General features: G+C 41.0%; 18 protein-coding genes and 10 long non-coding RNA genes across 85 annotated transcripts; 18 read left to right on the forward strand and 10 right to left on the reverse strand.

Annotated features, from left to right (window-relative positions):
- Positions 1–235: 235 nt before the first annotated feature.
- On the forward strand, positions 236–60,213 carry nrn1la (neuritin 1-like a). Its single transcript, XM_008436540.3, has 3 exons — positions 236–440; positions 48,528–48,678; positions 59,713–60,213. The coding sequence occupies exons 1-3, from the start codon at positions 383–385 to the stop codon at positions 60,008–60,010; spliced, it is 507 nt and encodes a 168-aa protein (XP_008434762.1). The 5' UTR covers positions 236–382; the 3' UTR covers positions 60,011–60,213.
- LOC145552041 (uncharacterized) lies at positions 28,124–32,857 on the forward strand. Its single transcript, XR_014087982.1, has 2 exons — positions 28,124–31,792; positions 31,827–32,857. It is a non-coding gene; the product is annotated as an uncharacterized LOC145552041 (long non-coding RNA).
- Positions 60,214–89,957: 29,744 nt separating the features above from the next.
- tbxas1 (thromboxane A synthase 1 (platelet)) lies at positions 89,958–99,442 on the reverse strand. The gene is made up of 14 exons (XM_008436539.2): positions 99,324–99,442; positions 97,984–98,114; positions 97,613–97,706; positions 97,278–97,330; positions 96,677–96,773; positions 96,455–96,571; positions 95,452–95,540; positions 95,222–95,370; positions 95,008–95,138; positions 94,501–94,833; positions 93,441–93,529; positions 93,192–93,329; positions 92,385–92,547; positions 89,958–90,998 (listed from the first exon to the last, which is right to left on the reverse strand). Exons 2-14 carry the CDS (start codon positions 98,082–98,084, stop codon positions 90,840–90,842), a joined length of 1,713 nt encoding a protein of 570 aa, XP_008434761.1. The 5' UTR covers positions 98,085–98,114; positions 99,324–99,442; the 3' UTR covers positions 89,958–90,839.
- Positions 99,443–166,617: 67,175 nt separating this feature from the next.
- Positions 166,618–268,599, forward strand: hipk2 (homeodomain interacting protein kinase 2). 3 transcript variants are annotated; one of them, XM_081608352.1, is made up of 15 exons: positions 166,618–167,272; positions 194,740–195,868; positions 235,749–235,872; positions 236,547–236,666; positions 238,872–238,958; positions 244,974–245,158; positions 245,236–245,398; positions 248,475–248,700; positions 249,805–249,926; positions 254,625–254,752; positions 256,703–256,885; positions 257,586–257,906; positions 258,430–258,683; positions 258,768–258,928; positions 260,040–268,599. In XM_081608352.1, exons 1-15 carry the CDS (start codon positions 167,254–167,256, stop codon positions 260,502–260,504), a joined length of 3,687 nt encoding a protein of 1,228 aa, XP_081464478.1. In that variant the 5' UTR covers positions 166,618–167,253; the 3' UTR covers positions 260,505–268,599. The 3 variants fall into 3 exon arrangements, with proteins under 3 accessions (XP_081464478.1, XP_008434760.2, XP_008434759.2); XM_008436538.3 differs by having other exon boundaries at positions 248,571–248,700; positions 254,622–254,752; XM_008436537.3 differs by having other exon boundaries at positions 166,693–167,272; positions 254,622–254,752.
- Positions 185,883–186,325, forward strand: LOC145552042 (uncharacterized). Its single transcript, XR_014087983.1, has 2 exons — positions 185,883–186,055; positions 186,156–186,325. It is a non-coding gene; the product is annotated as an uncharacterized LOC145552042 (long non-coding RNA).
- A 1,688-nt stretch (positions 268,600–270,287) lies between the features above and the next one.
- Positions 270,288–307,184, forward strand: si:ch211-1e14.1 (UPF0606 protein KIAA1549). 3 transcript variants are annotated; one of them, XM_081608350.1, is made up of 23 exons: positions 270,288–270,554; positions 272,403–272,646; positions 283,184–285,313; positions 285,418–285,506; positions 286,312–286,471; positions 286,554–286,684; positions 287,514–287,706; positions 287,785–287,844; positions 287,920–288,065; positions 292,240–292,417; positions 292,497–292,681; positions 293,759–293,905; positions 296,788–297,023; positions 298,158–298,267; positions 299,149–299,163; positions 299,570–299,778; positions 300,109–300,338; positions 300,446–300,590; positions 300,695–301,006; positions 302,786–302,838; positions 303,223–303,371; positions 304,254–304,408; positions 304,671–307,184. In XM_081608350.1, the coding sequence occupies exons 2-23, from the start codon at positions 272,520–272,522 to the stop codon at positions 304,872–304,874; spliced, it is 5,364 nt and encodes a 1,787-aa protein (XP_081464476.1). In that variant the 5' UTR covers positions 270,288–270,554; positions 272,403–272,519; the 3' UTR covers positions 304,875–307,184. The 3 variants fall into 3 exon arrangements, with proteins under 3 accessions (XP_081464476.1, XP_081464477.1, XP_008434757.2); XM_081608351.1 differs by lacking the exon at positions 299,149–299,163 and having other exon boundaries at positions 270,289–270,554; XM_008436535.3 differs by lacking the exon at positions 293,759–293,905 and having other exon boundaries at positions 270,296–270,554.
- A 2,327-nt stretch (positions 307,185–309,511) lies between these two features.
- Positions 309,512–313,539, reverse strand: LOC145552045 (uncharacterized). Its single transcript, XR_014087986.1, has 2 exons — positions 313,417–313,539; positions 309,512–312,055 (listed from the first exon to the last, which is right to left on the reverse strand). It is a non-coding gene; the product is annotated as an uncharacterized LOC145552045 (long non-coding RNA).
- On the forward strand, positions 311,323–406,932 carry mical3a (microtubule associated monooxygenase, calponin and LIM domain containing 3a). Of its 32 annotated transcripts, XM_081608355.1 has the most exons (52): positions 311,323–311,539; positions 336,155–336,184; positions 350,235–350,330; positions 353,310–353,713; positions 355,569–355,776; positions 355,885–356,001; positions 356,117–356,218; positions 357,264–357,419; positions 357,966–358,066; positions 359,176–359,433; positions 360,132–360,247; positions 360,579–360,705; positions 361,440–361,533; positions 361,656–361,685; positions 362,149–362,296; positions 364,931–365,127; positions 365,941–366,059; positions 366,197–366,259; positions 366,367–366,543; positions 368,074–368,175; positions 368,291–368,374; positions 369,825–369,935; positions 370,142–370,198; positions 370,284–370,397; positions 370,517–370,621; positions 370,929–371,039; positions 371,573–371,668; positions 373,472–373,585; positions 374,444–374,630; positions 375,597–375,697; positions 375,811–375,910; positions 378,920–379,115; positions 379,897–380,165; positions 380,430–380,522; positions 381,620–381,751; positions 382,145–382,207; positions 384,236–384,310; positions 384,780–384,893; positions 385,238–385,317; positions 385,395–387,228; positions 387,311–387,405; positions 387,942–388,118; positions 390,291–390,341; positions 391,552–391,659; positions 393,046–393,139; positions 394,594–394,644; positions 395,409–395,459; positions 399,679–399,744; positions 401,209–401,250; positions 402,597–402,696; positions 404,473–404,546; positions 405,289–406,932. In XM_081608355.1, exons 4-52 carry the CDS (start codon positions 353,435–353,437, stop codon positions 405,471–405,473), a joined length of 7,524 nt encoding a protein of 2,507 aa, XP_081464481.1. In that variant the 5' UTR covers positions 311,323–311,539; positions 336,155–336,184; positions 350,235–350,330; positions 353,310–353,434; the 3' UTR covers positions 405,474–406,932. The 32 variants fall into 32 exon arrangements, with proteins under 32 accessions (XP_081464481.1, XP_081464479.1, XP_081464480.1 ...); XM_081608353.1 differs by lacking the exon at positions 336,155–336,184; XM_081608354.1 differs by lacking the exons at positions 311,323–311,539; positions 336,155–336,184 and adding an exon at positions 331,188–331,337.
- Positions 406,933–408,119: 1,187 nt separating this feature from the next.
- Positions 408,120–421,840, forward strand: ttc38 (tetratricopeptide repeat domain 38). Of its 2 annotated transcripts, XM_008436529.3 has the most exons (14): positions 408,131–408,316; positions 408,565–408,642; positions 409,777–409,858; positions 410,626–410,797; positions 412,950–413,123; positions 414,347–414,422; positions 414,672–414,791; positions 414,907–414,966; positions 415,052–415,090; positions 417,272–417,353; positions 417,656–417,821; positions 418,946–419,105; positions 419,474–419,547; positions 421,463–421,840. In XM_008436529.3, exons 1-14 carry the CDS (start codon positions 408,182–408,184, stop codon positions 421,548–421,550), a joined length of 1,506 nt encoding a protein of 501 aa, XP_008434751.2. In that variant the 5' UTR covers positions 408,131–408,181; the 3' UTR covers positions 421,551–421,840. The 2 variants fall into 2 exon arrangements, with proteins under 2 accessions (XP_081464511.1, XP_008434751.2); XM_081608385.1 differs by lacking the exons at positions 419,474–419,547; positions 421,463–421,840 and adding an exon at positions 419,362–419,455 and having other exon boundaries at positions 408,120–408,316.
- On the reverse strand, positions 421,744–434,687 carry tspan33b (tetraspanin 33b). Of its 2 annotated transcripts, XM_081608388.1 has the most exons (8): positions 434,472–434,686; positions 429,856–429,913; positions 429,261–429,388; positions 429,028–429,102; positions 425,630–425,725; positions 425,255–425,383; positions 423,301–423,462; positions 421,744–422,008 (listed from the first exon to the last, which is right to left on the reverse strand). In XM_081608388.1, exons 1-8 carry the CDS (start codon positions 434,565–434,567, stop codon positions 421,940–421,942), a joined length of 813 nt encoding a protein of 270 aa, XP_081464514.1. In that variant the 5' UTR covers positions 434,568–434,686; the 3' UTR covers positions 421,744–421,939. The 2 variants fall into 2 exon arrangements, with proteins under 2 accessions (XP_081464514.1, XP_081464515.1); XM_081608389.1 differs by lacking the exon at positions 425,630–425,725 and having other exon boundaries at positions 434,472–434,687.
- Positions 434,688–440,247: 5,560 nt separating this feature from the next.
- tspan9a (tetraspanin 9a) lies at positions 440,248–661,179 on the reverse strand. Of its 3 annotated transcripts, XM_081608387.1 has the most exons (10): positions 660,988–661,179; positions 641,402–641,464; positions 605,078–605,143; positions 539,020–539,099; positions 481,437–481,628; positions 475,021–475,095; positions 459,149–459,250; positions 458,765–458,896; positions 456,833–456,916; positions 440,248–446,524 (listed from the first exon to the last, which is right to left on the reverse strand). In XM_081608387.1, exons 4-10 carry the CDS (start codon positions 539,080–539,082, stop codon positions 446,453–446,455), a joined length of 720 nt encoding a protein of 239 aa, XP_081464513.1. In that variant the 5' UTR covers positions 539,083–539,099; positions 605,078–605,143; positions 641,402–641,464; positions 660,988–661,179; the 3' UTR covers positions 440,248–446,452. The 3 variants fall into 3 exon arrangements, with proteins under 3 accessions (XP_081464513.1, XP_081464512.1, XP_008434749.1); XM_081608386.1 differs by lacking the exon at positions 605,078–605,143; XM_008436527.3 differs by lacking the exons at positions 605,078–605,143; positions 641,402–641,464; positions 660,988–661,179 and having other exon boundaries at positions 539,020–540,045.
- LOC145552043 (uncharacterized) lies at positions 594,031–594,886 on the forward strand. Its single transcript, XR_014087984.1, has 2 exons — positions 594,031–594,298; positions 594,382–594,886. It is a non-coding gene; the product is annotated as an uncharacterized LOC145552043 (long non-coding RNA).
- On the forward strand, positions 601,762–602,266 carry LOC145552044 (uncharacterized). The gene is made up of 2 exons (XR_014087985.1): positions 601,762–601,819; positions 601,948–602,266. It is a non-coding gene; the product is annotated as an uncharacterized LOC145552044 (long non-coding RNA).
- A 23,952-nt stretch (positions 661,180–685,131) lies between the features above and the next one.
- LOC145551874 (uncharacterized) lies at positions 685,132–697,092 on the reverse strand. Of its 2 annotated transcripts, none has more exons than XR_014087733.1 (3): positions 697,036–697,092; positions 696,334–696,435; positions 685,132–685,301 (listed from the first exon to the last, which is right to left on the reverse strand). It is a non-coding gene; the product is annotated as an uncharacterized LOC145551874 (long non-coding RNA). The 2 variants fall into 2 exon arrangements; XR_014087732.1 differs by having other exon boundaries at positions 685,132–685,433.
- A 14,064-nt stretch (positions 697,093–711,156) lies between these two features.
- LOC103481197 (protein arginine N-methyltransferase 8-B) lies at positions 711,157–751,441 on the forward strand. 6 transcript variants are annotated; one of them, XR_014087987.1, is made up of 11 exons: positions 715,905–716,534; positions 717,540–717,785; positions 719,817–719,972; positions 734,292–734,355; positions 736,188–736,330; positions 736,613–736,700; positions 737,686–737,801; positions 739,236–739,386; positions 742,057–742,178; positions 742,552–742,756; positions 751,352–751,441. XR_014087987.1 is itself a non-coding variant. In XM_017310925.2 (10 exons), exons 1-10 carry the CDS (start codon positions 711,581–711,583, stop codon positions 742,633–742,635), a joined length of 1,236 nt encoding a protein of 411 aa, XP_017166414.1. In that variant the 5' UTR covers positions 711,157–711,580; the 3' UTR covers positions 742,636–745,664. The 6 variants fall into 6 exon arrangements, 5 of the variants coding, with proteins under 5 accessions (XP_017166414.1, XP_017166415.1, XP_017166413.1 ...); XM_017310925.2 differs by lacking the exons at positions 715,905–716,534; positions 751,352–751,441 and adding an exon at positions 711,157–711,649 and having other exon boundaries at positions 717,543–717,785; positions 742,552–745,664; XM_017310926.2 differs by lacking the exons at positions 715,905–716,534; positions 751,352–751,441 and adding an exon at positions 711,157–711,518 and having other exon boundaries at positions 742,552–745,664.
- Positions 726,218–732,788, reverse strand: LOC103481196 (uncharacterized). Its single transcript, XR_536245.3, has 2 exons — positions 732,567–732,788; positions 726,218–727,792 (listed from the first exon to the last, which is right to left on the reverse strand). It is a non-coding gene; the product is annotated as an uncharacterized LOC103481196 (long non-coding RNA).
- LOC145552046 (uncharacterized) lies at positions 727,799–732,015 on the forward strand. The gene is made up of 2 exons (XR_014087988.1): positions 727,799–728,977; positions 729,454–732,015. It is a non-coding gene; the product is annotated as an uncharacterized LOC145552046 (long non-coding RNA).
- Positions 745,745–758,215, reverse strand: cracr2aa (calcium release activated channel regulator 2Aa). Of its 4 annotated transcripts, none has more exons than XM_008436519.3 (19): positions 758,041–758,215; positions 757,670–757,705; positions 755,031–755,383; positions 752,781–752,892; positions 752,511–752,697; positions 751,384–751,530; positions 751,180–751,270; positions 751,003–751,098; positions 750,422–750,609; positions 750,227–750,298; positions 748,986–749,031; positions 748,796–748,878; positions 748,406–748,727; positions 748,189–748,321; positions 747,621–747,702; positions 747,348–747,462; positions 747,135–747,236; positions 746,911–746,987; positions 745,745–746,529 (listed from the first exon to the last, which is right to left on the reverse strand). In XM_008436519.3, exons 3-19 carry the CDS (start codon positions 755,244–755,246, stop codon positions 746,445–746,447), a joined length of 2,154 nt encoding a protein of 717 aa, XP_008434741.1. In that variant the 5' UTR covers positions 755,247–755,383; positions 757,670–757,705; positions 758,041–758,215; the 3' UTR covers positions 745,745–746,444. The 4 variants fall into 4 exon arrangements, with proteins under 4 accessions (XP_008434741.1, XP_008434740.1, XP_008434743.1 ...); XM_008436518.3 differs by having other exon boundaries at positions 757,642–757,705; XM_008436521.3 differs by lacking the exon at positions 758,041–758,215 and adding an exon at positions 757,799–757,886.
- A 30,603-nt stretch (positions 758,216–788,818) lies between these two features.
- tmtc2b (transmembrane O-mannosyltransferase targeting cadherins 2b) lies at positions 788,819–895,265 on the forward strand. 3 transcript variants are annotated; one of them, XM_081608393.1, is made up of 12 exons: positions 788,819–789,328; positions 832,773–833,349; positions 863,033–863,861; positions 866,013–866,127; positions 866,456–866,541; positions 869,851–870,035; positions 871,796–871,874; positions 874,312–874,433; positions 877,615–877,696; positions 879,227–879,341; positions 882,710–882,773; positions 891,214–895,265. In XM_081608393.1, exons 1-12 carry the CDS (start codon positions 789,246–789,248, stop codon positions 891,391–891,393), a joined length of 2,517 nt encoding a protein of 838 aa, XP_081464519.1. In that variant the 5' UTR covers positions 788,819–789,245; the 3' UTR covers positions 891,394–895,265. The 3 variants fall into 3 exon arrangements, with proteins under 3 accessions (XP_081464519.1, XP_081464518.1, XP_081464520.1); XM_081608392.1 differs by lacking the exon at positions 788,819–789,328 and adding an exon at positions 798,348–798,595; XM_081608394.1 differs by lacking the exons at positions 788,819–789,328; positions 832,773–833,349 and adding an exon at positions 851,795–851,813.
- A 17,390-nt stretch (positions 895,266–912,655) lies between these two features.
- LOC145552047 (uncharacterized) lies at positions 912,656–923,948 on the forward strand. The gene is made up of 3 exons (XR_014087989.1): positions 912,656–912,903; positions 923,182–923,277; positions 923,683–923,948. It is a non-coding gene; the product is annotated as an uncharacterized LOC145552047 (long non-coding RNA).
- Positions 923,949–948,500: 24,552 nt separating this feature from the next.
- LOC103481192 (protein FAM180A) lies at positions 948,501–951,413 on the forward strand. Its single transcript, XM_008436515.2, has 3 exons — positions 948,501–948,753; positions 950,904–951,001; positions 951,084–951,413. The coding sequence occupies exons 1-3, from the start codon at positions 948,675–948,677 to the stop codon at positions 951,411–951,413; spliced, it is 507 nt and encodes a 168-aa protein (XP_008434737.2). The 5' UTR covers positions 948,501–948,674.
- On the reverse strand, positions 951,411–964,202 carry slc23a4 (solute carrier family 23 member 4). The gene is made up of 12 exons (XM_008436516.3): positions 963,123–964,202; positions 962,594–962,719; positions 961,208–961,365; positions 958,280–958,439; positions 957,044–957,225; positions 956,688–956,808; positions 956,447–956,603; positions 953,702–953,955; positions 953,465–953,629; positions 953,260–953,368; positions 953,093–953,188; positions 951,411–952,933 (listed from the first exon to the last, which is right to left on the reverse strand). The coding sequence occupies exons 1-12, from the start codon at positions 963,168–963,170 to the stop codon at positions 952,695–952,697; spliced, it is 1,815 nt and encodes a 604-aa protein (XP_008434738.2). The 5' UTR covers positions 963,171–964,202; the 3' UTR covers positions 951,411–952,694.
- A 1,729-nt stretch (positions 964,203–965,931) lies between these two features.
- On the forward strand, positions 965,932–970,330 carry LOC103481191 (uncharacterized). Its single transcript, XM_008436514.2, has 5 exons — positions 965,932–966,970; positions 967,062–967,115; positions 967,206–967,354; positions 969,834–969,947; positions 970,026–970,330. The coding sequence occupies exons 1-5, from the start codon at positions 966,742–966,744 to the stop codon at positions 970,164–970,166; spliced, it is 687 nt and encodes a 228-aa protein (XP_008434736.2). The 5' UTR covers positions 965,932–966,741; the 3' UTR covers positions 970,167–970,330.
- Positions 970,331–971,744: 1,414 nt separating this feature from the next.
- bicd1a (bicaudal D homolog 1a) lies at positions 971,745–1,012,703 on the forward strand. 5 transcript variants are annotated; one of them, XM_081608395.1, is made up of 10 exons: positions 971,745–972,261; positions 992,461–992,673; positions 996,561–996,752; positions 998,447–998,941; positions 1,002,566–1,002,952; positions 1,003,347–1,004,117; positions 1,004,845–1,004,996; positions 1,005,071–1,005,281; positions 1,006,304–1,006,389; positions 1,010,410–1,012,703. In XM_081608395.1, exons 1-10 carry the CDS (start codon positions 972,046–972,048, stop codon positions 1,010,528–1,010,530), a joined length of 2,844 nt encoding a protein of 947 aa, XP_081464521.1. In that variant the 5' UTR covers positions 971,745–972,045; the 3' UTR covers positions 1,010,531–1,012,703. The 5 variants fall into 5 exon arrangements, with proteins under 5 accessions (XP_081464521.1, XP_081464522.1, XP_081464523.1 ...); XM_081608396.1 differs by having other exon boundaries at positions 971,746–972,261; positions 996,561–996,713; XM_081608397.1 differs by having other exon boundaries at positions 971,746–972,261; positions 1,006,314–1,006,389; positions 1,010,410–1,010,543.
- A 565-nt stretch (positions 1,012,704–1,013,268) lies between these two features.
- Positions 1,013,269–1,071,769, forward strand: fgd4a (FYVE, RhoGEF and PH domain containing 4a). 3 transcript variants are annotated; one of them, XM_008436503.3, is made up of 18 exons: positions 1,013,269–1,013,623; positions 1,041,649–1,041,732; positions 1,052,318–1,052,467; positions 1,053,614–1,053,797; positions 1,057,509–1,057,899; positions 1,062,564–1,062,653; positions 1,062,746–1,062,891; positions 1,063,906–1,064,062; positions 1,064,140–1,064,278; positions 1,064,975–1,065,033; positions 1,065,119–1,065,265; positions 1,065,483–1,065,655; positions 1,066,919–1,066,949; positions 1,067,033–1,067,113; positions 1,067,201–1,067,326; positions 1,068,268–1,068,405; positions 1,068,478–1,068,621; positions 1,069,346–1,071,769. In XM_008436503.3, the coding sequence occupies exons 1-18, from the start codon at positions 1,013,521–1,013,523 to the stop codon at positions 1,069,586–1,069,588; spliced, it is 2,586 nt and encodes an 861-aa protein (XP_008434725.2). In that variant the 5' UTR covers positions 1,013,269–1,013,520; the 3' UTR covers positions 1,069,589–1,071,769. The 3 variants fall into 3 exon arrangements, with proteins under 3 accessions (XP_008434725.2, XP_081464527.1, XP_081464526.1); XM_081608401.1 differs by lacking the exon at positions 1,013,269–1,013,623 and adding an exon at positions 1,039,794–1,039,905; XM_081608400.1 differs by lacking the exon at positions 1,013,269–1,013,623 and adding an exon at positions 1,039,794–1,039,905 and having other exon boundaries at positions 1,068,268–1,068,621.
- LOC145552048 (uncharacterized) lies at positions 1,029,252–1,031,171 on the reverse strand. Its single transcript, XR_014087990.1, has 2 exons — positions 1,030,759–1,031,171; positions 1,029,252–1,030,661 (listed from the first exon to the last, which is right to left on the reverse strand). It is a non-coding gene; the product is annotated as an uncharacterized LOC145552048 (long non-coding RNA).
- Positions 1,071,770–1,072,280: 511 nt separating the features above from the next.
- Positions 1,072,281–1,094,612, reverse strand: nup205 (nucleoporin 205). Its single transcript, XM_008436500.3, has 42 exons — positions 1,094,458–1,094,612; positions 1,092,713–1,092,855; positions 1,092,447–1,092,618; positions 1,092,229–1,092,373; positions 1,091,287–1,091,446; positions 1,090,966–1,091,194; positions 1,090,728–1,090,892; positions 1,090,067–1,090,242; positions 1,089,857–1,089,973; positions 1,088,988–1,089,125; positions 1,088,768–1,088,918; positions 1,086,571–1,086,776; positions 1,086,289–1,086,471; positions 1,085,505–1,085,555; positions 1,085,221–1,085,430; positions 1,084,547–1,084,784; positions 1,083,338–1,083,527; positions 1,083,136–1,083,256; positions 1,081,910–1,081,991; positions 1,081,432–1,081,596; positions 1,081,233–1,081,357; positions 1,081,045–1,081,159; positions 1,080,675–1,080,824; positions 1,080,490–1,080,564; positions 1,079,703–1,079,860; positions 1,079,548–1,079,628; positions 1,079,222–1,079,413; positions 1,078,625–1,078,826; positions 1,078,450–1,078,548; positions 1,078,224–1,078,372; positions 1,077,735–1,077,926; positions 1,077,548–1,077,669; positions 1,076,811–1,076,943; positions 1,076,199–1,076,325; positions 1,076,005–1,076,078; positions 1,075,139–1,075,267; positions 1,074,931–1,075,057; positions 1,074,660–1,074,832; positions 1,073,794–1,073,923; positions 1,073,400–1,073,528; positions 1,073,135–1,073,211; positions 1,072,281–1,072,616 (listed from the first exon to the last, which is right to left on the reverse strand). Exons 1-42 carry the CDS (start codon positions 1,094,483–1,094,485, stop codon positions 1,072,464–1,072,466), a joined length of 5,982 nt encoding a protein of 1,993 aa, XP_008434722.2. The 5' UTR covers positions 1,094,486–1,094,612; the 3' UTR covers positions 1,072,281–1,072,463.
- A 278-nt stretch (positions 1,094,613–1,094,890) lies between these two features.
- On the forward strand, positions 1,094,891–1,099,421 carry agk (acylglycerol kinase). Of its 2 annotated transcripts, none has more exons than XM_081608402.1 (14): positions 1,094,891–1,095,153; positions 1,095,235–1,095,274; positions 1,095,356–1,095,435; positions 1,095,525–1,095,600; positions 1,095,687–1,095,812; positions 1,095,890–1,095,984; positions 1,096,227–1,096,296; positions 1,096,700–1,096,791; positions 1,096,871–1,096,928; positions 1,097,838–1,097,985; positions 1,098,594–1,098,691; positions 1,098,777–1,098,847; positions 1,098,921–1,099,005; positions 1,099,086–1,099,421. In XM_081608402.1, exons 1-14 carry the CDS (start codon positions 1,095,044–1,095,046, stop codon positions 1,099,218–1,099,220), a joined length of 1,284 nt encoding a protein of 427 aa, XP_081464528.1. In that variant the 5' UTR covers positions 1,094,891–1,095,043; the 3' UTR covers positions 1,099,221–1,099,421. The 2 variants fall into 2 exon arrangements, with proteins under 2 accessions (XP_081464528.1, XP_008434721.2); XM_008436499.3 differs by having other exon boundaries at positions 1,094,892–1,095,153; positions 1,096,712–1,096,791.
- Positions 1,099,422–1,101,234: the final 1,813 nt, after the last annotated feature.

Here is a 1,101,234-nt window from a genome sequence, read left to right on the forward strand (position 1 = left end):
GTATCTACTACTAATACTCCATTGTATCGCTGACTGAGGTATGGAGGGAACAACCGGCAGGAAACCAGGAGAACGTGAGTCAGTTTGTTAATGCAGAGCATCTGAGCTCATCAGGGACTCTGCTGTAGACCTTCCTCCTCCTCCTCCTCCTCCTCCTCCTCCTCCTCCTCCTCCTCCTCCTCCTCCTCCTCCTCCTCCTCCTCCTTTCAGCGGATGAGCAGCAGCGGATGCTCTCAGAGCGGAGAAAGCGCTGCAGCTGCAGGAGGAGAACTCAGTGTAACCAGCCGTCCTTCCTCCTCTTCCTCCTGAAGAATAGACTCACTCTGGAGTTCAGGACAGAAGCTGAAACTTGTGGGTCCGGAGGACGAACTTTCGGCTCGGCATGGCGTCTCTGCTGAACTCCGCCTGCCTCATCTTCTTGCCTGTTGCTCTGCTTCTCAGTGAGTACCAAACCGGTTCCGGTTCGGTTCCGCGGCGGGGCTGATCTGATCTGGGAGCTCCATCACTGCGCAGCGATCCGCGTTAAAAAGCTGCAGGTGCTTCATGGTTGTTGGTGCAGCAGCTGGAAGAGGAGGAGGAGGAGGATGAAGCTTCGTTTATAAATCTGCAACCCTAAATGACAAATTAATAATTTTACTCGCGTTTTAAAAGTTTAAGTCATAAATGTTCCATTTAATTTATAAGAAGCTATAAATAATTAATGTTTATCAGAAACTAACCTAAGTTTAGAGTGTTCGTTTTTTCTGCTCACAATGTTCCTCACGCTGCGCAGATATACGGAATACCGAAAATGTCAAAATGTCATTGTTGAGGGAATCAATTACATCAGAATTAAAAGATATAGAATATATCACTTATTTTTGCTGTATATTTTTGCTGCTGTTCTTGAAGATCTTAAAATAATGTCAGCTGTAAATATGGCTTGTTAATTAGACCCTGATGCCTAATTGAACAACCCACAGGTCTTTTAGCCTCTCTTACTCACTTGGATGACAGATAATATTAGAAAACAATACTGACATATGCATTTCAAAAAATGCCTTTCAGTTAAGGATGAATAATTATATAATCTGATTTCTTGCACTTTTTTATGAACATGCAACCTAAAATGGCAAATTAATCACTTTTCTCACATTTTAAAAGTTGATTTAAGTTATAAATGTTAAATTTCATTTACAAGAGGCTATAACCCAAGTTTAGAGCATTTCTTTTTTTCTGTTAATGTTCCTCATACTGTGAAATATGCGGAAAGCTGAAAATGCCAAAAATCCATTAAGTAAATCAATTACTACAATCTTTACATCAGAATTAAAACAAATGGGGAGAACATATTAATTAAATAATGGGAAGTTGATTACATTCACTAAGTATTTTGTTCCTGTTTTGATCTTGAAGAGCATAAAATAATGTCAGCTGCCAACATGGCTCGTTAAATAGACCCTGATACCTGATTGGCTAACCAATAGGACTTTTACCTCCTCCCACTGACTTGAAAAACAGATTAGAATAACATTTAGATTAGAAAACTATACTGATATAAAAATACTAAATATTTCTATAAATCATCATTTAATTTGCTTCCAGTTTTTATCATATTATAATATATTTTTGGAATTATTAAAGAATTAATTTATTGATACCTAAAAAAACAAAGCGTCACTTTCGGACTTCCATACATCTCTTGGCTAAATACATGCAGTCAATGATGACATCTAAAAGATAAATGGTGACAAACAAAAATTTGTGTTGTTGTTGCTGACTATCATAAAACTCTTCGTTCCTCCTCTTCCAGAAGCTTCGGCTGCTTTTGGATTCATCTACCGATCGTAAATCCCCTCATCAATAACCGAAAGGTTGCCAGGTCTTGTGAAAACATTGAACAAAACGCCAGATTAGCTTGTTTTGTGTGTTTGAGGGAAGCAGAGGGGATGGATTCAGTCGGATTCACCTGGAAGGTTTTCCTTTTCTTTCAAACGCTGAAATTAAATGACGTTTCTTTTAAACATTCATACAGAAACTGCCAGGCTCTGGATTAAGATTTTACGACTGCTTGACTGATTTACGTTGAATGCGTCGTGCTTGGACTGGACGCATTAACTGGTTTCTAAGATGGTTCACGAGAGCCAGGCTAGGTAGAAAAATATTTTCAAACATTACAAATTTGCTACAAAAACTCAGGAAATTTTAGATTAATTTCATATGTTTTCTAGAAAAACTGGAAATTTTTGAGTTTGAAATTCTGAAATTTCCACTTTTTTCCCCTCAAAACTTTTTCAGCTTAATCTCAAAATTTCTAGAAAATTGAAACTCATAAAATTTCCAGTCTAATTTTTTTAATTTTTAAACTTAGAAATTTCCAATTTTTTTTTTTTAAATCAAATTTCTGAGATTTATCTTAAAGGTTCCTTATTTTTTCCAGCCAATTTTTAAACCTTTCCAAGTCCAAAATTTACTTTGACTTTTCTTGAAAATTTCTGAGAATAATCTCAAAATTTCTGAGTTTTTTAGTGGAAATTTGCTGCACCGTTTTCAGCATTTGCAGATTTTGGGACAAAATTCTGTTGGTGTATTTTTTGTTGTTGTTGTTTTTCTTTTTTGCAGCTTAAATCTTGGTCTTGGTTGGATTCCCATTTCTCTGATTTCCTTTCACTCTGTATTGAACAGCTGGTTCTGTGCGAGTATTTTCTCCAGTCTGTAATTTAAAAGGTTTGCTGTGTTTAGTTTGGTGTCTTTGTTTGTTGAGGTGATGACTGAATCTTATTCATTCTGAGTTTATGTGACATATTTAAAAATAATTTATGAACTTGTGTTTTTCATATCTAGAGCACGTTACATATATGTTTACGCAGTTTTTCAGTGATGCATTAAATCCTCCTTCTGATGGTGAACTCAGGCGTAACAAACTACATTTAACAGGGTGCAGATACTTTTTCACACAGGGCCTGTAAATTTGTATGTTTCCCTCCTTGTTAATAATAAACATGTTGTGACGACTTCGTCAAGGCGGAGCTTCAGAAAGACCTGCAGTTTTTAAAGAGACAGAGGCCCAATTTCACGCTGTTCAATTACAAAGTCAAATTTCTTTCAAGTCATGTTCAGTATAGAGCTTTTTCTTTAACAACTATTGTTTGTGCTATAAATGATTTAGGTTTTTCCATTTCAGTAGTCAGTTATAGACGCATAAATACCCAAAATAATTAACATTTATCAGACTTTTACATTTCTGCCAAAATATATGGGACTTTTAAAATTAAAAACCCACAAATTTTCTGGAAATCAACAAGGAAAATATTGAAAATTTGCTGGAAGAAACTCGACCTTAATTTCACAAATTTTCACAAGTTTATAAACTCAAAAAATTTGCCAAAAAAAAAATTCTATAAATCTTAGCAATTTTGTAGAAAAATCGTAGAAGTTTCTCAGTTTAAGTAAAAAAATTTGCTAGAAAAAAGTCAGAAATTTTTTGATTAATCTCAGAAATTTCCAAGAAAAAACTTTAAAATTTTCAAGAGTCAAAAGTTTTCGACCTTTCAAACTCAGAAATTTCCACGTTTTTCTAGAGCAGTGGTTCTGAACCTGGGTTCGATCGAACCCCAGGGGTTCGTTGGAGCCTCTGCTGCGGAGGTAAACACACACTTGTGTAAAGTCGTGATGACGCGCCGCTTTGCCATCACTTGCTGCAGAGGATCACGTTACATTGCTTAGCCAATCAGAGGATCCCGTTACATTGCTTAGCCAATCAGAGGATCACGTTACATTGTTTAGCCAATCAGAGGATCACGTTACATTGCTTAGCCAATCAGAGGATCACGTTACATTGCTTAGCCAATCAGAGGATCACGTTACATTGCTTAGCCAATCAGAGGATCACGTTACATTGCTTAGCCAATCAGAGGATCACGTTACATTGCTTAGCCAATCAGAGGATCACCTTACATTGCTTAGCCAATCAGAGCTGCGGATGAGCCCTGATTGATGGAGCTCCACTCTCAGCATGGATTTGAACTTTTGTCTTTAATTACTTCAGCAAAGCTCAGTTTTTACCAAATTCTATAGTCTAAATCAGGGGTCCCCAACTACGGCCCGCGGGCCGGATCCGGCCCGCCTCCACATTTGGTCCGGCCCCCTGAACAATACCAGAGAGGTTCAGATTTTTTTTTTCATATATTGTATTTTTCGGTTTATATGTGGATTTTTCTTCAACCACCAGGGGGCTCTTGAGCAGGAAGTGTGTCCCGTAAACTGTGGGTGTTTTGTTTTGCATGACGCATTGCTGCCATCTGTTGGACTTTTGGGGGAACTGCTCGACTTTTATGTTATGTACGGTTGTTTGCTAGCGGTAGAGCAGATGAACACACGTGTCTGTTATGAACGCCGCATTCCAGGTCGAGTTCTTCGAAGCAATGCCTGTAGTAGCAGCTTATACTTCAAAACGAGCCTTTATGTTAACATATGATAAAATAAGTAACTTGTTTATTGAATTAGTTTTGGAAATACCTGCGGGCGATTTGAATATGTGCTACGTCATTGCTAACTAGCAGGCTGCTAAGATTTCTTAGGTCGTTATGTAGCATTGCAGCTCATAGCATTCTGAGGTAGCTGTTGTATCAGTTGAACTGAGTATCTGAATGTAAAACACTAATGTAAGCTGCTCTGAGCTCATCCTGAGTTGTTTGTGTTTTGACAGTTTCACTCCATTCTACATGGAAATAAAGGAAGAACTAATTAATCCTGACTCGTGTGAAAGGAGTTTGGCTGATTAGTTTTGGTACAAGACACCATAGTGAGACCATTACAAAGTGAATCTTTGAAAATAAAAGAAAGCTCCCATTAAAACGGAATTAGGTTTTAATAGGGAATTGAAATTTGAGAATGTTGTTGATCAGTTAAATAGCATTGAGGGGAAATGCTATTTAACAGTTTTTTAAATAATACTGAGATCATTATGAGAATTTGAGGTATAGATATTAGGATCCAGTAGATGGCAGTAGTGCAACAATAATGAATGCAGGCTGCTCTTGAAATCTAAAGAAGAAGAAGAAGAAGAAAGCGCCCATTTTCATTTAGCACATGCTAGTAGCAACACGAAGGATCAGCACTTTTACTGTTAGTTACCGTACGGAAACTACCGTAATCAGTTCAGTTAAATCTAAACTTGGCAACTTTTCTTTTTCAACCGTAATAAATGTGATATTCAATTGACCTGTTATTACTCAGATTTTGGGTGTCCGCCCCCCTCTGCTGCATCGTTGTGGAAAACCTGGAGCGGCAGAGAAATCTGCGGCTTATATGTGTATGTTTACTGGAAAAAAAAAAAAACTTTGGGGTTGTGGCTTATAGTCCGGTTCGGCTCATAGTTAGGAAAATACGGACTATAATCCTTCCTGGATTTTTTTCTGTGAAGAACCCAGAGAATGTTATCTGATTGTGCTTTCTGGAAAACAATACATTTTTACATTTAGGCACTCCTGCAATCGTCACACTTTTTCTGTTACAAACTGACTCCGGCCCCCAACCAGAGAAGGGAAAAGTTATGTGGCCCTCACAGGAAAAAGTTTGGGGACCCCTGATCTAAATCTTTTCAGGGTTGGTACTGCCTCTAGTGGCGTGGGGGTGGTAACACAGCTAATATAATTACATTACTAAATCAGAATATCGCAAAGTATTTTGTGTGTCGGGGGACCCCGGGGGGGGCGGTTGGAATAAGAAGAGTTCAGTGAATGCGCATATGCAACTGGTGGGTTCGGTACCTCAAAAAAGGTTAAGAACCACTGATCTAGAATATTTCTGTGATAACAAAGGTTTTTGATCTTTTCTAGCAAATTTTTTACTTTTCAAATTTTCTAGAAAAAATAGACAATTTCTGAAATTTTGGCTGAAATGTACAACTTTCTGAAATGTTTTAAAAACCAACTTTTTCTATCTGCAGTAGTCCTAATACTGGCCAAAGACTTTTCTGCCAAATTTCAGTAAAACAGTTCAACTGAACTTTGATCAGCGATTTAACTCCCTAACTTTCTTTTAGTTGCTGAAGAGAATAATGTTTCCCTCCTGAGCCTCTTTAGCAACAAGTTCTGGACACAATATGTTAAAATATGTTTACATAAACATGGCATCATGTTTGATTATTTATCAGAATAAAATGTATAAGATTTCAACAGTTTTAGCATCTATAATTCAGTGGTTGACGTTCTGCTGCAGACATGGATCAGTTTCCCCCGGGATGAAAAGACAGAAGAGAAAAAACTTCCTGCTGATGGAAATAAATGATAAATGAATCACATCTGTCCCTCTGCTGCTCTGCAGGATCTCCAAAAACTCAGCTGACCAGGAAACGCTGCTGCTGCTGCTGCTTTCTGTTTATTAGGAGACACTCAGTCACATTGTCTGGTTTTTAGAGCAAAACTGATTGAAATTGATGCAGTTTTACTGAATTTAAAGAAAGAAATTACATTAAATGCAGTTGTTGGCTTCAGAAAAAGTTTTACATGTGTATCTATATGGAGATATTTTACAGCTCTGACATGTTTTGATTTAATTCGCAGCAGTAAAAAAAAATAATCCTCATTAAAACCAATTTAAAAGTCACTGGAAAAACCGCCTGCCTTCTTCCTTTTCCTGTATTTCTGCCCTGGTGTTGCGTTTCTCCACAGACACTTTCATCCTACAAATCCAAACTTTCTCTCATCTCTGCTCCTTTCATCATTTCGTTTTTGCTCCTTCTCGCTCATCTCTGTCCTCCTTCTGTCCTTTTTCATCATGAATTTACTGAAACTGGTAAATCCAGGAAAAGGAATACTGTTCAAGCCTAAATCTACACTTTTTATGCTCCAAAATAATTTTTTTTTATTATATTTACCAGAAGAAATCCATAAAATTAAGACAAAAAAATTATTTTATGCTTAATATTGATCAAGATCTGCCTCAAACTCATGATGATATTTTGATGCTGATGTGTTAAAATATTTACTTTTTCCTATTTGTAAAACCGAAACCAAGTATAACTTAACAAGATTCTCAATATTTCTCATTTTAATCCAGCTTTATGTAGAAATTCTCATAAAATTAGGATTTTATTCTGGAAATATAGCTTTATTGTTGTATTAGGATTTTATTCTGGTAATTAAAAGGTTCATCATTGTGTTCATACTGACCATAAAATTGGAATTATGACAACAATAAATTTGCTAAATGGAAACACGGCAATCTAAAAAAAAAAAAAAAAATCTAAATTTTTTCCCAAAACGTTTTTGTGCTAAAATGATGTGGTTTTTCCATTGTTTTGAAATTGATTTATTTCATAAAATTACAATGGAAAACTTTTTTTCACATCATTTGATTCATGTGATCATCAGTCGGATGTTACTACTGGCGAAAACCACAAAGAAGACAACAGGAAGTGGTTGGAGGATGTTTTTTATTGCGTGAACAAACATATTCTTGTGTGATTTACATATATGTTATTATTATTATTATTTTTGTTATGTCTGTAGGTTGTGGGGAATTAAAATCAAAGTCACAATCTTGGCAAAATAAAGCTAATTCTGATTCTTCTGCACTGAACTCTGCAACATAATAATGACTTAAAACAAACAACTAACACTTTATTTAATTAAAAAAAAAATCTGAATGAACCAGATTATATGAAGAACTTATAAAAAGTTTTGGTTAAAGAGAACAACTCATTTTAGCTGCTGCAGTGCTAGCAGTTAGCACAGTGACGCAAAAGTTGTTTAGCTAAGAAAGAGACAATATAAACAGCTGTTTTACGCAAGAGCGACTAAAATATTTAATAAAATATTAAATTTAACTGTTATAAAACTTGGCACAGTAAAGATTTACATGTCAGATTAGCTACTGGCTTAGTTAGCATGACACTTAGCACACATAATATGGAACATATTGCCCTTAAAGTTAGCAATAACATAATGATGATGTAAAAAATATTATTTAAAACTCAATTCAGTTCAGTTTTATATGTGCTCCTATGAGGAAATGTTAGCTTAGCGGTTAGCATGACTTTACTGAAGGACAGTAAAATATCTTCCAGGCCATCAAGTTCTTCATAAAATGGACAGAAAAGCTGCATTGCAAATGTAGTTTCTGATCCAGTTTCAGTGGAAATGAATGTTTTGAAAAGTTTCTGTCCTTTATTTGTCTCAGTATTTCGTCTCCAGACAGAAGTTGATGTGTTTTCAGCAGCAGCTTGTTCCTTCCAAGGTTGAACAAAATGAGCAGAACTATATGCAGTTATTAAAATATCTTATCCTTTATGTTCACTCCAATCAGTCTAGACAGCTTCTCCAGCCTTTTAAAGGCTGAAGAGCCTTTGTTGAATAGTTCTAGAAGTTTTGTATGCAAGAATCCAATCACAATACACCAATAATCACGTTTTGATTATTTTATTTCCTTCCAGTGAGCTTTAACAGCTTCTTCTGACATGTAGCTGCAGATTTGCATGCATGTTGTTGCTCGCACCTCATTAGATGTTTGGATAATTGCAGGAAGAAGTGCATGATGCATCCTACCTGCTTCCTCTTCGCCTTCATCCTTCAGCCTGTTATGTCACATCTTCATCCTTCCTTTCATCTCCTCCCCCGTCTCTCTTTAAGTGTGGCTCTCATCTTCCTCTAAAACCCCCATCACCCTTTAAATGATAAGCGGTGAAACACAGACACATAGAAAGCAAAAAAAAAAAAACTGTATGGAAGGTAATATTTGTGTCTGACTGCTGTCCAGGTATCAGCTGATGTGGGTTCATCAGACTGTAGAAAGGCTACAGAGAAGAGTTTGGCTGTTTGCTCTGTGTCTCTATAGCTACGTTCACCCAGCAGGCAAATGCAACCTGCGTCTGACTTTTCCGCTGCAGTCTGAACGGCCCAATTCCGATCTTTTCTCCCCACAAAAGTTCAGATTTCTGCCTCTTCCTTTTGTCACGTGAAATCGGATGCATATCCCATAATTTTGGGAGTTTCTGCTGTCAGAACGGTCATGTTGCATTTTACATCTTTAACGTGAGACATGCGACATGTGGTTAATTTTTTCTTAGCTTCCTGTGTCTACATTCATCAGATGTTTCCACAACTGATCATCTGGTAGACTTGGTTTGATAGGGAATTTTTCAGCTGCTCCGGTTCATTTTCTAACTGCACTTTGTCAAACCAACTAAACCCTTTGAGCGCAACCTGTTCCCCTCCTCGCCTGTGGGGGCGCTGCACCAACAACCACTAAAGGAAACGACACGAAAACCGACACAAAGACACTGATGGATGGAAACAAATAATGGAGCGGCGACAGATTTTGTAGGATTTCTCCTTTGTCTTTGGTAAAGAGCACATGTCATTTCTCCTGCTAATGCTAGTTAGCTAGCTAGTGTTAGTTTTGGTTGTCCTCGGCATTCACCAAGCGGTAAATGCCAAGCAGTCTCTGGTCCCCTTGGCATTCACATATGCATTCAGAATTGAGAAGTTTGTAGGTGGACCAGAGTTTGATTACCTGTTCACACCTCCCCAAAAAACCGGACTTTCTAGACAAACAAACTAGAGTTTGATTAAAGCATACGAAACCGGTCCAGTGGGAACCCACCCTTAAAAATCAATCCACAGACGGCGGCGTCCATTATTACTTCCGTAAACAGAGCGCTGCTGTTTACGTGTGATGTTTGTTATTCTTCTGTGTATTCAGGTCGCTTTGGGGTCAAAAATCGGTCACGTACAAGTTCGTTTGCGGTTGCATTTAGTTAGCAGTGAACGACCACGCAGGAAAATCTGGTGCATTCATACATTCAAACTTTGATGTGGACCAAAAACCTCAAACCTGTTTGCTTGAAGTTAACTCTGGTTTGATTTGAATGCATATATGAACACAAAGTCAACCAGAGACCGTTCCAAAAGCAGGAAGTGGACCTCGGTGCAGGGCATTCTGGGTAAAAGAAACAAAAACATGAGGCAGCTTAACTGTAGTGGGAGAAATGACCTGCAGACAAAAGACAAATCCTTCAACCACTAAAATGTTATTTACATTTGTGAAGATGGAAGTTGGTCTCAGTGTCTTCAGAAGTTTTCTTGTCGTTTTCTGCAGTGGTTCTTGGTGCAGCGCCCCCACAGGCCAGGAGGGGAAAGAAAACCACAGCAGCTAAAAATGTAACAAATGTTTCTTTAAAACAGTCATAATCTCTCAGACTTCTTTTTACTCTTCCACTGTATTTTGCTTTTTGTCCCTCTTTGTTTGCCTCATTAAGTTCATTCCTTACCTTCCTAATGTTTTGCTATTTATTTGTTTTAGGAATCTCAGATCTGGCTCTGTTTTGAATTATTTCTGTATTTTATTCATGTTTTTCCTGTTTGTGAATTTCTTTGCCAACTTTTGCTTGAATCGTGACCAATTCTTAGATCTGGTTTTGGTTTGTTCTCTGCTGGTTTCTGTCGTTGTTTCCCTGGCTACCTGCCAAGTCGATCAGCCATTTTCTCTCACTTCCTGTTCATTCATTCTGCTCATTAGACCCATTTCTGCTCACTAACTTTACTACCCAACATGATAACTAAAGCGAACCTCATGCAGTCCAGAGGCATCGAATGAAGGAGTAAACAAAAGGTCCTGCAGAGCGCAAAGTTCAAGGAAGCTGGAATATTTAAAGCAGGAGTTCAAACTGGAAGGAAGAGAGCAGAGCAATCCCACGATGACCTGCTGACCACATCAGTAGAACCACAAAGCAAAGTACACAGACTCAGATTAAGAAAAAAGTCAAACAACGCCTGTTCAAGGTCAGCGGGTCTCACTCTGGCATGTTTCCATCACTGCAGACAAGATTTTATTGACTTGAGTTCACCTACAAGGAACCAGAAACTATCTATCTTCTATCAGCTTTGGGGATTTTATGGTTTATTTCAACTATTGTTTTTCCACTGCGCTTGTTTGGAGCTTGGACTATTAACGCAGGCAGTTGTACACCTTTTTAGAGGAAGTCTCATCTATTCACAGGTGTGGCTGGTACTTCCACTAATACGCCAATAGATGAGAAGATTTTTTCTTAAGCTTTCAGTTTAATAAAATTCAGCATCTTTATTGAAGCTTCAGTTATCAACTGTTAAGTACTTCAAGTAGTTAGAGGTTTATGTTCATGCTCTTATTTTGACGTTGCTTATGACCGTTTACGCAGCAGTTCCATTTCCTCTTCTCACATTTTCTCCCAATAACTTTATTTCAAACAAGAATCACACAGGAACAAAATGACATTGGAGCCTGAGCTGGTATTGTGTTTGTTCAGTGGTTTAGCAGAAATAGGTTGTCGGGTTTGAACTGCCAATTTTTCCAACTTTCAACCATCACTAAGAACAATTTAATGCAATGGGGTGAACACATCGAGTCTGTACGGTTGGATTTAAAAAAAATAAAACTTGTGCACTCACAAATTGTTCTGGAAATAATGAGTGTGTTTTTAGGGATTTCCAGGAGCCGTGTCCTTCTGGATGGAAGCGGACAGGAACTGAAATGACAACATGAAGGCAACACAAAGGAAAAATGAGCGACGTCTCATGGAGCAAGGCAGAGAGAGAGATCAGGACTTGAATTTATCAAGGCTGCCAGGCAAAAAGGCAGAGCATCATGGATCACCGGCCGCAGCCTCTGGACAATTCAATTTAAGGTGATCTGAAGCCGACAGAAGAGGGCCTGCCGACGCGCCCCACCTCTGGAAACTTTGGCTAAAAGCCGGCGCAGAGTAGAGAGATGCGGCTAATGCATCAAACTTTGTGAGGCTGTAAATCCATTTTCCACTTTGGCTTGAGGTGAGAGTTTGATGGGAGGAAATAACCGGAGACAAGGAGGCGTGTCGCTGCAGATGATGAAGTTCATCAGTGAAAATGTAACCAGGCATCCTGAGATGAGATGGAGTTTGTGGCAGCAATGCATGTCCAGATCAGAGTAAAATGTGTTCAACAGCGTTGAAGTTCAGGTAAAAAGCTTTCGCCTCTGGTTCATAAATGCTCATATCGCAGAAATATGAAGATCCTTTTGCCTCTCTGTCGCCTGAATGATTAATAAGATCCAACATGAAGAGTTTTGACTGACTTCAGCTCGTCTGAGTGAGAAGGTGTTAAATCCTGGCCTGTGTGAAACGGTTTCACCAACAGTTTTAACCAATGGAACAATTCAACGCAGTGGCCACGTCCAACCCAAAGGGGGCAGCAATGAGACGGTTTCCAGTCACGTTTTGCAGAATTAAACAACTTTAATCAAAAATGTAATAACATAAAGATGGCGGACTTATGCTCAACTTATACGACTTATCTACCAAAAAGAGGTTAATTTGGGGTTTAGCTACTCTTTAAATGTCGTGTTTTCACTCACTGGGAGCAGAAATTCATCACAATTAGCAGAAATTATTATTATTATTATCATTAATATTTTAGCAGCTCCTCCAGTGTTTAGTCTGTTCTGCTACAGATCACAGCAGAAATTTATTTATTTTATTTATTGTGAACAAACAAAAAGCAAAAACAAGAAAAAAAATGTAAACAAATTATTGACATGCAATTTTACATTTTCTGCTTGGAAACATTTTCTGCCCCTCTCATCAACTTATAAACATTTAAATCTCCAAACACCAGATAAACTTAAATTATTTCCACAGTGAATGACACTTAAATCTCACATTTCTGGTTTTTGCGATACCCATCTTATACAATAGGCTCCTTGTTAAAGAGTTTTTTTAAAGCTGGTTTATATTAAATGACTTAATTAAAAATGAATGGAGCCTCAGTAAAACCTGCGTTTCTCTTCCGCTGAACACGTTTGCAGCAGCCCACGCGTGGCGGAGCGTGTTCTTGAACGCAGCGCGGCTGTGAGGAGGTGAAGTGGACAGAGCTCAGGTTTCTGCAGAGCTTTGAAGATCTGAGATGAGAAAAGAGGGAAGGAATCGACCGCAGCCTCCTTCTGAAACCGTCCACTGGAGATGAACCGCACACCGACCAGAGAAGAAGAAGAAGCAGCAGCAGCAAACAGAAAGCAGATGAGAAAATCAAACTAAAGGCTGAAGGTTGAGGAAGACTCGACTGTCTGCTGCAGGTGTTTACAGGGAAATCTTCCTACACAGACATTCAGAAATCTACAGGAAATTTAATAGCTTGCGACCTTAAAATAACTTAAACTTTTAAAGCTTTTCTCCTGTAGTTCACAGATAAAAACTCCTTAGAAAACCTTGTGAATCAGACATCTTTCTTCATTTCTCTTTGAATCTTTTTAACAAACAAACCAGAAAAAAAGGTGATTTCTTTTTTCCCATTTTGACTAAAATGTGAACCTTTGCATTAGAGATTCGGATGAGGACAGAGAGTTGGATATGTGTTGTCTATAATAGATGCTGCTGAAAGTTTTCTGGAGGTCTTAGTCTTATTAAATCACCTGGGAAGGATTGGTTGTTGACTTTCCTGCTGGCTGAAAAAATATATTTCATCGGAAAATCAACTGGGATGTTTTTCTGGAAGGTGCTGGAGAAAATTTCAGTGTTAAAAATTGGTGTTATTTAGAAAAAAAGGTTCAATTTACCTAAAATTTGAATAGAAAAACTTAAATTTGAGGTAAATTTGCTCAAACAGCACAAAACAGTACAACGTATTTCAAATAGTAATTATTTAATAGAGCCAGATGAAGTGAACTGTTAGAAAAGTGAAGTTCCTGAAACACTTGCACCAATCTGATGGTTGAAAAACCTAAATAACAGATTAAATCTAGAAAATCGTTGATTATTTTGTCTTTATATTTTTCAATTAATTAATTGCAGACCCTGCAATTAACTAGATTTAAAAATTAAATTGAGTTCCACCACTAGTTACACACATCTGTTCACTTTGGAGCATAAAAACGTAAAAACTGCTCCTGCTTTAAAGTTGAATCTGTTGATTTGTTTTTGTTCACGTAGGATTTAAAGAGATAAAGAGAAATTACATTTATTTTATTTCATCCTTATACCAAAATCTCCACGGTTTATTTTTTTCTGACACTTTGCAGGTTTAATAAAAACAGTTGCAGCTCGTTTTATTGTAATCCTCAGTATCTAATCCTGCTTGTGTCTTTATACCCCTGAGCACCGCCAGCAACGAGTGTGTGTGTCTTCTGCGCACATAAACTAATCATTTGCTCGTGTGTGTGTGTGTGTTACGCCCTGCAGTGTTTTATGTGTCTGGGGAGTAAGGTGCTAACTGTGATAAGTTACAGCAGCGACTTCAGGTGTTGGAGTCAATAAAAGCTCATTAACTCAACAGGAGGGTCAGTGGTTCCGTCCACCATAATATACCTCCCACTTTGTCTTCCTCACATGCTGTGTGTGTGTGTGTGTGTGTGTGTGTGCGTGTGTGTGTGTGTGTGTGCGTGTGTGTGTGTGTGTGTGTGTGTGTGTGTGTGTGTGTTGCTGGTTTAATGCTACCCCACGGTTCATTTCCTCTGACACACACAGAGGTTTAGGAGAGAAGACAAGCTGCATGGATTTACAGTGAGAACGGATCTTAAGCGAACCGTCTTATGGACGATCGCATCTCTGATGTTATTGTAGTTTAGCATATTTGGGATAAATCCGAATGCTTTTTGATCAAATGTTTCTCTTTTTTTTGTTGCAAAACGTGCTTACTTACCTGTGCAAAAGTATTGAGTCATCGCTAATTTAATAGTCAAAACACACGATATACTTTAATATTCATTAATGCGTACAGTAGAAACGTCTTAGCTAGCATAAACGGTCTAATTCATTTCCGTTTCTGGGAGTTCAGCCAATCAGCGCCAAGGAAAATAAATGCCGCTCTTGGATTGGCTGCTTTGAAAAAGCAAGCCAACTTCCTAATATTTGTTTTCTTGGGAAAATGTTTGCTATACTTTTTTAAAAGTATATAAGAATAATTTGAAAATTGAGTGTATTTTCCTGATCTCATGATAATTGTTGTGAAATAAACCAATTTCTAACCGAAAAACCTCATTATGGAGTCAAAACTTATGTTTCAACTAAGCAAATTAATCATAGAAATGTAATTGTTTGTTTTATTGGTTAGGGTTAGCTTCCTTAGTTTTGTACTTATGTGCTTAGTGGTTTAGTGTTAGTGGAGCTAAGATGTTTGTTTAGTGAATTAGAGGTTTATGAATCTAACACTGACAATAACTGCTGCCCATTTTAGAGCAGACATATATTCTCTGCTGCTACGGCAGCCATTTTGAAAAATGTTTACCAGAAAAAAGAAAAATGGTGCATTTCCATGAAGTGAATTTATTAAGACATATTTATTAAGACACAAGTGTAAAACTGTGGTGTTTATTATGTTTATTAATACATACAAATAAAAATGCAATTAAAATCACACGTGAATAAAACGCGTCGCTCCATCATCTTCTTTCCACTTCCTGTCGTCTTCTTTGTCTTTTCTGCCAGTAGTAACATCCTGGTGTCGATTACATGCCTTGAATGATGTGAAAAAAATTTTTCCATTGCAGTTTTGCAAAACACACTAATTTTGATACAGATGAAAAACCACCTCATCCTGGCACTTAGCAAAAAAATAGCTTTTCATTAAGTGGATTTATTATCAGAATTCTAATTTGTGAAATTATACAGTCAATGAAAACACAGCTAATGTTCGACGTGTTAGGGTGCACCGATTTATTTTCCAGCTGATTTATTGGTGCCAAATCCATTAATATTTAGAGATCAATGTTCAGCCGATCCTGATATGCAAAGCTGATCTTATTCACCTCATCAAAGGTCTAAAAATCAGTCGCTGTCCAGGGAGGTTTGACTGTTGGCTCCGCCCACCAGGTCATCTCCCCCACAGCTGCCAACTCAGTGACTTTCTTGCTATTTTTAGCAACAGACAAAAAATTATTTGCCAAAATCAAAATTGGCAGGTGAGTTTTTTACAGGTCGGAAATCCGCGATTGGTGCATCTCTTGTATCAGGCAACATTCCAGCTGCTGGCATGAATCCACCAGCTGTTGGTCTGTATTTTGGGGAAAACATTATTTCAAATCACTGAAATAAACAAAGAGAAACTAATTCATTGATAATATTGCTTCATGTTTGCTGTGTTTCTTTGGCATTCTTTGCGTTTTTGAATCTTGTCTTCGTTCCTCGTTGGCGTCTCGGGCGTAATTCCCTCTCAGCTGTCCGCTCTTCCTCTCCCTTCCTGCCTTTACATGCCGTCGTTCCGCCGCTCCTTTATTGCTTTACATAACGCAAACTAACTAAACTGCTTTAAATCTCATCAATCTTTCATTCTGCTCCATTGTGAGCTCTCTTTAACAAGCTTTTAGGCTGAATAATGCACCAGCTGATGGCCGATGGCGTTTTTTTTCTCTCCCAGGTCCCAAGTTTATGAACGCTGGTCAGAAGTGTTGCATGGATTCATTTACATGCTGCATGGTTTGATCCATCTTGCAGAGGACAGTCATGTTTCCCTGGAAGGAGGTTTCAGGCTGAAATGATTTGCTGAAGGCCAGAAAATAAGTGGAAACCTGTGAATTTAACGTTGCCAATCATGTTTCCATCTGTCGTAATTTATATTGGAGCCAAAAGTAGTTTAAAACAAAGATCTGAAGAGACATTGATCAACATATATATATATATATAACAGTGGTAGAGATGCTAGTTTCGGAAATTTTCTAGAAAAAACCTGGGAAATTTCTGAGTTTTAATAGTTGAAAATTTGCTAGAAAAAAACTCAGAAATTTTGAGATTGATGTAAAAAAACTTATAGAAAAACTTGGAAAATTCTGAGTTTCAAAAGTCTAAAATATTTTACTTTTGAAACTAAGAAACTGAAGAGTTTTTTCTGGAAAATTTCTGACAATAATAAAAAAATTTCTGAGATTTTTGTCAAAATTGACTCCTTTTACATCTACGATGGCCCAAATCCGCCATCGTAGACACAGGATCAGATCAACCTCATCTCTGTTGGACCACCATGAAGACTGACTTGTTCTCCTTATAAAGAAAGATTTAATAATAGGAAACCAGGCCCTGAAGCCTGATCAATGCTTTTCCTCTCTCTGATGTATTTGTGCTTCTTTGAGGGAATTTTTTCCCATCTCGTGTCTCTTGTGGCAGAAACATTTGTTTTATTATCAGTGTGCGTCCTGGACCGACCGGAGCGTCTCTCCTAAATAAAACACTTTGGCATAAAAAGCTTTCATGCCAAAGTGATTATTATGATATGCCGGGCCTCCTGGGGGCCGCGGCTCTCACTGAGGTGTGTTTGTGTTTGTAACGCCTCCACGCTGCTCTGTACACACAGATATCCCCCAACAAACGGCGTTTGATCCGAGGTCTTTTAATCACCCCGGTGGCGGTGCGAGGGGACCGGCAGCGCTCCTGCTGTCAGCCCGCTCAATGAAGAGCGGCACCGTCAGGGAAATCAGCAGCAACAATCACGGCCACACATCGCTGCCCTCTTTGTGTTTCCACTCAGACTGACAGATGCTTCCAGCACAAGAACATCTTTGTCTAATTTTCTGTCCATTCCTCTTACAGTCCGCTAACTTTGGGCTGAAAGCTCAGATCTAACTCACCAGTCATTCCACTCTTCCTCAAGGTGTCCTTCTTCCTCTTCCTCCTTCCATCCTTCCTTCTCTCTCTTTCCATCGCACTTTCTTTCCCCAGAGCCTCCTTTAACTTTCATCCCAGTTTTTCGCCCTTTCTTGTAATTCCTTACCGTCTCTGCGCTCTGTGTTTTGTTGGATAAGTGCTTCAGTCTCTCCAACTCAGAGGGCTGCTCCTGTTAGATCATCCTCTGTGTGTGTGTGTGTGTGTGTGTGTGTGTGTGTGCGTGTGTGTGTGTGTGTGTGTGTGTGTGTGTGTGTGTCTCAGAAGGGCTTCATTTTCCACGTGTGATGCCACGGTTCAAACCGGGCGTCATACATATTCACCACAGTGATTCTGCACAAACGGTCTGTGTTCTTTTCCAAACATGGGAGTTTATTTTACTTCACTGAAACGCTGATAGTCGTGTTCATTCGGTTCAATTTGGGAACATTTGGCAACATTTCCAGCTGCTATTGTTTTGCTTTCACACTGCACTTAGTCAAATGAACAAATACCTTGAAAAACCTGTTCCCCTCCTCGCCTGTGGGGGCGCTGCACCAAGAACGACTAAAAGAAGCAACAAAAAAGCCTTGAAGAAGACACTGGACTCAACTTTCTTCACGAAATGTAAACAAAAATGGAGTCAGTGTCAGATTTTAGTGGTAAAAGACCACGAGTCATTTCTCCTGCTAGCGCTAAACTAACGCTTTTGTTTTGGTTGTAATTACCCAGAATGCCCTGCGCTGTAAACTACTTCCTGCTTTTGGAGCGGTTTACAGCCCGCTTGGCGTTCATGTCTGCATTCGAACTGCACCACAGTTCACTTCAACCAAGCAGAGAACGATCTTTGCTGGTGGACCAGCGTTTATCTTTTTGATTCAATCTGTGTTCCAAAAAAATTTCTACTTCTGAAACAGAGAAAATCTCCAAAAGTCAACATGTTTTAACTTTTGAAGCTCAGATAATTTCTATGTTTTTTCTAGAAATATTCTAAGATTAATCTTGAAAGTTCAGGGTCTTTTTCTAGCATTTTTTTTTTAACTTTTCCAACTCAGAAATCTTCTTGTTTCTTTCTAGGACATTTCTCAAATTAGTCTAAAAATGTCTGAGTTTTAAAACAGAAATGTACTATTCCTTTTTTCATTTTCTATCTACAATGACCCCAATACGCCGTCGTACCAGGGAGCCACTTGCAATCTTAACGTTCTCCTTTTTCATAAACTGCAGCTCATTTAACTTCGATGCCAGAAGCTGAATATTTCTGTTCATGTAAACTTTTGGAGTAAATTTAACACAGATAACATGTCTGCAGTGGACGGATGGTTCTTCATGTTCAGCATTCAGTTCTGATTTAATCTCATCACTTCGTAATTTCCTTTAATCATTTCAACTGAATGGATCTTTAACACTATTAATCTTTTTCGGTTGCCTCTTAATTACTTGGTTTTCTTCCAGAGCAGCTGATTAAAGCAGAAGCATCGCCACAAATCCACCAGGCTGGTTTATCTCAAGTTCTCTGCGATCCGTCCAACTTTGTTAGCAGCGGTGTTGGCCCATCTGGGCTCCGGCCCACCTTAATCACGCTCTCGATGTTTGTTTGTCAACTGGCAATAAAAGTTTGGCAGCCAGTCAGTGTAATTGGCTATGCACCAGCAGCTTAACGCCAAGACACAGCCTTATTAAACCGCTGCTTCCCAGTAAATCCTTCACCAAACTGGGATTTTATCTGCTGGTTGTTGCGAACGTTGGGATTAAACTGCAAACAAGCATATCAATTAGCAGCGACAAAACAGAACAACGTGAAAGGAAGCGGATCATGGAGCTCTGCTGCTACAGAAAAAAAAAACATTTTTTTATCTGTTTTTTACTCCCATTTCTTGCTCCAGCAGTTTGCACTCACTTATTGATCCGAATGCCACAGACATATACAGTATCCCCTGCTGGAGACGCAGCACAGCTAACCCTACAGCCGCGCTGCAGTCTTTTCACATCAGGGACCTCCCAGAAGAATCCAGTGTCTCCAGAAAGGAGGCGAACGTGAGTTCAGTGCTGCAGACCTGACTGGAAGGCGTGGCCGGTTCAGAGAAATCTGGACAGAATGTTTACTGGGCAGCAGCTTTTATAAAACATGTCAACCCTCTTTGATATTCTCTCCATTGCTAAAGGATGTTGTTGTGTTTTCTTAGTTTGTAGTTGTGATTAATGTTGCATATTTGATCATGTTGTATTTTTAGATTTGTAGTTGTTTAACTGAGCACAACTATAATAACTTTGCTGATGTGGTTTGCACTTCAGGGCCACCGTAGAATCCAGAGATCTACTGTCACACTTTGCGTCTCCAAAAGCTTCAGCTCTTCAGGGAAGGTTTCCTACAAGTTTTAAGAGGAAGCTAAAGGGGCAGTATTATGTATTTTTCAGGCACACGGTGCCACTTTATATTATAAAAATGCTACATATATCAAATATGACTTTAAATTTTACTTCCTGATTCAACGCCCTGAAATTGGGTCTCTGTCTCTTTAAAAACTGCTGCTCTTCCTGAAACTCCATCTTCAGGCAATCATCACAACATGGCTCCTCTATGATCCTTTTAACAATGTTTTTCCAGCATTGCTCTGAGAAGTTGCTCCTGTAAGGTCAGTGGCCTATACAAAACATTTAAATATTTTTTTTTTACTCAAAATCATTCTTGGATAAAGGAACTGCTCCGTTCTGCCTTTTCGGAGTTCTTTTCAGAGCGAGCTGCTTTTACTCAATCTTTACACTCACATGTGAAAGTGGCTCCAAACAGGAGGGCGGTTATAGAACCATACATCTTTGAAAAGTATTAGTAGAGCCTCCTGCACAATCAACAAGAATGCAGCAAGCGGTTTCTGGATGGTAAGTCAACAACAAAACACTTGTCTTTTCCAGCAGCCATTGCACAGCGCATACAGCGGTAAAAACGTGTTGGCCCTCTGCTCTGGTTGCTAGGTAACGAACAGAGTTCCTCTGGGGTTGCTAGGTAACAGCTGCTGATTTGTGCCGTTACATTCCGGAAGGTTTTTGAAACCATTAACTTGTTGCAACAAACTGACTGGTTATTTTTCCTTTTTAAGAAAAATAACCTGTTTTTAGAAAAACAAAATGGAAGTATTAAACCCAGAAAATGTGATTTTTGAGAACTAATCATCTCATTTCATCAGTCTCTGAAATCTTCACAAATCAGTTCTGAACTGAGTGAAAGTGCATCAACTCCAGTTAGAAAAGCACTAAATTACTGACACAACTCTCCTTTTCAGCGCCACCAGATTTATTAGCTCACTTAAACCAGCAGACAGCATCCGGTCTGACTAAATTATATCTGAATCGGAGGATTCTCCGTGTTGGATTTTAAAGACTAAATGCTGCTTTGACTTTATTCAAAATGCTCCCTAACTGAATGTAAAAATTGAGAGTCGGTGAGCGCTTTTGGCCGGTTTTGCAACGAGCCAGTGTTGGTTTTAATGATGAGGTAAATCCCTCCTACAGCCCGGGTCTTCCTGCTGTGGAGCTGAATTGATTTTCTCAGGAAATGTTTCCGTGGAGAAAAAAGAAACAGCTACAGATGTACTGCTGACACGCAGTTTCAAATGTAACCATCTGTGTTTCTAACCATGGCAACATTTATTACACACCAAAGACACTGAAAATCATTTTTAATCTTCTCACATCGTTTTATTCAGACTCTAGAAGCCGTTTGAACTGAATTTAATGAAAACTTATCTTATTCCATTGTGGCTTTCTACCATTCATTGCAGATCTTTTAGATCAGCAGTTTGTGTTTGCACTAATTAAACAGGTTTGGAAAGGACTTAATAGACTGTTGGCTTAGTTTTAATTTTCTCAGTTTTCCAAAACAGATGGATTTATAAAAGACGTTTAATAAACCTTATAGGACCCGTTTAGAGAGGAGCCAAAACTGGTGGATTTAACCACAGCTGGGCCACAAAATGCATTAAGTTAAAAGTGCAACATTTAGCTTATTGTGATTTTTAAAAAAATCTCAGGTAGCAGTCAGTTTTGCAGTGAATCTGAAGTGGCTTCTGACTGAAGACACTGTTTCTGTAAGATAATCTCACGCCATGCTAACAGCAGAGGCGATATTCCATAAATGTCTAAATGTTTCAGAAGCTACCAAAGGTTTGGGAATGTGGATGTGTTTTCTACCTAAATAAGACAAAAGAGACCCAAAGTTTTTGTTTGAGGTAAAACTGATCTGTTCATAGGCTGATTTCACACCATCCCGTTTGGTCGTCTTTAATCCCACTCCGGTTCATTTGTCTAGAACAGTGGTTCTTAACCTTTTTTGAGGTACCGAACACCCCAGTTTCATATGCGCATTCACCGAACATAAGAAGGGTTCGCGTAATCAAACTCTGATGTGGACTAAAGTGAACTTTGGCCCACCTAAAAATCTCGGTCTTGGTTTGGTTGAAGTGAACTCTGCTGCAGTCTGAATGCAGGAATGAAGACCGCTCCAAAAACAGGAAGTGGACTACAGCGCAGGGCATTCTGGGAAAATACAACCACAACAAACACCTGCTAGCTAGTGCTAGTGGGAGAAATGGCTCGTGATAATTTGTCAACCACAAAAGAGAAATCCTACCCTTGACAGACAAACTCCTGAGTCCTTAGTGCACTAACTGTAAGTGCACCAAGATATTTCCATTAGAAACTAGGCAGAAATACTTGGTAAGATTTTGTGTTTTTGCAGAATACGTCCACTAAAATCTGATGCCACTTCATTTCTGTTTAAATTTTGTGAAGAAGGAAGTTGCAATCTGAGGTTTTTGTGTCGTTTCCTTCAGTGGCTTGTGGTGCAGCGCCCCCACAGGTGAGGAGGGGAACATGTTTCTGAAAATGTTTAGCTTTTTTGACAAAGAAAACATAGCAAACATACAATTTTGGTTCCCAATCAAGTTGAGTCTGCTGTGTGAAAACATCCAGAATGTTAGCTTGATGTAAATCCAGGATTATAAGCTGATCACTCTGATAACTGTAAACAGAAACATAAACACTTGAAAAGTGTGTGGGGAGGCAGTGTCAGGGTTTGAACCATTACTTCACATTGTTTTATTCTGCTGCATAGAAATCCTCTCGACTCTGCGGTTCATGTTTCCTCTGATCGAACAGATTTTCACTGCGGCTCATTGCCAGAAAAAAAGGCTTTAGCTGCTCCGGCTGGAAAATGGGGAGATGCTTCCGTTTAGGTGTCCCACCGGTTCTCAAGGCTATAAAAAAAATCTCCTGCTGGGATCTTAAACGGGCGATCATAGATGAATATTCATTCAGCAGCAGTCGGTCCAGTCACCTACAGAGTTTTACCTGCAGTACAAGTTCATGCAGAGGTAACTGGAAGGTGAGAAACCAGCTGCTTGTGAAGGAGTCACCTTCTGATTTTTATTAAAAAAATTACAACTACAAGCTCCAATTTTACCAATTTATCTCAAACCAGAGAACACACACGTTCAGAACTCATCACTATTAAAGTCAGTTTAGTTAGTGATCACAGGCCTCATCCGACCAAAACGCCTCGCATAAAGTCGTTTAATCTCATCCCTGCTTTGGAGGAAAGTTCCACCTCGTTTGTATTGAAGCTCTCACTCCAGCCAGCTACCTAATGCACAGAGCGTATTAGGGTCAGAGCAGATCTGTCTGCAGGAGCGCTAACGTCTTCGGCATCCAGCTGATGCCTGGTTGAGTCTTCACAGCGTTAATGGTGTTTATAACCAGGCAGAGAGGAGAGACGTTCACTTTCTCTGCTGAGGTTCGCTCTGAATTATCTGACGCCTCATAAACAGCCATTTGTTGAAAGAACTTCATCTTATGACTCAGTTTGATGAAGTCCTGGAAGGAGACGAGATATTTTATTCAGATAATGGCACCAATAATAAACCCAGTGTGAAACCCTCAAACTAATTACCCGGATATGATGAAGCTGCCACCGTTTTACATGATGGCTGAGATAATCTTAGATTTTTATTCTGTTTACTCAAGTAGCTCCTATCAGAAAAACATTACTGACTTTTCTTCTTTAGATTGTTTCAGTTTAATTTGATTCAGTTCAGTTTATTAATCACCCATTAAAAAGATGATAAAATTTTACCCTTACTGTACAGTATTTTATTCTTTATTCTGTTTTTAGTTATATTTATATTCTACCTTTGTGTCTATTTCATGTTAATACCTGTCAGTTTTAAAGAATATTGCTATTCTAAATCCACAAACATAATCAAATCAATCAATTAAGTACAGACCAGTTTAATCCTAAATGTATAATTCAGTCAAATTTAGTTTATAATACATGGAAATTTATGCTAAAACTATTACAATTGATTATTCTGATACCAAATATACCTTAATATGAATTAAACCATCTTAGCAGTACAGAAGATGCTAACAGGTTACATATCACCACACTTTGATATTCAGCCAATCAGAATCAAGGAAAATTGAACGCCGTTCCTGGATTGGCTGCTTTAGAAACGCCAACCAATAGCAATCGGAAAGATTAATTTCATATTTATAATTCAAACTTTGAATTTTATTGAGATATTTTGTGGTAAAGTTGTAATAATGATAAAAATTATGATAAAATGGTTATTTAACTGTACGGCTGTGACTGCATTTTAAACAGTTTTCTTTCGGATGCTGTAAAGCTGCTGTGTGATTTATATCAATAAACTCCATGTGACAGCAACTAATCACAGTTTTGAATTTACTGAGATTTATTAATGCTGTTGTGGGACAAGCAGTGGAGAGAATGTTAAACATAACATTTCTGATAATAATACCAATTTAGTTTTTTATTTGATATCATAAATGGAAATTTATGGAGACAATGATAAATCAATGTTTGTTTATTTTTTTTTACAATAAATGATAAACGATACAGTAACTGCCCTCCACTGTTTGGAGGTGCTGCATAATGGAGAGTAGTAGAAGAAAATAGCAAAGTGGCCAAACCTCTAAGTTCTGTTTGTTTTTTACAATACTGATGATTTTTTATTCATTTAACTGACGTGAACAGAGAACAGAAACATAGTTTATGTGATGTTTGTTTAAAAATAAAACAATCATGGCGGAAATGATTGGTTTATTTTTGGTTTGCATCAGCTGTAAACCAAACATTTTCCTCCCATGTAGTCAGATCCTCCTGTCATCCTATAAATTGATCTTGATCAATAAGTCTTGAAGCTTTCTGAAAGGACTTTGAAAGTCTCTTTGTACATTTTTTAACTCGTGTTTTTGGACGTAGTACCTCTTCCAGCTAATGTTGTTTCCAAGAACGGATTCAAAAAAACACAAACTAAAAGAAAACTTTCTAAGACTTTCAGAAAGCTTTGAAAACTATCAATTAAAACTGATTAAATTAGGGAACGTCTGGCTTCTTGGATGGAAAATCTGATAAATTCAGGGATGTTTTAAGATTTGCCATTTCAGCCCTTCATCTTAGAGAGACTCTCAAGTATTTGTGGACTTCGGTTGGTTGCTGAGGTCCTTCACTCCTGTGGACATCAGGTGTCCAGTATATATAAATTAATTACGTTGGCTTTACAACCTGAATCTGTGCAGATTAGTACCGAGACCACCATGTTTGTTACCTTCACACATGGAGTCGTGGTTTGAGGCCTCGCCTGAGGCAATTCAGACCCAGTGAAGTCCGGCATCGATTATTCACACCGAGCGCGTTTTCAGCTTCCTCCATCTGATTAACCGGGTTCCTGTGAACGGATCTACTTGGTTTATGGGAATAAATACGAAAAAAAATGTCAATAATGAGCTCAGAAGCAGCTCAATTAATCCACCAACCAATTAATCTGCATGTCTAAAGTACTTAATACAAATCATTAGAGAAATTAAAGTAATCAAAACGTTAAAATTAAAGCATTTCAACACAGTTGAAAAGGTAAAAAACTGAATTATTGGGGGAGAAAAAATTATAGAGATAAGAGAAAATACTTTGATTTTATGAAGTATCGCTACTTTTACCTGAATAAAGTTTCTGGACTTTCTTTTTTATTGTTATGTATGTTCAGTCTGTCATCTGTGATATATTTGAATGATTTAATGATGGTAGCTGGGTGTAAAGGCCAGCTAACAATAAACAATACATAGTTGTTAACTGGAGTATAGAGACTCTATTTGCTAACAGAACAACCCACTCAGAGCAGCAATGAAGCCAAAACGGAACAAAAAACAAAAACATTTTGCATTTCAGATGCATATAAAAACCCTTTCTGTAAATATTCTATCCTGAACTCTTCAAGTGGCAGTTTTAGTTTCATGTGGTGCAAATCCTGTAATAAATTATTCTGCTACTTGCCTTTTTACTTTTTAATTATAAACCGGTTAATTCAAAACATAATCTACAGATCAGTCATAAACTGCAGAAGTATTTTTTAGCTCCAGCATACATATGCTGTTAGTGGGCTTCTTATTTAAGAAAGGATCTTAATCATTTGCTTATTTGCATCTTTTAATGTATTTCTAATTTTGCATAAAAAAGGCTGAAGAGTTTAAATAAAAAATCTGCAGAATGCGACATTTTTAAATCCGATTAAATCGTCAGGATAATCGATTACTAAAACAATCTTTAGTTAAGAACCCACCGAACAGAATGCGGGTTAATTATAAAGAGTTTTGTCATAATGATATAAAAGACTGAACACTAAATGTAATTCAGAGATGGAAAAGAAATCCTGATCTTTTAATGCAAAATGAAAGCAACGCAGCAAAACCGCCAACGTCGTGGCGCGGTGACGTCAGCGCGCCTCCTCTGAGTTGATCTGAATAACATCCATTTTAAGCCTGTGTGGATTAAACATGAGCCTTAATTTAAACAGTTGTCATGTGAGGAGGAGGGAAAGAGTCCTGCGTGGGAGAAACTTCAACACTTCAGAATGAAACTTCAAACGAGCAAAGAATTAAGTTTACCGAAAACCAGAACTCCCCCTTCGTCTCTCTCGCTTTCATGTTAACAAGCGCTGAAGTTTCACACAAAAGCTCTGAGCAGCTCAGCCGCCTCCCACAGGTTAGACTCTCCTGAGTCAGTCAGTCACCTGAAGCCGTTCACTAATGACCGACCTGCTGATTTGACGCCTTTCTTTCCTTCCTTTCCCTTTTGCTTTCATTTGCGCTCCATTCTGAGATCCCCCCCCCCCTGCAGAGATAACAGGCACAGGGAAAAGCACACAGAGGTGTTAATGGAAACGTACCGGAGCCGGTTGGCCGGTCTCACCGCTTAAACCGGACCGGGATAATTATAAGGTGTTGCTGTTCACGTTTTGAACCCAAGAAAACTAAACAGGCTAACGTAGAACTGGCAGATTTACTGTTCAGGAAATTATTAAATCGTTGTAGTTTTATGCATCAGGAGATATTTTGGTACCGATATACGGTAAGGTTCCCTTCGATGGCTTAAAACTAGTTTATAGATGTTTAAATCTTAACTAAATATCTAGTTTGGAGCTAAATATTTAGCTTTCTAGAAAAATATTTTTGTTTCAATCTAAATATCTAGGTAGGAGGCCTAATTTTTACATTCAAGCTAGCTATTAGCTTGAGTTAGCTATTTAGTTTACAAATAAATATTTAGTTTGCTAACTAAATATTTTGTTAGCAAGTAAAACAACAACCATGATGGACTATAATGAGGATTAAGTTGTTAATATGCTGGTTTCGGTCGGACAACAACTGCAAATGTGTAAACTATGCGCCACCGTTAGCCTCCATGTTTACTTCCGCAAACTGAGCTCTACTTCTTCTTATGGCGGTTGGGAGAACGCTGACGCTATTGCGCCCTCTACTGCTCATGCGGGACACTTTCAGGCTGTTTGCCGGTTCACACTGGATGACACATACAGGTCACAAATACTTGTAAGTGTGAACGGCCATGGCAAAAAATATGATTTGACAAAAAAAATTGGAATTGGATCAGTTCAGGCTGCAGTGTGAACGCAGCCTTAGTAATTTTTTGGAAGCTAAATACTTAGCAGAAAGCTAAATGTTTAGCGTGCTTGCTAGCTAGCAAGCAATAGTTGTTTGGAAGCTGGTTAAAAATAAACCAGCTTTAGCTTTTGTTTAGAAAGCTAAACAAATATTTAGCTTTCTAACTAAATACTTAGGTTGAAACTATGACATTTATGAATGAATGAATGAATAACCAGCTGAAAATGTGCCTGTTAGAAATAAGATATTTCTGTCTTGGGTTTGGTGTGACTGACAGGTGTAACTTGAGAAATGCCATCCCAAAGGGTGGAAGTTGTTTTCATGCTGCTTCCCTTTTCCATGACCTTATGGCATATATATGCACATCCATCCATCCATACAGTTCATCCATAAGTCTGGATATAAGCAGCTCCCACAGTCTCAATGGGCGGCTGCTTCTCACGCGATGAGGCTTCTCAGAGTCCCATCGTTAGTTTCTGCATGTATGTCGTAATGAAGACGTGCGTCAAAGTCTCCATAGTGAAAGTTGCCGTAGTGTCGCATTGAAAACACTCGCTGCATAATGCTGTGTGTGTGTGTCTGAGAGAGTGTGTGTGGAGTGTCGAGAAAAGTCGAGCTCATCCCACTTCCCCATGCTGGAGATTTTAGTTTAATAGTAATAATAAATAAAATTACCTTAAAATTAATGACATAGGTGACATCAAGACCCAACAGTAGAGTCAGACGGTAATAAAATGAATCTGGTTGTGTGTGTTGTTATTGTGTCCTGCAAACTTTGCTTTAATTCTACTTCTTTCTATTTAATCATAAAAAATCAAAGTCAGGCAGAAAGAGAGTCATGAAACAGGAAGCTGGTTTCCTGAAGAAAAGCGGAAGTTTCTTTCTTGCATCAGTCTAAAAATAATTCAGACCATTCCTTATTTTAAAGCATTAAAGGTTTTTAAAGAATAAAATCTAAACATTTTGAGAAATTGGATAAAACCCACAGTAAAATACTTAAAATAATGACTTATAATTATGGCAATAATTAATATTGGTTTAACCAGTGGTTGATGTTGATTTGATTATAAGAATATTTACACTTACTCTTACACTTGTGGAAGTACTTAAAGGTGAAACAAGTAACTGTAACATGATATCAGATAATTAGAATAATGGATTATTATTGGTTTCTTGTCAGAAGTGTCTGTAATAACTCACATTATGATTATAATAAGAGTAACTAATAAGTTATGGTTATTATAACATTATAAATGAATGTTGAATCAGATAAACTAAAAGGTTATAAATGTGATTTTGACATTGAACTTGAAAAGGTGTAAAATGTTGTAACTGTAATTAAAGGTCACTGATGTTGTGTAGGAGGTAGATGGTAGGTGGAAGGACAGGGCAGAAATAGGAACTGATAGGAGAACGGAGAAGATAAAGCCTTATTGCTAAACTTCAACTTGCCTAAGAAAAGGTTGGGCAGGAAACAGAGGTAGGAGGAACTATTGAGCAACTTGGGGACATTAGAACAGAGATCCGGTCATAAGGTCTCCAGGGTGATGGAGATGAGATCATCTGTCCAAGCAGTCAGCCAATGAGACAGGCACAGCAACAAAGCTAGCCAATGCAAACGCACCAAAAGGTGGATAAACCCTTTATAAGGTGGGTGCAAAAGAGGAATCTTTGGTTGGATCCTTCAGGCAGCTTCGAGCCAAGACGGAGATGGACAAAGAACTCTGCAGCTGAAGAAGAGCCGGGGCCACAGAACCGAAGACTGTTCTGCACATGGGGACCAACCCGTTAGCCCCGCAACATGTGGCTTCAAATCGCACTTCTCTCAACAGCTGGGTTTAGACCCCCAAAGACAAAGACCAAGGCAAAGATGAAGATAAAGACAAAGATAAAGAACAAAGGCAAAGAGGAAGAACTGGTGTGTTCCTTCCGTGGGACCAGGAAGATCGTGAGACGAGTAGAAGGGAGCTACAGAGCTTCAAGACAAGAAGCTGAGGACCGCTACGCGCATGAGGAAGTCACCCTGATGCCCGAGACCTGCCGCTCTAAGTCAGTACTCTTCCTGTACTGGGAACCTCCTGCTGCTGCAACACCTTCATCATCAGGCCAGTTCTGGGGTTCAAAATGCCAAACTCTGTCCGTCTCTCTCAAAGTTTCCCTTTTTAGCTCTCAGTGTCAGCATTAGGGAAAGATAGGCTAGATTATTGATTTTACTTATTTGATTATTTCTGCTAGTGAATGAAGCTGTACTGACCCTTGCAAAATTGCCTTACTAATAAAATAATTAGCATTTAAGAAAATCTAAAAGATGTTGTGGACATTCAATTAATGAGTCACCTTAAAGTTCTTTGATGGTTATGAAATAGCTATGAAGTTTGATTCTGGGAGGAAAAAGTAGAAATGTTTATAGGTTGCTTTTAGCCAAAACTAAAACAACACCCTTGGGACTCGCCCGAGTCACTAAAACCAACCTGGTTCAGTAACAAGTGCAAGTTGTAATAAAGAGAAAGAGCGACCGTTAACAGGTGTGCTCTGTGAAGCTAGTTGGTTGCAAGCTACTCAATCTGGCTAATTCACAGGGTGAAAAAGGGTGGGACATCTGGATGGAGGTCGTTAGAAACCAGGCGAGTCTTTCTCGATGCCAGCTTAAACAGAGTTTACTCAGTTCTGAACAGGGTAAAATCCCATCAGATTTAGAAAACTCAAATTACCCGTTAGATGGAGAGCTGGCTGCACATCTCCCTCCTCTGAGAAGAGGAAGTAGAGTGAGAGAGAAGGGGGGGAGGTGTTGCGCAACAACAAGTGGCGCCCAACGTGGGGCGTTGCGTAACCACAACAAGGTGGAGCCCAACGTCATAGAAGTCTAAGCGTGTAAAACAGGAGGATAGTTCTGGATCTCGCAGTAACTACACGGCGTGTGGGTGAGGGGAGTTTCACTGAGGACAGTTGACCATGTCCATCAGTGACGCTAGTAGCCAAGATAGCCTAGACCCATTCCTGCTCGATGGCTTAAGAGAGGCTTTGGGGGATAGGCGACTCGGAGACAAGGAGGACGACGCGAGGTCGTACGTCCAGAAGATGTAAGCAATTTCACAAGGAAGTGGTGAAATGCATCTGGAGCTCAAGGTCGAGCATCTGAGAGCACGCATGAGGGAGCTCATTGGCGTGGAAATGACGAAGTGGACTGTTATGTCCAGCAGAGGAAAATTGTCCTTGTCGGAGCCGAGAAGTGGGACAGTACTCCCAGAGGACGGGAGGCCCCATGGATAACAGAAAAGAGAGGTGAGGAGTACCTCTTGGTGCTGATGGACATGGTGTAACAGTGACAGCTGAAAAAGAGCAGGTCTTCCCCTGCAGAGGAACTCCGTTCACGTCACAGAAAGCCGGAAGGCACTTCTCCTTTTTGCCCAGAGAGGGAAAGGGGAAGTTGCAGTTTACAGTGTCATTGAAAACAGGACAGAAAGTTTGGATTAAAGATCAAGATCGGTCTGTAGTCACGGTGATCAAGCTGAAATTCAATGGAATGAATTTTGTGAAGCAAGTACTGCACTGTAAAAAAGTATTACTTATGAAGAAAGGGGTCCACAAGGTCAGTGTTCAAGCCAGTTCTTAGCTAAAGCGAACCAGAATATTGCAAGAATCAAGCATCATGCCATCCTGTGTTAGACTGGCTACTATTACAGGATGATTGCCATTCAAAGAACAACTTCAAGGCTTAGGACTAGGAGGGCCCTGAAGAAATTGGATTATGCTAAAGAAGAACTCCTGTCACAAAAGGATGGATTAAACTGGAAAAGGGACTGAAGTCGTGAGGAAGGAGTGGCATCATAGACAACCACCAAGATCAATCCTGCAACAAAGTGTTGAAATCACACCCAACACCTGGAAGCAACCTGTGGACTTCACAGAGTCCTGCCTGACAGAGTCCTGTTGCCTCCGACAACTCCAGTAACCCTTTAACGACCCCAGCGATGGAAAAGGATTATGATTATGGATAAAGCGTCATGCTGCTTATGCTTTTTGTTTTGCTCTACTGAACACCCAGAGTTTTTTTTATTGAGGGTTTTTGCCCATCAACCTGTCCCTAAGGAATCTTCCACATCCTGAAGAACCAACGCTTCATTCAGCTGAGGATTTTTTGTCACTATTAAAGGATCAGAGCGACCTGGGTTCTCTTCAACATTCGTCACTTCCTGAGAGACATCAAAACTCCAAGGAGGGGGTGTCAAAGAGCAGTGGAGTTTGAAGACTGCTGAGCCCTTGGTGACGACTGAGAATCTGCATCTTCACATCCCAGACTGCTGAGCCCTTGGTGACAACTGAGAATCTGCATCTTCACATCCCAGACTGCTGAGGCCTTGGTGACGATGGAGGATCTGCATCTTCACATCCCTGACTGCTGTGGCCTGGGTGACGATGGAGGATCTGCATCTTCACATCCCTGACTGCTGTGGCCTGGGTGACGATGGAGGATCTTCACATCCCAGACTGCCATCTTCTCTTTCCAGGGGATGAGGACGCAGACCTGCAAGAGGGTGTTGGGTTCCCAGCATGTGAAAGGTCTGACCTCGCGGAGGGGGTGTCGAGAAAAGTCGAGCTCATCCCACTTCCCCATGCTGGAGATTTTAGTTTAATAGTAATAATAAATAAAATTACCTTAAAATTAATGACATAGGTGACATCAAGACCCAACAGTAGAGTCAGACGGTAATAAAATGAATCTGGTTGTGTGTGTTGTTATTGTGTCCTGCAAACTTTGCTTTAATTCTACTTCTTTCTATTTAATCATAAAAAATCAAAGTCAGGCAGAAAGAGAGTCATGAAACAGGAAGCTGGTTTCCTGAAGAAAAGCGGAAGTTTCTTTCTTGCATCAGTCTAAAAATAATTCAGACCATTCCTTATTTTAAAGCATTAAAGGTTTTTAAAGAATAAAATCTAAACATTTGAGAAATTGGATAAAACCCAGAGTAAAATACTTAAAATAATGACTTATAATTATGGCAATAATTAATATTGGTTTAACCAGTGGTTGATGTTGATTTGATTATAAGAATATTTACACTTACTCTTACACTTGTGGAAGTACTTAAAGGTGAAACAAGTAACTGTAACATGATATCAGATAATTAGAATAATGGATTATTATTGGTTTCTTGTCAGAAGTGTCTGTAATAACTCACATTATGATTATAATAAGAGTAACTAATAAGTTATGGTTATTATAACATTATAAATGAATGTTGAATCAGATAAACTAAAAGGTTATAAATGTGATTTTGACATTGAACTTGAAAAGGTGTAAAATGTTGTAACTGTAATTAAAGGTCACTGATGTTGTGTAGGAGGTAGATGGTAGGTGGAAGGACAGGGCAGAAATAGGAACTGATAGGAGAACGGAGAAGATAAAGCCTTATTGCTAAACTTCAACTTGCCTAAGAAAAGGTTGGGCAGGAAACAGAGGTAGGAGGAACTATTGAGCAACTTGGGGACATTAGAACAGAGATCCGGTCATAAGGTCTCCAGGGTGATGGAGATGAGATCATCTGTCCAAGCAGTCAGCCAATGAGACAGGCACAGCAACAAAGCTAGCCAATGCAAACGCACCAAAAGGTGGATAAACCCTTTATAAGGTGGGTGCAAAAGAGGAATCTTTGGTTGGATCCTTCAGGCAGCTTCGAGCCAAGACGGAGATGGACAAAGAACTCTGCAGCTGAAGAAGAGCCGGGGCCACAGAACCGAAGACTGTTCTGCACATGGGGACCAACCCGTTAGCCCCGCAACATGTGGCTTCAAATCGCACTTCTCTCAACAGCTGGGTTTAGACCCCCAAAGACAAAGACCAAGGCAAAGATGAAGATAAAGACAAAGATAAAGAACAAAGGCAAAGAGGAAGAACTGGTGTGTTCCTTCCGTGGGACCAGGAAGATCGTGAGACGAGTAGAAGGGAGCTACAGAGCTTCAAGACAAGAAGCTGAGGACCGCTACGCGCATGAGGAAGTCACCCTGATGCCCGAGACCTGCCGCTCTAAGTCAGTACTCTTCCTGTACTGGGAACCTCCTGCTGCTGCAACACCTTCATCATCAGGCCAGTTCTGGGGTTCAAAATGCCAAACTCTGTCCGTCTCTCTCAAAGTTTCCCTTTTTTAGTTCTCAGTGTCAGCATTAGGGAAAGATAGGCTAGATTATTGATTTTACTTATTTGATTATTTCTGCTAGTGAATGAAGCTGTACTGACCCTTGCAAAATTGCCTTACTAATAAAATAATTAGCATTTAAGAAAATCTAAAAGATGTTGTGGACATTCAATTAATGAGTCACCTTAAAGTTCTTTGATGGTTGTGAAATAGCTATGAAGTTTGATTCTGGGAGGAAAAAGTAGAAATGTTTTATAGGTTGCTTTTAGCCAAAACTAAAACAACACCCTTGGGACTCGCCCGAGTCACTAAAACCAACCTGGTTCAGTAACAAGTGCAAGTTGTAATAAAGAGAAAGAGCGACCGTTAACAGGTGTGCTCTGTGAAGCTAGTTGGTTGCAAGCTACTCAATCTGGCTAATTCACAGGGTGAAAAAGGGTGGGACATCTGGATGGAGGTCGTTAGAAACCAGGCGAGTCTTTCTCGATGCCAGCTTAAACAGAGTTTACTCAGTTCTGAACAGGGTAAAATCCCATCAGATTTAGAAAACTCAAATTACCCGTTAGATGGAGAGCTGGCTGCACATCTCCCTCCTCTGAGAAGAGGAAGTAGAGTGAGAGAGAAGGGGGGGGAGGTGTTGCGCAACAACAGGAGGAAATAGGTGTGGGGGTCATGAGAAGCCATGTGCATCATTCATGCATGAACTGACACCTGAAGAAAAATAGCTGCAGGTATAATCAATGTGAATGTTCTTCCCAGCGGAGTGTGTGGTTGTACTTGTGTGTGTGTGTGTGTGTGTTGTGAGTAGCAGCAGGCATCAGCAGCATTTCAGTCCAGTCAGCAGCGATCTTGCCAGCCCCAGCTCGACCAGACTCTTGAATAGATCAGTATTGTGTTAATGTGTGTGTGTGTTAACGTGTGTGTGTTTATGCTCTGGATGCCATCCATGTTGTTTTCCCTGAGGACAGCAGGGCGACTGCGCGTCCGTTTCATGTAAAACGGCGGCAGCTCTCTGCCTCCTGAACACGGCGCAGCCGGTGGGGGGTCAGCGCTGCACTTTGAAGGCGAGGCGGGGGGGGCAGACGAACAACTTTGATGTATTTTCAAACCCACTCACAAACAAACACGCTTGATCCTAGACAAACTGTCGCACAAACATCGGCAGAGGTGGAGGAGAACCAGAGGCTCCACAACGCGCTTGGAGGGAGAAGCATGCAGAAATGTGAGGAGTTCTGCGTTTTTACCTCATTTTCTCGACATCACAGGTGTCAAACTCAAGGCCTGGGAGCCAAATTCGGACCGCCGTAACTTTTTATGTGGCCCTCAAGATAACAGTTGTGAGCCTAAGTAATATTTTATCAATATAATTAAAGCAGTTTTTATCTATATACTGACCAGGGGCGGCCCAAGCGTTTTTGGGGCCCATATCAACAGATCAACATCAGATGCTTCATTGGCAACATACCCGCTATCGTTAGCATCATTTGTAATGAGCTTACATTGATTTTTAACCACGGGCTCCACAGTGGTGCAGTTGGTAGAGCTGTTGCCTTGCAGCAAGAAGGTTCTGGGTTCGATTCCCGGCCCCGGTCTTTGCATGTTCTCCCTGTGCATGCGTGGGTTTTCTCCAGGTACTCCGGTTTCCTCCCACAGTCCAAAAACATGACTGTCAGGTCAATTGGCCTCTCCAAATTGTCCCTAGGTGAGTGTGTGTGTGCATGATTGTGTGTCCTGTGTTGCCCTGTGACAGACTGGCGACCTGTCCAGGTGACCTGTTCAGGTGACCCCACCTCTCGCCCGGAACATTAGCTGGAGAGGCATCAGCACCTCCTGACCCCACTGAGGGACAAGGGTGTAAAAAAAATGGATGAATGGATGATTTTAACCATGCAGGAATAACGAAAAAAAAAAATAACATTTTGAAATGCAGAGTGGTATTTAAGGGTGTAGTTATTTAATTTAACTATTAGAAAGTAACGTCAGCAGACAAACACTAAATTTACAGTAAACAAGTTGACAATATATCTTATATTTCCCTAACAGTGGCAGATATTAACTTATGTGTACCAACCATAAAAATAACATACAAATTGTTTTCCTACCATTTAAATTGTATTATTTAATGTTATTTTGTCATGCTATGTTTTTGCTCTTGGGGCCCCCCGGTGGTGTGGGGGCCAAATTACACCAAACAGTCCTGCCAGTTTTTTGCGATTATACAAAGAAATTTGAAACGGAGATTCCACCTGATGAACCAAAACCGTTAAGCAATGTTTATAAGATCTTTGTAGGTTCTGAAGGAAAAATGAGGTCCAACGTGACACTAGCCACCTAAAAAATGGTGGGTAATTCTGAAGGCTTCAACAGAATAAAGATTCATTATTTACTCGGTGTTGGAAATATAATTCCCAAAATAAAAGTGACACACTCTGATCCTTGAAGGTGACAGATCTCCTGCTAGCTTCCATGTTTAACCAGCTGGGAGCTCCGTAGGCGATCCGCTTCCTCCAAAGACGGTGAAGAAACTTCCTCTGCTCAGAGACAACAACCTCCTCTGAGTCGTTGCTTCGTTTGTTGTCTTTGATAAAATAAATGCAACAGAAAAAGAATAGCATGTTGTAAATAATACATGTCTGTTGGGTAATAAACACACTGAATTCAGAGTCAGTACTGGGAAATAATGAATCCTGCGTGTTAATGCTGGTTTAATTGTATGCTGTTAGTTGTGTGCAAAAAATAAAAGATAAAAAATAAATATACATTTTTTGCACTTCAGCCATCTAGTGGATCTTAAAACAGACCATGTACATTTCAAAGTAAAAATAAATTAATAATAAACTTACCACAATTCAACTATTGTTTTAAGTTTTCTTATGTTAAATATAAATTCTGCTGTTTTGCATAGAAATTCCTGGTATTTGGTGCAGTTTCTGGATTTGCTGGTTGTTATTAGTTGTTGTTTATCCAGGCAGTATTTTCAAGGAATAGTCTGATTGGAAGAAAAAAGTCCTGCCTGTGATTGGCTGGTGGTGTGGCTCATTTAACGTGGCATAAATGTAAAGCCATACGCAGAAGGTTGCTCTTACAAAACACTAACATTCATGCTAGCTAGCATTCTGCCTCTTCTAGCCGCAGCTAGGCTAACATTAAAAATGTCGGCTTGGTTATGTGAACTTCCCTCGGTCAGCAGGTGAACATGCAGTTTCTCCATTGGTCCTCTGACTTCGAGAAAAGAAAGTGTCCAACAGTTTTTGATCACTTATCCATGAGTTGTCGCTGTAGTTCTAGACTTTGGTTCACTATATCCTGTGTAACTGAAGGCAACAGCAGAAACTATTTAGGCTATTTTTTCCCTTTATTATTAAGTCTAGATATTCTGCTGGTTCACTGAGTCAAACCAACCAAACACTTTCAAAAATCCTGTTCCCCCCTTCAGCTGTGGGGGCGCTGCACCAAGAGCTACTGAAGGAAACAACACAAAACCTCTGAAGAAGACACTGAACACACCTTCCTTCCTCATAAACTGTTAACCAAAATGAAGTGGCGTCAGATTTTAGCAGCCGGAGGATTTCTCTTTTGTTTTTGGTAAAAGACAACAAGGCCTTCCTCTTGCTAGCACTAGCTTAGTAGCATTTGTTTTGGTTTCGTTTACCCAGGATTCCCTGCAATGTAGTCCACTTGATGCTTTTGGAGCGGTCACTTGGCGTTCACATATGCATTCGAATTGGACCAGATTTCACTTTAACCAAATAGAAACCAAGTACACGGACCAGAGTTAGTTTTTTTTTGGTTCGCATCAGAATTCAACAGAGGTTGACGAAGTACTCAGCTTCAGTACTTGAGTAAAGATATCGATACTCATGGTCAAATCTTACTCAACTACAAGTGGAAGTTGCTCGCTCAAAAACCAAAGAGCTGAAGTACTTTCATTTGAAAATAGTGAGTGCTTTTACAGAACCTTCCAGTAGCTTTCTGAAACCACTGGACGATATATTGACATGTAGAAGCACTCTGCTACAAAAAGTCTACAACACCTAAAAACTTCAGCTTAAAAATCCAATAAAAAATGACAGATGTTTTCATTCTTAATATTTTATTTAAAATGTCATCACCCCAAAAAAAGAAAAGTCAAAAAGAGGAGAGACTTGAGTGTGAAAGTGAGTTGTGACTAAAAGTTGATGAACTTGGCTTCCCAGTCCCAGCAGCTCATCCTATGTTTTATACAGCTGGTGGTTCCTGCTATTCGCCAAGAAAACAGATTCTGTGCTTCTCCAGGGTGTTGGATCATTTGCAAAGAGTTGAAGTCGAACTGCCTGACTTTCTCCAAGACAACAAATAAAAGGCCGTCAGAATCTCTTTGAACCGCGTCAACTTTATGAAAGCATCAGCGAATGTCTTATATCTTTAATCTGCACTGTATCTCTTACTATTGATTTCTCAGGTCTGATCGATGTAACTTGATTTTTTAAGGTGTATATACACTGACCTCTGGGTTTCTTCTCATTTTCTTTCCACAACGCACACAAGATGTTATTACACCCCGTCTGAAAGCTGTTCCTCCTCTCTGCGCAAACGTGAATGACAGAGTTCAAACGCAGGTGACCTTTCCTCCATCGTCATTTCAGGGAGTTTAAGGTTAACTGAAACCATCAAAAGGGAACGTCTGGAAATGTTCTTTGCGTTTCTCGAGGTCAGTCTGTGTTAAACACTTGTTTTTTCATTCAATATAGTTTATTCCAGAATTAACAACCTTCATTATCAAACGCATCCGGAAAGGCACTGCACTTTTTACTCAACTCAACTTTGATCACGGAAAACTTTAAAAGCAGAACTTTAGGCTCCGAGTAGCTTGAATCGGCTAACACACAGAAAAAACATTCATAACTGCTGATTTTAATAGTTCAAATGTAAAAATACACACAGTGGGAACAGTTCTGGTACAATTGCAGGAGATAACTTTCCTTATTTTGGCTCTTTGGAGTTCAGCCAATCAGTTTGAAGGAAAATAAATGGAGCTTCTGGATTGGCTGGTTTGAAAATACTCAGTACAATTAAGTAGCATTGCAGCTAGGTATTTCAGCTTCACAATCTGCATTTTCCTATGGATATTTTAGAAAATTAATTCACAAAAAGGTGAATCCGTAAAGAGGAGGGACCCACTAGTTTTCATCCAAGTAGCCAAAAAACCAAGAAATTTTGAGATTAATCTCCAATTTTCTGGGTTTTTGGCAGAAATTTAATCCTGGTTTTTCTATCTGACCCCAACATGCCGTTGAAGTTTTGTATGTTTCCTTAATGAAAGAAAAGGAGCCACTTTATTCATACAGAAATGAAAAGCTGTAGTCTATTGTGGGCAATAAAGATATGGTTTAGGTCACTCTTTATTTGAAAACATTTTGGTGTATTTAGCTAAGTTTTACTAATGTAATTAAAAACATTAGATGTGGATGCTTTGGTGGGTAGCTGTGGTCGTATTTACCTTGAAATTAAAGGGAAAAAGGAAGTTTGGTTATTAAAATATGAATACTTTGTGTTTTATCTAACATTTTTGTGAGAACATTTTTGTTTGTGTGTCATAATTTTGTCCTAATTGAAAAAAAGTCTCATCTGCATCGACCATCTGTGTTGGTGGGGAAAAGTTTTTTCTTTCAGGGGCCGCACAAAATCAGCCCAGGGGGCTGAAAATGGCCCCCAAGCCGCACTTTGGAAACCCACTGTGTCATTTTAAATTATTTTAAGTTTTGTTTGATGTAGACAGGATTTCCATAACAAATGGAGCCCACATAGTTACTTTAAAATATGCTGGAAAATGCATTTAAATCCATCACAATCACTGGTAGTCTTGGCTTTTTATAATAATTTTCATTTTATTGCTTTTTTCCTGCGTTTACGGTCCAGTCCTTGACCATGACTGCATGATAAACCGCAGCAGATGAACAGATTCTGAAAAGATGCATCATCCTTCAGTATATTTAGTTTCTTTAGCAGGTTTAGTTTATGCATTAGAATTTACTGCCTCCAGGTCAAAGGTCAATCTCGGCCTCAAGCAGAGGAGTTGGTGTCATGCTAACAATCTCAGTGAAATATTCATAAAAATAACCGCGTGTTGCAGCGCCACCCTGACGTTTTCTAACTTGCTGTCACTCGATGCATCAACTTTTCTCATCGTCTTCAGTCATTCTAAACTTCAGAATGTTATTTATTTTAATTCAACAGGACAGAGTTTCTCCTCTCTGAATCATTTTATAAAACTTAAGAACTTCAGACATCTTTAAGTGTTAACGACGTTAATTCAAATTCAGGCCAGTGAACGCCCAGCTGCACTAACCTTGGCAGATTCTCACTCCCGCCTAATGGGGAAGCCTCGAAAAAGCTTTAATAATTCTCAATGGGGCTCTCAGATGATTTAAATGCAGACTCGACGATGTCTTGCGCTCACTTAATGATTTATTTTTTCACCTTTTAGTCCCTCTAAAAGGGAAGGTAGATGTCGTAGCATCCGCAGGAGCTCGGACTCCAGAAGGTTAAAAAAAAAACGGCTCTCTGTGACCCCAGGATGTTTTGGCTGAACCTCATCTCCAGCTGCATGAACGTCTGGGCGAAGTTTTGGTTTTTAATTAATATCCACGGTTAGAGCAGCTTTCAAGTGTCTGGATTCTGAGTGGCTCTTTAAAGGCTCAACATACAGCATCATATCAAAGTAATCCATCTCTGTAGTTTATCACTCACCAGATGGGACTTAAGATCAAATAAGGAAACTTAAGAAGGTGTAGAAAATACTAATTACTAAAAAATGTATTTGGTAGATTTACTTTGCATATTTCAACGTATAAATTCATCTTCTAGTTGCTCTTTAGCCTCACAGTCAAGTTAGAACAAAAGTCACTTTTGAAAGAGTTGCTCTTTATCCCAAAGGGAAATTAAATGTATCTCACATTATCTTTGCATCGTCAGAGTCGTCTTGGACGGTGATGCAGGAAGGATCTCCAGTAGCAGTCAGTCTTGCAGCAAATCTGAAAATACCTCTGACTGAAGACAGTGTTGTTTATGACAGTGAGACAATATTTCACAGTAGATTAAACCATCGGAGAGCTCTGCTAATCCACCTCATTTGCTTTTGCCGCTCCTCTTTAACCCCGTGTCTGCCGGTACGGTTGGAAAACTCTGCTGAATAAATGAATGAGAGATGATTTTTGAAGAACTAATAATTTAAAGAATGATTAAAGTTTGATGTTTAATCTCCTCACCTACACCAACAGAAACACTTGGTAGGATTTTTCAACTCCGTTTTGATCAGAAAGTAGTTTTACAGTATAAACACAAAGACAGAGTGAGTTTGCAGTCCTGCAGCGTTTCCAGGAGATCCATCTTTCAGCTGAGGCGTAATGTTAAAGCAGCAAACGCTCCAAGTTAAACCCCCCGGTGACCTCGGTGAGACGGAAAAGCTCCTGCAAACTGATCCGAGCCGGTCCAGAAACAACTAAACAGATGTTTCCCCCAGCTTAGATTTCCCAGCTGCACTCCGAAAGCCGAGGCTGGAAAAAAACCAAAAAACGACTGGAGCAGCTAATCACACGGCTCTTTCCTGAAGAGGACGTTTGAACCGAAGTTCAGATCAACTCGCTGCGGGATTACCAGGTTTCCACTCGATTTGCATTTCCTCAATTTAACGGATATGCAGAAGCTTACTGGATCTTAATTCAGTGATACATATTTAAAAACTCTTTCACGTAAGTCGGTCCTCAGGGTCCACGTTTGGTATTTTCAAAACCTCATATTGTGACGTTAACAGCTTTTTATTTTTGTCAGAGTGCTTCAATCAAGACATGAAGAAATCGAGTTTCACCTTCTATTAAACTTCCTGCTACACAATAAATACCAAAACAAGTTTAAATGTGATCATTAGTCTGTGCTTGTAATTAGAGGAATCAAAGCAACATTTTACACAAAATATAAGAATAAAACAGAAGGATATGCTTTCGACTAAGAGAAATTATGAACAGCAGTCATATTCTGTCCTGAATATATTTAGTTTGTAGATAAATATTTAGTTGGGTAACTAGATGTTTAGTTGTAGCTAACTAAATATTTGGTTTACTAACTAATTAGTCTGAATATAAATATTTAGCTTGTTAACTAGATACTGAGTTTGTTGCTAAATATTTTTACTCTGTTACTTTACTCCCTGTACGTTGCTGATGTCTTTCCACCCTGACATTGTATCAACACACCTGTTTATTTCATTCAGTTTGTAGAACAAATATAATTGAAAAGATTTTTTAATACATTCGTGCGATCACATAAACAGCAGCACTTATTTCTTTATCAAAACAAGAAAAACACAAATAAACGACATCAGTGGAAATCACATCCAAATTGAAGCATTCATGTGTGAAACTCATGTCTGACTGATGCCCGTTTATCAATTAATTTGTGCTTTAAGTTTATATTAAGAATAAGTTTAAATGTTTACCTGCTTGTATAGAGACTGAAGAATGAATAAAACCCAGCATCACCTGGCTGCATCTCCTCTGCTCTGCAGACTCAGCCTGGCTGCTGCTGCTGCTGCTGGTTTAACAGAAACTTGAAAGAAATCATTTTTAACAAAAGCGCTGACAGATTAAACTGTTGGACCAGAACTTGATTGCCAGTGGGGACCAGAGCTGCAGGGAACGCTGCAGCTTCCTCATCGTCACGTTGATGTTGGATTTTTCTTTTTTTTATGGCATGTAGTGAATTTCAAAAGTTTGGTTTTGTTGCACGTTTCATGAGAATAGTTTGAGTTCTCTGCAGAGGCATCTTAAAGCAAGAAAACTATTTTAAACTGGATACCTATAAATACAGAGAACACACAGTTGTGGAAATATGTAACCTTCCCCACTGAAATAAAAAATAATCTTTTTCTTTCAGAAATAACATGACTAGCTATTCTGAGAACACAAAGAGTTTTATTTTAGTTTTCTAATATGGTTTTGTCACGATTCTTAAATGTCCTTCAGATTTTTACTTCATGGTCAAATGTTTTTTCTATCCTTTTGTGCTTCTTTAATCATTTTATCTCAACTTTTCGTTTTTCTTTTCAGCTTTACTCCATGTTTCTCTCTACCATGTCTTCCCTAAGGCGTCTTATGGCCAATGTATGTAGAAACAAAGGAGTCAAATTTCACCAAATATCAGAAATTATGAGATCAATCACAGAAATTTGCTAGAAAAAATTCAGAAATGTCATAAATGTTGAGATTAATCTCAAAAGTTTTCTAGAATGAATAGTGAATTTTTAGCTTGAAAAGTAAAAAAAAAGTGTTGAGATTAACATCAGAATTTTTTTAGAAAACCAGTAAACTCTGAGCTTCACAAGTTAAATACTAGAACAAACTCAGAAATTATGAGATTATAATCCCAGAGGTTCTCTAGAAAAACACAAACAAATATTTGACCTTGAAAATTCAAACATCTCCTGCAAAGAATTTTTCTTGAAAAAAACTTAGAAATTTCTGAGTTTCAAAAGTGACATTTCTTTTTTGAGTTTAGCTAATTTTTTGTTGAAAATTTTTGACAAGTTTTTTTTTATATATAAATTTCTGAGATTAATCTAAAATTGTATTACATTTTGAATTAGAATTTTTCTAGTAAATGTTTTTCAGATTCATAAATTTGAAGTTTTTTTTTTAAATAAGAGATAAATCTTTTTTAAAAAAATCTAGAAAATTGAACAAATTTGCTACAGAAATGCTTTTTTTCTAAAATAAAATCTGAGATTTCTTTCCTAATTTCTGAATTTTTGGCGGACATTTACTCCTTTTTTCCACCTGTGCTTCTCCCCCTCCAGCTGTTATTATGTTCATTAAATCTTGATGTAGCTACATGAGTGAAGCCAATATATCTTCAACCTCCAGGACAGCCTGCTCTGAAATCAATGGCGTTCCTCGAAGTAAAACACAAAGACAGAAGATGGCTTTATGAAATATTAACCAGCAGGTCCCCGAGGAGCCGCGGCGCTGCAGCGTCTGACCCAGTTAGCATCGGCTGTTCACCTGTCAGGCTCCGGTCCGACGCAAACCCTCGTCATCCCAGCCGCCGGGTTCGCTAATCATGACATGATCCATCTGCCGTCACAACCAGCAACCAGCTCCAACAGCGTCTTCACAGTGTTTTCTCCCAGTCTTTCTGTCGCCACTTGACTCGCTGCGTTTTTTGGAATTACGAAAATTAATTTGCAAAAATAAACTCGTTTTTTGATCAAATGTTTCTGCGCTAGGATGAGGTGGTTTTTCAGCCACGTGGAAATAGATTTATTTAGCAAAACTGTAATGGAAACACTGTTTTCGCGTCACCTCAGTCACGTGATCAACAGCCGGAAGTTGCCACCGGTGAAAACTCAGAAGAATAGACAGGAAGTGGTAGGAGGACAATGATGTTTTTTTTTTCACGGCTCCACCGGAGCTCTCACAGCATCACAGTTCATAAAAGTTGTGTGTTATTACAATGTGTTGAATCCATAAATTAATTTCTCTTCTGTAAAATGGCCGACACAGTTTTCCCTAAACACTGCATACATAACCGCTCCCGAGTTTGTTGCTCCGAAGCCCGGATAAAGACGCTGATGGCTGATGGATGTAGCTGTTTACATCCCTTGTTGATATGATTTGTAACAACTTATCGAGTGAACAACGTTAATGTGTGATTTTAATGGACTTTAATGGAAACACTGACATTGTAAAATTGTGTTGTTTCCTCATTAGCACACATCTGTAATGGGAGCACAGTTTTTGTTTGTTTTTGTCAGTTTTTCAGTACTCTGGACATTTAGATGAGCATAAAAACTGAATGCTGCTTCTCCGTGTTCGGTTCTGGTTCTGGGGATGCAGAGCAGAGCAGAACCAGGTGGGCGTGATGGCAACAGATTGACTTTTTAGCTAACTGCTGAACACATGGATGAGTTTCTGTCTATTTTTCAGTCCTTTAATCAATCAAGTTTATTTGTGGAGCACATTTCAGCAGCTAAACAGTCCAAAGTCTCTTACATCATAAAAACACCAAGACACAAAGTCATGAGAGACACTAAACAGCTGATAAAACCAGAAACAAACATTACTGTTTGATGAATGCCATCATCAAAACTATCAATATTCCTCAAACATGTGGGTCAACTTTTTGTTTGTTATGGTTCTAAAGCAACTCTAAACAGTCTAGATTTAAATAAGTCAGTGTTTCAGCTGTTTTACAGTTTTCTGGAGGTTTGGTCCAGATTGGTGGCGCATAGAAGCTGAATGCTGCGTCTCCATGGAAATGTTCTTCAGGTGATAGAAGGCTGGCTTTGTAACTGCATTCATGTGTCTCTGAAGGCTCAGGTCAGAGTCCGTCACCACATCGAGGCCTCAGGGTGATCTCTGGTTTCTAGCTTTAATAACTGAAGGCGATGTAAAGAAACACCACAGCATGATGCTGCCACTGCCGTGTTTTAATGGCAAAATGTCTAATCTGGTTTCATCTGACCATGAACATTCTTCTGGATATAATAGATGAGTGTGGACATGTTCTTATCTTGTAATTTTAATCCCTTCATTATAAAAAGACATGCATGTGAACATTGGTACAATCAGGACATTTTCCACCATTTAGGTGGAAAAGTTATAAAATTCTGTATCGTGACCTCGTTTCAGAAATCTGGCATTTACAAGGGTACATTAACTTTTTAGATCTCTGCACAAACGATGGTTTAAGCGATGAGCCTGAGCCCCAGGCTGCCTGCAGCAGCAGCAGCAGCAGCTATTCACACACTGTAATTGATTAAAGCAGGCAGTCACCTGTACGGCTGCGTCTCACAGACTGGAGCTTTGAGATGAAAGAGTAAAGAGATGGATTCAAACAAAGGCAGGAGCCAGCAACAGATGGCGGAAAGAAAGAAGACGCCAGAAACTTTTCTGTTTTTTTCCAAGGCAGCTTCTCTTGTTTCCACTTTCTCCTCCATCAGATGGCGGAGGTGGCGGCTGCAGAACAGACGGAAATAATCCCAAAAAGTTTGTGTCAGTCACACGTTTGTGTTTCCGTTTTCGAGTGTCACTCCCAGGCTGTGACAGCTGATTTTGTTGTGGCAGACGCCCCTGATGATTTATTTATCAATCACATGTCTGTCCTCCATCTGAGGCGTCATCTCTTCTCTGGAACAGAATCGCCGCCGATGCAAACGTACTGCACTGTTTGAAAAAAAATAAGAATGTTGGATGTTTTTCGGTTTGACATGCAGGTAATGTGAGCTCATTTCTGCTCAAAGCAGGATTTTATTTCCTACAAATAGCTTCCACATGGCAGGTGTGCTTCCTTTTTTTGGACAACAAATCTGGTTGAAATGGATTCTGAGCCGATTTCCTCTTTCTCTTTCTTATTTTTATTAGAAAAATAAACAAAAGGAGGACAAAAACTCCTAAATCATCACATTTAACTACCTGATAGTACTGTGCTTTAGGCTGGTGTGTGAATTCACGTTTTCTTTACATAAAATGAAAGATGAATCAACAAATCGCCTGTCATTTTAATTATCTGAGTTAAATTATATAAAAGGTTGAAATCTATCAATGTCTTTAATTGTGTCTCTTCTGAACACATTGATGGTTTTTAGAATAAATAAATGAAAGAGAAAAGTTTTGCGTCAGGGTTACTCTGTCCGATCATCGATAAAACCGATAAGTCGGCTCCTTACGTTGGTGAAAGAGGCGTTAGTTATTTTCAAAATAAAACGTTTAAAAGGATTTTGGATGTTTGCTGTATGAAAAGACAGACATGGTTTTCAAATTCTTTCAGGTTCGGTTAAACACATGTAGTTTCAGTTTTAGAAAAGGATTTGAGTCACTTTCTTTCAAAATGCTTGCTATATTTAGCCATAAATTAATTAAAAGCACAAAGAAGGCTTTTGGTCTCTGGATAGATGAATACTTTCCAGTGCAGGAAAATAATGTAGGCCGTAATTCTGATTAACAATAAAAAGTCCAAGAAACAAATTTCTATCACTCTTGAACCACAAAAATATCAGTCCGAGGGCCACGAGGGCCACGAGGGCCGCACTTTGAACACCCCCATTCTAAAATCTGCAACATTCTACCTCATGTTCAGAAAAATAAATGTTTTTAAAAATTAATCCATGCAGTTGAGCCCAACATGTTTGGGAGGATTTGGGTTTTAAAAGGTAAAATCTGAAATAATGATTCAGTTTGGTGCTTCAGCTACACTTTAGCTTCTCTGGGATCTGATTTGGATTCATTTGCTGCTTCTTAAACGATCAGACCGGGTTAATCAAGCGGTACGGCCCACACACTCTGATTACCTGCCGTCTGTGAAGGCATGAGCAAATCGCAGTGTGGCACGAAAAACACTTGAACAAAATCTGAATTATTATCTCAAACGTTCATCTGAGAGTTATGCGAGAATTTTTTCCCTTCTCGTGTGCGGATTAACAAACAGCTCTGGGCTTCAGAGAGACGCTGGTAATAGCTGCACTAAGAGAAAGATGCAGAACTCAGGAGCGGTTCCTCAATGTCATGGAAAAATAGAAAATTAGAAAATAAATGTTACGTTCTGAACATTGTCATTAAGCTGCAGTGCTGAGCAAATGTAGAGAGTAATTAACGAGTACCGTCATGGGGAAACCAGCGGCGTCAGACGAGTTGTGGACAAACAAGCTATGATTGCACAATTTGTTGACTTTGTTCCGTCTGGCTGGCTGAACCTCTGCTGCTGGTTTGTGTTGTTCTGTAAATGTGGATTATTCTGTCAATTGATTGGATAAAAACTGCAGATTTTTATTCAACCACCTAAACTTTTTCGATACAATAATAAAAATATATTGAAAGATCCAATTAAATAAATAAAGAAATTCATTTTTTAAAATCAGAAAATGAGTATTTTGTTGCCTAAAATGCAGCTGACAAGAATGCAGGAAGTGTTGGTTAGTCGACAACAAAACTTGCATTTTCCAGCAGCCATTGTACAGCACATGTAGACCAAACATGCTGGAGCTCAGCTTTGGTTGCTAGGTAACGGTTGGAGTTCCACCTGGGTTGCTAGGCAATGGTTAGAGTTCCACCTGGGTTGCTAGGTAACAGCTGGAGTTCCACCTGGGTTGCTAGGTAACGTTTGGAGTTCTGACCATTACAGGCAGTGCCTGCTGATTTTTGATGTTGCATTCTGCAGGTTTTTGAAATGGCTCATTTTCCAGACACTAAAAAATATTAATTTATTTACAAAAACTGGGGCTGCACAGTGGCGCAGTTGGTGGAGCTGTTGCCGTGCAGCAAGAAGGTTCTGGGTTCAATTCCCAGCCCCGGTCTTTCTGCATGGAGTCTCCATGTTCTCCCTGTGCATGGTGGGTTTTCTCCAGGTACTCCGGTTTCCTTCCACAGTCCAAAAACATGACTGTCAGGTTAATTGGTCTGTCTAAATTGCCTGTAGGTGTGAGTGTGTGTGTGCATGGTTGTGTGTCTCTGTGTTGGCCTGCGACAGACTGGCGACCTGTCCAGGTGACCCCGCCTCTCACCCGGAACGTCAGCTGGAGAGGCACCAGCACCTCCTGACCCACTGAGGGACAAGGGTGCAAGAAAATGGATGGATGGATGGATAACAAAAACTGTATGGGTGTTTTTTTTAAGTGCTTTGTCTGTCTTTAGAAGCAGCAGAAACCAAATGGAAGTACAGAAATGTGCAAAATGTGAATGTTGCGTAAAAACATTTGCTTTAATATCTTTATTGTGCTTTTGAATGACATCAATTGATCCCATTTCACCTCGATAAACAGAGTTTGTCTCGCTTCAGATTGATTTTTTGTTTGGCTTCATTCATTTTTTGTTTTGTTTTGTCTCTGTGTCTTCCAGTGTTGAGTCCGTGTCCCGTTGCTGCCGCCTCAACCAGAAGGTGTCACTCCATCTACAAAGGCTTCGCTCGCTGTCTGATGGCTCTGGGTGACAGTTTGACCGACAACGCCCGCAAGGAGGAGGAAACCCACGAGATCCACTCCATCTGCAGGTCAACACTCAGAAACAAGCATGAATTACAGAGAAAACCCAGATTATTCTTAATCTCTGTTTCTAGAGAAGCTCATTATGCATTACCGAATGTCGGGAGTTGGAGATGAGCCTTCAAAGAAAAGTTACAAATTTTACAAATTCATAGACAGTCGCTATCTACGACATCATTTCAGGTCCATTGTAGATAGGAAAAGATTAGATTAATCTCAGAAATGTTCTAGAAAATCTTGAAAATTTTCTAGAAAATTTCTAGCAAAGTAGAAAATTTGCTAGAAAAAACCTGGAAATTTCTGGGTTATAAATGCAGAAAATGTGCTAGAAAAAATAAAAGATTTTGAGAGTAATGTCAGAAATTTTGTAGAAAGAATTTGGAAATTTTACAGTTTCAAAAGTCAAAAAGTCAGTTATTCTGTGCACACCAAAGGTTTTAATAATAAATATTCCTCCGTTTCTAAATAAATGAGAACAAAGTACAGTATATGTCTTGCAGAATTAATCTGACAGTCATAATTTTTTTTCCTAATTTGTCCATTTTTATGGAGCAACAGCCCAAAATCATCTCCTTAAAGTTTCTTCCACTACAGAAAACTTTGATTCTTCTTTCCTCGTGATGCCAGATTGATTCGACTGCAAACACATAAAGGCTGTTAGACGTTTTAGCCAAAGTACAAACTTTCTGTCAGTAAAACAGAAGGGATCTTATTCAATTTTCAGGTTCAGAAAAATCCTTGAGAGGTTTCAAGGACTCTGCACAGAGCAGCTTTTGTTGCTATTTAAAAGTTTTTTTTTAGTAAAATGGCAGGAATTCACCTCCAAGATGAAGAAATAAATTGAAACATCGAGTAAACAACGTCTAATTAAAGCTTTACAGACACAAAAACCTTTGCAGGAGCAATTATTTTCAAGATTATTGTTCAATTATTCGCAAAACCCAGAAACTCAAGTATAGATTTTTTTTTCTTTTGTATTATTTAAAAGAAAAGAGTTATAAATGTTTCGTAAATTAAATCCAGGGTTTGTTGAAATATTTCTAAAAATCAAAACATTTAATTTATTGAAGGTTTCTTATTTTATAAAAAGAACCTTTTGAACCATCTAGTTATAATCATGTTATTCCCTAATCAAAAATATACTTTGATTCTTTCATGCTGTTTAGAAATCCTTTAGTCTCCATGGCAACCATCCAGCTGTTGAAAGCCTGGGTGGACCTAGCCCCGCCTTAAAGGCGCAGCTCCTCATAGTTTCTGCCTTACAGAGCTGTAAGTCTGCTCCTTCAGACTAGCCAGCAGCATTTAGCAAACACCTGTTTGAACTGAACACCTGCTGAGCTCATTATAGAGCAATGCTGGTGAAATCGTTGCTAAAGGGTTAACAGAGGTTGTGATGACTTCCTGAAGGCGGGGCTTCAGAAAGAGGATGAGCTTTTAAAGGGACAGAGGCCCAATTTCAAGGCATTAAATTACAAAGTAAAATTTTTAACAAATGACGTTAACATTGTTACTTTATTCCATATGCCTGTAAAATAGGTAATATTTCCTCTTTAATAAAAAAAGATGAAGAACATGACAGCAAATTCCTCCAGGAATGAAAATAATAGGAATAATCTGTGAATCTGACCTCCCGCTCTCTGTCTGGAGGTTAAAACTGGAAGTCTGATGGAGTCAGTTAAACATACTTTCATTTTCTCTTGCCCCCCATTTATTCTCCCTATATTTCGGGTCTTCATCTCCTTTTGCCATCCATCATTCGTCCCTCGCTCTGTCACCTCGACTCGCCGCTATATTTACACACACCTTTGTCATCCATCTTCTAAAGAAGTGCTCTGAAGGAGATGTTAACAACTTGAAAGTTTCTGTCAGTGGAAAACTTTTTACCCAAACCAAATATTAGTTATTGTTTCTAATCAGCCCAACTGAGCGGATGCAGCTGCAGGAAGCGTAAAGCTGCAGTTGCGCTCTTATAAAGCGCATACGCTGCAAAGCTGACAGGTTAACTTCTTATTCAGCGAAGCGGAACAGGAATTGTGACCAGCGTTCTTTCCCGCTGCATTATGAATGAGCCGTAAGAAAACTAAAAGGGAAATTGTGACTCATTCACGCTCCATGAAGAGATTACGCTTATATAATAATTCACGGAGAGTTTTTGTTGCTCGCTGTGTGTCATTGACTCCTGGAAGGATTCTCATTTTTCCTGACAAACAGATGCTAATTCAGATTTACAAAGCCTCCTTAAGGGAAACATAATGAATTTCTTCTGAGTAGAGTTTCCTGTGGCGGCTGTTTTTACAGGAGTTATTTTGTTTATTTGTTGCCTCCATTTATCTTTTTGATTCGACTGAAATTAGAAGTTTTGCAGAGACATTCATTATCCAGGAAGCTGAATTACAAATTCCTCTCGGGTTTTGCTTCAGGTAAGTGGGATCCTCACTCCTGGGAATATTTAGTTGGCATTCAAGTAGGAACATGCTTGGGCACACAGATAATTATCATGCAGAGCTTTGAAACTATCTAGTTCAATCCATAGATTGTTTTTTGCTACCTATGGAAGACCGGGCTGCAGTGGGAATAGATCCAGGAAGGAAATCCTGGTGAACTTTTCCCCCAGCAACACTCGGCTCCTCATGAGGGATCACATTTATTCCCAGTCCAAAACGAAAATACAGTCATATTTCAGAAAATTAGGACATCCCATTAAATATTCAGTTCCTTCAAAAGAAATGGCCACACATGCAGTTGAAAACAGAAGTTTACATAAACGATACGTCCACCTTACTTTTATATTTTAAAGTTAAATCAGAAACAAACTTCTGTTGTTTCAGGTTAGTTAGAATCAACTAAATTATTTCTGTTTCAAAATGCCAGAAAACTTACTGAGAACATTTTATAGAGATTTTTCTTTTGTAACTTTCTTTGAATTTAATTTAGTTTGGAAACTAAATATTTAGTTTGGAGCTAAATATGTAGTTTGTCAACTTAATATTTGATGACTTGCTATTTAGTTTGGAGGTAAACAAATGTTTAGTGTGTAGACAAAATATTTAGCTTCCCAAATTAAGATTTAGCTTGCCAACTAAATAGTAGCTAAATGTTTAGTTTTTAAACTAGATACTTAGCTTGCTCATTAAATATTTAGCTTCAAATTAAATATTTAGTTTGGAGTTAAAAGTTTAGTTTGTAAACTATTTAACCTGCTAAAAATGTTTTGTTTGTATATTTCAGCTAAATATTTAGTTTGTAGCTAAATAATTATATTCTAAATATTAGTAGTTGGCAAGTCAAATATTTCACTCCAAACTAAATATTTAGCTTTAAGCTAAATGTTTAGTTGGTAAGCTCAGTATTTAGTCTGCAGCTAAATATTTAATTTGTGACTAAATATTAGTGTGAAGACTAAATATTAAGCTTTTCAAATATTTAGTCTTGGCTAGGTCATCATTTATTTATTTACAAATGATTTAGTTATATTTAATTAACGAGCTAAATATTTAGTTTGGTGTTTAAATTTTAACTTTTATTCTCAGTGTTTTTCTGGCTAATGAATGAATAACATGTTAAAAATATGACTAATAAAAAAAACGTATTTTTTTTCTTATGACGTTATAAGAAACCAAAATTATTGCTGTTAAGTTTTGACTAACTTTACAAACAGCTCACCGCACATTAGAGATCGTCTGACTTCTCTAAAACACTTTGATTCCACTCTGGTAAAACATATTTGTACATTATTATTACTGAAGGTGGTTATTGTGACACATGTCACATCACGCTTCATGCATGACGAGGTTCTGAAATCAGGAAAAACTCCCGCTTGTTGTGGACATGAAGAAGCTCCTTCGGTTTAATCCCTGAATTATCTCTGCGTGGATCAGTGAGCTGTAAAAACTCTCTTACTGTCACCACTTTAGAAGCGGCGCTCGGTTTAATGGTGACACCTGATTAAAGCTGGGAGTACAGCGCTGGTTAAAGACACTTTCCTCACAATAACAACTTGTGTAACTGTGTCTGTGTCACCATGGCCCTGCAGCCGCGTCCTGCTACCACTCCACTGTTGTTAAGTCTCCTCTATTCCTTGAGGTACCAATTAAACTAATCCTGCAGCCCAGCCACCTCAGTGTGAGTTGCCTAATGTGCAGGCGTGCAACACACAAGCAGTAAATTCTCATGTCTGCATACACACTCTGTCCTTGTCTTACTTTCTCTCTCTTTCTCTTCCACCCCTCCATGCTTCTTTCTCATCCCGTCTTCTTTCCTCTCAGCTTTAGCACTTCTACCAGAGCCACCTAATGAGAAGGTAGCTCCACACTAAAGATCCACAAACGTTGCTCACGCTCCATCCATTTTCTTGGTGCTCGTGCACAAAAAGCTCAGTGAATAAGAGGCTGTGATTTGCATCTAGGCCAAGGCTGCTTCATTGTCAGAGTCGTCCCAGGAGTGCAGCGCTGCTTTTATTCCTTATGCTCACAATAGGCATTATGCAGCTGCAATCGTTCACCGTCGATCTGCTGAGGTGAAAGGGAAATATTTCAGACTAAACATACTGAGGGGGAAAAAAGATGCGGCAGAATTAAACAGTAACCTTTCGCTGAATCCTAGGAACTTTAAAAGGAAAGAATAAAAACCACTTTATGTTTCCTGCATTCTTCTACCTTCCAGGTTTTACCCGATCTATTATCCTGCTGTTATAAACGGCATGGCTTCAGACATTATGCAAAATAACTACAGTTGTTGTTTTCTGTTGGTTTGGATCCGCCTCAACTATTCAGCTATTCAGATCTAACTTACCCTAAGTCAAATCTTCTCTGCTTTATTCAAATCCCAGTTTGCCTAGAAAGCCCGGTTAATTTGAGGAGCGTTTGTTTTTGTTGTTTTTACCCAGAATGCCCTGTGCTTTAGTCCACTTCCTGCTGTCGGAGCGGTCTCTGCTCTGCTTGCATTCGAACCGACCGTCGCTTTTTTGGTCCAAATCAGTTTGATTACAGATTCTCAGTCTATCAACAAGGCAGTTCAAAGTGTTTTACATCATGAAAACATGAAAATAAAATCATAAACACAACATACAGGCAGCAACTGTGAAAAAACATTACATTTTGTCCAGTGGATTCCTCAGGCTTTGGTTCGAAAAGTCTTTAAATCCAAACCAGATTTATTTATAAAGTACTTTAAAAAACCACAGAGCATCAAAATGATGTACAGACAAGAACAACATAAAAAAATATACAAAAACAGATAAGCAAAACATAAAATAGCTAAATAATTACAAAAATTAAGAGCAACTAAAGGAGAATCAGATAAATTAATAGCAATAAAACATTTAAAATCTCACTTGGTGTGAAAAGCCTGGGAAAGAAGATGAGTTTTAAGATGGGATCTTGCTGCTTTCAGTTTGGATACATATAACTGAGCATCACTAGCATGAAAATGCAAAGAGAAGTGGTCCAAGCACTCAGCCCTGTGGAACTCCATTACAAACAAGCATTCAAGGAAGATTTACCAGCAGCATGCAGTGAAATTTGTTGGACAAAAATGATATAAACCAGCCTTGTGCTGTTCCTGACATAAAGCCAAGTGAATATCTTCACCTCTGTCATTAAAATCTGCGAATGATCAATCCTGGAATCCAAATGACCTTCTGATCACTGAGGCGCTTTTAAGCTGTTGACGAATAAATATCAAATCATCTTATAAGAACTATGCAGTTCATCAAAGAATGCTCAGAAACAATTTGATGTAGTAGCTACAATAAAAAGTCTTAAAAATTTCTTATTAAAATGTCAGGATGCCAAATGGAGACAACTAATAACCTTTCAGTCAAAGTATTTGTAAAGTATTAACAGGCGAAGAGGTGGAAATGTAACTTTTGTTTCCTTGGCTACGGTCACACAAATAAAGGCAGAAGTCTGGGCGCAATCAGAAAACCTCCCATACAAGGTTGAGTTTCCTTTTACTGCGTCTTCTCCCTCTGCTGCACCTCTACTTGCTTTTATGTTGCTATTCTCTGCAGATTTCGATAAGGCCATTCATGCTTTTGTTGCTCCTCGCCGCGCTGCTCTCCATTTCAATTCCTGCCGCAGTTTAAAGTCCCTTTCAGGTTCACAACTCTTCGGGGATGCAACAGTTTAAACCGGAGCTGCCGCCAGATAAAGAGGCCAAAACATTTGAAAGTTCAGCATCCATCACTACTTATCGCATCGATTTATTTAGACATAAAGGTGTTTTTTTGGCAGCTTTTAGTCTAAAGCAACTCCCCAATAATAATATAAAAAAACTGATTATGAATCTGCAGGGCTTCTATCTGCATGAGGGAGACATTTAAAACCTAAACTTTTAGTGCTTCAGTGGAAAATGTAGATCAGGTGTTTTGCTTGAATCGCAAAAAATAGAGAATTTAGTGTTTTACGTTAAAGTATGACAACCCTGTTACCTCTACGAAGGCCACAGCAGCTGAAGTGTTGGTTTCAACATGAAAGCTTTGTCAAACTCTTTACCAAGAATAGCTGCGTTCTTTTCATCCCTCCTCCTCTCTCAATTCACGCTGCGCTCTGGGGCCCAAAGGTTGTTTTATCTCTTTTTTTTTTTTTGTTTTCCTTAATTCATCAACCTTGAGTGGAATAATTACTCCACTTTATGTGGTTTCTGTGGTGAGTATATATAAAAAACTGAATTACAGCAACCCCCACCTCTTGGCTCCCCTGGGGAAAAGGTGTTAAAAACCTTAAAATAAATGAATCTTTCATTGCACAAATTGAGATAAACTCAAAGCTTTTTGAGTTTATTTAACATTTTTCAATAAGAATAATTGTTATAACCACAAATGCCACAATTGTTGGCATCCCCAAAACAAACAGTCTTTATCTATTTTGGCCTTTCATTCACACACAAAAAATAGTTTTTATGTCAATAAAAACGATTTATGAAAGTTTGACATTGTACACACATAGCTTGGTCTTTATAAAAATTAATGTCTCTGCCACATCATTTAAAATGCAGGTCCTTCTAAATAAATTATCATGTTGTGATAAAGTTAATTATTTTCCATAATGTAATCATAAAAATTAAACTGTCATATATTTTAGATTCATTCACCAACTGAAATATTTCAGGTCTTTTATTGTTTTAATATGAAAAGTATTTTTGAGAGGCTTCCCTGTTGTTAGTGGTTCTTGGTGCAGCGCCCCCTCTGGTGAAAAGGGGAACAGATTGGAAACGGAACAAATGTTGATTCCAATCAAACAAAATCTACCGGACTAAAAGGAGGGAGAACAACTTAATTTCTCCAGTTTCCATGACCTCAGAGGCATGCAAAAATGCTGCATTCAGTTTTATTCTTACCAAGCTAATACTGTCTCAGCCTTCTTTCAGCCAGCTGAGCAGCAGTGCATGGCAACATGTGTGTCAGTCGATGTTTCAGAAAGACAAATTAATGTTTGTGGTTTCTCTAACATCCATCCATCCATCCATTTTCTTGCACCCTTGTCCCTCAGTGGGGTCAGGAGGTGCTGGTGCCTCTCCAGCTAACGTTCCGGGTGAGAGGTGGGGTCACCTGGACAGGTCGCCAGTCTGTCGCAGGGCAACACAGAGACACACAGGACACACAACCATGCTCACACACACCTAGGGACAATTTAGAGAGGCCAATTAACCTGACAGTCATGTTTTTGGACTGTGGGAGGAAACCGGAGTACCTGGAGAAAACCCACCATGCACAGGGAGAACATGGAGACTCCATGCATGTTCTCTGGGTACTCGGACCCCAGGCCGGGAATCGAACCCAGAACCTTCTTGCTGCAAGGCAACAGCTCTACCAACTGCGCCACTGTGCAGCCCGGTTTCTCTAACATTTGTATAAAAATATTTTTTATCCATCAGAGCCAAAAGAAACTTTTTAGCACCTTGTTGTAGCTTGAAACGAGCAACTGGTCCATATCAGGAAAAATGTCGCACCAGAGTCAGTTTTGTCGTAAACTTCAGGTAAAACTGTCAGATTCTGGCTGTTAAGGCTGAAAAGCTGCGCTGCGGTTTATCCGTCCCACATGACTGTCAGGGTTCAGATAGTTTCTGCAGAGCAGAACATTCTGTTTTCTGATTCTTCTTCTCCGTCCCCACCACGTCATTACAGCACCGTGTATCTGGATGTGTAACATATTTTAATGCTGCGCTGTGACACAGAGCTGCAAAAGCTGGAGGTGATCTAAAAACACTCCAGCAGAAGTGAGCTGAGACTTTGAGCGTTTTTTGGATGTCAGCAGCAGCAGCAGCAGCAGCAGGACGTTCGCAGTGGAACAGACGTTCTCTCAGGAGGTTTTATTACTGTGAAAGCAGCTGCTTGTCTGTCAGTGTCCTCACTGAGTTTCTGCTGTCTCTGCACCACCTGTGTCCGTCTGAGGAAACATCTCAGACCCGCAGGCAGGAAAAAATATCCCCTACTGAATGGGATTCCAGCACATTCCCCCCCCTGCAAACACTCTGTCTGCACCCTGATGGCTGCACAGACTAAAGCCAGATGCCTCCTCGCTCGGCTCGGGTAAACAGTTGCCCTCCAGCTGCAGCAGGAGCCGGACCTCAGGAGTGTCTAAGTCTTGGATAAAAGCCACCATGCAGCCGCATCGGGAGCGCTCAGGCTGTTAAATTTTGTAAAGATGCTTGTGCAGAGGCGCAGGTATGTGAGCTTAAAAAGGGATGACGGTAGGGAGAACAGATGTGAGGTAAAGTCTGTCAGAGGTAAATGTTTGTGTGCCGTTTGATCACACACAGATGTCCAGCTCAAAGTGGAGCCGCTCAAAGATTTTGGTTCCTGCTCTTCACTTCAGCTATGGATTCATTTTCAGCTTCATTCTGGGTTGAGGTGATAAATCAAAGTGCTGCAGGTGAAATTTACTCCTCAGTTTAATCCACTTGAATTACTGTGGAATAAAAATCAACAGGAAGCATTTTGGCATTTAGAGGTAATAAGAATTTGAGTCAATTCTTCATTCAGTATAAATGTGCCATAATAAAGTCTCAAACCTATACATATATTTTTAAAGTAACCCCCTGGGAACATCTGTATTAAGTTTTATGACCACATGTCAAAGCTTTTTGCCTAAACATTAAATTATCTGCTTCACTGTCCAAACTCCTTTTTCCATTCAGAACCTGGAATTACAGTCAAAACTCACCTTTTCTTCTGTATTTCATTCATTTTTTTTGTGTGTAAATCATGCTTGAGTGGATTTCTTATGATCGGAAACTGATGTGTGTTGTTTCTGTTAATCAAAGCCCAACTTAAAGCTTTTGTAGTGCTAAATCATTTCCTTGTGACAGATTGTTTCTGCGTTCCCGCTCTGCTTGTTAACTCTCCTCAGAGACACTTTATCCAACACTTTCATGATGAGGGCAAGAATTAGCAGCCAATTAAAGTCAGATATTCCAGCTGCAGATGTGAAGCTTTGAGGTCAGCAGAACAGAAAATATAATCTTTTGTTCTCCACGTCTAAACGAATCATAAGCTGTTTGATTAGCTCCTGCATTTTCCTGTAAAAAGTCTCACTTCTCTATTTTTTGTTTGGGTTTTGAAGATAAGTAAACACAGATATAACAGCAAGAGTCAGTGCAGATTTTGTCAGATTGCCCTCTCATACAGAAACAACATTTGTTTTATTTCAACAGAGTCAGAATATGAACCAAAAAGTTTGGTTCTTATTAGCTCCCTCAGCCTGATTCTCTGGTTTTGGTTCGATATTGCATGATCTGAGAGCTGGAGAAAGTCACTGCAATGTTCTCCCAAAACTATTATTTTGTCAAAAAACAGATTATTGTGGTAATTCTAAATAATGTAAAACATAGAATATTAAATGTTATTAATCGGACATCATGACAAAAGGTTGGAATGGTAATAAAAATTCAGCCAACATTTTTCCTGTTGGCCTGTTGTAATCTACGCCCCTTTGCTTCCACAATCCCTGCTGCATGATCTGAAAGCTGGAGAAAGTCACTACAATGTTCTTCCCCTCCACTAGCGGAACAAGTCGGCGTCGGGCCGGGGGGCGGGGCCTATGACCGGGCCCCTCACGAGCGTGGTGGGGGATGGGGGGGGGTTGCAGTTGGGACAGTAACCTACATACACTTTCTGAACAGGCGAGGGCGCTCTTTCTCCGTCTAAAATCAGACATTAGAGCGTCTTGAAACAATTTCTCCCTCCCTGGCACCCCCAGACCCGGGCCCCCTTCTGGCCCGGGCCAGGGGCAGCCGCCCCCCCCCAGCCCCCTCTATAGCTCCGCGCCTGTTCCCTCCAAAAATGTTTCACTCATGGTTTTGACATCCAACTAAGACAGATAACTGAGGTAATGCTAAATAATCCATCCATCCATCCATTTTCTTGCACCCTTGTCCCTTAATGGGGTCAGGAGGGTTGCTGGTGCCCATCTCCAGCTAACGTTTCGGGCGAGAGGCGGGGTACACCCTGGACACTGTGCAGCCCGGCTGCACAGTGGCGCAGTTGGTAGAGCTGTTGCCTTGCAGCAAGAAGGTTCTGGGTTCGATTCCCGGCCCCGGTCTTTCTGCATGGAGTCTCCATGTTCTCCCTGTGCATGGTGGGTTTTCTCCAGGTACTCTGGTTTCCTCCCACAGTCCAAAAACATGACTGTCAGGTTAATTGGCCTCTCCAAATTGCCCCTAGGTGTGTGTGTGTGTGTGTGTGTGTGCATGGTTGTGTGTCCTGTGTGTCTCTGTGTTGCCCTGCGACAGACTGGCGACCTGTCCAGGGTGACCCCGCCTCTCGCCCGAAACGTTAGCTGGAGAGGCACCAGCAACCCTCCCGACCCCACTAAGGGACAAGGGTGCAAGAAAATGGATGAATGAAATGCTAAATAATCGAAAAGAACAAAAAAGTTGAACTTGATTAATCGAACAGAAATAATGCATGGCTTGTCTTTCTATGCCGTTGTTCACTAAGAGACACATTGCTCTGTCCGAACGGAGATGTAAAATCTTTGACATCTCAGTGATGAATACCAGATGAAATTCACCTTTGACCTTCGTCTGCTTCCTGTCTGCAGGTCTTGGGATGAGTTTCATGACTGCGCCAACGTGGCGATGGCTGGCTGTCCGGAGGAAGCGGCAGCCGTTTGGGAGTCTCTTCGCCAGGAATCCAAGAAGATGCAGTTCTCTGGAAACCTTTACGACATGTGCTCCAACCGGAACAGCCACCCGGCGGACTCCATCTCCCCCCACGGCTCCCTGAACCAGGAGGAGATCAACCAGGAGTCTCTAAGAGGACGCGCGGATCATCCGGCAGCCTGCCTCCGCCCTCTGCTGCTACTGGCTCCTCTCCTACTGCTGCTCCTTTGGATATAGCCACCCTGAAGAAATGTGACTAGTGTAAATAGATCAAACTTTGTGTAATATTCTCTTTCCCCAAGTCCATAGACTTTCCTCTGCTTCTTCCTCTGCTCTGCCAGGGGTTGCATATTTCTAATTGCATGCTGAGATGGCCTCACGGTCCTTTTGATAACGCATTTCTGAACTTCGGTTCCGTTTCATGAATATTCTCTGCCGTTTAATGAGTGTTTCTGTTGGAAATTTGCTCTGTACTTCTGCAAACACAGTTTTAGAGACGCGCAGCGGAGCCACGTGTCTGTCTTTACGTCCTCACACTTTCGAAATGCAGTCATAGGTTTGCATGTGATGATTCCAGGAGGACTTCAGGTTCCTAACTGTGGTCACAGAAAATGTAACAACAAGTCACAAGCAATACTGTCAGGATTTATGATGCATTCACTTGTCGAGATTTTAGGAGAAATTTGTGTTTCTGTCTTTAAAAGTTTATTTTCTGAGCTCCGAAAACTGATTGCATTGAAGATCGCTGTTTTTCACCAAAGTTTAAAACAAGTGAGAGCAAATATGTGTGTCCAACCACAGTTTAAATAAAAAGTTGGTTATTTGAAATAAACAATTGGTGGCACGAACTTTCTGATTTTGGAACAGGAAACAATTTCTGCACAAACGTACAAAAATAATTTAAAAATATACAGTTTGAAGGGCAGATGGTAAAACTTCTGGTTCAAAATGTGCTCAACTTTTAAATTTGTCTACATTGTGATTGATTTTACAGCAGTTTCTCAAGCTGAGCATGCATGTGGCGACAGTGGAGTGGAAAAACTCAACAGGATGAAACCTCCAGCAGAACCAGAACCTGGGTCAGTATCAGCAGCTGTCAGAAAAGAACAACAGCGAATGATGCAAACTGGAGAGTAGTAGGCAAAGAAAGTTAAGATCTGAGAGTTTGTTGTCATTTTTAATTAATTATTTAGTATAAAAAAGCTGGAATGGTAGAATTTGCTTTGTTTTGGCTGAATTAAAACAAGTTTCCGTTCAAGTTTAGGATTTGACGTAAAAAGTTCCAATTAATTTTGTCATCAAGGGATTTGAACATTTGAGTCTACAGAGAAATTATCTTTTCAAGAAGGAGATAAACCAGGGAGTCATCTGCATAGCAATGGAAAGAAACTCAATGTTTCCTGAAAATAAAGCGAAGCAGGACAAAAACTCAACACTGTGGGATGAGAATCAACAGAGGATGTAAAGATTTCACTCAGTCTGATGCTTTCAAGCTTTTATTTCTGTTAATTATTATGATTTTATTCTTACGGCGAACAAAAGCAACAATTATGGTCAGACCGATAAAATAAAAGTATTTAATTCAGTGTGTTTGGTTATTTTCAAACTGTGTTTTAAACAGATCTGAGTGCAAATATAAATAGATATTTGTCAATGTGCAGAGCTGAAGCTTTCTGAGCAACAAAACAGAAGATAACGTCTGTGAATCTTCAGGATTCAGCCAATCAGCGGCCAGGAAGATAAATGTGCTTCTGGATTGGTTGCTTTGGAAACGCCAACCAACCAATAGCATGTAAAGTAACTTTAACTTCCTGAGCTGAATATGTCAGATATGCTCAAGATTTTTTGTGTGTTTGGAGTTCAACAGAAAAATTCAGGTTGAATCCAAAGATGGATTCCTGCCTGCATCTAAATTTGAATGAAATGTAAACAAAAGGCGTTTGGTATTTAAGCTCCTAAAACCGGAAGTTGCAACCATTTCTAAAAGTGTCTCTTATATTTTTATAAATTATTTATGGTTGGTTAAAGCTGTAGTATGTAACCTTTGTAAGAAGAAAAAAAGTTTATTACATATTTGCTAAAACTGTCACCTTGTCCTGACAACATGGCATGATAGATAATCTGCTACTGAAGAAATGCACCAAACACAACCAATCGGAGTCAGGAGGCGGGGCTTAGCGCTGCCAATCAATGCTGCTCAGTGTGTCATTGGTGAAAAACAACTTACCATGACAGGAAAACTGTTTATCTACCGTCTTCCATTTAGCTTGAGAGTGATTGACGGCGCTAAGACCCGCCTCCGATCTCTGATTGGTTGTTTCTGACTAAGTGGTGCTTTCTGCAGTTTGCACTGGGAGAACTGGGAAAAGGTAGAGGAGATCATTTTTTTCACATATTATCCGTGTTATTTACTGTCATAACCTAATGATAGTTTTAACAAATATGTAAAAAAACAATTAAAAAAAAATAAAATTTGCATTCTCCAACTTCAGCTACAGAAAGTCCATTGTAATGATTTTTAAACATGGATATGAAAACAAAATCAGGTTTTTGCCGTTTTTTATGGAGTTAATTGCATAAAATTTCCACAGCAGTATGACTAAGCAGTACAAATAGTATGTTTTTAGATCGTTTTCCATAAATATAATTATCCCATCTTTTTTCCCAAAAGTGTTATGTTTTCTTATTTTATTGTAAAACTTTAAAAAAGAAATCAAACTGTGTTTTTTATGGCTCTAAGCTGCGCTTTGTTGGTGAACTGAGGGCAGAAATGGCTTTTTGGATTGTAGAGGTTGCAGACCCTTGAACTAGGTTTGGAGATGTAAAGTAAAAAACTGTAAAATCAATAAATAAAATAAAATAAACAAAAAGAAAAAGGTGAAGGGTTTGTAAACTTTTGCAGGGAACTATTTGTACTAAAGTTGAAGCTCGCTGCAGCTGCTTTTTTTTCCTTTTCTTTATTTAGCGATGGTAGAATATCCTGGAACGTTTCTCTGCACTGCAGCCCTGCGTATGTTCTCCGGTCAGAACCTCAACTTGCTCACATGCCGGGTGAATTTTCTGCTTCAGGAGGGAGATCTGGGCCCTGCAAGCTTATTCTGAGGATCAGAAATACTTTCAGATTAGAGGAAGACAGAGAGATGAGCACATTTGGAAAGCAAACAGCGTTCAGCTTATTTGAAGATTCAATCCACTCTTCTCGCTTTCAGCAAGTGGGTTTTACACCTGGGGCTTTAGGTTGTAGGTTTACTTTCCTCTCTAGACAAATAATCAAAGCCGGGATGACTTTAAAGAGTTATACAAAGACGTATAGAAAAAGAAAAAGAAGAAGAACTTATGGCAAAAGTGGAAATAAATAAATTACGATTAAGCAAAGAAATCTAGAGAAGTCATCTACCTTGCCAGTGGCAAGTTTGTTAAAAATGCCGAAAAGGGTTTTATTTAACAGAAAAATGCTGCGAGCTTTTCTTTTCATGTCCCACAGAAGCTCAGGAGGAACAGAACCCCACAACTTTCACATTTTGACCCGGATTTTAAAACACCGAGCAGCAAAACACTGAGGGCAAATTCAAGACTAAAGCAGAAAGAAACTGGAGGCAGCCCACAGATTTCATTTCCATTTTTTCCCCTCATGAGGGACTTCACCCACAGATATGCTCGGCTGGTCTAAAGAGGCTCCTGTATTTTTGAACTTTAATTAAACTGACAGAATTAGCAATTAGAGGCCTGAGTGGCCGACTCGCCAAGGAAAAGCAATTTGAGAGCTCAGATAAGATGTTGTAACTGCAGGCTAAATGTGTGTAAATCATATATGTGAGGCTAAACTCTGCGAATCGGGCTGAGTGTGTTTGTATGGATCTGGGTGGACTGAGCTGTGATCTTAATCATCATAAACCAGAGGTGTTTTGTGGGAATACGACTCGCTCCGATGAGATTTTCTGCTGTAAGAGAAAACTCATGAAGTCTGTTATGAGATGATGTGTTCTTTGGGAAAAGATCTGATTTTGCTTTGCAGCAGTTCTCGGTAACATCGTTGGCCAGAAGAGAGGGAGAAATTATTTTCCAGCGCTCCGTTGGAGACTCTACATCGCATTAGTGCATCAGTCACTGTCCCATCAGGGGGGAGATGTAATCTGAGTTATGACTGCGGACATTTGGACTCCACTACACATGAAGCTGGTTATTGCTTCACTCTGCAACACTTTCGCAAGTGAGGAAAACAAATATGTTCTTTTGCTCAGATCATCTAAGCTTCTAAAAATAAGCTTAAATCAGTAGAAAAAAAGTTTTCCACTAACAGTTTTAATCCAATTAAATCAGTTTTCCGATCTAACAACCTGGAAACACAATTTTAAAAATGATTTGCATTCAGGGCTGCACAGTGGTGCAGTTGGTAGAGCTGTTGCCTTGCAGCAAGAAGGTTCTGGGTTCGATTCCCGGTCTTTCTGCATGGAGTTTGCATGTTCTCCCTGTGCATGGTGGGTTTTCTCCAGGTACTCCAGTTTCCTCCCACAGTCCAAAAACATGACTGTCAGGTTAATTGGCCTCTCCAAATTGCCCCTAGGTGTGAGTGTGTGTGTGGTTGTGTGTCTCTGTGTGTCTCTGTGTTGCCCTGCGACAGACTGGCGACCTGTCCAGGGTGACCCCGCCTCTCGCCCGGTACGCTGGCTGGCGATGGGCACCAGCAACCCTCCTGACCCCACTAAGGGACAAGGGTGTAAGAAAATGGATGGATGGATGGGTTTACATTCAGAATAAAAAGAAGTTTCCAGAGCAGGAATAGCTTCCAAATTAGTGCATTGCAGAGTGAGGTTGAAATATTTCATTAAAGTCAATATAAAAACACATTACAGGAAATATTTACACACAAATGTTCAGGTCTATCAGCAGCCCGTCGTGTTTTTATGTTAAATTAAACTAAATCCTGGTGAAAAACCAGCAGGAATATTTCACTTTGCAGTAGCTGTGTTTCCATTGACCATAAGTTTGTGTAATTTGACATTTTGAAAATAAATTTGCTTAATTGAAACACACAAATTTTAAAAAATGTCTTTATTTTTGATAAAAAACATTTTGGCACTTGGATGGTTTTTATGCTGTTTTTAACTTGTTTGTAATGGAAATGCAGTTGCTGCCATTATCATTTTTACAAAGTAAAGAAAATTCATGAGGAAAAACATAATTAAAAACATTATTGTTTTAAGATAGTATTTATATGTGCATTCCCTAATTTCATTAATAAATAAAACTGCACTTCTTACTGAAGATGGATAATAATCATAATTTTTAAGTCTCTTTCATTAAAGTTGTGTATTTTGGCACAAGCTAGTAGCCTTGATTTTAATGACCGATATCTAAAAATATGTAAAAACGTAAAAGTTTCCTTCTTAGTAAACACACCTGTGTTTCATATCGCTGTGAATGGATGTTTGGAAGATCTGAGGAAACTAAAGTCAAACCTGTAAAAACCACAATAATTGCTTCACATTCTGGGTAATTTTGGGACGTTGAGCTATTTCTGGGTTCAGCTTCTCAGTGTTGGAGCTCGTTTGCTCATTTTGTACTTTTCATTTTGTTTTAACAATGACAGCTTCTATAGTTTTGCTCTCCTGAGTCCCAAATCAATATCAAAGTGACGAAACTGACAGACCTCCTTTATTTCTGGAAACCTTCTCAGTGATGCACTATTTTACAAACTCAAAAAACTCAAGATTGGTTTGTTTCCTTGTTGAACTTGAATAAAGTGCAAACAGCAAATTACAACAGAGAAGACGGTAAGCTAAGCTGTCCGTCCGTCTGTCCATCCATCTAGACAAACTTACTGATAAAAATGTTTTCCACCTAGAGGAATTTGTCCAATTAAGTTAAAACTTTGTATGTGTTCAGTTTCTGCATTAGGTGAAGAGTGACGCTGGTGTCAGGCAGTAGCTGGAGACGCTGACGGTTAAAAACAGACACAACAGGAAGCCTCATCTGAACACCAGATAAAACACACAACATGGCTGTCAAATTAATTTTCAGGATTTATTTGAGTCATTCCTTTTTCAGAGAGATTCAACAAGATGCCGCACAACAATGGATCCAAAGCAAGATATGAAAACATGAGTTTAAATGTAATGACATTTTTCACAAATCCACACAGATTTAAAATTAGACATGCAGGATCAGATGAACACATTCATCCATTCATCTGTGGCCTCTGGACTCTCTCAGGAAGTCGCACATTGTGTTTTTTATTGTCAGTTTTGGTCACTCATCTTTTCAGAAATGTCAGCGCTGGATTAAGTCGGTTGTTTCCCCTGCATGAACCCTAAAATAAACCCATTTCTGAGCAGAAGAGTGATCAAATATCCTAAAGGAGGAGCTCGTTAATGGACATAAAAAGAGCGTGGTTTGTCAAAACAATAAGTAATTCATTAGCAGGGCTACATACTGAGGAGGCAGTTCGTCCTTAATCAGGTGTGTTGGAACATATCTAAACATATTGATATGGCCACATTAAAGAGATTCCTTCACAAAAAAAAAAAACATTCTATAACCATAATGTTTGTTGTGCATTAATTTTGCCCCAGAGTAAAAAATAAATACATTTTTTTGTTGTTTTGATTTTCTAACACATTGTTTGTGAACTCCGTCATGGTAATTTAAAGTACTTGCACAATTTTTTAATGCACAGTCATTTAAAATGTTAAGAGGTGTTGATGCAGTTAGTTATTAACAAATTCATTACATTTTTCTATTTTAAGCTTTTTCACACCTGGTAGTCCGGTAGACTCGGTTCGATTAGGAACCAAAACTGCAACCTTTGTTTCATTTCCAGCCGCTGCGGTTCACTTTCACAAACCAAACCCTTTGAGTAAACTGTTCCCCTCCTCTCCTGTGGGGGCGCTGCACCAGGAACCACTGAAGGAAACGACACGAACACCTCTGAAGAAAACTCAGAGTGCAACTTCCCTCCACAAACATGGAATGACGTCATATTTTAGCGGTTTTTGTTTTCCTCTTTTCTCTTTGGCAAAAAAAAACGTGAGTCATTTCTCCCGCTAATGCTAAGCTAGGCTAGCATGTTTGTTTTGGTTGTATTTACCCAGAATGCCCTGCGCCATGGTCCGCGTCCTGCTATGTGATTGACCTGGGCAGGTTAAGGTTCATCCTTCTCCAACACACCTGTATCAAATGAAAGACTTAATGACTGCATGCTGAATAAACACATTTAAAAGTTGCACTCCCGTTAGTAATATTACAGAAAACAAACCTTAGCCTTGTTAAATTATGACTTTAAGATAATAATGTACCGTAATATGATTTTTTTTTAACCTTAAAAAGACTTTTCTATCTCTGATAGGAACTGTCTCTAATAGTTGAAGTAGTGGCACAAACTATGGGAAAACTAAAAGTCTTTACCAAACTTTCCACGTTTCTGATTGTTTCAGGAAAAATGCAGAATGGCCTTCAGCACACATGGAATACTGTGGATAAGGGAAAAAGGAGAACATACCTAATGTATTATTTATGTTGACTTGTGCAGGAGTAAATTAAAACCTGGTCACATATTGTGTTCCACCCGTGAAAGGATCTGCGAAACACTTTCTTTTTTTTTTTTTAATAGCGGCCATCTTTTCAGTATGTTGGACCCCAGAAGAGCAGATGTAATGTAAGACCTTCTTCTTGGAGCTCTTCAGTAATGGCCGCTTCATCGTCCTTCTGTCGGAAACGTCTCACGACGACATAGCTTCTATTTTTAGCTGTTGGGTAGATTTGGAGGGCAGACCTAATTGTTTAATCTGCAGGGCAATCTTAAAGAAAAAACACTGCCTCAGTAACAACAACGTAATAGTGTTGTTTTCTGCCATGGTGTCCAGTTGCAGGAATTTCAAACAATCAGTGTTTCCCAACCCAACCAGTGATGATCCTGGAGTGTGTGGAGCTGACCTGCACAATCTGTCTTCAGAGCCAAACCACTTTTACACCAATCTGATGCATGGAAACCAGATGTTAAAGGCTGACAATAAACATGTCGCATTGCAGACAGCTGCTGCTGAGCGGACATTAATGAAAGGGGATTAATTTACCTTTATGAGAAGTAAATGAATGGAAAGAAAGAATCTAGTTTTGTGAACAGCATTCACCAGGAAACCATGAACCCCAAACTCCCCCCAATATGACGGTTTCTCCTGCCCCTCCACTCCAAGATGACAAAGGTGGTTTTGGAGAAGAGCCAAAAACATTGGAAGAAAGTATCAAAATACTGATTATTTTCAGGCTGGAGAAGTGAATGGCACAGACAATACCTGAAGTGCTGAATGCCTGAGAGCCTTCCATGCATTGCTATGGCAGGGCCCAGATATGACTGCTGCTGATTTGTAATTATACAAACCCAGAACGAAGATTTGATGTAGGAAACAGAAAGTGGAAGATCCTGTCATTAAGAAACAGGAACTTTCTATGTCCAGAGCTCCGTTGCTCACATCAGGCGCTCTGCCTTAATATCGTTACTGTGGGCTAACTATCTGTCCTGTACATCAGACCAGCCACGATTCCTCTCAGATCCGGCACACTCAGCATTTTGGGCTCCCACAGGAAACATTGTCCTTGGCTGTCTTTAGATTTGTCTCCTTGTTTCCAACTCTCTGTCCCTTTACTGCTTCACTTTTTGGTCTTTTCTGTATGTACATCCCATTATTCTCCTCCTCCTCCAGATTCCTCTTCTGGGCCGCACTTCATCATGCAGACAGTTTTACCACGTTTGTAGAAAATCAAGAAACCAGTGCTGACTGATAAACTGATTGTGTCCTTGTTACGTTCTAATTTTAAACTCTGTTTTGTCGAATGAAGAACATTGGCGAAGGAAAGACATCAGTGAATCTCCTGTTTGTGGCAACCCTGGTAACCAACGCAGCCGTGCTGAACAATACGTCCTCAGGATCTGCAGTTGGAGTATTTTGGAGTTGTTGCTTCAGAGGTCACACGTATCCATTTGTCCTTAAAGTGGAGAGCTGCTCAACACACGGCCAGTAATGACAGACAAATTTAATAAATTAGAACAAAAATAATTACCTAAATAAAAACGTGAGAGGCAATAAAAATATTTAAATCTGTAAAATGGAGGCTTGATGTGTTTTGAAAAAACTTCCTTTAATTCTAACAGCGTATTTTTCCTCTATTTACATTCACTGAAGCACAGGAAAAATAAAAAAAAACATCATGAAATAATAATTCACAGGAATAACACAGTCACGGTTTGGTTACTGTATAAACCTGAGGCGATGGACTGAATAAACCGGCTGCTGCTCTCCATTCAAAATAGGTTCTGGTTAAATTTTCTCCAAATAATATTAAGTCAGGAAGTGAATATAAGAAAATAGTTTCATGCCTGACGTACATTCAGTGGAATATTTAAAAGGCGTAGGCGACCATTATAAGAGTTATCGATACACCAACCAGTTGTTTGGTACCATTACCACCACTGGCAGGCAAGAAAAAGGGCAAAAACACCAAAACTTGGAAGAGTTCTTGTAAAAGTAAAAAGTAAATCTTTACTTTTAACTTTTTTTTTGTACTTTTTTACAGTGCTGACCAAAACGTGTGGGAACCACAGAGGGTTCACAGAAAAGAACCACAGAGGGTTCTTTAGCTCCAATTAGTTTAGCTTCAAAGTAAATATTTAGCACCAAACATTTAGTTAGCCAGATAATTATTTGGTTTCAAGCTAACCATTTAGCTTCAAACTTTTAGTTAGAAAGCTAAATATTTAGCTTAAAACTAAATATTCAAGCTATTAGATCTTGAATACATTTTTTGTGTCTGGAAAAAGAGCCATTTCAAAAACTTCCCAAAACAATCAGCCACTTGGCAACCCCAGCAGAGTTCTGCCCTGTTACCTAGCAACCCTAGCAGAGTTCCAGCATGTTTGGTCAGCTGGTTATCCCCCAGAATGTGCTGTACAATGGCTACTGGAAAAGACAAGTGTTTTGTAGTTGCCTTACCACCCAGAGACCACTTGCTTCATTCTTGTTTTTTGTGCAGGAGGCTCCACTTCTGCTTTTGAAAGACATACAGTTGTATAATTGTACATCTGTTTTAAGGTCTTAAACCAGATGTAAGTGTAAACGTTGAGCTCCTTTCACCTAAAAGGAGCTCAAAATAAGCAGAACTGAGCAGAATAAAATCTCATTATCAAGAATAATTTTGTGAAATGAACATGTTTTGTATAGGCCATTTACCTTTCTAGCCTAGAGAAAGCATAGCTGGTCACTTTTAAACAAATTCGAACAAAAATTTGTATAGTTGAATTGTTTTGAGAGTCTCTTGACACATGGTGGGTATCGACTTCAGTGAATTTAGCGCTTTACCATTAGCTTCCACTAAATACTATGTTAGCATAGCGATTTAGCATTAGTGGAACTAATGTTTCTGATTAGCACTTTGCTGTTAGCAAAGCTAACCACTGCAAAGCAGCAAATAACTAAGAAAACTCAACTCCTACCTTCATCCTGATCAATTATAGAGACTTTCTGCAGACGGGATGAAGGAACTTCAGGTTGAGGCATCTTCTTTACATCAGGCAGGAGCTGCTCCAAGTTATTTGGATGTTTACTTTTTTCTGGATGAATATTTCATTACCACCGGATGCCTCAGCAAACATAAGCAGCATTTAATGGAGAGGAGACGAGGGGCCCTGCTGCTCCTCAAATTTACACAGTGAGTGAACAAGCATGTGTAAACACACACTGGAACCGGTCCGGGACAGAAAAACCTGAGCGCCTACCCTCTCCAGCGGAGCATCTGCTCCCTGCTTGAGTGTGAAGATGTTGGAGAGATGCTACAGACTCAGCAGAATGCTTCAAAGGTCATCGTCCTTCCTCCAGCTTCCAGGGAGCAGCCAACTTGCAGCAGCCTCAATTATAGAAAGGATTTGTCCTGCAGGGAGAAATCCGTCAAAATTCCTCATTTATTCATTTGGGCAACTCTTCAATGCTGCTTTCACATAAAGCAAAATGTAGGAACACGACAACATCAGGTGTGGCGTTGTGCACTGTCGTTTTTAACTATTTAATGGATTAGGAGAGGAGCTGACCAGCAAATCATTAATAGACAGGGTTAAAAAAAAGTAAAACTCTCTGCCAGGCGCACTGAAAAATGGCACCAAAGTCTCAGAAACACAGAGAAGTTAAAAGTTGATTAAAAGTATGTGAATGTCAGAACAAAACCAGAAAGCACATCAGTTCAGCTGGATGTCAAAGTTTATCTCAGATTTACAGGGCCGGCCCGAGGCATATGCAAGTTAAGTAGCTGCTTAGGGGGCCCCAAAAGCACGAAGCTATATACATTTATTTAAAATAACATTGAATAATAGAAACTGTCACAAGAGCAAATTTTGCTGGACAATAAATTGTCCCAGATGTTATTGCGATAAACGATAATATTGCTGTTTTGAGAACATTTTCAAAGGCATAATAATGCAAGAACACATTCTTAAAGACCAATACACTTTAAAATATAATGAAAGTTTAACACTGGAGCTAGAAGACATTTAAAATATCCCAAAAAAATAAACAAAACAACAAATAAAAGGAATTATGAGGTGTCTGTAAACAAAACGGTTCTTTAAAAAATGAGCTAATTGAGACCAAAACACTGAAGATTCCAATTTTTGGTAGAAATTTAGTGTGCTACACACATAGAATAGCTGTGGTGAAGTTCGGTAGGCGCTGTGGTGGAAGTGAGAAATTATTTAATGATGAATCACAAATTATTCAGGAGCAGCAATGACTCTCACACTCGTAGCATCTGGCATAAAGGCAACGACCTTTGACACGACGATAGACAAAGACCCGACGAGGAAACACAGACACAGGTGGGATTAAATACACAAGGGATTAATCAAGGAAACAGGACACAGCTGGGATCAATCAAAGGTCAGAGGGACAACACGGAGACTCAACTTAACATCCATCCATCCAACCATTTTCTTGCACCCTTGTCCCTTAATGGGGTCGGGAGGGTTGCTGGTGCCCATCTCCAGCTAACGTTTCGGGCGAGAGGCGGGGTCACCCTGGACAGGTCGCCAGTCTGTCACAGGGCAACACAGAGACACACAGGACACACAACCATGCACACACACACTCACACCTACGGGCAATTTGGAGAAGCCAATTAACCTGACAGTCATGTTTTTGGACTGTGGGAGGAAACCGGAGTACCTGGAGAAAACCCACCATGCACAGGGAGAACATGGAGACTCCATGCAGAAAGACCGGGGCCGGGAATCGAACCCAGAACCTTCTTGCTGCAAGGCAACAGCTCTACCAACTGCGCCACTGTGCAGCTCAACTGAACACAGAAACCTAAATAAACACACAGAAAACCCAAAACCTCACAGTAGCTTTGAAATGATTGACCATCTGCTGCTGCCATGTTGGTTTTGGGGCTCAGGGCTCTAAATAGTCTTGGACCGGTCCTGGTTTTGGTTTCCATTTTTAAAATATTCACACCCTTCAAGCTTTGCAGCTACAAACTTCACTGAGTTTTTGAAATGGAAGCAAAAGTTTTTAGATATTTTTACAAATAAAATCTGAAAATTGTTTAACTTTTCCACCTTTTAGACATAAGCCAGATTTAGTGAGAAAACAGACAAATTAATTTGAACGGACTGCATTCTGACATGCTGTGTGCATAGGTGCACATTTAAATTAATTAAGATGTCAAGTCTTAATTTCCCACATTTCCCCAAGAACAAATACAGACGCAACCCAGCTGAGACGAGAATGAGCCACAAAACTGAGGGAAGCCTCCAGGGTGCAGCTCTGTGTCTCTCCTGCTTTTTAATAAAGACAGATTTTTATTTGCTCAGTTTCATAATCTGTTTAATTTTAGTGCTACCCGATGGGTAAACACCCCACACACACATCAGGAGCGCTAAACTGGAGCTGCCGGCTGTTCTTCTGAGGCTTATCTGCCTAAAATGTTATTATTTGAATAAAATGAATATTAAAATAATTAGTCAATTCAATTTTAAATCAATCAGTGAAGCTGTAAAATACGATATTTGAACACAGGAAACAGACAAATAGAGAAGGAATGCAAACTAAGAGCATCCGATGATGGTTGAGTTAAATTTGTCTAATATAAATCACATTTTGTCAGAAGAACCAGTCAGGTCGGTTATTTAGGATCAATTAACACGTTGCATATCAGTTTTCCAGAAACCTGATGAGCTGTGAAAGTCTATTGATTAGTTCTTGTCTCCAATAAATGCTGCATGAAGCTCCTATTCAGCAGTTCAGGAGCCAGAAACACTCAGCATTCGATAACAGATGAATTTCATTCTTTGATTTAAAGTCCAATTAACAACAATAATAATAATTGGTATGAGGTCAGGAAAATGGATTCAAACATCTCTGCAAACCGCACACATCCTGGACACAAACTGACTTTTACCCATAGAAATCACACTTACTGATTATTTATTTATTTATTCAAAATGGCGCCATATTAATTCATTTTTGCACTAATATTGACAATCAAATGTTCATGTATGGTGTCAAATCATAATAAAAAATCATATTAAAAATCACATATATTTTATTTTTTCAAAATGGCAGCCATGGTATTAATGGAGATTATATGTTTGTACTAAAATCAGCAGTTGTTTTTTGCTTGTGTTGGGCACAACTAACCAAAAAAGTTGAGATTCAATAACCACTAATTCGATAAACAAGAATCGAATTAGCGAAAGCTAATGCTAAATTAGCGAAAGCTAATGCTAACTGTCAAAACAACTATATCTCTAATTGAGTTTCCATTGACCACATATTTGCATAATTTGACATTTTGAAAATACATTTTCTCAATAGAAACACAGCCATTTTGAAATGTCTTTTTTGTCCATATCGAAATTGGTGTATTTCATAAAACTGCAATGGAAACACTTTGTTTTAGCATCACGAGTCACAGAATGAGCCACTGGATGTTACTACTGGCACAAACTACAAAGAAGACGACAACAGGAAGTAGGATGATGGAGCAGCACTTTTTTAATGATTTATTGCGTGAACAAACTTATTGAAGTGTGATTTTAATTTCTTATTTAATGAAAACACTGCAATTGCATAATTATTTTCTTTGACGTTAGCGGAATATTGACATTTGTAATGGAAATGCAGCTACTGTCTTTGTCACACAGCTTTATCTCCTTCCAACAGAAAACTGGTGTGAGTCCTCAGTTTTAGTTTTGGCATCTGATTTTTGTACATTTTGTACTTTAAAGTTGGATAAGTTGGATGACCAAAGTCCAAAAACATGTTTTTGTTCCTCCAAGTCATAAAATGGGCAGCATTCTACGGCAATAAAAGGCTAAAAAACGGCAGCCATCTTGAAAAATGTCTGTTATCCTGAAATTCAAGTGGCTAAAGGGAAACATAAAAAACGTACAATGTGAGCAGTGAGCCTACAAATCCACAATATGCAGCACAAGAGGAAAACGACAGACGGATGAGTAAGCAAACATTTTCATTACAGGCCTGGCGCTGATCATTCAGCAGGAATAGTTAGTTAGTTAGTACTCTCTCTTTTCCCTTAGTGAAGGACAGATCAATGTGCCGTTTAATAATAGTGATTAGAAAGTACTGAAGTACGTTTGAATAGCATTTTGAGGATCCCTTTGGTGGTCATCGCTCAGATTCTGGCCGCTTACCTCTATCAGGAAAAGAGAAATAATTTTCGAAAAGAAAGCCAGATTAAATCCGAAGAACATCACGTTGATAGATTAACGACTGATTACTGTGCTTTCAAATCATATAAATTAAAAGTTCTTTACTCAACAACATGGCATTAAATATGAAAAATATGCTTATTTGTGTCTTAGAGACGGGAAGAAGGTTGAAAATGAGTCAAATGGGATTCTGAAGGCCACAAAGAAAAGCTTGATGCTTTTAGCTTGAACGTGTGTAAAGAATAAATCTAACAGGTTGAAGAAGTTCCTGAACTTGGGGAGAGAAGCTAATCAGAGGCAGATATCGTGGTGTTAGATTAGAGCATTAAAGTCTCATTCATTCAGGAACAGCTCACAGTTTGAACAGAACAACGGAAATGTTCTGTGGTCTGATCAGAGTTCATGCTGCTGAAGAGAAGAAGACGGCGAGTACACAGTGTTATTTCTAAATAATGGAAAAACTTCGGTGGGAGTAATGCTTTAAAAAAGTCCTTTCTGCAAATGACACACAGTTGTTTATGGCAAAAGTTTAAATAGAGGAAAATGATGTCGGATTATAAAGATCTGACACCATAAAGAAAGAAAAAAAACCATTTTAGATCACAATTCTGGTAAAATAAACATCAGAAACTGGGATCACAGGGTTTAGAGACCAGTCAACTGCAAATAGATGAAATACACAGATATCTGATACCACTCCCAAAAACGCTTGTAAATGTCTATTTTAGTAGCTCAAACACAGAAGATACATTAATATGCATTAATAGAAAGAGTGTAAATCATCTTAGCACTACAGTTACTGCAAAAGGTAACTTTGATCTTTATCTCTGCTTTTAAGGGTCCAGCCAATCAGCACCAAGGAAAACACATGGCTCTCCAGGATTGGCTGCTTTCTGTCAAGTGGCATTGCACCTTGGTGTTACAGCAGCATTTTATTTTGAATATTTTAGATATACTTATGATACGATATATATTTTTATGATACAACATGATATAAAGTTGTCACATCAGTCGACATAATAAATTATTTGTTTTTGTTTTAAATATCTGAAATGATGCCCAACTGGTGACCTGACAGTGACACAACCTTTTCTGTTTCGTGCCTCACTTTCTCCTCTCATCCCACGCTGATTTTTTAGAAATTATTTTTAATTAAAAAAGTTGAGACACAGTGGCGAAACTTTACTCTGCTGCTGTGTTACTCAACTGGTTGTTGCTAGGTAACCAAAGAGTGAGTGAGTTGCTAGGTAACCAAAGAGTGAGTGAGTTAGTTGATGCCGCCAACCTTGTGGCAGTTCAGTATAACCTTTCCTCTGCCTACATCCCCCAGAATGCTTTGCGGTTCTGGATTGGAGTTCAGTTAAATTATTAAAATTTCTCTTGGACATATTATCTATATTGATCATATTTTTTATTGATTTATTGCCTCGCCCGTGAGATACTACAACAAAAATTCTTGAATTGGTAGCTTGGCCAATTCCAATCGATTCTCATCTCCCTTCAGTGCCCCACCTGGAATTTCTCCAATTGACCTTGATTCCTCCAGTTCCATATCTACCAGACAGTTCAGTCTTTCCTCATAAGAGGAAAGAAGAACAATGGATTCAACATACAGCTTTTTATTAACTGTGTGATACAGTGAGAGCTCTGGTGGAGCCACCTGCACACTGCCTAAAAAACAACAAAACAAACATCTTCCTCCTACCACTTCCTGTTGTCTTTTTTGTGGTTTTTGCCAGTAGTGACATCATTTTTGTAACATTTTAAATCTTTTTTTTTCCTAATTGGTATGTTTCCATTAAGACAATTTATTTCCATAATTTCAATTTGCACATTTTTATGGATAATGGAAATGCAGCTTGTGTTAGACACACTTCCAAATATTGAGTAATTAAAGTTGGAGTGAGAGAAATGTTTATTGTTGTTAAAAATGCAGTTGAGCTCAGCTCTTCTCACAGCTGCTTTCAGAGTTTCCGGTAAGCTTCATCGCATCGAGCTAGCGCATTACAAACGTCACGGCTAAACGTTAGCGATGGGATAAGATCAGATCCACTCGTTTAAAACTTCAACAGAGTTCACCAAGCAAGCCCAGGGTCCAGACCCGTTGGACGAAGTACAGCGTAGCACAACGGCACGATTTTTACCAGGATTGAAAATCAGACGATGATCTGCAAATAATTTAGAGTTACGTTCAGAAAAGTCTGCACCACATACGAGAGCTCAAGATGTTCCCAGAACAGAAATATACCAAACGTCAGTCCGTGGCATCCGGATCCATCTTTTTTAACCACCTGAGTGAAGTTGGCCCCCCACCTTCTTCAAATCAGACAAAATTGGTGTCAAACGTTTGTGCTACGTTTGTGCTGGTTTGTGCAGCAAAAATGTTCGTTTGTGCCGCTATCATTTTAAAGATATAAAGAAATGTTTCTAGAGGTCATCTAAGGTCAACCAGCCCCCCCACCTTCTTCAAATCAGACAAAATGGGTGTCAATCAACTCGACTACGTTTGTGCTGGTTTGTGCATCAAAAATTTTCGTTTGTGCTGCTTTGGCTTCGAAGACATTAATGAAAGTGTAAAGGTCAAAAGGTCAACCAGCCCCCCCACTTTTATAAAATCAAACAAAATTAGTGTCAAACGTTTGTGCTACGTTTGTGCTGGTTTGTGCAGCAAAGATTTTTGTTTGTGCCGCTATCATTTTAAAGATATAAAGAAAGTTGGATTTCATAAAAGTTGAGGGGCTGGTTGACCTTTTGACCTTTACACTTTCATTAATATCTTCAAAGCCAAAGCAGCACAAACAAAAATGTCTGGTTTGAAGAGGGTGGGGGGGCTGGTTGACCTTAGATGACCTCTAGAAACATTTCTTTATATCTTTAAAATGATAGCGGCACAAACGAAAATTTTAGCTGCACAAACCAGCACAAACGCAGCACAAACGTTTGACACTAATTTTGTTTGATTTTATAAAAGTGGGGGGGCTAGTTGACCTTTTGACCTTTACACTTTCATTAATATCTTCAAAGCAAGCGGCACAAACGAAAATTTTAGCTGCACAAACCAGCACAAACGCAGCACAAACGTTTGACACCGATTTTGTTTGATTTTATAAAAGTGTGGGGGCTAGTTGACCTTTTGACCTTTACACTTTCATTAATATCTTCAAAGCAAGCGGCACAAACGAATATTTTAGCTGCACAAACCAGCACAAACGCAGCACAAACGTTTGACACTAATTTTGTTTGATTTTATAAAAGTGGGGGGGCTAGTTGACCTTTTGACCTTTACACTTTCATTAATATCTTCAAAGCAAGCGGCACAAACAAAAATTTTAGCTGCACAAACCAGCACAAACGCAGCACAAACGTTTGACACCGATTTTGTTTGATTTTATAAAAGTGTGGGGGCTAGTTGACCTTTTGACCTTTACACTTTCATTAATATCTTCAAAGCAAGCGGCACAAACGAATATTTTAGCTGCACAAACCAGCACAAACGCAGCACAAACGTTTGACACTAATTTTGTTTGATTTTATAAAAGTGGGGGGGCTAGTTGACCTTTTGACCTTTACACTTTCATTAATATCTTCAAAGCAAGCGGCACAAACAAAAATTTTAGCTTCACAAACCAGCACAAACGCAGCACAAACGTTTGACACCGATTTTGTCTGATTTGACGAAGGTGGGGGGGTGGGGGACACCTTCACTCAGGTTTTTTACACCCAGATGAAGCATCGTTGTTATGGTCAGCAGAAATCAGGATTTCCCTAAACTAATCCAAGAAAAGAAAACCAGTGACCTCTGGGCTTGCAGCCGCTGATAAAGCCTATCAGCGGCTTTATCAGCGGCTGATTGGCTGGTACCGATGGTGAAGTTACCGACACATTAGTGTCAGAGGTGTGCTGGCAACCACAGCTCAGCACTTCCTTCAACTTCTGGGCTAATTTTAAAAACTTCCCTGCAGCAAACTGTACAGATTCCTCCTGTCTCTTCTGCAGCGCCTAAGCAGGAGGATCATACGTCATCTGCTGTGTTCTGCTCATTGCCCATGACCCTCCTTGCTAAGCGCTAGTCGTTAGACATTAAAAGCAGCTTATGAGTTCATTACAGGCAAAATTATCTCGAGATAATAACCTTCTGTGCAATTTGCACGACGTCTAAAAGCTCGGGGCTGCGAGGACACTGAGCGGGATACACCCCAAATTACAGATGCATAATTTATTCAGAGAAGACAGATTGTATATAACTTTAAAATCTAATCATAATGAAGTACTGCAGAGTGAAAGCAAGGACTCCAGGTCATACAGCGCAGACAGAAACTACTTGGTCAAACGTTTTTCACGGTGCAGCCAGCGACGTGCTTTAATTACAGTAATGACACGCAGCAAAATGTCTGTTCAATGAGTGCTAAAGGAGCGAAACATCAACCAGGCTGCAGCCAGTCAGAAATAACACACAAGAAAAACGTCTCATCATGACCACCACAAGCTAACTAAGCTAAATGTTTAGTTTATAACTAAAAATTAAGTTTTTAAGTAACAAGTAACTCCAAGCTCAATATTTAGTTTCAAACCAAAATATTTAGTTAGTAAACGTATTAGCTCACTAGCTAAAGCTTTTGTTTGAAGCTAAATGCTTAGCTTGCTGAATAAATATTTAATTTGAAGCCAAATATTTAGCTAGCTAAGCTAAATCTTTCAATTGAAGCTAATGATTTAGCTTGGAGGTAAATATTTAGTTTGCAAACTCATTTTTTAACTCCAGATTATTATTTAGTTTACAAATAAAACATACAGCTCACTAGAACATAAATATTTAGTTTGAAGCTAAATATTTACTTTGCTAAATAAATATTTATTTTGGAGCTAATAGTGGAAATAAATACTTAGCTTGAAAAGTAAATATTTAGTCAGTAAGCTAAATATTTAGTTAAACATTTAGCTTGGAGCTAAATATTTAGCTTTTAGCTTGGCAAGCCTAATATTTACCTTGTAAGCTAAACATTTAGCTCATTTGGCTAGTTAAACATTTAGTCTGGGGCTAAATATTTAGCTTAGTACTAAATCTTTAGCTTCAAACTAAATATTTAGCTAACTGGCTAAGTATTTACCCCAGAGCTAAATATTTAGATTAGAGCTAAATATTTAAATTGTAAATTAGTTTTCTCCTATTAAAGGTCATTTTATTTATATAGCACATATTCATGACTAAATGTTTACCTTCAAACTAAGCCGGTTGTGACTAAATTAAAAACATTATCACAACCAGATTAACATAAAGCTGATGTAGTTGGAATTAAAAAGGACATTTATAAAACACTTTTACACAACTATTTAAACTAAACATATTTACATGAATACATAAAAAACATGAAAAAAAGTAAGAATGTTGCAGACATTCCCACTGTTAGATGTTAGAAAAAGCCAAACTGTGATCCAACAGTGAGGAAAAACATCTGGATCAGATGAGCACCAGGTGTGATTTTATCCAGATTGACTCAGTTTTCCTGTCGCTCAGTTGCTCATTTCCCTTCCTCTGATCTCTCCTCCTCCTTCCTGCATTCATTTGCTCCTGATATAACGCCCTCCTCTCCCACTTTTTTATGGATAATTCATCAGCATTCCTTAGAGCTGCTGTCTGCTGACTGTGATTTCCACTGGGAGTCTTTCAGGGACCATTCCCACTTCAAGCGGGAATTAGAGCCGCAGCTACAGAGGGGAAATTAATCACACTCGTCTTTTTGTAACACGCGTACACAGGCACACTCATGTACAAACACCACGGAGACTCTCAACCTTTATTATTTATTTTTTTCAAAATGCACCATTAGTTTCCACTCTGTAAAACGTTACACACATACCTGCACTCCTTTTCTATTTGTTTTACATATTCGATCGTGAGAAACACACACCAGCGGCGTCCCACATGGCCCAGCATCCTAGCTGGACTGCAGCAGACTTTGTGGTAACGTTTTGTGGCTTCAGGAAAATCTGCTGCAGTACGTGGAATCAGACAAAATGCGTAGAGATGTGTGTGAGATGCAGCTACAGAGGTTTGTGTCTTAGTTTCCATCTGCAGAGGTGAAAGGAGCGAAGTGCTAATCCGCTTTTTACCTATATGATGATGTAAAAATGAAGGAGAAATAAAAAAAAAACATTACAGCTGGATGCAGCAGAGAGAGAATGAGCTGTAAGTGTGTGTGTGTGTGTGTGTGTGTTTGTGTGTGTAAGAGAGAGAGAGAGCATTGATCAGAGATCGAGAGGCTCCCTCTGTGATCGCTACAGGAAAGATTGGGAATAGTGAATGTCACATTGAAAGGTTTTATCCATCCATCCACGCTGCAAAAACACAAAATCTTACCAAGTATTTTTGTCTAGTTCTTACTGCAAATATCTTATTTCACCTGAAATGAAACTAAACTAACTTACAAGTAACTTTCCGGCAAAACATGAGCTTATTTTAAGTCTCACATGCCGTTTCTCCATTGTATTTTCCGTGACGGTTAACGGTTAACGGTTATGGGGTTAATATTTATGAAAAGTTCTAGAAGTGAAATAATGTCAATGGAATAAAATATCATAACTTATAATAAGTGAAAAATGTCTTGTTCCACTAGACGATCATTTCAGCTAGACCAAATTACTAAGTAAGATTATGTGTTTTTGCAGTGAATCCCATATTTTCCTCTTATTTAAGGCCAAAAACTCAGACATTCGTCTGCTTGTGAACATCGTCCAGCTCCACCTAATAGATCCCGATTAAGGGGATATCTAGATAATTTCTTGGCTGGTTATGTCAGGTTGTTTTCACACCTGAAAGTCCGGCAGACTCGGTTCGATTGGGGATCAAAACTGCAACATTTATTTTCTTTCTCTCTGCACTGATTCAAAACCAACCAAATCTTTTGAAAAACCTGTTTCCCCCCCTCGCCTCTAGGGGCGCTGCACCAAACACCACTGAAAAAACCCCCGGCACCAAACCCTCTGAAGAGCTTCCTTCTTCACTAAATGTAACTAAAAACGGAGCGTCAGATTTTAGCAGGTGGAGGATTTCTCTTTTGTCTTTGGCTAAAGACCACAAACCATTTCTCTTGCTAGCTAACATGTTTGTTTTGGTTGTGTTTACCCAGAATGCTCTGCGTTGCAGTCCACTTCCTGCTTTTGGAGCAGTCTCCGGTTTGCTCGGTGTTCACATATGCATTAAATTAAAGCGAACCAAACAGGTCTGGTGTGATTTCCCCTTTAACTGACTTTTATCTCCTTGTAGCAGTTTGGATGTCCCTCCAGGTTTTGCAAAACACATCTGAATATCATAAACTTACTGTAGATATTTAAACTAAAGCTGTTTAAATATTTTTTGTTCTTCCTAAACATTTTGCTGAAGTTGGAAATTTAAAACCAACACAAGGTGGTAGTAAGAAAAAAACAAGTGACATTTCTAGAAAATACACAATAAACATCCCTTTTTTCCTAGCAGAAGTAATATCTCTGTGCAGAAAACTTCCCAAAAAGGATGAACAAAGTGGTTTTATGGTGAGACAAACCACTGATTGCAACATGTAAGAAGCAGGACCCCCCCCACCCCCCGCCCCCCCTTCAGGCTCGATTGATTAGAGTCAATTAGAGAAAAGGTTAGGTCACAGCTGGGCCACCAAGGCCACAGTCAGCGGGAAAAACACACATCACGCCGCTCCACTCCAACACGCCGAGCCGATTCAGCGGCGGCTGATGAACCGAACACCGGCGACACTTTTCCAGCTGAGGAAGCCAACATGCGCAGCCTCTCGCCCCCTGCTGATTATCTGATTGCTGCTCTGAACGCTGGATCGATGCTCCTCATGTTTAATGAGCCTCACAGGCAGTTTACCATTCCATTAAATCATCTTGACACTGAATATGTGTGTTCATGAGGTTGTTTTCCGCCTTGATTTAGCTGCTCAAGGTCTCTCTTTTACTCATAAATTCTCTGCGTAATTATCAACAAACTTCCCTTTTTATAAACATCCCACCTCACCAGCTTCCCTCTGCTGCTCCATCATTCCTTTGTTTTCCTTCATTAGGCCGACCTTCACCTTCTTTCTGCTCTCCATCTTTTATCCTTCACTCCAACCTTGAATACGTTTTCTGAATTTTACTTCAGAGCCGCTCAGAGATTTTTTTTTACATTCATTTATAGTTTTATTCATCTTAAAGATGCAGCGTACATTTAATGAAGTGGGACTGTGTTTATCTGACATCCTCTCACCTTGGACCAAACCTTTACGTTAATTTTGGACTTTTATTTCAATATTTGATTCTTTGTTGGGGTTTTTTTCAGGGCAGACTTGAAAACACCCAGTTTTGTCAAAATCACAAAGTTTATGTTCAGAGTTAGCAGAGGCTGAAGCTTTACTGGCTGAGTTTGTGTTCACAAAGGAGGATTAAAATGGTGTGTATGTGTAAAAAACACAAAATCTCACCAAACGTTATTGGTTCAATTTTTAGTGCAAATATCACAGTACACTTAAAATAAAGCAAAACTCACAAGAAACGTTTCATCAAGAAATCAGAGTTCGTTTTTAAATCATTCCTTAATGATTTAAAGGTGTATGATAAAGTATTAGTTCCACTGGCAGATTATTTCACTTATAACAATATTATATGTTATAAGTTAAACAATCTGCTGACATAAAGATATTATAGACACAAAACAAGCTCCTACATCTTGCTGAAAAGTTACTTTTGTTTTATTTCCAGTGTATTAGAAACTAAACAGGACTAGTTGGTTAGAGTTTGTGTTTTTGCAGTCAGTTAAAGGCCAGGCATTTAACGCATTCATGTCAATTAATTAGTTACACTAAAATTTACACTTAAAAATTTCAGCTCACTTAATTGTTTCTGTTTTTTTAAATTATTTTTAATATACTAGGAACTTTAGTATTTGTGCGTTTCTAGTACAGCCGTAAATCTGATGTACGAGCAACATTCATTCTTCAGAAGATGATCTGACGTGACGCTGGAAGAGACTAATGTTATGTTCAGGTTGTGCTAAAAGTAGTTAGCATGTCAGCGAAGCTATGCTAGTTTGAAATAGCACCTGAATGCTAACCATGTAGCAGCTAATGCTGGTTCCATGAATGATCAGGAGATCCTGCAACATTTGGCAGCAGTTTAGACCAATGTGATGGTTGAAAAACCCGAATAACGGATTAAAAACAATAAATATGTTTGCTGCTAAAATTCAGTTTTATGTTTGTCAAACCCTCTGATCCCGACAGACGTTTGAATATTAAATAGTTTGTTTACTTTCAATCCAATGTAGATTTAGATCAGCAGAACATCATGAAGAACTTTAGATCTGGAAAGAGGAACTTTGCTCAATAAAAAGAAGGAAATGTAATTTTCAGGTTTTGTGAACAAAAACCTTCACTGATAACTTTCTGATTTCCTGTTCCGAATGTTTTCAAGAGTTCAAGGTAATGTCACTGAAAATCAGAGCAATTTTCTCCTCAGAACATTAAAAAGTATTAATTTCTCTTTTTTGGTGCCTGTTTCTAAAATCTTTAATCTCTTCAGAAGGAAAAAATCATCTGAAGGAGAAAAAGTCAGAAGAATCTGAAGGTTGAGGAAAGTAAATTAGATGACAGATTGATTAAAAGAAAGTTTTAGGGTTTTGTTTTCAGATACGTTTTTTTATGCGTTTGTAATTTTTCAGTAATAAAAAAAATGAAAAGAAATTCAAAGGTTTGCATTCTGGTTAAATGACCCAAATGATTTAATTTGGTCTGTCAAACTGACATCTGATTATTCTGCAGGTCAAATGATGAGAACAGTCGTCCAGCAGCTGTTTAAATGTTTCTAAATTAGGGAATATTTCCGTCTCTCTGGTTCCTTTGGGTTTAGTGTGCAGAGTTGTCTTGTGTCTCGTTTTAAAGTGTCTTTTTGCTGTTGCAGATCGTGTTGGTCTCTCTGGCCTCCATGAGAACAGAAAGACATGAGCGCGTCGTAAAGCCTGAAATTACTCTTTTCTTCTTTATCAGCTTCGGTTCTGCTCTAAATCTGCGTCTCTCTGCATTACGACCTTTTGCTTGTAATGTAATTACTCTCATGTTTGCTGCTAAATGCTAATCATGGCTGTAGGAAAACTGTAATGTAGTGTCTTTAGTGACCTATCCTGAAGTCAGACCATTTTCCAGAGTTTTTTTTTTTTTGCTGGTTTTTTATTTTGTATATTTTTCTCCATATATAAAAGTTTTTTTTTTTTTTAGAGAACTGAACTTGCAGTTTGATATAAACATGTCAGCTTTCCGGGCTGCACGGTGGCACTTTAGGTAAAGCTGTTGCCTTGCAGCAAGAAGGTTCTGGGTTCGATTCCCGGCCCCGGTCTTTCTGCATGGAGTCTCCATGTTCTCCCTGTGCATGGTGGGTTTTCTCCAGGTACTCCGGTTTCCTCCCACAGCCCAAAAACATGACTGTCAGGTTAATTGGCCTCTCCAAATTGCCCCTAGGTGTGTGTGTGTGTGTGCATGGTTGTGTGTCCTGTGTGTCTCCGTGTTGCCCTGCAACAGACTGGTGACCTGTCCAGGTGACCCCGCCTCTCGCCTGGAACGTTAGCTGGAGAGGCACCAGCAACCCTCCCGACCCCACTGAGGGACAAGGGTGAAAGAAAATGGATGGATGGATGTCAGCTTTCCAATAATCTGGATTATTATCAAAAAGCTTTGCTATGTTTTCAGTATTTAGATTCATTCACACAGAATGAATGATGATATTAATCCAACAAAACAACATTTTTAATACATAAATGTGGGTTTAATACAGTTTTATTACCCAAATTTATTGGGTATAACTGTAAAAATGTTCTAAAACATTTTGATCAAAATACATAGAAATGTATAAGTTCCTGTAATTATCTTGATGTAATAACTAATTAAACATTTTATGATAAAAATAATGAAGAAAATTGTATTCATCTCGTTTTAGAGCAACATTAATGAAAACAATCTGTCACTGTAATGTTTCTTTTCCCCAAATAAACATACAGACTTTGACTAAACTAAGTTCATATTCTGTTTATATCTAAACAGAACAGCATGAAACTACGTTTTCTATCCAACACCGAATTCCTGTTCTGGTATGGACCTGCCATCTTTATTTCTGTATCAACTGACTCCACTTAAAGATGACCATCAGCATCTTCGTTGTGAGCCAAGGAGTCGAGGCTATATTAGCTGCTAGTATAGCCTCCACAGCTACTTAGCTTGCTTCTGTCTGTCCTAGGTAAGTGCACATGTACTTCTGGTTCACATCTGTTGCCACCCTGTAGGATGCTCGGTGCAGTCTGTGTGGAAAATCTTCCAACTGCAGCAGTTAAGGCTGTAGAGAGACTGTAAGAAGCACTGAACGCTGCTCTGAATAGCACTAAGCTAGCAGCAACATTTGTACAAAACTGATACAAACTCTGAAGCTGAAGGTTTACTGGATTTCAAACATGGTGGCAAAGCACCAGTCTGACCTAATGAAGAATTGTTTTTCAACAAAGTTGCTGCTATGGAGGGAAATCCAGCTGAGATTCCATGAGAAATGGGGAAGAAGATGAAAAAGAACAATAATTAATGTCTTAAACTAAAGTAAGAAAGTTTTCCAGATGTATATGTCCTTTTTTCTTTTGTGCATTTGTGTCAGTTCTTACATTTTATTTGTAAAAATCTTACATTTGAGTTGGTTAAACCTGCAGAAACCCTGGATTGAGAACGTTCTGGGTTGTTTACATGGATGGACGCCAGCTGCAGACAGTGGACGCCCTCCATCAAACCAGCTTTTCACTTGGAGCAACATTTCCTTTGGCTTCCTGCAAACAGTGACATCAAACATGAAATTCATAAAAAATGATTTTTTAAAGGTGATTAACATGAACAGTCATTAAAAAAACCTTTTATTTCTGTTTTAGTGTCTTAAACCTTCAATCAGATTATGATCAGCCTGTTTCAGGTTAATCTATGTTTGCAATAAAATGCTTACTCTGTTTTTTTTTCTTTCTTTTTTCATTTTGAAGTTCTACCTAGAAACTTAAGATCCAACAGTGCAAAATTTAAATTCTTGCCATTTTTCAACTGGTCTTAAAAATTTGATCAGGAATGTATTTCTACTGTAGCATTAATCGTAAAATTGGGGACTTTATCCCCAGAGAAGCCATCTGGCAGTCGGCCTGCATACAGAAAAGGTTGCAGGCTACCTGAGGGCATGCAGACATATAACTCCAACAATCAAAGGAAAAAAACCACGTTTCGCTTCAACAGGACCAGAAAATCCTCTACAATATCATAAAAATAGCCCCTGAGAAAGTAATTCCTCGTCTTCAGTTGTAAATAATATCCTAACAAGGTTCATATTGTACTTTATGATTTTTTTTATCTCCTATGGTGTCAGTATAGTATTCATACAAACCTCCCGGGGAGAATTATGCCTCTGTAGTAATCAATAGAGAGTTTACTATGACGTGAAAGTACAGACGGCGTGCAGCTCTGGTGTCTTTCTGAGCTTTTCTCTGCAGGACGATGTCAGGGTGCAGAAAAACATGCCATTTATCACACACAGGAAGTAAAAACATTATGGTTTATTTTTAGATGGGGTTGTGTGGAGTAGCAATAGATAGTCAGTATTTCCATTTCCATTTCAAATGTGTACAAAAACTTTTTTGATATTCTGTGAATGTTGAAAAAAGGATTTTGCAATTACACTATTCCATTAGAGCCATCCATCCATTTTCTTACACCCTTGTCCCTCAGTGGGGTCGGGAGGGTTGCTCCTGCCTCTCCAGCTAACGTTCCAGGTGAGAGGCGGGGTCACCCTGGACAGGTCGCCAGTCTGTCGCAGGGCAACACAGAGACACACAGGACAAACAACTATGCGCGCATACACTAGGGACAATTTGGAGAGGCCAATTAACCTGACAGTCATGTTTTTGGACTGTGGGAGGAAACTGGAGTACCCGGAGAAAACCCACCATGCACAGGGAGAACATGGAGACTCCATGCAGAAAGACCGGGGCCGGGAATCGAACCCAGAACCTTCTTGCTGCAAGGCAACAGTTCTACCAACTGCACCACTGTGCAGCCCTTCCATTAGATAAGAAATGTAATTAAAATCACACTTCAATAAGTTTGTTCATGTGATAATCATGGCGGCAACGGATGCAATGAGATACCATCTAATGCTACACATGTGCGCAAAAATTTGTTGATATTACACGAATGTTAAAAAACTTATTTTTCCAATTGTTTCTGTTACATAAGAAATGCTGTTTAAAATCACATGTGAATGAGTTTGTTCACATGATAAGTCATTAAAAAACAACACACCATTTTCCTCCTATCACTTCCTTTCGTCTTCTTCGTCTTTTCCGCCAGTAGTAACAGCCAGATGTTGATCACATGACTTGTGTGATGTGAAAAACGTGTTTCCATGCGCTAATTAAGATACAGCCGAAAATCCGTCTCATCCTAACGCAAAACATTTTTAGTGAAAAACAAGAGATTCTGAGTAAACTTGGTGTGTTTCCATTAAGCACATTTATTTTTGTAATTTCAATTTGTGCAATTTTAAGGTCAGTGGAAACGCAGAGATGTTAGAGCGACAAACGTATGCAGCGTTTGTCGGCCATTTTACAGAAGAATAACAAACTTAACTTCTGATAAAATGTGCGACACTGTGAAACCTGGTGCTAAATTATAATAAAATGAGGCGTGACTGTTCAGACTGCAGGAGATTTAAAAAGCAGATTTAATTCGGTGAATAGAAGTTACACAAATTACAATATCGGAACGGATCCGTTCAGGCTGTTGCTGAAAAATCAGATTTGCGTCGCGCTCAATCACAGCTTGAGACGTCTTCCTGTTACTGCAGGTAAGTAAGCAGATGACTGCTCAACTCTTCTCCACACAACCCAAAAACCCGCCTCTCTCTGATGCAGACAGACACAAAGCAAGTTGAGCTTTCTCCTTGTTTTTGGAAAATAACACCAGAGTCAGCAAATTTACATCTAATAGATGATATTGACCTTTGAAGAAAGTAAAAAGGAAGTGAGAATTTTAATCAAGAGAGAGGAGAGCGGACTGCAGAGGAAAACACAAGATATCAATAAAAGCAGACAAAGCATCTTAATCAGAGAGACAAAGCAGCGATCAATCATGGGGGAGTTGATGCAGCCGAGAGGCCCTGACCTGAGCTGCACTGCAGAAGGAGCAGCTCCGCTCCTCCTTCGCTTTTATCCCCTCCTCCTCTCATCCCTTCCTGCACTGGATCACCCTCTTTCCATTTTGATTACTGTCTGTGGCTCCATCTCTCTGCCCTGCCCTCCCTCTCCTTTCTTCCTATATTTCTGTCTGCTACCCACCATCTGTCATCCGTTGTCTTCCTCCACCTCCCCCCGACTCATTTTCACTCCCTCAATCCAATTCGAGGAGCTTTATTGGCATCATAAGATGAATTTTACCGTCTCTTTCTGGAACATTTGTCTTCCTGTTACTAACGCTCCACTTTTAATGCTTCTTGCAGAACTCGTGTGCTGCTTTCTGCACAGGCTGTACCGGTTCTGGTCGGCCTGCAGCCACTCTGCTGCTGGCCAACACATCGATACTGAGGTCAAGAACATGTATCTTTTATCAGCTGGCTCATAAAACAGGCAGTGTGGATCAAAATGTGAGTCTTCCCACCGCGGAGGGGACCAGAGGAGAAACAGGGCGGCTTGTAGAAAGTTGCCTTCCAGTTTGGAGTCGGACTTGGTGGGACGCTAATGGTCGCAGTGACACCATGTGGAGAAAACCAGGCAGCAGATCCAAGCGGCCGTGTGAGAGGAATATCTAAAAGACTGAAAAACAGCAGGAGTAAATTTCCTCCAAAACAAATAAGACAAAAAACAACTCAGGAAGTTTCAAGAAAAAAATTTGAGTTTGAAAAGTTGCAAGAAAAAAACTCAGAAATTTTGAGATTAAGCAAAATTTTCCTGAAAAAATAACTTTCAGAGTGTAAAGTAAATTTTTTTGGCCTCTTTTTTCTATCTGGCTCCAGTGCCCTGTTGCAGGTGAAAAATGAGCTTTAAATCTTTATTTACAAGACCTTTCAAAAGTATTCACACCCCTTGAATATCAACTTCACGACCAGAAACATTTTGATTAATTGGTTGATTGATTTATGTAGCTGAGGTGATCAAAGCACTCTCAGGTACAAATCACAAGAAAAAGACAAATCAGAAATAGAAATAATGAACAGTGTCATGGTATTAAAAAGCCCGTCTGTTAGTGTTTCCGGTTCAATTAGGAACCATCTGCTGCAGTTCTGTGATAATCTGGCGCCATCTGGTGGTAAAGTCTGAAATAAGTTCACAAACAGAAACAATATTTTACTGAGCATGCTCAGTAGACTCTGAATTGCTTTAATAAGAGTAAAAAATGAATTGAGGACAAGTACAGATATGACAGAAATAACAAAACACCATCAAATAAATCATCTTTTTATTTATAAAGTGATCCAAGTGCTGGAAGGAGTCATTTCTTTCCAGTGCATCTTGTTGTTTACCAAGAACATTTGAATGAATCAAAAGTAAATCACTCCTATTGTGCAAATGTTTTCCTTTTAAACTTCACAGAGAGGTCACCAAATGTTTCAAATTTTACAAACTTTATGTGAAAAACAAGAAAAGCAGGTCTGAAATATCTGTTACATCAAGGAAAGCTTGCATGTCATCAGTAACTCATCATCATTGTTTGCTAGCAGAACTTTGAAGGTGAGCAGTACAACATTTGGAAAAAAAGACATCATGTTCATGTAAATTCTTGAATTTTGAAAGAATGTTTATACTGTTTCCTTAACTGTTTTCATAATGCATTTAAACCCATATTTATTTATCCGATACGATTTCTGATCAACAGAAAAAGGAATATGTAAATGTATAGCAATATACATATTTTTAAATCACTGCATCTATTTCCCAACAACAAAATGACCCAAAATTAAATTCACCAGCTGCATATTTTGCAATAAAATACAATAAAGTGCTAAAAAATAACAAAAAAAATAATAATTTTCATATATCTGCTGATGTTCCTAAAGGTTAAGATCCAAGCTGCATCGTCTCGAAGCTTTGAAACCATCGTTCTTTATAAAGGCCCTTTAATATTTTATGTTATTTTATTCTAAAGCAGAATCTATCAATTGTTGATCCATCAGAACGTTGGTTAGAAGTGAAGAGTTGTTGGGCCCAGATTCATTTGATCAGCTACAAACATTCAGTAACCATGTCAATAGTTTTATAAACTTGACTACTGAGTTTAAAGTTTTATAAACTATTGTAAATGTAATAGGTGAAATGTCAGTCTGTTATAATTTGTCACATTTCTGCCGTGCAGAAGGGTCACAGCTGAGCTTCTCATCATCTGACCGAGAGGCTTTTTGTGCTTCTCTGCCTCTGTGAGTTATTTTCACATAAATGCCATCTTTGGGTCCCAGAGTGCTGGAGGATTTCAGGTCAAGAGGAACCTGAAAAACACAAATGTGGAAGCAAGAAAATTATTAACGGGCAATTTTTTCATCAGTTTACAATGTTTATTTAAGTTTCATTCAATCCCAAAGTAGTTTTAAATAGAGTAATCTGACACCATTCTTACCGTCAGGTCAGGCAAATGAATCTCGTTTAGAGCCACAAATGTCACAAACAGATAAATGCAGTCATTTAAAAAAAAGACAATAATTTTATTTATATTTTCAGCATTTAAAATAAACATAAAAAAATGAGGTTTTTTTTCTGTAGACAGGATATGGAGTATGTAATGGCTACGCCTGTCAAAAAGCAATAAATCAATTAATTGCATGATTTCCATTTGCATTATTTTTTTCTCTTTCTACCAAAATTGGCCTTCATTTGTCTCCAATAGCTCTTTTTTGCCATCCATCCATCCATCCATCCATCCATCCATCTCCTCTCTCTTATCCGGGGTCGGGTCACGGGGTCAGCAGCCTCAGGAGGCCCAGACTTCCCTCCCCAGCCACTTCTTCCAGCTCCTCCAGGAACCCCAAGGCGTTCCCAGGCCATAGAGAGACATAGTCCCTCCAACGTGTCCTGGGTCTCACCTCCTCCCGGTGGGACCTGAACTCCTCACCAGGGAGGCGTCCAGGAGGCATCCTGACCAAATGCCCGAGCCTCAACTGGCTCCTCTCGACGTGGAGGAGCAGCGGCTCTACTCTGAGTCCCTCCCGGATGACCGAGCTTCTCTCTGTAAGGGAGAGCCCAGCCACACTGCGGAGGAAACTCATTTCGGCCGCTTGTACCCGTGATCTGGTTCTTTCGGTCATGACCCAAAGCTCATGACCATAGATGAGGGTGGGAACGTAGATCGACCGGTAAATCGAGAGCTTTGCTTTTTGGCTCAGCTCTCTCTTCACCACGACGGACCGGTACAGCGCCCGCTTCACGGCAGACGCTGCCCCAATCTGCCTGTCGATCTCCCGCTCCCTTCTTCCCTCATTCGTGAACAAGATCCCCAGATACTTAAACTCCTCCACTAGAGGCAGGACGACCCCCCTGACCCGGCTCTTTTATTTATTATTTCTGTTTTATTTATTTTGCATATTTAAAATGTCTTCCAGTGTTAAATGTTCATTAGAATTTAAAGTTTATTGATTAGCATTCTGTTACTTAAAAATGGTCTCAAAACAACAATATTATTCTTTATTGCAATAACTTGTGGGACATTTATTGCCTATGGTGACAGACCGACTAATGACAAGAAAAACAGATCTAAAAGCCGGTTATTAGCACTTTCACTGTCATTTCCTGTGGAAATTCAATGCAAAAGCCATAGGAATATAATTTTAACACATTAGCAGGTTCTGTTTTCATTTTTAGCCAAAGGTTTTCCCACCCACCTTGGTCTCGGAGCAGGCCTCGATGTTGAACCTGTGGAACAAATGGGCCAAAGCCATCCGGATCTCCAGCTGGGCCAGCCTCATCCCCACACAGTTCCGCGGCCCGGCGCCGAACGGCAGGTAGACAAACGGGTGACGACTCTCCTTCGCTTCCGGTGTAAACCTGGAGACGGGGCAGACTATTTACACTAACTCTACTAATTACAGTACCTCTTTGAAAAGCAGAAGTGGAGCCTTCTGCACAACCAATAAGAATGCAGCAAGCAGTTTCTGGATGGAAAGTTCACAACAAAACACTTGTATCTTCCAGCAGCCATTGTACAGCACATACATAGGTAAAACCAGCTGACCAAACCAGCTGCAGCACTGCTTGTGTTGCTAGGTGACGGGTGAAACTCTGCTTGGGTTGCTAGGTAACGGGCCGTGCCTGCGGATTTGTAATGTTACATTCTGAAGACTTTTGAAACGGCTCTTTTTCCAGACACCAATAAACGTGTTTTTTTTTTTAAAGTTTTCGGGCAGCCGAGACCCAAATGGAATTTCAAAAATGTGAAACATTAATTTGAACTAATCCTGTTCAAACCTTAGACGGGTTTCTCTTGACAAGACTCAGAAGAGAGCCTCGAGAGTTGAGATAATGAATCAAATAAAAAAAGATCTGAGTTTCAGCAACAAGGCAGCTCAAAGTGCTTCACATCATAAAAAACAAAAATCAACAACTGACACATGACATTTTTCCAAGTGGCGTCATTTACACATCAAAATGTTGGTCAGTCTTGCTAGTGAATACCAGTAATCCTGAAGTACCTTTCGGGGATGAAGCGGTCCGGCTCGGTCCAGTGATCCGGGTCGTAGTGCAGGAATCCTGCTGGGATCTCCAGAGTCGCTCCTTTGGGGAGAATCTGGCCGTTCACCACACAGTCATGGTCGATTTCTCGAGCAAACCTTGACGAGAAAAATAAATCTTTTAGATTTTATGAATCTGAATCATTTTTGCCTTTTTTAAATAAACAACGTAAAGCCTGTAAACATCCTGGAACGTCAACGACGGTTCACCTGAAGCCAGGCGGGTAGAGCCGCAGAGCTTCACACACCACCATGTCCAGGTACTTCAGCTCCTGGACGTTCGAGTAATCCGGAGAATCCTAGAAAACAGATTCATTTAAACCACAGCAGAAGGAGGAAGATCTGATTGTTCAGTATCATCACACAAAAATGCAGGTTTTTGTGCTGATATCATCACATCGGTTTTACATGATCTCACTGCCATCTCGCTTTACAGCTTCCATTTGTTTGGACCTTTAATGTTATTGCCAGGCTGTGATGTTTTTAAAGTTGTAAAATTCAGAGAATGAAGTTGTAATTTTATAAGAAGTCCTACATAAACATTAAAGAATAAAAATGAGGAATGTTGAGCCTCTTGTGAAGTTATGCTTCACAGACTGAGACGGTTGTGGCAAATTTTGATAAGTCTAAACTGCAAAAACAAAATATTACCAAGTAATTTGGTTTAGTTTTTAGAGCAAATATCTTAGTAAGCTTGAAATAAAACAAAACTAATTTACAACTAGCTCTTCAGCAAAATGTAGAAGCTTATTTTAAGTAAATAATTCCTTAATATTGATGAAAAATTACCTGTGGAAATGTTTCACTTATAACATTGGAAAAATGTCTTGATAAAAGTGAAATAATCTGCCAACGAGAATTTATGAAATTATTTACTTAAAACAAACTCCCATCTCTTACTGAAGTTACTCTTACTGTTTGTAATGTGGCCTTGTCTCATATTTACAGAATCTGGACTGAAATATTTGTTTTTGCAGTGCAGAAGCTTTTTTCTCTTTAAAATCACTTTTTCCTTAATTTTAAGACATTTTCCTGGTAAAATTATGCATTTATTGTGCTAATATTACGGCTATTATCTTATAATTAAACAAAAATGATTGCAGTCGGGTCTTAATACTCAGTTGTTCAAGTCACTGAAATAAGAGCCACTTCTTAAAAATATTTCCAGTCATTTGTGATTTCTTTTCTAGAAAAGAAATCAAGAAATCTCTGTATTTTATTATGCAGGCATGTCGCCCAGGCCAAACCGGACCAGCACAGGCTCACATACATGTCTGGTGAAGAATTGGTCGATCTCGTCCTGAACTCTGCGCTGGCAGTCGGGGTTGATGGCCAGCAGGTAGCAGGTGAAGCCCAGCGTGTTGCTGCTGGTCTCGTATCCCGCCAGGAGGAAGACGAAGGCCTGGCCGACCACCTCGTCCTCCGTCATCATCTTCCTCAGCGGACGCCTGGCGGGCGACTCCTGCTGGTGAGTCGACCCGTGTTCCTGATCCGAGCAGGACGCCAGCTCCTCCGAGGGGTTGGCTGTGTCGAAGTGCTCCAAAGAGACGCTCTCTTTGCCGGTCCGAGCGTCCAGCATCAGCTGGAGGAAATCCCGACGCCGCTGCAGGAAAAAGGACTCATAATCAGGATATCAGGAATTAATAGTAAAAAAATCTCCTTCTTGTTCCCAACAAAAACCTGAACTAATTTATTTCATCTTCCACAAAAAGAAAATCCTAAGTGCGGCTGATGAAACTCCATGAATATGTCCCAGTCCCACGGCATGAAGCCCCACCTGACTGGGAGGCTGCTCTTCTCTCTGCTGAATGATCTTCTGAATGATGCTGGTGAAGAAGCCGTTCATCTGGTCTCGCCTTTTGTTTGGGATGAATCTCGCAATGGGAGCCATGATGTTGGGAAAAGCAACTGTGGGAAAAAGGAGAAGATATCTCTCATAAAAATGAGGCTATTATGAATAAATTAAAATGTGATAAAGTTATAAAACGTACTGAAAAACAACATGAGAGGCCTGAAGAAAGAGAAGGAGAAGAACAGCTGAGCGTGGCGGACAAACGGATCATCTGGGTTGTTCTGAGAGTCGACCTGAGTGCCGAACGCCACGCTGGCGATGACATCCATGGTAAAACAGCCAAAACACCTGGCAGCAGGAAAAAACAACAAATTCATTTTAAAAAAGATCAAATTATTATTAATGCTCAGTTTCATTTGCTCTGTTTACTTGTGGATGTCAAAGGCTTTCCCTGAGTCAGCATGGACCTTCAGGTTCTTCATCAGAGCATCAGCAGCCGTGTTGATGAGCGGAACCATCTGCAGCAGAAAAAATAAATACATTTACCCAGAACCGGATCAGACCAGAACCTGGACCGGAACCAGAAACCACGTCCTGGACAGACGCTTTTCTGGACCAAACTGTCAGTAAATACTTTAAAAAACTCACAAGAAAGAAACGATGTGGTTCACCATCAACCGGAGAAAATTCTGATTTTCTCACATCTAACAGAAAATCTTAAAAATGTTAATAAAAGCAATTAAAACATAAGAATGTAAATAAAATTTTAATTTACAAAAATTAAGTTAAGGCGCAAATAAATCATAATTTCCATCCAAGCTTATCACAGTTTAGATGAAACTTTTATTGTTGCACTTTTCAGATTAACAAACTAATTTTATTATAAGACAAAGATTGTTTTATTTATTTAGGGATAATAACTCACCCGGTTAAGGAATCACTTAAATTGAACCTGTCTAACGACATGAAGTTGGCCACAGTTCATGGAAACAAAAAAGAAATGTATTTACTTAGATTAAATTTGTCTGAGATTAAAATTAGTTTTTTGATCTGAAACATGCCGGTGTGACAAAAAAGCAAAGTGAGAAGAAAAATCTGTCTTTGTAAAAAATATATACTGAATTTCATCGCATCTTGTCAAATTACAACCACAACTTTAATGTATTTTACTGGGATTTTATACAAAACAGTGGAATAGAATGTAATACATAAATATATATATATATATATTTTTACAAATTTTTAATTCTGGGATCTGAATACAAATACAAGCCACACTTTTCAGTTATGCAAATGTTCAAAAAAGGTAAATAAATAACATTCCACATGACAAATATCCATTGTTCATGTAGGTTTATTACTTGACATCCTATAATAAGTGCATTAAAGTTGGTGGCTGCAGTAAGGAAGCTTTTAGTCATTATTCTCTCACTTCTTTCATCTTGGCAGCACTGAAGGACGGGGTCAAAATACTGCGGACCCTTTTCCACCGTTCGTTCCTCAGCATGAGCAGGCAGTCCGTCGTGGGCTTGGTGGCAAATCGAAATTGCTGAGCAGAAAAATAAAATAACGAAAACAGAGGAGTTATAATAAGTTCATTGAATCATTTCACTTGTTTTGAAGTCACATCGCCTGCAGTGACTGAAGTTCTCACCATTCTGTTAGGGAAGCTGGTGAAATCCCTGACCATCACCGATCTGAGCATGTCGGGGTCGGCCACCACCACCACGGGTCGGCGGCCCAAATAATACCTGGAGCACAACAACAACACTGAGGCTCCAGATCAATGAAACCACATGAAAAACTTGAGGTTGGGTTTTTATTCCATGCTCTACCAGCATTCTTAGTTATTACAAGCTAATTTCTTAGTTATTACAAGCTAAGAAAGTTTGAGACTACTCTCAGAGATTTTCTAGAAAAAACATGGAAATTTGTTGGAAAAGTCAAAATTTGCTAAAAAAAAAAAAAAAAGTTAATTTTGAATGACCGTTTCTGATTTTAAAAAGGAAAAATCTTTAAATCTTTTGACTTTTGGACATTTTCTGAGTTGCAAAGTGCAAAAAGTTTAAGTTTGGAAACTAAAATTCTTTTCCAGAAAATGTCTGAGACTAATCTCTAAATTTTTCAAGCACATTTTTCTGAATGTTTTTTATGCAGAAATGTTCTCCTTTTTTTCTACAACAGCCCTAAAATGTAGCAGTAACGCACTAATGTGAGGGAATTACAATAAGTAAAGAGATAAAAAGATTACTTGCCCACACACTCTGCCATGTGTTTTTATAAGTTCAGTGAGAGGTCTGAAGAAACCCTGGAAGAATGTTTGAACATCAGAAATATTAAGTCATTAAATGTCAGCCAGAAGAAACTTTTTTAATAAAATCTAATTGTTTAGATGGAAATACAGATTTTATTTCTGGATAGGCGACTCATTCTACAATGTGTTTGCAATAAACTCAAAGCAGAAATACATTTTTCCTTCATTTATCATATGTTTTGTTCTTATCCCAGCATCCCTCAATATTATCACCCATCATTCTTAATATTGTGCAACCTTAAAGATATTCTTATTTTTTAAAGCAGGTTATGTTACCTCACGGAAATAGAATATGTTGCCAAAGAAAGGCACCGGCTTGGGATGCTTGATTCCACACTGAGCGAGGACTGAGAACGGATAGACTGAGTACCTGCACAAGACGAGAGGAAGACGTTTTAACCAAATCAGAAATGGAAGTACATTAAAAACTTCCAGTATAACATCCTATTTCTATTTAGTTACAATTATTTATACTTACATTCACGTGAAAGAGAAAATAAATAAACACTACATGCCATTATTAATTAAACTAATATCAAATTAAAATTAAGTTCACACAAAACATCCAAGACAGAAAGAAAAGGTCTGAGAATTTAAGAAAGGGTGTACTTTCTTTTTACTGTGACGTTATACTGGAGCTTCCTTACCAGTAAAGGAGACACAGAAAAGTGAGGAAGAGTCCGACTGTCACCGTCGTTCTGCTGGCCTCCATGTTGAAGACATTCAGGAGGTAACCAGCAGCCTCCATGGTGGAAAAACTCTGCTCTCTACCTGCAACCTGAAACAAAAAGAAATAAGTTTATTACATTTAATCTAAAGCTAATCTGATGAGAACAATTTACAAAGTATTTTCATGGATAAATTTCAGATTAAATTCAAACATCCAAACAATTAAATCTCAACAAATTGAGTCTGCTGTAAAGATAAATTTCACTAGAAGAAATGTTTTATGCATTTCTATTAATTACAATGATTATGTCTTACAGCTATCATAAAACCAAAGTTTAGTCTCTCATAATTACATCAAACCAATAAAATGTATAAGCAGAAATGTTCTGTTATAATCACGAGGAAGACTGTTGAAGTTCTCTACTAAAGCAGCTAACCTCTTAAATAGAGCTTTATCAAACCATAATGGAAGGTTTGGTGGAAGGAAAAAGGTGCAAAAGCAAAAGGGATAGCCACAGCCTTGATAACCTCTATTCAAAAAATAAAATCACATGCAGAATAAAACATATGCAGGTGTGTCCAGGACATGGGCTCAACTGTTGCATTCCTTCTGTTCAGCCACTCCTGCACCAAATATTTCAGTTTTCTTAGAAAATAAATTATCTGCACATCAGAATCATTAAACCCTTGAAATACATAATTCTTTGTGTTCATTTTTTTTATTATTATTTACAATAAGGCGACTGGTCGTGTTGTGAAACAGAAGAGCCTGATGATGTTAGAACTACAGTCATGCACTTTGACCTGAAACCTTTGAAACAGAAAAACTCGTTACACGTGACGGTAACGTACAATGTGTGACTGTGTCAGCAGCATTTTACAATGTTTTTGTGGTTAAAGTGGCCTTTATTCAGTAATAGTTCAACGGGAAGCAAAACAATACACGGATCGAGCAAGACCTGGAATCGAACCCTGGAAAGTTGCGTTGAGGATTGTAGCCTCTGAATTTGATGCACTTTCTCTAAAACTGAGCTGCCTAGTGCTCTTCACACCTGACAGTTGATGTAAGATGGAAATATAAAGACGTTGCACACCTTTAAATATGACAAAACTATAAATTTTAGCTTTTATATTTGAACATTATGGAATGGAAACACGTATTATGACAATAAACAGTGACACTAAAACAATTTATGAATTAAGCAGATTAATTTAAGCTAAGTCGTCTTTATAAATAACTGTAGCAGGTTCTCCTTACTTTGATATCTATGACATTTTCATGTGTTAAAAGTGAACGTATAAAATTCCCGACACTCACCGGTTCCTGTCCTCTGCTCTCAGTGTAAACATTACCAAACTCCAGCGCTCTTCTTTTTTTTAACCATAACCTCGTAACGCAACAGGAAGCGCTGATGTTCACCGCCACCTTCTGTACCGGAGTGGTATGACATGGAGCTCCAAGCTAAAAGCTATTAACAGACTCTTTCATTCGCAACTTTTTATTATTACATTAATTTAAAACATAAAATAAAAACTGAATAGAGTAAATACATTAACTACAAGCTATTATACGCATCTTTAATGTTGTTTCATAATTGTTTTGTTTAAGTTTGTTTGTTTTTGTTTAAGTTTTTATCCTCTAGCTTGCATCGATTTGCCCGTGACTCTTTAATCCTCAGCCGTGACTTTTCATAGCTTTGGCCAATATGTTTAAGAACTGACCAATGTTGTAAATTAAAAGTTAATTTTAAAATACCACCGTTAGCAGTTTCACATTGGTGTTTTCACCTAAAGATGAACTAATAGTGTCAGGAATATTTTTTTTTATGAAGCTATTCAGTAGGTTGCAAACTATGTGCTTTTTGACGTCATTTTCGACAAAAATCGAATGGAATCTAAAACTATAGCTCTTCAATTTAAAAATCTAAAGTTTCCATAGTAAGTAAAAAAGCTTTTGTTTCAAATAGTTGTGCTGTTTTTTTTTGTTTTGGATTATAAAACTACCTTTGTAAGGGACCACTGTTTTATGACATTATAATTCTGCATCTTGGTGGCATAATGATTATTTATCTTCAGAATAATAAACAGATTATTCAAATCTGTTCAAAGGGATTTTCTGTATTAATTAGCATCTTCTCTCCAACATGGGAGCAATAAAACACTGAAGAAAAAAACACGCGTGACCTCCACTATGCAAATAACAGGAGAATCTGTTATCTGCCAAATGCAGTACGTCAGTTTGTCTGCAGAGGGCGCTCCCACTCCATTTTGTTTCGTGACTATCTCTACAAAACCAGAAATCAATGTTGTTATTTTAAAATCCATTTTAGATTAGAGATCTTTAAAAATATTCCAATCTACAACTATTTAATAAAAAAAAAATTAAAATATATCAAGAATTTTAACAAATGACATTGCTTTGATAGATTTCAAATTCCAAAGATTGTCTGCAGGTGGATTGATTTCTGTCTGCATGAAAAGATGAAGCAGCTCAATTTGAGCTTGAAAAACAAAAACAAAACAATTTTATATTTGCATATTTAGATCAAATAACAACGTGAATATTTATTGACTGCTCTCACATCCGTCACAGAATGGATAAAAATAAATAAATAATAATCAGAATGTATTAAACGGATGTGTGGCTGCTTACAGGCATGAGTAATATTCAGGGAGGCATCTTTTTGTTTGCATGTGGATCGGTGTTTCTGATTCTGCAAGCAAAGTATTCACAGCCATCCATCAGGTGACTTGCAAAAGGCCAAAACACATTTGGTTTGTGCGGCAAATCAGTGGCAGGATCGCAAAGAACAAACAAGAAGACTCAGGAATAACTTCCAGCAATAAATTTAAGATGAGATTATTTAAATTTGAAAGGATTTTTACTCCCAATGACAGATTTGATGCCCTTCTTTCATCCGCCATTATTGTTTTAAAAAGAACGGAAGATTTTCAGCAGATTTTATGTGCAAAGCTTCCTGTAAACTCTTACTGCTGGTTTTGCTTTTGAAAGCTCAACGTTGTACAGGATATCAACATCTCCAAATTTGGTCACTTATGGTGGAAATGTTTAGTGAAAGAGGCTTTTAAATTCCTCCATAATGTGCTGGTTTGCTGAGTCTCCAAACACCTGACCTACAGAATTTATAACCATGTAAATCTTCACTTTAATAACAGAAACACACGTTGTGACTACCCTGTACACATTGGGTAAACATTGATTGTAACATCGTCTCTTTTTGACATTCTCAGCTGCATTGTGACTGTCTGATTTTTATTTATAAGTTTCTTTATCTGGTTTTTATTTATAAGTTTCTTTATCTGATTTTTATTTATAAGTTTCTTTATTTGAGACATGGAGATAAAGGGAAAATATAAAAATGAACATAAAAGTAATTCTGTTCAGAGTAAAACAGAAAAATAGAACAAAAAAAGTATCTTACTCCAGTGGCATTGTTGTGATTCGAAGGATTAATTTACTGCTTAGTGCATGTATGTTTAGTTAAGTCCACTCATTAAGCTCTGCCTCTTGTGCACATATGTGATGCTGATATGCAGTTTGTCTTGCAGGAAGAGTGGCAGACCCTCAGGGCAAATGAGGACATTTAAATTCACATGACACAGCATCCTAATTATGCTCACGCAGTGACAGTTACTTATCCAAATCCTTTGAGGTGTTAAACAAAACTGAGTCAGAGTGGTTGTATGTGTGCTCATTAAACATGTTCTTAATCAGTCACAATCTTTCTGCTTAAAGCTGGCAGATCATGTGCAAACATGCAGGACTTGGTACTTTGTTTCTTATCATGATAAATTAATCCACAACGTTTGCAATAAACTTGGACTCCTGTGTGCCTTCAGTCAAAATAATTTGGTATTTCTGAGAAATTTCTTTCATTCCAACAAAGCAGGATTGCACAATGTTTCTGGACTGATAAACATGCAGCATCCCCAGCTCAGTATGCAGCCAGGCAGGAATAACAATGGGAGCTGGAGCGGCACTAAGCTATTAATGGAGAGACGAGCCGAAGTCAGAAATAAGGAGGTTGGGTTTGGTCTGCTGTGAGGGCCGCCAGAGGGCACTGGGAGTCTGAAATGAAACCATCCCCCCTCCTCCACCAGCCCACTGCCACTCACACCGCCTAAAGCCAAGCTCTCCAACTTTACTGTATGGCTGGATGCAGAGTGAGATATACTATATGGCTGTACGTTGGCTTAACTCTGTAGATGTTTGCATTTTTTGGATTCAGTGTCAAGCCGTCAGCAGTGTTTGCTGCTTTTTCTTGGAAATTTGAACTTTTGTAAAACCCTGAGACCATTTTGCATCATTCATAATCTTTCTAAACTCCATCAGGGATCAGTTTGCAGGGCAGCTTTTAACAGGGCGAAACAGCTGAGGGGAAGGTTGTGTCACAAACACAGAAAAGTTCAGCTTTTCCACACTTACAGTCATTGTTGTTGCTGAATGTAAAGAAAAAAATGGTTAAAGCTTGAATTTGCAAAGCAAGTAATAATGCATATTAGGTTTTTTCCACAACATGGAATTATATTTGAAAGTTGAGCTGGAATTTAGTTAGCTAATTTTTAAATCAAATTTTTATCTATATCAAAAATCACCTTTTTGCCAAAATGGTTTTGTTTTTCTTTTCTTAAGTTAAAAATCAGCCCCTGTCCTCTTTTGCTTTGTTCACAAAAAACCACCCAGCAGCTCATGTCTGCATGTTTGCAGTTATAATCACGCTACTGTTGCCAACTCAGCAACTTTCTTGCTGTCTTTAGCCACATTTCAGACAAAAAAATAATAATTCTGGACAAAATCAGAATCAGAGGTCAGATTTTTAAAAAGATTTGTAATCGGCAATCAGCCAGAAAATTGCATTCAGTGCACATTAATGTTTTTGCCAAATTGAGTAAATTAACCGTAAATGTATTTTGTCAAACAGAATCTTGGGGAAATGTACAAACTTATCCTCATGACTCTTTAAAATAAACATCAGTCAGCTGCAGCACAGAGTCAACATTTCTAGGATTTCCTAAAACCTGCACTTCAAGTGATCCTGCAGCGCTGCCATCAGTTTTAAACTCTTTCATTAGTAATTATCTTCAATCTTTCTCTTTAGTTCAACAACCCCTAATGCTTTCTGATGAAATCTGCTGTCCTTATTTCCATGTTGTCTCAAGTCTATTTGTAAAAGGATTCAGTTCCGCCTCGACAAAAACAACCAATTACTCCTCACATAATGCCGGCCGTAGTGGCCCTTCTTTTCACGGCCGATTTGTCTTTGTGTTTGGGCTCTGGGCTCCATTGTGCTGCCTCCCGTCCCTATCACTGACCGCCTGGCTTCCTGGCCCCGGCTGCTGTCACTGTAAGCCTCATCCGGGCTGATTTACATCATATTACTCCTGATTTGAATGAGGCCTGCTGAGAGATGAGGCAGTCAGACAATGGGCCGACACGGCGCAGAGGAAAGGGAGTCCTGAGGAACTCTGCATCACAGATATTTTTGCTTTCCTCTGTCAAACAAAAAGATGCACGCTTGGTTTCATTTGCAGGAAACAATAGAGAGATTTTATGGTCAACTGGAAAAAACACATTAAATGAATTTCAAACTGACTTTGTTTCAATTTTAGCAAAGAAAAAAAGATAACTTAAAGATAATATAATCAAATAGACCAAAATATCCAGGTGATTCTGTTGTAACATGTTGGTCTATTTAAAAATGTAAATTTTAACACATTAAAAGTACAGAAAAATGGATCTTGAATTATCAAATGCGCTTTGCTCTTATTTAACTAATTAGCATCAAAAGCTCTTTCAAACTTCCTGTTCTGATAAATTTCATGTTTAATTGAAAAAAACTCATTAAATGAAGATCCTGCCTGTTTCAATTTTTTGTCACAATTTTAGAAGAAAAAAAAGAGATAACTTAAAGATGAAATGATCATATAGACAAAAAAAAAACTCCAGCTTATTCATTTGCAATATGTGTTGGGTTTTTTCAAATGTGAATTTTAAGATATTCATTAAAACAAAACGGGAATAGATCCTGAATTATCATATTTGTTCTGTTCACGTTTGGCTTATAATCATCAAAACCTCTTTCAAACTTCCTGTTGTTCGGAGTGTTTGATCCAATGATCAAACACTTTGCAGAATTGGTGACCTTCCAGCCCCAATTAAGACAAAAATCAGGTCAGAGTCAACACTTTGCTTTTTCAGGGATAATTATTCCAGTGTCCAACTTGTTAATTGGTCTGAGAAACTGTGTGATGAATATGTGTGTGTGTGAGTGACCGTGTTATTATCCGACAGAGAGGCGAGAAGAGAGCTGCACTCTGGAAATTACTTGTTGAAGTTCACTATCCGGGTCGCCTCGAGCACCACGGCGATGCAAAGCAACGAAGATTATGATTTGAATGACAAAAACACAAAGCCACCTGTCTGCAGAACAGCACAAATGGAAGCACATTTGCCTATAGGACAAACACCACAGAAAGGGAAGGGAAAACAAAGAACAAACAATTTCATTTGCAAAGAAAAAAATAGCAAGGCTTCCAGTGAATCCTGTTTGTGTTTTTCCCTAAAGCAGCACAGTAACAATCAGACATTTTGATCTATTTAAATGAAAATACAAAGGAACTGTAGAAGTTTATTTACTGCATTTTCAGGGATTATTTCAAAGAAAAAGACAAAGAAACATCTGGAGGATGCAAACTCAAACTGTGCTTTGTGAAGGGATTTTACTTGGATTTTATGTGATAAACTAAATCAAAGTGTTGAATTATCTGACTAATTGTAATGTGGACATTCATTATTCTGGACAGACAGGAAAGCTGGTCTGAGTTGATGTGACCATGAATTGATCTAAACCTGCAAGATACTGAAAAAACACAGGAATGATAAAAAAACGTCCTAAAATACACAAAGAAGGAGTGTAACAGAGAAATGCTGGAAGTTTGTGCCAGATAAGAGGAGAATAAAAGCTGGATTTTTTTATTCTCCATGTTTGGTTCTGGATGCAGAACAGAACCAGAACCAGAAGACCTGAGAAGTCTGGAAGGTTGATCCAGCAGCAGATCTTTAATGTATTGTGGTGCTTGGCCGTTCAGTAATTTAAAAACTAACAGAGATATTTTAAAGTCTGTTCTCTGAGCTACAGGGAGCCAGTGGAAGTTGCAGCAACTCAAGATAAACAGATCTTGCTGGGACGTTATTCTATTAATCCTGGAAATGTTCTTCAGGTGATAGAAGGCCGACTTTTTAACTATCTTTATATGACTCTGAAGGTTCAGGTCAGAATCCAAGAATGTGACCAAGAACATATGTAAGCATCGCAACATTCCTGAGTTTTTTCTAGCAAACTCTTGATTTTTGGAGCTCAGAAATTTCTTTGTTTCTTCTACAGCCTTTCTGAGAATAATTTAGTTGGCGCAGTTTGATGGTCAATGGAAAGTTATCCTCATTGAAAGAAAAAAGATTTAACTATGCATTGATTAGAAACACAACATTGTACAATGGCCAAAAAGGAGGGGTACATTTTTGCCAAAAATCTCAAAAATTTTTAAATTAATCTTTGAAATTTTGTAGAAAAAATAAGGACATTTCTGAGCTACAACAGTAAAAAAGAAAATGCTGGGGAAAAATGTGCTAATTTTCTACTTTTGGTCATTTTCAAAGTCCAAAAAGTAGAATTTAGTTTCTAAAGTCTCAGTTTTTGGCTTTAGAAACTCAGAATAATCTCAAAACGTCTGAATTTTTTGGCTGAAATGTACTCGTCCATTTTGTTTCTATCAACAATGCCGCTAGCACAACATCGTAGAAACACAACGATGGAGATGAGGGGTCATGCACCTGTTTTGCCTCACCTGATATTTGCACTTGATGACAGGAAGGACATCAGTGTTTATTCTGCATTCTGTATTCAGTAAGTGTGTGCATGTGTTTGCCTGCGTGTGGGTTTTATCTTCCCTCGGGTTCGCGAGAGAAAAGAGGGCTTATCTAACCATGTGAGCCTCGTGACAGCTGTTGACATTCAGAACATCATTCAGAAATCCACAGCTGAGCTTCTCTACATCCAAGACAGACACAGTGAAAGAACAACGATCGCTTTTATTTTTAAATTCCCTCTGAACGGATTAATTTAAATGTGTGAAGGCGGAGTGGTTTAGTGTTTATTCAGGGCTGATAGTTGCTTTGCCCTGCTGAGATAAGATCTGTCTAGGTTGATGCAGCATGTGTGAATAATGCATTAGAGTTAATGACCCCTCCCTGACCAGGAGATGGACAGAAATATCCCTGACGTCAGCCTGGATCCTCACGGTAGCCAGTGGCTCAGAGAGGGAATATTAACTCTGCAGAGCGTCTCGGGGATCCGCCACACCTCTCCGTCCGCCTGTCTGTCTCTCTGTCAGGGGGAGGCATCTGTGTCACACTCTCCCTTTCTCTTGTCTCTTCGTGGTGACGTGACGGGCATCTGTGAGCGAAGAGGAAGGAACACGCAGACAGATCCAAAGATCATGAACAAAAATGTATTTTAACAGAAAATGTTCATGTTAATATGGGGGATTTTCACAGCCCTGTAATCTGGCTGAGAGATGCAGCACATATATCAGTGCAAATCTATATTCTAAATACGCAATTTGACCAAAATATCATCATATTTTATTCATTTTTTTAAAGCTTTCAAACAGTTCCTGCAGATAATGGCAGAAACTTCCCCTGATTTTGCATCTGGATTCCTGAGATTGGAGTTTCTCTCCTCCATCCATCCAAACAAAAGACGAGGCATGTGCGGTAAACAGTGAGTCAGCCAACAAAACAGGCTTTTTGGAAGTAGACAGCTCCACAAACACAACAAGACGCCCGATTGTTTCCAGCATCCACTTTTGCTCTGACGGAAAGTGGAAACTCTAAATATTTAATCTGCAGCTACGGTGAGTGAAGGAAAACAGCGGCAGAAGAAAGACTTCCTAGATGGTAACTCAGGTAGATTTATTAACAATTTAAAAGGTGGCCAAAATTGTCCCTGCTCCAGTTTTGATGAGATAAAACATATAAGAAAGCACACAATGTGATGTTTTCATTTATTAAATGAGTTAATTTAATCTGTTTGTTGATTTGAATAAATGAGGGAAGTTCTTATTTTATTGAGTTTGGTTAAAGTATAAAAAGTAACTTCTCTTTAAAGTATAACCCTTGCCCTCTGATAAATTTTAGAAACATTTCAAAGTGGGCGGAGCCAAGATACACTGAGGGGCGTGGTCACATATGGGATGAGTGGAGGAGTTTAATGAACCAGTATGCAACTTTAAAAAAATGTTTTTTACATTTGTTAAAACTGTCATATCTGTATAAGACAAGACAATCTGTGAAAAAACAACTCAACTAGAATCCACCAATCAGAAGAGGCAGCCATGAATGCTAGGCTAGTTAGTTAGCATGTCCAATGTTGGTGGATAGAGTTTTCCTGAAAAGCACATTGAACAGAGTATATGGAGATGATTGACAGCACTAAGCCCCGCCTCCTTCTTCTGATTGGCTGTTTTTAGAGATCAATCTATTCACAGATTCTACGTCTCATAAAAATCTCTTATAATAAAAGTTACATATCCCAGCTTCAGCTGTACTATTTCAGCTTCATTTGCGCTCACAGCTAAAATGTGACACTTTTATCTTAGGTTTATGACCTCATGTTGTATCTCATACAAAGCCACAATTGATATATAAAATATATCTAAAAATATCTACTATGGTTTAATCACAATTCTTATGAAACGTAGAGACTAAAGAGTAAAATACGTTTTATACGCTAAAAAAGTTTATCCTTCTTAACCACGAGGTTCTTACCTTCACAAACTTTATTAAATGATACCATCCTCGTAACTATTTGGTCACATGATCAGTGTTTTTTTTGTTTTTTACCGTTTCCTAGCAACAAGAGGTGGATTTAGTAACGCCAGCTTCCAGTACTGCTGTAACCAATAGGAAAATCCAACTGCTTAAGCACAGTTTGACCTAAAGAGGGCATCACTGAGATGTTTTCAGGCATATAATAAAAAAAATCTCCCTCTTTTTTAGATGTGGAAGAAAACATGGCAGAGAGGGAAGCTGACCTTAACACACAAAGACACCGGATCTCATTCAGGCGACCTCAACTGTGGTTTTTATCCAAATTAGCAGCTCTACCTCCATAATCTTCCATGTAAATTACATGAAAAATCAATCAGATTCATGTGATTTAACATGATAAACTACTTGTATTCAAAACAAACACCTGCAGGTTTAAAATAAGCATAAAAATGATTTAAGAGAGCTGAATTCTCCAAAGAGGAAAAGCATAAATAAACATATTTACTCTCCCCCACACTGTGGGGAGAACAGATGAATGTAAAATAGAAAAGCATAACTGAGCTGATCTGGATCTGTATTTCTATCAGGAATGGATCCGTTAAAGCAGAATTGAAAAGGAGAGACAGACACAGAGACAGGTTCACAGAGAAATGTGTCTTTGTGCAGAGTCCCTCGGTCATGCGTCGGGAAAATGAAGCATTAGAGTCGGCATGCCAGAGAAGAGATGAAAGGACGTCTGACTGCAGTCACCGAGATCTCCTCCTCCTCCGTTTGATCCCATCTTCATGTCGGCTGTCTGGCAGCGGCGCAGGGAGCCGAGGCCTCCGTCTGACCACTGGGACCGCAGAGGACAGGCTGGTGCACATTTACACCGAGGTTATTACAGCTAACTAAAACTAACGAAATAAAGTAAAAGAAACTGAGAAAACAATTTCAATATCTGAAGAGTACGGTTCGAATGGTATAGCCTGTATGTACGCGAAGCGGCCGTAGACAAAAGCAGGAAGTGAACTATAGTGCAGGGCATTCTGGGTAAATACAACCAAAACAAACGTGGGTGTAGTGCTAGTTTAACCGAAAACAAAAATGAAATCCTGCAGCCTCTAAAATTTGACGTCGCTCCATTTGTGTTTACATTTAGTTCAGTCTCCTTCTGAGGTTTTCGTGTCTTTTTCTTCACTGTGTCTTGGTGCAGCGCCCCCACAGGCGAGGAGGAGAACAGGTTTTTCCAAGGGTTTGGTTGGTTTGACTCAGAGTAATGAGAATGAGAACCTCAGCAAGTGAAAATGTCACAAATGTTTCAACTTTACTCCCAAACCGAACCGAGTCTAAATCTCAAATCACAAACATATAAGAAGAAATTCAGAGGAGAGTCCAGCATCTGTCACTATGGAAAACATTATGAAGCCATTTAAGGCTTCGGGTCTCAGAGAAACATTATTCACTCATGGAACAGTGGAAAACCTTCAGAAGAGGCCAGCCAACCAAAATTACTCCAAGAACGATCCATGTCTGCTGCTGGGTTTTCATGTGGGGTAAAACAGCTGAGGCCCGTTTTACCACACGGTTTGAGGCAGTTTTACTGCTTCAGATAATTGCTGAAATCATCAATTCTTTCTGGGAATGATGATACCTCAGACTCCAACATCTCTCTGTCTGACGTTCTACTGTATAAAATAATTAAACTGTGGTAGCCATCTTTTGTCTTATTTTGTGGACATGTGATTTGTTGCACACGTGTGAATTCTGAATATTCTGGTTTCATTTGAATCTTTTTGGACAGAATCAAAAAGACAACCAACAAGTCTTGGACTGAAAATTTCTGAATATGTGACTTCACCTGGTTTTTTGGTTCACTATTTAATTTGTTAGAAATGAACTGGGTCCAGATTGAAAATTCTCATGAAATGAACCCAAGTTTCATGTTTAAATGAAACACACACATGCAGTTTCACACATGGACAGACATTAAGTCTGGTGGTCCTCACCTGTGAGAGCAGAGAGAGTGTTATTAGGGTGCAGCTGCAGCAGTAATGGACTTTATTTATGACAGGTGTTGGATCCTCGCCGGCTTTCTGCACTCCGAGGTTCATGAGAAGAAGGAGCGCAGACTAATGACACCTGGACATGTCCCACCAAGCTGCCACAGCCAATTACTGAGGCAAAAGTGAGGTGAGTTTTGTGCCTCAGATAAATCTGGAAGATTTATTACTGAAATACTTTGATTGAAATCATTTTTAGAGTAAAATTAAGTAATGCATGACAAACTTAATAGGCTCAATTTTGTATTTAGCTTAGATGAATATGCATGAAAATTCATATTTTATTGCTGGAATATGACAAATAAGTAAGATTTATGTTGACTTTCATGTCCAGACTGCATGAAAATCCTTTCCATCCTTTTAGTAATAATTAGTGGTAGGACCATAAATTTGTAATCGCATCACAGAAAATTATGTCAACAAAATAAGAGATGTTTTCAATTCAAAAGCCATTTTGCTGCTAATATATTGAATAAGTAGACATTCAAAAAATATTTTATTTTTAATTTGTTTGCTTTATCTGTAATAGTTCTTAATCTGTAATACTATTATACCCATTAAGCTTCTTTAGAAATGTGGACGGTGGACACTGACATTAGCATTAGTGTCTGTGCTGCTGCTACTTGTTTAGCATTGAGATGCTACTTTATGCTTGAATAGCTTCACTGATGAGCTAATTCCTTTTAGCACAACTTGAATACAATAATAGTCGTTTGAAGCATCTCATCAGATCATTTTTAGAAGCACATTAGCTCCCAATGAGCCGAGAAAAGCCACTTTGTCCTCCATTGCTGTTGATAGTGGATGTAGCTTATGCACCAGATTTACAGGCTTACTAGAAACGTGCTCCGGATGGAACCTTTGAATGCGAAGATTTTTTTTTACCTTGTTTGTGAACATAATCCTGGCCGATCATTTAAGGAAAATAGGGGGGGAAAAAAGGCCACTCGTGTATCTACAGTGTGGTAAGTGTGACTAAGCTCAGCTGCATCTGGAGCAAAATACACTTTAATATTAGAGTGGAATATACTGATTTTTGTGCAGTGGTGCACATGAGGATTAAGAAAAATAAATCAGATTTTTTTTCTCAGAATTCTGACTTTAATCTTTTGAAATCAAGTCAGAATTTTGAGTAAAAAGTCAGAATTCTTTTATTTTCAGTGGCCCTAATCCTCTTCCATAAAATCCACACATTTTACGGATTTAAAAGTTATTTGATATCAACAACAAGTTTTAAATCAAAACTTTTAATATTTTAAAGTCAATCAAATGTTGACTGAGAGAAGCTGAACCCAAATCCAAGAACTTAGGAAAGTAAAGATATTTAGGGAAAAATGGCAACATTTACCAAAAACCCAGACATGATGACTGAATAAACCTGGAAGGAGTACAGTAGTCGTTTGTTCATCACATAAAAACCTGATAAAGTTACAGGTTTGCTTTAGTAAAAATGACAAAATGCTGCTGTTTCTTCTCTTGTTGGTGATTTTTCCAACTACAAACATGTTGTCTTTGATTTTCTTCTCTTTTGGCTTCTGGTTTCCAGCCTAATAACTAAAAACTCTTTTTCCCTGTTACACTTTTTGCAATGAGGCAGGTTAATGGGTTTGGACCAGAAAACCTTTGGATCTTTGAACACTTTCAAATGAAACTTTGTAAAACTGCCACCCAGCTGATGTTTATTGGCTCAGTGAATCAGAATAAGTGTAATTTTAGCTGCATCTCATCACATAAAAAAGGTTAATTTGGTTTGATTTGATGTCATGTTTTGCAGTTTATGTTGGGAATGTGGGAACGTTTAGGGATCAGTTCTCCAGCCCACCTAAGCAGCACAGAGAGCTAAAGCAGCTAAATCGATTAAAATCCCATTAAAGTCAGAACCATCACCGAGGTCATTACCACGGAGGAGAGACGCCCGGCGATGACGACGGATCAAAGAGGATCTAATTAATTCATTAACACACTCCGCTTATACTGCAATCGAATGGAAATGGGAAGTTCTGCTTTAAGTGAAACATCTCAGCAGAAACATCAGAAGCTGAGGTGGAAATATGAAGCATGAAGCTCATCAAAGACAAGATACCATTCAGATTTTATTAGCGATGCTGAAACACAGTGCAACACTGCAAAAACACTAAATGTTACACTTGAAACAAGACAAAAACCACTCACAAGTAACTTTTTACCAAGAAATAGCAGCTTATTATAAATAAAAAAATAATCCTTTAATATTGATGAAAAACTAGTTTTATTGGGAGATTATTTTATTTATAACATGGAAAAATGTCTTGTTATAAGTGAAATAATCTCCCAATGAAACTTGTACTTTTCCATCAATATTAAAGAACTATTGACTAAAACAAGCTCTTTTGCGTTTTGCTGAAAAGTTATTTATAACACCAAAAAAATAAGACAGGTGATCCAATTTTAAAAAATGTAGTCAATTTCCTACAACTCATCAAATTAAGTTTATCCAAGTAAATATATTTAGTTGTGTTAAACAAATGTGAACAAGTTCTGTGTGACAAATGTAATTTGGTTATATATAACATATTATCTGAATGTTTTAAAGTTGGAGCTCCGTTCTCTTTTTTTCTAGTGAAGTTATTTCAGCTGTACTAGAAACAAAACCAAAATTACTCGGTCAGATTTTGTGTTTTTGCAGTGAAGTAAAGGAAATGTTCGCAGCATTGGGTGTTAGTCGGCTGTAGAAAAAATCTAAAAAGGGGGGAAAAGCCAGAAAACCGCAAGAGGAAAGGGGAAAAAAGTCTAAAAAAGGAAAATTTCCCAGCTTCATCTCCCACCAGTGGAGCTGTGATTAGAGAACAACAGACAGCGATGAGTATCGATCCGCTCTCAGATGGCTTCAGGGACTAGAGGCATGACAGAAACATGCCATGTTGCTTCCTCAACTCGGAGAGGAAGGGATGAAGGAATACTGGCTTTATAACAAAACAGAAAGAGTTTTAAATGTAGGAATGAACCTGAAAGATTTTTGCATATCTCATCCTTTTCTCCTCCCCCTGCTGTCTTCCTCGTCTCTCCTTCAGCGAGGATCAATACATGCTGGAAATACACGCAGCATGGAGTGAAATATTTACACTCCGGGGTCAGGAACGGATGCATGGCTTTGAGTTTAAAGATTCCCTCTGACCTCATCGCCGACTGCAGAGCCTGGCCTCGTAATCTGGCTGGATTTGGGTGAAAGTGGAGATGTAAATGGTTGGAGAGCAGCTGGTCAGAGGATGTTTGGCAGGTCACGGGATGAGGCGGACAGAAACAGAGGTTAGATGAAGAAGAACAGATGAGCTGATGAAACGTGACAGCAGCAGAGTCCTCCTCCTCTGCACAACAGTGAGCTCCAAATGGAAATCTATTAGGCACGCCGCCGGCAGCAGACCTTCATGGCTGGAAGACACTCTGGACTGTAAAACGCTGCGAGACTCACAGCCATTCAGCTGCTCACACAATAACTCACTGTAATACACAGCTTCAACTGTAAATAAACACATAAAAATAATATTTTTCTTATAGAGTCACAGGTAAACGGCAAGTATGACCTGAGAAAGATGGAAACTCAAAGGGAAAAATGAGAAGGGAATTAAAAAACAGAGTTTATGATCAATGTCTGACCTGTTTCTGTCAACTAATCAGTTTGGATGAGAGAGACTGATGCAGGATATTTATGGAATAAGACAACTTTATGGAGAGGAACAATTAAAAACATTAGATTTTATATCCCACAGAAAATAATTAGATTTTAATTAGATGTCTTAATTTAAAGATGTGAAGAATTTGTAATACTTTATAGTAACAATAAATAAATAAGGTATAAAGCATCTATTGAAAATTTTTAAAAAATTACAAAACCTCCTCCAAAATATCTACAATAATTTAACATATTTTCCTTTTACTTAAATAGTTTATTTTATGTATTTTTTATTGGATGAGTAAAATCAAATTAGGATTTATTTTTGTTTCTCCTATTTTTTTATTCATTTATTTATTTAAAGTTCATGATGCATCCTTTAAAAAATGTAATAATAAAAAACAATGGTAACACTTTATTTGAAGGGTCAAAATGTCTTTGTTATGACAACTTGACATTAACCAATAAATCATTACTGTTTAAACTTTACCTTTAATAACATAAAGTTACCTAATTTTTAAAGTGCAATCAGTAATACTTTTATAACAAATTTATATTAGTAATGATTTCTTGGTTAATGTCAAGTTGTCATAACAAAGACATTTTCAATAATGTCAACTTTGTATTAAAAGTGTCAGAATTTACCGAATGACACTTTATGACAACAGTCATAAATATTCATGAAGGCTTATTCATGTTCATGACATGCGTTATGACATGTTTATGACAGTCTTATTCACCCCCTTTTAAATAAAGTGTTACCAAAAAGTTGTCATTGATTGTGATTAATTATACTTTTCTTAGGTTTTATTTACTTATCGTCCGTCCGTGATACTTTTGTGTTTTTTCAGTCTTGGCATCTTAAAAGCTCAGGTTTCTGAAGATGACTCGATGTTTCTCATCGCTGCAGCGCTGCAGGGTCAGACTAGCACAATAATTCCTCACAAAGCCGGACGTTTGTGCGACTAAAACTGTAAAGCTTTGCAAATCAAGGCCAATGATTTACTTTGACTCTACATCACCCAACTATGCTTGGTGTTCGTTAATGAGCTCTGGTTCTCGGTGTTTACCTAATCACTTTCCTATCTGATGCGCCTGATTAACTCTCCAATCAGTCATGACTGAGGAAGAAGATAAGATAATGACAGAAGGCAGAATTCGGCTGCTGCTCTTCTTCGGAGCATGGTCAGGTTGGAAAGGAGCTTCTCATCCGGAGTAACAAGTCTGTCAGGAAATCTTTCATCTTGGAGGTCATAATAATCAGAAGACCATGAGGGTGACTCTGATTTATTACAATACAGCAGCAGGGGCGTGTCTAGAATCTACAGCTGACTGTAGATTCTACAAACTGTAGATGGGTAGCACTCTAAAATTACCGTTTCAGCTAAATGCATAGCAGACTTGGATTAAAATAAACTGTGCACTGCAAAAACACAAAATCTTACCAAGTAATTTTGGTTTAGCCTCTACTGCAAATTAGTGCACTTGAAATAAGACAAAATCAACTTACAAGCAACTTTTCAGGAAGAAATGGGGGCTTTCTTTAAATCAATATTTCCTTAATATTGATGAAAACGTTTCATTGGGAGATTATTTCACTTATAACATGAAAAAAAAAAATCTTGTTATAAATAAAATAACCTGCCGATGGAACGAGTATTATTGACTAATAGAAGTTCCTATCTTGCTGAAAAGTTACTTGTCAGTTAGTTTTGTCTTATTTCAAGTGTAGTAAGATAGAAACTAGTCCACAATTATTACTTGGTTTTGTGTTTTTGCAGTGTGGACCAAAACTTTAATAATAAAACTATTTATTTAACCAGAAAAATAAACACTGTTGAGCATGTGAAAACTATGCAGAAGATTTGTTCATCACACCATTAGCTTGTTTAGCTTAGCATAGCTTAACTCTATAGAACTAATTTTAGCACCATTATGCTAACTCTAATCAACTTATCAACTTAAAGTGAAAATTGTAGAACCATTATAGACTACAAATTATTAACAACTCCTTAATGACCGTATTTTCTGCACTATAAGGCGCACCGGATTGTGCCCAACTGCTTTCTGGGTAACACAGACCAACCTACACGCTGCCGCCGCAGTCTGTCTCTCTTCCCCCGGCTTTAAATCAGTGGTTCTTAACCTTTTTTGAGGTACCGAACCCCCCAGTTGCATATGCGCATTCACCGAACCCTTCTTATTCCAACCCCCCATCCCCCCCACACACACACACACAAAATAATTCGCGGTATTCTGATTTAGTAATGTAATATTAGCTGTGTTACCACCCCCACACCACTAGAGGCAGTACCAACCCCGAAAAGATGCGACTAAGGAGCAGATTTAGACTATAGAATTTGGTAAAAACTTTGAGCTTTGCTGAAGTAATTAAAGACAAAAATTCAAATCCATGCTGAGAGTGGAGCTCCTTCAATCAGGGCTCCTCCACAGCACTGATTGGCTAAACAATGTAACGTGATCCTCTGATTGGCTAAGCAATGTAACGTGATCCTCTGCAGCAAGTGATGGCAAAGCGGGGCGTCATCACGACTTTACACAAGTGTGTGTTTACCTCCGCTGCAGAGGCTCCACCGAACCCCTGGGGTTCGATCGAACCCAGGTTAAGAACCACTGCGAGGAGAGCCTTCGGCGACTGGGTGGGGCGTGGCCGGACGATGGTGATCCTTCTCATGTTGGTGGAGAACGTGGTGGTAAATGACCTGCAGACGACCTGATTATCAGGTCGGTAGGTAGATAGGTCAGGCAAACTTTATTAACAAACCAGTTTTTTGACAACTATCCCAGCATGTACCGCACGCTTCTTCTTCTACGGGCAAAATAAAGTCGCGGCTGCTTACCGTAGTTCCTAGACCTGTTGTGGCTCCATATTGGTCCATATATAAGGCGCACCGGATTATAAGGCGCACTGTCGGCTTTTGAGGAAATTGAAGGTTTTTAGGTGCGCCTTATAGTGCAGAAAATACGGTAATCCCTTTCTCATTTATTGCTTTTTGTTCTTATTATTAAACATCATATACATCAACCTCCCAATAGAAATGCTATAATCTCATAAATTAATTTACATGTAAACATTAATTAATATGTAAATATTCCAATGTTAAAAAATAAACTTAAAAAAAAATCAACAAAAAATATTAAAAGGACCATTTCTGTCATTTACTGTCGCAAAAAGAAAACGTTCATCTGTATGATATGACTTGAACTAATTGATTGGCAGCTCAAGTGGGCGTGGCCAATCATATTTAAGGGGCGTGGCTCATACCTGTGGCCACACCCCTGTAGCAGATGATACGTCTCCTACTTTTTCTTCACAGTATTAAATATTAAAATCCATGTTTGTAATTCTCTGTTTGATTGGACATATGGTTGCATTTAAATTATTTAGCTAATTGCTTAATAAGACGAATATTTATCCCTAATGTGATGGAAGAAGTAGAAGATTGCCAGATTGCTGGCAGAAGCAGCCAGAAGCATTTGTGGGCGAGGAGAAAGTATTTGTGAAAGCCACAAGTGTGTTTGTTGAGCTGGTTCCTCAAGGTCCATTTAAGATGCAATGTTTAATCACAGCAGATCGTTGCGGCTGCAGTCGATCTCCCACGGTAAAACTTTTGATCTTCATTTATTGGTATTTGTGTGTTGGAACAGGCTCACAGTGAGTCCCGGCCTGCAGCAGTCGTAGGTGGTCTCATTACCCTTAAAAGATGAAACTGAACAGAAACGCACAACCTTCCAGCTCCTGAACCAAACAGGACATTTCTGAAATCTCGGGTCATTTTGAGATTAAGCTCAGAAATTTTCAAGAAAAAAATCCAGAACTTCCTGAATTTCAGAAGTCTAGTTCTTTCTAGTAAAGTTTCAACTTTTCATACTAAAAAACTTTTATTGTTTTTTTTCTAGAGAATTTCTGTCTCAAAATTTCTGAGTTTTTGGTGTAAATTTACTCTTCCAGCTTTTGTTTCTACAAAGACCCAAACGTCAGATGGAGTGGAGCTGGAGCGATTTCTGCGGTTGGACTGGACTCTAGGTGGCGCTGCTGCTGCTGCTGCTGCTGCTGCTGGACATTTCAGTGTCCTGTTTAACCTTTGTTGCACACACACGCTCATGTGCGCACGAATGCAGCCACCTCGGTCATGCCAAAACCAAGAGTGGCTATGGTTGCCATGGCAACATCCCCACCAGACCGGTAATTACAATTAACATCCCATCTAAATGACCACCTCTCCCTCCTCACCCCCTCAGTCTCCTGGGTAATTATAGACTTCAACTCTGCTCACCCAAGCGCTGTGGTCGGCTTCCTTATGTTTTACCGCCAAATAATCCTGTCTGAAAACAATAGAGGCAAAAAAAAAGAAAGAAGAATTGTTTTCCTCCGGGCTAAAAGGCTGTTTCATTACATTAATGCAGCCGTGTTATCATCAGCACCTGATGATAACCAGCGCTGCACATTTGTGCAATGAGCTGTTGAGGGAAACGTTTTCCTACGCTGCTGCAGGTTCACTGCATTATGTTTACATGATGCATTATTTAAACATGAGCTGATTGCGTCATGTAAATATTAGCTGATCGCTGCAGCATGTTACAACCTGCACAGATTGAAAGAGCTCAGTTACATCTCCTCACAGCTGAATGGAGGAGCAAAAGAAAAAGAAAATAAAAAGAGGTGAAGAAGGAAGGTTTTATGTGCTGCAGCAGCACGCAGAGAGAAATACGTTTGCCGTTATGGCCCAGGCAGAAAAGTGGCTTTGTCAAATACTCAGTCATGGTGTCACAACCTTTACAGCAGGAAATGGAGACAGAGGGAGTGAGAATGAGAGTGATACGGTGGGAGTGAGAGGAGGAGAGAGACGAGCTGGGAGAGAGGAGGATGAACACATCGACTTTCTTCTTAAAACATCGTTTAAATTACAAATTAATGCGGCTTAATTTACACCTATTAGAGCAAAACATCCATTATTTTTATTTCTTTTTTCTGTTAGTTTTCAGTTTGTTGGTGATCAGGTTGTAATTCTCAGTTTAACAAATAACTGGGGCCACTGGCAGCAAACAATAATAATTTAAAGGTGACCTATTATGCTTCATTGAACAGGCTAGGATAGGTCTATGGTTTATACAAAACATGTTCATTACATTTTTTTGCACAAAATGATTCTTGGATAATGAGATTTTAGTTTTTTCAGCTGAGCTCCTTTGAGAATGAGCCGTTTTAGGGCTCTGTCACTTTAAATCCAAATGAGCTGCTGCTGGCCACGCTCCCCAACTCAACCTTTACCCTCACAAGTAAAAGTGGCTGCAAACAAATGCACAAATTTACAACCAGACATTTTTGAAAATCATTAGCATACTTTTGGGTTTTTCATTATAATTTAGTTTTATTTTGTTCATTTCAACTTTTTGTTTGTCTAATTCAGTTAGTTTTAGTTTTCATTAGTTAATTGTGAAATATTGTTTTGCCATCCATCCATTTTCTTGCACCCTTGTCCCTCAGTGGGTCGGGAGGGTTACTGGTGCCTCTCCAGCTAACGTTCCAGGTGAGAGGCGGGGTCACCTGGACAGGTCGCCAGTCTGTCACAGGGCAACACAGAGACACACAGGACAAACAACCATGCGCACACACACACTCACACTTAGGGGCAATTTGGAGAAGCCAATTAACCTGACAGTCATGTTTTTGGACTGTAGGAGGAAACCGGAGTACCTGGAGAAAACCCACCATGCACAGGGAGAACATGGAGACTCCATGCAGAAAGACCGGGGCCGGGAATCGAACCCAGAACCTTCTTGCTGCAAGGCAACAGCTCTACCAACTGCGCCACTGTGCAGCCCTGTTTGGATAACTTTGGCTTAATTTGTATTAGTTATACCAGTAGTTTTAGTCTTTACATATTTGGTTAATATTAGGTGCAGAATTCAAAAGTTGTGATTACGTATTCATCGACTGGGTAATGAATACTCAACAGAAGTATGTATTCAGTTATTGTTGAACAGTAGGTGACTAAAGGTGTTTTTTTCCCAAATTTTGCTGTCGCCAATGTGCAGACGAGTGTTCGGTCCGCCAGGAGGAATCTGATGCACCTTAATTTGCCAACGGCTGACGTAAACTGCTGGGGAATCAATTTCATATCTGTTTCAAAAGCTAATAAATATAATCATAAAAGTTAAAACGAAGGACATTGTATGTATAACTTTAACATGTTTTAGTTAGTTTTATAAACACTAAACACACAATGTAGTTCCAGTTAGTTGCAGTTTTTCTCTATTAATTACCATTTTTATTTATTGTAGGAAACAAAAATGTTCTCTCAATTTTAGTTATTTTTCTTTTATTTTAGCTAACTATAATAAGTTTCAGCTTTAGCAGAGCCTCCTGCTCAACCAACAAGTGCAACAAGTGGATTCTGGACGGTAAGCCAACAACAAAACACTTTGTCTTTTCCAGCAGCTCTGCTGGGGTTGCTAGGCAACGGGGCAGTGCCCGCTGGTTTGTGACTTTACATTCTGGAGGTTTCATTTTCCAGACACCAAAACATATTAACTTATTACCACAAACCAGATGGTGGAGTTTTTTTAAGCGCTGGGACTGTTTTTTGAAGCTGTAGAAACGTGGATGTGAATTTTACATAATACTTCTTCTCTGGTCTAATTATGAATAAAAATAGGTTGTCAGATAAAAAAGCAACCCAGGAAGTTCTAGTATTTGCCAAAATATACATGAAAAGAATCAAAGATAGAACAGAATCAAATGTTAAATGAGGTTTAAAGAGACAAATTGAATTGCAGAGAAGGTGTGAAGGAAAGTGACAAAATGGCGATCAGAGAGAAAAGTGTAAATAACTGAAAAAAGCGTTTTTCACTCCCTGTCATCCTGACGACCAGATATACGGTCCTAATCTTATTCCTCCTAAATGTGTCCGTAACGCAGAACGCATTGAGGTGACATGGGAAAAAAACCGCAGTCCTGTCCGCACCTCCTCCTAAACATCACACCTTACACCTTACACTTCTCCATTTTAACTCCTCAAAACCTGTCCTGTTGCTTTCTTCCTGTCCAGCCTGGTGAGTGGGATCGCCTGTAAATCCCGAGTCCCTCTGTGGACGGGAATCTGACAGGAGAGAAAATCTCTGGAGGAGTAGAAAGTAAAAAGTCTGCTTGTTTGCACCACATTTTCGAAAAAAAAAAGTTGTCCAACTTGTCTGTCTCTTCAGTAAAGCTACACCATGTTAGCCTAGAAAAAATATTAGAATCAAATGAGGCAAGTCTGCAGAAACAGAATGTGGCTTACTGTTTGCAGCCAAAATCCTACATTTTTTTATAATTGACTTGGACTGCATTGGGTGTCTCCGTCTTAATTATTTCTGGGTTTATTTTTGTTAGTAAAGGTCTTCCATACTTGTTTATTGCCATTAGAGTGTTCCCATATTGGTTCATTCCTTTGTGTTCTGTTCTTTATGACCTGCTAATCTTTTCCTCCCATGTGATTAAAGCTATATGCACACAGCAGGAAAATGCAACCCAAATCCAGTTTCCTGCCCAAATGTGACTAATACTTGACTTTTTCATGGCAGTCCAAATGACCCAATTCTGATATTTTCATGGAAAACTATTTATATGACACTGGGAGCGTACGCCTGTATGCCGCTCATATGCGACATTTTCACTGCAGTCATGATATTTATACCCCCAAAATAAATCAGACTGGAGCCACATCCATATGTAGACCTAAATTGCATCAGATAGTTTTCGAAACGTCTGCAGTCTGAACGCTCATGTTGCATTTTATCCGACTTTTACATTGTTGATGTGAGACACGCGCCATAATTCTGCACCAGAAGAAGTCAGATGGCAAATCTGGATGTAGGCAAAGGCTGAAAAATATAATAACGAAGTGATGAAAGCAGTCTGAGTTGGTGAACGCATCACATCTTAACTTCACCACTATTGACCCGACTCCACATCCAAACAGAACCGGGTCAGAATCGGGTCAGAAGCTGCAGTCAGTGCTCCACTAAAGGCCGCTGCTGTTAGCTGGGTTTTCTATTTATCAGCTTCCTTCATTTGAATCTTTGACGATGATGTTGTCTCCCGTTGCTGAATAAACTTTAAAATAGATGGCGGCGGCCATCTTTAAACAAAGCGCTCCTGGATGACGGCTATGTTCACCCAGGAACGTAGCCGTTCCTGCGTGAATGTTTTACAAACCTAATTCTGTGGGTTTGTAAAACATTCACACAGAAGTTCGATTGCGGTCACATTTAGTTAGTAACATAGTACCACGCAAAAAAACAAAAACAAACAAACAATAAAACAACAATTTTTAAGATTTCAGAAAAAAAAACACAAATCGGAATTGAGCATCAAGTTCAACACATGATGCACATTTTTGAAAACTTGATCGGACTCAGTTGCACATCCCTTGGACTGAGAGTCCGATATGTTTATTGGACTGAGAGTTTGATATGTTACTAACTTTATTTCAGCATTTTTCTGTTAGTCTGGATACTATTATTATTATTGTTAATCTTATTTCTTGTTTTTAACACTTTAAGAACATTTTCTGTGCACCTTTACCTCTTTTCCTGCTGTTCCAGCTTTACTGATCCGCTGCTCGACAATAAAGACTTTCTACCTGCTGTGTGAATTTAGTCTAGTTAAGTTTATTTTGTGTTAATTATTCCCCTTTTTTCAGTTTGCCTGTTTCCTTTCTTCCCCAGCTGCTCCTGATAATCCTGATTAACTCACCCGTCTTTATACTTAATCTCACCGGTTGTCATTCTTCAAGGCTGGTTCATCTGCTCTTCACTGCTTGATTATGAAAATACATTTAGTTTCTGAACCTCGGAATTCATTTTTTTTTTAGTATTAAGCATCTTTATTTTTGCTCCACCTCTGACTTCCTATCATTTTAGTCCTCTGCAGCCACCACGCCCTTTTTATGACGAGACATTTGTTTAAGCAGCTGTGCGTAATGAGAAATAAACTTAAACGGCAAATAATCAGGCAGTTTTAATGTAATGAGAGTTTAAAAAACAAAACCACATAAAAGCAGCTGTAGCTGTAACTAAATCAGCGTTTTTAGCTCTCTTTCCTTCTGCGAATCATTTCAGGATTTTTGCAGACTCTTCCTGAGTCATCATGACTGCAGCAGAAGATAAAGGTCATGTTCACATAATCTACTGAATATAACGAGGCGCCTTTCAGAAATTCAAATGGACATGCCGCCTCATCACTTTAGAAATGTGATTAATTATGTTTATTGGATTGATTGATTCTGGTGGCCGTCAGCAAGGTGTTTTTAGTAAAGGACCAAGATGCAAACATAGAAACATTTAGTAAATAAGAATAAAAATCAGATGGAAACGTCCAATTTTCTCTTTCTATAGATTATACTTGACCTTTTCTTTCTTTCTCTTTCTAGTAGGCAAATGAGACAAAAAGCTGAGTTTTTCACAGCAGAAAATCTGATTTGTCCCACTTCCATATGTGGAATTAAATCATATATTTGATAGCAGAGGTGGGACAAAGTCATTGTTTTAAAGTCTTTAGTCTGAAGTCTTTATTCTAATGTCTCGCGTAAAAAAAAATGTATTACATATATTAAATATGTTTAATTTATAGCCTATTTAAAGCTTTGGCAGCAGCTCTTTCCTGCATAAAAAGCATTTTTTTCTAAAGGTGTCCAGTATAAGAAACCTGCAGAACCATGAAGGCCAGACTGAACGACAATCATTGGTTTACTTTTTCATTCATCTGTCCTCTAAAGTAAATATGCTGCCAGGTTATTATGTTCACAAACTAAAGACCTTGTTTATCTAATAAACATCTACATCACCTTTTAACCTTTTAAATAAATGGATGCACATATTTCCACCTGAATGTGATCTTCAAAATAAAAGACCCTAGCAGCATCAGTTGAAAGCAGACATTTCAGGCGCTCTCCTTTCAGGTGAAATGTCAAAGCACGTTTGCGTCATGTTCTTGAGTGTTTGTGCTCCGGCTTGTATGTGCTGGAAACAAAGCGCAGGAGCCAAACACTGTTTCCAGACTCCATTGATTTTTCCTCCTGCCTGCTTCAGCCTCCTTTGACATTTCGCAGACGTTCTGCAGCTCAGAAACAGCAATAAAGGGGGATGAAAGCCAGGGTAGCTCTGCGACCCCTTAACCCTGTTTGATGCACGTTTCAAACTATTATTAGCAAAGCCTGCTGCACTATGGGATATTTTTGAAAGAAACAACTATCATTTTCTTGTGGTTTACAGAAGTTGCAGAGTCTTTATGTACTCTTTGCTGTTTTGCTCCATCTGTTCATTTCTTTATTCTGTTCTTTCCGTTTTAAACCGTCCTGTTCTTCCACCCTGAACTTCCCCGCTTGGCTTCTTGCTGCTCCATCCTGCATTAGGTTCATCTGGGGAATCTGGGGATGAGGACGCCAAAGCCCCAAAGACTGTTCTGAAAGTGCAGAGCGTGAACTGGTACAGAAAACACACATCATCCCCTTACGACTCAGGGTCACACACACACACACACACACACACACACACACACACACACACACACACACACACACACACACACACACACACACACACACACACACACACACACACACACACACACACACACGCGCTACAGCCCGCCCTGTTGTGGTGGGAACAACTGGGGACTTATTTGCATAAAATCTCTGCTGATTTTTAATAGAATGGCTCTCTTAGACCTGAGACGATAACTAATGCTGCTGGACAATAAATCATTGCAATAAACAATAATATTGTGTTGAGACAATTTTCAAGTAAGCTGTGCAAGTTTGCTCTCTCAAACTTTAATAAAATGTTGTTTTTGTTGATTTATTTTAAATATCCAAAACCAAAACAAAAAATAAAACAGGAATAAAAACCCACACACAACTGAAACCATAAATAAAATGGATTATGAAGTCTCTACAAAGTTTCCTATTAATAAATGTTAATCATCTTAATGAAAATTATTCAGCTCATTTTTATTTATCATGCAATTAGTTGATTAACTGACTCCATGCAGATTAAGGGTTTTTACAATGAGATATTTCTTTATTTGTCATTTAGAAGTTCCTTGTAGACAAATACTAAACATGTCATACTAACAGTAAAGCTATCAATCCTGACAACAAATAACAGTTTTGGGGAGTTTTAAACATCATTAATTACAATTTATTGTGACAACAATGATTCAGAGTTCTTATCATTATAAGTAATTTATGATAAACGATACAATAAAAGCCCACTCAAGTTAAATGAATGCAAGCAACTATTTTGGAATAAATAAAAAAAAGTCCTTCCATTTCATAATTATACACAAACTTTGTGTTGCTTTATCACATAAAACCCCAAGAGGAAACATTAAAGTTTATGGTTGTAGTATGGAAAATGTGTGAATTTTCAAGGGATGCGAATCCTTACAGGCACAACATCATCATACTTAGATACAAGATCCTCCGGGCAAATGATAGCAGCAGCGAATCCTCCCATAATGGTGTTAAACATGGTGGAAAACCTTCGTTCAGAGTTTATCCATGGAGATGGATGCCTTGCAGAAACCCTGACAGGCTAAACCCATCTGCAGCCGTCAGCAGACAGTTCGCATTCACACCTATAGCAGAGCAGTGAGGCTGTCAGTGGGGATTTAGACCACCAGGCTTATCCACAGACCCCCCGCAGATGCTGCCCGCTAGCCGGGCTCGGACCACACACATCCTCACACCCACACAAATTATGAATCAAAAGGTCGGCTTCTGTAAAAAACCCAGAGAAGTCTCAGCGTTTTATGTGTTGGAGTTACAGCTTCTTCTGTTATGTAGACAGAATGCATGGAAGCGCAGATATTTAGGATTCAGCAGCAGGTTCTGTCCACAGACGGCTTTAATCAGGAAATGCAAGAATTTCAAATTTAATGGTTTATTTTCAGCCATTGTTAAATTTTCCATGCGTAACTAAAAAATGAAAAAACACACAATGCTGAGTAAAAACACAAGACAAAACTAGAAAAGAAGTAGATAAAAAAATATGTTAAATCCCGAACACAAAGTGTAGACCAAAAAGGTTTATGTAGAAGCACAAGCTTATTATACCTGCACTTTTTAATACATAATCAAAATCAAAACAGTCCAATTATACTCTTCTAAAACCTAATTCCAAGGAATTCCAGTTACGTTGTAAAACGTTGTAAAAGAAAACATAAAACTTTGTATTTGTTTAGCAAATGGTTATTTATTTTATTTAAAGGGACAGTCTGTGTTTTCCAGCCACATAGTGCCATTTTATAGCATAATCAAGTAACTATGTCACCTTCAGTTGTTAAAATAATACTACATATGTCAAATAAGACTTAAAATAAATTTTACTTTGTAATCTAACATATTGAAACTGGGCCTCTGTCTCTTTAAAAAGTGTTTCTCTTTAAACTTTTCTGAAACTCTGCCTTCAGGAAGTCATCACAACGTGGTTCCTCTATTAAAACCCTTTAACAACGTTTTTTTTTTTTACCAGTGTTGCTCTGAGAAGTAGCTCCTATAATGAGCTCAGTAGCTCCACCAGCTGTTTTCAAATTGCTGCTGGCTAGTCTGAAGGAGTCTGTTTTTGATGAGGGAATGATGTGAAGCTAAAAAAAAATATTTTATACAATACTGCCCCTTTAGAGAATGGAAAACAAAGTTTTAACTCCTCATAATTATTCCATACCTGGCACCCTTTAGCTTAGGGATTCAGTTTTTAATATTCATCTTTAGGTTTTTTAAACAAACCCTTTTTTTTTTATATGTTTAAGAAACATTTCTGTATACACCTTGGATGGGGTTTATTATAGGCTTTAGTCTGTGTGCTGTTAAGTTCATGAAGCTTAACCATGCACATAACTAAATAAAACAGTTAAATTTGCTATTAAAATGCATTTTCTCTTGAAAGAGTGAAAACTTGTTTGTATTTGGCCCGACAGCTGATGATTTACACAGTTTAAGATACCAGAATTTGAAGTAAGAGGCTTTTCACCTCCCCTGCTGTGAAAAGAAAAGAAAAAATACAGTTAACTGGTAGATTTTTCTTTCTGAAAGCTGAAGTAATTTCTCTTGGCACATACTTTTGGATTTTGACGTGGTTCTTCCAGACCTGGCATGAAATCGAGTCACCCAATTTTAAGCTTTTTTCTCAACCTTAATTCTTGTTTTCTTTCTTTTGGCCTCAGCAACACATAGAAGTATGGAAATAAGCATGCCAGGTTTCTTTGATGTGTTCTTAAGAAAAATATCTGTCTTTTGAAAACAAACTCTTCTCGTGAAACCAAAGACTGATAAGCTGAGGCACTGATGAGTGTGGCTTTAATGTCGGCGCTCCCACAGTGAAGCTGTCAAAGCACGGCGCTACATATGGCACACAGAGCTTCCCGTATTTACAGCTGGGATCCTATTGAGATTTTATGACAGAATTACACAAATGTTGAGCATAATTGCTATCTTATTTTCTGTGTTTTTTTCACAAATGGAAAACAGAAAATTGTGGTAGGAATTTGTATTAATCCCCCTTGAGACAATTTGTAGAAACAGAATCAACTTTATTGATCTGAACTCTACCTGATAGTCCAGTGGACTCGGTTTGATAGGGGACCAAATTGTAACATTTGTTACATTTTCAGCTGCTGCCGTTCGCTTTCATACTTCACTGTATTCATGGTGGTCCCTTTGAAAAACATCTTCCCCTCCTCGCCTGTGGGGGCGCTGTGACAAAGCAACACAGGAAGCTGAGCGCAATTTCCTTCTTCACAAAATGTAAACAAAAATGGAGAGGCGTCAGATTTTAGTGATTGTAGGATTTCTCTTTTGCGTATGTGTAGCAGTGTGATGTTGTTACACTAGATTGTCAAGTGATAAGCTATTCCGGTGGGAACTCGTATGAGCACTGGTAGCTTTTATTTTGAAAAGACGGCAAATCCATTGCAAAACAGCGGGTAACTTCCTGTTTCAAAATTATTATTTTTATTTAAATGTGGTGTGTTCTCAATGAAAATGTGAATTGTTTTCTCTACTATTGCACATATTGAGTTCATATATTGTTGCTTTGGGTGTTAATTCGGGGTTTAAGGAGAAAAATTAACGGGTCATACCATTATAGTTCATGAAAGGTTTTCCCACGCTCTCCGTCGCGCTCTTTCTGTTCGGATTCCGTGGGAGAAGGTATGAAGTTTTGTTTTCTGTGTTTAATAAGTGCATTTTAAGTATAAGTAATATGTTTTTGTAAATAATGTGCTTTGGGGCACTCGAACCTTGCTAAACAGTGCTAGAACCGTGTTGGCAGACATTTAGCTGCTCTTATACTTCATGAAACATTGCTAATGAAAATGCTACATCCATGTGCTGAAAATAGTACTGTTCATGGTTAAACAGGCGCTGTGGAGCACTGATCAGAAAAGGCCTGTTTTGACCGCTATTTTCTGCTGTTTGGATGCAGGTATGTGATGTTTCATTGCTTTTGGTGGGAATATTTTGTCTAATTGTTATTTTTTTTGTTATTCATGTACTGTTCAAGAGTATAAGGCTCATGTTTGGACTTGGTTACTAATTATTGTTGCCATTATTTTTATTTTGTAAGGTGAATGTGTTATTTTACATAAGTTGCACACGCGCTGCTCAGGCTCTTTCTGTTCGGATTCCGTGGGAGAAGGCGCTGTGGAGCACTGATCAGAAAAGGCCTGTTTTGACCGCTATTTTCTGCTGTTTGGATGCAGGAGCATTAAAAGTGCCTTCAGCTCAGCTGTTGTCTGGCTGTTATTTTCACAAGACACAACGCAGATTCAACTACGCTACATATGGTTAAGGATAATGAACCATTTCTCCCGCTAGCGCTAGCTACGTTCATTTGTTTTGATTGTATTTACCCAGAATCCCCTGCACTGCAGTCCACTTTATGCTTTCTGCTTTGTTAGCAGCCTCTGGTTCACATATCCATTCAAACTGCACCAGAGTTCACATCAACTGAACCAAGACCGAGGTTAGGTGGACCAGCGTTCACTTTTTGGTCACACTTCCCCACCGCTAGAAAAAACATTGAAATTGTACATTTTGGAAAGTAGAAAATTTTGGAAAAAAATTTACTTTTTTTTTCTAAAAAATTCCTGATTAATCTCAAAATTTATAATCCTTTTTTTTTTTTGTTCTCCAGTGGCCCTAATACACCATTGTAAACAGAGGAATTGAATTTAATCATATTCTCAAATTTATTAATATTTGTTAAAGAAACAGTGGAGAAAATGGTAAAGTTAGTAACTCCAACCATACAAACAGCTCTGGGGGCTTTTAAACATCATTATTTGGAATTTATTGTGACAATAAAAAAATCTAAATTCTCCCTTACCTCAATAAATGATAACCAATAGAAAAAATGCCCAGCCCTACTTGCTTAAGATCCCAGCAGTATGACAGTAAATTTCTCTGACAGCTAAACAGACATGCAGTCTTCCTGAAATATTTAGCTCCAGACATGCAGCAGAGTTAACATCCCGGCCCAGAGATGAAACTGCAGTGGGTCGTCGCCCCAAGCCTGCAGCTCAAGGTCAGCCGGCCTGAAGGAGGCGGCAGGTCCAGATTTAATAATCCCACGTTCCTTTCATCACAGATCATGTCAAGCTTCTGGTCTGACCTCCTTCACCGTTCTTCCAGGACGAGTTTCATCATGTCTCATTCAGTTTGAGTCACTCTGCGCACAAAATGCCGTGTCTAACATCTGTTACATAAAGGGCAGAAATGTCCCCTGGTTGTGGTCCAGCAGGGTCAAGCTTTGAATTAGGAAACGTAAATTCATCCACAGTGTGTGGTAAAACAGAGAGCCTCAAAATTAATTGAGCAGGCCTCTAAACACCTTGACTATTACCTTTATTTTCACTCTAATTAGAAAAGGCTTAATTAATTTTAGATGATTAGTTCCGCTTTCAGCCACTAGAGGTCAGTAGTCAGTTAGGCTGAGCTTTGTGAGTCTGACAGGAAGTATTTGTGGAAATAAGCAGATGTTTGATCTTTGTAGAACCTGTTAAGTTTGACCTAATCAAAATTCTTAATTTAATTTACATTTTACATGACGTTTTATGGATTTTTTTTTTCCAATAAAAATAGAATCAAAAGCAAACATTGAGCAAAACTATGAATTTTAATTCCTACTTCTCTCGCCTGTGGTTTGATTGACAAAACCAGCATTACAGCTTTGGATTTAGTCTCGTCTCGTCACAAACAGACCTCTGAGTTTTGAACCGAAGGAACGGAGTAAAAAACAAGAGGCGGGTTTTCCTGGCCTGCACTGAATGGGCTCCTCCGGCTCACAAAGACGGGCTTCTCTGTGAAGGTGCTCAGAAAGCACTCGGCTCGTTGATATGCAAGGCGACGGGGCGGCCCACAGCTTGCCTCCTTTAGAGTTAATTAAGCTGCAGCCCCGTTGGCAGGATGCCCCCGCCCCCCCAATTGAACTGCAGCATTCCTTCACATCGCGCTCAGAAGGGACACCTGCATGTTTTAAAACTAAACTCTTCAGTAAATTAGTGTTTGGTCAATTGTTTCTTGGTTCTAACGATGCTTCCTGTTTCTTCCCTGTTGCATTTCCAAGGAAGATGCATTTGTGGGTTGAGCATCAGCAGAGGTCAGTATTTGGGTTAAAACAATGAAAAACTCACCAAATCCTCCCTGCTGAAGCCAGACAGCTTATTCTGCTACTGAGTTTTATTTGGTGTTTATCAAATTGGTTGATTGAGGCTTGAAGCAACAAGACATGTTGGCAAATAAAGAGGTGATTTCTTTTCCTTTACAAAAAACTATATTTTTTATTATGTTATTCCCTCATCAAAAGCATAACTATAGTGATTATTTTATGCATGTTTGAGAAACCTTTTAATCTCCATGGCAACCATCCAGGTGTGAAAAACACCTGGTTGGACATAGCCCCGCCTTCGAGACGCAGCCCCTCCTCAGAGCTGCAGTTTCCAAGCCAGACAGAGCAGCCCTCTCCCGCAATTCCTTCAGACTAGCAAGCAACAATTAGCTCTTTGTAACGCTGGTATAAATGTTGTTAAAGGGTGAATAGAGGAGCCATGTTGTAATGACTTCCTGAAGGTGGAGCTTCAGAATGAGCAGAAGTTTTTAAAGAGACAGAGGCCCAATTTCAATGTATTAAATTACAAAGTCAGATTTGCAGATTTGAAGCTTTGTGCTTTTCTTTGTGGCTGCTTTAAAATACTTTATTAATAAAGTGTTAATTTAAAACAGACCAAATGGGTCAGGTGTCAAAACACCCTATAATTTCCTTAGTTATGAGTGTGTGGGCATGGTTGTTTGTCCTGATGTGTTGTGATGACCCTGCAAAGACATGCAGGTTTAGACGATGGGGGCAACCAACAAGTTGCAGGATTTCAGATTCATTGCAAGAAAAATAATTAATCAGAAACACTTACCTCTTCACTTTCTGTGCTAATTTTAGTTTTCTCTCATTCGTATTTCCTGATTCCCCCGTGGTTTCCAGTGTTGCTCCAAAGATCTGCAACTTCTTCAAGTGTTTCCCCCTTTTCTTGTCTTCAATGTCATCGAACATCCATCTTCTCTATCTCTCCCCTCTTTCTTTAATGATTCTCTTTGTTTCCGTCTTCAAGAAGAAGCACCTGCCCGCCGCTTCGCCTGCCTAATGTTTCATCCACAAACCATGGCTGTGCAGGCGAAGAGGGCAGGCTCAATCACACAGAGGACGGACTCCGCGGCATCCTGCCATGACTCTAATTGTGAATTCATCACAGACGGAGCGGATCAATACGGTACTCTTGACTCCACACAAGTTTGTCCTATTGGATTTTTTCATTCTGTTGGGGTAAGCGACGTCCATATGTGTTTGGATGAGGCGAGACATTAGTTTCAACACCATTCAACGTGTGAGAAAACATCCAAAGAGAGAGAAAGAGGAAACCTTCCCCCTCTTTCTGCTGTTTGCCCCGAATGACTCGGCCTTTGTGAGGAAGAAACAGAAGAACAAAGCCAGGTTGAGGCGGCTGTGTCCTCTATCTGACTGTGACCTTGGTGCTCCTGGGGAGAGAGCTCGCCATGAGCCGGCGAGGTGCTGAGAGAAGCCTGCGCCATTAAACCTGTGGGGGCTCGCAGAGACACGGAGCTTCCCAGGGCTCCTCTCTGGCACTGCCGCGCCGTAACTGTAGCTCTGCTGCTAATGTACTGCTGGGCATTCAGGGAACACAGGGGGGGAGAGGCTGGCTGATCCAATGCTGCACAAAAACTCCGTCTTACGTTCTCATTTGGTCTTCCAAATGAGTTCACGTCTGCCGGTTCTCAGTGGATTAGTGCGCACAACTCCAGTGTGAAAACATGGTGAAAAGTCAACGAGTTCCTGGTCCTGGAAATGACCAGTAATTCAAAAATATATGCGAAGGTTCAAAAGAAGGATTTTCTGCTACATGCTGTTGTCAGCTAGTTACAAACAAGAGCTGCGTTTCCATTGACCATAAAATTCTGCAATTTGAAATTGCGAAAATAAATTTGCTTAATGGAAACATGGAAATTTTGAAAAACATTTTTCAGCAAAAGAGAATGAATTTGTTTTACAGCGTATAGAAACTGCAATAGAAACCTTTTCTGCATCATACGCCGGATCAACAGCTGAATCTTACTACTAGCAAAAACAACGAAGAAGACGACAGGAAGTGGAAAGAGGATGATGGTTTGTTTTGTTGCTTTTTCTGTGTCATTTGAACATGTTGAATTCAAAGCTCATATGTAAAATCACCAACTGCATACAACGTTTGAGAGGCTTTTCCTGAATAAGAAGCTGACGTTTCCTCTAATGTCTGATAGATGATGAGCGTTAGCACCATGGACGAATTACGAATATAATCCCATGTAATTATTTATATCTGTCGCTGCCGGGATTTTTAATGACTTATTGTGTAAACAAGCTTATTCACGTTATTTTAATTTAATTATTATTTAACAGAAACGCCACAATCGCAAAATTGTGTTTTTTTGATATTAGCTAAATATTGACAAAGACTCTAGCACATTTGTAATGGAAAGCGGTAACATTTTATTTAAAGGGTGTGAATAAGACTGTCATAACACTGTCATAAACATGTCATAACACCTAACCATTACTGTTTAAACTTTACCTTTAATAACATTACCTAATTTTTAAAGTGCAATCAGTAATACTTTATAACAAATTTATATCAGCAAGGATTTATTGGTTAATGTCAAGTTGTCATAACAAAGACGTTTTGAATAATGTCAACTTTGTATAAAAGTGTCATAATTTACCGAATGATGCTTCATGACAAGTCATAAATATTCATGAAGGCTTATTCATGTTCATGTCAGGTGTTATGACATGTTTATGACAGTGTTATGACATGTTTATGACAGTGTTATGACATGTTTATGACAGTGTTATGACATGTTTATGACAGTGTTATGACATGTTTATGACAGTGTTATGACATGTTTATGACAGTGTTATGACATGTTTATGACAGTGTTATAACAGTCTTATTCACCCCCCTTCAAATAAAGTGTTACCCTAGTTCTATATATAGTAAATAAAGGGCATTTGATCCAATCTGAGTCAAGTTGGACAAAAGAGAAAACTGCATTGAATGAGCATAATCAGCTGCGTTTCGATTGCAAAACTTTGATATTCTGTTAAACTTGAAAACACACTCTCTCAGTTGTGTTTCTATTAAATAAGAAAAAACAATATCATGTGAATAACTTTGTTCACTCGTTAAGTAATTAAAAACATACAGCACCATCATCCTCCTGTCACTAATTGTCTACTTTTGTCTTTTCAGTCGTAACATCCAGTTGTGGATTATGACTCGTGTAATACGTAAAAAATGTCAGTTTTAAGAAATACGCTAATTTTGATACATTCAGAAAACATATCATTCTAGTGCAAAACATTTTTTAATTAGAATTTTTTTTTAGCTTTTTCAAAATAGGCATATTTATATGAAGCAAATTGGATTTTTTGTAATTCCAATTTGTGGAATTTTCCAGTCAACCTAAATGCATCTGGTGACAAACATCAACAACATAAAGCATTTTTTTTTTTTTAATTTCAGCACATATGATTAAATAAAACCATAAAAGTCAAAGAAAACTGTTCATTACCAATTCTTCTTTAAGTCCTTTAGGGTTTACTGTCTGTAAAGACAGGATTCAAAATGCCTCCCTTTGTAGTAAGAGTTTATCTGTGTCATCTTATGTAGGCAAAACTGAAAGAGAATTAAAAATCAGGACATAAAAGCTAAATTCGCAATAAAGATTAAAGATCTAATGTTGCCAGACATTTCATGATATTTGTCCTTTGAAATTTCAAAGCAAAGTTGTACCTTAAAAGAAACATTATATTACTGTTATAACAAATGTATTTGCATAGGATTAAAGAGAAACATTCAATGTTTTTATTTACAATCTAAATTATCAGGTGAAGGTTTTTTATATGTATATATATATCTGAGTGCAACATTTCAGTCGATTATTTGAAAGTGCTTGTTCTGAATCTTTATCCAGAGAGGCCAGATGGATGGATTGCACTTTTTTCCCCAAAGTGATAGACTCAGAAATTGCAGAGGAGCAGCAGCAACACCTTCTCAGTCTGTCACAGCAACAGCTTTCTTGTGCCATCACACAGCAAGATGCCTCCGACTCCACAGTGATGGCCATGTTTTTTCTAACCCGTGGCCAAAACAGCCTCCAAACAGCAATACATGATTTATGACCTGAATATTATCATTTTTATTGGCCATGTGCACCGTAGAAACTCTGCGTAAAGGTAGCAGAGAGCTGTTTAAGAATGAAATTAAATCAATGACGGAATTAAAATCTAAGTAAGATATCAGAACTATAAGATCAGACCTTTTCCTGGAAAGTTTGCAGGAGTTGTCTCACCAGCGCAGCTGATTGATTCAAGCGGAGACGGGATTTTTTTCCAATTAGGAAAAACTATAATCCAAAAATTAAGATCTTCTTGGATAAAACAGAGTATTCATCTTTTAATAATGAAGCTTTCTGCTTTCCCTTTAATTTCACGGTAGATAGGTCCGTGATTTTCCATGATCCCAAATCTGCTTTTAATTAGATTATTAAAACTTGCCTGAATAAAGGAAGCGTTTTCAAATAAAGAGAGACCTAAATCAGGTTTTATTGCTGAAAATAGACAATCTTTTTCAGTCTTCTTGAAGTGATTGCCTTTCTTTCAATAAGGAAAACATCTGAAACCTTTTGTTTCACTCATTCCTTTTCCTACAAAGGAATCTGACTATTTTAACTGCCTAATTAAAATAGTTCATGCTCAGTTTATTGTTGAGTGGGAAAGAACATTTCAATAAAACTTCTTGTGATTGTAGTCTGTAAAAAATGTTTTCATTTTTATCTTGTGCGTTCTCTTGAGTTTATGATTTTGGCTCATGCTACAAAAAATCTGGACACTCCTGACCGAGATGCTGACGTTTGCAAAGCAGCCAATCCTTGAGCAGCATTCATTTTCCTTGGAGCTGATTGGCTGGGATATGGAATGTTAGCTTCTGTGCTAATGCTAACACCATTCCCACTGCATATTTAGGTATATTTGGTGTTTAAAAGATTAAAATAGGCAGTTGCAGAAGTTTTGTGTGTAAATCTGAATTAACCAAAACTCCTAAAATAGTATTGCTTACTTACTTTTTCCGGTTCAAATTCACAAAAGGAATGATATATCACAGCAAGATGTAGATGTTTTATTTAAAGAGAATTGAATTATTTGTTTATTTGCATCTTTTAATATACTTCTAATATTGCATAAAAAGGCTTAAGTGGTAGAATTTGCCATTTTTTTACCCGCTTAATTGATTGTCAGAATAATTGATGATATAAATATTGCAGCTCTGCAATATTTACTGAAATTATCTAAACTTACCAGCTTTTTAAGAATAAGATTGTTGAGGCTATTTAGTCTGAAGACTTAAAACAATAAAATAAAATTGGTTTAATTTAAATTAATTTAAATGCATTTTAGTTGTTAAATTTTCTGTTTTACTATTAATTTCACTCATAAATGAATCATTATTCTTGTTTCTTTGGCTGCAACTACTGCTTCAGTTTCCAAACTGTATTATAGCACAAAACTTATTTTAGGAAGTTGAGTGAAAGGTTATTATCATTCAATGTCTTCAATGCTGGATGAAAAGTTTATTCTGTCATATGTTTGTCTTTAAAGTCACCCTTTGTGTTCAGAGACATGATTCATCTCCCTGCATCACTGAAAAGGAAAGAAAAATTTAAGATGTTTGAAATGTTGCACTTCATGGTGTAAGAAGGATCCAAGCGTAGAAATAAACAGGATGAAGGCAGATAGATGTTAGAACGAAACCAAAGAAAGTAAAAGAAAAAAAGCGGCAGAGGAGGAAAAGTAGACCGACTCAAATGAAGAGACAACGGGGACGTCAACAGAGGATCTGGAAGAGAACAAAGGAAACGGAGGAGCAGAAACTGGGAGGGGTGCCTGGCCGAGCGGAGAGAGGGGAGTGAATGACAAGCAGAGAACAGGTGGTAAAACGGAAACTTGGAGACAAAAAGAGGTAACTGAGGACATTTAGAGAAAACGACAGAAAGCAGCGGAGCAAAGCAGGACTCTGAAGAGTTCACTCCTAAATGATTAAACAGGAAAGGCATTTAAGACCACAGCAATAAAGAGGAATTAGAGATGTAACAAGATCAGGATAACAAAAAGTGGAATGAATTTAAACAAAACCAAGATTGGGGTCTTTTAGCTGGAACCAGAACTAAAACCTGAGTTTGGTGATTATTTTCAAACAGAATCAAGTTGTTTTGGTTCTTATTTATCCCTTAATAAATGCACTTTTTGTTTTTTTTCCCAGGTTTAAGGATGAAACAATTAATTGGATTAATATTGAATAATTGATTATTAAAATAATTGTCAGCTAATTTAGTAATTGATTATGCCGACTCAAAAACCAACATTTTCAGAGCAGCTAAAATAAACATTTTACATGATAAAAACATTATTGTCTGTCAATGTGAGGCATAGTTTTAGCTTCACTCAGATCAAATTCACTCAAGGAATGCTGTTATCGCATTTTTTATGTATCTCTCATATTGAATAAAAAGGCTTTAGGGTGTAAAGGAAAAATCAATAGAATGTGTCAATATTTTATCCAATTAATCGATTAGTCGTCAGAATAATCAAATTCTAAAATGATTGTCAGTTGCATTTATACTCAGATTATTTTCATGTAACTGTAAAACTGGTTTTATTTTTTATGCAACTGATAGTTTAATGTTAAACTTGCGTAACATTTATGTCACCTTCAAGCTTTTATAAATAAAAGAATAAAACTACAGTGAGGCTTCACCTCAATAAACGTTGATCAATAGATCACAGGCAGGTTTTCTCTGCAGAAATCTGGTATAAAAATACACCTGATGAGCATATACGTGTGAGCACCTGCCTCTCTGTTTATCTTTCACTGTTATTGCTTCTGCCGCTTCATTCCTTCCACTGCGGCTCTGATACCTTCCAGTCTATTTTTCACACTGCAGACATGCAAAATTATAATAAAATCTTCAAGGAATTGAAGCCTAGATGACAAAAAACCATATTAATTCTGAGATATTAAACACCCCCCCCATTCCTGCTGCAGTTTTTACATATTCATCACAGGACTAATGCAATTATCAATACTGTAATCTATTTGACAGTCACATGGTGCAGAGAAGTCATTACTTGTGAGCCTTCTTTAATGAACGAATCTAATGAAGTGCACTAATATGTTAGAAGCAAGATTTCTCTCACCTTAGGGGGTGATATGCATATGTGTGTGTATTATTATCTGTGTGTGTGAGAGTGAGAGAAGGGGGTTGGGTTAACTGATCGGTTTAAATGCTGCTGACATGGATGAAACCCGTCTGTCCGTCCATCAGATTGCAGTCTAAGCAGAGAGACAGACACAGAAGATGTTGTTGTTTTTACCCAGAAGTGGAGACCATTTTTTTAAAGAAGCACCAATCCACTTCTGTCACTTTTTTCTTTATTGCACAGTTAATAATTGTCTACTTCACAGATCATTGCACCCTGACCTGTCTGCTGTGCTCATTGCTCTTCGTGATTCTGTTTGTTTTCTAAGGAACCTTTGAGTTCTATAAACTGGGGTTTAGGGTGTTTTACCTGGTAAACTCGGTACGATCGGAGACCAAAATTGCAACATTTGCCACATCTCCAGCTGCTGTGGTTCTCTTTCTCACTGCATTGAGTCAAACAAACCAAACCCTTTGAGCAACCTGTTCCCCTCCTCGCCTGCACCAAGAACCACTGAACGAAACGACACAAAACCCTCTGATGAAGACACTGAGCGCAACTTCCTTCTTCACCAAATGCTAACAAAAATGGAATGGTGTCAGATTTGAGTGGTTGGAGGATTTCTTTTTTAATCTTAGGCTAAAGACTACAAGCCATTTCTCCGTTTAGCAACAGAGTCACACGTTTGCTTTGGTTGTATTTACCCAGAATGCATGGCGCTGTAGTCCATTTCCAGCTTTTGGAGTAGCTTAGTGTTCACATGGCATTCAAACCGAACCAGAGTTCACTTCAACCAAACCAAGACCGAGGTTTGTAGGCGGACCAGAGTTTTCTTTTTTGCTCCGCATCAGAATGTGAGTATGCATTTAATATGAACTGGAGTTGGATTAAAGCACACTAAACAGGGGTGGGGTGAATGCATCCTGAATTCCCCAGGAAGTTGATTACATTGTATTTGACGTAGGTGAATCACAGTGAAGAAGTCTGAACACAAATGGTGTCCATCCATTCATCCATTTTCTTTACATCCTTGTCCCTCAGTGGGGGGTCAGGAGGTGCTGGTGCCTCTCCAGCTAACGTTCAGGGTGAGAGGCGGGGTCACCTGGACAGGTCGCCAGTCTGTCGCAGGGCAACACAGAGACACACAACCATGCACACACACACTCACTCACACCTAGGGAGAATTTACAAATGGTTTCTAGAATTTTCATATTCATATGAATCTTTGGCATGAAAACGAAGCGCCAGGATTTTTGGCTTCTCTTCTGTTTTTCATTCATAGGAATTAAAATGAAAAAGAATGAACAATGGGGGAACATTTTAGGGTTTTCGTTTTGAGACACGGATGCTGCTGTGTTTATTTTTTCTTCTTCATTCAAAAACAATGAAAGAACAATTATTAGACCAGTTTCTCTGCAGGGTACACGAAGGAGCAGGACAGTCGTGGCATTTGCAGACAATAAATAAAGCTCTTAAAGTGTTCAAACAGAAACCAGTTGTGGTAAGCTACAAAGATTTAATATTTGATGTTTTTTTTCTTTTTTGGTTAAACTCCTGACGCCTAAAATAGCTTTGACTGTCTCCAACCACTCTATCCCTTAATCTTTCCAAGCAGATCCATTACCATAGTAATAATGAGATGTGAACCAGTTATAGATTAAACTCTGCAATAAAGAAGCCTGCCAGGCACTCACACTGAGTCACTTTAATGACACTGATAATTATAACTCCATGTGTCAGAAATGACTGACAGGCATCCAGCACACATCATGTATGCAGATTTGCACACGCCCTCCCTTTTTCTATCCTCTTCCACATCTTTTCCTCAAGCTAAAAATACTTAGCATCCATAATCAACTCTCCTACTTTATATATAGGCCTGACAGTAACAGACTGGCGCATTCACCTTCTAACTGGCGCCGAGACAAAGGCCAGTGTGTCCGAATGAGGTAAGAGGAAGATTGCAGCGAGATAAGATCCGTTCAAAACATTTTTACAAACTTTCAAAAGAAAAATAATTGTTTCTCTTCCCCCATTCTGCCGCTGCAGTAAACAGAACTTATCCAGAACCTCTTGGTTCCTCCTGATGAAATTGTAGAAAAAGAGAAAAACTGTAAGATGTTTATGTAAACAACATTTGCAGAGGGATTCTCTCAGCAGGAGCGCTCATTAAACAGGGGGGGATAGAAAAAAAACGCAAATAGTTTGCAGCGTGCGCGGCTCGCTGTTGCTCCGTGTCTGACACTAAGCTGCTGCCGACATTGTGTGGAATAGATTGTCTGTGGCTTTGTGAGACGCAGCGGTTGGCGCCTAATGTGAGCGTAAGTGGCGCAGACTGGGTGAGGAACGATGTTTGCTTCCCTTGTTGCTGAAGCGTAGAGGCCTCCGTCTGCACTGAGGTTTGTGTCTGCGAGCAGAGAAAAGGCTGAGTGATTGTGTGTGTTTGATTCTTGCATGTTATGCTTGACTTCAATTTGGATAAATCAGCACATGATGAGGGGTAATATAAATATTTGCTTTAAAAACATCTTTGCATTTCATCCCAGACAGATTAGAGAAGTGAAAAGTGATTTTAAGATAACATCAGGTGAAATAAAATAATGAAATATGCTTAATGTAAAATAAATAACAAGCATAATAAATTATAATACGATTCAGAATCGTTTTGTCCCAGTATCAAAATTGATAAAAACAAAAAAAAAAACATTACGTGGGACGTCCTGACGTCACCACGGTACTGGAACGTACACAAGCAGGAAGCGCCAGCGGAGGCTAAACATCTAATTACATATTAAAAATGTTCCATCTTGTTTAGCATAAAAGAGTCATTAGCATTATTTATAAAGTAGGGTAAGATAAACGCACAAACATTATTATTAAAGTCAAATATATTGAAACCTTGTGATTTGGTTAAATTTAAAACTTCACTGTTTATGTTTAAAGTTAGTCACTGAACTTTCAGAGATATGTTCTGTGACGAGACTAATTGATTTAAAAAACAGAGTGGAGTGGATTTATGAAACGGATTAATTGTTTGTTTAATTGAAACAATGTAAAGACATAATTCATATAAAAAGTAATTTTAAATAATTATATGGTGGAACATGGACATTAATGATCACAAGGAGTGAAACTGTATATATAAACATTTTCATTACATAAAGACTAGTGTGTAAAGTAAGATGTAAAATAAAGTTGGCTTTTCAAGTAGTTATCTGAATATGTCTGAAATAAACCAAGTAAAATGATGCTTATATGATCAAGTAGATACTATTTTAAGCCCTTGCCGTTATTTCTGTGTTCACTAAACTCTTAAACATCAGCAGCATTTTTACATCTTTGAGTTTTTCACTTTTGCGACTTGGACTGTGCTTCAAAAACACTCAGTTATTGTATAACTTTTAAAGTTTTGCATGATGAAAAATAGAAATAATACGCCTCAAACTCACAAATTTGGCCATAAACTGAAAAATGCTTGATTTATATATGAAACGTCATGCAGACACATTTCCTGCAGGAGAGTCTCATGTTGTCATCTGCTGCATTGCATTTACCGCACCTGGTATTTAGAAATTATAATCATCTACTATGCAGCCCTGTGTGTACCTGTCTCTGCGTGCATGTTGGTCTCCATCTGACTTATTTATTGGGGAATTTGATGTACTGACGGTGAGTTCATGCCACACTTAAAGCAGTTTTCTGCAGCAAAGCAGGTAGGTGAGTCAATCTTTGCTGTGCTCTCATTACCCGCCTGTGGATGCACAGCCAGGGATGGAAAAGGAGCAAAGAAATGAGGAAAAAAATAACAGAAAGGAAGGAGAAGGTTTTTATCTTCTGACATAAAAAGGGAGAAAACGTTTACTGGTAACGCAACGCAAGCTTTGTGTGGAGTTTTAACTGCGTTCAGCAGCAGGTCAGTGTTTATTGGGTGCTTGCAGAGAGGTGTGTGTGTTTGTGCGTCCCAGCCCATCTGTATGTCTTTATGGAGGGAAGTAATTGAGTGGTACAGGACAGAGCTCAACACCGCAGGGAGCCAGCTGGAGTTATTGAGGGATGAGCAGTCTGCCTCTGGGAACCAGAACCTCAAAATAAGGCAGCAAGGCAACAAGGGCGGGGGGCAGAAAGGATGAGGCAAACTGGGAGGGACAGAGTGAGAGAAAGACAGTCCAAAAGATGCAGGTGGAAGGACGAGTAGAGGGCTGCATCTGCTCATTCATCACGACGATACAACCATTGATGTAGCATCAATGTTTCTGAAGCCAGTGGATGTTAAATTGTAGAAAAAGATGAAGTTATAGATTACAAGGGGATCAGCATCATCGTATTCATCACCTGCAATTTATTTCTGTTCACCATGCGACTATGTTACTGACAAACAAGCGATTTAGAGAGACTAGAGAGACCACCACCAGTATTTAAGCTCCTCTCTCCTTCTACACTTGCTGGTATGGAGCTAAATTAGTGTCAAAGAGATTAGTGTATAAATTATGTTGTAAGTATACAACATAATTCACAAATGTGCATGGGTTACCAAAACATTCGCATAATGTGTAAACGGTTTCCCACATTTACACGTTTTCAAACTGCACAAGTGGTAAAACGCTATATGAAGGCAAATCTGCAAATACGTGCAAACAGACGCTGAAGGATCAGCTTGCCTGAACTTTTAACCTTTCAGACTTTCTTACCCATTAGGATTCACAAATGAAATGATGCAATTAAAAGTAGGTTTGTTGCGGTAACCAATAAATCAGTTAATCGCATAATAAATTAAAACAAGCTCAATGATTTCATTTGCATGATTTATTGTTTTTATCTTTTCTCTTTCCACCAAAATCTATTCAAAAAAAGTCTTCGGTCTGGTGCTTCGGTCTCAACTAGGACAGTTTTGTTTACTGAGATTCCATAATTAATTTCATTTGTTGTTTCTGTAGTTTTTGTTTTACATTGGATATTTAAAATGTCTCCCAGTTCCAGTTAAATGTTAGAATTGAAAGCTTATTGGTCTTTGAGAATCTGTTCTTGTATTATTATGTCATTACCATTATGCTACTTTAAAATGGTCTCAAAACAACAATATTATCATTTATCACAAGAACTTCTGGGACAATTTATCATCCAGGAAAATCTGTTTCTGAGTCAGGAGTGTTGTGACTCTGAAGTGCCGCTGCTTGTCAATCAGTAATGTTCTGCTGCCTGTGATGAGCCTGATTATAATGTGTCTTTGTTTTTGATACAGTGTTAGGACCATTTCTCCACCAAATGCTTCATCATGAGGACCAACTGCTCCCCATGGAGCCCAAACCTGGGCTGGGATCCAGCTTCTCCTGGTCAGCAGAGCCTGTGTGAATGCTAATGCTAGTTAGCATGGCCACTGATAAAGGCGGATAATAAACGGTTTTAATGTAGCGGTGAGTTGATTTTCACCTTTAGCTCATTTAGCAGCATACATGAGATTGATTGACAGCGACAAGACCCTCCTCCTGGCTCTGATTGGCTGTTTTTGACTGATACGTTTCTTCATACATGACACAGTGACAGTTTTAATATACATGGAAAAAATATATTTTTGTAAAAGTTACATACTGCAGCTTTAAAGTTGGAGTTAGATGAAACTTCTGGGGCATAAATGCATAAATGTTGTTAAAATGAAAGGAAGTCAATGCAAAGTCCTCAGTTGCATAGAAGTGAGTGTTTGTTTGTTGGTTGAACAACTTTGTGACCAGCAGCCAGGATGTGAAACGGAGCCTGAGCTCACACAGACAATGCACCGCACACGTGTGGGTGTGTGTGTGTGTGTGTGGGGTGGGGGGTCGCCTCTCTCTCTCTGCCTCCCTCTCTCGCCCATCTGGACACATCCATTTATTCATCGCGGTGTCCCAGCGGGCCGGCGTGGGGGTCTCAGGCAGATCTGATGCTGGCATCCTCTTATCCATGTGACCACCTCCGCACGCGCTTCCTCCTCTCTACCACATCCACCAGCATGTGTGTGTGTGTGTGTGCATGCGTGTGTGTGTTCACAGGCATGTTCACCATCTGGGGGAGCTCACCGACCCGTGAGCAAATCAATGCTCATGTATCGATGTGCTGTTTTATGTGGCACTTAACAATAAAAACCCAATAAGCTATGACACAGATAATCCGGCTGGGCATCATGGCTGCTCTGCTTCTCCTTTTTAAGCAAATGAAAAGAGTCATTTACCCTGGATTTCTTTTAAACCAGCGTTGAGTTGAAGCGGCGACATTAATAAAAAGGCTGCTGGGTGTGGAGGTGTTATTCTACCAGTCCACCACTCTGTGCTGACAATTAATATCATGAAACCCTGTTATTGCAGGACTGCGTGTGGGTTGATAATATTGTTTGTGGATTTGCCCACCTGCAGATTAGAATGCAGGATTATTTATGGAGGGAAACAGGAGAGAATTGCTGTCAGCTGAGTGTAATTATGCAGGACTTTAAACTGGCCCTGTGTGGGTGACTCAGGTACAGCTAACATGGCAACACGACAGGAAAACAGCAGCGCTCCTTGTTTTATTGAAACTTTTGTGTTCATGTTTTCTCCTCCAGCATGTTGCATGCTTTTGTCTGCGGAGCACCGATGGGGAGAAGAGAGCGTTCCTCAGACGTCTCAGAACAACAACGTGTCGGTCAGCCGTCTCTGACACGAGTCACATGTCTCAAGATTTCACACGAACGCGAAGATATAGATGAGAGCAGATTTTTATATTATCTGCTTCAAAAGATGAAAACACTTTCTGACTATCTGACGTTTACAGTCAGTTAGGATCACCAAATGTATTTCTATTTGCAGATTCATGCAAAATATTCTTATTTCACAGAACTACTAGTTTAAATTAATTAAAATGATGATCCGTTTAAACCAGTGGTCCCCAAACGTTCTCGATTGATTTTTACCCAGAAAGCACATGGGCAAAAACCGTTAGTGAAACGGTCACTGGGACTGACTGGTATATATTTCATTAAGGGAAACCTGGAATGCGGCGTTCATAACAAACACGTGTTCATCTGCTCTACAGCTAGCAAACAACCGCACTGAGTAAATAGCATAAAAGTCAAGCAGTTCCCTAAAAGTCCAACAGATGGCAGCAATGCACCATCCATCCATTTTCTTGCACTCTTTTTCCCTCAGTGGGGTCGGGAGGTGCTGGTGCCCATCTCCAGCCAACGTTTCGGGCGAGAGGCGGGGTCACCCTGGACAGGTCGCCAGTCTGTCGCAGGGCAACACAGAGACACACAGGACACACAACCATGCACACACACTCTCACACCTAGGGGCAATTTGGAGAGGCCAATTAACCTGACAGTCATGTTTTTGGACTGTGGGAGGAAACTGGAGTACCTGGAGAAAACCCACGCATGCACAGGGAGAACATGGAGACTCCATGCAGAAAGACCCCAGGCCGGGAATCGAACCCAGAACCTTCTTGCTGCAAGGCAACAGCTCTACCAACTGCACCACTGTGCAGCCAGCAATGCACCATGCAAAACAAAACACCCACAGTTTACAGGACACACCTCCTGCTAAAGAGCCCCCTGGTGGTTGAAGAAAAATCCACATATAATCCGGAAAATACAATATATGAAAAAAAATCTGAATGCTCTCTGGTATTGTTCAGGGGGCGGGACCAAATGTGGAGGCGGGCCGGATCGGGCCCGCGGGCCGTAGCTTGGGGACCACTGGTTTAAACTATTGAGTATGTTCAGATGACGACAACGTAGCCTGAAGGAATAACGTTCATCTGTTTAAATAATTACAACATGATGTCCAGCCATCAGACGGTCCAGGAAGATTTACATGTTTTGGTCCAAAATGTGTAAATTTGAGTCCAAGATGATCCACTGCAGACTGGGGTGTTTTGCTTTTATTCTCTGCAAAATTCAGCTTCAAAATTTCATTTAATTTTTAAATCTTGTTATAGAATCTCAGTTGGATTTAGGTGCAGACTTTGACTAGGCCATTCTGACACACTAATGTGCTTTGAGCTAAACCATCCCATTGTCTCCCAGGCTGAATGTTTGAAGACTTTTAAAAGATTTACTGAAAACATTCTCCTGGATTTAGTTTCAGACGTTATTGTGATAAATGATAATATTGTTGTTTTGAGACAATTTTCAAGTAATATGATGATTATTGCATAATAATGCAAGAACATGTTCTCAAAGATCAATAAACTTTCAATTATAATGAACATTTAACACTGCTGGAACTGGAAAACATTTCAGAAATCCAAAATAAAAAATATAAACAAAACAACAAATAAAATGAAAACAAAATGTTCCTTCAAAAAATGGGCTATTTTAGACCAGAGCACCAAACTGAAGACTGTTTAGTAGAAAGACAAACAGAAAAATACATAAATAAATCATGCAAATGGAAATTAATTTATCATACGATTAAATGATTTATTGTTTATTGCAACAACCCAAAAGTATTCAGTCTCACCAGTTCTGGTGGAGCACCAGGCTGCAAAACATCCTAAGAATTGAGAAAAACTACACAGATCAGGTTAAACAACATGGCCGCCCTGCCAATGACGTTTTGGTCACCCTTGGTTACCAAAGCAGCCCTGACCGGACGTACCAGACCGCTGAGCTGTGATATCTGCCATGTTTGTCCAGAACTTCCCACCGATGCTAGATTGGACCAAGATCGTGAGAGTTTGGAGGCAGAGCCAACATCTCAGATTCATTGTTCTTTTTTTTTAAGCCATTCCTGAAGTGGTGAAATGAAAAATCATCCAGAAAGAGAACAGAGCTCCCAGAGCAAACCAACTTTTTTTTAGCAACCTATTTGGATAAAATCCTCCTGTTCTCTTCAGTGGTTCCAGCCACTGAGGTACAAGTGAGAATCTCAGCGATTTATTTCATTTCCAGCCAAGCATGAATATTAATTGTTTCATCTGTGCAACAGCCAAATCTCCTGCATGTTGTTCATTACTGTCAGGGAGCTGTCTTCATTACAGAGACGTCCTCTTACTGTACACTCATGTGTGTGAGCGCTCGGCGGGGGGTTTATCTCTGACGATCACTCATACTTCTACATGTCTGTTCCTCGGAGTCGAATCATCGCTCGTCTGGCCCGATCAATCAGGAGAATCCATTGTGGCTCACTGAAAAAACCCCAATGAGCTCCATCAATAATGGAGCGTGCTCTCCCCGTCTACGGCTATTCCCCTAATGAAACAATATCTTGGTGAAATTTTGCTCTGGGAAAAGAAAAACCGAATGAACCTGCAGCCGTTTAGTCTGTCAGTAAAGATTTCTGCTGTTTGCTTGTTGATTTTTAATGGTAGTTGAACTTTTCACATCATTGGTTATATTTTAAAATCAGACAAAGATTTTAAATCGACCCGCAGGCGTAGAAGAAGAACGTAGACATCACACAGCAGCGCTCTGTGTACAGATGTAATAATGAACTATGAGCTACTCAAAACATGTTCATTACATTTTTGTGCAAAATCATTCTTAGATTAAATAGGCCGTTCTATTGTGAAGCGGAGGAAGACGAGACTTTTTTTTTAATTAGTTGAAGCCAACTGCTGTCGCCAACCAGTAATTCACACGCAGCCAGGTTGGTTTGGACAACTTCCATCCATCCATCCATTTCCTTGACACCCTTGTCCCTCAGTGGGGTCAGGAGGTGCTGGTGCCTCTCCAGCTAACGTTCCAGGCGAGAGGCGGGGTCACCTGGACAGGTCACCTGAACAGGTCGCCAGTCTGTCACAGGGCAACACAGAGACACACAACATGCACACAACCACTCACACCTAGGGACAATTTGGAGAGGCCAATTAACCTGACAGTCATGTTTTTGGACTGTGGGAGGAAACCGGAGTACCTGGAGAAAACCCACCATGCACAGGGAGAACATGCAAAGACCGGGGCCGGGAATCGAACCCAGAACCTTCTTGCTGCAAGGCTCTACCAACTGCACCACTGTTCAGCCCTGTTTGGATAACTTTTTATCCATTAATAAATAAAATTATCCTTTGAAAACTTGTCTATACGGTTCAAATACGTTTTGACAACCTCTGTCTAGTTAGTCACAAAGCTTAAAGAGAAAGAAACATTAGCGAGAGATGAAACAAATGAAAGCTCACATTGATTTGTCTGCTGCTTTGTGTCAATTTGCATACAAGCTAACACCATTAACAAAAGGGCACCGACTGACTCTAATTCCCATCCCCCAAAGATGCAACAAGAGAAATCAACGGGAGGAAATAATGGCCACATTCGCTCCTTCAAAACATCACACATGAAAGAATCGCAGTAATGTCCTCCCTCAAGCAGCCTTCATTTCCATTAAGGATACATATTACTCTCTTGTCCCTATTAACCCAGGCCTTTCTGGGCGCACGTTAGCCAGAGCACCACCGACAACAACGACTTCGCTCGCCTTGTTGGCCTCCTGCGACTACCATTAACTCCACGCTAAGATCATTATTTAAACACTGAAAGCATCGGCGGTAATTTGGAGCGAAGCAGAGCCGAACCTGAAACCTATTCTATAGTCGCAGCTGCGGCGCGTAGTCTGGAATCTGTCGAGGGGCCGGTAAGAGACGCTCCATTGAACCTCCACAAACAACACGAGCCAGAAATGAACCACTGAGGTGGGAGGAAATATGGAATGTTTTTCTTTCTGAAAGAAAGAAAGAAAGAAAGCACGGATGATGGAGCACGGAGGTGAGGGAGAAGATGAGAAAGACAACAGAGCGGAGATGCAAACTGGGGAAATGAAAGGATAAGTTTTTGCTTGTGATTTATTAAATCATAAATTAAACATAAACACCCAGGAAGCGTGTGCGTCATCAGTCTGGTGCTCAGTGGAAGCAGAAGAACGGGCCTCTCCGTCTTTACGGCAATCCTTTTTAACATAATGTCAGTTTTTATCTGACTGTCCATAATTACATTACAGAATTTGATGGGACACGACTACATTTTGACAATCCAGATGGTCATTTAAGATATCTGCATTAACATTCAGACTACTACGAATTATTATTCAAGATATCTTCAATTACATGTTGACAGTTTAAAATGTATTTCAAGATATCTCAAATGACGTCACCGCATTAATTATTTGAAGAGTTGCATATCTGTAATTATAATTTATGATATCCATCCATCCATCCATTTTCTTGCACCCTTGTCCCTTAATGGGGTCAGGAGGTGCTGGTGCCTCTCCAGCTAACGTTTCGGGTGAGAGGGGTCACCCTGGACAGGTCACCTGGACAGGTCACCTGGACAGGTCACCAGTCTGTCGCAGGGCAACACAGAGACACACAACCATGCACACACACACTCACACTCACACCTAGGGACAATTTGGACAGACCAGTTAACCTGACAGTCATGTTTTTGGGCTGTGGGAGGAAACCGGAGTACCCGGAGAAAACCCACCATGCACAGGGAGAACATGGAGACTCCATGCAGAAAGACCCGAGCCGGGAATCGAACCCAGAACCTTCTTGCTGCAAGGCAACAGCTCTACCAACTGCACCACTGTGCAGCCCAATTTATGATATCTTGGATGTAATTATGATTAGTCCAAATCATATTTTCAGGTATCTGAGTTAAGAATTGCATTGTTCAAACAGTTGAAGCAGAATTTTGGGTTTCAGCACAAAATTTTCAGAAAATGCCACAATAAACAAGGAGCTCAGCAGAATGGGATGTAAGAACGCAAAACTCCTTTTTATCCACTTCCAACCTATACAATGTACTTAAAAGTGCTACTGCCATCCCATAAACAAATTGAAAATGGAGTATTTTCAAATATCTTTCTTTGTTGTTTTTCTGTTTTTCATTGTTTTATTGAAATTTCTAAATGCTATGTAAATCTGTGACGTTTTGAATCGAAACGACACTAATTAAAGATATCAGCAATGTCATTCTGACAACTCAGAATGTTAATTTAATTTAAGATGTCTCATGTTTTTGCATAAAATAGGAAGAACTGAGCAAACTAAAATCTCATTATGTAAGAATGATTTTGTGCACAATATCTGAATGTTTTCTGCAGGCCATATGCTGTTCAGTGAATCATAGTAGGTCATCTTTCCAGATATCACTAATTTAGGCATGATTTGCTTTCAGGATATCTGCAATTTAATTTGCACCAGTAAAATCTATTAAACTACCAACTGGAATGCTAGTGCGGTCAAACTGATTTTATGTTAAAACGGCCTGCCATACAGTCGTCTTTTAGTTACACAAAGGATGCCTGTGACGCTGGTGTGAATCTATAACCTGTCCCCTCGCTGTGACTCACACGGATCCATCTGTCCCCCCACCTGTGGGGTTCCCACACACACACACACACACACACACACACACACACACACACACACACACACACACACACACACACACACACACACACACACACACACACACACACACGCACACACACGCCTGCACACGCATGCAGGTATAACACTGTGCATCCCCTCCCCATTGCGCTCACCATCCACCCCAAGAACAACAGCGATATTTACAGCCTTGCCCCCAGGAGGCCAGGTTTCTCGTCACGAAGGCGGCGTTCTCTGAACACACAGAACCGTAGGTGACTTCAACGATCGTGGGCAGGCGGAGGGAGAAAGGACAGCTATTATAGATCCTTACAGGAAGCACTACTCTGGTGTGAAGCCCTCCGTCCGTCAATCCTGGGGAAACAATAAGTGAAGCAAGGCCTTTGACGTCATGTTGGTCGTAACAAACAGAGACAAGGCTGGAAATTAACAGGGTTCTCAGAGGAGGGCAGAGCATCTTCCTGTTGCTGTAAGACTCCAAGTGTCTCAGTCTTTGATGTTCAGTTTGAGGGTAAAATAAGAGAAATTTTGAGAGAAAAAGATGAATACAGGGAACTAATAACAGGGCGTTTTCTCCCAGGTCACTGTTCTCTCATTACACCAGGACCTGCTCATTTATTCAGCAGCATCAGACGTGACTAAATTTACCTGGTATCTATCCATCTGTCTATTAATCTATCCATCTATCTATTCAACATGTTCAGTGTCTCCTATAGCTAGCAGCTGAAAAAAGCTAATTTTCCTATCCATCCAGCTAAATGTCCACTATAGCAGGCAAGCTAGTGCTGAAAAAAACAGCCAGTTTTTCATGTATTTATCCATCATGTTAAATATTTCCTATGGCTAGCTGGTTAGCAACTTTAAAAAACTAGCATTTTTATCAATCTATCATCAATCCATTGAGTTGAATATCTCCTAGTTAGCCAGATAGCTAACAGAAGAAAAAGCTTGTTTTTCATCCATCCATTCAGGTCTTCTACAGCTAGCTGTTCAGCTGAACAGAAACTAGTGTTTTTTGTTATCTATCCATCCTTTCAGCTGAATATCTCCTATAGCCAGCTAGCATCACATAGCCCTCATCTTTTTTGTATCATTGTCAAAAAAATCTACTAACCATGATGTCTGAGTTGGAATTAAAATGATTTATTCCTCAAATTATTGTATATTTGTAACAGTTCAGCTCCTCCCACATTTGTTGGCAGTCCTGAGACAGATGTGCTCAAGATCCTTAAAGAAAATGTTTTTCATGGAGACTCATCTTGTCCATAATTATGAAGGATGTCTAATGTCACTGACATAAAAATCTGCTAGCACAGACTAAAATGTAACTGTTCAGATTGCAAACAGTTGGATTTGTGTCTGATTTAGTTCCACATGTGTAAGAGCCACAAATTAGATTGTTTTTTGGTGAAAAGATCAGACTGAAATGGAGGATGATTGACAGCGCTAAGACCCTCCTCGTCGCTCTGATTGGTTATTTCTTGTCAGCACTGGGAGAAGGCAGAGGAGTTAGATTATTTATCTTTCTCACAACATAGTGACAGTTTTAACAAGTATGTAAAATACTTTTTATTTATACATACTGCAACTTTAAGGAAGGAAGGAAAGAAGGTTAATATTTGCTCCTCTGTGATTGTGAAAAGTGGCTGAGAGAAATGAGCTTGTGTGGCTTATTACATTTATATTCCAGTGAAATAGGAAGTGATAGATCAGTAAGAAAAGAAAAACTAAACGTTTGTCATGACATGGATTTAAGCATGAAATTGTTAAAAACTGCAGTTCAATTTGATATTAAACTTTGACACCAGAAGATAATCTTTTTCAGGGTTTCCCAACTAATATTTACAAGTTTGACAACCAGTGCTCCTTTTGGATCCTGGGAAAACATCTTAAACTATTTCTTTCCAGAAGAACCCAAACATTTCACACAGAGGTGCTGAAACGCTTGACAAACGTAACGTTTCACACTGAGGTGCAGAAAGAAACTTTCAGAAGCAGAGTTTCCTTCCAGCTGCCTGGAAAACGGCTGGCAGTGCAGCCAAAACTCAGCTGTACGTCAGCAGGCCAGACTAAAATAAAAAACTCATTTAATACCTCCAGATATCGTGTTATTATGCAACCGGTTCATTCTACAATAAATGGGAAATATTATAAAAAACATTTGTTTTATAGGACCTGCAGAAGTGTGGTCAGGACGAAAGAGGCCCTGTTGCTAACTTTACAGGTATAGTTAGAAACTTTACATATTTAGCGACATTTCAAACTTGCTAGGGACTTTTATTTTTCGAAAAACAAACTAGTGACAAATCACAAATTTGCAATTCCATCGATCAACGCTTACCTCAGTCACCCTCGCTATTCTGACTCACCACCAGGTGGTGCTGTGTGTCTGAGTGAGATGGTTTTATGTATGATCTTTGCACATAGTTGTACCGAGCTGTATTGTCAGAACCAATAAGAAAATTGAACTGCAGTGACCACCGTTCAACCTAAAGATGGCAGCACTGAGGCGGTTTTAGGCAAAATGATGCAGAACTAAACACAGTACACAAAAAATGTTGTATAAAAATATAACACTAAATAAAAATGTTGATTTGGGGTTAGTTAAACTTTAAGTGACTTCTTGATTCTGCCAGATCTAATTTAGCCAAGTGAAACTGACGCCAATTAATGACGAACAGTATCATCATTTCAAAACTGCATTTTGTATTTCCGCAGCTTATCTTTGTTGATCTGAAACATTTTAAGGTGACAAGTAAAGCAAGAGCAGGTATTAAGGCAACATGGACTGTAACTCATCTCAGTTTTTGTGTTTATTTCTCTGGTTTCTCCGATGGAAACCGAATGTTTATCCCAGTTCTATATCACCAGTTCTCAGGCCTGCATTTTTAAAGCAGATTTTGACTCAGCCTGCAGGATTACCTGCTGTTCCTGTGGTAAGTGGAACAAGATGCAGAGCCTGCAGATATCAGCTCCCAGATTTAGTCCTGGAGGGAGACACCCTGTCTACTTCAGGACTCGGCTCTGAAGGTTTTCTTTTTGATAAAGCTTACAGTTTAGACTGGAGATCTTGACTCATCCCTTTTGTAGTGCTACTAGGTCCTTAGAGACTTCCCACCATTCACTGAGAACTGAGAAGTTTTATATGTCATGCATTTATGCAACGTATCCTCAAAAAAAACACAAGTAGATAATAAATGTTTCCTACAATAAAATTCAAGCACTTTTCAGGCATTTTCAAGGTAGGTTTTCAAACTTTTCCAGCACCACACTTTGGAGATAAAGACAGTATAAATGAACTAAAAGAAAAGACAGTTTTAAATCACTGTAATATAATATCTGGTGTTACTGTTAATAATATTTTTGTAGTATTGTGCATCGTATACAACAGTGGTCCCAAAGCTACGGCCCGCCTCCACATTTGGTCCGGACCCTGAACAATACAGAGAGCATTCAGATTTTTTTTTCATATATTGTATTCCGGTTTATATGTAGATTTTTCTTCAACCACCAGGGGGATCTTTAGCAGGAAGTGTGTCCCGTAAACTGTGGGTGTTTTGTTTTGCATGGCTGCCATCTGTTGGACTTTTAGGGACTTGACTTTTATGTTATTTAATCAGTACGGTTGTTTGGTAGAGCAGATGAACACATGTTTGTCATGAACGCCTGTAAGTAGCAGCTTATACTTCGAAAGTAGCCTTTATGTTAACATATGAGGAATTCATATGGAATATATGCCAGTCAGTCCCAGTGACCGTTTCACTAACGGTTTTTGCCCATGTGCTTTCTGGGTAAAAATCAATCGAGAAACGCGCCCTCCTCCAATCCCCCCCCCCCCCCCCCCCAAACCCCGTCAACAATTTCCGGCAGCGCAGGTGATAAACGTGCAACACATTTTCTGTTACAAACTGACTCCGGCCATGTGGCCCTCACAGGAAGAAGTTTGGGGACCCCTGCTAAACAAGGTGAACTAAAATACAGCTAAATTTTATGTTTTGAAATGTCTCTGTCACACACAACTTATACACCAGAATAATCCAGGAACAAAACTAATGTAACAAAAAAAACAAACTAACTAATTAACTAATTAGTTCACTAATCAGTGTCGTTGTTTAAAATGTAAGATGATCATAAAGTCACTGAGCCGTTAGACACGATCAATATTCATTACATTGAAACAATCCGAGCAAATAGTAAAATAAATGACCTCAAGTTAAATATAATTTACAAAAAGAAAATCTCTAAAAAATGTTTTCACCAAGTTTTCTGGCATTTAGTGAATAAAAAATAATTTTGGTAATTCAGTTCAGATTTAGTCATGAGGGAAAAATTTACATTTATTATATGTATTAAAATATCTGGTTTGAGCTGTAAATGATGTTTTCCAAATTTTAGCTTTTGATCAAACCTTTGATTGCACTTTATTGCACAACTGTACAGTTTGAATTTGAAGCACATTAAATGATTTAATACAGAAATCAAATCACTTTCCAAACCTTGAAAACTTCTCATTGACATTTAAGCATTTAGAAGGATTTCAAGCCAAGGGTAATTTAAAGTTTTTATGTTTCACACTTGAATTTAAACCTAACGTTTGCAACGTTTCACTCATAACCTGGTTAAATGTCTTGTGGTACGTGAAATAATCTGCCAGTGGAACTAGTATTTTTTCATTGAAAGGAATTATTGACTGAAACAAACTCCTATATATTGCTGAAAAGTAACTTTTAAGTTAGTTTTATTTCAAGTGCACAAAGATATTTGAACTAGAAACTAGATCAAAAACACTAGATTTTGTTATATTACTTGACAATTTAAATTGTCAATAAAACGTCCAGCAAATCTTTAACCATGCTCTTCACAGCAGGATGTGCATCACCTAGACATCCAAATAAATCACTTTATCAGTGGATGTTTGCATTGTATGAAACCTTTGCCTCCATTTTATGCATCACTTTCAAGAAAAAAAGTGTCTCATGAAGTGATGTTCTTTTTTTCGAATCGCTTCTGCAGACTGGACAACCAAACTGCGCAGCAACCCGTCCATTCAGATTTGCAGGCGAATATCTCTGCTAAAGCCTGCTGCTAATTTCAATACTTAACTCAGCTGTGATTTATAGACTTGATTCCCCGCAGACGCTGCACACGGCCAAGCCTAATGAAACGCGCTGCTTTAGGTGGGAACCGGACAGTCCAGAGAGCTGTGCCATGTGGAAAACGAACATATGGATCGCTGCGCTCCCCTCCAACATTCCTGAACAATCTGGACAGGACATTGAGCATTTTATCACCAGCGCTCAGCTGTTAGGCTGCTGAAGCATCCAGCAGCTTGTTTCCAGAGAGATGTGCATTTTATCAGTTCTGGAGGAAAACAGGAAGAGGCTAATTTTACATTTCTACCCTAAATTCATGCTACGTAACGTTACCACAGCCGTATTTGGAGGCTTTTTGTTGTTGTGGCATCTGGGTTTGTGCTGTTGAAATTCTTGTAGCGGGATCACCTGAGGTTATGTCATCAGTGTGAAACTGCAGCATGCTGCAGGTTTTATTAAAAGTTGTGGAAAGCAGGAATCATGTTGCATTTATTCAGAAATTAAGCCAAAATCTGCACATTCTGAACCACATTATTTCCACGAAGCCGCCATCGTTTCATCACGTGTCAAACATTCTCAGAAACATAGATCCAGTTTTCATGAGTTGCTGTAAACAGGATGTTGGTGTTCTTCCTGAGTACTGGCTCGTATAAATGGTGTGCAGACGCTACAGATTATTTAACACAGGGGTGTACAAACTTTTGTCATATGGGACAAAATTGTCAAGTCAGAATTACTTGTACCAAAAAAAAGAAAAATCTAAAATAATTTAAAATAAAGAAATTATACAACAATCTTTATTTAAACTTCTTCACCACTCATATTATTTCACACGTAGGACAGTAAATTTCATTTTCTGGTTTTTCACCAGCGGTTTCTTCTTTCGTAGAGTTTGCTAAATGTTTAAGATCAACTAGAAATTTGAGTCGGGAACAGAAAGCACTTTTTCCTGCCAACAGATTCTCCCACCTGAGCGGTGGATTTCTGCAGCTCTTCCAGAGTCCTCTTTGCCCTCTTGGCTGCTTCAGATTAATTTTCTTTTTGTTGTCTCTGGGAAATGTTCAAAGCTCGACTTTCACCTTGACATCAATCGTTTATGTTTCTCTTCAGTTTGTTACTACTTCCTCCTACTTGTATGAAGCATTCAGTCGGACTTGCATCCACTCAAAATTGAAAATCCTGTCTTCTGAATTCTCTCCACACCTTCGCTTATTAATGTCTCAGAGAAATAAGAAGGGAAAGCAAAGCCCGCTGCAGCCGGGCCACAGGTGCTGCAACGTCTCCCTAGGAGGAAAGGAGCGCTGAGGGCCGCGCTGGTAGTCTGAGTTATGAGGCATTGCATTTCACACAGCATTCATCATGCTATCAGTTTGTTCTTACAAGGACTCTGAGTGGAAAGATAGGCCATGCTGGCCAAGACATCTGCTGCCCTGAGCGGGAACTGCTTACCTCTTCATCTATTTTCAGACCTTCGAATGCCTGCATGACGCAGACATCAGACGAAATCCTGTTGACGTTTGGCTAACAGGTAGCAGTTTCACTGGTTGGTTGCATGTGCAAAACTCTTTAAATCTCATTGTTGGTAATTATTATTCAAATCACAAGGTGATCAAACCGCTACAGGGCTGGTGCTAAAAAACTATTGTTTCAGTGTTTGATTATTCTGACAACTAATTGATTAATTGGAGAAAGAAAATTGCCACATTCAACAGATTTTTAATTTAACTACTTAAGCATTTTTTATACAATATTATAAATACAGTAAAATATGCAAATTAACAAATAATTCAGTTCTTTCAAAATAAGAAAATAAACACTTTTTCTTTTTGCAGTTTTGGGTAAAACAGATTTACAGAGAAAGCTGTATTAATTTTATATATATATATATATATATATATATATATATATATATATATATATATATATATATATATATATATATATATACATACATACTTACTGGAACAAACTTCTAGAAAACTGTTAAACAGCCGAAACATTGAGTTCCTTTACTGGCAATTGTAAATGATATTTTCATGATATAAAACACGTTGAACTGCCATGTTTCTCAAATGGACAATACAAATAAACTTGATTGATTGATATTTTGTGAAGTTTTGGCTTATTTCTTGCCAGTGATCTTGTTTTTTGAGTATTTATCCTCCAGTTAATCAATTGGGACGATGAGGATTAGTCGGATTAATTGTTTCAGTCCTAACGTTAATCTTACTCAACTTCTCATGCTTGACAATTTTTCCTGCTTCTGACGAATCAACTTTACCTGCTTTCGTCACGATTAATCGGATTGATCGTTGCAGCCCTAAGCTGTTATAATAAATCAGTTGTAAATCGGTGAATCCAGCAGGTGTCACTGTGTCCTGTGTTCTGGTGTGGATCAGAGTGGCAGCGATGAACCCACCGGACCTGGCACGGGTCTGTGTGAAACAGCGAGAGGAGGGGTCAGTTTATCACTCTTTCAGCCGCACAGAGTTCACCGGAGGTTCACCCTGCACAGCACACGGGTGTGAAACCGCCACCGTCAGGGACAAGAAAAAAAACGTTCTGTTTATATTCACATCCAAGCATTTGAACTTTTCCTTGATAGCAATCTGCAACGCTGTTTGGCTGCTTCAGCATGGGAGACTGCAAGGGCATTCATCGTCAAGTACGTGGAAGAGGAGAGGCATTCTTTCTGTGAAAACAAGAGGTGGTTTTTGATTTCCCATGGCATGCACAGTTTGTGCTGTACACAAAGTTAGACAGGAAAGTGGTGCGTAAGCCTTGAAGCTCTTGAGAAACCACCGACATACAGCGTTCCAAGGACACAACCTTTAGTTTGTTTTGCTGCCGATCTGAGTTGAAAGTGTGGGCGTAATTGGCTTTTTGTCTCCGGACCTGGACTTCCTTGAACCATGCCATTTTTAATCTTGGGGCCACAGCTGCTATCACACTCTTATGCACATAGAAATATACAGCATGCTAATCTCCATTTATGTTGATAGCAGGTTATATAACCTCTGCAGCAACTTCACCTTCGCAAACAGACAAGAATTTACATGTTCTGGACAGTTTCTCCTTCCCTTTTTTCCTGCCTCTCTGCATGCATGTGTGCACGCAGAGTAACGCTGCCAAAGGGGAATAATAACACTACTTTTAGCAGTAGAGCAAGTTGGATTAAAAGCCCTCATAGTATGCACGGCTTCTCGCCAGCTGAAGGAAAGTGCTTTTTCTGAGGTGGTTAATGTTCATCCCACAATAAAGGAGCTGAAACCTGGTGTTTCTCTAAGAGGCGAACAATAAACACAAAGAAATGTGTGCAAAGAAGGTTAGGTGAAGCACTTAACAGAGCAGAGGGAAAGCGAAAGAAAGAATGCAGAAAAATAAGTGTTTGACTCTATGATCTAAAGCCCAAAACAGAAAATGGATCAGGAGGTTTTTTCATGTGAATTACCATTAGAATAGAATATGATAGAAATATCCTTGAATTTTCCATCAATTTCAGTACACCAGCTGAAAATTACAAGTAAATAAAGACATGTAGATTCAAATGAAGGAGAAAAAAAGAATAAAATAAATTATTTTATAAATTTACAAAATAAAAAGATAATAAAATTACCTCTCTTCCATTCGGTCATGGCAGCTGGCCGCTCATACTGAGCCAGGTTCTGGTTCTGCTGGAGATTTCTTCCTGTTAAAGGTGAGGTTTTCCTCTCCACTGTCTCCACATACATGATCTGTAAAGTCAAGCGATTGTTTCCTATCGCTAGGATGGGTGCATAATGACTCACTGCTCTGGTGGGTTACTCAGAAAGAAACTTTTTAAATTACATTTAATAATAAACGTGTTTGATATTCAGGATCATTTTGAATGTTTGTGATTGAACAGATTTTCTTGAGATGACATTTGTTGTGAAATGGCTCTACAGAAATAAACTGAACTGAATGTGCAGAAATTGGCAACAAAATCTCCAATCTGCAGTTTTATTTGTAAATAAGCAGCAAACATTGCAATAGAAATCATTTCTGCTTCAGGATCGCTGGCTGTCCAGATCAGAATTTGTTTGGCTTCATATGTGAAATTCGGATTTCTGAGGACAAGTGAAATCCGTCGGTGACGCAGTGTCAGGTTGTTCACATCGTATCAAGCCCACATGGTTTGGCGTGCGCTTTAACCACTCTTCTGGCTCACTTCTGTTTACGGGTCGGGGGAGATTCTGAGAAGATCCTGCACTAAAAAACAAAACTTTGTGCTTAATAAAAGATTTCAAGTGAACAAAACTTAATTCTCATTCGGTTCTTGTTGCAACGCGTCTTAAGGAAGTGGCATGAACTTTTGGATAAAAGAATGCTTAATAAGTTTATCTACTTGAGTCTGTGCAAAAAAAACCCAAAATGTAAAGACTTGATTTGCTAAATAGGTATCCCATAATGCATTGTGCCACCAGCAGTAGCCACTAGTTAAATCACTTTTTTATTTGTTTCAAACATCAGTTTCATGGTGTTTCAGGTCAAAGGGTAAACTCTGAAGCTTCATTTCTTCATTTCAAGACCGAGTCTCAACTTTTGGAGTAGTATGGCTCTTATTAGGGTTTGTTTTCCTGCAAAAAGTGAGCAACCTATCTGAGCAGAAAATCTAATAAAAATCAGAAACTGTTTCAATCAAGTAGTTTTCTTTTGATGCAAGTAGTTTCTAGTTAATAAAATTAATATTAGGGTGTTCAAAAAAAATCACAATATACTCAGATTTATTAAGTTATGCTCACTAAGATTGCACAAGTTAATGTTACCAAGTTAATTTAATGAAAACTAAACAGTCTGAGGTAATGAGTTTGAAAATACTTTTACGTCAGGAGAATTTATTAGGTTTTTACAGCAGAGTTAATTGAGTTGTTTAAACTGAAGATGTACAGCTTGCACATACTAACATTTTTAAGTTTTAACAACTGGATTATTTTGAGATTGCGTAGATTTTTAAATTAAACTCCACCTATTGTGTTTTACAGTGTGTTTAAGTCTCATTTTACAGCCATTCACCAGCTGTCTACCCCGCCAGCAACAGACCAGACTCTCCTTTTAGCACCTTCTTATTTGCTGTTTGTCTTCTGGTGTTTCTGACACCTAAACACAGAGGAGCATTTGATTGCCGCCCTGAAGCTGTGCTGATGTCACTGAGCTGCATTTTCCGTCATAACCATGACATTAGTCACGTTCTGAAATGTGCTCCAGCTAGAACAAAGCCAGATCATGCATGAAAGCTGGTTATAACACCAGCTCAAAAAAACTAATATGCTAATAATAATAATAATAATAATAATAATAATAATAATAATAATAATAATAATAAGCTAACTAATATGACACATAGAAAAAAAGAGGAAGGCTCTACAAGCGGGCAAGCCACCGGTTTTGACGAGGAATACATTTACAAATCAGTCACATCCTCCTCTTTGGAGATTAAATACGGCACAGACTTTATTTAGTAAACAGAGTGCAGATTTCTTTGCAGTAATGCCGACGCTCACACTGTGTCAGCGAAACCGCGTTTGACGGGAGACCGGCTGATGGCATCTGGAAAAATGTGTGTGTGAAGCAAAAAGATCATATGACAGAACAAAAAACAGAAAGAGCTGTTTATATTTGATGTGTCAACATATTGAAAGATCAAGTAATGACTCAGCTACTGCAAGACAAATGTTTCAGTCACAGCACGCCCCATTTCAAATACATTTCCCCTTCATGGCTTGAAATCATGGTAGTAAATGCAACTTTGTCTGTGTGCTCACACAACGTTGACCCCTTCCACCGTGACCCTGACTCCAGTCTGCAGTGACACCGTGTCAATGATAAACCCACTGAGAACATCCAAAACCGTGACAGGCTGAGCTCCAGCCCTGAAACGCACACAGAGGCCGAGAACAAGACGTTGCAACACAGAAGGAGCACGCTGATAAATACATTGCTTCACAATCAGAGAGGAAAAAAACCCTAAAACCTGAGAATGTGGAGCAGTTTATTTTATAAGGCATGACAAATTGCTCAGTTGCAGAACGCGTAACTGCGCTCACTGGTGCGTGTGAAGCATACGGGATAATCATTTGCAGCTTTGGGTTGTAATTTAGGCTGCCTTGTTTGTTGTTGAAGAAATTCTGTAGCTCAATCAAAAAGGTCCTCGGTGCCAAAATAGTCGTCAGGCGGATCTGAATTGTGTTTACTCTGCTGAAAGGCCGAGTAAACCACCAGTTCTCACAGGCAGGAAAACATCACGCTCGCTCGTATGAACAAAAAAACCACAGCACGGCTTCTGTACAATAACTGGAACAACCGTCATTCATAGAACAGCTCAGATAGGCATCTTTCATATTCACTGGTTTTGTGTTTCCGCTCTGCTGCTCTTTCAAGATTTATTCTAACGCATTATGACGCTTGAATTAAAGCCGGGCGAAATTATAAAGTTTAACTGTGACAAAGTGTTTCTTCTCATGTGGCCAAAAGTGTGAAGTCACGTTGTGACAACACAGAAAACCCTTAAACGATTCAGATTTTAAGGGCTTCCTGTTTGTAATTTAACATTTTTTAACTCACTGAGACAGAAGCGGCTTCTCATGTGGGCGAAGTGGGCAGGTGCCCAGGGTGGCTCCTCCTAAAGGGCGGCATCAAATAGTAATTAGTTTTTCAGTTAAATCTGTACAGCATAGGGTGATTTATTGATCATTTTATGGATTTAACAATTAATAACTAGATAGCAAAATGTGCTTGATGTGAGATTTTTTCTAACTGAGTTTGAACAGGTGAAGCTAAAATTACATCTGTTGAGTTTTTTTTTATCTTAAGTGCAAAGTGTATTTATGTTTTTTTGTACAGATTTGGCTGAGTTACTCCTGTGAGTGTTGTTCTTTCAGTAAATTGCCTTTTTTTGAGTGTGTGCTCCAGTTAATGATTAATAAATTACTAAATTAGTTGACGATTAATCGTGATTAATTTGATTAATTGTTTCAGCCCTGATCTTAATCAAATTCTTATGCTTTCTGATTTTTCCTGCTTCTGACAAATCAACTCTCCCCGTTGCAAATCATTTACAGATTTTATGTATTTTATTTTAGTTTTTTTTTTTGTTTTTTTTTACAGGCCAGATTTTATGCATGACACGTGGAAAAATACGACTTTGGAAACCAAGTTCTTTCAAAACAGGTACCAAAAAGTGTTTCTGCTTTTTTTCCCCCTTTTTTTTTTAAAGACAAATTTCCATTTACAAGTGAGCACAAGCGCCGGTCGATGGTGTGTGAGGTAATTGGACCTGTGGGACTGAGGCGAACGGCGGTTTGAATCAGGAAAAGCTCTGCTATTTTACTGTTAAACAGAAAGTGAGAGGTCAGGAGCTCTGAGTGGATTTTCCATTGAAATAGCAGCAGAGGAATGATTCGGCCTCCTGACGTGAAATTAGTTTAGAGAGCAGTGAGCACAAATGAGCAAAATAAGAAATGTCAACACGCATTTCTAACAAAAAGATCTCAAACCAGATTTATCAGATTATATGTAGCTGAACTGGGACCTGCTGTTATTTCATTTACTGAGATATTTGTGACATTACTGATTTATTCAAATCATAGGAGGCATGAAAGTTAATTTTAATGTGTAACTGAGGTCTCAAAGCGACAGGCCGTTCATTGACTATTCTTTCTGCATCCAAACTCTCACCAGTTAAACCTGAGCTGGACTATCACATGTCTGAAACACTCAGCGTCTCTTTAATCAGGAACAGATGACAGTCGGAATACAGGCACCAATTAAGAGATTTATGAAAAAGATGGTGAAGGAGGGAATGGAGAAGGCTGCCGTGATAAATGATGATGCAAATGAAAGCAAGAAAATCAAATGGATCCAAAACTGTGAAGGATAAGAAGTTTAAGTTTCCTTTTCCGGATCGTCATGACGTACAGGAAGCATTCTCACACCTCAGTGGTTATTAAACATGAATTAAAAGCATGTAACAGAACAGGTTCTGCCTCAGCATTAGTCACTATAAATACGGTTCACACCTGTTTCTGTGGAAACCTGAGTGTAAAACACAGTGATCGAAATTTGAAGACAAATCCAATAAAGTTCGTTTTTATGAGTTTCCCCAAAACTTGTGCTAAACTTTTGTTTTGTTTTGTTTTGAGTGACAAGGTCCAAAAAATCTCATCATAATAAATTTCTACCTGGTCATTTTCATTCAATAAGCTGAACATGGAATCCACATTGTGCCGTCACACATCAAGCAGATGAATACAAAGTGACAAAAACCTCTGACTGTTGCCCCAGTAACTACATATAAAGAATGAAATTAAAGAATTGCACCTAAACTTTGAAAGTTTCACCTGCTGTGGTATGAATACTCTTCTTCCTGGACTGCATGGACCTGAATTGTTCACTCAGTCTATCTCTCCGGGGGGAGATTGCTGCAGGTTGATGTCATGAGGTTTTGGATTACTTTACAAATTAATTTGATGAATCTGCGACCTGCGGATTGAAAGTTTGTTTTCTTTCCAGGTTTTTGCTCTGTCCCGCCTCTCGTCATTTCTGTCCAATGGGAGCAATGATGGTCACCCGTGTAGCTTTGTTTACAAATTATAATCCATCCATTTTCTTCCGCTTATCCGGGGTCGGGTTGCGGGGGCAGCAGCTTCAGAAGGGAGGCCCAGACTTCCCTCTCCCCAGCCACTTCTTCCAGCTCCACCGGGGGAATCCCAAGGCGTTCCCAGGCCATAGAGAGACATCGTCCCTCCAGCGTGTCCTGGGTCTCCCCTCCTCCTGGTGGGACCTGATCTCCTCACCAGGGAGGCGTCCAGGAGGCATCCTGACCAGATGCCCGAGCCTCAACTGGCTCCTCTCGAGGTGGAGGAGCAGCGGCTCTACTCTGAGTCCCTCCCGGATGACCGAGCTTCTCTCTCTAAGGGAGAGCCCAGCCACCCTGCGGAGGAGGAAACCCATTTTGGCCGCTTGTACCTGTGATCTCGTTCTTTCGGTCATGACCCAAAGCTCATGACCATAGATGAAAATTATAAGGAAATTATAATCTGTTTAAAAAAAAGCACAATGTAAAAGCAAACCGCACCAAATGTGAGTCTGCTTTTGGTCCGGGCCAAACAAGCGGACCAAAGGCCTTTCCTGTCTCCATGATGAACTTTATGCATGAAGCTGAAATGTCTGCATGTCTGGAACAATAATCAGGTGTGTGAATAGTCAAAGACGGAAAATATTCAGTGAAATATTCCTGGGTTTTGCTGTAATTGTTCTCATCCAGGCACATTTTACTACCTGGAATGATTGATTGAGATTTCCTGGTACGTCGCTAAGGCTGGATCTTATAATGAGACTAAGTTTTACCGCTTGGTAGCTATAAATCTAAAAACCAAAGATCACACATGGGGTATCTCAAGACTCTTCAGGCTTCATGATCTCCTCCTAAATGAGATCATCAAGTACTAAAACCAAAGCTGATGACTCTCTTTTTCTGTGTATCCCTTCATCACAGTCTAATATGGTCACTATGTAAATGTGTCCAAAATTCCCATAAGTGGTCGGGTCATATTTTCCTTCGGTGTCATCAAGGAAAATCCAGGATATGTTGGTATCATCAGTTTCCTATCAAAGCAGGACAGTAAAACTTGTGCATGCTGTTATTTTCGGTAGATTAATTTTATCTCCACAATGCCTCCTGTCCAACACAATTATATCACCGCATTGGCTCAATAATTATCAAATTATAGATATTTCTGAACACAAACTGGCTTAAGGGGAGGTGTGCATCTTTAGCACCGTGGACAGGGATTGAGTGAAACCTCCCGACATTTAGAGGATCTCAGAAAATATTCTGATAAGAGATATTGGGAGAAACTGCGCCAGTTAGGCAGTTTAAATATGTAAAAACCAAAAGTCAGAGATATTCAAGTTACCAGTGTCACATAAAGCACAGAACAGGAACTGAAAGATGAAATTGAACTATTAGCCTGTTGGGAAGTGCAATGTGCAGGGTTACATCCGGCTTCAGCTGAGACATAATGCGCACTTTCATAGTTTCGCAATACAGTGGCTGTCTGTAGAGCAGCATGCTCACATTCATTATCCCCAAACAAGCGGTTTTTAAAAAGACACGATATACTGTTTGTGATTTTCCATTTCCTCCTGTCATGTCATTTAATGCAAAAGGCTTCAAACCCCTTATAATAAATAAATATTAACTCCATGCACAGGGGGCGCTGCTCTGCTTGGGCAACTACAACCTGGCCTGTGCAAACTATTTCAACCATCACTGTGACTAATACAGTAAAGGTTTTTTTTAATAAAAAAAGAAAAATAGAGTAAATGTGGAGTGATCTGCTTTATATGTTGTTACATAAAATCTCACTGTGGGTTCCAGTCAAATCAAAACATGAAAGATTTATTCATCATCTAGGCTAACAAACGATACTATTTGTGCAGAAAATATTTCAATATGAAGCCAGTTTTAGCTGAAAATGTGTCATGGAAATGCTGAATATTTAAGAAATTAACCCAACACACACTAAAAGATTTAAACTTCAAATATAAAATGATTATCTTGTGCAGAAAACTAATTGAAGTTTGTGATTATGACTATAAATTCAATGGAAAAGCTGGTCACAGTTTATTTTGATGAGTTTTTATTACCTTCTATTCATTTTGAAGCCTTATTTTATGTGTTTGGAACAAGATAATTAAAAAACAAAACTAGAGTAAAAAGATTTTAGTTTGGACATTAATTATATTGTTGTGTTTTAGTAAAACTATGATTTGCATAGAATAAAATAGAACAACTGCACAGTTTTTGCTTTGTTTTTCTCTTTTTTTTTCTGGGATGCAACAAAGTATTTCATGACTTTTTGTTTAGTTCATCTTGAATGGAGACATGAAGAGCCTGGCATGTTTAAATGTGTGGCCTGGTTTGTAATGAGGGCCGCAGAGGTGAAGCCGCTCTGCTGCTAACGAGCCGAGCTGACATGTTTCATTTAGAGCTCGGTGCGAGCAGGACGGCTGCTAAATGACAGATTACTCACATTTGTGTGAGCCGATGTAATCCGATTCCACTCCATTCTGTGCAAATCTCGTGTCGTCATACAGTAGGAGCGCTCCAGCCTCTGCGCAGGCGCGACCAAACGCACGCAGAGTCATCGAACACAGCCACTTTGCGCTACGGACAAATAAAATGTAAAACACCGGGACGTTATTACATCCAAGATGTTTACTTATCGCTAAAAGTTAACCTTTTATAATCTATAATACTTAAATATTTTAAGTAAGTCATGATATTCCTAAATTATGTTGTGATGTAAAAATTTATCACATTTGTGACAAAACCCCACAGGTAACTGAAGGTATAGCTAAAAACAGCAGAATTTTTCAATTGTTTTGCCTCTTTTTTGTTGTTTTTGTTTAATTTAACTAATTATTTAATTTTTTTAAAAACATTGTCCCTATGTTTTACTATGCTGATATAGTACAAATGTGATTAAAACCTGAATTTGACATTATTTTATAATAAGATAATATGCAAAACCCTGAACATCTATCATATGTCTTCAGTCAGAGGCTTCTTCAAATTGGCTGTAATACAGGCCGCTACAGGAGATCCTTTCTGCCAACAGCCTTCACAAAGAAAGTATTTTTAAATTTGAATTTGAATAAAATTTTTAAGTAATTCAACTTGAACCTGTCTATGTTATATTGCGATGTGTATTGATTTAATTATGCATTTCTTCAGAATTTAAGTTATTTTTCTTGTAGAAAACCTTGAGGTTACATTTATTGTGAATTATAATTAACTAAACTGAGTAAGATTAATTAAACCATACATGAGCTTTAATTAATACTATATTTTTATTCTAACATTAATCTTTAAATGTAAAGCAGATGATTTTCATTAATATTTTTTTTAACCTAATGTCCCATTTGAGGCTCGGATGGTGATGCCTCCCCTCCGCCTGAATCGATTAACTCGACATTCGACTCTCTGCCTGCCCACCAAACTCGCTGCGCTCCGATCACTGCTGCAACTTTTGCAGAGACTCCTCACTCCACAGACATGTCGCACAATAGCTGAAGTAAACCTGTCATCGCGGCTCCATTCGGGCCAAATTACGCCGCAGGTGAGGATCTACGGACGCGCAGCCCGGTCGCTCCTTGTCCGCCTTCCTCGCATCGGACCCCGGCTTTTTTCTTTCTTTTCTTTTCTTTTTTTTTTTTTAAACCGGCCTGGATATGAATTATGAGCATTTTCTCCACTAATGAACCGGGCCAGTGATGCAGGAGACCGCGGCGACCCTCACATCAGTGTTTCAAGATGGCAGATTTTTATTGAGTTTTGATCAGAAAGCTCGCTTTATTCTTTGCCATGAATAACAGGAATCCTTGCACCGATGGCCCCTGTATACGAAGGTAAGGGCTTTTCCCCTGTGGAAATATGCTGTTTTTATTCTGTGCGGCTGGAGCCCGTCGGTGTAGTGACACAATTGAATTGCAGCTCAAACAGAGGGAGGAAAAAATACACAATTCTGCTAAAACATCTCATCGTTCATCATATTTGTCACATTTTTCAGACCTAACCCAAATAGGTTGATGAAACCAAACAGTTTAGTGCGTTAGAGCTGAACGGGCTGCTCAGTCAGATTGTGCTCAAATCGCGCTGATGAGGCACCAAATCGCCCAGAACAAGCAAAAAATACAACAAACTGTCTAATCCGACTCGTGAAAAACGATGTTCGGTCCTCATGTTGCTTCCTGGTGGGAATTATATCCCAGCTGTAAGGGAAGGAGAGCGGGTCGGAGACCGATCGGTCCCGGTCGCGTCTGTTTTCAGTCCCAGCGTTACTCCTACATCCAATTATATCGCAACAAATGCACAAAATCTGCACGACTTTTTTAGGATGCAATGTTTCATGGATGCACATATCTGTTTGTTTAAAGTGAATCTTAAGCGGAAGGTGTCGATATGGCTGCAGCATCGTGGCTGTAACTAATGCGTTTGAGTCGCTGAATTAAGGCTGTGATGGGGAAGATTTTTATATGCGTTTGGGCAAAAATCACACATTTACTCAGCATCTGTTTCGATATGAATGATGCATTTTTTTAAAAAAAAAGTGGGTGATAATTAAAGCAATGCAGTGCAAATTGTTTCTTGCATGAATGAGTCCAGCTGCAAGACATGAAACTGCATGACCAAACAGGATATAATGTGCACATTCTGAAGTCCGTACAGTGCTTCCTTTAGTTTAAGCTTTGTGTTAAGAAGTCTTTACTGATGCTCTCTTTGCAGAAAATATTGATTGTATAAGGAAACTGAGTTATACGCGCTGATGCAAACTGAAGTAGAACATGCAAATAATGAGGCTTGATGCTTCCCATATTTATTTTGGAGCCTCATGTTTAATTTGTGTTTACTCTTTAGTCCCTCTGCTGGTGTTACAGGGAAGCCCGACCTTCCCTGTTCATGAATACCATTAGGGAAGAGAGGAACTCAGCAGCAGTTCTTGATACACATTAAATCGTCCCAACAGAATGAAGATTCACGACTGAAAGTGAATCCTTGCAGGTATATTTATGGTATATGAAATGGAGCTATATAAAACAGGTTGGAACTCTTTCTTTAGTGGTGTTATGTCCCCGCAGTCATTTTGTAGTGATTTTTCATTAGGGGTGTCGAAGCTGCGAGGCAAACCTCGACTGGTGCTTCGACATGAAAAGGAAAGTTGAAATGAGACTCCTATGCAAAAAGGTAATTAGTGTAAATTACATTCCCCGATTTCTCCCTTCACCACGGAGAGGAGGAGACGGGAAGAGAAAGAGGCAGCAGGGGGAATTAATTACCCTGCCTGTCCTCCTCGGCATTAGAGAGGGCTGTTATGGAGAGCAGCCATGGAAATGACCAAAGTCTCCAGTGGAAAATAGGTTTGAGGATGGGGGGGGGGTCACGTAGAATGGGACCAACTATTACAGCAATTACTCACCCTGGGCTACAGGGTAACTAATGACTCAAATCTATATGATTAACTGCTTCCTTTGATTGTTTAAAAATGGTTGAGAAGCAAAAATATTCATACTATTAGCGTGGCTTTTGCCTTCCTACCGGATTCTCATGTGGGAGAAAATCCAGAATCCATTGAGCTCGATTTCTTCGGAAGAATTTCAACAGAGCCAATCAGAGAACAGCAGGAGAAGTTGTGACCGATGACGTCGATGTTCTGTGAAATGGCTTGAAAATTGAAATTTGAAAAGGTGGAAGAAAAATGATCATTTTTATTCAAATACGTAGAAGCATTCCTAGTCCACAATGCTGCCAATCTATCTATTTTCTGAGTATTCTCTCAGCAATGACTTTCTTGTCGTTCTTCTGTAAACTCTAGATTGGTGAAATGCACAACTAGTTGTTGTCATGGTAACGGACCATCCCACCTGTGCTGTTGATCTCTGCAGCTCTTCAAAAGTTAGCTTGGACATGACAATTCATACTTTACATTATGAAAACATTATACTGTTGCCAGTTATGAAACCAGTCGCAAATTCATGTTTGAGTTTCTCTAGATCTCATTAGTACTTTAAACCTGAAAATGTTCTTCAGGTGATAGAAGGCTGACTTTGTAACTGACTTTTTGTGTCTCTGAAGGTTCAGCTCAGAGTCCGTCACAACATCAGATTTCTGTATGACTGAAGTCTGTCAGTTTTGGTTGTGCCATACCATTTTATCCACTGAATGATGCATCAAGGGGAGTGAAGACATTTGCGACGCTAACATCAGATCAGCCATACTTTCATGAAAAGCTTGAAAGCATTCATGGTTTGCGCTCGGTTGGGTTTGTATTCTTGGCTGGACTTCTTGGTGACGTGTTTGTGTTCGGTTCCCCCGGCTGCGACAGACGGCCGTCAGGCAGACCTGCTGGCAGGAAGGGGAGGCTGGTGGTGCGATCACCCTGGGATCAAACCGACGCTTTGATAGATGTCTGATGCGTGGAGCGGGTCCAGCAGCCTCCAGCTGTGGAGAAGCGAATATTCAGACACAAACCCAGTCCGCTCGCCCAGCCGCCCTTCTGCTTGGCCAGATATGAGTGTTGTTGTGTTCTCATGCATGCATGGACATATGTCTCTATCTGTCTGAGTCCCTATACGAGCAGCGTTTGCAGGACACGACTCCGTATTAAATAGATAGGAAAATAGAAAAAGGAGGAATACATTTCCACCAAAAATGACTCCAAAATATATAGATTAATCTCAGAATTTGTTTTAGAAAACAACTTTAAAAAGTAGATAATTTTTTACTTTTCAAACTCAGTTTTTTCCTACAAAGGTTCTGAGACTATACTCAAAAATTCTAATTGTTTTTCAATCAAATGTTCAACTTTTCAAAATCAGATACTTCCAAATTGTCTAGAAAATTTCAAAGATTAATCTCAAAATATCTGAGTTTTTCTAGCAAATTATGGTCTTTTCATATTGAGAAATTTCTTTGCTTTTTCTAGAAAATTATACTCAAAATTTCAGAGTTTTTTTCTACCAAATTCTCAACTTTACAAACTCAAACATTCCCAATATTTTTCTAGAAAATTCCTGGGATTTATCTCAAAATTTCTGAGTTTTTTTTCAGTCAAATTCTTGACTTTTCAGACTCAGATATTTCCAAGTAACTTTCTGAGTTTAATCTCAAAATATTCAGGTTTTTTATAGCAAATTATTGACTTTTCAGGGGCGTTTTTTTCTGTAAAATTTCTGCGGTTATGCTCAAAATGTTTGAGTTTTTGGCAGATGTTCCTTTTTTCTGCATAGAATGACCCTAACACACCATCTTAAACACAATAATTGCACTTTTTCATATTTTCAAATTTATCGATATGTATTGATACTTTCATTGAAGAAGCAGTGAAGAAGAAGGTAACACTAACAATTCCAACAGTTTGATCAGTTTTGGGCTTTTAAAAATATCATTAATTGGAATTTATTGTGATGGCGATAAATCAAGATTCTTATCGTAAGAATTTGCTCTGATAACCCAAACGGACGCCTTGATGGACGTCTGATGCGTGGAGCGGGTCCAGCAGCCTCCAGCTGTGGAGAAGCGAATATTCAGACACAAACCCAGTCCGCTCGCCCAGCCGCCCTTCTGCTTGGCCAGATATGAGTGTTGTTGTGTTCTCATGCATGCATGGGCATATGTCTCTATCTGTCTGAGTCCCTATACAAGCAGCGTCTGCAGGAGGATTAGACAGCTGCAGAACTGGGCAGCGTTTGCAGATCTGCCTCTCACTATTCCAGAGTGGCTTCCTTCATTCCTACCTGGTAAAAAAAACAGGCGGAGAATGAGTCAGGAGCCGCTGCTGATGGCTGTTGGTGGTGACGGGCCGCGCAGCATCACAGGCAACTTAATGATTCATCCATCCTGTGTTAATGCAACTTCGAATTACCTTGTGGTTTCCGAGAACAGAGAACGCACGGCGCTCTGGTTCGGAAAGTCGAGTCGAAGCAGCAACTTTTCCCAGACTCTCTCCCACCCCGCTTTCCTTCATGCTTGTTTTTAGCAGCGTGATTGATATCTTCCTTGCTGACGCCAAGGCTGCAGCCTTTTTAACTTTGATTAGAATAGCAGGAAAAAAACCCTGGGGGCCGTGTGGGGCCACAGCGAGGCCACACCCCGAGGCAGAGGCAGGGAATGCATTGGAGGGTCTCTCTTCCTGATTGTTATGACAAGCAGGGTGGTGTGTTTAGCTCTTCAGTGTCCACAGTAAGGAAATACACACACATGGGGGAGGATAACTCAACGGTTAATATGAGATGAGCTGATAGATACACCAGGCAGGAAACATTGTAGGTTCAAACCAGAACGTTTATCTCCTTCCTGTTAAACTTGCACTTTGTGCTACATCAATGTTCCTATATGTTGCTGAGAAGTTACTTGAAAGTTAGTTTTGACTTATTTCAATTCTACTATGTACTATGCCAAAAATACTTAGTTACGTTTTGTGTTTTTGCAGTGTACCAAAGGAAAAAAGGCAATCAAAACCAAACTAGTGATGAATTATTTTTATTCAGCAAGATTTGAGATGTTACAAGTGTGAATATTTTATTTAAATCATGCTGTAGGATCTAATGACAATAATAAAACTTTATGGAAAAGCAACATCTCAAACATAAATGTCACCATTTGTTGTTCTGCACCAGATTATAGCAGAAACTAATTCCCAGCTGCAGATTACAACATAGATATTCACACAAAACAGAAAAAAACTGAACACAACAGGTTACTTCCTGCTCTATCTTTCTCACACACACACACGCACGCACGCACGCACGCACGCACACACACACAAGCACGCACACACACACAAGCACGCACGCCCAAAAGCTTCAGCTCCTCACATCAACAATCATTTTCTGCTTAAAAACAATAAAAATTGGGGAAAACGAGAACAACTCAAGAGGAAACTGGATATAAAAGGAAATGTTACATCAGTAGTTACCCATCATTTTGGATATTTAAAATAAATCAATAATTATTGAATCACTTGTACTGTGATGCGTTTTCCAGCCGTATTGCCCAGGTGGTTGTTAGAGAAGCTAAACAGAATAAATGTGTTTAGTTGAATCATCATCAGGGGCGTCCTGCGTACGTCGGCGCTCTGAAATAGCTCACAGGTGTGATTTGAGGATCCTGGAAGCAGATGGGTGTTAGTCGGGGTCAGGGCTCAAAGCTTGATCCAGATCTAAAGTGACAGGTTACTAAAGGTCAGTCCAGCATGTATATGAGCAGAGCGGCTCAGGTTTGGGGTCCGGATCATGTCCTCCACGCTTCAGTTTCTCTTTAAAGGAAAAACACATTTTAGATGCAACTTTAAAATGTTCCCCTCATGGGAAGACCATCAGCTGCTGACATTAGTTGTTTTTTTTTAAATTTTTTTAAGTGGGGATGAGAGAGAAGGAGCCTCAAACCCGTCAGCTGCTTTGACGAAGCGTTTCCGTGTTGCTTGTCAAGCGTGTGCGACGTTCCTTTTCTTCCCCCCGTCGTTTTGTTTTGTTTCCGAACAGCTGCTTCTGATTCCGACTCTTAAATTAAGAATCTGGGTGGAATCTCTAATTTGCTTTGAGTTGCAAAAATAAAAAAATAAACATGCTTTTCTAAAATGTTTGCTTGAAGTAAACCTTTCTTTTGAAGGGAACCTATTATTTAAAACTCACATTCTGCACATTTTTGTTCTCCTGTTTGGGTCTGAAGGCACCTCTAAAAACAAGCCAAGCATGAACTTGTTGCTGTTTTCTGGCAATAAGTTTTTTTGGTAACTGGTAAAGGAGCTGTTTTAAAAACCTCAGGCACTGCCCGTTACCTAGCAACCCAAGCTGATCTCCAGCATGTTTGGTCAGCTGGTTTTATCTGTATGTGCTGTACAATGGCTGCTGGAAAAAAAACAAGTGTTTTTGATTATGATGTACCACCATTCAGTAACAATCTGCTGCATTCTTGTTGGTTGTGCAGGAGGCCCCACTTCTGCTTTTCAAAGACGTATGGTTGTGTACTTGCGCATCTGTTTGAAGCCATTTTCATGTGGGGGGCGTGGCCAGCAGCAGCTTGCTGGGATTTAAAGTGACAGGATGTCCTAAAACACCTCATTTTGAAATCTCATCATCAAAGAATGATTTTGTGCAGAACCTGTAATGAACATGTTTTGTGTAGACCTATCCTATTAAAGGGATAGTTCACCTTATCAGCTGGCATAGCTGGTTATTGACTGAAGCTTTAAGAAGGTAGAGCTGTCCTGCCTCTGCGGTGAGTGCCGATAGCTCTTATTGTTTGTTGGAACGCCGTGCAGAGAGCCTCTGTACCTTATGACAGACCCTTTGCTTTGATCTAGCATGAGAGCGACGGTTCAAACAAAGGTTCACATTTTACCACTTCTCCTCACAGCGCAGGCTGAATGAGGCCCTTTGTTAACTTCCCCTTTAGGCGGTAATTACACAGGGATTCCTCCTGCATATAGACCCTCTGCTTCATACACCCAGGCTCATTTTTCATGCATGTGAGCTATATTGCACGCTGAAGATTGAGAACGATCAGCATTTTGCTCGTTTCTCCTCCCAACCCCCCATATCCACCTCTTATCTGGTCTCCCATCCGGCTCTGTCTGTTGATAAGCCGAGAGGCCATTGGCCGGCACACATGGAGCCCATGTGACACTTCAGCAACAGCCCGACGGCCAGATTGGAAGCCCCCATGCACGTTTCTGTGTGCGCATGTGTGTGTGTGTGCGTTAAGATGAGGTCTGGCTACTGTAGCTTTATTGTTCTCTCTAATCAAGACCCCCACTCCCAGACCCTCCAGGATGGTCGTTTCCTCCCCCGTCCCAAACCACCAGCCAGTTTTTAGTGCATGTTGTCCCGTATCGTAATCCCATTGTTTGTGTTTGGTCCCCTCACTGCAGTCCGTTGCCGTTCCTGTTTCTGCACCAGAGTTTTTACCAGTCGCTCGTTTTGCCTTTCAGCTCGGCACAGTGCAGGTTTTCACTTCTGATATTTTTCTCATGATGCAACGTCAAACTTTTTCTGATGAAGCATTTAAAGTAGTGCGTAATTATGAAGAGGACAGAAAAAATTCTTGGTTTTCAAGTTTTAGCAAAATCAGAAAAGTGTGGTGTGCATTATTTCACTCACCTGTAAGTCCAACTTCACACATCTACTTTACAGCTGCAACTAACAATTACATCAGTCATAGATTATTCTGATAATTAATCGACTAATTGGATAAAACATTGGCACATTCTGCATCCTTTGACAGTTCACTAAAGGAAAGCTGTTTGTGCATTTTAGGCAGCAAAATGTCAATTTTCGTATTTAAAAATGGAATTGAAATCAATTGTAGTATTTCAAATATTGTATAAAATAACACTGAGCAGCTAAATGAGAAATCACATCTACAGCCGAAAATACTGTTAGCATGAACATGTGAAAGGCTCATTCCTTTCTGAACACTGTGTGAGGAAGGCTGATCTGTTTATTTTTTATTAACCAATTAATAATTGGACAGCAATAGGTGCTTAATAGATTATTTTCTAACCGAGTTTGAATCCGGTGAAGCTAAAACTGCCTCTTGAGGAGTTTTTAGTAGAACAGATTTACAGACAGAGCAAGATGCATACATTCTTTGTATAGTTTTGACTTGATTACTGTGCTAAATAATCAGCTTTTACAGCCAGTGGCTGTGTATCCCTATCAATTAATCAATTACAAATTTAGACGACGATTATTTCAATCATGATTACTACAACTAATCATTGCAGCCCATTTTCCTCATTCATTCTTTGAAAATCAGCTCAGGCTGATATTCACCTAGTTTGTGCTCGCTTGTGTGTGCTTGTACATTTCAAGCATAAGTACATAAAAAAGGCAGAATAAAAAAATAAAAGTTTTTTTAGTTCTTGCAAATATGCAGACAGTGTTGTTACAAAAGATTGTGTCCAGGATGTGTGGGGTCTGCAGGACTTTTCCTGACTCTAAACTTGTACAGGTAGGCAGGACAATAAAATCCCATAAATTATTGCAATAAACAACAATATTGTTTATTGCAATAATCATTTATAGGGTAAAATACACGTGCATGCCACACTTTTAAGAATCCAGGGAAATGTGCTGCTTTGTGTTTATCACATAAATTGTTGAAATTTACTGTGGTAACATGACAAAATGTGGAAAAAAATGCATAAAGATGCGTTTAGAGGCAACAGATCCTCACCATTACAGGAAGTGAAAACATGGCTAACAGTTTTTAATCAAGCCATTCATAACCTGTGAGTTTTTTCCCGGTAGGCGGGTGTTTGCAGACAGATATTAAAGCAGAGAGGAACTGAATATTATCAGAATGAGGTTGGTGTTTCTAACTTTTAATCTTCCATGTTCCCTGACAATCACACCTCTGAACTTTACCTCCTGCCCCCGCTCCGTCCCGGTCGTGGAGGAGAAGCGGAGCGATGGGCGGCTGCTGGCGGCCCCTTCACAGATGGCTGCAGGTACAACGCTACGCTTGGCCGGTAACCAAAGGACTTCAAAGCTCAGACGAGCGCTGAAGCCCATTTCTGTCCAGACCCAGGAGGCAGAAGGAGCAAAAGACGAGAAGCGGCGCAGTCAAAAGAGTCAGCAGGCGTGGAATTGAGCAGCTTTCGCCTTTTTCCGTCCCTTATAGTGGAGACACTCGTTTTTCAAACTTTTGCCATAAAGTTTAGAGATAGATATCAGATATAGGTGTTGCTGTTGTAGCCGATAACAAATATTTGCTGGTTTTATATTCAGTTTTGCTTCTCTGCAGTTAAACACCTCACAATCCTGTGCTGCATATCCAAACAAAAGTTCTGGTACACGTGAATCCTGGAAGACCAAATATTGAATTTCATAATTGTAGATAGAAATAAAAAGGAAGAGTACATTTCCACCAAAAAACTCTGAAATTTTGAGATGAATCTAAAAAAAAAATCTAGAAAAAATGAAAAGAATGTAACTATGTAAAGTCAAAAATGTGCTAGATAAAAATCTGTGATGTTGAGATTGATCTCACAAAATGTCTAGAAAAAACATAAACATTGATGAGTCAAAATTTTTTACCTTTTTGAAATGATTTTCCTGTAAAATTTCTGCTTTCTTAAATTTTCTGATTTTTTTTCTAGCTAATTTTTGGGTTTTGGAGCTCAGAATTTATTTTTTTTCTAGAAAATCTTTGAGTTTTTGGTGGAAATTTACTCCTTTTTTACTACCTACAGAGAACCTAACACACCGATGTAGAATTTAGCTTAAAACGTTCATAAAACAAATTATTTCTCTCTTGCTTTTTGGCCAAAATATACAATAAATTGAACGTGTGGAACAGTAATAGGGCTTTTTACTCGGCTGAAGTTTGTTTTGGCCCAGATAAAGGAAGGAGAAACCACCTTTTAGATCCAGTCGTCACTTCAAAGCGCCGCGCCGGTTTTGATCCGAGCCCGGGTCTCAGCCTGACGGACGCAGAGGGAAAATGGCAGCGAGATGAGGAGTGACAAAGCTGGGAAGAGGAAGGCAGAAACAGAAGAAGGGAGGCATTGGAGCCGGGGTCGAGAGATGAATACCTTCATCTGGGGGCCCGTTAGCCCCCAGCGGCGCAGTCAGAGGTCAGGGGGCACGGAGGCTGGGTTGGAGGCGGTTGTCATGGTGCTGGCAGAGTCGTTTGGGGGTTGAGGTCCTCTTACCTTTTCTCGCTCAACCTGCAGTTTCTCCTACCGTTAGCGTTAGCTAAGCTAGCTTTAGAAACAGCCAGAATGTCACTTTATCTGCAGAACAGAGTAAACGAGGTCAGCTGTGTTTACTTCTCTGGGCTCCAGTGAGGAGCAGAGAACAGGTGAGTGTTTCTGCTCTCACATGCCTTATTTCAGTGTCGCTCTCCCAAGCAGATTAACGTTTTCTATATTCTGCTGATGTCGAAAAAGCACAATTTCACAATTGCAGTGATTCCATTAGACAAGAAATAAAATGAAAATCACACATGAATAAGCTTGTTCATGCAATAAAAAACACGGCAGTGAAGGATGTAAACATTCTCACATTTGCATGATTGTTGAATTGCAGTTGGAGGCCGTGGAAAATTAGTCCAAAGTGCCACAAAGGGCCCTCGGGCCACACTTTGGACTCTTTTAGTTTAGTTTTTCCTTCAGTAGATTCAGAAACTCTTTTTGCATCTTCAGTTAATGTGAATCTTGATTAGCTGGTTGAAGCTAATGGTTTATGCAGAAGCTTTTTATGTTTTTCTCTTAGACATTTCTAGGGATCCCTGGATGTTTCGATGGGAGAGCTTTAAAATTTCAGCCTCTTTTGTTTCTTTTAGTCAGGCTAACACTCTTTATTATTTAAAATACCTTTAAATAAAAATGTTAGAACATTTATTTAGCTAATGTAAGCTGCCTCTATAAATTTGGACTGAGATACATAATCATTTTATTGGAAAGTGTTAATTTAAAACTTTACATTTACGTAATTAATTTATGCATTAGCTTTTAGGTGAGGAACAGGTATCAGACATTTAAAAGTGGAAGTGCAATAAAACGGCTCAGACATAAATAGATAAATAAATGCTGCAGCTTTTTGAAGCTTATCTTTTCCTCTCAGTTTTATGTTCATAAAAATACACATGCAGAACTTTCAGGCAGCAGAGGAGATGATTTTATGGTGCATATTCTCCATTTCCACATAAAGAGTAACTGTTTAGCTTGTAAATAAACTCCCAATGGAAACATGAGGAAAGTTTAGATTTGTAACATAAAGTTTGCATTAAATATGATGAAGTTTGTTCTGTTTTAAGACAGTAGAAATCCATTCTGGCTGTCAGACACGCTGCTAACTTCGGCCTCCAGGCCCAGTTTAGCAGAATTTACTCTAAAGGAAGAAGCTTTTAGCAGAACTTGACTCCAGAAATCCTGAACTGTCCCTTTAAGGATTTATTTTTTTACTGACTCGCAGATGCGTCTCTTTTCCGTCTGATCCGTTTCAACACTTCTCAGCTCCCATAAGACTGTGACTTTAAAAACATCTCAGATCTTAGCAACAGATCTAAATTGGGAAATTCTCCAAGCAGAAAAAGAAAAGTTTATTATTATGTACATAATTACAGACAACAGCTCTCATTATTCAGTTGAAGTTGTTCCTTATAGCAGATATGGTTGTGTGTGCACGGCAGATGGTCAGCGTAGCGGCTCCCCTGCCTGTTTGTGCTGCTGTTGGGGACGGAGGACGCTGTAAATATAATCAGCTAAATCCATGGTTTTCATGCTGATTCAGATGGAGGAGGCTGAGTTGGCCAGACTTATTGCCTCAGCTCATCAGCCATGTTTGAGACACAGTCAGCGGGATCACCGCACATGTGCCTTGCAAAATTGTGGAGTGTTTGTGCGTGGCAGTGGTCTCACCCACCAGAGGAAATCTAGGCTTTTTATTAAACATGAATATTAATGAGTCACCTGCTGAACGAAAACGTTGAGGCGGAAGAAAAGGTTTAGATTAGTCGCCTTCGTTGGCCTTCAGCTCCAAATTCACAGTTTCCTGAGAAAAATCACTCCCTCTCACCGTCTGCGGTCCGTCGGCCATGATTGTTTCTGAGGAGAGAAACGAGTGGATCACAGCTTCTAGAAGAACAGGATCACTTCAAGACTGTTTGTTTTTACAGTAGAGGAGCCATGGGATCACTGTGTCAATGCAGCTGTGTTTTGATGATACAGGAAGTGATGTCATCGCCGTGCATGATCGATCCGCCGCCGCTTAGCTCTGCTGCTCTTGGGGCTCAGCGCTGGGTTTCGTTTGGGTGAGGTTGTGGTTTTTAGGTGGCAGCTTCAGATAGGTGCAGTAAATTAGGAAAGACACAAACGTGTGTGTTATATTTGATTACACTAAACTTATTATTCCATCTGTTTCTGTTCAGACTTTAATCCCCATGTTTGGAAATTCACCAATCCTCTGTTTTCTAGTTTCTTCAGTTTTATTCTCAGATTCTGTTACTTCAGTTCACAGGAAAGAGGTTAAATTTCAGGGAGAACGGATTTTAATGTCTCATCAAACAGAAAAAGTTGTTTTTATTCAAAGCTTTGACTTATAAAAGGATTTTCCCCTGAAGAGTTTATGAAAACTGAATCTTTTTTTATTCCAGACTTTAACTAGGCCACTTCAAAACCGGGCAGTTTTGGCCGGTTTGTTTTGATTATTCAGTTTATTTATTTGAGAAGATCAGAATTTATGATTACAAAAATTACAGCAGTTGAGCCCAGACCATCATACTACCACCACCTTGCTTCACTGAATTGCTGTGGTATGTTTACAGTAGAGTTAGCAGCTCCCAAAAACGTTCACAGAATATTTCCCCAAAAGATCATCAAGACATCTTTATGCAAATCAGAACGTTATGCCTGGTTCACACTAAAAGATTTGAAGATTTTAAGAAAAAAATGATACAAAAACGTCTTCTGTTGTTTTGCCTTCTGTAAATTTAAGCTTCATGTTGTCAGAAAGTTCTGCTTGAATGATTCTTGGTTCTGCAGTTTTAATAATAATCATACCTCACATTTCCTGAACTGAACTCATATTTCCAGACTATTTGGTTAATAACCGTCAATGCCTGGTTTAACAAAATGTTTTAAGCTTTTACCACGCGTCCAGGTTGGATGGATAACTAAACTTTTTCCCCCCAAAATGAATTAATCAAAAACAGTTAAGATGATCTTTTATTATTATGACAGGAAGTGGACAGAACAAATGAAAGGAAATGAAAACTGAATAAAAAACAGTGTAGAAAAAACACAATTAGCTAAACATTGGCATCATTTAATCTCATTTTGTACTTGCAGGCGGTTTTGTCCTGAGCTGACTGACATGCCATTATTTTGAAAACCACAGCCAGGACCAAATAAGGCCATCGTTCACATTACAACTAAAAACTCAGCACAGTGGCTTTTTACAGCGCCTCACTCAACCAGATCCACACAGAAATCACTCAGCGTCCCTCTCTCCTTTCTGCTGGGCCTCTTTTCTGTTTGTTTGTTTTTTCACTGTTGGCTTCTTGTTTCTTTTTTGTGGTTCTGTTGATCTCAGTGCGGCGCGTTGAGTTCGGCCGTCAGTGTGAGTCCTAATGGCAACAGAAGGGTGTTTTTCTCTGCGTGTAAATGATAAGCAGTCTGGCTGCTTAACGCGTGTGTGTGTGTTTGCGCGTGCGTGCGTTAATGTGTGTGTGTGTATGTGTGTGTACGCATTTGTTTGTAATACCTTGTGGGGACGATTTTCCTGACACTACGTTGTGGTGACCAATTACTCCTTGTGGGGACCGAAGCCTGGTCACCCACAAGAGGAAACCCTGTTTTAGGGTCAGGGGTCAGAGTTAGGACTAAGGTTAGGGTTAGGTATGTGATGGTTAGGGTTAGGAAAAGGTTAAAGGTAAGGTTTAGGCTGTAGAAATGAATGGAAGTCAATGGAAAGTCCCCACAAAGATAGCCACGCAAACGTGTGTGTGTGTGTGTGTGTGTGTGTGTGTGTGTGTGTGTGTGTGTGTGTGTGTGTGTGTGTGTGTGTGTGTGTGTGTTTGCAGCGTAGTCAAAGCAGCACAGCTTGATGCATGCAGTGGATGTAATGCAGTCAGTTAACAGGTGGTTTATGGTCGTTCATGCTTTCTGCTCGGTTTCCACATGTTTCATACAAAGTTCAGTCCTGCTGCAAAACCAACAACCTTTTTTATTTTAACTCAGTTTATCTCACATGTTGGACGTCCCTGAATTATATTATTATGTTTGCCTTTCAAAAATTATTAATCGCCAGAATGGAAAGTATCCAACTCATTTTAATTTATCATGCGGTTAATTGATTATTGTGACAGGGTTTCCAACACCTGCTTTTTTCAGTCTGCATCATTGTGTTTGACTGAATAAACCACAAATATTTCATGTTATTCTCTATGACGCATAAATAGGACCTTCAGGAAAACAGTTGCATGCTTACACATTATTTCACCAATCAAATCAAAGCAGTTTTTATTGTTATACTGCCAAATTACATCAGTAGGATTTTTTCCTATTGACCCATGCAGCTGTTTTTTCTCATATGAACCTTGTTTTGAACCTTTGCTCCTCATTTTAGCCGAGTGAGGAGGAACTTTGTGGTGAAGCAGCAGCTGGTTGGGCTGACCAGGCAGCGTAAACATCGGCCATGTTTTTCCTCACTCCAGCCGTTTTATGGCCACATTTACGATGTGAATAGCACCCTCCTTATCGACTGACAGTTGTCCGATGGTAGCTGCTCCTTTTTGCTTTTTTTTTTTTTGCACCGATGCAACACAAATGTTAGCTTTGAAACATCGGTGCTCAAATCAATATGAGAGAGTTAGTATTGCTTTTTTACATGCTCGGATGTTTGTGCAGCTGCAGCTTGTGTGTTTCTGCCTTTGCATGTGGATCGTAGCAAACGCTGAGTAATTATGTTATCTCACAGCTAACACAGCAGCTTATATCTTGGGTTGTTTGATTCCAGGAATGGGGAGAGTTAGGGGAGTGTCACATTTACAGCCAACAGGAGCCGTGCTTAAACTCAAATTTACCACTCGGTTGCTTCTTTTTGCAAAGAAAGAAAGAAAAGACGGATCCAAGTGGAGCAAAGAGCAGCAGCCTGCATGACAGTTTCTCACCAGCATGTCTGATGCATTGCCCCATAAACAAGCAGTGATGAAAGAGCTAAAAAAGCAGTCAGGATGGTCAATATTAGCCTCCAGAGAAGAGAGAGAGAAGGAGGGAGTTTGTAACTGCATCTCCCTTCCAGAGGACAGACAAGGCTGAGCTGTTCATTATGGACAAAACGTTCCTCCTTAGAAACAACTTCAGCCTCCTTAAAGCGTTTTCTCTACCTGTGGAAATGCTTGATTTAACTGAGACACAAGATTTAGAGAAAAAGTAGAAGCACTGTTGCTGTGTTTTGGAGAAACTCACTGGAAAGGGAGCTGAAAGGCGACATCTCATACTTTTCACCACAGAACTAAAGAAAGACTTTTTTTTTCAAAAAATGTTAATCATTTGGAAATTATTTTTGTTTCATCTTATGTTTGTGATGTGAGTTGGCGTTAAAATTAACTTAAAATACAAAAACGTTTTGCATAAATGAGCTGTGACATCACACGGTGAGTCATTGACTGTACAGCCTCATATCGAGCATGCATGTGGTAACAGTGGAGAGAAAAATCCCCTTTAACAGGAAGAAACATCCATCAGAACCAGAACCAGAACCAGAACCTGGCTCAGTACAAGCAGCCGTCCGCCACGAACCACCTGAGGTTTGAGAAAACAAGAATACAAACTGAAGAACTGAACCAGGAGAACTTTCTACATTCATGAAAGTAAAAAGTTTAAGAGCGGGAGAAGGAATGATTTCTTTTTGGGGAGGATCAGCGTGGAGTGTAAGGGCAGGAGAAGGATTTCCTCTGCTAATGGCAGCATTAACCGATTCGCTCCTCCTGGTAGGAATGACAGCCAAACAGAACGCCAGACCGGGTGGAGCTTCCTGAAGTTAAGCGTTGAAATAATTCAAATTGGAGAGTAGGAGAAGGAGAAAGTGAGGAAACTTTCCTTACCTTGAGGCAGAGCTAATGAAAACTGTTTTTGCTGAAGTGTTCATGGTTTCTGGTTTTTTTGTGTGAAAAGATCAAAATTTTATGTTTTATATTGATAAACTAAGTTACTTTATAATGTCCAGTTCTGTGGAAACAATAAAACATGACATAAGTCGACTTTCCCAAAAAACATTTCTGTGTTCTGATCCTAACGTTGTCCTGAACAAAAATCAAATAAATGAACAATTTGCTGTTTGTCCAGTGATTCAAATCACTTTTTGCCCTGAAGAACCTTTTCACAGATAGATATGTTTTGTGAGGCTGATTGCTGGCATAGTTACCTATAAAATAAGTAATAAATATTTCTTATTTGTCGTTATCATAAAATATTGTGATAAAACTTCATATCGCCCACGGCTGTCCCGCCCACCAGGTCACGTCCAGCAGTATCACAAAACTGTCTACAGCTGAACAACTTGTCGCTATATTTAGCCACTTTTCAGAAAGAAAATCAATATCAGCCACAACCAGAATAGTCACATTTTTTTTAGACTGTTGATCGATCAGCAAACTGCAATCAGTGCAGCTCTAATATTATACTTTCCATCTGTTCCCCTTTCTGTCATCAGGGCTCAGCAACTATTAGGTCTGCTACGTTTCATTTTTTGTATCTTTGCAATATAGTGCAAAGATACACTATATATATATGGTGGAATTTTTCTGCCATGATCCAGAGACTATGTCTGAGTGCGAGGAGAAGTTTTGAGAAGAAAAACATGAAGTCCGGCTTTCAAAATAAAAATGTAAGCAACAGTATTACAAGTTTTGAGAACAAAAGACATGAAAACCTGCCCTCAGACAGCTTTCTGCTCTTGGATTATGGCACTAAAATTCCCCCATACATATTCTGCAAGTGTTAAAATCCTCACAGTGTGCATCAGGTGAGATCTGGGTCGGTTCTCTTCAGGCTTTACGGTGCAGAAAGCAAAGCGTGCATGAAAACAGGAGCAAAGGGTGAGATAATGCTTTGTCTAGACAGTCAGAAGTCATTTCATTACCCAACGTTTTGGACCAACCCCCCTTTTCCTCCAAAGCCTGATGACGCTCCGACGTCCAGTAAGAGAGACGGGGTCATCAGAGTATTTCCTCTGGTGTCAGGAGCCATTAAGCCTCAAGAAGTTGTTTAAATATATCTAAGCCTGGAGACACTGAACAGTCTGGCGTCTCCCAGGTGATTGCTGATGTTCCTACATTCGATCTCTGGTTGTCGACCGAACATCGAACAGTTCCTCCGGTGAAACAGTTATGCATCGTTCTGCTTTTTAAACTATAAATTGCTCTAATCTTTGAGGCTATTTTGTTCATTTTTATGACTATTTCTGTTCACTTTGCATATTTAGTGGCGTCTGAAGCTGTTCTCAGTGCTGCTCTCGCTGTCAGGAACTTAATATAGACGAGTTTAATAAAAGACGGCAAACAGAAGCCGTCAGCGGCCATTCATGACCTCCCTCTTCGTCTCCGTTCTCCTCCCCCCCCCTCACCCTTACACTCTACGCTGATCCTCCCCAAAAAGCAGATTAACCAACCCCTGACAGAGAAGTAATCTCTCTGAAAACATTGACTATTATCATTTCAACATGCTGCTTCTCAACGCAGCGAACTGCCTCTCTGGTATGCTTAATTGCAGTGTGTGGGACTCACAATGCTCCTTTAGGTATGCTAAATGGAAAGCCTTGGCTACTGAAGGCGTTCCAACATTGTAAAAGTGCAACAATGGATCTTTGGAGTTCAGAAATTCAAGCATAGATTTCAGATCGCAAGGAAGGTTTGAGATCATAAATATGTTGGAACTGTAAGTTCGATGAAGATGGATTCATGAGAACCGGAGCTCCGTTCCCAACAAACTATAATTGGTCCCATTGTTGCCTGTGAATGTTGTCATGAGATAACATTCCACCCATCTTACCTCTTACGGTTGGTTCATTTAATTACTTATCTGTGTTCTGCACCAGGCTTTCAAGCTGCTGCTGATTCGGAAACCTTTAGCTTTTCTCTCCATGCTGGATTTCTAGCTCAGTCATGAGCATTTTCTTTTATTGTGGGGGCAAATTTCAAATCGACTGACCAATGGCACCTCAACCAAAAACAAGTGGACAGAGACTGAAGAACTCTACGGAGCTCCTTCAGTGACAGACTGTTGCATACGATGTGCACAAAGGAGCATTTTAAAAGATCCTTCCTCTCAGTAGATGTAAAACTTTATAACCATAAATGTTCCCAGTAAGTGTTCACATGCATTTCCACTGTTGTTTTTAGTTTTTACACATTTTAAAGTGTAACTCAATCAATCAAGTTTCAGTCAAGTTTATTGTTATAGCACATTTCAGCAACAAGGCTGAACATCAAAGTGCTTTATATCTTAACAAACCACGAAAAAATACAAAGTCGTAGACAATACTTGTCAAGTGTCATCATTACACATTATATTATGTTTCAAAAGCAACTCTAAGCCGGCGGGCTTTTAGTCTGGATATAAATGTACTCAGTGTTTCGGCTGTTTTGCAGTTTTCTGTGAGTTTGTTCTGTTTCCAGAGAATTTGGCGGTTGATAACTAACATAAACTGATAAACTGTCTAAATAAGTTATTTAGGATTCGGTCTTTTTCGTGTAAATTTTTTCAATTCATTCAATATTTTTGCTTTATGGCTGCAGGACAGCCATAAAACTGTCCTGCAGTGTCCATGCTTCTGAGCTTCTGACACTCAGCTCCTTCAGACTAGCTAGCAGCAATTAGCAAACAGCTCAGTATGCAATCTTCTTCTCAGCTGGTAAAAAGGTTGCTAAAGGGTTAATAAAAGAGCCATGTTGTGATGATTTCCTGAAGGTGGAGTTTCAGAAAGAGCATGAGTTTCTTAAAGAGACAGAGTGTCAGGGTTCCCGTGTGTGTGTGTGTGTGTGAGTGTGAGTGATGCATCTTTCCAGCGAAGATCTTGGTGAGGAACCTGGGCAGCCTACACAGGTGGACCTCATCAGCCCCATCAGTGGTGGGGATAAAGGAGCAGCAGAACCTTCACTCAGTGCTGGATGATTAACGTGCACCGGTAGTCTCTCAGCCCTCTCCTGTAGTCCATAGTACTTGTTTTTGATCTGTCTCTTTGATATTTTTCCAGTGGTTTAAAGTCCTTGTGTTTCCGTTTCTAGATCAGTTTCTGGATTCACCTACGGGATCTGTTCCATTGCTGTCTCCTCTCGTGTGGATCACCTGCAAGTCTGCCTGCCCGCTGCTCCCTCCGCACCACTCAATCGCTCCTGGAAGGATCAAGGAGAACTACTTTTCTGTTATTGCAAGGAAATAAAACTCCTTACCTTTATTTCGGACTTGTTGATTTGCATGTGGGTCAGAAGGTTAAAGCCCATCATGGCAGAATCATCCAGCCAACTTGACCCAGCAGAATCAACTCCCGACCCACAACAAGATCATGCTGTACTGGTCCGTCATGACACTATGCTGCACTCGTTATACGATCAACAAACTATTACCAACCAGCGTTTAGATCAATTTGCTGGAATGTTGAAAGATCTTCACCAAAAGCTAGTTTCTGCTGGCCCATCCCCTGCTTTGGGGCCACCTCCTGCTGCAGATCCACTCCCTTCTCAAGCCAGCGCCTCCGCCAGCCCTGCACAGACACCTCCAGTGTCCGTGCGTCTCAGAGAGGTCTCCCCACCCACGCCTGAGCCCTATTCAGGTGAGATAGGTAAATGTGGGGGATTTTATTACAATGTTCTTTAGTTTTTTCTTTTTCGCCCCAAAGTTTTCAGACAGATGCTGCAAAGATCTCGTATGTAATTGGCTTGTTAAGGGGAAGAGCGCTAAGATGGGCGGAGGCTAAGTTTGGACAGCAAGTCTTTTTTCAGGGGACTTATGATTCGTTTGTGTCCGCATTTAAACAAACATTTGGGTATACAGAATCACGTTCTGACATTACCCGCAAGCTGTGGAATTTAAAGCAGGGTCGTCAAGCAGTAGCGGATTTTGCTATTGACTTTAGAACCCTGGCAGCCTCGTCTGGTTGGAACACGGAGGCATTGAAGGGAGCCTTTCTACAAGCTCTGAACGAGAACATAAAGGATGAAGTAGCTTACCGAGATGACCCAGCCTCATTAGAGGATCTAATCTCAATGGCTATTAAGATCGACAATAGGGTCAGAGACAGAACCCGATCCAAGAGAGAACTGAATATTTGCCCAAACAGAGTGGAATTTAACGTTACCCCCACTAATCAAGATCAAACCCCTGAGGAACCTATGCAAATAGGAAGAACCAGACTAACTCCCGAAGAACGGCAGCGACGCATGAGGACAGGCGCCTGCCTCTACTGTGGTCAAACAGGGCATTACATTGCTGACTGTAAGAACCTGCCAAAAGACAGAGCCCATCATTAGCCACGGGAGAAGTGGTGGGCAACTCAAGGAAGGCTTCCCGTTTAACTCTACCATGTTCCCTGATAACTAGTAATCGGTCCTTTCAGACATCTGTTTTAATAGATTCTGGTTGTGAACAAAACCTTATTGACGGTAACCTGGTTAATCAACTCCAGGTACCCACCGTTCCTCTTCAGGTCCCAGTCTTGGTTTCTGCACTGAATGGTAAAGCCCTACCTGTCATTACCCATCGCACAGTACCCATTGAGCTTTTAGTTTCAGGAAATCATCGTGAGACAATAACCTTTTTTGTATTCCCTTCACCTCAGTCCCCAGTGGTTTTAGGTTATCCATGGCTTCTCAGTCATAATCCACACCTTAATTGGAGGAGTGGCCAGGTAGAGTCTTGGAGCACATACTGTTTATCATCGTGTCTTCACTCTGCTCTCCCTTTAGTTGTTTCTCATCCTGCAGATGAACCCTCTCCTGCTGACCTGACCAGTGTTCCGTCTGAATACCATGACCTTCGCATGGTTTTCAGTAAGTCTAAAGCTCTCTCTCTCCCTCCTCACCGTCCATACGATTGTACCATTGACCTACTTCCAGGAGCACCACTACCCACCAGCCGTTTGTACAGCATATCCAAACCAGAGAGGGAGAGCATGGAGAGATACATCAGTGAGTCCCTTGCTGCTGGCATCATTCGTTCATCAACCTCACCTGTGGGAGCCGGGTTTTTCTTCGTTGGTAAGAAGGACGGAACAGTCAGACCATGTATTGACTACAGGGCGTTAAACCAAATCACCGCAAAGAATAAATATCCACTGCCATTACTTGCCTCTGCTTTTGAACTCGTTCAGGGAGCCACCATTTTTACCAAACTCGACCTCCGTAATGCTTACCACTTGATCAGAATGAGGGAGGGAGACGAGTGGAAAACAGCGTTCAGGACACCACTTGGCCATTTTGAGTATTTAGTTATGCCCTTTGGCCTCATGAACGCACCAGCAGTGTTCCAATCATTAGTCAATGATGTCCTCAGGGACTACCTTAATCAGTTTGTCTTTGTTTATCTTGACGACATTCTCATTTTTTCAAGATCTTTAGAGGAACACAAGAGACATGTCCGCCTGGTTCTTCAGCGTCTTTTGGAGAATCGGCTGTTCGTCAAGGCGGAGAAATGCGAGTTTCATGCCTCATCAGTGACATTTCTGGGTTATGTTTTGGGGAGCGGGCAGGTGAAGACGGACCCAGCAAAGGTTCAAGCGGTCTTGCACTGGCCGACTCCCACATCCCGCAAGCAGCTTCAACGTTTTCTGGGGTTTGCTAATTTCTACCGTCGGTTCATTAAAAACTATAGCCAAACTGTTCTTCCCCTTACCCGTCTCACTTCCACCAAGGTTAATTTCAATTGGTCACCAGAAGCTGAGCGAAGTTTCTTAGATTTGAAGAGAAGGTTTGCCAATGTACCCATCCTCATTCAACCAGACCCATTGAAACAGTTTGTTGTAGAGGTGGATGCCTCTGATTCTGGGGTAGGGGCGGTCCTGTCACAGATTTCTTCTATTGATGACAAACTGCACCCCTGTGCATTTTTCTCCCGTCGTCTCTCGCCAGCGGAGAAAAACTATGATGTGGGTGATAGAGAACTCCTGGCAATAAAGATGGCTTTTGATGAATGGCGTCACTGGTTAGAGGGGGCGGAGCATCCCATTGTTGTCTGGACAGATCACAAGAATCTAGCCTACCTTCAACAGGCCAAGAGATTAAATCCCAGACAGTCTCGCTGGTCCCTCTTTTTCTCCAGGTTCAACTTTACTATCTCTTATAGACCTGGATCCAAAAACACCAAGCCAGATGCACTTTCGAGACAGTTCTCCCCTGATCATGACATGCCTGAAACCACTGTTATTTCACCATCATGTGTTGTTGGAACTCTTTCTTGGCAGATTAGAGACCAGGTACTGGCTGCTCAACAGACTGAACCCGGTCCCATAAATAGACCACCCAACCGTTTGTACGTTCCTTCATCTGTCAGAGCTCATCTCATTCATTGGGCCCATACTGCAAAATTTTCTTGCCATCCTGGCATTAACAGAACAATCTCTCTGATCAGACGAAACTTTTGGTGGCCGTCGTTGTATAGAGATGTCAAGGACTATGTGCTTGCCTGTCCCATCTGCGCTCGCAATAAGACCCGCAATCAACCCCCCAGTGGGTTGCTTCAACCTCTTCCAGTTCCCAAACGTCCCTGGTCGCACATAGCTTTGGACTTTGTTACTGGGCTACCACCTTCAAAGGGTTTCACCACCATTCTAACAATCATTGACCGCTTCTCTAAGGCTTGCCATCTGGTTCCCTTACGTAAACTTCCTACTGCCATGCAAACTGCCCATCTTCTAACTAAACATGTGTTTCGTCTGCATGGTATCCCCTCTGAGATTCTGTCAGACAGGGGTCCACAGTTTGTTTCAAGAGTTTGGAAGGAGTTTGGCACCGCTCTAGGAGCTAAGGTTGCCCTCACTTCTGGGTTTCATCCCCAGACTAATGGTCAGACTGAGCGTCTGAATCAGGAGCTTGAAGCTACCCTTCGTTGTCTCTGTTCGTCGCACCCTTCATCCTGGAGTGTGCACTTGCCTTGGGTGGAGTATGCCCACAACAGCCACACCTCAACAGCCACGGGCCTATCACCTTTTGAGTCCTCTCTTGGTTATCAGCCCCCTCTGTTTCCTTCAGATGAGCTACAAGCATCCGTCACTTCTGTTCGCCATCACATCCGCCGTTGTAGACACATCTGGACACAGACCAATGCGGCTCTCAACCGGACAGCCGAGGACAACCGCAGATGGGCAGACCGTAAGAGAACCCCGGCACCGTCATATTCTCCTGGACAAGAGGTTTGGCTCTCCACTCGTGACATCAATCTCAAATCATCCAATCGTAAGCTTTCCCCTCGCTTTATTGGTCCCTTTGAAATAACCTCTGTTCTCAGTCCTTCAGCCGTACGCCTCAGGCTTCCTGATGGGTTAAAGATCCACCCTGTGTTTCACGTTTCTCTTATTAAACCGACCCGTTCCAGCCCTTTCTGCCCTCCTTCCAGACCCCCACCACCCGCCCGGGATGTTGATGGTCACCCTGCATATGACGTCACGAGGATTCTGGCTATTCGTCGCCGGGGAAGGGGGTTCCAGTATCTTGTGGATTGGCAGGGTTATGGACCTGAGGAACGGTCATGGGTCCCACGTTCCTTCATTCTGGACCCTGATCTTATTAGGGATTTTGAAGATTCGCATCGGTCATCTTCATCCGGACCGCCTGGAGGCGGTCTTTAAAAGGGGGGTAGTGTCAGGGTTCCCGTGTGTGTGTGTGTGTGTGAGTGTGAGTGATGCATCTTTCCAGCGAAGATCTTGGTGAGGAACCTGGGCAGCCTACACAGGTGGACCTCATCAGCCCCATCAGTGGTGGGGATAAAGGAGCAGCAGAACCTTCACTCAGTGCTGGATGATTAACGTGCACCGGTAGTCTCTCAGCCCTCTCCTGTAGTCCATAGTACTTGTTTTTGATCTGTCTCTTTGATATTTTTCCAGTGGTTTAAAGTCCTTGTGTTTCCGTTTCTAGATCAGTTTCTGGATTCACCTACGGGATCTGTTCCATTGCTGTCTCCTCCCGTGTGGATCACCTGCAAGTCTGCCTGCCCGCTGCTCCCTCCGCACCACTCAATCGCTCCTGGAAGGATCAAGGAGAACTACTTTTCTGTTATTGCAAGGAAATAAAACTCCTTACCTTTATTTCGGACTTGTTGATTTGCATGTGGGTCAGAAGGTTAAAGCCCATCATGGCACAGAGGTCCAATTTCAAGGCGTTAAAGTCAAATTTATTTATTGTCATATTTCATATTTTTATAATAACTGAAGGTAACATAGTTACATGATTGTGCTATAAAATCAAACTATGTGACTTCACAATATGCAATACTGCTACTTCAAGAAATTCTTTTATCAATGTTTTCTGCCACAACCTGCTCTTTAAAGACATTTTTGATCTTGATGTGGCCTGAAATGACAGAGTTTGACACCTCTGCTGTACCGTATTTTTATTTTATTCTTTATTCTGCTTTCATATATTTTAATGTAAACCTGCATGCTTTGACTTGCTTTCTATTTCTGTTTAATATGACACGTATAGGCCACAGTTCATTGCACCTGCACAGGCAAGCATCTCTTTGACCGCGGGTCAATGAGTGACCGGAGCTGAGCAGGAATTTGTGTGCAAAGATTGACTAGCCTCATAAAACCAGAGCCATCCATAATCACCCTGGCAGTTTCCATACCGGCCGTCCGTCACTCTGCGCCTGCGATTATCCTGCCGGCGCGCTCAGCCACACCGTTCCCTGACGCAAACCATCATTCAAATTATTTTTAGCGTTAAAGTCCAGGCGGAGGAATTGGTAATCCAAGGAGTGACATCTGGCCTTCAGGGCTTATGTGATTAGCAGAGAGCCTTGACCCTAATAGCCCTGCGGACGTTCTTCACTGCTCCTCTGGAGGAGTCAGACGGCGCTGCGCAGACGTGTCGATTTCACGGGAAGAACCGACAGAAAGCAGGAAGAAGAAGGTTTAATTTAAACGCCGTCATTTCTAAAGCACCTTCAGTCCTGATGACCACAAACGACTGGAGTCAAACTGCAAAAACACAAAATCTTTTCAAATATTCTGGTGCAAATATCTTAGTAAATTTGATTCAGATTCACTTTATTTTGGTAAATAAATTCTATATTTTAGGGCTCTTAAAACTCACCAAAAAGCAGATAATTTGAGTTCATCGTTGAATTAATTCCACATTTTTACACCAATAACAGAAACACATCTAGACTTTACTTTACTCTTTATCATGTTCAAATATTAACAAACCTCATGAATTATATTTACTCTGTCTTAACTTTAATAGTTTCTTAATATCAGAAAGATTCTTTCAAAGCTTTGAAAGCATTATTTCTAGTATTTTTGTCACTAAATTTTAAATTATTACTTTGAATAAAACGTTTATCAGTTGGTTCATGAGATCCTTTTTTTGAAACTTATGTTTTATTTTCATTTCCTCATATTTCTGAGCAAGATGACAAACAGGACATAACCAAGAAGCCTTTTACATTTATTAAATATTTAATTTTCAGTAATATTCCTATGGTTTTTGTTATTTTATTTCTAATATATTCAATATGAGGCGTCCAATTATTGCGGTCTAAACATTTTCTTTGATAAAATCTATGAGAAATATAAACTTTCAAGTAACTTTTGAGCAACATACAGGAGCTTGTTTTAAATTAATGCTTTAGTATTGATTTTAAAAAGTACTAGTTCCACTGGTAGATTTGTTTTTACTTATAACAAGACTTTTTTCACACGTTGTAAGTGGAACTAGAACTTTTTCATCAATATTAAAGAATTATTGACTTAAGCAAACTCCTACAACTTGCTGGAAAGTTACCTGTAAGTTAGTTTTGCACCAGGAAAATACTTGGTGCAAATGTTTTTTTGCAGTGTGGGCCAAACTATAAATAAAAAATTCAAAATGCAGGAAGAAGAGAGGTCAGCAGTGGCAAAATAAAACAATTGAATCAAAGTGTAGAGGAGGGCAGCAGCTTCCTGCTCAATTAATCATCATCAACAGTGAAAGGCTGAAAATGACCTCCTCTGGCGGCACAATGGAGCCCAACTAACACAACTGTTGTCCTATTTTGGAAGAACTATGGCTGTTTAATTATTTTTGAAAACAAAAACAGGTTCCCAGCAGCTAATTTCACCTCCAGAAAACAGAGTTTGAAGGCTATTTACTTGATTATTGTGGGAACAGGGGAGAAACTCTTCAGCTCTCCATGTTGAAGCCTTGGATAATCGTTTTTGTGTTGTAATAATCATTTCTGTGTTACAAAGGAGTGTTTGCAGAAAACAGAGTGAGATAAAGGAAGGGACTATTTTGGGCAGCTGTTTGCTTGGAGAAGCTTTTGCTTATTCTGAGGCAACTCGTTCCCAGGAGTTCAGCCTCACTGCTCGCTTCTGCTTTTGTTTTGTTGTTTTCAGGATCTCTTGCTTGTGCAGGAGTTCAGTGGCCCTTCTTCTTGTTTTTATAGTTTCTTTCTCCACCTCCTCTTAAGTGAGTAATTGTGTACCAATAATTGCCTCTGCAGGGTTGGGGAGGATCAGGAAAACACGATTCCTTCAAAGCCGCATTTGTCAAACCTGTTTTTTCTGGTTTTATTTTGTGTCGCTGAGCTTCAGTGGAAGGTCCAATGAAAAGCTGCTCTTGTAGTTTTCACACGTCTGCAGATGGGAATAAAGGGGAAAAGGCATTTCCTCTGCATGACCCGGTGGTTTGCATGAGCAATATGTAATCTAAATCTGCTTAAAGCAGCTGAGCCATCTGAAGAACTTCCTGACTCAATATTGTGTTATTTCACTTACAAATACCAGTATTATATGAATCTTAGCAAGAGTTTCTTGTTAAGGTGTTGAAAAAATGCAAACTTTTTGTATTTTACTGAAGTAAAGCAAAATGGTGAAGCATAAGGGAAATAATGCAAGGTTTGGTTTTGTACAAAAATCTGAAAAGTGTGGCAGGTGAAAACAGAAATGCTTGCCACACTATTAAGATTGTTTGCTAATAATTTGGTAAAAGTAATTTATCTGCTCTTTGTGTTGATAAATTTACATTTAAAAGGGATTTAAATACTTCGAGTGTCACGTATTTTTTATGACTTTGGTGCTTTGACAGATTCAGTTAAATGCATAAATATTTATATACATCAAGTTTATTTGTTTAGCACATTTCAGCAACAAGGCAGCTTAAAATGCTTTACATCATAAAAACACTAGAAAACAAACAACAAAACTGAGAAACCAGAGAAAACATTACATTTTGTTGAGTGTCATCATCAAAATCATCAACACACATCATATATGTTGGTCAGTGTTTAATAGATTATCATTCAAAAGCAACTCTAAAGAGGTGGGTTCTTTATTCAAAGATACTCAGTTTTTCAGTTTTCTGGAAGTTTGTTCCAGATTTATGGTGCATAGAAGCTGAATTCTGCTTCTATCGTATAAAGTTATGCTTTCCAATGTAAGAATTTGGTGCATGTATTTTGACGTAAGAGTATATTAAAAAACAGTAAAGTGAGGTGGAAGTTAAAAGAAGATTTCTTTTTTATTTTGTTGTTTTATTGATTTGTTTGAAATAAGTGAATATTTCTGTTTCAGTGACCTGCTCCGACCTCAAGCTGTTTTTATTTAAAGCTCTTAGCTGCTGCTCCTGTTTCAGATTCCTAACTTCTACCCTTTTTTTCTTCTTTCCCCTCTTTCTGCAGGTATGGCCTCGCAAGTGCAAGTGTTCTCCCCTCACACTCTCCAGTCAAGTGCCTTCTTTAGCGTAAAGAAACTGAAGGTGGAGCAGAGCTGTAACTGGGATATGACAGGGTACGGCACGCATAGCAAAGTCTACAACAGCAGCAAGAACGTGTCGGCCACTGGCGGCGCTCCTCTAGGCCTCAGCGGCTCTGCCCTGCCCTACGAGCAGACCCTGATCTTCCCGGCCAGCGCCGGCCACATTGTGGTCGCCTCGGCCAGCAGCACCTCGGGGGCCGTCGGCTCTCTGCTGGGCAGCAGCGGTGGAGACAGCGGCGGCGGTAGCGTCAGCGGAGGCGGCGGCGGAGTCCACAACCTGACGCGGCGCAGCACGGTGAGCCTCCTGGACACCTACCAGCGATGCGGGCTTAAGCGCAAGAGTGAAGAGCTCGACAACAACAGCAGCGTGCAGATCATTGAGGAGCACGGCCCACCCATGATCCAGAACGGCGGAACCAGCGGAGCCACGGCGGCCACTGCGGCCACCGCCACCTCCACGGCGACGTCCAAGAACAGCGGCTCCAACAACGAGGGCGACTACCAGCTGGTGCAGCACGAGGTGCTCTGCTCCATGACCAACACCTACGAAGTCTTGGAGTTCTTGGGGAGGGGAACCTTCGGCCAGGTGGTGAAGTGTTGGAAGAGGGGAACCAATGAGATAGTGGCCATCAAGATCCTAAAAAACCACCCATCGTACGCGCGGCAGGGTCAGATCGAGGTCAGCATCCTGGCGCGCCTCAGCACAGAGAGCGCAGACGACTACAACTTTGTGAGAGCCTACGAGTGCTTCCAGCACAAGAACCACACGTGCCTGGTGTTTGAGATGTTGGAGCAGAACCTGTATGACTTCCTCAAGCAGAACAAGTTCAGCCCGCTGCCGCTCAAGTACATCAGACCGGTGCTCCAGCAGGTCGCCACGGCGCTGATGAAGCTGAAGAGCCTGGGGCTGATCCACGCCGACCTGAAGCCGGAGAACATCATGCTGGTGGATCCTTCTCGTCAGCCCTACAGGGTCAAAGTCATTGACTTTGGTTCAGCCAGCCACGTGTCCAAAGCGGTGTGCTCCACCTACCTGCAGAGCAGATACTACAGGTAAGAGCCTCGGAGACCTGCTCTGAGATACGCTGCCTCGCAAAGGTATTCATGATACTTCAGCTTTCTCAGCCTTTGTCACACAGGTATTTGTATTTTATTGGGCTTTTACATTATAGAGCAACACAAAGTATTCAGACAAACTATTCTGCTTTACTCTGATGCTCAGTGGGTCTGATTTCAGTCAGAATGAATAAAATCTGTCTTATTAATGCTCAGCTAAAAAGTTAGCTATGCTAACTAAAGCAGTATACCAACATATTAATAAATAATATGCTGTTACTTAGTGGAAGCTAACGCTAAGGCACTAGCTATAGCCATTTTGGCACGTGTTAAACAAACTTCAAAATAAGAGCATGAATATAAATATAAATGCCTTACTACTTGATGGATTAGTTCTTAGCAATCTATAATCAAACCTTCTACACAGATTTCCAATGTAATCAACTGAATGTTTAAAAAACAGCCAAGCATATGAGTGCTTTAAAATGTATTCGTAAAAATGTATTTAGAGGAATGTAAGCGTTCAAAAAGCTTTCAAAGTTAGCAAAAATGCTGAAGCGCTTAGCGAAAAATTAGCTCCGCTGTTAGCGCGTTAGCCCGTGGCTGATTATCAAAGTAAACGCAGCTAATCTATGAAGGCCTCTTCGGTCAAGCACTTTAAAAATCTGAGTTGTCTGAACATTGATGAATTATTGAGAACCATAATAATCCATGTCTGTACTCAAGAAGATGCTCTACTCAGATTGGAGTAAAATTCTGCAAAGTGTGTAAGTCCTGACATTGGGTGGAGTTTCACCTTCTAGCAGGATGGTTACAACGGCCTAGTCAAAGAAAAATCCTGAAAAATCATCAGTTGTGCAAAACAGGTGGCATGTACCTTCAGATAAAGGTGAATATTAATATACGGCATGCCACACTTTTCAGATATTCTTTCTCTTTTTCCAAAATATGCATTACTTTGTTTCCAAGTTGTTGAAAAGGTCCAGAGGGTGTGAAAACAATGAAGTTTTAAATCTATCTGGAGAAGATGCAGAAAAGAACAATTGTTAGTTTATTTCTTCCTCATGGTTGCGTGTATATTGTCTTTTGTTTAATGGGAATGTTTTCATTGTTGGGCTGATTAATAACCATCTCGATTCGCTGCTGCTGCTTAAATCGTCTCTGCATTCCAGCTTTGTGTTTTCCTCATATTTACTGCGTTTGTTAAACCCTTATTTAATCCTGAGCAGGCCAGTAAAACTCAAAGGCTTGTAAAGTGGCCAGCTGCTTATTGTGTTTAATGAGGTAAAACAAGCATGTTTTGGTGCTACTTTGATGATTATGGAGGTCCTGCTCAGCTTTCTCACGTCTCGCTCAGCCTCTCGTAAAGATGCTGCAGACCACAGGGAATTTATGAAGCGGTGACTTTGTTTGGTTGCAGAGAGAAGTTTGTGTTAAAAACGGGCTTCCTGTTTGCAGTAGAGGAGAATTGAAAGGATCCCAGACAAACTCCTTCATAGAAGAAGAAGGAGAAGAGGAAGAAAAAGAAGAAGAAGAGCGCTAATACGCATATATTCGCCCTCCTGCCTTTAGATACTCGGCCCCCATCGCAGAGGAGCTCCCGTTTCCCCAGGGATAGAGTTGAGGGGTCAGGCCGAGTTCTCCCGTTATATGTGTTTGTAATCCACACCAGCGGGTCGGCACCAGAACCAGATGACGCTCTGGGAAGACTCGGCATTCCTCTCCCAATCCATGTTTCTACCTACAGAAAAACTTTGTTTCGGTTTGAGCAAAGCCAGAGTTAAGATAGTAGATAGTTTGGGGCTCAGGTGTGGTTCTGGCTTTGATGGAAGACCAGGTGTGTGTGAGCTGTTGCATGACACACACACACACATGCAGGCACACGCACGCACACACACACACACACACACACACACACACACACACACACACACACACACACACACACACACACACACACACACACACACACACACACACACACACACAACTGCCAGGTGTTGCTCTTCAGCTCGGCTTTGTGCTTCTTTCTGCTGGAAGAGTCTCTGTGAAGAACCGTTTGGTTGTTTCGGATGTTCATGAGTCACTTTGATGTCCTCAAAAGCAGGGTTGTCCAAATTGTGGCTCGGGGGCCATTTGCGGGCCATTAGACTGATTTTGTGTGGCCTTCTAATGATGTTTAAAGCTTTTCCAAATAAATCCTGCTTCTATTGCTGATAATAAACTAACCTTTTTCAATTTTCTTCTTTAGAGCCTGAAATATATGAGTAAAGTGGTTTCCTTTCTTTCAATAAGGAACTTTTGGAGCTGCAGTGATTTTCATCTTCTTTTTCCACTAAAAATGTTCTTTGTTTAAATAAAATATTTCTTGATCAGTTTATTGTTGAACAAAAAAAAAAATCTTAAAAAAATGTAACATGGCTACATATGAGATCAAAGGTTGTAGTCAAACTGTAATTAGTTAAACTGAAATTCTGCTACGAACTGAAAAAGTGATGTGTGTATATTTGCTCTGGAGGTCTGTCAGGTGTTGGTGGATTATAATGTTTGCTTTTTCACCTCCATCATTTATCCTTTCCTTCCCTTCTCCTCTTTCTGAAGCTAAAACCATCCTCCATGCAGGTGGTTCTCAACATGTTTCTGACAGTTATCACCTCCATAAACCTGCAGTTCTCACAGTATCGTAACATTTAGTAGAGATGTGTGTAAAACCAGCACAAAAATGTAAACCATACATGATTTCTTTCTTTCTATTTAAATCATGGATGAGTTTCTCTAGATCTTGTTGGGACATTAGTCCTTTAATTCTGGAAATGTTCTTCAGTTGATGGAAGGCTGACTTTGTAACTGTCTTTATGTGACTCTGAATCTTCAGGCCTGATAGTTTCCAGCTGTAGGAACTGAAGTTTGTGCTGCTGATTCTTGATCGTTGCTCTTCAGTATCAACTTCAGTTTAGTTTTTGTTCTGGCGCCTCCACATGCTGATTTACTCAAAGCATCTTCTGTCTTTGATGGTTCAGGGTTACCTGGTGACATCTTACTGGTAACTAATCGTATTACTTGAACTGAGTTAGCAGTGGATATTAAATGAAAGGAGTCCCAGCGTTGAACCCTGAGGTACCTCGCATGTGACTTCTGTCTGCTCCTGTAAAAAATTACCTGTTGACACAAAGACATTTGGACCAGTAATAAATTAGGAACTTGTCCTTATTTGCTTTGGAACTGGAGTTGGTTTGTTTTGAAAGCAATAAAAGAAAGAATAAAAACCCTCTTTAGTAATTCCACCTCGTTATTTTTTGAAGGATGTAATTTAGTTATGACTCCATTCTTACCCAGGAAGTAAAAAATGTAAATATTTGAAATAGGAATGATTGACAATGATTGCCTTTGATATAAAGTAGTTCTCTGGATTTGCTGTTGTTGGCAGATGTTAGTTTTTGTTTTTGTTGAGTCAATATGTTGGAATTTATCTTGAAAGTAATAATTCATACCACTAAATGCAACCAGTTTGGGAATCATGACTTCATGGATTTGTTTTACATGCAATATTTTCTCTTATAATTAAGAGAGTAATTTGAGCAAATATACTCTGAACATTAAAAACTGACATTTTAAAAACTCAAAGCAATTCTCCTTTAGTTCAGTCAGTCGTTGCCTTTCATTTTAATGACCAATTTTCACAAAGATAACATAGACTCACAGATTGAAACAATTCCCACAAGCAGTTTAATCAATTAACTAATCCAAACGAACTTAAATGAACTGAGTGTTTACATAAGCTATTATTTAATTTAGCTGAAATAGATTTAGAAGTTCAAAGAACAACCCAAAGGAGTTAAATCAATGATCTAATCTGAGCCTAATAAACTAACACAGACGCTTTTATACAGGATGAGATAAACGGATGTTACTAGAACAAATTAAGCCTCAAATTCAATGATGTTAATATTTAATTTTAACAAACCTGGTATGAGATTCTCATGGTATAATCTTTATGTAAACATACCAGTTTGTTTTAAGCTTTTTATGCCATTATATGTGCGATTATCTGAACAGAAAGGCACCAATTATTCCTTCTGCTGCTATTGATTAAAACGGTTAATCAATAGCAGGTGTTTTCAAATTTATTATCCAGATTTTCATGCATAGACCTAAGCAAACCTCCAGAAGTAAATATCTGCTAAATTTAGTTGTAGTTTAGTTGTGCTTGGTGCAGAATCCTCCTGATGTTCTTCTCTCAATAGACGAGCACAAAAATACGAGGCTTAGCTGTTCAGTTTGTGCGTAATCAGCCTGGAGTCGGTTGCTTCACTTCCCAACTGCAGTTTTACAGCAAAGCGACCCAAAACCGAGCGACGGGTGGCGCCGGTTTGGTTCGCAAACCGTGATCCGCCGTGATTTTTAACAGCACTGAACAAACAAACAAACAAACAAACAAACAAACAAACAAACAAACAAACAAACAAACAAACCGGTTTATCATGAAGAAAAATGTCCGTTTTTCTGCTCCGTGGCAGTCATGACCTCTGCTGTGTGTTTGTCACTTTATTTTATTTATTTGTAGTTGGCAACAGGACTGTGCAGCGTCCTGTTTCAGGCAGCTGACAGACAGTGAGCAGCAAGAGTATCAAGTTCTGTTCCTCTTTAAACCATAGTGGGGAACATTTTAATCGTTTTGAAGCCGAAACTATTTAAAATCACAAGATGAAACAGAAGCACCTTCAGGTCAGGATTGAACTTATTAATCGGATCAATCGTGATTTATTGATTATTGAAATAATTGTCAAGTAAGTTAGTAAATATATTTGAATATATGGACACAAAAAAAGACCATCTGCTGAAAAAAACATCTTTATTGCAGTAATTAAACAAAAATTTTACAAAATACATATACATCTTGCAGTTAAAATCGCCTTTGCCTGTAAATTAGTTTTATCTTTTCTCAGTTCAGATTCAATAACAGAATGCTGCATTATCACGCTTTAGGAAATAAAATATGTATTTTATTATTTCAAAAATAATTTTACTACTTATTCATATTTGTCTTTTATTGCGTTTCTAATATGTTATAAAAATGCTTAAGTGGTCAGATGAGAAATCTGATTAATCAGATTTGTTATCTATAGAACAACCGATTAGGAACATAATCTGTCCTTGTTTAGGTGTCGCCTGTCGTTGCTTCAAGTCAACAAGCAGGTTATAAAACAGTCCTGTTTGTTTTCTGTGGGAGTGACGAGTGGAAGAGGCCGGAAAGATCATCCCTTCATTTCCTCTTGGCAACAGGAGGCAGGAAAGAAAGATTTACCCATCAGCCACCAGAACCCCGACCGGGGGGACCTGGCGACCCTGGGTTTGATGCTCCAATGGGGGGCGGGGATGGGTGTTGTCGGGTCCCAGCGCTCCGTAATGAACGATTTCTTCCAGAGAAATGCACTGGTGGTGGACGAGTACCATGGGTGTGTTAGTGGGCAGAGTTCACAGCGAGTTCAGAAGCTTAAAGGATAACATCCCTCCATCTTTAGTGATCACAGATGAGAAGATAGCAGCGATGCTCACCAACAGGGTGGAGACTCCACCCAGGTGTGCTTATTATCCTCTATGTTCACCACAGTCACATCCTCGCTCTGTATTGATTCCTGTTGAATGACTTTTTGTTTATCTTGTTATGAACAATGACTGTTTTTTTGTTTAATGAGGTGAACCGACTGGGAAGATTAATGGCGGTAGCTGTTTGCTTTTTGGATGTCCCAGATATTGTTTGCTGTTGACATTATATGTCCTGTAACAGCCTTGCAAATGAGTTATGGATTTTTCACAAGGTTGACTCATGCAAATAAAAAAAAAAGCAGCGCTGAAGGTAAACAGCGGTTTAGGGTCCAGCTCTGTTCAGGGTCGTCGGTTTCTGCCTGTTGGACTCTGGATTCCTCTGCTTTTCAACACAGTTTTCATAAAACATCCACATGTTCTGTTCTGTTTATGTCCTGATTACATCAGCATTTGACCTAACCTTAATCTGCCTTCTATCTCCTCCTGATGCTCCTCTTCTTCCTTCCTTGGGGCTAATTATGTAACAGGTAAGCTTCCAGCTCAGGCTATCCATGTGCCAGATAAAGAAATTATTGTCCTGTCCCAGATGGACATTTTTGTCCTATTTATCTCCTCTGGCTGAGGCCATGAGATTTGTGGAATGCAGAAAGATGTTGTTAAAGTTTGTGTGAGGTTTCCTCAGGTCGTCCAGCTGAGAGCAGGCCTTGTGGCGGCAGCTGGCACTGACACGGACATGCATTGTGCAGAGAGATGACAGTATTGAAGGAAAAAAACACGTAACACTCTGTATTTGCTGAAGATTTATTGCTGTCATTGTGTAAAAAAAATGTATTTTGACTTTGACTGTTCCTCTATGCAGCATTTCTAGATCTTTCAGTGGCCTGGTTCTTATCTGATGCTCTCCTCTTCAGCTCTTTTTTTCAGTTTTACTTTATCCTAAAGCATTGATAATGTTTCCTATTTTATTCTAACTAGAAATCAAGCTCATAAGAAAAATGGGGACATAATAAAAAAAAATCTGTCTAAGATTCTGACAGTCTGTGCTGTAGATTTAATAATCATTCTATATGTGCTAAAAAATACCCAAGAACTCGAAGAAAAGTGTCAAGACTCGAGTCTTTTTAGGAACCCTGTTTTATAGACATCATAAACTTAATTGCGTATGAATCGTAATTTATATAGATAGTTTTATGGTTTCAAATATTTTTCCTTTAGAAGTTGTTGTTGTGATGAAAATGAGTCAGCAGCTTCTGAAAGAGAGGGATGAGATCCCTGGAGTCACAAATAATCGTGAGTGGTCGAGTTATTCTCATAATCAGTAAAAGGTGACATCTGAGGCAAAGAAAAGCCACAAAAGTCCATAAACTCTGGACTTTATGACTTTTATGATGGTGATAAAAGCAGGAGACTGAATATCCTGCATGTAGATGCGCGTCCAGCTGGATGGGGTCTGTTTGGGCTGCGTGAGTGTAAGATGAGTCTCTGCTCCACCTGTCTGGATATCTCGCTATCTGTTGTTAGCGTCACCCAACCAGACAGACAGGACAGGCGTTCCAGCACATTTACCCGGACTCCGACAAACATCAAGGGGTGTTTTAGCGAACCAGGTTGCTATTAGTTACTGTTCTATGAAGCGTGCGTTAGAGTGTGTGTGTGTGTGTGTGCGTGTGTGTGTGTGTGCCAAGGAGGGGGAGAAAGGTAGGAGAACAGCGGGATCAAGTTGCTAAAGAGGAGCAATGATTTCTCGAGAAGGACTGAGAGACAGGTTGGCTTATCTGCAGCGGCGCCGCTAATAGCGCAGGTGTTGTTTATTAGAAGATTCTCATGATTGAACGGTGGGGAAGAAAAAAGGGGGATGAAATGAGAGCAGAGAGAGGGCGGGAGGTGTGGATGTGCAGATGGGTTTTTGTTTTGCATTCCTTACCTCTACCTGGAACAAGACACTTTCATCCCCAAGCAGTGGCAGATAATTCCTAACCCAGATGAGCTTTCATTAGTTTCAGCCTGACAGGAACGCTGTTAGTTTTTCTGCTGACTTTCACCTTGTTTAATAATTACTTTTTTATAAATTTGCAGCTTGTGACCGCTGAGGTCCGGGGCCGTCTGGCTGCTGCTTACAGTAGATGCTAAGGCCATAGATCGCTATCAGGGAGCAGCAAATAAGAGGCAGACCCCTGAAACGATAATTATCGCTCTGTGTATTCACTGTTACGCTCTTTATGGCAGTTATAATACCTTAGTATGCATGACAGAATCCTAATAACCTGCTTCTCATTTATGATTTGCCTCTGGGCAGCTCTTCCATGTGTCTCCACAGAGCAGGCAGCAAGCAGCAGGCATGTAGCAGCAAAGCTAATTAACTACCGCTAGTCAAGCATATGCATCAGGACATATATAACTCTGCTGCACACATTTGTTCTGAATGAAAATGATTGAATTATTTAAGATGGATGTGAACTTTGCCATGCAGGAGACAGATAGACCCATCGCTGCACCCTGACAGGCTGCACAGGTGTGCACGCCGCTAGCGCTCAGACAAGAGGTTCAACGCACTGTTTTATTCTGGATGCTGGTCTTTGTTCTCCGTCACAGTTCAATTTCCATACATTAGGCAGGATATGAGGCTGGGGGAAATGAAGCCGCCTCGATAAAACGCAGCACGCTGCCCACTCAGACTCACTAAGGCTGCTATCTCTTCGCTCTCTATTGATCGGCTTAGTTGAAACTGGATTTTTCTTTCTCACCTAAGCTTTTGGTGGTGTGTTTAGGAAATGACGGCAGAAGACAGTAGTGACTTATCTGCCTGGACTTCCTACATAATGCTGCTTGGTAGGTCAGTGAAATGCAGCTCTTGTTTCAACTTAAGTCAGAAACTCATTAGTAGAACATGTGATTTGTAGCTGAAGTATTCAAAACTCTTGAACTGTAGCAGAACAGCGCAGGAAAATTATTCTTGATTTTCAGCATTTTTCACAAAAATACCAACAATTTAAAAACAACTCCAAACTAATCAAGTCTGACCAGACTTCCTGTCCCGTCTGAAAACCTCACCTGACAAAAAACACCTTCTTTCATCCCTACATTAATTATTAGCAAACTTTAAACTGATCTTCTTCTTACCAATGTTCCATAAAGGCCAGATCTGTAAACAGATTCTAATTCTAACCAATTACTTTCCCTCCAAAAAATATTAATAATCAGAATTGAAACTATCAATATTATTAGCATTTTAGCATGGGATTAATTGATTTATTTCTTATTCTGACTGGCTTTGATCTAACTATGTTAAAGGGGAACTATTATACAAAATGAACAGTTTGCACGTTTTTATACTTTCATTTGAGTTTCTACTGCTTCTAAAAACAGTCCAAACAAAAGTTAATGTTTTTTAGTGTCTGGAAAATGAGTCATTTCAAAACCTTCCGATTGTCAAGTCATATTCAGTGGGCACTGCACCGTTACCTAGCAACCCAAGCTGAGCTCCAGCACGTTTGGTCAGCTGGCTTTACCTGTATGTGCTGTACAATGGCTGCTGGAAAAGACAAGTTTTGTTAATTTACCATCTAGAAGCTACTTGCTGCATTTTTGTTGGTTGTGCAGGAGGCTCCACTTCTGCTTTTCAAAGATGTATGGTTGTATAGTCATTACAGTCATTTTCATGTGTGAATGTTAACGTCCAAGCAACAAGACACCTTAAAACAGCTGTAAATAGGCAGAACTGACTGAAATCTCATTATCTGTGAATGACTTTGTTAAAAAAAATGTAACGAACATGTTTTGTGTTGCCCATAGTTCTATCCTAACCTGTTCAAGGAGGCATAATAGGTCACCTTGTTTGGAATGTGACAAAGAAAGTTAAAAGGGTGTGAATAATTTTACATTGGACTGTATATTAATTTTATCCATTGAACAGCATGTTTAGCTTATTTATGTAGGATTCAGGCATCGACTGGTTGGCAGGGTGATGGCTGACTGGCACAGGTGCCCCTGGGTCTAAATAAATCATGAGGCTGCCTGCTGATCGCCTACCTCCATCATTCCTGCATGCCCCGCCGTCCCTCCACAGGGAGCTCCAGAGAGGGGGCAGCCCCCACCGAAACGCCTCACCTTCCCTCCAACCCCCTCATCACCTCCTCCATCCAACTCACATGAATATTTAAAACCTAACACCAAGATGGAAAATATGCCGCCAGGCCTATAAAGACCTGGTGCAAAAAGATTCATTTTGGGACCTTGAGTTTCTTAATTTATTGCAGGTCAGGAAATTAAATTTAAAGCAGTTTAATTACAGGGAGAGCGGCGTTATGTGGACAGTCACAAACTGTTGACAACAGTCAGACAGAGGGCAGGGGGAGAAACTGAGAGAGTGTGATCTGCTGAGGCCCGGCAGGGAGCTGCAATTTGCAAAACCATGGCTCTGTGTATGTGTGTGTGTCCATGTGTGTGTGTGTGTGTGTGTGTGTTTGGACCTTGTGCCACTGTGACAGAGGATGCCTGGTGTGCACAGACCCATGCAAGCTCCCACGAAGTCTTCAACAGAACAAAACAGTTTGTTTTCTCAGTTGCAGGAATTTGCTAACGTGCAAATACGTCTGGTAAATAGTTCGGCTAATTCTGCGGCAGACAAGCCGGCGGGTCTCTGCTGCTCTGCAGATTCATCCTTCACCTCGCACTAAACCCCCAAACTTCGGCTGTTCAGACTCAACCTCAGTTTTTCCTAGCATCCCTCCCAAACAAATGGTTGTCATGGCGATGGTATTTGGTTCCTCGTCCAGCCAGTCGTCACGGTTCCTGTTTAAAATCCTGTAGCGTTACAGGTAATCTGTCATCTTGCAGGGATTTAATCTCTTGTGTTCCTTTAAAAATAAATCGCTAGGAAAGGAATGTATTTGTCTTATTTTTCTAAAAAAAAAAAAAAAAAAAAATGTTATGAAAATTTAGATTTCTTTGGAGATTATGCTACTCGGAAAAAAAAAGAAATAAAAAGAGAGAAGAATTTATTTTTATGCAGGCTTTATCAGAGGGGCCAATAAATGTGGCTGGCAGCGTATAGCTCCTATATATGGTGACAGTTGTTGCTCTATAAAAACGTTGCTGTTTTTCAGATGGATGAGTTGAATAAGCTGCTGCTAGCACCACTCATTTAGTCATAAAGCAACAATATCAGTTTATTTTCATTGAGTAAAAAGCAGCAGAGGTCTGAGGTCTTCCTGCATGTAGAAACCGATCTGATGTTAATATCTGTATCGATCCCAGTACTGGAAAAAAAATCTGGATCTGGTGTCAGTGACTTTGTGCCCAATCTATGAGGCACGTTGTGCTTTATTATTTATTTTACATCATATTTATTATTCCTAATTGCACTTTCTGAACCATTTGAAAGAAGGTTTGTTGCAGTTTATTTGTAAATGTTTGACTGAATTAGTCAACTTACTGTTTAAGTCGGTTTCAGTTTCTTTATTACTTATTTCCGGTTGGCTGTCATATCCCTGGTTACACTGACTGAACAAATTAAGGTTGTGGTTTTATAAGTTTGGCCAAGCTTGTGAAGATATTCGTGTATCCCAGTGAGCTGTACTGGTGCAGAGATTTCATGTAAATTTATAATTCACAGGTAATCTGTCATCTTGCAGGGATTGAATCTCTTGTGTTCCTTTAAAAATAAATCACTAGGAAAGGAATATAATTCAAATAAATGTTTAAAGTCACTTCAGCTGTTTCTCTGGTATCGGCCGACACTAAACCTCAGATATCTTTATCTATCGGAGTTCCCTGGTTTCTCTCAGGGTACTGCAGCTTCCTCCCACTGTCCAAAAACACAACAGTCGAGTTAATGAGTGTGATGGACTGATGACCTGACCAGGATCAATATTTCCACCTGGAGATATTATGAATTTATTTTGAGGCTGTGTGAGTCATTTAAATGGAAAAGTTAATCAAAGTGTATTCTTCGTAGGGAGTGATGTCGTCAGTTTCCTGAGAGCTGGTGAACTTTTTGCTCTGAAGTCTGGAGAAAAAGCCATTTCCACATAATTTACGTCTGCATCGTCACTCCTTTATCGACTTGCATATGGACGTCTCCGGGGGATTCTGAAAACGAGCCAGAGGAGCTTTTCATAAAAATTGCTTTTTTTTTTCTTTTTGCAACGTGATGGCTTGTTTGTATTCTTTTGAAGCTGAGTGCTTGACATGAAATAGGTCTGAAGAAAATCCTATTTCACCCAAGCTTGATAAATAATTTAAAATGACTAATAGCACCTTGTGGCGGAACAAGAATGTATCGCTGTGGCGTATCAGATTGCTTGTGGTTTCAGCCTTAGGCTTAATTTGTTTGGAAAAATAATTACTCCTGTATTGGGTCCTGGTTAAATATTAAACGGATTAGCATTAGGAATGTGGGAAGAGCCTTCTCTTGGCAGGACCTTCTCTTCAGACAGACAGACTGGCACATAAAATGTTTACTTTATGTTATTTTTCAAGCTACTACATGGCCACATTTCATTAAAAGTAGCACTGGAAAATAATAAAGTTTCTCTGCGTGGTTAGCCAGTGAGCTTTAAAGCCTAATCCTTGTGTTTTATGAGCAAGGCGCGTCAGATTGTCTGCAGACTTCAGCTGGTTGGTGAGCGCGCAAGATGCAAGGCACCAAAAGAGCAACAGAGACGCAAAAAGAGAGACTGAAACTGAAACAAGGAATGAAAATGAAGGCAGGGGACGAAAACAGGCGTACATTGATTGATATAAGTGAGAATGTGACAGGCTGATTGGCTGAAAGGATGTGTCCTCGCTTGCTCCATGTTTCTTAAGCAGCGTGATGCTGTTGTGGGATCAACTGCTATGCAGCGTATTACAGAGGTTTGAGGGGAAACAGATGATTATAGTGTTAGAACATGGAGGTAAACGCCAGCAGGGCCCCACTCTGAGCGGAGGCTGCAAAACAAATGCTTGGAGTTTGGTAGGAATACGTAAAAACGGCCCACAGTTAACCGGACACAAATTGCAGTCACATCTGGGAGTCAGCATCGTCCATCCATCCATCCATCTATCAATATCAAATTTAGTTGCATCAATACGTTTTTGTAGTTTGAAGATTCTTCATACTCACTTCTGTCCTATAAGTATTTCAAGTGTTTCATAGCCTGTTTCCATTTGTGTTTTATGTACTTCCTGTTTTCTTTCTGTTGCTGTTGCTGTTTATTTCTTCTTTTGTTCACATTTAGGCTTCTGAGTCATTTTTGTTCTGGGTTGCCATGGTTTTCTAGTATTTCTGTCCTTCTCATTAGATTACTTCAGTTGTAATTCACTCCAAGTGGAAAAAAGAGTTAATTTGCTACATGTAAAAAAATTAAGTTTGTCAAGCTTACTTTTTAAAAATGTGTTTAACATGACAACATAATAAACATAATATATTTATTTGCATAAACTTAATTTGATCATTTGTAACAAATAAACTATTTCTTTTACTTGTTTTTTATCTCAGTGTGGTAAAAACGTTTCCCTTGTTCTATGTTTTTCTTCGTCCAGAGACTGTTGAAGTTTTAAACAACAACATTTTTCTTGTTTCAACATTAATTGTTAAAATATTTGGAAGCATGGCCAACACAGACTGAATGGCTTTCTTTCTGCTGCCATTCTCAAACCGCAACCTTAAAAAAAGAGCGCAGAAAATCACAACTCCTCCTTCTGTTTGCTGATTGGTTGAAAGTCTGCCAGAGAAATCAAGCTCAATAGAAGAAATCCCAGACAGAGCACTGAGGGGTGAGATGAGAATTGATTGGAAGTGGAAGTCAATAGGTAGGCTATCGGTAACCAGTCCCACCTGGTGATCATGGCCGTAATCACCCTCCTAGCTTACTAGGTTTCCTCAGTCTTTTGTCAGTTCCTCTTCTTATGGCCTTCTGGTCATTCTTCTTTGCTTTCCTGCTGCTTGTTTCCCATTAGCTTAGATGTTGGGGCTTATCTGATGCATTTTATTGTATCTTAACATTAATTAGTAAATTAGTCCGGTTTAAGGACTTCCTGTTCTTTGCTCGCCAACTCCAAAAAGAAGAATTTCTCTTTCTTGTAATCCAGGAAAAACTAAAGAAGCTGTTTTTAAGCCAGCTGACTGTCAGTTTGCAGCAACATGAGGAGATGGACTGTTTTTATGGTTAAGCTTTGGAGTATTAAGGATAAATTATATACTTTAAGTTGCCATCCACTCATTTCTAGCATCATATTTGTTAAAAATGATAGAATTTATTTAAATTGGTTTGGATTTTAGCAACGATTCAAGGCTGAAGCTTAAAAATCCAACAAATTAAATCTCATTAAACCTTGTAAAAACAACAGAACATTAATATTTTTTTAAACAAGTGAAGTAAAGCATAGAAAGTAGCTGCCGCCTCTTTGCATTTACATAAAATGTCCTTGCCTCTTTTATTAGAGCAAAACAAGTTTCTGTCTGTTTTGTTTTCATTAATGCGACACATCAACACGCATCATTTCTCAAGCGCTTAAAAAAGAAGCCTCTCTGAGCCGCGGTCGTCATGGAAACCAAGGCTCTTGTTCCAGAAACGGTCCGAGCAGGTCCAACACCTGAACCAGGCGGGGGCTGTTTTGATCTCCGCTCCAGCCCCCACCGGCAGCTGTGCACTTTGGGGACAGGGAGGGCCCTTGAGCCACGCTCTCATCTCTCTGCCATTGTTTGCCCAGGTGGGCCCGGACACCCTGCCGCCCCCCGGCCCCCCCACCACCTCTCTCTTTCACCTTTCCCCCCGCCCCCCCCTCGGCCCTCTGCGTCTTTGTTCCACTGGGAGCTGTGGTCCAACTGGAGCTCCTGGTTACACAAAGAAACTGAAATTGTATTTCATGTGCAGCCTGTTAGCAGCTGTGCTGCGGCGAACAGGAAGTGAGGATCCCGCTGCCGGCGGACTTCAGGAGGAGCGTCGTCCGACTTTCCATGTTGGGATTGAAGGAGTTAAATACGTAGAATGGAAAAGTTTGAAATCTGAAAAAATATGGAAAAATATTCATCTATTTATCTGATCGTCCATCTAATCATCTATCAATCGTCCATCCATCCGTCCATCAATATCAAATTTTGTTGCATCAATACGTTTTTATTGAAATCAAAGTAAAAGTGGCTGAAATTAACTGAATCCCACATTTTCATATATTTATAGGTGAAAATATGAAAACGATGTGTAATTTTCTTTCACCGTTGAGTTTGTCTGTCTAATAAAATCTCCAAAAGCTGCCAATGAGTTTTGATTTTCGAACTTGGAAAAATCTGGAAAAGTTCAGAGGGAATAAAAGCAGCAATATGTGTTTTTGTGGTGTCATAATTTCTGTACCATACAGAAATTATAGCAGCTCCTTCTGCTCTGTTTCTCTCATTAAAGGGACTCATTCATAAATTGTTCTTATCGCCACTTTTATCGTTATCGGAGTAGAACCACAAAATATTGTAATGAAAGCCAATATCGGCCATTCCTACCTCGGTGTTAAAGTCCCACACCATTTCTCTCATTACTCATCACCATGGCGACTGCTCCACATGACAATCAAAGACGAGGTTTTCAGGTGTGACTTTCCCCCCAAAATCAGAACGTATTAAAGCAAAGAGAGCTTTAAGTTTGAGCAGAATGTCTCGTCTTTCTGCTCCGCTCGCAGAAAAGAGCAGCTGAGACAACAGCAGGGATCTTACATTAGTGACCTTTACCCTTTGTCCCCCTTTTCCCATCTTTTTTTTTTTAACAACTCTCCATTTGTCTTTATGCTCCACCAATCTGAGGTGTCCCTCTCCCCTTCCCTCCGTCCCGCAGGCAGCTCTGACTGGCATTTCAATCATCACATCTGCAAACCAAAGTCTATCTCAAAGCGTCATCCGTCACAGCTGGCTGTGAGCATAAAGAGCATCGGTCTGTACGCCACGGCTCCATATCCCTGCATGTTTGAGGCGATGCTATGCAGGAGCGTGTTTGAGAACACTCAGCAGGCCCTCGGGCTGCGAGATGCATTTAATTTCAAAGATAAAAAGAGACATATTTTAAGCTCTTTTTGTTGAAAACATAAACACATCAAAAATGGTTTCATGCTTAATGGCAAATGTGTGTCTGTCTTCCCTGCTTGTAGAGGATAAGCAGGTGGTGAGAGGGGAAAACGGGGTCAAACTCGACTGTTCCCTGCTTTGTGTTTGCAAACAGGTGTGAGCGACTCGGAGATATCTGCAGCCACAAGCGCAGCAAACACGCGTGCTGCTGACTGAGTTAGCTCTGCTGCTCTTGAATAAGTCAAAAACAACCGTTGCTGCGGGAGGAGAGAGTTCAACCGACTCCTTGCGCTTGTGTGTGCGCCTCTTTGTGCTCGGCTCCTCTCTTTGAATTGCAAACACACACTGCTGCTTAAATCAATCATAGCTGCTGCAGCACCTGTTCGGCAGAAATGCCAGCATCACTTAAAAAGGCCGCCTGTTTGTTTGTGTCCCTCTGTCTGTTGTGTTCGCCTTTTCTTCACAGGAGCAGGGGAAATGCTGGAGAGTACGTGGCTAAGTGCAGTGAATCATAAACGGTTGGAGGAGTGTATCAGTAGATGGGAGAGGACACCAGCGACCTGTCGCATTTCCCTTCCAGCTGATGCTTATTTTGAGCCTGAAATTTGCTTGTTATCATTTCTTTCTGAATCTTTTTAAAGTTCTTGCTTTTGAAAAACAACGATGGTTTTGAATTCAAATTACAGTGTCTGGCAAAACACCTTACAGTCATCAACGGCAATGAATTTGGATGGGAATTTATGTGAAAAACCAACACAAAACTGTTGCATGTGTTCATGTTTAGATGATTTTGCTATTTCCCCAAAAACCTGCAACTTTTAGCTTGATTTCTGAAAGCAGTTGTTTGGATTAGAGCCAATTTTTCAACATTTAAACTAATTAGTCCAGTTAAATTTTAAAGCCATAACTTATTGAGCTGTTTTGTAAACTTTCAGTTGAATCAAGTTTGACATCTGTGTTGAAGTTTTGGTTATTGACTGTTAAGAGTTCGTCAACTATTCATGCTCTTATTTTAAAGTGGGCGACTTTTTAAGCAGCATTTCTGTTTCATCTCATCTTCTCTTGTTTTTCAAGCAAATGGCAAGTATGCAACAAATAAAGGAATGTTCATTTACAGGGTGTTAATTAAACAAAGACGCATTTATTCTGTACCCAGAATGCATTGCATTACAACTTTAAAATCTGCTGATGCTCTTGTGTTTTCTGACTGGAGCACTACTGTGGTCAGGCAGGCAAAATTAGCACTGAGTTAGCAAAGCTTAACAACTACAAAACTGAAGCCATGAGTGAAACGTCTGATCCAGAGTCACTTCCTGAAGCGGTGATATTCATTATGTGTCATTGACACTTGGTGGAAATTAGTGCTTTAGCATTAGCTTCTGCTAAATGTCCTGCTGTTTGGTGCACAACTAACTTTTTAGTTGCTGCTGCAACATGGCAGGAATGTATTCTTTTTTTTGTGAGTACAACAGTACATGAGGCATGCAACATGCAACATTTCAGATTTTTATTCATGAGTAAAACCACTTCCACTTCACGATGATCCACTGTTCCATCACGTAAAACCCATTTAAAGTACATTAACTTTTGTAATGTGACAAAATGTAGGAAAGAGACATATTTTAAGCTCCTCTTGTTATTTGCACAAAAAGCCAACTGGAAAAGCGTCTTTGTATCTGTAGCTGCTGATCCAGTTGAACGTTTAAATATCAGGGAGAAACAGTTTGTCCCCAGTTGTTAAGCTGCATGTGAAGGGAGCTATTTGCATTACAAGGCTGCTGTGCAGCAGAATGAAACGCAGGCAGAGCTGTGAGCAAAACGAACACTCTCAGGGTGGCCCTGCGCTAATTGCAACCGCGGTGCATTTACTGATTATAGTTAAGTGGTCCAAAATGGTCCCCTGCTTTTAGTCACATTGACCCGGTCCCTCTCCTGGTGGATCTGGTCAATAGCCGGCCTGTTGAGATGCCTTTCCTCTGAGGGAAGAAAACAAGGTCCAATAGAGGCTGGCTCCTCGTTTCTTCTGCTAAGCTACACAGGAGACGAGAGATTGAGGGAAGGATCATGAGAAAAATGTTTTTAAGCTGGAGTTTAGAACAAGTTCAACAAGAAGGCAGGAATTGCAAAGCCCTTCCTGCAGTTATTGGGAAGAAAAGCGACCAGTGGAGATCTAAATTAGTCCTTTGGTGAGGGCATGTGCAGCTCATGACTATTCATGTCGCCTGCAAAAACATGCAAGCGCGGTCAGATGGAAATTATTAGAATGCAAAGTGGAAAGCTAATGAATGTGAAAGAGTTTCAGATGTAGGCGGCGGTGGAGGCTGGGTTAAATCACGGTTGAGATGGGACGTGGTCAGTGTTCCTCCTCCTCCCTGCTGCCTGAGACGGACCAGGAGGCCCCGCAGTGGGTTGGAATAACAACCTCTGGATCACACGAGCTTTGATGCCCCCTCCCCGCGTACCTCTGCCTCTTTGGGATACTCTTTATTCCTCGAGATGAGGATACGGGGATCTCAAACCCCCTCCAGCGCTGGCTCAACAGTGGGTCCCTGTGTTTGTGCCTCTCAGAGCAAATATTTAGTGAAAATCGAGACTGATGCAAAAGTTAAAACATATTCTGCAGCTCTGCAAAGTTGACTGACCAGACGTGAGCACAATCAGAGGCATTGGGTTAAACCAAAAAAGGCTTTTAGCTTTTTCTGTGATCTAATACTTTACATAACTGCAGCTCTGTGATGTAATTCAATCCATCCCTGATGCTGGTCTCAGAAGCATTGCTTTGCCCCTCTTGCTTTAGTTTGCCCTTGTGTCGTAACGTCGCTAATCCTTTGCATGATGCACAGATTTTGAAATTAGCAGGTGTCCTTTTATATATTGCTTAAAAAGATTTCATAAATGTAGATTTACTTTGCTTTAAAGTAATATTCTCAAGAGTTCTGCAGCAAATTAAGGTAATTGTTCACATAAAGCTGGGGAAAAAAATCAACATTTACGTCAACGGACTGTTTTTCCTTTCTCTGAAACTGAGTTTCTTTTGATAATTGTCTATAATCCACCGTTGTTTTCTCAGATTCTTGTCACAAAGATCTCAATTTCTTGATTTATGCATCCTAAATACAGGACGTCTGTCCGTACTGTATGCTGACAAACAGCCATGATACTTACTGCCACTTCCAAGCGCCGTAGCTGTTAAAGAGTAACTGAACCTCAATTTAACATTTTGTCTAAATTGGTCCTTACGAGTTTTATCTTTACGTTTATCTGGAAATTGTGACATTTTTGTGTTAATGTTTTTAAATTATGCAACATTTAGCTTGTGCTGCCCTCTTTGGTGTAAATAGTGGCTTCTGCAGTTGAATTTTCCTATTGGTTACAGCAGTACAGCTTGGTTGATGTCTAGGTCACTGTGGTTGTATTTAATTAGTAGCATTATTTAAAAGAAAATCTGATTTCAGCAAAACGTTGTAGCTGAGCGTCAGGAGCGTCACGTAACTGTATTTTCCTTGGCGCTAATTGGCTGAGTGCATGTGAGCAGAAATATTACTGCTGCTGCTAAGGTTTCTTCCATAACGCGTATTGATGTATGTTAGAGTACATTTGGTGTTTGGTCTATTAAAATAGGCAGTTGAAAGTGTTTTTGTGGGTTTTTTCTGTTCACAGGTGGTTGAGGTCAGGGGTCGGCTGTGTTTTCCCTGGTGTGGCTTACATTTGTATGGAAGAGAGATATTAAATGTCTGGAAATAGGCTCCATTAAATGAACATGGAGGAGTAATAGGGGTAAAGAAAAGTTTAGAAGCAGGCCAAATTACTTCATGCCGATTAGTGAGTGAATGTTTTATGAGTCTGGCCTGCTGACGTGAGGGGATTTGTGTATGTGCATATGTGTGCATGTCCTGGTGTGAGACAGGGGTCAGCCTTGTGTGACTAATACAACACAAAAGCTTTGCTTTCAGAGCATAAATCCCAACAAGAGCTCACAGCCACCAGAGCTGGCTCTTATCGCCGCTGAATGCAACTCCCTTTGTTTGTTTGCATGGCCGCCGCTATATGCACATCTGTGTATACATGCACAAGCAAACACCCAGCTGTGCCGGTTGATTACATTTCCAGGGCATGATCGGCGGTTCGTACGACCGCAGGCGTCCATGGGGCTCATGGTGACAGAGCGATCAAGATCTGCAGCCCGGAAAAAAACAAGAAATGAAGACAGGACAGCGAACAGAGAACGAGTGGACTGGGAGGAAAAAAGATGGATGGGCTCAGGTTGGAATGCAGGGCAGGGCGTAGCTGCAGGGAGAGACGGGCCTTTCCAGTGAACATTTAGGTTACAGGCTGGGTGCCACTGCCCTTAGACGTAGATCAAACCAACAGAATACACCAGAACCAGCCATCCAGGACACTCCGCTGTGCTCAAGGCCCAATGTTGCCCGTGTTGACTGGGCCAGGGACTCGCACCCCCCCAGGGGGTCAAAGACCCGAGGACGTCTTCCAGAGTTTCCATGGGTGCATATCCCAGCTCTTTTTTGTTTTTCTGGATCAGGCTCCAACGCGCCGACCCACATTAACGAAGAGCTTTCAGATCAAACAGCTACATGTCAAGGTGCTCCATTTGTAAAGTTTTATTTATTCATCTGACACGTTCTGAACATGGAGACTTCATTTTTGAGTGAGGTCATTTTGCAAATCAACATTTTTGGATCTAATATTTTGTTACAATAATTACATTATTTACTAGAAATTCAGTTTTTTTTTCTTTGACAAATAAAGAAGAAATTCACATTCATGCTCACCCAGGACCCAACAGCTGTTCCTGTTTCTTATTTCAGGGCTAATTTAGGGAAAGGCTGGTTTGTGTCTTCTTCACCCATGTGGGAGGAGAAAGGCCGGAGCAGGGTGGGGTCAGTACGCTAATAACGGGTGACCATTGTGATGCCTGATTTGCTGCACAGAGGTGATTTGCACCATCATTCTCTCCTCATTATCCTCCTGCATCTCTCCATCTCTGTCCCTTTTTTTCCTGCTCTTATCCCTCTCTGTCCCTTTCTCCACCTCCGCCTCCTTTCTGATTACTCCCCTCCTCCCCCCTTTCCCAAAACACCTCTCTCTCAGAATATGAGCTACATTTGTTTTGCTGCAGGAGTGGGACGTGTGGCGTGCAAAGTGCTGATGTGTTGGTTTCTAGGTAATTACAGCATCCCTTGGTCTCCAAGAAAACTCTAAACTAATGTTTAATTTGCCTCTCCACTCAAAGGACGCCCTCCTTTGTTATTGCTGTGGCAATTAACTGCAGCCCAGGCCCAGGCATTTCCTGCGATTGTTGTGATTTGCATAGAAAGCGAATCAGGCGCTATCAAAACCTCATAACCTCTTTTCTCGGTAATACACATGCAGCCATCCCCCACCGCGCCGCCCATCTCTTTCCATCAGTGGCCTCGCTGACACTTGAACCCCGGTCTGTACCTCCAGACAGCGACTGACTGGCAGGGGAGATATTGACTAACCAGGCAGGATTTTTTTCCGGTGCTGAATGAAAGTGTACCATGTGGCTGATCTCTAATGGTCAGTCTCTATAGCTTCATCCAGCAGCTCCTAATTAACTGCCTGTTTGTTACGGAGCTGGTGGCGATCCACTGAGGACGCCGCTAATGATGCTGCTAAATGAAGGTAAAAACTTAATGTCTGCAGTGTAGATACTGTTCTGTTTAGGTTTTCTGTTGGAAGGATATGTTTGTGCATTTTGAATGTAAATATATAAGAAGGGGAGTAAAATTAAAAGTTTTTCTTGTAAATCTATATTAGGGCTGAGACAATTAATCAAATTATTGAAATAACTGTCGATAGGACTATTGCAATAAATCAATTAAAATGATCTCAATAATTTCAATTTGCAGGATTTATGTTTTTTCCTCTTTTCTCTCTTTCTGCCAAAAACTGGATGATAAAAGTTTTCAGTCTGGTGTTTTGGTCTCAGCTAGATCTTTTTTTTTTGAAGGACATTTTTTCCCACAGAGTCTTTATTATTCATTGTATATTTGTTGTTTTTTTTTGTTTTGTTCATTTTGGATATTTAAAATGTCTTCCACTTTCAGTGTTAAATGTTCATTTTAAAGATTATTGATCTTTGATTATGTGTTTTTGCATTATATCATTTGAAAATGGTCTCAAAACAACAATATTATTGTTTATTGCAATAACTTATAGAACAATTTGTTTTCCAGCAGTTTGTCATCATGACAGGTCTAATGGTCAACGACTTTAGTAATCAGTTCATCAGTGGCTAACTGAACTATACTGACTCAAAAAGGCCAATAGCTGGAAGAACAAAACATTCAGAGCAGCCAAAAAGACAACATTTCTAAAAAAATTAGATTCAGGATAACGACAGTGGAAAGATGGATTTAAGGTGTCAGTTTAATCTTGACAGTGAAATAAAACAAACTAAATCTCTTTTTGAATTTAAAAGAAATTTGAAAATCATGATGATGAAACGATGTGGCATTGAATAAACTGGTGTGTGTTTGAAATATGTCTGTAATGGCCTGTAGGGGTCAGATATTATAGTTTATGCTTATTTCTGCTCCTTTTCATTCATGATTTTATTATTCTGTATGTTAAAGTGCTTCTAATAATAAATAATAAGAACCAGTCAAAGTAAACGTGAACTCAGCTCCAGATCTGAATATCTGCTGTGAAAACAGTTCCTGGTTGCCTTGTGAAGAAGCCTGATGGGGTGTGAATACTTTCCCCAAACCTCTGTGGTTCTTCCTGTTTAAAACTGAGCTGCTCTTCTGAGACTTGCTGCTGATTTATGTCTCACTTTTATCACATTTTGGCAAATATTTCAAGCATATTTTAATCAGTGAATTTGAATGTGCTAAACTAACCTTAATGAACTACTGTACAGCTGTTCATTTCCATAAAAAGCCTCCTCCTTTGCTGCTTTGCTAAGCTTTATTTTCATCAGAGTACCTGAATGAATTTGCATCCCCTTATCCGCTGTTGCTCCCCCCTTCCCCCCCACTTTAATGCTCCTCTGTGTGACATGATACCTGCTCCACATCTCTCTCTTATGCTCTCATCAGATTATTAGAATCAGTATTTTCCCATTCCTGTGTTTAATGGCTTTGGGCTGGGCTATTTAAAAATAGAGAGCGAGAAAAATGGAGACAAAAACAGAGGAAGACGATGGTGATGGTGAGATTGAGGGTAAGCTGCAGGGACCGTTAAACCTGAGGAGCGGTTAATCCATGAGACGGCGCTCGGTGCTCATCTGCTCCAGACTGGTGTGGCGTGGTCGCCGATTGGCACATCCAAGACCCGGGAAGTCAAACATAGCCTCCTGATCTATATTTCAAAGCCCAGAGCAGAGAGGAATTCAGTAATGAGCTCCCATCTTCCTTTTACTAGCAGAAGGCTCTCTTTGTGGAACTAATTGAAAGTGGCATGTGGAGTACTGGGGAGCTCTTTGGGGGCTGCGCCGTGTTTTAAGGGATGCGCGGAGATAAGCCTGCCTGCGCGCCGCTGTGGCTTTTGTGTCACTGGTCTGAAATAAACAGATCTGCTGGAGGAGAGCGATGCACTTTCAGCTGGAGGAGTGTGTCCACTGCTGAAATTTCTCCTCCTTTTGCTTAAAAAAATCTAGTTTTCTGTGTCAGCTCATCAGATATGCCGTGTGTGTGTGTGTGTGTGTGTGTGTGTGTGCGTGCGTGCGTGCGTGCGTGCGTGCGTGCGTGTGTGTGTGTGTTATTTGGGCTCGCTGATGGGAGAAGGGCATTCTCTATTACAGAAATGGAAACAGGCGCGGACATACGCAGTTAGACTGATATACTGCGTGGCATTTACTGAAATTATGAAACACAGCCTGGCCTTTAGTATTTACACACACACACCCACACACACACACACACACATTTCAGAGAATGGAAGTGTACCCTCGGATTCACCCACACACACACACACAGATACAGACATTAGTAGATGTGGAAACATTTACGCTCTGCTGTCCAGACGTTTTCATTCCACATTTTTAACAAACTTTAAGCTAATTTATCAGGATTTTAGAGATAATGTGAAAAGTGTGGCAGGGCAGTTTCCTTCAGAAGTCACTAATAAACACACACCAAACTCTGAAAATCTCCCAGAGCTCAAATTAATCTGCCATCTGATCGTTCAGAGATGACAGAAAAACTAACCTTCACAGCTGATTTTTCTGAATGCATAATCCCCAAGGTGGAAAATGGTGGTGGCAGCATCATGCTTTGGGATGAGTTTATCCGCAGAGGCGGGTCGGTTGGTCAGAGTCAACGGATTGAGCTGAGATAATCTCCATCCAATCTGAGAGGCTTTGAGCGTTTTTGACTTTTTTAAGAAAATTTGGCTAAATCTTCTGTTGAGCTGCTCAATATGTCAAATCTGAAGCATCAGAAAAGTTTAGAAAAATGAAAAAGTTTATTAAAATAGAAATAAGACAACAAAAAATAAAATAAACAGTAAAAATTAAACTAAGATGAAACAAAAATATAAAAAGTACTTGAGTAATAAAAATTAAATAAGAAGAAAATAAACAATGCAAAATAAAATAAATAAAGCAAAAATCTTACAAAGAAAATAAGTAAAATATAATAAATATATTTAAAACTAAACTGAATTAATAAAACTGAAAATGAACCAATAAAATCAACTAAAATAAAAACAATTCATAACACAAAATAATAAAAAAGACTAAAAATTCATTCAAATAAAAATATAAAAAATAAAATAAAACTAAATTTCACTGTGATATCACTACAGTAAGGACATCTTGCATCAATATTTGATTGCAAATGTTTAAACCATGATTTCAAATAATATATTCTCCTAGTTTAATAAACCTTTTGTTTGCAGTTTAAATGCAGTTGACAAATTTATTGTAATATTAGACGAATAATATGCAAATGAATGTTATTCTGACATGCAGCTCTTCTCTAAATGCAACACTGATGGAGACGAGAGTCTTTCATTTCTGATCGCACCAGAAATGCTGCTGAGTATTGACTGAGAGCAGCTGAATGCGAATGTATGAAACATTTTTAGATTTTTATTCCTGAAAACACTTTCTTTCTCTTCCCCCTACTTCACAGCTCTTCTCCCATTTGTGCTGATCTTTGACTTCAACCCCAACAAAATGTAGAGTTTTCAGATATAATGAGAGAAAATGTGTGAAAGTTAAACTCTGAGGTGAGTGAATCCAGCTTTTCCAGATAACCGACTTGCTTTGTTGAGGCCCAGTGAGGAGAGCAGGAGGACCACACGTCATTACAGATTCTCTGTTTTCAGTTTTTGGAGCTAAACTTCATCTCGGGGCGCTCCTCTGTGACTTAATCTGCCTTATTTCTCTAATGAATGATAGAAATGTCAAGGCAGAAACCCGACAAAACCACCTGTCAAGTATTTCTCACCTGTGATCGATAGTTTATGAGGATCTGATCCGTGAAATCATCAGACCTTTGAAATGAAGTTTTGATGATCTCGTCTCATATTCTCACCAGGGTGTTCTTTCTGCGGGCCTCCAAACTTGGCTCATGCATTTATTTATTGCATCATGAAGTTGGTTTCATAAACCCGCTGCTGCAGCTGTTTGCCTGCAACAAGACGGCTTCAGTCACAGATCTTATTAGATACTGTGCTCTGTTTGCCAGCATGTCCTATTACACCTGAACGCAGCTCTCTGCTGTATGAAGGTGTAATGGCATATCTAGAGGTAATTCATTACCAGTCAAGCTGCTCGTTTTCATCTTGATCCAAGGTTGCTGCGACCCTCGACTTCGCTGTCTGAGCTCAACCTGAGCTGATGACCCAAAGAGCTTCTGATGTGGAAATGAAGGCAGGAAGTGTTCTGGTTTTTGGGAGTTCATGCGGTAGATATGGTTACGGTGACCTACTGTGCTTCCTTGAATAAGTTAAGATAGGATATAAATCATGTTCAGCAGATTTTTTTGTTTCTTTGTCAGACTTTAGTCTGGTCAGTTCTGACTATTTTGAGTCGATTTAGGGTCTCTGTCACTTTAAATCCAAATAAGCCGCTGCTGGCCACGCTCCCCTCAACGTTTAACTTACATGTGAAAATGACTACAAACAGATGCAAAAATGTACAACTGTACTCTTTGAAAAGCATTAAGAGAGCCTCCTGCACAATCTGTAAGAATACAGCAAGTGGTTTCTGGATTTTTTCACTTCCTGTACCGATATCTGAGGTTTGGTATCGGCCGATACAATCCGATAGATTCTTTTAAGTGCAGTAGAAACCCAAACAAAAGTTTGGATTTCTACCTATTATGAAATTGTGAATTTTCCATAATAGGTCCCCTTTAAAAGTGTGCAGGGAGGCAGAGAACAGCCCAGCTTAGTGCCCAGCTGCAGCGCTCGCCGGCCCCCCGGGGCCCTTTATGTGGAATGCGTCTGCTTGGAGCTGCGGATCGCGAGGCCAGCTGTGAGCAGTGACTTCTGGGAAAAGGGGATGTTGCACGTTTGTCTTTTTAATCGGAAGAAAGCGGACGGTGGGGTGTAGTACTTCGCTGCTGTACTTACCGTAATTACATTTTCCATGTATCTGTATTTTACTTAAGTAGATTCAGACGTGGGTAATTTTGACTTTTACTCAACTGCATTTCTATAATATGTTGGATTCTACAGTATGTTCACATCACATTGTGTTTTTTAAAAAAAATCTTTTTAGCTTGAAAATAATCTTATTCGAGTTAAATGGTTCGAGAAGTGAGAACAAGTTTTTAAAATGGTGTCAGGAAATGAAAGTATTGTCCAAAATGCAGTTTTTAGCTGTGAAGTTGATGATAAGGTGGTGTTCAAATGTTTGGTGTGTCTGATGCTCAGAAAACTTTTACTTCAACATGTTTACTGCAGTTCAAACACACATTGGTTTTGCTGTTTAGTAAATAAAAAAAATTAAAGATCACAGAATCAGAAGTCCAGGTGTAAACTGTCACTGAGAGAAAACTCAGTAAAAACAAGCATTATCTGCAGACTCACTGATGCATTAAGAAAATAAAGCAACTACATTTAGGTAATACTTTCAACAAGTACTTTTCCTTTCAATATTTTTAGTATTTTCAAAAGCAAATACTTTTACTCAAGTGAAAATGTTGATGTTTTCTTTTATAAGAGCACGTTTTCATCTGTTTATTTCTACTTTTACTTAGAGACAGTGCTTGAGTAATTCCTCCACTGCTGGTAATTTGCGGGTCCATTTGTGCAGCTGATGTGATGTTCTTTCTGACCGCTCGTCGAACGCAGCGCTTCCTGTTTGACAGCTCAGGTCAGACTCTTTCGTGACCTCCAGCGACGACCCGGTCGGTACGCCGGTCAGCTGAGATCCGCTTCCTTCAGGACGACTGCACACTTTTGTTCTGGAAATTTCCTCCCTGTCTCCAGCAAAGGGTCGGTTAAAGTGCAGAGAGGAGGCGTAGCAACGCTCCTTTGTTTCCCCCTCCCAGCTTCTCGCTCCCTCCCTCTTTCCCGCCACCAGAATCCCCACTAGTGATATCTCCCACCCTCCAGCCAATTATAGCGCATCTATGAGTGAGGGAGAAGTGACCTGATTGGCTGCTCCGGGGTGTCTGGGAGGTCAGCACTGTCTTTTTTCACACCGTGTCATTCTGGTTATTTTCCAAAAGGAAACATCAGAGGAAAACTACAGTTTTAAGAAAAGGAAATTTTAGTGTGTTGTAATTTCTCCTCTGAAATAATTGCAAAAATGTCAAGGAAAATGAGAATCATCCTGCAGTTTGTTGCCGCGCCGCTGACTCCGATGCCACAACAAAAGGAAATGTTGGGTGCCAGAATGCCTTTGTGGTGTGTGTCACCAGGAGGACGGTCCTCCCTCTGGGCAGAATGAGCTAAGGAGGGAAAACACCTGGTTAAAAAGACAATTATGAGTTACGGAGCTGTCAGGGGGGCATGTGAAGGTGTCTTTATTCCATGCAATCCAAGATGAAAGCATGTTTGTTTTCCTTAGGCTTCGTTTGGGATTAGATTCTCACGGTGCTGACACCAACATTTAAGAATTTAACTGGTTTCATCTACGCAACAATCATTCCTGCTGTTTCTAAAATAAGGTGCTGTGAAAAACTATTTGCCTCTTTGCAGATTTCTTTTTTGTCACACTTAAAACGCATCTGAATATTAGACCAAATGCAGCCAAAGCAAACAGAAGACAGTGTCATTTATTCAGGGAAAAAAGTGAAAATCTAATTGCCTCCTAAACCCAATAACTTGTTATGTCCCCACCGGCCCAACCAGCGATGCAATAACTAGTGAGGAGTTTCTTTTTTATTATTTCTGTGGAGGAATTTTTACATGATTGTTCAGATTAACCCACATTGAAAGATTATTAACAGAATGACAGATCCATCCCTGATCATCACACTGCCACCACCGTGTCGGATGGTGTTTTTTTTCTGAAACGATGTCGGGTTTGAAGCAGATGCACTGAAATACAAACCTTACAAGAAGTTCTGCTTTTTTCTTAGCTTGCAGCTAATGATCATATCAGTAATTGATCTGAAGATTAATCAGATTAAAACTGGCCACATTCTACAGATATTTCATTTAACATCTAAACCTTTTTCATACAATATTTGAAATACATTAAAGGATGCAAATAAACAAATAATTTAATTCCTTTTTTGAATAAGAAAGTAAACTTTGTAATGCCTAAAATGCAATAACATATAATTTCTTTAGTGAATTTGAACTGAGTAAAGATCAAACTTGAAGAGTTTTGGTGAAAACATATTTACACGCAAAGGTTTCTTAAAAGTAAAATGTATTTATATATTTTTGTACAGTTTTGGCTCAATTACTGTTAAGTATCATATTTTTCAACAAATGATCTTTTTGAGTCTCCAGTTAACAGTGAAATAATTACTACATTAGTTGATAATTATTTCAATAATCGATTCATAACGATTAATCCGATTAATCGTTTCATCCCTACGTTTTTCCCAAAAGCCTCAGTAAACATTGAGATAGTTTTGGTAAATGAGAGACGGGTCGTTGTGCCGTTTTGGATCAGCAGAAGTTCTCCAGATGTTGTAACCGAATCTGTGTGCCGACTCTTGATATTTTCTCTAAAGAGGAATTGACTTAAAGTCCAAACAGTTTGACAAAAACTCAGAATGTAAACTCCCGTTAAGACAGTCCGTGCTTGTTTCTTCTTTTGGACGTCACAAATTCAGTATTGAATTCTGAGTTTTCTTCAAATCACTGCGCAGATGGAATCAGTTTTGCTTGGTGTCTCCTCCACTGAGGCCATGGCAGCAGCAATAATGTCATTCTGTCCACAATAATTGAATCCTCAAGCACTGCTACATGAAACAGCAACATGGTATTGATTGCTGCTGTACAATAATTGCTTTCCTTGGGGAAAAAAAAGCAACAATTTATTGCATATGATGTGTTGCATGACTCTATGTCTATCCCAGACTGTGGAGGGATGGGAGAAAATTAATGGCGTCTGTACGACAGCGAGAAGAAGAATATGTTGTCGTTTAAAGGTGATTAAGTGTGACTGTACTTACAAATAACTGGGCACAGTTTCCTAGCCAAATTAATGACCTGTCATCACAACTTATTGTTTTTTGAGACGGCTCTTATTAATGTCTGATGAGCGAACGCTGCTTTTCCTCACCAACACAAACACCTGTGATTGCACCTGAGTTATTTATGTTTTTATCATTCAATTAGTTTCAATGATCTCTGCTTTAGTGCGGAAGTAGGAAAAACAAAACCGTCGTCTCATTTACTGTCTGACAGCTCATTTTATGTAGGCATTTTAGAAACAAAAGTCAATTCAGTCCATTTATACATACGTTCCAGTTATTCTGTTTAACAACGCATTAAGCTCAGGTTATTATTCAAATTAGTTTTAAAAGTTTTCTATCTATGGCTCAAAAGTAAAATCTCAGATTTTTTTTTATACCAAATTTCGTTTCCTATTTTAAAAAATGTTTTTCCTTCCACTTTTTTTCCTAAAAAAAATACAAATGACAAACAATATCTTCAAAATGTTCAATAATTCCTCTGTTAGTTGACCTGAAGTCTCACCATTACTCTGGAAACCCAAGAAACACATTGTGCATGCATGCATGCGTGATGTTCATTTTGTTAGAACCACCAAAGGGTCAGTCATTACAAATTCCTGACCACGTTGGGTGACAATCTGGGTCAGATCCTGTAAGTCGATCCCACCAACTCTCCCGCTAACCAGAACTCAGAGGGAGTAGTTTTCTGCAAGGTCTGACAGAAACAGAGAAAAGCAGGCAGATCGAAGGCCCAAACCCCGGGAATCAGAGCAGGAGGTCTTTCCTCTGTTTTCAGGTGGAGGAGACGTGGAGCCGCTCTATTCCAAAGTACCGATCCGAGGTTTAGTTGGAGCTCTCTGCAGCCTGTTAGCTTGTCGTGAAGCAGGGACGCCTTGGGCGCTGAGAATTCCTGTCGCGCACAGCAGAATCTGATTAGGCAGGAGATGGTAATGCTGCCTGACCTGGTGGGAGGAAGGAAGATGGTAGTCAAATCCGAGTGATAAAGACAGGGCGGGCGTACTGGGGGATGGGTGAAGGTAGGGAAACACCAGATACTGTAAGTCTGCGCATCATGCTAGGGATGAGGTGGAGGAGGAGGAAATATTTAGCCTTGCAAATGTCTACCCATGCCTACTTCTCGTTTGGCCCTATCAGCCTTTCTGATTGAATCCTAGTGTTGTTTCAGCCTGGTTGTAGGTTTGTGTGCTGCAGGGAGACACATGTCATTATGGTGGTATAATGGCTTCCTGCTGGCTCCGAGCTACATGTTCTCCGGCGCCACATTTCAAATAGATGCTTGTCGTCTGTTGTTTTATCACATATCCAGTATGGGTGGCTCCAGCAGTCCACCACTTTGACCAAACCGCTGCTGCTTCCCCCTCCATCACTCAGGCTCGGTATTGCTCTGAGCTGCGTTGGACTGAAGCAACTGCTGGGGGTAAATTACACAGGTTGGCAGTAATAATGCTACAAAGCACAAGATACACACAAAAATGATACAGAAAGAGACTGTCAAGAAAACACTTCAGTGTGTTTGGTCAGACCAGTAATACATTAGATTTAGTAATTTTTACTAAATCGAAACTAATTCCATCTTTAAATCAAAGGTTTCACCACCAAATACGACATGAAAACAGCAAATTTCACAGTTTCTGCTCTCTCTGACCTCATACCAGAGCCAAATGGAGTGGAGCAACTGCTAACAGTAACTTAGCTTATTGATTTTGTTGTGCACTCAGATTTGCTGCGGTGATCAGTTTGGGCTCAAGCAGATTCCTTTCACCCTGACTGAGTGGCTTTGAAGTACTCGCATTTAAACACACCTGAACTATTATGGCATCCTAATGTTAACACGTCGGCTTTAAAATGCAGCTGGCGTTATAAAAGTTAAGGTCTTATTGTTCTCAAGGCGTTTAAATGAATGAGCATTCTTCCCGGGGAGCATTGGATAGACAGAAAAAACAGAAAAATAACTGCAAACATTTAGCCAACTTCACCAAACCTGTGCCAGAGATGAAATTCATATATTTTCAGTACCTAAAGCTACAGTGAGGAAGGACACAGAGTCTTGGCCGAGTAAAATATATTTGATTATTTAAAGTTGAGATTTTCCTGGGTTGGACTGAAGCATCATATCATGTGGCGCTACGCTTAGCTAAAGCAGGCAAATGGTTTAACCTGAACATCAAGTACAGGAACAGCAAAAGGTTTTCAGAAATAATAGCGATAAAGTAGCAGTTCTGTATTTGCTCTCTGAGAGGCGGCTAGCTACCCCACACTGTACAAACCTCTGCTCTAATAGATACCAAAGTTCGCTCTGACTGGGTGAGGTTACGGTTTTGTGCTGGTCAGTCTCCAATTCTCCACTCCAATCTCCTACTGGACTAAGATTCATGTGCTGTGAGGAGTCATTTTGGAACAGAAAAGGGCCTTTCACTGGATCAACCAGACAAACCCAGCGCCTGAAAAACAATCCCACGCCATAATACTCCCTCCTTAAACCTCAAACCTGGCACAGTGCATTCTCCTGCAGCTACCAAATTCAAACCTGTGGATCAAGTTGCCAGAAACCAGTGGTTGTGTGGTTTCTACCACAGCGTCTGATGCTTTCTGTTGTGATTAAAGGTGTGGATGCAGCTGTTAAATCAGCAGACAGAACATTTTTTTGCAGAATCAGTCTGCTTGATTTCATACACTGTGGCCATGGGAGAGACTGGAACACCTGAAATAGTTTAGCTTAACTACATATCAGATAAGAGATAAGATAGCAGCATCATGCTAATTGTTATTATTTCAGAGTGTGATTTTCAGACTTGTGAGTTTGTCGGAGGTGAGATGGTTGCCTGAGATTGAGGTCCTTATCCAGAGGCTTCTAGGTTGGCCTTATAATGTCTGACTGTCAGTCCTCTGTCCTAATAGGGTCAGGGAGACATGAAGATCCCTCCTGGCATCCCCTAAATCTCCGCCGTTGGCTGTCTGATGTGACAGCATCACTGTATGACAAATACCCATCATTTACTAATGGCAAATCCTTCTCGGCACTCTTCCTTTTGACAAGAGAGGCAGAAGGACAGTGTGTGTGTGTGTAAGTGTTATAGGTGGCTGTTGATGAAGAAAGCATCCATCTTCTATTGTTACAACCCCTCCCCACCTCACCGTCTCCATCCCACTGTTCCTCATCTTCTGTCATTTCTTCTCATCCCTCTACCTTGCAGACAGAGGTTTGTCCCTTTGACCCCTGCACCGAGAAATCAGGGGTGGAGGTATACTGTGGAGGCACTGCTGTGCCAGGAGCCGTCAGCAGGTTGAAGGGGGGAAATGAGATGTATTACTGATAGGATCAGCTGCATGCTGGAGAATAATAACCAGGGGAAAGAGGCAATTACCAACAGGCTATGATGGAACAATAAAGAGACGTCTAAGTGAACAAATGGGCTTTGCTGTAGTTGCAGTTGAAGCGGCAAAATATTTCTTCTCCAAGGTGGGAAAACTTGATAGAAGCAAATGCATTGCAGGTTAACATAGAAATTTAACGTCTTCAAATGCTGCTGTTCAAAATAAAATCAGTCTTTGTTCAATGGCAAAGAGTCTTGCTATGCGAGAGAATGTGGCATGCTAATACTGACGGTGGCATACAGCGACAACACGGCTCCATGTGTGCCTCAGTGACGGGGTGGCTCTCTGCCCGCTGAATATTTCATTATCTAAAAAGGCCTCAAAGAGGAGGGAGGTGTAAAATGTGAGATGGAGAGACCGAGGGAGACAGAAAGGACCTTTGAGTGTGCAAATGCTATCTTTGTTAGCTCTCTGTTGCAATTTACTCCCTGTGGGTGCAGAGCTGAACTGGACTCCAGGTTGTGTTGAATCAGCATAGGTCGCTGCTATATTTCACATTAGCATGCTTTGATGTATTTGAATTTCCATACAGTTTGAGGGGCTTAAATGTTTCCGTACACGTAATTATTCGTGCTTTGGGTTTCTACGTCTTTTGAAGTTGATCTCTCCATATTTTTTATCAAACAAATTCCTCCCTCCTCTCCGGTTCTGTGTTGTAATGTATTGCCAGACTCACATGGAATGCTAATACTTTAACAGGCGAAACAGTGGCAGCCTTGTCAGCGCTTTCTCTGTCCCTTCTTCTGACAACGAGACTCCGAGGGAGAGAGAGAGAGAGAGAGAGAGAGAGAGAGAGGGAGAGAGACCTGTTTTTTTCAAGACCTTGAGTACCAGGAATGTTGCCGCTGCTTGGGGAGTGAGACATTTCTCAAGGACTCTGTAAAAACTTTTTCCATGTCCGCATATCTCTCCTCTTTCCACCTCTCAGCCACCTGGAACACCAGCTCTAAATCTAAGTGCAGCCTGCACTCCATTGCTGCTGCATACACTTTCATTATATCTCATCATCACATGCATGGCCTGGGTTGTGTGTAGCCATTTCCAAAGTGATAGATTCAGGTGCGTCAGTGGAGGTGTGATGTTTGTGAGTACATGTGTAGGGTTGGGCTGACTTCTGATGGGCCACAGGTGCACAGCAGGGGATGCGGCTCTGCATATTGATTTCACAGTCGGCCAACACCATGCATTATATCTGGGAGTGTTTCTCTATGGTGCTTCTTCAAAGAAGCGGTGGAGGAGCATTTTGGGGCATGAATATGTAGATGGAAACCCAAAGGGAGGGATGGAGCCATTCACGGCACCTCCAGGAGCCTTTTACATTAGCAAGGGCGAGGCGTGGGATGGCAGGGAGGGAACCGGCGAAGAGACGTGGAGAAACGTTAATGGAAAGGTCTTTTCTCCTGATCACAGAAAAATGCTCCTTCCTGAACCATTTTTGCAGTTTGTCATAACACAGCTTGTTATTTGCCCTGAAGAGCCTTCCTTCTTTCCCGTACCCCCAACTCCCAGCCTCTTGAATAAATCATGTTTGTATAAGGGCCAGTGATGGAGGTTTTAAATATGGAAAACAGAAAGATCAAACCAATATCAAGAGGCTGGAGTAACCACGTTGTGCATTTATGTCTTTTTAAATGTTGCTGGGTTCTGGGGATCCATCCGTCTCCCTTCTGGAGCCATGCGAAGGGAAGGTCAGCCTGATGGATACATCCTGACATGCACACAGCCTGTGATGTCAGCTGTGTGTGTGTGCGTGTGTGTGGGCTGTCGGGCCAGCCAAGCAAAGTTCAGCAGAGGGCGGACAGGCAGCGGGGAGGGGAGCGCCACAGCCTGGCCTCGGCGGCCTAGTTTAAGGAGGTTTTGCTTGCGGAGGGGCGGCTAAGGAGGGACGCGATAGTGAGGTTGGGCGAGCGGGCCGAGGTGTTGGGGCGGGTTGGGGTGGCGGAAGAAAGGCCTCATTCATGAGTCGTGCCATCTCTGTCTCCCAAGGGGATTGAGGCTCATCAATGACCAGGCCAGCTGGGAGGATGTCAAAACGCAGACTGGCTCCCTCTCTCCCCGTCCCAACCTCTCTTTGTGGGGAGCTGGTGCTGTCAGAGGCAGTAGCCCGAACACTGAGCCCTCTCATGCTGCTGGGTGCCCATTCAGAACCATTCAAAGCTTTTGGCTAGCCTTAGTTTACATGCTGTCTGTGTTGTATGAGACATGCATAGTCTAGAACAATGGCTCCCAATTCAATTCAATTCAGTTTTATTTCGATAGCGCCAATTCACAACAAATGTCATCCCAAGGGATTTCACAAAAATCATTTCACACTTTCATTCCCAACAGTGCAGTAAACTCAGTTAATTATCCAAAGTAGCTTAAAACGTTTCAATCTAAGACAGAGGTCCTGCTAGACGTTTTCAATCATGAATTGAGTTTTAACTTAATGCTACAATTTAAACCAAATCATCATTTCATAAAAACTGCCCTCACCTAGTTAGTTAAAGGACACAACTCGCTATTATTTTTATTCACAATATCCAATAAAAATAACTACTTATTTTACTTTAGAATAATTCAAATTGCATGAACAGAATTTCTGATCTGATAATGAATTTTATTGAACATTACAGTGAATTCTGCTTTTAACATTTAGTGTGAACAAGACATCATCCTCAAGCTTTGCAGACTGAGAAATGCACTAAAATAAACATTTGGCTTAATAACACACAAGAGTCAGATCAATGTAACACACTACTTGTTGTGGTCTTGTTACATTTTTTGAGACTAAATTAGCTCCGTAGAAATACAACAGAAGCTGCTTTCTTTGTTTCTTCCTCTCTGATTAGCTAAAATATGAGCAATATTAATATTAAAACTTGAGCTGGGAATGTTGCAGCTCATTTTGTTAATCAGTTTGATAATCAGGTGATTGGACGCAGAACAATGTGGTTTTATAGAGATAATTAAATATCAGGTGTAGTTTTATTTTTTTAATTCAGGGAAGGGTGTGAAAACTTATGAATAACCAGCAGATTTACTCCATAATGTGCTGGTTCTTGTCTTACATCACAGTTAATTTGATTATACCTTACAAGTAACCTAAGCAGAGGTTAGCATGATGGTATCTGTAACCACATTATCGTGGATTTCATTTATCTTTGGCACTGAACGAAGCAGAAATGTTAACACTGTACTATTTCCCAACTATGTCTCCAAAATTAAGTATCTGTTAACTCCAGAAGCCAATCTGCTTCTACCAAGCATTTATTAACAGTAAATATTAACTACACTTAACCACTTCCATTGCTGAAATGATCCTCAGTGCGTAAATTGTCCGGTGTTGTGTGCTGTTCTTGTAGAGAGCAAAAGGAGAACAGAGAAGTAGTGATACGCTCAGCAGATGTGTGCACTCATCACTTCATTGCTTATCCATGCCAGTGATAGGCCTGCATTAGCAGCAGCTTCTGCAGGCAGCGGCAGAGGTGCATTGGTGGGGGCAACTTTGCATTTGTGGTTTCATGTCATGCACAACAAGGTTACTCCCTCTCCCTTCCTTCCTCTCTGTTTTTGTTTTGCTGATCTGTCAGAGAAAGAGGGGAAACAAAACAACCCTTAAACACAGTAAATAGCGTAAAACTGGAGAAACCGCAGGCTGCAATCGATCCAAGTCGATAAAAACTGTCACCACAAGCATCGAGACGTTCATGCACAGATTCAGTTTAAAAGAGGAGCAAGAAATGGAAATATCACTTTCACTTTATTTTAGTGGATTTTGTGGAGTTCAGCCTTTAAATCACTTGAGCAGCATCACAACTTATATAGATAGAATAAAGAAAAGAGAAAACATGGTTACACTGAGGTACCTCTCGGGTCCAAGTCTTTATTAGAGGAATCTGACTCATAACAGACGTTGCCCTGCATTTTTCTTCACTGAAGTATTTGCAATGGTATAAATGGATCAAATCAGCTTTTGATCCATTAGAGTTTTGAATAACACCTTCCCCTGTAAATTAGAGAGAATGCATGGTTCGTTTGTTTTTAATATTAGAAATGTAATGTAGATAAACCACACAAGAACAACCAGTCAGGTGACTATGTTGCTCTCAATATATTGTCAAAAAATCACAAATGTGGCGTTGTTGTTTCTGTCATGAGGCGGTGTTTTCCGGTGAGTGAAGACGCAGGCAGGAACCAGGATGTAGCGAAAATGATGAATTTAATGACAAAAACTAACAAGGAACAGCGGGGAAACAGCACGAGGAAAACTGGCAACAAGGAGACAGGTGACAAGCTGAACAGCTGACCGACTATAGAATATTGACAAGGACCCGACGAAGAACACAGACAACAGGGGAGACTAAATACACACGGGGCAATCACGGGAACGAGACACACCTGGGAGACAATCAACGGGGAAAGACGCAGAGACAGGACTAACAGGGAACAGGATCACACAGAAACTAGAAAATAAACACATAGAAACACGGATCATGACAGTAAAAATAAACACATAGAAACACGGATCATGACAGTTTCCATTTTTTTAGCTTCTTCAACAAACAATAAAATAAGTAAAGAGAGCTGAAAGGTCAGGCACCCAACAGAACCTCAACCTCAAATGTTTCTGTGTTCATCAGCATTTTAAATACTTTTTTGTGGTGATAAAGGAATAAATACATTTGCATTTGTAAGCAATTAACAAAGGTGACACATTTTCTCAAATAAATTAATTGTGCCATGGCTCACCTGAACACAAATGGTTGATATATAAAGTCCCGGGACAGAAGGCTCCATTTTATGCCTGGAAATACGGCAGTCAGCTACCATACCATACCATACCAACTTTATTTATAAAGCACTTTAAAACAACCACAGCTGATACAAAGTGCTGTACATTAAAACACAGCATAATAATAATAAAAAAAACTCTTACAGTTTAAAAACAAAAACCATACACTCTAAAACTAGATCCCGCAGGAGTTAAAAGCCAAGTAAAATAAATGGGTTTTAAGACGAACTTTAAAAGTGGACAGTGAAGGGGCCTCTCTGACCTGCAAAGGCAAGTCATTCCATAACTTAGGACCTATGACAGAGAAAGCTACGAAAGAACCAAGACAGCAGGAGCTAAATGACCAAAACACTTTTTAAGATGTTGTTGTTAAACAGTAGCTTTAATAAAAGTCTAAGTAATTTGATATATTGATAAGTTGAACAGAGAAACAATAAATGTTAATTTACTTTAGCTAGCAGCAAGTAACCAACAGCCAATAGCTTTTAGCTAGCAGCCACAAGCTCTGAGTTTTCTCAAATTTCCAACTTGGTTGAAATTTTTATAAATAATAATTTTTAGTAACATTACAGTTTTTGTGTGGATGACAGGCTAAAACATATAAATATTTCTCAGTTTTCTCAGCTATGGACTTGGCTACTTGAGGACTACGCCTTAGCTACATCATGCAGAACTACATTTCAGGCACTGATGATGTATTCAGAAATGTATCTGCACAGAAACTGGACATGAATTCATGGTGCGGTTTGCGTTGAATCTTCTCGTGAAATTCAGGGAAATGGCGACAGCAGCAGCTACGTTTACATCGGCCCCCATGTTGTCAGTGAATCTCCAGCCCGTCTCCTTTTCTCAACCTCCTCGTCTTCCTCGCGTTATCGCCTCCTGGCAGTCCACTCTCTGCTTCTTGGGGAACCTTGTGACTGATGCCCCAGCTCATTGTGTGTGATGTTGACTCTGTATCGGTGTGTAACGGCGCCCTGAGATACTGTTGCCACAGTGTTGTCTTTGGTGTCTGCTCCACTGCTGCCCTTTAGACCCCAATAACCACCTTCTGTGTCAGTTTGTAAAGCATTTCTCCCTAACCTTTCATTGGTTCCTCTGCCTCTTTGGAACTGTGTATTCTGCTTCCTTCTGTCTTTTACAGCTTATAATCATCTGTCCTTGTGATGCCTGCAGCCTCCATGTTTCAGCCACATCCCAATAAAAACGCGGCCTGTTGTTACTCCTCCGTCACTGCTGGCAGGGGAGACGTTCTTCTAACTGTGTGCAGTGTTTTCATTCATTTACCTCCAACTCTTTCACGTCTCTGTCAAGTCTCCCCATAACATGCTGTTTCCCATGACCAAAACCCTGCCAGAGCCCGCCGAGTCCCGAGGAGTGGGGGGGCGAAGTTACCATGGTCACGGCAATCAGGATTGCGAACTTGAAACTTCCCAAGATCCTCCTTGAGCTCCTTTGAACCGCGTGTCATGCTGTTAATATATATTACAGATGAATGGAAAGGGGTTTCAGTGGATTCAGCCTAGATTAGGTTTCTGTGGAGCCCAGAGTCGACATCCCACCTAGAGCAGGAAGAAGAAAATGTTGGACTAAGAGTCCCTCCTATAGCAATGACAGGCGGAGAATCTCCTAGAAGTACTTTAGTGTGAGGAATCGCGAGGCTCCTGGTTATTTTGGGCGTCATCGAAGATGTGAGTGTATTCGTCTTTCTGACAGCACAAACCAAAATAAATAAGAGCGCTGGACTGAAATATATGAGACCATCAATCTTTTGTCAAGATAAAAACTTTTATTTTAAGCAGAAAACAAACAATTAGTCCTACTTCTGCAACAATTTGCAATATTGGTGATTTGTTAAGTAATAGAAAATAAAATATTGAATAAATCCTACAAATGTAGTGGTTCTGATAACTGCCGTTTTAAAGCAGTGTAGGTCTTGTTTGCCGTCGAACATGGCGATCTCTCTTCCATCTCATTTAAAGGATTTAAAGTTGAGGACTTGAATGAAGGGAAGGTCTTATAATCTCTGTGTCTTTGTGCTGGAAGCTGGACCACATCAGTACCAGAGTTTCCACAAGTCCAAGCTGAACTGATAAAATTGATTATATTATAAATGATCTGTAAGTAGTCTCCTATAAAACTGTCTAAAACGCATTTCCTGCTAACAGCTCAGCAGCTCAGGAAGAAATCTTCCGACGCTGCAGATTAATTGAAATGTCTCTGGTGTCCATATGCAGGAATGTGATTTTTATTTTCTGAGTGTGTTTTAATCATTATCAGCTTTGGAGTGTTAAAATATTTTGACATTTACTCCTCCTCCATGTTGACGGTTCCCTCTGCGTGCGACTCCAGGCTGCTGTCCATCAGCTCAGATGAGCTGCCAAGAAATTGCTCCTCAGAAGATTTTAGCTGATTCATCAAAAGTTATAACGTAGAAGTTGCTTTCATGTACATTTCATTGGCAGAGAGTTTATGAGTTTTCCACTAATGCGCAGCGTTTTGAATAAAGCCGTGGGATCTCTGACCCATGTGTGTTTTGTTCTCCCTCAGGGCTCCAGAGATCATCCTGGGCCTGCCGTTCTGTGAGGCCATAGACATGTGGTCGCTGGGTTGTGTAATAGCTGAGCTGTTTCTGGGATGGCCTCTCTACCCCGGAGCCTCCGAGTACGACCAGGTAACACATCATTACCTCACACACACTGGAATAAAAGACTTCAGGTAAACGTGACTCAGCTCCTTCAGACTAGCCAGCAGCAATTAGCAAACACCTGGTGGACCTGCACATCATACGAGCTACTTCTGGTAAAAATGTTGTTAAAGGGTTAATAAGCATAATGTTGTTGTTGTGGGCAGAAAAGTTAATTTATATTCAACAAAATTCATCAAGTTAATTTGTAATTCTTAAATTGTTCAACGTAGCTTCACTCATTTTTATACATTGCAGTTTTTGATTCTTTTGAGGCAATTGGTTAATACAGATTTAAGTAAACACAACTGATTTCCCCAACTTTTGCTTTTGTTTATGTGCTGCTGTTGGTTCTTTGTGAGATGATTCAGATAAAATGAGATCATTCTTGCAGGCTAGCATGGCTGCTATTCTGCATTGCCATGTTGCTCTTTCCTACCAGCAGATGTTCTGATCCTCTGAAGTCCTTTCTGGCATTTCCATCATTATTTGTCATTATCTACGCAAATGTGTTTTAAACCTTCAAACAAGCCTCCATCATAAAGCATTTCCCTTTTTTTTTACACGCTCTAATGACCGTCTCAGACCTCAAAGTTCTTTCAAAGCATTTGCTTCATTTTGGGGGTTTTTTTGGGGGGGGTTTTTGCATTTCTATCTTGCAGATTCGGTACATCTCACAGACGCAGGGTCTTCCGGCAGAGTATCTGTTGAGTGCAGGGACGAAGACCACCAGGTTCTTCAACAGAGATCCAGATTCCACCTATCCACTCTGGAGACTGAAGGTACAAAACAAAATAAATAACTAGTTACATTTACTTACGTCACTTTGTGGCTGAGGAGTTTCACTACACCGTACTTTTTACTTTTATAAAGTATCTGTTTGAATTTCTGGATACTTTACCTGTGAGTAACTTCACTGAATGAAGAAAAACAAAAAAAATACAGACAACAGACAAACCTACAGTTTAAGTTGAGACTTCTTGTTTGTGCACAATGTTTGTTTTTTTATTTTATTTTCTACCTGTTGTGTCTGCTGTATGATGAAGATCTGGAAGTGTCAGATGATAAGTTTTATGTGTCAAGTCAAGTTTTATGATTTGGAAAAGAGCTGCCTAAATCTGCTATGTTGTAGTCATGATATTTATTACTAGTATTTTTTTCTTTTTAGTTTTTAAAACACCAGAATGTGGACATAACTTTTTATTCTTGTTTGTTTGATGTCATCAGTTTAAATATTAAATCAGATTCTGACCAGTTACTCAGTGTAGCTTTTTACCCAAATACTTTTTACTTTTACTTGAGTGGGATTTTTGGCTAATCTATCCACCTGTGCTAATTTCTATTTATGAAACAAAACATGTATAATGAAAAGATAAGAATAAGATAAACAAATATTGCACTATAAACCCAGAACAAAGTGAATAATCAAGTGTGGGTTTTTATTTTTTCCTGTGTTTTTCATGTGTTGTAACAAAAACACTAAATCTTACCAATTATTTTTGTCTAGTTCTTTAGTGTATATTTATGTATTTTTATCTGCAATTGATCTTTTCTGGCTGAAGGTCATTTGCCCCTTTGGCAAATAAACTTTATCTAATGTAATGTAGTTTCTTGTGCAAATATCTTAATTCACCTGAAATAAAACAAACTTACAAGAAACTTTTCGGTAAGATAAATTAAGCTTGATTTAAGTCAATAGTTCTTGAGTATTGATAAAAACTACTGGATCCACTGGTCGATTTTTTCACTTAGGAAATAATCTGCCAGTGGAGCTAGTAATTTTTATCAATATTAATGAGGTATTTATTTAAAACAAGCTTGGATTTCTTGCTGAAAAGTTATTGTAAGTTAGTTTTGTCCTATTTCAGGTGTACAGGGATGCCTGCACTGGATAATAAACCAAAAATACATAGTAAGATGTGTTTTTACAGTGTAAATGTCTTGGTAGTGAAGAAATAGCATGCAAAAGCAGGGTTAGGTTCTTAAACAGCATTTTACACTCATCTTACCTAACAACACCATATCTAGTGGAAAAGTAGCCTGAATACATTGTTGCCTTGGTGAAGTACAGTGGTGGCAGCATCATCCTGTGGGAATGCTTTCCTTTAAAAGATGCAGGGAAGATGATCACACAACATGAGAGGATAGATGGAGGAAAATTCAGGCCAAGTCTGGAAGAAAACTGGTTTTAAGTTGCAGATAAATAGGAGGACTAACTCAGTCAGAAATGCAAGGGTGTGAATACTTTTGAGAGATAATTTTAAGCTCTATATATATGCGAAGAGAACGTGCTCTAAAGGGATTTAGATGTTTGTGGTATTTCTGTTCCAAAGAAACCCCAAAAACTCCTCATTTTACTAATTTTTTATTTTTCTGCTATATCTGTAAAACTGCAGAACAAGCAAACTTAAAATAACTTTATGATGAAGTTCAGGAAGAACGGCGTATATTAAAGTCTTCATGATATGGCTGAGCAGAGCCGCCACAGTGTTGCAGCTCGTTACGACTGTCCCACATCTGGTTTGTGTGAAATCAAGGCGTCCTTGAAACGTTTCTCTGTCCGTTCCTCTTTGAAGAGCGACGGCTGAGCTTTAACTCGACCTCGCCATGTGTTTCCACCAAACGCCAGCTGTGGCGCGTTGCTGGCTGTAATTAAAGATACGTTGTGTTAAGCCAGGAGATTTCTGCAGTCGGTGTAAATCTGCATCTGTTGGAACGTAATGATGGCGTGTTTATACCCGTCAGGTTTGTGTCTGTCCAGGTGCTCCAGTGTAAATCCGCTGCGTCGTCTGCGTATTGTTGCGGTGTTGGTGTGCAATCTGTTAGCAGGGCATTTGTGTGTTATCCCTGGGTTACTCAGAGGGCAGGATGAGGTCTGCTGCACATCAACAACAAGAGGCTATAATGAGCCAAATGTAAATAGTATATTTCCAGGGGGAGAAGTTTGATGGTATTTCTACCAAACATCTGCTTCTTGTCTCCTGCAGACTCCGGAAGACCACGAGGCTGAGACGGGGATCAAGTCCAAGGAGGCTCGCAAGTATATCTTCAACTGCTTGGATGATATGGCACAGGTACGCTGTCCGCGCAGTGTTGCCAGATTGGACAGGTTCTGTTCAATTGGGCTGCTTTTGAACTTTTGGCTGGAAGAAACACATTTGGACTGGTTTTTAGGAAATGTTTAGAGGAAAGTAGCTGACGTTGTGTGGCAGAAAAGCACAAAACTTTTGACAAAGCTTTTATGTTATTAGCTAATTTACTTTGAAATGAAAGTGAAATCATCAATTATTAGTACTTGGTTAATTAAGTGGCACTGGGTAGTAGAGAAGCAAAACAGAAATCCCAGTGCAACATCATGACTTAAAAAGACACAACCAAAAAAACCCACAAGTTTTATTGTCTTTCAGCAGCCGATTCCTAATCAATCAATAGTTTGTCTTAATCAATTCCTAGTCCTGGGAGTTCTGAACCAATTCAAAATGCTTAAAAATCTATTTTAGACTGCTTAATTGTTTGTAAAACTAGATTTTGAATAATTCTTTGATGGTTTTTTTATTTAAGCAAAAGCTACACAGCTGAGCTAACCTGACAGTGGCCATTTAAATTTCAGAAACGCATGAAACTGATGAAATATGATTCAGTACGGAGCTGGATTTTAAAAAATAAATGTTCTGTTTGTTTACACTATCTTTTCTTCTTGTCATTCACATAATTTAAACAAAATCTCTAAATAGAAAAACATGTTTCTGAATTAAAGGTCATTTCTGAAGTGAATCGTGACGATAAAAATCTAACTCAGATGCAAATCTTTAAACAAGGTTTGCATCTCTAATATACACATGTGGTGGTATTAAAATAACTTTTATTGAGCTGATTCTTTGGAATTGGGCGCCGTTATGTTGTGTTTGGGCTGGAAACTGTCAGCCAGATCTGGCAACCCATCAGAGCAGGAATCTTCCTTCACAACAAGTCGAACCAGAGAACTATTGCTTTCTTCTGCTCTGCCTCTCACGTCCAACACAAGCAGGTTAAGGTCCAGAGCCGGTTTGATCCATCGCGTCCTGACAATTATCTATCAAATGTATGAAATCCTTTTAAATATTTACGCTGCTGAGGCCGGATCTCCAGCTGCAGCAGAGTTCAACTGATGCACGGAGTTTTACAGAGCCGAATGAAAGCAGCTGTTTGCTGAAACTCCCACACGGCTCTCCGCCTGTCTAATAGCTAACAGACATTCTAACTGAAAATGTGCAGCGACTGGCTAACAGGCCTTGATGCGTTCACTTTGTTTCCTTATTTATGCTGCTGGGTGCGGGCTGTGGCTGTTCCTCATCTGTATTTCATGTAAGCATGTAATAACCAAACCCACTAAATGCCGCTGATATCCTAAACCTCAGCTAATTTTCTCTTAGGGGACAAACCATGTATGGTTAGTTCTTCAGAGTGTAGCTGGATAGCATTGTGTCAAGTGTAAAGCTCGGTGAGGGGGTGTTATGATGTGGGTCCGGCCACTTATAAAAGAGCTAATATATCTTTCCGAAAAGTTACTTGTAAATTAGTTTTGTCTTTTTTCAAATATAATAAAATATTTGCACAAGAAATTTAGACAAAAAAATTTGTCAGATTTTGTGTTTTTGCAGTGTAGGGTTGGGGAGATTTCTCTATCATGTTCCCATGACGGATCAGAATCTGAGTGATGTTTACCTGTGTATATATCACCCTTACCTGATTCTGCTGGTAGATAAAGGGCTCAGTGATGATTAATGTGGCTCAAATGTCATCGTCACGTTCCGTGGTTGAGCTCCTGATAATCGTTTCCAAGATGAAAAGGTTTGGGCAGGTGGATTTCCTCTGTTGGTGGATGTTCATCTTGATTACATCCAGACAGCGGCCCCTGGACAAACCAGCCATGCGGACACCCGACACATGTTGCTGCTTAAATGATGGAGACAATTACGGAGGTTCAGTAGTGCCCTGGGCCAGTGTCAGGCCGGTCTGGAATAACGTGGTCAGCTGGGACGAGATGGTATCACTTCCTGGGATTGTTGGGTTTACAGCACCAGGCAAACGGTTTAATGAAGCCAACCTGTGCTGGCATGATATCCCCTGGGTTATCTGTATCTTCGGTGCTTCCAGCTCTGTATCCTGTCTTCCTCTGTTGCAACACGATTCGATTTACCAAAAAAACACGTGGAGGGGAGATTCAGAGCTGCTAACATGGGGTAAAAATGGCCTGTTTTACCCAAACCCACTGTCCTGACCGCATAAACAAGTCAGCACTGTGGACATCTGTGCCTGCGTTTATAATGGATGATATAGCTGAAGGCCCTGCAAGGCCGAGGGGCGGGGAGCCAGGAAGTGATAATGAACCTCCTTTTAGTCGTGGGAAATGTGTGGAGGCTCCAGTCATGAGTATATCTAATTGAAGGGAAATCAGACACCAGCTTACAGTAAATGCAGGACTGCAGGAGGAGTCCGGTGGAGAGCGAAGGAAGGAAGGCCGGAAATACTGTAAACATCCACCGTAATCTGCTGTCCTTCGGTTTCTTTACTGATAACCGTGACAGGAAGGCCAGGGGAGCATCGTGGTCTTCCTTCTGCTGCACCGCCCTGTAAAAGGCTCATTCTCCATTTCATCATGTTAAAACCATAAACAGTCATGTATTTTATTGGAATCTTCTCGCACAAAATAGCCTGAGTGTTTGATGGGGAGAAGTCAGAATCAACCGATCCACTTTTTTCACTTCCAATGCGATACAGATATCTGAGGTTCAGCATCAGCTGATACTTATCCTATACAGAAAATCAGAATTGACTTAAAACTAGTTAGTCTATTAAAAAAATGTAATCAGATTAATCACCCTCTAGACCTGTGAGTAATAACTGAGCGTAACTTTATACGCTTGAACTACAAAAAAGCATGTTTTGGAAAATGACATGCAAACCAAACATCTCAATTTTCTTATACTCATGAAGGTTTAAAATAATTATTTTGTTTCCAAAGTAGAAGGACAATTGACCATTGCAATACGCTTTACTTTGGTTTTATCTTTTTGTTGTTGTTTTTAATACGCTCTAATGTGGCGTTTCTTTTTAAAGCAGTCTGACTCTCTGCGCTCATCTTTTCACTCATGTTTGCGGTTATTTGCTGATCGAAGTATGATGCTGTGTAACAGCTGCTTTGAACTGGGTAACCCTGCATGGGCGAGAGGCTTTGAGGTCAAAGCACAAAATACGATTAATCAGCTTTAACACATGTCAATACATGCGATTAAGCTAAAAGGTTTATCGCATTAATGTTGACAGCCCCACTTAAAACGTAACCAAAGAGTGAGTGAGTTGCTAGGTAACCAAGGAGTGAGTGAGTTAGTTGATGCCACCAACTAGGTGAGCAGTTTTAGCCTTTTCTCTGCCTACATCTCCCAGAATGCTGTGCGAATCTGGATCAGAGTCTGGTGAAATTATTGAATATTCTACCAGATGTATTATCCAGTGATACTGATCATGTTACACATTGATTGATTGACCAGTTTCAGTCTCTGCTTTTCCCTGGTTGTGTAAAAATGATTTGGGATGACGTTGGAGGCAGGACCGTCTCCATGTCACCGAATCTCTGACATGCAGGCCTGATGACAGACGCAGCCTGGTTGATCTTGTTGCTCGACATCTGATAGCCTTTCCTTCAGAAATGCTCCTCGCAGCACACACAGGACTGCCTGTGGTGTTTTGCTGTTTTTGGGGTTTTAATCAGTTTTAAAGAATTGGAAATGCCCTCTTCAGTTAAATCAGTAGATGATGGGAACATTTCCTCTCCTTTTTTGTTCATTTATCACTTCTGTTGGACCTGATTGTTCACATTTCCCCAAAGTCATCTCCCTACAGAGGACATTGTGATTATTTCTCACCTCATTTCGCAGATTATTCCTTTATCGAAGCCAGCGGAGATGACAAACAAAGAGGCACGGCTGCAGAAGCTGAATAGCCTGCATGAAGACAGGGGCTTGAATCAGATTTGCCGTGTTGACTGGCAGCACATCTGATAGACCCTGGAGCAGACCCGCAGATAAGCGCTGCATCTTTATGAAAAACAAGCCTGCTTCCTCCACACAGCAGTCACAATAAACAAGGCTGCCTGTCTGCTGCCTGGTCCTGCTCCCGCTGCCTGACAGGCTGCTCAGCAGCTACATCCTGACCTTGTTCCCCTCCGCTTCGTCCCTCACCAGACGCCACGACACTAAAAGTAGCTCAGAATCAGAATTAGTGCCTCACACACCGAATCAGTCTTTGCTTATGTGCGAAGCGCTAAAGCAGAAAGTCGGCTGCCTTGCCAAGTATTTACCCACAGCCTGGGCCGCAGTGTTTATTACGGCTGAAGCAGCTTGATGTTTCAAGGCAGCTTCCCAGAATTTCCCTCAGAACATATTTACATTAAGATGCCGTGTCAGCTTTTTCAGAGCTGCTCACAAACTGATGTCCTGTGTGAAACTGACAGCCAGTGGCGCTGTTTATTGAGTTCCTCCGTTTTGTTTGTTTTTACGTCTTTGGAGAAGATAAAATTCTCGCTGAAGGCCCCGGGACATTTTTCATCTGCTGCTATGAATACCAGTGAAAATGTTTCTAATCCCACTGCAGAACAAGGTTATCACTGAGCTCTGACACACTCCTTAAATTACGAGACCTTCTGTGTATTATTAGCTTCCTTCTTGGGAAAATGATGTGGTGGAGATTTGTCTGATACCCGGAGCCCTGAATCATGCTTGGAGGAACCTGGAGATGCACCAATCACAGATTTTAAAGTTGATTTCTGATGATCTTGTAAACTTCTGACCTACAAAAACTGATTTTAAGAACTACCATTAATAAAAAAAAACATCAGTATTTTTCTTCTTCCTGAATTAACTGAAAATTTACAACAAAATTAAGTTCAAATACAGGAAGATTTTTTCCCCCAAAACAATCTCAAATCACACAGCTGGCTTTCTCATGATCACCGAAAATCTACAAATACATTAAAATCATCCAGGTTATGGGATTAAGAAATATATAAAACCCAACAGAAAATAATTTCAGGATCATTTCTTTACTCCCTTGCAGAACAGATTATACCTCAATATTTCTTTATTTTCCTTTTTTGCCTTCCTGAAAATGTGATGAACCTCAAATCACAAGAAATTCCATATTTCTTTGTTTCTAGTCAAAAATAAATTGCTGTCCAACTTAATCTTTAAGAATTTCTCTGATTTCCTTTTATGCATTATGACAGATGTTTAAGTTGCTTTTCTGCTGTGTTTTATTGTGTTGTTTACTTTTGTCAGTAGTGCTGCGAAGAATGTGTCCAGTTAAAGTACACCTTTATGCAGATGATGTCATAGTTTACAGATTAGTTGTACAGATTGCATCACTGTGTACTTTAGTGTGGTTTGTTGGCCCTTATTATTCCATCTATCCATCCATTTTCTTACACCCTTGTCCCTCAGTGGGGTCAGGAGGTGCTGGTGCCTCTCCAGCTACCGAGAGACTGGGTCACCCTGGACAGGTCGCCAGTCTGTTGCAGGGCAACACAGAGACACACAGGACACACAACCATGCACACACACACTCACACCTAGGGGCAATTTGGAGAGGCCAATTAACCTGACAGTCATGTTTCTGGACTGTGGGAGGAAACCGGAGTACCCGGAGAAAACCCACCATGCACAGGGAGAACATGGAGACTCCATGCAGAAAGACCGGGGCCGGGAATCGAACCCAGAACCTTCTTGCTGCAAGGCAACAGCTCTACCAACTGCACCACTGTGCAGCCCGCCCTTATTAATCCTAGAGCGAATATATTTTTATGTGCACAGCTGAACTCTGCTCTCTTTTCAGTGTTTTTAACAGTTAAACATCGAGATGAAAGTTTAATGCTTTCAAACAATCAAAAAACTCTCCCAGTGAGATAAAAGCATTATATTTTTTTTCTCACTGTGAGAGTTTTTCTGTTATATATTATGTTATATGCTATGTATGTCAAATGTTTAGCTTGTAAGTCTGTGTCTCCTGGTTATTAAATAATGTTTAAATCTGTAACAAACCCTGTTTTCTTCCAGGTGAACATGACATCAGACCTGGAAGGGAGCGACATGCTGGCGGAAAAGGCAGACCGGAGGGAGTTCATCGACCTGTTGACCAAGATGCTGACTATCGACGCTGACAAGAGAATCACCCCCATCGAAACACTCAACCACCCCTTCGTTACCATGTCGCATCTCCTCGATTACCCTCACAGCACCCAGTACGCCCTTTTATTGCCGTTTGCACCGTTTCCGCGGTTGTGCGCCACGTGGGCTCACTCCTGCTCTGTCTGTGCAGCGTAAAGTCATGCTTCCAAAACATGGAGATCTGCAAGCGTCGTGTCAACATGTACGACACAGTCAACCAGAGCAAAACGCCCTTCATCACCCATGTGGCCCCCAGCACCTCCACCAACCTCACCATGACCTTCAACAACCAGCTGAACACTGTGCACAGCCAGGTGAGACTCGAAGGAGGCAGATCACTGAACTCATGAGTTGTGTCCTTATTATGACGATGACTTGCAAAAGTATTCACACCTCTGACACAAATTTTGATGAGTTTTATTGGGATTTAATGTGAAAGACCAGGAGTTCCCAAACCTTTCCATGCCTAATATCTCATAACTCTTGAAATAAGACAGAACTGATATAGGAGCTTGTTTAAAATGAATAATTTATTTAATATGAAAGTTCCACTGTCAAATTATTTCACTTGTATTAGGACATTTTACCCATGTTATAAGTGAAATAATCTACCAGAGGAACCAGAAATAGACTTAAAATTCTTGGTAAGATTTTGTGTTTTTGCAGTGCGGGTATAAATACTTTTGGAGAAGCTGATTTATCGTTATTTATTTAAAATTTAAATTGTCAAATTTGAGCTTGACTAATAATTAGCACATATCAGAGTATTTGTTTGAGAATTACTAAAACAAAAGCCAATTAAAAAGCTACAAACTGTGTATTTTATAATCAGTAGTTCCTCATCTTCCCTGCCAGAAATGAGCCGTTTCTGCTGTCATTAGGTCCGTTCTTCCTGTTGTCAGTTTATCAGCCTCTCTCCATTTTGGTGCCTGGATTTCTGTCTGCCCAGAGTTTCTGTCTGTGGCCCGGTCCTGTGGGATTGTCACAAAGTGCTGATCACACACACGACAAGCCGCGCTTCCTGCTTGCCCAGCATCCCTGGGCTTCCAGGGCCTTAAGAATCCCTTCGCCAGGCTTCCTCGCGCTCCCGTCCGCGTCTGTCTTCTCTTCTTTCCTCCCGTTTGGCTGCGCTGAGCCTGTGGTGCTTTACCGCTCTGTTCCCCAACAATCTGTGAATCAAAACTGCTGACTTTTGGCTTGTGCAGGAATCACATAGCTTCTGGTTACAAGGTTTACCAGATTGTGCACAGCTACAAATCCAACTCTACCTTCGCTGTCGCCAGCTATACTGAATGAGCTCATATAAGCGGCAAAAACGTCGTCTTGCTGTGATTTAAATGCATCAACATTTCCTCCTGCCTGTCTTTCCTGCAACTGGCTCTCAGGGCAACTAAACAGGCTCGAGTTACTGATTTATTTTTCTCAACTCATTTGCAAAACTGGAGAGTGTTTTTGGCTTGTTCTTTGCTCCTTCTGTGCCTGTTTTTGATGAATGCCACAGAAAAATATTGATCATGTTTTCCCCTCCTAATGTTCATCACACTCTCTAAAGAGAGCAAATGAAAAATGAAAGCTCTGCTCCTACACACACCTAATGCAAAAAGCTAAAATTAGACGTTGTCTCATGGTACAAGTCCTCATCTGAACAGAAAAAAACCTTCCTTTTAAAAGTGTTTGTTTCCCAGAAGATATTCCACACGTCTAATGCTTAAAACATGCAGAAGTTACCAAATTTACATAACTATGCCATCACAGCTGACTGGAAATGTAATTCTGTCAATCGTAACCGAGATGGAAACTAGGCAGGAACCTTGTGACGTGTGATTTATTAACTTTTCCACACAGATTGACACTTTGTGTGAAAAGCTGATGTAGTTTTGCTCCAGGCTGATTTCTAAGATCACATGTCACATTTCAGTGGGAATAAGAAACATTTCTGCTTCTGTCAGGTTCATGTTGGCACTATGTCCGAACTTTACATGAACTCATCATGGACATGAGTATCACATTCACTTTTCACTGATGCAATTCAATCAATCCCTTTTTCCGGGTGCATTATTATTATTATTATTATTATTATTATTATTATTATTATTATTATTATTATTATTATTATTATTAATCAGTATAAAACTCTAGGGATTTTTAAAGCTAATAATTTGGTGCACAAGTTTGAAGAAAAAGTCAATTTGGTTAGAGGTGACTTTGAAATAATCATTTGAATTGTTCAGCATCATGATGCTGCCACCACCAGGCCTGATGCGCAGTAGTTGATTTAAGTTTAAGTCAAATAATAGTTCTTCTTTATTACATTTTTGCAGTGTACAACTATTCCTGGCAGCAAAACAGTCCCTCAGCATGATGCTGCTACCTTCTCTGGGTTTGGACGTCTTTTCTGATCATGAACGAAAGAATCTGGCTACATTTTTTTTGCTCTAATGCGTAATTGGGAAAGTTATTGAACATTTTCTGCAAAGAATATAAAAATATTGCGTTTAAGTGTCTTCTAACTCTCACCTGCAGGTGGCAGTATTTTTTACTTGAGTCAAGTAAGCGTGAATATTGCAAAATTGCAAAAGCAGTGATTTTGACTTAAACAAAATGTGTGTGTTGTTACTAATTTTACAATATTAGTTAGTAAAATTGGAAATATTTGCCAAATATTTGAAATATTTGTCAAATATTGCAAAATGTGTCGGTAGTAACACACAATCTGTGATTTTCATTGTAATCAAAAATCACAGATTTTGTGAAATAAATCAGTGATTCAGGCAGAATTATGTTAAATGACTAAACATTTATTTCGCTGCAATTGGAGACATTGAATGAACGTCTGTAAGCATTTGATCCTTTGTGCACCATTTTGCACTTGTGTGAATTATTTGAAATATTTAAATTTAAATTTTTTTGATCTTTCATTGGGGATGCAAACAAAATCCATAAACACGTCCAACCGATTCTTTCTTTTAAAATTCATTAAAATAACATATTTTCAGCCCACAACAAAACCAGAATGTATGACCAGCGCTGTAAATATTAATAAACACCCAGAAGCAATTTATTCTAGTAAAAACCGATACTGTGGTAAACAGCTCACATGATTCAACTGCATTTACTTTCAGGGGATTTTGTGTCATTGAGTTATTATTCATGCAACCGTGGCATTGATTGCATTTCCACTCACATCCTTTTTCTCCACCTAATTAATCAAATCAGCGGTTTGCATATTTTAAGATTCCTCTGCTCTGCCTGCTCCCAGGTTCTTCCTCTGGGTTTCATTATTTCTCTCCAGATTGTTTCAGTTGTAAGCTGATTCCATCCCACCTCCCTGTCATCCCCATCAGAACCTCCACCCTCATGACTTTTATTTTGGTCCCATCATTCCTTTAGGCCACCAACCTGGCTCCCTCCTCCACCAACAATGCCACCCTTTCCTTTGCCAGTCCTGACGTCTCCATACTAAACTACCAATCTGCACTCTACCAGCCCTCTGCCGCCTCCATGGCGGCTGTGGCCCAGAGGAGCATGCCGCTGCAGCCGGGGGCGCCGCAGCTCTGCGCCGCTCGGCCCGACCCCTTCCAGCAGGCGCTCATCGTCTGCCCTCCGGGATTCCAAGGTAACCACGTTAACGTCAGCATGGCAAAACTTCAGAATATCACTGCAGATTTTTTAGTTCAGGTGTTCAGAAAGGAAACTCAAATATTATTGTCACATTTGAATCTTTCAGGGCAAAGAAAATCTGAGCAAAAATGAAAAAAGCTGTTTTAAAATGATGGTTGCGTACATTAACCATCCTGGCTTCATGTGAAAATGTACTTACTTTATGAATTAAATGTAATCAACTATTTTAACGATTTAAACAGAAGAATGAAGACCTCAGAAAGCAGCACATCTGAAGTTATTCAAGATTACTTGAGTACATCTGGGTCATGAAGCAGGACAAAGATTTTCGAGTAGCCTAGTCAAATCCCGTTCTTAAATCCAGCTGTGAATTGCCTTGAACAGGCCATTAATGCAGAAAAATCCTCCAATGTAGATGAATTAAATCAGTTCATGAACCTAAAACTCCTCCTCAGCGACTTGTTACCTGTTAAACGCTGCTAGAGCTCAACCAGAGGAAAGTTACACTTTCAGTAATAAATGAAAGCATCATTTCAGAATTATGTTTTATATTTATAGAAACATCTCAGTGCAACAAAAAAAAAAGCAAATGAAGATTTAGAATTTTGTTAGATTCATATGTGAGTGTCTGCTGAGAGCAACGTCATTAACATCATCCACTAGTAGAATAAGCTGTCAAAGGTCATTGGGATTAAACTGGCAGTTCACAGAGTGCTATAGACGAGATTAATGGGAAGTTCAATGGAAGGAAAAACTGTCAAAAGAAAGCTTTTACAAGAAACAAGGATGACTTCAGTCAAGGTGCGAATATCTGATGAGAAAATTAATTATGTGTTTTAATTAAGATAGTTACCAAAATGAACAGAAATAAATGCTTTAATTATCTCACTCTGTGTGATGAATAAATATGTGAGCTTAACTTTTTGATACAAGAAACCATTTTTTCAATGATACTTTTATTTTCTCTTGATTCACCTGCATGATTTCAGCACACGAAGCAGAAATGCATAAACTCTGAGTTATTTTAACTCTGATCTGATCTGAGCGCCTTTCATGCTATTTTTATGACGTTCTTGGCTTGTGTTTTATTCATGAGCAGGTTTGCAGGCGTCCCCTTCCAAGCACACCAGTTACTCTGTCAGGATGGAGAACGCGGTTCCCATAGTGACGCAGGCTCCCGGTGCCCAACCTCTGCAGATCCAGCCTGGCCTCCTCACACAGGTAAGGGGCATATTCCCACATTTTAACTTTATTTATTTATTATAAGAAAGAAATCTGGCCTGGCTCAGCATAATTACTGTTTTACAGCAGGTTCCTCTGAAAACACACAAATATACATCACATCCCATTAATTAACACACAGAGACATACCAATTTACAAAACAGTTGAATATTTACACTGAACAGTGGTTGTAAAAAAAAAACACATTGAAGAAATGATGCATGATTCTTATTAAAAATTCTTATGTTGAGATTGACTTTATATGTTAGAAAATGATCTTTGGTCATAACAGTTTTTAAAGGCTGGTAGTGATAAGTGTCATAGTTGATTGGGTTTAAGCATCAGAGCAGAAAACCTTCATAATAATACAGTTTAATATTGCTGCACAAAGCATAATTTCAAAAAGTTAAAGCATTTGAATAAGAAAAACTATGAAATGAGGCGTTGTTATGAGTTTTTTAGGACTTATTGGGTTCCAAGATTTCATTAGAGAGCTGACAGATAAACATTGTTAAAAAATACAAAGTTAATTTAAAAAATCTGTTGTACTCAGAGCCGTTCAGGAATGGAATAAATCACATAAAAACAAGATTTTATCGTTAAAGGAGCACTGAAATTGTATTTTTATTTAATCGTATAGTATGACTTCTGACTAAATTTATGATATTATATGTTGATGTTGAAATGATCTCATGTGTTGCATGAATATTATTTGGGTTTGATCAGTTGGACCCCAGGAAGATCAGCTTTCTACTGTGGTGGAAACTAATGTTAATAAATAAACAAAAAAACTAAAGTATGATGGCATTAAGATAAATGTTTGAAACAGAAGATGTGGAATATGATCTAATTTTGAAATAAACATACATTTTTTGTTTCATCTTAGCAGATAAAGCTTGGTAAGTTAGCTTCATGACATTCAGATGCGTTCAGTCGTTGGGTTCCTTCTTTCCCACAATCCCTCAGTGGTGACTCTGGTTGAGGGAGGAAAACGCGGCCCCTGCCGGCAGCTGCTTCTTCCTGAGTGCGTTCAGGCCATCGCCCCCTCTGCTCTCACTCCTCTGTCTGGAAAGGTCCTGAAGTTTCAGCTGCTCCCGCTGCAGCGACTCCCGCTTGCACAGAAACACTGCTGGTGTCTTCCATCGCCGCTCCGCGTCTTTCTCCCTATGGAAATTTCCATGCAGGCTTTAAATATCCCTGAGAATCCTGGGAGTTTAAATCGTTCCCTTATCTCTAGTTAATCATCCAGTAGGCAGGCATGCGAGGAGCAGAGCTGCATGCGCTCGCCTGTGCACGTGCGTGTGTTTCTACGGTGAGTTAATCTGTCAGACACCAAATGGTGATTAGCTCCATGGCTGCTTCCAAGTCAGGCGCTCCAAATTACAGGCCTCCCAGGATCTCCAGAGGTCAGGGAGAAGCTGGGGTGAGGCAGCAAAAAGTCAGCAGCGCTTTCAGCAGCCAGTCCTACGACGGGGTGATAGGCCTCACTGAGAGAATAAAAAAATAAAATTACGAGAATAAAGTTGTGATAAAATAACAAAAAGTCAAATTATGAGAATAAAGTCTTGCTATGACTTTATTCTCGAAATATCATGACTTTCTTCCTGTAGTATCGTAACTATTCAGTAATAATATGATTTTATTATCACATGGCTTTATTCTTGTATTATTGCAACGTTTTTCCGTACAAGTTTATTCTCATAATTTTATGGCTTTATTCTTGTAACTATACATCTTTTAATTTTTTGTACTGTGGCCCTGATATTCCGCTGTAAGATCCAACCAAATAATGATTAAAATTGAGAGAAAAAGCAGTCTTATGTTGCAGTGATGTTCTTCCTCCGTGCCCTGCAGGTGTTCCTTGTCACCTCTGTCTGCACACATGTTAAACAAAGACAGGCAGTAGTTAACTGAAGCAGATGGCTTTTACAGGCCAGTGAGCAGAACACCTAATAACTGGGTATGTGGTGAGTGTGTTTATTCCTCTGCAGTGGGAGGTCTGAGCTCGCCTCTTGCTTGTTTACTGTTACCCACGGACTCTTTGCCCACCTTGAGCCAAGCCAAGGTTGGTCTCAAGCACCTGGCTGTGCAGAAACGGAGAGAGAGGGTGCAGCGAAGGTCGGGGGGTGAGCGGCTCTGAGCCGGGAGGCAGGGAAACCAGCGGGACCTTTATCTGGAGCAGGAATGCAGAAAATGTGGAAACAATTGGGGAGTGAGAGCCGGGGCTTTGAAAGGCCTGAGGTGACAAAGGGTTTCTCCCAGGCAGCCCGGGTCGCGGTGGGAGGCGGTGGGCCGCTGATGGTGATGGTGATGGTGGGCTCTGAGGAGAAAGAAAACAACCTCTTAACTGGGTTACCATTTCAGGGCAGACGAGCCAGTTACACAACGCAGACGGCGCGTGAGAAAGGCATGCAGAGTGGCAGGAATGGAGATAGAGCGAGCAGGAGACGGGCTGGACGTATTACAGTCTGTTAATGGGCCGCTGATAAAAGGGCCTGGATGTGGTCGGGATGTGAAGAACATCTCCAGAATGTTCCATTAGAGATGTCAGTCATTATGGCTGAGACAAAGCAGCCATGTTGCACCAGCTCCACCCCCAACCTTCAGCTCTGTGCAACCTGCCTCACACACAAAACAAACCAATCACATGCAACGATTACAGTACAGAAACACGGCCTGACAGAAGTGTTTTACCTCCTTACAGGGTTTTTTTTTTTTGATCAAATATTTCATATCATCAAAATTAAACAATGAGAATCAGAACCTCTAAATCTGAGACATTGGTCTTGAGGCTGGAAAGGTTGGGACTGAGGTTCTGCTCCAAATGGAAGAGTTAAAGGTCCAATCACACTGGCGGATTGGGCTTCTGAGCCTGGAAACCCAATCTGCCTATCCATTAGAAATAAATAAAAGCATTTCACCCAACAAGTCAGATAAAAGATAACCTGAGTAAATATAAACTGTAGTTTACATTTCATTAATTGACAGCTTGGAGCAGACATCTGGTTGTTTAGCCTTTAGCACCAGCAGCTAACGCCACAGATTCTGATAGCTTGAGATTCTCGTGGAGAGATATTTGTAGTTTTTGAGTTGTTCCGTGTTGGACTTGCAGTCTCAAACTGATAGCTGAACTTTCTCCTTCAAGACTTTCTTGTAATTGAAAAGAAAATGTGAGTCCTTCAGAATCAATCCTCTTCAAGCCCCAGACCGTCACTCTGCCACCGCGACGGCTGTGCTTTGTTTTTCGTCTTTTTGCCAACTTCTTGGCGTCCAACTGCTGCTTTTTTATTAGTTTTTTGAGATGAGAAATTGAACCAAAAAAGTGGGTAATCCTGGTTAGTAAGTGATTTTGGATGGATGTTTTTTCCTAAATGAATGGAATCATCATTCTGTGTTTACTTAGGTTGTCTTAAAGTGAAAGTAGTTGATCTGAAGCATGTAGCTGTGACCACAAAGCAGAAAAAGCTCTGAAGACATTTCTGCAACACATACTGATGGTGTTGTAAATAGATGCATAAACGCTATTAAAGGAACAATTCATTAGCCCTGACATTAAAGTGCTAATCAATAGAGCTGCATTAAACTGCTAGGGCTACACACACACACACACACACACACACACACACACACACACACACACACACACACACACACACACACACACACACACACACGCACACAGGCGTGTTCAGACACACATGGCACATCTGCAGGCAGATTACGCCTGATAGGTCTCTGCTTCTGCATAAGAAATTCAAAGAAGACTCTTTCAGAGCAACCTGAAGAGAGGTAGGAATCTAATTAGAGCGCTGGTTGATTTGACACACATCACACACATAATCACAGGCAAGCATCACACACTCAGCTGCTCATGTTCGCACCCAGACACACACACGCACTCAAAAAAAGGATCTGAGGTGTCTTTATTAGGTCCGGCCCTGCGCTCTCTTCTTGATGGATGTCTCCCTCACATTGACAAACTTTATCAGATATTTTCCCTCTAGCTACTCTAGTTGGAGTTTAATGTTACCACTTGTGCTTTTTGAAAAGAAACCACCATTTTCTCATGCTACATTATTTAAAATATTTAAATACCAACATAAAAAACAAAAATGGTCAGATTTTTGCTCCTGCCTGTTGCTGTTCAGGCGACACTTCACATAATTTTAGATTTCCTTCTTTTGGATTGGAGTAGAGCATCTGTGAACTTACGTTTCCAGGTTTTGTCCCAGATTCTTTATTGTATTGATGTCAGGACTTTGACTAGGCCATTCTAGGATGGAAGCCATCCCATATCATCTCTGGCTCTATATTTAGGATGGTGGTCCAGCAGCCTCTCACAGGTTTTCCTCTCGGATTGATCTGGATTTATCTCCATCTCTCTTTCCATCACCTCTGACAAACAGTTTGTTTCTGGCAGTGGAATAATTAGGCCTTCACTTCATATTCAAACCTATGTGTAAAATAAATACGCTGTGTATTTGCATTGAATGCCCAGTAATAAGACATGTTTAATGCTAGAATTAGTTTACTGTAAAACATTATGCATTGCTATGTGTTAGCATTACTTCAAATGCCAGTAAAATACATAGAATTTTTTTGTTATTTTGCATATTACCTGGCCAGCTTTCAGTTTTCTGTCTCCTTGTTGTGACCTTTAAACCGTCGGTCTGACCCGGGTTCTGTCTCTGCAGCAGGCCTGGCCCAGCGGCACCCAGCAGATCCTGCTGCCTCCAGCGTGGCAGCAGCTCACCCACACCTCCGTCCAGCACGCCGCCGTCATCCCAGACTCCATGGGCAGCACACAGACTCTCGCCAACTGGAGGTAAACACTTCAGTAGTTTCTACACGGTCCATGCAGGTGATTGAAAATGCTCAAGGTTTGGAAAGTTCTTGGTATCCGTCTAAAGTCCTTGAACATTCTTGATTTTCCAACTGCAGTGTTTTATAATACACTGACATTTAATTAAAAAACTAATTTTGTAAAGCGTTATTTACAGTTGAAACCAGATTTTATTATACACCTAATAAAAAGACACACATTTTTTTCTCACTGTAAAGTTAAATGAGAATAAACTTTTCCTGTTTTAGGCCAGTTCATAAAACCAAAATAATTTATATGTTTAAGAGATTTTTTGTTACTTTCTTTGTAAATTATGCTTAAGCATGTAATTAACACAATTTGCTTGGTTTGTTTCAATTTACTTAATATTTATTATTCCTAATGGCTCAATTACTTATTGATCTGTGTAACAGAAATAAAGGTCGGATTGTATTTCATACATTAAACAATGTTTTTTAAATTGGGGACTTTTTTTGTTGAATTAGTGTTTTGTGTGCAGGTTGTGTGAGAAGGAGAATTGAAATCATAAAATGTTGCTGTATTTCAGTTTACGTTGTCTCTGCTGCAGGATGTACAATACTACCACAAGACATTATTAATAATCTTAATGAACGATATAATATGTGGATTGAAACTGTCTTTCTTTAGTACATTTGTGTTGTTTTTTATTTCCAAACTGATGCATTAACTCAGGAATCTTTGCTTCTTTAGTAACTTAATCTTCAGATGAGATCATGTGCTGGTTGACCTCAGAGAAATGGAGGATATGCTGTATCTACATAGAGACGCCAGGCAGAGTGCAGCCTGTCACTGAAGTTAATTGATGAATGGGAGGCTAGATGGAAGCAGGATAGAGGGACATATACGTACAGATATATAATGTGCATGCATGGGAGGTTGCCGGGGCGATTGGATCCATTCAGGGCTGCCCGTCTGTGGGAAGTCAGCCCCCGCCCTGCCACTCCTTCCCCTCCTGTCCAGTCGCAGCTCTGTAGTCCTCAGAGAGAAGATCGGGAAAGTGTCGCACTTCCTCTGCAGAGCTATCGCTCCACAGCTGCTGGTGTCAGCTCCTCTGCCCTCCCTCTCTGCTCTCCTCTCGTTTTTTAGCCTCTTCAGAAAAGAGACCCGCTGCCACCTACTGGCTTCACTGTGAAATACTGTGTTCCTGCCAATGTTTACTGATTTGTATCATTATTTTTGCAGATCTATCTGATACTTTTTCTGCTCCTGAATAAAATAAAATATAATTGAAAATGTAAATATATTTTATCAATTCAGTTAAATTTTTTTTAACTCGTATAGATTTCATTTGGTAAGTTTAACAATTATGGTTTACAGCTTAAGAAAACCAAAAGATTACATTACATCAAATAAAAAATCTGAAATAAAAGAAAACAAGGCATGTAAGCCACAGACAATCATTCTTAGAAAGAAGTGTATTAATGGAAGGATTAGTGGAAGGAAAAAATTTGGTAGTCACAGATGGATCCATGACATGAGCTGCAACTGTGAGCTCATCTTGTAAACAAGACCTCAACATAGCTAATGAGTTAGCTAATGAGTTAGCTAACGTTAACGCCAACAACACAGAACAGCAAATCTTTCTTGTTTGCTCTTAATGGTCATTAACCAGAACTTCAACAGATATCAAACTTTACTCAAGTGGAAGCTTACAATACAGTCAAGTAAATTAGTGCTTTAGGATGAATTCATCCAGAAAAATTAATTTAGGGGAAGCCGCATGTTAGCACAAAGCGCTAAGCTAAAGTGTAGCTCCACTATTTGTGCATTTACAGATTAGCAAAAGTGTACCTACCACTAATGATGTGGAATTAATGTATGTATGTTTGTTTCGCTACTTAAAATGAAACAACTTTCAAATAGTATTCTAGTTGATTGAGATGAATGTGCATCATTTGTGTCATTCTGCAGGAATTCCCATCCTCATGGGAGCCATTATAATCCCATCATGCAGCAGCCAGCCTTGCTGACTGGTCATGTCACGCTCCCATCAAACCAGACTCTCAACGTGGGCGTGGCTCATGTCATGAGGCAGTCATCCACCAATAACAACTCCTCTTCCAAAAAGACCAAACAGCACCAGATGTCGACCAGGTATGCAAACTACTGATGAAGTATTTCTAAAGGAATTTATAGGGATAAAGGGGCAGTATTATGTAATATCAATTTGTTTAGCTTTACATCCTGTTATGATGTTATTCCCTCATTAAAAACATACCTGGATTTTTGCCTTGATGTTTTCATGCATGTTTGAGGAATCCTTTAATCTCCATGGCAACCATTCAGCTGTGCATAACGCCTGGCTGGACCTAGCCCCGCCTTTGAGACGTAGCTCCTCCTCACAGCTGCAGCTTCCAAACTATGAGCTTCTGCCTCACGGAGGCCCCTCGAACTACCCCACACTGCTCCTTCAGACTAGCCAGCAGCAATTAGCAAACACCTGGTAGAAACGGGGCATCTGCTGAGCTCATCGGAGGAGCTACTTCTCAGATCAATGCTAATAGTTAAAGGGTTGATCGAGGAGCCATGTTGTGATGACTTCCTAAAGGCGGAGTTTCAGAAAGAGCAGACGTTTCTAAAGAGACAGAGACTCAATTTCAAGGTTTTAAATTATGAAATATAATTCCTTTTAAGTCATTTTTGTTATATTTAGAATTTTTAAAACAGCTAACGATAACACTGTTACTTGAATGTTCTATAAAATGGCACTAAGTACATAGTACTGCCCCTTTAATGCTCCTGAATCTTCAGCCTCAGTGGCCTGATCTCTCGCCTCCGCCCCTGTTTTTCCAAGGAACGTGTCGACCTACGAGGTGTCGTCCTCCCAGATGGTGCTGTCGCCGCAGCGATCCAAGCGGGTGAAGGAGAACACGCCCCCCCGCTGCGCCGTGCTACAGAACGGGTCGGCGTCCCACTGCCCACCGGCGCAGGGCTGCGCTGGAGGAGGGTGGGGCGCCAACGAAGCAGAGCAGGCTTCCAGCACCACCCGCGACCATCAGCACCAGCACCATGTCCCCAGACAGACCATCATCATCCCCGACACGCCCAGCCCCGCCGTCAGCATCATCACCATCAGCAGCGACTCAGAGGACGACGACCAGAAGCAGAACAACGGGTCGGTCCGGGTTTTTTCCTTCAGCGAGAAACTGCAACATAATTAAGAAAACCGATAAGATTTTAGGGTTAAATTATTATAATTTTTTTTTTTTTACAAATTTTGTTAGACATTAAATTCTCTCAGTAATTATTGTGATAAACAATAATGTTATTGTTTTGAGACCATTTTCAAGTAATATGTTGATTATGTCCCTCTTAAACACCAATAAACTTTAATTTAGTAAAGAACCCATAACACTGGAATTAGAAGATGTTTAAAATATCCAAAATAAGATGCAACAAATAAAAACAACATTTATAACAGAAATTAAAAACCACACACAAGGAGAACCATCAGTAAAATGGATTGTATCGTGACGTGTCATAAACTAAAATTAGCCAAAATAATTAAAAGTTCATAGCAACTCGGAGCAATATGAAAGGTCGTCTGCTCTCTTTCTTTCCTATTTCAAAGACTGGGAACAAATTGAGAATCGAAATATGTTAAACATTCCTCCTAACTCTTTGTCTGTTTTCTGCAGCTCGTCTTCCAAGCACAGAAAGAACGTCATCAGCTGTGTGACGGTCCATGATTCCCCAGAGTCAGACTGCTCCAGCCACAACAGCCCCTACAGCCTGGAGTCCAGACCCCACAACCACAACAACAACAACAGCTACGACACGAAAACCACCATCCTGGACAACTACAACAATGGGAACCCTCGCACAATCATCATCCCTCCGCTCAAGACGCAGAACAGTGAGGTGCCCAGCGAATGTGAGCGGCTGATGCCAGGTAAACGCCGCTTTAATAATTCAGATAAAGGTAAAAGTTGCTGCTTTGCAGGTGAACAGATTTATTTATTTTTCTACTGAACAGATGGACTGAATCATCAGAATATAGCTTACAAGTTTAAATCCTCCAATGGAGTGACATTGGGCAATAATCACATACCAGGCGGCGTGGCCGGGGGCGTGGCCTATCGACAGCAGCGCTCAGGACCACACCCACTTCAGCAGCAGCCACTCAATCTCAGCCAGGTACAGTAACAGCAAACAATCAATGTAACTGATCAATACCATGTTGTTTTGATTATGCTCCCTCATGGCAATATTTACAAGGTACACATTATGGAAAATTCACACTTTGCTCATTTTTGGACTTCTATTTTGGTTTCTGAAAGCAGCCCAAACACTTAAAAAAATACAAATTAAAAAAAAAATTAATCACCCAGCTGTTTTGGCAATAAGTTCAAGTTTTTTTGTGTTTGGAAAATGAGCCGTTTCAAAAACTTTCCGAATGTAACGTCTCAAATCAGCAGACGCTACCTGTCACCTAGCAACCCCAGCAAAACCCAGCCTGTCACCTAGCAACCAAAGCAGAGCTCCAGAACATTTGGTCAGTTAGTTTTATCGTTCTTAATTATTCTGACGATCAATCGGAGAGAAAAAAAATTCCACACTCTGCAGATTTTTCATTTCTAATATTTTATACAAAATTAGAAATGCATTAAAAATGCAAATAAACAAATAATACAGTTAAAAAATACATATAATAAACATTTATTACCTAAAATGAAATTATTAAATATACATTCTCTTAGTGAACGTTTGATTATTTGTAGCAAATGATGCATCTGCAGATAAAAAAAATTATTCTACCTTCAATATGTGAAAAGTTCAGTGCTTTTTGCCTGACTTAACACCAATATAACTGCGCCGTTACCCAGCAACCCTAGCAGAGTTCCAGCATGTTTGGTCAGCTACTTTTACTGCTGTATGCACTGTACAAAGACAAGTGTTTTTTTGTTTACTTACCATTCAGAAATTACATGCTGCAGCCATGTTTTTGTTTTGATTTTTTGTGCAGGAGGTTCCACTTCTGCTTTTCAAAGATCTGCGTTTGTAAAGCTGTGCATCTTTTTGCAGCTATTTTCCTGTACCTGCAACAGCTTATTTGTATTTAGAGGGACAGACACCCTAAAGCAGCTCGTAATGGAGCTCAGAGATGATCAGACTAAAATCTCATTATCTAAGAATGATTTTGTGTGAAACATGTAATGAGCATGTTTTGTATAGGCCATAGCTCTGTCCTAACCTGTTGAAGGAAGTATAATAGGACTGAACTCTGTGGGTTCGTCTGTTCTTTCAGGCTCAGCAGCACATGGTGGCCGAGCGAAACGCAGGACACCGCCGGCAGCAGGCCTACATCACCCCCAACATCGCAGCTCAAGCCCCGTATTCCTTCCATCACAACAGCCCCTCCCACACGGGCGGCGTCCACCCGCACCTGGCCGCCACCCACCTGCCCAGCCAACCCCACCTGTACACCTACACGGCCCCCGCCGCCCTGGGCTCCACCGGCACCGTGGCCCACCTGGTGGCGTCGCAGGGCTCGGCGCGCCACGCCGTCCAGCACGGGAGCTACCCCCCCAGCATCGTCCACCAGGTCCCGGTCAGCGTGAGCCACCGCGTGCTGCCGTCGCCCACAATGCACCACACCCAGTACCAGGCCCAGTTCGCCCACCAGGCCTACATCAGCGCCTCACCCGCCTCCACTGTCTACACTGGATACCCACTGAGCCCCACCAAGGTCAACCAGTATCCTTACCTCTAGAGACGAGCCGGACTGACACTGAAGGGGCCCGACCCCCGACCCAGCGATGCTGCTTCCTGCACTGCAAAAACACAAAACCTCGCTGCGTGTTTTTAGTCTAGTTTCTGATGCAAATATACAGCACCCTTGAAATAATACAAAACTTACAAGTAACTTTTCAGCAAGAAATAGGAGCTTTTTCAGTAATTAATTAATATTATAGATGTGAGATTATTGGTAGGTAGAGTGTAAAAATACTCAAGTAAGAGTAGCACCGCTTCAACAAATTTAAATTCAAGTAAAAGTAAAAAGTAGCCGTCCAAGAAATTACTCAAGTAAGAGTAAAAAAGTATTTAGAAAGCCACATCAGTCAATTAATATTTAAAAATTACAAAATCAGACCGATAAAGTTATGTGGAATTGTAGGTATTTTAAAGACTAAAATTAAAATAATTCATAAAACTAATTATTAAAAAGTAACAAAAACAGGCAAAAGAAATATTTTTTCCAAATCAGTTCCTTTCAGTACATAACTTATGAATTTTTAACAAAAACTGCCAATATTTGCCTGGTGAATTATTAGTTGTTATTCATTCAGTGAAGTTACTCACACTGGGTATCCAGAAATTTTACTCAAGTCAGAATAAAATTTACAAAAAATAAATGTTACTGGTTACTATAACTGCATATAACCAGTACTTTTTAAATAAAATAAGAAATGAAGCTCCCATATTTTGCTGAAAACTTACATGTAAGTTAGTTTTGTCATATTTCAGTTCTAAGATATTTGCACCAGTAAGCGGATCAAAAGTCTTGGTGAGATTTTGTGCTTTTGCAGTGTTCATCCTCCATCCCATCCTCTCCTCGACCTCAGACATGAACAGAGACAGAGGAACATGCAACCCTCATGAAGCTGTCATGTGTAACTTGAAGAAGGAATGACTGAACAGAAGGAAACGTGACTCAGATCCTCTGGAGAAGAGAAAAAAGATGGCGACTGTTTTTCTTCTTTTGACCATTTTCCCCCCAGAAAAGGGCCAGTTCCGCTTTTGTTTCCCTTCCCTTTGCTTTCCTTTACGAAAGAAGCAACGTCTCGTTAGTTTTATGGGGGAAGTTTCGAGGACAGCGGATGTTTTAGGATTTATTTCATTTGTTTCTCCTCTCCCGTCCCCCGCCTAAATATGTTTGGGACTGTTGAACAGGGGGGCGATATTGACTGGAAGTTTGAATTCCCAAAAGCTTTGGGACTTGGTGAAATACGGAAACCTGCTGCTCTTCAAAGATAAAAAAAATACTGATGGCCTTGAACTGTCTTAGTATTTCCAAATCAGCGGAGGCGTGGGGTGAAAACGAAGAGAGAAAACTCCGCCCACTCCGCCTCCTCCAGCAGAGGAGGGAACTGGAAATCTAACCAACAGAAGACAACAAATCTTTTAGTGTATTTATAGATATTTTTCCTTTGTTTTTTCCACCTTCAGTTTGATCTAGGTGTCTTAGCTGGGCCCCGTGTATAGAATGTAGCAGTATGCACCTGTTTTTATTTCTTTTTTTAATTCCCTTGATACCAATAGAGTTATTTGTTATTTTTTCTTCTTCAATGTGATTGCACAAAGTGGTTATAATAACATAGGCATGTACAACGTGATTGTCTGTGTGCTACTGTCAGCCATGCGTGTGTAGCTCATCTCCACAGGATCCTCCTCAAGTCTTTAGATGTCGATCGTCGTTCCCTCGTAGTGCCTTACAGATTTACCGACACAGTTTACTCGGCTCGGGTCCCGAAAGCCGCGAGAGACTACGGCTAAACTTAGCGAGACGCATTTTCCCCGGTTTCACATCTTAATCGGGACACTTGTAGGTTTCTTCCAGGTGTAGGCTCACTCAGCCCTCGCTGTTTCACAACCACAGCGTCCCGCAGATGATGAAGATTAATGTCAAAGCAGAAATCACGCTGAGCTGTTTTTTTTTTGTTTATTGCTATTATTGTGTGTGCATGAGATAATTTGCCTGGGGTACTTACCAAAGTCAGAGATAAAGTCATGTTACAGTTCGCTCTGGAAATTCATGTAAATATAAAAAGATAGATGTAGAGTGAAGCTGTAGCTGTTTTCTGCTAATCACACGAGAAAACGTGAATCACGATTCGGAGGCTCAGTTGTTTTGAGGTTACGAGATAAAGTTTGAGACACAATAGTTTTTGGTGCATCTCAATGAATTAGATTATGACAAAATGTAAAAGAAAAACCTAAAAAAAAATGGTGTGTTTCAGTAATTTCTTTTTGTTAATTATGATTATGGCTTGCAGCAAATAAAACCCAAAATTGAATCTTTTAAAAAACTATATTGTACCAAAAAATCTGACTTTTAAGAAAGAAACTTTATACATAATCATGGAGGTAACTGATATGAATATTCACTACAAAGAGGGTAAAATATAGCGCAGAAATTTTGCTGTTTCAAGCTTAATCGTGGAAAATTCAGTGGAAGGAAAAGCTGTGGCCAATCTAGCACAGTAATATAAAAGTCATTAAACAGATATTTGTAGTGTAGCCATGAACACGTCCTGTCAGAAAATTAAACTAACCTATAAAAAGCTAAAATGTGTATTCTATCTTCCTCCAGACTCTCTGTGTTGTTGATTTTCAAATAAATCTCAAATTTACTTTTAAACAATAATCTGAAAAGATTATGTTTTTAACCAGTCTTTTTTCCTTCCACTCAACTTTCCACCAATATTCTTATTGGCTGACTCTGTCAATGAGTCAGCCATCTTTCTTTTGATTTTGGGAGTTTTTATTAGTCATAATTATTACATTTAACATAAATAAATCACTCTTTTCTTCAACAAATGCTAATTTATTGAGATGCACCTGTATTTTTCAAGGTTAAGAGCTAGTCTGAGAGAAGGGCCTGACAGAAAGTGATTGTTGCCATGAGGTAGTTCAACAGACAGAGCACAGAGGGATGTTTGGAAGAGAAACCGAGCGGGGTGAAGGAAAGGGGCTGGTTGGAAGCGTAGGGTCCGTTCAGGAACGGGGGGAACTCTCCATCTTAAAAGGGACTTAAAATGGTTGCAAGTTGGCAATGAGCAGGTTGATAGTTACACTGAGCCACGGCGGGCGCTGCCTCACCTGGCGGCGGCGGGCGCTGCCTCACCTGCCGGCGGCGCTCCGAAGTATCTGACATATTGTTTGTGAGCTCTGATGATGCGAGCGCAGCGTTAGCGGCGGCGCTGCAGGGAGAGAGCGGACGGGAAACGGGACGCGCATGCACCTGGAAGGGGCGCCTTATGGATGTTTTCGTCACTGCTGTCCATTTGTCTTCGATCCAGGTACACCACGGATATCGCCATGCCGACGGGGCGGGGATGCCTGAGCACTTAGAGAACCAATAGGGCTGCCGCTTTGTGTGTTTGCTGCTTGATTTTATTTAGCCAATAGTACAAATAACCATTTGCCCTATTGAATGAACATGGGCACATCAGAACTGCTGGTGGTCTAGTCAAAGCCTTCTGCCCTCCTCCTTGGTATGCCATAGTACTTGCATTTGAAGTGATTTTTTTTCTCTCTTTTTAACTTATCTTCATTTTCTTTTACATGGCTGTAGTACTTGTGTTTATTTTTTAGAGATTGTTGCAATAATTCTTGTGGACGTTTTATCAAAATGCGTGTGCGTGTTTTTATGATATGTCGGGCTTATTTGGGTTTTGTAACCTGGTGTACAGTGATGTTTCGTACTGGGTGAAGGTGGGTGCCCCTGTGTAAAGTGTTGCAACACTGCTGAGGGTAGAGAAGTGGGCAGGCTGATGGTAATCCACTGAGGCGCTTTCAGAAACCTGCTTTTGGGTAATCCAGCCGCCCTCTGGAGTCAGCTTTCATCCTGGTACTTTCCGCTCCCTGTTAACGCCTCGGGTCCAGGTACTTGAAGATGTGATTACATGGTATGTCGCTGGTTACATCAGGCGTCTCTGTTCTGTTGTTTTCTGTTTCATCTCCTTCGTTTCCTCTGGGTTGTTCAGGTCTGAGCACACGTGCATAACTTGGAGGATTTCTGAATCAAACTACTGAAACATTCCACTGTTTTTGAGGGAATTTCACAACTACTGTCCACACCCGTCAGCATGGAGGCACCAAAGACTTTAACGAGATCGACCATGCACAGCACAGAACAAGCAATCCTCCTCGTCGTTGCCAGAATATCCAGGCAATAACTTCAAACGCTTCATAAAGTGTGGATTTCACTCTATAAAACCATGTGTGTGAGGATTTAACATGCATACAGCACAGGTGTTTCTTTGTGGGCTTTTAGCTACGACGCCATGATAAAGCAATTACCCCTTTGTAGATATCTCCTTTTCTCTCCACACACTAAAATATTTAAAAGATAACATGAACAGCTTTAAAGCTGTCCCAACCAACATGGCCGCCTCGTTAAGTCATGAATTAACTGTCATCATTTTTTTTTGGCTCATTTCTCTATCCACCTCATTGTGTAATTATTACCAGAATAAGACATAATTTTAATAGAACCCAACTGACAGAAGTAGGGAAAAATATGTCAAAATGGTCTCTAAGGAAGAGTTCAAGGTCTTATATTTACCAAAAATAAAAAAAAGTATGTTTGCTCTACTTCTAGTGCAAATATCTTAGTCAACTTGAAATAACACAAAACTAGCTTACAAAACATGGAAGCAGATTGTTCCACTTATGGGAAAAATGTCTAATTGGTGAGACAATCTGCCAATGAAACTAATACTTTTTCATCAATATTAAGGAATTATTTACTTAAAACAAGCTCCTATATCTTGGTGAAATTTTTTTTTGCAATTTTGTTTTGTCTTATATCCAGTGTACTGAGATAATTGCAGTAGAAACTAGACAGAAATTACTTTATAAGATCTTCTATTTTTGCAGCGTGGAACCATAAATTCTGTTTTCTAGCAGAAAACCGTGTTTGTTAGCCCAGTTTAATTAGATTTATAAAGCGGGACGATGATCCAAAACAGCAAATCAACCTGTGATTGGCTGGAGTGGCCTGGCCAAAGTCCAAACTTAAGTCCGCTTGAGATGCTGTGGCAGCTCGGTTTCCCACATGACGACTGTTTAAGACAGACTTCAGTGTGTAGGAAGTGGGAGGGGCTAATGGTCGAAAGTCTGTAAGAAAGTCGCTAGATTTGATGCTAGTCGCATTTTGAACAAAAGTTGCTGGAGGCGTCTGAAAAGTCGTCAAATATCGCGACAAAGTTGATAAGTTGGCAACAGAGCTTCTTCTGTCGAGACCACACCCCTCCACTCATACCCACATTTGGCCACGCCCCTCAGCGTACCTTAGCTCCGCCCACTTTGGTGGAATTTTTCCAAAATTGTCAGAGGTCTAAGTTTTCACAGGGGAGTTAGTTACATTTAAACTGTATTTTCATGCACAAAATACCCTCCAATTAACATAACATCAAATAATTACATTTTCCCTTAATAAATGATGTTTCAAATCATCTTTTGAAAACTTCTGTTTGCATTTACTCAGGTTATCTTTGATAATAAGATATTTCTTATAATCTGAAACATTAAAAAACAAAAACAGAATAAAAGGGGTAAATACTTTTTCACAGCGCCGTATCAAAACATCCTTTTTCTGTTTTTATTTTGAATTCTTCCACACTTTTTACCTGTTAAAATGAAACCAGAAACGATCATGCCTTTTCTCTCCTGATTGTTGTTTTCTGTTTTTAATGTGTTAGCTTTGTTGTTGTTGTAGGAAAGCTAATTTTAAAAGGTTTCAGAGTTGACCTGCAAAAATGAATAACCCAAATTGTATGAAGTATACCTTTAAAGATCATGGTCACCTGCACAAAACGAATGTAACATTATGTGACCCAACCACATCTGTCATGGCTTTTGATCTTTCGGTGGGTGATTATTTTATTAATTTGTGATCCATGCATGGCACAATAACTATACAACTGGTTTCCATCAAAACCCCACTAAAAACCAACAATGTAATGTTGCCTATTATCATAATTAGGAGATATAAATGCTCTTATTTTTCCAAAATGAAACAACACTGTGGAAGTTGATTTGTATGATATGTTTGTCTGTTTCTGTTTCACATAACCAACATTTTATGAATTACTGAGGAAAAAGAGGGTCAGAAAAGTGAGCATCATCGTAGATAGAGTGACCTTAAAATTACCAAAATGTGCTTAAGTAGCGTTTAAAAATGTTCGGTGTTGCTGAGGTGTGTACAGCCTTCCCAGATAGCAACGTTAATGTTAACTACTGCCTTCCAAATAACCAACGATACCTCCAAAGCTTTAAAGGGGATATTTTAATTAGTGGAAACTGAAACAAGGCAGCGTGTCCATCTCTCTGTCGTCCTCCTGTCGAAAAGCGCTCAAACTTCCAGTCCTGCTTACGGTGTTGCTCATCCCGACAAACATTCCCGACAGTGTTACTCGCAGCGCCGCAGCAGTCGTCCTGAAACGACTCGCAGCTCGTTAAAAACACACCTGCAACACCTGCGCTGTAGAAATACCTGGCTGGAGCTGCAGCTGCTTCCCAAAGGTCAAAGGAGATGAAGACAGGTGTGCAGGTAGATACGTCATGTCACGGAGAAATGCATAATGTAGTTACACAACATTCTCAAAGCCCCTTCGGAAACATGTTTTTATTATTATTTAACCCTTTTGTTAATTGGATCTATTCCTTTCGCTGGTTATTCCTCGGGGGAATTCAGGGTTGGGTGATCATGGTTTGATGCCTTCATTCACTGATTCAATTTTTCAACACCTCCAGTTATAATTATTGTGTATAAAACCTGCTAAAGAGAAAGAACTGCTTACTTGAAGTAACTTAGGTCCTGATTTTATAACAGAATTATTGTACATACCATCTATTGTTTTTTTTATGGGGAATCATGTAACTTGAATGTGCTAGAGTTAGATTTGAAAAGCTGTTTTTGTTTGTTTTTAAATTTCTTTGGGAAAATATTCAGCTTACGTCAGAAATCAGAGCGGTACCGAATTTAATTTAGTTTTCTGGGAACTTCTACACTTAAAAATAAAAAAAAAATGTATGTTTCAGATTTTTTGATAGAAGTAGAGATGAATGATTCCAACAGAAAATGTAATTTAATATATAAGATTTTTCTTATCTATGCATAAAACTTGTGTTTGTAATCTTTATCAGATGTTTTTTTAATCTAAAAAAGTTAGGAAAATACCTGCTTGTTGTGTCTGTGGACTGAAAGTAATGAAAGTTCTTTGTTTTGATGCATTTAATATTTTTTTTCTGAAGGAAGAAATTGGCCGATTCAAATATTCCCTAGAAACTATGAGTGGTAAATAATAAGTTAACATTTAAAGGACAGAGAATAGGAGCGCATCAAACCCTGACCCCCTTTTTTGCGTCTATTGCTGTATGGTTTCTCAATGTTGTGATATTTAATTCTTTGTCAATGAAGCTAATGTGTGCTGCAGTATTTCCTAGTATACATCTCTGTTGATGGTCTTTTCTTAATTAGTTTTGTTTATCGGGGAGTGATGTCTCATTATTTCAATCTGTTATTGTAGCGTTTTATGTATACCCTGTTCCTTAGCCTAATATTATCAAGTATGTTATGAGAATGGATATTTTACTGGCTTTATAGAATGTTTTAAAATAAATATAATATTGACAATAAGAAAAAAAGGATTATTTAAACCTCCTAACACGTTGACTACATGCTACTAAGCGCTTGTGTTTTTCCATTAGAATATTGTGTGCTTCTCTTAATCATTTTTGTTGTAGAAAAAATGAGTGAATTTATATTAGGCTTTGAAAAACTAATGACACAATTGTAAATTTTACAGGAGGACTTTTATTAGACAAACGGCATCATCAGATAGAAGAGAATAGTAATTTTAATTGTCCTCCTTACTAACTGTAGGATGAGAAGGGGCTCGCGTTGTGGTGAACTATGTTCTAGCTTGTTATTCACTGTTACTTTTGATCATTTTTTTGGGTCTCAGAGGTGAATCGAGTTAATGAGAATTTGTAAGCTCACATATGCATATTGTATATGTGTAGAAATGTAATCACACTTTGTCTTGGATTTACATTAAACTGTTAAGTCACGGCAACAGTGTCCACTTTTTTATTCCATGGTGTGTTATCTTCAGGTAGCTCTGTGTCCAATTCAGTTCAGTCTGTTTCTATAGCAACAATTCACAACAAAAGTCGCCTCAAAGCACTTTACAGAAAGAAAAAAATATTCAAATTAGTTTAAAATGTTTTGCTTTGAGTCACTGACTTACAGCATTTACTCCTCCTGATGTAGCAACAGTGCAAAATCGCTTGGATTGTCGTTGACAGCCATCACTCATACTGAGCATGCATGTGGCGACAGTGGAGAGGAAAAACTCCCCTTTAGCAGGAAGAAACCTCCAGCAGAACCAGAACCTTGCCCAGTACAATCTGTTGCTTTCCAAGTTTTGAGAAAACGGAGCAGAGACACAAAAAGAAACTGATTTACTGATCCAGGAGAACTTTCTACACTCATGAAAAGTAAAATGTTAACATGAGAGAGAGAACAATTAGTTAATGGCAGCATTATCTCAACTGATGCGGCCCTCCAGGAACGTTTCACGGCTAAAAAGAGCGCCACACAAGAGAAACTGTAATGCTACCAGTTGAAATAACAGAAAAACAATGCAAGTTGGAGAGTAATAGAAGAAGAAAGTAAGGAAAAGTGGTCCATCGACAACTTCTTCCTACCCCTACACCTCAACCCAACTGGGAAAATGTTGCTGTTTTAACTATAAAACTTCATCAAAAAGGTAAGTTTTAAGCTTCATCTTAAAATTAGACATGGCGTCTTCCTTCCTAATATGTTAAAAAATACAGGTGCAAGCATTGTTATGAAACTGCATGTGATAACTTTTTACAAAGGTGAATTAAACTATTTAGATAATATGAATACAAACCAATGTGTAGGTGGGAATGTATGTATCACCAGAATACATACATGATGGCAACATTTTCTAAACATAACAAAATAGAAAGCATTCAACCTAAAACGTTAGAAACCCGTACACCTTTCTTTTATTAAGGGAAACATCTGTCAGTTTTCAGGACCTACGCATATTGCATGAATAAATCACAAAAATTAACGATTACAATAAAATTATTTTGCATTCTTAATTGAAAAAGAAAACATGAACCCTGAGTGCTTTTAACTTGGTGACTTTGGATTCGGGTGCGAACAGTTTGAGCACTGGCCTACTGAAACTGCTACCACTAGGTGTCAGCATGCACCAAAATGTTAACTTGCAATAAATGACAATGACGTGATGGGGTTATGTTGATTATCTCCATTTCATTGAAAACTAACAAGTAGAAAAACCTTTCGGGCGCAAGTTCTACAGGCTTTGGAAAGCAAACCGCTCCTTGGATTATGGTATGACACTGCTTTCTGGAGCGACTCAGTTTAACGAAATAAACAGCAAAATAAATAATCATTCTTAATTTTTTTTTTAACCCACACTATTTGTAAACGTTGCGTTTTAATGTAGCTTCAATTTGAGATTGAATTCAAAGTTAAACATAAAGGAGTTTAAAGTTTAAATATATGACTGCATAAAAACTGGAGGACTCATTAAATGGCTCATAAGGAAGGTAATCCAATTTAGCAGATAGAAAGCTGACACGAATATGTCTCCCATAGATGTTAATGCATCATTGCATGAAGTAACGTTGCCGTGGAAGCCGCAGACGCCAGTGCGGGAAGACCAACCTAATTTAAAAGACAAACCTGATCGATGTGAGAGTCAGCCAATCAGAATAGGGCTGGATTAGCAAGAGACGAATCAGAACTGCCAGGGGGCGGGGCTAAGCCAATCAGGACGCGAGGGGGTAACTGGTAACTGTGTCACATCACAAGGAGCTATCAGGTCCGGAGCAGCACGCTTTCCCCAAAATAACTTCAAAACAAGCAAGGTTCTCATGAAGCGCTTCATATAAACGATTTTATTCTTTCCAAGGATATTTTCTCCCCACCTTCACGTAAACTGTCCGAGTCGGAGCTCGCTTTTCATGGGTAAGTGCGCAGCTATGAGCTGGCTGAGAGGACAGTGCGCTCCCTCCGGGAAGAAAAAGGGGGATAACCGTTTTATCCGAGCTAGCTTTTGGAAACATCACCCGAGTGCGGATGCTATCCGGCGCTTTGTGTTTTTCAGCGGCACCCAAAAAGGGAATATTAGCTTTTTGTGGCTTCATGAGGAGCCACATGATGGCTAAGCTGAGGGTAACGGGACGGGGTAAGGACGGAGGCTGAAGTGTGTCTGGACGACAGAGCTAGCCGCTCTTGTTTCACCTCTGGTAGAGATGACTTAAAACCCTGGAAACTGTTTCAAAAACCTCTACATATATATTTAATTCCTCAAAAATGGGGAACACAATAGAACATGCTGTTCAGGTAAAACAGATCTGTCCTCACCTAAACTTGCTACAGTGGGAAAATTAAAAAGTTCAAAAGAACTCCAACTGTGACAAACAATGCTGGAGGATGTTTGATTTTGTTTATCACAACACGGCAATGAGGGGAAAATTAAAGCCTCCAAATTTAATGTATTTATCAGGATTTTGTGTTATTCACCCATTTTTCTTTCCAAAATATCCCTACCTCAGATTGGATGGAGAGCACTTGTGAATATCAGTATCAAAGATTCACAATTTGTCTGGAGTTTGACTAGGCCATTTTACATAGATATGCTTTGATTCAAGCTATCCGTTTTAGCTTTGTCTGCTTACTTAGGCTGGTTGTCCTCCTGGAAGTGGATGATCTGTCCCACGTTGTCGTCCTACATGGAAGACAATGTCTTTTGCATGTTGTCTTCCATGTAGGCAGGAAGGAGTTCCAGTAGCAGCCTGTCTTTCCATGAATCTAAAGAGGCCTCTGACTGAAGCCTGTTGCTGTATGATTATTATGAGATGCTAACACTATGTTTCCACAATTTCCCTGAGGGTAAATCACAAAGGGATGAATAAAGTTTCTATCTGTCTGTCTGACTAACTAACAGCTCTTTATAGGAGCAGCAGAGACAATATTAACATGTCCATCAGTTTTTCGTAAGCACTGCTAATCCGCTGACTTTGCTTTTGCCACTCCTTTAAATCTCTGCGCATTATGATGGATGGAGAGATGGGTTAAACTTCCTCCTTCTCTCTCTGCTCTTTGGTTCTCCTTTTCAACTCATCTGGGATTTTGGGTCAGAGTTCAATAATTATTTTAGCTTTTAAGATGCTAATCAGCTCCTCCCAGTTGGAAAAACAATCACTTGTTGCTAGAGCTACGCATCATAACTGTTTAAAAGAAAAAAAAGTACAAGCAAAAATCTTTCTAGCTGCAAAATGAGAGGAATTAATTGTTCAAAAAAAGAAAACAACAAAAAAAGAGACTCGGATTCAGTTCCACACATGCAGACTCTGCTTCCTGATGAGGTGACCTCTAATGGGAAGTGGTTGGTCTGGATCTTATTTAGGGGTATCAGAGTAAAGAGGTTTATATTTTGTCATCTTCCTAAAAATAATCGCCTAATAATTTGGTGCCGCTGTAATTTTTTTGTCAAAAAAAAAGAAAAAAAATGTCTCCACCTCTTTTTTTCCAAAAGATGTTTCAGGCAGAAAAAAGTCACTTTTGGCGAAAAATGACAAGGCTCATTATTTTAGGAAGGTGACAGAATGTAAAAAAGATTCTGTCTTTTCCTTCCACTTTATAGTTTTGTCCTGCTTTGTGTTGATCTCTCACATAAAATCCCAATTAAGTTAACTGAAATTAGTGGTTTTAATCTGTATTGTTTTTACTGAAGTGAGCTGTAATTTTGACTGTAAAGCACATGGAGTTCAGCATCTAGCATCAGTTTGCATCTCTGGTGTCTCCCTGCAGCCTTTGACCTCTGGAGGAAGATGCTCCTGAAGGAGTAACACAAGCCTCTGTTGGTTGATGCGATGAATCTTCACTTCTTAAGCGGATGAAATGCCTTGAAGCTTGCACCGCCGTACCATGGCAGGTATTCTCTCCGCTGTGGGTTTGGCGGTGATGCTCCAGGCTCTGATGCGTGACCAGTGTGCAGCGTTTCTGGGGATAACAGTGTTGGTAACGCTGATCTCTGCTGGCTCACCTCTTCCAGGTAAGAGAACACCTTTCTACGACTCACTGAAACTCAATCCACTGACTTAAACTTTGTGTTATGCAAGTGGCTTCCATACCTATCGCGTGGCACGTTTGAGAAGCAGATTGATGCATGGGTTTTGTGAAACAAATTGCAAAAATGTAACTGTTAAAAAACGGGAGCAACAATTGCTTTGGAATCATGATCACAAAATATTTATATATTTTCACAAGTTTCACAAACAGTTTGAACAAAACATATATATTTCAGCATCTATTTGTCTAGTTATCTGACAACAGTATAGTTTCTCTACTTTTATATGATCATTTTTTTTTTACATATGAGATTTTGGGGAGTTCTATTTGCAGGACTACAGACAAACCTGTTGCACTGGTGAAGCTAACTTTTTTTAGCTTAGTTGCACCAAAGTTTTCAATGACATTGCATTTAATGTTGCAGTTTTACAATGTTTTTTTTCCATCATTGTCTTTGGAGGCAGTATTGACTGGCAAATAATGATTAACAGTCTAGTAAACATAAAGTTCTTTATTTGAATCAGAATTTTAGAAGACGGGTAACTTAGTGAAATTGGTGGGCATTGTGTTTCTCACCTCTAAGGGACATTTAACGCATTATTCTGTTATTTTGTTTTATATTCAGACATATACATGTTCTGCTAATGTTTGCTGAGAGTAATTAGGATTTTATCTTGATGTATTTCTGTTCTGGTTCTTCTCTTGCTTCAGTGTCTGTTTTATCCAGCCTCCACCATTCTGATCAGTATGTGACATGGTTACTCAAATCTTGGAGACTCTTTGCACAATTGCAGCCTTGTTTGTGGAGAGCAGGCCAGCTGCACTGGGGTGCTTCAATTTAAGCTGCAACCTCTGCATCTTGAATCTACTGGCTAAAGTCAAAGATCTGACGTTTAGCTTTCAGACTCAAGAGCCAAACAAAGAGTAAATGTCTGAATCTGCTAGATAGACATTCTCCCTTTACTTAAATGTATTGATGCTGACGTTATCCAATCAATGCAACTTCCCGGGGAAAAGAACACATTGCAAAAAATAAGCTTTGTTACTTTTTAGCAGGATTATGCAGTAAAAATGCCAGGAAATGAGGAATTAGTGAATCAAAGTTCTGCTGAAATGATAACACAGCCATTAATGTAATTAACTGCAGTTTTCCAATTACTGCAATGGTTATATTTGTGATTTGTGATACAAAAAGAAAGTTAAGCAGTGCTTTAAATGGAGCTGCTTGGAATTATAAACTCTTGTAATGGCGGTAATATTGGTAATTATTGTGGTGACTATATACATATATATCTATATATATATATTCTCTGTTTTCTTCTTTCCTCATGTTCTCATCTGTGCTGCTGTGAGATTCAGTCCAACTGGATGAACATTACATCAGCATGAAGTTTGTTACACTTTACAGTTCAGCAGTGAATACCACACACTGATATTGGGATAATGGCATATTGTGCTGCCTTAGGTCAAAGATATTTTAGCCTCTTAATTCACTTACTCCAGTTTTTTGCAAAAAATTTCACGCAAAATCAACAGATCTCCAATTTTGTATTTTTTATTTTATTTTTTGAGTTAATGTGTAATTGTGAGCTCACTGCAAATTTTCAGTTAAATTGGTCAAAAACATTTGGTTTAAGTGACGCTGACTCCCACCTGTAGGTGGCAGTAGTTCTTACTTCTACACTGCTGCCTCGGCCTTCCCTGATCTGTGATCGATGTGGCGAGTAACAAAAAGTCACTTTTACCGTCGTAGATAATTCCATGCAAATATTTCTAAAATTAACAATCTCATTTGACACTGTCAATAGGTTATGTGCTGTCTTAAACAGTTAATCGGATTAATCGTGATAAAATCTATTATTGAATATAATCGTCAACTAATTTGATTAATCATTAATAAGAGTAAGCATGCTCAAGAAAGGCCATTTTCTGAAACGACACAGTCACAGCAGTAATTAAGCAAAAACTATGTAAAAATATCTACATTTTGCATCTAGGATTAAACATAAACCTTCTTTATCTATAAATGCTTCACCCAAAACTCACGTGGCAATTCTGTAAAAAAAAAAAAAATCTTATTTAGCATCTTTTGATATCAAATTATTAATTGGTTAATCAAAAAACTAATCAACAGATCAGTCCTACTCTGTGTTGATGTTCAGTTCAGCGGAAAGGGTTGAACTTATTTAGTACTTTTCAGATTTAGTATTTTTTGTTACATTCCTTTACTGTACACTAAAGCAGGGGTCATCAACTCCAGTCCCCCAGGGCTACCATCCTGCAACTTTTAGATTCACCTCTGCTCCAAAATGTCTCAATTCCCTCCCCAGCATTCATTCCTCTCTGCAATAGGCTGGAAACGAGCAGTTTATTTGATCCAGGTGTGTTTGAGCAGAGACACATCTAAAAGTTGCAGGACGGTGGCCCTTGAGGACTGGAGTTGGTGACCCCTGCACTAAAGGAATGCCGCCTCAGTGCCAGGGGACGTGTACTACATAACTCATACTGCTATTATATATTATTATTATACCAAGGTAGTTCAGAGAAAAATTTGCCATGCAGCTCGAATTTTGCCAAAACACTAATCTAAGAGTGAATATCATAAAATTAGATTGGTTATTTCTTTCCAGTTCAATAAAGAGCGCTGTGATTTTCACTTCAGCTGTTGTTTTTCCTCTCTGCACTGAATTGGTTGACAAATTGGGCCGATGAAGCTGAGGGCCAGCAAAGCCCCGTCTAATTACCAACCCGGTCTGTTGCCACACGAAATCTGATCTGTTTTGGACGACAATATGTCCATTCATTGTTGATTAGAGCCAGGAGCAGTTACAGATCAATGGTTAGAAGCTATCAGAAGCCAAACTCTGGGTAATGTTGCACTGAGCGAGCCCGCCGCTGACCCCGAACCCACCAGCCTGTCCCGGCCACCGTCATGGCTTGGCTGAGAGCAGAGGACGCAGGTCTGCAGGTTGGGAGGGGGTGAGAGGCACCAAACAGACACAAAGGATGAACAATAATTTCCGACACATCTGACTGAACCATACCGATATGTGGAAGAAAAATGACGTGAATATTGTACAATCCAGTTTTTCTTCTTTGAACTAACATGTTAACTGCTAATACTTCTTTTGTTCAAAGCAGCATTAGATTTTAACTAAGATGGCGTCCAAAATGGCTGCCATCAAGGACAGGTTTTGTGGTATCTCAGCTTTTAATAGAGCTAGACAAATGATTAAAACAAACAAAAAAATCTAGTCATACATTTTTGGAGACAGACTTGGATAGACGTGTCACATTAACCCATCAGTGTCAAATTCACTTTACTGTGAAATTTAGCTTTTCATGGATTTAGTTAACAAATTCAGAGGAAGTTGTGCACTTTCTATTCATTGAAGTATCTTTTTAATAAACATGTATATTCCCAGGTCTCATTCATGCATTAATAGATGTTTATCAATAGACTGGTTTAAGATGTCGGAAATGTAAAAGTAATCTTGCATTTATGATGAGCTTGATTTAATTGGAGTTCAGATCTGGATACACCTGAAACCGAAAATACAAACAGTGCTGTTCTGTCCATTTAAGAGGTAAAACATTAAAAAAAAAAAAACATGTCCACCTGTAAATACTGTACAGTAATAAATGTGAAACTTGTTTAATGAGTTACAAACCATCAGATGTTTTAAAACGTTAAAACCGCCGACTTTCTAAGTGGTTCTCATTGTTGTATTTTCATCTGAAAATATGATTCAGAATGTCAGATATAATTAGATTAAACTGAAAGTCAAAAAAACTGTGTCTCAGTTCAGAACTCGGAAGGAACCAGTCTGACAATCTTTTCTTCAAACTGTAATAATGGAAACTGTGATTTGAAGCTGTGATATTTTGAACTGTAACTGTAAATTTGACTTTTTGTTACTGACAAAAAGTAACACAGTAACAAATGTGTATAACTAGATGTCTGTAACTAGACATCAAGGAAGACTGATTCAGTAGTGTAGCATCACTTAAATACAACAGTTTTTTCAATTTTGTGGAAAATTTGCAATAAATTCACAATTAGGGCAAAAAAATTCGGGGACCTGTGGATTTTGTTCAAATTTCTGCGATCGCAGAGTCGCGAAAAATGGAAGTGAATGTTTTAAATGTTCCCCTAATCACTTGGATGAACTAAATCTTTGATTACTATTCTTCGGTCTGTTGCTATGAAGTGTTTTTAAAATTCAAAGCTCTCGTTATGATTTACTGTGAAGAATCCGAGCAGCTCATGGTCAAAAGCAAACTGCTGTAATCAAAAAGCAACATTTGACTTTAACTTTTAAATTGTAAACATGTTTAATGAAAGTGCTTCTTGACCTTTGACCTTATTTAGAAATGTGTTTTGGATCTTTGAACAAGAGATCTGAGAAGCTCTGCTGAATGTTAACAGCTTTTCCAGCCTTTTTTGAGGCCTTATTGTTCCAAGTCCAAACATATGCGACCTCGTTTTGAGCTCCTCCAGGCGAAATCATGTTGTTTTGGTCCTTTATGCATTACAAACCAACCAGTAAGCACTTCACTTTACCCGTCTCAGACTTTTAGAGCTGAAAGCTTCCTTCCAACCGCCTGGAGGTCCTTTCTGAACCCGGCAGACAAAGGGCCTGGACTCTAACCGCGGCCTGTGGGAGGATTGAGACAAAGTGCTGAGTGATGAGCGCCTCTCTGGATGCCTTCTTGTTTTCTAAAGAAAACCAAGATTAAGACTTTATGTATTTTATGAGTTTTTTTTTTGTGATTCTGAACCCAAAGTTTTGGAAATGACTGAGAAATGTTCAGGAAAGTCAGCTGTGGCCTGTAGTTCTGTTTGTTTCTAGTGGTCTCCCTCTCTGTTTCACCTCTTCCTTTTTCTCAATCGGACTCTTGTGCCGCTCTCCTCCCCTCCCCCGTTTGCTGCTCCCCTCTTTCTTTAACCCGCCACCCCTTATCTTACAAAGCATCCCCTCAGGAAAGCAAAACAAGGGTCACATGAATGTTTTATGAGGTCTGTGCCGTGCAGTCAGGTCTCCATTCCCAGGTTCATATTTGTCAAAATCAAAGCAAAGATAAAGTTTGCAACTTCTTCTGACTTATCAAACCATTAAATAAAGTGCAGATTTGTTTTTTTCCCTCCATTCATTTGTTGAACGTTTCCATTTTTATTTCAGTGCTTGATAACTATTATATTAACAGTTTTTTTATGTGCAAGTGTTGCTTTCGGACAAAGCTGCAGCTTGTTTTCAGCAGCCTGAGTTTTAGCAGAGAGCCCGATCTCATTCGGCTCCACTGATAAAAACAATGCAATCTTTCCCATCTTAAAAGCTTCTCCGATAAACCGAATGTCAGCAGCTCAGCCGTATCTTGATTGTTGGACTCGGCTCGGCGTTGGCGGCCGCTGCCAGCTGAAAAGAGCCAGTCACGCAAGGGGGCTTGGCTGAAAACAGAACCATGTGTGGGGTTGCAGTTAGTGAGCGTTATTGCTAGAGAAACACGTCCTCCTGTCTCCTTCTCCTCCCAGAAATTACACAACTGTTAAACAACTTTGCTTTGCAATAAAAAGTCTGGCAAACAGAGAAAATGATATAAGATTTTTTTTTCACTTGGTGTCCAGGCGTTCTTCACACCTAAACCATGTCAGTAGCAGCTTGGAAACCATGTTTGAATCTAATTTGATCTAGATTAGTTATATATACTTATATCTGAAGGTTTCAAGTTGTTGTAACAGAATTGCCGTTGAAAATAATATTGATGTTTTCTTTACTTTGGCCCACTCCTTCCTGAGTGAACCCACTTTCAGCAGGACGATTCATCATGCTTTGTTTTGTTGTGCGAGTCTTTAAAACAGAAATTAGGTCATCTGCTAACAGTAATAATCCTCGTCTTATTAGGATGGTTTTAAAGTGACTAGCTGCTGCAATTCAAGCCTGTAACTAGATGCAAAACCAAACAGTGCAACTGTGTCCTGTCATTGGCTGCAAAATAATTAAAGAACCTGTGACAGAAAAATCTACGTGCATTACGGATGTTGTTATTGTAGGATGCTGTATTACAAGGAGAAAAACACATTTAGTGTTACATCACAACTCTGCTTCTCTGACTGATTCGTTACGATTTTATTTCAAGGTATGCATAAGTATAGAAAAGAGAAAATGCAGTCTGGAAGTTATTTTTGTTGACATTTTGTATGTATACCATTCCCCAAAGTTTACATCCATCCATCCAATGTAAAACTATCTGCCATAAATTACTGAAGTTTAGCAAAAATCTATCTAAAAAAATCAATCTGAAAAGTTATCAAATTCTGTCATAAAAAAACATGCAACAGATACCCCATAATATCCGCCACCAAGTTCTATATCCTCTTAACCTGATATAGGATTACACCCAGGAGACAGAGTACACCCATAGACACAAGTCAAACTTAATAACTGCTTGGAAAGTTCTGATGCATATATTTAAATCTCAACGCTCTCATTTCATAACATGAAGCAATGCACTTTATATTGAATCCCAGTCGTTCGCACAGCATAACTGTGTGTAACGCTGCAATATGAAAATTGAAGTTTTTATTTTTGGGCCTAAATCTACAGTCAGCATGCAGCTTCAGTTATTACAGTTAGAAAGATCAGGCCTGAAATCTGGGAGGAGTGATGGACTCTGACCTGAACCAGAGTTACATAAAGACAGTTACAAAGTCGACCACCTGTCACCTGAAGAACATCTCCAGGATTAGAGAACAAATGTCCCAACAATATCTAGAGAAACTCATCCATGCGTTTGTCTTTAGTCCCATCGATTCCTGCAACCGCGTCTTCTCAGGTCTGACTAAAAGATCAATCCTCCAGCTGCAGATGATCCAGATGCTGCTGCTGATGTTCTGACTAAAACCAGGAAGATGGAGAACATCACCCAGTTCTACAGTCCTTCCAAAGAGAGAATAGATGTTAAAACACTGTTGTTAGTTTATAAATCACTGAACAGCTTATCACCACAATACATTAAAGATCTGCTGTTGTTGTATCAACCTTCCAGACCCCTCAGGTCTTCTGGTTCTGTTCTGCATCCCCAGAACCAAACATGGAGAAGCAGAATTCAACTCTATGCACCACAAATCTGGAACAAACTTCCAGAAAACGGCAAAACAGCTGAAACACAGATTTCCTTTAAAGAAAGGCTAAAACCCACCTGTTTAGAGCTGCCTTTGATTAACATATTTGGTGATTTTTCTTGATGATTTTGACAAAATGTGACATTTTTTGCTTGTTTCATAATATTATCTTGTGAAACACATTGAACTACCTTTTTGCTGAAATCCGCGAAGCAAATAAACTTGACTCAGTGGAGGGCTCGGATGCAACAACTGGTAGCCGGTTGCATTTCAGACGTGCATTAACACTCTGCATGCCACCTATTTGACTGAATGGAGGAACTGCCACTGCCGCTCATGGCAGATATGGATCCGATGTTCAGAACACTTACAGGAATTAATGATGATTGAAAAAGAAAATGAGTGAGGAAAATGTTGGTTACTCACATCTGTCCAAAATTAGAAAGTTTTCCTGATGCTGCTAAGGAATCTCATTCATATACCTCACAATAAAGTGCAGTTTTTTGCACAATTCATTTTTGAAAATGGGCCTTTCAGTAGTCAGTCCAGTTTTCTCTCTGAGCGGCATGATTGGTGGAATTACAGGTGTTTGGTTTCATGGACTGGCCTGACAATGAGCAGCCAACCAACAGGAACCCTCTCCTGTTTCAGCGAACAGGTGGTGAGGCTGTGTCGTCTCTGAGACCTTCATCATACTTTACCCACAGTAATGGCCGCCCTAATCCAGGCTGAGCATCTATGTACGCCTGGTTGCTGTTTTCTGCAATAAGCTTTGACCCACTTTGACGCATTCTAGCATTAATTATTAAAAACAGGATCAATTCTCTTTATATTTTGAAGTAATTAGGTATTATTTAAACAGTTATTTGATTATATTTTGTATGATATAAATTGAAGTTTTTAAAAGACTCAAAATGATAATAAAGAGCGAAGACTGTGCTGTAAACGGTGCATCCTCTCTCTAATCTGTAATTGCCCGTGTCACTGTTTTCGTCCTTATTTCAGTCATTATTATCATCCATTGCCTTCCAGTAATCACAATTATCTCAATTAGGTGGCTATTTTTGTCGTCCTTTCACCCAAGCTTTGTTGTCTCAAAAAGGTGACTGCTGATAAAGTCCTTTGTGGCTGTTGGGGCGTTTTTTAATGAGCTGACATTTTGGGGTCACGAGCAGCAGCTTGACCTCAGACATCAGTGATCTCCTGCACGAGTCGGACTCTCTTTGTTTTTTAACAGTTTTCAGCCACTTAAATAATTACAGTGATTGTCAGAAACCATGTGTGTTTCTGCAACAACCATTCAGCCACACATTATTTAAATAATTAACTGTTTTGTGCTCCCTCACTTTTATGCAAATAAGTTGTTACTAGTTAGACCCCCTAACTTTTTATTTAAACTTTATTCACATACAAAGAGCTGCAAACAGATGAACAATGGTAAACAGATGAACAGTGGTAAAATTATGCATCTTTACCCTGAGTCAGACCCAGAAGCAGAAGTAGAACCTCCAGCACAACCAACAAGGAGGTGGCAGTGGTTTCTGAATGTTAAGTCAACAACAAGACGGTTGTCTTTTCCTGCAGCCAACCAGTTGACCAAACGTGCTTGTCTTCCAATCATGAATGGGGCGGAGCTAAGCTTGGGTTGCTCGGTGAGGGGTACTGCATGCCGATTGTGACTTTAACTTTTTTTTTTTTTCCAAGTGCTTGACCTGTTTCTAGAAGCAGTAGAAACCCAAATGGAATCAGAAATGTGCAAAAAAAATAAATTTTGCATGATAGGTCCTCTTTAAGAGCCTTTAGAAAGATCATGGTGCATCAGCGTAGCCTTTTCTTCCTTTGTCTTCTGTTCTTTTTAAAACAGGTTAGCAGATGTTGCTATTCTCATTTATATGGTTTCCATTGCATTGAAGGCTAATCACTTTATTATGTGCCCTGTATGTTTTCTGTGTGTGCGTGTGTGTATGTCTCTACTGGTTTAGCAATTCTATTTAGAAACGTCTCTGGCACATTTACTCACCATCTGAAGACCGATGGGCATTATGGGGACTAAATCCTGGTCATAAAGCAGTCAAGCAGTTAACCTTGCTTTTGGGGTCAAGGGTTAGGTTTAGAGGTATGGTGTGAATTGAGTTTTGTTCAAGGTTAGGGTGAGGAATAAACTGCTAATGGTTTGGGCTAAGTTAAGTGTTTGGGATAGCCATAATTGTAGTAAATAAAGTGAGTAGAAGTCAATACAAAGTCCTAATATGGGTAGAAATATGAACTTGTGTGTGTATACCCATCTGTGAGCTGCTTTCAAACACTTGGCACAGCAGCAAAGCATTTGAACAGAAACCCTGGATGTTTCCCAAGTCCTTCCAGCGGGTTCTTCTAAAGGGGCATGCTGACTTGATTAAGGTACCAATGTAGGTTATAATTAAGCCAGAAGTTTTCTTTAGGGAAAAGTCAGCCACTTTCTGATTGTATAAAACGATGCAGTTGTGATGTTTTTATAGGTGATCAGCTTTCTCTAGTTAGTATTAAAAATATCCTCACAGTCTGTTTCCACACTACAGAGAGCAGCAGCAGACAGCAGTTTAGATTTTAATGGAAACGTAAAGCAAAACCAAAAATTGTGCCTTTAAAGTTCACTATGAGCAGCCATGTTGTTTTCCAGTTTGTTTTAGAAGACGTTTGCTTAGACGATTTCCGCCACAAACAAATTCAGCATCACCACATAAACATGATAAGCTCTTTCACGTAGCTGGTCCTGTAAAAAGGCCTATAATGTATCTCTATGAATTATTTATGATTATTTCCTCTCATGAAGCTATTTTTAACATGTCTATATCAGAGCAGTGTAACTGAGGCTCGTCCAAAAGCAAATTATGTTTGATTTCGTGTTAAAAGTTAAACCAGACAACTTTCTCTCATTTCAGGTTAGTTAGAATCACCAACATTATTTCCATTCGCTAAAAGCCAAAATTATGAGAGAAAGAATATGTAAGATTTATTTACCTGTTGGTTCTCCTTTCCTTGTTTTTGTGATGGTCACACTAGAAGATTTACCTTGTTGTCTTTAAACCATGCTGTCTGTTATTGTCCATTTTAAATTGCCACCTGCCTTTCATTTCTCACTGTTTTAGTTATTCATTCTTTTTTATGAACATAAGCTTTGTTTTTAAAAAGCTAACTATTGATTCAGTATTAAAATAACTTCATTCTGTAATTCAAATTTAATGTCTTTCGATTTTTTTAAAATAATTGCTGTAAATGTAAATAAACAACAAATGCCTCATCTGATTTGTGATGTAGGACATGTAGTATTGTGTCACTTTTTGATACTTTGATAATACTCCAGCACACAAAGGTTTACTTTCCTCCAGACTGAAGCATTATCTGTGTTCCTCTGCAGACGAGTCTCTGTTGGACTCAAACACCTCCCCTGTCGAAGTTCTTGGAGGGGTTCCAAAGACAACAAGATCATCACCGTCCGCCTTACCAGACTCACATTATACTGCCTTTAAGAACCCAGAGTCACTCAGTGCCCTCCTCTCCATTCCTGAAACAGTTCCCAAAGCAAGAACTGCTGACAGCGAGCTTTTAAAATCAGGGCATGGTGCTTCTGAAAACTCTAAATCTGTAGTGCCAAGTAATGTCTCTGTAGAGGAGACAGGTGTTCGAACAACTCCGCCATTAAGCCCCATTGGACTTCCCCAGGGATTTGAGGCGTCAGCTACAATCTCCACTGAAAAGAGGGGGGTTAGGACTAGTCCTCACAAACAGGAATATAATTTTTCTCTATATTCCAAGATTTGGAAGCAACTACCCCAGTCTAATGCGTCTCTGACGACCGTAAATCCTTCTGCTTTGAGAAAATCAACATTTCATCAAAGTCTTGATCATGAAGAAGAAACAACTTCAAGCCTGGTGCAGAATGGGACATTAAAACAAATGCAGTCAGTTGTGACCTCAGTGGCCAACCCACCTCTTGAACCTCCCGAACTAGCTTTGTCTGAGTCTGAAAGTCAAAAGGTGGCTTCAAGCCGCCAAATAGTGCAGAACAAATCTGAACAAAACATGAACACACTACCCAGTTTAGACGAGATCATGGCTCCTGGCTACCATATGCCTTTCATCACCCCCCAATCCTCGTTGGTTTTTTCTGACCCTAACCAGGTGCCTTCAGAGGACTTCTACCCTTCAAACACCATGAATGTGGACTGGGGTTCTGGAGACTACTTGGAAACGATGTCCTTCTTCAACACGGATAATGATGATTACTCTCTGGTTACTAAGGTTCTCTCAGACCCATACGATATGGAGGACGACACAGAAATCTACGACACAGCCTTTCCTTCCAGAGTGGGCATATCGCCTTCCTCCAGGCACCTTGGTTATGCCTCATCTCCTTCCAGCCTCATGACGCCATACCTCACCGTTCCTCCACATCAATCCATTTATCCATCCTCCCTTTCTACAAAGGCTTCCAATTTATTGAAGCCGACTGATGTAGCTGGAACAGATGCACCTGACGTATCAGACATCGATTGGGGAGATGCCTTCACAATTCGACCAACAGATGTCCTCTTGCCTGACATGAACAGCTTAGAGTATTACACCACTCAGCTGACAAAGGACAGCAATGCTTCAGAAACTGGAGCAGAGTACAGGCAGAATGTCACTGAGATGTCCATCAATGCTACAATGGCTCCACCCTCCACAGACGTGACGTCTGATGGTAATCTGACAGAGGGTGAGTCCTCCAGTGATCTGTCAGGGTTTGAACCTCATTATGAATCAACTACAGTAGTTACCACAGAGATCACTCCTCAGCTGAGCAATGCTTCTGAGTCTTTTCTTGATCCTTCCATCGTCCCAACCTACGTCTTAGATCCCTCTTCCTCTGTAAGGGATGGTCCAGTTTCCACCACAGGCTGGTTTACACATTCGCTCACCGTAGATATTGATTCTGCTTTAGCAGAAATTTTACATCCAAGTGCAACATCTCTTCTACCAGAAGATTTAGCATCGTCTTCTCTGACAGACGTCCATTGGTTTGTTACAGAATCATTCGACGACGGTCCTACACTCATTACTCCCGTCATAACTGCAACTGCAGCCTTCTCTCCTGAACCCCCTGAAAACACCACTGCCATTGCAACTGACCCAATGTCCCAAGACTCATTTGCAACCGAACAACCCGGCGATATGACTCTAGTTTCAAATGAATCCATGTCTTACAATGTTACTCTGGTTCCTCCGGTTATGTTTGGTGATCAGAGCGTGACGGAAGACGGAGCGGATAACCGAACCACAATGGTCACAAACCCAACAAGCAGTGAAGTTATTACTGCTGCGGAAACCACAAATCCAGCTGCCACAAATACCCCTCATCAGGCAACAACCGGATCTTCTGCCACCGCTGAAACCTCCACTAGTGTTGGCATCACCACTGCTACCAGCAAACCAACCACAGCTCCATCAACTACATCAAGGCAGTACCTCTGCAAAGTTGACCACCCTGTTTATTTAACAAAGACTGGTAAGTCTGAAGTCTGTTTTCGCCGTAGCTGTTATTAATATGTAATGTTTGAATAAATATCCATATATGAGAGACTACAACCTCAACCTTCTGCTTTGTGCAAGGTTTCCCGTCTGGGGTGACTGTTGGATTTGCCAAATCTCAAGTGAGAGACATTCTGAAAGTGGAATTTAACAAGTCAGTGGAGCTGCAGGTAACATTGTTTTCTGTCATTACAAAAAGTAATGTAGCGACTTTGCAAGTACTACATTCAAAAACATTTTTGTTTTTGAGCCAACTAAAATTTTTAGGTGTACATTTTCCACAGTATTGGTTCACATTCCATAAACTAGTGGTGAATAAAAATAAAAAATATCAGTATACCAAGTGAAGACAACAAATAATTATGGCCAAACAAAGTGGTAAATGACAAGTCGATAAAAACAAGTCTACTTTATTCCATCATGTAGACATTTTTTAAACCATTGAAGTGTGGGAGGTAGCATTTTGGGCCAAGACCTCATTATTATTTTCATTGCCACCATTAAGCAGATTTAGATTGTTTGAACTTTCTTTTTATCCAACTCCACCCAATGGGGTCAAGTGGCAATTTGAGCTTTAATATGGTTTGAATTTCTCCTTGGATTCCTTGTCAGTAAGATTTTAAGACTGGGCAATCCCAGAAAATGTGTAAATAGTTACCAGTTTGTTTGCAGTCACTCCAACATAAATCAGTTTTAGTTTTTTTTAATTGTTAGTTGTGGAAAATCTCCTTTCCAACTCAAATCCTTAATTTTATGACCTCTTACCACAAACCTTTTCCCATTTTATATCTTTGGTAATTGTATTTGCTTCCAACTCCCATTTTCCCTTCATATCCTGGTAATTATCTGACAAATAAGGTTGTAGGTGTTTATATATATTAAGTATTATTGACTTTTGTCTGATATTAACCTATAAAGAGGTAAATACCTTTTCTCATCACTGTAAGTGATTCTCTTTTTATATTTACTGTAAAGGTTGTTAGCCCTCCTCCACAGTTCGTCTTCCGGGTGGTGTCGGGTCCAGTTGTGTACACAGCCATATCTGTCATCAACGCTCTGCGAAGGTCCGGCCGGCGCTTCCTCTATGTGTCCCCTAACCAAACGACACCGGACCAAAAGTACCAAGTCCACACAGGTGCATTTTCATCTCCTTAAATGTTCTTATGAAGCTGCTGCAGACGTTTTATCTGAGTCTCCCGGTGACTCCTCTGCTGCAGTGTTGCAGTTTGTCCCGGGTCATGTTGACGTGCGATGCTGCAGCTTCTTTGAGAGCGTGGAGAAAGGTTTGATCATGGCTTTTGCAGAAGTACGGCGTCGGTCGAAGGAATCGACCAACTTCACCATCCATGTGAGTGATCATTTAGGACTTTATGAAGGCTCACAACTGTCTAACCGTTTGGAGAAAATGTAGCTTTATGATCTTTTTTTTATTGTTTATTAATTTTGAAGTGGTGAGACTCAATTAAAAATAATAATCAAGTTAATTGCAAGTTCTATTTCAACATACTGCCCCCTGGAGAAGAGCAATTCTACATTATTATTATTAAGTGTGATTGAATATTAGTTTCAGGCACAGTAACTCCGATTCAAAGCCATTTTATCAAGACACTTTTTCTATTTTAAATTATAACTTTCACTGCTTCTGGGTATTTTAAATTATTGAATCAGTTCTTAGTTGTGTTTTTTGTGTATTGACTGGATCTCTTTATTAGTCAGTTCTCCCATTTGATGAGTTCATGCAGGTCTTGGTGCTCAATTCTGATTTTGTACCGAAAACTGATTTTTTTTTTTGCGTGGTCGTTCATGCTACTAAACAAATGCAACTGCAATCAGACTGATGTGTGAACAGTTTGACTTTTAAAACGAACTGATGGCACAGAAAGAACACAGACGTCACACAGCAACACTCGGTTTATGAAAGTATATTTAAGTTTTATAACATCTGATTTTTGGGATTCTTTTGTGTTAATCGTGAGCCTATTGATCTCTAGTGCTTTTTGTGAACCTCTTAAAACAAATATAGGAGCCCAGATTTGTAACTATTCATATTCACACTGCTAAGTTCTGTTTCTTACTTTTTCTAAAGCGAACTAGGTTATAATGGGAATTTTTCTGTAGCTCTCTAAAAGACAAAATGTCTCACGCTCACAATCTTTGCATTTTGTTGCTTGTTTCAGATTCTAAACATCACCACTGCTACAAACAGATATGGGGAACAACAGCTGGCGAGGCAGCCAGTAGACATCACCTTCACTGTCAGTGGTTCTCGGGGTTATCTTATGGGGTCGAAGGTCAGCAACGCACTAATGAAGCTCACAATGGTAGAGTTTAGCTACTACATTGGTTTCCCTGTGCTGCAGATTGCAGAGCGTGAGTACTAAAATGTGGAAAAATAATTCTCCTTTTATTCCCTGCTGGTTCGTTAATGCTTACTTCTTTTTCCTTCAGCTTTCCATTATCCAGAGCTGAACACCAGTCAGCTGCTTCGCTCCTCCTGGGTTAGAACAGGTACAACGCTTCCAGTTTCTGCTCCAGTCAATAAACAATCATGATTAAAATGACTTACGATTGGTGTGTTTATAGTTCTCCTGGGTATTCTGGACAAGAAAATGAGCGAACGGACCTTTCAAGCCAACATGGAGCGCAGAGTGGCCTTGTTGCTTGGGGAAGCGATGGGACAAGTCAGGCGGGTCAAAAGAGCAACCGTTGTAGGCAACAGCAGCGTACAGGTAGCGCACCTTTGCACTCATTCAGAACGTTGGAGGAAAAAACATGAGCTTAAATCTGCTGTAACTTTATTTGTAGTTTTTTAATTAGAAAATCTAGAAACAATAAAGAACATGTAATAGTTTTTGCCAACAGAACTATAATCAAGGATCTTCTGACAGCAGTTAGACTTTATAACTTATATAAAGTCACAACAAAAGTCCTCTAAAAGTTGTAACTAATTTTATTAATATTGTGCAGACTTCTAGTTGTTCTTAAAATGATGGGAGAACAAAAACTCGCTGGCCTAGATTAAACCACAGTGATATTTCACAGCGATGACCCTCTGCAACAGATTTAAAATCTTACAGAAATCAAAGGAAGTTTGTAACATTAGCAGGTTTTATTGTTTAGATCGTGTGCAATGTGTCCCATTTCAGGATAAATCACAAATGCAGCAGCAGCTTGCCTCCTAACTTCAAATCTTAAAGTATGTGAAATTGATTTTTAGATTTGCATCATGTTATAATGTTATTCTTTCATCAAAAACATACCCAGAGTATTACTTACATTTTTTATGACACTTTATTATGCTTTAAAACAATATTATGTGCCTGGAAAATTCATAATGCCGACTTTAATGATCCAAGAGCACTGTGGCTGAGTTTATTCGTGCCTCAGAACAGAAATGATTTAAAATCCTAAAGTTTACATTAACTGGGCAGTTGAAAAAGAAATGTCAGCTATTCAATCTGACTGTTAACAGAAATCATCACCAGATGAGTCTAAACTGCAGTAAATGTATTAAAAATTAACAAATCAGAAATGCTTGGTACTTTCTGCAAAGAAAACCTCCATCTAATAGTTTAAGGTAAATTAAGACGTACTACCTCCCTACCAGGGGACTTTTCTGGGGTAAATGTCTGTCTGGTTCTCTGTTTTCACCCTGGTAGATGCAGTGGAAACCAATGGGGGTAAATAGTTGCCCCAGAAATCAGCCCTGGTTCCTGGAAACAGATCCTGCAGTTGAAACACACATTTATTCCACGCTGAACCAAACCGTGGGCACACACACACACACACACACACACACACACACACACACACACACACACACACACACACACACATCAACTCTGCAACTGGATGCTTAAGCTAACAGAACCCTTCCTAAATATTTTAGTTTCATGCCTCTGTTTACTTTTAATATCTTTATAAGCGGTAGAGACTCTGAGTGCTGGGACGGACTACAGACTCACTACGTGAGTTGCAGTAACCAGTGAAAACCGTCCTGCTTTACTAATCAAGCTTCATCTTTTGTGGGTCTTCTCTGCACCTGCTCATCTCATCTCCAAAGGGGGGCAGGATGTGGCTTTTTTCTCCATGGCAACAGCATCCCATTTACCCAGAAGGCGAGCCACTTAACAACCTCCACCTAAAGGGGTTCAGATTTCTGTCGCTTTTCCTCGTTTTTTCACTCGCCGGCTGGGGAGAGCCACAGACCTGCTAACAGCAGATCAATTATTCATTTGGTCGCTTTCTCAGTCTGGATCCTTTGGTTCAGATGATTAAGATTTGTCTATTTTGGTAAAGTAGCGGCTTTAATGTGGTGGGATACAAAGATATGAAAGATTAAAGAAATTTAGAATCAGTGAAAGCCACAAACGGAGATTAAGGTGACGTGTTTTGAGGAATATTTTTATTTGACTTTATAAAATCTAAGTTCAGAATGTGGATGTCGGAGTAATAATTTCAAACATTCTGCTTCAGAAATGATCCTTATTCAACCTGATAATTAAACAGAAAATCTAAATATATTTAATTAATATTGTTCTCAACTTGTCTGACCATCCACACAGTCCAGCAGGGCTAAAGCTGACCGTCTCTTAGTGTTTCTTTGCTCACTAATTCACATCCTGTGTGTCAGACAGATGCCCTGATCTACCATGACAGAATAGGCGTAGTGTTGTCACCCATGAAAATACCTGATGAGGCTTTCTGAGCAGATAAAAGAGGAGGCTGGAGGGGGCGGCGGGGCAATAATACACACATTCATGCTGACCTCTTTCCACTCTAATAACTGTGCATGAACTAGAACTGACTCTGCATGAGGTCGCCTGCCCAGACACGACCTGAGCGTTAGGCTTTCCTGTCCTACAGACAGCAGCAGAGCCTGAGGGCGCCGAGCGGGGAATCACGCACGCACACACACACACACACACACACACACACACGCACGCAAAAACATAAAAATAAAGCGGGGATCGTTTAAACAGTGACTGATCTAATCAGATGCGTATTTGCCCCCTAGGCGATTTCTGTTGACGGCAAGTATAGATAAATATTTAATGCATTTTTCAAAGTTGCCACCGATAAATCTTTAATGTCACCATGGAGGAATGTTGAGACATTTTTATTGAAGAAATGTTTTAATTCAACCACATTTTCAACAGACAGTTGAAGGTCATCATGGGTCAGCAGTCAAATTTGCTCAGACTTAAGTTACAAACTGACCACCCAGCATTATCCTGAGTTGCTTTAATGATGTCAAGTTGGCCTGGTCCTAAAGCAGCAAAGCAGCCCCAGATCACCACACCACCACCTCCATGTTTGACCATAGGTTAAATGTTATTTTTAACATGACATGCTAACTGTTCCCAGCAACAGAGACGATATTCCACAGTAACATATCCTGGACGACTCCACCAGTTGCTGTCTGACACTGCTAATCCACCTCATTTGCTTTTACTGCATCTCTTTAAATCTCTGTCTGTCCGTACGGTTAGAAAGCCGGACAAAGTCGATCCTTGCCCATTATGATCGATAGATGAGATGGTACAGTGTCTTGGACTTTGTGCAACAGCAGTAAATGTATTAAACTATTTTTAAAAAAACAATATTTGTCCAGACATAAAATAAAGATTACTGTTCAGTTTGCTCAAACTTTCCTTTGAGGGTTTATAGCATCCTGCTGTATCCAAATCTTTTGAGTTTTACTTTCTGCCTTCAAACGAATTCTCGACTCCTCAGAGTTGCTGAGTTTCACTGACAGTGCGGCGCTGCCTTCTTCATTATAGAATCATTCTTTCCCACAGCAGTTGTGACACATTGCTCGTTAGGATCTTCATCAGATATTCCATTCTTAATTTAGAGAGCTGGCTGCGTCATCGTCCCTGAATAGCTCGTTTGCTTCAGGAAGCACTGCTTTCCAGCTGCTTGTGTTTGAAAGTGGAAATATCTATAACACAACAAATTCTAACGTCCTAATTACACCGCAGGGTTAGTGGTGAAGCTCACTGTGGTCTACACTGATACTAAAAGCTCAAAATAACTACAGATAAGAAGAAATATGGCAACATTTGACTTAAAAAACATTTCATGAGGTAATTACTGAAACTAAGTTAGTTAAAGAAAGGATAACTACGTCATTATGAGTGGTGATCGGTTTGCGTAGGATAGAAACCAGACAATTATACTCTATTTAGCAACGTCCCTTTTCCTTAAGCTGCTATTTGTTTTCTTCCAATCCAGCTAAACGTATGTCAAAACTCATCTGACATGGTTCCAAACTCAAGGGAAGGAAGTACAGTTTAGGAAACACCGACTCTTCTCACAATATGAAGAAGATGAAGAAACGACAGGGAGCCATTTTTAGACTTGCACATTTGTAGACTGTCGTAAGAGCACAGAATGAGGGTTCATTTTTCAAAATCATATTTTCACTGTTCTGTTTATTTGCAAATGTCTTAGTTTCAAATTGAATATTTAATTTGTAAGCTAATGTTTTAAATTTGAATCTAAATATTAATCTAGCAAGCTAACAATTTAGCTTAAAAGTAATAATTAGGTCTTAGATAGCTAAATATTTAGTTTAATGCTAAATATTTAGTTAGCAAGCTAAGTATTTAGGTCCAAATTAAACATTTTATCAAGCTGTTTAGCTCTAAAATGGATTTTTAGCTTTAATATAACTAAATATTTAGTACAAAACTACATATTCAGTTAGCATTTGCAAGCTATCTATTTGGCTTAAAGCTAAATATTTAGCTCTGAGCTAGCTAAATGCAGCCCAGAGCTAAATATTTAGCTAATTTGCAAATTCACTTGCAGGCTTTTATTAGAACAAAAACCACATTTCATACAAGTCCACTTTTCTCTTGAGTCGAGGCTGAAATCGCAGCATGTCTCCTCTGTCAGGTTTTGAGTGTGAGCCGGCTGGAGGGTGCCGACAATCCAGCCGAGATGGTGTATTTTGTGGAGGGTCAGAATGGTCAGAGGATGCCTGCTGTCCAAACCGCCAACCTGCTGAACAGCCTGGATGTTCAGAGGGCGGCCATTGTCCTGGGCTACCGTGTGCAGGGCGTTCTGGCTCAGCGTGAGTTTCCCCTCTGTTTACTGCGGTTAGTGTGAAAGCGCCATGTGTCATCCTGTCGCTCTGCTGGTGTTGCTTCCAGCTGTGGAGAAAATGGCGTCCTCTCCCTCCGACTCAGAGAACAGCAACATGTGGATCGTCATCGGCGTGGTGGTTCCGCTGCTCGTCGTCGTCATCATCATCTCCATCCTCTACTGGAAGCTCTGCCGGACCGACAAGCTGGAGTTCCAGCCGGACGCCATGACAACCATCCAGCAGAGGCAGAAGGTACATCCGACATCCATCCAACATATATGCATGTTGGATGGATAGATGTATACATGGATATATAGATCCATTCATATATGTTGGATGGATCTATGTAGGTGTTGGATGGATGGATATTGGATGAATGCATCCAACATCCATCCGTCCATCCATCCTGTAAATCTGACCCAGTCTGGATGATGGATATTCTACTAATGATGCTGAAACTGGATCAATAATATTATTTTAATGGTGTTCTCACTAATGCAGCCAAGTTGTTGCTGCTTTTCTGTTGTTTCCTTTTTTTTCTAACACGTTTGTGTTTCATTTGGATTGATTACATTAGTAATGGGGAAAAGCTTTTAATTATTAATCGTGCTTTAATTTTTTTACCTTGCGAATGATTTGATTCAGGGTTTAATTTGAGCCACAGCAAGTTATGCAGTGTCTGAAGAAGATAAGGCCAGAAAGAATCATGTGACTAATGGTCACTTAAAGGAGCTTCTGATTAATTAGGTCTATTTGTCTTTGTAATGAATGTGCTGCAGGAGCAGTGCTTTAATAATTTTAGTACAGAGAATCATTACTTCTCCTCATGTTACTGTAAAAGGCAAATTACTTCTGCTGGTATTTATTTCTTTTCAGATTAATTTCCTTATTTTCATCTGTAACAATTTAGATCAGTTTTCTCCTTCTTGTTCTTCCAAAAAATTATATCACATTTAAAAGTTTATTATTATTATTATTATTATTATTATTATTTCTTCCAGTCCCTTATATTCAACGTCATAATAATAAAAATAACAAGAAAAAAAGCAAAATGTTATTTTCCTGTCTAGTTTATAGCATCATTTTGGTCAAAAGCTCCTTTGTTGTTGTTTTTTTTTTTAATGTTACTGATGTTAAAGTTTTCCTCGGGGAACCACACAGCTTCTTTATTCCAACTCTGACTGAGTGTCTGCAGCTGCAGCTTGCTGTTTTTTTATTTAAACTGTGCTTTTATTGTGAAGAGTCTGAGCAGATGCCCTGGCCGGTTAGAGCACAGCCTCGTCTTTTCTACTCATCGTCTGTCACTCATCCTCACTGCTCTTCTCTCAGTCCACCACTTCGTTCAGTGAATCAGGAGCTTCCCTTCACCGGCCGCGCCCTCCGACTAAAAGGGATATTGAGTTTAGTGAGGATGAAGAGGGGGAGTATGAGGAAGAGGAGGAAGAAGAGGAGGAGCTGGAAGTTAAAAGGGGGAAGGTACAGAGTAGTGTCTGGTGGTTTGTAGATGATGTAGTCAGACAGTTTGTGTGTGATTGTGGTTCATGTTGTTGAATACAGTCATGTTAAAAAATTAGGACACCCATTGAATATTTGGTGCTTTAAGAAATGCTTTATATTGATGTTAACAATAAGAAAACAAAGTGATTTTATGTCACTTTAACAACAAAAATCCAACTTTTTTCTCATTAAGCAAAAGATATCAAGATAATTTTGTTTTCTAGTTGAGGAAAAGTTAGGAACGTTTTGTCTTTGGAGCTCCATGTTTTCCTCAGGAAATGCTTCTTCTTTGCACAACTTCCATTAAAGTTAAACTGTTCAGTTTTTTTTGATACTACCAGCCTTAACTTTTACATCTTAGGGTTTTTGGGGATTGTTTTAGCACCTTGTTAGAGTAAACGTCTTTGGACAGTCAAACCTCTGCATTTTAGCTAACGTTTCGAATGTCCTCCACTTCTTTTAGACTATTTCTGCACCATAAAACAGTTCATTTTATGTTCTTTAGAAACTCTTTAAATCCCTAACTGCGCTCATAAACCAACATTAGACATTAGCTTTTTGAATCTCACCACTTTCAGTTTAAGAGTGAGGAGCACCAAGCTTTTTAACGGGGCAAACCTCCTTCACAATGCTGAGTAATGATGTTTTAATCGAGCTCACCTGCTGTGATACACCTGTGTGTGTGATTGCAGTCATTTTAGGACAGAGTCAACATGTGTTGTCCCAATTTATGACCTGACAGAAATTGCTTTTGCAAAAAGACATAAACATATGTCCAGTCTGCCATAGAGTGTCCTAATTTACTCACATGACTGTATGTGTATGCGTATTTACTCATTTTGAATTAGAAAGGTGATAGATGCCTTTTATTGGACAGAATCTGGTTGTTGTTCAGGCTTTGGAGGTTTAAATGATTACCTGCTGGAGAGAAATATTCAACATGGATCCATTCATTCTGTCCATCATTGCTTCTGTTTAGAAACCAGTAGCTCTTCCCAAGACTAGACAAAATATGAGCAGTGATGAAGAAGAGGAGGAAGAAGAAGAGGAGGAGGAAGAAGAGGAAGAGGATAATTATGACGAAGAAGAGGAGGAGGATGACGAGGAAGAGGATGAAAATAAGAATTTCAGAATGAAAAAAATGACATCTGAAGAGCAAAAGCTAGAAAAGATCAGAGCTGTGCCGACTAAACCGTCAGGAGTGAAAACAGCAGAGAGGAAAGTTGAGTCTAAAGGGAGGAGAGCCGAGGAGAAGGTACCTGGAGGCCAGTGGCTGTTTGATGATCCTCATCTAGTAACTCTAGTGGACAGCAGAACCTTAGCGCTGGACGTGTGTGTGTGTGTGTGTGTCGTTAGTGATTTGTTGTTGTGTGTAGGTTGTGTGTTGTGCAGTAACAGATGCAGTGTGTTGGTCTGTTGTAGGTGAAGCATGAGACGTTTCCACCCTGTGAAAACCACTGTTTAGAAAAATGTTTCAACTTTATCATGTGTTTTATTTCAAACTGAAAGCAACAATTCTCTTGCAAAATGACATTCATGTTAATTCAGTTGTTTATAACGTTTCTTTATCATGTCAGTCTGTGGCCCAAAACACACAACTTGACTTTTCACGCTGCGCCCAGAGTTTTTCTTCAGCATAAACAGAAACTCAAAGCTGCTCAAACACCATCTCTGTTTTACTCTTTCACTTTTTTCACATCCTACTACTCAAAAAAAACACACTACTGTTTTAGCAAGTGAAATATTGTCGTTTGTATTTTCCGACCAAGCGGATGTGTTTCACTTTGGGAAGTTGGAGAAGCTGCCGCTGGAAATGGTGGGAGTGTTTTGGGTCGTAAGTCGGATCCGGTTTGGCCTCCGATCCAGCAGACCATCAGCAACATGTGTAAACCTGCTGTCTTTAAAGGCTTGTAATCTAAAATATATTATTTGCATTTGATAATTATTTTTCAAGTTGAAGAAATTTGAAGTTAATCACCCATTTATATTGTATAATATTTTACAGTAGATTTTAGGTTTTTAAATCTGATATGGCAGAAAAATATTGATGTTTCAAAACAAGTGTAACTGTTTATCATTAACCCATCGCAGCCAAATACTCTTAGAAATACATGAATATTTTAGGCTGAAGTTTCTATTAAATAAAAAAACAGTATCTATTGTCTTTCAGCAGATTTTAGTCAAAGGATATTTTTTGTCCTCAGAGGCCAACAGGTGAGGATTTTAAAGATCAGAACATTTCGCCGCAGTCCTTTTCCTCTTCCAGATGTGGCGTAATGAGCATCACACAAATATCCTCTCTTGGGATTAGCTGTGTCACACAGGATTAGCCGTTTTATACCAACAAGCTTCTTTTTAAGATGCACCACTGAATGTTTAGGAACTAGGGAGAGTGTTTAGTCTGGCAGCCACATCTCATCTCAGAGTTTCTCTGTCTGTCAGCACACAGTGAGCTTCTATTCTCCTTTTACCCCTGTGCTGCTGGAACGTCCTGAGGGCTTTACACAGAAATAACCCCACCCCCCAAACCCCCACCCACCACCACCTCATTCTGTGTTTACCCCAGTTTCTAACAGACTGCCAGACTCTCTTTATTCATTAATGTCTGCCTGTCTCCCTCCTGCAGACCCTTTCAGTTAGTCAACCTAATTATGGCTCTAAAATTGTATTTCTGTCTTGGCTGCAAATGTCGAGTCTTACTGGAATATTTATGTGTCATCCTGACTTGGAACTTGTTTGTTCTCCATTTAACCTGCGTGTAAAATCCAGCAGCTCTACCATAATGGCCTCAGAATATTATTCCACCTTTTCTTTCCACCTTTATCCATGCTGTGTTTACGTCATCCTCCTTTTCTCCTCAGCTACAGGCTCCCAGTGTGAAAGGCTTTGATTTTGCCAAGCTCCATCTTGGCCAGCAGAGTAAAGATGATGTCATGGTGATCCAGGAGCCCGCCCTGCCAGGCTCTGGCTCCGCTCCTCTCGCTCAGTCCATTAAAGATGGCCTCAGTCCATCTGAGAACGGCGAGGTCCCCACGCCCAAATCCAAAACCTCCGCCTCCTCCACCAAGGCGTCCCGCGGCGGCCGGAGGCGAGAAAGGTCAGTGCTACTGCAGGGAAACCGTGCCTCAGTGTCAAAACTGACTGCAGACAAACGGTTTCTCAAACGTTGTCTGAGCTGCAGATTCAGGTTTTAATTACACAAGGACCATAACAAATAGATTAAGCAAAATATTCTGCAGGCTAATTAATACAATTAGCAGTTTTGGATCTAGTAAGATTGAGATTTTTTTAATGAAATTACAAGAATGAAGTCATATTAGTATCAAAATAAAGTCTTGATATTATTCTAATAAACCTTTATAGCATTACCAGAAGAAAGTCATAAAAATATTGAGAAAAAAGTTGTTTTAATAAGAGCAGAGCTTTGATGGTTATGAAGATCTAAAGTGACTTGATCGTCCAGTCCGTGGTTCTTTCTCCAAAATACTCAGTCGCTTGATCAATTCTTTTGAAATCCATCTACTGATAATGATTTGATGCAGATGTGGTACGAGAATAAATATTTCTGTACTTGTAAAAGCAATACCAAAGTTTAACTTCACAAAAGGTGAAACATTCCTCATTTTATATTTTATAGTGTATTTAATGCAAGAGTTTTCCTAATAGTACTACATTACTGTCATCATTTTATGACTTTATTCTGGTAATTTATGACTTCATTTTCATATCGTTGCGACTTTTTTCTTGTATTATTGCAGCTTTATTCTTATGATGTTGTCATAAACAAGCCTATTATGTTTATTCTCATATTATTACTAACTAACTTTATTGTCATATGACTTCATTCTAGTTGTATTACAACTTTAGTCTCTGAATATTATTACTTTATTCTTCTTCTTTATTATGACTTTATTCTTTTACTATTTTCTCTGTAGGGTTGTTGAACGTTTTCTTGTTTTTATGCAACTTTATTCTCGTATTATTACAACTTTAATTATTTTATGGCTTTGTTCAGGTAATATTGTGACTTTATTCCTTGATTATTTCCACTTTATTGTTGTACGACTGTATTCCTGTTTTACTCCCTTTTGACTTGTTGGAAGTCCTGGCTCATACCTTCCTGGAAGACCTTGTTTTTTGCTAATGCATGGCGCTAGAGCGCATTGATGTGGCTTGTATTATTCATGTAAGTGTGTGTGTGTGTGTGTGTGTGTGTGTGTTTTCTGGGCAGGATCTCCCCATCAGACGGTGACTCAGTGGTGAGTGACCACTCCAGTGAACGGGAACCCACTGAGGAGAACCTGAGAGCCCACGCCACGCCCAGCGACAGCAAGCAGACCCGTAAGGCCCCCATCAATGTTTTAAATGGCATGTGGCCACGGCAACGCTTCTCCAAACATGGAGGAGGAACAAGTTGGGGACGGGCACGGACGGGAAAATGAGCTGAGATAAGCAGATGAAGAAAGCGCAGTTAAAGCTGGTGGGCCTGATTGACAAGAGGGCCAGACTGAGGGCAGAGGAGAAACGCAGGAAAACTGAAGAGAGCAGCAGAAAAACCAGGAAAGATGTTGTATGTTTATGTTTGTGGTGCAACAGGGTTCAGAGCAGGAATGGGGAGGGGAAACCCAAAGTGGCTGAATTTACTTTATCTGACAGCTTGTTGATTGAATCAAGCTTGCTTTGTCAGGCAGGGTGTGTGTTTGGGAGCTGGACTGCGTCACACACACACACACACACACACACACACACACACATACTGCAGGCTGAATCACTCACACAGGAATGCTCGCTGTGTTGTTACTGCTAAGAACGAGCTCCACTGTGTTTGTAATTAGAAGGTGTGTGAAGCTCATGTGCAACGTCTTTGTTTTGGTTCAGTCAGACTGTAATCAGGGTATTTCCTGCTCCTCTGAACAACTGATTTTGTTTTTAAAAGAATTAGAGACAAAGAAAATCTTTTATCAATCAATCAGTTATCTTTAGGGGCAGTTATTGCATAATGCTGTAACATGTAGGCATAAGATTTCAGGTTATTTAAGATCATTAAGAAACATTGAACCTGAAAAATGAATAATTTTTATTTATCAAATTAGTTTTTTTCTGTCTTTTCTTCTATGTGTCTCACCTGACTTTAGGTTTTTATCAAAGTGATGTTTAACTTTGTTTTTCTTGATTTGTTTGATCTCATTAAGACTCTTTCTCTTTTCCATCATGGTTTACAGGCAAGAATAGAATTGGTAAGAGTTTCTGTGTTTCCCCCATGGAGCTCAGGCTTGACCTCCAGCAGCTGTCTGTGTGTGTTGCCTGTTTGTTTCTTTAGTTGTTTTTGTGCTCTGTTCGTTCTCACCATCCATCACTGTCTGCTGAGCTGTCAGTCACTGCGCAGATACAATAGACCTCACCAGAAAAAGGTTAACGCTGTTGTCTGAAGGAAAGTTGGAGATCCACGATCATTCATGGCAACATTCCCTCTACATTTCTTTTTTTTTTTTTTTAGAAAATAATGCTGTAAATATAGTTTATGCAATTTAATAGAAAGCTCATATCTGTGTTTGAAGCTTCTGTTCGCTAATTTAAATTAGCAATAGCAGTTAGCATTCCTGTGCTCTGCAGGGTCACATTTCCCCTCCTTTCTTTCTGCAGGTCCACCACCTATGAACGGTGCTGCAAATGAGCAGCTGTCGTCAGCCTCCATCTTTGAACATGTCGACCGGATGTCTCGCGCCACAGATGCGAGCCGCAGGCTCCCCAACAAAGTCCAGCTCATCGCCATGCAGCCAATGCCTGTCCCACCACTGCACGGCCCACCTGTCAACGGCAAACCATCTGATACCAACCAAATGAACAAGGAGGTGAAATTCAGAAAGATCCACCTGCCTAAAATCCTACCCACCTGCCCACCAACATACTTAGTCACTTATCTACGTAGCAACCTTCCAACAAACCAACCAGTTTACCTACTTACCCACCTACCAACCTATGTAGCTAGCCATCTATCTACCTACCAACCCATCCACCCTCCTAGCTACCTATATACCTACCTAACTACAAATACATGGCACACTTTTCAGTCTTTTATAATGAATGTTGAAAACCATGAATCATTTTCCATTTGAGTTCATTTGTTTTGTTTTTTCAAATAAAGTCCCAATTAGAAATGTCTGTGTGGTTCTAAACTTCAGATCCAGGCAGCGTTGAGGCACAAGTCAGAGATCGAACATCATCGTAACAAGATTCGTCTGCGTGCCAAGAGGAAAGGTCATTATGATTTCCCTGCAATGGACGATATAATCGACAGCCTCGGCGACGCAAAGGAGCAGGATCGCATCTACCAGAAGGCACAGACTCAAATCGATAAGATTCTGGATCCAGATAATCCCGTTCCTGCCGTCTTTATGGATTCCAAGAAAAGGTTTGAGCTGATGCCTTTGATCAGTGATTGTGTGTGAAACCGTCGTCTGATCCAGCTGAGGCAGGATGACTCTACGTCATGTGAACTCTTGTCTGTTGGCTCCCCAGCGGTCGTGGGCGGCGCTCCCCAAAGCAGAGATTGAAGAATCAGCTGAATGGAGGCCTGATAGAAGCAGATAAAGACCACCTCATCACTGAAGACAGCGACGCCGTTTACAGGAAGTGCCCCGGGGTCAACAACGTGGCCTACGTGGTGAGAAATAACCAGAACTAACATCTGCTCAGAACTAACATCTGCTAAGGTTTCCTACTGACGCTCAAACACATGCATGTTAATGTCTGGTGTTCTGACTCCAGTCGGACCCGGACCAAGGCCCCGGTTCCCCTCAGAGGAGCCCCTCCCCCACCGATGACGTCTTCCTCGGCCCAGCTTCCTCCCCGCCGGGCCACGCCCCGCCTCCGCCCCCCTACCTGCCCCCGCAGCCCTCCATCGAGGAGGCGCGGCAGCAGATGCACTCGCTGCTGGACGACGCCTTCGCTCTGGTGTCGCCCACATCTCAGAGCAGCACGGCGGGCATCACTCTGCCCGGGGTCAACCCCCAGGGCTGCAGCCCTCCTGGCCGGGGCCCCAGGGCCTGGGGCCCCTCCTACCAGCCTCCTTTTCCTGGTGTAAGTAGTCAGATGTTAATCAAAGATTTAATCATGCTTCTATCCATGTTGCATTATTTGAAGCAGGTGTAAAAACTTTTTAACGAATTTGAGGAGGTTATTTTGAATTTGGCCATTTAAATTAGGCTTTTCTAATGTGATACTTCACTCCACATATGGAGAGACGGCTAAAGCCCTAGAAGAAGGTTTGGACTGGATCCAGAACTGAGTCTGGACCTTGAATCACCATAGCTCGCTATAATTTGGTATAAAAGTTTGCACTGTCTATTCAGATCCTTATTTAAAAGTGCAGACATGTCCTCTCTCTTTCATGTCCTTTCATTCACAACATGAAGCCTGCAGCTTCAGCTTAAGTCGTTTCCTCTTAGCCAACTAATTAGTTAAGTATTCCTCCATCTGCTGGCCCCAGAGAGGGCTGAGCGCTCTGCCCCATCAGCCAGATAAGTTCACTCTTTAAGACCTGCAGCATTACAGTCTTTAAATGCTTCATCTGCACTTTGCCTCTCAAAGAAGGGAAAGTAAAGGAACCGCCTGAAACATTCAGTGAAATTATGCTGTATAAAAACAAGCAGCTTCATTAATTACTGCTGTAAGCTAAAATCTATGTTGGTGGTGCTTTGTTTTATTTTATGGATGGAACTGCTGAGAGACAAAGAAGTTATGCATGGTGTAGATATCCTGCTTTCAGATCATGTTTAGGCTTAAAGAGCGAGGCCAGAATGAGATAAAAGCTTTCATTGCCAACTAGAGTTACATGAGTAGGAGGCATTTAGAGAAGACGAGGCAGCTGGAAACTGAGCTGCTAATAAATCACTCAAACTGAGTTTTAGACATCAAATAAATGTAACTATCACACAAGAATATCCTGATTTAATCATAAAACTGATTTCAAAAAATGTCCTTTCCTTTAAAAGAGTAAAACCATGTTTCCTTTAGTGTAGAAAAATAATGTTGTTAAATAAACTGTGATTAACTGCATTTATTAATTTAGTTCAGTTTCTCTAACCAGATTAGTGGATGAATTGGATCCCATTTGGCAGTTAAGTTCATAGATTACAGAAAATGCCCCCCCAAAAACTCATTCATCAGTTTAAAGAACAAGAGATTAAATTATTCATCGTGTTCAGTTGATTATTGGAATAATCATCAAATACTTTAGTAATCGATTAATTACTAACTGGAGTACACAGACTGAAAAAATGCCATTTACTGAGAGAACATTGGACTCAGAGCACTAATTATCCCAAAAATGCACAATAAAAATATGTTTTGCCCCGAACACCCCAAGTGTCAGGTTTAGCTTCACCTGATTCAAATTCTGTAATAAAGTCACTTATTAAGCACGTTTCGCCATCCAGTTATTAATTTCTACACTGTATTGATGTTCAGTTAATAGAGGCTGAACTTTTCACATGTTGATGTTGGTGTTGGCTGCAGATGCATCCTTTGCTATTAATGCTCAGTTGTTCACTAAAGGAACACGATGTTACATTTTAGGCAACAAAAGTCTAGCAGAGTTTGGAGAGCTGTTTGAGCAGATGCATCATCATCTTCATCATCATCATCATCCTCATTCTGCCTCACAACAAGCTTTACTTTGTGTTGATCTCTCACAAAACTCATAAAACATAAAAGTAGCAAAGAAAATCTTCAACAAAATATTTTGAATTTTCTACATCCTTTCTACATCCTTAAAGGCAACACAGAGCATTTCAAGCAGTTTAGATCTACCTGAGATGTTTTACTCTCATTAACGTGTTTCTTGTTTGTCTGCTCCAGAGATTCACTGAGCTGGGTGTCTCCTCTCCTGCAATCCAAGGCCTGACTCCAAGGTGAGCAGTTAGTTCACCTATAATCAATAAGTTTAATTGAATCTGTATTTTATGACACCAAGGTGATGTCTGGTTGGATAGTTCCAGTGGAATCTCCTCCCTGCTTCACCAGTTTGAATGTTTTCTACGGAGCTGGCCGCTCATGAATAATAAAAGAAGCATCATCGTTAATTTATGAGTTTAATGGATCAGATCTAACCAGAAATCATCAGAATGCACAAACATCTGTTTGTAATTTTGGAACATTTTACACGTATTTCTTGTGAAAAGGGGCCTTGTTTAGTTTCTAGCAGTTCATAACTTCTTTCACATGAAGGAAATTCACACCTGGGCTGCAGTAAATGTGTGATTATTGGTGCGACTGAAGGATTTCGTGTGCTTCAGGCAGGGCCTTGGCTCCAGCTTCCTGCCACCAGGAGAAGCAGCGGGCCTCAGCGAGTCTCTGCAGCCGGACAGCTTGTTCTCCAGCAGGGCGCTTTACGCCAAGGAGCTGCCCTCGTCTGCCAGGCCGCGCCCGGTGGGGGGGACCACAGGTACGGGAGGGGCACGTCTGAAAACCACACATTTACACACCTGCTGTCATGAATTACTGATGCTGTTCTACAGTTTCAGCCTTTTAAAGTTTCCGTTTACATTTTAGAAAATAAACAAAGTACAAATTTCACAGTTTTCTGGAGAAAATACATTTGAGGACAAGTTACAGTTGTTTGTTATCATTATCCATCATAAACACATCTCCCGCAGTGGAAATATTAGTCATACATTCTGTTTAAAATGAAGCGTTTTGTTAAGCATGGTGTAAGATCTGTGATGCTGAGGGCCCGTTTCCCTTCCAGAGGACCTGAGGATGTTGTTAGAGGTAATTATTAAATTGTTGAACATTTCCAATAAACTCTGGTGACTCTAGGAACCAAACATATTCTGCCAAGTCAGAAACGGTTCTCCTGTTTCCGTCTCGCTCCGCAGCGAATGAATCCTGAGGAGAAGAGAGAAAATCTCTATTTTCTCCCTTTCAATAAAATGATCCAAGTTAAATGACATAATTTTTCAGTGTGAGATTATACAAGATTTGATTTTTATGCATTTTACACATGGTTGCCAGGGGCGACAGTTAGCGTGGCTGTTTTACTGAGCAGTAACAGTTAACAGCTGCGTTTGTTGAATCATTTAAATAACTTTGCTGGAGTAACATCTGGATGATCTTCTCCTGATTTCATAAATCCAACATTAATGCTAATTTATTAAAGTGCTGACTTTATTTCTCCAAATGAAACAAATGTCTTTTGGCTCTCGGCGTCCTGAGTACAGCGCTCGGCTGACTGACCGCCCTCTGGACGCTGCGTGGAGCTGAGCTGGAGGCAGCGCTGCGGACCGAGTGTCAGGTGATCTAACTCTGCTGCTCTGTGCGTCTCCAGGTGCTCAGCTCCATCACCTCACACAGGTGGGCCTGTCCAGCCACATGAACGGCTACCCAGCAGGCATCAGGGCGGCTCCCGGCCAGAACGGAGGCCTGGGCTGGAACCACTACCACACCGACAACTTCTCCAGGCTGGACGTTGAAAAAGAGGCAGTAAGTGATTGATTTACTTTGTAGACTTAGAAAGGTTTTCGCTTCAAATCAATAAAGAAATATGGGCTCAATGAAAAGTTTGTCTAATATCTGCTTAAGGGTTATATTCTTATATTTACTTGTATTCAGATTTACTGAAAACATGTTTAGTAGGATGTAAAACTTTCCAGTTTTCTTTTGCAAACTATTTGATGTGTGAATATTTGCCAGTTGCCTTCAGTTTCTGTGCTCCTGTGACTTCTTGACCTTCTGTGACCTCCAGATGCACAGGAGTGGGAGTGGGGATCCCACGGCGCCCCCTGTCCATCTGGACACGTCAGCGGCGGCGGCGGCGTACCTGTCGTCCCCCCCGCCCCTGGACACGTCGCCCCCCACCCACTCCTCCGCCTCGCTGATCAAGGCCATCAGAGAGGAGCTGCTGCGTCTCTCCCAGAAGCAGGCGGCCGTGTCCAGCTACCACAGCTGAAGCTCTGGACGCCTGATGATGCTTCCCATGGAAGCTCCTGTAGCGCCACAGCAGAGGAACTGTCCTGCTAAACTGAAGCGGTGGTTCACCTAATCCTCAGACTCTCTACAGGAAAAATACAACAGATGAACTGAGAGGAAGGGTTGTGAAATGGGACAATGTTTCTGTCTCATTGACCAGGCTGGGATAAATCCAGCTGTTTCCGCTGTAGATCCATCATTTCACTGTATTACTTCAGACTCAGTATCCTGTCATGTTTGTATTTTACAATCTTGCCTTCGCAAACAGAAGCACCCCGTTTATGAAAGTGTTTAACTGCCGGAGCCTCGAAATAAATCAAGAGCAAAACCTTCTCATTATAACGAGACGAGTTTTATATCTCGTTTATAACAACAAAGTTTCTAGTTAAAACAAAAAACCTTCTTGTTATAAGTAGAGACTTATAACAAGAAATGTTCTCCTCTCCTCTGACTGGAGGCATAAACGGCCCCCTTTGATTCTCCCTCTCATCCTGTTTCTTCCTCATGACATCTAAAAAGCCCAAGAAGTGTTTCTGTTTTACTGCTCTGACCATTCTTACTTCAAAGAGAAGATATTTTGGTTTTACTGAGATATAAAATGCCATAAGTTGCTTTTTAAATCTTATTTAAATGAGATGCTTTATTTCCAGCCTCTGGCAGTTGAAACCTTCTGTACTCCATAGTGTCCACTCATCACAACTATGGAGATCTACGCATGTAGTTAAACCAGTTTATGAAAGACGACGAAACATCAGTGGTGTCAAGTCTAGCTCTTCTCTAATCCAACATGGTCAGAATTATGCATACAGGCTCGGACTTCCACCACAGCCAGTGATTTATTAACTAACAGGAGTATTTTAAACTCTATTCTCTGATCTGAGTTTTTCAGGCAGACCTGTGAAGACGCTGTTGCAGTAAAGACAAATGCATGGATGAGTTTCTGTAGATTTTTTAGTCCTGTAATCCTGAAAATGTTCTTCAGGTGACAGAAGACTGACTTTGTAACTGTCTTTATATGACTGAAGGTTCAGGTCTGAGAACAGCGCTCTACCCAGGTTTTGGTCTTCTTCTTTATTCAATCCACTTTGCACCACTGGCAGCAAACAGATCCTCAGCATGATGCTGCCACCACTTTGCTCAACAGTGTTGCTCTTCCTTAAGTTTAAGAGCCTGAATAAACATTCTTCTTCTCACCAAAACCAAATAACTCGGTCATAAAATGTTCTCCGGATGATTTCTGGCAGGTGCATCTGGGTGTCAAATACAGAGCAATGCGGAATCATGACCTCTGACCTTAACTGCGGCAGGGAGAGCTTTAGATGATGTCATGAAGTTTCTGAGGCTTTTTTTTTAACTCATTATAATCTGAACTGCTTCTTTGAAGCTCTGAACCATGTAAGAGTCGGTCACATTTTTCAGCCTGTTTGCATAATTTTGACCCCAATTTGCTCCTGATTATTGTTTTTTTTTTTTTTTTAAACACAACAGGATGAATGTTCTGCCAGTCCTAAAGGACATGGAAAGTTCCAAATATGCGGTTAAAACCCAGACAGTTAATAATAATATTTCTGTCCATAATGAGTGGATGTAAACTGTACGACTCCGACCATCAGCAGCTCGTTTTTGTATTTCTGCCATGATTGAGCCTCGCCTGCCTTGACACTGTGATGTAGACATCAAGCAAGCCTGTCGGTGTGGCTTCCATGCATCATGATACTGAACATTTCTTCCTCGATTATTGCAGTAAAAACCGTTTCTGTTCATTTTGATCATGTTTTTTCATGGTAAAGTTCCATGCTGTTTATTTCTGTGTAGTATCTAACCGACTGGTACTTTAATGGCCTTGGAAGGAACCTCCAAACAGTTTTCTGGGCTGGTTTTATGTATACTTGACATATATATTTCTGTATGTATTAAGTATTTGGCTGTAACTTGATGCACTGTTTGCAGACTACTCACTGCAGCTCTGGTGTTTCAAAAAGAGCGAGTTAAAAAGTCAGGAGCTGTAAACTAGGACAGGCAACTTTTCTGTGTTAACTATATATTGGACCATCAGCTTTTATTCTCAGTATTTAAGGTCTGCTCTGCCTTTTTGTACTGTACTGTGCTTTTTTTTGTCATTTTTTTGTGCTTTATAAATTGCCTCATGTGATTATGTTTACTTTATTTGTTTTTTTAGTTGTTAAAAATCTTACAAGATTGCATTTTTCACAAGCAAGGCCCTTGTTCTATCCAGGGGGCTGAGGTAATTTATTGAAGTGAAATAAAAGATGGAAATGTGTATTTTGAAGCAGGAGTTGATCGTATGTTTGTGTTTCAGTGTTTCAGCGCTGTTACGTCCTTTTTAAAGCCGGTTGAACGGAACAGAGCAGATCGGCTCAGTCAGCATATCATCTCTGCTCCTGTAAAAAACTGTTTCCACAAAAAAACAGTCCGGATGTGGAAGAAATTTTATTGGAAAGCGCTCGAAAGGCAGGAGCATTTCGGCGGTCATTGTGTTGTAGCATCTAGGTGCTTCACAAACTCTGCCGCCACCTTCTGGTTTTGTACTGTAACTACATTTCCTAGATTTCCATTATTTGATTTTTGTCTTTTTTGTTGTTTGTGATCTGTTGGCTGGCCCAACTTTACATCTGATTCTTGTTGCATGTTCACTGGTTAAATTTATTTTTGTTTTTGTGCATGCTGTTAATTTTTGAAAAAAATCAAAACATAAAAAATGACAATGTGTCAGTGGAGCATATTTACACATTCAGAATTACAACACATCTGAGTTGATCCTTCAGTTCATTATTATTATTCATTGCACATTGGAAAAAAACAAAATTGTTTCCTGTCATTTTAGATGTTATTTTGTTTACAGCTGAAGAAGATTACAAATTGAATTTTTTTTTTTTTTACACCATTAAAAGGATATTTCATGCTTTACTACATGGTCACAGGGAAAACTGTTTATTGCGTTTCACAAAGGAAGATTAGCCACATAAGTTCATTATTTCTGAACTTATGTCTAAGAATGTCATTAGAAAGTTAAGTGGAAGGAAAAAGTACTGGAAAAAAGTTGAATAATCAAGTAAAGATGGACAACTGACTGTGTGTGTTAAGCTACTCCTGCACCAGAGATGGCAGCAGATCTAGACTGGTATTTACCAGTTCAAAGTCTTTCTTTTTTTCAGATTAAAGTAAAGTTTGGATTTAATTTTGAAATCCAGATTGTGGAGGAATCTGCTGGTTCTGGTCCACTGGGTTTTATCAAGTCTACAGTTAGAGCAGATGTCAACCAGGAAATCTTAGAGCTCTTCATGTTTCCGTCTGCCGACAAACTTTATGAAGATCCTGATTTCATTTTCCAGCAGTGCTATAGCGCTGACCCACACTGTTAAATGTAGCGATATCTGTTTTCATCACCATGGGTTGTTGACATCAGAATCAAAAATCCAGACAACCTGAACGCCGCAGTAAGTAACCCGGGCTTCCTGAACGCTTCAGCAGAACCACGATCCCATAATGCAAAGCAGCTAATTTTGGGTATTCAAAAATGAAGCACTTATCCCTCCACGTTTATTCAATGTTTATTAAGAGTTTTAGTGAAATCACCTTTTTGGAGGTGTTTTGCTGAGAAGCACCTGAAAGGTAGGCTTTGTAGTTATCACAAACAGCCAGCAGGTGGCAGCAGCCTACAGGAAAATGGACTGGTGCTCTGGCTGCATGCTAGCAGAGCGGCTTTACCTTCAGCAGGTAAACCAGTTACCTGGTGTACCTGCTGAAGGTAACTGGTTTACCTTCAGCAGGTACACCAGTTACCTGCTGAAGTAAACCAGTTACCTGCTGAAGGTAACTGGTTTAGTTCTCATAAAGCGGCAGCTTTAAAGTTAAATATTTAATTGTATGAATCAGTATTAGTAATAAACTATTATCACTACATGGCTGGGTATAAAAACTACAAATACTTAGCATAAAAACCAGTTGTTGCCTGAAACAAGCTAATTTTTCTCTGCAAAATAAAACTTAAATTTATAAAATCCGTAACTAGTAAGATATGGGTCTGGTTTCAGGTTGAAAGTAAACTTCCTTCTTCTCTTCTGTTTTATCCCATCACTGGACTTGAAGCAGCTAAAGGCCTGTCAAATCTCGTTAAACTGTCTCCACAGGGGGCGGCTTTCTGCAACCAGACGTATTAAACTGCACTGGTAGCGTTTATTTATACCTCTTACACAAAATGTGGATTTTCTTTTTATTTGGTGAACCAAAAGCTACTAAACTAACACCTTAATTATCCCTTATTCCAGATTTTTCCACGTTTAAAGCCAAACTTTTAATCAGTTTCACTTCGCATGTAGCTTGTTGCCAAGTTTTCATTCTTGAGTTTTCTACGTTTTGTTTTGCTGTAAATTTATTCTTGATAAAAATCTACCCTGCTAAAACAAGCTACACATGCGTGTGTGCTGACATCACATCAGGCAACATCTCTTAATTCTCCATTTGTGGGTTATTTTTGTTTCTTATATTTATTATTCACTTGTTTTTAACTAAATTCCTCCTATATGGTGTTTATTTCTGTTGTGATTGTCAGCAGCAAAATGTTTGAAACGTGAGGAAATTTTGTGAAAAATAAAACAAGGTCAAATTTGTCTTTATTGTTCTTTTGTAAATCTATGTATTTTATGAAATTTGGCAGCAGAAAATGTTACTTTATTATCCAGCAGCAGTTTTAGTGGCATCATGTGTTTGAATATCTGTGGTTTAGAAATTCAATTCAAAAACTGAAACTCAGACATGGTTCATTACAGATACAGTTATACTGTAAGTACTTATGTTAATTTAGATTAACATTAAGTCTGTCTGATAATGGTTTTATTAAATCATAGCGATATTAAAGGGGTTTATAAATACAAACATGCATATTTATTCAGTTCTTGGGCTCCTTATGCATGAATTATTACGTCAGTGCAACAGCTCATAGTTCCTCCACTTGGTTTTGGTCAGCAAAGTGTGCCTGCCAGTCAAGTGCATGTCATAATGTCAGTACGGGCATTTTTTCCTTCCACTCAATTTTCCATCCATATGCTAGGCTACAAACATCAGGCTTCTGTAACAATGACATTTGTGGCTTATCGTGGCTATTTTTTTAGACGATATTATAAAATTTCTACATTCAAATCACATTTGATTGGTTTCATGAAACACTGAAGTTTTCTTAGAAACAGAATTTTGGGTTTTCATTCACTAAGCCACAATAATCCTCAACTCCAACTGCAACCAAACACATCGCCTCAGTCAGGCTGTAAGAAATGATGGATAAGAAGTCAATCTGTCATCACTGTAACATTTTATGAAGAAATATAATCTAATGAGGTTTGACAGCTTTATTAGTTTTTGCTTTTTTAAACTGTTGCATTAATTCATCGGTCAGTTTCACCTGAGCCGTTAGAAGCATCACAAATCGAGACTAAAATAGTTTTTCACAGGACAACAGTTGGACAGACTGACTTCTCTATTAGGAGTTTGGATTTGATTACCATCTGATTTTAAAATCATCCATCCGTCCATTTTCTTAACACCCTTGTCCCTCAGTGGGGTCAGGAGGTGCTGGTTCCTCTCCAGGTAACGTTCCGGGCGAGAGGCGGGGTCACCTGGACAGGTCACCAGTCTGACACAGAGACACACAACCATGCACACACACACACTCACACCTAGACACGCAATTTAGACAGACCAATGAACCTGACAGTCATGTTTTTGGACTGTGGGAGGAAGCCGGAGTACCCGGAGAAAACCCACCATGCACAGGGAGAACATGGAGACTCCATGCAGAAAGACCGGGGCTGGGAATCGAACCCAGAACCTTCTTGCTGCAAGGCAACAGCTCTACCAACTGCGCCACTGTGCAGCCCTGATTTTAAGACCATAACTGATATTAAAATGATCATTTCAAAGGTTAAGAACTAAAGATGAAGCAGAATTGGACTCGTATTTAAACACTGTAATAGTTTTCAGTAGATTGTTTTATATCTTCAACTTTCATCAACTGTTAAAGGGACCAGAGTTACAAATTAGCCTTGGATTCAGACATGAGATTATTTTTGATCTATGTTTTTGTATCTATCAAATTGTTATACTACAGAAACAATACAAATAAAAGCTTAAACGAGTCTGTGTAATGAATGTATGTTTTCCACTGTCCTGCAGAGTTTTGTCCTCCTCTGTGGGGTCGCACCCCCACCCCTCTCCCTGAGACGTAATCCCGTCTGCATGTCGTCCAGCAACAACAGGAGTTAATCTGGATCATGATGGTAATTACCGCCTGGGTGTCCGGGGCCCGTAAGCGGGTATTGGGAGGAGTCAGAGCGGCGCCTCTACCCACTGACCTTGGAGAGAAGCGACGAGGGAGGGAGGAAAGGAGAGGAGAGGAGAGGAGAGGAGGCGAGGCGAAGGAGGCGGATCGCGGCGCTAGCTCCCTGACAGAGTCCTGTCTCTGTCTCTGTCTCTGTCTCTCTGTTTCTCCAGCTGCTCTCGCTTTCAGGGAGAAAGACAGGATCAGCGTGACGGGAAGCCTCTGACGGATGACAGGAGAGGATTTCTTTCTCTCCACTGCGACCTCGGCACAGATTGGGGAAGGAGCCGACCGCCGCATTGCCATTCGCTGTGAGTGCATGTGTGTTTCTGTGAGGGAGGTGTTGCAATGAGAGGCACAGCGCAGGAATTCAGGGATGAGTTTCTCAATCAGACGCTTTGCTTTGGTAACCAGCCTCTCCTGGGGCTGACTGCACTTGATGCAGTCTGACTGCTGACGTCTTGGAGTTGTTTACATCACAGATACTGTTCCTTTAACTAGACCGCCAGGAAAAAGGAGCATTTCTTTGACAGTCTATTGGTGGACGCCGACGGATGCATTTGTTGCGGTGGTGTTGCTGGAGGAGGATGTGGTTCTCCTTGTTTACCACTGGAGCTTTTTGCTCTTATGCAATTCTCTTGCATTTCATCCAGGATGTGTTCAGGGCTGCAGGATTGGCTGGTTGGCTGCAACACACTGCAGCATCCAGGCATCTTCTGCAGTCTGTGGCTTAGGAGCCAGCTGGCACTGTTTCCTCTGTTTAAAGCCCTTTTTGCTGTCAGTCACTGGGGATGTTTGCAACTTGAAACATCCCCATCTTGTAACAACTATTTGAAGAGAAGAAAATGCATTAAAAGCATCATTTAGGTGGTTCAAATAGAAAAAAGACAACAAAAAATAAGGTTTTCAGTTCTGATTTAAAGAAGCAAACAGTTTATACACGTTTCAGGTTTTCTGAGAGTTTGTTCCACTACTGAGAAACACAGAAACTCCCAGTGTTGGGCACCACTAGCTAAGAAGTTAGTAGCGCTAATCCTAAAACAGTAATTGTAAATATTAGTTAGCTAATGTGCTAATCTAACATGGCTTTTGGCAGATGCTAATGCTAAAGCACTAGCATTAACGTCTGCTAAACGCTAAACGCTAATGCTAGAAATGTGAAATAATGTTAACAGTCCATAACCAAAACTCCAACATAGATGTCAAACTTTATACAACTCAAAGTTTACAAAACAAATCAAATTGAATTTATATAAGGGGTAGCTTAGTGCGATAAACCTTTTCAAAGCTAGCTAAAGCGCTAAAGAAATAAATTAGCTCCTCTGTTAGCTTATTGAAGTATTAGCGGAAGTGCGCCACCACTGCAGATTCTCCTGGTTTGGTTCTGGTTCTGGTTCTGGTGATCTCTCATTTAGCATGTTAGAGATGATGATTCATTTCCACGATGTTGGTCAGGACTCAGGCTTCCTTATTGTGATTTATATGTATAATTTGTTGTACTTGCATGTTAAATTTGAGGTCTTTAGGAGTTCATAACAACGTTTATGTTCTTCTATTTGTGGGACCAAAACCAATTACTTCTGTTTTTTCCACTCTGATCCATCTTCTGATGCGAATTATGGACAGACTTAGTCACTGTGGTTATGTTTTAATACTAAATATAAAGTTTTGTGTCATCAGTTTAAAGATGTTTTGGGACTGATTCTGTCTGTCTGTCTGATTCTGAATGAAAGTGGCCTGAGAATACAGCCTGGAGGAACCCCACATGTAATCTTTGTCTTATTTGCATCACAAAGCAGCTCTGAAAACACACAAGGATAAGATATATTAAAATGTTTGTCATTTAAAGCCCTTTGGTCAGAAACCTCACTAGAAAGCACAGAAAATTTGATTTTTTTTAATCAAATTGTTGGTAAGCTACCATGTCAGTGATCTTTGCCGGGTTTTAAACTCCTTCCCAGCTGCTTCCAGTTATCCAGGTTACCTTTGCTCTGTAATTGGGTCAGTTTGTAGTTTCGCTGTGTCACAGCGGCTGCAGGAAACGCAGCAGTTTCAGAGATGCTTGGACGTTTCTCTCTTTGTGGGAGCAGAACAGCGTCCGCCTGACGCAGAGCCAGCCTAAACCAGCTGCTTCAGATGCACAGTGACACTGCGGCCGTCGGGTCAGGTAGCTCCGGCTCACACTCACCGTCTCCTGTTTCCATCGGACCTCAAGGTCAAAGAAGCAGATGATCTGTTTCTCCTCCCTTCCTACCAGGCTCCACTGTAATCAGAGGACACAGAGTGATATTGTGTCCTGCGCTGAGCTGAGTAGGAGGTAACACTCATGTGATGCATAAAGGGGGAGGTGAATAGCTGTCATTCATGACCAAGTGACCATTTGCTCAGCAGCTGCCCTCTGACTTCAGACACTGATCCTGCCTGTCAGCTGCTGCCAGTCGTCTCCACCGGTTCCCTGAGGACGGGACACGATAAACATGTTTATTCTACCTTAAGAGCAGCATGGTTCAAAGTTCAAAGCAGACCTGCTGCCTCTTTGCTTTGATTTTGATGGAAACTGGAATGTTTTCAGTACGTTTCAACCATCTTTTCCTGCAGTGCAGACGATTATTTGTAGTGAGAAATTTTCCTGCTGTGCCACAGCTGATCTCTGCAAACAAACACTGGATCTTTCTACAGGATTGTCCTGCAGATCTTCTCCTGCTCATGCTTTAAGGGTGGACAGGAACACAAATAACGACTCTACGTGTACACCAACCGTTAAATCTAACCAACCGTTAGATCTAACCAACCGTTAAATCTAACCAACCGTTAAATCTAACCAACCGTTAAATCTAACCAACCGTTAAATTTAACCAGTGTCTTTAGTTTTGGGAGATCGGCTGAGAAACTGATCTTCTCTACTGAAATCAGCCTCTGTCCCCGTTTGCTCCGCTCAGAGTGAGAGCTGACTGACAACCCGCCCACTTCGTCACGCCTGCACATGCGTGGGAAACAACAATCACCCCATTGTTGCTAACTTATTGACTTTGTTGCTATATTTAGCAACTTTTCAGACAAAAAAAAAAAAACATTATCATTCAATATTGAAAAACTGCAATCAATGAATCTCTCAGCCATGTTCATGTGGATCTTTCCTCAAGTCTAACGGTGACCTGCTACACAAAATTCACATTTTGTACATTTTTTTGTACTTTTTGTACATAAGTTTGGTTTCCACTGCTTCCAAAAACAACCCAAGCACTTAAAAATAACCAACCAACTTTTTTTGACAATGAGTTAATGTTTTTTTTTACCATTTCAAAAATCTTCTGAATGTAACATCACAAATCAGCAGGCACAGCAGGTCTCCTTGCAACTCCATCCCATTACCTAGCAACCCAAGCTTAGCTCCAGCATATTTGGTCAGCTGGTTTTCCTGCTGTATGCACTGTAAAATGGCTGCTGGAAAAGACAACAGTTTTGTTGTTGAGTCACCATCCAGAAATCACTTGCTGCGTTCTTGTTGGCTGTGCTGGAGGCTCCACTTCTGCTTTTCAAAGATGTACAGTTGGATAATTGTGCGAGCATGAACGATGCGTTTGGGGGCGTGGCCAGCAGCAGCTTAATTGGATTTAAAGAAACAGAGGCCCTAAAACAGTTCAGATTGTTCATAACTGAGCAGAAACCCTCGTTATTAAGAATGATTCTGTGCAAAAAAATGTAATGAACATGTTTTATACAGACTATAGACCTGTTGAAACGTAATAGAGCACCTTTAAACCACACACACTTCAACATATTTTTATATACAAGACCAACACCAAGTAGTGCATAACTATAATTTTAGAATAATATGAAGTTCTCAAACTTTAGTGCATCTTATTAGGATTTGACAAGACAAACCAACACAAAGCAGCTCGTTGTAATAAAGTATAATAAACACAAATATGTTGTGTTTTTGTTCATGTTGGATGGAATCCTGGACAGAACCGCCGCTCCATGTTTGAAGTGGAAGCCTTCACTGCTGCAGCACACAGTGATGTCCCTGCAAACAGCGTGCGGACACGCTGTGACCACACGCCATAAATCACAGAACATGCATCGGTATGCAGCGGCATCCATTAAACAGCCACAGGCTGGATTATAACTTCCTGAACACAGAAACACAACCAGTGACATTTATTTAACCACTTTATTTAAAAATAACCTCCCGTCTGTGACTGACTGATACAACAATCAAGTGCTGCAGAGCACTTTGCTGCTGCTGTTTGCCTCCTGTTCCTACTGATGAGGGAGATGCAGCAGAGCTGAGCTCATCAGCAGACATCAGCGTAATGAAAAGTGTGCTGCGCTCAGCAGCCGCCGAAGGACAAGTGGGTGAAAAGACGACCAGGGAAGCAAAGTTTCAAAAACCCATGAAGGAAATCGCAGATCTGCTGAGTGAAACGTTGTGATAGGAATGTAGCTCCACATTCAAAGATTTACAGTACAGTCACTTTGTAATTCAGCTGAACTCTTTATTTATTTATTTATTTATTTATTTATTTATTTATTTATTTATTTATTTATTTATTTAAATCTGATTCTTTAGAAAGAATAATGAGAAATTCAAGCAGTAAATGAGTTTTACACAAAATGCACAGATGGGATCAACACAGATCTCCTCTGTTTGTTGTAATTGTTCAGCTGCTCAGAGGTTAACCAAATAAACCAGCTAATTTGTTACTTTTTCACCTTTTTTCTTTTATTTCTATTCTTAGACTTATATTTTTAGGGGAGTTTGTGAAGAAGGGTTGAAAGACTCTAGAGCTTAAAAATTTAAGGACACAGAAATAAAAGTAGGAGCTCTCAGAGTTATGAATACATGACTTAAATTACACAATAACTACGGGAATGTGTAATTAAAATATGTTAGGAATCACAATAAGGCATAGATATAAAATCAAACAATTTAAAACAAAAACCATCATATTTTTGTGGTGCCATTTGTAAAGTTATGTCGCCAAACATCAACAGTAACAATTTGGTTTTTAAGCTGTAATAAGTAATAAAAGTGGGGGTTTATTTTTCAAAGTCATATTTTCACCATGTTAATCATTGATTTATAAATGTCAGTTTTAAACTAAATATTTAATTAGCAAGTTAAATGAGACAATATTTAATTTACAAACACAACTCTTGGCTTCAAACTAAATATTAGTTAGCAAGTTAAGCTAAATATTTCACTTGAATATGTGCTAACCAAATATTTGGATTATTTAGCTTGCTAGCTTAATATTGAGCTTGAAGCTAAATAGCATTTGGACCATTAATTGGTCAACTGGGAAAATACCAAAATGTAACTGTTTACATCCTCAGCTGCTCTGCTGAGCTAAAAAAACTGGGTTAAAATTTGACCCAATTAAAGCTTGAAGATACTTTCTCTATAAATGAGTCATCCTGTAGCAGTCAGTACCAAAAACAGGCTACAAAGTATTGAACATGTGCCAGTGATCCTGTTTGGTGCTGGTTCCCTGTGCCGTTTAGTGTTATTACTTTATTCCATGGAGTAGTTTGTGTTGATTTCTCTCAATGTCTGGATTACTTCGGTTTGTACTGACATCATCTGGGGCTGAAAACATTGACGTGTTTTCTCCACTGTAACTTCCAAAGGATGTGTGGAAGGAAAACTCAGGGAAGTTGATTCATCCTTTCCCTCTGTTAGTCTGTCACGATGCTCTTCCGGCGCTGGAGGAGTTGAGTCAGGATTGGCTGCTGATGATTGAGAACGGGTCTGAGTGTAGAACAGCCGCGCTGTAGGTGGGTCGGTGTTTGATTGTGAGCGGACATGTGGTCTCCATCTGACATCGGTATCAGGTTTCTAACCGTGTGGCGTCCACCAGCAGAGCAGCTACACAAGCTAAAGCCATTAGCAGCGTCAGTGGCTTCATGTAGAACCACATGTGAGAGCAGTTACACATGTCAGCAAAACCAAACTGGACAAGGACGTTTCTACTGACGCAAAGCACACACTGCAAAAAACACCAAACCTTACCAACTATTTTTTTATGTCTCGTTTTTAGTGCAAATATTTAAAAATAAGACAAAACTAACTTGCAACTATCAATTCAGCAAGATATGGGTCTGTTTAAGGTAAATAACTCCTTAATATTGATGAAAAATACTTATAACAGGAACATTTTAAGTGAAAAAAATCTGCCAATTTAATTAGTGTTTTTCATCAATATGAAGGAATTATTTACTTAAAAGCAGCTCCTGTATTTTGCTGATGATTTACCTTTTAGTTAGTTTTGTCTTAATTCAACTGCACTAAGATATTTGCTATAGAAAGGAGACAGGAATACCTGTTAGATTGTGTTGTTTGCAGTGCATGTGTTGTGATTTAGGGAGCAGCCATGAATGTTGGTGGATCTCAGACGTGATGATTCTGTTTTCCAGTGAATCTGTTTTTGTTTTTCACACTAACTTGTTACAGATGTGGGCGACGTTTGATTAGACATGTGAAACTGGAGCGGAGATGAAAAATGTGAGGAGGAAAATTAAAATAATCCGTCTGGTGGATGTTTTTCACTTCGTATTTTGAATTCATAACAGACGGAGCCAGTCAGTCAGCATCATTATACAGTTGGTAGATCTTGACAAAGAACTGTCTGTTGGCTTCGCGACGCATTTCTGACCAGATCTGATGCTGCGGTGACCGACTGTGACGCTTCAGGGTCTAAAGATTTATTTCTATTCTAAAATCAGACCTCAAATAAATTATTGTTATTTTGAAGTAATTTAAAACTGATGGTTGTGAACTTTGTTCATAAGTTAAGCAATGATGGGTCCAGGTTAGTCGGTACGTTTTTACCATTTGTAAAATAATGTGGGCTATTTACTGGGTTCATTTTCCTATTTATTATTTTATCTATTCGTTTATAAATGGCACTTTCCAACTAAATATTTAGTTTGATAACTAAATATTTATTTTGAAGATAAATATATTTTTTAAACCAACTAAATTATTTTCTCAGAGCTAGCCAAGTATTTAGCTTCAAAACTGAATATTTAGCTTGCTCACTAAGTATTTGGTTAGCAAACTAAATATTTATTTTGAAGGTAAATATTTATTTAATTAAATAGTTAGCTGGCTGCACAGTGGCGCAGTTGGTAAAGCTGTTGCCTTGCAGCAAGAAGGTTCTGGGTTCAATTCCCGGTCTTTCTGCATGGAGTCTCCATGTTCTCCCTGTGCATGGTGGGTTTTCTCCAGGTACTCCGGTTTCCTCCCACAGTCCAAAAACATGACTGTCAGGTTAATTGGCCTCTCCAAATTGCCCCTAGGTGTGTGTGTGTGTGTGCATTGTTGTGTGTCCTGTGTGTCTCTGTGTTGCCCTGCGACAGACTGGCGACCTGTCCAGGTGACCTGTCCAGGTGACCTGTCCAGGTGACCCTGCCTCTCACCCAGAACATTAGCTGGAGAGGCACCAGCAACCCTCCCGACCCACTGAGGGACAAGGGTGAAAGAAGATGGATGGATGAAATATTTAGCTCCAAAATAAATATTTACCTAGTAAGCTACTTTTTTAACCCAAATATTCTGTTAGTAAGATAAATATTTAGCTTCAAACTAAATATTTAGTTTGAACCTAAGAATAGAGATTACAAGTTGATAAATATAACTAAATAAGTTGGTAACTTCAAACTAGATATTTTGCTTGCTATTTAAAAATTGTGTCAGAAAGTATTTAATTAACAATCTAAATATTTATTTTGACATTAAAGATGTATTTACCGTAACTAAATATTTAGTTAACAAGCTAAATATGTAGCTTTCAACTAAACATTTAGTTTGAAGCTACATATTTATGTCAAAACCAATAAAATATGTGGCTTTTAAACTAAAATATTCTGCTAACTAAATATTTAGTTCACTAATTAAATATTTAGTTTGAAACTGTAATGTTTATAAGTGATTGAATAATATAATAATAAAACCCAAATAAATTTTTGACTGTGTAACTTTACTGCCCCTACATTCTCCAGCCACTTTTTAAAGGACGGCAGATAAATAAATGGGTTTGTGCATAAAGTAGTGAAGCAGAGAGCAAAGCGCTGCGACTCGCAGGGCGAAGACGTGAAAACATGAGACGGCATCTCTGAGCTGAAGGAGCAAGTTGGACACAACAACACCAACACAGGCCAGGAGTCGGAGGGGGGATGGCGGGAGGTCAGAGGGCAGATCTTCAGAAATAGATGCAACACACATTCAGACGTGGCACAGAGAAACCGGGCCGAGGTTTTCTGGGCTTCACCTGTTCCTCTGCTTCCAAACTCACAGGAATCAGCCGTCACACCAACGGCAACCAGGAGAGACTCTAGTCTGGAACTATAAGGAAAAATCCCCTTCAAACTGGGCCTGGACTTTGACTAGGCCCTCCTACCTCATATCTCTGTTATTTCAGAATATTATATAATGATTTCATTAAACTTAAATGACAGTGTTACAAACATGAAGAGCGTTATTCTTATTTTTAATACACACAGATACACTGGTCTTGTTTTAAGACTAGAAATACAATTAAATCTTGAAAATAAAACTAACATTGTTTCAGTATGTTACTCTAAAATCAAAAATAAAAGTGAAAAACATGAGAAATGTCATGAAGTATTGAAAAAACATTTATCCTGAACAAAAATGATACAGCAAGACAAGCACACAAAACAAAAACACAAAATCTTTCCAGGTATTTTTGGCCTAGTTCAGGGGTGTCTAAAGTCTGTCCTCGAGGCCCGGCATCCGGCATGTTTTAGTTCTCTCCCTAGTGGTTATAACAACCTGCTCAGCAAGTCAGTGTTCTCCTTAGGCCTCCTAATGAGCCATCATTTGATGCAGGTCTGTAAAACCAGGAAGAGAATTAAAACATGCAGGATTCCAGCCCTTAAGGACCTACTTGGACACCCCTGGCCTAGTTTCTAGTCCAAATATATTAGTAGACTTGAAATAAGACAAAACGAGCTGATAAGTAGCTTTTAAGATGAAGGAGTTTGTTGTCCTTAATAATTCCTGGACATTAGTGGTTCCACCGGCAGATTATTTCACCTACAGCAACACATTTCCTATGTTTTAAGTGAAACAAAACATGGGAACCACTTTAACCACTACTTTACCTAAAACAGGCTCCCATGTCTGGTTCTGAGATATTTTAACTATAACCTAGACCAGAAATACTTGGTAAGATGTTTCAGTGTATTGGCAGAGGAAGCTGAAGGTGTGTGAACGCCTGACGGGTTGGTCACGTCTCAGTTGTGCTGAGAGGATTCATGAAGAGTCGTGACTGAATGTGAGATCGGAGCGGGTCGGGTCGGACATGGTGCGGGTCCCTGCTGGGCATTCGGAGCGACGCAGAGCCGGGCGTCAGGAGAACGGGTCGGGACGAGGTCCATCCATCCTCATCATCCTCAGTCTTCCTCCCCCTGAAACGTTTTCTGCCTGGAGTCATCCTGAGAAAGTCAGAGGCTCTGGACTTGGTTCTGGTTTGATTCATGCACTCGTGAGGTTTTCAGGCTAGATAAGGTATCTGTCTGCAGAAAAATAAAACTCCTCTGCGTTTTGTGTTTGTGTTGGTCCTGAAGGTACGACGAAGAGTCCGATTACCTCAGTGAAACCGGCCTGGTTCCACATCTGCTCCTGCTGCGTATGCCAGCGGATCGGATGTGACATCACACTGTGTGTTTCTATGGTTACTAGTGAAATGAGGCCCGACTACATGATTTACAGCCACCCGATGGCGCGTTACTCTCCTGGCTGGGTGAGAAGATGATGGCGGCGGCTGAAATGAACGCCGTTCTTTCTGAGTTCATGTCAGAGGCAGACGCTGTGATTATCTGAGCCTTCGGTCCAGGAGTCTGGCTGCCAGGATGACCAGGATGTCTTACAGTTAAAGGAGTTTAGCTTCTAAAATAACCTGCTTTAAGGTGGAATGACTGAAAAAGTAAAGTTTACTTAATACATAACAAAAAAATTGAGCTGCAACTGTTACTTTAGTAGTCAATTGTCAACTGGCACAATTTGCTAATTTTTCATTTAAGCCTTTTTATGCAAAATTTGAAAATATTAAAGGGTGCAAATAAATAATTCAATTCATTTTTTAAATAAGAAAATAAACGTTTTATTGCCTAAAATGCCATCACAGCATTCATTTAGTGAATGTTTGATCATTTTTGCAGCTAAACAAATTCTTCTAACCTGTGAAAAGTTCGACCTTTTCTGTTTGACTGAACAACAGTTCAACGTAGAGTTGATCTGTTGATTATGTTTTTTATTTAACTGGTTAATAATTGAAGGCAAAAGGTGAACATATTTAAAGACGAGTTAAAATATTTAAACTCGTTTCATTTAGTCTTAAGTTCAAAATGTAAGTATTTTTATGCAGTTTGGCTTAATTACTGCTCAGTTTGTTGGTCTTTGTTCTCTAGTTAACAATTAATTGATAACTACATTATTAACAACACAGTCAGAGTGGTAATTAAACCAAAACTGCACAAAATTGTATCTTAAACTTAGCATCTAAGATATAAAACAACGTGTGTCTGTAAATATTTTCCCAGAACTCGTCAACTGGAATAGTTTAAATAAATTCTGAAAAATCAGCAGAATGTGTCAGTTTTCTTTATGTGATTCATCATCAGAATAACTGATTATTACTAATTGAAGTCCTATCTGACATACAGTGTTGCTGAAAGGCTGCAGAATCATTTTACTAATATCTTAGATTTTTTGTTTGCGGGAACTTATTGTTTGACTGGAACAATCAAGCATCACTGTGAAGAGATAAAGTTTTAAAACCAGCTGCATAGAATCGCAGAGATCTTGGCTGCAGGATTGGTAAATGGCTTTAAATGTCTTTTTTAAGAGTGAAAAACAAAGAAAACATCAAGACAAAAGCAGCTTTGTTCTCTTGAAAGACAGAAAAAATATGATTTAAGTCTAGAAACCACCGTATCATATGTCATTTATTTAATTCATGCTTTGCTCTGGTCGGTTCTCTTTGGTTTCCTCGTATTTGTTTAGCGTGACTCAAGCTGAACGGCAGACATTTCTCAGAGATGCAGCTTCACATGAAACCGTCTAACATACAGGGACTGGATCCTTGTTCTCCAAGCCATTGTGTTCTGGTCGTTCATCACAAACCCTCTTTGTGCCGGGCGGAGAACTCGGGTCACAATATTTGAACAGCTGCGGACTGTATGGTGTGTCTGGTTGTGTTGGTCTGTTGACACTCGGAGCAGGAATCCGTTTGATTAGATGTGAGAATTTGGAGAGTGAACTGCTCAGCAAGCAGGAATGAAACGTTTTACTAGCGCAGAAAATGATCAGTATATTGTGTACAGTAAAATAAGACAGGATATTTTCTGTTTCCTGTTCTTACCTGGCATGGTTTCTGCTGCTGTAGTTCAGCTGCTTCAAGGTTCAACGTGTTGCTCGTTCAGAGATGATGTTTTTTGTGTAGCTTGGTTGTAGCGAGTAGCTATCTGAGCTGATGCTGCTTGAGTATCGTCTGGAACCGCTCAGCCCATTTCCCTCCGACATCAGCAGGACGTTTATGTCCACACTGCTGTCACTCACTGGATATTTTGTTTTTCACACAATTCTCAGTAAAAATGAGAGACAAACGTTCGTCACCAACAATCATGTCATGTTTAAAGTCACTTAAATTACATCTCCTCCTCCCATCAGGTTGGTTAAACCTGATGATAGAGGACCTAAACCTGGAGGGTTGGTCTCCTGCAACTTTTAGATGTGTCTCAACTTCAACACACCTGAGTAAAATAATGAGGTTGTTATCAGGACTCTGGAGAACCTGACTGCACTTAGGAGGAGATTCAGCTGTTGGATTCAAGTGTGTTGGACCAGGGAGACATTAAGAGCTGCAGGACACCGGCCCTCCATGACCAGGATTGCCCACCCCTGACCTAAACTCTTTCCTCTGAACAAAAAAGTGCCCTTCTCAAATCTTTTTTTCTTTTTTTTAACAGTGTACAGTCTGCAGTCCAAGCTAAGATGGATGTAGCAGCCTGTGTTTCCTACATTGCATTTTGTGATCTTTCCTGACAAATCTATTCTTGTCAATCTGATTGTTAGAGAAACCAAAATATAGAAAGTTGACCACATTAAACATCTGCATCAGATACATATGACTATTTGATTTAATATATATATATAAATACAACCATGATTGCATGTAATGAATACAGAGAGTGCCTGGTCTTAATACCAGTTGAGCATTTTTAAAGCTTGGAGCAAAAAGCATTTATTTACCTGATAGATTCTGAACAAACTGCGGTCTTATTCTCAGCTCCATCACTAATCCTTGGTTGAGTTTTTACAAGAGTGTTGACAGGTGAAAGATCTCTGTTATATTTCAAAATGTTGGAATAAAACGGTTTCACATCAAACAGAACAATCAGAACGTGTTGTCAGGATCTTCAAAACCTCAGAGGGAACAGCATTGAGATAAATCGTTCATCAGGATTTGATTTGGCCTCAGGATCAGGAGTTACCAGAAAAATCCTTCCTAATTGTTATAAAAGTCACTTTGTTGCTCAGCCTCAGAACAGAACGTCAGGTTCTGATTTCTAAGTAATTTTACAGTTTCCTAGAAATATACAGTCCCATTCAATAAACTAAGATATTATTGAAAGGGTCATTTCAGTAGCTTCATCTTTTAAGATGATTTTAGTGAAAATACAAGATTTAAGATTATAATACACCACACTAATAAAAAGTATTTTTAAAAACAAAACTTTGTGCATAATCCAAAGTACCTACGTAAAGTTTGTAATTTTTAATCTTAGCATATTCTAATTTCATGAATATTACTGTATATCAGTAGAGAAAATTTGGAGAGCCATATTGGAAAACCTGACAGGGGCCCATTATGTTGTTCTGAAATACAGAAATGTTTGTTTAAATAGTTGAACTTCAGTTTAAATAACTTATTGTGCTGTGATCTGAGAAGTGAGTGACGGCTTTGAATCTGCCTCAGGTGGATGAGTCATGTCTAATTGGACAGAGACCAGTTTGTTGTTACTGGACACCAGTAATGGTTCTGTTGGGAGAGGCATCGACTGCATGTTGTCACTTCTGACTCGCTTCATCGACCTCAATCTGTCAGTATCAGGAAATTCTCCTCGACTTCTGCCTTCCATGTGTGACCGGTGGATTTCTGCGTTGTGTGTGTTGTGTGGTGATCAGACAAACCACAAGACATCAAGTCTGGGTTTGGAGGGTCTCCGTTTATTTAATCTCTCCCCAGTGGAACGAATAACAAAAGGGCTGCTAACGTACCTGTCAATTTGGAGATATTAGCATTAGCACCTAGCATGTGCTCCAGTTCTCCAACCCGATCTATACAAAATAATAGTTAGCATGCATCAAATGATATAAAGGTGTAATAGCAACTCAAATGAAAATATCCAAACACTTATCATTAATACAGAAGGAAAAATAAACATTTGAACAATATAAATGAAAGGATTACAATAGATTATAAAACTTGCCTCTCCCCAGTGGAACGAATAACAAAAGGGGAGAGGAAATTAATAACTTAATATTTATAATAGTCCTGGAGGGCCCTGAACAAAAGAAGAAGAAAATAAGGCGGAGTTGGAGGACCAAACCTCTTACAGTACACAGAGGAACACAGCAACAGTCAAGTAGAAGCAGACAAATACATAAAAGAACACATTTTGTGGAAATATAAAACTATTAATATAGACCCAGTTACACATGCATTTTCAACACATAGATATTAGTCTGGTTATTTTTAAATTCCTGACCCAAAAGTCCATAGAGCCGGGTTAGTTTGGGCTGTGTGAATGTGTATCGAACTCTGATATGGACTAAAAAAAGCAAACTCAGACATCAGAGATCCGCTCCAGAAGCAGACAGTGGACTACAGAGCAGGGCATTCTGGGTAAATACAACCAAAACTAATGTGCTAGTCTAGCGCTAGGAGGAGAAATGACTTGGGAAAGAGAAATATTTTGTTTCTGTCAGTGTCTTCTTCAGAGGTTTTGTGTTGTTTCCTTCAGTGGTTCTTGGTGCAGCGCCCCCACAGGTGAGGAGGGGAACAAGTTGCTCAAAGGGTTTGGCTGGTTTTTATGCAGAGAGAAAAAGAACCGCAGCAGCTGCAAATGGATCAAATGTTGCAATTTTGGTAATCAGTCGAACCGAGTCTACAGGACTATCTGGTGTGAAAACAACCTATGTTTTCTCCACAAGAATCATCAATGAGGAAACACTTTAAGCCAGGGTGTGAAACTCATTTTAATGCTTGGTCACAAGAGAAAGACTGTTTTTAAAGGGTCAATTCTGGAAGAATGTGTTGATAAAACTACCTCTGGAAATGAAATAACACCTTGACTTAATTTGGCAGGATAGCATACAACTAAAATTTGTCTAGAGCTGGATTTGGTCCACGGTCCTTGAGTTTGAAACGTGGTTTGAACCCATGTGCTTTAAGATCCTGACAGGATGAGGCTGACAGGCACGTGTCAGTGTGACTTTGTGTTTGCTGGTTGTTATGAATGCTGATGAGTCAGATGTGTGGCTGCATCTGTTCATGATGTTCTTTGCTGCCATTGTAAAGACAGAATGGCATTTAGCTTTTGTCTTCAGGCTGTCTCTGTGCTCAGACTCACTGTGAATGTGCAGAACGTGCCGCGTTCAAGAAACCAGAAATGACAGTCAGCACCTGCTCACGTGAGCTACGCTAACGAGCTCCAACTGCACATAAAAAGATAAGTATTTGTCTTTTTATAACCAGAAGTGTCAATAAAAGTGGAGTTGTAAACTTGAAGGTAAGCCATTATGCAAAATTCACATTTTGCACATTTTTGTACTTCCACTTGAGTTTCTAATGCTTCTCAAAGAAGCACAAACCCTTAATAAAACACCCAAACCGTTTTTGACAATAAGTCAATGTTTTTTGGTGTCTGGAAAATGAGAAGTTTCAAAATCCTCCAGATTGTTGAGTCATAATCTATGGACAATGTACAATGGCTGCTGGAAAAGACAAGAGTTTAGTTGTTGACCTGCCATTCAGAGACTACTTGCTGCATTCTGGTTGGTTGTGCAGGAGGTTCTGCTAATGCTTTTCAAAGATGTACAGTTGTATACGTGCATCTGTTTGAAGCTAAGAACGATTTTGTGCAAAAAATGTAATGAACACGTTTAGTATCGCCCGTTAACCTATCCTAACCTGTTCAAGGAAGCAAAATAGGTCACTTTTAACAGAAAGACGTTTTTGGAAACATTGTCACATAAACAGAGCTTCAGATTGCTGTAAAAGAATATGTACATTTACTGACAGTAACTTAGCTTCATATCCTCCCAGAAGCTTTGCCTCTATTCCTTTGCGGATCGGATCACAGATGGATCAGCATCTGGAGCAGCGGAGCTGAAAAAGACACAGAAAGCAGCTCTGATGGTGGTTCAGACAGAAACACAGAATGTTCTGAGTCATTGTTTGGTATCTGATCTGGAGCTGCTTTATCACAACAACAGCAGCCAACATTGCGAGAAACACTGATGAACTAAAGAGGGTGCCTGCAGTGCAAGGTGAGCTGGAAACAGAGAGGAATGTGAGATATTATCACTGAAACTTTATTTAACACAATAAATATTATCTAAAACTGTCTTAAGAGAAACAACCATCTGGAAGCTTTTGAGATTTGGTGAAAGGTAAAAGAACAGATCTTATAAAGGATTTTAAGAGAGGTGCCGCAAATCTTTCAGCCACAGTTAATATTTCTTAAACCAGAGTTCATATTAATATTAATTGATATTTACTGGAACCTCCAGGGCTAATCAGACAGCAATAAAAGTGAATTACCACAACCAACCAGACGAACACTTAACATAATGAGTAAGAAACAAAACATTTGAATGGCTAGAATAACAGTTTGCTCCAATCTGATGGTTGGAGAGCAGATGAAAAACAACACATTTATTTGTTGTTGAGCTCATACTTCTATTTATTCAATAATTTAGCAGAAAAAAGGGTTTTAGAATTGAGAATGTTGCTTATTTGATGATAAATTAAAATGCAATTAATTAATTACAGACCCTAATATTTTGATTGAATCTCATCACTAATTCTAAGAACTCCTACATTTTGCACACTGCATATGTCAGGGTGAAATCCAGGTGAAATAGGAACAGATTTATGTAACTTTTGGTCCCTCTTACAGTCTGGTGTAGAAATACTCCTGGCCTTTTCTAACTACAGGCCACAACTGGACTCATTCCGGGCCCTTAGAAGCCCGCAGTCTGAATAATCGCTTTGGTTCTTAACTGTGACGGTGTTATACGTGTTTAACACAGGCCAGAGGGTCATCATGACCCCTGTAACTGTGGAATGACAGGATTTATGGTGCAGCAGTGGAGCAGCTGGTGGACGCAGTGAGAGGACAGCGGGGTGAGAAACGGGTTCGCTGCAGCCGCGCCCTGACCACTGCTGGCTGCTGCGCTGCTCACACAGCTCTGAGGTCTCCTAAACACATGCAGTTAAATTTAGACTCAGACTGACCACAGTCAGACCTCCTGAAATCTGGCTTTCATTGTTTGCCCCGTCTCTCTCTCTCTCTCTTCGCTCGGCCACTGTCTGTGGGTTTTTTATTTACTTTTCTGACTCGTTTTCTCCCCAGGACCCCCTACCATCGCGGACACACACCCTCTGCTCCCCATCATGCTCTGGGGCGGCAGAGGGAGGCTGATTTACATGGTGTTTGCTCAGGGTTAGCTCTCATAGTTCTGGAGGAAATTAAATGTTCGAGTTACAGCCTGGATTGATTCGGGTTACCTAAAATACTGGAGCTGTTCCTGGAAGAACTCCTGTCTGAACAGAGAGCGTTCTCATGGTGTTCATCCAAATGTTCAGACTTTCACCTTTTATTCCTGCCTACTGTTCTGTTGGTGGACAGTTTAATGGAAGATGGAGTTATAGTTGTGCTTCCTTGTGTTTTTCTTGGCTTTCTCAGTAGAGAAAATCCATCTTGCTTCACCTGCAAATTCCAGTTGCTTTTCGTCTGCTTTATATGACGGCTTATTAGGGCCAATGTAGATTTAAAAAAAAGAGAGAGAGGAGTAAATTTCCACCAGAAAGCTCAAAAGCTTTGAGACTAATTCCAGAAATTTTCTAGAAAAAAAACATTTGAAAAATGTAAAATTTGCTCATTTCTGAGTTTTTTTCTAGCAACGTTTTGAGGCTCTGTTGTGTAAACAAAACCTCAGATTGTTGAGAAGAACACAGATTTGTTAAATCACCTCATTTAATCTGATCTAAGGTGTTTCATTCTCTCACAGTTAAACTTTTAGTCTCTCTGTTTATTTTCCTAAATGTTGACCTCATGTGCATCTGGACTTTTTCAGGAATGTAGTTTTAATCATGACGTCAAGCAGGCTAACAATGCTTGACCTTTTCTCTGACCCGCTGAGTTTGTTTGCCAACTTTTTTCTTCCTACCAATTTTTTTAAAATACTGAATTATTTAATGATTTCCCACTTTAAACTTATCAAATCTCACATTCTTTCTTGAAAAATCATTTCTTTTTTTCTTCCATTTGCTATAAATATTGATCTCAGCTCATGAAGAGATCAGATTTATCAGAAATGTTAATGAATGACATTCCTCTACCAGTCGCACCCTTCCTCCTCCTCTTCTTCCTCCTCTTCAGCTCGAAGCTCATTGGCCCGTGACTGGCTCCTGATGGCCGCCATGAACATGACGGGATCATCTATTAGCATAACTGTTTCTCATTATCTCTGCCACCTACTGATCTTTTTCTCAACAGGGGGGCGATCCAGCCTCAACGCTCCAGTTTAGTTCTGTTTTATTTACTTTCTATAAGCACACATTTAATATCAATCAGAACCGTTTTCAGAATTAGAACTGTGAACAATAATTATTTATATTTTTATTAAAAGAAACCTTCTTTCATCTAAATTAACAACACTAAAAGGCCACTTATTTAACAAAAATCCACTAAATACAGTATATTATAGATGATGTAGGAGCAATTATTTGGAAGGGGATTTTTTGTGATAAGTTAATTTTATAAATTGTTCTCACTGAACAACAGTTTATAGCCTGTAAGTGGAGAAACAGATGGCTTTATAGTCAGTAGTTCATGTTTTATTAATTCAGCTCCCTGCCCACTTATGGCTTTGGAAGCATTTATCTGCATAATGTATATCTGTGACTAGTTTAAGAGCATCTTGTTTCTGACACAATTTAATTTCATTCAGTTTTATTTATTTGGCACCAAATGTCTTTTAAATGTACAAAGTGGTTCAGTTTGTATCCAAATATAAATGTGTAATTTAGATAAATTAAACTCTATTCCATTTTATAATGCTACAGTCACATCCAGCTTCAAGAATGCAGTTTATTACTTTCCTAATTATGGTACAGTGCATCAGAATTGATATATTATTGTAAGTTATCTAAGAAAGCAGCAACGAGAGTAAGAAAAACTCCTGGATAATCTGAAACGATTATTGTGATTAGTTATGATGAATTGATTATTGAGATAATTTTCAACTAGTTTAGTAATTGATTAAACCTTAAATGGAGTTTACAGACTCCTAAAAGTCCATCCATCCATCCATCCATCCATTTTCTTACACCCTTGTCCCTCAGTGGGGTCGGGAGGTGCTGGTGCCTCTCCAGCTAACGTTTCGGGCGAGAGACGGGGTCACCTGGACAGGTCGCCAGTCTGTCGCAGGGCAACACAGAGACACACAGGACACACAACCATGCACACACACACTCACACCTAGACACGCAATTTAGACAGACAAATTAACCTGACAGTCATGTTTTTGGACTGTGGGAGGAAACCGGAGTACCCGGAGAAAACCCATCATGCACAGGGAGAACATAGAGACTCCATGCAGAAAGACCGGGAATCGAACCCAGAACCTTCTTGCTGCAAGGCAACAGCTCTCTCCTAAAAGTCATTTTGCTAAAAGAACAGCATATTCAGAGTTTATACAGTTATTTATATATATTTGACTCTGTCGTTGTTCTACCCAGAACTCCTGAAGTGGCTCTAAATAGTGGATTTAGCTTCACCTGGTTCAAATTCTATAAAGAATTTTCATAAGCACCGTTTGCTATCCAATTATTATTTGGTCAATCAAGTAATAATAATAATCAATTGATCAGCCCTGCACTGTATTAATGTCATTTCAAGCAGAAAGGCCTGAACGTTTTACATAGAAGTATTTTTTAGCTGCAGATTCATCCTTTATAAATGATCAAGCACATACTAGAGAAACGCTGTTATTGCATTTTAGACAATGAAATGCTTATTTTCTTATTTAAAAAAGGAATTGAATTGTTAATTGGCATCTTTTAATACTGTAAAAAAAAGAAGCTAATGTGGTTAAAAAACCTTCAGAAGGAGCCGATTTTTTATCCATTTCTTATCAGAATAATCAACTACTAAAATAGTTGTTGGCTGCAGCCGTAGCCCTCTGTGTGTATTCTGTCTCTGATTCATGTTTTAGTCACTTGTACTCCTGTCTGTTGTGCATCCGGTTTGGTTCGGTGATCCTCTGCAGCCTGTGTAGGAGGATAGTGTGATGGATTAGCAGATTTGTTATTTTTTCATCCACTGGACCCTCATATGCTGCTCAGCAGAATAACAGATGAACTGAATCTGAAACACCTGAATAAAAGTGACATCCCAACCAGACAGATGTCCAGAAGTCAGTCAGGAATCGTCCACCTCGTCCACCTCGTCCACCGTCAGAGGACAGCCTTTGTGTCGCCTCGCTGAGGATTCCTCCAATCTGGGATCTGGTGGGTGATTTGACACCCCTCGTCTCTTCCTTCTTACTTCACTGCATCCGGCCAATCAGTAAACAGAAAGACCTGGTCACATGGTGTGTCCCCCGCTCCCCTTCCTGGTTGCCATGACAACGAGCCCTGGTCCGGGCAGCATCTTGCTGTGGTGAGAAAGAAGAGCAAGAGAAGAGGAGGCAGACAGAGAGGAAGGAGGAGAATCGAACGCTGCGAGCCGGAGGGAGGGAAACCTTTTCGGATCCGGTGCCTGTTCCCGTTTGCCCTCCATGCTGTAAGTCATCTCTGTCCGTTCGTCTCATCCAGCCGCAGCTAACCCAGATGACTGACTCGGTTCCACTTACTGAGATAAATATCCGACGGTGTGTCTTTAAGGATTTCGCAGGTGACATCATGTGAATTTTTTGTGATCCACTGAGAACGCGGCGCGCCTCACCTCAGGCCTTTGTTTGTGTGCTTTAGTCAGCGTCCGCTCATCCTGAATGACAGATCTCTATAGTGAACAGAGGCGTGGTGAGATCAAGCAGCTCAGCTCTGATAAAGGCACTTCCATAATGTGGTGAATCTCTCTCTGATGTATTGTGATCTGGCAGCAAGTGATTTAGCCTTTATTTTCATTCCTGCTGCTTTAAACTGCTCTCTTCCTCTCTCTATCCAGTTCACTCTCACACAAGCAGACCTGTTTGCTTCTCTGCATCCTCCTGTGGTTCTGTTTAATTAGCAAATCCGTGCAAATCCAACTAGGGCAGCTTGTTCTGATTGGAGACCTCATATGTAGAATGTCCTTGTGCTGCTGGAAACAGGGATTTCCTGGCTTAAAAACACTTTTAGAGTTCAGACGTTTTAAATCGCGCTCCAGCTGGAGCCTTTTTTATTAGATTGTAACTGACTGCATGTACAAAACATTATTTCCCTGATAAGAAGACATTTTTAGAGTTTCAAAAATGTGAAGTTGTTTTTACAGAGATATAGTTCAGTTTGACATCAGTCTGCAGTAAATGTGACTGGAAGGCACTGAGCAAAACAAGCAGGTCAAATCCAGATCCGGTTTTGGGTCCACACTGAATTTTCATCTGCAGATCACAAAAACTAATATACAATGTAATAATATAACACCCAGCAGATACAGGCTCATTTTCACCGTCTGTTGGGACTGACTGGGATGGACAGGAAAGAAAACAGCCATATAAATAAAAATCACATAAAAACACAAAAGCCTCTTCTAGAAAGTCAGGTTTCTCTCTATCTGGTTAATGCTTGGCTCAGCTGGGTCTCCATTGGTAATGCGTTCCTCTCTTTATAGGTGTGAATTGGGACAGGAACGTGTGCGGGCTGCGATGGTGTCATTTTGTGTCTTTTGTGCTCTTGGGCTGCCAGTTTAGCTGAAATCTTTCGGTATAATTGTTTACTATGGGTTGCCTTGTCCAGTTGTCGCCGATTGGGCAGGAATTTGGTTGGACCATGCACATGCAGGAGCTCAATGGTCCAATGTGCTGCTCACCATCTTGGCATCTATACTGTCTCTTTGCAGATTGGTTGAAATGTTGTCAAAGGACAAAACGATCAACTAAAGCAGCTGGGAAAATGGAAATAAATTTGGCTGAAGCTGACTGAGGAAGCTTGTTTACCAGGCACATTGTGCCATTTTATAGCACAATGAAGTAACTATGTTAACATCAGTTGTTAAAAAATGACATATATATCAGAAATGGCTTAAAAGAAACCTTACTTTGTAATTTAGCATCTTTTAATTGGGCCTATGTCTCTTTAAAAACTCCTACTTTTTCTGAAACTCCGCCTTCAGCAACTAACATGGCTCCTCTATTTAACCTTTAACAACATTTTTACCAGTGTTTCACTGAGAAGTAGCTAAAGGAATGATCTCAGCAGAGGTGCAGTTCCCCTAGGCGCTTGCTAACTGCTGCTGGCTAGTCTGAAGGAACTGAGTGGGGGAGTCTCTGGAGAAGGACTGCTCTCTGAGGCTGAAACCCAGAAGCTTGTGGAGAAGGCAGAGGGTGGAGCTAGGTCCACCCAGGCGTTTAGCACAGCTGAATGGTTGCCATGGAGATTAAAGGATTTCTCAAACACGTATGAAAGAATCAGGTATATTTTTGATGAGGGAACAACATGATGTAAATCCATAAAAAGAAGGTTTTACATGACACCGCCCCTTTAAAGCAGCAGGAGCTCTGACACACACAGCTAAACCCCTGAGCGCTGAGTCAGGAACACTTTCCATGGTGAAGAAAACAGCAGAACGAGGAAGCAATGCAAACTTTACCTGCAAGAATCACGTTGACTGAAACACGTTTACTAAATCATTACAACTCATCCTTCTTTAGTGATGCAGTAAAACTATTAGATGGAAAAAACAAAGTATTAGTCAGAAATTAATAAAATGTTCAGATATTGTTTATTGATTTTGTGCAGTTAGGTGGAATAGACATTTTGCAATGAAAACATTCTTTCATCATTAGAACAATGAATGAGTTTTGCTATGTGGCTGTATAGAAGTTGAACTTTAAACTGTTTGAGAGGGATTATAAATACCTTACGTCTTTAGTCTCTGGTCACAAAAAACAAGCAAACAAAATTATGAACAAGTTGAAAGAAAGTTAAAGAAGGAGAGAATATGATGTAATACCTAACGTGGAGTTTGATCTAAGAGAAGATTTTAACTGTCCAATCAGAGCAGAGAACAAAAATAAAAGGCCTTTTCTGATCAAAGTGAAGGAAATTGATCTGATTGTCTCCTTTGTGTTTTCCTGTGATTTAATTTAACATTTGATCTTTACCATCCTGTAAGTAGAAGACATTTCCTGTGACAAACAGCAGCGGCTTCACTAAGTGATTCTCAGTTATCTCTTCCCTCCATTCTTTAAATAATCACAACTGGTGAGGCGTTGATAAAGAAAATACTGTATGTTTTTGTAGCAGGAAGACAAATGCAAGATTGTTTTGTGATTGAGAAAGAACAAAGCAGTTTATCAGTGGCGCATATTTCTGTCTGCAGAGAGCAGCCAAAGGCTCGCTACAGTAAATCATTTTTATGCAACGTCTTTCCTTGTAAAGCAATTGTTTGGACGTTATAATTTTCCAGAGTTGTAATCTTATGGTCTTCCACTGAAGCTAACTTTAGCCTCACTTAAACCCGTTGCACAATCTGTGTGTGAAACAGACGAATGGACTTTTGTGGAAGTTATAGACCCTTAAACAAAAAACTCATAAGAACTCAGAAATTAGAACCAGCACATCATATGGATTTTTCCTGTAATTTTAATGGAATGACACACAGTTAATTTTTATTATTTTATTGATTTATGATGCCTTTTTTATGGTCTTCTGTTGATAACATCCACCTTTCTGAATTTCCTGCTAAGATAAGTGATTTATATTTTCTATGGTGTGTAATCATGCACAGAGGTTAACATGACGCTGCACTATTAATGAGAACTTAAAGCTCTATCAACCAGTGATTCTTTAGTCCAAACTCCTAACTTGACCTGGGATGAAAGGCAGTTCAGTCCAGACCTGATCCGAGTCTTATTTTAGAACCAGCAGCCATGTGGGAGGGACCTGACAGCAGAATCAGAATCAGTTTTATTGGCCCAGATTGAACACACTGCAAGGAATTTGACTTTGATTTCAAGCCCTCACAGCGTACAGATTATTATTTATAAATATAGAGGAAACAAAATACAAGCTAAAGCAACAATTTATAAATATATTTCTTTGTTCACCCAATATTTATCTATTTTTAATGGCATGTTGTGGTAGTGCAAATAAGCTGAAGGTAAAATCCTAAACCAATGTGTCCAGGATGTGTGGAGTCTGCTTAGATGTAATGAGACGAATTGTCAAAGCAAATTAAAACAGAGAGGAAGTCTGGGAAACATCTGCCTGTGAAAAGATCCTTTTACTAAAGATTTCTACCTGTCTCCAGGTATCTTTAACATTTACATCAGTGGTTTTGGTATTTCATGCCCTTTTTACACTTTAACTCTAGTTCATGTATGTTCTTCATTCAAATTCATAAAGAAATGCTAGCTACTTGTTGAGGCAAGAGAAATAATTTTATCAAGTTTATGTAAAAAGTGTCATTATTGCCCTTTACTGTTAAATATCACAGTTACAAGTGTAAACATAAAGTATAATTTTTCTTAAGAGATTTGTTTATGACTTTGTCCTCCAGACCTTTGAAAATACGTTTGAAAACCCCTGATCTAAATATGTTAGGCGTCATTGCAAAATAGAAAAATACTATGTAGATCATAAACAAAAAGCAAAAAAGAGAAATTAAGAATTTTTTTTTTACAATTTGCACCTGGTTTAGTTGTCTTTACGCTCTGTTTTTGTAATTAAATAATATAACAGAAATGAAAACAATAATAAAATTACACAAAGGGCAGTATAAATAAAATATATTATTATTATTGATGATGATTACAATAATAATAATAATAATAATAATAATAATAATAATAATAATAATAATAGACTAAGTGAAAGATATGTCAATTTTATTATATTATTTTTTGTTAACAGTAAATATTAAAAGCGAGTTTGCCATCCACAATATGGCGGACGCGCTGACGCATTTTTTCTCTTTGACATTGGGCGTCTGTCTTGTTTCCCACACCAAGCAAACGTAGCAGTTGTGCTGCGTCACCTTGGCAGAGACCAATCGGATTAAACTGAGCTAAAACATGCAGGAGAAGTCAGAGACGGGGCGAGGGGGTGAGACACAATTTACTAACAAAAAACTATAGTTACAAGTTCGTAAACGACAGTTTATGCTTCATATAGGGACTATTTTCATTGTTGTTGGTAGTTTTAAATGACTGTTTGTAGAAGTTTGTCTCTTACTTCGGTGATTTTTAGCTAACAACTGCTAACTCCCCCTCCATGGTTGCCGTTATGGTCTGGACCGATCGCTCTGTGTCAGTTTCAAGTTGCGCCTTCTCTCTCTGCTGTTCTCTGCTCTGCTCCGGGCTCAACGGCCAGAGCTAACTAATTCATATCATCATTGTTTTTATTCCCTCATAAAACGCTGACGTTCCCACCAAAATGGATTTATTCTTACGGCACCAGAGTGGATTTTAACCGCTGAAGGATTCGGAGGTAGGATGACATTCCTCCCGCCCGCCGGACTAACGCGGTGTGTTTTCCTAAGGTTGCCGTGGGATCAGTGGACTGCACCTTTTGCACGTTTGGCGAATTAAACGCGCTGGTGGTTTTTAATGCAGCCACTAAGGATTTAACTGCATCCACTTGCAATAAATCTGACATGTCCTATTATCTGCATTGCACATGCACGTCTCCATGCTTGTGCATTGCTCTGGTTATCTGCCAGCCACGGTTTTAATGGGACAGCCTGTGGAATGTGTTGCATGGTGACAGCATGCGGTCTCATAATGAAATATGAAGTCTATGTTTTGTGTTTGCAAATAAGAAATGAGTAATGCAGGGGCAAGGTCATAAAGGCGTCAAAAACAATCTGGTTTCAGCAGAATGTGATATCTAAGGCTGTGCAATGTCGACGTTTTTATCTTATTTGCATCAATAACAGTTACAGCATATGGACAGACGTCTGTAGTAACTATTAATAGGCGTGTTTACAAATGAGCTGCATGTCAGAACAAACTATTTCAAATGAAAGCATCAACATAAATTTTACAGGATGCCAAGATGAGATGGGTGAGGGTTTTAAAACTTGAAATTATGTGCTGCTGTTTGTACCCTGATTTACTTTAAAACCTCTAAAGTGTTGTTAACTGAAATCAGAAAAATGGCTTAATTATGTTTTCTTGAAGCCTTCAGCAAATATTAGCGATCATTTTGTGTTTTGTGTAAATGATCTTCTGCAGCCCCTTTATTTAGCCTAAAGGTCAGTTTTGTTGGAAAAACATTTGTAACAATGGAAAACTATTCATGATAAAATGGCACCACTTGTGGGATTCGCTACAGATTTAGTCACATTCTTACTGTAGTTGAAGATACTAATTACTGTTTGCTTCCCTAATGGTTGTCACAGCTTCATTTGTAGCTTTTGTTTCTCTTCATCATAGAATGTTTTCATTTTCTAATCCTTCTCAGCGGTATCCATCTCCATAGTAACCACTTTATTCAATAATAATGAGAAAAACAAAATTAATATATTGTCTCTTTCACCAACTCTTTGGGTTTTTGTTTGTAATCGTTTTGCTGCCTACTTCTCTCTCACCTCCATCTCTTCTTTCTTCCTCTGTCTCTGCTTCGTGTCTTTCCAGAATAAATGCTTCTTTAATAAATTAGCCAGTTTTTAGAAACTCCTTAGCTTCTATGGAGGACTGATCTTGCTATAATTAGCAGGAAAAACAGAGGTAAACTTGTCACTTTATCTTTTACAGAATCAGAAAGAAAAATAAGAGAACATGAGAAAAAAACTAAGAAATCTGTAAATAAACAGATAAGGATATGATATGAGGATAGAAAATAAAAAGATTAACTAATACAGGAGAAAATGATTAAAAATAATTATAAAACAATTATTAAATGAATGACAAAATGATATAAAAATAAACAGAATGTAACAGCAAAACATTGTATTAAATACAGAATATGAAATGAGAAAATAATAAATGAAAAAGGTAACTAATAAAAAAATTAAAATAAAATGGGAAATTAAATAGTGATAATATTAATATAATGCTGTTGAAAATGATAAATATTACTTTATATCACAGTGTATATTTAAAACAGGCTGAACATGTACCTTTTCTTGGATGTAATATTTACCACATTAATTACCATATAAATCCATTTATTTATTTCTGTCTTTGTTGCCAATTTTGGCAGGATCAGCCCTCCATACATTTGTTTCCCTGTTTGCAGCCTTGCAGGTTGACTTCATGCTGGATTCAATATTGCAAAACCAAATGGCTCCTTCCTGACCCAGATTTGGTCCATACATTATGTCACAGCAACAAGAGTCATTCTGTGGTTCAACGAGGCGGAAAGTCCTGAGCCGACGGCATTTCTGTCGGACAAATACACTTATCCCGTCTCCGTTGAGTGAGGGTTTGTTTTATTGACCGACGGTATTGATTCTAATTTTACTTACATTTCAGTGAGTTTTGGTTTGCAGCAGACGTAAAGATGGACGTCTCTGAAGGCAGATGCTGTCTGTAGAGTGGGATCAGGATGGAGAGCGGCGGAGAAGGAGGATGTTTGCTTGTTGGTTGAGTCGGCAGCAGACAGAAAAGGAGGCGGCAGTGGCTTGGTTTTTATTAAATTCATTACTCGTAATTACTGCTTGTGTAGTTCTACCATGTGTGGACATATTTCATAACACAGATTACACTCATTCCCCCAGTTGGTCAACTTTAAGTATAGTGAGGGTTCACATGCAGTTTGGATGGGAACCGTTTCCTATCTGATTAGATTCTGATTCTTGTATCGATTCAGAATCAATTTTTGAGTCAAAACGATTATTCGCAATGACGCTAACCCTAATGATCTACTCCCGTCTGCTTTGGAAGACAGAACGACAAATGGAGGCATTAAAGTGTCCCTTTCATTCCTTTTTAAAGATGGAATCAGTCCCTCCAGGCACAGGGAGAGCGCCACCTTTCTGCAGACAGCCTCCTCTGTGTACGACCACTTGGCAGTTTCCATCCAGAATTTTTTAGCCCTTTGACAGTCTTTGTAGTTATTTAGTGAAGAATCGTATTAAAACGTACATAATTCGTCCAAAGTATTCAGGTGGTGTTTGAAACGACATATCGTACAAATATATAAAACATGGCAACAAACGTCTGACCAATCACAGGAGGGAGGGAACGTCGTACCTTGGCTCAGCTTTAGCTAGTCTCCGCAGATCTGCGGTGTTTCCGAAGTGCTAAATGTTCATTTTGTGAACTTTGCTGTGCGTGGTGAAGCTCATGTCAGGCTCAGTTTTCCTGGGAATTTGGTAAAAACCAAAATGAGTCTAAATCCAACATTGGCGGATTGTATCTCTCTTAGTTTTTGTAGTTTTCTCTTTGTTGCGGTGCTTTCCGGACATGAGTATGTTCCAGTACAGTCTCCATGGCAACGTCAGAACATCCCACCCTGTTGCAAAAGTTTGAAATTGTTTTATGTTTCCATCTGTTCTGAGTTGTAGTAAATGAGAATCGTGATGAACGTGAATCTATTCTTAGAAAGCTCTTAAAACCATCAGCAGCCTCCGTGTTTATTCCCTGGAAAAATCACATCTTTACCTGAAATCTGAAACTTCCAAGACTTCCAGGATTTTCAGGAACAGATGGACTTACTTTGCTGCTTGCCTTCCTGTTATCTCGTGAAACTCTTGTTCTTTCACAACCTGATTATACCTCCTCTCCTAAACTAACAACTGAATAACAGAAATAAAAGGCCTGCCTTGGTGTGTAGGTGTTGGAAGCGGCTTGCAGAGGACGAGCAGACCGTCTCTCAGAGTGGAGACGTTAGTCCCGTCCTTACTGTGACTCTCCGTCGTCCCACACGGCTTCATGGATCTGGAAGCGGCCGCTACATGAAAAGCCCAGTTGAAAGGAAGTTGTGTGAAATCAGCTGCTGCTGTGTTTCCAGCAACAGCCGTCAGGTTTTCACCCACCAGGTCTGCAGCGGTTCCTCCTGCTGATGTGTAGCTAACGGTTCCTAGCCGGTCTGGACTGCTGTGTGCCCTTAAAAGGAGAGCTGTGGGTAACGGCATGCTAACGGCACGCTGTTAACTGTGAGAGGTTAAAGTTCCTCAGCAGATGATTACTGGAAATAAAAATAAATTAAGGTGTAATTGCTCTGTTTGTTTTTAGCTGAGTAGTGTTCAGGAGGAGGTCACGGTGTTCCTCAGGGATGAGTCAGAGTGAAGGAGGACATCAGGATGCTGCTCAGGTTGCTCACTTTTCCTTAACGAGATAAAAGATGAGGATGTAAAAATTAGAGCTGCGTCCAACGATTATTACAGTAATCAGTTAACCTGACAATTCTGCACATTCATTTAACTACTTAATCTTATTTTACACAATATGAAAGATACATAAACAAAAATAAACACTTGAGGAGTTCAGGTGCAACAGATTTACAAAGTTTCTTTAATTTTATCTTAAATGGAAAACGTAGATATTCTTTGCACAGTTTTGACTTAAAACTGGTCTGAGGCTGATGATCTTTCATGTTTTAGAGTCTGTATTCTCCAGTTAACAATTAACCTATTATGGCAATAATCATAATCAATTAATCATAATGAATTATTTCAGCCCACGTGAAAAGATCCGGTTCTGTGTCCTGTTTGATGGAACAATGAGAGTTAGTTGAATTCATCTGTTCTACCTGCAGCCAGTCAGGCAGTAACATGACGACTGACAGTAAAGTGTGTGTGAGAGTTACTAGATGACCTCTGTTCATCCGGTTTAGTGATTTTTTTCTTTTTTTTTTGTTTTGTTTTTTCCCCTCTGGGCAGTGAATTAAAGACTTGGCAGTATGTTGCACCTTGGAGGTCAGAAGTGGGTCAGTATGACATATGCATTCTTGAGCTCAGGCCAATGAGGTTGTTGACATGTTGGGAGTCTGCTGACCCTTGGAACGGTTCAGCTCAGCAGCAGGTTTACTTTCCTGTCTGAACGACGGGGTTTTATCTAAAACGTCTGAAGAAAACTTGAGCTTCTGATTTTCTGTTTGGTTCAGGTGTCCTCAGGTGGCAGAGAGCTGGTTTGAGTCTATTCAGAGGAAAAGAACTGAGTCAGTTACTCTATTGGATAAAAAGATGGCACATGATGCAGATTTTTCATTGCATCACTTTAGCTAAAATGCAGTTAAATCACATTCCATTAGTGAATGCTTGATTATTAGTATCAAAGGATGAATATGGAGCTAAAGAAATACTTTTTGAGGATACTTCTGTTCAGAATTTGAACCAGGTGAAGCCAAAACTGCCTCTTGAGGAGTAAAACATTTTCAGAAAAGGAACAGATTTAAACATTTTTTTTTACCTGAATTGCAAAATGTATAATTTTTTTGTGCAGCTTTGGCTTAGTTACTTCAGCTGGCGATTTGTCAATTACTAAAATAGTTGACAGTTATTTTAATAATCGATTCACCATCATTAATCCAATTAATCGGTTCAGCTCTAAAATATTTATTTTGTGTACAATAAAAATTAATTTTGAATTGAACTGAAAAGATTCGTGATTCCCGGCCGTTCTCCTCTTTCTGTCCTTTCTGGACAAAAAACCTTTAAATAAAGTGTTTAAAATTCATATGGCAAATTCTCTTTTGCCGTAAATCGGTTAATGCCTCTCAAACACAGTTGCACTTCAAAGAATAAATGAAGACTAAACTAATAAAATAATGTTGATTTATATTCATGCATCAACAATAATTGTATGCATGAATATTTTAAAATGTTTTTTACTGATGCTCCTAAAGGGCCAACAGAACAGATGACATCACCAGTTAGAGTTTATTGTTATTGAGACATAAATTCACCTGTACCTGTAACTCTGCGTTGAAAGAACAAAAACGTGCTTAAAAACATCCCACAGGCGACCCTTCATTAGTCATGAGCTGTAATTTATTGGACTCGATGATCTACACGCTCCTGTTTGACGTTCAGTAAACCTGTGAAAAGGCAAACCTGTTTTTTGGTCCAGACAACAACCGAAACATCTTATTACTGCAGGAATCTGAGCAGCCAGGTGCTACCTAGCAGCTCTGCAGCAGCATGAGTAGTTTTAGAGTCCGTTGAAACCAATTTGTCCTCATTTCATGCCCGTTTAAAACATCCTGTGCTTTTCAGGCAGGATCTGCCGGTGCTGAGCCAAAGCAAGCCGGGCCTTTTCTCCCCGAAGACCACATCATATTTCACATTCTCTCTGCGCTTGTCTTTGGAGGAGCTTAAAGTCCTCGTTATCTGCCTATGTGAGCAAGTCACAAATTCTTCTCTGGCAGCTCTGATGGAGAAACAAGCCCACTTATGGTTCTTTTCCAGAAAAAAAAAGTCAAAACCAAACTCTCTGGAGAGTTTTTCTTTCTGTTTTAATGTTGAGGGCTGAAGCCTGAATTACCGCCATCAGATCCCAGCGTTCTCTCACTGCAGCTACCTGGGATTCTCATCAAGGCAGGTTTGGTAGTGCAGTCATAAATGATGATCATCCTCATGGTAAATAATGATCATCAAGGTGTTTTCTTTAAGTCGAAGTGAGCTAAAGTTTATCTGGTTTCTTCTTTATGTTGTAGTAAATCTAAAGAACCAACAATATGCTTCTTGCTGCAGTAACAATAGTCACCTCACTGTTTCCAACTGAGCAGCTTTGTATGAAGCATTTAGGAAAATAAACGTCAGTATTGGACCAAATCGTTATCGGCAGGTCAGGCTTTTTAAAGATGGATAGTTGGCCAGAAAATTCGGTGCACCACTAGTCCACTGTATTGACATTAGTGAATAAAATGCTCAGGCTGGTTGGGTCACTGGGATGAGAGAAGAGAGAAAGTTATGTGTTTTACTGTATCGCTCCAATAAGCATAGAAAGAAAAACTGTAAATAAAGTAAAAATGTAGATGATTTTGGCATCTTGTTACATTTCTAATGGAAACAATCCCATCTAAAAATTACAGTAAAATACAGGGATTACTCTGAGACTGGACTTCTGTGAGTTTCCACTCTCCGCTTGTTTCCTGTTAACCCGACCGCTCTAAGACATCCTTTATGTTTATTTACTGAAACATGAATTCAAGCCAAGCAAGTTTTCATCAAGCGTTTAAACATGATCTGTACTCCACCTGTCGGGTATGATCTGACTCCCGCCTGCAGCTTGTAATAAGTGACGGGGATTAAAGCATAGTTTGGGAGGAATCTACTTTCATTCGTTCTTCAGTAAATCTTATCAGCACGCTCTGCAGTGTTGGGTTACCTTCCTGCTGCAGTCGCTCTGTTCTCACACTGAAGGCCGGCCGGCCTGCCGGCCTCCCTCTGCTCCTGACTGGCCTCAGCCGTCTAGGAAAGAGGAAGATGATTCAACAAAGTCAAGCAAGGAAGGTCACACTTGCTTTTTATACACTACTGATGTGCGACATATTTTATTACTTGATTCTTTAAACATGTAGCTAGGAATGAAATCTGTGTTATGTTGCAGTTTTTTCAGCGGACTCATCCTTTATGAGATTTTCAAGAATTGTGTGACCAGGTTCAGATGATCTGTAATCAGATCTCTGGACCTGTTTGTCAACTTTGACCTGTTTGCCTGTTTTAACCAGTTCTGAGCAGAAGGTGATGGCTCGTGTCCCGTGTGAGAGGGCAGACACTGTAAAACAGGTTTGTAACAAATAGCTAAATTATTGAGTTGACATTTTAAACTGGTGACTGGTGCAGTTAGTGTGGGTAGTTTCATGAAAACACGAGTCTCCATGAGGATCAATTCAGTTTATCACTAATTGACAGCAAATGTTTCAGTCACGACTCAAACTGATTCTAGTTATCAGACAGAACTAAAGTGTTTTGTTCGATGTGGACGTGCCATAACTTTGTCCAGCTGAACAGAAATAAAACTGAAGTCATTGACTTCGGACCCAAAGAGTCAGTTTCAGGAATTACAGGAAGCTTCTCTTATTTAGGAGATATTTCAGTTGAACAGGTCAATGAACCATTTTCTCTTTGTCTCTTATTCTTTTAATACATGTGCTATCTCATCCTAGCACATGTATTGATCATGCATGGGCTATGACTAATACTTGGAGACTTGTTTGTTTTGCTTTATAGCAACTAGAGATCAGACTGAAATCTGGGTGCAGTGATGGACTCAGAACTGAACCTTCAGAGACACATAAAGACAGCTACAAAGTTGGCCTTCTACCACCTGAGTAACATTTCTGGGATTAAAGGTCCCAGCAGGATCTAGAGAAACTCATGTGTGTATAAATCACTGAATGGCTTAGCATCAAAATACATTAAAGACCTGTTGTTGTTGCCTTCCAGACCCCTCTGGTCTTCTGGTTCTGGTCTGCTCTGCATTCCCAGAACCAAACACAGAGAAGCAGCATTCAGTTTTTATCCTGTCATCTGGGACAAACGTCAGGAAAAGTTCTACTAACTCGAGGCTAAAAACCCATTTTTTGATCTTTCTGATTCCTGCAGTACTTTGACAGACTCTATTAATAACACAAACTGGAACATCATTATTTCAGGTCTGTAGTCCAACTTTTTTTGTTTCCTTTCCTTTATTTTATTACTGCAGTGCTTCTTTTGCTTTGTTTTCATAATGTAAAGCTCTTTGAATTGTCTTGTTGCTGAAACGTGTTGAACCTGCCTTCCCTGGTGCGGTGCGTTCACTGACTGACTTTCCAGCCGGCCACTGGTCGAGGCAAATTAAGCTGAAAATAGTTTGTTTCTGCCACTAATCGATCTTTGCTGCGTGTTCAGAACTGATATTTATTCATAAACTCTGCTCTGTGACCACCTTCCTCTGAGGCGCAGCGTCAGCTCTAACACCCGTTCCAGATCAGGCCTTGCATAACACACAGCGAAGCAGAGCAGGTCCAGATTCCTGCTGGAAGGTCTTAAAGGGACCACCAGTTGAGACATTTGGAGCTCTATAAGTAACAACAGCTGAAGATAAATGGGATTTTATTTCAATTTTTAGCAGACGTTCAGCATAAACATTTCTTTTGTCTTTCTTGAAAATGCCATAAATATTCCCTTCCCGTTAGAGTTGGGTCAGTTTGGCCTTCCTGATTTCTGCACTTGTTTAACAGGCTGTAAGCAGCCAGATGTGGTGGATTTTTAAACCTTGGTTAAAAGGTCAGTAAAGCCGTCAGAAGACCAGCGCTTCACTTGTCTGCACACACATGCTGCTTGTTTACCATCAGATCTGCTCACAGCCGCGCCCTGAGATTAGAGAGAGCAAGTGTTCATGTCACAGGATTAGACCTTGTGATGGTTTGCTGCTGCATGTCCCAGCAAGGCTTTACAAAGCAGCCTGAATGCACTTTGACCTTATCAGATTATATTGGATCTTAAAATTGTTTCATGCGACAAATCTGAAGAGAAAATGTCCCAGAATGTTTCACTTCTGTAAACGATATTCAAATCGGATATAACTAAACTAGCTGAGCTGTTTTTACTTCATTTATCTATGAATAATCCTTTTTAAGTCAAAATCTTAATAAAACTAACACATCATTACTTATATCTAATGTTTCCTTATCATGTTTGTAAACAGTCATGAGCTGAGGCAGGTTACAGGTTAAAGGTGAATTATCACAACTTATAATGTTGACTTATAGCCACATATTTAATATCTCAGTTAATTCCATAAAAAATAAACAGCAGAGTCATTTAAAGCTCTTTGAATTGCCTTGTTGCTAAAGGTTTAATTCCAAACCTGCAGTGTTGTTGGTGTGTGTTGATGCAGTCATTAGTCGTACTGTAGTTTTACCGAGGCATGCCAGAAGTGAAGCATGCAGTGGGTGAGGCTTTGTGTGTCTAACATGCAGGTTTTCTGTTTTACTGTCTTAAAATGAGGAGCTGAAGGGGATTTTATGGAACATCCAGCATCTTCATGTCTCAGATGATGAGACGGAGATGAAGTATCTGAAATTCACATGTTCTGCTGCGTCACATGTTTTTACCTTGGTATTTTCTCATTTAAAGCTTTTCGCTTCGTCACCTTGAACTGCCTTGAATCAGTGTTGTTTAGTCAATGCTTCAAGTAAACCTCAGTTATGGTAGCATTTTTTATTTAACCAACTCAGCTGCACATTCCTCCTAACTGGAGCATGCAGTTGCTGTTTATGTTGAAATGTTGATTTTACTGTACAGTATTTTATTCATATTCTGTTTTTTATAATTATTTTTTATATTCTATCTTTGTTTGAGTCTTATTTGCTGCTGTTGCCTGTCACTTTGTTAATGTTGCACTGACATTTCTCCGTTGTGGAACATAAATGATATTTCTGTTTTAAAGTTTTTTGAGCTTCTAAATTAGCAAAAAGAAATGAACTCATAAAATAAAACTGTGCTCATGTTAATTCAGATGAAAGGTTTTTGGCCAGGTCATGTGCTTCTCTTATTTGGGAGATCTCGGGACACCACATGTGTGGAGGAAGGTTATTTTTGGATAAATCTCTTTACTCTTTTGATTAAATTAACACAAAACATAAATATTTCAGTTGAACAGGTCAATGAACCATTTTCTCTTTGTCTTTTATTCTTTTCACCTTACCTCATCCTAGCCCATGTATTAATCATGCATGGGCTATGACTAATACTTGGAAACTTGTTTGTTTTGCTTTATAATGTCAGTTTACACATCCTTTTCTCTGTGATGAATGGAACCAAAGCACAGCAAAATTCAAATGAACGTCAGATAAGCAAATATTAAAGGAACCCTGGAGGTTTTTATGCAGTGCTGTGTTGTTCTGTTAGGGTTCAGTGTTCATGGCTGCATTGCATGTGATAGATGTGGAAGAAGAGACGTTTTAGAAAGTTTCTCATGTGAATTAGCTGCTGCAAGTTCTGGCAGGAAGCCTGTTAATCAGGATTGACATTCATGAGCGAGTGGAGTTGAAGCTTTAACTGAGAAGAATTTCAATAGAAAGACTCTTTGTCATCTGCATGCTTGTCCCTCTGGGGCCCGTCTTCAGGAAGCTGGTCCATGTTAAATACGCGCCATGCTCAGCAGGGGCTTGATGCAGCTCGTTAGACATGGAGATGAAACAGGGCCCGGTCCGAGTCAGGACCTGTTTCTTTTGGGTTGGACCGGATTGTCTTGGCAGCAGAAGTAAGTAGAAATGATCCAGTATTGATCTTGGACCCCGTCTCCCCCTGCAGTGATGTTAGCCTTTTATATGAGGTATATTTTAAGAAGGTCAGCAGGAGTTTGAAGATCCCAAATGCAAACACAGGATTTTATTGGAGGCGCTGAGAATCCAGTTTGATTTGCTTAGTTTTTCTACTTCAGTGCATTTTAAATGGAAATTAAATTCTCTGTCTTACCTTTTTGTATTAAAGTAACCATGTCTATGTTATGAAAAAACACAATCTAATGTGAAGAAACTGGCTTTGACCTGCATTGCAAACATTTCGCCACCTCTCCAGCTGTTCCTCATCTTTGCCAGAACATTCAATGTATTTGATTAAGATTTATTGCATCGATATAAAAATCTGGGCTGATATTCTGTTTTAACATTACTGCCAGGACTCCGTTAAAAGAAAACTGCGATCCCTGGCAGATTGCAGTTTTCTGGCCGATTACTGATCTTTTGAAAAACTTAACCTGGCAATTCTGATTTTGGCCAATACCAATTTTTTATCAAATGTTGATCAATATAGCAAGGAAGTTGTTGAGATGGCAACAGTGGGGCAACTATTAATTTTAAATATGCAGACATAACTTAGCGGGCCGGTCTGTCAGTCAAACCTTTCTCACCGGAGAGCAAAAGAGGACATTGGTTGATTGTTCGACTTTTGACAGGCTAGATAATATCGGTGGATAAGATTGGCTTCACATGTAAAAATCGGCCGATCACCGATCTCCCAAAATGAAGGAAATCGGCACCAATAAATCAGCTGGCCAATAAATCGGTGCACCCCTAATGAAAACTGCATGTTGCGTCGTTTAAAGATCAGGATATTATACAAATATAGCCTCAGATATTCACTTTTGAAAAAAAATGTAAGCTTAACTTTCCTTGTTTCATTTGTATTAGCCAGACAGAAAAATGAAAACATAAAACACATGTACCGGATGCTTCTTGCACTTTCTGAGCTTCAGTTCCCAGAGGAACCAAATGAACTGATTCATTCGACTGAAAACATGTTTTCATAGTGCGGAGCATTAATATGTCAGTTTTTGAAACGACTCGAACAGTGGAGGCCTCAGTGCTGCACAGGCTTCCAGGATGAATGGAGGGAGTCTCAGTTTTTGAAGTGCTCAGCTGTGAGCTGCAGTGAATCAAAGGCCAGATGGTCCAGAGACGCTTCTGCCAGAAGCTAACTTCATTTCTGCCAAATGTTTGTACTCAGCTTGAAGTCAAAAGACACAAAGTCTGGTGTCCAGAGTGACAGAGAAGCTGTCCTCCTTGTTTCACTTCTTTCTCTGGTTCTCAGTCAAATCCTGGTTCTTTATATCACTAGGCTGCACACAGTCATCTCATTTGCTGATATTTATTGATATTCTTGTGGAATAAACAGTGATAGAATAAATGATAGAAATAATTTTTTACATGATTAATAGAATATTTTGAGACCACAATAAATCTAAATTCTTATCCTGAGAATATATTTTTACAATAAATGATAAATTGTATAATTTACACAATGCATTAACATCAGTATCAGACAATGTTAATCATTTGGACTAATAGAAATGTGCCTTTTATCAATAAAGGTGAGTTTATGCAAAATTGGTGTGTTTCCAAGAAGCTGATTTTATTTTTTGTAATTTCAATTTGTGCAATTTTATGGTCGATGGAAATGTAGCTGGTGATGCTGATGCAGATTATTAGTTATTGGCCATAAAAGCAATACTATTGGTCCAGATTGTTACATCGATGCATCCCTATGTGTACTAACTGGAAGGTAAAAATCACAGAATTATCATTTTTGCTTAGGTAATTGATTTGTTTTATAATCATAGACGGTGAATGATCTAGTCCAGACGTGTTTGTCTCACTTGGTGCTTCATCCCTCTGTTGACTTTAGGTGTGTGAGTACTTTAACTCTGTTTACATACAACGTTTTTCTTTGGGCTGATGATTCATCTTAAGGCTCGAAAATTAAGCATGACCCAAATTTCTGGTGAAGAAAAAAAAGTGTGATATGTGTAGCATTTTTCATTTACAGTAACAACCTAAAATCTGCCGTATGGTTTGCTTTAACTGAGCCACGCAGAACGACCCGCCAGCCACAGGAAGTGAGAGTTATTAACGGCGCTGATGTTTTTACAGCAGCCTACTTGCTGTCCAAGAGGAGGCCACACCTGTTGGTACATTGCTCTGTAATTGGTGTTATGGTGCTACCGTAATTCTCAGCCTCCGTCATGATGAGTGGGTTCTTAAGGTGCTCATTAGCTAGCAGGATCAGAGCCAACAGCGATGCCAGCCCATGTTAACTGGTAGTTTGGTTTTAAATCTAGAAGTGTGGGAATATTCTCTGTCTGTACCACTTCTTCCTGAGTGTCAGAGACAGAAACTGAGGTCAAAGTTGACAGGTAACGCATCATTACTTTGGATGTACAATGTATCATGCATCGGTATCGGCTGATGTTGGTCGTCTTCTACAATACTGGTATCAGTCCGATAAACTGGGCCGATGTGAAAACCCAGTGATTGTTACGTCTTTGTGTTTTATGTTTCAGGAAGAGGTTGGTCATATGACAGTCATACTGATTTAGCACAGAGTGTTTTACTGATGTAGGGCTCAAACGATTAATTGGATTCGTTTTATTACTCGTGAGGAATCGATTGTCGAAAACATAATTAACTGGTTTAGCTATCAAATAACAGTTCACTGATCCATACAGACAAAAAAAAAAACATTTCCTGAAAGAACAACATAGTCAAAGCAGCAATTAAACCAAACAAAATTGAACAAAAATGTAAACATTTTGCATTTAAAATAAATAAAACTTTGTCTGTAAATATGTTCCACCCAAAACTCATCGAGTGGCAGCTTTAGTTCATATTCTTATTTATTTTTAATGTGATAATGTATTTCTAACTTTATAGAAAAAAAAGTTTTAGTGGCTAAATGAAAAATATGCATCATGTGTCATTTTTTAAAATTTAATTAATCAGTTAGTCATCAGAATGATCAATTACTAAAATGATTATTAGTTGCAGCTCTAGAATGAAGCAGAGAATCAGTGTAGGCACTTTGTTTGCTTTTAGGTGGTCCAGGAAGTTTCTGGAAAAAAAAAGATATGATATTGATAAACATTGGTCATGAGCCATAGAAGCAGCATTGAGTTTGGATATCATTATTATTGGTAATTATTATATAGGTTCATCCCTTATTACTGTCCCAGTGACTCAGTTCTTCTAAGAAGGATCCAGATTTGAACTGTTCAGAACTTTAGTGTGACAACGCAAATGATCAATTAATTGCATTTCTGCTGTAAAATAATTTTTTCATATAACTTAATGTAGTGTTTTGTTATTTCTTCTCAATCTTTTTCAGGTTTGCAGCTTGCATCAGAATCGAGGGAAAGAAAGAAACAGCAGAAATCTGAAATAGAAGGAAAAATATGAACAACCTAAAAAAGTGAAAGATCAGGTCAGAGTGCAGTCATCTGTAAATATATTTGCATATAATATCTGTTGCATGTCTGGTTTGTGCAGCTTGTGACTCAGAAGCTCCATGTGAAACGTGCAGCCTCGTGGCCTAATCTCCAGATCTATTTTTAGATCTGTGGATGATGTAATTCAGCCAACAAAGCTAGAGGCGTTCTCTGTGTGTGTTTGCCTGCAGAGGAGGGGGCTGCTGCTGTGTGTGAATTCCTGGGAGAATCGTTGGGATGTGTGAAATCCAGAGGGAAATCTGGATGTGACAAAAGAGATTTCTTCTTTTATTGATGACGGTTTTTTCAGGACAGAAAAGCTCGACGCTCCTCTGCTGTTGTATGTGTGCTCCCATCGCAGGAGGCTTTCATTTTTCAAATTACAGGTCACCTTTGTGGTGGTTAATGTCTGACTCAGGAGCCTGTCATTACAACAACCTGGCTGAGAAACATCTCCAGGTCCTTCAGGTGCTCAGAATGAGCAACCAGCTCAACCAAATCATTCAAAAACATTTCTCCTCACCGCTTCTTCAGATTTATTAATAAAACCTGTTTTTTATAGACTCTGTTTGTGCAGTCAAGTGTCACACAAAGTGCTTTATGGTGGTTAGAAATAGGCAGACAAACATAAAACTCTTTGAGACAAACAATAAAAATGTCCTAAGGTGACAGGACAGAAACCCCCAAAATAAAATCAATTAAGGCAACGAGGAATAAACGGAGGGAGGGAAGTCCATCAGTTATTTTGTAATGGCTGCTTCCTGATGGATGTGCGTTGTTTTTACCTGGGAAATTCACTGTTCGATATTTTAGAGTTGATTTAAGAACTTTGGTTTTTGGACCTGATGGTGTGTAAAAGTTTGTCATTTTGTCGTTATTTGCTTCCTCCTCCCCTGTTTTTGTTTTTTTGTTTTACCTCATTTACCTCATTCTTTTTTTGTTTTTTCATCTGACCTCTGTGCTCATCTGACCTCTGTCCTCATCTGACCTCTGTGCTCGTCTGACCTCTGTGCTCGTCTGACCTCTGTGCTCGTCTGACCTCTGTGCTCATCTGACCTCTGTCCTCATCTGACCTCTGTTCTCATCTGACCTCTGTTCTCGTCTGACCTCTGTGCTCGTCTGACCTCTGTGCTCGTCTGACCTCTGTGCTCATCTGACCTCTGTTCTCATCTGACCTCTGTGCTCGTCTGACCTCTGTGCTCATCTGACCTCTGTGCTCATCTGACCTCTGTTCTCTTCTGACCTCTGTGCTCGTCTGACCTCTGTGCTCATCTGACCTCTGTGCTCATCTGACCTCTGTGCTCATCTCTGCCCGCCTTCTTTACATCACCATTTGCTGCCAGGACTTCATGTGTTCATGAATTACCTCAACATGCTGGATGTTGCATGTCAAACTCATGAGGAGAGACGGAGGATTAAATCGTAAAGATTATTTTCAGATCATTATTTTGATAACTTATTTAAATCAGGTTGAAATCTGAAGTTTGTTTCTAGTTTATAAGAGATTTAAAATCAGTGGGTTTTCTTTTAAAAGTAATTTAATGATTTTGTATCATCAGTGGTTTTGTTTTTTAAATTTCTTTACTGGTTTTTACATCCTAACTAAAGAGTTGCATACATTTTCTCCTCTTTTATCCACTTTTTCTAAAATTGAGCAGATATTCTGGATTTTTTGCTCATTTTAATCAGTGCTGCTCTTATCTTCTTTTTTTTATTATCACTCATCACAGTTGTGGTAAAACGATGCATTTCTTAAAAACCATTATGAACTTCAAACAAGCCGAACGAGTTTCTACATTTCTTCCCTGAGGGACTGAATGCAGAGCAGAGCTGCTGCTGGTTTTAAACACAGACCATCATGACGTGGTTTCAGTCATCACTGCAACTGCTGCTGATGTTTTCTCTTCCTTCATTCTCTCTGCGCTGTTGTTCCGCTTTTGTTCTGGTTTAACTGGAGTAAAGCTGACATTTAAATGCTGTATTGATGCATTTTTCCTGTCAGACACTCAGACAGAAAATCCAACGAGACGTTCCAGATGTATCAGCAAAGCCACATGCCAGAGAACATGAAGGATCTTGTCCCCGTGAGGAATAAAAAGTTAAAACATGAGAATTAACTGCAGCATGTTGTTGCACGTTTAATTGCTTCCGATGGGAAAGAACACTGTAAACGTAGTTTTCAGCCTTTTGCTTCTTGGATGTGTTTGTTTTTGGTGTTGAGCTGAAAATTTGGTGTTTAGATTCTGTTTGGAGTCATTTTGACTGGTCTGTGTACTTCCTGTTGGCTTTCTGTAGCACCAGTCTCTAACATCTCATTTTAAAGTTCAGTCATCACTGAACTTTAAAATGGTGAGTTTTCTTGTAAATTTATCTTTTCCACCTCATGAAATCAGATTAATGTCATATACACAGAAAAAATATTAAACCTTTTAGGACGGTTTAGGATGCTGATAATCTGATAATGAGTTGAAACACAAGTTTCATGGTTGCAAGGTATTAAAAATGTATGAAACTCTAACCATAGCTAAGCAAAGTAATAGTTTTAGTAAGTAAAGGTGGACACTAAAGTAACATTAGTTTTGCTAATGCTAAATGACTTTACCACCATGCTATCTGGCAGAAGCTAGTGCTAATGTGCTAAATTGATATCCACCATGTGTCGATGATAAAACCTGTATTACAGCACAACATGTCACCTTAAATGGAGTCAAATTTATTTCTCACCTTCTTGTACAGTTTGCGCTCTGGAAGTGATTCTTTGGAACGGACCTTTCACTCATGGTTTCGGTTTTATAGTTGAGTTTTGCTAACTTTTGCATCAGGAAGACACAACCCGTTTACTGTAGTTCAGCAGTGATGCATTCTGGGTACTACAGCTAAAACTCTGTTACTCTAAAATATGAGTCTACTGGCTGCAACAAGCCCAACTTTTCTTAGCTCTTTTTTTAATCCTGTCTTTCTTCTGTGTCTTTCGAAATGAAGATGCTGGGGGCCGGGAGTTAAAGCCCCTCCACCAGAGGAAAGCTGGTTCACAGCTGGGGCTGGGCCCCTGCCTCAGGTGGGGGTGAAGAGCCCTCACGGCCCCCCGCGGGTCTGGACCATGGGGGATGGCGGTGTTGGTGCAACTGGAGGAGATGGGGCCAATCAGTCCCATGTCCTGTTCGACAACTTTGTCCAGGCGACGACGTGCAAAGGCACCCTGAAGGCCTTCCAGGAGCTGTGTGAGCACCTGGAGGTGAAGCCCAGTGAGCACAGGATCTTCTATCACAAGCTCAAGTCCAAACTGAACTACTGGAAGGCGAAGGCGCTCTGGGTGAAGTTAGACAAGAGGGCCTGCCAGAAGGAGTACAAGAAGGGACGTGTCTGTGCCAACACAAAGGTGAGCTGAACCTCCGGAAACGTGATCGTTCCTGTAAAGCTGCAGCAGGACGTACCTGAGGCAGAGACTCGTATCATTAGACGCTCATGTTTACCAATCAGATCCCAGACGGGGCAACATGCTTTGGATGAGAAGACAGTTTTACTCAAACATTTGGTATTTTCCATATTTCAGAACATTAGCTTATGTTGAAGGGGATTTATTATGAAAATTCTAACTTTGCACGTTTTTCTACTTGCATTTGGGTCTAAACTGTTTGTAAAAACAACTCAAGCTTTTAAGTAAAAAAAAAAAAATCTAGCTGGCTTTTGGCTATAGACTAATGTTTGTTTAAAAAAGCTCCCAAATGGTAAGTCCCGAGCTGAGCTCTGGCACATTTCGTCGTCTGGTTTTACTGCTGTATGTGCTGTATAATGGCTGCTGGAAAAGACAAGTGTTGAGTTGTTTACTTACGAGCCAGAAACAACTTGCTGTATTCTTATTGGTTGTGCAGGAGGCTCCACGTCTGCTTCTCAAAGATGTGCAGTTGTATATTTGTGCATCTGTTTGGACTCATTTTCCCGTGTGAGTGTAAACGTTGCGTTAGGGGGCGTGGCCAACAGCAGCTTATCTGAATTTAAAGTGACAAAGGTCCTAAAATAGCTGAAAGTAGGCAGAACTGAGCAGCTAAAATCTCATTAAGAATGTAAAATGTAATGGTGGATATCAGTTTTGTGGAGCACATATCCTAACCTGTTCAGTGAAGTGTGAAAGGTCACCTTTAATAAATCACCAGCAATAATACTGGGAAAGATGAAGAGAATATTGCCTTGCAGAAGTATTTATTTGATCTTTTCCTCTTTCCTTTGCATTAAAATCACAAACTTTGATAATTTATTAAGACATTATTAGTCCCCCTGTGTACAACGTTTTTCTAATCTTCAGTCTTCCGTCCCTCTGAATTAATACCTTCAGTTACAGAATGATGTGACCAAATACATGCGATAGAAAAATGCCTTGTGGTGTGAGCACGTCAAGATGCATCAACACAACTAATTTAATATGACATTTAAACAGCAAGCATCTGACGGAGAATGGTGAGTTATTGAGGCTCACTGCACTGAACAAAAGAGACGCCTGGAGCAGTTAAATCAAGCCTCAGTGGTCTGAGCGTGACAGTCAGACAGCTGAGCAAATCACCTGAAAAATAATTCAGCTTATCAGGCTAGTGGACCTTTTTCAGGGATGGACGTCGCTGGGTTCGGCGATAACTTTAGGTTTTATTTTTACATGTATATTAAAACTGTCACCATGTCATGACATTGTAAGATGAGACGGATATTGAAGCTTCTCTGCTTCCTCCATGTGGTCCAACTGTCATCTACAGTAAAACTCTGCTTGGGTCAAAACAACCAATCAGAGCCGGGAGGCGGGTCTTAGCGCTGTCAAAAGGGTTTGCTCATTAAAAAAGCTACCTATAACTTTGGATTGTGTATTTGAATGCAATCTACATTTGACTTTGAATGTTTCCTTTTTTACTTGACATTATTTGATGTAGGCAGTGTCATGAAATGTATTTGACATTCTGTGTAATTTTAGTTCATGAGCGCCTCAACGTTTTCATTCTGTTAAATATCGTAGCTGGTATCAGGTTCCTCAGCTGTGGTTCTGATTGAACAGTTTTTAAAAAAAAATTTTTGTCTGAATTTTATGGTTTCCTTTTTTGCCATTCATCACTAAAATGAAAAATTAACAGCCAATCCATGTAATCTGTATCACCATAAACCCCATTTATGTGTGGAAGCGGGTGGATTTTGGGCATGCTGAAAGACGGCGTGTTGCCCGTTAATCAGTGAATCTGCTGCCTGTCCCTCAGTGTCTGATCATCGGTGCGGGGCCATGTGGCTTACGGACAGCCATCGAGCTGGCCTTCCTGGGGGCCAGAGTGGTGCTCCTGGAGAAGAGGGACGCCTTCTCCAGAAACAACGTGCTGCACCTTTGGCCCTTCACCATCCACGACCTCAGGGGCCTCGGGGCCAAGAAGTTCTATGGGAAGTTCTGTGCTGGTGCTATCGATCATATCAGTGAGTGCATTTGATACTGCAGCTCTGGTTTCCCTCAGAGCCATGCATGAAGACACCTGGTGCTTACTGGGATTAATCCACACCGTTTCTTCTCTCTGCGGGTTTTAGGTATTCGTCAGCTTCAGCTAATGCTGCTCAAAATGGCCCTCCTGCTGGGGATCGAGATCCATGTCAACGTGGAGTTCAAGGGACTAATCGAGCCGCCTGAAGACCAGGAGAGTGAGAGTAAGACTCGAACTGCTGCTTTGTATCGGTTTCATCAAGCAAATATCTCTGGGCTGCTGTAAGCCTGGCGCTGCAGATGCATTTCAATCTGATTACACACGCTGTTTGTTCTCAGGGATAGGCTGGAGGGCTGAGGTCCACCCCAGGACACACCCTGTCAGCGAGTTGGAGTTCGATGTCATCATTGGAGCAGATGGAAGGAGGAACACACTACCAGGCAAGTCTGCATGCTGAGACTGGAGGAAAAGCATTAGTAATGCACTTTTTTCTTCCACTAAAGGGACCTATAATGCAAATTTCACATTTTCCACATTTTTGTACTTCCATTCACGCTGCTTCTAAAAACAGGCCAAGCATTTAAAAAGCACCCAGCTGTTTTGTGGCAATAAGTAATTTTTTTGGTGTCTGGAAAATGAGCCATTTTAAAAACCTTCCTAATGTAACGTCACAAAGCAGCAGGCAGTGCTGGGATGGTGGAATGAACCCCAACAACCCAACAGTTTGACGTAGAAATGGTGATCATCAGGAAGCCCAAGAAATCATTTAGAGGCTCTGCAGCAACTGACGTTATAATTCAAAATCCGTAATAGAGAATAGAGAGACTTGAACAGGCTGAAAATATGACCCAAACTGAACACAATGAGATCAATGAAGCACCAGAAGACTAAATTCAACCTTTTGGCACTTCTGGAGACTCAAAGTATACAAAAAGCATATAAAATGTGTTAAAATAAGTATATATTGCCTGATATGTCCCCTTTAAGTAAACACAGCAAACAGAGCCGTTTGTTGTTCCCCCTCCGACTCATCAGTGATTATGATGTCACTGGTTTGCAGCTGCAGATGGACGGCTGACCTCACTCTGCTCCTCGTGAGCGCTTGTGCACATCTACATGTTTGTTTGTGTTGAGCTGCTACATTAAACTTCACAGCGTGTTTGTTGTCCTGGAACAAGAGGACAGGAATGGTAGAGCTGGCTGTTTGTCTCCTGTCTGAGCGCTGAGCCTTCACCGAGTTCTGACTCCATAAAAAGAACCCGTGTCCTCCGCTTGAGCTATCCACTTACAGCAAAATACATGCATACGGCGTGAAAAGCTGGGAACTGTTTACATTGTCCAGAAACAGAACATCTGGTAACATTTAAGCGTTCTGAAAGCAGATATTGTTTGTGAGTAGCTGGTGGTATGTTTTCCTTCTGAAATGTAACCGTTCGGGTCCGTTAGCCGCGGCCGCTGAACCGCTCCACTCCTCTGTTTCTGCAGGATTTCGACGGAAGGAGTTCCGGGGGAAGCTCGCCATCGCCATCACCGCCAACTTCATCAACAGGAACACAACGGCGGAGGCGAAGGTGGAGGAGATCAGCGGCGTGGCCTTCATCTTCAATCAGAAGTTCTTTCAAGATCTCAGGGAGGCAACAGGTGACCGACGGGCAGCTGCTCAGTTTCCGCAGACATTTAGCTTCAAACCGAAGTAACAAATATCAATAATTACCGAGACAATATATTGTCCAGCAAAATTTGTTACTGTGACAATCGTATTGGTCACTCTGGATTGTATTTAGGGATAACAAATTAATTTGAGTAAAAACTTGCATCGTTATTGGAACTATTTCATTGCAAAGGCTAGAATAAAACTAATGTTTTCAATGATATTGAGTGTAAAATGATAGAGATCAGGATGATATAGTTGTTCATTTTATAAATTACTACTTTACGGAAGCAGTTTATACAACAAAAATATAGATATAAATACAAATGTTATAATAGTTTGAATAATTCTGGGTTTTGTTTGAGTTGCCAGCCTTGCTGCAGTTTTATTGCTGACTAGACAATGTCCTCGGCGTTCTGAATCCCATAATTGCTGCTCCGGTCCTGAAATGACGACAGGACTGGCAGCCTTGGCAGCAGGGGGAAGAATTGTGTTCTGTTTCTGACAATCCATCTTTTTTCTCCTTCTCTTTTTAGGTATTGACCTGGAAAACATTGTGTATTACAAGGATGACACACATTACTTTGTGATGACTGCCAAAAAACAGAGCCTGCTGGAGAAAGGAGTCATTCTGCATGTGAGTGATCAAAGCGTTGGCGTCTCTTTGTGCTCCTCTTTACCCAGTATGAAAGCTGCGAACAATCAGAAACAATCCCAGTCAGAAGAATGTCACTCCCGTGGCTCTCTTTCATTATTTTGTCTTTTTTTCTTCTTTGTGTGACTTGGCCAAGCGTTGGTCTAATGGCCAAACCGAGCCAACAGCGGTCAGCAGCTCGCTGACTGCTGATGTCTTCACTGTAGACGGTGGCTTCCTTTCTCTGGGCACTTTCCTCAGGAAACGGGAAAGGCCCTTTAAATGCCTGCCTTCATGTGAACACATAGCCCTGCTGTGTGTTGTGGAAGAGCTCCTTACAGTTGGTGCAGGTTTGGAAGGCTGAGTCAGGATTTTTGGAGCTCTTTAAATTACCTGAGGTATGAAAAGGTTGGATTCTGCACCGTTACCTGGAAAGTTTTCACACATCCAGAATATTTCATGTTTTTTCCCCAAACTTCATTGCATTTTGTTGTGATTTCTTGCCCCTTTAATCTAATACTCATAACAGGAGTTAGCCTATCAGCAAAACTATTAAAGCCTAAAATAGCATCTTAATGCATAATATAACCATGTTCTCCAAGCACATTTTCAAGTATTGCATTAGAAAAGGTTGATGGAAATGCCAAAAATTCAAAATGACTTCCTCAGTTTTGTAAAAAAAGTTTTAAAGAAAGCTGGTGATTGTTTTATTTTTCTAAATAAAGAGTTAAGGCTGTAAAGCAACACGTTGGATGGATAAGTTCTGATGTAGTGAACCCTCCCTGCTGCTGGTATGCACAAAGTTTAGATCAATTTCAAAATCCAGCACACTCTCCACTTTTCTGAGGTGTGTCGATATTTCGCAGCCTCTCCTTCCTGTTTATTGCAGCCCTGCATAATCTCCACATCAGATGAAAATTACGCTTTTTGTAACTTGCTTAATTCGCTCCAAACTAAGAGATGGAAACACGTTTAATTCGCATTAGCTGCGACCTTTTAAATGTTTGCTCAAAATTCTCATGAGAGTCTGATGGAAACATGGCTGTAAAAGGCGTCTGAATCTGACTGCTGTTGTTGAGTCTCGCCGTTCTGTCTCTGTTGCTGTCCTGCAGGACTACGCAGACACTGAGCTGCTCCTGTCCAGGGCTAACGTAGACCAGGCTGCCTTGCTGTCTTACGCGCGTGAAGCTGCAGATTTCTCCACCAACCACCAGCTGCCCACCCTGGACTTCGCCATCAACCACTACGGCCAGCCCGATGTCGCCATGTTCGACTTCACATGCATGTACGCCTCGGAGAACGCCGCCATGGTCCGCCAGCGCAACGGCCACAAGCTGCTGGTGGCGCTAGTGGGCGACAGCCTTTTGGAGGTGAGGACCGATTGTCTTCTATCGGACCGGTAACGTTTGTAATTGTTCAATTACAATTATAATCAAATATAACCACAAGAGCAGCTGGTAGAGGAATTGTAAATTATCTTTTAGGAAAAGCTCCTTTGGTCAGTCTGCACATCAAACTCTTGGAATACATCACCATAAAATCTGAAAAATATCACATCAGTGAACTGTTTTAGAAATTTATTAACATAAATAAATAACAAAATTAATATCTTTGAATTACTTCAGTTTTGCAATTCATTCAAAATCAACAGATCTTTGTATTTTTTTCATGTTACTGCATAACTCTAACTTTATTGCAAATTTTCTTCAAAAAATAGTCAAAAACATTAGGTTTGCTTACTCCCACCTGTAGGTGGCAGTATTTGATTCTTCTATGGCAAATTGCAAAAAAGTCACATTTAGCATCATAAGTGCAAAATATTTCTGACAATCTGGTCGTTTTTAAAATCTTTTTTCTTAGAATTTCTTTTCATAGATTTGAAAGATGTTTGATGAGGACAAAATATCACAGAAAATTTCTTGCCAAACTTTATAAAATATAACCCCAAAAATCAGCAATTTGATTGCAAGAAAACATCAAAATCAATTGTGAAGTCCTGTAGGACAGTTTTAGTTTCCTCTGCTGCGGTGTGACCATATTAGGGAAATGAATGTGCTTTTCTCTGCAGCCGTTCTGGCCCATGGGCACCGGCATTGCTCGCGGTTTCCTGGCAGCCATGGACTCCGGCTGGATGGTGAAGAGCTGGGCGCAGGGAAAAACTCCTCTGGAGGTTCTGGCCGAGAGGTGCGGATGTGGAAACACTCGTACACATGTGCCAAGATTCACATTGTTCCTGCGTTCAGATTTACACACAGATCCACATTCCTAATCCGCCTCTTCAGATACAGGCTTTTATCTCTAAGTGCTTTACTAGGAACTGAACCCGCTTGCGATTTAAAGCTTCAGTCCCACCTCTCTGAGTACTAATGGGATAAGAAGCTCTTGTATGGCCTGAATGTGGCTCCCCAGTCGTGCAGCATGTCTCTTTGCTTTACTTTAATGGTTTGTTAATGGACTGAGATGAGCCGGTCCAGTACAGGGAAGGAAAGCTCACTGTGTTGCTCTGTTTTTTTAGGGAGAGCATATACCGGCTTCTGCCTCAGACAACACCGGAAAATGTCAGTAAGAACTTCAGTCAGTACAGCGTGGATCCGACCACACGCTACCCCAACATCAGCCTTAACTTCCTCAGGCCCAGTCAGGTGAGTCTGACGGCTCACAAACCACAAGGATGACTTTGGTTTTTCCATTCAGGCAGAAAATCAGCTCTGAAAAACATTTCTTATGATGTTTTCAGCATCAGCTCCTGGAAGTTTATCACATTTTGTTATGTTACAACCATAACATTTTATGGGAAAGTCAAAAACAAAGCAGATGATCATTTTGAAGTCACATTTTTTTATTTGATACCCAAAAATGAAATCTATCCATTGTCTTCTGCATAACTTGCTTTAGCAAATAAAAAAAAGATCCAAATAGATTGAAAAACATCGAACAGCAACAAATCTCCATTGTACATGAATCTGACATGTGCAAAGCTGAGAAATGTTCGCTGCACTCGATAATCCTACTTCTGACTCACCACCAGGGGGCGTGTGTCTGAGTAAGGTGGTTTCATGGATATCAACCGACCTATGCCGTTGTGACAAACAGGAAAAATCAACCGCAGCAAACACTGTTGAACCCATAGAGGGCACTGAGATTGTTTGAGTCAAAATAATGCAGAACTAAACAAGTTTAAATTAAAATATGGCAGTGTGCACAGAAACATGGATCTAATGGAACAAAGAACTAATTTAGACTGTTCATCTGAGAGAAAAATGACTTGGGATTTAAGTTTTGTGGTTGTCATGTGACAAAATGAGGAAAGCTTCACTTCATTTTGTACTGACATCAGTCTGCAGTCTGGCATGCAGTAACAATGTTTATGCTGCAGGTGCGACACCTCTTTGACACGGGAGAAGGGAGGGAAATCCGAATTGAAATTGAGAATGTGATCAACTCGTCAACGCCGAAGTTAGCCCGGAATGGTCTGTATTATTTCTCTTTCCGTTTTCCTTTCTGGGGTTATGTTAATTAGCTGAACATTAGCATTGAAGAGAGACATCACTTTGTTCAAATGAAATAATGAATGACTGTATTTTCACTCCAGACAATTACCTGCTTGACAAACAGTTTCAAGGTAACACGAAGTCTGAATGCATGGTGTTCCTCGAGTTTTCTAATAGTTTTAACAGTTTCAAACCCTCCCTGCTTTGTATCCATAAAGAAATAAATGTGAAGGTAATGGTGGAATGTGAGAACTTTGTGGACGAGTTGCACTCATGACTCACTAACCCGGCCGGACATGCTGCCGTCTTCCTGGATTTATTCAGCAGCTTGTTTTAAAGATTCCCTCTTAAATCTGCAACCTCTAACTTCTTGTTTGCATCCATTTCCCCTTAAATCAGTAAAATTGAGTTTGTTGAGATAGAAACTAACGCTGCCGTTAGGATCGTGGATGACAATAGTCGTATGACTTTTTGCCCGGTAACATCGACGTTGTGCTGATTGCATTCTTTCAATTTTTAATCCTTCAGATCCACTCAAGCTGCTACTTTAACTCCAGCATTTCATTTAGTAATCTTTTGGTGTTTTCTTCCCAGAATCCATTGCTCGATCCAGTAAGCTGCTGAACTGGTGCCAGAGGCAGACGGAAGGATACAGGAACGTCAGCGTGACGGACCTCACCATGTCGTGGAAGAGCGGCTTGGCGCTGTGCGCCCTCATCCACCGATACAGACCCGATCTCATGTGAGTAGCAGGAGTCGGAACCTGCAGAGTGACAAAGAAAGATGGCAGATTTGCTTTTCTTCTGTTGTTCTCTTACAAACTTACTTGTCAATAAGATCAAAGCTGAGGAGTGAATAAATAATGCTACATGACCAATGCATTTTTATTTGGTGTTACTGATCTGTCCAATACAGCAAAATATGTTCCCAATTATTCTTGAGTACAGGGAAATGCATATTTGAAAATGACCAATTTTTAAAGGGACAGCATTATGGAAAATAGACTCTTTTGAATTTTGCATCATATTATATGGCAATATATTATAATGTATTGCCATTATACACTAATGGCAACACAAAGTTAAAAAAAAGTATCGGCTTAATGATAAATGGATAAAATGATGCAACAGATTCATCAATACAATAATTGTGACTCAACATGTTGGTCTTGGAGTATCTTTACAAATAGCACTGCTGGAGCAAAACGCAGCATTTAAAAATGGTGCAGTCATCAAACCATACCTGTAGTGTTGCTTTGATTCCTTCATGCGTATTTAAGAAATCCGTTAATCTCCGTGGCAACCATGCAGCTGTGCAAACCACCTGGCTCCTCCTCAGAGCTGCAGCCTCCGCCTCTCAGAGCACCCCTCCCCCACTCGGCTCCTTCAGACTAGCCAGCAGTAATTAGCAAACATCTGGTGGAACTGCACATCTCCTGAGCTCATTACAGGAGCTACTTGTCAGAGCAACGCTGGTAAAAACTTTGCTAAAGGGTTAATAGAGGAGTGATGTTGTGATGACTTCCTGAAGGCGGAGTTTCAGAAAGAGCAGGAGCTTTTAAAGAAACAGAGACCCAATTCCAAGGCAATAAATTACAAAGTAAAAATTCCTTTAAGTAATGTTTTATATATAGTTAAGATTTTAATAACTGAAGTTAATATAGCTGCGTGATTGTTCTGTAAAATGGCACTGTGTGCCCCTTTAACATACAGGCTAATAAGCTGCTATTTTCCGAAGCTAATTTGTTCTCTCTGCTCTGTTCTCTGCAGAATGTTAAGTAGTTTGGCTTTCTGCTCTGATGGAACCTGCAGTCAGCTGCTTAACACTCACTCTGTTTGTTCTTCTATTCCTGGTTGCAAACACTGCCAAGTATGTCCCCCAGTGGTTAGCCTGGTGCTCAGCCTGCAGTGATGGTGTTCGTAAACGGTTTTTATCACCCAGCAGGGCTTTTGGTTTTAAACTGACGGTTAACGAAGTCCCTCCTCAAACCAAACCTTCCTCTGCAGCCCATAGATGCATAAACACTCTGCTCACCATCACACACACCATAAACAGCGCAGTTTCCATCCGCTGCGTCTAATGGGGTTTATTACCCTCTGGAGGTTATGCTGCAATTAACATTAGAAGCTATTAGTGGCTGTGTCCTACCTGACCTTTGCAGAGTAATGCTCGGCCGCGTCTGATTGGCCGGATGATGGGAGGAACAGAGTAATGAGCGGAGGTTCAACAGAACCGCGTTCATGCGAACTCATGTACAAGATGGATGTAAAGAGGGTTCAGAGGGAGGTCTCACTCTGTCCCTGATGTGATGTTCGGATGCTTATGGTTTTAAATGGACTTCATGTTTCAGCTGAGATGTATCGATGATGCATGTTAAGAGTATTTTAGGCTGAAGTATGATGACATTTACAGTAAGGCTTTTCCACAAAGTATACAGCAGTTAGCAGTGCAGAAATGCTGCGTCGTCAGTGGTTGTATTAGTCCAGACTCCCTGGCACCTCGTCCACATGAGAAGTTAGGGAGTCTGCTTGGTTGGAGAAGCCAAACTTTGGTTTCTAATCTGGTTGCAAATCATGAGATCATCTGGTAAAAACATTGAGAACTGCAGGATCCTTCGGTTCTCTGGAAGTTTAAGATGCTTGTTTTGTGTCTACGGCCCACATCATTTACTGTTTTGCCTCAACGTTTCAGTCACAGGAACAAAGAAATCCTGTTTTTTTTCTCATTTATCGAAGCGGTGAGGTGAAACGGCTTAAAAACGGGACGATGTGGGTTTGAAAACAAAAGTAATCGGTTCCAAAGAACTGAAGAGTCCAGCTGAGCAACTTCACATCTGCCTTTTAGATCATATCACTGAAACTGGGATTACATTTCCTTCATAATTTGGATTTTACTGAGATCTTTTTGTCACCTAAATTCATTTTTTATTTTTCAGTTTTAAATGTGATATGCTGCCTTTAGAGTTGCTATAACTACAGTAATAATCCAGCAGCATCAATGTTCTTGGTCAACAGGAGTTTTTTTTAATTGATCTTTTTGATTTCTTTGATTTGCTTTCTGATTCAGGTGTTGGAACTACAACCCTAAATAGGAACATAGTAATGAAAACTAACATTTATTTTAATATTTATGACATGCAACAAAAAACTTAGCTAATTGATGTTTTTTGGAGAAAATAAATGAATCACAAACATTAATCATTAAAACATCTATCAGCTTCTCACTGAAGACGTTTTAGCCAAACACTAGCAACAGAAAACATATTTTTATTGGTATTTATCTTTATAAATGACTAAAACCAGGTTGATTTTAGCTGTTTATGCACCATTCAGTGTTCACTGTGCCTCCCTGTTCCGGGTTTTGTTTTCCTGCTCAGAGACTTTGACTGTCTGGATGAGGAGAACCATGAGAGGAACAATCAGCTGGCGTTCGACGTGGCAGAGAAGGAGTTCGGCATTTCGCCATGCATGACCGGCAAGGAGATGTCCTCAGTGGTGGAGCCAGACAAGCTCTCCATGGTCATGTACCTCAGCCAGTTTTATGAGATGTTTAGGGACACAGTGCCACCTGGAGGTGAGTGGAGGAAAAACACCTTGTGTTTGTGACTCGTTTTGTTTGGTTGGTTTGTTTTCAGGGTTCGTATGGTTGATAAAATCCTTGGTGTTAACTAAATGCTTTATATTCCAACTGCACAGTTTTGTATTAAAGTCCAATTTTGTTCTAAAGCCTAAATTTTAAAACCTTTTGAAACAAACATTACATACACCTAATAAAAAGACGTGGACATTTCTTTCTCACCGTCTGAAGCTGAATTGAACTAAACGTTTCTGTTAGTAAAAATTACTAAAATATTCATATTTTCTAAATGCCAGTTCTGAACTTGGTGAGAATGTTTAGAAAATGTCTTTGTAATTTTTGAAGCATATTATTTGAGCAGGAAACTCATTTACCTTAAAACATTTTGGTTGGATTGTTTCAAAGAAGTGAATATTTATTATTCCTAATGTTCATCTTATATTTTATACATCAAGCAACATTAAAGTATAATGAAATTGGGTTATTTTTAGTTAAATTGGTGATTTGTTCTCAGATTAATTGGGTGTACAGAGTGAGACATTTCAAAGGATAAAATTTAGTTATATTTTAGTTTCTTGTTTCTCCTGTAGAATACTATAACAAGACATCATTAATAACAGTGATAGACATCATATAATTGTGAATTAAAATCATCTTTGTTTTGTTCACTTCTATTGTTTTTATCTCCAAAGGTGGAAAAGTTTCAATATCTATCTGAAAATGTGTGAAAATTGCTTGAGTTTTTCTGTGGGAAAAGTGTTCTGCTCCATTTCTGATGTGATCTAATTCTATGCCTTTGAATCTGTTCAGATAACCACAACTTGAGTCCAGAGGAGAAAGCTGCGCTGATTTCCAGCACAAAGTCTCCCATCTCCTTCCTCAGCAAGCTGGGTCAGAGCATTGCTATTTCCAGGAAGAGAAACCCCAAGGTAAAACACACACACACACACACACACACACACACACACACACACAACTAAACTAAACTGCAACACCGTCACCTCCTTTTTTCAACTCTTCATCTTTAAGCTTCAGGTCAAAATAACACCTCGCATTTTGTAAACAGGATAAAAAGGAAAAGGATGTGGACGGTTTGGGCAAAAGGAGGAAAACCAGTCAGTCTGAAGATGTGAGTCTGACAGAGAAACTTGTGATTGTTGGTTCAGAAGTCCATCCATTTGGAATGAACTAATGATTCTCACTTGACCAAATCTGGATTATTTTGTTTCTCCAAAGGAGGACGTTTCCAGGTCCTGTCGGGAAGAGCGGCCGTCTGTCCCTGCTGACCTGTCGGAGAGAAAACTTGACTGTGCTGCTGCAGGAAACCACAACAAAGTGAAGGTGATGGCCACCCAGCTGCTGGCCAAGTTTGAAGAGAACGCCCCGGCTCAGCCTTCAGGCCTCAAGCGACAGGTACGCCGGAAACATGCAGGACGTGTTTGATGCTCCTGCAGCTGCAGGCGGGGCGTGTTCACATCTGGTTCGAGGTGACAGAACCTTCTGTTTGACCCGGCCGAGCTGTAGGCCGCGGTATTAATGAGCCGAAGTCCAGAACGCTACCGGTCAAGCAGATGATTGTTTCTGGGTCGTGTGGGCGACCTCGCTGTGCTGACTGGACCTGAATGATTCACAGGGCTTTGGTTTGCTGGCTGCTGATGATGTGTAATGTGGGGAACAGTGGGATGACTAAGTTTCTGAAAAGGAGACGTGTCCTGGGTTTCCTACGGAACATGGAGCGGATCAAACTGGGAAAAACTGCATAAGAAATCCAGATGTATGAAACTGCTTCTGCCTCTGCACATCCCAACCTAATGTGAAAACAGCAGACTGTCTTTACCACAACCCCGTTTAAGCATCCAGATGGGTGTAAACAGTAAGAACAGAAGGTGGGAGATGTTCCTAAATGAGGCAGTCGATATTTTATATCAAAATTATAAAAGTGGTTTGACTCGTTTAACATTTTTAACCGAAATAATTGCAGCATATAATTAATTAGTCAAATTTTCATTGAACACCATATTCTGACAATATAACCAACATTCTCAATTCAAAAACCCTTTTTAGTGCTGAATTATTGAGTAAATAGACACGTAGGAACGATGATATATATTGTTTTTAATCTATTCATCAGATTATTCAACCATCAGATTAGAGTTTTTCTGGTCATTCAGCTTCCCAGTGGTCATTCGTGGATCTTCTTTAGAAATCTGGACGCTGGCATTAGCGGTAGCTGCTACATTTTTAGCACTGAGATGTTATTTTAGGTTTTCACAGCTTTGCCAACAGGCTAATTTGTTTTAGCTTTACTTTAACACAGTAATAGTCTTTTCCCGTATCTCATCAGATCAGTTGATGAAGCAGAATTTAACCGTGTTAAAATCCCGGCATTATTATTGTAAGTGCATGTGAAACCTGGCTGAGGTTGATAATTTAATCCCACATTATGGGATTAAATTAAACCATGCAATTTCCGTGCTTTACAGCTTATTACTGCTGAATCCGAACTCTGTGGAGAGGGTATTTCTTTTACCTTATCTTAAAAAAACGAGGCTCTTTTTAGGTTGGTTTTAAGGAAAAGGTCTTTCTTCCTGTTGAGAATGAATTGAAGTAACGAGTTAAAATTTTTGCCAAATGAAAAAAAACAAACAACCTTTTTGATAATTTACAAATGATAGACAAAACAGGTTTCCTATGTTTTCCTCTGTTTATTCAGATTCGTCTCCTGCATGACATTCCTCCATATCAAAGCTTCTTCTGCTCGCTCATATGTTGACACATCATCATAAACTCTTTATTTTCTCCTCCACTCGCCTGTGACTCCTTCTCTTGTCTGTTTTCTCCCTGGCCTCTCCTCACCTCCTCTCTGTGGACCGTTCCATGACGCCTTGCATGATTGTTCTGTCTCTCATTCTGGCCACTGCCATGTTTGCCTGACCATTAAAGGGGGACTCTCTGCCCAACCTGGACCACCTTTTGCCCCCTTCCCCTCCACCGAACCCTGTGCACGAGTCAGTGCGCCTGGCTCCTGTCCCCGCATGGAGAAAGGTAGATGCAGATCTGATTAACCAGCAGTGGGGAAGCTGTGCTGCGTTGTGTGTTTGTTGAGCGAACGTTGTGTCTGTTGTGCCATCTCCTCCGTGCTTGTTCTGTTCTGGTTCAGAGACGCACCCAACAGCAGGAGAACCTGAGCATTCGCTACAAAGAGATGGTCAAATGTCAGACGCTGCCCAGCAGAGGGGATCAGGTATGGCTAGTTAGCGCCGTAGTTCTCCAGCCCATAGAAACTCTTCACATCCTTAGAGGATCCATCATAGATCATAGCTTTTGTAGAGAAGATGTATAATGTGCACCTTTAGTGTACAATGATGAACAATTCTGCAGTTGCATAAAAAAATACTGTTTTGTGATCAATAACAAGTGATGCTCTGATCTGCCGATACCGATTTTAGCCAGTTACGATTCCCAATATTGACTCTTTCTAATCACGCTGAGGCACCAAGACGTATTGGAAGTGAAGGACGGATTGTTTCCTCCGGATGTTTCTCCCAGGACAGCCTTGGCTTCTACTTCTACTAACGATTAGATGCGTACCTTTGCCCTAATATTTGATTTAATCTTGCTGATCTTAGTTATGTATGAAGTATATGAAGGTTAATATTCTTACTCTGTAGAAAAGTGTTTGCTGCAAAGCCACAAACACTCAGAGATCCTCCAGATTTACAGCTGCTCTCCATGGCCGCCGTATCTTTCATGGAAGACGCTCATTGATTGTTTTGAAGTCATCATGACGAGTCGCTTCGGAGTGGTATACCATTCAGACAGTGTCTGATTGAGGTCGCATTTAATTAGCAGTGTGAAATGCAGCCTGTTTTCAGATGGATTCGTATGGTGCATTCACACTGAACTCTTGTTAGTTTGACTGGGAAGTCTGGTTTGACTGGGGACGCGTGAATGCGTAATAGACTCTGATGCAGAAAAAAAAATGTAATTTTGGTTTGCCTACAAACCTCCGTCTCAGTTCGGTTGAGGTGAATTCTTCCGTGGTTTGAATCTAAGCAGATTGGGGGCCGCTCCAAAAACAGGAAGAGGACCACACCGCAGGGCATTCTGGGTAAATACAACCAAACCAAACGTGCATGACTAGAACTAGCAGGAGGAAAAAAAAAATCCTACAACCGCTGAAGTCCTACGCCCACTCCATTTTTGTTTCCATTGAAAAAGGAAGTTGCGCTCAGTGTGTTCTTCGTTTCCTTCAGTGGTTTTTGGTGCAGCGCCCCCACAGACGAGGAGGGGAACAGCTTTTTCAAAGGGTTTGTTGGTGTCACAGTGCAGCATCTGAAAATGTAACAAATGTTGCAACTTTGATCTCCAATCGAACCAAGTCCCTGTGTGTGCGTTCGTGCGTGCGTGCGCGCGCGTGCGTGCGTGTGTGCGTGCGTGCGTGCGTGCGTGCGTGTGTGGTTGTTTTTTATTGGTGTTTATTAGTCTTTGTTGTAATTGTTGCAGACCAACTAAAAGCTCACCACAGTTGTTTTCCTATTCCTCGTCTGGTCTAGAAGCTCTGCTTCATTTAACGCTATAATAAACTTTTGGTTTATTATGACTTGTTTTCTTCAGTTATATTTACTTTTGCACATCTTATCATTTTATTCTTCCTCTGCTGAACTTGCTGTTCCTGTCCCTCACTTTTCAAGGCCAGAAGCGCTGCAGAACAAACGTCCAGCTCGGGCTCTCGGAGCTGCCCAAAGAAAACCATTCTGCTCCCTTCCTCCTCCTCCACTTCCTCGCTCTCTCTTCACTCAGAGGTGACATAAAGTCTGCTGCTTGTTTCTGTTTGTCTGCCTCCCATAGCTATAAATCCACAGCAGAGCTCCCTCTAGCCTCCCTTTACTCCAGCTGCTCTCCGTGTTTTCCCGTCAGTGTCACGTTAACTTTGTGGAGAGATCAGGTTGTCTGTAAAAGATGGGGAATTGTTTTTAGACACCCTTCTCTACTCGTTTCTGTTTTGAAGAATTTACCCCCAGAGCAAGAGGAGCTTGAATACTATGAAAGGCCTCTGACACACAGGGTACAGTACTGCATCTCTGTATGTTCATAAGATGTTAAAACCTGTTAGATCCAACCATGACGTCTCACCAGAGCTCCTTTAACAGGAAGGGAAACAGTCACTCACAGTTGACCTCACTCCCATTCACATCCCTGGGATTCAGGAGCGGGCCGACCGCCTCATCTCCAGGTTTAAGGGCAAAGCTGATAAACCACCAAAGGTGCTCAGCATGCATGGACATTCTTCTACCTTTGGGCTCATTTGTTGCACAGATCAAAACTTTCTGCTGAGTCTGCACATCTAATTTCCCCTTTCAAACCTTCCTCTGCCTCCCGGAAGCCTAAGAAAAAGCCGTCCCGTTTCTTTTTAGAGCAGTGGTACTCGAGCCGAGGCCTGAGTCCGAGCCCAGCCTCACCTCTGTCCTCCCCTGATGCTTCCAGAAAGGTCAGACTGAGACTCACCCTCTGCAGTGCCGAAAAATAGCAGTTTTCAGAAAACCGTAATTGAAGTTTCACCTTAATTTTTCACATTCTGAGTTTATTTAAAGCGAAGTCTGTAGTTTTGTGAGAGATGCTTGTGCCATATTTGCCTACTAAGTGCAGTGAATCCTTTACACACCCTGCTTTAAATTACTGCATGAATGACGGCCTCAGTTTGCGCCACAAGCTCGGCTAATTGATCCAGAAGTTTGAATCTTGGTGCTTCATTCCTGCCGTTCCACTTGGTAACTAAATCAATTGCTTTCCTGCAGGAGCCAGTGAGGCCTCTGGACTCTGAGCAGATGCCCATATATGTGCTTAGTATTCAGGAAAGAGCTGAACAACTTGAATTTCAGTTGGAAGGCAAGCGAGTCGGGCCGCAGGTGAATCCCCCATTTAACACAGACGGCTGATTCAACACTGACAGTAAACGATTCCTCGTTCTCTGGTATGCTAAGCATGTAATCAAGGGACTATAGGAGAGCATCAGAATACAAGTAACACTATGGCGAGCATTAACTTTGCAGAAATGCAATTCTTAAAGGACATAACTCATCATATTTTAAAGGGAGAAAACCTTAAAATGTCCGAGGTAATCTATCAGGAAGCACTTCCTTATATGGATAAGGATGTGCATTAAAGAGTTTCTCTGTCTGCCTGGAGACGACTCTGTTTCATTTCTTAATCATAAGAAAAACATTCCTGACAGGAAAATGTGGAAAGAATGTCTGAGGCTTATTGATGACAGAAAAAGGACGTAGTGAGCATCTTTGCAAAGATAATCTATTCAGGAAATTCATAGAACTTTGTAGAAGGAAACACTTTTTGGAACTATTTAGCAGTTTAGATTGTAAGTTAAATCCATTTTCTTTCATGTAAACTAAACCCATAAAAACTTTCCTCTCTTCCTCTTGAGCCAAAGAAAAAACCCTCTCGTTTTTTTATGGAGCGATGGCACCTGGCCCGCGCCCAGAGCCCCCCCGACAGCCCCCCGTCCGCCTGCTCCAGACAGGTAGTCGTTTCGCACCTGGAGGGCACGGATTGCTGACGCTGACACACTGCACCTGCATTTGGTGTTCCAGCAAGATGCATCACCACAGTTAGCTTCAAAACGGCTTAACACGACTAAACTCACTGCAGATTTTCATCCTGCTGAGAAATGAAAACACAAACTGAGCTGCAACCTGCTGCACATTGATTGTTGTTGCTGTGATTAATAATTGTGTTGTGTTTTTCTGTAACTGTGGCTCCGAACTCTAAATATTATCCCCCTCAGGACACAGAAAGGCTTTCCATTGTTCTGGCAGCTCTCATTCTGCAGTCACTATACATTCTGATGCTATAGTGGATAAAAATTGTATCTGAGAGGTTAAACAGGATAAAATCTGAAGATTATTGTTTCAAATCCAGATGAACTACCAGCTTTAGTTGAGAGCAGGAAACCAGCTTCCATTTTGGTTTGTTAAAGTCATTAAATGTGTTTGTGTGTTTTATTTCAGCATTTCTCACTTTGTGAAGCCAGTTTTTTCCAAGCTAGGCCTCCATACGGTTGCTGTTTTTGGATAAGATTAAGGATGAGTTCATGTTGGGTTAGTGGTTAGTTATATATGTACTAGTAATGGTTCGGTTTAGGCTAAAGGTCACGGTTAGGGTGCAGAGACGAATAGAAGTCAATCCAAAGACCTTGTGAAGGTAGAAACACATAACTTGTGTGTTTTATCATGTCTGTGTGTGAGAGAGTGAAAAATGCTGCTTGAAGTGACTGGATGAATAATCCATACGCGTTTCAGAAGCGCTGATGGTGATAAACTTCAGGTGTTTATTTCTGTTGATTTGGGTGAATTTGACTTGCAGCCAAAATTCAGTTTCTCTGAAATGTATAATATTATTCAAGACTTACAAAAAGAATAAGGAATGTTTAGTGGAAGGAAAAATGTTGTAGCATTACGGCGCTGACGGGCCAAAACTCCTCCCGTTTTGGGGGAACAGAACATCATGTTTCCATCTGCTGACAGGTTTCATGGCGGTGCTGATCTAAGTTCCAGAAGGACTTGATACCGACACACACTGTTAAAAGTACCAATGCCTGGTAACCATGGCAACCCCAGCAAAACAACCTGACCCGATCCCTACAAAGAATCTATGAGCTGACAAGAGACACCAGAACCGAAACACTACAGGTCAGTGTTAAAGCTTCGTGAGCAGCTCAGCAGAACCACAGGCCGGCCCACATGCTGCGCTGCGTAGACCCAAAAGGAGCCCAGACGGAGTCCTGAAGGCAGATACTGTCTGCAGATGATCCATTTTGCTTGTGCACTTTTTTCTGCCACTTTTTCCTTCCACTCAACTTTCCTTTAATGAGGATACAGTGTCTGTGGACAGACAGCTTCCTCAGCAACGACTTCCTGTCGGTTATGCCGTAACATTTCACATTAGTGATACGTCAAGTCTATTTCATGTAAAGTTTTAGCTTTCTGAGAAGCTGAATTTGCTGATTTCTTTGCCATGATGATTAAAACTGACAGAAATACATACTGGTGATTTATCACTTTGTGTTTCACCTTTGTGAAGGAGTGCATGAGTTCAGTTTGGGTTTGTTGTCATGAGCTGAGTTTTGTTTGCAGCTTGTTCAGTGAGGCGGCTGCAGCTCTTCTTACCGTTTGGTCAGTGAAGCATGGAAACGGCTCTGTCGTGTGTAAACTCCCCTTTTCTCCCTCTGCTCGTACACACACCTTTTCCCTTTTGTTCTCCGTGTCCCATTCCTGTCCTTCAGTCATTTCTAATGTGTCTTCACTGTCTCTCATGCTGCTGCTAGCACTTGGTGAGGATGTACACAGGGGGAGTTAGCAGCCTGGCTGAGCAGCTAGCCGGCCAGCTTCAGTCTCAGGAAGAGTCCAAACCCACACATGTCCCAGAAAGGAGGGATTTGGTAAGCATGTTGTCTGTAGGGTAGAAAGCACCGAAGCAATCCTTTGTGCTTAATCAGCTGACTCTGATTATTACAAATCATCGACCCACAGTTTGATTGTTCTTCAAAAGGATTGAACCCCAAACGTTTCGCAATCTGAGCTGTTTTGGCAAAAAGCAGATATGGAAGACCTGGAACAGACAATTTGTGGCAAAACAGTGACAAGAATCAATAAAATTAATGAATTGTGTCAGGAATGTCAAAGTTTTTATCTTTATGTCAGAGCAGATTTTTAAATTTATTTATTTTTTTATACCTCTCACAATTTAGTATCCAATTCCCAATTCAGTGACGCCTTATTACTTTGGGTTGATCTGACGGAAAACTGCAAGGCCCACATCAATGAGTTCTACATTTCCTGAATCCTGACACGGATTCCTGTGTTTCCATGTGTGATCTGAGTAGAAAGAATGAAAACTGAGGGAGTAAGCAGGAGTTGTTCAGAGACGGACAACATTTTTTAAAAGTTGGAGAGGCGCACTGTAGCGTCAGAAGAAGTCTGTCATTGAAATCCGTTATGAAAATGAAATATGAGCATAAAGCGACCAAAAAATTGAAGAGGGACTTTATGAAAATGGTAAAAAGATGTGAAGAAGCAGAGATGCAGAAGTAGTTGATGGATGTGACTTCATTTTAAAGTTTTAAAGGTGTCTCTAGGTGAAAGTATATGGAAGTATTTACTTTTGATTGTTGCATTTTATTTAGAAAGGACATAAATGCTCAAAGATTGTATAAAAAGGGGCGAACTCATAATAACCTGGCTTTCCCTTTTTGTTCTGTGTTTTCATCTAAATGCTGACTCGACTGTTTTCCTCGCAGGGTTCTCTCAGGAAAGAGTTCCCCGTCAACATCGGCGGCAGCGACGTCTGCTTCTTCTGCCGGAAGCGAGTCTACGTCATGGAGAGGCTGAGCGCGGAGGGGAAGTTCTTCCACCGCAGCTGCTTCAAATGCGACTACTGCGGGACAACGCTGCGGCTTTCCTCCTACGCATTTGATGTGGAGGACGGTGAGGCCGACACTGGAGGAGCATCACGCTGTTAGGAGTTTTACTGAACCAGTTTGGAACATTTCAGCTGCTGGGTGAAATAAAATGAACCTTTTTTTTTTTTCCTGACAACAAAATTTACTCCCAACAATCAGAACCATAACAGAAGATAAACAGCAGTGTGACTCTGCTGCCCTCTAGTGTCAGGTTTGAACTATGTGTGTTTGTGAACAAACTCCTTTTTAAATCAGATTTTTTTTTTTAAGTTAATTTAACTGGTGAATAGCTTCAAAACGTATTTTTTTCATTTAATGTATCCTGTACGACTTTTCCAAAAAATAACTGATAGTGTAGTGTTGTATAAAATGTTTATTTTCTTATTTAAGGAAGTAATGTAAGTATTGCATTTTTTAATGTATTTCTAATATTTCATAAAATAAGCTTAAGTGGTAAAATGAAAAACCGCAGAATGTGCCAATTCTTTTAATGCGAATAATACATAAAATAATCAATTCCTTAAATAATCTCCAGCTGTAGCTCTAGTTTAAATTACACCAAAGTTTTTATTTTTATGGTCTTTTCTCTGTTTGTTTTTTCGTCTTATAGTTATTTTTCAGTTGATTTGTTCAATGAACTCTGGAATTATAGCAAGTGTGCCGACTCTTTTTCTTTAATCTAACTTTTAACGATGCATAAATCAGGACATTTGTAGTTTGTCAGGGTTTACGGTGTGTGCTCTCGCCCTGAACCTGCTGGTCCTGTGACCGCGGACCTCCTCGCTCTAAGGTTTCCATTGTTCTGACGGACAGGCGGCAGATTGTTGGGTGAGACAGAGTAGCTGTTTCTCACTGTTTTCTGTGGGATTTCTGCCCACTGAGGGTCCGAAACACAAAGACACTTCTCTTTTATTTTAATTTGGACACACACTCCACTTTCTGCATGATTCTGTTTCATTTGATTATATTTTCTGTCCTGTTTTTCTTCCAGGGAAATTTTACTGCAAGCCTCACTTCTGTTACCGGCTGTCTGGTTACGCCCAGAGGAAGCGGCCGGCTCCTTCTCCTTCTCCTGCTCCAGTCTCAGCTAAGGTGCCTCTATTTCTTTCTTTCTTTCTTTTTTACGCAGATTAATGCGTCTTCCTTACAAAATCAGACAGTTGTTACAATGTGGTTTGAGGAATCACACGTTTTCTGGATCGCAGGAAAACCAGACGCCCCTAACTCCGATTCAGACCGTGGACGCCCCCAGCAGGGCGGCGGCGGCGGCGGCGGCGGCTCCCTCGGCCGAGATCCCGCCCTCAGGTACCAGATTTTCCTCTGTAGATGTGGTGGCTGTGTCCCGCCGTCTGGCCGTGGGGGTGGGAGTCCCTCTGCGCGCCCTCCGCCGCTCCCTGTCCTGGACTTGTCACCAGGTGGCGCTCAACCCCTTAGATTCTCCCTTCCTTTGCACCTACTGCATCTACCTCTTCTGCTGTTTCACTGTCAACGTCCTTCTGAACCTCCTCTAGCATGAAACCTCCTTTTGATTTGATCTCACTCTGTTTTAGTCTCTGCTCACTAGTTTAAAGGAGATTTCGTAGATTTAAGGATTACTAACAGAACTGGATGTGTTCATGTCGGTCTTTTTTTTTCTGGTTAATTTATTCCTGAAGACGCGTCACCCACGTCTCCTTTTGCCAATTTAGGATTTGTAATTGGCAGAGGAAGTTGGGTAGAGGTCTTGCAGTAAAATCGTAGAGTTGAATGGTGCATCATGAATCTTTTTCTCTTGGCTTAGAAATTCACATGAGCTGATCAGGATTCCAGCTGATCAGCTCTTCAATTATCAGCTGCTTGTGGTTTCCTGCCTGTTTGTATGAAGATCCAAGCCAAGAGTCCCTGTTTTGTGTTTGTAACCTTTTACTAGCCTGTGACTGCTCCTTTTTTAGCTCCACCTCCTCCTTGTGAGATGTTTCCTTTCATGCCTGCTGTGTGATCTTCTCTTTTCTCTGTAAGCTGTTCTGCACATAAACTTTACCCACCGTGCTGTAATGAAGTGCCTGTATCAGTGCTTTGTGAGCTTTACCTTTCCCCCCTCCTACTGGAGCATCTTAAAACTGGGAGCTTTATTAGTGCTGGAAGCTCTGCCCTCTGATTGGCTGATTTTTATCCCTCTGTTCTCGTTTAAAGCTTTGTTTTTTCTCAGTGCAGCAAAACTTTTCTGCATGTTAAATAGGACTAGATGCAGCTAAATAATGGACACTTTGCTGAAAGTATACAGAATATAAACAAAAATATAATTCAGGTTTGTGCAAACTTTGTGCTATTCGTTTTATCATAATTAAAGGATTAATTTAAATGTTTGATTATTTACTTGCTTCTTAAAGTTTAAACTATTGAAAGTGTTATCAAGCATTGTTTATATATATATAAATGGATAAAAACAGATTTTTTTTTTACATTTTAGGTATTTAGATAACGTAAGGTGCTTGTAAATAAAATAGTATAACAATAAAAATGGTGGTTTAGTTTAATATTGGTGTTCAGATGTAAAGAAATCACGACATTTAACCTTTTAAAGTAATTGCATTATGGTATAATAACGTATTACAAATTATTATCTTAAGCCACTTAGATATAGCTTAGTGTAAGATATTTTACATCAGATGTTGTATTTTATTCAGATCATTTGAAAACAAAGTCCTTGGGTTATTTTGACCCCTGGTCAGGGCCGGGTTTAGAAGGATGTTGGCCCTGGGCTGCAGCCATATTTGGTGCCCGTCCGTAAAAAAAACTAAAATCTTTTATTATATGTCTGTATATCAGCATTTTTGCTCCTAAAAAGATGAGCTATAATTCACCTGAATAGTATTTACATGTAGTATGAAGTGCAATATTTGCTAAACATTTATATTTATTTTAGCCATTTCCTGATTTCTGAAGAATCAGCACATCTCCCCTGTTTGAACATGTTCTCTTGTCTTTCCCCTTTTGAAGAGTTCTGCAGAGAAATGGGGTCTTTTGTGACCAGATATTTGTACCCCAGAAAAACAGGAACAATCAATTATTTATATTTACTTCTCCATATGAATTTGAAGTGTTTCTTAAGTCTTTTTCAACATAACACAGTAAAAATTAAAACAAGATAAAAGAGAAATATGAAAATAATTCCAACTTTATTGGCAATAGTTTAATTTAAAAAAATGCTTTAGTTATATATACTTAAAATAAATTAATTTGATGTTAATAATAGTAAGAATTAAACAATTCATCAACAACGAATAAGCTAATTTATTTAGCACAAAACTCAACACAAAATTAAACATCCCAGGAAAAAAAAAACTGAAATACAACAAAATCAGAAATGATCAGAAAACGGATATAAAGGGATTTAATATGAAGGACTCTCTGCGTTGCACCGTTTCCTGGATTCTCAGCTGATTGGGTTTTAATCCCACATAATGATTGGAGGCATCAGAATCTTGTTTTAGCTCAGAATTCATTCACACTTCGTTTGATCTGAACAGTTTTAAGGTTTGCTTTTCTGGATGGGATTAAGGAAAGGCACCAGCCTCGTGTATGAAACTGTAGCATAAGATAATTTAGTGTGTTAAGATTACATGTTTGTTTTTATTGTTTGCTGTAGGAATATAATCTAATCCAATAAATTCAAAAGCGAAATTGGTGTGTCCTTGTCGGTTTGTCCTAACGTTGGTGTGAACTGTTTGAATGGAGATCAAGGTTAAAAAAAAGCCTGGAGACCAGGACTGAAATGATTAGTCTGATTATTCATGATTAATTGGTAATTTATTAATCGTTAACTGGAATATTCAGTCTCAAAAAGGCCATTCACTGAAAGAATAAACATGTTCAGGGGAGTAGTTAAGATAAAACTGTATTTAAAATAAAAATGTTTTTGTTTGTAAACATGTTTTGGGCAAAACTCCAGTTTTAGCTTCGCTCAGTTCAGATTTACTAAAGGAATGAAGGCTGTTATTGAATTTTAATCAATAAAACATTTTCTTCTTACTTAAAAGAGGAATTGAATTATTTTATTTTCATATTTCTAATGTTTAAAAAAGGCATAAGAAGTTAGATGAAAAGTCAGTGTGCCATTTTTTAACTCTGATTCATTGATTAGGCATTAGAATAATCAGTAGATTAATCGGTTACCAGAATGTTGTTAGCTGCAGCTCTGCTGGAAACGGGTCCAGCTTGGAGTCGGTCCTGCATGGCGCCTGAACTCCTCTCCTGCATCCGGTCGATTCTCAGCCGTGTATTTTTTGCTCTTTTTCTTCCTCCGGCTCGTCTGCGTTTGACGCCGGGCCGCAGCACCGGAGGTCAACGGCGTGCAGGAGCCCAGCATGGCTAAGCGTCTCCGTGGAACCCCGGAGCGGATCGAGCTGGAGAACTACCGCCTGTCCCTGCAGCGGGAGGAGGAGCTGGAGGAGGTTCCGGAGGAGACGCTGGCCGAGCACAACCTGAGCAGCGTGCTGGACAAGGCCACCGACGTCGACCTGGGCTCCAGGTCAGATCCTGTGAATGAAACCCTGCTTAACTCGTGCTCTTTTAAAGATGTTTATTTATTTTTTATGCGCTGTGAATTTTAGGTTTCTGTACTTTTTGGACGTCTTCTGCGCTGCAGTTTGAACATCATTTCCTTCTCTGTTTCTCTGTGGGGATAATCTTCGGTTTCTTGCAAACGGAATCTGAACTCCAGGAAAAACCCTGAAATTAGTTCACCATTATTGACAAAACAACATTTTAAATGCAGCTATTCAGGGCTGAAGCAGCACTAACCTGCTACGATATCATTGCTGGACGAAATGACTGAAAAACGTGTCACAATATGAGCGTTTAATATCAGTGGATGTTGATAACTGTTAATATTGATAATTATTGATTAGTTTTTGTTTAAAATACCTGAAATACTGACCTACTGTTGGCGTGACCTTTCTGTTTAATCCACAGTTTTCACTCGATGCTGTTGTTTTTTATTTTTTAGCAGTTATGAGGCATGAGGGCGGAGCATGAAACCGAGTCCTGCACAAGCTAGGTTGTTGCTAGGCAACCAAAGACTGAGTTAGTTGATGCCACCCACCTTTCTTAATGAGAGGTTGAGCAGATAAATCCTGTCCTCTGCCTACATCTCCCAGAATGCTTAGGTTCAGGGAATGTTCTTTATATTGAATATTCTATCAGATGTACTGTCTATCAATTGTCTATTGTGATATTGTTATTGCTGAATTGTCCTTTTCTTTTGTTTTCGTTTGTAACTTTTGTGCTTTGCTTCTTTATTTTCTTAACAGTAGTTCTGAGTCTGACATGGAGGAAGAGGATGAGCAGGAGGAAGAGGCGGAGGAAGAGGCGGAGGTGGAGGAGCAGCCGGCCAGCCCGACGGACCTCGGCGGCGTTCCCTGGAAGGAGGCCGTGGAGCTCCACGCCAAACTGCGAGGCGGTGAGCTGGAGGACGAAGCTCTGGCTGATGCTGCCAGCAGGGATGGAGACGTGGAGGAAGACGAGGAAGAAGAGGAGGAGGGCGAGGACGAGGAGGAAGATGAGGAAGAATCCAGTGATGGTGATTTTTTTTTTTATTATTTGGTCGTTTTTTCTAGTCTAATCCTGTTTTTATCTATGTTTACATTCTGTTCACACTGTTGTCAAGGCAACCCACAGCTCCACCTGCTGTTTGTCAAAATAAGTGTTTTGTTTAAATGTCACCTTCATCGCTGTCCTCACCCTGTTACTCTCTGCCTTCACCCTTCCTCCACCTCCTCCTCCTCATCCTCATCCTTTGTGTATATGTGTGCCGTTTTGGGTGTTTGTCTCCCCCTGCTGTCAGAGGGGGATTACTGCCCCTGGGACAGAGAGCTGCAGTCAGGTCTGTGGCTGGAGAAGCACCTCACTGATGAAGAGGATGTTGGTAAATTCAAAGGTAGCAACAGAAGTGCTTGCGGTGGCGTTTGCAGAAAGCTGACATAACTCTGGCTGATTTCAGTTTCTAAGCTTCTCTGCTCTCGGAGCTCCGTTTCTGTTGCTGTGTTTTTGTCGTGGTTTGTTGGTTGAAGTTTTGCCATTTCTTTAAAATTGAAAACTAGGCATGGGTCGGTTAACGGCATCAGAACCGCTAAAACCTTCTGTCAGAACTGTAGCGGAGACACCTGAGAGGGTTGTTACTGCACACAGCAGGTCAGCTGGCTGAAAGAGAAATTCACAACCTTTCTGTCACTCAGAAAGAAAAACTCCCTTCAGCAACAGCTGTTAGCTACAAACAATATGTCTTAAGCTGTTCTTAAAGAGACAGAGACCATTTTCAGGCTTTGTTGCAAAGTCAGACTTCCTGTAAGTTGTTTTGATATTTGCAGCATTTCCATAACAACTGAAGCTCACATAGTTACTGAGCTAAAAAATGAGACTTTATGCCTGGAAAATACATAATACTTACATCTCTTTTGCTGATTTACTGCCTCCTTCAGCACAAATGGCTGTAAACACACATCTGTAATTTAGACTGCAGCTGTTTTCTCACAGGTTTAAATATGACTGCGTCATAATATTTTGCCACCAGTGGGAATAATTGTTGGTTTTTCTTTGATAAATCAACTAATTACATTCGGTTTGACCTTTTTTGGTGAATCTGTGATATTTTTACTCACACCGGCCCATGCCTACTGCAGACCATTTAACCTGCTTATTAAAGCCTATTTTTAGTTTTATTATTAATCTAATAAACTCCACAGATTCCTCCAGGCGCTGCTGTTATGATTTTTTATTGATTGGCAGCATTGCTGTGTATTCAACAAATTTCTTTTTAACTCGTATTATTTTTTAGTGTTTTTGCAGAGTATGAGTGCATGCAGACTTCCTGTAACTCTTCCATTCGGAGGTCGTTCTGCCCCCTCAGTGACTCTTTCTGCCTTTTCTCTCTTTTCACTTCTTGTCTGTTTTCCCTCCTTTTTCCTTGTTTTTCTTCTTGTTCGCCTTCCTGTCCAATCGTGCGTCTCGTTACTGAAAATCACGACAAACGTTTAGCCAGGAACATACAGCTCCAGCAGCTCCTCCAGCCGGTGGATCCCAGCGCCATTCCGAGTTTGGCGAGAGCGCGGCGGGATTCTGACCCGGACGGCCCGGTGGGTTCTGAGCCCACTCTGCCCCCCTCCACAGGTAACCCGCCCGGAGGCGCCGTCGTCCGGACATGTTGAGGATCGGGTCTCATCGCGGCGGTTCTGTTTGAACGTCTGTGTGTGACGGGGGGGTCCGCCCTCCGCCCTCCACTAACCCACCTGCTATTTTTAACCATCTCTGATTTTGTTTTATGTTTTTTTTCTGGAATGTTTAATTTTGTGTTGAGCCTTTTTCATGTTTCATCCAGAGTTGCTGTGTAACGTCCTCCAGCCTCGTCCCACTGCACCATGTAACCCCCCCATCTGTTCCTTTGATATTTTTTGGTTCTGCTTTGTTCTGTTGTGTTCTGCTCGGTTCTTTTCCCATGTGTCTAATTGCTTTGCCGTTATTTTCCCCCGCCATCTTTCTGTTGTTCTTCTGGTTTGAGCGTAGCCCCCGCCCACACATCCACCCGACACGAGGCAGTGAGGGTCTGGTTGGAGTCGTTGTCTGGAGGTAGCACAGACCTGAACGGAGATTTGTGTTTTTATCTGTCTGTCGGCTGGCCTTCCCCTGCAGCATGCAGAAAAGCTCAGGAGCATGCATGCAGCCTGCAGCACCGCAGCCAGCCATCAGACCAGCATCTGTTTCTCACCAAGCTTCTCATTTCACCCGTTGCCTTCTAGAAACGAGCTTTCTCTGGCTTCATGTGCGTTTATTTCACAGAATGAGCTGCTGAGCTCTGAAAACGTTTCCGATGTCTACACACGTGTTCAGCTTTTTACATTTTGCCACATTACAACAAACAACAACGGATTTTACTGGGATTTGATGAACAGACGTTTATACATTAATATACATGTTGGTAGAGATGGATTGATTATTGGAGTAATCATTAACTAATTCAGTAATCAAGTAATTATTACCTGTAGTATACAGACAGTTTTCTGTAAGAACAACACAGTCAGAGCAATAATAAAATACAGTTTCTGCATTTAAGATGAAAAACCTTCATTATCTGTAAATCTGTTCCACCCAGAGTGGCAGTTTTAGCTTCACCTGGTTTAAATTTGGAAAATCTCCCATTAAGCACCTTTTGCTGTCTAATTATTAACTGGTTAGGTGAAAAAACAACCTTTAGATCAGGGGTGTCAAACTCCAGTCCTCGAGGGCTGCTGTCCTGCAACTTTTAGAAGTGTCTCTGCTGCACCACACCTGAATAGAATAATTAAGTAATTAGCAAGGCTCTGGAGAACTGAGGAGGTAATTAAGCCATTTGATTCAGGTGTTTTGTACCTGTGGCACATCTAAAAACTGCAGGACAGCGGCCCTCGAGGACTGGAGTTTGACACCCCTGCTTTAGATCATCGCTGCTCTGAATTGATGTTCAGTCCAGCAGAAAGCGCTGAGCTGTTCATGTTTGATGTTAGAAGGATCTGTTGATCAAGAGTTCACTAAAGGAGCGCTGTTATTGAAGTTCAGGTAATAAAATGTTTATTTCCTCATTTTACAAAGGAACTGAATTATTTATTTATTTGTATATCTTAATGCATCTTTAATATTGTATAAAAAAGGCTTAAGTGGTCAAATGAAAAATCTGCAGAATGTGTAAATTTTTTTTAATCTAATTTATTGTCAGAATAATTTAGTAGTAAAATATCCATTAGCTGCAGCCCTGGTAACAGTTAGTCCGTCTCATAACATCCCAATAAAATTCATAAAAGTCTGAGTGACACAATGTGAAGTTTGAGGGATATGAATATTTTTGCAGAGCCTCTGTATGTTTCCTTGTGCAGGATTTATTTCTTTCAGACGCAGATGTGACGGTTCAGGTATTTGCAGACTAACTGCTCTTGAACATGCTGTGAAACCGGTGAAGTTTCCTTTAATCTGCTGATTAAAAGCATGAATGACTGAAAAAGTCACCGTGTTGATGCACAGTTCAGTCAGATCAGACTCACTAGAACGACTCTTTCCTTTCCTGTGCATCCATGTGAACAGATTTAGTTTAGTGATGACTGGAGGAGTGGTTGGACTGAATTATTGCATGAAATGCTTAATTTTTGTTTTCTTGCTTCAGGTTTGTTTGGGCAAAGCAGCTTTTCCTGTAATCTGCTGCTTTTTAACAGTTTAGTTTCTGCTTCTGCTTGGATCAAACATAACGGACGTCTGCATGCATCTTCATCACCAGGTTCACTCTGGGCTTCTTTTGTTCATGTATTACAGATGACAGACCATTACTGTCATCTGTGCACTAAACCTTTCTGTAGCACATCAGTTTTCTAGTGCTGAATGGAGCTAAATGGATTCTGGCTTTGAAACCTATTCATGCTTTTTCAATTATGTTTTTTTTTTTTTTTTTTTTTAGTTTTTTGTTCAAATTGTTCCCAATATCTTTGGAGCAACAGATTTTCAGAGAAAAGTTGATTCAGGCTCTTAGGCTGTCAGGGAATTGGAATTGGAAAAAGTGCTCACCCATTATTGACTCCAGACAGTCTGCAGCAGCCAGGTTAGTCATTTCTCTCCGTTTTGGTTTCATACCAGAACCGTGTGAGGATGAAGAGCTGCAAGCTGAAGCAGACAGTCCAGACATGGAGCCCGGCACGGAGCTGGACCAAGGTAAAGAGACAAAGAGTCAAACATTTCTCTGTTCTTCTTCATATGTTCTTCTTCATGCTTTTGCTTGTCGAGCATGAAGATACAGTAGAAACCAGGTAGTTTCATTCTTGACAGAATAAAAATACATGATGTTTTTGTAAGACGGTGAGAAAACATTTAGATGTCTTTTTATTCTGCATATGTGAATATCTGCCATCCATCCTTTTTCTGTACACTCTTGTCCCTACTGGGGTCAGGAGGGGTCCTGGTGACCCAGAGGCGGGGTCACCCTGGACAGGTCGCCAGTCTGTGGCAGAGATATCTGCCAGCAAATAATCACAGAAACATGAAAAGTTTCCTAACTTATTCTACATAAGCTGCAGTAAAAGTTGAGTTTGTTCCTTCACAGCAGCCTCCCTGTTGAATGTTAATGGTCAGATAAATTCAGTCAGTATTTCATCCACCTCAGTGATTTTATGTAACTGTCCAGATGACATTCCTTCGGATGCAGAAGCTGAGGCTCGGCTGCAGCAGTCGGAGCAAAACGAAGCTCCTCCAGAGGAAAACCAGGACACAGACAGTCTGGGGAGAGACTCGAGTATTGGTACGAAACACAAGCTGATATTTTAGGAGATATTTTACACAAGTACCTTACATCACTGAAGCATTTCTGTATTTTTCACATTGCAACAATAGATTTGAGTGAATTATAGACGTGTTAATGCTGTTTGGGGGATGCTAGGCAGGTGGTCTGGGTTTTTGTCAGGTTTTTCAGAGTAAATGGGGCTGAACGTAGATTTCTGTTTGTAAATAAACACCTAAAAAACATTGTTTTCCTTTTGTTTTAAAGTTTTGTGTTTGTCTGTCATGCCACCTCCATCCAGTTAAAGTAGTTTATATTTGTGTGGAGGTGATGGATGATGGGTTTCATTCTTGCTGTGACTTCAGACCCAGCCAGCTCCAGCTCACTGCTGAAGGACGACGTCGTTCTTTCTCCCCTCAAACGGCCGGCTGAGCCTGTCAGCCCGGTAAGGAATTCTGCTTACACAAAGTTAAAATGATGGGATGTTTTTTTCAGGAACTCTAACGTTCGCTGCTCCTGCAGGTGAAATCTCCCGGCATCCGTTTCTTCCCGGATCCCTTCTTACCGGAGGAAGAGAAGACGGCTGTGTCCCCGGCTGTCAGGAGCCCGTTCAGCCCTTCATCCGTTTCATTTTCCGCTCCCATCCCGTCTCCCGCTCCTGCCGTCACGCTCCCCTCCGCCTCTTCCCCTCCTGTCTCGCCCGCCGTCTCTCCGCTGAAGCCATCTGGCCAGTCGCCCTTCAAGTCACCGCTCGGCTCCCCGATTCGCTCCCAGCCCATCTCCCTCCCAGAGACGCACACGCCTAAATCCCCGGTCTTCCCCCACCGCTCCATCTGCCCCCTGACTGGAAACCCCCTTTCCCCGATCTGCGCCCAGCCTTTGCCCTGCCAGGAAGCCTCCTCACCTCAGACCTCTGACTCCCCCGTCAGGACGCAGCCCGTCAGCTCAACGCCCGAACCTCTCAGGTCCGCTGACTCCTCCATCGAGGAGAACGCCTCGAAAAAGTCAGACATCATCGAGGAGTTCTGGTTGAAGAGTGCAGAGATCCGGAAGAGCCTCGGCCTCTCTCCTTTAGACCGCAGCAGTAAAACCCTGGAGAAGACCCCGATACCGGACCCGACCCCCGTGAAGACGCCGTCCACTGGGGAGCCGACGACGCCGTCCACCGGGGAGCCGAAGCCGGCGTTCACAGGCCGCACCGTCATTCGCCGACTCAACATCACGCTGGAGGGTCAAGTCATCACGCCGATCGCTCCCGCTGCGGCCAAGAACGACACAAACCTAACGGCGAACGGCGACACGTCGGACTCCACCATGCTCACCCCGCCCTCCAGTCCGCCGCCGCCCGTCCCTGCCAACCAGTCTCCGGCAGTGCTCAGACAGAAGAGGCACCAGGCGTCTTGGAGCAACGGGACGGAAAAGCTTCCAGCCGACGCTCCGGTTCCTGCGCCGAGGACGCAGCTGAGTCCCGCCCCCGCGCCCAGGAAACCGTCGTCCCCAGAGGCGGCGCCACAGACCGCCCCGGTGGTGATAATGAGGGAGAAGAAGAAGCAGCCTCGGCCGGCTGAGGTGAGGAAATCGTTTGTGGAGACGGTTGAGGAGATTCCTTTTGCCGACGACGTGGAGGAGACGTACGATGAGCGCACGGCAGAAACGAGCCAGAACAAGAGTCAGGCGCCGCCCGCCATCAAGCCGCCGCTGCACCTGGCGTTAGCCATGGAGAACGGAAAGCCGAACATCCCAGTAATCCCAGTCTCCAAATCCCAGAGGGCCACTCGGTTTTCCCCAGAGGCCAAGGAGATCGCCGAGGAGAGAATCAGAGCAAGAGAGAAGTCTGTGAAGAGCCAAGCTCTCAAAGACGCCATGGCCAAGCAGCTGAACAAAATGAAAGAGTCTGACCCAAACAGGAGCGTCTCCCCTAGGGTGGCCTGGAGCGCCACTCCGGATTCAGCTGGAAAGACCAAAAAGTCACCCGGATCTCCCAAAACGTCGGCCGTGAAGGCGCTGGAGTCAAAGAAAGAGTCTGTTCCTGAGCGTTTCTTCAGCAGCAACAAGAGTCTGGACAGCTCAGTGGCGTCGTCAGAGGGATCGTCAACGGGCAAGAGCAAGAAGCGAAGCTCCCTCTTCTCACCCCGCAAGAACAAGAAGGAGAAGAAAGCCAAAAACGACGGCAGCCGGTACTCTGGCGCCGAGGAGACGCCGCCCAAACACAAGTCGCTCTGGAAGGCCGTGTTCTCTGGATACAAAAAGGACAAGAAGAAGAAGGACAACAAGTCGTGTCCGAGCACGCCGTCGTCCAGCTCCACCACCCAGGACTCGGGGAAGAAAAGGACGTCGCCTCTGGGGAAATCCTCAGGTCAGATCCACGTTCAGAAGTCCAGTGTTTCTGAATGTTTGTATCCTGGAGGTTCATGTTTTCTTCTCTTTGCGTTGAACAGACTCAAAGACTCGGAGGAACCTGAGCTTTTCCGAGGACTCGGACCTGTCCTGTGATGATGTTCTGGAAAAATCGTCCCAGAAATCAAAGGCAGACGTGAGTAAAGTTTCACAAATCAGCTCTGTCTGCCAGGGAGCCTCAGGCGGCACCGCGCCTGACAGAAGTGTTTCAGAAGATTGCAAACAAATAACTTTAATATTACTGGGATTTAAAGCGATTGGCCAAAACAGAGCAGTGATTAGTTATACTGGATTTTCTTAATTAAAATGTATTCAGTCAGTTTAACCTGTTATCCGTAAAAATATTTAGCTACCAAATAACTGAAAGTAGTTTTTCCTCTGTTGTTCATACATCTGAAATAAATATAAAAGTACAGGGGGAGTGAATACTTCATCAGGGTTCTGTTCACTACGATCCTAACATGGTAAACATCAGATGTTTTGAAATTGTTGAAAAGTGAAATATTAAATTTAACCTTTGTTTTATACAGATTATTATAGAAAATATAAATCTGCTGCTTTAAACTGCCTTCAGTAAATGACAGGAACTGGAATATTACTGTCAGACCCACTGTTTGTTTTAAAAAGCTCACTTTTTTCATATTTGTTTTTAATAATTTCTTCCACTCTTAGCTGCGTATGGACATCTTTGACCTAGTGTCAGGCATGCAGAAGGAGGCAATAAAGGAGGAGAGACTGGAAAAGGAGAGGAGGAGGGAGATAAAGAGGAAAAAGAGGGTGAAAGAGGGGCAGAAAGAAAGGGAGCCAGAAAAGGAGGTTGACCAAGAAAAGGAGAAAGACGATGAGGAGGTATTACGCAGCGTGAGGGAAAATGATTCTGAGTTTCAAATATGGTTTTGGCTTTTAGATCTCACCTTAGGTATTTTTAATGTTTTTATAATAAAGCCTCACAATGAGAAATGTTTACTTCTTTCTCCTCAAGAAATCCCAAAACTAATCATGGCGCCAAATTAGGACAGGAACCTGTCTCCAAGGTCTGGAGAAGCCCAATCAGAGATCTTAAGCATCTTCATCAGGCTTGATTGGGGGAAAAGTTGGGAAAATTCTTCTAATGTCTGATTTTATCTCTGTATGGAGGCCTCAACATGTCAAATGAGGTTCACAGAAACCTCACATTTTAGAAAAGCTCTTTCATTCATCAAGTTGTGAAATTCAGAGTGATTCTCCCGCTGCAGCTCAGTCCGTGTGTGTGTCCTTGTTTTTTAGACACAGTGGAGTTCAGGGCCAGAGGCATGAATTTTTTAACCGTTTGAAACTATTGACAGGCTCCCGTTTAGTTTTCTGCATTGTGACGATGACGCTAGGAGACAGAAATGGATGCTGTGAAAAGTGATCTGAATTCACAGCAGCATGCCTCCCAGGCCTCACGGGATCTGATGAACTCTAGTCACTGTCATGGTTGCAGTTTTCCTCTCTGTCAGTAGATCAGATGTAGGTTTAGAGCTGAAACTGTCCGATTTTATCTTCTGCTGTTTGGTGTTTTGTTGTAGTTTTAGATAGAATTACACAGCTGTGAAAATATTTACTCTCCTACAGATTTCTTCTGTTTATTCATGTATTAAGGAAACAGCGATGCAAACCAACCTCCTGCTGTACTAATGTGACCAAACAGCTGCTTGAGATCAACTTTTAGTGAGTCTCTAAAATCACTGGGGTGGATTTTTGGCAGAATTGTTTACATTCTGCCATATTTGAGAGTTTTCCAGGATGGAAGTCCTGTTTAATGTCAAATAACCACAAATGGACATTTGTGTTAAAGTCCATACTTTGACTAGGACACCCCAAAACCATCTGGAAGTGGATTTGCTGGTGTGCTGTTGAGCTTAAAGCTGCAAAATCAAGGCCAGACCAAGGGTCGCGTTAACTGAATATTTTCCGTCTTCCTGATTTCTGATCACTTCAACAGGAGAAATGTTTCCTGATTTCAAAACTCTGGCTAAAGTGCTGATTGTAATCCCCATCCCCATTGTGGCAGCAGATCTCTGATCCTCCAGATCAACATCAAAACCCTGAAACATTTGATGACACACAATCAAGCGCCAAATTCAGACGCCACATCTGTATTTTTCTGTGGGTTTGATTTTCTTTTTTAAAACGCTATTAGTTTGAGAAACCTTCCAAAAAGTTTTGCTTTCTGCTCCAGAGAATATTTTCCCAAACGTCTTCAGCTCAAGATGTTTTTTGGTAAATTTTGACCGAGGGAGGCCTGCAGAGTTTTACATGTGGGGCTGTTGGAGTAATTTTTGCGACAACTTTGTAACTTTTTAACTCTGAGCGATCACCCATCTCTAAAAAGACTCACCTGGTCATACTGATTTTGCCGATATCATCTTTTTTTTGCCTGAAAGGTTTCACACCAGTAGATGTGAGGCAGCTCTCTCTCTCACTGCAGAGCAAAAGTGGCTGAGTTTCAGATCATGCGGCAGTAGATAAGATCCGTGGATAAGATTGGTCACTATTATCGGCCAATCAGCAATCATCCAAAATCTAGGAAATTGGTGCCGATTTTTTGTTTTTCCAGACGAATAAATGTTGATGACTTTATTCTCATTTGTTCTTAAATTTATTTTTTGAGTTTTTTTGGTGTACATGTTGCGTTGCTCTTTTAGATCTTAGCCAACTTTACGCTGTCAGGCAGGTTCTACCTCATCAGGCCCGTTTGCCTATTAAAACTCAACAAAAAATTGGGATAATATTTTAATTTTTAATGAAGAAATCTGTAAGGGGAGAAATACTTTTGTGATGATTCTGTGTCTAGCTGTCACGTTATGGGTTATTAACATTGCCTGTTTTGATTTTTTTACCACCTGAGTTGTCCCGTACTGTTTTGATTTTTTTACCACCTGAGTTGTCCCGTACTGTTTTGATTTTGAGCTGTTTAACATGATCATTAACCCATTTAATCATGTCGTCTGTATCATGTCTGTTTTCCTCCCTGTTTTCTGTTTTGTCTTCATCAAGTCTGTTTATGTTCCTCACGCGCTGGCGTTCAAGAGATCGTACGCCACAAAGGTAGCAGTATTACATCCGTTCCCGTTGAAAACTCCCTCCACTCCTCCACTTCCTGCACAGTTCGCTGTCGTAACCAGCTGCGTGTTTCTGGTCCACAACTAATAAACGGCGCTCGCTCGCTCGCTCTCTCACTGCTGGATGCTCTAAAACGTGACTTCTCCTTCCTAAAAGCTCGCTCTGCTGGTCACTCTGATGAGACTGCATCTCTGTCTTCCTCTTCCTTCTGACGTTTATGTCATAAATATTCATCTGTCGTGTGGATTTACTCCAGACTGGAGCAGCTTGTTCTGCCTCGCTGCCTTTACTCCTTTCTTCTGATTTATGAAAGCTTTTCATGTACCAACAAGTCGTCTGATAAAGAGAAAATTCCAGCCTTTTTTAAATAAGCAAACTGTAAATGATCCTATAAAAGAGCATGTCCAATATGTGGTTTCTATGGAGTCTGGAAATTTGTGATTTTCTTATTTTTCAAGACTAAAAGTACAGAAAAGATGCCGCATCTATCAAAACATTTCAATTACCTGAAAGATAAAAATTTTATATTAATTAATTTATTACAAATATGGTATTGTCTTTCATTTGCTTGTGAGGGATTATTAATCTGGTACAATGAAGTGTTAAAAAAGAATGAGAATAAAGTCCTAACATTAGAAAATAAACATGCAATTTTATCAGAATACAAGTTATCAGATTACGTGAGAAGAAAAGACATTTTAATGATAAAGAATCATGGATGAGTCCGAATCTCTTTCTTTGAAAAGACTCAAAAAGCCTGATAATAATTTGATGCTGATGAGTTAAATTTCATAATTGTAAAACTTATTCAGAAGTATGATTTTACAACATACTCGACATTCCTCATTTTAATTTTTAATATTTTTGTGTTAGTGTTATACTTCATTCTCCTAATATAAATTCTTGTTCTGGTATTATTACAACTTTATTCTCATGTTATTATGATTTTACTTTAATTATCAATTCTGCAAATTGTGGTGTTAAAGCTTATTTACATGTTAATTCAAACCTCGAGATGTTTTTCAGTAAATCTTTTAGAAAACCAGCAGCTGTCCGGTGAATCCCCGCCTCACCTCCACCGTCCAGTTTCCCTTTCTGCTGTTGATGTTCTGAAGTTTCAGGCTCCTTCTGCGGCTTCCAGTCTGAAACATTTATAAAAGAGATTCTCTGAGTCACATTTTCTGTTCTCTACCAGAAAACCTACACAGAGGAGGAGCTGAATGCCAAGCTCACACGCAGAGTCCAGAAAGCCGCCCGGCGACAGGCGAAGCAGGAGGAGCTGAAAAGGCTGCACCGCGCGCAGGTAAACCTGTCCTGATGTCATCTCAGGATTGTAAGCTGAATTATCGGAGCGCCGGCTGCTTTTCTCTTCTCTTTTGCGTCTTGTACCATATGTGTCGTTCGGTGTGACTCAGCTGCTGCGGCCTGAGCCCAGCTGCGTGTCTCATTTAGGAAAGTGTTTGGGATTCGGACCTTCAGGGTTCTGACTCGGCTCTAAGCTGCCTGCTTCCCTCAGGCTGTTTGGCTGTTTTGCCTCGTTTCTGCTCAGCATTTAGTTTTTCCTGTCTGTCACAGCCAAACAGAAAATCTTTCTGCATGCTTATATGTCAGTATATAAGCATGTTAGAATTTTGAGAGGTAATTTATTTCAGAAATTCAATTTAAAAGGTAAGACTTTACATATTTTCACACTCCTTGCTTCTTTTTTTTTAGTTAATTTTAATGGTGAAAGGGAAATCTGAAATACTTCTGCTCAGAAAACTGGAGTATAAATCAGATTTTTGATCCAGACATGTGAACAGTCTCTGCACTCAGTATTTGGTCTGGACTCCTTTTGCATGAACTCCTGCATCAGTGCAGCATGGCATGGAGCAGATCAACCTCTGGTTCTGCTCAGCTGTTCAGGAACTTGCCTGCATTGTTGGTTCTGATATCTTGACAACTGGGTTTACTTTGGGCCGGTTTGCTGGTGTTACCATGGTGATTGAAGCTGGTATGGTTCAGGAAGGGCTTAGTGGGTTTTGCTTCAGAATCCTTTCAGGGCTGTGATTATCCTTCTTGCATCCACAGCTTTTCCTTCCACTAAACTTTCCATGGACCAGCCAGCTTCTTTGGCAATGCCTGCAGTGGCTTACCTTCCTTTTGGAGAGTGTTTATGATTCCCCACTGAACAACCCGTTGCAGCATTCATCCTTGTCGTTTTGTTGTGAAACTTGACATTTTCATTGGCTGCCGGCCAGAATCATCAAAATGAACAAAATAAACATTTAAATATATCACTGTGTGTAAAAAGTTCAGCTTTTGGAGTTTTTTAATTTACTGAGATGCAGCCTTATGTATTTAATACCAAACGTTTGTGTGTGTCGGGGTAACTGGTGCATTTCTGTCTTAATTCATTGCAGCTGTTCGTTTTTCTCCCATTTCCAGCAACTTTTTTTTTTTTTTTAAACTCTGAACCGACGTAAGTCCCGTTTAAAATGACCAGTCCCAGTAAGGACCATTAGATTCACCTCCATGTTTATGGGGTGATGAAGGGCCAGGTTGCATTTCACTCCCCCCCAGCAGCAGTGAGATGTACTTTATGAGGTGGATTTATTTGAATATGTGAAATAAGTGCATGTGGATTGAATATTTGGCAGGTTTGGTCTTTTCTTCCTCTGAGCCGTTAATTCTTGATATGTCTGCCCAGATCATCCAGAGGCAGCTGGAGCAGGTGGAGGAGAAGCAGCGGCAGCTGGAGGAGCGGGGCGTCGCCGTGGAGAAAGCACTGAGGGGAGAAGCAGGTAACAACTTATTAAACTTTCATACTCCCTCATTTTTACCAGCTTATCTTTTAATATCACCACAAATTCGACATGACATCGGCAGATAGAAAGCTAATTGCTGTCACCACTTTTATTATTTGCTTTTTATTAATATTTTAAAGGGATTTTTTTCATGCCTGACAGTTAAATCTCCTTTCACAGTCGGCGTCCCACTGGTTCCCCCAGCCAAGACCTCATTTTATCTTCATGTCATTATCGGTTAAACCTTTTGTAGATGCTCCAAAGGGAAGAACAGTAACCTGTAAACCACACAATCCATCGCTGCAGTCGTGATTCTCCCTCCGCTGACAGACCTGTCCACATTTACAGTTTATTTAGTTCTACCAATGTAAAATCAGACAGAAAATGAAACGGTTGATCTTAAAATCGTGTTAAGTGGCTATCACAGACAATCTGTAACACAATGCATTATTTCCACTGTCTAGAGGGCGTATGTCATCATTTTCTTTTCAGTTAGCTTGTAGCTCAAACGAATGATCTTCCAGGAGTGTCCTCAGGTGTCCTCGGGTGTCCTCAGGTGTCCTCAGGTGTCCTGTATGTTCCAGATGTGTCCTGGATCTGAAATATCTTATCCAGATCCTCAGCCTCCCATCAGGTTTTACAGGAACCTGCAAGCAAAAAATGTATTTACCGTATTTTCCACACTATAAGGCGCATAGAATAGACGCTACAGTTAAGGTTGCTACCCGTCCTGTACATATGTGGATGTGTAATAATAATGAAATGGTCCCCAAGTACATTATATACTAGGCTGCCCCAGTTGTTGTTTCAGTCACGGTGTTGGTGTTGTGATATTGTGCCCAACTGCTTTCTGGGTAACACAGACCAACCGACACGCTGCCACCGCAGTCTCTGTCTCTCTCCCCCTGCCCCCAGCCCCCCTCTCCTCGGTCGGCGAGGAGAACCTTCGGCGACTGGGCCGGGGCGTGGCCGGACGATGGTCACCCTTCTCCGTTCGCGCACAGCATGTTGGTGGAGAACGTGGTGCTAAATGACCTGCAGACGACCTGATTATCAGGTCGGTAGGTAGATAGGTCAGTCAAACTTTATTAACAAACCAGCATTCTGACAACTATCCCAGCATGCACCGCGCTCTTCTTCTTCTACGGGGAAAATGAAGTCGGCGGCTGCTTACCGTAGTTGCTAGACCTGTTGTAGCTCCATATTGGTCCATATATAAGGCGCACTGTCGGCTTTTGAGGAAATTGAAGGTTTTTAGGTGCCTTATAGTGCGGAAAATACGGTAGTTGAAGCAGGACACCTACATTGTTTTAGCGCTAATACTAACATAGTATAAAGTTACTTAAATCTTTTCCATTTTCCAGCAGCCAGATTTATTCCTCCCATCCAATATTCATACAATCAGATGTTGCAATGTGTTTTAACATGTGCACTGCTTTACTCTCTTTAAGGCTTGTATAAAGGTACTTGTACTTTACCCAAACAACACAAAAGAAGATCAGGTATCAGATCTACTTGGGTTTCCGTTTTGCACACTGTCATGTGGACTCCATCCATCTGTGGTGACACACAGCAGCAGTTCTCCATCTCCAAACATGTTGATCTCTGTTTGTTCATCACATGTGTGCCATCGTCGAAGTGCAGCGCTGCATGCGATCAGGAGAATGTGTGTCCCCACATAGATTTGTCTGTGCTCAATCTGGATGTTTAGCCTCTCGCTGCCTCTCAATGAGGAGAGTTTCTGCACCTTGATCAATCTCTAAACTGCAAACAGAATGTTTGGCATCCAGTTTGCCAGTCAGAACTTTGGCAGCTTCTTCTGTTTTAGAAGAGTCTCTGCAAATATCTTTGTGAAATGCTGCAGATATTTGCTGAGATTTGTTTGGAGCCCTCTGAAGCTTATCTGCTAAAACTGGTTTTCATAGTTAGTTTGTCATCCAAACTAACCTCAAACTGAATTTCTTCAATGCATTTGACTCTAAAACTGAACAGAAATTCACCCCATAAACAGCAATACAGCAAATCTATGCAACACTCTTGTTTATTATATCTGGAAAATGCAAGTTTGCATTGATTCCTGCACTGCAGAACACACTGTGGTGCGTCCTGCCCAACTCTCTTTGTTCTGAGCGTCGCTGCAGCGTGTCTGTGTGTTTGCATGACATGCTGTTGTTGGAGATTTTTGGTCAGTGTGTGTTTGTGTTTGGATGCCCAGTTTGGGGTCGTGTAAAGTAACTCCTATCTCTAATCTACCCTGTCATTGTAGACTATTGGGGAGATTCTAATTACAGTGAAATCCTGGACTTGCATCTGGGCGGTATGTATTTCAAATCTGTCACTTTAATACTAATCCAATAGCTAACCCAATCTCTCCTTCCCCTACTTGTTTTACTACTTGAGCTTTGTACCCCATGTGTCTACCTTTAGTGTCTGGTGGCTTTTTAGCCTTTGCACTGTTCGTGCTCCTTTACCCCTCCGCCTTCATCCCTCGCTGGGTTTCTAGTCGGGACACTTGTCGCACCAGAGATCAGACACTGTTTTTATAAAGATCATGAAGTTATGAATAAAGAATGAGGGAGTAGAAGATTAGCTGCTATGTGTCAGTCCTTGTTATGCATATTGTTCAGTACAGACTGCAGCAGAAATCTGAGCAAAATGCACAAGGAGACACTGACAACCATAAAACAGCAAAACACTAAAACATTATTTTATGGCTGTAGGAATCTGTTTTAAACAGAAAAGGAGGCATGCCCCAATGAGGATTTGTTTTTGTCCCAGTCTGAAACTCATTTTGAGTTGATACATTTATTGCATCTTTAAAGCCATAAATAAATACCATAAAAAACACATTACAGTTAATCAAATTGTGAGCAGAGTGCAGAGCTCCTGACATGCAGACATGAATGTGCCTAAAGACTGAGGATATATATCAAATATGGAAAGTTTAGAGAAGACTGCTTCTAAAGTTAGAGCCGTAGATGTCAACCATGACATCTATAGATAGAATAGAGTATCTATTATTATCTGTTATTATCCCACAGAGCGAAAATTCAGGTGTAACGGCTGCAACAAGACACGTAGGATCCACTATAGGTCCAAAAGTGTTAAAAAAAAGAAGACATATACAACAACAATAATAATAATATACAGTACACAGTTATAACATATAATATTGTGTAGTTATTCATAGAAATATCATACTCTCAATCCAAGGGATGATGTGTAAATGAGGTTTTGTTTACTGTGCATATTATTTATATGTTGAACATTAAAAAGACAACAGCGTGTTTAGAGTGCAGCATATCAGAAAAACAGATGTGCAACAACAGCAGAAATGTTATGTAAAATGAGCAGAAGCAGAATAAATGACTGTTTGGTGCCAGCAGGGATGTAAACACTGATTTAGTTGGTTATAAAGTCTAACCGCTGCTGGGAGGAAAAATCAACAGAGATTCCTCAACGTTTGGCATCAGATTCACAGTTTGAAGGTAACGAACCCGACATGAGCAGTAAAAGTCTGTAAGGCTGGATGACGTGTCCGGCAGGAAGTTTTGTCATAAACTCATTAAAACATCGCTGATTGAGACTCCAGTTTGATGCTCAGGAGAGTTTTACTGTCTAAACTCTGTCAGCCAATCATGCAGCAGCTACACTGTTTCCTGCTCAGCAACATAAATGTGTGTATTTTTCTGGGTCTGTTTGTAATAGAAGCACTTTTTACAACCCTGTTTGCCCCAAACGGCTCTGAGTTTTGGGTGCATATAATTTCTCTGACAGGATTGGTGAATAACATGTATATATATATTTTTACCAATCCTGTCATGGACTGACAGAAAGAATTGATCAACAGATAGGATTGATCTTTTCTTTTCTTTCATCATTTTAAATTTTAAAACCATGAATTGAAATGCAAGCCTTATGCAAGCCTTATCTTTTAAAGAGATTATTTAAAAATAAATAAAAAACACCAGACTATTTTACGAAGGGGATTTTTGATACATGAGCTCTAAGCTACCTGGTTGGGTTGACTCTAAAATTGATATTCTTGTGATTAAATTTATCCAATTACTGCAGTTTTCCAGTTTGTTTCATCTCAGCCCTCCGTTGATTCATTTACATATTTAAGATAGAATATGTAAATTGGACACACACACACACACGCACGCACACACACACACACACACACACACTACAAAAGTCTTATATAACCTCCATGAACTGACTCCTACCCAGCTGCTGGTCTGGCTCTGTGCTGCTGTAGTTCTGCTTTATATCCCCAATAGTTGCTTCCTCATTCCTGCTCAGTCGTTTTACTCCCAGAGTGTTTCTGTTGTGCGTCCTGATCGATCAGTGTTTTAACCCTTTAACGGCGGCGGCTGAGTCTGAAGTGTGGTTGCAACATAGACGCCGTCTCTGCTGATCTGGGTTGAGACTTGATGTTTTGTCTGTTGCTATCGTCTTGCGGAGGAATCCATCTTTTTCTCCTCATGCGTTCTGTGAGCTCAGCAGTGTTTTTGAGAGAGGCCAGTAGTTTGATTTCGAGTCGTGGAGTCTCTCAGCGAGAGTCGGGAGACGCGTGTGTTTACTCAAGTTTGCGTGGGATTTGTGTGTTTTCATCCCGCTGATTGTTGACAGGTGAATGTGTGGAGATTTTAAAGGTGAGCATTTTAATGTTCCTCGCTGCATCCGCTTGACCAGAGGCGTGCCGTTTCATCTCTTTACTACCAGCTTGTTTTCCCATTTAACTGTTGGGCTCATGCACTATGCATGAGTGCTGAACAGAGTTTTTCTTCTGGTTACCAAGTCAACATCATTTATAAAACACTTCAAAAACGGCAGAGCTGAAATAAGAGAAGAATAAAAAATATATTAGAAATGAAACAAAAGAGTTAACAGTTAAACACAAGTGAAAGTATCGTTAAGAGAGCAAAAGAGAGATCAGGTGAAGCAATTTGATCCCAACTGAGATAGATTAGTTTGAAACCCAAACCAAAGAGGTGGATCTTAAAATAAGTTTTTTTTTATTTATAATGAGGATGCATTGCATAATTTGGAAGTCAAAAGGTTTATATCTGAATCCCTCCAGTTCAGGGGTCCTGGAGGCCCGGCATCCTGCAGGTTTTATTCTCTCCCTGGTGGTAGAAACGACCTTTTCAGCAGGTCAATGTTCTTCTTAGGCCTCCAATGAGCCGTCATTGGATCCAGGTGTGTTAAACCAGGGAGAGAATAAAACATGCAGGATGCCGGTCCTCCAGGACCCACTTTAGGCTCCACTGCTCCACTTCGTCACCAGTAAACACAACAATCCAAAGAAGATGTTAAAATAATGGAACTGACTGTTGAACTGTAGGAGAACCAGGAATCACACAGTTCACTCTGTTGCCAAGACAACCTGACACTGGTTGCTATGGCATCTGTAGTGTGTTGATTTACTGGTGTTATGTTTTAGCCCTTCAGGTGACACAGACAACATTTACTTGTTTTCCTTTAGATTCTGTCACCTAAATGTAGTTTTCCATAAAAATGTCATCAGATAAGTTAATTATTCCTGTTCAGATAAAAATCTATTGAGCATGCATTTCCAAAAATATTTGCATAATTTGAGGAAGCCATTAAAAAGCCATTAAGACTCCAGTCTTTCCAAAGCACATGTTCTAGTCTGCAGCTTTTCTCTGTGATAGTCTCTTGTCATTATTATCCAACATTCAGACCTTAAAACTCTTCAACCACCAGCCGTAAAACCTGCTAACTACGTCCCACACAATCAGCTCTGCATCCTGTTTGAATTGTCTGATCAACATGTTTTACCTTCATTATTTGGACTTTAATTAAAGGAGCGCATGCTGTTTACAATCGTTCCTCTTTTTCTTTGGAAAATCTCTTCACTGAAAGCAAATTAGAAAAATAAATCCCAATTTGCACTTCAAAAGTCCCCAAACTTCAAAAGTCTGGCAGCACATTAGGGTGGGTGGTCTAAACGTGGTATTTACTCAGAGAGGCTCTTTAAAGACAAAGCAATTATCAGAGTGTGTGAACGCCATGGATACCGTGGTGATCTGGAGTAATGGTGTTAAATTATTTTATGGGCTTTGATAAACACTGACCATATGTTGTAGGCTATTCCCATTTTATTACTGACGCAGGGAGCTGCTACCTAATTGAAGTTTATCTGCGAAGCTGCAAATGGAAGATCAAACGGGAGGCTTATTTTTTCCAGCTCGGTCGTCTGGATTTGTTGTTTTCACTTGTTTCCCTTCTGTGTTTTTACCCTTTTTCATTTTTCACACCACAGCTTATCTCTCCCAGCTCTTCTCTGTAGGGGATTGGTCTTCTCCTCCATATCTCTGTCCTCTGTTGACTTTTCTCCTTGATATTTCCTTCCTTACCTCACCCTCCTCCTTCCCCTTCCTTCCCCATCTTTGTGCTTTTGTGGTGTCCTGTTCTTTCTTCTACATCATCCTCTCATGCTTCCTACTCCCTGGCTTCTGCACCATCTGTGTCCCTCCCTCTCATTACTTCCCCCCGTCTTGTGGAAGTTGAGCCCTTTGTGGGGATGCCTCGCCGGAGACCGCTCTCCCTCTGCCCTTGCTGTTCCTCTGAAGGTAACGCCACCTTGCTGCATGTTTCCAGAGTTGTGGCAGGTCGGCTTCTCGGCCGTAAGGCTCTTCAGCTCTGGGTTACTGTGTTTCCCCTAATGTATGACTTCAGTTACTCACAATAACAGAAACAGTAGCAACACGTCAGAGTACCAAACGTTAGTGGGGATGCTGCTAAAGTTTAAACATACCAGTAAACCAGAGGAAGTGTTGTCCAAACTGTTTGTCCCAGTTGGTGTTTCTAGCAGCTGTAATTAACGTTAAGAACCAACCTAAAGATCAACTGGACTGTTATTACCGGGAACATGAGGAATTTCATTGGTTTTATGTGACAGGGTGTTCATATTTATACATCTACAACTTTTGTCTAATCTAAAGTATTGCTGCAACTAGCATTTATTCTAGTAATAGATTATTCAATTGATTATTTTGATGAGTAATTGGATTAGAAAAAATCTCATCTTGCAGCTTTTTCATTTAACCATTTAAGCTTATTTTATTCAATATTAGAAATGCATGAAAAATACAAATAACTCCGTCTTTAAATAAAAATAAACTTTTCTTACCCTAACATGCAATAATAAATTATTCCTTTAAGTTATGCTTAATCATTTGTAGCAGAGGAAAAACACTGTTAACATCAACATGGAAAGTTCAGCCAACCTCTAAGTAACGACTGCTGGTGGATGATTAAAAGATGTTCTAGTTGTGTCTTAAGTTTCTAAATTTCAATAATGAACAAACACCTCATGCAGCAGCGTCTGACATGTCCTCCAAAATGGCCGACGTATGATTAGAACCACACAGTTACACAATGAGAAGTAATGATATTATTTTTACCATAAATGTTCAACAGCAATTAAACACAATGCAAGGTCGAGTATTTCTCAGCAGATTTAAAATGTCGCCTGAGGAAATATTTCCCTGCTTTAGTTGTGAAACTCTGCAGTCAAATCAAGCAGAAAACTATCCAGACATGTTTTTAATCCACAGCATGTTTCTTTTTGCTGTTTGGCTAATCTGTAATTATCCCATTTTTGCTGTTGCTGTTGGGAATTGTGCCCTTTAAATATGCATATGCTTTCTTCAGTATGAATACCTGGAAGCTCACAGACAAGTGTGTATTTGAGGACTGAAAAAGTTGCATGCTGTGACAGTTTGACATTAACAATCAAGTCTTACCCAGAGCAAGTCTTAAAGTTTAATGTGCCGTCTGGTTTGTCTCTGTATCTAACAACTGTGAGACGTAACTCTGCCTGAGTGTGAGGAAACTGGTGTGTTTCTGTGTTTCTGTGGTTGTTTTTGCTGTTTTGTCCCAGATTTTAACAGTTTATGCTGAGGGTTGTTGTTGGTGGAGCTGCTCTGTGGTTTAGGAAAGAAAAAATGCAGATTATGTTAGATCAGTTTTGATTTGGTAATTGTTCTGCTTTCAGTTTGATGCGCTGTGTCCGTCTCTGTTTCTGTCAATAGCTCAGCTCCATCCTGGAGACCACAGCCATGCCGTTTATTTGTGTACGACGTTTTTTTTTCCTTTTCATTTTGCAAGAGTCTCCTCTAACCCAGCTAAGTATGTCATGCTGCATCAAGGGTTCCCTTCTGGTGTTTGATGGAAACTGCTCGGCTCCACCTGCTGCAGGGAGATGAATGAAAAGTTTCATCACACCAGTATCAGACCTCCCCAGGCATGCTGCATAGACCCTCTTCTTTGCAGAACAAAGCAGGAATGAAGTCGGAGATCGTGGCTGTTCTGAATGCAGTGCATGACGCCGGTGGCTCTGACCATGCTTTCCCCTGAGGCAGAGCTGAGTCATTTCATGAACATTTTAAACTTTTAGTGGAACATGTGCAAAGAGTAGATGGTATTTCTTACTTTCTGCCCTCTAACTGCTGAGCATTAATGGGGTCTAAAAAGGTTTTGTTCCAAGTTGTGGGGCTTTATGTGAAACATTTGTGGAAATTTTACATAAACTCTAGTTACTTTATTTTCCTTTTAAGATTTAGGATGGTAAATAATTTCCAGACTGGTTCCACCTTCTTAATGTGATGCAGCTCCTGCAGTTCTACTGGGAAAACAAACTGATTTGTTTGTGCGAAGCAAACTAGTGTTTTATATTCTTCAGTTTGATAAAAAAAATTATTTAAAAAATAATTTTCAGCTTTTGAACATCTAAAGGTTTTGACTAGTGTTTGGACTTTTCTAATCCACTTTGACAGAATTATCAGTTAATCTGCAGAAGAATAACCCCAGATCATGATGCTACCACCTCCGTGTCTCACTGCAGGTATCAGGTTCTTCTTTGTGCCGTTAGTCTGCCAAGCATTTTACAGCAGCTCTTTATGCAACACGTTTGCTTATTTTGAGTTGATCTGTGAATGAATCTAAGTCACTTTAAAGGTGGAAAATGTTTGGAAATGATTTATTGTGGTTTTTATTTTCTCAAAAACACGGTTGATTATTTTCTTTTCTTTTCAAACTTTGAAAAGAAGACAAATCTTTGAGGAGGGGCGGCTGTATGTAGCACACTGGGCAAACTGGGTAACACAAACTCAACATGGCAACAACAGGTGTGTGTGTGTGTGCGTGCGTGCGTGCGTGCGTGCGTGCGTGCGTGCGTGCGTGTGAATGTGGGCTGTTTGCTCTTAGTGTGTACACATCCACTACAACCATGGGCTCTTCCCCCGTTCTGCGTGCCATCATCGTCATGTATGGCCCGGCGCTGGTGTCAGTTCCTCCTTCCACCAACCATTCCTCAGCAAGGACACCCGGCTTGGCTGTCTCTGTGTCTGTCTCGGCCCCCGTCTGTGTGACATCCCGTCCTCCGGTCGCCCTGTCCTCACCTTCTGCTCCCGTCCTCCAGGTATGAGCAAGAAGGACGACCCGAAGCTGATGCAGGAGTGGTTCAAGCTGGTGCAGGAGAAGAACGCCCTGGTCCGCTATGAGTCAGAACTCATGATATTGTAAGTAAATTATTGTACAAAAACTATTTATGTTATTAAACTGTTTTGCATGCACAGAAGACACAGTTTACACTGGAATATGGAAGAAACTGTTTTGTGTTCATCTTTTTTCATTTTTTGCTTTTATTACCTGAAAAAAAAATGTAATTAAAATATTTTTGTGCTGCGGTCATTTTACATTTTTCATCACCACTCAGACCTGAGAAATGAAAGCATTTATGGTTGTTGCAGGCCTTCAACATGATGTAAAAGTGTTGCTAAGCAGAACTTATTCATCATTTTTAGGAGACTTATGAGGGAATTTTATGACTCTACCTCAGAGTGTCTAAGCTTTTTGCCCTAAGGGCCAAAATTGGGAAATTTAAGCAACTTGTGGACCAAAACATTCATTAAATTAAAGGCAAAAATGTGTTTTTTGTGATTTTTAAATTTTTTTGGTTGTTTTACTTGCTCAACAGTAAACAAAATATTAATGAAATCCGTCTCTGAATGTCCCTAATTGGTAAAAATACTCCACAAATCTCTTTTTAATAAAGAGGTTTGAATATAAAATACAATCTCATGGGAAATCCAAGTCTTCTTATTTGCAGTTTGTCACAAACCACCAACATGCAGAAGAAGGCTCTCTGCTCAGATGAGTGGAGCTTTTGGCCCCTGACCATGTCATCCCAGTGGTTAAACATGGTGGTGGCAGCATCGTGCTGTGGGAATGGTTTTCTGCAGCTGGAAGATGGTTTCAGAAGACCTGAGATTGGGATGGAGGTTCACCTTCCAGCAGGAAAACCACCTGATGCATGTGTTAGAACGGCCTAGTCAAAGTCCAGACCTAAACCCAATGTAAAATCTCAAAGAAATACATTAAAATCAGCTGTTAAAATGTGACAAAGCAAACAAAAAAAGTGTCAAAATTGTTGTTTTTTTAAATATGTTTATTTAAAAGAACATATATAAACTCAATGACAGCAGAAGACAAAAGTTTCAGCTTTAATATAATTTGTGTTTGATTTTACATTTTCTCCAGATTCAGATTTTTTAGTTCGTCTCAAATAAAACTTCTGGTTTGAGAAGATCTGTAGATCAACGCAGCCTTCAGACGGCTCCAGGTCTCAGCAGCCGGCTGCTGATGTCTGCAGTAATAATAAAGATGTTTCACTGTCAGCCAATAAATATCATCTTCCCCGGAGTCCTGAACCGGGACGGCTCATCAAACCGTCAGGGTTTATTCTGTTCATTCTTTATCTAATCTCTGTTTTCTTTTATGAGAATGCAATTCAACTTGCTACCTATTTACAGAAATAACTGTATTATATTCTCAAACAAATTCATTCAATTATGCTGTTATCTTGTTACATGTTCTGAAAGCTTCTGGATTAAATCTGTCTTGCTTTGAAGAACTAAGAATTGTTTATTGAATTGTGAGTAAGTTTGCTTGGAATCTGCTGGATGCACAAGTTTTCACACCCTCTGAATTATTCATGCTGAAACCACAAACTTCAGTTTGTTGTCCTTAGATTTTATGACAGAACATTGTAATTATTCAGAGCTGGGAGAATGTTGTCCCCCCAATCTGAGCTGGAGCTGGAGAACTGATCTGCATAAAGTTTCGACTGTCCAGGTTTCATTTTTTAACACAGTTTTGCTCTACAGTGTCAATCTATTAAAAAAACTCTCAAAGCCATAATTTGAAGTTTGCTCTGCTGATCAGACACATTCTTATCATGTTTTGTCTTGTTAAAGCCTCAAACTTATTTCTTCTTCTGTGATTCTGTGTCAAAGTGCCAGAGAGCTGGAGCTGGAGGACCGGCAGAGTCGGCTGCAGCAGGAGCTCCGGGAGCGAATGGCTGTGGAAGGTGAAAACATGAACATCATTATCTGAGGAGAGCTCACTGTACACCTGCAGCCAAATGTTATTGGTTTTAATATGAGTTAAAACATTTAATTTCCTTTTGGCATCACTCAACTATGTTTAATCAAATTGAATTGAGATTCATTTGATCTAAAATAGAACTGAAAACAACATATTTAAACTGTTCCATAGTTTTTAAGCATCTCAACTTATCAAATACATGTTTTATCATTTATTTGATAGATTTTAATCTATTGAGACTAGGGCTGCAACTACTTTACAATTAATCAGGATAAAACTTGCCACATTCTACAGATTTTTCATTTAACCTTTTTATGCAATATTACAAATACATTAACGGAAGCAAATAAACAAATGGTTCAATTATTTTTTAAATAAGAAAATGGCAGCATTCCTGTAGTAAATCCTAACCAGGTGAAGCTATAACTGCCACTTTAGGGGTTTTGGCTAAAACATATTTACAGACAAAGGTGTTTATAATCTTATATGCAAAATGTATGTGTGTGTTTTGTAATGTTGGTTTAATTTCGGCTCTGAGTGTTTTTACAGCAAATTGCTTGTTTGGAGTTTGTATAATATTCCAAAACCATTAATCAGTTACTAAGTTAGGTGACGATTATTTCAATAACTGATTAATCAGATTAATAGTTTCAGCCCTAATTGAGATGCTCCTGGTTTGTTGGTCATTTCCTGAACTGTGGATGTTTTTGTAAATCTCTCCTCAGACCACCTGAAAACCGAGAAGGAGCTGGCTCAGGAAAAGCAGATCCTGAATGAAATGCTGGAGGTGGTGGAGCAGCGCGATGCCCTGGTGGCCCTGCTGGAGGAGCAGAGACTTCGGGAAAAGGAGGAGGACAAGGACCTGGAGGCAGTCATGCTCTCTAAGGGATTCAACCTGAACTGGGCCTGAAAGCTGACACACACACACACACACACACACACACACACAACAAACAGGGTTTGTCTCGTCAAGCAGCAGCGTAAACTCCACTCAAGTCGTCTGAAGATAGACACGAGCAAACGATCCGGAACTGTCACACCTACAGCACTGAATGTGTAGATACGTTTCCAACACAACAAACACGCCGCGGCTGCCTCTGACACTGACGCAGCGTCCCAGATCCCCGCCTGAAGGCGGTCCAACTTAATCACTCTGCAGTTGGGTTCCTCTCCCTCTGTGTGGGAGGAGAGCCGAGTTCATGTTCACTGGTTTATCATCGCAGCCTTGAAGAGGATCCTTTCAGGCCCGGCGGCCCGCTGGGACAATGTGTGGAGACTTAATAAAGGGAAGAATCAGTTCAGTCCTGCTGATGTAAAGAAATTGTAAAGTTTTTGTGTATAGATGTGTTGAGCAACATTTTCTGCAGAGGTGTGTTGAAACATTCAGTGACAGAGTGTTTATCCTAATGAACCACACACACTGAACGGCCATGTTTTTGTCCTCCTCCACTGTGTTTAGTGAGTCAATACTAAGAATTCATTAACTCTGGCCACCTTTTTTAGTTGTTTTTTATATTTATATGCTTGCTTTTAAAAGATGAACACTTTTTTCCTGTTGCATTCGCAGGAGAGTGTCCAGGATCTCATTATCTTCTGCATAACCCTCCTGCACTCTGAAGCCATTGCGTGTCAGTAATGCGGCTGCAGGCTCATGCAGCAGAGCAGCTTGACGTGTCTTTAATCATTTCTCAGACTCGATAACGCCCGGCCTCTCCGGGAGAGCCGCCGTTTTACGGTAAATCACACTGACGGTAAAAGTTTACAGAAAGGCGTTTGATTATCGGGTGGCTATTGACGGCGCTGCGGGACGCGCCCGGCTGGTGGAGGGAGCCGTGTCATCGGTGTGATGTCGTTATACCAGCAGAGGTCTGGAGTTCCTGTCTCTCACTCTGTGCCACAGGAAGTTCTCAGTTACACTTCAGACGAATCGCGGCTCATGCTGAATATTTGAACAAGATGCCTTTTTAAGTTTTGTTTTCCACATTAAAGTTATATTTAAGTCCAGTTTTTTGTTTTTAAGGTGGAACTAAGTTTTTAAATCTATTCTGCTTCATGCAAATCAGTTAGAAGGAATCCAAACATGTTAAAAGTGCAGCAGAGGGTACGGTTTTAAACCCCGACGTGATCAGTGAATACAAAGTTACATAACTTTAAAGACTGTTGTTTTTCGGTGGCGTGTGAAACGTTTGACGTGATTGTACTGATATTTATTAACGTGTGAAAACTGTACCATATGTAAAAAAAAAATGAATCCTAATTTGTAAAACTGTTCTGTTGACACATGGACTGCAATGTAAATGCTTCTTCATGTAGCTAGAACGCATAGAGGTGTTGGATGTATGCAATAAAACAATGCAGTTGTTCTTTTACGTGTTTGGGCCAGAACTCTGATTCCTTAAAGGGACGGGTCCAGTTGTTTGGGGGGGGGATAAAAAACGCAGATGAACGGACGTCACAAATTAATTTAACAAACTGCTAATTCTGCTTTTTGTGAGGTTTGGTTCATGACATCACGAGAGCGGTCAGCTGACCAGTGGAGGAAATTACGAAGTCTGATCGACTTTTGTCAGATTTGAAAGGAGCCTGAAGGTTTGGTAGCGTTTGAGCTGCGATAACTCCAGCTTCATGTTTTTATCCAGGTGGATCCTGGATCACATTTTTTGTGCTGATGCTCACAGCTGGGAGGGAAAGAAACGGGATGAATCACCTAAATTATCTTACTGTTGTAGACAAAAAATACAGTAGCAAAGCATCATTTACATGCAGTTATTCACTAATAAAGCAGAAATGTACTCCTAACAACAAATGAGAAACATGAAAACTGATTAATACAAAAGCAACAGACAGAGTCAGCTTCAAAAATGACTTTGAACAGCCAATGTAGAGTTTATTAATAACGTCATGTAATAAAAAAGACTGAGGATTTTATGATTTTAATAAGTTCCTAATGAATCTTCCTCAGGAAAACAAATATATAGGTCAGTTACCTCTGTTGGGTTGGCAGCATGCAAAACCATCACTATATAATGAGCCCTAGACCTGTTATACACTCTGTTACCCTTCATTTGTTGTGATTTATTTTCCCTACTTTTATTCCCACTTGAAATTAGTTCTTTCCATGAATCTTACTTCCCACCAAATAAGGAAAAACGCACTAAAAATACTGATTTGCATGGACACCAGGTAATTTTTTATTAAATCACCTCACACTGATCTGTTCATATTCCACTTTGACATTTTCCATTTCGTTGGTGTCCGTTTGTATTTTACTCAAACTGAGCAGATCTAATCTTCTGAAATCATCTGAACCAAAATTATTTAGGTTTACCAGAACAGCCTGTCTCTCTCTACTGTCTGTAAGGGGAGGATTTTGTGTCTTAGCTGTTGACCTGAACAACAGAGATGCATGATGGGACAACTAGCTGTTGCTTAGTGGTTTAAAGCTCTTTACGGGTTTTTCTGACACTTGCTGTATTTATCTGCAGTGCATTAGACAGACAGACATCACACCCCGCCACTTTTCGTTATATTTTGTTTGTTTGTTGTTTTAGATTAACTTGTACATCATCAACTGTTACATTGGAGGCAGAAAGTCTCATGCTTTTATTGTGAAAGCGAATGAAGCGATATATGACTTCCGCTGAGGAATCCGTGAAGGAAACAACTGAGGAAGAGGAGGAGGAGGAGGAGGAGTTTTCTACAGCTGCAGACGGAACGTCAGAAATGATTGCGTCGAGTTTCAGGGACTGTCAGGTGAGCGTTTTTAACCACAGATGCAGTAATAATTTTTATTTTAGTTAAATTCATAGTTTTTTCGCTGTGAAGTGAAGTTGCACTCGCTAAAGTTAAAGAGAGACTTTAAACTTTCCTGCTGAGCTAATCAAAGTCAGCTTGGTCTGGAAAGTGAAGCAACAAAGTTTTCCATTTAAAATGAACTTTGGATATTTGTGCTGAGTAAATTTTCTGTTGGGAGATGTGCAGTTTTGTCATCTGCTCTGCAGGCGTGGAAAGATGAGGCTCTCCCGCTATCGACCAGCAGCAACGAGGCGTCCAAACTGTATGACGCCATTCTCACACAGGTAACCTCCCGAGCATCTGTTTACAAATAAACCCACACGTGACTATTTTATAAATTATGATTAATATGTGGTCCAAAACAGACTGCTGGAAAATTTACATTTGTTTCAATTAGTAATCACTGCAGATGTGTTTTCTACACGGGAACTTAATTATGAAGCCGTCTTGACTGTAGGAGGCGCTGTTTCTCCTCTACACCTGTGTTTTCACACATTTCACCACCACAAATGAAGACAAAAACGTAAATGAGGATAATTATGAAAATGAATTTGCACAGTTTGAATCAGAGCTGCAGAAAACATTGCATGTGTATCGTGACTGCAATATTGATATCAGGTGACTTTCTGAAGCGCCATATCATTTTTCATATGAATGTAATATTTAACCAGCTGGACAGAGTCTACAGGCCACAGATCTTCACAACAAACACAAAAGATATCACCTAACAGGTCAAAGGTCACGGAGTGAAGAAAGCATTTGCCATTATTATCACCATCAGAACTGTCCAGAAAAATGTTTTAATCACTCAAAATACCAATTTACACAATGACAGTAAAAGTAGAGTATGTATGGGAACCAACAAGCTGAAAATGTTTTCTGTTGACGTCTAAATATTTTTTTTAGCTTTTGTTGTGCTGAAATGATGAAGGTGAACACTGAACCTCCAACAAACTGCGTGTATTTTAATATGATATTTAATACTGATTAAAGCACCATCAATATTTATCCACATAGACCTTTACACAGCCACAATATTGGTGATCAATGTATTCAGCAAAATCAGTATATAAAAGAAAACATAAAAATCAGGTTTAAAAACTGAAACTAAATGGATACGGTCTGATTAGGTCATTTTTAGATGTTCAAATTCTGCCTGAATAAAAAAGGCTTGAGCTTTGTTTTAAAAAGTCGTCAAGTTGAGCTAAATATGAAGATCTAATGGAAACTGCTTGACATAATTTATGATCATAGTGTTTTGCGGAGGTTTATGGATTAACACCAAGTGTTTATTTCAGTCCTGCTCCATTTCTATTTGCATGTTGTTGCACACGTAAAAGATTATAATTTTCTTCCCCAAGCTGAGTGCATCTTTAAAAATGAGCCATGTGATGTTAAACCTGTTTCTGCTTGTCCAGTATGTGAAATGGAGGAATGATGAAACACTGGGAGGAATTGAAGGATGTATTTCTGCTATCCAGACAGCTGACCCCAACTTTGGTAAATAACTTCTTTATTCTTTACAAGTTACTAAAATATAAACCTCACTGGGAGTCGACCAAAGAATAAAATCCAAGCATCGGATTAAGTTTAATGCTAAGATTAATCATTGAAAGCTCCAGAGGTCATTAACAAGTGCATTTCTTGTGAGTTTTAGCAAAAATAGTTTTCAGGTTGAATTAAATAGTTTTATTGTTGTTCAGAAAGAAGAGAAGATGATTTCTTTGACATTAATAAATACTTGAAGTTATTGATGCTAAAGGTGGTTCTACTTGGTCTGCATTTAGCTTGTGTTGCTATGGAAACCTTCTTTAATTTTAAAATGCACAGAGGAGATGCAAAGCAACTGAGCTGCACCAGGCTGAAAATCAAATTTAGTTGAAGTGTTTATGGTTCCTGCTTTTATAACAGCATTTAGCAAAGTTATTGGCTGCATATTAAATATTAAAGCTCAGATCGCAGCACATGAAGCCGTGAGCTTCAGGTGACTGTAGTGTAGGATGTCTGGTGTTTTTGATTGACCAGTAGTTGTTGTTTTTTAACCTTTTCTGTATTTTTCATATCACTATTATCTGTTGTTTGCAGTCGGAGACGGAAATGAAACTTTAAAAAGTCTGTAGAACCCTTCTGGGTCCAAAACAACAGAACCTTAGAAGAGCGTGTGATTTCATGTGATTTCATGTGATTTTTCATGTTGACTCCTGCACCATGGGAAGGAAAAATAAATATTATTAATTAATATTATTATTAATTTATTGATGCCTCAGTTATGGGCCATGTGATCAGCACTGGGTTGGAGCTGATTGCCACGACAAGCAGCCCCCGGCTGGACGAGCGCCTGGCCAGCGCTGTGAGGCGAACGGTGGAGCTTGCCAGCAGCCAGGATATTTCTCCCCGGGAGAAGCTCCATGCCAAAGCTGTGGAGCTCTTCTCACGCGGGTAAGATCCAGAACCAGCTGCAGGCGGTCCGACCCAAAAAGGTTCGATCAGGGATGGGAGGGTGGTTGTTAAAGAGGTTTCGTTTGTGCAGCAACCAGCTGGATGTTTGAAAATGTCACATTTAGTCATTTTGAGAGCAATTAGATAAGGAAGATGTAGCTTCTAAAAAAATTGTAAAAACATTGGTGCCTTATTTATCAGTTTAATAAAATAAAACTTATTTACTCAAATTATATCATTTGTGCTTTTATTACCAAAGATGATCTGAAGAAATGCTGAAAGCAGTTTTACATTAATCATGAATTAGCTGTGATAAACATGTTTGAGCCGTTATTGTCGGCCATAAGGTGGCCATGACTCGTCATTTTAATATTTTTGTCCTACGATTCAGCGACAAGAAAACTGCAAAACATCCGAAACACTGAATGTCTGTAAATCTAGACTAAAACCCTCCTGTTTAGAGTTGCTTTTGATAAATGAAATATTAACATTCTGATGTGCAACGACGGCACTTGACCATATGTAATGTATGACTTTGTATTTTTGTGTTTTTATCATGTAAAGCGTCTTGAACTGCCTCGTTGCTGAAATGCTATAAAAATAAACTTGAAACAAAGCAGGTCAAAGTGCTTCACACCATAAACACATAACAGAGTAACTACTTATGAAATCAACAAACATTTTGTCAAATGCCATCATCCAAATCATCACATATATTAATCAATGTTTGGGTTATTAATAATCAAAGTCAACTTTAAACAGGTCGTTTTTTTAGCCCCAATTTAAAGGAACTTTGTTGTGTTTTATTGTAATTTCCCGAGAAGGTGAATTTTGGGCTTTTATCATCTATAAACCATAATCCTCAAGATTAACAAAATACCAAGAACTTAGTTTGCAAATCAGTAATTTTGTTTTTTTTAACTGCAAGATAATTATTACATTTGTCGTAACTCATATGATCAAAGTTTGTGCAAAGCGTCGCTGTGATGCTGTGGGCAGGAAGCATCTCCAGTAGCAGTCAGTCTGGCAACAAATCAGAGGACACCTCTGACTGAAGGTTGTTGCTGCGTGATAGCGTCATGACATGCTAACAGCTCAACTTCCAGGATGACGCCATGTTGGAAAGCACTGCTCATCCATCTCCTTTGCTTTTGCCACTCCTCTTTAAATCTGTTCATGGATGGAAGAGAAGATTGAATGCTCCGGCTCTTCCCTGTTGTAAAAACAATACTTTGTTGCCACGGTTACACATCATGACTGTGCAAGATAAAAAGTGAGAGCAAAAATCCTGCTGGCTGCAGAGCATCCAAACAAGAGTAGTAATTGTCTAATTGCTGTCATAACGTGTAGAAGTGAAAAAAGTGAACAGAAGTCTAGAAAACCAAACTCAGAGCTGCTCTAACAAGCTGCCACTAGAGCGGCGCTGTTCTGCAATCAATCAATCAATCAAAAATGCGAAGTATGTCACTGTTAAAACTTCAGTAAAGGTTTTATTTAGATGAGGAGGGAGTGTGCATGCTTAGGGTAATAATTACTTGCTGATTTTTTAAATTTTCTCTCCTTGAGTGTGAAATCCCCGTCTGAGCTCCTGTTGTTAGCCAGAGTATCCGCCATGTGGGCAGGATGGAGTCCCCGTTTCATGCTGGGGTTTATGAATAAAAGAAGAAAAGTCTGGACTGCAAACCAGGAACTGCTGGTTTATTTTTCATGTTCGCTGCTGAAATCTTGATGTTCTTTTGAAACGGGACTCTGTGCATCATTCTACCAGTCCATGTCACCGCTGAGGTCTGTTAAAGTCCCGTTCGATAAGACGTGGGTTCCATTGTGCCACAGGAAATGGGTCGCTTGTGAGCGGATTAGAAATAGTTTATCAGGAAATAGTTTTTATTCATGAAGCTGCTCTTTCTCTGTCTGCATGTGATTCAGTCATGCGCTCCAGATTAGCAGAACCCGACGCAGAATTCACGACAGTCACTCTACGACAGCTGGACGTTTATTATATCCTGTAACGTTAAACAGACATTTGGTTTCTTAACGTCGCCTCAGAGGATTCTCATTTCTCCCCAAAGCTCTGTGATCCTCCTGCTGTTCTCTGAACGTCTTCCACAACTTTTTGATTTCTCTCTAACAATGAGACGCGTTTCTCTTGTAGGAATTTCCCAAAAGCCTGTGAAGTGTGGGAGGAAATCCTGCTTGATCATCCCACTGACATGCTGGCTCTGAAGTTCGCCCACGACGCCTACTTCTACATGGGGGCCCAATCACAGATGAGGGACTCTGTGGCCAGGGTGCTGCCCCACTGGAAGCCTCACACGCCGCTGTCCAGGTACCCGGTCCAGCTTACCGGTTCTGTGGTGCTGGTTTACTGTGAAGCTGTTGTAACTGTGAGTTTAACCATAAATCAATCTAATAAACCATTTCCGGTTGAAGGTTTTGGGTCATTGTTGTTCTGGAAGATGCGATGATAACCTGTTTTCTGAAATGAGTCCATCAGATTCATATCTGAACAGAAAGAGGCCCACAGCATCACAGATGTTCCACTATGCTTAACAGAGATACATGTCTCCATATTTCACAGCAGGAGTGTTTGTTGCTGAAAAGCTCATAATTGCCAAATGAGTAGAATCTCCTGATTGGACCTCTGACTTTGGGCTCTATTGGCATATTGGGACTGTTGTAGATTTAAAAAAAAAATGATTGAGGAGTAAATTTCCACCAAAAATTTCTGTTATAAATATCAACACTTCTACCAGACTTGCAGTGGATGATACACGTCTGCTGATGAGCCAATAGTGGAGCTAAATGTTTATTTTGCTGACTTTAAAAGTGGACTTTACTTTCCTCAAATGTTTCCTGATAAATCCTGTAAAACTATTTTACTTTGCTGTTTTTTAAAGTTTGAGTTGAATAAAGTTCAACATCTGTGTTGAAGTTTATGTTCATGCTCTTATTTTGAAGGGGCTGAAGACTGTTTACAGCAGTTCTGCTTTGTCTCCCCACATTTCACTGACTTTATTTCAAACATACAGCAACAAAGTAAAATGGAGACGGAGGAGAACAAGATCTAAACATAAATACGATGTATAAAGGCGTGTTGGAAAATGTTAACTATAATAGAGCTTCAGGTTAGCACAGCTAGGCTAGTTAGCGGTGTCCACCACTGCTAACCTGAATAGTTTTCTCTTGTCTTCCCCATTTTGAAAGAGCCCAAGATAAATGAGCCCATGTATCATTTAAATCCCAGAAATGGAGGAAGTCAAAGATTTTCCCTACTTAGGAATTATAACGTGTGAAGAATTGCCCCAGAGATTTTGAAATTTTATATTTGTTTCTTAATGAGGGATTTTCAGTGTGAGATTTTCCCACTGTAATGAATTATGAATTTAATTGGAACACGTGTTTACCAGTGTGTGGGAAGGGAACGCTTTAAATAATGCAATGTGTCATTATAAGAGGCTTATTTGCTCTGAGTCAGATTGTGTTTTATGTCTGTTTTTCTGTTAAAAGTACATTGTTTCCAGTATTTTCTAAAAGTTTGTTTGCCTTCAGTTACCTGAAAGGACAATACTCCTTCGGCCTCCTGGAGACTCGTTTCTACGACCAGGCTTTGAAAGTGGCCATGGAGGTGAGCGTCTCTGCTGGTAATGGGTTTCTTTGTGCGTTTCTTTGTTGACAACACAGCAGCTGTGTGTCTGAGGTTATCTGCCTGGACTGATTGTGTCAGTCGGCCACCCTTCACTCTGAAAGCCTCATGCATTTAAAGCAGCTGTGACATGAGAGTCTCCACGAGAAAAGAGCTGAGACATTTCAAAATAAGTTATTTAAAGTGAGGACTGCAGTTATTTTTTGTGTGAATTGGTCTTTCTTGTTCCAGGGTCTCGCCTTGACCCCTGATGATGCTTGGGCCGTCCACTCTGTGGCCCACGTCTATGAGATGAAGGCAGAGGTGGACAAAGTCGTGAATTTCATGGATAGCAGAGAGAAAGACTGGCAGGTGGCGTTTTTTTTTTTTTTTTCATCACATCATATCTGGAACATTGTAGAAAATTCAGTTTAAGGTTTAAATATTTGGAAAATAAATATGAAAAAGCTGCCATTATTATTTCTAGGGGTCTGACATGCTGGCCAGTCACAACTATTGGCACTGGGCTTTATCCTTCATCGAGAGGGTGAGGACAATCATGGCTTTATTTAGATTTGATTATCTTTAGGTTCTAGTTTGTAGTGACATTTTTGTTGCTTCATCCTCTGCAGGGGGAATATGAAGCTGCTCTGCAGATCTACGACTCCCAGGTGGGTTTGAGTTGCCTGGTCCAGGTCCGAGTTGAAGGCTTAAAGGGGGCAGGCTATGAAAAATCAACTTTATGAGCTTTATATCATGATATGACATGATGTATCAGAAACATACCTGGATTGTGATGACATCTTGAAGGCGGAGTGGCATAAAGGGCAGGAGCTTCTTAAAGAGACAGAGACCAGTTCTAAGGCATCCAGTAGAAATTCAAGTTTCTTTCCAGTTATGTTTGATATAAACAGCATTTTCATAACTGAAGCTATCATAGTTAGCTCATTGTGCCTGGAAAATACATAACACTCATCAGTTAATATTAATTTGGAAATTTTCAGGATATTCTGGGATATTCCTGGTTGGTTTCGTGGCTCTGACCCACATTTTTACTATAACCAATATATGTTTTATTAAATTCGAAGATGAGGCTGTTTTCTCACATCATGGATGCTGTTATACTCCCGGTGTTAACATTCATTGATGCTGTTATCAGTAGCTGTAAAATATGAACCCAGTGTAATAAAATATCTCCTCTGAATGATTAGCTCAGCTACCTGCCTTTATAAGCTAATAAAAATGTAACCATGACCCACTTTGTGTAGCATCAAACCAACTGCACTTCATTAGTCACATTTTAGAAGCAACATTAAAGAAGGAAACTGAGTATTTTGTGGAGATCTATGTGGTCTTAACAAAAGCAAACTTCTCTTTAGAATTATATCTGTTCATTTTTATCTGCATTTAATTAGTTGTTTGGTCAAATCGGTTCAAACATGACATGGAGGCTTCAGGCATTTTGGTTATTAGCTTTTACTATGAACGTTATAATAAAGAAAATATGTAAGAAAAACCATTTCTGGCTTTGGGAGCCGTTATCAGCCCTCCTCTCCTCCATCGTGTCTCTGAACATCGTGTCCTTCTCAGGACTCCAGTTATGGAATATGACAGAAATAAAATATAACTGCTTTCTTTTTCAAAACACGCGTCTAGCAAGACTTCTGGCTATTTTTCCATTAAATCTATTGTTTTGGCCCATTTTGCCTGAAGAAAAGTAAATAGGACGAAGTTAGGCTTCAAACATCCAGTCAGAGCTACGGCAGGATGTTCTTGATGTCTGCACAAACGGGCTGGAGTCACGTCTGCAGCGTTGAGTCACACAGCATCAAAACACCAGGCATGCAGATTTAAAGAAAGGCGTGGTCCTCTTGTGAGTCGAGAGCTAATTGCAGATAAATGTTGAATCCAAATTTAAGATGTAAGAGCCAAAGAACCACCCCCACAAGGCGCCTCGGCGTCGGCTGCCAGGGCTGAGTTAGTCAGGATGAGACGGTGTGAGACGAACGTCGGTTATTTTCTGAATCCTGCAAAAAAAACATTTCATGAGGTCACTGGATTCTGCTCTGCTGCGTTACAAACTACGATTTATGCAGATGTGGAAAATAAAAAGAAAATATTTTTTATAATATATCTACATGTGACTTTCATGTTAACAGATAAAAGTTACATTGTATTTTTGTATAAAAAATGAGGATAAAATTATTTACTTCTTCCTAAAAGCCAAAAAATTCCACACAGGTGGAGAAAACCTTTGCTCTGTAATTAAAACATGAAGGTCAGACAGAGAGATCATAGAAAAAGACCAGAACTTCTGGAATAACAACGTCTGAACAGGCGAGTCTAAGCCTGAATATCTCAAACTCCAGAACGGAGGAAACTTTTGGCCTAAATAAATCACAGCATTCCAGGAAGTAAAGCTCATGGTAACCTTTAAGCATGGCGGTGGAAGTGTCATGCTTTGGGGATGTTTAGCTGCAGCAGGACCAGTGCAGCCCACCGTCACTGAATCCACCAGGATTCTACCATCTGAATAAAAATGAAAGATCTGCAACATGGCAAGAGGCGTCCTGGTCTAGTCAAAGCCCAGATCTGAATCTTATTAGGAGACTTGAAGCGTCTTAGTTATTTCAACTAAAAGGAAGGTAGGGTGTCCTGCCTTTCCTCAGATTAAAAACACATTTATATTTATATCCGTTTTCTTTTAGTTGAGATGAAACATTGATTTGGAAACATTTACTAATTAAAACTGAATATTTAATGTAGTTTCTGGAAGTAATTTTCCCCTTTGGCTGTAATATTTTCTGTCCTTCAGTGTTTTTACATAAATACTGATGATTTTTATTTTAAAGATATTCAAGCGTTGTAAAGCCGGGGCCGCCATGCTCGACATCGTAGACGCCTGTTCAATGCTCTACAGACTGGAGATGGAAGGTTGGTGTGACGTTATCTGAAGGCATCGCCAGAATATGGGAAATAATGATTATATTGTTGAACGGTTTCTAATTTAAATCCTCTTGCAGAAATAAATTGAGTTTTTTTTCTTAATATGTTGCTAATGACCAGCTGTCATGTCTAATTTAACACAATTAAGACTTTAGTCTGAAAGCAAGAAGACTTGATGAGGTGAAATGATCTCGGTTTATTTTTACTAGTAACGTCTGAAGAGCAGCAGCAGAGATGAGGATAATTATCCATGTTGGTTGGTTGGGGTCAGAAACGTCTTCCTGTTGCAGGTGTGTGTGTGAAGGAGCGCTGGCGGGAGCTGCTGCAGGTAACCCGGCCTCACACCGACGACCACGTCACGCTGTTCAACGACCTCCACTTCCTCATGGTGGCGCTGGGGGCCGACGAGGACGGGGCCGCTCGGCACCTCCTAGAGGGCCTCCAGGAACTGGCCAGGTTGGTTCCGTCCCAGTTCTCTTCACTGCACAGCTCCACGCTGTCGTGTTGCATTCGACTTTTATGTAACACAGAAACAAACGCGGCAGAGCGTGGGAGGTAAGACTGAGGAAGACTCTGAGCAGCTTCATCGGCTGGAGGAAGGGGCGGGGCTTCCCTCTGCAACAGATGCTGAACACCAACAGGATTTAGCTTAGTCATATAAAATGATTATTCTTTGTTCCCTAAAGTTGTCAGTTTTAATTTAGCAAACTGTGTTGAGCTGTAATCCAGTGAACTGAAGCTGGATTAAAATCTGCAGATTTACTGTTTGTTGTTTTTGTCCCATTTAATGTTTCAGGTTATCAAACAGTTTCTTGTTGCACTAAAAGTCTTTTACTGACGGGAATCAGAATGAAAATGAAGAGGAGAAAACAATTAAATTAATTGTCAGAATAAAATATTTCTAAAAAAGTGTTTTATTTTAATTATGCAGTAAAGGTCGACTGGCTGCATGGAGGACCAGTATATGTGATGACTCCAGTCTTGTTGTAGGAACATGACCTCTGACCCTGGCTGAGGCTGTTCCATGTTTCCTCACTGAGTGGATAATGGTTCTCAACGCGATGCTCTTTGTTCCTCATCTGTTGTTGAATAATTCAGATCTGGTTCAAATGTGCTGCTTTCAGATCTTTTGGCCTACTTCCTGCTGTCAGTCAGGTTTAAAATATTTCTTCATTTTTTTAGATATGAGTGATGAAGTCGACTGTAAAGAAACTGAACCAAAAACAGTTTTTTTCTCAGGTTATTTTTTTGTTTGGTATCAAAATTTATTTGATTCTTAACTTTTTAGTGAGACCAAAAACAGAACAAAGTCTTTACGGGGTGAATATCTTTTCACATCACTCTATTCAGTTCATCACTTTCCAGTTTTGCATCTCCCATCTCAAGCAGCGTTCATGATTACGGCTTTGTAGCTTCTGACGTATCGCACTGCTGTGGTGTGGAGTGCTGGGCCTTAGGTGACGTTAAACCTTCTCCTTTATAGATGGATAAAAATGCCTGAATATTCTTTAGAGTCTGCAAAAGCAAAACTTTTTTTCTTTTTCTACAGTTTCCTGTGTCTAAACTATTTCCCCTCACAGGGAACCGGGCGACAATCAGCAGCATCGGCTGGCGAAGAGCGTAGGCATCCCGATGTGTGAAGCTATGATGGAGTACAAGCAGGGCAACTTCAGCCAAGCTGTGGCGCTGTTGCATCCTTTACGTTACAGCATGGTGGACATCGGTGGCAGCGACGCTCAGGTGAGGAGAACAGACTGGATACGTTTTACAGAGAAGTCTAAAAACAAAGCAAACAGTTCAACGTCCAACTTCGAGTTTTTTTTCTCATTGATCATGTTGTTTTATTCAGGAAAAACCAGAAATCTGTTGTATAAATGTTTCCAGAAGTGAAGCCTGCTGTGCTGCATGTGGTGTGAGGATGCAGAGCACAGTGCACCATCGTATGAATAATAAATCTTTGTGATGGACGCTGATGCATTTTATCTTCCATGTTCAGACGAGTTCTCCGAGGTCCTGCAGTGAACAATGTATGCGGAGCAGAAGCTGCTGCTGCTGCAGTGGAGCCAGAGGTTTGCATCTCTAATGGCTTTTTCCACTGCTTCTTCCAGAGAGACCTGTTCAACCAGCTGCTTATTCATGCAGCCATGAAGTCTGACAACAAGCAGCATCACAAACTGGGAAGGTAATGTTCAACTCGCCTCTTATTACACGTTTCTCTTCTGTTTTTACTGGCTTGTTCACAATTCAAAAAAACTTCAGCTTACAGAGCATTGTAAATGTTTTCAGGAGTTTTCTTTACATTTTTCTGGCACTTTGTGTTTATCTGCTAAGTGGAAATAAATTCAAGCCCTTTTATAACTGATAGTATTAATCAGTTGTAAATTTTCTGTTTGGTGTCATCTGGGCATAAACTCCCAACAAAATACATTTGAGTTTATAGTATAAAATGTGGGAATGTTTAAAGGTTATGAACATCAGTGATGGATCCTTTAGCTCTGATTGGTGGTGGACACACTTCCACTGGTAGCAGAGCAAAGGTTTTGATTGGCATTTTTGCAAACTTTGGAAACAATTTGGCTGTTTTGTAAACTTTTTATTTGAATGAAGTTTGACAAGTAGCTTAGTACAGCTTTTAGCATTAGCTTCTGCTAAATACTGTAGCAATTTAGCAGAACTGGAGTTTGATTAGTGCTTTAGGGTTAGCACAGCTGTTAGCGGTGCGCTCCACTGTGTGTCATTCATTTAAAGGACTCAGTTCTTTGTTTCCTTATAAAACATAAACCACCTCCAGCTGTTCCTTCCTTCCTTCCTTCCGTCCTTCCTTCCTTCCTCCCTCCCTCCCTCCTGACTCATATTTTCAGTATCACTGTTGACACAGACTTTATATTAATGTTCATATTCACTGATCTGTCGGGTTTAATGCTTCATGTGCGTCTCGTCACACCAGGCTCCAAATATATATCCATACATTTAGCTGTAACCTTCTCTAAACTTTAATATGTGATGAAATTTGCAGCATGTATTGTTATATCACCGCAGTAGTTAATTCCTTAATGCAGCCAGGATGTAATTATATTCAGACGGTTAATGAATGTTGGTAATTCAAGGATAAGCTCTGAATGAGGCCTGAATGCACACCTGTAATTAGTGCGTCACCCAGGACAGATGTTGGCACCACATGTAAACCTAAAACTAACCTCCTGCAGTAATTAGTGCAACAAATCAGCCTGGAGGAAAATGTTCAGCTAATGGATCTTATATAGGAGGAGGAGTTGGTTGTTCATGATCTGCTTTCTCCAGAACTTTGCACAACGTTTCTATTACATTAGAAACGTTTCAACATTGTTTGTCTTCAGATTAATTTAAGTTTTAATCTATCAGACCTATTCTTGTAAGTCTCAACCAATGAACACCTGGTTCATTTAATGTCTGATAAACAAAATGAGGATAAAACCGTTCATGAATTATGGTTGATGTTTTATAGAATTAGCTTCTTTCATTTAAAGAGAGTAAAGTATCTCAGCCTAACTGACCATTTGGACTCTTCTGGACCCAGATCTGTTCTGTGGATCTTTGTTAGAACAGAACTGGACCAGAACTTTCAGGTTTTTTTCCAATTATCCTTTTGGCATATAATGTAATTTATACTGGTTCACTGTTACTGCAGGAAAATATAATCAATCCCTTCAGATTTGTTTTTGTGATCTTTTGAAATAAAAATTACAGACTTCATGATACCTTATAAATATTTGTTTTCATGAATAAACCTTTGTAATGAGGAAACGATATTCTTTCAAAACCTTAATTAGCTGATTAGCAGGTAGGAGTTGGTTTCATTTAAACTGAATGTTTTGACCATTTTGGATGCGTTTCCACGGTCAGCTGCTGTGGAAGGACCTTTCTGCTCTGACCTTAAGCTACTGAACATGATTGGTTCTGCTCTTCACTGTCCACCTCCCGTCGTCCCCCGTGTGCACAACACTAGCTATTTTTCTCCTTTCTATATCTGACACCATGTTGCACTTTAATTATTGATGGAGTTGTTCTCCCAGCTTGAAGTCTGGCTGAATCTGTTGGTCTCTGCTGTGTCTCCCCAGATGTCTGCTGGTGGAGCGTGACGCCGTGCGGCCCGACTCCCCTCTGACCCAGCGCCTGGTCCAGAAAGCTCTGGCTCTTCACGACTAGAGGGATTGCAGCGCGCGGGCGGGTCCCACGTGAAAACATCAAAGCGCCGCTCTAATCTGATTTTGTGTTGTTTGGGTTTAGGAGACATGAAACCCAGAGGAAGGATCTGCTCCCGTTAACCAGAACGTGCTTCATTCCTCATTGAATGTGAAATTATGAAGAAATTGTTTGAAAAATCCGTCATATTATACAGTTCAAAGTAATATTCACATTTATTTTCAAATGTATAACTTTTTCAATACACTTTTCTATTAGTAATGAGAACCAATAAATAAACACTTTGCACTATGCATGTGTGTCACAGTAAAGTGCATGAAAACAGTTTTGCCAAAGGATATGTAATCTAGATGTGTTGACTCTGATTGGACCAGAACTTCTTCCTTCTGCCCTCAAAACGGCGAAGCGATCTCATCTTGGATCTGAGAGATCAGGATCTGGGACAGCACGATGCCGGCAATCTAGAAAACATCAGAGCGCAGCGGTAATGAGCGTCTCAAGGTCCCGTTGGAACCGATGCTGCTGCTGCTCTCGGTTTGGCACAGTCAGGAAAATAAACTCATTTACATCTTAAACTTTTCACGTTAAAACCTTTTGCATTCAGCCTTTTATGCCTCAGAAGTTTGGAGAACAAGCAGCAGCAGAACACTAGAAAAATGTCGCATGACAAAGTTGAACTAATGCAAAGAAACTTATTACCTGAATAATTTTATTAGTCCAACATAAACAAAATCTATGCTGAGCGTCTTGTAATGTTATGCTCTAATATGTATTTTATAAACGTGACAAATCTTTTCACACATCAGTAATCAACTTTGATATGAATCACCAATGAGACGAGCTGATCACCTGAAGCTTTGCATCTTCTTGTAATTTTATGAGTTTCTTCTGTTTTCAAGTCTTTATTTTCATAACATGACTTCATTCTCATAATTTCAAAAAACAGTTTACCCTCAATACTTGCAAATATTAAAAACTGTTTTCCTTCTTAACAAATCAGTTTGTTAAAAATGTTGAGGTTTGAATACTTTTGGTATTTACATTAGTCGAGATGTTTCCAGCGCTGGGTGGAAACCTTGTTGTTCTTAAAGTGACCAATCGGTGTTCGTTCCCCAAACATCAAAGGAATTGCAGCTCTGATGTGATTGGTCCGACGGGATTTATGGGAAATGCAGTCAGATGCATGTGAGGCGCTCCTGCAGCGTGATGGTTTGATGTGTGTGTGCAGCTCCTGATAACAGCCGACACGTTAATCTGACTTCAGATATTAAGGGACTAATTGCTGTGGGAGTGAAGCTGCTGCGCAGCCGTTCTTCATGAGTGGGAGGGAGCCGTCAGCATTTTCCTTTTCAGACAAAGTTAGTTTTACTGCTTCACTTGGTGCTAATCCTCACCAAGTCACACAGTAGTTAATTTACAGTTATTTCTTGGTATAAACCTGGTTTAAATCATTCCTTTTCTTGGGTTTTTATTAAATTTGCTTATTTTTCCCTCATGGTGCAGAAATTTCACCCTAAATCAGAGTTTAGAAAATCCTCAGAAAGTAAAAGTCTGCTGCTGCTTCAGAACAGATTGATGAAGTGTTGCTGAAACTACTTGAACGCAGCATCCAGCCTGTCCGCTCAATAGGTTGATTACTGGCCGCTCCACCCAGCGAGCCTCCATTGACGTGTTCATTGACCCGTTGTGGCTCATTTAAAACCAAAGAGCTTCTTTTGTTTCTGGTTCTGAGGTGAATTAAGCTGGAGGTCACCTGAGGTAAGGCCAGGCCCAGGGTCAGCGCGCCCACCAGCAGCAGGTGAGACTCCATCCACAACACCGCTCTGTCTGCACAGCCCACAGAGTAGATGGACCCGTCTACTTCCTGGGACTGCTGCGTCTGAACGCCGAAGCCACACATGGTGTTGATCACCGACTGCAGAACAGAAAGAGAATATCAGCATCATGCATGATTAAACTCCACACTGGGCCGCTCTGACTGCGGCTGGAAAAACTAAAGATGATCATCGTTACACCTAATGAGTCGAAAACCATCATGAAGGGAGCAGGTGAGGCTGAAGCAGCGACTGGAAGCTGCTGCAGCAGCCTGAACATGCAGTCAGCCACCAGCAGGTCGCAGCACTGCATCGACTCTTCTGCCGTTTAATTAATTGATTTTTCAACCATGTTGGAGAAGGTTGCTGCGATCCGTTTTCTGTACAGCTTGATGTTTAATCAATACTGGCCTGATGGCTCAACATGAAGTCTTAAGTTTCCCTCAGTCGTACCTTCATGATGTGCCGCTGCGTCTGCATAATAATGACGATATTGAGCATTCATGCACAGAAGCAGGATCTATAAAGGCTGGCATGCACCATCCATACACACACCATGTGTAGACAGCTTGCTTTGATGCTCAGAACATGAAATCTCATTAGAACTCAGTGAAATCACAGCCAGCGCTGCTAAAAAGGCCTGTGATGTTTTCACTTCCTGCAGATCCGGTGAGCTATGAGCACATGATGCATGTGTCCATGTCAGGCCAACCAGCATCACTTTAACAGTTAAAGACAGTAATACACACAGTTTCTGATCCCATTGTTAACTGGACGGTTTTCCAAAGGAGCCACAGATCGGCTGAGCTGTCAGCCGACTCTGGGAAAACATGGAGTGTGTTCTTCAAAGACGAGCTGATGCAACTGGGGGGTAAACATGAGCCTGTCCCAAACCTCCTCAGCAAACGGAGCAGAACAAATAACTCATCTTTGTTTTTAGCAGCTGACATGTTGCCTTTGAGCAACTTGAGAAAAAAACCAAAAGCTTTTTTTCCAAGAGTCAGCGTCTCTTGAGGGGAATCTATAATTATTTACATTCTTTCAGCAGAACTTTAGAAAAAACCAGGGTTTACTGAAGAATAAGAGGAGCAGCAAAAGCAAAGGAGATGGATTAGCAGAGCAAGCCAACAACTGGGACACGTTATGGCCAGATATTCAGCTGTCATACAGCAGCAATGTCCTCAGTCAGAGGCCTCTTCAGATTTGTTGCAAGACTGACTGCTACAGGAGATTCTTCTGGCCCACAGCATCACCAGCTGCATCCATTCTTTGAATTTTTTTGGATGATCCGAGTTATGAAGACATTTCATTTCCCTTTGGGGTGAGGAAAGTTCCTCTGTCCTGGATGAAATCAGGTGATTCATCCTGAGGACGGCTGCTTCCGCCACATCGCTTCCATCTGATGTGAGGTTGCTGCCTTCAGGCAACAAGCAGTTGCTGTTTCGACAAACAAGTGGAAATATTTGGGGTCAATATGAATCAAATGCTGCTGTGACTGTTTTCCACTGACTGTACGGCATGTTGTACGGATAAAGTTTGATGCGTTTGAAAAGTTATCGGTTAATCTGCAGAAATCACCTGGAATAGACCTGAACTCTTCTAATCCAGCATGACTCTGAACTGTAAGCTGCACTTACAAACCCAGATAATCCTCTTTTAGCTACATGGAGGATAATATTAGCATATAGAGAAATATTTAAATGTTACATATGACTGAGCAGAGACCTGGATTAGAAAGGAAAACTGGCTTATTTTACACAGTCCTGTCCTCACCAGTTACAAAATAATGATCTATAGGTACATAAATATGCTGATATTTATGTGCGTAAAGCCAATATTCCACTCTGTTACAGTTTTGTAGTGAATTGTTTACGCTGCTGTGTGTGAACCCACCTCTCCAGGAACCGGAGTGCAGCAGGAGAACGGCACGGCGCAGCGCTCCGAGCTGGGGTTTTCCTGGGAGCAGTTGAAGTAGAGGTTCCAGGACCAGTCGGTGTAGTTGTTCCACCCACAGCACTTAAACTGAGCCAAGCACAGAGCAGAGGTGTATATTTAGAAACGGTCTGGTGTCGTGCTGGCCGTCTACGAGGGGAAAACCCTGGAGCCAGGATGTGCAGATGGAGCAGGAATATCTCCTGAGGAATCCCATGGAGCTGCAGGAAATGCATGTTTAGCTTCTCATGTGGAAAATCCTCACTGAAGCCAACATAAACACAAACAGAGCTGCTGTGTGGTGCAGTCAGGTGTGTCTGTGCCAAACCACAGCACCTCTTTCTGGATGTAATCCATCAGATTCTGCAGATCCAGGTCATCCCTGTAGTGAACGATCGCTTTCTTCACAAACTTCCCCAGAGCATCTCGGGTCTATGAGAGAGGAAAAAACGATTTAAAAAAGATAGCTTTGATATTATAATTCCCATCTTTTAAAAGAAATTAAGTCTTAAACTGTGAAGCGTCAGAAGACTCCAGCCTGCGTTAATTAGTGGAGGAGGTTTTAATGGCACACTGGGAAACGTCTTGCTGCAGATGCTGGGAGATCCCAGCAGAGCCGGTGATGGATAATAACTGGAATCATTTCAGACTCCGTCAGCGCTGCCACAAGTCAGCCAGGTACTCCTGAGTAATTCACCAGTTTCCATGACGATCTAGGGCTTTCATCAACAGTTTGGGTTATTTACATCTGCATAAAGGCAACAATGAAGCATAATAATCACACCTGAAGGGCCTCCTCAAAACATGAGCTGCAAATTTAAACCCAGAACAAAGACGACTGAAAACCTTTAAATTTTAGTGTTTCACTCAGATTTTTGTAATTATTTGCCTCTGAAGAAAAAAGAAACATGAACGTATCTTCTAGCCTTAATCTAAACCAGTAATTAACTGGAGAAAACATTCACTCCTGAACATTTCCTCCACAATCTCATAGTAAAAGGAGTTCAACACAAATGACCACAAATTTCAGATTTTTCTTCATAAAACAAAAGCTGAAAACAGCGTAGCATTTTGCTTCTTCACATTTACGTCCACTTTTTGTTGGTCAAACTTAATAAAGTACATTTATTGATGTAGCGTGATAAAATCTGGAAAAGGCCAGCGGGTGTGAATAACTGACATCATGCAGAACGAGGATGTTCATTCTAGATCTGATGCATCTGCAGAAACCAGCTGAATGTGAGTCAGGATAAAGATAACCGCTTAAACTTACACATTAGTTATTATAATGCAATTCTTATTATTTCATCAGAAAGTGAATAAGTGTCAAATAAATGATCTGATTCAACAATCTGTATTAATCTGAATGAAGTTGCTTCATGCTGTTTATGGCCGACTATTATACAGAATTGAGTATTTTCTTATTTTAACATGCTGATGACGTTACAGTTAGCATCACAGAACTCCTCAGATATAATAAAAGCTAACAGGGGCTCTGTATGCTAATAACCTGCTGAACCTTAAAGTTTCATTAAGCTGGAAATGAACCTCAGATCTGTTTGCTAACGGCGTCATAAACTGTTCAAATTACAAACTGTGTTGAAACAGTTTATGTTGATAAATACTATTATCCTCCAGTCGTTTTACTGAATCGTGGGAGGATTTTTAAAACCCCTCCTCAACTCTTCGCCTCCTTCTGCTCCTGTTTCCAGCTTGGCCCAGGGGCTTTGAAGCCCACCGTCGCACTGTGTCATTAGCGGGAAAGTCTCCTTTAAGGGATCTGCTGAAATGGAACATTTGGTTCCACTTTGAAGTGCCGAAGCATCTGAATCATTTAGCGAGGAAGGATGCTGGGAGGGTTGTTAAACTGCTCTGTTTAGCAGCAGGCAGTCCGAGCGCCGACAGCGGAGAGGCGCCATCAAACACCAGGAACATCACCACCGTGCGCTGATGTGCGGCAGCGGCGTCCCTGCTGGCTGTTGTACTTTTATTCCCAGTGGACCCTTAATGGAGAAGCTACTGAAGAGGATAAGTGAAGCGAGAGCCGCTATTAGGATGAAACACGGTTCCAGAATAAACCGGAGAGATGCATAAATCTGTAGCTTATGAGGCAAAAGTCAAGATGAGAAACAAATACCCAGAAACCGTTGGCACAGAACCTTCTACGTGTTTCTCCAGGAAGGAAATGCGCAGGAAAAGAGAAAGAACATGTTAAAAAATTAATTCCTGCAATAACCTGGTTCCTCAAAAGCTAAAATCAGGGACACTCCTAAGATATCCATTAATCATGAATGATGCGTCTGTTAAAACTGCAGTATCAAACTTCCATAAAAATATATTTTTTGATTTGTTGAAACAGTCGCCAATCATTGAAAAAAAAAAAAAATCAAGCTCCTCTGCTAACTACAACCAGCCAATCAGAGCGAGGACGGGCGGGTCTTAGGCTACAATCCTCCTGCTGCCTGAAGTGACCCTAATCTGATTTTTTGTGAAATCTGATTTTTTTTTTTTTTTTTTTTTTTGGTGTTGTCGTTCACACCAAATAAATCCAAGCTTTATGTGATCTCCAATATGAACAGCAAACCACCTGAAGGTGCCACACATGCATGATGGAGGGAGCAATAAGGTTAGAGAGCATGATCAGCGGTTTGCCAACCACCATCAAGAAGAAGAAGAAGAAGAAGAAGAAGAAGAAGAAGAAGAAGAAGAAGAAGAAGAGTTCAGAATTTTTCCTTATGCTGGGAAAATGTTTTGTTTCTATAGATTCCGTAGAAAGGATGCTAAACATTTCTTTATAATAAACCTGCTAATACTCTTTGTTAAATTTTACATTCATAAATGCAAATTTGCTAATAAAACACTTTGTTTCTCTCTTTTCATTAAAGATATGGAACTATATATCAAATCAATAGCAGAATCTACAAATGAAAAGGCTTTAAGGACAATTTCAATTTGTACGTCTTTGCATGTTCTTATCTAATCACCCCTGGCTGTTCTGTTTACTGTTGTATTGTGTTGTATACTTCACTATGTTAATTTGATGTATACTAATTTAATTTAAATAAAGTTCATTGAAAAAAAAAAAGAAGAGTTCATTGTTGGCAGAAGTAAACATGGCTGCTAATGGCGGAGAATATCTTATGATTTTGAAGTTGTTGTCCATTCAGAGCCAGAACATTAACCACTTAATCCTCCTTATGGTTCACCATGGCTGGTTTTCTTCCTGACTGGGGAATCAGGACACAGAATATTGACGTTGGTCGAGTATTAATGACCTTCAGACTCGGGTCACATTTAAAAAGATCAGATATCGGATGTAGGATCACATATTTGAGTGGCCTGACTCACATTGGGAAAAAATCGATTCTGTCTTGATCAGACTGTCTGAAAAGATCAGATACAGGCTGCATTAAGGCAAAAAATAAATACAATAAAATAAAATATATATATGATAGTGCTGTCAATCATGCTGCCCCCCTCCAGCTCTCAGGCAGAAATGCTAAAGCTAGTTAGCATGACCACTGATGACAGTGGATGAAACAGTTTTCCTGGAACAGTAAGTCGTTTCTCATGTTTAGCAGAAAGTACACAAAGTTGTCTCATATTATTCTGTAACATGGCAACCCTCTTAACAAATATATATATAAAAAAAACAATATATATTTTAATAAAAGTTACATACAGCAGCTTTAAGGCCCTGAAAGTGGAGAAAGTGTCTCCAGAACGGTTTGTACCTGATCAGAGTGGAAAAAGCCCAGAACTGCTATAACCAGCTGGATGAGGAAGACCAGCGTCAGCGTGAAGGAAAACTGGAGGACAAATTAAAAAGACCAAAACATTTCATCTCAAGTGACACATTTCCTGTCAGGCGTTTGATGTGAAACATGATTCCAGGTTTAGAGACATTTCAGCTACTGGAAGGAAAACATGCCGCCAATATTAGTGATGCGTCTTTTTGGAGAATTACCGTCTTGAGGAGGCGAATGTTCTCTCTGAGGGCGCCGATGCAGCCGCAGAAAGTGATGAAGAACATCACCACCCCCACCACAATTAGGATGACAGCTGGGTCGATGAGGAACGTGTCCCGCACCGTGTCTGGCAGAGACGGGAACACAGCCTGCCTTTAAAACGCTGCCATCCTCTAGACTTCCTGTTTCTAATCTCTTGTCAACTTCATTGTTTGCAGAAAGCAGTTTCCCGTTTTTGCTGCGGCCCTTCCTGTACCGACTGTCCTGACGCTCTGAAACCATCAATGATGATTTGAAACTGAAGGATTAAGCAGATGCAGAGGTTTGATCGCAGGGATTAGCCTCAGGTTAATCCTTTTCTGTTGTCCATGAACTATATACATCCTAAATTAAATGTGAGAATTGGGAGGAGGGAGGATGAAGCTAAAAGCTAACCCCCCGTGTTTCACACCAGGCTGCAAACAAGATCTCTGTTCTATTTTTACTGGGATGCAAACATAATCCAAACAGGCCTTTCAGCATGATTACATATCTAATGGATTCTACTTTCAATGCCGTTTTATACTTTTTAATCTGTGATTTTGTTTAACGTACCTGTAGCTTTCTGGACTTTGGCATAAACCCCGATTCCAACAATCAGCAACGAGAAAACCTGCAAAATCACAAGATAACCAGATTGAGTCGAACGCTGAGAACATGAAGGTTTGGTCAAATACCCCAAACTCTACACCCACAAACAAACACGTTTCATCCACATTTTAGTGATAAACCAACAGTAAGTAGGACTAGACAGCTTAAAAATAAAATCTGATTTTTTTCACAACAAATACAATTTATAAAAGTAACTTATTTCAATCATCCCTTCTGTGAGTTGTACGTCTAAGTTTTAGGGCCAGACTAAGAGTTTATGTTTAATTCCAAAAATATAGTCATAATGTTACTGAACAAGTCATTTTAACTTCCCATCCATCCATTTTCTTTACACCCTTGTCCCTCAGTGGGGTCAGGAGGTGCTGGTGTCTCCCCAGCTAATGTTCCCTGGACAGGTCGCCTGGATAGGTCAACTGGACAGGTCGCCTGGATAGGTCGCCTGGACAGGTCGCCAGTCTGTCGCAGGGCAACACAGAGACACACAGGACAAACCACCATGCACACACACACTCACACCTAGGGACAACTTGGAGAGGCCAATTAACCTGACAGTCATGTTTTTGGACTGTGGGAGGAAACCGGAGTACCTGGAGAAAACCCACCATGCACAGGGAGAACATGGAGACTCCATGCAGAAAGACCGGGGCCGGGAATCAAACCCAGAACCTTCTTGCTGCAAGGCAACAGCTCTACCAACTGCGCCACTGTGCAGCCCTCATTTTAACTTATAAAATATAAATATGAAATATATTGTTGCACTGGCAGAGTATTTCATTTAGAGTTAGTACTCCTTCATCAATATTTAGCCCAGTGATTGATGATGATGGTCCCTCCAGAACCTTCGCTCTGTTCCGTCGTAGCCAATCACAACTCGGCGCGTTGGGTCACCGTCATGTCAGAACGTCCAGCTTCAGGCTGATGAGTGAACATTTTCCTCCAGTATTTTCTGATATGCTGCATTCGTCCTGCCATCAATTTTGACCCAGTTTCCTGTGGCTCACACATCCCCAAACACCACGAGTCCACCGCCGTGCTGCACAGCAGGAATGCTCTACCTTCCACCATAAGCCTTGTTGATCTCCTGTTTGTGGCCAAAAAGTTACATTTTGGTCTCATTTCTCCAAATGACTTTGATCCAGAGATGTTGAGCTCCTCTCCTTGGAACCGGGACACTCTGAGGGATTTGCATGGAAATGACTTTCATGCAGCTCGTCTTCCTTGAAACTGACAAACTGCCACTCCACCTTTTTTTTTTTTCCTCCTTTATTCCAGCTGAAGTTATTTGTGGATTTTTCCACGCTGGCAGTTGTTGCTGAGGTTTTTGTTGGTCTACCTGACTGTGGTTTGGTTTCAACAGATTCCCTCATTTTCCACTTCCTAAAGTTTGAAAGCTGCTTTTAACAATTCTTTGCTTTCCCCATGACTCAGAAACCAGAAATGTTGATTCAGAACATTTCTGAAATGCTACGATTCCAAAAATCATCACAGTATGTACATTTTTGATCGCTGTCATTTTAGTAGTTTCTTTAAATTTGATTTAAAAACAGTAAACAGCTGTTGTACTGGAAGTAGCTTCACTCACCCACGAACCATGAGTGAAAGAGTTTTTGTGTTCTCATAATGGCTGGGAAAAAATGTCTGACTTTTATTTTTTTGCTGAAATAATTTATAGATTTATGGCAAATTGCATAAATATGAAGAATAAAGTTTCTCAGAAAATGACAGAATAACTGGACTGAATAAATTCTCAAACGGGTCAACAGGTTGTAAAAAACACCTGAAGATAAGAAAATCTTTCATTTGAAGCAGAATATTAATAAAACAGCTCAAAGCGTTTATGCAGCCAAAGGATGCATGTACGTATGAACGTTTTGCAGCCATGGCAACCACACCTTCTTGTTTTCATTGTTATAGATGAACAGATGGAAGGCTGGAAATGGTGACCCTCAGTTTTAATGGCCCGAATCTGAAACATGTCGAAGATAAGCTTTGTTTTAATATTGCAGCTTTTTCCTAGGGAACTTTAAACACATTTTCCAAACAAACTGGTGTTTTTTTAGGGGATTTTATCTGAAAGTCACAGAGTTGAAATGTGAAATATACAAAAAAATCTTCTTGACTAAAAGGATTATTTTTTCCGAGGTCAGTCCTGGTTACAGGAAGCTTTACTTTGTTTCTTCTGTGTGCACCAGAGTTGCTCCAGGAAATGTTGGAAAGCTGCTGAAGATGGAAGCTCACTTTAAATAATCGTCCTGATAAAACGGCTGCAGGAGGAAAACAGGTGCTGCTTCTGGCTGCCGGCTCTAATTCTCCCGTTCGCTTTGATTCCTGGTCTTACGTTTAACAACAACCTGCTTAGCTTGGTTGTTATTTCCAGCCTGCAGACCCACAGCCTGACTGATGATTAGGAGGTGTGTGTCTGTTTGAGAACAATGATTCTGCTTCATCTTTAATAAACTTGTATTATGTTTGAAAAGCACATTTTGGATTTCTGCAGGTCTGAAGATTCGGTTTGGGGTTTAATTAGAAGCCTGCATGTCTCTTTAAAACTTCAGAAGGAGGAAATCGTTGCTTTTAAACAGTTTCTTTACAAATCTAGAATCAATAAAAGCACCTTGACAAAACAATAGGTGTAGAAACATGGAGAAGATGTGTTTTCTGCTTCCAAAGCTTTTGAAAAGGGACGATTTTTCTAAAGAGGCTCCATCGGTTGTGCAGGAGAACCAACCCTCACCTCCACTTCATTTTTAGCTGTCTTGTTTTCCACCGCCCATGTGTGTGTGTATGTGTGTGTGTGTGTGTGTGTGTGTGTGTGTGCGCGTGTGTAGGTGTGCGTGTGTGTGTGAACACGCGTGGTGGTGAGGCATGCTTACGTACGCAGTGATTGTATTCCAGCTCTGTTTTTCAGCCTTTTCAAAGGGATGATTCAGTTTCTCCCAGAGGATTTTGCTGCAGAGGTGAGCTGAGCCACGGGACGCGGGACAAAGGCCTGATGGATTAGGGCTGCGGCGCTCACTCCGGTGCCTCGTGTCTGATAAACAAAGTGAACACGGCCCGGCTGTGCGGCGCTTACTGCTGATTGGCTGTGATGGCAGTGAGGGCGCGCTGCAGTGTTTTTGTGTTGCGTTGGATGAGCCGCGGTGTGATGATGGAGCTGAGGGGGGGACAGGTGTGGTCTGTGTGTAAAGCAGGAGAGCGGAGGAAATGAAGGCAGGTAGAGTTTTAATGTGTGTGTGTGTAGGTGTGTGTTGGAGGTCTGACACACAGGTCATCACAGCTCCTCGGTGCCTATATCTACTTATGTAAATGGCTCGAATAACCAGGAATCTATTGCAGAGTTTATTATGCTGAAGACTTCCCACTCCCTGAGAAACAAATATGCATAATTATGTGCATTTTAAGATCCTGAATATATATGAAAATAGATTCCAGTAGTGAGCAGAATGAAGGCGAACATAATCCATCTATTTTCCATATAAACGTAACCCTGACAGTCCCAGGCGGGCTGGGTTCATATCCGCCACAGACACAGCAGGTTCAGCCATGTCTGGTTCTGGACAGTAACAGGAAGCTGGAGTACCCAGAAAAACATCCACTCTGAGAGACTGGTGCATCCTAAAGCTCCGGTCAGGATTCAGGCAGCGATGGTAGCAGCAGTTCATCTGCAGTAAAGTTATGCTTACAGACCAGAGACGGGGCTTTAATGTGTTCATTTTGATTAGTTAATGACAGATTTTAACATGATTACTTTTTTTTTTCTTCTTACATACTAATGTTCTGAGTGGAGCCATTTACGCTCAGAATGAGGAACTGATGAATGTCACTGCTGGGTTTCCTTATGGAAACTTTTAAAATTCATTTCAATAATAAATTAAACTTAATGCACTGACTGACATTAGAATCAGCTGGAATATGTGTGATAGAATCAACTTGTTTTACTTTCTTGTTAAAGTATCTGTAGACATCTGTTGTGAATTGGTGCAATGGAAATAAACTGAACTGATATCTCACTCACTTTACTTGAATATTCATCTTTTATGAAACATAACTGCATTTCATCCTGAAACATGAAAAGCCGTCCTGACCACAGGCCGTCAGAATGAGCTCAGTTCTCACAGCGTTTCGTTTGTGGCAGTAATCCCTGTTTGTGCTGCGTAGCCACAAATATGAGTCACCTGTCTGTAGAATGCAGCTTTAAGATCCATGCAAATGTTCAGCGAAGGGTCGCGGCACATTTAACGGTTGCTTTCATTCGACTAGCAGCAGGCATGAACAGCTGCCAGGTGTTTCTGCGTCAGCGGGACTCAACGCCGCTCCAGAGGCTTCGGTAACCCCAGTGCCCATTTCCAACTGTAGTAAAGCTAAAACAAGTCGTAATGGAGAAGCTGGGCTCCTGCAACCGACCGCTATGGCTGCAGTACGTTTCCTCACTCATTATTTATAAGGTTTTTCTTCCTAGAAGTCATCTGTTCTTTAAAAGGTACAACTCTAATAGCTTGTGATTTGTACGTTTAAAAATAGTCTCAAACGTCCCGGGACGGCAGCTCGACTCTACTCACCCAAAACAAGAAGCTGAAGAAGAAGAGAAAATATCTGATCCAGGGGTTGACGAAGGAGAACGTCTCAGCTCGGTTCAGATTCGATTCTCTGTCCATTTTGGATTTTTTCTCTCTGATCTGACATTTAACTGAATCAGCCCCTCGCTGTGCATACCAGCCACCGTGTCAATGTGTGTTATGTTGGGCTGTTTTCAGGCTGCAGTGGCGCGGGGTGCAGTGGGGGGGCTGACAGGTCAGATTCCACTAAAAGTGTGTGTGTGTGTGTGTGTGTGTGTGACTCCATTAGTGTGAAACTCATTTCACCTCAAACTCCACTTTGCCTCCTGTTTTTGTGTCGCATCAGTTTCAGGTCCTGCTTCCATCCCCACCAGCTCACTGCCTGCTTGTTTCCGTACTTAAGCTTACTGCTTCTGAAAGCCGCGTGTTTTAGAGAACAAACTGCAGCTTCAACAAACGGACATGACTCTGTGAAATGTAGAGCAGAATGACAGCAGACACCGGCTGGACAATGCCAACTCTGAGCAGGAACATCTAATGCAGTTACAACAAAAAACACAAAACTAATCAGGCATGTTGTCGTCAAACATCCGGTTTGGTTCCTCTGTTTCTGGTTTAGGGGAAAATTGACGGATTTCCACAAAAAAATAAAAGGGCAGAGGAGTCAGTAGAGGGTTCAGGATGGAAACACATAAGAGATTCACTCAGGTCTGCTTGAATTTTCTAACATTTCCTCTGAAGAGATTCTGGAAGCATATTCACATATTTTCTTCCCTGGTTATTCTCCTGTGCAGCGGCGTTAGCAGCATTTGACACTGTTGATCACGATTTATTATTGAAGTGATAAATCACTGGGTCAGACGCTCTGGTCCAGTACTGGACCGGCTCGATTCTTACCTAATGAGCAGAAACGTCTTCATGTCAGCAGGTAACTTTTCATCTGAGCAGACAGAAGTCGCATGTGGAGAACAATAAGGTTCAATCCTGGGCGTCAACTTTCTCCAGCTGAACAGAAACAAAACTGAAGTTATTCTCTTTGGACCTAAAGAGGAGCGATCTAGAGTCAGCACACAGATTCAGTTATTACAGACAGCAACCAGAGATCAGGCTGAAATCTGGGTTAGTGATGAACTCAGACCTGAAGCTTCAGTCACATAAAGACGGTTACAAAGTCGGCCTTCTGTCACCTGAAGAACATCTCCAGGATTAAAGGGCTAATGTCTCAGCAGGATCTAGAGAAACCTTTCCATGCTTTATCTTTAGTCGCATTGATTACTGCAACAGTGTTTCACAGATCTGACTAAAAAAATACATTTAAAAAAATCCTCCAGCTGCTGCTGATCCAGAACGCTGCTGCTGGAGTTCTGACTAAAACCAGGGAGACAGAGCACATCATCCGGTTCTATAGACCTTAAACTGGCACATCAGAATTTGATCTGCCATCACCAAATTCTGATGGCACATATTTACTTCCATACACTGAGTTCTTTTGAATCAGCGCTAAACGCCTGTTTACATTTGCCCTTGATTAATAATAACTGAAATATTTATTAATATGTTTCATGTATATTTGCTTGATGAATCTGATGGCATTTGACAAAATGTAATGTTAATTGTTGGTTTCATCTTGGTAACTGCATTATGCTTTATGTTGTAAAGTGTTTGATTTGCCTTGTTGCTATAGAAATAAACTTGACTTCCTGCCAAGCCAGCAGATCATGAAGACTTAATGAGATTGATCTGCGTTTCCTTTGTAGCAGAAAACTTCAGAGTTTTATCCCCCTGATACTGAACTGCGACAAGTCGGCCTTTCTTAATTTGCCTGACCTTTTCGTATTTTGAAAGCCGTTGTGGAATTTGTTATGAGAGGAATATTGATGCTATAAAAACACGACGATGTAGAAACATAAGCCGACAAGATGAATCTGCCTTAATGAAGGATGTAAACGGCTAAACAACAGAAACATCCAGCTTTCTGCTTTACATAAAGACATATTCTTGTATCAGTGGGAAAGTCTTTGTTTTCTTTGCAGCTTTTTCAGTAATTTTTTCTCCAGTTCTTTAGCAGACGTTGAACAATGATGGGGCATCATGTTCAAGAAACATTTCAGGACCTGGATGAGAGCAAACAGATCTTAAAACATCACAAGAACGTCTGCCTGCTTAAAAATAAATATAAGTTATTTACAGCTTAAGTTATGTTTAAACTCTCAAAGGTTTTGCTTTTAGTGAGAAAAATAAAACGCACGGATTTCAATGCTGCACAGGAAAAAAACACATTCAACTAAGTAGAAATGACTGATTCATTCTCATCTTCTATTCCTCTGAAAAACGACATAAACACGTCGGTCAGTTCTGAAGCCGGTTCTGTCCAGGGACGCCGCATTCCTGAGGCTGAGACTCCTCTGGACTTCTACCCTGCAGCAACGATGAGCCCGATTATTCGTTCCTGGGGCGATCCTTGTGGTTTCTGCAGCTGTACTTGGATAAACCTTAAAACTTTTTCTCCTTCTTTAGATAAAGAAGATCTCCAGTATTTCCTTCAGCTGCCATTATCTCACTGCCAGGACATCCAGTCTGTAACTCTGAAACGTGTTGGTACCCAAACGGGAATATTAATCCTAGAACTATATTTAACCCAAAGCATTTAACCCTCATTAGTATAACATGATGTGGGTTTTTATCAACCCATTTGAACTTTGCATATTTTGCAGTAGTGTTTTCCAAGGGGTCCAAACCCAGAAGCTGATGTTGTTTGGAGCATGTTCAGGTAGAATCAGAGGTGGGTAGTAAATAATCACACTTACATGAGTAAATCTTAATGAAAACAACAGCAGCATACTTTTAGGAGCAGCTGCACTAGAGCAACATTATTATGAAGTGTTGCTACTTTTATTTAAGTAAACTAAGTGAGTGACTGACTGCACTGAATGAAGAACAAACAAAGATATTTTAACCAAAAATACATAAAAACACAAAGTCGGTTTATGCTGAAGTGAGACCTCTTGTTTGTAGACAAGCTTTGATGAAGTTATTTTCCATCTGTAGGTCAAACAGAGTAAAAACTATTTATTGTCAATGGAAGTACTTCCACACTTAAAGTATGTACTGTAAGTATTAGTTTTTCAAGTTTTTATTTAAAAAATTATATATTTGGAAATGTGTTTCTTCTGCTTTAACTAGTTATTAAGAAATTATGTTGTTTTCCTTTTAGTCTTTAAATACAAACTTACTAATTTATTATCTGTCTGATGACATTGTCATGATACTAAGCCTGATCTGATGATCTACCACTTCATACAAACTTGAGTAAATCTTCTACGGCTTCTTTTTAAGTTTTCTTATAAGTACATATATATTGACATCGTGCTACTGCAGCACAACGTTTTGAGTATTCCCACCTCTGGTTAAAACTTTCAAAGTTTTTATACTCTGACGATATTCAGCAGATGCCCAGTAAACAACAGAAAACATTTTAACAGAGATATTGACTCAAATTTACTGTTTACTTTTAAGTTTCTGACCAGAATCCAACAAAATACTGAAACTACAAGCGAGAGCCAGTCTGCTGAGGAGATGTTACAAGATGTAGGCAAAACACTAAAAAACTGATTTTAGTGTTTGGTCCTGCGGTTCCTTTTGTCGTCCATTCAAGAGAAATCTGGGCATGATTGTTGTTCCCATGTTTAAATTTGATAAATATATCAGTGCTGTTATCAAAGCCAGTTTCTTTCGTTTGAGGACTTTAGCCCAGATAAAATCTCATCTTCCTCTGATTTTGAACCCGCTGGCCACCCATTCATTACATCACGTTTAGGTTATTGTAACTCTGTGTTTTGTGTTGCTGCAGTATTACAAAATGCTGCAGCAGGTCTGCTGACGACAACAAGGAGACGTGAATCTGTTACTCTGGTTTGCGCAGCGTTCACTGGCTCCCTGCTGCTTTTAGGATCAAATTCAAGGTTTTATTGTTTTTATGTGTTTAAACTCTATGGGCTCTTCTTACATAAGTGAGCTCTTGCAGCCCTGAGGTCAACTGACCAGCTTTTATCATCTGTTCCTAAAGCTGGGCTAAAAACCAGAGCCTCCTCTGAGGTCAGTCGCCCTCTGCCTGTTAAGTTTTCTCAGTCAGTTTAAGTCCAGACTGAAAACTCATCAAGTTAAAGTGAAAAGGATGAAAGAAAATCACTGCAGCTAAATTTCAAAATTGTTTTTTTTTTATTCATAGCTTTTTGTATCTCTGCCAATTTTATATTTGTCTTATTATTTTTTCTAAACTTAATTTTATTTCTATCATTTATCTACCTGTGATGCGTTTGTCGTGAAGCACGTTGGCCAGCTGAGGCTGTTGTAAATGTGCTACGTGTGGTCAGGTCAAACTTTGACTAGACTACATGGACGCTAACAAATCCAGGCAGAACAAACCAGATCCGGTTCTGCTCCACAGAAACCATCCAGACAGAATCAGCTGTAAAACCCAGTTACCTCCTGCTGTCCTCATGGCTGAACCTGCAGTTCCTCCCTCACAGCTGACCACAATCACTCAACCTGCTCCTGCTGCACCTGCTCGGTGGTCAGTGGGTGGGCGGGGCTTAAAGGCTGCGGAGGAAGTTTGGTTGAAGACCCGGAAATCCTCCGACTCATGAGGAGGAGAAGGCGGGAAAGCCGTTTTCATCATCGATCACGTGTTTTCCAGCGCCACCTGGCGTCCAATAAACGCGCGAAATACATCAAGCTTCACCACACCTTTAGTAAACAGCAGCGGGGGCGTTTAGAAAGAACAGCGCCACCTGGCGTCTCAAAACAAAAACCTGGTTTCCCAAACCTGATGACGCCAACCTCTGATTTGTCAGCTGGTTGTTTCCATTATGAATGATGCACATAGAATTAAACACATTTTAACTATACTGTGCAAAAGTTTTAGACCAATCCATATATTTTTAAATATTATTTCTCTGATTTCCCTTCAACCATTAAAATGACTAAAACTTATACTTAAATAAATCTAACATTGAACTAATCTGTATTTCTTTGTCTAAATATTTTTAATATTTCATAACATTAGCTAAAATATTACATGTAGAAATCAGTTATTTTATGATGTGTTGAACACGTTTTTTATTCTCTAATAAGATCATGATCCCATTTCTACATATCTATTAAATGGATATTTATTCGACTAATTATTACTGAGTTCTGACCAATTTCTCTACGTTTGTCCTAAAACTAGGCTGACTATCTTAAATATTTTAGAGGTTTTTGTTTCCAATGTTTTCTGAGGTATTTTGAAATCTGGGTATTTTTTTTAAACAAATGTGAATTAGAAAAGTTTTAAGTTTGCTTTAAAGCCATAATTAATGCACAGTTTCAGATTTTGAAATCCAGGGAAAATGCAGTACATTGTTCTAATTTCAGGGAAAAAGCTGAAATGTTGCGCAGCTGTTAATGCTTGACGAGTTTTTCCAGAATTACAAGATCAAATGATCTGGAAGCTGTAAATTATGTTTATAATTTACAAACGATCCTTTTTTGTAGTTTGTTTTAGAAACATTTAGACAGAAAGGGCTCCATAATACATACCATAATGCAGTTTTGCAGACTGAGAACCCAGAAAAAACCTTAAAATCCCACCGACTGCAGCTTAACAAGCTCAGAGCTTCGCAGGAACATGAGATTCGGTTCCATGGAACTGAAAGCCTCCTGAATTCAGGTCAATGAAATGTATGAGGTTGGAAAACGTAGAGAAAGCTCTAATAACAACAAGTGGGGGAAAATCCACTCTAGATTACTTTCACTTTATTTCAATACATGTTACTCATACAAAATAATCTGTACAAAGGCTAAAATAGGTCAGAGTTTTGCATAGAAACAACAGCGATCTAAAACGACAAAACAAACCTGAGGGTGGAATGGCACAAAACATGCATTCTCTCTTTTACTCTCTCCAACACGCAGACACACACACACACACACACACACACACACACACACACACACTTCTGATGACGTTAGGTTAAAAAGGAGATCTGTGGAAAACATGCTGCCGCTCATTCCATCCTGTTAAAGTGTGAGACAAATTGCCAGTATAGTTTGGACTTTCATCATCTCCATTTGTTCTCTATAAAGAGCCTCAGAGCTCAACCTGCCGGCTGCTGTTAGCTCGTCTTCAGGAGAACTGCAGGGTTACCAGGAAGAAGCAGCTCTGAGGCAGGGATGCCTCTCTTTCATTCAACACTTCATGAGATCTGGACAGGCAAATTCCTCTCACTCTCCCCTCTCCATAAAACCTGAATCAGTGTTTAAATGTGGCCTATATAATTGACAGCATCACATAAATGAGAATAAATCAGAAGCAATGAGTCATTAAACATGAAAGGCAATGACTGTGCGCTATCTTGGGGTTTAGTGACACACTTTCCTTTATTTAAAAAATAGTTGATTTGGAGAGAAAAGAGCAGGTAAGTGCACCACCTCGGATAGAGTGGCTTTGTGGCAGGAAGTCACAGGACGATGTTGGCAGGCATCAGACGCCGCCGCAGAGCACAACATCAAACACGCCGTTTCTGCAGTAGAGCATCATTTCCACCGCTCAAAGATTCGGCTTCAGCTCAGGAGACGGATTCAGAGCAGATTACACAAAATAATACGCCGAAAGGAGGTAAAAAAAATGTAAGTGATTCAAATAAAAAGAAACTTCTCCAAGTCCCTCAGAGCTACGCAAAACCCGGATCGCTGCGATGCATTTAGTCCTCAGCATCTCTGTGACTTACTGAGGGATGAGAAATAATATTTTATGCTTCTTCTGAAATGAAAAAATATGTTTTTACTACAAGACCAAAATCCAGTCAAACGAGACACGAAAAGCTTACTGATAAAAACATAAATTTACATAAAATTTACACTGCAAGTGAAGGAAGAACAGTAAACAAGGAAAACAGACACGTACAGTACAAGAAGATATGTCTAAGTAAGCATGAAAGCACATAGTTTGTTAGAAAATTGAGCTGTCAGTGTAAATATATTCATTATTTGTGTTGAAGCAAACACTTGACTTGCATCAGTTGTAAGATGAGAATATATTTCTGTATATACAGGTGGGGCTGGTACATTAGAGAGACATGAGCAGTTAAACTGCACATCCTCATTTATTTAAAACTAGAAGTGGAATCTGCCAGCGGCGCGTCTCCAGTCATTAACTACATGACCAAAAGTATTCGCTCAGTCGTCCGAATCGTTGGATTCAGCTGCAACAGGAGCATCAAATCCAGCATTTGGGAAGGTAGACTGTTTCTAGAAGCATCTGTGAAAAATTAATATTCCACATCAGCTGTTAGTGGTAGCAAAGCAAAGTGGAAACAGCTGGGAGTTACAGCCACCAAGTAGTAGGCTGTGTAAAATCACAGCAAGTTTCAATGCTCAATTACGATTTTGTTAATTTTTTGCGTGGTCATTGATTCTGCTGATTAGATCATATTTCTGTATGAACAGTTTTTAACATCAAAGCGACTCACATGCACAGCAGAACGTAGAGGTGACAGCAGCAGCGCTGCGTTTATAATGGACCCATTTTAATGTCACTGACTCAAAATCATAAGATGAGGAAAAGGAAGAATTTAGCCCACGACTACAGCTTCTGACCCGGTTCTGTTTGGATGTAGAGTCAGACCAGAACTGGTGGGAATGGGATTTGTTACACTTCACTGACACACACACACTTCTTTCATAATTTTATAACTACAATTTTCAGCCTTTGTTTACGACTTCTCCTGGTGCAGAACTATGACGCAGGTTTCAGGTAAAAGTCGGAATAAACATGAAAATTCAGACCAACGATGTGAAAATCATTTTTTCAGTTTGGATAAGATACAAGTTGAGTCAAGATGTATTGATAAAACCCAATAACAAACTTTTGAAATTTTCACGTTGGTGTAATTTGGCTGTGTTAATAAAAACTGAGATAAAACTGCTTTACTTTGACTAATAAAATAATATTTAAGCACACATCTTATCTTTAAGGTCCTATTCATGCGGCCCTCTTTTGGCCCCTGCACCTTCAGTTTGACACAAGGTGTAGAAGATTTGAAAACAAACAGATATGTTACACATATGGATGTGGAACAAAACTGATTTTTTAGGACGGTGAAACCAAAGTGAGCCGTTCAGACTGGCGAGAAAAAGTCGGGAGAACGGCCAACAATTTCCACGGCTGCAAACTGTGGGCTGCCATCATATATAAATTTATATAAACTCTACATCTCTCAGACGAAGGTAGACCAGAGAATACTGCTGGCAGTGGAGTGTGTTTGCTAAATTTTCCCTCCATTCATTCTGAATCGATGTGCTTGTTCCAGTATTAAGACAAAAAAAGGCATTTTTGCACCTTGTAGAGAAGCGCTGCCAAGACTAATCCCCTGTGGAAAAAATGAATTAAAGGTGTCATCTGCGTACAATGAGAGTCAGTGGAGCGTCTGTCACAAACAGAAACAAAAAGCCAACAAAAACAGTAGAAAACAAACATTAAACAGCAACAACCAACATACAAAAATAACATCACCGGACAGCTTTTGTTAAAATGTCATTTGTCCCTACGTTCTAAAAAAACGCAGCGATGAGCCCAAACTAAGCGACAGTGGCAGAGTTGAAGCAGAGTTCACACTCAGAGTCTCTGTATTCGCATGACTCAGCGGCGAAGCGTTACAGAGTCTGCAGGCTTTGAACGTCACATCTGGAGAATTTTTATCCTCTGCATCCTGCTTCCTTGTGTTCTCTATTTAACGTGAGTACAGTGAAATATTCACCTAGATTTTTTGTGAGTTGTACAGTGCAGCCTCACTGTAGCTGCGACAGTAACACTGATTCCTCCTGTAGCTGTAACCCTCCTCAGTGCAGAACGTTTCCCTCTGCTGCTGCTTTCCACAGAGCTGAGCTGCTTCTCTGCAGCGTCTCCGTGTGGAGCCAGGCGTCTGCAGAGCCAGGCGGTAAATAAGGGAGAAAACAGTCGTGTGGAGTTTGTGGAGGCAGCCAAGCTGTGGGGGCTAAGAGAGGAGCAACCAGTCGTGCATGCAGTGTACAACAGCAGCTGTCATGTTAACCCCATGGACACGACAAGAAGAGGCGCAGAATATCTCAGGCTGCACAGAGCGCTCCAAATCTGCAGAACAAACCGGGAACCCCAGCTGCCCTCCGGCCAGAAGATCAATTAAAACACATGTTGCACAAATATGCAGAGTTCTACTGAAGAGAAATACGACCACTGAAAAAATTCTGAATTTTTTCTCAGAATTCTGACTTTAATAAAGTCATAATGCTGAGATTAAAATAAGTTTTCTTTTTTTCCCCGTGGCTCTAATCCTCTTCTGTAGAGTTCAAGCTTCAAGTGACGCAAACTGCAAGAATTTTAACTAAATTTGAATTACAGTCACTTTAATACTTTGTGTAGCAGCTTTGGAAGTTCAGGCTGTGAATGCAGCAGCTCTGCTTCCAGAGTGTTGGACGGGTGGAAACCAGGCTTGTGAGGGAGGTTAGAAATGTGATTTATTCAGTGGGATGCCCTTCAGGTGTCCAGTGCCTTTATGCACTGGATGCTGCGGCTTTAGCTGAGTAATTTCAGTGAATTAAACGGAAACAGAAAGCCACCAATCAGGCGACGGCGCCGTCTCGACCTCATTCTGCCTAGCTAGCGTTCGCTGCGAACAATACCGCTGGGTAGCTTTCTAAACAAACAAAGCCTCTAACTATAATCATACACAATGATGTGTCACAAAAAAATAATAATAAAAGTGCTGCAGCAGCAGAAAACCACAAAGACAGAGGCTGGAAAAGCAGAGAAGGAGTGAGCCTGAAAAATCAACATTTCTTCTGTTTTATTTTAGTTTTGCAGAACTTTTCCAGTTACTGTGTAAATATTGGCCAGGTGATGCATTTCAGCTGAATTTAAATTTTCATGTCTCTCCAGGTAATGAATTTTAAGTGAAATAAAGTAATCTGTGTCCCTTCTGGATTTTTGAATCATGTAATTTGATTCCAATACAGACTTTAATCGCTAAAATTCGTTAGAATAAAAATAAAAAATAAAACGAATTAGTGAGTATTAGTTGATGTGTGAAAAATATTTTGCATATAATATTTTAATGACATTCTTTAAGAAAACACAACCTAAAGGGACACCGGGGTTAAAAGGACACATGCTCTTTTTTCACTTCTTACTGCTCATATCTCATCATTTGTGTTTAATCTGCAGTCAGATCTGCTCCAGTTTGCAGCTAATCAACTGTCTCTCTGATTAAAGCTGGCCTGTTTCACTTTGTGCGGACACGCTGCAGCGTAGCTTCGTTCTCTGTAAACCGAACATCCTCGCTGTAAATAAAGCCAGAAATCTCTCAGGTTTTTTCTTTCTGCAACTTGTCTCTTAATTTGCTGATTCTTTTCCTTCGTTGTAGATGTCAAAACAATTTACCCCGGAGACGTCACGAAAACTGAATAACCTAAGCCTGACAGCCGCAGCTAAACCGATCCCCATCCAATAAAGGTAGCTCTTCACACCTCTTTATACCTCCTGAGATAAACTGGGGGGCATTCTCTCCAAGCCACCAGCAGATGAAGAGTATTTTCGGTCTGCAGGAGTCAGACTGAGGCCCAGGCTTCCTGCGGTGCATCAGTGCGTAAACAGACGTGTCCTACAGGGTTTGTGTTGCTATATCTATCCGCCTTGGCTTTGATCCCAGCCCCCTTCCTCCCCCCCCACCAATTCCTCTTTAGGCTGCATGAAAAGTAAGCTTACATGAAATATGTGAAGTTGCAAACCAGAGGTGTGACTGAGTAATGAGCAGGAGTGTCAAACTCACTGCTTCCTGAAATGTGGGAAGAGAATCGGGGTGTAAACAGAAAAAAATGGAGGCAGGGTCGAGTTGAGGCTGATTGAAGGAATGAGAGCTGGAGGAGAAGCTGCTGGCCTCCTCCTGCCAGCACAACTGATGGCTGCAGCAGGGAGAAAACATGTCTGCCGTTAGCCTTTCCTCTCTGATTCTAGGTTTTACCTCCTGTGAGTGATCAAACAGACACAGAGATAAACACACAAACAAAAAAAAAAGACTTTATCACCCGGATCCCTTCGTGGCGCGCTAACAGCTTAGCACTGTGAATGTTGCCTCACAGGGGAATTTGAACACAGCAATGCGTGTTCAAGGACAGATTTATGAATTAAAGTTTATTACCAAGCGGATTTTGCAGAATTTGATGGCAAATAAATCCACTGATAATTCCTCGCGCTCACATGATGTTCTTCCAACACTTTCCCTTTACCCTAATCTCTCCAGCACAGTAAAAAAAAAAAAAAAAAAGATAATGGATTACAACAAAAACCACTCAGACATGTCTGTGCCCCTTCACGTCAAACCCGAGCCGACACGCAGCGCATCTACCAACACTCTGCAGGAGCGTTTGAATAAAAAACAAATCTGACAAGTTTAAAACTAAAGTTTCAGAGAAGTAAAAAACTAGCATGCCTTATTGGGTCTTCATCCATTTACAAGGGAAAACGGGGAGCTTTGTGTTGATCAACATGAAAAAACCTCCAGAAAGGAGAAAAGTCTCAGTTTCTATTTCATGGGTTTTCTTCACCTTGGAGATGCTGTATGGGCTTCAGTTCAGTCTTCATTGTCTCAAAATCCAACTTTCCTTCCAGCAAATTGTTAGTCCAAGAAAAATGACCAAGAAGATGAGAAAAAACAAAGTATATTTCATTCTGAACCAATGTTATTCTCTTGCGTGCCAAAAGTAGGTGTCCCTTCAGCTCCAGTTGTGTTACTCTTTGGCAAAATGAATGAGAGGAGGAGAGAGAAGGAACGGTGCAGGAACACAGCTGGAATCTGTACAGGCCAGGAAGGAGCACAGGATGCTTTACACAAGTGGTGAAGTGAGACGGAGAGCATGGATGTTGGATTCAGAGTCTCTTCCCAGCAGGCAGTGGGGCTCCTCCGCCCAGGTTAGGCGTCGTACTTCTTCCCTGTTCTGTGGATGTGATGGAAGAGCGTCATGGAGAACGCCATGCCCAACAGCTGCACAGAGGACAAGAGGGAATAAACGGAAATAAGTCACTTCCTGTAGGTTTCACAGATGAAAACAGATGTTTAATTACACCAATAAAAACACACAAATCTTTTTCATATTGTCTGGTGTTATTTCAGACAGTGGTGGGAAAACTAGAGGATCTAATTTTTCGGTTAGCACTTTTGCTAACATTGAAAATGTTTAGCGCATTTAGCTTCCCCTAAATTAAAACACTTTTTTCTTGTCTGTTTTCTATTCATCTGAATAAAGTTCAACATCTGTGTTGAAGTTTTGCTTCTCAACTTGTAGTAGATAGACATTTAGATTCATGCTCTTATTTTGAAGGGGGTGAAGACTGTTTCCTGTCCTCGCCTCACTTTCTTCTTTACCCCAATAATTTTAATTCAAACAAGAAACAGACTTAAACAAAATAAAACACAGAAAGCAAAGAACACGATTAAAATATAAATATAACAAACAAAGGAGTTAATGAACATGTAAATCAAAATGTCAAAACTAATTAGGTGTGTGATCCATGTGTGTCCTCTGTGTGTGATCCGTGTGTCCTGTGTGTGATCTGTGTGTCCTCTGTGTGTGTGATCTGTGTGTCCTCTGTGTGTGTCCTCTGTGTGTCCTCTGTGTGTCCTCTGTGTGTGATCTGTGTGTCCTCTGTGTGTGATCTGTGTGTCCTCTGTGTGTGTTCTGTGTGTGATCTGTGTGTTATCTGTGTGTCCTCTGTGTGTGATCCGTGTGTCCTGTGTGTGTGATCCGTGTGTCCTCTGTGTGTGCTCTGTGTGTCCTCTGTGTGTGATCTGTGTGTCCTCTGTGTGTCCTGTGTGTGTGATCTGTGTGTCCTCTGTGTGTGATCTGTGTGTCCTCTGTGTGTGATCCGTGTGTCCTGTGTGTGATCTGTGTGTCCTCTGTGTGTGTGATCTGTGTGTCCTCTGTGTGTGATCTGTGTGTGATCTGTGTGTCCTCTGTGTGTCCTCTGTGTGTGATCTGTGTGTCCTCTGTGTGTGATCTGTGTGTCCTCTGTGTGTGATCTGTGTGTCCTCTGTGTGTCCTCTGTGTGTGATCTGTGTGTCCTCTGTGTGTCCTCTGTGTGTGATCTGTGTGTCCTCTGTGTGTGATCTGTGTGTCCTCTGTGTGTCCTCTGTGTGTGATCTGTGTGTCCTCTGTGTGTCCTCTGTGTGTGATCTGTGTGTCCTCTGTGTGTGATCTGTGTGTCCTCTGTGTGTGATCTGTGTGTGATCTGTGTGTCCTCTGTGTGTGATCTGTGTGTCCTCTGTGTGTGATCTGTGTGTCCTCTGTGTGTGATCTGTGTGTCCTCTGTGTGTGATCTGTGTGTGATCTGTGTGTCCTCTGTGTGTGATCTGTGTGTCCTCTGTGTGTGATCTGTGTGTCCTCTGTGTGTGATCTGTGTGTGATCTGTGTGTCTTCTGTGTGTGTCCTCTGTGTGTGATCTGTGTGTCCTCTGTGTGTGATCTGTGTGTCCTCTGTGTGTCCTCTGTGTGTGATCTGTGTGTCCTCTGTGTGTCCTCTGTGTGTGATCTGTGTGTCCTCTGTGTGTGATCTGTGTGTCCTCTGTGTGTGATCTGTGTGTCCTCTGTGTGTGATCTGTGTGTCCTCTGTGTGTGATCTGTGTGTCCTCTGTGTGTGATCTGTGTGTCCTCTGTGTGTGATCTGTGTGTGATCTGTGTGTCCTCTGTGTGTGATCTGTGTGTCCTCTGTGTGTGATCTGTGTGTGATCTGTGTGTCCTCTGTGTGTGATCTGTGTGTCCTCTGTGTGTGATCTGTGTGTCCTCTGTGTGTGCTCTGTGTGTGATCTGTGTGTGATCTGTGTGTCCTCTGTGTGTGATCTGTGTGTCCTCTGTGTGTGTGATCTGTGTGTCCTCTGTGTGTGATCTGTGTGTCCTCTGTGTGTCCTGTGTGTCCTCTGTGTGTGATCTGTGTGTCCTCTGTGTGTGATCTGTGTGTCCTCTGTGTGTCCTCTGTGTGTGATCTGTTTTGTGCCGTTTTCCCTCCCGTCCCGCCGTGAAGGAAGGATCTCGGTTCAGCCCTCAGATGTGAGCTGTGGATTTTTGTGGTGGAAAACAGAACGTAAGGGCTGCACAAGCATCAAGTCAATGAATCAAATTTAGATGCCACTGAATCAAAGTCTGCAGCCATCTCTTTGAAGTTTCCATTAGCCCTGATACTTTACATCAAACGCAGCCGCAAGGCCGATCCTAAAGTCATTATCCTGAAAAGTTTGGATGACAAGGAAAACAGAGTTTATGGGTAGATTCTTTTGGAAAAACAAATTTGGTTTTTAACAGGAGAATCCCTCGGTAGTCTGAGTTTAACTGAATGTTCTTTGGTTAGCATAAACTGCAGCTAAAAACTATAAAAAATAAATATCTAGAGGTCATTCTGCTACTTTTTCTATTTTGTATTTCTGCAAAATGACTTCAAACTGATGATTTGAAGTCATTTTCTATAAAGTGAATGTGGAGATGTCTTCTCAATAAATAATATCCATCAGTGGACGACTATTTTAGATCGAATGCGAGTCATAATCTTATCCTGCCCACACCTCTAACTATCATCCACACTGAGACGGGCAGCTGATGTGACTCTCCTCACTGGAGTTTAGGCATAAAGACTGAAAACATGCAAAAGAAAAACCCTCCTGTTGACAGACGTGTGGAGTAAAGACAGGATTTTATAGAAAATAGAAGCTTCCAAACAAACATTTACGCTCTTATGATCCGTCAGCCATGGAGACGTTTTCCCTGCTCTCTCCTACTCCTTTCATATAATCACTGAGCTATTTAGACATCAAAACAATCAACTCTTTTGGGAAATCTCTCATAAAACCTCATAAAAATAATTCTTATGATTCTTGAAATATTTACTTGTTTCAAATGTTTTTTTCCCCCAACAGGAATTGGGAAACCTTTCAAACCACTGAGCCGCTCTGGGCTCATGGAGGGATAATTACAGCCCCTCACTGTTAGCTAGAAACACTATTTAAACTTTAAACATGGATCTTTTACCAAATACTTCAGCTCCTCAACGTGTTTCACTGTTTTTATCAAACCAGTTGAATTGTCAGACCAGACGATGACTCCATCCATCCATCCATCCATCCATCCATCCATCCATCCATCCATCCATCCATCCATCCATCCATCCATCCATCCATCCATCCATCCATCCATCCATCCATCCATCCATCCATCCATCCATCCATCCATCCATCCATCCATCCCACAGCTAACTGGTCTCTCTAAATTGGCTGCAGCTGTTCATGCATGGTTGTTTGTCCTGTGTGTCTCTGTGATTGATTGGTCGTTGCAACCTGTCAGGGCTCAACGTGTTACTCAGTGAGAAACAGGTTAAAGCCCCAGGTGTAACGATGGCTGTTAGGTTTGTCTTCTTGAATCTGATTCAATCAGAAGAACGGTTATCGGACTGGCAAAAAAATGGGAATAGGGTTAATGTTAAATCCTCAGAAGGAAATGTATAATCAGTGAAGGCCTGACGACTGGTCTGTGGAATTTGAGCCTGATTACCTTTTTGTACTTTGACACCAACTTTGCTAATTAATTACATAGATTTTTATGCATATAAAATTTTAACGCAATTGATCGTTTTTTGTTTTTTTTTACATGCAGAAGTCCCAAGCTGGAGCCTTTGTCCTGGACAAGCGACATCAACAGACAGCAGCCACAAAGCTGCTTCTCTAACCTCACTGGGTTCATTTCTGCTTCAAAACAAGATGTGATGGACACTGGAAAAGACTCACGTGTTCAAGTTGTGCCAAAGGAGTTAGCCTGTCAGAAGCTATTCAAGCCCAAACTAGCATCTCAATGCTAAACATGTAGCAGCTAACGCTAATGTCAGTGTCCATCATCTACATTTCTAAAGACACTTAATGAATGATCAGGTTCCTGAAACATCTGAAAGCTGAATACCAGATTGAAAACAAACATATTTTTTTGTTGAACTCATGTCTATTTATTCGATAACTTAGCAGTAAAAAGTTCATTTTGTGCATATACATTTATGATTAAATGTAATTAATTAATTACAGACTCTATAATAAATTAACTACAGACTCGATAAAAAAGTCCTAAGACTACATAAAGAGCTGCAGTTATTTATTTACATGTTGATTAGAAATGAAGGAAACTGAACCGCTGCTCCTGTAAACTTCTACAGAAATGAATCAAACACCTTTTAGCAAAGTTGGAAAGTAAAATCCTTTTGTCATTTTAGAGGAAGACAAACATCCAGGTTTCTGTCAGACTGAGTCTGCATCTTCTATAAATATTTCAAAACTACATCCAAGTGCCTCGGGCCAGTTTTACGTTTCTTTGTCATGTTGTCCACTTTGGTTTGGATGAGAAAATCTGTACTTGACATCCTGACTCTTCCTACCGACACTGAATCAGAGGAGTGAGTGGGTTAAAACTGGGCTTCCGCCTTCAGGAAAATGTGGTTCACTTGTTAGCACTGACAGGCTGAATATATGAAATAACCGTAAACATGTCAGAATAATTGCTGTGAGGTCAGATATCAGATATACTGCATTTGTCTTGAAGTGGTTATTAACTTCATTTCAGAGAAATAAAGTGAAAGACGTGTTAAAAACAAGGCCAGTTGTGAATTCCCTGGACTCATTCGGCCTTGCCAGTGAATAGTCCTTTCATTTCAATTGGTATTAAAAGCAGATGCTAAGCACTTGTCTTAATTTATACAGGATTGACAGAGATGGTGCTGAAGGAGAAGGTTCTTTGTTCCTGGATGAGAACTGTGTTCATTTAAAAAGCTATTGACAAACCTCTCAACCTCTCAACGCTTTGTTTTCCATTTCATCGTATAGCTGGTGCAACTAATACCTTCAGAGACAAAGAAGTCATCAAACTGATAGCAATTTTCTTAGAAATCTTGAGTTCCTAAAGGTCTGATGGACGTAATCATGGTGAGTCTGAATTTTAGCTTTACATCTGCTTCTCTGTGACTAAAACATTTTTTGAAGGCAAATTCTACAAATATTTGTATTATAAGCAAATGTCAAAACTGTTCAAGCATATGAACTCTGGATGCAGCGCCTGAAGGTTAATGTTGACAACAACACGTACTAATTGCTAAAATACAGCACAGATTGTATGGGATCACACGGTAAGTGCCTTTCCTAATGGGTGGCATCAATCAAATTAGTTAAAGAGGCTTACAGCCCTCCAAAGAGCTCCTCTTAGCAACAGCTCTGATTTACAAACATGTCATAAGCAGAACATTTCTGTGAACAACCAGGACAATTACAATTTATACCAGGCAGATGCAGCAGGTCGCTTCCAATGCATGTTTATGAGGAAATTTGAATGCAAATGAAATTTTGGGACAAGCAGGGGGTATTTGTTTTGTCCTTGAGTCTAAAAAGTGCTGAGCTGAAGTGGAAGTTTTATAATTACAACCCAGTTGTTGGCCTAGAGAGGAGAGTAATAATTAGCCTTAGCGAAGCGCTAACTGTACAGGCTGCAGTAACACTTCTGATCCTGTGGAGGGCGATATACTCTGACACATGCTGAGTCAGTTACATGTGGTTGAATTTAGTGGTTTAGCTCCTGCTAAATGTCACAGCGCTTTAGCTTTAGCATTAGCATTAGCATTAGCATTAGCAGGACTAATGTTCATGATTAGCATAACTAACTTTTTAGCTAGCGGTTCAGATCACTGCTTATGTGAGTCTGAGTTTGGATTTGATGGGTGAGTTGAACATTTAAGCATTCCTGACTTTACCTCTTCACTTCTGCTTGCAGAAACTTTTAACATGATCTCTTTTTAAATGAATAATTGTGGAGTTTTCATGCCAGCTGTTTGTGATTGTGTATTTCAGGCTGTGCTACAAATTAGTCCACAAGGTGTAGAATACCTTAACCTCAACCTAAAAGTTCAAGCACAAATGTCCCCTAAGGACATTAACTATGTGCATAATCTTCCAGAAGTCAACAAAAAGCTTTAATGGGGAGGTCACCTTGCTCTAAATGAACCATGGATTCAAGGATTAGGAGACTTGGCTTGCCTTCAGCACAGTAACAGACGTATTAAGGAGAGAAGATAAAACAAGAGATCCACTGAAAACAAGCAACAAAACAGAGGAAGGATGCAGCAGCACCAGGAGGGACAGGTGTGCAAATAGTAATAATCGTAGTAAGAAGAGGCGGCTCCATTGAGGCTGTGCCGCAGCGTGAGCCTTGAAGGCTGTAATAATGAACAGAAAGGTGAGTTACTGTCAGAAATGTTCGGGTAGGTGGCAGAGATTAAATGGATTTAGCAGAAAAAAGGGCTGCACAGAAGCTTCCCCAGAGCAGAGCTCACATGGACAGAGGTGTGAATCTACAAAGTCCAGCCAGGATGAAGAGTTTAGCTCAAAACAACACAAGGGCATGTGAAACGTTACGGTTCTGTCAGAGTTCTGGACATTTAGAGGCCAATGGAGCAGAACGAGCTGTTTAAACTGGACACCAAAGTTCTGATTATGAATTTGTTCCTGCTTTAAATGAGTCACATTACAGCGTCATCTTTTAATATTAAGACTTACAATGTTTTTTTCACGCTTCAATTAAATTTGTAAACTGCAAATAAAAAAGATCATTTGGGAGGGAAGCGCTAAGCCCCGTTTAGTCCACTTTAATCAAACATTTGTTTGTTTGCCTGGAAAGTCCAGTTGGTTAGAGGAGTGAATGTGCAATCAAACTCTGATCCAGTCTATAAAACCCAATTCTGGTCTGCCTAAAAACATAAAAAACATCATTTCAGACTGCCTGTCATATGTACTCCCGTTGTTCTTGTCTAGTTATTTGTCGATTGTTGATCTGGAAGATTTAAATGCAACAACAAGAATAAAACTGAAGAAATCTGAGAGGGGCAAATATTTCTTATGTCCCTGAACTCAGAGAAAATATAAATTAATCATAAGCAAAACTAAATCAAAACTTTACTAATGGTGGTCAAACTGCAGGGAAATGTGGAGATGAAACAATGTTAAGGCAGTCAATAACTTTTTGGTTTTATTGGTCCATAAACAGGCCCATTAACCCACTTTTATTAAGTACTGAACTCATTTAGTTATCGTTTAATTGGCCATGCGGCCATCAGTAAAGCAGGAAGACGTGATGGAGGGTCATTTGGCTAAAGTCATTTCTTGAAGAGCCATTTCTATATAATTTAATTGATTCTTTCATTCATTTACACCCACAGCAGTTCAGAAGGAGTGAAAAACTTTCAGATTTCTTTTTTTTTAATAAAGAGTTTCAGAACATCCAACCAATTTAAATAAGAGTCAAAGAGAATACAAGTAAGTACAAAATGCAGCTTTTAAAATACAAGTAAATAGGAAATGCAGCTTTTAAATGAAGGTGTTTATTATTAAAGGGTTAAAAATCCTAATCTATTCGTTGCTGTATGAAAAAGTTAGTTTCTTCTCTGTACATTTTAATAAATAAAATCATGAGCAGAAAATGCTTCAACTTTTAGTTCTCATGTTTTATTATTTCTGACACAAATGTCAACAGTAATAAGTTTTGTTTGACTCTGACAACGGATGTGACAAAAAACAACAAATGAATGAATGAATGAATGAATGAATTATTTCATTCTGTATATTTATGTAAACAAACTGGATAAATAAACTAAATATGACTAAATAAGTAAATTCAATTCAGGCTGATTTAAAAAAATCAGTTTATACAAATAAATGGAAATAATAAATAAACCCAACTTTGTTTATATAAATAAATAAATACATAAAGTTTATTTATATAAAACTGAAGAAATAACTCAAAAATAAAATAAATTCAACTCTGTTTAAAATGAAATACATACATTCATATAAGATGTACAAAATCTGTAACTAAATTAAAATAAATACAATTATTATTTATTAAAAAACAAATCTATCTAAATAAATAAACTCATTTCATTTATTAATATAAACTGAATAAACAGAATAGGATCAAATGAATTTAGTTTATTTAAATAATAATCGTGTAATAATAAAAAACGCTGTTAAACATTAAAAGCCGACAGGTTTGATGCCACAGTAATTCGATGTGAAATGAATTCAGTCCCATCAGAATCAAAGCTCCCGTTTCTCCCTGCAGGACGTTAAACGGCCTGTCCTCACCGCCGCCTGCAGCCAGGAGCGGAAAACTTTTCCTCAAACATCTCGCTGATTCTCGCATGTCGGCCACATCGATCATCGGAGGAGTTGATTTGCACGAGTCGATGGCGTCTCGCACGACTAAATCCTGATTAGGTTTGTCTTTGCTGTGAGGAGACTCAATTACTGCACGGTTTTGGATGCGACCCAGCTGGACGTCGTTAACAGCTCTTCTTATTTAAAACAAACAAATAACGGGAGAAAAAACCTGTCATCCTTCGATTTAAGAGAGCAACCTGTGCGTTAGCTTCCTGGTTTATCAGTGGGCCTCAGGGGGCGGGTGGGGGTGGGGGGGTCAGTGTTGTTTGGGGCATTTAAAGATTCAAACTGCAGGATTTTAGAATCAATACTAAACCTAACAGGGAGCTGCAGCAGGAGAGGCTGATGGGATGATGTCTCTTCGTCTCAGTAAGTGAAGCAGAAGCTGAATTTTCCATGTCAATATCTAAATGATGTGTTGATATTATATGAAGATGTGAAGCAGAAGATGATGCTTAATAAGGTGAAGCATCAAAACTAAAGATTGCGTCAGCAATTCAGCAGATTTTTAAGGTTGAGACGAATCAACAGAGTAAAAGACGCCGTTTGAGCTTCTCATCACAGGAACTGGAGAAATGGTTGTAGAGATCTGAGCACATTAGAGCAGGAGCAGAGGAATCCCCTGGTTCTGCAGGCTGCAGGTTATTAGCCACCTTAGCAGGTGATTCATCTTTACCTGAAGTGCTCTGTGACAGACTGGAAGCAGCTTAAACTGCTGCTATCACTCTTATTACCTCAGCATCAACACATTTCTCTTGAAATACAGTTTGTAAATTATTCAGAGTCAAGGTGCCTGCATTCAGTTTGGTTAGAGCTACTTAAGCATCAGCATATTAAAAGTGCTCAGTAAAAAAGACAGAGAAATGGTCACATAAAATAACTCCAGCTGCCGGCGGGGACGACTACAGGATGAGGAGGGACTAAACCATGGAGCAAACTGGGATCTCTGAGTATGAAACTGGGAATAAACCAGAACTGGACCCAAAGTGGCAGAAATTACACACAAAACTCAGGCTGGAACAAATATCCTCATTATTTCCCTTTTAAATGAATAAATTTGCTCTCTATGCAGAATAAAAAAAGAAAAACGGAGCAGCTGTTGTGGACTTTTGGTTTTATTTCACACCAAACTATCATAAAGACACATAAATGGATGTGTCTCTGATTTAGATACATTCAGTTCAGACCAGCCCAGTTTAATCCAACTCCAGTCTGTTTGCCTAGAAAGTCCAGTTGGTCTGGGGAGGTGTGAATGCACAACTGGACTTTGATACGGACCAAAAAACATGAATTCTGGTCCTAAGAACCTCAGGCTCGGTCCGGTTGACGTGAACTCTGCCGTTCGGATGCATATCTGACAGTGACTGCTCCAGAAACAGGAAGTGGACCAAAGCGCAAGGCATTCTGGTAAATACAACCAAAACACACATGCTAGGCTAGCGCTAGCTGAAGAAATGGCTCATGGTCTTTCACCAAAGACTAAACGAAAATCCTCCAACCACTAAAATCTGACGCCTCCATTTGAAACAGAATCACAGCTGGAAATGTAACAAATGTTGCAATTTTGGTTTCCAATCAAAGCGATTCTACCGGCTAAACACCTTCAATCTCCACAAACTCAGTTCCCAGATTAATGACTGCAGCTCCCAGTTGAACATCACGCTCCAAAACAAACTAAAGTTCCCGTTTTAGGGAGTGAAAGTGGGATGGATATAAAGTAACGCTTGAATCTGCAACTCTCCCTGCTTCTCTATATTCAGTATCTTGGCTCTCCGATCGTCTAATAGCTCTTCCTTACCTGACTGCAGCCTCCTTGGCTCAAAGCCACGCAGCTTTGAATCTTCCAGACAGGAATAGAGAACAGAGCCGCAATATTTCAAGATGTGTGGGAGCCCAGAACGCCCACCGAGCCAAAGCTTCACAGCTTTCTCAATCGAACAAGATGGCACAGGGGGGCCACTGGATGCACACGTTCTCTTCTCTTTTTAACATGTTGTCAGACACATGCAAAAACATAAAAGAGCAACAGGGGAGGGAGAAAGAAATATATTTATTTTGTTACACCCACCTGCACTACCAAGATGACCATGCCTATGGTTCCCAGCAGATGCTTGTTTTCACCCAGCCATTCCTCCACCTTCTCAAAACAGCCCTGCGATGCAAAAGAAAGAAAGATAAAAAAAAAAAACAGGCGAAAATGAGCATTTTTCAGCGTGGGAGGCGAGTCGTGTCAGAAATGTTGCAGTTTTGGGCCTCAGCTGCTCAGTCACCTGGAAAAAGTCAACCAACCAGTTAAATAAAAAGGGCATTTCATCCTCATGGATAAATATCAGATGAGGTGTCAAAACAAGTGAATTTCCCCATAAGGTCAGGTTTCTATATGCAGGACTGTGGATGAATGTGAGCAGACTTCAGGCACTCGACTCTTCCTCTGCTGCTGCCTTATTCAGAGGTGAGGGACTTCACTTCGGTTTCGGTCTTAAAGACGTGCTTCTTGCTGAGGGGGATTGTGAAACATCAGGCAGCTGCTCCTCTGGGCAGGATTACACACAAGCTTTCAGGGATGAGCTTTCCCACTGGACCACCTCATTGTCTGCCTGTTCTCATTTTGGCAATTACATTACAGCTTTTAATCCTTTACTCTGGACCTGCTAACAAACCACACGCCAGACTAAATAGGAAATTAGACTTGTAATGGTTTGAGGACGTTGTGCTGCAACAACAACAACAACAAAAAAAATCTCCGTAATGATCCAAATTCTGCAGTACAAGTAAAATGTTTAAACAGGTTTAAATGGAAATCAGCTACTATGCAATCAGTGGAGCAAAGGGGCAATAGATGGTGGATTTTATGTTGCATGTGTATCAGTTTGCATGACAATGACTTAACATGAGATAAAGAGCTTAGTAAGCTTATTGTGCATCAGCAAAAGCACCTCAGATGCTTTCCAGATTTGTTTGGGCTGCTGTTAATCTTTGATATCATTTTTAGATCTTTTTATGTTGAATCTTCCTTCTGTCAGTTTGTGGTTGTTTCGTATTAATATCAATATTATTTTTGCTTTTTTTCCCTCCCTTTCTATATGTTTGCGTTTGCGTCTCTGTTCTGCTTTGGACAATACAACAAGAAATGTTCTCTTTCAGGCACGACTCATAAATTCAAACATCATTTATTTTAGTAATTCAACTGAAAATGCAAAACTCGTGAATTGTGTAGAATGATTAGACAGAGTGATGCATTTGAATATTATAGAACAACAACAAAAATGATTTTTAATGAAGAAATGCTTTGTTATAGGCAACACAGTCCTGGGGAAGACTGCTCACCGACTCGCTTCACAGTAATGATGAGGCAAAAACGGTTGATGGTAAGTTTAGTGGAAGAAAAAAGTTAGAGAACAAGCAACAGAAATTAGCAGTCTTAAGAACATTAAGAGTTACTAAACCTCAACTCAACCTTTGTGTAGGTAAACTGTGCTACCTTTATGTTTCTGTATAAATTATTACATTTCTGTGTACATTTGTTTAGTTATGCAATAATTTGCCTAAAACCGCCTCAGTGCTGCCCTCTTTGGGAGAAAGACTGGCTACTGCAGCTGATTCTTCCTACTGGTTATGGCTTGACTGAACTTGGTACCGGTCCAGACTGCCAAAAAGTACCAAGAGCTGCTTTAATCACCATGGCAACACCAGCAAACTTGCCTGAGCTAACGCCAGCTGTCAAAGTGAATGTGGGACATCAGAACCAATGATAAAGACGAGCTGAAGGTCGGCTTCAGCAAGCTGGGCTTCCTGAACCGCAGCAGAACCACAGACTGCAGTGATGCAGGAATTCAAGCAAAAGGAGCCCAGACCGACTACCTGCTCCCACAGGTCAGACAATGTTGGGTTTTATTATCTGCAACCATAAAAATTAAACTCTGCATGTAATTGATCTTTGATATAAATGAGTCTTTTGAGACGTTTTTGACCATACTGTCATTGTTTTGTTGCAACTCACCCGGCTCCAGAACATGTTGGTGGAGTTGCGGCCACAGTTTTGGTAATGCTCCTGGCAGCAGCGGTCAGGAACCACCTTCTCCTTCAGGGCCTCGTGCCAGTCCGTGTACGCTACGACACCGCAGCACTTCCACTGCCGTCACAACACAAGCACACCTGTCAGAGTCTGCACACAACTCTGTGTTTTAATTGGTTTGTTGGTCTTAAATAATGGAAGGACTCTTCTCCACCAGCCAGGTTGGATGTTTCTAACGTCACATTAATGGTGCAGCTACATGACTGGAAATGCATTAGCTGGAATATGTCAGAATAACTTTGCATTTAGGTGATTAAACATTGATGCTAATGTAACACCAGTGTAATGTGTAGTGTGAGGCCTACCGACCTCCGCCTGGATGATGTTCCATGCATTTCGAAGGCCTATGTTGTTGTCCGAGTTGTAAAGAGCCAGCCCATCCTTCAGGTCCTGCTTAGCGTTCTCGCTCACCTGCAGATAAAGAGAAAACATTAGCCTGAGGTTCGCCGCCTCGGCGTGAAGTGGTCGGCTCAGCGAGGGCAGTCGTCTGAGCTGCAGCTTCCCCCCGTCTTTATGTGGCGTTAAGATTCAAGAAGGCAGCGTTAGCTCGAGTGCTTGCAGCTGTGCAGTCACATATTTCCCTCTTTTCAAATCAACATGGTTTTCATATAGATGTAAACAATCAGGCCATTATCCACGCTGTGCAGAGTGCTTTTAGAGGACTGAGTATGGCTGCTTACGGATTGTTGTTTTTCCTCATGAAATGACTAATAAAGCCGAGTCAAACATGAGGGTTTATTTGAAAAAGAGCAGCAACAGCAAATGGACCGAATCCTGAGAAGCTCTTCACATTTCAGTTAGGATTAATATCTACGGACACGATGAATGTCCAGCCTTCACGCCGGTCAGGAAGGAGGAGACGGGTTCTGGTCTGAACTGTCCAAACAGACCCGGTGGAGATTCTGCTGTATTTCATTCCACATGTATTTGATTTTGTGGGAAAAGATGAAGGAAACTTTCTGATATCTCTTCTTCTGGTGCTGTTATTTTCTCAGCAGTGTTACTTTGTGTTCAAGGAAAGTGACTGAGTGAAATTCACCTTAATGACGAATCAAACTAGCAACAAACTTTTTACTTTAATGGTTGAATAACGAGTTAAGCATCCCTGATGTTCAGTAAAATGTGTCAATCATAATATGAATATGTTTCTGCATTTAAAGCTACTGCTAACTTTGAGGAGTGACTGTCAGAGACGGATGAAAAGACGTTTGGCAGTTTGATCCCAGGAGATAAAAGGTAACAACCTGCTTCCTCCTGTGTCCTAATGTTCAACCCAGACTCATCCATCAGCTGCCAGACAGCGATCCGGCCCTCTGGAGAACATGTCTGCACTGCTTCAGAGTCCAGAGGCCACGTGTTTCACACCACTGCATCCAAAGCAGCGAGCTCAGTTATGTGCAGCGGTGACAGCACAACACTTAGTCATGAGGAAATTAGAAGTGCACTGATTGCAGCCCGGCCTACTGATATTGATTTTAGCTTAAAACGTTTATTTTCCAAAGCGTTTCTAAAAACAGCTACAAAGTTGCGGATCTGTCAGTCGGCTCTCTTTCAGGCCCATTACCAGACATGAGAATCATGTTCAGTTCATACAAAGACATACAGAGTTTTCTTCTTCAATCAAGATAAATAAATATTGGATTTCAAACGAATATTTAAAACTCATAAATGAACCTAAATGTCGATAAATGGACATCTATATTTATATTTTGTGAAGGGCCTCTGCTCATGACATGAAATAAGAACATTAATTTAGAAATACACGCTAAACTCCAACTGCTTGTATGTGCAACGTTTAAAATAAGAGATAAGTTTTGAATGGTTTCCAAACCAGAACCAGTAAAGGAGCGACTGCAGCACCAGTTCCAAACCAGTTCCTGACTGAAGACCGTGTTTAAATCTTCAGTTTAGTCGCTTTGTCAGGACGTCTTTTGTGCATTCACAGCTGTGCAGGGCACATTATTCAGTAGCTGAAGCCATTTCCTTCTCATCTTTTTATGTACAAATGTGATGTCTGCTTCCAAATGTTCCTGGCATTTAACTTAATCCATTTTTTCCCTTTCCAGGTAAAATATTCCTCTTGCCAATTGCTGCAGCAGAAGCTCATCCACGCACCTTTTGTGTGTAACAGATGGAGAGGGATTCTGTTTTCTTTCATAGCATACCTCTACTCACTACAGCAAAAAAAAAAAAGAAATCTATTTTTGTTCTTCCAGGCTAAGACAGTTATCAAAAATGAATCATTCAATGATTTGGAAGTTCACAGACTTTTGTTTCTGAATTATCTCATGTTCTTCAGATGAAACAAAGATTACCTTCAAAAGAGCCTGAAAGGTTCTAATGCGGTGGAACAGACTGTCATTAATCTTCCAGTTGAAGCTAATTGGCAAACGCTTCTCGATCTTCCACCTCCCAACCGGAGCTCTGCTTCCTTTGGCAATGACTGGATGTTACAGAATAAGAATGCAGCTACGCTAATATGCTTGAAGACACGTCTGGGTTGAGACCAGAAAATGTGTGAATGCACATAACATACCAGAGGATATGTGAGCACATTGCGTTGTTTCAAAAATTAAAATAAAGTGCAGCAGCCATTTTAAAACCACTCTTTCTCCACCGGGACGTTTTCACCCCTATTTAAACTCTTACAGGTGTCTTCTCAGTGTTTTATGAAATATACAGTTCATACAAATAATTATGTTCATATTAAGACCACATGTCCTTGTAAAATTAAATAGATCCTCATCAAAGTATGAAAAACAGAAAGAGTTTCACACGTTTTATTTCTCTGGTTACCACAGATAAATCTTCTATTTATGCTTCATAATAATAAACTGTAACACATGCAAAGTGTAACTTTATGGCACGATAAAATAACACTGAGCATTATTTCAGAACAATTATCCTTCTGTCTGTGACAGAGTTGGAGAACAAAACTGTAGTTCTGCACACAAATTACACAAAACTCTGTAGGATCATATTATTATGCATGTTTTAAGTCGGAATAAAATAAGTCTTAATTTCCTATAATAAGCATTTCTACTCTTCTAGCTAAAATTTACCCAGATATTATTTAGTGAAAATTATTTTTTTCAGCTATTTTTAAATTGTATTAATTCTAACAGTTTTATGATAAACATATCAGTAAGTTTGGCATATTTACTTGTCGGCTTTTAGTCTTTTTCTTCTTCACATTTCTGCTCCTCTTCCTCTGACAGACCTGCTCCAGTCAGGTCTGTCAGTCAACGAGGACTGACAGATCTGACTGGATTAGTCCAAAATTCTCCACGAATGTCAACCAATTATTTTAAATAATTTCAAAACTTATTTAAAGTTATTTTTAAAATACTTTTTTGGTTATAATATTTGAGCCTTGAGGCCAGTCCACTCCTGCTTGAAGCCATTTCTTTGCGGTTCGGCCCGTTGTTGGGAGGAGAAACAAATCATTCATTATTTTAAATCTAAAGCTATATGTGTTTTTTTTTCCTTCTCACTCCCATAAGTCTGAAATAAAAGAGCATTTTAATCATTTAACAGTTTGTGTAGATCACTCTAATCCACTTCAAAAATAATAATTTAGACTTTCACGCGACGTCTGTGGTTCTGACACTGTTTCTCTTAAACTTGCCCTTTCACAGCACAAGCGCATCATTTTCCTCTTGCCTGCACCTCGACAACGTGCTTAGGGTCGTGTCATGTCTGGTGATTAATATCTCATTGGATGTGTTAATGAAACACAGATTCAGAGCCCAGCTCTCCTGCTGTTTGCTGTGCCTGCGAGGATTTGCTAACAAGAGAGAGAAACCAGGAGGCTCCTCAGATATGAGATAATTACGGCTGGGGAAGAAAAATGACAGCGATGTAATACTGTATGTTGTTTTCACGAGTAAAAAAAATATCAAGACAAAGGGATCACATTTTCTTTTACAGTTAATGGTTTGTTGATGGGAGAGAGAGGAGGGGATGCATTTTTAAAATGCGAGCAGAAGAAAGAGGCTCATCCTGTGTCAGTCTCTAACAAAGCAAGGTGCTTTCAGCCATTCTCTGATTTCTCTGCTCATTGAAAAAGGATTTTACTCGCCAAGAACGTGTTACAAGCTGACGCACAAATACTTGAGATAAAATGAAGCAGCCAGTTTACACCGTCAGCCTGGTTTCTATAGAAGACGCTGTGCATGGCTCCTGAAGGTCAGTCGGCCTTTATGCTGGAAATGCTGCTATAAATGCAAACACATTTACACCACTTGAATTCTGTCACATCTTCTTACGCTACAAACACAAACTTTGATGTATTTTATGTAACAGATGATCAAAGAGGTCAGCGTTAACCAGAGAACCCTGGAGGAGCTGCAGAGAGTCACAGCTCGGGTTCAGGAATCCATAAATCTGACCTTTCATCACAGAGTGGCAAGAAGAAAACCACTTCCAATGGAAGTCATAATACTGTTGATCCATCTGCAAACATTTAAAAATGTATTTATTTTGTCTACATGCTCAAAGGATAAAAAAAAACACCCTCAGCCACATTTTGGACACCTCGGTGTTAGAGCCTTGGAGATTCACCGTCCAGCAGCAGAACCACACTAAACACATTCATGTGTTAAAACAGCCTAGTCAAGGTCCAGAAATAAATATAACAGAAAATCTGGAGTTCATAGATGATCTTCATTCAGTCTGACTCAACCTGCTTCGATCCAGATTTTTATTTGTAAAAATAAAAAGTAAACATTCTATTCACATTCTCTTTGTCAATAATCTCTATTTTGTGGAGGTTTGTGGTTGCAGGGCGACAAAATATGAAAACGTTAAAACGGTATGAAAACTTCACAAAAGTACTGACAGACTGATCTAATATTCTTCAGATCAGGCAGAAAAAAATCCCACAAAACTTTAAATCCTCGTTTTTAAAGCTGCAAGGCAACAAAATCCGTCAGCAGAACAGACATAAATGTTAGAGGGATTTTATCTGGTAAATCTAAGGTCTTTAGCCACAAGAAGCCATTTAACACGCCCTCTTCAATGCTTTGAAATAGTAATTGCATCATTCCATGTTGCACTGCCGTTTCTCACTCTGTTTCTCAGAGATGCAGAGGAAGATCTGCTGGTCTTACCATATCCGTCCCTCTGCAGGAAAATTAGACAACGAGCCGCATCATCAATCTCTGCCTTGTACTCCGGTTCCATCTTTCATCATCTGCTCCCCGTGCTGGGCTGTATGTGATGTTGCTCACTCATTACTGACTCCTCACACTAATACAGTCACGAGAGGACCCCCCCCCCGCCAGCCTCTTTAAAGTAAAAACACAGAGAGCAACAGAAGTTTCCACTAAGGCTTGTCGCATTTTCCATTTCTTGCATGAGCGTCTTTGTTAAAAGTCTGAAAGGAAACCTAATGATGAGAGTCAGGCAAATGAGCTCAGAACAAAAAGGAGGAGATAAAACACATTTCTGTCGTAATATTTCATGAGGAAAACGAAGTTCTTGACTAAAGCTTCTGTTGCTGGAACTGCAAAGTCCTCAGCGATAACATAAAGAGGCAACATCCAGGTTCCCTTCCAGTAATTTTATTTGAAAGTTGCCAAAGGGCATCAGTGCAATATTTCATGTGTGGCATGTGTTGACAAAGGCCTGAGACACAGCTCACACTTCTCATTACAAAGATAAGCTTGTGCTTTCCCCCGGGCTGGCCATGTCTGGCTCAGCAGCCCAGGACAGAACATTCATCACTGCAGTCCGACGGGTCCAACCGACCAGCCGGGGAAACGGAGACAAAATAAAATCATTGGTTACCTTCTTAGGCTCACCTGTTCAACTGACACAAATAGCCATGGCAACAAGTTAATGCATTTATTCACCTGGACGTAGTGAAGGCGACTCGCTGATGTTTTAAATGACAGGAAGAGAATTTAAGTAACTTGATTCGTGTTCAAGCATCTCAGAACCGACTGATCTGCTGAGGTTTTCATACCGTTATCTTTAGACCCACAGAGGAACGGTCAACAGTCAGCACACAGCTTCAGTTAGTACCGCTAGAAACTACTGCACCTTCAGAGGCACATAAAGACAGTTACAAAGTCAGCCTTCTATTACCTGAAAAACATTTCTAGGATTAAAACACTAATGTCCCAGCAAGGGCTAGAGAAACTCATCCATGGATGTAAACTTAGCTGCATTGATTACTGCAGCAGTGTCTGCCTAACGAGTCAATCTGAACGCTGCTGCTCGTGTTTTTCTCTTCACTAAAACCAGGAGGGTAGAAAACGAAGCATCACCTCAGTTCTACAGTCCTTCCACTGGAGCTCAGAGAACAAACTGCATGAAACTGTGATTCATGAACAGCTTAGCACCACAAAACATTAAAGATCGACCTTCCAGGCCTCGCAGGTCTTCTGGTTCTGCTCTGGATTCGAAGAACCGGAACCAAACACAGAGAAGCAGAATTCAGCTTCTATGCTTCTCTAATCTGGAACAAACTTACAGAAAACTGAAAAACTGCTGAAAAACTGATTTTCTTTAAATGAAGGCTAAAAATCCACCAGTTTAGAACTGCCTTTGATTCATAATACGATTATGAATATTTGATGATATCTGATATATCTAATATCTAATATCTGATAATGATTTTTGATGATTTTGATCAAAAATCAATATCTGATAATGATTTTTGATGATTTTGATCATGGCGTGAAAATGTGATGTTTGTTGCTTGTTTGCTGCTTTAGGTTCTCAACATGTAAAGCCTTTTGAACTATGACAAAAATCTTGACTGGACTTGACTCATTATCACCTGTCAGGTCTCCAGAAGCAAAAAGAAAACATTTTTAAATTGTTCTGGCATCAACGCCTCGTTGATGCCAGAGTTCAGACTGTACAGACAGTGTTAGATGCAACCAAAGCACCTGGAATACCATCTCTGGATGCAACCAGACGGCCTCATCAGCCGTCAGACAGGAACAGGAAATGAAGCTGTAATTCACACAGGTTCCCCAAAACTGGACATAAAAGACTAGACAAACTTCTCCTGGTCTGATGGATGTGATGCTGGTGGCAGGATGGTGTGTGGGATATTTTTCCATGTTTTCTCTGTTGTCCTTCATACAAACTGATTTAAATCCCACGCTGTTCCTTTAGTTCCCACAGTGGACCCATTTGATGGCCACTTCCAGCAGGATAATGCACATTCCCCCAAACCTTAAATCATCTTAAATTGGTTTATTGAACATAAATCTGATCTTTAATGACCTCCTCAGTCACCTGAACTCAGAGCCACAGCGTTTAGGGATGAGGAGGAACGGCAGACTGTCACCAGTGTTCAGGAGACAGGTCTGCAGCTGGTGATGCTGCTGCGCAGACACGGACCAGAATATTTCAGATTTAAAAAACCCAACTTAATAAGGTGTACCTAACAAAGTGACTGGTGTGTGTGTGTATGGAGACAGCATAAAGGGAAGAGTGGATTTTATGTCTCGGCTCACATAAACAGAAAGGACAGCTTTCACCACCTGTCCTCAAAGACAACAGCAATAACAGACATTTCTCTTAAATTACCAGATGGTGTTTGGGCTCTTTTTCCTCAGCTTTACAGAGCACACCTGATCCCACTGCAGACAGGGAAAGTATCCCAGCATGAGAACCCAGTTCTCTCTTAACTGGGCTCCAGATTTGATGACAAGGTAACATCTGAGAGAGCAGGTCCACTGGGACCTGTCAGCGCCGATGTGAAGCTACACCCAATATTCATCACCAGGGTTCAGGACGGACCTGACGGCTCAAAAAAAGCGAGAGTGATCTGATATTTAGAGCTTCAGAGACTCAGGTTGTATTCACAAACTATAAACAAAATGGAGTGTCATCAGAGTTTAGCTTTTTGTCGGATTTGTCTTTGGTAAAAGACTATAAACCATTTCTCCCTCTTGTGTTAGACTCACGTTTGTTTTGGTTGTATTTACCCAGAATTCCCTGCTCTATGTTCCACTTCCTGCATATGGAGCGGCCCACAGTCTGCTTTCATTCACATATACTTTAACCAAACTGAGACCTACAGCTTTGTTTGCAGACCAGAGTTTTTATTTCAATATGCATCACAGTTTATGCATTCACACCTTTCTAGGCAAACAAACTGGAGTTCAACTAAAGCGGACTAAACAGGCCTGGTGTGAACGCACCCTAAATCAAAACCAACATGTGTGTTTTAGCAAACACAAATGTTGCGAACAGACAACAGAGGTTGCCTCTGCCGTTTAGGCAGATGGTGCCTCAGGCACAACTTCATATAGAAAACAGGAAGTAGTTAAAAGCGTTAGAGTCAGATTCACACAAACTCAGAATAATCAACCTACTGCAGGTTGTTTGCTGCAGACATTACCATTCTGAACACAGCTGCTTGAAATAAAAAGCACAGCCCATCTGTGAAACACTGGATCCCAGATGGGAGTGTGCATAAACACAACCAAGTACAAACTCTGGAATAACTGTATGCTGGCCTGTTCTGCTGACAGGAGACCTCCATAAGCAAACATTTCCCTCCCAAAAAGATTACCTGAAAATTCTTCTACTTTGATTAGTTTCACAACTTTAACCACTTGGAAACCAGCGATAAGTGACAGTTTACACACTCAGCTGTCAGAGCAGCGTTATCATTCACGGTCATATGCTCCAATATGCTCCCCAGTCAGATTCACCTTCTTCTGGGACTTTCACAGCCAGTCGAAACTTCATGTCAGGATTTGCCTCTGGCAGCTGAAATAGTATGTGCCAAGAGATCCACCAAGAACCACGAATAGTAAAGATGAACTCACGCTGCTCAAAAACAAGATGTTAATGAGCTAAAGAATACGTCAGTCAGGAGTTTTACACTAAGTTTCACATTTACTTTCACTTCCACAGTGAGACAATTAAAGGTGCTCTGCATGAAAATGAAGGTACAAGAAAATTACACTTAAAATAAGACATGCTAATAGCCTGAAGCTGTCTCTGGTTTAGGGAACTGATTGGACAGACAGACGACACAGGACGGCATCGCAATGCAAATATTTTCCCAATTATATTAGAAAGGTGAGAAACAAAGACTTTAATATGCTTTAACCATCCATTCTTTATTTTGGTTTGATCTGGTCTTTCTTAAATATTCAGTCATCTAGTCCAAAAACAGTTAGACAAAAAACATAAATGAGAGAAAATGCCATTTGGCTAAATGGTGAAACCCACAGAGAGTTGTTGCCTTGCAGCAGGAAGGTTCTGGGTTCGATTCCCGGCCCCGGTCTTTCTGCATGGAGTCTCCATGTTCTCCCTGTGCATGGTGGGTTTTCTCCAGGTACTCCGGTTTCCTCCCACAGTCCAAAAACATGACTGTCAGGTTAATTGGCCTCTCCAAATTGCCCCTAGGTGAGTGTGGTTGTGTGTCCTGTGTGTCTCTGTGTTGCCCTGCGACAGACTGGCAACCTGTCCAGGGTGACCCCGCCTCTCGCCCGGTATGCCAGCTGGAGATGGGCACCAGCACCTCCTGACCCCGATGAGGGACAAGGGTGTAAGAAAATGGATGGATGGATGAAACCCACAGACTGAACTCTGCTGCTAAACACATAAATGCAGTTTACTTGCTGTGGCTCCACTTAAAGGGAGATAAACAGGCTTAACATTATAAGGTCTATTGCCAGGAAGCATCTCTACAATAAAAAATAATCAACAGAACACAACCTGCATTATATTTTGTGAAAAGCTTGTTATTTTTGCAGCTGTGGTAGTAATAATTGCTTTTTTTGCTTTTTAATAAAAGTGAATTCAATAATCATACGCTCTTTTTTCATCCTTGTGTAAACAGAAGCACCATTTAGCCAATATTTTTATTCAAGGTATCCTGCTGTGAAAATTTCATACCAGCTCAAGCCAAGAATATTACTTTCATTTCTGAACAATTATGTTTTTTCTGTAACGGAGGATTGGTTATTTGTTTTGCTTTGATGCAAACAAATGTAGTTACATTGGGAAGATATCTGGTCATGCTTGAGCAAAACTGTAATGAGGCCTTTACTCTGTATCCTCGTAGAATAAATTAAAAGTGCAAGACTTCTCATCACAACCATTTGCTGTTTTCCAGCCGAAGAGGCTCCATAAATCATCCCATGGGGTAAAACATGGTGTTGACGCCTATTCTTTGCAATAAAGGCCAGATTGTTTTAGTCACTCTATTTAAACTGATTAAATTAAATTGGTTGTAGTCAAAGCAGAAATACTCCCACTGCTTCCTGCATGAAAGTAAAACACAGTTTTGCCTCACAGAAGAATTGGAGGCTTATCTGCTGAACACATTTTTAGGGTTAAATTAAGCAAATGATATTCTATGCATGATATTTTAACCATAATTAGTTACTTTGAACCCTTCTGGAACATAATCCGCCTCCTTTCCATCTTTTCCATGATCATTACCGAATCACAGGGCTTCAACTGCCAGCTTCTCTGGAAACAAAGACACCAACTACGTCTCCTTCTTGATCTCACTCCACAGAGCCGGACAAAACTTTAACATCCTGAAAGTCTAATAAATGATGTGGAGGCAAACAGCTTCAGAGGTTACCAGCAGCACATCATTAAACATGACTCTTATTTCCTTCCGTTGCTCTGGAAACCCGCGCTGCCTCAGGCCAAGACACAGGCAGGTAAACGGACCCTCATCGTCTGGAATTGGTCTGGCAAAGTAACCCACTGAAAATGACTGAACGGTGTCCCGCCTTCACAGACGGGAACGTACAGGGAGATATGGGAGGTGCGTGCTCTGTCTGAATGTTGCCACACTTAGCCGTGTTACAATCACCACCTTTTGCATCTAGAGCCGGAGTCTGAAACTTTTAGATGCATCACTGCTCCATCACACCTGAACTAAACAGCTAAATTACCTCCTCAGGTTCCTCAGGATCCTGCCAATGAGCCATTTATTTTATCCATGTGTGTTAGAGGAGGTGTGGATCTAAGGGTGCATTCACACCAGCCCTGTTTAGTCTGTTTTAATTGAGCTCTAGTCCGTTTTCTAAAAAGTCAGCTCCATTTGGGTGTCAGGTTCTGGGCTTTTCTTCTAAGAAAAGGGTCTCTCCCCTCCGGCTCCCCGTTGGGGAGTGGCCTGGAGTGGAGCTGCACGCCTGAAGCTCATTGGATCATCATTCAAGAGAGGATTTAAGGAGCTACCAGACCTCTCCTCTCCGCCGGATGATTATTCCTTCACGGTAGTCTCTGGCTCGCTAAGCCTTCTACAGAAACGCTAGCATTATTGTGACTTTCTCGAGAAAACCTCCGCCTGTTGTCAGCCCTCCTCACTTGTTCCCCGTCTTTCATTTCCAGGAATCGGTCAACTTCCATTGGTGAATCTGCCTGCAGCTCTCAGAACCTCACCGCCCTGCCCGCTCCAGCCCACTGTTCGTCCCCCCCCCATCGGAAAGCCTTCCAAGAAGACGTAAGCTGATCACACCCGTTTACCCATCAAACCTTTGTCCACCTCTGGCCAAATTAACCTGTTCTCTCTGCTTCCAGGCGAGACGCAGACCTTTACCTACGGATCACCTGCAAAACATTGTGATAGTTTTTTTCTAATAAACAGTTACTCACCAGTAGTCTCCGGGCCTGATTCTGCATGTGAGTTAGAAGTCTTCCATCAATCATGACATTGGGAAGGTGAAAAACAAAAAGGCGAACTCTGATTCACCTACAAACCTTGGCCTTGGTTTGGTTGAAGTGAACTCTGGAGCGATTCAAATACATATGTGAACGCCAAGCGGAACAGAAACCAAACTAATGAATCTAAACCATCAAATAAAATCTCTGGCTTTATGTTTGGCCTGCTTTTTCTGCTGGAAGGTGAACCTCCATCTCAGTCTCAGGTCTCCTGCAAACTCTGATCATCTGATCATCTCCCCTGTCCCTGTGGGAGAACATTGTCCCCACAGCATCATACTGCAACCACCGTGTTTCATAGGTGGGGCAGAATATGCAGGATGATGCTTAGTGTCACTTTTCCTCCACGCATGACTTTTTGCTTGTGATTTCAGCCTCATCAGACCAGTTCACCTTCCTGCACATGTTTGCTGTGAACCTGCATCATTTGATGCAGACTCATTTCTTCAGAGCTTGGAGTGTTGCTCTAAACCGAACCCTGCTGGGTTCCTTAGTCTCCATGATGCTTGTTGTTCTCTAGTGAACCTCTGAGACCAGAAACGGAAGAGGTGCATTTAGATTCAGATTAAATCAAACTAATTTTGACTTTATTTCCAACTTAGGTGACTTTTGAAGGTGTCAGTAATTCCACTGGCTGCTGTATGAAACTCTTTCACACCATACAGGTTCATCCTTCATGACTGAAGCTCCTTCTATGGTAAATTAAAGGTTTTGACATCTTATTTCACTCATTCTGTCACCTCCATCTGCACACTCACCTACTGCCCCCCCCGGCCTGCCGTCTGGCTGCGTATCGTGGCTCGCTCTCATTCCGACCTAATAAACCTTCTGCAGGGTTCGGCTGGGCGTGTTGGGCGACGAAGGCGCAATGAGGTCACAGCGTTCAAGACGGATGGCTGTAATCTGGTTTGTGGTCCAGCCATCTGCTGCAGTCAGCTGCTTGCTAACTGCAAGCCCGGCCTTTATTTTACTACGCGCCTCTACACGACATTTAATCAGGAAGCTTAACATCTCAGGGCTGCGGAGGGAAAAAAAGCAGGACACACACATACCTGCAGGCACAACTGCTGGGCTGAGGAAGATGAACAAGAATTTCTCCATTAGGGGGGAAGAAAGTCGCCTCTAACACTGGAATAAACAGGTGGAACTGTGAGCGAACGACCAGCTAAACGAAGGCTTTCAGAAGAACATCTCCCAGCTTTTTGGTGCGTTCTCCACATGTGTTTGACAGCTTGTCACACAAGGAGGATTGAAGTTCACACGAGGCGTCACTCATGACTTTCACATGGCCTATTTAAAAGATAAATGTTGTGTCTTGCAGGTTGATTTATGTTTAAAAGCTGCCAACAACTGTATGTCTTCCAGACTTGTTAATAAATGCCTTGTGATTAGAGGATCAAATAGGAGAAGTGAATTAGAGATTCCTCTGATCACAGCCTGCAGCGCCGGATGCCGAGAGCCTCACACAGCATATGTAATCTCACTTAAGATGAGGAAATTGAGGAGCGAAAAAGACAAAAAAAAGCAATTTCTTGTTGCTGGATGTGATGTACAGCGTTTGTCCTTCATCTGATCTCGACTTCCAGTTGGTCTGTAACTCTTGATCCCCTCGACTTTGCAGGCGTGTTGTTTAGAAGCCAGCTGAAAATTCCCATAATTAGCTTTAATAGCTTCACTTACCGATGACATTTGAAGACCAATAAAGGAAACAGATTTGTTCCCGATCCACGTTATCGCAGCTTCACATCCCATTAGGTCTAAACTCACTGTAATTTTGCGAGATGGGACGAACATGAATCGTTATGGGGGATTTACTGGAACATGTGTGGATCAGAGAGTTCTCCCAGAGCAACATCCAATCCTTTATTAATGCAAACTCATTTCATTTCTCATTTGGAAAAAAAAATCCTCAGCCCTGCTTCGCTATCTTTTTCTGACTTCACAGGTGACGGGAGCGCAAAAGAGGCTCTCCATTTAAATTCCCCTGGAGGGATCATGATTTCTTCTTTTTTTTTTTCCTTCTCCATGAAAACTTAAGCCAGAAATATTTTGCTGATAAGGCATCAAACATATTTACTCCTGGCTTGGCATGCCTGTGAGAGCTGATCCAAATCTGAGAACTGATGGGCTGCTAAATGAATTCCTTTATCTGCTTGAGAGTTTAAGTTTGAGCAATAACCTTAGAACAAAGACGGAAAATTAGCTGACGTCCCGAGGGTTGAAAGTAGGAGAGAAAAAACACACGTCTATCAACAAACTGTCCTTGAAAACACACAGAAGTGGTAAGTGCTTGTCCTGAGAAAGACAAGTTGTCATCGCAGAGAAGAAACACTTGTGGATAATATAGTCTGGTAATATCTGCAGCCTGAAATAACTCCATCTGTTGTCGCCCCAGACGTTCACCTGACTTCACCTGCTGAGGTCATGGGAAACGCAGCGGGCTGATTACACAGAGCCAACTGGTGCGGTTTGGTACCCTGACCTTTGACTGCTGGGCTAACGTTAGCATGAAGACATTCCAGCTCCTGCTGCAGAAAATACTAAATATACAAGGAAAGGAGGGGAGGGGGCTCTGACCCTGGAAGACAACTGGGAAACTCTTATTACTTTAAGACACTGACATGCCAAGGCTGACATTTTCATACATCAACAGCTGAGAGTGGAGTGGAGTTATTTTCAATAGGTAACATATGATATGTTAGGCTGAAAAGTATTTTCATTATTTATATAGCCGACAATGGCTCTAAAATTGTCAACACTCCTGTTAAGTTTCCAGGTTTTGTGATATGAAAAAGAGAGTGCAATAAATCACTGAAACTTTTTCAATCTTTGCTTTATTCTATTCAGCTCAACTATAAAAAAGAAAAATAAGTCTACAGGAAACGAAGGAAAAGTTGCAATAACCTCTCACTGCATACGTGTGCATTGCCTTTAATATCCAGTTTTCTTCAGTAGGAAACTGTCAGGATCCCACAACCCGACTGATACTGGATCACAAAAACTCTTCTCATCTCTCAGACTGAGAGAAAATCTCTTATCCACAGTCAGATTCGGGACGCAGGGTGGATCAAAACGTCAATGAATGAAATAATGCTTTTATTCTGTAAATAAAGTTCAATGTTTGGAAGGTTATCAGAACTTTGTTGTGAATCTGAGCTCATGTTGAGGTTCTAATGAGGCCCAATCATCTGACCTCATTAAATAAATACACAAAAAGCTTCTGATGAGGAAATGTAACCCAAAACATGATGCAGCCCCCACCGTGCTTCACTGTGGCAATCATTTGGTGATGTTTAGCGTCGTTACTGTGCCAAAATGCTTGGAAATGGGGCTCAAATATTTGAGCTTGCCAGATATATACTTTGGAAGAAAGCCCATTTAACCCAACAGGACAGAAGTCTGGAAAAAAAAACTGCTGCTGTTCCTCCCTGATCAGTTTTAGGGATTTTTGCAGGTTTTGGAACATTTTGTCATTCAATCTTTGGTGACTGTCTTTATTATATAAAAATGTGTTTATAAACATGCTCTGGATTGTTTTTTACTTTACTCCTGACTGTTGCCTTTGTACAGACAAATTATTTAAACTTTTGTAACTTTCCTGCTAGCTTGGACTTCAGCTAAATAATTAAAATGGGAAATAACAGAAACATTGTTCTAGGAAAGCAAAATTTTACTTCTGGTTATTTGGATTGAGTGTAGCTGATGGCAGGTTTGAACTGAGGAAGTGGAGTCAAAAAGATAGATTTAGATTAATTTGTTTGCCCCAGTAAACAATAGAGAAAAAGAGGAAAAGTCTTAAAGACTTACACAACAAACTTGATTCAAGTCCAACTTTCTCAGGCTGTTTAGAATAAACTTTAGCAAGAAAAACAACAATAACAACAAAAACCTAAAAGAAAAACCAGCTGCATTGTTTCTACCAGAGCTTGGCGTTCAGAGGAGCGTGGTTCAGACTGCTATGCTCAGGTACCTGTTGTTTAATAATGTATTCCCTTTCTGTTAGCTTTAGCGTTGAACATGCAGGGCCATCCTCCACCCAGTGAACCGATCAGAACCTATTTGTTTCTGCTGTCGTGCTCAGACCTGCTGCTGGCAGGACGTGAGTCCAGCTGGAGGCTCACAGACAAAACTGAGGAATGAAGCTGCATCTCACTGCTGTCTGTAGCTTCTGACTTCAGGTAAGCAGCTACAATAACATCACCAATTTTAGCAGACATGACTGATGATTTTACTATCAAAATCAAAACTTTTTATTTTCTCTAGAAAAGGAACACTTAGTGCTTTAATGGTGGCCGCATTAAAAGCTTCTGATGAATCACATTTCATTTGTGCAGAGTCATTTTGTTTTCTGACAGCTAAAGCTGGAATTAATATAAATTAAAGCTGCTTTAATTATAATTTAGCTCCAGTGAAAATCAGAAGAGGAGAGAATTAAATATGCATGAATAAACTGAACAAGTTGAGGTAAAACAAAGTATGCATAGCATGGTGGACGGCACACTAAAGCAGAGCAAACTCACCTTATCAGAGTACACAAAGAAGAGGGTGAGGATGATCAGCTCTGCCAGAAGAATGATCAGCAGTACGATGAAGAACTGTTGGACAAACAGAAAAAGTATTTTTCAGCAGCTGCTCTGAAAAAATCAATGATTAAAGTTATGCTCTGACATTTTACAAACACATGTTGTCAAACAGAAGATGAAAACAGATGGCGTCCTGCAGCTTGAGATAAAAATATATTCCAATAATAAGAAACACAAGTGTCTGAAATTTAATTTCTCACAGAAATTACAGACAGAAAGTCAAGGTGGAAGGAAGTTAACCATAATAATGTCTGAAAGGTGTAATAATGTTAGAATTTATATACACACATGCAATATTTTACATAACTTTCAGCTTGGAGGAAGACATAAAAAACACATAAAGATGCATAGAAAGCTGAATTAATTATTAAAAATGAGCCACAGAAGCTCGGAGTAACTCTGTCAGAGTAAGAAGAAATGCCTTTCTGTCACAGAAGACATAATAATGTTTCAGGACTTTACAAAGTATGCATGAATCAAAACCTCCTCAGCTGCACATATTCAAAAGAAAAAGAGTTTATAACCTCAGAGAACAATTGTAGAAAAAGCCTCCAGCAAGATCCGTTGTTAGGCAACAAAGTTTCATCTGAGCAGCGAATCGATGCAAAAGTTAGCAACAAATTCAAAGAACTGAAAATACCAGGAAGGTTAAAATACAATAAAAACAGTGACATCAATAGGTACACATTGTGAAGAAGGACTATTTTGTTTTTACTGTTTGAATTTTTTAAATAAATCAGAGCAGCTGGTTTATCAATCTCAGAGTCTGAGATTGTTTATTGCTTTTGCTATCTTTATTAAATTTAGTTCACATTTAAATAATTTTATTTCCATTCCTAAATAAATAAACACAGACTGCATCTACAGGTTTTAGTTGAAGCTGTTACCTTTTCTTCATATATACACTGCAGTCCTGAAATGTTTCAGAGGATAGAAAACCAGATTTTAAGTATTTGGAGCCCGTCTCCATGCCACCATGTTGCATCCCTCGCTGTGAGACAACAGCAGAAATCCCCCCCAGCGTGAAGAACATGTGTAAAGAGAAACTGTCGAGAAATTGTAGCCCAACCAATTGTCATATTCTGCAGAGCAGTCTTAGTTTATTCATAAAAAACAGCTTGAACAAAAAGTCATGAATAAAAGCTGCTTGATTTCTTTAACAATGTCGACTGTAAATGTTTCTTGAAAGTAGAAAGTTATATTTTTTAAGAAGAGAAAAAACGGTGGATTGAAACCAACCCTCCAGTGAAAACCTGATCTCGCCCTTGGAAAATTTCACCAAAATGTGCGAAGCCAAGACACGGTGAAGGGTGTGTCCAAGAGGGTGGACGAACTTTGTTGCTATATTTGGTGGAATTTCAGATCCTAAGCAACTTAAAAAAAACAAAACAAACAACTAGTGACGTTTTTTTGGTGTCGTTGAAGACTTATGGCGATCTGCAGCAACGCTGCAACTCTGCTGTTGTAAGCTCCTCCCACTTCCTGCAGCAAACTGCCGGCAGTCACAGCAGACACATTCCACTCTCTGTCCATGTTGCCAAAAAGATCACACATTTACAAAGCTGATAATGCATTCAATAAATGATCATTACGTCAACTCCTGACTCACCACCAGGGGGCGTGTCTGAGTGAGAATGTGGGGCTGAGCGAGTTGTTTGTAACCAACAGGAAAATTCAACTGCAGGCCGCACTAACAAGACTTTAGGTAAAATATAGCAGAACTTCACAAATTTACATGAAAATGTCAAAATTCACACAGAAACATAAAAACAACTCTCTGACTAACCCGTTTACAGTTTATTAGCAATTAAAAATGGTTGATTTGGGATTTAGTTCCACTTTAATATTAAACTCTTGTGAAGTTTTGCCTCTCCGTTGATACCCTGCGTCTTCCTTGATGCTGCCTCAGCTCAATATTTACAACCTTTTCTGCACAGCATGGGATGAAGCAAACCCAGATCCCTAAAAAACCTAATTAATTCAAAGCTCATTGGGGAGAGGAGGGGGGAACCATTTCTTATTCCATGGCCCACATAAAACGCTTTCAGCAGCCTTTTGTTGTTAGCATCTGCTTTGCAGGTTTTTGAACCGATGTTGCTTTTCCAGTCAGCTACCGACTACAGCTGACTGTTTTCTACATTTTACATCTTTCTGATATCTTTGTGTTTTCATGTGTACTTTTATTTTCTTAGTAAGCAGTTCCTGACATTCTAAAAAGAAAGAACCTCAGAAAATACTGCAGAGGATGTCGGAGCTTTGAATGCGCTGAAATCCAAAGAGAGATGTTGTCAAGGTAAACGCTCGGTTCTGTCCGCCCCCTGAGATCCAAACCTGCACTGATCTTTGAACGACATGACACCATCAGCCCCAATAACAACTCCCATAAGCCCCTGGGTGCAAAAAAAAAAAAAAAAGAAACAACCCCGACTCTCAGACAGCACTTCTTCCATAAAAAAGCTCAGCATGGCTTGATATGCAAAGCCATCCCTCAGTGATGTGGCAGACGATGTTCCCTACCTGACATTTTGCCTAATAAGAAACATCAGGACTTTTAAATGTAATATTTTGCATTAAACCATTTTATTATTCACAGCCTCCAACCTGCCTCCTCGCTGCCTGCACTTTGCTCTCCTCCACTTCACAGTTGTCAGCCAGGTGAAGGAAGCCACGTCTAGCACCCAGGATTTGGAAAAGCTTTGGACTGATGCAAGAGCTTCAAGGGTTTGAGTCGTTTGTGATGTTAAGTAGTCAGAGGCCTAACTTTACCTCTCATTTAAACTTTCTGGACATGAAAGTTTTCTTTTTCTTTGCAAATCCACTTCAACTGAACAAACTTCCATCATTAACTGCTTCAGATACAACACTTACAAAATCATAGCCAAACAGAGCAAAGCCAAGCCAAACTAGGTTTTATAATGAATAATAGAACATTTTAATTATTTAACTCATTAATATTAAGTGCTTTTCAGAGTGCTATGCCCATATGGTACAATCATTTGCTGACACACTTCACAAAGCTTCCTATTGAGGGAGAGTCGACTTACTGTACCGACTCGCTCAGTCGTCATTATTCTGGTTTAGCTGCTTTCTGCTTTTCCTGAACCCAAAACAGTTTTAAAATGGACGACATGGCTCACCGCCCAGGGTGCCATAGAATCAGGGGATGGCACAAGCCCTACTTGTGGACAAATAAAAGTTATGTCAGTTTTTTCCTATAAAAAAAATGTAATGCAGAATTATTCATACCCCGTGGCAGATGTAGATTTCTTTTTGTCAATGAGGCTGGTACGTTGCAAAATATGGCAAAATGATGTAAATGGAGCACTAATTAAAAAATATTATAATTACACTTTCTTTTAAATGGCATGTCAAAGATTATTAACACCCTTCTCCTCAGTAACTGGTGGAAAAGACTTTTGGCAGTAAAGAAATCAAACTCGTCCTTTTTTATTGACCGGCTTGTTGCATGTTTTACTGCAGTGGACGTCACTGAAAAGATAAAACCTGCAAATACTTCAGACCTTCTCTAAAAATGTTAATCCCTGCTTATTTCAATAGTTTAAACACCAAATATACCTTAACATGCATCAATGCACACAATGGAGACCATCTAAACACAACCACAGACGCCGAGACAAATCAAGTCTGGACTGAATACTCTACTGTCTTTCTTACCCTTGGGCATTCAGCCAATCAGCACCAAGGAAAATGAATGGTGCTCATGGATTGGCTGCTTTGAAAATATCATCCAATAGAGTTTATCTGCGTATTTCAGCTTCACAAGCTGTGTTTTCTTTGACAATTGTATTTATGTTCCACAGAAAAATCGTCAAATACTGAAGTGCGAACAGGTGGAAGGTCCACAGAGTTTTCCTTTGGAGATGAGCTCCAACTTTTAGAGGTTTGAAAGCCTCCTTGCCATGACCCTAATCTTTATCTCGCTCCACAGACTCTATCAAATCCAAGTGAGGACCTTGGCTTTGGCTTTGTCACTCCAAAACATTAATACTCCTGGTCACAAGAAACATGTCTTATTAAAAGATTACTTTAAATGTGCAGTAAATCTGCCGCAGGTATGAATATTTTGCTGCTGTGTTAAAAAGGCACAAGAATCAGCTGTAATTGAAAAGCTGAAGTGCCAAGACAAATAAAGTCTGAACTGAATAATTTAACACAGAACAGATTTTCTGCAAAGCTCAATTTGAGATTTATAAAACCTTTATTGCAGTTGTGAAAGAGCATTTTCCTTTGGCTAAAGATGAGATGTGCAAGTGAAGTACAGTTCTTCTGCTGGTGGGAATTATTTCCCAAAAACCTTTTAGGTTTTTAAAAAAATAAAAACGGTGATTACTTTTTGAAGAAAAAAATGTTCAAAGTTATTTCTTGCTCCATTCTTGGAAACCAGACCAGGCCACAGGTGGAACTGACACCAGGTCATCGTTTTCTGAAGAACACGGCTCGGTTGTCATTCCCTGCCTTCCTCAGTCTACTCACTTATCTTCCTTCAGTGGTTGTGTGTCATATTTCTGTCCTGTTTGGTTGGTGTAATCTTGTCTTTATTCTCTGCCATGTTCGGTGTGTCAGCCTGTTTCCCGCCTGGCAGCCTCCAGTTTCTATAATAGATTATTTCCTTTTCTGCGCTCGCCCCACAGGAACCTCGCCTTCATTTGGGTTTCCAGTTTTAAACCAGCACACGACATGAGCTGCGACCAAAGGGAAGCAAACGACATGTAAGCGTGTTCATTTTCAGACAGAGTGAATCCCGCAGCTCCGTTCCAGGATTTTATTCTTCCACCGTACTGAGAATGAAAACATCCTGAACCTCCACTGGATGTTTCTGCCTCTAAATTAATCATAGCACATTTAATGACTTCTACACATCCACATTAACTTTCTAAAATAAAAAGCATTATTTCACAAATCAGGCATAACATTATGACCACCTAGCTAATTATGTTGCCCTGTACTTCATGTTTGCTCAGTTGGGTTAGGATCTGGGTTCACCTCAGCTCACTGTCAGTCTCCTGAACCAGTTTTGTTTTGTGGTAGGGATCGTTACCCTGCTGGAGTCGGCCAAAGTCATCAGGAAATGTCGTTCCCATCAAGTAGTGGTCTGCAACGTCCTTGCTGAGGATGGCAGGACCCAAAGTTCTCCATAAGAGGCTCCAACCACCTCAACTGCCTGCTTTTGATGTGGAGAAGCAGCAGCTCTGCTTGGAGTAGATCGTTGGATCGCTTGGCAAGACGTTTTCCTCCACATGCATCATGAGCCTTTCACTCATTCGCCGTTGTTCCTTGCTTGGACCAGTTTGATCGCAGACTGGGAACTCACCACAAGGCCTGCAGTTCTGGAGATACTCTGATCCCAGATGTCCAGGTGTTTCAATTCATCCTTCATCGGTCTCAAATCCTGATTACTTCCCATCTTCAAACGACTAAATGTTCCATTGCTGCCTAACAAATCCCAGCTGCCAACATGAGTTGTGTTAAACAGATAATTACTATATTTTACGTCACATGTCAGGATTCATCATGTCATGTCTGATCTGTTGTTATTCCTCCATGTTCTGTAAGTGACAGTATAAAGAGATCTGCCAAACAAATTAAAGTTGTCAGCAGGAAACTGAATTATGTGTCTATATAAACACATTTGCACTTATAATGAGTTGCTGCCATTAGATTAGCACAAGAACTAATCTTGTCAGAATGTCCAGCTGGGTTGTTTGTGATTTATTTAAACGATTAATTTTTGCTTGTTTGGTGTTTTAACCTGATAAAAAACACGGAGTCCAGTTTAAACACTGATCTATGAAGGTCCACCAGCCAAAAAACTGACATTTCCCATTTTAACGAGACAGCCTTTATCTGTTGGTGTTTTTCAACAGTAACGTCCAAATTATTTGGTGCAAATGCTGCAAATGGAAAGATAAAAACCAGACATCCTGTGCATATATCTTGATACTTTTCATAAATCCAAAATTTTCTCTTGTAAACGAAGAAACAAAAATATTTTTCAAACTAATCCAGACTTTGTGGCTATATGTATCATGATAATCAGCAGTATTGTAACATAATATTCAAAATCTCTGACTCACACACAAAGTATGTATTATTCATAACTACTTAAAACATGAATAAACCGTAACTTCATTGGTTTCCAAGCTTTTCAACAGTTCGGATTAGTTTATTCAGCATAATTTTCAGGGGAAATCTTTAAGAAAAACATGTACGTTTATACTAAAACAAATATAAATCGAAGAGTTTGTTGGTCTTGTTGACTGCATTTGTTATATATGGCAGGTAAATATTAATGGAAAAAATATAAAGTTTGAATATACAGAGATTGAACTTACGCTTAAAAGCAGGCACTTGTTCTCCTTAATGGCACCCAGGCAACCAAGAAAGCCCGTCACCATGACGATTGCGCCAACGGCAATGACCATGTTGGCAGCCGACAGAGACGGGAATGAAGGTGAGAAGGTGGCGAAGCTGCCCTGTGACACAGAGAGCCAGATGCCCACGCCAAGCAGCCCACAGCCACACAACTGCAAAGCAGAAGACAACAGATGAGAGGGTGAGAAACGGACAAGTTGGAGTCTTTTCAGGCATAATTTTAAAACATTTCCAGCTCTTCTGGAACCGTAGCTCCTCAAGCAACTACGGTTACCTTTGAATTGAAAGGGAAAAAAAAGTACAGCTCAAGTTTCCGGGTCCTTCCAGCTGTCAGGGACCCAAACAGTTACTAAACACGGCCAGAAAAACCAACTAGGATTATGTTAATTACAGCGGCGATAAGCCAATAACAGCTCTGGGAGAGATTAGGGCAAAAAAATTGGACTTGAGCAGCAGAGTTTTTGATTATGTGAGCAGATTACAATAAATCCAGAACAAACAGATATGTAATTAGTCCCAGATCCACGGCGGACATCTTCCAGGCTTTCTGAAGCCACCTGCAGAGGATCTGAACTTTAACAAGAAGAGGCAGCTCCCTAATCTCACTCCAGCAGATTCCTGCTGATGTGTGTGGCGACGGCAAAGTGAACGTTATCGCAACATGGAGTGTTTCAGGAAGGCTTTGATTTGCGGATGTGCTGGTCTATTTATTCAGAGATAACGTCACACGGCTTTGGAAAATATAGAGAGTGAGAGAAATGGGGGAAGTTGTAGGTGACATCCAACAAAAAGAACAAACAAAGACAGATTGTCATATTTTTTGTAGTTGGAAAAGATATAGGAATTATATTCAATAAGCTCTAATTGATGTTTGCAAACATGCATGGCTGGGATCATTGAGTTTGAAACAATTTCTGGACTGCTTGGTTCTGTGACATCCTCAGTAAATATCCACTTTGATTTAAAACAGGATTGAACAGAATTATTGCGAGACCGATTAGCTCCAGCTCTCCTTACCGTCAGGCGACGATGTGCAAAAGTAACTTTGAGCTTTAACTGCAAGAGTCAGGAAATGGTGCGAGATGCCTGAGGTCTAATGAGTCCTACAGGATATGGGCCACACATCCCCATCTCAAATGTCAGATGAGTTCAGTCTGACTGCTGCTGAACTTTGACCTTTGAGCTGCTCTGGTTTGACTTCACACAGGCTGATGTGAAGACAAAGACCTGGTGCGTGGAGAACAGCGCTCTCAGGAAGATGATATGCCTGCCCTTGCAGAGAACAGGCAATGAATCAATTAAAAAGAAAAGGCGGAAAGAGCAGCGCAGAGTAATGCATCAAGACTGATAAGAGCTCTGCTTGAGTCCGCTAAAATTAACCAGCTGAGTGGGTTGTCCTGTAAAAAGCCTGCTCAGAATGTCTTCTGTCAAGGTTGAAGGAAACGCAGGCTGCAAAAGATCCCTGATTTTCAGACTTGAGGGAGCGATTAAGTTTCCTCATCGTAACAACGCAGAGTTTTTAAAAGCACCTTAAAAGTACAATTGGATCTATAAATAATCCAATTTTAATTGATGAAATAAGCAACATTTTTAATTCAAAACCCTTTTTGCAACTAAATTATGGAATAAACAGACATATGAGCTCAAAACAAAGTTATTTATTGTTTTCGATCAATTATTCAGGATCTCCAACCATCAGATTGGTGCAAAGTGCAAAGCTGACATTAACTCATGTTTAGCTTTGAGATGCTATTTTAGGCTTGATGATAGGCTAACTCCTTTTAGCACAACCTCAACACAACAACAGCCTTTTCCAGAGTCCAATCAGATTTATTCTGAAGTGCAAATGAAACCCCAGCAGGCCGAGAGAAACTGCGTTTCTGTCGCCTGTGTGTCAGATTTACAGACATATCCAAAACACATGAACATGTTAAAAAATGTAGTGTTAAAATTTAAGAAGTTCAAATTAAAATTTCAGACTGAAAAAATATGTGACAGCCAACACAAAAAGAGAAAAGTGGGGAAAGAAAAATTTGAAATCCAAATTCACCCAATCATTGCAGTCCAACCACGTAAAAAAGAACCACAGGTGTTCTGTAACAACCTCAGAGATTTGCTAGAGAACATTGTAAAAAAACAGCATCATGCTGTGGGCTGGTCTGTAATGAGGATAAGGATGGAAATAAAACCAGGACAATCTGAGAGGAAAACCTGTTAGAGGACCTGAGTCCGAGCCAGAGGTTCAGTCAGCAGAGAACATCTCTGAACAGGTGAGTTAGAAAATGAACACCACAGATTCTGACCTCTTTTTGTAAAACTAAAGGCTAAAAAAAGCATCTTTACCTTAAATGTTCCCTTCAAATGCACTGATTTGGGTTGGTCTGTCATAAAACATTCTGTCCCAACAATAAAACCCAATAAAATATGCAGCTGTAACATCTGGAACGTTAGAACCTTTCAACACGGTAAGACATGCAAATGGGAGCAAAAGAGCAGAGAGAAGCAGACGGACGCTTTCTGTCCTTTAAACGCTGAATAATTCCAGTGAAGCTGAATTCATTGGGAGGCTCCATTTGCCTTTTAATGGCAAACTGATTAAAAACAAGAGGAGTCCAAAAGTCATTTGAAAACAGTGGAGCGAGGTCGTCTTTTTCGCTGAGCGTCAAATACACAGATTCACAGCGAACGCCGTCCTGAAGGCCGATAATAAATAGTGTGAGGAGGGATTTAGGGAAGCAGGGGACTAATAGAAAGTTTAGGAGGCCACATAGATAAAGTGGATTTACAGCTAGTGAGGGGAGAGCCGAGAGGTTTAAGAGTCCTGCTGGGGAGGAACACAGTACCTTCTCTTAATTGTGTTTAATGCCCAGTGAAGGGAGCTTATCCGAGTGTGTCAGTCACCGCGGCGACGGTGAAACCGCCCAGCCCTCCTCAATCTGTCAGATCTGAACATGCCTAATCCCCACTCTGCTTCCACCGCTGGGAAAGGCAAACGTTTCTGAGCCAAACCGCCTCTAAACACAGACCTGCCACCTCTCTGACCTCAGGAACAAGAACGGGTTCTGAGCTGTGGCCTTCAGAACCCGTCTGCAGGAAAACATGGAGGAGTGACGCAGAATCTCACTTTGTTCACAACATGAACAGTTATGATCATTTTTCTGTCCAGATCTGATTAAACTGCATCTCAGTAAATCATATCATCATCAGTAAGTCCATTTATTTCAGTGATTAAATTCCAAAGGACACAACACTGTTTCTATAACTCATCTCTGCATTTATGACATTATTCTTGGTTGAACAATTAACTGAACTTACATTTATATGTGTGGTAGTGAATCTCCTCCAAACTCTTCAATGTTCCTTGCTATTCTTTCGTTTTCTCCTTGCTTCTTGTGAAACCTTTTTCCATTATGTTTTTTCCTTCCACTGAACTTTCCATTTATATTTTCATCAGCTTCAGTAATCCTCCTGGTAGAAGGAATGAGTGACTGTCGGCACGTCCAGCGTCCATCATTATGTTCCTCCATTAGAAATCTGTTTTTATTGGTTTTATCTATTATTGGCATTTCCTGTTAAGATGAATTTGTTTTTCTATTTATTAAGATTAGCTCTTTGATCCAGCGATGCATCCATCCCGGCACTAATCGCCTGTAATCACTGCATCCTTCAGATGAAGCTCATTTCAGCTGCTTTCATCCAGGATGTCGTTCTCTGAAGACGTTTGACTTCACTGAGCTGCACCTGTGTTGCAGTTCTTTAAACTTGATCTCATTTAGGTCCCTAATAAATCCCACTGCACCAGATTATGACCTCCAGATTATTTACTGTGTGGTTCTGGATAAATCCTGTGAGCAGACGCACACAGCTGCTGTCACACCTCACCATCATCATTCATTCCAGCTTCGTTGTAGTTCACTTAACTATCATGTCATCATTAAGCAACCAGGTCTGACACATGACAGCCCTCCAGGTCCACAACTCTTTCAAATTTAATCCACGTTATAGATGGATAAAGTCTCTTTGCAGCCTAGTTTTTCAAATGTCTCTCTTGGTTAGGAACTGGAAAACACTGTCAAAACCCATCAGCAGCTTTTGCCTTGACGCTCGGTTTTACGGCGCTCCCATGCATGCATGCAGCACGAGGTGCTTTCCAACACCTCACACATCACTCTCAAGGTTGCTTTCATATTTGAGGCCTCAAGGTACAAATTGTACCGCTGTGATAAGGAATAAAAAAAATCGTTGCAGCAGAGAACACAAGCTTGACAGCAGAAGCCCATTTAATTATACTTCATGTTTAATCTTTTCTTTGCAAAAATAATGGGAGAATAACAGAGTTGAGATAATGTTTGACCTACACATGTGGACATTCTTGGCAAAGAGAGAATGAAGTCAACTGTCTAATAGCACAAGAAGAAAAGTGAGAAAACGCCGAGCAGATCGGAGCCAGCTTTGAGTTTTAGTTGGAGGAAACAGGAGTATATGAGATGAGACTGTCTGAATGAGTGGGGACATTTTAACAAGCTCAGGGGGGATAATTGCTGTAGTGCAATAGGAAGCAACAGTGACGGCGCTTTCTACATAGAAAGGTGATGGAGGAGAGGTCAGCTGTGAGATGTGGAGGAGAGCAGAATATTAAAATCCAGAAAACACTGGAGACGAGTGTAAGAAGAGGAGTAAGCTCAGAGAGAAAGATGAAGAAGAAAATAGGTTGTGACCCCTCTTCCAAGTGGTTGGCTCAGATGATTATCAGTTGCCGCGGTAACTGACTCGGTGACACGGAGCCAGCCGCTTTCAAACCTCTTCAATCTCCTCCATATCAACCAGAGGTCAGAGTGAGACACCGAACGACATTTTAGAGGTCGTGACCTCTGGTGCTGCTTCTGTCGCATCGGGTCGTGTCCTGGAACTGGGCTCGTCATGAGAGCTCAGTGACCCAGAAGGATTCAGCTTCGCTTTACTTCAAATTTTGCTGTTAATGCCTTTTTCCATCTGTAGTAACTATCACTTAATTAGGCACACCTGTCCGACTGCTCATTAACAAAATCAGCCAATCAAAAGGCAGCACCTGAAGAAGAGCATCAAACTGAGCATCAGGAGGGAAGCAAAGGGAGCAAAGTGATCATCTGAACCCACAACCAGCTCTGAAAAGTCAGAAATATTCAGCGTCAACAGACCCAGCAGGAAATGTTTGATCATTTCATCACTCTCCAGTAGGGGGCACACTTCCAGTAATTCACTCATAACAGAGCTAATATTTCGCTTAGCGCTTCTGCTAAAACATTCAACACACTTAGCTTCACCTAAAAGCATTTTTCAAAATAAAATGCTCTCGGCTGTTTACTAGGCTTTCAGTTGAAAGAAGTTCAACATCTATGTTTAAGTTTTGATTATTGACTAATTTAAATCTCAACTTAAAACTCACCTGTTTAGAGTTGCTTATGGCTAAATTAGAGTTAGAGCGGGTTTTGATGTCTTCCATGTTTTTATGTCTTTAATGTTTTTAATTTCTTCTTCTTTCTTTTCGACGTTTTAATGATGTAATGTTTTTGTTTTTTTTATTTTTATTGTTTTTAATATCTCTCTTTCTCACTGATTATTTCTGTTTTTATTTTAATTATGTAAAGCACTTTGAAATGCCTTGCTGCTGAAATGTGCTATACAAATAAAATTTGATTGATTGATTGATTGACCGTTAAGAAGTCAAAGTAGTTAGATGTTAGCCAACAGCTGACGTTTTACTTGGCGGTGCCCATCGCTGTCCTTTTCATATAATGCAATGTCCCACTAGGATAAACATTTACAATTACTGAGTGTTACAGTGACATCCTCAGGTCCACCTGCATGTAACTACAGACAAAACTCAGCCTCCAAATGTGAAAACGTTCTATGACAGCAGTGGGTTCCTGTAGTCAGACTCTGGATTTACTACAGGAGCAGCAGGAAGAACCCGACCAGCCTTCAACTCCCCAGATCCCGCTCTGATTAAGCATCAGTGGGATGTGCTGAGTCCAGCCTGATTCAGAAAGATCTGCTGCCAACATCCTGGCGCCAGACAAAACAGGAGATCCCCAGAAGTCCAGCAGCCATGCCCATAAGGGTAAAAAACCCTAATCCAGTTCAAGAGGGATCTATAACATCAGGGAAGTGAATTTTATTAATGTATCTGGCCTCTAAGTTCAGTTCACATAAACTGAATCACAACAGCACAATAAGCAGAAAGATTTGTGAAAACGGATAAAGAAAAACAGCAGAGTTGACCTCAGAGACACTGAATTGTCTCCGTTCCCTTTTTCTGCAGCTCAAGAATTGTTGAGGTGCATAAAATCTGTTCTTTGCCACCATTGATTTGGTCCTGCAAGGAAGACAAGAAATATTCATTTAGCTACAGGCATGATTTTTCAATTTTTCCTTTGTGATTTTGCAACTCAGACTCATGTAACAATGTAAGTGCTATTTTGGTTGCAAAAAGGCAACCAGAATAATGTAACAACAAAGCAAAACAAAGCAAGTGTAAACATCAAAAAGGTGCAAAAATGCCCCAAAGGAAAGACAGGCAATTTGTGTTTTCTGCACAGCAAAGGAAAATGGTCCATTCTGAAGCATGCTGGGAAAGAAAAGGGGAGTTCATCTCCACCTCTGTGAGAATCGGTCAGAGTTTTCTTCATTTATTTATTAAGCTTTTCTGCAGATACATGAATGCTTCAACTCTCCCTCCTCCAGGACAGTCAGGCTCGAACAAATAAAACAGAAGCCTCAGTGAATGAAAAGTCATTTTTTAGATAATCTGTTTGAATTCATTTTTCATATCACCTTGATAATCTTTTTTCCTCTTTTCAGGTCTTTCATCATGTATAATAAGTTATTTTGGCTTTAAGTATAACATTGAACAGCTGCTGAAGAGACGGACTATACTCTACATGCGGCGCATTAAAGCAATTATGTTAAAATAAGTGCTGCATAAGGATTTCTGCAAACGCTTGTGACTCATGCATGTACCGACGCTTTATAATGAAAATCAGCTTAATTCCAACAAACAATCCATCATATTTTCCATAGAAACAAAAAGTTCCTAATAATCCCATCAGAAATCATCATTTTCTGAATTGAAAAACATTCAGGGGAATATAAAATACTATGATGATGGTGGTGTTGTATTTCACAATCCTTTTAATATTTCACCCCATCATAAAAGACTAAATCTAAACTGTCAGCTTCTGTACATAAAGCTTTCCACGGTATAACATCCCACTTTTGGTCTCCTTGGGATTCCTAGTTATTACCCTGTGAATACTGTACAGCCAGAGTGTGTTGTATAACGACTAAATTATTCACAGGGCAGTGATGGCGGTTGAGGCACTCTCAAAAAAAAAAAAAAAAAAAAAAATTAATAGCATGAATTCAAAGGACTAAAACAGCTGCAGAGTTTAGGGTTAAAAAGTTTTATCCGCCTGGTTAAAGTTTTATTCACAGATTGGAGTCCCTGAGGAATCACAAAAACCATAAAATTACCACGAAAATCCGACTTAGAGAGGAAGGAAGAGAAAACGTGTACAGACTGAGCTTCGTTCAAGATTATTAGCACTGGAGGTAGTTTGGCTGCATAAGCTAAATATAGAGCTAATTAAGAGATAAAAGATGAATTGTTCACATATTCTGAGAGAAACGACTGGAAAATGAAGCTTAGCTGAATATTTTTAATAAATCATATTTCACATAGAAGCAGAAGGGACAAAACAAGAAGTTCTGGTAGCTACTTCTCACCTGGAATAATTCTAGGAATGTCATTAAATTCACCTTAATCTTGTTAGTATTGCAAGATGGAAAACTTTATGCTAACGTCTAAACTCAGAGACAAGCTAACTACTCTTAGCAATGTGAACTGATGCCATGAATGTCTTTGTTTTTTAAGGCTGACCCTGATGGCCGACCTGCGACTTTCCCATTACAAGATTTTCTTGCTTATTTTTCCAACTTAAAACCTGCAAAGTTTGAATTCTGAGTAAAATTTGCCTGTATTCTTCAAATGAACAACAGATTGAAGATGTATATAAATTTGGTCTTATCTAAATAACAAAATTCATTAAATTTCTGCTGTTGTACCAACCTTCCAGACCTCTCCGGTCCTCTGGTTCTGGGTTTGCTCTGCATCCCCAGAGAAACATCATTCAACTTCTAGACACCACAAATCTGGAACAAACCTCCAGAAAACTGCAAAAAACATGAAACACTGAATTTCTTAAAAAAAAAAAAAACTCTAGAAACTCATTTATTTTTCTTCAATAAATCCTTCATTTTAGTCTGTTTTTCAAGTTAACTTTCAGTTATTATGTAATTGCAATGTTCTCTTTCCCCCCTAATGTTTTCATCATGTGCAGCACTTTGAATTGTCTTGTTACTGACATGTTATACAAATAAACTCGCCTCTGCCTGTTTTACTGCTTTAACATGTTCATCATTAGGAGGCTTTGGGAGCCTCAGTGTTTTCCCTGGAATGTTATTTGTTATGAACGGTTCATCCAGCCAACATAAGATCTGTGGTCAGTTCTGTCCCTTTTCTTCTGATCACATATTTAACATTCTGACTGCTGCGGTTGCCTTGGCTGGAAAACACAGCCTGTCCTGTCTGAGGCCTTTAGAGATGCACCTGTCAGTGATGCAGGGGTTGGCCGGGTTTTCTTCCCCTCAGTCTCTCTCTTCTGGGAGAAACTGAAAGGCCAATTCACTGCAAAGTGACTCCAAATCAATCCAGCCAGTAAGGATTAAAGACAGATGAGCCTTGTGTCTGTCCAGCACCATCCCTCTGACACAACTACACACATCCACGCCTGACACACAACCTCTACCCCATCAAGACAGACAGACAGACAGACAAGACAATAGCAGAAGGCTATTAGACACCCCTGACTAATTCTGCTGTTGGATCTCTAATATCCCAACCAGACTCTTCAATCAGTCTAAGAAGCCACAGGCACTTCAATTATGCATTGAGAATAAGTAGGAGCGCATCAGGAAGGGATGAGAGTCCAGCAATGATTGGAGACGGACAGAACGCTTGCACTGCAAGAGTCAATCACAGAGCCTGAAGCAGAGGAGGACAGGCCCTGCAAACCAAACAGACCACGACACACAGAGCCAACGGGTCCAAAGCACAGACAGACGCTGCCACAGAGGAGAAAAGACTCTCCACTGCTCTGCGCCGCGGATGCAGAGAGGCTGCAGCTGCTCTTCTTAACTGCTGCAGCTTCTCATCTCATCTTCAGGTATGAAGATGAAGGATCCTTATGATGTTCCAACATAAACACTTTATTACATCTGATCAGCTAAATACAAATCAATTTTACCGCTTGGTTCTGACATCAGAGGTGCTTCTGAAGATTTATGCTAAAGTTGCACAGATCCAATATTGATATCTGTATCAATCATGATACTGAAAAAAATTCTAGATTGGAAATAGACTGGTAATGTGTCCATTCCACAAGGACAGATCTATTAAGTCTAATTCTATGCGCACTGCTCTGAGGGACGTCATGCTTTAGCATTTAACTTACATTATATTTAGAAATCCTAAATACACTTTCTGAATCATTTCAAAGATTATTTGTTGCAGTTTATTTTTTGCATGTTTGCACATGTTAGTCAATCTATTTTCTTTAGTCAAGTTCAGTTTCTGTATTATTTATTTTACATTGGCTTTTATTCTCCTAATTACACTGACTGAACAAATGAAGGTTGTTTTTCATGTCTGACGAAGCTTGAGAAGCTGCTGGTGTATTTAAGTGAGCCTGGATGGTGCAGAGTTAGGAAATAAATTCATAAAACATTACATTAACGTCCGTTTAAAAAATAATAATAAATTCAGTATCAGATCAATAAGGGCCTAAACTGATTAATATCAGATACCTGATTTCTACTGGCTCATCTGACCACAATAAAAAATATGTTAGAAGAATAAATGTTAATTTATATGACGCCTGCAGCCCTTTATGAGCTCCTGTTTACCTCCACATAAACTGGCTTTTCCTGTGAAGGCACACAAACATTTGGCTCATATAAATATCTCACTCCGGTTTGCCAGAGTAGCCATGTTGAAGCCATGGCGCTTGGACAATCTCCCATTGACTTTCACCAGTTGAAGGGCTTAATGAGCGTTCTGGCTCAGCAGAGGCTCACGACTGCCAGGATCTTGTGTTTTAGACCATTTTGATACTCCAACCTGTTTCCCACACAGCACCTGAATCAGAGATGCAAAGAGCTAACAGAAACTGGGAATCTCTGATGCACCATATGGCAGCCATAGCGAGCTACTAGTAAAGAAAAGAGAACAAAGCTGGAATCAGCACATTTCTCTGCTATTTTTCACACCAACAGCAGTTAGATAAGCAGCAAGATGAATGTGAAGGTCCAAGGCAAAAGGTTCAGGACATCGATTTTGTATTCTTAATATTTAATATACTTTATAGTATATAATAACACACATATGAATGTGAAATGAAATGCAAACATTCGGCTGGTTGTCGTTTTGTCTTTACAGCTAAAAATCTGAAAAGTTGTTTCTACTGAACAACAGGCTTCATCAGCTCCAGTTCACTGAGACTCTCTTCCTCTCAGTGGCTTTATTTTAGGGCAGATAAAAACGTATCTTTTTAAATCAAACAGAAGTGAACACAAGCTTACAACAAGAGGCTCTATATAAAAAACGTCTGACACGTAAAACAATCCCTGTATTGTCATTATTTCACAATATGTAAGCATGTATGCACACCTTTTGGTTGTCCTCCCGTCACTGTGAGCTGTTTCTGCCTGTGATGATGCAAACTTCAATAAAAAAGGAAAAATCTCATCTTGAACAGTTTAGCTCTAAAGACCCAAATCTTTCACTCTGTTATCTGAAACTGGCTCAGATCTGCTCTTTGAGCGTTTCCTGGGTCAGCGGGGCGCGTTGCTCCCGTTTGAACCCGAGCTCGTCAACATTTCAGGAACTAGCAGTTGTGTTTGGTGTTTCTGTGCTCACTTCATGTGAGCCTCTCACTTGGAGGCTGAAGCATTAAAATCTCCTCTTTAAAAACTACAAAGTAAACAGTAAGCTTCAAGAGCAAAGTAAACAACCATTAGCATAAGTTTATTTTCCCTAATAAGCTGTGGGACTTTGTGGAATAAACCGAGGTGACCTTGGCTGTCTATGTTTCAGACCGCCTGAGGAGCTAAATGTGTCGTTACGGATGTATCTGGAAATGCGTGACGATTGGTTGCCCAGAATGAGGTGAAAAGCAGCCCTGGGATTTCTCCCTGGAAATGAGAGAAGCTCTTAGGCATCAGAAGTGCTTCGTTATGGTTTCATCAACAGGGCCAGTCAGCTTGACCTTCTGCAAAAGCAGCTGCTTGGTTCAGCTTTTGAAAGACAAATATTAGACAAGTCGTAGACGTGTGCATGGATCTGTTTGTGGGTTGTGTGGTGAACACAATTCTTTGCACACAGTGGCCTTGCTGCAGGGAGTCTGTGCAGACTGTTCATCCGACAAAGATCAGAACCGCTGCAGCTGAACGCAGCATCCTTTGGTACCAACATTCCCACAGAGGATTATCCACACACCTAATGAACAGGAGGGAATTTATACATTTATATGCCAGCAGGTTGAAAGACCAAGAACTGAGAGGCGATGACACATAGCCATGTGCAAAAAAATCAGATTGTTCCGTCTTTCCTTGTGATGATTTACATTTGACTGTGAAGACATCCTTTAAAAAATGCATCAGAATAAAACCGTGAACATCCCAGCATACGGTGTTTCCTAGAGTGGCAGCACTCCTGTTATGTAATGCAAAGCATTATGCATCCCTGGAGGGACAGAAGGAAGATGAAGACACAAAATATGCACATCCTCTTAAGTGAAAAGCGGAGCACCAGGCGGAAGTCGAGTGAGAAAAGAGGATGTTTAGATTGAAAAGCACATAATCAATACTTACTTTGCATGCCTTACCAGAGAGAATTACTTTTTCCCTTGCCCCTACACAACATTACAACAACCTTTTCTTTTCATATGCTAAATTATTCATCAGATCCTTTTAAAACACAGCCGTGGAAGTAGAAATCTGAAGAAATGGTTTTGCTAATATTAATAAAACCTTTGCTCTAAGGATGTTGGCTAATAGAAGCTTTTATTATTTTTTCCTTGTTCTCTTAAATCTATTTTTCCCTTGTTGCTACTTTTAATGCAACAGAGAACATATCTTTTTTCCCTACCACTAATCCCCTCTATTAAATTGGACTGTCTGCTGAAATTCATACTACATTTCATATTCTATTACATCCCAAAAGCTTTGTGATTTTGCAGATCTTCTGAATTACTTTAATACCACAGAACCCACCCGCTACCTCAGCCTTATTTTTAGTGAACAGTTCAAGGGAAACTGATTTGATTCTGTAAATCTGGGCCACAACCGACTTCGTTCTGAGATAATAAAGTTGGAGAGGGACGGGAAAGCGAGGGAAAAGCAGAGCGTACGTTAAGCACCGCAGGAGAACGATCTGTATTCATGGAGGGTCAGGATGTTGGTGAGCAGTGTGAATGTTGATGATGCTCTGTCTGCATCTGCTCCTCATCCAGGGGGAATACTGGGAGAAGTGATGTGATTTCATCTTGAGCATGACAATCACAGATCGAGATGATTGTCAAACTTTAAAAAAAAAAAAAACTACAACAAATAACCTCCCAGCACTATTACGATGAGCAATTCTTTACATAAAAGTAAAAAAAAAAACTCAGGTTCTAAAGATAGGATTGTATAATGATGAGCTTTGTTAAAACATGATAAATCCACATTGTTCCAGCTGCTGGAGGCAGAACAGACTGGGCTGCTGCTTTGGGCCTCCAGGCCAGCAGGGGGCCTCAGCTGTCCTTGTGTTCTCATATGAAACGAGAAAAACTACCAAACTTTAGATGAGTGATTTCTCATCAAGTCATTTTGAAAAATGACCACCGGAAAAAGTTTACACTAGATCAAGAAAATATATCTGATTTCAACGGTTCAGAATGATTTGTTGCCAAAAATCAAAACATAATCAGTTATTATGATTTCTATGGGTACAATTATGTGTGATTTGATACTAAAAATATTCATCTGTGATAAATATTGGCCAATTTAGTGTAAAAATAAAATCTCCTTGATGACCATAGTGGCCATCTGGAATTTTTCAGTGGCTGACAAACATCAGTGTTTCTTACATGAACACGTGAAATATTCTTGCTGAAATATTCAATACTTGCTGCTCTATAATCAGAAGTGGGTCATTAAATCAAATTCTGCTTAGGGCCCAAACTCTTGGTCCGGCTCTGGCTTTAAACCTCGTGCTTCATTTTATTCTGTAAAGTGGCTGATAGTGACACTGAGCTGCTGCATCGCCGGGTCTGTCAGGTTGCAAGTCTTTCATTCTGTGACGGATTCCCAGAAGAGATGACCTTCAGTCCTCTTTTGAGAAAAAGGCAAATCTTTGACAATTCTTCTCAAATTGCCCACTATTGTCTGCAGAAACACAATGCCCTTGGCTCTTAGCAGCACATGTTCCCTCCCACCACTAACAGGCATACGCTGCTAATAAATGCAACCTTCTCCTTAAAGGTCAGGTTTCAGTGACAGTTCTCGACATGGAAAAGCATCCCATCCATTCTCTCTTTTTAACCGCCTCATTGGAGGTGTCTCTGCAGCTGACATGCTAATTAGCACAGAGGGGAAATGGACTGTGAAACTACCCTTTTCTGGTCAGCCAACCTCTGAATTCCCATCAGCTCCACATCTGGATGCACTGGAAAGCACAAAGAGACGTATCATTAAATAATTGTCAGCCAAAACCCCCCGTGTCGGACTGTGATGTAATCGCAGCTGAATTAGTCATAGCCTTGAGGATGCAGGAACGGAAATCACAGAAGCTCAGAGAATAAATAAACATTAGTCCCAGGAGGGATGCTGCAACGGGGAGACTGAGCTCCGCTGGACAGTCGTCAGGAAACACCAACTGCGCCTCATCCAACTCCCCACAAAAAACCTGCTCCCGAGCGCAGGATGACTGACGGCTTCACTCGGATTAGACATCACCCTTCTGAGATACACAGCACCTGCTTTCAGGGGGACAGCACAGCAACATGTTTGCCTGACTAACAGAGGATTTATGCCTCCTTAGCACTTATCATTCATGAACTTTAAATGCTAATTCCTTCAAGATCACACTGGGTAATCCCCAGAGAGTGGGGGACGACAAAGAGGCCGCCTCCAGCTGGAGCAGTGTGAAGTCCTGGGCTGCTGGAGTAAAGTGGGACGACTAGTTTCAGAAAAGTGTGGCTGCAGAAAAGCAGCGGACTCCAACGCCTCGTATAAATGTGCATTTTTCATAACGCTTAACTAAGTAAGCCACTAGAGTGATCCCAGGAATGAAAATCACCACAGTCATTCATTTTAATGTCAACTTACATAACCTTTATATAAAGTGCAGATTACAATTTAACTTATTAAAAGTTCCTTTGCACATTTCAGAGATTTTATTTTCCTTCCAGTTACACCAAAGTTGTTGATAATATCAAGACATCTAGAAAATAAACTTTCTTCAACACTTATTATTACTATACATGTATTTAAAGAGGAAGTATTGTTTATTTTCCAGGCACATAGTGCCATTTTACAGTGCAATCAAGTAACTATGTTACCTTCAAGTTGTTATAAGAATGATACAAATATCAAATGTGACCTAAAAGAAATTTCGCTTCATATTTTTATGCCTTGAAATTGGGCCTCTGTCTTTTTAAAATCTCCCGCTCTTTATGAAACTCCACTTTCAGGAAGTCCTCAAAACATGGCGTCTCTATTGCTGAGCTCAGCAGATGTGCAGTTCCACCAGGTGTTTGCTAATTGCTGCTGGCTAGTCTGAAGGAGCAGAGAGGGGGAGGGCTGCTCTCTGGGGTGGAAACTTGGAAACTGCAGCTCTGAGGAGGAGCTGCACATTAATGGCGGGGCTAGGTCCATACAGGCGATGTCCACCGCTGAATGGTTGCCACGGAGATTAAAGGATTCCTCAAACATGCATGAAAGAATCAATGCGACACTCCAGGCATGTTTTTGCTGAAGGAATAACATTGCTGATATTGTTCCTTTAACACTTTTTACTAAAGTTTTTTGTTAAGTATGCAGGTCTGTTTAAAGTGTAACTAACTCCGCCCTGAACGTAAAGCCCCGCCCCCACCAAAGTAGGTGGAGCCAAGATACGCAGAGGGGCGTGGCCATGAGTGGAGATGAGCCAAGGGGTCGATGTTGTCGTCAGGGCCAAAGATGTCCTGTTGTTAACTTTGTTGCTATATTTCATGACTTTTCAGACCCTCTAGCATCTTTATTTGTTAAAAACCAACTAGTGACAGAACTAGTGATTAACATGTATATATTAGAGCAGAAGAAACCATCCCACTCTGAGTCCATTGCAAATAAATCACACATTTAAAAATCAACTGTTTTGCTGATAAGCTTTCTAAAAATGTTACTTAGGCTTATAAATGTTTCTGTGTAGTTTGTGTAAATGTTTATTTCTGCAATATTTTGCCTTAAACCGTCTAAACGCTGCCCTTCTTAGGTCGAATTATGCCTAATCAGTTGAATTTTCTTAACATTTTTTCCAAAAAGAAAGTCACTGAATATAATGACAGAATTGATCATTTGTCAGCAGGTACAGTTAAACTTTAATATTGCATTTTCATTGGCAGTAAGCAGAAAATCATCAGGGTTAAAAATATCAGTCTATGTGAAATTAATCACTATTTAATAAGGAATAAAGTCACTGAAGTAAATGAACTTTCAATAATATTCTAATTATCTTACATTTATTTTGAAAAGAGTGGAGGATCATTTTTCTTTCCACTGGTTTATTCCAAACAATCAAAATGAAATACATTGAGGTTGGTGGTTGAAATGTGAGAAAAAGTGAAAAGTTTCCTTTGTTCTGATTCTCTACATAAATGCTCCATTTTCCAGCTCGACTCTTCGGCTCCCTGTTGTTTCTAGAAAGACTTTCAGATGGAGCTTTGGTTTCCATCAGGGATGTTTTAAACACAACTAACGTGGATTACTTTCATCATAATTTATATGCAAACGCTGCAGCTGATTGGCACCTTGTCAGTCTGGCTTTTAGCTTTAAGTCTAAACCAGAACAATGAGTGACACCAGCAGGGACTGATGTTATGACAAAGTCCCTCTAGCATAAAATGTGGTAAGATTTATCAGCATTCTGTTTGTTTGTGAAAGGAACTCTGCCATCTTGCTCCGGATATCTTACCACATTTCAGATCTGCTTTAGAGGCTGAAAGTAAGGACAGAAAAGTACCAGAAAAGGGACAGAGCATCAAACTCATTAAATATGAAACAGATTTAGCAAAGTGCAAAAGCCCACATCCTAAATTTGTTCTTAAAACTCCCTTTCTTGTGTGCAAAGGGAGGAAATCGCTGATGTCTAACCACAGAGGAAACCCATCACCCCTGATCTTTAGTTAATTACCAGATTCAAACAGACTTTTAAAAGATTTCACGATGATGAAATGATGTTGCTTATTCAGAGTCAGAGTATAAAGGAAATTCATATGAGAGCTCAGCTCAGCTGCTCACATGTGAGTAAAAGAAGTAAATGGGTTATTTCAACTTTAAGGGCAACATTCGAATCGAGGGTGACATAATGGTGACTCTCTAAACACGCCACGTCAAAAAAGGTCATGCATGAAGCATGCTAAAAGCGTGACTTCACTTCTCATGCTCTTTAACCCCCCCAGGGACCAGCCAGGCGTGTTTGCATGTATGCCTTCAGCGTCCACACCGCAGAATTGCAAAATAGGTTATGTTTAACACTCAGCTGCAAAGTAGTAGACATGCATTGTGTGGGTTTAACATGTAAAAATTCTCTTGAGGAATTTCCTGCATCCCAGAATAATCTGTGTTAGTGACCGTCAGAGGATGCATAACGACCCCGACTCGCTCAGAGAGCTGTCCGGCACGCCTGTGGTTCGCTAACCCTGGAGCTCAGCGGGGAAAGGTCTCTGAAATTACATATGCAAGCAAGAACCTGCTGGCTACAACTTCCTGACATGTTCTTCATACACAGTGACATCAAAGCAAAGCAAAGAGGGAGAAACAGAAACCGCAGAGTTTGGGGTTTTATGTGAGAGCTGGCAGCTGATGGCTGCATCATTTATTGAGTTAAACTGTAAAGAAGTTTTAAAAAATAGATACCTGGAGTTTTCCAAAGATTCTGAGCTGAATGATTATATCGTTTTGAGCCACGGAGAGCAGAAAGGTAGAGAGAAATTTGGTAAAGGAACGAGTTCAGAGGAATGTTGACCCCTGCTCTGCTCAGTCTGCCAACTAGAATTTCAAATGAATCGTTTTCATTCATTCGTTTTTCTCAACCGAAGTCAGGATGCAATGTTTAAAACATCGAAAAATAATAAGATAGGATTGTTGCTCCTTTGTTTTTGGCTTTGGTTTGCAGGCAACAGCTGCATTTCAATAATCTTAAATATTTCAGAAAAGGTCATTTTGATTAACCTGGTTTACAACCAATGAAAACCCCCAAATTTAGTTGTACTGTACAGCAATCATATTTAATATTTGGTTGGGCCTCCTTTAAAAATCATTATTGCATTAATGTGCAGTTCAGCCTGTGGCTCTGCTGGAGCCCAGGTAAGATCTGCATTTTCACATATTCACCTCAACTTTATAGTTCTGATTCACAATAAGCATTGCACTTCTCAGGACCCAGCTTTTATTTTGATAGTGCACTTCCACTTCTCACTAAATACATTTGCATATTAGCTAAATATTTAGCTGAATGATAAATATTTAGTTTGGAGCCACGTAGCTAGCTTGCTCTCTAAAAATGGAGATAAATATTTATTTGGTTAAACATTTAGTTTGCTAATTAAATATTTAGTTTGAAACTGTGAGTAGCATATGAAAATATTAACCCCTATTTTTTAACATAATTATAATTTACAAACAGAACGCCGTAAAGCCACAGCGGCAACATCCATTGTTGTTGGTGTCATTTCTGAATCCTGACAGCCAAATGAAGAAATGCTGAACTTCAGCACTCAGGATTTATGTCTGACTTCAGTAATGAAATGAATTACTTTAACAAAAGGAGCAGTAGGTTGGCCTGCTAGGCCAGTGCAGCCGTGTGTCCCTCTGGCCTATATAATGCACTAAGGTCAGCTGAAGTCCAACAAGCCACTGAGCTGATTGAGGTGGTTATATATAGATACCACTGGCAGGCTAACTCATTCGGGGGAGCACGCTCTGTCACAAGGCATGCAGTGATTTAGTGCACAATTTTTAATCTAAAATCAGCCGATGGCATAATGGAGCCAGACTCTGTTCCATGACACAAACCAGAATAAGATTTCCCCCGTGGCTCATAGCAGATGAAGTGAATCAATTCAAAATAAATGAAGGATGATTAGGCATTAATCGTCGGTGCAAAGGTGAGGGTTTAAGAGGCAGATCTGATTTGCAGAGTGTGAGGGGACAAAGTGAGCAGGTCAGCCATTTACCTCTGCTGCTGAAACGGAGGCATGCAGGGAGTTTCAGGGCGCATGATGGAAATAGCTCCTTACTTTGGGAGATGTTAATGTCAGAGTGGGTGTGGGGCTTCTGCACCGCAGCAGAAAGGAGGAACTGGGACCATCATGTTATAGGACCATTCAGCAAGGTCATTTCATTAAGTCCATTTCCACTCATTACGTTGTTGTTAAGGTTAAAGGTCAGGAGTTGAAAAATAAAAGTGAAAATGTAACAGAAAAATTATCCATTTAAAGTTAATTATCTTTAAATCATGTCACTTTATGCGATGACAGTTACTTTATTGTACCACAAAATGTCACTATGTGCCTAGAAAATACATGATACTGCCTCTTTAAGAGAAATTCAGGAACATCTGGACCAGAAACGGATGGAAAGTCTCGTGTTCAACAAACTCTGTGAATAGGTGGGGGTCCACTGGCTCTCCTTCTGAAATAACCAAAGAACAGTTTATAAGTAGTTCATTTTAGGAGATGTCAAGGTAGTTAATATTATAAGCTAATATGAATGACTTGATATGAACCACTAACATCCTGTGATCTTGTTTCTATACTGGTGAATACATCAAACGCAGTTTTTCAGGAAAATATGTGAATCTCCTCTCAGGCCTGAGATCTATGCTAACATTAAAGTTTGCTTTTCTCCCTGATTACAACAGATGCAGATTAATTAGAAGACTTGACCTCTGACCCCAATTCCAAGTCAAATCTGTAGGCTTTGTTTTAATTTGACCCAAGTCACCATCTCTGCTGTTTTACTCCGCTGCAGTTTTAGTTAAAGACTCTGGAAAGAAATAAAGCTTTCAGAGACAAAAACACCATTAAGATCAGTCCATGCAAACATGTGAACCCAGAAAAAACCTCAAATAAAGCTGTTAAAGCACAAGACTCACAGTGACACTGAAAGCCAAAGATTAACAAGTCATGTAGTTTTCATTTATTTAGTGTTTGCTGAGTGTAACGTTTATTTTTAACTAAGCAGAAATGTGGAAACCTCTGGACAGTTTACAAAGCTTCTGTTGCACACTTTGAAATGAAAATCATTTCTCCAGCTTTGAGCCCCCAGAATATGCAGTATAAGCAGAAATATAGCAGAGATGCATTATTGAGCAGGGCTAAAGAAGAGAGAAGCTGTTGTAAGGTGAGGGTGGAGGTGAAAGGAAGCTGCAGGTTTTGATTCAAGCCGTCTTGACTTTTTTTGTCCCGGTGTGATGAAGTGCTTTTTAGTGTTTTTCTTTCCCCAGAGATGACTGAAGACGACTTCTTTTCATTATTTCCTGCTCATTTGCATCAAGAGTTTCATAATTAAAAAACTGGAAAGACAATTCCTGAGCTCAATCTCCAGACTGTGAACAAGCTCTCATCACTTGTGTGCAAATGTCGAAATGGAAAAAAAGTAAATCTCATAAATGAAAATCAAAGTAGGAAGAGAAGAGAAGAGAAGAGCCATGCATAACCAATGAAGACGATGGACCGGCTCTGATTTTTCACTGGGGTCCAAATGAAGGAATAACCAGCAAAGGATAAAAACATTCATTCATCCTCAACATCACTTATGTTCCCCCTTGTTTCGCAGCACGGACCTCCTCTGGCCCAAACACCCACAAACACCATCCATCTGAAAAACTAACTGATCAATCAGAAATCTCGCATATTGAGTAAAGTGTGGCTGGTGCAGATGCACAGCGGACGGGCAGAGTAACTGTGGAGGTGAATCTCTATAACTGTCGGGGAAAGATTAGTGAACCGAAGCTAAATTAGCTTTGCTCTCAGTGATAAACCCTGTTGCTGTGAACAACAAGCCTTCGGGACCTGAAAAGCTCTGCAACAGCGAGTCTAAATTATAAATAAATCTGAGGTGTTTAGGCATCTAACTATATGCAGCTGGGATACGATCCAGATGCTCTAGACGCCTTGGTTCACACTGCAAGACTTTTATGGTGGTTTTTCTCCAGTTTCTCCCTTCTGACAATCTAAAGGACGCCTGATTATCCTGATGGCTCTTAATATTAATATTCCTGCTGTGTGTCGAGTGTGACCTGGTCCGCTGAGAACATCAGAACTGCACTGATCTAAAATCAGGAACATTCAACATGTTGGATTGTCCCATATTGACGTTTATTGCAGTGTGTGGCGTTCCCTGAGGAAAAACGAAAAACGCAGCCTGTTGAATGTGTCGTGTAGCCAATCAGAAGCCAGGTGGCGAAAACGTCATAATAACAACTGGCATGTCTCCACAGAAAGTCACAAACCTTTTTATCAAGTCGGCCATGTTTGTTTGATCTTGAGAGGTTTTAGGAGTTTTCCTATTCGCCACAGATTCTTCTCACTGGACGTTTTCTCTTCTCTTCTCCTGGTCATCCTCTGTAAACCTGAGCGATGGTTGTAGGTTCTGAAATACTCTGACCATCTGGGAGCAACAAGCATGCCACATTCAAACGCACTCAAAATCCTCTTCCTCCCTCAGTCAAAACATCAACAAGTCGACTTTCTGCCATCTGGATGCTGAAACGCATTGAGTTGCTGCTACTCCCTCAGTTTGGTTCATTCACTCTTGGTGACCTTTAAATGACAGGTCACCAAGAGTGACCCATCATGTGACCTATCCAGTGGTCCAGTCGAACCACTGGAGCAAACACTGGTTCCTTAGCAATGCAGGGTGGCATGAACTGGGTAAGGTGAAGCAGTAAGTGGAGGTGTTGAGGATCAGTCTGTCCTCTCAGGGATCCGACAGCAGATCGCTCTGTACGCAGACTTTGTGTCAGATCCACACAACAGTTTCTGCCAGGCTGCAGGTCGAATCAGGGAACTGCTTTACATTAACGAGGTCTGAGTACGTCTGTGTCATGTCCACTGAATGTAAGGGCAAAGAAAACAAAAACCTGCTGAGGTTGTATGTGGCTCAGCGAACCTGTATGGAATTTATATGAATGAATCAGTGAAAACAGCACTGATGTGGCAGAGGTCACATCCAGGGTTATTTCCAGTCCATCAGAACCATTTTCTTTGTGTTTCGACAAATAATGTCGCCCCATTCTTCTAAAAATATCAGAAACTGATATAGATGTGCATTTCTTAAGGTAATTAGGTGTTTTGTGTTGTGATTTCCCTTCCAAACTGTCCTCCTTTGTTTCACAATGAAATGTTTCAGCAAGAAAAAAACATAAATAGCCAAGAACCAAACAAGCTATAATATGGTTGGTTACTAAAGAAATGTCAAAATGAGAACAATAACACCAAATCACTGAGCGGCGTCACACTTCGCTCCCACTCCCAGTAGAAACAGAAGAAGTGGAGCTGACTGAGAAGGAAAATGACAGATTTGACTTAATTACTGAATTATGAAACAATAATTAACTTTACTGGTTTCTCTCTATTTTTCCACTTCAGAGCAGAACATGGGAAGAAAAAGGAAAGGCACTCCACACTTATGATTTTTTCCAATTAGAAATCCATTCACAGTCTCCAAAACGGTGATTAAGAGATGAATGCAAAATTAAATCAAACATTTAAGTTGCAAAAGAATTGCTCCAAATCCTTTCTTGAGCTTTTATTTGTTAAATTCATCACGAGACAGTAGAAAGAAGAAAGTCAGAAGAGAATAGTAATTCACAAACTATCGCCATTGCTTCTTCCTCGTCGGCCATGTTTGTTTGCTCTGAACTCGCATTAGATCTCCAGAGGTTTTGACGGATTTCCTGTCTGATGTGAACGTTTGAATGTTGGTCACTGAAATCTGTTTGTGATTTCAGTGTGGCTGGTCACCTCACTCTGCACAACCAAACCTCAAACAGCTAACTTTTCTGTCTCTCAACCAACAATTTTAAAATCTCACCTTGGGAATCAAGCATTGGACGTGAATAAGACCACTCTAACTATAATTTAGATCAAAGTGTGTTTGTGTGTTAGAATGGCCTAGTCAAAGACCAATCCAGCCAAAAGTCTCAGATGCTCTGTGTCCACTTTGACTGAGCTTGAGTTGCTTTACAATAATTTCAGTTTGTAGATGTTTAAAGGTGGTAAAAACAAACAACCTGCAGTCAACCGTTAACCTGGACGCCGCAGTTTTTCATTTGTAAGAAAATCTGAAAACTGTGCATCATTTTCCATCAACTTCATTCACCAATTTGTGCCAGAAAGAAAAATCTATTGCAATGAGACAAAATGGGAAAATGTTCAAGGGGAAATGAAATGAATGTTTTCAATGATGCTCTTCAAATGATCTGTTTGATCTGAGTGCAAGGAGAGGAGAAGCAAAATGAGAAGAGAACGTGTGAGCGATCTGTTCACAGAAATGTTGCTACATTACGCTGGTGGCAGTTAATCAAGAGTCCCAATCTGAGTTTGTTTCTGAGGAACAGAACAACATCAGGGAACTTTCATTTAATCCAGGGGAGTCCAAAGTGGGTCCTGGAGGCCCGGCATCCTGCACGTTTGATTCTCTCGCTGGTGGTTCAAACAACATTTTCAGCTTGTCAATGTTCCTCTTAGGCCTCCAATGAGCCGTCATTTGATGCAGGTGTTAAACCAGGTAGAGACTAAAACATGCAGGACACCCCTGATTTAATCAGATCAATAAAAGGCTGTTTATTCACCTTGAATTAAAATTAATTACAAACAAATACAAATAAAGGTTTTTGTTAGCTAAAAATCTTTAGTTTAATCTTTATAAGACATTGTTTTTTAAAAGTTTATACATTTCCTCAAACACATACTGAAGTCCTAATATGGTCAGCATATTTTAATGGAAATATTATTTTCCAATCTAACAAATGTTGCTGAATAAATCACAGCTGGAAAATCACATGTCCAGCTGTGATTTCCCTCTGATTCTAATAAACTGAACATTAATATTAATCATTACAGTGTTTCTTTGTATTGGTGTCTTAAATCATTAAAACATAATAAATTAAACACAGATGAGTGTGAGTTAATGAGTGGGACTCATCCTGTGTAGAAATAAAAAGTGATTGAACATGTTGCAGTGCAGAATGTGCAGCGCTGAGCTGCTGGATGACTGGATGAATCCAGAATCTGTTCCTCACTAACTGCTCACCTTCAGACTGCAAGCAAACAGAGGCACATTATCGGTTAGCCTGATGTCGGGAAGCTCTGAGTAACAATTAGCAGGTCAGAAATAACACAAAGATTACAGCTGGGACTTCAGCGAGTTCATTTTAACTACAAAGATTGTAACGTGTTAAACATTAAAACAGAATCACAAGGTTTTTGGGGTTGTTTTTGCATACAAAGTGTTAATAAGGTTTAATAGATCTGAGCTGGCAGCAATCACTTCAGTGCCCTATCAGATTATTTCTAATATTCAGATGACTGTAGCCCAAACATAAATGTTGCTCTTTATATTGAACGTTGAGTAATTTGCCAGAATGTGGATGTGTGGTTTCTGTAGTATAATAATACAAACTAATGACAACCCAAGTTACATCATAAACATAAAGATGCAGCTAAGCTGCACTTAAACACACTATACAGCTAAATAAGCTAGCATACTGCTTCAGGCTGGTTATCTAAACTTAGTCAGATATTATGGATTAACACACAGCATGTAGCTTTACAACAAAGCCACATTCAGATTCTATCATCTATTATGCAAAGAATAAAAGCAGCAATACAATAACAACAGACGTGTCTGATAAACACGTCTGTGTAACCTTAAAAGGTAATAAAATCTTTTAAGCCCCTTATGCATATCTCCATTTACCAGAAACAGTGACATAAACTCCTAATAAGAAAAAAAATACTCTCATGGTTTAACAGAAACATAACTGAGTGCATCACATCAAACTCATGGTTTTAGGAACATAAGTTGAATGACCGTCAGTCATTCGGCTGCTGACCTGCACACCTGTGTTGCATTCAGGGTGCGCAGGAAATCCCATGCACAGGCACACAGGCACACCCTCCGTGTGCTTCCAGTACCCGGTAAATCTGACACATAAGCAACATCTGGAAACAACAGCGATGGATGACAACGCTGCTCCTCGACACACTGGAGGCTAACCGCTGCTTCAAAAAGAGAAGAATATTATTGTTGGGGTCAAGTTGTGCTAAAACCAGTCAACCTGCTGTTGAAACTACTCAAGCCTAAGATAGCATCTCAATGCTAAACATGTAGCGGTAATATTGACGTCCCTAACACCAATGCTGTTAGCTCCTTCTGCTAATGGTGTTAGCTGTAGCTAATGGTGTTAGTTCCTGCTAATGGTGTTAGCTCTAGCTAATGGTGTTAGCTCTAGCTAATGGTGTTAGTTCCTGCTAATGGTGTTAGCTCTAGCTAATGGTGTTAGCTCTAGCTAATGGTGTTAGCTCTAGCTAATGGTGTTAGCTCTAGCTAATGGTGTTAGCTCTAGCTAATGGTGTTAGCTCTAGCTAATGGTGTTAGCTCTAGCTAATGGTGTTAGCTCCTGCTAATGGTGTTAGCTCTAGCTAATGGTGTTAGTTCCTGCTAACATAGTAAGCAGGAGACAACAGGCAGATCATGTCCGTTTGTCTTGTAACAAAAGGCCCATGAAAACTTTGAGGCAGTTTGACTCGATCCAGATGTTTTGCCTTCATCAGCCTCCACTTTAACTTCCTGAGTTTCATTTACAGGATCGAGTTCACCGTTACCAACCGGGTCATCGGCCCAGCAGGCATTGTGTAGGTGATAAAATGATGATGTGACATAGTGACAAAAACTAATAGCATTTGGGGGACATGGATTATAAAATAGTTTTTATTGCATGTTGATTCCTGAGATCTTTGTTTACTGACAAATTATGTGGAGGGTTTGATTCTTTTTGTTAAACTGAAAGGGACTTTTCATTTTATTTCACAAATTATTTTATTTATTTTAGTTTATTTGGATGGACTTAAACAAATTCACTTCTAAATAAAAAATTTCTTTTTGGCCCTTCAATATTTGCATTTGAGTACCTCTGCTATAAGTATTGACATAAAAAATGAGAGCCAGCAGTTCACACCCTGAAGTAAATTGGTACCAGCAGGAAATCGGTGCCTTGCTGGATTTTCTGATGAGTTCAGGGACACATAAAAGTAAATATTGCTGTTGAAAGCAGATCCTCCTGTGTGTCATACAGCACGTCGCCCAGCGCTGGGAAAACAGCTGTCAGTCTCCAGGTCCTCAGTGTCTCGTCTTGTTTGACGCTGTCAGTCATTAGCAAAGCCGCTCGCAAACAGCAAACAGAACTCAAGCCGGAGGAAGACTTTGAAGAACTGAAGTCGCTCAGAAGTAGAAACCTCTCTCTGTAAAAAGACAGCAAGCTCTCCTGCACTCCTCAGATGAAAGAGAATCAGCAAAGGCGAAAGAAGGTGCGACTTCAATTATACGGAGTAAATGTTAATGGATTAACGTTGCATGTTGGAGCTTGTGATATTTGCCTTTAAAGTGGAATCGGCATCACTTTCAGGTCGAGAGTCTTGTACCATCCGGTGAAGGGACCCGGACCTTATGACAGCTGATCTGCATTAAGGCGCCGAGGCTCATTACCCTCTGGAAACAGGTTAATTGCTCTGACATTTTCTGAGGCTTCCAGTCCCTCAGTAAGTGGAGCCGTTTCCAGAGTTGGAGTGATGTCTGCAAACAGAAACGCAGGCTGAGAAAATGTAAATACAGATGTTGTGTCGGAGTCGATTCCCCTTTCAAAGGAGAGGAGTGATGGAGGGAAGCCATTAGAGCTGCAGGTGGATGGCAGGATGACGGAGGGCGGGTCTCCCAGTGTGGGGCCCGATCTATTAGGAGAAACGAGAGCCTTGGTGATTGACGAGTCTCTCCAGCTCATCCATCAGGTCCGGCTCACGGAGGCCTGACGCTGCCACAACCCTCAGCTATATCTGAAAGTTGACATTAATGCCTGACTCTTCCTCCACTATATAATCCCTCCACCTCTCTCTCTCCTCCCGCGCTGTTGGAAATCTATACCTATTTTACACTGAGCCACTTTATCAAAGCAGCTTCTACATTACAGCTCAGCATTACAGCCATCGTTCCAAACAGGAAGACTGAACTGAAGAGTGAAGTTCTGGTTCTGTGTTGAACAGCAACATGGTGGTTAACAGATTACATTACATTTAGATTTAATCATATAATAAAAACACATGGAAGAAACTTCTGAATTCATTTCAGGGTAACTGTACAAACATCTAAAGCAGGAATCCAGTAATCAAAGTTTTGGTCAAATATAGTTTCTTTTTAAGAATGGTAATAGTGATCAAAGTATTTCTTTCTAGCCCATCTTCCATGGGCAGTGGTTAATTATTTATATGAGGAGAACATTTAGTATTATCTGATGCTTATCTATTTCTACTTGTCTCCTTCAGACATAAATGGAGGTTTTTAGTTTTACTGGTGTAAGTAAAACACTTTATCACTTTTCAGAGTGATTCACAGTTATTAGCCGTTTTTACATGTTTGACTGAATCTTCTATAAATAACTATTCATACAAACCCAGCAGGTTGTTACTGTAACTGTTTTACCTTATCCTCACTGTTAAACAAAGCTAAAATTTAAATTTTAAATTATGTTCCATCTTACTTCAGAGATTAGCATCACCAGCAGGAAGCCATAGTCTGTGTGTATTCCCATAAAAATGTAGATCCTTACAATTATTCTGAGCTTTACAACAAACTCAGTATTTATCAGATTTCTTGGTGCATCATTAATCTGACGTATTTTGTAAAATAATTTAAAACATGACTTTTCCCATTTATATATGTCAATTAAAATAATGTTGAACATTAGGATTCTGTTTGTTTGACTTTGTTTGATTGGAAAGTACTTAACTACAACATTTGAATAAAAAAAGTTTTAAAACTTGGGAAGAAATGAAGGAAGAGTCTAGAGATGACGACAATACCCTGAGATTCATGGAGGCAATTTTCTGGGAGCTGTTATTCGTCTGATGAGACGTCAGGCCTGTTTGCTTCCGCGTCTCATCTTCATTTCCATTAGCGAGTACTTGGCTGTTGATCCATGCCGTAATTTTAATTAAAACCCATAAGCAAGCAACGACAAGAACAGCTCAGTTAGTGAAATCATTTTTTATCCATACTCTTCAAAGAAAGTGGTCTACAGAGACAAAAACAGAGGCTCTTCACAGCAGGAGGCCAGGATGGAAACGGTAAGAAAAGTTCATTCAGGTCACAGCCACAAACATCTGTGCAGTTGGGATGCGGATATGAAGAGTCTGTTTCAAGATTCTTCATAATTTCCATGATTAAGCTGATCTGAAGTGAGGATCCATTAGGACCCAGATATCTGAGGCGTTCTCTTAAGTAAAAACCCTCTAAATGCAAAGCATTACTTCACTGTAGAGCTGCAGCTAATTATTATTTGAATCATTGATTATTCTGGCAATTAATCAAGTAATTTGTAAGTAAATAACCCATTTAATTTCTTTATTAAGACAAATATCTTATTGCTTAAAATGCAATAACAGCATGTCAAACCTTCATTCCAGTTTCATTGTCATTAAATTACTACTATAAATGCTTTTAAACTTGAAATATTCAAAGTATTTCTTTTAAGTCAGGATAAATGAATGAATGAATGAATGAATGAATGAATGAATGTGTTTCATCTGAATCTGTTAATCTGCTGCTGAGGTTTCATCCTTATTTATCTCCTTTGCTTTATTTTAACACAATGTAACTCTGCTTTCCAGTGATTGTAATGTTCTGTTTTGTTTATTCGGTTTAAAATTATCCCTCACTTTTGATGTTTTCTGTCATTTTCTAGGCGTTTCTTTTTGCTGCTTTATGCCTCCATGCAGAGCTGAACACAACACTTAGCTTAGCATACATGCCTCAACAGCATCACCAACCTTTTTGCAACTGAGCGTTATTTCCTGGGTGCTAAGCGAAATGCAGGGCGACCAAATTGATACACAAACTTTACTTTCAATCATACTGATTAAAGATTAATAAAGTATCTAATTTTGGAGCAGCTCTGTGTTGGTGACCCTGGCGTGAAGGTTAGCGAAACCAACGGCAGCGACTCTAATGATCCTCTGCCCAGACTACTGAATACATTAACAGTATTAATTACAGTATATTTAACGAAGCTTCGTAGCAAATTGAGCATTTTAGTAACCGAGATTCCCAAATTATCCCAGGAATCGTTTCAGCCTTACTTTACTGTTTGTACATTCCCGCCTCCTGTAGAGTAAATAACGAGGCCAACTTTGTCCTGACTAATTGAAAATGTGCAGTCAGGCTGTGGACCCGCAGTCCTGAGGTCGTTCCTTCTTTATGTTTCTGTCTCTATCTTTAGATCAGAGTCCAAAAGCTCAGCTCTGCTGTTCCTTTCTTCCCTTTCTGACCTCTGGACGGAGACTAGCTCTCCTTTCAGATGGATGCCGGAAACAGATTACCCAGCAGAGGGTAGAACAGAAATCTGTCCTTAAGGCTCTGACGTGAGAGGCAGCTTTAGATTACTCTCTAACAGTAAGTAAACCAGTTTAGTTAGCACAAACAGCTGCACACAGTCTGAGTATTGAAGGTAAAGTGCTGAGCGACATGTTTTTGCAGACATGCACCACAGGTGTGATCAGACTGTGGGGGTCTTCCTGGTCCTGCTCAGATGAATGGACTGGAGGAGCAAAGGAGCCTTTACCTTTCATATAATGGAAACGGTGCATGCACATCACACAGCATGACTAAGCAAAAAATCTTTAATCAAAGTGCAGGTATTGATTGCTTTATTTCCTTTATTGCAGTAATCAGTGGTGACAGAGGAGCGATGGGGCAGAGCTGCCGTGTGCAGCTGAGGTTGGTTAATCCTGACACAGGAGGAAGAGCTTGCATGCAAACTAAAGCTCCTGATCTCCATCCGGCATTATTTAACTACTCCAGTCACACACACACGCTTTGAATCAACTCCCACTTTACATGCACTTTTGTTCTGACCTTTTTGTTAAGACACACTCGCAAAATTCACCTCTTTCTCACACACAACAACCCTTTTGTATATTTACTTAGGCTGAAAAAAATCATATCTTTTCCCAGTTATCAATCTTTTGAAGTTATGAATTTAATCGTTTTTCATTTCACTTTGATAGTTGACACTACACAAGCTGCAGCTGTATGGATTTTTGAAAGCACAGAATAAATCAAAGTCACTGAGACATGAATATTGAAATGCATTCCAACTACCTCGACTATTAGTCACCAGCCCTGTAAATCCATCTGGACTCAAGTCATTAAAGGTCTGAGATACTTCATTTAGCTCTGTTTGGCACACCTAATTTTCCTCCTGATTGAGTTAGCATACTGGTGTTTTCCATCCTCAACGTGACCCAAGAGAGGATCCGCCAGGCCTTTAGGGCTGAGGCAACACTGAACAACTAATCAGCATGTTTGAAATCATTTTCGTCAGTATTTAATATGTTTTCAGAAGTATAAAACACATTACGATTAGAAATTAAACTTTCAGTTTAACCTATAGTTGCTATAAAAAGACTGGGCTGCTGCAGAAAGCAGTTGGGTTCATTTCCTTTGTGCTGCAGAAGCATCTTCATGGGGATTCTGCTCCCTAATTGCAATTCGGGATTGAGAATCAGCCTTTGTATCTTCCTACATTGGGATGTGCATTAGATCATTAGGACTTATCACCCAGCAGTGTCTCCACGCCTCAGATCCACGACCACATTCAGCTGCTAGGTGTTAGAAAGAACCCACTGTCTACTGCATCTGCTCTCTGTGGCGCCATTAGACTGGCTGAACATCAAAACAAGGAAAAGTGACATCTAAATATGCTCTTTGGAACAATTTTCTGGTACAAAGCATCCAATGTTCCTGTGGCTCCTGAATGTCTTCACTGCGCTTGCATGAGATGGAACATTATTATTTAGATTCCCATAACGGAGCTGATGGAAAATCTGAAAGAGGAACTGAACACGAAACTCAGGGACGGAAGAGGAGAGAATGAGGAAGGAGGAACTAAACAGAAATCACTTTATTGCTAAGTCAATATAATTGCTTGTATACCACTTTAGAGAACAAGGGCTCAGCGTGAGGATTAGAGGATCAGATGGTATCAAGGTAAAGCAGGGTATTAAATAACAGCTCCAGCTGCAATGTCATTAAAAACTTATGCAAAAATGTACAGTAAAACGCTCCGTTCAGAAAACTCAACGTACCGTTTCATCTGCTGCCATTCCTGTTGTGTCTGTATTAGTTTCTCTAGTGACACCTGGTGTTTAGGAGAGTAATTGCAGAGGTTGTAATTCAGTCATTCTGCCCCGACAATCAACAACCAGTTTGTTCCCTTCAGGAACTTCCACTTAAATTCGTCCACTTAAATTCACTTTATCTTATTCATTTTTCAGTTTCTTAACTGCTTTGTAACTTCCTATTTGTACAAAAATAAAGGGATATTTCCATTCATACTGAAGTCTGAGATGAGTGAAAAATTGAGCCTAAACTGAGTTTGCAGAAGGTTTGGATTTGGTTCTATGACTTTATCTTTAAGTTTTCATCTACTCTAATTTCAAAACACTCAAAAGAGTTTTCTAAGGAGCGAAGCTCTTCACATCCAGACACTGTCGAAAAAACACTTCATCCTGGTGAAAAACCTTTTCAGCTAAAATGTATTTATTTTTTTAAAATTGGTGTGTTTTTGTTGATCAAGTTTATTTTATTATACGCTCAATGGAAACACAACTACTTTACCGTAGCTGTTGTCGAGGGCAACTGTGTGAGAAGTCATCATAAGTTTTTTACTTGTAACTACAGTTATTATTGCATCTGAATTAAATTGTTGGAAACGAACATGTGAATATGTGAATGAGAATTAGAGCCGACAGACGAACCGGCTACTAGATTCTCATTTTGCATTTATTAAGCCTAATTAACATGAAAACGAGTAAATACTGTTTATTGTAGTGAAGCTGCTCTCTGCATCTCATACTGGAACAGATCGCTGATGGCGCCAGCCTGGCTTCATAAAAACATCTACACACACACACCTACACACACACGCATGCACACACACACTCACTCCCGAAAATAACACAAACCCTCAGATCAAAAACAGTGCGACGACTGTTAACCCCAAATAAAATTATAAAATCATAATTGAAGTTATAATTGCTCGTAATTAAGTGAGTAGAACGATTAATGATAGAGAATTAAAATGTTTATGCTCATTTTCCAGTCAAGACGAGTTTATTTGCACACACAGTGACACTCCACCAGAATTAGTGTGAATCTGAAAACATTTAGACAATCTGTGTCAGCGTGTCGAGACTCGATTTGTTTGCATGGCATCCCGGTCACAGCTGCACGCCGCACAGAACTGGGTTCTAATTAGATGAGAACGCACCGCAGGAGGTCGTGTAGTGTTAAAGTTAGAGCGTCGCCGCTGGAAACGGGCTGCAAGCGAAAGCACTGAAGCTGTTCTGCTTGATTGCCTATCAAGGATAGTCATATTTAAAAATATACAGATGGATATGCACATAAAGAAAGGCATACGCGCACACACACACACACGCACACACACACACACACACACACACACACACACACACACACACACACACACGCAGACCCCTCTGTTTGCAGGCGGTGTGAGGAGCTTGGCTTGACACATCACCACATTTGGTTCCACATTCTGCCCTGAAGGAAGTGGCGCCATGCCAAGCTGCACACATCTGAAAAATTAAGGCTGAAACCCCATTGTATGTTGCTAAGTTTAGCAACGTCAAAAAAATAAAAAGTAAAAATAAAACGACATCTAAAAAGGGTTGCAAAGAAGATTTTCATTTCTGCCAGATTACTGTCTGATTATGAGAAAAGATCATCTCAAAAATATAAGAATGTAGTTTAAATAACTACCAGACCTTATAAGCCATGGTAAGTAAAAGACCACAAGTCATTTCTCCCACTAGCTCTACACACACAGGTTTGTTTTGGCTTTATTTACCCAAAATGCCTTGCACTGTAGTCCACTTCCTGCTTTTGGAGCGGTCTACATATGCATTTGAACAGAACCAGAGTTCATTTCAGCCGAACAGACAGAGGACCAGAGTTTGATTACTGGACTTTCTAGACAAACAGACTGGAGTTGGATTGATGTTGCAGCTCTGACGTGTGTTTGAACAAACCTTTCTACTATTAATAGCATAATTGCTTTATGCTACAGAAACCTAGAAAAACCTGCTTGGCTGAGTTCCTCTGTGATTTGAACCCTTTGACCTTTCATAATATTTCATTTCACCTCCTCCAGCTGGGCTGTTACGGCAGGAAGACGAGAACAAGGAGGTTGGTTCGCTGATATCGCACAGATTTGTTTATTCACACGGCTGCGGGTGCATAAAGGGTGATTTATATTCCGGACAACGATAAGGTAAAGCCTCTTAGCAGCTCCTGCTCTCTCAGTGACAGATAACCAGTGTCTGGATGTGAAGAGCATCCCTCCTTGTGCAAAATGTTGCCTGCTTGGGAAACTCACTGATCTGTGAAGCTCCGCTTTCAAGAAGAATGATCAATACACTCCCATCTTACTATTTTCTCTCTAAACCTCAAAGAAATCACTATCCGCTCCACCGACACAGAGGAGGTGTGAAGCAAAGGCGGGCAGCAGTGGGTGGTGAAGGTGGTCAATTCAATTATCCCACTGTCAGGGTGCATTTCTGCTCCAGACTGCCTGCAGAAGCTCAGAAAAAACCAACGCCAGCGACGTCAGATGGCTTTAAATGTTTCTGAGTCTCACACACCCTTCATCGGTTTCATCAAAACTCACTTTAGAGGAATATTATAACAAGATTAAAAACGATAAATGGTTCAAAGTTTTATGGGCCGCAAAGCAGAATTTGATCCGAAGGAAAATTAATCACCAGTTTTCCACCCAAACTTCACCAGAATCTGCAGCGCTTAACGCAAAAAACAGGTCAGAACTCAGAGATCGTAAATCACTGTTGGCCAGAAAAAACATGATCTGAAGCTTTTGGGCTTCATGCTTTGGCAAAATGAACTTCTTTATGCAAAGTTTGTTCACTGAAGGGCTGAAGTGGACCAGCTGGTAGCATGTTCTCCCTGTCTGGGCTCTCTCCAGATTTTAGAGGAATTTCTACTTAGCATTTGCAGTAAGTGGTTTGAAAAGTGTTAAAATAATGATGCTTTCCTGGAGCAGTAATAGTGAAGCAGGTCAGAGGTCATGGGAAGATGGATGGAGCTAAATCCAGAACAATCCTGGAGGAAAACCTGAGTGGGGTGAACGTTCACCCTCCAGCAGCAGAACGTGGTGAAGCAAAGTTTTCATTCTGGGGGAATGAATACACGTCAAATTTTACACATTTTTATTAGCAAATTAAAACCATAACCATATTTGGAATACTTTTGTACAGCTTTATGTTTTAAATCAAGGAAAACAGCTTCGGGAAGAGCTAAATATGTTCTGTAAGATATTCAAGACTGATCTGAAATGTTGCCTTAATGCTGATTTTATCTTCATCTCTTTAGATTTGTGCTGCATTCTGATTTTTGCAAATAAAGAGAAACAGAACAAGTGAAATTCCTTCCAGAATGAAGAAAATGAATCAAAAGCTTGTATTATTGAAAGACTTGCAGATAGTCTTTATGTAAGAGAAGTAAATTGTGCCGACTTCCACATGTCATCATAAAGCAGCTGAATATTTACTGGAATGCATATTTTGAAATCAGCTCTTTAAATATGAAACAGCAGCTATAGGAGCGGACGGATAGACGCAGCCTGGAGCTCCTTCAGGATGAGACCGCTCCTTTTATTCCAGCCACACAGATGAAGAATGCTCACAGAAATAACACCAGTGTAAACTCTGCTGGAAAAAAACATCATAAATCAATATTTCAAAGAGAACACATGTTTTTCAACAACCACAGGATATATTTCAAACTGAACCCAACGCCACATCTGGCTGTTAGTGAAAGTGAAGACAATTATATACCTGATTCATACATTTTTGCCCATTATGTATAATCACTCAGGCACAACCTGACTAACAACTGCAAGTGGAGAGAGTCACCCAGGGGTGAAGATGATAATAACTGTAACAAATATGCTGCTGATGTTTGTCAACTCAGATTCAGTGCAGGTTCATGGTGCTCCATCAGCGTAATGTATGCCGCATTTAAACTATAATGTGCTGCACATCAAAGAGGGACATGGAGATTCACCAAAGGGATGACGGCTAATAGATCTGACGGAGGAAAGGGCGACTCGCGTAAATGTTTAGCTTCACTCTGTATTTATATCACACCCACTGGTCTCATCTCCTGGCTAAAGTCCCTCTGTGAGCCACAGCTGAGTGTCTTCGCTGCTGGGTTGAAATGCATCTGACATTTTGGATGAACGAAGCTTTGATGATTGGTCAAAGAGTCAGAGCCAGAATAAGTAGAACCTCCAGCACAACCATGAAGAATGCAGCAAGCGGTTTCTGGATGTCAACAACAAAACTCTTGACTTTTCCAGCAGCCATTGTAAGCACATTGAGTGGTGAACCCAGCGGACCAGCTCTCATTGGTTTCCTAGGTAACAGAGTTGCTGGGTAAAGTACAGGCCATTACCATTTTGGAGCCTTTCCAGAAGCAGTAGAAACTTAAACCATAAAAACATGCAAAACAAATCATTTTTGCTTAATAAGTCCTCTTTAAGGTCAGAGGTTTAAGGTTTGCTTTCCAAAGCAGGTCTGTGGATTTTTGACCTGCTGAAAAAGTGAAGCTCAGTTTATTCATTTGTTTGGTTCTGGGTTGAATCCTAGCCGTGGGTCTGGGTGTAGGTTTCCCTCTGGGTGCTTCGGGTTTCCTCCAGCCACCCAGAAACATGGCTGATGACTTAGATCTACTCCACAGATCCACATCACAAACTGAAATACACAAACTCCAGGTTCAGTCCAAATGTCCAACCAGTACACATCAGATCAATTAGGCCCCATTAACACAGAGCCGCTCTTCAGTCAAGCCGTTATATTTCTGCTGCGATCCAGTCACTCGTTTACCCGACAGGAGTGAGCGGAGTCTCTATGGCGGCACATTTTGAAACCAGGTCAGAGTGAAACATTTCTGCAGCAGAAAATAAACAACAGGAGTTATTTCTCTTTCAGGATGAGCCAGCACAGGTGTGAAGTTCTCAGCAGACCTGTGTGAAAGCGTACATGTGCAGAACGAATGCAGTAGGGTTTATTTTATGCATGCATAAGCAGATAACAATAAAACAATGGCGGACGGCGTTGTGCTGCCTAACCTGCTCAGTTAGTTCCTGATAAGAAATATGTGTTTCATGATCACTTCATTCATGGGAGCCTGAGACGGGTTACTGCTTACAATGAGGTGGAATGTGGCTCATTGACATGTTAAAATCACAGCGCCATCTAGTGGCCTGGAATGGCAGGTGCAGCTGACTCAGGTTTTCCAAGCAGTGCCGTCTAACAGAGAAGTAGTTCCCGATCAACAGCCGAAAATACCAGCAGTTCCCCTGCAGTGGTCTCATGTAAGCGTAGCCTAAGTTTGGTTAATGAACTGGTAACGCTCAAGCCTGTCTTGAACTGGAAACCAGTGTCCCTGTCCAAGGTGAAACCAGTTTTATGTCACCAAAAACCAAAAACCTCAGCAGCAGAGACAAAAAACAAGCTGTATTTTCTTCAATAGATTTTCAAAGTACAACTCTCCAGCTCTCCTGTCTTATTCAGATGTGATGACTTCTGGCTAAAAGATGCCCAAGATGTCTCAAAATGATGAATCTGAGCTTCACACATACTAGCAGTTCCTACAAGAAAGCCCTCAATCTGTTATCCTCTGGTGATTGCAAAATATGAGTCTGTATCATATTAATAAAATCAATGTGACAATATTTGATTCATTTACACTGACCGAATGTGGCAGATAAACACTGAATGACATGAATTATGTTGCACTGAATTGCAAGTAGGTGAGTAATAAGTATGACTGTGTTTCAACATCCATGTGCTTTTCTTTCGAGACTAAAGTTCTCATATAATCATCTCAAGTAGAAACAGAACTAAGACATGCTGAAAGCAAAATGTGATCCAACACTAACAGAACATTGTTGAACACAGCACAGCAGAGAAACCTTACAGCGCATAAACACACAGAGGAGCAGCGTCGGCGGCGAGGGAGACGCTGCTGAGCAGAGAACACAGACGCAGGACGAATCCAGGGAACACGAACAGAATCAGGTTTTCTTTTCTTAGATTAATCTTTGGACTGTGAGCAGCAGGCCGACTCAGTGGGGAACGGAAATCTAAAAATCTAAGAGTAAAATGAAGGTTTGCTGATAGCAAATGATGTTCTGCTGCTTTTTAATCACAGCAGTGGAAAACAAAAGACTCCATCTGCAGCTGCAGGCAGCAGCTAATTGATGAAACAAACCGTTCTTCTTGGTCTGGACAAAATGAAATTTATCATCAAAAATTGTTTATTTAACCTCCTTCTCTTCATTTCCAGTGTAATGGAACAAACTGCAGAAGGAAGATTGTACCGAGATGAAGATGATACAGGAAGTCCTGCCAGGCCCGTTTCCACAGCAGCATGTAGTCGGCACGGTTACACACAGTGGCAATAAAACCAGCAAATCGATGCGCGTGGATTTAATACCAAATCAGTGACCCGCGCTTCAGGAGGGTTATACACTGCAGCATCTACTGATTTTCATAAAAGCCTTTAGAAAACTCAGCAAACGATTAGTTTAATATGATGAGTTTTATAGTGACTCAACTGAGAAGGAAATTAGGATTTCGTCAGGTGACATTAGAAATAAAGTATTTTTCTTATTTACTTGTACGACTATTTTGCTGCTTGACTTTATCTCTGCATTGTTGCACTCAGACAAAAACAAGAACCCAATTCTTTAAAGGTCAATAAGAAAAATCAGAAGAGTTAGGAAGAGATTGTACCCGACTATGTTCCTTCATAAATCACAGCGCATCATCGAGACACTGGCCACTAGTAGAATAAATTTGCTCCTTTTCTCTCTTTTTTCCTCCTCCTCCTCTCTCGCTTTATTTGCCTCCTCAGAATGGATTTCTTTTCCAGGAAATGTTTAGATCCCACAAGCATCTAATCAAATGCTGCACAGGGCATCTCTCAAGTAGGTCACATCAGCTAGATCTAAGCAAAGAGCGTTCAGAGAGCACTTCTGACTAACATGCATCCCATGCTCTTCTGTTGCCCTGGTCAATGTGACGGGAACGTCTTCAAAAGGACTTCTATCTCCGTGTAAACCTGATAAAGTCTTGAGCAACATCAGAGGTGTTGACTTGCAGACATTTGCATTTTTCCTCCAGTGGGCAGATGGATCGGACCGCCTGCGACGGCAGATAGAGAATCCACAAAATAAACGTCGGCTGAGGACCAAACAGCACAACTTCCTCTGCAGGATTTTCTGAAGTGCAGATTTTACTTCAGATGACATGAACAGCTCAGGTTACTCATATTCACAACTCCGTCAGTCTGGATCAGCACCACACTGATGGCAGCTGAAAAGTCTAAAGCTACGTTAACACAGCAGGGAAATGCTACTGAAATATGTATATTTTTGCTGAATTGCAACTCGTATCCAACTATTCATGGCAGTCCAATCTTTTAATCCACAAAAAAATCTGATTGGTGTCACTTCCATATATGGCATTATGCTGGATCCAATATTCAGAAGCATCGGTAGTCAGTGTCAGCTACTCATCATCGCCTGAGTAAAAATGCTTACAGATGCCTATTTTAATAGTTAAGTTCCAAATATATCTTAATATGTATTAATATGCTGTAGTGCTAACAATATTAGCACTACAGCAGGAGTTAATATTTACAGTCCTCCTTATCTCCACTTTACACGGTTCAGCCAATTAGCAGCAGGTAGCAGCAGGTAGCGTCAGGTAGCAGCAGGTAGCGTCAGGTAGCGTTGCTTTGGGGTATTTCAAGTTACCAAGATGCATTTTCTGTTCAGTACTTTAGATATGCTCTTTGAAAAAAAAAAATATATATATATATATATATATATATTTTTAAAGTTATAATATATAAGTATTGTGTTATAATACCAAATAATGTGGAATGATCAGAAATGTTAGGAATGATATTTCATAAATAAAGGTAAAAATGTCTCATCTGAAAGAAGGTAGAAGGTTTTGGTGTTGAGAATTTTCTTAAGAGTTTGTATTAATTTCACATTTTTTTGTTTTGGGAAAAAAAGCCGAATTAAATTTCATTTGAAAAGAACCTTTTGCTTGGGAAGCTCTTGCTGTTTGTGTCAGTAGCCAGGTTAGTGCTCTAATTGTCAGCTCATCCTAAAAAGAGATTTAGAATGTAAAGTTTTTAATTATGCAATAAATAAAAGCTGCGTAATAAATCACCATCTTGGTTTCTGCCTGTGTATTAACATTGTAGCGAGCTTTTTTATAATGCAATAAAATGTTGGTCGTTTTTGCTAACCGTCATCAAAACATATGTTGATTGCCAATAATATATTCAGTTTGTCTGGTGGGAGTCGCCCACACCGCACAGCCATTAAAGGGAACAAACGTGTTCTTTTAAGAAGACGTTTCTGGATAAGCTGTGAAAACACAGCCCTTGTATAAAAGGCCAGAGTATTTCCATTTCTGGCACTCAGGGTTATTTTCTGCAGTGCCAGTCTGATAACGCTGGTCAGGAACAACAAATCAGACAAACACAGCGAGTATCAGGAATTCTTCTCTCAGGGCATTTTTAAGAAAAACGGCCAAACTGTCTCAATTGACATTACAAATGCATCAATAACGGTCTGTCAGTGGAGCGTGTTCCAACCAACCGTTGTCATTTTGTTTTCACGTCCTCCTCTGGTATAAAACATGTTTTCATTGTGTAACCATCGTACGTCTCTGCCTGGGAGCTGTGAGTGGAGTCAAAGAGAGGAAACAAAAATCCTCATAAAATGATAATCAACCAATGTGCAAAGTTTTTAAAGCTTAACGGAGAAATTTGGAAACAATAATATCACAGTTATATCCAAAATTAGGTGCAGGCCTCCTGTAAAGTATTTGTCTGCTAAGGTCATGAGGTGAAGTGTCTGTTTGTGGAGATGCAGATTGCAGTTCTGAGAGAAAACGGCTTCAATTAACACGACTAAAAACAGAGCTCAGCACAATACCTTCCACATTTCTCAGTTTTACAACGAACAATGGAAAAATGACATTTTGTTATGATTTGATATTAAGTTTTGCCAATAATTCAGCGCTGGTGCTGTGACCCTTTGGAGACTCCTTGGCCCCAATCTGTCTGGCCTTTTGATGATGGAGGTGCTGGACGTTCATCGGATGATGAGAGTGAAATGAGCTCGACTCCATGGTTCCTGTAACGGTGCGTCAGCAGACAGCAGCCGTTCTTTGACTAGGACATATACTTCTGTAGTAATGTTTAAAAATTAGACCCAAATGTGTTAGTGACGCACTAATCAGTTACACCAGTTTACCATAGACTGACTGGTTGGTAACTGGCAGGTCAGAAACTAAAAAAATATGAGAATTCTGTTTTTAAGATTTAAAAAAAATATGTTCAACCCTGAACTCCTAAAGTTCAGGGTTGAACATATATTCCTTTTCCTTAGGTTTAGGAAAAGGAATGCCATGGTATTTTATTTCAGGCAATACAATGTTTATTTTTTTTACTTAAGAAAGGAATTATTTATTTGTATTTTTTTTATGTATTTCTATTGCATAATAATTGGCAAAGTGAAAAATTTGCTAAATGTGTTGATTTTTCTTCTGATTATTCATCAAAATAATTGAAATAATGATCAATTGCTAAAATAATCATTAGTTGTGGTCCTATTCTTCATACATTACTCCCCTAATTATTGTGTAAACCATAAAAAAATGATATAATCTTGTTTTGAAAAATGTATATTTTATTTGCTGAAATGTTGATTTTTTTATGCATCAACTCTCAGATGATACAGTATTTATTGACATATCCCTTCATGCTTTTATATGTAGTTGGGTAAAACATGTTTGACTCACATCTTCTGCGTATTTTAATAAATCTTCAGTTTTTAAATTTGCTGCTAGTGAACACTTGTTACATTTCTAATATAATCTAATTGGGGTAACCAGAATCAGCAGACCAGATCTAAACGCTTCATCTCTTGGTTTCCAGTCACTATTGGGTAAAAAGTGGAGGTCAGTTTATTAATTTAGTCCTGTGTGGTCAGAATAAACGATTATTATGTCACAGCCTAGAATAAAGTGGCCCTTAGTGAAGGCACCATGATCAGCATGCTGACTGTTGCATGGCAACAGACGTCTTAGTGGAGGTCACACCTTTTATTATTGGACGTTTCCTTTGCACTTAGATGTTAAAATAAGGAGACTTTTTGAGCCGCTGTCACACCAGTTAACAGTGGAGTCTCTGTTTAAGTTGGCAGCTTTAGTTGTAAAATAGAAAAAATGTAATAAAAATCTGTAGACATGGACTTGTTTACTGGGAGAAAATGAGAAATAAGTTAGGAACCACATTAAAAATGGATCAACCGAGAGAAGCTGCTACAACAACCTGACGATTTAAACGTATAAAACCAAACGGTCAAACCTGAAAACACGGCGAGGAAAGGAGCTACGTCTGAACGCCTCGAACCTGAACAGAGCCGGAAAAATGAACAAAAGGAAATCTTAGATCAAATTATCATGTCGGCAGCAGCAGAAAGTCTGTCAGTCACTGTTGGCTCTGCAGCACTAATCGGGATCTTGTATCAGAATGTAAAAGCAAACATGCAGCATTCAGAGGAAGTGGGGGTTTATGCTTTTCTGAACCAGGCTCCATGCTTTGTATGCTGGACGTCATCGGATGCATAACGCAGAACCACAAACATGTCTTGTCAGTAGAGCGCAGCTCCGCAGCTGCGGCGCCTTCATGCTCATCTTCTGCAAACACCAGGACAGACTCTCTGAGGACGCAGCAGCGAGTCTGAGTCGGACTCTGATATAATGAAAGCGCGGCTCCCTGTAGATGCGCCTCCTCCTCGCTCCGTGACCAGCGCCGATGCAGAGTGAGAAGTATATTGATGTTTTGTTTTTGCTTTCCTACCGGAGCTCATCTTCTGCAAACAAATGAGTCTGTGAGAGGCGTTACTCCTGTTTCACAGACGAAAATACAGAGATCAATGAGGATTTTCATGGCCAATAAAGCTGACCACCAAGAAGTTAATGTAAAAGAAACTCCAGGAGATCAGCTGCAGCCAATGATAACGTCTTACAGATGAAGAGCTGCAGGAGAAACATCCACAGAGAAAAGCTTTGTCTGATCTGTAAAATTAAAAGCGATTTGATAAGTTGCTTGTGGAAAGAGTTTTTTTTAATCCTTCCCTATGCAACAGCTGTTTACGGTCTTTTCCAAGGTAAACTGAACCATTAGAAAAGATTTACAGACAGTTTTAAAATTAAAATAGCGGCGCTTGAAGAAAAATCCCTTCATCTTTGCAACAAATCTCAAAAAGCAAAAACACGCTGCAGGAAAAGGCAAGACGGTCAATAAAAGATGAGCTGTGGAGGGAGGGGATTTTAAGAAAAAAAAAGTTCATTGCTGAAGCAGAATGAGATTTTCCTTTATGGGGACAATTATTAAACCCTTGATAACAAAGATGGAAGAGAGTGGAATGATGCTCGGCTCTTCAAATGGGAGATAAAAGCTGTGACTGTCATTGTTTTACAAATGAATGTTTCAAGAACACCGTGGCCTGCATTTCAGGTCAACGAGTCTTTGGTTTCACTGTCATATCCCAATTATTCAGCTCCGCTGGGGAACCGTCGCTTACAGGGCTGATGAACGAACCTCTGCAATAAAGTACAGACACAGAACCAAGTCATGCATACGTATTCAGCCCCTTTAAGCTAATACCCGCAAATAAAACCCAGTGCAGTTTGTAGCGTAATAGTTTCACTGGAGTTTAAATTCTCAGAAGTAGGGCTGGGCGATAAATCAATTTTATTGATTAATCAAATCTTCAGTTTTTGAAGATTTCAGTTTTGGAAAATCTGAATGTTTTTCACCAAAGCACTCCTTGAACCTCAGAGTGACGTTTGTGTTTTACAGCTTCTATTTATTTGGACTTTTAATTCACTTTAGTTAGCAACTAATAGATTAATAAATTAGTTGACAATTATTTCAAAAACTGATTGATCACAATTAATTTGATTAACTGTTTTATTCCTGAACAAAAACAGAAAAAGATCCTCTTTGATCAGTGCCTCTAAAACTAAAACTCAATGGTAACCTTTTGTTTTTTTTTTAAATAAAAAGTTTAAAAAGTGTAGGGGTTACAAAGTTTTGCAAAAACAAAAAACTGTACATGTGTGGTTTCTTTCTATCCCTGAAGAGAACGCCATTATTGCTGCTGCACTGTTTCACAGAAAAACTTCCCCTCCAACGGGAAATGTGGACGCAAATTACTTTAAGAAACTTCCTCTCTCTGCAGGGATCCAGGGCTTCGATTTTCATCTAATGAACAAATAGATGAAGCCCAACAGCAACACCAGGTTTTTCTAGCATTACAGAACGTTCTGGCCCATGCATTATGAGGAGTAATGCAGAACAAGAACCTAAACTCTGCTTTGCGTACTGAGCTCAGCTAATTAGGCTGGAGAGTTTGGAGCTGTCAAAAGGAAATCAGAGCTTATTTAGGCAGTTTAGCCCAACTGCTGTGGACAGCCTCTCTCTAGGAACACCTGCTCCAACTTTGTTCTTCAAAAGCATTTTATTTCTGTTTCCTTTGTCACTAAATAATGGGCATTTCAAAAACAGCAATTACTTTAAAAACACATATACGGCATAAAAGAGCCAACAGCATCCTGCAGCACGCCAGGGAAAGAGATGCAGAGGAGAAAGTCTGATGTTAAAAGAGTTTTTCTTTTTAAATTGAAAGAGTTTTGACTCTTTTCTAAGCGGAGCCACATGCTAACACCCTGCAGGTTTACAGATAAAGGGTTATGGAGGCTGTAGGGAGAAAAGTGGTGCTGCCCCACAGAAATGCTGCAGCAGCACAAACTACTAGAGGTAAAGCTACTGCAAACTTCCTAAGGTCATTATTAGCTGTAGACTAGAGAGGCTCACACTGAGCGTTGTTCACTGATTTAAAACCAATAAGAATCATTGATATACACTTGACTGGATATTGTTTGATCATCATGTGACACACATGGGTCATTACTACGAACTGGGTCTGGCATATCGGTGGTCGGGAAAATAACACAATCATGAAAAGAATCTGAAAAAGGACGCAATGTTTTGCTATTTTTTGTTAACACTACAAAGCCTAGATATGGTCAAAGGGAACATCATGTTTCACAGGTCATTGAGGTTTTAATTTGAAAAAGTCAGGAGTCGGTGAGTTATGCTAGCTTGACTTTGACAACCTTAACATTTAGCTGCAGTTTGGTGTTTCGGTTCAAAAAAACAAGGCAACCCACATAATCTGCTCTCTGCCAGGTGTTCAACTTAACTAGTTATTAATACTGCTAATTAATAATCGCTAAATAAACATCGAGTCAGAAATGGTCAAACTGTGACAATCTAAATGTTCTGTCAGAGCATAATAACAGTCATAATTAATATGTAACAAACATATTTTAATAATCAGTTGATGCATCTCGTCCATAAAAACAATGCCAATCGTTTCATAAAATGCAAATAAAACCTCGAAGAGTGAATATATATATATAATTTCATATCAAAAATAATACACCACTTTGTGTTGGTTAGCTAAAATGACAATATTATACAAAATACAAAAGTTTCACAGGTGTGAATATTTTTTAGGAAACTGTAAAACTGTCTTCACCCGTTTTTTTATTTTTTATGACAAACTATTAAGAACATCAAAGTTAGCATGCTGCCACAGAGAACCGAATGTTCAGGAAACCAGATGACAAAGATTATTTCATTAACTTGATCTACAAATTGTTGAGACAGTAACCCAAAGGCTCCAACATGAAACATTTGTAAAGGATCCAATTTTAAATTCTTGACCAACGGCAAAAAGGATTCACTAAAGAGTGAAACGAGCCTGCTTCTCTCTTTACTTTGGTGCGTGTGTGAATGATCCTCTGAGGCTAAATGCTGTGTGCACTCCAGTATAGTAACACTGGGAATTATCTCAATCTAACATATGCCAGAAATCCTGCCCGTAACATTGTGCAAAACTGCACGCTTATTAAAAAATGTCTCTAAAACAGAAAAGATGAGAGTGCAGAGATGCTGTAATCCTCTTGTGGAAACCTAATAGAAAAATCCCATCATAAATCTCATGAATACTGATTGATTAACCTGAAAATTAACGTCAACTTTCTGAAATAGATCAATTCAGATGAGGGAAAGAGAGATGTCATGTTGTGAAGACCAGGAGCGAGACCTGAGAGTGGCGGTGAGTCACCGCTCAGGGAGCTGTCACCAAGCATCAGTGTATTCACCTCTCCTGCTGCGGGGAAGAGGTCCCCGCGCCGCATCCCCGCTTCATGCTTCGCTTCTCCCAGACCAAGAAAAGGACAGCGCTCCATGTTCTGCCAGCCTGTCCTCTCAGAAGGGGACTCAGAGGAAAATATGGCCAACTCCATCTGTGCTGCTTTGCATATGAACCGTGTTTAAGGTGGAGAGTGCAACGCGGTGGAGATCTAAACCATGATGGGTTTGAAACAGAAGGGGCATTAATGGGCTGACCCCAAACATGGCGGCCGGCGTTTCATTCGCTGAGATGATGACTGGATGGAGAGCGGTGATGACAACACACACACACACACACAGGTCTGTTAATAATTACTCTAATTCAGTATGATGAATTAGACCATTCACTGAATGCTTTGATGACCCCATAATAAACTTCTCAGCTCAGACTCAGTCTGCCCACTCCAGCCTCCACCCGGACTCCATCTTTTTGTTCCAAGGACCCCATTACTGAGCTTTAACAGAAGAAAATGGGAGATTTGAGCAGAAATAATAACTGCTGATAAGTAATGCAAATGACACAGAGAGTAAAGGGGCTTTTGCACCATTTTCTCACTTTATTTGGTGCTAAATTCCTACTTTCCACATTAGCAAAAGTATAAAAATGGAAATATATAAATAATTGAATGAATGTATTAATATAAATTTTTGTGCACTTTAAGATTTCCAGAAATTTATTTTTCTGAATAAATTAAAGCAAAAGTTTTAACTTGATTTTAAGATGGTGTGCTCGCATGCTAGCAGCTAATGCATATAAAATGAACCGGACGGGGCAAAGGTTAATCAATGTGTTTTTCAGGGCAAATCCTTTGTGCTTGCCACATTATTTAAATAAATCACATTTAGGAGATGGGAATTTATGCAAATCACATGACCAACCTAAAAACTGCTCAACATGAAGAGCCTTAAAACACATTTACACAGATTAACACCTCAAGTATCACTGAGTAGCTGCAACATAGCCATCAGTTTCAGCACATCACACACAGACATAACATATATCTATTTAAACTAGAGATGTGCCGATCAGGTTTTTTCCTGCCGATGCCAATACCGATCACATAATTATTATTATTATATTTTTTTTATCATAAGCACTACCGGTTACATTATGTGGGAAAAGGAACCATGAATTCACCTTAATTTAGACAAAAACTTGTTTTTAATAACCTTTTCCAAGAACTAAACAAAACAGGCATTGTGCAAATTGTCCTGCTATCGGTAATACTATCTTTAACAGACTGATAACATATAAAGGCTCTGAAATGGCTAAATAATGCAAAGAGCCAAAATAAAACCTCTCAACATTGCCAAAAAAATTCAAGTATAAAACTTAACATTCAAAGGCAAAAACAGGATCCATTACAATAAACAATCCAGAGTTACTGAATGAAAACTTCCTGTTAGCATGGCGGCTAGCTGATTACTGCTAGTTCTTTAATAGATCTTTCAAATTTTACTCTAAATAAAACATTCTAATATTTAAGCTTTTGATTGTATCCATTGTTTTAACAGACTACAAAACTGAAAACGTTGTAACGCTTCTTTACAGAAATGTCCAATCTACAATTAAAATGTCTCTTGTGTGTGAGACAAAAAGTGCAAAATACAGTAAATTCAAGGTGAATTCAGTTCTTTAGCTGCTTCTCAGCTAAAGCAACAGACGTACAATCCGTCGTCTAATTAGCATTAATTAGTCTCCAGAAATATGTCGTTTTCTATGCAATACTAATCAGAGGCTGCATAACGTAACTCTCTAGTTCACTCTCAATTCAATAAACTCTGCAACATTTAAATGATACCAACATATATGCATTAAAATAGATTTTTATCTGCATCTGACAGGAATGTTTCTTCTTCTTCTGTGTGCCTAACCTTCTCTGTGCCACCATAGACAGCGCCCCCAGCGGTAGTATGTGGAATCGCACAAAATAACTGAAATAACACTAAAGAACTTAATACAATAAGAACTTAAGAATAGAGAAAGGAAAAATAATGTTGAGATTTTTATTTTTATACTTAGTGTTTTCATTCCTTATAACAGCTTGTTGTCATCCCTCTACATAGCAAATCTTAAACATTTTCTGAGGCGACTGACTGCATATTTACTTACACTTTTAGGTTTGTAGAATATTCTGAAGACCTGTTATTTTTCACCCACTGCCTAATTGTGCACCCCTTTGTGTTGATCCATCACAGACTCAACAACATACACTAAAGTTTGTTGGCTTTCTGCAACAGAATGTGAAAAAATTCCAGATATGAGAATACGTTTGTACAATTTTTGACAACTCTACCAGAATGATCTGGATTACAGCTGTCAGATGGTTTCTAACACCGTGATCAGAGACATCCCTCTGTGTCCCAGATACTGGAGGCTGGATTTCCTTGTTTTTCTTTTAACACAACACTTCAGGCTATTGGGCTAATTTCTATTTCAGGACGCATAACGCCCTAGAAAAAAACAAAACAAAAAAACAAGCAGATACAGAAAATAAATTCTTTAACGTCATGAAATACAACTTGTAATTGAAAATGAATGTTAAATAAATAGTAAGAACTAATTGCCTTGGTTGTTTGATAAGATGCTGCAAAGCCAAAAAGGTTCAGCTGCTATACACAAGAAATAATGTCTATTACTGTTCCACCGCCTGTCAGTCAGTTATCTGTGGATCGCAGCAGTGAAGGAGCCTGACTACTGACTGCATCTCCCTCTTCAGGGAGAATATGGGAGCCAGTGGTGAGCACACCTCATGCACATCAAATAAGACTCAGGCTCAGATTGGATCAGACGTAACGAGAGCGCTGCAACAACTCGACTTAATGAAGATCTGGGTTTCACTTGGAAAACACACACAAAAAAAGCCATCTGCTTCAGAACACAACAAACAGCTCAATGCATCTGCTGACGCTTTGAATTCCTGCACCATATACTGCAAAAGAGGCTGCTCCATTAAAAAAATAACAATGAAGCTTTTTAAGACAATCCTCCACTCGGAAAGCTGCAATATGCTGACTTCATGATGCGGCTGTAATCTGTGACGGTTCGGCTTGATAAATCAATGCATGCAGTAAAGTTTAGGGCAAAAGCACGGCGTCCATTTGTCATCGCTAACAACGTGCAGCATAGGGCTTCCTGCTGGAGCCGTGTCCTGAGCTCATTATGATTCAGAGAGTGAATGCCTGAGTCCCTGACCCAAATTCAAAATGGCATGTTAAAATATACATATTCAAAGTCAATCTGTTCAGAGTTTGTTTCTCTGTTTTCCTCTGTTCCATCTGTTTGTCTGCATCTCTGCTGTCGCACACGGTTCCTGATCATCCCCGGCTCTTTAGAGATCGTTTAGAGATGAGGAGAAGCAGCCGGATGCCGTGTGGGATGCTTGAGTGGCTTTATGGTGGGAGAAGAAGTAGGCCCTACTGAATCAACTAAAGTAGCAGCCCTGGGAAAATTGCTCCTGCAGTCAGTTATTGACATTCCTCAGCCTACAGCTTATGATTCCAGGAGCATTTAGGTGAAGAACCAGAGCACTAAAGATCGTCTCTAATGGACTTTAAGCAGTTAAATAAGAATTGGAGTCAGCCAAAATAGAATGTCTTTACTGCTGCTTTAAATCGTACAAATGCTTCATACTGCAAATTGGAATCAGCATATTTAGAAATATACAAATAAAAAGAGAGATTATATTTTTCTCAATAAAGTTTTCCTGTTTAAGGTCAGACTAATTTTAAATTCAATTCAGAACTTTATTGATCCAAAGGGAAATTAAAGGCTTTTTTAGCTCATAATATCTTCACCTTCCTAAAATAATAAAATAATGGCCTAAGCTTATTTTTTTGCCAAAAGTGTTTTTGTTTTTTTGAAAGAAAAAAAAACACTTTTGGCAAAAATGATTATTTTACAAAGGCAAATATATCTAGTTTTGTAAGCTAGATAATAGCTAAATTTAATACCCTAAATGCCAGAATAATGAGTTATGGAACAAAAGCTTTTTTTTATTTTTTATCTCTGTTCAGTTTCAGAGGTTTAAACATCTTCTCAGTATTTATGACTTGGATTTCCTCCCAGAAGCTTTTCACAATAATTTTCTGAAATTTCTCCCTTCTAGCTGGTTGAAGCGGGTCAAGTTTGAGGGACACAGAACCAAAATGCTATAATGGCTGAACGTTTCCATGCTGATGTTAACTGAGGTTGAGATCTACGCCTAAATCAGAAGTTTATGATGCCGTCCATCTAGTCATTTTGGAAATAGAAACAATTCTGCTCGTCCTATCTGACCGAAAACAGAACAGAAAGGCTTCTTCTGATTTAATGTCAAGAGTAAAAATAGATTACACTTTGTTTTATACAGCATATGTAAATATGTGTACACATGAGCATACACACATTTCCCCTCTCCCTTTGAAGACATGTTTAATTTTATCCTCAGAAAATGAACAAAATCATTCTTCCAGCCGGCGTAATGAGATTTGAGATGAGGAACAACTGGGAAACACTGGCTTCATTGTAATTTGCCTTCAGCTGATGGAAAAGATGCTGACTTGTTGTTCCAGCGAGCTGCTGGAGCATTTACATTAACACTTTGCACGGATGCCTTAACCAGTGTTCCTGAAGCAGAGAAGGGTGATCACAGACACCACACTAGTTTACAGTCACTGCGGCAGAAAGAAGCTGAAAATTATTTTCATTTCCAACAACGCTCTCCTGATTGCAAACTGATCTGCTCCAATGTCCTGGATCAACTGTTTTCTGAGCCGGACATGAAAACACAAAGCGGATTTTTTTCTGCAGAAAAGGCTAAGAAAACACGATAACATATATAATAGATATGTCTGTTTCAGAATGGCAGCAGCCTGCGCTCTGATAATGAAGCTCAGTGTTTCTGCGCTGCTGCTAAGCCAAATATCCTCAATTCCACACTGCATTAAGAATCCAGCCTCTTTCCACCAAACTGAATTTCATTATAAAATATAACAGCATTTTTACCCAAGACGCAGGAAGAAATTGTTTGTTTTTGTTAACATGTTTTGTCTTCATAGCCATCAACATTTAATAAAGCCTCTCACTTATGAAATGTTCAAAAGCATTGCTTCTCAAATACAACAGATTGCACTGTGGAGCTAACAAGCAAAGGAAGATGAGAATTTGTTAACAGAAGTGATGACACTGAACCAAGAAAAACTGCTGCAATTCATTTACATCTACAGTCAGAAACTGGATGAGAAAATAGCACCAAACCAACCTGAACCATGTTCTAGTTACATGCATGAGAGTGTTTGCATTTCTAATTAGTAGCCTAGTAGCACCACAAGCTAACAGCAACAACACAGGCCTCAGAATTTTATCCAGTTAAACACTCGAACTTAATGAGACACAAACTGCCAGAAGTGCAAACAAACCATAAAAACCCTGCAGCTGCCTCTGTGTCTTCAGCGTCGAGCAGCCATATTGGATTCTGTGGTAGAGGTTGCTGAGTTAAGCTGAAGGAGGCTTTCCTGATTGTTTTTACAGTTTTACCACAGATCTAAATGATCCTTTACTGATATTCCTTTGTACCAGTTTAGTTTAATTAAACGTAATACAGTTGAGCCCCGGTATTTACAGGGTTAAGGACCATATCCGCCCAAAATGAGCTAAAACACTTGAGACTTCCTCTAAAACAGTTAAAGCTCCAAATATACCCTGATATGCATTAAAGTGGACTGGAAACCATAGAAATGGGGCAGAGCTAAAAAGCTAAAAACTGTTTGATAATTTTAAATGAGTATTGTTCATTAGCACATTTAATTCAACTAAATTTAACTAAAAATTGTCCTCTAACAATCTCCCATACCAACAACTTCAGACTGAAATTTTACTCATGTAAGCCTGCAGATAAGATTTAACAGGCAGCAGATTGATTTTGGAGTAATGCTCAAACAGCATAAAGTTGCAGTGTATGATATTTGTTTGCAAAAAAACAGTGAGAATGATGACTGCAATGTTTTTAATTACATTACTCAATCACTCCACCACAGCAGAAAATGATTAAATCACAGCTTTGAAACTTTGTATTTCTTCACCTTTTGTTGAGCGCGAGTCTGGAAATCAAACAGTATCCAACTGCTCTGAAGCTGAGCATGTTCACACTGTAATCAGAGCAGCGTTGAAAATCCTAATTCCCCTGCAAAAAGCACCACCTACCAGAGGCATCTGAGCGTAAAATGCACCGTCAATTCTCCTGCTCTATTACCTCGATCCCCAAGCGTGAACCACGGCGTCTCCAAACACCAACTGATCTGCGGCAAGAGCTAATGAGCTCAGAGGCGCTGCACAACACGGGCTGCAGATCGAAGCAGCCGGAGAGAAGACATGTAAATTAAGAGAATCTCCCACATGATCCAGTGGACAAAAGGAGGCATATGGAAATATTTGTCAAGCTGGTCAGACACTCGGAATCATAGCTCAGCAATTCAGAAGGAAAACTAATTACAACATTTTATTATAATACCAACAATCATGATGATGTTTTAGGAAACAGCTACTGGAAATGTTAAGGACCAGAATAAATATTAGGGCTTGAATTGCCTGAGTAGAACCACAGGCTGAAATGCATTGATGCAGGAATTCATCCAAAAGAGCCCAGACCAGCTGCTGATACTCTACTGTAGATAAATTATACATCCAAAAATGGATATCAGCCAAAATTGTAATCGACAGGTCAGGTCTTTGAAAGATTGGTAGCCAACTAGAAAACTGCAGTCAGTGCATCGTCAGTGTTGTGTAATGATCCAGTTTTCAGAAATAAAATGAATTTGATTTATCATTTACATTCAAAATATGTGTAATAATAAATATGAATCAGTCACTCATGAGATCTACAGCTTTGTCATAGTTTAACTTATCCAGCAGAAGTGAAGCTGAGTCGACAGTTATTGATTCAAACTGACTGCATATCTGCTAAAAGCTCTTTAGCTGGAGCTACTTTCATCATGATTCTGACTGCACTGATTTACCTGTATCAAGTTTCACCTGGCAGTGAGTGATTCAGCTCAGGTGTTGTTGTTTCTTAAAAAACCCAAGAAAAAAACCTTTTGCACCCAGAACACACCAGTGAGCCATTAAAGTTGACTGAAATGTTTGCGGAGAGTGAAAAACAACCAAATTGCTTCAGCCTGAAACCCGGGGGTGTTCCAGCCTGACAGGGAAGCAGAGGAGCAGCCTGCGTGAAACTTTCATGGACTTTCACAAAACCACACACAGACCTTCACACACTCACCCCAACCTCACTAAAACCACCTTAATTCTGTGAATATCCCTCTGTCACATCAAAGCACACATGCATTTGACATTTTAGAGTCAAATTCAGTGTTTGAATCGATAGGAAAAATAAATTGTGAGAGCCTTGGACTAAATCCTGCAGCAATCCCTTAAGTAAGCACAGGAATTCATGAATGCTAAACACATCTGCTTTTTCCTGCTGCAACAAAGGAGATGCTTTGATTGTACCCCTCTTGTATTACTAGGACAAGATTGCTGAACCGACACTTTCCTTTTAAATATGAATATCAAGTGAGCTTCTGATATGGCAGGATAATGGCACAGCTGGGGCAGAGCCATTAGCCTGCTGCACAACTAATCTCCAACAAAGAAAAAGAGTTTCTGGGTGATTTTATGAGACACTCGGTAGCAACATTTTTAAGCACAGTTTTTAAGCCCTCTTTAATTTTTAAAAAAGCCAAAGCAAAAGATAAATACTTGTAAAAACATTGTTATTTCACAGTAAACTGAACTCTGAATCGGGGAGCTCAGAATGAAAGCTGTACTGAGAAAGCACTACACAATAGGAAAATGAAATCCTTGCTCCCAGCAAGAACACCAGCGCTGAGATGCTCCCAAGGCTAACAGCAGCAGGACTGAACATCAATGGCCCTATCAGGCGGCTCCAACAGACACTATTAACACACGCACAGCAGGTCTTCGTCCCCACTCAACCACATTATTTGTCACACTACAAAGGCATTTTGCTTTGATGATGTAGGCTTTAGCATTGAGCTGTCCTAAGGAGTCGTGCTCTCAATCCCCAGCCGCACATCCAAGTAGCGCTCTAATCTGGCCCAAACTACCCCCTGCAGCTCAGACTCTCCTAATCCCTCATAAGAAAGAGGAGCCAGATGGTCACGGACAACTGCTGCTGGGGCTGAAGATCAGCACATGTACAGCAATGCCTCGAGTGCTTGCTACTGTTTACCTCTAGGTTATTAGCGTAAGCAACTGTAGATGTGTGGGTGGTAAACATGCTGTGTGCCCGGCGAGCGTGCTTGTCCACGTGTGCACCGTCAGTGTCTGGTTACCGCTGTGGATCGTTCCCTCGTCCGTCTCCGACCTCCACATGAGACGACAGAACGCTAAGAGGAACAGCTCTACCAGCTTCAATCACCTTGTGATTTCTGAAGTGCCGAAGGTAGAACAGCGCGGTCCCAGGAGTGTCAAGATACAACATACCTCCTCCTCCTCCCTTCGTCCGAGGCGACCTATCATGACCCCCGACTGTGGAGTGATCTCATTACTCAAAGCTCCACTAACCCGCACGCTGACCCCAAAGTTTGAATTTTTAGAAGTCCGTAAGCAGCTACAGATAATTGTGTTGATGGCGAGACACCGTATTATTTGGTGCTGGTTAAAGCCATCAGTGTAACGACCAACCAATCAGAGAGGACGCTTCTGGAGTAAATGTAGGCCTGGTCAATAAATCAATAACAATATATATCACAATAGACATGTGATCAATATCAATAGATAATACGTCCAATAGAATATTCAATAATTTCACTGAACTCTGAATCAGAACTGCACAGCATTCTGGGGGATGCAGGCAGAGGAAATGCTTTAGTCGCTCAATCTCTCACGGCTAGCTAGGCACAGGTGGCACCGACTCACTCACCTTTGGTTACCTAGCAACAACTTGCTGAGTAACTGGCGCAGCAGCAGCTTCATGTTCTGCCTCCGTGCCTCATAACTGCTTAAAAATAAAAAACGACACGGAGAGAACAGAGAAAATGAGCAGAACAGCTCAAGATGTCACCAATTTGGCTGTTTTTCACATATTTACAACAAAAAATTAATCAATAATTATCAATATCGACTGATATGAAACGCTTGTATTGAGACACATTTTTCAGCCATGTCACCCAGATCAAAGTAAACAAACATAAGAATCTTTCTGAAGACCATCAAGCTAAATGAAAACTGGAACGCACCGGCCATGATGTCTGAAGTCTGTCCTGCCTGTTATTAGCGGTGCTAAAAATCATTAAGCACAAACCGAGTCTGGAAAGAGTTTAAGTAAAAGCCTCCCCACAGATTTCAAGAGACCGGCTCTTAAGGAAAAGTGAATCTCTCAATGTCAGTTTAATGGCTGGAAAAAGATAAAGTTGTCTTTGCTAATCCACATCGAGTCGTGCCTGCAGTTATGTGGCTACACAGCGTCTTTACATTCCCTTTTCGTCCTGATGCCAGCGTACACTAATGTTGCTCCTAACTTGGTCTTTCTTCTTTGTCCAGGCAGGTTTTCAGTGCCAACACCATCTGTGTTTGTCTGTGTCTCTTTCCTGTCCTCTTAACCTCCAGACGGCCGAGGCAGATGGCAGCTACTGAGCCGGGCTCTACTGGAGGTTTCTGTCTGTTAAAAGGTAGATTTCCTCTCTGCTGTCCCCCTGCACCAAACATCTGAATGTTAGTTATGCTGTCAGCATGAGATACTTGACTCTAAATACTTTACAAACACTTTGTGAGCTTAAATAAGATATTTGATAAAAGTAAGAAGATTTTGATTTAAGTTTTCAGTAAAGAAACTCACCTAATAACTCTTAATTGATCAAATTAACAGCCTAAAAATCTCATCTGTAAAGCAAACAGTGGCCATCTTGAGACCAAAGCACTCGACTGGAACCTATTGAGATGAGAAAGATGGTAGGTCAATATCTGCAATGAAGAATCTATCATAAACTGGAGTTTTATGACCTTCTCAGCCATTTAAACAAACACTGACGCCGTTTCAAGCACTGAAGAGCCTCTGAGTCATTTTTACATCACTCTTGATTCTTCTGTGGACGGGATCACAATATGAAAAGTAGACGTCCTCCTTATGAGCCCAATATGATTATATTTCATATTCATTGGAATTTTTATTGCTCTTAAAGAACACAATTTGAACAGAAATATTTCAGATTGTTAAGTGGTTTCTTCTTAACACAGAAAGAGGATATATTGTGCACTTCTGCTTCAAAGATCACTTCAGTGAGGAATGTGGGTGAGCTATGGAGGGAAATCAGATTTTTCAGTTTCTCCACCATCCAGGATTATGAAACAACGGGAACCTTTGACTGAAGGAAAATGAGACAGAGTGAGGGAGATCCAATCATGCCACAGTTTGACCAGCAGGTTGAGCAGGGAGTCAACAGCCAGACCATGAGAGCAGCTGGGATGTTTTACAAGACAGGATTTTTTGTTGTTGTTTGAGCCAAATGAAGCAGAAAATGAAGCAGATATTTGTTGTTGCACCTAACTGCAAACCTACTTACAAACTGCAGTGCAGATAAACCATCATTTGTAAAATGAGTGATTCTGACGGAGGAGATAAATATGATTTATGGTCATAATGTGGCTCCTTAATTCAAAACCTTCTGGTGACAAGTATTTGGAGAAATGGGATGGCTGCTGGCTGTGGGCATAATGCTGGTCAGAACTGGAGCACCACAGTATATTTGTTACAGTGCTGTCAGATTGTTACAGCCTGGTCATTCCCTTCCTGAGCTCGATTCTCATCTCCCTTCAGTCCTCCGTCTGGGATTTCCTCCACCGAGTTCGATTTCTCTGGTAGAATTTCGACCAGGCCAATCAGCAAACAGTAGAAGTTGTGAATGATGACGTTGATTTTCTGCAATGTCTTAGAGTTGTACTGTGCCTTTGGTTGTAGAGGAAGTGACCAAAGCCGTTCCGTCTGTGTTGGCCACGCCTCCAATGTTGAATTAACATCAACAGCTGCCAAGTTCAGATCGGCACGTCTCTCTTTACAGTAGGGGATGGTTGTTTACAGTGCAGGCAATTTCCAAAAACTTGAACTGGAGCATTACCTTTGAGTTAGCAATTTTGATAGCAACTGTCAACTCCTGCAGCAAGCAATGATTTTTCAATAGATGAGAGTCCAGACCCTCCTTACAAAGCAAAGAGTAGAACAAGAGGACAATTTTTAACAAGTCTAACAATGTTTTAAAGTGCAATTTATCTCCCAAAGGATTAATAACCTCTGTAATCCCTCTGTAAGGTGCTGGTTCACTAGGTCTCCCAGTCACTGATCTCAGACAACATTTCTCCAGATTTTTTCCTACTCATAATAAAAAATATTGTCAAATTCTCAAATTTAAGCTGAATACTTTGGTTCTATTGTGTTATGAGTTCAAACTTTTAAACTTTTGATTTTGCAAATTTCTAAATTTCATTAATGGTAATAATGGACATAACTATCATGAGCTACGAGCTAAAGACAGGTGAAAAGGAAAGATCTATACTGACAGTCATTTTGTGTGTGTGTGTGTGTGTGTGTGTGTGTGTGCGTGTGTGTGTGTGTGTGTGTGTGTGTGCGTGTGTGTGTGTGTGTGTGTGTCAGACTGGGCAGTCCACAGGCTCATGCCACCCTGCGCCCCAGTTACCAGGACTCCCAGCTCAGCGATACGGCCGCATGGCTGGATTGACTCCTTCATGTTGGGATGTTTTTTAATGCTTCACACTTCACTGCATCCACACAAAAGACTTACCCTCATAACCTATAAGCCTTATAATCTATCCTGTAATCACTGAAGGGATGCCCATTTTCATGATAAATGCCCATGCATGGCTGCCCACGGCTCAGCCTGCCGCATCCTGACTGGAATCTATGGGTGAGTAAACCGGGCGCGCTCAGATTTATTACAGTCATTACTGTAAACGCAACAGTCAGAAGGAAAATCAGATACTGCGTTGTAATCATTACACTTTCAGGGTTTTATTACAATTCTCAGTTTCATCTGAGTGTATTTACAGCTGACAATAAAAAAAGAAACAGATTCAATAACATGAAACTACAGCTGAGGAACTTCGCTATATGTTAGCTCTGAATCCCATCTGAAGTAGTGACCCAGATCAGCCCCCATCAGCACCACAGAACACAAAAGAGGACCTGGTGTGTTGCCACTGACTCTGTCACTGCGTCCAGGAATAGCAGCTTGCACAGAATGGAACAAGCATAAACACCCTGATGTAATTAGAAACGTGTGATTTCCCCGACAGCCAGCGTTTTGTCATACAGTAATGTTTCCCCAGATTAATATTTCATTCACACGTTGAGTTTTCAGGTTTCCCTCCTGATCCAGATCCTCCACCCCCCATGAAGTGGATCGATACGAGCCAGCATGCCAAGACAAACATTAGGAAAATGATGAGCCACTTACCCAGAAGATGAGGTTGAAGATGAACATCAGATACTTCAAGCAGCACAAGCAGCCTCTCGCCATGTTGCACTTCTTGAACTCTAGAAGGAACACAAAGGATAGGTCCAGGTAAAAGACCACGTATTTGCTGCCTTTGGGTGAGCTGTACTTGTTGGTCTTGTCCGCGGCGCCGGTGTCGGCTGCCGCTCCGGCCGCCGCTCCGGCCGGCCCCTGCTGTGTGTTTTTGCGCGGCCCTGTGGAGCCGTAGAAAGCGCCGGCAGTGAAGCCGCGGCCGCCGAACGGCCGGCCAGACGTGGAGGCTTGAGGAAAATCAGAATCCCGGCTGTCAACTGACGGACTACGGTGAATGGCTGACTCCTCACTGCTGGACTTCTCCATGCTCTAGAGCGCCTGCTGCTGCTGATGCACAGTCTAACATAGTCCCAGAGATAAGACAGAACTACTTGCCCTTCAAATCTCCACTGCTTCACAGTTTAGAAGAAAATTAAAAAAGACAAAGGCACCCAACTACATCCACCTTCCTGTGGTCTCCTGCAGAAGTGAGTTGGATGGAGCAGCAGAGGCACTTTGGGGGCAGATTCACAGCAAGGGTCCTCTGCCTTCCTGTGATAATCCTGGAGTAAGCAGTGCAGCGGCTCCTGTTTGCCTTGTGACAGGCTGGATTCTGAGAAGTTGCAGCTCTTACTGCTGTAATATCACTCTCCTCCTGCTCTGCTCATTGATGTGCTTGGCTGCTCCACTGGGACTGAGACCCGAGTGAGTCTCAGCTGCTGACCGGGTAACTTTTCTCCTCCTCCTGCTCCTCTCCCTGCTGCCCTGCTCCGGCTCAGTCCTCCTCTCCTGTACATGTGCGGATGCGCTCTGCCTTCTCGCTCCCTGCCTGGTGAACCATTGTGCGCTCAGCGGCTCAGTCCTCCGCGCTGCCTGTGCTCTGCTGCCCCAGTAGCAGCGCTCTGGCTGATGTGCTATTATCGGCAGACGCGACTATCGGGCATTCCCTATCATCCACCAAGAGCTCTGCCCTCCTCCCCCAGGAGTCTCTCTCTCTCTCTCCCTCTCTCGCTCGGCCCCTCCCCACTGCAGAGCGGAGAACCAATGCAGCGGCTGCAGGAAGACCGGAGCTCCTCCTCTCCACTCCCAGTGTCTTTATTAAGCACATCTCTGCTCCTTTGACTATACATGTTCAACTATTTTCCTTCTATCAGGGGATTCGGGGGTCAGAGATGAGATCAGCAAAACGAAACAAACACTTGGCTGAAAAAGCAACAATATTTGTCCTGGAGATGATCAGAGTTTAGTCTGGGGGACGGAGGGTCAGGGGGCATCGGGTCATTTCATTCCCGACGCCCCCTGCAGATTCTGCAGAAGCGACTACGGTGTCTCACATTACACCAAAATTCTTTAAGTTGTTTTTTTAAGAAGTTTAATGCATCAACAATTTATAGTGATGAACTGATCCACTGTTTTCACTACAGATTAAAATATCTGAGGTTTAGTATTGGCCAATACTGATCCAATACAGAAAATCAGTGCTGAATTGACCGAACACATGTAAATGTACTGAATTACACATTTGATAACTCTGCACCAGTACAGCTCATTTAAATACATCAACATGTATATATACCTGGTCAACATGTAAAACAACACAAGTTTCATTTGTTCAGTCAGAGTAAAATATCCACAAAAACACTGACCTGTTTATTTATCACTGCCTTGTCCAAGAAACCAACGACTATTGTTATGTATGAATATCTTTGTCTGATCTGTCAAATAATAAAAAAGGCTGACTTCCTTTAACCTGAGTGAAAAGCCCGCTCTCCTAATTTTACCCGTAAACACCTCAGAACTTCTCTGGTTCTGCTGTTACTGGTGGATTTTACATTTCTGGACCTTCATGTTTGCTCCCAAGTTCTGAAATCTCATAAAATTGATCCCGTTTTGTGAGTTTCTGTTTCATCATGGCCTCGTTGGGAAACCTTTTGAGTTGCTGTCAGAAACAACATTTCAGCTTTAATTTAATTCTGTTTTTTATTAAATTCTCCTGTCATTCAGAGATATTCCTCATGGTCATATTTTGCATTTGTTGTACAACCAGCTCCTTCAGGAATGTCCTGTAGGTCCAAACACCAGCCTTCTACACTATTATTTACAATATTCTGGTTGTCTATTGATCATTATCTGTAATATGCAATAATTATTCACCAATCCAATATTATTATCTGTATAGATTCTAGAACAGGTATCGAAGATAATGTGTCCAATTAATGAGAGCAGATCTATTCTGTCTAATTCTACCCTTTCCTCAGCGACGTCATGCTTTATTATTTATTTTACATTATTTGTAGAATTCCTAATAATTACACTTTGAGTCATTTCCACTTCCTTTATTAAATATTACATTAGCTGTTATACTCTTAGTTACAATGGTTGAACAAATCAAAGTTGTTTTTATAGGTTTGATCAAGCTGGTGAAGCTATTAGTGTGTATAAATGAGCTGTGTTGGTGCAGAGTAAACATATAAATGTGTAATTAAATACATTTATGTCTGCGTTTAAAAAAAAAGAAATGTTTTAAATCAGTATCAGAGTCTATTGGACGATACTAAACCACAGATATCGGTATCAGATGTAAAAAAAGTGAATCGGTGCATCCTCAATTTGAGATCAACACATCTACATTACCTATGTTTCACCTTTTGAACTGAATTATGAAAATGCATCAATTTATGGATGATATTCCTGCACCTATATAACCACAGAGAATCATTTGCACTAATAAACTTTCAGAAAAGCTACTTTTTCTGAAACATGGGCACAGAAATCTGCATCTGCACTGATTAGCTGCATGCACTAAAAATCCCAGCAACACGCTGAGCTGAAGTCCAGACATGGAGAAAAGAGAAAACCTGACAGCAACCTGGATTAGGAATAAACTGTTAAATTAGCTTCAAATCTACAACATTCCTCCTGACATGCAGGCCGTCATTTCCTCCCCCAGCGTCCCTCCAGTCATTAGTTAACAGCATATTAACTCTCACTGACTTTCATTGCAAGACGCTGTACGGAAGCAGAACCTGGCGAAGCAGCAGCCATTGTTGGTGTTCATATGGTCTCCTTTCAGCTGAGCGGTGCCGACCCTGCCTGAAGGCAGAGAAGAAAAGCTTTAACCCAGCCTCCGAAAAGTAAATCCAGGAATATCCTGCTGACAGAGAGCAGCTCAGCAGGCCTGCTTGTTTTACCATTAGAGAGGGAAAAACTCCCTTTAGGACGCATGAATTATGGTTGATGACGCAACATCTGCTCTTCTCCACCACATCCTGTCTCAATGTCGAGATATAAAAGGAATGGCCCAAATACTCACTGAATATTATCTCCAATAGGCTGAACTCACTCACACATCAGGTCTGAAATGTGACCACAATCAGACTTCCAAGGTTTATGTCCCGTAATGCACAGTAGAAGAACGTAGACATTACTCAGCAACAATCTGCTAACAGGAGTAATAACAGACGCCGTCACAAGATCATAACAGTTAATAAAAAACTAAGTACAGCTGAATGGAGCGACTTCCGTAGAGAAGTTTGTTTGGATTTGTAGCTGGATGAAGTAAAAGTCGGATAAAATGCAACATGACCACTCAGACTGCAGACGCTCTGAAAACTATCAGATGTTGTGCCACTAATGGAAGCGAACAAATTGGATTTTTTTAGAGGTGTAAAGATTGGAATCAGATTGAAGTGTGAATATTACAGCCTTATTTACAGAGCAGCAGTTCATTGGAAGATAAAGATTCTGCTTTAATCTGTTATACTTTAAAAAACTCATTACCTTCAGAACAGTAATAAACATTTCTCCTTTAGTTTCCACCTGACTTCCCAAACAACCAACTTTCTAACAATAAGATAAATAGGAATAATTGTGATGAGGAGAAATGGGCAAAAAGACTTTTTACCTGTAAGAAAAATAAAGTAGTACTGGTTTTTAAACTGTTATGTTTTAAAAACTATTGCAAAACTTACAGCTATTAACTAGCTAATGACTGTGTAGCCATCAGTCACTACTTGGCTCTGCTGTCCAGATTTCTGGGGCATTTAACCAAATATCGACTACGTTTAAATTTCATAATTAAAAAATATAAAGACAAGTTTAAAAGATAACAGTATTTATTTGTGCTGCACATGTAACAGCAGTTGATTGGGAGAAATGGACTTTACTGAAAGGTCACATGGTTTGTGCTTTTACTTCACGCTGGGATAATCTGGACATTTGGTTCAGTTTGGTGGAGGATGCTAAAAAAATTCACACTTAATTGACGGATTCACTGACCCTGGCTCAGGTATGGAGAGGGTTTTTATTTTCCACAGTAAGTCAATTCGTTGTGTCTTTTCTTCAGTTTCCTCTCAGTTTATGTTCCGTCTTGAGTTCTTTCAAAGCCGCCCAAGCAAAGCGGACGATCCAAGGAAACAAACTCTGGTCCATTTAAAGCAAACCAAACAGGATTAAGGTGACCTTCTTCTGCTCTCATCTCTTTTCCCATTTCCACCTCCATGCACGGTGCAGCATGTCAAATTACAACAACCCTGTCATATCCCATTGAAATTCAGACAGAAGTTACATGTTTTTCATTATTGTACCTGCTGATCACCAATCAGAGCAGCTCAAAGAAAACCAGGGTCTCTGGACGTCTGATTGTTAGTTCTGGGATTTCACAGAACTGACTGTGTATCAGAACATTTGAACATGTTTGAAAAATATGTAAGATCACAAAAAGTGAAATGATTGAAAGAAAATAAAACACAGAAAACGCCCTGAATCGTCCAAAGGTGACAAAGCCATGAATACACGGATGAATCTGTTATCTGTCAGGAAAACAAGAAAACCAGTTTAGCTTGTTAATCTGTCCAACACTAGAGGAACTCCTCCAGTTAATCTGAGTAATGGACTCACTTTGTTAGCAGCTAATAGATCATGGAGCCAGTTCAATGAGAGTCTGCTTCAAAGTGCTTTACCATGAATAACGAACAGAGTATTCAAAAATGATACAGACCAGGCAGCAGCTTGTTGCTGCTCTATGCACCATATTACCATCATTTAAAGAAAATGGGTTCTACTTGTTTTCTTTCTATTTTTGGGATGAAAACAGGATCTGAAACATTCAGATCCTTCTGAATTTGCTGGAAACCTGAGTACAGATGTGTGACGGCGTTCTTCTCCTCCAAATCATCTCAGCAGCATTTTCTTCTTCAGGCATGGAAACAGATTTCTACCAGAGTTCATGATGACGGGTAAAATCTGAGATGGTTTCCAGGATGTTTAGAGGAGAAACAGGCTCACAGATTCACCGCCTTGCTTCGAGTTTTTCCATTTTCCATATTCTACATAATGTCACCTTCCTCAAACGACAGTCTGTCATTTGTTGCCAAAAGATGAATTAAGCAATTAAAGACGGGGATTTTCAGATTGTTTAAAATGTGAGACTAAGCTATAGAGATGTTTTATTAGATGAGAAGCTGAGACTTTGATGTTGTCGACCTCTGAGCACTCAGAAAATAAAACTCAGTCACTGAGTTCAGTGTGTCTCTGAACATGGAACTGGGTTTTATCAGGAAGCCTGAAGAGCAGATCCACATGGACACGTCTGTCCCCACAGAGTGACAGGACTTTACTCTGCTGCAAGACGGCTGAGAGGAGAAAATACAGAAAGAGACAAAGTAGATGTTACTAGAACAGAAACAGTGGACAGACAGAAGAGTTCAGAAAACATAGAAAATCTGTGCAGAAGCAGCAGAACAGTCCACAAAGCCAGGGCTTAGAGGAATGGAGGTCGGCTGGGAGGAGATTGCAGAAATATTCTCCCTGGAGCTGAGTAATTCTCGCAGCTTTTTAACCAAATGCATGGGAATCTAAAGAGATTAGAACCTAAAGGGAACTGGGACTCCTGTGGAGCAATTTCAACAATGCTTGATGGAAGGTGGGGGGATGAAAACACTTAACCCTGAAGACTATGACCAAATAAAAGCACTGCAGAGAGGTGAGTGTTCAGAGTGAAGCGCCTGTTAACTTCACTGCTATTAAATGATGGTGGTCTGAGTGTGTTTCTGTTAAACAGGCTCCAGTCTGAGCAGGCAGGTGGATATTTTACTAAAATTTTGCTACCTGCTTGGAGTTTACACTCAGTTGAGGTGATTTTAGGTTTTCCAAAACAAAGTTAAACATCTTTGCTAAATAACTTTTGACATAGTCCATCCATCCATTTTCTTACACCCTTGTCCCTCAGTGGGGTCAGGAGGGTTGCTGGTGCCTCTCCAGCTAACGTTCCGGGCGAGAGGTGGGGTACACCCTGGACAGGTCGCCAGTCTGTCGCAGGGCAACACAGAGACACACAACCATGCACACACACACACTCACTCACACCTAGGGGCAATTTGGAGAGGCCAATTATCCTGACAGTCATGTTTTATACTGTGGGAGGAAACCGGAGTACCTGGAGAAAACCCACCAAGGACAGGGAGAACATGGAGACTCCATGCAGAAAGACTCGAATCGAACCCAGAGCCTTCTTGCTGCAAGGCAACAGCTCTACCAACTGCGCCACTGTGCAGCCACTTTTGACATAGTAAAAACCTCCAGCTTGGAGGGAAGGACTGTTTCCATTTATCTCAGATGTTCCTGCTACTTTGCAACATTGACTTTCTGTTTATTACAGCCATGTAACATCAACATCTAATAAAATGACACTTTGCTTAGCCTCTTATTCACTCCAAACCAGTTCTTTTTTGCAACATTTTTAAAGCTTGATCAAAATTTGAATGACAATTGGAAGGAAATGAGGGAAGTTTGGGTTTCTCTGCTTATCTGCTGCCTATGTCAACAGAAGATGACGGACGGGTTACTGTTCCACTGTTCTGTGGCATCTGGATGAAATTCTGCTCCGACACACCTGGATCAGATAAACGGCTAATGACCAGACCTGAGTCAAAAGGCTGAAGTGTAACTTCAGCCTTTTGACTCAGGTGTGTTGCATCCTGAAGATGCCTGACTGCAGCGCTGGAGGACTGGAGTTTCAGATCCAGCCCCAGGGCTTGAGTGTCTGCAGAGATCTGCACACGACCCATCATTTGATTCAGGCCTGTTCAACCAGGGAACGCAGTAAAGCATGTGGGAGAGATTCCCCTGGACACCAGGCCCCTGGGGGTTCTGGAGGTAGAGGTGCTTTTACAATTCCAGTCACGTCACACACTGATTTACAGATCGGTGAGGTCCGGTCGCTTGCCTCATCATACGGCTACAGGAAGCTGGAAGTTAAACTGCCACCTGCAAGATGCAAGAGAACCGCTCTTCCCTTCTGCGCTTCAGCCTGAAACACGCATAATTAAGCATATAGTTTTTATAAGGTCGGTCAAGGCAAAATGAGTTGTGACGCCTCAGAGTGACAAAAAGATGAGCTGTTCAGGATTTAACGGTGTGACTGAACACTTTGTTCTGGTCAGACTCAAACTGCAGCACATCTAGGTTTTATTAAAGGTTATTGTGGAGGATTCAGAGCTTCTTCGCAGACATTCCCTATTTTCTGGGAACAGTTCACATCAGGTAATGAGAGCATAAACAAGGTTTACCAGCAACAAAAGCCTCAACGCAGTGGGGAATATGACTGAAGTCGTGTCTCTGTTTGAGCTGCAGAGATGACAGGCTTTTCTTAAGTGTTGCCCCCTGACTTGTTTCCCAGAGTTTAGGTGTCTGTTTGGATGTTTTCCTTCTTTAAGACGCAGCAGTGATTGACAACTCTAAAAAATACATAATGTTTTTTATGTCAGAACTATATCTAGTTGAAAAGGCTACTGTATTTTTTACGTCAGTCATATTAAAGGAGCTGTGGTTGTTTTTTCTGAGGTGGTTCTGCTGCAGGAGAAACTAAACAGAGATGTGCTATCGACTGGCCGAGCAGCAGAGAGAAATGAACACGTTATGCTTTTCAGTACTTTATTTTTTCAGTTATGACCACATATTGCCCCGGACGTATCAGCTGGAAGAGAATTACACAAAAACTGGAGTAAAAAAAAACAATACACTCTGTTAATCTAAAAAATTAAATCTATGGGTATACAAATTTGATTATTAGACACAAATTCACCTTTGAGTGTGTAGGACCTTAAAAAAGTTACAATTCTTAAACTTTTCCACATCCGTAATGTTGTGGCACAAAGTACGATGGTTTTTAAAAGGATTTTACGAGTCAGACCAACATTACATGTTCCTTCAAATAGAAGGCTAGTTAAGCCTTCTACTCTAAGATTTTAAAGAAAATAATGCACTGCTGTCAAAATCTTCTTGAAAAAAAAAAATCTGGAAGGTGTGGCATACATTCATGTTTACCTGGGTAATTTTCAGAAGATGTGAGCCAATAATGGAGATTCACCCTCCAGCAGGACAACAACTCTAAACAGAATGACCTAGTCAAAGTCCCTCTTCATTAAAGATAAAGCTGAGCCACCTTGAAAAGAAGGAGGAAGTATGGCTGACTCCAGGGTCTATCAGGCAGAGATTTAAAGAGGAGCAGCAAAAGCAAATGAGGCAGATTAGCAGAGATAGCCAACAACAGGAAATGCTATTACTATCAACATGCTAATGCTAATGATACAGAGCTGTAAGAATGCCTGTTTGTCCTACAATAACAGTCCTCAGTCAGAGGGTTTATTTTAGATTTATCGTGAGACTGACTGCTACAGAGGATATGAGTTACAACAATATTTGATTTCCTTTTGGGTACTTTAAAAATGAGATGGACAGGATGAGAGTGGACACACCAGACTTGCAGCTGTAGCTGCAGAAAAATAATCAATCAGCAATAATCAATCAGTAATAATCCAGTGAGGTCTCATGTCAGTTGTATGTCAGAAATCTTTCAAACTGTAGCATTTTCCTTCCTCCTCAGTGCTATAACATAAAATACCATCACAATGTATGTAAGTTAGTAGTTTCACTGTGACTAATGGAGAAAAGATCAAGGGAAGTGAAAACTTTAGTAAGACTCAGATATTCTACAGCTGTGCTCCATATGAAAGCAATTCTGTGAAACAAAGTGAAGTCTGCTGCCTTTTAGAAGAATTAAGAGCAATCTCCAACAAGGCAATCATTTCATCTTTACTGCTTCTATACAAGGGATCACAGCTTTGATCAGCTGATGTAAACGCTATCAGCCTGGCAGTAAAAGCGTACGATCAAGGCAGCGAGCGAAGAAGAAGAAACTACAAAGGGTTTCCTCTCAGAAATGTGTCGCTGCCAGTGGCCCTCTGCTGTTCCTGCGGCTGCAGCAGATTCCTCAGACGACACGACGCTGCGGGACGCTGTGTGGAACTGCAACGGGATGAAGTAGGCATGTAACGACTGATCACAGAATGAGCAGCGGTGTGAAGATGACCTAAACAAGCTATTAAACCTGTCCATCTCACCCTCATATCAAATTCAAATAAGATGTCCAGCTGCTTTGATATTTATGGTTCTCTTCTGCCCTTTTATTACGATGTGAACGTTGCCCTCAGAGAAGAGGCCGCAGCATCATTCTTCAGTCATTCCTGGGTGATTTGCAACCAAGAAGTCAATAAAGATGTCTGGAAATGGTGTTAATTAGGAATTTATGACATCAAACCTCCCTGCAGATCCGACCGTGGCAGAGCGGGAGCGTCTCTGATAATGGCATAAAAGCTGAGAGGATCAATCACTGCTTCTTAAGGTCAAACACTTTTAAACACTGACCGCATTTGGGAGTATCAAGTTGGTGTTGCTGACCATGCATACTGATGGACGCCTGCCTTGCCAGGAAGGATTTCATGCATCTGTTTTTGTGAAACTGACACTTTGTGCAAAACAGCAAAAAAACGGGTGAAGATTTGTTTCCCCATTAGCGTCTGCAGAGAAAGGAGCATGTGGGACATATTCATAGGATGGTATGCAGAGGATTTTCTCTTAAGTGTATCTATAAGAAATTAAATGCACACAAAGCCGAAAACCTCAAAGTCAGTCGCACAGCCAAACCCCAACCTAACCTTAAGTCCTGCAAGCACATCTATCAGAGCAGAGGGATGCAGGCAGGCCAGGACACGGGAGACAGGCAGTTTTACAAGTACTGAGAGCGGACCACTCTGGTTACAAGATACTACATTAGCATTTAGATCACAAAGTGTTTCTTGCCATTGAAATGCAACAAACTATCACAGTGCAGTAAAGTCCAGTTCAATGAAGGCCATCACTGGGGGCGAGACGCCTGTCTGTGCTGCTACAACCTCCGAATCCCTGAAGAGGCGCAGACACGGCACAGAGCTCCCATCATTTCAATCAAAGCGGCAAAAAAACAGCTGCATCCACCGACGTTCCACAACGCTTCATACAATATTCATATGAGACTCATAACTGGGTGAAAAAAAAATCAGTCAATAGTTTTATTCTAGTTTGCTGGACGTGTTGAGCAAGCAGCGTCTGAATCCAGAGCCTGCATATTGATTAGTGGGTCAGACTTAATTAAAATTGAATGGAGTCTTTGAAACAAAAGCCTTTTTTTTTTTTCATTTGTAAATACGAAATGGCCACAACGCTGGTTCTTAAACAACAAACCGTTTCCACAGCAGATTTGCTTTAATAACTTAATGCTCTCAGTCAGCGACATTCAAATTAACCTCAGGGTCAGACGCATCAAAGCTGGGTATTATAATTATCTTTTCTTTTCCCTTCTTCATCCTCATCATCATCATCACTGTATGCGAGCTTCAGGATCTTACTGACTAAAATCTATTCAGCAGAGAGTCAGTATCAGACAGAGTCCATCCAGCTGGTCAGATATTTTACACCCAGGAATATAAGTAGTTTTCAAAGTGTAGGAGAGCTGGCCTGCTTTATTGCTATTATTTCTATAAGCATTTTGCTGTTATTATTAGAGACTTAAATGCAAAAATTTCAATTAGTTAATTACATAGATTTTAAAGGAGTAAATACATTTTTTTTACTATAAGTAATTGCTTTTTTAATATAAAAAACCAGAACTTTTGTGTTTCTGGTTTACTTTTGTAAATCAGATGACATCGATGCTAACAGCGATGCTAACAGCGATGCTAACAGCAATGCTAACAGCAATGCTAACAGCGACGCTTCGCTACGGTTTGTTTCTGCTTCAAGTCGATCTGATGGACGCTGGAAGATAATGTTGTTGAGTTCCAGTTGTCCTACAAGTGAAGCTATTCAAGCCTAAAGTAGCATCTCAATGCTAAACATGTAGTTCACACATTTCTAAAGAAGCTCCACGAATGAATGGATGAAACATGAATGGATACAAAAACTCTTTGCTCTGATCTGATGTTTGAAGAACTTAAATAACAGATTAAAAACAACAAATATCTTTTTTTATGAGCTCACATGGGTGCTTATTCAATAATCTAGCAGCAAAAATGGGTTTTAATTGAAAATGTTGCTTATTTTGTTGATTAAAATACAATTAATAATTTACAAACCCTGCAATTAACTTGATTAAATTTTTAATTAAGTCCCACCACTAGAAAATATAAAAGTTCCCTTGTATGCATAAGTGAGTAATTCCTAAATGATTTTTCATAACTCGGCTGTGCATAATGTAAATGTGCTCCAAGCAGGTGCTGGGTCATTTGGGTCCAGCAGGAAGTGTAACAATGGCGGCTTACATGGGATGCATTTATCACTGCGAGTCAGTGTTGCTCATGGAAAAAATGGCAACCGCAACGGAAGCGATGCCACACATAGCTCAAGTTTCCATAACCTGTGAATGCCAACATAAAAACTATTTAAGGTTTATGTGCTGGCCAGATCCTCCTCTGCGCTGCAGCCCAGGGCCTCGTCTCTCAGCCCTGTTCCTGCACTGTGTTTCTAAGCAGGCCAGCTCACACTCAGATCCCCTCCTGCGCTTCGGGGGAAACATATATAGAGCACTACCATGAGCTCAGATAAAATATCCTCAGAATAACTAGAGGAAGACAGAGTACTGAACGGAAAACAGGAAGAGTCGCTGGAAGGCAAATAAATTGCACATTAGGAACTATCAGGCATGCAGCATATGGTGTTTACTCAACCTGTGAGGTCCCACGGCTACCTTTATGCAGCTCTAACATATCCGTCCTCTCCGGGTCCCATCTGGCTTCCAGCAGCAGGGACAGCAAGAAGCGCCTTCCCTTTCTCAAACCGCTGTGTAAAGGGTCAATCTGCTCACTGAGGAAGGTCAGAAATCACAAGACTTGTTTCCATCAACGGCTTTTTTATGAGCGTTTGGAAGTTTCCCATTTCAAAAGGTAGATGGAAGTGGCAAAATTCAAAATGACATCCTCAACGTAGAAATAAAACTTTGTGGTTTTTCGCTTCTCTGAATGAAGAGTTAATGCTCAAAGGGGGGGATGGAAACACATAGAGACAACTTTCCCATCCACTGATGGCTCGGTGCCTTACTACAGGCTTGAACCTCAAAATGTCCAAAACCTCCAGCATGGAAGAAAGAACAATCAGCCTGGAGTGACAGATAAGATTCAATTCAGGCTGGGATGGGAGTGGAGGAACGGAGCGCTCAGATGTACGGCCAGGCTGGGTCGGACTCTGCTATAGCCTACAAATACATGCAGCACACAGAAAACTGATATAAGCACATGATATAAAAACGTTCATCTCCTTATTCCAGACTAAACAGAGGCAGAGGAACTTTACCCTGGTGAGGAAACAGACAGTAAGGTGCAGACTTTAATCAGACTGTCACCAGCAGAGCACTGCATGCACAGTCAGTCACACATCCAGACGATTTGCACTTGACTCAACAACAAGCAACAAAAAGGAGCAGAAAGACGTTAAATAAAAGCTAAGAACAGGAGAAGTTACTTTAATAAGCCAGCAGAGTGTAAAGTCAGAGGTATGGAAGTTGGTAGCAGTTCAGTTCAGGTTCAGACCCGTAATTAGAGTTACTCAGATTGGGCTGATTCAAACTGGGTCTGTGCCTTACCAGAGGCACGAAACTCAAACATTTGAAAGTAAAGCCCTCCTTCACAGAGGATGTGTGGTTCAAGCTGGTTTGCAATTTCTACTTCCTGTTTATCATCATGTGATGACAGTAAGCTCTGGGCAGGCAGGTGGATTCGCTCTACACCTTTAGATGGAGTACATCTAATTCACATTTACTTATTTCTGCTTGCTCTAAATTTGCATGTCAGTTGGATGGAAACGTAGCTACAGTTTCATCAACAACAAGCACTGCATCATGTGAACGTGTCCAACACGAGAGTCCACAGGCTGACAAGCCCAACGCGTCTCTGAAGGAATTTTAAAGAAGCTGCTGACACAGCAATGAAGGTCAGATAGGGTTCATCAATATTTGATTTAGCGAGATGCAAAGGCAGCGCGGCTGCAGGGCAGCGCTGTGCTCAGAGGAGCGAGCAGAGAGGAGGATTCTGGACAAACGGAAGAACGGACGCTGCAGTGAACAACGAGAATGTGAGTGGAAGGATGGAGCGTGGAGCAGAATAAGAAGCATCGCTCCCTGCTCTTCATCTTACTCAGCATAACAGCTCCTGAGCGTGGATTCAAAGAATGGAGGGATTAAAGGAATAACAGAATGCCTGCAGAGATTCATCGATGTGTTCCGCTGGAATCTCATCTCGTTCCTCCAGACTTCCAGCTTCTTGTTTTACCTCAGGGACTTTAATCACTGCATCAGGTTGAGCTGCTTATGACATATACAAACCTACCATTAACATAATGTAATCAGAAAATGATATATACTTTCCCTGGAGTGACAGAGACGGAGGTGAAAGAGACCCGAGTTTGAGGGAAACAACCTGGGAAGTAAAGCAAGAAATCTCAAACCCTGATTGGTGGAAGCGTCGGTTCAGCTCCAACCTGCCCCCCTGGGGGGCAACTATAGTAAACCCAAAAATATCTGTGTGTACTCTGTGTGTTTGAGTGAGGAACATGGGCTCCGTCCCCTGGCACAGACACGGTCAATATGGCTGCGTCCGTTCAGGAGCATCCGCATCATCACCGGAGCCCAGAGGGAACGGAGGTTTCAGACGCAGAGAGGCGAAGGCAGCAGGACTGAGGCAGGATGCAGCTTCCACAGGAAGTCCCCTGCAGCGGATTAATGCTCTGCTCTAAACAAGCAGCTGCCATGTTACTGTGCGTCAGGCAACGCTCAGCTACGATAACGACGTCTGAGTTGTTGTTTGTTTTTTTCGCTCCAGGCTCTCGGTGTGCTACAACAACGCTGTCACAAAAACAAACCAACTGGGATTAATTTTTATTTTCTAAGTGGAGCTATTAGTGATGGCCAGGTTTCTGCTGCATCCTCAGACAGAAGCACAGCTGCAGTCAGTCCTTTGGGGTCCAACATGCTTCCCTGGTTCATCATGTCTGAATCAAATAGTGGCTCATAAGCAGAACTTTAAGGCATGTTGAGGAGGCTGAGTGGGAGCAGAAACGTCACATTATCAAGAACATGCGACGTCCCTGTTCTGTCATGAAGCTCGATGAAGCTGGAGAGGATCTGGGAACGTCCTAGTCAAAGTACCTGAACACTGAAGATCACACAGGAAAGGTTGGTTTTCAAAGCATTGATGGCCAAAAACAAGCATTCATGCCACACTTCATTCTCCTTCCATTTCAAATTCTTTGGATTTATCTCATAAGATTTCAATAAAATACACAGAACTATGTGGTTGAATTAAGTCAAAATAATATACAAATTTCAAGATGTATCAAGATTTTTTTCATTTTTACGCTGTTATTATCAAGACGAAGGACTAAAGTAATCAAAGTTTAAATAAAAAATAAAAAAAAGCAAAGACTATTTTAAAACAACAAAGTCTTATTGTGTTTATTTGCCTTTTTTTAGTTTTCAGTCTTTCTACCATCCAGACCCAATGCTCTGTGGTTCCACTCAGAAATAACAAAAACCAGGAAGGGCCCGAAAACAATGGGCCTCTGCTGTATGCAGGTAACAGACCCGGCCCTCCATTTGTCCTGGGGATCCTGCTGCTCTGAATGGGATTACTGGGAATACAGCGTCTCGGTTATCCATTTGGGAAAAGCCTTCTTCATGGATCTCTGGCAAGAAGTCCGATATGTTTTAACAAAGCTCATAAAAAGGACACAGAGTCAAGTCTACTTTAGGGACATTTGGTAATAATTCCAATAAAAGTGCAACAGGATCATCTTCATCCTCTGAATCCTGCTGTAAATTTGCAGGGATGTAACATAAAAACGGAGCAGGTCAGAGGAAGACAAGAGCAAAGCCTTTCCTGACGTTTTTATCATCTTCTCTTCTTCTTTACTTATGACTTCCACAATTTACTCCGCTGAGCTCCCATAGATCCAAGCACGATAAAAGGATGACGTTACCGCTGGAGCCACATGGCGCATAAAAGTCCCAACGATTGTGAGACATTTAATATCGTCGCATCTTTTTCACCCAAAATAAATCCCTGTGGCGATCAAACCTTCATCCTGGGCAACAGCAGACATCTGATCCACGACTGGAGGGATCCGTCACGTAAACAACGCAAAGCAACCAACATCGGCTGCAAACCTCCGCAGAGAGGCGGCCAAAGCAGGCCATCACAGAAATGATGAGGAAGGAGGCAGACGCAGCCTCACACACGATGCTGGGGTCTTATGAACATAATGTTACATCTCAAATCAATAACTATCTGTGCGCTGTTATGGGAATGTGATGTACTACTGGAATAATTCAGGCTACAGAGAGGGAAAACATAAATAACACACATTAGCGAGTTCTCCATATTAATATCATAAAATCCCAAAGCCTGTGTGATTCCATGTGGAGTCGTAGAATCCTCAAGCAGAAAACAGAACCTGCAGCAATTCAGCAGCATTGTGTACACGGCAATAAACAGAACCAATACAGTTTTATCACCGTCTAATAAAGAAAGTCTTACTTTAAGAATCAGTAGCTGGTAAAACATCTGTTACACACATAGAAACCTTTGCTTCGCTGCCAAATCTTCTTAATTAAAGTCTGCAGACAGGAAGTCTCTGCAGAGTCCAGCCTGACTTTGGCAGCAGCTCCTTCTCTCGTTTCACCTACATACAAGCTTCATGCTGAGGCCTCGTGATTCACTATTCACTTTAAGAGCCGATCATTAGAAATTAACTCAGCATTCTGGCACTGGGCGCAGCGCTGCTGCGGATCGGCCTGGAGAAAAATGGAGACAATAAAATTCATACATTTTGTGTCTCAACATATATCGCAGAACATAATGGGGTCAAAAGCAATTTATGGAGACTATTAATAAGGCTGACATTATTCATTGTGTTTTGTGCGTAGACAAATGTACACAACAGACACAAACAGCATAAAGGAGAGTATTTCCTCTAAGGAATAATGGAGTGTGAACTCTAACTAGATCAGCTGATAAAACAGAAGCTGCTGGGAGGGAAACGTGAAACTCTGCCACTTTGTCATCAGTTTTAAAAAAATCTCACTCAAATGAGCAGAGACTCCCAGAGAACGTGGAGCCAGAAGACAGCTCTGCTCTGCTGTGTCACTTTATCATGATTTCAGTAGATTAAAACACACAGCTCTCCTCCAGAGAGCACCGATCAGAACCTGCTTCCGTCAAGCAGTGACACCCAGCTGCTGGTCACGGCGAGGGAACGCTTAGTCCCTTTGTTTACTCAGGAAAATCAAAAGTAGGAACCTGGCAGTGACAGAGTCTCACACCTGAACAAACAGCAGGAACGAATCAGGAAAAGTCTCTACACCTCAGAAGGATCCGTGAGAAACAAGGTGATCTGGTCAGACGAGACAGAGACAAAAGTGTCTGGGTGAAAGCCAGTGAAGCACGGCGGTGGTGGTGTCATGCCATGGGATGATTTTCAACAGCAGAAACTGGTAGACTAATCAGAACAAAAACATTTTTCCACATTGTCATAATAAAGTACTTGTGTCTAGAATTCTGAGGAAATATATGAATTTAGTACAATTTGGAAAAAGGCTGGAACATTAACAAAAAGCGCTGTGAATACTTATTTTTTTAAATCATCTTCATTGAGTCTTTTCCATCAGCACTTTTGTCTCGGCTTATTGTTGCGTTATGCACTGATGTCCAGTTGTGTGTTGGAAAATTAGCACCATCACTCAGCAACTTTGAACATGAACGGAAGGAACTGCTGCAAGTTTGAAGCTTCAACACAAATGAAAAGTTTAAAAATTAGGATAGACCCTCTTTATACACTCATCCTGGGCACTTTGCTAGTTATGTAAGCGGCAGCAGTAATTGGTTGTTTGCCAGGTAAAAATCAATGTTTTGCAGCTGTTCCAGACTAGCTGGGAGTGGACCTCATATAAAGACTCAATCACTTTCAAACCACAACTCTACAGTTACACACATTAAAGGAGGAACGGAGGAGATACTTAACTCTATAAACACATGGAAGAAACCGGATCTGGGGCCAGCGCAGCATGTCTGATTGGAGAGCCGCCACATTTAAAGCTGCGGCTTGTTCAGCGCACAGCCAGATACCTGCTGCCATCACAGACACACACTGTCTGCTGAACAACACAAAGAGGAGCAGCTCAGTCACTTCAGCCAGATTCACATTTACAGAAAGAAAAAGCAGCAGCTGTGGGAATAGTTACTGACTTTTCCACACAGTTACTCTGAGCTAATCACCAGGAACACCTGCCAACCACAGCAAGTCATTAGAGCCACACAGGCACTCATGACGTTTATCAGTAAAACACTCAGGATGTTAGCTGTGATTAATACACTGTTTCCTACTACTGTTTCTTTTCCATCATTAAAAATAATTACAGTCCTCGACTGTTTTAGAAAATATCTTAGAAATCAGAGCAAAGTGCAAGATTTCTCTTTTATTTATAGGACTTACAGACATAGTGGCTCAAACATTTGTCCCTCCCTGCGTCCTGCATGACTAGCTGCGTTTCCATTGACCATAAAATTGCACAAATTAGGATTATAAAAATTAATTTTCTTAATGGGATCAAGGCAATTAAAAAACAAAATTCTGTTTTTCAACACCGATGGCTGAATCAGACTCTGACGTCTCCTCTGATGATGAGCGCCAGCGTTAGACAGCTAAGTGTTTACATTCATCACTGCCATGACATGTAAATATGTGAACAAGCTTATGCACATGTGATTTTAAGAGGAGTGATTATTTTATGGAAACATAGTAATTGAGAAATTGTTTTTTTACATTGCAGACTATCAAAAAAGTTCCAGGTTCCATTTGTAATGGAAACGCAGCGACTGAAGGACAGGATGCAAACGAGCACACAGCTCAGGAATATGGAACTGGAGGTTTCAGTTTCATGCCTCTGGTAAGGCACAGATCCAGTTCATATAAATGAACTGGAAGTTTCAGTTTCATGCCTCTGGTAAGGCACAGATCCAGTTCATATAAATGAACTGGAAGTTTCAGTTTCATGCCTCTGGTAAGGCACAGATCCAGTTCATATAAATGAACTGGAAGTTTCAGTTTCATGCCTCTGGTAAGGCACAGATCCAGTTCATATAAATGAACTGGAAGTTTCAGTTTCATGCCTCTGGTAAGGCACAGATCCAGTTCATATAAATGTTAGTTATATCATAACTTATTTAGCAAATGTGTTCCCATCCTCTGTAGCACATTAACCGTTTTTTCAGAAAAGACAAACGTGGCTCAAACTGGCACAAAAATATTTTGCAAAATTGAGAAAACAATAGCAAATTTATCAGTTTCCATCAATCTCTTCTATTGCAGTGCCTCAAAATGCCATAAAACCATAAATGGAAACATGGCTGTGATATTTTTCATTTCGGTTGCTGAAATCAGGCATTGAGACTCCATTCATCTGGACAATCATATTTGTTGGCATGCACACTTACTGTACATCATCACCAACAAAATTATACATGCAACCAGATTTTTGCAATTGCAATATTGCAGTTTTTATATTTCAACTGCAGCTGTGAATCTTTATATTCTGCAGCCTCTAAAGTTAAGGTGTAACAATCCTGGAGAATCAAACTGACAGTAGATGACAATACAATTATTATATGATGATCCCACTCAATGCACGACCTTCAAATCAACCAGCCAAGTTTATTCAGTGGGGCTCACTGTGAAACTCTGCGCTCCTTGTCTGCCTGCCTGCCTGCCTGTCTGTCTGTGTGCAGTCATCAGGAACCAGGACTAACTGGGCCGGCCTTCAGGAGTTTTATTTTCCCGCTCGGATCCTCTCCGTCTCCACTGTGGTATTCCCGCCACATCACAGGTGGAAGCAAAGAGCCGCTGCTCGCTGCACAGAATGCTAACGCGGAGGAACGCATTAGAGGGGCGGTCTGGGGAAGGGACTGTCCTTCACTTTCACTTCTTTCAACACAGTCTTCATCCATTTTAACAAGTGGAGCCCAGTGTGTGGTATGATGAGGCAGCTCAAGCTCAATCATTTGGTATTCCTGACAGAACCGGAGCGTGAGGGATCTGGGCTTCACATATGTAAGAAAGCAGCTTGTGAATTATGACTCATACCAAATTAATAGACGAAAGCAGAACAAATAGAAGTGGAGTTAAAGGTCTCACTGCCCTTTGTCTGAAATACCTTTTGGAATCAGGTGCGGTGGATGCCTAACTCCCCGGTTCACCAACTCCACTCCCCAGCCTCTGTCTCTGTGCTGCATCCATATTAATATTCATTAGATCGTCTCAAATTTCATACTGCAATTCATTACACCCAACCATGTTGTTACTCAAGGTGACTGCAGAGGGAAGTGCAAACATACATTTGAGAATAATGTCTGCAGAGACCATTCTTTCAACCTTCTGCCACAATGTTGGTCTAAATGAAATGTAATCTGCTCTATTAGCTCCTGGTGGTAAACACAATGCTTCATATTTAATGCATCCCTAACCTTTAAACCAAGAAGCTGTAAATTTCAAGAAGCAGCTCTGCTGATACCCTGGAAAATATATTCCTCCTACGCATTCTAATTATGATTTGTCTGTCATTAGCTGGCTTACTACTAGATGCTATTTTTGCTATTCTTTCACAGTTTTTTTTCCTTTCTGCTCTCTCCTGTAAAGGTTTCAGCCTTTTCTCTGTGAAACTATTGAAACTGAGATGTGATCGTCTCCTCAAACACTGGGAAATCTGACATGTTCAGACGCTGTTCTACAAATCTCTCTGTTTATTTTCATAAAACATACAGGAGAAGCAAAAGTAAACGATTTGGGATCAATATCAGTATCATGTGACCTTATCAGCACCTCTCTGCTCTGTATCGCCTTCCTGATGTGGATCTAGATCTGGGTGGATTCTGGGCTGCAGGGCAGAAATGACAGCAATGTTTTGGATTTTGATCTAGAAATGACATGTTTTCTTCACACCGTGACAACATGTGTCATCCCAGGAATCAGAGCCGGCGGTTTTCCTCAGCTGGTCCACGACTGCCTCGTCTTTTCTGTCCCACACGGTGGTTAACGTCGCAGACTCTCCCCCTCACTGCGACCCCAAACAACAGCTCTATATCTATGATGCTCTTTCATTTCAGGAAATAGTTGCACTTGCAGTTTTTGTGAACTTTTTCGCATTCTGTCAAAATACAAAACAAACTTTATTGCATTTAGTTATTTTATGAGCTAGACTTGCATAATGTACAGCAGAGCTGTGAAGTGGAAGTTTTTCTTCCAAAAAACAAAAAAGTGTGGCATGCTAATCAGCCGCCTGCACTCTGATACCAGTTAATGGAATATAAACCTTAGCAAGGTTTCCATTTATGTTTTTATGCACACCTTAAAGCAGGGATGTCAAAGTCAAATACACAGAGGGCCAACAAAACAAATTTGCTACAAGCCGAGGGCCGGACTGGTTTAATGTTTATTAAAACATATTGAAATGATTGCACATAGCCTATTGAACCAAGACCTAACAGAGTGTATTATTTAACGATTAAATGAATAAAGCAATATTTTGTTATGGCTCTGTCAGTAACTTCAAGGGAAAACATTTTTCAAGAGGCAAACAGCAACAAATTTAATTGTTTTTAAAAACAAAATATGTTTCTTAATATCAAGATAAATGCATAAATCAAAGTGCATGCATTATAAACTGAAAATGCATTACTGTGCTGCTCTATGATTCTACCGATCACTGCTTTCAAATAGTAAAGTAAAAAAATAAATCAAATCAGTTGTATTCTTTCTCATGGCTCTTATCTGCAATTTTACCTGAATCCATTCAACTGAAAAATAAATACAAAAAAATAAAATAAAATACAAAAATATATGGCACACAGACAAAACAATACTTAATTCAAAGAAAAATCACGTCTTGTAGAAACAAATGTAAAAATTTAACTGAAACTTATAAACTGAAAATACGTTACTGCTCTGTGATGCTCACTTGTCTGAGGCTGAGCCTGATACTTGGAGGTGTCTCATCTTTTGTACAAGTTCATCAAAGTTCGGGGTGAGGCTCTGAGCTGATGAATAATGAAGCCGTTTGGGCGCGCTGTAGTCACTTCGCGGGCTACCGTTGCATTATGGGAAATGTAGTGTTTGCAGGCAAAACACGAGCGGGCGGCTCTGGCTTGCGGGCCGGTTCTCATAGTAATTAAATATCATTCAGGGGGCCATAGATAATTGATTTGCGGGCCGGATGTGGCCCGCGGGCCTTGACTTTGACATATGTGCCTTAAAGTATTGCATTGATGGAAATGACAAAATAATTGGCAGACATACCACAGCTGGCCTGCAGAAGGTCCTGACACCATGAAGCGATTAATGTTGGTCTATTGCAGAAAATCCCATTAATCTACATAGAATTGGTGGTTTGAATCTTTTTTCACACCACAGTGGTTGTGCAGCAACTTGAATTATCTTGAAATTATGGCAATTTTGAAACACAAACAGAAATTGTTCCTAAATTCTTGTTTAAAAGTCAATTCAAACCACTGGAGCATAAAAAAACATAAAAATAGAGTGGTGAGATTAAAAATAAACTGGATGCTGCTTGGTGAGATGCAAACAGAGTAATAAAATTGTGCCGTGTTGACAGCTTCTGTGCAGATGAAATTTCCTCACTGAACGCTCTCGTGTTGGTTTGTTTTCCGAAATGGCAACCGTAATATCCAAGACCACTCCGCTGCAGCGCCAGGCACGGACGATTACACACCGTCTGAAAAGATGCAGACGCTCGTCTCCGTCTCTTTAAAAAGCTTCCAGTCTGCTCAGCCGGTCATGGTGGCCATGGCCACTTTAGTTAGTAAAGTAAAAACTAATGGCACTAATGTGACACATCATCAGTGACTCAGCTTAACGTTTTAATGGAGCTGAATCTCTGAGAAAGACGTGACTGAATGAGACGGTTTCAAAAGGAATCCAATCATGGATGATCAGATGATTTGTGACTCTGGGCTGGTTGACCACTGCATGGGGAACATTTTACAAACCAGACCACGAGTTCTGGTTTTGACTTATGAAGCCATTTAATGAGGCTGCAGCTCATTAAATGGATCACAGTGACTCAATCACAGTGAAGTGTCTGTTAGAGGGGTGTGGCATATTTTAATATTGATCCAATACCAGATAAATACAGGACCAGTATCACCAATACTGATTCCAATTCTTTCTGTTATTTAGTTTTGATATATGATCAAACTTCTGATCTTACCTCTCTAGTATCCAATACTTATATCAACTTGGTGTCAATAATATTGATATTGTGGCTCAACCTGCCCACCGCTAGAGTTCATTTAGCCCAGACCAGTCTGCTATTCATGCTGGGTGTCATTTATCTTAGAAAACAGAAATTATATAATATCCAGTTTGTGTTTCAGTTGTAAAAATTCAAAATAAAGGGATTTGCTAATTAGTATGCATTGTTACCACACAGAGCATTTCTCTGCATTTCCATTCTTGACTGTTGGACAGCAGATCGGCGCCTGATCAGGATTTCTGCAGCAGGTTTATGTGAGCCGGTCAGACTGGGTCTGAGACCGACTTCGGTGAGAATCCTCCGACTTCAGAGCTACTCCAAGTCAGCGATGAAGACATGCTTCAAAAAATATGATACTATGTAATTATATTAAACAACCCACACTGGGGAAGCACAAGCACTTCTGATAAAACTATCCTGGTAATCTGTTCTGTCACGGCCCGAGATGAGTCCAAAATCTGATAAAGGTGCCAACTAATACGCATAAATTGACAAAATGCACAGCAACATTCTGAACGTGCGGCTCCTGTTATTACGTTTCCAAAATGTCTTGCAGGTGAGGTTTCCTATTTGGGAACTTTGTGGTTCCAACTTTCTTAATTAAAAAGGGAAAAAAAGATTTGCTAAAGATGCACAGTGACTCATGATGCCGTTTTCTTTATGAAAAGAATTTAAAAAACTGAAACACTCAAAAATCTGGGAAGAGGTTTTTTGTACCAAAAAGATTGGCCAAGTCCAATCCTGCAGAGTTAATGAGAGGCTCATTTCCAGCCTCCGCAGAGCGGAAGGATGTTGGATGAGGAAATTCAGCCATTTTATTCAGGCAGGCTGGAGAAGGGATGCATGAACAGGGTACAGGATAGTAGAGCTCAAGGTCTGGAGACGGGAATGTCTGCTGCGTATGAGTAGCAGACATTCCTGAATGAATAAGTATGAATAAGTAACCCGGAAAACATCAAGTTCTGGCAACTAAACATGAGCTGGGCTTCAATTCTGAGTTAAAACATGATCTTAAATGCTGCAGCTACAGAACAACTGGGATTTTCCACTAAATTGGTTTGAATTTATTTCAATGAAATGCCAGAAAAGGTTTTGAGGAGAAGTTAGTTTATTCTACCTTCACTATAATTTCTAAAGTTTTCCAGGAAAAAACATCAAAGTCATGGGAGGGAAGCTAAAACTCCACCAACAAGGGAAACTCTGAAAAATTACAGACAGAAATTATAGAGGGATGTGTGTTAAACAATAGAACAGCTGCTAGTTAACCAAGCTAATAGCCTGACTGGTTGATTCTACATCTCACATTAAAGCCATTAAAGTTCTTTACTGGTGTTTAAATCAGCTCAATGCTCCGATCTTACTTCAGTTTGCCTGAATGTTCATGAACCAAAACTTAAAGCCAACCCAACGAGTCGACATTATAACACACAGATCTGAACTCATGTAAGATCAACAGATCATCAAGAAAGACCCTCTTTGCCAGTTAGTCTCTCTGTGTCGACGTCTACAAAGCAGAAAGAAGTTTTCAGCAGGATGTTTGTCTCAACATGGCCTCATTCTGCTGCTAAGCTAGGCCTCCATCACTCTCTGTTTCCCCTCCATGAAAACACGCTTTGGATTTCACAGAGGATGTTTCTTCACTTCTTGCTTACCTACCAGCAGGGTGGCTGAGCTATCAAAGGTTTCCAGTGGGTTGAAGGCAGCAGTCAGCAGGCATCCTCCTCAAAATACGAAGCCCATCCACACTGGAGTCTAATCTTCCCTTGAAGTCAGTATAAGAAAGAAAAGTCCTTTTATGAGACTAAAGTTTACTGTTGAATTTTAGTGCAGTTGTCTTTCTACTTACATCAAAGTTTTCACACCCTAACAGAATATGCAGAATACAATGCAGGTCAGCAGGTCAGGCTTTTTAAAGACCAGTAATCAGGGATCAGCCAAAAAGCTGCAGTAAGTGCTCCCCTAGTGTAAACAATTCCTAAAATAGAGTTTTATTGCCATCAAACATGCACATTTCATGCACAAGAGCTCCACAGTTCTGCACTGCAAAGCCGTAATAACAGCAGGGCGTCTCTTTAGTGGCCTACAGCGAGCAGCTCTTTTTTACAGTGAGTCAATATCTGCCATCCAAGCTGCTCTGCTCTGCCACTTAACCACTCCATCTCCTTTCTTACCTCCCAATGGCCTCAGCTGCCCTCTCAGTAAACCATCACACTGGCAGTTAAAATAGATACCTCTGCCTCAATATCCGTCTTAAACGGACACAGAGCTTTAGAACGGCTGCCTGCGCTACCCAAAGGCTTTCTGGAGAGCTGCCTTTCTCATCTGCTCACTCTTGTGACAGCAGCTTAATGAGATCAGGTCTGAACTGATCTCACCGCGGTTCCTTACTGGAGAACCAATAATGCGAATCTCACGATGACCTGGGCTGCTGCAACATGAAGGAATTACATTTTTAAGGCTCTGATCAAAATTTGAAGGAGAGGATGAGGATGTGCTTCAGAGGCGTCAGCCGCAGTCAAACCAGCAGGACCAGAACAAGAAGCTGCAGGAAGGAAAGTGGCTGCAGTTCACAGCTAAACCAGCTGATTAGTTCCAGAAAAAACATTATTTTTCTCCCAGTGGCTCTAATCCTTTTACTCTTTTTCCACATCTGTCAGGTAAAACACCAGTAAAATATGCCGAACTTCAAATACTTCTGCATTCCATGTTATTTCAACACTGTACTTCATTTTTCTGTTAATTTCTCTTATTCTGTTTAAAATGGCTGAACTTGAGGAACCATCTAGCATACGGCTTGGTAAAGACCTTGAGCTCAGCGTTTTTCTTGCCCGGACAGTGAAGCCCTTCCCGTGTTGGAAGTGGATCATCCTGCCAGTGGCTAACTGTGTTAGGCCAATTAAAGGGCTGCGCCTGCAGCTGCAGAGTGGATAGCTGTCGGTCACGCTCACTGAGGCCAACGCTGACATCGCTCACACACAGCAACACAAACAATTCCCTCTGTGTCTACATCCCCAATATCCAATTTGTCCTTTCCATCGTGCTGCACACAATTCCTTTCATCAGGTTTTATTCCCAAAAATACATCAACCAACTCAAGTCTGCTTTTCATCCGTCAGTCTCTGCTCCTCCAGGAAGCTCTGCTGGTGTCCTTTTTCTTTTCATTTGGAAGTGAAACGTAGTGAATCTGCCATCTGATGCCTTGTGAGCTGCTGCAGCGCAGCTTGATGGACTGAAACCTAATGATTCATCACTCTGTCCTCCTGCAACTGTAACTATGAGAATAGGTAAGTGCATTAAAGATCTTACAGAAATGTGTGGGTGTGTAATCCACCGGTTAAAACACTATATTCATCCTTGTTTGTCAAAAACTCCTCATGTCTTTATGGATTGAAGTCAGGATTCTCGTCGCCTCAGAAAACTCACCATCTCTACATTCTCCGGTCAGGACACTAAACCTGAGACTCACGCATGCATTCTGCCGTCTCTGCATGCAGACAGAGAATAACATGCAACAATGAAGCTGCAGCTAGAGGAAGGAAACATTTGGCACATCATGGAGCTCAAGACACCTCCGCACAATTCCCTGGGAACAATGAAGCCTTAAGGGGAAGAGGGGAGGAAGACGAGCCGAGACATCCCCCTCCTCCTCATACCTCTTGTGAGCTCAAGATATTTTAAGCCATGTTGCAGCCATAGCAAAATGTATTCCTCACATACAGTATTAAATGTAGACATTTGGTGGATTAGTTCAGTTATTTTCCTGAGGTTTTCCTGTTGGCTCCATATCAAACACAGATGCAGTTTCTACTGTCGATATTCTAATTCCACTGCAGATTTAAGATTAGAATATTATTTGTCATAATCAAATGTAACATCGTTTAACCCTTGCAGCCCAGTACCCAACAGCCTTCCTGTGTTCTTCACCAGCTGGAAATAATATTTCTAAAGGCCGTAACCAACACCGTCTTCTGGAGGGTGAACTAATGTCTAATAACATGTGAGCACAATCTACCGTTTAAAAGAAAAAGCTGATTAATCTTGAGAAAATGAACGAAAACCTTTGAGTTTGAAAATTATTACAAAAGTCATTCAGTCAATTTGGAAATAAAAATTATTTTGATAATTATAACTGGTATAAACTGGATTTGCGTCAGAGTGAGAAATGTATGTGCAGATCATCATAAATTGATGTAAAGATGTAATTAGCTTTAAAATAAATGTACGAAAAGTGACAGAATCAAATGTAATTATAAGTTAAGCGCATTAATACATTGGGGAAAAATCCCCAACAGTAAGAAATGTTACAAAAAAATGATGAAGATCTGCACTGAAAACCCTTCTGAGATTCCAGAACAGTGATTATTCTTATTTTGTAATATTTTCCGAGGTTGGAGGCTATAGAGAGACTTTCCTCTGAGTCCTTCAAGTCCTGTTCTTCAAACTGAAAAAATGGAGGAATGTTTAAACTTTTATGCCTGGTGAACCAACAGATCATCCTTATTACTCTGTTATTGAGTGAATCAAACATTATCAACCTAAAACAGGAAAATTAAATGTGATTTAATGTAAGACTGTATAGAAGAAGAATTTGTGCCACATACATAAAATATCTGGTTTGAGTTGTTTGCATCTAGATGCTCTGCAGCAACGATTCAACCTCATATTTCCTCCTGAACAAAACAAACAAAACTATATTTGGGACAAGAACAAGAACCTCTCTAACGCAAAGGCCTGTATTATAAATCTGCCTTTTCCTTTCTAGCATAAATACTCCTTCCAGTAGGTTCATTATTAACACAGCAGCATTTCAGATAACGGAGGTGGAGTCTGCATGTTTCCATTGTACGTAATGCAGGTCTTCCTGTTTCATGTGCGACTGCTTTCAGAGCGCTTCTGTGCTCCTGGTAAATCGCAGCGTTTCAACGTGTGAACACCAGATAGTCCCAGGTGCAGCTGCTCCACGCAGCGATGAATGAACAGGTGGGGGACGAACAGAAATGTAAATAATGCGACCGCTCCTTACAACAAGACCCCATTTTATGGGTCACGTTACCATCAAAACATAACAGAGCAAAGGGGATTTATATGATTATATTATTTATATGAATTATTTAAAGGCTCATTAAGCAGAATATTTATAAAATACACCATACGTCTCTTTGATAGTTCCACTGAATTATTCTGTGTTTGTCCAGGTACTGAAGCAGCAAAACAATCAAGCAACAACAGCCATGTTTTACTATCATCACCTTCTTCTGAGGCCATTTTGGTGTCTTTTATTGTTGACACTAAGACAATAAAAGACACTGGGTTAAGTAACCCAGACAGACTGGCCTCTCCAGGGACCAGGGACAGGCTGGCCTCTCCAGGGACAGACTGGTCTCTCCAGGGACAGACTGGCCTCTCCAGGGACAGGCTGGCCTCTCCAGGGACAGACTGGCCTCTCCAGGGACAGGCTGGCCTCTCCAGGGACAGGCTGGCCTCTCCAGGGACAGACTGGCCTCTCCAGGGACAGACTGGCCTCTCCAGGAACAGACTGGCCTCTCCAGTGACAGACTGGCCTCTCCAGTGACAGGCTGGCCTCTCCAGGGACAGGCTGGCCTCTCCAGGGACCAGGGACAGACTGGCCTCTCCAGGGACAGGCTGGCCTCTCCAGTGACAGACTGGCCTCTCCAGGGACAGGCTGGCCTCTCCAGGGACAGGCTGGCCTCTCCAGGGTCAGACTGGCCTCTCCAGGAACAGACTGGCCTCTCCAGGGACAGACTGACCTCTCCAGGGAAGGCTCCACGCTCCTCCATGTTTTCTCCATTTGTGACTCACTGTGGTTCTCTGGAGGCCCCAAAGCCTCAGAAATGGCTTAGTAATCCTCCCAGACCAATAGATGTTAGAGACTCTGCTCCTCATCATTGTTTGTCATCTGGGCTTGATGACAAACAATCTTTAAAAATGAGAGGAAATGAAGGCGTGAAGTATTTCAGAAAGCTGTAAGTAATGCAAGTCAAGTTGGAGGAGGAGGGACCACGTCTGCCAATACGATCATCCACAAATAAAAACCTGTTGAGAATTCACTCTGACGTCCATTTCAGGCAAAGTTTCAGTGAGGCTCTGACAGAGCAGAGTTCAGCTCTAACATCACCAAGCTGGCACAATAACAAGGCGAGAAAGCAAGTGAAGCAAGTCTTTATAAAAGTAAAATGTTCTTCTTTTTCTCCCAGAGGCACAACAGGACGGATGGATGGGTTCACTGGTTTTCTGAGCCAAATCTCATCTTCAGGTCCATTAATTTCTGCGATGAGAATCGCGATGCAAAGTGATCTCCCACAGGGCGTAAGGTTAACCTGGGCTGAAACAGAACCACATGTTCTGCTTCTGCTGTTGTGTAAGCGAATGCATTTTTTATTGAACCATATTTTATGATAAGATGAGGGAACCTGAGGTGACAGGAAGTAAGTTTTCAGATGGTGAACATGTTCCTGGTCCTCTTTTTTCTTTCAAAGAAATGCAGATCAATCAAGTAAAAGCTTGAACACAGGGTCACTTTTTAATTGAAGGGCTTTAATTTAACCTTTTCAAAATGAAAAAAAGATACTTTCTATTTAGACCTTTAATCAATCACTAGAGATAATCAAGGGGACTGAGGGGAGTGGTCCATAAAAAGTCAAAGACTTTATTAAGTTTTCTCTTCAGGCTTTTTCCTCCATCATTTTATCTTCAGTGTTATCAGCAGAACTGCAGCCAGGCTGCACACTGAACGTTTAACAATTACCAACCTGACTCCATGTTAATCCTCTGGAAGACAAAGTGATGCTTCAGACGAGCTATTTAAAAAAAGTCAAGACTTTACAACTCAAGGATCAGTAACCATGGAGATATTAAGCATGGAGAGAATAACGAATGCAGGTTTCACCTAAAACTTCCTTATTCAGAACCTTTACATTCAGAGAAACGTGTCATATTAATACTGAGAGATTAAATTTGGTTTTACGTCATAAATCAATGAAACAAGTCAAAATGTTGAGGAATAAAAACATCGTTTAATTAGTTTAATGCATGTGAAAATGGATGCCAGAAACATTCCTCCTTTGCACAATTTTTTGATTTCTGAAATAAAACTGTAAAGATTTAAACATTGAAACTTGTTTGAAGACCAAATGAATAGAAAGCCCAGTTTTAAAACGGTGTGACCTACATATTGTGACTGACATGGTCACCATTACGCTCGTCACACTTGTCTGGGCAGTTGTTGTTTTCCCAGATTTAAATAGAAGCTCAGCTTGATTTGATTATTGCCTAAATTTAATTTGTAGAAAGTGACTTAAATATTTTTAGAACCAGTTTTATCAGGTTACAGATAAATATTTCCCCAGAGTTCAGCTGGACAACTCTAAGCCATTTCTTTTTTCTTTTTTTTTTTTTAAAGGAAGGCAAAAAGTTTCATAATTTAAACATCATGTTTAAATATTTTTGCAGCTGAAGCTGTGAGCGGGACGAACAGAGCGCCGGATGGAGACGAGCTCCAAACCACGACGTTTCTCTGCTCACATCAATGAATTTCACTTCATTCCAAACTGCCTGATTTTGCAATTAAGAAAAAGTGACACTCAGTGAAAGTCGGGACTGGAAAGATTCTTATATTTGTTTTTGACATGAGAGGCAGCTCCTCCTTGTGAGACACACCGACTGAGCGTTTCATTAAAATGGAGAAATAATTAAACCCATCCATCCATCCATTTTCCTGCACCCTTGTCCCTTAGTGGGGTCGGGAGGGTTGCTGGTGCCCATCTCCAGCTGGCGTGCCGGGCGAGAGGCGGGGTACACCCTGGGCAGGTCGCCAGTCTGTCGCAGGGCAACACAGAGACACACAGGACACACAACCATGCACACACACACTCACACCTAAGGGCAATTTGGAGAGGCCAATTAACCTGACAGTCATGTTTTTGGACTGTGGGAGGAAACCGGAGTACCCGGAGAAAACCCACCATGCACAGGGAGAACATGCAAACTCCATGCAGAAAGACCGGGGCCGGGAATCGAACCCAGAACCTTCTTGCTGCAAGGCAACAGCTCTACCAACTGCGCCACTGTGCAGCCCCTAAATAATTAAACCATTTTTTAAAATTCTAATAAAACTGTAAATAGCATCGACAAACACTTCGTGAAAATAAAAAGTGTTTGTTCTTTTTTGGCTGCTGCTGCTCGACTCTGGTAAATACCGGTGGTGTCTCGCCAACATCAGAAGACTACTTATTAATATTCCCATTTTTGTTTTGCTGGCAGGCGGGAGACGTTGGCAGCAGCCACAGGTGTTAGTGGTTCAGCAGCTGCTTGTTTTTATTTGTGGGACGGGTCCAGCAGCGGGACCAGACTGTCAGGATTGGTGTGGCTGGTGGTGAGGAGAGAACGCAGGTAGACCCAGGATATGATGAAACTGATGGTTTTAATGAATAATAAGGCTCAAAACAGCCCCGGACAGGCAGCATGGGAGAGAACTGCTAGTTACCTGTAGCACTGACACGAAGACTGAAACATGGAGCCGAGTTAACCAGGACTCAGCAGTACAACTGGAAAACTAGGACGACTGACAAACTGAGACAGAAACAGACGTACGCAAGACAAACTTTGACAAGAACCCGACGAAGAACACAGACAACAGGTGAGACTAAATACACACGGGGCAATCAAGGGAACGAGACACACCTGGGAGACAATCAACGGGGAAGACGCAGAGACGGAGACACAGGAAGCAAACTGAACACAAAAAACTTTAGAAATAAACACACAGAAACACGATCATGACACAGACTGCAGCTAAAACATTTTTACGACTAAGAAAACTTAGGATCTGGCACAAACATAATGCTTTGTCCTCGTGTTTCGGTTATCACCAAACAACTTTAAAACTGTTCGGAGAAAAACCCAGTTGACCCGTCTGAATGTGACTCCATCTAAAAACCTGAGTGAGCTCAGACCACAGCTATGAAGCTCTTCAAAATGTCCCTGACCTGATTTTCAAAATATCAACAAACTCCTCAGGCAGGAAGCAGATTAATTTGTCCCGATGATCTCCGTGTTGAGAAACAGACTGAGAAACTGAGTTAAAGAAGAGTCCTCCCATCACCGGGTCATTTAGAGCAAGAAAACAAACATTCATAAATCAAACTCAGTCTTTTAATTGCTTTTTAAAAGCAGGTACCTTACTTTTCTGAAGAAAAAAAGAGCCTTTTAAAATTTCACTCAATTTTGAAGAAAATTAGGTGATAATTAATTAATTACAGACTTTGCAATTAACTCGATTAAAAATTGTAATCGATTCCCACCAGGGTTTTAAACTGCTATCAGGGTGCCGGTTTATTGAGTCTCCAGCTTAGTACAATTACACAACATTTGTGTTCAAATCATCTTCCTCAGTGGATAAATAACCATATAGCTAATAAATAATAATAATAATATAAGTATGTTAAATCTTTAAGTGCTTTTATGGATATAAATCTCCATTTTCTGACTACAGTCCAGCTGGACTTTCTGTTCTGCATTGATGCCTGTGTTTAATATTCAAATATTAAATTACCTTTTTTCACCATTTTAGACTGAACTCCTGGTTGCTTTGTGCTCATATTTTGTTTTATTTATTTATTTATTTATTTATTTAGGATTTGGTCTCTGACATAAATTTTACTCTGATTTACAAGACAGAATATATTTGATGGAAAAGCTGTGAAAATATCATGACCTCTAAATGATAACAGGAAAGTGGGCAGGTAAAAAACCCTCGCGAATCAAAAACACTAAATTCTGCAAAACTTCACATGATGCAACTTTGTGAAAAATCAAGAAAAGATTGTGTGATGGCATATGTTGTTTAATGAGATAAGAAGATGGAAGCCAAAGTATTTTGTTGGGGTATAGTGTGCTTGCAAAGTCATCACGTTTAAAAATAAGATCTCGTTCTCACTAGAAGTCATTTGGCTCCATTAATTTCTGTACAGCAGGAAAAACAATTTGCAAAGTGCCAGAATTTGACAGTCGGCTCTCGTAAACATTCAGCCTTTATTTGGACGTGTCAAACCCTCGATACGATTGCAATTCCAGGAACGGAAAAGCCTCATCTCAGCGCAGAGCATTACGTTCAGTCACGTAGCACTCGCTTACAGGGGAGAGTGTGTTCACCAGGATTTAATCAGCCAGAAACATAACACCTCAGTATTAAGTTCCAGCATTTGCATCTTTTAATACGAGGTATTTTTAAAGTTTGTATAAAAAAATGATGACTTGTAAAACCAGCAGTAACTAAAAGCTTCTTACAAAGAAACTGAAGTTCGAACAGAGTAAGCTACTTCCAGTGCAGGGTGTTCAGTCTGTTCGCAGTTCACTGCTGAGGGATTTTTCTGTACACCATAAATACAAATTATTCATTTAAAATCTGCATATTTTTGAATTTGTTGTGTTGCTAATATCTAATATATTTGAAAGAAAATGCAGCTTTGGAAGCTGAAATCCCAAAGCATAATGTAACCCGGCACGCTATTGGCTGGTGTTTGCAAAGCAGCCAATCCAGGAGAGCCATTTATTTTCCCAGGTGCTCATTGGCCGAATCTTCAGGAACGGCAATAAGAAAGACTGTCGATGTCAGCTTCTGTGTTACCAGTTTCCACTGAGTGTATACTGGGACTCAGAGGCACAGAGGGATTCTTCTTCTTTGGTATAAAGCCCATAACGCAGCAGATTTTTTCTTGTTTTGTTCCTGCATCACTGTGACCAACAGCTAAATATTTAACATTAATAACACGTCACAAACGGTGCTGGTCTTTTAGAAACAGGTGCTTCTGGCTCTAGATGCAGCTCACATTGAGTGAGCACAATGTTCAGCCTTTTCTCTAAATGCATGTAAATGAGGGCAATCTGTGTCAACAGTACAGAGACGCAATATTTCTGTCAGACAAGAGATACTTAAACTTTGATTTGCTCCCATTTTCAGTGTAAAGCTGCAACCATTTAGTGAACCATCCTGTAGTGCCAACACCCACAATGTCTAATGTGGCTCTCTAAATGTATGACTTCCCAGTTATTATTTTGCACTGATGAAGGTAAAAGACCTGAACAAATCTGAATGCTTCGCACAGAGTTGCATCTTTGAGTTGCTTGAATTTAGGATCTATTTTTTTCCTGAGTTGAAGTCAAAACCTGAATAATGCATAAAGTGTTCTTGTGATTACTGCTGTTTCTGTCACTGCTATCATTCGCTGCTCTTGGTCTTTACACTGATTTTCTTTTGCCTCCTCATTCAGTCAGTGGAAAATAATACTAAACGCCAAAAAAACAGATTTCACAAAACACACATGAGCAGATTCTGACTGATGCTTCTGTAAATATGAAAGTTTTGCTTGTGTTTGTAGCATAACTTCCAGGTGGAACCAGTGGCCTGTCAGCTCCTCGCAGAGTGACAAATCTCTACAACTGCACCAAAGATTAGATTGACCTTTTACATTTTAGCAAGTACAGGATGACAGATATGCCTGTGAACACGAGGAACATACATCGTAAGGCTCTCTTGACATTTACTCTGGGAAGAAGAAAAAAATCACAGCAACTTTGTTGTCATTTTGTATTTACAGCTTCAGATAAAATACAAAAATTGACCAGATGCTCAGGATGTGAAAAACTCAAACCATGCCAGCTCCCAGAAGAGCAGAAGAAAGCGGGTTTAGATCACATTATTTATTTAGAGTTTTCTGCTTTTGCAGAAACAGTTTCATTTTTATGGACATACAAGAGAAACTAAAAATGTTCTGCTATTTAAATGGAACACATTGTTTTATGAACTTCTGTCAATCTTTATGTAACTGCATAAAGTTTATAGTCCACTAGTTTTATTTACATGTCTGAAGTGGAAAAAATAAGTAAAAGGATGTAAAAGAAGCAAAGTCAGCAGAGAACACGCTGAAAGTTTCTGATTTTGTCACAAACTGAACAGCATCAGACATCAGTAGATAACACAATGTCCACTCAAGAGGAAAGCAGAGAAAGCAAAAGTCTGCAGCTTCAAATTCAGCTCAGGAGAGACGTGATGAAACAAACCGGCACCACATCCAGGGATTTAAAAGAGCTTGAGGGTAGCTCAGTCCACCTCTGAGTTGAATGACCACTTAAGGCAAAAACTGTAACTCAGGAAAATGTATTTCTGCCGAAGTTCAAGCAAACATCCTGTCTGCTCCAGTTCTGACCAGCATTGTTACTCTGGTGCAAACAGGAAGGCATCACATCCTGCAGCAAACGTTTCACCTGAACTCTTAAAACCCACTAAGGCATGTTGCATTAGACAGGCGTGGCACCAAAGACTCCTTATGTCCAACTTAAGAGAGTAACAAACAGTGGACCTCTGTCCATTAGTGGATTTTTCTGTGAAATGTAACTCCAACTTATTCATAAAAAATTTGCTTAATAAGATTTTTTTTTCATAGAGCATATCTAAAACATCCAAAGAAAACACAGCTTGGGAAGCTGAAATACCTTGGTGATGCCATCTGATGTGTTATTGGCTGGCATTTGCAAAGCAGCCAATCCAGAAGCAGCATTCATTTTAACTGGTGCTGATTGGCTGAACCCCTCAGAGCAGAGATAAGGAAGATGTTATCTTCTGAGGAAGCGCTAAGACAATTTCTAATGTGAGTATGAATATTAACATATATTTGGTGTAAAAATAGGCAGTTCTAAACATCTTTATTGTTGGTGTCTTGTGTTTGTGGATTTTAGCTCTTGTTCCCTAACCTCTAAGAATACATCAAATCAAAAAAAAATGGTAGTAAGCTTGAAATGCATGGACTTTTCCTTGTACTTTCCATTTTAAATCTGGATCATATATAGCTGATGACATGAAGGTAACTGATAAAGGTCTGAAGCTCTGGAAGCATTTCAGATTGATCTGTCAGGGCATCCCATCATAACTTAACATCAACCGCACTAAGAACAGCAGACAGAGGCTCAAAGCGACCCATGTGCCCCACATTAGAGGCATGGAAAGGGCAAAATAAACTCATCGGCAGCTGTTTTTAGAAACTATCAGAAGTTTGATCAGACGGCGTTCAAACACTGAGATCCTCTGTGTAACTCTGGCTCTGCTCCGGCTCCTTCGTCTGCACATGAAATGAAAGATGAAGGAAGAGCCATCCCCTTGGAAACGTTTTCTGAGAAAAGCTTCTGACCAATTTTGGATTCCTAGCTCGGCACGGCTGAAGTGTTGGGTCAAAATAAATGTGAAAACAGACAGAAGAAAACAAACACAGCCAGAAGGAGAACTGCTCCGAATGCACAATGAACAAAGGCTCAAGAAAAAACAGCCACTCTTTGACATTTCTGGAATATATGATCATTTTTCTGGAAGAAAATAACGACTGCATCCTGAAGAAAGTGAGAAAGAAGGAGAAAATAAATCAGTCTGTCTACTTTCAGACATCCATCCATCCATTTTCTTACACCCTTGTCCCTCAGTGGGGTCGGGAGGGTTGCTGGTGCCTCTCCAGCTAGCGTATCGGGTGAGAGGCGGGGTCACCTGGACAGGTCGCCAGTCTGTCGCAGGGCAACACAGAGACACACGGGTCACACAACCATGCACACACACACTCACACCTAGGGGCAATTTAGACAGACCAATTAACCTGACAGTCATGTTTTTGGACTGTGGGAGGAAACCAGAGTACCAGGAGAAAACCCACCATGCACAGGGAGAACATGGAGACTCCATGCAGAAAGACCGGGCTAGGAATTGAACCCAGAACCTTCTTGCTGCAAGGCAACAGCTCTACCAACTGCACCACTGTGCAGCCCATTTTACTTTCAGACATCCTCTCATGATAAAGATGGCAGTGAAACAGGCTGATCTGACGTTCCTGATTTGATTAGGAAGAAGGACAACAATTAGCTAAGGAAGCATCAAACCTGTAAAGCAGCCGTCCTGAATATGGACGCACTGAGTCAGCAACGAGGCTGTGCAAACATCAGGGTCTGATGTGAACTGCAGAGCGCTGGCTGGGTTTATGGACTGCAGAGGTGTCTGGCCTGCTGAGACCACTTAGGGGACGGCAGGGTGTTTTCTGCCTGTTTGAGTTTGTAGGAGGCCAAAATGAGCCTGGGCCCTCAGACCACCACAGTTTGGCCTTCGTGTTGCAGACGGTCATGCAATTACAGCAGAAGATTTATGACAAACACACACAGACCGAGCGTCGCACAGAAATCACTCATGGGACCCTTTTCTCCTCTAGGGGCATCGATAAATGCTTCAGAGAACCAGACACACTTTTCCCTGCACATGGCAGAAACCCCTAAATGTCAGATTTTAAAGAGGCACTCTGCCGGTTTTTACATTAGAAGGTCATTATTCTCGTCACTTTCTGCCTAAAACTGAAACGATGCTGCAGAAACACCCGATAGAGATCCTACTGTTGAGCCCAACTCATTGCTTTACTTGCCTTCCCCTGACAGCAGAGTCCCCAGAAATTAAACCCAGGCTCACTGATGGCATATTACTTCACTGAGGAATATAATAAAGATAGTTGATCCTGTCAGGGTTAGCTTGAGCTCAGCTGGAGGCATGAATAGGAATCACAGCCAGGGAAGAGAGTACATGCATCACTCCACTGCAGACATTCTGCACATCTTTGAATCCTTTCTGATGGTGTGAAAATCTTCCAGCAGAAAACCGAACGCCGCTGCCTCAGCCCTCACTGCAGACACTCACTCCAGCTTTTATTCCTTTGGTTCTGTCAAGATGAACCAGATGGAGTTCTGTCCAGATGCATCACTAGTTTAAAGTTTTCTGATAGTCTGGTAAATAAAATGCTAATGAGGACAAATTCCCTCCACTGGTTTATGGATTGGGGTCAGTTGGATGTGAGTGTGAGACGGAACCAACGCTGCATCCAAAACGCTAATGATGAGAGCATTCCCAAAAATCATATCAATCTAGATGCTTAGAATAAATTCACTTTCTACTGAGGTTTATCACTCATAAGGTGTCTGATTCAACCAAAGAGTTTATTGACTTACAGGCTCTGAAACCAAACTGTATTCCAGGGATCATTAAAAGCAGTGGATTTAGTTTTACTTAAGAGTACATGACATGATCAGACTACAAAGGATTAGAGCAGATTCTCCTCATTCCTGCTCTGCTGCTTTGCTAAAATTTAAAAATAAATTCAGAATTAGGTTCACAATCACAAAACAGAACATTATGTTACAAAAACAAAATTCTCATTCTGCACTCTGCAATCTATTTTAGTGTGCAATAGTTCCAGCTGTGGTTTTAGTTTGGTGTCGGCAGGTAAGAAGAATTTACTGAGACAGTTTGTGGTTTACAGTCACGCTGAGGCTGTGAAAGGAAACCCATCCAGCTCAACGTAACAAAACCAAACACTGTGAAGGTTTGATTTTAAGGCAGTAATTAAAGAATCTCTGGCATATTCCTTCTCTTGACATTTAACAAATATAAATAATTTCTGCATTTCTAACTAAAACAGCAGAAGTTTGTTCTGATTTAACTCCAGACAAAAAAGTGTTTTATTCAGTGTATATAAACTTCTGCCTTCAACTGTATCTAATCATTGATGCCATGTTTGAGAAACAGTTTTTTAAATAGATAAATTTGCTATAAATTTTGGGAAAGAATGCTCTTTTTTATATTACAGAAAGCAAAAGTTTCACAAATGACGAACTGTGTGCTAAAGAATCTTTAATCAGTGTAGAATATTCCACTTCAGCTTTTAATGGTCTGGATATTTTATGGTTTTAAACTTGAGATGATTTAAAGTCCTGAAACAATAAAGCATCATTAGCACGCTACGCTCACGGTTTGTTTTCCCAAAATGTTGGGAACTCAAAGTAAAAGCATTGGTTTCTTCTCCTGATGAAGACGCATGCTGGCAGACAGAAGTAGAGCTAAATGCCTCACCTTCATTTAGTCCAGCCTTTTAGGTACAGTCATATATGCTGCTCTGTTACAAAGCAGAATGAGTCTTAAGCGTTTATATTTACATGATATAAACATTTACAGATATAAGCAGCTTCCTTACTTCATGTTTTCATTTTAAACATGAGTTTGAATGGACTAATAATCCCACTGCCTGAACAAACTGGATTATGTTGTAAGAAATGCAGAACTTGTAAAATATTGAACAGATTTTTGATCACTGAAGATCGAGTTCTGTCCAGATTTCAGTCAGAAATGTGTGAATTTCTGACTGAAAAAGATTTTTTTCCTCATTTTATCCTTTTCTTGCATTCATGTTAATGTGGATTTAAAGAGAACCTCAGCGACCTCACCAGGGGTCACGACCCCCACAATGAGGAGCTTTGATTTATATAATTAAAACATAATTGATTAGTTATCTAATTAATTAACATGAGGCAGTAGATGACTTCCTGTGTTGGTTCTGATATACATTTATTCTCCATGCATTGTACCAGTTAATATTGGACTTGTAAACCTCTGACGTTCTGTTGTGAAACAATCTGAACCTCAGTCCTGCTGTAAAACCCTGCAGGTGACGATTCTCTGCCGTTTCCAGCCGTGGAACTTCATTTACTAAAAATTCACTTCAGAATCTGAACCTCATATCCAGCTGACCGGCTGCCATCACTTCTCTCCTCCACCATGACTGACTCTAAGTATTCCCTCTGTATTCGAGTCAAAGCACATCCCTGTTGGATGATTTGATTTGCATTTTTATGTTTTTGTTTCCTCTTAAAAACCATCATTTGTTTCCAGCTCCTGATGAGAACCTTTTGGAGAATCAGAACTTTCTCCTAATCGAGCCGAGCCGCCAGGGGCGACTCGGGCGAGAGCATTATGCTGATTTTCTTGTTTTGAGAAATCACTTCAGTGAAAATGAGGAAAAACATCTGAATGTGAAAAAGTGTTTGCCCACTTCCTGATTTACTGTCTTTTTACATGTTTATCACAGTCTCAGAACATCAAACCAATTTACATTTTAGTACAAGATAATACAAATAAACACAAAATGCAGTTTTTAAATGGTGTTTATTATAAAGGGAGAACAAATTCCAGATCTACATGATGCTGTGTGAAAACCTGACAACTGGTTGGGTCAGTTAGCAGCGTCTGCGATAAGTTAGTCTTTTCCAGCTACAGGAAGTTTGTTCAACTCATCTTTGCAGAATTGTTGTAATTCAGCCACAGTGGAGGCTTTTCCAGCATGAGCTGCCTTTCTAAGGTCATGCTGCAGCATCTCAATAGGACTCAGGTCAGGACTTTGACTAGGTCACTCTAACATCTGCATTCATTCTTCCTTCAGCCATCCGGAGGTGAACTTGCTGGTTTGTTTTAGATCATTGTCCAGCTGCAGAACCAAAGCTGGTTTCAGGTTGAGGTCGCCAACAGATGCCTGATTAATTTACCACAGTGGTCTCCTTAAACAGCAGACCAGTCCCAGACCATCACACTGCCACCACCGTGTTTTACTGAAGGGATAATGTTCTTATTCTGAATGTGGGGTTTCTTTTATGGCCCATCTTTCAGGAATGTTTTTCTAAGTGTGTTAAGTTTTACATAAATCAAAAATTACAAACTTGTACTTTAATAAATGATGTTTATGGCCCAGAGCTTTATGTGACATGTAACTTAAGAACCAGAGGTCAGAGTGTGAAGGTCTTTGCCTCCATCATTAGAAACTGGATGATTTCCCTCAAACAGAGGAGTATTAAAATGTTCTGTGTGATTTAAATCAACTGAAAATAAAATGCACCTTTTGTTTTATTGTCCTTTGTATTTGATTCTGGAAATGAATTGTTTGGTAAAGTTTGTGACGTTTATCCTGATATTTTTTATAGGTGATGAAGATAAACAACAGTATTTATTTAAGTATTAAAGTTTGGCTTCTTGGAAACAGAACATTTTATGAGTGAAGGATGTCGATATTGTCTGTGGGAAGCTTCACCACGGTTTTTTCTTTTTGTGGTATCCTGGAGTTTCAAAGCTTTAGAAATAGTTTTATAATCTTTTCTGGACTGATAGAGATCACGTGTTTGTTCCTAGATTTCTTTGGATCTCGGTGGGATATCTGGCTTTTGCAGATCTTTTGCTGAACTTCAGGTTTTCAGGCCGGTCCTATTGAAGTGAAGTCCTGATTGAGGACAGGTATGGCAGTAATCAGGTCAGTAATCAGGTCAGGGTGTGGCTAAACATGACCACAGGTGGAACAAACCACAGGTATGTTTTACAGAGGAGGAATCGCTGCTTCACATCACCGTAAAGTTCTGCAGTGTCAAGGTTTTCACTGAAACTTTGTCCATGTTACACTGAAGTAAAATCTGCCCACAGCATAAACAGTAAAACTCAGAACTACTCACCGCTCTGCAAATAGAATAACGGCACGCTCCCAGTGGGTGTGTGTAAATATTAACACATTTATAAAGTCTATTAACCAAGTATTTAAGCTTCAGACTGCTGTTAATGAAAAGCTGTTAGCAGCATTCGACATTAAAACAGCACAGGCCAAGTCAATTTAGGAGAGTTTATTTCATCCGCCCAAGGCTTTGTGTTTAATCCACAGAAAAGCTGCTGCACCCTCTGCTTGTTGTGGCTTTTTTCTACCTCCAAGGGCCATTCAGCAGGCTAACAAAAAATACAGCTGTGCTATGGAAGTCATTCCCAGAGAAAGAACAATCCCTCATCAGGCATACAAATGGCACAAGAGACTTTAAAATAATTAGTTTTGCTTTGGTTCTTGTTAGAAAACTCCTGCTCATTGATTTTTAAACGGCACATAAAGAGACTTTCCATCCTCTTTGTGGAGGTAAAATATTAAATCATAAAACACTGGCTTCACTGAAGGTATCTCAAAGCTGCAGGGAGCAACAAAAGGGACGAGAACAAAGCGGCCTGGGATGTGCTGCAGACACACACACCAGGCTGGAGTGAATATGGAAACCAGCTGGAAACATCTGAGCACCTCCGCTAATGTCAAGCTGCTAAGTCAATCTAAAAGTCAAACACGTTCCCTCTTTGCTCCTAACACAGCAAAGACCCCACGCTGAGAGCTTTCCCCTCTCTACTGCACATATGATGTATTTTGCATGTGTCGTTGCAAGAGCGTTGTTTCTTTAAATGAGCCACAAATCACACAGGTGTGGTCATCACTGTCACCAAGAGAGGAACCATGTGAGATGGTCGCAGCATCCGATCCAAACGGCTCGCTGACCCTCCCTTTGACAGTTTTCCAGATAAGTCCCAGAACTTGCTGAATTAATTATGTAACCTGACTGGGAACTTTTCAGGATCTCTAAGAATGAGCTTTGTTGGGTAGAGGGATGTTTGGTTTCACTCCTGGATCCGTCACGCCCACGACCCAATCCCAGATTTTAGCAGAAAAAATACATTTTGCTTTTCTGTTTAGAGCATTTTATACATTTTAATTTAAATTTCTCAATAATTACAGCAAATTCATGGTATTTTTAATTAAGGTAAACTTACTGTGAGAATCTCATCCCACGACAAATTCACACCAGTAGAAAAGGTTGTTTTGGTCAACGAGGGTTTCACACCATCCACCAGCCATGAAGAGAGAAGTATGTATTTATGGGACTAATGCAAACGTCAAGGGCATTGTGGTTCTGATTTACAGAGGCCCTGTGGCCACATGGTGATGTATGGCAGAGGCTCTGCTCTTTACATTGTGATGAATGTTTGTGGCGAAGGACCAGATAAATTGTAAAGACACTTTAGGGGGAGCTGCATGCCAGATGCCCCGAAGGATGCCAAGAACAAGCTGGACATTTTTTACAGAAATATTGTACAACGCCAAGTTAGAAGAATTTCAAGCTGCTAGCCAAAATCTTACACAGCTTTTGAGATGTAAGAGTCAAAAATATACCTGGCTTTGGAAAGCTAAACTTATCCACCAACCCAGATGACATGGATGTTTAGTTTCATCAAGGTCAGAGGACTGGAAACTGAAAAACACATTTCCAGTTTTAGTGTGGTGCAATGATGAGAAAGAACGCCGATTTGACCACGGAAATATAAGAACTGCTCCAAGGCGATGGCATCCCTGAATATTCAAAATATCGATTAATCCTTTAGAGTCTTGTCTGAGCAACTGCAATACATATTAATGAGTTTATAGAACAGAAGAAAAATAGTTTTTTTTGTTCCACAGTGAGGAAATTCCTGTGTAGCAGCAGAATGCATAAGAACGAACTGAACTTAATGCACTGATTGATAGCTAATTGGAATTTATCTGTGACTGAATTGAAATGACTTTTTTTGCAAAGTGTCTTGAGAGAATATTTGTTCTGAATTGTTGCTATAGAAACAAACAGAACTGAACTGAGTAACATCCAGGAAGTGAACATGTGAAATGGGTTCGTTGGGAGCAGTGATGGTTATAAACTACCAGCTGCTGAAGGATCTGTGATAACGCTCCTTTGTGCGCCTCAAAGGCATCAGTTTGTCACTGAAAGAAGCAGCAGCTTCATGCTGGGGGGGAAACTACAGCGGTTCAGATTTAACTCCATTAAATGCTTTTGTTTACTTAATCACTATAAAGGCCTAATATTCTTTAACAATTTTTGTTTTGGTTTCATCTCCCCACCTTGTTCAGGCGTCTCTCTCTCTCTCTCTCTCTCTCTCGTTGGAAGCTGACACATTCCAAAAAAATTTAATCTTTCTCTTTTCCCTCCAACAAACTTTCCCCAATCAAAGTAAACTAAAGACAAAGTCAAAAGCAAAATATTGATTGAGGAAGGAGCAGGTTTGTCAGGTTTTCTTCTTCCTGCTCCCTTTCACTCATATAGATGAATTGTTACAAGACAATGTTTTTGTGCGTTGGTGATTAAACTAATCAATTGATTGATTGATCAAATTAGGCCAGAAACTTTTCAATCAGTTCAGACAATATTTAGTAAAGCTTCTCTATCAGCTGTAGCACGTTCTTTGTAGAACAGGTAGAATTGAAAACTGTTTTAGATTGGTGTTATTATTGCTACAATGTCCTTCTAATATTTTGATCCCAGTTAAAATATAAAAAAACAGGGAAAAAAAAGAATCGACTGAGTTTTTTGGGGGGGGAGGGAGGAGGATTTCCATTTCTATGTCGCATATATTGCATGCCAGCGACAGACTGGTGACCTGTCCAGGTGACCCCACCTCTCGCCGTAAGCTGGAGAGGCAGCAGCACCTCCCGACCCACTAGGGACAAGGGCGTACAGAAAAAAATAAATAAATAAATAGACGGATGGACGGACGGATTGCATGAAAATCTTCTTTTTTTATCTCAGACCTTTTTTTGGCCATCACTCTGTGGGGAGGTGAACACAAACAAAAACATTGTTGTGCATGAAACACAAGATCTGTGGAATGAACTTTGATGTCTTGTTGCCTGGAGAGGGAGAGGTGCTGCTGCATTATGAATCACTGTTTTCTATGAGAACTGCTCAATGTATGATCAGCACTGACTACAGAGAAAAGAAAAAACGCAGTCAAGTGTAAGCGCCGTTTAGTAATTTATAATGGATATTTTGCTATTTTTTATGATCCACCTGGATGGAAGTGTTTAATCAACATCTACTTATCTGCATGATGAAAGTAGTCAAAGTCTCATCACGGCGTCCAGTTCACTGAAACACTGATGTGAAAGCGTAAATGCATTTATGTGGCAAATAAAGAAACAGCATGGTGCAGAAATATCCTCAGCAGGTTGATGCTGCATCAGTGTGATTCAGTCATACAATAAGTAGGTTTGTATGTGCCTCAGTAAATTAAATGAAAAAGTTAAACCCATTACAAAAGCTGCTGACATGATAGAAAATTCAGTGGAAGGAAAAAGTGTGGTGGAAAACAGGTGCATATAGAGCAGGATGACTTAAGATGGTTATAGAACAAATTCATAAGGCGCATTGAGCAGCTGGAGTGAAAGAAAGAATATCTGGCAAATCAGTGTTGCTGCAGTTTTTGTCTTTGGGTTGCTGGAAGTTTCACCGATGCTACTGAAGTTAGCTACGGGACCACAGAGCGATGAAGTTGATGACAGCAGTCGAGGGTGAAGCTCAGATTAAAATCTCCATCTTCAATGATGATGCAGAAGATTTTGCAGATGATCAGTGTGTTGCTACAAAACGACTCTGGTCTTTCTGCTGTTTATGTGTTGATCTTGGCTGATAATCAGTTATTATTAACGATGCTGCGTTTTATATGATGCTAATGCTGCTTAATTAATGTTCCTAACATGTCCCTTTCTAAACTGCTAATGATGACGATACTCATGTTGCCTTTTTAAGAGTTTCTGCTGCAGTAAACAGACACGGCAGCAGAACAACAAAAGGATCCAGTAGCAATGAGCTTAAATATGAGGCAGAGTGGAGATGGACAAAGAACCAGGGAACTAATTAGAGGCAGATGAGTAACAGCTGAGGCAGAAAGCAGGTAGAGAAAACCCAGGAAACCCACGGAAGGAGAATAATTAGCTCACAGGAAGCCGAGCAAAACTCAGCGGATGCTCAAACCGAAAGGGAGAAGCCTGACAGTAATCTGAGAAAATAGGTTCAAATGTACAAAGAACAAAATAAGAATAAACTACTAAACACAAATGAACAAACTTGCTGGTACTAAGGAACACTGGGAACTAAAAAAGGATATTCAACTAATTTAAGACAAACACAAAGAAATGATAAAAACCCAAACACCACAGGATGGACGGCTGGAAGCCAAACCATCCAAATTCACAATGTACAGACTCGACACATATCACTCTGTGTGAATACAACATGAATATCATCAATATCTATCATTCAAACGCTGAAATACACTGACTTCTCATTGTATTGTAAGTTATTGATATGCATGTGGATGCTGTAGGATTGCCACAAAGTACGGCAGATGTAGGATAGGAAAATCACAGGAAAAACTGAATCATCATAAAGGAAAACACAACTTTCCCAGGGATCACAGAGAGACACAGACTCACAAAGCTTCAGATTCATCTCTGTTGCAACAAATACCAAACAGCTAAATTAATTCCTCACAAAGTAATCAACTTCTGCCTGACAATGAACCATTAATCTGATCAGGTGTGAAGGAGGAATGCATCAAAACGCAGCAGAACAATGGCTGCAGGCCCAGCGACTGAACGTCGTGTGAATGTGTTTGAGAAGTGAAAGGTGGAGATTTGTCCTTATTATGACGTTTATTGATATTACAGGAGGCCAAAAAGGTCTGTCCATGTCCACATTGCAAATAAATCACATATTTGCAAAGCTGAGTGCTGCTGATCAACGTTCGTCACGTCCACGCTCGCTATTCCAACTCGCCACCAGGGGGCGTAAGTCTGAGTGCTACTCTGTTGGAACAATAGGAAAACTGAACTGCTTTAACACTGTTCAACCTACAGAGGGCAGCACTGAGACGGGTTTATTCAAAATATCACAGAACTAAACAAACATACGGGGCTGCACAGTGGCGCAGTTAGTAGAGCTGTTGCAAGAAGGTTCTGGGTTCGATTCCCGGTCTTTCTGCATGGGGTCTCCATGTTCTCCCTGTGCATGATGGGTTTTCTCCGGGTACTCCGGTTTCCTCCCACAGTCCAAAAACATGACTGTCAGGTTAATTGGCCTCTCCAAATTGCCCCTAGGTGTGAGTGTGAGTGTGTGTGTGCATGGTTGTGTGTCCTGTGTGTCTCTGTGTTGCCCTGCGACAGACTGGCCACCTGTCCAGGTGACCCCACCTCTCGTCCGAAACGTTAGCTGGAGAGGCACCAGCACCTCCCGACCCCACTGAGGGATAAGGGTGCAAGAAAATGGATGGATGGATGGATAAACAAACATACAAAAAAATTATAAAATTCTCACTAAACCATAAAGATAGAACTTTAAATATCATATTTGGACAGTTTATAAGCAAAACTAAATTATTTGGGTTCGGGTTAGGTCAAGTTTAACAATCATGTAACTGCATCTCCAAGTTATCATAAACTGGTGACAGATTACATTTTGATTCACCGCTCAGCTCTCAGCCGCAGTCCCTTGTGGCCTGCTTATGCAGTTAGAGGTATTTTGTAAGGAGACGGTAATTGTGCTTCCAGATTGATGCCATAACTTATTTTAATCTCCTTAAAGGTTCAGGAAACCCTTCGGTCTCCAGACAGAGGCTGATCAGAGACGCAAAGCCCAGAACTTCTAATCCAACCACTTTGGTTTCTCTCCTGAACCGTAGCCAGCAAAAATTATTGGAACCAACAGCAGAATAATACATCTATAAGCATGTGGTATTACTGTAGCAAGGAATGTGCAGCAACTGCAGACGCTCACCCACCGTCCCTTTGCTCCAAGCATAATCTCCCTACAACAAGGCAGAGTGTAAAAGCCTGGTGTTGAAAGGGCCTGACAAACACCTAGAAGGGAGGCTTAGGAGGGAGACCGGCTGTGTGGCTCCAAGCCATCATCACAGTCCAAAACGTCTCACACAGGCACCTCCATAGGACTTTTGTCTTACAAGAACTGTCCAAATCCGATTGTGATTTTTGTTTTCTTCATGTTTGCAGGTAGGATCATTCTGATGCAGCATAATGTGTTACAGAGGAATCAAGATGCAGTATTCTCTTTGAACAACGGTACAAGATCCAAGGGTCATCTTTAAGGTCAGCCTCATACATAATGGACACCAGCAGCAGGATTTCAGATGGACTCACCAACAGATTTCACATAATGCTGACTGCACTTACACAACGGAGCAGAATCCTTTTCAACAAGACAGGATCTGAACACTCTGGTAGAAATTCAAAGAAACTTTTTCTGGAAAGACTGAATTAACTTTTAGGTTCAGTGTCCTGCAAAAGGATTCATGCTCTTAACTTTGTCACATTTTGCTCTGTTACAAAGATTGTATTTTAATTGGCTTTATTTGAGGGACGAATGCAAAGAAAACATTTGAAGAGAAAAATTTATTTTATCAACACGGTCCCTTTAAAAATCTGAAAAGTGTGGTGTGTTCTTGTCTTCAGGCTCGCACAGACTGAAATGTTTCTACATTCTTGCTCAAGTTCAGTCAGATTGGATTTAGAGCATCTTTTGAGCAGCAGCAGAACAGCACATCTGACTTTGACTAGACCATTCTATCAACATGCATGTGCATATAAACCATCCACTGTATCTCTGTCTTTGTGTTCAGGCTGGTTGTCCTGCTGAAGCTGAACCTCCACCCGTCTCTGAGATCTCAACCAACACACTGCAGCAGCTCACAATAAAGATCTGCAAAGACTAGATTTTATTTATTTATTTCACCAGGTTAGCTACAAAACGACCTGACCGGAAGAGGAAACACAGACTGGTGACAAACAAGAAGGTTTCGTTTTTTAGCATCAACAAAACACTGATGATTTTATTTTATGGGTCTTTTATTGAGTCTCTTAACAGAAACTTGACTCTTCAGTCAAACAGGCCAGCAAAATAAATGGGACTCAACAGCGCCCCCTGTCTGACAGGTGGTGAAAAGGCCAAACCATCCTAAGAGCAGAGGCCGTCTCTGTTCTCCTTCCCTTACGGTGAAGATACAAGTTGCATATTTAAGGTTTAATTGGTTCAAATATTACTTTGTCCTATAAGCACAATTAAAGCTTTAAATCATCTTTGACCAATCGTGGATCACATTAGAATGTTTAACGGTTTTATTTCATGTTAGTTTATATTTGTCTTGACCGTGTTTATCCTCATGTGGGACAGTAAAGAACCAAACTGAGGTTTTCTTCCAGGTCTGTCATGGATTTAGCTCCATCCATCCATCTTCCTATCAACTCTGACCACCTGAGAAAAGCATCGCCCACAGCATGATACTTCCACCCTCCTGTTTTGATGAAACGTTTGGAAGATTAAAAAGATTTTTTCTGGCTTTTTTGCCTGTTTAGATGGACGTCCATGTCTGGCTGGTCTGCAGTTGGTCCTTCCCTCTACAACCCTGTTTCACTCGTCAGGCCAGACAGACTAAATCTGATGATTTTCAGAATTTAGGTTTAAAAAAATATTGAAAACCATGTTTCCTTTTTCTTCCCCTTTACATGTGAGCTTGTTTATTTTAAGTCGATGCCTCAGAAAACCTTCTCATGTTGAGAGAAGATGTGGAAGAAAACGTCAGGCAGCACTGAAATTCACACTAACCCTGAACATGCAGCCAAGAAGCTGCAAAAGAGAGAGCAATTTGAAATAAAAGATGCGAAAAAGTACTTTAGAAACATATCAATGAGCTTCTATCGTTCTCAGCCCACCGGGTTGTTTTTCTGCCAAACTGATGTAAATAAAAACAGCTTCCAGCAACCAGGTCAGGCTCCGCCTCCGACAGATTTTTTTGGTCCGGTGGTAAAAGGTTGTCTCTGATCTCTGTTGATCTCAGCATTAGTGGTGACAATATACAACAGGCTCTCTACAAATACCCATCTGTCTGTCTACACAGGCGTTATTTAGACCTGAGAGATTCAGAGATCTACCAGCCTGCCCCCACTACACACACACACACACACACACACGCACACACACACAGAAAACAGCTCCAAACCAAAAAGAGATTAAAGCAGGCTCAGATATCACACACAAAATCTGTAATTTAAAAAGAATTTCAGCATAACAAATCAGAATGCCGACAATATTTTCTCCAGGAAAGCGTTTCATAAAAAGAACCAATGAGATTATGCTGGCTAAACTGAATATTACATTTAGATACACAATGGAGATGCCGCTAATCTTGTGCCAGCATTAGGATATCATACAAATATGTTGTGTGTTGTAGGAGGATTAGATGGAGAGCCGTGTCAGTGAAAGGAGAGGAAACAATGGCTAAAAACAAGACGGAGAAGCTTTTGATGCAGACTGGCCCACAGCTGCAACCTATGGAGAAAAGTCAAGATCCTGTTTAAAAAGATGAATTACGGCATATATACCAGCAGGCACGCACACACACACACACACACACGCACACACACACACACACACACACACACACGCACACACACACACACGGGCCATTAGGACTCGACAGACTGAACCTTCACAGAAAGAAGATAAAAAAAATTCCTGGTTCATTGGGTTGAAATCTCCTATTAATCCTCACTCACCTTCTAGCCAACCCATTAAACACAGCTCTGCATCACAAACACACACACACGCACACGCACACACGCACACACACACACACGCACACACGCACACAGCTTCCCAATCACCTCACCATGGCGACCTCCAGCTCTGTCTGAAAACTTTTGTTTCTTCTCCACAAACAGGCCTGGCTGCTCAAAAAGACGCGGGACGAGCTCTGACCACGGCAGCGCTGGTTGTAAAAAGCAGAACCAGCGTCTGATGTGTAAAGGTGAAGCAAACAGACTGAGCTCTAACAGAACGAGACGCTTTGACTCAGGAGTTACAACAACACCGTCACTGTCATCAGGATGTAGAAAGACGTCCTGACCAGTGATGGGCACCGCGGACTAGACAGCTGCGCTAACCCTGAACCGCTAACCATCATTCCGCTAATGTTACAGCTAAATGCTACATCAACACTGTATTTAGCAGAAGCTAATGAATGTTAAACATTTTCAGTGTTAGCTAAGCCGCTAAACAAAACTTAGCTCCACTATTAGCAGCAGTGTTCCCACCACTGGTTCTGACCCACGTTACTATACAGACCAGAAAAAGTGTTGGTCTGAACAGAGCTTAAAAACACCTTTTAGAAAAATAAGCTAACAGGTAGAAAGACTGAGTAGAAAAACCTGCTAATAGCCAAATAATGACCTGAAACTGGGATAAAAATTTGACATTTAAATATTGCCTTGTCCTCAAATTTGTCATTTAAGATAATTTCTTCACATAAAAGTAAAACATTTCAACCAGTTTAGGGTGTACGTTTATGTTATTTAATTATTGTTTATGCTTAAAATCTAACATTGTTGTTACTGTAACAACTCCTGCACTTTATTTTCAGTCAGCGCATTATGATGAACCTGCCGCCGTTCACTGTGTGGCTCATTTATCTGGTTAAATAAAGGTCTAAAATCCTGAGGTCCTGGTCGCTAATTTTTGTCTTAGAGTCTTGAAACGCTCGTTGAGAACTTTTTGTTTTCATTTGATTCCTTCTTCCAAGAGTTCATTTTGGTTTCTTTTTGAGCGTAAAAGTTATTTACTAAAGCATGAATGTAACCTTTTGTTATCAGTTTCTTCTTTGCAGAGTCACCTGCTGAAACAAACAACTTTTTTTCATGTCAGTTAATTAGAATATTTGCTGTAAGAACAGAACCATGACACTCGATGATGAAATGTGAACTGAAGGTGAAAAGCCTATAAAAATTCAGCTTTGCATATGATTACACGCCAGAAGCCCCACGCACATTCAGTTGTGAAATGGAGTGTTATTAACAGCATATTTATACAGTAGAATTTAAATGAGCAAAAGAACACCATCTCGTCTTTTACAAGATCAATTATTTACATATAAAATGGAAAACACTTGCTCTCACAAACCCTTTGGGTTTTTTCAGAAACCAAACAACTTTTCTAAACTCCATCATTTGTTTGCCACCAATTATTCAATTTAACTGCAGGACTTTAACTAAGCAGTGAGAAACTTATTCAAATTTCATTGTGAAGAAGCTTAAAGCAGATCAGCCAACAGCAGGAACTGTGAAATTATTAGAGAAAGACTGGATTATATAATCTATAACTAATATAACTGTTATGTTAAAATAAAAGACCTCAAAGTAACTTATTCTTATTTGTTGAAGCTTGTTCATCAAGATCTATGGCAATGCTGTAAAACACAGATATAAATCAACAAGATTATGTTCAACCTGCTTATTTGATTAAATAAGTTAATTAGAAGTTAAAAGGTTTTCCGTTTTAAAAGTTCAAACTTTATTTCTCCCAAGCAGAGAACCAGAGTGTCAAATGGCTTTTCATGAGACGCACTGTGGAGATTCTGAAGCGTCCATCCCTCCCTCCCTCCCTCCCTCCGTCCGTCCGTCCGTCCCTCCGTCCGTCCCTCTGTCCGTCCCTCCGTCCGTCCCTCCGTCCGTCCCTCCGTCCATCCATCCATATTTTATCTCATCATTTTCCCCTGATGATTTTGTGATGTCTATCATTTTCGCTATCAACGTCCTACAGTGTACAGTAAATGTCCTCACGTTTCTCAACAGTGGATTTTAGATGTGGAAATGACTTTATATATAAAGTCAACTTTGCAGATTTTTCTGACAAATTCAAGTTTTTTTTTTCTTTTTACAAATTTCTGACTTTACAATGTCAAAAAATGCTTGTTGAGGTCAAAAAACATGAGTATGTTTTGCTAAAATAACCCCTTTAATAAGGGAAAAAAATATTTTTTATTGCAAATCTCCAACTTTCTGCACCACAGAATATCCATGTTTCTTTAGAAACAGGTGAAATTGATCTCAACATTTCTCAAACTTTCTGGCAGAGATTTATTCCTCTGTAGGTCCAATTTTTTATATTTTATGTACAATGTATCTAATGCACAATTCTGTAAAAGACTTATTAAAAATGTAGGTGTAGGACAATAAAACAGAAAAGAATGAGCAAAACAAACTCAAACTCAAAGGTTGTTTAATTTTTTAACTAAATGATAAACTTATAACAAATGCTATGTTGGAGTTGTTCCCAGTCAAAGACCAAACTGCCCAAAACCTCCCTCATGTGACCGGCCCAATTAGCAGCTCAGGACAGCGTCATAAACTCACAGTGATGTTTGCAGGCAAACAGCATACTTCATTTTGCATCCACTTGAGTCAGCTCAGCACAAAAAGCTCACCGTCACTGAGCAAACAAGTCATTTGTCCATTAGCAAGGGAGGAAAAGAGCCAACAAACAAAACACACGAGCCTCTAAATCCATTATCAACACCACTGCTTTATAGACTCTCAAATACATGTCATATACCGTTTATAGCAAAGCTGCAGAGACGGCCGTCGGCGTGTTGAATGAGAGGTGGGAACAGATTTAGAAGATTTAGGGTAATGGAATAATCACTGTGAAGAAGCACAGCACAGCAGAGTCAGGCACCACCACTTGTGGCGACCTTGAATTTCATCAATATCATCAGCTGGGTCTGTTTTTACCAAACAACGGAAAAACACTCAGTGTTGGAGCCGTGCAGATGATCTCAAGGTGAACAAATGTGAGCCATGATTGCGATGGATTGATTTCTTAACGCAGCAAAATAAAGACAATTTTGACAAAGATCAATACAACAAGGAGGAGGAGAGCAAAAAGTCTCAAATCTTATTCTTATCTTGGAGAGAGATACTGTAACCTTTGAAATAATTTTCCAGCAATAAGAGAGGAGCTGTGATGTGTTTCACACTTAATTGATTTGTTATCTGCTGCGTGCAAATGTTTGTAGAGTATATGACTTTTTGTTTGTTTGGGATTTCTCTGATGCGTTTGGTTGCGGTGCAGGCAGCCGGGTTGTGCCGCCTCGGAGGCGAGAGGAGACGCGGTGGCGGAGTAAACATCGGTGGTCAGGGAGGCGAAGGGGTCAGAGGATCCGTTTGTCTTCATCAACAAAGACTGTGCTGGAGAAAACTCAGGTTTAACAATCACAGGGCAGAAAACGGCCTCAGAACATGCTGACACACACAGAGACATGCCGGATCACCGATCTCATATTTCACCGTTTCAGCTTCTTTTCTTCTTCTTCTTCTCTCATAATCAGTCTTCCATGTAGTTTGAGTTTCTCCCCGTCTCGCTCACCATCTCTGAGTGGGATTTGTGATCTAAGATCAGTACAGCTGTAATGCCCTTCTCACCGTCTGACAGATGATACAGTCTGCCCTTTGGGCTCCAGCTGGAATGGCTGCTGATCAATACCCACACCGGCAGCCTGTCAACATTCACACACACACACACACACACACACACACACACACACACACACACACACACACACACACACACACACGCACACGCACACGCACACACACACCCTAACACACTCAGAGCTTCACGTGCAAAACCGCCAAAGTCTTTTGGAGCCGGTTGGGACTTTCCAGAACCCAACCTGGTGAATGTTTGCAACATTAACAGTGGCTAGCATAGGCTAACGGCTTTCAGAGGCTAACGGCTAGCAGAGGCTAACGGCTAGCAGCAGTTAGAAGTGGCTAACAGCCGACAGCGGCTAACAGTGCTAGCGGAATCAGAAAGTATGAGATGGTTTAGGTCAAAGTAAAGACACAAAATCTTTCGCAACAATCTTACAAATCAAATTGACAATTTTATCAGTAATTGTTTGGGTCATTGATTAAAGGCCTTTGTCCCTGATCCTGTACTGCAGGAGGTCATATTTGATATAGTTTTTTTATTATGGTAGAGTTGCAAAAACAACCTAAATCTGTTTAGAATCTATACTGATATTATTTATGTCAAAACTGATATAATTTCATTCAGTTTTGCTCAGATCATTTCCTTCTTGATCAAAATAACAAGCTGCTGCTGCTGCACATTTAGGGTGTCATGTACCGACACCAGGAAAGTCCTTTGGTCTGGACCAAAGCCAGACTTTTTTTCAGAACTTTTTTTGTAAACAGACACAATTCAAAACGGTCAGAAACTCCTGGACGACATAAACTAACACTATCTGTAGAAATATTAGCTTCACAGACATGGACGGTCACAGGTGTGAGTTTTCCCGTTGTGCTTCCTATAATAGCAGTAAAATATCCTGAGTGAACACAGGTGGTTTCCATCACTCATCCTGTTTTATCACAAATGTTTTCCGAAGCAGCCTGGATGACAGGATGCTGGATTCTACACACCTGTAGCCTCTGATGGGACTGAAACACCGAAATGTAATGATATGATGAATGACATTCAGTGATGTAACTTAATAACGTTTGCAGTCCAGGCGGAAGAAAAACTTTTCTGTCATTTAAATGTGCTTTATTAAAAAGCTTGCAAAGCAAGGCAATTGTTCAGAAATACTTTCAAATAAAGTAAAACCTATTTGTATTCATACTCATTTGCATTAATATTCATTTAGAAGACAAATTCGTCACATTGCCTTGCAGCATAAAACCATTTGTAAGACCCAACACAAAAGACTGGATGCACACAGTAATACATAAATTTACTGAATAATGTCACATTATTTATCTTGACAGTAAAATATGTTGCAGGGAAACCAATTTCATGTCAAATGGAGTCGCAGTGTGAAGCAGCTCTATAGCATCGCTCTCACATATACGCTCTTTTCCAGACACAACCGACGTAAATTGACCTATGTGTAACCAGGATCATTTTTCTGTTGGATTTGGTTTTTTTTATTTTTCTATTTTGATTAGATCTAATTTTATTTATTTTTATTTAAAGATTTAATTAAAAGCCCCCGTTCCTTAACTTATTCAATACCAAGCAGGCGAGATCATTATTGGTCTCGCGATGTTTGAATGTCATGTGACAGCTGCACGTCAGCATCCTAAATTGACAGCTACGGCTTATATTGGTGCTGAATCGCACCTTAGGTAGGAGACGCTGTCGGACTCTGACGTGCAGGTAGGCTTGGGTTTCTGTTCCCAAAGCGGTTTTGCTTTTGAATGTCGATCATACATCAATCGTATACCTCTGTTAAATTACAGACATGGTCACTCATCTGTACGTTGAAACGATCTCTGTCTGTCTGTCGATGAGGAACTGGTAAGTGTTGCTCGGGAGCTAGAATGCTAGCGCTAGCCTCCCAGCCCGTGATTACGCACTTACGTAAAAACACATTGGATTAAGAAATGCATGTACATGTATATTGATTGTCTGGCCTGTTTGCGCAGGCCAGGTGTGTTCCAGATCCCACCCCGCTCGGAGTAAACTGGAGGATCTGGGACACATTAAGAACTGTCTGGTTTATGTACACTGACCGGACTGGCGAGCTAACCATAGCGGAACCAGAAATCCACCCAATCTCTGAGGAACCGTCTCCAAACTGGTTGGAAATTCAACCAACCATCCACAGCGGGAACTAAAGGACTATTTTGTTTTCTCTTTCATCACCGAAAGAGACTTCCTTGTTTTAAGGAACCGGACTTCACAGTTGTGAAACACTTTGTATATATTGTAAATATAAATACACTTCGCTGATTTTTTTCACCATCTACTTGTCTCTGTGTTTTACAATTTGCCGCCACCTCCAGCAGACGAACCTAGTTAGTTTTTAAGAAATAATTTGGATTATTTCAAATCCTAGAATGTAACACAGGTTACATAGCTTGGCGAGCTAGCCAGGAGGTTGTTGGCATTTTGTAAACACAAATTTATTTATTTTTCTGTTTTTTTTCTTCCTGTCATCAACAATATGGATGAATTTCAAAAACTTGATGTAAAAATTCCCAATTGTGTTTTGATTGAGGGCATTTCAGATGATTATGGTAAGGAGGAAGTGTTTGACTTCTTGAAACAATATGGTAAGATAACGAAAACTGAAATCATTGCTGAAGCTGATTCTCAGTTTGAGGGCCAGCTTGTGGTTGAATTTAATAGTGGTGCAGCAGTAACTGAATTACGTTCTATTCTACCATATTCATTTAAATCATCTGAAAAGTTAGACACATTCTTCATTTCCGAGTTAGCTATAGTGTATGCAGAACATGTTGCACAGAGCAAAACCCATTCGTACTTATTTGAGTTACAGAAAGTTGCTAAACTGACTGGCATGGATTTTGCAGAGGTGTTGAAGTCCACGATGACTCAGATTGGACAATCAGTGGCTGAACTTCACTCAGCTGACAAGATGGAGGATCCTGATGGAAAGTCTGAGGCTATGGCAGCATCTGCGGACCCAGCAGTGAAGGAAGGGCCAACATTGTCAACCGCCACCAATCCTACAGTTTGCAGACGGAGAAGTGAACAGCAACCTACCTCACGACAGAAAGCTTCTCTTCATGATGATGACCTCCAACCACCTGAAGTCCAGCGCTACGTGGTGGAACACATTATGAAGGCTGAGGAAAGCGCTTACCATCTACAGAGGCTCAGAGTGTTTTCTGGACGGCTGCCTAGACCAGCACATGAGGCGGATTACGAGACCTGGCATTCAGGAGTGGATCTGCTGTTAAAAGACCCATCAGTTTCTGAGCTTCAGCGGTCAAGGAGAATTGTGGAGAGTTTACTTCCCCCAGCCGCTGATATGCTGAAGCATTTAAGTTCAGATACTCCACCTACTGTGTATCTGAACATATTGGACTCAGCATATGGCACGGTTCAGGATGGAGAGGAACTCTTTGCAAAATTCATGGACACTTTTCAAGATGCAGGGGAGAGGCCATCTTCATATCTCCAGCGGCTGCAGGTAGCATTAAACTTAGCCCTGAAACGAGGTGGTGTGTTAGCCAAGGATGTAAACCGGCATCTCATAAGTCAGTTCTGTAGGGGTTGTTGGGACAATACTTTAATCGCTGAACTCCAATTAAAACAGAAGAAATTGGTTCCACCTAGTTTCTCTGAGCTGTTACTACTTTTACGTACTGAAGAGGACAGGGAGGCAGCTAAAACTTCCCGGATGAGACAACATCTGGGGTCCACTAAACAAAAAGTAGTCAGTCATGCACAATTAGCTTGTGTTGACACAGATGATGGTGGTGCAGTTGCTGCTTTAACCAAATTGACTCAGCAGCTGGCAGAACAACTGGCAGATGTACAGAGGCAGCTGGCTAAGCTAACAGCCACCACCACCAAGCCCAGGACCACATCCCAACCTAAGGTAACATACAGTAAGCAAGGTGTAAGAGGGGGCAACACAGTGACATCTCAACAGTCCCCACCAGTTCATGTTAAACCTGGTTATTGTTTCAGGTGTGGTGAAAATGGTCATATTAAGCCACAATGTAATAATGAACCAAATCCTGCTCTTGTTGCCAGAAAAAGGAAACAATTTGCTCAGCGACAGCAGAATGTCTGTCAGAAGTTAAACTAGGCATGGTTCCTGTTGTGGGACAAACCGGAACCAGTCCCAGCCAAACCAGTCCCTTTATTAAAAAAAAGACTGTTAAATGTGCAAAACTGCAATCCCAAGCTAAAAAACTACCCACTCAGCTACCCAAAGGTTTGATTGGATCAAAGTGTGCTGCTGTTGTTGACATTTCTGGTCATGTGTGTAACTGCCTTTTAGACACTGGTTCACAGGTGACAACTATCCCGGTTTCTTTCTATAATGATAATCTAAGCAACCAACCTGTAATGCCCCTGGATAATTTGTTACAGGTTGAAGGTGCTGCTGGACAGTCTGTTCCGTATCTGGGGTACGTGGAGCTGGTCATCACATTCCCTGAAGACTTCATAGGAGTAAAAGCAGAGGTACCAACTCTCGCTCTTATAGTCCCAGATACTAGTCCTGATAGGCCATCTAATGTACTTATTGGCATGAACACACTGGAAACACTGTATGAACAATATCTTAGCAGTGACCATGTACATTTTCAACCCATGGCCCAAGGATATCGAGCGGTCCTGAAACTGCTACAGTTAAGGCACCAGCAAAATCAATCAGGAAATGCAGGGACTGTCAGGCTGTTAAGCACCACTCCAGTCCTCATTTCACCCGGACAAACCATTGTCTTGGAGGGTTCTGTTAAAAACACCCCTCCATCTGCAGATAAGTGGGCCATTGTTGAACACCCTAGCTCACCTTTACCAGGGGGTTTATGTGTTCAGAGTTGTCTGATTACACTGCCACAACATCCACCATATAAAGTCCCAGTGATCATGAAGAATGAATCGGAGCAAGAGGTGTCCATATCACCATTAACCATTATTGCAGACATTGGGTCAGCACCTACTGTTTTGTCACAACAAATCACATCTCAAACCTTACAACAAACCACTTTGGAGTTTAACTTTGGAGACTCTCCCATTCCACCTGAGTGGAAGGAACATATTATCAACAAAATGAACAGCATGCCTGAGGTATTCTCTCATCATGATATGGATTTTGGCTGTACAGATGCAGTTAAACATGCCATTAAACTTGGTGATGAAACTCCTTTTAAGCACAGAGCAAGGCCAATCCATCCCCAAGATCTGGAGGCAGTCCGTGAACATCTTAAAGACCTGCTCGAAGCTGGCATCATAACAGAGTCTAAATCACCATTTTCCTCTCCAATAGTTGTTGTTCGGAAACGTAATGGTTCCGTCCGGCTATGCATAGATTACAGGAAACTGAATCTTCAAACTATCAAAGATGCATATGCCCTTCCTAATTTGGAAGAATCTTTTTGTGCTTTGACAGGGTCCAAATGGTTTACTGTGTTGGATTTAAAATCTGGCTATTATCAAATAGAGATGGCGGAAGAAGATAAGGCTAAAACAGCTTTTGTAACTCCCCTTGGATTTTGGGAGTGGAATAGGATGCCGCAAGGAATTACAAATGCTCCTAGCACATTTCAGCGGCTAATGGAGAGGTGCATGGGAGATCTGCATCTTAAAGAAGTCCTTGTCTTCCTTGATGACATCATCATCTTTTCTGCCACCCTGGAAGAACATGAGGAACGGCTGCTGCGTGTACTCTCCCGGCTGAAGCAGTTTGGACTAAAGCTCTCTCCAGAGAAATGTAAGTTCTTTCAGTCTTCCGTGCGTTATTTGGGACACATTGTTTCTGAAAAAGGAGTTGAAACTGATCCAGAAAAGATTGATTCTTTAAAATCCTGGCCAGTCCCCCGCAACCTTAAAGAGTTGCGATCTTTTCTGGGTTTTGCTGGATATTACAGAAGATTTATCAAAGACTATGCTGCTATTGTCAAACCACTTAATGAGTTAACCCGTGGTTATCCTCCTGCCTGCAGTCCTGCAAAGCTGAGGAATCCAGAAGGAAAGTACTCGGATCCAAAGCAATCCTTTGGAGATAAATGGACTAGCCATCAGCAGATTGCCTTTGAAACAGTCATTTCCAAATTGACTACAGCACCTGTTCTTGGGTTTGCAAATCCACAACTGCCATACATTTTACATACTGATGCCAGTACAAATGGGTTGGGAGCAGTATTGTACCAAGAGCAGGAAGGCAAGCTGCGCGTTATTGCTTATGCTAGTCGAGGCCTGTCTGTTAGTGAGTCAAAATATCCTGCTCACAAACTGGAGTTTTTGGCCCTGAAGTGGAGTGTTACTGAGAAGTTCCATGATTATCTCTACGGGGCTAACTTTACAGTTGTCACAGATAGCAACCCTCTCACCTATGTTCTTTCTTCAGCTAAGCTGGATGCTACAGGTCACCGGTGGTTAGCAGCACTGTCTACTTACTCATTCAAACTACAGTACCGTGCTGGAAAACAGAACTTTGATGCTGATGCTCTGTCCCGACGTTCATATGAAGATACTTCAAGTGATCAACACTGCAGAGAGAGGGAGCTCATCCAGCATCTGACTAGTCAGTTGGATAATGGTGGAAAAACGCATGACATTTCCCCTGAAATTGTGGATGCCATCTGTCAGAGTTGTATAATCCGAACACAGAACCAAACTGAACTAAGTCGATCTGTCGCACTGGTTGAGTCTCTATCTGTCTCTGTTAACTCCATCCCTGATGGGTTCAGCAATGAAGAGTTGCATGGCTTGCCTCTAATCCCCTCTCTATCTCAGGTCGATCTCCAAGAAGAGCAACATGCTGACCCTGCTATTCGTGAGGTCATTCATCAGCTGGAGACTAGTGAGAAGGTCCTTCCATCGGTTCGAGAGGAACTACCTGACCTTCCTTTGCTCCTGAGAGAGTGGAACAGGTTAGAGTTGGTGGATGGAATCTTATATCGGAGAAGACATGATGGAGATAAACTTATCTACCAGCTAATCCTACCGCCCAAGTTACGACAAACTGTTTTAAAGAGCTTGCACCATGATATGGGGCATATGGGCATCGAAAGAACAATTGATCTGGTGCGCCAACGCTTCTTTTGGCCCAAAATGACACTAGAGGTGGAGACTTTTGTCAAAACCTGTGGTCGTTGCATAAGGCGTAAAGCTCAAATAGAAAGAGCGGCTCCATTAATAAATATTCAAACAAGCCGACCACTTGAACTGCTATGTATGGACTTTTTAACCATTGAACCTGACAGCAGTAATACTAAGGACATTCTTGTTCTCACTGATCATTTTACCAAATTTGCAGTTGCCATTCCTACCCCCAACCAGAAGGCAAAGACGGTTGCAAAGTACCTCTGGAATGAATTTATGGTTTATTATGGAATTCCAGAGCGTATACATTCAGACCAGGGTACAGATTTCGAGTCCAAGCTCATTAAAGAGCTCTGTGAAGTTGTAGGCATGAAGAAAAGCCGAACTACCCCGTACCATCCACGAGGGAATCCAGTTGAGCGCTTCAACCGCACTCTGCTCAATATGCTTGGAACCCTGGAAATGAAACTAAAGTCAAAATGGCGAGAATATGTCAAACCTTTAGTACATGCATATAACTGTACAAGAAATGAGGTAACTGGGTTCACACCTTATGAACTCATGTTTGGTCGTCGTCCTCGTCTTCCTGTGGATTTGGCTTTTGGTTTACCCGTCAGAGAACAATCATCCATCTCTCATTCAGAGTATGTTAAGAATCTGCAATCCAGCCTGAAAGAAAGCTACAAACTAGCTTCTGAGAATGCCCTCAAGTCAGCTGCAAAGAACAAGATCCGTTTTGATCAGAAAATTACACCATGCAGTTTGGAGATAGGAGATCGAGTACTGGTTCGCAACATCCGTCTGAGGGGTAAGCACAAGCTGGCAGATAGATGGGAACAAGGGGTGTACAAAGTTGTTGACAGAGCTGAAAATGTACCAGTTTACACTGTACAACCTGAACACAAAGAGGGACCAACTCGTACTTTACATAGAGACCTGTTGCTTCCTTGTGGTTTCCTGCCAGTTTGCTCCACAGAAGACCCTTCCATCTCCATGCCTGCCTCACAACGAAAGACTCGCAGCCAGGATGGTTGCCATCCAGATGTTCCTGATGCGATTGAGGAGGATGAGGATGCTGAGCCATATGTGCCAGAAGTTTCCATCCCATTCCCAACCAGATTCAGTGTGAAGGTGAGAAAATTCAAGTCATCACCGGAATCCATTACTTTGCAGCCCATTTCACCTTTGGCTCAAAGTGATGCTGAAGCACCAGAGCATTCTGTGCCTCTAATTCAGAGCACAGACCTTGAGACTGCTAGTCCATCTGAAAATGAAGAATCCTGTTTAACAACTGATTCATTACTGTCTCACTATGAAGACAAGCTACCTATGGAACAGATTGAGACAGAGGAACTTTCTGAACCACATGTAGCTGAGCCTGTGAAAGTACACATGGAGGGAGAAGTACCTGACGAACACTTACCTGAAGTTCCAGAACCTGATGCTGAGGATCATCTGGTCGTTCAATCTGAGTCATCCACAGGTCCTGCAAATGTCAGCTCACCCTATAACTCAGTTGAGGCTGAAATATGGCCCAGGCGATCAGATCGACAGCGTCAACCTCCTAGTCGTCTAACATATCCTGTGTTGGGTAAGCCACTCATTTCGGTAGTTCAGACTCTATTGCATAGTTTGGCAAATGTGTACACAGAGGCTCTCAGTCATGTTTCTAATGTAAATATTCAGAAAAATTAAGTAACCATGCAACGGGACGTGCAGGAATTAAAGAGGGGAGGATGTAACCAGGATCATTTTTCTGTTGGATTTGGTTTTTTTTATTTTTCTATTTTGATTAGATCTAATTTTATTTATTTTTATTTAAAGATTTAATTAAAAGCCCCCGTTCCTTAACTTATTCAATACCAAGCAGGCGAGATCATTATTGGTCTCGCGATGTTTGAATGTCATGTGACAGCTGCACGTCAGCATCCTAAATTGACAGCTACGGCTTATATTGGTGCTGAATCGCACCTTAGGTAGGAGACGCTGTCGGACTCTGACGTGCAGGTAGGCTTGGGTTTCTGTTCCCAAAGCGGTTTTGCTTTTGAATGTCGATCATACATCAATCGTATACCTCTGTTAAATTACAGACATGGTCACTCATCTGTACGTTGAAACGATCTCTGTCTGTCTGTCGATGAGGAACTGGTAAGTGTTGCTCGGGAGCTAGAATGCTAGCGCTAGCCTCCCAGCCCGTGATTACGCACTTACGTAAAAACACATTGGATTAAGAAATGCATGTACATGTATATTGATTGTCTGGCCTGTTTGCGCAGGCCAGGTGTGTTCCAGATCCCACCCCGCTCGGAGTAAACTGGAGGATCTGGGACACATTAAGAACTGTCTGGTTTATGTACACTGACCGGACTGGCGAGCTAACCATAGCGGAACCAGAAATCCACCCAATCTCTGAGGAACCGTCTCCAAACTGGTTGGAAATTCAACCAACCATCCACAGCGGGAACTAAAGGACTATTTTGTTTTCTCTTTCATCACCGAAAGAGACTTCCTTGTTTTAAGGAACCGGACTTCACAGTTGTGAAACACTTTGTATATATTGTAAATATAAATACACTTCGCTGATTTTTTTCACCATCTACTTGTCTCTGTGTTTTACAATTTGCCGCCACCTCCAGCAGACGAACCTAGTTAGTTTTTAAGAAATAATTTGGATTATTTCAAATCCTAGAATGTAACACAGGTTACATATGCAAATAAACCGTGTCCATGCAGGGTCTGCATTGCCGTCTCTCCAGCGCGCGTTGCGTCACTGCTCCTCGCCACATAAATAAAAATGAGATGTATAAATAATGCAATGGCAGATTTGACAGCAAGAATTACTCTGACACCTCTGCATTCAACTTGTCAGCCGCTTCCTTCTCTCTCAAGCAGGTTGTAATTTACTGGCTCTCAGTGCCATCACAGAATGAATCAATGGACAATTAAAGGGATCCATGCAAGGTCTCCAGTGCCCTCCGGCGAAGGGCCAGTGGTTAGTTGGGAAAATAAATATGTAAATGCCCCTCTAACAGAAAAGCATTAGCGAGTTTTTCCCAGCAATGAAGAGGAGCAAAGCATTACGACTTATTCTTAACCTGAGCAGCAAACTATGACCCATTCCCACCATGAAAGAAAAATGAAAACGCTCAGAATTTTACATTTTTAAGTCAAAATTACCAGAATAAAACTCATATCTATGACTTTTATTCTTTGAATTAGGACTATTAAAATTTCTAATAGAGATTTAAACTCAAATGTATTACTTTTATCCTTATAATTATCTAAAACACAGAATTATGACTGTAAGACTCAAAATCATGACTTCTTGATGGACTTTCATTATTTCTTGCACGGCTGAAATAGATTCCCACATCAAACCCACCAGCAGCTTTAAACACCAGGATGGGACATGCTGATGTTCCCCAACATGGATGAATTATCCACCGAGTCCAAAGTAAATCATATAATCACATGCATAATATATTTAATAATTACAGGATGGATGTCAAGTAATGTATACTGCAGTGAATAGAAGCCTTTTAAAATGCCTGTTATTGTTTCTGCTTAATTGCACATTTAATCATCCTGAACGCCGTCAAGCCTTTCAGTCTCCGTTGTTCCCACATTTTCTTCTGCGACATGGAAACCGTATTGATCCTGCCCTGCTCCAGCCTGATTAGAGAGGTGTGGACAAGGACAAAACATCTCCGACACCAACAAGGGGGAAAAAGAGGAAAAGCTAAAACTAAAGATGTCAAAGAAAAAAGAACAAGCACGATGTTTTCCCTGCAGACCGATTGGAGGTTATGTAAGACCTGGCTTATTTCTGCTAGGACAGCAAAAGAAGTCCTGCTATTTAAAACAGAAAAAGGCCAATGTGTAAAAGCATGGGTTAAACTTAGAATTAAATCAAACAGGAATCAACAATTAAATCTCTGAATGACAAGAAAGGCAGAAAAACTGGTGAAAGACTGAAATCTGACAGTTTTATGTTCAGCTTTTCCTGATTGGTTATTGGCTGGTCAAAAAATAAACATTTTTCCAAAATTAAATACAATAAAAGTCATAGGAGAAAAAGTATAATGTAAAATGTATTACAGCTAAGTTGCTGCTTTATCCTTTTTGCCTAAAAAATAATTTTTTCCAGTTTATTTTTTCTATCCCACAGCATGATGGGATCTATTTATACCTCAAGCTAAGCACCTTTTTCTTTTTTTTTTCTTAAGAAGCTAAAACTGCTGAAATGTTCAACTCTTTGTGAAAAGCCAGCTGGTTTTTCAGACTCATTTCTCTCTCACACAGTGTGACAACGCCTTTTATAAATGACAATCAATCATTTAAAGGCTCTCCTACTGGTATAAAGCTACCAATTTAACACATCAAACTAAAGATTTTTCTTTCAAACATTCTGAAAAAACCTTGAAATGGATCAGTTCTGATGTTTACAAAAAATAAAGAGGACAATGGGGAAGAATGACATTTTGTTCTACAAAGAACTAAATACTACTGTACTGTTCCAGTTTCATATAGACATTTCAGTGTAGAATAAAAAAAAGAACTGTTTTGACTATTTTGGCAGATATGGATTAATTATGGACGCATTCATTTAAACAGACAGCAGACTTCCTGTCGCTCACAGAAACACTAAGTCCTGTGAATGTACTGAATCTTCAGGATGTTTTCCAGAATCAGGCAGGAAGATGAAAGTTTGTTTGACAAGAAATGAGCAGTTTGTCCATCTTATCAAGGCTCATTAACATAACTCACACCATAACTCTGCTGCGGATCCCGAGGTCACATAAGCGCATGGATCTGGGGAGGAAGACATCTGTAAACGTCTTCATCCCTCCGTCTGAAACAACCATGACCGGCACCCTGCTGTGGAACCTGTACATCCACAGCTTTGCAGGATTTCTCCTTTTCAGCCAACATCCCTTCACTTACAGCCGCGTCACCATAAACTTCTCCGCTGCCTTCATCTTTAGCCACATATTATCTGTGGTTCAGCTAATTCCAGTTAGCTCCTTGAAGCTGAGCTCCTATTTAAAGCCTGACTGCCACGCGGCTCATCAGGGACTCAGGTGGCACCTTTACTTTTACACAGTGACTCATTCTCACAGTCAATCAAGGTTTTCCACCTTGTTGCATCTGTATCTTAATCATCTCTGCGCTCAGACTTGTTCCAAGTGTTGTGGGGATTTAATTAAAGGCATAGTGGAACTAAAGCATTTTCCCTTCTGAAGCGCCTTGTTAAATAAACAGAACAACGCGCCGCAGATATTAGGGGAAGAGTGCTACCAGATCCTCTTGGGCAATTAAAGACTCTCAGTTCCATTTTACCGCCATGTTAGCAGATCATCACAACATCTGGAGGCGAAATGTGGCAGGTGGAAGAAGAAATGTTACCTTTCCCTGGAGACGGAGGAGGCAGGAGGAGAGGCAGCCAGCATCAGACGTCAGCTGCTCCCAACTCTGCTAAAACAAACACTCAGCGTCTCACATTCTGCTGCTTCAACTGAACATTTTACTTTCAACAACATTTACACATTTCTTGATGCAAGCATGGAATAAATCTTAGGGAGAGGTTACAATTGTGCTTTTCTTACCTATTTTTATGAATTATAGATGTTAACATTGTTAGCATCTATAATATTTATTGATGAACCAAAAAACATCATTTGTCGTCAGGAACGGTTGGTTTAGTTTAGTTTTTAAAATGATTCGGTTGGACCACAATTCAAAAGCAATATTTGGTTATTACTTCTGATATTATTACTGTAGAGGGTTTTTCACTCGTTAACAGAGGGGAACCAACAGTTGTTCAGTTTTACAAACAGCATCATGTGTGAACGGTATTAACTCTCAGCTGAACCTTGGAGGATTTTTACATGATAAACTTAAAGCTCGTTCTCATTACACAAGATGATTTATCAACCAACAACAGATGATCTTCTTTTTCTCCTTTTTTTGTTTCTGAATGTCTCAGACGCCAACAAAGCGGTAAGACCATTCTGAGGTGGTGTGAGCAGGTTGTCCCTGTGTCGGTTCTTTTTAAGGTGATTTTTAACAAACACCATCAGGAAACATCAGACCCTCCTTGAGTTGTCTTCAGATTTTGAGCGAGAGCGTTTTCTTCCAGGTTACTCAACTGTGTACGTTTCCAGAATAATCTGTCAACCGGTAAAAGGTGGAAGCCTTTAGAGTTGACCTTGCGGTGTGCAGCTGGACGCGGTGTAACAACTCAAACATGGCCGACATGTCAGGGTGAGAGGGCCAGCCTTGAAAGCAGACACACTTATCCTTTTCACACCGATGTAAACAGTACAAACATGGATATTTTTTTTCTCAGCCTTTGTCAGAGATCAAACATTCTCAGGAAAATAAAGAACACATGCGCTCCCAGCTGCAGAGACACACAGCATATCAAAGCGCCTGCTGCCCAGCATGAATGATGGGTCTCCATGAGCGTCTTCGGATGAGCCGGGTTGGAGATTTCTGCAGGCTGATTTAGTGCCTCAATCTCGCACAAGAGGGGTCACTTTTCTCTCCACGCTTTGACTTATGAGGGCACGGCTGCTATTTTCATTTCCATTTCAGTTTGAGGAACGATGGGAAAAGTTCCGGCCCGTCTGTAAGCGCTGTTGCGTAAGCTCACGCAAGGACACGGATACTTTATTAATACCCTGTAGTAATGTGCTTTTGATAAGTTTTCTGACATTTTCTATGATTTTGACATATTAGCATATTAATACAAATCCAGGAGGACATTTTGCGCTGGGAGGAATTTTCCTTTAAGAAAAGTTGGATTCATGCTGCGTCAGTCGTAACTCAAATAACCAAATTTGTCAAATAGTACTTTTCAAAGCATCTCAGTAAAGTAGAACACATTTCATTTTGGGGATTTAATTCAAAAAGGGAGACTGATATTACATAGATTAATTCCACACATTAGGATTTCATGGTTATCTTGATTCTGGCTCACAATCTTCAGTCTGCAGCCAAAACAATTAAAAGGCAAATATATGATTATTAAATTGATTCAACATGCCAATTTTTTATTGTTTTTTTTCCCCTCTGATTGCAGCAATTTTTGTTTGCACCGTTTTTCTGAATTTTAATTTCTTTCATAAATGACAGTGCATATTAATTAAGATGAATACATTAAAACTAATATGGCAGCGTTAGCCACTAGGGCTAACTCTCTTCTGACAGACTGATGCCTGCATTTGACTTGTTGTGTTTGCAACCCTCATATGTTTGCAGCACGTTTCGCCGTTTGCTGCACATTTGCAGCTTTCAGCCACACGGATCTTAAATCCTTTGCAAACCTTTCAGAAGCTGCCAGAATCTCCTCTGAAGGCCTCAGAATCATCTCACCATGATTTTTCCTCTCATGTCAGTCAGGAGCCCCAAACTAAACGGTTCAAACAGGAAAAAACATCTTTCAATTCTAACAGCCATGTTTTTCTTATCCACCTCAGTGATCTGTCTGTGTGGTTTTTGTAATTTTAGGTGATTTTATACATGTTTGTGTCAACTGTATTTTTTTAATTAATTTTATTATTTGTATTTATGTGGACTGCATTTTTTTGTATCAATAAATTAATACCTCATTTCTTCACACTTGTTGATCAGTCACTTTTTTTGGAATAAGAGTAAGATATATTCGAATTTCTGTTATTTAGACAAACCTGGATGTAAAATGAAAAATAAGTAGATTTTCAGAGGTTTACATTTTTTATATATATAAATAAATATATATCCAAAATTCCAATCTGTTGCTCATTTTCCCAGCGATGAACCGAAAAGGTCAGATGATAGAAAATGAAGATTATGAAGAGCAGAGAAGTTATTTCTGACCATCAGAGGAGAAAAGCTGCCAACCTCAGAGCAGAACAAAGCAAAGAGGGACACAGGCAGCAGAAACAAGACAGTTTGTTCCTCCCATTTGCAAATTGAATTAATCAGGGCGCCATCGACGTACTGTGTAACAAGACAAACATAATTAGATTACATCATTACTCCTCATCATTATACGCTTGCTTCCTTCGCTCTCCCCGGGGAACCATGAACAGCCAACTGGATCGGCAGCTCTGCACCGTGGCCACAGCGAAAGCAAGATGGCTGTCATCATTTATTTAACACAACGATTGAACGTGTGACCGAGTCAGAAGAAAGAAAGATGGAGTCTCTGATCACACAGAGGGCTTGTAACCGTCCTAAAGCTACAAATAGTGCAGTGTGGCCTGAGACCTAATCCCTGTGAGCTATATTTACCATGTGTGGTCCTTTCTGTGCGGCTTGATGTTTGCCTCAGCAGCAGCCATGATGATGGCCAGTTATCTTCAGCTGCATGCATGGCATTCTGGGATATGCAGGCAGAGAATTTCTCACAGCGCTGAGGAAGTTCACATCAAGCTTAAACATAATTCCTCGAGACCTGACCTTGGCATTCCTGCTAAAGTCTCATCATTGTCTGAGCAGAGACAGAATAAGAAACATACAAAAAACAAACATTTACACTCCGAGGATTATTACAGGGCCTCATACTTTGGGTAAAATATGTGGCTTTGCAATTAGGACTCCAGAAAAATGAATAACCTTGTTTTCATATGAAGGTAGAGAAAGGGACGAGGTGCTGAAAAGCTGCTCTGGTGCTGCGTGCTGTAACGGCCGATCATCTTTCTAATGGGAGGGAGCGCAGCCCTGCAGCTGTGGCGCTCACAGCCTCCACAGCTGTGGTGGAGGGAGGAGGTGTCAGCCATGCTTGGGACTCATCGCCGGGTCAGCTGGGAATGGCTGGCTTCCCTTCACACGAGCATCAGAACATATGATGCACTGCTAGAGACGCATGGAGCGCGGTGTGGCGCAGGAAACCGCTTTAAAATCATCTGACTTGTTTTAAATCAGGAAAATAGATGTGCAGCAAAAAAACGCAAAATCCAATCTTTTCGATGGGATTTTTATAAGTTAAAGAAATTGATACCAATGCTGCAATTTAAGAGTCTTCTTGAGAGTTCCTGCAGTCTGTGGATAAATAATTCCACCCTTCGTTTAACTCCCTGTACGTTATGTGAAGAACATGCTGCAGGAAGCGTTGCCATCCATTCCATACTCAATCTTCTTTTGCACAAATTGATAAATGGAGACATAAGCATGCTTAATCTCTGTTCCACGCGCAGTCTGGGTAGGGGGACAGTGAAATTGAAACGACAGGACGTGGAACGAAGCACGTCCGGGGGAAATGGAGGCATCACTCCTTCGTTTATAGAACTGACAGGATATTGATCGCTCTTCCTCCAGGCCTTGAGATTGGGAGGAAACTTTCACCCGTCTGCGCAGCCTATCTGTGGGCTGCGGCGCTGCTGACGCTGCCGAGCCGCCACGGCCTGGAGGGGAATCTAAACGGCCGCCGTCTGTAAAAACTGCTCTCCGTATTCCTTCCCCCATCTCATTCATAAAAATCTCTGCAGCAAGCAGCATGTCGGTTCAGATCTCAAATACTTCTCAGTCTTTCCATCACATTTTTTCTCATATCCTCTCCATCATAATTACGTTCTGGATTTTATTCTGCTGAAAGAGAGAAAAGCTCAGATTCAAAACTCTCGACAGCTCGATGGTTGAGGTCAAACTCTTCCTCGCTCTTCTATCTGCATATGTTCGCTGCAGACCGACCGACAGTCTGCTGCAGCTGAGCTTTTTCACTGCATTGAACGCCATAAGAAAAGGCATGAGAGGAATTATGAAATCGATGCAGGAAAGCAGCCAAGATCTACATTTCCTTTTAATTTAACCATCACTGCTGTGAATAAGTTTTTGCTCCCTGCAGATTTCTTGTGTTTTTGTTGTGTGTCACACTTCCATGTTTTACATAATCAAGCTAATTTTAAAATCAGGCATAATGTGGTTTAAAACAAAAAGCAGTTTTCAAATGATAATTTACTAATTAAGGGAAATTAGCATGAGTGGTTTGGATAGCTAAATGAAAAAATAATTGCCTCCCTTGATTAATAAAGAATTAACTGATTAACCACATTTTCATAGCAGCTTAGCTCAGTTTGACTAGCCACACAAGTAGGCTAACATACATGAGAAGGCAAAAAATCATTCTATCTATAGAGATGGAAAAATGTATAACATTTACCAGTCTGGACATGGTTACATAGTTATTTTTAAGGGTTTTGGACTCCAGAGAACCCAGTGAGAACCGTTATCTGGTAATCATGGAGCAATCCAGAGCGGCTGACCAATCAAAACTACAGAAAGAGGCTATCGTTGATCCATCCAGGAGAAGAGCCAAGGCTCCGTTCACACAGCAGGAAATGTTCCTCACAGCCGTGTGAACGGTCTGATTCAGATCACATCTACTTCATAACCAATCATAAATCATAACCAAGTTCTCTGAATGTCAGCAGTCTGAACGGTCATGTCGCATTTTATCCGACTTCTACATCATTGACCGAAGACGAGCATCATGACATCACACAGTGAGGGTCAGAGGTCATAATTCAACAATAGACTTAGACTGGATGGAAATCGGATCCAATGGGAGAGTTGTGACTCCCCAACCACTGATCAGTGGTTTGGACAGATTCTTTTTCCCATATCAGCCAAAGAAAACTGCAGCTATTTTTGTCTGACACGAAAATTTGGTGAACGATTTTAAACATTTTACGAGCAACCAAAAGAAAAAATGATGGCCTAATACTTTCTCACTTCCCTGTTCAAGCAGCATGGATGCTTTAGCAAACACATATCTGGAAAAATGTAATGAAGTTATTTTCCTGTTCACTTTTGACTCTATCTCATATTGAAATTTAAATCAGGAAACATGCAGCTTTTTGTTGCAACTTTGGTCCAGCAAACTATAAAACTTCAAAGCAGAATTTCCATGAAGGAGCTGCAGGTAGTTATTGGAGTGAATTGCTGTGTAATTCGAGGCCGTAGGAGTTTTTGCCTGAGCTCTTCTAGCAGCGTTATGGGAGTCAAAGTTAAACTGGGAGGCTGTGGGGGGGCGACCAGCCAGTGGCAGGGAGCCGACCGCGTGGCACTGCTGACTGCGGAGACGCATGCCTAGAGGTTTGCGCAGAAGTTAAAACTGTTTAAACAGCAGGACAGAATTCAGGGAATATTTTAAATCTCTGAATAATGCAAATATAGCTGTCGACAGAATTACAGTAAATTAACCAACAGGCAAAGAAATTAAATCCTAGCTTGGTGTATGAGTTCCAGTGTCCTCCAGCTTTTGGATGAATCTCTGCTTAAATGAAAGTTTAATCGCCATGGCAATAGGGGAGACAGGATCCTAAATGTCCCCAGAGATGGAGTTAACTGGGACATAATCACAACACTAATGCAGATCTCATAAATTAGACAGAAAACATTACAGCATACACATTCCATTGATTTCAATAAAGTATCAGAACGTGACTCGGTTCGGAACCAAAAAACAAATGTCTCTGCATGCGAAGCCGGCACCGGCGCAGGCTTCCCATAAACACACGTGATGGAAAGTGACCCTGAGGTCAGCAGTGTGTTGATGAGGAAGAGTTATGCCCACTCTGCTCCACCCAATGAAACTCACTGTCAGCTCACACACCATCACTCATCTGCGAGAGCCGTTAAACATCATGGGAGAGCAAATCACCACAGCGGCCACGCTACTTCACCATCAAAGCAACCACCGTAAACTGGATCATAAACTGCCTCGCATCAACCTCCAGTCACTCCAAAATGAACATAAAAATGGTTGTTTTTCTCTGCATACGGGGAATGCGTGAGCATTGAAGGCATTTTATTGATGTAGCCGTTCATATTTGTATATTTAATACAAAAATATGAACATTTATGATTAATTCTTTAACTGGAAAGCAATCTACCCAGATAGACAACTATTTAACACCTCTATTTATGACATGCAGTGGAGGGCACTGCTAACTGTAAAGTTAGCTGTGCTAATCCTAAAGCACTAAATATAACATTAGTTCTGCTAACGCAAAGTAATAATACCAACACAGTACTTTTTGGAAGCTAATGCTAAAGCGCTAATGTCAGCCATGTTCACGCCTACCATGCTGCAATGACATGTGACATATGACCCTCGACTGGCCCAAAGGTATTACCTCCATTCAACAAGGCTGTTTCTCAGGAAGTGGTTCTTTAACACAAACCTTTCATTTCACTCTGTTTCAGTTTTATACTTGTTGAGTTGGTGATTTTTCCTCACTGACCACAGAAAGGCTTCGTCCAGAAAACATCAGTGACTGTTAAACTGTTTACTGTAGTTCTACAGGAAGGATTTCTGGGTTCACAAATATCATTTTCTGCAAACTATAATCTGTGTAGAAACACAAGGAGTTTTAAAAAAAAGGTCCCCTGAACTATTCATTAATGTGAATTTTTGCATAAATTTGTTCAACACCTCTAGTTGTTTGTATACCTCATTTGTTGTGTACCTGCCACTTGTTCAAAGTTTCTTTAAAAAAAGTGGGAAAAACAAACTGCTGTGTGAACAAACTTCAAATTAAGAGCACGAATATAAATGTCTAACTTAAAAAATTCTTAGCAGTCAATAACAAAAACTTCCCTGCAGATGTTGAACTTTGATGAACTGAAATTTTATCAGCCAAATAAATTAGTGCTTTAGAATTGAGGTGGGAAAACAAATTTAAAAGCAATAAATGCTGTCAAAATTAACACAAATCAGATCCACTTTTCGCACATTAGCAGAAGTGTGACCCAAACTGAGAACATGTTTTAAAATGTAAAAAGAAAAATCACCTTTTAGATGGGTTGTTACATGGAGAACTACAAGGAAACAGAGAAATTGCTCAATAAATACGCCAACAATATTGCAGTCGTTATTTTCTCACACATATCATTTTAATCCTAATCTCTTATTTTCCAGGAAGATGATTTAAGCTCAAACGATCCCCATCTCGTCTGCTACGATTCTCCAATATTACAGGAGATGCATCCTCACTTCTCCAGGCTGGGATCAAGTAATTAAAACTTTTAAAACAGTTACTTATGCTCCCAACAATATTACCTCACGGTATCAACAAATTGTTTCCTGACAGTTATTGCTCCTTGTTTCCATTTTCCCTTTTGGTGGCTGTTTTTGAGTGGGAGGTAAATAAACAGATGGACTCTGAGGAGGGATGCAAAGCAAAGCAAATGCAAAATAATGCACTGCAATATTTAAATCACACAAATGAAAAGGCAAGAATTAATTTCAACAAGAAATTTCACCCTTAAACAAGATAATGTCTAAATTCACCAGAGCTGTTTATTTTATTAGAAAGGCTCACATGCCAGAGAAACACATTCTTTACTCATATGATTCATTAATTATGCAATATTACAACCGCGTGCCATTGAAGGGGTCCTTGTATAAAAGTATGCACACATATTCTAATTGAAAACCTGGGATCCCAGAAGGGAGAGCCGCCAGCCTTCAGACTGCTGATGACAAGAAACTAACAATTTATCCCTGACAGCCTGCCTGTGGCAGCAGATGATGATCAAAAACCTTCTGTCTTCTACCGCCGTCCCACCGCCAGGTTTTCAGTGTCAAATGCCAAATGCCTACGCAGATTCAGTTGGCACTGCAGATGCTTTGTATTTATTCTCACATATTTACAGCCAACAGTAAAACACCCAACATCCAGTAATATTATAAACCTCACATCCACCCACTATACCAACAGTAACGTCAGTATTTTAATTCCCCTTGGCTGAGGAACTTGAGGTTTGTTCCTCTGCCTCACAGTTCAATAGTTTGGAAAAACGTTTGAAGCTGCAGCTTAACGCCACAGTGATGAAGCAAAAACACATCCACCGGAAAAAATATGTTTCTATTTTATATACACAGCAGATATTAGTCACATTATCTTTGAACTGACTGAACGTCTTCTACTCTCACCGACCATTAAAATGATTTCTACATAAAATCCACCTTCAGCTTCATTCACAACGAACATGCAGATCGGTAGAAAACTTCCTTCTGTCCTCCTACATTTCATGTGTCTTCAATAACTGCCTCCATCAGAACATAGCAGCTACCTGAGTGTAGCTGCCATGTTCTGCTCGTTTCAGAAACCAGTCAGGGATTTCGTTTTGGGAGTTGATTTTATAGATCTGAAGAATCGTTTCATCTCCAGATATGAGCTTTTTTCTTTCTTTTTACAGCAGGTGGTTCACAAAACACACACAGCTTTAGGTAATAATGTTTGGAACAACTGGTTCATTCAGCTGTTATTTTCTTCATGTTGGGCTTAAAGACCAGAGTCAGGAAGTTTTATGAAGTAGTTTGTTGTTTCCTTCAAGTTCAACAGGGCAGAAAAAGAGTTCTGCCCTCTTTGTTCGTTTTGCAAAACAAACTCCTCCTTGTCAGAACTCCTTGAGGCCGCTGCATGGCATGGTTCGAAGGCGCAGTAACAGCTTTAGAGTTTCCAGGGAGTCAGGCGAACAGATTGTCACCACAGCCAGCAGATAGCACTCGGATTTTCAGCCATCTCAAGGGGTTTGAATTGGATCCAGGTTGGCTGTCCGTGGTAATAAGTGTGTGTCTTTGTGTGTGTGTGTCTTTGTGTCTCGGTTGTCCAACATGGATACATTTTGCCGTTCTGAGCCAAAGCGTTCCAGGTTGGCCTCTAACCGCTGATCCGCTGCCCTCGTCATGGAGGAATTTCCATCCTGATCCAGCAGCCAATCAGAAGCATCTGCAGCATCCACTCTGCCAAAAATGATCCATCTCCTGCAAACGCACCCAGACCCGCTACAGCATCTGTCAGGACAGTTCCGATGCCAAGGAGGTGTGCAGCTGTGCACCTGTCAACCCACACGCAAATATTTTTGGAGACACATCCACCGGAGATACAGAAGGAGCCGCTGGCTGAGTCCGACTGGAGGTTCAGGTGGAGGAGGACCCAGAGCGGCGGCAAAGGCACAAATGGTAAATGGTCTGAACTTATATAGCACTTTATCCGATCATTTATGGCCACTCAAAGCGCTTTACACTAGAATCACATTCACCCATTCGCACTCACAAACGCTCACACATTTATACACCGAGACGCAGCTCGGTAGGCAACTTGGGGTTAAGTGCCTTGCCCAGGGGCACATCGACATGCGGCAGGAGGAAGCTGGAATCGAACCTGCAATCTTCCAATCGCAAGACGACTACTCTACTCACACAGCCACAGTCGCCCTGACCAGTGCATGTTCACAGAAAAAGTTTTCTGCAGCTTGAAACTTCAAACGTTGCCTGATGTTAGGAAAATATTTTATCTTTGAGTTGCAACTGATTTCATTTCAATTGGAAGGAGCTGACATGCTGACAATTTCTTAATTAAATGAATAAAATGCTTTGATGTGAAGCCACAAGACAAGATAATGCATCCTGCTCCTCCTCCACAGAACACACAGAGCTTCTCCCTCATCCATTCTGACATGTGAACGAATAAGTGGAAACAAGATGAAGAGGGAACAACAAAACTACGTGCCCAACTCTAACAAAAGATGTAGCATTAAGGCTTAAACCTCCTCAGGTTCTTTTCCAAAAAGCCCATCAGCCTTAAGTAATGCTGTAGTGGATATAAGGCTGATAAAAACCTCTATTATTTTATTTCTGCTCCACGCTTCTGAATTGAGGTAATAGACAAGCTGGTTGCGGTCTCTGGGAATTAAAGTGGGGTTTGGAGATGGAGGACGGGGATGAGATAAGTGCGGACAGGGAACAGCGAGCAGCAGATGAAATATGTGCTTGGAAAACATAATTAGCAAAAAAATGTATGTCATATAAAAAAGTCTGTCCCACTGCAGTGCGGAGGACAATTCTCCACTACAGAATGCCAAACACACGTCCAGCAGAACAAAGCAGGCCGGCTCCTTTTTCTTCCTTATGCACCGAACATGTGGAGAGGAGATTACTGTATGTCTGCAGACTGGCTACAGAAAGACGTTTAACTCTGTTCTGCAGAAAGCACTACAGGGCATGGACTAAATGTTTAGAGAGGGCAACTCAAAGTGATCACAAGTTGACCCAGTGTGGCTCCTTCCCACAGAGCGATTCTGTTTCTGAAGAGATGAAAAAGCTACTTTCCTCTGAAGCTCCAGAGCTTCTTCCATTTTACATCCCTTCAAAATGAGCCGCATGGCAACATTTCCACCGCTGCAAACATTGTTTGCTCTTTGAAAAATACCGTTTGGATTCTCTGAAGAGATGTGGTGGCAAGAAGTTCCTTCTAAACCAATGAAGTTTTCTATCAAAGATGATGACCTGTTAAGTGTTAGACGCCATGTAGCTGCAGCGTTTAGAAAGGAGGGAATTGAATCTGCGTTGCAGGATGTCAAGTGATGTGGAGGAATTTTTTATTTACCATGTGAAGGAAATAAAGAAGCTGCCAAATTGTTGTGTGTGTTTATACAATAAAAGGCCACAAGCTCAATTATATGTGATTAAATGTGGTGCAACAAATTTCTGTTTAATGTAATTACAATGTAATGTACTAGACCAGTGGTTCTTAACCTTTTTTGAGGTACCGAACCCACCAGTTTCATTTGCCCATTCACTGAACCCTTCTGTAGTGATAAATAAAGTATGATTTTTCACCCCCAAATTCAAGACATAGGGGTGACCCAACCAGAGTCTAGTTCGGTCACCCCAAGATCACTAAGTCTTCTTAAAAGGTAGAGTCTCTGAGAACGGTTCTGAAAACTATAGTCAGTGTTTTCAGCAAAGTTGAGCTGACTGTCCAGGAACGACCCAAGGTATTGAAAATTTGCCAGTTTCAACAGGTTGGCCATCGAGAGAAACTGGAACCACTTTAAGGTTTTGTTTAGGTCATTTAATTAGCTCTACATTCTTAAGAGAATGAAACATTAATAATAAATAATAAAGACTTTGCGGTATTCTGATTTAGTAATGTAATTATATTCGTTGTGTTACCACCCCCACGCCACTAGAGGCAGTACCAACCCTGAAAAGATGCGAGTAAGGAGCAGATTTAGAAGTTCACCGAAAGCTACAGGATTTGGTAAAAACTGTGAGCTTTGCTGAAGTAAATAAAGACACAAGTTCAAATCCATGCCGAGAGTGAAGCTCCTTCAATCAGGGCTCCTCCGCAGCACTGATTGGCTAAGCAATGTAACGTGATCCTCTGATTGGCTAAGCAATGTAACGTGATCCTCTGATTGGCTCAGCAATGTAACGTGATCCTCTGATTGGCTCAGCAATGTAACGTGATCCTCTGATTGGTTAAGCAATGTAACGTGATCCTCTGATTGGCTCAGCAATGTAACGTGATCCTCTGATTGGCTAAGCAATGTAACGTGATCCTCTGCAGCAAATGATGGCAAAGCGGGGCGTCATCACGACTTTACCCAAGTTATTTAATGAGGCTTTACCTCCGCAGCAGAGGCTCCGCCGAACCCCTGAGACCGACTCATCGAACCCCTGGGGTTCGGTCGAACCCAGGTTAAGAACCACTGGTCTAGACTCAGGCCAAATATAGACAGTGATCAAGTCCAACTTAGGGCCTAGACTGTAACTCGTTAATTTCAATTAATAAATTACTTGGATTTTAACACGTTAAACATTATTTAAAGTACAAATTATATTCAATAGCTACATCCAAAGCTGGAGTCTTTCTATTTGTGTTTCTCTTAACTCTAAGCATGTTGACATCTCCTCTGAATATGCTTGTAACTGTCTATTTCAATAGTTTACCTACCAAATATACCTTATATGCATTAATACTTGCAGTGGAAAGTCTGAAAAAACTCATTTTTCAATATATAAAGTTTTGGCTCTACAATGAGGAGATTTTTCAGCCGCATTTAAATTGATGTATTTTGCAAACATCAATGGAAACACCTCTTTCGCATCACAAGTCGAAAGACGTCATGTGATCAACAACAAGATGTTACTACTGGCTGAAATGACAGAGGTCAACAGGAAGTGGTAGGAGGATGATGATTTTTAACAAACTTATTCATGTGTGATTTTTTTCATGGAAACATCACAAATGCACAATTGTGTTAGCCAAATATTTGTGAAAGTTTGCACAAATCTGTAATGGAAATGCAGCTACTGTTGCAATTTTTTCCATGTCGACATAAAACCCGAGAACAGCGTGGAAAATCAAACTCCCATGAACGCCTCGGCGCTTCGCTGAGATTAAAGATCCGGTTGAAACCTCCGGGGTTTATTCATTCTTTTCCAACGTTCAATTTTTTTATTTAATTTCAATGCAAATATAATTAATTTGAAAGTCAGATGTAATCAGTAAGAACTTGAATTAATATGAAAGTTTCCCGACGTCCTTTGCGCTCACCTGGTGTTTTATTTGCTCTACCGTTCTTCCCATTATACTCTGATGCTTGCTTAAGAAATTTTATTCTGCATGACCATCTATGTGGTTTTATTCTTGAGATTCTGTGTTTTCCAAAGTGGGTTCTCCAAGATGTCTAGAAGGGAAGTTATGAAATATCCATTAATCTTTCAAATAGAAGCCAATTAAAGCAAATGAGGCTAAATTTTAAGTCGGACTGGCTGTTTGGTATCAGGTTAATCCGGTTTTCCTCTTTCTTGTGATTACAACTCATTAGGCTTTAATGAGTTAATGATCACCTCATTTGCAGCAGCTTTACATGGATCTGAATTGTGGACAAACAGTGAAGACAATGGAGACTGAAACCTCCCGACACAGATGTGAAAACAACAGATAAGCAGCGGCTCTGAACCCGAGCCAAACAGCATGGCAGCTAATTTACAACCAAGCAGGTTTACTGACAAATTTGGCTTATTATGTGAACATAAAATAAGCCGAACCGGTGTGGTGGGTAACACAAGCACACCTTGTTATCCTCGCTGCTGCTCGTTTGTGAGCCCACACTAATTTGCACAGGTCATCGCTGCAATTAGCCGACAGTGTTTGTGTTCAAAGACAGCAGAGCCCAAAGTGAAGAATCTGCACCCTTTTTCTACACGATGCATCTTTATTTTATTGGGATTTTACCTATCACAGAACTGTGGTTTTGCAAATAAAAATCTCAAAAGTGTGAAATACATTTGTATTCAGCCCCTGATTCAACACTTTCTACAACCACATTTAGCTGTCAAAACACTTGGAAGCTTTTATAGCTTTGCAAATCAGGAGAGCAGAGTTTTTTTCTTTTCTTTGTCAAGTGGCTCAGGCTGATTGAGGGTGGAGAGCAACTGTGAACACGAGCTTAAAGTCTTCCCACCGATTCTCAACCCAATCCCCGGAGTCAAGTGTGGACTTTGATTGGGCCACCTCAACACTACAGCAGCGGCAACAACAGGCAAAGAGATTCAAATTATTTTTAAAAAGGCGCACAGTGACATTTTACAATACAATAAAGTAAATATGTTGCCATCAGTTATTATAAAAAAAACTGTGCATATAGAAATAAATAAAAATTGTACTTTGTAATTTGATGCCTTGAATCTGGTCTCTGTCTCTTTAAGAAGCTGCTACGTTTTCCAACACTCCACCATCAGCTTGTCATCACAACAATGCTCCTCCATGATGCCTTTTACAACCGTTCTTTGGTGTGTTGGACTGAGAAGTAGTTGGCATGAAAAGCTCAGAAAACACAGTTTCCATAGGTGTTTGCCAGTTGGTGCTGTCACTAGTCTGGAGGAGTTTTGGGGAGGCTTTGCTCTGTGAGGCAGGAGTTTGGCTGCTGAAAGCAGCTTCGTGGATACAGGTGGTGCTTTGATGGAGCAGCTTCGTGGATACAGGTGGTGCTTCGATGGAGCAGCTTCGTGGATACAGGTGGTGCTTCGTTGGAGCAGCTTCGTGGATACAGGTGGTGCTTCGATGGAGCAGCTTTGTGGATACAGGTGGTGCTTCGTTGGAGCAGCTTTGTCTATACAGGTGGTGCTTCGTTGGAGCAGCTTCGTGGATACAGGTGGTGCTTCGATGGAGCAGCTTTGTGGATACAGGTGGTGCTTCGATGGAGCAGCTTCGTGGATACAGGTGGTGCTTCGTTGGAGCAGCTTCGTGGATACAGGTGGTGCTTCGATGGAGCAGCTTTGTGGATACAGGTGGTGCTTCGTTGGAGCAGCTTTGTCTATACAGGTGGTGCTTCGTTGGAGCAGCTTCGTGGATACAGGTGGTGCTTCGATGGAGCAGCTTTGTCTATACAGGTGGTGCTTCGTTGGAGCAGCTTTGTCTATACAGGTGGTGCTTCGTTGGAGCAGCTTCGTGGATACAGGTGGTGCTTCGATGGAGCAGCTTTGTGGATACAGGTGGTGCTTTGTTGGAGCAAGAGTTTAGGCACCACCAAATGTCTTTTATTGTAGATCTACTCAGAGGTCTGATTCAAATGCTACACTTGTTAGTAATGTACTGATTTATAGACCCCAATAAACTACTGTATGTGACAATATTGCATTCTAATTAGTTCATATGAAGGCCAAATCAACATTTAGCAGCAAAGTGAACAAACATTACAGCAAAGTGTGTGTCTGTAATTAATAATCCAGTACAGAAGGAAAAGAAACATTTGCAGCCTCAGTTGTGTTGTTTGGTTTGTTGTCATACTGTTGGACTCTGTGGGTTTTTTCTGCATATTGTTTGTAAGGCTACAGGAAGCAGGAAGTAGGGAAGTTTATAAATCAGGTCATGTTCATGAACGCCACCAGACCATCATGACATCCTCAGAGTGTTTCAGAGCTGAGATCAGGATGTTCTTTGGATGCCCGGTTTAAAATAAACCGATAAGAGGAGCTGCTCTGAAATTTGCTTGACACGTAAAATGATGCTTGGGATGAAACAGCATGTTCAGAAAAAAAGCCTAAAGGATATTTTTTTGTTTAGTTTGTCATTTCCTTTTCTTTTTACATCTCTAATAAAGGATGGTTCGAGTGTTTTACTATTTGTAGACTAAAATGCGTTTTCCATATCTTCACTGTCATATTTGAGTCGAAATAATTTCCCCCAAAAAGAGCCGGAAGGAAACATTGAAATAAACCCACTTCATAATAACATCTCATCAGAGTGACTTCCGTCATCATAAAGTTAGTCCAAATTTTTATTCTAAATTATAGCTTTATACATAACTATAGAGATATATAAATTCTGTTGAAATCTAGAAAAAACAGATCCTTCCATCCTACAGAAACATATATTAGTTGAGAACATTTTTCACCTATTTGAGGGTTAATTTGTAAAATAAATAAATAGATAATTAATTTTAAAAAGCTGGTTAAATAAGTCAAACTCAGCTTTATTGACATTTTGCCAGGAATCTGCAATTTGTAGGTGAGGTGGAGGTTATAGATCAGGGGTCACCAACCAAGGGCTACCATCCTGCAACTTTTAGATTCACCTCTGCTCCAAAATGTCTAAATTCCCTCCCTAGCATTCATTCCTCTCTGCGATAGGCTGGAAACGAGCAGTTTATTTGATCCAGGTGTGTTTGAGCAGAGACGCATCTAAAAGTTGCAGGACGGTAGCCCTCGAGGACTGGAGTTGGTGACCCCTGTTATAGATCATCTCTGACAGAGTAAATAAACCCAAATCAGCTTTTCTTTGCAGATAAACTAAAATAATAAATATTGTATCACAAATAAAAATGTGACACATTTAAATTTCTGAGCAACTTGTGACTTTTTAGTGTAAACATTGTGCATTATGAAACATTTTGCCTTAAACTGTCCCAGTGCTGCTGAAGTTGAATTTTCCTGTTTCACATGAACCAACAGCCCTGCGTTCAGGTACAAAGCGATCTCCTGCAAACACACGCCCCCTGGTGGTGAGTCAGGAGTTAATCAAGAATTTCTCAGCTTTGCACATGTGAGATTCGATTTGAGGCACTTTTTAAAAAATAAGTAAATCAATAAAAACTTTACTGTAGGTTGACAGTTACTAAATATAGCTAAAAAGATGCCAAGTTGGCAACCTTCCCCTCGTCCTGACCACACCCACTCCGCTAATCCCCACTCGTGGCCACGCCCCTCACAGTCTCTTGGCTCCACCCACTTTGGTGGATTTTTTTTCTACATTTGTCAGGATCGGGTTTATGCTTTGCAATTGTGACTAAATGAATTCATTTGATAAGCATCTTTTGAGTTCACACCTGGCATCAAATAAAGAAACCAGATTAACTTTTAATGCTCAGTTAGTTTGATTGGTTTGTGTTTTGGTTGAAAACTTACAGCATATGTGTCCCATTAAAGGATTAAAGATGGAAAAAGATTTATTAAGTTCTCATTTTACATTTCACAAAAGCTTGGCATGTTGATGGGGTTGTGAAGATTTGATGTTTACGATAATATTACCTGCTCCAGAAGCGCACCTGGATACTAGTGTATAAAAGTTCATCCAGTTTTTCACCTGATCTTTTTGATATGCTGCATAAACTTTGCAGAAGTTCAGGTTTTCATAAATCGTTTGAGCTGAGACAGGGACGGGTCACCGTGTCTCCTTACGTCCATCTCCTCTGCTTCGTCTGTCCAAACCAGGCAGGAAAGGAAACACTGCCAACACCAGGTGTAAGTCATCCATAGAAACAGGAGGAGGTAAAAGATATAAGTGCACATAGACAAGAGTGAAGGATTTATGAGAGAAAGAATTTAGTAATGCGTTTGGTTGAAACATCATGAACCAGGAGGATGTAACATAAGCAGCAGCTTCAAACACAGCCCATGGTTCTGGAGCAGAAATAAAAAATGAGGTGAGCGAGCAAGATGTGCAAAAAGAACAACTGCACGTCTCTGGAAAGTAATGGGCTGCACTTCGTCATATCAAAGAAATTTTCAGGGCAGACAACTAAAATGTGTCGCCTTAGCAGTAACAGACCAAGTCACTTCCTATGAAGCCTGGACTGAAAGCACCTCAGGCTGAAATCCTTCCTGAACAAACGGGATCTGCAGGTTTACAGGCAGATAACCAAAGGTTGGAGAAGGCTTCATAATGCCTGAAGCATTTTAAATTGCATCAGGTTAAAACTATGAATTAGAATTTTTCAGAGTGTTTCACGTGATATCTGGAACATCTGAAAGTCTCTTCATGTTTAACAGCTTTGTGCATCTAGACTTCTTCAACAACAGGCAAATGAAACACAAATCGACTTTTTCACTGCAGTCTGAACGGCTCAACTCCAACCTCTTCACCCCTAGAGATCTAATGACTCCACTGTCTGAATAACTTCAAAACTGATCCATAAAGGGCGGCGGCAGCCGGGTGACGTCTGAGTTCTTCTACTGCACATGCAGGTCACTTTGGGGTCATCTTGTGTTATTGTGTTTGTAAAGTTATTGTTCCTGAAATGTGCTATGTAATTAAACTTGATTGACTGATAGATAGATTAATTATTAGCATGAACGACCACACAGAAAACAAAATCTGATTTCAGCAAAAAGAAAAAAAATCAGAATAGAGTATGAACCGTAGCTTCAGTTTGTTTAAGTCTTTGAAAAACAGCTCAAGATTAGTCAAGTTAGTTGACAGATCTTGAATATTTAGACTTTGACTAGGTCATTTTAGCCTCCACTGTACTCTGATCGAAACCATTACATTACTGCCTTTTTCTTCCAGGATTATTAAATATCTACCTTCATCAAGTCTTATTAACTTTCCTGCCCCTGCTGAAAAACAATCCCACAGCATGAAGCTGCCACCACCATGTTTTACAGAGGGTGGTCTTTACAGTGGGGGGTGTGTGTAGAGCAGGGATGTCAAAGTCAAATACACAGAGGGCCAAAAAAACAAATTTGCTACAAGCCGAGGGCCGGACTGGTTTAATGTTTATTAAAACATATTGAAATGATTGCACATAGCCTATTGAACCAAGACCTAACACAGTGTATATTATTTAACGATTAAATGAATAAAGCAATATTTTGTTATGGCTCTGTCAGTAACTTCAAGGGAAAACATTTTTCAAGAGGCAAACAGCAACAAATTTAATTGTTTTTAAAAACAAAATATGTTTCTTAATATCAAGATAAATGCATAAATCAAAGTGCATGCATTATAAACTGAAAATGCATTACTGTGCTGCTCTATGATCCTACCGATCACTGCTTTCAAATAGTAAAGTAAAAAAATAAATCAAATCAGTTGTATTCTTTCTCATGGCTCTTATCTGCAATTTTACCTGAATCCATTCAACTGAAAAATAAATAAAATAAAATAAAATACAAAAATATATGGCACACAGACAAAACAATACTTCATTCAAAGAAAAATCACGTTTTGTAGAAACAAATGTAAAAATTTAACTGAAACTTATAAACTGAAAATACGTTACTGCTCTGTGATGCTCACTTATCTGAGGCTGAGCCTGATACTTGGAGGTGTCTCATCTTTTGTACAAGTTCATCAATGTTCGGGGTGAGGCTCTGAGCTGATGAATAATGAAGCCGTTTGGGCGCGCTGTAGTCACTTCGCGGGCTACCGTTGCATTATGGGAAATGTAGTGTTTGCAGGCAAAACACGAGCGGGCGGCTCTGGCTTGCGGGCCGGTTCTCATAGTAATTAAATATCATTCAGGGGGCCATAGATAATTGATTTGCGGGCCGGATGTGGCCCGCGGGCCTTGACTTTGACATATGTGGTGTAGAGTCTTTTTTCCACGTTTACTGCATTCCCTATACGTCTCGGGCCAAATAGGACTTTTTATGTCTCTGTTTCAGCAATGAATACCTTGTTGCACTTTAATCGCTTCACTGTCCTCATAATGATGCTGCCACCGCCAAGTGTTTAAAATGAGCCCAGAATTATTCAGTTTTCTGGTTAATGGCAGCAGAAATCTGATACATTAGACAAAGGTGTCTTGGTAAAGCTATGCTTCTTGTGGATTTCCAGAGTAAAACATCCGATTCAGACACATCAGCATTTGGTTGAGTAAACAAATCGCTGCATGACCTCCTCAACATTCTCTATTTCTTGCATCTTCTTATTTTTGACTCCACTTCCATAGAAAAGATGCCGCAGCGACAGCACAGCTGAAGCCAGCCTCCGTTGCTCGTATTTATCAGCGCAGTGACAGACGGAGTGAAGAATAGAGACGTCTGAGTCCTCGCCATCTTACGGCTAAATCTAGTTGTCGATGAGACAGGTGGAGAATTGGACAGGTTGTGTCCCACAGCTTTGATCATCCCTCAAGGACTGAGAGAGTGACTGCTGAGGCCTGTCTGCACCACTGCTTATTCATCTCCCTGCAGGGGGAGGACAGGAGAGACAGAGGAGACGCAGAGCCCAATACAGATGGAGAGAAGGCCTGGATGAAGGCAATAACCGTTATCACATGCAGGGTCAGGAACGCGCTTCACCTGTTCATGACACACACGGTGGCTCCCACTCCAACGTGCTCCAAAAATTAGGAAGTTGCCATGTTGGTGTTTTAAAGCGGCGCTAACGAGAGGAGAGGAATGGAGACGGACATGAGCTGAACACCGTGTCATTCCAATGTGTCACTCAGGAAGCATCTGAGACGAATCAGGCGCCTGGCCGTCTCCATGGCGCCTGGCCACCGTTTGTCATGGAAGGGTCTTGGGGACCAAAATGGGCCAGAGCTTCACAGCGACTCCTGAGGGGGTTTCAGGAACACATCAGGCCTCCAGCAGGGTGGGAGGATATTCTTGATCCAGATGTGCCTGATTTGCGTGTGAAAGTGTTTCTCTCATTTGAACAGATTCATTCCTCAGCCAAGTGTAACTTTCCCTAATCTGTCATGAATTCTGCGACTTGTCCACTGAGATGGTAGAGAAAATCTCAGAAAATCACCTGCTGGATTTTCCTGGAAAGAAATGAGCAAAGGAGGGGAGGACAAGAATGAAAGTTTGGAAAGAGGGAGAAGGGAAAGAAAGCTAAACACAAGGAAGGACAGAAGAGGGAAGGAAGCAAGGAAAGAAGGCTCTATAGAAAGGACATCGCTTAGACAAAGTGGCAGAAAATGAAGTCTGGATATACAGACTCCTATTCTCCTTTCTGAGAAGGAATCCTAAAGAAATCTTCTCATTTTGGGGAAAGATGCTATTTTCACGATGCTCATTAGGCTCCAGAACAGATTAGCTGTAAACTGAACTCAGCATTAGAGGAAGAACCTTAAACCAACTGTGAGGCATGGAGGTGGAAGCATCATGGTTTGGGATGCGTTGCTGATTTAATACCTGGTCAGCTCACCTTCACAGAATCCATCATGAATTCTGCCGTCCATTAAAGGAAAATATGAGAGTCAAAACATTAAGAAAAGCAGAACCTGAATCATGACCCAAAGTCACATTCAATAAATTACAATATACGTCCCAAAGAGTCCCGCTCGTCCATTGCCTTTGAAAATAACAACCTTTAAACAGCTGTTAAATATGCTTCTCAGTAAAAATATTAGTTTTATTGGTCTGACGTAATATTCTCATCACTGGCTGTTAGCAGAAAATCATGATGATTACAAGAAATAAATGGGATAAATTAGAGTTTTCTAATCTATCTTTACAATGTGGCGACTGAGTTACTGAAATAAATTCACTTTGCAATAATATTCTAATTTTAATTACACACACACATATATGTATACATATATATATATATATATATATATATATATATATATATATATAAAATTCCCTTCTCACCCTCCGCGGGTGGTCTGTTTCATCCTCTGAGCTCGGGTCCTCTACCAGAGGCGGGTTTCTATATATATATATATATATATATATATATATATATATATATATATATATATATCATACAATACTGTTTCAGTGTTTCTATATTCACTTGTATTTTTTGTATATATAGATTCTTATATTGGTTCTGCTCTGTCCTCTGTACTGCTGTAACAATGTAAATTTCCCCACTGCAGGATTAATAAAGGAATATCTTATCTGTAGATCTGCCTCGGAGTGGCTGGGAAATAAAAAAGAGGAAGTCTTGGGCCTAATCAAAGCACAGATCCCATTGACTTGCTGTGGAGTAAGTACAACAGGCTGAACTTGCAGGAAGTGAGAAGTGGAGCAAATTGTCCTTCGACTGATATAAAAATGGCGGCTGGAGACTCACTGAAGGTATTTCAGCAAAATGAGGTAAAACTAGATATTAGGGCACAGGGTGTCCTAACTTTTCCTGAATCATAACAGTTTTGTTGATAGCTTTTATTTATTAAGTAAAACAAGGTAAAAATTTAAAAAATATAAATAAATATGTGAAAATGTCATTACTAAAAAGGTAAATAAATACTGTGACTCTGGATGGTACGCAGTGGCGGTAAAGCTGGGCTCATCAGGGACGTATTGAGCGTTTGCTGTGGGCGTTACTGATGGACTCTTAGAATTCGGAGCATGACAGAGACGAAGGACACGGCGGGAGCGCGGAGACAAAAGCTGCAGCCTGAGTAAGGGTCGACTCCAGGTGTCAGAATCGCTCCCGTCCCTCATAACTCACGGCCACTTTCTCAACGGTGAGCCGCACAAAATGCCAGATCGCCTCTTCTGCACTTGAGCACTTAGCTTTAATGCATATTAATTAACCGCCACTGGCGCCGACAGCCATGCAGACATTACAGGCTAACCTGGAACAAATAGGCTGGAGGATACTGCTGGAAGCTCCATGTTGTGTTGGAGCAGTGATTAAACGCAGACAGTGTTAAAGATGCTGATTGGGTGACATGATGCTGCTGCTCATCAATCGTTCCTGGAATAGAGTCAAGTGATTAGATAAAAATGAATATGGAGGTTTTAAGCAAGTGACTAAATTGTTTATGAAAGGATGACGATGTCTTTGATTAATCTGTTGATTAACCTAAATCTACTTCAGCTCATCAACTAACAAAGCCTGAAATGTAAAGAAAAGGTCACTTTATTTGAGTTAATTTAACAATGGACTAAATTACACTGTGAACGCGGTGCTGGCTGTTTCACTTCAGACAATCTGCTGCAGTTTGGTGCCTGCTAGCTGACCACTCAGAGCTAACCAGTGAGGAGAACTGGAGACGTCTAAACAGACGACAGCTGTACGAGCAAAGACTTCAGTCTGGTGGTGAGATGTTCAAGGAACGAGCCAGAAAGACAATATGATGAACTGTGTAATCAGAGCTTCAAATTAGAATAACATTTTTAAAATCCAGAAGCAACAAGATCAGCAAAACTGCCACAAATCCAGTTGGAGCAGTGGTGCCCAAAGTCGGTCCTTGAGGGCCGTCATCCTGCAGGTTCTAGTTCTCTCCCTGCTGGTAGTAACAACCTTTTCAGCAGGTCAATGTTCTTCTTAGACCTTCTAACGAGCCATCATTTGATCCAGGTGCGCTAAACCAGGGCGAGAACTAAAACATGCAGGATGCCGGGCCTCCAGGACCGACTTTGGGCACCACTGAGTTAGAGTAAATGCAGCGAATATGCCCATTATATCTGAGAATATGTCTAATTGTGCAAAAAGTGTTATTACTTTTGTTTCTTCAGTCAGATGCTAAATTACATAGAGATGATTTGTTTTACCATTGCACCTGATATAAATAATGGTAAATTTACACTAAATTTACCATTAGTGTAAATTTAGATGTGATGCTAATTAGATCCACCAGGCATTTCAGGAACCGAAAACTTTTTCATCTCATAATGTTGATTATTTTATAGATGCTGCTACTCATCAAGAAAGACTTTAAAGTCGAGCCAAAATACGTATTTTTGAACAACCACTGCTTTTCCATCATTACATTGTTTTAAATATAGATACAGTATTAAAGTCCATCTGTCTTTTTTCAGCGTATCAATATATTTTAGAACAACTATTACAGTGATACCCACATATTTGCAGTTCAGTTTTACAAATGCACCTTTCACAAATTCTTCTGTGGGACGTTACTCCAAGTTAGTCGTGGAAAATTTGCCTGTTATATATCAGTTATATCAGTTGTAGAATACATTAGTAAGCCTATATATGTTTTGTTTATGCAACCTAACTCGGTGCTGAATCTAGTTACAGAGTTTATCAGTCAAATTCTTTGTTGGCTTCCTTGAATGACATGTAGTTCACACTCCGACCTCTAGATGGCATCAAAGCTCCTCCAATAAAATTCTTAGTATGACAGGCTTATACATCAACCAGCATTTGTGGCATTCATACATCAGCTTGACTATAATCACAACCAAACAGGTGTGAAGCCAATTATCGTCACTTGTCCATAAAAGGACAAACCCTTCATTTTCTCTTTGTGAGGGAACTGCTGCTGCAGTCCAGAGGCAGAAGAACAATTTACTTTTATTCACTTCAGAACCAAAAAACTGAAACATTACACAAAATAAGCACATTTTGTCCTCAAAGCAGCACTTCCAGAAATCAGAAATTATTGGTCCTATCCAAGTTTATAAAGGAGCAGAAACTAGTAGCTATGGCGTCTTTGACAAATGAAAAGCCCGGATCATATTTTCTGCAAAATACAATCTCTCTGACAGCTACTGAGTGTAGATGAAGCCTAATTTTCATTTAGTACAAGATAGTCAACAAGTACACTGTCATCCATATTTTTCATACTCAGTTCATCATTTATTCTTATCTCTATGTGTCAAACTCAGAGAGAAGAATGACGTGTCCTTTAGCGTCCTTCAGCTGCTGTCCACGCGTCTACTTTTTAATAACATTTTTTTTTTATTAAAGCCAAATCAGAATCTCACAGTAACAACAATTTGCTGATATTTGATTGAATGTATTAATTCAGGGCTGTCAGAAAAGATCTGAAATTAGGACTCAGCCGAGCGAGGAAACCCACACCTGTCAGACATGGAAGCAGGGCAAACGTTTCCTCAAAACCTGGAGTCAACTTAAGATCTGCAGCTCTTTCAACTGGAAACTTAGACAAACATTTGGGCTTCTGTGAATTAGTTTTTCTTTTCAAACTGCTAGCCTCTGCTCATGGTCACATCATTAAAGCACGCGCCACAGATGGGGCAGATCTTTTTTATTTTTTTCCAAGACTGCAGACCACATTTGAGCTAATGCAATTATGCCATAAACCTGCAGTAACAAACAAGCAGCTCAGTCTTTTGGCTTTAAACAACACCATGTTGGAAACACTAATGGAGGCCATCATTCCTGATAGGAAATGTAAACACAACATGACTGAAATTATAATGACTGAACAGCACCACAGATTCAAAGTTCAACAATGCATGGAGGGAATCCTGATCCTGTTGGAGACCCTTTTTTATTTACACGAGCTGAAAGTGGTGGAGACAAAGTCTCTTAAAAACACTGGTCATCATTTTGTATTTGTAACATGACAAAATGAAAAAAAGTTAACTGTTCTGGATCAGCTGCAGCCGTCTGACCTGTGAAGACATTTTTGCAATGTAACTACAGATACACACGCGTTTCTCTAGATCTTGCTGAAACATTAGTCAGTTAATCATAGGATGTCCTTCAGGTGATCGAAGGCTGACTTTGTAACTGTCTTTATGTGTCTCTGAATGTTCAGGTCAGAGTCCATCACTGCACCCAGATGTCGGCCTGATCTCGTTTCTAACTGCAGTAACTGAAGCCGTTTGCTGACTGTACTTCAGGTTTGTTTCATTCTAAGCATCTGGTCAATGTTTGAATGTGTTCACTGGTGACATGGAGCTGTGGAGTGCCATCTAACTCTGTTAACTTATCTACCTTGTTATAATCTGAGCTAGCAGGACCACGTAGATGTGAAATAATAGGGGCCCCAGGATGAAACCTTGGGGTTCCCCACGTGTGATTTATTTATTTTTTTTTTCAGTTTAAAAAGAAAGCCATTGTTGAAAAAAGTTACAGGAAGTCATGTAAGGGCACATAGCAAACATGTGGAATGAGGTGCTCCAGTAAGAATGATCTCAAATTGAACTTTGTGGACAACATGGAAAATGCTTCAAATGGCACATCGCCACAAACACACGATCTCCACCATAAAAGATGGCGGTAACAGCTGTGAGGATGCTTTTCTTCAGAAGGAACAGGAAACCAGTCAAATGTGATGGAATGTAAATCGGTGCAGCCAGTCCTGGAAGAACAGTGCTTAGTCTGCAGAAGACTGGACTGGGGCTCAGTGAAGCAGCTTAGAGTGGTCCAGTCAAAGTCCAGACCTACAGAACATCTAATTAAGAATCTGGGGCAAGACTAGAAAAGTAATTTTATAGACCATTTATATCCAATCTGACTAAAGTTTGTGATATTTGGCAGAGAAATAAATACAAAAAATGAATTTCTAATTGTGCAAAACTGGTTGTACACAACCAAAAGATCTGCAACCAGAGCCTTTCCCTCCACCTCCAGTTTATGTCTTATAATGTGGAAGTCTCGTTTTAACATACAATAGGAACCAGCAGTTACCTTAACTCTCTCCCGAATAAATTTTATTACCGTTTAAACTCTAAATAGTACAAAAAGCGCATAACGCAAACACTATAGGTATAGACTGCTATTTAAATCTACATGCAGAAGCCAGACAATACATACAGGCAAACTTTTCCATGAATACCTTGGTGTATTGATTTCTGGATAGCTACGGAAAATAATCTGAGAAAAACTGGCAATGAGAACACGAAGCACACGAAGAAGAGGCTGCATTAAACATGCATCAGGATTAAACATTTCAGTGAAATCTGTGGGATCTATTTGATTTTTCCATGTTAAAATTAAACTGAAACCCAACATTTACAAGTTTTTAACTAGCCAGAATGTCAGGCTTTTCAAGGTTGTTTACATAGGTTGCATAATTCAACATTTCATTAATATTCCTCCTTAAATTTGGCAAATTATTTTCTAATTAATGGATCTAAGGTTGCATGGAGGTCAAAGGGTTGTTTACACGTTAGCATTTTATCCTCAGGATTTGCTAATTGCGTCTTGTAATGAAATCCTGGGGTGCATTTAGACATAATTAGTCATAAATTAAAAAAAGGTCAGAAAAATGCTAATTTTAAATGTTTGTAAACATTCAGCATTTTAATCAGATGAAACCTTTCCTGACTTTCTAATTCATACATTTTGCATGCAATTTTCTCTTTCAACCCAGACATCATTTTGGAAAGTAGAAAATTTCACTATCAGAGACCAGAATGCATTAAACCACCTGATAGTCCAGTAGACTCAGTTCAATTGGGAACCAAAATTGCAACATGTTACATTTTCAGCTGCAGTCCTCATTCACACGGCATTGTGTCAAACCAACCAAACCCTTTTGCACAACCTATTCCGCTCCTTGCCTGTGGTGGCGCTGCACCAATAACCACTGAGTGAAATGACATGAAAACCCCTGAAGACACCGAGAGCAACTTTCTTCTTCACAAAATGCTACCAAAAATAAGTGGTGTCAGATTTTAGCAGTGGGAGGATTTCTCTTCTGTCTTTGGTAAAAGACCACGAGCCTTTTCTCCTGCTAGCTCTAGACTAGCATGTTTGTTTTGGTTGTGTTTACCCAGAATGCCCTGCCCTCCAGCCCAATTAGCATTCACATATCCATTCGAATCACACCAGAGTTCATTTCAACTGAATAGAGACCTAGGTTTATACACAGCCCAGAGTTTGTTTTTTTGGTCCACATCAAAATTCAATTACACATTCACAAATCCCAAACAAACTTTGTTTGTATGTTTGGATAGAAATACAGAGTTGGACTATAGCAGACTAAACAGGGAATCCATCCTAAAAATCCAGAACAAAATCACTGCAACTAACCTAACTGAAGATCCACTGAGTCCCTAAACTCACACATCATTGAAAATCTATGGATAACCCTCAACAGTCAGTACTTGCTACAAAGCCTGAGAATCCTACAAAGCAGCAGGCAGAACTCCTTTGCCGGAGGACTGAACAAGTGTTCCAGAAGCAAGAACTTAAACTTCTCAGCTGGATATAAAAAAAAAAGAAGTCTTTACAAGCTGTGAGTTAGATGGTACTGACACCAGGCAACACCAAACTATAATTTAGAGCCTTTTTATTTAAATTTAGAAGTAGTTTAAGACCCGACTTAACTTTCAGAACATTAAAAAGCGTCACCTATGCGCAGACTTCTAATGTTTGCATGCCAATGTAAATGCAAGAACTCCAAACTGCTGCTGCCGTCTTTTGATGTTCCACTGACACAGATTAAAGAGGAGTTACCGAGGAGACAGGATGGGGCTCAGAGAGGTGTGTGTGTGTGTGTGTGTGTGTGTGTGTGTGTGTGTGTGTGTGTGTGTGTGTGTGTGTGTGTGTGTGTGTGTGTGTGTGTGTGTGTGTGTGTGTGGGGTGGGAGTGTTTAAGGACAAAAAGCAGTGACATTGAGGAAAGCCACTCTCCACTGAACGTATGATGGATAAAAGTTAGGTTTATTGAAGCCGAACTGTCTGAATGAGAAACATCAGATCAAACATCTGTACATCAATCACTTGAAATCTTTTCTATCATAGAACATCAGTTCAGGACATGCGCTATTGCTTCTGAAATCCAATATCTGCATAAACCAACAGATGCTCCCCTAACAGCGCCTGGAAATAAAGCGTAGCCGACTTTCCTCCCACCCCACCCCCAGCCCCTCACTGCCATCACACGGCAATGCGATACATCCCACCATGTCGCCATTATGCCTGCTAAGGTATGGAAGGAAGGTAAGTCATATTGTGCCCTGCATGACCGGTGCAGAGGGGTGCAGAGGACTTAAGCAGGGGTAGAGGCTGAAGCCCCCTGAGCCCAGCAGAGCTGCTTGCCTGCCTAAGGCTGCGGCTAAATTTATCCCCCTCCCAAGCATCCCGGCACATCACGTTGGGATTCTATTACTCTCCAGCGCCCGAGCACACAGAGAGTCATGTGAAAGCCGGCCACAGGCCTTTGCGGCTGGCGGTGCCCTTCCTGTCCGTCCAGCATTTGGTCCGCTTAATGCCATCCGTCTCCACCCACCTGCCCAATCACTCTCTCTACTCTTTATCTGCAATATTCTCCTTCTATGGAGTGACTCTTCACTCTCCTGCAACTTGTTCCACTCCTACTTCAGCTCCTGTCATCCTCAGAGCAGGTGGGGGTGAGGGGAGCTGGGCCTGAGACTGATGGCCGAGAGAAATGTTGCCAGATGAGATCAATCGGAAGATGGAGCTGAAAGATGCCTCCTGTTACGGGTAGACAGGTGAAGGAGGGCGGTGCAGGGGGTGAGGGGGGAATGCCACTGCATCAAGTCACATCGTATGTTTGATATTCCAGTACATCTCCTCCATGACTGGAGTGCTGTCAGCAGCTTGGCAAAAGGCTGGGATATATACTCCTGTGATGGTTCATGAGGATGAGGATAAAGTGCTCTGCTCCGGTTTAAAAGCAATCTCCTGCCTAACCAAGCAGCAGGCTGACGTTGCAGGGTCGACCCGGCACGTACATCATTAGCTCTTACTTGGCCATGTATGACTGTTAGTTGCTGAGCCTGAAATAGACTGACATATGTCAATGAGGGCAATGGAGTCATTTGCTATTCCTTTTGAACAGCAGGCTTATTCTGACTGAGCAATACGCAGGAGTAAGCGGAGCTCTCCAACGCCAGCTTATGCAAATTGCAAAGCTGAAGCAGGACGACGCAACAGAAAAAGAAACTAAAGATCTAGAATGAGATTCTGTTTGAAGCAGGAAACAGGCAAAGCTTTGCAGCAAGGAGTTCTGCAGACATGACCATAAAGCATGCGGCAAACTCCCCTCCTACCCATCTAAGCGGTGCATGACATCTTCACTTCCCCGTCGGTGCTTGTAAGGGTCACACTGACCTCTAGTGGTGTCAAAGAACATAGAACAGCCTGATGACAGCAGGCCAAGAATGAGAGGTAATTTGTTCTCAATGTAATTTCATCAGAAAATGGATTTTAAGTCAACAGCACTCGTTGAGTATCTCCCAGGTAATATGGATAAATGGCTGCTGGGAGCAGCTTGTTTCAACTTCGGGGCCCTGTGGTCTCCAAGCCTTCCAATTATGTGAACAAAACCCGTCTCTCTCTCCTCCCTCCCAATCTCCAAGCTTCTTTCTTCCTCTCGCCTTCATCAGGTCTCGATCTCTCCCCTTGGATTCTCTTAGAAATTTTCCATTTGAACACTATTGATTTCGTGGGCTGTACCCACCACAACACCCTGACGGAACCGCTCTATTGTGTGGAGGAATCAAAGTGTGACCTATACTTGGTGTTTAATGACTTTGGACTGTCGGTGCCAAGTCCGATCCGAAACTATTTTTAAACAACTTGAGAGCAATGGGGCTTTGATGACATTTTCACTTTTTCCAGATACGCTCTTACTATTTTTTATTCAACAGTGTATTCAGAAACAATCAGAAGGAGGGACAGAGAAAAGCTTCGGTCAGTTTATCATGTCGTACAAATAAAAATTCACAAACAGCGCACTGTGCACGTTAACTCTTATCATGTTAATTATGTCATCAACCATAACTGGACCAAAATGTAATTAAATCAAATGAAAATCTATAACTGCTCCCTGCCTACAGCCTGTGGAGGAAACGCATTTCGGCTGCTTCTGTGCATCATCTCGGTTTTTCGGTCACTACCCAGAGTTCCTGACCATAGATGAGTGTAGATTGTAAATCTGTTAAACACTACAGACCGGTGGCTGCACAACTGCTGACGCCCCAACAATCCACTTACCAATTTTTCCATCAATCATGAAAAATCAATAGATTGAAGATGATTGAACACCTGCAGTTGGGGAGGCACTCTAACCTCTTCCTGCTCAAGAAGATGCTCTTGTACTGGGAGGAGCTGATTCTCATCCAGAAACATAAATAAATCCAATTAACTACAAACAAAGACCAAACTTCTGAATGGCACTTTATCAGAACTCAATTTGCCTCATTTAGTGTGTATTTACGCCTGACACATCTGGACTCCACAGTTTGTTTTCCCATGTTGGTCTGGACCTTTTCTCCAGGCGTGAAAATACTCCAGTGAAACCTGCTGCAGAACCAACAGGACCCAGTTTGATCCACTTCCAAACAAACTCTGGTGCAGTTCGTTTCTGGTGTGAATACAAAACAACTATAAGAAATACATGTCTTTTTGGACATTGCAAGCCACCGTAGCTCATGTTAAAAATCAGCTTGTCAGCTGAAGTTACTGCTGCAGGTAGTGAAGGACTGAACTCACACCTGATCCACCGTTTTCTGTTCAACGATGCTGCTGACAGCACGTTGTGGGTCAGAGCGTCTCGTTTCAGCTTGCAGCAGAATTAGCCAAAATCACAAATATCACATCGTCAAACCAGCTTTGTATGAGTTGCTCTTGACATTCAAATTGGTATTGCAGCTGTAATAACAGCACAGATGTGCAAAACAGAAATGTAGTAAGCAGAAAGTACATGTCCAATGAGAGGGCTGAGCGTCACCACCGTTGGGTTTGTGTTTGCAAAGAAACACAATACGAAAGCAAACTGCACCAAACAAAAAAATCTGCTTTTGGTCCAAATTAAACAAGCAGACCAAATTTATGTTGGGAATTCATACTAAAACATTTTGAGAGTTTCTGCGAATAATTTGCATCAACATTATGTCTCATGAGTATTAGAGGCCTGTAGTGAGTTTTCATAAATATTTTATATCAGTAGGTTAACTGTGAGCCCGTCGCCCTGGTGGACCGGTGACAGACAGCATGCAAAGGAGAGAAAGAGACAGAGAAGTGCAGAGAAATGCCAGCAGGCATCATCAGGACCTCGGCTCTCTAAACTCAAATGGCCGTCAGCTGCGACTCCGGAGCCTCACCAGAGACCACAACCGCCACAGCCGGTTTTAAGGAGGAATAAATGTGCAGCAGGGACTATTTAAATCTTCATTTTTTGAACGATTTTCAAGTCTGATAGAAGTTTAAAATCCAATCTAAAGTCTAACATTTAAAGTGAAATCAAGACTCATTCTACACCGAAACATCAGGATGCAGCATTAAATTAAGTTGACAGGTTGTAATAAAGCACAGCTTGATTTTGCATCACAGGCCACTCAGCTGCACTCAGATCAGGACCCACTCTGCAGGTCAAATGAAATAATAAATTCAGTCAAAATCCCCATGTTTTCCATTATAGTTCCCATATTTATCATCATATATCCAGGGATATTAAACTGCTGAGAAAGTGAGTTAGGCTTAAATATCTTCAGTGCATCAGATCGTCCTTTTATTATTAAACTTTTAGATCATCAATCTCCCTGTGAAGGTTATTTGTACCACAATAGAAACAGCAGAGGAGAGAAAGCAGAGAGCAAATGGAGACAATTTAATACTAAAGGTATGAATCTATTACGAAACCTGGGAGATGAAGACTTTGCAGGAGATTTTATCCTAATTGAAAAACAAAACGCATCCAATCTGGCCTTTCTGTGGAACATGTCAACCTTCAGCAGCTCTCCTTATAGGTTTCATTGGAGGTCACAGTCCTGTTTACACCTGTCTGACCTCGCTAAGAGTCAGGGTTGTGCTGCGGTCTGCTGACGCAGCCGTGAAGCGCTGAGGCCAGGGAGTCACGCTGTGAGGAGCAGCGAAGCAAACACTTGATGTTTTTACTGACAGAAACATAACAGGGTCTGTGAAAAACATGGTCCTTTCCCCTCACCTCCAGCCTGTCCGTTCCTCATCCTCCTTCCTCCTGCTCTCACTCTGACTGCTCTGTCTGAAACATTTGGAGCCAAACTACAAATACTAAAAAAAATGATGACACATCTCCTTCCAGAATATGCAGAAACTGCAGGTTTTAAAGTAACGCCTGAAAGCAATAAACACTGAGACTCTTAGTCATCCTGCTTCCCTTCCACAGAACAACCCGCTCAGTGGAAACCTCATTAAATAGAAACGTATTTACAAAATCCAAATCATGGTCAACTGAATGTTTATTAAGACAGGGAGTCAGTTCAGCTGGAAGGACAGTCAACATTATGGCTGCCTGGAAAACTCTCAGGCGTTTCTGTTTGAGAGGAGCTTAAGTGAGTCATTCATGCAAATTTATTCAGAACGGCAGAAAAAAGGGCAGAGCGCCTCGTCTTGAGCAGAAACAGCCCTGTGGCACATGCAGTGCAAGTGGCTCCATCTAGTGTTGGGAAGAATGAATTAGTGCAGCGAACGTCCAGCAGATGGAAACAGGTTTGATTAGCGCTGGTGACACCAGAACCGTGTTTACAGCTTAAAAACTGAAAACTATATTCACTGAAAGTCACACAACCAAATTCTGATTTTATTTTCTGTGGGATTGTTTTGATTTTGTTTAAATATTTTTGGTTTAATCCTGAAACCTCAGTGAGGAATATATTTTTAGATCATTTTTTTGAAGTCTGAATGTAAATAAAGACTCCTCAATGTTTTTAAGAGAAAAGGTCCAATAAACAGTTAAAGGCACTAATCAGACACACTTCAGCAAACTGCAGGTTCCGGATTATTTAAAGTCCGACATGTAGAAAAATGGAAATCAGAATTTAACACAATTACTGATGAGCAAGCCTGTTATATGCTGTGTGTCACTAGCAATGCATGATAAGGATATGATGCACATTGATGCTGCAGCAAAAAAAGGATTTCCTTGATTAGTGAGTATTCCTCCCCTCCCCAACTAGTTGCTGTCATTGCAGTGGTTGCTATGCCAACCACAGCCAATAACACCAAGGAGTTTCAGCTTCCCAAACTGCATTCCTTAGGATATTTTAGATATAATCTACTAAAAAAATCCATGAATCAGAATGTTTTCAGCAAATGAGTTATGCTCCAAAAAAAGAAAAAAAAAATCTCTGAATACTGAAATGTAAATAGGTGGAGTTCCTCTGTACCTTATAAAATGCATGCTAGGAGAATGTTCTGTGCAGAAGAACTCAGGCCTTTAATTTAACTGGGGTGGATTATGATACAAGGGCTGCACAGTGGTGCAGTTAGTAGAGCTGTTGCCTTGCAGCAAGAAGGTTCTGGGTTCGATTCCCGGCCCCGGTCTTTCTGCATGGAGTCTCCATGTTCTCCCTGTGCATGGTGGGTTTTCTCCAGGTACTCCGGTTTCCTCCCACAGTCCAAAAACATGACTGTCAGGTTAATTGGCCTCTCCAAATTGTCCCTACGTGTGAGTGTGTGTGTGCATGGTTGTTTGTCCTGTGTGTCTCTGTGTTGCCCTGTGACAGACTGGCGACCTGTCCAGGGTGACCCCGTCTCTCGCCCTGCACGCTAGCTGGAGAGGCACCAGCAACCCTCCCGACCCCACTGAGGGACAAGGGTGAAAGAAAATGGATGGATGGATGGATGGATTATGATACAGAGCAGCTTATTATTGACTGAACCTCCCACCAGTCTCTTCCCATTACATACTGGTTTCCATTATAGAAAAATGATTGGATCAGTTGTCGCATGATGACTGAAAGGAGTGTCTCTAAATTATAGAAATATTCAGAATGCCACTGATCCAATGTTTTCTGGTGGCTTTAAATACCAGCTAAAGGTCAGCCTTTAGCCAACCAGGCTGGAATCAATATTTAATCAGCATCATCACTTCCTGGTCTCACCCATCGTTCACACAACATCCGTAATAAATACACACATGTTAATATTTTATCAAAGATCCACCAATCAAAGTTTGGGTTAATTTTTTAATTTTCAGTTTGAGTAAAGCCCAGAATGGCCACAGACTGTGTGTGGATTTAGTTGTACGTTTTATTTAAGGAGTGAAAGGGAGCAGAATAAAATGATCCAACATGAAAGTAAAACTTGGCCATTAATTTTTATCCTTGTTGGACTCTAAGGAGGAAAAAAGGGTGAGCAGAATATAAAAAAGCAAAGTCAATAAGCATGACAAAAAGTCTCCCTCGAGGCCAAGACTTGAATCTCTCGCAGAAGGATTTATCGGAGCAACTGTGGACTATTAATTCCCTCCTCTCCCCTCAGAAAAGGTCCGTTCAGAGTAACTAGTCTCTGAGGAGTTCCTCCTTTATTGCTCTGAGTTAATGGTGTCACCAGCACGGGAGTGAAACACCTGCAGGGTTTTATTGGGAATAAGATCAACAGTCGGCCATAAAGACGTCTCTGTGATGTGGATGAAGATGTCTTCAGAGGTGAGCAGTGGAACTTTTTACACTGAATGGTTCATTTGTAAAACTGAGACAGTTTCAAGGAAGAGACATTAATTTGCTTCCTCCTCAGAAAAAGCGAACGAATCCCTCCTGTTTTAGACAGTTGAATCCGAACCCAAAACATATGCAGTAAAGTTCTGCAACTAAAGTCAGCGCTGGTGTCATAGGTCACTGCCAGGCTTCACAACCCGGCAGCTGGACCTGAAGATGCTGAGCTGGACTTTCAACTCTGAGCAGAGGAACCCTGAGGGGCTTCATTACTGCTTACCGCTGACAAGGTGCTTCGTCCTGAACAGACACCAGAGGACCAGCCTTAACCTCACTGTGTGAAATTAGGCCGTCCGAAACCAGAGCACTTCCTGATTTTACCCAGAGCAACGTTCAGTCACATTTCTTCTCATCACAGAGGAGAAGCTCATCTCTCACATCTGCAGATATCAAGTTTCTGTGTTGTTTTTTTTAAATCCGTCTAAAAGATAAATAACCAAAAATGGAAGATATTTTTTTAAAAAGCAGGAAAACTGCCTGCATGCCTCTGGATTACATTGGAAAGTTTGCTGGTTATAACTACGGCTAATGATTATTTTAGTATTTATTATTCTGATGATTAATAAAAAAAATACAGTAATGAAAAACTTTAACATTCTACAGATTTTTCATTTAACCACTTAAACCTTTTTATACAAATTAGAAATACATAAAATATACAATAAATAAACTAGCCCTGCAACTAACCACTGTGTTAGTGATCAATTATTATATTGACTTTTCTGATATTCAAATAAAATAAATACCACACTTTGCAGATTCTTCTATTTAACAACTTAAGCTTATTTTAGACAATATTGGAAAAGTAGTAAAATACAGTTAAAATAGGGCTGTAACTAACATTTTAGTAATCGATTATTATGATCATTAATTGTTTAATTGGATAAATAAAATGCCACATTCTGCTCATTTAATTTATGCACTTAAAATAATTTTATGCAAGGGAAATATATAAAAAAAATGCAAATAAACAGAAAATTAAATTCCTTCTTTAACTAAAAAAATAAGCATGTTATTGCAGCATTCATTTAGTGAATGTTTAATAATCTGTGACAAAGGATGAATCTGGAGCCAAAACATCCAAACATCAGCATGTGAAAAACTCGGGCCTTTCAGTATCGACACATAAGAGCTGATCTGGTGATTATAGCCAATTAATAATTGGGTAGTAAAATGTGCTTGATAGTTATACCAGTGTGTGTGTGTGTGTGTGTGTGTGTGTGTGTGTGTGTGTGTGTGTGTGTGTGTGTGTGTGTGTGTGTGTGTTCCTGCTCACAGTTAGTGGGCAGGAAATGAGTCCAACTCAACCTGGAACAATGTGGGATCGGTTCCCAAGAGGCCATTTCCTGGAACATCTATTTTCTTTTCTTTACAACACCAACAATCAAACTGGGAGCTTCAACGATCCCATTAAAGGACATTATGGTTGGTTAAATACTTTTTAGCTTAAATAAATAACTTTTCCACTTCATTTCCTACTTGAAAAACAATCATGTGCACATCTGTTCGTTTGCTTCAGTCTGTTTTCAGCTGAGATTTATTTAGCAAACAATAGCCCAGTGTTGTCTTTGGGTCGACATGGTGAAGGCCTGAGCAAACTCAAAGCTAGACTAACAGCAACGCAGAGAGGAACATGAAATCACTGCTTACCGGCGCAGATGTGGTCAGCAATCAGCGGGATCGGGATCGGGCCGGCGGCGAGACTTTGACAGTCTGTCAAGCACAGGAAGAAAAACAGGGAGTGAGAGCGACTCTTGATCTTAAATCAACTTTTACTGTAAGTGGAAAAAGTGCAGTGAAAGCTGAAAGCTGCCACCGCTAAGAGGCTGCTGAACAATGCTTAGACAAATGAAAACAAAGTCCCAGCATGTAAAACACGAGGGCGGCATCACGATGAAAACTGCTGCATGAAACAGCAGAAGCTCTGCTGGGAGATAAACCGCACAGATTTGGTCAAATTTCCTCACATTAAAATATCTTCAAAGCTGGTGACACACTGTGACTTTCCCAAAAATCCCTCATGGAGCCAAAATGACCAAACGCAGCATGTTTTCCTACAAGACAGCAGCGCTAGCACTGCGCTACTGCATTACAAAATAAAAGCCTCCCACTGAGGTTGTTTCAGCTCTGAAACAATATTTACTCTCTTACACTTATAAACTGCTTTAGATTTGTATTGATGTCTGTATGTTGAATCATTGATGAGTTGCAGCCATTTGAAGTTTGTATGTCTGAAGGATCGATCTGATATCAATATCTGTATTGGTACCAATATCGCACCAATACAGATATTGTATCGTATTGGTACAATACAAAATCGTACCAATACGATATTGTATTGGTACAATATCGTATTGGTACGATATTGTACCAATATCGTATCTGTATCGTATTGGTAATCAGCAGGATCGGGCCAACGGCGAGATCCCGATTGATACCAACACGATACGTATTGGTATCATATTGTACCAATACGATATGATATTGTATCGTATTGGTACAATACGATACAATATCGTATTATACCAATACAATACGATATTGTAGAAATTTCTTTCTAGAATTTCTACAATATCGTATTGTATTGGTATAATATAATACGATATTGTATTATCGTATAGTAGAAATTTCTTTCTAGAATTTCTACAAAGAAATTCTAGATTGGGTACTAGATCTATAAGGGAAAATCTATTCAGACTAATTCTATGCTTTGTGCTCTGAATGACGTCATGCTTTATTATTTTACATTGCAGTTGGGATTTTTAATTGCACTTTTTGAAAGACTTGTAAGTTTATTTTTTTTACATGTTTGAACAAAGTGGTTAAATTAATGTTTTTGTCAGTTTCTTTCTTTATTATTTATTTTACATTGGCTGTTTTGCTCATAATTCCACTGACTGAACAAATGAAAGTTGTGTTTCTACATGTTCCATCTTTTGGTGTATTTAAGCTGTACTGGCGCAGCGTTATCAATTCAATTTATAGTTTAGTACACTTATATGTGTTTAAAAAAAAGAAACATTTCAGGTCAAATCAGCACCGTTTTCCTGCATAGAATCAGTGTCAGTCAATACCTACCTCAGATATCGGTATCGGTATCAAGTGGAAAAAGTGGAAAAAGTGGATTGGTGCATCCCTAGTCTGGCGTTATGTTAATTGGACATCAACACACAAAATCATGTCTAGAAAAGTCTTTTTTTTTTCTGTTTGCTAGACAAGATTTCATTCTGCAGGTTAGTTTGTATTATTTTCCAGTCCATAATTTCAATACTCCAGAAAAATAAACAAGAAAAATCCATCCATCCATCCATTTTCTTTCACCCTTGTCCCTCAGTGGGGTCGGGAGGGTTGCTGGTGCCTCTCCAGCTAATGTTCCGGGCGAGAGGCGGGGTCACCTGGACAGGTCGCCAGTCTGTCGCAGGGCAACACAGAGACACACAACCATGCACACACACACTCACACCTAGGGGCAATTTGGAAAGGCCAATTAACCTGACAGTCATGTTTTTGGACTGTGGGAGGAAACCGGAGTACCTGGAGAAAACCCACCATGCACAGGGAGAACATGGAGACTCCATGCAGAAAGACCGGGGCTGGGAATCGAACCCAGAACCTTCGTGCTGCAAGGCAACAGCTCTACCAACTGCGCCACTGTGCAGAAACATCCAATAAAAACAAAATTTTCCAGTTTGTTTGTGTTACAAACTTAATAGTTACATACTTTAAATAGGGCTGCATATAATTTTTTTTTTTTTTTGGATGAGTAATCAATAGGATAAAAAAAACTGAGCAGTGGTGGTGAGCCTTTTAGCAGTTTCTGACTCAAAGCAGCCAACAGAGCCAGAAACCTGTCCAGCGAGCTGAAACCCACCCAGACTGGGACCAGTCATCCTGCCAGTCACTCCATCCAAAACCAGAGCTGGCAGCCTCTCCATCTGCAGAGCTTTTCAACAACTTGCAGCCATTTAGCCTCTCCAATTAGATTTCCAGTCAGGCAAAAGCACCTCCAGAAAGAATAAGTGAGTCCAAATTAACATTTACCAGTTTGCTGTTACTCTAAGAGATGGACAGCATTAGAAAATCTAGAAAAAGAAGCTTCACAGAAAACTGAGGATGAAATTTCCTTCTATACCAGCACAGGGAAGAATAAGCTCCACCCTGGTGCCCATATGCTGCAGGTGAGAGTTGGTGAGCCTGTTTAATTAATATGTTGTTCTTTGTTGTTTTTATTTGTTTTGGGATGAAAACATAATAAAAATATTATCAGAAATTGGATTAACATAATTAATGCAAAGAATTAATTTTTAATTTTAATTTCTTTCACCGTCTTAACTTACCATTTATGATTTTCAATCTGGATCTGGTTTTGCATCCTTTGAGAAATATTTATTAATGCATTAAAGTTTATTGAACTGGATTTCTATGGGGCTGAGTTGGATAAACACTGTAAACCAAAATGTCAGCGGAAGGAAAATGTAAGAGAGGAGCAGATATTAGCTGGAGGTTTGGCATTTATATCCTCCTTTTTCCAGTAGTAGAAAATCAACAGCAGATCATTAGTTTGATTTTTATTTTGCTACTTCAAACCTGTAAGCTTGTGTGTTTCCATAATGAGGTCAAAGGTTGGCGTTTCCCTTCTGCGTGTTCAGCCTTCATGTAAGATGAAAATATTATCTTAATCTCACTGACATAAAGATCCATCGGGTTTTTGTTTTACAAGTTAGACCTGTGAGAAAAAATCCATCTAATCTGCAGTCTGTGAAATGATGTATAAACTTCTTTAACATCTAAATGATTTCCACTAACAGAACATAATGAAAAGACACAACATGACATTTCTGTGGCTTATTAGCAAAGAGACACTTGTGTTAAAATATCATAGGAATAAGAAGCCAATCAAAAGTCAAGATGACTGAAGTCAAATATCTGAAGCAACCAGATTACAGTTCAGATTAATGACAGATTAAATCCGTCCCTGCGGCCAAACACAGCAAACCTTCATTATACAATGTTTGATGTTGTGAGAACATTATGAAATTGTCTGCAGAGCAACAGAACGTCTCAACTACCAGATGACAGATTGACGGCTGCTGAGGATTATTATGATTTCAACACTTACGCCACACTCAGCCACAGTTCTGCGTCAGGAATGCCAACTGCTGGATGTGAAGCACAAACAGCTCAGTGAGAGTCTGATAATAAACAGTTAGTGTAGGCAGGTTGGTGGAGGGATCCCCAGAGGTCTGACGAAGCCAAGAGCGTGAGAATCTCCCCGTCTCTCTGTATTCTTAGTTCTTCCTCCTCTGGATCCCAGGGCATGGATAGCTCTCTCTCTTTACTGCCCATCCCTCAAGTCATAATCTGACAAACTAAGAATAAAAGCATGGTTTATTAATAATTATTACAAACTTCTGGACAACATTTCTGCTTTAAATGAAAGTAATGCAGCACCGTTTCACCTTTTGTCATGTTCCAACCATTGTATTTTATAGAGGAACACAGAGAGTAGTGAATGTGATGTTCTGTGGCAAAAACATCAAATAAACAGGAAAAATGGATCACTCTTCATGTTCTCTGTGTTTTATCTTTTATGTTGCTGTTTTTTAACACAGGACATGAGTTGATTGGAATTTGGCGAAATTGGGGAACAAAGTCAGCAATAAATGTTAGCAAATCATGCCAAGAAAGCCAGTTACTAAAGGAAAGCCACCCAAATACAAACACACGGGTCACGAACTGTAAGGTATTCGTCAGACTCAGTGGTTCGCCTGAAGAAGCCAAAGTACTTGAACTCAAAGACCTGAAGGAGCTGGAGGAATATGATTGTTTGTAAAAGAAAAGAAAAAAAAATACGAAAGAAAATGTTTTTTTACTCATGCCATTAATGTGAATGTCGAGATTAAGGCTGTTGTAAACAATTATTCTAGTCATTCTCTACAGTTAATCGAGTAATCAAATAAAAAATGAGATTAGATGAAATAATGGTAAATACGGGCATAACATCGGTATGTCTTACGTTAAGCATCAACTGCAGCAACCCACTCCACGCCCGCCGCGCCCAGAACCAGCCGGGCAGCAGAAGGTTCTCCATACATCGCGACGGTCATTTTAAGGACACATTGGTCCCCCGAAGAATGGTAAAAACACAGACTTTATCGTTAATCAATTAAATCCCCCTGAACCAAACTTGAGAATTGGACTTTATGCTTTTAGCACGTAGCATTGGCGCAAACTCAGAGAAGTGAGAGTGTTGCGCAACACAAATAATCATCCGAGTGGAAGATGGTGCGCTAAATAATAAAACAGAATTTAACAAAGCTTTGAGGCAGATAATTTGCCTGGAGAAGTTTTAATAATGGAGGCATTCGAATGTTTCAAGGAATCGTTACATCCTGAATGAACATGAAAACAATTGGATACGATTTGGTGGAAGTGGCACAGATCAGATGTTTTGGATGGTGAAAAGAAATCTAAAGTTCAGACAGCTGTGACAGATTTAAGTCACATGTGAGCAATATATAAATGTATATATTGCAGAACATGAACAAGGATTTACAATTAGCATTACAACACTTTGACAAAAAGGGAAGAAAAGCAGGAAGATATCAGCCCACAGAGAACAGATCCTGTTCATCCTTCACCTGCAGAAACTCTGACAAAACTCTGAATAAGTAAATCATCCTTCAAACACACAAGGATCTAATATTTCTAGAGATCAATAAGGAGTAAATACAGTTGGAATAAATGCATTTTTAATTACAATTAATGCATTAATTTGTCCTTTTGGGGACAAAGAGGTAAGGGACCCTTTCCTGCTGCTGACTTTCTGTTTTTGTTGCGTCTTTACTCAGAGTTAACCAAAGTTTTTGAGGTTTATTTGTGCTGACTTGCTTCAAAGGTCATGAGTACAAACAGCTTTAGGATGACTGATATGACTGTTTGTGAAAAATTATCCCAAAAATCCAAAAAATTACTAATATGGCTTGATAGGATAATTAGCAGCTATTAACAGTGATATGTGTGGAACTGAGTGAAAGTTATTTTGAGTTCCTCATCTATGTAAAAATGAAAATTACTTATTGCATTAAATATTATCCGTGTTTAGTTAATGCACATTTACTCACCGCAGCTTCATTATGACTCTGCACCAAAAACAAAACAAGGTCTTCATGTGAAAAGTGGACAGACTGTTGAATGCAACAGAATCTCCCTTCTAGTCCACCAGGGGGCAGTCTAAAAATTCATAAGCTTTTCTATTTGCATTTCAATCAGGTTATTAATATAAATAGAAGAATCTCAACAAATGAAAATATCTTCAAAAATTGATTCAGTTCATCCCTCTGATTCAAAAACTCATCATTCCACACACAGATTTATCCTGAATATTTTATCTTAATAATTTCTCTTCATGTTGGTTCTGGTTTTCTGCGTATGGCAACCAAAAACTCTGTTTCTCAGGCGAATGCAAGACTACATCGGACTAAAAGTAAACTAAAAGTTAGTCCATGTACTGACCAGTTTCTGCCCTCAGTAGTTGGTCTGGGCTCCTTTTGCATCAATTCCTGCATCAGTGCAGTGCGGCTTTGGGGAGATCAACCTGTGGCGCTCAGGAAGTCCAGGATGCTTTAATAGCAGAACTTCAGCTCCTCTGCACAGCTGGTTCTGGACCTAAGCAAATTCTTTAGGAATTTTTATTACTGCTGAAAAAACTCTTGGAAAAAAACCCTGAAAACCCTGAAAAGACCAAAATTATAATGGTCTGGTAAAGTTAAGACCACTTCCTTTTGCAAGGAAGCTGTTACTTGCAAAGAAGTAAATGGGAAGCAGGTTACAAAACATTTAGAATTGATTTTAAAGCAACAAATGAACCGCTGTCCCAACACCAGAGACCCAAATACGCAGGAAGACGAAGCATGTGCTGAAAACGGACCTAACCAGGCTGAGTGTCGGTACGAGGTCTCAGCCTCAACGTCTGCTTTGGAGATTAACACAAACCGAATGAGCAGAGAAAACCTCAGGCAGCAGCAGATCGGAGGCTAACAGAGGAGCTACTGTGTGAAACCTGAACATGACTCTGCTTAGAGGTCAGACGCTCAACAAACGTATTTATGATGGGGGTTAAGATAAAGTACTGGAGCCTGGGGGATAACCGGTATTATGGGATGAATTTCTTCAGTTGTTCCCAACACTCATCGTGGAATTCAACATTTATTTCAAGGATTTTCTCATTTACGAGAATGACCAGAGCAGCTTCGTCCAGAACTACGACAGAAAGTGGATCTGTAGAAACAAAACCAGGCCATCTTATGACTCAATGAAAAGGCTCTGGATCTGTGAAACCTCATAGTCAGAAAGTCTGCTTGAATCTTCACACACAACATATATTAACACACAGAAGAACCAGTACGACTGTATGTACAGCTCACCTTGAGCAGCTTGGAGGCTAAAGCTGTAGCTTGAAGTATGAGCATTCATTGTTTTAGGAAATAATGCTCATACTTTGAAACAATGCTCAATATCGTAACTGACCTCCATGTGAAAGCAGAGCGCCGCCCCCAGACGAAATAGGACAAATTAAACCACAGTTGGCCAAGTGTGAGGATGAGTGCAGGGAGGTAATCAGGGGCTCTGCTGCCAACTTAACCACTTTGTTGTCATATTAAGCCACTTTCCAGACCTTTTAGCAACTTTTTTCACTCTGACAAGTAGCTAGCAACAAATCTAGCAACAAATGAAGTGATTTTGTTTCTAAAAAACAGTTCCAGGTTGTTGTTTGTGCTGTAAAAAACTTCATAAATGTACACAGGGTGATTTAGTGTCTCAATTCTTGGCAACGCAGGCAGCCAAATACCTTCTGTTGCATCTGACTCTCCCTCAACCACAGCCTAGACACACCCATTGTGGAGCTCGTTGGTGTAAGTGCTGCACTGGTGGGCCGTTAATAATAAATGCTTGAAATGATCTGTTGGGGTGGATACTATGGTGGCTGACAAGGGCAAACGTGCAGCAAAAAGTGAACCAAGCTGAAAACACATGAATGATGCAAACTCCAATACAAAAAAACAAAAGCAACAGAAAAACGCTGCAAACAAAAATGCTGGAGCAGGAAATGGAAGCAAATGGGAAAATGCTGCAAACTGCGAAACAGCAGCAATTATAAAACACAGTTCAGCAAAAGACAAGTCCTCCAGGCCAGGAGGGGGAGTCTGGAGTAAGTTTTATGTTTTTTCTATTTGAGGCTTTTTCCCTTTTGCTTCCATTTCCTGTGATTGCTGCATTTTTTTTTTTGTTGCGTTTGTGTTTGTGAGTTTAGTCTTCATGTTGTTGTGTGTTTCACCGTTTGCACCTTACGCCACCGTAGGATGCAACTGGGCCTTGAACTACGCCACCGTAGGTTGCAACTGGGCCTTGAACTACGCCACCGTAGGTTGCAACTGGGCCTTGAACTACGCCACCGTAGGTTGCAACTGGGCCTTGAACTACGCCACCGTAGGATGCAACTGGGCCTTGAACTACGCCACCGTAGGATGCAACTGGGCCTTGAACTACGCCACCGTAGGATGCAACTGGGCCTTGAACTACGCCACCGTAGGATGCAACTGGGCCTTGAACTACGCCACCGTAGGTTGCAACTGGGCCTTGAACTACGCCACCGTAGGATGCAACTGGGCCTTGAACTACGCCACCGTAGGATGCAACTGGGCCTTGAACTACGCCACCGTAGGTTGCAACTGGGCCTTGAACTACGCCACCGTAGGTTGCAACTGGGCCTTGAACTACGCCACCGTAGGATGCAACTGGGCCTTGAACTACGCCACCGTAGGATGCAACTGGGCCTTGAACTACGCCACCGTAGGTTGCAACTGGGCCTTGAACTACGCCACCGTAGGATGCAACTGGGCCTTGAACTACGCCACCGTAGGTTGCAACTGGGCCTTGAACTACGCCACCGTAGGATGCAACTGGGCCTTGAACTACGCCACCGTAGGATGCAACTGGGCCTTGAACTACGCCACCGTAGGTTGCAACTGGGCCTTGAACTACGCCACCGTAGGATGCAACTGGGCCTTGAACTACGCCACCGTAGGTTGCAACTGGGCCTTGAACTACGCCACCGTAGGATGCAACTGGGCCTTGAACTACGCCACCGTAGGTTGCAACTGGGCCTTGAACTACGCCACCGTAGGATGCAACTGGGCCTTGAACTACGCCACCGTAGGTTGCAACTGGGCCTTGAACTACGCCACCGTAGGATGCAACTGGGCCTTGAACTACGCCACCGTAGGTTGCAACTGGGCCTTGAACTACGCCACCGTAGGATGCAACTGGGCCTTGAACTACGCCACCGTAGGTTGCAACTGGGCCTTGAACTACGCCACCGTAGGATGCAACTGGGCCTTGAACTACGCCACCGTAGGATGCAACTGGGCCTTGAACTACGCCACCGTAGGATGCAACTGGGCCTTGAACTACGCCACCATAGGATGCAACTGGGCCTTGAACTACACCATCAGATCTAGCAGGTCGGCATGCCCAGGATGATCGGACTGCTGTTGAGTGGGTTTGAGGTCAGGATTGCATCTGCAGGCCTTTCATCCACTCCACGCCCTCCAGATGCAGATTTTCTATTTTAAGAGCTGCAACCTCCTGAAACTCAAACGAATCATTTATAGAAAGGATGTTAGCTAGCTAGCAGAATGAAGGATTTTGGTGCTACCTTGTTTTTCACATGAGCATAAATGAACAATGATGTAAATAGACTATGGAGCCACAGCATTCATTACATTTTGTTCATCTTTTCCTTGTTTACCGCTTTACTGCCTTTTTTTGCACTGCATCCAATAACTGAGGATTCATTTCTCTGAATATATTATGTTTCTGTGTTTGTTAGTGAACACAGAACATAAAAGTTATGATGCGGAGTTTATCAGTGCTTCGTGAAAAATGTTTTATTTTTCAAGTGTTTTTCATTTCCTGAGTTCAGATTTTGGATAATATTTAATATCCCAAATGTCTTTGGCAAAAACAAGCAGATAACTCATGATTTTAATTCTGAGTTTCCCAAAACTGATCTTTATTCTCTCTGTGCAGCAGGCTGATTGCCTTTTTCTGGCTTGAGCATTCAGAGTGGGGTTGGTTGTGCTATATCTGGCTTTGTGTACCCTCTCCTACATGCTTGACTGAAGAATCTCATTTTGCAACAACAATGTGAACGAAAAATGCCGGTTCTTCAACAAAGCTCTACTGGTTCATCGCACTTGATCGAAAACCATCTTTTCCTCTTAAGAAGATTCTTTTGAATGAAGTCCAGCAGAGAGAAAGTGAGAGTCGCCATCTTCATTGTTAACTGAGGAGTCATTTTAAAGTAGCTGAATACATCAGCATACCAACAAATGTAGTGCACTGACTGTTCCTCACAGATGCCCCACACAGAAAATCATTTCCATAGAAATCCACAGAATTCACCTTCCGTTCTCTTTTCATGGCCGTCAGATTTTGCATCTGGTACGGAAAATGAACTTTGCACTGTAGCGACCTGTCTGGGATGCAGATGGTCTTTAATTTGACAACTTAAAGAAGGAACATATTGAATTTTTCGGGTGATATCGGACTTGAGACAGGTATCTAACCAGACAGATTCAATGTTTGTGCATCAAAAGGATGCAGAAAATAATCCATCTGTCCAAATCTGTCAGATGTCATTTGAACCTCTTGCACAAAAAGTCGAGCTCCACCTCGTAGCGAATCAGTATTAGAGAATTTGCCTATTCACTGTATTTTTCCTCTAAAATATTCTGTTTTTCTCAAGTAAACATGTTATGTAAAGAAAAGTGGCTCAAATCAGTTCAACATGTTTACTTTACATGCATTAAGAACCTCCTTTAGCTTAAAGGCTATGAAGAATACTTTTTTAAGTCGTTTAATATGTTTTTGTTTCAGACTTTCCTCTTTGATTTAAAGTAAAGAACGAAGAGCGTAAGGCTTTAGAATCTATTTTCTTTCAACTCTGCACAGTAAATTGATGAATAGCTACTGAAAGGGGATAATCTACCTCTGTGACATAAAACTGGCAGCAACAGAAGCTGGCTAACAGTAACAAGTTCCAGAAATCTAAGCAACTAATCATGAATCACTTACTGCCAGAAACCAACTGAAAGTACAATTTATGGAACAATAAAAATGAAGAAGAAGGGTCCAAAAACAGTCTGCCTCATCCAATAAGCCTCTAAATCAGAGTGGATCAGGTTTAAAGAGTTTAATTATCATGGTGGGGTCTCAATTTATGGAGCACCGGGCCGCAGAGTGACTCACTGACTTGTTTTTGATTAGAGGCCTTGCATGAGAGCTGGCTCTGTCTTTTCCAATGAGGCTCCTTGGTGCACAGCTAATCACAGCGGCTACTTCAAAGATCGCACCAAATTAAAGATTCAGGACCTTTTCAATTCAGCCTCACTGCCAAAGACACACGGTTCAAACCTGAGGAGAGAGAAGTTGAGCCAATAAAAGTGGAAAAGATGTGATTCATTTCTCAACTCCAACTTTCTTCTTTTTCTTTTTTTTAGGATTTTTAACTTGTCTGAAGCGATGACCAACATATTGAACTCAAAGGACTCAATATGTTGGTCATATTGAATCATTGTAGTGAAGGATAAAAACGGTATACAGACCCATTCAACAAATTAGAATATTATTAGAAAGTTAATTTATTTCAGTAACTAAATCACCAGTTGAAACACATTGTGAAGATTAATTAAACATCTGATGTTTTCTCTTAGGAATGATGATTTCCTGCTTAATGAAAACTCAGCATTAAAACTTTGAATGTTATATCAGACCAATAAAAAGTATATTTTTACAAACAAAAATGTAGGTTTAATGAAAAGTATGTTTAACATCTGCTTGTTTTCAAAAGGAGATTCATGTAAATATAGCAACAACTGGATTTAAACAAATACAAGACACAGTTGTAGCTTTTGCATTTTGATAGCAAACAGGCATGTGGAGCGATATAAAAACACCACGATGTTTTATATCCAAGTCAGGTCTTTCACTTTGATCCCTGTTGGAAACTCTTATTTTGAAAGAAAGGAAGTAAAACCTATAAGTCCAACAACACTCGCTTGCAAAATCAGTTTAAATTGGTTCATAATAGGGCTGCATGATATTTGAAATCTTGCAGGTTTTATTTGTATAGACTCAGTAGGAAGGTATCAAAAGAAAAAAATCTATATTAAAGGAAATAAGTAGCATTTCCAAACTTATTTTTCCAGATGCTAACTTTCTGGATCTCCTTTAGCATGCTAGCAGGACAAACAGACACATGTTCAGCATTAACCAGAACAAAAATATTGGTCATTCTGAGAAACCGAACACTGTGTTTCACTTCATCCTCTGAGACGGATGCATGTCTAAAAGCCTGATGGGTAACCAGGGAGACGGCGGGGCAGGAGGAGCCGCCCGCGTGTGTCTGCAGGCCGAGTGGGTGGCAGCTGCTTCATCTGCAGCCTCCAATTCAACTCAGCAGTTTTCCTTTAAACATTGTGATATTCAAAGCTTAATTACACACAAATTAAACACAAAGGCAAAGAAGAATACGGACAACTTTACTGAAAACCACCGTGAAAAGCACCAAATAGTTGTATCCATATGGTTAAATCCTGCATGGTGACTGACAGTGAGATGCTGCAGCCGTCTGTGAGGTAATTTAAGATGCTCTTTTTTGAGTCACCTCAGTTTTTATCAGCCAGCCTCTAAATTTAGTCTTCAAGGCTTTCTGCCATTAAAGCTTTCTGCAACAGATCTGCAAATGAAACTGAAAGTATATTTGATGTTTATTTGGTTAAAAGAAGCACAACGTGTGATTCGGTTTCGTTTCTTCTACATCTAACGGCGGGGATCCCTGTCCGTCTTTAACGCGCTCCAACTAAACTTTCTGTCAGATCTTTTAGTTTTTCAGTGCACCTACATGATAAAGACACAAAGCTTAGATGTTACAAGCACTCAACACGTTGCATGATCAAAGTCCTGCTTCCAGGCACTGGAGACATTTTCACGTATAATTATAAAATCGGTCTGCAGCAGCACGAAATCCCTGCTAAAACAAATGAGTAAAATGATTTTCTACTGGCTTTACGGCTTTAATACTGGATATCCAATGAAATGGCTTCAGTGGTGGATGCTCAGGTCAGCAGTGTTATAATGTCACAACAGATCAGGAGGTTTAAAACAAACTGGTTCATGTCATCAGTCTTAAAACTAAAAATGTGAACTGAAATGTTTCTACACTCTTCAGTTAATAACCGTCTTCATGTTGCTTTTGGCTCTCAGGTTTATCCATCTGTTTGTTTCTCCTCCACTCTCTTTGTTTTCATATGCTGTTTGCTAGAACAGCTAAAAAAACTATTTTAATATTTCTGCAGTCAACAACAAAGCTGGTTTGTCTTCAAAAGGCCCAAAATAAATGTATCTGCTCAGCTGCCAAAGCGGCTCATCATCCCTGTAGAGCTTTTAATCCTCTTCTCTGCTCAAAGGCTTTTTTAAGCTCGGCCTCCTCTGAGAAACTCTTTATTTAAAGTTCAAGACAATAATTGTTCTGTGATTTTAACAGCCTGTTTTCTGATGTGAACTCCACTTAAATACTCTCATTCTGTTTGACTCCATTCATGTTTTCCACACCATGCAAATCACTGGGCCATGTTTCTGTATGAACATTGATTATTGATCAGATCTGGTAGCAGAACGTCTCTTGCATGATCTTTCTGGGAGCTCAGCACATCCAGGTGTGGACGCAGCGCGGCTGCTGCGCAGCAGATCCGCGCATGCAGCTGTGCATGTAGGTTTAATCAGAGGAATTAGTAGTTTGCTTCTGCAACATCTCACTTGCTGCAGAAGCAGCAAGTCTTCTTTAGTCAGTGGACTTGCTCCGAGAAAAGCTCCTTTCAGGGCAGAAACGCCTTTTCTCTGCAAAACTCAAAGGAAAAATTAAGAAAACATCAGTTCAAATCTTTCAGTCTTAAATATTTGACGAGTGAGAAAATAATTTTTACTTTTTAATGAGAAAATTTGGCTAAAATTAAATCCCCAAATCCCAGACAATTACTGTCTTTGGCAAAAGGCAATATGTAATATTTACTTACTTATGAGAAAAACACAATTAAACTACTTTTCATAAATCAAACCGATTTTGATTAAATCTGCATTCTGCACAGGCTTTAAGTCTGGCCTAGTTAAATCATTTGCTCTCAGTCTGCGCTGCACTGGTGGCTCTTACTGTTTAGTGGCTAGGGCTGTATAAATAAATCGATTCGGCGATATATATCGATATTTTCCGCCCTCGGAAAGTATCGATTTTTCATCCGCGAATATCGATCCGTTAAACCATAGAGGTCCATAGCCTTATAGCTCTTTTTAACGTCTAGATTGTTACGGCATAGCAGCAAGACTCCGCCTCCCTCAGTCTCACTTTCAACTTGAGCTTAAAGTGCACATTATAAACTACACACCAGTTTTTAAATTGTGTTAATAGGCCAAGTATAACCGGAGTTATGCTAAAATTAATAAACCATATTTTTCCGAATGTCAGAGAAATGTCAAAAGTGCCGCCATCACAATGAATCCCAATGTTTTATAGTAAAAATAAATAAATCCAACAGTACTCAATAAAATTAGAACAAAATATTAAAACAATACTTTAAACAGTATAAAACAAACTGAGAACTAGGGCTATTGTAAACGATTATTTTAGTGATCGAGTAATCTATAGATTTTTCTTACGATTAATCGAGTAATCGGATAAAAACAATTATGAAATAAAATATTGGTAAATCTTCCATAACACCAGTGTTACTGTCGGATATCAACATCAGTCTATTTTTTCCACATTTGAGCTTCCCTACCAGTTACTTTTTTGTAGACCGGGGGAGCAACACGGGATATTTACGGCTCCTCCGTTCAGAAACTCATCTACCAGCCATGTTCCGCCTCCCGTTTGTTCAGACCGGGATGATATAAGTTTATTGTGCGGTTCGTCCGTAAAGCTGCTCTTACCCTGTAAGCATCAACCCTCAGCCGCCCGCCGTATTCCGTCTCTCCGCTCACCTGTAGAAATCCTCCTCAGCTTCTTCCCGCCGTTCAACCAGCAGCTCCGGAGCAGAAAGGCTGCCGAACTCCCGGCAAAGCGCCGGTCATTTTAAGGATGTTTATTGGTCCCACAAAAAACGATGAAAACCCGGAATTATCACCAATTAGTAAAATCCCCGCGGGCCGAACTTGAAGATTGGACGTTATGCCGCTAACACGTAGCTTCCGTCAACAACTCAGAGGCGGAAGTCAGAGCTCCGCGCAACGCAAATAATGTTCCGGCTGAAACACGGTGCGCTAAATGATAAAACATAAATTAACGAAGCTTCGAGGCAGGAACATTTTCCTCGAGGAATTTTAATAATCGAGGTACTCGAATCACTCGAGGAATCGTTTCAGCCCTACTGAGAACAACAACAAAAGTGAGTTAAGAGCAACAGCAAACAGCCAGAGGAGATGCCAAAGGCAGTTCAGGCCACAATTTGGAAGATTATAATAAATTATGCAACAGGCAGTAAAAGTTGGGTCTTTAAAAATATTCCGTCACTTGGGTTGAATTTCACCGTCTTTAATGCTCACAATTAGTAAAGATCTGAACATTTATGGAAGAGAGTTTAATCAAGCGAGATTAAATCATGATCAACATCGTTATCAATATGTTTTCCTATTTCTGTACATCCACAGTAGGAGCTGTTTGCAAAATAAATAGGAAGCAAACCAGTTGTTCTGTAAATGAATGAAAGTGAAATAAACAGATTGCAGATCTCTATGATTTGGTCCATTTCTATTTAGAGCAGTTGGCCACGCCCACTTTTGATTAAATTAAAAACATTTGATTTAACACAGGGGACAATTTTGTGCAAAGTTTGTTGAGATAACAGTTAAGTTTTGGCTCCAAATTTACATTTTCATGGGGGAAAGAAGAATAATAGGAAATCCTTCAGGTACAGAAAACCTTGACTTTGCTGTCGCTGCTCAGGCTTAAGATAAGGGATGTTTACCTGACACGGCCGTGTTTTTGTAGAAACATCCAATTCCCTTTAATGAAACAACAATACATATTTTTGAAATCTCTGGTTCAAGCAACACACCAACCAACCACCACAGATGAACAAGGCAGACCCACCATGAAGCTGTTGGTTCAGAGCTGAGCTGCAGCAAACAGAAAACAGAAGCTAAATGTGCATAATGACAGTTTTATTGTTCGTAAGGCTGAATCAGGAGCTCTGTGTGTTTACGTAGGAGCTCCTCCACAGAGATGTGAAAACGTTTAACATGCTTCAAGCTGTAAACTGTCAGCTCAGGAGGAAATGAACCTGCTGGTGTGGAATATTCAGACATGGCAGACCACAGCCCAACTCACAAATAGACCCGACTGTAAACCACCGCCAGCCATTCACATAGCAAGCTGAAAATATAGGCACAGCATGTGCTGCTAGCAGCGGGCATGCAGCAGAGTGGACGGTCCACAGGAATGCAAAGCAAACCGTGTGCCGGCCTGCAATAAGGGCTGTGGCAGAAGCTTTAATGACAGCAAGCACAGTCAGAGTGAGTCATGCTGGTCAGCAAGCAGCGCCGCTCTGCCCGTCCTGCTGCTGATCACGCTGGAGGGACCAGATTAAAGCGGCAGAGAAAAGGGGGAGATAACTAAATGTTGATGTAGCAACACAGATGATCCATTGTGAGGCCCGGCAGAGTGAGATCTAACCAGCACAGACAGAACCGCCCGCCCACCGGCCAGCAGAATGGGAACCTTCATGAAGGGACAAAACAGAGAGCGGAGCTCTGTGGCGACTGTGTGGGCCGAGGAAGGCTGAGGAAGTCAACACAGTTGGAGGGTTTACATTGTTGCTTTTGTTCACGGCCGCAGAGAATCAGGCAGCGGGTCCAGGAGGAAAACCGCTTCAGAGGTTCTGGTTTCTGTCTGAAAACAGACAGTATGTGGAATCCCATGATGCACTGGGGTCATCAAAGCAACGCTCCTTGAGGTGATGATGCTGAAAAACTGTCAGTCTTTTCTGCTAATTTGTTACTGTAGTTATGATGCACTGATTGCAGTTTCCTGCTCTTCAAACAGCCTGAGCTGCTGATTCACTTTCTGGACGATTTTTTCTGTCTGAAAAGTCACTGACTACTGTTTACTGAGCATGTGCAGAAGTGACCTGGTGGACGGGTCCACAGGTCTTAGTTTGACTTTGTGCTGATCACATGAAATTTAAATAAATTCCTGGACTTTATAACATGAAATAGTTTATGGGTTATGAATACTTTTGCTAAATATTCCAGTAAAAGTCATCAGTGTTTTAGTGATTCATTTACTGCCTGAGCGACATGTTGATATTTTGTCTCATCGGTGGGTTATGAAGTTGGTGCCGCTGCACCATGCGAGAATAAATGTGTGGTCAGATGAGGATGACCTTTCACCCCTGACATGCAGCAGCTGGCCTTGATGCCCGCTGCAGAGCACAGCTGGAGCATTCGGCCCGAAACGCAGCGGCTGCTTTCATACGGCCTCCTCTGACTGCAGGACATACGTTGTGTATTTTTGTCTGCAGTTTCAGCAATGCGTGACGTACGATGAGCATGAAACGTGTTGAATTAAACAGATGTTGATTTTTAAAAGATAATTGTTGAAAAGTCAAAAGCAAGTTCTAAATTTACTACATGGATCTGAAACAGAATAATAGACACTAACAGTACGCAGAGCTTTATTTATAACATCTAACATTTCACTTTTAGTCACTATCCTGCTACTGACTTTATATCTGAATTTTTCAGTCAATTAAATATTCAGGTTACTGACGGTCCTGATGTCCTGATTGGCTGGAGTATGAATTAATGATGCACCAATCAGTTTAGGGCTGAACCGATTAATCAAATTAATTATGACAAATCAAATATTTAAATAATCATCAAACAATTTAGTAAACCGATTAATCAATGCCTGGAGTACAACTTAAAATAATATAATTTGCTGAAAGAACAACTCAGAGCTTAAACCAAAACTGTATGAAAAATAAATACAATTTAGCATTTAAGATAAAGAAAACTTTTGTTTGTCAGTAAGTTCAAAACAGAACTGCTCATGTGGCAGTTTTAGTTTCACCTGGTTCAAACTCTAAAAAAATAAAAAATTAAATTTGCTATTAAGTTTTTTTTTATCTGAATATGTTATTCTTTAAAAAAAAAAGATCAAATCAGCAAATCAAACCTGAAACAAAGCTGGAAACTGGTACTGGTCTGATCGGCAGCCGTAAGGTAAATCAGTGCAGAATTTCAGCTACGATGCAGAAGATGCATGACTGTTGCATGACTGTTGCATGATGGTTGCATGATGGCTGGATGACTGTTGCATGACTGTTGCATGATGGTTGCATGACTGTTGCATGATGGTTGCATGACTGTTGCATGACTGATGTATGATGGTTGCATGATGGCTGGATGACTGTTGCATGACTGGTGCATGAGACATGGGAGTGACATACAAAGCTGCATCTAGCTCAGCTGTTGCATCTGCACTGATTCAGAATCTAAGCTTTTCATTCTCCACATTCCTGTGATCATAACTTTCATGTCAAACCCTCTGAAAATTAACTTTAGAGGAAAAGTTTTTAACTTTCTCCAAGCAGGATTAAACTATTCCTCCTGCTGAAAAGCTTAACGTCTGTAAACATGATGACGTATTTCAGTGAACACTGTTGGGCCAGATTTTGGTCTCAATGCTCCCCAGCATGACAGCCTCAAGACACAACCAAAAATAGAGCATCAAAACAATAATGTAGCTCTGACCAGCTGTGTTTTAGATTTCTACGGCTTTCTGCCCCATGCGGCAGGATGGCAGAGGTGCCTGGTAGTGAGTTATCTTTCAGTTATCCACAACTTCTTGAGTTTTCTACAGATTATTTCCATGTCCAGTCAATAACAATCTACTCTGTTATGTACTACCCAACAAAAGCTAAATATTAATAATACATTTAAATTTTAGCATAACCCTTCTGGGTTAGGTTGGGTTCTCCAAGTTGGTTTGATCCAAAATCAGGGCACAGAAGTCACTTCATCTCCAGCTGATCTGCTCAGTCAGATGGTTTTTGTGGCAGAAGCCAACGTCAGCTCCATAAAGTAGCGTTTATTCTTGGTGTCACGTTGAATTACAGTGAAGTCTGTAAAAAGAACACATCAGTGCTGCTTACAGACACTGCATGACCACCAACCACTTTTCTTGATAAAGTTTTGTTAAGAGAAGAAAGAAGGCGCCGCGGGTCATCTGCCGAGGAATGCAATAGTTGCAATAGTTGCTAGCCCAACCAAGGACGACACCAACATATCTAGTGCTAATGCTAGCCTATCCAGGCTAATGTCCAGCAAAGGAACAAGGCAGTTCACAGAGACTAACAGACACACTCCAGAGCTAATGCAAGAGAGTACTTCTCATTTCTCAGGACCAACTGCTCAGTTACTGGTGCTGACTTACCTTATGTAAATCAGTAGCTAGCTTCAGAATGGATACAGCCTCTTGCGACAAGGAAGTAGCCAATGCTGGGTGCGCAGCAGTCTTAAATGTGGCTCCAACACCACACCATACTTTACGGTCATAGAAAGTAAATTAAATGTACAGAATCTTGGCACATAGAAACATCTTCTCAGAGTCAAATGAGCTGTTTTAAAACTAAATCTAGCTGTAATCTCAAATTAATCAGCATGTAACCAAATGAAATCTGGATGTCTGGCCCAAACAACCCCTGTGAGAGGCCATTATGCTCCATATTTTAAAAAATTAGTTTCCCTATTTTCAGACAGCTTTGAGCATCTGAGGGGGTTTCAGAGGGAGAGGTTCGCCCTGGGCGCCATTCATGCAAGAACCGCCACTGGCTATGACAACACTTCAGACAAACATTTCAACTATAAAACTCTCATTACTACAAAACGGTATATTTCCGCATAAACTCCACATAAAATTCACTGCAGTTTCCGGTTATTACACAGAAGCCAGACATTGCTGTCTCATTTTATGACATTAACAAATGTTGATAGAAAATGTTGAAACTCGCCAAACAAACCCTGAAAAGTTTAAACTGGAAAAAACGCAGGAAGTTCATGTCAACACGAAGCGCTAAAGGTTCGGCGGGACATCAGCAGCTTCCTGGTCTGTAACTTACCTGGTTCTTCTTGTTCTTCTGCGGCCGCCAACAGTCCTGCGGCGGGGGGAGAGGCAGCCAGCCGAGGCGGGGGAAATGAAACCACTTCCAGGGAACTTCAGCTCAGCCCAGAACTGTCCTGTGGTTCGGGAAGCTCAGCGTTTCTTTCCTGCGTCTTTACTTGGACAAAGTGTCCGGGACGTCCTGCTGCGCGGCCGGTGTTATGCCCAGAAAAGCCCCCCTGCCCAAATTTGCACCCCCTGTCGCGGGAGCGCGCATCGCTCTAAGCTCTCGCATATTGACGAGGAAACGGATAAAAATATGACCGAAGAGGAAATTTTTAAGATATTTGTAACATTATCACGTTTCCTAACCATGTAATCCCTAATACGGTGGGTTTTATTTCGCAAATTATTTGAAATAAATACGGTTTTTACACTTTTATTGACACATATGAGTCGAACTTTTTTTCAGTCCGTGTCTGTTGTAAACGTTCTCCGCAAATGGTTTGAAATTCTCTGCTTTGTCTTTTGATATCATAATAGCTCAAAAGCATTACAACAGAGAACCATTATGTAGAACATTTTATATCATGCTTCACTTCTAGTCTGTTAATGTAGGAGGAAATGCAACTTAATTTATGAGCCTGAAAATATTGGCATCCGTCTTGTTGATATGAAACTTATAGCATTAGCTCAGAGAACAAGTGTAATTACGTAGAAGAGATTAAATCATTTCAACTCTTTATTTCCCCCAATTAGCACAGGGATGCATGTTTTGGCAATATAGATTTTGAGCCTGCCACAATATGCATCCCTTCTTTATTCCCCACAAATATTATCCTATCGATATAAAACATGTACCAGCAGTTCTTGGAACTACTCAGATTATGTAGAAAAAAATATTTCACTATTAACTCTTGAATTCTTTAAATTAGCACAGGGATGCATTTTTGGACAATATGGATTTCCAGCCTGCCAAAATATGCATCCCATATCTATTCCCCTCAAATATTATCCAATTGATTTAAAACTTATAACAGCAGTTCTTGGAGCTACTCTCATTATGTAGAAATAGTTATTTTACTTTTATCTCTTTATTTCTCAAAGTTGGCACAGGGATGCATTTTTGGGCAATATGGATTTCCAGCTTGCCAAAATATGCACCCCTCTCTATTCCCTTCAAATATTATCCTATTGATTTAAAACTTATACCAGCATTTCTTGGAGCTACTCTCATTATGTAGAAATAGTTATTTCATTCTTAACTCTTTAATTCTTCAAATTAGCACAGGGGTGCGTTTTTGGGCAAATTTCCAGCCTGCCAAAATATGCACCCCTCTCTATTCCCTTCAAATATTATCCTATTGATTTAAAACTTATACCAGCATTTCTTGGAGCTACTCTCATTATGTAGAAATAGTTATTTCATTCTTAACTCTTGAATTCTTCAAATTAGCACAGGGGTGCGTTTTTGGGCAAATTTCCAGCCTGCCAAAATATGCACCCCTCTCTATTCCCTTCAAATATTATCCTATTGATTTAAAACTTATACCAGCATTTCTTGGAGCTACTCTCATTATGTAGAAATAGTTATTTCATTCTTAACTCTTTATTTCTCAAAGTTAGCACAGGGATGCATTTTTGGGCAATATGGATTTCCAGCCTGCCAAAATATGCACCCCTCTCTATTCCCTTCAAATATTATCCTATTGATTTAAAACTTATACCAGCATTTCTTGGAGCTACTCTCATTATGTAGAAATAGTTATTTCATTCTTAACTCTTTAATTCTTCAAATTAGCACAGGGGTGCGTTTTTGGGCAATATCTCCAGCCTGCCAAAATATGCACCCCTCTCTATTCCCTTCAAATATTATCCTATTGATTTAAAACTTATACCAGCATTTCTTGGAGCTACTCTCATTATGTAGAAATAGTTATTTCATTCTTAACTCTTTAATTCTTCAAATTAGCACAGGGGTGCGTTTTTGGGCAAATTTCCAGCCTGCCAAAATATGCACCCCTCTCTATTCCCTTCAAATATTATCCTATTGATTTAAAACTTATACCAGCATTTCTTGGAGCTACTCTCATTATGTAGAAATAGTTATTTCATTCTTAACTCTTTATTTCTCAAAGTTAGCACAGGGATGCATTTTTGGGCAATATGGATTTCCAGCCTGCCAAAATATGCACCCCTCTCTATTCCCTTCAAATATTATCCTATTGATTTAAAACTTATACCAGCATTTCTTGGAGCTACTCTCATTATGTAGAAATAGTTATTTCATTCTTAACTCTTTAATTCTTCAAATTAGCACAGGGGTGCGTTTTTGGGCAATATCTCCAGCCTGCCAAAATATGCACCCCTCTCTATTCCCTTCAAATATTATCCTATTGATTTAAAACTTATAACAGCAGTTCTTGGAGCTACCCTCATTATGTAGAAAAAGTTATTTCACTCTTAACTCTCTAATTCTTCAAATTAGCACAGTGGTGCGTTTTTGGGAAAATTTCCAGCCTGCCAAAATATGCATCCCTTATCTATTCCCCTCAAATATTATCCTATTGATTTAAAACTTATACCAGCATTTCTTGGAGCTACTCTCTGCAGCACAGACGAAGAGCGCAGAGAGAAAAAAAAGCGACAGAGCGGCGAATCAGAGGGAAAAAAAAGAAATTACAAAAAAACGTCATATTTTGGCAGGCTGGGCAATATTGATTTCCAGCCTGCCAAAATATGACGTTTTTTTGTAATTTCTTTTTTTTCCCTCTGATTCGCCGCTCTGTCGCTTTTTTTTCTCTCTGCGCTCTTCGTCTGTGCTGCAGAGAGTAGCTCCAAGAACTGCTGTTATAAGTTTTAAATCAATAGGATAATATTTGAAGGGAATAGAGAGGGGTGCATATTTTGGCAGGCTGGAAATTTGCCCAAAAACGCACCCCTGTGCTAATTTGAAGAATTAAAGAGTTAAGAATGAAATAACTATTTCTACATAATGAGAGTAGCTCCAAGAAATGCTGGTATAAGTTTTAAATCAATAGGATAATATTTGAAGGGAATAGAGAGGGGTGCATATTTTGGCAGGCTGGAGATATTGCCCAAAAACGCACCCCTGTGCTAATTTGAAGAATTAAAGAGTTAAGAATGAAATAACTATTTCTACATAATGAGAGTAGCTCCAAGAAATGCTGGTATAAGTTTTAAATCAATAGGATAATATTTGAAGGGAATAGAGAGGGGTGCATATTTTGGCAGGCTGGAAATCCATATTGCCCAAAAATGCATCCCTGTGCTAACTTTGAGAAATAAAGAGTTAAGAATGAAATAACTATTTCTACATAATGAGAGTAGCTCCAAGAAATGCTGGTATAAGTTTTAAATCAATAGGATAATATTTGAAGGGAATAGAGAGGGGTGCATATTTTGGCAGGCTGGAAATTTGCCCAAAAACGCACCCCTGTGCTAATTTGAAGAATTAAAGAGTTAAGAATGAAATAACTATTTCTACATAATGAGAGTAGCTCCAAGAAATGCTGGTATAAGTTTTAAATCAATAGGATAATATTTGAAGGGAATAGAGAGGGGTGCATATTTTGGCAGGCTGGAAATTTGCCCAAAAACGCACCCCTGTGCTAATTTGAAGAATTAAAGAGTTAAGAATGAAATAACTATTTCTACATAATGAGAGTAGCTCCAAGAACTGCTGTTATAAGTTTTAAATCAATAGGATAATATTTGAAGGGAATAGAGAGGGGTGCATATTTTGGCAGGCTGGAAATTTGCCCAAAAACGCACCCCTGTGCTAATTTGAAGAATTAAAGAGTTAAGAATGAAATAACTATTTCTACATAATGAGAGTAGCTCCAAGAAATGCTGGTATAAGTTTTAAATCAATAGGATAATATTTGAAGGGAATAGAGAGGGGTGCATATTTTGGCAGGCTGGAGATATTGCCCAAAAACGCACCCCTGTGCTAATTTGAAGAATTAAAGAGTTAAGAATGAAATAACTATTTCTACATAATGAGAGTAGCTCCAAGAAATGCTGGTATAAGTTTTAAATCAATAGGATAATATTTGAAGGGAATAGAGAGGGGTGCATATTTTGGCAGGCTGGAAATCCATATTGCCCAAAAATGCATCCCTGTGCTAACTTTGAGAAATAAAGAGTTAAGAATGAAATAACTATTTCTACATAATGAGAGTAGCTCCAAGAAATGCTGGTATAAGTTTTAAATCAATAGGATAATATTTGAAGGGAATAGAGAGGGGTGCATATTTTGGCAGGCTGGAAATTTGCCCAAAAACGCACCCCTGTGCTAATTTGAAGAATTCAAGAGTTAAGAATGAAATAACTATTTCTACATAATGAGAGTAGCTCCAAGAAATGCTGGTATAAGTTTTAAATCAATAGGATAATATTTGAAGGGAATAGAGAGGGGTGCATATTTTGGCAGGCTGGAAATTTGCCCAAAAACGCACCCCTGTGCTAATTTGAAGAATTAAAGAGTTAAGAATGAAATAACTATTTCTACATAATGAGAGTAGCTCCAAGAAATGCTGGTATAAGTTTTAAATCAATAGGATAATATTTGAAGGGAATAGAGAGGGGTGCATATTTTGGCAAGCTGGAAATCCATATTGCCCAAAAATGCATCCCTGTGCCAACTTTGAGAAATAAAGAGATAAAAGTAAAATAACTATTTCTACATAATGAGAGTAGCTCCAAGAACTGCTGTTATAAGTTTTAAATCAATTGGATAATATTTGAGGGGAATAGATATGGGATGCATATTTTGGCAGGCTGGAAATCCATATTGTCCAAAAATGCATCCCTGTGCTAATTTAAAGAATTCAAGAGTTAATAGTGAAATATTTTTTTCTACATAATCTGAGTAGTTCCAAGAACTGCTGGTACATGTTTATATCGATAGGATAATATTTGTGGGGAATAAAGAAGGGATGCATATTGTGGCAGGCTCAAAATCTATATTGCCAAAACATGCATCCCTGTGCTAATTGGGGGAAATAAAGAGTTGAAATGATTTAATCTCTTCTACGTAATTACACTTGTTCTCTGAGCTAATGCTATAAGTTTCATATCAACAAGACGGATGCCAATATTTTCAGGCTCATAAATTAAGTTGCATTTCCTCCTACATTAACAGACTAGAAGTGAAGCATGATATAAAATGTTCTACATAATGGTTCTCTGTTGTAATGCTTTTGAGCTATTATGATATCAAAAGACAAAGCAGAGAATTTCAAACCATTTGCGGAGAACGTTTACAACAGACACGGACTGAAAAAAAGTTCGACTCATATGTGTCAATAAAAGTGTAAAAACCGTATTTATTTCAAATAATTTGCGAAATAAAACCCACCGTATTAGGGATTACATGGTTAGGAAACGTGATAATGTTACAAATATCTTAAAAATTTCCTCTTCGGTCATATTTTTATCCGTTTCCTCGTCAATATGCGAGAGCTTAGAGCGATGCGCGCTCCCGCGACAGGGGGTGCAAATTTGGGCAGGGGGGCTTTTCTGGGCATAACACCGGCCCCCTGACTCACCGTGTCCGTTATTCAGAGGTTTTTAGTTGAACAAAAAGGAAAGGAAGTTTGAGGAATGAGAGGATCTTACTGACTCCTACAGGCGAGTCAGGATCCCACAGACTTTTACAGGCTGGGGGCTAAAACACGCGAGATGCAAATATTTGGTTCCACCATCATTTAAATAAAAATAAAAAACTCTGCATTCACATCATTTAGTGAACAAATACAACAAGGTTTGTTTATGATTTTTCATTTTAGGATTTTGTCTGCAGATTCAGGTCTGCATTTTGATTTCGATTATGTTGTATGTAAAAAAGTGAAGGTATAAAAAGTTTCTGCGTCCATAAACTTTTTCGATCTATCACATATGTCTTGCTTTATTTGTTTATTTATTCTTTATTTGCTTTATCAGTGTGTGTGCTTTTGACTTGTGAATGGGAAGATTACAAATGGCCGAAATAAATAAAATACATGACAAAAAAAAAAATGAAAATTGTTGGGTGGAGTACCCAAATGTTGTCCTGAAGTCAGAGTAGCACTTCAATACATTTCTACCCAAAGAACAGTGAAAAATTATTTCACAGATAAAAAGGCTACTGGAATAACTGATTATAGAATCTGATTTAATATTCAAAATGATTTAAACTGTTTTATAATATAAAATCTGTGATAAATTACTCTTACCGTTTATCTGGTTTCTCTCCAAATGACCCAAAAGTCTCAGCAGCTAGAAAATAACAGAACAACAAAGCTTGTGAACAAACAGGAGGTCTCACTTTAACATAAATTGTCAGTATGTTTTTGGTTCAAACATATTAGTTCTTTATTTACTAAAGTTACTCTCAGTTCAGTATCCAGAAATTTTACTCAAATAAGAATGGCAATAATTCATAATGATATTATTAAAACAAAAGTAAAAGGTATATTGTAATAAAACCACCTCCAAAAGGTTACTGAAGTAAATGTAAGTTAATGTGAGGAAGGGGCTAATTTGGGTAAATTTTTAGAAACGTCTCCATGACAACACTCAGTAATATTCATATCACAGGTAGACCAGGTGTTTAAAGAAGCCGTCAGGCCTCAGTGTGTAAATCTAGCAGGTTTTCAACCAGAAATAAAACATAAACAAACATCAAAGTCAACATATTTGCTCAATGACTTTGAATTTACTCTGACTTGATTTTTAAATATCAATGATGCAAATCATGCGTTGATTTTTCTTTCATGCATTACATCTTTAATTACCGTCATCGACTGTGAAGTTTTCCAGAATGAGAAAGAAGCTCAACGTTCTCTATGGACAGGAAAACTTAAACTCACCTCGTGTGTCTCTGCTGGAATAAACCTGCTGTTGATGCACCATCATTACAAAAATACAAAAACGACGCATTTAAAAGTTATTATCATTAAAACACACCTTTCAGTCCCTGATGGGAGTCATTACATAAGAAAGCAGATTTAGTATTTAAAAGTACATAACATCAGAAATAAGTGAAAGAAAACATAAAATAAGAAGACAAAGCTTAGCACACAACATCCATCCATCCATTTTCTTTGCACCTTGTCCCTCAGTGGGGTCAGGAGGAGCTGCTGCCTCTCCAGCTAACGTTCCGGGCGAGAGGCGGGGTCACCTGGACAGGTCGCCAGTCTGTCGCAGGGCAACATAGGACAAATAACCATGCACACACACACTCACACCTAGGGACAATTTGGAGAGGCCAATTAACCTGACAGTCATGTTTTTGGACTGTGGGAGGAAACCGGAGTACCTGGAGAAAACCCACCATGCACAGGGAGAACATGGAGACTCCATGCAGAAAGACCGGGGCCGGGAATCGAACCCAGAACCTTCTTGCTGCAAGGCAACAGCTCTACCAACTGCGCCACTGTGCAGCCCAACACACAACAATCTGAAGGAATTAAATACTCAAAACAAAACATAATTAAATGATGTTGACTTTAGTCGTTTCTTAAAATGTTGCTGTTTTATTTTAGTGGTTATGACATTTGAAACCTTTTTAAATCTGCCTGAGTTCTGGAAGCCTGCAGGGTCCGGCGCTCAAATCAGAAAACAAAGTGTCCACTTCTTTTTTAGAGGCCATGTTGAACTCAGAGAATCATCCGTCAGCCATGTCAGCTGATTTCTGTATGAAATATTGCAACAACTATTTCTTCAACACATAATGTGTCACAATTTATGCACTTTTTAACCTTTCCTCTCTGCACTAATACACAGATCATGATAGAGGAGCACAGGTGGGCTTGTTGAATTAATGACTTAATGGGCTGCGTGTGGAAGAGAGCCAGGCCTCAACTAATTACAGTCCAGTGATAATCAGTGAGGCCAGCCGTGCAGCTCACTGTGACCAAGGACAAAGACAGGAAGACGCAGCACAGCGCGCGCCTGCTGCAGCTGAGACGCCGCCTCTGCTGCTCACCTCATCACTGCTGTTGACTCTTTATGCTTCATTTCAGGCAACAGCAAGTCATTTATCATCTGTCACTAAAATTAAAAACAAAAATAATAGCACATGGAGCAGCGTGCGGCTCAGTCCAGTTTAAAAAACACTAATTGTGCTCTCATCACTTCCCTGGCTGTGTGCAGAAACAGTTGGGGAAAATGGCCGAACAGCAGGAACAACAGTTGTGAGAGATTATTACCTTATGGAGCTCATCACCATGAAGGCAGATGTCGCTTGGAGTGAAACTTTTCCCTCGATTGCCTTGTTGTAGCAGGAACGCATGAGGTAGACATCTAAGTGAGAAGTCTCGTATCTGATGCCTTTTCTTGTTTTACCCATTTATGTAAAATTCTGGTTTAAATCTGGGAGAAACAGAAAATCAGAGACTAACCACATAATGATGAAAGTTTCTTATTTGCATGTGAATCCAGCCTGCTGCTGCTCACCGTCTGCCAAAAGTCATCGTAAAAGTGTAATTTCATCACATTGCTAATACACACTTTATTGTATTTTATTGGTATATCATGTAGGAAAATGATTCAAGATGTTCAAATCTTTTTACAACAGGAGCATATAGTTTACATACTTCAGACCAACATTAGATTATCTTTCCTCTTTCCTTTGTTTTGTATTTTAATTCCTGTACAGCACTTTGCATTGCCTTGTTGCTGAAAATGTCCTATATAAATAAAACGACCTTTATCTTAACCATCAAATCTGAAAAGTGTGGAGTGTACGTGTTCAGCCTCTTGGTTATTTGAAAACAACTTTTTCTTCAGTCGCAGCTGCAGAAATTCATTTGTGATCATCGATCACAGGCTGATCATTTTCTCATTCTTCAAAAAGCCTCAGTTAAATGTGACAAAGAGTTCTGCATATCATTTCCTAAAATCTACAACAGATTTTCAGCTGGACTTTGATCAAGACAGTTTAGTTTTCACAAGAGACAATGTGGTTTTGCAAAGAACAAATAATAAAAAGTACAAATGCAATTAAAAATATAAAAAACAACCACAACATGCATGATAAACCAAAATACAAATACTGATACAATCAATCAATAAAATGTTATTTGTGCAGCACATTTCAGCAACAAGACATTTCAAAGTGCTTTACATCATAACAGCACAAAAATACAGTCACAGATCATTCAGTCAACATTTTGCACATCATAACTGATTGTTTCATGATTATGTCTCTAAAGCAGCTAAACAGCTGGTTTTTAGTCCAGATTTTAAGGAACTCAGTCTTTCAGCTGTTTTTCAGTTTTCTGGAAGTTTGTTCCAGATTTGTGGAGCATAGAATCTGGATGCTGCTTCTCCATGTTTGGTTCTGGTTCTGGATGCAGAGCAGAACCAGAACCAGACGACCTGAGAGGTTCTGGTTTAAATGTGGTTCTGAACCGTTCAGTCATTTATAAACTAAGTATTTTAAAGTCTGTTCTCTGAGCTAAAGACCGATGATAAAAACCCTTCAATGAATTCAAATATTATTGAAAATCCCATGTATTTTATTAACTGTCATTAAATGAGACACATTACATGAATAATTTACACATAAATTGATGCTTAAGCTTCTATTTCTGGTAATTATTATGATTTTTTTTATGAAAATATGACATTTAAAATCATATTACATAAGACCAACAAGAAAAAGTATTTTTAAAAACAGAATTGTGGGCTCAGTGAAAAGTATGGTTAATAAATACTTATTTCAGTGGTCCCCAAGCTATGGCCCGTGGGCCGGATCTGGCTCGCCTCCACATTTGGTCCGGCCCCCTGAACAATACCAGAGAGCATTCAGATTTTTTTTCATATATTGTATTTTCCGGTTTATATGTGAATTTTTCTACAACCACCAGGGGGCTCTTTAGCAGGAAGTGTGTCTTTTGCATGGCGCATTGCTGCCATCTGTTGGACTTTTGGGGAACTGCTTGACTTTTATGTTATTTAATCAGTACGGTTGTTTGCTAGTGGTAGAGCAGATGAACACAAGTGTTTGTTATGAACTCCGCATTCCAGGTTTCCCTCAATGAAATATATATACTAGTCAGTCCCAGTGACCGTTTCACTAACGGTCTTTGCCCATGTGCTTTCTGGGTAAAAATCAATCGTTGATTGTACATGTTGAGTGTTTCTGCTCATCACTCTGACTTATGGACCGTCTCTGAAATAAATGTTATCATTCCAGCATTTATTCTTGTCCATTCGGGAGAGTTTTGTCCTTCCACCAACCAGGAGCTTCACAGGTGGAAAATGTTTCTATCAGACAGGACAGGTGACCTGAAACAAACCAAACACAAACATGGGTCTGCACAGAAACCACAACAAGTCAGACATTCATCTTGCTTCTGCTGACAGGATTCTGTTTCTAATAGCTTTTGCCTTTAGGAGGCTACAGGTTATGTAACCTTTGTTAACGTTGTGTGAGGGATCAGGGGAGCCGATGCCTCTGATCAGTTTCTCTGAAAAGCCAAATCAAGAGTTTCAGATTCAAGAATAAAACATTAAAATCCAAATGATCTGCTTTAAGTAATCGGCCCTAAACAAAGAGCTGGGGTTCATTTAAGTAATTAGCCGCTTTTCACATATTAAACTTCTCATTCTTGCCTGAAACAAAATCTGATTACCAACATGTTGAAGTAGTTATTCAGCTATTTTATTCATTTCCTGTTCTGAGGAGCCAAAACGGAGCCTTCAGATAAATAAAAACAGCAAACCTTTGGAGCAGTGTTCAGTGGAATAATGTACCTACATATTCAACATTTTGTAGCTTAATTCTAGCATTTTGCTGATTTTGATGTCACATTTTTGCGCTTTCATTTGAGTCTCTACTGCTTCTAGAAACAAAGTGCTTAAAATAAAACATTCATCTGTTTTCTGGCAATAGCTTAATGTTTTTTGTACATTTCCAAGAAGTTCACCAGTGAAAGCAGATAACCTCCAAACAGCAGACTCTGCTCTGAAGGAGTGAAGCTGAACAACTTAAAATCATGCACTTGCCAGATTACTGTTATCAAAAATGACATTGTGGGCCTGGCGAAGGATCAAAGCCAGAGAGAAACTTTGTCATGAATTATTAATTCACCCTTGTGCTGCTGTTACTTGTCAGCTGTCAAATTAATGCCCTTCAAACAGCAGGAGTATATCAAGAGCAGCGTCTCATATTTCACTCTAGATTTTAACAAAAGAGCCGTCATCTCACTCCATTTAAAAAAAAAAACCTCAACATTTCTGCTTCTGTCATCACTTCCTGTTGTCCTTCAAAACTTAATCATTGCTCTCTTGCAATCCCAACTCATGCCGAGTTCTTCATCATCTCCAGTAACGTCAGGCTGATAAAGGCAACAAACAGGGTTTTTGTTTTGAGTCACAGGATGAAGTGGTTCAAATTATTTTCATCTTCTTTCTTTCCGTGGTTGTTTAACAGCAGAGGAAGAAACTCTGGCTGGAACAAATGAACTGCAATCAAAGTTGAAACGAGTCGTTAAAGCACATGAACTGTTGCTTCATCTACCAGAGGAGGTCAGTGGAAAAGATTTCAAGAACTCCCAGTAACATCTGCTGGTTGATTTACCTCCGAGTGCAGAATTTGGTTCTTGGAGAGAAATCAAACAACTTTGTTCATTTTTCACTTCGTCTTTTAAGTATCTGATGGGATTTTACTCATATCAGAACCAGAAATACCTGGAGATAAAAATGTCTCATCATTGTAAGAATTTTCTGCTGTAGAAATTTTCAGGGCTGGGACTTTTAATGCATTCATTTTGATTGATACATTGTCAAATAACACATCAATTAATTCCAGTCAGTCTGCAGCTCTGACCTCCAGCTCTGACCAGGAAGATAAGAAATCAAAACTTTCCTCTTGTTCTATTCTTTAACATATCATTTTACATCATTCGGCTCAAGACATATTGTTTATAATTGCTCCCACTTATTCTGCAATAAGCTACTTTTTAATCATTTATGTTCCGCAGTTAAACAAGAATAAAATATAATCCATCCATTTTCTTGTACCCTTGTCCCGTAGTGGGGTTGGGAGGGTTGCTGCTGCCTCTCCAGGTATCGTTTCGGGTGAGAGGCGGGGTCACCCTGGACAGGTCGCCAGTCTGTCGCAGGGCAACACAGAGACACACAACCATGCACACACACACTCACACCTAGGGGCAATTTGGAGAGGCCAATTAACCTGACAGTCATGTTTTTGGATTGTGGGAGGAAACCGGAGTACCCGGAGAAAACCCACCATGCACAGGGAGAACATGGAGACTCCATGCAGAAAGACCGGGGCCGGGAATCGAACCCAGAACCTTCTTGCTGCAAGGCAACAGCTCTACCAACTGCGCCACTGTGCAGCCCGAATAAAATATAATCTGAACTCTAATTCTGAAATAAAATAATTTTCCACACACGACTGGATGAATACATTAAATACGTTTCTGTAAAAATCAAAAGTATCCATCATGTTTGGAGCCTGTTGCTGTATAAAAATGGGTTAATAACTCCAACAGAGTTCAGTTCGACTCAGTGGGACTTTCACACTGTGGATAACGACTTTTTAATCGGGTTCTCCCGGTCTTTGGTTCTCAGCTGGTTTCCATCAAGAAAAAGTCTTTCTGGGGTTCCACAGGGTCGGTTCCTGGTCCATTACTCTTCTACATTATGCAAACAAAACATCCATCACGTTAGTGACAGATAATTGTACATTTCTCATTTTGTTCCATCAGAAAACTAATGAGCTTGATCAAAGTTAGCATTGATCAAACTACAAACAAACAAATAAACAAAAATTCCAGCTTGAGACTTTTGTATGTAAAAAAAGATTAAAAAACATGAAAATCTAAGTAATTAATGAATAGAAATAGAAGCTTTAAAGATCTGGCTCTTCTTTGTTAGTCAGGATGAACCAGACTTGTGCAGGTTTACATTTCTGATCCTGACGTTTTACTGTTTTCTCTCTGTTTAAACTGAAGGAACCTGTGAGAACAAAAGGCATCACCATGACAACGTCTAATTTCTGGCCTGTTTTGTCTGTTTTAATGTCAAATAATAAGATAATTTTTGTTGTGGTTTTTCTGGCTTTTTTATTTTTTCAGGCTTCCACTGTATGTTATGAGAGAAGCGGGTCTAGGTGGGTAGAAACTCCCATCTGGTCTCAGGACAGATTTAGATCACTGATGGATGAGCGCAGGGATGTCTGTGATGCATGACCTTGTCACGACGCTTTGCAGATATCACATAGAGAAATGGATGATACCTAAAAATAAAAGTAGATATATTTTCTTTCAGTCTTTTGCCTCTGCAAATGCAAAGCTTTCCTCATGAATCATCCTCACTGAGCGTGTCCAACAGCCTACATGTTTTCCATCTGAACCTAAAGCCTCATATTAACTTTTGGTTGAGGGCTGCAACATGCATAGGTTTAAAAGTAAAAATCACAGCAGAGACGTCTCCATGGCAGCCCAAATAAAACCCAAACTGCTTCATTTATTCTGAAATATTTCCCTGTTTTTCCCGTTCAGCTGTTACTGAACAGCAGGCTGGCTGCTGACGCTCCCACTGCCGGAAGCTCCTTTAAAAGCCATTAGAGGATCACCCATCATTCACCTGAACTCTGTGACTATCGAGGACAGTCCTGGCTGTGGAGCAAACCATGCTGCACACCTCCGCTGATCAGAAAGTTTAAGTTTCCTGATGCACCCTTAAAGAGAGGTGGCAACAGGAAGGACCGGCGCAGAGGTCAAAGGTCCCTGTGGCAAACCTCAGAGATTCTCCAGGCTGTGATTAAGTGAAAAGATTTGCTGCTGCGCCGGCCACCGACCCGTCCCATCGGCCGTTTGGGCTTCATCATCTCACCGACCGCCTGCTCAGATCCACCATCAGGAAACAACAACAGACTTCAAAGGACAAAGGGAAGAAAATGACTCACATCCATTTCAGTGTGAATGTTGGCACTGAAACAAGCATACAGGGGGGAGAAGTGAGAATTACCTGACATTTACAGAAATATTCAATAAATTAGAAGATCTGGTTCCTAATATATGTCAGAATAAAATCATCTTTTGGAAAATATGCAGATATTGTACAGTAAAGGAAAGTTTGCAGTCTGAAAATACAGAGCAGTGACTAAAACAACATGTTCCGAGTAAAAGATGTGCAAAATGAGCATCTAAAACTGTAAGAAATAAAATAAATTGTGCAAATAACAGCAGGAATGTAAGCAGTTTTTTGGGAGCAGTGATGCTTCTAGAGTCTGTAACTTATTGACTTTAGTTTGAAAACATGTTTTTTTTCCTTTCTACGTCATTTTCCACAAATATCAACCATCTTTCAAAAGAAAATGTGTTTATTCTCATTTTCACAAACGTTAGATTTTCATTATTTGAAAACCTTGAAAAATAAAAAGAAATACAGATTATTTAATAATAACACAATTATTTTAGTAGCTGATTTATCACAAATTACAAGCTGTCTTTTGTCAAAAAGTCATGGAACATTTGTGGCGCTAAGTGAACCTTATTTAGTTGAACTAAAACAGTGAGACGTTTTCTAGAGTCTAAGATCTGCTGGGATAAAACGAAGGTTCAGCAGCAAAAGGAAAACATCACTGTGTGTAATTCATCTAAATATGTTTCCCTTAGTGAAATATTCTCATTCAGTGAATTGGTTTGTTCTTCTTGTAGCAATAAAAACCGTTAAAGTGACTAAAACATTTAGTCGGCATCCGTTCAATAAACTGTTTCCAATAATGATCCTGACATTGCGGCTTCTTCCTTCAGGAAATGTGAAAAGACCAGTTGTCACAAAACATGTTTTTGTTCTGGGACCGACTTTGATCCGACACACAAAAGCACTTAAAGCTGCAAAACACTATTTATCCACAGCAGATATTTATTAAAGCTGAATAAAATGTGTTGGAGGAAGAGATTAGGAGACACAGATGATGAATGTTTCACATCAGCAGAGGATGAAGAACAGCAGTGAGAGCAGGATTCCCATCTCCTGACCTTTTGACCCAGACGCAGAGCAGCCGCAGCTGTTATTACGGAGGCGAGTGCATTACGGCGACACGGACAACTGGCACCTGAAGCACAGCAGAGCAAACGGAAGTGTGAGAGAGATCAGACACAACCGAGGGAATCGATTTCTTAATGATCAGCAGACTGGAGCTGCTCAGGCGCTGCAGCGTTTAGATGCAGGAACATTTGAGGAGAATTTAGATGGACGTATTATTACAGTGGCACTGATAAAACTGAGAGAAAAAAACTATTTTCTTTGGAAACTAATTACATATAGAGAAATAATGTTTTTTATTAACAAAATCTCAGTAAGTCCAATAGTTTTAGCACTGTTGTAAACTACAGACCAAAAGTTTGGACTCACCTTTTCATTCATTCACTCTTTGCATTCTCATCAAGAGAAAGCAAAGCAAAAGGTGGAAGAACCTAGAATATAAGACATATTTTCAGTTGTTTCACACATTTTTGTTACGTATATAATTCCACACGTGTTAATTCATAGTTTTGATGCCTTCAGTGTGAATAGTCATGAAAATGAAGAAAACTCTTTTAATGAAAAGGTGTGTCCAGACTTTTGGTCTGTATTGTGCAACAAATAAAACAACCTACAGTCTCCATCATATTTACCAAAGTTGGAGCATTCAGAGGCATAAAACTGTCCTGAACTGTTGGACAGAAAATTATTTGACAATCATTTCAATAATCGATTAATCATGATTAATTATTTCAGTCCTATCAGAATCATCTCATTCTCTAAAGACGTTTCTTCTTCAATCAAGTCAGAAACATTACATTAGAAAATAATTCATCAGAAAAGTTTTGCCATAAATAATAGAGCTCAGGTTTGTCTTCATCCTGTGCTGCTTTACGTCCCGATTACAGATCAAGTCATGCCAAGGTCTCCAGCCAGACCCTGGAGCAAGAGGCTGAAAGTGTTGATTTGAGTAAATGAATCTGAGCTCAATATAAACCAGAGTTTAGAGGAGGCAGGATGTTATCAGATAACATCCATCAGAACGATCGTTAAACCTCTGCTGATGGAAAACCAAACACGATAACCATCTCTGCAACATTAACAAGGCTTCTTCACGCCTCATCTCATCTCATCCGTCTGCCCGTCTGTGACGGTCTGAGTGGGAACGATGAGGAGGATGTGAAAGTCAGTCATTGGATCACAGGGAAGAACCGCCGGGCAGCACTAATCACCTTCTGTAACTACAATGACTCTGTTAGGACCAGGAGACGGCAGGACACTTTCCCTCTGTGCTCCTGACAGAAGAATCACCTGATATCAGCTCTGGATTAGCTGGATTAGCTGCTTGGATTAAGTTTTCCTGTCCCCAGGAACTCAAAGGGTCGTCACCATTACGCTCCTCTATCTGTTCTGACAGATTTCATTTTAAAATGATGTCAACTAACTTGATGCCAAACTGCTGATTCCCAGGTTTTCACCCCAAAACTTCTCAGTTTTTTCCACATTCACTGGATCTGCAGCGAAGCTCCAAATGTTCTGAAACCCAAACATCGTCTGAAGACTGGAGGGAATTTATTACGATTTAAATCTGTGAAAATTTAATGTGACACACGAGAAATTTAAGATGGCAAAAGAAATCTTCACATTTTAATTACCAGGCAGAATCTCAGTAATGAAGTCCTCAGCTTCCAGCCTTTAGCTTGAATTCATCCTAGCTGGTTCATCCTAGCTGGTTCTGTTTTAGGCCCGGTTCCACCGGTTCTGTCAGGAGTGGACCAAAAATCCACAAAGATATTGCGATATGCTAAACTTTTGACCCGAGTAGAAGAGTTTAAAGTCGTGCATCGTGGCCTGTTTTGTATAAATATTGTATTTCTTTCTGTTCATGAGGGCTGTCTGGACTGCAGCTGTGAATCTGAAAGAGGTCCAGACTCTGAACGCTGACCCACGGCTCAGTCCTGGGAGGAAATATGAAAACACCAGTGATGACCTGCATAACCACACTCACTAATTACCTTCAGACTCCGTCTTTCACTGTCATCAGCAATGTCAACACAGAGATCAGCGGATTACACACATCATTAGCAACTACGTCTATTTGCCAAATGAGCTCAGCACATTTCCCTGATCCTGACAGAGTGAACATCCAGACATGAAGCAGAAAACGCTTCAGCCAGACACCAACTCAATGCTTTGTCCATCAATCAGGCTCATGTCCTCTTTTCTATTCTCCACAGCTCCATTTCTCCTGCTTTTCCATTTAAAAGAAGGAATAAATGTAACTGATCTGAGACAAAAACTCTTCATATTGGAAGATTTGAATTTAAAAATAGTTTTTTATTATTTAAAGATGAATGAATCTTCATGCATCCATGTTTGGACTTTAAGTTATGGTGTACATATATACAGTTTTACAAATAAAAGTAAAAGTTACCTGAGTGTGCTGTGACTCCGCCCCTTTAACGAATGCAGCAGCTGGAAACGAGGTTTTCTCCTGGAATCTGTTAACCTTTTCTGCACAACAGAAAAGTCAACAGCATGAGCAGAAGGCGGCTTGACCCGACCCGGTTCTCATGACCGACACAGAGCCGCTCGGCCACGTCCAGCAGATCGGGTTGATTTTACTCCTCCTGTACGAACACATTCATTCAGATGCAACACCAAACTGAGCTGCTTAAGTAAAACCTTAAAATACCTCAATAAATGGAATAAATGTTTAGTTCAAAGCTGCTGCGGATGATTAGAATCAATCAGGATTTTACTCCATCGGTTTCTAAATAGACGCCATTAGTGCAGCAGCAGAACGACAGGCAGAAAACAGAGTTGCTATTCTTCACCGTCTGTCTTGAGTTTGGCTGTGTGTCCCGTCCAGTGACAGCACAATCAGTCTCTGGGTCGGGTTAATGGATCTCATTCATCAAGCAGCCATAAAACCAGGAGTAAAAAAAAAAAACAAGCATATTAACAGAAACGCTGTATTTATGTCAGGGGCTAAACTGGGGATTAAGTGGATCGTATATCAGTGGAGAACTGAAGTTTAGGCAGTTAGAAAGTGGATTTTGGTTTTTTCATTGACAACTTTTTGCTGCGATACAAAATAAGTTTGTTCAAATAAAGCAGGGGGTCAAAATAAAAGGCAAGCAGAAGCAACATAAAAGTAAAAATATAGAGAATATGAACGGTCCTTGGAGAGGCCGACAGGTTGCTCCTAATTTGTGTGACTGAATGCGTCCTGGCGGTTTCAAGCTTGTCCAGAGATCCTGGGAGGTTTTTGATGGTTTGTTCTTCAGTGCAGTGAGGAGCCTGGTAGCCGTAACAAGTTATAATGTTTCCAAAGTCAGACCTCACCTGCATCAAACCACACGAATCAAAGGACTGGCTCATTGCCTGGCCTCTGGAGAACTGGAGAGAGTTGGACACCTTTGGTTTAACGTATCGTCATCCTGGCCTCATTGCTGGGCTGCATCCTAATCAGACGTCCAACTCGCCTGATTTATGGCTCCGTTTTCAGCTCTGGGTGTGATGAAGGCGGCGGTGGCTCAAGCGGTTCGGGGTTCGACCCGTTACTGCTGGGTCGCTGTTTCAGGGAGACCAGGGGAAGTTTTGAAATGTGTAATTCTGTCTTTGGGAGCAGGAAACTTCATGGTATAATTTTACCATCAGGCTGCAGAGCTGCGTCATATTAATCAGTAAAAGCACAGATTTACATTTATGTTTGCATGATAACTTCTAAATGCATTTACTGAGATATGCACCAAAAAATCTCCTGCCTCAAGTGGAGGAGTTTAAGTATCTGGGGATCTTGTTCACGAATGAGGGAAGAAGGGAGCGGGAGATCGACAGGCGGATTGGGGCAGCGTCTGCCGTGAAGCGGGCGCTGTACCGGTCTGTCGTGGTGAAGAGAGAGCTGAGCCAAAAAGCGAAGCTCTCGATTTACCGGTCGATCTACGTTCCCACCCTCATCTATGGTCATGAGCTTTGGGTCATGACCGAAAGAACGAGATCACGGGTACAAGCGGCCGAAATGGGTTTCCTCCTCCGCAGGGTGGCTGGGCTCTCCCTTAGAGAGAGAAGCTCGGTCATCCGGGAGGGACTCAGAGTAGAGCCGCTGCTCCTCCACGTCGAGAGGAGCCAGCTGAGGCTCGGGCATCTGGTCAGGATGCCTCCTGGACGCCTCCCTGGTGAGGAGTTCAGGTCCCACCGGGAGGAGGGGAGACCCAGGACACCTGGAGGGACGATGTCTCTCTATGGCCTGGGAACGCCTTGGGGTTCCCCCGGAGGAGCTGGAAGAAGTGGCTGGGGAGAGGGAAGTCTGGGCCTCCCTTCTGAAGCTGCTGCCCCCGCGACCCGACCCCGGATAAGCGGAAGAATGAATGAATGAATGAATGAATGGATGGATGGACGGACGGACGGACGGACGGATGGACGGACCAAAAAATGTAAAACTATTACTAGAAAAATGTGGTCAAATTAAAGTTTTCAATAATGATACTTGCAGAAAATACAGTCAAATCCTAAAAAATGATTATTTATTAAATACCAGGAGCAACATTTCCTTCATGCTTCAGTGGTAAATGTGGATCTCATCAGAAGCCCATTTTCTCATAACTAAACGTTTAGTGAGAAAGAGACAGAGGGAACAGAGAAAATGAGCTGCTGTAACCAGAACAAAAAGGAACTGAAACTGACAGCTTTCCTATTAAAGTCCTTAATGTCTAATTATCTGGTTCTACAAGATAAAGATTGATGATGCTGCTAACTCCCTGTCACAGTTCTGGAGGTAAATATGTGGATAAATCCATGCAGGGCTGTGCATATTTAAACTGCTCCTCCTAACAGGAACATTAAAAACAAACAACTTTTGAAAACTCTTTTGGAGTTTTATAAAAGTGAGAGGATGTGAACATATTTATGCACTCTGGCATGAGATGATTAAATCTTTTATTCATTAAGAACAAACTCAGACCTAACAGGAACAAAAACATATTTTTTGCAGTTGCCAGAAGAAACCCTGGTGGTTTAACGATGATGACTAGCAGGATGCACTGCAGGTGTGAAAATCAAACAGAACTTCAGAACAAACCGAGAAATAAAACGGGAAACAAAAACTGAAAATCCAGCTGAGAAACTGAAAATAAATCATTTCCAGTTCCTGTCTGAGCAGAAATAACAGACCACATGCAGCCTCCCTGACGCTCTGCTTGACCGCATTCATGAAGAAACACCAACATTTAATGACCGGTTCATCCCAACACTGACTAATATAACTAAAAGCAAAAGTTTCATTCCGACTCCAGGACCTTCAGCTTCTAAAGAATCAGCTGATGAGCAGATTCCCCTCAGAAAATGAGCTTTAAATCCAACGTTAAGCTGAGATCAATAGTTTCCTCAGAGGAGCTTTTAAACTGATCTAATGTGAACTGAATACTTAAGATAATTAATGATACAGAGGACAGCATCAGCTTATACTTGAACTGGATTATTAATTTGAACAAAACCCAAATAAAACTGATTCCCCAGGCATGTATTTGGTTTATCATATTATTTCTCATGCAGTTATTTTTCCCTCTACCTGAGTTCATGTCTCTACTCGGCTGCAGTGAGTTACAGTTACAGTAATCATCCTCCCCATCATCACTGAAGCCTCTCTGTTTCAGTCGGTCCTCGCCTGATCCTGCTGCAGTTCTGTTTGGTGGTTCTGGCGTCACGTCAGGTTTCCAAAGCGTCTCTGGCGCCTCCTGCTGTTTCCTTCATGTTTTGATTTTGTTCCTGTTTCCTTCCAATAAACATAAATCAGCGTTTGGGTTCTCGGAAACAATGAAAGGTCACAACAGTAGCATTTGGTTGGAAAGCCATCATGTTGATTAGGGTAAAAAGATAAAGTCAGGATGCATAAATAATTCAAAGGTGCTAAATATTAATATAGTTTATTTTAATGAGAATTGTTGTGGCTCAAGTGATATTCAGTCACAGTAACGAGGCAGGAATCGAACCCTGGAGGCTTCCTCAAGGACTACTAGCCTTCATTCGTAGGTCGCCTGCTAGGCTAAGCTATGCTAAGCTATGCTAAGCTATGCTAAGCTATGCTATGCTACGCTCCACCCCACTAAATATTGCATTTTATTGAGATTTTTTTTGTTTTTTGGGGGGGATAATGTGAAAGCAGTGCGTAATGGCAGAGTGGAAGGAAAGTGGTTTTCTTTCAACTTTTCTTATTTTAGTTGAAGGCATTTATTTGTATGCAGCTCTCAAGTCCAGGTGGCTAAAAATAACTACAATTACAGCTCCAGGTTCATGGATGCTCTCTCAAATTAGAAGGCTAATGTATACACTGACATTAAATTGTAAACAGGTTTACCAGTCAAACTGAGTGTAAAAGTATTTTTTTTAATTGGAAAAACTATGTATCATTTTCCTCCCACTCCAATTATTCAAGTCTGACATAAAATCCCAATAAAACACTCTGAAGTTTGAGGCTTTAACAAAATGTCACAGAAGTTCAAAGTAGTTCTTACAAAGCTCTGAGGAACTGAACTTTTTAAATAAAAGTTCTTCAACAGCTCTATGGCTTCTGGGACAGACAGACAGACAGACATGCTATAATTTCAAGAAGAATCAAATAAATCCTAATCTTTTGAGTTTTATTTCTTCAAAGGGAAAACAGATATTTATAAAGTTCAGTTTTTATCGATCTCTTCAGTGGATTCTGTTTGTGACGAGTCAGAAAAATGTGACACGATGTTTTCACTCCAAGTGTCAACATGAACGATGCTGTCAGATGCTCCACTGGCTCCTTCTTATCTTTATTAATGGTGTTCGTGGTTTTCTGTTCGACTTTGGGTGACTGATGATGTCACCCTGAAGCAGCTGAAACATTACAGCTCACCTTCTTGAAAACATTCATTTATTTAGTGGGAGACAGAAGCAGAACTGTGTCAGTTCTCGACGTCCATCTGCAGTCATGTGAGTTTGAGTTTTCTTTTCTCTAAAAGAGGGATGAATAACTACACCCTTTTTTAAAACTTCCTTTGTTTGATGGCCTACTTTGCAGAAGTAGCGCCCGCTGCCCAAAGCGTTCTTCGACACAAGGAACAATATGAAACAGAAAAAGTAGCAAACATACAGCAACCTGGTGTCACATGATCAGAGGAGGAATATGATTAGCTAAAAGGTTTCTGACTAAATGGGATATTTTTGGTGGTAAAAACAAAAATCACAGACATAATAATAAAAGTTCAGTATTTTAAATTTAAAGTCAAAAACGTCTGATTCTAATGAGACAAAAAATGTGTTTAGATATTTCCATGCAGTAATTAAAGTACACATTTGCTAAAAATGGATAAGTTATGCTAAAGATTCATAACTTAAATGTTTTTACGGAGGATATTTAGAATCCATGTTAGATTCTGCAGAACATCCCTGATGCAGGCGGTTCTTCAGGGTGATGGTGGCAGCAAAGTCAAGCAGCTCCACAAGCCTGGTGAAGCCATTAACCCTATAAAGATGTTTATGAGGAGTTTAAAAGGTCAGCACAGCTCCAGTGTTCGCAGCAGCAGAGTATTAAACATGCCGAGGGCCCCACTGCAGTAACGGAGTCGCTAATGGATGTAAATTGTCATTATTTGCGGTTGTGAAGGACTCGACCACAGACAGGATGCAGGGAGAATCACATCATCGCCCGATTCTTATTTATCTGCCAGTTTGAATGTTTGTGTTGGTTTTTCTGTCAGGAAAATGTTTCCGCCACAGGACTCTATTGTTAAAGGATTTTTAAACTAAATAAGGCTTTTCTTGGTTACATGAAAGGTAAAATAATAATATATAATAATAATACTTTTAAATGCACAATGACTGTCAGCTGCAACTGAAACACTGAGGAAGGACTGAGAGGCAAAATGACATTAAATACAAACAATGTGGATGAGTAAAATAATCCTGAAGACAAGAAATGTCACAACCTGGAGGCGAATTTCAGCCTCCAGTCCGACTGGAAGGTCGATGGCAAAAATTAAAAACTACAAAATAACACCATAGAATAAGAAATGCATTAAACGATTTTAAAATGTATACATCTTTATATATAATCAATGCTGACAACTTTTTAAGAAGCATTTTAAATAATTTAGGTTTTTTTAAATCTGATATCCTTAAATCTTGGTATTAAAGTATAACATGGAACTTTTAAAGGTAAATATTTCTAATCTATCAGATATTTGATTACATTGCATTATCTTCACAATTCTGCATTTGTAATTATTTGACCCCAAGAAAATCCCTAAACATTTCAAGTTTCTAGTTTTTTGTCTTGGATAAAAAAAAAACTATAAAGTTATGAAGGAAACTTTCTGACGTCAAAGTCTATAGATAATTCAGAAATTAATTATATTGTAAAGCTTTCGTTCAAATATGCAATTAAAACTTAAATGAGTATAAATGAAGGATAAGGAAATGTAATTATCCTGCTAATGGCTTCGATATGCAACACATGGCGTATAAAGGGAGGCGCGGCTCCTTTATGAGGGAGCTGATTGTCCCGGCCTCACCCTAAAGCCGGAGCTGTGCAGAATGTGGCAGTAAAACATGGACCATCAGGCCTGAGGGGGCTGTAAGCGCCGGTGGGCCAGCAGAACCAGCGGCCCAGCTCGGCGGTGACAGAACCACATCTCAGTCTGCCGTAACAAAACCGGCTGGATGCGTTTTCCTAAATTCCCCCGTGTCTCTTTCCTGGGTCCATGTTTGTTTTAATCCATCTTTTCCGTCGCCGTTATCTCCTCAGCAGCTTGTACACTTTGATTCTCTGTAGCAATCAGTGTCAGGGTCACAGCCGCCTCTCTCCTCTTTCTTTATACTTGCTTGAGACAGAATTAAACCCAGAAAGAAACCTGTCCTTTCCTTTCTGAGCTGCGATAGTGTGAGACATTCCCAGCCTTGTGATTTCCTGACATGAATGCTGATGACTGCTGTGTGCAGGGAAACGACCCAGCATGCACTTCGGCTTTATAGTTATTAGGACCTTAAACTAAAACGTGTTAGACACACGTAAAGCAGCTTTGGCTGGGAAAGAGGCAGGTTTGGATTCTTCCAGTTTTAATTTCATGTTACTACAATAACAATGCAGACAAAATGGCTGCTAAAGAAAACTGTCGTTTATTCTGATTTCCTCTTTCCTCCATTCTGATTCTCGTTTATCAAAAGTCAACTTTTGAAAAGAAGTTGACAGGCATCACTGCTCCCATGTGGCTGTTGTGACACATCGCAGCATTTAACTCAATATTTCTAGTCGTGGGTAGAAGAGCTCTCCATCAGTTTATCCCAGTCAGACTGAAGAAGTTAAAGGATCACAAATTTAATCAGGATTTATCTTCTGGAACCAAATTTCACAGCAATTCATTATGAGCCCAAATATTCAATCATGTCAGTGGAAAAGAGATCAATAAGCTTATCAGGATTCATCTGCAGAAAAACAGACATAACCAATAAATTAGGATTTTACTGAGAAGTCAGTAATTCATTAAAAAGATTAATTAGTTATTTTTCAGCCTGCAGATAATAAAAACCCAACATTTAAGTTCACAATATTATTATTCTATTAATTATTCAGATGATTAATCAATTGTATAAAAAATTTAAATAAAATTCTGCAGATATTTTATTTAATCCCTTAAGATTATTTTATACAATATTAAAAACATATAAAAATGCAAATAAATAATTTAATTTATTTTTTAAAATAAAAAAAACAAACCTTTTATTAACAGCATCCCTTTGGTGAACATTTGATAATTTGATATTTGAAAATGTAATTTGATAATCATGTCAGCAGTTTTCTAACATCAACATGTTTAAGCTGCTGCTCAAACAAACCTGCCTAAAATATGATGTGGACCAGATTACGTCTGATTATACTCTATAAACGGCTGATATTTATTGATAATTACACATAAACAAGTCCAATTTAACTAAAAGCCAAACAGTATTTCACGTCATGTTTGTAAGAAAAGTAATATCTTATTGTAAGATTTAATTGGTGCTTTTGCACATAAATGGCCTTGGAGCAAAAAGAAAGAAGAATCTTGAGAAATCAAAGTAAAATTAAAGTTTCTGGGTCTATTTTAAGAAATAAAAAACATCTTCATGTTAGCATCACCCTGCTGACCGACTTGGATTGTGAAATGAAATATGAACTGCATCACAGACTGAAGCTGCATCAGTAAATTCATCAAACTGAACACTAAATGTGCAGGTTTAGTTCCCAACGAAATGGAAAATTAAGTGTATAATTTTGTAACTCTGCTTCATAAGCACAACTTTTGAATATTTGTAACTCTGAATAATAGTTGAGTTACTCAAAAGAATTTATACCATTTTGAAATATTTTTGTTTCCTTGGACCCATTTAATTTTTTTACCTTGACAGTTTTATTTGAACAATTATCTAAAAATGAAAGTGCTGCTCTTTTAGCTTCAGCCATTCTGAGACAGGATCAAAAGTTTTATCTGCTGCATCCAGAGCCAGAGTGACTCTTTGGGTCACTTAATGGACTAAAACGATGAAATATTTTCCTGTTTCCATTATTTTGTTCTGATCCCTCATGGAAAAACGTCTGGCCAACCCTGGTAACTGAATTAGAACCACCACTGCCCAGTTTATTTCTAAAGATTGCACACAGAAGCATTGTTGGCAGTTGGGTAGACGTTTCCATCCCTGTCCAAAAGTACTCAGTAATAATCCATCAAGTTTATTATAAGATAAAATCATGCCTCCATATTCTTGACTTTAACTCTGATATCAGAGGGAAACTGATCTGGCATAATAAGGAATAGATAAAGTTTTATGGAAACATTTAAAAAGATATTTAGATGTTAAAACACAGTGACCTCTTTGCCTTCCAATAATTAATTATTGCATTTGTAACCCGGGGTGAAAAAACTGCCCTTAGTCCCGCCTTGCTGCCCCATTGGTTAAGAGTGACAGTCAGTCACACAGTGCATGCAGCCAATTGACACACCTGATGTAATTATTTAGGCTTGCTCCAGCTTTCCCCAGTCAGGTGTGAGGGGGAGAGCTGGAGACAAAGGAGCTACAGGTTGGTGTTTCCAAACAATCGGTTACCTCTTTGTTTGTTATGCACTTTTTTTAACCTTACAATATAAAAATCATGTAGATCTGAAAAGATCCAGTGAGTTTGGAGCCCTGAAGCTGCCATGCTCTCTACTGTTAATGGAATTGGTGAGTAGTGGACACAATGTTGTTTTGTTGTTTTAGCATGTTGGTGGTAGCCAATGCTAATTGTTGTATGATCTAATGTCTTAAATTTAACATGTTTAAGAAAATGAGATAAATATTACGTTATTTGGTCTGACAGATTAGATCTATTGCATTTATCTCTATGTATAACTGAAAAGAGTCTAGTTAACTAGCAGGTTGGAAATTTACTGGTCCTGTTTATTTTAATACAGGCCAGGTGATCCCTTTGTAGGGTTAAAGGATGGCGAGCTTCTGAAAACTGGCTGGGGCCAGGAGAACTTGAGAATCACTCCATACTGGTCTGGTAGGAGGCTGGTCTGTATCATTTCCCCCTCCATCTCACCATTCGGACACACAATCCACTATTCATCTCTTCATCTGAAACGACTTGCGCTAGGACATTGTCATCTCAAATATCTGGACAATTCAACCATGGACTTTTTGAATGTGTGTAGGTCAGACACTGTGCTGACCAGTGGGGAAATTTAAACCAGTTGTGCACAACTTAATGAAAGATCTACTGCAGTACTGTGTATATTTAATTTGGGGTTCTATGTATGTTTGTCTTGTGCTGTTCACTTTAATTTTCTTTTAAAAATACATGGTATTGAAAGCAGTTCTTTTGCATTGGTTTTATTGATTACTGACAACAGCTCCAGTAGACGAATTCTAGTCTTCTGATTTCTTCCATCCAGTCCTTTTACACTTTAAATAGTGCTACATTATTGGCGAGCTAGCCAGGAGCTGTTTGATCAGTAATTAATAGAAACCGGTTTGAGTAAAGTTGCACAAATAAGTCTTGGTTCCTACTCACCAATTCAATTTCCATTATGGAGATTTTTGAAACTCTTGGTCTAAAAATCCCTAATACAGTATTGATTGATGGAATCTTGGAGAACCCCACTGATGAACTTATTGATTTTCTTGAACAGTATGGTGATATTAAGCAGAGAACTACCATCGATTCGTGTGAATCAGAATTTGATCAAATGTTCGTTGTTGAATTTGATTCTGGATTGTCTTTAGCACGCTTATCTCCAATATTACCATATACATTTACATCAAGTGTGGGTGATAAATTTCATATTGAAAGTTTATCTGAGATTTATGCCTCAAAGGTTGGTGGTTTAAAGACAAACAAGTATTTGGACGATTTACAAGAAATTGCCAAAATGTCCGGAAAAAATTACACTCAAGTTCTCACAGAAGTGATGTCCCAGATACAGCAGTCTATTGCAGAGTTCTGTCCTGTGGTGCAAGAGAAGGCAAAAGAGGAACAACTTGCAGATGAAGATGGAGGGCAGCAGCCATCAGCTCATGCCACAACTCAACTCCCTTTTCCTCTGTCATCCCTCTCGCAGTCAGTTCCTCTCCAATCCAGTTCTGCTGTCTCCAACAGAGCTGAAGTGCCAGGTCAGGAGAAGCGGTCTACACCCATTTCCGCTGGTGATCTTAATCCTCCTGAGGTGCAACGGTACGTTGTGGAGCATGTTGTTAGGAGTGGGGACAGCTCTCTGCATATGCACACGTCCCATAGACTGAGAGCATTCTCTGGAAAAGTCCCCAGGCCAAGTCATGAGACAGACTATGACACGTGGCGTTCAAGTGTTGAATTAGCTCTTCAAGATCCCTCTATGTCACAGTTGCAATGTACCAGACTAATTCGTGACAGTCTACTTCCACCTGCCTGTGATATAGTGAAACATTTGAGTCCTGACACGTTACCAAAAGTATACATGGAACAACTTGATTCAGCTTATGGAACTGTTCAAGATGGAGAGGAGTTGTATGTTAAATTCATGGACACCTATCAGGACAGTGGAGAAAATCCATCTGCCTATTTGCAGCGTCTGCAAGTTGTGTTACAGCATGCAGTAAAGAGAGGAGGTGTTTTGGAGAAGGACATGGATGCACGACTGTTGACCCAATTCTGCAGAGGGTGTTGGGACAACAATCTAATCTCAGAACTTCAACTTAAACAAAAAAAAAATTATCCACCATCATTTGCTGAGCTTTTGTTGTTACTTAGAACTGAAGAGGACAGGGAAGCAGCAAAGACCTTGAGGATGAAGCACCATTTGGGAACCACTAAACAGAAGGTTGCATCTCAGGTTCAGTTTGCACATACTGATCAGGAAACTAACCTGTGTGTCGCTCTGAATAACATGACTAAACAGCTTTCACAACAGATGGCTGCAATACAGCAGCAGCTTACTGTTTTAACAGCAGGTCAAATGGGCACTAAGCTACCTTTTGCAGGAAAAGTTACTTCAAAGCCTAGTGTGAAAAAGACTGTTAAAGATGTAAAATTCGGCATGTCTAGCTCTAAACCTGGGTTTTGTTTCCGTTGTGGGGAGGATGGCCATATTAAGCCTCAATGTGATAATGAGCCCAATTCAGCATTGGTCAGTGCAAAGCGGAAAATATTTTATGACAAACAGAAGAGACAGGGACAAAATCCCTCTCCTTCAGCACATTTAAACTAGTTCCAGTTCCTGTTGAGGGACGAACAGGAACTGAGCTGGACCAACTTTGTCCCACAAAGAGAGAGTCTGTTAAGTGTGCAAAGATGCAGACAAAAACCAAAATTAACTTACCAAAAGGATTAATCGGATCCAGATGTACAGCAGAAGTCAACATTGCTGGGCATAGCTCTCAATGTCTTTTAGATACTGGCTCTCAAGTCACTACCATTCCAGTTTCTTTCTTCAATGAGCATCTCTCAGGTCAACCAGTGCATTCATTAAATGACCTACTTCATGTTGAAGGGGCTGCAGGTCAACAAGTTCCATATTTGGGTTATGTTGAAATACCAATAACTTTTCCAAAAGACTTTATTGGGAGTGAACTAACAGTTGAAACCCTTGCTTTGGTTGTTCCTGATGTGAGACCTGGATTTCCAGCTTCAGTACTAATTGGCATGAATACACTTGAAATTCTCTATGAAATGTTTTGTTCCAGTGATTGTCCCACATTCCAACCTACCTCATATGGGTTTAAAACAGTTCTGCATCAGTTAATGCATCAGCAAAACTGTGACAATCATTTGGGTGTTGTGACTCTCCATAGCAAAACCCCTGTACTTATTCCAGCTGGTTGCACAGTGGTGGTCGAGGGTCGTGCCAAGCTTTCTTCTACAGCCAGTCAGTGTGCTGTCGTTCAGCACCCGGTTTCAGGCCTGCCGGGTGGCCTGGTTGTCAGTAGCTGTCTGGTTGCACTTCAAGCTGACTCACTCAGTAAGGTTCCAGTTGCTGTTTCCAATGAAACAAAGCAAGTTATTTCCATACCAGCTTTAAGTATCATTGCTGAACTGGAAACCTATGCAGGTATCATCTCAGAGCACCATGTGACCAACCATATAGCTGAGAAAACATCAACAGCATCTTTGAAAATCAATTTTGGTGAGTCTCCAATACCATCAGAATGGAAGGAAAGAATCATAACAAAGCTAAATGCCATACCTGAAGTTTTTGCCCATCATGATTTAGATTTTGGTTGTACCAAGCAAGTGAAGCATCACATTAATCTTCATGACAATACTCCTTTCAAACATCGAGCAAGACCGATTCACCCACAAGATATAGAGGCTGTTCGCAAACACTTACGTGAACTTCTGGATGCTGGTGTTATCAGAGAATCTGAATCCCCTTTCTCATCTCCAATTGTTGTTGTTAAGAAAAAAAATGGAGACATTCGACTGTGCATTGACTACCGTAAGCTTAATTTACAAACTGTCAAAGATGCATATGCCTTGCCCAACCTGGAAGAATCATTTACAGCTCTCAGAGGATCAAAGTGGTTTTCAGTGCTTGATCTGAAATCTGGTTATTATCAGATTGAAATGAATGAAGCAGATAAAGCTAAGACTGCTTTTGTTACTCCACTTGGGTTTTGGGAGTTTAACCGAATGCCTCAGGGGGTTACAAATGCACCATCAACCTTTCAAAGATTGATGGAGAAATGTATGGGTGACCTGCATTTGAAAGAGGTATTGGTTTTTTTGGATGACTTGATCATATTCTCAAACAGTCTTGAAGAACATGAAAACCGTCTGCTGAGAGTTCTAAATCGTCTGAAAGAGTTTGGATTAAAACTTTCTCTGGAAAAATGTAAATTTTTCCAAACGTCTGTCAGATATTTGGGTCACATTGTTTCAGAAAAAGGTGTTGAGACAGACCCAGAAAAGATTTCCACAGTGAAATCCTGGCCAATTCCTACTAATTTGAAAACCTTGAGATCCTTTCTGGGATTTACTGGCTATTATAGACGTTTCATAAAAGGATACGCCACTATTGCCAAGCCTCTTAACAATCTGACCCGTGGGTACCCCCCAACTAATAAACCCTCAAGAGTACGATCTTCTAAGTGCCCACAGTTTGATCCAAAGCAACCTTTTGGTTCCAGGTGGACTCCTGAGTGTCAGCTGGCTTTTGATACCCTGATTGACAAACTTACTACTGCACCAGTCCTGGGGTTTGCTGATCCTGCACTACCTTACATCCTTCACACAGATGCCAGCATCACTGGACTGGGTGCTGCCCTGTATCAGGAACATGAGGGGAAGCTCAGGGTAATGGCTTATGCTAGTCGAGGTTTGTCAGCCAGTGAAAGTCGTTATCCAGCTCATAAACTTGAATTCTTAGCACTGAAGTGGAGTGTAACAGAAAAGTTTCAAGATTATTTGTATGGAGCAGATTTTACAGTTGTCACTGATAATAATCCACTTACTTACATCCTAACCTCAGCTAAGCTGGATGCTACCAGTCATCGTTGGCTGGCTGCACTTTCTACTTTCTCCTTTAAGTTGCAGTATCGAGCAGGGAAACACAACCAGGATGCTGATGCACTCTCTCGTCGTCCCTGTGAAAGTCCTGTCATAGATGAGGTTGCACATAAAGATCAAGAACTTGTCTCTCAGTTTGCTCAACAACATCTTTTAGACAGCGGCAACAATGAGATATCACCTGAAGTGATGGATGCAATCTGCCAAAGTCGTCTGGTTCGGACCCAAGTTGAAAGTCTTTTGGTTGAATCGCTCTCAGTCAGGGCAGATATAATTCCTGTGGACTACTCTGAAGAGGCACATGGACTTCCTGTTGTTCCTGCAATGTCTCATTCTGACCTAAAAGACCATCAGAGAGCTGATCTTAGTGTCAGGGAAGTTATCCATCAGTTGGAGTCAGGTGAAAAAATTCCCCCAACAGTCAGGAGTGAACTTCCAGAACTTCATCTTCTCCTTAGAGAATGTACTAAACTGGAGATGATTGATGGCATTCTTTACAGGAAACGGCAAGAAAATGAGCAACATGTATATCAACTGGTCCTTCCAGAAGACCTCCGTGAATCCGTTCTTCATAGTCTTCACAATGACATGGGCCACCCGGGAATAGAGCGAACCCTGGATCTTGTTAGAGCTAGATTCTATTGGCCTAGAATGGCTATGTATGTGGAGCAGAAAATAAAAGCATGTGGACGTTGTGTTCGTCGAAAGACTCTGACCGAGAGAGCTGCTCCACTAGTTAACATTCGGACTTCACGTCCATTGGAGCTTATTTGTATGGATTTTCTCAGTCTTGAGCCTGATACCAGCAATACCAAAGACATTCTCGTGTTGACAGATCATTTCACCAAGTTTGCCATTGCTATTCCAACACCGAATCAAAAGGCAAGAACTGTCGCCAAATGTCTTTTGGACAATTTCATTATCTATTTTGGAATTCCAGAAAGACTACATACAGATCAAGGATCTGATTTTGAGTCCAAATTGATAAAAGAGCTGTGTGCTATGACAGGAATTAAAAAGTGTCATACAACACCATACCATCCCAGAGGAAACCCTGTAGAAAGGTTTAATCGCACACTGTTAGCAATGTTGGGAACTCTTGAACCAAAACAGAAGTCAAAATGGAAAGAATATGTTAAACCTCTCGTTCATGCGTACAATTGTACCAGAAATGAAGTGACAGGATATAGTCCTTATGAACTTATGTTTGGACGCTGTCCTCGACTCCCGATTGATCTTGCTTTTGGTCTTCCTATCTGTGAAGAGAAATGTCCATCACATTTGCAGTATGTACAGAACCTGAAGTCACGGTTGAAAGAGAGTTATCAGATAGCATCAAAGAACTCTGCCAGAAGTGCTAAAAGAAACAAGACTCGGTTCGATCGGCGGGTTCTACCATCCAAGCTGGAAGTTGGAGACAGAGTACTTGTGCGGAATGTGAGACTCAGAGGTAAACACAAACTCTGTGATAAATGGGAGCAAGATGTATTTGTAGTGGTGAAGTGTGCTGGAGATCTCCCAGTTTATACAGTGAAACCAGAGTGCAAAGATGGCCCACTACGCACTTTACACAGAGACCTTCTTCTTCCATGTGGTTTTCTCCCCATGACAGATGTTGAAAGACCAACTGAGACAGTTCCAGTCACAAAACCCCAGACACGTCAACACACCAAGAAATGGCAAGAATCTTCAGAGGACTCTGCAGAAGGTGAGAACTGTGAGCAAGAAGAGATTCCATTCTATCTAATTCCACCTCCAGTAGAATTCAAAATGGAGAAACCACTCAGACAGTTGTCACTCCCTGATGATGTAGAAAACTCTGTTGTTCCAACAGTTTCTCCAGTGGAAAAACAACCTGTTGAAGTTCTTTCAGATTCTGAGAGTTTGAAGTCAGTTGTTGAAGTGGAATCAATTGAACCAGAATCTAGTGTCGAAGAGCAACTTGATGTTTCTGCAGAACAAGTTCCACCTCATCCTGAAGACCTACCTGATCCAGGCAGCCCAGTTGGTGAAACTGTTCCTGATTCTGAAATTTCTTTGAACAGATCCCCAAACCTTGATGGCATAAATCAAATTAATGACATCTCTCCAAGACGCTCAACACGTCACAGAGTGGCGCCTAAACGGCTTCAATATACTACTTTAGGCAATCCGCTTATTTCAGTTGTTCAAACTTTATTGCACAGTTTGTCTGATGCTTTAGTTTTGACACCCACCACTTCCAGCAATGTTCACATTGTTTAATGTTTACATGTCACGGGACGTGCATGATTTAAGGGGGGGAGGCTGTAACCCGGGGTGAAAAAACTGCCCTTAGTCCCGCCTTGCTGCCCCATTGGTTAAGAGTGACAGTCAGTCACACAGTGCATGCAGCCAATTGACACACCTGATGTAATTATTTAGGCTTGCTCCAGCTTTCCCCAGTCAGGTGTGAGGGGGAGAGCTGGAGACAAAGGAGCTACAGGTTGGTGTTTCCAAACAATCGGTTACCTCTTTGTTTGTTATGCACTTTTTTTAACCTTACAATATAAAAATCATGTAGATCTGAAAAGATCCAGTGAGTTTGGAGCCCTGAAGCTGCCATGCTCTCTACTGTTAATGGAATTGGTGAGTAGTGGACACAATGTTGTTTTGTTGTTTTAGCATGTTGGTGGTAGCCAATGCTAATTGTTGTATGATCTAATGTCTTAAATTTAACATGTTTAAGAAAATGAGATAAATATTACGTTATTTGGTCTGACAGATTAGATCTATTGCATTTATCTCTATGTATAACTGAAAAGAGTCTAGTTAACTAGCAGGTTGGAAATTTACTGGTCCTGTTTATTTTAATACAGGCCAGGTGATCCCTTTGTAGGGTTAAAGGATGGCGAGCTTCTGAAAACTGGCTGGGGCCAGGAGAACTTGAGAATCACTCCATACTGGTCTGGTAGGAGGCTGGTCTGTATCATTTCCCCCTCCATCTCACCATTCGGACACACAATCCACTATTCATCTCTTCATCTGAAACGACTTGCGCTAGGACATTGTCATCTCAAATATCTGGACAATTCAACCATGGACTTTTTGAATGTGTGTAGGTCAGACACTGTGCTGACCAGTGGGGAAATTTAAACCAGTTGTGCACAACTTAATGAAAGATCTACTGCAGTACTGTGTATATTTAATTTGGGGTTCTATGTATGTTTGTCTTGTGCTGTTCACTTTAATTTTCTTTTAAAAATACATGGTATTGAAAGCAGTTCTTTTGCATTGGTTTTATTGATTACTGACAACAGCTCCAGTAGACGAATTCTAGTCTTCTGATTTCTTCCATCCAGTCCTTTTACACTTTAAATAGTGCTACACATTCCTCCTTTTTTATTTGGGTAACCATAATTTAGCATAAAGCTCTGGAATTCCAGAATGGAAATCCTTTGCTTCAACCACATTTAGGAAAATCCAAGCAGATGGTTTCAGTTTTCACAGTTTGCAGTTTTATATGGTTTCCTACACCCTTTTGTTTCCACAGCAACACTTCTATGAATCAAAATCTTTTAAGTTATCCTCACAGAGCCAGGAGACAGAAACATAAAAACCTGCAGAATACCTCAGAGGAAATAGATATGTTGGGATGCCAGAGTCAGATGGAAGGAAATGTCCCTATTAAAAGTGGAGAGTAATGACTGGTGCATCGTTCTGCTCTTTCCTCTTCTGACACATGGCAGTAACAACAACCCAGAGCGCTAAATGAGTGTTTTGTAGCTGCCAGACAGAGAAGTTAAACACTAAATGAGACTTGCAGCAAGGAGAGAGAAAAACCAATAACAGGAGAGATTTAATCGCCGTGCTCCACGACCAGGTGGTGCTTAAAGCCGAGCAGGGACGGGCGGATGATGGATTTGGTTTTTGCTGTGAGGGATAATAAAAATGAAGCACACATCTCTATAGAACCGTTGGTGTAGAGCCGTATCGGCTGTTCAGAGCTATTCTTTCTGGAAACCTAGAATGACCTTTCTTATCATGCTCAACTCTTTGTTGTTCCTCCAGCTTTTGAGTTCAGCTGGAAGAAGATGAATAAACAAATTGAAATACTTCTAGAAAGTTTGTTTTTAATTCCTTCATCTGACATTTAGACTGACATGGTGCAGCGGACATGAGTTCAGGAACAAAGAGTTCAAAGAGTAGCATGTTCCTGCATGGAGTTTGCATGTTGTCCATATGCATGTTTGGTCACTCCTGGTTTACCCCACGGTTAAAACCATGACTGTTAGGCTAAGTGCTCTCTGGCTACCTGAGGTGTGTGGGGCATGGCTGCTGGTCCAGGTGGAACCCGCCTCTCACCTGGTGACAGCTGGAGATCAGTTTTCTGTTTGTGTCTCTGCTCCGTCTTCGCAGATGGCTGCTGGTACTGAGCCGGGTTCTGGTTCTGCTGGAGGTTTTGTCCTGTTGCAGGGAAGTGAGTATACTCACAAGAAATTATTAACGTGAGCACATTACCTTTTCACATCCTTCACTTAGACGACAACCAAGACATAATGTATTAAACATGACAAATCAACTGTTTTTAAAGCTTTACTGCATTCGGCTGCATATTAAGTGGTCTAAACATAAAAATATACTCTGAATTTAACTTAATAACGATCAAAAATAGAATTACAAAACTCACAAAAAATATATAGAATTTAACATGGCATCGTTCCAACTTTAAGCTCTGAATTCCCACATTTCATGAACAAAGAATAGTTTCTCCACCTTTAACATCGGACAGACTCACTTTATTCTCAGGCTCTAAGCTACTTTACGTGTCACCAAGCAACAAACACTGAATATTAATCAAACAAAAGCAAAATAAACCCCTAAAACCTGGACTTGGTAAGATATCACAGTCTTTTAATCACCTAGACTTCAACACGGGTTGATCCTGCCAATCTAAACCTCTCCTGATAAAACTTATTAGCAGAAACTGGACCACAGCCATCCGCTGACCAAATGAGAGGTAAACATCTTACACAGTAGTTTGGTGTGTTTTTATCGTGTACTGACCTGAAGAGTAGCATCCAGCCTGCGTCTGAGGGAAACAGGAAGTCCGACCGGAACCAAAATCCCCAAAACAAAGGTTCCGCTGCGCCGCTACTTATCCCATCTCAACCTCAAAGAAGCACTAAATTCAGAAAAAAAATAACATGCCAAAATGCAAACAAAGAATAACAAATAGGAAACATTCTATATGAAAATATTAAAAAAATTCTAAAGTAACCAAAATAATGAGATATTTTTAGGTGCACATCTGCTGTCACTACATCCAGGAGGACTGAATGCTGCAAGTCAATGACCCTTACCAAGCTCCGCCCAGAAACGCCCTCTAAAGTCCCACGTGGCTGCATGTCTCACAAACAAAGCCTCGCGGTGCTTAGCTTCTGTGTGTAAACATGGCGTCTTTCATTTCAACTGACTCTGCAGAGTATTTCTGAGTCGATTAGTTTAGCATTTCTGCTGGATTTTAAAAAAATATCAGCCACGACGATGGACAAGGGAACCAACAAGTTCATGTCATCTTTTTTGGACGACATCAAGATGTATTAGCCGCGATGCCTCCAACATTGTGCGCGTCACAGCAAAATGCTACCAGTTGATGAGGAAAACAGCAGATTCTCACACCCTCAGCATAAATATAGCTGTGGACAAGATCACTGATGCCTATTGTTCTTGCAAGGCTGGGTAAGTTGGGCATTCATAGTTCGAATGTGCCTAGGCCTTATAAACGGTACTCGGTGCTAGCGTGGCTAACACGATTACAGTTTAGTAAAAAGCTAGCGTGGCTAACACGATTACAGTTTAGTAAAAGCTAGCGTGGCTAACACGATTACAGTTTAGTAAAAAGCTAGCGTGGCTAACACGATTACAGTTTAGTAAAAAGCTAGCGTGGCTAACACGATTACAGTTTAGTAAAAAGCCTTTTCAGGTGAAATAAAATCTTTAATGTATGTCAGATACGGTACACATTGCATATTGATCTGTTCAGCTAACATAAGGCTGTAACTGACAGGCTTCAGGATGTAGAAGTTGTATCGGTACTGCCATTATGCTGTACTTGGCTAAAAGGTTTTCATAATGGATGTGTTTATTATTGACTTTATTTTTTTCATTCACTAAACACAAAGAAAGCAAAGCAATAATACTTACACCAGCAGACACTTTGTTCTTATTGATCCTACGACGGTTGTGCACAAGCTTTGATCCAAGCAAGGCTTTCCGTTTCAGATTTTGGAAATCTGTGAATTTTAGTTCCACAAACACGATCAGGATACCTGACATCACCTGTACAGATACGCCACTGACGGTGGAGAACCATTCTTTTTCGAGTCCTGACGCAAAAACTTTCTGCCGGTCTGCTAGTCCACAATGTACATTAGCATGAGTTTACTACTGTAGCTTGTTTGTGAGACGGTCACGCACGTGGTAGCTGCGCTGTGAACGTGAAATGGGCATTAGCCAATGAAACGCGGCCGCTGTGGTAAGGTTCATAACTCAATGTTTTTCTGGGTTTCCTTAGAATTTTTTTTTACTAATTTGGATGATAAACTAAGTTTAAGGCACTGATTGGTAACTAGGATCAATTGGAATGCATGTCGCTGAATTGGACTGATGTTTTTGTAAACTGGACTCCATTTGCTGTGAATTATAGAAAAAAACTACAATGAATTGAACACAGTCAAACATGGTGGTGGTTGGATCATGTCTGGGGCTGCCTTTCTGGATGACTTGCTGTCATTGATAGAGCCATGAGTCCTCTGGGTCAGGATGTTTTTTTTGTTTTTTTAACTGTTGTGCAAAACGTAAAAATGAAATAAAATAAATAAATTGTCTGAACCAGCATGAAAATGAAGTTTGTCATGATCCAAAGGCCACGAAGCATCTGTGGGTGTTGACCTTTAATTCACTGACTGTTTCTTAATTTTTATAGCGGATGCACTTTAGAACATTTTAAAAGGTTTAAATGATTTTACCACAGAGTTACACTCAGCTTAGCTGCACACAGTAATTATGCAGTTTCAAGCCAAGCTGGATGCTATAACAAGAGTCGAAGCCAGAGGAACAAGACTTCCATCAAAAGCTTGAAGCCCTTTCCTCTCACCACAAACAGGAAACTAGACTTTGCTGTAAAAATCTTGGCTATAAATGCAGAGGAAGCATAAAAGTTCACCTGACCTCGGTCCATTTCAGGAAGAATTCCTCCTAAAGGTTCGATTCACTTTGTTCAGCATCTGAGATGGCGATGTGTTCTGCTTTAAGACTCAGTGGAGTCGTAAGATGAACAGCGTGTTACATTATCCGTTACTAATATGTCTGCAGCATTCGGCTGCCAAGAAATGTGGGTCCATGTGGAGCCAACCGAGCGGGACCTCCGCTCAGATTAAAAGTGGTGGATATGAATGTCCTGAGCACAAGCTTCGTGTTATTCTGTGTTGTGTGAATGTAGGTGAACTGATCCTGCCCTGATAACATGTTCATATTAATAACCATCAAGATGTTTTGACAGCTGAGGTGAATCAGACTTAAATACAGTGTTTAACATGTACAGATAAAGCAACAACAACCTGTGCATTTAGATACAATCTGATAAGATGTAAAGAGATAATTCGCATGATAATAATTTAACCTTAACAAAGACTCAGATCTTAGTCTTAGTCTGTCAGTTATTGTGATCAACATTTAAGATAATCAGAAAACCCAGACTGATCCATTTTAATGCTAATGTCACCTGGGTGTGAGCAGAGTGAGAATGTCAGGCCGTAAACAGGTAATAACTACGCGCCAATAAGAGAGGAAAGGTTAAAGGTCAGTGATACTGCTCATGTTGGATGATACAGCTGAGAATGAGTACAGAGCTGACATCAAATAGAACGAAGAAAAGAGAAGAAGAACCAAGCAGACACAAGCTCTGCTTGGGTTCAGACACAAAACAATCAGACGCTGTGAGTTCTTTTCAAATCATGACCTGATGCACAAAATGTAGTAAACAATATCGTTGGACATCAGGATGCGGGCTGGCAGACTGAAATATCTCTGAGTGACCAAAACAGCTTAAAAATGCTTCACAGGCTCCAGCTAAGGTTGATTCCTCAATCGTTAAAATTGCATTTTGTTTGCGTTAATCCATAATTTAAAGTTTATTCCAGTTTCCTCCAGTCAGGGTGTTGAATCGCTCATTTAATTCTGGTCAAACTGCATCGGAGCAGAGACGATAGTAGATCTAAAAGTGATTTTCACATGTCCAAACTTTTTGTCCCGTTGGCTTCAGTACAGTAAAAAGAACTCAGCCCGAGAAAAAGAAGAACTAAATTCACCCAATTTTTGTTGTTGCACAAAATGGATGTTTTTCATCATGAATCCAAAACTTAAGAGATTTTGTATGTTTGCTGTTTTAAAAAATGAAAAGTGGTTTTTGGTTTCTTTTGGGGTCAACTCAACAAATTTATTTTCAGTTATAAGAACAGGATTTGGGTCATTTCTTTCAAAACACTTGCTATAATTAGCCAAGCTTAATAAGTTAAATAAGAGCTGATTTAGGTGCAGCAAAGTTGAATTTTCAGCTAAAGTCTCATGTACATGTTGTAGAAAGCTTAGTTACAAAAATACAAATACTTTGAACAAATAAAAAGTGCATCAACCAGCTGAGCTGGACAAGTCAAATTGTATCGGTTTTGAATTGTAGGTGCACAAAGTCAGCCTAAATGGCCCCCGAACCGCACTTTGAACACCACTCACCTAAAACCAATTATTAAAGTCCATTTTAGCAAAAGATAATATATTTTTAAAGACTCCTGAAGCCACCGGGGAGTTATAATTAGTGAAGGATATTCCATTAAACCAGACCATGTGCTTTATTCTGTTTCACACATTTATTTTATTCAGATTTTATTTTATTATTGTTGTTTCCAATATTATGTTATTTCTTTTCCAGCATCTCTTTTCACCTGTCCCCCTCTTTAGCCTCCCACCCACGTCTCTCTCCCACCATGTCAAATTAATGGAGCATGTAACAGGCGTACTAAAAATAGCCGTGCTACAGTCAGTTCATTTTGTTCTTTCCGTCTTTCTCCCCTTTCCTCTTCCTAATGTTCCAATTTTTCTCTTTTCTTTCCCTCCCCAAGGAGGGGAATGAGTAACGGCGAGAAGGCTTGTCAGCTCATTTATCAGCTGGGAGCCCATGTGCAGCCCGCTACGCTATCAGGGCTAACCGACTGAGGCTCTGGGACCGAGGGCCCGGGACCAGGCCTCTGGCTGTCTGTCATGACTCTTACTTTATGGCCACTGGGCTTTGGAGGACGGGGGGAAAACAAACGATAAGTTAGTGAACGTGGACGGCTGTAGGCTGCATGTACATCACCTCTTCGTCATGCGAAGGCTCTGAATTATCAAGGGAAAGCTGCTAGAAGACAAGGTTAGAATGAAGGAGGGCCACCAGATGAGAATGAACCAAAACAATCATCCTGTCTTCTGAAAGAAAGAGAGAAAAATATTATTTAGTAGCAAGATGGACGAAGTGAAAATATTTTAAATTCATCTCAATAAAATAGGAAAATAAAAACAAGTAATATGCAGATGGAGCTACTGAAAGATGCCATGATAATGTGCTACAATGCGTATTAATATTCTGAGTCAGGGGTGTCAAACATGAGGCCCCAGGGCCATTTCCGCCCTCCAGATGATTTTCTTTTGTCCTTGGCCGCAATTCAGTGGTCAAGATCCACCAAATAAATTTAGTTTTCAAGTTCAGACAGCTGATGATGATACATGTTGAAAATGTTAACATGTATCATCAACTTTCATGCAACTTTCATGATTAGTATAATTAACTGACATTCATGGATACTTGAGAGCTCATAAATGATCATAACTGCTGATTTACAAACACCAAATGGCCTTGGCAGCAGATACTTTCTATGGCTTCATTCCTGCTGTAACATCCATTAGCCTGCGTCACTTCACAAGTTTATTCATTTTAATTTACAATAATCACCTTACAGAGGAAGAACACAAGCAGCACACTTTACAAAAGAAACATTAGCAAACTGTTGAAATGATAAAAAGTGAAAACAATACAGAGACTAGGGCATAAGATAAGGTTGACATTGATTTATTATCAGAAGCGTGTGCTAAAAGTGAACCATCATTTCTAGAACATGAAATTCCATTGAAGCATTAAACTTGTAGTTTTGAAGTTTCTCTGCAACACCTCAGATTATTCTGTATGCAGAAATAAAAAGCAGCTGTTTTCATATTTTATTTAACCAAACATGCTCATTCGATATTTTGCTAAAAGAGCCCTGAAGCAGCAACAGCAGCTGAGGTTAATTACTGATGGATGAATCATTACCTCTGTCACCAGCATGTCTCTGATGATGCTGCGGATTTTTGGCACAGGATACTTCAGCGCAGCCCAGAATGCTGATCTCCTGTCGCGGTTCAGATGGAGGAAAAGTTTGTGGTTTATTGCTAAAATCTCTGGTGATTGTAACCAAAATGCAAGCAGAGACCTAAAAACTAGAGAACAAAAGCTAACTTTATTTTATTGGTCACATGGTTGCTAGTGGTAACAGAAACACAAACACTTTCTAGCTCAGAGTTGATATCAGTTAACCAAACACTTCTGGAAATGGTTTCAGTCAAGATAAAAACACATTAGCTTTTCTTTTCCTCCTCCAGTTAAATACCGTTAGAAATATGTCCTTCACTGATAATGGCTGCTGATCATAGTCAGTAATGTGAGATATTTTCCCATTTCTGGAGACAGAATAGTCACTTTGTATTTTTGCATAGGATTTTTGACATATTAGGACCAGAGTAAGTTTTTTAAATAAGTTTAAATAATAATAATATACACTGCTCAAAAAAATAAAAGAGCACTTAAACAACACAATATAACTCCAAGTAAGTCAAACTTCTGTGAAATCAAACTCTCCACTTAGGAAGCAACACTGATTGACAACGGGGACCCTCGTCGGGTCAATATATACAGTATATATATATTAATTCCCTTCTCACCCTCCGCGGGTGGTCTGTTTCATCCTGTGAGCTCAGGTCCTCTACCAGAGGCCTGGGAGCTTCAGGGTTCTGCGCAGTATCTTGGCTGTGCCTAGAACTGCACATTTCTGGACTGAGATGTCTGATGTTGTTCCTGGGATCTGTTTGAGCCACTGCTCCAGTTTGGGGGTGACTGCCCCGAGGGCCCCGATGACCACAGGCACCACTGTGGTCTTCACCTTCCAGGTCTTTTCCAGTTCCTCTCTGAGGCCCTGGTACTTCTCCAGTTTCTCCTGCTCCTTTTTCCTGATGTTGTATCACTTGGTATTGCTACATCCACCACAACGGCTTTCCTCTGTTCTTTATCCACCACCACAATGTCCGGTTGGTTCGCCATTACCATCTTGTCTGTCTGGATCTGGAAGTCCCACAGGATCTTAGCTCGGTCATTCTCCACCACTTTTGGGGGTGTTCCCCACTCTGATCTCGGGGCTTCCAGTCCATATTCTGCACAGATGTTCCTGTACACTATGCCCGCCACTTGGTTATGTCGTTCCATGTATGCTTTCCCTGCCAGCATCTTGCACCCTGCTATTATGTGCTGGACTGTGTGCATATATATATATATATATATATATATCTTTATTCCTTTATATATATATAAAGGAATAAAGTCATCCCCAGGACAGAATAAATATTAAATATTTACAAAAAAAGTTAAATTATCCATTTCAGGCAGACTATATAAGACATCGTCTTATATAGTCTGCCTGGATGTTTTTCTTCCAGACAGTCAAAGTGAAGATCATATCCCATTGAGCGTCTTTCTTGTATTTTAATGCTCTATAAAGATGCTCAGATTTGAAAAAATAAGTGGCTCAGCATAATTTTTCTGAGGATTTGATGCTGTAATGAAAACTTCTGATAATAGTTTTTATGACTGTAAATCATTATAAGTATTGTTTCTTAATGATGTTTTTTAATCAACCAAATCCAGTAGTTTTAATTAAATCCAGATTCTTAGTAATTTTCACATGAGAAAAGTGATTACAGACATTTTTCCAAAGGTTAAAAGTTGATTCTCCAGGCTGCTCAGTGATAAAACAGAGTGATGACCTCTAATTTGTAAGATATCCATTACGTACTTTCTGAGCATCTACTCCACAACTGGTGTGAGGTAGAATCTGCCTCACTCGACCGCAGAGCAATTAGAGAATGCAGCTTCAAAGCTTTTCCCCGAGCTTTAATCACGTTACAAAGAGCATTATCTGGAGCAGGTAGCAGGGGAAGAGGAAGCACTCAGTCTGAGCGCCTTCACTGAGGAATCAGAAACCCACGAAGCATCATCTGTTTCCACCCCTGCAATAAGAGCATGGTTAGAGAAGACTGGGATGGATGGATGGATGGATGGATGGATGGATGGATGGATGGATGGATGGACGGACGGACGGACGGACGGACGGACGGACCCAAGATGGATCTGAAATCAATAAATGAATCTTTGATTCCAGTATTTTCAATCTGAAAAATAAATCGATAGCAAATGATCTACCTTTATAAATAGACAGCAGGAGCTTTTAAAACATGCAGAAGGGATTGTGGAGCCAATGTGGCGAAGCATTCACCTGAGGAATATACATAAATATACATAAATGTCCATTGATGTCCGGCTTCTGTCGCGCAAAATGGAGATATCTGATAGATATCAGCTGCTGTTGCTGTAATGTGTATGAGAGCTGGACTCTTTTAGCTCTGCACCATTTAAAGAACAAGCTAAGTGTAGCATGAGCTCCTCTAGCGGCTTCGTTTAGGACAGAAACACGGCTGGACCAGGAGTGAAGCAGTCAGTGAACGCATCACATCCCACTGCAGTCCGACTGCGGTAGGATGAATAAAAAAATTAAAAATCTAAATTGATTATCAGAACCCACTGTGTCACATGTGTCAAACTGAAGGACCGGGGGCCAAATCTGGCCCGCTTTAAGTTTTTATGTGGCCCTTTAGACTCTGGAGGGCCACATCAATACAACTCTCAAGATTACAGTTGTGTGCTTAAATGTTTAATCAAACAAATAAAAACAGTTTTTACCTTTTTTATCACATGAAAAAAGTTCAATATTTAATTTGAAGAACATGTATTTATTAATATTTTTGCCATTTGTTAATGGACAGTTTTATCAATACATTCTGCCACAGATGGCCCTTTGAGGATATTTGTGATCTTGATATGAACCAAAATGAATTTGACACCATGTGTTCGCAGCCTTAAACACAGAAACGTAATAAAAATTCAAAACTCAAAGTCCTTCAGATCATGACTGTCATCCTGGATTAAACTTTCCACTCTGTTTGTATCTTCTGGTCATGTGGAGGAGGAACACCTTTATGAGGTCATCGACTCCTGTGGAGCTGGATTCGCTCCAAATTGAAAAACTGTTCTCAGCCGATCTCAAATAAAAGTCCAGTCTTATCTGCTGTTTTCTTTTTCACTGAAAACAGAAACATGAAGAAAAATGTTCAGTTTGGTATCAAGCTGCAAGGAGGAGAGTTTGGTGATGAAGCCAATGTTTAAGGAAGAAGTTCATCTGTCTGACCAGAGAAACATTTCAACTTCTTATCATTTCGACCTTCAAATTCCCCCAAACGCACCTCACTGTGAGGAACAGAGAGGCCCTTGAACTGTCAGGACTGGAGGAAATATCAGCTTATTTTTAGCCTTTCATGGTCAGGTGTCCCTCGGTGCTGTTGCTATCGCTTCACAGGGGGCTCCTGACTTTTATGAGAGCCGTTATGTGGACGATGTGGCCTTTATCAGTGAAGCTCACGGTGCTTAGATAAGATTTATGTGGCATCCTGATGCCTTCAGATGGATGATCGGCTTTCAAATGATTCAAGAAAATGTTTGAGACGTTCCAAAAGATCCACTCAACACCGGAAACAAAGGGGAGTAAAAATGCTTTGAAGTTACATTTTTAGATAAATATTCACCCTGAATATAAATTACTTGGGCTAATATCTGAAATTCCTTGATTGAATCTGTAGTGAAGCATCTGGAGTGAAACGGCGTGCAGGACAGCGATTCAGCAGGCCGCATGGCGCCACGCTGCTGTTCCTCCTCCCCCCTGAGCCGAATGCCTCACCCAGAACAAGCTCTGCTGTCCGTCATCCTTCGTCATCTGCAGCCTGGAGAGTCTGGAAGATAGCAGGCAGGTAGCTTATCATGCTGAGCCACGTCTGGGCCCGGACCGACAGCCATCATCATCATCATCATCCTCACAGTTCACACATGGCTGCGTCTGTCAGCCGCCACTGTTTACCGTTCAACTTCCACACATTTACAGTTTGAGCAACTTCAGGCGACACAAAACACCCGACAGCAAGTCTGACTAATTTCCTCCATGAAGGAACGATGAGCTCCACAATCTGGGTTTTACATGATAGTTTAGAACAATGTATTGATTAGAACAATGAACATCTACAAATGTTTTTAAACATCCCTGCTGAGAATGTGAAGAAACACTGACGACTGCAGCAGCAGAACTTCACACTGAATAAACATAAATATTAAACCGTTAATTTATGCAGTGGGGAAAAAAATACCAACAAGTGATTGTTGCAAATAACTTTCATATTTTCAGTCATCAGATTGAAAGCTTTCTGCAGAACAAAAACTAGATTTTATTTGGTGTGTATTTTTCTATTTGATGAAGTTTCTTGCAACATGAAAAAAACACTGAATTATCAGTTAAAACATGCAAAAAGGATTTAACTTTTCAACATAAAACATGCAGAACTTTAATGACAAGAGCAAATTTATCCATATTTTGTAGAAAGGGGATCTGAAGACTGTTGCAGGTCCATAATATAAAGTCTGTCTCACATTAGACTCAAGAAAATGGCAAACTTACCATTTTTGGTTTGATTATCTTCTTTTTTCCAATCAAGACATGAATCAACCTTTCAAGAATAAACACTCTGTACTTAGGCAGGTTAAAGAAATCATCTCCTCCAAGTTGTTCTGGGCCTAAAAGTCACTAACTGCTTATCATCCTGTTTACTTTGAAATTAATAGAAGCAAAAACTTGGTTAATGAAACATATACTTCATAAAACTTTTTCAGTTTTAAGCAATTTTAAGTTATCTGTAAAAAAAAACAAAAAAAACTGAAAAGTTTTGTTTGTTTTAAAACCTAAAAATAGAAATTAAATATTTTTTTAAATAGGAAATTTTCTTTTGTAGATATTTATCAAAAATGATGAGTGGCTCAGACACCATGTGTGTGACACGACGCTAAAAGTTCACCCTCATCATCCTCACCTTGTTTCCAGTTGGACACGGAGCTGAAATGATAATGAATGAAGATCACTGTGATTATGGTCTGGCTGATGGAGTGTTGGTTCATGGAGAAGCAGCTCAGGTCGCCACAGTCATGGAGTCTCAATCAACCTGTCATGTTCTGCAGACGGTGGGAGTAACGAATATGAATGTGTTCTCCGGAACGAAGCGTTTCTGCTGGCAGAAAGCCCTGAGGAAGATGGCAGCCATTACTGCAGATAAAGCAGGGTCAGCTGCTGACAACAGTCAGGTGGACATCAGTGATTCTTTAATATAACTGATTAACAGCTGTTCTTGTTCGAATGCAAACATAACATCAAGCCTAAGATGGTAAAAACAAATTAAACAGGAAAACCTCTCCGCCCCGTTTCTTCCTCCACAGACGATGATTAGTGCAGGAAGCTGTTTGTAAAGTTTCAGTCAAAAACTAACTTCAATAATCTGAGTTATTTAGGAGTTCATTCTCAAAGTCATGTTTTCACCATGTTATTCATTGATAAAGTTTCAAACTAAATCCTGCCATCCTGTTGTGTCAGGAGGAATGGCCCAGATGCTAAAAACGTTTGTGATTTTTAACATAAAAAATAAACAACGTTCTCTCCCTCATTATTTGGTAATCTAGCAAATATAATTTATGAGAAAGTTCTCAGATCTCACTGTAATTCAGTCATTCCTTAATCTTTATTGTTTGGTGTCAGGTTTATAGGACATGGATGCTGTTCCAGGTTAGCTGGGCTCTGACAGGAGGACTGTGTGGGTTTCTGCTGGTCTGGATGCAACCAGAGAACACTAATGGAGTAATGGACCACACGCTGATGTTTTACAGTTCACTCGGTGTGCAGTCCCAGGGAAAAGAAAGTACACCCCGTCAGCAGTGGAGAACGAAAGCTGACACTTTGCTCCCTGAGCTGGATAAGAAAAGTTTGTTTCATCTGATGTCTGCAGACATTTGGAGTCTGGAGCTTTGCCTGTTTATCCTCACGGCGCTCCGGATAGATTCCTATTGATCAGATATGTTCTGGGTTGCAGGGCTAACAGGCTGATGGTCCTAAGATGAAGAGCATGAAAGGAAGCAAACTAACCATGTGAAAAATTCACATTAACCTTGTCCACATCACTTTGCTTTATAATTTAAGATTGTTGAAATAAACAATCATGTTTTCACTTTTTATATCACTGTAGGAGGAGAAACAACCACATCCAGTCCAGAACCATTAACCAGAACCCAAAGAAGAGCGTCTGCAGGTCCAGACTCAGCTTTTCATGTGTCAGTCATCTTATAAAGCAGCAGGTCTAAGTGATGATCCATCCTCTCCTCATGTCACAACAATAAGGTTCAATCAGCTCTGAATAGAATGAAACCTGCTGTAAAAAAAAAGATTTTTAAAATCCCACATTTGCAGCTGAATGTCTCCTCAGACAGGCTGCAGAACCAAACACTGCATCATCACTGAGCTCAGTTTGGTTTTCTGCTCTGGAGTCACAGAGTCAGAGCTGACCTCTTTCATGTCCCACATTTTAAGATGAAAAGTTTAAAAGAGATATAACATGGACATTTTTTGTTTTATCACGTAAAACAGAAAAATGATGGTCAATAATCAAAGGTTCATTTCCGTCCTCTCAGTGGAGCTGATGGCTCTGGGTTTGGTCTCGTTTCAGACAGCAGATCCGTGACAACATGGACTCTCAGTCAACGGCCTCTGAGGAGAAACGTCTAATGTTTGCTGAGTTTTCCTGTCAGTTCGAACGCTGAACACACTCAGCGGTTCTGATGGAGTCGGAACATCTAACATGGATTCCTGGTGATTTTAAGCAGATTCATCATCCTGCTTATTCCCGCCGCACTGATCTGCTCAGATTATGGTTGGATGGAGAGATTGGGCTGCTTGACGTGAAAATTTGAGAAGTTAGGAGTAATAACTGCCTTAGCTGAAAGACGTCTGACCTCAGCAGTGTCAGGGCCAGCAGCTGCTCAGTCAGAGAAGCATTTCAGCTCCTTGCTTAGTCAATGTTAGAAAGGAGGATATCAAACATAAACTCTTTTGAAAGATGATGCTGAAAATGTTTTCTCAGCTGTAACCTTTCACCTTTAAACAAAGCAGATTAAAGAACCTGTGTGTTCTCTGCTCCTGCATCTTCTGTATGCTTCATCATAACTCAGAGGGAACGTCACGAGTTATTATTAGACCCACTGTATTAAAATTTAAAATTAAAAACTCAACTTTGTGATAAAGTGCACTCTGACAGCTCAGCTCTTCCGCAAATCATTTCTGAGAAATAAAACAGACGTTAGAACATTTTCCATGACAGAGTAAAGCACGCTGCGTCCAGGCTGGCGAGGCGGCGGCACGGTGTGGGCGACAGAGCCGCTGGCCGCCGTTCTGTCTTGGTGCCTCTCGGATATCTGCTACCCTCTGATGAATAATGGAAGAAGCGGTGAGCGGTGTGGGCGGCAGAGAGGGATGGCCTCTCCTCAAAATAGACATCAGTGCAAAAATGCAAAAGATCTCATAGAGGAGATGGAGCAGATGTGACCAGATCTGGAGAGCATTCAGCTTCAGAAGCAGAAACATGTTGTATTAACATGGATCTGTCATGTAAAATCCTTTTACACAGAAAATAAAAATATTTACACCCCTGAACTCAGCCACACTGTGTAGTTAATGGAGCAAACATCTGGGAGAAGGGGATCCGGTCGGGTGAGAGTAACTGGAACTGAACAATAGGTTGCAAAAAACCAGCTCTGCAAATCACCCTGACCATCCCACACTCATCTCAAAGCATGGTGGTGGCAGCATCATCCTGTGGGGAGCTTTACTTCAGCAGGAACAGCAAAGATGGATGGAGCTAAATCCTGGATGGAGACCTGGAGAAGACCTGGAGAAAACCTGGACGTCCAGATTCTAGAACAACCACCAGATCATGTGTTAGAATGGCCTACTCAAAGCCCAGATCTAAATAAAATCAAGAATCTGTGACAAGAGCTGAAAATCATAGTCTGAAAAATCAGAGAAATGCCTTCAGTTTCTAGTAAAAAGCTCGAAGAGTCATTCCTGAAAGATGGTTCTGCTACGGAAGAACACGGTGGCTGAATAGAAATGTATGCCACACTTTTCAGATTTTGTTTTGTAAAACATTTGAGAAAAGAACAAAACAAAAAGATGCTGCTTTGTGTCCGTTTCAGGTTGTAAGAGAAAATAAGAGGTGGAAGTAAAGAGAGAGAGATAGTGTGTGTGTGTGTGTGTGTGTGTGTGTGTGTGTGTGTGTGTGTGTGTGTGTGTGTGTGTGTGTGTGTGTGTGTGTGTGTGTGTGTGTGTGTGTGTGTGTGTGTCCCAGACTCAGTGGAACTTTCCGCGGCCAGGCATTCAGCTCTCTGCTCCGTCGGAGCGCCGATCAACTGATCAAACATCCGGTTTCATTAGAAATGACATGAACTGTGACGGGAGCTGATCACAGATTCTCCCGCTAATGTCTGAACCCAGAGAATCTCTTCCTCTCTCTCTCTGTCTCTCTCTCTGTTTCTCTCTCTCTTCCTCTCTCTCTCTGTTTCTCTCTCTCTCTCTCTGTTTCTCTCTCTCTCTTCCTCTTCCTCTCTCTCTCTGTTTCTCTCTCTCTCTCCCTCTCTCTCTCTCTTCCTCTCTCTCTCTCTGTTTCTCTCTCTCTCTTCCTCTTCCTCTCTCTCTCTGTTTCTCTCTCTCTCTCCCTCTCTCTCTCTCTTCCTCTTCCTCTCTCTCTCTGTTTCTCTCTCTCTCTCTCTCTCTCCCTCTCTCTCTCTCTTCCTCTCTCTCTCTCTCTCTCTCTCTCTCTCTCTCTCAGGCAGCAAAGATGAGACTATTTTTAGAAACAATGTTGCGGTGTAGGAATCATTTAAACTGGGTTTAAACCATCGTCTTGTAGCGGATCTGCTGCTTTTTGTCCGGGGATCTTCAGACTCCAGTCTGCGCTCCGGCGGCCATGGGACGAGATGCTGCCGCTCCGCCAAGGCGCTTCTTCCTCTGCTAACTTTTGCGCCATGGAATCCGCCGCACTTTGCAGAACCGGTGGCAGCTTTGCGCTCTGTGGGACTTCACTGACTTTTCCTTTTGTCTTTTTCAGAATGTCAGAATATGTTGAGATGTTTGGAACATCGCTGCGGACCGTCTACCCGTGAGGAACTAAGCTCTGTAAGAGTTGCAAGCTGAAGGTTTTTCTTTCTACTTTGAAGTGCACATTTTCACGGGCTCTTATGGGAATCAGACACTCGTCTCGCTGCATGCTCCTCAGGAGAAAAATGGCGGAGTCTGAGAGCGGTGAGGTAAGTGTCAAAAAAAGGAATTTGATTTTCCTGGGAAGAAACTCGGTTTGTAAAAATCACAGCAGGGAGTTAAAGGCGTGAAGATCCATCCGCTGTGGATGCTGCAGCACCGACTGACTGTCCGGGAGTCAGGCAGGCAGGCAGGCAGTCTGTCTGTCTGTCTGTCTGTCTGTCCAGGCGGAGCTTCAGTCATTAAAGAAATAATTACATCGCATCAGAATTAAGATGCGCTGCAGTGGAAAAGAGACACAACAGCGGGATAAACATCAGCATCAACACGCATTAAAACAATGTGAAGGTCTGAGCAACTCAGGACATCAACAGGACGGGTTGGACCTCCGAACATTCAACAGAACCGTCCGGCTTCAGTCAGTCCGCTGGGAGCTGCGCGCTGTCCAGGGTACTGCGGTACTCTGCGGTGGAGGAGCAGTTTGAGAGGAAGCGGTTTGGTTTAAATGGACCGACAGCGATGATTTCAAAGAGCAGAATTTGCTTTTCTCTGGAAAGAGTTTGGTTACAGGATGTGACCTTCAGCAGCTCTGAGTGATGCCAGTTAAACACTCAGAGGTTACAGACTCGGGTTGCTTCGGTTTTGCATTTTTCATCACTAAAAGTTCAGTTTGACAGATTACAGATGCTTTCTGTGCAGGAATGCTTTTTGCACCAAACCAGAACCAAACAGGGCAGTAATAATAATAATAATAATAATAATAATAATAATAATAATAATAATAATAATAATAATAATAATAATAATAATATAACACATTTACATTGGTCTGCAACCTTTACAGTTCAAAGAGCCACTAGCAGCTCCAGAACCACATGTTGACAAACCCTGTGATGGGTTAACAAAAAGTAGTGCAAATTATTAAGTGGAAGGAAAACAATACACTTCTTACAAATAAAAATGTTAAAATTACAACATTTGGAAACTCTCAAAGATCTGTTCAAACATCTAAAAATAGAAACAGATGAAGGTGTAGATTGAAATGTGTTAAAAAGGCCTAGTCAAAGTCCAGTCAATCTGAAAGACTGTTAGGTTCTCTCTTTCCAGAAAGAAGAATAGGAAAATAATAAACTGTAATGTTTTCCTTCAGATTCTCAGCTCCTGATACTTTGTGTTGTTAAATTTCAGCAGAGCATGTTGAGCTTTTTGGCTTCAAGGCGACAAAATGAGGGAAATGTGAAGCGATCTGATCACCTCTGTGTGAAAACATCTGAAGAAGCTCAGTCTAAAGCCAGACTGATTTCCATTCTGATCCACAGATCATCATCATTAATCTTGTCAGAATGTCTGTAGTTTTAAATTAGACCGACTTTAACAGGCAGGATGAGATTCTGTGTTGTGTAAGAGAAGGAAGGACAGAACTGCCCTTCTCAGATAACCAGCCTCACCTCTGAGCGCTCAGTCAGAAATAGAAGCATAAATGTGTTTATCTGTTCTGAGGGTCAAAGGCAGATTGTTCCACCTTCCTCTGTCTGTTTCTACAGCTGCTCTCCTCCGGCTCCACTCAACGGGTCGCACCATGAAGCCTCGAAACCACCAGACTCATTAGAGCCTCTGACTCAGCAGACTTCATTTTAAGGAATAGTGACTCTTATCTGGTTATTCTGAATTAATTGGCCTTAAGCTGACTGGTTATCAGTCCTTTTGTTTTCCTTGGATGTCAGAGTTTAATCTGAAACGACACGGCCTCTGAGAAACATTTATGATCCAACATCCAATCGGCTGATTGAAATAGATTGATCACTTTGCTTCAGGCTACAGCCAGGACTCGTATAAAATCTGAATCCAGATCTAATCCCAGGATTCCTCCTGATGAACCGAGAAAAGAAGAGCAGCGGTTCATCCTTCACTTAAACTCAAACCTCTAACCTTTCTGAACAGTTTTAGTTCTGAAACATCTGTCCATGTCTACAGCTTTCACACATTTGATTCATCACTGCTGTCTTCGATTAAAAACGTTCGTTGCTGTGGATGTGATTCCTGAGGTGAGATCAGAGTGACTGCTGTACGCTGAGCGAAGGCTGCGTTCACACAGCCGGTCCTGATGCTCAACTCTGATTTTCTGCTGAAATCAGACTTTTTTTTAAATGGTCGTTCATGAATGATGAAACCACAATCACACTTGTGTGACTGATTAACATCCCCAAAGCGACCCACACGCACAGAAGAAGAAAGTAGACGTCACTCAACAGCGCTCTGTTTACTTCATAAAGATGGCCGCCACCTCTAGATGGATTGTAAAGTTGCTGAGAGTGACAGCATGGTCAGCAGACGGTCAGCAGATGGTCAGCAGACAATGGAAGCTGATGAACAGAAAGCTAGCAGCTAACATAACTGCCTTTAGTGGAGCTGCAGCTTCTGACCCGGTTCTGATCCGGTTCTGTTTGGATGTGGAGTCGGACCAGAAGTGGTCGGTTGGGATGTGATGCGTTCACTGACTCAGACTGCTTTCATCACTTCAGTATTGTCATTTTCAGCCTTTGTTTACGTCCAGATTGACCGTCTGGCTTCAGCTACTGCAGAATTATGATGGAAAAGTCGGATAAAATGCAACATGACGGTTCAGACTACCGGACACAGTTTAGTTCCACATGTGGAAGAAGAAGAGATCAGATATTTGGGGGCAAAAAAATAAATTTTGCTGCAGGAGAAACTGATGCACTTCATAAAATAGATGGCATCATGAAGGAAGAACATTCTGTGAAAATGTCGAAGCAATATCTATAAACATCATCCAGGGATGTAAAGCTTGGACAGAAATCAGGAGTCAGCATGGAGCCAAAATGGCTTCTGGACAATAAAGTCCATGTCTGGAGAGGCCAGCATGGTGGCCTGAGCTCAGCACCAGAGAAAGTTTGAAAGCAGAGCTTAAAAGTGCCAACAAGCCTGACCTAAATAGACCGGTTTGTTTGGAGGAATGGACCAAAATTACAGCAAACTGAGAGAAGAAAACCGAAAACACCAAAAACACCCAACACAGAGTTCAGAGGTGATTCTACCATAAGGCAGAAAGTTCTACATTTGGAAAATATTGAAGAATTATCAGAAAAACCTATCATTATTCTGGTATTCAGTAAAAGAGATCATTTAGATCAGTGGTCCCCAATTGGCCGCGCAAGAAATAATTCAATATTTCCGTTTTATGCATTATTTGAGTCTGGAGGATATTTTATTTTGAAAATCCTTTAACCGGATTCTCTCGGTTACTTGCGCGCCAACATTGAGGCCACAAGCAGCAAAATGAGTAAGAAACAGATCAGATGTCTTTGGAAAGTTTCTTTGCAACTCAGCGACCGCTGGGACGAGCAGCGCCATCGTCTGTTTCCCTTTTGGACCAGTTTATTTTATTGTCTACAAAAATAAAATAATTCACTTGTTGCCAACATTTTGGAGGTAATATTGTTTAACAGGTTTGCCAGACAAACTTTAACTGTAAGAATATTGTCAGATTACCAAGTTGCACAGCTTTGCTTCTGCAGCCGAGTGAAGTCTTAAAGTGAAAACGAAATAATGTGGCTTCCATTAAATGAGCAATGAATTAGTTTGCATGATATTATATTTATTGATATGTTTGCAGAGCATGTCAGTCAACATAAGACTGAAAAGACTTAAAATGATCGTCATGCTGGGTGGTAGTACAAATTCTAACTGTTTAGTACAGTCTCCTTTTGAAGTGGGGTGTATTTTAGTGACCTTTTAATGTATTCTTCAATATTCCTTCTTACCATTATGATTTGAAGAGCTCTTAGAGAACTAGAGACATTTTCATATCTGTTTATTTACGTTTGTCGCGTTTTGATCAGGAAACGACAAAGCCACCTAATTTTTTCACAAACATCTGCGTTGAGGACCCCGTTTGACTGTCACTAGTTAATCTTAATGCGGCTCGTTCTGTTTTTAAATTTAATTTCCCTTCGTCAACAGCTTGCTAACTGTTTCCCAGTAGAGAGCACACGGACATATACTGTAGATATGGCTCATAATCTGTTGGTGGTATCCGACAGTAATGTAGGAACGTTTATTATTATAATTTCGGCTTGTCAGTTTGGATATCACCACCACCAACATTAGCTGTTAACTTTATATCATTTAGATGAGATTTTATTACAGTACAACTTATCGACATTACTTGATATTCCTTTCTATTTGGACACATAAACACCACAAGCAACACCATCAGGTATGTGAGTTAAATTTTATTAAATATGATGAAGACAGCATTGTTTAGCGACACTAACTGTGGGTAGTAAGTGTCGCTGAACAATGCGACACTTACTGTTTACCTTTTGCTTACCTGTAATGTAAGCAACTCACATAACAGGTACTTGAGAGTCAATTCCAGTGCTGGTTACAAAAAGCAGAAACTATCTACTTAGGTTTACATTGCGGCTATTTATGAGTTAGAATAAATGTATTTTGGTGAACCTGAACGTGAATGAGATTGTGTTATTCATTGATCTGGTTATGCTCAAATGCGGGGTTTTCGAAGCGCAATGAATGCTGTTCTTTAGAAATTTGTTTTGAAACATAATTTTCACATGCAAAATTAAACATATTTGCGTCAAATGGGATTTATAGTAAAGTTTTGCAAACGGTTTTTTCACGCAAGAAGCATTTTACAACAGGCATCGACACAGCCACCTACAATTTGGAAACATCTGCGGTGCGCATAGGTTTCAACCAGTTGATTTAGCCACCAGTTGATCTATAACACCGGCTGCTAATGAGGCAATGAAGCTTCAAGCTGCTTCACCACGTAGAGACCAAGCAGGCTGTGGATATAAGCAACACTTCAGGTGTCATTGTCTCTCGTCACTCCCAGATGGGACCGTCTGGTTGCAGAAAAACAAGCTCAGGGCTCCGTTAGTCATTATCGTGAGTAAAATTTTCACGGCGCATCTGTATCTTATTTTGACGGGATATGTAAACGTTACCATAGCGACCAGAGTCAGAGAGCGTTTGGGCAGTGGTCGAGAGGAGATGAGTAGAGCTTGTGAGTCTTAAGTCTGGTTTAGACGGCAAGATTTAAGAATGTCGGCCGATTCTCCAAACCTCTGTGACCACAGAGCTGATAAAAGTCCAACAGGTTCGATCGGTTCGTGTCTCCAGCCACACGGCAGAGGCAACCGAACCGATTCCAGTCACGAACATCCCGATTCCAGAAGAAACTCCACTATACTCCTAACATAGCATACGGGAATTTAGAATGAGATGTAGACGCAATAGTAACAGTTTGTGGAGTCGTTTTAAGAGATAAAAGACGTAACAAAAAGAAAAGGCGGTGGATAAAAGACGACGGGAGCAGCCGCTCTATTTGCTGCACTATGATTTGGAGGTGAATGTTTTTTCATAGTTAACATTTTTAACTGAATAAACTTAAACATATAATAGCGACTTTTACATATAATAAACATTTCCACATATCATCTCCAATATCCACCGGACTCTCAGCTGCGCGATATGTCAGCTGTTTGGGATTCCCCTCTGTTCTGACGTCACCGCGCTTTCTGATTGGCTACCTGTCACATTCAGCAGGTTTTATTCTAGTTCCCAGTCAGGGAAAAACCCACAGGCTGCAATAAAAACGCTAAGACAACCCAAACTGGGTATATTCAGGATTTAGCGGGAACACCAACATGCCTTATCTGACTGTTCAATATGCAGGACGCTCTGCAGCCATGATGGAGGATGCTCTGCCATGATGCAGGACGTCCTCCATCATGGCTGCAGAACGTCCTTCCTGCTGCAGACTGACTCACTGCAGGGCAGCTGTTTCTGTTCCTCTCAGTACTTTATGAACTCATCAAAAGGTTGTCTGTTGAAGGAAAACTTGATCTCCGTCTTGAAGAGACGTTTGTCTTCTTCTCTTCTTTTTTAAAGCAGCCTCAGTCCCAGCCGCGACCCGTCCACATTATTCCGTCTCAGTCAGCGCAGCCGACCTCGCTGCCCAAGCCCGTGCCTTCTGTCCAGCCCGCGTCTCGGCCCGCTCTGCCGCCTCACACCCCCCACGCCGCCGGCCTGCCCAGCTGCCCCGGCCGGGGCAAGATGGCCAAGTTCCTCAACGCAGACGAGATGACGTCACGCGACTACTACTTTGACTCGTACGCCCACTTTGGGATTCACGAGGTAAATCGTGGTTAATCACAGTTAATTCATAATTTGTCTAGGGACTGAACACTGTTTCACAGTTTTGCATCGACTTGGGTTACTCATGAAATTTGTTTTGATGATCTGAAACATTTAAGTTTGGCAAAAAGGCAAAAACAGAAGAACTCTGACTGCTCTTCCTTGGCCTGTAGAAGCTGAAACAGAGATGAGCTTTCATTAAAAACTGCACAACGTTTCCTCAGCCAGTGGCTCTTCATACTGTAAATACATAGAAAAGGGAATTCACAAATCGGTTGAATTTCTGCACACATTTAAGGAACTAACAGCTTTAGAGTGCCTTGACTCAGACATGACCATCCAGTCCAGCAGATGTAGCAGCTGCAACCGTTTCTGCATCAGTTGTTCTGGCTGCAGCCACAGATGCATCAGAGCAGCATTTCTAAACCAACAAACCTCATGGATTTTAATGGTGCTACAGTAAGAGTGCAGAATGAGTCAGCACTTTAATCACTTTTCTATTATTGGAGAAAAAAGGCAACAATGGGAATTGAAATATGCAGTAAAATATCTTCGTGTTCAGAATAAATATTCACTCTACTAATTCCTAATGTATCAAATAAGGAAATATTTGATGGCTTTTTTATTAAACTGTAGTTTTTCTATAATGTATGCAACACTACACACTTTTCAGATCACTTTTTCTCTTGTTTTTTTTATCTTCCATCTAAATTACAACCAGCTTTTATCAGATAATCTCATGTACATGAAATCCTTCTGATGCAAACAGAACTATCAGAAACCAATACAGTTTGCAGAAATTCATGCATCATGTTTAGTTCCTTTGTGGGAAACTTCAGACAAATCATTTCAGCTCCAGTTATTTTATTAGTAGCTCTGGTTTTGGTGCAAAGGGTTGTGAATCGGATGAAGCCCAAACTTCAGTTTTCACATTTAAACCTCAAAAATACAGCGAGAGCAAAAGTTTTGAGTCATTTTAGTTTTGGCATCACTTTCCTCCTCAATGCCTTAAAATATTATTGAACCAAAGTTTCTGTTTGCTTTATTTTAGTCCAGTTTCTGTTCACCTGCTACAGAACTGCAGCAGCTGCACATTAAAGCTTTCGCATATTTTATAACAAATATAAAGAAATCAAATCTGAAATCAAGAAATGCAAACAAAAATACCTTAAACCTGCTTTGCATGCTCAATAATACATGATGTTTCTGCAGATAAGACCTTTTCATTCCTTATTTAGGAGTAGTTATGTGTCTCTGCTGCGCTGCAGAGTTACATAAATCCATAACTGTGTGATTTCTTCTTAAGGCCAGTCTCCAGACTGCTTCTGCTCCTCCTCTTTAATGTTCAGAAGCTTTTAACTCAGACCTTTATGTCATGGAGGGTTTTAGAGATGGCTGAGGTTATGATAGCTCAGCCTCTTCAAAAGGCCACAAATCTTAACCTTTCCTCTAACAAGCTCTTCCTGAGAGCTGCAGCACCTCAGACAGTCTGAGCTGAGATCCATACAAACTTCCACATTTGATGAAAAAGGATAAAAAAGCAGAATTATTTCTAAAACAGATAAAGCAGTCAAACCTTATTCATTATAATCACATATTTCTCTCTCTCTGAGCTCATATCTTCTTCTTTTAGCTCATATTCTTTCCTCAAATTGAAACCAGGAAGTTGTGAAGGGAGTAAAAATAAAAATATGTTCCCATTGTGACCTGTGAGATGAATTTTTTATATTTCAGGAATGTAGGTCAGGCATATTTTTGTCACTTTTGCACATTCTCCTCACATCGGCGTTGTTTGAAACACAAAGGCTGAACCTGCTGGCACACAGCGCATCCAGACATTAAATATGGATTTAAATGAAGAGCACAGCTGAGAGGAAACAGGGGAGATTAGCTGAAAGCTGTGCATTATTCCTCACTGCTCCACTGTATGATATGGCAGCAAAGCCAGACTCCAAACAGCCAGTCAGAGCCAAGCTTTCACTCGTAAAGGTTTGGAAACATTCCTGATCCTGACGGTTTGGTTCAATTCAGGAAATGCTGAAGGATGAGGTGAGGACGCTCACCTACAGGAACTCCATGTATCACAACAAGCACATCTTCAAGGACAAAGTGGTTCTGGATGTGGGAAGTGGGACGGGGATCCTGTCCATGTTCGCCGCCAAGGCTGGAGCGAAGCACGTCTACGGGGTAAGAGGCGAGTTTCCAGCTCTGTTCAGATTATCCATCCATTTATTTTCTAGCACCCTTGTCCCTCAGTCGGGTCGGGACTGTTCAGATTAACAGCCAACAAAACATTTCTAATTAAAAAAATTATTTCTACTTGGAAAATAATGTACGAGTGGTTAAAGTAGTAAAAGAAAATCAGAACCCCTCAGTTTGGTCATTCCTTCAGTGAACCAGCAGGAGGCGCTGTAGAGTAAAGTCCACGATTTTCTGTCCCTCATGTCAGCAGAGGAAGAACACAGATTATTTAAAGGATTTCCAGCCTTTATTTGTTTTATTTTGTGACTATGGCTTAGAGAATAATAAAAAATAATAATACTTAAAAAAAAATAAAAAATTTTGTGTCTCAGAAAATTGTAGTATTTCCTAAAATAAATAAACATGATATTTTAAACAATTGTTAGGTTTATGAACATGACCTGGGCTCATTTTGCATGAATTCCTGCATCAATGCGGCGTGGCACGGAGGAACTCTGACTCCAGACCAACAGGATGATCGATACGGATCAGTCGACCCGAATCCTGAACCAGGAAACATCAAACCTGCTGATTCTGAGGCAGGGAGTCAAATCTTTGATCTCTAATCACTTTTCACCTGTTTATGCAGTAAAAGTTCGAGGTTTTGCAAGAAAAACAATTTTCTACTTTATTTCTTTCTATAAAATCAGAACAATATAATTTAGTTCATATTTAGATTTGAGGAAGAAGATGAAGAGTTTCCAGATCATTTGCATGAAAGAACATACAAATTATGAAAATAATTTTCCCCTTTTTAAATCCGGTTGTTGTGAGTTGAACCTGCTGTGTCAGACTTTGTTGCACTTTTGAAACGTTCCTCTGATGTGCAGCTGATAGGAGTGCAGACTGCAGCAGGTTGTGATCCGCTCTGCTGTTCTGTTCTGTTCTGGAGCAGAAGTAATTTGGACCCAAGGCATGTCTGAGAATAAACGCAGCATGCTCTCCCCTGGCTGGAGATGATCATGTGGAGCTTATTTTTGACTCCACTTCTATCCACAAGCTTCAGGGAAGATGTGATTAAGTCGGGTTTTTCTGAGCTGCTGGTTGACATTCTGCCGTTTGTGTGACTTCACCTCCAGCCTGCTGTTTGTTTGCCTTCTCCATCCAACTATCTCTTTGGGTTTCTCATCTCTCCATCCTTGTCTTTCGCCTCCAGTTGATGCACTTTGATGCTTTTCACATTTGCTGTCCCTCCTCCATGTTTCTGCGTTTATCGACACCTAGAAAGTTCAGACTTCAGAGATGAGTTCAGCTTTAACTGGGAGGATGTGGACTTTACCGCCAAGCTGTCTGCATGTCGATGCATTGAATCTGTAATGGTGCTGACATGTTTTAACTGCATCGGTTCTGTGAATCACTCCGTTGAGCTCTGAGAGCAGAGGGACAGAAATGACGGTTTTTAAAAACACTCTGCCAGTCGAGTCTTCATAAAATCTCAGGAATAAAAGGTTTTTTTATGTGTTGCATTTCCAAAAAACCCCCAACTAATTCTTGTTCCTGATAACCCTCAAACCTGTTTTCATCAATCAGTTATTGACACTGACAGAACTGCTGCACAAACTTCAAAATAAGAGCATGAATATAAACATCTAATTGAAGAGTTTTAACCATCAATAACATCGAACTTCATTCACCTGAAAGTTCATAAAACAGCCAAGAAAATTAGTGCTTTAGAGTTTATCTGGAATAATTTACTTAGGGAAACTAAGTGTGCTAAACAAAATGTCGCTCTGCTATTAGCACACTAGCAGAAGTGTGCCCACTGCTGTATTGAAGTTATGTTCTATGAAATCAAATCTGTGAATTTTCCACAAATAATTCAGTCATGTTCCAAATAGATTAATCCATAAATACTGATGTGGATCTGCTGTGTTTCCTGGATTTGTCACTTTTGTCTTCAAGTCTCTGAAAAAAAACAAGGATTTGGAACAAAAGGAAACTTTAAAGTATTAAGTTGAACCTAATCATTTATGCTGAAACACAGCAAACACAACGTTCACCTTAATGAACTTTATTCAGACGAGTCAAAGGTCAGCAGCGCAGACAGAGGGGAACAGAATTAGAAACGCGCCGAGGCCTGCAGAGGAGCCTGCAGGACCGACGGCGGTGACAGAGACTCTTCCTGGCACTCAGTGGATGTGTGAAAAGAATCAATGCCTCAGTTTTCCCAACGAAGTGTGATCCTAATGGATTCATGGCGGATGGCGCCGCTGCACTGAACCAGAGAGAAACGAGGAATTACTCAGAAGGTTTCTGGCATTCTGGAGTTTATTATCACAGAAACACACACACACACACACACACGCCTAGAAGCACACACACACCTGGAGCACGCCTCATGCATTCCCGATTATTAATGCAGCTGTAGTTTATTTAGCACCAGAAACTTTCTGAACCGTCCTTGGCTAATTGCCACCCGAGGGTCCAGCAGCGCTGCTTCAAGAACGGCGTCCTGATGTCCGCTCACTGGCTCAGAGGAAAACTGATGATCTCTGGTAAAAACAGAGGCTCGAGTTTCAGCTTCATTTATTCTCCATCCGACTGCACTAAAATCAGAACCAGCCCAGGATGGAATGTCTAATATCTCCATTCCTCAGAGTTTGTTGCATGTGAAGCATCAGAGCTGTGCAGCCGAGCGCCTTTCATTTGACATCCGTTTGACTGAGTCCCAGCTTGACTTCCTCATTTTATGGACCAGAACTTTTATGGTTCACTTCAGAATCTTTTGGGTCAACGTGACCAGAAATATTAAGTCTTTGTGTATTTCACTAATAAAAAGCCCTGACGTAAATAGAGCAGATGATGAAACAACTAATCTGAAAAATATGTTTGGCATTTTTAAAAGTTTCATCTTAAGAACTGCTTAGTAACGTTTTACCAGCACTTTTAGGTTACACAAAACTGACCATGGCCCGGTCCCAATGCTCAGTGTGCAGCATTGTCTGTTTGAGCTGGTTTTTACAGCACTGTATGACAGTGTTGTAGTACTCGAAGTCGGTCTTGGTCTCGAGACAATTTTTTGATGGTCTCGGTCTCGTCTCGGACTCGACCGCATTTGGTCTCAGTCTTGTCTCGGTCTCGGGCGTTGAGGACTCGGCATTTTATTTCAAGACCAGTCAAGACCGCAACTGTGAAAATATCCCTAAATGTACAGCCTACTGTCCAGTTTATTTGCCAACATCTTTGTTTTCAGTGGATGCAAAACGCACCTCCCCACTTTTCACTCGCATGCGGCGCTGAGACATGCGCAGTGGTTTCCTCTCAGCGGCAGAGGATGTCTGTCTAATCGTCAGTAATATAATAGCGCAGCATAAATCATAAGAAATCCGATGGCCACAGCTAACTCAGCAGCGCTTCGCTTTCACAGACGGTGGGGACAACGTCTAACTTTTTTTCGTCACTTAGAAAAGAAGCTCAAAGAAAGGTAAGCTCCGTCGACGTTATATTAGCAAAGCTAGCTGTACAGAGACACCTAAGCATTTGTGATGAAAAAAAGTCACTCACTGCGCTGAATTATTGTGTGGAGGTGTTGACTGACTTGTATATATGGGACAACGCTGTGACCAAAAGTCTGCAATATCAGAGGAGTTGTCAGTTCACCATACGCAACAAGTTATGACAAGAATAAGTCATTAAATTGTTTTCAGTGATATAGATATACATGCGTTGTCGTGGTTTCAACGTGTATTTAAAGCAGTGGTTCCCAAACTTTTTCTCCTGGGCCCCCCAGTGGTTTCCAAACTATTTCTATGACTTACAAATAACTGGTTGAACGACGTGTGTGGGGGTGGATTCTTAGAGACTCCCTGTTCTACTCAGCCCCGGCTCCAGACAAGCAAGGGGGGGAGAGAATCAACATTTTTGGGGACAAAATTAATTATAGCTGAACATAGACAACAACACCAGTAGCCTACAAGCTACTTGGTAAGTTTAAGGTGCTGTATTGATATTAGCTATTTATTTTTTAGCTAACTTTACCTGCATCCAACAGCTTTACTCATCTCAGAACTGTGAAAAGTTCTTTGCGGTTTGCTGCCATGATTCTAACACACCTGCGTAGCTCTGCACAGCAGCAGCAGGTCTCCTTCGCTGCCACAAAGGTCTAAATCCAGCGCGAGCATTGTAGCGCTCATGTTGCATTTAAAGGCGGCTCGGAAAAAAAGGTTACGACATGTTAACAACGGATCAAACAGTTTTAACTGCTGATAAAAGTCACAGAGGACACAGATATGGGAAGTGAAGAAGCCCTTACTGTATCAAACTAACAGAGGAATAACAGAGAGTTGGCAATTCCACGGTAAAAACCCAGCACATACAGCGTTCCTGTTTTTTTTTTTTTTCATCCAGACGGCTTCCCTCGCCCCCCCTGAAATGGCATGGCGCCCCCTCTAGGGGGCGCGCCCTACAGTTTGGGAACCTCTGATTTAAAGCAAGGTCTGGCTGCAGCTGCAGTCAACTACAACACACACACCGTGTAAAACTCATTAACCTACTTAACCGCTAAGTCAGGATGCCATACAACTGTTAATAACAAAGTGTATGATTATCTACATCATGATTCTATATTGCTGATTAAATAAAATCATATGGTAATGACGTGTCTGACAGATATGGCAGTGAGTTTGTGCTAAGCGTATGCTGACCTGACAATACCGTTCTTTGTTCTTGTAATGCTCTGCGTACACAGCAATAGATATCATTATTTTATTTAATTATGTACATTGATATTTTTTTAAATTAACGAATAAATAAAACACAAGAACGAAAGAGCATGCAGATTGCTCTTCGATTGTTTTTGTTCAAAGTGGCAGCTGTAATGTCTGCCATGGCAGACTGCCTGGCTTCATATAGCGGGAGAGAACAGTCACGGTGAGCTCCTTCTGTTTGGTTACTTCTTGCTTGGTGCTCCTTGGTCAGTGTTCATAGTTGAGCGTTATTTACTGTCATGGCATTGCCTCGATTGCTATATTGAGGCAATGCCATGCCTCAATATAGCCTCAATTGCTATATTAAATGGTGCAGACAGTGGTGGTTTCTGACATGAGCAATATGGGCGCCCAGGGCGTTATGTTTTTAGGGATGGCACGATAATTAATAAATCTAACCATAGAAGCTAAGCTTCTATGGTTAGATTTATTATTAATAACTCCATGGTTATATTTATTAAGTATTTAATATCTAGGTGTTTTTATGGGAATATTGATCTTTCAGATCAATTTGAGAAGCAATTTTGATCAAATTTCTCATTTTGTCTCGTCAGTTTGCGCGGGCCGCTGGTCTTGGTCTTGACTCGGTCTCTACTTCCCTCGGTCTTGGTCTTGACTTGGTCTCGGACCCTAAAGGTCTTGGTCTTGTCTTGGTCTCGGGTTAGGTGGTCTTGACCACAACACTGCTGTATGAACATCTGGCTAATGACTGCTGACACCAGCTAACATAGATAAGATCCAGCTTTTAAATGGGTCAAAACTGAAAAGTTTCCATGAAGTATTTCTTCGTAAACAAAGAAACGGGCTGCTGAAGGTATTGCCTAGTTTTCTGTATATAAAATGGTCTGTACTTTAGTCATTTCCCCATTAGCACACAAACTACTGGAAATAAGCGACGGCTGTCCTCAGGTAGTCTGAAAGAGGCGAGACCAGTATGCAATGAGCACAAGAAAAATACTTACAAATAGTTACCTTACTTAACAGATTCATTTACTGTTAGCCTAAATGCTACATCATGTTGGCTAACATCAGCTTTGTTTAATTGGGACAAAAAAGCTAAGATTAACTTACTCAATGGACTGAGTTAATGTTTTTCAACATGGTATATGCTACCGTACTGCAACATGGTAAGCTAACATTAGATTTTTACCTAAAAACTAAACCTCTCTTATTTAAAGGGTTAAGTCGTGTTAACCAACATGATAGACATTTAAGCTGTTTTCTTTTTGACTAATGTTTATACATTCTTATTACTGCACTATGGGTTAAAAGTTGTTGCTCTCTTTAATCCTAAAATTATTCAATATATATTAAACTTTACCTTTGTAACCAGGATTCTGCTCTTGAACTCATATTTCTGCAAATTTCAGCAGCTTCAGTGTTCAGCACTCACTGCATTTTCAAAGGAAATGCAAGTGATCAAGTGACTTTGTAAGGACTTAATCAAACATGTATCTATATGTGTAGAGATTAAATTAGTTTCAATTTAAAAAAAGATAGTGATCTTTAATAGAAAACAGCCACAGCATAAAATAGAACAATTATACAACTAAGACAAGCAACACACCAAGTTATTGGAGACAATAATCACACTTTGTACAATCAATAACGGAAAATATGTTCATATTGAATATTGCATTTTCTAAGTAAGAGGGCAGGTTAATTTATTTGAAAAGATTTTCCATAGAATGATAAATATAATTGGAAACAATTATATTGTTATTTTTTGCAACAGCACATTTTATTTTGGATTAAAATTGTATTAAAGTAAATCTCCTTCGCCCGACTCGTTCTCTCAATTCAGAGTAATACAAATCAATCCTTCAAGTTCATATTGTACATCTCTAAGTATCCAAATGTCGAGAACCAAATGATGACACTTCACAAATTAGAAAATTAAACCATTTCCCCACTTTATAGACAAGAAAACCTTCCAGTGTAAAACTCCAGTTTTCATCTAAACTTTTATAATGAACCTCAACACAGGAAAATAGTTCTACAGCCCTTCACCTGTGTGAATCACCATGTGCCGAGCTAAACTAACTTTGTGACGAAAACCTTTTCCACAGTTCCCACATAAAAACGGCTTTTCATCAGTGTGAAGAATCATGTGCCGAGTTAAACTAACTTTGTGACGAAAACCTTTTCCACAGTTCCCACATAAAAACGGCTTTTCACCAGTGTGAATCATCATGTGCTGAGTTAAAGTAACTCTGTGACAAAAACCTTTTCCACAGTTCCCACATGAAAACGGCTTTTCATCAGTGTGAATCATCATGTGCTGAGTTAAAACATGTTTGTGACTAAAACCTTTTCCACAGTTCACACAGGAAAACGGCTTCTCACCAGTGTGAATCATCATGTGCTTAGTTAAATTCTGTTTGTGACTAAAAAAATTTCCACAGTTCCCACATGAAAACGGCTTCTCACCAGTGTGAATCATCATGTGCTGAGTTAAATTCTGTTTTTGACTAAAACTTTTTCCACAGTTCACACATAAAAACGGCTTTTCACCACTGTGAATCATCATATGCTGAGTTAAATTCTGTTTTTGACTAAAACCTTTTCCACAGTTCCCACATGAAAACGGCTTTTCACCACTGTGAATCATCATATGCTGAGTTAAATTCTGTTTTTCACTAAAACCTTTTCCACAGTTCCCACATGAAAACGGTTTTTCACCAGTGTGAGTTCTAATATGACGATTGAGAGTAGATATGGCAGTGAAACGTTTTTCACAGGTGACACATGAGAAAGGTTTTCTTCTTTCCTGATTTTGGTTCTCGGCATCAGCAGCTTCCTGGAAGATGACTTGGTTCATGTTTGGTTCTGATCCAATGTGGAATGTTTGTTCATCAACAGGAACCACCATGCAGGTATCAGTCTCCTGTTTTAACTCAACCTGTTCTTCACCCTGACTGGAGTAAACTTTTATCTGCTGATCTTCTGGTTCTTCCTGTTCTTGTTTCAACTGCAGAGGTTCTAACTCCTCCTGGTCCAGAGTGGATCTCCTCTCCTGCTTACATAGCTCCTCCTTATAAATGTTATGTTGTTGGCAATCTAGAGAAGAAAACAGAAAAAAAGAGGAATTGTTAACTTTATTTATTGAAGTAAATTAGAGAAGACATTCAGACAGTAACTCATTTAATCCCAAATTTGTCATTGTAATTTCTTTAATTAAGTGCACGTTGTAATTATTCATATTATTTAGGAATTATTACATTTTATGTTGGTTGTGGTAGTGAAATGTTGGTTTTATATTCGGGATTTATTGTTGCCAGTGGGAAATTATGTAAACTAATTTAAACTAATTAACCTATTTATACATACAAAAACTTTTAAATAATCGCATGCATAACTTACAATAACGAGGCATGACTGTAAGTGTCTTCAGAACCATTATAGATGGATGGTCAGTACAGACTGCAGAATTTTTTTAGACAAAGATTAAATGCCACATCACAGACTAGAGGGCCACATAAAAAGCTACGGTGGGCCAGATTTGGTCCCGGGGCCTTGAGTTTGACACATGTGATGTAGACACAGTACATTTCCACCCAAAAACACTCTGATTTTTTCTAGAAAACAAACAAAACAAAACAAAACACTTCTGAGCTCCAAAATTTTAAAATTTGCTAGAAAAGAATATCAGACATTTTATGGAATATAAGGACATTTCTTAGATTAATCTTAAAATTTAGTAGATGACTTGATAGGCTCATTCTAAGAACTCATGAAATGACATAGTTCATAAGTTCATGAACTAGTTTACAAGTACTTATAAGTTCATATCAAGTAAAAGTAAAAAGTATACTGCAGTAAAACTACTTATATGACTTCCAAGCCTCCCTCAGACAATAACCAGTACTGCCCCTGAACATGGATAATAACTCACTACCCTATTCTTGATAACAAGTTTAAGGTTAGTCAATAGCTGTGTCCGAATTCAGGGTCTGCATCCTTCAAAGGACGGATTTGTAGGCCAATTACGTCATAGCGTGGCGACAAGGCCTGTCCGAATTCGAAGACTCCTTCAAATGCGTCCTTCTTTTCCCCAGATTTGAAGGATGGGTCCCATAGACATCAATACATAGACGCCTCATGGAGCGCTGAGCCGTACGCAAAAGCGTCCGCCATCTTCTATGTGGCAGTAGGGCGATCGGAGCTCCTTAAGTTCTGTGGTATGTGGACTTGTTTCAACCGTTTTACGAAACAAACTGGATTCATTAGGATTACCTTCCCCAGGTAAGGATGAAAGATCAGAATTACTTTACTTTGCAGCCAGAAATTCGCTTCCAAACAACCGGAAAATATTTCCTATGTAGCTTAATTGGCCCGAAGTAGCCGCTGATTGTTAGCGTAGCAGCTAATATAACCGCTGATTGTTAGCATAGCAGCTAATATAACCGCTGATTGTTAGCCTAGCAGCTAACGTTTTCATACTGTTTTCTAATGAGAGAGAGCTGATGAGAAACCGCTGTTAGAGGAGAAGTGAATTAAAAACCAGAGGATTTAGTGAGGAAAGATCAGTCAGGATCAGAGCTGGAGCTGCTGGTCTTCAGTCTGTTTCCAGCTCAGCTTCACCATGTCGGTATTTAGCTATAAAGATGCTACGAGTCAGAGCCCAACATGCTTAAAATGTCTTTTTATGAATGTGAAGGAAACGTATATGTATTTTCTATTTCACTTTTGGAAAATTTCTCTTTTATTCTTGGCTTTAGCCTGTGAACCAGGACATCATTGAGTTCTCCCAGTGTGACCAGCAGACTGAAGCCTGTGACCAGTGTTCCCAGTATAATAAATAAATGTTTTATTCTTTCACTTTTTGTGTATTTTTAAATTAGGGACAAGGGTGTAAAGAAAATGGATGGATGGATGGATGAAGTATTATAATACAGCATATGTAATGAAATAAGAATAATTTACTCTGTTAGAATTATTTTCACTCTTTGCTGTCATAAGAAAAATATGTAGTTTAATGTTTGACGATGACTGATTTATAAATCAAGTCATTTCTCAATAATGTATAAAAAATAAATACAAAAAAATATTTTTCTTATCTTGAAACGTTAAATGTACATTAAATTATGAGATTATGTAAATGTTCTTTAAACACTGTAAAAGTGTGTCTGTTCATCAATGTCATTATAAAAATTATCAGAATAATTTCTATCAAATAAAACATTGTGCTCTTTATTCAGAAATGCCCCAAAACAATTAAATAATCACATCTTAAGTTAGAAACTCTGTGTTTAGTCATTTCTTTGATTGCCAAATATATTAATGTGTGTGAGAAAATGTGTCAATGACGGGTATTAACTTAAAATACTTTGTAGAACGGCACTTTAAAAAGTTCGGTCCATTCACTTGTATTAGCTTACTGGCACATATTCCACATTCAATATGGCGGACGCTGTTACGTATCGCAGCAAAGGGCCGGCCCGCTCCATGAGGCGTATTAATGTCTATGATGTGTCCCGTGTATCCTTCACGGCCCACGATATCCCATAATTCATTGCGGGTTCCAACTGGGCGTTCAGGCAGAGCGACAATGGCGGTGAATAGCGACAAATTATTTAGCTATACAACACTTTAAATGACACAACGTGACTTGGTACAACGTTTTTAGGCGAGAATTTAAGTGTGTAAATCTCAAGCATTTGCTCGGATCATCAATACATGACCTAAATGCAATATTGCTCTGATGTTTTCGAACCTGTATGCTACCGTTAACAGCCGTTCCCCCCCCCCCCGGCCGGGCGCTCCAGGTTCCGTATACTGAGAGAAAACGCCCAACTCCTGGCACATTGTTAAACACTGATGTTATTCAAACAGGTCTGGTTGAAAAATGGTTTATAAAGTATTTCAAAGCAGAGCACATAGGTTTGATTGATTAAAGTTAAGCCTTTAAACATAATAGGCTTATTTAACGTAATGTCCTATCTGCGATGTGGAGAGTATTATATTTGTAAATGAATAATTTGTATTCCTTGTAGAAAAGTGCAGTACACATTTGAACATTGTGACTGAAAAACAAACTTCGGCTCCGTTGTTTTTTCTTCTTCTCCGCTCTCTGCTTCACGCTGTCCCGGTTGCTAGGCAACATGAGTTACGCTGAGGTGGGGGCGGGGACAGTTGGTGAAGGCTACACCTGTCCGAATCCACAGATATTTTTCTTCCGGTCTTAGATATTCCCGTCCTACGTAGACCAGTCCTCCGAAGGATGCAGACGCTGAATTTGGACACAGCTAATGACTAGACAATGTTTAGCTAACTTTATCTGCATCAGAAAGCATTAGTCAACTTATTTATTTTTATTTGAAAAAAAAAAAATCTGTTCCAAGTTCTTTGCCGTTTGGTGGTCTGTTGCCATGATTTTGACACACATCAACCTCTGCACAGCAGCAGCAGGCCTCGGTCGGTTCCGCACAGGTGTAAAAATGGCGGGAGCTTCTTCGCACTCGTGTTGAGTTTAAAGGCGGCTCGGAAAAAAAACATCCATCCATCCATTTTCTTCCGCTTATCCGGGGTCGGGTCGCGGGGGCAGCAGCTTCAGAAGGGAGGCCCAGACTTCCCTCTCCCCAGCCACTTCTTCCAGCTCCTCCGGGGGAATCCCAAGGCGTTTCCAGGCCAGCCGAGAGACGTAATCCCTCCAGCGTGTCCTGGGTCTTCCCCGAGGCCTCCTCCCGGTGGGACGTGCCCGGAACACCTCACCAGGGAGGCGTCCAGGAGGCATCCTGACCAGATGCCCGAGCCTCAACTGGCTCCTCTCGACGTGGAGGAGCAGCGGCTCTACTCTGAGTCCCTCCCGGATGACCGAGCTTCTCACCCTATCTCTAAGGGAACCTCTCCTTGGGCTGCCACCTTATCGTGGTGGAGGGGTTTGAGTGTCCCAATGATCCTAGGAGCTATGCTGTCTGGGGCTTTATGCCCCTGGTAGGGTCACCCAAGGCAGACAGGTCCTAGATGAGGAACCAGACAAAGTGCAGTCCGAAGACCCCTTATGATGAATACAAACTTTGGACTGCGTTTTCCCTCGCCCGGACGCGGGTCACCGGGGCCCCACTCTGGAGCCAGGCCTGGAGGTGGGGCACGATGGCGAGCGCCTGGTGGCCGGGCTTTTACCCACGGAGCCCGGCCGGGCTCAGCCCGAAGAGGAGACGTGGGTCCCCCTTCCGATGGGCTCACCACCTGTCCGAGGGGCCAAAGGGGTCGGGTGCATTGTGCTATGGGCGGCAGCCGAGGGAGGGGACCCTGGCGGTCTGATCCTCGGCTGCAGAAGCTGGCTCTTGGGGAAAAAAACATATCAAAGGTTTAAAAGTTATAACGGCTGAAAGAAGTGCGAGGGAGGGACAGTGGGCACAGACTTGGGAAGTTCGGGGGTCCCTAAAATAATAGAAATTCAGAAAGAAATAAATTCAGAAAGAAAGAAAAGCTTCCAGTCCAGGGCGGCCACGGCTAACTCCACCGCGGAGTTGGTTGCCATGGTTACGTTTACTCTTCTTATGAATAACGGATGCATGCGGGGATACAATTATCATTATATAGCTTCAGGAGAAGACCTTTAAAGAACATATGTACAAGATATTTTACTTACAGTTGATTATTAAAGTTTTTTACTGACTTGTACAGGTAAAAAGTAAAGAGGCATGGTCATGTGACCATCCACACTAGCTAGCTGAAACTGATATAACTTGGAGTAGACAGCCCATTATTTTATTTTAAAACTTTAACCAGGACCCAAAATGCCAAAAACAACATTTATAGATTCCGAAATTAGAAAATATGTCTTGAGAACAACCGTTGCCGACGGTACTGAACCGGTGTTTCCTACCTATCCGGTGTAAGATTATCTGTGGAGTCCGGGAGAAATCCAGCAGTCTGCGCTGATCATCCATCTCTTCCTCCGACTTGACGGTTATTTCTTTGAACTCTGTGAATGTTTCAGCAGCAGCAGTTAACCACTTGTTCATGAACTGGGTTAAGCTGGACCGAAGACATTCGCACAGTAAACAAAACAGACCTTGTACTGTCCGTCTTTCTCTTCAACGGTTTCTTCTTCTTCAATGTTTTGGTTGTTTTTTTTATTTTGGCGGTTGGCAAACAACGAAAAATGCCACCAACTGGTAGAGAGTGGATCAAACTGTCACTCGAGGATTACACACTCATTTTTACACACTTTTGAGTGTGTAGAAACAGTTAAACAAATACTTTGTGTTATTTAGCCTGTCGGAGCAGATTCCTCCTGCCCTCCCAAGTACCATATTTATTCACTTATAAATGTTTCAAGCTGAATATTCAGTTTACAAGCTAAACATTAAGCTCCAAGCCAAATATAGTTAGCATGATAAAACTTTAGCTTCAAGCTAAATATTTAAGTTGAAAGCTAAATATTTAGCTAATATGCAAATTCACTTGCTGGCATTGCTCATTCCACCTCATCACCATTTTTTCTTTTCATGTCTTGTACAACATTTCTACTTAAAACAAACAACACAACTCAACAACATCCATGTGATCCACCAGCAGGCGGTTACAGAACACAACTTTTATTTTGATAGTCCACTTCCACTTATTGTCGAGTGAATTTGCAGGTCGACTAATAATTTATCTCTGAGCTAAATATTTATTCTATGAACTAAATATTTAGCTTGAATGAAAGAATAACTATTTGAAAAATTAACCCCCATTTTTTTTTTTTGTAAATCAAATTAATGCTTTTACTGTTTGACTGTATAACTTTAGAAACGGCAGTTTGTCACATTCAGGTTAAGGATTTGTAGAATGAAAATAAATACAAATATTAATATAAATATGATTAAACTATAATACTAAGTTAAGCAAAGTGCTCACAAATTAAAAAGAAATCAAAACTGCTGAACAGTTAGGATACAGACAATATTCAGAGTAAGAAGCTTGAAAAATAATAAAATCATTGAAGTCAGAATGAATAAAATAAATTGTGAGAAGAGAAAACGGTCAATATTAAATAGTGTCTAGTTGCAGTCGCTCTGATCTTAATTTTCCTTAACGAGCCTTGGCAGCACTACAGTCACTGTGACCTGTTAAGCGTTTGTCCCTCTGTAGTGTTTTACCACTCCTCTATTTTCAGCTTGACTGCAGGGCATTTCCTGCAAAGCCAAATCATCCTGCACGATGTCAGGAATAATCCCTTACCTGCTGCTGTCAGGCTCTGCATGTTTTAAAAGGAAAAAAAAAGAAAATCCTCTGAATGGGTTTTTAAATATTTGTAGATGGTTGGATGTTTGATGAAGCTTTTCTCCCCCGGCTCAGTAGACTGCAGCAGTTTCCTATTTTACATAACAAAGACGAGTTTCAGAAGGAAACTCCTCACTAACTGAGCTCAGTTTTATTAATTTTATGCAAACCAACAATTATTCCATCAAAAACCCACACACAGAGTAATCATGTCATGATGGGTATTTGAACTGGACCAAAATGCAGACAGGAACTCACCAGGGCTACAGGGTTGAGAATTTTATAATAAGATAGCTATGCCAGTTGTCAGTTGTTGCATTTAATTTTCTGTTTCTACCAGATTGAATGTTCCAGTATATCAGAGTACTCAGAGCGGATCATCAAGTCCAACCACCTGGACAGCGGTAAGTGTTTCCTGACATGCTCTAAACTGTTTCTGCCGTAGAAAATTCCTCATTTTCCTAAATTTAAACCCATAATAACCAAAAAATTACATCTGGAAATGGTGAGAGTTTGTGATGTCACAATATTTCCAAAATGGAGGAGTGTCTGTTGAGCTTTGGCAGAAGTTTACACCTAACTGTGTTATGTTTGTTAAATTTTGCTAACGCTGTGGCTAATTTTGCCTAATTGGTCAGAAAACACAGAACATAAATAGATTTTAAGCTACAGCAATGCATTCTGGGTACAGAATAAATGTCCTTTGCTGTGTAACACTCCAAAATAAGAGCATGAATATAAAAGTCTGCTTTTATATTCAGAACATTGATAAACAAAACTTCGTTACAGATGTCACACTTTATTCAACTCAAAGTTAACAAAACATCCAAGTAAATTAGTGCTTTAGAATTTATCCCCAAAAATAATTTGTTAGCCATTGCTAGCCAATTTTAGCCAAAATGCTAAAGCACGCAACAAAAATGTAGCTCTGCTGTTAGCGGATTAGCAGAAACGTGCCCAGCACTGGCCACTGAAGAATGTCCTTAAGTAAAGTCAAGTTTACACACATGCACCTGTAAATCTAACAGTATTTTTCTTTAGAAACGACAAAGACATGAGGGTTCTTCACAGATTAATGGATCAATTCATAAGTCACTGTCATAAAAATGAAGTGACCAAAAAGAGGGAAGGAAAGCATAGAAATGTGATGCAGAAGAATAAAAAGTATGCACTGAAGTAAAAGTGACTTCATGAATAAGATCAAAGCACAGACCTCCATCATTACTCAGTTGTGTTAGTTTGCTCAGACAAGCTGTCAGAAATTCATGCAGTTCAATTCCTGAAGTCCTGCAAAAAAAAAAAAAACTACCGTATTTTCTGCACTATAAGGCACATAAAAACCTTCAATTTCCTCAAAAGCCGATAGTGCGCCTTATATATGGAACCACAACAGGTCTAGCAACTACGTTAAGCAGCCGCCGATTTCATCTAGAAGAAGAAGGGCGCGGTGCATGCTGGGATAGTTGTCAGAATGCTGGTTTGTTAATAAAGTTTGATAATACATTTAAAGCCAGGGGGGAGGGGAAGGGGGAGAGAGACAGAGACTGCGGCGGCGGCAGCGTGTCGGTTGGTCTGTGTTACCCAGAATGCAGTTGGGCACAATATCGCAACACCAACACCGTGAGTGAAACAATGACTGGGGCAGCTACTATATAAAGTACTCAGGGACCACTTCTTTACAAGTGTAGATGTGTAATAATAGAGTATGGAACAAATTGGCAACCCAAACTGAAGCATCTGTTCTTTGCGGCTTATAATGCGGTGCGCCTTATATATATGAAAAAAGTTTTTAAAAGGCCATTTATTGAAGGTGTGCCTTATAGTGCGGAAAATACAGTAATTTCCTGCAAAGCCACTAGCCACACACCAGACGAATAATCGCTCCTGTCAGCAAATGTCTTATCTGTATATCTATGATGTAAATACACTGCAGTCATTTAGAGAAGCAGCGTTGCCGTGTGGAGGAGCAGGAAGCAGTCAGAACAGAGCTCACGTCATTCTGCCAGCCATTGTATCAACACAGAAACTCTACAGTAACTCCTCACCAAATCAGAGCAAACACACCTCAAGTCAATTATTTTCCAGCAGAGCAAAGACCCAATCCTACATCGTCGCCCCCAACTGGGTCAGATTCCATCAGAACTCTTCTCCCATCCTCTCCATTAATTGTCATTCTGCGCCCAGACACCTGCTACCAAACACCACAGGCTCCCTGTACTCCCTCTGTGTGTTTCAGTTATCACCATATTCAAAGGAAAGGTGGAGGAGGTGGAGCTTCCTGTGGAGAAGGTCGACATCATCATATCTGAGTGGATGGGCTACAGCCTGTTCTACGAATCCATGCTCAACACCGTCATCTTTGCAAGGGACAAGTGGCTGGTAGGCATTCAGATCGCCTGCGTTAAAAATGCATCTTGGTTTGATACGTTTGATCCCAGGTAATCTCAGTCAGTCTTTAAATATTAAAAATATTTTGAGTGAATGGAGTTATTGTCATGTAAAGGTGACAAACAGCTTGATTGGATTCAGCTCGATCGCAACAGAAAATGTTTTTATAAGTTCTCTATTCCATCATAATATAAAAGGGGAGGTAAAAATGTACATTAATAACTTAAAAGTTATTTTCCTCAGTGTGTTTTTTTCCTCTGTTCTGTCAAACAGAAGGCTGGTGGACTGATGTTTCCAGACCGAGCCTCCCTCTATGTGTTGGCCATCGAAGACAGGCAGTACAAAGACTTCAAAATACATTGTAAGAGCATCGCTCAGGCTTGTCTAACGTTTTCCCTCCTCGTGTTTCCTGAGAACCGCTTCAGCTCTGAGTGACTAAAAACAATCAGATGATGGAAGGATACCTATAGAAGCAGTTTGGGTTTGGCTCTCCTGCAGAAGCTTCCCTCGGGTTCAAGCCTGGGGGCGAAAGCTGACATCATGGATCAACAAACCCCTCCATCCCATCCCGAACCACCCAGGAGGATTGTGGGTGAGTTTATTAGAAGACCCAACCAGCATAACCGGCTGACTGGTCTCACGTCTGCTCATGAAGTTCAGACTCTTCACTGTAATCCGCCGTGATTCTGGGATGCAGAACGCCACACTCTGATGTACTCCAGCTCTTTTCCCCGGGCGACGCGCCCAAAAGACCTTTACGCTGACTAAGAAGTGGTGTTTGAAGGATTTCTGTATTCCAGGAGCCTCCAGTGATCAATGCTGCTCCAAACTCCCTCAGATAAGTAGACGGCAAGAAGTGCAAATGTAGTAAATCATGAAGTCTCTCTGCTGCTCCGACCTGTTCATCATCGCCAGCTCTCCTCTGCACTCGGGTTTTCTCTTCTTTTGGGTCATGAAGGAGATGTTTGCTCACACATCACCATAAGAGCCTGTATGAATAATTTATGGGACGACTACAAGGATTTGCGACACAAGATTGAAGTCTGACTCTAATCAGACCCATGATAACAGAGTGTTGCCCAACAAAGCGGGACTTTTAGTGCGTCACTCTGGAAAGCAGTCCAAACTGTTTGAGGTGCATCCGAAGAGTCGTAGATCACACGACTCTGGCCGTCTGAACGAGACATTCCTCCTCCCGTGTCCCGTTGTTTCCCAGATGCAGCCGGGCTCTTCGCTGCGGTTTTCCTGGAGCAACGAAACGGCTTCATGTGTTTGTAATAAAAGTTGAAGACACCAAGTGAAACCAGGTTGTAGAAATAACTCCATGATGCCGTCATCTTCACCAGGGTGGGAGAACGTGTACGGCTTTGACATGACCTGCATCCGAAACGTGGCCATGAAGGAGCCGCTGGTGGACGTGGTGGACCCCAAGCAGGTGGTGACCAACTCCTGCCTGGTCAAGGTTAGTCTGGGAATGAAAGAGTTTTAATGAAGGCTGATTCCTGTTGGGCAGGAACGCAGTGGTGCTGCGTTAGCAGAGCTGGTTTTCCACTAGCGCTTTAGCCGACATTGAAAACATTTAGTGCTTTCAGCTTCAGAAAATTATTTTTCAGAAAGAATTAAAATAATTCTGCAAAGCAGAGTGGGTCAAAATTCCTCCACAGTGAGTAAAAAGATTCACCAGTTAGAAACATCTGATGAAACATTTTACTGGTTTTCACTGTTTATTTTCTGCTGTCGTATAAAAATGCCAAAATGATCTGAAAAGTGATTCTTGTGTTAGTTTTGTTTGGTACAAAGTTTGTTTTATGATTATAACCCAGCATGTCTCCATAAAACCTTGAAGCATTTCTTTAGTTTATTAATAAACTACATGAATTATTGAAACTCCTGGAACTTTTATTTCACTTTGGCTGCAAAAACAAGCAAAGCTGCATTTTCCAGAAATATAACATTTATTAAATATCTGTTTACATCCCAAAAATACATTGCAAGCGCTTTTTGTGACGTGAATCGGTTATTTTTATAAACCTTTCTGTATCGCTGTAAAACTCAGTTCCACACCCGGCGGTAAATGTAGCTGGTAAATAATATTTCCAGCTGGTAAACATCCTGTGTTTGACCTTGGCGTGCGGCGCCGTCTCGCTGTGAAATCCCCTCATCGTGCCGCTGCGCCCTGCATGACAATGGCAGTCCGTCTCGTCACCTGATTGTTCTCATCGTCATGGAGACCTTCTCATTACCGACACTGATTACAGCGTCCTGACTCAAAGCTGTCTGGACTCACCTAGACCTTAATCAGTCTGGGAACAGGAATGTTTTAGTCTTCTCAGGTGAATCCGGACTTTGACTAGGCCATTCTACCACATAAATCTGCCATTGCATGTCTGACTGTGTGTTTCTCAGATATTCTGCAGTCTTTAGCAGATTTTCTTCCAGGATTGTCTTGGATTTGACTCCATTCCCATCCCCACAGCATGATGCTGCCACCACCACGTCCCCTGTGGGCATCTTTATTCTATAATGTTCTCTAACTGAAGATAGTTAACTTTTATTTCACCAGGTAAAACATTCCTATTTACAATGTAAGCCTGAGAGTGGGCAACATTATCTGCATACAGAAATGGACTTTATTTTGGCGTACCTGATTAAATGGGGTTTGAATGCATGACAATTTTCAGATTTCTATTTACAAACATTTCAAAAACCAGGTTTTCTTTTCATTCCATGTCACACTTGTTTCAGGGTTTGTGTTCTGTTGCATAAAATCCCAATAAAAGTATTTAATTTTTGGCTGTAATAAGAAAAACTGAAAAAGTCCAAGAGAAATCTGACCTAAATTAGAATCTCGGAGTTTATCTGACCGCCGCTGACCTGAGCATCTCCGGTGTTTCAGGAAGTGGACATCTACACAGTGAAACCTGACGACCTCTCATTCACCTCGGCCTTCTGCTTACAAAGCCAGAGGAACGACTACGTCCACGCTCTGGTCACCTACTTCAACATCGAGTTCACCAAGTGTCACAAGAAGACTGGATTCTCCACAGGTAGGACTTCGCTCTGTGCAGGAAGGAAACCGCAGAGACATCTCACCTTACTGACTTATGAATCTGCTCAATGTGAAACCATGGATGAGTCATTCTACTCTCTGAAATCAAGAATCATTTATGAAAACAGATTTGATTTGGTGGAGTTTCAGGAGGACGTTGGTCAGACTGGAGCAGATTCCGGTTTTTATTGGACCTGGTTTGGAGCAGCTGAGAAAAGATTATTTTTCTCCTTATCGATACGTTTGCTCACAGAGAAACACAAAGATCGATTTTATTGATTTAATGCTGTTAAGGATCAACATCTAAACGTTTTTAGTTGGAACGAATTAGTCAAAGCTGATGTGTGGCTGACCTCTAGTGGTGGAGATGGAGAAGACAGTTTGAGTTGATTTTTGTTTCATGAGGGCTGCACAGTGGTAGAGCTGTTGCCTTGCAGCACAAAGGTTGTGGGTTCGATTCCCGGCCCCGGTCTTTCTGCATGGAGTCTCCATGTTCTCCCTGTGCATGCGTGGGTTTTCTCCGGGTACTCCGGTTTCCTCCCACAGTCCAAAAACATGACTGTTGACTGGCAACGTGAACTAAAAATGACAAAGAATCAACTAATGTTTTCAAATGTAGATACAATAATAAATGAAGGTTCTAGTTGTTTTTCATTTTTCATGGAATAATTGCACTGATTTTCAATCACTTTCCACTAATAACATATCAGGAAACAAAATTATCCATCTTAAACTTTAAAAGTGCAAATACATTCATGATACTTTGAAAATATAAAAGATATTTATCAAATGTTTTTCTTTCTCTAAATGTTCTGTAACATTAATGGCTCTAGATGCGTTTTATTTAGCTGAACTGAGAGCTAAAAATGGCTGCTGGTCTCCAAGGTTGATGGATTTCTTGACAGTTTTGCTGGAAATAATCACAGATCTTCTTTTCCTAAGCTAAACCCTCAGAGAGATTTTCATGACTCAGACGCAGCTCTTCCTTTCCGTCTCACTACTTCCCTATCGATTTTCTGTAAAAGACGTTTGTTGAGCAAGGTTCCCAATGTCAGACCTGCAGACTCACCTGCCAAGAAACTTTAAGATAAAGATCTGATTTTACACACAGAGAGTCAAACTGGATTCTCTGGAAGCAAACGGCATCAGACTTTTGACACCAGAGGAGAAAAACAACCCACAGGTCAAAGACTCCATTTCACGGCCGTCAGTGGAAACGGCGTGTCATCAGCTGCATTAGCATAAGAAGCAGAGCCCAAACATCAGAGCTGAGCCCGTCCAGCTGCCTGACAGCTCCTTTCATCTCTGAGCTGAGAGAGAAGCCGAAGCAAGCAGGAAGGCTGAAAGAAACTCGATTTCAGAGTCGCTGACCTTCAGAGCCTCCCTGAAGTCCTCGGTGTCTGTGGGGTGAAGACTCCCAGTGTGTCCTGGTGCGGACAGCCGTCTCTAGCGAGTCTCAGATGGACGGCAGCAGAGAAACTGTAGAACCGAACCCAGATTTAAACTTCTGCACAACGACCAGCAGCCGGGTTCACTGGATCATCAGAACATCTGAAAATAATCTGAGATTTAAAAACACACATGGGATTAATTAAACAAAACCAAGCAGCTTTTCTTCTCTCACTTCATTATCATGGTTTGCGTCAGTCTGTCAAATTAAATCCTCAACAAGCCACTGAGGTGTTTTGACAGGTTGTGAAAAAAGCTTGAAGGGTGTGAATACTTCTGCAAGGCATTTCCCAGAATATTTTTCAGGAGGATTAAAAGTCAAATGGAAATAATTGTAAAGGAAGCATAAGGATAAAGTTAAGAAGGTTCCAGTTTTAGGAAGTTTGTTACTGAATGTGAGAAAGTTAAGAGACTTTCCTGGTTTTATGTCACGTTTCCATCCAAGTACAAATATTATTCAATCTCATGTTCGTTTGAGTTTTCCTTCTTCTGAAGGAAAATTTCTGGTAAATGATTTCTGTTCATGTTTGTTAGCATAAACTCACCTTGGTTTGTTCCTTTGTTCAGATCCTGCATTCAGGACAGGTGTGTGGGCGGGGCCAGCCCAGCACTTCCTGGTTCATGATGTCATCGATGGTCTCTGGGTTCAAATGAAGGGTTTTCTATAGTTATTGTCTGTAAAGTAACTTTTGGAGCTGCACTCTGAATAGATGAATTTATAAATTAGATAAATAATCTGATTCCTGCTTCTTTAATTACATGTTATTTCTTAGTTTAACATATTTCATAAAAACAATTAGATTTTCCATCTGGGAGCTTAAAATGGAAAAATCTTCTAAATAAAGGTGTCAGAAAATGTTTGTTAATGTCTGTTGATAAAATCCAGCCAAAAGAAGCTCAGTGGATTCAAACTCAGTCGCACTGAATGAAGTAAAATATACAATAAGTTTCCAACTTTAAAAGGTTCCGATTGCTCTACAGAGGAATGTTTCCCTATCCTGCAGCTACACTTATTTTATTGAAAACTTAAGTAAAATAAAACTGCTTTCCAATGTTTATCTCGTCATTTTACACCTCTTTATATCGTTTGCGCCGCTGGCTGCAATAAACCTTCACTCATCAGTAGAAGATCACCTGATGCAGAGGAAACAAAAGCTCTGTTTTTACATGAATATCACAGATGTGTGTGTGTGTGTGTGTGTGTGTTTGTGTGTTGCAGCTCCAGATGCTGCGTACACACACTGGAAGCAAACCGTTTTCTACCTGGAGGATTATCTCACCGTGAGGAGAGGAGAAGAAATCACTGGCAGCTTCACAATGAAGCCCAATGAGAAAAACATAGTGAGTGCTGATCTGAATGGATCTCATGATCAGATTGTATAATAATAACAACGCACGCCTTATTTAACAGATACTGAGGCTGTTTGCACAGCCAGCAGGTTGTTCTCTGCAGCAGCTGCACTGCGGCTCCTTCAGCAAACAGCAGTTTACTGTTGACCTTCAGTGACCTCTCCACCTTTAAGGAACAGACAGACACTGTTTGCTTTCTCCTGCTGCCTGACATGAACGCTCCGTTTGCCAAACGCTGTTTGGTCAAGATGATAAACCTAATTGTTCTGCCTCCGTCCTGAATTCCTTTGTGCCCTCTGCTGTGTGTTTGATCAGTTGCTGTCTGAAAAACACGCCCTCTTTGTCTCTCCATGCTCACTCACAGCGTGACTTGGACTTCACTTTTGAACTGGACTTCAAAGGGCAGCTGTGTGAGGCAGCAATCTCCCACGACTACAAGATGCGTTAGATTGGACAGCGGCGTCCTGCAGACAGCAACATGGAGGACGAAGACGCAGATTCCTGAGGACAGACGGACGCACAGTGGGACGGGACAGGCATCATCATGCCCTGTGATGGAGATGATAAAAGTGAGACTTTGTTATGTAAGGAGAGCAGGAAATCATTTTTGCAGACTGTTAAAATTCTGAATGTAAAACAAACAGGTCAGTGATACTTTCTAGCACTGATGAATGTTACTGATGATAATCGTGTTCATGTGAGACGGAGTGCTGTTCCTGTAGAATGTGGTCTGTATTTGCTCATTACTAAACAGCGCCTATAAAAAGTATTCACACCCTGGGTGTTTTGCCCTTCTTGTGCTAATTTCACAAAACAATCATGAGCAACAAAATTAGGCTCTTTTGACAAAAACTTTAATGTGAAAAATTATTTCTACAATAATGACAAAAACATAACATCAGTGTTGTGCACCGCTAACAAAAAATGAGCTGCTAACCCTAAAGCACTAACTAGTTCTGCTAACGCTAAGCGCTACACCACCACAGTATTTAGCAGAAGCTAATGAATACTGAAGTACTAAATTCAGTTAAATTGTTGAAACTCATGCTCTAGAATCCCCCTGGATATTATGTTTATAGCTTGTTTTGTTTTGCTGTATCTTATTTTGTTCCTGTATGCTACTTATTTTAAATAAAGCTACGGAAGAAGAAAGCAGAAGAGCCGAACATGAAGAGGAAACGGAACTGCTGCGTAAACACAGGTCACCCCCTTCAAAATAAAGGGGGTGCTGTGGGTTTGACAACCAAAGCCACAACACAAATTTCAAACTTTATTTAATCGAAAGTATATAAAAACATTAAATTAGCACCTTAGACTTTATCTGGAAACAATAAGCTGGGGAAGTTAAATGCACTAAATGATTTCAAAGTTAGCAAAAACATGTTTGTAGATTAGCACAAGTTTTCCCTCTAAATACTTTTCAATTTGACATCAAAGAGTTTCTTTTTGTCAAAAAAAGAGAGAAAACATTTGATGATCAGAATTAATTAAAAGCAATAAGAAGGTAAAACATCCAAAGGGGTGAATGCTTTTTCCAGGCACTGTAGTTTGACTCTTTCCTCCATATGCTGTTTTGGGTTTACAGTGAACTACATCATTAAATTTAGGTACGATTGTCATGTTATGCACTGCAGCAGCTGACTGAATTGAAACCGTTTACATTTGTGAAAGTTTAGCAATAGTGGGTAACATGTCAGTAAGTGAAAAGTGCAGCCAAGGATGAGCAAGCACAGAAAATGTGGTTGTTCTACTTCCTGTTCCTGTCTTTGTGAGTGAGCAGCTTGTGGTGACCAAGCCCCCATCGTGCCACATATAGAACTTTGTTTGTGGCTTTTAGTTTGAGCTGTGAAGTTGTCCAATTTCTGACATCATTTCTCGATCACACAGTGGGGACAACAAGTATTGAACGCATGTTTTTCCTCATTAAACATGCGTTGAATGAGGAAACCAGATGTTGTAATGTAATGACACAGGGAGTAAATGCTTATGGAAGCGTTTGATCACTTTTTCTGTGGGTTTCAATTGGAGCATTTTATTTTTAATTCCTTCTTTTACCACATCCATGTGTTGACAATGTGTCCCACACCATGATACTGCCACCTCCAGACTTCACGGTTGTTTTTTCAGGTGATGCGCAGCGCCACTTCTCTTTCAAACATGGTGCGTTCAGTGACAGAGTTCAGTTTGGGCCTCTTCTCTCAGTATTCCACTAACTTTTTACATTTTAAAGGCGCCTAAACTTGTTTCTTTGGCAGAGGAGTTTTGCACCACAGTCTGCATTCAGGACATTATGGCTGAAAGCAGCACTACTTATTGTTCTCATGGTGAATGCTAACTCCAGTCTCTGGTTTTTGGTTAACCCTGTCAGAGGTCGAAGGAGGAGCACTATGTCAACATTTAGCCACTGTAAGGTTGGAAATGTCATGAGAAAACTCATATCCTTCACCCATCATTAAATGCTTCTTGTGCAATACTTTGATGTTCAAGAATCAAGATGTTCACATGAACTAAAAAACCTAATTTGCACCGATAGGGATACGATGTCTTGGCTTTCCATGCCTTTTTGCTACTTCAACTTTATAACTTGGAGACTAATTTGTCTGGACTTCAGTGTTTGTGTGGATTACAGCTACAGACATCTGGTTCATATTCCATGTTAGTAACCCCATAAGAAATAAAACGGAGAAGCCACAGCTCATTTATCCTGCTGTAAATGCCTCCACACATTAACTTAGATTTTTTTATTTCCTCGTTTAGAATTAGCTTTAGTTAAAACAACCAACATTTCTTTCAAATTTGGGTCAAAATGATCCTGAATAAGAACTTGCAACATTTTACCATCTTAGCAACTCGGATAAAAACATTTGCTGGAGGACTTCTGAGGCGATGCAACAAAAACAAACGTTTGTAGTTTATCACAAATCCTGGATCCATTTCACCGGAGCTCTTAAGGTCATTGCCAAGATTTCAACAAGCTTTTTTATTTAATAAATCGGTTGATCTAAATCATCCTGAAGGAAAAAGTGTTGCTTGGTCAACCAGATGTTGGACAGTGACGGTTTTGATATGGGCTACGCGGCTCTTCACCCAGGGCGCCATCACATTGAGGAATCCAGGAGCCTGGAATAAGTTTTCCAGGTGTTTTCTTGCCCATTTGATGGGAAATTGAAGCATCTCTCTGTTATCAAGGCTCTGCTGCAGAAATGAAATAATTTGACAAATTCTAGCTTTTAAAAATTATTTTATATTTTAAAGGTTAACATGCCAGCAAATTGATAAGAGAAGGATTATGATTATTATGATGAACTATATTAAGTAAATATATAGGAGTACTGGCATGAGAAGAAAAGCAGTTTGAGTCTTGATTTGCTGTTTTTGGGTTATACCAATATAATCTGGTACGTCAACTGAACTTTTGGCATTTATTTTTATATTTTGTCACATGACCTAAAGCTGGAATAAACTTGTTTAAACTTATTTGCTTTGTAATGTTGTAAATCTATTTTACGTTTTATGATTTAGCGAGCCACAGTCCGCTGATGAATTACAAACATTTTATTAAATTAACGAGACTCTTGACGTAGTGAAACATTAGTGACAAAAATAAAGTTTAGACTAAATTTTAAACATACAAATTACAGAAAATACTTGACATCTAAAATTAATCCAATCTGTTCTTAAAAGTTACAACAAAATAAATATTCAAAACTAATTTTCAATGAAAAATAACTTGCCACCCAACAACAATTAGGTTTAAAAATTATAAACCTGGAACAAAAACATGTGCAATTAAAGTACTTCTATACACTGATGCTCTTTCTTTAAACATTATATGAAGAAATGTCACATAAACAGAAATGGATAAACTAACTGCATTGAATTTACATCAGTTAAAACTCAAAGTTTTAAAAGGTATAAAGTTTCATGCAAAGTTACTAAAATCATGGTGCTTTGATGTTATGCGTCATTTTCAACATGATAGAGGAAGTGAAACACATTTAGTATCTCATGATAGATCTACATCAACATACATATTTATGAAATAAATATGTAGAATAAATACTATTCAAGTTGGGGTGAATATAAATAAAACAAACATACTAAATATTTCAGCTAGTTGTAACTTTAACCCACAACATCTACATGGTACTTATTTTATTCAACCTGAATTTACTTTGTGTTCTGACTGGCACATGTGATTTAACTAGGACATTTAATAACTTGGCTAAAGGGTAGTGCTACGTCGTGTTGAGTGTTTTAGCAGCAGGATCTCCTCTTGGAGGGGCTGCTGATCAGCTGGACCGTTTTCTCCTTCTGCTGGTCTTCTTGTTCCTTCAGGATCCTAAAATAAAAGATGATCAGTCCCAACAGGAACACAGACGGTTTTTACCTGAACTCAAACCTGTGATTACCGCTCATCTACTCCGACTCCAATGGTTTAACATGATACGTTTTCATTACCTAAAGTTTTCTGACAGTTGAATCATTTAGAGCCTGATTGTAATATTAGAAATAAAACCAGTAATTACAAATCAGAATTTACTCAAAGTTAAATATTTCATAACCAAAACAGATCTTTTACAAAAACATGAACGCATTCAGAGGTGGTACGCTTCTGCTAATGCGCTAACAGCTGAGCTAATGTTTCACTTGGCCCTATTGCAAACTTTGAACACACCCGACGTATTTAAGAACATGTTTTATTGTTGCGTTAGCTGCTTACCTGGCTAAATGCACCATGGACTCGGCCACATTGGCTCCAGAACACGCACTGCATTCAAAGAAGGTCATCTGGCAGTCCTTCAACCAGGAAAACAGGGTTAAATAAAAGGCAGGAGAGCAGATAAAATGCTAATCTCAGAGTGCTAAAATGCATTTCCAGGTATAATCACCATTCTGACCACAAATAAAAATGCAATGCTTGTAGGAATAATTTAAAATCAAGACCTTGGCGAGCCTTTCGCCCACTTCCTTCTGAACTTCCCTCTCTGCCTCTTTGTCCGTTTTGTTTCCCAAGAGCATGATGGGTATTTCCCCACCGGTGCCTTCCTGAAAAGCAGCAGACATGATGAGCGTAGGACAGGCAGCTGGTTTTACTGCAGAAGGCCGTACAGGACTGGTTCACATTGGAGTCAGACTTTTACTCTGCGGATCCGTTACCTTGACGCTCGTCAGCCACTGTCTGACTGCGGTGAAACTCTGCTCTGCGGTTACATCATACATCACAATCACACCATCAGCTTTGCGAAAGAACTGCTTGGTGATGCTGCGATACCTGCAGGAGAGACAGGAAGTGGACTATGAGTGGACTTTTGGTCACTTCCTCCTAATGTCACGGTGCTTTAAGCCGCATAAAAACCTGCAGAAATCTGAAGACTTTCATCCAAGACACCAGAACTTCTCTAAATTTCACACTTTTGTAATGGAGCTTACCTTTCCTGTCCTGCTGTATCCCACAACTGCAGCGCCACCTGGCTGTTGTCCACAGTTATTGTCTTCACACTGTAGTCTATGCCTGTAGACACACAAGTTAAAGAGTGATTTATTTAATGTTTACCTTATTTCAGTGCATTTTGTGATTCACTGAAATATTAAAAATGGTTCCCAAGGCAACAGATGAGCCACTGCTGTGTCCAAACTCAACCAAAGAAACACCAAACAAAAATGTATTCATTGAATGGTGGGTATCACATTTAACAATAAATTAGAGAAAAAGAAAAACTGAAGCAGAACTTGAGAATTTCACCCAATTTACTACAAGCCACATTTTTAATCCAACATCTACTTTCATAAAACAGAATGACAGAAATTATTTAAAGCATAACCCTCATGTGAAAGCATAAGTCCACCCTCAGACAAATTTAGAAAAATACCAAAGTGGGCGGAGTCCAGAGCCACTGAGGGGTGTGGCCAGCTTTCCATCCTCACTGCAGCCTAACATGACTTTGTTGTTTTAGTTTATATCGACTGACAGGAAGTGAAAGACGTTTACACCGCGTACCGACGGTGGCGCAGGTTCCCGGGTGGAAGCGGTCGTCACAGAATCTTTGGAGGATCGAGGTTTTTCCCACGCTGGAGTTTCCCACCAGGACGACCTTGAAGAGGCGGTCAGGAGCCGAAGGTGCACTTTCCTCCTGGGAACCATTAAAGGAAACGTTGGGCCCAGTGAACCTGCTGGTTTACTTTAATCCAGCTCAGCTACATGTGGCGACGCTTACATTGATGGTGGTTTCCTTGCCAACCGGCTGACCTCTTGGAGACGTCGGGATCTGCCGTTCCTCAGTCTGGATCGGCGATGACCTGCGGTGAAGTTCGCTCGTCACATCCACACCGTCTTCATCATCCAGCTGAGTCTCCACTTCAGCACAGTCCTGCAGGGCGTTCTGAGCCAGACCACTGTTCAGTAAATAGGGGAGGTGGTCTTCTTCTATGGAGATGATCCTCTGGAAACGACTCCTTGCTTCAGCTGGGAAGGACGGCTGGTAGAAGCCGTTAAGGTTCTGCCTCAGGGCGCTGGAGGTCGGCTCCTCCTCATCCTCACTGCAGAAACACCAAACATGAAGCTGCTGCTGCTGCTGCTACGTTAGCTTCACCTCTGTGTGGTTTACCTGTTGAACACATCTGTGTCTGTTTGCTTCACTCCATCAATAAAGAACCGGTGCTTCAAGCTTTTCTTGGTTCCTTTTGGTTTCTGCAGAGTGAGATTTGTTTTTACATTTTTAATACACGGTTCTGGGGAAAAATAAGATTTGATTTGAAAAACAGAAAATGTTTTATACTTCTCTGAACACAACACACCTGAAAGGACATGTCTCTCTCATCCCGCAAATGTTTGTTCATTTCTCTGAAATAAAAAGACGGATGAAAACCAACAGCTGTTTCAGGGGTTAATGCTTGAAGGTTCCTGATCACCTCAAGCTTCACCTACAATCTGGGCTCATTCAGGTCCTACTCATGTCTCCTGACATGATGTGACTGAAAAGTAAACAAAGCTCTTGATTTTACATGCAGAGAGCATAAACAGCATTTCATGTCTTTATTCCAACGTTGCTTTTATTTCAGTACATCTGCCTGCTGCAGATTGTTTTTCTGCACATCTGAAACTGGAGGACACAGCGAGCCGTTAAGCTGGGTCACCACTGAACGTTTGACATGTTGGAAAATCTCTGTTGATTTTGAAATTAAATGCATTTGTAACCCAGATGTTTTATATATATAGTAATTCTGAAAAATGGATACAAAATATATTCAAATGCTACTCAAAACATTTCAGGAATAACTCTGACTACGCAGACTCTCTGTCTGCACTGGTGAAAAGTCACCCACCATTTACCTGCACAAAGTTTTTAAAATGACAAAAGGGACCAATTCTGTCCCAAAACACATGATCCATATAAAACTGAGGCAAATCAACAGCGACATGCAAACTTCATAAACGTGACGAGACTTTCATGTTTACGTCCTGGCCCTACTGAGAACATGAGTTCATTTAGATTAAGTACAAAGATAAATTAACGCATTTAACTTGCTTTCTTGTGCGTTTTTGGAGTGAACGTAAATCTGAAGCAAAGGCGACGTCCCGTCCACCAACATGGAGGACGAACGTTCATCTCTGCTTCACACCGATCTGATGGACGATGTTCAAGTTGTGCTAAAATGAGTTCAACCATTAGTGAAGCTGTGGTAGCCCAAAGTAGCATCTCAATGCTAAACATGTAGCAGCTAACGCTAATGTAGCATCCAGAGTGCACATTTCTAAAGAAGCTCCACGAATAATTTCTGTTAAGAAACACTTTGATCCAATCTGATGTTGAAGAATCTGAATATCCCTTTAAAAACTACAGATATATTAGTTGAGTTCATATTTCTGTTTAACAATTTAGCTGCTAAAACAGCTTTTAAATTGAAAATGTCATAAAATATAATTACAGACGCTGCAATTAACCTGATTAAAAATGTTGAACCGAGTCCCACCACAAGTTCTGAGACGTCAACATGCATACGATCTGAAACAGGCAAAGTGTTTGATGGAGCCACACCTCAAAAGGTCCAGCTGTTTGTGGAGACTGGCTCGCTCCCGCTGCAGTCCTTCAGTAAGTCTGTAGATCTCCCTGTGTGCAAAAATAGTCCGTTTGCTCCAAACATGAGCCAGAGTAGAGAAAACAACAAAACAACGAGGTTTTACCAGAGACAGAGAGTAGTGTCAAAAGAAGCCAGGCGTTACTCTGACTCACATCTCCTTCTCCTCGTGAAGCCGGGCCGATTGCTCCTGCAGCAGACCCAGCTGCTCCTGCGCCAGCGTCAGCTCCTGGCTCACCAGCTCCAGCTCTCGGGCCAAATCGTCGTTCGTCTGCTTCAGCTTCACGTTTTCCACTTTGGTCTCATGCTGTTCACTGTGCAGCTCCTGACACTGACACTCCAACTGGACAGACATTGTTCAAGAAAAATGATTGAACTTTTAAAATGAAATATTTTTATATGAATTTGCTCTTTTAGCACTTTTCAGGGCAGAGTCTCAATTTGCTCCTTTTCAGTCAGAATTTCTGTTTTAGGATGATAAAACTATTGAAATGTGAATTAAAGCAGATGTTTTAGGAATTCAGCTCCAGTAAATATAGTTTGAGTAAAAACTGGAGAATAAAATGGATTCATGTTGAAGTTGGAATGAGCTGTAGGCTCAGATGCAACCATTTTAATCATGAAGAGATGCTAAATGCCATCATTATGTTTTTACGGCTTCATGTCATCAGTGCGTCTGATTCTTCCTGCTCCAACAGTTTATGGTTCGGTTTTGATCCGGAGTCTTTCCACCGACCCGTCTCTGTTTCTGGAAGAGCTGCTCCAGCTCCTTCTCCTTGCTGGACAGCTGCAGCTCCAGGTCTTTACTTCGGCTCAGATATCGATCGTAGTCCTGGAGCAAAGTTTTTAAAAAGAAATTTAATGGAAGTACTAAAACCTTGACCAAATACAAAAAGTTAAGGGAAATAATTACCTGCAGTAGTATTTTGTCTTTTTCATTTTTTATCTGCTGCTCCATTTCTTCATACAGGTGCTGAATCTCATCGTCGTGTGTTGCCGTTTTCCTAAATGGATAAAAGTCATTAATATGCAATATAAGGAAATTAACTTGTAGTTCAAGTAAAATGTGTGTTTTTTTATAACAGGTGACAGAAACCAGGCTGATGGCGTCTCAGACCTTCTGAGGGCACTCTCCATGTCTCTCTTCTCCTGGTTGGCGTCTCTGATCTGCGCCGTCACTCTGGCCAGGAAAAGCTCAAAGTTTGACAGAAGCTGAGGCTCATCGCGGCGCAGCTGGGCCCACAGGCTGCGCACCTCAGCAGGGCTGGCGACAGAGGTCAAACATTTTTACTCCACTGGTTTCCAGTCAAACTCAAGTCTGTACTTTGACTAGGCCATGAATCAGCTTCAGACTCCCTCTAAAGGAAGATGAACAGGATGAGGCTTTGGCCGTTTCTGGAGGACTAAATTAGTTTCTTCTTCATTTGTCATTAAGATGAAGAGGAAAAAAAAGATTTTAGTTTTGTAATTGTCTTGGAAATTAGTTTAAAAAAAAATCTAAACAGTGGATTCTTAAATTTTGTTTTCTTGAAATGGGGAAAAAAACAAACAAAAAAACAATGGGTGAACCAGAAACGGATTGAAAATGTATTCAAATGTGTGAAAAAATGCATTTCATTATTGCAGTAAAAAACCTTTTATTGAAAGAAAAAAACATAAAAGTCAGAATATAATAAAATAATAATAATAATAATAATAGGTAAAATACACTAAATTGCCAGAAATTCCATTTGGGTTGCATCCAATAACACTATGATTAGAATTTAAAATGATTTTCTGTGGTTTTCTATGAACGGAGTAACAAAGGGCATCTGGGCAATTTTATCATGAATGTCACAAAAATCCACTGAGCTTCATTTAATGCTCAACCAAATGAAGATCAGCCTGAGCTGCTCAAACTGAAACGATCAAACATGTCGTCTCCCATCGCACTGCAGAGTCAATAAGTTCCTTAAATGATCTTAGAAGAGACGACCTACATCTTACATAAGATTCAGTCTTTTAGTTGGACATAAAAAGGGCAGCTGAAAAAAAAATAAAGCCATGAAAAAATGTTTTATAAGTTTTAAAACAGTTGAATTTAGATGAAGTTTTTCGAAGCTTCTCATTAGTTTTCTGCAGGTCTCCTACTCTTTAGGATCCCACCAACATCTGACTGAGCAGAAACATCCGGACCTCTTCACTACAATCCCGGCCGAGTTTCTGAAACGCAGCGCAGACATTCAGACCTGACCCTGAACTCACTGATCCAGGAGGCTGCTGGCCCCCAGGCTCTCCATGAGCATCGCAAAGTGCTTTTCCTCGTCATCCTCAGCCGCGCCTGGACCCTCCTTCCACTGGGACTGGTACAGAACCTCCGGCACGCTTTTACTCAGCTTCTTCTCGGTCATGACGTCATCTACTGAAATCCTACGGCCAAACAAAAACGCACCTACAAAAACAGCACAAAATCGAGCTCATAAGCACAAGCAGGTCAGATGCAGGTTGGAGTCATATTTAGTTTTGGAAACTTACTGAAACCAGAGGAGAACTCTTCCAGCGTGAGGAACCCGTTTCCATCAGAATCGAGCGAATCGAAAACGTTCTCCAGCTCGTCTGCACTCAGAGGAAGCTCATCATTCAGCCTCTGTCAGGAAGCACAAAAACCCATCAGGTTAACAAAATCCAAGGACACTAATGTCACTGTAGCTATAACAACTGCCATGCACGTGTTATGTGGAGCAGAAACTATTAGTAAAGGAGAAAGACGCACATTTTCATCCTCTCATCTCCGTAAACCAGATCATGTTAACCAGGATGTTTAATGAACATGACCAGCCAGACAATACACAACCTCTCCCAAATTATTGTAAATTGCTGCTATAAAATGCATTTGTAAATTAAAATCTATTTATGTGGAGGAAAATCTTTGGCATTAGCAGCTTGTTTTAAACGTCAGGAGATCCTCCTGTGAGCCAGCAGAGCCAGGCCTCTGGCAGCCTGGGTTCAGTGTTTACACGGTTCAGTGTTGACCGAAGCCGCCCGTAAAACCCAGAGCTGGTCACAGAAAGGAAAACATCTGCTTTCAACAACCAGCTGTTCTGCAGAGTCTTATCTTCTGGAGACATGGAGCTTCAGCAAACAGCAGAGCAGTGAAGCCGTCCAGCTGGAGGTCCTGGTCTGAACCCACAAACCGATTCAACTGCATGGAGCCGAGTTACAGCCTCCGATTCCTCTGCTTTGGTTTTTATCCCAAATGTTCCAGATAATCAAACCATCAGCGTCACACAATTAGGTTTCAAATGATGATTTGACAGAACAAAGTTATCCTAACTAACCTCCTTGTTAAATCAAATACACCAACCATGTTTTTACAGTGTAATGCAACTAATCATGTCTGACCGCAGAGTAAAGAAGCCACTTTGGGAGAACCTGTCTGACAACATGAAGCGGGATAAACGTTCACCAAGCAGAGCCTCATGTTCTGATGTGACGAAATTCAGGAACACATGAGAAAATCTGACATCAGTGTGGAAACGGTCACAAGTCCAGACCTAAAGCTCCTGGACTCCAAACACACGGAACAGTGGAGAACGTTCCCAGGAGAGGAAAACCCAGCAGAACTCATCCAGGAGGTCCAGATCGTCCGACGGTGGGATCCACTGGGAGCCGGAAATTCCTGCTGGGAATTCTCCCCATGTTAACCGGAACGCCGTTACCTCAAATAAATAGGTAAATAAAGTAAATGGAACGCAGCTTAAAACTCTGCAGGCTGCCTCAGTTAGGGTCAGAGGTCACAATATAAGAAAAATAAAAAAAGAAGCAGATTTTTGTAAATCTCAGATTTACAGAAATAAAAATCTGTAAAGCTGTGCTTGAAGCTGGTATCCTGTTACATCTGGAATAAAAACCATCATTTCAGAATCAGAACTTTAAACCAAAAGTCAAACTTGGTTGCTGAATTAAGCCAGTCGAGCCACTTCAGATTAAATCCTAATTCCTCCACAAAGATGTGAAAAACTTTACAGCCGCTGCAGCCAGCAGTGGCAGAGCCGCTTATTTGCTTTAGGTAGCAGTTAGTTTTCCACAGAGGGCCAGACTGGACGGCCATTTCCCCTTCATCACTTGAAAACTGCTCTGTGTCTTTACTCAGCTTATCTTTGACAGAAAGATTTGTTTAATGATGTGAAACATTTCACAGATGAAGTGTAAATCATTTAAACAGCATCTAATAACAGTTTGGCTGAAGTGCATTTAGCAGAATTGGGCCTAATTACCAGATCATGACCATAAACAGCAGATCAAAGCTCCTCCTGAGTTTTTATGATCCGTAGAAGCGAAGCATTGAAGTGGCTCATCAAAGCCCTGGATGAGCTTCTGATGGACCAGAGAATCTGCACAATAATGCAGGTGGAGAGGCTGTGGGACAAAGAGTCTCCGTCTCTTTTATGTTGCTTTGAGTGAGCTGCACAGCAGCATCACGCTCCTGTTTGGTATCAGTAATGAGCGCGCCGGCCGCCCCTGCGTTCTGCTCAGTGGGACAACAAAGCCATGAATGATTCTTTATTCTGAGAGGTGAAAAGGTTCCAGGAAAACAGCAACGCTAAGAAAATCAGGAGGTTTACAGTTTCATTTAATTACAGATTTCCTTTCAAATCTCTTCTGCTCCTAAAGTGCAATTCAAACTTCTAAACAATCAAGTTTTATCCGATTCCATTTAATCCATTTATTTGGGAATAAAGATGCAGCAGGGATTTGGGGGGGATCTCCCAGCAGCAGGCTCACCTGCATGTCCCGGCGGGTGATGAATCCCTTGCTCTCCGTGTCGCACATCTGGAAGAACTCGTGAGTTTTCTCCAGGATGGTGTTCAGTCCCACATCTGAACTCCGGCTCCTCCTCGACTCGTCCTCCTCTGCGCTCGTTTGGTCGCTGCCTCCTCGTGTTTGGAGCGTTGTCCGGGCCGCGCTGGTGTCAGGACACGGAGAAGTGAAAGCTGCCATGGTGTGAGTGAGTGTTTTCTGTGAGGCAGCTGCAGACGGAGGGCTGTGGAGCTTCAGGCTGCTGTGGAACCGAGGCTTCCAGCAATGTCACCGATTGTCATCTCTTAGCAACCACCTCTTTAATTAGTAGATGAAACCTATGAGGAGCAGAAGGAGGGTCTTTAGTTACAACCTCTGGTCCAGCAAATACAACAGGAGGAATTTACCGAATCACAAAAATAGAATATTCACATTTTTAAACTTTTAAAAACACGCAGCTAGTCAAAACCACAGACCTAAAAATGAAAAGCTTATAATAGTACACTGCATACCGTTTCCATGAAGAATGGTAACAACGTTGCAAAATCCTTAAAGGTAGAAAAAACTGAAAAGTGTGGTGTGCAGGTGAATTTAGCCACCAAATGGTTAAAAGCAGCAGTGGACACTGGTACCTCTAACATGCTGATCAAACATTGGTTCTGCTAACGCTAAGTGAAATACCAACACAGTATTTAGCAGAAGCTAACGTGCCTCAGCTAACACCCGCCATGCGTTTACATTGCTGATGTTCACAAACTGTTGATTTTCCAGGAGTTTCCTAAACGCACCACGCCGCCATCATTCTACCACTTCCTGTCTGTCATCTTTGGCTTTTCCACCAAATGATTGATTTTTCTCAATCATTTGAATTTTTCTCACTCGACTCATGTGGTGCAGAATCGCGAGACTAATTTTCATAGAATTGTGAAATTTATTAAATTCACCAATTTTTGATTTAAAAAAAATCTCATCTTAGTATAAAAATGTGTGGTTTTAATTTCCATTAAGCAAATTAATTTTGTAATGGCCAATGGAGACGTAGCTGAGCATCTACAACATGCAGACAGGATCAGCTGTGCAGTTTGAGCTTCACAAAGTGATTCTTTACAGCAGATCTTTCACTCATGGTTTTCATTTTTATTACTTTTGAGATTTGCTGACTGCGTTGCCAATTGACCACAGCAGGTCTTCGGTCAGAAAGCACACAGGTAAATCACCTGTAGTGACCTTTGCTCTTTGTATTCTCTTTGGGACGATGTTCCCACCGACACTAATGGCTTCTGACAGGTAAACCTTTGCTTTATTGACTGGCTGATGTAACTCAGACTGGGAGCACTGGTTTGGAAGACTGCCTCCCACTTGCACTTTTTCAGTATTCTTGATTAATTTATGAGTGATGATTCATATTAATATAGATATGATGAACAAGAAGACAAAAAAAGACAGAGACTGACAGCAAAAAAAAGAAAAAAAACTTAAGGAATAAGATAAATGATCCAATTAAAAACAATTCAGTTAATTTAAAATCTAAGTCCAGTTCCTTCCCAACTCTAAACCCAATTCACCCTGTAGCATCTCTCATATTCCACAATGTCAATTTATTCTGTCAAATTTCACTAAAAGATACACAGATCACATATTTTTGAAGACATTTGACTTTTCTGAATTTGTTTTGAAGTTGAAATAAAATATTTTGCAAGAATGACAGAAATGATAAGTCAGAGTGAGCAAAACGAGAGGACATGAGAAAGAGAACCGAGTTCAAACCGTTCGGACTCGGTTCAAACCGTTCGGACTCGTTTCAAACCGTTCGGACTCGGTTCAAACCGTTCGGACTCGGTTCAAACCGTTCGGACTCGGTTCAAACCGTTCGGACTCGGTTCAAACCGTTCCGACTCGTTTCAAACCGTTCCGACTCGGTTCAAACCGTTCGGACTCGTTTCAAACACTAAAAACCATGAGCAGATTTTTACCTCTGCTCATGGTTTCCCACTGTAAATGGGAATTTTCCAAACCTAAAATAATAGAAGGTAAGGACAACATAACAAAAGGCTCTAGATGAATGTATTAAACAATTTCACTGAATCGGTAATAAAACATAAATAAAATCAGAGGAATGGTGTGAAAATCTAACAGTTAAGATACCTAAACTTAAAACCAACTTCTTGGATTTCCAGTCAGACCAGAAAACTGAAAAATATGGATCATATTTACCAGCCACAGCAGAAAAGTCGGTAACTTTAATTTCTGGTTAAGTTTGCTGAAATCGGTGGAGCGGAAAAGTTGGAAAACAAGGAGTGTTTATTTAGCCTGCCGTCATTCTGCCGTTTCATTTCAGGAGCGATGTGTGCTTTGCATGCTGACTTTATCGGTTTTAGGTAACAGCTGTTAGCAGCGCTGAGATCCGGACCGCAGACACAAACTGTGCAGCAGAGTCTCAACCACGACCGAGATCTGCGAAACCTCCAAACCACAAAACAGCACGAACTGCAAAAGCCGCGGTGATGAATGACCTACATGTCAACAGGAATCACCCGCCGGATCATGAAATCAAATAGTAACTTCATGTTTTTGTCTCTGGTTTAATCAGACTCACCTGATGCTGCTTTGTTTTCTCAACTCACCTGAAACTTTCCCCGCCTCATCAGGAATGAATCCATCTGAGAAAGAAAAATGCATTTTAGAAAACAGAAGCCAATAAACATAATATCAGACCGAACTTCTGCAGCAGAAAGGAAAGGAAAGGAAGTTACCGAAGCAGCTGTATAACAGAAGTAACATCGAAAAGCCGCATTAAATGAGCGCAAGTCTTTTAAAAAGGAAACAGATGAACAAGAAAACCTGTTCCAATAAGATAAAACAAGCTCTTCCTCCCTGTTATTTAGAAACTTCCTCTAACAAACTCAACTTCTCTCACGCTCTCAAATAAACTTAAAGTGTGTGAAACGCACTTCCTTGTAACTTCTCTCAGACGCCAAGGTGTTTCTCACTTTACCTAAAGCCGTTAAAGTTTCCCTCCCGGCTGGAACAAAGTGTGTCGCCCAGAAGAACCGGAATAAAAAAAGTCTCAAACTGCTGGACCGAGGCTGAGGAGAGGAGTCCACTGTGGACAGGTGAAGTCGCAGCGCCGAGACTGCAGGAATTTCTCTGCTCCGTCGTGACGCAGCGCGTGGGGGAGGGAGGGAGGGGCCTCGTCATCTGCTGTTACCTTGGCAACGCCAACACGGAAGTTAAAGCTCAGAAGACACGTGCTGTGGAGGAAAACATTAAACGCTACTGAAGTTTTCATCTCTTGTTTCATGAGGAAACAACCGAAACCGTTTCCAGGAGACAGAAAGCGCTCCGTCACGTTCTGTTTACACTGTAAAGTTTATTTTACATACATGCAGCCAATATTTAAAAAATGAGAATATTACTGAAAAGTGAAACACATATTAATTACACAAAGATTGATGTTTTAATCTGACAAACGAGGTTCATCCGGACGTAATTCATTAAATATGACCGCAGTAATAATAATAATAGTTATTACTGTGGTAATAACTATTATTACCACACAATAACTATTATTCTGCGGTAATAATAATAATAAGTTATTAATAACTTATTATTAAGTTATTAATTACTTATTATTAAGTTATTAATAATAAGTAATTATTATTAATAACTTAATAATAATAATTATTATTATTATTAATAACTTATGATTAAGTTATTAATAATAAGTAATTATTATTAATAACTTAATAATAATAGTTATTATTATTATTAATAATATTATTATTATTTAAAAGGCACATTCAGAGCACAGGAAGTCAACATACAAGAATAAATAAAAAAATTAAAACCAGAAAAAATAAATAAATAAAAAGCCAAAAAGAAATTGGCACATTTTGGTATCTTAGCTAGTAGCTAATCTTTTTTCAACATTTAATTGAATTGTCCTAATTAACTTTTTTTTTAGTGAACATTTCGGTGCGTTTAGATTTTAAACAATGTTAACATTCAAATGTGCAGTTGAGAGCAGCTGTTTTAGCAAAAAGCTAAATATACGAGGTGAGAGGATAACAGCCCAACGTTTTACACCAAAAAAGGCAAAATGTGACCAAAGAACACAGAACTGGTGATTAATAACTGGATAAAAACTGACGCCCGTATGGATTTAAAATGTTTTATATGATCTTTTGGGAGCCAGATTTAGTAAGAACAGCAGAATAATCCTCTGGAGGCCAGAATCTGTGAATGTTTTCTTTTTGTGTTTAAATATATCTGATAAATATATTGTTATGTTAGAACTCAAACTCATCATATTTATCTCCAAAACCATTGGAGGTAAATCATCCTGATGCTGTTTTTGAACTTCAGCCAGCCGTCTTCACCACATCTGGATACAGAGACGTATTGACTTCCTGTCATGTGATTGGCTTTTGAGGTCAGTTATTTATTGATTTATTTGGGCTCATGACTAATTCTTGCCCTTCAAACGAGCCACCCACACACTCCTGGGCTCTGCGCCATGCAGGTGAGGACAACATGGTGAAACTTCAGAAAGTCTGCAGCAGGTTTTGGATGTGATGTGCTGTCAGGGGCCCATCTGGGCTCCGACTCCTTTGGAAACTTCCTGGAGACGCCCCTGCTCATTTAGCCATTATACTTGACGTGACATGGTTTTAATCCATCCATCCATTTTCTTTACACCCTTGACCCTTAATGGGGTCAGGAGGTGCTGGTGCCTCTCCAGCTAATGTTCCCTGGACAGGTCACCAGTCTGTCGCAGGGCAACACAGAGACACACAACTATCATGCACACACACACACACACACACACACACACACACACACACACACACACACACACACACACACACACACACACACACACACACACACACACACACACACACACACACACCTAGGGGCAATTTGGAGAAACCAATTAACCTGACAGTCATGTTTTTGGACTGTGGGAGGAAACCGGAGTACCTGGAGAAAACCCACCATGCAGGGAGAACATGGAGACTCCATGCAGAAAGACCGGGAATCGAACCCAGAACCTTCTTGCTGCAAGGCAACAGCTCTACCAACTGCACCACTGTGCAGCCCGGTTTTAATCCAAGAAAATAATCTTATTTGTAATTTCAGGATGTGGTACTGAAATGGATAAACAACAACAACAACAACAACAACAACAACAACAACAACAACAATAATAATAATAATAATAATAATAATAATAATAATAATAATAATAATAATAATAATGGTGCATGTAACTCTGAGTTTCTCTAATGACAGTGATCCTCCTCACCTGTCCACAGGTATTCAGGTGAAATCTGTCTCAGCTTTAGAAGATGTTTTCTCCAGATGTTTCAGCTCCTCTCACAGATGTTCATCAGGATGTAGGTCAGAGTTCACACAGGCCGGCCGGCCGGCCCAGAACTGTCCAATGCTTTGCTCTCAGTTAATCTCGGGTGCTGTGGGTCATCATCCTGTTGGAACATGCCTTACCTGAGACTGACACAAAGCAGCACGTCTCACCTGAACGCCTCGGTAGTCTTGAGATGTCATCACACTCTGCACCAGTTTTCCTCCTGTGACCAGAGAAGTTCCCTACAGACCCGTGGATCTTAAAACTCCTAATAATCTGTGGAACTGAGGATTTTACAGCCTTTACCTTTAACATGCTGGTCTGTAGTTGTCTTTCTAACCTGCCGGGTCATCTCTATTCTTCAGCACAGTTACTGCATGTCCCACCTTAATAGGCCGACTGACTGATTAATTAGAGGAACATCATATTTAACATGCCTCTATCTTAGTTTTATTTTCTGACTGTAACATCATTTCTGACCAGGAATCAAAATTCTTTGCTTCATTGAAAATCAGATTGTTATTTCTATCAACAATTTTGTCTGGATGTGAAAACAGATGGATGTTCGTTTCTTTGTTTGTGTGCAGTTGTAGTACCAAGACAACCCAGATGAGGGCAGTACAGGATGGATCTTAAAATGACACAAAGAGAAAATCATCCTTGTACATATTTTTTTCATTGTTAACCAGGAGACCCTGATACAGAAGTCAGTGTTTTAACATGCTGTGTTGAAGCCTAAATGAAAGGAAACTGGACTTTTTGTCACCCAAAAGGTTTCATCCCTTACGATGTATAACTGATGATCAGAGGGAGAGCATTGGCTGAAAGGTGAAACATCTTCAAGAAACAAGAGTTCAGTTCCCTCCAGTTTAGGCCCACAGACTCTCTTTTATATTTCAACAAAAGCTGCATGAGTCTTCTCTCGTTCTCATAAATCATATTGGGTGAAGCTTCCAGCAGGAAACGTGTGAGAATGGACCACCAGCCGGTGTGAGGCGTGTCCCCATGCAGGACACGTTTGCCACACGTTTCATGGATCTGCGTGGAGAGTTGATGTTCCACACATGCTGTGAGGTTGTGAGTCTTTGCTTTGATTGTCTTTCCTTCAAAGTGTTTTTGAAACGCTGATCTGCAGGAAACAGATGAACGAGCCACGTTGCTTCAGTTGGAGCCAGATGTGTTTACACCGCCGGACACTCTGGGATTATTAACACTATGATGGCAATAAATCCTAATCCTGTGTTAGCAGTAAAACATGCATTTATTTGACATGTTATTAGCTGAAGGTCCCACACCCAATCATTTAATCCCGTGGAGGAAAAATAAAATCGTATCTCTGCAGCCACTGCGCTGCTGGGAACAGCTGGTTGGTTGGTTGTGGCTCCTGAAGTCATCTGTGTCTTCATCTTACTTTTCTCTCCGTGGTTCTGGGATTTATGCTATAAAAACTTTTTGTTCTGTCATCTCAGGTTGAAGTGACTGACTTCAGATTCAATGACCTTTAAGAACCTGTAGGGGGCAGCCTTCTGCAGATTTGATTTCTACGATCACAAACCTGACACAACTGGGCCTCATATGCAATAAAACATTATTGCATAGCAGAAACTATAGTTTTAATGAGTGGTTTCTCCTACAGTTTATTATCTGCACATATTTGCAAACCAAAGAAAAATAAGCTCCATATTTATTCCTGGTGTTTTGTGTGGAAGGGAGTTGTTTACAGTGGAGTAAATAACTTTGTACTGTGGGAGAGTAAATATGGACTTCAGTGGAAATGTTGATTTGTTTTTAATGTGCCGTTGTCTGGGAGCTACAGCTAACTTAATTTGCAGTTACAGGAAAACACCCCGTTGGTATTTGTCTCCTCCTCATGTGTTTCTGCTTTCACTTGTTACGTCCGTGTATTTCTGTGTAGCAGTGATGAAAGAGCTGACCCGGCCGGGTTGTTTTCCAGGACAGAGGAGATGTTTGGCGTGAAGCTATGTGGCATCCCGGCAGCTCGCCCAGTTGGACTCACATGCAGACCCAACAGGACGACGTTGTTTTTTACCTGCTCCACTGCATGACGGATACAGAGGGGAGGTCACATGCTCTGCATCACCACAGCACCAGAAACGCTTTTTAGATTTTATAGTTATTAACGTGACTCCAGCGAGAAGCCAGAGGGAAAGATCTGCTCTCAGCTTCTCGCTATTCCTAAAATAACTTCAAACATGAGAACCAAAACTCATTTCTTCTCATTTAAATGGTTTCCTCAGATGTTTATAATGACATCAGGTGATCTTCCTATTATCTAACTGTAGATTTGTACATCACAGCTTTTAAAGTAAATCAAAATGTTTTTATGTACAGATTATATACAATATGACAGAGAAAATGAGTAACGCGGATTCATCAGTGGGTAGAGAGACAGAGAGGAATCATCATCATCATCATCATCATCATCATCATCATCAGGTCGGCGTTGAACTCTCCTCAGCTCAAACGTTTAACAAGTTTTACAAAGTTAGAACTGCAGACATGATGAACGAAATGAAATACGACCAAATTTGACTTTCAAGCCAAACACTAAAAATAGTTTCAGGTAATAAAAGAATCATTGCTGCCATATTTGAATGTGTCCCGTCGGATTTGTTTCCACTGACTTTGGTAACCTGTGCATGTTTTATTTGACCCAGGCGTTCACGTGTCAAATTTTACAACCCGTAGTAGTTAACTTTGGGCCCAAAGGAGAAAAAAGGACCATTTTCAAGCCTGCAAAAGTTGAGGATAAATGCTACTTACAAAAGTAAATTGCAGGTGTTATTTCAATCGTGCCAGAAAACCGTTTTTGGGATCAACTTTGAGTTTGAGCGGATGAAGGAGGAACTTCTGGAGGTGAAAAGAAAGAAAATCACTTTTCACATGTTGTGCTTTAAAGGAATACAAAAAAAAACAACCAGTATTTCTGTGCTGTTTGTAAAGAAAACAACTTGATTTGATCATATTTAGGTTAAGAGAAGGTTTCATTTGCTTAGAAGAGGATTTAGCAGTGACTGCCTGGAGGAGGCTGAGGTTCCCTGGACCAGAGATTAGTTAAGCTCACAAACCTTTTATTCCTCAGTAGTTTTCCATTCTTTTATAATGTTACATCTTCTTTCATACATTTCTGTTGACACAAGTTTTAAATTCCTTTCATAATGATCTTAAAAAGGTCTTAAAGTCGTACATTTGAGTTGCTGAAACCTGCAGAAATCCTGAGTACGGATATTTTTAGACGCAGAGGAAAAAGGATCCGACCTCATCTGAAGAGATTTATGCGGGTCGAGGCAGGGAGCGACCGGACCTCCTGCTGACGATCACTGGGCTGGAGGGTACCGCGCTCCGACTGGGTGGTACCACTTGTCAGACGTCTGCCCTGACCAGAAGTCAACACGGTGGCCGGGCCAGCTTTGGGTTTGGCCTGGCGCACTGAAGGTCATCAGTCACAGCGAGCAGCAGGGGAAAGAGGGAACGGTCCAAAACCTCAACCAGAGTGGGACACGGAGAACCCGTTTTCCTGAAACCATCCTGAGGCTGGATTTAACAACCGGGTGCAGAAAGATCCTCATCCAGGAATCAAACATAATCTGGGCTGTAATTTACCTCAAGGTTGATGAAGATTCCAGAAACAGTTAATTTATAGACGGTGCAGCAGCCCAGTTAATCCAGAGTGAAACTCATTCAGCTCTGAAACTGACACATTTTCCAGAAAACCTCCTTTTGGTCAGGATTTTAACTTTTGTCCACTTTGGTCCAGCTGAGTCAGCAGATCCGCTGCTGGCTTCAGATAATCACCGACAACGTTGGACCAGCTCTTCCTTTGGATTATCTTGGCAACAGGAATATTTTATTGTTGAAAAAACACTTTTACTCATGCAGATATTTTTATTTTTTCCTGAGTTTCATCACGAAGCTCCGGATCTCAAAATGTGAGCAAACGAACTCAGACGTGGCAGGTGGCGCCACATTTTCCCTCGTTAGATCTGAGTCGCTGATTTGTCCCAGATTGGGATTAAAGGGGGATTATTTTTTGTAAATCTTTACACAATAAAGTTACAAATTCATGAAACGTTCCCAGTGCTTTCATCGCTAACATCACAGTTTAAATTTCATTCATAAGCAGAATAATTGCAGAAATGACTGAGGTCTATTTTCATCAGCCACTAAAGATTTGAGGAACGTTTGGTAAAACAGCTTCACAGAGCGAGGATAAAACGACAAATTCAGTTGTACAAAAGCTTTCAGCACCAGGAACATTTACTGCTGGACAGTAATGAATGGAAAAATGAAGAACGTTTACATGCAGTCACAATTCTGTGGTTCTTAACAGGGAGAGAAGAACTGCTGCAGGTCATCTTTTACTGGTTCTTTCCACACATAAAATGCTCCTTTAATGATGTTTGTACTTTTCCTCCAACACCATCATTTATTCCAAATTGAGCTTTGACTAATTGAACCAAAGAACAGCAGAGATCCAGCTAACTGCTGGTGGAAATGCAAGCAAGTGACCTGGAAACAATTGAAGCAGTTTGGTCAAACAGCAGGTCAGTCGGCTCATTAGCAGGGCGATGATCACTTTCTGTTGGTTGAAGGAAAAGAGCATCAGATGCCTTTAATTCAGCCATAAAATGGAAAAGCATGGAAGGATTTTATATTCCACAAGTGTCTGCTTGAAGCGCTTTTTGAAGGCAACGCAGAGCGACTGCAGAGAGCTGGGGCTCCCTCAATGCTTCGTCTTTAAAAGAGAAGGAGTGAAGTCATGAAGAATCAGGAATGTTCCTTTAAATATTCAGTTCTTTAGTAAGAAATGTTCACACAATGCGGACTGGTCACATTTCTTATTTATGCCAGGAAAGGAAACCACATTTAGTTTTACTCTATAACAGGGATCTGCAACATTTTACTGTCAGTTCACCTAAATAAAACTATTTACAGCTGAAAATGTTACCCGATCTTTTGAAAAGAAAGACTTTAGAGCCATCCTTTCATTTCAGTTTTTAGACTTTAGCATTAGGAAAGATGCACCATGTTGATATGTAGGGGTTAGGGTCAGCCTTCAGCTCTTTCCCTTTGAATCGAAGGTGAATCAGGGAGTCTGAGCCGTTTGTGTTGCTGCTCTGTCCTCTCAGACGCCCGTTTGGTTCCAGCGGTTCTGCTGAAGCAGGTTCTGCTGAACGGCTGCTTCTGTTAAAACTGAGTTATTTCGTTTCACTGTCACCTCATGCTTGCTAAGTATGAGGGACTTTTGCAAACTGAACAACTTGACATGATACGCTTTGTGTCTTTAGATAGAAAACCTTTTTTAAAGTTGGCCTTTAGATGTGCTGTGATGGTGTCATGACCAGGATTAAATAGTAAAATCATGTTTATGAGCATAAAAACAGTTTAGCTGCTGGTTCAGTGAATCCTGACATGCTGTAAACATGCTGCACTAAATGAAACGAGTGAGTGCAGTGAGGAGGAAACGAGTCCAGCTCTGCAGAACAAACCGATCAGCCTCACAAGCAATCTTCTAAAATGAAGTCACTTTTTCTAAACTGATGATGGATGGCGCACTTCTGACTTTTATTTCTGCTGCTTTCGTTTTCTTAATGGCGATGTTGAGCTGGCCCCTCTGTGCATATTAATCATTTTTGAGTGTTGCTAGCTGAGGGAACACTTTCAGAGCTGGCCTTAAATAAACTCCACTTCTGGCAGAGTGAGAGCGCCCACTCTGGGAAAGCACTGCTGGGAATGATAATCTGATGTAAAGTAGGCTGCTTTGGCTTCAATCTGCAGAGATCTGGGACTATAATCTGTCACTTTCAGGGATGTGAAGTTAAAGACGAGCATGAATCTTCCTCAACAGAGTCGATGATCTTTAAAGCTTATGGGGGGAAATTTGTGAAATGTTTGTGTTTTACCAGTAATTTTAATTTCTTTTAAGCATAAATAAATAAATTGTATTACATCCCAACGCCTCCTGCAGGCGCTGGGTTCACATCTTATGAATTAATGAATAAATCAAAGAATAATGTTGAAATTCATCGTTTCGTTCCTGAGCTCTTACAATGGGATAACTCAGGTCTTTAAAATACCTCTACATTTTTAACAAACTGTTTCATCCTAAACATTTTTACTGATTCAAAAAAGAAATAAAATTGTCTTGCAGCTTAAAAGTTTCATGTTGCACTTCATGAGGAAGATCCGCTGGACTGACAGGAGCAGCATTGTTTGCTTTTGTCTTCTTTGCAGATGCAAACAAGCACAGAAATAATAACAATGAAAAAATGAAACAAAAATATAAGATGATTTGTTCCAGTTTAAGTTGCTGAAGCTGGTCCCTGTCGCTGTGGTTTCCACGTTGTGGCTCAGATAAATGAGGCTGAAGTATCTGCAGCCAGAGGACCAGAGGACCAGAGGACCGGAGGACCGGAGGACCAGAGGACCAGAGGACCAGAGGACCAGAGGACCAGAGGACCAGAGGACCAGAGGACCAGAGGACCAGAGGACGAGCAGCTGCAAATAGATGCTACCTGCTAATCCTGCTCATTTTTACCTGCAGATCCTCAGGAAAAACATTCCAGAATCACAGAATTAAAATGCTTCAAAATTAAAGTCAGAATACATCGAAAGTCTGATCCAGTAAAATGTTTACTAAAGCCAACAGATCATCCTGAAACGGGTCTTTTTCTGTCGCTCATTGTTGTTTACAATTATTTCCATCTACCTGCTGTTAATCTGTAATCTGAGGATTAAGGATTAGTCCCTAATTAGCATCCCTAACATCAGGTGACCCACATTCATTGAGTAGAAACCAGCCTTCTTGTGCGGGTTTTAAAAACAATATCCCAAAATTCCTCAACAGAAATTAATCATTTTTGCTGTTTTGTCATAATAAACGTTTAGCTGCAAAAGGCAAAAGAAACTTTGTCCCTTTACTTCTGCAGTCTTCTGCTCGTCTCTGGTGGACTCAGTCCCTGCCTGCAGCAGGCTGAGTCTGCTGCAGCAGTGCTGGGGAAGCCGCTGCAGAAACAACTCAGTGTAATTAGTTTCTGTCATCACTGTGCATTTATTTAATGGAACCAAGTGACGCAGTTACAGCCTTCATCCATTTATGTGAGCAGCCAGCAGGAGGATCCAAGCAGCTTTTTGATGGTACCAAGATGTGCATCTAAAGAACAATTATTGACAATTATTACGTCTGCTAGAAGAACAATCATTTTGCATACCAGCTGTGGTGGATGAGCTTTGATTGGTGAAGTTTCTCCTCCATGTCTGACTAATTTAGTGTCCTCTCCGTAAAACACACGTGATAATTAAAGGTATCGATAATATCAATACCAAGTCAGTATCAGTATCGGATCGATGTGGTAAGGTAGGTTCAAATTCCCTTTTATAATTGTATTTATTTTTATATTTTAGTTTCTCAGGTCTTTTGATTTGCTCTGAAATTATCATTTTTTGCACCTTATTTAAGAAGATGCACACAAATCATGTCAGTATGTTATTTCAGGGTTTTGTAGTTATTCATAAATGTTGTCCAGATTCTGTTGTAGGTTTGAACAAAACAATTCAAAGGAAATAAACACAAAAACTCCTAAAAGTCAGAAGTTTTTATCAGTCGCTTTAGTTTCATATCTTAACAAAATGTAAAGTTTTGCTCTGGTTGACTTGGTACAATTTAAGAGCATTTAAGAGAATATTCAGGGTTTTCTGCACTGTTTGTGATTTTATGAAGAATCCTCTGTTGTGTGATTATCTCCAGAGGTCCAGAACATTTCCCAGAACAGAACCAGCCCTGGTTCTGATGCAGAACACTGCACCCCTCCACCATTACTGCTTATGCAAATCTATCAAAAGTGATATGATCTGCAGATTTGAGGCTTTTGCAAATTAAAAAATGTTCGTCAAACCAAGGTCAAATGCACACACAATCATTAGAAATAGTTTTCTCCCTCTAGCCCTTTAAAACAATTTCTCCTTTGCTTAAAAATAACGACAGATCTTCACTTTAACTCCATGGTTCACAATCTGAACTCATTGAAATGGAGAACATGCTGCACAGCGAACCCAGGCGGCGACGCTGCAGTAAATCACTGAACACGGCATAAAGTTGAGTTTATTCCATGTTTTCATGTGTTTTTGGTTTCTCTTGTTTTTGTTCTTGTGAAGTAAAATGTGTTCTGTGAAAAAGATAAGAAGCTGAGCAAGAAGACATGAATCAAATATCTTATTTCTGTGCTACTCCACAACAACGTATGGTGCAAATCTGCAGACCACATGGCCAATAAATCCTTGTGCAGGGCTGTGGATGGGCACACAGGCCGACCCGACGCAGCTCAGGGTCCAGACTGAGCGATGAGGTCCGATCCACAAACTTCAGAAGACATTCCCTCAGGTGTACAGACATGTTGAACTGTCTCTTCTGAAACAAACTGCAGTAGGATCATCCTTCCCCTGACTTCTTCCCTGAAGTTTTTTATGTGATGAGTTGTGCACAAGGCTGTTGTTCAGAAGAATGACCTGAAAAGAACATTATTATCCCTTTGTGAATTTTGCTACAGCAGATAGTGGGAAAAATATGATATGTGTTAAAGTTTCTGAAATGCCAAAGCAGATTAAAACATAAATTATTTCCACTTTTTATGTTTGTTTATTGTTACAGAGCTCAGAGTCCCACAGCAGCAGATCTCTGCATGCGACTCAAACTTTTCTGCAGTTTTACAGAAAACAGATTAAAAATGTGATCCGTAAACCAACGCCGAGTCACGTTTCGTGTCTCGGAGGCTGAACTGTCAGTCAGATTGTTTTGGAGTCCATCTGTACATTTGCTGACTCAGCGGGTGGGCAGTTTCGTTTCCCAGTAGCAGATATTGTTGCCGCTGCATCATTTCTGTTGTTTTCCATGCGCTGACACGCGGGACGGTTCTGGGGCTTTTCGCTGTCAGTCGCTGAAGGCCAAACCTCAGTTTGTTAGGAACTGATGAGTTTCAGATGGGAACAAACAAACTGTGGCTTTCATTGTGAGAAGAACAAAGTGTGTGTGCGCTCAGCTGGTCCTCATTCCCACCCGAGTATTTTTAATCTGAATGCGCCTTATGACAAATCCTGAACATGTTCAGGGTTAGATGTTAAAATGAAGATCATTAGACCTTTTAGTGTAGCTCTTTAACCCACAACCAGTGGACAGTAGTCGTCTCATGTAAGTCTATGATCAGGACAGTCATGTAATGGAGAGACGAGGATCAGAAAGAGGAACCCAACAAGTTTACTCAGATTCATCTTTAGATTATATGAATTAGACCCAACTGGACAAATCAGACCCAGCAGATCAAAATCCTGATCACTTTTTATAATCTATCAATCGGTTTATCATAATCAACGGAGCCGAACGCAGAACCGAGATCTAACAGCATTCTGGAAAAAGTTGCTCTAAAGTTTTAAACCAAAGTGAAGAACCTGCAGATCCACAATCAGCCCCCAGCAGCTTCCTGCCAAGACTCAGTTTGGAATGAAAGCGTCCTAAACACAGGAAATGACACGGCTTGGGTTGCTTTAAACACATATACACACTTCAACTTGTGATGTATGGCTAATGAATGAGAGGGGAACTGATTAGAAGACGCTTCTTAACGACCAGCTAAAGGGGAAAACCCGGGAGAATCACAAATGCTGTCCAATTAAGCAGCTAACTAATTAAGGAATGTGTGATCAAAGGGAATCTAAGGTTTATGGAAAGAGATAAAATACTGACGGTCCAGCTGACTGATGGAAACACTGAAGGAGGTCCGGTGAGGATCTGACACATGACCAGGACACCTTTCTGAGCCGGACTCACCGTCCTGAAAACACAAACATCTGCACCGCATGCCGACAACGCGTCTGCACACACAATCACAAAAACTAACAACCTGAGGACCAAATGGAGCGCAGATTAAATTAAGGCTGTTTTAAGGGTTGGCCATGTGTGTTTATGTGTGCAATGCATTGGAGTAATCTGCTTTGATTGAGGAGAACCACATCCTTTTGAAGATTTCTTGGCATTTTTGGACCAGACTCATTCAGAAAATGAAACGGTGAAAAGCTGGTTGATAGAGAGGATGTGTGTGTCCAATAGAGAGGGTGTGTGTGTTCGATAGAGAGGGTGTGTGTGTTCGATAGAGAGGGTGTGTGTGTCCAATAGAGAGGGTGTGTGTGTCCAATAGAGAGGGTGTGTGTGTCCAATAGAGAGGGTGTGTGTGTCCGATAGAGAGGGTGTGTGTGTCGGATAGAGAGGGTGTGTGTGTCGGATAGAGAGGGTGTGTGTGTTCGATAGAGAGGGTGTGTGTGTCCGATAGAGAGGGTGTGTGTGTCGGATAGAGAGGGTGTGTGTGTCGGATAGAGAGGGTGTGTGTGTCCGATAGAGAGGGTGTGTGTGTTCGATAGAGAGGGTGTGTGTGTCCGATAGAGAGGGTGTGTGTGTCCGATAGAGAGGATGTGTGTGTCCGCGTCGACTAGATGCTTTTAGGACAACAACTAAATGCTAAATTATTAGGAATTATTCTATGTGTCCTTAATTTAACCAAGAAAAAACTTTTATTTATCACGACATCTGCTTTTGTTGTTTATGAAACTATTAAATTATATGTCATTAAAAGGCTCAGTATAGTTTTTCAGGCACATAGTGACTTTTTTGGACAAACCAATAATTATGTTGCCTTCAGTTGCTTTAAAAATGTTGCGTTTGTTTGACTTTGCAAACTGAAGCCTTGAAATTGGGCTCTGTCTCTTTAAGAAGCTCCTACTCTTTCCAACACGCCTCGTCATCCTCTCTTCCCGCCACACTCCTCATGCGGTGGCTTCAAACCCACGGGTCAGAATGCTGAGTGGGGTCAAAGTTCAACATGGTTCCTGTTGGGTTATTAAGACGTTAATGTGATCTGATGCTGTAAAGTCCACAGAGTTTATGAAGCGAGTTTTTGATTTGCTTCAGTTTAAACGAGGAGAACATGCGAACCCAGGCTGGGATTCAAACCCAGAACCTTCTCCTGCAGCCAGCCGGCCCACCAAGCTGCCCGGCTTCAGGTCAGCTGAACCGACATGGCAAGAAAGCATCACTATGGATGAAACTACAGCTGCAAATGAAAAGGGGAATGATGGCAACAAAAAGAAATAAATTCTTTGTTATAAATCCCAAGAATCATTTCAGTACCAACATGTGAATCCACTTCATACAGACGTAAAAAAGAGCTGGAATGAGCAACAAGTGATGTTTCTGTAGAGATCCTGTGATCTCTACAGAAACTGATTTAAAGAGAATCACTTCTTACTAAAGTGGTGAGAAAAATCCTCTTCATTCTGCAAATCCATCCATCCATCCATTTTCTTGCACCCTTTTTCCCTCAGTGGGGTCAGGAGGTGCTGGTGCCCATCTCCAGCCAACGTTTCAGGTGAGAGGCGGGGTCACCTGGACAGGTCGCCAGTCTGTCGCAGGGCAACACAGAGACACACAACCATGCACACACACACTCACCTAGGGGCAATTTAGAGAGGCCAATTAACCTGACAGTCATGTTTTTGGACGGTGGGAGGAAACCGGAGTACCTGGAGAAAACCCACCATGCACAGGGAGAACATGCAAACTCCATGCAGAAAGACCCCAGGCCGGGAATCGAACCCAGAACCTTCTTGCTGCAAGGCAACAGCTCTACCAACTGCGTCACTGTGCAGACCATTCTGCAAATCCCTTATCATGCTAATGTTTACGGGATAAAAAGGAATCAGGGAGATTAATGTGATTCCATGAGATTCCCAGATGATTCCACAAAGACAGACGGAGGAGCTGGAAGGACAAAAACCGCACTGGGAAAAAAAACGACGATTATCTGAGTGGAGATTCATAACTTTGGAAACGTTCGTCATGGAAGATGGGTACAATCTGAGCTCAGTTTCATTTCTTTCTGAAAGCCGCAACTGAACCACAGACAATGTTGCTCCAGGTTATCATACTTAAAAGTTATCGCTTCATGATGATCGGCGTAAACTTAATTGTCTTATTGGCTCGATAAAGACCAGACTCCATTTCTGCAAGACCTCAGATCATCAGCACAGATGTTTTATGTATCTATCCATCACTTCTCCAGCTGACAGTCTCCCAGATCTCATTGTGTGGAATTTCCTGTAATACAGGACAGATATGATCTGCAAAAATGTGTTGCACAACCTAATGACATTTAAAAACACTGTGCATGCTGGATGTAATGCTCAGGTTCAACGCAGGGACATTAATTAATCTTTAGTTTTGCTTGACTTGGAGTCGGAGCGGAGGACGTCACCTGTAACTAATTATGACTGCAGCCCTTCTGGAATGGAGGCCACTGAGGAGCAGGCTGCTCAGGCCTGGAACCGTTTTAGTCTTATAACAGCTAAATAAACTTTCACACCTTCCCTCAGAGTTTCCAGACTTGGTGGAAGAACGGTTCTTAATCTATTACTTGCAATTGAGTTTAATTTCTTCTTATTTGCAGAACCGGTTCCAGCAGGTTGGCAGCAGAACACTTGATAAGTTGGACGTTGCAGAGACAGCTTGGTGCCAGTCGAGATACACATCCCCCAAACCCATAAACACACACACATACACACACACGCGCACACACACACACACACACACACGCACGCACAGACACACACACACACACACACACACACACACACAGAGACAACAAAGAGGGGGAACTTCTGACAGTAAAACATTTAACCATAATTATAGAACCTTTTCTGAAGACTTTAGTGATGTGGCGGTCACGAGGGATCCGATTCTTTTGAACGGTTTTTTACCCTGAACGATGGGACTGGAGTCACTTAGTGACAGATGTTCTTTGCTTTCTTGCAATGCTCTGCACACCCTGCAGTAGCTGTTATTAATCTATTTACTTAAAATTAGATTTATTCAATGGGCAAATAAATAAAATACCAGGAAGTGGCTGACGTATGAGCACACATCCTCGTCACGATGTCTCTGCATGCAGATGATGGTGAGGATGGTACAGTCTGCCCCTTTGCCTGGTTTATTTTTGCTTATTGTTGCTAGGCTAATGTTCATAGTTAAGTGTTGATTACATTAATGCATTACCTTAAATATTTAATGGTGTAGAAGATTTTTATTTCCGCCAAAGCAAATCAAATCCACTTTTTCCACTACTTTTTTATTTTCTCTCAACTCTGCTTCTAAATAACAAATAGCACTGAAGTGCAGTTGATTCATGCAACACTTGTAAAAATTGTATGTTCTGAGTCCCATCAGTTCAGGACTTGATGTCTCTGGGAAGACGTGCGCCTTCTCTCGTCTGTTTTCAACCTTTTTCCTCCTGTTGGTTTTTTCCAAATGCATCACAAATCCCTGCTAAGTTCAAAAGTACATTAGCATTAAATTTACATAAATTTACATGAGCAATCAGGCGACACCAGGTTGTCCCTGATAAACAGCTGATGCATTAGGCCCACCTGTCATTCGGGTCCTGTTAGCTGTTAGCTAACAAAGTGCTTTTCTTTGGATGGTTTGAATTCATCTGCATCCTTTTTGCATTTTAATAACATGTTGCTTCATGCAAATAAAACTTCTAAAACTCTTAATATGAGGAGTGAATGGGATCTGCCTTATTGAAGGGATTCATTTGTTTCCTTTGAGCTGCTCCAACTACGACCCCACAGCTGGAGCATCTCTGGTCGGGTCCTAATGTGTGGGGGGTCTAATGTTCTCACCACGCAGGAGTCGAATTTACAAAACATGCATCTCAGTTGGACTGGTTCTAACTTGACCCCTGGTGTGTCTGAGTTGACCCTGAACAGGAAACAGCAAAGCAGAAAACAGATTATTGTCATTTCTTGTATTAATATCAGGTTTTATTTTGTCTTTTAATCTATATGGAAATACTTTCACATTGTTTGCAGAACAGCTTTCAGAGTTCTTGAACATGGGATATAAATGGAGCTACTGGAGAAACGGGTCGGACTTTCTGGTGGCATATTTAACCCCCTGGTCAGTGATCCTGCGTGTTCGGTAAAGTTTTCTCTCTTTTTGCAGGTGTAGAGGCATATTGTCTTCTCAGTCTCTCTCTCTCCTCCTCTTAAAGTCATCATCCCCACCGTCTGTCTTCCATCTCTGTACATTTGAAATAAACTCAGTAATTTCTAGTCGGTGGAACATCCAGTTTTTAGTTCATTCAACTGATAAAAAAATACCTCAGGTCGTCTTTCTCTCTAAAAACATTTGAGAAGCAATAGAAAAAAAACTACTGGGAGCAGAAAGTTAAAACTATTTCTAAAACAGCAGATTATAACTGATCTGACTGAAATCTGGGCTCTGGTTTGTAATTAATGGTATTTCATCATCATCCATGTTTTCTGTTTCACCTGTCAGTGTTGACACATTCACTGCTGCTTTGTGTTTTTCTCGTTTTATGTATTCATGTCCTTGCAGCCTGTCCTTGTTCCCAGCCGTGAGGACGACGTGCAGCAGATGGTTGCAGTGAGGAGAGTCGCAGACGATCTGCGGCTTTGTGACGCGGGATCTCAGATCGCTGATTCCTGGATCTGCTGGCCAGATTTGCTCAGCTCAGGTCTCTGTGAGGTAACCAACCCCTGAGCTCTTCTGTTCCTCATTAAAAATAGACAGAAATATTTCTGGCAGTGATTATGACACTACCAAGAAATAAATGCTCGATATGTTTTCTGGGTGTGAATTTTACTGTGTCTCTGAAGCGCTGCTCACATGTTGCTCTGCAGGTTATTTACGTCTGTCAAGTTCTTTCCTATCCGCTGTCCTCACATAAACTGAGTCTGGATGTAGCTGTAATATCCCTATTATCCATCTTTCACATGCATTTTCATGAGATGAAGATTTCAAACAGTAAAGATCACATCTATGATGATCGAGGATCCAAACGTGTGCAGACGGCTGGCAGAATGTTACTGATGGTGGAGCTTTAATCCAAGCATTTAAATAAAAACACCAGAGCTAAGAGTGTGAATGCAGCACCAGGCCACTCTGTCAGGATCTGGCAAGGAGTGGAAAACACCGAGGAGACTTTAAATGCTGAAGATGATCAGTGGTGCTGGAACCAGGTGAGATCAGTTAAAACACACCAGGAAGTCCTGAGAGAAAACAGACAGAAATCCTGAAGGGAAAAGAGTAAAACACCAGGATGAGCCTGAAGAGTGGAGCGAATACAGAGGATCAGATGCGACATAAAACCAGAGCCTCACAGTTCATGGAGGAATTCTCTTTAATTTTCTCCATTTAAATAAACTGAGCTGCTTGGAAAGGTGTTGGCACCGTTTCCTAGCAACAAGAAGGTTCAGGGTTTCGAGTCTGCTCAGGTCTCTGTGAGCTTCCTCTAGTTTAAAAACAGGTTAAATGGTTAATCTGGTGAGTGTGTTCATCCATGGATGTTGTGTAAGGTTATAGCACGGCATATAAGTTGGATTTAATGCTGGACTTTGACTAGACAACTCTAAAACCCCGTGTCTGACTGTTCGGTCTCCGTTAAACCTTTTAAAATGCTCCTTGTTAGTTCTCTGATTTCTTCAGATCAGACCCGACGTGGATGCTAACTACAGCGTTAGCCTGTAAAGGCACCAAAATGAGTTCAGCTAATGCTAAAGCGCTACAATTCAGATCATATCTGCCCTTGAAATATCACAACCCTCAAGCAGAAATTTTATTTTGACATCATTTCCTATAAAGCTCTTTGATATTGGATTCTTGTTTTCTACTGTTCAAGTTTTATTTTCCTGCTGCTATTTTATAAAAGTTTATAAAATAATGAGAGAACATGAGAGGAAATGAAGCTGCTGCATACACAGACTTCAAAATAAGAGCATGAGTATTAATGTCTGAGTATTTGAAGAATTCTTAACAGTTAAACAAAATGTCAAACTTTAGAATCTATCTGGAAAAATCATCATTTATGAGAAGCTAAATGCACTAAACCGTTTCAAAGTTAGCAAAACATTTGCTCCAGATTAGCAGACGTGTGCTGGAAATCAGCAAGATGGAAACAGTTTTCACTATATGTAAAAATATTCTGGAAAAACCCAAATGAAAAGTTTCCAGAATGTGTAACAGATCTCCTCCTTTTCTCCTGTCTGCAGAGCCGAGACCCAGAGAGGCAGGAGGGCGAAACTCCGGCTCTCGGCTCTGTATGCAGCGTTCATGCAGCGCCGGGCGTGCAGGCACAAATCAAAGTGGAATTTCAGCCCTCAGGGGAAAATATCTGAAATGAGTCGATGCCTGTGAGCTAGTTACTATTTCAGGCTGTCGGCTTACTGCTGCTGCTTCACACTTGACCTTTAACAGGCTGCAGCTTAGAGCCGACCAATGTGGGAGGCCCGTTAATGCTGCAAAGCATCCAGCTCAACTCCTACAGATGGTTCTGAAGCGCAGCAACAAATAAAATCAATCACACCTCGTCACCTGCAGGTTGGTTGGTTTTAATCCCTGAAGCTATTTTGTCGGGTCAAATCGGTTTACAGAGACTTTAATCTGCATGTTTTAGGATGGGCGGAGTGTGTCCAGTTCAAACAGTTCAGCCACATAAAGACAAAATGTCCTGGTTTGAGTAATTCAATGTGTCCCGTGTTTGTTTAAAGCAGAGCGTAGGCGACGGCGTGGCATCGTCAGGTCCTGGTTTCTGTTGCTATTCGTGTTCTTTCCCGTCTTTGCATGTTTTGGTTCATAGTCGCAAAGCATGCAGATGCACAATAGCCACATTGTCATCACAGCAGTAAACACACTCCATCACTGACCTCAGAGAGCGAAAGAAACGTCTGAGAGCTCGACGAGATGCGTTCAAGAATGTGTGCTGAAAGCAAAACAAGTCTGTTCGCAGAGGGCTGGGAAGCTTGTTGCACAAACAGAGTGGAAAATGAGCGCCTTGGCTTCCTGGGGTCTTCTTCAACATCTGAAAGACATTACTCAAATGAGCTGCTCTCCAAAAGCAGACGTAACGTTACAGAATCGTCTGATTTTTCAGATTTAAGAGCAACAAGTTATGTTTGAGAACAAATAAGGCTGAATTATTTTAATTAAGGCAGAACACTGCAGAAGGTCCAGCTGGATTTCTGGCCACTAGAGCAGTTTGGACATCCTGTAGATGTTTCCCAGACATGCAAAGCAAAGGTGGAGAGAAAAGGAACCGACTGTAACTTTTCCAGGACGATGTTTAGTTTGATAGCCAGAAGTTTAACTTTCAGTGCGTTTGTTCCCATTTACTGACAATCTGCACCAGGAATATTCATCCTATGAAAACCTACAATTACTAAACTTATAAAAGAAGCTGTAATCCTATACAAATCACATTATATTATCAAACACTCCGTTTTACCACTGCAAGCATCAAAATGTCCTAAAACATATTTTCTCTCTCTTTTGACAGACAGCTGACATTTTCAGAGTTGTAGTTTAGATTTCAACCAGGCTTTTCCAGGAAGAGTTTGTTGCTTTCTTTGCATCTTTCTAAACCCGACAGCCCAGAAGGCTTGACCCATCTTTAGACCAAAACTGCAACATTTGTTCCAGTTTCAGCTGCTGTGCTACCAAAGTGTTTGAGGAACCTGTTCACACCCGAGAGCCACTGCAGGAAACGACAAAAGCCTCCGAGCGCCACGTCCTGCTGGAGCGCCGTCGCATTTTTCTTTCGTCTTGGGAAAAAGACTCATTTCTCCTCCGAGCTCTAGACTCATGTTTGCTTCTGTTGTATTTACCCAGAATGCTCTGCTGTAGTCCACTTCCTGCTTGTGGCGTGAAAAAACCCAGGTCAGCCCAGGAACAGCTGGTTTGACTCCAGGAAGCCCAAACCCTGAACATTATTAATGAAGAACATGATTAATAAATCTGTGGCTCGTTCAAAAATCTCTTCTGAATTTATAGCAAATTAGATTAAAAATATGTTTATTTGATCTTGACTTGCATGCTGCTAAGCAACTTTCCAGACTTTTAACACATTAATCAGCACCAATAGCTTGATATTTCCTCTTTGCATGCACAATTTTCTTATCCAAAATCAGCGTAATGTTGCCATAGCAACAGGCTGATGTTGAGGCCTCTAAATTAATGACTCTGACTCAGGAGGACTGAGGGGAATGTGGTCCGTTTGCAAATCTAGTTTGTCAGATAACAGTAGCAGAGGCTCGCTGAACTAATTTAATATAGTGCAGTGAGGTTAACTCTGGGTGGAGATTAAATGAAAGCAGCTGTTCTGATATCATCATTACAACCTGATGATCCAACCACAGATAATCGATTAAACTTTGACACGGCTTCTTCGTCTCCTTCTGGGTCCAAAAAACTGGAACTTTTCCCAAATGCAGCTTTCAGATTCTAGACATCAGACATTTACACAACCTGGAGAACAAAACGTAAAACTTTGTTCTCACCGAAACATCGATCAGTTAGGATCAATGATATTCGTATTGCTGCTGTCAGAACAGCAATAATTGTTTTAACTGTTCTCTGTTGTAGCAACAGAGTGACAAATATATTAGAAAAACAAAATCATAATCCTGTAGGCTGTTTAGTTTTTATACATTTTAATAAAACATTGTCACGCAGACGTCACCATGTTTACGCTGCAATGGATTCTGGGTAAATGACACATGCTGAGCCAGAACGGCTCAGTAACGTCGTTAAGCCTTTTCAGTTTGAACCGGAGCGTTGAAATCCAACACAAAGTAAAATCCAGCTTCTCTAACCAGTATAGACAGGGTGTAAACAGAGGAAGTCTGAAAACAACATGAGAAGTAGAGAGGTGGCAGCATCATGCTGAGGATTTGACTAAATGATGACATTACACCGAAACGCTGAACAGAATGAATGAGTGAATGGGTGAATGAATGGTCAGCAGAGAGGAAATGCCCTGATGGAGGTTTTTTCATCTCTCAAGCTGAACTTTTGACTTTGAATTCATTTCAAATTGTTGAAAGAAATTCGCAGAAAAGTTCAAACGGTCCAAAAAAAGTTTCTCCCCCAAACAGAAACCAGAACAATGACATGATCCACGCCGATACCCCGACCCCTGAAGCTTTTTCTGGACCCGCTTCCAGATGTTCTGGACGGGAATAAACTCAAACAAACATGCGAACCTGCGCGAGGCAACCGCCTGCAGGATCTGACATGCTGCAGAAAACGTCCAAACATTATCCAGCCACTGTTTACGAACAGTCAAAATATTTTCCTCAGCTTCCAACGCGTCTGTCCAGAACCACGTCTGCTGCAGCCGGGGCGCGCGGTCACAGGATGTGCAGATTAAAGGCGCCGTTGGCGACCCGGTGACACTTTATCCGGGATCACTGGGGGGTTCTGCACAGGGCCAGGAGGTCGGCGTAACGCTGCTCCAGCTTACAGAGCCTGATGCATTCAGCAGGTAGCATGTTGGTGTGCTGCATGCACAAAGAGCGCATGCTTCTTCTCTCATTTTTAATAATTACCTTCATCTCAGTAGAAAGACAAAGGGCTTAAACACACACACACACACACACACACACACACACACACACGGTAATGAGATCAAAAAGTCATTTTTAAACATTTTCTTTAAACTGTCCCAGTAAAAACCCAAACACGGACTTGCAGAAGTATGTTACAACCGCAAACCTCAAAGTATTTTGTTACGATTTTTTGACTAAAACTCAGTGGAGTGGTGGGAAAATGATACACAGTTTGGTGCAGTTGGAAAAGTGAAAGCTGAGGGTTTTTGAGGAAAGCCTCCAGCAGTTTGGAGCGTCTACAAACCAAACGGATGGAGAGGAGAGTCGTGTTGGTGTTTGTGCTGTTCTGTCTGGACGGTCAGCATGGGATCTAAACATTTCATCAAATACATCAGAATGGTTTGTTGCAAAGACTTAAAGATGTTTCATTGTCACTTTAAACATCCATTCATTATCCTCCCATTTTGATCTTGCGCTAGCTCCCCCCAGAGGCGCTAGCTCCTTCCAGAGGCGCTAGTTCCCCCCAGAGGCGCTAGCTCCCCCCAGAGGCGCTATCTCCCCCCAGAGGCGCTAGCTCCCCCCAGAGGCGCTATCTCCCCCCAGAGGCGCTAGCTCCCCTCAGAGGCGCTAGCTCCTTCCAGAGGCGCTAGCTCCCCCCAGAGGCGCTATCTCCTTCCAGAGGCGCTAGCTCCCCCTAGAGGCGTTAGCTCCCGCTAGAGGCGTTAGCTCCCACCAGAGGCGCTAGCTCCCCCTAGAGGCGTTAGCTCCCCCTAGAGGCGCTAGCTCCTGCATGTATAGTGGACTGTAGATCACAACCTAATCATGTTTGCTTTAGCAGATATCTTGTGTTTCACAAATGGCCATGAAAACTTCAGATTCCAGAGGTTTTCCTGCGTGTTGTGATGACCTGAGCATCGGTCTTTGTTTGTCTGTCTTCTCCTGTCAGTGCATCAGCTGGACGCCTGTAGAGAAATCCAGCAGGTCGATGTTGATGTGTCCTGCCTCAGAAAAGGCACAGTAACCTTTTGGTAGATCTGGGAAAGGATTCCTCTGTTTGTTCTTCAGGTTTTTGCTCATTTGCTTCATTAAAAGTGTAGAAAAGCTGAAAGATTCTCGATCCTTCCAGCTTTTCTCCGTGTATTTCACGTCGTTTTCTTGTTGAAGCTGATGCTGCTTTGCTCTAAAATCCCTCAATGATCCCAAATGTGTCTTTGCTAGATGTCAGATTTCTGGGTATATTAGTCAAGTAATATACATTTCTCCCACATGAAGAGCTGAACAACAGCCCACAGTGTTTCTAAAGCCCAGAGTGAAACCAGAGACACATGATCCCCATTAAGCATTTAGAATGAAAAGGGCAGATTTTTCATTCTTTAGTTTTATTGCATTTGATCCCACTCATTTGTCTCAGAAGACATTCATCTTTGTTCTGTCTTACATATAATGATATTATTACCAGAAAAGAATATGTCGGTTTTCTCTGAAGTACAATAATACATAATTATACCCTGGTTCAGTTCCGCTAGAAGAAGAAGAAGAGAGATTTTGGCACGTCTTGTACCCATCAATCCACTACGGTATGTGGCGTCATTAGAGCAATGTGTGAACTTCTGTCTCTGTGGCTGAAGTACTTGGAGGAATCAGAACCAGTTGGCTTTGCTTGCCTTTACTGGTGTCTTTACTTAAACTGTCCATTTACATAAAAAGCAACATATGTGAAGCTGGACGGTTTTCACTGCATAACAACAGAGACGAGGAAATGGACTGTGCTGCTGAAGGGAAGGAGGACATCAGCATGCGGCGCTCAGCTTTGGCACTCGAGTCGTGTGTGTGTGTGTGTGTGTGTGTGTGTGTGTGTGTGTGTGTGTGTGTGTGTGTGTGTGTGTGTGTGTGTGTGTGTGTGTGTCCCACTGTGGACTCGGTCCACCATGAACCAAACGGCACTGCAGAGCTGCATGTTTGACTTTTACTTAATGCTCAAATCTGGAAACCTCAAGCTGACGTCTGAAAAACTAAAGATGTTTAAAAGAATGCTTCAATAAAAAGATTTCACCAACATCAGACATTATCCTGCTGATGTTCTGGGAGTTTCTTTCAAAAGCTTCAGTGACGCGGCTCCTCTGTGGGTCTGAGGCTAATGAGTGCCAGCTTCGTCTAAAGCCCAGCGACAGGCTTTTGGACAGAAACTACAGCCACGTTCACATAGCAGGTCTCGATACTCGGTCCGGCTTTTTAGCTTAAATACAGTTTTCTATGATTCTTGTTCATGCTACTAATTAAATGCTACCATAATCAGATTTCTGTGGGAACAATTTGCTGCGTGTGCAGAAGAAGAAGAAGAACGTAGCGCCAGCAGCGCTCTGATTACAGCGTTAAAGATGGCCGCCGTCTCTGGATGGATGCTGAGGGCGGCAGCATGGTGACCAAACGGTCAGCAGAGGAAGGAAACTGATAGAAAGGAAATCAACAGCTAACAGCAGCGGCCTTTAAAGGAGCTGCAGCTTCTGACCCGGTTCCGTTTGGATGTGGAGTCGGACCAGGAGTGGTCGGTTGGGATGTGACTCCTTTCATCACTTCATCATCATTTCCGTCATTTGCTTACATCCAGATTTACATTTGGAAGTGGAACAGACCGGATATTTTTGTGGGGTGAAAAGTTTTGGGCCGTTCATTCTGCAGTGAACAAGTCGCATCTTGTTGCAGCAACACGGACGTGTTGGCGCCCGCAGTCCACATTTCTAAAGCAGCTCCATGAATGACCAGGGCCTCCTGAACGGATGGAGGAACACTTTGCTCCAATCTGATAGTAAATAACAGGTGAAAAACTAAATATGTTTGATGTTTAGCTCATATTTTGACAATAATTTAGCAGCAAAAAGGCCTAGTCAATTACAGACCATGAAATTGACTTGATTAAAATTTTAATAGACTACAACAACTAATTATATTATAAAACTCAGTGTGAATTTTAAACCTGGACATAAAAAGGCTGTACAATCCGTTAACATGTCAGAGTGTGTAATGCGTGGTTAAGCTAACCGTCGTCTGGATGCCTTCCTGCCGCGGCGAGCCGAGGAAACCCGCCGAAGAGCCTGAACCTCTTCAGGCGTCTGCTGGACGCATCAGTCCGGATCAGCTGCCGTTCTCATCACAGGCAGAGCAGAGAAGAAAAGCAGCCAAGATTGGTGTATCAACATACCTCCTTATAAACGGATCTGCTGGTTTAAGAGCCTCAGCAAATCATTCAGGCACTCAGAGCTTTTCCTTCTGCGCCAACAAGACCTCTGAGATTCACAGCAGACACATTCGTACATGTGCTCCTGTGAATTATTGTATCTTTTCCCAATTAAATACTTCTGGTACGAAGAACTAATCCAAGGAAATCATAAAGACTTTCACATATGTCAAATATTAATCTGCAGGTGAAAAAAAATCTATTTTATTTGACGGTCCAACAAAAACAACACGTTTATTTTCCTGAGACGAGAAACGTTTCCATCAGCTTTTCACCTGCAGAGCCTCAAATGTTGATCATTTTTATCAGGCTGATTGGATGGTGAGGGTCTGTGAGCATCAATTAAAGTGTGAGCTTTGACTAGGCCATTCGGACAAAGTTCACTGAATGTCAAAATAAAACCATTAAACATTCAGCGAACGTCCACATAATGTTCTGATGTTACGTTAAACTTGACGTTTTGTCTGCAAACGTTTTCAGACTTTTGCTGAATGTTTCATTTTCAGACATCGTCTTTGCTAAATGGTTGGTTCAGATTATTAATCCACAGATTAAAGTAACGCAGGTGGCGTCTGATTATAATTCACTGCATCAGATGGGTTGAACACAAACTTTGCCACACTTTTCACATCTACATTAGGGGAGAAAATTCCAATTATATCATTATTATGTACTAAATTTAAAGTTTTTCTTAAAGACCGAGATGTTTTTAAACATATTTTTCAAGCATTCATCCCTTTCTTCATTTCCAGCTGGCGGTAAAAATCCAGGATGGATCCATGGTCCTCTGGCTTACGGCAGAGGATCCAGCGATTGGCTCAGCACCGGAGCGCTTGATTCAACCCTGGCATTGCCTCGCTGAGGGTGATTTGATTAGGCCGATGCGCTCGTGCCCCCCTGGCTGCGCCGGGACGGGCGCAGGCGGCCCTGCAGTCCAGACACCGCAGCCGCAGCGGCTCTCCGCCACTTATCTTGTTTCCTTGGGTCGAGTTGAGAGGAAAACATGGCACCCGGGGAAAAACCCCGCAGCATTCCTCAGACAATGCCCCAGACTGCATAGCAGAAACAGATGGGCGCTCTGGCTCAACTCTAGTTTGTCATGCATTGTTTTTCTTCTTTTTAAAATGTTTTATTGCAGTCTAGTGCTGCGTCGGCGTTTTCAGCTTGTGAAACAAAACTTTACAGTTGCAACTTACGATTATTTTAGTAATCAATTATCCCGACGATAATCACCACATTCTACTGATTTCTTTTTAAATTAGCCGTTTAAGTTTTTATGTACAGAATTAGAAATGCATTAAAGATGCGAGTAAACAAATAATCCATCCATTTTTATGACCCATTTGCTGTAACAGCGTTCCCTTAGTGAACCTCAGATCATGTATGATGCATCTGCAGCTAAAATAACACTTAATAACCTCAACATGTGCTGGACTTAGCAGAACAGGACAGATGATACAGGAGTTATTTTAGTTTGTTTTTTTTACAGAGTTTGAACCAGGTGAAGCTAAAACTGCCAGGAGTTCTGGGTAAAAATGTAGCATGAATGTAAAATGTATTTTTTTTTTTACAGATTGGTTTAATTACAGCTCTGCGTGTTGTTCTTTAAGCAGCTGGTCTTTTTTTTGAGTCTATATACTCCAGTTATTGACTAATAATCACTAAATCAGTTGACGATTATTTCAGTAACCGATTAAATCAACTAATTGTTTCAGTTTTTTCCTTAGATAAAGGAAATGATTAAAGCAGATGACAGGCTGATATCAAATGCATCTTTTACTGTAGTTCCTGTATCTCCTGGTTCTCTGTACTTCCACCAACATTCATCATAAACCCCTGAAGCTGTGCCGCATTAAGTCAATGTCTGACTTAATGCATCTTGTTAAAATTCACCAGCAAAGACAAGAATCTGCCTCAGATCTGATGGGGTGTTTTATCTTATTTTGAAGGCAGCATTGCACTCCTTGTAACAGAGATCAAGCCTTTCAGGAGGAAGATCAGCATGGCGGCTGATGATGATGATGCTGCGCGGGTATCAGAACCATCGACATTCAGAACCTGCCTTGGAGGCTCCAGATGTGGTGACATCAAAAGAAAAAAGAAAAGGTGTCGGGTTAGATAATCAATACGATAATGGAGGTTCATTTCTGATCAGAGGCTAATTGCTTTTTAAATTGAAAATGCTTTTATGTTGGCTCTGCTGGCTGGCAGATCTAGGACTGCAGTTAAAGTCAAGATTTGTTCCGCTATGGAAAAAAAAAGCAGTTTGTTCGTAACTCCAGATATCAATTTGAACTACAAGATGATTTTCCGCAAAAGAAAATCTATAAAAACCAAGAACTGATGGGCCTGCCAACATGATCAGACCCGCTAACTCTGCCATTAAAAACCAACAAAGGGTTGCGTGAATGAAACCGCCGCCTCTCCATGTTTGATAGACACTCTCCTCTGCTGCTGCACTTAATCTGTCCGACAGCTTCACATTCCCTCCAGCTGCACCATTAGCTCTGAGCAGAAAAGCAATTTAGTGCTGACAGTTTATTGCTGAGTAAGCCATATCGAGATGAATATTTGGGAGCTGCTCGCTCACAGCGCAGCCTGCATGTTTCCCCCGATTACAGGAGGCCAGGACTTGTACAGTAGCTCCAAATACAACGCAGCATTTTAATTTACTCTCTGTGTCCTATTGAGCAATAGATGATCTGATTCATGCACAAATATGTCTGGTTTTTTTATGCTTGCATTTTAGAAAAGAAACTTTTTATCCAGATTTCAAACTTTAGAGACTCATCAGTCAGTTTCCCCTTTTTGGATTGAAATGACTAAACTTTAAATCGGTTTTGTAAAAGAATACATTGATTTTTGCACATTCAAACACATTCATTGATTGTATAATAGAGATTGAATCATTGCCAAACAAAATATACATTATTCCCAATCAGTAAAACCGTTATGCACGGTGGGCCCTCTAGTGGTCGGCATGAGAACAGCCGCACACCTCTTGATTTTCATGATAAAAGCTGGTTTTGCTTTGCAATTTGTTATTGTAACTGGGTCAGTTTGCTGATCTTTCTAGTGAAGAATTGAGGTTTAATTATAAAGCAGGAGAGCATAAAGGAAGAACTGTTCTTCTACCACGGAGCTCATTTATGTGTTCAGGTCCTCAGTGAACAATAAAATACAGATTCATCAACATCATCTTTTGTCCTCAGAGCTTCTTCTAAGTGTGGTATATTACACTAGCTTGGTCTTCTAGTGAAACAATATTTGCATATTAGAATAATTGCAATGTTTTTCTTAATAAAACACCTAAGTGTGAATAAATACGGTTGAAGTTTAACTTGTGTCGTCTGAAACGATCTTATTTGGTTTATCTGATAAAACCTGTCTTCTTAATTACTCAATAAATCTGTTTTCTGTGCGTTTCAGTTCTTCCTCTCTCTGACCAGGATGTCATCATGTTTAGATATATGAAAGTGTATTAAATGAATCATTTAGATTAAATCCAGAACGTGAAGAGAGCTGAACTTTCTTGGATCAAACTGCAGAGTTGCACGTATCTGATAGCAACTCATTCATTAAAAGTGATCAATCATCTGACTATGGAGTGAAAGGCTGACATCTACCTATAATTTACCAGTTTTAGACATTCCTGGGTTGATTTATAATTTCCATATTTGAATCCGGTTGAATTTGCCAACATTGGCGATAAATCCCTTTTTTAATCCATCAAACATCTATAGATGTACTCATTTTAACAGCTTAATAAAATAATTACTTCTAAGTAAAACATGTTTGTTTTAGTTGCGCATTTTTATAACTTTATATCAAAATTATACTTGTCATTTCTCTTAACTGGATTTGGAGTCTGAATTCACCTGCATGTTTAATCTATTGGAAAATGATGGCAACGCGTGAAAGCATCCAGTGGTTGTCATGACAACCCCATGCAACGTGTTGATAGGAAGTCAGACCGCAGTCCGCTGCAGACTGACTTCAGGATTTAGAAACCGGATTAACCCCGCCATCGCTTCATGACAGGAGGTCTGCGCATGCGCTGGAGATGTCCTGGCCACATGAGTTCAGGTCACAAATGCGTCAAAACGGCAGAAATACCAGGCGGAGGAACGGAAGTTGAGTAGGAGACTACCAAAATAAAAGGAGCAAAACTGAAGCAAGATTTTAACTCTTTTTTTTTTTGTTTTTTTGTCTCATGTTTGTTTTGTAATGCTTGGATTTCTAATAAAGTTTTAAGCAAAGCAAAACCAGAAGCCATCATGCAGGAAATATAAATGTGTCACTGAAACAGTGAACTGTATTGATTTTGGTTCATCGCATGTTGTTGACTGTTTTTGTGTGAATCATCAGAAAAAGCTGATGCTTTTGATTTTCTACAATAAGATCAAAATTATTACTGGCAAATTAAAATGTCAATAATAGAAAATAGTGCAATAAACATTGTCTTTCAATAACCAAACCTTTTGTTTTCTCTAATAGTAAAAAAGACATTAAATTATTTCCACTTGGACTTTCGGATAAACTAAATCCAATTTTAATTACTTTATTAAATCTGGCTTAATACAGCAAGCATTTCTAAAGAGAGACTGACCCAAATCCTGATGCTGAGAATAGCTTGTGTGTGTGTGTGTGTGTGTGTGTGTGTGTGTGTGTGTGTGTGTGTGTGTGTGTGTGTGTGTGTGTGTGTGTGTGTGTGTGTGTGTGTTTCCCCATTTGAACCCAAAACACAAACGTGTGTGTAATCTGACAGTGATTTCCCAGCCTTGTTTAATGCAAATTATTCCATTCTTAGATTCTTGAGCAGTGAAACAATGCACTGTAGTTGTGTTTGTTTGTTTGTTTGTGGTTTTGTGGTGCCCACAACACAACAGCCCAGTTTAATCCACTTTAACCCAAATCCAGTAGAAAGTCCGGTTCATTTGGGGATGTGTGAATGCATAACTGAACTCTGATACGGACTAAAGAAGTGAACTCTGTCCGCCTACAAAACTCGGTCTCGGTTCGGTTGATGCGGAGTTCAAGGCATTTTGGGTAAATACCAACATGCAAGTCTAGCGCTAGTAAGAAATGTCTCGTACTTTATTACCAAATGGAAAACTAATAATGGCTGAAATCTGACGCCTCTCCATTTTGTTTACATTGAACAATAGTTCAGTTTGTTACCTTCCCTCCAGAACAGGCTGGTGTGTAGATCGGCTCGCTTGCTGATAAACTCATATCCATCCGTCCTGCTCCGCTGGCAGAGAGGAGGCGGATGAACGCTTTAAAGAACTTTATTCCTCTTTTGACAGGGTGAAACATGTACAGCCTCCTGGACGACTGGCTTCCAGAAAACTATCACCTGCAGCTACAACAACCGGTAGTTTGTCCCACTCAGCTTTTTCTTCTCTGCTGCCCCCTATATGCAGTTTTGGTCTCCAATGAATCGAGTCCATCTGACTATCAGGTGTGAAAACAGCCTTAATTGTTTTGGTCCACAAAGCTCGGCCACCACTCCAGTGGGCTGTTTGTTTCGTCTCTATTGTCGTTGGTTTGTTTCACGTTAGTTTTACTTTATTTTGAAAGTGTAAACGGAAGCAGCGACTTTATGACAGGCAGTTTGACCTCAGTGTAAATCACGACGTTTCTCCAGCAGCGGCGGTCGTTGCTCAGAGCATCAGGGCGCTGATCCTCCTCTCTCTCTCTCTCTCTCTGTGTGTGTGTGTGTGTGTGTGTGTGTGTGAGTGAGTGTGTGTGTGTGTGTGTGTGTCGGGGAGGCGTGCAGCATGTTGTCACAGATCCACTGAACGCTGTTTTATTTTCTGCCCAACTCCCAGCAGGGTGTAGAGCTCCCACCATGGGTTAGACAGAAAGCCACCTATGGATTATCCACTTTATGCACTTCATGGAGGATGAAGGGTTCGGGTGGGGGGGACAGAATGGACAGAATGGACAGAATGGACTTATTTTCGGAGAGACATCCTGACAAAGACGGGGACTGAACAGTGACCGGGATCGGCAGCCCCCCCAATCCGACTCGCTCTGCACATTTTTCTTTTTTGTTTCCATTTTTCCTGTGTTTTTAATTCTAATTCTAATGAATGTGATTCCCTGAAGTCTGCGTGGAGCAGAGATGTTCGCTGAACTGCTGTGCGGCGCCGCGGCTCTGGTCCTGTACGTCAACACTCTGGGAGCCGATTTCTGCTACGATGACAGGTACTTCCCTCACCGAATGAAGCGCACTCCGCATCGGTTCGGTTCGGTTCTGGCTCGGTTCTGTTCACCCTTTCCATGAATCCGAGCAGCAGAGCAGGAATGTGGCTCTGAGGAGCTGCTGAGTGATGGTTCGGGAAATCTCTGTCGGATTTCTCACACGTGTGTCTGCGTGGATTCGGCTCTTTTCATCCCACAGTGTAAATCTGCAGTGGATCTCTGTGGGATCCACTTCCCTTTAAGGTTAACCGTGCAAGTTGTAAATAAGCAAACATCCTTCATTGAAGTCGAGAGTGAGAACCTCCTGAAAGTATTTTTAGTTTATTTCTGACATGGATGCTTTTGCAGCGATGTATCCAGGACTGAACGATTAATTGGATTAATCCTCAACTAATCGGTGGGCGATATAGACTTGAAGCTTTATTACGATATTTTATAGTACTATTATAAAAAAGGTTTTAAAAAATGTGGTGGAAAAACTTCTTTTTTTAGTATCTGTATGGATGTGACCAGGACACGGTGACGCATTTGAAATTGGAGCTGCTTTCTTTAAAAAGTGTGGTTTATATCACTAAGACAGTAACTACATTTAACCATGACCTTCACATTTGCTTATTTTTATTGATCTTGTGGAACAAACAGCAGAGAAAATAAAACTAGTGTTTCTGATAAAGATGAGTTTTGTTTTGTAACATTAATTGAAATTTATCAAGATAAAAATAAATCATCATGATTGAAGTTTTCACGAGTAATTAATCGATTATGATTAATCATCAGAATAATCGATTACTGAAACGGTCACCAGCTGAATGTGTCGGTTTCTTCCTTCGGGTCGGTAGTGAAGTTTGACCTGAATGTCTCAGTTTATCGTTTTATCCTCGCAGAAGAAGCTGGAGTCGTGCAGCTGAATGAAAGTCGCAGTTTCAGACTTTTAAGATGTGAAACTGGGAGCAGCATATTGTATTATTATTATTAAAAATATGGAGCGCTGTCAGCCTCTCAGTGCGCGGGCCTCGGCTGGCCCTCACGCGGGCTGATGCATTACTCATAGCTGGCCTTTAGATATTTGACGGCTGAATGCTTGTCACTGCCTCAGGCTCTTTATTCACCAGCCATGTCTTCTTGTAGGTCACAATCATTTCCTTTCTCCGTGTGAGCTTCCTGTCTTCGCCTCATCTTTTAAAGAGAAGCTGATAAATGATGCGGCTCAGTTTTCTGCTGTGTTTGTGTATCTAATGCTGATCTCAGTTGAATTAACTCCCTCATATCTTTCGGTTTCCTTTACAACTCCACTGACTGCTGTGGATTAAAACACTTCCTGTTCAGGACTTCCACGGCTGCTGCTTTCCTTTTTCTCATATTTATTTGACTCACTTCATTTTATACCAGTCATTGTTTGGTTTAATTTAATTTTATTAAGTTTTACGGTTTTAAAACAACAGAAATGCTTGAAGATGCCACAGAAACCTGTGCAGAGACTGGACTTTTCTTCAGTCCCCTTCCTGTCTTTAGCTGCACACTGCCAGTCAGCTGGATGAATGCAGGCTGACACATTTCTCCTATGTTTACATGAAAGATCATTTTACCTGTTTGGAAACATTTCCAGCAGTAAAAGTAATTATATTCCATTACTGCACAAACAGCAGAGCAGCAGAAAGATATTTTACTGACAACAGGTGTTTCACTCTGTTATGTGTTTTACAAATCGTACAAATTTAAACATTTCAGAGACAATAAATCCCAGATTTTCTCTGAGCGTCAGCATCTCAGCCGCTAAGATCTGGATCAGGTTTGGGTAAAAATGGTAATAAAAGTTTACTCTGCTTCTAAAGTTGGAAAACAAGAGTGAAAAGTTCTGCCTGTTAAATATAGCATCCAACTAATCCTTTGCAATGACAATTCTGCTCATATTCAAGCATAATTAACTGTAATTATGATAAAAAATAATAGCAAATACCTGTCTTAGATAACATTATAATGTTAAAATGAAAAAAATATTTTATTTATGCCAAAGGGAAACATCAAGAATCTTTAAAGAGTCATTGCTGCTGCTGCTGTAGGCAGGACGGATCTCCAGTAGCAGTCAGTCTCACATCTAATCTGAAGAAGCCTCTGACTGCAGAATGTTGCTGTATGACCGTCATGACATTCTAACAGCTGGAAATCTGAGCAGCAGAGAGAATATTCCGGAGTAACGGGTCTTCCGCGTCGTCGACAAACTCTGCTAATCCAGCTCCTTTGCTTTTCTCTGAGGCGTTTTTTTTTTTTCTACTTCCTCCTTCTCTCTCTGCTCTGCATCCATGAAGCGTCCTCTTCAGTGGTTGGGGGTCAAAGGTCAGGTATTATTTGAGTTTTTGAGATGCTAATCAGCTTCTCCCAGTTGTCAAAACAATATATTGTTGCCATGGTTACACAAGAAAAGAGCTAAAATCCTTCCAGTTGCACAGCGTCCAGAACCAGAGGGAAAGATTCAACCAGAAAAGTCACAAAACAGAACCAGCAGCTGGTCTAGAAATATTCCAAAAAATCTTTGCAGTACATTTATACATTTTTGTTTGTCTTTATGAATTAAAAGCTCTTAGATCAACTTATATTTGTAGGTTTTAAATGGCGTAGAAACAGTGAAGTTTATCAGACGTCAGGCTGTCCCGGCTCTGTTTCTGTTTCTGTGCCCATAAAGCTGTAAAAAGAGGCGGGGGCTGCTGTATAATTTCACAAAGCCATATTCTTGTTTTTTATGAGAAAATCCTGTCATAAAGTCACATTTTATTTGCCTTGGTGTGAATAATTGGAGGTTCCTCATGAAGCGTGCGGACGGCGTGCTTAGCCAGCCTCAGCTGACATCATCTCAGGCTATCTGTCATCCAGCCTTATCCGTTTTTAACGCCACGCGTTCAGGCTTGCAATTAGCAGCCGTATGTCTCCGCGGGCTGCACTCAGGGGGAGAGAGAGGGAGGGAGGGAGGCCGGGTGCAGCCGCGTTTGTTTATATATTTATTTAGGAGGGAAACAGTCTGGGATGCACAGACTGATCTAACTTGCTAATGTTGTCTGAGTGGAGATAAAGCTCATAACTGGTGAAGAAGCTGGAAGACGACGAATGCATGACGGCAATAAATCAAACCATGAGCTTACACAAACACCCTGCAGGCATGCAGACCAGAGGTGTACATAATTTACTGGCAAAGACATCAGTCATAGATAATGTAACGTTTTATGCAGAGAGAAGGAAGATCCATTGCTGATGTTTTTCCATTTTGTGCCTCTAAGCAGAATTGAATGAATCTGGTTGATAATTTAGCAGGAAATGATTCTGGCTGCTTTGTCACAGAGTAACATTGATCTCTGAGATGATTGATGATGTTCGGCTTTTCCTGGTGTTTGATTGGCTCACGGAAACGAGATGAAGCTGCTCTCCAATGTGTGTTCAGTGGTTTCACTTTAATCGGATTGTACAGTTAACTGGCGACCAGGAGGTCAGATTTTAACGACCAAAAGAGTTTTGTGAGCATGCAGTCAGTTCCAGCAGCTCTCCGCAGAAAAATGGCTTCCTGGAGGAGTGACCCGCGCTGCCGTGCCAAATCGCCCCAGGGGATGCTCTTCCTCTTCCTCACTCATCAACCCAGCTTTGACACCAGCACTGGAAAATGGAAATAATGAGTCATTTAGTTCATGTCTCTGCTGCTGCTGTCCACTGCAGGTCTGACAGCAGAGGATAGCACCGATAAAGTCGGAGGAAAGAACATTATGCAGTGCTGAGGTTACACAACGATTTAGGTTTTGTAATATTCCTAAAACAAAGCTCAAAATAAACTTTTTCTTTTAGCATTTAATGCGTCAGACCAACACACTGTGATGTAATGCTGGTCAGAGTTTATGGGAAAATGGATGGAGCTAAATCTGGACAATACTGGAATAAAATCAGTTGGATCACAGCCAGAGCTAAAATTACAGCTGTCCTTGTTTTAGAATGGCCTAGTCAAAGTCCAGATCTGTGGCAAGGCTTAAAAACTGCTGATCACAGATGCACTCTGTCCTGTCCAGTGGTGACCGCACGTCCTCTTTAGGGTGATGCGCTGTTCTGTCATTGTTCAGCGGTTTAGCATTAGCTTCTACTAACTGCTGAGTTGGTTTAGCATTAGCATTAGCATTAGCAGAGCTAACGTTTATGGTCAGAGCTTCACGGACTGCGCAGCTAACATTTTCCAGCCATCACATATGAAAAAGTTGATGGAAACAGTAAAATTTGAAATAACTTTCTGCGCTGCTTGAGATGTTCTTGGATTTTTCTGAAAAACACTCAAAGCGACAGAATAAGATCTGACGTGGCGAACTGCCATCCACTGGTGGATCAACTCTGAGATGAGTTGTTCATGCTAGCTATCAGTGTCTTTCTGTTTATTACAGCTATGCTTAAAGTCAGAATTTATGTAGCCTGGTTGATTTGCTCCAAAATCACGCATCTATTTCACATTTTCTTTTTTGCTTTGTTTCAAAGTTTGCTCATGATGATTGGACAGAAACAGCTTCTACAGCAAAACTCCAAAACCTGCAGCTGTTTCTGCAGCAAAAGGTGGTTTCAAATTAGCATTTTCTTTCCACACAATTATACACTGCTGGTCACTTACCTGAAGTGTGAATAAAGTGGGTTTATCCTTGTCTTGTGAGAAAATGTGTATCAGTTTGCAAGGCTCTGTGTTTCACCTCCACTCAGACAGACAGGGTTTATGGATTAGACCTCCTGCCAGGACGGCGACATGTTTGACGGACTGCATCCTCGTCATTACTCTGTCCTGCTGCGGAACCGTAAGACCTGGCTGGGTGAGGATGTGTGAAGGTTGCAGGTCAAAAGGAAGGACGCAGCTTCCCCGGGCGTAGCGGATGATTTATATCCAGGAGTCAAACTGTAGATAACAGCACAAACTACTCCAGCCTCTGAATTCACAGACAGAGGACAGATGATGAAGGGCAGCAGAAACAGAGTTCTAGTTTCACCTTGTCCGTCTCAGATGAAGAACGGACTGTACTGTCCCGGCTGGCCTGGTGTCATCGTGTCTCTGTCTCTGTGCGGTGGTGTGGAACCAGACTCACAGCATGTTCTCTAGGTTAAGGTGGTTAGAGCTGCTTTGCTGAGAGGCCAAAGGCGGCAACCCAGCAGCCTCAGTATCTCTGGTCAAACTTCAGCGTCTGGATCCTGTAATTACCCTCCAGCCTGCAGACTGAGACCGGCTGCAGGGTTCGGTGTATTCAGTGGCTCCGCTGCCTCCCTCAGCTCCTCGGGCCTCCAGCTCCCATCATCCAGTGCTTCCAGATGTGCCCGGCTGGCACCAGTGTGAAGGGATCGTTTGAAGTGGATTCAAACATAAAATGTGATGTTTGCCAGAATAGAGACATCAGTGTTCCCCTGACCCGGACAGCCCATAGCAGAATGAGCGAAGGTAGCGCTGAGAGAAAGAGGCTCATGCATAAATTATATCAGCATGGATGCAGCCAGCATCAAAAAACCCACAAATTATTAATTGGATGTTTTCTCCACTGATATAAATCTTTGAACAACATTCAGCTCAATTTTGGCTTCTTGGATGAAAAACTTTATTTTTTTTTAAATCACCCAATAAAAAGCCTTTATATTTCACCCGTGTTGAAAAATTAAGTTCTGTTGCAGGTTTGAATTATCCATTTTTCTTCCATCCATTTTCTAACACCTTGTCCCTCAGTGGGGTCAGGAGGTGCTGCTGCCTCTCCAGCTAACGTTCCGGCGAGAGGCGGGGTCACCTGGACAGGTCACCTGGACAGGTCACCTGGACAGGTCGCCAGTCTGTCGCAGGGCAACACAGAGACACACAGGACACACAACCATGCACACACACACTCACACCTAGGGACAATTTGGAGAGGCCAATTAACCTGACAGTCATGTTTTTGGACTGTGGGAGGAAACCGGAGTACCCAGAGAAAACCCACCATGCACAGGGAGAACATGGAGACTCCATGCAGAAAGACCGGGGCCGGGAATCGAACCCAGAACCTTCTTGCTGCAAGGCAACAGCTCTACCAACTGCGCCACTGTGCAGCCATGGGTTTGAATTAAAGGTGAAATTTTTTTTTTTTTACTTCCATTTGGATCTACTGCTTCTAAAAACAACCAAAGTGCTTAAAAAAACCCACCCAGTCCGTTTTTGGCAATAAGTTTATGTTTTTTAGTATCTGGGAAAAGAGCCGGTTCTAAAAACAGATGCATAGTCACAAATCAGCAGGCACTGCCTGTCGCCTAGCAACCCCAGTGAAGCCCAGCCTGTCGCCTAGCAACCCCAGCATAGCTCCAGGTCATTTTTTTTCAGTTGGTTTTATCTGCATGTGCTGTACAATGGCTGCTGGAAAAGATAAATGTTTAGTTGCTGCCTTTCAAACCACTTGTTCCATTCTGGTTGGTTGTGCAGGAGGCTCTACTAATGCTTTTTAAAGCTGTACAGCTGCATAATTGTGCATCTGTTTGCAGCCATTTTCCTGTGTGCGTGTAAACGTTGAGTCAGGGGGCGTGGCCAACAGCGGCTTAGTTGGATTTAAAGAGTCAGAGGCCCTAAAACAGCTCATTCTGAAAGGAGCTCAAACTAAAATCTCATTATGTAAGAATGATTTTGTGCAGAACATGTAGACATGTTTTGTATCACCCACAGACGTATCCTGATCTGGTCAAGGACGCGTAACGGGTCACGTTTAAGACGCCTACAGATGTGATGTATCAGCGGTGGGAGGAAGGCGTGAACATCCTCTCCCTCTGCTGCCCTCACACTCTGAAGGAGTAACATCCTTTGGCAGAACAGAAATGAGATATTTGGATTCTGTTCTGCAACAGATCGGCTCTGGAAGGAGGGGAGCGTTCCTGAGCGTCACACCAAGTCACTCATGTTCTATAATGATTGCAATTCATAAAATACAGTTATGAAGTTTAGTAGTAAAATCAAAACATTTCTGGATGCTCTTTGCCCCAAACTTCTCTTCTTTTCCCCACATTATGTAAACTCACTGAAGAGGAGACAAAGTCCGCTAATCCGTTTTTATTTAGGCTGCGTTAAAACTTGGAAGCTTGGTTAAAATTTGCATAATTTTCACCGCAAATGTTAAGATCAGACATTTTAAAAGTCAGGAGTACCGCTTGTCAGGAGTTTTAATGTTGGTGAGAATCTTAATCTGCTCAGAAAAATCCCACTAAATGTATTCATGTTCACAGAAAAGAACTGATTCTTACTCCTTAAAACGTCTCAATAGATCTTAAAGTTTCCTAATGAAGACAGCAGCAGATTTTAGACACGTTAGCTGTGCAAAAGGGATTAAACTAGTGTTGGTGTTTTATTGGCTGACTTGTAAAAAGTATGTAGACGTTCATATTACAGGAATGTTTCGTTCTTCCCACCTCACAGGAAGCGTCTGTTTCACTGGTGAATCATCTGCTTTGTGTCTGAGCTAACAGTTGATATTTATGACACACGGGTATCAGACAGTAAGACAGACCGAATGACTCCATCAGCTGGAGTGAGGAGCGTCACCATCTCTGACGTCGGACTCGGGACGATTTGTCCCTCTCCTGATCTCCAGGTTTTACATGTTTGAGGCGTTTCTTGTTCCGGGATTTGACTAGGCCCAATTTCCCAATCCTCTGTCAGTCTTTGGTAATTTTACGGAAACGTCCTCTGGTACTTGGTAGAACTCATGGTGGATTCTGCGATGTTAAGCTGGTTAGGTCCTGCTCCAGCAAATCAACCCCAAAGCATGACACTTCCACCTCCGTGCTTTAGGTCAACATCTCTCTTCAAACCTCAGCTTCTGGCTCATCTGTCCAAAGAACATTATTCCAGACAAACTTCAGTTTTTCTCTCTATTTGTCTCGGAGAGGAAAACACATAAATGTTGTTTGTGACGTTTCCCAGCCTCCGTTTGCTCCGTTTGCTCCGTTTGCTCCGTCCTGTGGTGAACCATAGACCAGCCATAGAATCGGATCCCTTTGATTTTCAGGCTCTGAAGCAGCTGAAGGATTTTTTTCAATGCCCTTTTTCTCGTATAGTGTAGAAGTAAAACTATTAGTTTCAGAATATTTAGCTTTAAAATCCAAACAAAAATATTCATCATGAAATCCATGGGAAGATTTATTTCTACATTTCATAAGGAAACAAAGCAGCAAAGCTTTGTTGAAACAAATAAAAGTAAAGCAGAAGGTTGAGCTGACGGCTGTTGTGCTACCAGATATTGATACTAATGGTTTGTAATGCTGCGTTGGGTTTATGGTTCTGTGAGACCCGTGGAAAATCCCAGAGCAGCAGGTGTTTCTCAAGTCACAGTGGAGGTAGACAGAATATGTCCAGTTGATGCTCTCACTGTTTTATCCACAATTAATTCAGTCTATTTTTATGTTGCAGACATTTTGAACATTACAAGAAAAATGCAAAAAGTTGAACAGGCACTCGCTCCAGGTAAAGATCTGAGTTTGGCTTGTAATGAGCTTCTAGATTAGATTTTAAAGTTCTTTACTGAACAAACTGACCTTTGATCTATAACTAACTAAACAGATCTAAAGAATAAATCTGCGGTTTTTCAGGTTCAAATAGGAGGAAATTTGATCTCAAAAAGCCTTTTAAGATATTTCTGTCCAGCAGCACCTGTTAATAATCACTAGCAGCCAAACTGTTGTCACTTAAACCGCCGTAATCCTGAAGTCGTTTCACACAGAACCGGGTCCTTCCACACTGCTGGAAACCAGTAAGCTGCAGGCCCAGAAACCAGTAAGCTGCAGGCCCAGATGGCGTCTAGACGTCCTGCAGTCTGAAGGAACCGCTGAAGTCCAGTTGATCACACAGGATCAGCTTTCCTAGGGAATGACAGAAATCAGATTCATTCTAGGGAATCATGATCTGAGCGGTTTTTCTTGATGTTCAAACAATCCTGATTATGAATAACTCGCATTTCTCTTACGTTTTCTCTGTATGGGGAAGAGGAGCGGCAAAAGCAAAGGAGGTGGATTAGCAGAGCTCGTTGAACCTGTTGAATGTGATGGTGGCCAATCAGAAAGCAAGTTGACAGAAACTAAAAACAACTGCTGCCGTGACACACCAGGAAGTCCGGTGGACGTTGGAGGCGTCTTGGTATCGTTTTTCTCTGTTAAACATCGTCCTTAAGCTTCCGCCATGGCTATTCCCAGTCGGCCATGTTTGTTTACTCTGAATTCACGTTTGGTGTCGAGGTTTTGTGAGATTTCCTGTCCAACATCTGAACACTGGTGAGTGAAATCGGTCGGTGTTGTTCCTGACATGTGGCTCCACGGCCCACACTGTTCAGTCAAACCTTCGGTTTTCTAGCGGTGTGTGTGTGTGTGTGTGTGCGTGTGTGCGTGTGTGTGTGTGTGTGTGGGTGTGTGCGTGCGTGTGTGCGTGTGTGTGTGTGTGTGTGTGTGTGTGTGTGCGTGTGTGTGTGTGTGTGTGTGTGTGTGGGTGTGTGTGTGTGTGTGTGTGTGTGTGTGTGTGCGTGTGTGCGTGTGTGTGTGTGTGTGTGCGTGTGTGTGTGTGTGTGTGCGTGTGTGTGTGTGCGTGTGTGTGTGTGCGTGTGTATGTGTGTGTGTGCGTGTGTGTGTGTGTGCGTGTGTGCGTGTGTGTGTGTGTGTGTGCGTGTGCGTGTGTGTGCGTGTGTGTGTGTGTGTGTGTGTGTGTGTGTGTGTGTGCGTGTGCGTGTGTGTGCGTGTGTGTGTGTGTGTGTGTGTGTGTGTGTGTGTGTGGAGTCTTTCAGGTTCTAAAAATATGCAGACAAATTTAAAATCCTGCTTTCTGATGTTGTAATAGTCACTAGAGTCTTGAGTCGGTGGCCTCTTCATTCCTTCCTTCACCAAAAACAGTGACTCTGACGATATCTGGATGCTTTGAGTTATGACAACTTTTTGTTTCCTTTGGGATTAATTAAGTATTTTTAAATTGAATCCAATCTGTTGCATCCTTTGTTCTTGAACTATAACGTCCAACCAAAGATGGCGTCCAAGCAGACCTTTGTGATTCTGCGTCATACACTTTGTAGTACCAAATGCTTCAGTGTAGGAGTCACCAGGCTCAGCGTTTCTGGAGCGGCCTGCTGGCCACGCTGGAGTAATCTGTCTTAAAGATGCATTAATCAGGCTCTGATGCTCTGTAATCACTTGATTGGTCCGCATTGAGACCAGAATCCGGCCATATGCGGCATGCATGTTGGGTTAGACGCTTTCTGGTAAAATGACGCATTACTGATCGCCTCCGGTCCTCTCGTATTTTCCTTCTTTTCTGTGTTAATTAAAAGCCAGCAGCAGATTATCTTTCCCGAGACATCATGTGGTCATGGCCGCACACAGCCTGACCACATGCTGCAGACAGTCAGAAACCTGCAGGTAACTAACTGCCTTAAATGGGAATAATTGGCCTTGTTAAAGTGAGAGGCTTGTCGTCTCGGCTGGTTATTTGTGGCAGAGCTTCAGGACGGTGTTCAGTTGTGTGAGAAAAGCATCAAAGTTGCCAAGAAATACACCGAGTTTAAAATGACGGATGGGTCGGATCGTTGCAGCAACACTGGAGGATTAGCCAAGACTCTGACTAAATGGCATTAAACTTGTGTTGTGTGAGCAACAACGTTTTTGAAATGGTCCACCAATTAGCAACAGCTGGCTTCGGGTTTCGCCGCTGACACGGGTTTGAAATGATTTGACTGCGCTGGACTAAGTTGTTAATGGGTCCCGACAAGGGTTTGGATTTCCTGGGCTAAAGCCGGCTGAAGGCCCTTGAGCAGTGGCCACTCAGGCTCTTTTCCCTCTTCATATTAATGGGATTACCAGCGCTGTTGATGAGGGGGACGTGTAAGCAGAGACCCCCGAGCCTTTAGACACAAAACCTCCCCACACCCCCGGATCCAGCAGGGACGCTTTAGTTCAGCCTGGAGACGGAAACGTCCTTCTCCCCTCTCCATCTCTGGGGCATTGTTCCCTATCGAGGAGCGCTGGCTCATTTGAAAGGGTTATGACACAAGCTGGCCCGTTCAGAGGCAGCGTCTTTGTGTTTTGTAAGAAGAAGGGGTTGTGTGGTCCTTCTGTTCTGCCTGGACCCAGCGAGGGAGGCCATTTGTCGCCAAATTGAGGAGAATTAATCTGTTGTTGTGTTGCCTCGTTGTTTATTAGAACCAAAATTGCGAGACCTCGGCGTTCAGCAGAAGACCTGCAGCGCCGGGTGCCAGACCTGTCAGAACCGGCCGTGTCAACTCGATCCAGTCGTACACATGTTCTCAGAGTTCTGGTTCTGTTTCAGTGGGACAAAGGATTCACAGATGATGAGCTCACAGATGCTGCTGCGCCGTGGATCTGCCAGCCTGGCGCTGGTTCTGGGTGACACGGGTTAATTAGTGGGAACATCTGGAACCAGTTGAAACCCGACAGTTAGTAAAGCAGATGGAAAAGTTTATTTACTGTATTTATTTCTCTTTCTTTGTGCAACGCTAAAGTCGGGAGTAACTAGAAACCATGACTGGAGCAGAAATGGTTGAATATTTTCTCGTTTTGAGCTCACAGTACGACAACTTTGAATGAAACTGCAGCAGTTTTAGGATTTTGTTTTATGGAAGCCCATTCCTGCCATGAAGGAACTAATAAAAGCCCAACAGGAAGTCATAATTACCTGTTTTAAAGTCGTAATTACCTGTTTTAAAGTCATAATTACCTGTTTTATGTATAGTTTGAAAATAACTTTTTAAAAACTCTTAATTTTGACTATTGTAATTATAATGAAAACTCAAAATGTTGACTTTAAAGCTCATGATCATAAATTGAAAACTAGTAATTCTGACTTATTTTTATGAAAACTTTAAAACTTGTAATTATTACTTTTGTAATTATGACTTATTTTTATTATTATGACTTTACAAATCAAAATTATGACTAAAATTCAAAATGATGACTTAAACTTGTAACTGTGACTTTTATTTTAATGGTTATGACTAAAACTCATGATTACAACTTTGTTTGGTTTTATTTTTTCTTTCATGGCAGTAATGGGATTCCATGTAATAGTTTTAAGATGGGTATAAAACAAATGTATATCTATATCAGCGTGATTTTTTTGGTGTGTTTTCTCTGTCGGTTGTGGCAGACGGACTGAGCTCGGTTCTGGTTCTGCTGCAGATTTCTTCCTGTTCAAAGGGAGTTACTTTTTTCCATTGTTGCCACATGCTTGTTGAGGAGGACAGATTGTGTCAGAAATCCTGATATTCTGCATTCGTTCTAAAAATCAGACGTTTGAGCTTTATAATTTGTGTGCCGTTAATTCCCTGGAGGAAACGTGAAATGTTGAGTTGTAGTTGCGGTTCAGGCGGTTTCCACGTATGAAAGCAGGCATGCGGCTCTGTAGGTGGTGTTATAACTCAGGAGGGCCTGTGGCTTCTCAGCCTGACCTCCAACTCTGAGACACTAAGATTTTCCTCCTGTAGGATTTGCTTTGGTGCTTCGTTCTCCAGGATTATTACTATTTGCTTTTAGTGGGGGGGAAAAAAAAGGAAAATTGGTAATTGGGAGGGTCTGGTTGCTTTTTATATGCGAAAACTAAAAGCCGAGGTTTAGAAGGGCCAGCTGGAGGAGCTGCTCCTCCCAGTGTCTCTCCTCATTCCCCACCTCTTACTACGACCGCAGCAGCAGAGGAAGCACATCTTCTCACAGGCTGCCTCTAATTGATAGTGCTGAGCCTTAGGAACGCACAGTGCGGTTTCAGTCCTTTGCAGGCTGCGTGCGAAGCTCAACAGCCTGCCTGCCACCCTCTGGGACGCCGCAGCCTATTTACAACCAGACAACCAGTCTGGTCCAGGATGCGATGGGCTTTTTTTAAGTGAGGATGCAGAACAACAAAAAGATGGGAAAGTCTTCAGCAAGCGTTTTTAAAGGCTCTCGGCCTGGAAGGACATAAAAACTCAACCGCAGATTTTCACACAAAATTGCTCGTCTTTGTAGTTTGAGGTTTTTGCTTCTGTTCCTGCTCATCCATTACCTCCTGTGCATCAGTCACATCTGCAGATACTTCCCATGGGTTTTATTTTGGGGTATTTTACAGATTTGGGCTCACTTGATTCTCACTGAATCAAGTGAGAAGTTGTGTCCAAACCTTGGACTGTTGGCGTATTTTGTGAGTTTCTTTAAAGTTGTGGGTTTCACCAGGTGAGGATCAAAAAAGCAAAATCTGGTTCGGTTCCAAAACATATGAAAGCCAAGCAGACCAGAGCAGAGCATTCTGGGTAAATGACACCAAACCAAATGCATAAGTCTAGTAGGAGAAATGTTTTTTTGTCTTTTAATGAAGACAAAAGAGAAATCCTCCAGCTGCTACAATCTGACGCCATCTTGTTTCCGTTTGGTGAAGAGGGAAGTTGAGTTCAGAGGTTCTGTGTTGTTTCCTTCAGTGGTTTGAAGAACTTCTGTGTGTAAAATAAAGTGATTAATTGTGTAAATATTTTAATAGGTTATCATTTTATCATATTTAACATTATCACCATAAATCACACAAAATATCATGATGAAATTTTAAGTTCAGTTTACCAGGAGCAACGTTTTCAACAGTGGAAATTTAAATGGACATAATTTTTTGAGCAGGTTGTTTCTGGACTCAGAGCAGATTTACATTAATGCTGCAACATTCGCCAGCGTCATCGCATCACGTGGTTTCCTAACATCATGCAGCTCTCTAACAACGTTTCCACTGTAAAATGTCACTTTATGAAATCCAATCAAATGCAGATTGAATTAATTCAGTCCTGGCTTGGTGAGTGTGACATTTCCACATGGGGAGCAGCTTGCAGTGTTTCATGCTTCACAGTTCGCCAGCTCTCTCATCCTGAATAAAACCAACCAGTGACTGACTGAGGGGATCATGCTTGATTACTTTAGCTGCATGCGCTCCATCAGAGTCTGGGGCTGAGATGTTTCTCCATCTCTGTCCTTCTGACTTTCATTGACTTTTCCAGGAACTGAGCTCTTCCTCTCCCTCTCAGATGGATTCAAGTTTTTTTGGGTTGCCAGAAACTGAGCATGCTGCTTCAAACGCTCGAGTCGTTGTCATGCGTTGTCCTGACGATGAACTCCTGCAGCAGGAAACTTTGCAACCTCTACCTGATGAAAGGTTGGGAGTTGCACCAGATTCATCCTTCATCAACACTCGGCACATTTCCTCGCTGCACATGGCAGAAACATCAGCAGCCGGTTTGATTAGAGCCGTTTCCAGGGGGAACGTCCATTTTCACCTTTCCTGGCTTAAAAACTTTATTTTCATTAGAGTGAGTGACTGCTGGAGCCCCAGATGAAAAGCCTCACCTCTGTGCATCTCAGTTTAAACACGCTGCCAGTCAGACACCTGAAACCTTTGTTTAATCTGCCAGAACATGTTAACCTCCAGAATCATGGAGCGGTTTATTGTTTTAAGCTCTAGAAACTCGTTGCTCCTTGGTGGAAAAGGACAACGGACCGCTGAGGGCAGGACCGGCACATCGCCGCACTTCTCAAGACAAATTGGTTCCGTATGAGAAGAAACTAACAAATCACAGCAGATTTTCTTCACTTCTGTCAAACATGATTGAATATCACCTTGAAATATCTGCTGATGCAGCACAAAAATGACTCCACCTGCCTGATGGAGCTGGTGACTAATGCTGCTCCACATCGCAGCGTAAGGAAAGCAGGCAGGCTGCAGTCATCTTCCTTAGCAACCTGTCCGCTTCCTGGAAACGTGGCCTGTGATTGGTGGGTTCAGCTACAGTCAGCAGCTCATTGCAGCGTGTCATCCATAGCAGTTCAGCATGAGCTCACAGATGACTGGCTCTTCTTAGCTGAAGAAGATTTAGGGGAGGAACTCGATTAAAACATTTAAAGAAATTAATTGCAGGATCTGTAATTAATCAAAACAAATAAAAAAAAAACATCCATCAACAAAATAAGCATCGATTCAAAAACTGCTTTTTGCTGCTAAATTACTGTATTGACTGAATGCAAACTTGTAATCCTTGTAATGTCAGAATTATGTTTCTACTTGGACTTTTGTATGTTAAAAATAAAAAAGAAACGTTAGTTTTGCTAGCCTTATGCTCTAATCATAATCATTAGCTCTGCTAGCGCTACAGCACTACGCTAACACGGTGTTTAGCAGAAGCTAATGCTACACTTGAATTCAATAATTTACATGTTCCATAGTGCACCTATAATATTGTATTTATGGTTCTTGTTGAAACAAAGTTACTGAAAAAAATGTGAGAAGAAAATGGAACTGCTGCGTAAACAGTCGTAACCCTTCAAAATAAGAGCATGAATAAGGATGTCTAACTACTTGAACAATACTTATTTGTGTGTAACCAAAACTTCAACATGTTAACAGCCAAACATGAGCGCAGTAGAATTTATTTGGAAAAATGAATTTATGGGAAGCTAAATGTGCCAAACGTTTTCAAAGCTAGCAAAAGCGCTGCAGCTAAAATTGAGCCCTGCTGCTAGCGCATTAGTGGAAACCTTGTGCTACATTTCGTCAGTATCACGTGGTGTATTATAGTGTCAGCAGTAAGTATCAGAAACTTTCTGTTCTGCATCATTAACTGGGTTTTAGATGTTTTAATGGTTTAGTAACAGTTTTTCTCTCTGACCATCTGACGCTTCACAAATCACTGCACAAAGTTTTCTGAGGTTCTGGGGCAACGTTAGCATCCTGCCTCAGTTTTTATGTTTCTGAGCAATAATTTGGTAGAAAACATTTTTCATTTGCAGTTATATTTAATTGGGTGTGGACAAAACATGCTCAAAGAGCTGCTTGCATACTTCATAAACTTTGAACGTTGTAATTATTAATGATGTGTAGAAAATCAGCGCTCAGCTCTATTTTAACAGAGCTGGTGCTGAAAATGTGCAGATTGGACCTGAGTTGACCTGCAGCTCAGTCCAGTTCTGGATCGCATCCCGAAATTTTTTCTTTTATCTGTTTCGCGTGCCCAGCAACTTAAAATCGCATCTGTCTAGAAGACGTCTGCGTGTCAGAGTTGGAGATGTCTGGCTGCAAATCCGGAGGATGGATGATGGATGCTGCTTGTCATCCCGAACAGATGAGTTGGCAGGAGACAAACTGGCATCTTTTGCTTCCTCAATGAGTTTTTAATCTGCGGTAACAACTCGACATCAGGCAATTATTTGGAAATCAGAGAACTGGGAGGGAATAACTCAGACTGTTGAGATGCTTCAAACTGCAGGTAAACCTGAATATTTACACGCAGCTTCTGGAAAAACCCTTCAGGAGCAAAAAATAACACATAAAAAAAACATTTAGTTTTTAAGACCAAGCTAAGAGCTGGATAAGTAGGTGCAGCATTTTCTGAAGACTGTTTACTTCAGAGCAACTTTATTAAACCTGATTTAATTTGACACAACACTCTAATTATCCCTTATTCACATTTTGGCTTTTGTCATCCGTTTGTTTTAGCACGATTAGCTTTTGTTTCCACAGCTTCTCTGTGTTTTATACTAAACTTGGCTTTCATTCTCTACAATTACAATTATCCTTATGAGGGTCGTAATTTCAGCTGCTCTGCTGGAAGAAAAAACCTTTTAAACCAGCATTTTCTTTATGGAAATATGAATATTTAGAACAGAAATGGGTTTAAATTTCTTTTCTTTTTGGCTGATTTGTAAACTCTGGCTTTTGGAATAACATAAAAAGAGAAGTAATTACTTTATTTTCATAATTTATAAGATAAATACTCCATTGTACAGAAACTTTGACAGAAATAATACTAATTATGTTTCAGTTGAGACAAGCTGGAAACATTCATTGAGGTTTAATATTAAATATTTTTTGATAAAACTTTGTCATAATACCAAATCCAAACAAAATTTTTAAATTGTCTTTAACAAAATCTCGTTTGTTTCTTTTCCAAATGGACTTTAAATTTTGGATAAATATTTCACACAGACGTGAATAAATGATTCCCCTTAAAGCCGTTAGCGGTCCCGAAAGACGGCCTCATATTTTATTCAACTGCATTTTAAAAGAAACGTAACCGAATGTGAATTCTTGAAGTTTAATAGTGTCTCAAACTAAATCGCATTTTATTTATAATATGACTAAAGTAAACTGTGCTGATGTGACATCCAACATTCATCTGTTCTCTCCAACTGATTCTGAGAAACGCTCGTACAGATGTTGGGTTTATTTTCTAACTTTTTGCTGCAGAAAGTCAATGCAGGACTTTTCTTCATCATCCATCAGGAAGCAGATGGATGATGCTGCGTCCTCCGAGCAGATCCACAGCAAGCCGCTGCTTTTTCTCCCACACTGCGTCTGACTTCTCCGGTTTACTGAGCCTCAGTGAACTCCTGGGTTTCTGCACCTCCAGAGATCTGAATCAGATTCATGCTGAAATCTGTCAGCCTGCCTTCATCTCCTCGTGTGAATTCCTCCTGAGGGAGTGCTTTCATTTCATTTACTGGAGGGAGTTCCTAAAGCAACACTTAAATGTTTGTATTTTTAACATTGAAGTGATCTGCGTCAGAGATTTCACCATAAAAGTGATCACCGGGATCAAAGTGCCACCAGATGAGGCAAATATTACGTTGTTCTTGGAAAAGACGAGAGATGAAAGAATCCTAACGTTGTTTTGATCCAAGCCAGAGAAAGAAAGAAGGAAAGATGAGAAGCAGTTTTCCAGCTGCGTCGACCTCAGCGCAGAATGTCTGACGGCTCAAAACCACCAGTCAGATATTCAGAAAAACATCTTGTTGAGTTTTGAATGTTTGCTGATGTTTTTCTGCTCTCATGTTCAGTGATTAAAAAGCTGCATGCAGGCGCATCATCAGTCTCTTCACCACGCAGGACCGTCCATTAAAACCTGCAGTGCTGCATGAAATAAATCAGAATTGAAGAGTTGGCACAGCTGAGAGCTTTCACTGACGATCTGTGGGGCTGCAGTGATGCAAGTTGAGCTGTAGGTGGCGCAGCCTTTGGCAGGTTTAAGACTGCCCCCCTGCCAGCCTGAGCTTCAGTTTCACAGGAAAATCCACCTGAGGCTCCATCAACACGCCGGTGAGATGCTTTTCTCTGCGAAGCTCCACTTTGCTCTCTAACTAGCTATATCTATAGATTGTTAGGAGTAGCGCTGAAACAATTAATTGGTTAAATCATGATTAATCAATTACTAAAATTATCGTCAACTATTAATCATTCATTGGAGTATACCAACTCTAAGAAGTCCCATTTGCTGAGAGAAAAACACACCCAAAGCAGTAATTAATCCAAATTTTCTTCCAGAGCTGAAAAATTCCAGTTTGAAATATTTGGTCACTATTTGTGCTTTTATCATAAAGTTTCACCAGAAGTGCAGATGTAGTAAACAGGCAGGCGTGTTGAGGACCAGGACCAGTTGAGGCGCTGGGGACCAGTAGAGGCGCTGGGGACCAGTAGAGGCGCTGGGGACCAGTAGAGGCGCTGGGGACCAGTAGAGGCGCTGGGGACCAGTAGAGGCGCTGGGGACCAGTAGAGGCGCTGGGGACCAGTAGAGGCGCTGGGGACCAGTAGAGGCGCTGGGGACCAGTAGAGGCGCTGGGGACCAGTAGAGGCGCTGGGGACCAGTAGAGGCATTGGGGACCAGTAGAGGCATTGGGGACCAGTAGAGGCGCTGGGGACCAGTAGAGGCGCTGGGGACCAGTAGAGGCCCTGGGGACCAGTAGAGGCTTTGGGGACCAGTAGAGGCTTTGGGGACCAGTAGAGGCGCTGGGGACCAGTAGAGGCATTGGGGACCAGTAGAGGCGTTGGGGACCAGTTGAGGCATTGGGGACCAGTAGAGGCATTGGGGACCAGTAGAGGCATTGGGGACCAGTAGAGGCGCTGGGGACCAGTAGAGGCGCTGGGGACCAGTAGAGGCTTTGGGGACCAGTAGAGGCATTGGGGACCAGTAGAGGCGCTGGGGACCAGTAGAGGCATTGGGGACCAGTAGAGGCATTGGGGACCAGTAGAGGCATTGGGGACCAGTAGAGGCGCTGGGGACCAGTAGAGGCGCTGGGGACCAGTAGAGGCGCTGGGGACCAGTAGAGGCTTTGGGGACCAGTAGAGGCATTGGGGACCAGTACAGGCATTGGGGACCAGTAGAGGCGCTGGGGACCAGTAGAGGCGCTGGGGACCAGTAGAGGCGCTGGGGACCAGTAGAGGCATTGGGGACCAGTAGAGGCGCTGGGGACCAGTAGAGGCATTGGGGACCAGTAGAGGCATTGGGGACCAGCAGAGGCGTTGGGGTTAGTAGAGGCGTTGGGGACCAGTTGAGGCGCTGGGGACCAGTTCAGGCGTTGGGGACCAGTTGAGGCGTTGGGGACCAGTTGAGGCGTTGGGGACCAGTTGAGGCGTTGGGGACCAGTTGAGGCGTTGGAGACCAGCAGAGGCGCTGGGGACCAGTAGAGGCGCTGGGGACCAGTAGAGGCGCTGGGGACCAGTAGAGGCGTTGGGGACCAGTAGAGGCGCTGGGGACCAGTAGAGGCGTTGGGGACCAGTAGAGGCGCTGGGGACCAGTAGAGGCGTTGGGGACCAGTTGAGGCGTTGGGGACCAGTAGAGGCGCTGGGGACCAGTAGAGGCGCTGGGGACCAGTAGAGGCGCTGGGGACCAGTAGAGGCGCTGGGGACCAGTAGAGGCATTGGGGACCAGTAGAGGCGTTGGGGACCAGTTGAGGCATTGGGGACCAGTAGAGGCATTGGGGACCAGTAGAGGCGCTGGGGACCAGTAGAGGCGCTGGGGACCAGTAGAGGCGCTGGAGACCAGTAGAGGCATTGGGGACCAGTAGAGGCATTGGGGACCAGTAGAGGCATTGGGGACCAGTAGAGGCGCTGGGGACCAGTAGAGGCGCTGGAGACCAGTAGAGGCATTGGGGACCAGTAGAGGCATTGGGGACCAGTAGAGGCGTTGGGGACCAGTTGAGGCGCTGGGGACCAGTTGAGGCGTTGGGGACCAGTTGAGGCGTTGGGGACCAGTTGAGGCGTTGGGGACCAGTTGAGGCGTTGGAGACCAGCAGAGGCGCTGGGGACCAGTAGAGGCGCTGGGGACCAGTAGAGGCGTTGGGGACCAGTTGAGGCGCTGGGGACCAGTAGAGGCGTTGGGGACCAGTAGAGGCGCTGGGGACCAGTAGAGGCGTTGGGGACCAGTAGAGGCGCTGGGGACCAGTAGAGGCGTTGGGGACCAGTAGAGGCGCTGGGGACCAGTAGAGGCGTTGGGGACCAGTTGAGGCGTTGGGGACCAGTAGAGGCGCTGGGGACCAGTAGAGGCGTTGGGGACCAGTAGAGGCGCTGGGGACCAGTAGAGGCGCTGGGGACCAGTAGAGGAGTTGGGGACCAGTTGAGGCGCTGGGGACCAGTAGAGGCGTTGGGGACCAGTTGAGGCGTTGGGGACCAGTTGAGGCGTTGGGGACCAGTAGAGGCGCTGGGGACCAGTAGAGGCGTTGGGGACCAGTAGAGGCGCTGGGGACCAGTACAGGCGCTGGGGACCAGTAGAGGCGTTGGGGACCAGTTGAGGCGCTGGGGACCAGTAGAGGCGTTGGGGACCAGTTGAGGAGTTGGGGACCAGTTGAGGCGTTGGGGACCAGTTGATGCATTGGGACCAGCAGAGGCGTTGGGGACCAGTTGAGGCGTTGGGGACCAGTTGAGGCGTTGGGGACCAGCTGAGGCGTTGGGAACCAGTTGAGGCGTTGGGGACCAGCTGAGGCGTTGGGGACCAGCTGAGGCGTTGGGGACCAGTTGAGGCGTTGGGGACCAGCAGGGAACGGGTCATTGATTTGTTATGCCGTCCCTCCTGACGTTGAAACTAAATGACGGCTCCAGTCCTGAGGCCCAGCGGAGTCAGAACCAGCCGTCTGAAGATCGAGGCGAAGTGACGATGTTGTGAAAACGGCCGCAGCTCTTAGACGGCATGTAAACTTCACCATCCAACCATTCAACAAACAGTTTGACCAGAATAAGAGACTAGCAGTTTGAATAGATTTATACGGAAGCTTTTCACTGACAGACGTTGAAAGTAAATTCAGCCGCAGCGTTTTTTTAAAAGGGGTTTAAAAAAACTGGATTTATATGTTATTAAAACCAACATTTTAATTTCTTTTAAATAAGAAAGTTAAACAGCAAAACCTCTTGGAATTTATAGATGGCGAGTAGAAGGAGAATCATAAAGACTCTACGCTATTTTAACAAGTGTAATCTGTCAGAGGGACGTATTTTTATATATAGTTAAAACAAGAAACTATGACCTTATAATGGAATTTTCATCTTGATATAATGAAATACTGCTGTTGGATTTATCTTTTATTATTTTCTTGTCCCATTCTAGAACAAGAAAATAATAATTTTTTTGCTACTCGTCTTTGTTGGGAATCATGATTATAGTTAAATCACTTTCAAAGACAGAAACTTTGTAAAAACAAAACTTAAAATAATCTGTTCTGTTGGCATTGCATTAAAAAAATGCAGGAATGAGGTTTATGATCTGAATGCATTTTAAAAAAACACAAAAAATGTTTGACTTTGGCTATGAAACCAGCCACTCAGACTTTGGCGATATTTGCCTCTAAGTCAGCCATTTTCAGCCAAGAAAGGCGATCGGTCAATTGCAGGGGCACTTTTCAAGCCATAAACACCAGCACAGGAGTATTTTCAGAGAACAACTCGCCTGAGGAAAGGCAGCTGAACGCTTTCAGGGAGTAATACCTCACTTTGCACCTCATAAAAGCAGAGGAGCTCACCTCAAGTGCTGCTGCTGAAGATTCCCTGCAATGATCTCTGGATTTAAAAAAGAGGAGTGAAGGCTTTAAAGTGATGCCGTCTGTCTACGCACAGCTTCATCTTTACCCTGAAATGGAGCTGATTTTAAAAAAAACAAACCTCCGTCCTAATGGGCTGAACATGCAGCTGCATCTCCCTGCTGGCTCTTGACGAGTCCCCAGCTGCAGACTTTCTAAAACACTAAAAACTGCATTTTACGCAGGCAGCAGTCTGGCACGAGTCCTTTACTGCCGAGTTAAACTGAGTGTGTGCACGACGTGGCTTTTGTTTTTCCACCCAGTTTGCATGATTTTCTCTGGCAAACTCCATGAATTCATTTTGTAAAGTGGAAATGCAGAAACGGGCCCGACGGAGTACGAGCTCTTCATTCCTGAAGCACCTAGAACGTTAAAGTGTAACTAAACCCAGATAAACCGTCCAAATTGGTCCTGAAGCGGGAAATCTTTATGTTTCTGTGTAAATTATGACATTTTCATGTTAACTTGCTGAAGTCAGCAATGTTCTGCCTAAAGCCGCCTCAGTGCTGCCCTCTGAGGGCTGAATTTTCCTCCTGGTTATAACGGTAGAGCTTGGTTGATGCGTCACTCAGACCCGGTTCAGGGGCGAAACCATGTCACTCAGACACGCCCCCTGGTGGAGAGCCAGGAGTTGGAATAACGAGCATTGATCGATCGACTGATCGTTTCTGAGCTTTGCACATGTGACTCATTTGCAACGTGAACATGAAGTGGAACGGATCTGCGGTGGTCTGACTGCAGCCGCTTTGCTGCAGGACGACAGAGAGACTCAGGGCAGCTACTGGGCTAATTAAAGTAAAATATCGTCATTTCTGTTTCTGCATAAAACCAGGCAACTAACTTCTGACCAATCACACGACACGCCGTGGAGGCGGACGGCTCTCTGTGAACCAAATAGCGGTTTTCGTCACCCGTCTACGTCAGCCAGAGCTGACATCAGGATTAGGGATGAATTATGTCGGAGCGCTAATCCCACGCTTACGAGAAAAAGAAGATTCAGTCATTTTGAAATATTTCTAGGTGTGGCCACACATGGACAGTCATGTTCTGGAAACTAATTTAGTACCACGCGTCATATTGAGGTTAAACGTGTCAGGCTACATGTGCAGATAGCCTGACTAATAATAATTGTGTTGCTCTAAAACAACAGAAAGATATTCAATTCCTTAAAAACTATGTAAAACTCCTGCTAAATTAAGATTCCATATTATTTCTAAGTTTATGGTGTTGGATGTAGAAAGATTATTTTATTAAGATTTGATATGAGGAATATAAGTGGAGCTTTAGGGGTAAATCTTTTTATGATCCATTTTTGTTTTTCGTGTTGTGAAGAAATGTTTGAGCTTGTCACCTCGGTGAAATATGCTGGTCATACAGTAACACGACGTCCACTGATGCAAACGCTGTAATAACATTTAGATGGATGTCTCTGTCCGCACCTGGGCTGTAAGTCAAAATCCAAAAAGGGAGATGAATTAGTTTGCATCATGAGGCCAAAACGTTTTGGCTGCAGCTGTAATTCAGCTTTATAAACGACTGCGAGGCTGAAAGGAATCCTCCCTCTTTCCTGACTTATTTCAGGTCAAACAGGCAGAAAATGTTTTCCTCTGAGAAAACCCGTCCTCCTCTGAACTCTCTTATCAAAGATCTCTTGTTCACAGCGTCATGTGATTAAAGTTAATCACAGCTGCATGCAGCGGGCTTACAGGCTGTTTTCCGTCTTGATTTGAGGTCCTTGTCTGTGGCGGACATGACTCGTCCACAGCGGACAGTCTGTAAACAGAGCGAGGCCACGCTGCTCTCTGAACCTGATTAGATCAGCAGAGGATTAATGGAGCGGCGCGGTTCAGTGACACTAAAACAACAGGAACACAAACACTTTGAGCATCTGCTACAACTCCACACGACATCACAACACGGCCAGAAATAACTCACGTTTTCAACAAGTCGAGGAAACTTTGTGCAGATAAGTTCCCCAAAGATTAGAGAGTAAAACAAATAAAAAACAGAAAATGATCTTGCTTTTCATTTATATTGCTGTTTGCATTTCTTTTTCTGTTTAATAAAATGTGTTTCCATTGTTGGCCACATTCTGCTAATGGAGCGAATGTTTCATTTAGCGCTTTTGCTAAACATTTAGCGCACTTAGCTTCCCCTCAATGAACCTGTCCAGATAAATCTGAAAAGACAAACTGTGTCGATGTTTCGTTATCGACTGGTAAGAACTTTTCATGAATCTGTCCAACAAATTTCTCAAGAGTAAATAAGTGTTTGGTAAAACGTCTAGTCAATTACAGAGTAACTGATCAAATAATAGTAAAAAAATGAATACAATTACTCAAGTAAAAAGTACAGCACAGTAAAAATACTCCAAAGTAAGTGTAACTAGTTACCAGATGTAACTACCCATGCTGTGTTATTGTGGGTGAATTTAGCATGTTAGCATTAGCTTCTAGTAAATTCCACAGCTTGTTTTTATTAGCCGCTGTGTGTTTCTATGATGCAGCTCCATCAGATATATTTGTTGTTTTTGGTTTTTCTGCTACAGAAGCTTTAATATGCGAGTCAGAGGATCACAAAGCGCAGCCCGGACATTTCCTTCACAGCTCTCTGTGTCATTGGTGACCAAAACCAAACCATGAGCTGAAAACAGCCGTTCTGTCAACATGTTCCTCTCCAGATTATGGCTTCCTCTCTCCTTCACTGGGAAATGAGGTTGACACAGGGAATTTCTTTCCATTTAAGCCGCCTTAATAGTTAATGCTGTTTTGTCTGCCCCTGGGGCCCTCTGAGTGCACTTTTTCATGAGCTGGCACAGAATCTCATTACCTCTGGAAAAACTTCCCGTGTTCATGTAAAACATTGCAACCTGAGCCTGTGAAGGGCTGCTGGGATTCTGGCTGACGTTTTCCTCCTGAGCAGCAAACACGGCGGGAGAAAACAACCCAGCAGGCTGGATCCATGCAAACACGCAGCTCAGGTGGATCTGAGAGAAGAGTCATGAATTAGTAACCATTTCCTGTTTGCAGTGTTGGAATGGAAATGAGATGAAAAAGTATTTGTACTTCTTGAACTTTGTCATGTTTTGCCACAGAATAAAGTGTATTTTACTGGGTTTTTAGGGACAAACCAACACAGAGTAGTGAATAATTAAGAGAAGGTAACATGACTGTGCTTTTGCTTTTCTGCAGCATCATGTTTCTGCTTCTGGTTTACACAACAAGTCTGAAATGTTCAAAAATAAAATGTGAGTCAGGCGTGTTTCCACCTGCTGGTGCGGAGCGACTCCGCCAGGACACATGAAGTGTGATTTCATCACATGATGACGCTACGCGTGGCGGTAATAAGTAGAAATTCTTGAATGTTGCCGTTTCCATCCACATTTTCTACTGTGATGTAAAAAACGTGCAGAAGAAACGCTGATGGAAACATGACCACTGTGTCCACCTGCCACAGAAACTCATTAAAAACACTGAACAGAAAAAAATATGAACAAGTTCAAGAGGCTGTGATTCCTCAGAGATCATTTACGTAGATGTAAAACGATGTAAGAAGATGTAGGTGTGTGTGTGTGTGTGTGTGTGTGTGTGACCCCATCTGAGTGCGTTTCCAGTTAGCCTCCAGTTTACAGCCAGTGGGACTTTTTGCCTGCAGCCTCCAGACTGATGAGCCTCCCATCTAACAGTTGGTGCATCAGACCAGTGGCGACCAGTCGAACCAGTTAGACTCTAAAAACCAGTAGCGATGCTTCTCCCTTTCAATAAAAAGTTAACGCAGCGTTTCCTGGATCAGCTCGGGTTTTGTGGGTTTTGCAGACGCCTCCTGATCCTCCAGAGTGAATTTAGCATCTTTTACGTGACTAAACTGGTTTGAACTGGGAGCTCTCCCGCTCTCGCTGTGTGTTAACTGGGATCGCCTCCAGCACCATGCAGACGCATACAGGATCAAGTTATTGCTAAATAAATTATCTAATGCACAGATGTGTGAAAGCCCACAGCTCACTGACTGATTTACACCGTAAACAAATTAATTTGTTCATCCCACTCTGAAGGCCTAATAAAATACAATTTACTCAGCTGAACTAAAAAGTGGATTGAAAAAGTGGTTTGACTGTTGATTGTTTCCATCTGCAGGTCCAGTTTATGTTATTCCACTCAACACAGATTTAATACGTCCAACGAGAGAATCGTCTGCGCGAGGCAAACATTAGTTCCTGCAGAAAGCCACTGATGTGTAGAGAGTTCGCAGCCACCCATGGAAATCCGTTTCAGACATTTTTATGTTGATTCTGTTGAATTAAAGTTAATCATATTCAGAAATGGTTGTATTTGTTTCAATTGACACAAGTGGAAGCATGTGGGACTGCAGCGTAAGCATTGTAATTATCTAAATCATCACTGCAGACTGAGAGAAGGTCTAATGTGACTACAGTAAATCCAGTGTTGACAGAATGGAAATGTGATGCATAACATCTAAAATATGCAGCACGGCGCTTTGCTTGTTCGTAAATTAAACTTTTAATCTGACGTCTTTTAGTTTTCAGTCTTGAAGACGTGAATAAACTCAGTGTGGTGAAGAACTGAGGATGTCCCTCTTATCATCGCATCCTTTACTTTCTTATTCCATAATTCATCAACTCATCATCTCAGCTTTACTCCTCCGAGTTTTAGCTAGCTGAATCCTTCAGAATCTGTTGCGATCTTCTTCAGTGTAGACAGAGCTTCTGCAGATCTTAGAATGAGCTTTCCATTGTGCTTAGCGTAGATTTTTCACTGTTTAGTTTATTACAAATGATTTGTCAAACTGGCTGCACAGTGGTAGAGCTGTTGCCTTGCGGCAAGAAGGTTCTGGGTTCGATTCCCGGCCCCGGTCTTTCTGCATGGAGTCTCCATGTTCTCCCTGTGCATGGTGGGTTTTCTCTGGGTACTCTGGTTTCCTCCCACAGTATAAAAACATGACTGTCAGGTTAATTGGTCTCTCCAAATTGCCCCTAGGTGTGAGTGTGTGTGTGCATGGTTGTGTGTCCTGTGTTGCCCTGCGACAGACTGGCGACCTGTCCAGGTGACCTGTCCAGGTGACCCCGCCTCTCACCCGGAACATTAGCTGGAGAGGCAGCAGCAACCTTCCCGACCCAACTGAGGGACAAGGGTGTAAGAAAATGGATGGATGGATGGATGGATGGATGGATGGATGGATGGATGGATGGATGGATGGATGGATGGATGGATGGATGGATGGATGGATGGATGGATGGATGGATGGATGGATGGGATTTGTCAAACTGCACAGCCATGCTGGTTTTCAAGATTGCTTTTTTAACAGCAATATATTTGTGAGCTAATAAGGAGAGCAGGTTGGTCAACCTGTCTGGCAATGCAAAGTTTTTCATCTGAAAAATATTAAAACGCATAATGTTTGATTTTGCAGTGCATGCAGCCGGTGTCTGCCATGCTGTGTTATTCTACAGATGCCTGATAGAAGCTCCTGCCTCGTGTGGTTTTATGGGAAATGATTTGCAGCCTGACTTTGAACTGCATGGAGGTGAAGCTGAAGCATCATTGGCTTAAAACTGCATAAACACATTCAGTCATGTTATAAAGGTTTTATAACACGACTATAAAAATAAAATGTCATATTTAGTCATCATAAATGCTACTCTGTGTTAATGCAGTGAAGAACATCTTTTCCCTTCTCCATTTTGGTAAAAGCCAGATGGTGTACATCTTTCTTCTACTCATTTCCTGTGATTTTCTTTTGTTATCAATAACTGAAGTAATTAGCTGTGTGAGGTTAATTAGTTCAACTAAACTTAGATATAATTGCGCTGCAGAGATTCACCCAGAAAAAAATGACAGCCTCAGGATCTGTTGTCTCTTTTCTGCAGAAATGAGATCATGCTCTACTTCCTGTTTCCTTCTTCATCTTTTGTTTGAGATGTTTGCTGACATCTTTTACTGCAGGTCCATTAATGAATCTCTACGGGACGCCAGAAGCAGCGCCGTGTGCAGCTTGTCTTTAGTTTTAATCTGAGCTCGTTGGCTGATGTGACGTTAGGAAGTACAGACTCTCCTGGGTTTGTTCTGCTGCTGCTGAGGGTTTTCATGGAATCTGATCTGAAAGCTTGAGAATAATTCCCGTTGGGATGCGGTTTGTAGGTCATTGTTCTGATGCGATTTGTTTCTGGTTTGTTTGGGGCGGGATGCATGCATGTGTCTGAATGTTTGCTGGGTGGGGGAGGGGAGGCGTTCAGCGCTGACCCACAAATCCCTTCCTTTTGCCATCTGAGGGGATTATGGAAAACTGATCTAATGCTGTTCTTTTACTCATGCAAAGTCCTTGCTACTAAAGCAAAAACAGAAATGATTCATCATCAAAAGCTGAACCTTTTCTGTGAAATATCTGCGCAGAGCAATTAAATAAAGTGCTGCACTTTCAGCCTGAGAGGCTTTGTTTTCTTTTTTTCTGGGATACTTGAGAAGGAACGCTGGGCTTGTAAGGGGCCACCTGCAATAACAAATTACTCCCAAGTGTCCAAGAAACATCCAAAAGCAGCTCTCCGGATGATTTCTATCCAGATTTATTCATGTTCTGCACGTCTGGGGGTTCCACGCGAAATCTAGACGAAGGTGTTGCAAGATGAGAAACCTACCTGAGGAGAGCTTCCAAGCAAATTATATTCAGTAGCACTTACTGAAGCTGACAGTTTGTTGCTGGGAGAAATACTTGGAGAGAGACTCTCTGCTCAGAAGGGTGTTTTTGGCAGACGAGCTCTGAGCCGTCTTTGATCCGGTTCCTTGGGTTTATATCTGGGTGTCGGGTCTTTATCTGACGTGGAGGTGGGAGCCGAGTGATGACGAGCGAGGAAGGCTGAGTGAAGATAAACAGATCAGTTTGGCTCTTACCTGCACATGTTTCTGCACTCGCAGTGTGACAAAGCATCAGTCAGCTGGACATAAACTACAGGATCATTTTGCTGTAAAGCAGTTGGAGATTCTTGGATGATCACCTCATTACTCTTCCTCACTGCTTTGTTTCAGCCAACATTTGGGCTTCTGATGAAAGACGGTTTCTGTGTTGACTTGTGTTTGTTTTACAGTAAAAATCCTTGAAGTTGTGTCTATATTTCATGTTACAAAGAACAGAGCGTTGCTGAGCTGTGATGATGCTGTTAGGCCTTGTTATGCTTTGGGTTTGGTTTATAATTAGTCGCACTGAACCACTAAACAGTCATGGATGTTTCTTTAGTTTCCAGGATTCACTAGTTTTGGTTTAAATGGCTAACACCTGACAGTCCGGTAGACCCGGTCCGATTAGGAACCAGAACTCCATCATCTGCTCCACCCCTGGTTCTCTCTCTCTGCTCTGAGTCAAACCAACCTGTTCCCCTCCTGGCCTGTGGGGGCGCTGCAGCAAGAACCACTGAAGGAAACAACACAAAAACCTCTGAAGACAACTTCCTTCTCCACCACCACTTTCAAACCTGGAGGCTTTTCTCCTGCTAGCAACAGACTCACAAACCTGCGCTGGCTTTGGTTGGATTTATTTACCCAGAATGCCCTGTGCTGTAGTCCATTTCCTGCTTTTGGAGCGTTTCCTGGTCCACTTAGTGTTTACATGTGTGACTGGTCACTTCATAATACAGCAATCACTGCAAACGAGTTGTAACTCATGTTTTAAAACTATTATAAAGGTGACATTCAAGCAGCTTTTATTATATATTAGTATTTGTTACAGTTACCGTGGTTACCGTTACTTATTGCAAACATCAGTCTCTGTGCTTATTCCACAGATGCTGCTGATGTTTCCTAATCCAGTCTGTTTGATTACAGACTGAGGCTGAAATCTGAGCAACAAGCCAATAAAAAAACCTTTTTAAAACTGAAATGTGGGATTAATTAAAATTATACACATATATATAATACCAACTTAAATGTGATTTTCAAAAGCTACATTGTATCTCATCAAAATCTATTCTATGACTTATTGAATACTACTGCAGCACTGTCTGTGCTTATGTTGCTTTTAGCTGTTCACATGTGTTTTGTGTAAATTGGCCGGTTTTAGGAGATGCCTACCGACGCCTCTTTGTTCTCTTTACGAGTTTCCCTTTTCCCCCTCTGGACTCCAGAAGACGTGAACGTTTCCTGAGAGCTTGAATGATTCATCTCGGAGTAAACAACGTTGCAGGGATCAGTTGTTGTTCTGTGTCTTGCAGTAATGAGAATAGATGTGTAACTGCATAGATTTACAACTTGAACACAAAGACCCTTGTCTAAGAACTAAAAGTATCCCAGCACGCTGCGGTTTATTTCAACGTATCCCAGTTGAAGCCACATGGTTTAGTGCATGAAAACAGGAATACTTTAAAGTTTCTTGGCTACTTGCTGCAGACCGTTGCTTGAGTCTGCATGTTTGCTGCTCTTTCTGCTCGGTGTTGACAGATGTGAAGTGACAGTTCAGAGGGATGGCTGGTTGGTTGCCTCTGAATCCCTTTCTATCTTCTGTTAGCAGCAGATAATGCATCTCTAAATCTTCTTGTGTAAGAGACCTTGTCAACAAATCCAGGGCAGGAAGAGATGACGAATGACGCAAGTGTCTGTTCATTCTTCCTTCCATTCCTTCCTGATTCCCTGATCCCGGACTCCTGGGAGGTCGGCGGCTCTTTCTCTTTGACTCTAATTCCTTAAGGAAAAGGTTTCCTGGGAAAAAGCGTCTCCTTTTCTCATCCTCATGTTGGCAGCTGACCTGGAAACGGTGCAAAGAGCAGGTGACGCAGGGAGTCGCTTAAGAAGAGACGCTGAAGTGCCCTCTGTTTTATTTTAGGTGCAATGAAGGACACGGCTCCATCTGCTTCCTGCCCCAAAGGCTGCAGCATTCACAGCTTGACTTTAGGAGCAGAACCGACTGAGCAGAAGAAAGAGTCACCACCTTTTCATGTCGTAACAAACGTTTCTGCTCAAAATATTTACACATCTGGTGGATTCATTTAAGGACACGTTGAGCCAGACATGGTTGGAAAAGAAGAGGAGAAAATAAAATCTAAAAATATTTATTTAACTGAAAGTTTGCAAGACAGCCAAGTAAATTAGAAATTATCCAGAAAAATGAATTTATGAGAAGCGAAGTGTGCTCAAGGATTTCAAAGTTAACAAAAACGCTGAAGCGCCTAACAGAAAATTAGCTCTGCTATTAGCTCTTTAGTCTCCATAATGTGTGAAAATACTGAACCATCATTAAAAATAAATAGATAATTTCCTGATCACACTGACAAAAAGTCCTGCAGAGGTTCAACATGGGGTTAGGAATCGTCAAACGGACCCAGCAGGTTCACTCAGCAGGTTCCTGTTGTTGGCTTCATCAGTCAACGAGCCAATTAGGGACGCATGGCACACCTATTTGTTGAAGTCCCTCAGGAAGCCGGTAGTTTCTTCCTTTCCTCCACTTCCCTCAGTCCCATCCGTCTCCCTCCTCTTGTCGTTGGTTCTGCTGCACCTGTCAACTCCTTTGTCCTCCACAGAGGAAGAGTGAACCAGGCAGCCATGCTTCTGTGACCTTTTAATGCACATCTTCCTAGGAAGGGGGTGCTGGGTTTTGTTCCGTGGACTTTTCTTACCAGGTTGCAGAGCAGTCAGTAAGACGAAGGCGTGGTTCCCACCGCTCGCTGGATGTGATTGTGGACCACACATGCTCGTACTTCATGGCTCACCAAAACCCTGAGCCTGGGTCGGCGGGCACCGGGTCCCCAGCACTGCCTCCTTCAAGCAGCCATAAAGAGCCCTCCAGCCCTTTTGTCTGCTGGCTTTCACTACGCCTGAGCTCCTCTGGGCCCTTTGTCCGGCATTCTGGGGGCCGGTGCCTCCGAGTCCACTCCCTCAGCTTTGTTCGCTGCACCTACAATATGCCACCAACAAGTATTTCAGAAATGAAATGAATGCATTTCTTTCTGTTAGCCTGAATGCACCAAAGTAAAGATTGAAGTGAGGAGGCTTGTGGTTTTCTGGGCCTCTCAAGGTTTTGCTAATGATTGTTGGTATTGAGCTCGGTTGATAATGTGGATTATTCATTGGGTAAAATTCAGCCAGAAAGGTTTTTTCCTTAGTTCATTTCCTTCATTTGTGGTGAAATAGTAATTTAACTATAAAGTCTCAGCTCTGTGTTGCACAGCAGCAGTTCAAACCGTGTATCTGCTCCAATGTCGTTTGTTGTCTTGCTAAACTTCAACCTTCCTGAATTTCCAGGCATCTGCCTGTTATTATCTTTAATGCAGCATCAGGGTGGGACGCTGTGTCATCAATTGCCTGATCTTTAATCGTAAATGACTCTTAAATTGGATCGGCATCTGGGACAAAACGATTCCCAGCTTTTCACTCGGTACTCATGACTCAAATTGGGCTGATCTCCTCATGGAGTTACTGAACGCAGGTCCTGCAGACACACACTCAGCAACCAGAAAACAAGCAGCCGTGTGTTTAAACCTCAGAGTTTCCCTGAGGAGAGCAGCTGATTAGATTACTATCGTGTGATACCTACTTTTACATGAGATGCCCATAAAACACACTGATTTCTTCTCGTTCTGTCCCAGTGGTTCTGTTTGGCTCATTCCACTGTAATTTGAATGATGGTCTCATCGGGAGGAATAATTACTTTGCTGCTGAGGGTTTTTTCAGTTTGGACCCGTTGTAGGAGGGATTTTCTTTAGCTTCAGGACGGTCTGTGTTAGATGCTTTTAGAAAATCCAATACTGCTGACGGTTGCAGAATTGCTGCATCTTAGTGCAGAGTTCAATTTAGCCCAACAATGGGAACAGAAGAAAATTGCCTCTGAATGTTATTGCTTGAAAGGAAAAAGAGATTAGCTATGGGGAGCCTTTGTGGTGTAGTGACCAAATGGAGGACAAACCTCCGTGTTGGTGAGGATGACTCTTCTGTCTGCAGACCGAAACTATTACCTTAGGTTCAGATATCCACATGTGACCTGCTTCACTTCACTAGCTGTGTGCGCAAAACGTCGATATTTTGCTATCGATATTTCAAAAAATTGAATTTTGCTATTTCAGGGTTTCCATTAAATGAGAAATGCATTTAAAATCCCATGTGGATAAGTGTGTTCACTCAATAAGTGAATAAAATGATGGTAGAGATGGATGCAGGCGCCAACGTGAGATATTTTCAGCCGTCAGAGAAGAAGTCGGTCGACGTCTTTCAGGCGTTGGAGCGACAAGCTCCTTATTGTAGTCGGTGAATTCACGGAAGAGTTTTGGATTCTTCTGAACGATGAACTGAGCTCTTGGCGATGCAGAACCCTCTGGTGGAGCCAGCTGTGTCCAATCAGGCCAGCGGCTACGAACAAGCATGATGTTGCTGGATGCAAACTGCTGTAATTCATGAGATGTGAACATTTGTTTTCACTGCAGTTTTATGGAATAAATTTCACTGTGGTGGAAAAAAACCACCTTATGCAAAAAACTTTTAATCGAAAAACATGTTTTTCAAATTGGTAAATTTACTTTTATAATTCCAACTTGTCATTTTTTTCCACCAGTGGAAACTCAGCATGGCTGCCATCTTCACTCAGTCTCAGTTTTATGGGCGTGAGGTCAGTTAAGCTACTTTATGACCACTTTAGCTGAATGTTTGGGTCAGATTTAACTTCCTGCCTTCAGATGAGGCTTCCATCCAACTGCCATGTAAATTTTAAGCAAACATTTAAACTGCAGCAAAAAAGAGAATGAGAATTATAATTTATAATTCTCTTTCATCTATTGGTTTGGAGTGAACCAGCCAAACTACGCGAAGCACAACTTCATGTTTTTCTTTCTCCCTTTTAGCGTCTGATGCTGCCTTGCTAGCTTCCCTTTAACCTCCAAACTGAACCGCACCGTTCCAGTTTCATGAGGACACGTCTCCAAAAGCTAAACTCTCTGTCCCTGCGAACATTTCCAAAGCGTTATCTGGCTTTGGCGTAATGGCTTCTTCCTCTCTGAACGGCCTGTCAGCCCATGTAGCTGCAGGAGCCGGTGGACTTTGCTTCTCTGTGAATAACGAAGCTCTTTGTCCAGCTTCAGCAGCATCTTTGCTTTTTCTGTTCTGACTGATTTGCACATTCCTCACCCGTCCGTCTTGGGGAAATAAAACCCAAATGAAACGTCTGCCTTCTGCATTGTACCAAAGATAATAACAGCGAACTGCTCGGCAGCTCTTCGGGAATCATCTGAGTGCGTGGAGTTATCTCGTGTCAGGCCAAGTTTTACTGCTGCTGATTTAAGATTCTGCTCTTTGTAAATGGAAAAGTCAGTGGAGTACAGAGTCTGTAAAAAGCACAAGCCATGGTTTCAGGGGTGGTGCGGTTTGGGTGATTTGGTGGCTGTAAATTGTTAAATGGGCTCCTTTGCAAAAATGCAAATTGACACCATGTGGAAGACAAAGCATTTAAAAACACGTAAGAGGCTATTTGTTCTCCTCTTGGACATGTTTATAGGTTTACGAGGCATTGCTCTCACGCAACGGCAAGCTGCACTGGAGATATTCAGCTTAGTTGTTTGTTTTCCTCTCTGTTCAGCCGTCTTCCTGGTTTACGCTGAAACTTTATTTACCGAAAGGAAGAAAACGGTGGACTTGAGCTTTCATTGTCTTCTGCTGTGATAGCATAATTATAGTCTCATATTTTAAGTTAAATATTGTTTCTAAGTTTCTCTGATTGGCCTTTTCAGAAACGCTTTGAGAGCAATAAAAAGTTAATCAGTGTTCAGGATGCTGATCAGCTGTTATGGTCACGATGTGCTCCTGATCTGATCGGATCTTATGGGTCCAGTGAGAAAAGGAAATCAGCCAGAGGTCCAAAAACAAACCGGACTGGAGTTGGATTAAAGCGAACTGAGCAGGTCTGGTATGAATGCACCATTAAACCGCAGCAGTGGTTTGAAAAGGGCTCCATTGCATGAGCCTCCTCTCTCGCATGGTTTCACTGAGGTGTTGATATTAAAACGGAGACACTGCTGCAGTGAGAAGAACAGGTAGCAAACAGCTGGTTCAAATGTAGCAGCTCTGAGAGGTTCTGGTCATGAAAGATGACTTCTCGTCTTTCCATCACTTGTTTTCAGAGGAACTTTATCTCCCTGCAGTAAACCCCGGCGAGCGCAGGCCTCTGCTCTGATGTCCCCTCATGCTGCCGGCTGCGGCTCGTAAAACCTTTTCCTTGCAAACAGCTTTAGGTAGAGCGACAAGCCGAGCCTCAGACGTTATCTCTGGCTTACAGGCTTTCTGCGGGTCCATCTGTCTCACACAGGTCCTTCTGACCCGCTCTGCAGGTCAACATCCTCTGAACCCAAACGAGAATGTAAACAGGCCGCTGGTATGAAGGGCTGGATGGGTCCTGAATGAATCGCAAACACAAGAGTAACCTCCCCTCGCTTGATCTGCCTCTCCATGTGAAGAGAAGCACCCTGAACACGAGAGGAGGAACGAATCAAACAAATTTATTACCATGTGGCCAGAAAGGTCAGACTGTGACAAAAGCCTCCTGTTGTGAGCAGGAGAGCTGCAGAGCCTGAGTGACTACCTCAGCATTGGACATGGGTCAGGCTGGGAGGAAACAAACACGAGCTGGAACCAGTCCCACCACTCAAAACCTGCCGTCTCACCAGTTTGGATGCATTTTCCAAATTCTACTTTTGCAGTCGGGACACAGTTATAAACTCGGTTGCATTTAATCATCTGAGTTTCAATCTGTATTTGTGCTAAAACACGACTTTAGTGTTAGTTAAGTGGTTAATAAGTGAATGTTTTATTTAGATGAACTATTTTGAATTGGTAAATGCAAACCTCTTGAGTTTATTGTAATGGGTTATTCTGTAACTAGACTCGCTGGTTTGGGTTTTTGTTTGAACTCTCTGACCTGCTGATTGTTCATATATATGAACTTTGGGGAAAGGATTAAAGGAAAGAGTCGGATTAGCACAGCAGCATCAGAGAATGCAGCTCCTTCACCAAAAAGCTTCCAGATATGTGCCGTAAGAGACAGAGGTCTGCTTTGCTTCACTCTCTTCAACCTTCTTGTTATCTGCTGAATGCCTTGCTCTCTCTCAGCCTGGATTGACCCAGTGCTGTACAGGTGTTGTTGGCGTTAAATGCCTATGGGTGTGATTACAATCGAACTCCAGTCCGTTTGCCTAGAAAGTGCAGAGACAAAAACTTTCCGGAAACACGAAGCGGGAAACGCTGTTTTCTCCGTTTACGCTCTAAAAATACGCCTGAGCCGCTTTGTGATATTAGATCTGGGTGATGACATATAACTCACAGATGTTCAGTCACTTCCTCCAGACTTATTTTAACAGACGGAAACAAATGGAAATCTTTACATGCCTTGAATTTTAAAAGCTTTAGAGCACAAACTTCTAGATTGGATCAAGTTTACTTTATTTTTTTTTATATATATTTATATATATATATGACTTGTGATGATTTACGGTTAGGATTTGAAAATCAAATCTGTCTGTTTCTTTCATGTCTGCTCCTTCCTCCTTGTGTTTTCTGGTGCCAGATTATCAGGAACCCTCTCCATGCTTTTCCACGGTGGACCAGATATAAAATATAACACAGAAAATACAGTTCAGGAAACTGAAATCCCTTGGAGCAACACTACTGACTGGCATTTGCAAAGTGGCCAATCCAGGAGCAGCATTTATTTTTATTGGTGCTGATTGGCTGAGGAGCAGAGAAAAGAAAGGCAGTGATGTGAGCTTCTACTGTAGTGATAAGACGGTTTCCACTGTGTGCATCGATGCATATTAAGCTCTATTTGGTGTTTGAACTATTAAAATAAGAAGAGCGTACATCAGTGACCTCTTCCACCCTAAACTGGGCCGACCTCCTCTGTGTTTCGGAGGATATTAAAGTCGGTTAGTTTGGTCATGCAGCTTTTTCTGCCTGGTTTCTCATCTCAGATTCGTTGAGTCGCTGAGTTTGGAAAATCCTGATGACGTGATGACTTGTCCTGGGCTTTCAGTCTTTTTCTAATATCCGGCCTGGCCTCATGTTTGCTCCGGTTGGTTGGTTGCTGCACCACCAAATCAATCTTTTCCTTATTGGTGCGGCCATTTTTTTTTATTTTTTTGTACCTCCATCCTAATACTGCATTCATCTCATGACTGAAACTTGCTTCACTGACAAAGTGGTTTGCTCTCTTGATTATTTCTCATCATAAATCTCACTGTGCATTTTTTATGGACCTGGCTAGAATCCGCCTGAAAGCAAACTTTCTCAAATTAGTTTTTTATTGTGAACAAAGAAACTTCTCTTCATTCAGTGAATAGTTCTTTATCAGTAAGCCACCCTTTACTTAAAAAGCCCAAGCTTTTGGAAAGTTTCCAACTGAAAAATGTCTCTGCCTCGGCCGTCATTGTGACAAGCTGAGCAGGAACGACGGGCCGAGCCTCATGAATGAAATCCAGACACGCTGTGGAGGGAATGATGGCTGCAGCCTTGAAGCACAGCTTCAAGAAGAAGTAAAAGTTTTTCAGTGGCCTCCGTTGTTAGAGGCCACATGATCTTTTTGCTCCTGTGGGAGTCGGTGTAAAGGCAGGCGGTTTGGGGAGGAATGTGCTCCCGGCTGGAAAACACTCGCAGTCCACACAGAGGTCCTTCCTGCTGCCAGTTCTGCTTAGAGCCTGAGCCGAGCCAGCAGCCCAGAGCCGGCCTTGCTCTCCAGCTGGCCTCCATTCTGGTACAGGAGCAGGCGATGGTGATGATGATGAACATCCACATGGATTAATGATTTGCCCAATGGTGGGCACCTAAGTTAGCTACGCTAACCCTAAAGCACTAATCATAAACATCAGTTCTGCTGACACTAAAGCGCCATATCGGCGTAATATTTACTTGAGGCTAATGCTAACACATTATACCAGCATAGTATTTATTGGGAGCTAATGCTAACACATTATACCAGCATAGTATTTATTGGGAGCTAATGCTAACGTGCTATGGCATAGTATTTATTGGGAACTAATGCTAACATGCTACCAGCACAGCATTTATTGGGAGCTAATGCTAACACATGATACCAGCATAGTATTTATTGGGAGCTAATGCTAACACATTATACCAGCATAGTATTTATTGGGAGCTAATGCTAACATGCTACCAGCACAGCATTTATTGGGAGCTAATGCTAACACATAATACCAGCATAGTATTTATTGGGAGCTAATGCTAACACATTATACCAGCATAGTATTTATTGGGAGCTAATGCTAACATGCTACCAGCACAGCATTTATTGGGAGCTAATGCTAACACATAATACCAGCATAGTATTTATTGGGAGCTAATGCTAACACATTATACCAGCATAGAATTTATTGGGAGCTAATGCTAACACATTATACCAGCATAGTATTTATTGGGAGCTAATGCTAACACATTATACCAGCACAGTATTTATTGGGAGCTAATGCTAACATGCTACCAGCACAGCATTTATTGGGAGCTAATGCTAACACATAATACCAGCATAGTATTTATTGGGAGCTAATGCTAACACATTATACCAGCATAGAATTTATTGGGAGCTAATGCTAACACATTATACCAGCACAGTATTTATTGGGAGCTAATGCTAACACATTATACCAGCATAGTATTTATTGGGAGCTAATGCTAATGTGCTACCAGCATAGTATTTATTGGGAGCTAATGCTAACACATTATACCAGCATAGTATTTATTGGGAGCTAATGCTAACACATTATACCAGCATAGTATTTATTGGGAGTTAATGCTAACGCTATACCAGCATAGTATTTATTGGGAGCTAATGCTAACACATTATACCAGCATAGTATTTATTGGGAGCTAATGCTAACGCGCTACCAGAATGGTCTAAATCAGTATGTAAATCTTTGCATGTCTGTGGCTAATTGACACCGTGGTTGTTTCTCATGTTAGTGATGAATGAATCTGTACATCTCATGTTTGTTTGGAGCTGCTGGGCAAACAGTCTTCACCCCGTCAAAATAAGAGCATGGATCTACTTTACAAATTCCCAAACCAAAACTTCTACCCAGAAGTCAAACTTTACTTACCTGAACGGTACATTAGTGCTTTAGAATTTAAAACATGATTTCTTTATTAATTAGCTCTGCTGCTAACGGATTAGCCGGAGTCGACCCAGCACTGGATTAGCCATATTTTAAGGGAGCTGCCTGAAATCCCAGCTGTGGGTAATAATGCAAACGATTCTCATTTATCTGCTGAGTGAGTTAAAAAAGCCCGTCTTTATTCTCTTTTACTCGGCCGTCAGCCTGTCAGGTGCTGCTTGGATCTGCGACACCTGAGCAGTGAAACGTGTGCTTGGCAGCTCATCATGCCAGGATGTAAGAGCTGCTGGCTTCTGACAGCCTCACTCTGCCGATGTGTTCAGCTTGGCTGCCAGAAGAATCCGGTGTGGTTTTTTCAGCAGCATTAATGCATCTAGCTGCAGCGGCGCTGAGCCAAGCTGAATCCAGAGAAGCTTTGACATGTCATGGAACCATTAGAGCCTCATATGAACCTCCTGTGCTGGAATAAAGACCTCACTTGACAAATAGACTGGAGAAAACGAAAGGCATGTCTGAGGATGAAGCAGAGAGCTGAGCTGCACCACCTCCATCACTGTGACCAGAGACAATGCAGAAACCCGATTGGCTGTGTGCTGAGGAGCTCAGCAGTTTCCCTGCTGATTGTTGCAGCGCTCTCCAGGTTACTCACATTCAAGAGCTGCAATTTCTTCTATTTCACCACATTTTATGATTTGATGAATGCTGCAGTCTATGGTTGGAAATCTCTGCAGCATCCCAACAGTCTTAGAGGGATTTTACCTTCGTTATGACCTAAGGAAGACGTCTCTGGGTGTTCTCCATGCCTGGCATTTTGAAATGGGTCTGTAACCAAACAACAACCATAAATTTAATAAAAAAAACATTTTGAATACAACAAAGTGCTGCAGTTTAAAGGTTTGCAGGTTCGTGATTTTTACTGCTTTCCAAAATCTTCGAGTGAGCGCCATAAGATTGTTGCTTTGAAAGCTGTCATGCTGATGCTCGTTATAGAAAATGATGGTGCTGAAGTCTTTATGACTGTGTTGAACTTTGGTTTCTGAAGTCAAATGACCTTCTGCATTGGCCACACACACGGTTTATGATAAATGTTTATTTCTGCTGTGTTTCGAAGGCCGCCTGCCGGAGCAGATCAGGTCTGCAGCTGCAGCGTCAGATAAGCTGGAGGAGCCTGTCCTCATATATTGTCTTATAAATATTGAACTTTGTGTGTTTGGGAGTAAAAGATGTTAGAGCTGACACGTATTGCTCTCTTTTTTTAAATATTCCTAATAAGCCGGGTGCTAAAATTAAGACTATTTCACGCCCAGCAGCAGCTACGTCTTTGCCGCAGGAAGCCTGAGCTACTGATCTGACTAATGATAGGCCGGCGCCGGCAGCTGAGCGGAGAAGGAGAGCAGTAACTCACGTTAACTTTGGAGAAGCTGAAAACCCACTGGGCTGACTTCTTCTTCTGCTGCTGGTGAAAGTTCAACAAAGGGTCATTTTAGTGTGTTTACACATTATACAGTTTGAAATATTCTGCTTTTAGGGTAGAGTAATCCAGTCCTTGTTGGAAGAGTCTTAGACTTTCACTCTAAGTGTTGAAGTTTTTAAAGTAGATCAAATTAAAGATACTATTAATAAAGTAGAGAGACAATAGCGGAAAACCTTTAGCCATCTGCTGATTCAGAAACCGACTTCATGCTTGGTGTGATGATGGATCACAGGAAACTCAGTCAAAACGACATCATGGCGTCCATGGATGTCGCTACAGATACTGCATCTCAAACATTTTCCCTTCTAAAATGTGGGTTAAAGAAAATAAAAACACTCACTTTGGCTACCAAGGCTAATGCTAACATATCTGAGCTAAATGCCAGGATAGGAAGAAGGAAACCCAGAGGCTGACCAGCCTCAGCATGCTAGTCGCTAGCTTCTCCAACGTTAACGGTAGCAGTCTCCTACTCACTCGCCAGTGACCGTTGCTTAGTTACCAGAACCAGCCTGTCATTATTCAAATCTTTGGGATGGATCTGACCTCCTGCAGTAAGGAAGTAGCCACCACTGGGTGTGCAGTAGTTCTAGTTGTGCCAATAATAATGATGTTAGTGCTTGGGAAATGAAATTTTTCCACAACATGCTGCACAGAGAACCTTTTCACCCACGTTATGCACAGTTTTCTGGTGGCTCTCCTCCACATCCCAGTTGTTCAGAGACGCAGCTGGTCTGCAGCAGCATCATCCTGGCTGAGCAGAGCCAGAGTCAGGTGGCGTGCTGCAGGTGGGGCAGACACGCCGTGCTGCAGCTGCACAGGAACATTTATGTTTGTTCACATTTGGAAAAATTCATATTTAGAGTTTCCCCTTTTATCCTGGTAAGAAATCAGGATATTTTATTAAACTTTCTCACTAGTTGGCGCAGCTTGTAACTCACAACAACCTGAATCCTCTGGAATATGAAGCCAGCTGCACTGGACCGATGACCGATGTTTGAGCTGCTGTCCTTTTAATGCAGGAGAGACACTGCTGCAGAAAATGTAGCAGGAGAGAACCACAGGAGTTTAATGATCAATTTAACTTTCTTCTTGACAAAGGATCATATTTAAAAAATCGATTTATGTAGATTTAATTTAAAAACATGGCTGTCTTATTTCATGCATTCACACCTTTAAATGTGTTTAACTTCACTTCTCTTTCCTCTGATTCAATTTTTGTCCCACATAATAAAAATGTGATGAATTGCACGAGGAGAGCCCCACACACACACACACACACACACACACACACACACACACACACACACACACACACACACACACACACACACACACACACACACACACACACTTCCACCTTTTCTCCACCCATTTCTCCTTGAGCTAATTACGTGTGTAAATTGTGACTACCACAGGGAGATTACAACCTTGTTCGCTCGGTTTGTTATCACTTGTCACGTGTCGTTTATCAAACTTGTAATTACAACACCTCCGCTCCGCTTTTGCTGCAGCTTCCCTCTCACAGGGGGGCTCATTAAGCAAATTGTAGCCATCATTGTCTGAAAGCAGAGCATGATGGGCGTGCTGCTCTGTCAGAGAGCAGGAAACGTTGGACAAGGCCTCGCCGTCTCTGTAAGGACTCCTGGAGAGACACACACCCTCCCTGACCCCTGACCCCTGCTGGCGGTCCCAGCAGCCATTCACACACACAGCTTGTGGCTGATGAAGCAGCATTGGGTCAGGTCACGCAGGCTCATCCCACACAAAGGGCTGGTCCAGTTGTTCCTCTTGGTGAATGCTGCAAGGAGAAACCCAACGTCCACATTTGTTGTTCTTAAATACCTTTAAACATGGACGTACCAACCGCCTTGCCCTGCTGGGCCTGATCCCGGCAGCAGGAGCCAACAGCCTCCCAGAGCCATCCCATGTCGAGCCGTTCTGTCAATCTAAAGGCAACAACTCGTAGAGCTGCGCTGTGATGACTGTCCTGCTCAGATCTTTAATTCAAATACAGATTTATTTGATTCAGTTCAGCTAAAAGATGCTTTAAATTTCCCAGAGGGACAGTAAATGTTCCCAATTAAATGTTGCAGCTCAGATCATAAAAGTATCTTCAGAGAGTTGTTGTGGATGATGATGCTAATCCAGTAACAGTCAGTCCTGCAGCAAATCTGAAGAGGCCCCTGACTGAAGACCATTTCTATATGACAGTCTGAAGATTAATATTCCTCAGTAACACTATCAGTTGTTAGCTAGCTCTGCTAATCCACCTCTTCATCTCTCCATGAGGCCGTGGCTCTCTACGGCCACATGGAGGAACTTTTGGTTCCTCTCTGGATCCATGAATCCCAGATTCAGTTTTCTCTCTTTGGTTGTTGGAGCAAACTAGTTGTTTTAAACCATCCAGTAAAAAGTGACGTCAGCCAGTAACCAGACGGCTCTTCGCTCCTTTTCTGTTCTCACAGCAGGTCTTGATGCTCACTTCCAATTTGTTTTGCTGAAATCATTTTTTTTCCTGTTCGTTCATTCTGATTAAATGAATCAGACTTCTTTGAGTCAGTATGCTGCTGGACCAGTTTGTGATGCGTTCACTGACTCGGACTGTTTTCATTACGTCATTATTGTCATCTTCAAACATTGTTTACATCCATCTGGTTTCTCCTGGAGCAGAATTATGCTGCACGTCTCACAGCAACGACGTGAACGTGGGATGAAACGCGACATGAGCTTCAGACTGCAGACGCTTTGAATAATATCAGGAACGATTTGGCTCGTTGTGACACAAACTGGATTTTTTGGTGGTGAAAAGATCAGAATTTTTCCACTCAGACTAAATGAAAAAAGTCAGATTTGGTTTCATCCTCCTGCTGTTCGACTGCGGCTTCATTTCTGGTTTGGTGATCACTTTTTCTGACTGTTATTGTAAACATAAATGAAATATTGTGTTTTCTGCTTGTAGAACGCAGAGGATCATATTTATGTTTTGCTCATTTAGCTACTGATTTGAGTCGCATATCGACGTTTTTCTGTTTTTCTCTTCCCAGCCGAGCCATTAAGACCAATCAGGACCTGCTTCCGGAGACGCCCTGGACCAACATCTTTTACGATGACTTCTGGGGAACCCTGCTGACCCACAGCGGCAGCCACAAGTCCTACCGGCCCCTCTGCACGCTGTCCTTCCGCCTCAACTACGCGGTGGGCGGCCTGGAGCCCTGGGGCTACCACGCCGTCAACGTGGCGCTGCACGGCGCCGTGACCGTCCTGTTCACCTCTCTGGCCCGCCTGCTGCTGGGCGGCGGGCCGTGGAGCCTGCTGGCCGGCCTGCTGTTCGCCTCCCACCCAGTCCACACCGAGGCGGTGGCGGGCGTGGTGGGGCGGGCCGACGAAGGCGCCGCTCTGTTCTTCCTGCTGTCCTTGCTGTGTTACGTCCGTCACTGCGGGCTGCGGGGCCGCGCCGGGCCCTGGCGGCTGGCGGCGTGGCTCCTGAGCAGCCTGGCCTGCGCCGCCTGCAGCATGCTGTGGAAGGAGCTGGGAGTCACCGTCCTGGCCGTGGCGGCTTTATACGACGTCTGCGTTTTCCACAGACTCAAACTGAGACAGACCATTCTGCTGCTGTACAAGGTAAAACTCTTTGCTTCTGAAGGGAGGCGGGTCACACTGAGGTGTGTTTGCAGCGCTGGTTTATTCCGAGTGTGTGAACAGCTGCGTCCTTCAGGGATCACTGGCTGGTTTCATTTGTTTGCAAAAAAAGCAAACAAACCTGAACAAGCAGAGCAGCGCTGATGGTCTACAGCTCTTCATGTGCTTCTGGTGGCTGATATGAGAGGAATATCTTCACGTCTGGCATGCAAACAAACAGCTTTTCATAATAAAAGCATGACAAAATTACACCTTAATCTTGTTGGGCTTTATCTGCAGGACAGAAAGTGGTGATGATATTTATCTGGATTCGGTGTTTCAACATGGGCCAATCATATTAATGAATGTAAAATATTGCTTTAATTACATCAATTAGAAGCCAAACAAACAACACAACATGCAAAAATAACAGAAGAGAAAGACGAAAAAAACATCGTAGGAAAAGTATTTTAAGACGTCAATGAAAAGGCCTCGTGTCTTTTGAGATGCTTATCCGTCCATCCATTTTCTTTCACCCTCGTTCCTCAGTGGGGTCAGGAGGTGCTGCTGCCTCTCCAGCTAACGTTCCAGGTGAGAGGCGGGGTCACCTGGACAGGTCGCCAGTCTGTCGCAGGGCAACACAGAGACACACAACCACACTCACACCTAGGGGCAATTTAGAGAGGCCAATTAACCTGACAGTCATGTTTTTGGACTGTGGGAGGAAACCGGAGTACCTGGAGAAAACCCACCATGCACAGGGAGAACATGGAGACTCCATGCAGAAAGACCAGGGGACGGGAATCGAACCCAGAACCTTCTTGCTGTAAGGCAACAGCTCTACCAACTGCGCCACTGTGCAGCCCTATTTTTTGAGATGCTTATAAATTAATATTTGCAGAAACAGGAAGTTCCTGAAAGGCACCTCATGTTCTTTAAGCTTCCAGCAGAGGTAGGTGGCGCTCTCTCCATCAGGTGATGTAGGTGGCGCTGTCTCCATCAGGTGATGTAGGTGGCGCTCTCTCCATCAGGTGATGTAGGTGGCGCTCTCTCCATCAGGTGATGTAGGTGGCGCTCTCTCCATCAGGTGATGTAGGTGGCGCTCTCTCCATCAGGTGATGTAGGTGGCGCTGTCTCCATCAGGTGATGTAGGTGGCGCTCTCTCCATCAGGTGATGTAGGTGGCGCTGTCTCCATCAGGTGATGTAGGTGGCGCTCTCTCCATCAGGTGATGTAGGTGGCGCTGTCTCCATCAGGTGATGTAGGTGGCGCTGTCTCCATCAGGTGATGTAGGTGGCGCTGTCTCCATCGGCGCTCTCTCCATCAGGTGATGTAGGTGGCGCTGTCTCCATCGGCGCTCTCTCCATCAGGTGATGTAGGTGGCGCTGTCTCCATCAGGTGATGTAGGTGGCGCTCTCTCCATCAGGTGATGTAGGTGGCGCTCTCTCCATCAGGTGATGTAGGTGGCGCTGTCTCCATCAGGTGATGTAGGTGGCGCTGTCTCCATCAGGTGATGTAGGTGGCGCTCTCTCCATCAGGTGATGTAGGTGGCGCTCTCTCCATCAGGTGATGTAGGTGGCGCTGTCTCCATCAGATGATGTAGGTGGCGCTCTCTCCATCAGATGATGTAGGTGGCGCTCTCTCCATCAGGTGATGTAGGTGGCGCTCTCTCCATCAGGTGATGTAGGTGGCGCTCTCTCCATCAGGTGATGTAGGTGGCGCTCTCTCCATCAGATGATGTAGGTGGCGCTGTCTCCATCAGGTGATGTAGGTGGCGCTGTCTCCATCAGATGATGTAGGTGGCGCTCTCTCCATCAGATGATGTAGGTGGCGCTCTCTCCATCAGGTGATGTAGGTGGCGCTCTCTCCATCAGGTGATGTAGGTGGCGCTCTCTCCATCAGGTGATGTAGGTGGCGCTCTCTCCATCAGGTGATGTAGGTGGCGCTCTCTCCATCAGGTGATGTAGGTGGCGCTGTCTCCATCGGCGCTGTCTCCATCAGGTGATGTAGGTGGCGCTCTCTCCATCAGGTGATGTAGGTGGCGCTGTCTCCATCAGGTGATGTAGGTGGCGCTCTCTCCATCAGGTGATGTAGGTGGCGCTGTCTCCATCAGGTGATGTAGGTGGCGCTCTCTCCATCAGGTGATGTAGGTGGCGCTCTCTCCATCAGGTGATGTAGGTGGCGCTGTCTCCATCAGGTGATGTAGGTGGCGCTCTCTCCATCAGGTGATGTAGGTGGCGCTCTCTCCATCAGATGATGTAGGTGGCGCTCTCTCCATCAGGTGATGTAGGTGGCGCTGTCTCCATCAGGTGATGTGTAGGTGGCGCTCTCTCCATCAGGTGATGTAGGTGGCGCTCTCTCCATCAGGTGATGTGTAGGTGGCGCTGTCTCCATCAGGTGATGTGTAGGTGGCGCTCTCTCCATCAGGTGATGTAGGTGGCGCTCTCTCCATCAGGTGATGTAGGTGGCGCTCTCTCCATCAGGTGATGTGTAGGTGGCGCTCTCTCCATCAGGTGATGTAGGTGGCGCTCTCTCCATCAGGTGATGTAGGTGGCGCTCTCTCCATCAGGTGATGTGTAGGTGGCGCTCTCTCCATCAGGTGATGTAGGTGGCGCTCTCTCCATCAGGTGATGTAGGTGGCGCTCTCTCCATCAGGTGATGTAGGTGGCGCTGTCTCCATCAGGTGATGTAGGTGGCGCTCTCTCCATCAGGTGATGTAGGTGGCGCTCTCTCCATCAGGTGATGTAGGTGGCGCTGTCTCCATCAGGTGATGTAGGTGGCGCTCTCTCCATCAGGTGATGTAGGTGGCGCTCTCTCCATCAGGTGATGTAGGTGGCGCTCTCTCCATCAGGTGATGTGTAGGTGGCGCTCTCTCCATCAGGTGATGTGTAGGTGGCGCTCTCTCCATCAGGTGATGTAGGTGGCGCTGTCTCCATCAGGTGATGTAGGTGGCGCTGTCTCCATTGGCGCTCTCTCCATCAGGTGATGTAGGTGGCGCTGTCTCCATCGGCGCTGTCTCCATCAGGTGATGTAGGTGGCGCTGTCTCCATTGGCGCTCTCTCCATCAGGTGATGTAGGTGGCGCTGTCTCCATCGGCGCTGTCTCCATCAGGTGATGTAGGTGGCGCTCTCTCCATCAGGTGATGTAGGTGGCGCTGTCTCCATCAGGTGATGTAGGTGGCGCTCTCTCCATCAGGTGATGTAGGTGGCGCTGTCTCCATCAGGTGATGTAGGTGGCGCTCTCTCCATCAGGTGATGTAGGTGGCGCTCTCTCCATCAGGTGATGTAGGTGGCGCTGTCTCCATCAGGTGATGTAGGTGGCGCTGTCTCCATCGGCGCTGTCTCCATCAGGTGATGTAGGTGGCGCTCTCTCCATCAGGTGATGTAGGTGGCGCTCTCTCCATCAGATGATGTAGGTGGCGCTCTCTCCATCAGGTGATGTAGGTGGCGCTGTCTCCATCAGGTGATGTGTAGGTGGCGCTCTCTCCATCAGGTGATGTAGGTGGCGCTCTCTCCATCAGGTGATGTAGGTGGCGCTGTCTCCATCAGGTGATGTAGGTGGCGCTCTCTCCATCAGGTGATGTAGGTGGCGCTCTCTCCATCAGGTGATGTAGGTGGCGCTGTCTCCATCAGGTGATGTAGGTGGCGCTGTCTCCATCGGCGCTGTCTCCATCAGGTGATGTAGGTGGCGCTCTCTCCATCAGGTGATGTAGGTGGCGCTCTCTCCATCAGATGATGTAGGTGGCGCTCTCTCCATCAGGTGATGTAGGTGGCGCTGTCTCCATCAGGTGATGTGTAGGTGGCGCTCTCTCCATCAGGTGATGTAGGTGGCGCTCTCTCCATCAGGTGATGTGTAGGTGGCGCTGTCTCCATCAGGTGATGTGTAGGTGGCGCTCTCTCCATCAGGTGATGTAGGTGGCGCTCTCTCCATCAGGTGATGTAGGTGGCGCTCTCTCCATCAGGTGATGTAGGTGGCGCTCTCTCCATCAGGTGATGTGTAGGTGGCGCTCTCTCCATCAGGTGATGTAGGTGGCGCTCTCTCCATCAGGTGATGTAGGTGGCGCTCTCTCCATCAGGTGATGTAGGTGGCGCTCTCTCCATCAGGTGATGTGTAGGTGGCGCTCTCTCCATCAGGTGATGTAGGTGGCGCTCTCTCCATCAGGTGATGTAGGTGGCGCTCTCTCCATCAGGTGATGTGTAGGTGGCGCTCTCTCCATCAGGTGATGTAGGTGGCGCTCTCTCCATCAGGTGATGTAGGTGGCGCTCTCTCCATCAGGTGATGTGTAGGTGGCGCTCTCTCCATCAGGTGATGTAGGTGGCGCTCTCTCCATCAGGTGATGTAGGTGGCGCTCTCTCCATCAGGTGATGTGTAGGTGGCGCTGTCTCCATCAGGTGATGTGTAGGTGGCGCTCTCTCCATCAGGTGATGTAGGTGGCGCTCTCTCCATCAGGTGATGTAGGTGGCGCTCTCTCCATCAGGTGATGTAGGTGGCGCTCTCTCCATCAGGTGATGTAGTTGGCGCTCTCTCCATCAGGTGATGTAGGTGGCGCTCTCTCCATCAGGTGATGTAGGTGGCGCTCTCTCCATCAGGTGATGTAGGTGGCGCTCTCTCCATCAGATGATGTAGGCGGCGCTCTCTCCATCAGGTGATGTAGGTGGCGCTCTCTCCATCAGGTGATGTAGGTGGCGCTCTCTCCATCAGGTGATGTAGGTGGCGCTCTCTCCATCAGATGATGTAGGCGGCGCTCTCTCCATCAGGTGATGTAGGTGGCGCTCTCTCCATCAGGTGATGTAGGTGGCGCTCTCTCCATCAGGTGATGTGTCTCTACACTCTGATAAAACGTTCTGTGAAAATGAATATTTTCTGAAGCTCACTGTCTGCCCTGCAGTTCCGCCTCGTTCCATTTGTACCACTTTGCTTTTTAATAAAATCCTCAAAACAAGACCTGATGGATTATTAGCGACAGTTTCTCAGTTAACATCATAATTATGTAAAAATCCTATTTGCATTTATGCTTAAAAGTGTAAGTGTGCCTGAGGAAAACCAGGAAATAATGCAAATCAGGTTCACGCTACGACTAAATCTTCAAATCATGGCTCCACCTCCGGCCACATTATTGTCTCTTATTGTATTTTTAAAACTTCGGAAGTGTCTGTTTTTAATGGATGGTGCACATTTTAGATATACGTGTCGTAGAAGCTGCTCTTTGCATGAAGCTTGTGGCTTTTCCAGTCTGTGTGTGTGTGTGTGTGTGTGTGTGTGTGTGTGTGTGTGTGTGTGTGTGTGTGTGTGTGTGTGTGTGTGTGTGTGTGTGTGTGTGTGTGTGTGTGTGTTTGTGTGTGTTTTCATGCTTTCACTACATGCTCAACCAAAGAAAAGAAAGCATTTTTCTGGAGAACTGGCTGAAATAACAAAATGTGATGGCCGTTTTGTAGCTTCTCGTTGCCGTAGCGCCCGGTCTGTCCGGAAGACCTTTTCTCCGTAAGCAGCTGTCGGAAGCGTTTTCCATTTTCTGCCCGTTTGTTGGTCCACATTTCCCCCCAACATAGCAGATCCAACAAGATGGCGGCCCAGGCTGCTCTAAACCAGCCAATGGGAACGAGCGCTGCTGAGAACAGAGCTGCACAATATCAGGAAAACAATCGTAATTAATTGATTATCGAAATTTAAAAAAATAATTAGCAATCGATTAATCATTTACTCGAATATACAAACTCTAAAAATGACCATTTGTTGAAACAACAGGACAGTAATTCAATCAAAAATGAAAAAAAATCTATATATTTTACATTTAAGATGAAAAACCTTCGTTTTCTGTGAACCCAGAACTGCCAGCTTTAACTTCACCTGATTCAAATTCTGATAAATAAATCTCAACATACGCACCTTTTGCTTTCCAGTTATTAATCCAGAGACCAATCACCAGATCAGTAAACAGTATTTTGTTTGGCTGCAGATGATCAAGTGTTCACTAAAGGAATGTTAGGTACTAAAATCTTTGTTTTCTTAAAAAATAATTATTTTCCTACATTGGAGAAATTAATGGATTTTCACATTTTGAAATATAAATGCAGGATTTATCTTTTTTCTGGAATCAGAGGTGGAATATTTGTCCAAACATCATAAGTGGAAAGTCCAAACGTCACACCATCCTGCTAAGATTTAAAGATATTATTATCCACCTAATATAATGTTCCTGGTAAAGCCAATAAATTATCTTATCATAGAATATTCTTAAAACTTAATTTCCTTTCTTAATCTAAATATTATTTTTTATATTTGCTCACTCGTGTTGCAACCCTTGAACTCTTTCGGTGTAATTTTGTAGATGTTTAACTAAAATGTTAAAAGCTCAGCAGTTCATACGTTTAGAGTCGTATTTATGGCAGATGATTGGTTGTGACTGCAGCATCAACAAAGTTCACCCAGATCAGATCTCAGATGAAAGGGTGAATCAAATGACACCAAATCAGTTTGTTCTGCCCAAAGACAAAACATGAATTATGATCATCAGTTCTGCAAACACTGCAGCTGTCGTCCATATAGGGGGAGATGACGCACTGTGTGAGTTGTCCTCTCATTTTGGAGATCTTCCTCCTCTGAGGAGGAGAGGAAGTAGTTAAAGCAGAACATTTCTAAAGTTAAAATGTGACGCAGTTTGGTGTCATTTAGAAAACCTCCATCAGACGCAGTCATGCTAACTTCCTGTTCCGCTGAGCGAAGCAGAGAGATGCTGGTCACATGGAGGAGCGTTTCTGAACCAAGCGGCTGATGATCCGTCACATTCAGAGCGTTTTGCTTTCTGCCCGTCGGTGTGAGGCCTGGCAGGCGATGAAGAGGAGCTGCTCTTCTGGAATCTAAGTAGCAACACTTGGTTAATTGTTTGATTAAAAAAACAATTTGTTTTTTAAATTTGTTTAACCAAACTCTGTAAAATCTCTGTGGATGGAAATGTTTCTGACTCCTCCTAACCAGAGTGATGAAGCCACTGACTTTAGAAAATCTCAGTGTTGTCATGTGCAAAATTTCACAGTAACACACCATCAGCTGTTAGCAGCTCTGCTAATCCATCTCCTTTGCTTTTGCTCCTCTTCAAATCTCCGTCCGGCAGAGAGAGAGACGATGGAGTCGGGGAGAGATGGTTGAACTTCCTCCTTCTCCCTCCCTTTTCAGCTCCTCTTATTATTTGGGGTCAAAGTTCAGTTACTGAGATGCTAATCAGCGCACCTCGTTGCCATGGTTACGCATTAAAATAACTGTCTGAAAGTAAAAAAAGCAAAGAGCAAAACTCACAGTAGAGCCAGAGAGAACAACTGACCGAACAGAACAGCAACGATTCGGCCAGAAAATCCTGAACAAACGTCTGGAGAAGCAGAAGAAGTGGAAACCAGCGGAGCGGCTCCAGCCGCCGCCGCCGCCGGAGCCACCAGAGCGATGCTGCTCCAGAGCTTTGGTCCAACGACGGCACGACTACGCCTCAAATCTAAGGTTTTAGTTTGGATTCAGTTTAGTTTTAAACAGCAGCAGCAGCTCCCTCCTCCTCCTCCTGCTGCTGCTGCAGGTTTTATGTTTGGTTTGAGTCCAGCAGCTTGTACAGTTTGGTCGTTTTCTAATTACCTCTTTCCACATAATGTGACGCCTTGAAAAGTGGAGAAAAGTCATTATGTTGTTTACTCAGATGGACCTTTACTATCTGATTCCCTTCAGTTTGCAGCTTATTAACCGCGTCACGGCCGCGAACTCAGGCAGCGAGTTGATGGAGTTCAAATGTAACGTATTGATGCCATAATCATGCTTAATGTGGAAAAACGGGTCTTTATGAGGCTCTTTGCTGCACAGCGTTAGTTAATAGGCTCGTTTTCTATGCAAGACGCTGAAAGTCGATTAGAGCTCCGAATATAGCTGAGGAACAAATGCAGTCAGACGGTGTTTAGCAGATACAGAGCTCTGTTCTGCATCGCTACTAACCAGTAAAATGAACGTTAAACTCGTGGAAATGGCCCTGAACGTAGGAGCTGTGATTCCTGCTCGGCAGGAGGTCCAGTGTAAACGGAAAACTCGGCTCTGTGCATCGCCTCTTTTCTCTGGAGTTCAGCATCCACTGTTCCTTTGACTGAAGTCACATTTTTAACTGGGAGGGGAATATGTTTGTGATTTCTGGAGCATTCAGCATCAGCCGGAGTCCAGAGGAGCCGACGCTTCCAACACGACCGCGGCGAACTCCTGAAAACGCTCTGATACCGTAAACTGGAGGAAGCAGATTCCTCTTGCTGGTGTCACGTCAGCTCCTTGCGTCCGTCCATTCCTTCCATGGAAACTCCAAATATTCCTCCGCAATCATCAAAGTGCACAGCAGAAAAATAATTCCCAGATCTGGGACGAGACCCAGCTGGACCTGAGTGGAAGTCAGGCTGCCTCTTTTCTCGCCTCCTGTTTTCTGTTCGCACTTCTCCCGTTAGTTCAAGGTCACTGCTCAGGGCGCGCTCACGTGTGTGTGTGTGTGTGGGTGTGTGTGTGTGTGGGTGTGTGTGTGTGTGTGTCAGTGGGATGCAGCTGATGGAGTTCATGTAGGCGAAGACCTCAGGTGTTTCTGAGTGGGTCGTGCCAGAGAGGCCAGACCTCAGGAACGCTGGAGAGCCTGAGAGCCGACAGAGTTCCAGATGTGAGATGTTGCAGTTTCTCTGCAACATATTTTCATCCCGTGGACGCTAATCAGCGGTGTCCAAAGTGTGGCTCGGGGGCTGAATGTGGCCCACTGGATGATTTTGTGTGACAGATATGATCTGTTAGCAGAGGCAATGGTCAACTTTTTTTTATTTCTTTTAGATCGACAAATTTTACAGACCAGTTGTACCTTAAAATGACAACAAAAAAAAAACGTTTGATTCAACACAAGTTTCCTCTTCATTGACCAGGTTTTTGCATTTGTTGCTGTTTTGTAATATTATATTACCACAAACATCCAGAAACTCTTTCTCAGATTTGGGCTGAGAAACCAAACAACGCCTGAAAAAATCAGCAAACTATTTTGTTTGCTTCAATAAAAGTTTGCATTATTTGAGCAGATAAATTAGTAAATATCATAAATTTTTGTGTTCAATAATAATAAATCATCCTAGAACAAATGACAACCAGCGTTAAAACAGCTTCTGTGTTTTAGCAGCAGCAGAGGGAAACCCAGGCCGTCCGTTTTACCTGCGGCTCCACAGATGCTCCTTTGTGCTCTACTGGTTCCTGTCGCTGTGTGATGGATTGAGCCCGGTGGGCTCGGTGGCGCCCCCTGCCCTCTCCCACCTGCCTCTCTCCTGGGAGGCGGACAGCGTGGTGTCGACCTGCTGAGTCTGGCTGGACCAGGCAGGACCGCCGTCTGGAGGAACTTTATGAAAAATGATTTAATTTCAATCACACATCATTCCAGTTGATCATAGTTATCAATCGGTTCATTTTATTCAAATTATTTTAAGAAGTTTCTGAGGAAAACCCAGCGGAGCATCGAGACGTTGACTTACTGCAGTTACTCCTCCTGACCAGCAGGGGGCGACGGGTCGCTTACAGCAAGTGATCCATTCAGAGCAGGCATGTGGCGGCAGTAGAGAGGAAAAACTGTCCTGGAAACAGGAAGAAACCTGCTGCAGATCCAGAACCAGAACCTGGAACAGAACCAGAACCTGGAACAGGACCAGAACCTGGAACAGAACCAGAACGGGCTCAGAACCAGAACTGGGTTCAGAACCAGAACCTGGAACAGAACCAGAACTAGGCTCAGAACCAGAACCGGGCTCAGAACCAGAACCTGGAACAGAACCAGAACTAGGCTCAGAACCAGAACCAGGCTCAGATCAGAACCAGAACCAGGCTCAGAACCAGAACCTGGAACAGAACCAGAACCAGGCTCAGAACCAGAAATGGGCTCAGAACCAGAACCGGGCTTAGTACCAGAATCAGAACCGGGCTCAGAACCAGAACCTGGAACAGGACCAGAACCTGGATCAGTACCAGAACCGGGCTTCAGAACCTGGAACAGAACCAGAACCAGAAACGGGCTCTGTACCAGAAATGGGCTCAGAACCAGGCTTAGTACCAGAATCAGAACCGGGCTCAGAACCAGAACCTGGAACAGAACCAGAACCGGGCTCAGAACCAGAACCGGGGTCAGAACCAGAACCTGGAACACAACCAGAACTAGGCTCAGAACCAGAACCAGAACCAGGCTCAGATCAGAACCAGAACCAGGCTCAGAACCAGAACCTGGAACAGAACCAGAACCAGGCTCAGAACCAGAACCTGGAACACAACCAGAACTAGGCTCAGAACCAGTACCAGAACCAGAACCAGGCTCAGATCAGAACCAGGCTCAGAACCAGAACCTGGAACAGAACCAGACTCAGAACCAGAAATGGGCTCAGAACCAGAACCGGGCTTAGTACCAGAATCAGAACCGGGCTCAGAACCAGAACCTGGAACAGAACCAGAACCTGGATCAGTACCAGAACCGGGCTTCAGAACCAGAACCTGGAACAGAACCAGAACCAGAAACGGGCTCTGTACCAGAAATGGGCTCAGAACCAGGCTTAGTACCAGAATCAGAACCGGGCTCAGAACCAGAACCTGGAACAGAACCAGAACCGGGCTCAGAACCAGAACCGGGGTCAGAACCAGAACCTGGATCAGTACCAGAACCTGGATCAGAACCAGGTTCAGTACCAGAACCATTACTGGGCTCAGAACCAGAACCTGGATCAGTACCAGAACCTGGATCAGAACCAGAACCAGGCTCAGTACCAGAACCAGAACCGGGCTCAAAACCAGTACCAGAACCGGGCTCAGTACCAGAACCGGGCTCAGAACCAGGACCGGGCTCAGAACCAGGCTCAGAACCAGGACCGGGCTCAGAACCAGAACCGGGCTCAGAACCAGGGCCGGGCTCAGAACCAGAACCGGGCTCAGAACCCGGGGTCGTCTGACCAGCTTGAGAAGACGGATCAGAGACAGAAACGGAAGAACTGAGAACTTTTGATGTAAAAAGTATAAATTTAGCATCAGGAGAGCGATTTGGTGTTGGCAGCATCATGGCAGCCGATGCCGTCCTCCAGGAAGGAACCACAGCCAAACAGAACCGGGTCAGTACCTGGTCTGGATCCTGATTTGGACCCTAATTCAGTTCTTGTCGTCCCGTGTGGATCGTTTCTTACCCAGCAGTGACACTGAGCCAAAAACATGAATGCAGGTTTTATCACAACACGAAGGACTTCTGCTGTTTTTCTGTTTTCCTTTTCTGTGTTGAAAGATGCTGGACGGAAATCACTGATGTTGACTCAGACAACCTGATGTTCACTCAGACAAACAACCTGATGTTCACTCAGACAAACAACCTGATGTTCACTCAGACAAACAACCTGATGTTCACTCAGACAAACAACCTGACGTTCACTCAGACAAACAACCTGATGTTCACTCAGACAAACAACCTGATGTTCACTCAGACAAACAACCTGATGTTCACTCAGACAACCTGACGTTCACTCAGACAACCTGATGTTCACTCAGACAAACAACCTGATGTTCACTCAAACAACCTGACGTTCACTCAGACAAACAACCTGATGTTCACTCAGACAAACAACCTGATGTTCACTCAGACAAACAACCTGATGTTCACTCAGACAAACAACCTGATGTTCACTCAGACAAACAACCTGATGTTCACTCAAACAACCTTACGTTCACTCAGACAACCTGATGTTCACTCAGACAACCTGATGTTCACTCAGACAACCTGATGTTCACTCAGACAAACAACCTGATGTTCACTCAGACAAACAACCTGATGTTCACTCAAACAACCTGATGTTCACTCAGACAAACAACCTGATGTTCACTCAGACAACCTGATGTTCACTCAAACAACCTGATGTTCACTCAGACAACCTGATGTTCACTCAGACAACCTGATGTTCACTCAGACAACCTGATGTTCACTCAGACAACCTGATGTTCACTCAGACAAACAACCTGACGTTCACTCAGACAACCTGATGTTCACTCAGACAAACAACCTGATGTTCACTCAGACAACCTGACGTTCACTCAGACAAACAACCTGATGTTCACTCAGACAAACAACCTGATGTTCACTCAGACAAACAACCTGACGTTCACTCAAACAACCTGACGTTCACTCAGACAACCTGACGTTCACTCAGACAAACAACCTGATGTTCACTCAGACAAACAACCTGATGTTCACTCAGACAAACAACCTGATGTTCACTCCAACAACCTGACGTTCACTCAGACAAACAACCTGACGTTCACTCAGACAAACAACCTGATGTTCACTCAGACAAACAACCTGATGTTCACTCAGACAAACAACCTGTTCACTCAGACAAACAACCTGATGTTCACTCAGACAACCTGATGTTCACTCACACAAACAACCTGATGTTCACTCAGACAAACAACCTGATGTTCACTCAGACAAACAACCTGATGTTCACTCAAACAACCTGACGTTCACTCAGACAAACAACCTGACGTTCACTCAGACAAACAACCTGACGTTCACTCAGACAAACAACCTGATGTTCACTCAAACAACCTGACGTTCACTCAGACAAACAACCTGACGTTCACTCAGACAAACAACCTGATGTTCACTCAGACAAACAACCTGACGTTCACTCAGACAAACAACCTGATGTTCACTCAGACAAACAACCTGACGTTCACTCAGACAAACAACCTGACGTTCACTCAGACAAACAACCTGATGTTCACTCAGACAAACAACCTGACGTTCACTCAGACAAACAACCTGATGTTCACTCAGACAACCTGATGTTCACTCAGACAAACAACCTGACGTTCACTCAGACAAACAACCTGACGTTCACTCAGACAAACAACCTGACGTTCACTCAGACAAACAACCTGATGTTCACTCAGACAAACAACCTGATGTTCACTCAAACAACCTGACGTTCACTCAGACAACCTGATGTTCACTCAGACAAACAACCTGATGTTCACTCAGACAAACAACCTGATGTTCACTCAAACAACCTGACGTTCACTCAGACAAACAACCTGATGTTCACTCAGACAAACAACCTGATGTTCACTCAGACAAACAACCTGATGTTCACTCAAACAACCTGACGTTCACTCAGACAAACAACCTGATGTTCACTCAGACAAACAACCTGATGTTCACTCAAACAACCTGACGTTCACTCAGACAAACAACCTGATGTTCACTCAGACAAACAACCTGATGTTCACTCAAACAACCTGACGTTCACTCAGACAACCTGATGTTCACTCAGACAAACAACCTGATGTTCACTCAGACAAACAACCTGATGTTCACTCAAACAACCTTACGTTCACTCAGACAACCTGATGTTCACTCAGACAACCTGATGTTCACTCAGACAACCTGATGTTCACTCAGACAACCTGATGTTCACTCAAACAACCTGATGTTCACTCAGACAACCTGATGTTCACTCAGACAACCTGATGTTCACTCAGACAACCTGATGTTCACTCAGACAAACAACCTGATGTTCACTCAGACAAACAACCTGATGTTCACTCAAACAACCTGACGTTCACTCAGACAAACAACCTGATGTTCACTCAGACAAACAACCTGATGTTCACTCAGACAAACAACCTGATGTTCACTCAAACAACCTGACGTTCACTCAGACAAACAACCTGATGTTCACTCAGACAAACAACCTGATGTTCACTCAGACAAACAACCTGATGTTCACTCAGACAAACAACCTGACGTTCACTCAGACAACCTGATGTTCACTCAGACAAACAACCTGATGTTCACTCAGACAAACAACCTGATGTTCACTCAAACAACCTGACGTTCACTCAGACAAACAACCTGATGTTCACTCAGACAAACAACCTGATGTTCACTCAAACAACCTGACGTTCACTCAGACAAACAACCTGATGTTCACTCAGACAAACAACCTGATGTTCACTCAGACAACCTGATGTTCACTCAGACAAACAACCTGACGTTCACTCAGACAAACAACCTGATGTTCACTCCAACAACCTGACGTTCACTCAGACAAACAACCTGATGTTCACTCAGACAAACAACCTGATGTTCACTCAGACAAACAACCTGATGTTCACTCAAACAACCTGACGTTCACTCAGACAAACAACCTGACGTTCACTCAGACAAACAACCTGATGTTCACTCAGACAAACAACCTGATGTTCACTCAGACAAACAACCTGATGTTCACTCAGACAAACAACCTGATGTTCACTCAGACAACCTGATGTTCACTCAGACAAACAACCTGATGTTCACTCAAACAACCTGACGTTCACTCAGACAAACAACCTGACGTTCACTCAGACAAACAACCTGTTCACTCAGACAAACAACCTGATGTTCACTCAGACAACCTGATGTTCACTCAGACAAACAACCTGATGTTCACTCAGACAAACAACCTGATGTTCACTCAGACAAACAACCTGATGTTCACTCAAACAACCTGACGTTCACTCAGACAAACAACCTGACGTTCACTCAGACAAACAACCTGATGTTCACTCAGACAAACAACCTGATGTTCACTCAGACAAACAACCTGATGTTCACTCAGACAACCTGATGTTCACTCAGACAACCTGATGTTCACTCAGACAAACAACCTGATGTTCACTCAGACAAACAACCTGATGTTCACTCAGACAAACAACCTGATGTTCACTCAGACAAACAACCTGATGTTCACTCAGACAAACAACCTGATGTTCACTCAGACAAACAACCTGATGTTCACTCAGACAACCTGATGTTCACTCAGACAAACAACCTGATGTTCACTCAGACAAACAACCTGATGTTCACTCAGACAAACAACCTGACGTTCACTCAGACAAACAACCTGATGTTCACTCAAACAACCTGACGTTCACTCAGACAAACAACCTGATGTTCACTCAGACAAACAACCTGATGTTCACTCAGACAAACAACCTGACGTTCACTCAGACAAACAACCTGATGTTCACTCAGACAAACAACCTGATGTTCACTCAAACAACCTGACGTTCACTCAGACAAACAACCTGACGTTCACTCAGACAAACAACCTGATGTTCACTCAGACAAACAACCTGACGTTCACTCAGACAAACAACCTGACGTTCACTCAGACAAACAACCTGATGTTCACTCAGACAAACAACCTGACGTTCACTCAGACAAACAACCTGACGTTCACTCAGACAACCTGACGTTCACTCAGACAACCTGATGTTCACTCAGACAAACAACCTGACGTTCACTCAGACAAACAACCTGACGTTCACTCAGACAAACAACCTGACGTTCACTCAGACAAACAACCTGATGTTCACTCAGACAAACAACCTGATGTTCACTCAGACAACCTGACGTTCACTCAGACAACCTGATGTTCACTCAGACAAACAACCTGATGTTCACTCAGACAAACAACCTGATGTTCACTCAGACAAACAACCTGATGTTCACTCAGACAAACAACCTGATGTTCACTCAGACAAACAACCTGATGTTCACTCAAACAACCTGACGTTCACTCAGACAAACAACCTGATGTTCACTCAGACAAACAACCTGATGTTCACTCAGACAAACAACCTGATGTTCACTCAAACAACCTGACGTTCACTCAGACAAACAACCTGATGTTCACTCAGACAAACAACCTGATGTTCACTCAAACAACCTGACGTTCACTCAGACAACCTGATGTTCACTCAGACAAACAACCTGATGTTCACTCAGACAAACAACCTGATGTTCACTCAAACAACCTGACGTTCACTCAGACAAACAACCTGATGTTCACTCAGACAAACAACCTGATGTTCACTCAGACAAACAACCTGATGTTCACTCAAACAACCTGATGTTCACTCAGACAAACAACCTGATGTTCACTCAGACAAACAACCTGATGTTCACTCAAACAACCTTACGTTCACTCAGACAACCTGATGTTCACTCAGACAACCTGATGTTCACTCAGACAACCTGATGTTCACTCAGACAACCTGATGTTCACTCAGACAACCTGATGTTCACTCAGACAACCTGATGTTCACTCAGACAAACAACCTGATGTTCACTCAGACAAACAACCTGATGTTCACTCAAACAACCTGACGTTCACTCAGACAACCTGATGTTCACTCAGACAAACAACCTGATGTTCACTCAGACAAACAACCTGATGTTCACTCAAACAACCTTACGTTCACTCAGACAACCTGATGTTCACTCAGACAACCTGATGTTCACTCAAACAACCTGATGTTCACTCAGACAAACAACCTGATGTTCACTCAAACAACCTGATGTTCACTCAGACAACCTGATGTTCACTCAGACAACCTGATGTTCACTCAGACAAACAACCTGACGTTCACTCAGACAACCTGACGTTCACTCAGACAACCTGATGTTCACTCAGACAACCTGATGTTCACTCAGACAACCTGACGTTCACTCAAACAACCTGATGTTCACTCAGACAAACAACCTGACGTTCACTCAAACAACCTGACGTTCACTCAGACAACCTGATGTTCACTCAGACAACCTGATGTTCACTCAGACAACCTGATGTTCACTCAGACAACCTGATGTTCACTCAGACAACCTGATGTTCACTCAGACAACCTGATGTTCACTCAGACAAACAACCTGACGTTCACTCAGACAAACAACCTGATGTTCACTCAAACAACCTGACGTTCACTCAGACAAACAACCTGACGTTCACTCAGACAAACAACCTGATGTTCACTCAGACAACCTGATGTTCACTCAGACAAACAACCTGATGTTCACTCAGACAAACAACCTGATGTTCACTCAGACAACCTGATGTTCACTCAGACAAACAACCTGACGTTCACTCAGACAAACAACCTGATGTTCACTCAAACAACCTGACGTTCACTCAGACAAACAACCTGATGTTCACTCAGACAAACAACCTGATGTTCACTCAGACAAACAACCTGATGTTCACTCAGACAAACAACCTGATGTTCACTCAGACAACCTGATGTTCACTCAGACAAACAACCTGATGTTCACTCAAACAACCTGACGTTCACTCAGACAAACAACCTGACGTTCACTCAGACAAACAACCTGTTCACTCAGACAAACAACCTGATGTTCACTCAGACAAACAACCTGATGTTCACTCAGACAAACAACCTGATGTTCACTCAGACAACCTGATGTTCACTCAGACAACCTGATGTTCACTCAGACAAACAACCTGATGTTCACTCAGACAAACAACCTGTTCACTCAGACAAACAACCTGATGTTCACTCAAACAACCTGACGTTCACTCAGACAAACAACCTGATGTTCACTCAGACAAACAACCTGATGTTCACTCAGACAAACAACCTGATGTTCACTCAAACAACCTGACGTTCACTCAGACAACCTGATGTTCACTCAGACAAACAACCTGATGTTCACTCAGACAAACAACCTGATGTTCACTCAGACAAACAACCTGATGTTCACTCAGACAAACAACCTGATGTTCAGTCAGACAACCTGACTACGGCAGGAACTGATGCGCTGTTAGCTTCTATGATGCCTTTTTGCAATAAAATAGTCTTGAATCTACCGTCATGATGAACAACCTGTCGTTTTAATAACAAACACTCAGGGCCGACATTCTGCGATGAGACGGTTCCAGCATTTCGTTTCTGCTCCAACACATTTTTCTGCCTCGTTTTTTTCCCTGCATGCTTTTCATTTCTTACTTAAATGATTTCTGAGCCTCTTCGTGTCACTTTGGATCTGCGGTTGCTTTCCTGCATTACGTGCTCCGTTGGTACTCAGACAGAAAGTGATGCCTGAGCAGCCATGCGATGCTCCCAGGCTCTCAGCAGCCTGTGTGAAGAAGCACAGCCGAGTGTCGCTGCTTGGCAGCCTTTCCCTTCGTCTCAGCTCTCACAGAGTTGTTTTCTCTTCTTTCTTGTGCAGCTGCTGAGTTGCAGTTTTCTTCCTCAAACACTGGCTGGATTGCTCTGAGTGAAATGTGCGCTGGCCCACACCCAGATCTAATTTCTGCTCTGTGACATGTTGGAATGATTATCGCAGCGGTGAAGCTAAACCACGCGGGACGGTCAGGGAGTCGTAAACACGGACGCAGACGGTGGAAAGATCCTCCTGGAGAGAGAATCCGAAAATGTTTGTTGCGTCGTCAAACATCGTAGCCACGCTGGGGATGTATTATTTAAAAAAATAATAATAATCACGTTTAGTTTGTGCTTCGGCATTCTGCTGCAGCTAGAGGAGATCTTTGCTTTCTCTGCCTCCACATCTGGAAAATCTTCTCTCAGTCGTCAGACTCTTCGGACACACCGACCGGTGCAGCATAATAAGTGAGTTATTATGCCCTTGTGTGAATTTGAGTCTGCGTCTGCAGACTTTGAGAGACTTGGGTGGTGTGCCCAGAATCCTCCCACAGCATTAAAGGTTTCTTTCATCTCTCCTTCTGTCCCGTCTTTCTTTTTTTTTGGTGTTTTCTTTCTGGAGCTTTTCTCTCTCTGTGAATATCTTTGATTTACCGTCTTCACTGAAAACTGAGAATTAAAGCAACCCAGCGAGTCGTAAAAAGGTTTCTGTGATACTGCAATCACTTTTATGATGACGTTATCTTTTTATTAGCTTGCGCAGGAGCTGAAGGGAACGTTCAACTGTTTTCTTATCGTCACAAATGCCTCTTCGTTTCCCACTTGGCCCTGAGATTTTGTTTTGAGCAGTGGAGTGCTCTTATAAAACTCTACATACGGAAGCAGTTAGTGACAAAAATTTTACTTGTAAAACAAGTATTTTAAAAGATTCCTGTTTCCACGCCCGGTCTGACTTCCTGTCGTTTGCGAATCAAGACCATAAGAAAGTGATGACAGAATCACGACCTGCAGCGTCTACTGCTAGTCCAATGCAATGACACTGATAAAGATTCACTCCAAATGCTGAAAGTTAAACTGACAGCTTGACCTACTTTCTGAACAATGTGACTGATAGTAACCAGAGTATTTGGGGGAATCCATTAAGCATTGATATTCATTCCCAAAAGGTCAAACAGACGTATGAATGTGTATTACAGTAATGAGACGGACAGGAGACCAAGACGATGCGTCACACTGGGAATCCCACATCACTGATCCCAATGAACCTGAGCTATTCAGGAACAGAAATGCATCAGAAGCAACTTACTCTCCTTACTTTTCTCACATTTAAATGTTTTTCAGTAAGCAGCTGATCTCAGGCTCTACTGCAGCAGATGGCTGGACTAATGCCACACAAGGTTCAGTATTCTGTACAGTCAGTACATTAAGGAAAAATGAATTGTTCATGTTTCCTATCCATCCATCCATTTTCTTACACCCTCGTCCCTCAGTGGGGTCAGGAGCTGCTGCTGCCTCTCCAGCTAACGTTCCGGGTGAGAAGCGAGGTCACCTGGACAGGTCACCTGGACAGGTCGCCAGTCTGTCACAGGGACACACAGGACAAACAACCATGCACACACACACACACACACACACACACACACACACACACACACACACACCTAGGGGCAATTTGGAGAGGCCAATTAACCTGACAGTCATGTTTTTGGACTGTGGGAGGAAACCGGAGTACCTGGAGAAAACCCAATATGCACAGGGAGAACATGGAGACTCCATGCAGAAAGACCGGGAATCGAACCCAGAACCTTCTTGCTGCAAGGCTACAGCTGTACCAACTGCGCCACTGTGCAGCCCTTTATGTTTCCTATTAATAAATAAATGTTAGCTGGGGCTTTTCAGTCTGGAAAAGTCTAGAATTTGATTTTATTTCCTTCCTTATCTTTATTATTTTACTCTTTTTAATTTGAATAAAGTCAAAGGACAATGAAGTCTAAATAACACCAAAATAAAGTTGTAATATCACGAGAATGAACTGATATTATGAAAATTAAGTAATAATAATGACCAGAATCAGTAATTTATTTTCCTAACATAATGACTTCATTATCATCACGTTATTCCCGTTGCTTGGCGATGTGGCGGGAGCTGCAGGCTGCATCACATCTTCTCCGTCTGGGCTCTGATTTGTCTGCAGCCGCTGGAAGCCGCCACATCCCACCAGCAGCCATCGTTGAGCTGCTGGCAGAGATCCAGTCACGTTCACCTCTCTCCAGTAAAACCAGCAACAAACGCTGTGGTGTCAGTGAGGCCTGGTGGTCACCCTGTTACCTGAGCCACCAGAGAAGAGGAGACGGATTCAGCTGGAGGATTTCTCCCTCCGACGGTCCTTCAGCTGCAGCTTGGACTCATTCATGCTGCAGGAACTCACCGCCTCCACAGAGTAATCCCTGGACTCCTGCATGCACAGGACAAACTTTGTTTCTGTTGACTTCTCCCCTCCATCCTGCAGCACTAACCTGCTTCATCTTCCTCCTCCGCCTTGAAGCTTGAATCGGCATCCTGTCACAGTAAATTTGCAGTCGTGGTCACACAGTCTACTCGACCCTCACAGTGCAAATAAACGGGGGAAATGAAAGGCCAGAAACGAGACACACTGGGTTTGTTTTTCAAACCATTACTGCGGTTTCACTCAATAAATATCTCCTCTGAAATGTCGAGGGGTCTGTGTCAACGTTGGTTTTCCATTGTCATTAAGCTCTTATTGCTCTGTCTGCTTGACTGATTTGGTTTTAGGAATAATTTAACCCCATAATCCCTGAATGTGCAGTAAATTGTACAAAAAATGTTAGCACTTGTATTTTTGCAGTCAAATCTACATTTAAATAAATGTGAACATTATACCTACTGGTAGTGTAAATTCAGGTATGGTGCACATTAGATACACTCAGCACTTAAGGAAGGAAGCAGCATTCAGACTTAGTAGTTTTTGGGTTTTTTTCTACATGCTTTATGTCGGGCAGTCTGGAATAATTATTGTCTGAATGCTTAGATGAAGCCCAACAAATTTACTCTGGGTTTATTTCAACTGTAATAAACATGGAGATGGAAAAGAAAGGAATGTGGAAAAATGTTTGAAGGGAAGAAAGAAGGAGATAGAAGTAGAGACACAAAGAAGCGTGGCAGTCTGCTTCTAGACCTGCAGAAAAACCACACCAACAAAAACATATATAATAATAACTACAACACACAGTTCATCCAACTCAGCTGTCCTGTGTCGCCTCAAGTTGACAAATTCTCTCTCACGGTCGACAGCTCCGTCGTGTTTCCCTCCCCTCAGACCGAACCTGGACTCAAACTCAGCTGTTCAGGCGGCACGCTCACTTTAACGTCGTGTTTCATCCGATGTTTGCTCTGGGAGAAAATGAAGACAGATTTACAGGCTGATTTGCATTTTTAAAGCTTTTCAGTTGGTTAGTTTTTATATTTGACATTCTTGTAGCTTTGCAACTCAGCAGAAACTTTGGGAAAACTTTCCTGCTCACCCTCCAGCTCGGCAGGTGGAAGGTCAACTCTTACAACAGCAGCTTCTACTTTCGGTCGTGTTTGTTCGCCAGACGTTTGCTGCTCTTCCCCACATATTTCAAGCTCAGGTTTCACTGAGAACTTGGCAAAGTGGAGAATTTTCCATTGATCATGAGATTTTATTCCCTTTTTTTTTGATGGGCTGCTCATATTTTTATCCTGCATACCTGAAGAAAACATTTTAAAACACAAACGTTTCTCTTTTTCTAGTTGGTCCAGATGTAAATACCTGGTTTCTGATGGGACAGGGACAGTGATCTGGATCTTTGGAGACATGTCCCTTGGTGGTCTGATCAAATTAAAATGAAAGTTTTTGCTCATAATGATCATCTTTTGATTTAGAGGCAAAAAGAAAAATGTTTTCCCATCACGATGTGATTGTGTTTTGCTACAAGAGGGACTGGTGCGCTTCACAAACAAGCGTGGACTTATATCAGTTTCAGTGTATATAAGGCGACCAAGTCCCTGTTTTGATTCCCTGCTGAGATCTCTCTGCATGGAGGAACGGACAAAAAGTCCAGCAAACATTTGGCAAAACTTGTGAAATCTTTTTATTATTTTAGCTTTACCAAACAGAAACATGTTTGTAAATCCCAACTGACCTAAAACCAGCAAAGCTTAGCCTGAATAAATGTTAAAATAGGAAAAAAGTTTGCTTTTTCATGCAGTTTATAGTCCATTAGAGGAAGGCCCCTGGTGGCCCCTAAGTTAAGATCCTTTGCTTAAGCTTTAAGAGCAACTTTTACAGCATCGCTCTGCCTCGTCCACAGAGAGTTTTAGGGTCGGAGGCTCAGTGAAGCGAAGCAGGAGGCTGGAATGTTGAGTGAAGGTTTTGAAGGAAATGAATCCCACGTTGGTCCAGTGATTATGGTTAATAAAATCTGACCAAGACAGAATGATCATGATGTTTTACAACTTCTCGGTTGGAAAGTTTCTTACTCAGATGTATTTGCTTTAGTCATTTGGGTGTAGGCTCTTCTGTTGTTTCCACTGTTGGCCTTTAGACATCCGGGCAGCAGTAAAAATAACAATATTTACCAGTCAATTAAATAATTGGTTTTATTTTCAATAAATCTCTGGTGATTATTGGCTCTGTTCCAGTGATTTTCTCTTTCAGACTCGGCTGTTTGTGGAGCAGCCAGATGAACTGACTGGACGGTTTCTGACTGGTTCACATGAGTTAAAAGTTTGGTCCTGAGCAGATCAAGAGGAGATTTCTGAGGTTTCACCTCGTGACCTTTTGCTACTCAACTCAGCTTCATACCCTAAACTGATCCATGTAGTTTGTCTGTTGCAACTATAATTATCTGAATTGAATTTTGGATAATTTTCTGTGGAATTTGTTCTGCGTTGTGCTTTCAGTAGATTCTGAAAGGTTTGTTCACTTTGAATGTTTCAAATGTTTAACTTGGCTTTAAATGCATCCAGTTCAGTCTTGTGAACTTGGTCATCCATTGATAAAGGAGAAAAGTGCTGCTCTCTGGTCATCATGGCAACAAAATCCCACTTTGTTGAACCTGAAATTTCAGTTGGTAAAAGTTTGAGAGCCCAGTGTGATTCCAACAGCCAAATACGTGACGGTTCTGTATTTAAGGGACGGGTGGCAACCCTAGCATAAATACAACATATAGGGGCGCTAAAACATGTAAATTATAATGTCAGAACTAAATTGATGCTTAAGGATTTTAGTCTTTCAAGGAAATATATAATTTGATAGACATATGCATTTAAATTTGATTTGTAGGACTCTATAAAGAGATTATATAAAATTGAAGACAATTGAATATGGAAATTAGGTTTTTGTTGCAGATGTTGCAATGAAAAAAGTATGTGATTTCCTTCCAGAATATTCCTGTATGTCAACAATCCCCAACAGATGCGCCTCATGTTATTCTGTACCCAGAATGCCTTGCTGTAGTTCTACAGTAAACAGTTTAAAATCAAATGATATCCTGTGTGCTTTCAGACTCACGTAGGTGTCATTATTACCAAAGTTAGCATTTAAGCATGAGCTAAATGCCAAGTTAATATAGTGCTTTAGCATTAGCTAAAAACCATGTTCGTATGGCGTGTTGGCATTAGCTTAAACCATTTTCGTTTGGCGCTTTAGCAATAGCTAAATATCATGTTCGTTTGGCACTTTAGCATTAGCTAAATACTATGTTTGGCACTTTAGCATTAGCTAAATACTATGTTTGGCACTTTAGCATTAGCTAAATACCATGTTCGTATGGCACTTTAGCATTAGCTAAAAACCATGTTCGTATGGCGTGTTAGCATTAGCTAAATACTATGTTTGGCACTTTAGCATTAGCTAAATACCATGTTTGGCACTTTAGCATTAGCTAAATACCATGTTTGGCACTTTAGCAATAGCTAAATGTCATGTTCGTATGGCGCTTTAGCATTAGCTAAAAACCATGTTCGTATGGCGTGTTAGCATTAGCTAAATATCATGTTCGTATGGCGCTTTACCGTCAGCAGAACTAATGTTTATGATTAGCGCTTTAGGGTTAGAGCAGCTAACCTTTTCGTTAGCCGCCCCCAGTACTGTACCAATAGTTCTTCATTCCAGAGTCTGTGGTGTGTTAGACTGAAGCAGTGCGGCTAATAAAACTCTCCTTCGATGCTGAGGGGAGTTTGTGCTTCCACAACTCAGAGATGTTATGGCATCAAAAATTGGACCAACACACTATTTTGCAGGTGATGATAATTTCCCGATGTGCGTATGAGGCATATCTGGAATATTAATGAAGTTTGTCAGAAATGCTATCCAGAACAAACTGTAAAATCTTATTAATGATGGATATTTTATGTGCCAGCTGCTGGTAATCCTAAACACATGTTGGGAAATTAATAATTAGACTCTTATCTTGTTCAGCTTGCTGAGAATCTGCTTTCCCAGCCAAAGGTACTTTTCTGTCTCGGAGGATCACACCAGCTGCGGCTGATAAGGAGGAGAGATGGATGGAGAAGTTGTGGTTCGGGCTAGATTAGCTGTTCCAGCGGTTAGGGAGCAAGGACAAAAGCAAACTTCATATCCATCCATCAGCTCCTCAGAAAGATTTATGCGGAGGTGGAGGGGAATGCGGCGTGCCTACTAAACCTGAGCTTCCTTTGTGTTTATGTGTCCCTTCGTCTCACGGCTTTGAAGGCGGTAATGCAGTTTGATTGGTTCCCTGAGCTCATTTTCACTTCCATTACAAGTCTATCAGTGGAAGGCAGGATCTTGATGAAAGAGCCTCTGTAGACAATTGATCTCAGTAATGACGGAGAGGAGGAGAAGGGTCAGACGTGCCATTCCTCTCTCAGGATCCCTGCTCAGGTGCTCACTGGAGTGTGAGCCAGACATGGCTTTGCACTTTGATGGGCTTGTTAGATGTGTGGTGTGATGGATTGCTCTTAGGATGCTCTTGAAAACCTGCTACATGTGTGGTGCACAGCCCAGCGGCCAATTATCTCAAAAAAAAAAAAACTGTGCATGTTCTCTAAAATGTTTTCTAAACTAATTAAATTTCCACTTTGCTGCAACCTTTGCTCAGAACAAACAAGGTGCTGTTGGAAAAAACACAGCCGCAGCTAAAAGAGGCGGCTCAAAGCAGGGTTTCCCGTAATTAGCCTGTTTTGCATTTCTCCAAGGATTTTCCATCCGCATGCCAAATAAAGCTTAAATTGTATCAGTTTAGAACTGAATGTGCTGGAAGCATAGAAGAGATGAAAAAACAGTGTTTTCCAACCTCCCCTGGGGTTGCGCTAAACCACTTATTTCAGGCTAAACTGGATTATTGACAAAAGACACAAAGCTGGACGGCTCGAGTTTTCATGCATAACGGGGGCTGAAGCTGCAGGCTGGTGGTTGATCTGATGGATATTTAACTGGAGGATGCACAAGATTATTTATTCATGAGAAAATACGCATCGGGATTGTGTTGCCGCTGTAGCTCGTGCCTCACTACACTCCTGGAACAATGCTGGCAGCCTATTGTTTTCTGTCACCTTTTATTTTCCTTAGAAAGTCGGAGCGTTTGGTGATTCAGGCCCTGAGCAGCAGCTCTGAGGTCACAGCTACGGACTGAAGAGCAATCACAGGGTTGTTTTATGTTTTCACTGAAGCCCAGAAATGTTCTTTTGCACACAGAAAACCCAAATGTTGAAATGCAGAAGAAGAATTTTAAGCAAAACGTGACATGTGGATGCAGTTAGGATGGCAGCGTTTGAGTGTGCGCCGAGTCAGGATGACGAATCCGTTTGTCGCTGAGCCAAGTTGGAGTGAGCATGTTCTGGAGTGATTCCAGTGGATCACCGGTGGATCCCGAACAGGCAAACATGGCTTCTCTCACGGCTCTCATCACAGCGGCAGCTGAACAGACCTGCAGAAATGAGTCGCAGACTCAGCAGAGATCCAGGTGTTGTGTGATTCATGCCTGGTTTTAGTGAAACGTTCTGCAGACTGGCTGGTTTCCCCACAGTGGGGTTTCCTGAAAGCTGCTGTTTGGAGCTGCCAGAGGTCCTGAGATCCAGGTGAAAATCTCCCTAAATCTGAGCCGCAGCAGGACCTGGGGGTCCAACGCCGACCCACGAGCCTCTTTGGTGAACTCTGACCAGCTTCAGGTCACGGCGTTCTGCCGATCGGCTCCAAGCTGCACAGGCTCTCTGGTTTTCAAACCAACTGTTTAGATTCCATTTGCAGATCTGAAACTTGGACGTCTGTCTGTTTCCCCAGTTTTATTTTAATTACTCAACATTTCATCCTTCCTGTTTCTAAGATAGCGCGGTGGCTTCTATTGTCTGAACAGAAATATGTCTTTTTTTCTTATTTTGTAACATCCATCCATCCATTTTCTTTCACCCTTTTTCCCTCAGTTGGGTTGGGAGGTGCTGGTGCCTCTCCAGCTAACGTTCCGGGCGAGAGGCGGGGTCACCTGGACAGGTCGCCAGTCTGTCGCAGGGCAACACAGAGACACACAGGACACACAACCATGCACACACACACTCACACACACACACCTAGGGGCAATTTGGAGAGACCAATTAACCTAACAGTCATGTTTTTGGACTGTGGGAGGAAACCGGAGTACCTGGAGAAAACCCACCATGCACAGGGAGAACATGGAGACTCCATGCAGAAAGTCCGGGGCCGGGAATCGAACCCAGAACCTTCTTACTGCAAGGCAACAGCTCTACCAACTGCGCCACTGTGCAGCCCTATTTTGTAACATTCAAGACTAAATCTGGAGTTTTTCATTTATTTACTCTCTTCTGTTAACATCTTGATTATCAAAATCAATGCGAAATGTTCATCTGGAGTGAAACTCTGACCTTCTGTTGCTAAGCAACGAAACAGCTTCCTCGCCCGTCTCCATGAAACCCAGAAATCCCCCACGGTCGTTTTCAGTCCTGACCTTTTTGTCTGTGTCATATTTCCATAAGTCGTCTCAGATGCATCAGGCTCCAGCTGCACAGATTTATCTCCAGAACATTTCATCTCGGTTCAGAAGTTGCACAAACAGGTTCAGGCTGTTGTCATGGCGTTTTCCGGATGTTTCTGGACTCGTTTCCTTCCGGGCATCAGACGCCGGCAGCGATCATTAGCAGACAGACGCTGCACTCAAAGGTTAATGATGCCCCTCTTTACAGACTCGGTTTGTAAATGACAGAGCAATCAATGGAACCGCCCCGAAGCTGTGATGGTTAAAACATCACGGCTTCTGGGCCAAACTTTGGAATATTACAACGTGACGATCTTCTAAATGATTGAATATCACAGAATGTGATGTTATGATCCCAGCATTCATTAACCTCCAGTTCATCTTTTTATGCTCTGCATTAGGGCTGTTGTAAACGATTATTTTAGTAATCGAGTAATCTATAGATTTTTCTTACGATTAATCGAGTAATCGGATAAAAACAATTATGAAATAAAATATTGGTAAATCTTCCATAACACCAGTGTTACTATCGGATATCAACATCAGTCTATTTTTTCCACCTTTGAGCTTCCCTACCAGTTACTGTTTTGTAGACCGGGGGAGCAACACGGGATATTTACGGCTCCTCCGTTCAGAAACTCATCTACCAGCCATGTTCCGCCTCCCGTTTGTTCAGACCGGGATGATATAAGTTTATTGTGCGGTTCGTCCGTAAAGCTGCTCTGACCCTGTAAGCATCAACCCTCAGCCGCCCGCCGTGTTCAGTCTCTCCGCTCACCTGTATAAATCCTCCTCAGCTTCTTCCCGCCGTTCAACCAGCAGCTCCGGAGCAGAAAGGCTGCCGAACTCCCGGCATCGCGCCGGTCATTTTAAGGATGTTTATTGGTCCCACAAAAAACGATGAAAACCCGGAATTATCACCAATCAGTAAAATCCCCGCGGGCCGAACTTGAAGATTGGACGTTATGCCGCTAACACGTAGCTTCCGTCAACAACTCAGAGGCGGAAGTCAGAGCTCCGCGCAACGCAGATAATGTTCCGGCTGAAACACGGTGCGCTAAATGATAAAACATAAATTAACGAAGCTTCGAGGCAGGAACATTTTACTCGAGGAATTTTAATAATCGAGGTTCTCGAATCACTCGAGGAATCGTTTCAGCCCTACAGCCTGCAGCTCCCGCCACTTCGCCAAGCAACGGGAATAACGTGATGATAATGAAGTCATTATGTTAGGAAAATTAATTACTGATTCTGGTAATTACTATTACTTAATTTTCATAATATAAGTTCATTCTCGTGATATTACAACTTTATTTAGGTGTTATTTAGACTTCATTGTCCTTTGACTTTATTCAAATGAAAAAGAGTAAAATAATAAAGATAAGGAAGGAAATAAAATCAAATTCTAGACTTTTCCAGACTGAAAAGCCCCAGCTAACATTTATTTATTAATAGGAAACATAAAGGGCTGCACAGTGGCCCTTTATGTTGCTGCAAGGCTGTTGCCTTGCAGCAAGAAGGTTCTGGGTTCGATTCCCGGTCTTTCTGCATGGAGTCTCCATGTTCTCCCTGTGCATGGTGGGTTTTCTCCAGGTATTCCGGTTTCCTCCCACAGTCCAAAAACATGACTGTCAGGTTAATTGGCCTCTCCAAATTGCCCCTATGTGTGAGTGTGTGTGTGTGGTTGTGTGTCTCTGTGTTGCCCTGCGACAGACTGGCAACCTGTCCAGGTATGCATCTTCTTTTCCCTTGAGCTCTTTAAAACTACGGAGCAGGTTGGAAACTTTTGCTCGTTTTCTAGTGCAAGTCGCCTGAACAGACTCCTGCAGAAATGAGCCGGGTCATTTTTCAGCCAACAAGTTATCGAACAGCCCAACACTCTACATGTTTCTGGAGAAAGTGTTGAATATCAGCCGTGTTGTGATGAATGGAGCTCAGACAGCTGTGCTTGTTTTCTTCTGTCTGCGGAGGAAAAATGATGCGTGTAAAGAAAAGATCCAACCAGTGAACTGATTCATCATAAAAGTTCTGGTTTTAATAAAGCTGTTCTGTTCAGCCAGAGGAGGTTCTGCCTCACACACAAGCCGCTCGTTTTGACTGAAGTCAAATAAAATTCATGCTTCTGGTGTTTAGCAAATAGAAATAACTGACAAACACAAACGTGACCAACCATGTCATGAATAATCTGGAATCAATACAACTATTCAGTCCAACTTTCCACCATTCTTATTTTGCAGTTTTCTCTCTTGTCCCAATATTTCTAATCAATCAATCAAATTTTATTTGTATAGCACATTTCAGCAGCAAGGCATTTCAGAGTGCTTTACATACTTAAATAAAAACAGAAAGTGACATTGACTAAACAGTGAGAAAGAGATTTAAAAAAAGATAAAAACATTAAAACCCACGTCCCTTTGAGGACTTCAGCTAAACATGTTTAACTGGGACGTTTTCATCATTAAAACGTAAACAGTGAGAAAGAGAAATAAAAGGAAATTAAAAAGTAAAGATACAAACATTAAAGAGATTTAAATTTTTTTTTAAAAAGACCAGAAAAGATTATTCCTAAAACATATTTGAAAGAAAATGCAGCTATCTCCATGCTAAGCTAGTTGATATGCTGTGGGCTGGTGTTTGCTGCTTTGTGATCCGGTTTTGTGTCTTTGTGTCCGGCAGAGGAGGAACCAGCAGCTGCGGCTGAACGTGTTGCTGCTGGCCGTGTGGGGAGTCGTCCTGCTGGCCTGCCGCTTCTCCTGGATGGGCAACAAGCCGCCCAACTTCTCCAACTCGGACAACCCGGCCGCTGACTCGCCATCGCTCCTCGCCAGGACTCTGACCTTTTTCCACCTGCCCGCCGTCAACTTCTGGCTCCTCCTCTGCCCGGACACGCTGAGCTTTGATTGGTCGATGGACGCCTTACCTCTGATCAGGAGCCTTGCTGATTGGAGGAACGTCCACACGGTTCTGTTTTACCTCGGGTTGCTTTTGCTGGGCTGGTTTGGCCTGTGGATGCACTCAGCAGCCAGGACCAAGGAAACCAATGGGAAAAGCCACCATTACATTAACGGCAGGAATGGGAACAGCAATGGACACAGTTACCACGAACACACAAACAACTCTCACACAGACACCAACACTATCCTCACCCAGAACGGAACCAGCAGCCTGTCGGAGCGCAGGACTTCACTGCCGACCACGGACAACGTGGTGGCTTTCTCCCTGGGCCTTCTGGCCGTCCCCTTTTTACCTGCTACAAACCTGTTTTTCTACGTTGGCTTTGTGATAGCAGAGAGGGTGCTGTACATCCCCAGCATGGGCTTCTGCCTGCTGGTGGCTGTGGGGCTGCGGTCGCTGTGTGTGCGACGCAGGTCCTGCAGGAGGCTGGTGCTGCTCTGCAGCGGCGCCCTGCTGCTGCTGTTTGGGATGAAAACCGTGGTGAGGAATCAGGACTGGCACAACGAGGAGATGCTCTACAAGTCAGGGATCTATGTCAATCCTGCTAAAGGTAAGATGAAACGATTCATTGTGATTAATCGATTATTGGAATAACTGTCAGCTAATTTGGTAATGAACTGGACAGACTCTAAAAATGAGCTTCTGCTGAAAGAGCAACAGGATTGTAATTAAAATGTATACTTTTTTCATTTAAGATTAAAAACTATATATATATATATATATATATATATATATATATATATATATATATATATATATATATATATAAAGCATCTTTTGCAAGATTAGTAAACAGTTTAGCTGCAGATTCATCTTCTGCTACAAGTGATCAAGTGTTACTGCATTCTATGCAAATGTTTATTTCCTTATTTTAAAGGAATTGAATTAGCTGCTTATTTGCATCTTGACTGAATTGAAAATCTGCAGAATGCGCCAATTTTTAAAAATCAGATGAATCATCAAAATGATCAATTACCAAAATAGTCTTTGCAGTCCTAATCCTTGCCTTTAATTGTTTAAACTTAAGCACATCCACAGTTAAGCAGACATCTCTGCGTGCAACGCATCTCGTTTTATTGCCTGGATAACTGCAGGAGGTCTTTTGGCTTTCAGTGTGTTCTTGTCTCCGTCGGTTTTCTGCAATACTAAATAATTTAGAGTGAATCTGCTTCAAAATGTCTCCATCACTCAGGATCTCCACAGACAGACGGAGACCTTAGTGCACAGACTAAAAGTAGGATAAAATAAACTCTGCATATGGTAATATTCACCTGCAGCAGCAGCAGCAGTGAGTTAAAACGAAGCTGTCAGTCTTGATGACGCGTTTTCTCCTGCTTTCCTGCCGTTTCCTGCTCACAACGCCGTCCCCGTCTGTCCCCGTCTGTCACTTCCAGCCGCACATAAAATATTCAAAAGGCTTCAAACTAATCAGACGCAGATTTAAACCCAAAGCTAAGTTTGCAGAGTTGCTGAGCAGGGAAGCAGGCGATGCAGCAGAAGGACACGTTGAGTTTGCTAATTTCCCTTTCAGATTCTGCAGCGGCGCTGAGGCATGACAGCTGTTTGCTTTGGCAGGCCAACACGGTAGCAGCAATGTCCCGCCTTACATTCAACAAAGCTAATATGAGGTTTGAAGGGAGCCCAACATCAGACACACAAACTGTTTGGATCTTTTCTAAATAGAAAACGTGATGCAGGCTGCATCAGTCTGGATTTGTAGCTCCAATTGTTTTAACTTCTCCTTCTAATGGTTAAAATGCTGATTAGATTCTGGAGACCAGGACAGATTAGCCCACATTTAATGACTGTTTACCAGAATCTTGTCTCTGTCCATGTTTGTGAGATTTAGCTTTTAAATTATGCATCAAATGTTGACAAAAAGATCAGTGACAGTTTATCCAACAGACCAGATATTTTCATATCATTCAGAATTTACATTTGATCTCCTTCCAAATATCCATCCAACCAAATCTTCCCGATAGTTAAATAAAATGCAGCGATACCGAGTTTATAACTGAGATTTGACATAACAAAAGTAGTAAAAACTTGTTTGTCATGATTCTATTAACAAATCAACAATGATTTATGATTTTATTTCCCTTTCAGTTTCAGCTTTTCTGCTAACTTTTCATTCGTCTTAGTTTTCTCCACATTCATTTTTCATCTTTTTTCTTTTGTTTCCACTGAAGCTTCAACATAAACAAAGAAAAACTTGTTTTTTCATCAGAATAATATCCCTGGATTATAAAACTGATTGGAAAAACAAACATCTGATCATGCTAAACAAAACAGCAGCTATTAGATGCTCTGTGAAATGTTGTGATAATAACTTTATGGAGCTTAGGTCTTATTGCCAGATAAAATCTGAGTTCACATAAAGTACATATCCTACATGCAGCATTATTGTGTGTTAATCTGCCTTTATTTTACAATAATCAAGGATCTTTTATAAACTGTACTCATCGTCTCTGCTCCTTGCTGCTGCGCTGGTCGTCTTCCAGGCTCAGTCCCTGGAAAACCGTTTTTTCTTCATGTCCTGCGCTCCCCTGCAGAGCCTTTTGTTGTGAGATCACCAGCTGCAGCAGAACTGCATCGTTTTAGACGTTAAACCTGAGAAAAGAAACTGCTTAACAAACTTAGTATTATTACAAAAAGTCCTTCCTTTAGCATTTAGCTAACCTTTTCCTCTGTGGCCTGTCAGCTTGGGGCAACCTGGGAAATGTTTTGAAGAGCCAGGGGAAGATGGATGGGGCTGAGCAGGCCTACAGAAACGCTCTGTATTACCGCAGCAACATGGCCGACATGCTGTATAACCTGTGAGTATGCTGTATTTTCATGCTTGTTTGGGTTTATTTTCCTCTGGCTCTTGTGGATGTTTCTGTAAAGTGGAGTGCATTGATCCCAGCTGTTCTCTCTGAGAAACTGCCCTCTTGTCTTCTATTCCCCATCGTGTCGCTGGGCTGACAGGAGTATTAATGATGCCGTTTTAGTCAAACAGGACATGTAGAACACCAGGACTCATTTGATTCCCTCTCTTATCAGCTGCTTTGTCTTGATTCGGAGCTTCAGCTCTGCACACTGCCTGCCTGCGTTGAGCTGTAAACCGTCTCACATGCCGTCCTGGTTTCTCTTTGTCTGCTCCAGTGGTTTGCTGCTGCAGGAAAGCAACAAGTTCTCCGAGGCGCTCCGCTACTATAAGCTGGCCATTGGGAGCCGGCCAACGCTGGCTTGTAAGTACAGCTCTTGTCTTTTTATTGACAGCCTCCAGCCCTGGTGGTTGTGGCTGTGCCGTGTCCAGGCAACAGTGAACAAAGGCTGTGGTTATGTAAAGGGAAGTAATGGATGGCAAAGGGCAGCGGGTCTACGGCGGAGCTGAGCATTCAAGCACAGCTGTGTGACCAGATCAGGCGTGATGTCATTCACCGCGGCGCTCTCCTGCTTTCACTCCTCCTTCAGTCTTGGTCTTTTCCAGTTTTCTCACCTTCTGCTCTGTTATTTCTTCCTCCCAGTTCCAGGCTTCGGTCCGTGACAGATAAACAGTCCTGACCGTCTCGCCCTTCCTCCTCCGGAGTAATTGAACATCTAATCAAGCTTGTGATAAAACTGGGAAATTCTAATTCAGCAATTATCCAATCTGCAGTAGCCGATAGCAGAGTTAGCTAATTACCCCGAGCTGCTGACGTTTTGAGCGCAGAATGTTAATGCGACAGTTTTCTTTCCAAGGTTACACCATCACTCGCTGCCTAATTGTGAGCTAACTAGGCCACATTGTTGGCTTTTTATTCAGCCCACATCTTATTCTCTGATTAAACATTTTGGTTGGCTGCTTATCGGAGCGTTAAAATGGCTTCCTTTTGTCAGGGTTTGCACAGGTGCTTGAAAGCCTTGAAAATACTTGAATTTTTCAAGGTTTAGAAAGTGTCTGATTTCTGTTTAAAGTCCTGGAAAAAGCTTAAGCTGCACAGTTTAGTTATGAAGTGAAATATTCTTGATTAAAAGCCTAAATCTGAAAAATGTTACAGTTGAAGCAGATATTTTTTCACACAGTCAGAAGTTAAATCACACTAAACTTTTCTTATGTTTTTTAGAATTACAAAAATTATTTCCATTTGCTAAATGCTAGAGAATCTAGCAAGAACATTTTTAGTTTATTTTCAGAATATTTATTGTTCATAATTGATCAGTCACTTATTGATCTGTGTAAATAAAGTAAAGGTTGGCAGAGTTATTGAAATTCTGTGATTTTTGTTTTATCTTAAATTAGCGTTTTGTTCTCCCATCAGGTTTACAAGATGACAGATTTCAAAACATAAAATATTACATATTACTGTTTATCTCGTCCCTGTGGTTGAATGTAAAATATTACCACCCAGAATTATTAATAGCAGTAATAAATTACGTCCATCCATCCATTTTCTTTACACCCTTGTCCCTCAGTGGGGTCAGGAGGTGCTGGTGCCTCTCCAGCTAACGTACCGAGCGAGAGGCGGGGTCACCTGGACAGGTCGCCAGTCTGTCGCAGGGCAACACAGAGACACACAACCATGCACACACACACTCACCCAGGGACAATTTGGAGAGACCAATTAACCTGACAGTCATGTTTCTGGACCGTGGGAGGAAACTGGAGAAAACCCACCATGCACAGGGAGAACATGGAGACTCCATGCAGAAAGACCGGGGCCGGGAATCGAACCCAGAACCTTCTTGCTGCAAGGCAACAGCTCTACCAACTGCGCCACTGTGCAGCCATGGGACTAAATACACAGGGAGGGATGGATGGATAAATTACGTCATGTAGTGAATTAAAACTTTGTTGCCATTCTGTGTTCATTGGTGTTTTGGTGCTGGAAAAGTACGAAAACTTACCTTGAAAATTCTGGAAAAATGCTTAAATTTCACTGAAAGACTGATTTGTCTTTCTGCGTTTTATTAATTCTTCTTCATAAAGGAAAGTGTTCACTGCAGAATCAGGTGGAGCCGATCCAAATGCGCAGGATGAGTAAAAACAGCAGAAAACTGTTTGATTCCTTAACCTCCATTATGCTGTTGCCGTCTTTCTGAGCCCGGCAGATCGATCCGATGCGTCCAGTTTATTTATTCCAACCACCAGGCTTTCTTTAAAGACGAAGCTCCTCTGAGACTAATTACTCACCGGCAGGTATTGATCAGAAGATCCTGTCAGTCGCACAGCAGAAGCGGCTCCAGATAACTCGGCATAATGCCTGCAAACAAATAGAAAAGATGGAAAAACTTCAGCCAGATTTGAGAAAAACAGGGTTTCACAAGTTTAACAAAACCCATAAAGAGTTTCAAACATTCCAGCGTTCATCAGTTCTAATCCGATCCAGCTGCAGCAAGGAGAATAGAAATTTATCCGTTTTTGTGTTTTCCCCAACAGAATAAAACGTTCATAAATCTCAGACTGTGTTTCAAATATCTGTTGGTGTAATTATGTGCAGCTCAGATTTAACTGGAGATGATCAAATGCAAAAAACATACGAGCAACTGGATAATCCATCATCTTACTAAAGGGATCGTGTTTTAATATCCACAATCTCAGAGCCGCCGTGAAGAGCTGAGTTATTTTAAAACATTAACCACAAAAATATGAATCAATATTCAAGTCAGTCGACTGTTTCACATGATCATAGTTCAGAAAATTGGATTAGCTGAGGAGCATGCACACATTCAAACCAAGGCAGTTTATTTCTATAGAGCAACAGGTTTATTTTCAAACAAGTTCATTATTCAAATTAGTTTAAAAAGTGTCTAAAAAGTGTTTAAAGTAAGAAAAGCCAGCAGAGCATCGAGTCAGGTGTCGCTTCTGTAACTGAGAAAACATAAAGTTTACAGATGAAATGGCAAATAACGCAAGTTGGAGAGTAGTAGGAGAAGAAAGTGAGGAAAGTGGTCGGTTTTTCCCAGCAGCAGCAGCAGATCCAGAGACGGATCAGGATAACTGAGGCATCCTGAGGAAAAACAGACAACTAAACGTTTTTACATCCCAGAAAACCGACTGTTTCAAACAGAAATGCAGATTTTACCAGGAAAGAGATGGAAAAAAAACCTTCATGACTTTATTTTACTGTCTTCATCAAACACCCAACCCGTCTGAGTTAGGACAGCTTTAATAGATATAAACATGTTTCTGCTGTCATGAAGGATAAAGGAATGAAACTCACAGAGAAACGGATGTTTCAGGCGACCACAAAGAACTGGATGTGCAGCTGTGAGGGATGTAATATGATTATGGAAATCAATAAACAGCCATCACTGAGCTGAGTGCTGCTGGATCGATCTGTTTATGCGGCACCAGTCCACACAAGTCATATCCAAAACGCCCCGGCAGATACATGCAATAATCCAGTTCAGGCTAATTCAATCCTGTAAAAACCATTCAGTTGGTCACAGTCAGATTTCTGTTCAGTCCTTGTTATAATGCAATAAAAGCATCAAGACCAAGTCCATTAGAATGATGAGACACCTGGAGCCAGGGATTAGCCTGACCCTCACCTCCTGCCTGTTTCCTTCTGCAGCCGCCTACTTGAACACGGGCATCATCCTCATGAATCAGGGCCGCCTGGACGAGGCCAAGCGGACCTTCCTGACCTGCGCCGACATCCCTGACGAGAACCTGAAGGACCCCCACGCCCACAAGAGTTCAGTCACCAGCTGCCTGTACAACCTGGGCAAGCTGCTGCATGAGCAGGGCCAGCAGGAGGTACGGCACCAAACCGAACCGGACCGGACCGCCTTCAGCACCAAACATGCTCTGTGTTTCCACTGAGTCACACAATTAAAATCAGCTTCATGGAAACATCATTTAAACGAACTCTAGTTTTGTCACGAGGGTTTTTTGGCCGCATCAGAATCGGTCTATTTTGCAAAACTGTAATGGAAGCACTTTTTACGGCTCAGATAGTCGAACCGCAAAGACGGCAGGAAGTATTTGGAAGGTCAGTAAACTTTTTAACAACAAACGTATTCACGCGATTTTGAGCTTCTGATTTAATGGAAACGCATCTAATGACAAAGTTTTGCTCGCATTTGTAAGCAGAACCAGTAAACACAAGCCATCTCGATGCAGAACGAGCTCTGCAGCAATAATAAGCTGGATTTTCTTTAAAAAAATAGTGAGAAATTTCTATTTCTAAAGTAAGATAAATTGTTAATTCTTCTAATTTTTGATGTAAATTCCATTTAGCTTTTTTTATAATCAGTTGGATATTGATGTTATACTTTGTACAGCAGTAGATCCATTTCATTTTTCATGTTTTATCCTGATAAATGTCCTGCTTTTCATTCCCTTCATGATGAAAAGCGTTATGATTTCAAACCACAGTAAACTGAGACGAAACGCAGGATGCTGCTGACGGAGCCTCCAGGGGACACGGAGTAAAACACTTGCTTTCATACGGACATTATTTTAAATTGCTTCTGTCATAAGGGACGTTGTGTTTGCTGTTTGCACAGATAATCCTCAGGCTGCTCTGAACAAATTCACTCTATTTCATGCCCCTAAAGGCCCAGTGGGCTCGGCTAAAATGGCCGTTTTTCCAATGCTGCACATTTATGTTGAGCGTAAGCAGTGATGCTGTAGATCAGAGGTGTCAAACTCAAGGCCCGGGGGCCAAATCTGGCCCGCCACAGCTTTTTATGTGGCCCTCTGGACTCCAAATTACATCAATAAGTCCTTCCAGTTTTTCACAAATCTGCAAAAATCACACAAATTCAACAAATTTCCACATTTTTTTCCTGATTTTACTGCAAATTTTCTCAAAATTGGTCAAAAACATTAAATCCGTAACTGATACAGCGAGTGATAAAGAGTCACATTTAACATCATACATTAGCGTAAATACTGTAAAATAACAATTACAAATATTTCTTAATATTCACCACAAAATCTGTCATTTTGATTGCAAAAATAAACACTAAAATAATCACAAATCCTGGAGGAACAGCTATTTATTGATATTTTAACAGTTTTATTGGTTTTATCAATAGATTCTGGTGCAACCGGCCCTTTAAGAACATTCAGATTTTTGATTCGGCCCAAAATAAAAATGAGTTTGACACCACTGCTGTAGATTCAGCTGTAGTTCTGCTGGTTTTGTACTTTATAAACTGTTTGCATGCTTGAGCCTAAAACAGTCCCCATTTAAACTCAGGGGTCCTCTGAGGTCAGTCGGTTGACATGCACCACATCCACTGTACCACCGTCAGTAACCAGCACTGTTCTGGTTGTGCTAACAGCCGTGACGCGCAGGATGGAGGCTTTGTGCTCAGCTCTGTATGAACCACCCAACCGGAGACCCCCGATTCCACGCTGGGTATTCATATTGGCCGGACCCGGCCGCACCGGAGCAGCCGCTTGTTCCCCAAAGCCAGTTTTTTTTTTTTATCTGGGAGGATCTATCTGCTTTTTCTTACACAAACATCCCCCACCTTCTTTTCCTCATTGCTTTGTTTCTTTCACAGGAGGCGATCTCCATGTTTAAAGAAGCAATACAGAAAATGCCACGGCAATTTGCACCGCAGAGCCTCTACAACATGCTGGGTGAGTGCTGCTTTTGTTTCAGGATCATGAGAATAAAACAGTGTTACTGTCCCTTTAAACAGTCTGGGAAAGCCCAGATCATGGTTGATACCTGTGGACCTGCATTAAGGTAAAACCTCAAACACGCTGCTTCCCTGGTGGACAAGCTAAACACGCTATTTAGCAGAAGATAATGCTAAAACGCTGACACAGTATTTGTCGGAAGCTAAAGCGTTGCACCAACACAATATTAGCCGAAGCTAATGGTAAACCAACAGGATATTGAACAGAAACTAAGAAAAAACCCAGGAAAGTCGAGACATTCAGAAAGCTCAATAACCGCCTCAGAAAACAAATCACATTGTGAAATGAGAAGTTTGACCTGAACGGGGGCGTTCTGACAGAAAAACCTGCTTTAACAAGGCAGTAATAGAGTTTTGTTAACATGTTGAACAGATTTAATCTGCAGCTCTGGTTGTTGGACTGCAGCTGCACACCAGCTGCTCTCAGACTCATTCCTCTGCTCCTGATTTCATTATCTTCCTCTAACCTTCCCACTTCTTCCTTTCAAACCTTTAATATTTACACAAAGAGACAAACAGTTGAAACCTGGGATGTCTGTAATCCAGACCTGGTAATGCCCCGGGCTTGTTTGTGTGTTGGCAGAATACAATATGACAGAGCTTTGGAGATTATGTCAAAACGTTGATTAAAGCTCCCGGCACCATTAAGGGGCGACACGGCGTTTCAAATGGAGGCGCTGGGCCAGAGATCTGTGATTTCTGCTGCTTAGTGCCGCTTCCTCGCTGGACTGATTTGCACATTTGGCTCTGGTGCTCATATCTGTTTCCAGTTTCGCTCACTTTGCTCCTCTCATGCTGTTTGTCAGACGCCAGCGAGCAGCAGCTTTCATCAGAGGCAGACCTGGGTGGTAATCTGCACCCTGCTGGTCTCCCTCCAACGCTCTCTGGTGGGCTCAGGAATGCTGCTCACTCTCAAACCGGTTCGCAGCTCCTTGGACTCAGTGTCACTTCTAATTGCATGTTAGTTTTTGCGCTTATCTGAGACACAGAACCTCTGCCAGGGAGCAGAGCCATCAATAAAACAGGAGGTCAGAGATAAAAACCTGCAAATAACAGAATCCAGATAAAACTCGCTGTACAGACACTCAGATTAGATTAAAGTTACAGCAATAATTATTTATTGGAGTAACCGCAGGGCTCCCTTATTGAATCCAAAATGAGGTTAAGGACTCGGGTTGAGTTTCAAAACTTGCATAGCAGACATGGGAATATGAAGAAGAAATGACAGAATGGAAACCCTGTGGTTTCTGAAGAAAACGTTTGCCTCCTATAAATCTCAGTTTCTCAGCAACCGCATTCATGATAATGTAACATAAATAATGGATTTTCAACCTGATAAAAACAAGGCTGGATGGAGCCATATTCTTAATTTTCCAATTCTAATCCCCTGTAAATTTATATGAAATAATCCATTATTTAAATCACGCTGCCTCCCAGACTGCAGCTCCATTCAATTCTATTCAGTTTATTTTATTTTTATAAAGCCATTTCAACAAAGTCATTTCAGCTCAATCACTTTCAGTTCATTATTAAAATAATCTTTAAAATCTTCTATGGAAACTCAGCAGCTCATCGAGTCGTTGGCTTACAGAATTCATTCCTCTGGACCAGCAGGGGGCGACAGCACGCAGTCATTGCTGAGCATGCACGTGGCAACAGTGGAGAGGAAAAACTACCCGTCTGATATCTGATCCAGAACGTTTCAATTATTCAGGCTGCAATCTAACATCAGATGAACTTTATGTGTTTATATTTTTGAATTTGTCTGTGGCCGACACGTACAAACACACATCAACAGTAAAACACATGGATGATGCAAACTCCATAACAAAAACAGAAATGCAACAGAAAAACTCTGCCAATAAAAACTGTTTGAGTCACAAAACATGGAACCAAAAACCTGCAATTAACAAAACAAATGTGAATGAAAAATCAGCAAACAGGAAGGAGATGCTAACGGGAAAACGCTGCAAACTGCAAAAACAACTGCAATAAGGAAGTCCTCCAGACCACTAGGGGGAGTCTGGAATCAGTAATATTAGCTAAGTTAAGGCGCTAATGAAAAAGACATAAAGTGTAACAAACTTTCCCTTCAGTGAGTTTGCAGCTTTTCGTTTTTGCTGCTGTTTTTACTAATTGTGGCGTTTCTCCTGTTGCCTGTTGTTGCAGAATTGTGTTTGTTGTTGCATCGTTTCCATTTGTTTTGTTGGTTGTAGGTTTTTTTGTTGTGTGTTTTGAAGCGTCTGGCTCTTGCAGCTCCTTGTTGTGCCTGTCGGCCATCGTTTGTGACGACTGTCACCAGAAGAAGAGCAGGAAGCAGTTTGGTGTCTCGGCCTGTGACTCTGTGACCCCTGATCTGACCTTCTGACCCCCAGGTGAAGCCTACATGCGCCTGAACAAGCTGCCTGAAGCGGATCACTGGTACAGGGAGTCGCTGAGAGCCAAACCGGACCACATTCCTGCTCACCTCACCTACGGAAAACTCCTGGCTATCACAGTAAGACTTCATTTGAAGCTCCGGGATAAATAATCTGGATCACACTCAGCTTACAGGACGTTCTGTAATTCAATGCAGCAACTAGTTTTAGCTCATTATCTCTTATTTCACAGTTATGATGTTTCTGTGGAGAGGTTTTCTCATCACAATATTGATAGCGGTGGAATGAAGCGCCAGTCCTCCTGTGTTATTTCCTCTTGTCTCTTCTCCAACATGCCAGACATTCATTCATTCATCCAGCCTGCAGAGCTGAATGAAAGGCTGCTGATGAGAGGATGCAGCTGCGCTGCAGCAGCCAGACGTTTCAGAACCTGAACTCAGGTTTGGGTTTCAGCTCAACATTAAAACCTTCTTTCAGTGGAATCTCATTCCTGTTGTGTCTTTGAAGAAACAGAAAGCCAACTTCCTAAAACATAGTGGAAAATAAAGAAGTAGCTGCTTGGCTTCCTTCTGCATCTCAGTGAGCAGAAAAAGTTTCTAAAGATTCATCTGTTATTGAATGTCTTTCTCTCTCACTGCCTGGCCCTGAAGGAACAGACGTGAATAAAAAAAAGACAATGTTTGGATTCCTACTGAAAACTTCCTGAACTCTGAATCTCCCACCTGAACAGAAGTTAAAATTTGCTCCTTTTTACTTATTATGCTGCTTCTAAGAATACCAATAACCATGCAGCCCGGAGGGAGGGATGATTCTGTTTGTTGTATTTATGATTGAAAATAAAATCAGATTTTGTTTGATTGGTGCATCTCCAGCTTTCTCCTTGTTATTCTCACTTATCAGTCTTGGAATCTTGCAGGGAATCTTTGTTCTCAAAAAGTTTAAAAGTTTAGGTTTAATAACCAAAACCTAAAGTAAATGTCGATGCTGCTTTCTCTGCTGTTAAATTAAGAAGAGGAGAAAAGTTCAGCTCTGTTTGTAACACCTAGAACCTCCAGAGGATCCAAATCTATCACACTGTGAGGTCGGCTGATAAATCCATGCAGAAACTGAGGAGTAGAGCCTCATTCGGAGGTTCTGTTCATTTCAACAGATCCAGCATGAATTCAGGTTTTACTTTTTAGCAAAGCTAAAACAATAATTCCATTTACATCATTGTAATAGCAAAGGAAAATTGTCTTAATCTGTTTTGTTCTTAAATAACCTGCCTGCGTTATCGTGCTGGTAATCGCTGCATAATGAGTTTAAATTGGGTTTTGAGCGTCAGGCTGGATGAGTTTTCTGTTCTCTTACTGTCTGAACAAACGGATGAGCTAAGAGTCGCTGTGTGAGCTGGTTTGAGGTGAAAACAGAGTTCAGACTTCAGGACGACCGTCGTGTCTGGACGCCGCTGCTTGTTCCTGCCTGCATGCAGCTCCTGATCGCAGCCTTTAGCTGCCGCCGCGCATGTCAGCAGGTTTACATGATCAAACGCAGAGCAGGAAGTGGACCGGCCTGCAGCCCTCAGGCTTCGCTCCCTGAGGAACAACTCTTCATGATGAAGACACTTCAGATGCTGGCCGGGTTTCAGGTTCACTTCCCCGCAAGCTGCAGGGAGGCTGCAGGATGGCGCTCTGCTGCAAGGCCACACAGGGTCACACAGGGTCACAGAGGGGTCACTGAGGGGTCACACAGGGTCACACAGGGTCACAGAGGGGTCACTGAGGATGGTGGCGCTGAACAGGTAGCTGACATCTGGAGCGATGAAGAAGGTCATGATGAAGATCAGTCCTGGGTTTCAGGTCCCTGCTGGGATGCATGTTGACGTTTTCCCGCCACTTCCTCGGATAACACGAAGCAGACGTCAGAGTCGGAGCTGCATCTGCAGCTCGCCTGATGCTATCAGGGATTTAAGGTGTGAGGAATCTGCAGTGAGCTCGGCATGTTTGGAGCAAGAGGAAGAGCGCATACAGCTGCTTTTCTCATCCGTCTTTTCAACCCCCTGTTGGCTTTATTATGCTTTCGATTTTCTCTCACAACAAGAGGAAGAGAAGCCAACGGCGGACTCATCTCAGGAACATTTATTGCTGAAGTTTCTCTGCGTTTTCCTACCTCTGAGGACGTCGTTCTGTTTTTCTACGTCTGTTGTTCTTAATGCGTTTGGGCCTTAAAGGCACCCATCCCTCCATCCAGACCAGAACAAAAATGCACAGATGTGATATTGCTCAGACATGAACTTTGACCCAGACTAGTACACCACCAGCTCAGCGCCTGGTAAACATGTACCTGATTTTCTCAGAGACTGGAGACCGCTCCAAAAGCAGGAAGTGGACTACAGCGCAGGGCATTCTGGGTAAATACAGACAAAACAAACACATTAGCCTAGCAATAGCGGTAGAAATGTCTTTTACCAAAGACAAAAGAGAAACCCTCCAAGTGCTAAAACCTGACTCATTTTTGTTTCCATTTGGTGAAGAAGGAAGTTGTGCTTCAGAGGTTTTTGTCAGTGGTTCTTGGTGCAGCGCCCCCACAGGCCAGGAGGGGAACAGGTTGATTTGACTCAGAGCCACAGCAGCTGGAGTTGGAGCAGATGCTGCTGTTTTCGTCTCCAACCGAACTGAGTCTACTGGGCTTTCAGGTGTTAAACATCCTCAGATTTTCTGCTTTCTCTGGTCGGGCTGAGCTGTGATTGGCTCCTTGTTCCAGTCTGCAGAGAGTAAAGGAGCTTTGTGCATCTGAAGAGTTTCAAACCGGCTGTTCCAACAGCCTCCAGTATTGATTCGCTCGTCTCTCTAAAGGCCGGAGTAACCGTTCGATTGAATAAAACTTGTGTGATCCTCATATATATGCGAGTCTCCAAGTCCCTGCAGACCCGTAAGGTTCTCTGTGGCTGCGCTCACACACTTTCCACACACTGTCCTGTTTCATCAGGCCACACACACATGCTGGCCTCCGGTGCTTCTGCTCTGGAAGTGTTTCTCCCTCAGATTAAAGTGGTAATGAACAAGCCTTCTCTGGGCCAAACATGACACCGTGCACTTTTGACGGATGACACGTGAGGAGGGGAGAATAACACTTGCGGTTCCCATGTTTCCTGTCCGTTTATTGGGATTTATTGTTGCAGCAGCCTGTGGTTGAGGTGCAGGGCATTGGGTTCATGCAGAGGTATCTGGGCTGCTGAGCAGACCTTGGTGTTTTCATAATGAGCAGCTTTGAGAAGTGGGTGCAGAAATAATGACGCTGCTTCTAATCCTTCCCTCTCAGGGGCAGAAAACAGAAGCTGAGCGCTACTTCCTGAAGGCCATCCAACTGGATCCCACTAAGGGCAACTGCTACATGCATTACGGTGGGATTTCTGTTTTTATTTCAAATTGACACATCCTGACTTCTTATCCTCACATCTCAGTTATTTGATTTGGCTGTTGAAGACGTTCTGCACAAAGGCAGGAATTTACCCATTTTGGACAAGTGTTTGTTGACCCTTTTGTCACGTCTCCCTCCAAACGTCAAGCATCTCTTTCTGTGCCTGGTTAGAGAGTTTTATGAGAACAGAGGATGACTTCCTCTCATTGTTCACTTCAGTGTGATGCGGACATGAAATGTGACGATTTCAGCGTCTCTCTGGTCTTCCATCATTTTTAAAAACATTCAGTTTTATTATCATGTTAAATTAATCATATTTTTCTGTAAAGATGTCAAAATATGAGAAAATGATGTGAATAAATATGTTATCAGACAGAGTTTATCAAAGTGGGAGCCACCATGAAGACACTAGTGGACCTCAGAAAGTTGGAGGGAAGATAAAAAAAATTTAAAAAATAAATCGATTTTATTTTTTACTGATCTTGGTAAAAAATACCAAGATCAGTAAAAATCTGATCTTTTACTAAATACAAACATGTATTTTGTAGTAAATACAAAATACATGTTTGTATTTAGTAAATACAAACATTTAGTTTGGAATACATGTTTGGAAATGTATTCCAAACATTTAGTATTCCAAACTAAATGTTTGGATACATTTAGGTTAGTATTCCAAACTAAATGTTTGGATACATTTAGGTTAGTATTCCAAAATAAATGTTTGGAATACATTTAGGTTAGTATTCCAAACTAAATGTATTCCAAACTAAATGTTTGGAATACATTTAGGTTAGTATTCCAAACTAAATGTTTGGATACATTTAGGTTAGTATTCCAAACTAAATGTTTGAATACATTTAGGTTAGTATTCCAAACTAAATGTTTGAATACATTTAGGTTAGTATTCCAAACTAAATGTTGGAATACATTTAGGTTAGTATTCCAAACATTTAGTTTGGAATACATTTAGGTTAGTATTCCAAACTAAATGTTTGAATACATTTAGGTTAGTATTCCAAACTAAATGTTTGAATACATTTAGGTTAGCATTCCAAACCTAAATGTTTGAATACAAAAAACAGCCTCCGAAGCCGCTGAGTTGGCCAGTTTTTTACAGTCAGAATTGGCTGAGAAACGTCCCTGAAGCGGTCAGGCGATCTGCTGAAGGTCAGTGGGAGGTTCAGCGCTGCCAACAAAGTCAGACACGGTGATAATTCCTCTTTATTCTGGACCTTCCAAGGATCCCTAAATCTGCAGCCTTGCTGGTCCTGCTTGATCCCATCAGAGGTTCACTGTCAGTCAGGAACGCCTATGAAAGTTCAAATCTTTTCCAAGAAACGTTTTGATCTCTCAGGGTCAGCTAATCTGACCAAACAGGGATGGTTTGTGAAGTTCCTATCTGGTGTTCCAGCGCCGGCCTGAGCCAAAGTAAACGCTGTGCAGCGCTCCAGTCCCTCTGCGCCTTCAGGAGGATCTGCTCATGTTTTAACAGTGCTGCTGTTTTCTCCTGCAGGTCAGTTTTTACTGGAAGAGTCACGGCTAATGGAAGCAGCGGAGATGGCGAAGACGGCCGCCCGCCTCGACGGTGGGGAGTTCGATGTGGTGTTCAGCGCCGCTCACATGCTCAGGTAAGGCCGTCAACACAGACCTCTCTCTGTCTGATTTTTGATTTCCGCGGTCTAGGTGCGGCACGCAGATGCTCCACAGTATTCCAGGACGGTTTTCCTTGGCTGGGCCGAAAGCAGTGTGTCTGCACGCTTTATCCGAGGGCTTACTCCATTCCTCCGCCTGCGTGATTTTCTTGGCTGGACGTTGTAATCCCTCTCTCTCTCTCTGAACGGTGGTGGGATCCAGAACTGAAGCTTTAACTCATCGCAGCGAGAGATGTTCAAACTTCAGCTGTCTCTGGATCCGAGTCTCACTTGGAAATGTGTTTGTTTGATGAGGCTGAGCAGAAAAGCTCTGCAGCCGGAGGGTCGGTGAACATGAGTCATGGTTGGAAAAAGTGTCAACGCTGAACACAACTTCAACCAGCAGAGACATCTTAGTTAAAACGTCTCATGCGTCATCGTTGGGATCCTGCGGGATCCACCGCGAACAGACTTCAGCGTAGAGACCGCTGGATGTTTCTCAGGCAATGCTTGGGTTGAACTCGTCTCCGCCTGCTTGGCATGGGGTCCTGCTCTTCTGCAGCTCCGGCTCTTTATGTGTTTGTGTTGGACACGGACGTGGAAAGACCTCTGCTTGATGCAGACAGAAGTGAATCTGTGCAGGAGCAGAGAAGAGATCACAGGGAGAAGCAGATACTTACCCGTGTGTAAATGTTGTTTATGGCTCTCTGGGGTTTTCGGCTCGTCAGCGTTTGGATTCTGAACTAATAATTCCCGCCTGCCTCCTTTAACTCATCGCTGAAAATGTGAACGTAGAAATGCCAGGGTACATGTTTGAATTTTTAAGGTTTTTGCCTTTTTTTCCCAGGTTCTGACTGATATTCAAAACCGTTTCATGGCTAGGAGTTGGGTAAAGCCAAATATTACAAATATAATTCAGAATAAAACAAAACTTTTTGCTTTGTGTGACCATGTCTCTGTAACAGTTATGGGCTACGCAGCTAACTGCGGCTACAAAAGCAGTATCAGAAGATGGTTCTTGAAGGAGCCTGAGGTGTGAATGAAGACACAATCACTGTTTTAGTTTTGGTGTTTTTTGTATTGATGATAGGGGGGAAAAAAACAACAACAAACAATTACAAATACACAATGAGGGTCAAATTAATTCAAAATAAATCAATTCAAAAGATCAGAGTTCTTGTCCTTAGCTCGCCATCCTTTGCTCAGAAGAGGATCTGAGAATCTGATCCATCAAAAAAACCCGACCTAAAAGGCCAAAAAAAAAAACCCATTAGGCGTTTTATCAACAATAAGTATGTGCAAACACACAAATACAATAAATATCAAATTCAATAATTAAACTAAACATTTCAGGTTAACTTAACCATAATTTAGATAAACAAAAAGAATCATCATATTTCAAACTAATCCATTGAAGGTTAAAGTTGAAATCAAAGTTCACTTTCAAAATATCAATCAAGAGAAAATAAATTAACTCAAAATACTCAAGCAGTGTGAGGAAAAAGAAAATAAATGTACTGCGCAATATCAATTTAAATGTAGCTACATCCTATTTTCAATCAATTTCATTACAAAAGTAATTAAATTGAAAAAGAAATCTTGCACAAAACTAACAATTACCTTTGAGCAGAGAGTGCTAGACTGCGATCAGCTGAATCCCGGTGACAGCCCAGGTAACAACTGCCACAGTTCTAATAAAACAACGCTCCAATGAGCCATCGAGCAAAACTTTCATGCTGAACAAAACTGCTATCAGACAAGCAAACTCACTAATAGTTCAAATCACTTTCAGAGATTTGGGTGAATTTTCCAAGGAGAGATGATCAGCAAGACGCCAACAGCCAGTCACAATCACAGGTGGTGTTTTAAACTGCGCTGAGGCGGGGCTTTAAATAAGTTGAAGAGTTTGGGGGCAAAACAGGAAGTGGGCCCGTAAAAATAAAAGTCTGACTAATTGACTAATTACGGGTTACATCTCCTTTCAGGCACTTTTTTCTCTCAGGCGGTTAAATCGGCCGTTCTTCTCGACAGTAAACCTCCACGTCCTGTAAATCTTGAGCTGGTCGTTGAAAATCCAAACAAAGTGCCCCGAAGCTACTTCAAAATAAGAGCCTGAATGTAAGTTAGATTTGACAGTCGGAATCCAAAATTTCAACACAGATATCAAAGTTTATTGAGCTGAAAGTTTACAAAACAGCCAAATAATTTAGAGTTTATCTGGAAACATTCATTTAGGAGAAGCTAAGCTAAGTGCGCTAAGAGTTTTCACAGTTAGCAAAAACGTGCTAAGTGAAAACTTAGCTGTGATTTTAGCACCTTAGTGGATTAGCGGAGGTGTTCCCATCACGGTTCATTTCCAGGTTCAAAGTGAAGACATTAAATTAAAACCACCAGAAATCTGATGGGTTATAAACTCACCAGGATTTACAGAGTCTGACCTGAATCCTCACTGACGTCGATTCGCTAACAGACTGCGACATCCTAAATGAAGCTGTGGGTCCAGACGGCCGCCGGCTTTGATCCAGGTAACATCAGCCGTCCAGCCGCTGTCCTTGACTTTGGCAGAGGGAAATTATTTGCAAATTATTAGGCTTTACTGCCATTAGGGAAAAACCTGCAGCTGTGGATCCTGAAGGTGGTTCTGCATTAGTTTAGAGAAAGGAAATGTTGCTGCTGTTTGAGAACGAAACGCCGCAGACTTTAGATAAAACACAATGTTTATGTCTCCACTGCGGATCTGATCTCAGGTCATGATCCTGAAAAACGACCTTTCCTCAAATCCTGTTTGTGAAACGAGACATTTTCTTTTTAATCTCATGACAAGGTGATCATGTTTTCTCTTTTTAATATATTGAACTCCAACAAACACCGACTACTTCTGACTCAGACTGTGTTTATTTGTAGCCTCCAATGAGCAGCTGCCTCCACCATCATGGCTAAACATTTCTGTGTTTAAATACCTTTTCATTGGTCTGATGTAATATTAACATTTTTGAAGACTCTGAATTTGAGGTTTTTATCAAAATGACATGAAATAAAGGCTTGAAATCCATCAGTATTTTTTTTATCTCATTGAAGTGAATTTGAATTTATGAATTTATGAATGACTGGACTGAAACTCCTCTAGTGATGAACCCTCAGGCCGTAACACGTAAATCAGATTTTCATCCTGAAGCAGAGTCGGGTGATTTGCAGGTTTGAGCAGAAAGCAGAAAGTTCTCGTTGCGTTTCTTCATGCAGTTCCTCCATGTTATTTTCTCCGTGACCCCTGGGAACCGGTAAACACTCCGGGTTCAAGGCCTGGGCCAGAGCCAGCAGCAATAAAACTGACTAACGATCGCCTCTCCCTGTTTTTCCCTTTTCAGACAAGCCAAGCTCAACGAAGCAGCCGAGAAGTATTACGGACAAGCAGCGAGCCTGAGACCCAACGTGAGTAAAACCTTGACTTGCTATTCCTCCTCATTACCTTTTACTTTGATGGACGCGCTGCAATTACGGTCAGACTGACTTTCCAATATCATTACTGGCCGTTCTGCCTCTAACAACGGGATTCATTGTCAGTCCTGCTCAGAATAATGAGTTCTTGGGTTTTCCTGAGCTCAGAGGTTTGCTTGTGCAACATCCATCAGCAAGTTCAAAGGAGGGGCCGGAGTAAGCAGGTTGGAAAGAATAATGATACGAACAGCGAGCCGGAGGACGGGGGTCCTGAAACTGACTGGACGGGTCCGCTTGTTTTGAGGGGGGGAGTGTGTTTAGCATGCGGTCATCCTGTTTGTTTCCCGGCGCTGATTGGAAACAGACAGCTGTGGATTAATGATCAAATACATCTTTACAGTGTTTTACAGGAATCATAGTTTGGCCTTTTCTGCACACAAACCCGGGTAAAATACGAAGAAACGCTGTCAAACAAGAGCAGGCAGGACTCCACAGAAGTCATGGAGTTCAGATCTGAGTAGGTTTGGTGGTGAAAATGTTAAATTAAAGTCAGATTTCTCTCCAAACATCCAGTTAAAACCCAGAGAGCAAATGGGAGAAATCTGCCTCGTCCTGAAGAATTCAGCTGAAAAACTTTTGCAATGTTTTGATGTTTGTGGAAAATACTATAAAGCACCAGGTTCCCAACGTGAGGACATGACATCCTGTTGTGTCAGGAGGTGCAATTATAATGGAAAAAACTTGCATTTATCAGAGGCCATTAGTAATTTTTATCCAAAGTCAATGAGAGCCACTGTGGAAGCCGCAGGTTGACGACCCAGGTCAGTAAAATGTCAGTAATAATCACTAAGAATCCAAAATAAGATCATTTTTAAAAATAAAGACTTAGAAGGATTCACCCCGTATGAAAAGAATTATGTTTATTAGTTTGAAACTGGAAAAACGGGGAGATTTCCTGTTTGACGTGGTTTGTAGAGAATCCAGTGGATCCCAGCAGAGCAGGATCTCCAGGCTGCGTGGCGTTAAAAACAGACGCTGCGTGAGTCGGGAACGTTTCAGTTCACCATATCAAAACAAGATGCGTCTTTGGCTCCGCCTACTGCTGGCTCAGCCTCGGCTCAAGGAGAAGTGGAAACAGATTGTTAAACAGTAAAACAACAGGATCTGTGATTTTTAATCATGTTACTGATTATTAATCCGTTTTGTTGTCAGACAACATTTATACAGTAAGTATCCATGATGGTTTAGAGCTTTAACTCATCCTATGCCTGAGTGAAAACCAGGAACAGCCAGCAGCTGGCAGGATTCACCACACTATGAGATGAATATGAAATATAAAGATATTTATGTGGCACACAAACAGAGAAAGGAAGGTAAATCACTCTGTGAGCAAAATGATGCGATTTTCATCAACGAGAGTCGATTTGCACTCTGGATGTGAGAAGCTGCAGGAAGCTGCAGGAAGCTTTGGGCTCCAATATTTCTTCACCTGGGCAATCAGGCCGGGTCCAGGATGTGTAGCTTTTACTGGACTCTAATAGAAACAAAATAGAACATTTGTTGACAAAATTGCAGCAAGTTGCCTCAAAGTTTAACGAATCATTTTACACAAGATATCTGTTGAAACAAGCTAATGTGATCGGCTTCTGATTAGCTAGAGCTAACACCATCAGCTAGTGCTAACACCATCAGCTAGTGCTAACACCATCAGGTAGAGCTAACACCATCAGATAGAGCTAACACCATCAGCTAGTGCTAACATTAGCTAATGATGTTAGTGCTAACACCATCAGCTAGTGCTAACACCATCAGCTAGAGCTAACACCATCAGATAGAGCTAACACCATCAGCTAGTGCTAACACTAGCTAATGATGTTAGTGTTAACACCATCAGCTAGTGCTAACACCATCAGCTAGTGCTAACATTAGCTAATGATGTTAGTGCTAACACCATCAGCTACAGCTAACACCATCAGGTAGAGCTAACACCATCAGCTAGTGCTAACACTAGCTAATGATGTTAGTGTTAACACCATCAGCTAGTGCTAACACCATCAGCTAGTGCTAACATTAGCTAATGATGTTAGTGCTAACACCATCAGCTACAGCTAACACCATCAGGTAGAGCTAACACCATCAGCTAGAGCTAACACCATCAGGTAGAGATAACACCATCAGTTAGAGCTAACACCATCAGCTAGAGCTAACACCATCAGCTAGAGCTAACACCATCAGCTAGTGCTAACACCATCAGCTAGTGCTAACATTAGCTAATGATGTTAGTGCTAACACCATCAGCTACAGCTAACACCATCAGCTAGAGCTAACACCATCAGCTAGTGCTAACATTAGCTAATGATGTTAGTGCTAACACCATCAGCTACAGCTAACACCATCAGGTAGAGCTAACACCATCAGCTAGTGCTAACACTAGCTAATGATGTTAGTGTTAACACCATCAGCTAGTGCTAGCAGTAGCTAATGATGTTAGTGCTAACACCATCAGCTAGTGCTAACACCATCAGCTAGTGCAATACCATCAGGTAGAGCTATCATCATCAGCTAGTGCTAGCAGTAGCTAATGATGTTAGTGCTAACACCATCAGCTAGTGCTAGCAGTAGCAAATGCCAGAACAAATTAAAAGTAACGAATGGATGCTTAAAGTGAGAGTCTTTGTAGCAAACCCTTCTAATATATTTGAGAAACTGTTTTGATCCCGATGCTAACTGTAAGCACAGTTAGCATAATCAGCGTTGTGAAGCGTTGGCTCTCCTTTCAGGTCGGCGTTTTCACACCAACAGGTTTTCTACTCATTATTTCTCCATTTCCTTCTATTTCAAAGCCTCCCAGTTCAAACCTGAAGGGCTGAAGGTCCTAACTGAGCAATAAATACTGTTCTGGCTTGACAGAGCTAGCGTCATAGCACCTAGCGCCATCTACCCAGGATGCATTGCAGTGGGAATGACACTGTGTGTTTTATTTAAACTAATAAAAACTCAACATCCTGTTGAATGTGTCTCAGATAAATTTGTTGTTAAACTAACAGTGGATCCCTTTATAGTCGTGGCAGTTTTCCTAATTGTGAGCAAATGATGAAATCTGAACCGTCAGATGTGGGAAGGTGTTGCCAAACTCTTTTTATTACGGCTTCACATCTTCCTACACCACCGCAGCCAAAGGAAGATGCACGGTATAATTTACTCGGCTCTTAATCAGCGCAGCTGTTTTGCATTAATCATGCTGCATATGCGCGCTGTCAGGCTGGGAGAGCCGTTCCCTACCACGGCCTTCAGCAGGAGATAAATCCAGCTTGATTCTCGGTCAGAACCATCTGGTCTCTGCAACCTGCAGCCTTTTTCCTTCTTATGCCTTCAAATTCTCTCTAAAGTCGTGAAGGTCAAGCTTTCCCTCCGTCAGTTTACCATGTGGCTCTTCTGCTCTGTGCCCAGAGACGCAGCAGCGCCAGGAGGAAATGAGAGGATGAAGAGAAATAAAGGCTTCTGAAAACGTTCTGCCGAATCTGGAGGAGCCGGGAAAAAAGGCTGCAAATAAAAAAAATTACTCGGATATATGAAGTGAAAACGGCAGAAGATTGTTTTAGACATGAAGGAAGATTTACAGAATTCAAATTAAGACGACTTGGTTTTGCAGATGTTTTAAAATAAATCTTTTTGCTCAAATACTGTTTTATTATTTTAAAGTTTCAAACACATAGCCGTAGATTTTAGTTGTGATGCTTCTCTTTAAACTTCTAACTTTATTTAATCCATGAATTCAGACGAGCCGATGCGAATCTTCACCTCCATGCTGTTAATCTGAAGTTTCCTGTTTCCTCCTCTGGTTTCTCACTTCTGATGCATTCGAGGTTTTAAACAAGAAAATGAAAACATTTTGAATTTAGTTGAATCTGCAGATTTTAAATTGATTTCAGTCTTGAAAAATAAGCCTTTGTATTTGTTCAGTGAACGTTTTCTCCTTTAACTCAGGCCGACCGTGTTCAGAGGCCAGGCAGGTTATTATTTTACCATTTCGTTGTCCAGTCAGAGCTTTTCTCCCCGGAGTTACGATTAATGCGCCATTTAAACCCACTTAGCTCACAAACTCAATAAAATGCGACTGCGCTTTGAATCTTTAGTAAAACGTTAAAGTTATAGTTATACAATAAACACCTATTTGTCACCTGGAGACGTTGGATGCAGTGTTTGTGTGAGGTCTGCTCATTACTTCAAATCACGCCCATGTGTGTAAACAGTCCATCTCCAAGCATTATTTTGTGGTGTGGCCCTAAAGCGGTGAGGTCAAGCTGAAGGTAGTTTTAATGCACAAACAGTCTCAGAGTGGCTGCGGCTGTTACGGCGCAGGGCTGCGGCTGCGGCCGTTACGGCACAGAGCTGCGGCTGCGGCTGCTTCTGCGGCTGCGGCCGTTACGGCGCAGAGCTGCGGCTGCTTATGCGGCTGCTTCTGCGGCTGCGGCCGTTACGGCGCAGAGCTGCAGCTGCTTCTGCGGCTGCGGCTGCTTCTGCGGCTGCGGCCGTTACGGCGCAGAGCTGCAGCTGCTTCTGCGGCTGCGGCTGCTTCTGCGGCTGCGCCCGTTACGGCGCAGAGCTGCGGCTGCGGCCGTTACGGCACAGAGCTGCAGCTGCTTCTGCGGCTGCGGCTGCTTCTGCGGCTGCTTCTGCGGCTGCGGCCGTTACGGCGCAGAGCTGCGGCTGCGGCCGTTACGGCGCAGAGCTGCGGCTGCTTCTGCGGCTGCTTCTGCGGCTGCGGCCGTTACGGCGCAGAGCTGCGGCTGCGGCCGTTACGGCGCAGAGCTGCGGCTGCTTCTGCGGCTGCTTCTGCGGCTGCGGCTGCGGCTGCTTCTGCGGCTGCGGCCGTTACGGCGCAGAGCTGCGGCTGCTTCTGCGGCTGCGGCTGCTTCTGCTTCTGCTTCTGCGGCTGCTTCTGCGGCGTGAAGGAGATTCAGCCAGAGACCCGAAGTGACGGCAGGAGATCGCTCAGACCAGGTCACAGGGCAGCCAATCACAACAGTTTATCTTATTTGTTAGTTTGATTCTGAATTAAGAATAATTCATTCAAAATCGACGATTAATTTTCCAATCTTTAAGTCTCCCCACATCTCAGTCTTTTCATTTCTGGGAGGTAGAAATGTCTTGTGACCCAAATTTGACATATTTCTGATTATTTTGCTCATTATTCCATTCGTACATACAGATACAGAGCTTTCCAAAAGTAATCACACCCTTTAGACGAGGGGTATTGTGTATTTTGCTGGCACATTGTGACACTTTATAGCATTTTATAACTATATTTGTTTCCATCAACATTTTTTATTTTGAAGTGTTGCATAAGGAAAGATTGATGGAAACAGTAAAACTTGTAGAAACTTGTGTTGGACTTGAAGATTCCTCGGACATGCATGACCGGATCAAAGCAACACTGCAGGTAGTTTTGTGATGAGGGAAAAACATTTTAACTTGATGAAAAGCTTTAAAAAGTCGTTTCGCATCATTCTGCCCCTTTGTTCAGATTCTGTTACAATCACAATCTGCTTGAGGTTTTTTCTGACGATCTAAACAAAACATTCATCATTGTGACATGGAGAGGAAACGATGTTTGGTTTTAGGGTTTTTTTTCACCAAGAAAAATCTGAAAAGTGTGGCATGTATTTATGTTTTGTGGCCCACGCTTTGCTGCAGCTGCTGCTGTATGTTTAGAGTTGAAGGTTTTAGTTTTCTGCTACCTGAGCTGTAGCTCTCTGCAGCTCCTCCTGAGTCACCAGGTGGTTATCGCTGTCCTTCCTGTCCGTCCAGGTGGACGTCCGTGTCCCAGTAGATCTGCATGTCTCCTCTGCTGCTTGTTCTCCAAACACCAGAACCAGAACAGCTGCATTTATCCACAGATTAAATTAACCTCAGCTGATTAAAGAGACGTCTCAGTGGTTAATAATTACATGGAAAACGTAGATTTCAAGGAGCAAAATGATTTTTCTTCCGTGAAATGCTGATAAACTCCGCAGCAGACCCGGAGCTTCTCTGCTGCATGACGCATTTTTTCCACATCTCTAACCAAAATGGTGATCAGATGTTGCCCCTCCCTTGGCCTACATACTTCTTGGTCTTGACATGATTGCACCCGAGGCACTTTTCCTGTACTTATATCTCCATGACTCATCCGTCACACTGATTATGACTTTGCCCATTGGCACCAGCAGAAATAAACATCTCGAGCCACTTCAAAGCGGCGGCTGCTCCCTCTGACATCGATGGCCGCAGACCAGACGCAGGGACAGGCGCGCAGTTCGGCCCATCTGACAACGGGGCGCTCGTATCGCTGCCGTGGTGACTCAATGCTCCACTGCGGCTGAAGAGCATATCATGTAACGCTTTGAATCATCTGCAGGATCAGATGTTTGTAGCAGAAGCTGAGATGCCTGTGAGGAAATTCAGCGTTTGTGTTTTTTGGGAGTTTCACTCGCTGCACGTCGTCACTCAGAGAAAAGACGATGAACCCACAAATCATTCCCTGCTAAAATATTCAGTATGAACAGACAGGCTGCATTATTCACCAGCACTGATGTGGTGAAATGTGAATTTCTAATCTCATTATGTCTCCAGTCTAAACACGTCAGCTTCAGACAGAATGTCAGCTCCATTATGAGCTTTTATCTGATCGGATCGATTCGTTTGCAGATCCGGTCGTCTTTGGCAGAACTCGGTCAGCATCCAACATGCTGAGTTAGTGATTAGTAATTCTTCCAAACGCTCCGATTTGTCAGGATTTTTCTACTCCTCTCTTAAAGGGACCCCACAGAATTTCTGTCAGGTTTAGTTTTTGACTTTTTTCCCCCGTGTTGAACACACATTAATCACACGCTAATCCATAACTTTGTTGTTTAACACGTTGGTGTTTCTGCTACATTTGGCACACTGTGCATTCTAGTGTGCTAATTTACTCAGTTGTTTATTAATCTTTCAGTTGAATAAAGTTTGACATCTGTGATGAAGTTTTGGTTGTCGACTATTAGAGGTGAACATTTATGCAAAATTCGTGTTTTGCACATTGTTGCACAGTTTAGGTCTCAACTGCTTCTGAAAACAACCAAAGCACTTTAAAAAAAAAACACCCAGCCGTGTTTTTGGCTGTAAGTTTATGTTTTTTAGTGTCTGGAAAATGGACTGTTTCAAAAAACCCCTGATTGAGTCACATTACCGTAACCTAGCAACCCAAGCTGAGCTCCACCTGTCACCTAGCAACCCAGGCAGAGCTCCACCTGTCACCTAGCAACCCAAGCTGAGCTCCACCTGTCACCTAGCAACCCAGGCAGAGCTCCACCTGTCACCTAGCAACCCAAGCTGAGCTCCACCTGTCACCTAGCAACCCAGGCAGAGCTCCACCTGTCACCTAGCAACCCAAGCTGAGCTCCACCTGTCACCTAGCAACCCAGGCAGAGCTCCACCTGTCACCTAGCAACCCAAGCTGAGCTCCACCTGTCACCTAGCAACCCAGGCAGAGCTCCACCTGTCACCTAGCAACCCAAGCTGAGCTCCACCTGTCACCTAGCAACCCAGGCAGAGCTCCACCTGTCACCTAGCAACCCAGGCAGAGCTCCACCTGTCACCTAGCAACCCAAGCTGAGCTCCACCTGTCACCTAGCAACCCAGGCAGAGCTCCACCTGTCACCTAGCAACCCAAGCTGAGCTCCACCTGTCACCTAGCAACCCAGGCAGAGCTCCACCTGTCACCTAGCAACCCAAGCTGAGCTCCACCTGTCACCTAGCAACCCAAGCAGAGCTCCACCTGTCACCTAGCAACCCAGGCAGAGCTCCAGCACGTTTGATCAGCTGGTTTTACCGCTGCACAATGGCTGCTGGATAAGGTCAATGTTTTGCTGTTGACTTGCCATCCAGAAACCACTTGCTGCGTTCTTGTTGGTTGTGCAGGAGGCTCCACTTCTGCTTTTCAAAGATGTGTGTTTATATAATTGCGCATCTGTTTGCAGCCCTCTGCGACAGACTGGCGACCTGTCCAGGTGACCCCGCCTCTCAGCCTGGAGCGTTCACTGGAGAGGCACCAGCAGCTCCCGACCCCACTGAGGGACAAGGGTGTATAGAAAATAGATGGATGGATGTTTGCAGCCATTTTCACGTGTAAATGTAAACGATGAGTTGGGGGGCGTGGCCAGCAGCAGCTTATTTGGATTTAAAGCGACGGAGGCCTTAAAACAGCTCACTCTGTTGTTTTAGGCAGACTGAAATATCATCATCTAAGAATGGTTTTGTGCAGAAAATGTCATGTTTTGTTTAGTCCTTGAACCCTAACCTGTTCAAGGAAGCATAGTAGAAAACTTCAAGTAGTTAGTAGCTCCTGTGCACCAGCTAAATATCTCAATAACTGCTGATTGGATCCTAAAATGGTCATTTGTGTTTGCCTCAGTACCCCGCAGCTCTGATGAACCTCGGAGCGATCCTCCACCTCAACGGGAAACTGCAAGAAGCCGAAGCCAATTACCTCCGGGCTCTTCAGCTGAAACCAGACGACACCATCACCCAGTCGAATCTGCGAAAGCTCTGGAACATCATGGAGAAGCAGGGCCTGAGGACCACGACTCCCTGAGATCTCCCGTCCCGCCTACACACCATCTGCGCTCCAGACCCGGGGAGACGGGCGGCCTGCGTGCCCTCGTTCTGTTTTCTCATCCAGGAGAGGAGGAAGAGGCCGAGGGAGGACGTTTGCAGAGACACGTTGTGCCGCACAGCCTCCCCCCCCACTAATCACCTCGGAGCTCTGCAAACACCTCAGGCCTGCAGCTTTGCTCAGGATTGCTTACAGTCAGGAAGGCCCTGCGTGGCGTCTGGATTCCTTTCTGCAGATTTACTGCTTTCGTTTTTTATTCAAGATTTCTTCAAGTTCAAGTGAAGCCACAAGTTCATCGCTGCCGCAGAATGAGGTATGGAAAACACAGAGGGGAGCACTGAAGGACTTTCTGTCAAATTTTAGTTTCACTTTGTGTTTTTTCTTGAAAATGAAGGAAAGAAGGTACATATGAAGAAATTTAACTTCTTAAAATTTAATTTATAGTCTCTGCTTTTAAACCTCATTCTCACTTTAATCTGAAATTGCACCACATATTGATTCCTAAAGTAGCAACCGTCCTGATATTCAGAGAAAAACATAAAAAGGGAATGCAGAGTTTCTATTTCAGCACATTAAGAGTCTGCAGTTAACCCAACTAATCTGTTTTAGCAAGCTTTGAAATGGTCTTCATACCAGAGGTATTTTTATTCTTCACTTCTAAACATTAAGCTACCATCACCATTAAGAGCTTAAAGCTTCAGGTTGCAGATGGAAAGTCTTCCCAGGTTCCAAGCAGCTCGACAGAACCTGCAACAAAAGAGTTCGACCAGCCAAAAGGAAATGCTAAGCTAATGCTAAGCTAGTGTCCAACTTTTATCCTTACATGGATCAACACAGAGTCACAGAAAGGGAAATGTTTAAATGCCTTTATGCTTAGGTAAAGTTATGTCATTGTGTTTGAATAAATATTAATATATAGCTGCCACGTTTTAGTACACAGAACAACACAGCAAACTGTAACTGAGCGAGTTTGGCTTGTTACGATACGGCGAAGGGTCTTCGGTATCCTTAAAGCTGTTCTTAGGTCTCATCTGTATATATTTTGTCTAGTTTTCATATATTTGGTTGTTTTTGTCAGTTTTTAGTAAAAGAAAGAGCACCTTCATTAAAGTTTGTACAGTATTTGTTATTTGTCCTATTCATAGAGTTATTGATCTAGAGCCAGTGGTGGGCACATGCATGCTATTAGCAGAGCTCATTTTTCGTTCAGCGCTTTAGCATTTTAACACACTCAGCTTCTCTTAAATTAATATTTTCAGATGCATTCTAATTTAGTTGCCTGTTTTGGAAACTTTCAGTTAATTAAATAAAGTTCATTGTCTGAGTTGAAGTTTTTGTTATCGACTCAAGTTGTCAGACATTTCTCTTCATGCTCTTATTTTGAAGTGTGCAAAGACAGTTCCACTTCCTGTCCTCACAATTGTTTTTCTCAAAACATTATCAAAAATAAAATACAATGAATTCAGAGCAGTTATTAATATACATTTGCACAGGTGAACAGAATCCACTGAGGATTATTTACGTGAATACCTTGAATAAGGTGCATATATCCAGTGTTTTTATAGCCTACGTTCTTCACTCATGGTGCGGTGCAGTCTTTACCCAGAATGCATTGCTGTTGTTCTACAGTAAACAGTCCAGTGTTTTCTGACTTTTGGAAAAATTAGCAACAGATTTAGCGAAACTCAACTATAAAACCGAAACCATGAGTGAGAAATAAAAATTCCTTTGTGAAGAGCAAACCGTACTGTTAGGCGTGTAATGACAAACTCCACCCTGTAGAGGGCGACAAACTAAGCTGTAACACTTGTTGTGTCATTGACGCATGTTGGGTCCCAACATGGTTGAATTTAGCGCTTAAGCATTAGCTTCTGCTCAATGCTATGTTGGTGTAGCAAGTTACCAGAACTAATATTTCTGATCAGTGCTTTACGGTCAGTGCAGCTGACATCTTTAGTTAGCGGTGCCCACCACTGTCCAGAGCTAAACCCAGGTACCAGATCGGACTCAGATACTTCCTGTTGAGTCTCTTCATCAGCTGGACCACCGGTGTGGCGCCGTTTTGTGCTGTCAGCTTTTAAATATCCCGATCTATTCTCATGTTTATTACAATAATATAATATAGCACATTTCCTTTTGATCTAGCGGGTCTGGGTTTCCCCCAAGAGTCTCTCTTTGTGAAGGTGATTAGAGTTTTCTGGGGACAGACAGACAGACAGACAGACAGACAGACAGACAGACAGACAGACAGACAGACAGACTGACTGGAAGCTGAATGTTGTTCTCATTTGTCCCCATATAGCAGCTGAATCACTTAAATAGTCTAAGAACATTTCTGAGTTTATAAAGCACAAAGCCAACTGGAACAAGATTTAAATATTTTACAAAGTGAATTATGAAATCTTTATCAAACTGAGAACAAACATGCTTGTGTTGTTTTTATTTTACTGCACTTTAAAGCTACTATAAAGGCTCATACAGTGCTCTGAAAAAGTATTTCCTTCAAAGATTTCTGTAGTTTTTTTTAAAGATTTATTGTCACTTAAGTGTTTCAGAATTAAACAGACAACATTTGTTTCAGGCAAAGATAACTGGACAAACATAAAAATGATGATTTCACTCTGGTCTGCCATTTTGTAATTTGCAGATAGCAGAGATTTGATTAGCTTGTTACGCAAAAACGTTTTACTGCCAAATTGATTAAAAGATGTCAACAACACATGACTTACCCATCCAGCCTTTCATGCTGGAGCCAGGAAATGTTACCACATTATGAATGAACACAAGGCACAGCTAGAATGTCACTGAATGCGTTTGGATGATGGGTTCCCCAAGACAAAATCTGCAAAAACAAAGGAAAACCATGACCTTGTTTAGCAGTTCTGCAGCAAATACTTTATAAACAGAATATAATGATGTCTATGCAGCACCAGGGGAGACTAAATCCAACTTTCCTGCACAACAAAGTGTATTTAAGGGCTAAAAGTGTAGCTTTTTCATATCTCCTGCTTTACTGTGCTATGATAAACATTTGGTTCATACTCAAAAACCCTCCAATATGGCTGAAATAACCCAATTTTTCAGAGTGATTCAAAACTTCCACCAAACCTTTAAATGCCTTCACTAATTGAAATAATCATTTATACACTGTTTTCTGCATGTATTCAGATTATTTGTGCTGATTTTAAAATTTGATATTCTGAAAAAGCAACCATGAAAAACCCGTAGGAGAAACTTTTTCATAGCACTGTGTGTAGCGCTGATTCTAATAAAGGGTCCAACTGGGACGATTCTGATCCCAGCTGTTAGCAGAACCAGCTGGAACTGTGTTGTTTTTTTCACATGTAAAATGAAGGAAGATCATTTGATGGAGCTTCTGCGTGTTTCTGGTCATTACTGAAGAAAATTCACAAACACGGCTAATGTAGCTATTTACGCAACACCTGCTTCAGGAGGCTTTGATATGTGGTGTCAATATATGAAGCAGCCATATTGTTGTCTGCACTGTGCTGTTTCTTTACTGTGATGGTGGTAAGGAAACGTCAAGAGCTCACATTGATTTCCTGCCTCCCTCACACATCCATACACTCATTCCTGGTGTAAATATTTAAAGTGTTGATGAGGAAACAAGATTTTTAATGTCTGTAAGAAGGTGTGAAAAGAAAAAGTGTTTCACTCTGTGTCTCTGCTCAGGGATCTCAAGCAGTGGGCTATTGCAGAAACTTGTTCACAGAGAATTTACTAAATTAAAATTTATTTTTGAAATGTGTTGTATTTGTATAAATTATCAGGATTTGTAGCCCTGTCCTCATTTTTTGTAAAAATAAAAACTGAACAATGTGCAAGAAGAAGTCTATTCATCCTGTCTGTTTTTTCTTCACAATACATTTCATATTTCTGCTCAACGTGGGATTAGCATGAAGAAAAGCACAAACAGTAAAGAGTCTCCGTCTTACTTTTGTTTAACTACAGGTTGGTAATGTTCACCAAGCACATATGCATGATTCCCATAAGGTTTTTAAATATAACATTTGCTTTTGAGAGCGAAATAGTAGTTCTACTGTGTTAGCATTTCAGAGCTAACATGCTAGTTTCCTCGCTAGTTCAGCGGCTAACTGCTAATCTGTTTGTGGAGAGATAAATCATGTATTTCAGTTCATTGTGTTAAAAGTTATGCTTTTCATGAAAAATAACAGCTTGTTCAGCATTTTTAGGCCGCATCTTACATTCAAACATAATATAAACACAAAATGTTTGTGTTGAGTGCATATTATGTACTAATAAGTCCAGTTTACTGTATGTGCGTGTCGTGGATCCCTCGATAACATCGCTTATCAAAACTAAAACTATCTGCCAGGTTTTTAGTCCACAGCTTCAGTGAGGTAGTGTTTTACTCCTGTGGGATATTAGAGTTAATGTGGTGCTCTGCTGTGCAGCAGGGTTTACGGGCCATTATTAAATCCTCCCCTCGCAAATTTGCTAAAATGTGTCATAAAATCATCTCAGCTGCATCTCTGCCCCGCTTTGATCTCTCAGCAACAAAGCCGACATGTAAATAATCCCATATGGAAAAGGGGCAGCGCAGTGTGAACACATGGCGGCTCAGACCAGCACCGGGCCGACCCTGTGAACAAAACAGTCTGCAGAGTGATGCTGCTCACATGTCTGCTCCCCTGATCCCAGTTCTCCATGCGGCCCGGCTTTCCTCGTTGGACCGGACGCTTTGACTCTTCTTATCACAACACAGGTGATGAACTGAGTCTGTGGAGAAACAAGAACACATTTCATCTTTCATGTGTTAGAAAGCAATTGAAAGATGTATTTATTTTCTTGCAGAGCCAGGTGCAGATCTATGAATTATTATGAATAAAAAGTTAAATTCTAGAGAACTGGTGTCCAAGCGTTTTGTCACAGAGCCCAAAATCATCAAGGATAAAGTCATTCATAGGCCAAAAAAATGTCCAAAATCACCAAAAAACTGTATTTTTTCTTATGGAGATAAATTAGGCTTAAATATGTTCAGTACTGTGAGACCCGACTGGCATTCAGAATCCAAAAAAGAAGAAAAGGAGCCGTTGAAGTTTCTCTAACTTTCTTTGCAACTGCATCAACAAACAGAACTGCAAACTTCACGTATTAATGCTAAATGTTGAGCTGTAACTACGGGACATATTGGAAGGGATTCGGACAAACATAACCTTCCTTCTTGATCTGTTGTTGATCAGCAGATTAAAATTTCTCTTTGTTGTGTTGTCAGGTTTTATTATAAAATCCCTTTAAACACAGAACTGGTCATTAGCATCACGACCAGTTCCACGTTTCAGGTTATTTTTATTCATGCAGTAAAGTAAACCAACATGTGTTGAATGCTGTTTCATATGAAACTGAAACTCGGCCTCCTAATGGATCCATCCTGACAGAACATTCTTCTTTAGGAAGACCAACAAAGCAGACACAAGCTGTTCACATTTATTTATTTAGATGTTAATGTCAGGAAACTTTATTGAAGAAATTATGATCCTGAGATTTCATGTCCTGGTTTCAATTCTTCCAAATCCAAAACGTTTTGAGTGTTTGAGGTTAATGGTAATAATCATCCAGCCAAATCAAAGATCCTCTTTCACTGCAACAACTCAACAAAGACGATCTGCAGACCTGGTTTCACCTTCATCCTGGTTGATTCAGGTCAAGTTTATTAGAGCATTTCAGCAGCAAAGCATTTCAAATTATCACTAATTATGAAACAAGCATTATTACTTTGATACAGTAATCAGTATCAAATACACTGATCAATGAAAAACAGGGTTTTTATCTGTGTTTCAGCAGATTTTCATTTTTATGCTCCTTTAAGTTTTTTCCAGATTAAAGGAGCATAAAAACTGAACGCTGTTTGGTTCTGCTGTCTAATTTTTGACTCGGATCTGTGAAACACTGTTCCAGTAATCAATACGACTGAAGATAAAACATGGATGAGTTTCTCTAGATCTTAATGAAACATTAGTCCTTTAGTCCTAAAAATGTTCCTCAGCTGATAGAAGGCCGACTTTGTGACCGTCTTTATGTGTCTGAAGGTTCAGGTCCAAGTCCATCCCTGACCTCCAGTTTCCAGCTGTAATAACTGATTATTCCTCTTTAGATCCAAAGACAATAACTTCAGTTCTGTTTCTGTTCAGCTGGACAAAGTTACATTAAATGAGACATAGTTCAGTCTGATTTAGGAAAAATTCATAAAATGAATGTAAATATCTGGATTCTACTGAACATCAGAAAAGAAAAATAGTAATTTTAACAGCATCAGGTCAGCATGTTTACTAAATGTAAGATTTATGTCTGTTTCACATTTTGTTGCACTCACCTGCTGGAAAATCTGGCTTAGAGGGAAACACATAAAGGAAAGTACAATTCTTGGAGGTTTTGTGTTTTCTTTAATTAATATACCGTCTTCATTTATTATCCTTCATGGCTTTAGATAAAACTTCTACTATCTGAGTCAGACACCGTAGGAAATAAACAGTCTGTCTTCCAGTTTTATAACGTTTTGCTTTTTGACCTTTTGTCTCCAAACACTTCAAACTGGGCAAAAGGATTTGATTTTATTATACTGTAATCTGTAAAATGGGCCCGGCTAATATTTTCCAGAATGAGCTGATAAAGTGTCTTTACTTTGATCTGGTGGTTCTGAGCTCTGGGCTCAGCCCAGCCGGCCGTGCGTGATACTGAGAAGTCCTTCCCTCTGGACTCAGCCCAGGCTGTTATTGTTTGATAGAAAAGGCATTAAGATGAAGCTTCGGCATGAGACTCACCTCAGGTTATTGAAGCATTTTCATGTCCAAGAAAGGACATTTAGTTTTGCCTTTATGCTCATTGTGAGTCTTTTGCCAAAATGCTGAGAAAAAAAAAATCACAAAAACAAGATTAAAAACTGAAACATTTTGAAGAAAAACTGTTTGAGTTTGACACAGCAAAATCACCTAATCTGTGTACAAATTTAGTCTTTTGTGAAGACAAAGCAAAGGAGGTGGATTAGCAGAGTGCTAACAGCTAATGATGTCATCAGGACATTTTACTTTGAAATACAATCTCTGCTGCTGAATATCGACTTGCTAGCAGCTAGCATGTCACGATGAGGCTGTCATACAGCAACAGTCTTCAGTCAGGAGCCTCTTCTCATTCATTTCATGACTGACTGCTACCACGACTCTTTACGACACCTGGATGATACGAGTTATGACAACATTTTGTCCCCGTCCACGGCGACAGGTTGTAGCGCCACAGAAAATGATGCGGTTGGTATGCCGGGCCACTGGGTGGCGCTGTGACCCTTCCACCCACAAAAAAAGACAGAATGGCGCCATATTTGATATTTGTGGCAGTGGGACATGTGGGACAGACAGAGAGACGGACGGAGCTACAATGTCATCGTTTAAAAAACCAGAAACATGAAACCAGCGTTTTGAAATCGATCCTCTTTGGAACCTGGTTTCAAAAATAATTGTTTCTGGTTTCCCAAAATGCCAAATCCATGTGGATGAACAGCCAAAACGAAAACGACGTTTTCTGGGTCCATCGAAAATCTTCTCCATGTGTCGAAGATTTTAGATGGACCCTTGGATTTAAAACGTTTGTTTTTTTTATGTAATTGCATCCTGTAAAGGATGGGTAAAAGTTAATCTTCCATTTGGTGAATAATCCAAAACATACAGCTAGAACTACAATGGAACACTTTAGATAAAAGCATATAAATGTTCTAACACATGGCCTAGTCAAAGTCCAGACCTAAATCCAATGGAGGATGTACAGAAACTTGAAAGCTGCAAGTGGAGACGCAACCCAGAAAACTCTCAGCTGCAGTGAAAGTTGAAACGTATGAAAATAAATGAGTTTTGTTCCTTCCTGTTCACCACTTCATGTGGCTCTTTCATATAAAATCATTTTTTCCATGTTTTGCTGCCAAGGAAAAAGTTTGATGCATTACAAGAAACGAATAATATTCAATAAGTCCCAGATTAAATCTCTGCGGTGCAGTAAGCATAATTTATCAAAACTCATTTCTCACAGTGACACTTGAGAAATGTGTCAGTGTGAGAAATTTGCTTTAATAAAATAAGAATGTAAACTCATAACACCAGGACTAAATGACTTCGGGATGTTACCACTGAAATTAGCATACATGTTGGGAATATTCCGGCAAATGGCAGGAAATGAACACATTAAAGTTGTTTTTCCCTCCAGGCCATCAGCAGATATAAACGTTTCAATTCCAAACATCCTGTGATCCGATTCAAACCTTAGAAAAACCACCAGAACACATTAAACGTTTGACTAATTGCTGGCGACCTGCTGCAGGACTTTTTTTTTTTGAACTTTTTATTTTCAATCCACATTAAAGACATCAAGAATACAAAGACCAGGAACATAATAATAATATTACAAACCAAATTTAAAAAGTACATGAGAGGGAAAAGAAAAAAAAAAAAAAAAAAAAAAAAAAAAAAAGTTAGTAGGTGTCGAGGTTACATTATGAGTTTAGATATAGTCATCCATCTTGTTTCAAAGGTCTCCATCTTAAGTTGTAGTCGTGATGTTGTTTTTTCCATTATATAGACTTGTTTAATCCTCTCTCGCCACTGTGTAATGGTGGGAGGCTTTGGCCTTAACCAATTATACGTTATACACTTTTTAGCAATCAGAAGCAAAACTCTGATCAGGTACTTTTTCTCTTTATTGATCATGTCAGGGGGTATTATTCCTAATATATAGACAGATATATCCAGATCCAGTTGAATGCCCACAATACTTTTTATATCTGTTTGGACATTTTTCCAGAACTCGACCACCTTCGGGCAATCCCAGAATATATGAGCAAAATCCCCCACCTTTCCACAGTTTCTCCAACAAAGCTGGGATGTTTTAGCATATTTAGATGTGATGATTGGAGAGTTAAAGAAACGCATCTTAACCTTCCAATCAAACTCCCTCCATGTCGGACTATTAGTTAATTTGTGTCCAGAGCTAAATGTTTCTTCCCAATCCTCGTCTGCTATTATTATGTTAGCCTCCAATTCCCATTTCTCCTTAATTTCTTTATTGTTTACATTAGATTCATATTGCAGGCCTTTGTATATTTTTGATATGAGACCTTTTTTAGAATCACCTTTTGCTATTGATAATAGAATCTCTTCCGTCTTTGTCATGTTTGCTGAAAGTTTCTGCCAGTCACTATGATTCTGGATATAATGTCTAATTTGTAAAAATCTATAAAAATCAGTTTTTTGTAGACTAAATTCCTTTCGAATTTGTTCAAAAGATTTCATTGTTGACCCTTTAAAGAGCTGTGCCATAAATACCAGTCCTCCTTTTGTCCATTTTTCAAACCCTGCATCCATAGAAGCTGGGGTAAAATCTGGAATCTTAGCTATTTTTAAAATTTTTGATATAGAGTCAGGAAGGTTAAATTTCTTTGTTATTCCTGACCAGATTTTAATTGTTTCCTTAACCCAATAGTTTTTAATCTTAAGATTTCTTTGAACCATCTTTGTTGTAAAGGGCAGTGTATCTAGTGACATTTTTGGGCAGGCTCTTTGCTCCATATCTACCCATATTGTCTCATGATCCTTTGCTAGCAGGACTTTTATTCCCTCCTTGACTTCACTGCCTGGTTTAACCAGCAGCTCCTGTAATAAACAAGCTGCTGTTGGATCCGTCCCGCCCGGCTGCCTGTGCTCACACAGGTGGCCCACGTCAGCAGAAAGCTGCAGTAAACGAAACAAGCCAGATCTCCGTCTCCAGAAAATGGCCGCCTCGGAGGATTTACAGATCTCTGTTAACAGCCAGAGCCTGGAGGGCATTTCAGGAAACGGCACCATGTTTTCTGTCCACATGGACAGCGTCCGCTTTGTCTTCCCTCTGGAACGCCGCAGTGTTTGTGAAGCGGAGACAGGACGGTGCGTCCATGGAGCAGGTGCCTCCCGTCCGTATCAGGAACGCAGAATTGATTCGTTCCAGAGGCGAGATGCGGAAAACAAGTCAAAGGAACAGACTCTTCCCATGACAGCTGGATTCCCACTCAGACAAACTGAGGCTGCATGCTGAGAGGGAAATATCTGGGAAATATTTGAAGTTAATTCTTGTGAGAACCAGCTGAGTTTCTCAGTTCCTTCAAGGTTTTAACCTCGAGTCTCCAGGAGCCTTGAAACACAACGATAAACATGGACCACTCAGCTTGCCGTAGAGGAGATTACCTCAGGTGATCCAGCAAACAGGAAGGTGGCGGCCTTCCTGACCGCTAACTGACCAGTTAGCGGTCAGGAAGGCTAACTGGTCAGGAAGGCTAACCAGTTAGCGGTCAGGAAGGCTAACCTTCCTGACCAGAGTCTCTAGAAAATGTTCCAGATGAATCGCTCTCTGAGTTTGACGATTTTTTCATTCATTCCGGAGTCACTGAGTGTTTTTTTAAAGTAATTTTTCTCAAGATGTAAAAAACACCTTCATGATTTTATAGGAAGAAATAAGGATTATACTAACCTAAAATAGTTTTCAGGTTTAATACTTCCTTTGTTTCATAATTTAAAATATAACTTTAATTGTGATGATCTGTGAGGTTTTCTGTGTTTAGTCTTCTGTCCTGTCTTCCCTGTTTATTGATCCCAGCTGCGTCTCGTTTCTGTGATTACCCTCCCTGTGTATTTAGTCCCATGGCTGCACAGTGGTGCAGTTGGTAGAGCTGTTGCCTTGCAGCAAGAAGGTTCTGGGTTCGATTCCCGGCCCTGGTCTTTCTGCATGGAGTCTCCATGTTCTCCCTGTGCATGGTGGGTTTTCTCCAGGTACTCCGGTTTCCTCCCACAGCCCAAAAACATGACTGTCAGGTTAATTGGCCTCTCCAAATTGTCCCTGAGTGTGTGTGCGCATGGTTGTGTGTCTCTGTGTTGCCCTGAGACAGACTGACGACCTGTCCAGGTGACCCCGCCTCTCGCCCGGAACGTTAGCTGGAGAGGCAGCAGCACCTCCTGACCCCACTGAGGGACAAGGTGTAAAGAAAATGGATGGATGTATTTAGTCCCACCTGTTCTGTTATTGTCGTTTCTCCGTTTGTCGCTGTCACAGTTGAACTGGACCGTCCTGTGTCGGCCTCACCGGTGCTGGACTGTCATCATTAAATCATTCTTTTTCATCCTGTGTCCACCTCCTCGCCAACACCTACAGACCATGACAGTAATGATCAGTTATTGGAACTTAGCATTTTGAATTATAATGAACTTTTCAGATTTTTCAACCATTTTGAAAAGCATCAATTCATTTCTCCACTCACTTGTGTTGGTTTGTCATAAAATCCACTGAAAACGGTTTTAATGTGTTCGAAACTTTTCCCGGCTCTCTCTGAGACGAGGCAGACTTGATTTAAAATCCGTCACATCCGGCTCTTGGCTCAGTCTGAGCCGTTTCAGCTGAAAGTCGTTTCTAAAAGCCGAACAGCAAATATGATCCAGCGGAGCTCCGTGTTTACAGGCAGGCTGTTGTTTATCTCCAGGAGCTTCTGTGATTTCCTAAACACAGCTTGAGTTTGACATGTTTACAATATTTTGTCTCATGTTTATGGAAACAGCGCTGTGTGAAGGTTGGAGTCACTTCAGATGTCACATTTCTAACACAGTTGTCTGATGGGTTCTGCATGCATTCTGCAGCAAGACAACACAAACGGACACGCAACAAGAAAACTGGAATGTTTTAGTCACAGAGCTCCATCTGGATGCCACGTCCTCCGAAAACGCTGCAGGATGTCCACATCTGCCATTCTGCTTGGAAGCTGGAAAGTCAAAATTAACAGAAATAATTTGGGATATTTAGATTCACAGGGGGGGGGGGGGAAAGGCTTCATTTTTCAAAGTTATATTTTTATGTTATTCATTCATTTATAAATGTCACAGTTTCAAACTAAATGCTAAATATTTAGCTCAGTGCTAAATATTTAGCTGATATGCAAATTCGCTTTCTGAAAACTGGAAGTGGACTACCAAAATAAAAGCTGCCTAAACCTGTAAATAAATGGGAGTTTATTTCAATATGTTTGAATTTTAATACAAAGGTTTTAAAGGTTTGATGGCAACATTATTTCGCATCTTAGCTAAATGTTTATCTGAAAACATTTTGTTTAGTACGGCTGAATTAAAACGGTTATAAATTCTTGATGACTGTTGCTGCCATGGCTGCACAGTGGTGCAGTTGGTAGAGCTGTTGCCTTGCAGCAAGAAGGTTCTGGGTTCGATTCCCGGCCCCGGTCTTTCTGCATGGAGTCTCCATGTTCTCCCTGTGCATGGTGGGTTTTCTCCAGGTACTCCGGTTTCCTCCCACAGTCCAAAAACATGACTGTCAGGTTAATTGGTCTGTCTAAATTGCCCCTAGGTGTGAGTGTGTGTGTGCATGGTTGTGTGTCTCTGTGTGTCTCTGTGTTGCTCTGTGACAGACTGGCGACCTGTCCAGGTGACCCCGCCCCTTGCCCAGCATGCTAGCTGGAGTTAGGCACCAGCAAACCTCCCGACCCCACTGAGGGACAAGGGTGAAAGTAAATGGATGGATGTTGCTGCCATGTTTAGGCTGGCAGTTGCCATGGCAACCAGTCTAAACATTTTGAGTAACTGAATAAGACCCAATGCAAAATTCTTGGATTAATGTTGTTTTGGTGCTGAACTGGAGAAGCCAAAGAGGTCACAGATGTGATCTTGACAACGAAGTTGAAATGATGTAAAATGTGCAACTGCAACCAGAGATCAGTTACACCTGGAGGGGCGAAGCAGGTGGGAGTTTAGGGGACCGGACTGAAAGGCACGGCCCAGCACAAAGAAGAGGAACTACACCCAACAGGAAACAGATGGTCAAGCAAACAGATGGCTGAAGAGAAGGAAGGTTTGCAGACTAAAGGATGAACAGGCCTGGGACAAGAACGCAGACATGACATAATGTCTCCAAGTCGAAGGTGGAACTGAGATCATCCACTCAATGTATAGCCAAAGGAAAAAGGAAGATGGTGACATGAGAGAGACCGGGTCCCCCTCCCTCCACCAGGACCGATCCCACACCAACGGACCATCCTGGAGCTTGTGGTTCAGTTCTCCGTCTCATTCTTTTGAACATTTCCCACTGGATTTTATTGATATTGACACCTTGTGGGTCAATTATTTACTTTTTTTAACACCACATTATGTTTTGTGATCAACACTACACTGGTGTTACTTTTAATATATTTTAACACCAGCCCCGTTGTAAATGTTAATGTGACACTCTGTATTGTTGAATTTAACACCTGCTGATTTGGACACATATAGACACTTTTGGGTGTTAATTCAACACTGGCGTTTTTACTGTAGCCAACAGAATAAATCTGTAAAGGAAAACTATTGGTCGACAAATTGTTCTAGCGCAAGCAGTGATAGAGATTAGGGTGAGAGATGTTAGATTGAAGTAGATTTTATTACATAAATGTTTCTACTAAGAGCTGTATAATCCTCTGTTCCTACCCACATTAAACAGACATAAAGACAGTCATGTGGTGGACATTCCTTGTGTGTCTCACTATAGGTGTAATTAATCATGGTGTTAATATGACATAACCAATACAAGGTGTATCTACCGATAGCTTAGCAACAGTAGAGTAGCTTCATAAATACATTCCCTGCAAGGTGAGGAACCAGACAAAGTGCAGCCCGAAGACCCCTTATGATGAATACAAACTTTGGACTTGGTTTTCCCTCGCCCGGACGCGGGTCACCGGGGCCCCACTCTGGAGCCAGGCCTGGAGGTGGGGCACGATGGCGAGCGCCTGGAGGCCGGGCTTTTACCCACGGAGCCCGGCCGGGCTCAGCCCGAAGAGGAGACGTGGGTCCCCCTTCCGATGGGCTCACCACCTGTCCGAGGGGCCAAAGGGGTCGGGTGCATTGTGCTATGTGCTAACTTGAAACTCAACACACAAAAGCCTAACCTGGGCAACCTTTAAGAACAAGTTTGAAAATGAGGAGAACAACCGTTAACGTGTTTGATGTGAGGGACTTGGTTTCACTCAGGCAGCTAGTCGGCTGACCCACAGGAGGCAGAGGGGAGGAGCGTCCAGAAGAAGGCGGATGGACCCAGGCGGATGGACCCAGGCGGATGGACCCAGGCGGATGGACCCAGGCGGATGGACCCAGGCGAATCTCCTCCGACTGATTCCAGCTGAGATGCTCTGAGCGAGCTCTGCTGATTCACTGACTCTCTCCGGAGAAAAGTGCAGACTTTAGCACAGTACCAGTGTTGAATTAACACCCAAAAGTGTCTATATGTGTCCAAGTCAGCAGGTGTTAAAGTAACACTTTGAACGTGTTAAAAGATTGACACCCATTTTTTGCTAAATTAGCATTGGTCTATAATACTGAAATGGGTTTAAGAAAAGTTAAACTTTTAATTTCTGTGCATTCTTTTGAACATTTCCCACTGGATTTTATTGATATTGACACCTTGTGGGTCAATTATTTACTTTTTTAACACCACATTATGTTTTGTGATCAACACTACACTGGTGTTACTTTTAATATATTTTAACACCAGCCCCGTTGTAAATGTTAATGTGACACTCTGTATTGTTGAATTTAACACCTGCTGACTTGGACACATATAGACACTTTTGGGTGTTAATTCAACACTGGCATTTTTACTGTAGCCAACAGAATAAATCTGTAAAGCAAAACTATTGGATGATTCACCTGTCCAATGGTCAGGTGAATCGTCCAGCCATTAATTACCGGAAAGTTTTACAATCATTTTCAGCTTCATTTTAGTTGCAGTTGTGTCCAATTTGATACAGTATTTAATTCCTCAACTAGTTAAACTGACTTCCCCATTACTCACAGATTTTTACCAGTCAGCTCTTTGGTGTCATCCTGGGAAGTGAACGAGTTTTATCCCGATCATAAATGTTAGATTCATACCCTTTTCATTCTTTAAGTCAGCTGTTTTATGGCTGAGCTGCCCAGCTTGTTATTTATCTGCAGCTCAGTGAAAACGGCTGATGGAGTTCCTCAGGGAGCCGTTGCAGCGGGCGACTTGTCCCACTCAGCCACAACAACCATCCATCATGCAAATCCAGAACATGGACGCCACATTCAGGCGGCCATGATGGGCTTTACTGCACCCAGATGTCAGAACCCAGTAAAAGGGTCTGCTGCTAACAGCAACAGACGTTTCCTTTTTAAACACTTTATCCAACGCAAACAGGCAGTTTTCATTTTGATGCTATTTTGAAGCTATTCATTTAGAAAAAAATAATTATTTAATTTATTTTTTGCAATGCCAGGATTCATTTTTCACAGAAATGTTCTGGGTAATTAATCAACATGTAGTTTCAATCCAGTTCAGGCATCATTACTGGCTCCGACCCGAGGCAGCATATCCCAGAATGCACTGCTGCTGTTAAAGGTTTCACCTCAGAGTTTGTAAACAGCTTCTAAACAGTCTCAACCACAAAGTTAACTTTCTGCAGCCCCTGAGAGGCGAACGTCTCATGTCAGGGTAAACACGTTCCCCGTCCCCAGAGAAACTGGAGCCGTTTTATTTATCTCATCAGTCGGCACATGAAAAGTTTTAGAGTGTTTTTGTGTTACGATCGTTCAGAAAGCAGCCAGAGAACATTTGCATGTTTTGAAAATGATATTTGTTTAGAGGATAAACTGGAAGTGATGAAGCTGATGGGTAACCGCTTACTGCTGAATCCATCGTTCTCCTGGAAATATGATTATTCTTCCTCCTGCAGTCCGAAAACATGACTGTTAGATGTGTGTGTGTGTGTGTGTGTGTGTGTGTGTGTGTGTGTGTGTGTGTGTGTGTGTGCGTGCGTGCGTGCGTGCGTGCGTGCGTGCGTGCGTGCGTGCGTGCGTGCGTGCGTGCGTGCGTGTGTGTGTGTGTATGCTGTGTCGTCCTGCGATGGACAGGTGATCTGGAAAACCTAAATAACAGAAACCTGAACTTTACCTTTTACCTGGTTTTGCTCTAATTTTTTCTGTTACTCCATAAATTATGAATAAAGGTTTGAACGTATTTCAGTTTGAACTCTGGAGGTTTGTGGTTTCAGTGGGATCTCAGGGTCTCGTTTTGCTTTGACATGATGTTTTTAATGGGATGTTTAATGACTGAAAAAGCTTCGTTTGTGAGGGGAAAATGAGTTCCACCCGCGGCCCCGTTAGTTGTTAGTGTGAAAAACATGGTAACATCAGGACCTGCTCCCATCAGTCCACTGCGCCGTCGCAGCCTGAAGGAAGAGCCATGATGTTCTAATAACAGCAACATGCATCAACGTTTCCTTACAGACTCCAAAGCAGTCTTTGATATTAAAATGCAACACATCTGCTTTGCTGCTGCAGCGTTTGTGGAGAAGACATTGTGAGGCTTTTGTTGTTTCTGATCCACAGTCGATCAGGAAAAAGTTACTTCTGCTGTCGGGATTTTCACTTGTTTAAACGTTTTGGGAAAATTTAAGGAAACAAATTTACCAGTAATCTCTTAACTTCTGCTGCACTAAGAGCACAACCGAGCGTTGGAGGAGATCCTTCCTCCCAGCAGCTGTCAGACGGTTTTTAGCACAAGCTTAAATGGACCTTACAACAGCGGCTGCGTTTCATTGGCTAATGCCCATTTCACGTCACAGCGCAGCTACCACGTGCGTGACCGTCTCACAAACAAGCTACTGTAGTAAACACATGATAATGTACATTGTGGACTAGCAGACCGGCAGAAAGTTTTTGCGTCAGGACTCGAAAAAGAATGGTTCTCCACCATCAGTGGGGAATCTGGACAGGCGATGATCGTATTTGTGGAACTAAAATTCACAGATTTCCAAAATCTGAAACGGAAAGCCTTGCTTGGATCAAAGCTTGTGCACGACCGCATTTGCAGCTCAAACGTCGTAGGATCAATAAGAACAAAGGAGTGTCTGCTGGCATAAGTATTATTGCTTTGCTTTCTTTGTGTTTAGTGAATGAAAAAAAATGAAAGTCAATAATAAACACATCCATTATGAAAACCTTTTAGCCAAGTACAGCATAATGGCAGTACCGATACAACTTCTCCACCTTGAAGCATGTCTGTTACAGCCTTACGTTAGCTGAACAGATCAATATGCTATGTGTACCGTATCTGACATACATTAAAGATTTTATTTCACCTGAAAAGGCTTTTTACTAAACTGTAATCGTGTTAGCCACGCTAGCTTTTTACTAAACTGTAATCGTGTTAGCCACGCTAGCTTTTACTAAACTGTAATCGTGTTAGCCACACTAGCTTTTACTAAACTGTAATCGTGTTAGCCACGCTAGCTTTTACTAAACTGTAATTGTGTTAGCCACGCTAGCTTTTACTAAACTGTAATCGTGTTAGCCACGCTAGCTTTTACTAAACTGTAATCGTGTTAGCCACGCTAGCACCGAGTACCGTGTATCAGGCCTAGGCACATTCGAACCCTCAAAACCATGAATGCCCGACTTACCCAGCCTTGCAAGAACAATAGGCATCAGTGATCTTGTCCATAGCTATATTTATGCTGAGGGTGTGAGAATCTGCTGTTTTCCTCATCAACTGGTAGCATTTAGCTGTGACGCGCACAATGTTGGAGGCATCGCGGCTAAAACACTTTGATGTCGTCCAAAAAAGATGACATGAACTTGTTGGTTCCCTTGTCCATCGTCGTGGCTGATATTTTTTGAAAATCCAGCAGAAATGCTAAACTAATCGACTCAGAAATACTCTGCAGAGAGTCAGTCGAAACGAAAGACGCCATGTTTACACATAGAAGCTAAGCACCGCGAGGCTTTGTTTGTGAGACATGCAGCCACGTGGGACTTTAGAGGGCGTTTCTGGGCGGAGCTTGGTAAGGGCCATTATCTAAGCTTGTCGCAATAAGCAAATAATCATATTATAAATTAAAATCAGCTTGATCAGTTCCATTCTGATTATTAATATTTTTAAGGGCATTTTTGTTTACAGAGATATCATAATCCATTTTATTTGTGGTTTTGGTTGTGTGTTGTTTTTATTTCAGTTTTATTTACTGTAATGTTTTATCTTTTATATTTAAAATACCCAATTCTAATTATTTTATTGATTTCTGAGAACCAGGCATTATTATGTTATTACCATAATATTACTTAAAAATGATCTCAAAACAACAATATTATTATCACAATAACTACTGGAATAATTTATTGTCCAGCAAAATGTGTTATCATGACAGGCTATTTGTACCTCACAATTATGACTTTAAAAGTTGAAATTATGCATTTTATTCTTGTAATTATAGCATTAAAACTCATGACTTCCTGTTGGGCTTTTATTTTGTGCTTCCGTATACATGCTGCTATCAAACCTGAATTTCCTGTCTCATAATGATCCCAAGTTTTGGTTTGACTCAAAAAAAAAGCTCTTTGTCCTCTATTAGTTATAGAAATAAACCTCATTCACCAAGATTAACCAACAAAGACTGGCTGCTGCATCAAGCAACAATTCTCTGTAATGTAAATCCATATTGGTTGCCAGATCCTGGACCGTATAGTGATGTCCAACGACCTGCAAGGTGATAAAAACGTCCTCCTGTAATTACATGTTCACCGCAATTTCCTGGAATTCTCCAGAGATCGTAAATCAGCACCAAACCGCTCACCTAAAACATTTGTGTTGGTACAACATCAGGAGCAAATGACCCTTCAAATCAACATCTGTGCACCATACTGGGGAGACCTTCCTGCTAACGCCAGGGGCTGGACGCCACATGGGAAAGGTGATGGTGATTCAGGGCTGACTTAACAAACCGGGACAGGTGAGATGGAAAAGCAGGAGAAAATGTTTCTGTGCCACTGTGGGAGCAGGCGGCATGGTGTCGTTACAGATGTTTGGTTTTCTCTGCTGTTTTTCTGGTTGGATGCAGAAGTTAATGTGGTAACGATTTGCTCGCTCTCTGTTAAAATCACCAACATCAGCTCTGTTTATGTTTGGAATAATGACACTGGGCTGCAGGCGGGACGATTTATTAAACTACATGGAAGCTGAAGCAATGAAATAAAAATGTAGTCTTTTCCATTACAGAGATTCTGTTTAAAAAAAAACACAACATGCGAGCCACTGAAAAAATTCAAGATGGTGGCCATTTTTCAAGATAGCCAACAGGGGAAATGTAAGTTTTCACTACATTTGTGAACAGTTTGAACTCTGGAGGTTTGTGGTTTCATTGGGTCTCAATGAGACCCAATAAAATCATATTTACAGATAATTTTTCAAGATGGCCGTGATGTCATGGAAAATGCATTTTTGCACTAAAATCAGCAATAAGAAGAATGTTCTTGGTGTCACATATTGAGCCGTAAAAATCATATTTTCTTGATCTAGTTTTTCCTTTTTCTGATGGATAATTTTCAAAATGCCACAGTGGTTGTAGTGCTGAATGTAAGTTTGTGCTGAAATCGGCTGCAGTGATTAGCAACAGCTAACTAAAAAGCTAGGTTCACTGCTAAGCAAAAATCTACTACTAAAGATAAACTGCAACACGTGAATATAAAAAATTAGCAGAAGCCAAAACTAAACCACTAGACATCTGAAAAAAGTCACATCTTCATCTGGTGATGATCAGTTTAAGACTCACACAGAGCAAAGTCCTCAGCTTTCGATCTGCTGCATTTTTATTACCGTATTTTCCGCACTATAAGGCGCACCTTCAATGAATGGCTTATTTTAAAACTTTTTTCATATATATTCTATAAGGCGCACAGAATAGACACTTCAGTTTGGGATGCCAATTTGTTCTGTACTCTATTATTACACAGATGTGTGCTTTATATACTAGTCTGCCCCAGTCGTTGTTTCTTTCACGGTGTTGGTGTTGTGATATTGAGCCCAACTGCATTCTGGGTAATACAGACCAACCGATGCGCTGCCGCCGCAGTCTCTGTCTCTCTCCGCCCCCTCCCCCGCCTCAACGTTCTGACACCTATCCCAGCATGCACCGCGCGCTTCTTCTTCTACGGGGAAAATAAAGTCGGCGGCTGCTTACCGTAGCTGCTAGACCTGTTGTGGCTCCATATTGGTCCATATATAAGACGCGCCGGATTATAAGACGCACTGTCGGTTTTTGAGGAAATGTAAGGTTTTTAGAAAATACGGTACTTCAAAGTTGTCTGAGTCAGATGACCACAGCTGAAAACATATGACATAAAATTCATCCAAGTCATAAAAAATCGCAACATTTTAGGACAATAATTGGTCTCAAAAACGGCAGCCATCTTGAAAAATGTTCATCGTCCTGAAATTCAAGTGGCTGATGGGAAATATGAAAGCAAACCTCAGGGTGAATTATAAATATGCTTATATGGAGTCATGTCTTCTTAGGAAAATGACAGAAATCTTGTAAGAAGCATCAATACTACAACAGGAATCATAATGTTCTGTGTGGTCTTCATGCATATCGATGTTCACCAGTTTAAAGTGTTCTGGCTTCAGTCCAGGGTGAGTCTGAAATTAGGTCTGACTCAGATTACAGCATCTAGATTGCAGGTCAGCGGATGCATTAATCAAACATATTAGTTTCCAGTTGTTGCTCTCCTCAAACGTCTGGACTCTCCTACCTGACATCATGAAGAATCTGACGCCATCTGCGTTTTATCATAAACATCCTCTCCCTGGAGAATCCTCTCACTTACTTTTCTCTTTTTTTTAAGTAATCCCAAAGGTCAGGTTTGATGGAGGGGGGCAGGAATGCATGAAAAGGTTCTGCTATACTGCTCAGCTTTAACAGATGTTCTCAGAAGAACAGCCTTTTGGAAATAAAAGCAGCTTATCACATAAAAAGCTGCCAGTGGGGAGGAAGCCCCATTTGTTAGGAACATGTAACAGGGGAGCTGATTTTCATTGCAGGGAACTGGAAATTCATCATGGTCTGACATGCTGTAGCATAACCTATAAATGACGGACCTCCTGTTTTCATCACAGTGGGAGTTTTTCTCCTGGTTGTCAGGAAGAAGAGAGCATATCAGAGGGTTCACTGCATGTTTTAGCATCTCTGCAGCTCATTCAGAAAACTGCAAAAAACCCTTCAGATAAGTCATCCACTGTCAGAAGTCCAAATAAACAAAGGCCAAAAACACGCCTCCCTGTGGTTGCTTTCAAAGAAATACAAAAATACTCCAAAGAAAACAGTTTGAGATTTTTTTTTTAAAGAATGGAGTCATTATTTAAACAAATGCAGTCTGATCCTTAAACATGTTTCAAAGAAGCCTTTTGCTCCTGCCAACATGTTTCATGGGGGAGTTGGACCTAAACACAGACAGGAAAATGGATTCTCATCATGCAAAAGAAGATTTATTCAAAACTGAGGAGGAAAGAACGACGGGAAAACTGATAACGGAAGGATCTGAGTGGGAGTGAAGGAAACTGACTGACGTCTGTCTGCTGGGAGGTGATTACAGACATAGTAACCATGGAAACCAGGTGAGCACGGCCAGCAGATTAATTAAGACCAGAGGAAACACACACACACACGCACACGCACAGAGATCCACCCGGGATGAAGCACTGAGTCAAAAACTGATGAGTAGCAGTCAGTGGTGGCCAGCGCTAGCTAGCTGTAGCGCTAGCTATACAGCTAGCTGGCTGTAGCGCTAGCTGGCTGTAGCGGAGCTGGCTGTAGCGCTAGCTATACAGCTAGCTGGCTGTAGCGCTAGCTAGCTGTAGCGCTAGCTATACAGCTAGCTGGCTGTAGCACTAGCTAGCTGTGCTAACCCTGAAGAATTAAACATTATGTCCATCTAATGAAATATTTAGAAAGGACGTCATCAGATCAACAAAAATTATATAGTTATGGGAAAATTCTGGTATTTTAAAGGCTGAAATGGAACATTAATACAAACAAATAACAATTACAAAGTAAGACATAATGGTAGAAAAAAACACAAATCATTTTTTTTCAATATAAAAATGTTATATAAAAATAACTATATTTGTTAGATCGCGGTAAAGTGCTTCCAGTGACAACAAAGCTTGTGTATGAACAAGATGTCTCACCTTGACTGAAATTGGGGGCATGAATCTCTCTGGTGCATTTTGGTTGAAATATATTTGTTCATCATTCAGTGAAGATACTTGTGAGGTGAAGTTGCAAGAACTTTTACTCAAGTAAAAATATTTCATAATAATATCCTTTAATAAAAGTACAACGTACAGCGTATTAAAATATTCTTAAGGATAAATCTTTTCCAAAAGGTTACTCAGCTAAATGCATCTAGTTTCTATCCCCTCTGGTTCTACATGTCGATCATTAGGTCACAAATCTGAATTTTGTGTGAGGTTTCTGTCCCAGGCAGGTTGGACACTTATCAATATTTTAAGATAACTTGTGTTGCAATGGAAAACAAATAAGAAACAATGATACAATTAAGCTAAAGAGTAAAAAGTGAAATGGTTCCTGCAGAAGTGGAGCTTTGTGTCCTGACACCGCCTGCTGGGAATCATGTCCTGCCCACTCACTAAGCTTCGCTCAGTGTTCAAATAAAGAGCGGGCTTCACACTTGTCATTCCTTTGCTAATTCAAGATCGGCCTTATAGTCCTAATTACTCTCTCATTCATCCCATTCACGCAGTCTTCCTCATGGCCACTTTCACAGCGGAGGAGCGCCAGGAGAGCGTCCTCATTATCGCAGGAACGCCACTTTGGGAAAACTCCTTCCAACACAAGTTCAGTAGCTGCTTTTCTTGGAGAGATACAATCAGCCTTGGAGAGTCGGGGGAGGCGCTGAAGCCGAGTTATGCGACTGAGTGTGGGAAGAAAAGTGTAATAACTTTCACCTGAATGACTCCACTCTCCCAAACGCCCTGGGTTTGTCATTCACCGTCGTCAGACCCCCCTTGTGTTCAGTGAAAGGGGCCTGCAGGGATCGCGCGCTAATGAGGCAGCAGGCATTTCTTTGGCTCGGTACAAACCAGTGTGTGTGGAGCTTTTCTCTTCTCTACAAGCTACAGCCGCTACCAGCTGCTATTTTCTAGAGTGAATGGGATTCACAATTAATGATGCAATTATGCTAATAGGTTGCCAGGCTACTTGCTGGCCTCTCCTGCTAAGTATCAACCTTGTTTCAGAGAGGCTGAGTAAAACAATTGTTGCAGATGAGAGCATGAACTTCCTGAGTGAAAAGTTTCCTGAGAAATCCAATAACGACGCATGAGAAATATTAAAACCGATCAGTTTTATTGCTGATCTCGTCCAGTTACTGGATGAACGATGGTTGGATTTTCTTTTTAACAAACTGGTCAGACTGGAAATGTAATTCACATAAATATATTTCAACCTTAAACAAAATGCCACAGTCAGTTTTTTTAGTTCATTTTTCTAAACTGGATAAGATTAACCTTTATAATAAACCTCGATTTGTGACAGTTCCACTTCAGTGTATTTTTTATTTAAACGTCTTTGAGTTGATTACAATCTGACAATAAAATAAATAAAGTACTTTTTCGCTGCTTTCTGCACAAACTCAGCATGCTGATTTATAATAACATTTGCATGCTGTAGAGTTGTTTCCATTTCTATCCAGCAAGTCAAGTTAATCTCGAGATCCTGGGAATGACGTGTATAATGTGGATTTTTAGTGCTTTATGTGGTTTATTATGGAGCAGAGTGGCAGCTCAACCACTGGTGTCTTACTGGTGTCTTTCAGATAAATGATTAGAGTTTCTGGTGTTTTGGTGAAAATGGGAGAAAGACTCTGGTCTGGTATCTGTAGCTTAGTTATGCTTTATTTTCATGTATTTATAGTAATAATCCTGTGATCTGGTGCAACTGGCAGCTTTTAAACAAAACATTTTGACTGGCGATTTTGCTTCATTACTTCTGGTTTTCCTCCAAAAGATACAGTGCAGCTGTTATTTTAATCTGTAAGGTGTAAAAGTCATTTTTTTTTTTGTTTTCTGCAAGAAAAACCTGGTCCAGGCGCTTTGCACAAAACTCCTGCAAAGCATCATGGGATGCAATCTGGCTAAAGGCTAAAGATAAAATGTTTGAACTCTTGTTTTTGTGTCAGAAATATGTAATTTTAGTTACATTTTCAACGCAGGAAAGAAATGACTTCATTGCTACAGCAAAAACAAACAAACAAATTGTTTTGTCTGCAGTCGATGCTCTGCAGCTGGGAATTAGCTTCTTCTGTAAAGTGGCTCATCAAATGGTGACGTTTGTGTTTGAGCTGCACGTCGTCCCTTTTTATATGAAGTTCATTATTATTATAGCTACTGAGTTAGAATCGCTGATTGCTGTTTTCATCAGTTGCTTGATGAAAAATAACAATAGATCTAAACCAATCTATTGTGTTAAAGTCAAGCTAAGAGGAGTTAGCCAATCAGTGAAGTTATTCAAACCTAAAATAGCATCTCAGTGCTAAACAGCAGCAAATATTTACTCAGTGATTTAGCATTTTAATTGAAAATGTTGCTTATTTTGTCCATTATATGATTTTAAATTGATTGCTATTGAAAGTTTAATCAAGTCGCACCACTAATACGTTTCTAACAGGGTCACTAAACGGCTCCTCTGGTCAGTTATGGGCTGAACAGAGTTTATAGGAGTTTAATAAACAGTGAAACTTCCAGGAGAATAATTCTCCCAGAGTTAACGGCAGCCAGCCGTCTCCTCTGTGATTTATGAACGCCTACATGAAAACGCTCTGGGGCGGCTTTGTTTTGATTACCCTGAAAAATAACAGTTATAGGACCAGAGAGCGCCTGCATAATTAAATCACGCCCCATGCCGACATCTCTCTTCTTCTGCAAACAGGTTTTGCGATCATCAAGACGTTTGTGTGATTGTTTTGTTCCTCTGACTTTTGTCTCGTATGACCAAATAAAGGATAATTTCATAAACAATTCACCAAGGACTTCTTTCTGTGTGTCATTTGCAGATAAAATAAAATGCCAGCTTATCTACACAGACAGAAGCAGGAAATCTGTGCCAGTATCTGGGTTTTATCTGGAACCATTTCATTCCAATGACAAACGTAGTTACTTCTTTCCCTCTTTTGCAAGCTTCCCGTCTGCTTCCCCGACAATAACCGTCACGTTACACAACGTCTAAAACCACAGTACACAAGCCGAACAATGGCCTCCCACCACCAGACAATCGTGCAGAAGGAGAAATGAATACTAAGTATCGCTGGACAATCCTGTCTGTGTTTGTGAGGACTTGTTGAGGGACGTCTGCCAAAGGGTTCCCAGGAGACTTTCCTCCGGGGAACAATGGCGTTTCTGGCCGGCTGTTTGTTCTTGTCAATCATGTGTCAGATGACAACAGAGAGCAGCCAGCCGGCAGCTTGAGTTAACTCCAGATTATGATGAAGGGAGAAACTGCTGGGGGAAAGATGCTCCTTGCATGTGGACGCTGTTAAAAGTCCGTCTTTTCGTTTAACACTACATTACCCATGATGCACCTGTTCGTTTTTTGTAGTTCGAATTTCACGTAGATGAGCGAGTTATTTTCTGTGCTTCTGTGGCATAAAAACCCGTCCACGGATAGCATCCACCATCAATCCTTCTTTAACCCCGTGTGTATGAGACCTGTGTGCGTTTTTATTATGCAAGTAAACATGTTTCTGCCCGATATTTGGGTTTATGTCCGTTATTAGCTCCCGAGGTGAAATTAGCCTCGTGTTTCTCTGGCTACCAATAATGCGAGCTATTACTTGTAATAACTTAAGTCGTTTGCCAGTTATATATCACCATTGTAGTAGCGTATGAGGAAATTTGCTGTTAATTCATATTTTCTGACGGTTTTTGTCATTTGCGTGTTTATTGCATTTGACCGATAATCCATGTGTGGTGTTATGGTGCCCTCTATTGGAGTTCTGCGTTACTACAGGCCATTTTCATCCTGCATGTAGCCGCTTCGCCCGCATGGATATTAATATGCACCTTTATTGTTTCTTCTGTTTCAGATAACCACACACACACATACATATACATACAAAACCGAATCCAACCACATCGTTCCCATCTCCACGTCATCATCTGCACCATCATCTCCCATTTTCCTGCTATTGTTCCACCAATAAACCTGCTAAGATGAGAAATCTGAAATTAGCGCAAGTTTTCTACAGACGCCATTTTGTAACGTCTGATGGCCATTAAAATATTACCAAACATTTAGTTTCCTTCCTGAAATGGCAAACATGCCAATTATTCTGCATAAAAACTCTCGTTGAGCAAAAGTTGATAATTGTGTTTGTATTTCTCTTTAGATGTTGATTTTTTAAAACCAGCTTTAATTTTCTGTTTTTGTTACTTTATATCTCAGTTCCTTCAACCAAACCCAGATGCACTTTATTTCGTCTCTCTGTCAGTAAATTCAGATTAATTATCGGATTCTATCTGAACCTGGACCCATAAGAAAACTGCCTGCAAATTTAGTCCTGATTAGTTTTTATATCTGTCAATAAAAGTCGCCATAATCTGAATTTTCAGTCCCTGTCACTAAATCTCCTGTTAGTGAAAGTTACAGACGCCGACGTCACTAAAACGTCTCTGACTTTTGAACAATAAAACATGAACAAAATGAAAAATATTAAAATCAAAGGCATTAAAATGCACAACTTTATCAACGATGACGCCGTTTGATTGGCTGCAGTCAAAGTTATGCAGGATGTCATCGTCATGGCTGTCGCTGCGCTCCGATTACGGCAGTAAAGATGGCCGCCGCTGCGCTCCGATTACGGCAGTAAAGATGTCCGTCGCTGCGCTCCGATTACGGCAGTAAAGATGGCCGCCGCTGCGCTCCGATTACGGCAGTAAAGATGGCCGCCGCTGCGCTCCGATTACGGCAGTAAAGATGGCTGTCGCTGCGCTCCGATTACGGCAGTAAAGATGGCCGCCGCAGCTCTGTGTACGGCAGTAAAGATGGCCGCCGCAGCGCTCCGATTACGGCAGTAAAGATGGCCGCCACAGCGCTCCGATTACGGCAGTAAAGATGGCCGCCGCAGCGCTCCGATTACGGCAGTAAAGATGGCCGCCGCAGCTCTGTGTACGGCAGTAAAGATGGCCGCCGCAGCGCTCCGATTACGGCAGTAAAGATGGCCGCCGCTGCGCTCCGATTACTGCAGTAAAGATGGCCGCCGTCTCTGGATGGATTCTAAAGTTGCTGAGCTGCAAACGAAACACCAACGACCTTTGAGCTGCAGCTTCTGATCCGGTTCTGACCCGGTTCTGCTTGGATGTCGGTTGGGATGTGATGCGTTCACAGATACTTTCATCACTTCGTTATTGTCATTTTCAGCCATAGTTTAGATCATGTCTCATGTTGATGACATAAAAGTCGGATAAAATGTGACATCAGCGTTTCAGATTCTGTGACATGATTCAGTTCCACATATGGAACTGATCAGATTATTTCGGGTATGATAAGATCAGAACCGGGCCGCTGGATATGGGTCTCAGTCGCCTGCTGACTCAGCAGGTCTGGACGATCAGTTACGATGATTCTTTAGCCTAAATTTGACCTTTTTTCCGGTTGTCCATGCTGCTAGTTGACCTGCAATCAGACTTCTGAGTGAACGAAAGCGACCCGAGGAGAAGAAGAAGGTCTGGAGGTGGAGGTTCGCCTCCCAGAGGTGGAGGTTCGCCTCCCAGAGGTGGAGGTTCGCCTCCCAGAGGTGGAGGTTCGCCTCCCAGAGGTGGAGGTTCGCCTCCCAGAGGTGGAGGTTCGCCTCCCAGAGGTGGAGGTTCGCCTCCCAGAGGTGGAGGTTCGCCTCCCAGAGGTGGAGGTTCGCCTCCCAGAGGTGGAGGTTCGCCTCCCAGAGGTGGAGGTTCGCCTCCCAGAGGTGGAGGTTCGCCTCCCAGAGGTGGAGGTTCGCCTCCCAGAGGTGGAGGTTCGCCTCCCAGAGGTGGAGGTTCGCCTCCCAGAGGTGGAGGTTCGCCTCCCAGAGGTGGAGGTTCGCCTCCCAGAGGTGGAGGTTCGCCTCCCAGAGGTGGAGGTTCGCCTCCCAGAGGTGGAGGTTCGCCTCCCAGAGGTGGAGGTTCGCCTCCCAGAGGTGGAGGTTCGCCTCCCAGAGGTGGAGGTTCGCCTCCCAGAGGTGGAGGTTCGCCTCCCAGAGGTGGAGGTTCGCCTCCCAGAGGTGGAGGTTCGCCTCCCAGAGGTGGAGGTTCGCCTCCCAGAGGTGGAGGTTCGCCTCCCAGAGGTGGAGGTTCGCCTCCCAGAGGTGGAGGTTCGCCTCCCAGAGGTGGAGGTTCGCCTCCCAGAGGTGGAGGTTCGCCTCCCAGAGGCGGAGGTTCGCCTCCCAGAGGCGGAGGTTCGCCTCCCAGAGGCGGAGGTTCGCCTCCCAGAGGCGGAGGTTCGCCTCCCAGAGGCGGAGGTTCGCCTCCCAGAGGTGGAGGTTCGCCTCCCAGAGGTGGAGGTTCGCCTCCCAGAGGTGGAGGTTCGCCTCCCAGAGGTGGAGGTTCGCCTCCCAGCAGGATTAACTTCCCTAAACATAAAACCAGACATTATGGTTCGAGTGATAGAAATGGCCTCAGAGTCAGAGACTAAACCTCTAGTCTGAGGATCGGATGGTCTGAATTCCCAGTGACCAGCTGAGTGTTCCTGTAAACAGAAGCTGTTCTCATGCATGGATTCATTCATCCACCAAAATCCCATTTTCTCCTTTTATTATTCCCTCTGCGTTCCAGGAGCAGCACAACGACGCGTCTGGATACAAATTTCACTTCCTGGAGGAAGGAAGCCTCCACTTTACTACCAACTCCAGAGCTTGTTACATATTTCTACAGAAACGTTGACGCTATGAATACAGTCTGGCCTCCAGACTGACCCCACGCTCCGATTTCTAATTATTTTGATTTTCTTTTTCGTGTCACAATTAAAGTTTAATAGGAAAAGAGAAGCTGTGTGAAAAATGTGTTGAAGTTTCTATCGGTAAGCAGACGATCGATTACGTTGAGGCGCTTGCTTTAAAGCTTTCCCTCATTCTGAGCATGTATGTGGCGACAGTGGAGAGGAAAGATTCCCCTTTAACAAGAAGAAACCTCCAGCAGAACCAGAACCTGTTCGGGTTGGGCAGTATGAGCATCACACATCCTTAGCATTTTACCTAAAATCTGTTTTTTTTTTTATTTTATTCAGTTTTAGCACAGTGGAGCAGTTGGTAGCACTGTTGCCTTGCAGCAAGAAGGTTCTGGGTTCAATTCCCAGCCCGGAGTCTTTCTGCATGCAGTCTGTCTGTTCTCCCTGTGCATGGTGGATCAATTCATGCCTTTCTTATTCCAGATCACGCATCCATAACTATAAGTTTCCTCAAAAACGTGTTAAACCTGCTATTAGTGAAAGTTAAGGACAAATCCAGAAGAATCCAGAAAGATCTGAAGTTCCCAGCTCAAAGCCACTGCTTTGGGAAGCTTTTTCCTTCTCATCTCTACAATTTAAAAGTCAGAAAATGCTGTTAACAGAGCTGCTTTGTGGCAGTGAAGTCAGGTAAGTCAAGCTAACCCTGATGAAGAGCTCAGTGTGGACCGTCTTCCTGTGTCCAGTGGACATGAGTCTCTTGTCTGTCATCTCAAACTGCGACATCTTCGTCCCCTGAAGCCAAACGTCAACCTGTGAGGCGGACTCCGTCTCATCAATCTGCTTAACTGAATAAACATGGAGTGGACCCGTTGAGATGAGAAAGGGCAGAAGAGAACCGCCGGTGTGATTTAATGACCGGCGTGATTTATAACCCGGAATAAAACCCCGACCTCGGCACATTTCCTCACAACACAGAACTACAGATCCAAATGCAGATTTCTCATATCTGTAACAACGTTCAACGAGTTTGACAAAAAAAATACCGTCGTTAATTTAAGTTTACTTTTACATTTCAAAATAATGCAACAAAATCTAAAGTTTTCTTAGGTTTCTTATTAGAAAACTTAGGAATGTCAAGACATAACAGTTGTGCTTCAAGAAAAGGGGAATTAATTCATATTTGGTCCAGAAAACAGAGACACGGTGAAGCATGCAGGTTAGTGTAAGTAATATTTTAGCTAGCAGGTTAGCATAAGTAATATTTTAGCTAGTGGGTTAGTGTACGTAATATTTTAGCTAGCGGGTTAGCATAAGTAATATTTTAGCTAGCGGGTTAGCATAAGTAATATTTTAGCTAGCGGGTTAGCATAAGTAATATTTTAGCTAGCGGGGGAGCATAAGTAATATTTTAGCTAGCGGGTTAGCGTAAGTAATATTTTAGCTAGCAGGTTAGCATAAGTAATATTTTAGCTAGTTGGTTAGTGTAAGTAATATTTTAGCTAGCAGGTTAGCATAAGTAATATTTTAGCTAGTTGGTTTGTGTAAGTAATATTTTAGCTAGCAGGTTAGCATAAGTAATATTTTAGCTAGTGGGTTAGTGTAAGTAATATTTTAGCTAGCGGGTTAGCATAAGTAATATTTTAGCTAGTGGGTTAGCGTACGTAATATTTTAGCTAGCGGGTTAGCATAAGTAATATTTTAGCTAGCGGGTTAGCATAAGTAATATTTTAGCTAGCAGGGGAGCATAAGTAATATTTTAGCTAGCGGGTTAGCGTAAGTAATATTTTAGCTAGCGGGGGAGCATAAGTAATATTTTAGCTAGCGGGTTAGCATAAGTAATATTTTAGCTAGCGGGTTAGCATAAGTAATATTTTAGCTAGCGGGTTAGCATAAGTAATATTTTAGCTAGCGGTGCTGACTGCTGGTCCTAAGCACCTGTCAGCTCTAAAAGCATGAGATAAAAAAATGATCAAATCCTTTAACTATTGGCTGATTAAAGCCCGACTGAAACATTTCCATTGTCTGAAGGATGTTGAAGTAACAAAGCAAAGTAAAACGCTGTTGGTTGCTACGTCAGGCCTTTTGGGGCTTTCTCTGTTAAATGCAGCGCTCCTTTGACAAATTAAAGTCTAACCTCAGTGGAATATGCTCTTTCCAAAGGCTCATTATTGTGCAATTATAGGCTGTTTCAGTGCCCCACTGTGAATATTCTGTTTTATTAAGACCTCAGGACAAGATTCATGAATAAGAAACATTAAACTCTACCTGCAGCCGGGCGCTCTTTGATGATTGATTTTATGTGCATTACAAAGAGAAGGGGAACACTGCAGTCATTAGTACAAACCATAACTTTTTACATATGAGAACCAAACCAGCACACCTGCTTTTAGGAGCCGGACCTGCGTCGTCCTGCTTGGCGCATTTCAAAGGAGGAACACTAATGGCATTCCCAGAAGCAGCCTGATCCGACGGCATGTTAACGCTCCTGAACACGGCCGTGTCCCAGGCTTAGGGGGAAATGTATTTAACGGCGGGGGCCGCCTGACACAGATGTTAACAGAATCCCCGTCTGCCTGGAGGTGGCGAGCTCCACTCTCCCTCCTGGTTAGTCATGCCAGCTATGTGCAGAGTCACACTGCGCCGTCGGCTGCAGGTCATCCATAATGAGCGAGTGTTAAATCTTAGCACCGGCGTGCCGACACACACCGACATGAGGCTTCTCTTCGTCGCCCTCTCGCTGCCATCAATCATCAGAAAACGGCAGGTTGTTGATTAATGAGCTTTATGACACATCCGAGCCTCCGGCTGCCATCCCACCAGGAGTCTGAGTAAAAATTAGATCCTCACACACCAGCGACGCTCTGCGAAGCGACTTCCTGGAGTATTATTAGACTGTGCAAGTTGTTTTAATATCTGCGAATTTCCCTTTAATTAATTTACTGTTTCCTTCCTTCCAGCCTCGAGACATGAGGGAAAACACGACAACAGAACGGGCTCCTCCTCTGAAAGGATCCAAATCTTCTTCTAGATCAGGGGTCCCCAAACTTCTTCCTGTGAGGGCCACATAACTTTTCCCTTCTCTGTTGGGGGGCCGGAGTCAGTTTGTAACAGAAAAAGTGTTACACGTTTATCCATTGCAATTGAATATCCATATATTCCATTGAGGGAAAGTAACTTTAACATATAAATTCCTCATATGTTAACATAAAGGCTCGTTTTGAAGTATAAGCTGCGACCTGGAATGCGGCGTTCATAACGAACACGTGTGTTCATCTGCTCTACCGCTAGCAAACAACCGTACTGATTAAATAACATAAAAGTCCAACAGATGGCAGCAAAACAAAACACCCACAGTGTACAGGACACACTTCCTGCTAAAGAGCCCCCTGGTGGTTGAAGAAAAATCCACAAAATACAACATATGAAAAAAAATCTGAATGCTCTCTGGTATTGTTCAGGGGGCCGGACCAAATGTGGAGGCGGGCCGGATCCGGCCCGCGGGCCGTAGCTTGGGGACCACTGCTCTAGAGGAACTTCAGTCCCAACGGAGATTCGTAGACCCGGGATGCAGCAGCAGTTTTATTTGATGAAGCTGGTCGTCCTGAAAAAAGACGCCAAACAGCTGCAGCTTTAAAAATCTAGCAGGATAAAACTGTGAGTTAAAACACACCCGGCATGTGTTAACAGTTAGGAAGAAGATCTCAATAAAGATGAATGAAACAGACGTCCAAAATTGAAACAGATTTACCAAAAACCACCACGGTTGTTATGTCTCCATCATTAAGCCGCTTTCTTTCAGGAGGGAAGTCATAATGTTCACATTGGGCCAGTTTTACAGGAGCTTCTTTGATGTCTCATCAAACATCTCAAAGCCAGACTCACTCCAATCAATCAATCAATCAATCAATCAATCAATCAATCAATCAATCAATCAAATGTTATTTGTATAGCACATTTCAGCAGCAAGGCATTTCAAAGTGCTTTACATAATTAAAATAAAAACAGAAATAATCAGTGAGAAAGAGAGAGATTTAAATAAAAAAAAACAAAATAAAAACAAAAAACATTACATCATTAAAACGTCGAAAAGAAAGAAGAAGAAATTAAAAACATTAAAGACATAAAAACATGGAAGACATCAAAACCCATACTCTAACCCTAATCTAGCCATAATCAACTCTAAACAGGTGAGTTTTAAGTTGAGATCTAAAGGCTCTCAGTGTTTCAGCTGTTTTACAGTTTTCTGGAAGTTTGTTCCAGATCTGTGGTGCATAGAAACTGAATGCTGCTTCTCCTCGTCTGGTTCTGGTTCTGGATGCAGAGCAGAACCAGAACCAGAAGATCTGAGGGGTCCAGACGGTTGGTACAGCAATAACAGATCTTTAAGGTATTGTGGTGCTAAACTGTTCAGTGATTTATAAACTAACATCAGTATTTTAAAGTCTATTCTCTGAGCTACAGGGAGCCAGTGTAGGGACTTTAAAACTGGTGTTATGTGCTCTATCTTCCTGGTTTTAGTCAGAACAGCAGCAGCAGCAGCTTCTGGATCGGCTGCAGCTGTTTGATTGATTTATTAGTCAGACCTGATGAGACGCTGCTGCAGGAATCAATGCGGCTAAAGATAAACATGGATGAGTTTCTCTAGATCTGAGACATCAGTCCTCTAAAAGCCCTGAACTTCTCCACAAGAGCAGAACCCAACTTCAGACGCAGCTTCTCTCCATCTGATTACAGGAGCTGTGGAGGGTCAGGGCAGAGGTCCGAAACGTTTCCGCAGAAGAGACCCAGAGAAATGCATAAAAATATGTTTTTCTACGTTCAATAGTTGTTTCTTTTGGGGTTAATTTCTGCTTCAAATGATCTGATTGGACACGGGAAAACACTGTTTTGTGTCCAGGTTGTGCTAAAAGGAGTTAGCCTATCAGAAGGTACTATAGCATAAAATAGCATCTCAATGCTAAACATGTAGCAGCTAACGCTGATGTCATTGGTGCTGAGCTCATTAGTTATTCAGGAATTTAGCAACAACATTGCTTTTGGAATTGAAAATGTTTTTTATTTTGTTGATATGTGATTTGAAACACGATTAATTAATTAAAGAGCCACCAATAATTTATATGCATTTTTAATACATATAATTTAGTGGACACCCCATCTATCAGTTTTTAACCTGGTAGATAGTTTTACCCTCCGCCCTCTCTTGGTGTCTTGCGGTCCCTCTGGAGGCCCCGACCCCCACTTTGGGAACCGCTGCTGTAGGTGGAAATCTGGAGAGCAGTTCATGAGGATTTCTAAAGCTTAAAAGAACAAAAAGACTTTCATTCTGTGGACATAATGTCTGAAAAGCTTCACATATTTATAGAAACATCACATTTCATTGGCATGTCTCGATCTTAATCATTTTTCAAAAGGCAAACAAACAGAAATCTGTGTTTTAGCTGAACTGTAAGGGACAAAAGATGTGAACCTGAGAGCCTCACTGTCTGTGATCTCAACTTTAAATCCTACTTCTAAAGTTACTACGGTGTTATTTTAAATGAGTTTTCATCCTGATGATGCACAGGCCTCCCCTCCTCCCGGTTACCTGACTGAAAGCAGCCGCGTCAAATTAGAAAAAGAAAAAACTCTCCAGGAAGTGCTCCTCCATGTTGCTTCCACCGCGGCCTTCATCTCCTCTGGTTTTTCCCATAAACAGTTCAAAGCTGAACCTCTGAGTCTCTATGAAGTCCACATTTACTTCTGATGTTGCAGATCTAAGGCTGAGCCAAACATCAAAACAAAGCGTGTAGGTGGCAGCCATTACTGCGCCAAATGACAGATGTGTCTGTGCATAAGTGTGTGTGTGTGTCTGTGCATTAATGTGTGTGTTTTTGTGCGGAGCACAGCTGCGAGTCTGCAGAATGATTTGCGGCCCACATGACCCCCCGCCTCTTTCATGACATCCCTGTGGGGGTTTTGGTCGACGACGTTTAAATAATTAGAATAGCTTCTTGTTAGAAACGGGCTTTGAACCAAATTGAACTTTTATCCCTCATTAGATTATGACTTGTTCCCGTCTCAGTTTTGGCAGAGAAGGGCCGTTTCTGGTGCGGCTCACCCTGCGATGGGATCCTCCTGGAATAATTTAACGATATTTGACAGCCGGTCCCAGCAGCAGAGGAGTCACCAGGACACTAATGGAACTTCTTGAAGCATAATCTCTAAAATAACCTCAGCAGATGTCGCTGATAGGAAACATATTCCACCTTTTTACACTGTGAAAAGACTTCAAAACAAACTCAGTTGTGATATTTTGTTAACCCGATCTACTCCTGGAGTCACTTTCACAGAATATTTTCCACCTGAAACTGGTTTCTAACAACAGATCTGTCATGCGCAGTAGAGGGCGCCATAGCGTCAGCGTTCTGCCAACCGCCATAGAGAGAAGAAGAAGAGCTCAGTGTTTACGGAAGTAAACATGGAGGCTAACGGTGTAGCTTAGCTTAGCTTACACATTTGAAGTTGTTATCCGGCCGGAGCAGCATATTAACAACTTAATCCTGATATAATCCGTCATGGTTGTTGTTTTTCTTCCCGCTTGCCCGTATCAGTTCACAGAATAATGAGATTTGTTGAGAATCAGTGACGTTCAGTTCGGATGAATGCGGCCTGGACGTTATGGTCGCGTTTGAATCGGATACGTATCGGATATGGATCACATTCTAAAAGAATCCGACCTGAGCTGCTCACACTGCCATGAAAAGATCAGGTACAGGTCGCATTACGTCAGAAAGATCGGAATTGAGTCACTTCCGGCTGCAGTGTGAACGCAGCCGGAAGTGACCGATCACAAGTCTCTCTCCTGACCACTTCCTGCAACAAGTGCAGACATTTTCAACTTTATGCACACAGTAAGTAAATCAATCAAAAAGCAGCTAAAATAAATTCCCATCTACTTTCTCTGACCTGGACTCGATGCATTTTGCTGCCCCGACAGCTAAACGTGTCCTGGAGTCTCTGCTGACGCGACAAGAAGAAAGTTAATTTTTCACAATAGAACAATTAAATAATTGAAAAGTTTATTTCAGGAAACACATCATGTCAGGGGGGGGCTGCATAGTGGGGCAGTTGGTAGAGCTGTTGCCTTGCAGCACAAAGGCTCTGGGTTCGATTCCCGGCCCCGGTCCTTCTGCATGGAGTTTGCATGTTCTCCCTGTGCATGGTGGGCTTTCTCTGGGTACTCCAGTTTCCTCCCACAGGAAGTTAGGTTAACTGGTCTCTCCAAATTGCCCCTAGGTGTGAGTGTGTGAGTGCATGGTTGTGTGTCTCTGTGACCTGTCCAGGTGACCCCGCCTCTCGCCCGAAACGTTAGCCGGAGATGCACCAGCAACCCTCCCAACCCCACTGAGGGACAAGGGTGCAAGAAAATGGATGGATGGACATCATGTCAGAAAAAACTCATTTTCATTTTGGGCCTTAAAGGGCCGGTTGTGGCAAAACGTATTGATAAAACTATTAACAAACTGTTTAAATATTATTAAATATCTTTTAATGTCTTAAATTCATTATAAAACGTGAGACGGCCTTAAACATGTTAATCACAGTTTTACTTTTAAATCTCATTTTTCTCATGGGATTTTTTTGTCAGGCAGAAATATGATCTTAATGGAAAGTTTAGTTTTCTTTGTGATTTTCTAAACATGTTTTAAATCTGACCAGTGGGCTTCGTCAGGATTTTACTGACCAGCAGCAGCAGCAGCAGCTCCTCTTGCTGAAGCTGAGTTTCTGCTGGCAGTCTGAGTGGGAGCGCTGTCAGTAAATATTTGTCCCTGCGGAGGTTTTATGACCATAAAGTTTGGAGAAACGGAACAAACAAACCATCTGTGTAGCAGTGAGGACCAGTAATCTCCTGGGTGATGAGTGAGATGATTTATCAAACTTCAGTGTTTGACCCAAACAGTTAAAAGCGTAATTTAACGGTTTTAGTTAACCCATGTTTGTGTGTTTGCCTGGATAAAGCCGCCGGCAGCGGGACGGTTCGGTGGGAAGCCCGTCTGCCAGGAAGAAGCTCTGAAATATTAGCGGAGAGTCGGATGGAGAGGGTGCAGTCTTCCACATCAGAAGGCCTAATCCTGCTTCCCACAGACAACAATCCATCACCGGGTGAAATGATTCATGAAGCTGGAATCCAGCTCTTCTCTTCCCTCTCACCCGAAAATTATGTTGCTTTTTATTTAATGAAAACTCACAAAAACTTCCTAACCAACCGTTGATGTTGTGCCAAACGGCTGGACCTCACAAGAAGAGAATCTTCTAAATAATAAATCTATTAGTTCAATTAATTATCTAATCTGTGTCAAGTTTTTTTGTTTAGAAAAGATAGTTATGCCCTCGTTAGTAGAGAGCCGAGTCTGTTTCAAAACGTCCTCTTGTTACATGAGAGTCATGATCCCGGCTCTTCTGATCAAATCTATTTACAAAGATTCAGATATTTGAGAGCTTTCATGTCTGGGAGGATTACCGTATTTTCTGCACTATAAGGCACCTAAAAACCTTTAATTTCCTCTAAAGCCGACAGTGCACCTTATATATGGACCAATATGGAGCCACAACAGGCCTAGCAGCTACAGTAAGCAGCCGCCGACTTCATTTTCCCCCGTAGAAGAAGAAGTGCGCGGTGCATGCTGGGATAGTTGTCAGAACGCTGGTTTGTTAATAAAGTTTGATAATACATTTAAAACCAGAGGGGCGGAAGGAAGAGAGACAGAGACTGCGGCGGCGCCAGCGTGTCGGTTGGTCTGTTACCCAGAATGCAGTTGGGCACAATATCACAACACCGTGAGTGAAACAACGACTGGGGCAGCTACTATATAAGATACTCAGGGACCATTTCTTTACAAATGTAGATGTGTAATAATAGAATACAAATCAGCAACCCAACCTGAAGCGTCTATTCTATGCGCCTTATTTATGAAAAAAGTTTTGAAACGGGCCATTCATTAAAGGTGCGCCTTATAGTGCGGAAAATACGGTAAGTACTTTTTCTGTAATGCGCCATGAAACATCCTGAACGAGTCACCAGAGCAGAAACAGACAAAGTTTCTCTGAAAACAGAGATTTTTGTTTCTTTTAGCTAAATCTACTGGCTGAATGGAGAAAACATCACAGGATTTAAATAACAGTTTTAAAACTGTAAACTTTGAATTTGGGGGATGTAGGGTAAAGTCACAGCTGATTAACAGAAACTCCTGGCTACTTATTGAAGATGATCTTTGTTCGCTCCCTCAGGTCCAGAATGTTCCTCTGAAACTCTCAGGCCTTTTTCCTCACTAATCTGCAGAGTCCTAACATGCAAATGTCCATTTCTTCTTCAGATTAGTTTTATTTCCATGTGTTTGACATCATTAGAAAGATGAGAATCCACACTCTGAACATCCCGAGGCAACACTTGTTCCGGGTTTTGTCACATATTTCACTGATAAATGCTCAGATTGTCTTGTCTCTCTGCTGAAGGAGTTCGTATCAAGACGAGTATTTTTCATTTTTCATCTCTGCCAGCGGTTAAAGATGAAGACGGATTCGTTTATTATCGTTGTCTGTCATGAGACGGCCGGCCTGCTCTCCTCTGTCAGAGCTGATCATCGTCCTGCGGACACAAAGCCGGTCGGTCGAAATGTTTGGCTGCAGCAGGAGGAGACAGAAACAATGAAGATGCTTTTTATTCCCCATCAAACACATTCATTCATTGTTAATTTGTCACTTTTAATAAGATATGGCAAACATCATGTGAAGCAGAAAGCAGCACTTATATTTTATTTATATTCTGCAAATAGGATATAACAAACACACAGAGTATTGAAGCTGATGTACAAAGCAAAAAATAAAAAGTAAAATCAGAAATAGTTTAAGGGATGGACAGTATGAGCTCAGATGGAAATCCAACTTAAAACAACCAAATATAAATATATTAAAATGTTTCTGTTGTCGAGTTAAGCTGTGGAATAAATCTTTAAATAAAACTATAACAGTTTAAACCATAAATAAAACCATAAAATAATATCTGAAACCTTCATGATGGTGATTTATTTTTTAATCTGATTCTTTTTTCTCTTGTTTGGATTTAATTGTTGATTCTGTGTCTGAGGCCATATTAACAGAAACAGCTGAATGGATTCAACCTGCAACTTTTCAAATATGCAACAAATAAATTATTCCATCCATTTTCTATACACCCTCGTCCCTCAGTGGGTCAGGAGGTGCTGCTGCCTCTCCAGCTAACGTTTCGGGTGAGAGGTGGGGTCACCTGGACAGGTCACCTGGACAGGTCGCCAGTCTGTCGCAGGGCAACACAGAGACACACACTCACACCTAGGGGCAATTTGGAGAGGCCAGTTAACCTGACAGTCATGTTTCTGGACTGTGGGAGGAAACCGGAGTACCTGGAGAAAACCCACCATGCACACACACACTCACACCTAGGGGCAATTTGGAGAGGCCAGTTAACCTGACAGTCATGTTTTTGGACTGTGGGAGGAAACCGGAGTACCCGGAGAAAACCCACCATGCACAGGGAGAACATGGAGACTCCATGCAGAAAGACCGGGAATCGAACCCAGAACCTTCTTGCTGCAAGGCAGCAGCTCTACCAGCCCAAATAATTTTATTTATTTTTTATTTTTATTTAATTGATTGCAGTTGGAGTCTTGAGTGTTAATGACTGTGTGTGTTTCTGGGGTTTGGATCAAATATTTAACAATATGACTTAAAAAGATCTTACATGACTCAGCATTTATGTTTGTGAATGCATGAACCCTGTGATGAAGTGGTGAATGTTCATCGTTTCAGCTGCAGCTTAGCATCAGGAAAAGGACCAAAAGGACAAACTTCCTGCACTGAGGGCAAACAGCAGCGAGTGGAGAGAGTCTGCAGCGAGAGGAGCAGCTGAATGTTGGCGTTCACACTGACAGCTGCTGCACAGCGGGGAGCTCAACCTGCGGAGCCGGGCAGGAAGCGCCCGCAGCGAGCGGCTGAAACGGCCCAAAGGGTCATCAGTCCCCACCGACCTACTCGGCACAGAGCGTCCTGACGGACACAACACCTCACCTGACCGCCATCATGAGCAAACCACTCACAAACCTCCAGCTGCTCAAACATCCACCCTGAAAACGGAAGAGCAGGAAACAGCAGCTCTGTAAATTCATTCATTCATAGAGCAGATATGCCTGGATGAACACTGAGCTGGAAATGGGTCCAGTTCATTTTCTTTACAAGGTTAAAGTTTAAATTATACATTTAAATGAGTTTAAATCATGTTTGCTGCTGTTTCCCATGAACAATGAAAACCTGTGGGAGATGAACTGAGACACCAAATGATTTTACTGATCTTAGCAGAATAAATAAAAAACAATAATCCAATATGGCAAGACATTAACAGCAGTAATGAGCAAAGTAGAGAAATTAACAGGAGCAAAAATATCAACTGGCAGGAAAAACTAAAGTGATTCTGATGCGTCCCTTACATGATGTATTTTCTAAGTTTATGTATTTCAGACATCTTACCCTGTCACTGCATGCAACTGGACACAATACCAAACACAGAGACTCTTTATACTATGTTTCAAATGTCACCGTATCATAAAAACGTCAATAATCTGTTATTGTAAATCTAGTTTTCTAACATTTTGGATAAAACATAAAACTGGACACATTGAGCTAATGTCAAAGTTCTGCGTCGGTGACGTGGTAAAAAGCCTGAAGATGTTTTCAGCGCCGCAGCCGATCTGATTCCTTCACCATAACTCATGTGTGACCCGCCCACATGGGGCTACAACATCTAAAAAAACGCCTCATCCCAGCCACAAGAATGCATGAGAGCAGTGTTTTCAATCACATGACTGCAGCGTCACACAGCTCACTACATTTAGCTTCTCTACACTGAAAGCTGCTCATTGTCTTTTACTGCTAAGTTTTCAGACCAGAAATCCTAGAAAACAAGACGAGCGACAATCTTTTCAAAATGATCGAAGTAAAACATCCTGAGTTGAAGGTGATGTGATGAAGAGTAAAGGTTCAGCAGAGTGTGTGTCGTTCTGCTGCTGCTCTTCCCATCCCAGTGTTTTCAGACTCTGATTTCTCCGGGGGGGGTCGCTCCAACATGGCTGTCAGCTTGACTCTGGCTCAGAGTCGGGAGAGTGGCCGCTTTCTCCCGGGGAAGACAGCGGGCTCCCCGGCCCAGCTTCCTGCCCTCCACAGAGGGACCGGGGGCCGGGCTGGGGACCGGGGGCCACGCCAGGGCCCAGGACGGGGGCCGGTCTAGGGGCCGGGGGCCACGCCAGGGCCCAGAACGGGGGCCGGGCCGGGGGCCACGCCAGGGCCCAGGACGGGGGCTGGTCTGGGGGCAGGGGGCCACACCAGGGCCCAGAACGGGGGCCGGGCTGGGGGCCGGGGGCCACGCCAGGGCCCAGAACGGGGGCCGGGCCGGGGGCCACGCCAGGGCCCAGGACGGGGGCTGGTCTGGGGGCCGGGGGCCACGCCAGGGCACAGGACGGGGGCCGGTCTGGGGGCAGGGGGCCACACCAGGGCCCAGAACGGGGGCCGGGGGCCACGCCAGGGCCCAGAACGGGGGCCGGGCCGGGGGCCACGCCAGGGCCCAGGACGGGGGCTGGTCTGGGGACCGGGGGCCACGCCAGGGCCCAGAACGGGGGCCACACAGAGAACAAGGAGCCACATTGGAAGTGATATTTCCTTTCAGAGCTTCCGCTCCCCTCATTTTCTCCTCGTTATCAGGATGCCTGGTGCCAGACGGACATTTTGGTCCAGCTGAGTGAATGATGAGTTACAAAGTGCAGACAGAAAACTGAAAGTGGCACCGGATCGCTTCGGGACGGGGAGAGAAACTCGCTCTTGCTCTGCAGTCTGCTCTTGATTAGACGTGTCCAGAACAGCAGAATCCTTCAGGTAGAGTCAGTCGTCATGACAACCGACAGGTGAAGTGAATTCAGCTGTTCATCTCTGCATCAGGTTTATTTTTAAAATTATATTTCTCACAAGAAACATCATAAGTTCAAAACAACCAAACATCAGAAGAACGAATTTAAAACAACTTTAAGAAAAGCAGCAACATTAAATGATTCTTCTTACTCTTAATAAATTGTTTGTTTTTGTTTTACGTGTTACTTAATATATCGAAGCCTTTTGTAGAATATTTTCATTGTACTTTTTTATTTAGATTTATGGCCTCTATTTTGTATTTGTTTATATTTGTAGTTACTTTTATTTTTTATTTATTTTAAATGTATGTTTTAGGAATAAAAAAACCCACAAAAACACAAAACTAAATTAACTTGATTGTTTCAATCATACATTTTAATTATTTTAATCTATATTACAAAATTCAATGTGTTTTTACTCATAAGGAACATGGCAGAGGACAATTAAAGAGAGCATTCTATGCGCCCTTCAGGAGCTCCGTAGTTTTTCAATCATTGTTATAAAACATAAGTTAAAATAAATTATTGAACTGTTTTTGTCACACTCATCTTTCTGATTGGCTGCCAGTTAAACTCATCCAGCTGTTGCTAGCGCAGCTAGCAAGCGCAAAACATTTCTGACAAGAAAGCGCCTGAAGGAACTGCCCGCCTGTAGAGGGCGCTGCTGCAGAGTGAAAAAAAGTAATAAACATTCTAAAAGTTGATGTTTCTTCACATGTTTCGTAGCATCGGCTTTGGGTTTCACTATAAGCTGCAGAGCGATCCCAAACCTAATCCTGTTCACGTCTCAGCATGCGGTCCCGGCCCGGCCCGACCCGACCCGTCAGGCCTCTGCACCATCACAGCGTAAAGACAAAGTTTCATTAATGGTTTTTACAGTGCGCTGCTCTGTGGCCACAGAGCGACGGCAGCTGGATCAGGTTGTGCAGCCACAGCAAGGAGCTGCTGGTACTTCGTCCCTGAAAACAGAATCTGGAGGAGAATAAAAACCAAAGTCTGCAGGGTCACCGAGAGACCAAACGGTTTCCCTGGGGAATCGGGGATATAGGAGACTTGTACACAAGCATTCCAGCCATTGCAGTGTTTACATGTAGAAACCACTCATCCATCTTCTCAGGTTTAATCTTGCACAATGTTTACAATGAGAGTTATAGATGCATGTTTTTCTTACCACCCAGCGTGATCTTATAGCTGAGGATTTACAGCGTCTCTCTGCTGCTGCTGCTGCTGTTTACAGTTCAGACGAATAAACTCCACCTGTTGACTGAAGCTACAAGCAGCTGCAAACCGTCAGACACTCAGGACGTCCCAGGAAGTATCCAGCTCCTAGCAAAATGTTTAATATGTTTTTTATATCTGTAGAGAAAAGACCATTGGGTCACAATTTTTAAAGAAAGGTTACGCTCAAAATGGGACGACAGAAAATACTTCAGCTAGTGTGAAAGATGGAGGTGGCAGCATCATGGTCTGTGGTCATTTTCTCCTGAGGTTCAACCTCCAGGCGTCGCTGGAAATAACTAAACATATAGCTTTATAAGCTAAATATTTAATTAGTAAGCTAAATACTTAGCTTATATTTGTAAGACCCAGCTTTTATTTTGATAGTCCACTTCTGGTTATCAGCGAGTGAAATTAGCTACATATTTAGTTCTGACAGTGGTGGAGAAAGTACTCAAAAAATTTACTTAAGTAAAAGTACAAATACACAGACAAAAATGTACTTAAGTAAAAGTCAAAGTACCACATTAACATTTTACTTAAGTAAAAGTAAAAAAGTACTGGCTTTTAAAAATACTTAAGTATTAAAAGTAAAAGTACTTGCTGAATGCATTACCTAATCGCTAATATCATTAAGTGTACCGATCGTATTTAATTTCAATACATCAATAATGTGCCATTTTAATGAACAGCCACAGATAAAGCATGTTTTTATTGAGTTTACTCTGTAACATAGTTTAGACTAAGATATGTGCATCATCATTTCAGGGATGGAAACATCTGGTCTCCTGTCCTAACATAACATGAACTTCACTTTTTTTGCCACACATTTATTTTGAAAGAAATCCAACTGGCAGAGGAGGACATGGAACCAAGGAGCCTCGTAGCAGAGTTGTAGTCTGGACCACCGAACCCAAGACCAAATCAAAACCAGCACCCCGCGCTACATGACAATAACATTAAATTTACCTATCAAAATTGCTTCTCAAATTGATCTGAAAGATCCACTTTCCCATAAAACCACCTAGATATTAAATACTTAGAGCTGAAATAAATTTAACCAGTATCAATTCAAACTCTTCTTCATTCTGTTTTGCTTTCATCTCTGTGCCACAATACACAGAGGTCTCCTGCCATCCCTAAAAAAAATAACGCACTGTGCGGTTGCCCATATTGCCAATGTCAGAAATAATAATTGTCTGCACCATTAAACATAGCAATTAACAACGCTCAACTATGAACACTGTCCAAGGCCCAATAAGCAAGAAGTAACCAAGCAGGAGGAGCACCGTGACTGTTCTCATCCTCCCTCCTGCTGCAACGTCTGCCACCATGACAGGAGATGAAAACAAAGAGCAATGAGCATGCTCTGTGTTGCTACGTTCTTGTTTTATTTATTCGCCAATATAAAGATATTTCAATTAAATAAAATAGCTACTGCAGTGTAAGCAGAGCATTACAAGAACAAAGAACGGCTCTCAGTGAGGCTTCAGCACTATAGGACTTAGTCAAGATCCGTCCAGAAGAATCAGGTCGTTCCTGAATGTCATCACTATATTGCACTTTGGTCACAGCGTTGTCCCATATCTGCGACACCTCAGTCAACACCTCCACACAGTAATTCAGCGCATGAGTGACAACTGTTTTTCATCGCAGATGCAACATGTGTCTCAGTCAATACAGCTAGCTTTGCTAGCATCACGTCCACGGAGCTTACCTTTCTTTAAGCTTTCCTTCCAAGTGACGCTAAAAGTTGGACGAAGTCCCACCGTCTGTGAAAGCGAAGCGCTGCTGATTTTACATGTCGCCATATCTTATGATTTATGCAGCGCTATTATATTACTGACGCTCAGAGGAAACCACTGCGCATGTCTGGAGCTCCGCGTGCGAGTAAAGGTGGAGCCGATGGGTGACAACAGACACTAAGTCACGTTATTGCTTGGATTTTACGGCGCCACCTTAAATCCCTGAACTTCACATTTTAACGGAAAAAAAAACACAACGCGACTTGGATGTAACGAGTAACGCGACAGTTTTGTAGAAATGTAGTGAAGTAGAAAGTACAGATACTTACTGTAAAATGTAGTGGAGTAAAAGTAGAAAGTCCCCATTATTAAATCTACTTAAGTAAAGTACAGATACACGAAAATTGTACTTAAGTACAGTAACGACGTACTTGTACTTCGTTACTTCCCACCACTGAGTTCTGAATACTTAGCTTCAAACTAAATGTTTAGGTAGTGAATTAAAATTATAAATGAATAAATAATGTGGTGAAAACGTGACTGAAAAATGAAGCCAAATGTTTTGACACCTGAATAATTACTGCTAATTTTTGTCTGTGTAACTTTCCAATGGCGCCTCATCGGTTTCGATGTTTCGATGAAATTCACCATCACCTCTTTTAGCACAATGTCACATTATCTGTGAGAAACTTCTTGGCATATTTTATCACCAAAAGCTGATATTTCACCAAACCTGTGTGCAGCAGGGGGAGAAAATAAAAGAGTTATAAATGACGGGTCTGTCTCATGGTCATGTTGCAAACAGTTTCTCTTGAGTTTGAGAATTAAAATAGATTACGCTCTAAATCAAAAGTGACTCAGGAAAACAACATGGAGGACCTGCATGCAGACACATAAAGACCTTATTGATCTCATCTTCCACGTCCTGCTGATAAGTGAAGCTTTACTATGTCACCCAATGGGCTGTGACAGAAGGAAAACTCTATATTAACTATATTTAATCTATATTTGCTACAATCTTTGGGGAAGATGGAGGTAAAGTGTAATAAAGTCATTGGAATATGGTGTCAGTCTCAGCACAGCATGTTTTTGTTGCACAGTCCAGCACATTAACCCAGAGGACAATGATATATTACTGCTTCTGAGCTGGCTAACGGCTGAGCTGCGTGTTTCTGCTGATAATAATCAGAGATATTTCTGCAGCGCCTCCTCCATAAGTCAGTGTCGTACCTGCTTTGGTCCCTGAGTTTCCACTCGTGTGGAAACCTCACACCCACTGGGCCAGGCCCAAGCAACAGAGGAGAAACAATGCAGGGACTGTGATTTTTCGCAAGATACTCGGTGACAGGACAGCAGAGGGGCGAAGGAGAAACCGGAGACGGAGCTCATTATGGCTGGGTGACCCTAAAGGTCAGGGACAGGAAGGAAGCAGGAGGACGCAGCCCCACACTGAACAGGACTCTGTTGTGCTTTTAAGCAGCCCGTAAACTCTGTGGCTTGTGTTAATAAGACAAAAATATCCTTAAAATAATAAATCTGATGTACGGTTCAGGCCAGGATAGAATACAATTAATTAATAATCTGTTAAATCAACATATTTCTAGTGTAAATAAACACAACTGTAGAGAAACTTCAATTGTACAGGATTGTAATACAGTAGAGGAAAACAATTCCATTATTTTTTTTAATTTGTCAATATTTAAAATTTAAATTCATAATGTCATTATTTCTTATTTCCTGTCTTTATGTCTGATCAGATCCTGAAGTCTGATTGGTGAAGCTGCATCGCGTCAGCTGTCGACCAATCAGATCGTCTACAGCAGTGTGAGTCCCGCCCCCCTGACTTTCACAAGCTAGGCTAACAGGATACACTGAAAAAACACAATAATAAATACATAAATATGCAACAAATCAAGACAGTTCAAAATTAAACGCTTTATGTTCAGATTTATTTTATTTTAAAAATTATTTTAATTAAAACTATTGTTGGATTTTCAGGTTTATTTACATATATCAGATTTTTTTACTATTAAATATCACTATTAGTTACTATACTGTAAACTCTGCTTTACCCATTCAAAACCTTATTTAAAATGCATTTTCTTATAATAAATTACTACTGAAATTTGATCTGCATCACTATTAAACAAATATGTTTGTAAAGTTGATGCAGGAAAATAGACAGAGAAAGAAAAACTGGATCAAAAAGAGGGATGGAGGATGCAGACAAGAGAAGCCACATTCATCTTAATTAAGACTAATTAGGACTAATTAAGAGTAATGAGACTATCAGGCTTTGTGACTATCAGGTTTTGGAAGAAATGTAACTGAGTTCAGCACAGCAGAGGAAGATTACTGCAGAATATCACAAAACCTGGAAAACAATCGGCTGCAGAAACGATCATGTTTATTCTACAAAGAACTGCGAGAGAAAATGAAGGAGCTTCAGGAGCAGCAGTTTGCTTTAATAAATGAACTTAAATCATGTAGCTGCATCAGAGGCCAACAAAAACTGAATCAAAACCTTTTGATGATAAAATCTAATAATAAAAAGCTGCATGTTCCTCCATCAGTCCTGCCTGCTTTGTCTGGTTGGAGTTAGCTTCTCTGTTAGCAGCTTCATGACATCATTCATCCTTTTTAACACATTTAGAAACTTTTCATTTCTCTTTTCTTCCTCACCTCTGCAGATTTATGTTCAGGGAGAGAAAATATTGCAACGTTTTCAGGAAATAAATGAATTTATTCACGGTGCAGAGCAGCGACTCTAACTTTCCACCCCATGATCCCCAAACAGCAGAAGATTCTCACACAAAGCTGCACAACATATAAACATTTATCCCTTTGAGCCACTGATATGTTCATATTTCATGCATGGGCAGTTAAAAATCAATCAATCAATCAATCAATCAATCAATCAATCAATCAATCCTATTTATTCAGACACAATTATGGTCCATAAAACAAGAAAAAACATCGTCTCAGTTTTAATTTCAGTTTGTTTTTATTATTTTGAATGTAGATTATTTTCTATTTTCTGTGAAAAAGTAAACTTATGAACTTTTCAGTATTTAATTAAGATATTTAAATAATAATTGTGTAAAATTAAAACATTTTAAAGGAGTGAAATATGACGGTTCAATGCTTTCCTCTGCCATTTCCCTCTCCCGGCAGGTGTGCGCAGGCAAATCATTCCCCAGGGGCTTGTGCACATTTTATTAGTTCCCCCTTCAACCAGGACATGGATGAAGATGGAGGATCTGTTTTCACATCATGGTGTTTTCCTTGTTTGAGTAACTATTGGGATTAAATTAAAATAATCTAATCTCTGATTGTTTTGGTTTCTTCATTTAATTTTGCAGCTTGTAATATTTTCCCCAGCCTGTCAGATGTTCACGTTGGTGTTTTCTTACTGCTTCACTGAAATTAAAGAAGCTGATGCCAATCTGAGATTTCCATGCAAACATGACAAGCATATGACACAATATTTGTAATTTGTAATTTGTAATTTTTGTAATTTGTAATTTAGTAATTTATTTCAGACAAACCTTTCACCGGCAGTGTAGAACAAACACAAAGTACATAATAAATTTCTTGAAGACACATCACATCGGTGATTATGAGTCTGAAAAGGAGTATGAAGAAGTATAACTTATATAATCATAACCCCTTTTCCAGCTGTAATTTATCACATTATTTTCAGTTTCCAATATCCTTCCTGACAAAATGAAATAATAATTGTAGTAATATTTCCTCAGCCTAATGAAAGTACTGCATACACACACATACACATTTGTACACATACATATATACATATTCACATATACATACACCTATACACATATACATACATACACCCATATACACACCCATCTGCTTATATACTAAATACACAACTATTTACATACCTTTATACATTTACCCACACCTGCACAGACCTGCACCCACTTGATGAAATCATACTTAGAGTTTTAATTCCCAGCCAGGATTTTCCCCCTTGTTCTTCCTTATACCTTTGAATAATAACTATTTTGAGACCTTTCTTAAAATATCTCATGCTTGGACTTTGCTTCAGCTCTTTAGAGAGTTTATTCCAGATCTTCACACCAACACCAGAAATGCACATTATTTTCATTGTTGTTCGAGCCTTCAAAGTTCTGATAATTGAATAATATTCTGATAATTGAATAATATTCAATTATTATTACTTTAGTTTAGCATAAATGCTGCCCCAAACCTTCTGATTTTAGCTGAATGCAACTGCAACATTGTTATTATAACTAGGAATGACTGAGAAGATGAAAACATGACGTAAGAAGAGGGAACTTTGTGTTTTCAGGGGATCCGGGCGGCGGCAGCTGCAGGCGTTGGCTAATGTTGTTAGCAGCAGTTGTGTCACTGAGTAATTGGTCTAAAGTAGTTTGACTTGTTGGTACTGAATTAAGTGTTTGTAATGAAATGAGGCCCAGACAGACTCAGGCTGGATCTCACAGCAGAGCGATGAGGTCAGTGTCTGTGGGATTAAATATTCTGTACTTGGAAATATGACGGAGTGTTGCAGCCAGACTAAGAGCTCAGCATATTTAAATTACGAAACGGTTAAATAAAAAGCTAAACTACCAGAATAAAGTCATTCAATTACAATAAAAAATGTAACTTTTTTTCCATTATAATGTAATAGATTTATTCTGGTATTATTTCAACTTCGTGCCTCTTTATTCTTGTAGCATTGCAGCTTAATAATACATTTCATTTAATGTATTTTAGAGTTTGCCACAATGTTCTTGTGGTTTATTGTTAATAATTTTAAAGATTAAACTGTAGAACTGAAGACAGATCCAGATTTAATCAGAAATTGATGGTGAATAAAAACCATTCAGATTCATTTTATAAATGCGGCTTTCAGTAAAACCTCCCAGATTCAGAAAGCTTTCCAGCGAACATGACTAACGAAGGAAATCCTGCACACAGATGACAGCAAGGCTCTCCTGCATGCAGAATGCAGCGTTTTACTGGAAGGAAGTTTAAACAGTGACTGGAAAAACTTCAGCCTCTCATGCAACACAAGTTCAATCAAAACAGCCTCTGTGCATGCGGGAACGCTGCATGGCTCACTTGTTTTTGAGGTCTAACCGATGATTTGTCATGAAGTTAAATAAAATAATGGTGCGGGTCACTTTGTGAAACAGCTTTTTGAGTTCTTACCAAAAATAACCATTTGGAGTATCAGTTAAATCATCTTCTGTTTCCACAATTTAAAGAATGAAAGTGATGTTAGTTGTTTTAAAGAACCTGTTTTAGGGGGGTGATATTTACTGTAACAGAGTCGGTCTCCAGGTGAAAGGTCAGCAGCGTGACTGATGGCGCGTCAGGGATACAGAGCAGGATATGAGCAGTCCGTCAGAACTGAGTGTGAGGCCTCTGCTCCCCGTTTTCCTCCAGAAACGGATCGATCCGTTTCTCTGAGTCATTTCCATTCATCTCAGAAAGACACAACAGACTGAAACTTCGCTGGAAACTGGACCTTTGAGTTTTGTTTTCTCGTCCCAGTAGACGCTGCACCTGTCTGGCGTTCTGATTGGCTGAGATTCCTTCCTGGAAGAGCAAATCAGCTGAGTTAACAAATGAACTGTTTACTTTTCATGAACATAGAAAGTTCTCCTGGTTCAGTTTTTCTGTTTCTTCTTCTCAAACCTCCAGTCGGTCATGGAGGCCCTGATTCTGACCCAGGTTCTGGTTCTGCTGGATGTTTTTACCTGTTAAAGGGAGTTTTTCCTCTCCACTGTCGCCACATGCATGCTCAATATGCGGAAGAGGAGGAATAGGAGGCTCAATAATAGGCTCAATATGAGGAACTGCTGTAAAATCAAGCGATTGCCTGTTGCTGCATCCAGGAGGAGTAAATGCTCTGCTGGGTTCGTGAGGTGGAAACGTTTTAAACTCATTTTTATTAATGAGTTTAATGACAACTTGCATCAGCTGGACTGGATCTGTTCCTCCAGACATTTGCTGTGAATTTTCTCCATAGAAATAAATGAACAGAACTGAATATAAATAAACTGATCACATTTATCTTCTCTCTCTTCATGGAGTTTGTTCTCCATGTTCTCCGTGTTCATGTGCGGATTCTCTCCAGGTACTCCGGCTTCTTCCAGCTGCAGAAAAATAATCAGGCTCTTTAGACTCCAACTATTTTACTGATGATTAATAATCGACATTTAAGACACACAAGAACATTATTAAAGTAAATTGGCCTGTTCCAAAACTATTCCAATAATTAGTGACTCCACCAAACTATTTAATGTATTTTACTTGTATTTTTTTTGTATAATCAGAGTTTATTTTCCATGTAATGATCTGAAGGAATTCCTTTGTGTCTGGATGTGAAGGATACTTGATGAGGCCGGTTTGGGTCCCAGGCGGAGCTGTGACATTTCCTCTGTGTTGCTGTTCTGGTCCTGGAGAGCGGAAACTGATCCGAGAGCAGCTGGTTGGTCTCGGTGCCTCTGAGCAGCTGATGCTTCTCCTCAGTGTAAATATGTGGCTCTGTTTGGGAAATACAAGACTCACCCTGCTGCAGCTGACTCACGCTGCATGTCAGCTTCATGTTCTTGCACTGATTCACTAAGAAATGCTGTTTGGTTTAGGCTGGTGGTGCCGCGGTTCTGAGGTTCTGGAGTTTTGTTTGAGTTCTTTTTCAGCCCAGCAGCTGATTGCCACCTGTTGAGGGGCGGGGCCAAGCCAGCTGCACCTGAACCTCGTCATGCTAGCAGGATGTGAGGAGCTTCATGGCGTTTTGCTCATATTTCACTCTTGTTGCTCCATCAAACTCACCTCAAACACCCAAAAACCCACCAGAACTGCTCAGAACTGGTCCATAAAAAACAATATAACGCCATTTTTATCACCTCTTCCTCTTCACAGACGTCCTCAAAGAAACATTTCCATCTAACATGACAGAAAATATTAAGACAGGAACGTTAACTCAACTATTTCAACACATTAATGTCTTTTTTACATAACTGGGAAACTTTCCATTTCCATGCTTGTGGAATAAATCTGATGCAACGGCTTCATCCGCTAACAGCGATGGACGACAAGGTCACTTCTCTTTTCCTCTGGGAGTTGATTTCTGTTTCTAAACGATCTGATTGGACCCTGGAAAAAAAAAAAACTTGTGTTCTGGTTGTGCTAAAGAGAGTTAGCCTGTCAGAGAAGCTATGCTAGCCTAAACTAGCATCTCAATGCTAAGCATGTAGCAGTTAATGCTAATGAATGACCAGGGCTTCCTAAAACTGGAAATCTGAATGTTTTTAGGTGGAATTCAATCTGAGCAGCGCCGCAGAAAAACGGTTCTGGGTTTGAATCCCGACCCAATGACCCGTTTTGTAACAACAGACAGATGAAACCATGGATGATGATGATGATGATGATGATGTTATTTTTGTTGTACGTATCTGTGTCAAACCAAAAATGTAAAAACGCCATCCCTTCGTCAAACTCTGGTAAACATGCATTCACTGTAAAACCCAGAGTTTTCTCAGTTTCCACAGCGAGAATCTTGGCTGTGATTCGGACGAAGACCATCCCAGAAAATCACCTTTCAGCCGTTTTCTGCTGTAATGCAGTTAATCACAGCATGGCTTTGCTCCGTGTCCCTGACAAACACTCTGACAGAAAGCAATGCGGTTCAAGCTAACAACGTGGTCACCAGGGCTCAGCCAGGCAGAAAATACACTATCACTTTAAAAACATAGGAGAATGGATCATAAAATGGGTTTGGCCTGAAAGCAGCAGCGTACAATAGAGGAGCACAGCGATGACAGATGGCCTGTGGAAAAGCTGCAGTAGCAGGCTGTGAAGTGGCGACCATCCAGACTGGGTGAAGCTGATGGTATCTCCAAAACTCTAGCTGCCAAGAAACTGATGGATCGCTGAGCAAAAAAATAAAAAATCACCTCTGGAAGAACTCAGATATGGAGACAGTTCTCTAATTTATCAAAATGCATTTTTAAATGAAAGGTTTTGTTGGTTAATTAATGAGATAAATTATTTGTGGACGTATAGTAGTTTATCTTATTGCAGGGGCTGCAAGAAATGAGTCAGATTCCACTTAACGTGGTTAAATACTGACATCTGGTGGATGGTGGGGGTTACTACAGGTTACAGCTAAGTGATTGGAACTAAATCGATACTAATACGTCATCTATACTTTTTATTAAGTGTACCACAATCAGCACCAGTTCGACAGCAATCTGGGTTGTTAAGATTTTGTCAGTTAGTTCTAAAAAACATCAAACTGCTGGATAAAATGGATCATGATGAGACAAATAATTCAGCTCCACTCCGTGAATTATTGATGTTTTTGGTAAAGCTGGTCAAACAGTCAGTTTGTTTCTGTGAGGCAGTGTTCGGCTAATAGTATTTATTTATTTATTTATTTATTTATTTATTTGTCTAATTGGGACAGTGTGCAGACTATCCCGATCTCCAGTGTTTGTCTGCCTTCCAGATGTTTTAGCCCCTGAACAAGCTGCACGAATAATAAATTACTCTCTAAAATACATTTTTTTGAAAAGCATAGTCTTCTCAAGATAAAATGCATAAAATCATACACACTCTCTCTCCAGGCTTTTTCACATTAAATTTTCATCTCCACGCTTTTCAAGGCTGCGCTTCATTAAACGTCCATATTCCACATGAATCTCCCACTTGGTGTAAAAAGCTCCACGAGTCTTTATTATTTATGTGTTGGCAGGATTTCTGTCCGGAGGAACCGGAGGAATGTGATGACACGTCTCAAGCATAAACCAGAAACTCTCAAAACAGCTGAAACACTGAGAGCTTTTAAATCTCAACTTAAAACTCACCTGTTTAGAGTTGCTTATGGCTAAATTAGGGTTAGAGTGAGTTTTGATGTCTTCCATGTTTTTATGTCTTTAATGTTTTTAATGTTTTTAGATCACGGGTACAAGCGGCCGAAATGGGTTTCCTCCTCCGCAGGGTGGCTGGGCTCTCCCTTAGAGAGAGAAGCTCGGTCATCCGGGAGGGACTCAGAGTAGAGCCGCTGCTCCTCCACGTCGAGAGGATCCAGTTGAGGTGGCTCGGGCATCTGGTCAGGATGCCTCCTGGACGCCTCCCTGGTGAGGTGTTCCGGGCACGTCCCACCGGGAGGAGGCCTCGGGGAAGACCCAGGACACGCTGGAGGGACGATGTCTCTCTATGGGAACGCCTTGGGGTTCCTGGAGGAGCTGGAAGTGGCTGGGGAGGGAAGTCTGGGCCTCCCTTCTGAAGCTGCTGCCCCCGCGACCCGACCCGGGAAAGGGCGGAAGAAAATGGATGGATGGATGTTTTTAATTTCTTCTTCTTTCTTTTCGACGTTTTAATGATGTAATGTTTTTTTGTTTTTTTATTTTTATTTTTTTAATCTCTCTCTTTCTCACTGATTATTTCTGTTTTTATTTTAATTATGTAAAGCACTTTGAAATGCCTTGCTGCTGAAATGTGCTGTACAAATAAAATTTGATTGATTGATTGATTGATTGATTGATTGATTGATTGATTGATTGATTGATTGATTGATTGATTGATTGATTGATTGATTGATTGATTGAACCTGAAAAAGCCTGAATGACAATCAAACTTTCCAGCTCATGGAATAAAACTTTTCATCATTATTTTAATCATTTCTAATGTATGTAAGTGAATAACTAATTATTTAATTTAAAAAAAAATACATATTATAACTTATTTGATATTACTGATATGTATGATGAAATAATTTTACAAATAATAATAATAATGACACATTTTTCATTAGAAATATTAAAAACTCATTTGGTTAAATTAAGATGCTTTAATGACTTTAAATGATACGGTAAAAGCTCTAAAAGCTGCAGTGATGTGTGACATGCTGTGATCTCAACAGTTTTTACTGTAAAACAACTGATACCAGAGCAACATGTCACTGAAAAGAAAAAACTGAAATTATATTTTATTTATGGGCGTTTCTTCCTCTGCAAAGAGTCCAGGATCCAGATCATCTCACAGTAACATCTTTATTTATTTTACATTTATAAAAATCTTTTCTAGCTTCTGAGCTCTGAGGCTTGTTGGTTTCACAGAGTTAATGTGACTCTTTGTTCGGTTTTACAGTGAAACTCTAAATAAAATGAGTTTTATGTGGTTCCACGCTGGGGACAGTAAATATTCCTGACAGGAGACGTTGTGCCAAACGGTGAGCAAAGCGGCTCTCTGGGTTCTGCACATGTTTCTGATTCTGAGCATCAAATGAGTTGAAATAAAAATGTTTCTTTATAAGGTTTTCAGCTTCATTTTTATAATTATGTTCAAAAACTAGCATGACTTAGGAGACGTAATCCTGGTATAATATACAAAATACATTTAATTTGTTTTATGTTCGTCATTACTGTATTTACTTTTAGATTTAACAATAAATTAACTGTTTATTTGTTTTTTGGTTAATGTTTTCAGGTGCTTCAGCTTTCCAGAATATTGAAATGTTTTTATTGTTTGTCTGGTATTTTCTCATTTGTTTCTGTGGGAACTTATAATTTACTGTAGCTGCCTAACAATTATTATTATTATTTATTTGCTGTGCCATGTTTTATGTTGTTTGTTTTCATTTCAATGAAGCATTTTGAAAAGCTGCTGTTGAAAGAAAGTGAAAAGAAGTTTGTTGTTTGCTTCAAGAAGACAGAAAATGTCTTTTGGTCGAATGAGACCAAAACAGAGACTTGGAGCTAAAACCAGAAGTTTACATACACTGAATGCAAAGATTCGACCGTTTTCTTCTCACCGACTGTTTTATTTCTGTTTGCCAAAAACAGAAAACCTGCAGAGAACATTTTGTAGGGATTTTTGTTGTAACTCTTCTTGAATTTGCATGAATTTGCTCAGAATCTGGTTTTATTGGGTCGAACCTGTTGAGTTTCTTTCCTCCAGCTTCTCCCAGCAGTTAACTGGAGTTCTGGTCCGTTCATCTGGACAGAACCGGTGGAACCGGGTCACACATGGTTTTAGATATGCTCTCAGTTTGTCAGTAGGGTTCAGGGCAGAACTTTGTGAAGGACATAGACTTTTACTTACTGTGGGTCGTTTTTAACCCAAAACTTTACTTCCCGCTGATGTCTTCAGACGTTGCTTCAACGCTTCTGCATAATGTTTTTCCCTAATGATGCATCTGTTTCAGGAAGTGCACCAGTTGCTCCTGCAGTGAAAACATCCCACATCATGATGCTGCCGATGACGGACATCATGTCCCACGTCGGTCCCGTCAGCCTGGAGGACGTGTCTCCAGAAATGAAGGTTTTTGTTATTCTTCCTCGCTGAGCGGCAGTGAAACCAGACAGTTTCACTGGAGGCAATGACGTCTGTTCTGGGTTCAATCTGCACATTTTGGGCCAGAACCCGTCTCCTTCCTGAACGCCGTGACGGTCGGACGCTCCCGTCATGTTTATGGTTGAACAGATGAACTTCAAGCATCTGGAAATTGTTGAGGTTTGTGGAAGAAAACCCGCATTTTGTATGTAAACTTCTGAATTCAAAGAAAGTTTTTAAAAAATTCTTGCCATGTTTTCTGGCTTTTTGTTGATTCTAACTGACGTGAAATGAGAAACGTTTGGTCTGATTTGACTCCAGACATTTATTTATTTATTCATATATTTATATTGCTTATGTACATTTTCGGTTCCAGATTTTTCCAGATTTTTATTTGTAAAACATATTTGGGTAACTTGAATTTAAAGATCTGTAGTCATGGCAACCAAAATGCATCACACTGAACCGGAAATGTTAAACCGAATCATTTTCCCTGGACTTCACATACATACACACTTTGTGTTGCTCTGTCTCATAAAACTCCCCTAAAGGGCTGAAGATACTTTTCCAAGACTTCACTGAGCTTCTTACATGCAAACAGCAGCTAAAAGTAACATTTTAGTGACACTTTTATCTTTATTTTTCACTACGGGATGTTAACATAAATGATTTATTCAGAGGAAAAGGAAAGTGTGTCACAAAAGTTACTAAAATAAACCAGAAGCAGGAGTTTGAACCTGAAACCATCTTAGTGTTAAAAACAAAGAGAAGAGAGAAATCAGACAGAGAGAAAGACAGAGAGAGAGAGAGAGAGATCAGAGAGAGAGAGAAAGACAGAGAGACAGAGAGAGAGAGAGACAGAGAGAGAGAGTGAGAGAGAGAGACAGAGAGAAAGACAGAGAGACAGAGAGAGAGAGTGAGAGAGAGAGACAGAGAGAGAGAGACAAAGAGAGAGAGACAGAGAGAACGAGAGAGCGAGAGAGAGAGAGAAAGAGAGAGAGAGAGAGAAAGACAGAGACACAGAGAGAGAGTCTGAGGACAGCAGAGAAGAAGGTTTACTGGACGGTGAAACACGGAGCTGCTGGACTGGAGACACAGGGACAAACTGAACCAGAGGACACAAAGTCTTCACCAAGACAAACTGCAGCCTGGTTTCATCCTCAGGTAGATCTGGTTGCCATGGTTTCCTGGAGACTAGTGATGCTTGGACTTTTCTACTGCTTCATCAGGACCGGGGTCACCAAATCCCAGACGAGAGGTAAGACGGATTGTTGCCCAGCTATTAATAAGTTCTAAATTTTAAATCTGACTTTATGTCCTTTTAATTAAACTATATATATCTAGATACATATATTATTGTTTTGTTCTAATGCAGTAAACTTTGCAGTTTGAAGTTTCCTCTTGAAGAAATTAAAAGCTTTCTCAGAATAAACGATAACGAGATCGGATCAGGTTAAGAACCAATTAAATAATTTTCTATTAGATATCAGAGCCTCTAGTCATTGTTTTGATTTTACGCGGCAGAATGTTTTAGTTTAGATTCCTTTTGCTGCTGAATGAATGTAAATAAATATAATACACGAGCTCAACAGCAAAGATTACAGTTTTGAACCTGTTCAGCCTTCAGGTTGGAGCAAAGTGTTTTTCTATTCGTTCAACTTTCCAGAGTTTCTCTCATCATTCATGGAGCTTCTTCAGAAATGTGGATGCTACATTAGCGTTAGCTGCTACTGTGGATGCTACATTAGCGTTAGCATCTGTGCTGGAGCTACATGTTTAGCATTGAGATGCTATTTTAAGCTTAAACAGTTTTGCTGATAGGCTAACGGATTTTAGCATAACAGTAGCTTATTTAACCCCCAGAGGGCCAGGAGAAGCGGCTCTGTCGTTCATCCCTGCTGCTGTTAGCACTTGTGCGTCAGATTTACAGGCGTTCTGGAAACACACAAATACAAAAGTTCCAGCCAGAACTTAAAAGAGGAAAATAGTGATGAATGGTGGTGGAATGTTAAAATCGATGTAACTAATTAATCAAAATGAAAGTTACAGTAGTGATGTGAGTAATGCACCAAAGCCACTGACAAGAACTGTGACTGATGGGACGTAAAATGTTATGAAGGAAAGTCAGTCAGTAAATCCTGGTGAATTTTCAGCTGCTGAACATCTGAGTTCAGTCTGCGACTCTGGGACCTTCTGACGTTTTCCACATAATCGCCTGCAGCCGGGCGTGTGACGGTGCCCACCATTTAGAGAGATTTATGAACGCCATTCCAGTTTATGATCTTCATCATGGCTGCTTATATTTTATTTTGAAGTATGCTTTACAGCAGCAAAGCCAGAAAACAACATGGATCCAAAACCGTTTCAGTTTCTTTCTTCATCCTCCAAAAGCCTTGACCTCAATAATCTTTTAAACATATGGCAACATAAATTCTTTTCTTCATTATTATGAATAATAAGTAGCAAAATGTTTATTGGCTCTTAAAGAATAAATTCTGACTCATGATGAACCAGGTGTCAATCTCAGACTCCAAAAGTCAAACTTTTACCACTGACCCAGAGTAACAGGCAGTTTGGGAATCTGGAAATTGACATTTTTGATTTGTGTCTGTTAATTCAGACGAGATGATAACAGGAAGGCTAAGCTAATCGTGTTGCATGGTTCTTAAAGTTGGACCAAAATGCAGACAGCAGCTTGATTATTGATTATTAAGCTTATGGTTTAATAATGAAAATGGAAACGTTACAGGAGATGCATGAGCAGAACAGCTTCTAACTAAATATTTAACTCACTTGCTGATAAGAGGAAGTGAGCTACCAAAATAAAAGCTGGGTCAGTTTTCAATCCTGTGCCATATTATTTAACTTAATCCATTGATCTTTTTCTCCACTGAGATCTTTTTATTCAGTTTTTTCCTTTCATCTGAATCTTTGCTTCACACTTTATAAAATGTGAAGAACCACAGCAGCAGATTGGCTCCTCTTATTTCAAACTTAAGGACTGAATCTTAAATTGTTTCTGTTGCTGCACATCCTGTTGTGATCGTTCTGCAACGTAAAGCCGGGGAAACTAAAACCATGCATTGCATGTTGAAATCATTTGGACTGTGTAATATTTTCCATGTGTTGCTCCTCCTTTGATTCTCCTTGTAGCTTTGAGGTTTAGTGTCTGCAGACAGGATTTGTCTGTAAGGTCAGAGGTCAGAGTTTGAAGCTCATGACGTGCAGCAGAGCAGCAACCCTCTATTAAAGATAAAGTCGTTTTTTCATTTGACACAAAGATTTATCCACGTCTGAGAGTTTACAGCATTAATCCTGAACACGTGCATAGAGAAGTAAAGTTGATAGTGAAGATAATCTTATTTAAATATTCTTGTGCCTGTTTTTTATTTTTATTTTTGCACAAAGTCCTGTTTCCTGCTGCAGCCAAAGTGAAAGGAGGATCTTCAGCAGCTGGAAATCCAACGTTCTACAAAACCATAAGTGATGCCCATTTGTTATACGAGGTGAATAAAATAAATATGACCCAGATGTACCTCTGAATGTGCATTAGTTGCATTTTTGCCCTTTCTTCTCTCTGTGTATCAGATCCTGATGGCCGGCGTACGTTTTGAGCCCAGTGGGGGGTTTTCTGTCGACGACGCTGAACTTTCTTCGCTCCGTCAGACCAGAAATCTGAACTTCATCTGTGAGGAGATCGTTCCCAAGAAGCTAACGGACGTGTTTGGGCTCATAGCTGGGCTGTCGGATCACAGCGCTTCGCTGCATCAGGACGATTTCGAGCGAATCTTGATGACTTTGGTGTACACAACCCAGCAGATGATCAGCGCTGCTTCTGTTCACCAAAGAGAAATGTGGGCTGAGTCTTTTGTTGGTTTATACAAAGCTGTAAAACGAGACCTGGCACAGACAAGCTGAGGGTTCAGTGTTTAAGTTTAATGTACGTCACTTTAAACGTTCAATATTAGATGCTGCAACTGAAAGAAATGAGAATCAGAAATGAACTGAACAGAAATCACTGAAATATTCAAGTGTGAAATCCCATATTTACATCATATTTACATCGGATATTTGATTTAGTAGCACCTGCATGTAACTGACATCTGAGACCGAAAACAGAACAACTTTAAACGAGTCACAGCAAAACAAAGTGAAAATAATATGCAAATATGAGTGAAAAATATCTGAAACTTTAATAAGAGTGTCTGTGTTGGATTAATTTTAATCTCTTGTAATTAAGGATCCACTGTAAATAATAAACCATCTTGGATTTCAAAGCAAAGCACCACTGGATTAAATATCTTTCCAAAAAATGTATCCAGCAGCAGCAGGTCAGCAGACATGTTTCACTCCTCCTTTACCAATTTAAGTTACTGATCACTGTTGAAACGTGAGAAGCAGAAACTTTTCTCTGCATGCCAACTGTTATGTTTACATTTTTACAAATCCTGCCACAGACTTTTTTTAAATTCAGCTTTTGCTTTGTTCATGTAGCCTGCATGAAAAAAAACAGATAAAAAACATCAGGAGTCCTGGAGGTTCAGCACAAACAGGCTGCGTTCAAACAGCAGGCGATACGACCCAAATCTGATTCATTTATTCATTTTATTTTATTTTATTTTATTTGTACGGCAGCCTGAATGTCCTAATTCCAATGTTTTGAACAACTGACCTGTTTCACTTCCATATGTGGAACTAAATGGTATCAGACAGTTTTCACAGTCTGACGGCTCACGTCAAACTTTATCTGACTTTTACGTCCCTGATGTGAGACGTGTGTCATAAAGCAGCAGCAGAAGAAGCCAGACGGTGAATCTGGATGTAAATAATGGCTGAAAATGATAATAATGACTCCTGGTCCGACTCCACATCCTGCTGTGAAAACATCAGATTTGGGTGGCATTCGCCTGCTGCTGCATGTTTCTGAACTTTGTCCAGTCAAAGTGTCTTAGCTCTGCAGTCGCCTTTTTATTTCTAAGAAATGGCAGAGATTACGTTTTTACTTCTTCATGTCCTTCTTTTCTGACTTCACCACTTGATTTCATCTAAAACTCAACGTAGCAGTTAAACCTGATGTGAAATGAAAGATTAAAAGATCCAAACTCTGTTGCTACAGTACACCGTCTCTGAGATGTTACAGAGTCTGAGCTGCCTCTGGTGGTGTGTTTGGAAAATCCCAAATGACGGTTTCACCGTGACTCACAACCCAACTCCGATCATGATCTGACCCGGGTCTGGAGTTCCCAGCGGCTGCTTGGGATCCAGGGAGCTGGACAGGCCCGGCGGGCAGAACGGGACGTAGCGCAGCCAGGAGAGGGAGGACAGGTAGGAGGACAGGCCAAATGGGAGGTTGTAAACCTGTCCGGTCTCCAGAGTTTCACACGAATCGTCTTCATGAGCTTTGTTCCAGGCCAGGATGCCGCGCTCCTGCTTCGATCCTGCAGGAAACAAAGAAAACATTTCAATATCTTCTTATGAAAACACTTTTGTTACTCAAAATATTATTATTTTTGGCCTTCCCATGCTGTGCAGCCCTGGGCAGAAAGCCCTATGCCCCACTAGATCACTGAGGCTGTGTTGTTGAAGTGTGAGAGCACCTGGGACGGTGTTGTCCAGCACGAAGCCGAAGAAACCGCCAACAAACATGCTGGTTGTCAGAAGAACCTGCAGCATCTGGTCGAACTCTACCACACCTGGAAACAACGACGGTTTGAAGCTTTTTAAAGGCTAATTAATAACAAAGTAACACAAACTGATTACGTACCTGTAGCTATAGCTTTGGGATTCTTTAATATCCAGTTGGGAATTACCAAACCAGAGAACATGGAGAAGCCAAAGATGAAGATATTTCTGGATGAATTCATGTCTGCGTACTGAAAATATGAGCAGAAATCTTCCAGTCGGAACAGGATCGGAAATCTTTTAGGAGCTTTCAGGAAACTTCCCTGTTTTAGCTTAAAGGTGTTTACCTGCAAATTAGAGACTCCTGCTGCACAGATGACACCAAACATGACCATGAACATGCCTCCGATCACCGGAGAGGGGATGGTTGCAAACACAGCACCCATTTTACCAAGTATCCCCATGGCAACCATGAACAACCCGCTGGCCACGATGACCACGCGGCTCCCGACCTGCAAAGTCAGGAGATCCTGCTCAAGTGTTTGCTCTTTGAGTCTGATGCGATCTCACGAGAAGGCCGTTACCTTGGTGATACCGAGCGCGCCGACGTTCTCGCTGTAGGAGGTGGTTCCGTTTCCGGTTCCCCACGCTCCAGCCAGCAGGCAGCCGATTCCCTCGATGCCTATGCCGCGGTTGATGGCGTGTCTCGGTGGCGGCGGCGCTCCAGATAATCTTGCGCATGCGTGATAATCCCCAACAGACTCGATCATGGAGGAGATGACCCCGGCCAGGATCCCCACCACGCCGGCCAGGCTCACTGTGGGCTTCCCCCACTGCCCTGGGTTTGGTTTAAAGCAGAATGACAGAGAAAATGAGACTATGAGTAAATCATGACATAAACATCTTAAATATACAGTTTTTAATAGCCTTTACTTTTTGGGATCTCGTCATTATGCTGTTGCTTTCAAAAGTTTACATTCCTGCTTATGGTAAATGGGAATAATACACATCAATCAGAAAGAAATGTGAAAAACTACAAATTGATTCCATAAATTTGACATCTTTTTAAATCCATCCATCTATTTTCTTGCATCCTTGTCCCTCAGTGGGTCGGGAGCTGCTGCTGCCTCTCCAGCCAACGTTTCGGGCGAGAGGTGGGGTCACCTGGACAGGTCACCAGTCTGTCGCAGGGCAACACAGAGACACACAACCATGCACTCACACACTCACACCTAGGGACAATTTGGAGAGGCCAATTAACCTGACAGTCATGTTTTTGGACTGTGGGAGGAAACCAGAGAACCTGGAGAAAACCCACCATGCACAGGGAGAACATGGAGACTCCATGCAGAAAGACCGGGAATCGAACCCAGAACCTTCTTGCTGCAAGGCAACAGCTCTACCAACTGCGTCACTGTGCAGCCATCTTTTTAAATCAATTTTTAATATTCAGTCTCCTCTTCACGTGACTCCTGAGATTTTCTATCACACCTGATATTGAACTTTGACTAGGCCAATTCAAAACTGTAATTTCCACCGAGAAACAGAATTCCTCTTCAACTTAAATGTTTAGGATCAAAACTCACTGATGTTTTTTTCCATCTGAAGAGAACTAACCCCAAATTATTGTGCTGCCTTCATTACAAACTCTACACCTCAGAGCTTTATCATTTATTTTATTACTAGCTCATGGAATTGTGGCCCAGAGTTCAAATCAGGTTTCGTCCTAGCACATGATTCTGCTCGAAGGTTTTAGGAGATTAAATCTGTGCCTGAATGTTTTATTTGAAATTCAAGGCTTCAGTATTGCAGCCATACGTCTTTGATTGTTGATGCCTGAAAGTCATATTTTCACCATGTTACTTCATTTATTTATAAGTATTACAGTTTCAAGCCAAATATTTAGTTAAAGCTAGATGTTTAGTTTGTGATGTAAACATTTAACTTCAAACTGAATATTTAGCTAACATGTAAATTCACTAGGCGGAAGTTGACTACCCAAATAAAAGCCGAGTCTTGATGACGGTTATTAACTCTGCTGCTCACCTCGTCGTTGTTTACCTGAGTGAAGTTGGGCCCCCCACCTTCTTCAAATCAGACAAAATTGGTGTCAAACGTTTGTGCTGCGTTTGTGCTGGTTTGTGCAGCAAAAATTTTCGTTTGTGCTGCTTTCATTTTAAAGATATAAAGAAATGTTTCTAGAGGTCATCCAAGGTCAACCAGCCCCCCACTTTCTTCAAATCAGACAAAATGGGTGTCAATCAACTCGGTTACGTTTGTGCTGGTTTGTGCAGCAAAAATTTTTGTTTGTGCTGCTTTGGCTTTGAAGATATTAATGAAAGTATAAAGGTCAAAAGGTCAACCAGCCCCTCAACTTTTATGAAATCCTACTTTCTTTATATCTTTAAAATGAAAGCGGCACAAACGAACATTTTTGCTGCACAAACCAGCACAAACGTAGCACTAACGTTTGACACAAATTTTGTCTGATTTGAAGAAGGTGGGGGGGCCAAATTCACTCAGGTTCATTGTTTCCTTCCCCGTCGTCTCGACATGCGCAGTTTCAGCTGTGAACATCGGATGAGTCGTTTTAACAGCTGGACAGACGTTTACCGATGGATGTCCAGCAGCAATGAGTTTAAGACCCAGCTTTTGTTCTTAGCAGTCCACTTCCGGTTCTGGGCAAGCTCGCATTAGCATGTTAGCTAAGTATTTAGCTGTAAGCTAAAAATTTAGCTTGTAGCTAAATATTTATTTTGCAGATTTAACATTTGGTTTTAAACTGTAACATTTATAAATGAATGAATAATGTAGAGAAAATAATCCCCATTTTCGTGTCGTGATAGCTACGCTAAACATCCAGATAATCGCTGTTAATTTTTGACAGCAGCAACAAACAGCACCCAATAAGTTTCTGTCCCATCTTTTTTATAACTTTTAGAGAAACATTTTGGAGTTTTGTTGATGTCACTGTTTTCCTAGATCGTCTCCAGTTGATGCTTTTTGCATGCAGTCATATTCAGAATTAGAATAATTAAAAATATATTTTTAAAATAGCCTGAAAGTGAAAAATGTGTTTTGGGAGCGAATTAGGCTGTTGCAGCTTTTTCACATTTGCATTACATCCTCTGACAGATTTGTTAGTTTTTACATAAATTGCATAATATAAATGTTGTATTATTTTGTGAAAAAAAAAGGTGAAAAGCTTTTTTTTTTTTTTTTTGCAGTCACACAAATCTCTGGCTTTAAATAGACACATCTCCATTTTCCATGACTTCTAGATATATTGAGATATAAAATAAAAATCAGATATAATCTTAATGTCTTACCTGGATATGGGAAGGTAAACCAGGGAGCTTGGCTGATTACGTCCCCTTTTAGGTCTGTGCGTGCGAGGTAACCGTACTGCCCTGGTTCAGCAGGAAGAACGTTATACACCGTCAGGATGTAACAAATGAGCCAAGAAACTGTGATTCCCAACAAGACCTGAGAATTGAAACGGGCAACAACAACAAAACAATCACAATTTACTCTGTTTATAAAACATAAATCACTTCTTCAGTTACATACAGGGAGAATCTGAAAGATGTAGACTCGAGAAGTGTGAAGCTTTTTATCCTTGCTGTATGTAGGAAAGGGCATGGCTATGTGACGGAGGTACTGTGAAAACAGGATGATCAGGGCTGTGGTCCTGTGAGGCAGACAGACGGAAAATTAGTCTGAAATGTAAACAGAAGATGGAGAAAACAGATTCTGAACAGAAAACTCTAACAGTCTTCGCATAAGGATCATCATTAAGGATAAGGCAACGACATCTTTTAATCTTGTTAAAGAACCAGATTTAGAAAAACACATTTCCTCAGACATAAACACTGTTTGGTGTTTTTTTTTCTTGTGTAAAAATACAAAATAGTCCAAGGAATTACATTGAAGAGATGCCCCAGTGGTTTCCAGCGCTGCTCCCAGCTGAATCAAACAGCGACAGGCCAATGAGAGCGATAGTGGGAGCAATGGTGAGAGGTCCAATGAAGCACATGAAGAGGCCGATGAGGCCTGAAAATCCAACAAACACCTGGAAGAGGGAGCCCACAATGATGGAGCCCTGCAGCTGGACACAGAAGCATCACAGCTCTTAGGCATCAATCATTATACTCCAACAAAACAAGCAACGGAAACTTAATTTGAAAAAAGGAGGAAAAAATTCACTTTCGTCTTTGTTTTTGTAATACTCTTGTCTGCCACAAGAGGGAGTGTGGTGAACTTGCACTAAGAGAAATGAACAGTAGAAGCCTTGAAACACAACACCTCGTTATTTAAGACATTTTGTTAGGATATTTTCAGTCTATAAATATATTTTAAAATTATTATAAATGAAATTATATAATTTAAGAGTATTTATTTCTATCTGACAGCACATTGGCTGGTTATTGCTGAAACCAAAACCCTAAAAATACATAAAATAATCACAAAAAACAAGACAATGATTGCAACACTGTAATGAAAAAATTACAATTCCTTGAGACTGAGAAAAAAGTCAAAGTTTTAATAAATATTTAGCTTACTAACTAAACATGTTTAGCTAAATATTAGTTCCAAATTGAATATATAGCTAAGTAGTTAAATAAACTGTGGTTAAACTGAATATTTAGGCTGCTGGCTAATTATTTAGATAACTAAATATTTAGCCAGTCAGCTGAATATATTTGATTGTATAAATATTTAACCTCAAACTAATAATGTAGCCTTCTCACTGGAGCTAAATGGGCTATAAAGTTTAAAAACTGTGACATTTAGAAATGTATGAATAACAGTAAAAATGTGACTTTCAAATATAAATTCCCTTTTTTTCTAAATAACTCAAATATTGCTGTTAATCTTTGTGTTCCAAACATCACAACATCGTCACTGAAGCATGTTAATCAAACCCTGAGCATTTCTGTGCACAGCTGCCATGTCTTGTGCTAAACCCAGTTAATTTTTCAGAACAAACTGGGTTTAGCACAAACCACTGGGTTTAGCTAAAATTGGAGGTAAAACCCGGTGGAGTCATGTGACCAGCTGTTAGTTTAATTCAATTCAATTAAAAAAAATACTGTGTTGATCCCAGAGGGAAATAAAACCAACCTTTGCTTTAAATGATTAAATGCTCACAGTTTACTTACAGCTCTCATCCGACTCTGCCACACTTCTATGAACTCTGTGGACGAAGTGTTGACTGAGCTGGCGTTTTGGGTCCAGGCAGGACACGTAAACTCTGGCATGGAGAGCATCGCCATGGAGGGAGCCAGCAGCGTGAACGTGCCGCCTTGAAGAATGGGCAGCCTGGAGGCAAATGCAATGTTAGCAAAATGCTGCTAAAGCCTGAGATCGTTTAGATTTATTCATAAACAGGAAGTTTAAACCTACAGTCTCCATCTGTTGCATATGTGAACAGTTAATTCAGATCATGTGAAGCTAGAGAGTGACTCTCCTATTAGACACACAGACTCGAGGTTAAGTGGGTTAAAGCTATCAGCTGCTAATGATTGTCTCTGTGCTGCGATACACATCAGACTTTCCAGTGAAGCATGTAAATCAGCATCATGCAGGAAGTTCCTGGAGGAGAAAATGGCTGCAGACGTTTGCTTTGGGAAAGAAAATCCCTGAGTTTGTTGAAGGTGATGTTTTCCTGCCAGCTCATGCCTGAATGTTTAGGAAAGGACAAGAAAGCATCAGTGGTGCTAAGCCAGGAGAATGCGGGTTTTAGCAGAAACCAGATTCCGGACATAATGAGACGGAAATTCCTTGACTAATCCAGCTGTGATGACGGGATTCAGGAAGGCTGAGCTGCAGCGCTCAGAGCTCAAATCACATTTTAAATCTGTGGGATTCAAAGACAAAAACGGCTTTTACACCAGATTTAATGTCACCTTAACTGGGCATAACTAACACGGGATCCTCACTTCTGCTACACAGCATGGAAAGGTCAAAGATTTCCCCAGTTTTTGCTTTTCTAGATCATCAAACAAATTCAGAAATACAAAAAGCTGGTTTCAGAAAACCCATTTCTGAACCACTCAGATGATGTGTGGAGAGGTTATTCCCCCTGTGGAGAGGTTATGCCCCCTGTGGAGAGGTTATGCCTCCCTGTGGAGAAGTAATGCCCCCTGTGGAGAGGTTATCCCCCCTGTGGAGAGGTTATCCCCCCTGTGGAGAGGTTTATCCCCCCCTGTGGAGAGGTTGTCCCCCCTGTGGAGAGGTTATCCCCCCTGTGGAGAGGTTATGCCTCCCTGTGGAGAGGTTATCCCCCCTGTGGAGGGGTTATCCCCCCTGTGGAGAGGTTATGCATCCCTGTGGAGAAGTAATGCCCCCTGTGTAGAGGTTATCCCCCCTGGGGAGAGGTTATCCCCCCTGTGGAGAGGTTATCCCCCCTGTGGAGAGGTTATGCCTCCCTGTGGAGAAGTAATGCCCCCTGTGTAGAGGTTATCCCCCCTGGGGAGAGGTTATCCCCCCTGTGGAGAGGTTATCCCCCCTGTGGAGAGGTTATGCCTCCCTGTGGAGAAGTAATGCCCCCTGTGTAGAGGTTATCCCCCCTGTGGAGAGGTTATCCCCCCTGTGGAGAGGTTATGCCTCCCTGTGGAGAAGTAATGCCCCCTGTGGAGAGGTTATCCCCCCTGGGGAGAGGTTATCCCCCCTGTGGAGAGGTTATCCCCCCTGTGGAGAGGTTATCCCCCCTGTGGAGAGGTTATGCCTCCCTGTGGAGAAGTAATGCCCCCTGTGTAGAGGTTATCCCCCCTGGGGAGAGGTTATCCCCCCTGTGGAGAGGTTATCCCCCCTGTGGAGAGGTTATGCCTCCCTGTGGAGAAGTAATGCCCCCTGTGGAGAGGTTATCCCCCCTGTGGAGAAGTAATGCCCCCTGTAGAGAAGTTCATCCCCCCTGTGGAGAAGTTTATCCCCCCTGTGGAGAAGTTATCCCCCTATGGAGAGGTTTATCCCCCCCTGTGGAGAGGTTGTCCCCCCTGTGGAGAGGTTGTCCCCCCTGTGGAGAGGTTATCCCCCCTGTAGAGAAGTTATCCCCCTATGGAGAGGTTTATCCCCCCCTGTGGAGAGGTTATCCCCCCTGTGGAGAGGTTATCCCCCCTGTAGAGAAGTTATCCCCCTATGGAGAGGTTTATCCCCCCCTGTGGAGAGGTTGTCCCCCCTGTGGAGAGGTTGTCCCCCCTGTGGAGAGGTTATCCCCCCTGTGGAGAAGTTTATCCCCCCTGAAGCTGAAAACTGGCCGTTTTAGTTTCTTTGTTCTGCTGCTGTGTTTGAGTTTAAGGCAACAAACTGATAACTGGATGTTCTGCTTCAGGATTTTCTGCAAGGGAGCACAATTCATGGCTCCAGCGAATAACAGCAAGTTGTTCAGATATAAAAGCAGTCCCAGACCATGACACTGCCACTACCATGTTTGGCTGTAGCTGTGATGTTCTGTTTCTGGGAAGCGGTGCCAGTTTCACACCAGATGAAACAGACCAAACACCTTCCAGAAATATGGAGGCCATGATTGCCATCATGACCTCTGACCTCAGCTGAGTGTAGCTTCCCTGTGTGAGGATAATGGTTCTGACTGAGGTTCTCTGGACCTCAGAACCGTTTCCAGACTGATAGATGTCAGTAGTCACATTTCCATCAATATTTTTTGGTGCACATTTTGAAATGTGGTGTTGAAAAGGTTGGTGAAAACTACAAACTTTATTTTATTTTCCAGAGCTGAAGCTGCCACTTGAGGAATTCTGGGTAGAAAATATTTATGACTATATTTATGAAAATTACTACATCAGTTAACAATTATTTCAATAATCGATTCATCTTAACTTTAAAAAAAGGGTAAAACTGCTTGACAAAACATACAAAAAGTCATAAAGTGCTAGTTTTTTTTCTCCAAATGCTCCAGATTTCATCTGGAAAAGACTCAGACCTGAAATGGAGACGACTGAATGATTCCATTTTGATTCAGTCTCCTGCTGAACTGCTGTGTTTAATCAACAACTACTAATAAAATCAGTCACAGGCAGTAAATCCAGGCCAACAGCAGGTAACCGGATCCTTCTGGTATCGGTTCCTACCTGATGCCGAAGGTGACCTGCAGCAAGGTGCAGAGTCCAGACACGAAGAAGATGGTGCTGATGAGGTAGCTCTGAGTGAGGCCGTCATGCTGCAGACACAGGCCCTGCGACAGGATGAGGGGGATGGCGATGATGCCGCCAAAGGCAGTCAAACAGTGCTACAGGAACACAGGAGGGACATTTCAAAGTAAGCATGGAGGATAAAACAGTTTGGCTTTTAATGCATGAATTCATTTAGCACTGAAACGATTAATAACGATGAATCAATTAGTGAAATGTAACTAATTTAGTATCGATTAATTGCTAACTGGAGTACAGACTATAAAAATGATCATTTGCTGAAAGAACAACACAAGTCAAGCAGTAATTAACCCAAAACTGCAAAAAAATAGATACATTTTGTTTTTAAGATAGTAAAACAAATACTACCGTATTTTCCGCACTATAAGGCGCACCGGATTATAAGGCGCATAGAATAGACGCTTCAGTTTGGGTTACCAATTTGTTCCGTACTCTATTATTACACATCTATATTTGTAAAGAAGTGGTCCCCGCTGCCCCAGTCGTTGTTTCACTCACGGTGGTGGTGTGGTGATATTGTGCCCAACTGCTTTCTGGGTAACACAGACCATTCGACACGCTGCCGCCGCAGTCTCTGTCTCTCCTCCCCCCTGGCTTTAAATGTATTATCAAACTTTATTAACAAACCAGCGTTCTGACAACTATCCCAGCATGCACCGCGCGCTTCTTCTTCTATAAGGGAAAATGAAGTCGGCGGCTGCTTACCGTAGTTGACCTGTTGTGTCTCCATATTGGTCCATATATAAGGCGCACTGTCGGCTTTTGAGGAAATTGAAGGTTTTTAGGTGCGCCTTATAGTGCGGAAAATACGGTACTCATAACTTCTCTAGAGGCAGTTTTAGCTTCGACTGGTTCAAATTCTGTAGAACAAAATCCTATTCAGTAACTTTTGATCAGTTGATTCATAAAATAATCACCAGATGATGCTACACTGTACTGATGTCCAGCAGAATAAAATGAGCTTTTCATCTTTTAGCTGCAGATGAAGGAATGTTACTGTTGAGTTTTATGAAACAAAATGTTTATTTTCTTATTTTAAAAATTATTTGCATCTTTCAATGCATCTATAAAAAAAATCTTAAGTGGTTAAATGAAAAAATCTGCAGGATGTGGTAAATGTTTTATCTGATTAATCAATTAATCATCATAATATTCTACTAAAATAATGGTTAGTTGCAGCCCTGAACTTATTGAAACATAAACTAAGAACCTGAATCAAATCCTGCCTCTCTTGTTTACGTTGTTATGTAGCTCTAGACTCCATGTTGCATCAAAACTGACGGCTTCAAGCTTTTCCTGACAAACCTGAGTGCCTAAGAGGATGGAGAGGTACCAGGGCGGGACGTCTGTCACGCAGTAAGCCAGTTTGTTCGTGTCTTCATCGATAGACGAGTCCAGATCTTCTCCTTTTTCACAGAAACGTCCTTCCAGCTTCAGTTCCACAGACACAGGAAGACGTCAGAAAGAGGCAGAAGTTTGGACACAAAACGCCCACAAACGTTCCCATCTTCATAAATTATTACAGAAAATTCAAATCAAATGTTTCTTCTTTATGACAGAAAGGCATTTTTTCATTTGTTTAGACCTGAGGCAGTGAAGTAAACCTGTAGAACTTGGGTTCTGCAAATTCAATGAGGGGAAAAAACTACTTTGGCTTTTACTTCCAGCTTTAAGACAGAAAAATGCTCATTTATAAATAGATTTTTGTATTTTCTGGTTAAAAACCAACACGTTTAACCAGATCAAATGGAGAGAAGTTCATCCCCAGATTTCCAGATATGTCATTTTTAGTAAAGCTTGTTCTTATCAAACAAAAGAAAAGCATTAAACTCACCGCAAACGCATAGTTGTCGAGTCCATTGCTGTCCTTCTCTGAGGTCATGTTAGCTTCAACCTGCTGGCTCAGGTTTAGTTTCCTGAAGTTTGAGAAGAAACAGGAAAGAAAGAAGAGAAAGCCAGACAAAAGGAGGCGTCTGGGAGCTGCAGCGCGGGCGGGCGGGGTGGACAGCCTGCTGAGAAAAAGCAAATTTCAGACATGGGACTGCAGCTCGTGCTGACTGAAATAGGTCCAGCCGGGCGCTCATGTGAACCAAATTACAACAGTAGCAGCAGCTGACCTACCAGCTTCTGGCAGGCTGGAGGTCTTCTGTCCTTTTCACTGTAAAACAAACTAATCTCATAAGGAGACGCCTTTGAGGCCAGAGCCTCTGCAGCCTGGCTCCTGTTCTCACCTCCTTTTGGGATTGTTGCTGCTTTTTCGCTGCGTTTGGGGTAAATTTGTTCCACTTTAAGTAAATCTTGTTTTTAGCATTTTGTATCGGTTGGTTGTGAGTTTTCCTCAAACTGCTCCAGTTTCCTTCTGATTTTAACAACACATATTTGTGTCTGTGTCTATCACGTGCTGGCAAAGTATCACACAACACAAGGCTTGTTCATGAGCCGCTGTAAGTCATAACTTCATTTCCCAATTTACCCTACCTCTCCATTTCCCTCCAAATGCCATTAGCTTCAATTACATTATTAGTGTAAATTGAGAGTTTGATAGCAGCCCACATCTACCTAGTTAAAGTCCAGAAGGAAGAAAGTTACTGTCACACTTCTGGCATGAACATCTCTGCAGTTTTCAACACTGAACATGCTTATCTCACCTCATAAGACTGACTGCTTGAAGACACGTATGTGCACAAAACAGGAATAAACTGTGTGTATGCAGCAAATAGCATTTCACTGCAGACTTGAAGTTTATAATAACAGGTGCAAATGATTCAACAATACAGTTTTAAGGAGCAGAGATGTGAAAAAACAACAGATTGTCTTCTTCAGCTTCTCTAAAGTAGTAAAAAGTAGCAGATAAAGCTGCCAAAACGCAGCTTTTTCTGCATGTTTTTACTCTGGACATGACTGTCGGCACCAATGGCTCTCCTGAATGAAGACGACATGAACAGAATAGTTTTTAGATGCAGTTCACAACCTGCAGCAGCAACACAACTTATTTTAAACAAAGTTTCTGGGAGAAAAGAGGATAAATCCTTCAGCCTGTGGAAATCCCTTTCTGCTTGACTGAACATCAGCAGGACGGATCTGGAGAATATTTTCTGGATTAACAGATTATTTGGATAGCAAAAGGTGCTTAATAGGAGATTATTTTACAGGATTTAAAGGTGAAGCTAAAACTGCAACTTGAGTTTTGGGTAGAACAGATTTACAGAAAAATATATTTTTATTATTATACTTAAATGCAAAGCATTTTTTTTTCTTTTTTTGCAGTTTTGGCTTCATTATTGGTTTTAGTTTGTTGTTTATTACAGCAAATTACATTTCTTTCAATCATGTAATATTGTATTATTATTTCAATAATCGACTTATAACAATTAATGTGATTAATCATTTCAGTCCTAAACTATGTAGGACAAAGGAAACATATTAATTGTGGATCTGACACGTTTCCATAACGCAGCTGAATGAATCATTGTGTTTATTTTACTGGCAGAGTGAGAAACATTTCTAAAATCATACATGAAGAAAAGTTGGAACATTCAAGTGTGAAAAATAAAACGTTTTCTGAACTAAAAGTTAAAATTAAATGGAAAATATCATATTTTTTTAGCTTGTGGTTGCAGCGCCTGGTCTCATGTCATCATTTCTCCTTTATTTCCGCCGTTTCTCGTTGGGAAATGTCCCTCGTTGCATCCCGTCCTGCCGGTCTGCAGCTATTGTTTTGGGATCTTGTGACGATCGACCTCTGAAAAGAATCCATCCGGTTCATGAATCCGCCTCAGAGTCGTTTCCAGTTTGTCTCAGTGAGGGAATCTCCTGCTTTTAGGCTCTTTTAAGGATTTAACGCTGAAGCAGGAAGTTGAATCAGCTGAACTCAGAAACTGTGCAGGAAATGTTCAAACTCAAACGTTTTCAACCAGGATCATTTCATTTTACAGAAATAAATATCCGTATCATAAACTGATTAATAGAATTTCTCGACCAATTTGTTGCTTTAGCTCGTTAGTTAAATTTAAACTCGCTGTTATTTGTGTAGATTATATTGTTTTCTGCTGTTTCTCTTGGCTGCAGCCTTCCTGTTGAGAGTAATAGCCGTTTAGCTGTTTAATTAATAATTATTTAGATTCCTAAATAAATGTTTTAGGTTCAATATTCTGAGGGAAATTTTGTTGAGCAGATTATCAAAATACTTTGATTAAACTTTGACCCTGAAGACTGGAAACGTTTATTTCTAACGCTGTTTTTCCAGATGTGGCATAAACTAATATTTAATATCGTTCATGCATTTTTACCTCAGGTTCTCAAATTATGGTACAAGTAGTTGATGACCTGCCTTTTTGCGGCCATCAACTATTCACAAGATAATTATGAAGCAATATAGAGCTAACACCAGTAAACCAGGTTTATTTGTTTGATTCAGCAACAGGAAAATTCAACGTGTTTTAAATGATGAAACACAAAACAAACAAAAACAGGAGGCAGAATAAAGGAAAGGGATGAAAAGTTGTAATATTAAACCGATACGCTCCAGTGATTATTAATCAAAGGCAGCTAAGCAGCCTTTAGTTTAAAGGAGCTCAGCGTTTCGGCAGATTTGCTGTTTTCTGGAAGTTTATTCCAGATTAGAGGAGCATGAATTATTTGGTTCTGATTCTGGGAATCAGACCAGAAGCAGAAATCTGACAGTTCTGGAAGGTTGATTCAACTTTTGATTTATTTTTTTATTTTTTCAGTCAGACCTGTGAAAACTCTGTTGCAGTAATCAATGTGTTACCTGGTGATGTTATGTGTATTATCTGTGTAATTATGGTCACTGATCTGAAGTAAAACACTCATCTGGAGGCTTTGGAACAGAAAATCCGTTTTGGAAAAGTCTCGCTGGTTCCTGGATAGACTGACTGTGTGGAAAGGTTGAGAGGAGCTGCCGGCGCCGGCCACTAGAGGGAGACAAATCCCTCAATCAGTGGTCTTTTTTTGAACGTAATGAGATTTTCCTGAGTTTCTGAATGGAAGAAGAGAACAGAAGGTGCATCAAGGCCAAAGTGATAAACATTACCTGTGCAGTAAACCAGGTGATAAGAAAGAGAACCAAACGTGTTTAATAGTTGAATATTATCCAGGTTTCAGACCAGATGCATAGCTTGCACCTGATTTTTCTGCAGTTTGTTCTGCAGAGTAAGAAGTTCTGATTCCTCTGATTTGACATCAAATCTATACGAGTTCTGTCACCAATTGGTACATGCTGATTTTCAAGGATTTCCTGGAAATATTCTGTAGTGCCCTGATGCTCCACCTCCATGCTGACCATGTGATGCAGGTCAAACATAGACTGCCAGTGGAGGGAGGAAACCACATTGTCTTCCTCTGACTGAGCGAACGCTGCAGAATCTGTTTACCTTCACAGATCCTGATACTGGAGACACACCGAAGGGATTTCTGATCAGTTTTTACCTACAATGACAAGCCTGCTGCTGGTGGGAGATAAACTGTTGGATATGTGGACAAAAGGAGAGAGAGAAAAACAATCCTGTGCGGATGAAGAGAGGGAATCACGGCAGCACAAACACATTTCCCATTCAATCGAAGAAATACTAAGAAGACCGATCAGAAAAGAGGAAAGAGTTTATCGAAACTGGTCTGTTATTAGAGATAACACTGAGGTACATAACAAGCTCTCTTACACAGGTAAGGTTTTAAATATCCCATTAATTAACAGTTTGATTTAAAATGTAGCCAGAAAATTAGTTTTCCCGTTAAAGCTTGTCACTGTTCATAGATTCCTCACAGAAAAATCATGAAGAATCTCCAAAATCTGCCACAGAAACCAAAAGTGAGTATTTATTAACTTAACGCAGACACCTCAGTAAATGTAGCATTTATTTAACAAGCAAAGAGATATTAAGACATTGTTCACCTGCAGGTCAGAAGAGGAAAAGACAAACCAGGGTGACGTTCACGTCGCTCCAGGTTCAGGAGCTGGAGGCGGTTTTCCAGCAGACTCACTATCCAGACGTCAACGCCAGAGACGAGCTGGCCGGCCGCCTGCAGCTGACGGAGGGACGGATACAGGTACAACACCTGCTTCTGTGGGTTCATGACCAGGGGGACGCAAACAATTACAAATAATGATATCTATATGTAAACAGTCATATTTAATAAATTATATTGTCCTTTCCGATGAGGCTCATTCATCAGATTAACCTGTAGGAAATAAACTTTTAATTAATCTCATATTTCTCAATAAAAAAATATTTTTATTGGTCTGATTTAATAATAATAAACTTTTATTTCCTAATAAAATGTAGCCAATATCATTTAGAAATAAGAAATAAATAAAATAATCAAGTTAAGAGTAATATTCTAATCTTAAATGTTTGCATTGGATGTAAGCAAAAATAATTAACAGAAATAAAAATGCATAAATGTTATTGTAAATAGTAATTTATTCAGAAAAGTATGTTAGGAAAACTAATCAGCAGAGGTGGGCACCGCTAACTGAAAGGTTAGCTGCGCCAAACATAAACAGTTCTGCTAATGCTAAAGCGCTACATAAACCTGATATCTGACACAAGCTAATGCTAAAGCGCTACATAAACCTGATATCTGACACAAGCTAATGCTAAAGCGCTACATAAACATGATATCTGACACAAGCTAATGCTAAAGCGCTACATAAACATGATATCTGACACAAGCTAATGCTAAAGCGCTACATAAACCTGATATCTGACACAAGCTAATGCTAAAGCGCTACATAAACATGATATCTGACACAAGCTAATGCTAAAGCGCTACATAAACATGATATCTGACACAAGCTAATGCTAAAGCGCTACATAAACCTGATATCTGACACAAGCTAATGCTAAAGCGCTACATAAACCTGATATCTAACACAAGCTAATGCTAAAGCGCTACATAAACATGATATCTGACACAAGCTAATGCTAAAGCGCTACATAAACACATAAGCTAATGCTAAAGCGCTACATAAACCCGATATCTGACAGAAGCTAATGCTAAAGCGCTACATAAACCTGATATCTGACACAAGCTAATGCTAAAGCGCTACATAAACCTGATATCTGACACAACCTAATGCTAAAGCGCTACATAAACATGATATGTGACACAAGCTAATGCTAAAGCGCTACATAAACCTGATATCTGACACAAGCTAATGCTAAAGCGCTACATAAACATGATATCTGACACAAGCTAATGCTAAAGCGCTACATAAACATGATATGTGACACAAGCTAATGCTAAAGCGCTACATAAACCTGATATCTGACACAAGCTAATGCTAAAGCACTACATAAACCTGATATCTGACACAAGCTAATGCTAAAGCGCTATATAAACCTGATATCTAACACAAGCTAATGTTAAAGCGCTACATAAACATGATATCTGACACAAGCTAATACTAAAGCGCTACATAAACATGATATCTGACACAAGCTAATGCTAAAGCATACATAAACATGATATCTGACACATGCTAATGCTAAAGCGCTACATAAACATGATATGTGACACAAGCTAATGCTAAAGCACTACATAAACCTGATATCTGACACAAGCTAATGCTAAAGCGCTACATAAACATGATATCTGACACAAGCTAATGCTAAAGTGCTACATAAACATGATATCTGACACTAGCTAATGCTAAAGCGCTACATAAACCTGATATCTGACACAAGCTAATGCTAAAGCGCTACATAAACCTGATATCTGACACAAGCTAATGCTAAAGCGCTACATAAACATGATATCTGACACAAGCTAATGCTAAAGCGCTGCATAAACCTGATATCTGACACAAGCTAATGCTAAAGCGCTAATTTAAGTTACAAACTACAACCTTTGAGCACCAATTTAACTTAGACATGCGTAACATATCCCATAATGTCCTTTTGTGTTTATCCTTGCTAATTGTTCTCTATTGTCTATATTTTATTTTGTTCCTTTAGCTTTCTTGTTCAAAATAAGAGCATGAATATAAATGGCTAATTATTTGAAAAATTCTTAACAATCGATAACCAAAACGTTTTCACAGATGTCAAGATACAGAAAATGTTATTTCGGGAAAGTTAAGTATGTTAAATGTTTTCATAGTTAGCAAAAGTGTTAAAGCGCTAAGCTAAAATTAGCTCTGCTATTAGCGCACTAGCGGAAATATGCCCAACTCTGCTAATCAAGCACTTTCATCCCAAATGCTTGGAAAACCAAGTAATATTACAAACAGACTGCTTAACTGAAGAAAAATGTTAATAATTGTTGAATAATTTATGTTTTGGTAACGTGGGATTAAAACAAAAGGGAATTTTTAAAACTTAAATGCACTGTTTGTTTGTTTTTATTTTTTTTATCGCTGCTAATTTCACTGAAACCGGTCGTAAACGGCTTGTTGACCTTGACGGAGGGAGGCAATTCAGCGCGTCTCTTAAGCTCTTTTCCTTGTAATGCCTTTAACTGCACCTTCGTTACATCATTTTGCAGATTTCATGTCCCAATAAAACAGAATTTTATTGTGCTTCAGATTTGGTTCCAGAACCGCAGAGCAAAGTGGAGAAAGTCAGAAACACTGAAGGAAATCGAGGTGATGACCAGGCGGCGGATATGTTCAGCTACTCATCCTCTGATTTATTATGAGGTACTGCGACTCGTTATCCAGGCTGCAGGTTGTTTTCAGGTTGTAAAATAACTGGGGAATATTTAATTTCTTTTCCAGGAGCCGCCTTTTGACCCGATGCGCTGGCTGACCTGCTGGACACCTGAACCGTCCAGGCTGTTTTTCAGAGCCACTCCAACACAAGGCAGCACACACAGCCTCAGGACTCTCTGCTCCGACCTGTATGGGACAGAACGATAGCCCGTCTCATTTTTAAAATCTTTTTTTATATAAAATGTAAAAAAAAATAAAATAAAAAATGGTGGAGTTTTGAACCAGGCTCTGTGACATTTAACCTTAATTCTCTTAGCATTGCGTGCTGCGCATGCAACTGAAAACGTTTTGCATTTTCCAATAAACTGAAATTCTGAAATGATTTTTGCGTTTTCTTTAAATTTTGCAGATAAATCTGTGCACAGATTAAGCTTTGAGAGCAGCTGTGGTCTACATGTCTCTCACCAGAAACCGCAGTGTTGTTATGGAGGACAGCATTTAGCCTTTTTCATGACGCCACACTTCCTTGTGAAAGATAAGATAGGCCCATGTCATGAAAAGTTCATCAGCTTGACTTTCTGACAACCTCTCCTTATCTTAATTTGGACTTGTAAGACGAGGTCATTCGCAGGTCAGCTCAGCTTGTCAAATCAGTCGAATATCTTTACAATAGGAGCTCATGTTAATGCTGGAAAGCTGCTTCTTTAAACCGTATCCTCCACAAATGCCTCTTTGTTTTAGAAAGTCTCCGCTTGTGCAATGATCTAAACAGCTCTTCATTCAGCTTTATGTAAATAATTACAAGTCCTCAGAAAGATAGCAAAACACCACCTTGCAGATCAATTCAACAACTGATTTGGCGGAACCAGAACTGATTACAGGTTTATGAGAACGGCTCAACTTTTCCCCTCGGCCGTATCGTCTGTTTACTGCCTGAGTGAGAAATTTATTACTGCTACAGAGTTAAAGAGGACAGAAATAGTTGGCAGGGAGCAGCACAAAAAACCTTGACCGCTGTTGTGTAACTGCAAATAATCACAATGAGGGCTTTATAATTAATTAGTAATAATTGTCAGACATCAAATGCTCTGATTTTTTAAAAGCAAAAATAAAACATGTAGCTGTAGAAATTATTTTATGGTTTCTCATATTTTATCTGACTTTGCCATTTTTTACAGTGCCACTGTTTATCCTGTTTTTTTTAAATATAATTTACTGTAAAGTACTTTGAGAAACATCAGTTTGTGCAGAAACTTTTCATCTGAACTGAAGAAAACACAGAAAAATAGAAGAAAACAAAAGTCCTCAAAAACACCAAACCCAAAATATGTTTATGGGACAAAAATCTAATTTCTTATTCATCCCACAATAGGAGAATTGTGTTAATTAAAAAAAATACAAGTAACACATAAAGAATAAGACAAAAAGAATACACTGAACAAAAACTAGCATGAATTTATAAATAAGAACATGAATGGGATCAGCTTTAATTTTAAATATAAATAACAGTGGAGTAAAAATCAACAAATTAATTTTCTAATAAAAACAACAAGCAGTTTTTAAATGATGAGTTAATTTAACTTTAAAAGCTGCTGAAGGTAAATCAAACCTGCTATTAACTGGGATTCATCATATTTTTTCATTTCAACTGTCACTAGTTACGTTTATATGAGTAACTTTGTGGAGAAGGGGTGTGAATACTTCAGGGCTGCCAGACAGAGTGTGTGTCATGTCTTAAAGTAACCAGAAGGTGGCGCCCTTCAACCCATGAATAAGCAAAAATGACACCTTCCGTTTAGCTGAGTGTCATCAACACGGACCTTGTTTTAGGAAGGTTTCATTAGTCATAGTTACTCAGTTTGATACTTTACAGAGCAGCTAACATGTTGTGATTTCCTTCCCGGATATTTCCTGTCCTCTGCTTCCTCTCAGAGGAAGAGGAGGAGGAGGAGGAGGAAGAGGAGGGCGGACACTCAGCATCCTCCAGCCTCCGCCCGCCTCTCTGGCTCTGCCTCCATCCGACACGGCGCTGGATCAGACCTGCAGGGGGGTGGGGGGCAGAAAAACACACTGCGGAAAGAGGGCGATGGCCGCCGGTGGAGGATGCGGGGAATCGGTGGATCAGTACCGGGCCGAGGTGGAGAGGCTCACGCAGGAGCTGGCCGAGGCCAACCGGGAGAAGATCCGGGCTGCGGAGTGCGGGCTGGCCGTCCTGGAGGAGAACCAGGCGCTGAAGCAGAAATATGCAGAGCTGGAAGCCGACCAGGAGACCCTCCGGAAGGAGCTGGAGCAGCTACAGGAGGTAAGGAACCGGAGCGGGGGCGTTTGGACCCGCGGGGACCGGAGCGCAGTGCGGCCAGCTGCTGGTCAGCTGCTGGTAAACTTGTGAGCGAATCATCTGGGAGGGTCTGCCCTCCGGGAAGGGAAGATAATTGGGCCGGTTATCTAATCTGATCTAATCTGTGACTGCAAACTGGAAATCCTTCCAAATGAACAGAGATAGAAAATGTTGGAAGATGATAGTTTATAAGCTGCACAGTCTGAAGCCTGCAGGCCTAGTTCAAACCCAAACTCCCAATAAATAATACATCCTGTGGGAATCATCTCATCTTAATATCTGCACTTTTAAATTAATTTCACAGATTTCACAGGCACACTTATGAAACTGGAGATAAAACCAAAACACGAGAACATGTCAAATCCAAGATTTCAGAATCTGTCATCCTGGAGTGGCTGAAGAAGTTCTGTTGGACTGATTATACATTTGGTCCATTTGCATCATGGATCTGTACAGCAATGAGACGCTGATGCTAGCAGGATTGAGCTCAAGGTTATGGAGAACCAACGAGACGAAGCATTTCTGTTCAGCTGAACTTTGTAGAAAAACCTTCTGCATGTTTGTCTCCGATCTGAACATCTGCTGACCACCATGTTTAACCAGCTTCCATGTCTCCACAGCATGATGCTGCCACCATCTGCACAGTGTTAGTTAGCCTCAACGCATCCCGTTTAGCGCATCTGCGTCTTAAAGGGGCAGCATTATGGGTTTTCCAGGCATCTTATAACACAATAAGCTAATTTGTTATAAACAGGCTGTGTATGAAACATCACTTAAAAGAAATTTCACTTTGCAATTTAATGCCTTGAAATTGGGCCTCTGTCTCTTTAAGAAGCTGCTGCTCTTTCTGACATGTCGTCTCAACAGTGTTTGTCCATTATGCCATTTACAACTGTTTTTACGAGCGTTGGGCGGAGACTGCTTCATGTGATAAAGTCAGAAGTTTTAATCTTATCCTTAGTTTAGGTAAGATTAAAACTACTTTTAGTTTTGTTGTAACAACTGGGGGCTCGTCCGGGATTTGAACCTTCTTGTTGTCCTTAATATTTAAGAATAAAATCAGAGTTGTATGTTTTCCTTGTGCTTCTTTTAGTCAAATTTTAGTTGCTTCTGATCTTTTCTGACCTTTGTTTACTTGACTAAGACGCCGGAGAGCAGGTGATTAGTAGACATGTTTATTTTCCCCAGACGGCTCCTTTTTACGGTTACATGCTGAGCACTGGAGGATGAAGACATTAAATATGTATCTCTGAGCTTTTTCTGTGTGACATTCTTGCACAGCTGCCTCTCTGCATTAAAAAGTCATGATGGCATCTTTTGCTCAGCCTGCGCAGTATTTCAGGCAGCACTTAGCAGGTTACATCATGCAGATGTCATCCTATGTACATTCATGCTTGGAAAGTTAAGCTGAGGAGACAACCTGACTCGCCGTCTGGCTAATATCTCGTAATTTTGGATGATTGTTGGCTGGCTGACAGAAAGTTGAAGGGTGTTGGAGATCGGTGTGGCCTGGTTACCAACAGAAGGCTCATTTAGCGAAACGCGGATCGATCATCGCTTTCTGTAGAGTAACATATCATTCCCCCCTCCCTCACTTGTTGCTGGGTGGCGTCAGCTGGCTGAAAGGAAGCTTCTGGATTTTTCTTTCATCTCAAAAAGTGTTTGTTTTTTATGAAAAATACAGGAAAACACCACAACCCTCAGCACCAAGCTAGTTCTGACCAATTCTATAATACCTCTAGATATTGTATTTATGTTTATGTTTGCTCTCTCTTGTCGCGTTAATGTATATTTATTGCTTTATTTAGTTTTCAGGGAAAGAGAGACAGAAGACGAGGAGAGGAAGTGGAACTGCTGCGTAAACAGACTTCACCCTCTTCAAAATAAGAGCGTGAATATACACGGCTAACTACTTAAAAGATTCTTAACCAAAACTTCTTCACAGATGTCAAAAATTATTTAACTTTACAAACAGCCGAGTAAGTTAGTGCTTTAAAATGTATCCAGAAAAATAAATTTAGAGGAAGGTAAGTGTGCTAAATGTTTTAAATGTTAGCTAATGCGCGGAATGAAAAGCTAGCCATGCTAATATTAGCGCTTTAGCAGAAATGTGGACCATGATTTCACCGATTCAGATCCTTCCTCGTAAATTACTAATGAATTCTTCATTCCAATGCAGGATAATATATGAAAAATAATAAACACAAATCATTTCGGTTTTTATTATTTTTGGCAAAATAAAAAAAATGTATTGCAAAATAATTGAATAAAAAACTGACTACATTTTAAAAAATATACATAATAAGGAAAAAGGGGAAAAAATTACAATAGTAAACAAATATAAATAAGAATATTTATATTCTTATTTATATAAATATAAATATTTATAAATATTTATAAATATAAATTGTTAATATTAAATATAATATTTAAATTATATTTAATATATTTAAATATAATTTAAATATAATATTTAAATATAATTTAAATATATTAATTAATTAATATTAATATTTAATATTAACATTTAATGCTAATATTAATATTTAATATTAAATATTATATTTAATATTTAAATATTAAATATTATATTTAAATAATAAAAACTATATTTAATATTTAAATATTATATTTAATATTTAAATATTAAATATTATATAAAATATAATATTTTATTATATATTATAATAAAATATTATACTTTTCCAAAATACTTTGGAAAATACTTTTCCAAAGTATTTTAAATAAATTGCATTTCCTTTATAAAATGATCAATTTTGGCTTAAATTTCAGGCGAGTGAACAGATTTGTGTTGCTGAGTTGCTGTGAAACCCTCCGGTACCAGGTGACGATGCTCCTCCACTGCCTGCCATATTATATCATTAAAACAAAAGTTTTTCAAAATAACTTTTTTTTAAAACAGGTTGTTTTGTTACTTATATGCAACCTTAAAACCACAACAGTTGACTAAACTAATCCGGCAGCAGTTTGATTTGTGCTAAAACAACATAAAGGTCCAATATTCTGCTTAACAAGTGCAGGACTTTGTAACCTTTACAGTCCAAAATAATCGACTTAAAGCTTCAAAGCAACTTTATATTTTTGATACATAGCTGTCTCTTTTTTTAAGAACAATCATTTTGTTGTTTTTAGGTGTTAAAATAAAGTAAAACTTAAACTTTTACACGAAGATCATGGGTGCATTTGGGTGAAAAAGAACATATTTTCATCCATCCATCCATTTTCTTGCACCCTCGTCCCTCAGTGGGGTCAGGAGGTGCTGGTGCCCATTTCCAGCTAACGTTCCAGGCGAGAGGCGGGGTCACCTGGACAGGTCTCCAGTCTGTCGCAGGGCAACACAGAGACACACAGGACACACAACCATGCACACGAACACTCACACCTAGGGGCAATTTGGAGAGGCCAATTAACCTGACAGTCATGTTTTTGGACTGTGGGAGGAAACCGGAGTACCTGGAGAAAACCCACCATGCACAGGGAGAACATGGAGACTCCATGCAGAAAGACCCCAGGCTGGGAATCGAACCCAGAACCTTCTTGCTGCAAGGCAACAGCTCTACCAACTGCACCACTGGGCAGCCCAGAACATATTTTCCAAAGTAAAAAATCTAAATAAATATTAATGGTGCTTTTGTTGTGGAAATTGAACTTAACTGAAACTTTTAAAGGTTACATTTGTTGCTATATCTATATTTAAAATCATTATCTGATTTTAGGCAAAGTTATGAGGAGCCAATGAGCCTCTAGTGGCTCCGGAGCCTCAGGTTGAAGACCCCTGATCGAGTGTGTGATTGTTCTGTGTTTTTTACTTAAGTCTGAAAACATAAAAATAAAAAAGCCGTGTGTATTTCTGTAAGAATCAAGGTTAAATCTTGATTTTCAGCTGTCCTACATTTAGCATGAAACTGGGATATTTTCCTTTAAACGATCACCATAAGAGCCTCAACTGAGAGGCAATGTTGCTAAATGAAAACTATAAAAATGAGGACTGATTCATTATTAGTTAGCTAGTCACATAAGCAACATGCAGGTAATGTTTGACTTTCGTCACTCAGATCTGTTGGGCGTTTTTAAAAGCCGTTCTCTCTGTTCTGGCTTGTTTTCGTCGTCAGCAGCAGCAGCAGCGTTTCTCCAGCTGCTCGTCCGTCTGCGCGCCGTCGCTCGGCTCTGACTGAGGGAATATTCTCCTGCATCATTCGGCCCCCAGTAAAACGCGCCGCCCCTCCTGCGCCCCCGGCACAGACCTCTGTGACTGTGAGAGTGAGTGCCAGAGTGCAGACCTGCCACCACAATAACATCGTGTCTCCGCTCCACGCTCCCAGGAGAGCGGCCTTATCGGGAGAAGAAGCTATAGCTGCAGATGGAAAACCGCGGCGCCTCTGGGCCTGAAGCAGTGAAATGCCTCATCGTTCTGGAGGAAGAGACATCTTCATTTTTATATAAGAATCCTGTTGACATCACTTTTAATTTCATTATCTGGCCTCTGTTTGCAGAAGAAACCAGGCCAAACTGAAACTAAACATAATTCTCATAATTCTTGCTGGTTTTTCTATAGAGATGCACAGATTGCAGTTTTCTGGCTGGTAGCCGATATTTATGAAGCCTGACTGCTCAGATTTAGCTGAAACCAATTTGTATGTTTAAAAAGTTGCTAAATATAGGAACAAAGTTACTAAGTTGGTAATTATTGTTAACCACACACTGCTGCTGGCCACGCCCCCAAACTCAATGTTTACACTCACACATGAAAATGTCTGCAAACAGATGTGCAATTATACAACCGTACATCTTTGAAAAGCAGAAGTGGAGCCTTCTGTACAATCAATCAGAATGCAGCAAAGGGTTTCTGGATGGAAAACCAACTAAACACTTGTCTTTCTCAGCAGCCATTGTACAGGTAAAACCAGCTGACCAAACATGCTGGAGCTCACCTGTGGTTGCTAGGTAATGTACTGGATCACGCCGGGGTTGCTAGGTAACAGGCCTGTTTCATTCCAAAACTTTTTGAAATGGCTCAAAGATTCTTTTTCCAAAAAACAGTTGGGTTTTTTTTGTAGCAGGCTGCACAGTGGCGCAGTTGGTAGAGCTGTTGCCTTGCAGCAAGAAGGTTCTGGGTTCAATTCCCGGTCTTTCTGCATGGAGTCTCCATGTTCTCGCTGTGCATGGTGGGTTTTCTCCAGGTACTCCGGTTTCCTCCCACAGTCCAAAAACATGACTGTCAGGTTGATTGGTCTCTCCAAATTGCCCCTAGGTGTGAGTGTGTGTGTGCATGGTTGTGTGTCCTGTGTGTCTCTGTGTTGCCCTGCGACAGACTGGCGACCTGTCCAGGTGACCCCACCTCTCACCCGGCACGCTAGCTGGAGAGACACCAGCACCTCCTGACCCCACTGAGGGACAAGGGTGAAAGAAAATGGATGGATGATTGTAGCAGAAAATACAAAACTGTGCAAAATGTGAATCCTGCCTAATGGTCCCCTTTAGCAGTGTAGAGATTTATCCTGTTCTGTAAATTCAACAACAGACTTGTTACTTGATGCACTTTCTAGTAAAAATCAGAGGCTTTAGGGTCATAATGTGTGGATACATAATTATTTATCTGTTTATGGTCTGAAACAGAATGTTGATGGATGGGTTTGGATTTGCTATAAGCCTTAGAAAGGTTTGATCTTAAAGAACAAAGATGCGCCGTGTTCCACATTTCCATTGCTGCTGCTGCGTTTGCATATTTTGTTTTTGCAGTTCCTGCTGCTCTGATCCCAGCTGGTGGAGACAGTGGCGCAACTACACATTATTCAGGTGGATGCGAAAACATAGATCGGCGCCCCCCACCACCCAACCTCCCGAGGGAAGGATCGTCAGGGTGAAGGAGCGACGCACTCTCTCTTCCCCCCCCCCCCCCACCCCCCCCCCCAGGCGACGATACGTGAAGGGTAAAACTCGCTACATTTACCTCGTTATGTGCGCGAGGTGAAGGAGCGTTACACGCGCCGAAGTGTATGGAAAAACAATCATCGGCACGCCGCCCCCTCCAGACGGGGTTTTGGCGCCCCCTCTGGTGCTGCGCCCCTATGCGTTGCATACCCTGCATACCCACTTTTTGCGCCACTGGGTGGAGAGGATGCTTCGTAGAACTGGTGTTAATTTTCACCTGCTTCTTTTTCAAATGGAAATATAACAAAACAAACACAATTGTAGTTTTTTATTTTGCTTGTGAAGTAAATGTCTGCATCTCTTTGCGGCCTGAGGGCAGAAGCGGAGCAGCAAACCGAGGCTCCTCTCGCTCTTTGTTCTGATACTTTTACTTCTCTTTGTTTTCTTTCTGCCCTTCGGCCCAGTCCCGCTCTCGTCCCTCGTTTTCCCGTGTGTGTGTGTGTGTGTGTGTGTGTGTGTGTGTGTGTGTGTGTGTGTGTGTGTGTGTGTGTGTGTGTGTGTGTGTGTGTGTGTGTGTGTGTGTGTGTGTGTGCGTGTGTGTGTGCGCGCTCTTCGGCTCTGGATAGCTGCATGAGCAGTGACGAACACACTCCTGTGGTCCCGCTTGTTTCCGGGCAGATCAGAGTCCGATGGGAGGAAATCAGAGGCTGGAGGAGGAGATGCCATCACAGCAGAGCAGACGTGACCTGGCTGTGGGTTAAAGTGGCCATGAATTGCCATTTAATAGTCAAACTGCTTTCCATATTATGATCTGAATAATTACTTTATTCAGTCGATTTACTCGTTTCAAATTTAGAAATAGATTCGACCAATAATTTAGTTTCTGTTTGAAAATGAGAACAGCGCTAATAAAACCACGTCAAAGGATGAAATGATCTGTTCTGATTTATATTTTCGTTTTTTAAAAATGGCGTGTTGAAAGTGATTTATTATAGATTATAATCAGTGGGACAATCTTTACTGTCATGACAGTGTTTGTGTTTCTACGGTGATGATTTGTTCTGATCAGTTTGAGCCTGAAAGGCTCCATTATGGTACCAAGTTATATGATGTTTTATTGATTTGACAGAAAAAGATTAAACAACAGATTATGATTGAATTGCTGCATTTGTGGTTTTCCGTTCATATTTTAGCCAGTAACTGTTACTTATTGAACCTGTTATAGATCTATCAGTTATTGTGATGATTAATCAATGAATTACATCTTTATTTTATTTTAGATGTTGAAATGTCTCCAGATGAATAAGACGAAAGTGTTTAATATAATCCCTGCTGCTGCTGCAGGTAAATTGTTGCAGATTATCACTGAACAGCCGGATTGAGCCGAATCCGTCGCCCTCTCAGCCACGACCGCTTGCATTTTTTAACATTAAGTCACTCAGTAACAAAAGCGGCAGACAGGTTGCAAGTCGCCTCCATGGTGAAACGGCTGGAGGAGCTAAATCAATGCATGATGTGATGCTTTTTTTCTTCCTATTTTTTCCACCTCTGCACCATCAGCTCACCGTCTCCTGTTACCCCCCTACCCCCTCTCCTCTGCCCTCCCCTGCGGTCTGAACCCCCCCCCCCTGGAGTGAAGTGGTAATTATCCATCGATTTCTGCTCTGCTTGGTGAAAATGTATCATGTCAGAGCGGCGCTGTGTGTAGTGTAGCATACATAGTGGGAATCGGTGCATGCTGGTGCAAACGGCTGAGCATCAGACCAAACAGTGGGAGAATCTGCAGCTGAAGCCGTCTGGGAAACATGTAGCGTCTCCTGACCGGCGTCCAGGACAGAACCGACCCACTCCGCCTGCTCTCGTTTTATCGTTGCTAAGTAGACAGATTAAATATTGAGTTGCGGTTCTGGTGATGTCAACCTGTGACCATAGCAACAAGCTCCAGGATGCAGCCCAGCTTGGTCATCAGAACCCATCCAGCTTTGAAACATATATTTTTCCTTTTGGTTCGGTTGAAGCTGACGTCTCCATACAAGCCAGAACCTGCACAGAAAGCTGTGTTTTGCTGCAGTGAAACCCAGTAGGAGCAGGACGCCCCTGCCTGCAGGGTGCTGTATTGATTAGTGGTCGACTTTAGCTGTGTCTGCTGCAAACTCTGAAAGCAAAGCACAAATTCAGACAGTCTTCGTTTTGGGAAAACTTTTGGATTCACAACAGAAAAATCTTCCTCCAACAAGCTGATGTGCTTCTGACATTTTCTGTCTTCATGCCTGTTTACAGAAATCCAGTCCAGTTTTTATTTGTTCGAACCAGAACAGGAAACTTTTCAGATTTCCTTCAGAGCTTCAGTTTAGTTTCCTTGTTGTTGATTTTAGTTTGTGCATCTGGAAGTGGCAGTGATTGTGTCCATTCAGTCGCAGGTTTTCATAAACATGTATGTAAGAAGAGCCCTTCTGTGTAGATGCTTTTACTGAGGGAAGGAGAGCAAAGCTGTTTTCAGCTTCAGTGATCTGCTAGAGACGCAGTCAGAGGAAGAGCAGAGACGTAGGGAGCTGTTTAAAAGGAAACTGTTTACTTTCTACAACTCTCAAAGAGAGACTTTCAGTGTGATGCCTACTTGCAATTCTTTTGTAAAAACGTTTACAAAGATATTGCAGCTAAAAAATGTTAAATATATCATGTTGTTCCCTCTGCTTCTAATAGACATATTTAGTGACATGTCATTGCTGGAAGGGCCAGTAAACATTTTGTCAATGTAAAAAAATGAAACATGGATCTGAAGTTGGGCTTTTATCTACTGATGTTAGCATGTTAGCATGTTAGCGCTGTGTTGGAGCAGCTGCTCTCTGAGAGCAGAGAAACAGGCCCAACGTGTTGGCTGTCTGCCTGTCTGTCTGTCTGTCTGTCTGCCTGTCTGTCTGTCTGTCTGTCTGTCTGTCTGTCTGTCTGTCTGTCTGTCTGTCTGCAGGCATCCAGTCACCCTCAGACTGTCATTTGTTATTTAAATTCTCAGTTTTATTTTGGCTGTTAATCAAAACTACCTTTCTGTTGGTTTCTTTAGTAACTAAAACACAGACATTGACTGCCTGCCGTCGTTCTTCCTGCACTAGTGACCTGATTGTTCAACCCAGACCCGTTCTGAACCAGTTCTGAACTCGTTCTGAACCAGTTCTGAACTCGTTCTGAACCCGTTCTGAACTCGTTTTGAACTCGTTCTGAACTCATTCTGAACTCATTCTGAACCCGTTCTGAACCCGTTCTGAACCCGTTTTGAACTCGTTCTGAACTCTTTCTGAACCCGTTCTGAACTCGTTCTGAACTCTTTCTGAACCCGTTCTGAACTCATTCTGAACTCGTTCTGAACCCAGACTTGTTGTGAACTGAACTCGTTCTGAACTCGTTCTGAACCCGTTCTGAACTCGTTTTGAACTCATTCTGAACCCGTTCTGAACTCGTTCTGAACTCATTCTGAACCCGTTCTGAACTCGTTCTGAACTTTTTCTGAACCCGTTCTGAACTCGTTCTGAACTCATTCTGAACCCGTTCTGAACTCGTTCTGAACTCGTTCTGAACTCGTTCTGAACTCATTCTGAACCCGTTCTGAACTCGTTCTGAACTCTTTCTGAACCCGTTCTGAACTCATTCTGAACTCGTTCTGAACCCAGACTTGTTGTGAACTGAACTCATTCTGAACCCGTTCTGAACTCGTTCTGAACTCGTTCTGAACTCATTCTGAACCCGTTCTGAACTCGTTCTGAACTCTTTCTGAACCCGTTCTGAACTCATTCTGAACTCGTTCTGAACCCAGACTTGTTGTGAACTGAACTCGTTCTGAACTCTTTCTGAACCCGTTCTGAACTCATTCTGAACTCGTTCTGAACCCAGACTTGTTCTGAACTGAACTCATTCTGAACCCGTTCTGAACTCATTCTGAACTCGTTCTGAACCCAGACTTGTTGTGAACTGAACTCGTTCTGAACTCATTCTGAACCCAGACTTGTTCTGAACTGAACTCATTCTGAACTCGTTCTGAACCCAGACTTGCTGTGAACTGAACTCGTTCTGAACTCATTCTGAACTCGTTCTGAACTGAACTCGTTCTGAACTCGTTCTGAACCCAGACTTGTTGTGAACTGAACTCGTTCTGAACCCGTTCTGAACTCGTTCTGAACCCAGACTTGTTCTGAACTGAACTCGTTCTGAACTCGTTCTGAACCCAGACTTGTTCTGAACTGAACCCGTTCTGAACTCGTTCTGAACCCAGACTTGTTCTGAACTGAACTCGTTCTGAACCCGTTCTGAACCCAGACTTGTTGTGAACTGAACTCGTTCTGAACTCGTTCTGAACCCAGATTTGTTCTGAACTGAACTCATTCTGAACCCGTTCTGAACCCAGACTTGTTGTGAACTGAACTCGTTCTGAACTCGTTCTGAACCCAGACTTGTTCTGAACTGAACCCGTTCTGAACTCGTTCTGAACCCAGACTTGTTCTGAACTGAACTCGTTCTGAACTCGTTCTGAACTCGTTCTGAACCCAGACTTGTTCTGAACTGAACTCATTCTGAACCCGTTCTGAACCCAGACTTGTTGTGAACTGAACTCGTTCTGAACTCATTCTGAACTCGTTCTGAACCCAGACTTGTTGTGAACTGAACTCGTTCTGAACCCGTTCTGAACTCGTTCTGAACCCAGACTTGTTCTGAACTGAACTCGTTCTGAACTCGTTCTGAACCCAGACTTGTTCTGAACTGAACTCGTTCTGAACTCGTTCTGAACCCAGACTTGTTCTGAACTGAACTCGTTCTGAACTCGTTCTGAACTCATTCTGAACTCGTTCTGAACTCGTTCTGAACCCAGACTTGTTCGGAACTGAACTCGTTCTGAACTCATTCTGAACTCGTTCTGAACCCAGACTTGTTCTGAACTGAACTCGTTCTGAACTTGTTCTGAACCCAGACTTGTTCTGAACTGAACTCGTTCTGAACTGAACTCATTCTGAACTCGTTCTGAACCCAGACTTGTTGTGAACTGAACTCGTTCTGAACTGAACTCGTTCTGAACTTGTTCTGAACCCAGACTTGTTCTGAACTGAACCCGTTCTGAACTCGTTCTGAACCCGTTCTGAACTCATTCTGAACTCGTTCTGAACCCAGACTTGTTCTGAACTGAACTCGTTCTGAACTCGTTCTGAACTCGTTCTGAACCCAGACTTGTTCTGAACTGAACCCGTTCTGAACTCGTTCTGAACCCAGACTTGTTCTGAACTGAACTCGTTCTGAACTGAACTCATTCTGAACTCGTTCTGAACCCAGACTTGTTGTGAACTGAACTCGTTCTGAACTCGTTCTGAACCCAGACTTGTTCTGAACTGAACCCGTTCTGAACTGAACTCATTCTGAACTCGTTCTGAACTCATTCTGAACTGAACTCATTCTGAACTCGTTCTGAACTCGTTCTGAACCCAGACTTGTTCTGAACTGAACTCGTTCTGAACTGAACTCATTCTGAACTCGTTCTGAACCCAGACTTGTTGTGAACTGAACTCGTTCTGAACTCGTTCTGAACCCAGACTTGTTCTGAACTGAACCCGTTCTGAACTCATTCTGAACTCATTCTGAACCCAGACTTGTTCGGAACTGAACTCATTCTGAACTCATTCTGAACCCAGACTTGTTCTGAACTGAACTCGTTCTGAACTCATTCTGAACTCGTTCTGAACCCAGACTTGTTGTGAACTGAACTCGTTCTGAACTCGTTCTGAACTGAACTCGTTCTGAACTCGTTCTGAACTGAACTCATTCTGAACTCGTTCTGAACTCATTCTGAACTGAACTCGTTCTGAACTCGTTCTGAACTCGTTCTGAACTCGTTCAGTCTCCTCAGTTCCTGGTCCAGGTTCATGAACTCAGGCTGTGACCTTCCAGAGACTCTGAGCTACGGATGCAGGTGGTTCAGGTGGTTTAGAAGAGAAAAAGCATTAAAAGATTAATTCATATAAAACGATTAAGTTTGTCTGAATCTGAATGTGGTTTTCAGATTAAGACAGTTACTTTGTTACTTTGTTGATCAAGATTTCCCAGGATGAACTTTTCTAAATTCATTTGTGCTTTAAGAAAAAACACAGAAGTTCAAAACATTCAATTTAGCTTTCAAATATCACTGTTTACTAAAATACATCATTATTTTAAAATTAATTAGACATTAAACAAAAACTCATCTTCAAATTATAATCAAAAATCAAACATTATTTAAGACAGTTTTACTTTTCTCCTGTTTACAGTCCGCAGCAAGTATGATGAAAAGCTCCAGCTTTGACTCTGAGATAATCAGCTGCATTTCAGCTGATGAAGGGAAATAAAGAGTATTTGGTTTTTAGTTTTTTCACAAATAAATTCTGAAAACTTTGTCCTGCATTTGTATCCAGCAGCTTTTAGATGTTTGATTTGAGCTCATGAAGCAGGCGGTGAGACTTTCATTGAAACATTATTCTCCAAAAATGAGCCTCTTTCAGGATCCTACGCCAAACAAAAACTTCAAACTTTTCCCCAAAAGTGCAAAGATACATCATCTTTTGTGGAAATTGATTCAAAGAAAGTGGATAGTTTCCAACCTGAGTACGAAAAATAAATGTAAAAGAAAATTACTGGTGGTTTTGGTTTGATTCTGTTCGATTCAATGTAATTACTCAATAAAAAACTGATGAACTGCTGAAACCTGAATCTGTTATTACAAACATGAGTTGGCTCTTCGTCATTTTTGTTAAGGGCCATTGTGGAGGTGTTCAAAGAGCCACTTGTGGCTCCGGAGCCGCAGGTTGGAGACCCCTGGCTTAGTTTTAGATCCAGTTGGGAATCTGCAGCAGAGTTTAATAAATGTTTTCCACCATGTTCTGCATCTAATCCGGCTGAGACTGAGCTGCTTTATGGAGGAGAAAAAACTTAATCATGTATCATTTCCTTCAGTTTTCCCACATTAAATCTGAAGTCAGAGGCTGTGATGTCGCTGTAATCTCTGTAAAATTAATATTTACTTGAATCCTCGGATGTTTAACGTGAAGCTTTTGCATGTGGGAGAATAGTTTTTTTTTACACTAAAAAATAAGGTCAGATATGAGTTATCAGTCCAGTTCTTCCTTCTTTTTTATTCCTTCCATCGTTTTTCCTTAGTTTCCTCCGAAGACGTTCATCCAATCACTGAGCTTCCTTCCTTCCTTCCTTCCTTCCTTCCTTCCTTCCTTCCTTCCTTCCTTCCTTCCTTCCTTCCTTCCTTCCTTCCTTCCTGCTGCCTCTTTAAGTGAATGGCACAAGTCAAGAGTAAATACCATCAAAACGTATGCAGAGGTGTGTGTGTGTGTGTGTGTGTGTGTGTGTGTGTGTGTGTGTGTGTGTGTGTGTGTGTGTGTGTGTGTGTGTGTGTGTGTGTGTGTCACAGCTACTGGCTCTAAACTAACACATCCCAACATAACCTGTGGTCTACAGACATGCAGAGTCTGATGTCAATAATTGGATCTCTGTGTGTTTCATCTTTAAATGTAGCTACACAAGCTGAGCTCAAACAAAGGAGGTTTTCCATCACTAATGATCTCACTGTGCAAATCTCCTGCCATTACATAATATCCACACAGACCCACTGAATGCCACAATGTTCACAGACTTCCAATTGGGACCAAACGTGCGCTCCTATTTTATTTTTATTAGGGGACAAAAGTTCAAAATACCATCAAAACGTATGCAGAGGTGTGTGTGTGTGTGTGTGTGTGTGTGTGTGTGTGTGTGTGTGTGTGTGTGTGTGTGTGTGTGCGTGCGTGCGTGTGTGTGTGTGTGTGTGTGTGTGTGTGTGTGCGCGCAGCCTATCTTCTGATTGGCTGGTGGATTCGTCGTCTCCGCCTCATCATGGACTCATTAATTACTGACAGCAGCTGCTGTAAACATTTCAGTTTGATTTGATCGTGTCGGGTTTGTTTTGCCTGAATTCCCAGATTTAAATCGGGAAACTGGAAAATAAAAATGGATTGAAGGATTTAAGTTGAATGAGGGATTCTGGGAAATTTTGAAGCAGAGCGTCCCGCAGGCGGTGTTGTCCCCATTCTGTTGTCTTACTAGAATTATTCAGTATAAAACACATTAGTTTTTTTCTCCTGCTGGTAATCTGTATTAAATTATGGATTATTTTATTTTGTCAGCATAATCAGAGGGGAACAGGCGTCCGATGCCCTTTCCCTCCGTTATGAAAGCTTCATCCCAGCTCCGTGTTTCTGCAGTAAAGCTCGGTTGCAGGCGTGGAAATGAAACTACAGGATTGTCATCGTGCAGTGCGGCGCGCCGGGTTTCTCAGTAATAAACTGTAAACATCTCTGCTGATTCAGCCGAGGAGCCGGCCTCAATCTCCTTTAAAGCTGTACTTATTGATTATATTTAATAAAATCTGTCCAAGCCATTAAAATGTCTGATGTTTCTGTGGATCTGCAGCCGTGATTACCCAGCTTCCCCTGCCTGCTGGCGACATGTGCGCTTACAGGCCTCACATCTCTTGACTTGGCACTTTCCCTGGTTCCTGAAGCTGATGGCGACATTTCTGCGTCCTTGTTAGAGGCTAAATATGGCTCCATCCGCCTCATCACGGACTCATCATGGAAAACTGCAACTCACTCTGTGGCCGTCAGCAGAGACTCAGAATGAACAGGAAAACCAAATTAAAATGCTTGGATGAGATGTAATGACATATATTATTAATATTCAGTAATTTTCCTGTTTTTACTGAATTAAAATATTGAGATTATGAGTTTTATCTTCATAAAAAGCGTTAGGCTGCATGATCTGCAGCTAATATGCTCAATAACTGCGGCTGCATTTAAGCTGCATTACAATGTACATTTTATTTTAAATATTTGTTGATGCTGTCATGACAGTTTATTATGAAACAGATAATCTGACAAATCAAGCTGCTCTGCCTTCTCCCAGTACTCACTAAAATCAGCCAATCAGATCCAGGAGGAGGGTCTTAGCGCTGCCAATCACCCTCTGTGTGGTGCTGCTCATCCCCCTGTTGCTCTCTGCTATTCTTCAGCTAGTATGAATGCTAAAGCTGGTTAGCATAGCCACCAATAACACCAGATAAACAGTTATTCTGTACCAATGAGCTGTTTCTCCATCGTTAGCAAGTACATGAGGATGATTGGCAGCGTTAAGCCCCTCCTCCTGGCTCTGATTGGTTGTTTTCATTTCTTCAGACGGCATAGCAGCTCAGAGAGGAGATCTGCCTTTTCACAGATTATCTGTCACAATAATATTTTAACAAATATGTAAAAAAAAATGTTTGTTTTTTTATAAAACTTACACACTGCAGCTTTAATTTCGGTTAATTAATTACATTTATTTTAGCAAGTTCAAAGTTTTACTGCAATCGCCTTTCATTGCTACAATGATTTGAATATAAAAAGACAAATAATAGAAATCAGTAACTTATTTTATAATGATCTGATTTCTTCCTCTTAAATCTGTGTGAATGCTTTACATCTCACACACACAGACACACACACACAGAGACACACACACACACACACACACACACACACACACGCACACACACACACACACACACACACACACACACACACACACCCTCTGTCTCTCTCAGCAGCAGTCCTGGTCGTCTCTCTCCGTGGTTCTGAACGCCCTGGTGTCCCTGGCTGGACGTCCATCTGGTCTTCCTGTGGTCGTGTCTTTATAAGTGGCTTGTTTCTGCTTTTAACTAAATAATATTTGCTGTGCTGTAAAGATAAGAGCAGGAGAAGCGACACAATGGTTATCAGACATTAATGTAATGGGTTTTTACATTTTCATCACTGACAAAACGAAACAAAAATCATGTTTTTATCTGTCTGAGATCAGCAGGGATATTAGATTTGAACTGGTTGTGTCGGCATTCCTGCACTGAAGCTGTAACCGCAGCCTGCTGCACTAAGCCCTGACCATGAAAATCTGATCAAATCTGCTGTAAATCCCTTCCTGCCTTTACATTTCTAATAACCAGTAAACTTCCTGCTCCAGTATGTGTCACAGATTAAGCCATCCCTTAATGCTGCGTGTGCAGAAAGATTTCTGATGCACGCTCACTCACAGAAAACACAGGATTTCACACCCTAAAGCCGTCCCCTGACTCCTCATTATGGGCTGCAACACAGGGGGAGGGATTTCAGGGTCGCACCCTCTTTCTCGTCCTCCTCTTCCTCCTGGTTTGGCCCCAGGAATGAATATCTACAGCCTGGGACTCTATTGTCTGGACACAAAAGGCAGAAGAAGCCTGGAGACTGAATACATTAAATGCTTTTCTTTGCAGAGAACTGAACAGATGTTCAATGAGAAACTCCAAGATTAAACCAGTTTTATGAAAATGGTGAAAACTGTAATAGTTTACAGTAAAGATGTAGTTGTCCAGGTTTGTAAAACTGCCAGTTCTGATTTTGCATTGAGATATTAAAAGTTAAAAAGTTATTTTTCCTGCCTGGATCGATGCCCCACTGTGAGGATGAGACACCTTATGGAAACGGGTTTCACAAACAAAACGACAATTTGGAGTTGAACAAACAATATTTTATGATCTTTACTGTGTTAAGTTAGCCGTAAACAGAGTTAGCATGAACAAAATTTACATTTTTCCAGTCATGTTTGGTTGTGAAGTAAGAAGTGGACAGGAAGTGTGTCCCGTGCAGGTATGAAGAAAGCAGAACTCCTTTGATGGATATTTATTGCAGGGAACAAAACTGAATTATATGAATAATCAAGAGGCCGGCATACAGAACAGTTGGATCTGAAGTGGACGTGGTCAAATTCAGAGACGTTGGGATTTTTGTGGAGTGTAAAAATCAGGATTGAGTCGTTCAAACTGCTGTGAAAAAGTTGGATATGGTCACATTCTGCCTGCCTGGACACACTGAAGTGCTGTTGTGTTTTTGTTTGGTTAGTTTATGATCAAGCCGTTGCTGGTGATGATGATGCTGTGGACAGGAAGAACCTCCAGCAGCAGTCAATATTGTAACACATCTAAAAAGGCTTCTGACTGAAGACTATTACTGTATGACAGTCTCATGCTAACATGCTAACAGCTCAATGTCCGGCGAACAGAGACAATATTCCACAGTAACATGTTTTGGACGCCACCATCAGATGGTAAGCTAGCTCTGCTATTCCACCTCCTTTGCTTTTGCCGCTCCTTTGTAAATCTCTATCTGGCCAGTTGAAATGCCAAACAGCTTCTCCCAATGGTAAAAAAATAATAATAATAACCTTGTTGCCATGGTTACACATCACAACAATTGTCCAAAACTAAAACAGAAAAAAGAAAAAACAATTTCCTTTCAGCTACCAATTATTCCAGAGGAAATAATCGTCCAAACCTGCGAAAATTCAGCCAGAAAAGTTTGACTTGACCATCAGTTGGTTCTGCGTGAAGCTGAAACATCCTGAGCCTCTTCGTGTGTCAGCAGCGCTGCACGTCCATCACCGTCACTCTGTGTGATCGTCTGTAAGTGGACAGGAAGCGTGTCCCGTGAAGGAAGAAGGTCTGTTATAAAACCATCTGCTGCTCGTTAGGATCCTCTCTGGATGAGCGGCTCCTGACTCATTGTCTCTAACTGGGACATCGAGTCTCTCTGTGTCTCCATCTGGCTCCAGCTCTGCGTTTCCAGCCAGTCAGTTTGAGTTAAGAGAAAAATTTAAGAAAATTGAATTAAAAACTGATGAAAAACAACTTTCACTCATTACTTTTGCTTCAGTGCTACTTTATTTGTGTGGGAGCAGCAGTCATGTGAAATCTCCCCTGTTTGCAACCCGGCGGGGAGCAGAAACTCCCACAACTCGTCCTGCGAAGTCCTTCTTTTCTCCTTCTGCTGTCAGATTTCTCGTGTCCCACCTCCTGGCCTCAGCTGCTTTGCTCTCGTCGATGTGGGAATCCGGCTCGTTCAGTTTTCCCCGTGCTTTGAATTAATCAACTGAGCTGTTTTTAATTTTTCACACGCTGTCCCTTTTTCAACCAAGTCCTTCACTGCTGCTCTCAGGAGAGCGAGGGAGGACAGCAGGGAGACGGGCGGGACAATCTGAAGGAGAAGAGAAAAAACCGGAGAGCAGACTAATAATAATAATAATCGAGCTACAGTTTGCTTTGTTTACGTTTTTGTGCATCACTGGATTTTACTCATTAAAAGTGGAAGTTACTGAGCAGGTTGTTTATGCCTGAAGGTTTGGATGTTCTGTGTTTGCATTTGTCTCAGTTGACTGATTATTGCTCACACTTAATTCTTATGCTAACTTTGTGTTTCAAGGGCAAAATAAAATGTTCTGTTGAAGTTAAACGTTGTGTGGGAACGTCAGCCTCTGCCTGCATGAGTCTTTGCTCTGAACCTGGACATGTCCTGGTCCAGATTTTTAGGTTGTTTAGGAATATGAATATGTGCTAATCGCTTATGTTAGCGCTTTAGCGTTTTTGCTAAATTGGAAACTGTTTATCAGACTTTGCTTCTTCTAAATTACATTTCCAGATAAATTTTAAAGCGCTAATTTATTTGACTGTTTCATAAACTTCCATACAAACATCCTGTGGCTGTGAGTGGAGCCCCCTAGTGGTCTGCTACGGTGTAATATTTAGAGATTTTTTCAGTTTTTGCTTTCTTATCACTCTTAAATGTTTTACTCTGATATCAGACTAAGACGACGTGACTGAATACTAAAAGCAGTTTGCGACCTGCTTTCTGTTTGACCACAGAGTTAAACAGAGAAATCCCTCAACAGATCCTGTCTGACCTGCAGGGCCATCCATTCATTTTCCAACAGTGTGGAGAAATCATTTGTAGCCACATCAGTGACTAAACATTCACTGAATAAGAGAAAAATATTCTCCAGCATGAATAGTTCAGATTTCTTGAACAAAAGCGAAACAGAAAACTGATCCGTTGTGGGAGGAAACAGTCGGATGGTGATTCATGTCTAATGGAGAATAATGGAAACTCGTATCTCATAAATGATTCATAATGAACAAAGAGGATGTTTATTGGAAGGAGGAGTTTAGTTATAAGTCATACATTTTTCTCTGCTTATTATTTTGGCTGCTTTATTAATCATGACCTGCACCTTAAAGCCTGCTAGTATTTCTGACCTTGAATTGTTTACAGTTTCACATCATGTCTTAATTTTGAGCATTAAAAACTCCAGACGAAGCCGCATTGATTGACTGAGGCCAGCGGCACCGCGGCCCGGTTCTGCTGAGGCGCTGAGACCAGGGGAGGGTCAGAGAGAATCGAACCGCCAGAGAAATCCATCTTATACTCATGAAGGTCTGACTGCAATCAGAAAACATTCTCAGGATAAAGGAGGCTGAATGGCAGAACCTCAAACTTTATGATTTCGGTTTTAGTTTTGTTATTTTTAGCACATAAAACCTGCTGCGTGTTTGTTACTCATCTGTTGCTGGTTTGAGGGTTTTGGTTTGGATCATTTCATTATGGGTTACAGCACATTAATTTATTGTATAAATGCTGAAAAAATAATTTATTTATTTATATAATGATTGATTTTGATGGGAAAGTGGTTTTGATGGAAATACATTTTTGTTTTTTTTGGAAAATTTAGAATAAATTGAACCTACTAAAGACTTCACATTTTTAACTTTTATTTACTAACATGGTTTTTTTCTATATTTAATTTTCTTCATTTATCATTCACACTCTTTCTGCAAAAGATGAATGTTTAAAATGGTTAATTATTGATTATCATACCCTGCAAATTTTAATTCATGGATGGAAAATTTCATCATTTAAAACTATTATTTTTGCTTAGTTTGTTTGGGAGGTTTTCAAAGTGCCGCTGCTGCTGCATTGATCATCATCAGTTAATGACGATGATGGATTAAGTTGAGTTTTTCTCTACTTTCCTCTCCATCCTTTCAAGTCGTGGTTTTTGTGGGACGACTTGACGTCGAGGATGTTCAGCTCCGTCTGAGTCTCGGTTCTTTTTATTGGCGAAGCAGCGCCTCCACGATTGGCTCCGTTTGTTCTGTTGGTGCCTGCTTTGGTTTCCTCAATCAAGCCTCGGCGCCTTCAGTCAGCTTCCAGTGATGTGAAAACCTGTGTCAGGAAAATGGGAACAGTGTGTCTATTGATCAGTGAAACATCAGCCGCCGTGGACGGCCCAACAGGTCGCTCATGTTGGCGACGCCCGCAGCTTCGCCTGGCGGCCAGGCGGAGCTGCAGGTCCATCATGTGGTTTCTCTCTCTCCAGGCGTTCGGTCAGGCCTACACCAACCAGCGCAAGGTGGCAGAGGATGGAGAGACCATTGAGGAGACGCTGCTGCAGGAGTCAGCCTCCAAGGAGGCGTATTACATGGGCCGGCTGCTGGAGCTGCAGACGGAGGTGACGCTGAGCCGCTCGGTGGCGTCCAACGCTCAGGCGGAGAACGAGAGGCTCAACGCGCTTCTGCAGGAGCTGCGAGAGGTGAGCTTGACTAACGGCACATTTATTTTCATTTTGTGAATGTGAGGTAGCTGGTTGACCTTTGATGACCTCTGGAAACATGCATTTTTAAAATGATATCGGCACAAATTAATATTTTTGCTGATCAAACGTTTGACAGTTTGGTGAAGGGAGGCAAGTGGACAGTTTTTACTGTAGAACATAAGTTACAGTCAAAAATGAACAGCAATATTGTGGATTATTTAGTCCGTCATAAGAGAAAAAAATACGGGCTAATTTCTCAAAATTATATTTTCACCATCTTATTTAATTGTTTGTAAATGTCCCAGTTTCAAACTAATTATTTAGTTAGCAAAACAATATGTTGTTGGAAGCTAAATGTTTAGCTGAGAGCTAAAAAAAAATTTCTAAAATGCAAATTTGCTGTCCGATGACTGGAAGTGGACTGTCAGAATAAAAGCTCGGCGAGCCGACGCTGCTGTAGATCCATCGGTAAACGTCTGAATTGCCATTGAAACAAGGAAAATATTTATTTAGTTTGCAAACTAAATATTTATTTTGAAACTAAATATTTAGTATTTAGAACAGAATCACTGCTGTAGATGTTTGTTTTAGTAAAATAATCTGATCAAGTGTTGCTTCCACATTAACTTGATTTTTATTAATTAGAATAAGGTTTTATGTGAAAATCTAAATAATCACTTAAGGAAAATATTTGACAGATTCTAGTAGATCTACATAAAGTTTAAATCTAATTTCTGTAAACAACATAAAATATTCCCTCTAAAAAAAACTAGATATCCCCTTTTTTAATTTTTTACAACATAATGAATTACATTCTCACATATTTCTTTAATCAAATTGTATATTTAGGTATTTTGGTCATTTATCTTTGAAAAAAACTGCAAAAGAAATCAGAAAAATATTTTTTATGGTTTTTTAGCATACAAACATGAAGCCCAGTTCATTCACAATACTTAGTAATACATATATACGTTTTTAACGAAGGAACCACAATGTATTTGTTAAATTACCAAAACATATGAGTAAAAACTCTGATTCATATATTTTACATTAAAACAAAAACTCCACAAAATTCCTTAACTATAACCTCAGCTTGTACCTTCGCCTCTGAAACACGGAGTACGTCCCAAACACCGCAGATATTCACTCTGTATCGAAACGTCTAGAACTTATGAGGTGTACTTACTTTTTACCATCACTGTCCACAAACTTAAAGTATTCAAAGTGTTTTTGATGTAGAGCAAAAATACTCAGATCAACTTTAGTTGTAGCTGAATGTGGGATAAAATCTTCCTTTTGAATATTTTATGTGTGTTTGTGTTTCATGTACAAACAAACTTTATACCATCAGATCTTTGTTGAACTAATTGGGTCAAAAAGTTGCCAAAGGTCAAGAGGTCGCGCGGACAAACGCTCCAACCTTTGTCACAGAGGAAACATGATGCGTGCTCGTCCCTCCAGACGCCAGCATGGCTGCAGGCGCGGTGTGGGGGGGCTCAGGAGTTCGAGCTGGGGTCAGACGCCACGGCAACGACCCCATTGTGGGGGGCAAATCCGGTGCTAAGCTGGGAATCAGTGAAATGCCCTGAGCTCGGCACTGTGCAGTGACTGGGCGAACTGGGCCGCTCCCATTAAACACACCTCACTCATTCACTAAATGGATCAGAACAACCGCTGCAGTTTCCTTTACCCACATTTTCCCCCTCGTTCAGTGAACTTAAATTAAACTGCAGCAGGAGACGACGGCCAGCGCACATCATGTGAAGCTGCACTTCATAAACTTTGCTACTGCAGATGTTGCTCCTTTGGTTTTAGCTTAGTGGAAGCGTCAGTGGCGCAAAAAGTGGGTACGCAGGGTATGCAACGCATAGGGGCGCAGCACCAGAGGGGGCGCCAAAGCCGATGATGTTTTCCCATGCAATTCAGCGCCTTACGCTCCTTCACCTCGCGCACATAACGAGGTAAATGTAGCGAGTTTTACCTTTCATGTATTGTTGCCTCGGTGGGGGGTTTAGGTTCCTGCCCTGGGGGGGAGGGGGGGGGGGTTTGGCGCCGATCTATGTTTTCGTATCCACCTGAATAATGTGTAGTTGCGCCACTGGGAAGCATCATGCTGTGGGGCTGTATTTCAAAATGGTTCGCTTCATAAAGTAGATGGCATTATGAGGAAAAAACATTGTGTAGAAATATTTAAGCAACATCTAAATACATCAACCAGGAAGTTAAAACTGCAGCTGGACGATGAGCCTCAGCATGCAGGTCAGAAAGAGGCTTCAGGTCAACTAGTTCAATGTTTTGGTATTTAATAAATAGAAATATTTGTGTTTGATTCTGTGTATGTAAACTTCTGGTTTCAACTGTAGACGTTATGGATTTTTTTTTTAAATCACGTCTCTGCGCTATAAATGTCTTCAGGCCCCCTCACTCTCTTTGGGTCAGCATTTCTGCCCAGCTTTATGCACAGACGGCTGCAGGGGAGCTGCAGGCAGCTCTGCAGCAAAAACAGGGAACAGATGCTCACATATTCTGGAAAAAGTTCATTATTTTTTGCTTTTCTTTACATAAAATTTGTCAAAAGTTGCATGTTAGCATACATGTTCAGTCGTATTTCAGTAAAAATTAATCTGCTGCTTTCAGCTTTAATTGTTTATCTACAGATAAAAGAGTGATGTCAACATGTGCGTAGGGGTGGGCTTTTATTGTGATAAATCTGTTATCATGATAAGAATTTTTGATTTATTATTGCCACAATAAATTACAATTAATGATGTTTTTATTCCCCCCCATCTGTCGTTTTGTCAGATTGGCAGCTCTAATATTTTCTCTACAGTTTGTCCAATAAAAAATAATAAACATCAATAAATTTAAAAATACCGTGTGCAGTTTAGTACAGATCAGATTTCTATACGTGGCTGGTGTCCTAAAGAAGCGCATTACAAATGGGGATGTTTCTTATGACCAGTATTTGTTTCTGTGGGACTATAATTGCTGTGACACACAAGCTGCATTTCCATTATAAATGTGCGCAAACCTTATATTCCGCTTATGTCGAAAAAACACAGTTTCACAGTTGTGCTATTTCTACTAAATAAGGAACGTATTAAAAATCGAATAAGTTTGTTCACGTCATTAAAAAGACATGATAATTTTACTACTTCCTGTCATTTTCTTCTTCGTGGATCGCGCCAGCGGCAACATCCGGTTCTTGATTGTTTGATGGAAACAAAAAAAAGTGTTTCCGTCACAGTTTTGTGAAATAGACGACCTAATTCTAGTGCCTAAACTATTTATCTAAAAACGTGAGTTGTTTGTTTTTTTATTAACGTGTTTCCATTAGAAACACGTTAATTTATTTTGGAAATGTCAAATTGTTCAATTATTTACTCGGCTAATGTCACAGTTGTAGAGTTGCCAAAACAAAAAGAATAAATAAATTGTTTTTATCTTAACTTCTATCGTTATCACAGCAGTGCAGCAAATATTGTGTTAAAGGTTTAACTCCGTGTCGCCCTTCACTAACAATAAGTCTGGAAACGTAGTTTTTGGAAAGTTTGCATTCCTTCACTCTTCTATCGAACCTGAGTGAAGTTTCCCCCCCGCCTTCTTCAAATCAGACGCAGTTGCTGTCAAACGTTTGTGCAGTAAAATGTTTTGTTTGTGCTGCTTTTGGTTTGAAGATAATGAAAGTTCAAAGGTTAAAAGGTCAGCCAGCCACTCCACATGAACCAAATCTAACAAAATTGGTGTCAAGTGTTTGTGTGGTAGCAAAATGTAATTTGTGCATCGTTGGCACCAAATCTGTAAAACCTGAACTTCACTCAGGCTCTTAATCAGCCTTTTGCTATTAAACTGTCTCTCTGGTTCTGGTTCTGGTTCTCCTGCAGAGCAACGAGATGCTGGACCTGCAGCGCAGCAGGATGAGGGAGGAGATCAAGGAGTATAAGTTCAGGGAGACGCGTCTCCTCCAGGACTACAGCGAGCTGGAGGAGGAGAACATCACCCTGCAGAAGCTGGTCTCCACGCTCAAGCAGAGCCAGGTCACAAAGATGATCATCAACACTTTGTTCTCCTATTGGGTTAGAGTTTGCACGTCATTACGGTGTTACTTTTCACCCACTCATGACATGTATGCGTTCTCACTTTACCCGCCACGAGGAAATGTGATCCTGTCTGACTGGTCATCAGTTTGGAGAAGCAGCAGCTGCTTTGTTTTGGTCACTCGGGTCGCACTGTGCTGATGGTCTGCAGCTTCAGCTGGTCCTCCACCTGGATCACATCCTGTCTGGCCAATGCATGCTTTTACTTTGAAGTCCAGAGGGCGACGCTGTCCGGTGTGTCAGGGGTTAATTCAACAGGAAACGGAATTCATTCAGATTTCAGAATAAAAGCACAAACTTAGAGAAACTCTCTGGTTCCTGAAAGTTTCTGTTCAGGCTGGAAAATTTTCCATTTGGAAAAGTTTGGAAAACCATCCATTCATCCATTCATCCCTCCATCCATCCGTCCGTCCATCCATCCATCCATCCATCCATCCATCCATCCATCCATCTGTTCATCCATCCATCTGTTCATCCATCCATCCATTCATTCATTCATTCATTCATTCATCCATCCATCCATCCATCCATCCATCCATCCATAAATCCATCCATCTGTTCATCCATCCATCTGTTCATCCATCTGTTCATCCATCCATCCATCCATCCATCTGTTCATCCATCTGTTCATCCATCCATCCATCCATCTGTTCATCCATCCATCTGTTCATCCATCTGTTCATCCATCCATCCATCCATCTGTTCATCCATCCATCTGTTCATCCATCTGTTCATCCATCCATCCATCCATCTGTTCATCCATCCATCTGTTCATCCATCTGTTCATCCATCCATCCATCCATCTGTTCATCCATCCATCCATTCATCCATCCATCCATCCATCCATCTGTTCATCCATCTGTTCATCCATCCATCCATCCATCCATCCATCCATCCATTCATCCATCCATCCATCCATCCATCCATCCATCCATCTGTTCATCCATCCATCTGTTCATCCATCTGTTCATCCATCCATCTGTTCATCCATCTGTTCATCCATCCATTCATCCATCCATCTGTTCATCCATCCGTTCATCCATCCATCCATCCATCTGTTCATCCATCTGTTCATCCATCCATCCATCCATCTGTTCATCCATTCATCCATCCATCCATCCATCCATCTGTTCATCCATCTGTTCATCCATCCATCCATCCATCCATCCATTCATCCATCCATCCATCCATCCATCCATCCATCCATCCATCCATCCATCTGTTCATCCATCCATCCATTCATCCATCCATCCATCTGTTCATCCATCCATCCATCCATCCATCCATCCATTCATCCATCCATCCATCTGTTCATCCATCCATCCATCCATCCATCCATCCATCCATCCATCCATCCATCTGTTCATCCATCCATCCATCCATTCATCCATCCATCCATCCATCCATTCATTCATCCATTCATCCAGGAGGGGTTTTTTTTAATTCATTGTGATTTTGGGTAATTATATTTTTGTTAAATTTTTGAAGTTTTTAATTGTATGAATCTGAAGTTTTGACACGAAGGTAGAAACCAGTTTCTGGTCAGAGTGACTGGGGACCCAGCAGTGTGTCCAGTTGAGTGACTGGGGACCCAGCAGTGTGTCCAGTTGAGTGACTGGGGACCCAGCAGTGTGTCCAGTTGAGTGACTGCTGTCCTTCCTGCTGCGCTGCAGGTGGAGTATGAGGGGCTGAAACATGAAATCAAAGTTCTGGAGGAGGAGACGGTCCTCCTGAACAGCCAGCTGGAGGACGCTCTGCGTCTGAAGGACATCTCAGAGGGACAGCTGGAGGAAGCGCTGGACGCCCTGAAGACGGAGCGCGAGCAGAAGAACAACCTGAGGAAGGAGCTGGCCCACCACATCAGCCTGAGCGACAGCGTGTACGGGGCCGGGGCCCACCTGGCGCTCACCGTCACCGGCGTCGAGGGCCTCAAGTTCGCCGAGGAGACCGGCGGCGGCGGCGGCGGCATCGTTCCCAACGCCATCCCTGCTGCCAACGGCAACATGGAGGACAGCAACCGCTGCAACGGCCACCTGCACCACGGCCCCGTCCTGGCCAAGGCCAGCGGGGATTACCGCGCCGGCAGGAAGGCGGACGGCCTGGTGCCGGACCTGTTCAGCGAGCTCAACCTGTCCGAGATGCAGAAGCTGAAGCAGCAGCTGCTGCAGGTGAGTCATGTGATTTAAATGATGCAGATCTGCTGAGGCGGAGGAATCAGCCGACATGCGTCGATCGTTTTAAACGCTTTAGTGCAGCTTTTAGACAACAAGCTGATAGAATAACTAATCTGGCTCTTCACCAATTATAATCTGGTAAATCATACTTGATTACATCAATGTGACGGATTATTAGGGCCTTTAGGATACAAGAGAAGTAAAATTGCTAGAAAAACTCAGAGATTTGGAGATGAATCTCAGAAATTTTCTAAAAAAAACATGGAAATTTCTGAGCTCAAGAAGTCAAAAATTTTCTAGAAAATGTACGGAGCCCTGTAGAGGACATGGGGAATTTCTTTTTCTTTTGCGTTTTATTGCACAATAATGTACTAATCAGTTCATAACTGAATACTGGAAGCCATTTTTACCGCCTTTCTTACGGTGGCCATCGTACTTTCTGCTATTTTAAAAGGTTTTCATGAGGTTTTTCCATGAATCTTAATATCTCGTTGTGAAATTACTGAAGTTTTATATATTTTTCTTTAGGATGGAAATTCACCACAAACCTTATTACCACATGAAAATAACTTCATGGGGTAATAAATCACCTGACAGTTTTGATTCTGTGCTGGTCTGAAAGGTTTAAAGCGTCGTTTTCATGTCCATCTCAACCTACATAAACACATAAACATGCAGTGAATAAATGCAGTGAATAAATCCATTTTCAGTCAGTTTTTTGCACCAAATAGTTAAGAATAAACATCAATGAGGCTCTTTATATGTATATATAGCTAAAATTTTAAATTGACATTAGACTTTATACACAGCAGACCAGCAAACATTGCAGTAAACATATTAAACTCATAAACTAACAGGTTTATAAATATTAAATCTGTGAAGATTATATAGTTCAGGTTATGAGCTCAGATGTAAGAGAAATTTTTATATTTGTCCATTTTGTGCATCTGATTTAGAATCAAGCTTGAATCATTCCAGACTGTCATTAATATCAAATAAAGTTATTACTAGATGCATTAGCTGGGATCCAGAGGGATTCTGGGAATTAAATTTCCTTCTGCAATATTAGTGGAAATGTTTCCCACTGCTGATATGGTTACTTTACCATTTTATACTATTTGTGGATTAATTAGAGGCTGATGCCCTTTTTAAAGATACAGACAAAAATTAACAGCAATATATCTAAATTATATTTTCACCATGTTTTTCATTTATTTATAAATGTCACAAATATTTAGTTAGCAGCAAATTTAGCTTCATACTAAATATTTTGCTAACTAAATACTTTGGAGCTAACTGTTAGCTTGCTAACTATTTATCTCCAAACTAAATACATAGGTTGGATCAAAAATATTTCATTTTTGAACTAAGTATTTAGCTTCCTAACTAAATATTTAGCTTCCTAATTAAATATTTAGCTTCTTAACTAAATATTTAGCTTCCTAACTAAATATTTAGCTTCCTAACTAAATATTTAGCTTCCTAACTAAATATTTAAATATTTAGCTTCTTAACTAAGTATTTAGCTTCCTAACTAAATATTTAGCTTCCTAACTAAATATTTAGCTTCCTAACTAAATATTTAAATATTTAGCTTCCTAACTAAATATTTAGCTTCCTAACTAAATATTTAAATATTTAGCTTCTTAACTAAGTATTTAGCTTCCTAACTAAGTATTTAGCTTCCTAACTAAGTATTTAGCTTCCTAACTAAATATTTAAATATTTAGCTTCTTAACTAAGTATTTAGCTTCCTAACTAAATATTTAGCTTCCTAACTAAGTATTTAGCTTCCTAACTAAATACTTAGCTTCCTAACTAAATACTTAGCTTCCTAACTAAATACTTAGCTTCCTAACTAAGTATTTAGCTTCCTAACTAAATATTTAGCTTCCTAACTAAGTATTTAGCTTCCTAACTAAATATTTAGCTTCCTAACTAAATATTTAAATATTTAGCTTCCTAACTAAATATTTAGCTTCCTAAGTATTTAGCTTCCTAACTAAATATTTAGCTTCCTAACTAAATATTTAAATATTTAGCTTCCTAACTAAATATTTAGCTTCCTAAGTATTTAGCTTCCTAACTAAATATTTAAATATTTAGCTTCTTAACTAAGTATTTAGCTTCCTGACTAAGTATTTAGCTTCCTAACTAAATATTTAAATATTTAGCTTCTTAACTAAGTATTTAGCTTCCTGACTAAGTATTTAGCTTCCTAACTAAATATTTAAATATTTAGCTTCTTAACTAAGTATTTAGCTTCCTAACTAAATATTTAGCTTCCTAACTAAATACTTAGCTTCCTAACTAAGTATTTAGCTTCCTAACTAAATATTTAGCTTCCTAACTAAGTATTTAGCTTCCTAACTAAATATTTAGCTTCCTAACTAAATACTTAGCTTCCTAACTAAGTATTTAGCTTCCTAACTAAATATTTAGCTTCCTAACTAAGTATTTAGCTTCCTAACTAAATATTTAGCTTCCTAACTAAGTATTTAGCTTCCTAACTAAATACTTAGCTTCCTAACTAAATACTTAGCTTCCTAACTAAGTATTTAGCTTCCTAACTAAATATTTAGCTTCCTAACTAAGTATTTAGCTTCCTAACTAAATATTTAGCTTCCTAACTAAATATTTAGCTTCCTAACTAAGTATTTAGCTTCCTAACTAAATATTTAGCTTCCTAACTAAGTATTTAGCTTCCTAACTAAATATTTAGCTTCCTAACTAAGTATTTAGCTTCCTAACTAAATATTTAAATATTTAGCTTCTTAACTAAGTATTTAGCTTCCTAACTAAATATTTAGCTTCCTAACTAAGTATTTAGCTTCCTAACTAAATATTTAGCTTCCTAACTAAGTATTTAGCTTCCTAACTAAGTATTTAGCTTCCTAACTAAATATTTAAATATTTAGCTTCTTAACTAAGTATTTAGCTTCCTAACTAAATATTTAGCTTCCTAACTAAGTATTTAGCTTCCTAACTAAATATTTAGCTTCCTAACTAAATATTTAGCTTCCTAACTAAGTATTTAGCTTCCTAACTAAATATTTAGCTTCCTAACTAAATATTTAAATATTTAGCTTCTTAACTAAGTATTTAGCTTCCTAACTAAATATTTAGCTTCCTAACTAAATATTTAGCTTCCTAACTAAGTATTTAGCTTCCTAACTAAGTATTTAGCTTCCTAACTAAATATTTAGCTTCCTAACTAAATATTTAGCTTCCTAACTAAATATTTAGCTTCCTAACTAAATATTTAGCTTCCTAACTAAATATTTAGCTTGCTTATTATTTAGTTTCTGACATATAACAGTAAACGAATGAATAACTGTTAAAATATTATTTTTAAAAATTGACTGCTGTTATTTAATTTTTTATAACGAGCTGACGAACCTAATTTATTGCTGGAATGTCAAAACATCAAAACATCTGGAGGCCCATTTATTTCAGCCACTGCTCAAAATGGGAAAAACAACAAAACATGCTCTTCAAGTAAAACTGATTTAGTGCCAGAACAGGAAATAAAAAGACAAAAAAGGTAAATAAAAAGGTAAAAACAGAGAACTGCCGTCAGTATTTCAGGTCTTTTCCTTCTCCACCTCCGTCCTGCAGGTGGAGCGTGAGAAGGCGGGTCTGCTGATGACCCTGCAGGAGTCGCAGACCCAGCTGCAGCACACGCAGGGCGCCCTGACGGAGCAGAACGAGCGCGTCCATCGCCTCACCGAAAACGTCAACGCCCTCAAACACCTGAACGCCGACAAGGAGCTGGACGACCCGCAAGAGAGCGAGAAGCCAGACGGCGGCTCCCCGTCGTCCAACGGCCGCCTCGACCCTGACATCCACGGGTTTGAGATCCTGGAGTGTAAGTACAAGGTGGCGGTGACGGAGGTGATCGACCTGAAGGCCGAGCTCAAAGCCTTAAAGGAGAAGTACAACCAGGCGGTGGAGGGCCAGGGAGACTGCCACAACGACGACCGGGTCCAGGCGCTGACTGAGCAGGTTCGCTACCTCAGACACACACCAACCTCTTCATCTGATCAAATACTCTCCACTTCTGCCTGAGCTGGTATTGCTGTCTGAAGAAATGCACCAAAAACAACCAATCAGAGCCAGGAGGAGGGGCTTAGCGCTGTCAATCACTTCATGTACTCCCTGCTAAATGTTGTATTGGTAGAGAATCAGCTTCCCATTAAAGGAAAACAGTTTTTCTGCCCTCATCAGCGGCTCTGCTAGCTAGCATTAGCATTCCTGACAGGCTGCAGAATGTTCCAGTTTTTATTCAGTTAATAGTCAGAAAAGTTGATTACTAAAATAATAACAGACCTAAAGCATATATACAATTACCATTCTGGTGTTACGCCCATAATCTCACCGATTTCTTGAATATACTCAGGTTTCCCATTTGGAGCGGAGCTACCGTGAGAGCCGGGAGCGCGTGGCTGGCCTGGAGGCCGAGCTGCGCGCCGCATCACACACGGCGACGGAGAGCCAGAGCATGCTGAACGCGGCGCAGGACGAGCTGGTGACCTTCAGCGAGGAGCTGGCGCAGCTCTACCACCACGTCTGCCTCTGCAACAACGAGACGCCCAACCGCGTCATGCTGGATTACTACCGGCAGAGCCGCATCACACGCAGCGGCAGCCTGAAGGGCCCCGAGGATCCGCGGGCGCTGCTGTCTCCCCGCCTGGCGCGCCGCCTCGCCGCCGTGTCCGCAGCCTGCTCGCCCGACTCCCCGCGCAGCCCAATGGACTCTCCGTCCAGAGACGCCCACCACAGCAACGCGGCGGGCAACACGGCGGGCGGCGTGGCAGACTCGTCGTCCTGCCACAGCAGCCCCATCCATAACATCGGCGGCTCGCCCTCCATCAGCATATCCCGCTGCCCGTCTCCGGTGCCGTCGGACGCGGGCGGCGACCTGCGGAGGGAGCCGATGAACATCTACAACCTGAACGCCATCATCCGAGACCAGATCAAGCACCTGCAGCGGGCCGTGGACCGCTCGCTGCAGCTGTCCCGGCAGAGAGCTGCAGCCAGGGAGATGGCCACCATGCTGGACAAGGACAAGGAGTCGTGCATGGAGGAAATCCTGAAGCTCAAGTCGCTGCTCAGCACCAAGAGGGAGCAGATCGCCACGCTGCGCCTCGTCCTCAAGGCCAATAAACAGGTAAAATACTTCTTTTATTAAATAGCTTCTTTTGATGAATAGCTATTAAAAAGATTTATCATTTTTTCAAAGTGGCTGTTTTGTAAATCAAAGCACAAGTGCTGAAAACACCAAACAGTCAACAATCAACAAAAACAGTATTTTGTACAGTGTCATTGTTAAAATCATCAGTGAACATCAATTATGTTGATCAATATTCCATTTATTATTATTCAAAAGCAGCTCTGAACATGTTGGAACAAACTCAGTGTTTCAGCTGTTTCGCTGTTTTCTGGACGTTTGTTCCAGATGATGTGTTTTCAGGCACGTAGTTCCATTTTATAGCATAATTACCTTCAGTTGTTATAAAAATGCTTTTCATATGAAATATGACTTTAAAAAATTTGTCTTGAAATTGGGCCTCTGTCTCTTTAAGAAGCTCCTGCTCTTTCTGAAGCTCCGCCTTCAGGAAGTCATCCCAGCATGGCTCCTCTATTAACCCTTTAACTACATTTTTACCACCATGTGTTTGCTAATTGCCGCTGGCTAGTCTGAAGGAGCCGAGTGAAGCAGAGCTGCTCTGTGAGGCAGAAGCTCAGAACCCGCAGCTCTGAGGAGGAGCTGCACCTCGAAGGCGGGGCTACGACCACCCAGCCGTTTGCACAGCTGAATGTTTGCAAAACAGTTAGAATTTCTGAGTTCAATAGATTCTTCAGTGAAATTCATAGTTAAATATTTGTTCTTGCAGACAGCAGAAAATGCCCTGGCTAACCTGAAGAGCAAGTATGAAAATGAAAAGTCAGTGGTGACAGAGACCATGATGAAGCTGAGGAACGAGCTGAAGGCTCTGAAGGAAGACGCTGCCACCTTCTCCTCTCTCAGAGCCATGTTCGCCACGAGGTCAGGAACTCCAGCAGAGGAATGGCTTCCCTGGCCTGCAGGGACAAACCTCCTCACCTTCCGTCTGTCTGCAGGTGTGATGAGTACGTCACCCAGCTGGACGAGATGCAGAGGCAGCTGGCCGCAGCAGAGGACGAGAAGAAGACGCTCAACTCCCTCCTCAGGATGGCGATCCAGCAGAAGCTCGCCCTGACGCAGCGGCTGGAGGACCTGGAGTTTGACCACGAGCAGATTCACCGCGGCCGCGGCGCCAAAGTGCCCAAGATAAAAAGCAGCCCACCCAAAGTGAGTCGTGTGTGTGACCTTTAATTTCACCCCAGGCGTCAGCTTTGTACCTGAGGGTCGGTTCTGTTACGACCGTCTGTCTGCAGCTGTTTACAGAAAAGCCGGTTCTCAGCTGTTCTGAACACCGTGGTAAAGCTGAACCTCAGTGGTGAGCTGCAAAGTTAGCTGGACTTAGCAAACTTTGCAAAACATCCAAGTAATTTAGCGCTTCAAAAAAGTTATCAAAAGAAGCTAAATGACACGTTATGTCTGATTTCTGGGTTAGTGAACGTTTGCCCAGCACAGCCAGGTGTTTTTAAAGGTTTATATAAAGGCTCATCCTCATTTTTGTTTTGCTAAGTTAGAACCAAAAACTTGCAGCAACAATGTGATTCTACAGAGCATCGACTCAGGAAAAAGAAAAAATCTTCAGATTAAAAAAAAGAAAAGTTGCAAATCAAGATGTGTTTTTTTCAACTTCACAGTTTGTACATTATTGTATTATGAGAAAGTTTCTATGGTATAAAGAACTTTCTCCTCTTAATCATCGGTATTTTCTACATGTCAGTATTTTCAGTTTAAAGTGTTTGATACTCAATATTTAAAAAATTGTTGCTCCGTATTTTGACACTTAATATTTGAAAACATGACAACCAGGAACCAAAAATGGCTGCAGAAGCAGTTTATGCGTCGTGACTCATAGCACCTCCTAGTGGAAGATTTAGGAAGTACCATTAGAAATGATTTATTTCACATCAACGTAACTTATGTTAATCATAACTACCATGTGTTTCATGGCTCGCCTCCTCAGTCCGATCCTGACCCAGAGTAACACATCTGCACCACTAGGTGGCAGTGTTGGATTATGTCTTCTTCATGTGTTTTATTCCAGAGCAGGGTACAATCAGCTGTTTGTGTGCCAGTAACCGGTTCCAGTTCATGCTGATGCTTTCGTTGAAGCCGCAGCTGTTTCATAAATGTCTAGTGTTCAGTGTGAACTAACCTCGAGTGTCACCACTCTATATATCTGTCTAATTTATCAGTTTTTTGTAGATTGTCAGCAGCCTTCTGCCTCAGTACCGACATTCTCCCCACAACTAAGGCGAGGGAGAGCCTCCTTAGCCCGCAGGTAACCCGCTAGAGAAGCTGCTGGCCTTCTCACACCTCTGCATCTGGATAATTGGTCCTGCATGTTCTCTGCAGTCGCACTGTAGCAGTTTATGAATAAAACACGGCATCAAAATGATCCACTTTTCATTCCAGGGTTGACGATTTTCTCCCTTTGCATGTGTAATTTTGCATGGCAGTTATCTTTAGATGCTTATTTTTCCACTTGGAGCTTGGACTCAACCGTCTACATTTGTCCCAGAAACTAAATTTACTCATTTGTGATGTTAAAAACAGCGATGAGAATTTGATTTTCAAAGCAATTACCCATGAATTGTGCTGATTTCTGATCCTCGGCATCTACTCCAGTCTGCTTTGGCCGGGCAGAAAGACAAATGGAGACATTAACGTTCTTTTTCACACTTATTACATTTTAAATATGAATCCATGCTCAGACGCAATCCCTCCTTTTCTGCATCTTTTCATTTGCTTTTCCTGCAGACGGTCTCTTCCGAGAACGACAGTGTTGCAACTTCCATCCAGGAATCTTTAGCCAGTTGACAGTTTTGTAATAGTTATCCACTGATAATTCCTCGCTGGTCGGATTAGCGCTCCGTATTCATGGTTCAAAAACCAGCCAAAAGGTTTTCCTTCAGCGAAGACGGAGCCGCTTGAATCTCTTTATCGTCTGGGTTTAGTTCCAAAATGGAGGCTGATGGACAGGAAAGTTTACAAAACTTTTAAAATTGATTTTAAATCATCATAAAGGAGAATGAAGAATAGTTTTTTTTGGCACACGGCCCACAAAAAGTCGTTTGATCAAACCCAGCAGAGGATTTGCTTTGTGTATCCAAGGCAACAGCTGAGGCCTCTACATGTTTGTATCTGTTGTGTTTTTGTTGTCTTTCTTTCCAGTCGTGCTTTGAAGTTAAACTTTTATCGAATGGTTTTGGGTCCTGATGGATGCAGAAAGAAGAAAAACACATTTTTCAGCTTCTTTTCCTGGTTGAAACGAGAAGATCTGGCCCTCAGCATGATGCTGCCAGTATAATGAAGACCTGGCCCTCAGCATGATGCTGCCAGTATAATGAAGACCTGGCCCTCAGCATGATGCTGCCAGTATAATGAAGACCTGGCCCTCAGCATGATGCTGCCAGTACGTCTGAAGACCTGGCCCTCAGCATGATGCTGCCAGTACGTCTGAAGACCTGGCCCTCAGCATGATGCTGCCAGTACGTCTGAAGACCTGGCCCTCAGCATGATGCTGCCAGTATAATGAAGACCTGGCCCTCAGCATGATGCTGCCAGTATAATGAAGACCTGGCCCTCAGCATGATGCTGCCAGTATAATGAAGACCTGGCCCTCAGCATGATGCTGCCAGTATAATGAAGACCTGGCCCTCAGCATGATGCTGCCAGTATAATGAAGACCTGGCCCTCAGCATGATGCTGCCAGTATAATGAAGACCTGGCCCTCAGCATGATGCTGCCAGTATAATGAAGACCTGGCCCTCAGCATGATGCTGCCAGTATAATGAAGACCTGGCCCTCAGCATGATGCTGCCAGTACGTCTGAAGACCTGGCCCTCAGCATGATGCTGCCAGTATAATGAAGACCTGGCCCTCAGCATGATGCTGCCAGTATAATGAAGATCTGGCCCTCAGCATGATGCTGCCAGTATAATGAAGACCTGGCCCTCAGCATGATGCTGCCAGTATAATGAAGACCTGGCCCTCAGCATGATGCTGCCAGTATAATGAAGACCTGGCCCTCAGCATGATGCTGCCAGTATAATGAAGACCTGGCCCTCAGCATGATGCTGCCAGTATAATGAAGACCTGGCCGTCAGCATGATGCTGCCAGTATAATGAAGACCTGGCCCTCAGCATGATGCTGCCAGTATAATGAAGACCTGGCCCTCAGCATGATGCTGCCAGTATAATGAAGATCTGGCCCTCAGCATGATGCTGCCAGTATAATGAAGACGTGGCCCTCAGCATGATGCTGCCAGTATAATGAAGACCTGGCCCTCAGCATGATGCTGCCAGTATAATGAAGACCTGGCCCTCAGCATGATGCTGCCAGTATAATGAAGACCTGGCCCTCAGCATGATGCTGCCAGTATAATGAAGACCTGGCCCTCAGCATGATGCTGCCAGTATAATGAAGACCTGGCCCTCAGCATGATGCTGCCAGTATAATGAAGACCTGGCCCTCAGCATGATGCTGCCAGTATAATGAAGACCTGGCCCTCAGCATGATGCTGCCAGTATAATGAAGACCTGGCCCTCAGCATGATGCTGCCAGTATAATGAAGACCTGGCCCTCAGCATGATGCTGCCAGTATAATGAAGACCTGGCCCTCAGCATGATGCTGCCAGTATAATGAAGACCTGGCCCTCAGCATGATGCTGCCAGTATAATGAAGACCTGGCCCTCAGCATGATGCTGCCAGTATAATGAAGACTGGCCCTCAGGATGATGCTGCCAGTATAATGAAGACGTGGCCCTCAGCATGATGCTGCCAGTATAATGAAGACCTGGCCCTCAGCATGATGCTGCCAGTATAATGAAGACCTGGCCCTCAGCATGATGCTGCCAGTATAATGAAGACCTGGCCCTCAGCATGATGCTGCCAGTATAATGAAGACCTGGCCCTCAGCATGATGCTGCCAGTATAATGAAGACCTGGCCCTCAGCATGATGCTGCCAGTATAATGAAGACCTGGCCCTCAGCATGATGCTGCCAGTATAATGAAGACCTGGCCCTCAGCATGATGCTGCCAGTATAATGAAGACCTGGCCCTCAGCATGATGCTGCCAGTATAATGAAGACCTGGCCCTCAGCATGATGCTGCCAGTATAATGAAGACCTGGCCCTCAGCATGATGCTGCCAGTATAATGAAGACCTGGCCCTCAGCATGATGCTGCCAGTATAATGAAGATCTGGCCCTCAGCATGATGCTGCCAGTATAATGAAGACGTGGCCCTCAGCATGATGCTGCCAGTATAATGAAGACCTGGCCCTCAGCATGATGCTGCCAGTATAATGAAGACCTGGCCCTCAGCATGATGCTGCCAGTATAATGAAGACCTGGCCCTCAGCATGATGCTGCCAGTATAATGAAGACCTGGCCCTCAGCATGATGCTGCCAGTATAATGAAGACCTGGCCCTCAGCATGATGCTGCCAGTATAATGAAGACCTGGCCCTCAGCATGATGCTGCCAGTATAATGAAGATCTGGCCCTCAGCATGATGCTGCCAGTATAATGAAGACCTGGCCCTCAGCATGATGCTGCCAGTATAATGAAGACCTGGCCCTCAGCATGATGCTGCCAGTATAATGAAGACCTGGCCCTCAGCATGATGCTGCCAGTATAATGAAGACCTGGCCCTCAGCATGATGCTGCCAGTATAATGAAGATCTGGCCCTCAGCATGATGCTGCCAGTATAATGAAGATCTGGCCTTCTGGGGCGTTTTTGTCTGTGGGAACAGAAACAAACCAGTTTGCTGTGAATCTGCATCAAGTCGCTCTGAGTCGATACTTTGCAGAACCAGCTTTTAATTGGTCATTTTTGGGGTGTTGTGCTTTGTGGGGTCATCCTGCTGGAAGGTGAACTTTGACCCCAGGTAGGAGAAGCTATAGAGGCCAGCCTAAGTTAAGCAGGTTGACGTTTCTTTAGATTTTTATTTCCAAATCATGCAGCAAATGCCTGAATGGGGTCTGGATGCTCCTCTGAGCTTCTTTTTGCTTCTGGTTTGGTTTATTTTCTGCATTTTGTGCAGATTTTTGTGACTAATCTGCAGACGCTGCACAGCCAGACTCTGATTTTCGTTTTGCTCAGCAAACCCAGCTGCTGCCAGCAACTTTGTTTCCTGCAAGCAAACTGGCTCTTTACAGGAAAGCTAAACTCCTTTTCCCAAAATGTTTCCATTTTCCTGAGTGAACTGATTCTTTTTTTAACACATTTCACCGTTTTTATCCTCCTGTTGCTCAGTAAAAGTTTCTCTCATTTGTTTTGTTTTTGTTTTTCAGTCGTAAATTTCTGGAAGACCTCCAGGAATACCAAGCGGTCCTGTCCAGCAGTCGCAGCCTCCTCTCGCCGTGCGACCCGCGTAGCTGCATGGCCCACCAGCCCCACCCCCCCGGCACCTAGCCCCGCCCCCTGCACCTAGCCCCGCCCCCGGCCCGGACCCATAGGAGCCACGCAGAGGCAGACGTGCCCTGGATGAGGGAGGGGCCTCCTCTGTCCCCCACCCCGGCCGGACCCGGCCCGGTTCTGGTCCGGTTCTGACCCGGTTCTGGCGGGCCTCCCGGCTACCTGGGTCGTAGAAGAGACGCAGGAAGCGCTCCCCGTTTTCTGGATGCGACTTCCTGCAGGAGGACTGACCGGCAGAAATGCTGCTGACGCTGAACTGGAATCTTTCCTTTAGTTCTCTGTTATTTATTACTAATTTATTGACTATTTATTATTTACGGGGTTTATTAATGCTTGTATGTTTTTCTTCTGTCTCATGTTTTTTATAAGAATTCATTCCTGCTGTGGAGTCGAAGTTATCGCTTTCACAGATTCACTTTCACGACACAGTCTGTTTTGATCTTCCATCAAAAACTAAACAAAAATAAACATTTGATTTAGACGCCTTCTAGAAAAAAGCGTACAAATATAAACCATATAGAGTTTTGTGAGAATAACAACCAAATAAATCATGAATGGAGGTTTTTTTCTACAAAGTAGCTCTCAGACACTTTGGCCCGGCGGATCCAGCGGACTGATGACAGGAGAAGGTTTCGTGTTTGTGATGGTGGATTTCAGCTGTTTTTCTTTCACAGGTTTTTCTTGCGACGCTTATTTATGAATTATTTTAATATTTTTAAATTAGATACACAAAGACTGTTTTATATCACTTCTTGTTTATTTATTAGACATTTTTTACAGTGATGCTTGTAGCTCAGGATTTGATCCGGCGTTTTGAGCTGCTTTTATTTTGAAATGCTCCGGTTTAAATGACGGCTGCATTAAGGTCTCCGCCATCGACTCATTGTATTTTCCTCGTTGAGTATTTTCAGACTTTTCAGTCATGATGCTGATTCTTTTCCTCATTGTGGCACAGAAAGAAAAAAACCATTGCAGCTCCTCACTTTGGGGTCCATTTTTACAGTTACAGTCAAATATTACCAGCATGTTTTCATCAGGTTATAGATTCACTTATAAATGTCACAGTTCAAACTAAATATTTAGCTAGCAAGTTAAATGTTTAGCTTTTAACTGAATACGTAGCTTAACCTAAAATATTTAGTTTGAAGCTAAACATTTAGTTTACAAATTAAATGCTTAGTTCCAAATTGAATAGCTGGGTCAGAAACAACTAAATATTTAACTTGATAAATAAAGATTTAGCAAGTTAAGAATACTAAATATTTAGCTCTGAACTGGCTTCATATTTAGTTTGAAATTAAATATTTAGCGTGTAACAAAATATTTAGTTTTACATTAAATGTGTACCTTACTCACTTGGAGCTAAATGTATAGTTGGTCAACTAAATGATTAGCTTGCTAAATAATATATAACATTTATAAATGAATGAATAATGCTGTGAAAATATGACTTTGCCGCCATGTTTCTCTCTTGTGACAGGCGAAATAAATGTAATAATTGTGTTAATTTTTGACAGTAACTGTAAAAGCGGCTCCCATCGCAGCCTCTCCGTGTCGCCGCCTCCCTTTGCTTCCCCAGACAGAATGCAGTACAGCACAAGCACAATTCTGCACTATGCATTTGAGCAATACAGCAGCAGCAGCAATCACAGGCGGGTCTGGGTGAAACATTTCTGCCAGTAACTGTGTGGGAAGGTCAAAGGAACAGAGAGCTCCAGATAAGAGACAAATTCCTTTTCTGTTACAAAACTAAAGCTTTGTCTCTTTTTGAGACGCAGAAATTGTGGCAACTGCAAGAAAGTTTCATTTCTCTGCACCTTTCCAACATTCTCATATTGTGTCCTAAGTTGGATTTAAAACCTGAACCTCCACAGCCAGTACTGGTGTGTTTAAGGACACCATTGAGTGGACGTCCTGCTCTGCGTGTGTGTTCACTTGTTCACCACAGATTGATACTTTTGCAACTACAGAGTGATGAAGAGGCAGCAGCTGGATCTGTGCTGCCTCATTAACTTTGGTCTGAGCGGAGAGACTAACCGGGTTCCTGAAAACAAGCCGTGGTTTGACAGGAATGCTTGCAGTAGGCTGGGATATTGTGGGTTTTACAGTTTCTCCACCATTTGAAACATTGTTAAACTGGATACACAACAAATAAAAGATTTCTCCTTTGGTTCTGCCTTCCTGGTTATTTTCAGCTATGGGAAATGAGCTGCTGTGGTCCGAGCACCAACATTTCCCCCATAAATAAATCACTCAAGTAAAAGAAAAAGGTTCAGCTCAGAACAATAAATATCTTTATTGTTGAGCTCATATTTCTATTTATTCAATAATTTAGTAGGAAAGGAGATTGTTTTGAACTGAGAACTTATAATTTTTGACTAAAATTCATTTAATTACAGATCCGGCAATTAGAAATTATAATCTAGCACCTCCACTAGTTTATAAACTAGTATAAAGCATCTAACTTCCTTATATGCGGTTTCAGAAGTTGACAGGTTTACTATAGTTGAAAGAAATATGACAAATGAGAGCTAAACCTGATTTAAATGTATTTGTAAAAAATAAAAATGTAGTTCAAACCAAAGAACAATAGTCTGAAGTGTTGTTGTGTTTCAGCAGAAAACCTGCAGACTCAGTAATTACTTGCCTCTGATTATTTATCTTGGAAAAGTTCCCGAACAGAACCAGAGGGGCGGGCCGGGCTCAGAGCTACACCCCCATCAAGGTGACTTTGGAGGGAGACCAGCACCAAGCTGGCCCGCCGTAAGCCGCTCCCTGAGCTCCTGAGCCGGTCGCTGGTCGGGTGCCGCTTGTTGGACCCGGACGGACCCGGACGGACCGCGGACCAGTGACGGGGACGCGCATGGAGCCGCCGCTGCTCGGCTTTGGATTTGCTGGGAAGAAGGGAGCGCGTTTCTGAAAACATACTTTTTATTTTCGATCTTTGTTCGACCTCACAGTGAAATCCTCAGAATCGGTCAGTCTGAATGATTGAGCGGGCCATGGATGAGGGGAAAATGGAGAGCTTCAACCGGGTCGCCTTTCGGAGGAAGCAGCGCAGTCTGGACTCGGGGCATCGACGGGCTACAGGTGGGTTCATGGGCATGTTCTCACCCTGCCTCTCTGCTCGGGTTTCATGTGTTTTAGACCAATTGCATGTCTAAAATCCCCCAGAATAAACCATCGCATGGCTTTAACTTTGGATTGGCGCTCACGTGTTTCCGTCAGAGCTTGGAAACAGCTGCAGGCCTTGTTTACCCATCATCACTGCTGTCAGAGGCAGGTCCCAGCCTGCTGGCTGCATCGGTGGCTGGAGGGCAGCATTTTCCTCCAATCTAAAGGAGGTGAACTGTTCAGAGGAGGAACTGTTCCTACAACCTTCTTAGTTCTGAAAAGCTGATCCAACAGTTTGCATCAGTTCAGAGCTGAGAGGTACGGGGTGCTGCACAGTCAAAATTATCTGCGACACTTTGGGTTATTTAGCCTGTCAGAGGAGACAAAAATGTGGGTTCATTTTTCACAGTCGTATTTTTACCATGTTATTCAGTCATTTATAAATGCCAAAGTTAAAAAAAAAAAACATTTAGCCTGAAGAAAAATATTTATTTAGCAGGCTACATATTAGCTAATAAACTAAATATTTAGATGCAAATTAAATATTTAGTTTGGTGTTGCTTTCAGCTCAAGACAATTAAAGAATGAGCTTTGTTAGATGTTCAACAGTGGAATTTATATGGACGTTCTGAAGAACCAGCTTTTATTTTGATAATCCACTGCTTATTGGCAAGTGAATTTGCATATTAATTTAATATGTAGCTCAGAGGAAGCTAAATATTTAATTTAGAGCTAGATTGCTTGTTCACTATTTAGTTACCAAGCTAAATACTTAGTTAAATTGAGTTAACTAAATATTTAGCTCAAAAAATATGTAATCAAGAAGCTATTTAATTCCAAACTAAATATTTAGCTCTGAGCTAGTTAATTATTTAGCTAACATAGAGCTAAGTATTTATCTTGCAAATTAAAATGTTTGAAGCTGACATTTATTAATGAATAACTTTGTTTAAATATGAACTCATATTTTTTTTCTCTTCTGACCCAAATTATTGGGTCATTTTTGTCACAAACGGCGCTCCATATCATAATGGGTCTTTGCAAACTGCAAACATGCAGCTGCAGATTTAGTCAGCTCTTCTCAGAACCTGCTCCATGTTCAGCTGTCGGCTCTGTTTGGACTTGACTGTCGGAGGAAGAACTCGCATAATTTGGTCTTATCTTGGAACTGCTACTTGTGTAAACACGCTGCTGGGGATTCTGAGCCGCGCTCCCAGTCAGACTTGAACTTTTCTCTGAGCTTGGTGGGGGCGGCGTTCACACTAGGTGACACTTCAGCTCATATAATGGTGGCGGTTTCATAAAGTCGGCTCCGGGTTACAAACGTGTCCAGGAAGTGAACCGCAGGTATAATCTCACCTTGAATCATCCGGTGTGAACATTCATCAGCATAGCTGCAGCTTTGCACCATTAGCATGTAATACACCTGGTACTTCAGACTCTGTGTGCTTGTTTTTATCCGTCTCTGGTCAAACTTTATGATGGCTGAAGCCTCCATAAGGTTTTCTCAAGCCCCCTAAATAATTTGGTGGGTTTTTTGTTATTATCATTATTTTACTAATATGAAGATGGACGATGGAATGGGTTTGTTTTTTTTGTTGTTGTTCGGTTTACAAAAAACTGCCAACAAATTCAAAATAATGTGGCTGGAGTTTAAATAAATAATCATATAAACTGTCATTTTTTTACTCAAAATTGATAATAAATCTGCCAGGTTCCTGTAGTTCATGACTTAATATTCTGGGCGATTGTTATAAATATGGCTGGAATTGCTTGGAAGATGATGGAAGCCTAAAACTTTGCTCAAATGTTCTTCAAAAGGTACCTAACAGTTTTAAATGTGCAGCCGTAGAAAATTGTAACTGCTTAAGTTTAACAGTTTTACTTTATGGTAGCGAATAACTGCTTACAGTCATATTTTGTAGCAAGATGTTTGTATTTCCCTAAACAATATTTTAAAACTGGAAAAGCAACTTTGTGTGTTGCTCACATCCTGGGGGCCAGGCCCCCCGTGTCCTGAAAACCTAGTGACGCCCCTGCTGTTGACCAAAAGATGTGAATCTCTAATTTATGGATCTGAATCTTCAGCAGCCATTTTGTTCAGTCATTTTTTGGTTTTGTCGGTGAAGCAGCTCAGATATCAGCTACTTCTTTTCCTTCAGATCCAGAATGTGCAGGAATCCTGAACATCAGAACCTCTACATCATTTCTGTTCATTCTGATGCTGCACATTTTGGTGGAACCCATCTTCTCATGCAGTGCTGTTGTTGGATCCAGCGTCTCTGTGCCTCCATGTAGATAGTGCTTCATGTTGCAGTCGTTGCCTCGGTTCACTGAGCCTCCTAACGATGCAGAGCTTCATCACGGCTGGATGATCCGGCTTTCCTTCAGACACAGACCTGGTCTGCAGCCGCTCTACGTTTAACAAGCTTTAATATCTGTTGTTTAACTGGATCCTATTTTATAATGACGATGTTTTTTTCTGTGTTTGGAGTTTTTTGTCTTATCTTTATTCCATTTTCCCAACAGGAATTATCCGTAATGTTTGGACGTTTATTTCTCAGCAGTTCGTAGCTAAATGAACACGATGGTCATAAAACATCAAGATAGGAAAGATTTGCTATATTTTTTGGTTTTATTCTTTAAAATGATCAATCGGTCAATGATTTATAAAGATATTAATGATCATCAAACTTGTTTGAATCTTTCATGTCAGTATTACGAAACACAGTGGAGGCAGCATCATGCTGTGGGGAAGCAGGTCAGAGTTGATGGAAGATGGATGGAGCTAAATCCTAGAAGAAAACCAGCAGAAGAGCTGAGACTGGGGTCAAAGTTCACCTTCCCTCAGGACAACTACCAGATTCATGTGTTAGAATGGCCTAGTCAAAGTCCAGACCTGCATTCAACTGAGAATCTGTGACATGACTTGAAAACTGATGTTCACAGATGTTGCTCCATCTGTCTGAGCTTCAGATGTTTAAGTAAATTTCACAGTATGTGTAAAACTAGATGAGACTGGAGTTTTTCAAAACCCAGAAGGTGATTCCAGAAAGTTCGATTCTTTCCACTTTCCGTTTGTCAGATGAAACGTGTTGCACTTTGTGGTTGTGATGTGTTAAAATATTCTGGATCCTGTGCAGCAGAACTGAAACTTCTTCAGAGTTTGCCGGTTTTTCCAGGAAACGCCAGGATTTGGACCTTGAGCTGCAGCTCAGTGCTGGTGTCTCTGTGACACCACAGAGTTTCCGGCTGTTTTCCAACAACGAGCTGCTTGTTGTTGGCAGAGAGCAGCAGCAGTGGGACTGTATGAATTAGCAGCTGTGTGTCCTGCTGCTGCAGCTGCTGCTGCTGCTGCTGCTGCTGCTGCTGCTGCTGCTGCTGCTGCTGCTGCTCCTGCTGCTGCTGCTCCTGCTGCTGCTGCTCCTGCTGCTGCTGCTCCTGCTGCTGCTGCTCCTGCTGCTGTTTCCTCCGCTGTCGCTCAGGCATCTGAACCGACTCACTTCTACAGCCGCTCAGATTTTCTGTGCTTTGCTGAACCATTTCAGAGCAAGTGGCTCTGAAATGCCAGGGTTTTTATTTTGAAGTTGGAAACGTCTTTTGAAAAGTGATTATTCTTGATAATTCAGCTGTTTTGAGAAACGTGCGACCCGAGCCGGACCAAGGCATAAGCAAACCGAGCCACTGCATTCAGCTTCCTAACTGTCAGGGTAAATGTTTGAATTTCAACGTTAGCTCTAAAATATTTAGATTTTTTTTTAATTCAGATTGAGAATATTGTTGAATTTTGTTTTCAGTGGAGATAAAATTTAAGATTTAAATAAATTTGAATAACAATTTCTATCGTTATATTGTTACCATAGATGCTACGCGTTTAATCTTCGTGTTTGAGGTTGTTGTGGTCAAGGCCCAGTCTTCCTCAGTGACCGCCGGTGTTCCTCAGGGTTCTGGTCTTGGTCCTTTTCTTCTTCTATCTTCTCCCAGTTGGTCTTATTTTCAGAGAATCTGCAGTTTGTTTTCCCAGCTGTGCGGATGACACCCAGCTCTCTCTTTCCTTTCTGTGAAATGAAATCATGTTTTTGTCAAAACTCCCTTAAAGCTACAGGACGTCATTTTATTTCAAATACGTTTTTTACATGCTGTGGCAGCAGCTCCTCTGCCTTCTCCCAGCGCTCCCAGTACTAACTGGAGTAAAGCATCACTAAGTCAGAAACAACCAATCAGAGACGGGTGAAATGTTTTAGCGCTGTCAATCACCGTTGTGTATGTGCTGCTCGCATCCTCCCCCTTTCTTTCTGCTGCCAATCAACAGGAGGTTGATCCAGGAGTGGATCTTTTCACAGATTATCTGTCTCATACTATATGGGAAAACTTTTTCCTGTAAAAGTTTCATTCTGCAGCTTTAAACAAAACTCCAAGAAAAGAGGATATGGCCGTTTTAAAAGGAGTTTCTCCCTGTGGGATCATGAGCAGCACTTTATCTCTTGGATCTCCTCTCTGTCTGAATATTTAATCCTTGGAACGTCGGCCGTCTCCGGCCGTCTCCGGCCGTCTCCGGCCGTCTCCGGCCGTTTCCGGACGTCTCTCTGCTCAGAACAGCCGTCCTCATCAACGCCCCTTCTCGATTAGATTACGGTAACTTCCTCCTCTCAGCTTTTCCTCTTAAAATCATTCATAACATTTATTATACTCACAAGCCACCTTCAACAGGCAAATAGCCAATCACACGGCAGCGTTCAGGCGTCGTGAAACTCAGGGTTACTGTAATCCAGGTGTCTCTTTCTTGCGTAATGTAATATGTGTTTCAGTAGATATCCACACCTGGCTCAGGTGATAGCAGCCATGATGCTAAAGGTCACAAGGAGTGTTGGAAGAAGAAAAGGAACCAGGAAGGAAAAAATGAACAAACCTATAAATCTATTCTGATCAGTCACTCAGTTCACTTCCTGGTCCATAAATACAACCTGCAGCTGTCCAGAAATTATTTACCTTTAGATATAAAATATAACAGCTTATTAGATGAAGGAAAGCAGAAGTGCTTTTTTTAATATGACCTACAAGAATATTTCCAGCTATGCTGCTTGTGTAATATGAAGATGACGTCATTTATCCGCTCAGTTGGTCATCAGTGGGATTTTTAGTTGCGTGTAACAGGATATGGCGAACTCCTGTTTGAGTAATAAACCTCAGAATATGCAGAAACACTGACGGATGAAGGGCGTTGCTGTAGCAGCACCGAGACCTTCCAGCAGGTGGAGACAAATACCAAGAGTTTTATTTTTGTTCGTCAGGAAATGTTGGCGCTCTTAGTGCTGAAATGAACCCAGGTTTAAAAATGTGAAACTTTTATTTAGATTACATTTTTATATGTATTTATGTCTTAATTTTGAGTTTATTTTTAGTTTAGTTTAAATCAAACATCAACACTTCATTTGCTGCAAAGCATTGATTTATTAGTTTGTGATATTGGAGACATTATTTAAAACAATCATGTCTGATATAAAATATTATCTAACTTGTTCTAAAACAGAGTTCAGTAGCAACTGGCTACATTTACATTAGTAACTTTTGTTTTTTTAAGGAAAAATACTTCTACAAGAAGCTGTACTACTTTGTTCTCTATATTTAAATTTTATTGCTAATTCTACTCCCAAGCAACAATGTGCCACTTCCAGACACTCGGCTGCAGTTTATGTTGAAGTGAGACCTCTTGCTTGTGCACAAGCTTTGTTGCTATTTCCTGTCTGTTGTTACTGGAAATACTTTTCATCACATAAAATATGTTACTTGGTTTCATACATTTCATATTGGAAAAAAAAAGATTTAGAATAGTGTTTCAGCTTAAAGTTTATTTTGTAATTTCTTAATTTTTTTTTCTTTTATAAGAGTAAATAGCTTGTTGCAATAAACAATAAATCAATAAATTGCATAATGAATTACAACAAGCTCAATAATTTCCATTTGCATGATTTATAGTTTTCTCTTTTCTTTCTTTCTGGATATAAAAGTTTTCAGTTTGGTGTTTTGGTCTCAACTGAACCAGTTTTGTTTGCAGAGACTTTATAATTCATGCTGCAGAGCCGTCATTCCTGCCGTGTTTCTGAGTTCAAACATGTTTAAAGTTGACAGGAAATTTGAAAATATTACTTGATAATCATGTGTTATTAAAGGATTGGAAGATTAATACCTGAACACCAACTATAAAATCTTAAAAAATGCAAACCCTGACATCATTACCATTATATTACCGGAAAATGTTGTCAAAGCAACAATATCAATGCTTATCGAAATAACTTCTGGAGCAGTTTATCATCCAGCAACATTAGTTATCATGTTGCGTAGGTAAATATTCGTTGATGCAGTTTCCCCCCTAACCTGAGTGAAATCTTTGGATACTTTACTCACCTTTGTGCAGAAACGATCCTGCGTTTCAGACGCAGTGAGAAGGAAACTTGTTTTTCTTTCCATTCGCCAGCTGCAGCTTCCTGACTGGGATGTGTGCTGCTTCCCTCTCCTGACTGGCATTGTTTGATAGCGAGGCTTTTCCCAGAAGCCTCCCGTTTTCTTCTTTACCTTTTGAGTTCAAGCTGAGCTAAAGACCAGGACGCACCTTCAGAAGGAAGTTTGAGTGGAGCTCCTCAAGCTGATTGAGAAATCTGGGATTTTTCTTCCCCAGAAGAGGGACGGATGTAAAGACTGTCAGGATGGATGATTCTTTCTCTTCTTGATCTGAGGAGCAGAACAGCAGGTCTCCTCTTTGAGTTCTGACAGGAAGGAAGGAAGTCCAGTTCACTAAACACGGGAGTATTTTTGGACTTTCACACACCTTCACTTCTCCTCTTGGACTCAACATGGACTACCTTTATTCCCATCTGAGTCGGTTGGAAGCTGGCAGGTCTGGACTTCATCATGAATTAGCGCTCACTGATTAGCTGACCTTGAGTGGACTGACAATGAAACGGCGACGCAAGTACAGGTTTTGGAGCCGGAAAGGTAAAAACTCAAAGATGTGTCTGCTCTGCTGTTATGGTAAGATCTGGAAACTCCTCTTTTTCTGTTTTATTTTTAAGTGAGTCGATTCTGCAGAAATGCATCTTCATCCTTCCCCGTCTGGCTTCCCCGTCCAGCTCATCTGATTTCTGGATCAAGTTTCTAATCCTATTATCTTGCTCTCCTTCTGATAAGCCATTCATTTTGCTGCTGGGTGGTTTGTGTAAACTATCTTTGGAAAATGCAGCAGAAGCATGGTCGTGGCTGTTCCCGGGAGCCGATGCGGATTTAGCAAACTGCTTCAGTATCGTTGGTGCTCAGCAGAAGAGAGAGAGAATTTAAATCCGCCACGCTGTAAGAAGAGAGACTGTTCTGTTCTCAGAGGCCTGGGAACCGTTTCCCCCTCTTAGACCGCTCTGGCCTTCTTCCAGCTCCCCCAGTGGCACATTTACTCTTTTCATGCTGTGCTGCACTGGAGACGACGGTTCATACGTATAAACCCTTCTGGGGTGCTTTGCACCGCCGGTGAAGGAGGTTCAGGAGGAAACGGAGTGAAGCTTTCTGCTCCCTCCTGGTTGGCAGGAAGGAAAAGGCCCGGGTCCTTTCACCACGCTCATTGTTTCAGCGTGAGACGAACTCAACGCCGCTCCAGTTGGGTTGACTTTCTGTTTCTACAGGAACCAACTGTAGCTGCCTCTGATGTGAGGAAATGTATCAAGTTTCAATACTCTCAGCCTGAATGGTGGAGTTTCATGGCAGCTCAGATGGTACTGTAGATGTTGCAGCGTTTTACTGTAAAAATCTGTCAAGACAGTATAAAAAGTCGCATGTTCACCCTTCAGGTCGTTTTTTTCTGTTTCCCATTAGCCACTAGACTATCAGAATGACGGCCATTCTTCAAGATGGCTGCCGTTTTTCAGCCTTTCAAACCAATTATTGTCATAAATTGTTACCAATTTTCATAACTTGGATGAACTTTGTGTCACATTTTATGTTTTTGACTTTGGTTATCCTGTTCATACAACTTTAAAGGGATAATATGTAACAAAATCCTTGGAACTGAGGACTTTGATGTTTTGCCAGGATCTGGTCAATCAAGTTTATTTGTATGGATCATTTCAGCAACAAGGCATTTAAAGTTCAAAGTGCTTTGCATCATAAAAACACAAAATAAAAAGTCATAAAAGCAACATAGAGTCAACAATTAAGAAATGAGTGACAAACATTACATTTTGATGAGAGTTTTGACCAGACGGTCGTCTTCAATGGTTAGCATGTCATCCAGCTCATTTCTTTTTAATGTGGTTAGAGTTACAGTCTGATCGTTGTTGTATTTGCTTCAGTATTTTTTAGTTGCTTTTTTGTGTTAATTTCTGCAGATTTTTTTTTCTGTTGCTATATTTTGTGTAGCATCACGTGAGCTAAGATTGCAGGTCAGCGGGTTTGTGAACATAACTCTTTGGTTGGATATGACGAGTAACTCCTGCTGATGTTGGTGAACATTTTCTCCACGGCGGCCATTTTTAAAAATGTCCATCAGAAAAAGGACATACAAGATAAAATATATATATATATAATTTATATGCTTTAAAATAGGTGTGAGAGAGAGAACCGCAGCAGCTGGAGGAGGACCAGATGATGGAGTCTTGGCTCCAATAGAACCGGGTCGACTGGACTGTGAAAACGGCTTTAAACTCAGAACGAAGCTTATTGTTTATTGCTGTTGTTTTGCTTACTGACTGATTATTCAGTTTTAAAAACATCTGAAAACATGGACCTGGTTTCCAGTTTGTTTTCGTTCATTATATGAATCAGATTTTCTATTTTGTTGCTTCATCAATAAGGAGATTTGCTAATTTATTAACTGTTGCAGTATAACTTTCCCTCTTTGCAGCTTTGCCACAGTTTTGACATTGTAACGTCATCCTGAGTTATTCAGCCGTTTTAAATGCTTCTATTAGTGTCACTGTTATTACATCATCTCCCAACTTTTCTCCAAAAAATGATTACGTACCAAAAACTATATTTAAATCCTTCAGAATGACGCCTCAGCCTTTTCCAGCGCCAGTCCAGATCTGCGGAAATGTTACACAACGTAAAGAGGAACATCAATCCTGGTGGGCAGCATGTGACCTCTGAAGCATCGACAGGATAATTGACTCTGTGCAGGAAACACGAAACGCTTACACAACTCTCCATTATCCAACCCAGAGATTGTTTTTTCTAATTACCAGTAGATCAATAATAAGCACAGCAACACTTGACCTAAAGAACCGGGTTTTCAGAAGATCAACAGATATTGTTGAGTGTTTTGTGCTCATCACGTTTCTCCTCATTATCATGAAACTATTGAAACAGTTGAAATGAGTCTGGGAGGTTCTAACAGCCAGTTTATTAATTCAGGTTGGATTATTGTCCGATTAGTTCTGTGTGTTTTTGCCTCGAGGGAAGATGAAGAAGATGAGGCGGATAATAAACCAGGCGCTTTTCTCACCATAAATAAACTAATTAATCAATTTGGTTCCTTTCAGCCGTTTCATTATTCCTCTTGCAGTGTCGTTACTCAGGGACGCTCATTTTAGCAGGTAGACATGCTTTTATTATATATATCTCTGATTTTAGTGACTCAGACTTCAATGCTGATTCGTTTCCTTTCTTAAATGTCGTTTGCAGACTCTGATTCAGCCTCTGGAGTCTTGTTTGTTGCATTCCTGTTGCTTTTGATCTCACTTGTGCATACATTAACGTGCTTGTGTCTGCACATAACGCCACTCCTTCAGCGCTGGATTTCATTATGTGTGTCAGTAATGAGAGTCAATGAAAGCAGCGAGGGCTCTGATGCATCGTGTGCATGCAGTTTACATGATCTGGGCTTAATTAATGTGGGTGAGGGGCGTGCAGAGGCTCTGGGGGAGGGGGGGGGGCGTACGCTGTGCATTAGAGATGAGGAGGTGGTGAGTCATGGCCTGCAGACGTTCGTCCAGTGGGAGGACAAAGAGGTGGACGCAGGGCTGGACGTGCTGCAGAGACAGAGGAGGCTGTGAGGAGGTAGAAAAACGTGTGATGCTGGCTGTGTGTTTGTGTGGGAGGGAGGTAGTGAGGCATCTGACTATTAAATCTCTGCATATTATCAAATGTCTGACAGAAACGTCCTGTTTTGTGCACAGATGTCTGTTTCACGTTTCTGTAAAACAAGTTTTCATTTTGACTTCTGAAAATGTTTTATGACTTTAAATCAAGATGTTGCCCTAAATATATTTTCCTATCAACCTGTAAGTTGTCGTCTGCTCTGCTTAAAAACTCATAATTACATCAAAAATGGGATTTTTTTTACATTATTCACCTAGAGAGGCCCCATTTTGTCTCTGGTGCAATGCATGCTGGGCCGTCGAGGCGGCTAGGTTATGGTGGACCGGAGTCTGTACACAAAAGAAGAAGTGAAGGTGGTGGAGGCTGATGAGGGCCGCCCACGAAACGTCTTCATGCGTTGTTAAACACGAGATGATGATGATGATGATGATGATGATGGTGATGATGGCCTGTGATCTACTGTTTACTGAACCAGCAGGAGCTAACAGCATCTGGTAACTTTAGCTAGAGATAGCAGCTTTAGCAGGAGCTAACTCCATTAGCAGGAGCTAATAATATTACTGGGCGCTAAGCCTACTAGCAGCAGCTAACTCTATTAGCAGCAGCTAACTCTCTTAGCAGCAGCTAACTCCATTAGCAGGAGCTAGCTCCATTAGCAGGAGCTAACTCCATTAGCAGGAGCTAATAATATTACTAGGTGCTAAGCCTACTAGCAGGAGCTAACTCCATTAGCAGGAGCTAATAATATTACTAGGTGCTAAGCCTACTAGCAGGAGCTAACTCCATTAGCAGGAGCTAATAATATTACTAGGCGCTAAGCCTACTAGCAGGAGCTAACTCTATTAGCAGCAGCTAACTCCATTAGCAGGAGCTAACTCCATTAGCAGGAGCTAGCTCCATTAGCAGGAGCTAACTCCATTAGCAGGAGCTAATAATATTACTAGGTGCTAAGCCTACTAGCAGGAGCTAACTCCATTAGCAGGAGCTAATAATATTACTAGGTGCTAAGCCTACTAGCAGGAGCTAACTCCATTAGCAGGAGCTAATAATATTACTAGGCGCTAAGCCTACTAGCAGGAGCTAACTCTATTAGCAGCAGCTAACTCCATTAGCAGGAGCTAACTCCATTAGCAGGAGCTAACTCCATTAGCAGGAGCTAATAATATTACTGGGCGCTAAGCCTACTAGCAGCAGCTAACTCTATTAGCAGCAGCTATCTCTATTAGCAGCAGCTAACTCCATTAGCAGGAGCTAACTCCATTAGCAGGAGCTAATAATATTACTGGGCGCTAAGCCTACTAGCAGGAGCTAACTCCATTAGCAGGAGCTAATAATATTACTAGGCGCTAAGCCTACTAGCAGGAGCTAACTCTATTAGCAGCAGCTAACTCCATTAGCAGGAGCTAACTCCATTAGCAGGAGCTAACTCCATTAGCAGGAGCTAATAATATTACTGGGCGCTAAGCCTACTAGCAGCAGCTAACTATTAGCAGCAGCTATCTCTATTAGCAGCAGCTAACTCCATTAGCAGGAGCTAACTCCATTAGCAGGAGCTAATAATATTACTGGGCGCTAAGCCTACTAGCAGCAGCTAACTCTATTAGCAGCAGCTAACTCTATTAGCAGCAGCTAACTCCATTAGCAGGAGCTAACTCCATTAGCTGGAGCTAACTCCATTAGCAGGAGCTAATAATATTACTAGGTGCTAAGCCTACTAGCAGGAGCTAACTCCATTAGCAGGAGCTAATAATATTACTAGGCGCTAAGCCTACTAGCAGGAGCTAACTCCATTAGCAGGAGCTAATAATATTACTAGGCGCTAAGCCTACTAGCAGGAGCTAACTCCATTAGCAGGAGCTAACTCCATTAGCAGGTGCTAATATTATTACTAGGCGCTAAGCCTACTAGCAGGAGCTAACTCCATTAGCAGGAGCTAACTCTATTAGCAGAAGCTAACTCCATTAGCAGGAATGCGAAATCATAACAAATTGGAAGTTAATGAATGAATGCTTAAAGTGACAGTGAAGCATATTTGTAGCAAACCGATATAATAATAATGTAATAACGTTTTGATTTGATGCTAACTGTAAACAGAGACAGAAACTGGAGTTCTTCGCAGCTCACACACAAACCCCAGCTTTTCTGACCGACTCTCTCCTCTTCATCTCTTTGTTCCTCCTCATCTTCATTTCAGCATGTTTATGAAACGTACTATTATTTTTTTTTACCATATGGAAGATGTGATTTCCTTCCTCTTATTGTGAGCACTAAGGACTTATGGATTTGCAGCATGTGTTTACCGTAACCAGTGCATGAGGGTCTCTGCATGGGCCTCCCGCTGCACACTGGACTGGGAATAAATAGGTATGAAGACGTGTCGCCATGGAAACGACAGGCCATCCCTCAGATAGCAATCATCCAGCATTTTGGTTTATAAGCTGATATTATTGCCAGCATGATTTTGAAGTGCTCCCCTTCCCCGGCTGCCCGACGCGTTTCTGGAACCCAATTTGTTTTTAAATGGCTGTTCCCATAGAAGCCGCCCGGCGTCACATTAATGTTGCATAAATTATTAAATTTTGTAGCATGTTCTGAAACCTGGAAGCTGAGAGGGACTCGCTCTGGGTTATTGGAGCCCACCCGTCACGTTGGGTTAGGATGTTTGGCTGAATCACTCTGTCATCCCCGGAGGAAAATCACCACATCACCAGCTTTTGGTTCACGCTCTGCTTAGAACCAAGCTAACTGTCTTGTTAGGATTGTTGGGAAGCTAAAATCAGTTGGAACAATTAACTGTTTTTGAATTTAGGCGACAGACATTTTGAATCCAACAAACAATATATCAGAAAAAAAACGCAAAATATATCAGAGGTTTATAGTCAGAGCTCCATCTGAGGATGAGATGTTCATTACCTGTAAGTCTCTTCAGGTTGTTATTATCAGAATTAATCAGAAAATAGGTCAGGTTGCACTGCCGTTGGAGCCTCTTCAAGCATTTGGTATGATGTGGTGAGTGAACCTTCATCAAAGCAAACAGCTTGTCCATTTAGTGGCATGAGATTAACATATATTATTATTGGGTTATTGTTAAGAAAATATGACTTTAGTTTTTTAAAAGTAGATTTAAAACAGAGACAATGTGCGAAAATCATTGATAAAAATGCTTAAGCTGGTTTCCATCTGTAGTCCCTGAGCAGGTGAGTTAATAAAACAGTTTAATGTCATAAAATATTCACTGAAAGTTCTAATATATGTAGAATCACTGAAGCTGCTTACTTTTAAATTTAATAGAAATATCACTTAAAATATGACCATTCTTTGCATGAGTAGGAACATTTTAATCTGCTTTTCTAAGTGAACACGTCCCACTTCTGATCCATCGACTAACTGACTACTACACATCCTGTAATTATGACCATCTAAAGCAACTTTCTGCATTTTGTCTTAGGCTTGACGGCTAATCTGTTTTAAATGAAGCTTCATGTTTTCATTGCTGCGTCTTTGTTTTCCTCTAACGTACTTTGAATGACTGGTTGCCTTTGCTAAAAGCTGACAGGAAGCTGAGCACGAAGCATTCCTTCTCTCTGCGTAACGAGCAGGAATACGTGGCCACGTGCTCGTTGTGCTGCTGAGGTTTTATTGTTGCTCTCCAGACCCTCCACTCTCTAATTAGTGTGAGGCATAGTGAGGTCTAGCCAGACTCACAGCTTGGTTCAAGGTGTTTGAGGTTAAGAGCCAGTAAGTCCTTTCATGTAGCTGCTGGAAAACATCGGATGTTGACGGCCGAACAAAGGGAGTCGCTGGATCCATGTTGAATTTGCTGAGGTGAAAAATGGAAACACGAGAGCAGAGAGTCTCAACAGGAAAGTGTTGCAGGGGAAAGTCGGGACCGTAATGGCCGCCTTTCTGCAGTAGAGAACATTGGCATGTTTTATGTGATAGAGACGGACTGGACAGAACAGATACACGCTTCTATCACAGTTTTTATACGCTGAGCTCATTTTAAACGGCACATCTAAAAATATTAGAAAGTGAAATAAGTCATTTAAAATAATACAACATATACAGAATCCTGGGCTGCACAGTGGCGCAGTGGGTAGAGCTGTTGCCTTGCAGCAAGAAGGTTCTGGGTTTGATTCCCGGCCCCGGTCTTTCTGCATGGAGTCTCCATGTTCTCCCTGTGCATGGTGGGTTTTCTCCAGGTACTCCGGTTTCCTCCCACAGTCCAAAAACATGACTGTCAGGTTAATTGGCCTCTCCAAATTGCCCCTAGGTGTGAGTGTGTGTGTGCATGGTTGTGTGTCTCTGTGTCAGACTGGCGACCTGTCCAGGTGACCTGTCCAGGTGACCTGTCCAGGTGACCCCGCCTCTCGCCCGGAACGTTAGCTGGAGAGGCAGCAGCACCTCCCGACCCACTGAGGGACGAGGGTGTAAGAAAATGTATGGATGGATACAGAATCCTGCATATAAAGCAATAAAATATAAAAACATGACAATAAAACATTCAGCATTCAGTCAGAGTTGTTTGTTTTTTGAACATTTGTTACAGACTTTAAGTTGACGGAGTGAGTTCCCAGGTTCTGATCCTCTCAGATGGAAAACTTTGAGCCAAAGTGTTTCTGGAGGGAACCGTAAAATAAAACTGGTAGCTCTACTAATGCCCTCTGTGCTGTCACTTAATGTTTAAACATTTATCACAGTTTTTTTTCCCACCATGGTTTGAGCTTGTCACACTCAACCTACGCTTGTGAAAGCAGCATTTCCTTCTACTTTAGCACCCACCGATGTCTGCAGGTCATTTTCTCAGCTGGGGGAAAGAAGCGCTGACTGTTCTCTCACACTTCGCCACCAACCAACCCTCCATGTCGCCCACAACGCTGTGCTTCATAGGTTCAGATCATTGTAGTTTACACTCATCTCACCTATTTATCATTAGACTTAGGCCTTCTACCTCACTGCATGCTTCTTATTTTTAGCTAGTTTTGCTTTTGGGTATGTTTTAATGATAACATCTGAGAAACTTTAAAAAAAAATATGCATGTCATCAAGCTAAAATAAGTTAGTTCCTGAAATGAAGAGCTCTTGGAGGATGTGGCAAGAGCTGCAAATTTGAAACATATTCAGACTTAAACTACTCTATAAATATCTGAGAAATTATCTGTCATTTTCTGTCAGTTTTTAGTTTGTGAAGCTCCAGATTAGCGGCTGAAGGCGTGAAAGAGTCGACGTCCGTCAGAAAGTTTCTCAGCCACTGAAAGGTGTGTGAAACTGACCCAGTTCTACCAGCTCTGACCTTAAAGTTACGCAACTTAGAATTACAGAAATACATTTGCTTAAAGGAAATGTTGTTTTTTTTAAAAAACTAACATTTTTTGACAGAAGGTTGTTGCGCTGTGAGGTGGTTTTTCGGCCGTATCGTCATGGGATCAACAGTCGGATGCTGCTACTGGTGAAAAAGACGGCAGGAAGTGGTAGACGGATGATGGCGCGACACGTTTTATTTTTAATGACTTTCTGCATAAATTGATGATTTCAACTATTTTTTATTTAATGGAAACAACATGAAATAAAAACTGTGTTGTTTCAACTGCAGACAATCTCTTTACAGCATCCCACACACTGAGCATGCATGTAGCGACAGCGGAGAGGAAAAGCTCCCTGAAAACAGACAGAAACCTCCAGCAGAACCAGAACCAGAACCAGAACCTGGCTCAGTACAAGCAGCCATCAGCCACGACCGACTGGAGGTTTATAAGACAGAACATTAACACCCAGATGACCTAAAAACAGGAACTGGTTACTCTGATTAAATGTCAGAATATTAAATAATGTCTTTTTACAGAGTGTATGTAAAAATCTGGTTTCCTCTGCAGCTCTGACACTTTGCCTAAAACAGAAACAGCTAAATGAAGAAGTGCCGAGTCATCATTAGAGTCGGGTAAGAAAGTTGCAGCTTCTCCAGCTTCTCGATCCTGGAAAGAGTCAAATTTACTGTATCAACAAAGATTAAACCTCCAGAGCTGATTCTAAACGGCTCACTGGGGATGTTACTTTGATAAACTAAAGAGGTTCATTTATATTTTTTATTCAGCTAAGTTATGATTTGTCGTTGTGTACATGTACATGATGATTTCAAAATTTCCCCTCTAGATAAAACTTCCCAGTTTCCCTTCCTGTTTTTGAAACATTTTCTGATTTGCTTTGTGAGAAGAGTGGGCGACTTTGTCTTTGGATCCCTGTAGAGTCCAGAACCGGCTTCTGGGCTCCGGATATGAATGAAAAGTGACCAGAGCCGAGTTGGGATTCTTCAGCCCCTTTGCTCCAGTCCTTCTCTTTCTGAGAAAGAAACCAGTTCTTTGTCACGTCTCTGTCCAGATGCGTCGCCTTTCTTCTGCTCCCCACCCGGCTTTATTCCTGGAAGGGGGGTTGCTGGGTGTCAGAACCGAGATCCTCAGTAGAGTTCGGCCATTGGCCACTTCCTCTCTCACCAGCCCTCCCCTTCATCCAACACAATGGGTCTGCTTGTCCATGCGACACGCACTCTCAGACATATGCACACCCACAGAGGAGGCTTACCCCTCCGCCTTCTGCCCCGTCTCCACTGGAATGTGATCGTTTTCTCTTTGCCATAAAGAGGAAAACCGAAGCCGGCGAGGATCTGAGCTGGAGGGCGAGTCACTTTATCAGTTTGCTGAAGTGTGTGTGTGTGTGTGTGGGGGTGTGAGGCCAATCTGAGGGAGGGAAGATGCAACCAATGCGGTGAGGCAGCAGTTTAACATGATGAGGCTGAACCTGCTAGCCTGAGCGTCAGAGCGCTGACAGAGGAAGAGACAGGAAGGTCTTCTTGGTTCAGGATTTCATCTCTGGACTCTCACTGGACTCGACCTCCGCTCAGGTCAGTGCCTCCGTCTGTTCACCCAGCAGCACCGGTAGGCTGCAGGAGACGCACAATGCAAACCCAGGAGGCGTTACTTTCCCCATCAGACAGACAGCGCCGGCTTTGCCTTTCCGCTCACTGAGAAACACATTACCTGCTCACAGGGAGGCACTCCCGAGACAAAAGACAAGCCGTTGATCTCTCCACAGGATGAGATGTGGCAGGTGCTGCGGTGCGGTGCGGTGCGGCGCGGCGTGGGTTGTTGGCCGTGGGTGTCTGTGGCAGCGCTGTGGGTCCACACCGGCTGGAGAGGACTATTCATTTTGTTTAAGGCGATATTGAATCAGCTGCAGTCGGTCTCAAGATATGCTGCAACTCACACACACACCCACACACACACACCCACACACTCACATGCCCACATATCTTTGCACATAGAGGCTGCTGATTTCAGTTAACTCTGTTTGCCTCGATTGGTGTAATCGACCTCAGCTGGCCTGAGCTGCTGGAAAATGTGTGTGTGTGTGCGTGTGTGTGTGTGTGTGTGTGTGTGTGTGTATATTTGGCTACATGCTTCTGCTGGTGTGTGTAAATGCTGTGGATCAGTCTCTAATCATTGATCTTTCACAAACAAATGTATGATTATAAAAGTCAATTTGCCATCTTAAACAGACAATCTCACAGAAAGGATGCAACTTCCTGATTTCTTTAAAAAGCAAAGGAAATGACTCGGCGGTTATTTTATCAGAACTAGATATTTCTAAAAATGTCAAGAATTCAGTGGTGGACATCGCTAACTAAAAAGTTAGCTGTGCTAACCCTGCTACTCAAACTGTTATGCTAATGCTAAATCGCTACAATATTGTAGTAGATTGTGGGAGCTAATGCTAAATGCTAACTTCCACCCTGTCATCTTATGGATCATTCTGTTATGTATTTATTGATAATCTGACGTTTATGTTGGCAGCAGATCTGATCCACACGATGCCCGACGCGTCCCGCACACTGCGACGCACACATACACACTTATACCTGCATAGCCTACTTTTGTTGACCCTTTATTACACAAAATAATAAAGACAGGAAAGCAAAACCTACCCATGTGTCTGAGGCGTCCACAGGAGGACACAATGTTTGCTTAATTTCTGCTCTTTGACAAACATTTTGACTGGAACTTCTTAACTCTCCCAGTCTACAGTGAAGAGCGCGGCAGGTGTCACGGTCGGACAATGAGGAAGACATGGGGTGTTCAGTTCCCGAACGGAAAAAAAACAAAAAACTCTTGTAAAAGAACACACGGACCGCACACACAATAAAAAGTCCAGGCGAGTCCGCTCACCCTCTTAAAACTGGCAGGGGTTAAAAGTCTGCTTATTAATTTTTAGCTAGCTTTGCTGCAGACGCATTTAACTTACAGAAAGGGCCAAGCTGCCAGACAAAAGTAAACTGATCATTAACATTTCTCTTTTTTTTCTACTCGAAGGAAAGTATTCACAGTGCGTACAGCTGCAGGCGCCACTGATTTAGGGGAAGCTACGTGCGCTAAGTTAGCCAAAGAGCTAAATGAAAAGTTAGCTCCACTGTTGGCAGAAGTGTGTCCACAACTGGAATCCCTACTCTTCATATTCCCTCTCTGTAACTCAGGAATCGCTGTGCTGCTTCTTCCGCTCCGTCTCACACTGATCTTTTCCCCACAGGCAGGGCAGAGACCACTACTTTCTTGCACATTCCAGTTATTATCTTGTATGTTAATAATATTGAGTTGACATTCTGTAAGGTTTTCTGCCAAGTGTTTCCTCAAAGTGCAAGAAGAGGTTGAGAAAAATACCAGCAAAGCTTCTGTTTAAGAAACTTCCTCCTTTTTCATACAGAGGTTTCATTGTTTTAACAGGATAACACTGAGAGGGCATTTCTTCTCACTTAAGTGATGGATTGTTGTAGAGTTGATTTTAAATAACGGCTCTAATCAGCAGGAACCACCTGTAAGAGAGTCAGGTAGGTGGACAAACTGGCAGATTTATGGGGATCTTGGATCATAACACGGTTTATTCACTAAGTCTGTACTGTCGCCCTTCAAAGAAAGCTTTACTGATCTCTGCAGGGATGATACAACCTCTGCCTGTGGCTCAGTGCACAACAGCTACATAAACGTCTGTTTCCAGGAAGCCGTGGAGACGTTTCAGATATCCATGTTATGGGATGATGTTGACTGTGAAAGCTGCGTCTCTTCTCTTTATCGATTCTGCCCGTCAGCAGCTTCATCGTCGGGTTTCATCCTCGTCACTTTGTCTGTTTCACGTGTTTCCGTTACTCCCCCTCTGACTGGTTTGTTCTTCAGGTCTTGGCAGCTGATCATGCCGTCATTTTGTCCTCTGTGTGCTGAGGTTCGTCTTTCCTCGTGTCCTCTGGCACATCAGGTTTGCTGATGCTGTTTGACACTTTATTTCACCATCAGATTAGCTGCTTTGTCCATGAGAACAGAAGATGAAAGATGACTGCATGTGTACTTTCACTTGTTCAAATCGTTTTCTGCAGGATAAATTGAGGAAGAAAGAGCTCACATTTAGCTGTAGAGGAAGTTTGAGTTGTTCTGAATGTTAATCATTGGCTGCTGTCTTTCTCTTTCTGCCTGACTGCCTGCTCCAGGCTTGGCATCACGCCCGTCTGCAGGCTTGCTTTCAGGATTGCGGGGCTGCCGCTGCATTGGCAGCTTGTGCTGAGAATATGGCTCCAGCTCTCGGTCAGAAGGCCTCATTCATGCTGAGCACAAAGATGCTGTTTGAGAGCAAAGTTGCTGTGCAGTTTGACTGGCATTATGTTCCTCATCTATTTACTTCAGAAGTAATGCAGTGAGCCAGATCTTATGAATTTCTCCTGATCCCAATTTTCTCTTTTAAACTCGAGAAAAAAGACATATTTGAAGAAACGCGCAGAAAGTTTGGTTTAGTTTCAGTTTGTTTTGAAGCTCTTTCTTTAAAATTTCTTCCAACAATTCAGATGTTTGATTTTGCTTAAACTAACATCCTGAGTTGTTTGCCAGATGGTAGAGCTAATGTTTGCTTTGTGCAGCACATAATTAAGTTTCTTTTGTTGAAATAAATGTCATTTGTGTCAGCAAAGAATACCTTTAAATGATGTCATTGTGATTTGGAGAAATACAGTAATAACTTAGATAAACGTTTCCAAAATTAGCTGGTAGCATCAGTTTTGGACAATGTCTCCCACGTGCACGACACTGCTGCAGAGCCAGCAGCTCCTCCAGTGACACACAGCTGCATCCCCGGTGCACAAAGAAGCATTATGGCAGATCCTTCCTCCAGAACCACCACTGCTCCAAAAGTCCCAGCTGTTATTTTCAGTTCTTCCATTTTCTGAAAATAACCTGCCGTCATTTCTCTATGCACAGCTTGCACATTTCTGAAATAATTCTACGTAGTTGCAGTTTTACTTTAGACAGAGTATCTTTTTTAACAACAGCACCGTATCATGTTGTTGTGAGTTTGCTCTTATTGTACAGTCTCTTATTTTTATTTGCAGTTATTCTATTGTTTTACCTTCGTTGAATCTGCATGCCTCCATTTATCGATGACCTAATTCTTTCTTTGCTGCTTCCACTTGATTCCTGCAAACAAACGAAACACACACCCTGCTGGAACTGTGACTTTTTAAAATTATATTTAAATATTTTTAATAAATCATGTGCTTTAATTTAACTGTACATTATTGCCTGGAAACTTGATATGCTACTGGTTCTAATGTAACAGGACAGGTTATGACCCCAGGTGGAGCCGTAGATTTTATGTTTTTGTAGAGAAAACTGGCTTTTGATCAGATTTAAGAAAAACTCCAGTGCAAAAACTGCAGAGGTAGAAAACAGAAAAGGGCAAAATTAGCATTAACAAGAACAAAGTGGATATTTTAATAGAACCTGTGGCTTTTATTTTAAATACTCTGCAGAAGTCTTGGTAAAAAAAAAACGTTTCTAAAGTAAAAGCAAAAAGTACCTCATTAAATTCAAGTTCTGCCATTTAGTTAGGAATATGTAGAATCTGAAAGAAATGGTGGTGGTTGGGGTTTGATGCTAAACTATTGAATAAATATCCATGAGATCAAAGATATTCATAGATTTTAATCTGTTCTTTAACCATCAGCAAAGTGTTTTTCTATCCATTCAGCTTTCCAGAGTGTCTCTTATCGTTCACGGATCTTAGAAATGTGGACGCTGACATTAGCATTAGCTGCTACATGTTTAGCATTGAGATGCTAGTTCAGGCTTGAACAGCTTCACTGATAAGCTAACTCCTTTTAGCACAACTTTAACACAACAGTTGTCTTTTCCAGCGTCCCATCAGACCAGTTTGAAGCAGAGATGAACCCCAGTGGGACCAGAGAGAAGCAGTTTCCACCGTTGCTGTTAGCAAATGTAGCTGGTGCGTCAGACTAACAGGCTTACCAGAAACGCCAAATACAAAGGTTCCTGATGGAACCTGTGTGCAAAATAATAATAATTAGGATAATAATAGTAAATTCATTGAACTGATGTAATTAATTGGAACTGACTTGTTAAATATCAGTACCATCTCGATGTGCGTCTCTGTCACTCATCAGCCTCTAATCTGTAAAAAGCAGGTTTGCCTCCTAAAGTAAACGCCTGCTGTGAATGTATAGTGGCTCATTTGTGGACGCACCGGTGCGTTGGGACTCGGTCAGACGTGATAATTAGGCCGACAGTATATTGACTGACACATATGGGAGCTCCTGTCCAGCAGCTGTGATCTGTTTTAAAAGGTGGACGGACCGATCGGAGGAGACGCGCTGGTAGAAAACCAGACGAGCGAGAGAGGAGGACGGCAGCTGTGCTTTTCTAGAGAGACGCTCAGCATGTTCAAGATCACAGCACCTCTGTTTAAAGCCGTTACCCCACTGGCCTGCCCTTGTTAGACACGGGCCAGAGAACATGCTCAGATCATGCTAAGAGTTTATCTTCTCATGCTGAGCTGGGTGACAGACGCACGCTGGTAACCACTCAGGAAATGCATGGCCTCTGCTCTAGAGCTACATATTTTATGAGATTATTTGTAGGCTAAAGGTTTTCTCAGCTACATTTGCAAAGGAATGTCCTGGTTCTGCTGCTCCTGTTCAATCAGCGTCTGCATTCTTGACTCCAAACAAGCAGGTGATTCATGGCTGTGAAATTCCTTTAAGGTTCTGCTCAAGAAACAAAAGACGGCAGAATTGGTGACGTCTAGAAACACAGAGCATTGTTCAGTCAGAAATCCTTCACGGTTTCTGTAGCCCAGAGAGTAAAAATCATAATCATACCCTGGAATCATTTAAGGGTGGAACGTTTTAATGTATTACGAGATTTTAATATGTGATATAGTGTAGAAATCCATTCAATATTGTTGGGTTTTTTTCCATTTTAAAATAAAACGGCAAAAAATTAATAACTGACTGTTGTTGTTTTTTTTGTCTGTTTTAAAACTAAATTGGAAAAACAAAAATTAAAAAAAACTATAGAATATTTTTACTTCCGCCTGCAAACTGAGACGGAGGTTGAGTTGAGTTCGATTACGCATTAGGCAACTTCCAACATGCATACATGTTAAATCAACAACCACACGTTTCCTTTTGCATTTAGATGGCTAAAGCCAAAATTAAATTAGTTTGTTTTACATTTAGGTTTTGAAAATGACTTTGTTTCGAGCCAGGCTCTCGTCTATAATCGGAGTCTCATCTGGTTGTTCTGAACATTTCAAACCTCCAAAAGGTCGATTATTTTCTGTCTGTTACGTGTTGTGACAGGAAGCCATCAGTCGTTGGTAATTATCCTCTCTGGAAGGACATGAATAGAGACGGACGCATCTGGACGCTGAGACGAGTTTTCAACGCCAAGCATAAAAGCCTCAGTCGTGTGCTTACACACACACACATTAGCATGATTAAAGGGGTGTGACTGAGCATGTTAATACTTCAACCCCCACTTATACATTATTTATATGATACCTTCAAATGGCAGTTATCTCAAACCAGGGGAGCCGTGCAAATGAGCCAGAGGAAAATTAGCCTGTTTTCTTGGTGCTTTTAGTTGATGGCAGTCTTGGTTTTTTGTGATGGACAGACAGAAATTACAGCTGTAATCTGAGTTATTAACTGCTGCGGCTGGTTCATATTCATCACTCTCACTTCTCTGTTGTTGCACCTGCATCGTCTCCTCACCAGTAAAATTACAGCGTTTAAACCTCGACTTCTCATTATCCTCCCACTTCAGGGGGACGATGCCCTTGAATCCTGGCAAATCCTCTCTCAGAAAAAAAAAACATTATAAAGGCGTTGTCATCAGCAACATCTTCAAGGACAAAGGCTGCCTCCTCCCCTCCTGCCACTCACCTGGTGACTCTGGTTTCTAGGGAACCGGTTTGTGCAGTGACAGCGTTCAGGTACGCCGACTGTCTGGATGACGAACACAGACTTGAACCTGCCAGCCAGCAGGGAACCTTGGGTTTGAGGAAGGAGCAGCGATTTCCTTGTAGATCCTAATTATACGGAGCCAAAAAGTGATTATGTGATGGAAGAACACTGTGGTGGTGGTGGTAGGACGGGGAAATCCCATGATCTGAGGAGAAGGCATGCAGGTACAGTAGATATACTACTTCCTTTGCTTTCTTTTTGTTGTTTTACTGCTGGGGCAACCAGACAGTCAGAAAGCGTCTTATTTTTGTGCCACCAGGAGGGTCGTCTGAGAAAATGATCTTAAAGGAAATGCTCTGAACCATAAATATCCCGGCGGTGGTGAGGCAGGTGGTGTATGTGGGCGATGTCACCTGTAAAACATCCTAGACATGCAGCCTGTTTATTTTGGCATGTCTAATGCGAGATGACTGTCAGAGTTTGATGCATTTTTTTATTCCCCAAATGAAAATGCACTATTTAGTTTGAGTTTATTTCTTAACTCAAACTAGTTATTTTTTTTTCATTCTTCTGCTCCAACAAATTTCAGCACATCTGTAGAGATACAGTTCAATCTGAGATGTTGCTGATTGGAGGTCAGATGCACTTTTCCGCCTTCTAAAGCTGATAATTGTCGCCGATAACCTCAAAGAGAATGTGTGTTGCAGTAAATGATTCCTTCACACCACACTTTGATTATGAGATAACATAAAGCTAAATATGTTCCACACATTCTTCTGAGGATCTGATAAGTCTCAAACAAGTCACGACTCATCGACTATTCTGTATAAACAAACTACGGTAACCATGGAAGTCCGGAGACGATGGACGTACATGTTGAGAGGAATTCACAGGAAACATTTGGAGTCGGGTTTCTAGACGCTGAGACGTGTTTTAACTTTCGGTTTTTGTTCCCACTTGTCAGGAACAGACGGTACAAAAGGCTGAAGAGGCTGGATTCCTCTGTCACACAGGTTCTTCTCTGAACACGTCCACACATGTAACAGCATGTTTTACATGGGATAAACGTGAAAAAGTGGAGATTTTTGTGAAGCATCATGTCTTTTAGTGTTGTGTATAGTGCAGGCATATTGGGATGAAGTGTGTAAAACGTCCATTTATCTGCTGCATCAGGGCAGGTTATGTAACATTAGCTATTAGGCTCAGTGTTGGGCTCACTTCCACTATTGTAACTTTGAAAACGTTTGGCACAGTTAGCAACCCTTAAATTGATTTTTCTGAATAAAATCAAACATTGGCTGTTTGTGAAGAATCAGTTGAATAAAGTTTGACATCTGTGTTAAAATTTTGGTTATCAACTATTGTCCTTCAAGTAGATAGATGTTTATATTCATGCTCTTATTTTGAAATGGATGAAGGCAGCAGCAAAGGATGTTTATTCTGTTCCCAGAATGCATTGCTGTATTTTAAAGAGTATAAAATCTACTGATGTCCATCCATCCAACCTTTTTACAGCCAGTTCTTTATAGATTGAACACCAACTACTGTAGAAATATCAGCCATGAATCCAGTAAGTTTTGCATTAATAGTTTAGCATTTGCTGAAAAGACGTTGAGATCTTTGGAAATCTGAGTTTCTGACAGCGTCAGATTTGTCTGACCAATGTGTGGCAGGGTGAGCATTCCTGCACCATCTGAATCAGATTCTCTCTGGAAACGTTTAGAGATTAAAGTTGGCCCATTTCATCATCTTCTGATCATTATAATCAACATGTAGAAGATTTTTGCTAGAAATGAAACAAAGAAACAAGAAAACATTGCCAGAAGCTCAGCAAACTTCCACATTTGCAGTTTGTTTCTTGACATTTTAGCGGTAAAGTGAAAAATTGTTTCAGTTCCTCTATTGATGATGTGAGTAAATGTGTTTTCCTCTTACTGTAAATCAAATAAATTCCTGCAAACCATGGAGTTATCTGTGGTTTTCCCTCTTTCTCGCGACTGATTAAGGTCACAAACTCAAGTTGTTCCTGTTAGTAAATGTTGATCAACATCGCAAACCCTTTGTGCACGTGATTATCTGAAGTTTCTCCTTTTGTTCGAGTTTTCACTGTTTTACGTTGCTGATAGTTGAAATGCTGAGGTTATATTTTGAAAAACACAAAACAAAAAGAGGAAGTTAATCGACAAGAAGGAGAAGTTTTTGGGTCAGTCAAGTCACTGGAAATGCAGATTCTCAGCATCGCTCATCATTAAGCAGCTCGTCAAACAGGGTCACGGATGTTTTTTATGTTTATGTTGGTCAGTGCAGACGTGGAAAAGCATACCCCAGTTTTAGAAACAATGGATGTGAGGAATCACAAATGAGGAGAGGGAGTGGCAGGTTGAGTCTGGTTTGGAGTGAACTGACTCTTATAAGCTGCTTCCATGTTTTAAAGTCTCCAAAGGGAATTTTTCTGGGTTTGAGTTGTGTAAAAAAAGGAGTTTGTATGTCTGCATGTGGGCGTGTCTGCGTGCAGGAACAGCAGGCAGGCCGGGCATGAGGACTCCAGATGGTGTGTGGAGAAAGCCCTCCTTTAATCCCTGAGCCAGAATATTACCTCCCCTACCCCCACTTCACACACACACACACACACACACACACACAGAAATATAACTGAATCAGTTTGCCCCCGCCCCCAGGTAGAAAGGCAACTTTCCCTGTAAATGTCATCACTGACGCACTGAGCTCAGCTCCACTGCACCGTTCCATCCGGACTGATCCGTCCTAAATACTTACTGAATGTGTGCAGCAGAGATGGGTAAGCTGGTCAGAGTTGATGGGAAGATGGACGAAGCTAAATCCAGGACAATCCTGGAGGAAAACCTGTTTTTCTGCAGAAGATCTGAGACTGGTGAGGTTCACCTTGCAGTGGAACAACGAGCCAAAACATCCAACCAAAGATATTCTGGTTTAGATCAAGATCTGTTGTATTATAATTATTATTTTTGCTAAATTTTAGTTCTATTTTTATGTGAACTCACCACTGACCTTAGCCATATTGCTCTGAGAGTTCAGTTTCTGTATAGCTGAGAAGCTAGCTGCTAGCTAGCTACCCTAAAGCACAACATTAGTTCCGCTAACAATAACAAGCGCTATGTCAACATCATATTTAGCAGAAGCTAATACTAAAGCGCTCAATTCACCTAGATATCGTGAAAAGTATCAAATAAATAAATATGTGTACATTTTGCATGTATTAGGTCATGTAAATGTTGTATACTTCGGTGTGTACCTCATTAATTTGCTGGTTGTATATTTAACATTTGATCAATAAAGCTTCTTCGGGGAAAAAAAGAGGAGAGGAAACGGAACCCACTTCAAAATAAGAGCATGAATGTAAACGGCTAACTACTTGAGGAAAACAGTTTGTAGCTAAAACTGCAGCACAGATGTTGAACTACATTCAACTGAAGGTTTACAAAACAGGTGAATTAAAACTTTATAAATAATTAGAAGAAATAAATTCATTTGAAGCTCAGCGCGTTAAACATTTTAAAAGTTTGCAAAAGTGCTAATCAAAAAATTAGCTCTACTGTTAGCGCATTAGTGAACACCACTGACAAATACACCAAAGAGTTTTAATACTAACCCAAAATGAAACAATTTACATGGATAAACATTTACTTTTATCCCAAATTAAAGACTCTGAATAATAATTTTTTAGGTAATTAATTCCTGGTTTGTCTCTAAATATCTTTTATATGTTGCTGTTGGTGTAAAAGGTGAAAGCTCAGAATGATGGTTTTGCCGATCATTGTGACATTTATTGAAATAATCCTGAAGGTGGCGAGAAAATAACAGAATATTTATAAGATTAGTGGTTTGGAATTTTTCTGGAAATATTAATTTAAGTGTGTTAAACATTTGCAAGTTAGTTAAAGCGCTACATTAAAATTAGCGCTTAAACCCTATTAATGGATTATCAGATTAGCAGAAGTGCGCGCACGATAGCCCACTGTTCCTCTAAACAGAGATTAAATTAGATCAATAAAGTTTAGATTTGTGCTGCTGTTGGAGTAATTTTATGTTAAATGGTTTATGTGTGATTCTGCCATCGTGTTTGTGACACATCTGGTTTCAGCTCCGGTGTTTCCTACTTCACTCTGTTGTATCTGTGAGCTGTAATCTGTATGAGAGGATCTGCTTTATTAAAGGCCGTGTGATTGGTGCAGTCTCATCACTGCTTTTACGACCTCTACTGTTTTCTCTTTAATCTTTTATGTGCATATTAAGCGACTGGTGGAAAGACTGCTGGGTCTCCCCACAGATCACATCCAGGCTAATTAGGGTTTATGTCTCCAAGGGGCGCTAGGCTCCTTTCCATTTACTAAACAAAGCAACGTCTGCGCCAGGTTTGAATGAATGCAGCTGGAAGGAAAGTGTTTGGTATCAGATTCCTCTCTGTTATAGTTTGTCGGTTTTATATTCTGATACCCGTCCTCACTCATCATCCCTAATCCCAGCCTCGGTGCTGGTCCTGAGTAAAACATGTTTTTTCATTTTGCTTTTAGCTCCTTGTTAGCAGAGCAACAATCTTTGATGTTTTACAAAGAAAAAATAACTCTGTTCTGTTTGTTGCGTATTTCTGTTGCAGAAAGGAAAGGCAAAACTCCAGGGTACCAGACCAGAAGCGCTGATGATGAGGCCTGCATAGCGGTGAAAATCGACCAGTCCAGAGGTAGGAAGCGTCGCTTCTGCTTTCCTCACCTGCTGCCCGTTTTACGTGCAGGCTTCCACCGCCGGATAGAAAACTGGGAGATTTATGGGAATTAGAAGAATTAGGGGTTAAAAACAGGAGTTTCTACAATAAAACTATATCTGATGATTCTATAACAGTGATTAGGTTTTATAGCTCCTATAAAATCACCACAGTCTCCACAGTAGGATGTGAGTGGAGAAAACTTTAGAGGAATTTCCAGCTCGTTTCCTCGCCTGTCCTGAAGGAGCTGCAGCAGCTTCGCCTCGTTTGTTTCTAGCTTAAAATCTGCTAATGATCCAAGGTGATTGTTTCTATTTCTGCCTCAGAGCATCAACTCTGTAAAACCTTCAGTGTGACTGAAGGCTGGACCCCCTGGCTCTGTAGACGGCTGAAAGCAGAAGTCCTTGTTAAAGTTTACTGAAAATACGAGCTGAAACTGAGAAGATAGCGGCACAAAAAGCAGCTAAAGATCCATTTTCAGTCTGACTTGCTAGGAGGTAACTGTTTATTTGATACAGATGGATAAAACTTCAGCGATGCAGATGCTTCTTTTATGCAAATTTGACATCGATGAGAATTTCCTGCAGTTTCTGTCGATTCTGCGGTGCTTTCTTTTGTCATGCATCTCTTATGAAATCAGCACAGAGGAGGAGGGGGCGGCATGTTTGCATTAAAACCTGGAATATAAGAGAAAAACGCAGGATGAAAAGTCAAAGGTTGTTCGTCTCCCAGGCGTTATGCCTCCGACTGCAAAAATGAAACAGAAGCTGCAAGTTCCTGCTCTATCTTTATCACAAAGGTGTGCGTTTATGGGGGCCGTGTCTGTTTCACTCTGATAAATCAGTTCTTCTTTCTGGTTTCCTCTGGCTTGTTTTCTCCTTTTCACACACTTTAATTCTGTCATCAATTTAGTGTTTTGCACAGGTTTTTCTTTGTCAGTCATCAGCTGCAGCTCTCTCTATAAGCAAGTAGTTATCCAGCATCTCCAGTTTAAGTTTTTTAAAGGAGCGATTCATTTTGGGATTATGCACTGCATGTATTTGACTTTTAATTCATGTCGAGCATAACTCTTTGCCTCATTGTTGACCAAAACAAATAACTGTAAGTCAGCAGCTGAAAAGGTGAAAATGATGTTTTGTGTGTTTTATTTCTTGGCTGCATCAGAATCAAACCCCTGGGCCTCTTAAGGCCTTCAGAAATTATTTTAGTAATCAGTTATTCGGACAGTTAATTCATTTATCAGGTTTTTTAAAATGATCACATTCTGCAGATTTTTCATTTAACCGCTTTAGCCTTTTTAATATAATATTAGAAATCCATTTAAAATGCAATTGTAACATCTTCATTGCGTTCTGTGACTCCAGGTGGTAACTAGCTGCTAATTTACCCTTTCTAGCTAGCTAGATAGCTAGCTAGCTTCATTGCATCTATCATGGATAAGTGCAGTTTTATCGCCACGTTTTTACATTTCTGTGGAGATATAGGTCTTAAATTGTGTCATAATCTTAAAAATGTCTTAAATTTGAGTTGGTGAAACCTGAACAAACCCTGACTTTCCATTGAAAGCTTGTTTAAAAGGCTGTTGCTTCCCAGCTAGCTGTCAGGTGACGTGTTGAGGTGATGTTTGTGTTGGGCATGTTGCTGCAGGCCGGAGCAACACGCAGGCTGCAGCTCCTCTGTTAACCTTTGCTAAACTTTGAAGCTGCTCTGAACTCGTCCTGTGCATCAGGTTGCCATGGCAGCCAGTTTCCAACATGAGATACTCACCTGTATCAGTTTCTCACTTTAGCCATCACAGGAAGCCCTGAAACCCAGAGAGGGCTCCCAGCAGACCACAGCGCCGCCGCAGCTGGCGGGTCCTCAAACTCTGGGCCGCGTTCTGTTTCTGAGCGACCGGGTCGCAGCGATCCGCCGCGCTCTGCCTGGACGCTCGTTCACACCGACACTGATCCAGAGCACGCAGACGAAGCAGATCATCTGTAGTGTCTGTTGATTTAAAATTTACTGTAAAATATGAGGGATATTTATGAATCTAACTGTAAAAATAACAATAATTCAGGTTCAACTGGATCCACATTCAGGTAAAAATCCAATCGTCAATCAAAGGAAGACCAGTGAGTTGTTTTTTGCTCTACCTGAGCAAGCATGGGGCGACAGTGGACATTACAAGAACTGACTTAACCATCTCATTATGAGCTGATGCTTCACGTGTGCTTAAAATGAACGACAATTACTGATAAAAGTCTAGAGATTTTATGATTAATTAAAACCCACTGCAGCCCAAAATGGCTTAGATTGTTACTTTTGCTGTTTTTAACTCTTTTTTTTCTCTTGTTTACATCAGGTAAATGTTGATAGATTTGAATATAAGGATTCAGTTTAATTATTGTGGACTGCTATGATGCATTAAGTCATGCTAATGTTCTCAAACTGTAATAAATGTCAGGTGTATAAGTGCCAACCCTTGTTGTTGGCAGGACACCACGGTTGACCGTTGCCACCTCTGTGTTGTTGTGAGGATGATGATGCGTTTTTAGTCAAAAATGCTCAATCATTGTTTTTTTAGAGCCGCAGGTTTGAAACGCAGCTGCTTGTCCTCTCCACCCGTCTGTTTGTGAGCGTTGTGCTTCGGTTGGCGGCGTTTCAAGCGGGAAATTAATGACTGGAATCCATTCTGGTCCAACTTGTTCCTTGAAAGAGCGAGGTGTCATTCCTTCCTCACTGAGCCGTCAGGTGTCATAAACACACACCTCTGACATTCATTCAGCTGATTTTCACCACAAGCCTTTCTGTCCCGTCCGTGCTGTTGACGTGAAAGCTTCCGGCTCGGGTGTCGCTGTTGGGTTTGCTTCTTCTTTTTATTCGTAAAGCGGCTCAGAGGCGACGCACTGCCATGTCCTCTGGCAATTTATCTAAGGAGCAATAAAAGTATCACCAGGAGCAGCTGCAGAACATGGACAGGTCAGAGCTGACTTCGGTTAAAGGTACGCTAGCCCTGGTTTTTACCCGCATAATGTTAGGTTTTCACAGAATAATGATTCAGCATTTAAAAAGTTAACAGAAACCGTTTTAGTTGTTTGCTGTGATGAACTCTGGTCAGGTTTACTCTGCAAAAACAAAATCTTACTGGAAATATCTTATTACACTTAAACTAAATTACTAGCAACTTTTTAAGAAGTTGTAGGAGCTTGTTTTAGGTCAATAATTTCTTAATATTGATTATTAAGCACTAGAGTAAACTTCCAGAAAACTGAAAAAGAGCTGAAACACTGAGTTTCTATGAATCGAGACTAAAACTCACCTGGTTAGAGCTGCTTTTAAACCATAATAAATGGAATATTGACCAACATATTTGATGTGTTTTGATGATTTTCATGTTGACGCTCTTCAGAATGTAATGTTTGCTACCGGTTTCTCTAAATAATGTTGTTTTTGAGTTTTAATTTTTGCATTTTTATGAAGTAAAACGCTTCCAACTACCTTGTTGCTGAAATGTGCTATAAAATAAACTTAATTGATTGATAGTTTCACCTACAGAATGTCTTGTTTTAAGTGAAAAAGTATTTCTGAAAAGTTATCTGTAAGTTAGTTTTATGTTGTTTTGAGTGTAAGAAGATATTTGGACCAGATAAAAACTACCTGGTCAGACTGAGTTTTTGCAGTGTATGTCCTGTCTGCCTGGTATTGATCCATCTGATTGGGTTGAAGATTTTTGCTCGTTTCATCAAAATGACACAAAGTCCAACTTTTAATGTCCTGTTGGGTCTAAATTCTGCCTGCAGGTGGAACAGCTGTTGTCCCATCAGTCGGATCGTGTGTGTGTGTGTGTGTGTGTGTGTGTGTGTGTGTGTGTGTGTGTGTGTGTGTGTGTGTGTGTGTGAGGGAGGAGGAGTTTAGTGCGTTTCTCTCAGACTCCCTGCTGGGCTCAGTCACTCAGCCTGGGAAGATTGCATGGAGCCTAAACTTAGCTTCCTTGTGGGAGCGAACGGCAGCGTCCCCTTACTGAAGACTGGCTCTGCATCTGTTTGTCCTGCCGGTCTGAAACGCGCGGTGAGTGGATTTACTGGGATTCTCTCTGGGATTCGAACGTTTGTGTTTGAGCTCGGCTCTGCAGCAGACTATCTGCTCAGTATCTGGAAAGAAAACAGAAATCTCACGCAGTTTCCTGCCCATAAGTTATCTGATGATTTATGATGTCTCAACCTTCTGGATAGTAAACAGTCTAAATGTAAACAGTTGTTGGCAGCATGCAAAGCACCCAAATTAACGTTATTATCATGGTTAAAGTTGCTGTGACTGAGTAAAAGTCGCCTCTTTGTCAAGAAGAAGGAGAATCTGTACCTGAGATTCCAGTGGGGCCACAACGCCTTAGTTTCAGGCTCTGACGCTCCCGGGCTCGGCGCTGGGCTGCTGGCAGGGTGGGACCCGCCACACGGCTCACGCAGGTGTGTCTTTTGTTTTTCTCACCCGCTTCTCTCGCTCACGTAGCTTTCAGCACATATTTTACCAGCAGGAAATGATTGGGCTGCTGGTGGGGAGGAGAGAAGTATCTGAAAAATGTCCTGGCTGAGAGGGAGTCTCAGGAAAACCTGTCCACCTGCATAGTTCAGAGAAACATCAGTTTTCTGTTGGTCTCCAACTGTTCTTTTTATTTTCTTTACCCTAAATGGAGACATTTTGAAAGTTTTAACTGGACATTTTTACCGCGGCAAATGCGACTCAAATCCGACTTTTTCCCGGCAGTCTGAGGAGCCCAATTTTGATCTTTTCACCCGAAATAAAATCTGATCTGTTCCACTTTCGCATGTGGAAATAAATCGTGTTTGATGGTTTTCAAAATGTCTGCAGTCTGAACGGTGATGTCGCATTTTATCCGACTTTTACGTCGTTGATGTGAGACGTTCGTTATAATTCTGCACCGGAAGAAGTCGGACATGCTAAATCTGAACATAAACAATGGCTGACAATTATAATTATGAAAGCAGTTTGTGTCTGTGCAGCTCATCCAATCACATAACGGCCTAGTCAAAGTCTAGATATAAATCTAATTGAAAAGTTGTCACAAGCCTTGAAAACTGATATTCTGGTAGAAATGTTAGATGTTCACAGCCGGTAGAGATGAATTCATGGAGGCTGAATACAAATGCATGCCACACTTTTCAGATCTTTATTCTTAAAAACACGGTGGATGTCATTCAACTTCTTCTTAAAGTTGTAACATGACAAAAGATTAAAAACTTTAAGAGTCCAGCAGGTGTTCACATTAAAGACGAAGAATTTATCTTTATAAACTCACTTTAGACTCGATGATTTCAGGTCAGAAGAAGAAAACAAAAGGTTTTACTGAACTGAAATCATTTCAAGATGATGCCTGAGCCACTGAAGGTTCCTCTGTAACTTCCTCAGATGCAAGAAAACAAAAGAGGATGTGATCTGTGGCTGCAGACGCATAAATTAAGGTATAAGGACCAAAACCGTTTCAGGCTTTTAAAAATAAAATGATGGCAGCGACACGGACTCTGTGTGCAAAGAGGAAACGACCCGAGCGTCTCCAGGGTCCAGCCAGCGTCGCTTCAGACCCTTAAAGCCGTTAAAGATCAGAATGCATAGATTTTTATCAACCAAAACCTCATTTTGCACTAAAGCTGGTTAGAAAACGGTAACTTCTGTACCATCGGTTTGATCATTAGGTCTCTGAGGTTCTGCAGGCTCAGCGGGTTATTTCAGGCTCTAGTTTGGATAATTCTCTATTTTTAGGGACCTTGCTTGTTTTTTGTTGCAGAAATAGATGTTTGTGCTGGGCTGATGCATTCCTCTGTACTGGTTTTGCAGGCAGTGTGAGAACTGCTGCAGATATTCAGTCGTCTTCTAACCGTCGCTGTGATGTATTTATAGGCACGTGTTTATAAGAGGGGTGGCGGCTGCTGCAATAGGTGTGAAAACAAAAGTTTACTTTGAGATCTTCACGTTTCATGCATGTGCTGCAACGATTTTAGTCGTCGGTGTTTCCTAAAGCTGAAATCACAGATCTGCTGCAGACGCCTGCAGGCTCTGAGCGTCAGCTGGCGTCTTCAGAGGGGAGGCAGAGCGAGGCGATGATCACGTCCACATGACAACCTTACATTTTTAAAATAAGCTTTTAAAGCCTTTATTTCACCTGCTCAATAATTACAGTTTTATTGAAATCAACAAAACAGATCAGTAGATCATCGTAGAAACAAAACTTGATAAAAACAGATTTGCTTTTGAGATTAAAGATGCTCCAAAAGTCAAAAATAAATATTAATAAATGTGATAGATAATATTCTTTTTGAAGAAAATGTGTAAAAAAGAATTTCCCTAAAAGATGAAAAAGTGTCTATTTGTGTCAACAAACTGCTTCTACGCCGGATTTAAAGGAACTCAGTGTTTCAGCTGTTTTTCAGTTTTCTGGAAGTTTGTTATAGATTTGTGGAGCATAGAATCTGAATGCTGCTTCTCCATGTTTGGTTCTGGATGCAGAGCAGAACCAGAACCAGAAGACCTGGGATGTCTGGAAGGTCGATGCGACACCAGCTGGTCTTTAATGTACTGTGGGTCGGAGCCGTTCACTGATCCTTTATAGAAGGCCGACTTTGTAACTGTCTTTATGTGACTCTGAAGGTTTGGATCGGCACCAGGCTTCAGCCTCTAGTTTCTGTCTGTAACAACTGAAGCTGCTGCTGCCTCTGATCGTTGCTCTTCTACAGATAGTAGCTGATCGTTCCTCTGGGATCTGCCGTTTCCCTCCTCTGGTTGCGTTTCTGCGGCGCGGCGGCCTGTAATTTCCAGAACGCAGCGGTCTGCCGCTCTTCCCAGACGGCTTTAATAAGAAGATGCTGGAATAAGTGTGAGACCAGGAGCAGCAGCAGCAGCTTTCACCAAACTCTCCAGTTAGGAGAAACGATTATCTTAATGTTGGTAGATTAAAATAATTAGACATTTTGACACTTCCACTTCTTTGTCTGGGTTTGTGTTGGTCTTGTCTGCAGCAGTGATCAGAGCAGCTGCAGTCATTTCAGTCCAAACTGACGCTGACTTCCTGGAGCTCCGTTTGTCTCAGGATGAATACATTTCCTGCAGTTCTCCGGGATGAAAACGATCCGTTCACAGGAGGAATTTTTTGAGCTCCGTTCCTATAATAACACACAACTTGTTGACTGTTTTCTTGTGATGGCTTCATGTGGCTGCGAGGGGAAGCCAACCAGCTTATCAAGAGAAATTTGTCCAGGCCGTGTTGGTAATTAATCGGTTATTTTAGGAAGGTGGTCGCGCCGAACGCAGCGTGGGATCGTTTCCAGGCAGACGGCTCCTCCAGCTACTGCCTTTAATTTGGGGCAGACTGCATGAAATTAAAACTGTCACTATGTGATTCTGTGGTTGTTTCTCCCTCTTTATGCTTCAGGGCTGGCCAGATAAAGATCATGTTAAGCAAAATAAATATGGTGCTCTAAGCACCATTTTGGTCCAAACTAACAATTTTTAGCAAACAGACTTCACCCTGAGAGGCTCCACACGTAGAGCGAACACCAGAAACTCTGGCTGTGTTTAGACGCTGAGTGTTTCACTAAATAAAGCACAAAGAATGGAAGAAAATGCTTATCGGTTTCACAAACCTCTTCGTGTGGTTATGCACAAGACAAAGTAATAGATTTATGATGCAGAAATCATCAGACGCACTTTAGTTTTGCAGATTTTGTGAATATACAGTAATTGACTGTTTTTTATTCAGTTCAGTTTATTTCTGTAGCACCAATGGAGTGGCTTAGACGATGGATGGATGAATGTTTTTAACATATTTCCTTCTAAAATGTTTTAAATATTCAAATATGATTCCTACTCCGGGCTGCACAGTGGTGCAGTTGGTAGAGCTGTTGCCTTGCAGCAAGAAGGTTCTGGGTTCGATTCCCGGCCCCGGTCTTTCTGCATGGAGTCTCCATGTTCTCCCTGTGCATGGTGGGTTTTCTCCGGGTACTCCGGTTTCCTCCCATAGTCCAAAAACATGACTGTCAGGTTAATTGGCCTCTCTAAATTGTCCCTAGGTGTGAGTGTGTGTGTGCATGGTTGTTTGTCCTGTGTGTCTCTGTGTTGCCCTGCGACAGACTGGCGACCTGTCCAGGTGACCTGTCCAGGGTGACCTCTCCAGGGTGACCCTGCCTCTCGCCCGGAACGTTAGCTGGAGAGGCACCAGCACCTCCCGACCCCACTGAGGGACAAGGGTGTAAGAAAATGGATGGATGGATGGATGGATTCCTACTCCATAAATTAAAAGTGATTGCGGTATTTTTGTAATTTGTGTTTTAATTTTTTGAATGGATCAGTGTGTATTGCAGCATTTAATTATTAATTGATGACTAAATTTGAAATCACGGCTCTGATTTGGTTAAGAGTCTCAAGCTGCTGTGATTTTGTTACGTCCGTTTAGCTGAGTTATGGCAGACAAACACACATCTGTCATGGTTCAGTCAAATGTTTGCTGCCCATTTTGAAGAGAGAAATGAACCTCTGTGTCACGCATATTTATGTCCTGTGGAAACAGGAGGTCATAGCTTATTGATTAAAGGTTCCTCAGCATTCTCCTCAGTTTTAAGACTCAGAATGAAAAGAGCCAGTAGGGGGCAGAAGACGTGGCACTGGTGATTTTTCTATGGGTAAAAAAATATCACATCTTAATGTTTTTAAATATTCACTGGGATTTGGTGCTGTATCAAGAGATTTGTTTATTTTCAGGCTTTTTACTCATCAATAAAAGCGCCAGACTCACAGTCTGCGTCCAGCCTAAACGGAGCGGCCCCTTTAAATGGAAACTAATGAACAAACTTAATAGTTTGGAACTATTTAGAGCTCGTGGAAATGTGACTCCTTATTAGGACATTTTCTCTGCCCGTCCGCTTGACAAAGCCACATGTAGTGTTCGTGCGTGCGTGCGTGCGTGCGTGTGTGTGTGTGTGTGTGTGTGTTGAGGTCAGAGTGAGGTTGGTTTAGTCTCCAGTAAACACTGCCCGTCTGTGTCTGTTGCTCCATCTAAACTGGAGCCCGTCTGGGACCAGCTGGTCGGGAAAAGTCTCATCAGATGGATTATTGGTGAGATAATCGGGCCAATATTTGGTCTGTTAGTCTTGATCTTGTTTATATCTGTGGCTGTAGCGGAGCAGTAAATGTTCCAGTTTCAGAGCTTTGTTTGCCATTTTCAAACTTTCAGTTGTTACACCTGCTTTGTCCGGTAAGAAAGATCCGTTTTGTTCAGCATCGCTGCAGCTGAGGAGGCCGAGAGGATCAACGCCTCCCAAGACGACCAGTCAGAAAAATGACCCAAAACCCTGAAACGGCTCCAGGCAGAAATGCATCATTTCCACAGTCAGATGGGAAAAATCCAGAATACCTCTGAGAAATCTTAACACAGAAAGTTTGGCTTTAGCTCCTCTACGAATTAAGAGTCTTATTAATAGGCAAAGATGAGAGCTGAATGCTGCCCAGAGAGCAGCTGTGACGTTGCTCATTAATATTTACAACATTTAAAGAAAAGTTTAATAAATAATGAAGACCAAATCTGTAAGTTTGGTCTGCAGACAGAGAACATCACAACGTACAAACATTATTCACCCAACTCTGTAAATGAGGTTTTTATGTGAAATTAGGTGAAAACATTCAGGATCTAAAGATCTGAAACAGTTTCCTCTCAGTGATGCATTCTGGAATAAATGTCATCTGCCTGGAGAATGTGGGGATATTCTCCAAATAATTCATTGCTGTGTATTTCCATGCAGCAGTGGGATCATTTCTGCTAATGCGCTAATGGCGGCGGCCATTTTTAGTTTAGTGCTTTAAAGTTTCTGCTAAGTTTAGAAACATATTTGTCCCACTTGGCTTCCCCTGAATCTGCCAGTGCGCTAATAGTGAAGCTAATTTTTTTGTTTAAGGTTCTTAGATTCCCCTAAATATTTTTTTCCTGATAAATTTTAAAGTGCTAATTTACTTGGCTGTTTTGTTGACTTTCAGTTGAATACATTTTGATATCTGTGTTTCGGTTAACAACCGTAATTCTTCCAGGAGTTCGACGTTTATGCTCTTATTTTGAAGTCTGTTCTGTTTCATTGTCGTTCTTTGAAGAAACTTTATTGAGCAAGTGGCAAGTGTTCAACAAACAAATAAAAATACAGAACATTAACAACCAGGGCTGTAGCAAAAACACTACAGCGCTAAACAAAATATTAGCTCTGCTATCAGCACATTAGCGGATTAGCTACAGTGTGCTGCTAACAGGCAGGATTTCCTAGCAAATCAGAAAATTAGAGAGGCTTTTAAGTTGTGGGAAGATTTAATAAAAAGATTTTTCTGTGGTTCTGGACCTTCGGACCTTTTCAGGAGATTAAAGTACCTCAGCAGCAGATATTCTTCAGCCTCATCACCCGAGTAGCTAACGCTGCTATAACATAAACCACAGTTGCTGCTGTGGTCATCTGCCACTGCCCACCTTCACCATGATGAGCGAGTGTGTTGGTGTGGAAGTCCTGATGGATGTGCATTCTTTGTCCCTCGGCTCTAGGCTGCAGCTCGCCGAGGAAAGCCAGCGGCGGCTCGCCCATCCTGCAGGAGTGTCTGAATCGGGCGATTGGGGGGGCAGCTGACAGGAGGAGGGGAGGGGTCAATGGAAGAGTACCTGGAAGCAGGACTCTGCTACGGTCTAAACCACAAGGTACCTGTCGGCATGCCGTCCGTAAATCATGCTGAATGATTTAGGATTCACAGTCCGCAGTGTGTTTGTGTAATAAGTCCTTGAATCAGTGAACCGTGAGACCGATGAACCTCTTCTGTTTGACTTTAGTTAATCATTCTACAAAGATAACAATGAAGAACTTCTTTCTTCTCGTTGCTGTGAACCTAATTAGAAACCTGTGAACAGATTTATACTTGTAACTCACTTCTATAGATCCTCGAATAAATGTTAATATCACAGGAAAGTAGCCTGAGTGAATAAAAAATCTGTTTCCAAATAATTTAATCTTTTAAGGGAAAAACTTTAAACCAACCCAACCTTGTTTTTTGGTTAATTTAAGTTTGGTCTTTGCATTCTCATAAACGATGGTTTGTTAATGAGCCCTTTAGAAACTGGCACACACAGATTTTTATTCTTCTTTTTGAATGCATCTTTTGCAAACATTCTGCAAAAATATGGATCTACTGGCCAAGATACAGATTAAACCTACCGTCATCAATTAGTATCAGTTTAAATCTGTTATAGAACAAAAGCTGATTTACATTAATAAAATAATGTTTCCTTTCCTGGCTAGGGCACCAAACAGATTCCAGCCCAGGGCCCAGATACTTGTAAATCCAGCCCTGGCTCTTGGAGTGGTTCTGGTTGGTCTTCCTCCCCCTGGAGATCCACATTTTGATCCACTGATCAATCTGTGGATCCCGGTTCTCAGCAGCTGTTTCCATCATTTTTTTTATCAGCGCATTAGAAAAGAGTGATGGAAGCAGCAAAATAAAAAAAACATCCCCAACGTTTCAAATAAGTTTTACGTTTGCTTGAGATGGTTTTCAGTTTTTCCAAAAGAGTTAAGAATGCGCTTAAAAGGAGACGGAACCACGATCCCGTCGACTGGTGGGACGATCATGTGTCATTAAAATTAATTTGATTTGATTTGACGTATTTAAAATGTGCCATAAAGACGAAGAACAGAATCTGAGAGGTAAGGCCCGTCGTCACATAGGGTAGATGTTGCTGCCCTCTACAGCTTCAGAGTGGAACTGCAGCTTCATATTTCCTCCAGTGGAAAAAATCCTGAATGCATCCATCAGGACTCAGGCGTCTTTTTTTGTTTGTTTGTTTCTTTAGTGCCGCCAAAGCCGGAGCACCTGCTGAGTCCAGTGTCTCCTCTGCAGACGCCGCCGGGCAGCGTCCAGAAATCCCCGCTGAGATTCATCATGGAGGACGGAGGAGGAAAGCCGACCCCCACGCCGCGCGAAAGGGTCAAAGCGTCCAAGGTGTCGGACCTGATCAGCCGCTTTGAGGAGAACCGGTACCGACTCTCTGTTCTCTCTGGGCTCTGACATGGGGGGAGGATCCACATGCCTCTTAATGATGATTTAAATATAGAGACAATAACAAATACTGGTTTATCAGTTTACCAGTCTGTTCCATGGAATAATTTCACTGGTTTTTCACAACTTTATGACACTAAAAGGACCAGAAATATTAATTTTGATCAATTTTTCTTCATCATTATAAACAAATACAAACATCCAACAGAAGAAAATATATCCATCCTCAAAAAGATTTGAGTATTTCTTTCATTTAAAACCTAAAAATAGGAGAAAATGTTTGATATTTAATAAAGCACCCATTGTTAATACATAGAAATGTTATTAATTAAACTGCAAACACTTTATAATCACTAATAATGCATTAATTAAGAGCCAAATAAAATTTGACTCTTTATTTTATTTTTATTATTTGAAAATAATTTGCCAAATAATGAGGCAAACATTTGCTGCCTTCAACATTTCAGACGAAGTTGGTACTTTTTCAGCACAGTGAGATTTTACTTTTACCATAAAATTCATCATAAACATCCACAGCTGTCTAAGGGAGACTTTTTGTTCCACGTAAAACGTGATATTAATTATGGGGAGGATCAACATGGTGCCGTCACATCAGGCAGAAGAATGAATGTAACTTTTTAAATGTTGACATTGACTGTGACCTCAGTATAAACGATTAAATCATGATCGTCTCACCTGCCGTCACCTGAACGCACCGTCTCACATTCCTACTGGAAATCTGTCAAAGTTTCGCTGTTGATCTGGAGGATGCATCTGCGCTCTGCTGCTGTGACCATCACCTGGAACTACGAGCACCTCTTCAGCCAGAGTTTGGAAATCGGGGAACATTTGGTCAGGAGTGAAGGTTTCCTGATCCGGTTGCGCCAGACAAATTAAAATCCGTTTTAACTGGCTACGTTTTCTCACATATATTCAAAATACAAAACTTTGAAAAGCAAAACAGCAATTAAACATTATTTGTCAGTTTCTCCATCTCAATCTGCACAGAATGAACAGAAAAACTTTGAACAAAGCGAACGTCACACGTTCTATTTAGTTTTTCTTCTTCATTAATTCAAACTTTACATGTCGTTGTGCTAACAGATTAATCTGATATTTAAGCACAGTTTTGTAATTAATGCTTTATAAAATGTTTACAGAATAATTATAAACACATCTGTAAACTGTTTACTCATCAGGTATTGTAAATGGTGCCAAAGGTCTTGTTAGTTTTCATAAATCAGGGAACATTTGTGGCTCTAAAGGAGTTTATTTAGTTAAAATGAGGATGAAAACGTCTCTGAATCCTAAATGCCTCAGATTCCTGAGCTAACTGCAGAAACGCAGCTCACTTCTTCTTGGCTAACTCCATTTTTTCCCCTCTGGTGCTTTTGTAATAAAAACCCTCAGGGTTGCTGTTGTAATCAAAGTGACAGAAGAGTTTTTCTGTCCCAACGCCTGAGTTTATTTCAAGAAAAGGAAAAGCAGAAGACGTCAGATGCAAGTCCTGAGCTTGTCTGGATGAGTGCAGCTCCGACGGCAGCAGATTAGTCTGTGTGACAGGCGAGGCGTTAGCGAGGGGATGAGAGGAGATTTGTTCAGGCGAGGGGAAGCTCTGGTCATCACTCAGCCGGCGGAGAGCAGGACTCACTGCTGCTAGATTAAACCCAGGAGACAAAGGTAGGAGCTGCTGCAGCTCAGCTGATCGGCCGTCTGGTTCCCACTTCTGACACTTTGGTGCTTCAGTGTTTCGTTTTTATTATTATTATTATTTGGTCAATTAAGGTTAAATTCTAGCCGCAGACTTGCCTGACCTGAGGAAAACTGGATCTCATAAAACCAATCTAGACTTTTTCTTTGCACCGTTAAAAATTTATCACAATATAAACCTTTCAAATCGGTCAATATCTGTAATCTTTGATTAGTTTTTGTTTTAAATATCTGAATGCTGCCAAACTGGTAGCGTTTTTCTGTTTTATCCACAGTTTTCGCTCCAAACTGTTTTTTTTTTGGTTGTTTTTTTTTTTATTTTTGAAGCAGTTATGAGCTAAAACCTGAAATTGCTGCTGCCACGTTACTCAACTGGTTGTTGCTAGGCAACCAAAGAGTGAGTGTTGGTAGCGAGAAGCAGCTTTGTCGTCCTTTGCTGCTGTTAGCGCATGTAGCTCGTGCGTCAGATTTTCGGGCGTAGCAGAAACACATAAAGAAACTACGGCTAATTGTTTTGTTTGTTTTTTTTTTCACGCTTTGAAATCTGTGTAACTAATTCATCAAAGTTAATGCTTCAAATTGATTTCGAAGTAGCCAACCATGGCTTTTGTACCACTGGGGACAAAGTAAAACGTTGGGATTGTGTAGCAACAGGCTGGGGAGGGGCAGTGCTGGGCCACATTTTGATGCAATAAGAAGATTTTACACCACAAGAATGTCAAGTTATTAATATATGTGAGACCGTATCTTTTTGAAGAATCAGTTTTTCGTGGTGGAAGTATCCAGCCCACAACTACCAATCCAATATTTCACCATTAATTAGCTTTGCATTCACCTGTTGAGCTGTTTAGTATAAATGGCTAAACCTCATGTTGGTCCCACTAACGTGAGTCTGCGTGCCACCAGTGGTCCATGCACCACAGTTTGAGAACTCTCCTGTAACTGTCTTGTGGTCAGTAGGTAGTTTGAATCAGTCTTATTGTTTATTTACTGCAGGTTGTGAGAACATCAGCAGACTTCCTCTGCTCCTGAAGTTAATCACCTCAGTTTCCACTCCGGTGCTGCTGCTGCTGCTGCTGCTAGCGGGGATTACCTGCAGCGCTGCAGCACAAAGGAAGGAAACACCCACAGCTTCTCAGAGCAGAATTAGACACTAATGTCCTAATCTGGCTGGCCGGCCGGCTGGCCGCGTTTCACACACCTACAAGTGAAACTTCTTTGTCGTTTCGGTGCCGTCAGCCACAGTTTGAAGCGCAGAGCAGAGGAGTTCATATTTTAACCCCACACGTTTCCCGCAGCAGATACTTCTGGTTTATTTCCGTGTCTCGGGGTTCTTCCTGTCAGACTGTAGTAGATCTCAGGTGGCATGCAGCACACAACTGATTCATGCAGACTGCTCACCAGCCGCCTGTTGTTCCTCTATTTATACACACTTCCTGTTTTCATGAGCAGTAACGCTCATTGCAACACAGAAACTGTTGTATCTAAAGGTTATGTAGCAAATAAAGGAGTTTAAAGCGACTTTAGTTTTTAACAAGGAGCTGAGATCAGCTGGGAGATTTTTTAGCAGGTGATTCATTCAGGCGGGGAAGCAGCTGCAGGATGTGGAGCAGCTGGACTCAAACTTTTTTAAAAACCTTTTTCTACGTTTATTTCTGAGCTCAGAGGAAAGCAGGTTTCCTGTGTAGAAGTAGGACAGCTTGCACCTCCTGGGAACACCTCTTTATTACTGTACCTCTGTTGCACATCCTCTGCCACAGCAAGAAGTTAGTGCACCTCCTCTGGATTTATTTTTAACTCTTGACGCCCACGTGCGAACTCACGCAGCTCGCCGCCGAGACTCACACTGTCTGTGAAAATGTCAGCTACCAACAGCCGTCTGCAGGCTCCTTTGACTGCATTATTTAAATGAAAGTCCTTCTTTAACTTCTTCTGCGCTCTGACACACTTCCTCCTTCGCCTTTGCTCTCTTCCTCCAGCAGCGCAGACAACCAGAGAGACGGCTCGGCGCTCAAACAGACCAGCAAGGTGTCCAGCTGCAGCTCGGCTCTCCGCGTCTGCCAGCGGGCCGACATCAGCAAGATTCAGGAGAAGTTCTCGTGCGCGGCGGCCGCGACGCAGGATGCCAAGAGGCCAGCGGCTAACGGGGTGCTAGCACAGATGGAGCAGGACAAGGAGACGGAGGAGGAGACGCACCACAGCGTGAGGACAGAGACTGCTGAGCTCGTAAACGGAGATTTGGAAAAAGCAGATGAGGTGGACGATCATTCAGCTTCACAGCACTCGGACAGGACCGGTGCTGAGGATGAGGACACGGAGAAAACAGCAGAAACTCTGCAGAAGAGTGAAGAGGGACACTCTGAGCAAAAGGTAGGTTTAGTTTTTACAAACTAAGCACAAGTAATCAGTCGCTGTGTGAGGGGGAAGCAGCCTGTTTGGTTGAAGAGCTGCTCTGTTGAACATTTGAGCTGCTGAGTTTGTGCCGCAGCAACCAAACCCCCCGGGAACCTGGAGATTAAAAATATCAGCTGCTCTGCCTTCTCAGGGATAAACACAACCGAGAAATCTGAGCAGAATGAGATATAAATAAACATTTAAATGACTTTCCTGTGTTTTATTCAGCATTTGCAGAAATATGAGGCGTCTCTTTCTCTGCTGCCTAAACAAAACTTTACGTACTTTAACTTTTTAAGCAAGTCAGATGATGTTGGCTCAAGCTTTGAAGCTCTAAGTTGTTCTAGGAAGGTTTTCCAGAAGTGCATTCCTGAGGTCAGACACTGATGTGGGATGACGAGGCTCGCAGTCTCAGCTTTAATTCATCCCACAGGTTTCTATCAGCTTCAGGTCAGGATTTTGCAACCTGTTAAAGTTTTTGACGCAAGTTAAAAAGTTAAATTAAAATAAGTTATAACAATAATTATTATTTAATAAGGTTTGTAATAATAAAAAATAAAGAAAATGAAAGAAATAAATAAAATAAATAAATAAATAAAAAAGTAGTAAATTAAGGAGAATATTTTTTTATTAAAAAGGTTTTAACTTAGTTTGTTTCTTAAAAGTAAGTAAAAAAAAAGATTTAATATTTAAAATGGCATTCTTGACAAAAATATTAACAAATATTAAGAAAGAAAATAAAATACAGTTTATTTTTCATTAAAGAAGTTCTTGAAACAAGTTTGAAAAATTAATAAAATAAAAAATAGGGAAAAATCTGAATATTTTTAATAAATGGTTCTTACATTAAAACTAAAATAAATAAAAATAAGTAGGTTTTTTTCTTTAGAAAAAGTTTCCTGACACAAGTTCAAAGCAATATTATAATAAAGCAAATAGAATAGTTTTTCCAATAGAAAACAGAAAAGCGTCTTGCTTTGTGCTCCGCTGCTCCGTGACGTTGAACAGGAAAGGAAATTCCCTGAACTGTCTGCAGCTGGAATGAAACCGAGACTGAGCTCTGAAGAACAGATCCTCCTTCCACCAAACTTTACACCTTGCAGACAGGTTAATGCATCTTAATCCATCCTGCTAAGAATCCTGGAGTTAATCCTGACGTTTGCAGCTCTGCAGCCATCGACTCCCGGCTCTCGTGGTTTTAGGAGACTCAACCGTTTCCTCTTCCTTATAAAACCACCAACAGCCGCGGCCTGGAGGTGTTTCGGACAGGTGGCTCCAGTCCTGAGCTCCTCAGAGCGACTCGTTGCTTCTGGTTCCAGATGCTCCGCCTGCGACCTTTGACCTTTACTCTGGATGTTTTCATGGTCTGCATGTCAAATGTTTGACAACTCAAACAGTTTTTGAGCTGCTGCCTGATTTGACCTGAGCGATGCGTCTGCGTGTTTGGAGGCTGGATTTGTACATGAAGGCGATCGAAACGCCTGAGCTCAGAGATTCGGATCATTTTGAAATAAACTGTATATAATTACAGTCTTAACTATCAGTGTAAAGTGTTAAATATTATATTAGCTGCAGCTTCTTTGTTTTTCAGTGTCCCTGCTGTTATTTCAGGCTCTTGGTTTTAGACCTAAATTAGTTTATCTTTTGAGCAGCGCAGCGTTTTGTTAGCTAACTCTTTCATTACAGTCAATTCCTTTTTTACTGTTTAAAACATATTTGAGTATAAAACTCGATGCAGAACTCTTTCATTTGGAGCAGAAAACCATCGTCTCTCGAAACCAACATTTGTTTTATCCTCCTGTAGTTTGAGAGTCTGTGATTTTAGCCTGGCGTTGGCAGTGAGGTCATCAGCTGCTGTAGCTCAGCTGCTTCAAGGTTCTACATCAGTGGTTCTTAACCTGGGTTCGATTGAACCCCAGGGGTTCGGTGAATCGGTCTCAGGGGTTCGGCGGAGCCTCTGCCGCGGAGGTAAACACACACTAGTGTGAAGTCGTGATGACACCCCGCTTTGCCATCACTTGCTGCAGAGGATCACGATACATTGCTTAGCCAATCAGAGGATCACGTTACATTGCTGAGCCAATCAGAGGATCACGTTACATTGCTGAGCCAATCAGAGGATCACGTTACATTGCTTAGCCAATCAGAGCTGCGGAGGAGCCCTGATTGAAGGAGCTCCACTCTCAGCATGGAGTGGAGCTCTTGAATTACTTCAGCAAAGCTCAAAGTTTTTACCAAATTCTATAGTCTCAATCTGCTCCTTAGTCGCATCTTTTCGGGGTTGCTACTGCCTCTAGTGGTGTGGGGGAGGTAACACAGCTAATATAATTACATTACTAAATCAAAATACCGCAAAGTATTTTGTGTGTCGGGGGGGGGGGGCGGGTCGGGGTTGGAATAAGAAGGGTTCGGTGAATGCGCATATGCAACTGAGGGGTTCGGTACCTCAAAAAAGGTTAAGAGCCACTGGTCTACATGTTGTAACTTGTTCTGCTTGATTTGGCTCATTCTCGTCTGACCTTTGACCTCAAAGAGACGTTTCTCTTCCACTCAGCCTCTCTGGAAATGTTCTCATTGTCTGTAAACCTGAGATGGTTTTGGGTTAAAATCCCAGCAAACCGGCTGTTTGTAAACAACCATCACTTATTGAAATAAGATTTTGATTTATCATTGACACTATCAACTTCAATTGATGTTTAAAAACCTTTAAAACTGTTATTTGTTTACTGCCATAAAACTGTTTCAATGAATAGCAATACTTTTGAAAATATGATTAAATTCAGTTATTTTGTGCGTTTTTAAACTTCTTTATGTGGCTGGTGTCCTAAAGAAACGTTTCATAAACAGAATTACCTAAAAAATAAGTAATAAATAATTATTATTGTCACAATACTAACAAAATATTGTGATAAAACTTTAAGCTCATATTGCCCCTGATGCACATTTTGAACTTAAACACGTTGATTTTATACAAAATGGGGAGAAATTCAGATTTTTCACTGTTTGAACTGCAAATCTGAGCCAACCGTGGGAAAACTGTCTGTGTGATTGACCTACGAGTAAAAGGAATAATTTTCCAGTGAATTTAAAGTAAATTTCATGTGCAGGCCTTCCTGAAACCAGTAACCTCACTGGGTTTCACAGCAGAACAGACTCCATGCTGCACCTACCTGGATGCGTGTGGAAGTGAAACCAGATTTGAGCTGCCGCACTAAACAGCAGGCTTAAGTCGATTAGCCCTGTTAGCACCAAGCCCAGAGGTCAGTCAATGTTCACTGGGTTAGCGCTTGGCTCTAGAGTTAATTATGAGACAGTTTTCACTCTGAGATGGACAATATTTGGTGTCTAGTCTGTAGAGTATAAGTCATATTTTCTAATATTTCCTCCTACTTTGTTCAAGCTTACATTTTATGGTGGTTAAATTAATTTTTTAAGTATAAAAACTAGAAATGTGAAAACGTGTGAAAGCAGAAAGGCGAGAAGTCGCCCAAACGGTGCAGACGAGTGAAAGACGTCACAGGCAGGCGCTGGGCTTTGGCGTTTACATACAAACATACATAAAAATATTTTATCACTGTCTGAAGTTTAATTAGACCAAACTTCACAATAATGAAAGATTTATTTAACATCTCCAGAACGATTTCTGTCTCTTTAGCCAACAAGGCGAAGCTCAGATGATGACGTCATGGCTTTGGAGACATCTGATAGGCTAACTGCCATCTGTGACCTCAGATTGACCTCAGAGCTGGTCAGACAGCTGGTCGTTGATCCACAGAGAAACGATGTGGACCGGACGGCCGCTCGGCGAGGAAGAATCCAAAAGAATCAGAAAGATTTCAGTTTGTCAACAGACACGCATGTCTGGAGACGAATTTAATCATTATTTAGTTAATTGGACGTCATGACATCATCGCTACATCTGGAGGAAATGCTGGTACCGTCCTAACTGTGACCTATGAGCAGAATCACCAAAAATAATCAACATTTTTTTACTAGTATTGAAGTAAATTTGCCGAGTCATCAAGTATTTTACTGAACAACTAGCAACATCATTTCTGACTGTTTAATGAAGTGCTATGATTATTTATGTACAAAGCAGGATAAACAGCAGTGAGGCATCACTGTCTCTCACGTGTTTAATGTGAAAACCTGTCCCAGTTGTTGCTGTTTCACATCAGAAAAGCTGCAGTTTTGTCTTGTTTGCACGATAAAACCAGCAGCTGTTTGTTTATTAAAATGTGTTGGAGCTGACCGGAGACGGACATCATGAGGAAGTGTGTGGCTCGTTGTTCTCAGGTTTCTGACCAGTATTTAAAAAGAAGACGGTTCCTTTTTGTGGCTCTGCACCTTATGAAATCTCCACGTCCCAGAATGCAACACCATCGCTTTTTCAGGCCTGTGTGTGACAGCAGCTGACTTCTCACTCATTGTTAACTGGTGTTTTTGTTTTTTCTGGTGTCGTTTCCCTTATTCCCTGTTTTCATTTCCTGTTCTGAAAGAACCAGAACTCATTGGGCTGCTGATCAGAGCAGCTGGCTCAGCTGGAGAGACTGGCGATCCTTTCAGAAACAGATTCTACTTCCTGGTTCCTGTGATGTTTGAACTGTCCTTATTAATAGAAATGTCTTCTGTCTTCTCAGGAGACGAACGAGCAGAAGCTGTTTAAGATCGCCAGCGAGCTGCTGCACACGGAGAAGGCGTACGTGGCCCGACTCAACCTGCTGGACCAGGTGAGGAACTCGCCCAAATCTCCGTCTCACTTCTGTTTTCAGTCGACAGAGAAAAACGTTGTTGATCCCTAACCGCGTGCATGGCTGTGCAGGTGTTCTGCACCAGGATGATGGAGGAGGCGAATAAAGGCACGTTCCCTCTGGATGTGGTGAAGAACATCTTCTCCAACATCAGCTCCATCCACGCCTTCCACAGCCAGTTTCTGCTTCCTGACCTGGAGAAACGCATGGGGGAATGGTAGGTTCCAGCTAAACGTGTAAAAACATGAAACCGTGAACAGACCTGGACACGCAAGAGGTCAGACAGGAACTGGGGCCTGGAATTTAAAATATTAACGCAACTAATCACGCCTTTTTTCTTTTCTTTTTTTTTTTACATCTCGGAACCTTTTTATTTGTGTGTTTCTGGTACGACTATTAACCTGACGCACACGTTGCATCCTCCAACAGCAGCGATGGAAGCTGCTTCTCTCGGCCCACAGGGGGTTAATTTCTGTTTCAAACAATCTGATTGGACGCTGGAAAATATGCTTGTTGTGTTGAAGTTGTGCTAAAAGGAGTTATTCTGTTAGAGAAGCTATTTAAGACTAAAATAGCATCTCAATGCTAAACACGTAGCAGCTAATGCTAATGTTAGCGTCCACATTTGTAAAGAAGCTCCATGAAACTCTGTATAGATGAACAGATAGAAAAACACTCTGATGGTTGAATAACAGATTAAAAGTCATATCTCTGTTTTTGAGCTCATATATTTGATCATTTAGCAGCAAAGATGGTTTTTAATTGAATATGTTGCTTATTTTGCCAATAACTAATTACAGACCCTGAAACAAACTCAATTAAAACATTTATTTGAGTTTTTGTCACAAATGGCCGCCGCTCCACATCAGACCCTGTTGTTTACAGAATGTGGTGGAGATATTAGTTTTTATAACGCTGGACTTGTTTATGTCTGCGAAGTGTGTAAAGGTGAAAATGTCTCCACCTGGTGGTCGGGGTGTGAATTATAATCTGTCAAAATGACAGATTATCTCTTCAGATTTTTCTGTCACTGTTAAAAAACAAACATATTTGATTATTCTGAGTGAGATCTGAAATTCAGCTTCACTCAGTGATAATATGAAAACGTCATTTTGCATAATTTTGGCAGTTATCATATTGGGTTTAATTTAGGGGGAAAATGTTTTGGTTTTTGAAACTCTGGGTAGTTTTTGTTGTGTTCGATAATCTGATCCTTCCTGCTGCGCTGCAGGGCGTCCACACCGCGGATCGGCGACATCCTGCAGAAACTCACCCCCTTCCTCAAAATGTACGCCGAGTACGTGAAGAACTTCGACAAAGCCATGGAGCTGCTGAAGCAGTGGACCGACCGCTCGCCGCCGTTCAAGGCCATCATTCAGGAGATTCAGGTAAACCTGCGCCGCTCCGCTCCGGGCGCAGACGTTTCTGTCTGACGTTAAGAAGCTTCCTGTCGGTTTGTGGACAGAGTCAGGAGATCTGCGGCAGCCTGACGCTGCAGCATCACATGTTGGAGCCGGTGCAGAGAGTTCCCCGATACGAGATGCTGCTGAAGGACTACCTGAAGAAGCTTCCTCAGAACGACCCGGACCGCAGCGACGCAGAGAGTACGTTAAAATCCATATTTATCAGCTGGAATCTTCTCGAGGGAACAAACATTCAAACTCGTCCCGATCAGCAGAACTTCAGACTTTCTGATCGTGTTTCTACGTTTTCCTGTTGAATTCTTTATTCACTTTCAGAGGATTTTTTTTAAGCAAGGGTTGCATTTTATCTGCACTCCAATTCGTACCAGCCAGATGAGTAATTTTGTTTATGGAAGCCCATTCCTGCCGTGAATGAAAAAATAAAAGGCCAACTGGAAATGTAATTTCCAGTATAAAAGTCAGAATTTCAACTTTGAAAATCATAGTTCTAAGTTTTAAAGTCATTTATAAGATGGAGGGTCTTCATTGTGAGTTTTAAAATCAATATTTAAACTTTCAAAGTTATCAGATGGTCACAATTTAAAAAATAAGGTTTTTTTCTAAATTTTGTTTTCAATCTCAAATTTTTTTAAAGTTTTTTCTCATAATTTTGATTTTTTTTTCCCCAAGACTTTAATCAAAAGTCAGAAGTCTTTTTTTTTTTTTTGGTGGCTCTAATTGTCTTCCGTAGTGATCTGGTGTCGCAGCTGATTGGTTCTTTGCAGAAGCGCCAACACTGGGCCAATAAAACAACAGACGTTTCTTCCACCTTGTTGTCGGTTATGAATGTGTTTCTGAAGACAGAGGAAATATTGAAATGTGAATATTGATTTCCAGAATCATTAGAAATCATCGCCACAGCAGCCACCCACTCCAACAGCGCCATCAGGAAATCTGTAAGTAGCAGAGCTGATTTCCTGCCTCTGCAGGTAGAAAATCTGTCCAGTTTGGAGCGAAAGCAAACTTCCTGTAACTGTTCAGGAAAACCTGAAGAAGCTGATGGAGATTTACGAGATGCTGGGAGAAGAGGAGGACATCGTTCATCCGTCCAACGAATTCATCAAGGAGGGCCACATCATGAAGCTGGCAGCCAGGAACACCTCCACCATGGACAGATACCTGTACCTGGTGAGGAAACACGCACACACAAGGATACAAAAACCTGGTGCACACACACATACACACACACACACGAAGGGTACAGCAGGAAAATATTCAGGAAAGTAAATAATTTCACTCCTTTCTGTGAAGAAATGTGTGGAAAACCTGGAGAAATGTTCCTGTTATTGATATGAAGCAGTTATTATCAAAACAATAAGTGGAAACGTTGCATCTGTGCCTCCAGTTCAACAACATGCTGTTGTACTGCGTGCCCAAGTTCAGCCTGGGCGGACCCAAATACACGGTGCGGACCCGGATCGGGATCGACGGCATGAAGGTTCGGGAAACGAGCAACGAGGATCATCCTCACACCTTCCAGGTGTCGGGCAAAGAGCGGACGCTGGAGCTCCAGGCCAGGTGAGCGAAACGCCTCAGCTCCTCACCGGGTGTCATTAATTCAGGAAATGGAAATATTATTCTGGAAACTTGTCACTATATAGATGAATCCGGCCTTTATTTCTGTGAAAAGTATTTTCCGCCTGCAGTTAATGAAAAGGTGACATTTCAAATTATAGCATTACGTCAGACCAGTAAGGAAAAACATTTTCTAGTACAATGTGGGTTTAATGAAATGTTTAAAGGTTGTTACTTTTACACATTTTTAGAGATGCCATGAAATTCTCATGGTTACCTTTTAGCAAAAACACCTCATGGTATTTACGTAATAATGACGATAATTAATGCAAATTGTGAAAATGTACAAAGTTAACATTTATTCCCACTGCTGCTAAAATAATTATTTAATGTTATTTTAACATTAAAACCTGAAATTTGGCCATTCTAAGTGCTTCTTGCTCAGAATATTGTAGAATTTGTTTTTAAGATTCAAGATTCAATAGTTGTCAAAAAAAGGAAACTGAATTGTGTTTGGAGCACAGCAGTCAGTAGCAGCAGATTTCCTAGTAAAGAAGTAAAAGTGGCATCAGTCCTTCACACATTCAGAGAATAACAGTATGAAAATATGTTGCTATATAGAGGGTCAGGAATTTAACTTTTTGAATACACAGACATACATTTTATATATCCATAATTTACTTTGACATTGCTTAAACCAGTCCATCCAGAATTTTGTAAATTTTGTGGTTTTACTGTAGAAATATGTTTTTTTTATTTTATTAAGCTGCTTCCAAAATCTAAATATAGAATAAAACAGGTAAGACAAAAATAACAAGAAGACAAATTGGACAAACTTTTTTAAGAAACTTGAATAGTTTTATTATTTTTAATCACTACTTTAACTTGACACCAAATCAGTGTAATAGCAGTAAGAAATACTGCCACCTACAGGTCGGAGTCAGCATCACTGAAGTGCAACGTGTGCAATAAACTCACAACTAGTTAATTACATTTTTTTGAATTTCAGTGAAAAACTGTTTGTCTCTTCTGCCTTTTCATCTTTGTCCTTCAAAGTTTCTGTCTGTCCTTGTTTCCTGGTTTGCTTTTTTTAGCTCATGATATTTGAACATTGTGAAAATGTTCAAAGTTTTTTGTCATATATATGTCATAAATTACTGAGTTTCTAATATGAAAATGAATAAAGTCGACAGCATGTAGGAACCGTGTAAATGTTTAAAGCGAATCTTTGGTTTGACGTTTTCTGTCCTGTTTCCTTCCCCTCAGCTCAGAGCAAGACAAGGCAGGATGGATCAAGGTACAGACACACACACCTCATCCCCTCTTTATTTTTCACAACTTTTTAAAAACTCGTGTTTGATTTGTTGTTTCATCGCTCAGGCTTTCCAGGAGACCATAGACATCTTCCAGCAGAAGAACGAGTCATTCAAGAACGCTCTGAAGGACGTGGAGGAGGTTTCGGTTCGTTGAACGCATCCTCAGAGGAACTGACGCCATGTTGTTGTGTTTTTATTTTTGGGTTGTCATGCTGACTGCTTTGTTTCGCAGAAAGCTGAGCTGGGGAAGCGGGCCCCGCGCTGGATTCGTGACAATGAAGTGACGATGTGCATGAAGTGCAGGGAGCCTTTCAACGCCATCACACGGCGGCGGCATCACTGCAGAGCCTGCGGATATGTAAGCTCAACTGTTGAAGGGGAAACGTTTAATTAAAGAACATCTAATATTTCCTGATTATCTGGTGTCGGAGATCGACTGGTGATAAACGTCCAGTTAGCGCTACGGCCTGGCGCTATTTTTAACAGAGGCTTTGCTGTTCTTCCAGCTGATCGTCAAGATGAGATGAAAAAGTTTTCGTTTGAGATGTGACTCAAAGTGAAGTGAGGTGTTTAGATTCTGGCTTGGAGGCGATTAAAAACCACAAATTCAGTTCTTCAGAACCAGAAACAAAAAAAGGACGTTCAAGGCAGAAATGTGGTCCGAATAAACGGTTCTGGACGGGTTCTGCTTTCTGCAGCAGTGGAGCTGATTCCTAAATAAATCATTTATTTTCATTGTGATAAAAATTAATTATTAGTCGAGTAGGTAACACTTTATATGAAAGGGGGGTGAATAAGACTTTCATAAACATGACATAACTCCTGTTATGAACATGAATAAGCCTTGATGAATATTTATGACTGTTGTCATGAAGCGTCATTCGGTAAATTATGACACTTTTAATACAAAGTTGACATTATTGAAAATGTCTTTGTTATTACAACTTGACCATTAACCAAGAAATCATTACTGATATAAATTTGTTATAAAAGTTTTACTGATTGCACTTTAAAAATTAGGTAACTTTATGTTATTAAAGTTTAAACAGTAACGATTTATTGGTTAATGTCAAGTTGTCATAACAAAGACATTTTCAATAATGTCTTTGTCCTCCTGCTATTTTTTTCTTCATTCCATTTCAAACAATCAACATTTTAACAAAGAATATTCTGCAAAACAAAAGTTTTAGACTTGAGTTACCTTCAGATTCTGAATCAAATGCTAGTTAAATGGATACATTACGTCACACGTCATCAGTTTGGGACTGTAAACTGTGATGATCTGGTCTGTTCTTCCAGGTGGTTTGCTGGAAATGCTCAGACAACAAGGTACACCTCGAATACGACAACCACAAGATGAACAAAGTCTGCAAAGACTGCTACTCCATGCTGACCGGGGAAGGGGTCACCGAGGGCCGAAGGAAGGGCATCCTGGAGGTAAGGATGGATCCGACTGGTTCTGATGTTGTTCGGTGGATTAGCTTCAGCTGCTTGGCCTCCTGTGTGCAGATCGAGGCGGCTCAGTTCACAGACAGCAGCATCATGTGTGGCTTCCTGCAGCACTCTGAGAAAGGAGGCAAGCTGTGGCAGCGGGTCTGGTGTGTGATCCCAGAGAAAGAGTGTCTGGTGCTCTACCTCTACGGAGCTCAACAGGTGACAAAAACACAGCAATGCGGAGTCCCATAAACCATAGAATCAACAATAAAGTTTGATTTCAGCACCAAGGCCGTTCAAAGTGTTTACAAAATAAACACACGAGTAAGAAAACTATTGAGAAACCAAACATTACATCAAAATCATCAATACACATTAAATACGTTTCATTCAGTAATAGTTCAGAAGCAGCTCTGACCCGGTGGGTCTGGATTTTAACTCAGCGTTTCAGCTGTTTTTCCGTTTCTAGAAGTTTGCTCCAGATCTGTGGTGCATAGAAGCTGAATGCTGCTTCTCCATGTTTGGTTCTGGTTCTGCTACCAGGAGACCTGAGAGGTTCTGGAAGGTCGATGCAACAACGGCCGATTTTTAACGCATTTTGTTGCTTTTTACATCTGATGTTTTACTGACTGATCCCATGAACAAACTAATTCACCTGTGATTTTATTTTTATTTAATTGAAACACAATTGCAAAATTGTGTTTTTTCGACATTAGCAAAGTATAGACAAACTTTGTGCACATTTGTAAAGAAAAAGCAGTTAATATCATAAATAAAGCATTTTATTAAATTATTTTGGGCAAATTTAGCTTTGGAGACAAAACATTTTGTTCTCACTGATTCATCAGCTCAATCAGATGAAGTCAATTATTAGTCGACCATAAGCAGTTTTGCATAAAACATTCCTCTGTGGATGACATCATATTTGTGGCGTTTCCTGCAGGACGTGAAGGCCCTGTGCACCATCCCGCTGCTGGGCTACACGGTGGAGGACGCGGACACGCCGGCCAGCTTCCGCCTGTCCCAGTCCAAGTTTGTCCACACCTTTGCTGCTGAGAGCGAGGAGCTGAAGCAGCGCTGGCTGAAGGTCATCCGAGCGGCGGTGACCGGAGAGGTGCCGGCGCGGCCCGAAACCAACGGCGGCGAGAACGGCGGCGCGCAGGAAGCTAATCCTGACGACCCCTAGGAGGGTCGTCCGCTCACTCAGCCTGCTGCGGGACTTTCCTCCGCGTCCAACCCGCTGCCGGACTGTCCAGGACCCAAAGACGTTCTCTGTCCTCCAGGACGCAGCGGGACGACGGGATAAGCTGCCGTCTCCAGGGTTTTCTCCTGCTACCTGTGCTGGATTACTAACGTTTCTGGTACAATCAACACTAGAGCAGGGGGCTTCGGGACGCAACGAGCACTATAGAGGAAAATTCAAACTCAGTCTTTCAGGAGGCGTCCGGGACTCAAACTACGTCTGCTGGTGCTGTAAATCTCCTTCTGTACAGAACGCTTTTTTATATAAAAACAAAACTTTTTTCATTCATGTACAGAAATTCAGTCTCAAGCTTTTCTGCTATGAAAAGGAGGAAGATCTAAACGTCATCGACAATATTCAGTGTTCGCTCTGATTGGAGGAGACGGTTTGAAAACGAAGAACATGATTCTCTCATCTCTACTCCATCTGCTAAAATGAGACAAACATAAAAATTATGTGATGCAGATGAAAAACTATATTTATTACATATTATTTGAAGCATGGTAAACCTGTGCTTTAAATAATTAAACCTTCATTAGTAAAACAAATGGGATTCTTTTTTGTTGTTAAAATCTCATCTTCACGTTAAACATGTAATCACATTGTATTTATTTAAAAATCCAAGTGAAAAAATGTTTAAACATTTCTGCTGCAACCAAAAGTTTTTTTTACTGCAAAATCTCCCATTTTTATATTACTACTTAAGTTTAATGAGGTGTATCTTAAAATAAGAAAGTAAAACATCATCAGGTTGACACTAGACAGCGTCTTTTCAGCCAAGATTCTCAATTCAAAAATATTTCTTGGTGTAAAATTACGGAATAAAAATACATGAGCTATACAGCAAAGATATTTATTGTTATTAATCTGTTCAACCATCAGATTGGGTTTTCTTTGCGTCTGTGCTGCTGCTATGTGTTTAGCATTGAGATGCTATTTTAGGCTAGCATAGCTTCGCTGACAGGCTAACTGCTTTTAGCACAACTTGAACACAACAATAGTATTTTCCAGCGTCCAATCAGATCAGTTTAGAAGTGGAAATTAACTGAGAACAGCTGTTTTGTTTTCTAGCGCTGTTGTTTCGCGCGTATGGTTTTGCGGACGTTGCTTGTGCGTCAGATTTACTGGCGTACCAGAAACATGTTCCGCTCGGAACATTTGTATGTAAAAAAATAAAGTGATTGATTAACGTTAAAAATGTTAACACAACAATATCATATGTAATCAATCAATTGAAATTAACGCGTTAAAGTCCCGGCTGCATGTTAAACATAAGTTTGAATACAAAAGTGAAGGCCTGCCGTAAACAAACCACATAAAATGCATAACTTTTAACATAATAAACTTTTTTTTTTTGCTCACTTACTTTAATGCTAATGTTTATTTAAAGACTTAACTTTGAAACGAATACCGTAAAATATCAACTCTTAGGACCCCGACATTAAAGACCTCTGCAGATCACGTCATTTTTTCCTGTTTGTCTCTCCGATTCAGATTTGACCGGATATGACGCAACGTCTGCGGAAATTAATATCTCCACGTTATTAATGGCAGGAAATGACAGAAAGTCTTTTAGGGAAATCATCAGATTTATTAAACGTATTTGAAATTTATGTTGCCGTTTGTATCAAAATAGCTATTTAGTATTTTAACCGCGGCTTGAGGGAGAGAAGTGGTTTGTCGTAACGTTTCGGTGTGATGATGGAGAAGCAGCACAATCAGACACAGCCAGCCGATGAAACAAGTGTAAATGTGTTTTTACAGCTGTAATTATTTTTTATTTAAAGTAATTTATAGAGTATGATGGACTGTTGAATGCAGCACAGACTCGTTCCTTTGCAGTCAGCTGAGGAACGCAGCCAACCGGTCAAATGGCCGCCAACATTGACTTAGAGGGGAAATGTGCCAATTTTTTTTTATTTTTGCTCATCTCTGAACCGTTCCCCTCCGCGGTATTCAAATAAAGCAAAAACAATTGAGCACAAGCCCTGTGATGAATCTGAATGTAAATCTATACTTCTGTCTTCATCGCCTTCCCAACCGTTGGAGAATCTACGCACTTTACACCCTGAACGAAAACAAAAGTGTACCTGCAAGGAAAATAAAGTCACCCAGTGGTCTGTGCTGATCTTGTATTATTTCAAACGCATTTCTGGCTGGTTTAGTTTGTCAAGCTGCTTCACACGGTTTTGGTTCCCCGTTTTGCTTCTGCTGTCGGGTTTTCAGTGACTCAACCCAGACGAGGATCTGAGTGAAGTTGAAGGCCTCCCACCTTCAAAAAGGACAAAAATGGTCAAATGTTTGCTATCATTGTAAAGATATTAAGAAATGTTTCCAGAGGTCATGAGGTCAACCAGCCTTCCCTCACTTTCTTCAAATCAGACAACTTGACTACATTTGGCTTTGAATTTATGAAATTTTAAAGGTAATTTTGATTTTGTAAAAGTGTTGGGAGGGGGGGGGGGGCTTGTTGACCTTTTGACCTTTAAACTTTCATTAATATCTTCAAAGTCAAAGCAGCACAAACAGTCGAGTTGATTGACACCAATTTTGTGATTTGATTTTCCAGGAGAACCAAGTCACAGTAACAATGTATTTTTCTTTTCATGTTCTAGTTTTAAGTGTAATAAAAACATTTTACACATTTAGAAAAGATTTATTTTCAGAAAAGGAAAAACATTGACAAACCAGAAGAATATCAAAATTCTTAGTAGAAATATAGGTGCGTTCTTCAAACAAACAATCGTCGACATTATTGGAATCGTGACAAAGCGACGCCGCATCAGAAGCATCAGGTCAGTCTTTTGCGCCGCAGCGCTCAGCTCTTGGGCTGCCGCAGCAAACCGCGGATCCTGCGGACCAGCGCCTGGATGAAGGTGTAGCGGGAGCGGACCTGGCTGTATTGACCTTCGACCTCCAGCAGCTTCCTCTGCAGAGCCTCGCCGAAGCCTGCAGCCATGTCGCCTTTCAGCTGCAGCACAGAAAAAACGTGGACATGTTATCGTATCGTTTATCGTTTATCATGATACATTTATAAGAATTTTTATACTGTGTTGTCACAATAAATTCTAGTAAATGTTCAAAAACCCCAAAACTGTAGTTATGGTCGGAAATGGTAGTTTTAGTATTTTCTCCAGTTTGTTCGGCAATAAATACAAATCAATAAAAATAAATAAACGTTAAAGCATTTTACAAATGCTTTTAAGAGTAGCTCTTGTGTTTGTGGGGTTATAATTGCTGTGACACAGTCGCCTATAAATAGACCTAAAAATGATGTAATTGTCAGTTATTTTCATTGCAATCGTACAAAAATATTTTATAATAAAACTGTAAGTACATGTCACCTTCCTCCATCTTAAATCAGGTAAACTTTATTGTCCTCAAGAGGAAATTTGCTTTGCAGACAGCAAGAAAAATTGCAAATGCATAAAAAATTAAATAAAACAGCATTACAATAATAGTAATATGAAAGATGTAAATGTTTCCTACCAGGTCCAGATCTTGCTGGCTGACTCTGGACAGTCCGATTCCACGGCCGCCGCCAGCCTGCAGCGCGCCGAGCGAATCTGAAAAACAGACGAGATGCAGAATCTGAGTGCAAACAGAACAACAAGCCTTTATTAAAGCGTCTATTAAATCACAGATGTTTTAACACACAACCAAAAAAAAACCTGGAGTTGAAACCTTCATTTTTCTAGAACATTTCAAAACCAGAATCTAAAACATCAGAACAACGATCATGTTGCCGTCTCACCGTCCGCCAGCCGGGTTCTGAACAAACTGCTCCCAGGCAGCAGGGAGTCTTTTGGGTCGCTGGGAGTGCAGTGCAGCAGGTAGTACTCCAGGTGGCGCCACAACACAAACAAGCAGGTCTCAATAACATCTGAGGAAGAGGCGAGTCAAGGCAGTTCTACACCAAAACATTATGACCAGTTCTGTTTCTCTGACATCACCTGGTTGGAGCCCAAAATCACTCAGATTACATTACAATCCTCAAATTAAACTGCAACTAACTCACAAATGAAAAACCGTATAAAACTGGTCTCTAAGGGAACCGTCTTGGCCTGGCCACGCCCCTCAATGTTTCGTGGCTCCGCCCACTTTCGTAGTGGGCGGGGCTAAACGTTCCTCTGTGAACAGACGGATACAGGAGCACAAGGCCAGCAGTTTGGCTCTGTTGTTGATGAACTGGACCAGCCGCCGCCTGGCCAGCAGACTCCTCTGGACCGACGAGATCTTCTCCACGCCGCCCGGACCCGACACCAGGCCCTGGCACAGCTACACACACACACACACACACACACACACACACGCGCGCACACACACAGTCAGCTACACAAGCTTCTCTGAAAACACTTTTTGTAGCATCATAAACGTTCTGAAACATTTCTAGCAGCAAAATGAGACGCTAAGTTTTGATCTACCGTTTCAATCTTTGTGAGAAATCTACAGATCCCTGAATTTTATCACACCAACTCATTACTGTGAGTTTATTGAACATTTTCATCAAAATGAATTAATCTCTTGATATCCAGTTAAAGTCCAGGATCAACATGGTGAGTAAAAAATGCATTAATAAAAAAATTAATTGAGCCATTTAAATTCTCCAATGTGTGTCTGAACTTTCTGCTTGTTTCTCTTGTATATTTTGGACGATGAAAAATATTGCAAATATCTATTAAGTAGCAACACAAATTGATTTTTCACAAAAAAAATATTCTTCAATTTTTATCCATTTTTTTAAACCTTAAATTACATTTTTGGCACAATGACCTTCATTTCACCACCTTTTGTGACAGTTTTTAATCAATGCTCATGTTGGAGACATTTTCTGTTTTCTTCTATGAAAGTGCTGCCTATTAATGGCTGAATTTATAACCTTTAGTTCAAAGGATAATTAGAGAATTATAAGTTAAATTTGCCCTCTGGAATTAAATAATTGATATGAATAAGTTCTGGCGGAGATCAGGCCGACGTTCCTGTTTCTGTTTGATGGAAGCTGCCAGATGCTGACCTCCTTCAGCTCCTCTGGAGGAAGCTGCTCCAGGCTCTGCAGCTTTCCCAGGCTCTGCCTGTGGCTCTGGTGGAACTGGAAGAAATCTGCAGCGCTGTTCTTCAGCAGGTACAGAACCAGACCCAGGCTGGGGACGCGGGAGTGAGCGACGGACGGCACGGAGGACGAGAGATCTGGAAAAAACAAGAAGAAGAGAAACTTTAAGCAAAATAAAATGATTCAGGCTCACATTTCACAAAGTACAACACAGGAGTGGAGCGATGCGACCGACCTGAGCGCGCGCCGTCGCGGCCGGCCGGCTCGCTGCCTGACGGACTGAACAGGCAGATGCTGAACTGGGCCTGGGAGGAGCTCTGCAGCAGCAGCGTCTGGCAGTACTCCATGATGTTGGCGCACACCTGCAGGACGGAGCAGACATGCGTCAGCAGCGAACGGCCTCAGACATGACAGGAGGCGGACTCTGCTTCAGGCGGTCGGACCTGCATCATGGCCGCCTCCATTTCCTCCCGTCGTTCGGCCGAGTCTCCAGGTGAAGAAACGTCCGCCTGCTTCAGCAGCCGCTCCCGTTCGCTTCCTGCGAGGCGACCCAGCAGGGACAGGCACAGCCGCTGGAAACCAGACATGGTGCTGTTTTTATTCAGGCTTCACAACTCAAGACTTTTATCAATGAAAGTAGTTGCACAACATGCTGCTGTTAGCTTAGCGCTAACTGCAGCAGCGACTGTTTCCTGGGGAACTTTAACCACATTAGTGACATTTCTAGGTCAGTTTGAGGCTCTTTTCCATTTTATTCATGGTTTCTATAATGTGTGGTTTTATTTCCGAGTTTTACTTAATTTTTAGCTGTTGTGTTTTAAAATATGTCTCAGTTTTAGAGTTATTCACAAGATTAGATTTTATCAGTCTGACAAAAGATTTAACAAAGTCAATAAATGACTGGAAAATGATCTGAAAACAATAAATTCAGGGACAGAAAACCTGTCACTGTGTCAGTCACGCCGTATTTCACTTACATTTTTAAGATTAATTTAAAAGATTTTAATGATGCACAGAATTTAATGACAAAATTAAAAATACGTATTAGCTGCAAAGTTGCCTGAATAGTTGATTCTGATTTTCAGCAGGTTTCTGAAATACTGAAACAAAACAACAATAAAACAATGTTTTCAGAGTTTGGTGGATTTTAAAATGCCTTCAATGGAAACATAAATGCTTCGTTTGACATTTTTACAGCCAGTTTGTTTCAAATCAAACATTTTACCAGATTCATCCAGACCTGGAAATAATTTAATGTGTGTAGAAAGGAGGCAGAACCTCAGGAAGCTTCATGATTGATGGGATTCACCTGAAATCTGGTGATGTGACCCTGGAACTCCATCAGAGCGGCGCTGTTGATGTCTCCTCCCATCTCCAGGACGCCTAGCAGAACAGAAACCTCATCAAGACGCTGAATCAAAGGGAATACGCCACAGAACAACAATGAAATGAGAACAATGTGGTTCATTAAAGGATGGAACCAGCAGGTCTTTTCTGCTCTACCTGGCAGAGCCGTTTTACTGATGATGGCCGTGAGCAGAGAGAGTTCCCTCAGAGCTCCCAGACTCAGATCCTGACAGCGCAGCAAAGACTGAACCGTGTCTGCATGGACGATCAGCCACTGGAGGACCTGCACACACACACACACACACACACACGTGCACACACACGCACGCACTTAGGCCTTTATGTAATACAGAGCTGCATCTTTTATATTATATTATTTGCAGCTGAAGCAACAGATTGGATTAATCAGGATGAATTGATTATTGAAATTGAGGTAAATTAACTTAGTAATTGACTGGAATAGAGACTAAAAAATGTCTTTACATGCAACTGTACAAAAAAATATTTACATGTTGCATTTCAGATAAAAACATCTTCGTCTGTAAATATGTTTTAGCCAAAAGTTTTAACGTCGCCTGGTTCAGGTTCACTGAGGGACTGCTGTGGTATTTATTACATGTCAGATGATAAAATGTTTATTTTCTTAATAAAAGGAGGTCAATTATTTGTTATTTGCATCTTTTTCCAATATTGCATCAAACAAGCGTAAGTGGTTAAATGAAGTGCCAGATTAATCCTCAGAATAACAGAATCGATAGTTGTGTTCACCTGCGCCGCCCCCTGCTGGTGGTTCATGGACGTGGACGTCAGTATGACCTGGAGAAGCTTCAGGGTCGGTAGGAGGATCTGCCTGTAGCGATCAATGGGACTCGGGATGAAGCCCGACGGATCCCTCATCATCCTGAGTTACCATGGCAACAAACACAGTCAGACACCAGGCTAGGATTAGCGCTGAGCTAACATCACTTTATTTAAATAAAATGTTAGGTTTTGGAAATGTCTCTTATAAAAACTGTACGCAGCTGAACAAAAACACAAACAAACAAAAAAAATCCCCCAATTTCAATAATTTATGTAATGTATAAAATTTAAGTCATGAGGAGTAAAAAATATTCATTACATTGAAACAATCCAAGATAATCTTGTTCAGGTAAATGACCTTTAAAAATGTTTTCACCAGGTTTTATCAACTTTATCACATTAAAACTGCTTTGATTTCATAACTGACCAAAAACAAGGAAAGTTTAGTTTAACTTCAGACAGTGTGAAAAAAATAATGCAAGTATTTTATTAGGTGTATAAAAATATGTGGTAAAATAATGTTTTACAAATTTAGTCTTACTAAAACTATGAGGCTGGAATTTGAAGCACTTTAAACAGAAATCAAGCCTGAAATATGAACTCTGAAAATACACTAGCTTATTGTATTTGCCCGTTTGTTGTGTTAAATGTTCAGAAACGTGAAGTAAAGTATTCCAGGACCAGAGGCATGTTGAGCTCGGTACCTGTGGGAGTCGGAGTCGGGAACCATGTCGAACACCTGGCACTCGATCAGCTGCGCCACCAGGCCGCAGCGCAGCAGCTCCACGGCTCCCTGCCCGCTTTTCGCCACACGAGTCAGCAGAGCCTGCAGCCACAGAGTCCGTTAGCTTCACCTGCAAACACCTGGAGCGTCCGAGCGACGCCGCTCACCATCTTGCTTTCGTAGATGTAGAGCGGCTTGAGGAGGGGCGGCTGCGGCGCCAGCAGGCTCTGCAGGGCGGCGTCGTCCTGCCGCAGACTCTCCACCAGAGAGCGCAGGTAGCCGCTGTTACACACGTAGAGCAGCCACTGATTCTGACGATCGATGGACAGGATGCGGTCCAGAACGGCCAGAGCCAGCATCTGACCCGAAGCGAAGGGAAACAGAACCAGAAATCAGTGGCAGATCGCTACCAGACGATAAAACCTCAAACAGCTCATCCAAGATGAGCCAGTCAACGAGTCGGTTCAAATCCTAACAAAACAAACAGCTAACGATGCGTTCACAGCAGAGGAAGAGAACCACAGCAGCTGAGGGATGTACTGATAGTCCAGCAGACTGGGTTCTATCAGGAGGAAAAACCCTTAAATCGTCTATTTTAGTGGAAACCCAGCAGACTGAGGTAAAAATGACTCAAAGTGGGAGTTCAGTTCTCTCACTCTGCTTATTTCGTGGCCGTCACAGGCGTCTCTACAGACGACCTCCATCAGCGTTTTGCCGTAGCTTTCGATGATGGCGAGATTCTCCCTCTGCAGTTTGGAGAATCCGTCTTCGGGAGCCGTCAGTCGCTCCCACATGGCTTTTCCAGCTGCAGCAACAGAGAAAAGTTCTGGTAAATCCTCCTTTCCCCTCAAAGAACGAAAATAACTCCAGCTGGAGTTGTACCGGTCTGCAGGGTGTCTGGCTCCTCTGGTTTCTGGGCCATTTGCAGGTAATACAGCAGAGAGCCGTACAGGTGCGCACGCAGCCGCTGGTATCCGCCTCCTTCAGAACGGAGAAAATGACGTTTTACTCACAGACTTCCTGTCCGATAGAAAGCAGGGAGGAAAGAACGACCAACCGGTGCAGAGGATGAAGTCCAGCAGCTTGCGCAGGATGAGGTGCAGGGCGGAGTTAGCGATGGAGGCGAAGCCAGAAGACGCTTCTGATCCCACGCCCTGCTGCTGCTCCGAGAGCACCGATTGGCTGAGCTGGGCGGTCAGGGTGAAGACGGCGCCGGCGACGATGGGCATCAACTCTCCTGCTGCGTCCTCCGATAAAACCTGGAGTCACCATGACCGACGTTACGGGACGATGAAATGTCCCAGAAATGACCGGGGAAAATGATAACATGGATGTTTTGAGACCAATTTAAAATATTAATGATGATGGAATAATAATTTTCCCTCTCAAAGGCCAATAAACATTTAACATTGGAGCAGGAAAATATTTTAAATATACAAAATAAAATAAGTTTAATCTGATTTAACTTCAGACAGAAACTGAAAATGTTTTCCAAATTCAGGCTTTTAAACAAATGTTTGATTTCACTTTATTACAAAACTCTGCAGCACTTTCAAGGACTTCAAAATCAAAACCTTGAAAACACCTAAATGACTTTCAAGCATTTTCAAGGATTTCCAGCCTTGAACCAAACTGATGCAGGCGAGTCGGTGACCTTATCGAAGAGGTCGAGCAGCAGGTCTCTGATGATGAGCTGCCGGTCGTCGGCAGGGATCAGGTCAGCTGGGCAGGCGGTCAGCAGCGTCTCCACCAGGCTCCTCCAGGACTGCAGCGCGTGCCGCTTGGCGCTCAGGCTGCGGCGGACGCGGTTCCGCTCCACCACCTGCTGCAGGATGGAGTTCACCTCCTGAGGGGAAAACAAAACGACGCACAGACGAGGGACGGAGTCAGAAAAACTATTTTGAATATAAAGATAAAAGTTCAGACGGCTGGACGGACAGACTGCTGTTCACTCGGATGGATGTGTGGGGGTGTACTTACTTCCATAAGCAGCGGTCTCTGTCCGATGGCGGCCATGCCCTGCAGGGCGTTCACCTCGGCCACCAGGACTCTGTGCAGCAACTGGGAACAAAGTGGGAAAGCAGAATGAAACTGGGAGAAATCCAGACGAACCAGAAAGTCGTCGTCAAACTGACCTTGACGTTGCAGACGGTGTGACCCTGTTCGTTCACGTGCTCACAGTTGGAGATCACCTGTTCGATCTGAGCGCGCTCAAAGAAGTCCAGCTGCAGCAGCTCCGGTAAGTCCTGACTGAAGTCGATGGCGTCCAGAACGCTGAGCAGCTTCCTGCGCACTGATGGAGGAAAACACCAACACACACTCCGACATGAGGAGGAGTCAGCATTTACTGAGGCTCACACACTCCGACATGAGGAGGAGTCAGCATTTACTGAGGCTCACACACTCCGACATGAGGAGGAGTCAGCATTTACTGAGGCTCACACACTCCGACATGAGGAGGAGTCAGCATTTACTGAGGCTCACACACTCCGACATGAGGAGGAGTCAGCATTTACTGAGGCTCACACACTCCGACACATGCCTGAAAAAAGGGCTGGGCATCAAATTGATGTTATGAATTAATTGATTGTTTAGTTTTTAAAGATTTTTTGAAAATCAGGATTTGTTTTCCATGAATGCCTCTCTGGGTTTCCAAAGTTCAGTGATGTCAAAGAAATTTTCTGTAAAAATTCTCAGAGTTCCAAAGTTGAACATTTTCGACTTTTAAAACTCCAATTTGAAGGTTTTTCTAGAAAAGTTTGGTGTAAATTTACTCCTTTTCTATCTCCAATGGCCCTAAAACGCCGTCGTTCATCTGGCATGAAAAACCCCGGAGGTTTTATTTAAGCCACATCGGCCAGCTCTACCTAAAGACGACCGAGCTTCACTTTTGAGCCTGAATGAGAGAAATGAGGCACAAACCTTTAGAAACCATCTCAAAGTGGAGGAACCCGCTGACTGATCTGCTGTCTTCTTCCATGCCAAACTCTCCATCAGCTGGAAAAAACAGCTCTGAGGTCAACTATGCAGCACAGCACTGCAAAACGCAACATTTTAAAACAGATTTTTTAATCGCCATATTGAATAAAACCGGGCCGACGGCGTACCTGCGTGCTGCGGGTGCGGCTGGTCGTCCAGCAGCAGGCTGACCAGGCGCTGCGTGTGCGAGCGCTGCCGGTTCAGTGAGGTCACCCTCAGCTCGATGGCAGCCGTCTTCATGAGCCACGACATCTGGGACAGCGCCGCAATCTGGTTCTCTGCAGACAAACGCATCACCATCAGGAAAGTAACACCAACACTCACTCACATGGTTATTATGGGATGGTTTAGATCCGGCTGCTGTGGCTCCAAACAACTTCAGCCAAAAATGATCAAGAACTTTGCATCTGCCTCCTGACACCAGGGGGCGCTCCAGTCATCTGAATGAGCTTCACTGCTGTAAAGGCTGCGATGTCTCCGCAGGTATTCTGAACTCACCTGTCAGGACGAAGGGGAGGTGCTGCAGGTGGGAGAACAGGAAGTCCTGGCTGGTCCTCAGGTAGCGCATGGTGGGTCCAGATGTGTCAGGACAGGCGCACAGCTGGTAGATCACCTGAAACACCACACAAACTGCGCAACTCAGACAAAACATTTCAATCCAACAACGTTTCAGTGACGAAGGTTACCTGGTAGCAGAGCTCCGCCAGGTGAGGCGCCTGCTGGGTGAGGACGGGTCCGGACCGTTTCTCTGTGCCGCGCTGCAGCAGACTCAGGATGGCGTGCAGGCAGCTGCGCGGACACCCCAGCACACCTGCAGCGGTTCAAACGACGCTCACATCACCTGGTCACACCCATCAACAGGTGAGCTCAACCCGCTGCACTCACCTGGATCCTGCAGGTTGGTGGAAGCCACCGGCTTCTTGACTTCATAACCCAGCAGGTAGAGCGCCAGGTTGGGCGCCTTCAGCTCCAAGGAGGTGATGAGCAGGTTCAGGACGTGGATCTGGGTTTCATGTCGGATTCTCGCCACTTTCTTTGGTCGATCAACATCTAAAGACCAACAACTCTGATTGGTCAGTTTCACTGCTTCAAGTTTAACTTTTACTGAATTCAATTTTCTCTCTTTTTACCAAAAGTTTGATTATGAAAGTTTTCAGTTCGGTGCTTTTATGAAGAAACTATTTCATTTACAGATTTCATAATTCATTTTATTTGTTGTTTCTGTTCTATATTACCAGAAAATGGTCTCAAAGCAACAATGTCATCGTTTACAGCAATAATGTCTGGGAAAATTTATCATCCAGCAAAATTAGCTATCATGACAGATTTAGCAGTTAAATATTAGACAACAGAAGTGAATCACCATCTTCTCCTTCTGTTCCTTCTTCTGCCTCTTCGTTGTCCAAACACTCCACAAATCCAGCCATCAGCTTTCCGCTCACCGCCTGAACCACAAGAGAAACAGGAAACATGAAATTCTGCACAAAGACCTGAAACTGGAAGGAAGCTTCAGAGTTAGAGAGAAAATCATAAGGATCCATCATTAGTTTAAACATCAAATAGAACATTTACAGTGAAAATACTGAAGGCTGTTTTGTTTTTTAAATAAAATATTGTCACCCGGATGCCGCCATGTTTTCACTTAAATGCATCCTGGGTAGATTTCATATGCTAGGAGCTGCAGCGCTAGCTTCATCCAGCCAGAGCAGTAACTATTTTGCACATTAAAGTTATAAAGTGCTAATAAACTGCAGATCAACACGTCAAAACTCTGATGCGGTTTTCCTCAGTCCAGATGTTTTGTGCGCGGCCCTCATCAGCCTCCATCACTTTGTTTTGTTTATAAACATCAGTTCATTTTGTCCCAGCATGAATTGCACAATTCAGAAAAATGCCAACTTCCGTAGGTGAAAAATATAACAAAGATACTAACTTTTTGAAGTAATCATGAGTTTTTATGCATCACAAACAACAACTTCAAGTTTAAGAGGAAAATTACAACATATAAAGGTCAACATGGATTCCTCTACATCAGTGGTGTCAAACTCATTTTTATTTTGGGCCGAATCAAAAATCTGAATGTTCTTAAAGGGCCGGTTGCCCCAGAATCTATTGAAAAAACCAATAAAACTGTTAAAATATCAATTAATAGCTGTTCCTCCAGGATTTGTGATTATTTGAGTGTTTATTTTTGCAATCAAAATGACAGATTTTGTGGTGAATATTAAGAAATATTTGTAATTGTTATTTTACAGTATTTACGCTAATGTATGATGTTAAATGTGACTCTTTATCACTCGCTGTATCAGTTACGGATTTAATGTTTTTGACCAATTTTGAGAAAATTTGCAGTAAAATCAGGAAAAAAATGTGGAAATTTGTTGATTTTGTGTGATTTTTGCAGATTTGTGAAAAACTGGAAGGACTTATTGATGTAATTTGGAGTCCAGAGGGCCACATAAAAAGCTACGGCGGGCCAGATTTGGCCCCCGGGCCTTGAGTTTGACACCTGTGCTCTACATTTAAATGACAGCTGAAAGCTTTAAAACATTGATCTAAGCAGCTGTAGCGTGCTAGAGCTGTGCAGACCTGGTCGTGTGTGAAATCTCCCACCAGCCGTGTCTGGATGTTGGGGTAGTTGGCGATGCGTCGCAGAATCCTGGCGCTCTGGAAAGCAGCTTCTGGGTTTGAGCTGCTGTGGTAAAGATACCTGCAGCAGAAACCGATCATGAGGTCAATAATCTGAACCTGCAACACGATGAAGCGACGGGGCCGACTTCCGGGTGCGTACCTGGCGATGTTTACGATGTGGTCGGCTCTCCTGGTCTGCGGACTGACGCCCTGGAAGAGCTGCTCCAGGGGCGAGACGAGCAGAGACGACTGGCTCTCCCGCAGCAGGTCCATGAACATCACCTCCTTCTGCAGCGCCAGGTCCAGCAGGCACAGGCAGTGCAGCACGGCCGACTCCAGGTGCTTCTTACCTGGAAGGCACAGGGGTCAAACTTAAGGCCTGGGGGCCAAATCTGGTCCAATAAACGCTTTTATGTGGCCTTTTAAACTCTAGAACTTTTACAGTTTAAAGAGCCAAATTTACCCTCAGTCCAGTGAAACTAAACTTTAGAGCCAAAAATGTTATGTGACCTTTTGGGGAAAAAGATAAATATATAATCTAGGAATTTGTTTGTTAGTTTTAAAGAAACATATAATGGAAAATGTAAATCTTTGTAAATAAATAAACAAATTTTCTTCTGTGGGATGTTGACATTTGTGGAAAATTATGTAGAAGACAAAAAAAACATACTTTTAAAACTAAAAATTGAAAAATATCTCTAAAACATCTTTATGAAATACAAGTATTCCATATGTTAAACATCTATATGTTAAACATTAGTTATTTCTAAATCAACTGTTGTGACGGGTCCAAAGAGACTTGCTGTACAAAACACGTCCATATTTTTGCACAAAATCATCTTTGGATATCAAAACTTTAGTCTGATCAGTTCTGCCTATTTTCAGCTGATTTAAGGTTTTCTGTCGCTTTAAATCCAAATGAGCCGCTGCTGGCCACGCCCCCCAACTCAACGTTTGCACTCACACATAACAGATGAGCAATTATTCAACATGTCTTTGAAAAGCAAAACTGGAGCCTCCTGCACAAACAATAGGAGAGTAGCAGGTGGTTTCTGGATAGTAAACTTTTGTCTTTTCCAGCAGCCATTGTACAGCGCATACAGACCAAATGTGCTGGAGCTCAGCTTGGGTTGCTAGGTGACGGGCGGCGCTGGCTGATTTGTGACGTTACATTCAGGAGGTTTTGGAAATGGCAAATTTGAACTTATCTCCAAAAACCATCTGGGTGGGATTTTTAAGCACTTTGTTTTTAGAAGCTGTAGAAACCAATATAGAAGTACAAAAACATGCAAAATGTGAATTTTACAAAATATGTGCTCTTTAAAAAAAAAGAAAAAAAGCCTTCTGCAGGCAGAGAGTGTTTCCTCACCGGGGAAGGGGGCGTAGGTGTCCAGCTGGCGGACGCCCTCCTCCAGCAGGCTGAGGCAGAGCGCCAGCATGGGCGAGTCGTTGAGCAGGTGGAACATGATGCTGTGGCCGGGCGGCTTGTGAGCGAGGACCTGCTCCCCCTGCAGCTCCACCGTCTCCTGCACGAAGTCCGAAGGCTGCGGCTCGTAGTCGCGCAGCAGCTTGTGGAAAACCTCCAGGACGCCGTCAGCGACCTCCCACTGACAGAAGAACAAACGGGTTTGTATCCGGACCCCACAGTCAATTTAAAGAATCTATCAGATAAACATTTATCTCACTTTGGAGATAAAAACAAATGAACCTTTGTTAATACAGACTCCCTACACTTTAACTGTTTGTTTTTTTTTCAAATACACCCATTTAAACTCTTCACTTATTTATCAGGTTTTATACCATAAACATACAAATATGAGCTGGTGTGACAGTAAAAATCCTTGAATTCTTTAATATAATTTATTACTTTGTGAGTAAATGTTTTGTGGTTATATTCTACATTGCACAGCTGGGACACAATAAAATAAAATATAGCAAAATGTTGTTTTGAGATGTCTCTTCAAGGATTTCAAGCACCTGTATGAACCTGAAAACATCGGTCTGCACACTGGAGCTCCGTCCAAACGCCCTGCGTGTGTTTACCTTCTCGGCTGGACGGCGATACGCTCGGGTCGGGAACGGGAGGAACACGGAGTCACGCAGGAAGTTCAGGTAGGGCTGGAAGCCGGGAACGCGAAGCCCCGCCCCCAAGTTACCAGGTACGCTGCTCTCCACCAGGGTGCTGATGAGGTGGCAGAAGGCCCGGGTCAGAGGATACTCCTCACAGCTCGACTCGATCTCATTCAGCTCCACCTGAGAGCCAAACACAACCAGAATCAGACGGATCCAGATCTGGTGACAGGGTGAAAGCCCAGACGAAGACCAACCTCAATCCCGGCTGCTTGCCTCTGGCCCGGCGCTCGGACAGTCTGGAGGATCTGGAAAACACAAAACAGTCATGGAAGGAGCGCCGCAGGGATCTGTTGCTCAATGTCCAGTTATAATCTGTGGTCAATACACAACAAATCATGAAGTTCAAGCCGTGAAGTGAAGCAGAAAGAGGAGAAAACTGCACAACGTACAAATGACAGTAAAGACTTTATTACAAAAATCAATCAATGTGACCATAAAAATATAAAATACCAAGAAACCATGGAGGGAGAGTCTAAAGAACCTCTGGGGTCAGAACCAGAACAGATGCAGATTAAATTAAACACAACTGGACTCTGGTTCTGAAATGGAAACATCTGAAGGCTTCTGGACATTCCCTCACCATGTCAGAGTAAAAACGTGCCGTCAGTGTAGCTGCACCACTTCCTGTCCTACCTGTGTGTTTCCTCCTGTCCTACCTGTGTGTTTCCTGTGTGTTTCCTCCTGTCCTACCTGTGTGTTTCCTCCTGTCCTACCTGTGTGTTTCCTGTGTGTTTCCTCCTGTCCTACCTGTGTTTCCTCCTGTCCTACCTGTGTTTCCTCCTGTCCTACCTGTGTTTCCTCCTGTCCTACCTGTGTGTTTCCTCCTGTCCTACCTGTGTGTTTCCTCCTGTCCTACCTGTGTGTTTCCTCCTGTCCTACCTGTGTGTTTCCTGTGTGTTTCCTCCTGTCCTACCTGTGTTTCCTCCTGTCCTACCTGTGTTTCCTCCTGTCCTACCTGTGTGTTTCCTCCTGTCCTACCTGTGTGTACTCCAGCGACTGCCAGAGAGACGCGGCGATCTCTGGCGACTTCCCGAAAGCCGCCAGCGACTGAAGGAGCTCCGCCTTCAGAACCGGAGGAACGCTGCACTGCAGCAATCCCAGCATCACCACCACCGGAGTCCACTGAGGGTGTTCGCACAAGGCCAGTCGAGCGTTTTCACTCTGCAGAGGAAAATAATCATCACTAAGAGGAAGAAGGAAGCAGAGAACTGCTGCTTCACAGTTACAGGAGCATCTTCAGGGCTGCTTGTCGTGTCGTACCCAGGTAATGATGGTGGTGAGAAGCTGCAGGAAGGCGGTGAGTCCCTCCAGCTCTCGCTGGGTGATTCCCCGCAGCGGCGGGTGGCGGTAGTGGGCCGAGTCCAGATTGGGAAGGTCTCGTCTCAGGTTCTCATGGTACAGCATGAGGGAGTGGAAGAAATGCTCCCAGGACACCGGACTGCCTGAAGCTCCCTGGATGTTGTCACCTGGACAGAGGGAAAAATCAGACGCTCCTCATGTCTAAAAGCCAAAAAAAGAGCAACTTTCATGCTTTTCTAGACTCTTCAGAGAAAAGCAGAAGGAAACAAAACGAGGCTCTAAACTAACTTTTGCTCTGGCTGCACTTTAACTTTTTTTCTTATATCCACATTTAACATCATAGTTTTACAGTTTTTTTGTTTATAAAGATAATATTGACTTGGAAAGGATTAATTAACAATCAAGTAAACAAAACGTTTTTTTATTTGAATCAGTAGAGAAACTAAAAATAGTATTCAAATCCAAGTAGCACTTCTCCAACATATTGTTACTCAAATAAAAGTGAAAAGTGTCCGTCCAAGAAATTATTCGAGTAAAAAAGTATTTGGTAAAAACGAACTGATCAAAACATCATTTAATATTTAAAAATTACATCATCAAACAGATCAAAATATAAAGTTACTTGGAAATGTTGGTATTTTAAAGATCAGAATAAATAATTACAAAATAACAAAAGCAGGCAAAAAAAATAAATTTTTCAATATAAAACTTATGAAACTGTATGAAGCTGCAGGTTTGTCCTTCATTCAGTGACGTTACCCACCGTGGAGCGAGAATCCAGAAACTTCACTCAGGAAGGAGTAGAAACACTTCAGTTCAAGTGAATTAACTCTATTATTCAGCCTCGTTTGTTTTCACTAGAGGTGTGCCGATCGATCGGCCACCGATCATAATCGGGCCGATTTTAGTGAAAATCGGCTGTCCTACATGTGTGGATCGGCGATCAATCAGTGATTGGCTCTTGTTGCCGATACCGATCACCTGCATCTCATTTCTCAGCCTGCCTGTGCAGCTGGTCTCTTTTCTTCACGCTGCACAAACGCGCAGCAACAAATCCTGAGCGATGTGGAACTATAACGCACTGAGTGAATGGGGATGTTTGCGTGTTGCGGCGGGAAATTGAAGCACGTCAAAATGCATCAACACAACGAAGCTAATGCGACATAAAAACAATGGGATACTTGATGGAGTTTGGCTACATCGAGGCTCACTGCAGTAAAAAAGACATGGAGGATCAGATAGCAGGTAAAGCAGCACAGCTATAAACACTCACCCGGATTAGCATGACGGTCAGAAAGCTAAACAAATAACCCGCTTTAAGTCTTCGAGCTGCGATGTAAGACGCTGGTTCTGCTCTCGCTGTTGAACCGCTGCTACGCTACAGGTAGTAATATTTCACAGACGGAGCGCCGCTTCTGCTCCACCTGGTAGTGACTCTCACACCGAACCTCTGCTTAAAGCTGCAGCATCTAACCTGAAAAAATACATTTTACATACGTATTAAAACTTTCGCTGTCCTAACATGAGACAGATAATCTCTAAAAAAATAATCGATCTCCTCCCTGCTCTGCATAATTACTCCGCTCAGTCAGAAACAGCCACTCAGAGCTAGCAGTAATCAGCTAGCCGCCATGCTAACAGGAAGTTTTCATTCAGTAACTCTGGATTGTTTATTGTAATGGATCCTGTTTTTGCCTTTGAATGTTAAGTTTTATACTTGAATTTTTGTCAATGTTGAGAGGTTTTATTTTGGCTCTTTGCATTATTTAGCCATTTCAGAGCCTTTATATGTTATCAGTCTGTTAAAGATAGTATTACTGATAGCAGGACAATTTGCACAATGCCTGTTTTGTTTAGTTCTTGGAAAAAGTTATTAAAAACAAGTTTTTGTCTAAATTAAGGTGAATTCATGGTTCCTTTTTCCACATAATGCAACCGGTAGTGTTTATGATGAAAAAAAATAAAAAATAATAATAATTATGGTATCGGTGATCATGGGTGATCGGTATCGGCAGGAAAAAACCTGATCGGCACATCTCTAGTTTTCACCATCATGAAATTCAAAGTCTAATTTTACAGATTTCCATTTTAAAAACAGCCGTCTCAGATCTGTTGTTATTATTAAAGAGTAATAATTGCTGTAAGTGAGTTTTCTTACTGTGTGTAGCCCCGTTGGTCTTCAGGAGGCTGAAGCAGTAGTGAGCACACTGCGGGCCGTTGGCCAGGCCTTTCAGCATGCTCAGATAGGAAATGTAGAGGGTGGAGGGCAGAAGGTCTCCCATCTGACGCACAAACTTTGACAGGACCACCTGCACCACAGAGCAACGTGAGCAGGACTGTTTGCTGAGCTGCAGCTCAGCGTCTGAACAAACCCTGACCTGTTTATGAGGCGGCCGCTGCAGCGCCATGCCCAGGTACGAGCCCTGCAGCGAGGCGTGCTGCAGAGACTCGGTGGGACACCAGAACTCCAGACCCAGCTCCAGTCCAAACGGGTCCTTACTGTAAAACTCCCCGATCTGACACACACACAGAATTCAGAAAGGCTGATTGACATTTGTATAAATATGTCTGTGGCAAAGAGGCCAGTTGAAATAAGCAATGAATGAATTAATGGCATAATAAATTGAAATGAGCTCAATATTTTCCATTTGTGTGATTTTATTGTTTTACTTTTTTCTCTCTCTTTCTACCAATAACTGGATGACAAATGTCAGGGTGAACCGATTACAGTATTATGGCCGATCGCCGATCTTTAGAAACTCTGACCTGCGATTCCAATTTTGGCTGAAACCAATTTTTTCAATGTTGTTAACTTTAGCAAGAAATAAGAAGACAGTGGTTGATTTTTACACCTTTGCAGAGAGATCAGATCAGCTTCACACGTAAATATCGGCCGATCACCGATCTCCCAAAATTAAGGAAATCAGATGGCTGATAAATCGTTGCACTGCAGATAAAAGTCTTCATTCTGTTGCTTTGGTCTCAATTAACCTTTTATTTAAAGGACATTTTGTTTACAAAGAGTTCATAATTAATTTTATATGTTTATTTTGGATATTTAAAATGTCTTCCAGTTCCACTGTTAGATGTTCATTAGAATTTAAAGTCTGTTGATCTTTGAGAACATGTTCCTGCATTATTATGCCACTATCATTATAATAAACAATGTAGTAATTTATTGCAATTATTTCATAGATAATTTATTGTGCAGCAAAATTTCTCGTCAGGCGAAGCTGCAACGACTCACCAGAAACATGAGGTGATCCAAATCTTTCCGCAGTGATGATGGAAGTTCGCCGTCCATCTGCAGAGACATGTGCACCAGACGGGCGTCTTCATCAGCGCGGTTACGGAGCTGCTTCACCTGCAGACGCACAAAAAGGCAGAAATAATTCAAATAAAATGTGTTGTTCAGTGGATAAACTGAATTAAAACTGTCTGAAGAGGAACATCTGACCTTCATCGGCATGAGAGCAAGGAAGTCTGTGATGAGCGAATGGAGGCGACGGACGTAAAACTCTTCCTGGGCAAAAGCGCTGCATCCCAGAATCCCCTCCTTCATGAAGAGGAAGACGTCTCCCAGCAGAGCCTGGTCGGCCAGCGCCTCGTCCGCTTCGGTGAACTCAACCAGGGCTGAAAACACACACACACACACACACACACACACACACACACACACACACCAGGTCAATCTGGAGCTTCACGGAAATCCAGCAGGATCCACCAAGCAGTCAGACACTGAGGCTGGAGAGCGTTCTGGTTAACATCAATAATCTGCAGACGATTCATGTTGAAATAGAAATACCAAAAGTTCTGCAAGAATTTGTAGCAAAAGTTTTTATACTTGTCAGAAAATTAAAGATGGAATAATTCACAATAACGAGCTGAGAGAAGAAAAGACGGAGGGTTAATAAGGTCTACAGACACGAGAAGTAGGGGCTGGATCTGGTGTGTGTGACGTCACACTGCAACGTGTCCACAAACCAGACCTGAAACCTCCTAACCTCCAAGTCCTTCCAGGAACCAGCGGCCATTTTGAATCCAGATCTTAAAGCCTCACCTGACCCCTGCGGCAGCCTCACCTGACCCATGACCCCTGACCCCTGCGGCAGCCTCACCTGACCCCTGCGGCAGCTGGGAGAGCACCCTGAGAGCCAGAGCCCAGGCCAGCCGGCACACGGCCTGCAGTCCTGGGAGTTTCCACGGCTGGCCGTCCATCAGGCGGCTGTGCACCGCCGACACGTACTGCCTCTCCGTCAGCAGCGGCAGAGCCTGGAGCAGATCTGAGGGACAAGCAGTGACACCGTCAGGCCGGCGGCGCCACAGCAGGTCGCATTCAAGCCGCGCATGCATCACCTTCTCTGTCTTCTGTTCCTTGCTCTATGAAGCTGACGTCCAAACAGTAGAGCAGAGCCATGACCAGAGCCAGGCTCACGCTGTCCAATGAGCCGTCGGCCTGAGCCGTCACCGTCTCCAGGTGACCAATCAGAGCCAAGGTGTCGTCTCTGGTCAGCGGCGACTGACAGGTCCACGAAAACAAGCTGTCTGCCAGCGCCTGGCGACACTCTCTGATGAGGTCAGAAACCTGAAGCACAAACAAAACTGTCAGCTCAAATCTGGATAAAAAAGCAGGATAATTGTTGATGCTGCTGGTTGATCCAGGATGTTTGTTCCCACCTCCTTCCGGTGCTTTTCGTTCCCCAAGCCGCGCTCTTTCTGCAGCCGCTCAAACTCCCGCGTCACACTTATGTCTGACACCAAGGTCAGGATGCGTTTGGTCAGTCCCTGGCTCATCAGCTCGTCTGTGAACCGGGTCGTCAAGGCAACCAGCTCTTCACTGTGATACGACGGATGGCAAGTCATAAAAAAAACAATAACCAGGTAAAAGATGAGTGAATCAGTTATTTAAATAATCAATTATTCTGACGACTAATCAGATAAAAAATTGCCACATTCAGCAGATTTTCATTTAATCACTTAGGGATTTTTTATAGAATATTAAAAATACAGTAAAAGATGCAAATATAAAACAATTCCTTTATTAAATAAGAATATAAACATTTTATTGTTTAAAATGCAGTAACCTAACCTTCCTTTAGTGTGGGGCTGAAACAATTAATCGCAATCAAATATATTATTAAAATAATTATTTATTAATTAATTAATTAATGAATTAATTGTTAACTGGATCATACAGAAGTCATTTTCAGAGATGTAATTAAACCAAAACTCTCTTAATGACAGTTTTAGCCTCATTCTGTAAAACAAAATCTCCTATTAAGCTACTTTTTCTATCCAACAATAAATAAAACAGATCAGCACGTCACTGTACTGATGATCAGTCCAGTAAATGTCACATGTTTCACATGTTGAAGATTAAATTTTTATAGCTGCAGATTCATCCTTTAGCCACTAAGGGAAAAATATGATCATTTTCTTATTTAAAAAAGGAATCATTTAGCATTCCTTTAGTGTGAAAGCTGGAGTCTGGGTACTCCAGGTAAAGTTAACTGATTACTAAATTAGTTGACAATTATCTATATAATCTATGTCTATAGATAATTTGATTAATGGTTTCAGCCCTAAAGTCAAGCACTAAACATGACAATCAGGGCTCACCTCAAGTCCAGGGTGAACGTCTTGCCATGTCGTGACTGGATGAGCGTTCGCAGAGAGTTGGCGACGCACAGCTTCCCGTCCCAGTAGAGCAGAACGGCCACCAGGCCTCGCGTCAGGCCTGGGAAATGAGGCTGTTGTTGCTCACCTGGTGAACAAAGAGGGAAGCTTTAGGGATGATCAACGATTAAGTCAACGTAGTCACATAACTTTCACATTACCAGCCAAGAGAAGCTCCAAAGCGGCCAGCTCTCCGATGTCAAACAGATCGCTGAGGATGAAGGCCTCGGTCAGAAGCTGCTCTGGAAGGAGCCGGGAGCCCTGCTGACCCTGGATGGCGATGCCTTCTGTGCTGGCTTTACGCACTTTTTCTCTCTGTTCGGCACTTTTTGGCTAAAACAAACAAACAACCATATTTTTGGTACTTTCTGTTGGGTCAGAAGCTGATTAGCTTAATCAAAGTTGCTGCGTTTGGACATTTCCTCACCGGATTCTTAAATAGGGAGAGAAAGTGAGGTTTGTGTTTCTTCAGCTGCAGATCCAGAAGGTGGACGGTCTCTGACTGTCTTCTGAGTATGGCTCCGTCTACCGTCTCCCACAGCTCTTTCAGTGGCCCCCACAGACTGGCCCCTGAGTGAGCACAAAGGCTCATCACTGAGTTGTACATGCTGGTTCTTTTACCGATGCCAAACATCGTTTTTGTTCGTCCTCTATGGCTACGTTCACACAGAGAGCAAAACATATCTGACTTTTTTCACAGCAGTCTGAACGGCCCATTTCCAATCTTTATACCCCCCAAAAATCTAATCTGTTCCACTTCCACATGTGGAACTAAATCATATCCGATCATTTCCAAAGCGTCTGCAGTTTGAACACGCGTCGTAATTCTGCACCAGAAGACGCCAGACAGTAAATCTGGACGTAAACAATGGCTGAAAATCATAATTCTGAACGCAGTCTGAGTCAGTGAACGCATCACATGCCAAGCCCACCAATCCTGGTCCGACTCCACAGCCAAACAGATTTCTCTCCAGAAACTGCAGTCAAACTAAAGGCCGTTGCTGTTAGCTGGGTTTCTGTTCACCAGTTTTCTTTGTCTTGTTCTGATACTGCAGCTCATAAACTGCTTACTATGTTATTTATAAAACTTCAAAAATCCCTGTTAATAAAAAATCCAGTTTTACTTTGATTTCTGTTTGTTTACTTTGGGTTAGTGACAGGGCACAATGTCAAACTATTAGCGCTTTATCTTAAAATGGGTTGATTTTTTTAAACCAACCTAACAAAATGTTAGTATTTTAAAGCATCTTTCCATCAAACATTCACTGATTTGATGTCCAACCTGAGCCAAAACCAGTGTTCATGAAAGTTGCTGTTATGCATTATTCCTCAAAACACATCATTTTCAAACACTTTGACACCAATTCTTAGAATGTTTTTGTTCTAAAGTTTTTTCTTTAGAATTTAACAATCTTGTTTCTTTAAGATGTTTCAAGAAAAATACATTTTTGCTCAATGTTCTCTACTGTCGTTTATAATGGGGAAAATTTATTTTTAACAACAACCCAGTTGCTGAATAAAGAAATATCAGAAATCCATTTGACAATGTTTTTATTGCAATTTCTCAAAAACAAAAGGAAAGGAAACGTTTCATTACGAAACGGAAATAAATTTTTCGTTTTTATAAACAATATTTTTGCTTTAGATTGCAAGTTTTTACAGGTTTTACAGTAAACTGACGGCCATAAATTACCCCAGAATTTCGTATCTGAAAATGATATAAATGTCTTTATGTTCGATCTACATGCGTGATTTTGGTTTTTCCAAAGGTCTTTCTAATTTGCTAAGGATTAGCAATACATATGAATTTCACAATTACTGGAAACCACAGTATTATTAGTTAGTGTCAGTTTTACTCCCATGTAGGAAAACGCAATAACCAACACTGCTGAGGAAAACGTTTAATTTAGAAAGACAGTGATTTTCTACAATATTTATTTTTTGAAAACGCAACAGAATTGGTGTCTATCCTCCAACACACGGTTATTTAGCTTTCAATTGCATTAGCTAGGCTACGCTAGGCTTAGCAGTCAGAACCATCCAGGCGGATCATGTTCAGACAAACAGACAGTGAGCTGAACCTGGGGTTTATGAGCCTACCTGTGCGACATAAAAATGCAGGCTTAGAGAAACAGACATAACTAAATAATTTCTTGAAATAAACATCATTACCTGAATTTACCGCCATCGGCACCGCCATGATGCAGTAAGAAGTGTTCGGAAAGCAGGTTTTTTTGTTTGTGCCGGTCCGAAATATAACATGAAAATATGCGATGCTTTCTCCTAGTTATTTGAATAAAAATACTTGCGACAAACGATAGAAAATATTTATTCAGTTACTGCATTATTTGAGTGTCTCAGAAGTGTCTGTTTTACTGTCTAAAAGTTTCAGGCGGGGTCTTCACACTTTGAAAGCACTCCTAGAGGGTTTCTCTCATGGGAATTGTAGTTTATAGGATTTAAACGTCGGAAAATTGTTCAAATTGGCATGCTATTTTACGCGATTATGTTTTAATAATTATTTATTGTAAAATGTATTTAATTAATAACGAAACGTGTATTAGAATATAGAAACCAAGCAACAAGATTCAGTGACATTAGTTCCGCTTGGTTTTGGTCCGTACTCTTTTGGCGTTACACCATCATGTGCGTGCAGCGGTGAATCTGTGACCGCTGAGTTAAAACAGTCAATCATGTCTTCAAGTAATCCCATGTAGCGCCTCATTGATACAGCTTGGATGGGAGTGTGAGAACCATCATGGCTCGGATTGTTAAAGTGTTTCGGACTCTGAGGAACCACTGGAAGAAATCCACGTTAGCCGTGTGTGTCCTGTCCTACGGAGGGTACTGGCTGTACGGTAAACACTGGTGGGTTTCACACCCGTTCATATGTTCTGCTGGAGTTTAGTTGAATTAAATGCATAAAGGTTGCAACTTGTGTGTTACTAGTGACAGCGTGGTGCGCAGAGAGGCCTGCCAACTGGCCAGAGTAAGTTTCCTTCGTAATAATATTTTGAAATTCTCAACCAAAACCAACTACATAAACCCTTAACGATCGTTGCTCCGTCAGGAGTTTGGACGGCAGCACATCGCACCTCAGGAGAGACTGAAGAAAGCAACTGTGATTCTGAATCCTGCAGCTTCCAACGGGTAAGAAAGTCAAGAGTCCCTGCGCAATTTTTATTACATAAATCAAATTTGTACTCTGTATTTAAAAACATTTAATTTAATTTCTTCAGGAAAGCCAACAACTTATTTGAAAAGAATGCAGCTCCTATTTTACACCTGGCTGGCGTGGAAATCACAGTAGTGAAGGTGTCATTCTCAGCTCGTATTAGTAGCCTTTACTGTTTGTTGGTGTCACCAGATGTTTAACCCTCCGGTTTCAAACTCCTCCACAGACAGACTATGAAGGTCAGGCTAAGAAGCTGATGGAGTTGATGGAGCAGACAGACATGTTGATCGTGGCTGGAGGTGACGGCACATTGCAGGAGGTCATCACAGGTTTACTGCGGAGGCCGGACCAAGTGGGTTTAATAAAATAAGAATAATAATAAATCTGTTCTCACTAAGTGAAAAACTGAAATGATTCATCTGACTCCAGGAGGCCTTCAGTAGCACACCGATAGGCTTCATTCCTCTGGGTTCCCATAATTCCCTGAGTCCATCTCTTCATTTCCTCAGTGACAACAAAGTCAAGTAAGCAGCACCACCATCCTGCTGCCCTGCAGAAGCGAGCTTGTTGTCTTCATGCTACAAATACATGCTTAGCTCCTTACACTCTTATCAGCAGCCATGCAGCACTATAATCTCATTCTGAGGAATGTTGAAAACCTTTAATTTTAGCGGAGAAGAAGAAGAAGAGGTTGCATGTTGGAAAAAGATTAACTTTGATTTCCGTCCATCCGCATTTTGTTTTGTCTCCCTTGTGAAACGTTCAGGGACATCACGGCCGCCACGCTGTCCATCCTGAAAGGAGAGACGGTCCCTGTGGACGTGCTTCAAATCAAAGTGAGGAAGTCTTTCAGTTTAACGTCTTCCATAACATTATCTGAATTTATTCTGGGTCAAAAACTTCAACAGAGTGTTTAGGGTCATTCTAAGAAAAAAAATTAACTTTGAAAATATAGCCGTTATAAAACACCAGAATAAACTCGGAACGTAATGAAAGTAGTTGCAATATTACAAGAATAAAGTTGTAATAACAGAATAATTGTCAAAACATGAGAATTAAGTAGAATTACAACAATAGTCATAATACAATAATTAAGTTATGCTGTAAAAATGTATTCTTATTAACCTTTTTTCTTAGCTTTGCCCTAATACTGTAAAAACAACCAGTTGAATCTTTATTAAAGATGTCTTGTTTTTTTATCGTTACAGTGATAATTCTTGTAGATTTAAACGTTTTTAGGTTTGTTTGCAGGGAGAGAAGGAGCAGCCGGTGTTTGCTCTGATTGGTTTGCGTTGGGGCGCCTTCAGAGACGTCGCCGCAAAGATCAGCAAGTAAAATGATGCAGACAGGAGCAGATTGTGAGTCTGGGTAATAAGGAACGGGTTCCTGACAGCTCTTCTCTCCGGGTAGATACTGGTACCTCGGACCCCTGAAGACGAACGCGGCTCATTGGTTCCACACCCTGAGGGTGAGCCTCCACCACTGCTGAAGAAAACTAGGCATTACTCACTGGGTTGTGTTTTTATTTTATGTCCACATGTATGCAAATCCCTTGAACTATTTCCCATGTTGTCATTTTACAACCACAAACTTTAAAGGTGGCCTTATGCTTTTATGTACTATAAAACTTTTTTGCACAAAATCATTCTTAGATAATAAGATTTTAGTCTTTTTTTTAGATTCTTTCATAATGAGCTGTTTTAAGGCCTCTGTCACTTTAAATCCAAATTAGCTGCTGCTGGCCACGCCCCCCAACTCAACATTTACACAAGAAAATGACTGCAACTATTACGCAAACGTACATCTTTGAAAATCAGAAGTGGAGCCTCCTGCACAACCAACAAGAATGCAGCAAGTGGTTTCTGGATGATAAGTTAATAACAAAACACTTGTCTTTTCCAGCAGCCATTGTAATTTGCATACAGTGATAAAACCAGTTGACTAAATGTGCTGGAGTTCAGCTTGGGTTGCTAGGGAACGGTACAGCACCACTTGGTTTCTTCCTAACAAAAACATGATAGCCAGAAAATCCTGACTGGATGTTTCTTCTATCCACTTAATTTTCAGATGCAGTTGAAACAACTGCACCTTTTATGGCCTTTACTGGGATTTCATGGCTACCAAACACAAAGAAGCTCATCATTTTCAACTCTTACCACAGATTTTAAATTGGATTTATGTCGGGACTTTGACTAGGCCGTTCTAAAACATTAACAGCTTTGATCTAAACAAACCCATAATGCCTCTGGCTTCGTGTTTAGGGTGATTTTCCCGCTGGAAGGTGATTGTTCTGGTTTATTTAGCTCCTCCCTTCTTCCCATCAGCTGAGCTGCATGATGCTGCCACCACCATGTTTAGCTGTGTTCATGTTTTGCAGGAGTGGCCTCTGGTCCACGACGTCTCGGTGTCCCTGTTGGCTCCCAGACCTCGGCCCCCTGATCTGGACCCTCAGAGGCCCCCCAGGCCTAATCTGCTGCACCGCATCATCCGCAGACTGAAAAACTACTGGAGCCCAACGGCTGAAGGCACGTTTTCATGTGTTCATGTTTAAATCAGGGGTTCACAAACGTTCCAATGCCATGGACAGAAGATTAACCCCATTCCCAAATAAGCACCACCTTTTAGAAGAGTTTTATTCACTCTTGGATAATTATCACCTTGTACCATCTGGTTTTAACGCCGATGAGTTCTGTGCTGGAAACTTTTATTACCAGATCTTTTTTTTTTTTCCGTTGTAATCCCCTTAGGAAAGAAGTATATAATGTCTTATTTTAATTCTATTTTAATCCCACAGTTTTATGTTTTTGTGTTTTGTTCTTTTGTTTTTTTCTTGTCGGAAACTTTTCCATTTCTTAGCTGGAGGAGCAAAGCAGCTTCACGAATTTAACTGGCAGCCAATCAGAAAATGAGCATCAGAAATAACATAAATAATCAATTAGTTTAACTTGTATTTTATTTAAAAATAATTGAAAAACAAAAATGGAAAATTATGATGACAAATTAAAGATTTTTCTCACGTTTCCACCAACTTTCTGAGGCCCCCTGGTGGCGGCAGGGGGCGCTGTTTGAAAACCACTGGCTTAACTGACGGGGTTAGTGTTATCAACAGAGTAAGTTTTGGTTTGTTCCTCAGAGCCTCTGAAACCAGAAGAGCCAGAGAAGTGGGAGGAGCAGCAGCTGTCTACAGCAGAGCTCTACATCCAAACCCACAATAAAAACCCAGCAGAGCGGGTCAGAAGGAAATTACTGCAATGTTTTCAATCTTTCCTGCTGTTATAAATATCATAAAACCCTATTTTTATGTGTGTATTTGTAGCGGATAAATGACTCTCTGATGATCTGCACTGAGCCAGGAAACAAAACTGTGGGAGAGTTCATCTCTGTCGGGTCGGTGTCTTTCCTCATCCAAAGCAGATTAAATGAACTTCCATGTTTTTACTCTACACATCGTTTCTCTCAGGAATAAAAAAGTGAAGGATCCGACACTTTTCACTGAAAACTCGACCAAACTGGAGGCCAGCGTTTGCCGGCTGACGCTGCCGGAGGTGAGGAAGTCTCACCAGATGCGTGTGAGTTGATCTGCTCTGTGAAATCCCTTGGTAACCTCGCGCCTCGCTTCCTGCAGGGCGCCGCCGGCTTCTATAACATCGACAACGAGGAGTACGAGGCGATGCCCGTAGAGGTCCGGCTGTTGCCTAGGAAACTACGCTTCTTCGTCAGCGCCGAGCGAAGAGAGGAGCTCATCTCACAGCCGCAGTGACGACAAACAAACCCAGAAGGAAGACTAAAAAAGGACAGAATATCAAAAAGCTCCTTATTTGAGAGGTTTCCTTTACTAACTGTAACCATGGCGACATGAAAATCTGTTGCATCTAAAAGGACCAAGGCTTTTCTGTGTTTGATTCATGTCTTACAGAATAGTTTACAACTGTTACTCTGATAAAAACATCTCCCATGTCCAGTTCAGTGTGAGGATCTTTGTGTCCAACTGATGGTTTTAAAGCTTTCAGCTCAGATCTGATTTAAATGGAGGAGGAGGAGGAGGAGGAGGGAGTTGGGCTGAAATGAGGGAGGAAAGAGGAATGTGTCTCTTGGATGGGAAGGAGCCGCTTGGCAGGGCCGGATCCGATCGGACAGATGGTGCCGGATCAGGCTGCGCTGCAGGCGTCCGTTTATCCGTCTCTTAGGGAAACACAGTGATGCCCAAAGATGACTTAATGATGGCAGATCTCAGATTTATTTACCTGCCAGATATGGTTCATATTTACTGTGTTCACTTTTATTGTGAAGCTAAATAAAAAGCTGAATCTTTCTATAAACTCCTGCAAAGCTGTAGATCCAATATAAATGTATTTCCTTTTAAATCAAAATATTTTTGCTTGTTAACCAAATATTCAGTTTGAAACTAAATAATATGGCTAAAATTTTAAAAAGATTCTTTGATAAGCTGAATATTATTGCTGTTCATGTTTGACTTTACAGATTAACACCCTATGATTTTGACACCAGGTTATTGTATCTCCTGTGTGAGTTTATTGTGCCAAATTTATCATCAGATGCTTTATGGAAAGAAACGGGACAAACGGTTGAGAGGGAGACCTGTGTGATTTAATAACATTGAACCAGAATCAGTATTTTGTTGTGTTACAGTGAAACTGACAGGTAATCATGCTGCAGGGCTTCACTGCTACGTGGCGAACGCTCCGGATTTACAATACAGTCAGGAAAACGGCTGCGTGGAGGCTGGAGCAACGCCTCTGCTGACATTCAGAGGAGTGAGACGGTTAGCTTCGTTGTCCACAGCCGTGGAGGTTTCCACACAGAAAAGGCGACGTGTCCAGTGGCATGGTGTGTGTGTGTGTGTACATTCCCTTTTACATTAAAGCTGTAGAGCGAAAGCTGTGATAGGAAATCTGCTGATGGCTAACGCGAAGCACGGTGTTGAGACATTCAGCAATCAAAGCTTAAAACTACAAACGAGCATTTCTGTGAAAAAAATACATTTTAAGGCCCCAAATTTGAAATAAAGCTTAACTGCCACAATTAGTGCATTTCCTTTTTATCCAACTCAAAATCACACATAAAGGTTAAAAAAATGAAACTGTATATGTGAAATACAGAAGCGATGCTTGTAACAGTTAGAAGTTTGAAATCCCACTGGAATACAGTTTCTACCGTGAGCCTCCTGTGTTCCAACATGGAACAAATCATTGAAATTATCAAAATGACCGAAGAACTGAAAGCTCCTCCAGCCCATCTCCGCAGCCCGATCTGAGTCACTGAGCTGGAGGAGAGGCGGCCAAAGTCCCTGCATCAGCCCCGAAACAACAAAATACGACGAGCGAACAAACAAGGTTCTGATGTTAGATTATCTGGTCGACACCTGGAACCAGCTAAAATCATAAACCCATCATATAAAAGGTTACAGTTAAAGCACAACAGTGTGTGTGTGTGTGTGTGTGTGTGTGTGTGTGTGTGTGTGTATGTGTGTGAGGAAATAATCCAGTGTTTGACAGAGTGCAGCATTGAAATTATGTGGCTCATGTTCACTGAAAACCTCCAACAAATATCACAAATGTGATGTTTTAACAAAAACATTTTTTAAAAACTACATTTCCCAGAATGCACCCATCCTTTTGGTCTGGTAATCGGAGAAAGGCCAGCAGACGCGGCCTCTGGTGAAAGTGCATAAAGCTTAAAGTATTTATTAACAGCCTTTCTCTTTCTTACACAGAATTTACATTCAGTCATGAAGGTCATATTAATTTGGGGCT

The sequence above is a fragment of the Poecilia reticulata genome, chromosome 6, assembly GCF_904066995.2.
Source record: "Poecilia reticulata chromosome 6, P_reticulata-male-v2, whole genome shotgun sequence".
Classification (NCBI taxonomy): Eukaryota; Metazoa; Chordata; class Actinopteri; order Cyprinodontiformes; family Poeciliidae; genus Poecilia; species Poecilia reticulata.

Excerpts from the sequence above, each read along its gene's own strand:
- ttc38 (XM_008436529.3), top strand. The coding sequence starts at position 408,182 with ATGAAGCGATATATGACTTCCGCTGAGGAATCCGTGAAGGAAACAACT. Across the intron at positions 408,317-408,564 it reads CGAGTTTCAGGGACTGTCAG|GCGTGGAAAGATGAGGCTCT; the intron begins GTGAGCGTTTTT and ends TCTGCTCTGCAG. Across the intron at positions 417,822-418,945 it reads GGCCTCCAGGAACTGGCCAG|GGAACCGGGCGACAATCAGC; the intron begins GTTGGTTCCGTC and ends TTCCCCTCACAG.
- nrn1la (XM_008436540.3), top strand. The coding sequence starts at position 383 with ATGGCGTCTCTGCTGAACTCCGCCTGCCTCATCTTCTTGCCTGTTGCT. Across the intron at positions 441-48,527 it reads GCCTGTTGCTCTGCTTCTCA|TGTTGAGTCCGTGTCCCGTT; the intron begins GTGAGTACCAAA and ends TGTGTCTTCCAG. Across the intron at positions 48,679-59,712 it reads GAGATCCACTCCATCTGCAG|GTCTTGGGATGAGTTTCATG; the intron begins GTCAACACTCAG and ends TCCTGTCTGCAG.
- mical3a (XM_081608355.1), top strand. The coding sequence starts at position 353,435 with ATGGGGGATGGCGGTGTTGGTGCAACTGGAGGAGATGGGGCCAATCAG. Across the intron at positions 370,199-370,283 it reads AAAGGCCTCTGACACACAGG|GAAGGGAAACAGTCACTCAC; the intron begins GTACAGTACTGC and ends CTCCTTTAACAG. Across the intron at positions 390,342-391,551 it reads AGAGATCGTACGCCACAAAG|AAAACCTACACAGAGGAGGA; the intron begins GTAGCAGTATTA and ends GTTCTCTACCAG.
- LOC103481197 (XM_017310928.2), top strand. The coding sequence starts at position 716,391 with ATGAAGCTTCAAGCTGCTTCACCACGTAGAGACCAAGCAGGCTGTGGA. Across the intron at positions 736,331-736,612 it reads TTGCAAGGGACAAGTGGCTG|AAGGCTGGTGGACTGATGTT; the intron begins GTAGGCATTCAG and ends TCTGTCAAACAG. Across the intron at positions 742,179-742,551 it reads AGCCCAATGAGAAAAACATA|CGTGACTTGGACTTCACTTT; the intron begins GTGAGTGCTGAT and ends GCTCACTCACAG.
- LOC103481192 (XM_008436515.2), top strand. The coding sequence starts at position 948,675 with ATGGTTTCCTGGAGACTAGTGATGCTTGGACTTTTCTACTGCTTCATC. Across the intron at positions 948,754-950,903 it reads CACCAAATCCCAGACGAGAG|TCCTGTTTCCTGCTGCAGCC; the intron begins GTAAGACGGATT and ends TTTTGCACAAAG. Across the intron at positions 951,002-951,083 it reads ATGCCCATTTGTTATACGAG|ATCCTGATGGCCGGCGTACG; the intron begins GTGAATAAAATA and ends TCTGTGTATCAG.
- fgd4a (XM_081608400.1), top strand. The coding sequence starts at position 1,039,794 with ATGTGTGCAGCAGAGATGGGTAAGCTGGTCAGAGTTGATGGGAAGATG. Across the intron at positions 1,062,654-1,062,745 it reads GACTCAACCTGCTGGACCAG|GTGTTCTGCACCAGGATGAT; the intron begins GTGAGGAACTCG and ends ATGGCTGTGCAG. Across the intron at positions 1,062,892-1,063,905 it reads GAGAAACGCATGGGGGAATG|GGCGTCCACACCGCGGATCG; the intron begins GTAGGTTCCAGC and ends GCTGCGCTGCAG.
- nup205 (XM_008436500.3), bottom strand. The coding sequence starts at position 1,094,485 with ATGGCGGTGCCGATGGCGGTAAATTCAG. Across the intron at positions 1,092,856-1,094,457 it reads GCCGATGGCGGTAAATTCAG|GGGCCAGTCTGTGGGGGCCA; the intron begins GTAATGATGTTT and ends GTGCTCACTCAG. Across the intron at positions 1,078,549-1,078,624 it reads GGACTTCATCCTCTGCACCG|GAGGCGGATACCAGCGGCTG; the intron begins GTTGGTCGTTCT and ends TCCGTTCTGAAG.
- bicd1a (XM_081608395.1), top strand. The coding sequence starts at position 972,046 with ATGGCCGCCGGTGGAGGATGCGGGGAATCGGTGGATCAGTACCGGGCC. Across the intron at positions 972,262-992,460 it reads AGCTGGAGCAGCTACAGGAG|GCGTTCGGTCAGGCCTACAC; the intron begins GTAAGGAACCGG and ends CTCTCTCTCCAG. Across the intron at positions 992,674-996,560 it reads TTCTGCAGGAGCTGCGAGAG|AGCAACGAGATGCTGGACCT; the intron begins GTGAGCTTGACT and ends GTTCTCCTGCAG.
- LOC103481191 (XM_008436514.2), top strand. The coding sequence starts at position 966,742 with ATGACAAGCCTGCTGCTGGTGGGAGATAAACTGTTGGATATGTGGACA. Across the intron at positions 967,116-967,205 it reads ATCTGCCACAGAAACCAAAA|GTCAGAAGAGGAAAAGACAA; the intron begins GTGAGTATTTAT and ends GTTCACCTGCAG. Across the intron at positions 969,948-970,025 it reads ATCCTCTGATTTATTATGAG|GAGCCGCCTTTTGACCCGAT; the intron begins GTACTGCGACTC and ends TTTCTTTTCCAG.
- agk (XM_081608402.1), top strand. The coding sequence starts at position 1,095,044 with ATGGCTCGGATTGTTAAAGTGTTTCGGACTCTGAGGAACCACTGGAAG. Across the intron at positions 1,095,436-1,095,524 it reads AATCCTGCAGCTTCCAACGG|GAAAGCCAACAACTTATTTG; the intron begins GTAAGAAAGTCA and ends TAATTTCTTCAG. Across the intron at positions 1,095,985-1,096,226 it reads CTCAGTGACAACAAAGTCAA|GGACATCACGGCCGCCACGC; the intron begins GTAAGCAGCACC and ends TGAAACGTTCAG.
- tbxas1 (XM_008436539.2), bottom strand. The coding sequence starts at position 98,084 with ATGGAGGCTGCTGGTTACCTCCTGAATGTCTTCAACATGGAGGCCAGC. Across the intron at positions 96,774-97,277 it reads ACACATGGCAGAGTGTGTGG|GTATTATTTGGGCCGCCGAC; the intron begins GCAAGTAATCTT and ends GTTGTGCTCCAG. Across the intron at positions 95,541-96,454 it reads GTGCTGCCAAGATGAAAGAA|ATGGTTCCGCTCATCAACAC; the intron begins GTGAGAGAATAA and ends TTTCTGCTGCAG.
- si:ch211-1e14.1 (XM_081608350.1), top strand. The coding sequence starts at position 272,520 with ATGGCAGGTATTCTCTCCGCTGTGGGTTTGGCGGTGATGCTCCAGGCT. Across the intron at positions 292,682-293,758 it reads CCATCCAGCAGAGGCAGAAG|TCCACCACTTCGTTCAGTGA; the intron begins GTACATCCGACA and ends CTCTTCTCTCAG. Across the intron at positions 300,339-300,445 it reads TTTATGGATTCCAAGAAAAG|CGGTCGTGGGCGGCGCTCCC; the intron begins GTTTGAGCTGAT and ends TTGGCTCCCCAG.
- tspan33b (XM_081608388.1), bottom strand. The coding sequence starts at position 434,567 with ATGGACAGAGAATCGAATCTGAACCGAGCTGAGACGTTCTCCTTCGTC. Across the intron at positions 429,914-434,471 it reads TCTTCAGCTTCTTGTTTTGG|GTTTTCTCGTTGCTGATTGT; the intron begins GTGAGTAGAGTC and ends GTGATTTTGCAG. Across the intron at positions 423,463-425,254 it reads GCACTCCGGTTCCTGGAGAG|TCGGTGATCAACACCATGTG; the intron begins GTGGGTTCACAC and ends TCTGTTCTGCAG.
- tmtc2b (XM_081608392.1), top strand. The coding sequence starts at position 798,504 with ATGGCTATTCCCAGTCGGCCATGTTTGTTTACTCTGAATTCACGTTTG. Across the intron at positions 874,434-877,614 it reads GAAAACTCCTGGCTATCACA|GGGCAGAAAACAGAAGCTGA; the intron begins GTAAGACTTCAT and ends CTTCCCTCTCAG. Across the intron at positions 882,774-891,213 it reads CAGCGAGCCTGAGACCCAAC|TACCCCGCAGCTCTGATGAA; the intron begins GTGAGTAAAACC and ends TGTTTGCCTCAG.
- cracr2aa (XM_008436519.3), bottom strand. The coding sequence starts at position 755,246 with ATGGCAGCTTTCACTTCTCCGTGTCCTGACACCAGCGCGGCCCGGACA. Across the intron at positions 751,099-751,179 it reads AAGACAAAATACTACTGCAG|GACTACGATCGATATCTGAG; the intron begins GTAATTATTTCC and ends ACTTTGCTCCAG. Across the intron at positions 748,879-748,985 it reads AGAGAGACATGTCCTTTCAG|AAACCAAAAGGAACCAAGAA; the intron begins GTGTGTTGTGTT and ends CTCACTCTGCAG.
- slc23a4 (XM_008436516.3), bottom strand. The coding sequence starts at position 963,170 with ATGACCTCAGAGAAGGACAGCAATGGACTCGACAACTATGCGTTTGCG. Across the intron at positions 962,720-963,122 it reads TCGACAACTATGCGTTTGCG|CTGGAAGGACGTTTCTGTGA; the intron begins GTGAGTTTAATG and ends GTGGAACTGAAG. Across the intron at positions 956,604-956,687 it reads ACATCTTTCAGATTCTCCCT|GTCTTGTTGGGAATCACAGT; the intron begins GTATGTAACTGA and ends TTCAATTCTCAG.
- hipk2 (XM_008436537.3), top strand. Across the intron at positions 195,869-235,748 it reads CTGCAGAGCAGATACTACAG|GGCTCCAGAGATCATCCTGG; the intron begins GTAAGAGCCTCG and ends GTTCTCCCTCAG. Across the intron at positions 254,753-256,702 it reads CAGACTCTCGCCAACTGGAG|GAATTCCCATCCTCATGGGA; the intron begins GTAAACACTTCA and ends GTCATTCTGCAG.
- tspan9a (XM_008436527.3), bottom strand. The coding sequence starts at position 539,397 with ATGGAGAAGTCCAGCAGTGAGGAGTCAGCCATTCACCGTAGTCCGTCA. Across the intron at positions 456,917-458,764 it reads CCAACATGTTCTGGAGCCGG|GGCTGTTTTGAGAAGGTGGA; the intron begins GTGAGTTGCAAC and ends TTTGCATCGCAG. Across the intron at positions 446,525-456,832 it reads TGGTCATCTTGGTAGTGCAG|CTGTTGGGCATGGCGTTCTC; the intron begins GTGGGTGTAACA and ends TCCTCTGTGCAG.